This window comes from Lonchura striata, chromosome 3 (genome assembly GCF_046129695.1).
Source record: "Lonchura striata isolate bLonStr1 chromosome 3, bLonStr1.mat, whole genome shotgun sequence".
NCBI classification, from domain to species: Eukaryota; Metazoa; Chordata; class Aves; order Passeriformes; family Estrildidae; genus Lonchura; species Lonchura striata.
Window position 1 is genome coordinate 106,029,977 of NC_134605.1, and position 815,898 is coordinate 106,845,874.

The window sequence follows — 815,898 nt, forward strand, 5'->3', positions numbered from 1 at the left end:
TGAGGAAAACATTTTTTTTAGTAAGCACAGCTGCTATCAATTTGGGTAATGATAGTCCATCACTATTTTTTGTGTGTGCAAACAAAGGGAGCGAATGATCATGCAAAACAGTGAGTCTGTATAATTCCCATTCATAAACCATTTGCAGACTGCACAGGGTCAAGACAAAATTATTATTTCAGTTGCTGGCTTCAGCAGTGCAGACACAGAAATAGAATATTTTTCTCATCTTGGTAAATTTAATTTCTGTGAACTCTGAGCCCATGATATCGTATACAAATAATAAATAGACACCCCCAGAGTTCCTCTCACAGTAACAGCATATCCTGCCAGCGTAGCCATTTGCTCTGTATTTCCACTGCTCCACTTTTTGCATCACTCTGTTTCTGAGTTTCTTGGTTTGTCTGCTCAAGATCAATGACATTCCTGCACAATTGCTGTTAGTGGCTGCTCGCTAAAAATGTAGCTGGATAAGCTAATTTTCTTTCCTTCCTTTTTCATTATTCTGCAGTGAAGGTTTAAGTGTAAGATTCCTCATCTATCTCTGTACCTGTAGGTAGTAAATTATAAAGCTAATGGCAAGAAAATGTGAATATTTATGACACTTCCTCATTAGCACAAAACTTGGACTGGATTTCCCATGGCTCAATTGAATTACTTAAGCCTTATTTTAAAAGGCAATTGTTTATTTATGCAATTGCCTTGTGGAACTTCTGGCTAGTTGAAACTCTCATAGATTAAAATATTTGCAAGAAATGCTGTTTTCCTCCTCTTCCTTTTCACATGTAGAAAACCCGCAACAATTATGTTACCTGAGGATAAGGGCTTGCTCTCTTATGTTTCATTACAAGCAATTAATTTTTATCTGTATTTTAGATAAAATTTATCCAAGATTTGTATGAGAATAAATTTCCAATTTTCAACAGTTGTATTAACAGTTGTATTTGACCTTCCCTTTGACCACACCTTCCAAGAGGAGACTGTAGGTGGAGGAAAGTCTCTCCTCTTTCAAGCTCTAGGGTTTTAGAATTTAGTTCCAAAAAAATTATATAAAGCATGCAAAAAATTTAATAATATGACTGGAAAAGAAGAGAAATTCAACTCTAATCTACTATGTAACTCACACCTCTGTGGTCATTTTTCTAAACCAAAATGTTTCTTCCCAATTACTTTTTTCCTTAGAATGCTGCTTTCCACAGAAGTCATAAATGACTTATCTGGCAAACACCTATTTTTAACTATTTTAAGTGAGCTCGGTCTGTTTGTCAAACAGATCCAGAGAGAAATATCCAATGTATTTTCCCTACATGAGAAGAGTAGACTACAACATTTAAAATATTGCCACTTCTTCTAATAAAACATAACTCAGCCTACAACAAGTGTCTAGGGACATAAAAATACAGGAGTGGAAGAGATCTCTTAGGTTTTGAAGCATCTTCTTGTTCAGGTGACCATGTCATACAATCTCATTAAAAGTGTAATAAATTCCATTATGAAATTATTTTGCATTTTTCTTCTCATTGTTCCTATGGGAAGGCTACTTCATAACATCACATCTCTGGTGGTTAAAATCTATCTGTTAATATCCAGATTAAATTTATCTAGGCCCTATGAGAACTTACTTGACTTTTAAGCATCTTTGGGCTTCAGTTGAATTTTCTTTTAAGTGTAGCTATAACCTTTATTTTGATCAACTATAGAACTAAGTAAAATTCCAGATAGAGAGTCCTTATTATAATTTCTGATATCAATATACTTCTCTGAAATATTTTGAACTTATTTTTCTTATACATAGTATTGAATGTTATTCAATTCCATAGAAGAAATTTAATGTTTTAATGGATTTATCACACATTCATGGTCATTCAGTTATTCTATAATAATTTTCTGCTCTAAGGATCTTCCTTTCCTTTCCTTTCCTTTCCTTTCCTTTCCTTTCCTTTCCTTTCCTTTCCTTTCCTTTCCTTTCCTTTCCTTTCCTTTCCTTTCCTTTCCTTTCCTTTCCTTTCTTAGTTCTTGCTGATGGGCCTCTCATTTTCAAAAAAATAAAAAATTTTGATAGAATTTCCAGTAGACTTATAATTTTAATTTGCATTGCACATTTATCATCAAGTCAAATTGTCTCAAGATCAGACAGTTCTTTCTGAGAGATTTTTAACTTACTTAGTATAGCAACATCTCTCTTTGGTCATCAACCCATTTTTAACAATCTCTGCCTCTTCTCACAGTCAACAGTAGTTGAAATATTAAATAAAATTAATCTGAAAACCAGTCCCCAAGAAATGCCTACAGCAGTTAGTCTTGAGACCACTGTGTTCTTCAACACAACCTAATGCCATTTTATTTGAATGCCTCAGAAATTACTCTGATCTCTATTATTCAGTTTAACTAATAATTTTCAAGCAGTGCTTTTATAGAAAAAAATTTTAACTGCCTGCAGGTTCCTTCTGCTTCCTCCCTGGCTACAATGGCAACAGAGAGAGGCTACACAATTACCTACCGATAGACATCTAATTTCTGGATGGATGAAGTTAAGTGAGATGGAGATAATCCTATTATGTGAAATTCTTTTATCCTGTTCAGACAGAGCAGTCAGATTGTATCCTTGTTGTCTATAAAAGTATATGTTCTTCTTATCTATACAATAAGACCTGTTTAGGAAAGTGATTTTGACATAGAATGAGAAATAATAAACCTGCTTAATCATTACCATGGAAAATCCCAGTCATTGGTAACTCAGCAAAGGAAATATTCTTAATATTAGGATGGGTAACTGAAATGTAGAAAATTATAATGTGTTTTATGAAACATATTTTAAATGTACTCATATTTTTTCCATTATATCTATTAGAAAATTGTCTTTTGGAAAAATATTGGGAAATGCTTGCTTTTCCTGAAACCATTATCAAAATTATTATTTTATGTACAAATTTCATGTATTATTGTGAATTTCCTTTTATTGTTTGGGTAACAATCAGAATGGTTCACAAGTGTCAGACAAACTGGGATTTATATTTTAACTCAAACAATTAACATTTGATATTTTTATTCATTAAATCCATACCTTTACAAACATCTCTATTACTTAATGTGGAGAAAGGGGCCTCATACCTTTCAAAAGAGAGCCTAGAGGAAAATATGCAGTGCAGACACAAAAGAAACACTAGAAATTAGAAAATTAAAGACACTAAAATTACATCTGAGTAAAAATGTTTTACATATTATGGCCATTTAAAAGTTTTGACAATAAATTTACTGTGAGAACCAAGATGTGCATTGCCTATGCCACAAGGTGTATCCATATGCATGAACTTAGTCACTGTTAAAGGAAATTTTTTTTCACTCTGCTTAGCTCAAAAGTACAAAAAGCAGCAGGAAATATTTTTTCTTCAAGAGACATTGCATTGTATCTATACCAAGCACTTCATATCTAATGAACCCAGATATATTATCTAAGTCAAAACCACCAGCTGTGATCCCAGAGTTTAATTTTTTTCATGTATTCTTGTTTTTTGAAGGATTTTTTTAAATGTCTGCAAGAAATAATTGAATAGCAGGTGTTGAATATGATGCACACAAAATAAAATTAATCATGACCTGAAATTCTCTTTATTCAAATAAAGGAGAAACTTTGTTTTTTAAAAAATTGAGTTAAATTAATTTACACTGACCTTAAGATTTGCCCAGAAAAAGAGGTACATATCCAGGCAATAAGCTTTGATTATATAAGCATATTAATGTGGATTTTTAATTTGGGCATGTTCAAGTAAGCTGGGGAATTGTTGGCTACGCAAATGATGGACAGAGCACAAAAAAATGCCAGGTAGTAGGAGACTTTGCATGTGTAGATAAAGAGCAGCAGAACCTATGAAGTGAAAGAAATAAAGCCAGAGATGTAAGAAATCTGATTAATAAAGACCCCACAGCAAATTTACGTGTGTGTGACCCTTCACACTGCTCACCCACAGCTGCCTTGGCAATGCAGTCCAAGACATTCATCCTCACTCTTCATTTTACAACACCAATGTTCTTTATAAACAGTTAGATGTTTCTAGCAGTTTAGTATTTTGTTATCTAGGCTTCCAGTATACATATATGTACATTGACTAGGCTGTACCACTGAAGCTGATGCACACACCTGGATTTGAACAATTTTTATCCATTGTCTTTTGGTGTCATAGAGAAGTTCAGCTACAACTGAACTTCTTTTTACTGAAGATGGCCACAGCTTTTTTTTGTTGTTGTTGGGGCTTTTTTGGGGTTTTTGTTTGGTTTTTTTGTTTCTGTTAAACACCCTTTTATTCTTTTTTTTTTTTTTTTTTTGGTGGAAATCCCAGGCAGAGAGTCAAATTCAGTCCCTGTGACTATCCTGGACACAACAGCTGACTTCAGCACATCTCTTTCTCTGATATTTGCTCCTGTAGAGCTCCCACAAGAAATATCATCTACTTCAATAGCAGTGAGGTGTTACATTTCTGTGGCACTTTTTTAAACGAGTGTGGAAGATGTGTTTGTAGACCAGAGAGCAGAAAGCTTTCACCAGTTGAAGGCACAGCTAAATTCGTCATCACCATTTATCTGTCCTAAAGTATGAGATGTGAATCCTTTTGAAACACTGCACAACCAGTTAGTCTGTAATAAACACATTTTATTTATTGGGAAAGTCCAGGATTGTCACTTTCTTTTGAATTTTTAATGAGAACAAAACACAAAAGAAAATCAGCAACCTAGCCCAGACTCCCTGCTTAGGTGTTATGATATCAAGTTGTTGAAATTATGACCACATGGTTTGGAGCTGGGTATGTTGACTTTACCTAACACAGATTTTCATTCTCTTGGAACATCTGTATTAGAAGCTTTTATTGGTCATCACATGTTAATATATATATACAATCTCTAGGAGGTTTTAGGCTATTTTTGCAAGCCTATGGGTGTCTTTTAGAATGTCTTTTTAAAGGCCATCTAGTCATATTTATTATGACTATTAAATACAGGAAACAAAGACTCAGTTCTGCAGAGCCTGACATGTACTAGAACAAACAAAAGGAACAGAAAACAATAGAATCACTGATTACCTATTTAGCCTTGGGAAGGTCAGCAACATAAAAGCAAAACAACTTTCATTCCAGAAAATATTTCCAGCTTTATTGGTTTTGGATCATGTAGCTATAGGGTTTTTTGCTATTGATTTTTGTCTCAGTTTAGACTGTAGACTAGGAGTCAGATGGTTAACCTGCTAGGCAAAGCTATAACTGCACTATGCACAGTCCCATTCAGTATCTTTTCCTAGAGGTAAAGGTTATTGACTATAGATCTTGTTTTCTACTCTGCTGTTTTGTTAGGCTGCTGCTGACTACCACTGGTAGACTGTTGGCGATTTCTTGGTACAAGATCCAAATTTCAATTTCCTTTTTTTAGTTATTTCAGTATTTCTTCTTTCAACCTGGCTCTAATGCATACCCCAATGTGGTTCATATAGGTTTGCAGCACCTAGGGCAATACAGCTTTTCTTGCTGGCAGCTAGTAACAACTATGGACTCTCTGCCTCCCTTTCCTTCTGCATGTCATATTAGTATAATCTAGAGTAATTAACTCTAGATGGCATATGTTTCCAATGTTGTTTGGTTGGCACAGTGAAGGGACTTCCTGAAGAAAAGCGAATTTTTCCATAGTGTTTTCAAGTCTGCCTGTGTAAACTTTTAATTGCCTGGAACCTGTACATTGGAGCAAGACTCTGACCAACAGGCAAGCAGATCTCACACTGTTCGAACAGATGTAGATGAGCAGAGGCTGCCAAGTGAGTATATTTGCATGTATTGTGTTAACTGAAAGCATAATTTTCAGCAGAAATGGCTATTTACAGTTTAGATGGCTTTGGACTTAGAATTATTTTATTAAATTTTAGAAGATTTTTTGGAAAATACGAGCAAGAACTTCTATAAACTTTCACGTAGATGTCTTGGCATGGAACAGGGCATTATCATGGAAAAATTGCCTTGTCCCTTTTAAATGTGTCTTCCCTCTTTTCTCTCTTTTAATTCAGCATTTGAAACTAACCAAGCCAATCTTCTGCATTCCTGCGGAGCTTCATCTGACGAGGTCAGCAGTCTTGTTCTCTGCATTTTTTTTTTGCACAACAGGGGTATTCACAATACAGTGCAACACCCCCAGTAAGGGTGATACTACATGGATTCTTGAAAAGAAAAGCATGTGTGCCAATTTGGCTTGAATTCTTTGAACACGTTGATGGATTGTTAATGCATGGGAAAAGGATGGTCACAGAATCCGTCTGCATTTCACAACTCCTGGTTCCACATGACACTATAGAGTGATTTCTTTAGTAAGTCAGAGAGCACATTACAAAGGGTAAATGCACTGAATTGGATTAAAAGCTGCCTTGTAAAGAGGAAATCATTTGTTCTGGAAAAGAGTGGACAATTCAGGAGGACGAATGCAGTGACAGGGCTGCCGCAGCAAAGCTCTGTATTAACACTGATGATGCACATTAATAATAATACTTTGCACTTCTATACCATTTTGTTTTTTCAGAGTACTTTACAAACATCTAATTAATCATTATCTAATTAAGAATTACTTTGAAAGGGGCCGGGGGGCATGTATGACAATATTTAAAATATGCCTTTGTTTGATAATGGTACAAAATAGTAGGAGGGCAGCAGTCACAAAGGCACAGAGCATACACATTCAAAATGTTTTGGATAGATGAGGTTTATGGTCTAATAATTGGCTTATGCAGTTCAGCATAGAGAAGCATAAAGTAATGAGAAAAGGGAGGATCAAAACTATCCACAGAGACTATAGCCTGAAATGAAGCAAAATACAAACCAAGAATAGACTTGGACATGATAATGGATAATGCAGTAAATCCCTCTCTACAGTGTTTGGCAGAAGCAGAAAAGGCCTTGGGATTTACATTGTATATATAATCAGTGTATTTTTCTGTTAAATAGGTCAGTAATAAGACTACATTAGGAATATTGTGCATTTCTGGTCTCCTTAAGCCAAATTTCCTATTCATTTACCTGTCAACACAGCTCTTTTGAAGCCATCAGAATTATAGAGGCCATATTTTGGCCTGATATTGTTAGTGTTGATCTTGCTGCTAAAGAAATTCAGGCCAAATTGAGATGTCATTTAGTTATAGATCAAACCCATGTACAGAGAAACAGGTCAGCATCTGCAGAAGCTGATATGAGTGCCCCATTTATCTCCTAACCCAGTGAACTGGGATCCATTTTGAGGGACTAAAAGGGCTTCATCAGCTCACATCTCTGTATCAAGCAAATGCAGAATTTTCTTCCTTCTGTATGATTATGTTGAAGGGAAGGTGTTAGAAAGGGACATGATACATGATCATACGTGGAGTCAGCAGAGTATGCAGCCAAACATGACAGCTGATTCACAGTTACATAAATTGATATTCAAAGTCATTGCAAACCAAATGACACTCAAGTTTGGAAGATTAGATGGCTGTCTCCCTCACTTTCATCTTCCTACACCAATTCACTGAAATACCTCCAAATATTGCAGGAACATTTGGTATTTGGAAGAGACAGCATATCTAATGAGTATCAGCTGAATCAACTCTACTTATTATAGGAAGGACATTGCTGATAATGAAAACGCGCGGCAAAGGCCATGCAAAATGATTAAGGGTCTGAGTGCATAAGTTATGAAGGAAGATTGGCTTATAGCAGAGAAAAATAGCCCATCTTAGAGGTATATATGACTCCAAAGGGATCAGATAGACACCAGCAAACTGATTAGAATAGTAATTAATTTATTTATAATAGTAAAGTTTTTATTAAACATGTGAAAGGGAAATGGCTTTCACAAATGCAGGCAATACTTCTTTGCACAGGTATTGGTGCAAAAGAGACACTTAGAAAAAAACAGCAATTAAACCAAACACTCAAACATGGAAACACATAGAGAGAACAGCAATAAAGCCTAAGCATACTGAGAAGTCCCCAGTGAAATGAGTGTAGTGGCTTGGTTTAATGAAGAAAAAGGATCCAGTTTTTGAGAAAAAAATGTGTGGTGTGCAGTAGTTTTCCTCTTACATTCTCCAACAGTCTCACACTTATGTAGGTTAATTCCCACTTCTAGTCATGTATGCAATTAAAGAATTTATACCCTGGAGAAATAGTGGTGTCAGGTGGCTCTGCCCACAGCAGAAGCATTGTGTAGATATAATTGCAGCTACCAAGGGACACTCATATATCTCAAAGTCAGTTTTCCCTTAGCAGTTTACAATTACTCTTACCCTAGCTATTTGTACTTCTGCAGGGCATTGGCGGGAATGGAGTCTTAACTTATCAGGGCAATAAATGGCTCCAAGCACCCCAAGTCATATATAGAACCTTGAGAACAGACTGAAGAACTGCCAATCCTGCAGGTAGGGAATGGGAGAGATGACGGAAGTGTCCAAGTCCTCAAGATGAAGTGCTTCCAGAAAGTTTGAAATATGGCAAGAATTATTAAAGAAGGAAAAAAAAAATCTTGAAATTATTGTTTTCAGTCTTATGTGACACAAAATTCTCATGTAGAATTCTTAAAATAAGTCTAGTAATCAATTTAACTCTAAGAATGTGAACCTCCACTGAGAAGACAATGCAACCCAGCTTGTGGCCTGAGATAAAGACAGTTTGATAGGAAAAGCAAAAGCAGAAAGTAAAGCAAAACAGGGAATTATTTCACCAGTTCCCATGGCAGGTATTTAGCCATCCCCAGGAGAGCAGGGTATAAGAGTGACTTGGGAAGACAAAGGCCCCTTTGAATGTCCTTCTTCTTCCCCTCAGCTTTATCTGCTGGGCACGGCGCCACACGGCCTGGGACATCCCTTGGCTCAGCTGGGGCAGCTGAACTGGCTGTGCCCCTCACAGCTCCTTGTCCACCCCCAAACCACATCTTAACAGGGCAGCATTAGAAACAGAGAAAACCCTGATGCTGTGTAAGCACAATTAAGCAATAGCTACAAAATTGGTGCATTATTAACAGAGTTTTAGTCACAAATCCAAAACATAGCACCATAAAAGCTACTATGAAGAAAATTAATATCTCATTCAAAACCTGTTCATACCTTAACTTTCTGTGACCCACACTTCTCTTATCTCCTCTCCCTCATTTTCTTTACAAGGTTAGCCAGCATTTTTTACTCAAAATGAAAACATAAATAAATTTATTCCCTCAATGAAATTTCATTTAGAAAAATATACAAAATGGTAGAAAAAAAAATCTAATAACACAGTATTAATCTATTAATATATTTTAATTTGTATATTTAATCTTTAGGAGTATTTAAAACAAAAAAAATCTAAGAATCTGAATGTTAATATAGAGCTAAAACAATTTTCGCATAATTGCAACAAAGAAGAGAGAGACAGGAAAAAAGAAGTAATGAAAAGTCAGCAAGTTTGAATTCTTTACATTCTTCACATTCTTTCATAGCAAATGGGTAGATTAAAGGAAAATTTCATGCAAGCCTTTTAGAAAAAAAACCCTGCTAATGTCAAGTAAATGAATTTGGGGCTGTCAAAGAAAATTTGATAATGTGGTTTCTAGATGATTCATTTGTTAATGTGCAAAGTATGAATAGAGTCTCTAAACCATGTGTGTGTCCACAAATTTGACATGCACCTGGCATCAAAGGACATCCTGACAGAACAACTTAAAGTTCTCATCTCAAAGAATAAAATTAAATTTAATTTAAAAATACATAGCAATTACCACACTGAGAAATTCAGAGAGAGAGAGAGAAAATGCATTAACTTTTCCACCAGACAAGATCTTAGAAAAATATGACAACTCATACTGTCTGGAATGCAGGCAATGTCATTTATCAAATCCAGGTAAAATGATAGTGAAGGCAAGAATTCAGACTTGCATTTAACTTTGTGTTATTTTATTAGTCTTCATTCATTTTGCATTGTTATTGGACCATATCAAAAGCAAATTTAGCATTAAAATTGATTTTTGTCCAATACACAAAAAAAATAGGGGTTTGTACTGAACAATCCATGTGTGAAGTCTAATATTACAAAATATGAACTTCCAGAGAAGAACATTTTAATGCACTTAACTGTAAAAGTGTCTTTCCTGCTATAGGTAGACATATAGTGGCATAGGCATTATATACTGTGTTAAAATATTAAAATTAAGACCAACTTTATGTTGGAAAGGCAGAAGTCTAATATGTTTGTCTGCTTAGAATCATACAAACTTATAAAGTACTTTCACCTACCAAAAAACCCTTTCTTCCCCTGTCTTTTTTCTCTGTATTTTCAATAAAATAAGTCAACTTCCAGACAATAAACAGCTTAGTTAAAAACATATGTAGGCCATTAATCTTCAGATTCAGCTAAACCTCTGTAGGCTTTCTGAAATTTTTCAGGGGAATTTTTAAAACCTCATATTGATAAGACCTCAAATTCTATTCTGTTAATTTAAACAAGTCAGCAAAGAAAAGGCATAAATTGTTCAATCCTCCATATCCCATCCCATTCCTCCACTTAATGGGCCAGACAAAATCTGGGAAAGTGGGCACAGGTAGTGTCAGAAGAAAGCAATAGTGGTGTTTTAAATATTAGAAAAGGGAAATCACAATGGTGGCCCTCATAGCAAGAAAACAAGTAAAAAAGAAAACAATGGCCTTCCAGCAAGAGAGGCTGAGGCTAAGCCTGCAGATGAGGTAAAAACCTCCACCCTAAAACAAAGAAGAAAACAACCTAAGGTCCAGAGAGAAGGAAAAAGTCAGTCAGGGATGTTTGGGAGAGAGGTAATTGTGGTCTGATGGTTCCAGCTGACCTTGTGTCATCTCAACTCCAACACAGCTTTGCTGCATCTTTTCTGTGAGGAAAGAAGTGCATGCACAAAAACCAGAATTCATGTGGCCTAAACGCTACTTACTGGGGGATTGAGACTGGACAGCCAAACTACGACCTTGGTTATCAATTTTGAACAGTAAGGAAAAAAGAGGTGAGATGTTACGGTTTATGTCTATTAAGAGTGACATGGTTCAAATGTAAAGTAACAGGTTGCTCCTAGTTCATAAAAAAACAATTTTTGGACTCTGTCTTTTTATATACTAGTATGTGGTCTCTTTATTTGTCTTTCATCATTTTCTGTAAATCATTCTTCTTTTAAAGTCGAATGAAACACTGATATAGGAACCTAACCTTGTACTGAAGCCTTGCAGCCCAGAATCCAGTTCTAAAGAAACCTTGGATAAATGCATTTGGGTATGATATGTTCTAAGGGGATTTTAATTTGCTTTCATCATGTGATCCTTTTTCACTCTTCATGCATACCTTTCATTCCTACTAACTGCATGGGGGTAAAGAATGAGATACTGGCTTAAGGGAGGAAAACAAGTGTTTTCAGACAATATCTGAAATGAAAAGGAATCAAAATGAAAGACACAGAGTCTGTCATGGAGGCCAGGATCTTCAGAGAAGAACATTTTCACATTAGCAGTGGCCAAAATCTTCAAACAGACAAAAAAAATCTCCCCGTTATATTTTGGATTTTCTGTAATCAGCACTTATTTACATAATATTCATTGAAAGACATGATTAAGCTGAGATTAAGATGCTCTTTCAGAAATTTGACTCCTGTAACTGTTTTGCATGGTCGTGTTAGTGTCCCTCTGGCTTTCTGCTGAATCCAAACAACTTAGTTCCTTTGTTTATAAAATGTTACATGTGCCAAAAGATGCACTGTTTTGTTCTAATGCGACAAGTAGCAAATGACAGTGCTCTGGGGAATTCCAAAGAAAAGGAGAACAAGCTAGAAATGCTAATGTGCTTCTACATTGCCTTTCCAGATTAGAGGCTCTGACACAGATATTTTGACTGCTATTGCACTGTAGATAATTTTGATAGAATTATGCACTTAAAAAATAATTTGAGTTGGAGAGGATGTCTGTCTGATCCAACATCCAGTATAAAGCAGGGCGAAATTAAAATAGGTAGAAGAGGACTTCTACCAGCTGAGTATTGAACATCTCTGAGGGCAGAGATTTCACAGCATCTCTGGGTATCCTACTCCAATATTTGCCTGCACTTATGTGAATATTTTTCACCATAAATAAAATTTTGTGTGGTTGCATCTTCCATCCTGTGCTACTTGTCCTGTCCTGTTAGTGCACTCCCCTGAAAGAAGCCTGACTCCATCTTCTCTGCAGGTTGTGGAAGACAGCAATTAGATCCCCTTTAGATTTCTCTTCCCCAGGTTAAGCATGCCACTTTAATCAGCCTCAGTTCACCTGTCATAATCCACAGTTTCCTAACCATCCTAATCACCCTTCACTAAATACTTTCCCATTTGTCATTATCTTTTTGAGCAGGGCTCCAAAATTATCGTAATTTTCTCTCCATGTTTCATGTGACAAGGTGACAGAAATGTAAGAAATACCTTCCAGGTAATGGTGACTGTACTGAGTACCTTGACTTCTGCCTCAAGAATAGATGTATAGAAATGTAGAACTCTGGATTTTAAAAAAACCCTAAAGCTAGGATTGCATTCAAATATGTTCTTGTTATTGAGATGAGAGGAAGCAGCCCTCCAAAATCACAGTTTTAGCTACATGTATGGTGAAAAATTCTGTAATTTTTAAGCCAGGAAAGTAGAACAGCACTGTATTTTGTGTTTTAAAAGCTAAATTTAGTAAAGGAGTTGAATATTGCCTAAACTGGACTGTTTATATGTAAAGGAATTAAATATTGCCTAAACTGGGCCATTTATATATCTGACCATAGGTGGCATCAACAGAATGAAAGTTAAAACAATCCAGACGCAGAGAGATGCAGTTTTTAAGTTCAGCATGTGAGGTACAGAATTCCACTGCATTGTGAAATGACCTATAGATATCTCTTGTTTCTAACAGAGTCCTGCACACCAGGTTTGCTGTACTAAACAGAGAGACCTAAATGGGCTAAATAAAATGCCAAATGATGAAAGCAGTCTATCAAAAATCATCCTGCTGATAAACTTCCCAGAAGATGGAGTTTCTTTTTCATCTAAGTGTCAGTAATTTGTTCAGTAATTTCTCATTACAAAAGTGTGTGAGGTCAGTGCCCTACCATTCCTTAAGGGAAAATCCTGAAAAACACTTGGTTTCAATTTCTATCAATAACCTTATTCTGTGGACACTTAATTTTGGTTATTTTAACCCTAGTGATTACTTTGTAGCTTCCAACGACTGGCAGCTAAACACAATCCCAGTCTGAGACCACACATTTTTTCACCTCAGCAATGTATTCCTGTGGCTTGCTATGTGTGTGCATGTGTGGGCAGAGGGGAGGGCAGGCACTAAAAATTGGACAGTTTTAACACACCATTAGAGCATCCAAGCCTGAAGTCACAATGTTTAATGCTTGGAATAGGATGGTCAAGCAAAATACTATCACTTTTATCTGGAATCTGGGAATAAAGCCAACTCAGATAAAACAGGGGAAAAAAAACCAGCCCTGACTAATCTGACAGCTGTGGCAAAGCATATTGATAGCAAATGTTAAGCAGGCCAAAAATTCAAATACTGTGCTGCAAGTGGAGCACGTTTACCCTGTACGCTGATGGTGTATGCAGGCAGCTGGATGGAGGCAGTGTGTACATGGGTGGTAGAGACATTTCAGGGATCACACCTGCAATAACCTCATGTTCTCTGGAGTATGACTGCAAGTACATTACTTCAATCCCAGTTTTAATTTGCAGATTTTACTTTATATGGGCATTTGAAAGGAATTCCTAATCTCCTTAACATTGACAAAAAAGCCCAAAGAGCATTCCCGAGAACCTAGAGGGGGATGTTCCAGACTTCTCAATCAACTGTTCTCCTGCTACTCCTGTGCAAGACAGAACTGTGTGGTTCTGGCAGCTTTGCAGAAAAGGCACTGTACTGGAAGAAGTTCTCTGGCACAGAGATTCCTGTATTGAAACACTGAAACTACCTCAGAGCTGATGCAAAATAAACAAATAGTATTGCTGTATTATCTTGCAATATTATGAGACAGCAAAACTGCCAAAAAGGCAGTCAACACCAGCCCCAGTGGAAGACAAAGCTTTGTGACACTACGAGGCAGTAAAGAAAATCTTAGATGGGGATTTGGGAAGAGCCTGGGATTCAAATGCTCTGGTCACATGAATGAATAAATAAATGAATAAATTTTAAATAATAAATGAAATGGGTAATTCAGCTTCAGAGTTCAGCCTAGTGTTTTGATTAACACAGCATTCTGAGGGCTCATAATAAGAGAAACAGTCTTCATCAGGTTTAAACTGCACATTTGATTTTCTAAGGTTGAAATCCCAAAAGGAACTCAGGTAGGCTTTATATTGTTACTCTAGGGGAGGAACCTGATATGGGTGTCCTTGGTTAACCTGTAACCAATTTTAGATATACTTATATTTCACTGACTTAATACATCAGCAAATTCTTTGATTTTTAATCTTGTTTTATACAAAAAGTATGCCAAAACCAGAAGACTAAAAGAATGGAGTAAATCTGTGTTTGGAATTTTCCCCAGATTTCTTTTCCATTAAGGGTTTCATCATGTTATTTCTTTTTTAATTCTATTCCAGCAAGCATCTTCTTAAACCTTTTAACTTGGAGGTTCCTTTAATGCAGTAGGGGGGTTGTAGGTTTGAACATGCCTATTGCAAAGAAATCAATTAATCCAGTTTAGTCATCTGCCAAATTCAGATTAATTACCAGTTTGTTCTACTTTCTTGCATAGGAGCTGTCATGTCTCCCTGTAGGGAACTATGCCGCTTTTTCATACTTTTCATTGTCACATAGATTTCCTGCAACCGAGCCTTATTTCTTTTTCCTTGAGTTTGTATTTTGCATTGTTTTCCCCAACAGGATCCACAGCTGTGCCTCTGTTTGAATCTTCTTACGAAATTTCTTACCACATTTCTTTTTTTTTCTGTATTTCTGTGAAGCTTGTTCTGTATCCTCCATGACACTGGCAGTATCAGCTTTCCTGACAGTATCATCCTAAAACTCAAAGCTTTGGAGTATCTCAATACCTTCTACTTTCCAGTTGAATATATGATCCCATCTACATTTATCTCACTTAATGGGCCTTCTGCCAGTTTTAAGCTGATATGGCAATTTCCTAGGGAAAGCAGTTTAAATTAAGATTTTATAGCTGTGTACTTGCTGATCTTATTTATTTTGAAATACAACTTAAACCAGAAAAACCATGTTTGATTCTTCGTTGACACTACTGAATCTTCACTTGTTTTGGCTAGGAAAAGGAATAAAAAAAATGCATGGTGACATTTTAGGAAACTCTGCCTTGGCTAGCAGTGGGTTTGTTCTGGAGCTGTCTGGAACTGGCTCTGTTAAATATGGGGCAGCCCCTGGTCTCTTTTCACAGAGCCCAGCCTTCCCAAAGGAGAGAAATTCAATTCTTAGTGTCTGAATGCTAACAGAATATTCAAGGGAGCAGAGGGACAACAAAAGTAAGGCAGACACATCAAGATCTCACAAAGGAAGATTTTATTGTGGCTTTGCTGTACTTAAAGGGGGAGTATAAGGTAAATTAGATAAACTTTTTAGCAGGACCTGCTGTGATAGAAAAAGTGGTTTAAAACCAGCAGAGGGTAGATTTATATTAGATACAAGGAAGGAGTTTTTTACAATGAAGGTTGTAGAACTCTGGAACAGGTTGCCCAGAGAGATAGTGATGCTGGGCTGCAAGCCACGTCCTGCCCATCAGATCTATAAAATTTTAGAGGAGGTAGCATCACTTAACACTGTCATAGCCTTTTTGAGGTGCTTGCTGTTGGCAGATTCATCTTAATGCCTGAGGTTTTATCATCACTCAACAGTGTGAACAACTCATGGCTGCATTTGCACATCCTGATGAAGTCAAAGTTCATTCACTGAAAAGAGAACCCCTTCTGTGGGTATTCTGGACAGACCTCACTAGGCAAATAGAAGAAAACTGTTTTAAATTGCCATCTCTGGCTTTTACTTTAAATAATTGAAATTCACCTATTATATGTCCCATTTTGTTTTAGCCCTCAGGGGTAGTATCTCTTGACATACTCACGTTCTGAGCCTGACTTTTCTTATTTGTTAACTCCAATTAACCATACATGGAAATTTAATATAATTTGAGGATTTCTAGGGTGTCCTGAGTGGGCTATAGCTGCTAATCATGTTTCTGTAGGTCTTGGATATACATGATGCTCTGCAGATACCTCATTAAACCTAGGACTTTGCAAATGGCACTAGACACAAATATTTGGGAACCAACCTTTTTAGGACGGCTCTTTAAATGATGCAAGTTCACTGTTGAAAGTAGAAGAGAACATTGGAAACAAATTTCAGTGATGCAATAATACAGTAGTTCCCAAAACACATGGTATGTCTTGCTTTGTGTAACTGCATAATACTGTGTGGGTTTGAGTATTCACCTACGAGTTTAGCAGCTGGGCACAATTTGTGTGACCCAAGGCAGGGAGCTGCAGTGCAGAGGTTTGCATTGAACCACTGCAGCCTGCATTATCAAAGAAATGCATGCTATCCTAAGATATTTGTTTCAGACTTCCTAAATGTACAGTACATGGGGCTCGTGGTCCCTACCGAAATCAACTATTGCAGAGTCAACAATTGACTATAGAGAGAGTCTAGGGGGACAATTCCTTGTCCATGTGTAAATTTAGGGTGGTGAATGTCTTATCTCAAGTCTCTGGAAAATGTAAGCTCACCCTCTAAAGGATTTATGCAGATACAAAATCCTAAAGTTGATTTATTCTAAGAAAAGGGAACCATTGGGGACTATGGTTTGTTGTTCTTGTTTGCTCTGTAATATTCCAAAATGAGCAGCAAAATGAGAGAAGCAGAACTTGTCTAGCAGTACTTCATGATCTAATTGAAAGTGTTCAGGGAAGGAATATGATAAATATAGAGAAGCCAGCTATCAAGGTGAGCTCCCAAGATAAGACTGAAATACAGAAATCTGAGTCCTTGATAGTAAGCTCTGAAAGATGCCAAGCATACTTCCAACAGAAAGCACCAAGGGATAAGAAGTTACTCAAGATTTTATATTAAAGTTTCAAGAGGTGTCATTTCACTAGCACTGGAACATTTTTCATTGACAAGTTGGTGAGAAAAACACTGACTTATTTTTCTTCACTCTGCACTGCCTACAAACGTACTACACTGGGCTTTAGGAAAAATAAAGCTATATGCTTGGGAATTTTTCTCACTATTTTATTGAGACCTACATGGAAAAAAAAAAAGGCAAAAATCTACCAAAACCATTATATTAAAATACTTTCGAAAGTTTTAGCACGAGGCATTTGAATATTGTGACAACAATGGATATTTTCTGTATACATAAAATATTTTTCAAAAAATAAATCTGAATATTTTGTCTTCAGGCAGATTAGACTTTAAGTTCATTGAAAAACATAGACAAATGTCAGATCCAAGATTATTAGTTCTGAATGCAGAAAGCATTTCTTTCTGTGCCTATGAGGTACATTGTGGAGAACACAGTTTGATTTGATGAGGAAACTTGTCATTGCTCATTCAACCCTTAGGACAATTTTGGTTTCTTCACTGCAGTCACTGGCAATCTAAAGGTTTTATTAAATAATTTGTGGCTTATGGGTGTTTCATCAGACTTGATAAAAATAAACCTAATTCTTGCTCATTTTAGCCCTATTGTGTGTCTACATTTGGGTGCAATGTCTTATATCTGTCCCAGAATTTTCCACCAAGCAGTATGTAAGCCTGGGAAAACACCTGGAAATGGGGACTGCACTGTTTGCAACAATTTTATATTCAAGAACCTCACTCACCACACAAGTGGCATGTGCCAATGAATTTAATTCTCTGAATTGCTTAAGATAGAAATAACAGTGTTATACACTATGTGGACTGTAACTGGTTACCTAGCAGAAGGATTGCTGACTTAAAGTTTACAACCTGCTTTTTCTCACCATATAACTCATTTAATCCTAAACGTAGTTCAATTTTCTGATTCTAAACCCAACACAGAGAAATATATAAGAACAGATTTTACTGCAAGTATGCAAATGTTTCCACAGACTTCAAGTTAAGCATATATTTAAGTGGTCTGCTGTCTCAGAGCCTAAGTAAATCTTGATTCTTGATCTAAAATTTGCTTTTCATAAACATCTGTAAACTTCAATTCATACAATTGTTAAAGAACAAAAAGTTCAGCTACAAAAGTTGCCAACAAAAGGAAATCCAGCAATGTTTGAGATTCACCAATATGTTTGCCAGTCATTTTTTCAGTATTTGCCTATGTCTGTTCAAATGTCTGGGTTTTGACTTTTCATCTATTTCAGGAATATTTTAAGCAAGCTATGCAAAAATTTTCTTTGTGCTAGTTTGGCATATTGCAGGAAGGTTGAAGGTTCTTCTTTTACTTTCCTTTTTTCTAAAGCTTTCATGTAGACTGTAGAAAACTTAAATCACTTAAACTTCCTTCTAGGAGTCTCTGTTTTTCAAAGAGTTCATTCAGATATAGCTTATATTTCAGGTATGTTGTTAGCAAAGATGCTTTTATTCATATAAATGCCACTGCTTTAATAGACCTGGGAAATATCTAGCTGTTTATATTTCTTTTAACATCGATAGCTAAAGGCTTTCCATCCCAACACTACCTAATGAGCTGCTCTGTGTCTTACTTCTTACTGTGTCTTCACTGAAATACAAGCACCTTCAACATTAATTGGTGGAGAAATGTCATGTGTGTAGAAGCTTACATCACAATCACAAAGATTAATTTCTTATGTTTTTAAAATAGCTACTCATGCCTGACTTCAGATTAAATGCTAGCATTAAAGGATTTTAGCCTTCAAAGGCAGTATAATTTAATTTCAATATTCTACCAACACATAATGAAACTATTGTAAATACTCACCAGTGAATGGCCCATGTTTCCATTTCCAGGGTCATGTCTGAGGATAAAATGTCAATAAATGACCTCTTTCCTGAATGAAATGCAGAATTGAATGAAAGGCAGAAAACCAAATTAACAAATATGAAACATTTGTTAGAAAACATGAAAAATCTTCCCTTTGAAAATATACAAACTGGCATAAATGACATATCTAATTCTCTTCATGTTTGATTGGAGAACCAGTAAACAGAGAAGACCAGCACAAAGTTTTTCAAGTGTATTAATACATTAACCCCAGTACTGCCTATTCCTAACAATTAACCTGAGATAGGGTAATTTAAATTTGCTGCATTTTTCTCTTGATTTACATTGAAAGCTTTTACAATACAATACTGTTAATAGGGTTAATAAATATTAAGGATATCACAGGGAATGTCCTATACACAGAAACCCATAAGCCTTTAAAAATGTCTATCATATGAAAAGTGATCATTCTACTTCTGTTATTCAGAAAGGCCAAAAATGAGGGACTTATTTATTTTTCTTAAAACATACATTGATTTATATACCTCTGTCATGACTTTTCTCAGTGCTGTTTTCTGACTGATCTAGTTGATTTTTCACTAATATGACCAGGAGATTGCAGAACCCAAGATGAGGGAAATCATGATTTATACTATGCCCTGAAATTCTAGTCAGGACAGTTGTATATTCCAGTCCTCACCACAGCACAAGATGAGATATTTGGCTTTGGCTACCCCTCTTCCCAACAGGAGATCTCTCCACATCGTCTGCAGGAGTTTGCTATCACAGATTTCTCTTCCTGCTCTCCTTTCAGCACTTTCAGCCATTTGCTGCTCTTATGTCCCCCTCAGCTTCAGTGAACAGTGAGAGAACAAGGATGTAGGGAGAAAAACAGCTGCAGCATTCAGATACAGCTGCCCCACCCCTACATGGTGCTTGGCCAACCCACTCACCTCACCCCGGGTTTGTCCCAGAAATCCCTACAGCAACTCAGCTCCAGTGAACAGACAAAGTGCAAAAACACAAGCTGAGCAGGGAGAGGAGAAAAAAAAGATCTGGCTTTGAAACAGGAAGCGATGAAAATCATCAGGAGAGCACAAAGGGGGTTTTGTGATGGAAGGCTGATGAGTACGTGGGGAAAGCACATTAACTCTTGTTCCAGGACTGGACGGGAATAACAGAGCTACAGAAACAACAGCAGGTTTATTTGTTTGGGGAATTATTTTTAACTCATAATTACTTCAAATTATTCTATTTTTTCAATTGGATTTGAAATTTAATTTACATCTGTAATTCCTAAACAAACAGTCCTGAATATTGAATTCTTCATTTCTCTCCAGTGAAATAATTGCATCGTATTCAAATGTTATAATTTTACACAGTTCATCTCTTCACTAGGTCATTAATAACCAATATATCAAACTATGCAGAACATGGGTTTCTATATTCAAAGGTAGAGGTGAAGTTTAACTCTCATATGTTTTGCCCACCTAAAAGTGCAATATGGAGTCCAAACTAGTCACAGAGGCTCCCTTGAGAGAGTGGATCTCCATGAAGCACTTCCACAAGGTAAGTCATCTCATCTAGGATAAGATGATTTGCCCTTTGTTTTCTGTCACTTAAGCAGTTTGTGGAACCTAAGTGCCATTCACCTCTAATGTATTATGGCTACTTCATTTCCTTGAAAGCCTTCTTCAAGGGGTTTCATAAATGGCTTGTTGAAATTCCAAATTAGTTATAATAACTGCCTTCTTCTGCCTACAATTCCATTCAATTACTTGTCAGAGATGCATGATTTTCTTTTATGGCAGCCATATTTCTTTAGCTCTACCTTTTTACACCAATCAAGGGATTTTGTAAACAAAATAAATTTTCATTTATAATACAAATGTTCTTTCAATACTGGAGAAAAACTGAAATCTACAATTTCTAACACTTTTTAAAAAGCTGCTTATACTTTCTCCATCAAACTCCTCAGCTGGGGTTGATTAATTTAATGAGGGATTATGTCTATTTTGACAGCATTTTCTTTAAATTCCTTAAGCATGTCATCCACTCTTGATATCTTGTCACCATCCAGCACCTTTCCAGAACTTTAACCACTGCTACCACTTCCTTTTTTTGGCTCCAAAAGTTATTTTAGGAAACATATTTTTCCATCATGCTCAGTGAGAAAGACAGTCTGAAAGAAATGTAATTAATTCTTGACACCACTACCATCTCTAAGCACATTAATTTACAATAGTGGAGTGCAGGCTGAGGAGGAGGAAAGGACACAGGAATCCAGATCCATTCCTTTTGAGTATTTGAAGGTAACACAGGAACTTCAGTGCCAGCAGGTCAAGGGAAGTGATCCTGCCCCTCTACTCAGCCCTAGTGAGGACACATCTGTGGGAGAATAGATTGTGGGAGAATAGGAATGGGGCAGCAGCAGAGCCTCTTCCTAGTGGGGTGCAGCTGTGTAAGACAGGAATGCTGATGTGTATTGACCAATCACAAAAGAGTAGAAGGGCATGCAGGTGTTACGCATGCTTTGAAAATAGCATGGGAAAAAAAAAAAGGTATAAAAAGTTGTAATGAGGAATAATAGAGAAAAAAGGTATAAAAAGATGTAATGGGGAATAATAAAGGGCTGATGCTTGCCACCATCTTGGCATCAGCTGTGTGCTCACCATCACATCTGAAGTGCTGTGTCCTCTTCTGGGCTCCTCATTAGGAGGAGCAAGTCCAGCAAAAGGACACAAAGATGATTAAGGGACTAGAACATCTCCCTTACAAGGAAAGGTTGAGAGAGCTGGGCCTGCTCAGCCTCAGCAAGAGATAACTGAGAAGGGAACTCATCAATATACACAAGTATTTGAAGTGGGGGTGTCCAGAGAATGGAGGCAGGCTCTTCTCAGTCATGCCAATCATTAGGACACAGCAGTTCAAAAGTATAATAAATATTTTGTGGGTTTGTTGGGGCTTTTTCAGTTCAAAGTGCATGGAATGACATGCAGTCTCTGCAGCTCACCAGAACAGTGTTTGTGTGGGCTGTAATGCAGCACAGAAGTATTTGCATAGAATCATGGAGCCACAGAATTTTTTGTGTTGGAAGGAACCTTAAAGATTGTTTTATTCCAACCCCCTGCCATGGGCAGGGACACCTTCCACTAGACCAGGTCACTCAGACCCCCATCCAGCTGGCCTTGAACACTTCCAGGGATGGGCAACCACAACTTCTCTGGGCCTCACCCTGACAGCAAAGAATTTCTTCTAATATCTAATCTAAGTCCAAACTCTGTCAGTTTAAACCCATTCTCCCTTATCCTGCATGACATGCCTTTACCAAAAGTTCCTCTTTGACTTACTTGTAGGACCCCTTTCGGTACTGTTCTAATAATTAGCTTCTATTAGGTTTCCAATTTGGGTTGTTTCCACATGCAAGGGCTGTCGGGGCAAGGTTGAAAGGCTCTGTATGGTGCAGAGCTCCAAAAGTGGATGTTCAAAACATCACAATAGATTGTTTTTTATGAAGGGTCACAGTGTACCAGGATCTGGCAAAAAAGGGCAGACTAAGAGTACACTCAATATCCACTTTTTCTTTGGTTTTGGTTTTTTCTCGTACATGTTGAAGGGGAGTATGTTTTTTTTTTTTTTTCCTTCATGTCATTACCACATGAATTTAATTCAAGACTATTAAGAAGAATCTCTGATGTTGTCCTTTATTGTCATTTTCTCCACTCTATTCCCAATTCACATTTCTACTGTTCCTTTGTCAATCTCCATTGCATTTTTCTCTCTCATTTCACCAGTAGAACAATCTTGGATTACAAAAGGGGGAGGAGTTTTACTTCAAAATAGAAATTAACAGTTCAATGGAATGTCTCCAATTCAGGATTTATGAGTAACAAGACCATGTATTCATTTAGTGTTTTTATGGTTAAAAGTAAAATACTGAAAACTGATTTCCCTTATGTTTTTGTAACAAGTGCTCAATTAACCTCATTGATTTAGAGATAAATGTCCAAAAGAAACATCTCTCATTTTATTCAAGAGTTAAAATGTCAGTCTAAAATACAATCTCTCCACAGTCAGACTAAATTAAAAGATACTACCGCAATCCCAGGAATTTAAGTAGATTTGAACTGAAAAGAAAATACAGCATAAGTTAAGTTTCATAAGGCTTCATCAACTCTCAGGATTTTTTCCTTTCTCCTTCCTCTCCTTTTTTAATCCTTACAATAAAGGAGATCCTCTAACTATAGACAGAGATTTATCACAGATGACAAAACTCTGAAAGTTGATCATAATTTCTGACAATTCTCTTCCATTCCTTCCTCTTAGACCTAGCATAAAATTTCCAGACAAGTTTTGTAATGACCTAGCAGGTGCTGGTTGTGCATCTGCAGGTAGTGTCACAATTCAGACCCACCAAGTCCTGATAGCTTTCCACCAAGAGCTATGAGATTACTTGCTGTGATTTGCAGTGTGCCATTGCTGTATGTGTTTTTACAATGCTTCATAAATACACTGCTGCCTCAGCATCTGATAACTGAACCATTCCCCATGGGTGCATTATGGAAAATACTTCATGTTTAAATTATTGTGAAATATTGTCCCTTCTTATCGCTCAGATACATTATCCCCACAAATACTATAAATGCTGTAACAAAAGTTTTATCTGTTCTAATTAGCATGTATGGAGGAATGAAAACCTGCATAATTGCATTTTGTTCCTCCTGAGCATTTAATCACTATGTGTCCACTGGAAAGAAAAGAAGTCTTTTGCCTGGAAATTATCAGAATGGTGATCAATTAACATTTTTAAAGATTAAAAATAGGGGTGGGAAGAGTTGATTAGCTAAGGCAATGTTTAGTAGGATGCAGAACCCTTTATCCACAGTTTGTGGATTCAAACACAGTTTGTGGTTTCTGAAAGGTTTATCAGAACCACAGCTTTCAGGCCAAAAAATATACCTTTTGATTAAATATCCCGACTTACATAAAAATACCTATTTATCCCTTCATTATGAATACCTTTGTTTTGTATGTCTCAATTGTATGTCTCAAAAATGCACAAAAACATGCAAAGGATCATAGAACCCATCCATTACAAAAATTTATTTCAGTCAAGAACATCTACAACCTTTTAAATTTTTTCCTTTTTTTAAGAGCCATTGGACCATAATGTCAGGCATTCTCTTTACATTGCTGGGCTTGTGCTGTCCAGTCCAATTCATGAAGCAGGCTATCTGCTTTTTCACTTCATTTTTCTGTGTCTGGTCTATGTTGTCTTAGTTTTTCAACATTCTCCATTCTCTTAAAAACAGATACATGTCTGCTGCATGTGGTGCTCTTTCCAGTTCAAGTCTACTTACCCTCTCCCAGAAAATGTTTCACTATTTATGCTCAAAGGGTCAGTCGTACTACTCTTTTTACAACAGAACACTGGTCAGTCCTTGTGTTGAGTACTTTGCTTCCCTATTCTCTTTAGGATCACTTTTTGTCCTGACATGAGTTATTCATGGTCAATTTCCTAAGAACGGGGTCTAAGTTATCTAAAAGTCATCCAAGAACGTGACAGCTATGAAGTACAACTCATTTCCTGAGCTTCAATCCATGGGCAATTAAAATTACCAGAGATCTCCCTGACTAGCTAGGAAGGGCCTGGGTAGTGAACTTTTTTCACCCAACCATGATCAGAAATGCTTTTTTCATTGGAGACAAAAGTGGCACCCACCTGTCTCACAACTAATTTAGGTAAGTGATGTAAGAGTTGTCTTGAGTTTAGAAACAGATTCAAACATTCGTTTCTCCCATACAGCATTTTCACATCAATGTGCAATGATTTGCTTATTTTTAATACATCATTTTGCCTAAACAGCTGTTCTCCATACCATCATTTTGCATTTTATTATCCCCCACCTTAAATGCAAAATAAACATAGGACTTATAATAAATCATATTTCTACAGTATTGCTGATTGATATGATATAGCCCTGTATTTATCACTTGTGTTGCACATGCAAAGTTGCAGGGTCTAGAACTGGGACCCTTCTGTCCTGGATGCCTGACACATATTTAATAAGAAAATGTAATTTTCTGCCCCAGAGAGACTGCTTTCTAAACATAGAGTTGGATAGAATAGGTGGAAAAAAAAACAAAAGTACAAGACAAGGCAATAGTGAAACAATCATTTTTCATCTTGCAAAATTTGAACTGTTATACTACACAGCAATTTAAATCTGTTATTCCATGTACCAAAAGCAATATTTTTTCTAGTTTTGATAACTATCTCTTTTCCTGTTATATAAAATTTTTGTATCTATCGTATTTCATTGGATTTAATAATTTCTAAATCACTTTCACTGAAATATAAAAGGGCGTTGAGGTTCTTTGTTTAAATATGAAACACAGTAATAATCACTCTTTGGTGCTATTCTAATTAGCTAGATCTCCCCACGGAGGATACCAAATGCATACTAACTGAGCACAATTAGGAAGATATTAATAAATGCAACATCATGGTTCCTTGCAGAATTCAAAACCAGCACCAACATGTAACCAAGCAGTTTGCAAAGAGAATTACCACATTTCAGGAGCTAGAACTTAAAGCTGTCATTGGAATGATTTCAGGAGACAAAGGCTCATAATGCTTATCAGTCTGTATTCAAAGAGTTACATTTTCATCTGTTCTGTTGACGTTAGACTGCAGAGAAAAAGAAATTTATCAATATTTAAAAAAATAAAGGCAAAGCTGTTGAATGAGGAAATTTGTAAGTGCTGAGACAAATTCATAGCTAGCAAAACACAACAAAAATCCTCAAAATGCCTCAGAATTGCAATATCTTCTCTTGTCAATGTTTGTAATGTATCTGACACAGGGTATAAGATAAACTACTAAAAATCTGGAAAATAGAAAGAAAAACACATATCAGTTGATGGGAGAGTAGGCAGTATCATTTTTTTCACTTATTTTTTGCCAAGATCAGCTCTGCTGAAAACAAGCTGAAATGTTGAGGACAGCCCAAGGAGGAGGACAGCAGTGACATCCTGTACTGTGGAAACTTAATTGTCCCTTCTGCACCTGCTTTGAGACACTGTACACAGCTCAGCAAGAACCTCCTGAAACATTCCCTATCCTCTACAAACATTTAAGGATCCACCACACAGCCTACAGAACCCAGTAGAAATGGTCTTGCAGACTTCAATATTCCTTGGATCAGACCACAAGAAATAATACAATTAAACCTATTTTTTAAATTATGATCATTTAAACTATTCTATTTGTGTATTATTCTGAAGCAGACCTGTCCTATCAAAAAATGCCTTCTAAATTCAACATGAATCCCTTTTTAACTTGTCATATCCAAAGAACAAGGACAACAGTTCTGCTAGATTTCAAAATTAAGCCTTTGGGACCAAGCGTTGCTGTCTTTCTCCATGAGAAGTCCCCATGGCTTTCAGTCCATCAACATGTCCAATACCCAAGACAAGCAATTAAGAACGCGGAGCAGTTTAAAGCTAAGACACAAGTCATAAAACTGCAGTATACCTTTGAGAACCAGACAAAATATTTGCTATTGTAACTTTCCCATCTTGCCAAAATATTTGTTATCTCAGAGGCAGCACTTTTCAAATCCACACTCCATGGCATCCATAAGGTAGTCCCAATGGTGTCAAGCTGGCACCACAATAACAAGTACAGTAATACTCTGGGAATCCAGAATAGAACTATAAAAAACATGTAGCCCAGGAACACAACAAAACCAAGAAGAGTTCCAGGTGGTGCTAAGAAATATGTATTTATGTTAAAAGTTTGATCCCATTATCTTCCTTCAGGTTAAAAAAAAAACAAAACAAAACTCTGAGATCTTTCATGTAATACAAAACATTTCCTAATCACAGTGGTATTCTTAACTGTAGAAATAATTTAATCCTTATTTTTCATTATCGTCATATAAATAATAGAATTCTTGATTTAACAATTCTTTCTGACACTGAGCTGCCTACCAAAATAATTCCATTTTTTTTAGTCAGAGTGTTTATAGACATACAGACTTCTTACATTAAGATTTCTAGAACTAGAGATCATTTTAAATGAAATTGATAAAAGATAAAATTCCTACTAACCTAATAATGTGAGGACAACTCTGAACCATAGAGAGGGTATCTTAGGAGGAGGCAGGAGGTGATGCAGCCCTGATTTTGTGTGCAGCATTTCATCTGCGGTATCCAAAGCAATCACTGCTATTTTTTGTTTAAAAGCAGCAGTAAGACCCTGCTTTCAGAAAGGGCCCATGCAAATTTAAGGAAGTGACTTACTTGTTTATTTGCATCACTGGCTAAAGAGCAGTTTTCCCTGCAGGCTATAAACCCATGCATTTGTGTCCTGCCTAAAATCCCATCACTTTCAGATGGGATTTACAGATCAGCATGGATGAAGGTGTCCTTGACTGTCAGAGCAAGGTGGTCTTCCTCCTCTTGTGTCTCTGTAGGGAAGAAAAGAGATACATTCAGAAATTCAAGGTGCTATGGAAATTTCCAGAGGAAAAGGGTTGTGGAGTGGCCTCTGTTGTACATCCTCTCCTTCATTTTGTACCAGCACCGATCAATGGACTCATTGCCTGCTGTAATTCCCTGCAGTCATTACTTTACAGGTGAGTAATTTATGGCTTTGTAAAGGGCTCTGGGATGTTTGATTATGTCAAAGGTGTTATTGAAGTTCAGATTGTAGTTGTATCCTAAATAAGATGAGATTACCACAGGGAGTTATATCATTACTTTCACTAATTATTTACAACATGGTGCCAATCACACTGTAGGCACAGCTGCAGCAAAAGAAGAGATGGCTCTGTATAGGTGAGCAAAAGCCCTATTAGGTGATAAGCTATCCAAAGCAGTGCATGGCATTGACCTCCAGTGGCAGAGGAAATGATAGGCAGAACAAGGAAATCCAACATCAAAGACATTAACCTGAGCCTCAACAGGAAGGGTTAATTTTCAGTGTGCAAATTTCTCAGTCCTCATTTGACCCAAGCTCCCTGTCTCATGGGAATGTGGACTAAGGGATGGGACAGACTATTCCAGAGCCACAGGATCAAAGGGTGACTGGAGAATAGCTTAAAAATTGTTATGTAAATGTTTGCCTATGGGGACAAATATAACAATTGTGGAGGGAAGTCTCTTGTGTAAGAAGGGAGAAATTTCATGGCCTTCCAGATAACGTAGCAAGAAAAAAGAATGAGACATGATTATTCCCCACAGGACTCAAATTCTTATCCCTACAGAGTCTTCAGTCAGAGTAGGAAAGCTCATACCACACAGTAATAGTTTTCCAATGTGTCTGTAAGTGGGCTGGGTCCCAGGGGATTACAAGTGTGACAGCATCTTTCGATCCAGCCCCAATGACACAGACAGGGAAAAGCAGTAAAACTTTCTTTTTAGTGGCATATTGCAATGATGTAAGAACTCCTTTTTCCCTCAGAGGGCTCACATTAGCATTTTCTCTGTCCTGAGAGTAAATCATGCCATTTAGTCACAGTCTATAGCAGGACTCCAACATCCCCTTTCTGAGCTCTCACACCCTCACCTTCACCTTTCCTGCCTGATAAGAGCATCCCAAATTTGCTAAGTAAGCCACAAACTCCAGCTCACTCTTCTGTGGACCTTTCTGTCTTCTACTAGGTCTACACAATTCCACCTTTATGAAGCTTCTACTTCTCTATCCATGGGAGGGACAGATAAGAATTTAGATGGATATCAGCAATAGCACCATCACTGGGACAAATTCACACAGTGACTTCAGCATCACCACACCAACACTGTGGTGTTTAATAGTCAGGGGCACTGTGTTCCAAGACTCATCAGAGCTTAAGAGATATTTTAATCTTCCCTTCCATTATTTAGCAAATAATTATTTGATATTTGGTAGCTCATGATTCACAGAAAACAAATTCCTCCAGAGTCAGGGGAAAGGAATTCTATTATGTTTATTTTACATATTGCTTAGCATCTACTTTTGATTGTAAGAACATGATTTGAGGATTTACTCACTGGATTCAGAAGAATTACTGGTTTCAATGTTCTTACTGAAGAAAAGGAAAATCTTCCAGGCTACTAAAAATTAGAGGGTACTGTTGAATGCATAAGACAGGACTTCTGTGGCAAAATGTAACTATAGAGTGCATTGGAGAGTACATTAAAGTCACTGTGAAGAATCAGAAATGGTAAGAATTGGAGTGAAACACATTGGACTTCTGGAAATATTTTTCAGTGTTATATCTTACTTTCCTGCATAAGAGGGCAGGATACTTTTATTTCTATCCTACAATTAGGGAACTACGCTTGTGGAGGCAGTGGAGCTCCAGGTTGGAAAGTGAAATGCCTAGGCAGTGTCCTTGGATGGTCAAGAAAAGAATGAAAAAGCAAACCTGACATGTGATGGATGTGTTTTTAAGACACGCAACAGGTCAGCATCAATGAAATGAAGAGGCAGAGAAAAGCATCCTGTTATTTTTCCAGGAAAGACAACACATTGACCAGTTATGTTTGTTTTGGCAATCAGACCTGAGTACTGATTATTACCTGACTATTAAATATCAGCTTATTTGAGAGTGTCCATTGCTAGAAATTATAATTGGATGCACTAATAAACCAGAGAACTGACATACTTTCCAGAGTTTAGCCAAAGAAAAATCATATATAAAATAAGGCAAGTACAAAGAAAACAGAGTTTAAGGAGCCATCAGGACACAGAAAAATGCAACAGAGCATAAACACCTTTTCTAATGGAACAAATCCACAGCAGTCAGACAGATTCTGAACAATGCCTGGATCCACCTTCAAAAGAGTTCTATAGTAAGAGAAGTATCATAATATCATATAATATACTAAGCTGGAAGGGACCCATGAGGGTCATGAAAATCCAGCTCTTGGCCCTGCACAGGACAGGTCCCAGAATCACACCACATGCCTGAGAAGTAGTGTGAGGAAAACAACTTCAACAAATTAATGGACGTTATTCAAAATAAACAGTAATTTCAAAAATTGCACTTCATTATTAAACATTATTAAATCATGTGTCTGTTTTCTTCCAAGACCATTTGCCCCTAAATTGATCAAGGTTTTTGAGAATCAAGGATCTGAAAATGGTTATGCTTGAATGACTTCTACATTCAGGGATTCAAAAGTCATACCAGAGGCCTCGCGAAGTAGAACTGATAAAATATGTAGAAGAACAAAGTTTCCCAGAAGGGCTGGCTACAGAGATAGCAGGCAAGGAAAATCTTAGAATTGCACTGGGAGATAAACACAGCAGCCTGTTGAACTATCAGCACCCAAACTGTGTAACTGGTGTAGAGCTGGCAGGATCCAGGGTTTGCTGATCAAAAAGAAATCAAAATTGAACAACTTTAAAAAGAAACTCTTGTTAAAATGAACTTCTCCCATGGTCAAGACTATTCCTGCATCTACTGCCTGTTTGTTGGATTGAGCAGAAATAACAGCAAATTACCAGTATCTATGAGGGAATCAAATACCTAAGATTCATCACTTCCTTCATTAGTCAGGCATGGGCTGTGTCTACATAATGTTTTCCTGACAGAAGCCATCTCAGTGTACTCACCCCCTGAGGGCCAGCTCTGATTTGGGAGCCAGAAGTATTTACCTGCCAGTTGAGCCTGAGAGAATGAAACCTGCATCCCTGCAGGCCTTATCAGCTGGAGCACATGGCCTCTACCATGCCTGCAGCACTGCATCCAAGCACATGTGGAGACCATCCATGTCCTCCTGTAAAATTCTCACAGATGCATGCACTGAGACCTTTGTGCCACATGATAAGAAGCAGTAGGAACAGGCTGAAAAGATCTGTAGGTCTAGTGATACATCCCAGCATCATGGACAGCACAGACAGGTTGCATCTTCAAACATGGTAAAAACACTGACATATTCCAACCAGTGTCATAGAACTGCACTTATAAAGAATCAATGTTTCAGAGTCAAAAAACTGTTTCTATGCCGCTTTTGAAAGTCTCAGTAACAGCTAGGGAAAAGGTGGAGGTGGCTGTCATTCATTGTTATGATTCAGAGTCAGAGAACATTGAATGATTATGGATTAGCAGAGAAAAATTACGGATGGGCATGCATTTTCACTCAGCCTCCCTCAAATCCTCTCTTGAGGATGTAGAAAGAAAGCCTGATTTATGATGGGTGACCTTAACTTCAGGGATGTTTTCTGGACAACTGGTTCGGTTTGCTACTAAAAAGAAAAGTGGGATTTGTACACCATAACACAGGTATCTAAAACTCAGAAGCATTAAGCCTAAATAAGGTACCTCGGGGGAGAAATCAGCAGTTCCATTAAGCAATTCACCCCAACCTAAAAGAGATCTCTAAGATAAAACAATTAAATATCCCCCTAGTAGTTCTTATTTCTCTCAGTAAAAAATTTCAAAGTGGTTTGCTGAAATATAGAAGTTTAAACCTGATAAATCTAAAAGGAGAGAGGAACCTTATTCCTATTTCTTTAGGATGATTTCACAAGTTTCTTTCTTAAAGCAAGAAAGCCAGTGTTTTAAAATGAGATTTGAAATATCAATAAATTATATCTAAAATGGGTAAATAGGAAATAAATGAATGGTGAACAACTTAAAATATAGGTGACTTCTCAGAAAGTTAGTTGAATAACTTTAATGTTAGGCATAGCTAGGGCTCCAGAAAATGAGGATTAATGTTCACAGGTATTAGGAGGAAAGGTGATATTAGATCAGCTGTAAGTTGTGTTTCAGGAGATGCAGATGGAAGAATTCACAACAGCAATATAGGAAAGTGAAACATTTGTCATAAATACACCTTGATATCTAAAACAAAGAAGTGTTCTTTACCCTTTCTAACTCAACTTCATCTCTATCAAAATACTATCATAAGATAACATAAAATTTTAAAAATACATACACAAAATACAAACTATTTTAAGGGCTGAATAATACTTCTAGTTTCATTTTAAAGTTGAGATACTGAATTTTTTTAGAAAACAAAGTCATTCCAGTGTTTAATAAGGGGTAAAAGAAATAACCTAGGGGTCATTGAAAAATTTCTCTGATGTGCATGGAACAGTTAAATAAGGATTCTATCAACAAACAGAGGCCAAACATATAATTTCTGCCACTCAACATGATTTTGTAGAAAGTAAATCTTGTCAAACAAACACTGTTTTTTATATCAGGATTATAGGCCCTGTTGGTAAAGGTGAATGTGTTGGCACAGCATTCTTCATTTTTAAGGCATTTGATTTAGTGCCACAAAACACTTTGATTTTTTAAAAAAATCTTGAATTGTGCAGAATGAACAGGCTGTACACTAGATAAAATTAAAATATTTCACAGTGTTCAGAAAACGGCAATAAAGAAACCAGAGAGCACCAGTGCTTCTACAAGCTTCCCTCAAATAGCCATTGCTCCATTTATAGAGGCAGCAATGGGCTAGAAAGAGCATATGAACAAAACAGAGCAGGGTAGTAGGTAGCAAAGATGAGGTTCTGGTGCAGAACTACCTGAAATCTCTGCTAAAACAGTTAAATTTCAACAAAATTAATTTAAGGAACTCAAATGCAGACCAGGAATACAAATTATGGGTACAGAGAGATTCTCCTTTGGAAAGCAGTAGTTCAGGAATGGGCTTGTGAGTCATTGTGGATAATCATCTCAAAATAGGCTCTCAAAGTAATGCTTCAACAAAATAGTTAATATGATCCTTGGTTATATAAAATGTGATTGTCAAATAGAAGGAGGGAAGTGTTACTGCTGTTCTAAAACTTCCACTACGATATGACACCTAGGATTGCACTCAGATCTTCCAGAGTATTAAAAAAAAAAAAAAAAAAACACCACAAAGCAGAGACTGGAAAACAAATATAAAGATGTGAGGCTTAAAGAGTTCAACTTAATTTAACAGAGAAGGCTGAAAGCTGACTTGAGGTGTTTGTACAGATCCTCACACATGAAAACACCATCCAGAAGCATGGTTCTCAAACCTGCTGACAAAATCATAATTAGACATAATGACTGGAAGTTGGAGTTAGAAAATTTAACCTTGAAATAAGACACATCATAGAAAATTAAATAGGACACAACATAGAAAATGAAATTTTATGAGGTACCAGCTTACAGTTAGTCTGAGTTGTTAAAATGGATTTAAACAGCTTTCTGAAGTAAGTGGCATAATTCAGCTTTTCAGAGAAATTACATCTCCAGCATGAGGAAGGGTTTAGATTAGACAGTCATAGGCCACCCTCCTGGTCATGAAAACTGTCAAACCAAGAATACCATCTTCCCTACCCCAGTACCTATGTGCCATAGGATAACCAGGATTACCTATGTTACTCAGCATAATCACTATGTGGGCAGATATGCACATGGCCAATGACTGTGCTCAAATATCATCCCTCAGGGTTTCAGCCAACTGTCCACTAGAACCCAGGAACATTTATTTAAGTAACGCTACTCTGGCTAGATGTAATCTGTTTGCACTTGGTGGAAGGGGAAATTTGATTTTGTGTCTGTGTGTTTAACAGCAAAACCATTACCTTTCTTTGTATGGCTCGACAGACTACAAATCACCTATTTTCTTTACTCTTCTGCTTATCTGCTTATCTTCTAGGGCATTCAGCTCCTTCTGAAAGTCATAGTGCTTTTCAAACAGTAGGTAAACATCTATGCATTTAAGTTTATTTTTAACGGGTATAGCTACTCCAAGGCACCCTTCTCTCAATTGTGGCATAATCATCCATGTTTATTACACCAGAACAGTGAACACACAGGTGTTGTGCTGCAAAATTTATGGTTTAGTCCTTCCCCAAATAGAAATAAAAGTACAGTAAGTTTATTTTTCTGAAGTTCTGGAAATGAACGTTTACTGTAAGGTCTCAGAAGAGGGATTTTTATCTTTGTATCTGTCACCACCACAGAGGGCATCCAGGCTGAACTGGGCTCCAGCAGGCATCTTCACTGCCTGCAGTCTGTGCCTACACAGGTACCTGTGCAGAACATTGCTTTCCATGTGCTACCACAGGTGCTTTGTGCTTGGAATACCATTAACATTAGCAGAAAAGAGATGCCACCCATCATCTCTCAGTTGGCTCTGCAAGGCTAATAGGCAATCCAACTTCTTTTTAAACACTGTAGTAAGAAGATATGACTCTAAATACACACAGCAGGCAGAAACATTGGTAGGAAGGTGCCACTTTCAGCCATTCTTCAGTGAAACACCATCTGTTACAACATATGCAAGTGCAGTTACACATCCAGTTTCAGGAGGTGAGAAGGGTAATTTTCAGCCTGAGAAGGATGAGTTCTGTGTTCACCACGCCTCACTCATTAGCACCAGAGGCAATCTACTGGAAAAAGAAGAATCACCACCATTTTCTGTCTCCCCCTAATGGAAAAGAAGACTCAAATCTGTTGCTCTGTACAGGAATAATGGCGTGAGTGGTTTCTAGATGTAGATCAAAAAAGTTAATTTCAAAAGTCCCAAATAACTGGAAGAATTTGAGAATAGGAGAAATTCAAAATGAGACTAAAACCAGCAAAAACAAAATTAATATATAGAATTTATACATGAAAAATTAATGAGCCCAAGCTTCCAGTTTTTTTAATATGAATATTTTGACAGATACATTATTAACGCTAACCTTATTTTCCTAGCTGAAAAATTAACATAAATAGAAATACAAAACTCATGATGTGTCAAAAAAAAAAAAAAATCGAAGAGTTATGTCTTGGAGACCCTTTCTTTGTATGGAAACACTAGACTCTAATTTAATTTTAAAAGAAACTAAAAAAAAACTAGTTTTCTCAGCCTGACAAATCTCCTCCAAAATATTATTTCCTCACTGATTACAGAAGCAGACAATTGGTGCCCAAACAATCAAAGAAGGTTGTATTGTCAGCATGTTAATCATAGTGTTTCTTAGCAACCATATTTTATTTACAAGTAACAATACTTCTTCAGAAGCCTGTCACACTTAATGAGAAGTATTTGTGGGGGAAGGGCCAGAATATGAATGTGCAGCTCCCACCTCTGGTGATAAGCAGCTTGGGAGGAGGACAGAGCAGTGCTTTCCTAATAACCAGATACTGATGGTAGTAGACAGAAAAACCTCTGAGGAGGTGGAGCAAGAGTTTGCACAAAACAGGGACTTGCCCTGCTAGTTTTCTGTGCCCACTCTGGTTGGGCTTTTGACCCTGTGAGTCCATAGATTCCTCTTCCTTAGACTCCTCACTGTGAACTTCTTAAAAATGTACGAGATAGTCAAGGAATTTGGGGATCTGAACCTTCTCATTTCCTTGCCCTTGGAGCTCTCCAAGGACCAGGTTCTGCTCCCAGTTCTTTCCCAGCAGCAGACAGGGGAACAGCTCTATGTCCCCCATACTTTCACAACACAGTCAGCAGCAACAATCAGTGCTCACATCACCTGTAAAAGTCTAAAAGATAATGTCTGGAAAAGTCCATTTCACTCCAAATCAGTTTTCTTCTGCACTTGTAAAACAGTGCCTACTGGTCATCACCGTGTTGAATACCAACACTTCGGGATATTTTAGAGATAATTTTTAGATAGAAGATGCAATTGTCTGAAAAAGAGAGAGAAAAACAGAACATTTTGTTCTTTACTGGGAAGACATTTTGTAGCAAAATTGTACAAGGGACAGTAGAGGTACCCAAGGGCTCCTTTCAGTTTTCTTTTTCTCTGATCAGCCATAGTGATAAGAGGGACTGCATAGACCAGTAAAAGTCACCTCCGCTCATGTTGATCTATTACAATATCTTATCCCTATTCATGACCATCACAAGATGCTTCAGAGAAGGCTTTAGGAAAAAGATAAAAATAATCTGCTTCCATAAAGATATCAGCCTAATCCCTTGGAGTTAGAGTCAGCCTTAAATGTTTAGGCATTATCTTATGCTTTTCCTTCCAGAAATGTTGGTAGTAAGAGCTTGTATTCTAGATGTCCTTGTTATCTATCTCATAATCCAGGAGTTTTACCCTCAAATGCTGGGTTGCTTGCACATTCCCTTTTTTTACCCATTTTGAAATAATCACCTTTACATTTCAACAAATATCTTTATTCCTGAGATATGAGGAACAATAGGCAGGTAGAAGAATCACATCAAAGCATGTGCCAGTTACACATCTGTTGACTGTATGAGAACCTTTTGTTTGAAGAACTTATGTATGATATACACAGAAGGACAGCCTGGACATCACCATAGCAAGAAGTTTGTAGAAACAGTGGAACACTGGAGCCAAAGTAGAGTTCCAATAGGTCTTTTGTTCACAAAAACCTTTGCAGAATTTCAGAGACATAAAAAAGAAGTTTGGAAGAAAAGAGGCTATTTTTTTTAATTATTCTTGTCTGAACTTGCCTTTATTTTTTTTTTTTTTTCAGACATTCTGTCCTTTCATGAGAGAGCAACAGCTGGAACAGGAAAGACATTCCATGTAAAACATGAGGACTTGTAAAACTGTCTCTGACCCCTCAAGGTATAATACTTAAAACGGTTCTGAGAATTCACTCTTGCTTACCAACATTTGGAGCAATTACTATGAAAATACTTCAGAATTATGTCAGATGGTGTCTTCAATTACCCAGAGGACTGTGGCATCCACAGTGAAGGAAAAGGCAGACAGCAGCAGCAGATTTCTGAGGAAATAGTCATTTTTTTACCCACAGTCCCATCACAAAGCCTCTCATCTCTGCACTCATTCCCCAGCCAGTGCTGGGAACACTTTGTAGCTCCACATGGTGAAATAGACATTTATATTCACTGTACTCCACCATGCACTGGGGAAAAGAAATGCCAACTCATAACTGCAGATCCCACCCATAGCTAGGCAGCAGTCTCTGCAATCTGCTATGTGCAAAGAATTCAGCTGTATCTGGCCCTCATACACACCATTAAAGGGAAATAACAAGCCCATTTCACCCTCTCCATCAGAGACCTAAACAGAGACTAATTCAGAACAGAGTTTATTATCCAGCTGCCAAACACTCACCTTTGAAGGATCCTTGTAGCCACCAGTGCTCCTGCAGTAATTATTTCAGAGCAATAGCAACACCTTGCAGGGCTTAGTGTTTTCTCTTTCATAGTTTATCTGACTGTTAATGGTAGTAGTATGGTCAAATAACCAAATGAAAACAAGGAACCAACAACAAAAACAAACAAGCAAGCAAACAAACAAAAAACCCACTAACATTTCAAAGCACAGATAGTGAGTGATATTGCCAATGAAATTGAAAAAAACATATTGAACAAACCTGGCTGTGGAACATTTTAATAAAATTGAAAGCATCAGGAAGCTTTGAAGTCTTCCAAGCATACAGCAAAATCTGTTATTTACTACTGCAGCATCAAAAGAAAGATCCACCTATACACTGTACAGACATCAGGAAGAAAGGCTGTCATGGTCTTTGTTTGCAGTTTGCTTGTTTTTCTGAAAGTCTGTGCTAAAGAAAGAATCATGACTCTTTATGACATAGCACAGCCCTCATGTTTATTCCAGGTATTTTTGCTTTGAAGATCACTAGGGAATAGGAGTTCTTACATTGACTGCAGACATACAAGAGGTTAATATCTTCCTGTTTTTATGAAAAAAAGGAGGGGTAGCATAACCACAAATGACAAGAAGTCTAACAAATATTTTTCTGGCATTTCATTGTACATTGACTTTTCAAAATGTCAGCTCCGATTTGAACATAAGCAATGCTTAAATAAAAATAATTTATCCTTTTAAAGACCATTAAAGGTTTCTGCAGAAGAATCTAAACTGCAGAAATCTCAGGAGTTTGACGTTCACAGTAATTTCAGTAGAAGTCATAGCTGTTCAACCTCTGGGAGTCCAAACATTTGAATAGGTGTCTGAATAAACCGTTTACTTCCTTAACCATTGACCAAGAACAAATAGAATCTTAGAATTTCTTAGGTTAGAAGATCATCAAGTTCAACCATTAACCCAGCACTGACAAGCCCACCACTGAACCATGTCTGTAAGTGTCACATCAACGCATCCTTTAACACCTCCAACCCTTCCCTGGGCTGCCTGTTCCAGCTCTTGACAGCACTTTCAGTAAAGAAATGTTTCTTAATATCCAATCTAAACCTCCCTTGACACAACTAGAGGCTATTTCCTCTCATCCTATAGCTTGTTACCTGGGAAAAGAGACCAACACTGACCTGATTACAGCCTCCTTTCTCAGAGTTGTAGAGAGTGATAATGTCTCCCCCAGAACCTCCTTTTCTCCAGGCTAAACATCCCAAATTCCTCCAGCTGCTCTTCATGAGACTTGTGCTCTTGACCCTTCACCAGCTCTGCTGCCCTTCTCTGGACATGATCCAGCATCTCAGTGTCTTTACTGCAGAGAGGGGTCCAAAGCTGACTGCAGGATTTGAGCTACAACCTCACCGGTGCCCAGCACAGGGGGATGGTCACTGCTCTGGTCCCACTGACCACACTATTGCTGACACAACCGAGTGCATTGATCTTCTTGGCCACCTGGGCACCCTCTGGTCCATGTTCAGCTGCTGTCCCAGCACCCCAGGTTCTTTACCACTGGACAGATTTCCAACCACTCTGCCCCCAGCCTGTGGCACTGCAGGGCTTGTTGTGACCCAAGTGCAGGACCCAGCACTTAGCCTGTTTGAATCTCACACCATCAGCCTCCACCCATCAATCCAGCCTGTCCAGATCCCTCTGTTTAGCCTTCTGACCCTCCAGCAGCTCAAGACTCAAGATTGGTGCTTTTTATATATATGTTATACATATATTTATAATTACTGTTATCACTTAGAAATATTACTCATTACTATGATAGAGGAGCGACTGCAACAGTGCTCCTGCTCTCTGGAGCAGCCAGAGGACTGCAGGGAAGAGGGAATGGTGCAGAGAAGAAAAAAAGGAGACAATTTGCTGTTATAGGTTTTTTTCTCCTGTACCAGGTTTAGACAGACAACAAAATTGTACAAATATAGACTAGTTAGGAAGCACTCAAACTGATTATCTAGCTCATATTTCTTTCTATAACAAGGAACTACTTGGAACTACCTATCACATTCCCAAACTATCTTATCCCTGCTTGCTGAGCTTATTCTTTATTACCTCTAAGTGATGAGCATTGTGAAATGTTCTTAAGCAACCAAAATGTCTACCAATTCCTACTATGAGAAAAGGAATACCTTTACCACTCCTCAAATTCTAAGTAAAATTCTCTGTCTGCAGCTTGAGGTTTATTTCTTGCCTTACTCTTTGTATGGCCTTACTCTTACGGCCATTTTCTTTGCATCTTTTTTATGTATTCATACATTGATATAATGTCTCCTTTCTATCTTGTGTGTTCTAAGGATACCAAATATCCCATCCTTTGTAGGTTCCCAGGCTTTCCTCATTGTCTCCCTCGGTACTCCCTTCATCTGTTTCACTTCTAAGAAACCATTACAATGTTGTGAAGAAGGATTATGTTGCAAATTTATGGTGCTGTTTATAAATCCCAGTGTGATGTTTGACCTCCATACAGCAGTGTGGTGGGCTGACCCTGACTGGATGCCAGGAGCCCACCAAAGCCACTCTGTCATTGCCCTCCTCAGCTGGACAGGGGAGAGAAAATATAACAAAAGTCCCATAGGCTTAGATAAGGGCAGAGAGAAATCATTCATCAGTGATTGTCATGGGCAAAACAGGATCCCCCTTGAGGAAATCAGGTTAATTTATTACCAATCAAACCAGAATAGGGTAATGAGAAATAAAACTAAATTTTAAAACACATTCCCACCACCACTCCCTTTTCTCAGGCTCAGCTTCACTCCCCGCTCCTCTACATCTTCCTCCCAGTATCTCAGGGGGATGGGGAATGGGGGCTGTGGTCAGCTCATCACACGTTGTCTCTGCTGCTCCGTTCTCTTCTGGAGGAGGACTCCTCCTCTGGAGGAGGACCCCTGCTCCAGGGCAGGGTCACTCCCAAGGAAGTCAGTCCTCTATGAACTCCTGCAGCTGAGTCCTCCCCACTGCTGCAGTTCTGCACAAACTGCTCTGGCATGGCTCTCTCCACAGGCTGCAGCTCCCCCAGGAACAGGCTGCTCCAGTGTGGCTACCCCAGGGGATCACAAGTCCTGGCAGCAGGTCAGCTGCAGCATGAGCTCCTGTCTCCATGGCATGACAAATCCTGCCAGGAGCCTCTTCCAGCATGGGCTTCCCAGAGGGTCACAGCCACCTTTGGGCTGCAGGTGGGTCTCTGCTCCCCCCTCCATGGGCTGCAGGGGCACAGCTGCCCCATCCTGGGCTGCACCAGGAGCTGCAGGGTAACACCTGGAGCAGCCCTGCCTCTGCTTCACTGACCTGGGTGCCTGCAGAACTGCTGCTCTCACGTATTCTCAATCCTCTCTCCAGCTGTAGTTGCACAGGCCTTCTAAAATACATTATCCCAGAGGTGCTACCTTCTGACAGCTTCTCACAAAAATCACCCCATACCCCCCTGCTGTCAGCTACCCAAACTTTGCAGGGCACAGCATAATACTCTTAATCTACATTCATTTTGTGACCCACTGTAATGTCCAAATATTTCTTTGCAAGACTGTTACCTGTCTTATCTCTGTTTTTCTTACTGTATTTTCTCAGCAGTTTATCCCCACCTAAGTGCAGAACCATACATTTGTTTTAATTAAATGCTGTGTTGTTTTCAAAACTATTTATTTTAATTGTTGTGATAACTCTGAATTAATTCTTATCTTTCAATCTGCATGCTTCCTCTTTCAGATACATTTCATTTGCAGATTTAATAAGCATATTCTAGAGACCTGATATTGGATTATAATGGAAACATTGAACTTACTAAGCCTAGGCTAGAGCCTCAATTCATCATAGCAGTTTGACAGCGAAGAGCTGGCAGCTGCTCTGAATGCAGCATCCCCAGACACCTTTGTCCCCACTCTACAATAACCCCAACTTGCCTGTGTTATGTGAGGCCCTGAGCAAAGCCTAGCTATGCCATGTCTATACCCTTAAGGCATGTTACTTCACATAAAAAGGTTTTGGATTGATCTGATATGATTAAATCCTGACAAATGATTTAACACTCACTGCATACTGCCAACAAATTTACTACTTACTCATCTGGTGTTCTTTTAGGTGCCCTACAAAAGTACTGTTGGATTTCTTTATCTCACATGTTCCAACAAAAAGATCTGACCCATCATTCTATAACCTTCCCTTTTGACTTTTTTTAATTTGTCATATGTTTGCCCTTTTCCAGCCTTGCAAAACTTAATTCACCTCCACACATTCTCAAAATGTACTGAGAGACTGCTGAGATTGCTTCAGCTAGGGTTTTCACAAACCTGAACAGGATTTCATCAAGGCCAGAGAATCAGAAATTTCTAAGTGTACTCAAAGCAAGCCTTTCTTTCTTCTTCCTCTTTGTCATTGATGTTAATTGTGACAGCAGTTTGAACACCATTGCCTTCATAACATGCCGCACGAAGAGTCCTGACTCAGTCCTTTCAGCCCTCTCCTGGGAGAGGCAAGAGATGGCCAAACTAAGATGCCCACAAAACTCCTGAAGTCAGCACACAGGAAATCTGCCTCAGCTCTTTCAGTTTCCAAGGAAGCAAGATTGATCCAAACCAGACTCCAACAATAATCTTCATCTCACAGAAGATATTTCAAGACATAGGAATCATATTTTCCCTGCATTTTTGCTTCCACTCAGAACCATAGAATCACTGAACTGTTTAGGTTGGAAGGGATCATAAAGTTAATGCAGTTCCAGCTCCTCTGCCATGGGCAGGGACACCTTCCACCAGCTCAGATTTCTCAGAGGCCCATCCAAATTGGCCTTGAACACTTCCAGGGATGGGACATCCACCACAAAATGTGAAGTAACAAACAAACTTAGCTAACCTTTTAGCTCAGGTGGAAATATTAAGCAGTGTTGAAGGCTTGTAACTCAAACTTTTTTGATAGAAAGTTTGATCTGTTTCCATGCAACAATGTTTTTCAATTTTTGAAAATATCCAAACATTACATATAAAATGATCCATTTAAAGCTAAAATATATTTTAAAAAATCAAATGTCCCAGATGTTGGGACTATAAGCTTTAGGAAATTTCATGCAATTTTGGTTTGTGCATAAGGATGATTATTTTTTTGAATGTAACCATTTTTTTCAAATACCTCAGCCTTATTGATTGTGGAAGAGACAAACAATACCCCCAGACATCCTGCTAAATCTGATAGGATTTAACTATTTTGATCGAAATATTTTGTAACATATTATTGAAAGCACTGTGACAATATTCTGATCCCACCAACAGGGAAGAATTACATGTTCTTTGTATTCAAGTTTGAGAGATATACTCCATTGGCATATGGGGAAAATTCCCATTATCTTTAATAAAGGTAAAGCACAAATGTTTTAAAAGACAAGGCAACCTCATTTGTTGCAAAAAGGCACAGCAGCAGGTGAGAAGGCACAAAAGAGTTTTTTAGCTATATCCAGCTTCAAATTTTCATAAAGACAGCAAATGGAGTGAGTTTAAATCCCTTACATCACTATTTACTGAGACAAAGGACTCACTAACATCACTGTCAAGGCCAGTCTAAAGTAAAATTGAAATTCTATGACTATAAATGAAGTCCTGTGGAAAGCAGACAAATAAACTGTAGATTTTGTAAAGAATGGCCTGACACACATCGAGGGGGAAAAGTAGAACTATAACTGAACAAAGAAGTATAAGGGATTAATGTACAGGGATGCATCATTAAATAAATAATTATACTTTTTAAATCAATATTTTTAAAAATATTTTAAATATTTTTTATATTTTAAATCAAAGCATATTAATCGTAGAACTCCTGTTCCTTAAATTCAGAAAGCAATTAAAACACTTTATCATTTCATAACTTGTTGAGTTGCCTAGAGTATTTACAAAAAGCATTTGTTTCTAACTTTAAGTTCTATGGCTGGGCAGATGTTTTGCACAATTAAAGAAGGAGCTCAGAGATCCTACTATGGAAGCACAGAATCCACTCCTCCCAGTTTTACATCAGCAGCAAACTTCCTGTGTAGGGTCTCTACCCCTTCATCCAAGTCACTGAGGAATTAGTTAAACAATACAGGACATAGTACTGATCCTTGGGGGTTACCACCCCTTTGCTGGATTTTGTTAGTCGGCTTAGGTGTCCCAGTGTTCCCCACTTTAGGCTGTTTCTACCTTGCTTTCCTAGCTTTTCCCCATTTAATCCATTTGACACAATGGTTGCCTTACAGGAGGAAAGATAAAAATAACAGAAAAAAGAAGGGAAATTGAATGAACAGGTTCAAGCACCATCATATGATCCTCCAGACATGTCAGTGCTGTCCTTAATATGGCATTTTCCAACACATTATCCCCCTGACAATGCCTGGCCATCACCCAGGAGTTCTCCCAGCCCCGAAGATGGTCCCAAAAAGTAGTTTGAAAGTAGAAATACTGTTATATGGACTGGAAAGTAACATGAGTGTTTAGCTGGGTTTATCTAAGCAAAATAATCTGTTCCATGGCATCATGCACAGAGAATGGTCCCTAACCCAGAATCTAGTAAAGCCTTGTCCCTAATCAATTGCCATTCTGAGTCTCATGATGTCTAAACCACTTCTTTATCTGAGCCTTGAGCATTTGTTCAAATTTCTGTGAAGAAATGCTTAACACCACAAACACATACCTGCAGAAAATTCTGTAATTTCAGTGGCAGCGTAACAAAACCACAAGAAATGTACCATAAAACCCTATTGTGCTTTGCTTTATAGGAAACATGCAATTAATTTTTCTGGCAAAAAAAGGGGTGGGAGGAACTTGTCGAATTTGCTTTCTTGCTGTCTCCCATTCTTTTGGGTTCAATACAGTCAAGCAGGTTTTATAACAGGAAGAAATCTCTTCATCCCTTTCTGTTGTGCACATTCACGATGCAGAATGCTGGGGAGGTTTCTTTACACTCTACAACCAAAGCTACATGTAAAGGTCATTCCATGTATAATAATACATCAGGAAGACATCAGAGTGGCTGGCAAAAATTTAAAAATCACATATGCAGAAATCTTTCATGGAATATGCACAGGTATTCACTTTGGCAGTGGACACACTCTTTCATATATTGAATTTTCCTCATCTGATCCTCGTCCCTTCAGCAGAATCAGTAGCTCAGCAATGACATTTCTAGAGTTCCAAAGCAGGGTAAGTATCTATTCAATACCATCAAAGGAATTGATAAAGAGTAGGGAACTTCAGGACATTTTAAAATTGTTTTACTTGCTTTTTCCTTATCTGTTTTTTTTTTCCCTAATTAAGATTTTATTGAGTTTTTCATAATGGAAGACTATAACCAATCAGCAAAAGTATTATCATATGAATTTTAGCTTAGTAATTTACTGGGGCAAATTCATTTCTTTTACTAACAGGACAAGAAGCTGTAACTTCAGGTGCAGTCAATCACATCTTGGGAACATTAAGCAGAGGAAGCAAGAAATGAGAAGCACCAGCATAAATTAGATAAAAAACCTAAACAAAGACTGAAAAGAAGGCTAAATTCAGTTTACCAGCATAATCTGATGTGCTATGTTCGGGAAAATTTAAAACTTTAGAAGAATTCATGAGTCAGCCATTCAGGGAATCATACCAGAAAGCTAATGAGTTTATTCTCACATGAGACCCCATGAAAAAGAAATTGGTCTCTGAAAGCAATTCCAGAAAGCCAAACATACCTTAAAGCATTTCCAGCCAACCCATCAGCTCTTCCCAAGAGGAACTAGGAGTGGCTGTTCCAGGAGCAAAGGCTGATTGGCATGCTGGTCAAGTAGCTCACCCAGGGAGAGCACTCAGCGCTTTGCCATCGCAATATCTTCCCTCCAACACCCACAGAAAGCTCTGTGCAGGGTCCCACCCCAACCCTGCAAAGGCTGGACCAGCTCGGGCTGCTGCATTTCTGCACATTGAATGGTTTGACTCATTCAAAGGAATCTGTTCTGTCATTTCCAGCAGCTCTCACTGCCACTAAATTTTTGCATATACCAGGATAGGAAAGGAGAAGCCTTTCCCAGGCCCAGCACGAGGCCTGGGAAAGGAACTGGGAGATGCTGCTTGCTCTGTGTCCAGCTACACAAAATAGATCAGTCACCTCAGCCCAAGTGCCAGTGTCTCTGACTGGGAACTATCTGACCCAATGTCAGGCTTGTCTCATTCTTACCAAGCAATAGGATGCACTTCAGCACCCCATGCTAGATGTCTCCTTCAATATGAGGCAAATTGCACCTTTGAGAGTGCTTATTTCTTTCAATCAACAATAAAGAGATCTTAAGGGAAATAATTCAGATGTACCTTCCAATACCAAACACTTCAATAAAAGCATGCTGTATGTCCACAACACCAAAAAAAAGGCACTACAATTCCAGTTAGAGCAAGGTGGTCCTGACAAGGACCCACTCTTAATTTGTCTCACCTTTCTCAGAAAAGAGAGCTCTTTGAGGAAGTTTACAGAGGTTACCATCCAACATCAGGCCATGCTGACAGTTTTCTTATATAAAGATTTCAATTTACAATTTTTCACAAGAAATTTTTTAATATATACATGTGTGCATATATAAAAAATTAAATAGAATAAAAAATTAATAATGAAAAATAAATGAAGGTTTTCCTTCATCTAAAGTTTAGAAACCTGCATTTGGGGAATATTTATTATTTTCTGGAATACATAAGAATTTGTATTTGACTGAAGATGAACAATAACAGAGCAAAATCAAGGTTTTAATTAATCACTGAGTGCTTGTCATTTTGACAACTAAAGAATTGGGAAGCTGCAAATAACCAAAGTGAAACAACATCAATCATCTGGCTATAATAAATAATTTAATGTAAAAAATCACTGAATAACTACGAAGTCTAAGGAGGTAAAATAAAAAAGACAGAGAAGTAAAACAGGAGCATCAGAAAAACTATGTACAGCTGACCCTATTTATATTAAAATTAAACAATAGTCCCAGTCTCCATTACATCTTTTTCTATGCAGAATGAAATACCATACTCATTTACCTTGGAGATGAGCATCACAGCTTTTAGAAAGAAGAATAAAACAGATTTACAATTACATTAAGATATTATTTTATCATGTTTCTATCAAGTTAATTAGCCTCATCAGCAAATAGAGAAAAAGAAAAAACCAAATAATTTAGTTGCCATCATGCAGCATCACAGGCAGGTCCAGCACCCTGCTTAGTGCCCATCTCACAGAACCTGCAATCAACCAGAGCCAGCCACAGGGAGCACAGACAAAATTAAGAGTTAACAAGTGCCAAGCAATGAACACAGTGAGGAACAACTTTACATAACCAGCAGTGCCTCACACTAGATTGTTTTCTGAAAACTTCGCCTCAATCTTCAGCAGAGGCCAGAATGACAAAGAGACTATTAAAAATTAGCAGAATAAGGCACAGAGTAAAATGGAAAACAGCATTATGCCATTGTTGAAACCCACTATGTGGATAAGAAACCTTTCCATAAGCTATAATGGGGCAATGTTAAAGGGTAGTGCTGGAACAGCTGAGCCTCTGGTGTGACACAGTGGAGCAGTTTTGTGGTTTCACATTCTGTGAGATTTATTTGGAAAGAATGTGGGCCTAAAGCAAGAGTAAACTGCGCGTGTTTTATTTCATATCTAAGGGCTTATGGGACACGATTGTGTCAGGATAAAGGTAAAAAAGCCAGATAATGTTCTCTTTCCTTTTTAAAAAAAATATATTCCCTCCCCTCCCCCTGGACAGAACCTGCTCACACAATATTATTTCTTCTCTCCTTTGCTTAGGGATCAAATAGACTCAAATCTAACTACACATATAAAAAGTCACATCACTTTTCCAAAATGGCACAAGACAAAGCCACTACCAACAACACTGCAGCACTTCATCAAGACTCCAGCAAGGTAGTAGAGAGGCAGGACCAACTTTGATTGCATGGTTTTACAGAGTGCTAGGAAGATCCTGATACATTTTCCTCCAGGAGGAAATTTCACAGTAAAACTCTGAAATTATCCAAAATTATGGCATGCTGCAATCCTGCAGTCAGCCAGTGGCCGTCTCCACAAGAGCTCTTCTCTAGGAGTTCAAACACTCAGCCACCAGCAAGCTTTCAGCAGGCTGCAACATCTGCTGCTCTCAATTCCTGCTCCAAGTCTGCAGCTGAATTGGCAGCTGGTCTGGCTCGGCAGGTAGAAGGGAATGGTCATGAAGGAGGAGTCCTTCTACCCCAGCTGGTTCCTCAGGGGTGGTGTCAGCAGAGCTCTCCTACCTGCAGAGACCTTTCTGAAATTAGTATTATGCACCTTCTCTGTCTAATCCAGCCTATTCTTTTCATCTGTGATGTTTTTCTCCTTTGACCTATGGTCCCTTGTCATTTAAACACAGTATGGGATGCAACACACCTTCTGGCTTTTCTGGGGGTTAGTGGGTGACAGCCATGATGTGGTAAAGGGGGCTGCAGAGCCAGACTGGGAACAGAGCACATGCCCTGAACTGTGCTGAGGGGTGGCATGGACTGGGAGAGAGTGAGTGTGCCATGGATGCCAGCGCTGCAGCTGAGTAGCTCAGAGCGAGCTGTCACTCCTGGCAGACATCACAGGTAGGCACAATAAAACGCTGTGTTGAAAGATTTTCTTGGCTAACTGTTGTATTGTTTCAGCTAATTTCACCTCCTTAAATTGCAGGGTGCAGCACCCCTGCCTGCCCAGCCAGCAGCACTCAGGAATCCCTCCCTGCAGCTGAGCTTGCTGCACACATTCACTCGTTTGGCCGCCTGCTCGCACATCAAGCCCTGCAGTCCATTAATCATTTCAACCACTCTTCACTCTACAAAAATAACATAATAGACTCCTAAAAATGAGAGATGAAGAGGGCTAGCAGTACCATCCAATCCCTTCCCCTTCCCAGGAACTATTTCCCCAGTCTATTTTTCTTACCTATTTTCTGACGTCTCAAGTTTAGTCCAACAATTCTTCTGCCAGTCCTTCCACTTTGTTAATGACGGGATGATGGATAATAGATTTTGTTTCTGTAACCTCTTCACTTTCTTCAGGGGAACTTTTTGAAATAATCCCATCAGGATTTCTTTCAATCTTAAGTTCAAGGGTTGGCAGTGGGGAAGAGCTACTCATCTCATCCGTATTCTCATGCCACGTTAAACACAAAATGCTTCAGCAGTTTCGTTTCCCCACACAGCTTTCAGCTGCCCTCCGTGCTGCATGGAAAGAACTAAGCCCTCAGGGTAAGGAGTTATTTCTTTTCCTTACCGTGCTAACCCTAGGCTCTTCCAAAGCGTAGAGTCTGTTGTCACTGGAGCCCAAATAAGACAAATTATGTGTGGATAATTTTCTGATATACCCATCTATCTCCCCGAGTGTGGTGAGACCACCAAAGGAAAATAGCAGGTGATGGACCTGAAAGATACTGAAAGTTATGCCTCCTTTTTACATACATCCCTATGAAACAGATTATCTTGGAGGTTGGTAAGAAAAAAATACAACCCCAGTTCCCCACCTCTTTTTTTGTATTTGTTGCTTGGCTAATAGAATGATCAAAACAGTCACATGGCAGTGAGCACATTTGCATACAGAGAATATTGATAAAAGAGTATGGTTTTCCCTCCCTGCAGCATACAAAAATCAGCTGCTTAACAATCATTGCTATTCCAGGAAAAACCTAGGAGAAATACTTCTCTATACTAGTGCTAATAGTAAAGCAATATGCAATTTTTTTAGACTGGTGTTTTCAAATTAGTTTAATGGGTTTACGTATTTTATTCCTCTTGAGTCTCAGGAATAGCTGCATCTCACATGTAATAATTACCCCAAAGCAGCTATACATTTACTACTCCATGGCAAAGATAAATTCTTTGGCTTTGGCTTTCTCAAAGGATGACACAGAGCAGTTCCCAGCTCCTTCACCAGCTTCTCTCCACACCATCAGGCTGATATACTCTGTTTTTTACATTTTTTATATGAACAGGATAACAAAGATAAAGCTACTGAAGTAGAAAGCAGAGCCATGGCTGTTTGATCTTCAATACAAAGAAACATTATATACAAAAAATCTTGAGAAATAAGGCAATACTAAACATTTACCATGAATAACTGTACCACTCCATGTCCAAGGTTTTTCCTGCATATACAAGAGAAATTATATAAAGTTTTAGGAGCAGCTGTGGGCCTACCACTTCACAGCCTACCTGTAAAATAGTGTAGGACTTCTCATTCAAGATCAGTGACAGAACTTTATTACATAATCCTGGTTTCAGGTTCTTTCAGTTTGGTCCATCTGGAACTGAATGAGTCTACAAGAGGCCACTAAGATGCTCAACAGGGCTGTAGAACCTCTTCTGTGAGGAAATGCTGAGAGAGTTGGGTTGATCAGCCTGGAGCAGAGAAGGCTCCAAGAGACCTTATAACACCTTTTAGTGCCTAAAGAGGCTATAAGGGAGCAGGACAGGGATGTTTTGCAAGGGGCTTTAGTGAGGACAAGGCAGAAATGGCTTTAAACTGAATAAGGATAGGTTTAGATTGGATGTTAGGAAGAAATTCTTTATAGTGAGGGTGGTGAGACACTGGAACACATTGCCCAGAGAAGCTGTGTCTGCCCTATCCCTGGAAGTGTTCAAGGCCAGGTTGGATGGGGCTCTGAACTACCTGGTCTAGTGGAAGGTGTCCCTGCCCATGGCGGAGAGGTTGGAACTGGATGAACTTTAACTCAATCCATTCTGTGGAATCCAACTCAAACCATTCTATGAGTTCCCTTTGCCTCACCATTTACTCTACTTATAAGAAGTTTGAGTCCAACAAAAATGTTTGATTTTCATAATTCTTAATTTTACTTTATGTCAGGTGATCTGTGAAGTGATTTTTTTTTTAGAAAATGCATCTAATAAATGTTTGAATAAATTACATATTGTTTCATTGTAGCATTTAATTTTTAATTATACAATGTAGCTTTTATTACAATTTTTATAAAACTGCAGTGCTATAAATTATAAAAGTTAAAATTAGGTGTATGTCCTTAAAAACATCCTACAAAATATTTTTTCAGCAAAGGCTCTCAATATGTGATCAGCTGCTAGTCTAAGTGCATTTTAACATATAAAGACCCCTTCAAAACCCAGATAACAAAGGAAACTGCACTTCAGATAAACATCCACTCTCAGCTTTCCTGCCCAGCATAAATCATAATATCACAGAAATGTCTTTCACTGTAAATGTATAAAAAATAGACCACCACAAAAATGTAAGTAAGACAAAAGAGTCAAACTTGGATACCTTAAATTTAATATCAGCATCCACATTTAAGGAAATGGACCATAATATTCAGAGGTACTGAGTGCAACTCCAACTGCCGGCTGTCAACGGAGAGAGAGGCAAGGACAGGAATCAAAGGGGAGAAAGAAAAGACAGGTATATGAGTTTTCCAGAGAGAGGTTGGATTTATGAACACAGTTATTAGAGTATAGTAAATAAGACCCTACTGTGTGATTTTCTGTCTGTACAATCTAGTTGTCCTCTTAAAATGTGCTAAATATAGAGTAAATGTACCAGCAAAGAGAAAATGAATTGATAGGCAAATAAGCACAGCAGTAGCTTGCAAGCAATGTGAAAAATAAAACTCTTTAAGAGCTCTTCAAAACATATTGCTATTTTTTTTTGTCTCTCTGGGAACCACTTGCTCAGCTCACAAGGAATCAGAAGGGAAGAGATGCACAGGGGATTGTGCAATTTTTGTCAGCCCAGAATCAGCATGAGCATCTCCTGAACTGTCACCAAGCAGAGGTCTGACTTCAGCCCAGCCCCACATTGGCCTTCAGCCAGCTCCAGGCTGGATTTGCCGACTGCAGCCCCAGGCACGCAGATGACTTTGTACCACATCCCAGTGTGAGGTGACCTGCGTGCAAACAAGACAAACCAGCAGGAGAAGGGCTCCTGCAGCTCTGCAGGAGGGCTTGGCCAGCAGTGGCAAGGTGCTGACTTGACATACATTGAGTTATTTTTATTTATCTTACCACATTTACTGTGCTCACCTACCAAAGAGGATGCAGATTTTATCAGTCAAAGAGCCTTTCCTCTTGCCCTGCAGAAGGATGTGGCAACAAGAACATAAAGTACCCATGTTACCTTTTCCTTGTCAGCTCTTGTCAGTGCCTGGTGGGGAAAGGAGTTCAGGTGTCAAGTCACTCAGCCTCCCCAAAGTCTAGTAATCTTTGGGCTGAAGCAGCCCAAGGAAAAGAGAAAGAGTTACTCATGCTCAGATGCTGCTAGAAAGAAAACAATGCATTTATCCAAAATTTTTTTTAAATCCCAAACTAAAAATTTGTTCTCTCTCATCCACAAAAACCCACATTCTTTTCAAACTGTAGAGAGCATGTAATAGAAAATTTACATTAATATCTCAGTTCTTAACTGCCTCCAAATTTGGACTCAGCCTTTCCAGATCAAAGACACCTCCAAGTGTCAGAGATAGATATAATTGTCCACATTACTAGTACTGGTACTAGTATTAGCTGGTGCTAATGACCAAGAGACTAACATGAGCCTTACTGCAGGGAATATGTTTGCTAGGACAGTATAAAGTAAATTTAATTTCCACCATTTTAATTAAACAACCCTGAAGTTCTTCAGTCTTCAGAGCTATAAATCTGAAGCCAGATGAGTTCTTTTTCTGCTTTCATTAATAAAATGAAGATGCATTTCTTTTCTTATTCATGCAGTGATTCCTTGCCACCTGTATTAGCCATTAGTACAAATGACAATGGCAACATGTCACCACAATTTAGAAAGGTAGAGATCACAGTTATCCTGAGATGAAATTCACAGCTATGAAAGCCCTTCAGCCATCAATAACAAAAAAAGAAAACAGTGAGATTCTGTAATTATACTCAGAAAATGAAAGAGCAGCCCCTTTCACAAATCAATGCCACATAACCTGTCAAGAGTCGTTCGCATGTAATCCTATTCTTCCCAAGCCCACAGAGGTCCAAAGGAAATACATTGGTGCAGTCAGGGTCTCTTCTGCAGTACATTAACATTTATGATTCTCAAAGTGTACCTGTGAAAATAAATTCCATTACCATAAGGTAAACAAAATGTAATTGCACTGGCCAATTATAACATCATGCAACACCACATTTTATTTTAATCCTCATTAGAGATAGTTCCAAAAGACTCCTACTCACCTTTCATCCTCCAGCCCAGTCCCTATTATTGTTATTTATGAATAATACTGTAGTAGCAGAGACACAAGACAATATTCTGTTTCTGCTTTTCAATTATGAATATGTGTCACTTTTGCCAATAAGAAAGACATTTGTGTAACTAGCTCCTGGAACCAGGAATTGCTGCTCAGGCTTATAATGAACTTGGTGCTCTGAGGCACCAGAAGGAGAGCTGCAGTCCAGCAGCTCTTTGAAGCAACCCAGACATAGGCAGTATGTGCAGGTCACACAATACATGAGAAAGGTCAGTGAAAGTAGAACACCTTGTTCTCAGATTGATGGGCCTTCAAGGAGCTGTGGACAATGGCAAAGATCACTGTGCTGCCAGTAAACTGCACATGGAGATTCACCTTCAAACTAGAGGCATTTCTGCACCTTCTCCTTACTGATTTTTTTTCTCCTTGTACTTTCCTGGGTCCTTGGCCAGTGACAAACAAGACCAGCACTGCTATTTACAGTACACATAGGGAGAAGTCCCAGTGCCTGAAGCATTTCTGTAATAATGCAATCAAAGTTGAGGGTGGGAGGGTGTATGTGGGTGTGCCAAGTCAGCACTTGAAGAGCACACTGACAACTTCTACAGAGGGGAAACAGAGTGATACGGACTTCAGGACTTCAACACCAGGGTTCCCAAATTTCCACTTTCATAAAAGATTATGACACTATTGCCACTTACCTAAGTGTGCTGGTTCTGGTTGACATTGAGTTAAATTTCTTCACAGTAGCTGGCATGGGGCTGTGTTTTGGGTTTCTGCTGAACACGGGGTCATTAATACAGAGATGTTCTTTTCTCATTGCTGAGCAGGGAATACACAGAGCCAAGGCCATTTCTGCTATTTGTAATGCCATGCCATTGAGGAGACTGGATGAGACACAGCCAGGACATCAGTCCCCAGCTGGCCAAGGGGATATTCCATACCATGGTATCATGCTCAGCTTATAAAGCTAGGGGCAGAAGTAGGAATGGGAGGACACTTGTAGTGATGATATACTAGGGATGATCACTTGTAGTGATGATATAGTGATGATAATGGTGATGTCTTCCCACGTCACCATTACATGTAATGGGGCCCTGCTCTCCTGAGGATGGATGAACACCTGCTTAACTGTTTTGTTGTCGCTGTTGGACTTAATTCTGTGGGACAACACTTCAGCAAGTTGTTGCTTTTTATTTCTGGCTGTCCCCAGAGCCTTTCTTGTACAAGGCAGTCTACCTTTCCTTTCCTCTCTGACAATCTCTGGTGCTTGTTCCACAGCATCTGAATATCATCTGTATGCACTTAATGACCAGATGTTCTCTGCTGCACTTCTTCCCAAACTAGGCTAGAGAGTGCAAAAAAATAAAGGACTCAAACTAAATCATCCAGGGATTACACTAACAGAAAATGATGCTCTTGGTATGGAAACTATTAAAGAAAACTTGATTTTGTCTTTATATACTAGGGTTCATTAACTTTCTCTCTGGTAGGGCTAATGACCTGAACAGAAGCTGTGGTTCATTAGTGATCTTTCTGTCTCTGCCTGGCAGTTGAACAGAAAAAAGAAAGAGCTGGAAGGAGACATAGAGACTAAGTGAGCCAGAACAGCATCACGTGTTTTCAGGTCAGGAAGCAAATTATTTTTCTCTTCCTGTGCTTGTAATAGGAATGATTTGATACTAACAGATTAAAATATCCTTTATGCTAGAGTTGGTTTAGTCACCTAAAGAGGAGTTAATTTGCCCTCTCTTTAGCAATTTCTTTTTCTGGAGCTTCTGGGGTCTGTTTCCATCTCTGGAGCCTGTAGCACCTTAAGGTCTGTCCTGCCTTATGTGTGACAGCTGCAGGGGTCACTGGCAGCAGGGAGGAGGTGCAGGGAGGCTGTCGTGGTTTGACACGGAAAAAGGATTTTTCCAGAAGGAAGAGGTCAATTTGGATATTGACCAATTGAAGGTGGACACATCTCTGAGAACACAGAGGGGTTAAAAGCAGAATTCCCAGGGCAACTCGCTCTCTTTGGTTCCGCTCAGCGCAGTGCAGCCTCTCCCCTGCCCAGCCATGGCTGGGTGGGGAGGGGAAGGTCCATGGCCTGACTGAGGTGGGCCCAAGGGTGGAGGGACTGGAACCCCCTGCAGATGGAAGGGTGGAGAAATCTGGGATGTCTCTGTTCCCCCCCAGAGTCTCTCTCTCAAGAGAGAGAGAGAAAGAGACAGCAGCAGTTTTTATCAGCAGCTCACCACGGGGAAGGAGGAGTGGAGGGGCCGCAAGGTGCCCGGCTGCCTGTGGGAGCCGCCGGAGTCTGGGCATCGAGCCATCCTGGTAGTCTGGACTTTTCACCCTCCCTGAGAAATGAAAGCTTTGTAAAATTTTTTCCCCTCCTCGGTTTGAAAGAGAGGAAGAGGGACACTTTGGACCCTGGGATGTTAGAAGGAGAAATTCTAGATGGCGGGGGGGGGGGCGTTGGTGAAGGAGTGGCTTTTTGGCTGGACTTTCTCCTTGGTAGCCACAGATGGAATTAATCTTCTCCTCCAAGAGAGACTGTATTTTAGGAGGATGCCAGTGAGCCAAGAGACCTGCTTCAGCTGGGAAAAGACAGAAGTGGAGCAAACAGAGAAAAGTTAGGGGGTTTGTGGTGGTGCCCCCTGTCCTCAAAGAAGGAGAAGAGAAGATCTCTGTTCTTGGACCCTCAGCCCCAGGGGAAAATGGGAAAATAGGGAGGGACTGTGGTCCCAAAAAATGAAAAACTGAACTGTTGTTTTCTCCCCTCTTGGCAGGGCATTCTTGAAAGGGAAAATCCTAAAAGCAGTCTGTCCATCCATGCATTGGTGGTGAGAGCACTGTGCATGGAAAGGAGAAGGGTCACCATGGCAAATTTTTTCTCTGGGTGGTGCCATGTGTGACATGGAAACACAGGATGTGGAGCTGTGTTTCTTGGGGGGTCTGTGGCACAGGAGAGACTGTTCCCTCGATGGACTGAGTATCAATTGTTTGGAGGGTGGAAACCTGACTGGGGTCCAGATTGTGTCTCCCTGTGGTTTGTTGGAGTTGGGTGGTGGGAGGAGGAATGCTTTGCAAGGTTTTCATTTTGATCTTTGTGTGGTTTTTTTTTTCCCCTTCCTTTCTTTCTTTTATAGTAGTAGCTTAATAAAGTTGTTTTCTGTTATTAAGCTTGGGCCTGCTTTGCTCTGTTCTCGATTGCATTTCACAGCATTCAATTGAGAGATTGCATTTTCATGGGGGCACTGGCATTGTGCCAGTGTCAAACCATGACAGAGGTTTAGGAATACCCTGGCCTGATCTGCTCTGCTGTCATCCAGCTCCTGCAGGACATACCTTGGCACTTTGCATCAGTGCAGGATAAGGAAAGGGTGGGCAGTACTGCTGCCTGTGTATCCAGCTCAGGTATGGTGCTGATGCAAACCAAAGAAGCCATTAAATGTGTTTCTGTTTCCCTTTATGGAAAAATTTCCATTTCTTCTGTGCTGCTTGTGAAAAGCTCCTTTGTAGAGCTGTGATTGTCAAGGAAATCTGTTCCTCTTAAGCATGGTTTTCTTATAGTATGAGAAAAGGTCTTTAAATTCTATTGAATTGTTATTTCATTTGAAGGGGGGAGACAGGAGTAGGATGAAGAAAAGAAATACTGCACCCACATTGCAATGTTACATAACTTACAAAATAATATACTAAAATATTCAGCCACTCGTATTTTCAAGGCTGTTTATTTTTCCTAAACACATTGTTGTTATTTTTTAATGTCACAATACAATTGATTACCTCTCATCACCTCTCATGTTTGAATTCAACTTTCAGAGGAAAAGATGTGCAGTTTACTGTGACTTTAAAATGAGCATTATGAAATGTAGCATGTGAATTCTAGGCAGGTAACCAGTGAATTACCTGTCACTGAAGGTAATTTTCTCTCTCCCTACTTTTTTTTTATATAGTGCTACAATAAAATATAGATATTAAATGTTTTTAAGGGAATTGTAATCAAATGAAGAGAAGTAGTATGTGAAATAACTAATATTTGTAGATAGTTATTGAAACAGTAGATCAGCAAATGCAAACTGTGTGCTTTGATTTGGGTAGTTAATGTTTTCAGAAGGCTCGAGGTGAACAAAAGGATGAATATGGGGACAAAGAGCCAGTGACAGACAATTTTTACTTGAAAAGGAATCCTGAATCATACATAATGCTATCATATACCCACCAAAATTAGACATGGAAAAGACATGTCAGACAAAGCAGTCTGTTCCTTTTTTAGTGCAGGACTGTTCCCTGAGTGATATTGCTTTGTCCCATATAGTTTTAAGTATTGGAAGCAGTAGATCATCCCCATCAGAGACTGTGACACACTCTAATAGTGCTTACTATCGAATTTTCTGTGATGTTCATCCTAATTTTCCCTTTGTTTAATTTCTTGTTGTTGTTCCTACTTATATCTATATTCTCAACTCTTTATTTATTTTTTAATTTATTTTAACCCCACTCTGCCCATGCTCTTTCCCAAACATGCCTAGTAAAAACTTTGGCATAATTTGTCTTACAAGCCCTTTTGAGATTCAGAAGGCCTGTGGGATTGCTTACCAACGAAGCCTTGTGGTACCTAAGGATGAGGTGATTTCCTCCAGATATCTAGGTGAGCTAGGTCTTTGGCACCTATCTGCACCTGAGGGGGGATTAGCCTTTGAAGGATCAAGCTGAAGTCCTGAAGGATGAGTTATCCTTTAGAGCTAACCAAAAGGAGAAACTATCCCCTAAGAGATGCTTGAGTTTATCCAACTCATCTTGTCTCTGTTCACACCAAAGATCACAATGCTGTTATCTGCTGCCTATTATTTAGAGGCTATGCAGACCAGATGGAAAATAGAATTAACAATCCTGTCAAAAGTCCTTGAATTATTTGTTGGTTTCTATTTCTATCTAGAACATCAATCCCTGCTGGGGGCTGCTCCTTCTTTGGGTCACAGATTGCAGGAATGGCTCAAAAACCTGCAAAAACTGATGTTCAATGCCCTGGACTTTTAAAAGGCAATGTTAGTCTGGAGGCTGGACAAGGACCTTCCTGGAAACAAAGACATGAGACACTGACCTTTCTGTAAGTGTCTCATGGTGGTGGATCAGAAAGATGCAAGAAAATGTTTCCATGATAAACTTTTACAAGCAGTCTTTAGTACTGCAGTGTGCTTTAGGTTGGAAAGGATCACTATAAATCCCATGTTCTCACCTACATGCTCAAACCAGGGACAGCTTAGAGCACTTTCCTCAAGGCTCTGGTCTTCTCAGTTTTGACTGCCTGCAAAGATGAGGCTCTTGCAGCCTCTCTGGGGAACCAGTTACTGTGTTTGACCATCTCACAGTAAAAGAATTGATGTATAATCAGAATTTCCTTGCTGAAACTTATGTCTTTGCATATCTTTGTTGTTCGTGTTCTTCTGCTTATACAGGTTTCATAAAAATAAAGCCTTTTTATGACTTAAGGGGATTTTTAGGCTCACTACATTGTTTTGTTAGGAGAGCATTGTCTTAGTGTCATGGTTTAGTCCCAGCCAGCAAACAAATACCATGCAGTCACTCCCCCACCAGTGGGATCAGGGAGAGAATTGAAAGGGTAAAAGCTGGAAAAACTCATGGGTTGAGATAAAGACCCAACAAGAAAAGCAAAGGCTGTGCAAGCAAGCAATATAAAAAAAGGAATTTGTTCCCCACTTCCCATGGGCACCCACTGAGCCCCTGACATTCCCTGGGAACATCTCTTTCTCCTGCTGGTCTTCCCCCACTGGTAGGCAAACATTCAGACATAAACGACTTGTGCACCCTTATACTTTACCTGAGTGATTTGAAGACATCAGGGCACTTATCTCTCATAGTGGCCCATGGGGATTAGAAAGTGCTATTTCCATTCTGTGGCATTATTTATGATTTTCCAAGCAAACAGTGGTCAGGCAGGATGTATTTTCCCCTAGCTCTCCAGCATCCTAAAAGAACAATTATTGTTTTCTTCACAGCTCCATCAGGATCAATAGACAGTTCAGTAGCACAGTACAGAAGAACTTACCCACTCCTAGAAATGCTTTTCTTTTGAAAGAAATGTGCTTGAGAAGTTACACAAATAAAAGTTGTGATGATAAGGAAATGGAAGAGAAGAAAAAACACCTTTGAAGGTGCTATAAAAATATGTGTACATTAAATCAAAGCCTAGGAATGTGGGCCAACTGTACCAATGAACCCCTTTCAGTGAGCATTATGTGACAACTCTTGAACCCAGCAGTCCTTCTGGGATGCTGTCTAGACTCTTACCCATTTCATGATTATGAAACCTATGGCATTTTTTAAAATTTATTCATGGAGCATTTTGTATAATTCCATGCTACACTAAAACCAGATAGAGTGTATGAAGAAATGAGGTGCCATATAATGTAAAAATGTGGATGGACATTATCCAATGTATTTTACTTCCATTTAAATTTTCAGGTTCTTCTGTATTCTGTTTCCAGCAAACTCCTTCCTACAACACACTTTGGAGGTGAATAGAAGACAAAAGTAAAGGTTCTCATCTAAATGAAATGTTCTTAATTTCTTTAATAAATTCTGATTAGAAAGAAAATTATTCCACAACCACCCCCAGCTCCACAGTAATGTGTGTATTAAACACACTGTCCACAAATCCTAATTTCCTGTTACTGTGTTTCACATTAACTTCTACCAACACTGAACACTGGGGAGATTGCATCCAGTTTTGTGTCAAACATGGAACCAGATTCAGTGCTCCAGCCTGCATCTTTGTGCTGGAGAAATTGATGCAGCCTACCAAAGATAAATGCTGCATCCCTCCCCCAGTCTCTCCTCATTAGGGAGTAGCTTTAAATTATGGAAAAGGAATCAGTATGTTTCCTGAGTTGTCCTGGCCCTGAAATGCTGCTTATAGGCCAATGGGAATTGTGAAGAAGAAATCTGGTTTCCTTTTTCCTTCATTACCCGACCATTTGCTTCTTAGCTACTTTTAATAGTAATGAGCAGAAAGATCAGCAAAGACTTGGAAAAGCCTAGCTGGTGCTCTTTGCATGCACGCATCCTTCCACTAGCATTACTTGTCCATCAGTATTTCTCTAGAGTAGATAAGCATAGTATTTTTATCCAAAGGCAATTTACTGGCATAAAAAAAGTACAGCAGACAATGCATTCCTACTCTATTATGCATGAACACCCAGTATGTGCTCAACTTTCCTCTCGATCTTATTTATCACACTGTCATTAAACCTGTGTCGCTATTGCTGTTCTCTAATACACGTCACAAAAATGTGTTCTTATCAGGGCTCCTCTCTCATCTGCTGATCTAATAATACACTGCCTCAATTTTGGTGATTTTAGCACAAATAAACAAGCACAAAAGGGTTCAGGCACAATATTCTCAGCAAAGTGATGTTCATGTTTCAGCATAAACAAAAGCCTTCCTGTTATTTTCAAGTCAACTTAATGGTTCAGCACTGCTGACAGAATCATTCAATAATGCCCAATGAAGGGTGCCACAACCTAATTAAAACTTGTGGTTATGGAGGCTCAGTTGGCAAATATTTGTGTATATTTATGGAGTTTTAGCAAAAAACTTCATACTGGATTGTTTTGAGTCACAAAAAATGTTTGTGGCTATGTTTAGAGTAGCTCTCAGAGAGAAGTGTCCTCAGGCTCTGTCTGACCTGATACTCTGAAAGTGACAGGGAGTCTCCCAAGACACCAAAACTCCACTGACCTGGCAGTGAAATCAGCAGGTCAGTGCTGGTGGTTTTGGCTAAGGACAGCAAACAGAACCTGATAGAACCAAGAGGAACCACTCCTGATGTGCAGGCCAGATGGAAACCCTGTTTCAGAAGGAGAACAAGCTCAACTGCATTTCAGCCCATTTGGCCTCTGCACCTGAGAACTGTCCCAGGCATGTTTAATTTATCTGTATACATAGTGCTGAGTAGTGTCTGCTCCACTCTTGTCAGATAAGATGGTGTTTGTCAGCCTGGCCTGAATTTGCTTCAAAAACATTACTTAGTGTCAGGGCTGCACAACCACAAGAATTGTATCGGGCATCTGAAGACAAAAAGGACACGGGGCTGTGGAGATGTGTTTAAATGGGCTCACTACGCTCTTTTATCATTGTATGGTTTGTCAGTGCAGAAGAGGAAGCATGTGAAAAATCATTACAATGAGCAAGGAGGATGAATAAATTAATTAAATTATCATGAACAAGGCAGCTCATAATCCAATTGGAGAAGGTGATTATATATCATACTCTGCTAACTAGAAAACACAGGCAGGAAAAACCCACAGTGGAAACACAAACTCTTCTGATTAAAAAAAAATGTGGGCAGAAAAATGAATTCAGAACAGCATTTTTTTAGCAGAATTTTCCTCAACTAAGCTCTAATAGATCTAATCAGTGCAGCTGATGAGGACAGGCACTGTGTTGTTATTTTACAGGATGGTGAAGTCATTGTAAACAAGAGGAGTGATATTTTTCACCTTGTTAAGCCCCTTAACAAGCTACCTGATTATATACTGTACCTTTAGAAGGCAGAAGATAGGAACACAGTCTAGCAGGGGACAAAAATCCAGTGGAGGTTGTATTAAGTTTAATGATGTTTGCAGGTATGTGGTAAAAATGCCAACTCTGCTTTTCAAACGTGAACCCTGGTTATAGTAACAGAAGTGACACTATTAAACTTTTGAGGCACTACATGAATCATATCTCTAGAGCAATATATTATATCAGTAAAAATGGGAATTTCAATTCATAATGTGACTTTGCTATACCTATCAAACACCAGTTTGATTTCTGTTGGCCTTCATTTTTCCAAAAGTTACATTTAGTAGCATTTCAGTACTACTTGAAGAGTCCTGACTCTGTCATTGGCATAGATTATATTGGAATGTCATGATTACTGAAACTATTAATTCATATGACCACTAGTAATTCCACTAGTATTAATAACCATGAAAATCAGCATAAGTACCATCATAGTACCATCCAAATGCCAGTGGCAAGTGGCCACAGTCTGCTGTGCACTGTGTAATGGGTGAAAACCTATTGAGATAGTTAAGATACTTTATGTATATAAAATGTTAAGATAGTTTATATATATAAAATTACACATATATAGTAAGAAAGCATGTATATGTATGTGTATGTATATCTATATATGCACACAGATGTATCATTCAGCCCCTGCAATAGGGTCCAATTCCACTGAACAGCTGTATATTATCAGAATCCTGCAATCCGAGGTCTAGAGGAGCTCAGTCAGCCTATGCATTTCATACAGCCCTTGGTATTTTTGGAAAGAGATCTCTGCCTAATCTCCCTAGATGTGGCAGTAAGAGCAAAATATGCACATGAGGTGTTTTACATGAGAAAAGTGTCATTACAGAGAAGTAAAGTTTCTCAGTCCCATTCAGGCATCCTACTAAGTAAGAGCTTTTTAAAATTCCTGAATCAGGATAAAGTCCATATTTTCTATCAGAAGCCAGAGCCAAATTCCCAGGGAGATTGCAGCCAGGAGTTTCTGTTAGATTCAGCAGGAAGTGTGTTTGTTGGGTAAGGATTTGGCTTTATAAATTAAAGATACAATAATATTTAGCTGAAAATATTTCACAAATCTTGAAACATTTCCAACCATAAGCTCTCTAAAATCATGAGTCATGCAATGAAAGCTATAAGACTGGCTTTAAAATTAAGTTTTCTAGCTTTTGCAACTTAGTAAACATAGTTCTCTTTCCTCCCTTACCAGTTCCTTTACAAGGAGAAGCATTATAAATATACTGTATTTTAAAATTGCATCTGAATGTGTCATACAACCTTCTGGTTCCTCAGTCTATGAGAAAAAGAATTTTAGTAATCAGCAAAATCTCATTTTATTCCCAAAAAAAGCAGAGTCATCATGTTCTACTGCCTGTCAGGATTAGCCCTGCTCTGTGCTATGTCCCAGATTTTTCTCATGCATTTTTTGAGAGAGTATATTTCAAGTAGCACTCACTGCTTCAAAATTTAGTATTAGAATGAATCAGATAACCCCCAACTCATTATAATTATACCACTTTAACTTCTTTCTCAAATAATTATTTTGGCTACTTCAATACAAGTAATCAAGGGACATTCAGAATTTGAGTCCAAGTGTGGTTCTAAACCTCTCCTCCCGTGATACTTGACAGGTATCTCACACTTGGCCATGGTTTTACCCATGACAACTGAACACTCCCCACAGACAGCTCCTGGGGAATAGCACAGGCCAGGAATGATTCCTAACAGACAGATAGGGCATAGCCACCTTCTTTTCTGATGAGATTTTTCTCAGTATGGACATGAGCTGGACTAAGACAATAGGTCTGCAAGTCACAATTTCCATTGTGTTTTCTTTAGCACTGTCATTATGGTCATTGAGACAAATTATCCAGTGGAACAGTCTCATTCTAGGGGAAGAAGCACAGACACTGTAGGTATTGATATAACTATGCACCAGAATGCCAGAGAACTAAACAATACCTTTAAATATAAAAAAAAAAAAAAAGATTCTTTATTTTGATATCTTTACAGCAGTTAGCATAAAATTCATCTGTTTCCAATGTTTCAAACATTTCTGTGAATGAACTTCCATGAATATGGAAGTCATACTAGAGAGAAACTTTGCCTAAACACCTGCAATTTTCTGCTTCTTTACTCCTCAGTCCTTAAGTTGTCAAGAAAAAACTGGTTACCATGAGTCTGAAAACAGGAATCTATGATACTAAATCTTCCAGTAGTATGGAGAGTCCAACTTCTGGATAATATTCTCCTTTGCAGATAAGACATGCCTTCCTAAGGACCGTTGCTGGAATTTACAATCATTAGTTCTCATTCTAACAACTGTGGACACATGGAAAAGTTTATTTAATTTCATCTTTGCAGCTATCTTTTATATGTGGGAAGGCTGTTTTCAGATCATCTCTTTGGCCCCTATCAATCTTCTCAAGATAAGGCAAACCCATTTTTCCAAGCTTGCAGGCTTATTTTAAAATTTTCATTTCTTTCTTCTGGATATTCTTTAATAGATCCACATCTTGCCTGAAGAGTGGTGTCCTATCAGAAGCTTATCGGCCCGGAGGAGATGATTACAGCTTGGACACAATATTCCCATTTACAGTGCTCAAAGTAATAGTTGCTTTACTGCAGAAAGTTAAACTTTCCCCACTGAATTATTTTACATTATCATTTTATCAACAACAAATAAGTATATTTTTCTTGGCTATTTTCTTGGCTGGTTATTTTTTCCTGCCTGTGTGCTAACCTTTCTTATTTTGTCCCTGCTTACATTGCTTTTCCATCTGCTCTCAATAACTAAGTAGATTTTTCTTTTTTGTGGTGACTGCTAAATGTTCATGTTTTGAAAAATTTCATAGTTTTTCTAAGTCACTATCCCTACCCTCCAGTGATGCTGTGATGGGATAATTATTTCATTAAAGTATTTACAGATGATATTTTTTACACTTTCCAACAGACCATTCTGAACAGTCAGTTGAAGACTTCTCCCTCCTGCACTCCTGTGAATCAAGAATTTAATGTTTAATGCTTTTGGTCACTCAGGTTGCCTTTCACTCTCCTTTCCCCAAGGAGTTCTTTTTCATCAGTCATGTTCCAACTTACAAGAGTCTTCCTCCTTCTGCTTTCTTTGCTATTAATATAAACTGCTGTCACCAATAAATTAGAATAAACCTTTGTCTTTTTGCATTCCAATATTGACATGGGTTGTTTAAGTACCCCATCAATACTAATTACCGTACATAAGACAAGTCTATGAGCTACAAGATCAAGTCTCAGGTTTCATCCTTGCACACAGCTTCCTTCCAGAAGCATCAGAGCCCAACAGCAGCTGGATACTGCCAGTCATCCCAAAAGAGTCACTAAGTACTCTCCTCTTTGTTTTCTCTATGTAATGGTGAACTTCCAAGACTTTGAGGCATCAGACATTCTTCTCCATTTCTATGAAGCAGGTAAAAGCATAAGTGGGAGCAGAGTATGATGTGCTGACATCAGCTGGATTCTTTGGATTCTTACTGGAGTGTTTCAGGCTGAGGAGAGTACAAAGGAGTGGAAGGTGTAAAGGGAGAGAAACAAGTAATGGAAAAAGAAACAGAAAACCGAAAAGGAACAAAAGTAAAAAAAAAAAAAAGACAGTAAGTCCTTCCCTCCAGTTTCTGTTCTTTTTGGGTGGGTACACCACTGAAATCTCAGTCCCACCAAGCTTTCCTGAGACCAAACAGCTTTTACACTGTTTGTAGCAACTTTCTTCTAAGAGTCCTAGAAATAAGTAATTTCTCTCTTTTGTTCATTTTCCACATCCCTCATACAAATTAGGCTATGCATCTGTTAATATTTTTAAATGCTTTGGCATCCACAAACATCTGAGTCTGAATCCACTTTCACCAGCTTGCTGCAGTCTCAATAGTGTGACATATGGCTGGACAGGAGTCCTCAACAAAAAGAGGCTAAAACTAATATAAAAATAATTTTGTAGCAGAGAAATGCATTGTGTGTGGAATTGAAGAAACAAGCCAACAAGCAGGTCATACATACCAAATTATCTGCATGGCCTTATATAAATTTGCTCAAAATTACACCGACACATAGGAAATAATGTCTAAAAGGCCACTGTACATATTTCTGTGCAGAATTTTTACATGAGGCTGGTTGCTAACACGTGACTGCAAGTTGCTCCAATATGTATGTCAAGAATGAGAAGGATCATATGGTTTGTTGCTCATGTACTTAAAATGCAATTATTTTAATTAATTACAGTATTGTAATTTCTCCAGAGGTATATAAACAATGTGAAAGAAATAAGCAGAGGATACCTGTGCCAAATGGAAAACAAGGTAATACAGGAAAGATTAAAAATTCACAGAAGGGAAATTTAAGCACAGAAAAACAGAGTAGAAATAATAGAGTTGGCAATGAGAAAGGAGGGTAACAAAGGGGAAAAAAAAAGGTTTTGGTTAAAATAGTTGTGTCTTTCTAATGTCAGCATCTCACATCTGCTGGCATACAGTAATGAGAGCTGAGGCTACTGTAATGCTGACCCAGCCATAGGTAGATGACTTATAATGAAATTGTATCTGCATATAGAAAAGTGTCACAGCTACCAGCGAAATCTTCAAGGTAAGACAATTTAGAAACCTGAAGTTATTAACTGCAGAACAGACTGACAGGTAACAGAATATTTTAGACCACATCCATCCCACCACAAAAAAAAATTCTATAGTGTCCTGTTACTTTGAGGCTTGAGCTCTACTGTCCCAAAATAAGCTTTATGTAGGAGACAGATAACTCCCAGGTATCCATTTTTGCAAGTGATGAAAATCCACCATACTCCCAAGGGTGGTTTTCTTTCCCTACTACTTACTAGGTTCATTCTTAACCAAGTTGTAAATCTGGGTGGGTTTTTCTGAATATGACCACCAATAAGTTCTACAAACTGAAATATGACCACCAATAAGTTCTACAGACTGAAAGCATTCTTTCCACTTGTTGCTATTAGGAACACCAAAACATCTAGTGAACAGGTGTAGAGACAAGAATGTTTTATTTGAGATGTAACTGCTCCAGACAGAATGCAAGTGCCTTGTAGGGACTTCTGCAGTAAAATTTAATGCATTGAATGGGATTTGGGAAGCAGTCTGGACATATGAGCATGCATAAACTAAAATACTGGGGCAGGCTAAGTCAGCCTGATCACATCCAGTACCCACACCCACACATCCAGACCTCTTCTAAGCAGCTTGTTGCTCAAAATTATTGTTCCAGCTCTATAGAATAAATAAGTTACAGGTAGTTCATGATGTACATAAAATGTTTAACAATTTCTCCATTTTTTTAATTTTCAGGGAATCCTCATATCTGACAAATTAAACAGGAGCCAATATAGCCCAGCTGAGAATTCCAAGTATGTTCAAGTTTCATGATTATTTGTGAAAATTGGAAAAAGGCAGGCTCTAGATGAACAGTCATAAAGCATTCACTTTTTTAAAAAATAACACAGAATTATGACATGATGTGGCATCTCTAGAGTTTTAAATTCCAGACCTCTCATAGCAAAGAATTTTTCATTTGCTCTAGAGGAAAAATAGTCTTGAACTAAATCTATACTAGTAAATTGATCAGTGAGTGTCATGGAGCACTCCTGGAGTTTCTCAGACTGTTAAATTGTCAGAGCAGTTCCTGGGACGTTGTGGCTCCTGGACAACCAGCCAAGCTCTAACAAACTCTCAGATGCAAACTGGCTGCATGCTGAGATCAGGAATCATTTCCAACAGATAAGGTGGATATCACCACCCTGTTTTGGAGGCTAAGAGGATGTAATGACACAAACTCTACCAAAGCAAGACACCTGGCCATCCAGTGAGGGAACAGCCCCCCACACACCTACCTGCTGAACAAAAGTCACTTCAGTATATTTTCTTACTCTTGTAGCTGATAAAGCAGGAGGCAACTCAAAACCTGCCAGTGTACAGGACAGTGTTTGAAGCTTATTCTTTTTATACCCATGCTTAAAAAACCATGAGGCACCCAGCCAAAAGAGCAGGAAAATATTTGTCACCATAGCACAAAAATAGTGAATAAAAGCCAATGAAAAGTTGATGAGTTTGTCAATAGTCCATTACCTGAGAAATTTTTGTCTAACTGATTCAGCAAACATTTACCACAAGTTTCCTGTGCTTCTTGCTCCTCTAGTTTCAAGCTTCTTCCCTGTTTTATCTCCTTTCCTAACTTCAGAATAATTTTCTGCTTCTAGACTGTAGAATGCCTCTCATTCTGTTTTCTCAGCTCACTCCAATCCTCCTTCTAGAGGATGTAAGAAACAAAATGATAGCAGGGTATGGTGGGAGGCAGAGTAAGAGATGACAGAGGGTAAAGGGAAAACTTGTGTTTTAACAAGTCTTAGTTTTAAGGGGGTGCCTTAAAGTGAGCAGTGAAGGGATTTCTTAGGTGTGACCCTGTAGGTTGGGACAAGAAACAAGGATGGAATTGAAAGAATGGAAATAAAAATTTTAATGGGTAAATGTTAGACCCCTGGCAGAAGTTTTATATATTCAACCAGAAGGATTTATATGGAGCTTTTTAGGTTTTCTTGAGCTTCACCAACAAACTTTACAATTACCAGAGGCTACTTTCAAATTACTTGCTATGCAGTGATGTAGCATCTCTACACTTTTCTCTAACTGGAAATGAATACTGCAATGGAAATTACTGGTCTGAATGAAGTAATAACCATTGGTCTTTCTCCTACTCCCAGAGTTAGTACATCCTACTTGTAGTATCTGCAATGCCTTGAAACAGTCCAGTAAAATGAAAGTAACATGAGAAGGGGAAATAAATCTATACTACCTGCTGTGACTTACTGGAGTACTGGAGTGGAAAGAAAACCCTCTTCATCTGCTTTCCCCCTGAACCATGTGCATCTTCTCATTCATGTAACAGATGACTCTGAACTCTGCTTTCACCTCACCAGAAGCATAGGCTGCTTCAAGCAGCAGGAAAATGACTTCTGCAGCCCTTGCTAAGCATTGGCAGTTCCTTTGTCAAACACCACATGAAAAAAATGCTGCTACTGTAAAGGACATGCATTCAACAATTACCTTTAAAATATCAATTTCCCTCTCTTTCTTATTTGTTTTTTAATTCCAAAAATTGAAAATCACAGACACTTCAGGGAGTTCCTGGTTCAGTTTGCTGTTATGAGGCTTTTTCATATTGCAGGATGAAATGCAGAAATCTGAATACACAAATGGATAACTTTTCCCTCATTAGGAAACACCAAGCTCTGCCTACACTCAGAGATGCTTTCCTGCAGAATAGGGACACCCAGAAGATTGACATCCTTTGCTACATAAGTAACCAGTAATTGGCCAAAATTAAAGCAAAATATTCTGCAGAAACCCAGTATTTAAATATAGAAACAAAAGAAATATTCAATATGCAAATGGACTTTTGTGGAGGAGTATCAGCAAGTTTGTGAACCCTATTCAGAGTTCATTATTCAAGAAAAAAAGTTATTTCTAAAACTGGGTCTGTGAGCAATAGAATAAAGTTCAGGGATCATTTTTTTTTATTGAAACTACTTCATCTACAGAAATGAAAACTGTGATCTTGATGTAACTGGCCCCTGAATAAATTATAATCTGAGTAAAATTCTCAAGTATTCTTAAAAGATTTAGGTATCTTATTTTTTATTAACTCCCTGATTGCATATAAGTTCTTTTGAAATTTTAGCCAGGGTAATCAACAAATACCATTACTAAAACCAGTATCTGCCCAATTTTAGGACTACTGTGAAATAAGTGAAACTCATTAGGCAAATAGGGATTTTTCAACTGCTATGTAATCTACCCTCTGGCAACACATTCATTAAGAAAGTGGTAGGGGAGGACAGTGCGTTTAATGAGTAATAACTGACTATTCATTATTCTAAATACATAAAGTTTTATTTATACTTCAAGTTGCAAAAATAAGTAGCTACACTTTTTGGGATACTTCTTTTCTACCCATCCCTCCTGAGGTGTGCACAGTGTCTTCCAAACGACTGTTTCTAAACCATTTCAAGCAGTGTCATGTGGAGATACTCATGTGAACTGTGAAATAAAGAGCAGCAGTTTTGCTGTGCTAGTGCAGGGTTAATTAGTGCATGCAGAGCACTGTGATAATGCCATTAATGTCTTTGCTCAGCTTTGCTTTTGGAAGTAAGACATTCTATCCTCACTTGGGTTCTCAACATATCCTGCTGAAAGAAAGCAGTCAGATTGAGGTAGATAAACTAATGTGTTATACATAAGATGTATTATGTGCTGCTTTCATTATATTCAATTGCCATAGACAAAAGCTTCGATCCTACACTCAGTTTCACAAAGGTCTAAGGGAGAAAAGAAGAAAAAAAAGAAAAATCTGGAAAGCAAAATTATTGAAGCCAGTCATAAATTACTTTACTTAATTAATACAAAGTAGAGACTGCTGAAGGTAGACAGGTTACATTTTAAACTGTGTAAACAGATGGTTCAAAGAAGAAATTAATCAGATTATTTCTATGTCCACTAGAAACAGGACAAGAATTAATTGACTTGAATAGCAGCAAGATAGGTCATAAGATATTAGTAAGAACTCTCAAATTGAAATAATAGTTACACACTTTAACAGATTACAGAAGGTAGCTCTCAACTCACCATCACTGGAACAAAATAAATAAACATCCATCAGGGCTGATTAAAGAGCAGATGTCTTGGGACTGGGCTGGAATAGTCTAACAAGGCTATATACATGCTATTTGATATTGAACAGAATGCTTTTGAATAGGAGGAATGAAGTACTGATTTCCCTGAATCAACACAAAAATTGCTGGCTCCAAGTCCTGACCAGCTTAACACGAATAATTGCTTAAAGGTTCTGTGTAGTGGGTTCTTCTGTAGTTGTCACAGACAGCAAACTGCCATTGTGCCTTATTAATGAAGCTCCTTTTCTAGCACTTATATAAGGAATTTTTTTTCTGTGAAACAATTAGAAAACCTGAGTGAGTTTAGATAAGATGTTGGTAACACAGGTCTTGGATCCACCACTGAGGATTTGTGTTTGGCATTTGTAAAAGGGAAATAACTTGTTAGCAAGATAGGGAGGAGCTATTGTGAAATTAAGCAAACACCTGAGTTTTAACATTTCAACAAATGTGGGTTTTTTTCCTTTTTAATAAGCTAGCAGTAATTTTCCTCCACACCATAAGTACATTTATAAACCAATCAATCTCTGTCTTGCATATTGCAGAAATTCTGGAAGAACACACTTGCCAAAGGCTCCAAATATCATGTCTACATTTCTCTTGCTAAACTCATGCATGCATAAGAAGGCTTTTGATTTTGTGTAGAATGACAGATTAGTATACTCATGGCCCATTTATTTATCCATTTGGCCATGTTTTATAAACATCCATGTGAGATAATGCTGTGATTCAAAGATCTGATCCTCAGGAAAAGGAAGATCTAATATCTATAGACTCCACATCCTTGAGCACCAGAGGGATGAGGACTTAACATAGAAAATAAATTAATCAGAAGCAGTTTTAATTCCATCTAAACAGAAATAAAATATATACAAAGATTTTGTTTCTTTCTTTTAATTAGCAGATGCAGACTACAAGCAATCAATCAAATTACACCCTCAGAAAAAGTAATGCCAACTCCTATAAGTATTTGGTTAGTTTTAGATGACCACTAAACTGTTGAAAGTACTACTCACTAAGAATAGAGTAATTCCAAATAATCACTGAAGTAGTCAGCCTGCATTAATATAAATGTGCTATCAATGTATAAATGCTGTCTTATTTGAACAGCCAAAAGCATAAGCAAAACATGGTATGGTTTCCATTAAGTCCTAAACTTTATGTTAGCAAATCTGACTTGTCAGTACCTGAATCTGAATTCCAATATTAAATGATACACCAGCTTTAATTTCTATTTGTAAAGATTTTTCTAAGAAACAGCTGCTGAAACTATGAGGAAAGGCCATCTTAATGCCCATACACCAATCCCTGAGCTGAAATCAGTTCAGCCAGAACTGAATATTGGATCTTAACTTCAAATTTGGGCATAAGAACTGATAAGCTTACCTTTTGCTATTAATAATTCTCCTTCTGTGTTTCTCACTTTTTAATGTGTTCGCATTTACTCTCCTACTTGGACATAGCCTGTCTCACTTTCTTCTCCCTTTCTCTAATTTTCCCAATTTCCCTTTTGTCTGTTCTGTTTACATTCCCTATTTCTCCTTCATTGCCTTAGTCCTTCTCATTTCAAAAGTCAGTCCATTTAACACTTATACCATTATATAAACCAGACCACTAAGCAGGAGACCAGGCTAGAAATACAACATGGAAATCCCTGATAAGGCAGGCTAGAATGAATATTTGTATTACTTTTTTTATTATTATTATAATAAGAAAAATATCTTATTGTGTTGCTGAGTAAAATGGACAATATTTTGCTAAAATACTACACTGTTCACTAATCCGATGTGAAGGTCATATACACATCATCTATTAGCTTTTACTATTGCTTTCTGTAATAAATTGATAACTCAGCTTCTGAACCAACCTTTTATATATTTATTCTGTTTATATTGTTACTGAGGACATTTTTGAAAAAGTAAAAAATTTAAATAAAATAAAGGGAAAAGTGAAAGACAAGTTCATGCTGATGACAGTATTGTTTTCCTCTGTCTATTCAGTCTGATTTATTGCAAAGTATTTGCCATTGAAAATCCTATTGTTTTTTCAGGTATTGAAATTTGCTGTATCATTTTTCAGAGGTTTTAAAATTGCATTTGCAAATTAAAAAGGAGAGGCAATAACAATGAATTTCAGCTGTACCACTGTCAAAGAGCCACTGTATATTCCAGGACAGGAAGGAATAATAATACTCCTTTAATTTCGAAAGCTGTCTGAAATTAAATATATTAAAGACAAAATTTTACACTAGTTTTTTCATGCTGAAGTTCACTTCTTTCCTTTATAATATCACCTTTCTGGATATTTTTTACTATGAAAACAATTTCTGTGCAAGAAAAATATTGAGTTTAATAAATGGTTAAGGAGCCTGACAGAAAAATTACCTTTGGTGAAATTACACTTTATTCACTGTTGGTCCAATCCTGTTCAATGTTTGGTAATGAATGATGATCATCTCTTTTCAAAAAGCATACAGAGATTGCTTCCAAAGAATAAACATTTAGGTACAATACTCATTACCATGCTCTGAGAAATTACCTGCTGCTGTTGTAGTACAAAAAACATTTTTCAAAGTTTTAAGTTTGTCCTCTACTTCAATAATTATTTCAGTCTAAATGTTTCTTTTCAAGGCCTTGTTTTTACTTTTATATCTCAAAAGAGGTGCTGAAGAAACCAGGGCTTTGTGTGCTGAATTACTTTGTACCCACAAAATGTCTGAGAACACTGATATATGATGCTTAAGTAGTGTAATAAAAACATTTATTGAATATTCAACATGGCATTTGGGATGACAAAGCTTACAGAAAAACATATACAACAATCTCAAAACCATGAAACTATGCAATACTCATTTTCAAGGCTATTATAATTAAAGCAGTGAAAAAATAAAATAATGTGCAACCTGTGTTCAACAAAGATCCAGCTAGGTTAGGTCACCCCTGCTGTTTTGGCTAAGTCACCCAAACAAAGAAGAGACATTAGTTCTAATCCATTAAGAGTTCAGTAAAATACTGATGTCATATGTAAATGTGATAAATATAGTAAATAAAATGGCATATGAAGAAGCATTAATGATGGAGTCATTAATGTCTAGGAACTGAACTTTGATGATCCCTGTGGAGCCATTTCAACTCAGGATATTCTATGGTTAGGAAGATGGGAATTAGTACTCTAACTGTGAGGTGAGCAAAGAATTGGCTGCTAGAGAAGTATCTAGAGTATTAAAAGAAAAAAAATTAAAAGGAGGCGCAAAATGGTTGGCCTTGGATCAATTTTGTTGATTCTTTGTGTAAAAAAACATGGATTAAAAATAAAAATATACTTTAGATGAAAAGCTAAAAGGTACTGTCAATACTGGGGAGGATTAGGGTATTTCACAGAAAAAACTACATGGCCCTGAGGATGAGAATGAGCATAATTAAGTCAAATTAAATTTAAAATAAAAAGGGTAAGGTTATTGGGGACTATGCACAGGAATTTCTGCTATTCACTAGGAACTTGCCAGTTAGAAGTGACTGGGAAGAGAGACACGCAGGTGTACAAGCTGACCACAGGATGGCTATAACTCATTGTCATCCTACAATGCAGCAGTGAAGGTGTTTCCAGCATAGAAAAAGAATAAATTCTACTATACTAAGTCTTGATGAGACTTAATTTGTAATAGTGTGTACAATTCTGGTCATTTATTTTTGAGGAAGATATGAAATGGAATAGGCATAGAGAAGGATCACTCATTATCTATTGAGTGGCACCAGGAGCTAATCAGACAAGAGAAGAATTCACCTTGAAACACAAAGTGATGTGATGGGTTCCTATATGTAAACCAGTGCACAAATATGGGAGATAAAGGAGCTGTTTACACAGGGGGAGAGTGTTTTATACAGTAATAAATGGCCATAACCTGAATTGCTGTGCAGTAAGAGACAAAACAGAGGATATTCTGAAATCATCTTCTAGGTGAAGTGTCAGGGATAAAACATGGAGCTACTATTAATACACTATTTGAAACACTTATAAAAGTAAATATATGATACTGTGTCCATAATGTCAGGAGCTTGCATTTGAAGAATAATAAATAATTTCCAGTTCTGTATTTCCAGGATTCCAAGATTCAGTCCTTTCTAAGGATTTCAATACTCCCTATGAAGGCATGGGAGTATCAAAAATAAGGTGTCGTATATGACTTTTTTAACTAACAAATGTAAGAAGCAGAGAGAGATTCAGTATGGAAAGTGCAGCCCACTTTCTAGATAATATCTAAATTGTTCAAATTGTCTAAGCTGAACTGTCAGTAAGGATTGTGGTCTCTGAAATTTCATGGCAGTCTTCAAGAGGTTCCCTCCCCTGCAGGATCTTGAAGGATTATGGCAAGTACACTCATTCAGATGCACTGCAATACACTGAAGTCTTTTGGATTTCAGAAGTTTTTGAATCGGTCTGTAGATATATTTCTCTATAAATGTGTTTATTTAAAAATCAGAAAAATTAATTCAAAGTTTAAGTTCATAAAAGAGAGAGAGATCATAACAGTGTGTGCTGCCTTAATTGTATTTTAATTCAAGAGGCTTAAAACCAAGTATTCCAGCATGTCATTCATGGAGAAAATCTTATTCACAAGGCTGTTTTATTCATGATGGAGTCTTGAACATATTCAAATTCATCATAATTTTCTTAGTCTGAGGTTCTTCTTTTCATGGAATAAATTTGTAATTAACATTTCAGCAGAGGGGCACCTGTTGACACACTAGAAAAGTATTGCTGCTAAGAAGGATTTAGGAATAAATGAAGATATTTTTAAGCAGAAGTAGCTCTTTATTCCCTCCAAAACTCTATTCACTCTATCAGAAAGTTTCAGTGTATAAACACACTTAATCTCACAACATACAGACATGTGAACATATTAAAAAAAAAAAAAAAAAAAAAAGGAAAATAGACTTGTGGCTGTTAGAAGCACTTGTGAAGTAGCAAATGAAATAGGTAGAAAAAAAGTTTGGTAAATACAAGTAATCTCTAAAGATTGGAGCTGAAAGCATGGGCAGAGGAGATCAACTTGCTTTAGCACCTTACCTCCAGTAGCCTCCTTCAGTGCAAATTACTCCCTAATTTTATCATGCTAAAGTTCACTTGCTTTCCTTTATAATATCACCTATCTGGATATTTTCCACTAAGAAAAAAAATTCCACACAATAAAAATACTGAGTTTAAGAAATGGTTAGAGAGCCTGACAGAACATTTACCTTTGGTGAAAGATAATTTCACTTTTGGTGAAATTATACTTTATTCACTATTGGTCCAAACAAAACCAGCTAGCAGAATAACAGAATCATAGAATATCAGGTGGCAAGGGTGTCACAAGGCTCATCCAATCTGTTCTTTCATGACAGAAGCACAGTAAAAACTAGCTTCTTTTGTTTGAAAATTAGTTATTACATATTCATGTCATCTGAGTACATCCTTTTGATGGGAAATATGTTGGTTTCTCTCCTAGAGAAATTTTAGCCACAGATCATTCATAAATATTACAGTGCAAAACACTGTGTGGATACTAGCTTATCACTGTTGGAGGCTGAAAGATTATTATAATCTTCTACCAGACCATTGCCAGAAAGGTCAAGTAGTTAAACAGTTATCTCCCCTCACTGTTAGAAAAGGCTGGACCACAACAGATAGTACAAACTATCAAAGGGAGGTTTCTATGCAGTCTTCCTTGTAAAAATAAAGTGAGATTATAATGCTACATTGAAGACATTATAAATAAAACAATAGTGTCTCACTCAGCACCCCACTCTCAGCTCTCATATTCAAAATTCAGACACAACTTCTCTGAAAATGCTTTCAACACAGTTGTATGAACCATTGGGGAAAAAAGGAAAGTAATTATTAAAAACAATGCACCTCCCACTACAGACACAAAAAAACTCTAACAAACAAATAAAACATACCAAAAAAACCCAATGAAACAAAAAACCAAAACAAACTTAAAATGCTTGATTATAAATAGGAAAGAAAAGGAAGTTGAGCAAAAATTACATAGTTTCTGAAATAGGGATCCCTGCATAAGTGCCTGAAGTGCCTCTAAAATATATTCAGACCCTAATCAGAATTAAAACACTGCTCTCATATTATCTAGGCCCACTTAAACAGGGACCCACCTATAAAAACCTGCTATATTAATATACCTCTAAGTATAAAAGTAATGATTTGGCTAACTTAAGAAGGCAGAAGATAGAACACTAGGCTCTAGGATTGCCAGATTTATGACAGTGTTATTACTACTGCTGGCAGATCACTTTTCTTCTTAAACTGCAGCATGTACCAGGTGGAACTGAATCATTCCAACAGCAGACTTTGCCTGGGTGTTGCACAGGTATTAGCAAATGACAGTAATTTATCAGGGAGCATTCCAGGTCTCTGCTGAATCAGAGCCCTGTCTGTCATACTATGGGACCTCCATACCCGTGTTGCTCACCTGCTGAATTATAAGGTCAGATCCTGGTCGTTTGGGGTCTGCAAAGGAGTCATTGACATTCTTGTGTCTATCTTTAGCAACTAGGTCAAACTGAAACTGGGATAATTACATTATGAGGTACATCCTGTTGTTGCCTATTAGTAAAATTTTCTATGTTCATTAACAATCAGCCATTTTATGTTCAGTTCGTTTTAGTCTGTTTTTTCTCTCAGTTAAAATTAGGGCTTATCCTAACAAAAAGTATTAATTTATTCCCTAGGTAGGAAAAGACATAAATACATTTGTGTATAGTGTATTTTTAGCTGGATTTAACTGCTTACATTGTTCATTGCCATATTATTGCAATGCCTCACAACACTCAAGCTCTTGTATTCTGTTTTCACAACTATGCGTCTTCCTTCCTGCAATTCTGAAGGAAAAAAAATGCAAATACTAAAAAGAAAAAATGAAATTATCCAACAGTGGAAAATTCAGTGGTCTAACTCTCAATTCTGATCTGCTGTATGTGGTATATTCTCCATAAGAACATTTTGATGCATGATGAGATTATCTTGCACACATGTGATCCTATTAACAGCTGCAGTGATGCAAGACCAATGTGTTGCAATGACAGCTTTGCTTCTGTCTGAAATGTGGATTCAGGAGCACTTCTGAACACCTAAATCTGTGCATGTACCCTCACAGCATCTCTGCACAAAGCACAAGTCACAGATGGAAAGCCAGAGTGTATTCAGTGGATGTCAACATCCATGTGCTTTGGTTGGGTGTTAATTTGAATGATCAGTGAAAATCTGCTTTTCAATCCAGTCAGCCCATGAATTTGTCTGTTTCCCTAACAGCTATGCCTGGATTTCCCTTTATGTCTGAGAGGCACTGACATAATTTACGGCCGCAGTCTTGCACGTATCCTGTTAGACAGGTGGTACTAATTAAATATCGGCCATCACAGCTATCCATTTAGCAACAAATATAATTATGCTCTATCTGCTGGTGCATGAAAGCAGGAGTCTCTTGAAACTCAGTTGAGGCAGGCATATTTTAAAGGAAATTGCAAATAACTTATCAGAGGCTCTTCCTCATGAAAGCAGTCCTCAGTGAGATTCAAAAATTGAATAAATGAGATCTAGCTCATCAGGTGGGGTTTTGCAGGCTGTGATGTTGGTTCTTATAGTTCTAAAAAGGAAGTGATAAGCCTTCTGTATTGAATGTGAGTGCTCTACAGGCAGGAGGATAGACGACTGAAAAGAGAAATCCCCACAGTGAGGGATTTGTGAGATTTGGCAGGAAATCTGCATCACAATACTGTGCTATTTCCCACAGGGAAAGAGCCCAGAGAATTTCTCAAGAGGAAGGCACTATTCCACCATTGCTACTTTAAAAGTGACAGGCAGGAGACAAATCGGGGTATGGGCACAGACAGGTATCTTCTGTATTGTGTTTCTTGACACAGGAAAGTCTAAAATGTCTAAGACAACTATTTTCAGCCCTGTTGCACTTAAGGTTTATATGCAAAATACAACTGCAAGTTTGGAGTATCTTGGAAAAATCCATAGGGCAAACAGAAATCACTTATTTCCAGAGCTTTCTAGCAGCTTGCCAGACTTGCAAGCTTAGCAGAAGTCTGTAGAAGCAAAAAATAAAGCCATCACAAAAGACTGTATTTTGGGACTTACAAATGGAAGCTGAGATACTTTAACTATTCAATTAACTGGGGCTGTAGGATTTGCTTTGTGAGCATTTTATTTTTTACTCTGCTGCCCTTCTCTAACCTCTGAATAACTTTTTACTCTCCTCCTTTTTATCTGTTGCTACCTTAAAAGATGAAGCCGAAGACTGTGTGAGTTGCAGGACCACCTCTGTTGCCTCTGAAAGCCATTACGTGTGGTGAAAGCAATAGAAATTCAGAAATAAATTGCAAAGTTGGTTCAGAGTACAGTGAAGCATTTAGCTGCAACTCAGTTGGGTGTAAAAAAAAAGAAGTCACACTCCAAAAGAGACAGAGAGCTTTCTCTGCTTGAAATTATTGAATAATTTATTTGAAACACAAATCAAACTATTAGAAGGAAGGTGATGGTCTTCAGACAGAGGTCATGTAGAAAAGTACAGGGCCAATAACTGCCTTTTTTTTCTCTTTCATTAGCTATCAAAATACTTGGTTCTTTTAAAAGAGAAGCCAGCCACAATCAGTCATTTTTATATCCCTTCCATCGTAGATTATGTCTAATCAGTGTAACTGGATTTGAAAAACGTTATCACATAGAAGCTACAAGTCATGCAAAATATCTCTTAAATAATGAAGCCCAAATGAAGATGTATCACATAAGTCCATTGAAAACTCCATTTCCTTAGAATGCTTTGTGAAAGGCAAGTTTTATAGCACGCATTTGGCTTCACTACAGAAACAGCTGCCTGACAGTGCTCAGAGCTGTGCAGCCACTGTGCATCAGGCAACATACAGCTATAAAATAAATTATTAGCTCTCAAACACTCAGCCCGTATCATTTTTAAAGGTAAAGACCCATTAATCCCCCAAAACAGGAGCTAAACGTGTTGCACAGCAAAGCCTTCATGAAGAGAAACAGTTCTTCCCATCCTCTCAGGCTGTCTCTCCTCCTCCTCTCATGTTCATTTTATTCTTCTCTACACCTTAACCAATGGGTTTTTCTTCTCCAGCCTCAGCAACCGCTTCCAGTGGAACCAAACCCTCATTTATCTTTGATGTCTAAGTGCTTTCTTCATCATGATTTTTGATAGCACCCCAAAGAGCCAGAGATTGCAGAATTAGCACGCCAGATTCCTTAGTGGTAGTCATAGAGAGGTTTCAAATCCTTAATCCCTTGCTTGCCTGCGGTAAACCTTTGTAATTAGCATTGGGAAGGATCCTTATCAGTCAGCAATCTCATTTAGCTCTCATTCCCAACTTGCTCGGGTGTTTTACACCTTGTGGGAAACAATCGGTTGAAGTTGTTAAGCTTCTTTTATGCGAGGCTAATAAGCATTTGGATGTCCGTCGTTCTCTTTGAAAAATCTGCTGTGGATCAACATGATCCTGTTCTTGTGTAAAGCACCAAGGCCTCTCTGTCAGAGCAGGAATTAAACCTCTTGAACCGGTTTTTTTTTTTTTTCTTCTACAGAGGAGAGAGAAAATCCTGCACTTTCTTTTAGTTTCTGCTCGATTAAGAGTTTAGCTTTATCATTGGTTTCCAAAACAAAACAAAACAAAACAAAACAAAAAAAAAAAAAAAAAAAAAAAAAAGCCCAGAATTTTTGAAATAAAAATATGACAGTATGTAGGCATTACATATACTCAGAGATACATAAATTCTGCTTTACTCTCTACAGTCTGGCATTTGAGATTAACTCTTTGTAGTTAAACAAGCCAGACTTTCATGTAGTCAGAAATTTTCAAAGCATTAGAAAGGATTAATTAATGCAAATTTCTGATAAGGACATGCTAATAATTCTCAGAAAAGCACTTATTAGCTTCAGTAAACCAAAAATTTAAGTCATCCTTAAAATCTTGTAACAAGTCTGAAACATAGTAAACAATATCTGTATGTTAAATGAACAGTATCAAACAGTAAATCTTCTATCCGTGACTGACTTACATTTCCTTGTTATTGTGTATATTAAAATGAAAGCCTTCCAAACAACTCATACCTATACCTTAGCAGAAATATATACATATCCCCTTCTGATCCAGAGTTGGCAGAAAAATACACCATATGTCCCCTGTTCCCCTGAAAGTCTGAGGAGAATTGCAACATTCCTTAGATTTCCTACCCTAACTGCAAACAACCAATAAGGCACAGGTCTGTGGCTCACAGGAGATCACTCCTCAGCTTTCAACAAAACACTTCCAAGCACTGCCCCTCTTCACAGGCACATCTCAGCCTGTGTCATGGAGATATTCAGGTCCCAAAGGTGACTTTAACGTCTTAATTTGTGCATTGGTACCTGACTGATTCAGAGGACAGAGGATGACCAGGTGTGAATTGCCAGGGAGATGCCTCCCAATGAAACCTTGCCAATAAAAGCTGCTGAGAACGCATGACAGATGAAACGTTTTCTTTCTGGTGTTTCAGAACATTCCTAGATGAGTTGCTGCTTTTTGTAAAGGTGGCCATATATATATAGTATTATAGTATACATAGCATTCCTAATAATACCTGTCTTCTCTTCCTCTGCCTCTGTTCTGCTCTACCTAACCAGGATCCTTCAGTAGTTCCAGAAACCAATGTTTACCTGCTGAGAAGATTCTTTTCTAAAATTTCCTTTGTGGACACCTACAGAAAACAGTCACAAAGTTTTACAGCTGAAAATGATGCAACTCTCTTTGAAGAGATCTGCATTTTGTTTCATGTTGCTAGTTCTCAGAAAGCAATTTGATTTCCTTGCAGAAATAGCCGTTTTAAAGATTTCATGCTCTTTGATACTATTATGAACTTATTAATTAGTCTACTATTGAGTCAATTTTCAGCAGTTGTAAACTAGATCAAGACCTGTGGGATTAAACAACTAGATAAATATTGAGCCAGTGGGACAGGGGTTTAATGCCTGTATTTGGGCTTTTTTTTTCCAAAAGAAACCTTCTGAGACTTCAGTAGTCTTTTTGTGGGCTAAGGTGCTACTCAGTGAAAGCAAAATGATCAATACTGGATTACCATCAGCTAATACTTTATGAGACTGGAATTATTCATGTGTATTCTAAATATTTCTAAATTTGTACATAGGTAGCTGTTGCTGACATGCTTAGGAATTTCCAGAGTGGATCGAAGCCAAAGAGCCTCTAGGTCAATCTTTACTCTTCGTGAGAAGTAGCATGAGAAGTTCCAGAAATCTGCAAAATCCAGATGGGCAGGCCCAGAAGAAATCTCAAGAGACCATTTCATTCATTCAAACCTTTCTGTTCGGAAAATACAGGTGAAAGAATCTGTCTTTCACAAAGTAAATCTAATTTTCATTGCTGGCAGAGATAAATTTAAAAACATTAAATGTGAGATTTAATATTCCCTACAGATACTTGGGCACTTTTTTTACACCAATGTGTTCTGGACTCCTTGGTTCTCTAGCTTTGGCAAGAGTTTCCTTGAAGACCTTCTCTTTATACTTCCTAAAATATCAATTGAATGCTTCTACTGGCCTTCATTATAATAGACATAGCTGTGATAACTTTGTTCTTCGCCTGTTAAGCATGTTCATTAATCAACATTTCTTATTTAAAATAAGAAAATACTTTATCCTGAAACTTTTTGGTTATAGTCTCCTAGCAACAGAATTTCCTCTTAAGAAGCCACTTGTCTTTCAAAGGGTCTGTGCCTAGAACATATTTGACAGCACTTTTCAAAAAAAATTTAATCAACTGATTTCTTAATATGAGTTAAATTATTTTTTTTCTCAGAGATGGCAACAGTATCAAGTGCTACAATTTTAAGTCATCATTAAAAAGAGATCACAAAAGTAGATTCATTGTCCATAAAAATGGAAACTAATTACTATTAATGCTTATTATGAGTGTTGCTGTCACACACCAAGATATCAATAGGCAGTCCTGTAAAACCAGGAAAAGGATGTGCTCACTTCATGTAGATTTCAGATTTTCAGGATCTCTTTTAATTTTTCTGAAGCATAAGGACAAAGAAGACTTTGATTTCAATTAAGGAAATCTACTTGTTTACAAGGTCTCTGATCCTTACAAATAATTCTAGTGCATTTATTATGAAAAATCTAATTTACTGAACAGATACTCAAAACCATTTCAAGTACTCATGCTAAGTACAAATGCCAGACTTGAAAACCTGAGACTACACTGTTCTGCAGGCACAGCCTTACTGTTCTCCCCTCCAACTCATTTCCATTTATATTTTCTGGTTTTAATTGAATGTTTTGCAAAGTGACCATTTTCTATGATTCCCCATGATCAAGGTATAGACCCTACCATGGCAGGAAATCACTTCCAGTTCTGTCCTGGAAATCCCAAACTCTTACACAGGTATGTCAAGACAACAACCCTGAGAAAAGGAAATCAGCTTCAAAAGAGCAGGTTTAGAGGTGTTGTTTGAAGAGATCCAGACCTCTGCGAAGTTCAAAGATCAGAAAGGGGAAATCATGACATGGTTGTGACAGGTTGTGATTGTAGCTACCATGTAGTAAATGTCCTGTAGGAGGGAAGGGAGACCATAGAGTTATAGAATCATTAAGATTGGAAAAGACCTCCAGGACCATAGACCACAATACTAAAAAATAAACTAGATAATATTGACAAAATTATTATGACTAAATTCTGTCTGACCATAGTTTATATTTCTACAAAAACAAACTTGCAGAATTATCCAAATGGAGGGTTAGAGAAAATTGAGCAAATTTTCTATTTCTAGGATATATTGCTTTCTTTCCATAGGGGAAAACTAAAATAAGTTAGAAAAATGAGACCCTGCAATTGTTTATTTCTCACCACTGACTCTTCAGGGATCACTGGGAGAGTAGCTACCTGGATATATGTCTATATGTGAATTTCTAGACACATGGCATCTAAAACTGTGAGAGATTAATCCCACTTTCTATGTTTTATTTTGGTAAACAAGTTCAAAATTTAATCTCTTTACAGACCTTTCTCTTAAATTTTTAACACTTTTCTTCATGTACATGAAATTATATATAAGTACTTCAGATGCAAATCTTTCAATCATAAGATGGAAATGAGAGGACAACCAGGAATATCAAGTGTGGTATCTTGCTGTCCAAAGTAACAAAATGAGCAAGCTCTAGCTTGAAACTCATCAAAACTCTTAAGCCATGCTTCATATGGTAAAAAAAGTGTTCTCTGATTTCCAACCCAAAGTTATCCATGGCCCATTTACAAATAATTGACATTATGCCAACAGTTTACTTTTAAAAATTTGCTTCATTCTCATATCTAGAAAGTGTATCAGCTGATTTAATGACAAAATCCTCTTGGAACAGCTGAGACTTGGTGCCACCCTATCACCTTTCTCACTTTCCACACCTTTTGGTGCTGATGGCTGCCCAGAAGCTTTCTTCTTCTTTGAAAAGCTATCCATTTGTTATGAAATGCCTATCAGAAACCCTCTTATAGTGATAACAAGATTGAGTAGCAGCTAGACAGTATTTTATTTTTGTTATGGCTGCATACAAAAACACCTCTGTGAAAGGCTTGAGGGGTCTGTGCAATTTGTTAAGCTTAAAATAACATAATGATCACTATACAAGACCATTAAATATTCATATTCAGGAAAAACATTAACTGAGCCAGCAACATTAAATAACAATATGCAGGTGACAAATTACCAATCAATATATCAAAGCATTTTAAAAGCACTTTCACCACCTTCAGAAACATAGTCTTATTCAAAAAATACATTCAATAAATTACACTGCAAATTAATTCCCTTTTAGTAGGCTTTCAAGAGATTCTACACCATCAGAGAGTACACTAATTCATCTATATGACCTTACTACAATTATTTTTATTCACCCTCATTTTTAATATATTGCTATATTTTGTCTGACACAGGTTTAGTGGGTAATATTTTCACACCAGGGTTACATCTTCTGGAAGGTCTGCCCTGCTGGCAGAATCCTTCAAACCTATACATTACTACCTGAAATGGAAATTAGGAATGATTCCAAGAAAACCAGGGAAGTTGAAGTTAGTTGAAGACTTTTGTCATGTGATTCTGCTTGGGCAGAAGGATTCAGGGCTGGAGGAGAAGGAGGAAGAGCGAGGGTGCTTGTTTCTTTTCCTGATGTATGGTTAGAGGCAAGTTTTTAAGTCCAATAAATTTCTAGCCAGTTCCTTGTTTCCAGTCCTGACTTGGAGTTCCTGGTGTAGGTGACCACCTACATCAGCATGACATCCTGCTGATATTTGTCATAAAATTAAGTGCTATCTTGTAGAACTGGACCAGCAGTGCTGGCCAATACGGAATTTTTCATCATTCCTGCTGCCAGCTTTGCTGGATTCTTATTGCCCTGGAAAAAGAAAGAGACCAGATATGACATGCCTTTTGCCTCAAGACAGTATGAAGCATTTGGTGAAAAGACTGTGGGACATGATAAAAAAAGCAACATTGCTCTGTAATATATTCTTGGAGATGAGAGAAGTGAGTTCATTGTTCATATAAACTGCTAAACAAGAGTCAAAGAAACTGGATTTTACTCATTCTTTCTGAACTGAGCAATGAAGGAACAGCACTTGTGACATATCCTGCTCCCTATCTCACCTTTGCTCCCAGTCTGCCCCCTGCACAGACCCTTTAGTGAATTGCCACCATCATTCAGGTTTCTTACCCATCTCTTCAGTGATGCCGATTACAACCAATGACAGATTATTATCTGGACACTTGTGCCAGAAATCAGTCTTGGTTTACTGTCCCGTTGAGTGGTCACACAAAATTGAAGTATTTAATTGACATTTAAATTGTATTTCATATGGAATTTTACACTTCATCCAAGTTTCCCCACAAGGTTACTTCTAATAAGTAGGTAAAGATTCATTGCAACACAGATCCAAGATAACCACTCTAAAAGCCAAGTACCATGGAAAAAATATCAAAACCTCTCACATGTGTTCATTGATGGGAATATAGAAACATTTAATTGGGGAAAAAAATCTGCTTGTTTGATTTTACTGTTAGTATTTTTGGTTGCACAATTAAAGATTTTTCTTGCTTCAGCAGTTTTCCCTGCTGATTTGTGGGGGTTCACAGAGATTTTGCTGCCTCAGCAACACCTGGAACCAGAGGTAAAGCTGTTTTAAACTACTTGGCCTATAGAAAAACAATTTGAGCATTGAAGCTGAAATTGCACTAAATTTTCTCAGCTGTCTGTAACCACACAGATTGGCTGTATATGGACTACACTGTAGGCAGAGAAGAAGAAAAAAAACACAGAGAGTGCATTTTGATATGTTTTTGACTAAAGAGTGCACTTGGTTGATTTTTAAATGCTGTAACAGTCTATGCATTGTTAAATCTCACGATGAATATTCTTGGTTTTATTTTTCATTTCCCAGCTCTCACCATACTGATTAAGGCCAGTCTGATACCTTATATTCCCACTGATTAGTACCTCCTTTCATGATTACTCCCATTTAAATTACAAGGATGCTCAAGGACACTCATATTCTCCAGAATGAGTAAAGTAGCTCAGTTTGTCTCTGAGGCATTCAGAAGCAAAATGCAGATGTCCTCCTGTGCAGCAGAATGGGAACAACCCGTTCACATCAGTTCAAATAAGTGCGTCACTCTTGATCTGGTCTCTGTAAAAGGGAATCAGATCTGTCCTCCCTTGGGCACCCACATGAAATGTTTCATCACTTCTGAGCAATTGAAGGCTCAGCTCCTTGACTCAAGAGTGAGGATTCGAGAGTTTCTTCTAATCTATGAAACTATGGGCACATCCTCCTCATGGTGGTCATAGACCCCTACTTGCTCAGGACAGGAGGTTACAGGCCCTCTAACCCCAAGCCATAGTCTTCAAGATTTTCCTTAAATACAACAGGGTTTCACACCACTTATTTTATGTATGGATATTCCCTCTTGCCCCCAAAATAATCAACTGAAACTCAACATAAGAGCATATACTTTGGCTGCCTATGCAACAAACCCACTTGAAAGGAAGCAAATCCCTCTCCATTGAGGTCACTTAGATGCCTGAGACAGACGATATGTACTGCCAACAAAGATGGTACAAATGCCTACAAAATTTTTCCAAAACCTTGGGGTTTTTTCCATATCCTTTTGGGAAATGTGAGATGTTGGAAAAAGATTACAAGATCCACAGTGTGGGCTGTGCAATACAGAAAGACATAGACCCAAGGCTGTAGCCACTTATAGACAAATTTTCCCTGAAGTTATACATGGTACAAATAATTGCCTTATTATTTTCAGAATGAATTGTACAAATGGCCCTAAATAATGGTTTATGTGCTCAAAACTGATAAAGTTTCACCTCCTACAGTTACTACAGCTTTTCTTTGCCTGGACACATTTAGAAGTGTATATCATTACAACTTCACTCACCATATGCACAAAATACAAACTATTATTTTGCATTTAGTTATAAAAAAATCAATTTTATGAAGACAACCTATTTACCAATTTTTAATTTGCAATATAGTTTTGAAGACTAGGTTTTTTTTCTTATATGTTCACAATATCATGATTGGTCCTGGAAGTGCAGATTGGAATAGCCTATGTACCAATAAGAAACTGCCATTTGAAGATCTGGAAGTCATCCAAAGAAGTCACATGGAAATATGTTTAAAGACATCAAATAGTCATGGTTATTTCCAAAGAAGGTGATTCTTCTGAAATTAAAAAAAAAAAAAAGATAGTTGTATATAAATGGGATCAAATGAAGCCTCCACTAATGAATTCTAAGCAGACAAATTATATCAGGCCCAAGTAATTCCATGAACTTGAAATACCTAGAGGCTAGTTGAAAAAATAAAGAATAACAAATAGCTTTGGCCTCTTCTGTAGCTTTCTTTATTGTGTGGAAACACTCCTATGATAAACCTAAATCTATTTCTTGAATAGTGAAGATTAAAACTGACCTTCTTCTCACACCAATGTACTGTTTCTCTCTAACTTCCCTTCTAAGAAGAGGATTTCAGTAAATAATTCCACCACTAGAATACCTAATATTCATTTGCATGCATAGCCCAGGAAAGCAGAAGAATGCTATCAAGCCTCCTGCATACATTCTGAGCAGAGTAACATCTGGCTCAGAACAGCATGCACACTTTTTGCCCACAACATAGTTGTTTTACAAGATAGTAGCTCTCTATAAAAATGTATAATCTAAAAAATATACTCTACAATATCAATAAAAGATAGCTTTCTTTCCTGAACTATAAGGAACTCTGGTCCTTCAGTCTATATTGAGTATTTGAGACCTAATTGAGACTTTTAAGAACTGGCTTAATGTCCAAAAGATAGTCATACATACACTCTGGTATCTGGTGCAGCTCTTTAAATCATTAATAGGCCACATTTAATCTTCATAGGATATTAAATCAGGTCTAATAAAACAAAATCATCCAGACCTTTGAAATCCATCTTCCTCTGGTCTGCATTTACTAATAAGAAATATTGGTAGTTTCTTCAGGAGCTATAGGCAACCTTCAGATAGGTAGAGTTGGAGGGAGCAAATGCTGCTGCACTCTTCTTCTAGAGAAAGATAGGAGAACAAAATACCTTCATACCTTCTCCTGGAATGTTTTATTATTATTCCCTCTAATATTTCAAAGGTAGCTTCCTTCTTGCAATGCAGAATACCCATTTCTATTTTAAGGCTACATGAGCACCAGGTCTGATGTTTTTAAACAAGACCGAGCTACCCAAGCATGAAATAGCTGAAACAATTTTCTTAACAGCTGAAAAACACTTGGCTAACTCAAAAATAGCTGAACCAATTTTCCTCAAACTTTCCAGTGCAGTACACCTTTGGACTAACACTGTACCTGCTAAATTTCTCCCTTTCACATGCATCTTTCCTTTTAACCAGTGGCTAACAACATAAAACACAGATTAAAGATCCAATCTTGGACATACACAGGTTCATTATTAAAATCACTAGTAGAATATTGAGTCACTGTTGACAGGGTCAAACCCTAAGAATGTTTGTACCATTTCAACTTCATAAGGGTGCTGTATCAACACTGCAGCTCATAAATATGGAATAAGGTAGAGTCCACTATATTTTATAAGGCTGTAACTTTTCATGGTGTTCTCATATTACTCTCAATAACACTCTATGGCAATCGTAGTTGGCTGAATTTTCAGAGATTGCTTTCTAAATCTGCTCATGGCTGCTATTTCACATCAGCTGGGCATGTAAATTGGAAATGTTTTTATAGGAACAGATCATGTGACAAGCATGAATCAAAATGGGACACATTTTTTTAAGCAATCATGCTCTGAAATGAACAAAAATGCTCACAAGTCAAACAACAGCATTCACCTTTTTTTTAAATCTATGGAAAATGTTAATCCTGAGCCTGTCATATTTTATCCAATCAGTACAGGTATCATTCCCAATTCATGCTATTACCTGTGATAAGTGAACTATGTTCCCCTGTACATATTCCCCACTCTAAAAAACATAATAATCTACTCTGTGCAGATCTAATACTGCAAAACACAAGTAGACCCTTATCAACATCTCCTGGAGTTCAGCACCTATTAGACATTTATTAAAGTTAAGATATGTGGATTATTATATAATAATTTAATTTTAAAGTCATTGTTTTCTCTGTTCTCATCAGTTCTAAGAGCTTCACTCAACTTCTAAGAGCAACATAAGTCCATTTAATAATCAAGTCAGTAGAGCAAATCTGTTTTTCTCAATACAGAGAGATAGCACTGGAAATTTCTAACATGTGCAAATTAATGACAGTTTCCAGTATTGTTCTTTCTTTTGCTTGGCCAAGCACAATCCACTAAAGTGGATTACATCTTGTACAACAGATGTAGAATATACAATAAAGAGGTTCTTATCCACATATCTTAAGAAAACTCCCCATTACACTGACTTCACCACTGATTTTTTCTTCATAGTGCCCATTAGCTCACAATTTTTGTTTTAAGTTCAGAGAATCACAGGACAGTTTCAGTTGGAAGAGACTTTACAGATCTCCTGGTTCCACCCTCTGCCCTGGGATCTCTCCACATGCTCCCCAGGGTCATCCTTCATGGCAGTGGGGGATGACCATCTCACCACTGGCCCCACACACATCTTGCCAGCTGCTCTCACAAGAGCTGCCAGCTCCTGGGGGTTCTTGGAGGTTCACCGAGAGTTTCCAGAGCTCAGGAAACTCCCTGCATGCCAAATTCCCTCCCCCTGCTTCGGAACACTCCTGTGTGAGTACCTCAGCAGGGGACAGAAAATCCTCAGAGAAGTTACCCCTTGTGTCCCCACCCAACCAAACCCTTGACACTCAAACACAATACAGCATTTTAAGACAAGCCCCAATATATTCATCCCCTGATTCTTCCTGGGTCATGTCCACAGACTTCCAGTCTCTCCTGTAAGGTGCTCAGTTGATTCAACTCTTGCTTTGAACTGCAGTGTTAAACTGGATGAACTCTTGTCTAAAGTTTAATGGGCTCCCGTAGAGTCAAAGAATCACATTTCTGAGCTGCATTTCATCCTGTACATTTTTTCAGAACATGCAATAATATTAAAGTAATATTAACATGCACCTTAAGCCCTCCCTCTCTTTCCATGTTATGCAGATCTGCTCCCAAGCAGCGCTTCTTCTCAGTCAGAACACACTTGCCTTTGTGCAACTAATTTCTTCCTGTGTGCATCAGTCTGCATTTTTTCAACAAGATCCATTTTTCTCTGCTGTGTCCAGGTTTGGCAGGACGATTTTCATTTGCAAGCCTGTCCTGTAGCGCACCAAAAGTACAATCCCATCTGAAAAATTTAACAAAGATGCTTTCTACTTCACGACTTATTAATGCAAATAGAGTATTGGAGCCAAGACAGCCCTCTATCACAGCAAAAATAATTTGAACAATAAATCTAACTAATTCTTCTTGTGCCAGCTTAGCATTAGAAAGCTGCTTTCTTCAGGTAATAAGGGATAGAAGCCAAAATTAGAGTCATTTAGTCACACACAGGTGGGCTTCTCATCATACAAAGGCCCAATGGTTTAAAACCATCAAGAAGCAGCATAAGCTCATCACGTGGTAAGTTACTTTTTCCATTTTTCTAAGTACTCTGACAGCATAGAAACAAAACATGATAAAATATATCCCAAAGCAGATCTTGTATGATGGGGAGTCAGTCAGTGTTATATTCATTATTGGACTGAAATTACTTGAAACAGTATGTGCTTTTGAAGAGAGAAAAAGAATAGGAAAAGGAAATGAATGATTCAATATATTATCTCCTCAGGCTGTAATATACAAAGCTGGCAGCTTCAGCTTTACCAGCACTTTAATTTCAAGAGACAAAGGTCTCATTTCTATTATTATTCCACTCACTAGAATTTACATTTTAACCAAGAAAGATCCTCTGTGCCAACTCGTATCAGAAGTGACCAATTTATATCCATTTAAAAAAAAAAAAAAAGAGTGAGAAAAAAGTGCTAAGAATAATAGTTGAAATTCTGTCCCAGTTCAAGTCAATGGACTCCATAGTCTCAATTCCAGCAGAATGCACACAGAGGATTTTATATTCTGTGTTAAATAATTAAACCAAATAAATCTACTCTTCTGCTTTCTGCAGTTAATCTTCTAATGAATACACAAAGGTAGAGATACAGAAAAATATGTACATATGATGCTTATCTATTTACATGCAGTCTGTGATTATTTTAATAATTATACAGGCCTTAATAACTTTACATTTTTCCCCAAAAGATAAGTTCTTATTGGCTATCTCATATCAACGTCTTTTTCTCTAAATATATACAATTATTTCAATAGAACCTCTGGAGGCATAAGGCAAATTTAGTAGGACATTTAGCATTAGTAGCAATATCTGAGAGAATATTTGAGCTTCATCCCTCAGTTTCCCCTATAACTGAAATGTATAAAGTGACATTGCACACAAAATCTCTTCACAATATCGTGGTCTGTAAAATCTTTGTAGTTTTTCTGGCAGGAAGATATCACAGATTAATATTGAGCACTAAATTTAAGACATTTACTTGGTGTCCAAACCCAAAGTATTTCACTGCCCTTTGGAGCATAACACTGAATGTATGCCACAGAAAGCTTCCTACACCAGTGTTCTCTTTACATCACTCACATACTTTAAGTACTGTCACTGGTATGCATCTGCAATTCTCCATGTCCTCAGCAAAAGCCATCATCTGGATGAAGATTTGGCTTTCTAAATCCATAAATCTGCCTCTCATTCAGTTGCAGATGGGATGCAAGCAAAAGGCAAAATCCGGTATTTCAATTGTGGGATGAGAAAAACGTTCCCGAAGCTAGTAGAGGGCTTAAGTGAGTCTGCAAAGCAAGCATAAACTTTTAGGATAGTGCAAAGCTGTACAATGTTTAGGGGAGCTCAAAAAGGCAGAAATCTTTCCTGAACTGAGAAGAGAATAGATGAAACATTTCCTTCCCTACTCCTAACTAAGCATTAGTGCACTTGGTGCAGCCATATAGCCCTGATGACTCCCTTTGGCAGACCTAAAATGCAGGGAGTAAGGCTATTATTTTGGCAGGTGGAAAACCATGCAACCATATATCCTGTAGTGTGGAGAGGGTCCTGCCCAAAACCAGGATTTTGGGTGCATTTTCTGGCTTATACTAAAAGATGAAATTTAAGAAACTGATATTAAGTTGAAACCAGCATTGAAACTTCTTTATACATTGTGGTTTCTTGAACCCTAGTTCCAGGTCTAACTTCTCTGGATCATGCCAATCCAGCCCAATAATTTGGTCTCTTTGGAATTTTTTGTGATGTAATTAATCATTTGGTTCTATCTGTGGCTCAAATACAGCACAGAGTCAGCATGTTATAAACACCTGTGCTGCTAGTGCAGACATCTACTCATTTTCAATCTTGCAGGATCAGAGGAGGCTGGCCGAATCAACTTCAATAGAGGTATTGCATTAAAGAAATCGAATAGAACAAAAAACCCTCACTGTTCATCCAAACCAAAATATAATACATCATGTTTACATTTTATGCATTTGTGATAACTAGCCTGAATAATGGACAAGGAAAATGAGCTATGTGCAGTATATTTCTATTGAAGAAGTTTGCATTATTAATAACAAGGAGCCTATCAATACTCTGCATACAAATCTGTTTTGGTTCAGATTACCTTTTACCTTCTTGAGGAGACCTGGGTATTGCTTTAGGACATTTTCTCAGTAGCGCCACAGAAACTGTTAATTATTTCAATGCTCAAAATTACATTTTTAAACTTTATATATAAGTTACATGTTTTCAGATTTACACAGGCAAACTGACATCTGTAGAGGCTACTGATGTTATGTTTGGGGAGAGAGCTATCTTTTGTGTGTGTTTATATGATTGTTAGAACAATCCAGTATGAGATAAAAGCACAAAAATCATGATGACGACGATGATGATGACTACTATTGCCACTGTTGTTATAGACCAAGACTTTAATTAACTTCTGTGTGGGGCTAGGTAGAGCTCAATGTCTTTGAAAGATAAACACACTTTTATAACCGTCCAGATAAAAAAATTCAGGTTGCTACATCTGAAAGCAATGCTCCCAGTTATACACAGCTTATGACTTAGTTATGGCCTGAATTTTCAAGAGTCTAAAAAAGTCATGCTTCTTAATCCCATCACATTTTAATGGATTGGGCAGCCTATATCATTGTGTGCAGGCAAGGTAATACTATGAAGGTCAGAAAAGCAAGAAGTCTAGCTGCCTTCAATGTGATATAAATGTGCTATAACTAATAACTAGGTGAAAGGCACACAATCTGAAAAACTGCTTAGTTGCAAATATGACTAAGCAAGCTATTCAGCAAGGGATACTGGGATCTGACTTAGCCAGAGAAAATGTGTTTCACAGAGAAGAAAGCATTAGTTTAGAAACATAAAAATGCAAAATTCAAAGTTATGTGTCCTAGTGTATGGCCAGAACTAGAAAAGTCAATAATTATTCACTCTGAGCGACGAATGCTTTAGATTTTAAATGAAGTAATTAACTAATCAAAGAATCCAGAACAGCCCCATGATAAAAGGATAATAACCAAAGAATTACCATGTGGTCATTTACAGAAAACCAGTGGAAGCTCTAAGAACAGCAGCTTGCAGTCAACTGACTTGGCTTCCTGGACATCTGGACCTCACACAGGAAACATCTCACCTCTATTTCACAGACCTGTGCTCGCTGTCTCCAGCCTCAAGTGCAGTCTGATACTTCATTGTCCTAGGGTGACAATCTCAGTCTGCCTTTTGGGGTTCAGAAGGCAGCCTCATTCTGCTGACTGCCTGCTTAAGCACGTGCTTTGGGGAATGTGCATTCTACACTGATCCAAAGCTTTTGTGAGGACAGGGCACCTTGAGCCTGGTTGACGTGTTTCACAGGGAAACAAAGGAAAGATATGAGTTTAGGTTTAAGGTAAATATCTGTGGGTAGTAATAGAAATTGTCAGATATAAGAGACTGCAAGTGCTAAAACATGCATATAAATATAAATATAAAATATACAGTTACCTTATTAACAGTATGCTGTCTGCCAGTGATGGAGTATTTCACCTGAAATACAGAATCTCAGAGCCCTGCATTTACAGCAACTCTGACTCAGATTGTAAAAAATATTCTGTCTCTTCTTTTAATACACTAGTATAAGTGTCTTGATCTAGTGCAAAACAAATGAAGAATCAATGGCTTGTCTAGAGTGACTGCCCTCTTTGTTATTAAGGCTCCCTGGGTTTTCCACTCCTCCCCTTTATAACACATATTTCTGGCAAGAAATGCTTTTATTTTAACTCCAGCAAACCCATCTCAGCCCATGGTACCTAATACACGTTTTAAAAATCTTTTCTGTTTTTCTAATACCCCATATGGTATTCATCATAAAAGTAATGCGGGATGATGCAGGCAGGGTGGTGATCCTAAGAGCCTTTCTATGGGGGTTTGATTAAGATCAAAGCACTTTGGAGCACATTATCAGAAAGGCTGTAACCACAAAAATAAATTATTTTCCTGGGCAGACCTTAAAGAGCAAGCATCCTTCCTTCACCTTCTCCTAACCTTTATTCTCAGCTGAGTCCATCCAGTACTGCTAAGGATGAATTTTCTACAGTACTGTTGGCCCTGCATTACAAATGCTTCCTGTCACCAGTTTACCACCACCTTTCACCACTCCCTTTCCCCTTTCCCTACATATTTATTCCCCATCTTTCTCAAAAGAGAGGGAACTGAGAGAATGAACTAGAACATAAGTCAGCTGCTTCTTTCCTCTTTAGCTCTAGACAAAATGGGTAGGAAAAGCATGATGACAAGGAAAAGCAGTGCATTTTTCAGTGACTACTAATACCCTGCACCACTAAGACATCTTTGTTCTAATAATACCAAGAGCAATTGACCATGAAAATGCTATGCAAATCTTGTACTCAAGGAGAATTCATTGTTTTAGTGAGTAAGTTGTGCACGAAGAGACACAGATTCTGTGAAAGTTATATTAATGTGAGATATGAGTCCAAAGCAAAATAAGAATGCTTAGCGAGCTATGACTTTATTTTCATTGCTTTCCACAATCTAACTCTAGTAAATCTACAGCAGAAAAAAAGCTATTTCAAATTATTAAGTTTTTTAAAAAATTAATATAAGAACATTTGTATCTTTTTTTTTTTTTTGTCCCTTTGTATTTAACTGCCTGTACATATCTCACCAGATCTTCTTTTGTGAAACCCCCTGTATCTATTCTGATATATTTGACTTTGATTAGTCTAAAAGAGGAAACTATGCACTGGCAGGAAATCATGTATTTTGCAAATAAAACCCTACCAATATACATCTACAGAGTGCAGTGCAATTCAATTATAAAGAATTAGATATAAAGTGAAATAGTTATTAAATGGACTCAGCATGTTGTTAGGAAGTTTTTTATTAAAGATATATAGAAAAATTTAATTGATAGACACATTTTAAGCAGACTTGGTCGGGGAGGGGGATAGCTGCAAGGCTCGGGTGCCTCTGTAGGGTCACTGGGCCCTGGAAGAAGATTTGAACCCCAGAACTCATATGACTTTTGCAATAGAAAAATGTTTTCTAAACTTTCAGAAGGCCTTTGTTCTCAATATATACTGTTTGCTCACTCACAGCAAGTGTTATGGTCCTAGGGGGAGAAAAAAAGCAAGGGGCTCAGTGTGAGTCAGATATAATGTCAGGAACAAAGAGACCAATGTCTGCATCAGTCCAGTAACAAGATGAAAAGTCTGCTAGGATTAAACAGCAATCTGCAATCAAGAGCAAAAAAATCAAGAGGCAAAACAGGGGTATATACATTCAGTTTAAACAGCTGTTAACAGTTTTTATTTTCATATAATGTGGCTCCTTGTCAGGCTTCTGCAAACCCAGAGCTGATATTGCTTTTCAGGGCCGTAGCTGTCAAGGGAACTCTTACTGCCAACCTTCATGGTAGCCACAAAGCAGTCACAGATAAAAAGCTTTCTATGAGGATACCAGTTGAAGTAATCTACATTTCTTTGCTTTATTTTCTGTTGCCCATGCTGTATTTTCCTTGGAATGCCTGTCAGTGTGGTTTGAGAGGGAGTGCTCTCTCCAGCCAGGGAACAATACCTCTGAGGCACCCAGCCCTCACAATGCCCTCCAGAGTGGTCCCTCATTCAGCCAAGTTGTCACCCAGAAGCTTCTCTATCTAAAAAGCTGTGAATCACCCCTGCAGCACAAGCCAAATTTCTCCTTATTCATAGAGACACTCAGAATTTCCAACAGTCAAACAGAACAAAGATCTTCCACATTTGCACTTTGATAGCGCTTGACATTTGCAACACAATGGCACCACCCCGCAAAAGACCTGGTCCCTAGAGGATGCCTTTGTATTTATCTCTGTAGATATGCAACTAGCATATCTGCAATATTTCTAAAGTCTACACCCACAGATGTATATTGCTGCCTGACAAATTATAGGACGACTAGAAAACTGTGCAAGACTGAGGTTAAAAAATCTGCAGGAGGCCTATAAAAAGACACCAAGAGCAATCTGAGGAAGCCGAGGAAGTACAACTCCTGCCTCAGAAATTAGGTATTTCAGGGGTGGTAACACCTTCTCTCTCAAAAGATGGGGGAGAAGGAAAGAAAAAGGAAGGAAAACTGCTTTAACACCTGCATCTAGGCATACCATGACAGGGGACAATGGCAGGGTAAATAACACTTAAGAAGTCACCATGGCCATGGTTCCAGACAGAAAAAACACTACCTAATGCCTTTTTCCCACTGTGCCCAAATGACTGAACAGGGGGATCCCCACACGCATCCTCACAGGAATGTTTTAGCCAGGATGTATTTAACAGTCAAACCAGAACTGTATTTGTGTTCTCTATCAATTACTGCAGGAAACCTGACACACATCACTGTCTAAAGGGATATCTTTAATCTCAGCAGGTTCTGAGGGATTCCAGATGGTCCTAGGAAACAAGCAGGTACTCTCTGAAACTGTTTTCTTAACTGTGATTCACAAATAATGAGGTCTGGGTCCTCTTAGAGTAGCTGCCCTTCCTGTTCAGACTCTCTCTTGGTTATTGCTCTCCTCATGCAGCAAGTAGTCCCTGAAGTGCTCTTGCATGCAGCCCTAGATTTCAGGGCTTACCCATAACCTGGATAACCTGCCTCAATACTCAATATATTTTACTTGCAGGTGCTGTTACTAAATAGTTTTCATACACAGGAACAGAAAAGTATTGTGCCTAGTAGTTTGCATCTGTTTTAGGGGTTCAGTGTATGATAGGAAGTACTATATCAGTCCTTCTTATCCTTTGCAGTAGTCCTGGCAGGTAAAAATATCAAACTGTAATAACATTTACATCCCAGGAAAAACAGATTCTTAGAGGAAAGTGCCATATATGTGGGAGATATTATAAGGAGAATACAGGCTGGGGAAGAGATTTGCCTCTGGGATATGAGGAGTAGTGCAGTAAGTTGTGAGTTGACTGAAGGAGCAGGTGAACAGCCCAGCTTCACCTTTAATCTGAATTCAGGGGTCCCAAAAGTCTGTTCTCCTATCCTTGGGCAGAATTAGCAGCTGAAGCATGAACCTGCAAATGTAGGGAAAAGTGTGATGTTTTGCATTTATATATGATGTTTCATATTTACATATGATGTTTAGTATTTACATATGTTGTTTTGTATTTACAAATGTTGTTTCGTATTTACGTACAATGTTTTGTATTTACATATGATACTTCCTTACCAGCACAGGGCCAGGATATGACTAAGAAATTGCTGTGCATCCTTGGATAGTTTGTGAAAGGGGTTTTAACAAGAGATCTCTGAATCCCTCATTGTCCTGCAAAGAAATTGTGAAATGCAGAACAGGTAACTCTCAGCAGTGCTCTCCATACCAGTGTCAAACCAGACAAACAGGCAGGGTCAGATGACCTTGAGTCAGCTGGGGGCACATGTAGAATAAATGTAATTATTACAGCAGGACCACAGCATCCTGGCAACAGAGGATAATTAGTGCACAGCATCAACAACTTAATTCATTCCTAAAGGAGGAAGGAATCATTCCTCTTCTGATTATGGTAATTACCATCCTTCCTGAATGTTCTTGTACTGTTCTAGATACCTCATGTGGCAATAATACCAATTTACCAGCCAATATATTTACATATCATGCTACTACTAAAACTGACTTGTCATCAGCAAATTTTGACACCACCATGGCTTGTCAGCACATCGCTTGGGCTATGGCTTGATGAGAGCTTGGCACAATTTACTTCCAGAAGGCAGCATCTATATGGTGAGCTAAGCTGGGACACCAACAACACCAGAAGTACAACCATCTTGACACTGTATTACAAACAGTTCAGCATAGTTGTGCCTGGAACCATCCATCATCACCCTGAGATGAGACCCAGCACATGGTGGCATGTGGCAGGCAACCTTAAGGCAACAAAAAAGCGGGTGAGAATTTCCGTGCAGTGCTACACTGTGGTTCAGTGTCATGGACAGAACACAGAGGTTTATGGCAAGTTGACAAAGGAGCTTTAGCAGCAGGTTTACAGAGTTTGTGAGATGGGGTTGAAGACTGGATAAATCTAGTGCCCCTGCAAGAAATTATATGATCTGAAACCTGCAAGATGAGGGAAATCTTATGTGTTTAACAAAAGTGTTCTGGTAAACTTTACAAATTGGTGTGGGTATAAGCAAACGCTACTTTTTGTTTTTAAATAATATTGTTAGCTGTTTACAAAACCTATGTGTGTTTAGCAAGAAATTCTTTACTAATCTATCTGAAAGTACCTTAAAATATGTGCCCTATAGTCAGGTTTTGTATATAATAGACAGTGTTTATTCTTTGAAATATTTGTTAAAAAAACAAAAAATCTTGTTTGTACTTTGGAGCGGCCCTAAACTGAAAATGAAACACAGAACTGTCACAGCACCTTTCTGACAGCTTCTCTAATAGCATTATAATAGCATAAGAAATCCCAGCCAATTCCAGGCTAAAAAACTGTAGTGTGTGAGCTGTGGAGAGGGTTAACTAAAGGCTGATAGGAAGATGTGAGACAGGAGAAAAGAAAGAAACTCAAGGATTTGCCTGACATTCTGAGGCGCCTTCCTGCAACACAGCATTTGCAAGAGACCATTTGTCTGTGCCTGCAGGAGAAAAGTATTCCTTAAAATTCAGCATCTAGGGCTGTCAGCCTCACTTTTGATGCCTGTAGCTCAACAAGAGACACCCGCCAACCTCCCGGTTCCTGCAGATGGTACCTTCATACACTGTTTTATCTCTAAAGGTCTGCCACTCACAGAAGTTTAGTGACAAAGTCAAAATGCATTCAGCAAAGCAATCTTCTCCAAGTTTTCTCTTCTCCCTATCTTTCTTTCATTTCTTATTCCATAGAAATGCAGTTTCCATTGAATCATCGCTTGCACCAGCCTTGTCTTTGGGAACTAGACTTTGAAATACAACTACAAAATGACAAGTTATCCAAGAGTTCTTGCTATTCAGAGAAGATCCTTGGCAATTAGAACATTATTCAGGGTCCCATAATTGACTTGCAAGAAATGTTAATCTTTCCTACATTCCACCATGCCCAGGATCTTCAGAATATTTTACTATTAGGTAAGGATGACACATAGAATTCTACTTCATTTTTATTGTAACAGTCAATCTCAGGTCCAAATTCTTTGACTGTCTTTTACCTCTTACTATTAAGAGCAAACAAGTTTCCATAATCCCTTTATGCCTTCAAAAATGTATCACTTTCTTCAGGCCTAAGATTTTCTTTTAACAGGCTTAAAAAAAAAAAAACAAAGAAACCACACATACACAAACAAAAAAACCCTGCAAACACAAATGAACTACAAAAAAAGTCAAGAAATTAACTAGATATTGAGAAATTAGAAAGTAATCTGAAAAAGACTTGATGAGGTTCTCAAAATTTATAGAAACAGAAGAATAGTGATTTTTGCATTTTTGAAAATAACAAAAATCATAAATCATTTTCTTGTTACATAAAATGTCCTACTAACCCTGATGTTTGCTCTCTGTGTTTAGAACACAAAATAGGACACATAATATTCTGCAAACTAACTTCTTAGACTCTGTCCTGTGGCTTCCTCTTCATTTTACTGTGCACTTGACCTTATTTGTCTTAGCCATTATGCCAATAGCTTTTCCTAACATCCCCACATTCTTTTGCCCATTTCTGTCATCACTGTTGACACAATTTACATGTGACTCCCAATTTCTCCTTTCCGTCCTCCATTGTCAAGGGGAATGATGTCATAAGCTCGACAGCTGTCCCTTCCCATCTGGAATTCATAAATGGATAATATTTTATTTCCACAAAAATAGTTCAGTGCTGCCTGATTGCTTGGGTTTGTATGAAAGTCAGATGGTTTTGCCTCCACACACATTCCAGCGGCCTCTGATGATTTCCATAATGCCAGCCCCGTTAAATATTTGTCCTCAACCCTCACTGCAGCAAATGTACACTGCAGTGGCCTACCAGCTTCTTGGGGGTTTCTTACTAGGCTGGATGAAGTGCTAACAGCTTGGTTTTGTGGAGGGAAGAGTCTGAAATCTGAATTCTTTGTCTGCTTTTGTATTGAAATGGTGATGGTGGCCATGGGTTTGACTGTGTTTTTGCATTGTGCTTGAGTCTCAGACTTTTGGGAAGGGCACAGCTCTAAAGCAAGGCAGTGATTGCCCAGCCTGTGCCTGGAAAATACTGAGTCTAACTACCTTTTCTTTTTATCCTAAAGTATGCAAAAATCTATTTTTTATGCAGAATCACTTTTTGCTACATTTTATTGCAGTCAACCCTGGTTGAAGGGCAAGGGGGAATGGTATCAACAGTTTGGGAATATTTCAGATTTACAATCTCTCCCTACAATGATTTACATCACTTGCAATTCCTACAGCAGAGTAGAAAGCAGGCTAAAAATCTGTACATAAAAATGTAACATCTTTGAGACTACCAGTGATTCTGAAGACCACATGCAAGAACAAGAACAAAGTTGGCTTTTTTGACACCCTGATGCATTTTAGAGCTTTCTTTTACTGGTGGGAACATGCAGCTCTCAAAAGCACCATGGAAAAAATGGCATTGTTTGCTAACATGCCACAACCTCAGTAAACAGGGCAAAATCCAACAAGCCCTGAGACTGTATCAGACCACATCAGTCTCCTGAATGAATGGCAGCCCTTCCAAAACACAGACAAATCCAGGTGGTAGAGAAAGGTGAGAAAAATCTTATGCTGTCATTGGCTTTTGCTGCCACATAATTCAAAAACAAAGCTTCCACACAGAAAGTTGCAATGCACTGAAATAAAGCTCATAGTTTTCATAAATAAATAAATAAATAAATAAATAAATAAGAATTATGAGACAAGTGAAACCTGAAATAAGACCCCAGAGAAATACAGTGAATAGCACAAATATAATTTAAACAGATGAGGAATCACTTTCATTTTTAAAAGCTATGTTAAATCACAGCCTGAGTTATTATGTGAATTGGGTTGAAATGTACTCCATATTTTGGAAGGCTTTGAAAGAACTTAGACACAGTTCATAAGCTGCCTCACTTAGGTGTTAAAAATTGTTCTTCCACATCTGTGCTTCTCCCAAAGGAAACAGCAAAGTCAATGGTTTTCTTGTACTTCTTTTTCCCAAATGGTTGAAACAACAGAGCAGGATGTTAATGGATAAGCACTAACTCTTTTTTTATCTCCCTAAATGAGCAGCTAAATTTGGTATAAAATGACCTATCCCTTTTCTCTGTGTTTATAATGCTTGTTTATAAAATGATGCCAAATTTTCTGCCCTTGAGCAACACTATTCTCATGCAAGTAAGAAAAAACATCTTACACAGCAGCAGTGGAAGATTCCACAGAGGTCTCCACCAAAATGCTATAATATTGACATAAAGGAACAATTTACATGGATAGAGGCATAATATGTTCTCCAGACCAGCTGCAGTTACATTTTTGTTTTCTGTTATGAGGTCTTTCTGCCAATCATCAAGCTAATTTCAACATTTCTGAAAATATCAGATTGTAACAAGCTGAAGTTACTTCTGGCTTAACAGAATTAATAGCTGCAGCTGAGGCCATATCTAGATGAGGTTAATAGCTTCTGTACTCAAAAGTTTCACTGCCACTCTAGATAACCTGATTTAAAATAAAACTTTGCACCCAGTATTCCTTTGCACTCCAGGGGATATATGGCACGGATGTCCTGAATGATAGTTCTCACATCTTAATGCCCCCTTATGTTTTGTAGCCCAGATTCAAGCAAGGAGAGGATGGAAAAGGATTTCAAATTCCTGGAAAAGCTCACTTCTCTCACTGATGGGTCAAGAGGATTTTCACTCTGCCTCCATGGGGGAAATGAGAAAGAGAATTCTTCTCTCTTTCGAACTATTTAAAGAAAAATGGAAAATATTAATTTTGATTAGGATATTATACCATTTTAACATTTAAATTTATTTTATTATTTGCAATAACAGTAAGGCTTTTGACTATGTCTGTATATGTATGTCCATGTACACACAATCCATATACATAAAATGGACTTCAGCCAAACATATTTCAGGATATTGAGGAAATGTCACATTACTCCATAACATAAACAGACATGAATGTATGTAATAAAAGCTTGTATGTTCAAAAGGTACAAATTATTCTTCTACAATCACTCTCCCTTCAAACATCTGACCACTTAAACTTTTCAGTCTCTTCTTCAGAACACAGCCTGAAAGCAGCACAGGGACTCCCAAGCAGATGGTACAAGTATTCCAGAAGAGGATACTCTGCTTTTTTCAAAAAATTAATAACATGCTGAGCTTTATTTTATTATCACAAGAGAATTAAATATTTCCATTTCAAGCAGCTGCTTCACCTTCTCTTTTTGCAGTCCTTTCTCGGTGTTGGCATGAGCTACCCACCCAACCAGTTAAACACCAGATACAATACTTTATGCAAGTGCTAAGGCAACTAATTAAATGTGATGAAAGCAATCAGTTTGTAAGTGTGAGAATGTTCTTTTTTTTTCTCTTTTTTCCCTTTCTGAATATAGATATAAAGTTACCAACCCTTGGTGGTAGCAAACCACTCAAACATTACACTAATGTATAAATTAAACAAGCTGTGAGCTGTAGATTAAAAATTTCAAGTGTCAATTCCAAGCCAATACCACAGACCAGCCAATTTTCTATTTCTGGCATAAAAGCTTACTATTTCCTCTTAAACATTTATTACATGGTTTGAAATCAGTGCTATGTAGAGGTTAAACATTTTCACTTGAACGCAATGCCTTCAAGATCAAATTATGTTAATTTAACACAAAAAGTTAGCCATTGAAAAGGAGCAATATAACCTAATAATTTTTTAAGTTTAGGACTGGATTTTCAAACTATGTATTTGAAATGCATTATTAAGTGTGGAACTTTGTTCAGCATTTATGTAACTGTAAGGACTTTCTTAGGAGCCTCTATTGTTTCAATCAGGAAATATTGTATAATCTTTCTTTATGAATTTGAAAATACTTTCAACTTTTGCCAAAAAAAAGTATTCATTTTATCAGTAACTTGTCCAAATCACCATGGTTGGATATTTTTTGATTCAAAAGATAAAAGAATTATGATTACAGGTTTTTTTTCCAAAATTTTAGGTTTAAATAACAATGGAAAAACATTACGAGATTCAATTCACCATAGCTCTTGTATAAAACAGGCTACTCTTTCCATTTGTTTCATTCTCAGTTTCAAAAAAATCCATCATCAGAACAAAGAAAGTCCAAGCTGATTGCACTAATTGATTTCCTTGGAGCAAGTGATTGCATAGCACAGCGAGCTGCAAAGTAAAGAATCAAGAAAAAAAGAATACCAAAACCATGTGCCTTAGTTGCAAAAGCTGATTTGTGGAAGCAACTTTCCAAGTCTCTTGTTGCTCTGTAACATTCCAGGCGTATCAGGAAAATCCAGCAGCTGTGCTGCCTGATGATTTTTTGCTAGTTCAACACATCCTGATGTGTGCTTGTGACTGTGATGGAACATTGGAACGTCAGAAAAACATTGCTCCAGGAAATGTTGCTGAGTGAATACTGCAGTAAAAAAAAAAAAAAACAGCAGGGGGACAGATGGAATGAAAATCGTGAAAATGTTAAAAAGTGACAGCAGTTTAGCACATTCCTATAAAGGTCAGATCACCATGGGGCAGGTGCTAATTCTAATTCACGTGTGTGTTTGTTAGGTACACGTTTAGTCTGACCTTGCATCACGAGATGCAGTGAGAAAACTCAGACCATGGACTATTTAATAAATCTGCTGCAGTTTGGTAAAGACTTCCCATTGGATAGGTCTCATCCTTAATGTCCAAGCTCTTTTCCTTTAGGGAATTACAAAGAGCTTTCAAAATCACTTCTCTTTACTTAATCTAAGTGATTCTATGCTGTTGACTAAAGCTGTAAAATACAGTTTTGCAGTTACATAACACAATAAATGAACACTATAGTATGATTAGAGAAAGAAAATGCCCCTTTGCTGAAGGACTGTGCATTTTTAAGAGACTTGGGCTTTCCCAGTCTCTTAAAAAAATGAAGAATGGAAACAGGAACTGTTGCAGGACACTTCCAAGCTCACTCCAAAGAAGAGCTACAGCACTGCTTCTGGACTACCTAGACCTTTGGACACAATTATTTAAATCTTTTACCGTCAAAAGTATTCTGCAATTTTACAGTTTTGTTTTGGAAGAAAACAATTGCCCTCATGCCAATTAATTACATTTTTCATGAGGTGTCACTGGGAGCCTTCCACTGCCAGGTTAGAAAATCTAATGATGACAAGAACTTCTTTGGTCATCCAAGAAATGTCAAAGCCAGACAGGATGTATCTTAAGCACCAAAATACAATAATACACATTTGATTTAGCAAAATTTAGTACATGTACCTAATTCTTGCATGTGTCTTTTATTCTATATCAAATGTCTTTTAACACTCTAAGATCCAATATTTAAGGTTCAACCTATGTGTAAAGATTCCGTTAAAAATCTCTTGTGGCACTGGACAATAACTGAAATGGTCAGAACCATGTAATTTTCATTTAGTTGCCTGTAGATAAATTTCATATATATATATATGTGTGTGTGTATGCTAAAAAAAAGTAAAAGGTATTTTTTTTAATGAAACTTATCTTTTTGGACCCTCTTCAGTGCTCTGGACATGACTATTCCTACAAGTCAAAATTGCTTTTCCAGAGAAAATTCCTAGGATCTTTCTCATAATCCTAGATAAAGAGTAAATTAAAGGGCAGATAAGGACTTTTCCTATGTTGTATACAAACCCATCCCACCTAGATGCAGGCATACAGCAGAGTTGGGAAGGAGGGATACTTCCTGCTGTAGGCTTTCTTTATGGTCAGCATAAAGCAATTTCTCCAGAGAGCAAGTTCTCTTACCTAAGATCAGATTCATGCCTGAAGTGTCAGCTGCTCTTCCTTAGCAGTCAGGGAGATAAGACAGACATGTCTACAATATGCTTAAAATTAAGTGGGATAAATCTAGTGACTAAAATCACAGTGTCCAAAATAACAGAAAACAGATTTTTTAATAACGTTCTAGCTTTCTGACTGACAGAAATAAGCATCCAAAATTAACAGGTATGAGACCAAAATTGAAGCTTTTTTTTCACTGAGTAAATGTAAATTTGTAAAATTGATACAACTGAGTAATACAATTTCAGACACTTCTCCGAAGAGTATCTTCAAAGAAACCATTTTTTGTTTATTATTGGGGGGAATCAAAGATTTAAGTCCTGTTAAGAGTGATAGAATTTGCAGCCACATTCATATTAATTTAGTTTCATGTCTTTAAAAAGAAAGAGATCAAAACACTTGAAATCCTAGTAGCTTGTCAGAAAAATGTACCATTGGCTGGGTCACATCTCCTGCTATCATTAAGCAGAATGTCATAGGCAGAACACTTTGAAACAGTAATAAACCTTTCCTGCAAAGCCTAGAAAACTGAGAAGAGAAAAAAAAGATGTTTCAGGACAAATGAGAATTCAAGATTATAATGGGCCTAATTCTCTCACATATAATTTACCAAAATTCTCATCACAGCATTACTAATTCAAAGGCTTTGTAAATAACTTGACATCTGAAAAAGATGAACAACAAGAGGAAAATGGCCTTTTCACTTTAATGCTCAATGAAGTAATTACAGTTGAGAATAAGAAGATGAGTTCTCACTGGCAGATAAGGCAAATAATTACGGTGAGTAAGATAGGTTGAAAGAGGGTCACTGAAACAAAGGGCAGGAAATTGCAGAAACATACAAATTCAAATTTGAAGTTCAATGAGGAAGAAGATACAATGTATTCATTTGGAAAATTATTCCAGTAATGTTTTGAGTATGTGTAGTTAAAATATTTTCATTTAAAAAAAAAAAGAGTGATTTTAGCATATCTTCAATGAAATGGAACACCCAATACAAGAACCTGCTACACTATTGAGAGCACACTGTTGTTGGATTTTGACTCAGTAGAAATAAACAAGGTCTAGAGGTAACATCAATAAGAAGCTTTTCTAATAATTTTTCTCTTCCAGACTAGTTGTCTAGCAGAAATTGCAATGTGGAACAAAAATGGTATCATTAAAAACTTTACCTTTTTCAAAGATCAGGATAATGCAATAGCACTGCGGGGTTTTAAGACCTGGGAGCTCGTCCAAAATTCACTGAGTCAAAAGAAATGTCTTAATTTACAACATTTGGTATAATTCAGTCCCTGCCTGTTCTAATAGCAAGATTCTGAAGTACTTGGATTGCTTTCCTGCAGATCAGTAGATCTGATTAACCATTGTTCCCCACTAAATCTGAGCATTGATTAAATTTCTCCACTCCCAACATGAAGACATTGTGTAGAGTCTATGGTTCCACAGAAAACAAAGCCAAAGGGAACAATTAGGCCACCTAACCTGATTTCAGGTCTCTCTGAGAAATGTATATTTCATATCAATAGCCTACATATTTAATTGTAATGAATGTTTCTCAAAAATCTAAGAAATATGACAGCGTAGGGATCAAGGTGGACAAGGTCCCCATGAAAGAAGAAAACTAATCATGTGTCAACCAAAAGGATATATCTGCAGGTGAAGAAGAAAGTGAAAAGCAAAAAGGCCCTTTCAGAATAATTTAGAACGAATTTCCTTCTCAACTACACATCTCAAAACAAATATGACTCTGAGTGTGTGAGAAAATAAACCACTGAGACACCTGTGAGAATTCTCTGTACCAAATCAGCGACCTAACCAATACCCAGCTGCTGCTTATTTCTATTACTTCTGAGGGAAAAAAAAAAAAGACTAAAAACTTGGCAGCAGGGGAAAAATTCCTCCTTGACTCTTACAGATAATCACGTAAAGTCCAAAAGCCATTAGCTTTGATTGTAATCATTGGCTTAATACAATTCTGCACAGGCCTAGAATTGAAGCCTGATCAGGGAATGCAAATCCTTCTCCCAGCTGTCATTCACCCAGGCCAAAGAACTTCTTCAAACAGCCTGAGCAAAACATATTTTTCAGAATGCCAGTTAATTTTGCCATAGAAACACCTAAGGTTTCTTCCCTTCTACCAATTTATCAGACCTCTCACGTCACAGTCTAGATAATGAATTATGTTAAATAGCTCTCTAGGAAGAGGCTATATTCTGGGGCAGTTCCAATGAGAACAACTCCTCATATTTTCCTGAGAGCTACTGCATTGATAGATTTCAGTGAAACAGATTTTAACTGAGGTCCTTTTCACCCTTAGTACTACCTCATAATGTGAGCTTTTGAGTCAAAATGTCATGAGCTTTATTCAAGTGCCTTTGTTAAAAGATATTTCAGGTATGATTGAAGACAATTCAAAACATTAACAAGAGTACCTCTGTATCTTCCTGTAGAGTCACGTTGGCAGCCTTTTTGTATAAATGGCTGCAAGAGATGTTTATAAAGGGGATATCTCCAACATCCTATATTCCTCCAATATCCTACATAAAACAGTTAGGCTTTACTTTTAAAGCTGCCTACTTGGGCAAATAGTTCCCTGACCACCTGGGGTAATGAAGCCTGATGAGAAGCAAGCAGGGCTGCAAGAGAGCAAGGTGGTCAGGTGAGTACAGGAGTGGGACAAAAATTCAGCTTAACATCATGTAGCAGATAGCAAGAGTAAAACCTAGTTAGCAGAACTGTGAAGATAGAACTCGAACCAAATTTGCATTTTAGTAAGAATGGACAAATTTTAACCAAAGTTTTGTTTAGGCAGAAGTGAATGAAATAATATAATGAGCTGGACAACCTCCTGGTTGTCCAGAACAGAAGGGAATTTGAATAACTTTAGTGCATTCAAGAAAACAGCCAAACATTGCAGCAACCTGTTGATAGTCAAGAAGGGCAGCCATGTTCAGAATAAGCAGGTTATGAGCACTAACAACAGTGAAATAGCCATTTTCTGACAGCAAATTGGAAAACCTCAGTGGATATCAACGGAAAGATATTTTTCCACTGTCATAAAGAATATTGGAGGAGGACTTAGGAACCAGAGAGACTATGAGTGGCTCTGTGTCTCTGGGGTGGAGATTTGGACTATTATTGCAGCTCCAGGAGGAGACAGGGATCTGAAAAGACCATAAAGAACCTGCAATCCTGCTCCAGGATGTCGCACAGCAGAGCTGGAATCACTACATTAACCCCTCTGGCATTTCACCTGGACCATACCACTTCTTCTACATCACAGAGGAGTTGTTTAATTATTGAAATTGATTATCTCTATGATTAAAGTGGTTTTGTATCCAAATTTAACCACATAATGTCAGTTGAAGTGATGTAGTATGAACTCAGCTCTTATAAACATAGGAGAGCTCTCACAAAAAACAGATGTTAATAGGAAATCTCAGCGCTTGTTTTTTGCCATGTTTAGAGCATCCCTCTTTCTTACAGCAAAATTTGTTCCTTCCTACAATAAATGTCTAAAATAGATAACACAGATCACTATATACAGTGATTATTCACTTCCACTGCCTATGAAGTGAGCCTGGGATATTTAGTTGAAAGGGACATATCCACACTTTCAGCCATCCAAAGTTACATGAGATTACTCTCAGCCTTACTGTCGTTGAGATTTCTTTGCACACAGGTGTAGTTGAAATTGTCCAGTAAGCCCAATTTAATACCTGCACACATACACAGCATGAACGCATGGGCATTGATTTCTTAGGAAGCCAGGTTAAAAATAGGAGGCAATAAATCAGTGCTGAACTGTGTTCATTTCTTATCCTGTGTCCCATTATTTCTTTGTGGTCTCTGAGGCTGCTTGGGCTAGAAAGTCACAGAATTGAAACATTATCCTGGATATTGTTGAATGTTATATTATTTAAAGATAATTATGAAAATATTTGGAACCTACATCATTTGTTTTCGTATGAGGAATGCTTACATGATGACAGCTTAGGTTGAACAGACTATACTACATTGTACTTAATACAAACAAAATGTTTTGTTTGTATTTAATAACAAAATACAGCTATAATTCTGAATATATTTGAGTTCTTGTGAGTCTTCAAAGATACTTGCTCGTTCATAGATGCAATTCATACTTTCAGTCTCTTATTTGGGAAAAGTCTCAAAAAACATAATTGACACGATTTTAGTAATTAGTGGGAAGTAGGTGGAATTATACCTACTGCAAGGTTAGTCCATACTGCAAATATGCTAAAAAAATTTTAGTGTAAATGAGAATCTAATCTGAAGTGCTTATTTTTCTTTTTTTTTTTTTTTATGGAGTTCTTCAAGGACATTTTTTTTCTGGCATTTAAAACTCTTACTAATGTTAGATTTCCCAGAATAGTGAGCTTTATCTCTTCAGGAAGCTGAAAACCTATGACCTCTTCTTGAATAATTTCCCAGGTGGTAGGATTTAATTTTTAATTATTTCTAAGTTTATTCTGGCATTTTCATGTCACCTGCAACAAAGCATCTTTTACTTTCTCTCTTCTTTCTAGTTTGTCACCAGCCAATTTCATTACTAGGGTTAAAATCAGCAGTTGCCAGAGCTTTGCCTCACCCAACACAGACAAAGAAAAATGTCTGAATAGAAGTCTTCAGAGACAGGCACCTCCAGAAGGTGATTCATCTGCCCTATCTTAGATACCTCTCTTAGGGAAAGATGAATAGACTTTTGACTAGGATTCTGTCAGTGAGAAGTTTCATATAAATATCTTTCAGAAGTGTTTTTAACAGAATATTTTTTATCTAAGGAATATAAATTGCTTCTATTCCTCCCAGCTGATGTATCTGGCTGGCTATGAAAAGTGAGTTTGCTTATCTTACTCTAGCAACACCGTATTCAAAAGTTACTACCACCATTGGATCATATTCCTCATTAGCACTCCATGGGGAAAAAAAAAAAAAAAAGAATGAAAGAATAAACATCCTACCATCATTTTATGCTCTTTCCATGTCAACAATGAAGGAGTTTGAATGGATAATTATAGGAAATTACTACTGTGTGAAATATGTGTCTTAACTTTAGTCATCTTAAAAAAGGGATCTGCTCAAAACTATCTACCCAAGCTGTATGCTCACTGAAGGCTGACTCGAGGACCAGCTTTCCTGGCTTGAGGTACCTATTTTAATGAGCCATCTTATGCAGGGAGTGGCCTAGACTTACAATATTAAACTGGTTTCAAATAATTAAAGTTAATTCAAAGTAGTCCCCTGCAAAATTTACTACTCATTCTATGGATTTATTGAGATCCAAACAACTGTTACATCCTGAAAATATTAAAGTTATGGGAACACGAGAATAGAATCAGTGAAATGGATGTTGACATCTGGGGTACCTTGCTGAGGTTAACTACTGAGCCTCTGAATTAGGGAACAGGACTTGGCAGATTTGCTGCAAGCTTGGCAGGAGACTTGCCAGGTGTCTCTTCTCCAGCTCTCACATCCTCCTACTTGTTCCACTTTAGAGGCAAAATCCTTCTCTTAGAAACACACACACAAAAGATCTCCCTACCATTTCATGAACTTTTAACTCCAATGATTTATATTGACATATCTGGCTCCTAAAGAGCTGGCAATTGTTTAAAATGAGGAACAAAGTCTGTGTAATTGTAAGACTATCTACTGACCCCAGCAGTCAGAGCATTTATGAGAAAATAAACCACTGAGAGAGAGGAAGGAAAAAGGAGAAATTAAACAGTGGCCCCTGAGGTCAGGTCCAGGCTTTGTGTGGGCTTGCTGTGCTAATGGGCATGTTCAGCTGTGGGGACCAAGGGTAAGTGTTCTCATACTTCCACCACCCAGCACAGGCTCAGCAGATGTCTGTGCATCTCCCCAGAGAACTTGACCCAAAAAGGATAAGCAAGAACAAACAGCAGCTCTTAGCTAATTTTCACTGGGTGTAGCTCTGGGGGTCTCCCTGGGGGCATTGCTTCTGCTTTATGTTAAGGTCTGTATTCAGAACAAATACCCCCTTACAGGGGCAGCAGGTGCTTCTCATCCGGTGCAGGGAGCAGACCACAAAGGGACCACCTGGCCAGAGGCAGTGGCAGGGACTGGCAATGCACAAGGGCTTTTGCTCTTTCTTTTCCCTGCCTATAGTTAGGGTCCACAGTTTGCACTGGGACTAGTGCTGCCCAAGGGGCTCATCGTTTATGGTCAGGAGCAAAGCCTAGGAAAAGGGTGGGGAGTCTCTGTGATGGTTGAAAGCAGCAGGACTTTCAGCAGGAAAAGAGCTGTTTCCCAGCTTATTTGTTCACAGTGATAGAGAACACAGCTAACAGTTTACAGAAATTCCCAGAATGCAAACCCACTTTATCTCACAGAGCCTAAAGGGCCATTCCTCATAATAATGTGTCTCAGATTTCTTTCCATATTATCTCATGAGGATCTCCTGAAAATGTCTTAACACGGCATGAGAGAGTGTAACATATTATGGTGTGACACTTCTGAGTAAAGTGGAATATATAAAAATTATTTAAAATACCATCTCTGCTACCAGAAAGACCTTGAAGCATCAACCTTCATTCCTGATCTGTGCATAACTGCCAACCACAACTGAAATTTAATCAACTTCATAACTTCTTCAGTTTCCTTCCACAGAGACAACCCAAAGCATAAACATAAAGTACCTCCTCCTGCTTTCTCTCCTCGAGGGTATCTTTACATGTGAGCAGACATTACATGCTCAGCTCCATGAAAAGTACTAGAATTAGATTTCTACAATATTTTTTATGGCTGAATCTGCCTTTGCATTTTGAAAGGTCCTGTTCTTTTCTTTTTTCAGCAATAGAGGCTTTTTGTGTTGGCTGTGTTAATCTAATTTAATTCCCATCATAGTCACTGCTCCATAGTGACAATCGATGTCTAACTGAAGGCAATGATTTCTAATTCATTACATGTGTTCTTTTAACTTGTGTATATGTATTGCTAACTTTGCTTTTCAACTGTTTCTCAAGAGCAAAAATTAAATCATCAGTGCTAGATGCATAAAATGTTTTTATATGGTTCTACATTTCAGATTAATTTGCAAGTCAGAAGTTTCCAGTACATTGTGCTAAACAACACTATGTATTTATCTTGACAAATGATGCAGGAAAAACTAATAGCAATGATGCATATAGAAAGCTTTTCATCCAAAGATCCTGGGACACACAACAAGCTTTACATGCTGATTATAGTGTGGTATAATATATACTTGGTATTGTTCAAGCTTTTCATTGGCTTTAGAGGATATAAATGCAAATAGAAAGTTATGCACAGATAATATCAGGCACAGATATACAGCCAGGTCTGGGATAGGAATGCTAGGAAGAAAGGAATTCCTCCTCATCGACAAAGGGCATAAGGAATACTGCGCAGAGAACAGTGGGGCAGCAGCTATAATTACCTGCTGTAAACCACAAGTTGTTTGCTCACTTTCTTCACAGCGGCTTTCTGAGTAAGAACTAAATAAAACCAAAGCACATGGGAAGAAAAAAGTAGTTATATGTGATCTGGCTTTGGTTTTTTCTTTAGTTACTTTCAGGTGAGAGCAGAGTGAATTATAGCCTAAAAGCTGGGGTTCTTTTGGTGCCTCAGTTTACAGCTATTTTGGGGGCATATTTTAAGGGCTGAAGAGGCTTTTGTTTGTATTTCCTGTCTCACTGAAGTCTTCGTCTCCTATACTTAAATGGTTTTTAAGAAATTTAAGCTGAGACAAAGCTGGGAATATTTTATAAATATAAGTACCTAAGGTTCTTCCAGATCACCGTGAGCTGAAAAGTCCATATGGCTTTTTTCTGTGTGCTGACTCTGTAGGACTGAAAAGGTTTGTTGTACTTGATAATGTGCTTTTCCTCTTAACAGTTCTTGAACCCCTAGGAGTAATTCAACTAGGTCAAACATTTGCCCAGTATCCTGCTGTCAGATCCCTGTCTCCCTAAATAGGAGATGTTGGCAACAAGAGCTCACGAAAGAGATCCTGCAGGAAGACAGAGCTGTATTTGTAGTCAGCAAAAAGCAGCAGTCAGCACATCCAAAGCAGTTACCTTGCCTGGCATTTGCACCCTTGGGAAGCCGAGGTGTTAGACCCCAGAGAAGCTGGGTTGAGCCTGTCCAGTTTTTGGAAAGCATCTACAGATTTTAGCTGCTTCCTTCTCTTATTTCCTCTGCTGCATCCCATGGAACAGATTCTTTTTCTCCAGTGCTCAATATAACCAAATGTAATCAGCAGCTGGTTAAATTACATTATACAACTTTATTAAATGTAATATGCTGTATGTGTAGAACAAACTCACAATGGAATGGGTCACATCTGTGGGATATTTTCTCAAGTGCTGCAATTACGATGAGGATGGGTTTTGGTGAGGCAAAAGTGCCAGAAGACAGCAATGTTTGTGAATACCTGGTTTGTGAATATATGGCTTCCTGGAGGAAACCCTTGACCTTCGTCTTGACCTTCTAAAAATGGCATATGGATACAGTTACTCACCCTTTAGTGAACAGAATGACACTGGACATAAAAGCACAAAACCTATGATAAAAGGCCCAGCTTTGCATGTATAATTTATTCTATTTAACCTCAGCTATTTAACAGAAAGCTCTGAAAGTTTGGGGGGAGGTGTGTTAATCAACTGAGAGCACAAACTGCAGAAACAGATGGGGTAATAGAACCTAATTTTAAAAATTCTCATATGATTGGGATTTCACTTTATTTGAGGTTCTACAATGGTTTGTTTTTGGGAAAGGGGAGAAAACTAACAAAATGGAAGAAAATGGATTTGAATAACACCAAGATACTTTGTCTACTGTTACTTAGCTTTTTTATTTCTTTTCTCCCCCAGTATTTAATGAACTTTTAAATGAGGAATTATTGAACATTCACAGATAGAATCTTTAAAATAATCTGAAACTATTGTATCTATTGGAACAAGGTAATATTCACAAGGGGAACCAAACACCTTAAACAGGATGGTTGGTCAATGCCTGGATGGTGATGGAATTTTGCAAATCCTTGCATTGTCACCTTCAGCTCTTCAGGGTGAAAATCTCCAAACCTCTGTTCTGACACTTAATTCTTACACCCACTGAACCTGTGGTCTTACTAGATAAAAAGATCTCTTACCTGCCTATCTTTACTATACACAAGAGACCACCTGACCATTTCTGCATCCACTGAAGGAGTTTTCACTGGCTGTTTGAAATCTCTTATTCATGTCCAATTTGATCAATTCTGCACCAGGAATCACATCAAGAAGCTTCAGAAATTTTCAGATTCTCCACTTTCAGTGTTAATCAGCACATTTGAGCATAGAGATTGGTCCAAGCATAGTTGGAGCTGCAGGGAAAGACAGGCTGAAATTCCCACCTGGAGACTTCCTCTGCCAGCTAATCAGATGTTTTGTGGTGAACCAGCCTAAGGGTTAAGTTCAGCTTGTCTTAAGTCTCTTCACTGATTCAGATCAGTCTGTTATCTAATCTGTGCAGCTGGACTAGGAGTTCCTGGGACACCCAGGGAACTCAGGTCTAAAGTTCACTGGGTTTGCACAGCGACAGGCCTGAGCTGCACCATGGCTGCAGAATAAATTTGAGCTTCATATTTATAACAATTGCATAATTCTTTTAAAAACACAGGGGGAAAAAATTTGTCCTTTCCTCAAGGAGATATTCTATTTCAAAATACCAGGGCAAAGCATTTCCCTAGGTTTAATTTTCTCCATTCTTTTCAGCTAAAGGCTGAAAGGGAATTCTATCTGGTTAGATGATTTTTCAGGCTCTCAAAAATAACATTTTTTCAGCAGATTTACTACTCATTGAAAAAATCTAGTCTGGAATTACTTTGCTTTGTTTTACTATCCAAAACTGCTTGTGAAGTAGATCGTGTGCTGTGTTGGTTTTTTTCTCAAGTGTCACAAAGTGCTTTAAATAAAAGTATTCAGCTGCCATTCTCTATTTCAAGAATGTTTGATGTGGACCATTTTCCTAACCATATAATTTCACTGCACTTACCAAAGGAATATCTAAAGAATATAACCAAGCTTTCCTGTGTATTTATACTTAAGGATATTGATGATATTCTGCAATTGCTATTAGGATTCTGACTCCAGTTAAGCTCTGTACAAATACTACGTATATTTTTTGGCTTGAGTAACTGTATATTTTGTTTCTAGTTAGAGCACATTTTCACTTGACATATAATTTTTTTTCATCACTTCATTTGGTAATATTTTTCTTTTAATTTAAAGATTTTTCACTGCCCTAATTTTATCATTGTAATCTCAACATTTGTCCTGAAGCATTCAAATGAATGAAATGGTTCACTTCTCCTCAGCACTGTGGTCAGCATGTCTTCTGTGATGCAAAAGGTGGATGATCTGTGTCCATCCTGAGGTTTCAAGCAGGGGCTACATTTTACTGAAATTTCATTTGTTGTTCCTGCTGCAGACAGAGAATCTAGGAAAGCAGATGAGCTCTCTTATTGTCACATGCAAAATTGTTCAAAAGTTTTATACTGATGCACACCATGGAAATCAGGTTGGTCCACTGCCTGTCTTCTGTGTCTCTTGCACAGCAAAAGTCACAGCAAAAGCTTCCACAAGTCAGTTCTTGTCATTCCTTAACCTATTTTGGTTTTAAAAATGAAAAAAAAAAAAAAAAAAAAAAAAAAAAAAAAAAAACAAGCAAAAGAAATGAACAACAACAAAATAAACTGGGTTAACCATGACCTATTCCCATTACTTAAGCTAATATGACTTTGTGCAACTGAAATTGGTGAAGAAGCACTCACACAATCAGTTCTACTAGAAAATAAGGATAAGTCAGCACTCATGTACAGTAATCTCCTCACAAGCAGAGCTGGGCTGAAAAAAGTACATCTGTTCCCAGCCTGAGCTATGCTCTGCAGAGCCCCATCCACAAAATTAGCCATGCTCTGCTATACATTCCTATAGAAAAGTTTCAGCTTACTTTTGTATCATTATGAAACCAGTAATCGCCATGACTGTGAAAACATGAGAGTGAAATATGGGACATTGCAAAGATAAACACCTGAAATTACAGCTCTGAGGATATGGCTTTTCCCTTACTTTCCAAAAAATGTTAAGTCTGAAACCTAACTACCTCTATTTCAATGGGGGCATTGTTAGCTATTTTACTGCTGAACATTGTAACAAATCCATCTAACTTGTGTGCTAAAATTCCAGAGATGTTCAAAATCATCTGTGTCCTGAGATGGCTGTTAAGGGAAAACTATTAAGCTATGGGAGTCTGCATTATATCCTTGGCACAAAAAAAAAAAAAAAAAAAGGATATGGGCTGAGCACAAAATAAATAGAATTCTTCAAGAAAACAGATTATATTATAGACTTGTGCCTGCAAGTATTATTCTTCTTATGTAAGTTACCACAACTGGAACTTAAATTCAGTTCCTGTTAAATCAGCTCAGATTTTTTACCAGAATAACAAAACTCAGGTATCCTACCACAGTCTCTGGGTCTAGTTGGTCAAGGAGCATACAGCAAGATGATCCCACACCAGCACTGATAACAGCTACCACCCATACCTCAGTTTGTATCCCCAGGATTTGCACCGACATCTAAATTTGGGGAGAATGAATTCTGCTGTTTCAAAATCGATGCAATATGTTGGCACCAATAGCAAAAGAGCACACAGAAGCAGTCAGAAGTTGGACTAGGGACCATTACTTGTGCTACCACTCCATTGTGCAGCATTCAAAACTGTATAGAATAAAAAAGATTCAGAACTTTATATTTGCCAAGAGTAAATACATTATTTATTAGAAGAGTTCCTTAAAAGTGTGTTAACAATTACTTGCCTTCTGGACAGATGTTTTGGTGTGCTTCTAGAGAAAGAGAAAACAAGAAAGATATCTTTCTGCAAAAAAAATATAATCTGCTCTAATAGTGACAGCTTTTTCAATTAAAGCTGTTCATATTAGTAGAAGCTCATTTTACTTGTTCATTCAGCCTGCTGGCTGAATAAAAGTAACATCTACACCACTGTAGGAATGGTCTGAAAAATTCAAGTTCTAAATAGCAAGTGAATATATAGTGGAGTTATAATTGATAGGTTTCAGAGACCACATGGAACATATTTTGAAGAACCCATTAGGACAAGAAAATAGTTTAGGACCAGTAATATTTTCTCAAAAAACAACCCTTAAGTGTATACATACTGCCCTTGGAGGTTGTGGGACAAAACAACTTGATTTTAACTGTGAGAAAATGAGCAATCTAGTGAGTAAAATCTGAGTTGTCTTAGGTGTGTTAATAATGTTCTGAGTTACAACCTTGGAAATGAGAGACTGACTCCTCATGAATACACCATGAAGCTACCTAATAGCCATTATGTCTTTTCTCCTTCCTTCTCCAAATGATTGACCCATAATAGAGAGCTCATGGCTCATTCTGTTTATAGGAAATGATTTTCACATACAGCACAAGAAGATGTTCTCCCTAAATTGCAGAAACAGATGTAGGAACAAGCTGAACAGTTACAGATCCAGGTTAAACCCATATAAGTGACTACAAACTGATCACCAGCAGTTCATTTAATGCATTAGGAAAGCTATTTAGTTGGATTTATATGAATATAGGACTGTATGGGTTTTTCATATGAACCTTATATAATCTAGGCCATGTCTGAGGAACAGAGAGACATGGGCATATGGAAAGACATATGCAACAGAAAAAGTCATAAACTTAAAGAAAATATTTGACTTGCAAATGAGTCACTGTTACCTGATTTCTTCTTATGCTGGATTCCTGCTCATTAACAGAACTGTCTTTTTATTTCCAAGCATTTCCAAGAGCAGTTTTATTACAATCCACTTATGCATGTACCATTTCCCCCTATGCAAAAGTATTTACAAAAAATTAATCTATTAAAATACATCTTAATTTTATAAGGGAGAATCATCTATCAGTCACTGCTCTTCTTTGCTGCCTAGCATAAAACAATATTTTGGCAAACAGGATACAGTGGCTTACTTTTACTTCACTATATGCAGCTTTAAAGTGTTTGCTGTAATTTAGGTAATCATCCAACACAACCATACAGAAATCAGAGTATTTAGAAGTCTAAATAAATAACTTTCTTTAAACAAAAACTGAGAAAATTAATAGAATTTGCATTAAGGACAGAAGGTTTATATCATCATAGTAGCCACAGCATAAGAATAGTAATATGTTAGTTGATATTCTCTCTAAAATATTATTTCTGTGTTAGCCTTTCTTACAAAATTCTAGAGATTACATTTCTCATCCTTGGGCCAAAACAGGCAAGATTTGGTTGCGTGCAAAATAGGAGGGTTTTGTAAAAGGTGACAATCAATGTTCTCTGAAAAATATGATTCTTAAAAACACTGTATCTGCACACATACTCTGGAAAGAAAAATATCAAATCTGTCATAGCCTAATCATTGGGCTTTGAATCTGGTTAGCAAGATTAAAGTTTCTAGAAAGAATAAAAGAGCCTAATTAGCACAACCTGAAGGTGAGAGAAGCCAGAAATATTCCAGTCCAGTCCTCCTTTTTCCTCAGTAAAAGGGAATGTGCAGCCAGAAAACAAACTGTGTCTGTATAGTCTATGGTCACGTTTTATTTATTTTATTTATTTTATGTGGCACTTTTCACAGAATCGCAAAATCACGGAATACGCTGTTGGAGGGTATCCATAAGGATTATCCAGTCCAGCTTCTGGCCCTGCACAGGACACCCCAAGCACCCGTGTGCCTGAGAGCATTGTCCAAACACTGCTTCAATTCTGTCAGGTTTGGTGGTGTGACCACTGCCCTGGGGATCCTGTTCCAGTGCCCAGCCACTCTCTGGGTGAAGAACCCATAACCTTTTCCTAATATCAGCCAAAACTTCCCCTGACACAACTTCAGGCCATTGCCTCAAGTCCTGTCACTGTCACCACAGAGAAGAGAACCATGTCTGCCCCTCCTCTTCCCCCCACAAGGAAGCTGTAACTGCAGTGAGGTCTCTCCTCAGGCTCCTCCAGGCTGAACAGACTAAGTGACCTCAGCCACTCCTCATATGGCTTCTTCCTCAAGGACCTTTACCATCTGTATAGCCCTCCTCTGGATGCTCTCTTACAGCTTAATACCTTTCTTATCTTGTGGCACCAAAACTGCCCCCAGGACTCAAGTTCAGGCTGTCCCAGAGAAGAGCACAGCAGGACAATCCCTCCTTTGCCCAGCTGGTGATGCCCCCCAGGACAAGGATGGCCCTCCTGGCTGCCAGGACATTGCTGGCCCATGTTCAACTTGCAACAGCCAAGATTCCCAGGTCCCTTTCTGTGGCACCGCTTTCCAACATCTCATTCTCCAGTTTGTCTGTACATCCAGGGTTGCCCCATCACATCCCAGGTGGAGAATCCACCACTTCCCCTTGTTGAACTTCATATCATTGAATCATATTTTGTTGGTGAATCATATATTGTTGGTGATTGCCAACCCTCTAGTTTGTCAAGATCTCTATGCAGGCTTCTCTGCCCTCAAGGGAGTCAACAGCTCCTCCCAGTTTTGTATTGTCTGCAAACTTGCTGTGTCCCTTCCAGTCCTGCATCCAGGTCATTAATGAAGATGCTGCAGAGCACAGGGCCGAGGATGGAGCCCTGTGGAACCCCACTACTGACAGGTCTGATGTCACCCTTTATGCCCAGCCCATGAGCCAGCTCTCACTCATGGCATGATGTGTTTATCCAGCTGAAAGCTGCTCATTTGTCCAGAAGGATCCTGTGAGAGACATATAGAAAGTTTTACTGAAATCCAAACAGATTCCATCAACTGGATTCTCTTGATCAATCAGGCAAGTTACCTTGTCATAAAAGAAAATCAGGTTTGATAAGCACTCCTAATCAAGTTATGTAAAGACCTACTCTAAGGTCAGAGAAAGAGGGCTTTGAAAGGACCCTTACCATCAACTATTCCAGTGCCTTTCAACTTTTTAGCTCACATTTTATTTTGTGCCTCATTTCAAGTGTGTGACTTCTGGGACAGCGAGGTGCTTCATGCCTCATTTGCTGCAGTAATGCTTTCACCACAAAGGAACATATCTCTGGCTGAGAATTTTGTCTTATCCAACCCTGGTCCAAAGTCAGGATCTGCTATATCTAAATCATTCCAGACAGAGACTTGTTTTATCATTAGAGTGACATGCTTTTATCTAACGTCTTACCTCAATAACCCATGCTACATTTTAAGCTATTATTTCCTGTCATGTCTGTGGACACAGGGAACTGATTATTTCTTTCCTTTTGCTGGCAGTCCTAGAGAGCACTGTTACCACATCCTACTCAGTATTCTCATCTTTAGGCTAAGCAAAACAAATTCCTCCAATCTCACCTTAAAGGTCATGTTTTCTTCATCTGTGGATTACCAGCACTCGCTCTGCTGGACTCCCTCCAGTTGGCCCATCTGTTACTGTGCACTGCTGAAAACTGGGAACAGAACAAGGTCTTATGAATGCTGAGTAAAGCAGAAGGAGTAAAACTTAGAGCATGTCTGCCATATACTCTAGTATGTGGTTTACTTTTCACAGCGTGAGTTTCTTCACTCACATTGTTAGGGATTCAGTGGCGTCTGTTTAACTTTTGCTTTGCCAAGAGTGCTCTCTTTCTCATATGTATGCAATTAATTATTCCTCAGGATAGTGTTCTGTACATCTCCTGACTGAGAAGTTGTGTCCTATTTTTCCCTGAGACTTTTTCTTCAGCTTGTTAAGACACACATGAATCTTTTTGAATCTTGCTTTCAGTCTCTCAGATTTCTCCCCCTAAGAGCTTGCAATCCTCTTCCATGTTGGTAGAGTCTGCAGATATTACAGCTCTCCTCCCTCTTCCACATTGCAAGGTGATTAATGAAACTATTTCATACACTCCAAGACAGGAGAATCCCTGGAGCAAGCAGTCTTTCTTTCACTTTGAGAATGGGCCCTTAATCCCTTAATCTATTTTTTATCCCCTGTAGTTTTGCTCTCACTTTATGGCAGATTTATAAACCCCATTTGCTATGAAGAGTGTCCTGTTCGACAAGATCAATTTTCATTAGAGTCAAGTTACATAATTTCTCCTCTCCTGGTCACTGTTTTTTTCCTACTCATACATGCAACTCTTTTTTTTTTTTTTTTTTAATATAATTTGATCTTCTCAAATTCTTCTGACATGGTCCTTATCATACTGTTAGATTTCTAGCTCTATTAGTTTCACCAGTATCTTCCTGGTAATGGATGATCACCTGACTGGCCTATAATTTACCAATGACCAATCCTCCAATCACCGTCCTCAGAGGTCAGAGAACTACAGCTACTTTTAAGTCTTATGTGGGAGATTAAATCAAGAGCAACTGATCTAAATTGAACGGCCTCTAAACTGTCCTTCTCCATTTCCACAAGAGTTCTTCCCCTTAGCTATTGTTAATTTGTCAGCCATTTTCTCATGTCTAATCTTCTTGATGGAGACTGATGGAAAAACTGCCCAAAATCCTAAATCTTTATAGTAAAATCTGCTCTAATCTGTGCCTAGCCACTCGTAATCCCATGTTTATTGTGTTTCTCCCTTCTGAAGAAGATTCAGGCCTCAAGATGCCAAACTTCTAATGAGATTTCAATCTGTCTTCAGAAGGTACACACTGCTTGGATGTGGAGAAGTTACTTAGACAATTTTAAAGACACTACAGAAATACATACAATTGAAAGTCTGAACAAGAACTCTCAAACAACAAACTCTGAAATCAGGAAAAGGAAAAACTTTGTAATATACTTTAAGAGACACAACATTGAAGACAGCTGCCTTAAAGTGTAGCCTACACAATTGGCTGGGAATCACCAGTGCAGATAAATAATGTAGATTTATTACTTGGCTCATAATTCAAGCAGAATAAACTGAATTACGAAATTAATGTCTCAAAAGACTTTTCTGTACCACACTGTTGTAAATTCAGAGCATGTACCCCAAGGAATCAAGTGCATTTATGGTTGATAGAACATGGCTTACAGCTTTGAAGGTATGAGAAGGTGAATAAACTGGAAATGCAATTCTCTACTCTCTGAAAAAAAAAAAAAGCCATATCCAGAATAAACAGTCATAAATACAAGAAATTCATTTGTGCCCTGAGATAAAAGTACTAATCATGGTAATAGGAGCATTATAGAAGGTGCAAAGTAGAGGATGGCAGAAGATAAATTAATCAGTCTGTTATTGGCTTAAGAACCAAAGAGCTACTGCAACTTCTACAGATAAAGAATATGAAGCTGTTGGAAAAGCATCCTTTGAGGGCAGTTATCTGCAACTGAGATCCGAGAGCTGTGAAGAAAGGCATTTAAAATGAAAAATCACATTCCCATATCAAGTAAGTTTTCATTGTTTCTGGTTCCAAGTAAACACTATTGCCAAATGGCTTGAAGTATATGGAAAATATACAAATGCTTAATCAAGGCACCCTTACATTTACTTTCCACCAATACAACTTGATGTAACTTCCACAGGGACACAGCTCTGATGCATTGCAAATATATCGGTGATTGTAGTAACTTTCAAACACAGTTCAGAAGTGCCAAAGAGAGTGAGCTCTCCAAGAGAGAGCCTGGAGATGAAACTCCTGTTTTCAGTAGGAATTCAGGCAAACAGAAGATTTCATTTTATGAAAATGAAATAAAACTTTTTATGTAAAAGTTTTTTACATAAAAACTTCCACTCCAAAATTTCTAGCACGAAGCAGACGCCCTGAGGTCACTGGGGATTGTCTAAGAGCAATGATGACAACTCAGTAAGAGATTTTTCCCTTCTGGCTGCATTGGAGCCGCCCAGCTGCCTGCTCCTGAGGCTGATTCAGGCTCCTCATGCACAGCTGCGTGCCCACAGCCTGCCTGTGTGCACAAATCCTTTTGGGGAAAAAAATGACTGGCACACAGGGGAGTCCCACCAGTAGCATCTGCTCACAAATTTGGAAAGTTTGGATAGCTCAGATTTCAAACCATGAGACAAGTTGCTCTAAGGAGAAGGTAAACTGTGCTCACACAAAGTAATTCAAATATAAGAAAATGATATTTCCCTATGGGAATGTGTTCATAACAGCTACTGTAATTAAAATTCTTTAAAGCTGAGGTGACAACAACTGACCAAGCAAAGCAAGATGACATGCATCATAAGTACTGTTTTTAAGAAATCTCTCATCCCTGCCTTGATTAGATGTCACCAAACACTTCTGGCAGTAATTTTTCAACAGTACAGGAACACGATCAGTGGTTGCTCTCAGCCTACCAGAGAATGAATCTATTTCTAGAAAGGAAAAGAGAGGGGGAAAAAAAGAAAAACACTCAAAAAAACCCAAGACTCCCTGACTTCAAGGATATATGGGCTTCCATGGGAAGTTTGCTTGTGTGAATACATTAGAAGCATTGCATGCACCACAGAGCAATGCTGAACGGAAGGTGAGCAGGGACCTCATCCTCTCTCCAGAATAAGGAGCTTCCCCTGACTGCCAACAGCGTGATCAGGGGGAGGCCCTGCTTAAGGAGTGGAAAAGGCTCAACTGTGCTGCCACTAAGTGAGAAGCAGAAAGTGTTGCCAGAGTATGGCTCAGTTAACTGCAGTGGATGTGCTGCTGTTTGCTGTCCCCACTTGAACCAAGTGGGTATCTGCAAATCTCCATGCTTAAAGTCTCAAAGTGCTAAAGTTTTGAGTTCAGGTAACTCACTGACACGTGTGGGTTTGCTCCAGCTCTACAGCAGTCTGCTGAGGACAGTAACATTAAAAGCCATTTCTGTCTGTAGTCCCTTGCTACGGCACTTCAAGAAATTTTGATGAAAACCTGCCCCTAGGCAAAGACTACACAAGACCTGAAATACAGAGATAAAGCAAACACATCACAGGTTTGACAAATACATGAACTTTAGACAAAACATCCTGTTGGGGTGTAACACACATTATTGTGCACTGAGGAATAGAAGATCTGATTTTGGGGAGCCTTTTTTTGTTCATTTGTGGAGTAAAAAAATAAAAAATGCAAGGTCATAAAATATGTTTTAAAAATTTTAAAATATATTTCAAATATGAAATAAACTTTACGTAGGTGCTTTATTCATCTATTTGAAATAAATTCAAATGACCAAAGTTTGCTACTTTTTCAACTGAAACATCACTTTGAAATGGAAAACCATAAATTTTTTTCAGTATTTTAATTATTTTTACACTTTCAAAAGTTGCTTTAGTTTTTCAGCAGAGCTTAAATTTTCAAATATTTGTGTGTTCCAAGACTCATTTATCACAGAATGGCAGAACTCTGACAGGAGAAAAATGTCCGTTTGCATTAGTTTGCCTTATACATGCTGTTGGGGCACTAAAAGGCACTTTATGCAAGGAGGAGAATCTCATGCTCGTGGGTTTATAGCACAACTCAAGCAAAAAGCAGCTTGAATAAACAGCAGATGCTGACCTTTTCACTCAGTGAGAGGAGGATTCATCTCCATCTCAACTGGTCACTCTGGCTCCATTTAGAGCCAATGGAGACAAATGAGTAGTTTTAGGACAGAATTCACAAAATCTCTTTGAAACATCTAAATTAGGATGAGATAAAATGCATCTTAAACCAAGCTGCTATCTACCCCAACCATAAACAAATAGCTTCTTCACCATCCCTGACTACAAAGTGAGGGTAAGCTATAGGGTCAGATGCACATGTCTATATTTAGGTTGATGAATCCCACCCATCAAAGCCCAGTGAAATCATTGTGACTGTCTGCTGAGTTCACTGGGCATCAAAAGGGAATCAGTGCCCATAAAGGAAGCATTTAGCTGCATTTATTACTCCCAAATTGTAAATGCCTTTTTTGTTTTGTTTTTATACCAGGTCACTAAGTCTTGCATATCAGTAATTACATAGCATTACTTCTTAATGGAATTTGCATAGATGTAGTACTTAAACAGCCAGTTGTAAGAGGTCACACACCTTTTCAACCGAAAAATCAGATCTTTTTTCCCTTGTTGACTGCGAGGAGTCTACAGGCCTAATCCAGGACGCTGCCAACTCAGTGATAATGTCCCCTGTGGCTGCAAGCCAATGCTGCAGAAGACTTTAAAAGTGTGGGTGGAGATAAAAAAAAATCGCAAATGTTTTGCAAAGCATTCCAGAAACAAATTCACTACTAGCACTTAAATCTTTTGTTTTTCCCCAGAGCTCCAACAACCTTCCCACTCAGAAATAATTATTAGCTGGAAGCTCATTCTGGCTTTTACCATTCCAAATGAACCTGACAAGCAATTTCCAAAGGAATTTATGTGCTGATGTATTTCCCTAGGCCATGTTTTAAAAGTGAGATCCCCTTTACTGCCTTTTGAGAAAGTTTAAGCAACTTTACCAGTCCCCTTAGGCAGTATTGGTGGACACTTTGTGAACAGAACAGGAAGCAATGCCATCCTTTCTGCAGGAATGCTCATTACTTCGCCCCGGTCATTAGAGCAGTGAAAAAAAGGCATCTGTGAAAGTTATTTTAGATAATCATTGACTTACTTTAAGAGATGTTATTTAAAATAATATTGGCACAGTGACAGTAAGATGAATAATTATAAAATACATATAGAATGCAATTTATTGTGAACCACCCTATGCCACAAATTATACCTGTCCCTCCCTTTTTAGTTAATTTTACAAATACAACTTAGAAAGCCATGTGACATATGTGATTAGACCAAGTCAAAGTCAAATATCTAAAGCTACCTGTGATTTGAGCAGATAAGACGTAAGCCTATAGGCTCACATATGTTCACATGAAATCTTCATTAAATATTTTCAATTAATAAATTATTCTCAATTCAATTAATAAATACATTAATTTTCAATAAATAAAAAAAAATTATTTTGGCCTCTTCAAATGTATTAAAAGCCTAAACTTGTACATTGCTTCCTAAGAACAATTCAAGACTGTTAAACATGAATGGTGTTTGCACGTGATCCATGGGCACACCTGTACATGATAAAGAAGAGTTATTGCTTGTAATAAATGATTAGAGAAAATAATAATTACACTGAAAAATAACAGACTATTCCAATTATCATACCTAATCCTACTTTACCTTCATGCAAATGTGTGTATATGCAAAAAGACAGATATAGATACAAAATATATATTTCTCATATACCTGCAAAATACATTAGTTTCAGTTATCAAAAATATGCAGAAAGGTCAACTGATAAAGGGTCTTGAAGGGATCTGACCTAAGCCAAGAGACAGCAGCTGAGTTAGGATGGGAATTCAGATGTGGTAAGTGAATCCCTAACCTGGAACAGTATGGACAACAATATCTCTTTTTTGTTGAAAAGGCTGTGTGTTACTCCTATTGCTGGCTTAAAACTGTTCCTTCAGGGCATCTAATCAGGGCTGGCCATCCCCATGTCATTAAATTCTCTTAATTTCCAAAACATGACAGCAAAACCCATACCATGAGGAGAATGTTGTAAAAGCTTTGCCCATATAATTGTTAGCAAAAACAATAGTTGGTCAGGACAAAAGTGGTGGCCAGGGACCATTGAACAGCATGGGCAGCCTCAGCCATCCTGTTCTGCCATGCAGAAGTGTTACCTCCAGAAAAAAATTGCTGTTTGCTTTCATTTGATCTGCAGCAAATACTTTTGCTCTAGCTGCCTCCAGGAGGGTAAGTCCTTTCTCTCAATCAACAGAGGTTTTGCATTTGCTTTCCAAGGCACACTCTCCAGTGGTGTCCTACATATCAGGTTTACATAGAGATCGTGCTTCCATGCTGGGCTAGGCACCCTATGGAGACATCATTTGTTTCCCCAGGCAAGAAAGTATTACACATATAAACGAAGAGTGCCTTCAGTTGAAAAGACATTTCACACTTTCCCTCAGTGCATGAGTGGCACAACTAACAGAAACATAATTTAATAGGATTTTTTAATGAGTCCTATGATAGATGTTTTATAGCCAAAAAAGAACGTAAAAGCCCATTGTACTTTGTGAGAGTACAATGTGAGTTCCCAAATTAATTCATAGGTCTCCCTTGAAGAGCAATCCTTATTGCCCTCTATTAAATTGCATCTCTTTATTTTGAGAAAATGGATTTACTTATTCCTTTGCTAGAAACTTGAGAATGACATCACCAATCACTTTGTGTGACACCTATGTGTCAGCAACATTGGGTTATATAGTGACTGACAACTAGCTTCTACCTAGGAAGAGCTTAATAAAATTGACTTAACAGATATTTTTTATTATTCCCAAGAACAGTGTTGATAATGAGATTTTTTAGCTAACCACATTTCACTTGACAAATTATGAAGAGATCAATTTTTTTCCTATTAGCCTCACCCTCATCAATGGCTCAGCTGAGGTCAACTAGCCCTTCACTTGTAGTTAATGGTACACAGCCTTTGTCTACTGATTTTTCTCTATCAAAGACTAAAAGAAGAAAAATCAATGGCCATAATTTCAAATTCAAAGGAAAATACTTTAAATTAAAAACTCATTTCATTTAAAAGATACTGTAAATATATTTGGGAGAGAATGCATAAGTCTGATGACAACTACAAAGGCCATAATCTGAGTTGTGCTGAGCATTTGAAAAACCCACCATACAAGACCTTAGTTCTCTGAGAATATTATTGGTAATTTCAATTAGATCTAAATGTAATCTTTTGATTTTATCTGGAGATTAAATAACTCAGTAGTGGTTTGTACTGCTGCAATATCTAGGTAACATATTCCAAAACTTTAAATACTTTAAATTATGTTTATGTCATTGTCTTTTTCTGCTGCTATATGAGGTTCAGAGTGTGTGTTCCACCCACCTCCATTCCCCTACCTGACAGAAATTCACCATTTCCACAGTACAGACTGTGACTTTTAACAGAAATATATAGGTGGATGCTGAGTCGCACAGAATATCACACAGACAGTTTTTCTACCATACACATACATACCACCCATATAAGATGTCAGCATAGAAGTAAGGTATCAAAAAAACAATTTAATAAGTTTATAATAAGGACCACCTTATGTGGGAAGCTAATCAAAATTTTACACTGTTGTTTGGTTTCAAGTGGATTTAACTAACTCTCCAGGCAGAATTCTTCGCCATTAGCTGATTATAAACATCATAATTCAGGCCAGATTCATCCTTCCAAATTTCTGACTCTCAGATGAGGCATATCTCTCAGGATATCCCTCTTTGGTCCACAGAGCCTTAAAAGTGTAGCTTGAACCTCTGCTGGGTGGGGTCAGCCTGGTATCTTCCATTGGCCATAACCACAACCTAGGATAGTCCAGTAGAGTTTGTAAAGAGTCATCAAAGTCTGGATTGCAGGAATCTGGATCTCTGTATACTAGATGTCTGTGAAAGAAGCACAGATGCATCTTGCCCAATTTAACATTAGGTATCAGTGCTAACACAGCAGCATCACAGCCAACAGAGGAACATAAATGTTTCCACCAGGCAATTTTTACTGACCCAGGTGTATTCCCTGACTCCCTCTGTGGAGACACAGAGACACTAATACAAACAGCCTCCTGTTCATCCTTCACAGAATCATAGAATAATTAATACTGGAAAAGACCTTTAAAAGCAAGAAGTTCAATCATCATCCTCAAGTGCCATAGGCACAGCATTTTGAACACTTCCAGGTTTGGTGACTCCACACTTCTCTGAGCAGCCCATTCCTATGCTTTTCAACCCTTTCTGTGAAGAAATTTTCCCTAATATCCCGTCTAAACCTCCCCTGGCACAACTAGAGGCCATTTCCTCAGATGAAGGAACCAATACAGGATTTTAGATTTGTATTCCTGGAATTGCTGTGAGATTTGTAAATTCGCCTGAGCAACTTTGCAGATCTAGCCAAAGGGTATATTTTTTTAATGTCTGCATCAACTGAATTAAAAAAAAAAAAACAAAAACAAAAACAAAAAAAAAAACAACAACAACAAAGACTCAAGGGTTCTTTCTCTGGATTTTCACTCAACAATGTCCATTTAAGCTCACACACCCATCTGCAAGATTCTTTCAGCCTTCAAAAGATGCTGAAATTTTAAGTGATAATTTACACAAGAAAAAACTAGAAGAGATGCATGTAATAAGGACAATCCAGATATAAAAACCATAGCAAAAATTTTGGCAGTCAAATTAATAACTGGTAAAACTCTTCAGAAATGCCTAAAGATTTTTAGGACTGCAAGTTCTTTTCCACAGTTTGTCCTTTAATTTTTCTGCATGCATTATGACAAAAAAGAATATATTATATATAAGACTTAGCTAGTCACTTATCTAGCTACACTCCTCTGGACACAACGAACAGCAATATCTTTTTTATGAGTGTATATCAGCTAGATATTTGTTTGTATTAAATGGAATAGCTTTTAAATTTTTTTGGGGGAGAAGAGTGTTTTAGTCTGATGATAATCTTTTGTGTTAATTGTCTCTCCAAGATATTCAGTGCTCATCCTGAAAAAAAAAAAAAGACAAAGGTGTTCATCAGGCCAGCTACATCAACGGGCCTGGACTCCATTTTTATATCAGTCACAGGAAGGATTGTCCCTGCTCAAAATAATTTAAAGTCCAAAGTTCCCATCCAGAAATTTATTTAGATTTTCCTGCTTCTATTTAAATCAATACGAATTGCAAACTTACATGACCTTGTAGATCTGGTCTTAGATATTTACAGTATTGTATCAGGAGTCAGACACTAATGTAAAAATGCACAGAAATTATTAGTTCCTACCTAACTGATCTAACCAAAAAAATATTCATGAAGATAGGGTTTCCTCAGTTTCATCTTGCCTTGTAATACAAGATTAATTGCTTCTAGCCCAAATGTTGCCAACAACAATACCATAATTTTTTTATAAAAGGGTGGATGGATGCATAATAGATCTGTTCTTAATGGACTACAAGTACATTGAAGTACATTGAATACTCAGGGATTTGTCTAACCTCAGATGATCACTACATGAATAAAGTAAATTTTGTGGAGATAATTAATCTCCTTCAGGAAAAAGAAAGCTTGCACCTTTATTCATTATCTTACTGGAAAGAGCCAATGAAGCATGAATTGATTACCTGGAATACATTATCTTTCCTAGATGCTGCCAAATATGGTTCCTTCTTCAGTTAAGTAGAATCATGACTCCTCATGTTTGGACTAAAAAAACATTGAATTTGCATTTCAAATTCATGCAAAAATCAATACAACCAAGAGACTTACTAAATTTGGATCTCAAACTTATATAATCTGGCTGTAGTTTGAAATACAGGGATATCCAGAATTAGAACAAGACTAAGGCAAAAGAACTTCAGTCTGGAAAATAATTCTTGATAAATTAACTGAATTCTCTCTACATTCCAGGATCCATGAAAAAATATTTGAAGTAGAGTCCAAGAAGATATATGGATTTGGTCAAAATATTAATTTTCCTAACCTACATATTTAAAGTCAAACAAAGGTGTGGCCATGATCATATCTCTCCCTAGGCTATAATGGGTCAGTCTTACAGTGGAACACACCCAAGTTGTCAAGCCCTTTGTCTATGGGGATACTACCTCTTGGAAGAGTATTTTGAAAAAATTGTGGGCCAGATCCAAATCCCACAAATTTTTTGTTTGTTTCAATCATTTCAATTTCTATACTTTGACTCAAGAATAATCAGGGTAGCACATTCTGCTGAAACAGCTGCAGTGAGGAGGCACAGAGGCAGGTCTGACATAAATAAGTAAAAGCGAGGTACACGTTCGTGCTCCACAGAAACAGCAAGTTGCAAAAAGCATGTGGGCCCCAGTCGCTGTATGAGTGGAGGCAGAACTTATCACAAGATCCACAAAGAGTGGCAGCATTTTGTTGTTCTGAAGCCAAAGAAAACTCCTGTGAAGCACAGCACTGAAGACTGGGACAGATGGAGAGAAGAAAATGGAGTAACTGGAGGACTGAAACCCCTGATCCCCCTTCTTTCCTCAAAAAATCTGCATGTGTGTATTTTGTAGCCATACAGTAAAATAGTCATTTTTAAAAATGTCTAAAATATTCAGTCATTTCATTAAATGCCTGTTTCAATCCCAGATACAACTAAAATTTTCAATTACTACATAAAATTACCAAATATAATAGATGGACACTGTGGGACGTGCCAGAAGCTAGTTTGTATTGGATCATATGACAAGTGAAACAAGACTTCTATTATTTTTATTTTTAAAGCTATATACTCATATTGCTACATAGCAATATACATCAGAGAGCTAGCATTTATTTTCAAAACTGAGACTATTTCAGAAAGTGATTTCCTTCTGTCCATTTTTTAAAAAAATAAATGCTTTAAAAAAAAAAAAAAAAAACACGGTAAAACAGATTACAGGGGGAGGAGGTTTGTTGCAGGCATTCCACCTTCAGTGATACCCTGACAGTTTAACCCTTGCTAGTGCTGGGACTTGCAGCCCACACTTACCTGCTTAAGGAACCTTTCCTGTCAGCACATGGATGAGCAGCCCACAAGAGCAGCTTATGATGTGCTGGACTCCATCAATGAGAACCTGAATCAGGTGGGGACCCTGGTCCATCCCAGCTGCAAAACCTCTGAAGGGTGCTGCTATTATGGCAGAGTACTCACTGCCTGGCAAAATGGGGGAATATCTATTTGCAATAGGAGTGGAAGGAAAACAGGTGTGGACTCAGTGAAAGGTGCTGGAACAGCAATGCAAATTTGATGAGACTTCAGGCCTTATGATTCCTTTGTTATTATAATTTATTATTACTCGATTATGGACAAGAAATGGAGCTTCAGATGTGACCTGAGACCCTGCTGCATACCTGGGAAAGAGAGACTGAGTTGGCTTTAATCAGGTCACTTTCATCATCTCACAAATTCATAGAATCATAGAATCATTAAGTTTGGGAAAAATGTCTAAGGTCATCAAGTCCAACCATTAACCCAGCATTGCCAAGTCCACCACTAAACATGTCCCAAAGTGCCACACCTAAAGGTCCTTTAAATACTCACAGGGACAATGATCCCACCACTTCCCTGGGCAGATTGTTCCAGCACTTGACAAGTCTTTCAGTTAAGAACATTTCCTTAATATTCAATTTAACCTCCTCTGGTGCTATTTGAGCCCATTTCCTCTCATGCTGTCCCTTGTTCCCTGGGAAAAAGAGATTGATTGCACCTGGCTACAACCTCATTTCAGAGAGCTGTAGAGAGCAAGATCCCCCCTAATCCTGATTTCCTCCATGCTGAGCCCCCCCAGATCCCTCAGCTATTCCTAATCAGATTTGTGATACAGACCCTTCATCAGCTTCCCTGCCCTTCTCTCCAGTACCTCAGAGTTACTTGTCTTCCAGACTTTCCTAGAATTTTTGAATCCTAATATGTCCTGATCTGAAACTGAAAATGAACCCACTACTGCCTGAAGCACTCCTGGATATAAGCAGGATTTTGGTGCTTGTGTGGGAGTCAAATAGAAGAGACTTCCACCTGAAGAACAGTTTCTCCTTCACACTTCAGTGAACAAATTGAAAAAAAAATAGCCTATGAGGAATACAGATATTAAAAGGAGACAACCTACTTGGAGATATTTTCAGTGTAAAAAAGTTCCCAGAAGGAGAGTCAACAAAAGGGCACATTGTCCCATGGCTAGGGAATTTCCAGAGGACTGAAAAATGTATGACTGATCTTTTGCTCCATATCACTGCTGTTGTTTATTAATTCTCTGAATAGTAAGAAGTGGCTAGAGATGTTATTTCCCACATAACCAGAGTGTGAAAGCACATGGATAATGCCAGGATCCACCTTCTGTCAGTTTATGAAACCAAGTGAAACAGGATATGATCCAGAACACCTGTAATGCCAGTCAGTTGGCAAAAATGCCTGAAACCTTTAATTATTTCATGAAAGGACTGATTTCACAAGATGACAGTAATAAGCACAGACAACAGAGACATACATAGATTTTAAAATACTGCAATGAATACTTATGTGTACATATATATGCACACCAAACTAAACACACAGCAGCCAGTTGTTAAAGGAACTGGTTATTTCCAAGTTTCACCAGCTGTCTCCTGCCTCTGCAATGATGACTCAGTACAAACCAATGACCCTTGTGCTCCAGAGAACAGTTTATCTTTTTGAAGTTTGATTTGTCAGCAAGTATAATACTGCCTTAGCTTTTGCACTGTCCTCCAAAGTGCTCCTATAGGACTCCCCAACACCTGGAGAGCAATGAATCAAAATCATTCAAGTCCTCTTCCAGTCACTGCCATGGCTGCACATCACATAAAATTACTTTTTGGTTGTTGTTGTTGTCGTTCTTTAAAATGTCATTTTCTAGCATGGGAAAAGAAGTTTCTGATATTTTCAATCCATTTTCCCACTTCTTTCCTGAACTAACTTGGCAGTCACAGGTTTCTTATCTCATGCTTCACAAATTAAATACAATGAAAGAGCTTTTCATTTCAGGAGGGTGATATAATTGATGCTTTTATTTATTATTTTATTTTCACTTCAGTCACAACTTCTTACCTCTCATCTTGTTACATTTTAGGCTAAAAGAGATAATCTAAGATGATTTAGATTCTCCCAAGCCATAGCCTGTCAAGATTGCTGAATTATCAGTAACTAGTCAAGCAGCACAGTAGAAACAGACCACATATGCCAATTCCTCCCTTCTTGGTAACCATTTTCCAGTCACTAGAGGAAAGTGCACAGTCCAATCTCTCTTTTGCATGATCAAAGTTAGTTCAACTCTGTAGTTTAGCAGATGCCCTTGGGCACCAGGTGCTCCAATCAATTATATCAGAGAAACCAATAAGTTCTGCATCAATCTGGAGATTCCTTGCTCTCTAACTTGTTAAAAGAACACATTCCCTTTTCTTTTCTCCTATTTTAATGACATTTCAGACTGCCAACCTTCTTTTAAAATAGTCTCAAGGAAAATACAGTAATGAAACTGCTTTCTAAAAGATTGTTTAGAAATCTAACATCAATTATTGGCATCTGGAAACAAAATGTGGGATGAGAAAATATGTTGAAAATATCCAAATATAATGCACATTGACATCTGTGTATTCAAGCTATTCCAACTGGAGCTATTCTGACTTACACCAACAGGAAATCCTCCCCAGATTTGTCATGTCAACATAGATCAGAAGGGAGCACAACCTGTGCTGTCAGAACCACTTGGAAACACCCTAAAGACAATAACAACAAAATTAATGTCACATAGCTATGCAGAGAAGCCACAAATCCTTGATGAATTGCTGGGGTTTTGGTGGATTTTTTTATTTTATTTTATTCCTTTAGAGAAATGAAACAACCGTTGACAAATATTTTATTTTCATCTTTTTCACAATATAATTATGATTCACACTCACTTGGCCATTAACCTCAGAGTATTTATTAATAATCATGCCTCTAGGAATAAGTGATGTTTTATGTTTAACAAAGTGGACAGAAAGCCCAATCATTTGCATTCCATCCTCATTTCCACAAGACTTTCTTTGTGGACTTAGCAAGTGTCACATTTTCTATATTCCTCAGTTCTTCCACACGTGAAGTCAGGATAAGTCTTTCCCCACTCACCAGAAACTTGTGAAGATTAATTTATTACTAGTGAATTGTTTTAAGGTGATTAGCTGAAAAGGAATGTATATGTAAATTATTTCCAATCTTGTTTAGGCTACTGATGCTAAAAAAACAGAATGCAGCATAGACAGATGAATATAGATATTTTTCTGTGTATAGCATTACAAAATCTACAAAATCCAAATTCCAGCAGCTGCAAGCATTAACGGAAGTAATGACAAATGATCTGCATTTTCTTCATTAAGGTAAGGGTTGTATATTATAGTCTAATCAATAATAGAGTCATGCTACTAAAAATGAGATTGGTAATTATTTAGGGAAGCAAATAAATGGAGTCTTAGGGCTCTTTGCTACCACAATTTAACTTCCCTGTATTTTGGCTTTTAGCATATTTTAAGGAAAAAAAATTCTCCATTCAGACAGAATAAAATCTGCAGCCAACTATTTGAAAACTCCCCTTCCTCGAGGAGGATGGCAGCAGATTTGTACGCAGTGACAGCTTTAACAAATCACCCGATAATGGGGTGTGGAGTCTGCAAACATGTTGCTTTCTTCCTCAATGGATAGCTTTCCTAGTGCATTCAGGGATTATGCATCTACTTGTCGGCAAGAATAAGTTGCTGCTTTTCACTCCCTTCAGCTTTGCACAGGCAGCACAGTAAAAAGAATGGGAATGAATCTATTAGTACTTGTGCATCATAAATACATTTGTTTACAGAGTCCCTTGTGCTTTCAAGACAACAGAGTTGCATGATTAAATGCAAAATAACGCTGTGGAGGAAGAGAAGCCAGACCCGCAGCTGCCTTGAACTTTTCCTCCACTCCATGAAAACTACATAAAAAGATCCCAAGGCAGAATTCCCCACATGTATGCATAGGTCAGAGGAGAATTTTACAGTCAGTTTGCAGCCACTATTCACACAGGTATAGACGACTGCATAGCATTAAGGTTATGCTGAGCATATTGTGTTGCTATTATATAATGTGTCCACAAGAGCTGTTATTGCTTTTGATGATGCTCAAGAAACAAAGAAATCATCTTTGTCCTGAAAACTCAAACAGAATGCTTATGCTTAGCAGAAACAAGGGAAGCAAGATAAACTCAGAGCTCTGTGATATATCTAAAGAGTTTTTTTTCCTGGAACAGCTGCTTTTGAAGGATTTGTATTTCTTGAGCATCATGAGCACCTAAGAATGGTGTCACTGTGCATGTGAAAATAACAGCCCCACAGCACAGGATAGCAGGACATGCTTCACCCTCACAAATGAGCATTTCAGGCAATGCAGAGCTTGGTTGTCTAAGGGAGAGGGGCAGATGCTCACTGCTGACATTTGCTGTGTCCCACCATGGCAGTGAGTTAGTGCTGCTTTACCTGCTCTCATCAAACAGGCTGCCGTGTCATGAGAGATTTGAGGCTGGAAAAGTCTCCTGGAACCTGGAACCAAACACTATACGGCTCCTCAGATTGTAGATAGTTTTAAAACATTCCTTTGTGCCCTACATATAGAGTAACCTACAGAGAAAGGTATTGAAATAAAGGATCTAAATGGCAGAGGCCATTCATCCCAGAGGAGGGATTTCCCTTCCATTTAAGAGGCTGCTCTGCACTGTGATGTTAGAGGGAGATCTGGTTAGTAGCAGATCAGTGAAATTATGAGTCATATAGCTGTTTTCTCTTTCTACTCAGCCAGGCAGGATGGCACATCAGAGCCAGTTTCTCTCCTCATGTCTATGTATATATAAACCAGTATTTTCTTCAGTCCAAAAAGCAGAATTTAGTTCTGCTTTGTATTATCTCATATTTACAATTAAAATGTCAGCAACTCTTTGCATGGGATTTGCACCCAGTGTATAGTCACTGTGACCACAAAGGCACCCACATTCACTCCACCTCCAATGTCACTGAAAGCTCAAGAACTGTGTTTTTCATCCTGACTGTGGATGTCTTCCTCCATGAAAGCTGATGTTAAATATTCCCCAAGCTCCCTCTGATATGATCCTGGCTTTGAGAAATTGCCACAGGGCAATTCAGAGCAAATTCTGTAAGCAATTCAGTTGCCTAATCACAGGTGCCCCAGGGAGTCTGGGGGATTCTGGGAGTGTGACAGAAATGCCACAGGACCGAAGGCTTTTAGACCAAAAGACTTTTATGACCAACAGGACAGCTCAGTGGAGAAACAGCTGGAATACAGGTCAGAACTGTTTTCATGTAAAAACACACCTGAACACCATCTAGAGTGGTAAATCTTTGCACTGACTTCTTCACTGGATTAGGTGCCTATGGTTTTATTTGGAGTGGGAGGTAGTCTACTAAAAATATATTTAAGAACTTCTGGTTGTTTTCTAAAAGACAAGGGAATATTGCTGAAAAACACACTCACCAATCCTTTGCTGCACCATTAGATGTCCATACAGCTCCAAAAATTTTGGTCAGACTGAAACTTCTTACAAAGTAAGTAACTAAATAAAGTAATATTTTTATATGGTGAGAAAGCCCTGCATTTCCTTTCTGTGTTTTTATATAAAGTTAAAAATAAATAATAATTAATATTATCTCTACATTTATTGTTCCATCTTAATGTTGTCTTACTGTCTTACTTTAGGTTATCCAATATTATCTTGCTATAGATAAACATAAAGTAGTACAAAGTGCCCAGGTACAGAAGTTCTAGGCAGAGGCATTCATCACTATCATATATTTCAAAACAGATGGGCAGAAATTCACAAGTGTAACAGTTTAAAGAGAGTCTCTTGCTTATAATTTTCCCCTTCAGTCCCCTGACATTATGAAAGATCAAAACAAGGAGCTCTGAAGAATGCAAACCTTCAGAAAGCCACACCAAAGGAGAAGGTGAAATATGATGTGATTTGTCACTACAGCCACAAAGTCACAAAGTAGTAAGAGAGAACAAATCTGGGTGTTTAACAACATCAGATAAGTAGGAGAAGCAAGGAGGGGGGAAAGCACCTTTTAAATTACCCTTATCCAGATGTGATCAAATTTCTTTGGAAAACACAGAGCTGAATCTAGTTCAGTTAAGCACTGAAATTACAGTACATGGGGTTACTAAAGCTCCTTCGTTTTGAAGACTAGTAGAAATATTCACTGGAGCCCTGAAATCCTGCACTGATGAGAGGTTTATTAGCATATGGATGGATGCATGGATGAAAATCACATAAGTAAATTTGTACTTCTAGAAGAAGGAGGATTATTTAGCCTAATAAAAGAGAGACAGAGTTTAGGACTGGGCTCAGTGCCCTGATTTTAAGACAAATTGACCCAGACTTCCAGATTTTCCACTATGTCAAAGAAATGAAAAAGACTATGACCTTCTAAAAATAAATATGTTGCAGGTAATATATGGTATTGATGCTTTCTGTAGAAAATCTTCAGACAGTAGCACATCTCATGACTTAAGAAATTCAGTGGAACAATTATTTCTGCAATTACATAAGCCTGTGCTATTTTGACTTTAGCCTAGTTTCATTATATTTTAGGTTTTAACCCAAATCATAGGTTTTAATGACTTTAACAGATATCCTTCCAATTTAAACCAATGTCAGCAAGAGCTAAATCAGGTGCTTTGTGCTCAAATGATTAAAAACAGATTTCACAGACCCATTCAAGTTACCTTTACAGCTGAGAAGGAGTAAAGTCAACAGCTTGTGCCTAATAGCAATACAAGAAAATTAATTGGAAAGATACTCTTCACCCCATGTTGGATGACTGCTCACCAAAAAAGTTTGTCAGCTCCTTTCTTTGTAATGCCTCAGTCTCTACAAATGAGACAGTGAGACAAGCAGAGTTAGAGACAGAGTTTATCCTATCGTGAAGTCCAGCCACATGAAAGATATTGCCCATTAACTAAGATTAGACAAGTGATACACCTATGATATAGTTATGATAAAAGTCCACCAGCTGTACTTGCACCACAATTACTGGTTTCAAAGTCATCAGCTTGTAGGTAGAAAAATCACGTTGTTCAGTTAAGCAAGGAATGGATGTCTCTGACTTAGTGAGATGCTGCATTTGCTCATCCCTGCTCACACCCACTGCTGACCCATGAGCTTTGACATTTGCCCAAATGGAGTAGAGCAGCTCTGGTTTTGGGCCTACATGAAACACTCAGTTTTCTCTTTTATCTCAACACACTTTTCATGCCTGATTTTTTTTGCAAAGAGAGCAAAATAAAACAAAACACACATAAATATAAGACACAGTCCTACCTATGTCCTCATCTAACAGCACCATCTTTGTAAATTTGGCAGAATTTAGGTGCAAAATTGTTAGTTGGGATCTAATCCTGCTGTAATCCACAGCTGGTAAATGCGAGCAAATGTCCCATTTGTACCAAATACTGCCATTAATGATGCTGCCAGTGTCATTAGGCAGGAAAAGCTTACTTATGGGAAACATATATCAGGATCTATCTAAAATATCTGTCCCCTTTGAAAGGTAAATCAGCACAGAAATCTGCTGTAAAACTTGACACCACGTAAAGAAAAAAAAAAGTTTTCAAAGGCATCTTAATTTTTTCAATTCAGCTTTCTGCCATATCCAAACGGTGACATAACTGGAACAATTTAAATAGCAACTAAGCATTGCCATTCATGTCCCATCCCCCTCCCCTCCAAGACTTGTGATCCTGTCAGCTGAGAATGGACAGAGAAAGTGCTTCTGTTCCCCTTCAAAGCAAAAATAGAACTGCTTAAACCACCCTCCAGACATGTATGCAGTTTCCAAATGTTAACCCAGATCCACTTCCTGGCATTTGTTCCTAACATGTTTCCAACCCATGTGAGACAAGATTATTTTATCCAGCTTTTTTTAGCTCTGTTTCAGAGCAGCAACCACAGGTTTATTCCATGTGCACAGCATCTGACGTGGCACTGCCCCACACAGTGGTTCCTCTGCATTGTCATTATTACAATCCCCAAGTTTTCACCTTCCATAAAGACATAGTGCCACCAGAGACTTACACAGCCATCGTGCACTAAAAAACCCTCAGTGCTATAACATCAGTGGGCACCCACAGAAAAACTTTACTGCAGAAGCACTGTTTTAAGTAGCCTGATTTTTGCATACAGTTTGAGCATGATCTTAATATCATGAGGGGATGAGGATTTATGTCATAATGCCACACTGCAGTCAGTGTGGAGCACAACAGTACTTGAAAATGACTTGGCGTATTGTCTGTGGAGAGCTTGTGTTATCCAGCTATAGTAAACAAAGCTGAAAAGTAGAAGGAAACGGAATATTTAGCTTTGAAACTGTTTGGGTCTATGAAAGATTACTGTGTCCATGTTATTCAATTACAATGCAGTAGCATTGCAGGAATAAAACATTGCAATAAATTTGGAGAAAGACCTATAAAACTCCAAAGTTGGAACTGTCCTTAACCTAAGACAAATGAACTCAGATTCAACTCTCCATGTGACAATTCACAGATGAATGACAATGAGACATGATTTAATGTGATGGCACAAAACATTTCTCTGGGGCATCCCAGGCTGACCCAATGGTCTTCTGCCCAGGGAAACAGAAATTGGTTTTGATATTCAGAAGAGGGGGGAAGGATGTTGTTATTGCACCAGTAATGTCTCAATAACATGCTAGCCTTTCTGAAGTACTTCTCTGCACATATATTATGCTCTCCATAAGTTTCTGAAACACTTTTTGTGCTTTCATTGCACCAAAATTGCAATAAAGCATTTAGCATATTAGTTCTATTTTCAGTCCCCAGTTTCAAGTTTGCAGACGCTCTTCCTGGCACTTCAACCCTTTAGGACAGTCTAGGCCCATCTACTGTGATTATCTTGCTTTGTTGTTTGTACAAGAGACAGTGCACATTTGTACTAAAGACGTGTCTCAGCAGATTATATCCCTTCCAGAGCTGTAAGAACAACCTGTATCAGCCTTTAACTTGCTCAGTGCAATATCCAAAGGCAGACTCAGGAAAAAAACCCTTTCTATTTCTCAACTGCTTCTTCCCTGAGGCAAGCAGGAGTTAGCAATGCCCTTCAAAGTATAGAGGGTGCCAGGATGACACATTCAGTGCAGGAAAGAAGTCTGATTTAGGCTGTGTAATGGGTAACAGAGCCATATCTACTGAATGCACAAAGGAGCCAGTTCTAGTTCTTAGAGTACTAGTTAGGGACTTAAATGCTTTTGAATTGATTGTGCTTAAATCCTTGGTGTTCCATAAAATTGCTGTGGAAGCCTTGGTAGGTCTCTTAGGATAAGCTCCAGCCTAGATCAGACATCTACTCTAATGCAGCTCTTCAGAACATCAGCTGTTGGCAGCAGCAAAGGGGGTTGAAGTGGGAGTGTGACCCCAGCAGAGCAAATTTGAGTCAACCCAGGAACTAGAACAGGGCTCTTGTCACAGTTCAGCCCCAGCTGGTAACTCAGCCCCCACATCTGCTCACTCCTCAGCAGTGAGATGGGGAAAGAGCAGGAACGGTGAAAGTGAGAAAACTCACGGGTTGAGATCAAGACAGATTAATAGGCAAGCAAAAGCCACACACATAAACAAAGCAAGACAAGGAATTCATTCACCACTTCCCATGGACCTGCAGGTGTTCAGCCACCCTCAGGAGAGCAGGACCCCTTATGTATAACAGTGACTTGGCAAGACAAATGCCATCACTCTGAGCATCCCCCTCCCTTCTTCCCTTCAGCTTTATCTGCTGAGCATGCCACATGGTATGAGATAACCCTTGGGTCACTTGGGGCCAGCTGCCACAGCTGTGTCCCCTCCCAAATCCTTGTGCACCCCCAATCTCCTCACTGGTGGGATGAGGAGAAGAAAAGGCCTCAATGCTGCATAAGCACTGATCAGCAGTAATGAAAACATCCCTGTTTTCAGCAAAATTCCAAAACACAACTCCATACCAGCTACTGTGAAGAAAATTAGCTCTATCTCAGTCACAACCAGCACAGCTTTATGTTCAGGTCAAAATCCTTTTCACTGGAATTAGGTACTGAAAAATTGTCTTTTATGTCTCAGTCATTCACCACAGCCTCCCTGTTTACTAAATGTGCCCTGAATGAGTGGTATCAACATTTGTCTGTGCAAAACATGTGGTACATTTTTAAATACCAAACAAATGTTTAAACATCACCATTGTGTTGTAGATATATCAATACCAACAACCAAACACGATGCAACTAAGTGTACTAATCAGTGCTAGATGATTAATTCCCACATCATTTCCTTTCTTCCCTACTGTTCAGTTATTCCTCTGTTTTTCAGACCCAGACTCCTCCACTCAGGGGTGCTTCCATATGTGCAGGTGCCCACACACACAAGCACAAACACACAAGCAGGCACATCTAATTACTGCTAGGCACAATGGGATTCCAATTCTCACCAAGACCTTTGATTCACCCATAGTATAAATTATGAGAAAAAAAAATAATGGAAAATCCAAGGACAGGGAAAAAACACCAGGGGACAGTAGTTTTCCAGATGCTGAATGCCCAAAGCTCTAATCAGACCCCAGGGCACACAATGTCTGTCAAACTGCACTTCCTCTCACTTCAATTACAACAAGGCTACATGTGAAAAGTTGGATAAATATACAAAACCATTTCATCTTTCTGCAGCTCCATTGGCTGGCTCAGCCATACTTTGCTGAACACAGTAAATCCCACAAGCCACCATCCGCTAAGGAAAAATCCTGAAGTATTTCAAGGTGCAAAGAACCAAGTGACTCAAAGAAAAGCATATCTTTCAGTGGTTTCATCAGTCATATTTCCTCCCATTGCACCTTTTTTAATTCAGTGAAGGGTCCAGATTTCAAAGGAAGGGATTCTCATTATCTTATCCCAGCCAGAGAAAGAGAGGAACATAAAGCAAAAGTCAGCTGGAGAGATGCGTTCTCCTCATTATCCTCAACTGTCCTTTACTATTTTGCTTCTCACCCTCCCAGTCCTCTGCCAGCTGACACTCCTGTTTTGGCAGAAAAGTTGCCTGTGTAAGGATAAAGAATCGAAACCGAATCTCTCCCTAAATTTCCCTGTTATTATCTATTTGTAACAGGGACTACAAAAACATAAACCTGACAGCCACAAACTGTGTGGATAAGTGTTTCTCACCTCCTCCATGGCATCTTGAAATATGCTCCATGTGAATTGTAGGAGAAACAATAGCCAGTAAATCTTTGATAATTGTGGAATACTTCCATGCACTGTCTGAAATAGATATAAAGCCACAGTCTCTTCCATAAACACTAGCAAGAAAAGTATTTTATCTAATGCTAAGCAAAATTACCAGCAACAACCAGCAATAATATATATCTGCACCACCCTTTCATTCTCATAATGCTGAAAAATTTAATATACACACAAAAGAGACTTCTATGGTTTATTGTGTGCACATTTGAATTTGGCTTTCAATGGGAATTAAAATTTCTGAACTCAAATGTCAGAATCACCATTTAAATAGCTGAAAATATAATTTTCCATCCTTTCTATATAGTTAATGAGACAGGTGTCTTCAGTGTCACCTTCTCAGACAACTATGTCAAAATTATTTTTTAATTGATTTAAATATCAGAGTTCTAAACACAGCAAGTACTGAGTTCTTGAAAAAATTCATCCAAATCCTTTTTAAAAAGATTTCTTCATGAATCTAAACATAAATAGACCTCATTCTGGCAGCAAAACTTGATAGATGCTACAATGTAGGTGAAATTTTCCTTTCTGAGAGAAGGGCTACACTGATAACCAAATTTTTCAGATTCTCTGACTTCTGCTCTAAAAATGGAAGTGTTTTATGCTGTATCATTTCCAAGAAAAGTGAGCCAATTATATTTGACACATTCTGCTTTCCAGCTTGCTCTTCTTTTCTTGGAGATCCATGAAAAGGAGATGTGTGACACATAATGCTCTTCCCTGCTCACTGACTGCATTGTCTAATCGAACAGGTGATGCATGTTCTCAGGTGGTCAGATTGATTCCTCTGAACCACTGCAAAACAGCAACACCATAACTCCCCCTCAAAAAGAATGAATGACAAAGAAGTGACACAAATGGCACCTAAAAGTTATCTGCTCTCTCCAGTGCCATCTGATAATGAACATAGACACAATCAAAAAGGAAGAGAAGTCAGCTTGATAACCTGGTCTGGCACAAAGAAAGTCAAGCATAAACCAGTTTAATCGTGAATCGTGCACATGCACCTCATGACCTCATGCACCTCAAGGAATGGAAACCTTGGATGTAAATGTCAGCTCTGCAGACAACAGTGACAACACTCTAAGCTTCTCTTTTCCTCATGAAAGCATATTAAATACGTTAAGATATTTCCTCAACAAGCAACTCTTGCGTATTGGAGCTTCATATCACCACTACTTCAAAGCAGAGGGTTTTGAAGCATGTTCTTGGCTCTCACTAGGAGAAATCACTCATGTAACAAGGATGCAAGGTGCAGTTGCAGCAGGTGTCTACACTTCATCATATCTATTCAAATGAATTCAACACCCACTGAATTGCTTTGCATATTAAGTGAACAAGGTTGTCATTTTCATTTGCCTTTAGCTTTCCCCTGCAGATGATCTAGGACATTTTCTCTGTCTGCTTTTACTGGAGCACAATGTGGATTCAGGGGATTTGGTGCCTTCTCCTGACTCCAAGGATGAATAAAGGAGGCACTGCAATCTTTCTGCTTGAATAAGGTTAAACAATGTTTCTTCTCTGCCCCTCTCAGACAGTTACTTTTCTCTAAGCCCCTCCAAAGAACATGTCAGTAGTTAATGGAAACCAATCTTCAGCTTTTTGGGCTCGCCTCTCCTGTGTTACTTCCACAGTGGTCCACATCTCCTCCAAGGAGATGCAGCCAATACAGCTTGGTTAACCATACAACATGGGAGCACCAATTTCAGTGCTCCTGAAATTCAGAATACTTGTGTGAAGGCTTATATGAGTGAATGTACAGTGTCTAGTGGTTTCTCATACTTTCAGAGGCTGATTTTCAAAATTCTTTAGTGACTGTAGCTTTGGAACCATAGAATCATAGAATCAAAGAATGTTTGGGTTGGAAGTTAGGACCTGAAAGATCATCTAGTTCCAATCCCCCTGCCATGGGCAGGGACATCAGGGAATCTTTTGTTCCATTGAAGAAATACAAGGAAAAAGGAGATGAGTTTGTTGCTTGTCATTGCTTAACCTTGGTAGGCTCAGTATCCTCACAGTTGGAGAGGGGAAAGAACCAGCAGGGTAAAAGTGAGAAACCTCACAATTTGAGATAAAATCAATTTAATAAATAAAAACAAATTAACAAATAGAGAATAAAAGAAACAAAACCAAGTGATGTAAAAAACTCAGAAGTGCTTACCAACAGCCAACCAAGGCTCAGCCAGTCCCCAAAAAATGTCAGCCCCAACCAACCTTCAAGAACACACACCAACTACCTCACCACCTCCCCCTCCACCACAGTTTTATTGCTGACCACATAATTATATTGTCAGCAATGTCCCTTGGGTCAGTTAGGGTCAGCAGTACTGCCTGTGTCTCTTCCCAGCACCTTGTAAAAAAACACTTCCTCTTTGTCAATGCTGTCTTTATCACAAATTCAAAGCACAGCACCTTAAAAGCTTCAGTGAAGAACTTGAACTATAACCCAGGTAAAACAGTTCATTGCTGAATCAAATATCTTGCAGGGATCAGAGGCACTAGAACTTAAGCATAAAGGGAAAAACTAGGAGGGTAGATAGCTTAATTCTGTGAGGACAACAAATGGATTTTAAATCAAATTGACTCCTCTTTACATGAAAATGCTTCTTACATGCAATATTTTATCTGCAAATACTAGGAGATAAATGATCTTGAAATAGGTAATGGAATTAATCTGTTACCTAAAGATTTGGAGATCCTCTTCAGATTACTTATTTTGTTCTTCAATAGTCAAAAGAGAGGGACTGACAGTTCCAGAAGTCAGTTCATCTCACCCCTGTCAAAAGACTACTTGTTCTGCACTCTGAATATCCCTGCTTCTCCTTAGTGACTGCAAGAGTAAGCTAGAAAATCAACTTGGGCTTAATTCCTAGGCTTTAGACAGCTGAACATAAGTAACTGAAATGCTAACCACACCTTAGGAACACCATGGGAAAGAGTCATTAAAAATAGAGGTTTGGAATGGTCTGGAAGAGAAGCCTTCCCGTGATATTTATGTGGGAGTTGCATGGGGCACTGAATATGGCACTGAGACACTGTTGTCTCCACTGGGAAAACTGATTTCCAAATGGTGCAGACATGTCCCTCTGCCACTTTTCCAGGCAGCAGCATCCTTTTCCAGGATCAGTAGCCTATGCATTTCACATGAACACCGATGGGGGGAAAAAGTATTACTTGGAGGACAAAAAAAGTACCAACTTTTATTTGAAAGGAACTATTTTTAAGTGGAAGCAGGAGCCTATGGTTCCTGAATCCTAGAGACTCCCTCATGAATTTGGGAATATAAATGTCTTTGCCAAGTGTACAAATGACCTTTGGTTCTGCAAGAAAAAACCTGTGCATTTCACTTGAATATTTGTCTAGCCACCATACGTACACAACAGGAGGGATAACATGCACATAAAAGATATGTATCAGTATATACATATTGAACTGCTCCCTATATAATGTTATTACACTGCACTTTCAGCTTCTAAACTAACAGGACTTGACTTTCAGCTGAATGGAAAAACAGACCAAATGTCACTCGTTTTAGAAAGAAATAAGAAAAATGCACTTAATTCAAGGAAACTGTATTTGATTAATGTATTCTGAGAAGTTCATTGTTGATGTAGGTTAGGCAAGATGGTCTATAGATTCTAGAGGAAGAGATTTGAATACACTATTAAATACAAATCAGATAACTTAAAAAATCAATTTTCTTCAAGGGAAAAAATTCTCTCAAGCCAAAAAAGATTCAACTAATTATATCAAGAAAGTGCACGTAATGCACTGTATATGCACTGGTATAGATTTTTTTGTCTGTTCACAGAAACATGCCAATAGAAAACTATGGGAGATGAGCACAGCCCAACTCAAAAGGCAAATTTTACAGCCTTTTGTAGATATATGACTTTGACCTAAACTGGGGTTTGATCAATTTCCACATTGTCATCATTCTCCAAAGAAGATGAGAGTAGCTATAACTTATAAGCAAAACCCAAAGCAGAAAATGATTCCTTATCAGATGGAACAGGGACAGCTCAAAAGTGAAACCTGATCACAGAACAAGTCATTGCATGGATGCCTTAAGCCTTAATATTAGATATATTTATTTAAGATGTAGCACTCCATATTTTCTTAAAAGCAACAGCCCAAATTAAAGCACACTTTTTAGAGTTTCAGTTTTGCTGAATCCATTCCCTCCCTCCTTATGACATCATAAGGGACAAAAAGGATATTCACCCCAGAACAGTTTTCCAGCACAATCACAACAAAATCAAATTGAGAAAACATTAGTAATAACTGTATACTACTATCAAGATCTCATGGCCATTAATTATCAACACAAGCCTCATGAAGGAAGTCATCCTCACCTCCTTGTCATTAAAGATTCAATAAATTTGACACCTGAAGATGGCAATCTGAAAGGTGCAACAAAAGTCCTGAATTTCAGGACAGTGTCTGTAAACTGCAGATGGCTCTGCAGCCTACACTTTACTTCAGCCATAAACACCTTATTGCACTACTCTGGAGAACTCTTGTCTACTTGAAATGACAAGAAATACCTCAATACTACTCTTGTCTTTTGAAATTACAAGAAATATCTCAGTTTCACCAAAAATCAATTGATTTCAAACACCAAAAACGTTAAAGAATGAAAATTCAGTTCTGGGGCTGGAGCAAGGATGATATCCTGATCTCCTCTTTAACATCTACCCTGCAAAGTACAAATAAGAGCCTAGGATCTGTAATTTACTACAGACTGCAGACCTTAGAAGGCTAAGGGAAAGGAGGCCTTAAATTTCAGAAATAAAAATTTCATTTATTAAAAGGAAAAAAAAATGTGGGTTAAACCTCTTTAGTTCTCTCCCTAGTTAGTATAAAAGTTTTAATGAATGGTATCTACTATGTATTCTAGGGAGCAGACATATCGATCCACCAGAGACATCTTGCTATTGCTATATAATAATATTTTAAATCCTTTTATTTCCTTCTTAGGATTCAGCCCCACATATAAAAGAATATACCCTTAAGGACTGGACAACATCTGGTACATATATAGAGATCAATAACAAGGTGGATATAAAGAAAGAAATATCTGAAATCCCTTGACAAAGTAGCTGTTTCAATCCTTTAAGAAGGCTATTGAAAGTTGACCTTAAATGTGATTTTAGGAGCCAAAAATTTTTGTCAGCAATTTATTTTCTTTACAAAATAAAAAAAAATCTTCAAAAATAGAGCTGCCATGTGGATCCCCACAGCAGTAGAGCTATTTTCTTTCAAGATATGGTTGCTTCTTAACACTGTAATTAAGTTTGAATAATGCTGCCACAGTAAATCATGCACTTTACACAATTACTGTACAAAATGTAAAAGGGAAATAAAGTATGATGCAAACTTTGTTAAACTTAAAATAGACTTGACAATCACTTTACTTAATTAGATATATTTACCTCCTGAAAAGTTGCTGTACTAAAGGTGATGTTCACCTTTCCAAGGCAAATAATCGTCTCCCAGACCCAGAGGCATATATCCCACCCCTATTTATTATTATTATTACAGTAACACTTCTGTATGAATCATCACTAGCCCAGCAGCCAGGGGACATTTTTCTACTCCCAACTCTGTCAATGATCTGCTCTGTGTTCTTGGGCTGTTTGTGCCAGCTCAGTGCCTCTGTTTCAAGATCCATTGCTTGCAAGTCTTTTCAATTTGGAGGTTATTATAATACTGTGTACAGCATAATAGCTAATAATAATTACTGTAATATACATAATTGTATTATGTGCCATGTAGAGAATGGTAGTTATAGTAAGAAAACCTCAATACTTTGAGGAAATTAACATTTTGTGGTTATAAACTAACCTAGATTTACAATTCCCCAGGTTTCATGAGTTTCCTTTAATAATTTTAAATAGTATTTTCTTTTAAAGGACACGTAAGTGTTCTTTTTCTTTGTACATTCACAAGAGATTGGAATATGCACAGGGTTCAGACAATACTGTCCTTTTGTGCAACTTGGCAGAGCTCCGCTTATTTCCATGGGGTTGAGTCAATTTACATCAGATGAGAATCAAGCTTTTGTTTTCCTCTACCTTTTAGATACTGATTTATTTTAAGCACCCATAGTGATAAAACAGAAAGACACATCCACTGTGGTTTCATATCTGTGGAAATCATTATTCTTCAGGGAGAACTACAGAGAGCAAGTTCTGTTCTGGACTCCTACCAATACAGTAATGAAGAGTGAGGTGGTGGGTTTGAGCATGATGCTGTTGTCTATGCTTCACATAGCTAAAGAGTAATATGGGCAGCAACTCATGTATTTTCCTCCTCCCCCAAGCCCAATTCTACTGAAAGGGCACCAGATGTACAATTAAAACAACCTGAAAGCTCTCAAAGTAACAAAGCCTTGTCTTCAAACACATGTCTCCATCGAGATTGCAGGGTGGCCTAGGGTTAGTGATCCCACCTGCACCACCCAAGGAGTGTCCTGGATCAAGGAGAACCTTTAGTCTCTCATCAAACCTCCCTGGCTGCTTCAAGTGTCCTTAAAATGGCCAAGATCTGAGTTATTCTCAGTACTTTTAAAATCTGTTATGGACATCTTTAATATAGGTTGACTGTAGTCAGAACATAAAGAGCAGCCAAAAATGTATCAAAAATTGTGATATTATGTGACTTCCACATCAATTAAATCTCCCATGCTCCTAAGGTTAATTGCTCATAAGTTACTTTCAATTAAAGGGTCATCTGAAAAAATGGTGAAAACCCAATTTAATTCCACTTTTCCCCTTTTTTATCCATGTGTCACTGTGACAAATAACTCCCTCAGGCTACAGTATCTACGTCTTCCAAAAAGCACCATTTCATGATATTATTTATTATATAATAATCTAATTTAATAAACAATTCTATTTAATGTTAATTATTAATATTATGAACAATAAAACTAATAAAGCCTTATTCTTTAGGGAATCATGTCTTGTGCTTGTGCCTCCTGATGTGTAACAAATTGCATGTTCCAGCTAAGATCTTGGTTCTGTTTTGGAGCATAGAACGTAATCTTCCATGTGGCTTTTCCTGTGTCTGGACTGTAGCCACTCCAGAGCCTTTCCCTAATTCAGACTGCAAATGAGTCTTACCTGTTTTGAAATTCCCACCAGTCTGTAACCAGGTTCAACACTGGTCAGCATTTTCATGCAAACAATAGAAAAACAGGAAAAAGAATGACAAATAGATGACATATCATGGAAATTTAGGGATTTCTTTTCCCAGGCAAGGTCTTTCCTCTTTCTGGAATGTCAGCGAGAGAAGGAAAGGAACGATGAACCAGTTCAGTTCAGGTTAATACACAATTTTTCATACCAGAAGGTAAATCAATAAATGGTTGCCTAGATCAATTTTCTGTCATGTCTATGCAACATACTGAGGAAATGTAGCAAGGGAAGCACTTGAGGATGTGGCAGGTAGGAACAAAACTGGCATTTTGATTATTATATCTGGAGAGTTTTGAATTACTAGATTTGGGGGGAAGGATTTTTCTTTCCACAAGTGAGACTGAGCTGTGTATTCACCACACGTACACACCACTGCATTGGTTGTTTATGCTCTCTGATTAACTGTAAAAAATGTTATACCATTTAAGTGTGAAGGTCTCCACTAAAATTATAGAAATGTATTTATGGGAGACTCAATATGTACAGCAGTTGTTTATTAAGGTCATTGGTATAAAATATATGACTGAAGAAATCATTGTGTATCATTACAGTGCTGAACATACAATACACCAACAGGGCACCTTGACAGGTGCACGAGCCTTTCCTAGGGCTGGGGCTGGTGATCAGGCAGTGGATGTGCTGCAGCCTCCTGTGCTGTGCCTCCCCTGAGCAGAGGTTATTAGAGAGCATCCTGCCCATGCTGAAGTCACCAGGTGCCAGCCTGCAGTATTATGGGTAGAAGGTTTTGAGTGGTCAGTTTCTTAAACCTCCATTGTGCAAATCCAGCAGAGCAAAACAGATTTAACATCAGCTTATTGGCAAGCCCACTGATGTGGCCATATCCCAGGTGGAACTCACAGCACCTCTCGTATTAGCACAGGGGCAAAGCATCTGCTTGAGAGATGCCAGACCAGGGCTACTATCTGCTTCTGCTCCCCTTTTGCCCCTGTAGGAAGAGAGAAGAACTGGGAGCCTGAAAACATTTCTGTATCCCAGTGGGTTCTTTCTGGTTCATTCCACTATCTTTCCTTACTCACCAGTTATTTTGGTTAACAATTACATGTGCATTTTGATAATTATAGGTGTGAATTTAAAAATTCCTTTAATATTTTTTTTTTTTCTAAAGTAAGCTGGAAAGAAAAGGCAGATAGGTTTTATTTGTGTACTGTGTAAAGCTTCTTCTTTGGACTACTGTTAATTTCATATTATACAACCCTGCATTCTCAAATAAAAGCAGGTATTTCTAGGTTGCTTTTTTTTTTTTTTTCCCAGAGCTGAAAACCAGGAAGAGTTCAAATGACTGGTCTAGGCAAGCTGTTAAAAGTAAGAACTCCTAGAAAAAAATTCCTGCTTGCACTCTGATGCCATAATTTTGCAATCATCCTGTTTACAGCCTGGGACATTCAAGTGAAATTAGACCAGTGGGCCATGACCAAAGCTAAAAATAAAAATGCAAGAAAACTGTGTAAAACTACAGCTCTAATCCCTACAGAAAAAGGTAGGGCAATTTCAGAAGAATTTTAAGAACCCTTCTTTCCTTCTAACACAGCTTGAGACATAAGAAAAGTATTGCTTTTAAGAAATTGTCCCACTGGAACTCAGGCCTGATACAGGGGCAGAGCACAGCCTAACTTCCCTGGCCCGCCACCAAAGAGAGTGAGTTTATTACAGCAGGCAGAGGGAGAGAGGTCTGACAGACAGCTGGCCATCCAAGCACTCCATTATTAAAGACTCTCTTTGGCAGGATGCTTTGTTTGAAAGCTGTGTTTGTGAAAGCAGCCTCAACCACCAGCATCTGCATTAACTCTCACTTTTATTAAGTACTAACTGCTCCACAATGTCATTGACACAAAGCAAGCTTAGCCCTCTTCCTATTTGAAGGAGAAAGTAAAAAACAACTCCTGGGGTTATTTAATTTTTTCCAAACATATGTTGTGAAAGGCCTCACAGCAGTTCGAACAAACTCTCAGAGCTACAGCTAGAGTCATGCTGAGACCTTCTCTTCTGCAAAAAAAAAAGCTGAAGCCTTTTTGCTTTCATCAGGAGAAACAATGAGCATGAAGCAGGCTGAAATACAGGTAAACCTTTTCTTGTCTGGGCTGCCATGAAGGTAGAACCAAAGAAGACCTTAATGGTATAATAGGTGTATTTTCTTGCAGTAGTAAATACAGGCACAACACACATGTAGGAGGTTAATACAGTTTTATTACCAGAGCTCTGGCATCTACACCTCTCTCCAACAGCCAGTCCAATTTCCAGCTGTTCTGTGGCTGTCAAACTCATCATAGAATAACTGAATTATTTGTGTTGGAAAGGACCTTAAAGATCACCTCTTTCCTACCCCCTGCCATGAGCAAGGACATCTTCCACTAGACCATGTTATGCCAAGCCCCATCCAACATGTTCTTAAACACTTCCAGGAACAGGGCATACAAAACTTCTCTGGCCAATCTGTTCCAGCACATCACCATGCTCACAGTAAATAATTTGGTCCTAATATCCAATCTCTCTTTCAGTTTAAACCAGTTACCTGCTGTGAAGCACCATACACCAAGGCAAGGTATTTCTATTTTTATTCCAGTTTGTACAGAGTAGGGAGCTAGGTGGTAAGCCAGGTGGCTCCCTGACTATCAAAAGTTTACGCTATTTTTACATTTTAATAAAGGCATAATCATTAATTGGTTACAAATTACATAACTGTTCTATCAATTAGTACCCCAAACCCCTAATTGTTGGTTCTGTCTCTCGTTTCTCATGCTAATTACCCACAGGTACAGTTCTTCCCTCCACTTGAGTCGGGAGGCCATTCTGAGTAGGTGGTCAATGATGATGGTTGCAATCTCTCGCAGCCAGAATCACCTTTCCCTCAGTTATGGTTCAGTTCTGCTGCCTTCACTCTTGGTGGCTGTTGTCCAGACAGTCTATTTATCCTGGGATTGTCTTTTTATTCCTAACAACGACATTCACAATGCAATTCCTTAATGATAACTGCCCACCTATAGCTACTGATTAATACCTGAAAACAATTGCAAAATTTGATTTATATCTTAAGGGACTCGAGTCATTTTATAACACTACCTCTGAAGGTCCTTGTATATAGTCTCTGTCCATCTTTCTTATAGGCTTCCTTCAGGTACTGGAGAGCACCTATAAGGAAAAATCCTCTTCATGGAAGGAGGAATAATGAAAATAAGTCTAGATTCCTGCTACAGAACTTATACTTCCCTACAGACATACCCAAAGTTCTTGGCCATTCAACTTACATTATCTAGAGTTTCTGAGCAATGTTGTCAAAGCTGTAAATATTTGAGCCCCCCTAAGTAGATATTTTTTACCTTTCCCATGCTTAAAACTAAAAATTACTCAGATCTATATACAGACTTGTAAAGCCTCTGTATTACTCTTTCCCTAAAGGTATGGTTGGAACCACTGAAGTATTGCCCAGTACGCCAGTCCTCTGCCAAGGGTACATCTACTTTCCCTCACACACACATAAATACAGCACATACAGCATGTGCAGACAAAAATGTAAACTTGCTCTCACGTGAATGAGAATGCTCCTTATACCATCTATGATGAGGCCAAGCAAACATGGCCATTCAGTGAGAAGACCCCAGACCACTTAATGAGGAACTTCTCTGCATTGGCCTAGGACATGGATGAGCTGCAAGACAAGAATCACAGGAGTTGGGAAGTGATTGGAATGAATCATCACCTTATTCAGTAGGAAAATGTGGCCATCACAGCAAGTTCAGCATTCAGTCTCTTGGTGGACTACATTTATGCTGTCTATGCTTAACGAAGAGACAGTTTCTGTACTTAAATCCTAGGACCAGCAGGCTCTGCACAGTCTCAGGGCTGGGCACATTCATATCCTCCCTAAAACTTGGAAATTTCCCCTCAATTCTCTGACTCCCCTGGAGAGAAATCTCTGCAAATTTGACACACTCCAGACCACCTTCAGGATCTAATCCATCTTGTTTATCCTAGACACCTATCTTACAAACTGAACCACCCACCTATATTTCAGTTGACTGTAGATGACTCACTGGACAGCTAAACTCAGCTGAAATGAATTCCATCTGAAATGTTCTGCAGGATTAGACTCTATTTTACAATTACATGGTATTGTAGGAGTTTGAAGTGTTTTATCTAAATTAAAAAAAAAAAAAGAAAAAAGAAAAAAATCAAAGAAAAACTGTAAGAACTCATGCTTTTAAGCTTAAGTCCCTAAATACACCAAAGCTGTGAATTTTTTCAGTAATCCGTTTTCTGCAGAGGTAGGAACATGTTGACTTCCTCTATTAAGTATTATAATTGGTAAGAAAACGAAACAGAACAGAACAAAAGGTCTTTGGATGCCGTGTTAGCTATCACCTCCAAGAATAATTTTGATCTTGCAATTGTAATAGCCAATCTACAGCACAGAATTTATATAAGACATTTTTGCCTGATTTATGAGAGAAAAATATTGGCATTCACATAAACATCTATGTATGTGTCTTAAAAGTAATGTTCGTAATTTACATAAACTAAATAAGGTAAATTGGAAATTTCAGCTCTAAGGCAAAAAGTGTCTAAGAGGCAATTTCAGATTGATCTAAATGCCAGAAGGACTAACATCTACAAAAATATTGTCCCTTTCCTCAAAATGATAATACCTCAGACCTGAGCACACACATACACACACGCGCTGCACAGACTCCTGTACCTGTCACCTCCTCCTGTTCAAAACCAGAGAATTTTGTGCCAATGTACTAGTCCTTCTGCACTCCAAGCACCTTTTTTAGCCTAGTCAGTTTAAAAGCTGATCCACTGTATCTTTCTGCACCTCATTTTGATTTCAGTGCTGTAAATTGTCAGGTAGACCCGTAACAAAAGGTCACACTGTCGAGTGTTTGCTGTCTGCACCAAGCTGGACCTGAGCAGCTCCCAGCCATAGATCCCCTCTGGAAAGCTCTCAATTCTATTGCTGTAATGCAGCCTGATTCCCAGGTCTTCTTCCAAGATAATGCTCAGGTCAGTCACTCACCATTTTTTTCTGCCATGATGCTGCCAAATCTGGAGTATGCAAATCCCTATTTTTTTTTTTTTTCCAATGTGATAATCATTCTCTTTCGTTAGGCACCCTGCCTGTGCATCTGCAGCCAGATAAAAGGAAATCAAATTGGATCAAAAAGATGATTAAACCAAATGTCACTGTTTCACACCCACCTTGACATCTCTTCAAAGGGCCGTAAATTATCAAAGGACTCCACAGGGGAGAATGGAGTCTGGACAAATAAAGATTCACCATTCAAGTTTTTGAGGTGTTTTATCAAGTCCTGGCTTGGCAAAGGAAAATTAGAGAAATTCACTAAACACAAAAGTGTTTTGAGGGTTATTCATGGGGTGTTTTATGTTGCTTTAGTAGCTCATGGCCATTATTTTAAAAATTACATTAAAAGCAAGCAGAGAAAACAACAGAGTTTAGCCCTGAGGATTATTCCTGTTAAGTATGCAAATGAAATTCACATAGATCTCTAAAAAGATATTTATTGTGTTGAAAATAATAAGTAAAAGTTTCAAAATGGTTCTTCTTTCATATCCCTGTGCTTACAAAAGACCATTTACTGTAAAGGACAGTTAGTAAAGGTGTGTTTTATTTCAGACTATAAATAGCTGAACTTTGCTAGTTCTCTCAGAGGGACACCATGAGACAGTTGCTTAGATCACACACTCGATGTTAAGGAGCATAAAATCCCAAGCCCTCTAGATAAAAAAACTTTTTTTTTTTAAGGTATTGGATACTCAGGCTACATACAGACCATGTACTCCTCTTCTTCTTTCTAAATATAGTGTGCCTGATTGCACGTTCATCCAATAAGAATCATGAGTCAAATATATTTGAAATTGAAAATGAACAAATGTCACTGAAGCTTAAATTTTAAATACTCTCTCAAATTCCACCTATCAGAGCCACATCCTGAAGTGCTGCAGAGCAAGAAATATCTATTAAGACAGGAAGGGGGGAAAAAACCTTAAATCAGAAAAGATAAGAGGGGATTTCAAAAAATGGTTTCATTCTGCCACTTATTTCCCATGTGGTCTTGGTTTATTGCCTATATTTTTACCACAAATTTCCAATAAATAAACCAAAACATAATCCCATCTGGTTTCTGAGACATTTAGTGTTCATAAAATAGTAGCCCAATCAATCACTGATGTTACAGAAATACCAGACATTATTAAGAGCAGCATGAAAAATGAGCAGGAAACCAACTTTTCAAGAAGTTTGGGGTTTATTTTACCTTCTCTACTTGCTAAATTCCAATGTTATGTAAATAAACCATCCAGATGAGTTAATAAAAATACTACCCTCATCCTGGTTTCCATTTCCAATGCCAAGGACATTCTCATGCTCTGTAAGGGATGAGACAGGCTGGTGAGGAAGCAGCTCACTGTACCCCGAGGTCTGCTCGAAGGAGCAGATGCTGCCAGGTTGACACAGAAAAGAAGGGAGTAGAAAAGCACTGAAGGTCTTATGTTTAGGAAACAATGTCCCCTGACTAAACACTTCAAAGTAAATAAAGCAGCTGACTAAACATTTCAAAGGAAATAAACCACCTGTTTTTTGAAGATATGGGGGAAAAACACACACACATTTTCAAGATGAGAGGCAGAATTCTTATATGGAAAATGAGCAAAATTTCCTTAGAAGTCTGATGGCATTTCCCCCAAGTGGCAGGAAACAACCGGCTTGGGACAGCCAGCTGAGAGCCCCACCACAGCTGCTCAGAATGAAACTTCTCTAAGAGCTTGGCTAGGAGGACACAATTTTTTGAAAATTTAAATCGTACAGGAGCACAGGGGATAGAAAGCATTTGTAGAAACTCCAGTGTACATAATCGGTGGATGGATGTTTGCTGCTGGTACCAAGGACACACAGAGACAGGTGTGACCAGGTGGGACCTGCATGGCCCGTTGCCGTGCGAGGCTCCGGGCGGGAGCACGGCGGGAGGAGGGCAGGGGAGAGGCGGCCGCTTCTCCCCTTCGGCTCTGCGAGGCTCAGCTCCAGCGCGGGAACAGACGAAATGGTGACACGGGGCTCGGGTGTAAACACGTGTTTATTGTGGGAGCGTGCTCCCGAGACACCGGGACACCGACCGAGGGTCGGTTATACCCCGTGCCGGGGGCGGGGAACATGAGCCGCAGCCAATGCGGACAGGGGGCAGGGAAACCCCCCCAGAGACCCTGGGGAGGCAGGAGCAGTGATGGGAAAGGTGGGGAGGGAGGGGGGACAGGGACAGATAAGGGAACAAAGGATCGGGACAAGGGACCACAGGGGGAGGGGGAGTGATAAGGGAACGCAGGGTTGGGGGGAGGGGGAATGTGGGGGGAAGAAGAGAAAATTACAAATCCCGCAATTGTAAAGAACTGCATTGACTTGTTTGTTCATCAAAAGTGTAAAATCAGGGTAAAGGAAAAGGGTAGGGGTCGGGACATGGAATTTGCAGGCTTGGGCAAGGCTGGTAACTGCAAACAAAGATTGTGAAAGATCTTGCAGGACTTGCTGGAACTGATAACTGCAGCGGAAGGAGACCCATCACCCCCACTTGTGAAACCAAATGTTGTAAGCCTGGTACAATGCAGAGAAGATACGAAGAAAAAAAAAAAAAGCGCTGTTTGCTTGCTATTGCTTGCTGTAATTAATAAAATTATTAATTTATCTTAAAAGGCTGAATCAAATTATTCGCCTCAATTTATAACACAATGGTCAGTAGGTTTTGTCCTGGCAGAACAGAAATGGTGGGAACAGAGGTCTCAGCTAGTAAACAAAAAACAGAGTCATGGAACATTCTGAGTTGGAAGGGACCCACAGTGATCATTGAGTCCAACTCCTGGGCTCCTTGAGGGCAGCCTAAAAGTCAAACCATGTATCCAAAAGCCAAGAGGTGTTGTTCAAACACTTCCTGAATACTGAAAAATTTCTTCATGGAAAGGGTTGTCAGGCACTGGAACAGGCTGCCAATAGGAGTAGTGGATCACCATCCATGGAAGTGTTCAAAAATGTGTGGCTATAGCACTTGAGGACATGGTTTAGTGGAGAACCACCATTCAAGGTGGTTGACAGTTGGACTTTGTGATCTTTGAGATCTTTTCCAATTGTAACATTTCTGTGATTTTATGAATTATGAAAAAGAGATTATCAAGGTTTCACTTTGTAGTGTGCAGTGCAGACTCTGTAAGAAGGACACAAAAGTTGATGTTTCATAAGCCTACAGGAATGCAACCACACATCATGAATATGAATGTAACCAGAGGCCATGAACCGAGCCACAGGGCACTGAGAGCAAGGCTCAGTTGCTGAGACACCCAGAGCTGGATCAGGCACTTCAGGTTAATACTTTGACCTGTGGGAGACATGCCCCCTTCCAGACCATCAGCTGGAGATGAACTTTGATATCCTGGGCATCTCATATGGCACTAGGGTTTTCTATTTGAGTAATTTCTTCCTTGGGAACAAAACACCCATTGGCAGTGGGGGAGGAAAAAAAAACTATAATCACAGCTCTCTGAATAGCCACTCAAAGAGTGGAATTTAAGAAATCCTGAAGAGAAAAGACAGAAGTAATGTCAACTATTTTAGGAATGTTGATGACTCAGCCCAGTACTTGCAAAGCCACCTTAATTACCTGGAAATTTCTATCAGACTGCAAGTCTCCTAAATAAAAGGGGTTTAGAGACTTTTTTCAATATCCTTGCAGTAAGCCCAGACATAATAATAACCTGTTTGATCCAAAGTCAAATCTGAAATACACTCAAAATAGACACCTACCTATAATTTTACTTTTAAGTTTAAACCATCTTAATAACTATATTTTCTTTCCATAACACTTGAGTCTTAGTTGCAGACAAGAAAGTTGTACCAGATAATTTTAAAGAAGTGAGAAAGCAATCGTTCCTGTGTTAAAGAGGTTATAATCAGAATATAAAACAGGAGACAGCAGATGGGTGTTCTCTGATGGAAGGACACAGGGAAATGATAAGGCAGAAGTTGTTAATTATGAACGAAGATGGAGTTACTGAAAATAAAGTCAAACCTTCATCCTTTTTTTTTTGATGGCACCAGGGAAAACCCTTTTTTTAAAGAGCATTTTAAAGCAGGTGATGTGATAATTTAGGGTATGCTTTTGGTATGTTACCATGAATTGGAAAAAGCTTAAGTATACTTCAGAATTTACCATTTAGAGGATGAAGAATAATACAAAGGGTCAATACAAAATTATTTCAGAAATACCAGCATAGTAAGACTAAAGGTGGGATAAAGATGAAAATGAGAAACACAGGTAGCTAGTTTCTAGCAGCTTAGACAAAGGGGCTCCAGTGGAGAGACTTTAAAATACAGCACAACTTTTATATTTTAATTCAGAAGTGAACATGCAGCTTTTACAGTAAACAAAGTTAGGCCTCATATAGGATCACTTCTTACAACTTCATTTTTAACAATGAAATTAATATACATTTTAGACATGTAAAAAACTCTTTTATAATTAAGTTTAATACCACTGAAGTCAAGGGAATCATCTGTCAGCGTCAGTGCTTGGCACCAGTTGATGGTGGATGAGAACTGACTGTCACTGTCAGTTTAACATCCTCCTCTAAAACTTTCATACCTTCTCTCTGTGAGTTCTCATGGGCAGCTCCTTAAAACACTGACTCCTTTTCCTTCCACATAGCCAGCTGACTCCTTCCTGCCCCCGGCACGACTGCCTGACCCTTTTGTCCCTACAGCAAATACTAACCCTTGCTGTCCCTACAGCAAATACTAACCCTTGCTGTCCCTAGCACAACCACCTGACCCATGCTCCTCACAGCCCAGCCAATAGACTCCAAACCCTCCTCTTGACCAACTAACCCACTCTTTTATAGCACCCATCCTTACTGGACACAGCTGTGACCTATTAAAGGCAGGGCTGTTGCACTCTTTGGTAATTAGCACAGCTGCAACTCCTCAAGGGTGAGATTGCCTTCAGCATTATTTTCTTACAATCCATCCTCCCAAAATCGTCTTCATTCATTTCAGAACTAGGCTTATGCTTTATTAAAGAACACTTGCATTTCTTTTTATTCAATAAATTAGTCAGACTTTTATTGATTTAATTTTACAAATGATGATGAGCCAGGGAAACATTAAGAAGTTGTTTTTTTGCCCTTAAACTATAGGATCAAAACAGAATTTGGTGATTTTTTCCTGAAAGTGCTTTTTCCATTGAAATGTCAAATCATTTTGCAGTATTGAACTCTGGAGGTAAAACCTGTGGCACTTATTGAAGGTATTGCACATAGAATGTAACTCTTCTCCTTGGTCATCTTTGCTCCTTAAAACACTTGGGGAGCCAGAGGAAAAATACATCCCAAAAGTCATGCTATCCATTCTTGGAGTTCTTCCCAGAATAAAACTGTCAGAAGGATCTTGCTGTTTCTCAGTGCTTTTAAGCAGGTGTGGAGCTCAGTGCAGAGCACATCCAATAATGCAGAGCACATCCAATCCCACCGCAGCCTGAAAAGAGCTGCAAGGCTTGTGACACCTGCAAAAGTGCGAGTCTGCAGAAATGGAAAGCACCTGGCTTAGAAAGTTTTAAGCCCTGTTTTTCAGAAGATTGCAATAAACTTCCCTGACAAGCCAACAAAATTGAAATCCCAGGTACCTTCCAGAGGGGGTTCTTCTCCCAAAGAAACAACAGCACAAATGGTGGCCCTGAATGAATGTTTGCAGTAGAATTACACTTTTCTTACACTTACCACAATTATTTGAGGTATGTTAAAATAGCACTGAGAAGACAGACATAACTCCTCAGTGTACAAATGTTTAACAAAAAGAAATAACCTGATCTCAGCTTAAATATAGAAAATATCCAAAGAGTTAGCAAAGAGGGATGATGGGGATGGGAAACTGAAATAAAGAAAGGCTAATTCACTTGCCTGAGGTAACCAGGCTTAGAACTGAAATTTCCCGACTCTCACACCAATGTCTTAACCACAAAGTTAATGCTCTGCTGATCTCTATTTTATCCTTCACAACTTTTAAAAAATCCTATTCCTATCAGACTTCATTTTCTCACTGCTTTGACTGAGCACAAGGGTGAACCACTGCAAGGTAGGCAGGTAGATGAATTATATTTGAGTTAGACTACACTAGGAAAATATGTTTGTCCTTTAACAGTGAAAGATGCATTTTTCATTCAGGCAACTCAAAAACAAAGTCTTTTTCATTACATATTGAATGTAGCTAAAAGTGAACATATTTCCTTATAGACTTGTGCTCAGAGAAAGCAAAGGCTAAGTAATGTATCCAGCCAGTTTGTCCTATGCAGCTTGTTAGGAGTTTCCTCAATTTCTCATAATTTCTTCTCTCATAATTTCCTCAAAATTTCCTCAAAATTGACAGAGATATTTGTCCTCACTGAGAACTGTGGCCAGACTGGAAATGCAGTTATTTTAAAGACAAATTTATGCTGAGTTTTTGAAATGTAACAACACTAAAATATTATATATCTCTGAAATGCAAGGCTTTTCACTGCACATTATTAAAAGAAATTTTGTCATAGACTGACAAGCAAATGTTTTATTGAACCTGTTGGAATTCATTGTTAAATAACAATGTTCAACATTTATATCCTTAAATCTCTGCACCTACATAAACCACCAAATCTTGCAACACAAGTGGATCAATTTTTCTTTCATTACTAAATCTGCTTTACAACATGCAGGCACTGAGGCTCAATTTCCCACCTTCCATTTGCCAAAAAGTGCAGATTTATTGCATCACGCAAAATTAAAAATACATGGTTTTAACTTTAAACAGCCCTGACTTGCCAGGTATGTGCTCCTATGCATGTGTCATCCCCACTCTTCTCCTCTGGTCCACCTCACCAGTGACCAAGTCTGCAAAACACTCCGCTCTGGGACCAGTGGGGATATTTGCTGTAAAGACAGAAATTTTTGCTTTTCCTTGCATATCCAGCATCCACTACTTGGTAAATGTCAGATGGTTTTGCTGAGAACAGAATGTTATCACACCACATAAAATTTTGGGGAGTGTTTAGGGAGTGCATCATTTCTGTGAAGATGATGCAAGACATGAATTTTAAGAAATACATTCCCTAAGCCTAACAGAAAAAAAAAAAAAAAAAAAAAAAAAAAAAAAAAAGAAGGATTTCCAAGACCTGGTATATCATTAATTATAATTATCAGTTGCCACATCATTTCATTCAATTCTCCTTTTGATCATGCCAGGAACAGAAGGAACTGCATTCTGTCAAGGCCTTGCGTCAAAAGAATGGAGAAGATTATTTTGTATTCAAGCAGTTGACATTTCAGGGCACACAGACTGAACACTTAAAACCAAAAATTATGGTGCATCACATACCATTTATGCACTTATATTTTGGCCTGGGTTTTTTCCCAAAGCTAGCACACAACATACCATTTCCCTGAACAGCTCTGGTGGTCACAGTTCTAAACACTTTTCTGCCCACTATACTACTTTTTCTTTTTCTTTCTGTTTTTTTTTCCAGGTCCTTGGTGATAATATTTTCCAGGGTGGCTTTGTATCTTCCCTATTGTCCTTTCTGTGTTCCTCTTTGCCTCTTTACACAAACAAATCTGGGATTTTCCTAGAACCAGATGATTTTTTGTGGTTATCTGAAACCTCAGCCTGTTTCTTCCAAGGTGATTCCCATTTTGGCAGTGAGAAATCCATTCCAGGGATTTGCCAATACTTGGCAGCATTGACCTCACTGATTCTTCTGCTTTTCAGGAGCTATTCTTGCATCTCGTAAAGTCATCATGGGTTTCAGATGTCCCAGCTATTGCTCAAACATCACAATATATTTCAATTTAATACTTCAAGGAAGATGCCACTTGTCCACTTGGATTTGCTTTTGCAGTAAGTCCAGTGGGATCACTTTTGCTACACCTTGCAACTCAGCTGTGCATGGAAGACAGAGCCAGGATTTCTGTGACATTAAATAATTCATCAGATACCTGGCATGCTCAGCTACTGCTCCCTAAGAAGCTCAGGCTCTGTACAGCCTTCCTATTCTGGGAACAAGAGAACTTCCAGAGCCCAGAAATGGTATAGATGTGTCCTAACCAACATTAGGTCTGAAGGAAAGTTAGCCTTGAGGATCTGGAGCTTTTGGGATAACTAGTATGGATCGAGTTTGTTATTTATTCTCAGAAAGCAGAATATAAAGCTCTCAGCACATTTTGAAGGCAGGTTATACAAAAAAAGGAAGGTTCTTTTTTAGGCTGTCCCAGTGTCTCTCCTCACATCTCCCCTCAAATTTCCTTCTTGCTGCAAGATTGGTTGCTGCACACTCTTCCTTCTCTTATTTCCAGACAGGTTCCTTGGCTGCTCTCTAGCAGCAGTAGAGCTTCCACAGCTTACAGAGTGTGCTTGAGCAGGGGGCTGTTAGGAGCACTCTCTTAGAATCCTGACTTGCTCCAGTCTTCTCATTCTTCCTTGCTCTTTTCCAGAGTAGCAGCCATTTTAACCATAGCTTTAGCAGTGCCATACGTTTCACCAGACAGCTTAATATGCACTGTAAAACCTTCTCTCGATTTTGCCACATTTTGTAAACACCATAAAAATTCTCAATCACACAACAGTTCAGTTCTCTCCCAGACCTCCATACAGGCTTAGCTTTTCATGACCCACACAGGACACAGCATTAATGATGCACCCAGAAGCCTCATCAGCTGAATGATTTACCCAAAACAGAACCTTTTAACACTTACAGGGGACTTGGTGAGCAGAGCACTGTCAAACCCTGACCATTTAAAATAAATGGTTTCACTGTGCAGTGAAACCTCATTAGTGTCCCCCCACACCCAGGCTCTGAGCCACACTTTGCATTTTTTTACTTTGTTTTATTTTCTTCTCTTTTTTCTTTTTCCTATTATTTTTATTGAGGTCTTTCTAATTTCAGGTCTTTCTAGTTTCAAGCTATTCCAATCACTAACATAGTATCACCACTGCTGTTGTAATTGTTACTGACCTAGATCCTGCTCTACCTTGATACCCTGCACATCACAGACTTCAGAAAGTCAATGTCTGGCATAGTCACCCAAGAAGTCACAAAACATGTATCCATCAATATAAAAAAAAAAAAAAACAAAACTGGGAAGGTCCTAGATAATGATTTATCCCAAAAGCAGACAGGTTTCCAAAGCAGATAAGAGGACTTGCCTTGTCTCTCAAAGGAAGCCTAGGATGACTAGGTTGTACTTCACTGGCCAGTTTTTAGATACTTTAAAGTTAGATGAAATGAACTACAGACCTACTGCACAGGAGCCAAAATGACAGATTATGACACCATGGTGCTGGGCACAGTCCAAAATTATTTTGGCGAGCCTAGAAGAGTCATCATTTTATCCTCTGAACTTCAGATAATTGGTTTGCCTAAGGTTTTCACTGTGCAGGAAAGTAGCTTTGTTAGCATGCTTAAGTGAGAACAGTAAGGCAGGTTGGAAAATTGGGAAATTAATTAAGAGAGTGTCAGTGGGTAAAATACAATACGAAGCCAAATTTTAAGCAACTTCAAAAACTATGGGATACTTACTGTATGCTAGAGTCACTGCCCTTAAAAGTAGGTGCCTGTATTGCTCCATTGAGAATTGCTTTTTCCCATTGAAATGGTGCATAACAGTACAATCCCTCCTGCTGCTGTTCCTTCTTCAGGCTTTGCAACAGTGACTGATATCTCCTTCACTCAGTTTCCCCTCAAACAAAGTGAAATGTAAGTAGAAATATTAAGAACAGAAGAAAGTAGAAGGAGCAAGCAATGAGAGATGAAGTCAAGAGATAGAGGAGCTCTCTGAAAAGGCATCAAAATATCACTGATGAGCAAAGAGAGTAGTGATGCTAATTATGAAATAATCAGAAAGAAATAATTTTTTTTTGCTAGATATTTATTGTGGTAGTACATAATAGAGGGTCACAAAGCAACAGTAGGGTAAGGACTGCAAGATGTATTCCTCTACAAGGAAGCAAGAAGGAAAGATTACAAGGAGACCTATGTACTGTGTGGACAAGCAATAAGAAAGGCAGGACAGCTGACAAAGCCAAAGGCATGGCAGTAGAGAAACTGCAGCTGCAGAGAGAAGGAAGGAGAAAATATTACTACACCTTATTCCTTCCAGTCAAGTACATAACAAAACAAGTGCATGTGTTATACCAACTGCAAGGATGTAGCCTGCACAATGTCCACCAAAGCCATTATCTCCCATTCCTAGCTGGGAGCCCGGTCAAATTGTTAAGGTATTAGACTGGAACATAAGAAGACTCTCAGTTATTATCTTGCTTCAGGCCTCCTGGTAATCAGGGGAACATCCCCACCTGTAAAACAAGGATCAAAATACACCTTCTGTCTATTTAAGATGTCTTTTCTCCTTCATACAGCACCTCACATCATGGGACTGCCAGCTGAAAGAATGGCCCTCAGTAAAGTTCAAGTAATAATAATAATATGCCTTAGATGTAATTCTTTGAAGAAAAAAAGAGAGCTTAATTGTACCGAGATTTCAAAAACTATGTATGCACAAAGGGCTTTTAAAAATAATTGTGTTTATTTTTAATCTTATTTGCTGGCCTTATCTTTCAAGCAGTCAGAGATAGCACCAATATAATCTGGCAAAAGCAACAGTAATTTAATGGAAAGAGTAGATAAAATGTCCAGATGCATGTCCAGCATGTAAATCACAGGAATTGCCTTATTGTACTTGTCAGATTTAGTGAAGAAAGGTGCAAAATATCCCAATGAGAAAATTTTTAAGACTTGGATAGTTTTCCTGCATGGCTAAGAAAATGCTAGAACATAGGAGAAAAAGATTGATATTATTCCAAAGTAATATAGTGACAGGGAGACTTGGGCTCATAAACTCTCTGAACTAAGAATGACGTGAGCACCATAAACAAGTTTTTGTCCAGAGAGTGCTCACAAAGTTCGTAATACATATTCTAAATCAAGATGCACATAAAAATAGACAATTCCACTGGGAGAGACAGATCAAGAGGTGCCTGTGGAGCCACCATAAATACAGCTGCTATGGGAGAATCCAGAAACAAACCCCCACCAGGCACAGTTCAAGACCAAGCACATAAAATGAAAGACTTAGGGAAAGAATCCAAAAGCAAGAGCCAACATATGGGAGCCGATATTTATTTCTTGTTCTGCTATCTGACTTTGGACAAGTTATTTTGGACTTAGATCTGAAAAGTAATGACCAGTCTGTTCCCAAACTAACAAAGCTATTTGAAACATGCTTGCCAACACTGTTGTTTCTTGCAGGCATGGAGAAGGTGCTTCTCATCCCAGGGCAGAGCCTGCCAAAGTACGCTGTTATGAATGGAAAGGGTGGCATCTGTTCTCAAAGCTGTGTTTGCACTGGTTGTGAATCACACCATCACTATGGGAAGGCACCGGCTGATCACACTCAGATCTCATCTGCAGGAGCAGCACTGAAATCCTGGAAGGGGACCAGGCTTCTACAAAATCCCTCTGCCAGGCTTTACTTCTATCTCTGCACTCAGCTTGTGGATCTCGTATCCCAGCTCATGGACCCCACCTGCAACAAGGCTTGCAGGTACCCAGGCTGTGTGCAGACAGCTGGCTGGAGGATCATCACTACGTGTGATTCCTAAGTGTGCCTCTGTTCCCAAGGAATGTTGCAGGACCTCAGCGTCCCTCAGGATTCTTCCAGACTTTGACAGACCACATCCATCATAGCCCCCTCAAAGACGTTCTCCCTGTTCATCTCTCAAAGTCACAGAATCATAGATCCATAGTATCAAAGAATCATAGAACAGTCTGGGGGAAGACACCTTAAAGCTCATCTATTTCCAGCACCCCTGCCATGGGCAAGGATACCTTCCACTAGACCAGGTTGCTCAAAGCTCCATCCAACCTGGCCTTGAACATTTCCAGTGATGGGGCATCTTCAACTTCTCTGGGAAACCTGTGTGTCATCACTCTCACAGTAAAAAAATTCTTTCTAAACACCATCTAAACCTGCCCTCTTTCAATCTGAATCCATTCCCCTTGTCCTCTCATGCTCTTGCAAATAGTTTCTCTCCATTCTTCTTGTAGGCTCCCATCAAGTACTGAAATCCCATGAAGGAAACACATAACTTAGCATTCAAGCTCAGACTGAACATTTTCTGGACCAGATCCCTCCCCAACTCATATCAATTCTACTGCAGTATAAGGCTATTGATTTTAGAGGTGGTATTGCTGATTTACACAAGGTTGAATAAGAGGAGAGCACTGGTGACCCCTGTAAGATGGGGATAATAATCTTCAGCAACAACCCAAGGGAAATGTGAAAGTTAATTAATTAGTATTGTAAATCTCTGTGAGATCCTAGCAGTCTATAAATTAATTCAAATGGTACTAGAGAGAGAGCATAAAATTTTTCTTCTTTCAAAAGTTTAAAAACACAGACAAGGAGGAACAAAATGGAGAACAGATTCAAATATTCAAATTTTGAACAGTGTGTGCATTTCAAGCCCCATTCCAGTAAAAAGGTTTAAGACGCATATAAGACATAAACTGTTTTCAATCCTGAAAGATTCCCTGAAATTTTCTTTAAAAGAAAGTGCTGTCAATACAGCCCAAAGAAGTTCATAAAAGGGCCTGTTTTAAGTTTAGTCAATTAAAGATGCGAGCAAAAGAACTTTAGACATCATTGACCCAGATATTCTATGGCATTTATATTCATAAAAGAACAGAATACGGGCACCATGAATTGCAAGAAAAATTCCCAATACAGTTGGTTAACTCACCATTCTGCCATTCAGTAGCGCAGAAGTTGAAAAGGTGAGGGAGTCAAATGTAGAGGGCTATTCCCTGATCAAGGGAGGAAAGTGTGCTATTTAATAATAATGAGAATGGGAAGAAGATTTTTTTTTTAAAGCTGTTGGAGTGTCAGGATGATGCTTCAATAGAGCAATATTTCCCAAAGGCTGCATTCTTAAGGACAATCAAGTCCACTTCTCAGATCTCAGTAGGACAACACAGTTTATATGCACACCCAAATATTTAAATGGGTGCACACATGGCTTGCAGTGAATCATTTGGATTAGCTACTCCTTCTACAGATGTAAAGACTACAAGTGGAATAAGGCATTTTTTATGGTGCGCTACACACAAATAAATGGCACAAAGACTAAAAGCTTAGAATGTGCTTTTCCTAAGAGACTAAGAATGTGTTCATTTGTGCTCTGTAGTCTTAATCTCTCCACTGACCCTAAGAAAAGTACTGAGAGATTTGTTGAAAGACTTGAATAGCCATATTAGGTTCTTTCTTAAGAGATTATGTTTGCAAATACAGCTCAAAAAAAATACTAGAGGCCTAAAAAGGCTAATAAAATATGATCTACAGCATTCCTTAGGTAGTGATGGAGGGTTTTGTTTTGGTTTTGGTTGTTTTGCTTTTTTATTTTTTATTTCTTATCACCTGCTGTCCCCAGAGTCAACAAGAAGCCAGGCAACAGTTTTAAGTGCACCTGTATAATTCATAGCAATCATCACTGGGAAATCAGCAGAGTTTCTCTTCATTTAGATGACTTCATGGTTTCCATCTGGCTCAAGTAAATTTAAAGAAGCAAAAGAAAAGGTTCATCTATTAGCCACCATCACCGCCAGACCAGTAACTAAGTCAGAGGAGGCTGGTTGGAGCTCACCAATCCTATGTAGTCCCATAAAACAAATGTATTTTCTTAAAGATGGTAAGAAGAGACAGCTGTAGATCCAAATAAGAAAGCAGGACAAGCATTGCTAACTTAATATGCAGCATCATGTTGACAAGCCAACATTTTTGCTACTGGTTTTGAATGTTTTTCCCTCTGAAGAGTCCTGTAGCTGCCTTTACCCTGGCATTCCATTACTGCTCTGTGATTACAACTGCACATACAAGGGCACTTCTTCCACAATCATCTCTCTGTCCTGTAATCAATAGCTTCCTTCACAGGTGACCTGGTCACTGATCATGCTCCCTTATGTATATGCAAAACCTTTGTGGATGAATCTTTGCAATAATTACTGTGTTGTAAAGAACCATTTTTGCATAAATGGTAGTCAGGCAGTGTTAAAAAGCAACCTCAGCAGCAGCTGACATCATCAGCATTTTTCAGCTTTCACCTGTGCTCAGTGTGCTACACCAGGTATAACCCAGGAGAAAAACCATGCAAACCATGTGATAGCTGGAGATATCTTTGGAAAATGCTTTGAAACAAATAAGTCCAGAATATTTTTAGAACTAACAAAAAGTGCATTATTTATTAGCACTGATTCCCTCAGCCAGAGATTATACCTGGATCCTAACCCCCAATTCCCTATGATCTCTCTATTTATTCTTCCTTGAGAATGGAATGCATTTGCAAAGCAACATGAAGATTTTCTGATGTTGGTCTGTACAAGGACCAGGTTGGACTGTACAGTGTGAGTCAGGCAACCTTTCCCCTGCTCCCTACTTGGACATCTTTATGGTCTATTTAGACAGAAAAACATCTCAAGCACAGTGCCTAACAGGTCTGGAAACCAAAAACACGGTTGAATATAATGTACCTGTGGCAAATAGTTTATTCAGTTTCCAGGGGAGACTGATCTTCCCAATGACAGGCAAGGGAAACTGATGAAATAATATTAAAGTGGGATAACAAATACAAAAATATTTCAGACTTAGCTTAAAAGTAATATATTGCCCTAGGCTAAGACAGGTCCTTCTTATTTGTCATTACTCTGGGAGTAGAGGAAGCATATCTATACAGGATGTACAACGCTGCTCTGTCTCCTTACATGTGTTGACTTTAACCCTCAGAAATCTGTGAAGGTCCAGGTTCTGAAAATTTCTGTAGCTGCTCTTAGTGCCTCAGTTTCCTCATCTATTTTATGTTAGCACATTATTTTTTCTTATACAGTAATAGTGTCTAGAGAAATAGTGCTTAGAGGACAACCAGCTCAGCATTCCATGGTGCCTTGGTAAGGTATGGAAAATTACAGTCTCTGCACCAGACATATAACAATGTAATTGTTTATCTTCATTATAGACCTCTTATTGAGCCTAATGCTTCTCAAGTGCTTAGAAAGCCTGCAGTGAAAGGTGGGTTGTAAATGCAAGAAGTAGTACCACAGATAATAGATTACTGTGATTGAGGTAAAATCACAAACAAATATAAAGTGTGGTGCATTAAAAGTAAAGAAAAAGCCAAGGATTTAGTAATCAGCTATTATCAAACTAAAGAAAAATATCTCTCTCACCAAGGAGTCTGGCTACAAAGTGATGGGTGGACTTCAGTTCAAAAGTTCAATTATACAATTTCAGATTCAAAGGAAACTTCAACTCAGCTATTGCCTGGTGATACGATTACTGAAACCTTGAAGGAAGGAAATTGAGTTTGAGCTGAGTGTAGGAGCAGTAATTTACAGGTGGAGTAGTCAGAAAACATTAACCCTGTAAATGCCATTGGCAAAGCAGAATTGATTAATGCACCAGTGTCTTATTTACGAAGGGAGCGGTCACGTTCTAACTCATAACACAGAAAAAGGATATTCTCAACTTAAGGAGTTAATTCTGCCCAAAGCCTAAGGAAAAGTTCTCTATCTTGAATATCTGATAGAAGAATTACTGTCCTGATCTAGTCAGAAGTCCATCTAATCCTGGCTTCCCAATAGCAGTAAACAGCATCGCCAATTTTGGAAGAAGAAAAATAAATCTTTTAATAGTTTTGTTGTTATAACCTGCCCCAGTGAATCCCCTTATTATATAGGTCATAAATCAATTTATGCTCCAAGTTACCAAGTTGTTGGCATTGTCAAAATCTTTTTTTTTTTTTTCTATTGTGGTTGGGAGATAAAATTCAATTTTTGCTATGATACTCATGGGTAGTCATCCTGTCCACCTTGCTAACATCAATCCTTGACATTTAAGTGTCTGCCTTCATGTAAGCACATGATTAAAACTGATTTCATTTTACATTTGCATGGCAAATTTCCACCTGCAATGCTAAAAGTGTCTACATTGGCATTGATTTTACCCTCTATCCAAGGTAGAGCAGAGCAATGATTGCAATAATCTAGTTCAACATCCCACTTAAGAGACTGTATATCAGTTTAATTCACAAGTTCAGCACCTGATCCAATATCCTATACCTGAGCCAAGGGTTTGCTTCCATCCAGTCATGGACATAAAAACTTCTTATCCCCAACATTAAAAAGACAGTACGTTTAGATTGGACACAAGAAAGAAATCTTCTATGCTGAGGGTTGTGAGGCACTGGCACAAACTGCCCAGAGAAACTGAAAACTTTCCTGGAAGTGTTTAAAGCCAGGTTGGATGGGGCTGTGGGCAACTTGATCTAGTAGAATGTGTCCCCCATAGCAGGAGGGTTTAACTACATTTTTTCAAAAAAGTTGCTTCCAACTCAAAAAATTTTATTATTATATTTCTGAATATGATTTGCTATTCCATTCATTATGTGAAACTCTAGTGTACAGTATTTTATTCTTGAATGCTATAGCTGTCCAGCCAGAGTAGGGGAGGACAACTGGCAATGAGTCTAAATTTTCTTACTCAATTACAGTGTCCTGTGCAAGTGATGAAATTCTATGCTTAAATCCAACTTTGGAGTCTCTCCACAGTAGTTTGTAAAAAGGGCATTTCAGAATTGATTCTGAATCACAGAATGCCAGATTGAAAGGCACCTCAGCAAACATCTGATTCAATCTTCCTTGGGGTAATCATGGTCTAGACAAGATGGCCCAGCACCATATCCAACCAAATCTTGAAAGTGTCCAATGTTGGGATACAATCCTGATTTTGCTTTGCACATGATCTACAAGAGTCCCTTTGTCAGGAGAAGCAGCTGGAAAACAGCCAGGACATCCTATGGTCTCTCAGTGTGCCAGTAAGTGTCCTGGCTACATAACTGAATCACGCTGCTACTTACTGTGGTCAGGGAAGTCCAAAGAGACCTTGGAATGCCCAGCCCCTGGGCAGATATAAGCATCTTATGCCACTACAGGCATTTCAGGGGTCCACCTGCTGCTCCAGAAGGACACTGCTTCCCTGCGGATTGCAGCACGTCTGCCAGCCTGTGCAGGAGCTGCGGATGCTGTGAGACGTCTCAGAAAGCACCACATGCCAGGCCACCAGCTCTACAGGTCAGGATTCAAACACAATGTGTGAGCAAACTGCAAAGGGCAGCAGACCTGACCCACCACTGACCAAACGCGTGCTTTCTTCGGCATTGAGATTTAGCTCTCCCAAAATGAAGAGATAAGGCTCAGCAGATCCTGTGGGAATTAACTGTATGACCCTTTGAAGATGACAGCCTGGGGCAGTGACCACACCTTTGATGCCAGAGGAACTGCCAATGCAAATAAATCCTGAACTGTTGGCGAACATGGAACTCAAGGAGAAAAGCTCTTAATCTCACTAGACAGCTGGGATAAACATTTATAAAGGAAACATTTTCAAAAGGCTAGGCAGATTATAAAGGCACCAGGAGTCACTGAAATCTTGTTAAACATTGTTCACTGCATTACTCTAGATTTTAGTTCGAACTTACACTGTCAGATAAATTCCATTTATCTCCTGAATGCTTTTCTCACTGTGCTTGTTGCTAAGAATTCACACCTTCACTGAAGATTTACATTTTCTCCTTGATCAAGACAAAGATAATGTTCATCTTCAATCACTCTAAGGCACCTTTCTGGGGTTTTTTTTTCACTTTTCTGGGACAGTGTTTCTTTGTGTGACACTGAAACACAGGCTGTGGTGTTCTACCCTTACTGTAGGAGAGAAGGATGTTATTACAGGAAAAGGACTAAATGAGTCCCCAAAGAGAAAGACTCTCTCAAACACTTCCATAGACTTCCAGCCTGACCTTGGGAAAATTATATTATTCTCCTCATGGATCTATAAAATAAGGAAATAAATGCTTTTTCTTCCCCTTGTGCTGACCTTGCCTTTTCCTACACAAAAAAGACCAACCACAATGGGAACAAATTTTAGTCAAGGCTCCTAATCATTCTTTCAATACAGCTTATCATGAATTATCAACGTCATGGTAAATTTGGTGATTTAACCAATGCAATAGCTTTGCTATAATACAGAAGCATAAAGACCTAAATGATATATTTGGAAGAGCTGTAGAAGAATTCCCTTGAGCACTCCCACTCTTCCATTTGCTATCCTATCTCACTTGTCATTAATTACAAACTAATGAATGCCATTTTCTGTTCTGCATTGATACTTTACTTCTCCTCCTGTGGGGCCATCAACCAGCGCTGAAGGACGTGTGCAGACTGACAGCATTTATTGATGCCATCTCACAAAGCTCAGCTTTTCAGATAAAACAAGACTTTATTACAAAATAACCCCTCTTTCCAAAAACTAATTTCACTGATAATCCCTTCAGTTAGGTGCAGTCTGAACTAGGAATTAATTTTACCCGTACTCTTACTTATATGATGATAAGGCTGACCACATGCCCTGTGACATTTACCACAGCCTTCTGTACATTTTCCTGATGTGCTAATACCATCTTTTCATCCAAACTATCCTTAAGTAAGTCTAGTTTCCTGCATATTTTGCTTCCTTGGCAATACAGAGAAGATTATTTTGCTCCAAGTTCTCTGTTATAAATTTTGTTTGAGGCAATGGAGTGATTTATACCAATAAATCTTGACTGTTATCTCTTTGCATGTAATGACTGTCTACAATAATTACCTGTGATATTAAATCTATACTTTTAAATTTTTACACTAGTTGCTTGCATGGTTTTGTCTTGGGCTCACAAGCTCTTTAACTCATGGGCATAGTGAAGGCACTAACAGAAACCAGGAACCACTCCTTGAAAGCTGTTTGGATGGAATGATCTTATTTTGGGTGGTTACAAGTCTAATAGTGCAACCATGGTCTGTTCTCTTCTACTTGACTGCCAAGTCACAGAATAGTGCTGGGTGCATTTAGCAGCATACATAACCACCTGAAATCATGAAAGAAGAAACCGAGAGTGTGTCTGAAAAGTCAAAATTATCTAATTGCCTCTAAAAAGCAGTGTAGATAAGCTACAGACCTGCAGACTATATGCTCTGTTAGCTGATGATAGAGTAAAAATGATTTTATATCATCTGGGAGATGGATGGGGATATAAGCTATCTCAGGTGCAATCTAAAATAGACTTAGGACTGCCTGGACTATTCAGGGCTCCTTGTAAGGTGGTCAGAAGCCCCATACCTTCATGGACTCTGTCCCTGAGAGCCAACCTTGAGAGAGACAGAAGCATCAGCAACTCCCATTCCTACACCAGAATTCCTCATTGCCCACTTTCTGTAAAAGATGGCAAGTGGTTTCCGGGGCTCAGGCCACAGACTCTTCCCTAATGCCAAAATGGAGAAGGAAATTTTTATTAGAAAGCTTTTCTGTGGCTAAAAGAAAAGAAAAAAAAAAGCGAAACAAATAAGAAAAATATCACAGAACCAAAAAGTGATTGAAAACTCAATGTCATAACTTTCCTTCCCACCCATAGACATACTGAAGTTATTGTTAAAAGCATTAATTACTCATACAACTTCAAAATCTGTGTCAGAAATAAAATAAATATGGACAGTACAGCCTGACTGAATATTGGATGTGTTATTACAGTAATTAAGGTGAATAGTGATTACCTGTCTTGCTTGTTGATATTTTCTTGGGCAGATAACTATAGCTGCACTAAATGACATTCTAAACATATATTTGTAGCATCATTCACTGATACATTAACCTCTTTCAAATGGCAAGAAAAAGCCACACATATTAAGTTCTAATGTGCAATATTCAACTTGAGTTTCAAGGAGCAATGAAGGGAAATAAACTGTTTGCAAACTACAGAGTGAAATTCAGTCCAACCATGTTATGGCTTTATCATTCCACCGTGAGTGTAAGATCATTGTTTACCCAAATTCTGAACTATGGGTCTTCTTTGTAAAAATATAGCATATTGAGAAAAGTGAGTTAGATATAGACAGGCTCAGTAAGTATGGTTAGTGTCTGGCAGTGCAAAAGAACAGAGAAAATAAAATAAAATGACAGCAGCTTACCTTTCTCCCAGTAAAGAGGGTAACAGGAAAATTACTGGAATTGTACTTTATTTTCAAAACAGAGAATGCATGTTGCAAATAATTATTCCTAATTACTCTAGTCCAGCATATTTTGCCATATCCAAGATTCACTTCAGAAACTGGCAATATTTGGCATTTCACATGATTAGCCCCTGCTTCAGGGTATCAGCTTTACCTCCAGTCCCCTCTCCTCCTCCCAGATTACACTGTCCTCTCCCCTGCTCCTGCAGTACCTGTGTTGTCATCACCAACAGCAACCAAACCTCAGCTGCTCCTCCAAGTGACTTTGTCTCCCACTTCCCATCAAAAGACAGCACTGAACATACTGTAATTCTTTATGTGTCTACATAGACCTCCCATCTCAAATTCCTCAAGAGCACTGTTCCACATTCTTAGACATCCACTTAGTTCCATTAAAAAGGAGTCTGCACCCATTCTTGCAGGAAGAGATGGATTAGATTAGACTGAGTTTATGAACTGCTTTTTTATCCTTTGGGAAAAAAGACATTATAAAAAGGCAGGGTTTTGTATAACAATTAGAGTGATGAACCAAATTATCATTAAAATATATAAATTGCCAATGGACAACCAGAGTTTTTTCTATTAGTAAAATCCACATTTTTTCAAAAGTTAAAAGATCACATGGAAGTTGGTCTTGAGCCAGTTTTCAAATGTGCAGCATCAAATGTACAGAATTAATCTATGAACTCTAAAGATGACACTGCCTGGATACCACCAGCACAGCAAAACCACAAAGGACCAGCTGCCTTCTCAGCTGGGAGGAGCACTTAGGTGATATCAAACTTTTATGAGAATGGGAAGAGGGATCCCAGCACATGAAAGCTGAATAGCTGAGGAGCCAGATTAGAGTGCTGAGGAACATCACAGCTTATCCCATCAGGCTGAAACAGAGCACTATCTAACAAGAAGACTAAGCACAAAGAGAAAGGGTTTAAACCATTCAAGTTGAATAGCAGAAAACCCTGTTTATACCTCAAGTTTCTCTATGATCTTGAGAGGCCACAATATTTTGAACCTTTAGAAGAAAGAAAGAAAGAAAGACAGCAGCCTGTGTCATGATACAGAGAGCAGGAGTGAGGACATTGCACAGCACAGGGGAGGAGGGTGATAGCACATGACGTCAGTGGAACCATGAATGGTTAGATTCTTCACATGCAGAAGCAAGGGATAAAAGCACAGACCATATCCGGAACTTCTAAACAGATGTAAGATAAGGAAGAGTAGGAGGGCTGTGTTGTTCAGGCAGAGAGTGAAAATGAAACAAGATCTTGTATAAATAATTCCCTGGAGGGTCAAACTCATCATTAAAGGACTTTCTTGGAACTCAGTTTGTGCATGACTTTGGGCTCAGATCCACAGGACAACATGGGCACCTTATTTTCTTGACTTAAAGAGACAGCAATATCCTCAAAAAACCAGGCATAAATAACCTTTCTCAATGCCATTTCTCCATCTATAAATCAGGGATAGCAGCACTCTGCTGGGATTTTAAGAAGAGAGACTCATGAAGAGTTTGCTTACACCAAGAGCAATGAACATATGAGCAATGAAGGTAAGGTAAACAATCAGACACTAATAACTTGTGTCTTACTAGTTTGTAAATATTACAGACATTGAATCCCATTCATTCCTGGTACAATGTCATTAATGAGGTCACATTTTGCATTGTCTGTCTTTATCTTTCTAATGATCCCTATGGAAAATTGAGGCAGAGAAAATGAGAAGCTTCATTGTGCTTAATATCCAAAGTGACAAGCCTTTGTAAGTGGTGAAATGAGATTCTTCTACACAGGTATAGTGATGAGGCTTGAAAGAAGCCTGTTGCTGGATTAAACAGGGTAATTGCAGCACAATTAGGTACAAGCACTTAACTCCCTTCTTCCAAATTCTCAATTATAGTAATAAAAATGCTTTTGTTTTGTCTTTTGTGCTTCATGGCTTACAAATGCTCCTGTCTTCTGCAGCTGAAGAGAAAAAAAAAGGAGAGAGAGAGAGAAAGAAAGAGCTTTGACACATATCCAATGCAAGTGGTACAGTGTTCCTCATGATACATTACAGCAATGCTTAAACCCTGACAGCCCCAGTGTAACAGCACAGCTAAGTCTATCATGGTACTTTCCTGCCTTCTGAAAAGAGCTTTGGATAAAATGCAAAGTAACACTCTTAAAAAACCTTGCAGTGGTTTTCATAATTTTTTTTTTTACTTATCTGGTAAATCATCTTCACTTGCAGAGTTCATGGAAGGCGACTTAGATCACAAATTGAAAACAGGATCCTTGTCATTCAGTCACCCTTGCATTATTCCTAACAGCAGGCAAAGGAGTCCTGATTCCTCCAAACATATCCATTATTGGCAAATATTCTCTATGTCACGTCAGTGAAAAAAGATCTCCAAGATGAAGAAAGCTGATGTAGCTTCTTCATTACTTGCATTTCTTTCCTCACAGAATTTGAAGGACGGGTACATCACTTAACACTGTTTCCTGACTGGATGGCTTTAATTTTTTAAAAAATTTAATTAGGCCAACAATTCATGGTAAAGCAGATGTGCTTTACTGCCTCAGTCATGCCTGCCCCATGTTTCAAGCTTTACTAAGCCCACTGCTTTTAACCAGACCAACTCCACACGTATGGCCATTCACAGAGATATTTGTTCAGCTGTCAAAACCAAAACAGGTTCTCAGCCTTTCAAAAAAGTATTACCTCTTCTCAAGTGTTCTAGCAAAGGAAAACCTTTCCTATAAACATTTTGGGTGATGCTGTGGCCAAGAAGAGCAGATGCTCAGAATCAGAAAAAATATGCATTCATTTTGGGCTCTGACTACTGAAAATTCAGTTTGGAAGAGTATTGAAGCAGTGCAACCCCCTGCACGGGGAATAACACGCTCAGACTCCACGTCGCAGAAGGCTGAATAAATTGCTTTTATTAAGCTAAATTATATTGCATTAATACTATCAGGACCCTCACACATAAGATGGATGACGGGACAAGGAGTTCAGGGTAGCCCATGGCACCTGAGACAACACCAAACTCTCGCACTAGCTGAACAGGCACATATGGGCATCTAAGGCCATGTAAGAGAACCTGACTGAGTGGCACAAAAAGCACTCTCACAGCCTTCCCATAGAGATAAAATACTGCAGGTATTTCAGATGCCACTGGGTGACTGCACAGACAGCAATGTCATGCTTCCAGCTGACTCTGTAAGCTGCATTGATCCCATTATTACATCTCTTCTGAATATCAAGTCTGTATCTATAGGTAGCAAGTATCTATAGGTGGCCTAGTAGCTATAGAGATCTGCCTACAGATTGTGGCAAGCACATTTCTCTCTCTTTCAAGATTTTTCATAAAGGTGAACAGAGAGAAATGAAAGAGAAAACAATTTCTATTTCTGCTCCTTGTTTTTCTCATGTGGAATGTGTTTGGAGAATTGTTTACCTGGCGTGAGTTCTTGATTGGATCATGGTGGATTGTTTGGGCCTGATGACCAATCCGATCACCTGTGTCTGGACTCGAGAGAGAGGGTCATGAGTTGTGAGTGAGTTAGAGATATAGTTAGAACAAGTAGGTTTGTAGTTTTTAGTATCTTCCTTTATGTAGTATATTAATGTATTTTAGCATAATTATAATAAAGAAATCATTCAGCCTTCTGAATTGAGTCAGACACCATCATCTCTTCCCATCTTGTTTGCCTGCATTCACAACAACAGATGAATAATTTCAGATTCCTAATCTCCAAATCTTCATCTGCCCCAGCTGTTTAATGGTTTGTTGGGAAAGATTTGGGGAAAATGGTCTATAGAAACACTGGTTCCTGTTCACTGTCAAACAGAGAGAGACATAAGGTTTTTACTATTACTATTCTTGTGATCCTAGCTGTTGTGAAACAGAGCCATCTGCACTTACAAAAATAAAATCAAAACTAGACTATATATTTAATATTTTATATATGCGTGAATATATGTTTGTATAAAAAGTAGTGAATTATAAAAGAACAAAGAGAAGGAACTTATTGTATTGGGAGAAGGACTTAAAGGTCCCAGATATTTCCATGTGTCTGCTGCAACCAATTTCTTTGTAGATTTGTTCAGCCCTAGCAGGCTCAGAATTAGACATTGCTTTGTCTTTTCCAGATAGAATGTTATAGGTTAAAGATTTATATGAAAAAAAGACCTTTTAAGAGGTTATTGTCTTCTTCAGATAATGTTCTGGCTACATGAGAAAGAGACACTTCACAAGAAGAAGACATCTGGGACCCCAAGAGAATTTACGGATGAGGGAGAAAGGGTGAGAGGTATCAGATACCCCACCTGAATTCACTGCATGGAAATACCCCCTTATATCTGTGTGCTTCATCTGCAGTGATGAGGATAAAAGCTTCTCCTAGGCTTGAAAGGAAAAGAGACTTGAAGATTCTGAAGTGTTTCTGTACTTTGGTAAGTCAGGTTGCATGAGCCACAGACAGAAACTTTAACACACGTCTCATTAGAAACTGTTTGAAAACCACATACATCCTCTTTCTTTTTACAATGTCATGGTTCCAGGGCATTGCATTTGCAGGAAATTGGGAGCCAGTCAGTCTAGAAAAAAGATTTTCCTCTGGTATGACATCCCATCTCTCCTCTAAAAATCATCATTCCTTTTCACGCCTCTCTCCTTCCTTCATTCTTGTCATGAATCAGAAACAGATGTGCTCACTTTTCCTTAAAGGCAAGTAAATAACCATGGCATGTTGTGATCCTATTGCAAAATCTTTTCCTGCCCACTACCTTTTTCCCTTTAGAATTCCATTGTTACAATTTTTAGAAGATTTGGGAATCTTCTGTAAATTTTCTGGCCAGAGTATGCTACATAGACACTTGTTCTCCCAGACACATTATCAGTGCTCTGTATTAGATCATAAATATGTATTTACATGAGGCTGATGCGGATAACAGCTATGAACCTAATAGAAGATTTTGCATTCAACAAGAGAAAAGATTTTCCTTTTTCATCAGCCTGTAAGTCTTGCTTTCAAATTCATTTCTTTCCACTGGATACAATCTAATATGGTTTGAGAGTATCATAGCAATCTTGATGCAGCACCTGTTGAAAAATACACGGCCACCTCCTGGGGTGTGGATAAAACCTCAAAATGGAGAATAAATAACTTATTATAAAGAACTGGATTTCCAGTTGTTATTCAGGGTAATATAAAAGAACTCCTGCTTTATAATTTAGAAACTCCATCAGTTTCATATCCTTATAGTATTTTGAAGGCATACATCAGCTAGAAGGAAAGAATAACCATTTACTTTTCCATTAAGAAGGGTGGAAGAAGGGGAGTGATGGACTGCTTTCTAAATAAAGGTACTAGACACTGCTTAAAAACTGAAAATGAAAAACCTAATAAAAATAAATAAGAACCTCATGTATTTTATCTGTAAAAGAAATATGCTAAAGAAGGCCCCTTTCTTTAAACTTTTAAGGGGGAAAACCCCCTCAAACTAACCCCCCAAAAACCCAAAGAAAGATATACAAAGATATACTTTGACATTGGGTCAAAGAGTCAGAAGACATGATCATGACAACAGATCTGTACTTCTGGCCCCAAACCAGGTGGAGAATGAGTTCCTAGTGGGGGTTATAGGCTCCTGTTGCATGCAAGGTGGGACAGTGGCTGTATCAATCATCCATGGTGTCTCAGTGGCAAATCCATGGGCCAATGAGACACCTGACACTGAATTGAGTTTTTGGCCTCTTGGCCAGAACAAAATCAAATGCCATGGTATCACAGCAAGTGAAAACTAAAAAATGCAATATAGTGAACAATAGCACATAAAAAGATCAGAAGGGGATTCAAAGACAGTCAGAGTAGGCTGACATTTAGATGTTGTATTTCAGTTTCAAAAAAGATGGCTATTATGTGAAAGCTATGAAATGTGACATTTTTTACCAACTAGCACTAGGCTTCTTGATATATCTGTTACATACTTTCTCTGCATGTACCTATGCCTGTGTGTGAACACAAGAAAATGTAGGTTTTCATTACAGTTTTGCACTGCTTGAAGAAATCACAGTGCTGAAGGTCTAAAATTATCTCATATTCTTTCTTTTTAGATTGTTTTTTCTGTCCCAAGAATGGGATTGGATTTTCAAAGCTACCTGGAGAATATGGATGAATCTCAGTATTCACCCCATCAGCCATTATCTTGAAATACACAAACACAACAGGAGCTGTCTGAGGATGGCATATGCATAGGACAAAAAGAATTTGTATTAACGAGACCCAAACTCAGTCTACTGCCTACATCTGTACTTCTAAATTAAACAGTCCAGGGAGCCCACCTGGATGTCCTGTTAAATGGTTTGCACAGTACATGGCATGCTTTTTCCAAAAAAACTTGCAGACATAGTTTAGGACTTAGCATTGGTGATGACCCATTCCCAGTAGGCACATCAGATGCAGCTCCCTTGTGTGAAAGGACCAGCACTCTCAAGTGATATCCACGGCCAAATAAATGAAGCCACTCCATGAAGTCATCATGGCATGGCCACAGGCCCCTCTAATGCTTTTTGATACATCACACACTATGCTCCAGGCAAAAGAACCAGTAAAATGCAGTGAAAAACAGTGATTAATTATGTATACTTTCGGCATCAGTTGGGAGCACTGCAATTCAGAACTTTTTTCTTTGCATTTAAAAAAACCAAAAAATCAAACAATAAAAGAGTACTGGAAAAATAGTCTTGTGCCTGATCACAGATCTGGAACAGCAGTGGATACAGCCCTTACCTCTGCTGAGTCCTGCTCTGTGACCTAGGGACTAGGATTTATATTCCTGCATCTCAGGTTCATCAACAAAACTGCAATGACAAACTACCCTCAGTTCTCAGCTATTACACTCACTCATCAGGGCAGAGTGCGAACATCTCTTAATATCCTTTTGGACAGCATGAAGCTCAATGGGCTCTCGCTCTCAGTTTGGGCCTCTAGGCTTCTGGAATGCACCAAACAATAAAGTTGTATATTCTGAATAGCTTTAGTAAATAATCTATTAAAAAAAAAAGAGTTTTTGCAGAGCTCGCAGTATGCCTCATCACGGGATGTACTGCCAAAATTGTAACAATTAGCTGTCTATCTTAGGTACTTCTGTGGCTCCCAGAACCATAGTATATCAGTATATCACAAACTTTAATGGATTTTTCCTCGCCATCCAGCTGTGAGGCTGAGAAGGCAGTGCTAGCATCGCCCTTTTACAGCAGTCAGTGAGACCTGTGTCTGAGCAGGAGAGCCTGGCAGCTTGGGAAGAGCCCTGCATGGCCCATTGCTCCTTGCCCCCTGTACCCTCACTGTAAAGGAAATCCCAGCCTGCAGGATGGAAGGGGTTATGGCATATACTATCCAGATCTCAGATGTGGGGAGTGAGGGACCAGGATCACTGCAGAGCACATTTCTCCATCAGTCTGGAGCTAGTCAGAAAGCCCAGTAATTGGGAAAACTAAATGCCACTGATTTCAGAAAGGCTGATTTTATATACACCTACAAACCCAGGCTGAGGCACAGATCTGTGTTTTTAAATTACAGCTGGATCTGATCACAACGTGAGATAGCTTACCCACTGTAGCTGCAAATTGTGCCAGATTGAGTGCAATTGTCTGTGTGAGCTGTGGGATTGACAAAGCCCAAGGGGCTGACCAAGGCTACCCAGAGCATTACTGACAGGGAAAGCCATTTTTCCTCCAGAAACTCCAAGGCAGACCCTGCAACCTCTAAGCTGTTTTTTTCCTTCTAGACATAATTTCCCTCCTGGGTAGCAGAATTAAGGAATCAGAATTTTGTAAATATCCTTTTCCAATCTTGATGATAATTGACCAAAGAAGTTGTCTTGCAGCTTCTGGAAATAAAGTGGTTACCACGATTAAGTTTCATTTCAGGAATATGTTTTATTCAAGAGACTGTCAAACTGATTGTAAAACAATCTTGAGTACAAATTTTAGGAATAAGTACCTTGGAATTGCTGCCTTTCTTTCACAGAGACCAGGACCTGGAAGCAGAAAACTTTGGATCCTTAGTGGATCTGAACGAGAGAGGAGATGTGGTCACCAATTTCTTCCCACTAGACCTTGAAACCCTAGGCAAGGTCCCTGACCCATCACAAGAGATGGAGAAGGCCAGAAGGAGCTGAAGATTTCAAACCTGTTGTAGATTTAAATGAAACTGTGAAAGTAATCTGCATTTTCAAAGATATTTTTCCCAAAGAAAATATCTCTAAATTTTCTTTCTGGCAAAGAACTGGAGCTTTCCTGGTTCTTCTGTGACATATGTCAGCACTGTCATTATTTTGCTAAGCAGACACACTGGGCAAACAAGGCCGAGGTAGAAGCTGAGAAAACGGTTGGCTGAACAAAGCCATCCTTTCTTTTCCTGCTGTTAGGCAGCACTTAAAAGAAACTGAGGTGGAAGCTAGTTTTCTTTTCAGCATGAGGTTGGAGAACACACAGGATCTTTAAATGCAGTTCAGCACCTTAGCCAGTGAGCAAGAAGTAATTAAATTACATTTGTCCAGGCTGGTTGTTAAGTTGTCCTGTGTGGCTGAACAATGGGCTTTTCTGAGCTTGGAGAAAATACATACTTTTACAATTAGGTGAAGCAACTAGAAGACAAAGAGATATAAGGAAGGATGTTTTAAATGACAAGAGCTACAGAGACAGAAAATTCCATGTTTGTGTTGCTAAGACAGCATAAAAGGCCTTTAAGAAGGCTTTGAAGAAAGAAAGAGGACGGAAGGCAGAAAAAATTCAGAGGTATGCACATATAAAGGAGACCAAAATCATGTTACTATTTTTCTATTTTGTTTTCTCAAAAGTCTGTGATGGAGTTATGTAAATCTAAAACCAGTAGCTGCAATATCAATGAGAGTATGGAGAACCTACAAACAACTCCTACTGCATCTCCCTCTGCTGCAGGCATTCCCCAGCTTCAGCTTTTCAGGCTCCAGTATGTGCAGGGCTCAGTGTCATACTCTGGAAGGGCATTGCTTTGAGATGCAGTGATTTGAGATTTATATTCCTCATGAAGGAATGTGGTCTTTCAGGACACAGAGCTGCTGTTTTCTCTGGAAAACACTTGCACACACATACAGACACACTTCACTTTGAGTGATACTTTCAGCAAATTAAAAAAAAAAGAGTTATACCCATATTCCTAAAAACAGATGTATATTATCATTTCAGGCAGTGAGATATGAACACTTTTAAAATAAATTACTTGTTTGTAATGCCTGTCACCACTGTCTGTTACTTAAGATGTGCAAAACTTCTATTGCACTGACTTAAAAATTAACATTTCCTTTTACTTTGGGGCATGAAGATTCAGAATTTGCATTATTGAGAAACAATTTTCACAGTATGTTGGTCTGAAAACCTTATGTTGTTTTTTTGTGCTGCTACTAATTTTTCTTTATGTCTTTTTCACAATCCAGTTGCCTCTGGTTTATGACAGTGTGAGTGATCATTTGTGTGTTTGCATGTCTGTGCAAGTCAAGGCCTGTGTAAAAGGGAGCAATAATCCCCTGGCACACATATTCACATAGAAGGTTTTCTATTTTTATATAGTCTTTTGTCCCACTACTTCAAGTCTTTTCAAAATATGAACAATGGTTGCTTCAATACATTTAAGATGCAATATGACAAATAATTGTTTGTAATAGATGTTCTTTTACAAGACAATCCACTCATGGAAGAAAGGCTCTTCTCAGGCACGTGAGGGTGGCCTTTGGATTGAAAACAGCATAATTTCTGTCAAAAATGAAATCATCAGGGACAAAAAACAAAATTCCATGAAAGTGCACACAATACAGCAAATTTAAAACACAGCTGTACCTTCCTTCTAGTGGCTAGCTCAGCTGGAGAAAGCCATAATTATCTAGTTTAATGTGGCTATGGGACCACCACAGAGTTTAGGATTCCTGCAATTTTCCATTATCAGAAAATTGACAGAGTTAGAGATTATATTTTAAGTTGGACATGGATTTTGCACTCCTACAGATGTTAAGAAAAAGCCAAGAAGAATGTGGTATATTTCAATCCTTAAGCTTCTGATTTAATTCCAGTCTTCTTCTGTATCTTTTATTACTATTAATTTTAATTTAATTGGAAGGGCCTGGCCTTCTTTGCTCAAGGCACCACATACATTAATTAAAATAAAAAGAGAAAGATTAATAAGTAATTCAACAAAAATTCTTTTGATTAGACCAAATATCAGGGTCCAGTAGGTCATCTTAAAACATTTCTCAAAAATACCATTCACAGTAACTACAGCTTTTGCTCTTGGGCCTCTCCAGGACAAACACCAGTGCAGGAGGTCAAACAGATTAGAAAATCTGAGCTGAAGAGGAAATCAGAGCATTTCTGGCAAAAACAGCAAACGGGGTGCCCCATTCAGATGGAACTTCATTGCTAACCCCAGCTGCCTGGTTCAGGGAAGGTGAGGAGAAAACATTCTCCCAAGGAAGCAGTACTGTGCTGCTGGCACCAGTTTCCCAAATTCTCCTTGGCAGAGGGCAGAAGCCTGGCAGCCTGCAGGGCAGCAGTGCACCTGCTCCAGCTGTGCTGGCTCCTGAGTGGACTTGTGCATTTTGCACCAGCTCTTGTTCCCAGCTGCTCCCACAGGAGATGCCACAATCACTCTTCCGTAAGGCAGCTGATGCACTGGATGTGTCAGAGAAATGATCACACTCACCTCATCAGGAAAGGGTTTTGTTGTCTTGGGCTTTACTCGAGGCCTCAGTTGTATTTTAGGTGCATTTTGCTTTTTGGGAACCATTGTTGTAAACCCCTTTTTATACTGACTCTCTCTTTGTACTGATTGACTTCCTGGGCAAAGGAGGTTATAGTTCAAATCTTCCAAGGATTTTAGGAATAAAGTAGCTGAGCTGATAGCAAAATACACAACCACTCTTTCAAGACAGCTACTCTATTACACTTTTGTGGAATTGCCGACAATGCAGCTGTACTTTAGAAAAGGCTGAACATACACTGGTATACCTTGATAATTTTCTAAAATAGTCATTGCATATAGAATAACATGTTTCTTTATAAATCAAGAAAAAAAATCTAATTAGCACAATTTCTGCCAAGAGAAACTATGCCTCGCTACTCTATTAGTATTCTTTGTGTGTGTTGATAAATTAGCCAGTAAAGGAGAAAATATTCCTTTGATTACACAAGGTTTTTGACAGGGTTGCCAACAACATGGTACTCCTGAACTTAGAAAGTCATACAGAGGCAAAGTACTACTGTGAATTAAGAAACAGCAAAGAGAGAGAAGACAAAGTTAGAATTAATGGCCAAGTTAAAAATTTAAGAGCAGATACCTTTAGATTTTACGTTTGCACTGGCATTATTTAACATACCTGTTAGTACCTGGAACAGGAGATGAACCATGAAGTATCTCAATTTGCAAATGACAATGTATTATTTACATAACTGAGATCTGACTATCATTTTAGGGATTCTCAAAGAAATTTAACATATACAGGTTTTAGCTTAATGAACACCAAGAAGTTCAACACTAAAAAATGGAAAGTGATACGTATCAAAGTGATACGAAAGAACTTGAGTTATACAGCATATGCTGCTTCAAGCTATGGTAGGAAAGAGATCAGTTGCAATTGTGATCATATAACAAAGACTGCACTTGCAATTAAACAAGCAAATGCAATTTAATAGCAAGAAGATTCCTAATACCGGTATATGAAATAATGATGTGCCATTATAATCTTGTATCCAAACAGAACCTGTTATCTCAAAAAAGTTATTAAAAATTACATGTTCAGAGACAGGTTTAAAATCATTAAGAGCACAGAGGTCACTTACATAAAATCAGAATGAAAAGACTGGTATTGTTGACTCTGCAAATTAGAAAACCAAGAAAGCCTACACAAAAGCATATAAAATAATGAATTGCTCAAAAAGGCAGATTGCTAGCTCTGTTCTCCTTAGCCAAGGAGACATTCAATGAAAATGAAAGATAATCAATTCAAAGCTGATAGAAAGTAATAATTTTTCATCCAATACATGATAAGACTCTGCTACTCCCCACAGCAAAGCAGTCATGAGATCAATAGCCCAGTAAAACCAAAAGAGGAACCTGCTTTCTTACTGACAACAAAAATGTCCCTCCTTTCAAGAGCTTGGTAAAGCATGCTAGAGGGATTGAATATTCCAAGGTTTAAATCAAACTCTGGTGATTATGGACATCCTTGAATACCTCTCCTGCAGCATTCCTACATGGAGGAACACTGATTCAGCTGGCTTTGGCCATTTGTCAAAGATGGTCTGAATGGATCCCAAGTCTGATCTAATAGGGCAGCTCCATATATTCCCATCTTCCCAAAAATAGGATTAAAGGACATGCCTGCAGTAATCCTCTCAGTAGGATTCTAGACAATATGTGGTGTAGTTACTTGCCAAGGAGCAGTTTTGTATTTTTGGGTGCAGTTTCCATTATATGGCTCCTGAATAGTCCTTCCTGTGATGTTTCTGCCTTTACATGTCAGACTGCAGCACCTAGTGAAGGCACAAGCTTTTGTATTGTCAAATAGTTCATAGAATGAATTTTCTCTCTTCTTCTCATCATGATAGATAGCACAACTCTCCTTCCTCTCATTTACAAAGATTTTTCTCAAATGAACTATGAATAATTAAAATCTAACTCCATTTGTTCATTTTTTTCTTAATTGAAGAAATTAAAGATGTATGTAGTGTGACTTCAAGGACTGCATATGAAAAGATATACATTATTTTATTCAAGTATAGCACTTCAAATGGCACAGCACATATTTCTCTACTAATTCATGCCTCATTCAAGTTAAATATTTGCGCTATATGTGGCAAATTAAGCTAATAAAAGCAACTTTATTAGACACTGGTGTTTTTGTCACATCTGCAAACTCCAATTTTTCCACCCTTGTGCTCACTGAACACTAAAAATTTCTTTCCTACATTTTCTTCTCCTTTTTTAACCCCAACATTGAGTTATTACAATTATATTATTAATGAGACTGTCCATAGCCAAATAAATGAAATATAGATTCATTATGGACATAAGCCCTCTTGCTTCAGGGCACAAGCACACCACTGACTGTTTGGGGTTAAGCAGAAATCTCCCCAAAGGTCTGCTTGTTACAGTTATTCATTAGGAGATTAGCTGCATCCTCCCTAGACGTATCTCATTATGATGGCTTTTGGAGTGTGGATACTGGAACAGACTAATAATTTATCAGGTTCTGTGCTGCTGTTCCTCTGATCCTAACATGCCACTGTTAGAGAACTTATGGGAGATCATTACTGGAGGCAAAAGAATAAGCAAAACCTAATAGGAATTATTTTCCATATGGATCATTTGCTAATTAATTTCATCTATGGCTAATGAAAAGATGATAGACCAGTAGATCATTGGATCATTGTAAAAATTTGCTTGAAGCATATTCCTAAAGACTGTTATTTTTTATTACAAACAAGCAACTGTTATAATTTTGTATTTCATTTTATTCCAGTGATTGTCCTTCCTACCCCATTTTTAAGTCATCAGTATATTATAACTTCAGTTAATTACACAATATAAAACATAGAAGAATGAGAATTTAGTTGAATAATGCATTTCACAGTGACATGGTTTCAAAATCCCTCCTATCAGACTATTTGCTGCTCCTCCTTATCTCCTGAAACATACCACTACCACAATTCCCACCATTTCTTATAGCAAAATATCCTTCCTAATTTCCCAGAGCCACCTTCAGACCCTTTTTCTCAACTTTGCTTCCCTAATAGGCAGGTGAAAGTTGACTTGGGCTGTGATTAGTTCAGCACTTCTGTGCAGGGAATGTCCAATTGGCCATTGCTAGATCAAACAAATAAACAATGGGTCGAATGCTGCTTGACATGACTTCAGTTGGAGCAAAGTTATATAAACATCTACAAAGCTGTTGATTATCACAAAATTTGTAGGAATGTAGTATCTTTACTACTATAGTAACCTTTACTCCTCTGTCAAATAGAGCTGAAATTGGCCCCCAGGTTCAGAAGTTACAAGGAGGGAGCTGACAGACAGCATGATGGCATCAGTCTCATTTCCTTAGGAAATTTGGCTAAAAATACCAAACCTTAAAAGCAAGAAAATGAAGTGCAAAAGACATCATAAACTCTACAGTGCTCTCACAATAAACAAAAATATGTTATCCTTGCCAAGCACAGTGGAATGAGGTTTCACCATCTCATAACAGGCTGTGAAGTGCTGACTGATGGTCGAAATCAATGGTGCAATAAGAAAGTGACACATTGGAGAGTTAGCAACATAACTCTATTTATTGCCCTCAATTAGGTGTTGAAAGTTAACATCTTGTCTGTAGGACCTGGCATGGGTTGTTGCTGTGATCCAGTGGTTGGCACTACGAATAGGAAATGCGGGTCCAGAGCTCCTCTTTAAGTCTGGCCCTAAACACGTGAAGTCTTTGGTGATATTCACCTGTCATGAAGTCAGACACCTTGCTGGAGGTGCCCAAGCTGCAAGGCTAGTCATCCAAGCCTCTGACTATTGATGCTGGAGAAAGACTGGTTTTTCTGAAGAGCACCTCAAATCAGCTGCTGTGCAGATTCATCCTTTGACGGAAGTTTTAACTCTCTCCTGATCAGCAAAAGAGGCTTGTTATTAATCTCATTACTTAAGCTCCAAACATTGGTGTCTAAAGCTAGATAAAAACACCATCAACCTTTAAAATACTTTCCAAAAGACAGGGGTCTATTAACACTTTTAATTTTTCTTCTCTCTGATGGCACATAAAGCAAAACATCCTCATTTATTTCTTCTTTAATACCAGCATCACATATTCCTTTGCACCTTGAAGGAGGTCTATTAGTTGGCCACATTTTCCTTTGCTGTCTCTGTTAAAATGGAGATCAAGCAATGCTGATCTATGATTCATGAAAAGTGTGGTCTCAGACACATCACTCAGGCTCAGCCTGTATCTGTTGCAGTTTTGAGGAAACAACAAAATGTTGGGAACTAAAGTTGGGCCCAGGCCAACTAATTTCAACTAATTATTTCTAGATCATTCTGCACTGAAATGATTAGGATGTGAAGCTGTGAAGGCAGTGGTTTAAATAAAATATTTAAACCTAGAAGAATGTATCTTACCAGTCTAAAACAGCTGCAAGGCTCAGTGATCTAAACCCATTTTGAGTCTGAGCTAGCAGACTGGATCAGCTAAAGGGGCAAGAAGATTAATCTGTTGTGATTGGTCCTGTAGAGTGCTTATTGATATGAAGGGGGGTGTGATAGCTGGCCTCCTATGTTCCCTCAGCAAAGTCTAAATTCCAATACCAAATGGCTGCATACTTTCAAAGTTCTTTCATGCATACCCCAAAACCTTGGTCAACAAGTTATAGACTTTTAGGCAAGATATCTGACCAAGGGGGCTGCACCTAAGTGGTTAATTCTACTCACAAATTCACAAAGGACTAAACTGCAACTTCACCAGCAGCTCGGGGGAAGATCAGTGGCATAATTCACTGCCAAAGAAGGGAAAGGGAAATGGACTGTTTTTCAGAGGCCACAATCTTTTCCCCGTTTCCCTCCAGCACAACCGTCTCAGCTCCATTATTTTGAACAGCTTTTTTCCCCTCAGGCTCTTGCAATGCCCAAGCCTGCAGAACCATGACAATAATCCATCACCTCCCCATGTCTCTGGGGAAGTCATTCCTTCAATAAAGTTTCTCTCTGCAATGCACGGGTCACTCCACAACAGAAGATGGGAGGAATGCTGCACCTGTTGCATTAGATGCCATGAATGAGTGTGTTTAGGACAGTGGAAATAAAGATGAATTCCTCCTTTTTGCCTCCATGTTATTAAACAGTTTAGTTTAGGAACAAACCAGGCTGATAGCCTTCATTTAGGAAAATCTAGCATCATGCTTGTGCCTTTAGACCAGAATAATTCTAAGAAGCCATACATTCAGATATAATCAAAGCTTTCTAAAAGTCCAGCAGGTATCATCAGGATGTATGTAAATTTTGGAATTTCCACCTCCCATTAAAATACTTACTTGAAAATAAAAAAAAGTGAGATTTGCATTTATGGAAAGGTCCCTTTACATTGCAGAGTGGTATGAATAGGTATCAAAAATATTATGCTGCATATATATAGTTTTGCATGTGTGCAGAATATCTTGTGTGACAGGAAGCGCTTCAATATTTGCTCAGTATTTCATCTCCCAATATAATTTCAATATGTAAAACAAATGTTACTTATACAGCACAGCCTTGTAAGTCATACAGATGCAGTTTGTTCCACCAGGCAGTTTTTATTAGTCACAAATCCTAGCCAGCTTGTTTCTTTTTCTTGTATGTTGTAGTCCTCATAAGACAATTGAGTCTGGGGACTGGAAAACATCCTCATATGCAAATTTGCATATAAAGCATACCTTTTAATTTATTGTTTGGATATTAGGTGCCGTGACAAGATAAGTCATATGATGTGTAATTGGCCCAGTGAGGATTTGTTGGTGTATAATGTATACACTTCCATTAAAGTACAGGAAGAAAATTACTTTGTCAATCATTTCTAAGATAAAAAGGGCCTGAATAAAGCATTAATTCTTCTGCTGTCACTTCTGGCACTATAGTCCTTTCAATGCACAACTACGTTTCAAAAAATATTGCTACTGTAGTTTAATCTTAAATAATTCAGAAGTTTTCTTATTTCTGATTTGATGCGAAAGATGGTCAGATGTGTTCGCACAGGCATGCGCATGCACACACACAACAGGCACCCAAGATCACAGTTAATAATTTATAATTAAAAATCCAAATACAAAAAACAGATGGGAATGACACTGCTGTCCCCACTTTGTCAGAAGAGACATAAACCCCACCAAGAGGTAAAATTAACCCAAAGCAATACTGGCACTACTAGCACACATATGTTATCAATACGCAAAACCATTCTATATCTGCCTTGATGCCCTCCCACTTTGTTGGAAATAAGACCTATTCAATCATCACCAGAAATAAAAGTATTTCCTTTGCTTTGCTTTTACTCCAGTCTCATCCACAACAATGTTATCTTGCTCACAAACATCTAAGGGAAGTGAAGGAAAGGCAAGGTCCTTCCTCTTGAAGCTCAGACCTGCTGTCCAAACCCTTTTATTTCCACCTGTCACTGCAAGCAACAAGGTCTCTCTTCCTGCCTCCTTGCTTCATGTCCACTGTCAGCTTTTGTTGGTTTTTACACTGCTTCTGGGCACCACAGCAAATTTTGTCACAAACTATCCACAAAACAAACACATGCACCAAAGTGGGAAAGGTTCTGTTTTTGGGCATACATGGAATAAATTAACCTACAACTTAACTGGAATATCTGGATTTTTATAAAGGAAAAGGGAAAAAAAGTTGTCCTTAAGCAAAGCTGAAATCCATCTCTGGCTTCACAAACAAAATTTTATGTGGAAACACTTTGCAGTTAATAAAGTTTACAAAATACTGATTCACACCATGCAATCCATCCTAGGCCACCACTGCTTTAGAACACAAAGCTAGTTCTCCTTACACTAGACAAACACCTATTTAGACTGCTCAGAATTTTTGAAATATAACATCTCTCCTCAGGAGCATTTCAATAATATAATGAGCCAAAAGATTCCTAGAGTAGCACCTCTTTGGGTCAGTTCCCATCCATGTTATTTACATGTGCATGCATTGTTAGTCAATGTGCAGCCTGGGGAAAGGCTTTGCAGAAGATGCCAAGCCAGTTAGTAACCAAGTACCAACTCACTCCTTATTTATTGGCCACTCATTTTGTGGTCCATTCACTCAGTGCCTAAAGTAAGCCCTGCCAGGAGGTTGTGAGCCCATGCCAGCAATCCCAACAAAAAGCACGGAGCCCAGGGAGCTCCCTGGGCCCAGGTCTGCTCCAGGAGTAAAGAGCTGGTGGCCAACACACCCATCAGACTCCTCAGGGTGTCTCCTGAGGGCTGCAGCTCACAAAAGCTCAAGCATTTGCCTACCTCTGCTGTCCTAGAGCAACTCTGACTAAATGGCAGAGAGCAGAGAGTCAGAGCCCTCCCTGGCTTGGCAACGCCTCCCTGCAGCCTCCTTCACTCTCTCCTGCCACATCAACTCCCTTTTGCAGCCAAATATTCCTTTCCTGTGGGTTGTTCTTTTTGTAACTTCTGAAGCATTAGTGAACTCAAGTCTTTAAAAGAACTGTAAAACAGCACAGCCTCACGTTGCCTCCTGTACTCACTTCCAGCCTGGCAGAAACCTTGAGATCTGCTCTACAGAGCCTGCCAGCAGAGGCAATGGAGCAGCTGACAGTGGTCCCTGTTTTTCATCCTCTAGGTGCAGATGAAGGGCAATAAATGAGGTTTGTTTGTTTGTTTCCAATATGGTTTACAACTAAAGACAGGCGGAATGGGATGGTTCATTTCAAAGCAACACACCTTCCTCACCACCCCAAACCAGGGGACCTACACAAAAATACATCTTGCAAACAGTTCTTGATACAGGCTAGCACTGGACCTGAGCAGAATTTGGGAGTGTGATGATTTATGCCAGCCAAAACTGTACCAGGGCCTATGATAAAAAATATAACAAAATAAACTGCAGTACCCCATGTGCCCTGGCACTGACCTGCAGGCTGTCCTTGTACAAAGGGACTTGGAGCAACCTGGCCTAGTGGAAAGTGTCCTTGCCTGTGGTGGGGGGGGGGGGGGGGGGGGGGGGGGGGTTGGAATAAAATGTTTTTTAAGCTCCCTTCCATCCCAAACCATTCTGTAATTCTATGATTCCACAATTTTATGAAATACCTCCCCCAGTGCTCCTCTGCTGATTCCAGGTATTGTTCACATATCTTCCCTCCTTTTTTTTTTTTTTCTTTTTTTTTTTTCTTTTTTTTTTTTTTTCCAGGATTTTTCTACTTTTCTCCCCTTCCAAAGTACAGACCCACCTCTGGGCTCCCAATCCCAACCACTATGGCTATGTCTGTTCTCCTCCTCCCGCTGCTCTTCATGTCCCAGCTGCCCATGCTGCAGCAGATCCCAGCTTGCCCCACGTTTTCACCCAGGTTGTTCACTGGGATTGAAATCTTTAGGACCCAGAACAACTCACCAGTGACCAAAAAAAATAGCATAAAAAAAGCATAAAAATATTTTACACAAACTAACAGTTCGGCCAAATGGAGGTAGCTGTATGCAAGGACAGCACTTCCCTGACACACAGGCAATCTATCTGCCAGATTTCAAGTCCTTGCCTGAATTAACAGCTAAAAGCAGAATTGGCAAAAACTTGCTAATAAAACAACTGTAAGATTCTTGTTTTAATATTGGCAGAAAAACATGTTTTCCCTGACCCAGTTTTAAAAAGTGCTGATTCATTTTTCTAAAGCCTCCTAAAATACTCAGCTAAACACAGACACTTTTCATATTTTTGGAAAGTTTTAATCCAAGTTATTACAGTTTGGCAAACTTATAAAGCACTGAAAACAGAACTCAAAAATGATAAGGACTAAGAAACTTTAATCACAGACTTTGCAATGGTGGTTAATCCCCAGAGGGGGTTATTACACCAATAATAATTTTTAAAGATTATGGAATTATTTAATTTTTTATTTCTTTACTCTGAGAGATTTCTGGTCTAAACATTTTTTTATGTCTAATTATGATACAGAAATACAGCACTAGTAAAAGTTATAGCAGCACTCACTTATTTAGACTGCTAGATTTTGCTAAGTAAAAAAGCTTCTTGGTAGAGGGAACAGTAGCAGAGTAGCAGAGACCTTACTATTGTTCCTAAGCCTGGATTTTTTTCCAAAGGACAATGCAGTCACTAGTAGACTGGAAATAAATTCACATTTCTGCACTTGAATACATGATGTAATTATTTTTAAAGAAGAGAGGGAAAAAATTAGGAGAAAATATATGTACACTAATTTTATTGCATTTAAAGTGCCATAATGCTGTGAACATCATCTCTTAACTGGTGGAAAGATGGGCTTCTCCACACCATTACAAAAGAACACACATTTCAGACTAGAAAGCTGGGAGTGTGATAAATCTCCCTTCTGAGTACCAGTCATTTTTTATTGTACCAGGCAAATGCATTCTGGTTTTCAAACCTTCACATTAGAAACAAGAAATAGCTGGTTTGAACTTTGTTTAAAAGCTGGCCAAGGTTATATTTGCTTATGTAATCTTCATTAAATTCCAGATTCCATTCTCCTTTTTTTCATGCTATTTCCAAATACTAAATAAAAATATTAGTCCTCTCTTCTAGTTATAGCAAACAATTCTTGTCAGTTGTTCTCTATCAACAAAAAACCTCCACCCTTGAAACCTTAGCTGATAGCTCTTTATAAAAAGCAATAACACTACCAAAAAATCTCCAACAAAAAAGTCCCCAAAAACCCAAACTCCTGGCCTTTCCAAACAGGCCAATATATTTGTAACAACATCTTTACCGAGTTCATGTATCTTCTTTATTGCTCTTCATAAACAGGCTATTGGATCCTTCGGACTTCCAACGTGAAAAATGAAAGAATTTCCTCCCATTCTTGCCTCTCTTATCTCATAATTGTTTTGTTCAGAGCAGTAGGAGAGACCAATATAAATGTCTCTGCTATTTATTTGCCCTTTTCAAGCTCATTCATACTTTTCTTGAGGGCATTTTTTTCTCCTTTTCCTTTTGAATTTGTATGCGTTTACTGCTCTGTACACACAAGCGAGTGAAATTGTTTGAGACTTTATTCCAGATCCCTATGTAATGCTGATAACAGAGCAAAATATTTAACACTGAGATTTCACTGTGCTTTGTAATGGTGGTATGAGGTAAAAAAATTTAGGGATGTGTTCAGCCCCCAGGAATACTTGTACAACAGAACTTATGTTCCCAAACTTGTTAATCTTTTGAACATGCAACATCAGTCATCCATCCTTCCAGACATCCTGGGCTATGTTGTTAGAGCCCTTGTTCTGAGCTCATAAAGAAAAGGATGCAGGAGACAGCTGGATACCAACATCTGAAATGTCTGTCCTGCATGATAGGGTTCACAGCTTGTGCTTGCCTAGAGGTATGGCAAGTGCAATTGGAGAACACCAACAGCTGTCTTCAGGGAACACAGTGTTTTCTCATGATTTTAGGAATATAAATTAGGTGTGGGCCTTCAAAGAAATCCCAGGACAGGATACTGTTTGTATTGGGTTTCCATGACAAAGCTTTTGCTAGTGGGAGTTTAACAGGGGTTACTTATATGGGAAGCTGTGGAAGATTCCACCATGTCCAACCGAGCCAGGGCAGGTCAGATCCAGGATGGACCCACTGCTGGCCAAGGCTGAGCCCATCCAAGATGACAGAAGCACCTCTGGGATAACAGAATTAAGAAAGGGGACAAAAAACAACTGGTCAGTTAGAGCCAGAGATGGAGGTGAGAATGTGTGAGCAACAGCCCTGCAGACACCCACATTAGTGCAGAAGGAAGAGCAGGAGATGCTGCAGGTGCCAGAGCAGAGATTCCCCTGCAGTCCCTGGTGCCACCCATGGTGAGGCAGCTGTGCACTGCGGCCCATGGAGACCCACAGGGAGCACAGATCCACCTGCAGCCCCCAGGAAACCCCACAAAGGAGCAGAGGGATGCCCAGAGGAGGCTGTGACCCCATGGGAAGCCCATGCTGGAGCATGCTTCTGGCAGGACCTGTGACCCTGTGGGGGACAAATGCTGGAGCAGCCTATTCCTGAAGAATTGCACCCCATGGAGCAGCACATCAAGAACTGCAGCCTTTGGGAAGGACTTGAGGAGTTTGTAGAGGTTTTTTCCTGTGGGAGGGACCCCATACTGGAGCAGGGAAAGAGTGTGAGGAGTTCTCCCCCTGAGGAGAACAAGCCACAGAGATAATGTGTGATGGACTGACCACAGCCCCCATTCTCAGTCCCCTCGAGCTGCTGGAGGGAAGGAGGTGGAGAAAATTAGGAGTGAAGCCTCAAAAGAAGGGGAGGAGTGGGAAATTGCTTTAAGATTTGAGTTCATTTCTCATTTTTCTACTCTGGTTTGATTGGCAATAAATTAAAGCAATTTTCCCCAAGTCAAGTCAGTTTTGCCCACAACACTGCCTGCCCATAATTCACAAGACTTTTGTTATATTTTTCTCTGCCTTGCCCAGTTGAGGAGGGTACTGATGGAGTGATTTTGGTGGTCACCCAGTGTCCATCCAGGGCCAGCCCATCACACAGGTAAAGACCCATTTCCTGTGGCTGAGCCTTCTTGCCATATAACTCTGTTAACCAAAGTAGACACAATCTGCTCCTGCCTTGCTTCAGCTCCCTCCCTGTAGCTAAGGGAAATTATTATGGGTGCCTCTAGCAGGCAAAGGTTTAGAGAGGACCATGGGTCAGCTAAGCATATATATATGAATATATGCATAAGTAATTTGGAATTGAAATTCCCTACCTGACTCTAACATTCTCCCATAACCTTTTCCAAGCTAAAACCTAGCACAGCACAAAATCTCTGCCTATGTTTTCAGATGACAGCCTGTAAGGTGTAAGACTGGTATGGGAATAAAGGTGATATGCTATTAATTATACAACAGAACCTGCATTGAGAATCTAGACAAGGAAGTGTGGAAATGATCTCTTAAGCGAAATTGTCATTTGGTGATTTTTTTTCTATCCTCTTTCTTCATCTGTAGGTTCTTATACCACGCTCACATCTGTAGCATCTAGTGGAGCATTAAGCAATGTGACTAACATCTGTCAAACGTGTGGTGTCTGCCTGTGTGAATACTTACTTGGAGTGCTCCAGAGGCTTGGCAGCTGGTTGTCTTTTGTGATCTGGAAATCAAGCAAGGAGGACTTCTGCCAAATCAGAGATTTTTACACTCTTCTCTATACTAATTGCAGCAGACTTACGCTCTTAGTCTCTTACTGAGACAAAGATCAGCAAGTTAAGGGACTGAAAAACAGAAGTACCCAGAGGCACGCCTTGCCTGGGATACTTGGACAAGTTGTGTCTCCTGGGGACTGGTGTGGAATAGCACTCTATGGGGAAGTGAAACTGCTTTAACTAGCCACATTGTGAGGGTCCAGGGACATTTTATTCAGGAACAGGGGAAAATTGCCTGAAATCTTTCATTACAGAACTTGTCTAAAACTGACAATCCCGACACTTCACGATGTGGGTGACAGCTCACGTTCCCATGATCTTCAGTGATCATCAGGCTGCTGGGTAAGGCAGATCAATAACTGCTTTAATAAGACAGAATAAGAAGAGGAATACAGATAACAGATAAATCTTACATCCCTTTTGTCCCAGCACTCTGTGTTTGTGCAGCATCGCACACACCCTGGCTGGAATTTGTCAAGCCCACTGTGTGGAGTGGATCCCAACCAGGGAAATAAGTATCACCATTTTGGTCATTTCATCTAATATGTAATTTTCTTAATAGAAAATCATACTATTCAGAAAGAACTTTTGCATGACAGCTTCTCACTGTACTTTTCAATAAAGGCAAGGCTGAGCAAGCAGTGTAATTGCTACTACCAGAGAGAGCTGCCTTTGGCATCACTCACAGTGATCTGGCTGAGGTTGTACTGTGACCAGGAGGTTTGTGCAGCACTACACAGCCTGGAGGCCACTCTGGATGTGCAGCACAGGCAGCATGGCACAGGCTGCTCAGGCAATTGCTGTGTGACCAACAATCACAACATGCAACTGGTCTCCCAGTAAAGATCGATATATTCCATCCACCCCTTGATCCATATAGAGCCTTCCCATCCCGTATATAACTTACAGAATATATCAGTAACATATAGATTTCTTAGGTGCCAAATACAATGGCCAGTGGAGCAGACATGGCCTGTGCAGGATCACTAATTCCTGACATACCACACCTTCTGCACAACTCCCAGCACTGGCAGTAAGAGAGGTGGGTTTGGGAGGTTGTGGCAGGGCTCCCCATGGAGGCAGAACAGTTGGGTGGCTGGGTATGGCTGCTGCCCCAGGTTGTAGCACTACCTCTTCCGCATTGTTTCCTCTCTCCTGATCTCCATTCCAGACTCACAGTGAGTCACAGGACTGCTGCCATTGCCCTAGACATGCCTTTTACCATTGACAGCATCAAGATGCATAACACCATTTTAGTCAGTCATTTAATGGCCCTGCTCTCTGGTGAAAAGCAATCCACAGACTTTTTAGGGCAATATGACCTTGGTCAGCATTGCAGGAATGAGGATTTAGTCACCCCAGATCCCAGATTCAGAGCTACCTAAATCACTAATAATAGTGTTGAGAGAGAGAGGAATCTGTGTGGGATCACATCAGAGGTCTCCTGACAGGAGTGCTGTTTCCTGTCAGTGCCTGCTGTAACTGAGCCTTGCAGTAGGTCTCACACCATTTAAGCTCGTTACCCTGGGGCTCACAGCCTCCCTGAGACAAGAATATGTAGCTTGTGGCCAACAATGTCAAACATGACAGAGGGATCCAAGTATGAGAATGGATGTTTGCCTTTTGTGATGCCCAAGAAATCTATTTCAAAAACATTATATCAGATAAACTTGGTTCTGTTATTTATTAAACACTTAAAGAAAGAATAGTTACTCAAGTACACTTATACTATACAATACTGTAATAAAATACCTAATAAAAAATTAGCTCAATTAGCTGAAACATTATTCTTTATACCACTACCCTAAGACATATGTAAAATTTTATTATGTTTAATGGCTGTCTGGGCTCCTGCTGTAATGACTTCAAGCAGCTCACTGAGCTATGATGTTTTTGCCACATGAAGTTTAAATGGAGGGCAAGACATACAGAGGGAAATTTCAGAGAGAAATACGACAAGGTGCTGGGCTTGATGGAGGCAGGAAGGTCAGGAGAGAACAGGTAGATTTGTAAGTCATTGATGCAAAGCAGATAGTTGAAGCCATGTGAGGCAGTGAGCTCACTGAGAGAAGGGTTTTAAATGAGAAAATGAGCCAAGGACAGTATCAATAATCTGCAAGTAATTGCCTGGTTTTACACATCATGTCAGAGATACTGTGGGAGGTGCCTCCTGGGATTCACCTTAAATACTGTGGAGGAACTGTGCTTGGAAGGAGACAGAGGGTGTTTCTACAGAACTACTTTAGCTCCATTCAGGACTATTTGCTGGGAGTAAATCTGATAAGTAAAGAAGTAAACCTGTAGGCTCATATCATGGGTAGTCTCAGAGGAGGCAAACTGGACTCTTGGATGTTGGATTAAACCAAAGAATGTGCACCAGGTGCATTCCAGCTGCCAACAAGAGTTCATTTCCCTGGGTGAGAGTAGATCCAGTCCAAAGTAAATCCTCCAAACCAATTTTAGTGTGGATGACAGGCCCTGAGCACTGCTGCTGTCAGTGTTGCAGCCCACTCCTGCAGTGCCCCACCACTTGCTAATATAAACATAGCCACAGTGGCACTTTCTAACTTTGCTGAAGACTTCCTGGATGGACTCACATAAATCACTTCCCTTCTCACGGTTTGTATCCTTCATATACAAAATGCTCTTAGTACCACATCCTGTGCTCACTGGGATGTGGAAAGGGTAAAATTGTCAACATACATCAGGCACGCAGTCAGGATGGTGACAAACATCCCTCTATAAGGTAGGGAAAACACTCTGAAACAATATTTGACCAGCATTCAGTACATGAAATGGGGATCTCAGCCTGCACACTGAGGATAATGCTCATGGATGAGACTTCTCAATTTAGTGACTTGTGCACTTCTTTGCACACTCTGAAAAATGGATCCTGCTGGAAGAAAGCATGACATAATAAAAACAAGGAGCTGAAGGAACAGTGCTGCCAGCTCTAAATGGTGGGTAATTCACCTTGCTGTCTTCACATCCTTTTGAGATATCCTGGGATGTTCCTCTGCTATGAAGTTGCATAATGTTTTATCATTGTCTCTTTCAGGTGGTCACAAAACCCAACTCACTGAACAGCAGCAAAGGAAGTCTCTCCACATATTTATAAAAGGTCTCCCATCTAATCTCTTTGCTTAAAGTCTGGTCATCATTCATTGTGGTGTTCTTGAGGTTGATTCATTCCCGTATTGAACCCAGCTGTGTTCTGTTGCAGAATCCATTGAATTCAAATCAGAAACACTGGTCTGGTACCACAAAACCTTGAAAGATTTTGCTTGCTAAATAATTCTACACTCAGCAGAACTGCTACATTTATGTTCTGTAACAATAATCAGCGCAAAGGCTACTGATTTAAATGTAAATCACCCTTTTCACAAAAGGAGTGCTATTCCCTCTTACTTAAACAGTATTTCTTCCTCAAAAACAGCCAATTGTACAAACACTCCAGCAGGATCTGTTTCTCTTGCTGTCAATAACTTCATCACAGCTGCAAACATTCACAGATAGCAAACTTCTCAAGCCCTATATCAAGAGGCCATGTCCTACTACAGAGCTTTCTATTTAAATCACTGAAATTCCTGAATTAACTCAAAAAGGACTGTTAGATTTTTGGAGTATTTTCTTTGACACACTTTACCGGCTTCTCTGGGAAAACAGTGACAGTATCCAAAGGTTTTTCCAGCTATTGAATTTGTGTTTGTTTGCTTGTTTCTGCTATTTGCACACAAATATCTCTCCACTACACTTGAATGACTGAAAAGGGAAGATCCACACTCCTAACACCAGGCTGTAATAGCAAAGAACATTTTCTTGCTTTGCTGGCACATCACATTATAGAGGCTGCCCGTAATCTTAGGAGAACAGACAATGTAAAAAAACCTTCCTGCTTATATCAGACCTTGTTATTAAATTTATATCCATTTCTCATAATAACCTACATTTTCCTTTATCAGAACTCTGAAAAATAACTCGTGCAGGACTTGAGCATGGCATTTGATACAGTCATCAGAGGAATTCTGATGTCCTGTCTGAGGGACATGGCAGGGATTAGTGGGATTGCAAGTAGATGGCTTCAATCATTCCTCACAGACAATACTCAGTGAGTCATGAAGACTTTCTACTTCCAGAGCTATCACCCATGAAGTTCTGAAAGAGTCTACCTAATTCAGAGTTTAGAAGGCGACCCTTAGTGTGAAATAGCTTGGACTAAAGCACAGGTAACACACCACAGGCATCCAGCACAAGCTGGAATTGCCTCTACACCTCTGTGTCCAAGGTGGCACAGCTGGCTGAACTGAGGACAAAGGGAGCTGGGCTGCAGAGAGGAGCACCAGAGAATCACTGCAGCCACACCAACCAGGGACAGTCATCTTCTCCACTGCTTTGTTGCCCCAAAGGTCCTGGAACTTTCTTTAAAACCACGGCTTGGTATGGAAAATGGGGAGGATCAGTCTCCAGTTAGAACAAGAGGACCTCGAACAGCCTCTCTCTGCTCTCAACCCTACCTCGCCTTCTGGCACCTCTTTCCTGAGATACAGCTAAAGACATCAAAGCCAAGTGATCAGTCACCACTCCACTGACAATGGGCTTGGAATTCTTTCTCCAGCTCAAGGAAACACTCTGATCAGGTACCTTCTCCTCAGCACAAGGCTGGGAATATTTATGCAGAATGTTAATGTCTTCATTCATAGGGTTTGCAGATTATCCTCTGTTTCTTGTCTACAGAACTTCAAAAGCGTGATTAATTTTCAATAATGTAATTGAAACAAAGACTCAAATTCATCTTTAGCAGAGAGAAAAAAATTTCACTGCAGTGTGTGCAGGGAAAGGCAATTGGACTACCCATATTCTGTGAGAGTGATCCCTTGGCATCCAGTTGTCCAGTTTACTGACAAATTAAAACTGGAATGTCATTTCTTTTGTGAAGCAGCTCTAAGATGTTTTAAAATTACTTCTTCTTTGTCTAGACCTAATTATTCATCCTTCTCACCTTTTTACACAACTATTTCAGAAACTCTTACTAGGAATGTCATATATAATGTTATACCTACCAATACGAGAAAAAAAGATTTTATATTTTAGAATAACTTGCATCAGGGATAATACATTAAAGATTTTTAGAGGGTTCACATGGGTGTATTTTTCTTTGTTTTGTAGACCTGGTCTGCATAGTCTAGAGGCAAGGTTAGATACCAGAGACAAAAAGCACTTAGTACTTTCACATTACTTTAGTAAGATGCAATAAAATTATATTTTTAAAGTATTTCCAAGAAATAATATATTCAATCAGATCAGCCTTTAGAGTACTTTTTTGGCTGGAGCTCTCTGGTGGCACAGAAATTATTTTTACCAAAGATCTGCTTAGGAGAAAAAGGAAGAAAAGGCCTCCAGCATTCATCTTGGATTTGTGTGATACTTTTAACCCTTCTGCATGGCAGGGGGAGTTCACATACTTTCCAGTTTATCCCATATGCCTAAAATTTATACCCTGAGCTACTGGCTTGTATTCTGACTGTATTTTACCTTTTAGTGCTCAGCATAAGCAAGCCCTGGAGAATTGGGACACACCATATTCCTCATGTTTCATATCAATCCTGCCCAGCACCTCCAAGACAGGATCATGGTTTGTGGCCCTCTACCATAACTCTATCAAAACACAGATTGAAAGAAACTTACTTCTCTACACACCTTCCCATTCATATCTACAAAAACTTTCATTAATCTTCTGATTCTCAACTTTAAGATGAATCAGAGTATTTGAGACATCTGTTCTCCACTTTGCTTAAGGTTTTAAAGTGGAAATCTATCCTTTAATATCAGGATGTTGAGCCATTTGTCCAGATGGCAGAAAGTGATGACACTGTTGCTTCATGAGCATTTGCAAGCAGAGGGTCTGGCTTACTGGTCATAGAGATCCAGCAAGCCTAAAAGTCATTATCTTTACTACCCTAGTTAACACCTTGGTTAATTTAAAGATTTCAGACTAAAATAGCTCCCATGACTGTAATAAAACTGCAGTCCGTTGACTGTGAGTGTTTGTACAGCTTAAGTCAGAAAAAATATCTAATTTACAATGACATCTCCTTTGCCTTATGCACTGTCCAGTGAAGGAAGATGAATACCTCAAGCAAAACAGTTATCCTTAAATTGATCATTCTTCACAGGCAAGACCAGGTTCTTAGTACAGTCACACTAGGTGTGAACAGGTAGTCGAGGGTGGTCTCTGGGCTCTGAGTTTACAATCTAAGTAGACCAAGTGAGAAAACAAAATGTTGCCCTCCAGTGAGGGTAAACTGAGTCCAACATAAAGTGATTTACTGTGAAGAAGGATTCCTCACAGCCAGAAATTTAACTGAGATCTTTTAAGGTGAAGCTCAGCACCTTAATTACTGAATCATCTGTGTTTTATTCTCCTTAGAAGCAAAGGTTTTCCATAATACAAATTCTTCCTGCAGGTCTGAAAGGTTAAGCTATTTATGAAATGTGATTTCTTAAACCTGGCAAGATTTGTCCATGTAAATAAAATAAAATAACAGTAATAAAGCATAAGTAGTTTTTACATCTGCAAAGGAAAGCAGAAAATATTAGCTAATTCAACCTTACAAGACCCCTATGAGTTAAGTACAGGCTACACTTCTCAAATATGTGTTTTATCCCTCCCTTTCTCTCTCTCTAAACATGCAACCAAAATCATAAACAAGGTGAATAATCCTTCTGTGTGGTAACCATGGAAATCAGCTATATCAACTACTGTAAATGGCAATATATCCAGCAAGTCCACAAAAAGCAGACCTACTCCACCCTCACAGAAGATTTCCTACATGCAGACACCCAATGACCTAAAAACTACTTTAATATTTTTGCTGAACAACCTGTTGCAAAATTCAGAAACAGCCCTTTGTAAGCTTGTTTTAGAGGTCAGTAATTGATCATTTTAGTTAGACTGCTAAGGCAAATCCAATCCCAGTGCCTATCCATGCTTTAGACATTCTCTGGCCAGTGTAGTCCTGGCCTTTACTATGTCAGACCCTGCACCCTAAACAGGAGAGGCTGTTCCATGCCAACTCTTTCTATCCAGATGAAGTTAGCACCTGGACTGTTAATAGATAATACTCTAAATTAACGACACCAGAAGCACAATAATGTAAGGTTTCGTTTCACCAAAGTTTTACATTTCCCCAAACAATATTGCTTTCTTTATCATTTTAAGCAGACATGGCTTCACAAGAAGTCACTGGGCAGCACCTTTGGGATACAAACATGATTTTCAGCCTACTGCAGCTATACCACTGACAGATGCTCTACTTTTTTGATTACTTCAGCTGAAGAAATATGAAAGCCAATCCTTTTCTCTGAGTGCACTGATACAAAATTACAGGCACCTCTAATTCGTATAACCTCTACCCTTTTGTATGTCCTACCTCAAATGTTTTTTATTAACCTTGTTTTCTTTCAAAACTCAATTCCTGCAGGTGCTTTCTGGCCACATGATGACTAAGGCTGCTTAGTTTAATAACATCAGAAACTTTTTATGTCCTTTTTGTCCCATGAGGCTAAAATTCCTCTTACCTGGAGATGTAATTCTTCACATAGAATCATAGAACAGTTTGGGTTGTAAGGAATCTTAAAGATCATCTCATTCCAGCTCCCTGCCGTGGGTAGAGCAGGTTGCCAAAAGCCCCATCGAACCTGGACTTGAACACTTCCAGGCATGGGGCAACCACAGCTTCTGGCAATAATCTGTTCCAGTGCCTCACATCCTCACAGTAAAGAATTTCTTCCTAACATCAGATCTAAACCTACCCTCTGTCAGTTTAAGACATCGCTCCTGGTTCTACCACTCCATGCCCTTGTAAAAAGTCCCTCTGCAGATTTCTTGTCAGCTCCTTTTAGGTACTGGGAGGTTCTATAAAGTCTCCCAGAAGCCTGTCTTCTCCAGGCTGAGCAATCCCAACTTTCTCAGCCTTCCCTCATAGGGGAGGTTTTAGGTTCTCCAGCCTTCTCATTTTCATGGCTCCTCTGGATCCACTCCAACAAGCTGTCCTTTCTAGTGGTCACATCATAGTGACCACATCCTAGTGGTGAGCTAACCTGGGGGCTCCAGTAGGTTGAGAAGGGACTTGGGAAAGCTAAACAGAAATAATTTAAATCCGCACAAGAATTTATGACAGGCAGAAATGGTTCCGCTGCCATTTGACATGCCAAAATCCATCTTTTGGTCTCCAAAAGCTTGTATCAATAAATGCAGCATACCTGTCCAGTTCTGCAAACCCTCCTAGTATTTAGAAAAGCATTACAGCTGATCTCAGTGAGAGCTCAGTCTGAACCTGCACTGCGTACGTCTGTGCTCTCTTTCAAGCAACAATTTGCATAATGGTGTTCATTTCCAAAAAAAAAAAAAAAAAGCTTTACAGGTTTTATATCCACAAAGACATCTCTGGATGGAGAAGACAGAAAAACAGAAACCAGAGTGTTGGCCACCTGAAGAAAGAAAGGAAGATTTGGATAATACTGACATTTGGGACTGAAACTCTGGGTTTGTAGCACATCGGTAAAGACCTACAAAGCAACATTCATCAAGCTGTGTGCAACTCTGAACTTCCAGTTCCAATGAGCTGGGTGCCAGACTGGGACCATTCCACACAGAAGTGCCCAAACCTCAGTTCTCAGGTTTAATTCTGAAGATAAACACAGAATACCTTATTAACTGACCCACAAATCCTGGGAGATTCAAAGACTGAAATAAAGCTACTAAATATTTACCTGCAATTCTAACAGTTGTTTGCAAACGGATTCTTAAAACACTGTCCAGAATCTCCCTCATGCTCCCCCATCTCCCTAAACAAAGGGAAATTGGCATACTTCAATTCTGTTCTAGTCAAGGTAGTTTTGTAGTGCCCCTTGCTCACCAATAGCACTACCAGTGACAAGATAAATACTTCTCAGGTATCATTCATCTTCTCCTTCTTGTTATTAAGGTGAACGGTGTGTGCAGCATAACATTTTGTTTTAAAAGGACTTGGGATTTTCACAGGAGAAAGGAGAAGATTGATACAATTGTCCATTCTTATTTTGGAGAAGACTGGTGAAAGAAGCAGGCACCCAGGAAAATGGGAGGTGGCGAGGTTTGCAAAGTTCAGTCCCTGAACTCTTTATTTAGTATGGAAAAAACACACCATGAACCCATCAGCACCTGATGGACAGCAGGGCAGGGAGGAGGGAGGCTCGGGGTGTTACTGGAACGATTTGAGGGGTGGGTTCATATCCCTGAGGCTGAACCTGGCAAGGGACACACTGAGATCAGCACCTGTGGGTGATGGGCAGCGAGCAGCACGCAGTGGGCAGGCAGGGATGGACAGCAAGGATGGACAGCAGGGATGGACAGCAGGCAGGGACAGACAGCAGGGATGGACAGAAGGCAGGGACAGACAGCAGGGATGAACAGCAGGGATGGACAGAAGGCAGGGACAGACAGCAGGGATGGACAGCAGGCAGGGACAGCAGGCAGGGACAGACAGCAGGGACAGACAGCAGGGATGGACAGCAGGGATGAACAGCAGGGATGAACAGCAGGGATGGACAGAAGGCAGGGACAGACAGCAGGGATGGACAGCAGGGATGGACAGCAGGGATGGACAGCAAGGATGGACAGCAGGCTGGGATGGACAGAAGGCAGGGACAGACAGCAGGGATGGACAGCAGGGATGGACAGCAGGGATGGACAGAAGGCAGGGACAGACAGCAGGGATGGACAGCAGGGATGGACAGCAGGGATGGACAGCAAGGATGGACAGCAGGCTGGGATGGACAGCAGGCAGGGACGGACAGCAGGCTGGGATGGACAGCAAGGATGGACAGCAGGCAGGCAGGACAGACACAAGACAGCCAGCAATCAGGGATGGACAGCTGGCACAGATGGACAAAGGACAGGGACTGATTGTGGACAGTGGCAAAGCACTAGACAAGGATGGAGAGAGGGCCGGGATGGACAGCAGGTAGGGATGCTCAGATGGATGGACAGCAGACAGGGACAGACAGCTGAGAGGCAAGGAGGGATGGCAGGCAGGGATAGACAGTGGACAGGGATAGACAGAGGGCAGGCAGGGACAGACAGTGGACAGGGACAGATGGACAGAAGGCAGGGGTGGACAGTGGACAGGGACAGACAGCAGACAGGAACAGACAGCAGACAGGGACAGACAGTGGACAGGGACGGACAGACAGGGGACAGGGACAAACAGCAGACAGGGACAGACAGACAGAAGACAGGGACGGACAGCGGGCAGGGACAGACAGTGGACAGGGACAGACAGACAGCGGACAGGGACAGACAGCAGACAGGGACAGACAGCGGGCAGGGACAGACAGTGGACAAGGACAGAGACAGCAGAAGGGATGGATGGACAGCAGAAGGGATGCACAGTGGACAGGGACAGATGGAAAGCAGACAGGAACAGACAGACAGACAGCGGACAGGGACAGGCCAGGACAGGACAGAGAGACAGAGGACAGGGACAGACAGACAGCAGACAGGGACGGACAGCGGACAGGGACAGGGACAGATGGACAGTGGAAGGGACAGACAGCGGACAGGGACAGGGACAGGGACAGGGACAGGGACAGGGACAGGGACCGGGACCGGGACAGGGACAGGGCCAGGGACAGGGACAGACAGTTCAGACAGGGACAGGGACAGGGCCAGGGCCAGGGCCAGGGCCAGGGCCAGGGACAGGGACAGGGATGGGGACAGACGGATAGGGACAGGGACAGATGGACAGGGCCAGGGCCAAGGGCCAGGGCCAGGGAAAGGGATAGGGACAGACAGACAGACAGGGACAGGGACAGGGACAGGGACAGGGACAGGGACAGGGACAGGGAGCGGGACAGGGACAGGGACAGGGACAGGGACAGGGACAGGGACAGGGAGAGGGACAGGGACAGGGACAGGGACAGGGACAGGGACAGGGAAAGGGATAGGGACAGACAGACAGACAGGGACAGGGACAGGGACAGGGAGCGGGCTGGCGCAGCCCCGCCGCGGGCGGCAGCAGCAGCGCGGCGCGCGCCCTCTGGCGGCCGCAGCGCGCAGCAGGCCCGAGCCTGTCCGCCCGCCCCGGCCCCGCTCCCTTGCCGTGGTCAGAGCGCCAGCTTTTCACACGCTCGGAAATGGCGCCTAACTGTGAAAAACACGAGTCCTTTCATTTTCTTACCTCTGTAGGACTGTAAGATATATCGAAGACAAATTAAGGCAAAGAGTGCTCCTCTTGATCACTTAAGTTTTTTACTTTTGAATTTCAAGTCTGCGACTGAAATGGGCTTTATAAAAAGTGGATACTTATGACGTAATTTAAATGTCACTGAATGCAGCAGAGGTTAAGTGAGACCAGACACAGGCAGTGCTGAGTGTGGATTGAAATGAGAAAATGAAAAAAAAAAAAAAAAAAGGAAAAGGAAATAATAAACCCTGTATTTATCACAGGCAGCAGCATAAGAGAGATCTAAAGAGAAGAGTTTGGTTTGTCTGACAGTTTAATCTGAAATTAAAATATATTTAACTATTTATAAAAGGGACCTGACAGCACTTCTGCCTGTAAGAGGAGGTTTCATAAACCTGAAGATCATGTTTATGAAACAGAAAGTGAGGGCAAAATCTTTTCTAATCAGGAGCCCTGTTCCATAAAGTCTCGAATTTAAAGAGAGACAGTGCTATATTGCTATAAAACAAGAGGTATTTACAAGGTGAGAATGCTGACCACTCTGACCCTTTGCATTGCTACCTATAATTCAAATAAGAAATATTTTTAAATGCATCTTGAGGTCTGTCAAGTTTTTCTGAACATCAAGCCCTGTTTTGTGCTGCCCATTCAAAGACAGCAGCAGGTTGTGCAGAGATCCAGAAATAAAAAAAAAAAAAAAAAAAAAAACCACGACAAAAGCATAGTCCCTTCACTTTACTTAGATCCTGACTCTATATATGTATACAGAGATGAAAAATTGCATTTCAGAACTGTAAATATTAATGTGTGTGTGTCTCCCACAGCAAGTACATCTCAGAAGGAAAGTTCTTAAAAATTGAAAGACGCATTAAAACCCAAGCAGAACCATTTTGTATATGAATGGTTTTGTATATCCAGAATGTATAAGCATTCTGTTGCTTATACATAGTGAGGTTAAAAGTTAATGCACAACCAAGGGCCTTTCCTAATGGAAGCACAGCTCTCCTGATTGGAACTTCTTCATACAGAAATGCAGGATGTGTGTGGCAGAAATCCTGAATTCTCTTAAATTCAGTAATTTCCCTTTTCCGTACCTGCTTCATTCTCCCTTCTTTCAATGGAAGGCATCTGGTGTTAGACCACAATCACTGTCCCCCAAAGTAAAAAATGCACTATTGACATTTACAACTCTATATAAATATACCCCAATAAAGGCATTTGTGTGAAGTGTGGCAGGTAAATAAAGATAATGACATAATGGTGCATGCACTATTTAAAGCAAAAAGAGAGGAAAAAATACTGCATGCTGACCCTTGGTAAGATTAAACATCCTTCTCTTAAAGAAGGAAGTGAACCAGAACTGATTGGAGCTGCAGTCAGTGGAGTTTGGGAGAACTGCATGTCTGTGAGGAGGGTCATTCCAGTTCTTTTGGAAATCGATTACATTCCCCAGCTACCTACTGTTATATTGCATCAGGATATTATTGTACAGTCTTGCTACAGAGCCCTCCATTATAGAGCAGCTCTATTGGCATTTCAATGCTCAATGAAGGCTAGAATTGCCACAGAGGTTTCAATTAAAGAAAATTCAAAATGAAAATGGAAAAGGAAAAAAGAAGAAAAAAGGCTGGGTTGAAAGTTTCCAGCAAAGGTATTTATGGCTGTCTGTCACCTTCATTTTTTTCTTCCAGGCTCCTGAAGGGAAGTCTAAAGTATCCATTTAAACTGATGTGTTTTGAAGAATTTTTGGGAGGAACCCTAATGGCATCATTTCAGTGGTGTAGTAATAAATAAAAACATAGATATCTTTACCCATTTGGTATAAACTCAGCACTGCCCAAGTTAGATGGGGGTAAACTACATTTACCTGTATTCCCTCTTGCCTGCATCACTGCAGGATGCTACTAGGACATATCAAAAATAGTTATTCCATCCATAGCAGGCTGTAATCACTATTTTTACTAACTCCTAGTCTGGTTCAAACACCCCATGGTACCCACCACAACTACACAGGACTCCATATATCCTTTTCTAAACTGAACAGAACAGAAGAATGAGTGTTTACTGATTACATTATACACATCAACATACAAAACCCGGGCACTCCCTGGACTGGCAGAGAACACAACTGCTTGAAAAATATGGCTTAAGTTTGTTTCTACTACAGTTTGATATTTTTAATGTTTTATCTTTTGCATTTATGGTCTGAACAAATTGGGTTAATTGCTTTATTGGCTGTACCAGACCCTATATTTGAGTTCAAGATTAACATTGCAGCCAGTTTCCAAGGCGATGGCCATTTAATTATTGTTTATGTAGAAGTGATTAACTAAATGCCAAAAAAAAAAAAAAATCCTAGCTAAAACTTGAAAACAAGGAGGGTCTGTAAAAAGCTAAACAAAAACCTAAAGAATTCAGGTGAGCATGTGAGATCTTGTCTATAAGGGGCTTAATTCCCTTAAACACTTTGATGTCAAGAACACCTTGATTTTGCAAGGAATTTACAAATCTTTAATTGTACTTTCACCATTTGGTTACATTCTTTAAAACTTTCCACAAGACAGGTACAGAGTGAGAGGCTGTTGTGGAGGGCAGCAGCCATAGTGGAGATGGTTCTTGTCATGCAGAGGTCTCTCTTTAATCCTTATTTTTACATCTTGATTGCATTTCACAATACCAAGCAGGCACTCCAGGCAGTGTTTTCAGGGCAATTACTACAATTCTTGGGTGGTCACTCTGCATTAGATTTCACGCCTTATAAAACAACATGAGGTGTGCCATAATGACTCAGAAATATACAGCCTTTCATGTCCTATTGCTTAATTAAGGAGGGTGTTTTGCAGGACAGATATTATTGCTAGTCTGTGGTTTTTAATTTTACTACACAGTAAAAGCACCCTAATTCATACCAGGAATTGGCAAACCTGCAAATTAGCGCATTTTCTGAATTAGAAAATAAGTGAATAAAACTGCAGAAAGAAAATCTAAATGCGAACATGGCAATATTAAAGCAAATGTGCTCATTTATCCTGAGAAATATAGCTGAGCCTCATTCTGTTGATATTTAATAGCCTAACACCTCGGCTTTTAAAAAATATAATGAGTCTTCAGACCCCAGACCTACAATGAGCTCCCTGTGTGCGGACTCCTGCACAAACACGGATTTCAGCAAGGCCTCCCAGGAGAGCTGTCTGAGCATCACTTGTGGCCGTACCGAGAACAGGGTAACAAGAGACTGGAAGGACTTGTTGAGACAGCAGGGTTTTGTGGCAATTATCGTTCCTCTGAGGTGCTGAAATAAAAGCCAGTGATCTTCCAGTCACTTTTACATTAGCGTAAATACTGTAACTTTTAAAGCTATGCTTAAATTTTTGAGAGGCACCGATAAGCAGATAAGTCTCAAAATTTGACCCACTTGAATAAATATCTATAATCTGACAAACAGTATGCTGCAATTTCCCTCTCCCTTCTTTATAAACCCACTGGCTTTTTTTGCTGGCAATCTAAAATGACCACATGCACAGACTACACATGGATTAAGTGCACTCACCTCCACCTTGCTCACCTCCCTTTCTCCCTGTGCCAGAAGTTAGCAAAAATGTTGATCCCAACCTTTACCCCAAATTATTTTGACTCCAACAATTTTCCAGATGCAGGCAATGAAGGGTACAATTTCTAACAAATGCCAGTAATGTTAATGCTCTCAAGTTTCAAAGCCTGGTGTTTGAAGGCAGTGGGGCAGCACATAATGAGTACAGCTAAACCCAAACATTCTTTTTCAACCCACTGCTCCTTGCTGAAGGTCAGTTTGCTCTATCATTTTCCACTGGCCTTGTCTGGACAACTCTGCCTGCCTCATTCCTCATATAAATACACCCTAGACCACAGTACTTTTATGAGCTGGAGGAGATGAGCAACAACCACCTATTCAAGCTTTGGTCAAGTTGGCCAACAGGGATTATTGACCAAGTTGGCCAGATGAGGTTATCAGCCAAGTTGACTAAAACACCTTTCAACCAAGGCTCTGCACAGCTTTGTTGATTCATTCCAGCAGCATACTCTAAGAGCTCAGCCAGAATTGTAGCTTTCATCCTACCTTAGGAGAGTTTCAGCTCACCAAACAGCTCCCTGCACCTGGCTAGCAATCATTAACACTGAATTATAGTCCCTAGTCTGATGGAAGCACATTTAGTCAGCAGTGAGCTAATTGCCTATCTACTCAATAAGTTCATGGGGTCATCCCTACAGCTTCAGACAGAAATCCTAAATCATCCATAACTGACCTAGTTCATGGTTTGCTGCTTTTTTCCAGCAAATTATACTGGTATCACTCTAATCTGCACCGGCAACTTCTGGGCATGAAAGTGTTACCCCATGGAGAATAAGGGAATTTTTCACCTGTATGTGAGCCAGGTTTCATCCTAGGTTCCTGAAGAAGTGTGTGATGTCCCTTTTGAAAGTAAAGAAACACTGTACTACTGCCAGAGGAATTATTCAGGGCTCTCCAGTCTGAGACCTGACTATTTTGGGACCATGAGCCCCAAAATTACTGAATGCTTTTGAAAATTACTTTGGGTCTCTGACCCACAGCAGCCATTATCTTAACAGCCTGTCTACAGTACAGCATGAAGAAATATTTCCTCATTGACTTAAAATTTGTATGTAACCTACTTCAATGAAATGCACTTATTTTTCTCTTCCCCTTGGAAAATGAGTGGGGGTAAAAAATAAAATAGCTGCTCCAATTTTATTATGTTCTCTGTAGTCATAAATACCTGCATTCAGTCTCTCTTTTACATGCAAAGCAATACTGCAATCTCTCATGCCAGGTCCACTTCTGCTGTGGACCATTGTAGTCAGTGGTCAAAATTCATATGGATCTCATAGGGAATCAGAATAAAGTCTGCGTATAAGCTGTCCCTCTACATCTCACCATCTGCACCAAAGTAAATAAAAAGTGCCATATTAACATAGCTGGAAACAGAAGGAGAGAAGGATATACCAGCATTTGCTAAACATAAAGCAATAAACAGTTTTAAAAGGTGCTACAAATAATGGATGGCCTTAAAAAAAAAAGTTACAGCTGCACTATATGTGACTTTCCTAAACAGCTCCATGTTGAGACTCTTTTTTTAATGATTATTGCCTTTATTAATATATTGTTGCAAACAATATGCAACATTAACAATATAGACAGCACTATACAATAACTTAAAATATTGACAATTTTTCAGCCTTGCAAGGAGAAAGATTTCATTACAGCCCCAGCTCTGTCATGGGCTGTATGCCTGCTCAAATTTGCACAGTTTCATTTAACAGAGAACCACACAAGCCCTGGGATTTATCCCCAAAGATTTTGCTCAGGAGTGACAGGGTGAGAGTCTCATTCTGTAAAATACGATGATGTGGCACAGGCTTTAAATCAGTAAAGTATCCCTGTTTAGGAAAATACACCTAAGACAAGAAGCCGTAGGCATGTGCTTATGTGCTTCCACGAATCAGGCTGATTGCTGTATTTTTCCTGAGGCAGAGATAAGGTTTACAGACACAGGTCCCAAATTTGGGCCAACCTAAATATTATTTAAATGCATCTCTTTCTCTTTCCCCTCCCTCTTTTTGCTGAAAGAGCTGGGTTTGCCACACATCTTATTCCTATCTGCCTTTATTAAGCTTTTCATAAATGTGTAAGAAAAAAAAAATAATTCAGCATCCCAGACATCTTCTTGGGTTTAAGATCTTAACAAATGAGGACACAGCTGGGCTACTTGGTCTGTGGATTTGCTAGCTGCAGGATTAAATCCAGCTGAGCTGAAGTTTATAAACCAAGTTATTGACTTTAAAAATTCTCATACCGCTTATCAAAACACACCACATTGAAAGAACACCCTTCCCTGAATCAAATGTGGCAAAGCTTTCTCAATTATAGACAGCCTCTCCCTATACAGCCGGCCTTACCATAACCTCACTAGTCTCCTGCATCTATTTTATTTCAAGACTCACTCTCAACTTGCTGTAAAAAAATAGTCTTTTCTATCTCTCATCCTAAATAAGCAGGGTCTGGGCAGCAAAAGGTTGGTGGCATATAGCCCAGCACTGAAAGTAGAAACAAATCATGCCCCAGCAGGCATCATCCTCCCCTGGCAAAGCCCAGGCTGCCATTAGGTGCTACTCACCTGAAAGGATTTGTCTCTAGTCTGATGTTAGCACAGCACCTTTGTACATTGCTTTTCACTAAAGGTCTGATCCAGCTGCCATTAAAATCAATGAAAAGGCTCCCATTGACTTCAAAGGAGTTGAGATATACAGTATATTGCAGCAGATGAAAAATACCAAAGGAAAAGAAAACCTGTCTTTTAGTGTATCCTTTCGATTTTTATATAGTCTTCACCATAACAATGTTCTGAAGAAAGGGACTGGAAACTTTTCCATGTCTGTCAATGCTGAAAACCGGTGGGGGGTGGGGGCGGTGGGGGAAGAAAGTTTTGACAAAGGAAGATACTTCCCCATTCACTTCAAACTGCATTTTTTCTGTCAAAAATTGTTTTCAGTAGCAAACATGATAAAATTCTAAATTGCAAATAAAGCCAGGGAAGTATTTTAAAACAGAGCATCTTTGGAACCATACACTTACTCATCAGTCACCAGAATTTCTGTGACTTTGAAGGCTTAATAAAAAGAAAAAAGGTCGAATATTAGTGCTTTTATTGCTTGTGTCTATAGGGAGGATCCCAGTGCCTAACTCAGCCCAGAACTCTGTGACAGACATAAGATGGGATAACACATAAAGAGAGGAATTTATTTGAAAACAGAAAGCTGGGCCAGACATCCACCTATGAAGCTTTATATATGCATGTATTTAAAACACCTTTCAGCAGCTTTATATACCATTACAGTTATTGGATTTTTCATCTTTGACTTAGATACAAATTATTTAATTAGAAACTTCAATACCTGCATAACTATGAGACCCTTCCACTATTATTCTTTCAAAAAAAAAAAAAAAAAAAGATAAAAATATATATTTGCACCTAAGACGATTTCCCAGCAGTCAAAACTTCTATGGAAAGCAGTAGTACAACTGTGGTAGGCTAGATTATTCAGGGATTTGGATCAGGCCACACTTTGGTTCAGATCACATCTGGCTTTCCTTGAATGTAACGATCCAACATTTGGTTATTGTTTTGTGAATACGATTTACTACCAAACTATTCCCTCTGGATTCACTGGAATCTGACAGAAAACATCTTGAAAGCACACATATGTTCCTATTTTTTTAAAAAACACTAAATTAATTCTCTGGTTTTAAAATATTTTATAACTCAGTATGTCCAGCAGGTTTTTCTTTTTTCCCACCCCCAGCAGACTACTTTGAAGGAACGACAAGCTGCTGAAACTCTACGCAGGGCATTTGTCCATTATGGAAGGGAGATCACAAAAGCATTTCACATCCTGCTGTTCAGAGAAAGAACAAGGCTCTTTCTACCTCACATGGCAGGGTCGTGCACATGGTGGGTTCAAAGAAGAATGATGGAAAAATGCTCTGTATATCAGATACAATTATATGAGATTTATAATCGACTGCACAAATGCAACTTACCTAAGGGATTCCTGCTGACCCTCTCACTGAATGGCTTCACCTCAGGGATTCCCATCCACCAAAGGGGTCTGCAGGCAAACAGTCTTTCCTCTGGGGTTAACCCCTTGCACACCCCAGCAAACACAGCATCCTTCCAAGGTACCCCAACTGAGGTGCTGGGAATTTCTGTTAAAAATCTGACCTGCTGGAGTGTGGGATGCTGCTGGGGGGGCAACACATGCACTTGAGACACACATGAAGTTCCTCCCCTACAACCACTGTCCTCCCATCTCTGCTCAGATGACCACTTAGAGCTCAGGAACCTGATCTATGTCTACAGGATCCACTGTCTGTGCTCAAATCAATCTCACATTTCACAGCTGAGCGTGGGGCGCCCTGTCCTCCTCACATAGGCACCATTGGAACACACTGCACTGAAACACACTGGTTTGTCAAACATTTTTATTAGTGACTACCAAAATACTACTGGGAGCTGGCAGAAATCCCAAAGGTTTGGGTAAATGACTGAACAGCTCAAGGCCACAGCTAATGCAGTTCCCAGGACAGCAGCCCCCACAGCAGGCAGAAAGGGAATGGCTACGTTAAAGGTATGATGAGCCTGATTTGGAGTATTGATAAATAATTAATATCACAAGGATGAGATAGCACAGTATTTTTCACTGACCCTAATGTCAAAATGTTTCCTTTTCCCTTTGCTTCATGTTGGAGAAAGTATGGCATTAGTACCTTACTTTTACCAACACCAGTGTCCTGTGAAAAGCAGAAGCTGGAAGCAATTAATTTTGGAACTCCAGTCCTGGACAGGCTAACCCATGTACCTAACTCCACATGAGTAGCCAAAGACCAAGGGATTACTCTTGAAAGTCAAGTGACAAACGTGTGCTTCTCTGGTTGAGGGTTTCTGACATGAAGGAATCCCAGCTTCACAGGACAAAAGGATTAGGTTTTACCCCTAGTGCCTAACCAGATATTGCTCTTTAAAACAGTCATTGGTGCACAGGAATAGGAAATATAAATGTCAATTCTGAAAGAGACAAAGATTTTTTTCCTGTGTAGTAACAAATACCTTGAAATAGTCTATACTTATGAGTGAACAGAGGATTAGATTTAAATTCAAGATATTAATGTACATATCAAATCCTAAATTTCAAAAATTATTGGTCATTTATAGGCTGAATAACACCTGCACTCAAGTATCAAAATCATAAAGGTTAGAAAACTGTCTGGATCAGAATATAAACTAATCGGCATCTGGGATTAGGAAGAAATCTCCTCCAATTCATTGGTAAAGGCTTCCTCAAATATGGAACAAAGCCCATTATTGTTCAAGTGACATTTGCTATATATGCCATCAAAGAATATGGAGTCAATATGGATTTTATCTCTGTTAAGGTCTGCAGATTCAGCCTCAAATTGTGAGTTCACAATTCAATTGTGACTTGAGCGTTCCCATCTTAAAACAGTTTTTGAAAATGGTGGGGATTACTTGGAAATTGTGTGATGCCAAGGTGCCAGGGAAGAAGTCACAGAGGAGCAGAAGAGAAAGGAAATAAGATTTTGACATAGGACAAATATCAAAGTAGGTGATCTTTTTTCCTTCGCCAACTGTGCTAAAGTTGTCTTTTTAAACTAGAATCACTGTGTAACTCCAATCAAATCACATTCAAAGCAGTTATTCCAGTATGTCCCTAGCTGCATTTCCGCAGTAATTTAAGTACGTTATTCATCTGCTGAGTTTCTCAGAGAAAGGGAAATAAACGAAAGGTGTTTTTTTTCCCACAGCTAAAAGTACATTGAAGGTATGACCTGAAAGTAAGGATAAACCTTAAGATATTCCTCATTGTGTTTTTTTCCTGGAATAAATTTTTATAGCCTAATATTGGCGGAATAAAGCCTCAGTTTCTTATGCTTCAGAATCTCTAGAAAAGTCACAATTTGTGCTAGAGAGGAACTGCAAGAAAATGTCAGTGTCTCTGAAGGGGCCATCTCTGGCACTAAGAATTAATGAGAAGTCTTTAGAGGTAGTGATAGTCCTTTCGCAGAAGTACAAGTCCACTCCATGAATTAGTGTTTTTCTAGAGCTGCCAAGCTTCTCAGCTGGGAAAAACCCTCACTCCATGATATCTCTTGCTGAAATGACTGCACCCCATGCCCCTGCAGTGCAGATTTACTGCACCTCCAGACAGCCTGTACTATCCTTGAGGAATGCTGGTGGAAAGACTAGACAGTCATAAAATCACAGAATGGTTTGGGTTGAAAGGGATCTTAAAGGTCATCTAGGTCCAATCTCTTGTCATGGGAAAGGAGTACCTTCCACTAGACCAACTTGTTCCATCCAATCTGGTCTTGAACATTTCTAAGAATGGGGCATCCACAACTGGGTTGAAAAGTTACATTTTCCCCAGATGAGTCCAACTACCAAAAGCTTTTCTCGGGTTTAGGTTACCATCTAAAATCAGAAGTCTGTCTGTACCTGGCATGGCAGGGCCCAAGGCAAGATGCCTTGAGAGGAACATAAAACGGGGAGCTTATGCAGGAATAGCTCACTGGCACACCTTCCCTCACTCCAGCTAACTGCAGCAGCTGGATTTCTTCGGCCAGCAACAGTGTCTCTGTGTTCAGCATCTCTCCACCAATGTTTTGCCTTCGGGAATTCATCCCAGCCCTTTCTGAACCACACAAACTCCTGGCATTCAGCAGTGTCATGCGTGTCCTGCATCGAGAGGCTGCCCAGTACAAATCATGAACAGAGCTCCCTCGGGCTGTTTCGAAGCCGGCGCCTGTTCTTTGCCTCTGCTGGCCCCAAGTGCAGAGGTGATGCTGTCACCTGCCTAGAAATGCTGCCAATCATGATGCCTGCCAAACATGCTCCATTTTCAGGAATATGAGAGGTTATTGCTGTTATTTCTTAATGCTGAGTGAGGGTCTGCAAGCCTACAGCCCCAGGACTATGTGAAATAAAGGGTTCCCAGAAGTTGTTCCCTGGGCTCTGGCCAGCAAACACCTGCTCACACACAAAACTCTCCATTCAAGCCAAAGGGATGACACCTGTCAGCACAGTCATGCCTGCCATGATACCAGCCTGGCTTCCCAAGTGGAAGAAAACCTGCTTCAAGCTGTACCAAGTGCCTGATGTGCTCCATGCTAATATTTGATTCACACGTCATAAATCTGCATTGCTCATGTGTCTCTGGGATGACAGTAAAACAACCCCTCAAGGTGGAAACTACCACCAATTTCAGACACTGCCAATGAGTAGTAAGTGACTCTGTAGTTTGAATACTTTATGCATTACTGAATCAAAACTTAAAGGCAACTTTTAGAAGACACTAATATGACTTCTCTGGATACCTTCTAGATCTATTCTTTAAGCACTGAAATTTTTAGCTATAACATAAAATAGCTAAAATATTTTAGCTATTTTGTAAAATGCTAAGAGTTGTAAAATACTGAGATGTTGTAAAATATTGATGTTGTAAAATACTGAGAGTTCTGACCTGTGATTTCCAGTCACTATCGAGAGTTTTCTGCCTGGGCTTTACACATATATGCAATCATTGTCAGAAACTAAGGTGGGTGTTCACAAAAATCACTTAGATTACTTTTGAAAATCACTAAGATATTTCAGACAAAAGACAGATTCCTTGTGGAAAATAATCATACAATCATAAAATAGTTTGGGTTGGGAGGGACCTTAAAGATCAATTCATTCCAGCCCCCCTGTGCCATGGGCAAGGACACCCTGCACAAGACCAGGTTACTCAAATTCCCATCCTACCTGGCCTTGAACACTTCCAGGGATGGGAGACCCATAGTTTCTCTGGGCAACCTTTACCAGGTCCTCACCACCCTCACAGTAAAGAAGTTCTTTCTTTCTAATGCCTATTAAATGTGTTATTGTTGTCTGCTTCTTTTAATGGTCTATTATAAAAGTAAAAAGACAGATTTATATTAAACACTCACTCTGAAACTGTGAGACTAGTAACAAACCATCTTTTTGAGACAGAAGGAAACATCTCCAAAAATATCCAGATATATAATGAGATACAAAGAAAAATACTTTTCAGGAATATTACTGCCTCTTTTTTGAGGATTATGATGGCGAACACTCAGATAGGGTGAGTCTGTCCAGCCACAATACACAGAAAATTTAATCGAAAACACAATTGATACCACTATTTGTTGGCAGGATTCATGCTTAATTTATCTGTATGTGGTCCCCTGGAATATATCCCTTTCCCCAATATTCAAATACAAAGGGTTTCAAGATGCAGAAAATTTGCATCCAAGTAAACCAGGAAGGAGAGTCTTCCCCTCTTCTTCACTGAACAGGCTATGGGATTTATTGCATTCTATCGTGCCATTTCAAGATGGTTGTAAAAGTTTGTCCCTAGGCATAAAACCTGCTCACTTACTTTTTAGCAGTGCATCAGCTAATGAGCTCTTATTTGGCTTTCCAAATTAAATTATTCGTTACAGGTAGAAGGAATTTTGCAGTGGTGGGTTAAAAGTAAGAGAGTGAAAAAAGCACATTAAGCAACTTTTCTAGTCTGTTCTAATTCAAAGGTACTTTACTGTTCTAACACAGAAGTACTAAACTCACACATCAAGTAAAAGTTGCTGGCAAACTCTCAGGAAAGGTGCCCTTTTCCTTCACCGTCATTCAGCAGCACCGCTGCCGTTCTCCTCTGCCTCCAGTGGTTATGTCATCTCTGAGGTCAGTTTTCTGCTTCTTGAACATGACTTGGCTGTTTATGAAATGTGAAATCAGCATCAACAACCCATAGCAACTTCAAGAAAGAAGCCCTGGGCTAACAAATAATAAAAAACCCCCTTATTTTTGCCCACAATGAGAAAAATCTACAGAGCTGCTACCTAAGGGCTTTCATTGCCTTCGGCACAGAAGGAATCCACATTTAGAGAGTGCAGCCTAAACATTTTCACTCTCTGAGCTCATCATTTATTTCAGTGGCAGATGTCCCTATGTGAGACAACCTTGCCAGTCATCAATCCCTCTTTAGATTAAACATGAAAGGGGGTCTATCCTCCCATCAACACAGGGGAGATGTACTAATATGGCCCAAATTAATGTACTAATCATCCTTTGACAGAATAGAATTTAAAATATCCCAACTCTACCACTCCAAAATCACACAGCCTGAGTCTGATAGTTTGAAAATCAGCGTTGGTCATCAGGGATCTCAGATTTAATCTGAATTTTTTCAGGGTATTGGGCACAACCACAACACATGCTGGGGCAGAGGGGATGAGAAATGAAAGGGGCAAGTCAGGGGACCTTAGTGAAAATCCCAACACAAGGTAGTTCAGCCAAACCTCGGCTTCTCCCCAGCTATTTAGTTACAAAACAGAATTTTCGTCCAAGAGAGCACTCACAGAAAACACTATCTTTGCACATACTTGCTTGAATACACACTCACATGGGTTTTCATTCTCAGTGTTTACTGGGGCTCTGATTACATTCTCCAGACAATTTACTCATATAATGTGTTTTTTTTTCTCCCTCTGGCTACCGTGAAACAAAGCTTTAAAAGGGGTAGGCAGGAAAAAAAAATCCTTTTACTAATGTTTTTCTCTCCTAAATACTGAGGAATTCTACTTCCCTGGCACTGATCTCACTATTTACATGCATGTAGCTGTGTACATACCCCAGCTTACTAACCCATGCTCTGCACAAGGGATATAACTGAATAGGGTTATTCATAACCAAACCCTCATCCAGCTCAGTTGGTGCCAGGATTTTAGTCTATGCTCACGAGGCTGTGATTAGTCCTAGAGAACATTATGAAAATCAACCTGGCTAATTATTACTCCAAATAACTGAGACAGGAATGCAATGGAGTCTCAAGGAAATACTATAAGAGAAGCAAGATTTGAGTGTTTGCATTTGTTTGTTTGTAAATGTTCTCATTAGCTCATCTGTAAGATTTATGCTCCATGCAAGAATTACCAGGGGAAATTCTATAGACTGTTCAAAGAGAGAAGGCAGAAAGATGATCACATCACTCTTTTTGGATACAAAAGCCTCTGAATGCAAAAAATTTTGTGCAGAATGTTCATCACAACATTGTTAATCATATACTTATTGACTATACAAACCATTTATAGAAAGTTTCCCAGCATTTAAGAACAGAGCTGAGAGCTTGATTATCTATATATCTCCAAGCAAAATGTTTTTCCCTATTTTAAACCCCTAAATTAAAACACAGCAGTTTAGTCCTTGGGAGAGTACATTTATGTATGAAACAAACAAAAAAAAAAACAAACCAAAAAAACAAACCCAAAAAACCAAAAAAAAAAAAAACAAACCACCAAAAACCCTTCCAACAATCTCAAAACCTCTGCAAAAGCACAAATAGACAAAATGAGAAATATCTAGGTGATCCCAGTATGAAACAGTGTGCCTCATGCACTGGAGACACCATGTAACCTTCAGGACCTCTGCCAATCTGACATGAAGCAAAAGACCTAATCAGTTTAACTACTAAAATTAATTTTACCATAAATTTGAAAGGAAAATAAAGCACTGAGGCACCTATGATGAGAGGAGGATGTATCTGTACCAGTGCAGAACAATGGTAAAAAGCCATCCAAGGCATCTTTGATGCTCCAGATGAATGCATGAAAATGAAACAGTTCCCAAATAACCAAGATTGTATGTAGCCAGTTTCATCCAAGAGAAAAAAATAAATCCTTCCTGACAGCCTGCAAGACCTCACTAAAGCAAAAAAATGAGACAGTGATTATTTGCCAATAATTATTCTATTTTGAAATTGTAGGTGTTACGAGGATGGTGAGAGCAACCCTGGCAGTGCTGGTCCCCAGAGCCTCACAAGGGACAGAGGAATAGGAGGAATAACAGGTTCTCAGAGTGAGAGACAAGGAACTGCCACCAACATCCTGACAGGGCTCCCACTCACACATGCACAGAAAGATGTACAGATTTTTCCACAAGGCATATGAAAGGAAGTATTTAAAAATACTTATTTAACATGTTCCTAAACATCACTACCTGTGACAGCTTTTACAGGGCAAACAGTGTTATTATTTAGGGCTCTGCAGGCTAGGAAAACATTTCTTCTTTTAAGAGTGGATTTGTCTGACTTAAGTTGGCAAACACTGGGTCCTGTAATACCTTTGTCAAGTAGATAAAGCAGCTCCTCACTCTTGGGTATCTTTTCCATGGGTCAGTACCTACCTGCAGTGACCAAGTCACTTCTCAGCTTCTTCCCTGATGAGCTAAATAAGTTGAGCTGCTTATGCCTCGTGTTATCATGCTTCTTTTCTGAATCCTTTTTCATACCTTTCCTTTGAACTTCCCTTACTATTTCCACATTGCTTTTGAACTGCAAACACCAAAACTGGACACGGTTCCTAACAGTAGCCTTACCATGTTGTGCATGTGAGCAACATAAAATGCTCTTATCTGCTTGATATTACTCTTTTTTACATCTCAGGATTGCATTGACTATTTAGCAACAGAATTACAGTGACATTTCATTTTGAGGTGCTTATTCAAAAAGAATCCAAAATCTTTTTCAAAGTCCTTGTTTTCCAAAAAGAGCTCCTACCCTGCACAGCCTCGTCTTCATGCTTTATTACACTGCCTTGCACTAACCTAATGTTCAGAATTTTTTCATTTTATTTTGACCTCTTCATAAACTGAAACAGGGTAAGCTTAAATTAGATATTAGAAAGGTATTCTTTACTGTGAGGGCAGCACAGGCTGCCCAGAGAAGCTTTGGCTGTCCCATCTCTGGAACTATTTAAGGCCAGGGATGGGGCTTTGCACAGCCTGATCTAATGGAAGGTTCCCTGCCCATGGCAGGGGAACTGGAACTAGTTCATCTTTAAGGCCCCTTCCAATACAAACCATTTTATGATTCTATGATTGAGCAATTCAGGTCACTCAGCAATAATAATTTGCCCCTTTATTACTCATTCTTCCATTTGTTAACCATTAACCTGTGCTATGTGTAAACGCCATTCTGTAGAATTTCTTTGATAAGTGATAGAAGCACTTGGCCTTTGCTCAAAACTTGATTCCTAAAGGAATCCATTAAAAAGAGTTTTATATAATGTTCAGAATCTGTGAAAAGCATTAACCAAATAAAACCCAGAAGCATCATTGTCATTTTAAACTGACTTTTACAAGACATTAAGTATAAAGAAGGAAAATTTCTTTTTATAGTCAGAGCAATGATGCCACCCCCTTCCAGGGTGTTGTGGGGATGAACTCCCCTAATGCCTGTAAGGTACTGAAGGGACAATCTGTTTGCCTCAAACACCTACCTCATATGTAAACTTTGGGGTAAATTAGGCCTTCTAAAATAGGTTTTTATAGGTAGGTGAGACCTTTGAGTGCCTCCAGGCTCCAAGGTACGCTGGCATGCCTGGCTATACCTCAGCTGTATCCCCAGGAAAGCCCAACATATTCTCAACCTTTCCCTATCAAGTTTTCTACAGGTCTGAAGGGACCTTCTCTGGTCAGTCTGGATAGAAGGAAAACAAAGGCTGTGGAGAGTAGCACTGTCTCCATCTCACTGCAGAGCCTGGATATGACTCCCTATATTATTATCAGTGGCAACTAATGCAGGTGGCCACTAAGTCTTCTGAGAGGCTTCAGCAGCACCTACTTGTCTCATTTTCCTCTCTGTGAACCTGCTTCTGGTTCTTTCCACAGTCAAGTTTATGAGGTACTTAACATTTACAGTGAAAATTCAGTATTTAATTAAGCTGAATTACATCTCAGCATTTTGCTGAGATTGTTTGGGAGGCCATCTAAATATACAGAAATATTATGTGTATATGCCGAACCAAAATATTATAGCACATATTTTAGTCCCTCTGTTAAATGATAGAACAGCAACATTTCTTCTCTGTACCATTGCTTCATTCAGAGCTGAAATTAATTATTTACTATTAAATTTACAGAATCACAGAATATTCTGAGTTGGAATTGACAAGAATGGGGGGCATGATGTCTCTTCTAAAGGAAATGTGACTGAGTCATTTATTTTTTTTGTTCTCACTCTCTGTTCTAGTTATGCCACAGATGGTAGAAAAATAGAAGTCAAACCAATTTAATACAGACATTCAGTTCAAAATGGCATGTATTTTAGTTCTCCCTGTATAATTATGAGGAATAGGTGGAAACATATTGTTACTGCTTTAGACAAACAAATCAAACAACATAACTCCCTCTAAAATCACCTTGAAAGTCCAATTCCTCCCACATACTCCCTCATAAACCAGTGTAGTGGAGTTACTCTGATAAAACTCAAGCAGCTGATGCAATGACTTCAATAGCAATGAAAATGCCTTTCCATGTGACTGAGTGGGACTAGAGGTGACTGGAAATAAAGTTGTTTAACAGAACCTTCATAAACTTTCAAAAAGTCCAACAGAAACCTGACTTCTATGCTATCCCTAACCATTAGAGATTTTCAAATAATTCAAGACAGTGCTCTAGACTCTGCTAGTATAGTGAAATAGATCTTACTTTTATTACTGCCCATCAGAAATCACAATCACAACTCCAGCAGAACCCGCTTCTGTCTTCTGGGGGAAGTTTTAGCAAATGGTTCTGTCATAGCTAAGAGAAATCAACTCAATATACTGCTTGCTCTTAGAGGATCAGACTCTTCTCATTCCCTTGACAAGTCAGGGACAAGGACGTTTTGGCTCATACACCTAAAATCACACAAATCTTTATTTCACCAATTCCAAGCAAATGACTCCATAACCTCTGCCCACAGAGACGTGTGTGTGTATCTGCAAACAGTTTGTGGTCAGGTTAAAGAGCTAAATGCCTGAGGAAGTCAGGAATATGCAAAGTTGATGAGTTAGAATATAATCCCCTTGTGAAAAAAAATACAGGAATATGGGGATGATCACATATCTTCCTCATCTCTTGGTACAATAATTTCCCCCAGTAGGTTATCAACCAAACAGAGATGATCTGGCACTCCTCTTCTTGTCTGAAGGTTGATTATTTTCACAATAGTTGCCTGCCTTGATGACTACCCTGCAAATGACATGGAGGTGGGCATGGTTTGGGATGTGCGAAGGACAGAGTCCTTTTCTAAGCAGCTCCCGGTGACAGGACATTTTACCTGCCACCTCTGCCTTCCCACCCCTGAGAGCAGCTTTTGTTGCTCAGCTGAAGATAAAATATCTGCTTAGAGAAGGAGGTATTTCATTTAACATGGTGTGCCCATTGAAATCAACTCTGTTTTTCAATAGATTCCACAGGTTAGTAGTTTTAATCCATCTTAAATTCATATTTTGGCAATTAACTCAAACTGCACAGATAAAAATTACTTGAAATGCCGTCTCCTGCTTCCTTTGGGCATTATCTTTCTGTTAAATGCTAAGGATAATTGTAACAGATATATACAGATGAATGCTAAAGCAGAAGCAAACCATCTTTATACTTCAAATAAATAAAAACAGATTATTGAAAAAACACTAACATATCTTTAAAATCTCCACTGACTTTTTCAGAACCCCTAAACTCTGTGAATATACAAAATATCTACTACCATATTTTCTAGATATTTTACCAGATCTATTAACATTTTCAGACAGCAGAAAATTAATGCATTGACATTAGAATCTATGTTGTAAACCTGTAATTAAGGAGATCTTCATTAGCTGAAAGCAAAAGTGAAACCTTCCAGTTAAGGTCGGGGTAGCAGACTTCCTCTTTGGCTATGCTTAAAAAAATCTCAGGCAATACTTTTGGAGATGAAATTTCATTACCTTTGAAACAGCTTAACCTGCATTAAAAAAAATTAGTATCACTCTGAAGAATTATATTTTGAATCCCTTGAAGTAAATAATAATTTCACTCCCTTAAGCATATACAAACCTAGGAGATAAGTTTTACCACAAAGCAGGAAATATTTATAGGAACCTCTTTGCAAAATCCTAGTACTCAACTACTATGTTGGTCCCTGTGATGCATGCCCACAGCTAATCTAATGGCATTGCCATCAAATATTTTTCAGACTAAAATGAAATCTCCAATAAGATGAATAGACCTGTGTGTCTTCCAATATTTTATCAGAAGATGGACTTGATGCTCTGACAATTCAAGATGCCATTAGTTTTGATATGATCAGCAAAGACAGGGGAAGTTGTATTATTCTCATTCTAATACACGCCTTGTAGCATAATGATCTATTGCTAAAAGAGGAAATCTCTTCTTTCAGAGGAGCAAGCTTTACCAGCCACCAAAGACTTGCAGGCTATCAGCTGCCTAATCCAAAATTGGGATCCTTTCAAATAATCCTCAGTCTGTCAAGCACAACCCTTTAACAGATTCTATTAAAAAAAAACCCACAGCCCTATCCAAATAAACCCCTCACCCCAGAATATCCATGTTTCTGGAAATAGATATTTTGTTTCATTAGCGTTGGAAGGATCCTTGTTTTCAGCGTTTATTACGTGAACAAAGGCTTGCTTCCCTTAAAACTCGAACTACATAAGAGTAGGGACAGGATTTCCCAAATGCTGAGAAAGGATGGGAGTGGAAGTGGATCTTTTCCAGTGCCAGGATTAGGATGCCAAGCATGGGGAATTTCTCCAGATATTCATCTTAATTTTTAAAAAACTTGCAGACTGTTGCTTCACTTCATCAGCAGCAGGATGACCCCAAATAACTTTTCAGCCCCTTGACCTTTTCTACAAAACCTGCCAGCTTTCTTCTCAGAATTAGAGCAGAGAAAGAAAGGATAATAATAAAAAAATAATAAAATGAAGCAGTTTCTTCTTAAATTACTGAAGTTACTAAAAACTGGAGGAAGAAAATTAAAGTATAATGGTACGTTCAGTGTAATCAAATGCTTATTCTCCATGAATATGAAATTGTGATGCTAATTCTGAGTCAAACTTGTTTAGATTTAGAGCAAAGTCACCGAGGATCAAGAAATTCTCTGAAATTCATTGCATGTAACTGAATGCAGAATCTGACCCTGTGTCACCATTTGTAAATCAGGTATTTGCAAAATTTGATGGGAAAACTAAAGTCAAGATTTGAACTCTATCTTCCTGAAGTGAGAGTATGGAAGTACCTTCCTAAAAATGAAAAATGCAGAAAATGGTCAGTATAATAGACACATAGGACTTCATAGCTTAAAAGTGCTCTCCAAATATTAGCTAAATCCTTACTATAAACCTGTGAGGCAGATAAGATGGAAGCACTTATGCTAAAAATAAATAAAACCTAGAACTGTCTCATATAACTGTAAGATTTTATTAAAAATAAACAGGGCTGGTTGGTATCCTTAACCTCAAGGTCACAAAACAAACTACTAGGCACTGGAGGATAGCAGCAGAAGCCAGTGCTCCAAAATCACTGTGTCTAATTAAGGATTCCAAAGAATCTCTGCTTTATGCTCTCTCCTGTCTTGAAGCATTCGCTGCGAGAACATTCAAATGCCACCAGGAGACTGACATGCTACTTGTTAGGTCAACAGTCCCATTGAGACTTCTTCTCATCAGCTTCATCGGATTCTGAGCCAACCATATATGCTGGGCAAATAATGCTCCACTAGGGCAAATAACACTGGGCAGGGCTCTCCTGTTCGAAAGGGAGAAAACCGCGGGGGGAAAAAACAGTTTGGAAATCAGAAGAGTGTGTCGTGTGTGCACGTGCTAAATAATTCAGCTTTAAACTGTTCTGAACTTCTGACCCTCACACTCCGCTGTGATGTACAGGACTGGAGGTTTCAATGTTAGTCCACGGTATGTGAAAGACAAAAATGTATGAAGCCTGCCTGTTCCAGCGTGAGGCCATATTCAGCTAAAAGCATTCTAATATTAATGATGATGGCTGGGTTTAGAACTGTTTTAGTCCACTGCAATAATTTTCATTTGTTTACGAGGTTGGGAAGAGAGAAAACGAAATTGCTCTGTTAGTGCTGCACCCTGCTTCCTCCAGGCATCGGGCAGCATGTGTCCCTTTTCCAATAAAAACATAGATTTCCCTGTTTTTGTGGGTTGTGTGCTTTCCTCCCTTCCCTTTGCTGGCATTTGGCACAACTGCCTTTCTTCTAACACGTTAGAGCATAGATGCATTTTTTTTAACCAGCCAAGTAAGGAGAAAAGAATTTGATTAAGCTTATTTTTATGCTTACAGGAAATATAAAAGACAAAGTGTTCTATGTTTAAAACTACAGCATATGCAGCTTCTGTGCACATCAGAGAGATCCCTACAAAGCAGCACATGCAGATACAAGATTATACAGAAGAGAGACAGATGCAGGTTTCCGCGCGGAAAATCTCTTGTGACTCCAAACGCGATGGGTATAAAAATTAAAAAAAAAAAAAAAAAAAAAAAAAAAATAGCGTTGTTGGGCAAGAATGGTATCAACGTGCTCCAACACTCCTGTGAACTTGGAGAGGCCCGGGACCAGGACGCCGGGGAGCGGTGATTTCCTAAAGCGGGGCACTATTTCTTTCCAAGTACCGGCGGCTTTCCCGCGGGCAGCGGGAGCGCGGTGACCTTTGGATCGCGCTGTCCGCCCGCGCGGGCCGCGGCAGCGCTCGGGCCGCGGCCCGCCCGCACCTGCGCCCGGGCGGGGCAGCGCGGCGGGACGCGGCGGGGCGCGGCGGGGCGGCCCCGCGGGGTGGCGGCGCGGCCGGGGCTCGGCGTCCTCCCTCCCTCCCGCGGGGGCGGCGCGGCGGACGGGGCGGGCCGGGCCGGGCTCCGCCGCCTCCCGCCGCCGCGGTGATTGGCCCGGCCCGCCCCTCGCCCCGGCGCCCAGGCCACCTCCCTCCCTGGCTAAAGCGGGCAGTAGGTGAGGGGAAGGCGGCCAGACGGGAGCATGGTCGCGGCTCCGCAGCAGCCTCCGCCGCCGCGCCGCGCCTTCCTGCCCGGCCTCCAGCGCGGCTCCCGGCGCCCGCAGCCGCGCGGGGCTCTGCGTTAGCGGCGGAGGCTGCGATGCACGAGCCGCCGCTGCCGCCTCCCGCCGCCGCGCATCCTCCCGCCGCCTGAGGACGCGGCCGCCTGCGCCCCCGCGGAGGGAGGTAAGCGGCGCGGCGGTGCCCTGCGCCCGCCGAGCCCCCGCCGCCCGCCGCGCCGGGCATCGCGGGGCTGGGGCTGCCCTGCGCCTGCGCTCGCTGCCCGCATTAAAAACTTCCTGCGTGCCTCCCGCTGCCTGGGGGGTGCCGTGCGGGGGCCGGCGGGCGCTCGGAATGTTGCTGTGGTGGTTTGGGGTTTTTTCCGGGGTTTTTTCATTTTGGCGTGGGGGTCTCCGCCCCCGCCGCGCACCCACAACTTCAGGCGCTCGCTCGGGGAGCGGCGGTGGCCGCGCAATTCCGCCCCCCGCCCCGGTCCCGGGGGCGGCGGTGTCCCCGCAGACCCCCATCCCTGCGGGGGCGGCTGTCCCGGCGGATCCCCCATCCCATCCGCGGGCCCGCTCCGCGGCCGCCGCGGAAGTGCCTGGCACGGCTCGGCGCGCACCCCGCAGGCAGCCTGCTTCCCTCCCCGCCTGCTTCCCGAACGCCTCGGCCGGCCCCGTCCTCTCCCTCTCCCTGGCATGCATTCCCGTTCCTCTTTCTCCCTTTCTTGCTTCTCCACATCCTCACGCGTGATGCATACGAGGAACTTTTCAGCACAATATTGCTGAAATACATATATATATATATATTTGTGTATGTATAAAAATTAAAATATTTCGTACGATTCCCATGCCGATGACATGTCCTCGCCGGTGTGAGGTTTTTTTGGCTGCTGCTGTGCTTTTCCATTGATCCTTCCCTTTTTTTTTTTTTTTTCCTTTCTTTCTTTCTTTTTTTTTTTTTTTAACCCTGAGGGTTGTTTTCCTGTAACTTGTCTCCGGACCCGAATGCTGCCTGGTGCCGTTCAGAGCACAGAGGTGCATCCCTTGGGTGCCGGTTTTCCGAGGGTCTGGCTTAGGCTGGGAGGGAAAAGCTACTTTCTCTTTTGACATTGCGTGGACGTGGTGAGCTGTCCTTGTCGCCTGAGGATGCAGGTCTGTGATCCCTGGGATTTTGGGTTCAGGTCTCTGTGCCTCCCCGGAGGATGGAGGAAGGGACATCTGGAGATGGATGGTGGTCTTTATCGTACACTTCATAAACAGTGTGTGCTCATCCTCTCCAAGATTATTTTATTTTTCCTCCTCTGGTCTTATTTATTAAACTGAAAATATCCCTTGAACGCTGGAGACAGCTTTATCTCCCCACCACAACCAAAAATGATGGAGCCCTGGTCATGTAGTTGGCTGCTTATCTTTTGTTACTGTATATGAAAACTGCATAGAAAAAAAATACAGCATTCTGGTAACTAGATTAAGGGGGATTTAATCACTTTTCCATCAATGAAGGAAAAAGCCATGCATGTTTGCTGCAGGCTTATTACTTGTTTAAATGGAAGATTATACAGAGCATATTTCCGATAAATGAAGAAACTTTCTTTTTCCTGGTAGTCTTGAAAACAGCTGAGCAAGTGTGTGTGTATAGGCACTTGTGAGTCTCTTGCACCAATTTAAACACGTTTATCAGGTTCTTCTTTTGAGGTACTTTCACAAACCCAAACTACTGTAGCTTTAAGGTGACTGCAGATAACAGTTATTGTTTCTTACAATTAGAAATCTGCTAGAACTTTAAATCCTCCTTGAAAGATAGGATCTGTGAGAAAAGGAGCAGTGTTCCATAAGCTTTATTCTTTTTTTATTATTTTTGCCTCCAAACCAAAGCAACAGTGTGTCTATTATTGTTGTATTCTGTCTTAAACTACTAATAGCTTTATTTTTTTTCCCATGTGCAGAAAAATCAAGTACAGCAATATTTTACTCTGACATTTATCTGCATCAAACTTCAGTTATGCTTGGGAGGCTGTTTAATCTTCCCTGAGTAATGTTCAGGATTGTGGCTTTTTGTTTGTTTATTCTTATAACCTGTTCTTATTGTGCGTATTTCTAGAAGTTATCTTCAGTTTAGGATGAAATGTTGGAGCTATGCAAACAATTTAGTGACTGAACCAGAATGAGACTCAGTCTGCATATATAAACTGTGCTTTTCATTGCCTTGTTTTGCATAGCTGTTTTTTCCCCATAACATCCATGTTGATATTTCCTAATAATGCCTATGGTATTTTAATTGAAAATTAACATTTGGTGTTGAAATAACTAACTCTTTGAAAAAATGAGGGTATCACACTGATTTATTTAAAAGTGGAAAAACATCCTGTCATACCAAGTACTTGTCTTGCAAATAATGACCTGTAACACTTAATTTGGGTGAATTTCTCTTCATGTTCATTTTGCATTCAATGAAGGGTCTTAAATGAACTCTGAAATATAAACTGGGCTCTTGGTCTCAAACTGCCTGACTTTCCTGCATTTGTTGTCTCCAGTAGCTTATGAAATGCGTGCACAGTGTGTCAACCTTTCCCTTAACAACAAAACCTATGAGCAAACGTTCAGTGTGAATTATATTACGGAAATAAAATATTCTATAGTTGTCATGGTTACAAATAGAGGCAGGGTTACTGGTTTTCATCTGCATGCTGGGGAGGGGGGGGGGATCTAGTTTTGTCACTTTTTAATTACGTTTCTATTGAGTGATGGTCATACTTCAGATACCCAATATATTAAAGACATGGCACGGTGAATTAGATTTTGTCAAAGTCTTGCTGAAATGAAACAAAAAGTAGTGGTGTGCAGGAACAAACCCTTGTTCATTTGAGGTTTTTTGAAGCAGAAATCTTGAGGGAAGAAAGTAACCAGCTCTGTTTTTTCTTGGTTTCTAGATTAGCATGCTGCCGGCATTGCTGCTCTTCTTCAAACAATAATAAAAAGTATATAGTGTGTATGTTGACTAGAAATCTTCTCAATGAAAGGAGAGGAAGGCACGGATCTAGGAATTAGATGTGATTTTTGGGTTTACTGAGCGCTGTGTCTGGTGCTCTCACTTTTAGTGCCTGTTTGCGAGCGGAATTCATTATGCCCAGGTTTCTGTGATAGTCTCTCCAGCGATGCTGCTCTGCTCCCACGCGTCCTCCTCTGCCAGGTAGGGGATCTGTGGTGTCCCTGGCAGCTGCTGGGCTTTGGGCACCAGAATCGGGACCCTGACTGTTTGCAGCTGTTGGCGCTTATCCCATTGCTGTGTCTCTCCTTCTCCATGCTCATCTGCAATTCAGTCTTGTCCATGCCTCCTTGTTTTCCTGACCTTTTAATTTAGTTCCGATACCTGATGAACCCATCTTCTGAAGCAGAGAAAAAAAATAAATAAAAGACCAAAATAATTATTTTTTTCTTCCCTTCTTGTCTTTGTGTGCTGTGGTGGAAACTCACACATAGCATTAGGGTGAGAGAATACCCCATTATCTGTAAATGGAGAGCGAAATTCCAGGCTGTCCCACCTTGTTTAACCCTTGTAACTTGCGTCATACGCTTGTTGTGCAATTTATTTTTAATCTTAAGACTCATTTGGGGTTTTCTGTTGCACTGTGAAGTTTTGGTCTCTCTTTAATATTTTTGTTGAGGTTTTCTATCATTCCTTCTTTATGCTGAGCATGGTCTTACTTGAGTTCTTGTAATGACTTGTCCACTACGCTCCATCCCAGACAGCTGAGGGCCTGATCCCAAAGCTGTTCTCTTTGCAGAGCCTCAACTTTATAGTGCAGCACTGAAGTCTACATCATCTTCAGATCACTAATTCTTTGTGCTGCAGTCGAGACTTCTTAGCTAAAAATCTCAGTATGGGTTAGTGACTTACTTGGTCCTTCTGCTTTTCTGTTTTTCCTTCCAGATCTCTCATTTTGCAGTTTGCTGATTCAATAACCTTAAATACGACATTAAGTTCAATCATTAGGTTCTGTGATTTGTGTATCTAATCACTTCCTTAATGTACTCACCTCTCTGCAGAAGAATGACGGTGTGAAACCTATATCCTGAAGCCCATAAACATAGAAATTAGACAAGGTTGAATATACCTGCAGGTAACTGAATTACTGCATTGACCCTTCGTCGTATTTTTTAAATAATTCCTCTTGTTTTATATTGGCTTATTCAGTGTGGAGAATGATTTCAACATCCCTCTGTGCAGTTAACTCTTCCATAAAGTTACTTGGTAGGAAGGTGGAGCTCCTACGTTGGGGGCTTAAGATGCTCTTCCCAAGAAGTAAACTGCCAACAGCAAATCCGAGTGTGAGGCTGTATCAAACATGAACAGGTTTGACATGCTTCTGTCACTTCTGTGTTTCCTTTGTTACCAGAGGTACAAAGAACTCCTCCTCAGCTATAAAGACATTAAAAGGAAATAGTTTAGAAATCTCTTATGGGAACGCCTTTCTGTCAGGTTTTTGGACATCAGCAGTGGGTCCCAGCGTGTGAATATGCATCGTGTATCTGGTGTGGTGAAACCAGACCTGGTGCAAGCGGTGCCCAGAAGCCTTCAGGTGCTGTTGTTATGCAGCCAGTTACCTCTGTGCTGTCTTGACCATCTGATAAATGACAGTAACTGAATTCCTAGTCACACTCTTCCATAAATAATTTTATGCTGTGGATTAGAATATGTGGAACATGGGACCATTTTGTCTAATCTGTATGTACTTTCTTTTTTTTTTTTTTTTTTTTTTTTTCTTTTAATCTGTGATGCTTAGGTTCAGGTTTTCAGATCTTCACAACTTGGATTTTGGCCATAATTGGTATTAACATCAGGAAAACACAGGTTTTTTTGGTGGTCTTAAGTTTCAGGTAAAGTATACTGCTGGATTGCAATAATAATACTAATTCTGTGAAAATGTCTGCTGAAATATAGACAAAGACTTATTTTAAAATGAACTCAATGTTCCTTTTGTAGCGTTCTGTGATTTGTGTTTTTGTTTAATTCCCTGCCATCCATTACAATATGCCATGTGATGTGTGATGTTAAATGCTGGGTTTTCTGGTTTTGTTTGGTTTTTCTTGGGTCAATTTCCAGTTTTAGAGCTCTACATAAGTACAGGTAGTACACAGTTTGATTGGGAAGCAGATTATATCTCAAGGTGTGCAATGGAAATCCTTCAGTGCAGAAGTTTGCAAGAAAATCTGCCACTGATAAAATTCCTCTGCAACATTGCTGTTAACTAAAAGCTATTAAATAGGTTGTGGCAGGAGTGTTTCTTGGACTGTTAGTGTAGTTGAGAGATACTGTGAAGAATCCTTCAAGTTGATACAGAGGTATCTGAGGCAATAACCATGTTTGGTAGTAGGACTCAAATTCGGAAGATGCTAGTTTATTGAGCTGGACTCCGTTCATATGTCTCTTCATATTTTTGAATCCTGGAGATGCATTATCAATAATCTCCACTCCTGTTGTTTTTTTTTAAAGCCCCCCCAGACAAACCCAAAAACCTCCACCACAAAACCAAGATCTGCATGACAGTTTAAAATGTGATTTAAGGCCTTTAGCTTCAGACACTTCTTAAAGTCCATGCTGATGAGTAATTAATATTTAAATTGGATAATTCTGCTCTAAGATCTGTTTTGTCAGACCTTGTTGTCAGATTTTGTTTTTGGTCTGCAAAGGCAGTGTTGGTGGATTTGCAGACTGCAGCATGCTATAGCTGCTCAGAGAAAGGTTTATTTCCTCAATCTGAGGCTTAAATATGCTTTCTCCTTTAATTAGTGAGAGACAAATTTAAATGCAGTTAGTTTTTCCAGGCACAGGTAAACCCCAGATCAAAAGGAGAGGTGAAAGAGTTCAGGAAGTTCATTGCAATAGTCACACAACATGGAATAACTTTAAAGTGGATGCAGCTGTGTTTACCTGTGCTTTGGAATCTATACGTATTGCAAAGTTCAGTTGATTTGTAACTTGTTGAGCACCTGAATTCATTAAATGATTCCTAACATATTGTGTACTTCAGAAACTTCATTTTTCACTTTCTCTTGATTTTTTTATTGTCTCTTGCCTGCCAAGGGTGGAACAATGCCAAATTGGAACACTTCATATTACAAAATTTTGTTGGGTATATAAATGTCTGGAAAACACTTCTGAAACTATATGAAATGCTACAGAATTAAGCAGTATCTTTTTAAGCTTATTCATTAACTCTTCATAAAGTTTGGAAGAGCAGTAGCAGACAAGCTGCTTATTCTATAGTTTCTTATGTTCTAATACAAGCAGTAGAGCACAAAAATATACGTGTATGTGAAATGTATAAATTAATTCAGCTATATTGACCTGTACACAATGAAATGGCTTCTTGACAGTGCTTATATGCCTAAGTGCATCCTTAATATGGGATGGCTCAGTAGGGCTATATAGCATGGTGTTTGTGCTTGGATTATCATGGCCTAGAACACTGATGGCAGTGGAAGTTGGGTCTTCTGGTCAAGGCTTTTTTTCTTTTGCCCTCTTACTTTTTGTAGGAACTAGTTGGAGGTTATAAGGCTATCTGTGAAGACTCCATCAAGGAAAGAAGGAAAAGAAGGAACACTTTTCCTAGAATTTTACTGGTAGTCACTGGAGTAGGGAGAAATTTCTGGAAGGTTGGAGGAAGTGGCTGCTTGATTATGAGATACTGGTTATATTTTAAGGGTTTTATTTAAAACCTGGATCATATAAATATGTACTTCAAAGATGCATCTTGTTTCTTTCTCATCCTCTCTTCTCAGTTGGAAATAGGAGTAGATGCAACAAAGCTTAGCCAGATGTTCCTCATGACAGTGGACTGGCCTGCTTTCCCCTCCAGACAGTGAACCCACTCTCCCCAGTTGTGAAACAGCTCAATAGGTTACATCTGAAAAGGCTCTCTACTACCACAGACACTTTGCAATCCATCCTACTCAGAGTAGAGAAATACCAGATACTCTAAGGGTATTGTGTGATGAGAGGTTATGAAAAATGCTGTGCTTTCTTTCTGTAGAAGGGCACAAAAGTGTGTGACTAACACTCCCAGGTCATCTCTGACAGAGTTGCTAATAAAATGTAAGGCAAAATGTTAAATGTACTGCACTGCCCTCTTTATTATGCTATTTTTGGCTGATCATATGAGGAAAGTATGTATCATTTAAACAAAAGTCACTGCTCTGTCTTCCCTTCTTTCTCTCCCCCACACTGTTTCACATTTCTAAACGTTGAGCATACCAATCAATATTCCATTAAGAGGAGAATTAACTTGGGAGAAGCTTGCATGTATTTGCATGTAGTAGCGTATTTCTAGTTCTGTGGCTTTGTGTTGCCTTTCCCCAGTGTCATATTTTCTTTTTTATTTTAAGAACACTCCAAATATTTGTGCAATTACTTCTAGTAGTGAGGTTTGCCATGCCCCATCTTAATTTTGTCAATATGAATTGCTGGTAGAGCTGTCTGCAGTGCCCTGCTTGCAGGCAACATCAGTCAAATGTTTGTAGTTACCTTTTTGCTTCTGTTTTACAATAGCTGGGCATCAAGGTACTAGGCTTCAGATCAAATGTTGCCCCCGGTTACACATATGTAGTTAACAGAAATCAATGTTGCATAGGCGTAAATGAAAGTTGGGTTTGATCTTTGGTGAGTTAACTCTTATCTCTTCTACACTGATGCTAGTCTAGATTTTCTGCAGGCTGGATTGAATGCCCATTCTCAAATTCAGAATTCATGAGGCTTTGGCTGTCTGTGCCAACATTTTATTCCTTATGGTCTTTGCATGAGACTGAAAGTAAAAACCTCCCGCTTGCTTTCTGAGGTCTGAGCCTTAAGACTGCAAACAAATGTAATGAGATGTGATTAAAAGCTGCCTGTAGCACATAAGAGTGTGGGTTGTGGCTGCGTGGGACCTCCTGGGGAACCTCTCAGTTGATCTTGATGTGTGAATTGTCACAAGAGCTGCTGAACTGTGGACCAAATCCCGATCTAGTTAACACCTGTGGAGCTGACATATTCCAATATGTATCTGATGTTGCACCGTGCTTCTCTACCCTGAGGAACAAATCACTTGTGAAATTCAACTGTGAAGGTCTTGAGGTCGAAGGAAAAGTCTGCAAATCTCAGAAGATGACAGCAAATGCAAGAGAGGGGGAAGGAAATATTTGCTAGTTTCTGGTTTGTATGCTCCACCTGCTTCAGTACCTTTTCTTCTTTCCCCTCACTTCATTATTATATAAAATGGACCAAATTTCTGCTTGTCCCGGATCTGTGCAGTCAAATGAAGTTACATTTGGTACCCTGAAAACATTAGATAAGTGTTCTACCCATTCTTTAAGTTTATTGAGTCTTTAAAATAAAGCCTCCTTCCTAGTGTTTTTTCCTTTTTGGAAGAAAAGTATATAGTTTTATGATTAAACTTCCAGGCAGTTTGAGTTTTGCAACATCACAGCCTGTCTCTCTGGGCACTAAAAGGCAATGAGAAGTTGTGGCTGATATTTGAGTTACTTGGAGGAGGAAATAAAGGATTCTAGAAATGGTATAGGAATTAAGGAAATAATAAGGCTTGCCTAGAGTTCCTAAAATGTGAGATTGCCTTAAAAAATGGTACTTGGATACAGAACTGCAGCCAGAGATGAAGAGAATTACGATTGCCCTAATACTCTTTATTTTGGTTTATTTGTTTTTCCTCTGTCTCAGAGAGAAATTTTGAAAGCCCATTTGTGTGTGTATAGGGTATGTTCTTGCTAGAAAAGAAATTGAAGCAAGTTTTCCTTAAATTCACTGTTTCAATATCACACTTGAACAGTTCACAGCAGCATCCTTCAAGCCTTCTAAAAACTATTCTTAGACAAATATTGTTGTTGCAGCAGATAAGTTACTGAAGTATTGTATTTCAAGAATAATACAAGTAAAACAAACAAAAAAAAAAAACAACCTTTGTGCCATGCTGGCATCTTTACTCAAGGAACTGCATACAGCTGCAGTGCTCTGATGGCAGAGTTGAGGGAGCGTGGGCGGGAGATCAAGAATGACACCCAGTTGGGTCGGGTTGAGAGGCTTAAACACTGATTTTATGATGGAAGTGCAGGTGCAGCTTGAGCCCAGGCATCTCCTGCTGGAGGTGATGGTTAACCAGGGCATCATCAGGCATTCATCTGGGGAAGCCAGGAGGCTAGTTAGACTCCTGCTAGAAGTCCTTGTTAACCATTCCCTTCCCATTTTTAGGCTGCACTGTTTATCAGGCAGTTATTCAACTTTAGGAAAACATGAACAGGCTCGAGTTCCTCAAGATATTTACTAAAATGGCATCACACATTAATTATTTTAAGTCTTTTCCTGTCTAAATGTTACCTGTGAAATTAAAATCTATCAGTTCATGACTTTCAGTAGACCAGTCATCTCTTGGATTTGACTACAGCCACTTCAGGGTTGGCTTAAGTGGATAGTTTTACTCTAGAAACAAAGCATGAAACCCTTATTTTTATGTAGGAAAGATTGCAAAAAACTTAACAACAGTCAGAACTGTTCAGCCTTGGGCCATCTTGATTAGAAAACTGAAAGAATAAAAAACCTCAAGATTAACCACCAGGATAAGATCCAAGAACTGTCAGTGCTCATTTAACCTAGATAATATTACTTTTAAATTTAGGTAAAAAATTAGACCATTTAATCTTGGCTTGCTATATCTAATAAGTATGTTTCACTGTATCTGCAGCCAACATAATGTTCAGAGATGCTTACAAGAATGATTAGCAGACAGCTCTATATAGGAGAACACCAAGTGACAGCATTGCTCTGTGAAACCCATGGCCTCTGTCTTCAGGAAAAAAAATGGTAAATGTAACTGAATCTCTGTGAGGGTTGTTGGCCAAAAAGAATTTTACACAAAAAGTTTCTGATCTTTGCCAAGCCCAGAGCAGGTTCTAAGCATTGGCATCTGAGCTGTCTGCCACTAGAGAGGGAAGGAGCTCTATACAGAGCAGGGATGCAGGACTTGGATAAAGGCACATGTCAAATAAATCAGTGGGTTTTGATAGTTTTTTTGTTTTGCTTTCTAAGGGCAAAATGAGGTCATGAATGTTAAATCACAAAATTTCTTTATACCCCATAACAACTTTGTGAGCAAAGTTTTGTTGCACAGAAACATCCAGAAAAAGACAGAAATGCTTCACACTATGTATGATGGAAAGGTGCAAATATTTTTGCCATAGAGCAACAGTTAACTGCAAATTGTACTGTGGAAGCTGGAAACAAATACCTAACTATCCTGATGAACCAAGAAAGTGCCATGTTCTGTATGAAATGGAAGCACAAAGACCTTCCAGGGAATTCTGGAAAGCAGTGAAATTCTTCCATTTTCCTTCATGTGACCTCAGTGTTCCAGTCTGCCTTTTTATTTAGCTGCCACTCTGGAGCTTTGCTGTTGCACACACACACACACAAAAAATTCCTAGAAGTTATGTGGGGTCATCTTGAGTTCTGTGTGTAACTGCAGCTTTTTTTGGCTGCTTTAGGGTCAGGCTTGTGCAGCCCCATCTGCCTTGTAGCTCTCCTCTTTCAGTGTGGCTGGTTTGCCAAAGCAGTCTGCTATATATATATTTATATATATATTCTCAGAGTAGCTGTACATGCACTCTGCTCCCAAGTTACTGCATTATCTCTTCTGTCACTGCATCTTAAACCTTTAGCTCTCTTTTTTTAGCTTTATCTTGTGTCAGATTAATGAAAGCACCACCCACAATTATTAAGCATCTGAAGGATAAAACACATAGTGTTAACTTTAGTTTATATTTGAGGTTTTTTTTTTTTTTCAATATTTGATTTTTCTGTTGAGGCAATAAACTCTTCTGCAACAAGGGCTGTTATTTTTTTGCCTGTACAGTCAGAGCTGCCTCCCTAGTTGTGCCTGGTACTTTAACAGCACAAAAATGATTCATAAGCTCTGAAAATGCTGTTCTTTTCCACCCCTCCTTTCTCCACTTCAGTCGACAAAGATTCTGTTATGCTGAGGCAAAGCAGAACTTTTCTGTTTCTCTTAATTACTTATTTTATAAGATGAAAATATATCCTGGAGAGGTAAAATGAACGTTACAGAATGTACAGTGATTTCTAAAATTATTTTAATAGGGTTTAAAAAAATATTTGAGATTATTCTAATCTATGGATAGTGAGCAGTAAAACAGGCTTGTTAGTCAGGGGTGTATCTGTTTCTTCTGGAAGGCAAGTATGTGCTTTGTCTCACTCCATTAAAAATAGTAATCCTAGGAATATATTGAAGTCTCCAAACTATTTTGGAGGTGGTTGTTGATGTAGAGGTCCACAGTCACGCCCACCAGAGGGCATTTTATCACCAGTTTCTTGGGGAAAAAGTTTTTTTTCTTTAAGTCATGAATAAAATAGTAAATATTGGACGGGAAAGCAATGTATGAAACATTGTACAGATAGCTTTTTTGTTTATATATAAATACATATGCTTATTTCCTGGCTGTATTTATATGTAAATAAGTAATGATGTCGGCTTGAATGGTTGGGTTTCCCCTCTGCTTTCTAAATACTTTCTAATTTTACTTAGGGAAAATCTGGGGAGAAAGGAATTCCTTAAAGCTCTCCCACAGCTGGTGCAGCCATCGCTTACCAGGACACTGCCCTCCCTACCACACAGGTGCAGCAGATGCTCTGGATGATTGCAGTGTAGCCTTGCTCCCCCTCTCCAAGGCACTCGGAAGCAGAGGCTGCTGTTCAGGAGCCCCACTCATTTAGGAGGCTGGAATTTGTGAATATAGTTCATAGCGAAGCCCCTGGATCTAAAGGAAGCACTTGGCAGCTGGGGAAGTGTACATCTGCCAGATGGACCTGACATCTTGTGTTTGGCAGCAGTTAATGTTAAGGCATGATATGCAAAATACAAGGATGACAGCTAGGAAATGAATTTTTATTCTAAAACCTGTGCTTTGATTTTGGTTTTTGCTTTTTTACTCATCTATCTTCTATTATGAAATAAAGCTCTGCAGGAAGGGGAAAAAAATCTGCTCCTGAAAATACCTTTTCTGGCCAGTTTTCAGGCTGCTTCCTCGTGAAGCTGACATCTGTGCTGAAGGTTGGGCTGCCCTAGTTCAGATGTGTGACCTTCGTTGGCCTGATACAGAACATAAAATGTGATTAATTCCCTTCGATTCCCTATGGATAAATAGATTGTCTCCAGCAGAGCCCCCATGACTTGTTTGCAGCCTCAGCAGCGGCCTGGGGTCATCTGAGACCAAGCTGCAAAGCCAGGCAGGGCTCTGAACAGCTTGTGCTGGGACGTGTAGGCAGGGCAGTGGTAAAAGCCTTTCTCTTTGCAGGACATTCTCTGTGTCCATGTGGGATGTGCTCTGAATGATGCGATTGGAGATTTGGAGACTTTGTGGTCTTTGAGCATCTGGCTCTTATCCACAGAGGATAGTGATCTTCTTTGGGATGAAGGGAGGCCAAGATGCGAGGCAAGAGCATAGTTCTTTGGAGCATGGCCTCTGGGCAGGTGCCTGCAGTAGGGATGGGTGCACTGTCTGTTTCATGTGCTGCTGGTGGGGAGGCAGAAGGTGCTCTGGCATCCCCTTATCCCAAGGGTCTCATGGTGCTCTGGTCTGAACATTTTCTATGCAAAATAGGCTGAAGACCCTCCACAAATAGTGACTGGGGGTTGTGTGGAAACAATTGCTCAGATCTTAAAATGGTTGCAATGAAAAAGTGAGGTGAAGGATTAATCAAGGTTAGCTCTGCCTCATCAGCAGCAGGCAGTCTCCTACTAAACCACCTCAATGTTTTTTGGCCTCTTTTTTCAGATGATATATCCTTTAGCCAGGAAATATTTTTTTCCAGCAATGTTAGTGTCTGTGCAAATAAATGACCTATAAAAGAATTTTATTAATTCTCTTGTACTAAAACTTTGAATAACATTTTTAGTTCAATAAATTTGCTTTCTAGAACTGTCCAGATGATTTGATAAAGACCTATGTCTTTGCCAGCCTGTCATCACTGAATTTAGTAGCTTAATATCTCCAAGGGTTGTAAAAGATATCTTGTGGTTAAGAGTTGAGAGAGTTGTGGGGGTTTATTACTATTTGAGGGCTCGAGTGTAAATTAATTTAAAAGGATGTGATTTTGTATTTTGTTTCCTTGGGTTTTTGCCTGTGGTGATGAGCTGGACCATATAAAAATGTGAGGACCCAACTGTAAAGACTTAAGTGAGGGAGTGTTACTGTAGTGGGTGAGTTAGTCTGCTAAGAGCTTTGCTAGCATAAAAACCCCCAAACATGTTAGGGGAAAAAAAAAAAGTAGATGGCAGCACTAAGCTGTTCTGAAGGAGAGAGAATTTGAAGGTGGGAAAGATGAAAAAGCCTGTTAAATCTGCAATTATTGCAACAGTGCAGAGCTCCCGCAACATGACAGCAACTCATATTAGCAAAAGAACCTTGCAATCTGGTTTCCCTGCTGTTACACTGGAAGTAGATGCTACTTCTTCTTCTCATTTCATTAGTAAGGACCATGTGAGGTCTCAGTGTAACTCTGAGCTAAAACAAGCTGTTATCTAGATTTCCTACAGAGTGTCTTAAGGATTTGACCTGATGGCTGTTTGTATCTTGGTGCAATTGTATCAGAAACAATTCCTGTACTTCCAAAGTATGTTCAAAGACACATGTTACTTCAACATATTTTCACTGAGGCATGTAGGTCTGGGGCAGAGTTCTGAGTTATTTGTTCTGTTAGTAGGACCACATAGCCAATAGTGTTTTTTCACAGAATTAGCCAATACCAGACTGAAATATTATAAAGATGCTGATTATTCTGCATTTGAATTAGTATTTTAATGTGCCTCAGCAGAAGCCTTTCATATTAAAAAGAACTACTTGTCACCGTTTGCTTACTTTGCTGCTTTTCTCAGTCTGATGTCAAACACTGATTTAAGGCACCTTGGGAGGGGAGGGAGATGCTTGCCTTGGAGCCAGGTGACTGCTTTGCTTGAAATCTGTTTCTGAGCAGCAAAAGACTGTTTTTGCTTTGCATTTTGTGAACTCCAAAATAAAGCAAGCAAAAAACCAAGTTCACTGTTTTTGTACTTATGCTTTGAGGCAGCCTGTCCACAAATAAACTAAGGAGTTTGGCAGCATTGTGAGGGCAAGAAACTTGAATACTTTCAGGGCATTCAGCTCTGAACAGAATGGGAGAAAATCCATGTGTTTTTAATTACCATACTAGCTGTTTCCAGCCTTCTGTCTGACCAGCACTCTCTTTAGGGAGCAGGAGAGCCTGCTGGTGGTGCAGAAGGTGAGCTGCTTGGACTCTAGTCATGCTTTGTGCTGTGACAGCTTCCCTGGGGAAGCCTGTTTTAGTGCTCAGCCACCCTCTCAGTGAAGAACCTCTTTCTAGTGTCTCATCTGAACTTTTTTTGATCTTTTGCAAATGGAAGACTAGTTGTGTGGTTGGATATTTGGTGTAGCTAATGAGGAAAGCCCTCAAAATAGTGTAAGACCAAATAAATCAACAAAAAGCAAAAAATTAAAAAAAACCCCAAAAAACCCCAACAAAAAAACTGGACCCAAGAATTTTTTACATTGGTTGATTTGTAGCTTCTGCGCTGAAAGTAACTTTATATGGTGGTGATTGCATGTATTGTTTGTTATTATAAGTATTATAGGAATTTGGCAGGGTTTAAGACTGCTAAAATAAACTGTTATTTTAGGAAACAGCAAGTAAGTTCTGCTTCTGGAGAACTGGATATGCATTGAGGATATAATTTTAAATATTACAGTTTTTGTACCTTCTTGAGCAGCTAAGTTGGTTAATTGATATACGCTATGAATGAACTTGTTTATCACATTGAGCTTATTGGTCCAGTTGTGACCTCAGAAAGATGGGAAATATTATATAGTTTTTTGTCTGTATTTAAGCTTGTGATACTCCTGTAAAAAAAAAAAAAAATCCCAACATTTAACTTATTATTAAACATTCAGTGCTTATAAAGGGCTGAATATGTTGTGTCCAGATGAAGCTTAAAAACAGACTGACCATGGAGCTGCCAGACTTTAGGTCCATTTAATCAAATACCTACTTCCAGCAGTTCCCAAGGGGAACTTTATAAAAGGAGAAATGATATTTTGATTTGGGCTATAGTAATTATCTTTGTCTCACAATACCTTTCAGGGGTTATCCCAGAAGTGTAATACCTTGTACCAAGATTTGTTTTATCTTACACTCTTTATTCTGTTGATGTTCTTAATCTTATGTGTCTGCTTTGGGGCAATTCTTGCTTTTTTTGGCCTTGACAACTTCTGGCTTCAAGCTCTGCAGTCTGGTTAGACATTTTTGAGACTATCTTATTTTTATCTCTTCTGTAACTTGTAGCTTTTATTGAATTTCCCTTTGTTATGCAACCAAGAAGAGAAACTGAAGCTATGATTTCTTCCTGCTAGTCATGATTTTACATTTTTATTTCATCCCTGAATTCTGCTATTCAGTCTTCAGTCTGCCTTCAAATAAGCTTCTCCACATCCAAAATACTGTTGTTATGGTCTCTGAGCATTTTCTGAGTCTCCAGTATTTCCTGTGGATTTGGGTGCCTAGCAGAGAGTAAGGAAGCAATACTGTTGATTTCATAGTGGCGCTTCAAAACTGCATTATTCCTCAAGCTAACACGCTGAAGGTTTCTTGGTATTGTTTTCCCTGCCTCACTGAGCAGTTGTTGCAGGGTTTTCTGTGACCTCTCCAGAATGGTGCCCACAGGAATTTAGCTGAAGGACTGAAAGTCTGAATTGCTTTCCTTGAGATGAAAATACTTGATATACTTTGTTCATTTTAATACAGGTTATCATTGATGTTTTTAAGGTTAGGGGTTTCTCTTTCTCTAAGATCAGTGACTCTTCTGAATGGTTTTACAGATTTTGGGGAATCTGAATTGGATCTTATTCTATCTTTGGAACTAGGCTAACGTCAAGAAATTATCATTTTTCATGTCTATATCAAGGGTCCTGCAGTTCCACAGGTTTCCTTTCTTAACCAAGCTTTGCATCAGTAGGAGATGGTGATTTGCTGAAGTCTGGCTGTTCCAGGATTAGACACTAAGTTTTGTCTCTTTCTGGTTTTACTCTCAGGAGCAGACCATGGAGAGGAGGGGAAGGATGAGCAGGATGACTCAGTGTACAGCATGCCTCCTCTGTCTGACAAGCTGTGCAGTCCCTGGGGTTTCTGTCAGCTCGGGCCACAGCAGTGGTATCTTTAGTGCAGCCAGACTTGTGTTTGAGTCCTCCAGGTCTACACATCTGTGTGTGTGATGGATTCCCCCAGCTGAGCAATGCTCGTCTCTGCTTGTATGTCTCATCCCCATCCCACCTATTTTCCTGTGTTGCCTTTATAATGAGTCAAGTTGAATTTCTTTAAAAAAATTTGATTCCCACCTTCCCTCTCTGGCTTTGACTTCTGGCTGTCATTTCTCAGGTGTCTGAACAGTTGCCTCAAGGCCTCTGCTTCTCTGTTCATTTGTGCTGATTTAAGCTGAACATGGCTGATTTATGAAATATATCTTAAACAAAGTTGACTGAATAGCAAGGTTTTGTTTCTCTTTTTTTCTGGCTTTTTCCCCTCCCTTCATGGGAACTTAATTACCGAGGGCTAGAAATTATTTTAGTGGCTGGTATTTTTCTGGTTTTATTCAATTTTCATGAAAATTAGATCCAAATGTAAGTACTGTGCATTTCCTTCACGCTGCAAATTCTAAGAAAATATCACTTATAAACAGTGAAACAAACAAATAAAAATGTATCCATTGCTTGTTTGCTTTGAAGTAATACTTGTATATAATCAAATGACTCCAGGAGCTGGCAGGCAGCTTTAAGAACAACATCAAATGTGATTAAAGCAAATACTCAGTTGGCAACCATTGGACCTTTATCACAGTTACGGCTTCTCAGCATCAGACTTTCAGCACTTCTGAAACACTGTGAGAATGAATAAATAACCATCTTCAGAAAATCTGAGGTGATTGCATCTGTTTGGCCTTTGTCATGCCATTTCTGCTCTGTGACTTTCTGCATTTCTGCTCCATGACTTCCTGCATTTCTGCAGTGTCTCACGTCAGGCTTTGCAAAGCTCTAGGAGCTGGGAAGCTGAGATGCAGAGAAGAGAAGGGATTTGCCTGAGGCACTCAGATCAAATGTACTCCCAGTTCTGGTGGCAGGAATTGCGACTTGCACGTTCCTCTCTAGGCTCCAGTGATGTGTTGTCCTGGAGGGCAGCGCTGTTTGTTTGTGCCTGGGCAGCTGAAGGTGACCTGCCCTCTGGGGTGGGTTGGTGGCTCTTGGCTGCAGTGGGAAGGTGAAGTTTTGCCTGTGATTTGAGCAGGTTGTAGTGGTGATAATAAAACCCCATCTACCCCACTGCCAAAGACTTGGCTGGCCTTGTAAAGATGAAATTTACTTCTAGTGTGCCTTTTCATCCTAGTCATCATAGAATAAATATACAGACACAAGACAATGGTATTATATATTTTTTCTTAATTCTCCAAAAGCAGAATGGTTCTTCCCATTGTTGCTGCCACAACAATGCCTGTGACTTTCAGCACTTGAATTTTATCACTTTATTTTGTGGAATATTGGTTCTTTATTTCAGTACACTGGGCTGTGGAATGTGGTAGGCTCCTGTAGCAATGCCCTCAGTCTGCCCCAGTGTGCCTCTGTGATGGCTCACAGTCCAGAGACCTTGCCAGGGAGATACCGAACACAGTATGCAAAGAAGTAGCAAAAATCCTGTGGAATTGAGCCCTAGCAGGCAAAAAAAAATATTCCAAAGCTGTGACTGAGGGAAGTTTTTTTTGAGCTTGGCAAAGTAGGCTGCAATGAAGGTTGCCTTGGAATTGTCGTTGTGCTGAAAGGGAACTCATGGTCTTTGGCTTGGGTATTATAGGATGTTAGGATAGATTAGAGCCACAGGGTCCTAAAGGGTTTGGTTGTCTTAAATAATTTTGGATGGTTTGACTAGTTGAATTGAGGAAGATGCTCCAAACTGCTCAGTTCCTAAAATGAGTTGCCTCTTGCAAGGAGTCAGCAGTGTTCTGGTAACATGGAAGAGCGTGGGTGACTAATCTGCAGTACAGTGCAAAGTCCCACCTCTGGCACCGGTGCTGTACAGGAGCCTGTGCATTGGCACAGCAATGAATGGAGCTGATGGAACTGTGTGCAAGGCCATGGTCTGTCAGAAGCTGTCTTGATGAGTAGTCCTCATCCTATAGCTGCTGGATGGCTGTGGGGATTATTCTGAATTTCCCAGAGGTGGGGTTTTTGCTTGTAAAAAATGAGCCATGAGGTAGGAAAAGCCCTTTATACCATTCTGGGTGTCTGATGCCCAGACAGCAGCAGCAGCAGCTGTCAGGAATCTCTTTATCAGCAGCACAGAAAAGCTGGGGCTGTGGGGCAGCACTGAAATTCCAGCATGAGGGTATCCTTAGAGCACTGAGCTGGGGCTCACGGCAGCAGCAGGTAACAGTGCTGCAGAGACAAGGGCTGGGAGTGGAGTATCAAAGCAAATCGAGTGTTGGAAATCTGAAGCACTGTCCAGAAGGGAAACATCCACTAAAGGAAAGTCAGCTGTGCAGGAAGGAGATGATAGAGCTTTTCCTGTTTTGCACTTAAAGGAGAATTAAGAGGATAATCTGCTGTGACAGCTGCCAAGTACCTGCTGTGGTGCTGCCTTAGTGATGCCCCAGTCCTTGCCCAGCACCTGTGCCTGCCAGCTGCTGATAGAGGGATGCAGCCATGGATGGCCCAAGTGGAAACGCCACTCTTTTTGGAATAAGGAAGAACTTGGCTTGTGGAGAATAGAGAACAACTACAGAGAGCAAAATGCTTCCTTTCTGCCTGGGGTTAGTTAAACTTAAAAGATAGGTTGTAGTATTGCTTATGCAATCCTGAAAAGTTTCAGGAAAGGAAGAAGTAGCAATCAAAGTCATTGTTCATAACTAATCTTGCTGCTGAGACCTGTCAAGTCTTTGCGTTACTTGAATTATTTCCATATTCTAAAACCATCCGAGAAGGAAATTACTGTCCAGCTGTATTTTCATAAAGTTAACCCTGCTTCTGGCTTGAGAATATGTTGCCAATTATTAGTTACTTTCTTTAAATGCCTCATCTCTTAGTTCTTGACTTGATGAGGTTCTCCCCATCAGTCATGAAGATACTTATACAAGCGTTAGGAAAAGTCTTCAAGCTTTAAATGGTGGTTGTGGGAGAAAACATTGTAAAGTATTTCACCCTTTTGAAGGAACATGCTCTTTTTAAAAGTCTGGATGGGCCATGTTCTTTTAGTCAATGTAACCAAGCTAACGCTGCTGTGATCTGGCAGGACTTGCTCTGACCTGAGGATGGAGAGGTCATGGGGTCCCATTTCCCTCTTTGGTTCTTGGTGTTTGACTACCACTTAAGAACTACACTGAGAGGCTGTCATAGGGCAGCATTTCTTGAAGTTACCTGCTTCTTTCATCTGGCAGTGACACTTTACCTAACCAACAAGTCTGTGTGTGCCAAACTATATTCTTGCTTGGTAGCTCTAGAGTCCAGACCACAATCTTTTTGTAGAATAGAAGCCAAATCCTGGAGCTGGGCTAGTCACCTATAGTTAGCAGCTGCCTGGCTTATAATCTTGAAGTAGTGCACCCAACATCTAATGTTAATTATTTGTCTGTGCAAGCTTTCACCTATATCTTAATTAAGAGGCAAAGGTTTGTGCTTTCAACACAAGAAAGATCATGGTTTACACTGTCCTATAAAAGCTTGTGGTTATGGACTGAACTCCTTGCTTTTGATGTTAAAAAACCCCAAAAAACCAGCAAACTAAAATCAGTAGTTCAACACTCTTAAGCAGATATCCCTTAAAAACATGTTGGGCAGTCCAAAAAAGCCTCTTATGCACTTTTGAAAGAAAGTGCTGAATGTTTCCAGAAATGCTGTGTGTTACTGGCTTAGGGCACTTCTGGCAAGTTCAGTAGTTAAACAATATTCTAAGCAGGGCACAAGTTGGGGAGCTCCCACTGATGGAGAGCTTGCTTAAACTATTTTAAATCATAAACTGGTCAAATCTTTACTTAAGTCAGAGGGAAAATATTGAAATGTGTTCTTTTACAGAAAGAGATTTTTTTTTTTAGCCCAGATGGACATTTTTAGCCTGAAAAGAAAATCAGCAGCACAGGTAGATACCAAATCTGTTCTGCAAAGAGTTGTTAGTCCTACTGGAAAGATTGCTGAAATGAAAACAGAATCACAGAATCATGAGGCTGGAAAAGACTGTCAAGATCATCTAGTCCAGCTCATTCCCTGACACCTCAACTAAACCATGGCACCAAGTGCCACATTCAGTCGTTTTTCAAACACATCCAGGGATGGTGACTCCACCACCTCCCCGGGCAGACCATTCCACTACTTTATCACTTTTTCCTAAAACTTCTCCAGCACAGTGAAGTATCAGTAGTGCAGCCTTCCCCACAGTGGAAGTTCAGAAACACAAAATGTGGAGCATCAGTCAACCAGTTTTTCTTGAGGTCCTTTACTACTTCATTAGTCATGAGAGGGGGCAGCCAGTGTTTGCTGTATCAGTTTGTTTTGGGATGGTGTTTTTGTTGTTGTTATTTGTATTTGTTTTGTTGTTTTTTGGGGTTTTTTTAATAGTAGATCTGAGGAGAAGCATAACAGCAATGGGAGTTCAGCAAACTTCAGCAAAATAGACAGGCAAAGTAATCTGCTAGGAAGTATCATAATCAGAAGCAAACTACATTTGTCAAAATAAATGAATGAAACAGACTTTATGGTACATTAACTTGTTTGTTTACTTGCATGTAACCAAATTCTTTTGGATTAGCAATTGGTGTCCCACTCATTAATGAATGTTAATTAGGTTCTATTGTGATACTTACTGGCAAATTTGAGAATGGAGGAAGAAAAGGAAACAAGTTATTGAGACCAGGCCCAATAAAGTGCTAAGCACTCCTTGGTTTGATCTGAATTTAAAGGTATTACTTAAATTTTCCTTCAAAACGGGAGAACCAGCTACCTGCAGCCCACCAGGATGGCAGCAAACTTGTGTTGTCTGTCACAGCCCAGTTGCTCTGTGATTCGGGTTTGATTTTTTGGAAGATGTCAGAGGTGTTGCTGACCCTCCCGTGCTGCCAAGCCTGGGCCTTCACCTCTCCCTGTCGTGCTGCGGGGTGAGCAGTGCAGCTCAGCTGCTCTTGTGTTCCACCCTTTGGAGCTGCAGCTGCTTCTCCTATTATGCACAGCTTTTCCAGAAGGTACAAAGTGAAATTGGGGCGAGTCTTGCCAAATCCTTTGCTGACTCTGAGGCTGTGTGAAAACTGACTGTATAAGAAATTCTCGTGTTGCTGTTGGGAGAGGTAATGGCTGTGTCTCAAGGATTTCCATGCTACCGATGTGAGGAACGAGGCACTGGTTTGTGTCACAGTCACAAGCCAAGTCCCTGCAACAGAGTAGGCTTCTACATGTGTTTGAAGGTGGCAGAGGAGCTGTTTTGGCAAGAGCGTTAATTTGTGGAGAATGATTAGGTGGGATGGAGCTCTTCCCCCTCTGTATCAAGGAGGTTTCTCTCCCGATTGTTGAATTTTTTATGAGTAAAGTACAGGAAAGAAACTGCGTAATTCATTGAACTGTGTTTTAATCAGATGTTAGCACTTCACGGTTCCATATGTCTTACTAGGTATCTCAGCAATTTTTTTTGGGGAAGCAGTAAAACACGAAGCAAGCCACTCTAATCTCTTCTTGCTTCACCAAGCAGGACTCAAACGAGGAGATCAGTACAGTGATCCTGAGCCAAGAGCCTCGGAGCTTTTAGCAAAGACTGCGGTGGCAAAGACACTGATGAGGTGATGTAGCAGAAGTTTCTTAATGTTTTTAACATTCAGAATGTCAAGGGAGAAGCCATTTTTACTCATACATGAATGTTGTTTCTTTATCCTAAGTAGCAGGTAAAGAAGCTCGCTGCTTTCTTTGAAGCACTTATTGATCAGTGTCTCCTGCTTGGCATGTCTGTACCATCTGTGGCCAGGGATGTATTCCTTTATATTGTCCTGGTGAACTTGGCATAGTATTGGTGCTTTCTTGTATAACTCTTAATTAATCTCACCTGAAGTGTGCTTCTAATATTCTAAGTTTTGTCACCAAACTTTTACTTCTATTAGAAATATGATTGGCATATACATTTATTTATGCTTTTTGAAGACATTTCTCTATCTAGAGAAATATTATGGGCAAAACCAGGTTGAAGGACTTAGTCTCCAGTGCAGCATTCGCTGCATACTGCTGACAAGTTTGGAAGATTACAAATAGCTATCTTTGATGCTAAACTCCTTATTTTATTTTTTATTTTTATATTTTCAGGGTATTACAACTTCATTCTAAAATGCTGAAGTACTTCCAATGGCTTTAAAGAGGTACAAGTTAATTTCAGGACCTGTGGTAAAGCAGATTGATGAGTAACTTGGGGCAGTTAGAGCATGAAGAGCAATGGGATGTCATAAGCCTCTGGAAGAGTCATCTGTGTCTAACTGAACTCAGAATGATGTCATATCTCAAGCCGTTCTGTGATCACTGAAGTCTGCAGAGATAGATTTCTCCCCTTTGTTTTCATGGGGAATCATCTGGATCAACTCCAGGCTGCAACTTGCTTAGAATTTCTGGTCTTTGGCTGAGAATTTTTTTCAGGCATGTTGGAAACATGGTTCATTTAGCAAGGCTTATCAGCAAGGCCAAAAGCTGTGTTAAGCTTAATGTTTCTGCCTAAGAGAAGGTTTCTTGCATTATTTCCATATGAGTATTTTTATTTTGCTGTAATTGATGGCCAATACTTAACCCCAGAGCATCTTGGGTTACGCAGAGCTGAATGTTTGAATGCTGAGCTGTCAGGTGCATGGCCAATGGTTGAAATACAAAGATTCAAATTAGATACCTTCATACTGAATTCACTACAAGGAATCACAGAATTGTTTGGGCTGGAAAGGATCTTTAAACTCTAGCTCACCTTCCATGGTCAAAGATGTCTACAACTATGTCAGGTTGCTTGGAACCCCATGCAATCTGACCTTGAGTGTTTCCAAGGATGAGGCACCTACCACCTCATAGAGATGTGCCAGGGAAAGATGTGCCAGTGTTTCACCACCCTCATTGTAAAAAACTTCTTTTTATTGAATCTAAATCCACTCTTTTATTTAAAAATTATTGCTTCTTGTCCTATTGCAACAGTCCCCAATGAAAAGTTTGTACCCATCTTTCTTATAGACACTCTTCAAGTACTGAGTGGCCATAGTAAGTTCTGCCTGGGGCCTTCTCTTCTTCAGGTTGAGCAACCCAGCTCTGCTTTTCCTAACAGAAGAGGCGTTCCATCCCTCCGTTTATTTTTGTGGCCTCCTCTGGATCTGCTCTAGCAGGTCAGTCAATGTACTTTCTGTGCTGAGAGCCCCAGAGCTGGATGCAGCACTGCACATGTGGTCTCAAGAAGGTGCAATAGAGGGGCAGAATCACCTCCTTCTCAGTTCATAAGAATTCCTGTACTCATGTCCTTGAGATAAACTGTATGTAAGAACAGTTAAATTAGTTCTCTTGTTGTTCTGTGAAAACACTGAAAGTGCCTGTCTTGGTCCAGTCATAAGTAGAGAAGCAGAAGTGAGGCTCTCCTAGGATGTGCACTAGGGTAGCATCAGCCTTTTGGCACCACTTGGACTCAGCAGGGCTTTGATTTTTATACCTGTCATTAAAAACTTAAAACACTGAAGAAGGACATAATTGCAAGAATATTGTATTAGGATTATTCTAATACAAGCTATCGGAGTTGGGATTCTTAAAACCCATTCATTAGGGGCACATCAGTTTCTGTCTTGATCTAGCCTCTGGGATTTTTTTTTTAAGCTGACTTTATTCTGTGTAAATTAAAACCAAAACTGAGACCAAACTCATTCTGAGGAAATTACTAGACTCCATGGAATAGAGCATAGTGCTTCTGGTCTTCTAAAATCATGCTTTCAACTTCTGCTCCAGGAATATCAAGTTGAGATTTTTGCAGTCATTTAAATCTTGCTGAGTGCTTTGAGTTTATCAGCAGGAGTACATGATGTGTTCTTCCCTTCCTACCCTCTACCCCCTCCCACAACTTTTTATTTCTACATGATTGTCCCTATGGGATATAAAATAAACATGCTTGCTCCAGAAGGCTCTGTAATGCAAAGAAGAATAGAGATCTGCTCTTCCCATGGCGACAGAATGCCTAAATAAATAGTTGCCAGTATGAGCATAGAAGCTGGAGTAATGGTAGTTTAACCACTAGGAAATGTATTCAAAGAACTATTGGTAGTAGAAGAAAATAAGCTAAAAATAAGTATGCCCCTTCCTAATGTTGCATGGTGGGTAAAAGGGAAATATTTATCAATTTTCTATACCTCCCCTTCCTCCCCCCCTTCCTTTATTTGAAAATTCTCTTCAAAAGTGTAAGGGGATTGTCAGCAACTGGGTGTGTAACTGTAAGTATTTTTTTTCATCCAGTAAAACTACTTTTATAATTGGGAAATACTGAAAATAGCTGCTTTCCTGCAGGAGGATGGAAAGTGCTGCAAAACAAGGTCTTACTTGCAGAAAAATGTGTTCCTTTGTTTTAAAGACAGCAGTAAAAGGATTTGTTTTAGGTGTTAAATATGTCAGCATTGTAAAGAGCCAGCAACCCACTTTGTTTCTAAATGTTTAAATAATTGTCCCTATGCTATGCTGGGTTGAATTATGATTAATTATACAAGTCACAACTTGGTAAGAACCGGTTGGTTAATGAAATACTATATTCAAGGGTTTGTTTTTCTGCACTTTTTTTTTTTAATTTGTGAGGTTTTTTTATTAAAAAAAAAAGAAAAAAAGGCTGGCTAAGAGAGGCCAGCTGGCACTATTATAGAGTGATAGGGGAGAGCTGTGAGCATCGAGGAGGCACAGTGTAACGGAAGGCAGCCAAAAGGATTAAGGTATCTTAGAACTTCTTTGCCTCAGGCTTAGTCTGATGGCAGAGGGAACGTGTAATTCCTGCTTTATTTTATTTGTGGCACAAGTGAGGAAAAGGGTTGGAGTTCAGATGACACATTTTGAGGGATGGGGCCAGTGGAGCTGCTGCTGGGGCATCATGCAAGTGGCAGAGGGATAAAATGGGAAAGATGTTTTAGGTCACCTTTTTTCCTAAAGCTGCCTTCATGTGGGTCTGTTGGCATAAAAGAATAGTGACTGGGACTGTCCAAATGGCAGAGGTTTCAAGGGAGGATTGGGAGTAATAAAAGAGTGCTCTGCTTCAGTATTAATGCTAGGTTGGTAGAACTTGGCAAATATTATCAACTATTTTCATTGGACATTCAGGGACTACAGTAGTCTCCTCTATTAGACAAATGTCTCATTTAACCTGTAAGAGGATAGGCTGCCTTTTATTTCTGCTTTTTTTTTTTTTTTTAATAAGCAACAACAATATAGTAGTAGATATTGGTATCTTTGCAATTTGTTTCTGTGAAAATTCAGAGACTTTATTTTGCATTCTGGAGATAGCAACTTTGTGCGTGAGCATGTATTTGCTTATATATTCACTTACATATATTTATGGGTGTGCACATATATACATTGAAGGCACACAAAATTAGTAATAAATAAAAAAGGCCCAAATTCTAGTTGGAAATCTTAATATTTTTTTAAGAATCTAGGTGTGAAGTTGATAGTGTCACTTTAAAGCTTTCACTGGCAGTATCTCTTAAATACTTCCATATTCAGTTTTAAAACATAAGTACTTCTGCCTCTTATCTTCTGTGGCCACTGTTCTAGGAAAGAAAATCAACATTCTTTGTAGTTCTTTACTTTCAAGGTATTGAGCCCTTGTGCCCTAATCTCCCTCAGAAGGGATTGTAGGAAGTGAAGTGCTGACTTGCTGCCTGTATTTAAATCCTCTTTGAGAACTTTTAATCTTTTTTGTTTAATATTTTCAAGTCAGTTTGCAGCACAAGAGTGCTCACAACTGCAAGGAGACTTGCATTTTGGGAAGACAAGTACATCCTGTTCTGTGATTGAGATCTGGACTGTGGCATGATTAGCCAGCCCTTGGGGTAGACGTTGGCTGGCCCTTAGGAACAGCCCTTAAATACACACACATTCACCTTGTATAAAGCTGCTCATACTTCCGGAAATACCCAGTGGGTGTGCCAAAAGGCTTATTGCTGGCACTTTGGGTTTAATTTACATCATTGCCTTAGCTGGGCTGAAGTGGACTGGGCTTAAGGCCACCCCTACCCTTTGGATGTTATTTACAAAAGTAATTTGAGAAAACCTGAGAGCTGACAGAGATGGGCACATCTCAGAGTGGTGGCAGGTAAACACTTGCAGAAGGAATACCAACTCTTAGAAGTTTTAAGTTTGGAAATCCTTGGGTTTTGCCTTACCACAGTCAAGCTTTTTGGAACGAAATTTTTAATTCTCCCATGCCTCTGAGACATTCCTGACTCAGAGCCTTGAGTGTTTTATTTAATATACTTGTTTAACTTACAGGTCTGATAAAGGTTTTTGAGTTGTGGGTTAACTGTTTGTTTTTTTGATTTGTACTTGTTACAGGACAAAAGAATTTTTGTCCTTAGTATGTGTACTTTATAGCTTCCTAACACAATCTAAGCACTCTTTAGTGCAACTTGACTGGCCAAAAACATAACAAGCAGTAAATGCTTTTATTAATATTTTTTCCTCTTTATTAAATTGCCATAATTGATGCAAGATGAGCACCTTATGGAGAAGTAGAGGAAAATTGCAGCTGGCAAGGTTAAAGTCTAGTCTGAAGTGAGTGTTGATAAGACAGATGTGAAGAGGGAGGCCATGTTGTCACTGTGGCAGTGTTAAATCTGGCTCCCAAAACAATTGCATGTAAAGCTCCACCTATGTGGCTAATCATGTTTACATTGTTGAATGTTTCCATAGCACAGCAGTGCCTGCATGCTGCTTTAGATTAGATTAGCTGCACACTGTGTTGAATAGATAGCATTTTGACTAACTGTGTGTCAAATGATACAGCCACTCTGAAGTGACTGAAGCAGCATCTTCCCCCTGCCCTACCCAAACCTGCAGGTTTGTCTCCATGAGGCCATTTAAAATCATTAGCATCAACAGCTTAGTAGGGCTGACCAGAAGAGGGGATCTGGAAAGATTTTTTTTTGTCTGTTGGAGATTGAGACTGTTTTACTTGTAGGAGAATATTACTTTTGAAAAGCAGTGGTTCCCAAAATCCACTTTGTCCCTTACAAAGGGAGAGCATCACCATTTCTGCCGTGCAGCAGTTTTGTGATCAAGTCCTGGATGTACAATCCTGCATAGACTAATATCTGGAAGTAGGTTATTAAAGAAAAGAAATGCTTCTCTTGCCTAGATGCTTAGGTCCTAAGTAGAGGTGTGGGTTTTTTTTGTGGTTTTTTTTTTTTTTTTTTTTTGTTTGTTTGTTTGTTTTTTTAATCTGGGTAGCAAGGGAAGTGGTACCGTATGAACAAGGTGCCCTTTTGTTCATGCAGCAGTAGCACATGCTACATCCTGTAGGTACAACTCTCTCAGGTGGCTGACATGGGGATGTCACTGTGTGCACATCTGTCTTCACAACATCTTGGCAGTTTGTGGATGCCTGTTGTTGTATAGAGGCAAAAATAAATACACAGTGTGTATTCCTTGACAAGGTGAGTTTGTTTCCAAAGCAGGAGCCTCTCCATTTTGCTTATTTTTAGGGGGTAGGGGAAAACTGATTAAAATTAGTTTGAGGGAACAGAAACCTTCTAGACTGCTTTAAAGCTCTACTGACTGCTGCTTGGATGGACAACTGCCACTGGTTTTCTTCTTACTACATTCACAGTGTCATGACTCAGGCAAGCAGATACTCAATTATTAATGACTTATCTACGAAGAAAAATAATTAAAAACAAACCCAAAGCAATAGAGCACTTAATTAAGAGTTAGTGGTGGAGTTTCTGCTGTCTCTTAATGGAAAGCTTCCAAGAACAATTTACCTTCCAGAAAGAATACCTGCATCAGCCTGCTTCATTAAACATGCTTCCCACGTAAACCAGAAGTTGGATCTTACTTTTAGGCAGGCAAATAAACTTATTGATTAGGCACTAATTGGAGTTCTGCAGAGCGGAAGGGAGCCTGCATGTATTTCAGAGACTTCATGTAGAACCTTGCATTGGTGTTGCATTGTTGATTATCCCAAGAACAATTTACAGGAGGCCTAAGGAAACTTTGTCATAAAGATAAGTTTTAAGACATTTTACTCCTCTATCTTCTATGGCATCTCTTGGTATCTGGTTGGCTTAGAAATCCCTTGGGCATTTCAGCAATGTCATTGTTACTGTGTAGTACCATTTATTTTTTTCTTTGTTCATCCCTTTTCCATGTCTTAAAAAAAAAATCTGTAGCAAACTTCCCCCAAAATAGAAGGAAAATCTAAATGTCTGAAGTAGAATTAAGGTTTTCTGAAAATGCAAGTTAGCAATACCTACTCATAAGATGTAAATCCCTTGTGGAAGAGCTGTGTATGCAGCATGTGCAAATTAGTCTGTTTATTTCTCCAAGAGGATGCATCCAGGCTGGCTCCTGCCTTCTGCCCTGGAATTTTGTCCCCCAGCAGGATTTCCAAGCTATTGTTTGGAAAACACAAGCTTATTCATGCAGGTCTTAGTACTGTAAGACCTGTGTGAATAAAAAGCTATCTGGGTCTTAGGAATTCAGTGGTCACTGTTCCTGGAACAAAAAGGAATATAATTAAATAAAATCAACTCATTTTAGTGGAATCAAATTTCTGAAGGTGTTTACATTCTCACATTTCTGTCTTGTTTCTCTGTGTTGCTGTGTGCTAGCCCCTTTCACAGAGTCATAGAATGGTTTAGGTTGGATGAGACACTTCAAAATCAGACCTTCATCCAGCCTGGCCTTGTCTTTGGTGTCTTCCTCCCTACGTTATGTTTCTGTGATTTTTTTTCTCTCCATGCTTGTAGTATAAGGTCTTTATCTTTGAAGTCCTGTTCTGTTCCCCTTCCATCTGTGAATGTGTGTCAGTAATTCCTGAGGATGCACAAGCAGAAAGCATGCAAGTTTGTAAATGCAATTTGGTAGCTGGAAATAAAGAGCAAAATCAGCAGGATGTGACCAGCAATGGCTTTGCAAACCAAAGGGTGAGTGTTGTGTTAAATGGAGTCACAGTCCTTTCTCTATTATTTTTTGTTTTGAAATGCTGGCAGTTTCATTGCTGGAGGGTTTTAATTCCCCTTTAGTCCTCTGTATGCTGTGAGGGCTGACAGTAACTGGCTGGTGAGGTAAATTATCTCATGACATTACTGTCTGTGATGTTTTTGTTTTGCTTCCCCCTCCCCACCTCTGTGGGAGGAAGGCTTTAATTTAATTACTTGGTAAGAAGAGCTTGGTGAGTGGTCAGTCAAGATCTTGAGAGTTTTAACTTACAACTTGATAGTGTGACTTGGTAAAAACCTCATCCAGGCAGGCAGCTTTTTGCAATCACTGTGGTCATCTGCTTTAATTATGTTACTATGTTCCCTCTATAGAAGTAAATAGCCAAAAGTAAATAGTATAAGTAAGCTGGTAATGAATAGTAAGTCACTCAATTTCTGACTTTTCAGTTAAATTAGAGATAATAAATAGTTGAAACCTTGGTAGTTTTTGTTCTGAAACTTTTTCTGACTCAGCTGTGCTTTCTCAGAAAATCAGAAGAAAAATTCTTTAAGCTTCAAGTTTTCTGTCATTTGTCTTTGAGTTGTGTGGGTAACAGAGGCTCAGCAGTGGCAGGATGCCCTTTACATCAATGGGTAGAGAAAATGGCATTTATCAGACCTTAGTCTCCTGTTTTGCATCACTGATGGACCCAAATTCAGTGGCAGAGAGAAGAATTGGAAGAGTTAAGTGAGGTCCCTACCTGCAAGATGACTTTGGCAGCAGTGGTGTCATGACATGCATGTCCATGTTGCTCTTTGTGTTTATTTGGTAAAATTTTGCTTTGTCTGAAGGCTCAGCTTACCATGGTTTTTTGGCACATGGAGGCTCTTGGTTGGCACAGCGAGGCTTTTGGTTGGCACAGCCAACAAAGCAGTGCCTTCAGAGGGGCTTTGTCAGAGAATGCTTCCCCAAAGTGAAGATACCTAAATTTTTTTTTTTTGCTTTCCACTCTAGCTATTTCTGAAACTTAGGTATTGATCTTTCAAAAACCTGTACAGTCTGAGTTTTTGTAAACTACCTATGATGGGAAATCTGAACAGGGCTGCTCCTGCTGGCAGCTCATCCACTAAAATGGGGCCCTCCATTGAGAACAGCATGTTCTCCCTCTCAAGACAAATAAATACCTTTTGACAGGTAACTTGCTAACTATGTATTTGTTCATTGTGTTGCACATGATTCCTGACATGCCTAATTACCTTGAAATTATAGATAAAGGTCCCTTTATACTGATTTGACAAAAAATGTTTTTGTTGTAATTTTTATTTATAAGAATATGGCATTTTTTCAAAGATTCATTTTTTAAGTAAACCTGTTTATTCTCTAAGTGCAGCTGTAAAACTGCTTTGACAGAGAATTGTTGATTACCCTTAAAACTACAAGACAAATTTTGGTCCATTTAACAACTTTGTGTGCATGATAGAAAACAGTCCAGCCGAAAGCATGTGGTGTAGCTGCTCCTTTTCACATGCAGGATGTTGTCAGTGGGGGGTTGTTTGGGTTTTCTTTTTTTTTTTTTGGTCTCTGTGATTCTGTTGCTAAATGTTAGCGGGATCTTAAGGAAAATATCATCTGAATTTTTAACCTTGCTGAACAGCCAGCCTGCTCCTGATTAGTGCAGAATTTGATCACAAAGCATGATTGAGAGTAGCAGCTTGTCATTGTGTGTGATTAATGACAGCTCCACCTGCCATGGAGCTTCCTAAGTGGTAAAAGCAATCCAAACTGGAGTGTCCTCTTCACTCGGTGGCAATTTAGGTTGCAGATTTATTCTCTCATCTCTTCCCCCCTGGGCCCCCCCGAATAGCGTGAAGCTGAAAGAAATGATCAGAAATACCTGCAAAGATTCAGGATTACAAAAGGGAAGGCTGGCTGGTGAAGTGGGAAGTAGTGGCCCAGAAAGCAGGGCAGGTTTGTTGGTGCTTTTGGTTGAGGGTCACTGGAATGTATAAATTTGGGTGTGCTGTGCTGCTCCTGATGGAGGTACAGCTGGTGCAAAAGGCTGCACAGAGCTAGTTTGGGTGCACTCCCCTTGCCCAGGCAGGGGAACCACTGCTATCCAGCCTGCTCTGATTAGATTTTAGCCATTTTTCAGGTTAGTTCTTTACTAAGTGTCAGTAAGAATTCTTGTTACTTTCTTTTTGGAACATCTGCAACACAGCACCTCTCCCAGTTAAGCTCATGTTCAGCTTCTGCTGACCAAAACCTTCACAGCAGTAGGAGCAGGCCTGTATATTCCCTACTTGGCTTTTTGAGAGCTAATAAATTTGGTACTATACCTGAAGAAATGAAGGTACCTGAAGTATATTCCTCACTAGTGGATGATTTCTGCAGAAATGAAGTCTTGCAGATACACCTAGTCATCTTGACTGATCTCACTAATGTTATTATGGTCCAGAGTCTTTCATGTGCCCATGGTTTGCACCACAAGCACAGATTATAGAGACCTGCCTGGGGAAAGTGTGTATTTCTCTCTAATGGGAAAAGAAATTAAACTTCTACAAGAAACAAAGCTATCATTAGTGGTAAATAATGTGCTTCAAAATAATGTGCTTCAAAATTGTGTATCAGTGAGGGCCTGCCCCTTTGCTCTCCTGCCTCTGGTAAACACTCTACATAAATGATGCTTACAGTTTTGTAGCTGACAGATTAGAAATAAAAATACATTAAAAAAAAAAAGTTTTTCTGGCATTCTGCACCAGCTGCAGGTAGTTTGTCCTGGTAAAGCAGGTGGTGGTCACAGGGATGCACAGGACAGTGATAATGTCTCGTGGTAGGAAGCACAGACAGGCTGGTGGAGTCTGCCCTAACGCTGGAGGTCCAGAGCAGAATTTGAGAGGTGGCCTTGGATTGCGAGAATGACTCAAGCACATTCTAGCACTGATCACCTTTCTTAAAATAAAAGCTGTTTGCATTTGAGTCAGTGAGGGTGGGATTTGTCTCCCCTTACCTCAGACATCTAAGTTTAAGCTCCTTGCCCCAGGGTGCCTGCATGGACAAGAGAAAGAAATAGGTTGCCCTGACCATGTGTCTGTTGTGAAACTGTTGGTGCTGAGCTTAAGATGGGGTTAGTGTCTCTCTCTTGGCCAGTTTGTGCTGATGTAACTGTTCCCTATTGTTCACCCCATGAAATTCATCAGGCCAAGTGCAAGGTCCAGCACATGGGTCAGGGTCTTCACCAGTGTAAATGCAGACTGGGTGGTGCCACCTGGGGGTGTTGGTCAGTGAAAAACTGGACCTGACTCCACAGCTTGTGCTTGCAGCCCTGAAACCAAAAGCAGCAGGGTCAGCAGGTCCAGGGAAGGGATTTTGTCCCTTTGCTATCTCTGGAGCTCTGGGATCTTGGTACAAAACAGACACGGACCTCTTGGAGTAGCTCCAGAGGAGGGCCATGAAAATGGTCACAGAGCTGGAAGGGTTTTCTTTTTAGGGCAGGCTGAGACACTTGGGGTTGTTCCGAGGAGATATTATTGTGGTGTTTCAGTGTTTAAAGGATGTACAAGAAAGCTGGAGTGAGGCTTTTTACCAAGGTCTGTAGGGGCAGGACAAAGCGTAACAACTTCAAGCTGAAGGAGGGCAGATTTAGATTGCATGTAAGGGGAAAAAAAATATTCAGACAGGGAAAGAAAAGGTGGTTTAGAGAAAACCATTCTGGTGTCAGTCTGTGGTGGCACTGGATGTAGGGATGCTGGCTGCATTTGGTACAAATTCAACATGAAACTTTTTCTGGCTGCCTCTGTGGTGCCGCTTGCTGCCAGCGAGCCTTCTTGGTGTTCTGGGCAGGGTAAAAGCTTGACACTTCATTTTAAACAAAAATATCGGTTTCCAGAGCTTCTGTTTTGAATGCAATATGAGAGAGTATTTATATAAATACTCTGGCTCATGCCTCTGTCTGCAGTGTGAATTAACATCAGTGTTTTGTCTTCACAAAAATGTTAACCACACTATGTTGTTATGTGCCAGTATGACAACCTAATAGGATCACTGCTTCCAACTTTCCCCTCTCCTTATTGCAGGAAATGATATCAATTTAGCTAATTAGGAACCCAAATACAGCAACTTGCAAATATTTGTATTTTGGCAGGCTGGTGTCTCTGCAATATATGGGCCTGTCTCTCCCAGTCTTTTGGTATTAGAAGATAATACATTAGTTATTTTCATTTCCTATCCTTACCACAGAGTCTGAAGAGCTGCGTCTCTTTAAATGCAACACAGAACGTAATGTCTGGAGAAGTATTTGATCTGATTTGCCTTAAAATGTGTATTTGTGGGGAAGGAAATACTAGGAGATGTTCAGATGATAGGAACTTTTAGAGTGCTTTTATTTATAGGTTGTCATTGCTAAGTGTATGAGCACATCAGCTCATCCTTTGAGATGATAAGGAGGTATTTCTGTTACAAGTTGAATTTGAGGCCAGCAGGGAGATGGTGGCCTGGCCCAAAGTCCCAGAGACCCTGGTAAAAGAGGCAGTGAGAACCCAGTCCTGTGAGTTCCGTTTCCTCTCAAGCTGGTTGGAAACAGGATGTACAACATCTCTAATGTGTAGAGGAGCATGGCTTTGAGACACCGTGGGTGTCCTTTGGTCCTGACACAGTTCAGGTGATCCTGGATGTTGCCCAGGCCTGGCAGCAGTAAAGTCATCTTGCCTGTGACAGTCCCATGTGTAGCTTGCTGCACAATCAAGGGAATTAAACTCAGAAGACAGCAATTAAAGACTTACCTTATTCCCTGTAAGCTAAGAGGATACAGCTGGGAAGCTTTCTTGATAGCATGTGGTGACTTGCAATGACTTGATCAAGAATCTGTGTGATTGGAGATATTAAGTCATTTATATTGCAAAGCTAATAATATTTTTGTAAGTGTGAAACTGGAGGTAGTTGTAGGGTTTTATTTCTTCATGGGTATTTCAGTTTGAGCAGTTGTGCAAAACATATTTATTTGGTTGATACCAAAATATATTCATATTCTGTAATTTTGATCTATCTCTTTCCTGATACATAATTCAGTTACTGCCTTAAAGGCAGAAATAGCTTTAAGTGTGCTGTTGTTTACTTCCATCAAAGCAGGATTTTACCTGCTGACCTATGAAGGACTCTTGAAGTTAGCTTTGCTGTACATGAAATGCTATTCAGCTTTGATAAATCTAAGGGGAGTGAATATGTATGTTATAAAGTCCCAGTAATGTGCAGAAAATGTAGAATAAGTATATTTTACAGTTGCAAAATAAAAAAACAAAAGCCTTTGGTAAAATTGCTTAGTTGATAACTCAGAAAACAGAGGCATAAGTTGTTCAGAAATAAAACAAAACAAAAAACCAAAAAAAGTAGCTTCAGTTTTTAGAAAGTGGAAAATAGGTATTAACATAACTGCTATGAGGAAAGGGACTCTAAAAAGGTGAAGTCTTGCTCAGCAGGTCTTAGCAGACCTGCTAAATTCCTTGCCTGTATTTCAGAGTTGATTTTTCTTGCTTTCTTCTCCCCCTTCCTCCTGATGCATCCTTGCTTGGTTTCATAGTGCTAGCAGAATGCAGATCCAGAAGCAGGGATTGGAATTACCGATGGATTTGCCAAGCTGTGCCTCGTGGCTGCTGCATGAGCCCCGTGGGGACAGGGGCTGTGCAGGGGCTGTCCCCAGGCACGGGCTTGGCTGGTGGTCCCAGCGCCACTGGGAGTGATGGGCAACGAGAACAGAGTCCAGCATGACTCAGGAGTGTGCTGCAGGAATATTAAGAGAGCATCTTTTTCTTGTAAACTGAGACTTGAGATAGATGTCTGGAAGCACAGTCAGTCTGGAATATATCACATAGCCTCTTTTTTTACCTCCCCTTCTTGTCCATGTATACTCAAATGAAATATTGTCTTCAGTCCACTTGGAAGGGAGCTGGTTGCTTCGAGTATAAGAAAAAGAGCTGAAATAAGAAAAGACCTGAATAAGAAGAAAAGCTGAAACTCTAGTTTCTTATATGTGTAATGTTCCATTTTGTGAAAATTGCCTCCAACTGATAAGGCTGCAGAACAAGTTCTCTGTGAATTCAGGCCATTTTGTGCCTTAAAGGCTTCTCCCTCAAGAAGCAAAAAAAAAAAAAAAAAAAAAAAAAAAAAGAAATCCAACCATTGGAATTTTGAAAACCTACACATAGCAATTAAACACAGGCCCCTTCCTCCTTTAATTTTTTTCTGCCTATTCTAAACAAGCCCAAAGCACTTTGCAAGCTACAAATGGAGGTCATACAACAACCTAGTCCCTGTGGTCATTAGCCAGAAAACTGAAATACAGCTGTCTCTGGGGCAAAACCAAGTAGTTTTTAAGTAGGACACAACTTTAGGACAAGAAAAGAATGTCATCGAGCTGAGCTGAGATTCTGAAAGTAACTAAGAAGTTGAGCCCTTAGGTTGTAATTTTAAGGGTCTGCAGACAGCTGGCAGAGGGACCACAGCCTTAAATATGTATTTATTATTGCATTTACCTCTGTCTTCAATGCCCTTTCTTGTCCCATCTCCCCCTTGATACGTGAAGTTTAGTTTGTAGCATCCTATTTTAAAGTCATTACTTGGAAATTTTGTAGTTGTTCATTTAAAATGTCACAGGAAGGTTGAAGGACTTTCTCTTCAGCCAAAGCTGGAATAATAGGAAAAAAAAATAGGAAATTTTTTCTTAAGTTGGAATAATTTTAATGCTGTGGTAACTGGGGAAATAAAATAATCCTGCAGAACCTGCCAAAATGGAAGCATAAACAGAGGCTTTGAAAGCCCACATTTCAAATGGAAAAAAGAGCATGTTCTCAAGCTGTGATGGTTGATAGATGTTTGCAGTATTTTGACAAATGCCTAAACTGTATTAAAAAATAAAGGAAAACACTGGAGTTTTGTAATAACTAGTATTTTTTAAAGACACTTTTGCTAAATTCCATCATCTCAATTGTTTCATTAAATTACCAATATTCATTGTAGCAATTACAAGTGAGTTTATTTTTTAAATTTTAACCTATGACAATGGTATCCTACAGGTTGCAGAAGAGCACCCAAAGACAAGTGCGAACAGTGTTTTTGTGAACATGGGAATTTTAACAGTCTTCCTCTTCTGTTAAAGGGTTTTTAAAAACTATTGATGATTCCACTATCTGTGGGTTCATAATAATTTTCTGGAGTGTGAGAAATTGTCTCTTCATTTTATGTAGAGCATTATGGGAGGTGTGCTAAAGCTTATGAAGTCACTGCTGCCTCTGTCCAAAATTAGTGGTCAGGCAGGATTCCTCAGGACTTGCTCTGTCTAGGTGCCACCTGCTTGTATTTCTACCTTAGGCTGTGGTTTGGTAAGCAATCAGACCTTATTTTTGGGAGTTGGGGTGGAACATGGAGCAGGAGTAATGATATGAATGATACTGAATGATACTGAACTCTTCTTACAGAACTAAAGTAACATACACTGCTCTTCCTAGAGTTGTTTGATGTTATTTCAACACATGTTAGACCTAAGCATACTGCCTGTGGGAGGGAATAATGGTGTTAAATGGGAGTGAGTGCATGGTCTTCTTCCATAACCTACCTCCAGATGTGGCAGTGGTCATAAATCTCTGGATGTGGCTGGGTCTAATATTAAACGGGACTCTGCATTTTAATGGGATGAGCACAGAGTTGAGACATTAGCTCATGAGTCTTAATCCACCACTGCCTATGATAATTCATTAACTTTTCTGTCTGTCTGCCTTTGAAGCTGTGAAATGGGTAAATTTGTAATCCCTTCCAGAGGAAATTCTGGGAAGGGTTCCATGGCAGAGCAGCCCAGGGGAAACACTTGTTCCAAGGATGCTGCAGCAGGATCCTTGGAAGGACCAAGATCTACATGATTTTCACTGTCCCGTAGGAAAGTGGTTGTGGATAGAGAAATATACTGGGGTAAGGGGTAGGCTTTCCTAGCAGGGGCTAATGGGAACTTTTCTGGAAGCTGTGGATTGGGAAGAGAATGTTTCTCTGGAGCCCTTTCCTCTAGTCTTTCCACAGTGTCCTTTGCTGGCTCTTTTATTAACATGGGTTTTAGACCTTCCCTCATCCTCCCTGCTGTGTCAGTTTTTTGTCCCATTTTTTTTTTTTTTGCCTCAGAAACATCAAGGCAAAATTAAACAGGATTTGAAAAATGATGTCACTCACATAAAGCTTGTTGCCATTTTTTTTCCCTAAGGTCTGCCTCTTTTTCTGCACCTGCTACTATCTCTGCTGTTTTGATGGTCTAGTTGTGCATTGCAGATAAAGCTATGACAGTGGTTTGTCCCAAATGATTTTAACATGAAAATAGTTAGTAAGTGCAGCATGCTAACAAAAATCTAAATACCCCTAAAAGAACAAGAGGCAGTTCCTCTCACGTGATGTTTGCCATTTCTCAATTCAACCTCTCCTACTCCTCTGCAAGGTCACTGGGGAGGTCCTGCAAATCCTGTGTTTAATTTGATAATTTAACTTTGTCCAGATGCTTGTTTAGGTTTATTGTTGCTGTGGCTGTTGAGAGTGATCCTGCTGGGTCTGTGAACACCCCATCTGTCTGACATGAAGTCTGAGTGGAAACGTAGGTAGTAAATGTACAGTAAGCCTGGCAGTTTGCTGGGCATGTTTCTTTTCTCTAGGATTGGGTTTTATGCATAAGGATATTGCAGCAAAGTCACTGGAGTTCTTAAGGGCTACTGGTATTTGACTTAAGTGTTTTAGATGAGCATTGTTTTAAGAGTTGGTAACCTTTTACTGGTCTTTTTGATTCAAATAATGCTAATTTAATATATATTTCTATTGATACATGTGATGGGGGGAGAGCAGAAGCACAAGCTGAAATGAATGCATTGCACTGAAGAGAATCACGGGTTTCATTTGTTTAGAGGTTTTGACATAATTCTTTCAAAGGCAGACTCTTTGTAGTTTAATGTCTGGACTTTTCTTCCTTTTAAAATGTGAAAATTGTTCTTTCCTCCAGCTATTTTCAGTGAGCCAGTTCCTAGAATTTTATAGAGAAAGGATAATATTTAGGTCATAGGAAGAAGGCTGCTGGAAATTGCCTTCAAATGTACTGTAAATATCACAGCAACAGTTAGGAAAGAAGGAAAATTGTAGCTTCTCACAGTTTAAAAAATCAAGTAGCTCCGTTAAGCTATTAATTAAAACTGTATGAAATGCAGTGTAGTGTCACATTAGACTCTCTGAATGAGCCAATAAGATTTTCTATGAAAGAAGAGATGTAACCATCCAAGAAAAGTAAAAGTGGGAAGATTAAGGCTGGACTATTTTTTAATTTAAACAGAATAAACTATAAAGGAAAAATAATAGTTCTGGAAAGGAAAAATAATTGTCCACCAGCAAAGGGCCTGTAGCTTTTCAGTGGACAGTCAAATCTTTGGGATTGAAAAGCTGCAGATGCCATCCAGGCATACCCATATTACAATGCAGATAAATTTGCAAGGATAAATAAAATTTGAAGACTTGTGGATGTAAAAATGAATGTAATTTTTTTTCCTATAGCTGAAAAGAGGTTTTTTTAAGGTCTGGGAATGGCTTGACAAAAATTGTTAAAAATTAATAAGTTTGGGGTTTTTAAAATTGTTTATACCAAAGTTATGCAGTATCAAAAAATAATGTTAGAAACTGGCCTAGACACACTTCATCTGAGTACAGAAAGTCCCTCAGTGGCACCTGGTCAAATGAAGAAGTTAATCTCTCTGCTCTCACAGGCTATCAAACGTTTCACTTTGGCTCCTGGGTAAGTGCTCGTTAGTGACTGGGAGCTGCTGGTATTGGTTTTCAAGGGCCTGGGGAGACATTCTCTGGGGTTTTATGGCTCTGTCAGCTCAGGGAGTGCTCAGTCAGGCCAGAAGAGGCACTGGCATGGCTGCGTTTCCTCATCGTCCCCAAACAAGGGGTTGCTTGAGCTCCTGAAGGCCTCTGAAGCTGCTGGTGTGGAGGTGGCCAGGCAGAATGCTGCAGCCTTGGAGCTGGCTGTGCAGAGAATGCAGTGCAGCTGTTCTGGAAGGATGGGCACACGAGAGGTTTTCCTTGAGTTCTGCCTCAGCCCAGCCCTAGGCGTGCTCCTGAGGAAAAGCAGACAGGCGGGAGGAATTTGGCCACCAGCCCAGCTTTCAGGCCTCTCATACAGAGAGGGAAGATGTCTTCTGTGTCCCGCAGCTGGACACTGTGGTTTGTCTCTGGCAAACAGACGCAAGCAAGGGCAGAGTGCTTGGGAAGTTGCTGTTTGAAGAAATGTAATGTGTAATGTGAGAGGTGGGAAGCAGAGAGGTTTTCCTCACCTTTGTTTTCATATAATCACCATTTCACATTGGTGTCATTAAGAGGGGTTGTTGAGAGTACCAAGTCTGCACTCTCACTGTTTTTTTCCTTTGGAGGGGCAGAAGGAAAATGTTTGGTACCCTATGGCTTGTTTTCATCTTGCCTGACTTGAGGCATGAGTGGTTCAGCATAGAGCTGCCTCAGGAGCACTGGGTGAATGGAGTAGTATAGCAGGCTTGAAGTTCTTTGAAAAGCAATCAAATTTGCTATCACTTGCTATTTAAATGAGTGCAGGTGGTATGTTGATGGGTTGATTTTAGCCTGAAATGCTATTGTGTAGAGGAAGATGCAGAGAGCTGTGGTTTATGTGGTGGGTTTTTTTTTGGTACCTTCTAGGAGTGCTCTAAAGTAAAAGTTTATGACACTGAAAAAATGGTTGAAGCATACCCTCAGTAAAGCAGATGCATTAGGAACTCTAAAGCAAAATCCTCCTTTCTTCCAAATAATCAAACTGGGGGAAAAAGTCAAAAAAACCCAAGATTGTCTGAAAATTAAGCTCTTCTATCATGAAGTACCCAGTTGCAGCTTACCTTTCTCTTGCCACACTCCAGACAGTGATGGGACTCTAAATGGCTCTGTCTTAAATGTATGCAAACCAGATTGTACAAAGCAATGATTTAAAACAACAACTGTCTTTCATCTTTGGTGAAGACAACAAATATTATAAAATCTAAATTGTGTGGAAAAAGTAGTTTATCTTTGAATCCTGACAGCATTCAACAGCTGAAATATATAAATGCACTCAATTCTAGCTTTGGAACCTAGATTTAATGAGATGCTCAGAGGAAAATCTTTGGAAGGGCTTATATAAATTGTAGAAATGGGCCACTATGTTGTCACAGATAACTACTTTTTTTCAGCTTTTGATCCATTTTTATAAGCAATCATTTTATCAGACAACACTTGGGTCTGTGCTCTACCTGTCCTTTTTTGAAAATAATTTTCAACAGTAACAAATAATCACAGGCTGGAAATGGAGTCCTGTCACTGATGCCACCAAATAACAATCGACGAATATGGAGTGGAGCGTGAGCTGCTGGGCTCTGCAGTGGTGCAGGATGCACCTGCCTGCAGCTCAGCCCCAGTCTTCCAGTTTATTATCTTTGGTGCAGGAAGAATGGAAGGGGGGAAAGAGAAAGGGTGTGGGTTAAAGGAGAAAAGAAAGTATTTTTCTGTTGGTTTCTTATCCTAAAAAAAAAAAGCGTACGCTATATCTGAGAGGTTGCAGAGCTCCCACTTCCTTACAACTGACTTTCTTCTGATGCAACAGATTTCACTGAGCAATCTGCCATTCTCATTTACTACTTGGTATAGCTTAGTGATGAGAGATGATACTGGCCTCATTGTCTTCCATTTAGTTAGGAAACAGCCCAGGATGTTTTTCAAAAGAAAGATATTCCTATATTAACATGAAAATAAAATGTTTTGACAAAGATACCCTGATAGGAATGGAGACCTGTGGAAACACTGAGGGTTGCATCAATCTTAGGAGAAAGTTATTAAATTTTATCTGGTATCTGCTCACTAATTATAAACTGAAATTCCTGGAAGCAAAGGAATGCCCTTTTTATTTTCCCTGTTGTTGACAGCTAAAATAACTTACGCTAAAATAGATGTGTTCTTAGTTTCTTTGTGTGAACGTGAGCTGTAGATACAGGAGTCTACTGCTTTTTTTTCAAAGAGCCACTGTTTGGTGTATATCAGAAAAGCCGTTAGGGACCACAGTCAGCACTGAGTCCAGCTGTCCGTTCCATCTCAAGTTCCTGAAGGCCATCCTTCCCCAAATGGGCAAATTAAAATCAAGGAAAGGGAACCAGAGAAATGTCACATACCTGAAGCTCGGCTCCCCTGCACATATTTCTGATGTGAATCTATTTATTGCCTTACATTCTGGGTTATCTAATCTGCTTCTTTCTTATGCCACCAAGGCCAGCAGTCTTTGGTGTGATCTGTTCTCAATTTGCCAAATAACAATCACTTTTCAGGTACAACAGAATTTTTACCAGCCATTCTTGCATTTTTCCACAGTGGTTTAGCCACCCATTTCGATATTGGCAGATGTTGTGGCCTTATCAATATGACAAATTTTAAATACTTTCATCTTTTCCTGGGAAATACCAATTTTAGTGGCTCTTGTTTATTCATTGACTCCACTTATTTTAATAGTTGATCCTTTCCAGGGCATTTGTTTTGAAGTTATTCAAATGTCCAGCTGTAGTTTCAGATTTTCCTTTCATTGCCAAGCAGTAAGCTGGAAATAACTTTTAAAGTCATCACCCTTACCCCTCCTCCAGTGATCAGATCATGCCAGCATGTGTCCTGTCTTTGCTGCAAGGGTTTGTTTCCTCATGATGATGAACTGTGCATTTATATTCTTCTCCCTTCTTTCAAAATGTTTGACTTGAGACTGGTCATTGCATTTTGCAGCTAATTAATGTTAAAAAATAATCAAAATTCTAATGCAAAATTAAATTCAGTTAGTATTTACTGCTGGATGGGTTACCCTTCCCTGCATACTTCAGTCTTTACTTCTGCACTGGCTGAGTTATTACTCAGAGAAGATATGCTTATGAGTAAATTGCATTCTTCTAATTAGAATCACAGATTAGTTTGGGTTTGAAGGGTCCTTTAAAGATCATCTAGTCCAACCCTTCTGCCTTGATCACCTCCCAGTATCCCAGATTGCTCAGAGCCCCATCCATCCTGGCCTTGAATACTTCCAGGGATGGGGCAGCCACAGCTTTGCAGGGCAACCTGTGCCAGGGCCTTGCTCAAGGTGTTATTGAGGTGCAGTAGTGGGTAGTTTTTCATACATTTTGGAGTGAGGTCTGAGTTAATAGTGCCTTTGTGGTGTAAGAAGGGTGTGTTGGGGCTGGTTGGATGTTGGGATTTGGCACTAGTAACTGTTTTAACACCATTTGTTTGACTTTAGTTTAACCATACAGAATAAATGCCGACTGTGATGTTCTACTTTTGTTCTATGGTACATCATGGGGGATTATTCTGCCTCTGTGGTGGCAGAAGAGAGAGAGTGTTTTCCATTTGATATGCACTTGTTAGATTTTGAGCTGGAAGACTGTAGTTTAGCTATGGGTTTCTGCTTCCTTTCTCAGTGGTTGAGATGATGCTGAAGGAAATTTGTTTACTGATGGAAGGAGTCTAATGTTTCTTTAAGTCATCTTTGGTTGATATTTTGAGTATAATTTAATTTTAATTTTAATTTTTATGTTGTGTGCTTTTCCAGATCTGGAAGTATTTGGGGATTTTTTTTTTTTTAATCAGTCATCTCTTTATCCCAGAGTTTCAACATTTTCTCCAGTTGGTTTCCACTGGCAGCTTTCCCTTAAGCTGCTGTTATTGTATCTTTCATGCCATTGTCTGTGTTGTGAAATGTTAAGCTGCTTAGCCACGACTGTTTAATTTCTCTGTTAAAGCTGATGTTTTTGAATAGACTTGGCTTGCTTAGCCCCTCTCTAAAGCTGGTGGACATCCTTCCTTTACTCTTCTGGTGCAGGCTTTCACTTTCTAGGTGACAGCAGATTTCTGGGTCAGGCCCCTGAATTTAGAAGGTATTTTCTTTTAGCTCCTTTCAGAAACTACCAGTTTAGTGTAGTTAACTACATAAATCTTATTTTCAGGCTCTTTTTTTTTTTTTCTTTTCAATTTATTCCTCATGTGAGCTGCTGATTTTTCTGAACCTGTGCATGAGAATTTGAATGTGTTGTATCTTCTTTCCTACAGAGATATCTCTTGCCTCTGATTTCTGTGTTTCCAAAATTCATTTCCATTGTGGGAAGTGATTGGTATACAGCCTAAAACATGTCAATTCTGAAGTGTGTTGGATATGCATCATGCAGTCCATAAAATCTTTTATTGATATTGATCTGAAATTGCTGCTGTAATCGTATTTAGTCCTCCAACGTGGATTCCTCTCAGTACTTTTTATTTTGCCTTTTCAAAGTTTGGGTTTTGTTCTTGCTTTGCATGAAAAGTAATCAGATCAGATGTCAGCTGCACTACACACTTTAATATCCTGGATAAGTTGAGCTACGTTTTCATTCCAGTAGACAGGTTTTTAATCTGATCTATGGGTAGATATCTTACTAGAGGAATGAATATTCCACCAGCAAGAAACCCCAGAGTGTTTCTGTCAGTCTTTTGCCATCATGACTTTTTAAAATTATTTTTATTTATTTATTTACTTATTTATTTCCAAGTATGCTTGTAAATTTCATGCTGGCTGTTGTCAGGGCTCTTCAGTGTAAGCAGGTGTCATGGCTGAGGACCCCGCCACAGTTTGCAGTATGATTCAGCAGCACAGTCATTTTTCAGTGTGCAGAATCCTGTAATTGTTGTTTTCCTGTGAAAATATGTGAAAAGCAGAAGTTGGCTGTTAATTGGCTCCCAGTCCACCAGCAGCATTTCAGCATTAGAAATCCTAGTTAAATGTTCTTTCTGCAGGGAGGGAGAACCATTTTCCCATCTTGTTTCATCATGTCTATAATGAATTCTTATATTTAGCTATATCTTTTAACCTACTCAATATCAACATAAGCAAGCTGTGGATTTTGAGAACACCCTCCTCTGTTTTTTGTTACTTGTATAGCTTTTGACCTTGCTGATTTCTAGTATCCCAGAGAACTATAATTGTAGCTAGTAGAGAACCACTCATTTTGGAAATTGCTGTTGCATTTGGAATATGTTGCTGCCACTCCTCTGTGCCTTCCCCAGCTGTGTGGTGCTGTGCTGCAAGTCAAGGGGAGATGGGAGCGCTCCAGCATCCAGTGTTGTCAGCCAGCCTTGCCTGAGAAAGGGATTTGACTAACCCAGGCAAGGAGAGGCTTGCAAAGTGCAGTAGAGATGAAAACATTACTTGACAGGTTACTATTACGAATGGTAGAGCACAGTAGCTGTCTTCAGCTGTTTGTGAATGTCCACAGGCACAACTGGCTTGTCAGAGCCTCCTTATCCAGATAATTTCTCTAAAGGCTCAATCCTTGAGATACTCCTGTAGCATGGTTTGTTGTAGAGCCAGCCTTGTTTGGCTTAGTGAGTTAACCTGCCCTACTCGGGTACCTCTGTTGTCTTGTCAGGTCAGCTCATTCCTGAGGATGATTGGAAGTTGGTGGGTCTGAAACACAGAAAATGACTTGCTTTTTTGTGTGATCTTTGCTCTTCTTGACCTGCCTGGCTTGGCTTAGCCTGTACTGGAGAAAGTTGCAGCTCTTGGTGTAGCTTGTGAGGTTCCCATGATGTTCTGTGGTCTATTCTGCCATGTCCAAGTGTAGGTTCTCAGGAAGATACCACTGGCCCAGGTGATGTTAAATTCTAAATTATATCTTTCTCTACTTAAGAGATGGATGCTTTCCCATTCCTGGTTGTGCGCAGTCCTTTTATACAAAAAGTAGACACTTTTGAGAGTGGCCATGATTGCATAATTTTTATATTTGTATTAGTATTATTATTATTATTATTATTTTTAGATCCAGTTTTGTGTGTGTGGCAGGAAAATACCCGTTCATATTGCAGTTGTGAAGTTTGTCTATTAAGGAAGTAAAAAATTATATGTGACTTGCTGTCATGTAGTATAGGATGTGATCTTCAGTCCAGTACCACATGTAGGTTTCTTGGCTGTCATTCTAAATCTGTAAACACATATACAGCTATATATTTGTCATATATTTAAAAAATAGGGAGTGTCTCCTGAATGTAGCACAATTATTATTTTAATGTCTTTTTCATTTACGTGACAGGGAATTGCAGTGGAAAAAATGTGCAGGCATGCATCTGCAGTTTTCCTTGGATGTTGGACAGTGTTACAGATTAGTGATAACACATGTAATCACAGGTTGAGATTCTGCTGCAGAGGATAATCTCTTGTTGTTTATGTTGAGTGCTTTTTCTTTCCTTAGCCTGGTTTTTCATGAGTCCTTTTCTGGGGGAGATGAAGCCTAGTTTTCCTTTTATGAAATCCCAGTTGGTGATTGCTATAAGCAACATGCTAACACATTTTCACTAGCTTGCACCTGGCTTAAAAAAAAAACAAAACCAAAAAAAAACCCACAAAAAACAGCATGTGCTTGCTGCTTTGTTTCTTGAGTTATGAGGTTCAGTTTGAAGAGCTGATTCCTGCTCTGTGCTGAAGTACTCAGTATTTTGCTTCTGAAAGAAGCTGAAACATTGTGATTGTTGGTTACCAAATTAAGTAATCTGGAGAAACTTAAAATGCAGGTATCTTCTGTCTTTTAAGAGTAATGGTGGACAGTTGTCACAAATGGAAGGCAGAAGATGAGGTGCCACTGTGGGTGTGAGGATTTTTGGTAAGAGATAAAGCTTGCTGGCTGGAGGATCCTTGTAGCTGTGAGCAATTAATTGATTGGAGGTTGTGTTATTATATCAACTTTGAATATCCATGAAGCAGTTATTGAGGTCCTTCATAGCAGCTCTTCTACTGACAAAAAGGAACTGATAAAGCTGAATCAAACACTCCTTAAAATCAGTGAGAAGGATGTTTTATGTTTCGGAAATTTGGATTTGATCCTCTGATGCTAGAAACAATGAAGTGATTTAACACCTTGGTCTGTGTTCTGCTTGTTCCTCACCACCCACCCCACTGCTCAGTTTGGGTTATTAATTTTACTAATAGAAAATATATTGACTTTATATAGGATTCTTGGTATTATCTCTATGAGCTTCTAAGATGCCAGCCAGGCAAAATTTGGGGACACTAATATTACAAATAGATGTGGAGAGGGGAAAACACATTGAATGGCTTTTTAGCACATGACCCCTGAAATTTGAACATGTCATCTGGTGAAAACATAAATCTCCAGAGTTTACATATCTGAGTCTGTGCTTAGTCTTTTGATTGACAGTAAGTAGCATTTCCATGTTCCAGCATTGAGTAAACATGTTTTTAGGAAGCAGAGTATATCTGTTCTGGCTGAGGAATATACAAGAGTTGAACCATGTCAGTTGTTCAGGTTAAGTTCTTCTTAACCATCTCTTGGGGAAAAAAAACAAACCACAACAATGTAATAAAACAGATGGAGAGCGCTGTTTCTTCATATCTTTCTGTGACAGGCAACATTATTCTAACAGAATTACCTATATTAAATTATGGATGAACAATATTGCAAAACTAACACAAACTTCTGTATTTTCCAGCCATTTTCCCCATGTTTGTCCCAAATGGCAGTCATCTACAGATATTCGTGTCATTTCATTGTGGTAAAGCAAAACTATACTCCCATGCAGCAAAGTTCCTGATCAAGGGATTCCAGTGAAATGAGTGGGAGCAAGTCACTCTAGATCCATTCTCTGCAGCCATCAGGCAAATATTGCAAGAAACTTCCTGGAACTTGCTGAACTTCCCAGGGGAAATTTAAAAAAAAAAAAAAAAAAAAAAGGCAGCTTTTCTTAGTGAATTAAGTTGCATATATTTTATGTGAAGGTTAGCTGGGAATTCCATCTCGGCACAGGAGACTGTCACCCTAGCTGTTGGGGAGATGCTGTGTGTTCTCCCTTGGGGCAACCAGAGCCTTTGCCCAGCAGTTTGGAGATACCAAGGAAGAAAACAAGATTTGTGCTAACAAGTTCCCAAGGGGGCTTTTGCTCAGCCCTCTTGCATTGTTGTAAACCAACCTTCTGGGTGAGAAGCAGCTCGGCCAGAGGAGAAAGCAATGGGGTCCTTGCAGAAGAGCTCTTAAAACACAGATATGCCCTTATGTAATTAACTCCCTTCCCTGCCTGGTATTTCTTGCAAGAAGTGGAAATGTTTCACAGGAAATATAGCAGCTATCACAACAAATGTGAGGTTTGAGGGGGTTGGTTCCTCACCCAGCACTGGCCTCATTAAACTGGAGCACAAGTTTTATGAGGAGAACTGGGGGTATGTAGCCTGGAGAAGAGAAGGCTCAGGGAGGATCTTACTGTTCTCTACAAGACCCTGAAAGGAGGCTGGAGCCAGGTGGGGGTTTGTCTTCTCCTGGTTAACAAGTAGTAGGACAAAAGGAAATGGCCTCAAACTATGCCAGGGGGATATTTAGATTGATTACTAGGAAAAATTTCTTCACTGAAAGGGTGGGCAGGCATTAGAAAAGGCTGCGCAGGGAAGTGGTGGAAGCACCATCTCTTGAAGCATTAAAAAAAAAAAAAGTGTAGATGTGCTTAGGTTTAGTGGTGGACCTTGCAGTGCTGGGTTAATGATTGGACTCCACAATCTTAGAGGTCTTTTCCAGCCTTAATGATTGTGAGTTGCAGTTAAAGCAGCATGGGCTGAAGCCCTCACTTGTGACTTAGGTCATCCAGATGTTTGCTGTTACAGTCCTCTTTAGGCTCTATTCCTGAGATTGCTTTAAATGCTGTAATTTTATTTTTGTTTGATTCTGTATGGCTGTATCCATATTACTAAATTAAACAGGGCCAAGGCACAGGCTCAAATGTACTTGTGCATTTGGGTGATGTCCACGTGCTCTTGGGCCAGGTTTTGGATGAGGGCTTTCCCTAAATTGTGCCCAGGTGTGGCCACATCTGTGGAAACAGGCTGGACAGAAATGCATCCTGGAGGGGAGTTTGGGCAACTGGAGTGGCAGCTACAGTGTACCAGAGAATGGGCACTGACCTGCTAAATGCATCTTACTGGTGTGATATTTAAGTCAAAAGCCTTTTTGATGTTCTGTTTAGTGTTTGTTTTAGTGTTTGTTTTGTTTTGGGTGGGTTGGTTTTTTTTTTGTTTGTTTGGTTTTTTTTTTTGTTTGTTTGTTTGTTTTTTTTTTTGATGCCTGGAGCTCACAAGTGTATGGTGTGCGTACAGGTGTGTGACATGAGATAGCACAGCTTTTTCTGTCCCGTGTGGTAGAGCTGTGGTGGGGAGCAGGTTTGCTTTCCTCCCTGCTGGGAGAAGTGGGAAGAGTTCTACATGCACACTCACATCCCACACCATGCTTTGATAGCCTGGTGGTTGTAGCTGGCTCCTGGGGCTGATTTCGGGTGGGATTTCAGGTCTTAGGCAGTGGGGAGGTTTGAAGCACAGATGTCTGTGTTTAAGACAAGTGCTTTAGCCACTGAGGCATTGGAGGGAAAGGGAACAACACTTTATAACTGCTTAAGGGGAAAAGACAAAAAAACTCCACTTTTTATTGCTCTTGGCAGAGGGGAAGGGAGATGAAACAGAGCAAATTCCAGCAGGAAGATCACTCCCGGGAAATAGAAGTGAGGGTTTTACCTACCTGCAGAGGGCCAGATTTCATTATTTATTCCTCTCTGTAGTATTTCCTGGGCTCATGCTAGTCTCCTGGCCACCCAGTATCCCATGTTGTGCAAGCCCTGCCCTGGTGTGCCTCACATGGTGTCTGGCAGGGAGTGGAGCACAAGGCAAGCTCCTCACTGCTTCTCACTTTTTGCAAACACTGAATCATCTTTCGTGATCTAATCTGTTTTAAGAGCTAGGAGTATTAAGTTTCATTCTCATACTGTTTTAAAGGTGGTGTAAACTACACATCAATGTGTTGGTTTTTTTTAAACATACTTTTTTTCATGTTTATGTTAATTCCTCAATGTTCTTGAATTGCAGTACTCTGAGCTGATTCTCTTACTTGGTCAAATCCCATTCTGGTGCTTTGGAGATGCTTTAATAAATACTGGTGGGTTTTCACCCCCTTTTTCTGGTATGGTGTTAATTTCTGACAGAGTTCCATGACTACAGCGTTAAGTTAATGAAATTAACTTTTCTTGATCCAAGAGATTAAATGTGGCTGTAAATTTTTAAGCAGAACCAGTTGCTGCAATTCTCCATCAAAGAAAATCTTGTGGACTTGAACGAGTACGACTTACAGAGAGTGTTCTCCTGGGGAAGCTGATTAGTTAATACTTGAGTAATATATTTTTCTTTCTTCTCCCCCTGCATCTCCAGACCTGAAACAACAGAAACGATTCCTAGATCAAAAGACCGCTTGAGTCCCTTTTATCGGACAAATATCATAAATGGTAGGCTCTTAACTTTTCACTTGAGTAACGGCTCAGGCTTTCACGATTCCTTTAATAAATTTAAAGTAGGTCATAATACCCACCACTGCATCCTTAAACTGGTATAAATCTTGGTTTTCAGAGTTTTAATTACAGTGGCTGCTCCCATTAGGTGGTCTTGTTTCATGGCAGGATGCTAGACAGCTCTCTTGCTCTAAGTCATTTATGTGGACTGCGGGTATGTCTGTCAAACCATAATGAGCAATGAAAGAATGAAGAATGTTAATTTAACCGATGCTGCTTTTGCTGTTAACGTAAGTACCACCAGCTGCACCTCGTAAACATTTGCTGTTTGCTTGCTGGCGCTTTGCTGTTTAGCGAGGCCCTGTGTGATTGATAGAGGCAGAATCAGACTGATGGCTGGCGTGCCGCAACTTTTCTGAAGCGCGGCTTCTCTGAATGCCTTTTTGTTGCAAGAGACAGCTCCTAAATTTTAATTGCTTTTCAAGCTACCGAGTGCTGCTCGTGTCAAATGCGGATAATTGTTTTATGACATAGAGGTGCTATAAATTAAGGAGAGGTCAGCGTAGATAATGTGTGCATTACCTGCTGGAGGAGTGATGGCTGGGTGGAAGTGACATGTAGGAGATGCTTACTTCGGTGTGTGGGGGTTCTCGGTGCTCACACACAGCTTCTTAAACAATGGGCCTTAATAGGAAAAGACTGGTTGCAACAATAGCAGTGCTTGAAATCACTTTATAATTAGAGAAATTACTTAAAAATGCAGAACTCCACAAATGGCTTTTTTTCCCAGACCATTAAGCGTTCAGGTGAACATTCAGAATAAAACTGCAGACCTCCATTCACCTGTCAGTTGTGGTTTGCATTCAGCAAAAGCATATTTTGTTCCTCTCTGGTGGGTCATTAAGAGGGTGATGGACCCCAGGAATTTGACACAGGCCACGTGCTCCAGTGCAGCTCACCCAGAATCATCTTGCCTTCCTGCTCTTGCTTCACTGATTAAGGTGCTCCTGGCATGAAGCTGCTTCTTATTGACATCCTGTCCAGCTTTTTCTTCTTTGCCTTGATAGTTTCTTGAAGTGTTTTTGATCTCTAGCATAGTTCCTTTCTCTCTCTGTCCTGATATACTCAGTTACTTTAGAGATTATTTACTGCACCTCTGTTTTTTATGCCAAATATATGTCAGGGTGAAATGCTCTAAATCAAAATGACTGCAGTCTTCAGGATTTAAATTATTTAGGGTTAAAACAAGGAAATACTCACAGAAGTGATTGATTGCTTTTTGTTCTGTGTTGCATATAGCTTATTTTCATAATATACTCCAGTTAGTAATAATTGAAATGTTATGAATTGCAATGAAATATCTTAAATTTATACCACTCATTGCTAATTGTAATAATATGCTTTTATCTCTGCACACTATTAGGTTTTAAAACTTTATATTCTCAAAGTAACAAATAATGTAGCTTAATTAATTTTTTAACAGAGTAATCCATGGCAAACTTTTTTCTTTTGTACAGCTACAATCAGTGAAACTCTGTTTTAAGTAGAGATGGGAGAGATGTAGAACTGGTGGTTATTACTCACAGGATCGGATGGTTGTGGCACCAGACCACAGGTCAGGGTCTTATCCCTGCTTCTGGAATACTCCAGTGGAATGAGAACTGTAGTCACCATGGATAGAAACTTGTGAAACTTGCCAAACTTGTGTGTTGGATACCAGTGTCCTCCTTGGGCCAGAACCTACCCCATAATGTATGTGTTCCTAGGCTTTAGAGTTTGTTTTCAGAGAATTATGTTTATGTAAACTTCCGGTGTCTGTGCACTGAGATGCTGTAGTGAGATTTTTAAAAAATACTTTCATGTATTTCTAGGGACCTGAGCTGATTATTATAGAGATTCATGCCTGTAAGGCTTTGATATTAGACTATATTATCTTTCCCACTTGGTTCCCTTTTTTCAGCCTGTGACTGAGAAATTAACTTTTCTTGGTCTTATGTTCAGTGAATTGGTCCCAGTAAAGAAAATACTTTCTGGGTAACAACTGGCTGTGTTGAAACAAACAAAATAAAAACGTACTTCTGGATGGCTGAGGCTGAAAAAAGCAGATTTCCTGAGAAGGATTACCAAAGAGAAAGACAAATGTATTAGCAGTTATGAAAGTAACTTATTGTACTTTTTAATATACAAACATGCTTGAGTTGACTTTAGATGTATAATTCCAAGTTGTTATCTTTTTGCTCATAATCTGAAGAGAATTCAGTGATATAGAATGACAGAATGGTTTGGGTTGATAGGGATTTTAAAGATCATCTAACACATCCAATAAAATTTTCTTTAAACCCTAATCTGTTTAAGCCCTTATATTAAACCAGAGTTTTAATACTTTGTTTTTTAAATTGAATCTGAAATTATTACATTTTAATCTCATGTAATTGAGAAATATTTGTTTTAATACAACTTAGTATGAATTTCATTATGCTTTCTTAAGAGAAAAAAAAGATTATTTCACTGTCTTGTAACAGTATATCTGTTTAGTGGACTGTTTAATTTAGAGCCACTAAAAATAAAAGTATTTTTTGCGTAACTCAAAGGATTCTTTTAATGGCCCTGACAAAAAAAAAAAAAAACCCATTAAAATTACATATTGGCTCCAAAGCAGGATGTTTTCATTTACTGTACAATTTTTCTTTTGGTTACTTTTTTCCCCCCCACTCTTGACTATGTTGTGAGCAAATGGAAGAAAAGACCATGTGGGTGTATTCAGGTCCTGTTTCCACTGTTCCAGTGTGTAACTTCAGCAGGAGACCTGTCCTCCCCCTCAGTGTGGATTTCTCACCCTCTTTCCATTGGCCAGCGCAGGCTTTGAGTGGATCGAGGAAGCAAATCCCAATTCCTCAGTCCGCGTTGGCTCCCAGCAGCTTTTCCGGTGCTGCTTTTAGCAGCAGCCCTGAAAGCAATGGAAGACTTGAGCTGTGGTAGGAGGTGACAGAGGTTATTGTTGGCTCTTGCCACAGAACTGATTAGAATTTTACACCTAAACACAGTCTATGGAAATGAAGAAGGGTGCGAGCTATGGGTGTCCTTAGTCCTTACCACCAAGTATTTCTTTCATCTGGTTTCAGAGAGGTTGATGCTGCACTGGGGACTAAAGTTGTCTGTAATCTACTACATTGCTAATCCCCATGTAGACACACAAATATGTACATAAATATTTTTTTTTTTTTTTTTTGCATGAAGGAAAACCTTGGGTCAGTAAGTCTACCTGGGTTGTATTCACCTTGGTTTTGTAGGCTGGAGATGAGAAAATGGACAAGGAGATACACACTCGAGCCTTCCAGCTTTCTGTTAACCTATGGGGAGTCTGAATAAAGAGCATTGTGTCTATCCACATGGAGGCCACAAAGGTGGGATGAAACTCACTGCTTCAGTATTTCTTTAATGAGTTAGTAGCAAGATTTCTTCACTCTGGCACTGGTTTAAGTTTTGCTTAAAACAAAATACACTAGATTTCTAGATTAGATTTCTACTAACAAAATCTAAAAAGATCTATAGTGTGAAGAACAAGAGTGCTTCAGTGGATGAAATATTCCATGTTTAAAATTGAATAGGTGGAGAAAATTAAATTCTTCTGGAAAAAAAAAAAACCACCAATGACTTCTGATCTTCCATTAGAAATAGCTGAAGTCAAGTCTGGTTGCATTAATCAATAAACAAGTAACACTTTTGTTTTTCAACAACTTCACTTGCTTCCTGCTAATTTTCATCAAGATTCCAGATAATATACTACTAACAATTATTTTCTCACCTAGTTTGCTCAGTACTGACAGATAATAGATGATCCTATTACAAATAGATTTGACACTGCATCCATGAAAATGTGAAAATTGGAGTCTCTCGTCATTATTTAAAATGTGTGCTCACTCACTCAAATGAGGTATAAGAGTCTACTTTGGAGATAAAGTAGTCCAGATTGCTGGAAAGGCTGCTCCAGTGTCACCCAGGTTAATGTAGATGTATTATGTATTTATATAGCCTATAGGAGGATAACTGTTTAGCAAGTGATTTGAACTGAATCAGGACTCTCATTAATAACCCACGGCCATGCTGTTCTCTTGGTAAGAACATACCCTTGCAATCACAAAGATTAATTCTGGGGCTGTCTACTGCAGTTTAGGAGAATGTGTCCAAAGAAATGGGTGAATCATACAGAGATGTGTATAAACTGTTATAGATTAAGATCCTGTGCTGTCCTTGATATTTTGATTAAAATGACCATTTTTTTAGTCACACTTCTAGAATTTGGAACAGCAGTGTTTTTCTCTGAAGGTGGTGGGTGCTTGCTCACACCGCATCTTAGTTGAGGGCCTGGTGTCAAACTGTAACTTCTGTGCTTGAGATATCAGAGATAAATTGACTTCTTTCCATTAGGTTTGAGGTCTTGCCCATGTTTTCATAAAAATTGCAGTAATGTTCAGAAGTTACCAACTGATGGATCGATACACAAAGTGGGATTTGATGTGGAAGAGGGAAGAAAGAATTGGTTAAAAGTGAGAGAAGAAGCATTTTCTCTTACACTGGTAACTGGATTTCCCTGTTTGATGGGTCATGAGATACCAGCATATTTGAAATTCTTTGGAGAAGAGACAACATCCATGGACTGTTAGGAAATTCATTATTTTGCACATCTCTGAATCCTAGTTACTGCAGAAGCCCTACAGCTCAGCAAAACAATTTTGATAGACTTCCTTCTCAACTGTGTGTACCTCTAGCACGGTGTTTGTGGAAGTGGTCTTGGACCAGAGAATTGTCTGGACAAGTCACGTGAAGGCTGGGAGCGTTTTGAGAGTCTCTGAATTATGCGTGTGACAAATGTGGACTGTAAGAGAGGAAGAACACTGAGTGAGGAGCATTTGGATGAAAGTAACAGATGAGATGGAGAGCTTGCACCTGAAAAGTACATCACCAGAGAACTGGAGTTGGGGAGAGAAGGCCTTTTTACTAATCCTGACATTGCTGTTAGGCCATGAGTTAAAAAATGAGGATGTAAACAACAGCATCCCTGCTGCTGGAGCCATGATCATTGTACATTCTCTCTGTCATCAGCATATTCTTTATGTCAATAAATGGGAGTGTGGTCGTCTTACTCAAAGCCTTTGATGACAGGCTGCAGGACGCTGCCTGAGGCTATAAGACAAATAACAGTGGTCTTCTCCATGGGTGCTATCTGACTTGTAAAAATGAGCACCTTCCTGCCTGTGCCAGTGCTGGCTTGTTAGACAAAGGCAAGCTCTCTGCTGTCTTTGCAGCTGCTGAACTTGCACATGTTTTAGTCAGAGCTGTAGACAGGAGCATCAAGGGAACCACTACATCGCCATACAGATACGGCGAAGCATGAGGAAGATGGCAGTAATTTAATGATGGAAAATTACTTATTGTAATGCCTCAATTCAAAGTAGTTGTGTGGAGACTGTCACCCAGGCTTATTGAGGAAGCTTGCTAGTTGGGAGGTGCTGGAGGTAGCTGTGATGTGTCACCCACCTACTGTGCAACTGAAAATATGTGATGGCCAGGATAATATAAATCCTCTGGGAAAATTATTTTTCTCCACTTATCTTGTATGTAGGCATCTGGATGACTGCAAGCAGTGCTGATTCTCCTTAGGGAAGGTTAGTGCTCAGGCTACCTGCTGCTGAAAGTTTCTTGGCACCATATGTAGAAAAACTAAACCCTATGTTTTTATATAACCTAATTCTTAAATTAAATCTAGCAGCTCAATTTTAACAGCATGATCTCCTCACACAATTGAATGAATTCTGTGATGGTCATACGTGCTAAATTCAACAATTTGCATCTGGAGAACAAATTCTCACTGTGAAGGAATTACTTCCTTTTCCAATTATTCTTATGGAATCCAAAGTTTGATTGACTGTAACCTGCGCACCTCCCACACTTCCTCTTCTGTCTTTGCTTGTTTTCTTTTCTCTAAAAGGGATCTTTTGTAACTGATCTGCTTGTTCTGCTGTTTCTTTGGGAATGACAAATTAAGCCACAGGTCTTTTTATAGTGTTGCCATTGGGAGGTGGAGAGAGAGGATTTAGGGCTCCATTACTCTGGTGTGCTGCTGGCAGTCAGCTTTGGAAGTTTGGTTCATTCCTTTGGCAGAGTGGCTAAGACCTGTGCCTCAATGGTGTGAGGGTTTGACTCTTGTCATTTTAATAGTGAATTAGGATGTAATAAATGGGATAGCTTGTAAAGGCTTAGATAAGAGAATTATAATTAATGCCAGTCAACATGAGCTTCTGGAAAACAGATCCTGTCAAGCTAAGCTGGCACCTATTAAGTGTTTTTAATGTGATTGCAGATTTGGTATGTATGGCTTCTGCAAGGTGAAGCCATAATGGTGAAACGTGACTTGGTGAAACTATTTTGACTAAGAAACAAGAACACTATGGAAGTATAGATATAGTTTGATTTTGCAGGTATGAGGGATGGGAACTGAAATTGCCCAACTTCACTTTTCAGTTCTGCACCCTCTCCTAAGCCAGTTGTCCTGGACTTCTTCTGAAGTCACTGGAGAGGAGAGAGAGCCATTGCTCCACCCCGAGCTGACAGTAGGAGAACATGAGCTTGTAGAATAAAGCTTTTGTTGCCTGTGTCACCAATGTCTGTGTAGGTCCATAGGAGAACTTTAGAGAGGCTGTGCTAAATCTGAGTCTGCCCATACTGCAGACATTCCCAGAATGTTGTGTTCAGGTTTGTCTGCACCTCTAGGAGACAGATTAGATGTAAAGTAGTAGAGTGATGATGGTGGCTAAGGGTGGAAAAACACCTTACAGCTGCTGGGATTTCATGCAGACATTAATTACCCCAATCCAAGAGAAAGAAAGAATTTATTAGCTTTTCTATTTCAAAAATAGAAAAATTAAAAATAAATAATAAAGAAAAAAATCCAAATAGGTTTTGACAGCCAGAATAATTAATCACTAAAATCTTTTGCCAGCACCAGAAGGCATCACTAGAACTTTGGTAACTATGACAGTTTGGGGTTTTTTTCTTCCTGAAAAAAGCAACAAATTAAGTCATGTGACTTATAATGCGCAAGAGAATCAGACTGAGGTCAAAAAAGGACTACTATGATTATGCAGTCTGTTAAGAGTATGTTGGTCCCTGTGAAGAGGATATGGTTTTCCCTGCTCTGGTCAGGTTCTCAGAGCCTTATTTGCATAGGGATGCTGCATTCTCCTGGCATATGGCAGTGTTAGTTCACATCATAAGAGAAATGGTTGCTTTTGCCCTTTTGAGCACAGGCTGTTGTTTCCAAGCTATGATACTGTGCTCTCCCTTTCCTTTTTGTAGCATCAGACCCAACAGAATGAGCTGTCATCATCTCTCATGTCTCTGGTACATCATGAACCAAGTGCAGTTCCTGCTTGGTTTCTTGGCATTGTGCAAGGCTTCAGATAAGGCAAGGAGGGACACAAAGATTCTGAAGAGCCAAGTACTTACTTTGCCACCATCCTGACTTTTTTTGCAGCAGCCTGATCCTATCCTGCTGCTCTCCAGCTGCCTACTAGCATTTCTCCCACACTACAAAAGGCAGGATCTGGCTGCTCTTACGTCACCTGCAGTTGGTTATGTTACCTGACTCCCCAGCCGTCTCTGAGAGTCTTACTAGAAGAGTAGGGCTTTGTACTAAAAAAAATATCAGGAAATAGCAAACCAACAAGTTTTGTTCTGCTTCTGTTGACTTTTGACAAATATCTGGAAAAGACATTGAACTGCAGAAAGTCAGTTCATGGTGTCAAAGAAGTTGAGGTCTTCTCAGTCTCAAATGTTTCAGTGCTTTTAATGTAAGTCTCTCCAGCTGCTTCAGTGAAGCATTGACATTGAGAAAATATGTTAGTCAAGCTGTCCTAAAACTTTCAGTCTTTTCATCTCAGTGCCTTGAAACTATTTCAGAAGAAGGTATCTTTGCTGGTCTTCACTTCAACAAAGAAATAAAAGATACTTCAACAAATGTACTTCTTTGCCTGCTACCTTTAAACTAAAAGTTTAGAGGGTTTTAAACTAAAATTGCCAGCGGAAGGGAATTTCAATCCATCCCATCCCTATGAGTTTGATGGCATTCTCAGCAGGAGATTCCCAGAGCCTGGAGAGGGAATTGCAGATCTGCAGGAGAGTACCTGAATCCAAGCCAGCTTCCTCAGGGGCCCAACTTAATGCCAGTGTGCAGATGTGGGGAATAAACAAGAGGAGTTGGAGACGTGCATGCCTGCAGGGCTGTGGTCTTACTGGCCTTGTGGAGACATGCTGGGATGGTTCCTGTGACTGGAATGTTGGAATAGAAGGATGTAGGTTCTTCACAAAGTGCAGGAGGTGGAAACAAGGAAGAAGTGTTAGTGGCCAGCTGGAGTGCATGGAGTTCTTCCTGGGGATTGAGGAGAAGCTGACTGAGAGCATATAGACAGGATTAAAGGGAGGGCAGGGACAGGTGACTTTTCTGCATTGGCCTTCACTGACAGGTATTCCAACCCCACTGCCTGAGTTGCAGAAGGCAAAGGCAGTGATTGGGAAAATTATGAACCTGCTGTAGGAGATTATGAGTTTGAGAACAGCAAAGGAAGCTGCAGAGGCACAAGTCCATGGGACCTGATGAAATGTGTCTGTGGGTTTTTAGGGAACTGGTGGATGACATCACTAAACCACTATCCATCATGTTTGATAAGTTGTGTCAGTATCATGAAGTTCCCACTGACTTGGAAAGGGGAAACATGCCTCCCATTGAAAAAGGAGGACATGGGGAACTATAAACCAGTCAGTCTTATCTCAGTGCCTGGCAAGGTCATGGAGCAGATTCTCCTGGAAACTATGCTAAGGCACATGGAAAATCACAAGATGACTGGTGACAGCCAGCTTGACTTCACTGAGGGCAAGTCATGCCTGACAAATCTGGTGACCTTCTACAGTGGGGTTAAGAGTGTTGGTGAATAAGGGAAGCACAACTGATGTAATCTACCTGGACTTGTGCAAAGCATTTGATGCTGTTCCATGTGAAATTTTTGCCTCTAAACTGTGGAGATGTGAATTTGATGGCTGGACCGCTTGATGGATAAAAAATTGGCTGGTTGGTTGCACTTAGAGTTGGGATCAATGCATCAATGTCCAAATGGAAAACAGTGATGAGCTGCATTCCTCAGGAGTCAGTTTTGGGACTGGTGCTGTTTGACATCTTTGTTGGCAATGTGGACAGTGGGACTGAGGCACCCTCAGCAGGTTTGCAGGTGGCACTGAGCTGTGTGGTGCAGGTGACACGCTGGAGGGAAGGGATGCCATCCTGAGGGGCCTGGACAGGCTTGAGAGGTGGGACTGTGGGAACCTCATGAAGTTCAACAAGGCCAAGCACAAGATTGTGCGCCTGGATCAGAGTGATCCCAAGCACAAAAAGAATCTGGGCAGTGAATGGATTGAGAGCAGTCCTGAGGAGAAGGAGTTGGAAGTGCTTGTGGATGAGAAGCTGGAGAGGACCCTACAATGTGCACTTGCACTTGCAAAGTCACCAGGGATCTTCTTAGGGCCATGAAGATGATCAGAGGGCTGGAGCACCTCTCCTATGAAGAAAGACTTGAGAGAATTGGGGTTGTTTAGCCTGGAGAAAAAAAAGTTCCAGGGAGACCTTGTAGGCCCCTTTTAGGTACTGGAAGGCAGCAGTAAGAAAGCTGGAGAGAGACTTCCTACAAGAACAAGGGGGAATGACTTTAAACTGCAAGAGCAGATTTGGATTAAGTGTTAGAGAGAAATTTTTTTACTTTGAGGGTGGTGAGACACTGGCACATGTTGCCCAGAGAAGCTGTGTCTGCCCCATCCCTGGGAGTGTTCAAGGCCAGGTTTGATGGTGCTCTGAGCAATCTGGGCTAGTGGAACGTGTCCCTGCCCATGGCAGGGGCTGTGGCAAGATGATTTTTAAGATTCCTTCTGCCCAAAAAATTCTGTGATTCTGTGACCTTCATCCAATCTCCAGCAAATCCAGTGGACTTCAGTGAATTGTGAAGTTGACTCTAAGGCAATCTACTTTTTCACTAGATTGTATGTATTTGTCTTTCAAGAACCCTCAATATTAGAGTTAAGAATTTTTAACTGAACACTTATGATCCATTTGAGCTCCATAATTTTTGAATAAACATGGGAATATTTTTGCATGGGAATATTTTACATAGCTTTTTTTGAAGCCCAGACATATCAGCAGCTTTTTTTTGAGCTTTTAGTGGGAATAAAAAAGTAAATAAACTGAGAATGAGTTAGAAGTTTTTACTTGCATCCTAAGAGTGATCTCATTTTGAGTCTTAACTACAGCATGCCACAGAACTTTGTCATGTGGATAAAGCAATTCTATGTTTAACATGGTTTGGGGGAGGAATAGTGAATTACATGCTCTAAGGATGGCCTCCTAAAGTGTTTGTCTGCATTTCTTTCTGGAACTTCATTCAGTTGGCTTGGTGTTTATGCTTTAACTTCATTTGCAGCATCAACTGAAGGCCATTTAAAAAAAAAAGATGGGACTTGACAGACTATTAGTGCTGGCTAGCTGATCTCCTAGGGCTGCAAACTCATTACTAACCTGTAATCTGTACATCTTTTAGTGTTTTGAAAGCATTTTTAAAATGAAAAGGCATGTGTAAATTATCTTGGCAAACTTTGTCATAATTGCTCATTGCATTTGAGTTTGCAAAAATAGCTTTGTTTATGATGTGGTATTTTTAATGGCATATTTCAGTGTTTCCATTTAAACTTCGAAGTGACATCTTTGTTTTTCCCCTTTAAAGAGGAGCATAATCCAGATGTCTGTCAAAAGAGTTGTTGATGTAGCATTTTATGAGTAATCCTTATGTTTGAGGTTTTATTTTGTCAGAACTGTTTGCCAAGCTCTTATGAAGCTCCCCATGAATATTATTGATGTATACTTCCTTTTAAAGAAGTGATTATCCAGGCAGGAATACAAACTCAACAGCCAGTTCTAAATCACAAATGTTTTCTCAAAAGTTATGTGATGTCACAGGAGGAGTTAATTTGTTGATGTTATGGAACAGGGGGAATACTGAGTAAATATTACTCCCCCCTTCCCTTTCCACTTATTAACCCTTTGAAACACAGGCCAGCATTTGAGTTTGGGGACTTCAGCTGTTGCACAGAGTGACCTCAGGGGTTGCTGTGTGTCTAAATCTTTGATGAAGAGATGTTCATAGTTCCCAGCCTGTTTTCAGAGAGATCAGTGGGATTGTGAGAAACTCAGTAAAACATACCAAGTAGCTTTAGGTGTCTAGCAATTATCATTTCAAACCGAGGGGTGATGGTACAGTGATGCTCTCATTTGTTGCTGCTAAAAAGTTTTCTATAAATATTTGAACATTATGCATGTGCAGACATCCTTCTCTAGTCATTTTTTCTCAGGTAGTTCCTTAGTTTAGGTGGCTGTGGCTTACATTTTTTGGACCTTAGTGAGGACTGGCAGCATTGCCAGGCTTTTCCCAAGCATTTCAGAATCCTTATGGCTTGCAAATGCCCTGAGATCTACAGACCTCACAGCATTTTAGCTTGCAAATTAGTAGTTGGCTGGTTGTCAGTTGGGGAAAAGAGAGAGCTGTAAATTCTGTAATAAATAATAAATTAGGGTAAACATAACAATATTATTCTGCAGACATCATGGTGCAGAGGAGTCACTCCTTTCCATAAAGTCATGTGGGACTGTGAAAAGGGATGCATCCTTCATTTCCAGCCCTGTGTTTTATTTTTTCTATCCCAGCCTGCAACTCTTGGCTGCAGCTCTGCTGAACTTCTGAGCCTGTGTAGCTTCTTGTGGGATCTGTAATTACTCTCTTCTCAGACCACTTGCTTGGTTTCTGGCAACAGCAGGACAACAGGTTACTCTAGGCATTATAAAGCTTTTCATGGTAATCATGCTAAAGATAACAGATAAAATAGCAGCACACAGCTGTCCCCAGCCTGGCAGCACTCACACCTTTGGGTGTGTTGGTCTGTTCTTCCCTCCCGTGTCCACACAACTTCCCAGCTGTGCTCAGCTGTTTGCAGTGACTGGTTTGATTGGGCAGATACACTGCCTGTAGCACCCTTCTGCTGCCACTTAGCCTGCCTTGCAAGTGCTCATACTTCATGCCGGAGTTGGTTTTTTCCTCCCTCCCTCTGACTTGCTTTCCTTTGCCTTGTTTATTTGCAGATAGGGTGTTCTGTGTCTGGTATTTCATTCCTGCACTTCAGCCCCTGCCCCAGGCTGTGGTACCTGACTTAGGAGAGGTTGTTTTCAGGGCAGAGCATCTTGTAAAGAGAATTTTAAAAGCACTTAGTGTTTCAGAGTTGATTTATAGCTTGTCTGCACAGGCAGGCTTTCATAGAATATTTTTGTATTAAACTTTTTCCGGGTAATTAACCTACGATAACTATGTCCACATCCTTGGCTTCATCCTTCTTGTCCAAATAGTTTTTTCAACCACAGGTGAGATGTGGGAAGGCACTGCATGGAGCATTGCATCCTCACTGAGGTCCATGTTTTGCAGCTCTGTGTTAAGTGATCTCTTATTCAGGGAAAGTGATCTCTTATTCAGGGAGGCTCTGGAACAAGGAGTCCCTCCCTGTACTGAGTTGCCAAATGTCACTGCCTGCTCCTTGCCTTTCTTCAGATCTGCTGTATGGCTTTTGGATACTTTGTCTCTGACAGAGAAGCTCTGAAATAGTGCATTGCTGCATAAGAAAATTGTGGTTTTGGCTTGACATTGTATGAAATCACTGTCTCTTCCTCTCTTGCCTTTTGGAAGCTTCTTTTCTAATTTACTAAAAGCTGAGCTTTCTGCTTGTTGCTTGTGCTGTTACCATATCTCATTGTTTGCTGGTGCAGCTGAACTCTTCTTTGGGCAACCCAGAAGAGTAGAGGGGAGTCCAACTGATAAAGCTCCTCTCTAAAAGACGCAGACCTGCTTCTCACTCACCAGGTCTTTCATGCCAAAGGCACTTCTGATTATTCCATTCCTTCATGGAGATACTTGTGTAGATGAGAGGTGAGCTGACACCAACTTTTCATGCTTGCAGCCTGCAGCTGATTTAACCTGAAGAAAGAGCTCTCTCCTTCAGGAAGGAGGAGATGCAGTATCTAAAGTACATACCTTTAGATCCAGTTGCTTCAAGTCACTTAATTTAGAAGCATGGGCACAGGACAGAATCCTTAACCTGTGTATTTTGCAGTAGTTAGACTCCCAAAGGAGAGATAAGGCTGCCTGTAAGGCATCTTCAGCTACATGAGAATACAGGGAATGCAGGTTTTACCTCTGTGCAGGGTGGTACACTACGATGAGAGACAACCTGGGTTTGCTGTTGAAGCTCCTTGCTGTGTTTCTGCCTTTTCCAGTTTCAATATTTTATTTTAGTGCTTCAGAACTGCCTGGCAGGTGTTGCTCCCCCACAACTGCAGTAAAGTTTTGGTAAGCTTAACATCCTTTCCTGTAAGCAGACAAGATTTTCTATAGCAGGGGAAAGAAAACTCACCCAAATGCTAGTAAATCATGTAAGTTGCAGTATGTTAAAGACCATTAAGTCTGTCTTTGTATTTCCCCAAGTGGTTTTTTACACTTCTCTGGAACTGTGTATCCAAGAGTAAGCAAACAGATTTTGAACTTTGGCCCATCTTTGTGTACCATTTTCATGGTGACAAGTAATTGCTTTTCTTTTTCCTTCATTTCCTTCTGATTCTTCTTTCTTCAGATGTCCCGTATCCAGCTGTGAGTTCTGTTTTGCCTTTCTATACCACACTACTGTCTAGAGCCTGCCATGTACTTTGTAAATATTCTTCATGTCTTTCATTATTGAGGTGAGAGAGAAAAAGATTTCCTTTATGTAAAACTATCATTGGCTACTCAGGCTTCTTTCCTATCTGAAACCCATTTTATTTTTATTGGTCTCAATTGTTTTTTTCCTATTCTGTGAAGTTCTGGAACAAGAGTCCTGAGATGGCTTTGAGAAGTGAAGATTCCCTAAGGAGATCTTTCAGAGTAGCTCTGGCCTGGTGTTGCCCTTGGAGATGATGGGGTAACTATGATATGATGAGTCACTATGCAAAACAGAAATTGCTCCCTTGAGTAATTTCCTCTTTTTTCTTTCCATAAACTGCCTCATGAAAACACTAAGTTTTCTTCAGCAAACTAAAAGCAAAACAAAGAAAATACTCCCTTTTTTGTTTCAACATTTTTAGGCAGTCCATGGTATATTCCTTAGTTATCTTGTGAAAGTCAGAAATACTCAAATTAAAAAGTCACAACAACATATACAAGAAGTGTAAATAAGTAGACCAGCTATTAGAAAAGTCTCAGCTCTAAAATGAGTCTAGACCTGTGAAGAAGAAAGGCTTAGGAAGAGCATGGAGCCCTGTTTGATGGACTGAACTATAATGATGAGGGATAATGTGGGCATGATGTTCACATTTCCACACTTTCCCCAGCCTTTCATGTGCTTCCTCTTCCATCATCTTATGTTTTCAATAAATTAATCTGCAGCTGGATAGTGGTTAGACAGAAGAGAGTTTTTTCTGCTTGGAGCTATATGACCTTTGAAGTTCCTTCCAACTCAAAGATGGCCTTGAACACCTTCAGGGTTGTAGATGGTCTTGGCTCTGATATTCTCTCATAGTGGGGTGGATCTTCATTTCCCACGTCCCTGCCTGCAGCTCAGGCAGTGTGGGTGGAGCACCTGTGACTCAGACTGAGGCAAGAAAGTCATTGAGTATCTTAACGTCCTCCATATCCCAAGTAACTAGGTTTCCCATTTCCTTCTGGAGGGCCAGCATTTTCACAAGTCTTCCCTGTAGGCACAAAAGCACCTATAGAAGCATTTGGTTTTGCCCTTGATATCTTTGGCCAGATTTAGTTCTATCAGCACTTCAGCTTTCTTAACCTGATTTGGGATGTCATTCATCTGGCTCTAATCTCATGCTTTTAAGCTTTTTTTTTAGTAGTTTGATCTTTTTTACCTCGTTTCTCCGGCTGATAGTGCGTTGTGCCTTTCAGCCAGCTCTCATCACAGATCATTCATTGCATCATGAGCCATTTCGTCAGCTAGTCAAGCCAAAGTTGCTGTATGCTTCATTTGCAGAAATGTAGTAGGAATTTAGCAGTTTTATTAAACTCTTAATGGAGCTCATTGCCTGACTAATCCACAGAGTGACCTTGGATAAGTCATTCAGTTTTTCTGTGTGCTCATACCCTTACCATCCTCACCTTCACCACACCTCTTTGGGCTGTAAATATTCAGCACTGCATCAGTTTCAGGTTTTCACAAGGGAAATTACTTGGTCAGGCTATTTAAACATAGCAAAAGTCATACATATATTCTGAAATAATATCCTAGCAGGGAAGGGAGATAGCTTCCAAGGGGATGTTTTGTGTGCTAAACTTTCCATAGCTAGCAGGTTGGATTAGTGGAGTGTTACTCTACCACTTCAAAATTATTATTAATAATACACAAAAGTAAAGTTTATATAAAATGAGAAAATACTTAAGCTGAGGCAATGGGACAGAAGCCCCAATTGCATTGCAGAGGGAAGTGCACTGTAAACTTCAGATTCAGATTTTATCAATTCAGTTACATGTATGCAGCAATCTTGGCTTTGTAAGAATCTTCTTGGTAGAAACTGAAACTCTAGGGCTAAAAACGTGAAATCAATAGGCACAGTTATATCCACTTCAAAAAAATTTGTATTGATTTGCAGATAACGACAGCAGTTCATTCTTGCAGGATTACATGCCACTTCCTGTCATAAAGATTACTTCAATATGTATTGCATCTGAAATGGAGACTGTAGGGATAAAACTGCTTTGCTTTAATGAATAGACGTTTTACTCTGTGCATTAAAATGAGATATATTCCTTTAAATTTATCTCCAGGGATTATTTTGATTTCATGGGCAAACTCTGTGTTACCAAAGACTCTAGAACACTATTAAACTTTTAAATAGTGTTGGATTGCCTTGTTTTTGCAAGTGCTTGAACTCATCTTCTCTTTGATAGCAACTAATTAAGCAAAATATTGTGCTCTTTCTGGTCTCCTCCACATCCTTGATTAGAGGGTTAACACCATGTTACCTTGGGTATTAGATGTTTTTTGCTAAACCCTGAGTGCCTACCAGCATCTAACTCTGTGCTTTGTAACAAATGTCTGTCGCCTTCTGGGGTTTAAGTTCTCTATTCTGATCATGGTGGTCTCCCATTGAGCAGCCTTTTTCTTCTTTTTTTCTTTTTTTTTTTTTTTTTTTTTTAATTCCGGTTCTGTGATTTATTTGAAGCCTATTCTCATTACACATAGGTGATTTTGTCTTTGTGTGTTAAAGTAACTCTTTTCAACTCTTTCTAGGTAATCTGGCTTCCCAGAAATCTTCTGCTAAATGCAAGGGTTTGCTGTCCTGTTTACTGACTGTTAGACCTGAGGCTGATTTTGATACAGATTGTGGATATCGTAGGGTAAGTGTGTAGATATCTCTTTTTTTTTTGTGTGTTTTTTCTTTCATGGTGTCTTCCTGGCTTACACAAACACAATTTGGGCATTGCTTTCTCTTTTAGTGGCTGCAGCAAGTCCCAATTGCAGCATGTGCAGCTGAGCATCTGTGTTATAATAGAAAGATATTGTAATATGGTAAATGCTAATGCTGTAAGCCTGATCAGGACTATTTTAATTTGGTGGTGTAGCTCCAAGAGGGAGCAATGTTTTTTGTTTTATATAGGCCTAGACTCATGGGGCCATATTTTATAAAACTGTAAAAAGCTGTAAGAAGCTTATTTGGGCATAGTGAACTTTGAGATTTACGCTGATAAAAGTGCATGTATTTTTATATTACAAATGAATATTTGTATATTACAAATGAATCTTCATAATTTTATATTACAAATGAATCTTCATAATTTTATATTACAAATGAATATTTTTATATTACAAATGAATCTTCATAATGTACATGGTTAAAATATCTCTGAAGTTTACAAGATTGAGTTCAAATATTTGGAAAAGGGAGATAGAAGGTTAGTTGGTTTCTTGGGGGCATGGAAAGGGAAAAGAAATAACTGATTCCTTCTCTTATCCAATCTACTATGCACATTACAGTAGAAACTTAAATACTTCATTGTTGAATGACTCTTGTGGAATTTTTCACCCCTCCTGCCTATGGGAGGAAAGTTCAACTTTGTGAACAGACATTTGACTTTTCATTCTTTTTTTTTTGCTTCTTCCTCAGTCTTGATCCTGCCTGCTGTTTTTCTTGCTTATTCCCTTTTCTAGCTTCTTTTTGCACTTCTCTGTTTTTTTCATTATGGAGCTAATTCTTTGCCTTATGCTGTTTCTTGTCCTCCTGTCTTCCTTTGACCAGCTTTCTGGCTTCTTCCATCCAGATATCTAATTTTTTGGGATAACTCAGGCTGGATAACACTTGTGCAGTTGTCTAGTCCAGCCTCCTGCCCACAGCAACATCACTTTTAAAGCAGGTTGCTGGGGACCATATATGGTTTGGTTTTGAATATCTCCAAGGATGCAAACTCCAAAATTTTGTAGACCCCTGTTACCATGTGTCGCCACCTCATGAAGGATATTTTCTTCATTTATAACCTTAATTTTCGTTATTGCAGCTTCTTTGTTCTTGTCACATCACTGGCCTTTCAACAATAGGCTAAATCTGTTCCCTCTGTATCCCTTCCCTTCCCTTTGGGAAATTATCCCTTCCCTTTGGGGAACTGGAAAACACAGTGAGATCTGGGGGAGACCTCTTTTCTAGACACCACTGTCCTCCACTTGCCTTTCTCCAGTATGTCAAAGCCTTCTTATTCTGGAGGGCTCATAAATCCTGCAGGAAAGGGGAGAATTGCTTCCCTGGGCCTGCTGGCTGTGCTCTCACCAGCACAGCTCAGAATGGACACACTTGTGTTTGTTTCAATGGCATGTTGCAGGCTCAGATTATACCTGCTGTGTGTCAAGACCACTAAGTCCCATATTATTTTTCATATTTTCAGTTTGTTTAATCTTTCTCATATGCTGTCATACATTTCTTACTTCCAGCATTTGCTCTTTCTTCGCAGGATTCCTTATTGAACATCTCAGTATCCCCAGTGCACCTTCATCACAATGTTTCTGGCAACCTCTTCCCATAAATGTGCATGAGCTACACTTTGGAAATAGTGAAACACTCTTGGAAATAAGTTTATTTCCATGAGCAGCTAGCTTAAAGCTTTCCATGTAGCTTTGATAATTTAAAATTATTTTTCAATTCCTGTCATTGGTATATTCACAATAGATCAGGAAATTGTGTGTATGCTTGGGTGTGTGCAAATGTGCATGAGAGAGTGTATTTAATCCTTTTTTCTGTACTGCCAGTACACAGCCATAAATAGTGTATATAATAATATGTATATGAAACTTGCTGGAAATCAAGTTTGAGTTATGAACAAGACTTACTTTATGTTTGTCCCTGCATGTGTGTAAGTGATGCTACAAATTGCAGATGCCAACAACTGTAATTGTAGTGGTGGTTAAATCAAATGTTCTACTCTTTTTCTTTTATTTTTTGTTGGCCCTCATGATGAGTAATACATCTGCTTTTCCTGTATTTTAATAGACCATGTATTGGGAAGTATTCCAGAGAAGGGACACTCAGAAATACAGTGTCAGCTTTAGCTTGACATGATGATCAGATGATTCTTGGGGAAAGGAGATGTAGTCCTGTGGTCCTGGAAGCTTTGCTGCCTGATTCCTTAGGGGAAGGACCAAGAGGACATCAGTAGTCCTGTGCTGAGTTCTTCGTTACTAGTTTGGCCAGGGTGGCTGGAGCTCCTGTACAAATCTCTCTATTTATATCTGCCAAGGATAACAAAATAATGCACTGGAGTGCAAGTGGAGCAAAGAGGGTTAAACAAAGTCAGAGGAAAAAACAATTGAGCAGGAAATAAGAGAAGTGGAAAGAAAGGAAAATGTACAGAAGGGAGGATAAAGACTTGCAAGAAAGTGTGCTGGTTTTAATTCAGAAAAGTGTTGTCCAACTCATGAATAAGTAGTTACACTAGTGCAGCTCATATGGTGATGAGTGACAGTTTAATTCACTTTCTGTGGTGGAGAATGTCTAGTAAATCTGGCTTGTGATAAGTTGCCACATTGCCTAGTCACATCAGTATGAAATGTCTGGGATAATCTTAGGCTGAATATCCAGTTACTGCAAAGTGATTCTGTTGGGCTGTGTGATGCCCATGAGCATTTCTGCCACAGTGGTCTGGTTATATATGTAACAAAAGAATTAAAAAACTAGTAATTTTGAAATGAGAAGCCAGGTGTGTCCAGCTTCTCTTGGAGGCTTCTGTTATATGAGAGAAATAGTTTGAAAAAGCTCTGATTTTCAGGATGGGCTCCCACTGTCTCCTTCTGGTAGTGAGCTGCACGTAGGAGTTGCACACTTGTCTGTCTCACCCATTTTTGGATATTCCTAGTTCAGCTGTTCCCCTTAAAAAGCCTTCTAACTCAATTTCTCTGAAGGATATAAATAGTATTTCTGCATGTTGACTGTAGCCCTGTATATCCTGATAGTCACGTGTGGTTGCAGTTTTTGTATTCCAGCTGAAGAAGTACTTAACCCCAGTGTTTTCTGGTTCAAACTGAATTAATTTTCACCATATGCAGCACCTCTTACAATAGTGCGAGTGGTAGGGAGGAATTTGAAATTATGTTGAGAGCTGTTTTGGTGAAGTTATTTTAATAACTGTGGGTCTCCCTGCACAGCAGACTGATTGATTTTTGGAGTATTTCTTAGGAGAAGAGGTCAGAAAGGTGTGTAAACTCAAATGACCACATGTGTTTAGGAACTTGAGCACAGTGATTGTGTTTTGCTTTTCATTTTTCACAGTTTCCAAGTGGGTGAAAGCAAAGATTTGGATTTGTTCCATTTTATCCATTTCAGAAGAAGGAGCAAGCCAAATAAAGTAAAAAAAAGTTAGTCACAGAAATCCAAGGTCATATTTTGTGGGTGAATTTGTGATAAGCTTTGGGATGCAGCAGAGAAACCCAATAGCAACTTCGCTTGTCTTTGGGATGGTATTCAAAGAGCAATTCACTTTGTAGGGATTGTCTTGTCCAAGCTCCTGCTCAAATCAGGCAAACTGCAGAGGCAGGGCAGGTTGTTCAGGGCTGTGTCCATGTCCAAGAAAGTCCTTTAATACCCCTGAGGATGAGAGCTGTGCAGCCTCCCCACAAAGCCATTCTGCTGCTTAAGCACCTGCTCTGAATTCTTCTTTATCCCTTACTAGATTTTCCCTTGATGCAGCTTGCACCTGTTGCCTCTCTTACTGCACACCCCAGGAAGATTCTGGCTTACCACATGCTCCACACCTTTAACCATGACAAACTGGAGATGTATGGTTATAAAAAGCTCAAATCAGTGCTTCCCAAGCACTTGTGAATCAGGCAGTATTTTGTGAGTTTGCATCCATTTAACAGCATCTGTATTGGGGTTTGGGTTTTTTTTTTGTGTTTTGGTTGGTTTTTAAAATTTTGTCAGAGGTTTTTTTTTTGTTTGTTGGTGGGGGAGGTTGCTTTATGGTTTTTTTTTGTTGTTGTTGTTTGTTTGCTTGTTTTTGGGTGCTTTGTTTTTTTTTTAAAGAGGACTCTTGATTTTATTGTGCTGTTATGTCAGGGAGCAAGGATGGAGTGAGGCACAGACAACACTCAGTCTTCACATCTCTGTAGATGCCAAAACAAAAATACCTGTGTTTGTTTCTGCCTATAGATAGTACATGTCAAGTAGACATGGATTTAGTCACAAAGCTTGGAGTTGGATATGCTTCCCATTCCTGTCTCTTCTACACCCGTCTTAGTAATACCTGCCTCAACTACATGCCTTTAAAATAGAGATTATGCACTCTAATTCACAGGAATGCTACAAGTTCTACAGTAACCTAAATGCTTTTAGTTGCTTAGGTGAAAACTGCTATAAAAAGGTGAAAATATGTATTTTTGTGGTATAAACTGTATGTTTGTACTTGCACAGATTTATGTTAACTGTATACTTTTTGTAGGCTGCTTTTAAACCTAAGAAGTGTTATTCTATAATGCATTGTGTTACTGTACAAATTGGATGCTTTTATCCAAATTACGTGTTGGAAATCAAAGGTGACATACACAGGGGTTGTTAGGATAGCCTTTTTTTCACACAGAAGATTTGGAAGGAGAAAGAAACCTTAGAAACTTGATTCTTTTAAAAAGTAAGTTCTTTTACAAAAGCAGTTAAGTATTCTTTCTGTCAGCTTTAATAATAATGAGCTTTTTGGTGCTGGGATGAGCAATAATTGCAAATGGCAAAAAGTCATCAGAATGTTGTTGCTCTGATTGCAGATTTTATTAATCGTAAAAGAAATGATTCACCTAGAAAGGCTCTTTTATAAATACTCATTTATATGAAGATTTTCTGCTTAATTTATTTTGTTTTTTAAAAAAAATTTAAAAACCCTCAAAACCCCACAACCAGGAACCTGCATAAACATAGTCCTGTCCTTCAAAACACTGATTATTTTGTCCTTCCCATCTAGTTTGCTTAAAATGTCATCTGTGCTCCTTCTTATCAGTGGCACCAATCTTAATTTTGCCTCCTCTTACTCAGAAATGTATGTGAAGCTTCTTGGAATTATTTTGTAGTTGAGTACTGTGCATCTTCCCTGCGTGAATTTCCTCCACATTTAAAAAGGATGTTTATCTTTTATGAATGACTTCTTGGGTAGATGAGTTGTTTGGCCCTTTACATGTTTCTGATCTCATGATGTGTTGGGATTTGCAGATGTAAATTAAATTTTCATCTGTTTTCTCCCACTCCTTTTATGTTGTTTTCAACATGAGTCTTGAGTTAATAAAAATGGAGCACATCCTTCACCGTAAGAATACAATTAATCAGTGAGGCTGTCCTGTGAGCTTAAAACAGGGTACATGCTAAAATATCTCTTTAATTGGGGTTTTCGATGGTAAACTTTTTGGGGTAATGGTGCATCCTTTTCATGTGCCTGCTAGAGAATTCCTACAGAGAGCATTGCTACGGCATGAATATTCAACAGCTGTCTGCCCCTGGTTCCTTTTGCTGAAATATTAATAGAGCAGTGATTCTTCACCTAATCGTGCCAAGATCAGGTGCCTGTAACTAATCCTACTGACAATATCCCAGTATCCTGCACACACCCCAGCCTTCTTGTGGGACCACACCTTTCTGGACCACACTGAACACCAGCTGCTCTCAGCAAATCCACAACTGCAATTGCTAAAATCATGATGGGCTCTGCTCCTGGCTGTGTGCCACCAGGTCACCCTTTCAGCCTGTGGAAGGACAATAACTCCAAGGGGGCAATAAAGCTGCAACTCATCATAGCAAAAAAGAGTTCAGATGTACAGATGGAGAAGCACTTGACTATAATGCCCATTGTGACGAAGCTGTCTTTGAACATTGCTGTACTGAGATCCTTCACCTGGCATTGTGCTCACTTAGGTCTTTTCAGGACTGGGTTGCAGGAGAGTTTGTGGCAAATCCTCTAAGGAAGTGCAGATTTCCTGTGCTCTGCCATGTTTCGGGCTGTAACTCAAAAACAGAATTTCACAGGATTGATGTGGCAGACTTCTCAGTGTATTTTCTAAACTAATATTTAAAGTATGCCCCACTAATTCTGGTCTTAGAGTTGGCTGTTGAAAGTCTAATGTATTTTAACACAAAATTATGCAGGCTGAAGTGAAGTTGGGTATGGTAGTGGAGCAGATTCTTCTGTTTCATGTGTATTTGAAAGCTGAGAAAGCTTCTGCTGAAGTCAGACAACACTGGCTTGTCAAATTGCTCACGAACGAAAAGATTGCTCTTGGATGGAATTAATTTGCAGTATCTCATTTACTATCTTAGTTTTGTCATGAATTTCCCCTACTCGGTAGCCTGAAATGCCAAATGAAAAAGTGTTTCAGTGGGAGATAATATAATATATTAAGAAAATGTTATTGATCACAGTATGCTTTTACTGGAAGATGACTTTTTCTGACCGGAACACAAGGGACTTTGCCTTGTTATAGTAGGAAAATGTATTGTAATATGCAAACAGGATTATTGTTAAGGTCACAGCAACTTTGTTTTTACATTCCATTTTTTCTGGAAGCAAGCTTCTCCACTGCTAATGCTGTCAGCTGGGCTAGAGTGAGAACTATATCAGTTTTGGACTTCCAAGCAAGAGATTGCAGCAAGTGTTCTTAGTTTTTGGAGTAGGGAATAAATACTGTTTTCCACATCACCAAAGGTCAGGACTGTATTTCGATAGGGATCACTGTAAGCATTTCATTATGATGATGGACAGCTTTGTGGTGGTTCTTTGTCATAAGCAATTAATGTACTTTTCCTCATCACACATGTGTTTTACATGTACCTTACAGACAGAAAATGTTGCACATTTGGGTTTAGAGTGGCTTCCACACACAAGGACTGTGAGACAATTTTTCTATGTAATGTGGGAAGATTAGCCAGGTGGAAGAGTCCATGTCACAGACAGCTTATGTGGGTCTGTGGACATAATTGCTCTGCAAAGAATGAAAGCATAAAGTTGTGATGAGATGCTCAGTACAGGCAGCTTCAGAACAAGGACACTTCTAAACATGTTTGATTTTAAAGAGGGCTTCCATTGCATAAGCAATAACTCAGAGCCATTAAAATCTTGCTTGCAGTGAGGTTGCTTTCTGCTGAAGGGCTCAAAATTTCCCCTCAAGGGTAAGCATGTCATTAAGATGATAATTCTTAAAGTTATTTTCAGCTATTTTTTAAGGAAACTCATCCAAAGAACATTCTGCAAAACTTTGCTCTTCACCAAATCTTATCTCTGTGTGATATAAGTTATAGTAGTAGCCATGTTAATGTAGACTGGAAACAGAAACTCTCTTGGAATAAATTAGGGAGAGTTGCACTGCAAATCCAAGAATATTGTCTTTTCTGTGTTAGTTTTCCTTTTGCCCTGTTCCACTTGCAACATATCCCTCCAGTGGTTTTCTCAGTTTTTGTTGCAATAAATCTCCACTTCAGTGAATTTGAAGATACAAAGCTGTCTGCAGAAATTAATCTCTGGTATAGTAGTGGGTTACTAACCTGCTCAAGGTTTCTACATGGCAAAATGATTTCTTCACTTTAAGAAACCATTTCCTGCACAGGCAAAGCACTGTTACTAAAATGGTTGTTATATTCTGAAATTTAACTGTATTTTCTTTGCAGGTTTTTCTAATTCAGTTTGTACAATGAGAAGTTGTTGTAAAGCAGGGGAACAGATATTAGTTGTGTGCAAGACCTGTTTCCCTGCTTCCCTTTTGCAGACTCCTCTTCTGACATGTGCAGGAGAGAGACCACTTGTGTTATTAAAGCAAGCAGAATGGAACAGTTTAGATTTTGGCTTTTAAAAGGGTAAAAAAACAACCACAAAACGTAGATTTTTCTTCTTGCCCTTTTTAGCTGCAGGAGTTTGCTATGGTTTATTTAGCTCTAGAAACATGACATGCAAGTATAGTAAAGGTTAATTGTTGGACTTCCCGCAAGAATTAATCCATTGTTTGTACTTAGGATGTTAAAAAAATGTGCAAAATACTTTTTACTTTCCTTCATGGCTTAAAGAGAAGCAGAGTTATGACCATCACTTCATTTCCCAGTCTCTGTGGGACCTTGGTTTAAGGCATCTTGGCTCCCAGGATCAGCTCAGTTTGTGTGGATGTCTGCCCTGTGGGACTCGTGCTCCTAAAGATGCTTTATGTTGCCACGTGCTTTCTTGCTACTTGGTAGGAAAACGATGCTCAGCCTTTGTAATTCTCTTCGTCTTCCCAAGATGTGCCAGAGCTCACCCCACTCACAAAGCCTGTCTTGTGCAAACACGAGTCTCCAAAATGCAGTGGCAGTTCAGGACGGCTGGGAATGTGTCCCTGTCAGCTGTGTTCAGTAAGGATAGGTAGAGTTTCAACACGTGTTGTTTAAAAACAACTCTATCAACACAGCTGTTCAGCATTTCCTTGCAGCCTTTTGTGACTAGCTCTCCAGAATGCTGTTCAAAATACCACTAGAATCAGCTACATCTGGCCAACCCCTTGGATGAACTCAGGTATTAGTTTGATGTGCCTGAAAAGATGAATTATTTACACATAAATCCATTTAGTTTTCATGTTCCCTATCTTCATGAACTGAAAGATGAATGGAGGAAGAGAGGAAAAAGAGAAACCCCATGGGAGAACAGTTTGTACTGTTGAAATAATAGTTAAGTTGTTTTTTTTTGTTTTTTTAATGGTTCTTGGTGGGCCCTGTAAACCCAGGGAGAGTATCATTCACTTTTCTGCATCTTGTGCTGAGTGGGAGAATTCAGTAGTAAGCACAAAAAACAACAGTCTATAAAATCCCTTTGTATGTTTGTAGAAAAGCTTGATATAATGACATGAAAAGTATCTCTTAATCTATGCATCTAATTGTAATGCAGTAAAGAACAGCTTATCTACTTACAAGTATGTGAGCAAAAACATTTACGTTGAGCATTTATGGGGACACAAAGAGGTGGCTCTTGAGGAGCAGAGAAGGCTTTCTAATTTGTTTTTCCAGTTTACAGGAGTTTTGTTTTTTTTAAAAAGTCTTTTGCACAGAAGAGATAAATTGAAAGATGCCGATAAATTGGAAGAGGTGGTGGGGTTGCTGTGGGAAGATCATGGCCAGATTTGAATCTTCCCTTGCACAATCATAAACCTGCTCCTGAGCTGCTTCATGTCCCCGTGAGACATGGCTCTGTACAGCCTGACTTTGAATAATAGAGCTGCCATTAGAGCCCAACATAAAAAAGATGATTGGCTGTGTGCTTGATTTACAGGAAGGCAGAAGTGGTGAAGCATACGGTACACCAGGGGATATTTATGCTGCTAATGCTTAAAACACAGCCCAGTGCTTTGCACGCTGTAGATGCTTTGAAATGGCAAAAACAAAGGTGCGAATGGCAGTAAATCCAGTTATTCTGATAGTTGAATGGCCCCAGATCAAGATCAGGCTGTGCAGTCTCTTCAACATGCAGAGCAAGTCTGTTAAAGCCCCTGTTTAGTTACTGCCTGTTACAGGATTATCGGCTTTGAATCAAAGAAAATAATTTCAAATATGTTAGGATTTAGGGTATATTGTTTCATCTTCATCAGTTTCTAATGCAAGAATTATTTTTTCCAATTTATGTGCAAATAGGCTTTCAAAATCTGTTGCTGTGAACTGAGATTTTGTCAGATTTTTTTCCTTCATCAAATTACTCCTGTTCTGCTAATAACTGTCAAATTGCACCTCAACTCAGCATTTTCTTGATTTATCTTCCCTGCAGTAGCTAACAGTAGCTCTCTGAGGTGTATCACTTGGCTGCTGTGCAAACAGGCTGCTCTTAAGGTACTGAGCTGTGCATTTAAATTTTTTGAAATGTTACAGCAATTATATTTTATTCTTAGAAGAAGAATTCACTGTTGACTCAAACTGGATAAATTTTTCAAAATGTGGAGGGTTTTTTCTCAGATGTTCATAAGCTGAGCGGACATTTGGCATTCATCATTCTGCAATGTCTAAAACAAAATACTAACTCTATGTTTTTAGTCTGTTTTTTCCTAAAGAAAATATTAGTCAGATCTTTCTGCTAAATAATACATTCTGGTCTATTTGCACAAATACATCCCTTTCCATGCTTCTCCAGGAAAACACTTTATGGGGAGGGGGGGTCCTGGAGAAGCTGGTTTGGGGTTAGTTAATAACTGCCTTAATGTAAAGATGTTAGAGTTACTTCTGGCTGCTTCCTTTCTAAAGGTGTTTCTAATTAAAGAGCATTTGCTGAGCTTGGATTAATTTTATGTGATACAGAAAATTCACCTGTATTCCCTGAAATACCATTTCTAAACAATTTTCTGCATTTAAAGCAATTTATTTCTCTCAACCCTCTTATTTGGGGAAAACAGCTAGAAGAAAAAAAATACCTAGTTGTCTACTAAGCCTCTTCATGCAAAGTGCATATTAGCCCTTCTCCACTCATAAAAGCACTCACAATTTTATAGAAGTTGCTTGATACTAAGAAAATGTAGATGCACACCTGTGTGCTGTGTGGACTTGAACCAACAAGATCGATATATCCAAATTACAGCTGCTTTGTCTAGTATGAATGAGATGCTACTTCCATTTTCGGGTAAAAGAAATCAACAACTATTAATTTGGCAGAATTATTTATTTCTTACTGATGATATTTTCAGTGTATCTAATCAGAGCACTCATGAATAGAAATGAAACAATTTAAATAGAGCCAGTGTACATTGTATGATCTTGTTTTCTCAAACTGTTCCATAATGCAGTGAATAAATTTATCTGTTCTACTGAAAAGACTTCTGCAGAAATCATGCACATTGCTTTCACCTCTATTATTTAATACAACTGTTTTATAACTCTTGGAAGATGGTTATTTCTGCTGCTGCTACAGGCATCTGGAAAAAATGTTCATTTTGGGGCAAGAGAAGGGAAAAGCAGACTTAGAGAGTCTGAAAATCCAGGAACACCAGGAACACTTAACTGAAAGGTGTGTAGAAAATGATAAAGTGATCTTACTTCATATTGTCCCCCAACCCTTGTAATAGCAAGGTCTAGATTTACAGAGGGTAAAGTAATGACTGAATAGAGGCTGGTCTGAATCAGTATCTGAGCCCCTTGGAGGCACAGGGAGAAATGCATCTGTACAGAGGCAATGCTTACAGAATGTCCTGGTAGAACTTGAATTTTACTCTGAATCATTGGATAAATGTGGGCCACTGTGAGAGAGAGACAAATTTTAGGTGGCCTCACCGCTAACAGCTTTTGCCTGTCCATCAGGCCTGTTGGGATCCTGGTGGGCTTTGCAGAAGGTTGTGTTCTCCTCGAGGTGTTGTCCTCTGAGTGTGCAGTTTGGGGTGGTGGTGGCCAAGGGTGCCAGCAGTGAACTTTGCACTTGATGCTGGAGGAGACCACTCTGTCATAAGGGATCTGATCAAAATTCTGTAGAATGCACTGTTTAAAATGTCTTTTTAGTAAAACTTTTCATCCAAAATTCAAATTTGTTTATTAAAAGTTAGTGCTTACTTAGAGATCTTTGCAGTCTAATTTTTTTCTCTTTCCTGCTTTTTTTATTTTATTTATTTTTTTTATTTTTCCTCCTGGAGAATTCTCTTTTGCATATAAATTATTTTATATGGGGAGCTTTGCTTATCCTTAGTAGCTAAGAATATAAACTGATCTTGGAGGTGAATCTACACAGACTGGAAGCAAACTCGGAGACCCACGTTATCTTATCCTTCCTACTGAAAGGATGCAGATACAAAATGCCATCATAATTTCTGTTACAATGCCATTGAAAATTGCAACTCTACTATCCAGGCATGGTTTTGGTAAGCAAAATCTCCTAACTCAAACAGGTTTTAGATTGCTGTAGTTCATTCATAGATACCAGAATAGAAATACTTGCTTCTCCTCCCTAAAGCTACCCTAGGATTATTCAGTATAAGCCATGGCATACATTTCACTTTTCCACAATTAATTCTCTTAATGCTTTGGAAAGGGTTGTGGGCAATACAGGTGGAACTGGCTGCTGTTTGTGATCTATCCTTTACTTTTCTTCTCCCTGTTTTTTTTTTTTTCACTTGAGGAATTTTAATCCCAAAATGAATTCCAGCACTTAGATGCTTTTAAAACCTTACTGGCAACCATCACCTCTTAATCTTTTTACATTTCTTGTGATTAGCAGTGCTTTCTAATCCTAACACCAGACCCAACAGCAACTGCTAACTGCACTACTTGTTTTACAGCTAAATCTAATCCTTCTAGCAGTCTGAGGCCAACATTATATTTATCACTCTGAAATTACTAACTACAAGATGTTGTGGCAGTTCTTCAGATGTTTTTTGGGATTTTTTGTGTGGTGGTTGTTTTTTTTTTTTTTTCTTCTTTTTACTTTATCATTCCTTATCATGAATTGATAAATATAGCAATTAGTATATTTCCAGAAAAAGATGAAAATAGGTGCTTCCCCCCCTTCCTTCAGGCTTATTGTTCTTTTCTTTCTCTCCTGGTCCTGGAGAAGCAATTTGCTTTCTATCTGAGTTTATGATTAGTAGTGAGATGTGTAGGTGTAATGTGTTTTAGTGGCTTTTTTCCCCCCTCTTCCTTTCCCTCCCCCCCACACCTATTAATATATCTGTTAGTAAGCTAATGCTGTTAGGCTATGCAGACTGCTCAGTGTGCAAGGAGAGCTAAGACAGCCATCAAATCCTCACTCTGCCCTGAAACATCTCTCCCTGTGCCAAAGGCTCTGTGTGCGTTTGTCCATGAGGCAGCAACAGATTTTATATCCAGTGACTTCTCAAAGGAAGGGTAAGGAAATCGCTGTTGTAGATTTACTGGTCTGAGGTTTTTTTACCTTTTTCCCACCTGGAAAGTTGTGTGGGTGTTTACAGTCTCTACAGGAACTGTTCTGAATTTACATTTGGAAAGTAGGAAGGGAATATCATAAAACTGAAAACTTCTCGTTGTTGCTGCTTGGATTTTTTTCTTTTTCCCATGGGAGTGGCCAGGGAGGTTTATCCAGGAGCACACAACCCCCAGATGACCCTAGTTACTTAAATCCTGGAATTATTTTCAAGGTGAGTGAAAAGAATGGCAAACAAAGGCTGCAGAATAAAAAATAGCATTTTTCCATAATCACAGTAGGTAATGGCTAATGGCATCTTCTGCTGCTGCTAGGGTCTTCCATGGTCTGTTTTTCTTAGGTGTGATTTTCTTTCTCCAACCAAAGGAAATTTGAGCATTATTTATTGTCAGCACTGAGAAAGCATTTTGGATTTTAAAGCAAGGTAGGAAAGTTTTTTATATATTTGTAGATATAAACATGTCCATTTGTGTTTATGTATTTAAAGAACAGTGGTCCTTGCTCTGTGAAGATCTGTCTGCTGGTCCTGGTGTCTGCAAGCTTGTCTGTATTCTCTGTCAATGGACTAATAAATGATGGTACTTCTCTCTGTGTTCTTTGCCTTGTTCATATACTCTTACCATGTTAGCTCTGCAAAAAGTGCTACTTTTGTTTTTAAAACAGGAACAGAATTGCAAAGCAATATGTAGTTCAAAACAATAAAAAATGTAACTGTGTTGTTGCCCTTTTCACCTTATTAAATGTATAGTTACTTAAATCACTTTATCTCTAGAGGGATTGTCTGGCTGCTGCAAGAGGACACAGGGCTTTCATCTCTGCTCAGACAGAGCTGCTCCACATCTCTGGGGGGGAGAGCAAGTCCATGCCTGCTCATCTGGGATGTCTTCTTTTTCTATTGAACAGCCAGGAAATTTCAGGGAGCTGTATCTTCCCCATGTACTTGCGTGCCCACCCAGCTGCTCTCCCTGCTCTGGCTGTTTCCTGAAGAGAGGTTCTGGCTGCCCCCTCCTGGAAGTGTTCAAGGGCAGGTTGGATGGGTTCCTAAACAAAACTGGTCTAGTGGAAGGTGTCCCCCATGGGAGAGGGGCTGGAACTAGGTGATCCTTTAAGGTCCCTTCCAACCCAAGCCATTCTTTGGTGCTATTTCTGGTTTCCTAAGGTTGTTTTGGGGTTCTTCATGGTTCTTCTAACAGTTCCCTCTCCACTTTCCCTGTTTTTCTTTTTCCCCACATTCTAGAGTTCAGTCAAGGTCCCTGTTGAGTTTGTACAAGCTTGTAAAATATTTTAGCTGTGATTAATTTAGTCTTGACTTTCCAAAGGGATAAGTGCTTGTAATATATGATGAAATCAGGCTCCCGCCCTTTTTAATTATTTCTCTGCTTCACACCTTTGAGTTCCTTCACCCAGATAACTTTCAAAATTTTGTGAGGTGAGACAAAAATATATAAACATATAAAGTGCACAAATCAAAATTAGGCTTTTTAGTCAAATACCCTGGCAGGGGAGAAGATGGGATGCTGGCTGGGTTTTCCCTGGCAGCCTGGCAGGAGCCACTGATCCCTGCTGTTCTTGTGAGCTGCAGATACTCATGGCTGTGGAAGGAGGTGATGAAGTGAGACCCCATCTGGGAGTTGGCAATATTCGTACTGTGTCTTAAGTTACAAGTGCAAGTGCAGGGCTCTTGGTGCAGAAAGGAGAGGTTGAGGGGGTAGCCCCGAATTTTAGGGTCCTTATGCCTTGAATGCCATCTTCAGTGAGAAGGTGGCTTAAGGAGGATCTAGAGTGTATTTAGGAAAGTGTAGTGACTAAAAATTGGGGTGAACAATACGAGAGACACATGGGTTAAATAAACAATATGGGAAAAAATAAGTTGGTACTGTACATAAAACATAAAGAAGTCAGGGGTGATGTTTGCAGACTTTTGCAGACTTGCTGTAGTGTTGCTGATGGCCAGAGAGACTCTTGCTCTTGTGTGCTGCTGTTGTTCTACTCTGTTTACTTCCTTTTATAATTTCCCAAAGACAGACATTTCCTGAGCCCTGCCTGCATAACTCTTCATTCTCCAGTCAGTCCTCCTGTCTCCTGCACAACATTATACCTACTTACAAAAATCACTCTAGTTAAAAAGGCAAGCATATTAATCTGACAATTTTCTATTTTAGCAAAGGCAGAATATCTGTTCAAGTCTTCTGACTGAAAGCCATGCCGAGCTGATTTATGTAAGAAGTTGGATCTTCCACCATCTCTTTTTTTAATTCAGCTTTGAGCTCCAACTACAGAACACATGTGGTGGGAAGCAGACAATCCCATTACCCTGCTCCTCTTTCTCTATATCTGCTGAAAACCTTTTTTTTCCGGTAGATATTGTAAAAATTAAATATTCCAGTTGCTGGAAAGGAAGGAGCACTGTGCAGGTTGATACTGAGGGATCTGCAGTCTGTTAGGTGTGAGATTGCTTCCTCCTTGCACTGGTTACGATCTTGGTCTTGCTGCTTGCACATTTTGGGTTTATATACATAAGACAGATGCTTTTATGTTTCCATGGTAAGTTTCAAAGGAGCAGAATTGATCAAGGCTGCTATCATAAATAGTAAATGTTCAGTCCCATAAAAATTGCTAGTATAAGTAAATAGTGTTCCAGAAAGTGACAGTCCTAATGCCTTATGTTGAATTTCATTAATTCTTTTACCTCTTTAATTTCTTCAGTAGCTTTTGAGGCATGGAAACTGATAACCTTCAGGCTACTCTGTACCTTAGAAACCTCTCTACCTTAGAATAGCATAAGCAGTGACCAATGAAGCTGAAAGGGAAGAAGATAGTGATTAAAAACATAATACAAATGTGTGGAAAATGAGAGCAATCTTGAGCTCAGGAGACACTGCGATTCAAGAATAAGAAATTTTAACACTCACAGGGCCCTGAGTTCCAGCAGGGCAGTAATAATGATAGGCATAGCAGTACTTACTTGAAAAATCTATTTTCTTACCAATCCCTCTCAGTGATGCCAGCTCAGGTGTTGGGCTGGAAGACAGGGGTGGCTCTGGCTGTCAGCACTGAGGGTGGAAGGGTGAATTGATATGCAAAGCATGTTTTTAACTTCTTGAAACCCAGGGACACGCTGTACCTGACCACAGCCTATTTCAGGGTCTGTCAGCTTTGAAGAGTCAGCGAGCTGGTGGTGTCTCTTTCTGAACATACCCATGAAAATAATTGTGAATTATTAATTTTAATTACTGCTGGCTGAGGGCAGATCCTTGGCTGTGTGGATGGGTTTTATCACTCTCTGTCAAAGAATTGTCTGAGCTAGAGAAGTCTCAAACTTGTTACTATTTGAGAGCTGTGTTAGGGAAAAGGTGTATCTGCAGGAGTTTCTCTTTCCATCCCTCACAGTCTCTTGGTGGTGTAGCAGCTTCAGCAGCTGCCCATGGTGTGTGAGTGCAGAAAGCACTTGAAACTGGGAGTGGGAAATGGCTGGAAGAGAAGATGACTGATGGCTGCTCCTGTTGGCTTATGGTCTCTCTTCCACATGTTGTGTTCCTGTAACCTGAGGAAAGCAGACAGGATGACTACACCAACCTGAAAGGACTGGACTGTATTTCTGTTACAGCTTTCAAGCACATTCCTTCTATCTCATCATGCGGTGTGTTTTAGGCTCTGTCAGTGGTTGGAGTAGCTCTCCTCCAAAACAATCATGTTGGAGTTGCTCAATGTACCTCCTGTAAAGCCTAATCTTGGGGCAGTGGTCTGTTTTCTCTGTTTCAGAGATGTACCTGAGGCAGAGTGATCAGCTGCTGCTTTACTCAAATCTCTGGCTTTCTCATCGTTTGTGTGGTATCCCAAAGGCTGTTGGAGAAGAATAGGTTTGAACCTCTTCTCAGTGTAGCAGCTAGTTTCCTCTGAGGCATTAAACCAGTGTCTTCATTCTGGTTTACAAAGGTTTTTTATAAGGTTGGGGCATGCATTTAGACACCCAAGAACCAAGAGGAGGTCTATCAGGTAAGCTGCTGCCTAAACTCTGAAATCTACAGCTGAAATCGTGTGCTCAGCTTCATTCCCAGTTCCCCACTAGCTTGCTTTTTGGCATTTGATCTTTTTTCCTTCTGTTTTTGCTTTTCTACTAAAAAATATACATCTGCTGGGCAGAGGCTGAATTTGTTTGTTTAATCCTTTTCTTTTTATATCCTTGTACAACATTAACAGGAAAAAATTTTGATTGGGAGTGTGTAGATGAGAATTGAAATTGCATGCAAAAATATCTTCCAGCATCCCTAATTTAGAAATGTCTGCTCATGGAAATAGTTATTCTCAGCCAGTGAAATTCAGTTTGGTGCTACTAGACTTTGAACTATGAGAATGTGCAAATCAGCAGCAATGATTTATGTCCCTACAGAGTTTTAAGAAATATTCCTAATCCTAGAATGGTTTTTGGAAAGGTTTCCATAGAAGGCTTGCTACTTCTGATTTGAGTGGAGCTCTGTAGACAGCTGAACTTCGAGCTCTTTATATATTCCTTAAATTTTTTTTTTTTCTTAAAACTTTATCATTTTATTATATTTAAATATTTATGTAGACCATATTAGCTTGGTACGACCTTGCTCTCCTAGGTGGAGGCGAGCACTACATTTCCCTGGGAAATTGCATGATGGTGTTAGAGTGGAGTCCAAACCACCTGAACCTCCTACCAGGGTTTGTACCATAAATAATGCCACCTTCGGTGCCTGGCGTGGAGGATGTGTGTGACTAAGCTGTCATTGCAGCATACTGTGATGGTAGATTTTCCTGCTTAAACTAACCATGTTCATGTTCACAGCACCTAATGGAGTGCCAAAAATTAGCAGACTGGGCAACAGCTGGGTCTTATTCCAGCATGTGGGGGTGGTTGGAATTAAAGGTTAGCAAGGTGGGCTTGTTTTATCCTCTTCCTTTAGTTCTGTTTTCTGTTCAGAGCTAAGATACAGTGATCGTGGCAGTCTGCCATTGTATTGTCTGTGCAGTTTCCTTTTGCCAGGATAATCATCATCTGGACCCTCTTTTAATTAAATTAGCTCAAACAATGAACCATATGAAAACTGTGCTGGGACTTCAGTGCAACTGCTGCATTCTTCTGGGGAGACTCGCACAGCATTGTTTGGTTTGGAGACTGATGAGGGATCTTGGCTGGGCTTGCATAGGTGGGGAGGCATTTCTTCATACTTGAATTTTCTTGGGCTGAAGTCTTCAAATTGGCAATTTTGAACAGGAGTAGGCTTTTTAATAGGCAACCTCTGCTTTTACTGTTTCTCAGAGGAAAGAGATCTTGTAAAAAACTGCTTCCATTTGAAGATTTTTCCTGTATTTCTAGTTGTTAAATGAATAAATGAAGAAATGAAGTTGGTTGTTTCTGCCATAATTTCTCAGATCATAATAGGTCAGTGGGAAATCTGCTGTCAATTACTGACTTCTTCTTGTTAATCTCTAATTTTTCTTAGCTCGTGTATATTTGTATTGGTTTTTTTTTGTAGATTGTATACTCTTTTTTTCCTTTTCCCTCCACTACTAACTTCTAACCTCACACTTCTTATGGAACCCTGTACTATTTACTGGATTTTTGTCCTTCCCTTGTTTTTCCTTTCTGTACAGTGAAAACAGATATCAAAATACATGCTTATAGAATATACAATGACATAGGGAACAAATGGAAGAAGGGGAAAAAAATCATGTATACTGTCTTTAAAGAGTGCAATTCCTTTTTGCCTTTCATTAGGCATTCCTGATGTAACACAACTTGTTGAATGACCTGTAATTATGCAAACCTCTTTATTTTTTCTAGTTTTCTGTATGGACTAAGAATTAAGTAAATGGTCTTTTCCATCCTAACATACATGGAAAAGGGGTATTGTGATCTTGTACAGTTGTACAAGGTGAGTGTTTGTTCTTGCACAGCCTAAGAAGCATTCAAGGTGTCAGAACCCCTTCCAAATAATCAAGAAATTTTCAGACAAAATTTCCCAGTTACCTGCCTGCCTGTTTGTCAGGAAATGATGGAAGAAGATACGGAAGGATCTTTTTTTTAAAGTGCATTATGCTGCAGCCCCAGCTGCTGGTTTGTTTCTGTCTGTGTACATTTTGATGTGTAAAAAACATGGAGGCAATGTGATTTATCCTCACTGAAGGATTTTGCAAAAGGGTGGATTCCATTTTCTCTATAGCTCTGTTTTGATAATGTCAGTTACACTTCAGCATGATATCAAAAAACAGCAATATAATTTCAGCACAGAAAACAGAAGTCAGAGGATGACTCTTAATCATACTTACACATCCAAAGCAAGGATAGAAGTATTGTAAAGAAAGTACAGTGGTTTCCATCCAAAAATACTAGTGTATGTACCTCCCAGGAGACAGCTTGTTCTCTGTCATCATGACAGTGTCCCTTGATGCTACATGATGGCCTCCAGGAGGTCATTCACTGAAAGGAGAATGTACAAGGGAGCAAGGGGAATGCCTTAGCTGCAAACGGCACAACTTTATTTAATGCCACGTGCATGGAGTACCAGGGACATGCACTGGAGATGGTGTTGCTTGGATATGGAGAGGACAGCTTGAGTCTGAAACCTTTGGGAGTGGTGGTCAGGACTTTTTGAGGCTGCAGTGCCATTGCTTTCCCCCAGGCTGTGGGCTGTGTGTCACTCCCCCAGCAGGTGCCCAGTGCTGAGTGTCAGGGAGGGCAGTGCCACCGTGCCCACTTGAGTCGGCTGGTCCATCCCCCCAGACCTGCCAGTCACCTCCTGCACTTCCTGAGCTGTCTCCAAAGTGGCACAGGGATTAACAAATAGCCATGTGTGCCTTGCAGGAAACCCTGAGTAACCCTTAGGGGATGATTATTATTTGCTCTTTTTTTTCTTGAGGGCTGTTTTGATTAAGTGCCCTGCCCTGCCACACAGGGCAGCTACGTCATTGCTTTTGTTTGCTGAAAAATGGCTGAGGATTTGTGTCTTTGTGAGCATTCATCAGTGTCTCCTGCTGCTTTCTGAAGTGACAGCACTAAGTGTGGTGAGAAACTAGGGAAAAAATGAAACAACACCCTAAAAATCACAGAAGAAATAAAGAATCCATATTTCACTTTTAATAAGTCTCATGATTTTTTTTAACAGGCTGAATTGTGATTTTTTTTGTTGGCTTTTGCTACTTTGAGCTACTCATTGCTTTCCTCTTACTGAAGGATTTTGCAAACTGCAGTGTTTATGTTAATACACTAGTTTCATATTAATATGAAAATTATGCAGCTTTTGTACAGTCCTCTTCCATCTCTTTCTTCTGCTGTTTTCTTCTAATTAATGTGCAACAGAGTCCAGCTACATCAGGTAATTTGCCATTTGTCAGATCAGGTGAAGGTAGTTTGGTGCAAAAGGCACTTTAATGACATCTGGGTGAGCTTCTTTGCTAATTGGGTTTCAACATATGCATTATTGCCCACTTTAACTCAGCAGAATCATTTAAATCTGATTTCTTCACTGTTATTTTACACTTACAATTTGTGACATTCAACCTTTATTTTCCAATGAATAAATGTTATTTAATTATCAGAGATTGACAGAACCACTGAGGTTGGCAGGCCCCTCATATCCAGTCCAACCTGAGGCTGCCCTCAGTGTCTGCATGGCTTGATGCTTTGTTCATGGAGTGGCTGAGAGAATCCAGAATTTGGTGATCTTACTGGGAGAGTACTATTTAAGGTTAAAAAATCAACATGCCCTGGTTATTTGAAATGCTTCATTTCTGGTTTACACATATATCCTCCTGCATCCTTCATGGAAATGGATATGTGCTCCCCTGACCTAGGACACCATTTAGTTACTGTTCTTAATGCCTATAACTGTAGAATATCTTGATTTTCATACAATTGTGTATTTTCTTTCTCATCTCAGATTCCCTTTTTTACCCAGAAGAGAATTTTCTACCTATGAGCCCTGCTGCTGCAGCAAGTTGGAAAACAGGATGCTAAAGGCATTTTGTTGGTACTTACTGAGTATGTTGATGTGGCAGTCACAGAGGGAATTTTAGTGTCATAGCTTGGTATCTTCAAATGCAACAAACCAGCTTGTTCAGAGGCTTGTTATACTCTACCTACAGTCAGATGGGGTTCATAATAAGCTAGTGTGCCCTGCTGCTGCTTCAGCTGATTTATGGTGCTTGTATTTACCTTGCAACCCTATACCCATGTCATAAAAGTGCTGAGGTTGGGAAAGACCTCTGAGATCACCGAGTCCAACCATTAATCCAGCACAGCCATGTTCATCACTGACCTGTGTCCCTACATGTCACATCTAGATGTTTATTGAATGCTTCCAGGGATTGTGATTCTATCACATCCCTGGACAGCCTGTTCCAATGCTTGACCACCCTTTCAGTGAAGAGTTTTCTCTTAATCTCCATTCTAAACCTCTCCTAGTGCAGCTTGAGACCTCTTGTCCTATCACTGGTCCTTTAGTCTTGCATGACATCTTTGGAGGTGGGTTGTTTTATTTATTCCTTTTCCTAGGAAAAAAAAAAACTTATTTCTTAATGTTTTGCACTTCAAAAACCCTTATTTCTGTGAATGTATTTTTTGGTCAGAAAGGATTAATCACTGACCTGGTTCCCTTGGGGTCACAGTTTTCTGGCATAGATTTCATCACCTCCCTGCTGCAAGGGTCCTTGTGAAGAATCTTTGAGGAGAGCACTGTCCTGTGTTTTAATTTATCTGACCTACGTCAAAAGCAGTTACGCCTGTGGGGCACTCTGGGGAATGCATAACCCCCTTTTTGAATCAACCACAGTAATGCAATATTGTCATACAAAGGAAATTAGAAAAATGGATAATCAGGCTGGAATTATTCAGGAATTTAACTCCAGGGGGATCCTGACTTGCACAGGTGGTACTTGGTTTCCTCTTCCAGTGCAAGACCATACTTCTAGCAGCCCAATAGCCCTGTGCCTGGGGAATGGTTTCTGCGTGTCTTCTTAAGGGGGCTGCACTGCAAAATGCCATGAGAACCAGCTTTTGTCACTGATAAGCAGTTAATGTTTCTTATAAATTGCAGAATGGGCAGGATTTGGCACCTTCACAGAGCGTGGCAGCACTGGAGCAAGCTGGGCTGCCTTGATGTGATGGGATACACTCCTGACATGCCAGCCTGTGAGGGCTCAGAGCCCTTGTTCTAATTAACGCTGCTGCTGAACACAAATGCACAGAACCACTTCTTTTTGTCTTCTGCAAAAATCCAAGCTCCTGTGCTCGGAATTGTTTTGACAGTTGGCTTTCCATTAAGCAGTGGGGAGAAGAGCGAAGAGCCCCTGTCTAGACCTACTTGCAGAACTATTATGGAGAGAAGAATAATCTTACAGGAGAAGTTCCTATTTCCAGGACCTATTTGTACATTCTGACTCCTCTCTGTATAATAGGATTACACATTTCTTATCACAACCACAAACTGGATGTGAGCCAGCCATAAACTGTGCACAGTGTAACAATATGATTGCAGGCAATCTTTTTTTTTCCCTTCTCTCCTTTTTCTCTCTATTTCTTCTTATTCTGGGTTAACAGGGGAAAAAAATCATATTAGTGTAGGATGAATCATAAAGCATCACTTAAAACATTCCTATAGCCCAATATATAGAAGCAAACCCACTTGACCAGTGGAAACTAATTACATACACGAAGTATGCCTTAGGAGGAAAAGATATTGATGTTTGAAGTGTTTCCTGAATGCATACATTTGAATCTGGGGAGAGAATTAAGATTCTGATGCTTTGAGGGGATCTTCATCTATTCATATGATAAACGTGGGAGTGTCACTTGAAGCTGAATGACTGTGGACTGACATTCATTGCATTGCATTGCTGTTTTCCTTAGCATGTGGGTTTGATTTACATAGTACTGTGGCAGTATTCTGTCTGCTCTGAAGTGTACCAGCTTCTAATATAGTGAACAGATAAAGTTTGTTTGGCCTGAGGTGTCTTAAATCTAAATAAATCCTAAAAGGGGAAATCTGAGCATGTGGTGATTACCATTAAATAGGATTTTAAAAAAAATGGTAGAGGGAAGAAGCCCACCCTCTTAAAAAAATCATAATATACATAATTAGAAGTGGAAGTCTTTTATGGTTCCTACTGTTAAATGTTGCTGTAGCCATCTGCAGGGAAATGTGCATTCCTGGAGTCTGGCCAGGCTTCAGCATTGTTCTGTGAGGAGAAGACGACCCAGATTGCCCTTCCCCATGTCTGTACCAAGCACATTCGCTGTAGCTATTTTGGGATTTTTAAACCTTGGTCTGGGAAAGTAGGATGAGTCCTGGCAGTCATTTCAAAGGTAGAGCCTCTGTTGAAGCTGGGCTGAACTATGAACAAGTGTTAAATGGTATTTGGGATCTGCTCTGCATCTCAAGGCTGCAAAATAGAAATGTTTGTCACTTGCTAACCTCAATTTCTGAAATATGTTCTTGCAGGAGATGAGAGTGTCATTGTTCTCTTGCTGTTTGGACTAGCTTGCAAATTTGGGCAGAAGAAGAATAGCTTTTAAATAGTTTTGTACCTTAGTCCTAGTTTTGGAAGGACAAGGCTTTGAAGATACTTGCTGGGTTATGTCAGCTCTGAGGTCTTTTGTTTGTCCTGGATCCCTCTTTTAATGCATCTTTTCCTCCCTGAAGCAAATGTGAACTTAAGGAAGGAGTGTGTGGGAGTGAGGATTCGGTACTGGCAGGGATGCTGACCCGAAGGCAGATGTGGATGGGGGGAACTGTAGGGCTTTCTCTCCCTTTACCCATACGAATTAGGGTGAAATGGTTTGTGCTAGATATTTGTATTTGGTATCTTACTTAAAAAAGCCTGCTTACAGAGTTGTTAGGAAAAGAGCATTTTTCACTGAATTTTGCTGGCCATTTGCAGGAGGCTCAAAAACTTCTAATCTGGGTAGAAATGTCTTGCTAAGTATACAATGAAAAAAGCTTAAATGTTGAAGTTGGGTGGGAGAAACTCAAGTCAAAGCTGTGGTCACTAAAGGCACCCAGTGCTTCTCAAGCAAGCATAGGTGGCTTCTTGGCTGGGGCAGCTGCTGCTGTGTTCTTGGCCCACAGATTTTATTAACTCAGTTACAGAAAAAAATTGTCAAATGAAACTGTATTAGTCATGATTCTGAGGAAGGGTTTTGTGAAGGGTGGGGTAAAAGGCTAACACAACATGAACCAGTTCTCTCTGGGTGGGGCTTTTCAGATTTCCAAGTCCCCTTCTTCCACCCTGAACCTTAACTGTGTTATGTCTTTTTGAGCTGTCTGCAGTAATTCTGGAAGTTGTTGAGGTTCTAGTAGCACATACATAAGGCTTCTCTAAATGTTAATATGCAGGGCTCCAATTATATGTGCTGTTGGATTCTGCACACTGATTATTTCAATAATTGATTTGAAATGTATAGATGTGAGGTGGATCAATACATTTTGTCTATAAGTTGTATGTAAAGTTATCTGCATTTATTTCAGTATTCAAGCATTGTTTATTAATTTATTTTAAAAGCATGGGAAATAACAGTTTTGGAAAAAAAAACCCCAACAAAAACCACCACAACCAAAAGACAGTTAGCATGAAGCTTTATTGGGAATTTTTAATGTACAAGTTAGGAAATTAAAGGTTCCTGCAATAAATGCGAGTCTCCTGTTACAGGTATACTGCAACATAAATTCTCCAGCCTCTACAAAAACACTAATTGCTGAATATGTACAAGATGGTTGATGTAGAGTGGTTAAGAGAATTACAGCCTTGTTTTTCCTAACTACTTCATTAAAATTCTTTACCTTAATGTTCTGTTAGTCTTCCATTTTCATGTTAATCTACTTTAGAAAAATAAACAAAGTATAAACCATAAATATCTTGCAACTCAAAGAACTTGGAGGGAGAGAGAGATTGCAGTAATTTTTTGTGGCTTCATCACTGATGAATACTTGACCACTGATATTGGTGCTGACATCCCTTGTCTTCATGGGAGTTGTCAATGGACCTATTGGATCTGCCTTCCCTGAGGCTGAGAAAATGGGATAGAAAGCAGTTTTTCATTTCGAGAGTGTGTAAATCATTTTGGGTCCCACGTGGGACACTTTTGGGGCTGCTGGGAATGGGGAGATGAGTAGGAGAACACATCTGTGGGGTGCAAGGTGGAACCATTGCATCTCTGAAGGGGTGGGATCCATGTAGGGGATTACTCTGTCCCAGCCAGCCTTTGAGGCTCTTTTTAGGTCTGTGTCCTCTTTGCAGCTATGTCCCTGTCTTGCTGACTGATCCCTGCTGGGATCACTGTTGTGGTAGTGCACTCACACAATCATGCTGTGTAGCATTTTCGTGGTGCAGTATTCACTCAGAACAGGACATGCAGACTTCTGGGGGCTCTTTCCCAGCTTCACACTTCAATCACACTTCTCCGTGATTTACAGGAAGTTTGATCCATCTTTGCTGGGCCCCTGTCAGCAGTTAACATTTACTTCAGGACATTGTACAATTTTCCACTTGCATAAGAAACTGGCACACAGAACTGATAAAGAGTCACTTCTGCATGTGGGTCATCCTTTGTGTGGCATCAGGCTGTATGTGGTGCTGGCAGAGCTGAGAGCCAAGAACAAAGTTCCAGAAGCAGCCTCTACAAACTAGTTAGAGGCCCCTGGGAGAAGGAAAACTGATTTTGTAAAATAAATTTCTGTCATATTTCATATGCAATGCACTACTAGTCCCTTTTTGAATTCTCTTGTGACTAAACACTTCTATCATGTCCTTACCACCTGCTGCAAATCCAACAAGAAAACAAAAATAACCAAATCTTAAGTTGTAGCAGCTGAACCCATTTCAAATAGATCGTAAAAGCTATTGTTTACGATAAGTGTTATCTGATTGCTAGCAGAACCTGTGTTTATTGCTTTTTCCGTTGTACAGAGAGATTTGTAAGTAGACAGAAGTCTATAATTATACTTAGTAGGACTGGAGTGCATATAAAGCATAAAATGAAATTGCTTGGTTTTAATCTGAAGTAGCATCACATAAAATTTTCCCCTTTTTTACATATCTTGGAACAAATATTTTGCTTTGAATAACATTGGAGGACATTTAGGGACTATCAGGAATATACTCTGTGCAGGCTGTTTCCGTGTACTTAATGTTTCAAAATGTTTTCACTGAAAGTCAAACACTGGGTGCTTATTGTGCTGGTGGTCATGAAGAAAAGCTATAAAGTGCAGTCTGACAAGTGTCATTGACTATCCAGAGTGAATCTTTCATTTCAGAACAGTAATTGGATCTTTTTCCCTCTCTGATTAAAAAAAACAACAATCAACAAGCCAAGTGCAAGTGGATCGGACAGTTCATTTTTTTTCCATGTTCTAACAGTCCACTTTAGAGCTCATTCTTTTTTTTTTTTATTATTTCTTTATTTCCCACATGAGGAATGAAGAACAGAAAAGCGTAAATTATGTATAAAATCCCAAGTTGCAGCTGTAAAGTCTCAGCTCAGATATATTCAGCTGTATGTTTTTGGGTGTGCTTGCTTGACTTCGTATTTTTATTATTTATTTACAGTTTATAATATATTATCTTTTTGTGGTGATTGAAAAATGCGAATATAATATTTTAATACTTTGATTTTCTCCAGTAGTGTCACACTTCATGCTAACAAAGCAGTCAACAACCCAATCTTCCTGGCAGTCACAACAGCCAGGAACAGAGAAGTGTGATCCACCATGACCAGGGTTTAATTTGATATTAGATGAGCCTTACTGCTGCCCTGTTCTCATTTTTGTTCTGGTGGTGCTGGCCAAGGTTGGTGGCTGTGACATTTCTTCCAGCTGCCTCAGTCATAAAGTCATGGAATAGTTTGGATTGAAAGTAGCCTTAAAGATCCTCTAGTTCCAGCCCCTGAGCCATGCCAGGGACATGTTCCACTGGAAGTCATCCATGTTCATCTAGACACAATTAAGTAAATCCTTAAGAATTTGAGATGTTGACTCAGTGAGAGCTGCCCACTGTTGTCCAGGAGAGATGGTTTTAGTTAGGGGTAAAACCTGCATGTTACAATCCCTGCGAGATGAGGAACGAGGGGGGTTGATCCCCTCAACCAAAAGAAGGGGTTGATCTGTGATTTTGTCTGTTAAGGCTTTATCTGTACTGGGAAGGTCAGGACACAGGCATTTGGACTAGGTAGGAACTAACCTTGGTGGTGGTGAGTGCTGGACAGCCACAAGAGCAGCACATTTACCTTCTGCAAAAGCAGGGGAGGGAAGCAAAGGACTATTTTGGGAACACACTGAAAGCACTTCTCTGCTTTTAAATCAAAAGCAATGAAGGGTAGGCACTGTGAAAGAAAATTTTGCACTTCAGAATTTCATGATCCAAATTCCTTTGAACTCAGAATGCTTCATATATTACAAGTCTGGACCATTGTGATAACTTGTCTTAAAATGAGAAGACTAAATTAGTCTTAAGTCTGGAACTTAATCTAAATGTTCACTGTCTTACAGAATGTGCCTGTAGGAGCATACTTGGCACAATCTGAATGTCAGATCTTTGAAATCCATTCTTCTAGTATTTGCCCCTCAGACTCGCACATGCCTGGTAATAACACAAATTATATTGAATCATGTGATCATGATGCTGGGTCAAGAAAAATGTACCAGTGTATCCAAGAGCAAGAGGAGCAGTTTGGCTTGGACTCCCACCAAGCTTGACTAGCCTACTTACATATTTTGAAATTGCAGCTAAAGCTAATGGTCTAGGTTGGAGGCATGGAACAATGATATTATCTGCTCAGCTGGGTGAAATTCATTTCACAGATGCTCGTGCATGTACTGGTGCCATAAAAATGAAATGGTACTTGGTTGAGAGGATTTTAAAAATGTCAGACTCTTCAGGTCATGACAGGTATTGCCAAGTAAAGCAAGATCACATGAGTCCTGTACAAGGACAGGCAGCAGCTGTCTTACACATGCAGTCCAGAGATGCCTGCAGATGTACACTCTCTGTCCCTTCTTCCATGCTACTAGCCACTAAATTTATCCCAACAATTTGGAAGAACATAATGACTTAAACCCAAAGTACACTATTGCCCTGTGCAAAGAGGAGGAGCCCTCATGGGCATGCCAGGTCTTGAGGCTCCTGGAACAGTTGGGAGATCCCATGGTAGACCTTGAGCTGGACCTGCTGTACACTGTTACTTGTCTTCTAGAGAACTGAAGAGTAAGGTGCTGCATCAGCTCTTCTTCTTTATTTTCAGTATTAAGGACAGGTTTTTATTTTCACCTTTCAATTTAAATTAGAATTCTTGCATGATTTCATTCTTCTTTCTGCTTTGAAAGGCTAGAAAGGTAATTTTAAAATGTCTCTGTTGTATTGGCCAAAAAAATCTCTTTCACTGTTTGTTTCCTTATGCTCTGTGTTCCTACCTCTGATCTGTGTACCAGACCTGCCAGGGTGAAATTCAGATGTGGTTTAGAGTGTCTCACCTGGTGGCATGGTCATCTCTGACAGCTTTCGTTGTCAGCCGGTAGCAGTAGTTTCACATGATGAAGACAGGGAATAAATGTCTGAAAAGCAAATACAGTTGTAAAGCCCAGTGACAGAGACATTAATTTCCTCTCTCTGAAAATGCACGATCATTCCCATTTCAAAGATAAGAGAATGCATCCACAGAAAACGAATCTATCTCCACTGTGTTTCTGTTGGGAGCATTCCTTGGAAACACTGGACATTTGTGGTATATTTTGGAAACCAGAAGACTTTTTATGGAAATTGTTGTCAGTAACTCTAGGAAGCTTTTCTGTGTTGCACAGTTTGCTCAGACTGGGTGATGCCTCTCTACTGAGACTGCTGTCAAACCAGTGGGTGACATGAAGGCAGCACTTGGGAGCTGGTCAGCAGTCACTGGAGGCCACTAGTTTAATATCTAGAGAACAGTAAAATTGTAGGCTCCTTAGATGGGCTGTTTGACTAAACCTTAAATAGGACTGTTCTTTCAAAGTATTTCTGTTACATCTATATCCTACAGCCACAACTGTCTTGAGGACAACAAAAAGAAAGGTTCACCAAGTATGTGCTATATATGTAAAAGATATGTTTATTATTAAAAAAAAAAAAAATCCATTATCCTTTTACTGCTGGGACAGCGAAAGTTTAGAAAAGATGAACATGTAGAAGTTGCTGATGAATTGGGGCAACTGGTTTACTTGCCATGCCCAGGCTCTCCTAGCCCAACATATCAGAGAGATTTAGGCTTCTTGCCTTGAGTATATGGCTGCCTTCTGCTGGTTGCTAGAAAACCATAGCATAAAATATAGCATTAAATCCATTTCGCCCAACATGTCAAAGCTTCAGGCATTCACATCCACCTACTCAAACCTTATTTTTTGGACCTTTCCCAAAGGCAAGCTCTCTGCTCCTCTGACCAAAAATCCAAACTGGCATGTGATGTTCTTTTTTCCTATTGTTACAAAACCAGTGCCAGCAGCTGAGGTACAGAAGCTGACAGATGCTGTGGTGGGTAAGAGCAGTCAGTTCACTGGTAGAGATGCTCAGAAATGAAACTCAGATGCAGCTGTGGAGTTCGGGAGTTCACAAAACTTCAGTTAAGTGGCTCCTCTCTGGGTTGTAATAGTATTGCAGCTGTAGGCTTGAGAGGCTCCCTCCTTATTCTTTGGGGCACTAAAAAACTAACAGGTGAAGGAAAACTCGTGGAAAATGTTGGATGACTTAGTTCCTATGCTGATATACCGGTACACGTGGAGAGAAGCTCTGCATGTGGCAGAGCTCCCCAGGGTTCAGGCAAGGCACAGGCCCCCCGAGCCCCAGCAGCACTCCTGGCTACACCCTGCACCACGCTCCCGGGACACTCCAGCAGCCCTTTGGATATTTTTCATGATCTGCAGCAGTGTTTTCCCTCGGCCCATATGTTTTCCCTTTTGTATAGGACTCTGCTTCCTTGCCTGAGGAACTGTTGCAGACATCTATTTCCCTCATCCTTTCTGAGCCTTTTCTAAGCTTCCTTCCCTTTGCAAGTCTTTGATATATTCCCTTCCCTTCCTGATCTGAAGACTGGTAAGCACAGCAGGTGAGGAGTGTTAGTGCTGCATCTGCTGCTAATTGGGCTCACAGGCTCATTCAGAGAGCGCTGGCAAGTGATGTGCCGAGTTAATCAGGAGCTGGGTTTGTAGGAGAATGTTCATATTATGTAGGGTAAGTAGAGATTTGCATGTCAGCTTTTAAAATGGGAGCTTACCAAAATGAGCCTGGCTGCTGCTTTCTGTTGTTGGTATCCCCATGGCCTGCATTTGCCTGGGGTGTCTCAGCACCTTGACTCTATTTATCCCCTCTAACAGCCTGGGAATGTGAAGGGTGCTGCCATCCCCAGCTAGGTGATGCCTGGGAATCCAGGGCTTAGGGAGAAGGTTAAACAGTGCATTGCATCCAGTGCTGGTGCTGGTTTCAGCAAATTCCTGGCTGTTTCTTCCTCCAGACAGCAGGAGGTGAAGTGTTGACATATCTTTCCTTCTGCTGCCCTTGCTAGGAGAGCAGCCATCCCTGCCAAGAGGACCAGAGAAGCAGCTGGAGAGAGGGAGCCACATTTATCACAAACACCAGTGGCTGATGCTGTCCAAGCGCATCTGGCATTGCTGAGGAGGTTCCTTCACCAGTCTTGGCCAGCACCTTGTCTTTGCAGCCCTCCTCCTGCTTATTCCAGCCCTTGTGCCATCATGGATGGGCTTCCCCAGCTTCACCTCGTCTGCTGCTGTAGCTTATTGATTGTGGATCCTTTAATCAGACCAATGCAGAATTACCCTCCTGCCTGTAAAAGACAGCCAAAACTTTCTTTTAACATCATCCTGTTCAGTAATTTGGTTTACAGGATAGTGCCTGTGGGCTCTTGGGGCAGCACAAGCGTGGAGGCTGCGAATGGAATGACAGGCGGGGGCAGGCAAGAACTTCTTAGGCTGACTTTGCCTTTGAAGCCAAGGTATCCGCTAACTACAGCTTCAGTGTTTTTGCCTAAGGTCATGCAAGAACGCTTGGCAGAGCAAAGAACTGAAGTGGGTCTCCCCAGATCTAGGTTACCACTCTAACCCCAGGAATGTTTTTCTTTCAGCCCTTGAAAATGGTCTAAACCTCCCATGAGGTGTTTCGTGAGAGCTTTTTAGGCAAAGATTTTGCTCTAAAAAAGCAAGACTGTTTTGCTTTGAAAGGGGAAATTCTTGTTCCTGTTTCCTTTTTGATGTAGTCCTTCTGTTCTTGGCTTGGTAACTTATGATACCACTCCCCATGCATTGGGCAAAAGCTGTTTTCCCTGTATTCAGAGAGCCAGGAGGAGCAGCTGCTATCCTGCCTCTAATCTCTAGTTCTTTCTTCCCCCACTCCTGTGCCATGCCAATGGAAGCTGGGACCAAGGAGCCATGTGCAGAACACAGATCCAGAAGTGAATCTGTGTCATCCCCGAGGCCAAGAAACGGTTCCCTGGTGTTTGTTCACGAAGGATCCAAAGTCTGTGCAGTGTGCCCAGGAAGGACAGGGCTGTGGAGCACGCCCAGCTCTTTGTCAGAGCCACCTGCGGCAGGGGAGGTGGAAGCTCTCACCACCTGGTGACTTCCCTGTGACACAGTGTGCGAAATGAGACTTTAGTGCTTTCCACCTGCTGCCACAGGATGCCATATTGGAGCTGTGGGTACAACAACATCTTCTGGCTTGCCTGCACGCTGTAGAAAAACTGTATGAGCAATTGATTTCACTTCCTTACAGGCAGCTTCCTTCAGTCAGGTACTCCGACCTCCCCTTCTTCCAGAGGGCCATCGTCCATTTGGGTCCTCGGTGCTTAACTGCACTGATTTTATGTGTTTGGAAAAAAATTAAACATGCTCCTTTTCCTTTATGTCCTTTTCTGATGATGATATCTCATTCTTTTAAAAAATTGAGTAATTGCTTCAGCACTATCCACAGCTCAGTTGTGCAGGTGCCTGACTAAATTATCCCATGCATGTATCTAGTGTTCACTCCGGCAGTCTTCTGTAATTGACAATTAATTTGTGAATCTTTTTCCACGCTGTTCTTTCACCTTGAGTGCTGGGCATACTGGATCTCTGCCACCTCATATTTCTTGGATAAAGTCACTGTGGCTTTTTGTCTTACGATGTCTGACTCTGAGCCAGTGCAACTTGTTGAAAAAAAAAAAAAACCTGCAAAATATAGTGTGCATTGGAGGATGCATTTAAAAAGGTGAAGTAGTTGCTGGAGAACAGTCTCTAAAACAAAGAGAAAGTTAAAAATCTAGATGTGTCCAGAGAAATTTCAAGGGAAGATATTTACCAAGTAACACAATAAGGCAATGTGTTTGTCACTATTGCATTTTTCATTCTTTTGTTGTGTGAAGAGGGGATGATATAAATCATCTTTTAGGATGTCTTATGTCCATCCCATTCAGTTGTATAAATTTCACAGTGTGGTGCTTTGATTTCTAACCTTTAAAAGTTATGAGCTATGACAGAAAAAATTATAAACTCACATTTGTTTTGTGTGCTTGTGTGAGGAAATTCTGTCCCAGTCCAAGCACCATGAAGCCTACAGTGCCTTAAACTGATTTATGAAGCCTTTTCCTTGATTTGCTTGCAGCTAGTATGTGTAAAGCCAAATTCAGTTACCACACCTGCAGTAAATCAGCAATATATATGTTTTCTAACTTGGGAAAAAATCCATTAGTGGTTGAATTAAATCTTTAAAGGTCTCTTATTTCCTGAGTGTTAGGCTACTATAACTTTTATGTGTGATTTTAACACATTCTGAAATGTTAGGCAAACTACAAAGAGCCAGTGAGTATGTAGGTTGTTAATATATTTTAAGAATGGTTTGCTTCTAATAAAAAGGGTTCTGTCATGTAAATGTTGGTGTATCAGCTCTAATGAGGGCCTTACAAAGAAATCAGAAGTTGGTGATTTGGTAGGTTTTATCTTTTTCTTCACCTAAGAGACCATCTCTGCCTGCATTTAGTTTTTATTAGGGACAAGCTAAAAGCCTTATAGAATGACCAAAGAAATGACAGAGCATTTACTAATAAACTTCCCCTTTTTCCATATTCTGCACATCCTTCTTCCCTCCGCAGTCACTGGGAGCTGAACAGGGAGCAGAAGTGACCTGCAGCCTCCTCTGTGTTCCTGGTGGCAGGGGCTGAGGATGCCCCTGTGCCCAGCCGTGCCTGAGCTGAATTCCCAAGGCCTGAGCGTGTCCTGCCCCAGCAGGAGGAGCCCCGGGGTGCAGGGGGGCAGATCAGGCCAGGCACGCGCTGCCCATCGGATCTGCCGCCTGAGCTGCTGCCTGGGCACTTCCATCACATCCAAACGAGCCAGAGCTTCAACTGTTCAAGCACAGCAAGGCTTGGATTACTAACCCATGTAATTCTGCTGCCATGCTGGTGGCCATATGGATGCTGCTTGCATGGACTGCTGGGCAGTGGCAAAATTGGAGGCCTGTCCTACAGTTTGCTCTTCTTTCTCCTCCTGTAATTCCCTCTCTCCTTTCTTCCCAATCTCTTTCCTTCCCTTTGCACCTCCCAGAGTATATTTCAGCCAACACAGCTGAGCAGGTACAGAGAAGTAAACAAGTTGCATCACTAACTAAATTGCTTTCTCTCTTCTTTCCTTCTCAAAAGCACAGAAGGGAATAGAAAAGGAAGATTAGTTGTGTTGGAGTTCCATCCTGGAGCTGTTCCTGTGCCATGGATTGCTCAGAGCTGAGCATGTATGCTTTGTCTGGGATAAATAACACTGAAACTCTGTCTCAATTTTCTCTGCAGTTTCTCCCTCTTGCATTCATTTTAAAATTTCATTCCTCACTCTCATTATTGCCAGGCCTGCTGTTGCGTGCCCAGGGGAGCCAGGTAAAACATTTTTATTTACTTTTGGTTTGGTTTGGTTCTACTTTTAGCTTCCTCTCTCCAATTTTTTGTGGGTTTTTTGTTTTCCAGTGACTTTGGGAGGAATGGGGGCAGCAAGGAAGGAGTGACATTTATACCATGTGTGAGACGCTTTCAGATGCAAATCCATCTCCGGCAGCGTTAGACTGCTGGCTAATTCTTTCCCTATAAAGTCATCCCAGTCTGGGCTTACTGTCTCCACCACTGGTTGTAGTCTTGATCTCAAAAACATTTACATGGAAGGAAGAGCACCAGCAGCTGAAGAAATTTGGGAATTCTGGATTGGATTGCTTTGATTATTATTGGATAATGGATTAATTGGCAGTTTAGGGGTACCAGTCAAGTACCCTATTTTCCAGTCTGAAAGCCTCAGGAGCAACAGTGGTTTAAAGACTACACCCTTTTTCTCTGTATTTATCTTCCCTGCAGCCTTTTCAAGCTGCCTGTTCAGTGGTGCTGATGCTGTAGTTTGAGACATGCCGTGAAACGGATTGTCAACTGGTCTGGGCTAAAAATAATCCTTCAGCATCAGGAAGAGGGGAGGGTGCTGGGGTTTTTCTCCTACTTCCATCAGTTCACCACTTGGCAGGATGACCCACAGGTAGTTGCTGCAGCTCAAACCAAGGGATGACAGTGGTATGCAAGGATAGGAACAAGACAGTAGAGAGCTGGGGAGAGGTAGGAACTCCATAAAATAGCTTTCCTCTAGGAATTTTGACTTCCCACTTGGCAGCTGTTTTTTGATGCACCTTGCTGTAGAAGTTTTCAGATGTTCTCACCATGCCTCTCCATGACAATTCCTGCACTTGCAGCAGCTGCTCTTTTGGTATCTCAGTGCTCTTGTTCTGTAGCTGATAGGTTATTTCAAATCCACCTTCAGCAGCAGTTGCTCTGAGTGCTGGGGGAGAGGCACGCATCCCATTTGGCTACTGTTGATCTGAGAACAGTAACCTTTGCAGAAGGCCAGAGCAATAATGTTTTAAACCACAGACACTAAATCTTCAAGAGCATATCTGTCAGACCACTCTGATATAGAAGGTAATATCCTTCTACAGGATTACAAAAGGGACATCAGCTGATACAGAATTTACACAACAACTTCCAGATCAGTGACTAAAACAGCTTCTGGGGTGAGGATGGTGAGCATTTTCTTACATGTGTAACAGATAAGTGAGGATGAAGAGGGGTTTGCAGAAGAGGCTCAGAGATGCTCTCTGCCTGTTTGTAGTGGAGGAACCATGGAGAAGCCCATGTGGGTTAGCAGACCACTAGACTGTCTAAACACTCTTAAGGGACAAAGTTCAATCAGCTTTTATTCCAAAGAGCATTATCAGTGTGTTGCACTAATCCCATGTAATGGTACTCCAGCCTGACATAGGTACTGTGAAGTAGATTTTGGTGGCCTGGATTGGCCATGCTGATTTAGCAAAGACATTTAGATGCTGTCAAAGTTGATAGCATGAAAGACTTTCTTAAATTACTCTGCTCTTCTGATTGATGGAAATGAGGCTTTACCCCAAGTGGGTTTCAGTAGTTAACATGCCATGAACTCTGTGATACTAAAATTATTGTCCAGTTATTTTTGATTCTCCTGACTATTTTAGTGTTTGGTTATAGAATTTATTACATTGAGGTGTTGTTTTTTTCCCTTAGCTGTGGCCATTGTGCCTTGAAGTTGGAAGTGTTCTGCTTGGTCAGTCAAATATTTGTGTCCCTGTGTGCACTGTGCCAGACTGGGTCTGGGTGACAGAATAGCCTGCACTCTGATAGTACCTGGGTCAGATTTCAGCTCTTCCAGTTTCTGCAGTATCATTTTGTTTTTAATTTTAAAGCACATGTTAGAGGCAGGAGGGAGTAATCTTAAAATATTCACAGATACTCACATGCACAGACGGGTTGTAGCAGAGATTTCCTAATCTTTCCATTTTCAAGGAAAGAGATAGGAAAAAACCCTTCAGGTCATTCAAGGCTTTGCTCAGAAAACAGTGGATTTATTGAGGCTGGAGACATCCCGCTGTTAGGGCTGCTGGGAAAGAGAGGGCCCAAGGTTCCTATTCATGCACAATAGTCCTATTTCCCCCTGTTTCTTTCTTTTATTTTCCCTATGCCTTTATATTGCATTACCATGCTTTTGCCCCCCTCCCCTCCCCTCCCAGCCGAGCGTGCCTCTCCATCACTGCACATTGTGGTGCTTTTCCCCTGCTGTGTCACTCTCTTGTGTGCAATGGCAGCAGCAAAGTAAAACTGACTGAAATGCTGATCTCTGAAGCCCTGGCACACAGTGCTTTAGAGATTAGGATTTTAGTGCATTATACTCAGCTGCTAGCAGAGCAGAGCGCTGTGACAGGGAAACACAACGCCTGAGCCAGGGGATCTGGCTTGGAGCTGAAGACCTGGTCCCTCCAGGCAAAGCTCTTCACACATCTCCTCCTGCAAAACATCTTGGTGAGCGTATGCATGGATGGGCTTGAGTTTATGCAGAAGATGAAGAGGGATATCCAAAGGCAAGTTGAGAGCTTTTTCATCTAAATCATATCTATTATTAAGAAATTAAAAAAAAATCTTAATAGTGAAACAGGAAAACTTTTATGAAAAGATTTTTCTCATTGTTCTATCTACATCCTCATTCTTTTTTTCCTTTGCTGGATTTAGCTTTTTTATTTTCCTAGAAGCTAAGGAAGACCGATATTTTTCCTTTTCTTCCCCACAGACTTGCAAGCTCATATGCTCCAGTAGCAATTTGCTTTAGATCCAGATCCCCAAGGTTCTTGGACGATACGGGCATTTGGGGCAATGCAGTGTTGTCAGAGGACTAATAGCAGGCTTGCTGCTTGTCCAGCTTCCAAGGAGCCTGGCTGGATTTTGCTGGGCACTTGCCAATTGCCCCTGGAGCTGGTTGGTCTGGGAGTACCCACGGCCAGTCCTGAAAGGTGGACCATGGGATTTTTTTACACTTTGAAGAAGGCCTTTCTAATTACTGCCCTCAGCTAGTGCCTGCTCCTCATTGCTTTTGAAAGAATCATTATTTAATGACATAAAGTCATTTTGAAAACTTGGCAACCTCTAATACCTTTATCAAATATCAGATAATCACCCTTTTTTCGGTGTATAGTTTTTCCATTGGCTTAAGGCCACTTAGTTATATAAATATTAACACTTGCTGCTGCTAGGTTTAAATCCTATTTAAAAGTTCATCTATTCTGTATTCAGAAAGGGAAGAAATTATATCAGGTACTAGAAGAAATTCTCTCTTCTGGAACAGTGAAATGTTTCTCCAGCATAAGCTGAGGTTTGTGCTGCCTGCAGATGCTGGTAGCATCTGTCTCCCTGCTCTTGCTCTGTTCAGCAGCTCCTACTGCTGCTTGCTTCAGTATCCCATTTCTCCTTTCCTCAGCACCATGCTTGGTTCCTCTTCCTTCTTACTTTCTTTATCCATTGGCACCACTTTCCCTCGTGGCTTCTGCTGATTTTTGTATGCCATTTCTTTCATGTTTTTTTTTCAGTTTCATGCTTTGACCTTGACCTGACCTTCAAACTGTAATGAATTTTTTCTTCTTTGAAAGTGATATCTTCTTGTACTTTGGTGCTTTAGCACACTTTCTTTTCTGATCTCCTCTGATCCATGATGTAGGTTTCCTTCCTGCATATTCTGTGACATTAACCATACAGGGCTCTTTTTCTCCTTTTTTGCTTATTATAACTTTCCTTCACAGCCATTCTTAAGTGGGATTTTCCTGGTTTTCCTCCTCTACTACCCTGTTGCTGTGAAGCCACGAGGCACAAACTGCAGGTCCCTCACTGATTTCCTGCTTTTCATGTTCTTAATAGCCACTTTTAGCAACAATTGTACTTTCTCATCATATGCAGCTCCACACTTTCAGTCATTTCCAGTAACTTTTCTCATATTCTTGGTCTGACAGATTCATAGGATATTCCACCCAGCTGTAGTTCATGTTTTGCTCTCTACCACATTTTCCTGACTTTGGTTTTTATCTTTTCTTTCTGTTTTCCTGATTTTGCTACCTTCTACTTACTCTCCTCTTACAACCTGTCTTTTTTTTGTGTGTGTTTTCCATATAAAAGCAGAGTCTGGTAGCTTTGAAGCATCCCACAAGTGGCCATTTGTATTTCTGTTGTCTCTTTTTCCTTGTAAACATGAGAAGTCAGCACTCACCCTGCTGGGGTTAGGCACAGTGGGAAATAAAAAATGAGAGTCCTTGAGCTGGAGTCCTTAGTGTGATTTGAAGCACACACCTGGCTCCTGTGCAGACAGACTAGGAGCTGCATATGCATGAGCCATCCCATATCCCATTGCCGTGGCTACAGACATCCCCACTCTAATCATTTGGAAACTGAGCCCATGAGCCCACACACGAGCTGTGCTGGCTGCTTGTGATCTGCTCTTGGTCCCCTCTAGTCACCCTGGATTCTGGCTCTGAAGTGCCTCTGCTGTTTATCTTCTCTCTTTGAGAAGATGCTGAAAAAGCAGCTCTGGAAAGGGAAGCGAGACAAGGGAGAGGAAAATATCAGAGCCAGGAAAGTGGCAGAAAGGTCAACAAAAGTAGGGATGAATTACAGCCTTTCAGCTTAGCCAGGAACAGCACAAGACTGTGATAGGTGTTTCTCTAGCAGGGGAACACAGGTCAGGGAGTTTCCAGCTACATACTATACCTTCTAAATAAATAAACCAATCAATAAGTAATGTACATGTGGCAGAATTTTGAATAATATAGAAAATGGCTGAATATTTTCCAAGTGGAAGTGTTGTTGCTCAAGTTACAGAACATTGCTTTTCACCAGAAGCTGTGGATCCTAGGCAAACAGTTCCACTGTCAGGGTTGGTCTCACTGACAGTCCCCAGTCTGCTGCTGAGAGACACGTGACTTAAATAGACAGTGAGCTGTCCTGGGCACTATTTTGTTGGATTTAGTAGCATTTCCTAGCTCTTGCATACAGTGCCTGTCATGGAAGTGGCTTGACGCTGTATTCACCATCCCTCGTGTGCCATGTTTTCCTGCAAAAAGAGGGAGGACCCCAGTGATGGGTGTCCACTGGGGACCCACGGTGACACCAGCTATTTTCCCATCTTCCAGAGGCAGCTGTAGCTCATGGGTGCAACCAATGATGTGTATGAAAAGCATGAAAGTGGGGATTTGCATTGGAATTTTGCTTCTTTGAGTAAAAGATAGGAAAAGTCTTGCAATTGAGACCTTTTTGCATTTGATTAACCTTCATCGGAGATTGTGTTGTTCATATTTGCATTGCCTGTCTGACCCATGAGGCTGTGTCATATCCAGGGCAGTACCATTCCTATGAGGAAAGTGTTCATGGACAGGCTGGATGGAGCTTTGAGCATCCTGATCTGGTGGAAAGTGTGCAGCAAATCTGGGTCTTCAGCAGGTGTGTTTGATGAAAAAATGGTACTGTGTTCTTAAAAATATGTCTGTACATTTTCTATGAGTAGTCTAATGCTGTGCATTTAGAATTTCTGTGTGGCCAGTGCTGGTCACTGACCCAGGGCTTCTTTTTAAACAGGGAAAAGGGAGAAAGAAAGGATTGAGAATCCTATTCATTTCTTTAATTTATGCTTTCAAAAAGTAGCTGCTGAAATATTTGGGCCAGGTAATGATTTCTCAGCACTGGCTGTGTTTCAGTATTCATGCCTGGCTACCCAAAAGTGTTTTTTTTCCTTGGTCTCTCAATTTAAGTGATGTCTGGGGAAGTCACTGCTATGGGTGTGGTGCAGAGCTGGTGCTTGGTCTGTGGTGATTGCAGCAAACCAAGGAGCTGGTGTGCTCTCTGACTTCGGGCCAGCTCAGGAGCAGCTCAGAAATGCCAGACACAGCGTGTTCCAGTGGCCTGAAATCCTGGGAGCCGGGATAATCTGCAGCGAGACGCTGCTGCTCCCTGTGCCCCCAGGTCCTGCTGCCTGCCCTGCGCTGGGGACAGTGGCTGCATGGCTGCAGCACAGCTGTGCAGCCATGAAGCTCCCTGCTGCTTGCCTGTGCCCAGAGCCTGCTGTCACAGGGCTTCTGCTGCACAGGGATGGGGGGAAAGCCCAGCGTTTGCTTGGTGCAAGCCAGATCAGTTTCTGTCCTTGTCAAAGCGTTCCCACTGTCACTGCACCTTGTGGTGCAAGGCAGGATTGCTGTGCTGCAGCCACAGGGAGCCCAGCAGAGCTGCTGTTTCTCCCTACCTGCACTCACTGCCAGATTTACACAAGAGACAAGTTAAAAGGCATGGCCTGAACTGTGCAGAGCTGACAGGTGTAGCCCCTACCCTGCCCCAGCTGTGTAAAGCCAGTATATCTGTGCCCACTTGCTGGGCAAAGCAGTGTCAGGTTTGTGGGCAGGCAAACCTTGCTTTCCTGTCTCTAGGTATTAGCTCTGAGAAGAGCAGGATAAAAACAAGGGAAAAAAAAGCCACATTCCAATGGTGACTTTCATGAGAGGATGATGCCAGACTCTTCCAGAAGCTGGTGTGTATAGAAGTAAGATAGGGCATCGTTGCTCCCCTCCCTGGTGGGCAGAGAGGTCAGAGCTGCTGTGCCACTTCCTTGCCAGGTTCTCCTGGTGCCAGGCTTTCTGTCTTTGCTCTGCCTTCTGCCAAACCACACATGGTTAACCCCAGCTGGCAGCAAGTGAGATGGGATGGGCTGGGCATGAGATGGTTTATTCTGAGTGTCCCAGGAAGCCTTTTCAGTGCTCTGTAAGACTTCACTGCTAAAAACCCCAAACCTCACCTTTACTTTCATACTGCTTATTCACATACACTGAAACACCTTTTTCTTTCATTTGCTCAGCTTCTTCCACATAGATGGTGTCCTGCCATGAAGTGCTGCTTCCAGAGCAAAATCTTATGTGCTGGACAGGCAAGATCCATAATCTTGCCTGAGTTTCTGAATTTCGCTGAGTTGAGGAAGGATCTGAATGGTGGTCAGACCCACTCCAGTGTCTGCTTCTCATGGATGTAGTGATACACCCACACAAGGGAGCCTTGCTTTTTAATAGCCAATTCAGGCTCTGTAAATAGCTACTTTTATTTACTTTTAGTTTTACTTGTGTCATACACACAGACATACATATTAAAAAACCCCAGCTCTACCAAGAAAATTACACTGGAGTGGGGCTCTTCAGTGGTTATTTTTCTCTTGCAACTCAAAACAAGTGCTTTAAGCTTCTGGTAATTTTTAGAAACCTCCAGAGCATCATCATCCTATATTTGCAGAGTAAGGCATCCTGTATTTGTTAAACCACCATCTTCACGTGCTTTAGCTATGATGGCTGTGATGGCAGCCACCACTTGCACTGCTTACTCACATATTGGTGCTTCAGATGTGCAGGGTTTTTATTCACTGTTGAGAGGCTGAGTGCTTCCAGAAGGGACTAGCACTCTGGCTGGGGCCTTACTGCAAGTGGCTGTAGTGGATAATGAGCACAAACCTATTAAATAGTGAAACATGAGATTCCCTATCAGATAACGTGGTGCTGCTAATTTGGGTGTGAGAGAGACAGAGAGGTCATGAGGACATACCAGTGAGTAAGCAGGGAGGGAACAGTCAGCAACACTGGGGGTTTAAGTCTTATACAAAAAAAATACAGGCAGAAATACATATATTTTTGTGATTGCTTAAAAAAAACCAAAAACCCAAAACAAAACCCAAAAAAACAAAGCAGCTGCAAAGCAGAAAACTCCACCAGAAAAGGTTTAAATATAGAGAGAGTTAAATCCAGGTGGTGTAGATGGACTCAGATATGGTCATAATGGCATTTTCCTTTTTTAATTCCTGAGAGTTGTTCTTTGTAAAGTTTTTTTTCGTATTTCTGTGTAGACGCTATATTACATTGGCATTGATTCACTGAATTTATTCATCAGCAATAAAAATGAATGAAATTCTAGATGTCCAGTTTCAACCACCTGCTGTTGTTTACTAGTGAGACTACCAGTGACCCTTGCCATCTATAAATACTTAACTGTGAATTAAAAGCAGGGGACTATCCAGTAGTTTTTCTCTTCCTCATCTTTCCCAGATACTATCTTGCTTTGCTTCCCCCCACCATTGTTATTTTCAGTCTCATCTCTACCACTTCAAGAAAAGCCAAACATTAAAAGCAAGATTTAATTTTTAGTGAACAGTAGACTTGGTCATTTGTTAAAAGGCTCATCAAGTTGTTTAACTGCATGAAGATTTTTCTCTGGTCTGTATGGTGCTGACTTTTGGTAATGGCATTTTAAAGTGAAAACTCAGATATAAAATATCTGAACATTATTTTTGGCTCTCCTGAGGTTGTAATTCTTATTAAGGAGAAAGTTGTTTGCATTCATTGATTAGTTACAATTGTAACTTCCAAATAGCTTTAGGCAATCTTACATCAGGACTGCAGTTTCTAATCTCCTTTTTCAACATGTTTTTCATTTTCCTACTTTTGCAAGTTTGAAATGGACCAACAGGTTTTTTATTTTGTTTATCACAAGACATTTAAAAACCCACTATTTTTGCTGAAGCCTAGATGAGCCTTACAAGCCACTAGGAAAGATTTTGCTCCTCTGTAGTCTCACCAAGTAAAATTCACCTGCTTCATCTGTGTCATGAGCATATTAGTCAACAAGACTGTAACTTGCCCTTTGAGAAAAGCTTGGACAACATTGCCATCCTCACATCAGAGTTTCTCAAGGCCTTATTAGCTGTTGTTGGAGATTTTGGGCTGGGTGGATGTTCAGCTTTCCCACCTGCTGTGAGGGTATGCTGAGCTCACAGCTCGGTGCTCTTGCTGAGAATATGGAGGCCATAAATTTGACATTGATGCTGCAGAGCAGGGCAATACCCCTTAGCTGGCTGTGCTGGTTTGGGCTGGGAGAGAGTTAATATTCTTCAGAATAGCTGGTATGGGGCTGTGTTATATTTGTGCTGAAAACAGTGCTGATAACACAGGGATGTTTTCATTTTTGCTGGGCAGGGCTTCCACAGAGTCAGAGCCATTTCTGTGCCTCACCCCACCAGCAAGGAGACTGGGGGTGGACAAGGAGCTGGGATGGGACACAGCTGGGACAGCTGACCCCAGGGATATCCCAGACCATGTAGTGTCATGCTCAGCAGATAAAGCTGAGGGGAAGAAGAGGGAAGAGGGGATATTCTGAGTGATGGCATCTGTCTTGCCAAGTCACTGCTACATGTGAAGGGGCGCTGCTCTCCTGGGGATGGCTGAACACCTGCCTGCCCGTGGGAAGGGGTGAATTAATTCCTTGTTTTGCTTTGCTTGTGTGCATGGGTTTTGCTTTCCCTGTTACACTGTCTTTATCTCAACCCCTGAGTTTTCTCACTTTTACTTTTCTGACCTCTCCCTCACCCCACCGGGGGCAGTGGCTGTGTGGGGCTGAGTTGCCTGCTGGGGTTACCCAGGCTGCTGCCCTCACACCTCTAGAAGTCAGTGTTGATACTGCTGGCAGCACCAGGCTAACTCAAATCTCTGATAAAAGGACAATTTAGTGCCATTCATAAAAAACCCCAAAGAGCCAGATGGAGGTCGTTGCTCTCTGTGGGTCTGTGATGGGATGTGAAAGGAGATCTCACACCTCTCACAGAGCACCAGACAGCCTCTGTCAATCTCTGCCAGTAAAGCTGTTCTGGTTTCCATAGGGTGTTTCTGCATTTATAGAGTTAGAGCGAATGAAGGACTTCTCAGCCTCAGGATTAGAGCCACTGGTGTTGCTGCTGGCTGTCCCTCGACCTTTACACAGAGCAGAGATGCTTCCAAGGCAGAAATCTGGGAAGGACCCACCCAAGAAAGGGGGGAGTTTTGCAGGAGCGTCTCCATTTTTACTAAAACTGAGCCAAACCAAACAAACATCTTCTTACTCAAAAAAAGCGCATTCTTTTGCTGCATACTTTATGTTTTATTTTGGTTAACCACCACTTTTGTGTCTAAACCCTCTTATTCATACAGTCCCAACTGCTACACTATATGAGGTTAATAAACACCTAAGGAGAGGCAAAATTTGTACTGGATCAAAATGACAGGCAGCAGAACACTGGGAATATGTAAACCAAAGAAGCCATTGGGTTTGGGGTTCAGCTGATTTTGATCATAGGCAATGGGGATTTTTCTTCAGCAAAGTGCACGTCTTGTTTTCTGGTCAACTGTTGTTATAGTCTTTTCTTCAGATCTTCCTACAGGGGTATTTTTCAGCTACAGCTTTTCTCTTTCACTGATGAAAGCATCTTTTGTTATCTAGAAATAGTAATTTTTATGACAGGGTAGCTGAAGTCATTTGAGGACTTAGCCTTGCAGTCTGCTCTCATTGAGCAACCACACAACTTGATGAAATAGTCGAATTGGAAGATGCAATTTCTAACTTTCCTCATTAATTTCCTACATTAAAAAGTTAAAAAAAACCCCAACAAAACAAAACAAAAAAATAACTTCTTCGAAACTTCTCCTGATGAGAAATTCTCCCAAATTCTGCCACTTGTCTCCTGAGTAAAATGAGAAGCATTCTGTTTCCCTGATGATCTTTGTGGTGTCGCCAACAAGGACAAAAAGATGATGTTGTTCAGAAGATTTTGTAGAGAAGCCTATTACTGTTTGCTAGTGTTTTAAACCAGGGAAATTAATTCTAAGCTGTTTTGCCTAAATGGCTGAGTTTTTTCATTTTACCTGCAATTTTAAAAAATCAACTTTTATTGAAGGGAAAAAAGATAATTATATAGTAAAATTGTTGCTATTCTCTTTTTTTTAAAGACAAAGAAACATCCGTCAGAACAGATGTGAATATGCAGACCTGTAGTAGTTTAAAATAATTGCTGTACCCATATAAGCCAGTATTTTTTTCCCCCTGTAATTTCAGTGTAGTTTTTCTTGTGCATTTCCAGGTTGGCCGTGCTTTTTCATTAGCTCTTTCATGGGCTAGTCTGTGTATTCTGAGCTCGATTAATCCTTTTTTTTTTTTTGGAAGTGGTGTGCTTTTATTCCCCATGTTGTTATCGCAGCAGGAGGAAGGGGAAATGTGTGATGATGGAAGAGTTCTAACATTTATGTATGCCACACATGAAGTTAGGGATCCCATGAGAATTGTTTGTGTTCTTGTATATGTGTGGATGAACAGCTGTGGAGTGACAGCTTAACAACTTCCTTCTGACATTATAAAGGGGCCTTAATGGTACTATTTATTTTTTTTAAAGTTGGCTTTCTTTTGTGTTAACACTTCTAGTTCCATGCTGATTTCAAACTGTGTTCACTCTATAATCAATTAAAAAGTTACATTGTTTTAGAGTCAATTAGACCTCAAATTTGGAATTAATGTCAGAGTAGTAAGCCTTGAATGTTTGGGTAATGAGGGTCTGAATCTGGGTTTTTTCCCTGTTATTTCCTGTACTAACTGGCTCAGATAAGACATGATCTTTTTCCTTCCCCTTCTAATTTCCCTCCCCATGGCCTGAGAAACATTCTGCAGGTAGTCAAATTGTCAGTTATACCTCAACAACCTGAAGATGCAGAGGTGAATATGTCTCACTGCTTTGTGTCTCAGATTAGACACAATTTTAAGAAAGCAGAGAGATGTTGGAAATTCTCTGTGAAGTTTTCAGGCTGTAAGGCTTCGGAATGCCAGGCTTGGAAGGGCTCTCAGCTCCTATATCCAGTCACTGCTGGTGGATCTCCATCCTGGAATAAATCATTGAAATTTCAGCTTACACCCTGGCATGTTTTATGTCTTTATCTCAGCTATTTTTGCACCTTTTGAATGTTATCAGTGCCAAATGTGTATAAATGTATCCTGAATTAAGTTCAAACTGGAAATGGGAAATCAGATTTGAAAGCAGCATTTTACTAAGTTTCTACATTAACTTCCCAATAGGAATAATAAAGACTAAAAGGAAAAAACAACCCCAAAACCCCAATAACAACAAAATGCCTCTCAATCTATTTTTGAGGGCTTGATCCAAATCCCAAAGCACAAACCTAATCAACATCCTAATGATTAGAAAGTCTAATGTACTTTCCTGGTAATCTCTGCCTCAAACCCTTAATTTCTGTCTGAGCTGTAGCAGATCTTTTAGGACATTAACTTGTCTGGTTTACAAATTCTGAGTGATTAAAAGTCCACACCATCCTTATGGTTTTTTTCCCAGTGATTAATTACTGCATGAAACCAACTGGTATTTAATATGTATTAACTATTTCTGTCTTGCCTTTAATTTTGGTTTTGTCTTCCCACTGAATCTTCCGATGGATTAAAGACCTGTGTTTAGAGTTGTTGATCAGCAGCCTTGTTAACCTCCTTCTTGATAACATCGTGTTTCTTGAGCCTGTTCTTTATAAGCCAAGTTTTCTGTACATTTTCAGATCTTATTTAGTGAATACTTTTTGATTTAATTTCTCTGTTTTATAGTAGAGACAGCAGTACTGGCTTTACTTATTCATTATATTTTTCCTATATACTGAAGGATTTATTCAACTGCATAACTACGACATTGCATAGAAATCTAATGCTCAGTTGGTAATTTATGATAACCCCTTCTTAGCAATGGAGTATTGATTTCCCCAGCCTCTTCTAAAGGAAGAAGGGGTGGCTTGAATATTAGAATTCTCCTACCATGATAGCTCTGTTTAATATTGATTATCATAACCATATAAACTCTTGAGATCTAGTTGATAGAAAGTTGCTAGAAACTTTGAAAAACATATAATAGCTTCCAAGTAAATAGTAGAATACCCAGAACTGATACTTCTGACATCAGGCAGTTCAGCTCCTGCGTGCAAGAAATATGTGTTTATGCTAAAAATCCTGCCATAATTTTCTGCTTGGGGAATTGAGACTTGTTAAAAAAGTTTAATATGCAAAGCTGAAAATCTACATTTTAAAGTCCTTTTTATGCAAAGACACAAAAAAATTAGCAATTTTTAATAAGCAGATGTATAACTTAAAGAAAAATATGCACCAGCAGTATGACTTGTATAGGTGGCATTCATTTGGCTGAGAAGCTTGGCATGACAGACACTGAGCTGCCAGTGTTCCCTGTGGGACTGGGCAGGGTGGGCCAGTTCACCCTGTCAACCTTTAGTTGAACCTCTGTGAGGAGTGCAGGTGGGCAGAAGGTTATCATCAGAAGACAAATTTGGCCAGGACAGCTGGGGTGAGTGCTCCTGCTCCCGGGATAATTGCCATCAGCCTCACCATGGGGTTCACAATCTCTGCTCGACAGCTCATCTGAAGAAGAGTTGCAAAACCTCATCCAGCAGCAAGCACTCAACAGAAGCCACCTGAGATAAATAACCTGACTTTAACACATTTATTTTAACATTTTAACTTTTAGCATTTATTTTTCTGTAGCAAATGCTTTACTGTCTCCTGTGCTATAAAAGGATTTTCTGATATTCATTATGAAAGTTGTATGTGGTGTGCTTTAACTCAGTCTAATTTGAAAAGTGGAATACATGGAAACAGGCAGCCTGAGAAGAGCTCCTGAGCTTCCAAGTCCTGGCTAAGAGAAAGATCCATGTCATGAACTTACTGTGCTCCCTTTTGAAATCTTCAGTTTCAAACTGCTTTTGGAAGCTGTTCTCCTCTTCCCTGTCTTGTGGCTAGAAGTTTTCTGGTTTCTAACCTCAATCTGTTTAGAGGAGGTTTATAACATGATCTCTCAATGTTACTTTTTTAGTGTCTTTCTGGAGAGTACAGTCAGGGCCCTCAATTCTAGATTATTGTCATTATTTTTCATACTGGTTTATGTCTGAGAGTCCTTACCAGATTTATGCCAGCAATGAATGTTTAAAATAGAGTCTGGAACACCCAGTGCTCCATTTGTAAGGAAAAAATTGAGTTTTTGTTGGAGTAGAAGCTACTGCAATTACCAGTAACAGCTTTGCTATCCTAGCCTGCTTTCTCTGGCTCCTCTTGTCTCTGAAGACCAGCAGCACTCAAAAGCCATGTATAATTCTGCTTTTTAAGTCTACATGTTTCCTTGCTGAAGTTTTGAGTTTTGAGATGTGACTTTGTGACTCCAATGATAGCATTTCCCACTGAGGCTTATTGTGATCTTTACCCAAACATCTTATTCAAAAAATACCCCAGTTTTCTATTACAAGGAATTTTTGCTGGTCTGCAAGTGAAAGGAGCTTTAGCCAATCTCGTCTTGCTACTTTGCAGACCTATTATATATAATAATATGTATTCATTTGACCCTGCAACTCCATTAAAAAACCTCATTTTAATCCTGAAAATAGGTGCATCAGAATATCAAGAATACAGAATCAATAGTCATCTTTTCTGTACTTAACATACATCGTTAAAGGTTCAGTTCAGTTATGAAATTTCATGTTTCACTTCACCCCCCTGGAATTTTGAGTTTGTTTTCTGCAGAAGTTTAGTATGCAGTGGCAAAAGGAGGTTATTTAAGAATACTCCTGGTTTCAGCTGATTTCCTTAGCAAATAATTTTGTGTGCTTCACTTTGCTCTAGTAATTTCCATAGCGTCTCAGATAAAATGCTAAAAAGGATCACATAAGCTTTACCCCTCCCTGTAACATTTAGCCTGTCTCTTTCATTATAACAAAATATTGCATTTTACATGCCAAGTTTTAAAACCTTCCTTCTAAAAATGGTAACTGTATTTAATAACTAATTACTCTAATGATCCTACAGAAGTGCTCGAGACCTGTTTTAGTAGTGGTGTCAATTACAACCATCTGCACGATGAATAAAGGAACCGTGGCCCAGCTGTAGAGTTGAAACATGTTGGCATTTTCCTACGGGCAGCCATATGGTACTTAACGAAAGCGAATTGTTCACACTGCAAACAGCTCTGCTCCTGATGAATGATAACGTTTTGTTCTGGAAAATGGTTCCACAAACACCGGGAGTATTTTTAAATGCTGGAAGTGTGTCTGTAAGTGACAGGCTATAAATGGGAAGGTCTTTGGAAGGAGGAGAGAGGGTTGAGAAAGGAATTGTTTTGATTGCCTAGGGGTGTTCTAGCACAGCCTTCCTGTCTCTAATAGCAGTATCTTTTTTGTGCATACATAGCCCTGAATCTGTAAATTTTATTTATTTTGGTAAGGAAGCAGATAATTAGAAATGTAACTCTCATTTGCCATCAGCATGCCCAAGCTTGAAGCTGGTGTGAGCTTTAAAATAGCGAAGCTGAAGCTGTGAAGAATTAATAACTCTTTGCCTCACATATGTGCAGACATTTTCTTACTCTCGGAAGAGGAGGCTCAGAGTTGTCACCGCAGTAAGTATGTGAGCACACAAGTTGGAAACAGGTCTTGGCTTCTCAGCACTTGGTGTTAATCAGGGAAGAAAGGGCAGATAACAAATCAGCTGTAGAGAAGATCTTCCACTGCTTTTTGTTAGGATCAGAAGTAGTGTTTTTTTCCCCCTCACACATGACTGTCAGAGAATGGCTCAATGAACTCATTGTGAGACTGATGGCTCTTTAACCCCCAAATCATTAACCCCAGATCTGAGCTGAATCAACAATAGGTTGCTGCCATTTTATGGTTGATAGGTAACATTTGTGTAATGTGTTTGGTGTCAGTTCAGTATCTGTCTTCCAGACCTAACAGCTGCTAATGACCAGGATTGATCATTTTATTAATCTCGGAAATTGATTTTTTCCATGTGGCTTACCGCTTCTGTACATGATATGTAATCAGGAATCTTGTATCATCTGAATTCCTGTTTGATTAATAAATGCCTAATCTGGGGATTTTTGTTTTCTCCTCTGTGATGTAGCTGTAGGTGGAGGTTGATGATGGTTTCTGAGGTTTCACGCCCAGATCTCACCGAGGTGGTACAGTACTTCTCAAAGTGAGGTACCCTCTGCATTTTGCAGAGATGACTGATCTTAAGTGCCAGCACTCTGTGTGTTTGCAGGCATCAAGGCTGCTTAAAACCTCTTGATAAGTCTTGCAGCAGTTTTGCAGGAACAGCACAGTAAAAAGTCTCACAAAGGAGTACCAACCAGGTTCTCAATACATGTGCCCAGAGCTATTTGCAAATGCACAGCAGCATGGGGGGTACAGCTCTGAAGCCCTGTGTTTTTGGTCTCGGAGCATCTGTCACTTGAGCTCAAAGCAAATCTTTCTTAGCTCTCCCTAGCATAGGGTGGATCACACTGCTGAGAAACCCTGGGTAATGAAACCATCACCTGCTAAAGCCTCCTAACACCAAGTATAGGAATGAACACAAGGCCAGGAAATTGCTCCAGAATCAGCTCAAGATATTTTTTTTTCTTGCAGCTGTCTTGTAAGACTGTGTTTTTATCTGACCCTTCTTCACAAGCCATGGCTTTATGCTATAGGTTTATCTGCAAGCAGGCAAGGCACTCAGACATGGTGGGGTGCCACCCTGACACCCATGAAACACATGGGGCTGTGATCTAAAAGGCATTAAGGCTCCAATTGCAGCACATTGTGCCTCATATCCTTCTGCTGTTTGATCTGTTACAGCAGCACTGCCTAATGCAATAAATCTTCCTCACTTTTAATTAATACTTGTTCATCTGTACTGCAATAATTTCAAGTAATATTTACATTAAAAAGAAAGCACAGGGTGGAGTAGGGAAAAATATCTCCAGGCAGGAGAAAGTAAAAAAAAGCCTCTTCATCCAACTGAGAAGTAAATATTATAATTTGAGAGCAATACATTGAGTGTGTGTTTTACAGAGGAAGGCATAGCCCTTCCGTAAGAAGCCAGCATCATGAATCAAACTCAGATGTCTCAAAGCTCTGCAGTGTTATTTAACATGTAATTCTGCATTGCATTTCCTCAAGGGCAGGTTCAGAGGTTCCTGCAGCTCATGTGTTGCAGTTTGCAACCTAACCCTAACCCTGTCCACCTTCCTCTTCTGCCCTCTCTCCCCTCCTTTGCAACCTCTCATTTTTTACATACTCCATCACAGAGATTCATTTGACTTAGAATGCAGGAAAAAAAAAAATAAATGTGGACCTGCAGTCTCTAAATGTGGAGATGTGTACAAACTTGAAGGCAAGGTCATGAATCTTATAACTAATACTTACCCAGCATGTAGCTCTCTAATCGTGTTACAGGTTTCCAGAATGTTTGGTCGTGAAGGGAGTAAGTGAAAAAGTCACAAGGCACAGATACTGGCAGTGTGGGCTGCAGGCCTGCTGGTAGCCCATGGTGCTTGCTCAAAAGGCAATCTGCGGAAAGCTGATTAAAGGGAAGTATAGTGGTGATAACCGTGTTCAGGCAGAATGTGTTGGAGGACCCAGCTCAGGATGCCTAAACTGAGCCTCAATATTTTGTGTATTTGTTGTGGTTGTTCACTCTTCCAGATTCCTGTGATTTTGTTCTAAAAATGCATTGGTGAAAGCTGGGAATTTTGGTTGGTAGCCATGTGGTCATGGAATGGAACTTGAAAATGTCACCCTGTAAATAGTATAAGCATAAGAGCATTTGAAATAAATAAATCAGTAGTTTCTGAATCAGAATACTTGTGTCCCAATTCAGTTGGCCCAACATAGGCATCCAGTGCCTTTTAAGATGCCTCAGGGTCTCCTGTGGTGCCTCCAGCTTGCCATGCCATATGGGTATGGGTTTCCTGTAAGTCTGCTGTCATATTTGCCTTGCTGGCTCTGTGAAGATGTTTCATATGCCCTGGAGGGTAACTAATGGTGCTAAGTGTTTGTGTTTAGGCAATGGAATCAGCCTTTCCTGTTGGAGAGCTGTGCAGCCGATCTGAGCTGTTCTTACATTCTCAACATAAAGGAAATCTTTGAATTGCAGGTCCAGATTACTGGCAAATTTGGGAACTTCCATTTGAAGCTAGAAGAGGTCTCTTACTATGAGGAGAGACAAATGCTGGAACAGGTTACCCAGAGTGAATCTTGAGTCTCTGTCCTTGGAGATGGTCAGAGCCTGACTGGACATGGCCCTTGGCACCTGCTGTACATGACCTGGCTCTGTGTGGCACAGGAGGGCTGAACTATCTCAGAGGTGCCTCCCAGCCTCTGCAGTTCTGTGTTGTATGTGACTCTTAAGTCTTAGTCAAATAAAGGATTTGGAATTTAACAGGTACTGCCATGTGTCAAAGGTCGTTCCAGTGATGTGGTGGCATTTCAAGCTTTTCTCTGTCCAGACTGACAGAGTTCAGTTCCTGCAAAAGATGCTGTGATCTTTGGTATAATTCTCCCACAGCATCTGCTGAATGCATCAGGAATTGCAGTGATCCACCTCTTTTTCACAAATAGCTTTAAGCTGTGGATGGAGAAACCTCACCTTTCTCACTCCATAGCAATGCCTTTGTGGTAATCCAGCAGAGCCTTCCTTTAGCAGGGGAGGCAGACAAATAGATGTCTGTGCTGCAGTATTGAAAAGCCATGTTCAGTATTTTGGCCAGCAAGTTGGGTTTTAATCACTGAAAGTCCCTCTTCCCACTCACCATTTAAAAACAAATTTTTTAGCAAAATGGAAAAATTGAACAAATGGAAGATATTTTGTGTGGACTTAGCAGTTTTTCCACATACTAAGGAAATGCCTTCTCTGATCAAGCGAGAGCTCTTCTCCAGTTTCCTTTAGGAAAATATTTACAATTGTTGTTTCAGTTTGGAAACCTCTTCTATATTATAGCACTTCAGCTACATTAAATATTTAAAAAAATAATGACTGTAGAGCTGTGCCATTGGATGTAAGACAGAAACTGAAACCACTTATGAATAGAATTGGAGCAGAGCAGTGTACTTTCCAAGCAGAGTGAAATTCAGAAATGAAACATCTAATCAGTACTTACCCTAGAATCATACTTACTTTTAATGTGTGTACACACCCCAGAGTATTTTAAAGATAAGAACTCAATATTATATTTATTTAGTAAATCTGAGTTTGTTTTGAATGCCACAGTGTAGTACTGAGACAGACAAGCTTCCATTCACTCCTTAATTTCTGCTCCACTTTTTTTTTTTTTTTTTTCATTTTTGGCTTTATTTTGAAGACAGGAACAGTCTACAGTCTGCTTAGATGAGTGGCGTGCAACACTTAGGTACTGGGGAGCTGCTGTGGTCCCCAAGCTCTCCAGCTCCTCGTTTTCATTTCTTTGGCAGGAGATCCCAGCACAGTCTGGAAGCTTCATAGATGACTCTCACAACAGACAAACAGTGACTCCTGGGGTAGGATAAGACATGTGTCCAGTGGTCACATCTTCTGAGCGTGGCACCAAGTATTTTGAGAAGAGGGAGAGGTTTTGGGTTGTTTGGCACGAGCTGCTCTGTGCAGATGAGTGGCATTGCAGCGCTGTGCTGCGGCGGGCAGGGCTGACCCGGCTGACCAAAGGTGGGAGTCAGCTCGCCAGGGGCACGGAGGGGATAACACCCCAAAGGCCGTGCAGGGCCGAGAGCCACGCGCTGATACAGCGGGGAGTGGGGAGGGCAAGCAGCCTGGGGAGATAATCCCCGTGGCAGCCAGAGATCGCCAGGCTGCTGCCTTGCAGCCCTTGACCTTGATGGGGCTTGAGATTTCCAGTGAGGCAGCCCCAGTGACACAGATGGAGCTGGGGGAAGGAGACTTTGGGGGATGTTGTGCCTTTCGTAAATGAGCCAAGCCCGCATGCGCTTTCATCCCAGGGAGCATAAAAAAACTATTTAAAAATTGATGTGCATACATTAGACTTGTTCCCCAGCCTTTCTCCCCTACCTTGGGTTTCACAAGTACTAACTGAGAAATCAGTATAGGATTACATTGAAGAGAAGGAGCTAAAAACCACTTCAGCAGATCAGAAATAATGGTATCACTTTCTCAGCATTCGGACAAAATACACCTAATTGTCACAGCGTAACGGTAGCACGAGCCTCATTTTTAATGCACTTGAGGATAGAACCTTGAGATACACTGGCATGATACAGAGAGAATAGACTTGTTAAAGCCAAAACTGCATCCAGGTTTCACAAACAAAATCTGACCCTATTCTTCCACAACACAGCTTTTTTTTTAAAAGTCACACAGCTTTTACTAGGGAAAAAAAAAAAGTAGTTTAAACACTCCCAAAAATCACTAGAATTTGTCTTCAGATTTCGAAGAAAATTAAACAGATTGAGTTTTGTAGTCCAGTTGTCTGGTACAACCTGCAAGGAGGATAAAGTGGGAGATTCATTGAACTTTACGTCTTGGTTTGCTTTATTGTTTAGCTTTCAGTCTCTTACAAATGTCAACCAGAGTGGCCATCCAAACCTCTGGGTGCCATGATGTATGTTGTAATATATTGGAATGTTTCAGATACAGAGTAGAATGCTTATGAAAATGTATGTAAGAAAAGTTTGAGGGATGGTTTAGTTTTCATTTAAAGCAGATAATTTTTAGTGTCCCTCCATGGCAGAAGCAGATAGCTAACCCGTACTAGAAATTCTAAATGGATGCCTGTTGTAAATGCAAATTACTTCAAGGAAAGAGCTTTTTAAAAGGTAAATTTTTCATTTTTAATTGGTTATAAAACTAAAAGCTGATATGCAAGTATTGTTGCCGAAGTAATTAAACTGGACTTCAAAAAAAAATAGTTTAATTATAGTTGTTTCTGCAAGTTTCTGTATGGATGACCCTAATTTCAGAATAAATATAGCCTGTATTGAGATAGAAAAATCCACTTTCCAAACAAAAAAATAATGGCAAATTTGGTTTTGGAATCTGGATGTCCGCATACATTTGTATGGTAGTAATATGTGTGGAAGGTAGTTTATTTTCAAATATTTTTTAAAATACTGGTTCTAATGTATTAACTGAAAAACCCATTTCAGGCATTTGCAGTTTTACTCTCTTAGGTAAAATGTTAGGAGCACAGAGAAAAACTCTTGAACCTCCTTGTCATTTTTTTTTCTCAGGTTGTCACAAGTGAAAAGGGAAAAGCAAAGGTTAGACTTTATTAAAAATTAAAAAAAAAAAGAAGAAACAAAAAAGGCTTGAATGCATTGCATATCTTGCTTTGATGAAGTCCTAGACTTTCCTGGTAAAATTAAAGTAGATGTTATAAAATGCCTGGTAACTGTGCACTTCCCTGGTCTCTGTGTTTTCCAGATCCCACAGGCACTTTCCTCACAGCCTCTGCTTTTGGAAGGTTTCTTTCTGCCTTTTGGTGATAATATCAAGGAGAACTTCATAACATCTGAACACAGTTGTTTTGATTTTTAATTTTTTTCCTCCCTGAGGCTCTTGAGCAGCCTTTGCTTACCACAAATCTCCTGAAATCTCTGAAAATGAAGTTTTGTACTTCTGTATCCTAGTTTCTGGCTGTGTTTGCCCATAGCCATCCCAACATGCCTGTGACAAAGTGGTCAGGGAACTCAAGTTAAAACTCGGGTTTAAAATACATCATTTGCTTTAGCTGCCTTTGCTTCGGGTTAGGTGGTTTTGTTTGGTTTTTATTTTCTTAAAATGATCTTTAAAAGCCCATTAGCTGGACTGACAGTTGTGGAGAACAGAGGTGGGAAGGAAGGACGGTTTCTCTCCAGCTCCTCCTGGGCCAAGCTGCTAGGAAAGTATTCAACAAATGTTTTGGAAAGTTCCCTCTTTTGGCACTTCATAATCTCCGAATGAAACTGTAATTCTCCTGCACAGCAGGAGTTAAAGCAATTAACTCTTTGTGTCTCTTAAATCTCCCTTGGATTGTGAGATATTTAACATATAAGTACTGACCACGTCAGATGGCAGATATGATGGTGTGAAAGTAAAAATAATTCCTCAGACATTGACGTGACACACAGTGTGATGTCCCGAAAATACAGAGAACAACCAAATTATTTGTGTCAAAGGGAAGTTTCTATTTAAGCTGCAGGGAGCTTCCAGTGCCACCCTTGCTGCTGCCAGGATGTAGAGGGAGAAATGGTTGTAGTTAAGGTTGGTCCTTAATGCTTGTCTCCTCCCAACCATTCACTAACTCGACCTCCAGTCATGGGTGGACAACAAGAAGTATTAACCCTACAGTATGGAGAAAGAAGCTCAGAAAGAACTGAAGTTCCTGGCTTTCATTGTGTCTTTCTAATTGTTGTTGTCCAGCTGAAGGAGTCAAAAGAGATTTCTACAGCAGTCCAGGGTCACTGAAGCCCTTGTTGGAATAACAAGGAGGGCTGCAAGTTTTAAATATCTCTTCAAGCCTTGCCCAGCAAAGCATCTCCTGCCTTCAGTCTTTCTGTTGGAGAAAAAAAAAAAAGAATCCACATATATTTATAAATCTTTCAGTGGTATTTTAACACTTTTATTCTCAGTGCTTTTAGTATATGCTGCTTAAAATGGGCCTGTGTGCAGCTGCATTATCCGCTGCCTGAATGACAAATGGTTTATCAAGCCCTGACAGAGCACCCGCTTCATGCTGAACGGAGCAAGGCAGCGGCAAGGACTCTGGCTTCAGAGAGATTAACTTCCAGATAGGAAAATAATAATAAACAACAGCCCATAAGCAAAGGACTAGAAAAGAGGAATCGAGACCATAAAGCAGAATCACAATGATCCGAACGGACAAAGGAAAGCGGATTTGTATATCTGAGCTTGAAATATGATAAATGAGTGGCAGATTAACGTTGCTAGGCTCCATGATCGCAGCGAGATCTGAGAGGGGAAACGTGGGAAGGGCGCTGCAGGAGAGCAGCAAATCTGACAGCAGCCAGCGAGCAGGGAAAGAGGGGAGACTTGGGTGGGGTGAAGAGTGCAGGTCCCCGAAAGTGAGACCGGGGAGCTGCACCCTCATGGAGGGTTTTGCAGGAGAAGGTGGCATGGTCTGAGCTCTGAGGTCCCTGGCATGTATGTCAGGGGCTTCAAGGCTGGAAGAAAGGTGGTGAGAACATCCAGTTTAATAATTTTAGCACTGTAAAATTAATTATTTTGGCTCCTGAACTATGAACACCTCCAGGATTTTAAAAAGGGGCCTTTAAAGGATATCTCAGAGTTCATACTTTCACACTCAAGATATTTGCATTCACATTTCTATTCATATGTCTTGATGCAATTTTTCTCCCTCATGGTGGAAATCTCTTTTGAATGATCTAAGTCTTGTGACATAAGATCGTGTTTGACCTGGACATCTGGGTTACCTTGGGCAGTTACATAAGTGATTGAATGATACTGCTCACCTGATTACTCTGAAGAATGGCTCCCAGACTGCTCCCTTGTTTTTACAGTCCTTTATTGGTTGATAGGGGACTTGTAGTTTGGGTGTAGCAGGCACTGAGCATCGGTGATAATTCCCAAAGTTATACATGGCAAAGTTATGAGTGCAATCACTACCCTGTGCTCCTCTTTGGGATACTGAGTATCTCGTGCTATGGCATGGGAGAAAGTCAGCTCACAGAGAGCCAGTGAAATGATGAAAGTTGTGATAGAAGTGTCACATATCAACCTTCATAAATCACTCTATTACATGTTATTATGACCTAACAAATCACCCTGTTACAGCAAAGATTTTGATATTAGTCCATTGTGCCAATGCATAAATCAGAAATAGTTAATGGAAGCACAGCTGGTAGCATCTGAGAGATGAAGAAACAGCATGGCCCAGTGGCTGGACTTGAATCTCAAACTTGTGGCACTCTGTTCATGATCTATTGTGGGGACTTGAGTAGGTCACTCACTCCCTGCCTCAGTTTCTTCATCTTGCAGAGATCATAATCTACCCTGCTTATATGAAATATTCCATGCTCTAGAACTTAAAACTTTGCATCCTTACTATATCTGGGAGAAGAATGGAATTGCTAGTGGAGTAATTGTATTTATTTTCAAAGAATTTGATAAAGAACTACAATTCAGATACTTTGAAGTGAACGTGCCCTGGTTTTTGCATGTCTACTATGAGATGGCATCACTCTTGGAGAAATGTTTGGGTAATAAAATACTATGAAATGACACTATTGCCAAATGAGATTGTGATGAATAGAGCCTTGTAGTATTAAATCTATGGGTACTTTACGTTGTTATGACAATAATAGTTTGCACTGTTGTAATAAGTTGTACTTCTTCTTCTTTTAAAAAATAAATTTAGTTAGACCTTGATGCATCTTGGAAAACATACCCTCCACTGAAATCAGATATACATCTCTTGGAATAAAATTGCTTTAAACATATATAAATGTACATTGTATGGCATATCATAGGCAGCTGTGAAATAAATGATGTTTATCAGTGTGCCTTATGTAAAAAGACTGCAAATACATGTCCCTTTTTGCAGTTCAGGTTTGACACAGTCATTGCTGTAAGTCTTTTCCTTTTAATAAACAAGATTACATTGCAGCTGATACTTAAAACTCTTTTATTAGAAAAACCCAGGTACAAAACCCCGCAGCGAGGGGCTGGGGGGTTATACAGAGTGTTCTAGAGACTTTATTCTCCTTTCCCTAATTACAGATAAGGAGTGCCATGCTTACAGCTCAGCTTCACAGGTCCTTGAAGGATTTTATGATTCTGCAGTTGCCAGTGCAGTTTCTTGAAAATCTTTCATTTTCATAACGGGAGCTGGGATGAGACTCTATTCCTAAACCGGCAGGATAAAAGTACTTTGACTTAATAGGTGCCATCCATGTTAAAAGGATGATTTTGAAGATTATTGGCTGGCATGACTAAGATTTATGATGCAATCTGCTTTTTTCTCTTCCTAAGTACAGATAAGGGGGGTTATTATTGTTAGTAGAAATACCTATTAAAATAAACCCCATGAAGCATTTTCAAGGATTTGATAAAAATGAATGTAAAGTTGAAGCTCCCAGCTTATCTCTAACTCAAGTGATTTTCATGGGGTTATAACTCTTCTGGCATGGGATGAAGGAGCAGGAGTGTGATTTTTATCCTCACTCTACAATAGAAGGGAAAACCAGATTTTTTTATTCCTTTCATTAGCACATTACTGCTCATTACTGCTCAGGTTTACTTCTGCAAGAGAGAGTTAACAGAGATTGCAGGTAGGTGGGAGCGAGTTGGGAATTTGCATGAATGGCTCGTTTTCAGGCTGCAGTCAGCAGTGTCTAAATGTCAGGTTCTACAAGTAGTTTTAAGGAGAATCTTTCCTGCCAAAGTCGTGCTTAGAAGAGCTGGAGAAGCTATGGGTGGGAGACGCTTTAAAACGCTCCCCACATGATGCTTTTTGCTGTCAAACATCTGGGTTTCAGGCTTCCAGTCCTGCCTGCTGAGTCACCTCATCTCTCTCCTACTTGTTGCTATCCTCTTACATCTAAACGCTGCCAGGGCTTGATCTGCCGGTCCTGAGGAATTGTCAGCAGCATCAGCTGGGGATTTTGGCCACACGATGTGTTTTTATGTGTCTATTTTTCCCAGGGAAGATGAGTGGGAATTATACTAAATTTGCACAAGAACAATAAGACCTGCTATTGATTCTTTCCTTGATTTCCCAGCTTTTATATTTTTTTCATGCTTCTTATTCTAGGTTTCAAAGGCAAGTAAGCCACTTTTCATTCTTTTGCACTTGTTTTTGGGGAGTGTGCATTTTGCTTTTGCTGGATTACTCACTCACTCAGCCTTGTATTCTGAAGTGATCTTCTATACAGCATCTAGTGAAACCAAATTATTACTTTGATTTAACTAAAAGCTAAAATTTTTCGGTTTCCTTTTTTTGATTAAAGAAAAAAGTATCAGTGTGAGTGACACAGAAAACATTCAGTAAATACCGTTGCTGAACATTAAAGGAATAATATATCATTTGTAATTTTAGGATTTTTTTTTCTTCAAATAATACCTAATTTTATTTTTTAAATTATACCTTTTGAATTTATGGGCCTTTCTGAGGATTTGGGGAATATTTGTAAAGTGCTGAGGGTTTTTTAAAAATATAGATATCATTTGTGCTATCCAGATTTTAAATGCTGTTGATTTAGACAGCTAATTAAATTAGTTTTCTAGCTTCCCTTCTGTGCTGAGTAAGATATATTTGCAGGTTGTACAGCTGAGCGTGATCTTCTGTCCCCAAAAATGCTGGGGGATGCTGCATCTGCAAAAATATTATTTTGGCTTTTGGCTTCTTTTAGCCTGAAAACTTAACCTGGAGTCTGGTGACATTGGTTTGACCAATATTGTTTCTGCTTGGCAATGCATTTTTTCTTTTTCAAGGGATTTTGTTTCTGTTTCTTGGTGTTCTGTATTCTGCTGGTCAGGATTTGCAAAAGCAAAGGAGTTGTGTCCCCAAGGAACAAAAGATTTTGCGTTGGTGGAAGAGCATGGGCATCATTCCTCAGCATTCAGATGTTGACTGAGAAAGGAGAGATTGTTACTAAAATCGAGTTGAGTTTTCCATCAGTCCCATTACAGAGTGTGCTGGGCCCTCTACAAGCAGGTTCTCCAGTGCAGGGATTCCTGTCTTGGCAGAGCTCTGGGATTTTCTTAAAGCATCAAGACCTGGCTCTGTCTGCTTTCTCAAAAGCCTTTTTGTGTCTTAGCCAGGTGGTGAGATGTTTTGGATTAAACTTCCAGCTGTTGGGTTGAAAGTTTCAGTGCCAGGTATGATCCAGCGATTTCTTGGAAGCTGGTGCAGTTTCCTCTCAGTATTTTGGGCAGCGAGGTGTACGTGGTGATGCTCAAACAGGTCACTTCAAGCAGCCCAGTGCCAAAACTTTCATTCTCATTTCCTTCATATTTATTAAAAATGACTCGAAGGAAGTTCAGAACTTTTGTATCTGAGATGTGCTACATCTAATATGGTTGTCAGACAACTAAGAAAAAAAGTCACTGGCTAATGAGTCTTAATTGTAACAAAACATCAAATCATTGTCACTTCTGCTGCAGTAAATGGCATTCATTAAATTAATCCACTCCATTACAGAAGTATTTTGCAGAGAATACCATGACCCAACTGCTTCTGTAACAGTAATAAGCTGAACATATCACTGTGGCACTATTAGGTATATTAGAAAGCAGTTTGAAGCATGGCTGCATGACCTGGAGCAACATCAGCAGGTCTCAGGTAGCATGTTTGAAAAAATAAGCTGCCTTAATTAGAGACAGGACCAAAGCAGAGCCTAGATGTGAACATTCCTGTAGATTAGCACAGCAGGAGATCAAAAGCTGGATCAAGAACCTCTTTGGCTCCATTTGTAGAGCAGCACAAGCCAAAAGAAAACTTAGACCTTGAACTGGAAACAAGTAATTTAGAAATCTGAATATTATTTCTTTTTCTTCACTCTTATGATCCTCTTATAACTTCAGAGCTAAACCCATCGTGCTGTCTCTCCCCTTTTCACCCAGTATCAGAAAACAGAGAACTGCATCGTTCCCCAACACCGCTTTTATAACTCTGCCATCAAAAGTTTCTGGCAGGAGTTGCTTTGACTTTTAGCTGCATTCGATTTCATACCATATGTGTACATGCACCCAAGGATGATATAGTGCCTTTGTTGCTGGGGAATGGCCTGCTTTATTAAACATCCCCCTTGCCAAGGGGGAAAATGAACAGCCCCAGTAAACACAGATGCAGGGAGGGAGGAGCAGTCCGAGCCGTGTGGCAGCGCATTGTACCTGAGGAAAAGCGTCAGCCCTAATTGGCGCTGAGCGCAGCCCACCTACTTAGCGAGAGAGGCTGCCAAGAGCAAATTGCCCCGGTGCTCTGTGCACCGTGCTGCCTTCCCATTGAATTCACTCAAATGGAAGGCTTTTGCCTTCATTTTCAAAACTCTCCATGTGTTGGCAAAACGCTGTCTTGGGGAGAGGCTCTCAGTCTAGAATAAAAACCTCCTGAGGATGCGTTTCCTACTTTGCCTCCTCCAAGGGTGGTGCCACTCCAATTCTTCTCGAAATTTGAAGATGACTGCAGGGGAGGAAGGGGGGTGTATTTGTTTTGGGAAGAGGGGATTTATTTATTTTTTTTTCTGGGAAAACACATTTTGGCCCAGGAAGAATGAGCAAAATGACAATCTGTCTTGGAGCTCTTAAGCTACTAAGCACAGCATTCAGTGCTTATATGTTGTCACATTGCCAGCAGCGGGTATGCAGAGGCAGTGCAGAAGAGAATAAATTAATGTATGCCATCCTTAAAACTATTCTGTTGAGAGCCAGTGCTTTGTTTTTACTTACAAAATCATAATCTCCTGTTTTGGCCCTTCTTTTGCACCCAAGCACTGAGATATGGCAGGGATGCTCCTGGAACAAACTGCACTGTGGGATTAACTCCATGAATTCCATCACAAATAGAAATGGTTGGTCGATTGGCAGGTTTTCCTGCTGGTTGCTTACATTTTCCCTTCTAAGCTAATAAAATTAATTGTCCAAAACTAAAGTCCCCTGTGAGGGGTTAGCTGTAGACAGCTGAATTGGAACAGAATGTGGTTGCTGATTCTCTTGAAGGTTTCTGCTCAGAACCTTATTTAGGAGGGAACTTCTTTTGCCCCTGGTTTTTGGATGAAACTATGCTTAGAAACTTAATAAATTATAAGCTTGTCACTTCCATTTCATCACTGCTACATTCCCACCTGCTTCTTCACCTCAGTTTCCTCCTCTCTACATCTGAGAATAGGATATGAGTCCTTTGTTTCTTTTTAATGGTGTGAGCTTGCCAAATTCTTAGTACATCGGGTCATTCTTGCTCACCTAATGATTTCACTTAGGGATTTTAAGTTGGATAAAACCAGGTCAAAAAGGTATGAGTACACAAGTACAGAAAGTTTTGCAAACCACCTATTTGAGTCAGTCTTGTTTGAGGACTGGGGAAGGTCTTGGAGGAATTCTTCCTTGGACGTGAAGCAAAGAGAGAAAGGATGGGGTAGAAGGGAAGGTGGTGAGTAGAAATGGGAGATGTGGTGAAGGTAAAGGGGCAAAATTGATTGAAAGATTAATTATAATTAACACTGAGAGTGTTAACTGGGAGAAAACAGGGAAAGGCATCAGGGGGCTGCAAAGTCCTGGCTTTAAGCTGCATCTGAAGGTGGGCTGTTGTTGCCCCTTCCATATCCTCCTCTGATCTAACTTGGGATCTCCTTCACTGAGCTTTCCTCAAGCCTTTCCCGTCATTCTGGGGACCCAGTGCTGCCAGGGTAGAGAGACCTGAGCTACCCCCAAGTCATGGCATTGGAGGGGTGAAGGGATGGGCATGGTACCTTTGTAGGCCCAGCAAGTATGATAGTAAAGTTTTCTTGGCTGCTTCAGAAAGACAGTGGTTCAAGATTAAAAAAAGGCAGTAACAGAAAACTGTGTTTTGTATATTCCTGAAGAAGACTTTAATCCAGTGGTATGTGGTATTTCCCTAGTTGTGACAACTGCATAGTTGTTTTTCTCATTAGAAAAACACAAAACCACAGTGAGTTCATTACTAAGGTTTGGCTTTCCCTCCATAAGGAATTTAATCTTGGCCATTTTGTTAAGTGTATTAAAATACACAGGAAAATTGTTGTTTCTTTTTTCTTCCATGTGTGCCTTACTGCCACAATATGACTTTATGCAGACTTTACTGTAACCTGTATTTTAGTTGGTCAATGTAATTTATAACCGAAAAGCTACATATTATAATGCCAGAGCTTTCTTAATATGCATGTGTTGCCTCCACTCTGCTCTTTCATGGCAGTGCTACAAAATATTTTACCAGAATAAATGTAAATCCTATAATCTTCAAAATTAAATGGGGAGGGGAAAAAAAACCACACCAGCCTCCATTGGAGCAGGAAGGCAGAAGCCTGTACCTCATGCAGTAACTGAGCATGGGGTTGCCTGAGGAAGGTAATAGCAGGCTTGCTGAATTGCAGAAACACCAGTGCCCTCTCTCATGAGCTTTGGCTGAGATATGGGTGTTGGCTAAGCCTGCCCAAAAGCTCTGTCAGAACAGTGGTGGGGACATGGTGTTCATTTGCCAGGCCCCTGGTTGTTTTTCTCATGTCTCTCCAGCGAACTCCAGTGCTCTGTTGAGCTGAACCTGGAGTGACTTAGGACATCTGAAAGAGCATAGGATTATGCCCACTCCTTGGGTCTAAAGCTGGAGTTAAAAACCAGCTGCACCACCTGAAAGAGAGCTTTAGCCCCAGTGCTGAGCATAGCCATGCCAGACTCATCAGCATCCAGTTTCTGGCATGAAAACTCTGAGCCCAGCAGCTTTCTGTAGTGCCTTGTGCTTCAGTTATATAGGGAGCCAAAGCTGGAAACCAGATCCCTCAGCAGGATGAGTCACAATGTATTACCTCCCCTTGGTGCTCAACTCACAGCATCCCTGTGTTTTGGAGGGGCTTGTGACATGACACCAGAGGATTTGGGCAGTGGTAACTCATTTGGGAATTTCCAGAAATCCTGCAGTGATAAATGGCCAAATGATGTTCCCTTTGGTTTATACAACAGCAGGACATTGGGCACCTAAATAGCTTTATTAGCAATAATGTGGCTTCCTGCAGAACCTGAGGTACATAAGCCTAGACGGGTTTTGCACATGTTTAAATTGGGTGTAATGTCTGACCTCTGCTTTCCCTACCTAAGGGCATTTTCTAGCTTTGGTCCATATTATTTCCATCCTCAGCTCACCAGCTGAAGAGGAGGGATAATAACATTCTTGACCTCAGAATATTTTGTCATGATTAAACAGGTATCAAGGGTGTGTGGATCTGGTGGCACCAGAGCAGTGTAAGCAGAGACAGAACTCCACTGGCACAGAGGAGGCAATTGTGCAGTATGCAGTTTTATTTTTTGTTTATGTTTGACTCCTACCATTACCATGTTTCTCTAAAATTCTGAGTGTGTTTTGTATACTGTTGATCTTGCACATGTGCCTGCATTTTGCAAGAGAATTAAGCAGATCCAGTGTAATGCCAGGAGCCCGTCCCCCATGTGAGTGGTACTGCAGACTCCTGTGCTGTTTCCTACGTGTGTTAGCAAGGGATGCTCTGGCACTCACTGGCACAGTATCTGAAGCTGGATTTGGCTTTCCATTCAGCCAACAGATGATATTTCCAAAAAAGAAACTTCTACAAAATGGGGAGTCTCTGGGAGATAATTACGTGGTTGTATAAATAATGAGTGAGATATTATCTGCTAGCTCTATAGTCACATCCATGGAGAGAAGAGATGAGCTTTCTTCGAGGGCAGTAGAGTTCTCTCAGCTCAATTAAATGGACGTATAGTACCAGCCTGACACTGAACATTTGTTCCCATAGGAGCCTGTTAAAGGGAAATACAGTTAGTGTTGCATACAGCCTGTGTTTAGACCTCCTGCTTAGATTATGAAAAATGTTAAAGCTAAAAAAATCCCCCTCATTATTTGAGTACCAAAAGCTGCCTGGCTCCTGCATGCTCCCTGCAGCAGGGCACACCTTTCGCACTGCCCGATTAGCTCCGTGTTATCTAGCTGCAAATGCCTGGCTTCACTATTCCTGTACTTTATTTTAAAAGCCTTTTGCTGTATGCAATTGAATGTGCTGTAATCTTCTTATCAAATACCGAAGCTCTTTAGTGATGCCATTTTGAAATGTACTTCGGTTTTTAAATTGCAAATTCTTCTCTGGCTGGAAGATCTCTGTTCTTGGTCTAGGCAGTGGTTGAGAATATATTTCTCTGTCTGTGTGTGTGTGTGTGCATTTGGCTGTATATAAATGCCTGAAACATGCTGGCCCCTTTCCTGATAATGTCCAGTTGTGGGTTTCCCACTAAAACACTGGAAAGGGAAGACATGGGTTACAAAGCTGGTAGCTGCCCTCCTGGGTAATTCGGGGACGCTCTTCCTGTGATTTTTTTCTTGTCATTGTTGTATTTAGAACCTCCAAAGAGCTAAATTCTCTCTAAACAAGAGCAAGGAACAAGAGCAAGGATTTTCATTATTATTTATATAATTTTAAGTGAAAGAACAAGGCTGGTCTAGTTTTGGGTATGGAACTGAAAATCTGAGCTCATATATTCTGGTCTCACACCTGTCAGTAACTTGTGATGTGACTTGAAACAAAATCACTTAACCTGTGAGCCTTTTTCCTTACCTGTAAAATGGGGTTGAGAGTAAGAGGGATGCTATAAGTATTAAATATTTAATGTTTGTAAAGTGCTTTGAAGACAAAGAGTGCCACATAAATGCTTATCATTGTCTTCAAATCCAATGAACTGGGTAACCTTGTGTGGGAAAAATTTGCTAGAAACTGTAACTTTACAAATGAAGACCAAAGCAGGAGAAGAAAGGACATCTTGCAAAATTGAGTATTAAGAATTTTTTACGAAGTGCACTGAAGAGTCTGTCTCTAAAGAATTAGCAGAGGCAGTCTTTAGGAACATTGAAAATACTTTCAGAACATCATAGGATTCAGTAAACCAAATTGGACTTTCCTGCTAATAAAGAAAAGAAAGGAAAGTTCTAAACAAATGGCTCTGTTTAGCCTGGCCACAGTAATCAAGCATGTAAGGGGCCATTATGTGAATGCTGGGAAATAAGACATCTAGTTATAGACAGGCATTATTTCAAAGTGTATGTCTAATCCATCCTCAGTGGATGTAATTACTTACCTAGAAGATCAAGGAAATGTATGGATATGTACTTTATTCAGGAAAGCAATTGGTAGAGCACTCCATCTGTGAAGATCATTCCAGGCAGCTCGTTCACTTACGTCAGCTTAGAAATTGTTTACAAGTGGATAGGCAAAAAGATAATAATAGAATTCATGGGGAAAAAAGTGAAAGAAACTCGGAATGCACATGTCTTCAAAGCATGAAATTAAGCAAAACCCAGCCTTTGAAATTATGTAGAAGGTCTTCCCCATTATGTCTTTCATAAATACACAAATATATTGCAGATACAGAAATACTTAGTCCTTTCTGTCCCTCCTCTCTACCCCGACAGAGGACAAATGTGTGAGCTGCCTTGGGAGATTCTGGGAAAAAACTTAAACATTGGCAGGGCTGCATTTCCTCCACATAAACCTGTTCCTGGATGAATCCTTCTCCACAGGCTGCAGCTCTTGCCTGAATTCTGCTTCAGAATGGGTTCCTGTGCATGAGGAGAGGTCTTCCATGGGCTGCAGTGTGGATATCTGGGGGAAAAAAATCAGTGCTGGGAATGAACTTCTTGCAAGGGTGTAGTAATAGGACAAGGAGTAATGACTTCACAATAAAAGAGGTTTATATTGGATATTAGGAAAATATTCTTTACTGTGAAGGTGGAGAGACACTGGCACAGTTTGCCCAGAGAAACTGTGGATGCTCCATCCCTGCAAGTGTTCAAGGCCAGGCTGGATGGGGATTGGAGCAACCTGGTCTAGTGGAAGGTGTCCCTGCCCATTGCAGGAGGTGTTGGAAATAGAGGATCTTTGAGGTGACTTCCAACCTGAACCATTCTATGGTGATTCTGTGGTCAGCTTCCATCCTGGTCTTCTCCATAGACAGCAGGGTCACCCCTGCACCAGCACTGGGAGCACTTTCTCCCCCTCCTCCCTCTTTGGTCTTGATATCAGTAGGGCTGTTTCTTACACTTTTTTTCCTTATTCCTCATTGCCTGTGCAGTGTTCTTGCTCTTTGGAATGTTTCACAGAGGCCCCACCAGTTTGGCTGCCAGCCTCTGTGGTTCCCTGGAGTGGGGACAGGGAACTGGCTGTGGGCAGCACAGGGCCACTCCCTTTGGCACCATCCCTGCAGCCTCCCCAGGTCAGAGAAACTGCTAGGAAGAAAGGTGTTGAGAGGTACATGCGGTCAGTGATCAAAAATTATACATTTTTTGAGGGGGAACTGTTGTGGTGCTCACGGGCAAGTATTATAACTTAGGCATGTGTTACAATTTTATGTACAACACTCCTGGTCCCTGTTTGTGCCCGGCAGGCAGGCAGGCTGCTGGATGAGCCGAGAGAGCTGCGCTGCTCAGAGTCAGAGCAGAGCAATTGTAACAGCCTCCTGTGCTTTTTGGCCTAAAAATCTATAAATTCATAAGACTTACAAGAGTGCTGTGGTGACTCATCCATGCAGCAATCAAGGTGTCACAGCAAATCAAAAGTTTCCATCTCTTCTTTGAGACGGGGATTCGGAGAAAATGCTGACGGTAATTAAAAGAATTGCTCATCCCTGGCTGTGAAACTGCGGTGTGCCTCATCAGATATGCGTCTTATCTCCAAACTATTTATGGCTCTATCTTGGGGAGTACGTGCCAGCACCCAGAGCTGTGGAGCAGGACGTGGCTTCCCAAAACGGGGTGTGCTGCTGGCACCTCATGCCGCATGGGGCTGGACTTGACATTTGATGTTTTTCCCTGGTTTTCAGAGGTCTGACTTTGTTCTCTCAACTGCCATAATCTGTTCAGATTATTTACTTGGAGTGCAGTACCTGTGCCTGATCTTCCCATGCCTGCTTCTGTTGATGCCTAAGAATTGCTTACTTGATGGTAATTCTCAGTCTCAGCCTTTGACCACTGTTTGTGCCTTCACAGAGAGCTTGAATTTTAAGCCAGACTGATTAGTTAAGCTGCAACAGCATAATTGGATGGATGCTTCTTGTAAAAGCTTGTAAGGTTCTGCCTGTGAGGAATAAGTGCTCATAGTGGTGTCTCTGCAGTTTTTTCATTTATGTCTCCTTGTTACATTCTAGATCTCTGAAAACAAATTCCGTAGTAAGTTTTGTAGCAGTAGTAAAATAATTTGCTTCAATGGCTCACTATTAGATGTCACAATATACTTTTGGTTATCCTTCCTATGTGTATGGGGAAATGGCAGTGTGACGAAACATAATCAATTAGGAAAAATGATCTATTATTTCCCTTCTCTTTTCATCTATTCCAAAAACCTGATGGGCTGCAAGGCAGTGTGTCTCTAAGCAGTGCATATAATGTATGCAGTTACTGCATGCTCAGCAGCCAAATGCAAACATTGCAGAGTAGAAACACAAGGTTTATCTAAAAATAAACAAAAAGGAAACAGAAATCTGTACTTCAGATACTACACACAAGCTGTTCAAACAGTAAGATCTTAATAGTAGATTTAAAAGTGTCAACAGCAATAGCCTTGTGTTTTTGCATGGTTAAAACTTGTCAGCAAATGCAGTCTTTTGAGTGATAATAGCACTAAAAGGCTTACAACAGACAGTCCTTGGTGTACTGCAAAACAAAAAAACCTCACAGAACAACAAGTATCTGTTGACCTGGGGTCAGCATGGGAATCACAGGTCACTCATGTAGGCTGAGAAGCTTCTTGAGGAAGGAGCAAAATCCATGAAATCATCGCATTGCTTAACCATGCGAGTGGAAGGTCAGAAGGGAACAGACCTCTTCAGATTACATTTAGTAACTATGAAGATTTTGGTTCTAGTAGCCTCTTTGCATTGCATAGCATTTTCCCCCTCTACTCCCTGTGCCTCCTCAGAAAAATTTCATCTGATCCAATCCGAAGGTAATCACGTACTCATCAGCAATTTTTCAGCAGACCAGACAAAATTATTCCAAAAGTAAAAAAAAAAAAATATTTTTTTCTATGTATGTTTATGGACAGATGAGCCAGGCCAGGTCCATTCAGGAAGATGCAAGGATGGGATGGTAGCAAATAAATATGCACTGCTTCAAATATTAAACTGTCCCCTGATGTGCTACTGTAAATTGAAGTGAGTACTGTTGCTGTTAAGGTTGGCTTTACACATATTTTTTGCTGGTGTTGACATCTACTGGATAAATTTGCTACTGACAGGAGGAATATGCTCTGTTTCAGCGAACAGGAGAGTGCTGTCCCCTCCTCTCAGGAAGCTTGCATTGCACAGCTCTGTCTTGAACAGTCATACATCCTCACCACTGCCTTTTTTGTTGTTTTGTTTTTGTTGTCTTCTGTTCCCAAAATTGTCCTGTGAGCAAAAATTCAATTTAAAGATAGTAAATGGCAAACACATTTGGGCAACAGACTGATGAAACAGCTGCTGTCTTTCTCCTATAGACCTGTATTTTTCTGTTTTGCCCAAGGCAGTAAAGGGAAATCAGTTTATTAGTTTCACGTTGGTCACTGGTGAATATCATCCTCCCTCACAAAAATAACACTTTAATTCTGCTTGATTTGAAATAATTGACCGATCAGGAGTGAGGAATGTGAAGGGAGCTACCAAGACAGAATTACACCGTTGGGCTGGAAGATCAATTGTTGGGGAGGAGAGCTGAGACACTGCAGCCTTATATTACACCTGCCTGTTTATTACACTTGGCCTGAGGGGAAGGCAATGCACCATTCTGATCTGTTGCCTCGGAGAAGTTCGGATGTAAAATGAATGCAAAATCAGGGAACAGCAAGTTGGGTTTTTATGTTAATACATTTTATATTGATATTGAGGACATTTCAGTAAACTGAGCTTCTAGTTTATAGAACAGCATATGTGTTTTTCCTTTTCTCTATGCCAATATACTTTCCTAAATGTGGTTTAATTTTTTTTTTTTTTTTTTTAGTGTCTCAATAATACTTGTAGTGATTGACTGGTAGCAGTAGCACAAATACTTAGTAAAATTAGTCCCACTGGAAGATTACTCAGATGCTAGAGCTCTTCTTACTTCTCCTTCCTCCGCTCTTTCTGCCTGTTTTAACGATTTCATTTTAAGAAAAACGACCTGAGGCACAGCAGAGACAGGAAAAAATAAAAGTCACAAGAAAAAACAATAGACAGACTTACGTTTGGCAAATCCTGGAACAGAAGCAAGTCCAGATGTTTGCTATACAGACATTTGGCATGTATATAACAGCCTCGCTACAAGACTGCATATAGAGTTTTTGACAGCTTTGGTGGAATGAAAATGAATTATTACATTCAGAATAAAATGCAAAACATTTTGGCCAGTGCTTGCAAGTCTAGTAGGTTTCAACTTATATTTTTAACTACATTCTTGCTATTCTTAAATACATATTTAAGTAGGTGCTTGGCAAAAATGATTTGATTTCTCTGTAGTATTGAAAGGTTCTACATCACCTGACATATCTTGAGAGGGATATGGTGAGAGGTTCATGATCTGTTTATTATTTGATCCTGTTACTTCTAAAGCAGCTAATTAAAAGCTGCAGACCTCTGGCTTGGAAAAGGTGGGCTGCTGATTTCCTGCATTCAGCAAACAGCCTTCATCCAACAGCTGAAAAGATAAAACATGAGTCACTTGGGCCAAATTTAAATGAGATGCAAGAAAGGGTGGTGGAAGAAATGGTAACAGGAATAGCTTCTAAGAGGCAGAGGAGCAAGCAGAGAGGCAGTTAACTTTAATACTGGCAGTGGTATTAATTCATTAGCATGGTGGCACTGTCCCTCTGGTTCTTGACGCATCACCTTTCAAAACAAAACATAAATAGCAAGTGGATGTAAGTGATACTTACTCTATTGAACCAGCTGAAAATAAAGTCAATCCATTTTATGAAACATGGTTAGGCCATGAGAGGTGATGAGCTGTGACTGCAGATGGGCAGATAACATGGGCTCTGGCCAACTCCAGTGACATGCACTGAGAAGGGAATGTTTTAATCTGAAAGCCCCAGGTGTCTGCCCAGTATTTCCAGCCAGATTAAGGGGTCTCAGGTACTGATGGACTGGTACCAATGGTGCCATGAAACAAAAAGTGCCATGAAGCAAAAAAAATGAAGCACAGAAATATGCAGAGAAACTCCTCCAGACTCTCTGGGATCTCTATAACAGCAAGAATGCAGGTGTCTCCTTAAGTGAAGAGCAAGCTTGTGAGGCTTTGTGAATGGAGGCTAGTGGCAGTCACACATTTAGGGCACCAGAAACTGGAAAAACTGTAGTTATTCCCCATGGGTCAGAGATGTTGTGTATTCTCTGGAAATTCACTTACTGGAGGATTGGGATAGCTGCACCTTCATCCTTCAGTGCCACAAATCATGCTAAAGCTTTGAAGGTCTTTGGATGCCTGTTGCTATGGACTATGCTAGTCTCATGTTCAGTAAATTTAAAAGGCATGTAGATGTGGCACTTAGGTTTAGGGGTGGACTTGGCACTGTTTAATGGTTGGACTTGGTGATCTTGAAGGTCTTTTGCAACCTGAATTACTCTGATTCTATGATTTAATGTTTCTTTTTTTTTTTCCCTGAGGCGATTTTCATGGAATAAGCTCTTTTTATATACCAGATGGTTAGAGTCGGTTTTGTGCTGTAAGTGTACATGTGCTCTTGATTTGGGGGAGTGATACATGTCTCCTTTTAACAAAATGTGTGTCAGAAAATTCTGTGTGGTCAGAGGACATCAGTTCTGGAAGAAAAAATTTATTACTTCACCTGGTGCTGGCTGAAGCTTTTTAAATGTGAACAGTGATGGGGTGAGATGACTCAAAAATATCCTCTAAGAGGGAAATTTGAAGTATGTTTTTTTTATTACAGCACTTTGCAGCACTGCAAGTGATCCGGAGATCTTATGCTGTAAAATATGCTGCATTTAACCCTTACCTTGGCAGAGAGCTTTCTCCTGTAATAGTTTTGACTGATCGATCAGTCTTCCTTTAGGGTCTGGAAAACTGAGAACAGCAGTAAATAAAAGGAAATGTCTTCTGCCTTGTCCAAAATGTAATTTGAAGACCTAGTCCCCTTCTCCCCCCACCACGCCTCACCCACCTAAGAAACCATCCCCAAAAGAGCCAAAATCCTGCTAATTAAATTTTGTGAGATTTATTTCGTGACATTTGGCAACACTGACAGTAGCTTATTCTACATTTCGGCTTTATTGACTATGAAGTCTTAGGCAAGATTAGGTATGTCAGGTCCTGGCAGCCACTCCACACATTTTGAGAAGATGGCCCATTTCCCCAGAAGAAATCCAGTCGTGTCCCTGTCTCCCCTCCCCACCTGTCCCCGGCAGGCACCCCTGGACCCTGGCCACCAGTTGTCTTCCTGCCAGCCCCTGTGCCAAGGTGTTGGCCACCAGCTCTGCCGTGCAAGTCTTCCTGCACAAACCCTGCACAAGCTGCCCTTTAACACGGCAGCTCTTGGCATTTGGTTTCCTTTTGTTTGCTTTTCGTGCTAATGAGATAATTTAATTAGGGAAGACAATGTTTCGGGCAGTGTTTTGCAAGCAGGAGTGTTACAGAGGGACATCGTTTTTCTCTCTCTCCATTTTTAACAAGGCTGGGTCCTAGACACTGCCAGCTACCCTGGACCCTGCAGAGATATCTGAGGAAGGTATTTTGCTTTTGTGTAAAGTTCTGGTGGATTTTCATTTACAAAACTGCTGTATGAAATTCCAGTCTTGTTGCTGTAGAAGGTCCTTGGAAAGAGCAAGAATCTGCAGCTGGTGGCATCTAGAATTGATTTTGGGGGCTGGAGGGTGGTGAGGGTTGAATTTCTGCTGAGTTGTGGGTGTGGTTTGCAACAGAGCCATGGGGGAGAAACATATCAACTGTGAGATCTTTCCAACAGAAGCTTGAAGAGAAATAGATTTAGTAGTTTTCTCCTGGAGTTAGGAATTTTATTCCAATACATATCCCAAACCAGTATATTTTGACATATTTTCTATCAATTTATGGTGATAAGTATTTCTGAGGATGCGGATGGAGGCCTTTTAGAACAGTCCAATAAACTTTTATGATCTGGAGCATCTGCAGAAGGAGACTCCTTCTGCAGGAGTCTAAACTTCATTAGTTTGTGTGTATCGAGGTTTGGCAAGCAACAGGATTCAAGATGGGACTTGTCTTCACCTGCTTTTCCAGCAGTGTGAGCATTGGGACAGCCCCGAATCCTCATGAACTTTTCTCACCCTGCCAGTGCTCATGATCCATGAATTGAAGGATGTGTTACCCACTCTGCTCAGATTGTAAAAAAATTAGTATCTGAAAAGCAAATTACCATAGATAGGAAATGATCGCAGTGAAGAAAAATTTCCTAGAAGCTTAGTAATAAACCATACACTTTGAGATTTAGAGATTTTTCAGTAACCCCTCATTTAGGAAGGTTATATTCTGTCAACTGTGAAGGAAAGAAACTCCAAGGTATGGTTTCACTCACATCGTGAGTGGGATTTCCTTTTTTATTTGGATAGTCTAATTTATCTTTTTACTTACCTAGGGAGAAAATTTCTATATGCATCTGAAGTAGTCAGAAATAAAAAGTGCACAATGTTTTCTACAATATTTTGAGATAGCAAAGCAAAAATCTAATTTTTGCTTCTTGCACAGTGAGCTTTCTGCTGAGAAGATGCCATTGTGTTCATGCTCAGGTTTTTTTTAATATGTCCCAAAGCATCACCTCCTCCAGCATATATTTGGAAAATGAAATCCTATATAATCTCTTTAATCTACTGCTCCTTTATCACTTACAGAGTTAGGATTTGGTTTTTTTTTCTTTTTCTTTTTTTTTTCTTTTTCCTTTCTCTTTAAGATCTGATTGTAGCAAAGCAGCTGAAGTCTCTCTGCCTTGTCTTGGATTTTACAAGAGCTTTACAACTGTTTACAAGACTAAATCAGGGGTTTACAAAAGTAGACCTTGCTTGATAATAAAGTTGTTTCCTTGCCTCTCAAATATTTCTGGATCTTATCTTTCTACACAGCTGCTTGTAGTTCAGCTTTACAGAATCTCTTGATTGCATTCTTTCTGCTCTTGTCTCACAGAGTTCTTTCACTGAAGTCACCCAAAGAGAAAAAAAAAGCAGCTAAGTAAAAATTGTGAAAGTGGATTAGTCAGATAGGTGTAGACTTGTAACAATGATTCTATATGTGTCTAAGAAAGTCTTTGTAGGTTATAAAAAATGTTGAGCTCAAATGAAACATTTTGCTTGGCACGTTGCTGAAGAGTTACTCCTGAAGCTGCCAGGACTGCTAGTACCTTGTTTTATTTTGACTTTCTTGAAAATGTGTACATATGTGACCTGACAATTGAGTTATATCCAGAATTTATTGTTATACTGATATATTTCAATGTCATTTTGGTGCCATGTGCATAAATTCTGTCTTCAGACCTGTGCCTGGGGAGAGGTTGTTGTGTCGGTAGGCTCTGATAAAACTGCATGTTGTAACATTTCCCCTGCAGCATATATGTGAAATCATTCAAGCTTAGGTACTTAGACATCTTCCTTTTTATCAGTTACAGTTCTTCATGCTGGATCTGATCCCAGCAAATCTCTCTCCCTCTTCTTTTTCGTTAGGTGTTTTTTTTTTGGTTTTTTTTTCTTCCTGGTGTGTGTGTGGATCTCATAAAATACTTAGGCATTACATGCACTTAACTGCTTTTAAAGCTCTCTGATGGGCTATTTTACCTGTACTTCCATTTATCCTGTCTGAAAACATGTAAGATTATTTAGCTGCGTATTTTAAAGCTTCAGGTTCTTTCTTTCTCCTTTTCTGCCATTTCCCTAATGAGCATGTATCTACTTCCGTCACTGTCTCCCAACGTCTCTCGCCTATCATGTTTCTGTAATGTTATTATTTAAAAGGTAAATTTAGAAACAAATGCTTACCCAGGAAAAATTTAAATTAAAAGCTTGACCTTTATTTTTGAAGTCACTTAATGAAGTTGACTAATAGTCTAAGAAATCTGATTCTCCAGCTTCAGACTGGCTGAAAGCCTGTTTTTTTTCCTTATATTTATATCTGTGGGGACAGGCACTTTAAGGAGACCTTGACTAGATAAGCGTGGAAAGCAGGGAAAAAGCTGCTCCAAGGCTCGAGCCCGGACTGTCATTTAGAGGAACATGAATAGGAAGCATTTTTTCTGCAGAATAGTGAGTGTTTTGGGCTTGGGGGAAGAAGGGCTGTGTTTAAATGTATCGAGCATAAAATGAAATGTTAACCACTTGAGTTTAATAAATCTGTAGCAATGATCTGTTTGAACCTGGTAAGAGCCCTGAGGACAACACGCTGCTATCTCACAAGCTGCTGGCCTTTTCCTTTCCTCTGTGTGTGTGTGTGTGTGTGTGTGTGTGTGTGTGTGTGTGTGTGTGTGTGTGTGTAAGATGGGGGAACAAGTAGCAAACGAGCTTGCATAAGAGATGTGGTGAAAAATGAGTACCAGGAGGAAGGTGGTATGTGCTATTAAGGTTGGAGGATTTCCAAGTGGCCAAAGTGTTTGGGGTAAATTTGGAGGCTGGATGTTGTCCTCTGTGTAAGTACCCTACATTTGAGTCCTGAAGATACTCACATTTCACCGAAAAACTTTCTCAGATATTATTGGTGAGCAAGCTATTAGTATGAGATATGTCTAAAATTCCTGGTTGTAGAAAAAGTCATGTTTTCTAGCAGGGATTTACTTTGCCTTGAGAGGGATAGATTCTTATGTTCTCTCTCACCTGCATTGCATGTTTTGGCCTTGTTGCATTTCTGAGAAGGTGTTTGGTATTATTCCATCAGTCTATTACCCTCTCCTAGTCTACCCTCCCAAACCCATCTTTCTCTGAAAGTAAATGATGGGGGAAGGGGTCAGGTGCATCTATAATCCTCATCCTGGCTCCTGCATAACCTGTCTGAAACAAAGTGGGCTGTATTCTGTCATTCTTTTTGCAGCACATGCAAAGTGATGCAGTCTTAGGGACTTCTTACCTTGACATATTATTGAATCTCATTTTATATTTGTCACAGAATTTGTATTTACCTCTGGCTGCTTGATCTCTCTTATTGAGCCCTTTCCACAACCCTCCCTTAATACCAATTTGATCTCCTTTTTTTGCTTTGAGTTTATAAGTTCATCCAGTAACTGCTATGGGCTTCTCCCTCTTTTTTTTCTCTCTCTTTAGCAGGGTGAGGGATTTTTTCTCCTCTAAGAGAGTTTTTGTTCCTTTTGGCTGCAAAATAAAATCCTTTGATTCTATGTGACAAACAGGGACACGTTTCCTTTCTAGTAGAGATTAAAGACACCTGGCTACTCCAGTGATTAGATCTTGAGTAGAAGGTGAGGGAAGTGTCTCACTGACTTCACCACCTTCTCCAGACAGTGTCAGCTGAATTGGTTGTACAGAGGGATTTTCAGCAGTAACAGGGTACAATATTCCTCCTCATGGACTACGAATCTGAGATGCACAAATCATAAGTTCTTTCTCTTGCTGGCGTGTCTCCATCATGGATTTATGGCTCTGATGCATGGTAGACATATCTGAGATAGCCCAAAGCTTTTCTGCCCTAGTATTGGCTCCTACATGTGACAGTGTGGAGTGTCATGCTAGCTGAAAAATCAACCCCACAGCTGTGGTTGACAGATCTGTAATTAGCTGGCATGGGTCTAAAAATCAAGGTAAAAATCTTCTTTCTCTTCCCCAGTGCTGCTTAGAGGGATCTAAAACTAGGTAAGAGAAAATATCTGCACATGAATGTTGAGGAAAACTTACCTTAAAAAGGTAATGAATTAATTGCAGCTACTGATGTTGATATTTCTATGTATTAGGCATTGTTATTTCTCCTCTCTCTCTCTGCAACAAAAAGGGTTTTTTTTGTTCTCTTTTGTTTTGTCTATTTCTAGAGGAAAAAAAAAAATCTCAAAGAACATGTTTAGAAAATTGTAGCTTAAAATCAGATATTGTGGAACTGGTAGTGATAGGGTTAGGGTTGTGGCTGGACTTGATGATCTTGGAGATTTTTCTCAACCTTTAGGCTTCTGTGATCTCTGACTGCAGTGACTGCTGCCCTCCCTGCTGTTTGAGTGAGATTTCCACTGGCCTCTATCTCTGCTGTTTCTCAAGATGGTTTATGCTGCCCTGTGTCTAGTTCTGTGCAGAGGAATGTGATGATTACACTTGACTCGGGACACACTGCTGGAGAAGATAGAGTACAGAATAAGTTTAAAGCATTATTATTTTGATTGTGATCCTCAACATCAATAGTCTAGACAAAGCATAAACTCTGGATCCAAAAATACACTTAAAAATTAGCTGGTCTGTTCACAACCCATTTCTTACCTCATCCAGCAGCTATTTATGAAAACATTTTCTATTCTTTCTAATTTTAAATAGCGAGCACTAGCAGTTGAATACTCATTTATTAGATTGTTATCCCCTCCGGTTTTTTTGCACATCTCGTTGCTGTCAAGTAACTTTGTACCCAGCCAAAACTGACATGTTGAAACAAGTAGCGTATATTTAATGCAATGTACTGGGGAGGAAAAAAAAAAAAAAGAAAAAAAAAAGGAAAAAAAAGGAAACAAAACAAAACAAAAAAGACCGATTGTCATTGGAAGTTTGAAATACAGTAGCTGGACTGAGAAGTGAATGTGCTCATGAAGAGGGTGTTGGGTTTTAAGTAAACTTCTTAATGCGTGGCTTAGTCACAGGCTTTTTTCCTGCTTGTTATTGTCATACTTGCCTGCCAGTCTCATCTGATAGAAGGATTGCTGGGGGCAGGGTGCCTGGCATCGTGTGGCAAAAACTGCTTGCTGTTGACTTGTGTGCATGTGTGCCGCTGCTCTCCGCTGAAATAAATGTCAGAAGTGCTCAGGAGTGTGGGTGGGTGGGGAGATGTGATTTGGCTCTCCCTGGTTGCCTTGTCAAGGAGTGCACTAATACAGCTAATGGAGTTCCTCGGGCTCCGGAGGAGAAGGGCATTCAGTTGACAGCCACCATCCAAACAGTCACAAAAGATAGCTTCATACTGCAGTGGAAGCTGTTTGGATTAAAAATAAACTTTTTCAAAGGCAAGGAATAATAAAGGGTATTTTGAAATTGCAGCTTGAAGTTTGTAGTCTCCTTTTTTGCCTGACTTAGCAAAATGGCTGCAGAACAAATGAAAGCGAGGTTATACCTGTGGAATTTCTAACCTTTAAAGATACTTGTTTTGGTACTGAATTTATTCTGAGATAGTTTTCACTAGAGAAAAAGCTTGCTTTCTTAACCTCTACTAAAAGAAAAGGTTCTGTTTTCACTACAGCAGCTTTCACAGCACTGGTGTCTCTGGGTTTTTCTGTGGTCATTGTACAGCTGAGCTCACATGGTCCTCTGGAAAATACAGAAAGTATCAGATGGCCACAAAAATGAAAGACAGAGGAATCTAAGCACATGCTAGAACCATCAGCCCTCAAATCAAGTCAAACATTGCATCACATTCTACTAGAAAAAAAAAGTTGGGTTAAGAAGAATGTTAATTTTGTGGTCAATACCAACAACACTATGTTGTGGTCCCCAGTGTAGGCTTTTGCTGGAGGTGCTCATTCCTGGAGAGGGAAAATGTAACCATCAAAAATGCAGCTTACTGGGAGATTTGATTTGGCAAAAACCAAATTGTTGAATATAATGATTTTAGGAGGGAATTCGGCAGGGTTTTGTAATATACAAATATATTATTTAATTTTTAGCTGAGGAAGACATTCTTTGTCTCAGCTAGTAGCCCTCTAGTGAACCAGGTGAACCTTTCATCATTTAGACATAGTGATTAGTTTTGTTTGCCTTTTTAATTTCTACCAGGTGAATAACTAACATTGTTGATAGGCACAGAGTTTTATAACACTTCTAAATTTTTTATCTCTATTAAGAAGTTTCTTATCTTCAAGTTTCCGAGTGACTTTAATTCTGGCTCCCTCCACAATCCTTATAAACAGATACTCATACCATCCAATTTTGTATCTAAGAATTTGTGAAACAACATTCCTTCCTCTGACCTGATGTCATTATTACAAAGAACTTAGCAGATTGTATGATGCAAATAAAATAAATCAGGTGCTGCAGTGACCCACATACTCATTATTTATTTATGGAAATAAACACATTTAGAATTTATTCATATTGTTTCTTCTATTGCAAATGCTGTAAACTTTCACTTACTCAGAACTCTGCTGGGAAAATAGCATTATTGCCATCATTCTGCACATAAGGAGACCTTGCCAGGAAGACTTCAGTAACTGCTCTAGGCTATGTAACATATAATTATCAGAACTAAGATTAGATGCTGGGAGTCTTGACTCAGAGCCTTGTGTTAAGACATCCCTCACCTGTCAGATACAATCTGTAGATAACTGAGACTGAGGGGTGATAAGGACAGGGTGATCACAGAACAACTTGGTCATAGATCACCTATGTGCATTAAGTGTTTTAAGTCTAGCCAGAAGCACAGGAGGAGACAGAACATGTTCACCTGCCCTATAGAGCATCCTCACTGTGGGGAGGTGTCACAGAGTAAAATATTGTTGTAAGAGCTTCCAGTGAGGAGGTCTAGCAAAAAGGGGAATGTGTGAAGCAGTATTTGGCTTTGAAAACAGAGAAATAATGGGTAGATTTAGCAGGTAGGTTTTTTTTTCTCTTTGATCTTTAGCAGCAATATTTGGTCATGTGTCAGGTACAGGAAAGAGGCTACAGAAAAGATCTGAAGGCTACTGAGAAAACGGAAAGATGGAGCTGTTGGGAATGTTTTCCTGTTGTCAGAACATTGAATTACGACTTTCTCCTGACTTGGCTTTTCACAATTTGTGTGCTTTTGCTCGTTATTTTGATGAAGAGTTTGGGCAGATGGTGTTTCTTCAGGTCTGTGGGACTGGGCTCTGCACTGTGTCCTTGTACTTGTCTAAACTGTCTCATTTGTGTTCTAGATTAATATTCACTATGACTGCTCTTCCTCTTGATGTTCAGCTGGGAAAAGAGGAGAAACAGTGTTCTGCTAAGGCTGGGGTGGCAGTCCGTGTGCTGGGCCCCCATCCCTAAATCCCTAACTCTGCGTCGTTGTTCTTCCAGGCGGGCTCCCGCGTTCCCCCTGAGCCGCCGCTGCCCTCCGCCGCCATGTCACGGCACCACAGCCGCTTCGAAAGAGATTACCGGGCGGGCTGGGAGCGCCGGGACTGGAGCTCCAACGGGAACCATGTGGGCAGCACCAGCTGCAGCAGCGCCGCCAGCACCACCAGCAGCTCCCGGCCCGGGCTGCTGCCCCTGCCCATCGTCCCCTCGCGCCTCCCCGCCCCGGCCACCGCCGCCTGCACCACCGGCAGCAGCGAGGTCATCACCAGCCTGGTGGCCAACTCCTCCCCAGCTTCCAGCACCAAAGTAAGAATTCAGATTTTCTTTTCCTTTTTATTATTTTTTTTTAATTTAATTTTTATTTTTTTTAACGTGGTTGATATGTTGAAAGGGTGTTAGAGATGGAGCGTCCTCTGTCCCTTTGCATTCATGGCATAGCCAAGAGTAGGAAAATGAATTTATATGGGCAGTCTGTGTATTTTTAATTTTTTCCTGTGTTGGGCATATGCAACACAGAAAAGAATTAAAGGTCTTTCTTGCTCCAAGATTGCGTGTCTCCATGCTTCTGAGAGGCCTAGGCAGAGCAAATGTTTCCCTCCTTTCACCACTGCCTACCTTTGGGCTTTCTGTCGCTTTCCCTGGAACTTACTGCTCCCATTTTTCTTTTGGGAGTGCTCTTTTTGTCTGTTGACCAAGGCAGAGCTGTGGTTGACAGCAACTGGATGTGGTTCTCATCTAGAGGCAGTGGAAAGTGACTAAAGGTCATAATTTTGGCTGAATGGTGTTTTTCTTTCTCTTTAGTTGATAGTTTCCTGTAAGGTTCTCAAAGCCTCATTCTTAGTGCACGTTGGAGTGAAACTGTGGAACTCCTACAACCAGCTTCACTCATTTGTGCAGAAATGCACACTAAAGAGTGAGGCAATATTAAGGACCAAAGAATAGAAGTCACTAGTAAACTATTGGGCTTTTTTGTTCCAGTATATTATTGGAGGGAAGAGGGTGAGTTTTCCTTTAAAAAAATAGGTCTTGTAGAACAGCAAGGAACATTTGACATTCTTGGAGAAAGTTGGGGTTTCTTTTTGCATACAGATTCAGGTAGAACAGCTGGGAACAGAACAACCTGGCAAATGGTAAAGGTGACCACAGCGCTGGCAAAGTGAGACAGAAGCACTGCTGGGTTTCTTTTTATGATATTTAACATTTTCTTTCAAGTTGGTTTCATTTTAATAACTGAAAGTGCCAAATGCAACAGATGTAGACAGAGGGAAAGGAGACAATGAAGTTATTTTATTTAAAGTAGGCCAAGAGCAAGCTGAAATTTTGCTACAGTACCATTATTATATTGATTTTTTTCACACTGTAGAAAAACAAGGTCAATGCTACAGAAGGAAACATTAGCCTAAAGTGTGGTTGTAAAAATTTGCCATGGCATCTTAAAATTATTATCATTTGGAAGAAGCTACTCAGATTCTGATCAAAACATTTTTAGTGTCCTCCAGATGCTATCCAGTGATAGATGCATTTCAATCATGCTTTGTCTGGAGATGATTGAAGCAATTTTGGAGCCAAAGCAGTGGTTTCATTTATCATGACCTTTGTTCCTGGGTCTGCTTAGAGTCCAACAATTGTCTGGAGCTGATCAGCCCTTTTCCCAGATGTTCAAAACCATTTTGAAGCTTATCAGTGCTAGTAAACCATGTGTTTATTGGGGAAGAGGAGGCAGGAACAGCAAGTTAAGTGCCTTTTGATCATATGCTAGATGTGAACTGTCTTCTAAATTACCTTATTAGACAATTTTCTGATGACTTTCATTAGTATGAATGTTTTGGCATGAATAGATCAAAAGCAATAAATAGACAAGAATGGAGGTAACAGGAGACACTTTTTATTCTGAGAACTGTTAATCTGCTGTGTAATCTCCCATAAAATAAGTGTGTAAAAATGCATAGAGTTTTTGCCCCAGCTTCTTCTGCTGTGAATCAACTAAGCAGCTCTAACTAAAAATTCAAACTTGCATATATTAAAGAGGAAAAAACTGTGAAGAGGTGATAGAGGTAGGTAGGTAGGGTAAACAGAGATGTGAGTGTATGGTGCTTAGCAAGCTTCTAACTAATAATGTGAAATGGTGTCATAAAAAACATCAGGTGCTCATACACACTCCTGTTTACCTTGCCTGTCTCTCTCTCTCTCTCTCTCTCCCCCTCACACACAGCAGACTTACACTTGTGGTCAGCAGTGTAACCAGCCAAGGCTTTTCCCTGGTAGAATCTAGCTAATGGCTAGGCATAAAAAAATTCATCCATATATTGAAGAGATCACAAGTTTTAGAAAAACAATGTGGTTACTCACTTTATTTTAAAAATAAAAACATAAAAATATAATACTTTAATATTTTAAAAACAAACCAAGCATGTGCTAAGTTGCCTTGAGATCACGGCTGCCTACCTTTTACAGCCATTTGTGTCAGCATGTTTAAGGGGATACCATGTGGGGGATAGGTAACATCTAACAGCTGGATTTGTTAGTTCTGTTTTGGGAGTGAGATATTTGATTGCTGAGCTGCCCTTCCGTAGGCTGAACCTCCCCCAGCATTATGGCAGGTCATTAAACTCAGTGCCAGGTGTGTGCCCCACACAAGAGATGAGGCGTCAGGAAGCAAGAAGATTGAGAACCTGGCTCTCCTTGTCTTAGTGTCCAAGGAGATAAGTACATCCACCAGTGCTGCCCCAGGCTGAGGTCAGAAGGGACTCTTTCTCCCATCCAGTCAGCATAACTTCCAGAGCTGGTTTGGTGATCTCAAACTACAGAGAGCTACCGTCTGTAGCCCTTCAGACTGGGTTCCTTCTTGTTCGTCATCCTCCCAGTTAAAAGTTTGCTTCATTTTTTTTGTAAATCATCTAGTCTGTTCTCAGTCCTTTGGTCCTTGGTTCCTCTCATTTCCTGCTATTGACCAGTTTTGGTAGCCTCCAAATAACCCTGCATCTTTTGCATCCCCGTCCCATCTTTATTTCCTTTGAAAATATGGGTGCTAAAACTTAGATACCCAAACCATATGCATGCTTTCAGCAGCAGACTCACCATTCCCTTGCATGGGGATAAGACTGCTCCCTCCCTCTGTTTCCATGTCTGTATAGCTAATAATTGCTGCAGACTTTTTTGCCAAAGTGCTAAATCAGTAGTTATTAAAAATGCATATATACTTGCCATCGTCCTCAGTTATGAATTACCAAACAGCCATAGTTTTGTCAAAGAATGAAGTGAAGTCTGTTTGACAAGATCTGTCTTCTGAGTACCTGTATTGTCTGATATTGGTCATACTCCCATCCTTCAGCTCAAGGTTAACTAAATCCTAAAGTGACAAATTCAAAATGGGGGAAAAACTTCTTTTCTGTCTGACATGTAACTGGACTGTATAACTTGCAGCATGATGGAATTGTTCAGGGAATTTATAGATAAATAGTTTTAAGGACCACTAGTCTACCTAATCTGGCTGAACCATGGTCTTTAAAATTATGTAAATGTATGTAAGATTAAAGACTTTGCCAGACTTACATGATATGAATAGAAAAAGCATTGGAAAGGAGAGAAAAAAATGCAACTATGCTTGGGGGAAGACTAGCTGAGAGGGGGTTGGGTTTAGTCTATGTTTTCATGCTTCTGGAAGAGCTTTTACTATCTGTAGAGGACTTTGGAAGATTTTTATTACTAATTATTAATGTGTAGGAGAACTTCAGAACTAATTATGTTTTGCAGACCTTTGAAATTTATTCTCAAAACATACCTGTAACCTTCTTGCCACAGATGCATTGGTACAAATCACACTTAGTGGATCTGCCACCTTTAAGTGGTTATGGATGTTTGGTCTGAGTTATTTAAACAGAAAAGCATGAGCGTTTTTGCTGAACAAAATGAAGCTTTGCACTGCTGTAACCCGTTTCATTGGAGGCTGCCAGAAAATACCATAAAAACTTTAAAACTTCAACAACCTGTAAGAAATAGTTTGATGCTGCACACCCAGTATATTTACAGGGAAAGTGAGGCACTCAGAGGTAGTGATTTTTGGGTTTTCTGCTCATTCAGTGCCACTGTGAGCAAAGTTTCAACTCTTTTATTAAATTTGTTTTTTCTACCCTGATTCTCTACCCAAAGGGCTGGGCTACAGACTGGCACCCAAAGGCTGCACAGTTCAGAGGGATGAGTCCTCTGCTGGAGATATTTCCTCAACCCCTCTACTAGCAGTCCATAGGAAAGTGGAAATCTTGGCAATAATCTCTGTGTTTGGATCAATGTGTCAGACATGTGTATGATGATTGAGTTCAGGGCAGGTTCTGTGCATGGTGAGGTTTTGGTTTTCTTTTCTGTAGTGAGGTTATTTATTGGTAAAAGGAAGTTATCCAAGAAATCCTTATAAGACTACAGCGCTGCTTAAGATACTGGCAACAAAACAGAAATTCATTTAAGGATGCTGCACACCATTCCAGCTATGTTTTCTGTTCATCTCCACAGCACCTTCATTCTTTGTTGCTTTTCCGAATTACTTTGCAAGTTACTTGTACAATTTTCTCCATCAAAGCTCCTGTATCACAGCTTCAATTTAGAAGTGTTGTCATGGGCTGTAATTTGAAATTTTATTACCAAGAGATTTTTTGGTTATAGAACATTTACTTTTATCATCTCTATATTATTTTTAAATGCCTGAAAAGATTGATACATCAACAGAATCTGTGCACCACCAGGTGAGATCTAATTTTTTTTCCAACCTTAATTTTAAAAACCTTTTGCTTGGAACATAAATGGATTCTTCAGCCCCCCAACACTTAATGATTTGTTATTCTCAAGGTTAAACCTATGACAAATTTTACAAAAACACCAGTCTTCAGTTTTGATAAAATTTTCTCTAGTTGAGCTCAGGGATAGCTGTGCAGTTTTAAGTCTTTAAATAGTGTAACTGAGGCGTGATTGTGGCCTCCTGTTCTCACAGTACTCCTTTAGCATTTAAGACTTGTGTGTTTTTGCTACCAGAGTATATCCCACTGTGGTTAGCCACAGGTTATGGTGTGGGAGGAAGACAGTGATGATCAAACATTTGTTAACCTCTCTGGAAAGTCAGGCAAGGATAGCAGACGAAGAAGTAGCCACTGCTGACTTTGTACATCACTGCAATTAAATAGCATTAAAAAACAAGTGGGAAGGGAAGAAAATTCTTATGTTAGAGAAAAAAAACAAGTCAGTGTGGCTGAGGAATGCACCATAAGAAGGAATAAAAGGAAACAGCACAGAAGTAAAATGTTATTCTTACGTCCTTCATGGGCCAAAAAAATGTAACTCCCAGAACAGCAGCCTGTCAGATGCTGATGATTTGCAGTAGGTTGCAGGATTTGTGTTGTCTGTTCTCTTTCTCTCGCTTAGGAGGTGGTGATTTGTGAAGTTGGTGTACGGCTTCCACAAATATTTAAAATATTGATTAAGCAGAGGAAGAATAAACATGAATTGTTTTTCAAGTTACGCCTTATGTTGTACATGACTAATTACATACAACAATTTGCTCTGCTACGGTAACTGAAATTTATGTACTCTTTTTATTATAAAACATAAGATGCTTGCATAAAGAGAGAGATTATAAATATTGGAATACAACAGTTGCTAGAAAACAGTCAAAATATGCGATGATGAAATAGATGGGGTATGCTCTTCCAGCTTCTCAGTGAAAGCTGTTCTTCTACTCCCCTAGGGTTTGTAACTGAGAGCTGGCATATTTTTGTCACCATTTCAGATAGCAGCCTGGTGATTTTTTTCAGTGAGGACTTTACATAGTAGTCCAGCCCAAGTGCAGTCCAGTGGCAAAAGCTGTGTTAAAGATCCTCAGATTCTTTTGGAAAATTACTGTGATGGTACACAAGGCTTCAGTTGCTGGATGTCAAATTGTAACAGTGAGTTTTTTATTTCCAGAAACACATTTTTACCTCTGGATACATTTTTAAAATAGAGTCATGTCTAGTTTCATTGGTAAATGAGATGCAAGTCTGTTCCCACCTAAGCAGAGCCTTCTGATGCACATGAAGTTCTGATTATGGCAGACTATGACACGAATGCTTAGGAAATCAGAGCAATACAGAGTACATAACATTGATGGTTTGTAACAGAACAAAAGGACAGGTTTTCCCTGGCACCCAAATCACATTCTCCTGGTTCTTTAGGCTTGAAAATTCACTAAGCTTTGTAAAATTTACATTTTGGGCTGACACACAATTTAACTGGATTGCAGCTGCCAGGCTGAGGCTTTTGTGAGTATGCAAGCAAGGAGAGACAGAGTGAATTATGTTGACCATGACGTGCCATCACACCAGCCCAGCTAGGGTGAAACCAGCAGCGTGCACAGACAAAACCCAAAACATTATAGAATCATATTTGTATCCTCAAATCAGAGAGTTACTTTCAAGAGCTGCATTTGAAGAATTAACAGCTTGAACAAGGAATGAAAGGAGGAGACAGATTTGGTCATTGACTCTTATGACACATTTTCCTTTACTCTAAATACAAATTAACAAAAAATGTCTGTGAATTGAACTGAACAACAACTTCTGCTGAAGAAATTGCATCCTGCTACTACAAAGATCTGTAACTCCTGGGGTATATTCATACCACTAGGGCAAAAGAGAGCAAAGGGAAATTGGTGATGGGTTCCAGAACTGATGTGATGAAGGTACTGAAGCAGAGGAACAGATTCTTTCCTTTGGAGGAAGTGGAGATGTCTTAGGTGTTTTCCAGTCTCCTCTCTAAAAGGTTATTGCTAATGATCTGTGGCCCTAGGGCTTAGACTGTGCTGATGATCTGCCACTTCCTCCTACCATCTAATCTCAACATTTTTTCTCAGATGCATCTGTACATTTTTAATAGTGTAGAAATTGGAACATACAAAATGTGGGTTTAATTTGTCAACTTTTGTAGATACTTTATTGGACCAAAATAGGTTAGAAAACCCTGGCATGCTCATTAATCTGTAAAGTCATAAAAAGCTGCTTGGATTTTTTTACTTGCAGTGTGTTAATCATCTGTTGAAAGAGCTAAGAGGTCTGGCCAGTTTCTAGGCCCAGTTCCATTTGAAGATGAAAGGCAGCATTTTTGAAGCACTAATTGACACCGCCAAATACTTACAAGGTCATAAACATGACAGCTTTGGATAAAGAAAAAGGAGTATTTCTGGGCTTTGGCACTTTAAAGAAAAAGTCTTGACTTCCAAAAGGAATAAATATCCGTCTTAAAACCTAAATAAAATTTGTGTTGGCCAGGATTGAAGTCCTTGATTCTTTGAAACTATTTAGAGTTATTTTTATTTTCTTATTTCTTTCTCAGCATTACATCATTTTCACATCTATTAGTTGCAGATTATCCATTGAAAATAAAGCAAAATATATACTTCTGTCATTCAGGAGTCATGGGTGTTTCATTATAAAATTTGTCCCAGCCTCCTGTCAAGATAAAAAGGCCTGGGAGCTGCCTTGCCTGTGATTTGATGTGGGTTACTAGAGGGTTTATTTCCAAGGAGCAGCACTTCTAAAGGATGGCAGGTTCTTTGAGTCATAGGTGCATATAATCCTGAGGTTGGTTGCTGTAATTTAGGAACGTAATGCTATTGTCAGCATCAAACACAGCCACAGAAAGAATTTTACAGGGAATCACTTGGTGGTTTCCTATTATTTTGCTGTCAGTGCTTAATAGGTAGGGCCTGGAAATTATTTTCAAGAAAGCTGATACTTTCTCAGCAAGATAATTTCTGATTTTGGCATTGCATGAAGAGGGTAATGTCAGAGAAATCATTGATGGAAGGGATGGCTTGATTGAGTCTGATGTAAACAGTTTTAGAGGGCTGCTCTACTGTTTGGGTGCAATGTCTGCATACCATAATTTTTATTATAACAGGAAAACAATGGTAATTTTTAAAAAACAGTTTTTAAGACATAGCAGAAGGAAAATGCATTATATGTATGACAGATGTAATATTTTCTTGAAGACATTGGTTTCCTCAGCTTGCAAAACAAATGAACCAAATGAATAAAAAGAAAGGAAGGAAGGAAGGAAGGAAGGAAGGAAGGAAGGAAGGAAGGAAGGAAGGAAGGAAGGAAGGAAGGAAGGAAGGAAGGAAGGAAGGAAGGAAGGAAGGAAGGAAGGAAGGAAGGAAGAAATAGAAGGGAGAAAAGCTTCACTTCTCCCTATGACTTCCATGGGCCTTGAGTTCCTCCTTGATACAGCACTTGTCTGTGATGCTGACAGACACAAAAATAAATTTGTCCCTGGGAGTGATAAACAGGACATTAAACTCTGCAGTCTGGCTCTTTGAACTGGGAATGCTGCACCTTCAAACACTGGACACAGGCTGAAGTGCTCCGGGCATACCGGGAAGCTCTGATCAGCCAGGGCTGACACTCCAGACTGACGTTAAAGCATCACCACTGCCCTGTCTACAATCCTGAAAATCCTCTTGAAAAAATGCCCAGACCTTGAAGAGGAGCATGAGGATCTTGTGACTCCGTGCAGGAGGTGAGGGCTGGGCTGCTGCGAGGGTGGCAGCACCAGGAGTCCTGTTACAGCAGCGGGGCTCCCTCCGTCCCCACCGTGCCACAAGGTGCGGGCATGGAAATACACGGACTCACTTCCTTGGGAAGGGAGGTTCCTTGTCAATGCCTGTGAGAGCACTGTAAGGGAAAGAATTCCTCACACTTTTTCCTTACTCTGGTTTCACTCTGTAGAAGCAGCTCTGATGAAGATTTATAGTCTCACATTTATTTTAAAAGAAGTGTGTGTAAAAGGATAACCACGTTATTTTATTGGGGTTTCTCTTGGAATTTGAGGCATTACTGAATGTTCAAGTGATGATTAGCTGCTGTAACACTCTGTTCTTGGATGAAGTGGGCACTTTTCAGGAAACAAAATGCACGTTTGCTTTGGTTTGGAGGAGCCAACTATTTCAAATTCTCCCAAAGGTTGGTCTGCCTCTGCCGGTTTTGGTTGTTCTCTGTCAAGTTGAGAATATACGTGGTTCTCAACACAAGTTGAGACATATGTAGTTGTTACCTACTAACTAATTTAGTATAACCAAACTGGTTCACTTTGGAAAACAAAACTTGTAGAAGTTCTGCAGAGAAATACATGCTGTCTGTGAACTGGTGTTTGTGTGTAAAACAATATGCACCCACTGTATAAATAATGAATAATAACTAGTAATAAATTCTTCATATCATAGCATTATTTTTTACTGTTTCTGATCCCAGGTCTTTTATGGTAATCCTGAAACAAAGCACTGGGATGTATGTGAATAATATTTACTACTACTAGTTGTTGCACAAACATGCCCAGAAGAAGCAGCTTTCTTGGCTGTGTCATTTGAACGTTTAAGATTATATACTGCTTATATTGTAATAATATATATATAATTAAAGTTATCCTTTAATTCCAAAGGGTTATACAATACCCATGCTTTCAAAACCACTGAAGTAATTCAGCAAGTGAAACAAAACAATCATTGAGGTTGGAAGGGGCCTCTGCAGATGTTCTGCTCTTGCCCCCTTGCTTAAGCAGGTTCACCTTGACCCAGCTGCCCAGGACTGTGTTCAGAGGACCTTGAACATGTCCAAGGAAGGAGACTCCAGTCCTCTGTGGGCCACTTGTGCTGGTGCTCTGTCATCCTCTCATTAAAACAGTGCTTCTTTCTGTTTATAAAATCACAGGGTTATTTAGGTTGGGAAGGACCTTTAAGATCATTGAATCTAACCATTAGCCCAGCATTAAGCCATGTTCCCAAGTTCCACATGTACACATCTTTAATACCTTTGAGGGTGATGACTCAACCACTTCCCTGGACAGCCTGTTCTCCATGCTTAATAAATCTTTGCAGTGAAAAAATGTTTATCATTATCCAGTCTAAAACTCCTCTGGTGCAACTTTCCTCTTGTCCTATTGCTTGTTGTGTGGGAGAGGAGACTGATCCCTACCTTGCTACCAACTACAAGCTCCTCCTGTTTGTTGCACATTAGTGTAAGTGTAGGGTCCAAAACTGAGGAAAGTCCCAAGACAGCTGCAGAATCTCCATAGGAAACGCTACAAACTCAGCTGCACATGACCAGGAGTACTCTGACCTAACATGAAAATGTGCATTGTTTTGAGCAGGAGACAGCCAATGATCTGCAGAGGTCCCTTCCAACCAAAAGCATTCTATAATATCCTGACAAAATCCTAGAATTGAATAAATTCTTTAGTATATTTCCCAAGGCAGAGGATTTGATGGTTTGCTTTAAAACAATACCCAGAATCCTCATCAGCCAATAAATACCAGAACTTTGGATTTATTTTAGGTCTTCTGAGCCTAACTCCTATCTTGGCATAGTCATCACAGTTTTGCTTTTGAACAGCTTGTTTCCTTTAGAATTTTTGTTTCATGCTGGGATAGAGTAAAACTGAATAATTTATCTTCCTTTTCCTCAAAAGCTGAGCAATAGTTATACCCCACATGGATTTGAGACATTATTATCTTTCTAAGCTTCCATTAATTATCTTTATCATCCCTGCTTTTAAAGGTCTAGCGTTTATCTTTGCAAGGTTCTTCAAGCTGGATTATAGAGGAAAATTTGAGTGTATTAATTCCATTCTTGCTTATGAAGTTTTAAACTCCATTTCATAAATATTTTTTCTACTCCTCACAATAATCGTACTGACAGTTTTCCTGTGACCAAAGTGTCTGATGTGTAGAATTGGTGACCTTTAGGGTCATCCTACATGTGAATAATTGTCTCAGATGCATTGCTTTAAGACACAGATGTGTACAGGTTTGTAAGATATGGATTGCACATGCATTGTTTGCAACCTTCAAAGCTGCCATTCACTTTGTTTTCTCAGCCTGTTTAGAAATATTGTACTGCTGTACAATAATGTTTAGCTCAGGAGCACTGCAGGATAATGATCTTTTAAATTGTCTTGCATGTAATCTCAGCTATGATTTGTACATCTGTTACAAATTTTACAATAAATCTACCTTCATAGAACCATAGGATGTTTGTGGTGGGAAGGGACCTTTACTTCCAACACCCTGCCTTGGGCAGGGATACCTCCCAGTAGAAGAGGTTGCTCTGAGCTCCATCCAACCTGATCTTGAACATTTCCAGGGATGGGGCAGCCACAACTTTCCTGGGGAACCTGATCCAGTGCCTTACTTGCAGTAAAGAATCTCTTCCTAATCTAAACCTACTCTCTTTACATTTGAAGCCATTCCCCCTTGTCCTGTCACTCCATGCTCTTGTAAAACAGTCTCCCTCCATCTTTCTTGTCAGCTCTCTTCAGGTACCAGAAGGCTGCACTTAAGTAACACCAAAGCCTTTTCTTCCCCAGGCTGAACAGTCCCAATTCTCTTAGTGCTCATTTCCATTTTTGTGCTAGGCAGATAATTCCCAAGTTTGCCTGTAAGTTGCCAGTGGTTGTTTTGCAAAGGGACAAGGCAGTCCAGGTCTGCTGTCAGTGCTCTTTAGAGACTGAGGGGTGCTCTTGGATGCAGTGCACCAAGTGGGGTGACAGAGGACCCTTCTAAAACAACCAGAAGTCAAAGACTAGAGTAAGACACCTCTAAATTCACCCAAACAGACCACTTTACTTTGTGTTCCACTTCAGTTCCCTGTGGAGTATGTTATTCCTCAGGTTGTGATAGGTGGTTGCCCTGTAGAATAGTGCAGTGGAGTCTTCTCAGGAGTGGAATTTCTGGTAAGTAAGTAAGAAAAAGGAAAGAAAAAGAAAAAGAAAGGAAAAAGAGAGAGAAGAGAAGAGAAGAGAAGAGAAGAGAAGAGAAGAGAAGAGAAGAGAAGAGAAGAGAAGAGAAGAGAAGAGAAGAGAAGAGAAGAGAAGAGAAGAGAAGAGAAGAGAGAGAAGAGAAGAGAAGAGAAGAGAAGAGAAGAGAAGAGAAGAGAAGAGAAGAGAAGAGAAGAGAAGAGAAGAGAAGAAGGAAGGCTGGCTCACACTGAGGATAACCAGATGAAAAATAAAAGAAAAAAGAAAGGAAAGAAGGAAGGAAGGCTGGCTCACACTGAGGATAACCAGATACTGGCACAGATGCACAGAGATGTTGCTGCATACTCTGGAGCTGCCCAAAATTCAAGTGATCAAAGCCCCATGCAATCCAGTGTTGTCTTTGCCTGCTCTGAGGAGGAATTGTACATGGTCACTTTCCAGAGCCCCTTCCCACGAAATCAGGCTGGTTATTTTTTGATGGTAAAAGCCCCCAAAAAGCTGTGGAAAAGAGCCTTGAAGAAAACTCAGTCTAGACACTCCTGAAAGGTTTCCTTCAGAGAACAGAGATGTGGCACCTGCCACACAAAGGAAGTTATGGAAGTCACCTTGACCTTGACTATAAGTCTGCAAAGGCAGTCTTGCTCGCCTCACCTTCTGAGCTGTTGGTAAGGGAGCGAATTTGCTCTGCAGCAAAGACCTTTTGTATCATTCTTTTGGTATGGATCAAAGAAAATGGTTCAAAACCAGAGAGAAATAAGGCAGTCGCAGCAGTTGTTGAACAGTGTGCTTTTTGCATCCAACTCTTTGAACCAGGACACAAAGCAAAGCTTGGGCAATGCTGCAAAGTTTGTGGAACAATTAATTTAATTAATTTATTTTTTCACCTTTCTACTTCAGTCTCAACATCTTTCTCCTCCTGTCCCATTTTCCATCAGACACTTGATTTAAACTCTTCCGACGCTTCCCACAGCATTCCTGACTGTACTGGAAGCACCATCACTTGTTGGCCACTGCCCCTGAATCATGGTAAGAAATGAAATACCCTGGGCACTTAGCACAACTATTTTGACCTTCTGTTCTTTTGGCAAATGGAACACCTCAGTGGAAATAAGGCTGTCTGGAAAACAAAGGAAAAAAAAAAAAAAAACACAAAAGTAAAACAAAACCTAAAGAACAAGGAAGGGAATCATGACAATGCTTCAAGATTTAAATTTGGTTGGCTACTCTTTTTTTGTCTGTGTTCCAGCCAGCTCTGCTCACAGTACAACTGTGTTTGGCGAGGTCTCCCTGAGCAGATCAAGCAGTGCCAGGGCACAAGCCCAAGAGCTGGAACTTGACCATCTATACCATTAAATTGTTAGCACAGGCTCTGCCTTGCACTCAGCCTGGACCAGCTAGGGCTGTCATAAACAATTCCCAGGCATAGCCTAGGGATTAGCAAGAGCCAGCAGCCATTCCCAATTGGCAGTTTGGATATAGCCACCTTGTTTTGGAGGGTAAAAGTGTATAATCCTGTGAACGTGGCCAGGCCATATAATTTGGCCTTAGAGCCGTATAACAAGTCCTGGCTCTGTTTTGTTTTCTAGTTATTGGGACGAGCTTGTGTTTGAGGCAAATGTAATTGGTTTTACTTGACTCCACAATTTCATACTTGACCAAGCTGTATCTGAACAATAAGGAGCCCAAGCACATCTCCACTTTGTCTCTGCTTTAGGCCAGTGTACCTGTGGTCTGGTCTGACCCTATTGAAAATTGTCACAGCAACTTGAATAGTTTGTGAACTCACTTTTCAATTAAAAATAGAAATAGTCTAAGGGAGTCTAGAAATGTATCTTGTACAGAGTTGTGTCAGCTGATTTTCGGAAATCTTTGTCAAGATTTTGCACATGGGCCACCAGTTTCTGGCAAATTGAGTTTCTATATCAAAATGAATATGTTCTGTAGATGTTCCTTGTGCCAGGAAATGATTTTTGTATTTTCAGTTGTATCTGGAAGTAAGAGATTGTGTTAGCTATTGGATAGATGTTAATGTGCACCTGGTATGAAAGATCATGACAGCCATTAAGTGTTGAAGCAGAAACACCTCTCACTACCTGCAAAGTTGGTTTTTTTTGTTTAGTAGCCTGTCTCCTTTCTTCTTTTATCACCACAGTAGTGAATAGAAAATAATACTGTTTTTACTAATAAAAGCCCAGTAAACCTATGCTAGCTGCCAGAACTGGGGAAATTCCAGAAGTGTGGTTATATTCTTTTGTTCTGCCCTTTTTTCATCCTCATGCTTCCATTTCCAGCTGCCTGAGATGCAGTTATGTATGCATCTAAATATTTTTCAAGATGAATTATGAATGCCTTTTATTAATGGAAGTTGCCTCATTCCATGAGCACAGAGCTCCAGACCACTTTCCTGGCACATCTTACTAGCGCTGCAGCAAGAGAGACCTGAGGTTTTGGTTCAGCTTCAGCATTTTAGTCATCGTATGAACCAAAATTAGTGCTCCCACATGTGGCTCTTTCAGACCACACACACTTTCTAGCACAGCCACAACGTGGGCAAACAAAATTAGAGCAGCTCTGTTAGTAAGTATGTCTTTATGTGGGGTGGATTTGGCCTTGATTTTGTACCAGTGCTGACAAATTTGGAGACTTCTCAGTGCCAGATATTTTATCTGAAGCATTTCTCACAGGAAACGTCTACTGGTCCATTTATGATGGCATCTGGATAGAAATCCATGACCATATGTTATATTTGAGATAGTTCCCCTCAGAAGAGGATACAGAAACAAAGCTTGGAGCAACTCACCTTTGGTGTTAGATTTTGAAGACCACTGGGGGACTCACTTTTTTAATCCAATCAACAATAAAATCTGCGGAATCTATCATACCTTTGTAGAAGAACAGTTCATGAGTCTATTTGATGAAGAGCTTAGGGGTTAATAGTGGGGTGTTTTGCCAGTCAGGTTCGGTCAAATGTAACAATATTAGTCTGGGGTACATGTTCAGAACTGTTGGAAATGAGCTTCTTTTTCTCAGCTCTTTTCCCTTTGTGTTTCTGCTTCATTGTGTTCAGTGCCCTGGCTGTTTGCTTTTCCTTTGGAGGTGAGTGTTCCTGGACAAAATGAAAGTACTGAGATGCACAATGTGCAAATGTGCATTCCACTGCTGAAATCTTTTTACAGGAGCTGCACTGCTTGGAGAGAGAAAAAAAGAAGAAATGCAGTTGCAAGAAGCGAATCTAAATAAGCTCCCACTCCGCTGTTTTCAATTTACTGGAGGAAATATCTTTCTTCATATCATTTGACTTTTTGATTGTTAGATCAAATTGAGCCGGGTGGAATGAGCCTCAGTGATCAGAACACACGACCTGAAAACCTCTGTTTGGCTGCTCTCTGGTCTTTGTGCAATTGGTTTGCTTGAATTTGCTGTAATAACCTTTCAAGAGTCGTGTACGCATTTTTCACTGAGGACCCTGCTGTGCATTGTGATTATGTTATCTGTTGCCTCCCTGAATGTTTAACATGTTTAAAGTGTTGTGTTGTGGGGCTTGGTTTAGGGGGAAGTTTTTCTTTTTGCCTAGGTCCATCCTGTGTTCTCTGTTCCCTCCAACATTTTACTTGCAAAATACAAGGTTATGTTGCTTGTTGTGTATTACTGTCTGTCAATCCTGATTTTCTTCCCTCCCTCCCTTATCCTTTTTAAAGTATCTGCTTAGTAAAGGATAAAGCAAGCTCTGAATAGCTCTGATAATTGGGCAGTCTGAATTTGGGCATGGATGTTGGATGGAGAGTCATAGGATGGAGGCTGGGTGTGTTGGAAGGCCATGTACTCTGTTTCTGGGTGGGAGAGAGTGGAAATGCCCTTTCTGTGAGTGCCTCTCATCAGCAAGCCAAGGGGAGAGCTTTGAACGGGAATGGGATTGTGTGGCCTTGTCCCCCCTCTCTCAGGGAAAGCAGCAGATGGTCGCGGTGAACGTAGTGAACTGCAAACGGGTGAAATAATGAGCTGAAGTGATAGCTTAATGGAATTATTAATGGGATTTGTGTTCAAATAGTGAATGAGGACTGATTTTTATTAGCATAGGTTTTACACATGTAAACTTATGCAAAAGATTACACCCCACTCATTTCCCCTTCTTCGGTGGAGTGTTTATAGAGTACGCTGTGTGCTTCAAACTTCTTTAAATATTGCCCTTTCTCTCACTTATCTACCAGTGCTTCTCAGTGTGTAACTCTTCATCTGAATCTGTATAATAAACCCAGAGATTTTACTGAATAATGAGGAAACCTTGGAATGAAAGCAGAACTAGTAGGTGTTCAGTGGGAGTTTGTTGTTTGCTTGTTCATTCTCACCAGAATAAAAGAGAGGAATATGACGGAAGCTGGAAATGCTAAAGTGCAGCTCTGCACAAAATGTGAGGCCTCTGCTAGGAGGGGCTGTACTACCTACGAGGTGGTAGTGAAGATGTCATAATTATGAGCTGGCATTTAAAGAAATGTCAGAAGCATTCAAGCAACCACCTATTCAGCTTCCACCCATGTATCTTTTTGTGTCCCCAGTCCTGCCATCTGTTTTCCCAAGGACTCTGGTTTTGATTACCTTTTTGTTTGTTTTTCTGATAAATGCTGTGTTTATCCTCTATGCTTGGCATGTGCTTCCAGAGATTGTTTGCAAGCCCCTCGCCCTCTTTGTGCAAGGATTTCTCCCAAAGAACTATTTACCACCATGATGCTGGCAAAGACTAATCCTCTGATTATGGCTGGATTGTGAGTATTTCTGAATGCATCTGTATTTAGGAGCAGACTTTGCCAAATACTTGTTTGGGAGTGTGTGTGCAGAAACACATACGGTAGTACTCAACATTGTTACATGTCATCTACTTGTTTGCTTCTTGTGTTATTTTCGTCACATGTCATTTTTGGATGTCAGCTCTGCAGGGCAGGGACTAGACTATTCCTGGCATCTGGGAAGTTCTTTGTTTCATTTAATAGATTTTTATTCCTACATGTCTTTTGAAAATCAAAGAAAAATACATTTCTGCCCTGGTACCACAAGGTCTGTGCGAAGTTCATTTGTGACCACTAAAAAAAAAGGGTTTTTCAAAAGAAGCTGCCATATTTCAGTGGTATTGTGATAATGTTTATGCTGTTAATGCTAAATCAGTTCAGAAAAGGGGAGAACAGTCGTGGTAGGTGAGACTGTGCATTCATACAGCTCAATACTCTGCCTCCAGTAGGATTGATATTGCAGGTACACTGGATGCATCCTTCCCCAGAATGTACTGCCCACAGCTGCGCCGTGGGGATTTCATTTACCACATGTATCTTTCTCTTTCTGCCACATTATAAAACATGAAGCATTGGCTTGCCTGCAAACAGGCAAGTAGCCCTGTTGAATTCAGGATGGCTGTTCTCATCCCTACTGTTTATGGGTTTAGTTATTTAGATGGATTGCTGTTTCTTAAGGAGAGATATCCTCGGCGTGTGGCTGCTGTGAGCAAAATAAAAAGATCTGAAGTGTGCTTGAATCTGTCTGATCCTTAAAATCTGCTTCCAAAAGGGAAAAGGAGCTCCTCAGGATGGAGGGCACAGGGACAGGACTTGGTTGTGTCTGTCCATCTTGTATTCTCTGGGCCAAATTACCAAGTAATTTCCTGGGCAGAGGAGGGAGAGCCTGCCAAGTGAGCCTTGACTTGCTGCTTGGGAACCATAGCTGGACACTTCCCTAAATGCTGGTATTTTAGCAGCCAAGCTGTGTCAGGGAGGAGGAGGTTGGATATTAGGAAAACTTTCTTCACCCAGAGGGTGGCTGGGTACTGGAGCAGCTTCCCCGGGCAGTGGTCACAGCACCAGCCTGACAGAGCTCAGGAAGTGTTTGGACAAAGCTCTCAACACATGGTGAGGTTCTTGGGGTGTCCTGTGCAGAGCCAGGAGTTGGACTCAATCATCCTTATGGGTCCTTTCCAACTCCAGGTATTCTATGATTCTGTGACCACAAATGTACATGTAAATTATGTCTGATGATTCTGTGGAGTCAAATGGATGCAAGATTGAGGTCAGATACATAGTGATGCAGGAAGACTGATCTCTGATGGCTGTGATATCTATTTCTGAAAAAAAAAGCTGACTGTGGGATTTTTTTTATTGTAGATTCACGTTAGGCCTGGGATAGAAAATATTAGGTAAAATATATTGTACTCATAATTCATATTAATGGAAATTCAATAATGGCAACCTGTCACTCAAAAAGATTAGAAATGAGTCCAAGTGTTGTGCTATAAAAACATTAAAAAAGCATTATGAATTACAATCTATTGCACCATGTTTTGCTCGTTATAAATAATGAAGGGGAAAACTAGTCCTTAGAAGTTTTTGGATTGTCCATTTTGAGAGAAGCCAGCAATTACTTTGAAGAGCTGACTGTGCACCATTGATCTGACTTATGGATTTCATAAGTGCAGTGGTCTGCTAATTTAATAAACGTGCTCAATCTGTTTTTAAACAGAATACAGAACTTTGAAAAATGATTTCCTTTCAAACTAAAATTAACTCTTATGGGTTTTAAATATTAGACTGTGATATTTGCTTCCAGATTTTCATTAAAATACCTTCTGGTTTCACATTTTTCCTGGGATGGGCTCAGTGCTTGCGGCTCATGTTTTATTATATTAAATACTCATATTTCACTTATGCTAATTTGGCATCGAGTTATGAATTGGAGTTCTTAGGCAAACCTTTATTTGGTTCTACATTGTCAGTAAAGCTTGCAGCTGCTTAAAAAGTTTGCCACTGCCAAAAGCTTGGATAAATATGTGTTCAGAAAACTAGAACTTGCTGTGTATTGGACAGAATATTGATAGACTGTATGTGATATCTCATCTAAGTAGTTTGTATGTAAAGCTGCAAGTTTTTGGGAAAAAATTTGCAGTGTTTTCAATAAATTTGCAGCAAACTGAGTAAAGGGAGATTTCCTTGTCAATTTAATGAGTACTCTCAAGCATGAGCTGTGATTATTTTTGTCTCTAGTCTATTTTAGCTGTTGTAACCATAGTAAGTCATAAATCAGTTCAAGTTGCTCTTGCAGTCTGGTTTCTTTTGTGAATCTACAGCCTACCTGTTGGATTTTTAGGTGTAAAAAGGTCAAACAGTGTGATGGCACTGTACATTAGCTGAGTTTCAGGATTTGGTGATGGAATATCCATTAATATCTAGGAGATCTTGTCATCTGAATTCTTCCTCCCTCCGTCTGGATACTCACCTACTGTGTTGGAGCGCAGAGTGTAACTGGGGACCAAAGTCTTCCTTGTTAAACAGATTCTGAACTTTATAATGTCTAGATCCATCCTTCCTTTCTTTCTCCAGTCTATGCAAAATGTATGGTATACTGAATTAGCATTGACAGGGTAACTGAAGGAGCTTTGGTCATGTGCCAGGTTTAATTCATTTGTTATCAAGACCAAGAAATGAATGTGACAGTGACAGCAATAATTATCTTTTTCTGTAAAGAAGTGCAATACAAGCTTATGCATTTTGTTTAAAGGGGGGTTAAGGAAGAGTAAGACAATTATACCTATCATACACTTGTGACCTGTATTTTTATCAATCTTGACAAGCTTAGAAAGTCTGATAGTACATCCTGGGCAAGGAACACCTAAATCCAAATAAAATAACTTTCAACTGGTACCGTATTTGTACTGCACACTGATAAATTGCTTTTTCAGAAATGAGCTCTGTTGAATTTTTTAATAAAGTTAATGGGCTAGGACAGACAGTAGTGGGTTGCTGTCTGCTTAGTGTATTCTGGATACAAAATGAAATTCCCTCAGTCTTATTTAATATTACAGATTTGGGGTTTCAGAGGGAGAAAATGAAAATCAATGACATTTGCAACACAACGCAATATTGAAGCAGCAGGATTCAGGGAAAGTAGCTAGTGACTGTCCTTGAGGACTCCTACTAATTATATTTTTTTAGTTTCCACCTCCTGCAGATACAGGACTAATATTATTTTCTTTTCTTTATTCTGGCTCTGTTGGATTGCTTGAGCAGCTCTTATGAGCTATTTGAATAGGGACACCTTTGAAATTCATGCATTTCCAGAGATCCATTTCTTGCTGATATTCAGATCATTCCAGGGTGTTCCCATTATGGAAGGTCTTTTGAAGAGCCTGAAAGGTGAGTTGGCACAAGCACGATCATTTTGAAAAATTGACTTGAAGAAGGAAACTTCTATTTGACATAGGGCAGGGCCATGGTCACATCATTCTGGATGCTGATCTCTCTACATTTGGGTACGGTATAGACTTCACAGCCTTGCTTTGGAAAAGGCTTGTCTAAAACTAAATGGAGATGCTTTTAAGAGAAGTGTCTGTGAACGTACAAGTTTGCAGCAAGTACATTTGTCTTCAAATGGGGAAATATAATGATGTCAGGTCAGCAGCAGAGCAGCAGTGCTCTGTGCCGGGCTCCGCTGCCCAAGTTGAGCTTGTCAGTCCTTGGGAAGTTGAGAAGTCAACTGAGAAGTTGACAGTGTCATCAAGACCAAGTCCTGAAGGCCTGGCCAAGAGGCTGTGTCTGTCAGCTGAAAGACTGAGCTCGTGGGCTGTCTCGTGGTAGGAAGGAACAGACTTGGCAGTGTTTCCCTGGAAAAAGCGACGTTCCCGTGGACAGCAATCTCTCTGCTGCTCATCGGGCTGTTCAGCACGTCTGCGTCCTCTCTCCTGATCCTGACAAAATGTCCCTTCTCTCTGCTGAGTTCTCTCCTGACTCAGCAAGTCTTTCAGCTGTATTTGCGCTCTTCCTAATGAAAAAAAAAAAAAAAGAAAATAGAAAAAGCTGTTTCTTCCTAATGAAATTTCTTGTATGAGATCAGAAAATCTCAAATTGTTTCATTGATCTTTTTTGTTTTGTTTTATTACTTAAGCACTAAAAATGAAATAGATAAGACATAAATGAACTGGTTCATCTGTTGTTCTTCCCTGCTCTTGGAAGGCTTTATTTTTGTGCCTACTATACAGATTTGTCATATGTTATGCAATTTTTTTTGCTTCTCATCTATTTCCATGCCTTTCCATTTATTTCTCCATCCATTTCCATTTATTTTTACCTCCAACAGTGTGGGGTACCTGAAAACTCTCTGTTGCATTCCTGGGAACAGATGAGGCATAAGGAGAAGTTTAGGGAAACACAGAGCCTGATCCTGTTTCATGTGACAGCTTCTGTTGAACCCTTGAAGCTTTGATTCACCTCATATATCTTTATCCATCCAAATGTCAGGCATCTGTTTACAGTTGGCCTGTAGCCCCTCTTTTTGTTCAGCAGCAGGGACTAGCACTCTCCAAAAGATGATTTTTCTCTTTGGTATCCTTTTCTGTTCCCACTGGATACAGAGGGACCCTGTAGATCACTTTCGGAAATCTGATATTGAAATGAAACCCATCTTCACATTCTTTATCATTTTATCCATCTGTGGCAGCAAAAGCTATATAAGTACTTAAAGATCTAAATTGAATGCACGTTCTGTAAATGGTTATTGATATTTTAAGTATTAATCAGTATTATTATTATCCACCTGCTGAGGGAAACAGAAAATCACATCTTGCCTATACTGAATCATTTGACTGCCAAAACCTTTGCCAAGTGTTTCACTCCATATATTTATTTCCCCTGTTTGTTATGCTTTTCCTTTTGCTGTTCTTCATTAATGCAAATTTTTTCTCATTTGCGATGCTAGTAGGAAGCGCTTGGCCCATTACACATGGCTTGATCATAAACAAGGTATTTGCTCTTTCTTATGAAAAGAAAAGTGTCAGGAAATTTCATTCTGGGTTGTTGGTGACATTATCACATTGGAGTTTGTTGTTAGAAAACTATTTTCTCTGCAGACACAGCACTCAACCTCAAGATTTTGAGGTAAAACCACACAAATGAAGCAGTTCACCATTTCTGATCAAATTGCTCATTTCCAGTTTTGTGGAAAGACTATAAAGGAATATATTAAAGGAATAGATGCCATGGGGAGCTAGAAAATGAATAAAAATGAACAATGGTGTTTTGCAGCTATTGAGGAGATGGGACACTGATTTCAAACTGAGAAGAGAAAGAATAAGTCAGACCATTGGCTTGGCTTTGAAGCATTGAGGAGGGAAGTCAACTGCAACAATCACAGCTTCTACTTCTTTCCAGTGTGTGTTATCTGACAGCCCACCATGCTGAATAATGCAGGAGGTGCAGTTTGTTTTAAATGTCTAACCTCCATCGCTATAATGGCAGGTAAACATTTTCCATCTCTGTTGCCTGGTATGAAGGATTGTGACTGCTGCAGTCGTGGAGTGATGAGGGAGCCAGTGGAACATCTGAGGGGTTTGTGTTTACCTCTGAATACGTTCTTCACAGAGGTCTCAGTCTTGGGCAAATCATCCATGATGTGTGGAAACCTATTACCTCCTGATTTTACAAAAATTTAGTTGTGGACAGCTGTGAAGCTGGACTTCAGTGTTTTGTTTTGGTGTCCATAAGAGAGGGGAATGCAGCCATATCAAGGCTTGTGAGGAAATACACATTAAAGGTGACGAGGGACTCCAGGGCTTCATCCGTATTTGTACCCTGAACAGTCAGACAGGACATGGGTCCAAATGTTTTCAAGTTTTTGAACAGTGCAAAGTCAAATTGTGCTAAGCAGCGTGAAGGTAAATTGGTTTAAACTCTACCAAATGTTATCAATTGATAATATATCACCATTGCTAGAAAAAAATTACAGCTCACTGAAGGGAACTGGGAAAATAAAGGGATATAATCTGGAATACCACATGGTCCAGGAAAACACAAAATAAGACAGCAAGAAACCAAGACACTGTGATGTCGTTGGGATGGTTCTGTTTGCAAGAACATGGTTCTAGGCTTTGGAGGCTTTGGGAAGAGTTTCTAAACTCTGGGAGGCAAAGTGGCACCATTTTTAAACAGAACTGTCTCAGCTATCTGCCTGTTTGCCATGTATTCCCTTGGAGCAAGGATTGCAGGGTGAGGATTTGTAAGTCCAGCTTGGTTGCCCATGCTGGGGTTTAGTTGTTGAGTAGAAACCCATCTTTCTGTGTAGAGCAGGTCTTGCTCAGTTGCTGCAGTTGAAGCTTGGGTGCACCTTCTGTTTGCTAACCCATGAGATGGACTTTGGGGACAGCAGTGCCTAGGATCTCATGGGCTCAAACCACCAGGACTTTGTTCTTAAAGCCCTCAGGAAAGGGCAGCAGAACTTCCAAGATAATCACCTCCAAATTAGCTGTCAGTGTAATAGTATAATTAACGAGAGCCAGCAAAGATGTTTGTTGTATAAAAGGAGAAATATCAAGTAAAAGTTCTTTGATTAAAGTCTGTTCTTTAGAATAGTAAGGCTGATGTTTAAATACTCTGCCCAATTCTGGCATTCACAACTGAAGAAGATGGAAAAATACTAAAGCAGTTCTTAAGGAAGGCCATAAAAACTATCCAGGCCTGGAGAATAAGCCATAAAATGTGTTTCAGTCTATTCAGTTTCTTAAGAGAGGTTGGAAGATGATTATTTAGGAGCTGACAAATGGAAAAATAGCTGAAGTGGAGACCATGTAAACCTCGCAAACAATATTGACTCTAAGGAGCACTGAGGTAATATTGGGAAATCAAGTAGTCCCAAATGATCCTTTGAGTTCTTCCAGCCTTAGGTCGTCAATCTAGAAGAACTAGAACACTTGATAAAAACTGCACTTTTAAATGACTGAAGGACCAGTCTTTCACCTAGATAATGTGGTGTCATCTGATGTGCTCTTGAAAGGTTTTCATTTAAGTAGGTCTTCACTTGGAAGATTTACTTTGCAGTAGTAATAAATATTTGGCTGATTCATTTGGAATACAGTCAATTGCAGAAATGAGGGGGAAGCAAGATATATATATGGGTTTTCTTTCCTCTTTTTTACTTTTTTTTTTTTTTTTTTTTTTTTTTTTTTTTTTTTTTTTTTTTTGCCATGAGAACTCTTGATTTTAAACCTCCTGCTGTTCCTGCTGGAGATTTCAGTGCATGCATTAGTGCTATGTTCTTGTAATGCTAGATTATTGGATGATGTGACCTCACAGAATCACAGAATATTCTGAATTGGAAGGAAACCACAAGCATCATTCTTAAGTGAATGGCCCATACAGGCATCAGTGCTGTGACCTTGGGGTTGTTAGCACTGTGTTCTGACCAAATGAGCCAATGTCAGTGGGTGAAGGTCTTTGCAGGGAAAATGGCTGAAAATTAAACTCCTATAGCTGCAGCGCTGTTTGGGATCTAAAATTATGCTTAGAGAAAAATGTGTTAATCTTACTGCTGTGTTAATCCTACTTAGCACTTTACCACAATTTTTTTTTTACCAGGTCTACTGTGAATGTCAAAGTCCTCAGTTGCTAGATGTCCACATTTGATTTCTTCCATTTGTTCCACCATTTTTATTTATATAACACTATTTTCTTCCCAGTTTTTTTTCCCCCTCAGTTCTTAAATATTTATTTTAATTGTAGCACTCATTTTATCTGTCAGTAAAGTAACTAAGACTACAGTCAGCAAACTGTTAAAGATAATACACAATTACTCAGACTGCTCTGAGTGTTTGAGGACCACTCCAGAAAGGGGCACCAGGGAGACCATTCCTTGTGTCTGACAACTTGTTAACCCACATAGGTCTTTCTGTAAGACCTCAATACAAAAGGAGAGGATGTGAAAACACACTGTGTGACACATGCTGAGCACTGTAATATCATTGGTGGTGGCAGTGAAGGCATTTGCTGAGCTGATGGTGAGTAGGACGTAGGGTCCATACCAAGGTACTGTACTTCGGGGCTAAAATGCTTCATTCAGCTTTTGGATTTTGCCTTGTTATTACTCTGTATTTGGCATTTCTCAGATTCAAACTTCTGATAGCCTTCTAGGTAGGTGTATTGTGACAGCACTAAAAATATGGACTTTAGAGTCGTGACAAATCTCATCTAGTCTCATAACAGTGAAATGTTTACATAGTTATAAAACACTCAAGCATCTGCCCTGTTGAGGTACATCTTGCTTATCTATTTTATAACATTTTTCATCCTGTTAGCATTTGTGATTTCTAGTGTTGCCAGCTCCAGATGTTCCAGTGTTGTGACAAAATCCTCAAAGTCTTAAGATTTTTACAACATAATAAATTTTGAGTTGCTTTTGTTTCCCGTATGGCTTCTGAGACTTTGGAATATGGTCAGGTTGCATTTCAGGTTATTCCTTGTAACAATCAAAGTTGGAAAATGTTTGTCTTTTTTTGAATGAAAACAGAGGTGGCCTTTGGGAATGATTTGCAGCCATGCCACTTCTGCTCAGCCATAAAAGAAGGTGCTCCCAAGGGAATGGGGCGAGGGAAGTAAAGTTCAAATTACAAAATCCAAAGTTTTAACCCTAAATCTTCCTGCTGCCTAACCCAAGGGATAATTGCAAATTCTGCAGATGTCTTACTTTTTCAAATTTGGAATACTCCTGACATCTTCAGCTAGAAATCTGTACATGCAAGACCTGTCCCTACCTTAGAGTTAAACTTGTCTGGGATGTGGAAGCCAAGTGGTCCTTTACCAAAATCAGCAAAGTGGCATTTCTCAGAGTATGCCTTTCAAAAAAATAAAGGGATTTAAGGAAATCTGAATAAGGAAATGCTGACTTCAGGTCAGCAGCAGCTGTCGATTTTTTTTTGTAAATAGAATAGCTCCAAGAGATTTTAAAACTGTCAAAAATGGTGGGGAAGGAAGATTTTGGATAGAGATTCCAAGTGGCAGGTTCATCATCTCTGCTCTGTGGTCAGGTGTGTGCTCTCTGGAGAAGCTTTTTCCTGGCAGTGGATGCTCTACTCATTTGTAAGAGGGAAAGGAAAAAGCCAAGGCCTGAAGAAGAATGAAGGGACATGTCCTGCATTTGACAAAAGGAAGGCAAGTCCAACTACAAGCAAAACAAAACAAAACCAACCAAAAAACCAACCAAGCAACAACAAAAACAACAGCAAATTATCTTTTATTAAAACAAAAAAAGGAAAAAGGTAGTCTGCCAAAACACACACTCTGGGAGTAAGGGTTCAGTCCTGCAGGGTAATTTTGGGGTTCAGATCCTATGGATATTAAAATAAAGGTAAAAATATTGAATTGTTCCTCAGTTAGTCAAACTGATATGGCACATAACTTTGTAATATAACATTAAGAAAGAATTTTAATTTAATTATACATTTAATTTTAGGGGGTTATATTGATTTTTTTATAGATACGGTTTTGACTTTGCAAATAATGGAATAACACTTTCGGTGTTTCAAGAATATCCTTGTGATGTTTTCACTCTCAAGTCAGTGAGAGTCAGTCTCAGTTATTAAAAGACAGACTGAAGCTTGCAAATCCAGGATGCACGTGTCCTTTGGAGGTGAAAAATCCAATTACAGCAGCATGCGTCGGGGAACCTGCAAGCCTGGGAGGTGGGTTTATCTCGATCTGAATAACGAGTTTTTGTAAGAGAGCTGGCATCACAAGCTGCTGGGCCCTGGAGAGAAGCATTTCCCTGTAGATACCAGCCAGGCTGCTCTTGTTAGAGGCAGAGTTCTCAGTGCACCAGTCAAGCCCCAGATTGTTACAAGTACTGAAGCAGTACGAAAAAAAAAATACTTTAATTTTATAAAATAACCACAGTATCAGACCACTAGCTTATGAAATAGAAGACCTACTTCAGTTGCCTCCTCAGTTTGAGGAGATTCAGACTTACACTTCTAATTCTCCAGGGCTGTTTTATAACACAGCAATGTTTCTGAACAACATTCAGTATTCCTAGAGCAAGGATACAAACCTGGGCCTCTGAGCTTCCATCCCACAGTGGGGCTTCAGAGCCACACAGCCCTAAATGAAGTGCAGGAGGATTTGAGACTCACTGCTTCCCCCAGCTTTCCTGCTGGGCTGCAGATACTTAATGAGGTTCTTGCCTTTTGGGAGTTTTCAAGTCAATTTGCTGGGTTTTGTGAGAATTTCACATATATACATATAAATATACATACACATGGTACATTAAGTCCAAATGCCTGACATGGAGTTCTGGGCTCTTCTTGGATCAGAAAAACATGGATAAGGCAAACATAGTTCAAAAATCCTGTGTCCTTCCATATAAGATGAAGCCACAGAAATAATCTCCAATTCCCATTCCTTCACATCTTCAGTAGTGAAATTCTAAAGCTCTGGTTTCAGAGCATTTCTGGTTAAAATCTGCAGCATTATCAATAGTGCCTAAAAGGGATTGGAAACAAGCATCAGAATATTTGTAGGGTGGTCTGTGGTTCCCAGTTCAACCCTACTGACTGATGCAGGACATGATACTGGGAAGAGGAGCATGAGCCACTGGGAACTGGATGCAGGAGGGGAGAGTGGATAAGGATTAATGGTGCTACTGTGAAGGTAAAGGTTAAAAATACTTTTGTTTCTAAATCTCTGTTGCTTGAGATGAAGAGCTGTGAGCTTGACTTTTTGCCCCATTTTTTTGCAGTTTCTATTCAGATCTTTCTTGGATTTATTTAGAGGGATTTTTAAGAATTTTTTAAATTGGATGTTAAGAAGATCTGTTTCTTGGTCCATATTTCTGCCATAAGAACTAAGTCTTTGAATCTTACTAAAAATTCTACAATGTGGTGTTTTGAAAGTTACCTTGCAAGTTAAGCTGAATTATTTAGCCCTCTATCCTGCTTATGTCACCACTTCCACAATGTGAACAGATTAATCAGTGTCAGTTTTTTACTTTTTGATTGTAGGAAAATACCTGAGCTGTAATTTCTCATTCACTTACTGTCTGTGTTTTATAGATCAGTGTAAAAGTGAAGTCCTGAAGGTTGGGTTTTTTACTGTCTTTGCAATTCTTAGTAATTCCATCTCTATCAATGGAAGCAATTAGCAGAGGAATCTTGTCTAGTGGAAAGTGTCCCTGTCCATGGCAGGGGGATTGAATCTATCATTATCTTTAAAGTCTCTTCCAACTAAAACTATTCTATGATGGCAGGGGTCCAGACTTTAGTATCTAACCTTCAGAGCCTTCCATCAAAATAGAACACTTAAGTGAAAATATTAAGCAGTTTGTACATAATCCTGGTGACATTGGTAAATCCAGTGATTTCTCATACAGAAAAGACAAGGGACTAGCAAGAGGTGGACAGAGCAGTAAAGACAGTAAATTGGCATCTTGCTGCACTGTTTTTACAGCAGCCAGTCCCAGTTTTTCCTGAGCAGCAGGACTGGCATGGTATTTAGAAGGTGAGACTGAAGAGCTGGTAATGCAGTTGTGTTAATAAATGGCAATGTGCCTGGACAGGTCAGAAAGGTCAATGCAACACAAGTTGGGCAAGTGTGAGCAGAGGAATAACCCCATGAATCACCAGAAGGATGCAGTGTACAGCTGTGATGACTCTCCAGCCTGTAAATGTAGCTGATCTCAGTTGTGGGCTGTATCATCATGTACGTCTGAGGGTTAGTGTAGCATGTATACAACAGATAATCTGTTGAGGTTTTCACCAGAAATAAACTTTACTTTTGCCTCAGAAGAAAGGATGAAACTCAGTTTCCTTAAAAACAAGTTTCTACAGATATTAGAGATGCAGCAGGCAAACCCACCAGGTCTTCAGCTTCACAGGGGTATAGATCTCCTGTAGGACCTCTGCTGTGTCATCCAGACTGCTGCAGATGTGCGAGTTACCTCAGGCACTTAAATCAGCATTAAACACTAAAGTATAGGCAGCTGAGCCTCCACCACTGGTAATTTATTTGGTACTAAATTGTGAAGGCTTTTGCAAAGGCAGCAGAAATGCAGGCAGTCAGCAGGTTGTGGGGATGAGTGAGCCACACGGCACTGAGGCACCCGCATGTCCCCTCCACCAGCCATGGGCCAGCGCTGTCCTTCTTGGAGGGACAACAGAGATTCCCCCCAGTGAGTGCTGGGATTTTGAGGACGGGCATAAAAATTGGGAAGGGGGCTACTTCAGCCAAGCCAAGAGGAAAGCTGCTAATAGTGAGCTTTAGTGTGATGTGAAGGAAGCCCTATTACTCATGACTCCATAATTGGGTGGGTTATTGCTGAAGAACCCATATTAGGAGACAATCCTACACTATCAGTGGGAACTGGGTAAGAGCATTCTAGCTGGAATAAGCAAAGAAGAAATTACATAGTGGATTTCATGAAAAATTAAAGTTTTGGGTTGCTGTACATTTTAGCAGTCTCAAATAAATGTAAACCTGTGTGTATTTTCTGGCATGTTTTACTTTGCTCTTTGTAAGTCTTCAGCCAGATGTAGTTCCTTACGTACATTTTTAAATTTAATTTTTATTGTACTGGTGAGACAAATATTTAAAGAAAAGAAGTAGGGGGTTGGGAGAGGACCAAAAGTTAATGTTATAGCTTTTTAATTAGAAGTCTTTTAAATTACAGCAATTTTATACTCTAGTAAGTTTTCAGGGCCATTTAGATTCTAAAATACCTGCCAACTGGGAAACCAGCAGTTCAGTTGTTTTATTTTTCCTCCATTACATCTGCAGCAGAATGTGACTTTTATAGACATTTGCTTTTCCCCCAATGTTTCCTGCTGATGCGTTTCTTTGTGCCACTGCAGTCTTCAAAACGCTGATACCATCTCACTGCTGTGTGTTCAGCACCTCTAATAGTCTTTGTTGGGTTTTAGGTAGGGAATTGATTATTCTTCTGGGTTTAAGGTGATCCATGTCTGCAGGTCTGTAAGTACTAAGAGGAGGAGACATCCATTAAATATTCCCACACACCCTTCTCCATTCACTCTTCTCCCTGAGCCCTGTGCTTGCAGATGGAGGGTTTCTTCCCTCCTTGCTTTGTTTGCTGGCTCCTGGAAGAGTCATATGGAAGTGGTGACATTGCCATCAGTACAGCCCAGTGGTGTGCTAAATGAGAGGCAAGTCATGTTAATAGTCCTGCACAACCCTACGTCTCATGAATATTTTAGTTTACTGGCAGAGCTCCTGTTGTGCTGCATAGTCCATGCTGTGTGGAGCTGCAGTGGTCTGGAATATAATTGGTGAACAGGGAATAAAAGAGTGTTTCACATTTGGAAATTTTCAGTGATTCTTAGAGATAAGCTTGGTAAATTAACATAATGTTGACAGGAAAACCATGGGGAATTGATTTCTATCAGGTCAGATTCATAGGGCATCAAGTGGGGTTTGATATGAGAATAGGTCAACTCTACACTGACCTATCAAATACACATCTAAAATAAACCAAATAGTTGGAAATACTAAAAATCAGACCCAGTTATTATCTCACCCTGTGTTTTAATGAAGAAAAAAATGTTCAAAAGCAAACAGGCAAAAAGCACTGTCAGCAATTTGCTATGGGAGTTTTCTCTTTTTTTAGCTTATCAAGAGTTTGTTTTCCTGAGGGTTCAAGGGTGTTTAGTTCTATTCCTTAATCTTCAGAAAGTGTAGATGAGGCAACGAGAAGTAATAATCAGAGCAGAGAACCCTGATCTAAGTAGATCAGACGCTCCAGAGAGCCTCCTGTTGTGTTCAGCAAATGCCTGCAGAATCTGTCAGTGCTGGTTTGTATTAAACTGCTGCCTGACGGGGCTGGGATGGGACGTCAGGGAAGGTTACAGGACGCTCGATGATAAGTGTGAGGCCACCTGTTGTATCTGGACAAGACAAGATCTGACGTGAAAGATAGCTGGAGGTGTTCCTGTTGTTTCCCTGTATTACACTCTCTCTCTCTCTTTTTTTTTTTTTTTTTTTTTTTTTTTAATGCAGTTATGTTCTTACAGAGAAGTACCTGCATTCTGGTTTTGTCTTAGTTTGTCTTTCCCAAGTGGTTTGCTTGCTCATGTGCATGTGTGTGTGTGTATGTGTCAGAGGAATCTCTACAGTCTTCACTTATTTATAGCTTTCAGATTAATGTTGTTGCTTTTGATTATCCATAAAGAGCTTTATCAAACTGTTTTCAGCTAGGTAAAACTGGAGGGGGAAAAAACCTGTATTTAATTATTGATATGGCCAGTCTGGTTCATGGTAGATGTTGTCCGTGTGTCTTCTAGTACACAGACAAAAGCTTGCTTGAACACTTTTTTCTCAGTTTCTGGGCTGCTTTCTCAAATGACATATGTTTTGCAAGTTTCTTACTTCAGGGTTAAGTATATGAATTTTGGCTGATGGCTGACTGCAGGGATAGACTATATTAAGAGGATTGAAAATGCCCCCATTCGTAAAATAGTGACCCTTGAGGAAGGCCCAGCTGCCTCAAATGCCATCAGCAGGCTTGGAGCTGGTCACCAGCATTTGGGTGAAGGTGGTGGGCTCAGGGCAGAGCCTTCTCCCAGGAACACAGTCAGTGTTCTCCCTTTCGTTTGCCTGATTTTCTTTGCTTTGAAGCTTTTCTGCATAGTGACACTGGAATAAAAAAAAAAAAACCCACACTCCAAAAAACAAAAGGTTATGCTGTGTATTTCCCTCGGACTCCTAACCCAGAGGTAAGGGTCTCTCCTGGCTGACTGATGTCCCTTCAGCTAGGGTAGAATTTTAAAGGGTCTGTGTGGCTCAGATACATTTCCAGCTGACAGCTCTGTTGCACAGGGTTGTTTTAAATGCGAGTTAACTGTCAACACTGAAGCACACGGCATGAGGAGAAAACTAAAGTAAGTAAACTGGAAGTTTGGCTGCGGAGCACTTCTGAGGCTTCGCCTGGGGCGCGCCGCAGCCGGGGCCAGCCAGCCAAAGCCGGGTGATGCTGCCGTCCGTGCCGAGGAGGAGCTGCAGCAGGCACTGCCTTCCTCCCGTGTGTTTTTCTGCTGGGGCGTTTGGCTCACATGGCCTGAAATGAATGAAAAAATTTGGCAACCTGATTGGCAGGTCAGCCTTGAGAGGCAGCCAAGATGTGTAGTGGTTATCAGCAGATCCTGGGCATGGCGTCACCTGTGCCACACAATAAACACAGATGTGGCAAAGACAAATAGCGGGCGGGGAGCAGGATTTGAGTGGGAAGCAAAAGCGGCTTTTGCATAGATGCGTGACTGGAAAATGTAGTAAACCAAGCAAATTGCTTACCAGAAGCTTAAATAGGATTCCTCTGGTATCCAGCAGGATTCAGAATGAGTGAGTGATTTGTAAACCAGCACATCCACAAAGAGAAATAGCCTTGCTGAATCTAGCCAGCCAGTGCCTTAGCAGTGTAGTGAAATCACTTCAATAAATAACTTATTTTTTTAAATAATACTTTAATGCTTCAGATTGTTAGCAGCATATTTGTGTATCCTTGAACTTCTCAAGTGTGTTTTAAAGCAAAATACTTAAACAGCATTTTCTGTGTTTGTAAAATCCTGACTTGAAAGTGATGCTGCACCTTGTGCAGGTCTTGATGAATCACCGATGCCCAAGGCTGCACAGAGGATTCAGGTCAGGCTTTGTTTTAGGTGATTCATCAGTAGGTTCTGGGGAAATAAACTGGAACACTGGTCAGGTCAGGCATAAGAGCCTTCTGTTCATCTTTTAATCCTGGAAAATAAAATAGATTTCCAACAAATAAAAAAAAAAAAAAAAAAAAAAGAAAAAAAGAAACAGCAGAAAAGTATTGCATAAAAGCAGTAGAGGGGAGATTACTCTGAATTCAGCAGAGGAGAGCAGTTATCACTTGAGGATAAGCAGTGGGTAAAGGCAGGCTTAGTTTTGAACCTTTTTAGAGCAATGAACAGAAGAGTTACTTGGCCAAGATCAAAGGTCTGTTCTTAACTATAGCTTGTTAATTGTTGCACTGGATATTGCTGTTTAGGTACCAATTTGGTGACTATTAAGAATTTTTCCAAAGATGATGGAAGTGTTCCCAACAAGCTTTGCCGTACCAGTTCCACTCAGTATTGATGTATTCATGCCTTCAGAAATCTCCATGGCCAGGACAGTCAGGTCTTGCACCCCATGACTGAAGGACCTTGGGCTTCTGCAGCTGGAGTGGGAAGTCAGAAGGTGCCACGAGCAGGCAGCGAGGTTTCCTCTCTGTGTGTGGGTCTGGCTGAGCTGTGGCTGGTGCCAGGGTCCTTGAGCTGAGTTGTAGGAAGCATCCTGGCTTATTGCTGTGTGCTGTGCTCTGCAACAGCACAGGACACAGAGTCCACTTCTGTCTGGGACAGCAGATCCCTCCCTCCCTTCTCCATCAGCCTGATGTGTAAGGGCCAGGCTGCAGCCAGAACCAAGTTAGCAGATTTAGAGGCACTATAACCACAGTGGAACCACGTCTTCAGTTTGATACAGCAGATCATTTGACATGAAATACCAGGGAGGCAGTTGTTAGCACCAGCCCTGACTGAAGTCTGGGAATGAGTCAGCTCTTGGGAATTTATTCATATCTAGTCATAGCTGTTGGAGAGAAGATGCATTTTTCTGCCTGCCTTATTTGTTATAAACAATGCACATGTTATCCTTGTGAAACAAAAGTAATATGTCTGCCAGACAAAGTGTTGAGAGACTGAACCTCAACAAATGCAGATAAATTCAGAAATTAAGTCTCAATTTTCAACAGTGAGGAAAATTGACCAAGAGGTCAACATATAAAGAGATTTTTTTGCACTGAATCTCCATCACTGTTGATTTTTATATGAAGATTAGATGCTTCTTTACAAGATACACTATAGATCAAACAACAATCAATTCAGGGAAGTTCTGTGGCTTTTATTATGCAAGAGGTCATGTTGGGTAATTTCAAAAGGTCCCTTCTGGCCTTCTCGATGAAAAAAAATACCATTAAAAAAATCACAGTTTGTATAAAATACAATTCTCCTCTTGCCTGATGCTAAATGAATTGCAAAAGCATGTTTGAAGGAATCTAGCAGATTGTTAAAAACACTTTTAAGAAACTGCAGCTGTGCTGGAGACTGAGACACACTCTAAGGTTAATCAAATAAAATTTGTTTCTGGTAGGCTAAATATGTATTCATAACCCATGTGGTTACAATTTATCTCACTGTTGATGTCTTTGAGGACATAGTTTTAAAATAGAGATCCAAAGTCCTATGTCACATAGTTCACCTGTGAATTGCTCTTTTATCTCCTGTATAGGTGACACTGCAGTGTTGGGGAGCATGTGCTCTGCAGTGCTGTGGGGTTTCTTTGTTTACTTTGTTTGGTTTACCTTGGTGTCATCTCTGTTGGTGATGACAAGGTCAAAGAAATTTAGCCTCCACCAGGAGCTTGCTGTGGGGTGAATTGGGATGCTCTTTACTGCCCTGGAGAGGGGCAGGAGTCCCTTTTGCATCTGCCTGGCTGTTGCCTTCACCTGATGAGATGAACAGTTGACTGCCATCCTCATTCAACAACTTGGCTCAGTCTTTCAAGTTTGCAGGGACAGAGCTCTGGAGCAGCTCAGACAGAGGCCAAGACCTTGTATTAAAAGTCCAGTTTGCTGGGAAGGAGAAACTGGAGCCACAGAGAGGATGTGTTGGACCATCCCTGTGATGCTTGGTTGGTGTTGCTGGTGGTGTGCACAGCAACCTGAGCTGCAGCCACGACTGCAGTGCAGTGTCCCCAGGGCTCTGAACCGACTGCTCTCCAGCAGAGAGCATTTTCTGGTGCTGCCTGGTCACTCAAAGTGTGCAGTGACTGGCCTGGTCCTTGCTGCCCTATGCCCTGAAGGTGAGTGGAGGATGGAGAGCAGGAGAATTCCCTGTGGTTTTACTGTCACTCTACCCTGGAAAGCTGTGGCACCTCCAGGAAGGTACTGCAGGATATGTGGTGCAGCCCTAGCATCTCTTAATTATTGTTTTTAGTATCCATAGTCACCTAAAAGGTTAGGCAATGCAACATTATTTTTGTTTTATTATTTGTTTTCACTTTAGTCCTTTTGTTCTTCTGTTCCCTTAAACACATATTTTTTAGAGACATTCTGTGGATGGTGAAGAAGACATTGCAGAAACCCCACCTCAGATCTGAGAGAAATGTGGGTTAAGGCTCATGTAAAACACCATAGTAACCTGGATAGGTAATATTAAGGACTTTTATCACCAGCTAAGTAAAGACACTGTGATAATTTCTCTCATGCATGAGTACAGATTAATGGTACCTCTTCTCTTGATTTGCAGGACTTAGTGCTCTAGAACAGCCAAGCTGAGTTTCATCCTCGCATATACTTCAGAAAAGTCTAAAATTAATTACATTTATTAATGCCGTTCAAGGTTCATCACACAGTAGGTATGGGATAGGATGGAGCCCATGCAGCTCTTATGTTTGTATCACATGAAGCAAGTCACAGCACCTCTGTGCATCTCCTTTTGTGCCATCCTCTCCCCATCTCTTCTTTTTCCTGTAATTTTCTTGAGCTAGAGACTCCCTCCTGAGGCAGGTGCTGTTTCTTATGTATTCCTAGTGTGTCTAGCCCCAGCTGGGATTGTAAGATGCTGCTGTAATACAAACAAACAAATAATAATAACTAGAGATAAGAAGAAAAAGTATCCAGCTTGAAATATGGATCCCAAGGTGCTTGACAGAGAGAAAACTAAACAATTCTTACACAGAGGTCATTGAAGGAAAATAAGTAAGCGTGCTCAGCTGCTAGATTTACAGGCTCCCAAGAAAGCTGCAATTAATAAAATACATTAATTGAGAAGTGTGAAGAATGTCTTAAAGCTTAATGCATGGAAAATATGTCTGTATACCCAGAAAATAAACATCACATTGTGAAAAGGCAAAGTTTATATTGCATAGCATAACCAAGCTTAGAATGACTCCTGTAACTAAGTAAAATTTATGTTGCACTGACATGAGGCACAGAACACTTTACCAGTATGTAATACATTAGTCCTGATGCAGTACTTCAGTGTTTCTAATGGAGTCACAAGCTTAAGACATTTTAAGGATGGCTGCTTGTGATTTTGTTTTTACCAATGCAGCTAAAAAGCCTTTAAGTAGCTGTGGTAGATCTTGAAGCTGTAACTGTTCTTTCCACATGGACATTTCACTTTTTCAGAAGCCCCTCATAACTGTGGAGGGTTTGTTAGCTTTTTTTTTTTTTTGTTGTTGTTCATCAAACGTTTCTTGTTGCAGTTGAGCAAGAACAAGTTCCCTACATTTCCTGTGGAAAGAGGGGGTTGGTACAACCTAACCTCTGCATTTTCCTTTCAGTCAGGCACAGTTTCTTTACTTTGTAACCACTGAAAAAGACATGTTTATGCAGATCACAGTTCTGTTTATTATTAGGTTGCTTGATCCCTATATATTCCTTATATGTTTTCTAGTGTCTTCAAGTGGTTCAGGATTGGGACTTAAGACTTTTTTAATTAAGTAGATTTATTATATCTTTCATTTATTTCCTCAGCTACATGAATTAAGCTTCTTGGAGTGATTTTCATAGATTCTGTTCTTTAATCCTGAAAGCAGCTTTGTTCTCTCTTGTACCTTAACATCAGTTAAAGCATTTTTAGGAGGGGAAAGAGAAAGGTTTCAGACTGAAAACAAGGCTAGGATTTGGCAGATCCAGGAGAGGACGATGATTGATCAGAAGGTCTTGTCTTTATAGTGTGGAGTTTTATGATACAACTTCTTCCATTAGAAGAGATAGAACCTGCTAGGTCATAGAGATAAGGTGTCCATCAGTGTTACTGTGAATTCACTTCATTAGGGTTCATATCTTACCTTCTTCTGTCCCAAAATTAGAAATTTTGAAAATGGGTGATTCCAGCTGATTTGAGAGCAGGACTATAAGCCTTAACTCTGGATTTCTTCTTGCATATTAACTGCAGTCCATAATATCATTCTGAGTATGCTTTTTTGTGATGGAGTGCTTTTTTTGGCTTTTATTTTGCATCTGACATTGGTGCCCCAGCCCTCTGCCTTCCGGTTGCTCTGCTGTTTGACTCTTCCTAACACTGCCATGGTGTTTGCAAGAGTGAATTCTGCTATTACTCCAGGGTGCTTTCAAAGTCCTTCTTATGGTCAAGTTCAATTCCATTTATTTTTGACGTGTGTTTCCTACTTCAGAGACTGCAGTGCATTGCTTTATATTTCTGTCAAACTTTGTTTCATAAAAACTTTATTATTCTTCTTCATTGTCCCTCTTTCTGCTGCCAAGCACTGAAGTCCTTATTTTTTTACTTTTGTTTTTATAGACATGACATTGATCACAACCTAGGGGTAGAGGGTTGGGATGAACATCTGCACCCCATGGTTATCATGGCAGTAAATAATTGCTTCAAGTCTATTTTTTATGCTTTTCTCTGTGATTCATATCATACTATGGTGTGAATTTCACAGAATGCTTCTAGAGACTTGGGTTCATCCCATTTAATTAGACACTTAAACAAGGTGCCAAAGTTAGGATGATCCCCATATAATCAGAGGAGCGTGCCCAGCAAAGATCTGCCCCATCTCATCACTGACCAGAGAGGGAACTTTGGGAACAGCATGCCTGGGACACTTCTTTCACGTGCTAGGGAATGAAATCCAAGTCAAAGTTTCCCACTTTCAAATACTGGAGTTGATGAAATTGCTGCATTTCTTGATAATTTATTTACCCATGTGCTTGCTACTGTTTTACATCTGTGTCCCTCAGCTGAACATCACATAAATTCTGTTACAGACTTCATTGAATTAATCAAATGTGCCCTCAAGAATGATGGACACTGTGTTGTTTGAGAGTTTGTCCTTGATGGAAGGAGGAGTGGAAGCAGTGACATTGTCATGCTACCAGGGACCATGGCAGATGATGAGCAGAGGGAGAGATGGGGAAGTCAGCAGGAGAAAAAGAAGGCAGATTTCTGGGAGTTATTTTGCAAGGGAAAAACTAAAGAGATGGAATATTATTCCATATACCATCTTTCTACTGAGTGTTCTGATTCAGAAGTAGAAGTTAAGAGTGCCAGAGTGAGATATGATTATAGTTCTGAAAAAGGAGGAAGGACTGTCACTGAATGCTCACATAGGCAGTGACACTTGGGTACAGTCATCCAGACTGAGAAAATAAGAGTTCTTTTCCTCAAACCAGCTCTGTAACCTTGAAAAATTTGCCTGACTTCTGGCATTGACACCTCCTCCTGGGAGTTGTCCATCTCACCCATTTAGGACATAAGGTCACTGGATTTGGGTGGCCTCCTGCAGTGCTGTGCCACTGCCCAGCACGGCTGGGATCACATTTGGACCCCAAGCCATACTGAAAGCAGTAATACTTTAATGCACTGCCAGCCTAGGCAGGAGGAAATTGGGAAGTGCTGTGTGAAAACTTGGAGAGAAATAACTGCTTTTCTCCCAGAAAACCACCTGGGAGATGTGTTTTGTTTTGCTTTGATAGCTTCTGACACTGTGTCTTATATTGCGACTTGTCAAATTATGTCAAAATTGTGATATGGTGCTGTGTTACAAACCATATTTATTGCTAATTTCACACTAAAATGTTATTCCATATCACTTTGTAATCTGGAGCCATATTTACTGATTTTTGTATTCCATCTGGAACTTATCAGCCTTTCCATGATGTCTGCCAGTAGCCCAAAAATTCCTTCCTTGATCTTCTCTAATACCAAGGGATAACTTCCATCTGGTCCAAGAGATTTGTTGCTTTTAAATTCCTCTAGATTATTTTCTTTCTGTGTCACTGGTGTTGAAATCAGCTCAGATTGTGTATGTGACATGGGCATTTTTCCTCTTTTTTTGAAAGGCATTTAGAATATACTAATTTAATTTTAGCTTTCTCGATATCCTGCAGTTTTCTTCAATTTTCTCTCCCATTCCCTCCCATGATTCCAGTTCTTCCCATGATTGAAATACTTTTGTAATTCTCCATTAGGAATTAGTAAAACAGCAAAAGCAAGAAATTAATGTCCCTAGCCCATGGGGCTTTTCACAAAGTTAGATGAAATTAAAGCAAAATAATGAGTAGAGACACAACTCAGTTTTTTGCATTCTTTGATTTTCCTTTCGTAATTTATGTAGTAAATAATTTCTTCTTTCTTTTTTTTCATTCCTTTTCTTTTTTTGAGGTATGTGACTTGTTATCGTTTGAGTGAAATTACATACCAAATGGATTTTCATGTTGCTTTGCTGCTTAGGGTCATGACACGTATTTATTATTTTTGAAACACAAGTAGTTTTAATTATTTTGCTGCTACTCATGTAATTCTGGATAGCTGCTAGCAGCTGAACTTGTACATTTTTGTTCGTGTTATTAATAAAATATTGTTTTTAAATTTGTGAAGGTTTACTGCTGCTCATCCATATCAATTAAAACAATCATTTAAAGCTTTGGTCATACTCCAAAAGAGTCCATTTCACATTTATTCCAGGTCATATGCTTGTTCTCTACTTTAACCACCCACTTCTATCAGATCAAAGCTACCCTTGCAGGTGTGTCAGGAGATTGGCTTACAAAAACATTTCCATATCCTGAATATTAATAATCTTGATAGCCTCCACTTTTCTTTTCATTCATCTTGCCAGCTGCATCCCTTAACATCCCTTAACATAAACATTGCTGCCTATTGATTTAATATTCAGTCCTTCCATGTCTCTACAGCCCAAGAAGACAGCACAGGGCCCTGTATCAGTAAAAATATGCATTTTAGCAGGACATATCAACTCCACTGCTTGCACCAAGGGGTGGCCCTTACAGCTGCCTTGCATCTTGAATCAGTGGAATCTATCACTCTGAAAATCTGGGGTGCTCAAGGGAGGGAGTTACTTACTCCTTGTCATGAGTGAGCATGGAAGAACCAATGTCTAAACTGAATTTTCTCCGGGAAACTGTGTTTTCACTGTGGATCTGAGGGTCCAGTTAATGTCCCCTCTGCAAGGAAGATGGAGCTTCTCTGCTCCTGAGCTCTCCATGACTGAGCACCTGAAAACACTGCTCTGTTCATTTGTGGTCCAGAGGTAGGAGATGTGGTTGACTAAATGTTAATAATTATCCCTACTGGTTATAATTAAACCATGTAATTCATACTATTTATCACTCACATTTCTGTTTTTCCTTCTGATGACTCACTGGCTGAAGCATAGCAGATTCATCACAGGTTGAAGCATAGCTTTTTATTATTAAAAAAGCAAGGAAAAGGATTTTCAACTGGAAGATCAGAAGTTTGTTGCATTGCCATTTCTTCATTGGAGACACTTCACATCTCTTTATTAAAAAATTCTCTAGTAGAGATTATACCTTAAGCAGAGTCCAAATTAACTTTTATTAGATCGAAGTATCTTATTTCTAAAATCAGCAGTTAATGCCACCTCAGAATAACTCACAGTTATTAATTTAGTTAAGAATGACAATGGAATTTCACTTTGTTTTTTCCTTTGGGTCAATATTTTCTTAATCAACTTTAGTTTAACTGAGATTAAATTTCATTGCAGAACTTCTCTTTTTTAATCAGTTTATAAACATGTAGAGGTAAGCTAACTTACAGAGACTGAAGGAACTTTTTCAAGGGAAGCACCAAAAGGAGCCTTTGAGATAGTCAATGTGCTAATACTAATAATCTTATTTTTCAATAGGTCCTGCTCTTCCTCTCTCTTGAGAAGTAATAGTCTGTGCAACCTGGGATTTGACAGAGAATAACAGAAGCTGCTACTCTGTTAAAATTGCAAAGATATTTCAGTATGCCATTATAAAAACAGTGAAAAAGAAATTAAAAGTAGATGGTTTATTGGAGCTTACAAAGCTGTTGAAAATGGGGGGCGGGGGGGAAAGAGAAAGCAAAGAAAACCCAAACTAAGCAGAAGTACTTTGGTAAGTGCCTTCTCACCAGTGATGCTGAAGTCTATGAGTTCCTAAGGAGGTGCAGAAGTGCTGGACTTGCTGATTCCTGGTAGCACCACTGGGTCTTCTGAGAGTCTCTTGCTGCAGAAGATTTGCTTGGAAGGAGCCCAGCAAGAGAAGCTTTGATGAGGCAGCTGCTGTTCCCTGCCCCAGTTCAGAGTCACTTGTCAAGGTGTTGCTTGAATTCAGACCTAGCCCTGCCCTTCCTCTCCCTCAGGTTTGCTTCACACACAAGCTTCTTCCACTCCTGGATATGGTTTGGAGGGTGTCTCATCAGCAGGGTTGGGATTGCTTTTGTTCTTTCAGTGGAAAACTTTCCACCTTTTTATAATCCAGCCATTTTCAGAGTTATCCATGTGGTTCTGTCTCAATCAAACCCCACTCCTGTTCCCAAGAGTTAAGCGTGTATCTCTGAAAGTAAGATGTCTAAGTTTTCCTAATTTCAACTCAACTATTTACTCAGTATTTTAATTATCCTTTTTCCTTATGGCTCGGTGCAGTCTTAGTTCCTTGTCTTCTTAGTCCCTTGTCTCAGTTTCCCAGTTAACACAATATTTTATGCTCAGATGCCTCATATTAAAAATTGTTTATGGCATCAAATAAAAACATGCATAAAACATCTTAGCATTTGTGTAAATGTAATCAAGCAGTTGTAATATGGAAAGTCTGTATCGAAATGAAAGTGTTTGCAAATATGCATCTGAGGAAGAACTTGCATAATCCTTAGCACCGCAAACACTGGTGGCTGATGCCCCCTAAGAAGTACAGTTTTACACCTATTAATGTTTTCTAATTGTTGTAGAAACACAAAGTGCTTATATATGGATATTTTAGGGGAGGTTTGGTCATTATTTCTTGGGCTTTTTTTCTTGTTGGTTTTTTTTTGAGGTTTAAATTAGAGGCTTCATTTTCCTTGCTGAAAGAAAAGACATTTTATAATTCTAATGGTATATCTGGTTCATCACCTCCTTCTCAATAATTCAGTGTTAACAGGATCCTAAAGTTCTTTCTCATCACCAGGTACTTTCCAAAGGTACACCCACCTTAAAAACATTCTTATGATAATCTCCACAAAACCACTATGTTGTACAGGAGGGCTGTGTGCTTCTTTTCTGGTAAGATGCCCTTGTTGATTTATTTGCTTATTGTCAACATGGTTTCTGGATTCTGCTGCAGAGTGTGATTTGTAATTAAGGATGCCTTGTATGAAGTAATCTAGAGAAAGCACCACGGTAACCAAGAGACAAACACTTATTTTAAGGCCAGGTGTGAAAAAATACATACTACAAACTGTTCATTCCAAAATTGCATTTGGGATCCTCTGCAATCTCATGTTATAGTAAGAAACCTGGCATTAAGGCTAAGGAGAACCTGTGGTCTTTGGCAATTGTGTTCTGTCTTAGGCTGGTGGAAAAGGTTAAAACTCACTTAAAAGTTTTATGTGACTCCACAAACCCAATCTGGTTGACCCCAGTACTGCATGAGGAGGTGCTAACACAATGCTAATTCCCAAGAAAATAAGAATAATTCAAAATAGCTGTATTTAAAAATACATTTGCTTGCACATTTCCATCAGTTGTAGGATGGAGAAGTCTGATATAAGTTCACCCCAGATGTTTTCCTTTTTCTGTGAATATTTATGGTTTTGCTTGCAGAAGGAGCAGCACTTAAACAAACACCTTTCTGTCGTTACACCCTCTAACGTGTTTTGCTTTGGAAAAATGCAGTGTACACATAAATGTTTGAAAAAAAATGCCCCTCAAGCTTTAGGTTTCTGCCAGACTCCCACTGATAAGCATGGCTCTGCTGGAATTTTCCTGTCCTTTTTGCAAAAGCACTTGCATAGGTAAGATAGCATCTGGTGAACCTCTGGGAAGGGTATATGCTTATTTGTATAATGCAAAGCAAACAAGGAGATGGAGAAGATATCCTGTGTTTGCAGGAGCAGCATTGGGCAGAGGGTGTTTACTGCAAATGCACAGAGAACTTTTGCCTTGCATATTTATTTAGCAATAATACACCTTCACTTCAGCACTACCCAAAAAGTTAAAGGTCATCATGTATGGATTCAGTGCTGTGGAGTGAGGTTTGAATACACATTTGTAGTCTTCATCCACCTGGGAGTCTTCTCAGAACCTCCAGGCATCTGGGTGGGCAGAGTTAAAAGCTGGAGGCAGCTCTGAAGGATATTTACTTTTATTTCATCAGTAAGGCTGGATTTGCTAGCAGAGCTGGGAGGTGATACCCCCTTAGAAATACACATCAGGTCATTTGTATCCTGCCTGCAGTGCAAGTTACATTTCTGCTTGCATTTTCTAGTGTAAACAAACATAGCAACAAATATAATCACAAGAAATCCAAGAGCAAAGGGGAAAACGTAGCAAACCAAATAAACTCCCCAAACCAGCCCCCACACGTGGAGTAAATTAAGATGTACCAGTGCACACTCATCTTTTACTTGATCTGTGCCACCTGCCTGTAGCAAATATGAGCCACTGCTGAATGCTCTGCTGGGAGCTGTGCAGAGAGTTGTAGTGTGTAAGACTGGTGAACTCTTGGGATGGTTTAGGGTGGGTTGAAGACTCTGTAAGGGTTTGTATATACATGGTTGTTCTCATGCAGTTTGTTCAGGCTAAGACAGAGCCAGGCCCTTACCTGCAAAAGTGCAATCCCAACCCAGCTGGACTCAGTGACTTGGTAGAAGTCAGAATTTTGTCCCATGTGTTTGGGTAAGCACAGAGAGACTCCTGAAAGTCTGAGTTGCTGTGGCAGAGTAGGAAGAATGACTCTGTACCTTGACTACACCTGTTCATAGCCTTAATAGAGGTGCATTTATGGAAAGGTTGTATGATCTTTAGAAGGGTTCCTGAAGAATGTTTTCATAGTAGAAACACTATAATGCACTGTAGTGAATGAAAACTGAGATTATGCTGGGCAAAACTCTGTAATTCAACAAATCACGTAATTCTGTGAATGGGAACGTTTTCCTTCCAACTTCAGGGTGCAAAGAATTCTTTTACATGAATTCTGTAAGCTTCAGAATTCAACAATGGCACAAATGTTCTTTTTTATACCATCAGATTTGGATGATTCCCTTTTCAGGCAATGCAAAAAGTGAGTTGGCTGCTATTGTCTGCTTCACCTGTCTTACTTTCTTTCTTTATTGTTATTGTTCTTACCCAGAATATCCTACTGCTTGATCAGTGTCCTCATACATGGTTTGTTTTATTATACCTACTTAGAATACTTAAAATAGCTCAGTGGCACTTGAAGAATAAATCTGGAGTTAATTTGATTACAGTGGTTATAAGATGTAGCAATTAAGTATAATAATTTTTAAATAGTATGATTTTATAAACATTGAATGAACATAATGTAAACTGCAGATAACTCCTGCAAATTTATAGTAAACAACTTCATTGTTTATTTTGACAAACCTTCTGGAAGCTTGAAATATTAATTTACATTTTTATAGAAGTTGTTCATGCCAGTAAGAACAGAGAGCACTGTATGTATTTTAAAGAGTGCACATTTAGGACAAGAGGTTAAATGTCTTAATGAAATTTTTTTAAGAAACTACTTTAGGTTTCTTAAGCAGGGTATAAAATTTGTTTTGGTATGGCCCCTATCTTCTTAGTTTGGAATTTCTTCAGTCTTTGTTGTCCAGTAAAGGAATGAAAAATTGTTCAACACAAACATAACAGCCATTTCAGTGAGAGCCATGCAGAATTAAATGTGTTCTGCAAAGTGTCTTTGCTATCCTTTTTGAAATTCAGTAGTGAGATCTGGGCCCTGAGTAGATGGAAAAAGTCATCAGAACAATGTGAGGCTGGGAGGACTTGAGCAAAATGAGAAAGCAGCTCCTGAATCAGGGAAGGCACATATTAATTATTTGGCTTATTTGCTTTGTTCACTTTGGCCTTATTTTTGTAAGCCATCATTCTCCAAAGGGAAAGACAATAGTCCATTCCCTTCAGGTGACAAGAAAATCCTTTGTTACTGCAGTAATTCTTCACAGTTTTTGAAGCCATGGGCACAAGTATAAATAAAAAATGAAGAGCCCTCTAAGAGCTTGCATATATAAAGACTGCAGGTAAGCAAACCTTTTTAAATAAAGGTTTTTTTTAAATAATGAGGCAATAGCAGAGCTTCCTAATTCAGTGATTCACTGACTTTCTGTTGAAGCTGGTTCAGCTCTCTTGGGAATTTAAAGCCACTTTTTAACCTGCCTCACTTCTAAAGACAAACAAGTTAGCTTAAGTTTCAATTGTACACATGTGGCTCAAGCTCCTTTTGCTTCTCCAGAGGGGCACACTAAGAGAAAACAATGATATGTTACTGCTGCTTGGTTGTTACTTGTTGTTTTACAGTAACTCAATTTCTTGTGGTCATCTGTGTATAACCTTAGTCCAGTGTAGAAGAATTTATTGTAAATAAAAAAAAAAATCCATTAAATTCTCATTTTAGTTCAGCCTCTGTACATCTGTTATGGTGCTGTTTTGCTTGTATTGTGTGTCAGTCCTAAGGTCTTAGCCTTTCAACTTTATGTTTTTGTCTGTGCTGTCAGTTGGGTAAAAAACAGGGGATTGACATGGAAGAATTAAAGTGGAATGAGAATATTGGTTGATAGTGTAGCTCAAGGATAACACTAATTGTTTTACAAGTAAAAAGAAAAAAAACCTTATTACTGGAAGTTGAGTGCCATAAAGTCTACATTACATAGAATTTAAGATTTGATAACCAAAATCTTGATGCATTATTAAAACAAAATTATAAGAGCTTCCATGTGTCAGATAAGTATGTTTTGTTTCATGTTGCAGACTCCTTGATGTCTTCTCAGCTTATCCCATGTCCCATCCCTGCTCATCCCGAGGCAGGGAGGTAAACAGATGCCCCTCTGCATGATGGGCAATAGTAGAAGTCTTCTAGCAAAAGACTATTTTTGCTTCTGACTTCTGTCTAATTTTTTTTTCTAACTTTAAAGTGATAGTTGTAGGAAACAAGAAAAATGTACTGACTAACTATATCAAGTGAAGTAAAAGTAATACATGTTCCTTATCACCTTTACATCAGAGGGCTTTCAAAGCAGCATCTCTGTATTTGAGTTGCTTTATTTTCCCCTCAAATCCACAGTGGCTTTGTCCTCTTGGTGCCTCGGCTGCAAACACAGTCTGTTAAGGCATAAGCCAAAAGGCATCTTGGGGTTCTGTTTGCTTTCTATCATATACAACAAGCCTAAATTTGGACTTGGGTAGATCACCTTCACAGTATAAATGAAAAATCAGATTTTTTCCTCTTTTATTTTCTCTGGTTTTATTGCAATGGGTCATTGAAAGAAAGCCTGGAGGGACATTCTGGAATGCATTTTTCTTCCTCCTGTCTTATTTTGTACATTTGAACTACTTCAGCAATTTCTCTCCTTTTGCTGGACAACTCCTCAGAGAAATTAAAGAATTATTTATTTATGATTATTAGTTTCCTTTCAGCATTTTAAAAAATGTCTTCAATGTTTGAATCACGCCAGCAGGCATCACAAGCAAAATCTGCAGCAAAAAAAAAAAACAATATAGCAAAAATAATGACAAATTCTAGCCAAAGAGGAGAAGAGAGGAGAGCTGTTCAGCAACAATAATGAACCAAGTTTCTCCATGCTTCAGATGCCTCTAGAAACCACCTGGCAAATTGATGGGGTTTGGGATAGGCCCTGAAGATGGAAAGGTCTGATCTGTTTCCTTTGTGGCTGGGAAGGAGAGTGGTTAGCTCCTAAGCCTACATGAAAGGCATTTATTTTTATAAACTCTCATTAGCTATTAAAAATTATCTTAATCATTAATGTTTATCAGACACTGTCCTCTGAAAATGTTGGGTATGCTTCCATTTCAGGCAAGTTTCTGCTAGGCAGCTTTTCCTCTCAGAACCAGTTGGAGAAATAATTGTTCCATTCTTCAAGATCATTCATTCTGGACTCTTTGAGTGTTTACAGGAAAATAGGAGCTCCCCCTGCTCTGCCTTCCTGCAGCAGTCATCAGTGGAGGCACATCACGAGGAACCATCTCTGAGCTGTGTGGAACACAAAGCTGGCTGTTGCCAGCCTCCTGAATTCACTTCTCTTGTCTCCTGGTTCAATCTCACAGCATTTTCCCTTGCATGTGGAAGAAGTGGGGTTATGCCTCATTATGAGAGAGTTTCAAGCAAAGGGTTTTGCCTTCTGGGCTCTTCTACAGTCAGTACCTCTTGATCTCTTTGGTTGGTGGCAGTGGCCTAATCACAATGGGAATAGAAGTATAAGCTCAGGGCATCAAAAGACTGGGGATACTGGTGAAGACAAAAGAGTTTCACTGGAGCCTACCCCACAGTCTTAGCCAAAAGACAAGATTAGATTCGGGTTGTTGGGGCAGAGGCTGAACTGCACCTTCCTAGAGACCTTGGTCTCACCAGAAGTCAAAGATGTTAATAAACCCCCAGAGGACACTGAATTTCTTCACCCTTCAGCAGACACTGAGGAGAGGCTGCAAGGGATAAAAAAAAAAAAAATCTGATTGTCATTTCCATCGAACATCCATAACTACAAGAAACCACTGTTACTTTAAATCATCTCCTTTGTTCCACCAGTTGTTTCTCCTCCCAAGATCCAGTTGTCCCTGTAAGGAGTGCAGCTCTGTTTGGCAGTTGTAGAAGACACATAGAGGGTGTCAAAGACAGATACACATTTCCTAAGGGACCTTCTGTTCCTGTCTGAACTGTCGGATGAGCAGGATTCTCTTGTGGTAGCAGAAGAAGGTCCCACTACAGCTCCTGGCCTTCAAGGTTCACCTCAGAGATCCTCATTGTTTCTGATCTTTTCATTATTAAAGCAAAAGAAAATAATTTTTCAAATCTTTATATTTTATTTCCTTTGAATATCCCCTTCAGACATTGCAGGATAATCTTACCTTTTTGTAGATAAGGCTGTTCCACTGAGAAGGCTGTGGGTGGTGGCTTCCCTGTGCTCCTTTAAGGTCTTGATCTTGTTTTTTTGAAGTTAAATTGCCAGAAAGGACCTTTCCTAGAGAGCACATGCTGGGTTTTTTTGCCTTATACGTCCAAAGAGGCCTACATGTTCTTTTGAAACCTGTGGGTTTTGTGGTCACAGAACATGAGTTACTCTAATTAAAAGAAGATTTTTGTAATGTCTTTCTATTTTAAACTATGCAAAAGATCTGTGGTGAGATGAGCTGGCTGGAAAAAAGCTAAATATGCTTATTTTGCCAGCCTGCAGTCATATTACATACAAGCCAGGCTTCCTCTGGCATTTAAGAGTATTAAACCATCTAAAGTGAGTTGCTCCCATGGTCATGGACCTCCATTTATTTACATGGAAACTGGTCTAAATTGTTCTGAAAGACAGGATTTCCGCCCCCTCCCCCCATAAGATGACCTGGAAAGGATCTTTACTCCTTGAATCTAAACCCTTGGCATTGCATGGAGTCATGTTACTGGAAGCACTGTGACAGGAGTTTCAGTCTCCATCACTGTCTAAGGAAGCCTTTTCAGAACTCCACTTTTCTGTTGGTGTGTTCAATGACATGTCATGACCTTTCCCTATAAAGAAAAACCTCATTTTTTGTTTACACACACACCCCCTCCCCCCCCCACCATTAGCAGGGAGCAATTATACAACATCACGCTGTTATCTCTCTCCTGTCAGCTTCCTTGCCATGTGCTCCCTGCAAGATCCAACTTCCATGGTGACAGGTTGGACCATGAACTTATTTCCAATGGAAAACAGTTTGCAGCTTTTAGAACGAGGTTATACCAGCTAAAAAAACACTGCTATTTAGACCTGGTGAGCTCACCAGGAGGATATTAAATAGATTATCTAATCTGTTTGTTTCTCTTCTTCCTGTTGACATCCTGTCAGTTTTGTTGTTAGTCAGAGTTATGAAAAATGGACCTGAAAGGAGTCCACAGCATGTGAACTACAGCATGTTAAGAAGGTAAGAAAATTGCTCAGGGTGTTCTGCATAGAGATTTCTCTGGATGAGCACAGAAGGAAAAAAATACACTTGTACCACTTTGAACGTGTTCTCTTTTAGATTACTACACAGCCAAAAGGTAAAGTGTAACACCTTTAGAACTGTAACTGAGGGCAGCACTGTCCCAAAAACAGAAACAAGGAGAAGCACTTTTGAGATAATTTTGATATTTTTCTCTTCCCTATTCATAATCCTTTTAGTGCAGCAACCAAGCAGACTCATGGCATGTCTGCTGCCAAGATCCAGAATACAGCCAGGAGAGCTTGCCCAGTGGGGGAAGTATTGTGAGGTCAAGGTGGGTGTGTGTGGACACTCCTGGTACCTCCATGGGCACAATTACAGTCCCACTTGTTTATTCTGTAGCTCAGTCAGTCTTTGAAATGACCAGTGTAGGTCCAGCATTCAAAGTGGATCTAAAATCACAGCAATTTAACCCAAGCCAGCACAAGGTGAAAGGCCTTTGAACACATAACCAATACCATGGCAAGCAGGAGAAGCTGATATCCCTGATCTATAGATTTAAGGAATTTCTGTTTCCATTTCTGATAAAATGAGTCTGCACAGTTTTAGTGTAACCTATTGAACAGGATTTGAGCGACTGGGTTTTTGCTTGTTTTTTATGGACTGTTCCAAGGCTGGTCAAGAGAATTTGAACATCCTGTTCTTCCCTTTGAGATAAAGAGGCACAAGGCCATCCTGCTGCTGTTGGCTGGTGTAGGATTTCATGTACTGCTGCCTTGATCCTGAGCTCGTAGGGTAGTAGGTGCTACCAGAAGAAGTGCAGTACGTGGGGAGGGTGTCTGTGTCTGTATCCAGACTGATACTCTTAGGAACATACGACCTGACAGCGATTGCTTTGGTTCCATCTGCTTCTGTTCTCCACCCAAACATGCATACTTCTACCAAAGAAATAAAACCTCAAATTACTTGTGTGGTCTGCAGCTGAGCTACCAACAGAACATACATATATATATTGCACGAGCCAAGCCCTACTGTTCCCAGGCAGCTCAGCTTCTTGTCGTCATTTCAATTACAGAGTTTTGTTTTAGTGCAAGATGAGTAAGAATCGTGAGTTTTGGCCCGAGACTGCTTCAGCAGTTATGTGTCATGCTTAATTTTACTGCACAGCAGTTTGCCAGATATACCATATTGGAGACGTGTTGATCTTTGTAGTTTCCAAAACTGACACTTCCTTTTCCAGTCCTGCCTGTTAAACTATTTTAGTTGGACAACACTGAGCTTTTGAAAAAGGCTGATGCTGCACCCCATTTTGATATTGTATTTTAATTCAAGAGTTTATTCAAGACTCACATGCCAGTTCAGGTTGTGATTTTTATTTTATTAGTAAACAGAGTGATATTGGGATGAAGCCACATTACAAACACAGATACATCCTTGGCTGATCCAGTGATGGAGAGGCATGCCAAAACCTGTTTTGCTACCCATCAGCTCTTGTTTATGTGTTGTTTCTAATTTTTATGTGAACATTCTGGCTTTCTCTTTGCTACAGGAGGATTAATCCTGGTCATATCAGTACAGTTTATGCCAGTACAAGCCTCTAGTATAGGCAGTGCCATGGTCTATTTTAAAGCCGTTATGAAAGGTCAGAAAAATTGGTGTGAAGGACTTTATTACAAAGTTTTAGGATTAGGGCCATGACCTAGCTGCTGGAATTTCAGTCAGTAGTCTTTCCCAAGTTGCCCAGAACTGTAGGATGTTTTGAATCCCTTGCATGCTGAATTATTAATCTCCTCTTAGGTCCCAGGTGGGTCTGGCAGCATGTGATGACAGGAGGAAAACAGGTCTTTCTATAAGCTGTAGCTTGAGATACATGAAGCAGCTGCTGTTGGTCTTTGGCCTTGTTACCTCTGTGTATTGTTCTGTGTATCTGCCCTCTGGAATATTACATAACTGTGGAACCATGGAATGGTTTGGGTTGGAAGGGTCATTAAGGGATCACACAGTTCCAACTCCCCAACAGCTTCCACTGGACTAGGTTGCTCCAAGCCCCATCCAGCCTGGCCTTGAACACTTCAGGGATGAGGCAGCCACAGCCTAGAGTTGTCTATTACATAGGACTTACTGTAACCCCTCATTTGTCTGGATGTATCTTCACCAGTCATCTTAAAAATGTGCTAAAGAACAAACATACAGAGACAGCTCTTCAAGAAATCAACATGAGGAATTTTCATGCTTATGTGATTTTTTTCTTGTAAAATGAAACAAGAATAGTCTAACTGAATTTTCTTCTCATTAAGAAAAATTCCATTTTTACAGAAATTCTCTCTTTCTGACATAGATGTTTGCATTTATTTTTGATTGTTTCATTTGGGACTGGGTGAAATCAGTAATTGCCATTGGTTTGTGCATCCACTGGGATGGAAGCTCTGTCTGCTTCTGTGTAGATCCTGTTGAAATCCAAAACTGCATTTATTTTCAGTGTGAACACAGCCAGAGAGAGAAGTTAATCCCAGCATCTTGAATGCAGCATTACCTAAAGGCTGATGATATAGAAATAATTGAAAGTAAGTACAGCAAAGTTGTGGAGATAAATTTTGACATAAAAATGTAGGTTGGTTCATAAAAAGTTGCAGTGACAATAGGTTATAGTGACAGCTTTTCAACAACTGTATAAGCCTCCAGATGGAAGGGAATTTGGCTTAATGAATTATAGGCAGTCTGTGTAACACAAGCTCCTTTTATAGGAGCAGCTCAGAATAAAGAATAAACTTATTCATACTGGCATGTGTTAAATAACATCATTGTTAAAAACATGGGGTTGAAAAGAGACTGAGAAATTAAGAAATTAAAAAAAAAAACTGTTAATATCTCAACCTTTGAGCTCCTGAGTAGGGCATTGACTGCTTTGTTTCAGAATGATCTGATAATGAAAATTGTCCCTGGCGAAGTGTGGAAGCTCACAGCCTTCTGGTGATGAGGTGACCCTGCTGCAGAACCTCCACCTTTGTGCACTTGCTCTGGGTCTGGAGTAGCCTGAGCTGGTTGAGGTTGTTACTTACACCTGGGGACATATAGTCAGAGCTCCCGAGAGCACTTAATTCCCAACCTGTGGCATGGACAGGCCACATGACCTTGCCAAATTACTTAATATCTGCTTTCCCATCCAGAAAATTATGATGATACTTACCTGCCCCCAGGAGAAGCATTTGGGCTTCATTAAGGATTAGGATATGCTATTAGTTTAGTTAGTTGTGTTGAAATGTGCTCAGTAAGCAAAAGCTATTGTTAAATAATGAATGAGGAGAAATGCTGTCAAAGTAATCCAAAGGACTGAGCCAGTCTGAGAGCAGTATCCGAATAAAATCACATGTGCCATGATGTCAGAGCAGGGGAGTGCGACTGAAAACTAAGAATAAGCAGCAGATGTCAGTGACTCATTAAAATAACAAACTTGTATTTCTAATTTTGTCAGCGTACCGTGGCACTTTCGATAGGATGGATTAACCGCTGATGAGCTTGTAGGATTTTTGACACACGTGGCAGTGAGTTAAGGACATGGCTGTAGCCTTCTGCCTGCCTTGCTGCATCTGTCTGTGGCTGGCTTCAAATACACAGACTGAAGATTTAGAAATGCAGGAAATTTCTGTGACGCTACTAATCATGGATGTATAAAATTGCCAAGTTCTCTGGGTAGAGAGTGCTTTATTTTGGTACCAAGTATTTTTCTAGCAGGTCTGTGACTTTAGAAATTTTCAGGAGGCCTGATTTACATCTTCCAGCTCCAGCCAGCAGCCATGTCATGGATGGATGCTTTTACTGTGGAAGTGGAACTAATACAAAGTATGAGGTATTTTCTTACAGCAATAATTGTAAGGATGCGTAATTATTTATCCCATTCCCTGTTTCCTGAGTGTAGATATCTTAATTGTACTGGCAAAGCAGATGTGTATGTTTTGTCAGCGCAACTGTGTTTTTGATAGTCTCTCTCCTCAAACTCTGCGAGGACTCATTTTTCTCAGCATATTTTATACTTAGGAGCACCTGAATCGTTACCCATGCACCTCATGAAGCTTTTTTCTAACTCATTTTCCTAATTAGCAGCCCATCCCCGCCTTGTGTGGATAATAAGGCTTTCATCTGTGGATAATAACTTTCATCCTTGCACAGGTGAAAGGATGCTCTCCACAGCAGCCATTTTTTTTCCCCCTTTGCATCTCTAAAATGGCCTAATGTTATTTTGGGAATGGGATTTTATACCAACCCTGAGCTCTGCCAAGGCATGCTGGAGGTCCTGCCAAAGCCCATTGTGGAGCTGCTGGAAGAGAGGGTCTGGGAGAAGAAGGAGCTGAGTGGCTCCGTTGGCCTTCGCCTGGCCCCGGGCACTGCGGATCTCCCAGAACACAGCAGAGCCTTGTCCAGCCCCGAATGACAAGCAGTTCTATATTAAGGGAAACATGAAAACACAGCTTATTAGAAGCCACAGGGTTGATTGAAAGCGTAATAAATGGCAGCCTACCAACAAAGATTGTTGCTCTGGGTAGATAATCTGATTAGTAAATATTTATTTCATTACAAAGTCCCTTTTATGGTTTGAGCCGTGTGCAGTCAACAATTCCAAGTGACCTCTTCAGCATTTTAAATGGGATCTGGAGGTTCTGCCATTTGAACCAGGGATACCATAAACAAATAAAAGACTTTCAGTGCTATTGGAGGTAGTGGTATGAAATGCTATAGTATTTATTTAGAGAATAAGTGGCATCTGCTGTTTGGTTAGGCAGTTTGTTTATTTTGAACTAACTTGTTTAATCTTAAACTTTGAGAAGATACAGAAATACTGCACTCATCTGGGGACAACTGAAAATTGTTAACTCCTCAATTACTGCTGTGTGGACTTTCATTTCACTGGTGCTGCTTCCTGACAAATCTCATCACCTAATTGCCCGCAAATTGTTTGTACCTTGGTTTTTCAAGCACTGTAGCAAATGCTTTCTGCCCAGACATGCCTGGTAATCAGTTATCAGGAAGAAACAGAAAATATACAAATTTTAATCAGCTTTGCTGGTGCATTATATGTACCAAAGCAAAGCAAACAAATCTGAACATCGTAATAGTAGCATTATACACCTATATTGCTCGTCATCCTCAGAACTCTTCAATATAATGTTCAAAGTCTGCAGATATAATAAAAGCATTTTTACTTTGTCCAGCGTATCAGACAAAGGAATGCAGATTGAGGAGAATGCAGTACTTTCTCCCACTGGAGGTTGCGGTTTTAGCTTTAAATTCAGAAAATGCTTAAGAGAACCTTATGAAATGTAATAAAGTTCTCTTTCCCTGAGCTCACACTCTCAATCTGAAATTGTATTGAGGGAATTTGGGTTTCAATAGTGTCCTTACGGAGCAGCTATGCTTATTACTTAGATATTAGAGATGCCCTGTTGATGTACAAGCGTTTGAATTCCAAAGGGAAATAAAGTCTGTATTTTCAGCTTATTATTGTACAATATTGTAGGCACTCTGCAGTAAGCGTCTGAAAAAAACTTCTTTTTCCCTTCTAACTTTGACCACCTAACGTGCTGTCTTGGCTTTCTACCTCTACTGCAAAAGAAAACATCAGCTTAAATTTCCAATTCCCTAGTAAGAGGTTATGTACCTTATAACACTATTACAGCTAATGTAGTTTATGTACTTAATTCTTTGTGCTAACAGTTGTGGCCACAGTCTGAGGTTGTCATGACACCTAGGTGCTCAAGGAAAGGAGTAAAATTACCCAAGAGCAGGCTAAGAAGCAGGTAGCATGTCGTCTTCTCCTTTGTCTATTCCAGCACTGGCTTTTAACATCTTGCTGAGTTTGCCCTGTAAATACAGGGGCATGCCAGTGAGCACAGCTGTGGGATGGCTCACTCAAAGAACCAAAAGCAAAACCACGCAGCAGGCACATGGAGGAAGTTGTGGATCACTCATCCCTGGAAGTTTTCAAGGCCAGGTTGGATGGGGCTTGGAGCAACTTGGTCTAGTGTGAGGCATCCCTGCCTACAGGAGGGGATTTGGAATGAGGTGATTTTTAAGGTGCCTTCCAAGCCTTATGATGATTTCTGTGTACTCAGAAGGAGCTTCTGTGGGTAAAAATGCCTTTTCACATCCCTCACCATCTCTTTTTACCTTGCATATGCTCCTGCAGCATGTGGGAATACCTTGCTTATAGCCTGGCCTGTGAATGCTTTTCCAAATCATCCTTTTTCCCACCCATGCAGTAGAAACGGAAAACTGAAAACTCTCAGCTTTCTCTGCTCTCAGCATGAATCAGAGCATGGAGGGGATGCTCCAGGCAGGCAGCAGCTCCAAGTTAACTGTCAGGTCAACAGGGAAGGCCAGGAGCTGGTCAGTGAGCTCCCAGTGCAGCTGGGGTGATGTGCCCGCCTTTTGTAATGGACAGGGTTATTTATAAATGATACACAGAGGGATTTTGAGGACTGCAAAGGCAGTGCCAGGACAGCGTCAAAAATACTTGAAGGTTTTAGTTCAGCCAAGATCGCTGGCCATGTTTTCCACAGCCCAAAATAAGCAACAAAATGAGAGGGAATGAAAGGCTTCTACTCGGTCTCCGAAGAACTTTCTCCACTTCCAGTTGTACAGCCATTAAAAGAGGGAGAAGCAGTGCTGTGCAGATATCAGGAGAGCTCTTCTTCTCTGTTTTATTTATTTCTTACCCCAGCAAGTACAGAAATCTTGCTGCTTCAATAAAAACTAAGGACAGGATTTGCCGAGCTGAAAAGAGGAAGTTTGGTATTGACTTCAATCAGGATGGCTGGAACTGAGCACCCACATGACTTTTAGTTCATGATTCCTATGGGCAGCTTCAGCACTTTTGTACATAACTGTTCTGCTTTGCATTTCATTATGTTTATTGAAGCTGTATTCTAACTCTAGGTTTGGGGGGGCTTAGCCCCTGAGGTTTATTTAGGAATGGAGGAGAAAAGTCACTCTTGTGCTGTGATGCCTTTTAGGTCTTCCTGATGTAGCAAGATAGAAGACATGTAATAATTTATTGCCACGTTAAATATTGATTTATTATTTTTCATGGCACATTTATTCAAAGCTTCATGCTGTCAGGTTTGCACCATCACCCTGTCTGTGTGCACATGTCCACACATAAATACTCATTGATACCGGGTGTCCTGTCGATTCCCTGACGTGACACAGAAGTGGATTTGAAAGTGTATATTGGCATTGAAGAATTGCCTGTATAAATCCAAGATTTTTCTCCCAAAGAAAGGAAGAGCCCAGCCAAATAAACAAAAAGTCCTTCTGAGGTGTGCAGTCTTTGCTGCTGAAATATTGAAAGGGATTTTTTAACCTAAACAACAGTTTTTTTGCAAAGCCTGTAGTACACAACTCACTGAGCTGGTTTGATGGCTGGAGGTGTGTGTTTTTATGTGTTTCCACCCTTAGTTTCGTGGATTGCTTATGAATAGAATGGAGGCAGCTCTTCAGGTTGAGACTCTATACCCATGGCTGCAACCTTCAGAGCCCTGGAGATGATGAGGCCAGCTGGGAGAGCCCAAGCACACCTGTCAGGCAGAGCAGATTGAGACAACTCAATAGTATCACCTATTCCACTAAAACCTGATGAGCCAGTCGTGCTGCATTTCTCCAGCAAAATGCATATGTATGATTTATGCCTAAATAAATACACTGCACAAATTGAATGGGAGCTAAAATGTCCAGTTCCAAGGGAGCCCATTGTGGAGAGAAAAATTTCCCATTCTCTTTTCCTGTGCTTTAGTTTTCATTTTTATGGGATTGAAGAAGTCAGGTTGTTGATAGTGCATCCTGTGAATTGTGGGTCCTCTGCAGGTGGTGGTAGATGGCAGGGGGCTGTCCCCACTTCCCCACACATCCCAGCTAGGTCTGCAAGTTACTTTTCAGTGGGTTGACAAAGAGTTTGCTAGAAATAATTGTTCCAATAGCTTTTTTCAGAGCAAAGTAGGTGGTCTGACTTGGGCACCAAGGAGTTGATAAGCAATTTCTAGTAGTTGGCAGTTCATCACACCACTGGCCTCTTCATCCTTAAGCATCAGCCTGACTTCACATAGCATTTCCTTCCACTGCAAGTTTTGGCAGCTCCAAAATGGAAAGGGCTTCCTTCCATAAACAAACAGATCCTTGCATGGATCAGGACTCAGGTCTCAATCTCCCTGTAACATTGCCATATGATGCCTTTGCTCTCACCTTCCTCAGCTGGAATTTGAAAAAGCCAAACTCAGACTCAAGAGAGAGGCTGTTGCCCTGCAGTTTTTAATCCCTACCTGATCAAATTGTTTCATGACTGGCCATATCCACTGTGGGCCAAGGGTTGATGGAGGGCTCACAAGTTGTCCTCCACATGTGCCTTTTCTAAATATAAAGATGTTGATGAAATCCTGGTCTCCAGAGGGTTTCTAAACTGGACAGAGTCTCCTATTCCTGTGTGGTACCCTGTCCATAGCACTCACAGCTTCACAAACAGGAAAGCCTTCCAGCCCATCTCCATGAAGGTGTTGGGGTGGTGTCACCCATGGCTCATGGGTGACATCAGACCTGAATTGAACTCCATGGTCAGTGTTGGCCACCACTTCAGTCATGTCACACTGACTTGTCCAATGTCTCTTTCAATTATGCCCTCTGTTCATATGTCCTTTAAGTAATTTATTTCCTAACTTCCCTCTGTTAACAATTTCATGTTAATATTTTTCATTTTTCTCCAAATGTCTGCTACCTGCCCATTTTGTGTCCTGTTTACTGTTGAAACTCCTTTGCATTAAGTATTCAGTAAGAAATGCCTTGCTCTATGAAATGCCTTCTGCCTGCAAACACCCCGTTTCCCTTAAGACTTCAGCAATGATCTCTGAAAATATCCGCACCACTTCACAGAGAGCTTGTCTCTGGTGTATTCAGATGTCAAACTGTTTGTGTCTCGGCTTGGAGCAGACACTGTCTCATTTGTTTGCAAAGCCCTACTGTGCACATGGGACACTTCTCAATAAATAATAGCACCGGATTTGTCTGCTACATCCTATAGTAAAATTTCAAAATAACCCCAAACTTTTCACAGTTGAGGACTGTCTCTCTTTGCTTTCTTCCCTGCATTTTAAATTATATTTTTGCTGTGCTTCCATTAAGCTTTTGTAATTGCATTCTTCACTGTGTGAGAGCTCACAAAATCAGGCTAAAAATCAACTGCAGATTCCCTGTGAAGAATCTTCCTGGAAAGGCTGGGATTTCTTCTGATGAAGAGGACACCATGGTCCCTAATACCACTTACTTTTTCTAAGCCTGGGGACTGGGTGAGATGAAGGGTGGTGAAGTGAGGAGCAGAAAGAAAGCTGATGCATTCCTGTGAGCTGAACCCACCATGGATGTGGGGGATCTTACACCATCCCCACAAGGAAGGAAAGGACTTGTTCCAGAGCTGGGACAAGCAGGGCTAAACTGAGTAAGCTCCATGTGGCATCCCAGCCTTCTTGCCATGCTCACTTCTGACATGCCCAAACCCTGGCAGTAGCAGGGCACTGAGCAGTGAGATGGGACTTTGGTCACGGTGCTGTTTGCTTCCTCCTCCCCTCCCACCTGGATCCCTGCTTGTTTCTTTTCCACTGGCTGAGTTGCATGAAGCATTCTGCGTTTTTTTGCCCGTTGGGAGTAAAATAAGGCAAAATGGGATACTTTAGGTAGCTGTTGCAATTAAGTGAGTGCTATTGGGGAAATCATCCAGGCAGTACCAGAAGAGCGTGAGCTGCAGTGGAACCAGACAGCCCTGCTCTGTCCATCAGTCTGCTGCTTTTGATACAACAATGTTGGCATTTTCAGGGCAGGTGTGTGTGGAAGCAAACAGAGCTCTGAGAGGGCTTGAAAGAAGGGATGTTGTAAATTTACAGTAGAAACACTGTGCTACTAGAGGTGCCCACAGGCCTATTTCCCCATCCTGCTCTTCTGCCTGTTGTCCCTGCTGTTCTTGCGCAAGCAGGATATTTAAATACATGAAAAATTGCTGTCTCCAGGGGACATTGCCTACTTAAAACAACAACTAATCTGTGAGGTGACCAACCAACACCACCACCTGAGAGTTTTGGGTTTGTTTGTGCTCATGAGTGTGTCTGCACAGCACAGCTGCTTCTCTGCTCAAGAGCCACTAGAGTATTGTAATATTGAGGAATCCTGCTCTTGCCCAGAAGCTGATTGAAAAACAAACCCTTACTGTCCTGACCTGCAATTTATACAGTGAATGGCTTTAAAATTAAGTCTTGGCAAATAATTGATCCATCTGGTAAACTGCCAAATTGAAAAATATCATCACCAACACCAGTTAAATGCTCCTAGATGACTAAACAGCACTGGATCTATTTCTTCTGATCAGCACAAGAACTGCAATATGGAGAGGAAAAAGAAAGTACAAGGAGAATGAGGTTTTACTGTCAAACAAAGGAGTCCAATGCACTCAAGAAAAGGCTTAGTCCTTTGTAGAAAAGTGAGGTAGAGAAAGGCAGACTTCACAGAGGGGGAGAAGTGCATGGCTGCCCTTTCCCCTGGTAACTCAGCAGTTCAGTTCTGCACCTAGAGTGGCACTGGCCAGGGTTGCCATCCCTTTTCCGCCTGGTAGAGCCTGGATACATTCCCCTGTGAGCAGCCAGCCTTGTGCACCCACTCTGCACCTCCTCCTGCCCCTGCCACTGGCCTGGGCACTCAGACAGCAAGGGGAACATCCCCACCATGACATTGCTCACACCTTCATATTCTCTCTCCTGATGAATAATTTCCATCCAACAGACTCCACAAAGTGAATTGCAGCCACTTGGGAGGTTGGATTTCTTCCTGGAAAGTGGAGGTCTTGATTTGCATCTGCCTCAGAGCTGGGCTACAGCAAGGCTCCCATTGTTTCCCACCTCTCAAGAGGACTATGTTGAAGTTGTTTTCCTTTAATCTCTCCTATTTCACATTGGCTCTGCTGTGCACCAAACACATAAAACATGCTGTACATATATGTGGTATCATACAGCAGTAAGTGGAAATTAATACAAGTCTGCTCTTGTAGCAGATGTTCTTGCAACTCCCCAGAACAGAGCAGTTGGGCATTAAGGAAGAAAGAAAATTAAAATAGGCAGGAATAGCCTACCTGGCCTGATGTTATACTGAATTTTTGGAGAGGAAAGCAGCAAGAAGCTGGGAAGCATGGTCAGGGATGGGGCTCTGCCATCAGACTCCTTTGACCTCAATCAGAATAAACTGGGAGGTCCCAAAGGATGGGTGACTGAGAGCCTTGGCAGTATGTGACATGAGAGAAGGCCAGCAAAGTATCTTGGGAATATATTGTAGTTGGCACTTCAATAATCTTGAAGCCCTGCTTTGGCAGACTCATAGATTTTTTTTCAGAATCAGATGGACATTAGAAAAATATACTTTCCGGATTAGATTTTAATTTAGGGACCGATCAACTGTGCCATTGTCCTTTCTCTTAAAGAAAGATCACCTCCATGTCCTTAGGCTGTAGAATACATGTCTCTCCCAGATATTCAAGTCTCTGAGGCACAGTTTAATTTGTAATGTTGTAAATACCTTCAAGTTTGCCAGTTCTTGTGATTTGATTGCAAGTTTTGCAGTACTGTGTGATTTGGAAAGGGGAAAACCTCAGCTGTGAAGCTGTGAGGAGACATGGTTGGTTGGTGGCTTTTTTTCCCCCCGAGCTGGGTAATACCAAAGATCTGTTAGAAGTGTCCTGAATATGAGGGCTTTTTTTCTGAAATAAGTAGGAAAGGCAGCTGCATGTGCAAAGAAATACATTTCCATGCCTCAGGTTTGGTACCAGGGAGCCTGGTGGACCCATCACATCTGGCTGTGTCACAAGGTCTGAAGCCAAGCCCCCCACTGTGGGGACTGTGCTGTTCTTTCATGTTTAAGGATAGGTGCCCAATTGATTGTATAGATTAATCCAAACTGGGGCTTTTTGTGTTCTTGCTGCATTTAACCATTGCCATCTGTCTTCCTCATACAAACTTGCATTTCAGCTCAGTATCTTGATGAGAGCAGGTTAGCCACATTTTCTGTTAGCTGGGCAGGTAGGAAGTAGGGTATTTCCTTTTTTTTCCCAGGAACTGTAACAAGAGTCATCTGCTGCTTTGCATAAAGGTTCCTGTGCTCAGATGTTTGATTTATCGTGGTCTAAGCATTAATAATTTCCTTTTCTCTCATTTAGCATCTCTGGCAAAGTTAGACCTCTTCATGCAGATACAGATTGTTCTAATAATAAAAATAGCAGTAAAAATAAGTCTTGGTGCCTATGCTTGTTCTTCAACAGCTTTTTCTATCTGGAGAAGTATCTTTCACATGCATCAGGGAAGTCCTAAGCACAGATTTAGGCTGAATAGAGATTGGAGTGAGTCCAAGGGAGGTCACAAACATGGTCCAAGGGCTGGAGCACCTCTGCTGTGGAGACAGGCTGAGAGAGCTAGGCTTGTTCAGCCTAGAGAGGAAAAGCTCATGGGAACCGTAGAGCATCTTCCAGTACCTGAAGATACCTAAGGGAAAGCTGGAGAGGGACTTTTTACAAGGATGTAGTGATAGGACAAGGGGGAATGGCCTTCAGCTAAATGAGTGTAGGTTTAGATTGGATATTGGAAAGAAATTCTTCACTGTGAGGGTGATTAGACACCTGAACAGGTTTCCTAGAGAAGCTGTGGATGCCCCAACCCTGGAAGTGTCCAAGGCCAGATTGGATGTGGCTTTGAGCACCTTGGGATAGTGGAACGTGTCCTTGCTCATGGCAGAGAGATTTGGAACGAGATGATCTTGAAGGTCTCTTCCTTCTGTGGTTCACTTGAGACTGCCCTTTATATTTGACCTTGAGCTTTTAATAGAAGTATGTCAGTTTTCCTTTTCACTTAGTCATTAACCTTTAGCAAGAAAAAAAGATAAAGGGAGATTAGAAATCCAAATAGGTGATCTCTGCTGTTCTTTTTTAGACAAGTCTGTGGTATCCTCCGCAGGAGATACAGTGAGCAAGCAAAGTATCATTTCCTCTGTGCTTGCTCTCCTTGCTCTCTTTTCTCCCTTCCTAAAATGAGATTAAAAAATAAACTCATCAATACTCTTCCTTTGCTGCCTGCATATAGTGTTTATAAATTTCACTCTTTACATGTATTTCTTTCTTCACAGCCCCTCAACTGCTATTTGGTCATTTATACAGGAAGCCTGTCACCATTGTGGCAGAGCCATCATCCTACAAAGCCATTTTAAAATAGTCTTTCTATGAGCAGAACAAGAGAGGTTTATGCAGATGACTTCTCCTTTATCTCAGATTTTATGTGTAGATCGTGGTGGGCATTTTATTTGTGTTTCTACAAAATCAAATAATTTCCCAGCTGTACAACTCTATTAGGCATGTAAAAAAAATAGGAAGGTTTATTTTCGGCAGGTTTAGTGTGTGTTTAGGCTCACACCCTTGAAATACTATAAATATTCGCAAGCATTTTTCAAATAACATCAGATCTAATGGATGATATTTAAAGTTACTAAACGTTAGATGTGTTATTACACTGATCTTCTGAAAAATACGTTTTTCTTCTCTTGTAATTAATCTCATTAAAAAGTCTTTAGCTGGCATGGAGAAATAATGGATCTTTAATGTTTTGTTTGATATTGAAAGCAAGTTTAATAGTGGGACATTAAAAAGTAGTTTTAATGTGCCACTCAGCATGCATGGTGATCACTTGCAATCGATGATGCCTAATCTAAAGGTAATGGAAATTCCATCTTGGGCCAAAAAGGTGCAGGAGAAATGTGCTGAAGGAGGATGGGATGGCTAACTTGGCACCTGGGGACCAACATCTTACTGCTCTGAATAGAACAGGCCCAGTGAGAAGCAGCTCATCTTGCATGTCAATAGCTGGTAGTTCAAGAAGTCACATATCCCAGGCTACCAGTGTGTGGTCCTATTTTATTAAATATATACACATGTATTCCCAACTTTTCTTTTTTATGGCAGTTCTCATAAAATGCTAAAAATCCATCATCTGAGCTATTCCTGTTTCAACAGCAGACCTCAAAGTTTATCTGCAAGTCAAATGAGACTGGCCACTAAATGTCTCTGAAATATCTTGTAATCACTGGAAACGGTTCAGCTGGACCTTATTCGGGCAGACAAATCTTACTCTTCTGTGGATCTTGTTCAAAGAGTTTCCCTATCTATTTTGGGAATGGGAACCACCTATGATCAGAGACCTACAGGACCCTTTTGGAAGAAGACTGTGAGTCAGCCAGCTCCCTAAGGATTTGGTGTTGGCAACTTAAAGATTTTCAGGTTAAAAAAAAAAAAAAAAAAAGAGAGAGTGAAGCAAATAACATTGTTTAGTAAGAAACCTTTCACTGAGAGTAACTTAAAGATACTTAATTGGGGTTTATTGATAAAGTAAAAGACCAACTAATTCTGCTTGCATTTAGCAGGGTGTAGGGCACTCTCTGAGAGGTGAGAAGGAAAGGGTGAAGGTGGAATGTTGGGATTTGGATAAGGTCTGTGATATGGTCACATGTAACATCTTCTCAGGTAAACCAAGGAAGAGTGGCTGAGCTGAGAGGGCAGCCCAAGACCACCTCAAGACATGGCCTGGCCCATGGCAAGGCTGTCCCCTGTTTGTCTCAGGGGCATTGACGTGTGGATGATCACCTCATGGAGAGGAGAGGAAAGCTTGGAGAATACAGAGGTGACTCTGTTGATTGGTTTATCAGTGCGGGGCAATTCTGTACATAGATGTGAAGGTAGGAGGGAAAAAAACACCATCAAAATGCACAAACGTAAAAGGGGAATTTGCTGGCTGGGAAGCTATACCTGAAATAGGAGGTGTAAGTCAGCTGGTAGGAAAGTCTTGTGACAAATACAGCTAAGCACTGAATTTGGCTCCTTGGCAAGGTTTTGAATTGTCTTCTTATGAGACATTTAAAAACTTGTGGTGATAGGACATTGGCAAACAGCTTTCAAATGTAGGAAGGCAGGTTTAGATTAGATGAAGGAAGAAACACTTAAAGGGTGAGGGAATGGCACAGGCTTCCCAGGGAGGTTGTGGATGCTTAAGGCTAGGATGGATGAGGCTTTGAGCAACCTGGTCTAATGGAAGGTGTCCCTGCCCACAGCAGATGATCTGTAGGGTTCCTTCTCACCCAAACCATTGTGTGATTCAATGACAATGAGATGTGTACACTAGAGTCAGGCTCTGTGTGTGGGTACCACCTTTGAGGTGTCTGATTGGGCTCCTTCCTGCTTTCTACTTGTTCCATTTCAAATAACATCCGGGCTCATATCAATATCAATCTGTAATGGGAGAGCATTGGCATTGCACAAGCTCAGCCCTGCACCTCCATTCCTGCTGAATTCATCTTCATTGTAACCTATTTCTTGACTAATACTGTCTGGATACAAAATAAATAAATATACCTGACAATAATGATGGAATTTTTGTGCTTGCAGGATTGCTTTGGCAACATCTGTTTTTTCTAACATTTAAATAGAAAAAGCATTACAAGCTTTCATTTGCAGTTTAGGTAGCTGGGAGTTAGGTGGAAGAGCCTTTGTTTCATCTCTGCTCATTGCTAAAAAAACATGGAGAAATTGGTGAGAAAATAACCTGCTTAATATTAAGAAATGGAACTGAAAGTGCAAATTTTCTTGGCTGTGTTATAAGCTGTGTTTGGCGAGTCATACAACTCTTCACTTTACTTAGCTTCTCTGAGGCTCAGTCTGATCTCTCTTGGGAGATTTTGGAGTAATGAAGAGAGACAGAACCATGTAAGTGCTAAATATTGCTACTCTCATTTATTCTGTGCACAGTTTTTTATTTAAGTGCTACATTTTTGTATCTTCCTTAAGAGGATTACAAGGGCATTTTCTTTCCCCTTTCCCTATAGTTCACAGAAGTTCGTATAACTAGTTTATTGGTACAAACTGAAACCTCACAGATTTCCCATTGTTTCTAAGTAAATTGCTACATTACATCATCACCATGTTTGTGAAGAATATACATGTGTAGAAACTGCAGGTAAAATGTGTGGAGCCAGGCAGATACCCTGGTCTTGGTGCTGATACTGAATACTGTGGGCTAAGAAATATTAAGTCACTGCGACAGTGCTGAACACAAAGGGATAACTTCCTCTTTCTTGTGGCACAAAATCAATGTATAGCGTCAAGACTGTATATTGACAGCTTGATTATAAAGGACACTGAATATACTTGACCCTGGAATAGCACCAGAATGGAACAGAACAAGACATTTATACAGCACCAACAAGGGTAGCATGCATTAAATCCTGCTTGCTATTCTCTGTTACATGAGATATTTTTAAATCTTGTTACCATTACTCTTTCTTTTTCAGATCTTTTTGCATTCCGTTTGATTTTCTTTGGCACTTTGGCACTCATGCTTCCTCCACATGTGTAGCTGGCAGTTCAGCTCTGTGACAAAGCTTTGTCACGACACACCACTCCTTGCTCTCCTGACCGATCTTGCTTAGTTCGTGGGGGGAAGGCACAAGCCTGTCATTGAGACTGGGTGAGACCCCAATGTTACATGAGTTTTGTCCTTTTGATTTCTTGTAGCAGGAGTGAGGTTGATGCCATGGGGGAGTTGGCAGTGCCCAGACTCAGACTGGGGTTGGTGGGAGCCACAGCAGCAGAGCCGGGTCTCCATCACCCTGCTGAGCAGTAATTTGTCCTTCTGAGCATGACAGCAAAGGAGCAATCCCCATGGCATGTCTCTCTGCCTTCCTACGTATGTTTTCCATCCTGTTTCAGGTGTTATGTCCTCTCTTAACACCAACTGTGAGTTAACTGGGCAAGAGTGCTGGTTATCCTACCCACTTCCAGCTGGAGTATAAGACAGGGGACTAAAATGAAAGACCGTAGTAAACATTATGATTCATTTCATCCAAAAAGGACAAAATGCTAAAAATGGTAGCAAGAACAATCTCTGCCTTCTCTATTTTAACTTGTGGATAGCTGCAGTTCCTGAAAGCATATTAGGCAGTTGCAAATGAGGGAGAAATTAGTCTGCAGTGTAATTGCTAAAAATGTATTTGTCACCACAAAATTTGTGAGACGTTCCAGTTTTCACAGGAGAGTGTAACCTCCTGCTTGTGAATCACTTTTGTGGCTTGGCTTCCTACCTCATTACTGCCTGACCCTGAGCATTGCAAAACTTGATCTCTCTTTTGCCACAGAATAAACCACAGTGACATGATCTGCCACCTCTCCCTGACGCGTTCTGCTTCCAGTTACTGTTTCCTCTGTCATTTCATTGCTGGCATAGTTCTCATAATACTGTTATCTCTGTTTCATTGTTGTTGCCCTTATTTTCCTTTGGCAGTGAGCACAAATTTCAAAGAAATGAAAGCTATCTCAGCTGTTTCCTCAAGCAGAGCAGTCTCACCAGCCTGGCTATCTGATACACCCATCCCAAATGGGATTTTGTTCACCCTTCTCTGCACATCTCTTTTTTCTTACCATCTTCATTTCAGGAATGACTAACTGATGGGAGAATCTCCCAAAGCCAAGGAAACATGAGCAGTTATATAATAATTTTTTTTCCCTTTTAATTTTTTTTATTTTTTTCTAATTTTGAAGGGCTAACATTTAGAGCCACATCATTCATGTTTCTACAGTCAGTAAGCAAAGGTCAGTGTGTGCTGTAAACAGAGCTGTGATTGTGGTACAAGTCAGGACGCCATCCAAGCTTTAATCACAGCAGCTTGTAACAAAAACAGGGGAGATGCAGCAGGATAAATGTCATCTGTGGCTCACCATGTGGCTGAGGATCCAGCATCACACTGATACCCAAGGAGCTGGAGTAACATTGGTTCAAATACTGCTGGAAGTGCTGCTGCAGTTGTAATTGCTAGCCACTTATTGCCCAAATATCTTCTTTGGGTTTTTTACCCCCTCTTTGCAACAGATCAGGAAGGAATAGAGCTGTTTTAACTGAAGTGGGTGCTCATCATTCCCCTCCCAGTCTCAAGCTTTCAGGCAGGCACACATTTAGCAGAGAGGAGATCTCAGTGACTGTTTCTAGCAAATTTAAGCAGGATATTAGATTGCTATTTTACATTCTTGCAGAGCTGCTAAAGCACAGTGTGGATAAAGTTGAGTGCACATCCTTCAGGAGAGGAAACATTATCCCCTTTTTTTTTTTTATTTAGAGAATATTGGTGTATACAGATGAGCTTGGCTCTGGCAAGTCACTTAAGGAGGAAAAAACCTTCAAATCATTGGAATCCACTTACCATGTCATTCTCCCTCTCAAGAGTAACTTTCAGTCTTAAGATCTTAGTAGGAAGCAGCTATATAAATAAGGGAACTAAAACCTGTTGTGTTTATGTGTATGTTGTGTAGTATCCATCACGAAATGCAGCTGTCTCAGAGGGAATTTGCAGTGCTTAAGAGGTGCACCACATCACAAACCAGATGACAGCACGCAGGGAAGATAACCTTATGCAATTAGAACTACAATTTGCTACAGAGAATAAATCTGGCAAACTCATCCCTGTCAAGTTGTTTATCTGTTTAGCTCGGTTGCATTAACAAAGAGAAGCCCAAAGCACTGTCTCCTTTTGTGCTGGGGGTTTCAGCACACTGAGCTAGAAGATAGTCCCTAAAATGGGTATCTTAGGATGTTATGATACAAGATAAGAGGTGGACGAGCAAACAGATGGAGGGAGCACAACTGAGACCTTTACATTTAACATAATAAGCCATGGTGACACCATCTGCCTAACTCTTCTGGAGTGTTTTGTAGTTGAATTCTCACGTAAAACACCCCAATTTTTGGGAAGATTGCCATAAAACCTTTACTGACTGCAGGGAATCAGGATTTTCACTTAAATCATATTTCTGGAATACTGTTACAAAATTGCACTTTTGAATATTTTATCCATGGCTTTGGACTAGAAATAATCCATCAAATTGTGATGGGATGCATGCTGTTATTAGAGCTGATTTTCCTGCTCTTGTTTGTTGTTGTAATTTGTGGAGAAAGGCCATAAGTTAAATCTCTAATTCACAAGTTTTAATGTAAATCATATCCCATTACAGTACATCATAGTGATATAATACAATATGTTAGTTTGCCCTAAGTGGATGTATTTGTCTCTATTTTCTGGCTCAGATAATAGTTACCATCTGGGTGTGTGTTAATTTTTTGTTGTTGTTTCTTTTAATCATTTGTGTCGCTGCTTGTTCTAAAGCCGAAAATGACTAAAATTTGAAGCTGATTTAGGAAATTGCCTGGAGAATATCAAAAGGAACATCAGACACTTTAAATGCTTCACATTTTTAACCTATTACCAAGAACATTTCAATAGCCTTGAGGCAAGTTCCTCCCTTCGTTCTCTGGTATCTCTCTTTGGATATCTTATAAAATCAGCAGCACTGGGGCTGAGCATGAAGGAGAAGGGCAGAATCCCAAACTTCAAACCCTTTCTTTTATGTGGACTTAACAAATATGAGATAGTGTTGAGAAGGGCTTTGGTGTCCCCCACCCCCATGTGCAGAATGCAGAGTGATATGTCCAGCCTGACTCCAAATCCAAGTGTTCCTATTTCTGGCTGCTGTCAGCATTTGTGCTGCAGTCAGTTTTGTTTTAGGAGTCTATGCATATAGCTGTAACATTCATTATCTGTATATTTTTATATGCATGTATTTTGTACATCCTTCAGGCTGTTTGATTCAATCTCTTGCAAATCTCTATGCCAAGCCAGTAACGACGCATCATATGAAGGAATGTAGATGCCTAATTTGCACCTAAATTTTATGTTCTGGTGAAGATGTCCCTGTAAAGTAAGTGCATAAATTCCTTATAAAGCCACTGGGGAGAAACAGTTGCTTTGAAGACTCCCAAAGAGCAGTCTTTTCTACCTGACTTTGACACTTAAGTTGCTCTCAGTAGTGCTGTGATCTTTTTCCTTCTGATGAAATCTCAGGGATTTGAGGCATGATTTTTTTTTTCTTGTTCTGCTCTGGTGCAAGGTGGCTGTGGTGGTCAAAGAGCACAAAGAACACACTGAATTAAATTTGGTCTCTGCTGGGGAACAAAGTGTGTATATTCAGTTTTCTGTTTTGTGGCACCTGTTAAAATATTTTACATGTCTATTTGGAGAACATTAATGTGGGCTCCAAACTTGCACACATTTAGGTAAGGAGTAGATGCTTCACAGCATTACATCTCCCCTCTGACTGGTTCCTCATGCATTGTCAGGCGTGTGGTTGTAACAATTTTTGTTTCAAATCCTGTAACTTCTAAAACGTGAGCAAATACAACCCTCTTTATTCTGGTGCACCACTGTCCTCAGTGCCAGAGAAGCTGTGAATGCCCCATCCCTGAGAGCATTTGAGATCAGGTTGGATGTAACTTTGAGCAACCTGCTCTAGTGGAAAGTATCCCTGCCCATGGCAGGGGGAGTTCAGATATAGCTTTCTAGACTGCCTTTGAGCCCTTTACCTAATTTAATTTTTCTCACTACACACAGAGAAAGGGAGAATTTATCCCAACAGCTTTCCCAGACAAAATAAAAAGTGTAAATCATATTTTCTAATTATTTCTATTCAGACATGGAAATCCAAATCACACAGTCCCTAATGATGTTACACACAATGAAAGGAAGGGCCTTTACCCAAATACTTGACTTCATTGTGTCATGATTAGAGGCAACAAATAAATGAGAGAAAACAAGGGTTTGGTTAAATGGAAAAGTCATGGCTATTTTCTCTCTTCAAACTGTTTTGATATGATAAACTGTGAAAAAAAGAAATTACACAGGAGAAAACACTTGAAATGACTACTGGTATTGTCAAACAGTACCATTTGCTTGAATACCTAATGTTCAGACATCAGTATTCGTCAGAAGCAGTCTTGAGATCAAATCCTCTGAGACTGACTTGAGTTTGAGAAGCATCTTCCTTTGCTATAGAATTTTGTTATTTACAATGTGACACTGATAAAGGTTTTTGGATATAAGATTTATATGGACCAGATATACAGCCACATGATAGATATATACATGTCATCCCCAATATATATCGGCATCCAAATCGGACAAAAGGAAAAAAAATTGAAAATTAAATTGCTTGACGCCTATCCCAAATTAAATTCTTTTGTTTGTTGTACATGCTAGAGTTAAGCATGACTTTGCCCATGCTTTATGCTCTGTCATCTCCTTTGTATTTGACTGTATAAAATATATCAGATGGAGTGGTGCAGTTTATTCAGAAGTTCAAAGGTGGGGCACAGAAGCTTCGTGTATCTGCATAACAAAGCTTCTGTTAAGTGGAACCAGCCATACTGCAACAGAAAAAGTGGCCAAGGGCCTTAAAGGAAATTAAAATGAGCCATAACAATTGGAATTCACACAAGAGCGTAAAGGATCTTCCAAAGATAAATAATACATGCATTAAAAAGTGTTGAACAGGAATTAATGTGACAATGGAGATTATCTCTCAAAAGCAAAAAAAAAAAAAAAAAAAGAACGTTGGGTGAAACACAAAGCTCTGTGACACCATGCCTAGGAAGGCTTCATGGGAAAGGCACATCTCCAGCCTGGACCTTCTGCCTGCACAATCTCACAGGACACCTGTGAGACCTGTCCCTGGAATGGACTGGTACATGCTGAACTGGCTTAGGTTTGATTGCAAGAGAAAGAGATGTTCTGGTGCAGCTGTGAGTTTGTGGTTTGGATTATTCAATTGGGGGAGTTTGTTTGGTTGGTTGGTTTGGGTTTTTTGTTTTTTGGGTTTTTTTTTTTAATGCACAAGGCACATAAAACTAAAGAGAATCAGCAGAATAGCCCAATCCCTCTGAATATTGGCAGTGAGGTCATAGGCATGATGTCCCTGTTCACTCCATAGGTAAATATCCATGGTCTGTAATGGAACAAAAGCCATAAGGATCTGTTGTAACTTAGAAACACATTATCAGTGTTCTAGACTGTTGCAATAATAATTTCATTATGTGAGTATGTGCTGGTATTCCCATAAAAGACTTTGCACTGCAATAAAGAATGCAAGAAAAGCCATCTCTGACTGATCAAAGTCACAACCAATACGCAGAGCTCTGGTCTGCTTCTGAAACCACCCTCCACCACCCCCACCTGGAAGATTATCCAAATGATGTTGGAAAAACTCTGACTCGTAAAATCCTTGAGGGCTTGTCTCAAGATCATCTGAAGTCAAAGGGCTTGTTTATATTGACTTGATGAATTTTGGATCAGATGCCTTGGCTCCTCACACGTGTGACATCCAGCTCCTTAATTGTGTGCACATAAAAGGCCAGAACATAAAAGCAGTCGAGTTTCTGTGCCTGTGATTGTCCTCAGTGATGCTTGGTACTCTTTTTCCAGAAGAGCTTCTGCTACCTTCTCACTCCAGGCTGTTTTGATGACTTAACAAGGAAAGCTCCTGCCATCAAACAAAGCTCATCCAAATACACATTTTCCTTTGATGCATCCCAGGTCTCGAACTGAATTTCTTCAAAAGCAATAAACAGAAAAAAAGAGAAAACAATTATCATCTTTGTGTGTAGACATCTGAGCTTCTAAAACAAAGCTTGCTTTCATGTCTTCCCAGTGTTCAAGGCTAGAAGTAGGCTTTTGACCTGATTCTCCAGGGAAACTCCTTTAGAAAATATCTTACTCTTTGATTTCTTGTCAGGGTTTTATTTCATGCCATTCTTCCTAGACTAATATTATAAAAAGGACAATTTCAAGAAATAGCCTTGAAGCTGTAGAGAGGATGATAATAGTTCCAGAAATAAAGAAGTTGCACATCAGTTGGAGAGCACAGAATTAGCTGAAAAAATCAGCATCAGCAGACATTCTGGTTGTGTGTTGTGAAGACAGTTTCTTCACACCAGTGGATATGATACACCTTTTATTCACATTACTTGTTAGAGTGGCTGTCAAATTTATCCCCACCAAGGACAGCAGGAGCCTACATGTTCAGGGATGAGAGTAAACACTTTACAACAATCATTTTCTCACATTGTCATATTATTTTATTTTACTCCTGGAAATTCATTTTTCATCCAGTGGATTCTCTGGTTGCAAGATGCAGTGGAAATATTTAATGACTGAAAATATTTCATCCTGCTTACTGTATTTTATTTTTGAACTTCCTTGAGAAGTGGCTCAATTTTGAAGAATGATGAACACATTGAAAACCCAGTCTGCATGAGTTTTACACAATTTTTCTCATCTTCTCTTTAATACTGCCTATCTTCTACTTGGACACAAGTATTTGTAGATGGCTGACATGGAACTCAGAGCCATAGGACCTGGTTGTGCTTCTCAAACCACTTCAGTTCTTCAGTCGTGCATGACAGGACTGAATCTTTTAGGCAGGATCTTTGCATGTTATTTAGGTGATGACACTGATACACAAGGAAATATTTGAACAATGCTACTTCACAATAAGACAGTAAAAACAAATAACCAAACTTCTGTTTTACGTAAATGTTTAAATTGCTAAAAACTATTTGGGGGTCAAAGGAAAGGGTACTATTTCCACATCAGAAGTTAATCCTTCAGTATTCCTTTGCTTTAAGACTGCTCTCCAGACTTTTTACTCCTCACACCTGTCACTTTTCACTATATTTTATTAGCCCAAAGCCAAACTTATCCACCATTTTTTCCAATAAAAAGCATTTGGAGATGATCTCTTTACGTGCCAGGCAATGGTGTTTGCTAATAGTTTGTTGTTTTTCTTATATCATTGACTGTCTCTGTGCCTGTGACACATTTTATTTCTCATAACCAATTCAGCCAAAGTATAAGAGATTTAGTTCCTCCATGTATTTGTAGAGTTTGGGGCCACAGATGATGCCTGTGATTACCTTCTGAAAGGCAATAGAGTTAGATCCAGTGATCCTGGAACAGATCCTGCACTTAATGATGGACAAAGAACCTGGCCTGAAAATGTCCTTCATTCTTAGTCTCATTCATGATGGACAAGCCTCTTTGTTCCTTGACAAAATGTTCCAGTGGTTAACTAATTGCAAAACCTTCATCTTATTTCCTCTCTGAATGTACCATTCTACAGCTCCCAAAAACTGGATCCCTTCAGCCTTTGTCCCCTGTGTTAAAGAATTAAAAGGCTTTTCCCATTGTAAGGTAGCACTATGCTTTGATAAAGTCTCTTCTTACCATTTTTAGTGTTGGAAGACATGACAGAGAAGATATTTCAGAGTCAGAAACCAAATAATGTAGCCTTTGAGGAAGCCATGAGCTGAATTACATGTAATTGTTTATGCAATGCAATTTCAGGGACATGACAGTCCTTTTAGTGTCATACTGTAAAGATTTTTACTATACCCTGGAGGAAAACCTGACAGAAGTAAGCAAACAAAGCTATTAATCACAAATCTATGTTTTTTTTTTTCTTTCTTCATATAAAAAAGGTGTCAAAAAAAACCACCAAACAATAAAACTTATCATTTGTTCCGTTATTCCCCCAGAAAGATGCAAACTGCATCACCCACGCAAATCATACCTAGGTTTATTGTGGAGGAAAGTGGTATTAAATCCTAAAATGGAGCACAGATAATTATCATAGATAATCCAGCTAGTTCTAATGACAAGTCTATTTAAAAAGGTCTTTTTTCTGACCTAGCAAAACTGAACATGTTTGTGAGAAACAGGAAGCTTTGTAATGAGAGGAAGGCTTTAATTCTGTGACTTGATGAAGCAACTCTGAAAGTTTTCACTAAAAACCTCAATATCATTTAACCTCCAGTTTGTTTAAGTAATTACTTGAGATAGAAAGTTTAATGAAAATTTATCGTCTTAAATTCAAGTTAGATCCCACATAGACTGTCTTACCCTTGTTGGCTCACATTGTATGGCTGTTTGGGGCTAATGCAAGAAGCCTTTAAAAAACCTCAAGTTACAACAATATTTTAATGCTCAACTAAAACCAGTATCAATTACAGGTTAAACTCTACAATTGCTGTAAGTTCTTCAGGTCTAAGTCTAGGTGGCAGCTTGTTTTCAAAAATGCAGTTGGGTACTTTGGGGGCTGTTTGGGATTCTCCTTTTGTGTCTTCTATCTTAAGTGTATGATCAGTGGTGAGTTTCTCTGCTTCAGTGATGTATTTGAACTGGGCAGTAGTTCCCATTCCTAATTCACCAGGTTTTGTAATGCCTTTGAAATTTTGTTTTGAAAAACTATATCCTTTGCAATATCACTGCAGTCCCATAAATTCTTAAGCTTGACGTTCTTAAGAGTGCTTGAAAGTTCCCTCACTTGCATTAAAAAATATAGATTGTGTATATCAAAGTCTCCTGGCTTTTATAGATAAAGTACTTTGAAACTTTATATTATTAGCATGGCACACTTGCTTGAAGTACTAAAATAGTCTCTTCAAGTGTAGCTTCTATTAAATCCTTCTGTAGGATTCGTGTAACTTAAAATTTTAATTAACATGTTTCATAGCCCTGCCAAATATTTAACTCCTCAGTTATATACTCAAGAAATCCCATAGTTATTAAACAAACAAAATATTGATTACTTGTAGCAGAATCTTCCTCCTGTCATAAAAGCAGGTACCTGTCATCATCCAGTTCAAAATAGCACCAAGGTTAAGCCACATGCAAAGTTTAAAGCTGGATAAATTCTTTTCTGTTGCAGAATTTTTTTTTTACAAAGTTGAGAGACAGAAAAAAGTTTTAAGAGTCTGAACACAGATAAACAAGGAGGTTGTCACCTCTAAAAGAGGTAATGAATTGACAGTAATCAAAAAAACTTAATTTGAAGTTTCTCAAATGTAGCATAATTTGACATCCTCTTAATTCTTGTTAAGTTTGCCAAAGACACCAGTGTGTCATTTATATCAACATTTATAGTAAGACATTTCTTCAGAGGAAAAACTCTGGTTTACAATGACATTGTTGTGCAGGAATTAGGTGGGATATTTTTATGGATGAGCTTCTGGGTTGAAATAACTGAGGTTGCTGCATTCTCAGTGTACTCAATTAAAGAGTTAATTTCTTGGCATCTTCTAGGATAATCATATTTCGGAGGGGAGAGACAAAATTGTCTTCAGTAGAGTCACAGAATAACTCTGATTATAGACATCCCAAAGGAAAGATTTTTACTTGTCTGGCTTGGGAGAGTTTTAGCACCTTATTAAATTTAAGTTTACAGTTTCAAGTCTCACAGTGGGTATTTTATATGTGACAAGAAAATTTTTACTATGTTTAGAGTACTTAGGAGTTTCAGGGGATGTCTGTGTCAAAATACAGACTAGTAACCAAGTTTCCTGAACTTTTACTGTCCTTTCTTTCCTTTTACTGCTTACTCCCATTTCACTTTATTCACTGGAGATTCTAATTCTTCTCAAATTGCTGTATTGGAATCTAATTCCCTCATATTGCTGTGCTTTGAGAGATTTTACATTGATGAACAAAATTAGTCTTTTTAGCAAGTAATTACTTAAATTACCTTAATTATATAATAATGTAAGGTCAGCAACAAAATTATATATACTTTAGCTGAATTGTTATAATGCTGATGACATTAAGTGTGAAGCACTGACTTCCATCCTGTCTCTCCCAAAGCCAAGGTTTTGTACAATCCCACTGCAGTTTATTCAGCATAATTTAGTTGGAGGTGTTTATCATAGTGGAGATAGCCAAAAAGGTATTTGAGATAATTAGTTAAGTGATTTTATAATTGCTGAAGCATCTGTTGGAATTAATTCTGGCAGTGTAGCCATTCTATTGAAATAAAAATATTCTCATAACGCTTTTTGCAAAATAGCTCCCTCGGAGTCATTGAAATGGCTGTGGGGAAGCATTTGGGGCATTGAATTAGTCTTTGGGTGCACAGTGCATAAACTGCCTGCCCTTCTGTCTTTCCAGCTTAGGAAGACATAGCCAGGCTCAGTGCAGGAAGTCTTTAGCTGCTCATATTAAAACTCTTTCAGCTTCTTCAGCACTGGGGTTCTGCTGCAGAGTCTGAACAGTCCTTGTGTTCATGGGGTGTTCCCTTTGTGCCTTCCCCAACCTCAAATATGCCAACACCTCAGTCCTTTCACTTCTTAGAACTCTAATGAGAATTCACAGATCTGTTTGCTTCAGGGTTATGTTTTTTGTCACTTCAGACAGCTGTAAGCCTACACATCCTTTTTCAGAATCCATAAATGAAGATGAACTTCTACAAACACAGACATTATTTAGACCATTTTTAGAATTTAACAGCAGCTAACATTTTGAGAGCTTATATTTTGGAGAATGACAGTGATGCTGCAATTGAGTATCTGTGGTAGGAAAAAAAAAGTCTCATGACAAAAACTGTAGGTAGAGACTAAAGCTTGGAAATGTATTTCTTCAGTGAGAGTGGGTGGCATGTTTGCCATTAAGCAGTGTCAGTGAACAGACACAACCTGGGTCCACAGCACCCAGGAATGCTCAGCTGTCTCGGTGGTTCTTGGTGCAGTTTTGCCTTGACCCAATTGAAAATGTGATTCATGCACAAAAAAAAAGCAAGAGATGGTGAGTGGGAAGAAAGTACTCAAGCAGTGTCCAAGCAATAGCATTACATCTAATGTTCTGAAATTTTTAGAATATATTGGCAAGATGAGCAGTCAATGGACACTGATATTAAAGACAGGGAAGGAGAAAAGAGCTCAACAGATGTATATCAAGGTAAGAAGAGCATCTAGAGAGGTGTAAGTGGTGATGGAGAGGAGGATGGGATGGCAGTGTATAGTCTGTATTTGGAGTCATTAAGATTAAAAGCATTTATGTAGTTCAGTAGGTGCAGAGCTGGTGTTAGCTTCCACTTTTAAAACAGACAAGTTTAGTAAGGACTGGTTACTTCAAAGGTGGCTTAAAGATATTTATGAACTTGTCAGGTATCTGAAGTTTTCTCACCTCCATGAGAAAACAAGAGAATTTTTAGCTCCAGGTCATTTTCTGGAAGAGTGGAGAGATGGCAGGGCAACTGGTTGGTTGTCAGCAGGGACCAAGACCTGCTATAAGGCAGCTTACTGTTTTAAATGGGATGAAAAGTATTTGATGGAAGAGGTGTGAAAGGCATTCAAAGAAACATCCCAGGGTATTTCTGCTGAAGTGCTGGATATTTTCTCTTTGTATCACAATCATCACTGCTGAGCAAGACACCCATGTTCCTCCATAGCTTTCTCTAGAGGGGGGTAACAAAAAAAGTTAACAGAAAAAGACATTGGAGATAAGAACTTTTCTTTCCTCTTTTAAAAAATGTTAAGATTTTTTTTTTTTCCCAGTGATATGTGTGGCTGATCTTATTTCAAAGTCACTTTGAAATTTTGGAGAAAAGGAGGCTCAGGGGAACCATACCTACAGCTCCCTAAAAGGAGGTCGTAGCCAGGTGTGTGTCAGTCTCTTCTTCCCAGTAAGAAGTGACAGGATGAGAGGAAATGGCCTCAGGTTGCACCAGAGAAGGTTAAGATCGGGTATTAGGAAAAAATTTCTTCACTTAAAGCATGGTTGGAGATTGGAGTAGGCTGCCCACGGATGGTGAAATCACCATCCCCGGGAATGTTCAAAAAGTGCTTGGATGTGGCACTTGGGGATGTGGTTTAATGGTACACACAGCTGGGTTAACTGCTGGACTCCATCTTGCAGGCCTTTTCCAACCTTAATGATTGTATGATTCTAGGGGGATGTATGATGGATGATGGATGAAAATTTCATTGCAAATGAAAAGAATTTCTAAGTAAAAAAAAAAAAAAAACAAACTGAAAGAAATGTTGAATTGTATTGCAACCAACAGTTTGTTTCCTTACCATTTTTATTGGTATTATTTTTATAGTAGAGAAACTTTTTTTGTGGCAAATCTTGTTGCTTATGACATAACTAAAGCCATTTAAGAAGTTTGTTCTTCTGTGACTGAACTTTCATCTGTCAGAATCTGTGTCAAAACACAAGCATTGACATCTGGAATGCTGAAGCTTATGAAAAAATCTTACCATTTAGCTGGAGGCATAGCATTCAGTTAAACTTGTTGAATCAAAGTTTGCAGGAGGAAATCAGCATCACCTCCCTGCCTGTAACAAGTCATTTGTTGGTGTTCAATTTAAAAAAAAAAAAAAAAAAAAAGACAAGTAATAAAATATTAGGTACAGTTAAGACTTTGCAGCCAGTGACTATTATTTGTGTTTCTAAATCCTTTTGTTTCCAGAGAAAAGTTTGGCAGTTGGAAAAAGCAATACAGACAAAACTCTTGTGTAAAATAGTAAAATACTGAGAAATTGGTCAGGAATTAATGCTTAGGTAGTTACAAGTTTGAAAGTGATGAAGAAGAAATATCTGCTGTAGAAAAGCGTGGCTTATTAAGGTACATTTGCATGCATAAGTACAGAAGTGTGTGCAGAAGCACAGTGGCAAACAGCATTGGAAACCAAAAGGTGTTTACTCTTGAGTAGGGGAGTCTTCAGTTAGACTGTGGAGCATCCAAAACTCATGAAAGATTAGATAAGGTCACCTAAACTCATCCCTGGCATTCACAGACATAAATTACCCTGTTTTAAAGAGCCTGTTATGCATTTTTTTTTCCTGTTTTGATTTCCTTCATCCTTCCTGGCCCTGCTTTCCCCAAGAGTCCCACAGGGGTTGCACCTTTGCAGTGCCAAAGAAAGAGCACAGTAGGGATAAAAAACATAAGGGATGTTTATGCCTTAGTGCCCACATTTCCCACGGCATGTGACCAAGTGATACAGGGCTTTCACCAAATTACCTCATACTCAAGTGATTTGCTGAAAGATTGTGTCCCATAGTGCTTATTTCTGTTCAGCAGGCAGCAGGTAAAAAATGCCTTTCCTTAGATATAAAAACCAGTAGTTTTGTCTCTGTAGATGGTGGTGTGTTCTTAGAAATCAGGGAGCTCATCAAGCCCAGACTAATCTCAGATTTTGCCCAGGAAACTCTCACACAAGAACCAAGAAAGGTCTGCTCTCTGATCTCCCTGGCTCCATTCCTAATGCCAGAGTTTGGAGAATTAAGCTAATATCCATGGTAGAAGAACACTAGACCAGACAAGGAGAGGGCAGTGACAGTCACTGTGACCTAAGCAAGGCTTTTGACAGGTCTCCCATAGTACCCTTATATGCAAATTGAGGCTGTTCTTTCTAGATTTTGGGTAGATGTATTGTAAGGTGGGTGAAAAATTAACTGGAGTACAAGTCTTGCATGGTTGTGATCAGGGTGTGAAGTTGGTGACTAGCTCCTGGGTGTTCTCAGGGGTCTGGCAGACACAGACTCTTCTCAGAGTAGCACAGCAGGAGGAGAGGAGGCAACAGCCAAAAGCTGCAGCAAGGGAAATTTCAATCAGTTGCTTAAAACAAAATTAGGTGGTCTAATACTGAAACAGGATGGCTGAGGAAGGTGTAGCATCTCCATCCTTGGAGATATTCCAGGCTCCACTGGGCAAAGCTCTGAGCAACTTGATCTGTATTTGAAGTTGGCCCTGCTTTGAGCAGGAGGTTGGACCAAACAGCCTTAAAGTGACCCTTCCATCTTAAGCTGTGCTATGATTTTATAAACCACAGGACAAAAATTATATTTAAGAACACTTTCAGTAGCCTGGCTCCTCATTTCCATGTAGAACGTTTAACACTGACTTTGGAGCAGAGCAGGATCTATTTTAAAGTCTCTTCTGCTCTTTTGTGTCCAGGGCCACAGTGCCTTCTTGCAGTAAATTGTGCTGCTCTAATGGACTTCTCAGCAGGGCAGGGAGTGGGTGTTGAACCAAGGACACATGGAGCAGCATTCCAGGGTAGCTTATTAAGTATCCTGTCCATAATGCAACCTGAGTGCTTAGAGCCTTCTACTTACAAATGAGGTCTGAGATCTTTGGTTGCCCTTTATCTCTACTGTGCACTGAATTTGGCCCATAACAAGGTAGTCTGAGCGTGATGATACTGAGCCAGTTGGAGAGCAGGAGGAGGTGCTGATGGGTGAGGTATTTTCCTGCTGTTCTTCGATATAAAAAGTTAACATTTAATTGTTGCAATTGCTTTTACTGCAGGCTCTGATGTTGGACAATTACCTTATCAATTTCTAACCTCGTACCTGAACCCTGAGGGTCAGATCTATACTTGGTAAAGCAGCTGCTTTCACTACTAGGGATTGGTTTCTACTAGGGATTGGTTTGACTTGAGCTACGCTCTGCTGTTGTCTAGTAGCAAAGTTTGGAGTTTGAAATTACTCTGCAGTGCAACTGCTGCACAGAGGATTACAGTGTTTAAGTATTTCAGTGTATCCTGCTTTGCTGAAGGCCACATCTCACCTGGCCAAACAATAGTTTAATGGCAAAGCCAGTTTTAAATGTTCTATATTAAAGGTGCCTGAATTCACCCTGGCCAGTTTCTGTTCTTTTTGAAGCTGTGACCTTTTATTTACTCCAGAAGCCAACTGGAGAGGGGAAGGATCATAGAATCATAGAATGGGTTGGGGTGGAAGGGACCTTAAAGTACATCTAGTTCCAAGCCCTCTGCTGTGGGCAGCGACACCTTCTACTGGATCAGGTTGCTCAAAGCCCCATCAAACCTGGCCTTGAACATTTCCAGGGATGGAGCAGCCACAGCTTCTCTGGTCAGCCTGCTCCAATGTCTCACCATCTCACAGGGAAGAATTTCTTCCTAAAATCTAATATAAATCTCTCTGCTTTTAGTTTAAAGCCATTCCCCCAATCCTACCACTATCTGCCTGTGTAAAGATGTGACAAAGATTTTAAGGGACTTTCAGAGAGCCCCTGTGGACAGAAATTGAACAGTATTTTCATAATTATTCCACGGACTAGTCTGCATGACGTCAATGTGATTCATGCAAGGTCATTACAGTATATCTTAGTATCTGAGTAGGAAGTGGGAACAAGATTCTAGGGGAAGAAAAAACCTGTTGTATGTCTGATATTGGTATAAAGTACAAACAAAATCATAAATAAATGGTTACGTTCTGTCTTGAGAAGTTTGGATGAAATAAGGTGGAAGGCACCTTTAGAAAGCCCCATATTTTCAAAGGCCATTGACATATTGTTTGATAGAGATGGTCTGTGAGGGTACAATTTGATGATAACCAGCACAGCAGTAAAAGTGTGTAATAAATAATAAACAAAATATAGGATGCTTGGTATAATTGAAACAGCTAAAAATTTATGACCTAAACTTTTGTTAGTGCCTCTGCCTCTTCTAAGGGGAACAGCAAGGATTGCCACCTATTTCTAAATGCAGATATTTTGCAGAGTGATTTCTTTTTGCCTGCTCCCCCCCAGCTCTTCTCATTGCATCTCTCATTCCCCTTGAATGACTATATTGCATTTTGTACAATAAATGACATTTGAGTGTGTATTGGAAATGACCAGGATTGGTATTAGAAATTAAATAAAATATTACCTTTTTTTTCCTTTTAGTAAATTGCTCCAATGGTAGCAAATTAACAGTAAATTGATAGAGAAAGGTAAGCGCAGATCCTTTAAATCATAGTGAAGTTTTTGGCATTCAAGCTAGAAGTGTCTCAATTTAACACATCATTGGTTTGTATTATTAGAAATTTCATTGGTTTGTGGAGCGTATGATGGTTATGCTCTAAAATTGAAAGTACATAGACTCAGGACTTCCACAGTAGGCTGAGCTCTCACGCAGTTACTGATCAGTGTGCAGCAACTGCCATGGCTTGTTAATAAGCACAGGCAAGCCACCATTAAAACCCTACTTGCCACTGTATAGAAAGATTTTTAACAGTACTTATTTTCTTGTTTATAGTTCCATATCAATCATGAAATGGGAACTGAGAGACCAGTAAATGTCATTTGCCACTTTTCGAGTGGCGTGAATTTATCATCTTCATTGCATTTCATCACATTCATCTGTTTCCTTCCAAACGGGAGTAGGGGATTAGAGTGGAAATGTGTCTTGAATCATTAAAAGAAACTCTACTTAAAATAGTAGGGTAAATTAAGCTAGCAAACTTGTTTCAATTAATAGTTAGTCAGAGTGATCTCAACTCTTCTTGTACTGTTTTGAGCCTTGTTCCCTGAAAATTATCCTAGAACCCCCTTGTACTAGGAGAGATACTTGGTTAAATAGTAAAATATTTTTAGATGCTTGCTAAACTTTAAAAGGGTCTTTATTTGCCAATTTTTATGGCTGCCGTCTCCATGGTGTATTTGGTGGGCACTTAACAAGGGTTTATTATGCCTATAAAGTCCTAGCATGATATATATTCCTTGTCATGTGCAGGCTATGTAAAATGTGCCTTCTGTCACGATCACGAGGCTGGTTTTATTCAGATGGTGGTTTTCCCATCTGCGGGGAATGAGAATTACTCCACTTTTGTGTGCTGCTAGGAGGTAATTACTTGGGACTTAAGATACAGTGTTTGCCTTTTCCCAAGATCTGGTGGACTCGTCTGTTGTCAGCCTTTTGCTCTTAAGGTCTGATGTTCTTCCTTGTTCCTTGCTGAACAGAAATTGCTAAAATGCTTGTGTTGATGTAGCTGAAGAAGCTGATGTGTCTGAAGCACAGGTGGTTTCACTGGCTTGTCCCAGTGGTGCCCCCTTGGCAGGGCAAAGCAGCATGGGCTCTGCTGGGGACATGTCAGATGACACAGCAGCTTGGGTAGGTGATGCTTGCAGTGCTCTGCGGTCCTGCGGCACGACGGGACATGACGGGACATAGGCATGGCATGTCACCAGGCTGGGTAAGGACACTGTTGGGCCTTTATCGCGTAATTGGAGACCTTAGTCGTGGGATGGAAGAGTGTTTGAAAAACACCTGTGAAACCAAGTAGCAAAGGGGATGCTAGATTACTTCTTTCTCATATCTGAAAGCTCCCAAGAAGAGCACAGCGGGAGCATTTAGCAAGCTGGACCTGCTCTGCAGGTAGCAAATTAAATAATCTCATTTAATCTATTCCATGTGCTAAAATACCTCTGCGGGTGAGGATGGTCAAATCCAGCCCCAGTATAGGCAGGCAATTCATTAAGAGGTACAAATCCTACCACAGTCATGCAGATATATTTGGTCAAGGACACTCTGATTCAGGACATGGCTCCTTCAGCACAAAGAATATCTGCACCATCTACACTCTCACTGAGACATTGCTCTGCAAAGCCCTTTTTTTAATGGACCCAAAACTGGGATCTGAATGAGTTGTACTTGAAAGCAATTGTCTCTCTCATTTTAATTAATCAGTACTGGTTGAATACTACTGGTTGAATAATGTATTTAATGAATAATGCTGTTGTCCATCAAATAAATTATTCAATTAATCTTTCTTTTTTGCATTAGCTAAACACTTTTATAGAAGTTTGAAAATATCCATTGAATAATATATTAGAATGATGCATTGCTTTTCAAATATATGATACAACAAATAGTTTTATCTAGTATTCAGCCAAGTTTTCCCTTAATTAAAATTTGTATGTATATAACAAATGTGCCTGAAGAATCACAAAGACTTAAGGTAATGGCAGACATGAGGTGGAGAGAAGAGTTGCTGTTATTTTGAATTTTGGGTGCTTTATGTGTTTTAGCTGCTGTGGTATTGTGTTCTAAGAGTATGTCAGGGATGGCAAGAGTTCTGAAGAATCTCTTTTTTTGTTGTTGGTGGTGGAGTTTTGGGTTGTTTTTTTTTTGTTTATTTGTTTTGTTGGGGGTTTTTTGTTTGTTTTTTAATATAGATTTACTTTTAGTCTGAACTCCAAATAAATGATACACGTTTTACCAGTGAAGTGCAGCCACCCTTGCAAGAGAAGTGGTTGGCAGTCAGTTCATTGTACAAGGGTGGAGAATGAAGAAATAGAAATGAGGAAAAGAGCCAGTTCCACCACTAGTAGATTCACATGGCAGATTCTGACATGCAGAGAGCTCTCATTGCTCTCAAACAGCTCAAGGAGCCCATCTCGGAAGGGCTGACTACTCCTATGAGGATCTGTAACTGTGGATGCTTGGGGATCCAGCCTTCACAAGTAATATTTACACCAGCAGTGTGCACAGGCACGTCAGATGCCTGGACAATAACAAAAAGATTTGGTCAAAGCTCTAATGAGTCGGGTAATGTCTGACCACTGCTTCCTTCAGACTTCAACACCAAATTTTGTGGGTATGTACAGATACTGGGGCTGGGATGCAGAAGGGAATGTCCCCAAACCCCCTGTCCAGCATGCATCCCTGCCTCATTTTTGCTGACATTCCAGTACCCCCACGTTCCATTTTTGGAGGTGACAAGCTCTCCTAGTCTGGCGTTCAAGGGCCTTCAGGTGCCTCTGGATTTTCAAGCTTCAGGTTTGGCCACCCTAACTCCACCTCTCCAGGCTTGGGCAGAAATCAAGAGCCCTCTGCCTCGGCAGTCACAGAAACCCCTGCAGTGCCTCCCTGTGTTACTGAAGATGCCTGACTACCCCAGAAGTGTGGCCCTGGGAGGTATGGCCAGCTCTGGTGGTCAGCCTGGATGGCCCCACACTGAGGTGCTCTGGGAGATGAGTGTCCTGTCCCTGAGGAGGGGCTCAGGCAGTGGGAGGCTTTAGCTGTGGAACAGTGGAGCTGTGGTGCACAGGGTGGCCCATTGGGCCATACTAAAATTCACTTAAATAAAGAATGGAAAGCCAGTCCTGTTTTGATTTGGAAGAGGAAGGAACTCCTTTACCCTTGCATTTACATTTTTCTTTAACTTCCAGTTAATAAAATGAAAGAATAATTTAGAGGTTCAGAGGATCTCCATGAAGTATGAAATAACCCAGCCACTGCTGCATTTGGGGATCTTGGAGACAGTCAAGGAACTACAATTGAGATAATTAAGGTCATCTGTTTTTGTCTCAGCAAAATCCAGTGGGTTTTGATGTTTAGCAATTTGGTAAAGAATGCTTTTTAAAGGGGAAAAAAAGTAATTTATTCAGGAATTTAAGTCCTGGGCTTTATCGCTAACCCTTGGGAGTGGTTTATAACAGCTCACCATCTCTCTAGTTTTGAGTGTCTCTCAGAATGATGTAGGCTCTTGATCTAGCCAACTTGCCTGTATCTTTATATTAAAGTTGCGCTTCTTATGATTGTGGATTTAATTTAATGCAAACGGAATTGTGTCTAGGTGACATGATCAGACTGTGTTATGCAAACTCTTACATTATGACATTCCTCTCACACTAACTAAAAGCTTTGTTGCAACATATTAATATAGAAAGGGTTATTTGTTTTGCTGGTAATAAAGGCTGTATATTTGCTGTTTAGAAGTAGTAATAAGGTTGACTTTTACACAACCTTGGGGAGAAAGTTGCGTTATATATTTATTTTTGAAGAGTTAAAAATTAAAAATGCATCTTGTGTATGTTCAGCTGAGACGAGAGCGAAGGAGAGTACATACAAATTCCATCAAATACAATTAGCATAATCAGAGGTTGGATAAGAGCCACAAATGATTGCACAAGGGGAAAAGAAGTAGTTCCTGGGATCTTGGTACATTGCCTGAAGCTGAAAGGGACACAAAGCAGTAGGAACTATTTTTACCCAAGGGCAATTCTCGCTGATGCTGCCCTTGCAAGCAGCTCTTATTTTATTATTTTTATAGATTCTTTTTCTGCCTTACATTTGTATACTGAATTATCCATGAGGATAAATGTCAGAGTGGATTAAGATTAAATTAGGAACTAGATACTTCAAAACAAAAAATATCCCTCCTTCCTATGTACTCCCTTTAGTTTAGTCTAGGGTTTTTTGCAGGGGGATGAAGTTAGCTTTTTTTCTCTGTAGATGCACTAGGCTGCAGCTACACAGACTGTATTTTCCTTTGAATCTTTTTACATTCAGTTTTTTCTGTACAGATAATTTAACTTCCAATATCCCATCTTCTTTGGTTTAGGTCATCATTCTCCTCATAGAGTTCCTGAATTTCTTTCTTCTGCTTGTAATATAGCTGGGTGATGTTCTTTGTCATTTTTTTTCCCTTTTTCCTTCTGGTTCTGCTGCAGTGCACACAGGGGCACAGTCAGAGAGTTTACAATGGCTCCTACCATCCGGAGAGTGATGAGTAATTTAGACCACTTGTTATCCAGGGCTGCCAGACTCAGCTTCTAACAGAGCCGACAGAGAAAAGTAGGCATGACACCAAAATTAGGTACCTGTATTACACTGTTTAGCTGCTGCCCCTAGATCTTACCAAGTTAGTTATAATAACCCTATTGATGTTAGTGGATGAAAGCTCAGCCTTAAAAAAATCCCCCCATGTTGTACACTGAGGTTTTGCCTATCTGCAAGACAGTCTTTTCTCTGCCTGCATCTTTCTTTCCCAAACCCGTGGTTTTTTTCTGTCACTTTGTGTTTAATCTCTTGTTTTCTCATCATGCTCACCTCCTTTCCACTCCCTCTGACACATGCAAATGTTCCAGAATAGATTCATGCACTCATACTTTATTAGTCTTTCTCAGATGCATACTTTTCTGGTTTTTATTTTTTGCTGGGCTTGTTTTGTTTGGCAGTCTTTTTACATTTTAATGCAAAATATGCTTAAGGGTGTCTGTTTAAAACTGCAGTTGTTTAAACACTCCAAATGGTCCCTTTGAGAAGACAGATGAGTTCAGGGAATTCAAAGATGACTGATGATGACTTGTATGTAGCACACTTTCCTTTGTCCACAAAACCATATTTACTGCATTGATCTGACCAGTTTCTGGCTTAGAGCAGTTTCCAACAGTTGCTTAGTCTTTAAAATATTTTTAAAAACATTAAAGCCCAATGCTGTCTCTCACACTGTGTATTCAGAGATCTTCCCCAGGAAAAGTTCCAATGTGAAAGAGTTGGTCAGTTGAGCACTACCAAGATGTTTTTGAGAAGCAAGATTGGAAGCACATACAGCTGGAAATAGAGCTTTCTTCCCATTGGGGAAATGCCTGTTTTCTGAATATAGGAAAGATTTGGGGAGGTTTTTAGATACACCATTTTTTCCCCTCTGGTATTCTTCCAGTTCAGATAATGCTAATGTCCCTGGGTTTGCAGCTCAAGGTAAGATGCTGTGCTGTGTGTGTGGCAGCTTTTCCAGACATGGAAATGTCACAAGTTTAAAACCTCCCATTTTACGCACTATACAGCTGCAAACAAGGAATTTTGTTCCACTGAGAAAGGCAGGTTTTTAGTTTGCCGGTGGAGTTAGCTCTCCTGGCTAGTTCCGAAAGGGCTTGAACTCCCTCAAGCTCGGTATTGAAAAGCTTTAGACAATCACATTTTATAGCAATTTTACTTTTATTTGTGAAATAGGAAAAAAAAAAACAAAAACAAATTAGAGACCTACCTAGTTCAACCTTTGGTAAATAATTTGAATGTACAAATTTACTCATGAAAGAAAAGGAAATTAAAATCTCTCTAGATTACTAGTTTCAGAGGCAAATAAGTAATTTTTAAATAACAGCAACAAGAGTATCTTACACTTTTCACCTCTTTAAGAATCACAAAGCTTTTTAGGCAGCAACTGCTGTATAAAATGTGAACAGGGAAAGCTGTTTCCACGTGTCCAGCTTGGTGCTGAATGTGGCCATGATGCAGTGAAACAGCATGGGACTGGATGAGAGGGCTCCTGCATCTCCTCAGATCAAGAGGGGAATATTAGGCAGGCAGAAATGTAATTACTGGAGTTGAAACTGGGCCAAGACAATGGGACTGACAACACATTCCTGGGAAATGTGCTCTTTGATCGTAAATATCTGTGAACCAAGCTTGCCAACAATATTGATTTTGGCAATGGATTATCACTGACAGCCAGGGTCTGCTGCTCTCCTGCTTAAAGCAGTGCCCTAATAGGTTTTTTGGACAAACAGCCAGGGCATATGGAGGGAACGACTCCCAGGATACATTCACCCCATCACAGGTTCCCTGAGTGTGTTGGGTTGGCCCCTGGAAAAGTCTTGTACGGGTGTTTGGTGCCAGGACAGCAAGTCCTACACGTTTGGGAAGTGCTGGCCCCGCACAGAGCAGGTACAGGTGCACTGTGGAATGTCCAACCCGCTGGAATCAGCAGCTCTGTGCAGGTGCCCATCCTTTTGCTGAGGCTGAGCTGGCTCTGCTCCCTTTCCATCATGAACTTTGACCAGAATGAAACGTGAGCAAAGCCTGACCTGCATGGCAGCTTTTTTCCTTCAGACTCTGCATTTGGGAGGCAATTGCTGGCTTTACCAATTGTAAGACCCAGGTTTCAACAGCCAATACATTAGGTAGTGATACTTAAAAGCTGCTGGTACTTTTGTTCTTAAATGAAATTGAATATAGCTATGAGGAGGTAGTTGTAAAATAATGAGATAAAACTTGAGAAAGTTTTATGATGATGTTTGTCTTTGTGTGTGAAATGCATAGAGATTGTGTCCTGATCTTCAACTGATAATTACAAGTCCCAGTGTAATACAAATAATAACCAGATATTTAGGATAGATTAGAATATACTTTTAGATCCATTAGCATTTCGGTTAAATCTGACAAATGATTTAGAAAATCTATATGAATTCAAAGAGCCTGCTTATCATATTTTGTGACAGCTGGGTGAATACTTGACATCTTTGTGCTCTTAAAAGAACATATGCAAAGACTCAAATTAATTTGTAGGGTTGAAGGAATTTATTTGCCTAATTTTGAGCCCACTAGCACATGATGGATTTGAAAGTTCAGTTCTAACAGGAGTATAATTGGGTTCTCATTTCACTTAGAAGAGAGCATGATAGAAAGGGTGAAGAGAGAGACAGAGACATGAGGAAAATAAAGTAAGAAAATGAAACTGAGAATACTCTTGAAAAAAATTGCGATGAGAATGAAAAAAGAATGTAGCAATGCACAGCATGAGAAAAAGCCCGTACATACAAATAAGTTACTCTTTAAGGGGACAGAAGAGACAAGATAATACATTCTTAATCATACTGCCAAATGTCTTTTGGCTGAGAAGAGCTGATGCTTTAAAATTTACTCACTGTCATAGCTGAAAACAAAGACAAAATATTAAGTCCCTTAAGTTGTGGGAAGGGAGAGATGGATGTTTCTCTAAATACTTTCTCGAGTTCAGTAAGTAAAGCAGCTCATCAAATGTTCCATCTTGCAAGGAGAGTCCTTCAGCATGAATGCCTGGTGCAAACAGTGAGCTGCAAGGAAAGGACACATGGCCATGGCCATACAAACCAGATCCCATGGGTGAATATCTGCCTTGCTGACCAGCAGTTGTAGTCCCACGTCTCCTGTGGTTTCATTTGGGATAAAAACCATCTCACCCTCAGGGTCAGCTACTAAAACACTCAGCTTGGTCTGTTCCCTGCGTGCAAGGAAAGTCCTGGGGCCATCACAAGTGCCAGAGTCCTGTCAGGTGAGCGGATGGGCATGATGCCTGCTGGAAGATACCAACAGAACTTACTTAGAGATGGAAGTGGCACTTTACCAAGTGATAATGAAGGAGTCTTCCTGTATCGTTCCTAAATACTTTCATAAGAGATAAATATTTGGATTTGTTGATTTGGATCTGACCTGCTTACACATGCTTTGCCCTTTATTTTTGTTCAGACTACAGCAGCTCCTTTTCTTACCATTTTTGGAAGACGGGTGAATCTTCTGCTTTGGCCCCTAATGTGCACAATGGGATCAGTGGTAGTGTAGGTATTTTCTGTCTCTGTGCTGCTGAGGACTGCTGCCACGTGAGAAGCACATCCAGTCCAGTGTCCTTCCTCATCCTGTGCATGTGGGGCCAGGATTCACAAGCAGCACAGCGTGCCAGCATTCTAAAGTAGCTTTATTAACAGTCCTTAGGGAATACCTCTCTACATCCCTTATTTATCTATTAAGTGAATCTCTTAGCAGAAAAAGAGGGCAGGAATTGAGTCTGGTTTCAGTCTAACTCAGCATTTATATTTTCTGAATTACTTCCAAATGAGCTGGCTCCTAATGTCCCCAGCCTTTCTTTTGCCTCGCATCGGACACAAAGTCCCTTTGCAGCTGGGCACAGACTGGTCCAGTTGAACCAGTGTGAGCCCAAGGCATTTGAAGGTAAATCTCTGTTCAGTGCTGTAGGACCTTGTCAGCTGCTTGAGGTTTAGCTTACTACACAGCAAATAGACATATTTCTCCTGTGATACTTGTATTTACTTTCATTTTAAGGTAGGAACTACATTTTTTAGCTGTGTCACTGGCAACTTTCATTAACGCTCCTTGTTGAACAGTAGCTTTTTCATCTTTGTGCTTTACTAACGTTGTAGAATTAAATGGGGTTTTCTGTCTTTTTGATTGTATCCTGATATTCCTTCATGTTTTGATCTCTGTGTAGTGCATATAGACTGGAAATTCCTTGAGTTACAGACTCCTAGGAAAGGAGGGTGTATGGGAGTGTATTTTTTCTTTAGAGGGTGCCTACTGTGGCAGAGCCCCACATACTGAGGTACTGTGAAATAATAGTAATAGAATTATTATTATTATTATTATTATTATTATTATTATTATTATTACTACTACTATTATATTTCTTCTCCATTACCTTTGTAATACGTAGAAAACTCAATTTTGTTTAAAGTGTATTGAGAACTCTAGGAAGAGAGGGAAATGGCAACCTAAAGACATAGCAAATGGCCCGAAGTACTAATACATTTCTGACTTTATGCAGCAACTTTTCCTTAATCTGATCACTGGTTAATTTAATCCTGTTTCCTTTGATTGGATCCCTTGGAACCAAATAATTTGTATTGTGTTTTAGTCTGGTATTTCTGATCATTGTCTTTGTTAATTTGATCAGGATTGATTGAAGCAGTCATTGAAAGTAAATAATATAATTAATCAAATGCAGCATTAGAAAAGCAGGCCCTCAGTGAGTCTTAGCTTTTACCTCTTGTTTTTCTTCCCCAGTATATGAAGCTTGGATTACTTTTAGAAAAAGAAGATGAACCTTCTTATAGCATCCACAGCTCAGTAATAGAAAGAGATACAGATGCATCTATGTACATATGCTTATTTAGTTGTGAATAGAATAGAATAGAATAGAATAGAATAGAATAGAATAGAATAGAAGAGTCGTTTAGTGGGAAGGGACCTACAGTTATCATTCAGTCCAACTTCATATCTCCTCTCAAAGCATCTAAATGTCACAAATTCTGTGACCCTTTCTGAGACAGACACATTTTGTAGATCTTGCTTAATGGCTCAACTTCCTTGCTAACTCAGTGATTTTAAGAAACTCAACATGTGATCTATGTTTGAATTTGAATCATCACTAAACATAAAAAACAAGATATGCCTTTATGTGCTTTATTCTAATAACATCTGGATAATCTGCTACAGTCAGTGTTATTGTGTGAAGCTAACAGTCACTCCAAAAACTGTGGTATGGGTGGAAGGGAGATTTTGGATTCTCAACAAAGATAATTTCCACCTGTTGTGTGAAAGCATGCCTGTTGGGTTTTTTTTTCAGAGTAGGTGTGTGGTCCCATTTTGCTTCTTCTCTCACTCTGATCAATAGCTGTGACCAAAGTTGGTCATTTTGATCTGCACTGTTAGATATTTATAGATTTGTGTTCTAAATGAAGCTTTATTGCAACAAACCAAGGCTCAGTTTGTATTTTGGAGGCAATGGTTGTACAAGAACAGCTAGAACTCCCCTTGCTCTTCTGAAAACCACAGCAAGTTCAGCAGGGGACATGCCTGCTCTTAGGGTGTATTACCTGCAAGGAACCCAGGCTGGCCTCCCTGGCAGTCCATCCAGGGGAATACAAGGGCACTGTTTACCCTGCACCCATCCTAGCAGGAATAGCAGCTTCTGATGGACCATGACCTGCAACAGTGGAGGAGGAGAATTAGGAAGATCAGATAACAACTTGCTATTGTAGGTGAGGGATCCCTACCAAAGGTCATTTAATTTTAGCTTGTCCTTCCCTTCATGGCTTACAGAACTAACCTGTGTTATTTAGTGCTCACAATAACCCTTCTCTCTCTCTCCCCATCACCTTGACATTTCTTGAGTGGGAGATTATTTTTAGAGGTGACTTACTTTGTGTTAACTTCCTGGGAGCAGAGTGTGAGGTTTTATGCTTTTTGTAACATGGATTTTCTTTTAAGGATACATAACAGGGGATTTTCAAAACCAGAAAATAATTTGGCCACACTCGCATCCTTGCTGGATTTCCTCTTCTTAATCAGTCCAGTGGCTCAAACTGGATGCCTAGAAGAATTTAGTCTTAAAAAAATAAAAAGTAAAGGAATGTAAATCAATGAAGGAAGTGTAAGTAGAGCTTAATCTTGATGGTATCCATTTATCCTTGGATGACAAAGGAGTGTTTAGCATCACAAGTTGTTAAAGGATCATCTGATTCACACCCAAAATGAGAATGAGGTGTCTGGAAAAAATGTGCGGCTATGTAGCACAATTCTGACAAGTGTACCAGTAACACTAGACCAAGCTATACCATTATCAGTTTTGCTTTAAATCATGTGGCTGTGGACAGCAAAGTATGTCTAATAGCCATTTGGTAGATTTATATCTTGCAATGCAATGTGTTTGCCATAAATCTTTTAGAAGGATGGTGATTGAGGCACCTGAGGCAGTCATGCTAGTCCACGAATCTGTTCTGCTGAAAGAAAACAGGAGAACTGGGCAGCTTCCTATTGGTGGCATGGAGATACAGAAACAGAACAGCAGGAATGCTTTGATGTAAAACCTACAGAGCAGAAGAATTGGAGAGAACAGTGACTATGTTTCCAGTAAAACCATATATTAGCAGTCTCTTGTAAATCAAATTAAACTACTGTCTCACTGCTTGATCCTGCACTGAAGTTCTTCTGTTATTAAAGCTCTGAACCTGAATGGAAGCAGGGTTGTATCTTGAGATCCCATTCCCAAAAAGCATCTGCCAGTCACGTCTGGTCAAAACAGCTTGGGGAATGTTTACCTTCTTTTAGGAACCAATGGGATATTGATGGGTTTGAGCTGGTTTTGCACAAACTTGTTTGAATCTTAAAGGGCATTTTTATCTGTCTGCACAGAGGAAAAGGTTTTTATAGCAGAGGAAAAAAGGTTTTAATAAGAGTCATTGAGTTCCGTGATTTTGGGTTAAAAGGGAATGCAGTATGTTATTGTAGTATTTTTCACTGTGAAATACATTTGTGTTTCTTCTACAAAATCAAAAACTTTAACAAGACCACAGCAATTACAGGAATACCCAGATTTTAGATTTTATCTTGGATGTATAAAAAGGGATGGATTATTAAAGTATATAGTGTCTGAGAGAAATAGCACTCTAATGCTGTTTTTCACATCTTAATTTTAGTGACTGCATAACCTACCTTCATAAGATGCTCTTAATTGAATATTTCAATAGCATTTGAATAAAGTCTAATATATCTGGGATTCCTCTTCCACTTCTTAAAATATGATGTGAAATTTATTAGTCTTAATGTACATATCCCAGAGCTAATTGTTTTATCTTGTAGATCAGTTTCTCATCTTTTTTATGGCTTTTACTTTCAGATATAAAAAATTAAAGAAATTCTTGATTGAAAAGTTGTTTTTGTTCTGCAGTAGCAAAAGGGGGAGGGGTCAGCTTTGTAAGTGCAAAAGGATTTTTAGGGTTTTTTTAGTTATTTGCAAATGCTGAATTAAAGGACACCAGAGTTTAAATTATACATTAAATTAGCATGTGACTGATAAGTTAAATTTTTTTAATTGCTGTGATCCAAATTCAGCCACAATTTAATAGCTTAATTGGCGTTGATGAACTTAAGGCAGTGATAAACCCCACCCTATAGGCTTATTTTTCTTTTTGCTGTGAAAGGTAAGCATGCTGCTTTTACAGTACTGTCTGTCCTTTTGTTTGAGAGTTGACTGAGTATACTTTGATCCTTTTTTTAGAAAAAGAATTCTCTGTTCTCCCTTAAAGAAAGCTTCCTGAGACCCGGATCAGATTATGGAAACTAAAGTGAGCACACAAAAGTGCTTGTTAGAAAGTGAAATATATGTGCAAACTAAATGTGCCCTTGATGATAGCCTTATTGATCAAGCCAAGTTAATAAATCACTAATATCACGCAGCACTGTTCAACACTCACAGGCTTATATTGGTTTTCTTTTTTTTTTTCCCTTTCTTTTTATGTGCCTGCTGTGTAGGCAGAGAACATGCACTTTCCTGCCACGGACTGTGTACTACAATTGAAATACTGAGTTCAGAGGGCTTGAATGTAAAATGTCGGCATCCAATACAAGAAAAAGGAACTTTTATAGCAGTAACTTACTGCTGGGATTGGAGCATTTTACTTCTTAAGTATTCCTCTCTTTCTTTCTAATGCTTCAGGCCCTCATCCAGAATGAAATTTGGGGTCCTGTTTGGATAATTAAAAGAATTCCATGGGAAATTTGGCATGAAAATGTCATATGGAGTGACTTCTGAACCTAGCAATGTCCAGCATTTGCATTCAAGATAAATGTTTAGTTTTCAAGAAGTCTGCCTTTAGGTTGTTCTTCAGCAGCTTTGCCAGTACATAAGGGCAACATCCTTCGTGTACCCTTGGGATTCTGGTCTGACAAGCACTTACTCCATTATTGCCCATATTTCCTTAAGCCCTCTGACAAAAAGCACTTATGATGAACTGGATTTATCTGCCCGTGCCATGGGATGCCTGCAGGATCTCTGAGAGCCCTCTCGGGTTGCGCAGTGCATGTTCTCTGTAGCTGCCGTGTTGTTCCCGATGCCGCGCGTTTTCTCCTCCGTCGTGAGATGATTTTGCATTCGTAGCTTTGCTCTGATTTGGGGTTGATCTGCATGCAGACCGTGTTAGCAGAGGAGGTTCTGCTCAGGCTAAAGTGGGGCTTCTGTGCTCGAACCCAGTGTCGTGCGCTGATGTCCCTGGTGTCCTGGAGCAGCAAGTGTCGCAGCCGGGACCTTGGTTCGATACCTCAGCTCCGTTCCCTGATGTTCTCGCTGAGAAATGAAGGCAGCTGGGTGAGTACCTGAGCCTCTGCTGGTGCAATTTGCCAAGACAGAATACAAAGTAGCATTTATGAAGCTCTTGTCATTTCATGGTCCTGCATTCATTCCTAGCTAATGACCAGAGCACTGGTGTGAGAGCGGTGGTTGTACTGGGCAGTTAGCCACCAGAAAGAAATAGACGCCACCTGTGATCAATTCACAACCCTTTTCTATCCCATCTTTCTCTGTTATTTTCCATAATCTCATTCCTTCTCTTTCCTTCACAAACCTGCAGGTAATGTGGATGGTGAGCCTTAGAAAAGATTGATGAGACAGAAGCAGTTAACCCTTTCCCAGTATGGACTTACCTTCCATTGCATTGTCAAAACTAGGGAGTTTAGGCTTTCTTATTTATCAGCATAGCCAAGGCTCAGTCTAGGAAAGTTGGGGTTGATTTGGTGGTGAGAAGAAGCTGGACATGCTCATACATGTGCCTTCTTATCAGCTCACAAACTGAGTGGTGAGAAGCTGTTCTCTGCATGGAGCCAGGATCGGGACTGGATAAAAGTACTGATGCTATGCTGGTCTGGAACTCCTGTGAATATGTGGAATGTACCTGACTCAAGGGGGAAGCAGCAATATGTTTTGTTAGTTCAGTAAGTTCAGTGGAATTTAACAAAGCTTAACAGTGGTTTACAAAGGTTAAGTAAGTTTGATGGTGAGGTTCACCTTATTAATTAATGTATGGAAGAAGGGCACAAATGCAAACTGAGTTAGAATCAAGTTACAATGTTTTACAAGAGACTGGAGATGCAAAACGGTAAGGAAGACTCTCCTGATGAGTCATGAGGTACAGTGGTGGAATTTAGATGCAGCTAGGTCCAGTCTGAGTCTCAAAGGTCTATATCTAATGAAAGAAATACAGAGAGTGATGAAGAGCCTTCTCTTGAGTCACAAAGTTCAGAGTGGACCCGCTTGCATTCTGAACTCATTATGGAGCCTTGGTGCAGTTAGGTCCAATCAAGGTTTCAGACTTGGACAAGGGATTATATCTAATGAAATTATCTATAATAAGTTGGTAATAATTAATATTGAGTAGCTACATGAATTAGTAATGTTTCATTAGTATTAATTTAGGTTCCTGATAGATCTGCCATTGGTTAAAGGTCTTGCTGTCTCAAGGAAGGATCACTGCCTTGTAACTAGGCTCCCTGGCCAGAAGAGCTCAAGAAGGTTCATTTAGGCTGCCATATTTCTGGCATAAAGTGGTTGGGTTATAGTCCAATTGCATGTGATGGAAAAAATATGCATGACTCTCCTTGTACCCACAAATTTCTTTGCTCCTTCATTAATGAGTCTTGGAAAAGCCACCAGCTATTCATGTGTTAATCATATGATCAGTGTTGCAAGCTCATATGCATTGATGCTCACTGTGTCACTGTTTCCTTCATGGTTTTTCAGAGAACAAGTTGAAACTAGAGAAATTCTTGGCCTGGACACGGATCAGACCTTTACTTCCTTTGCAGTCTCTACCAAACTACCACAGTTTGGTTAAGAGGTGGCGTGCATCTGTCGCAGGGACGTGGGCCTGCTGCACTCATGGGTTTTTCCAAGCCTGTGTCATTAACCTGGAGGTGGGGTGTGTTTTTAAATCCTCTGCAAACCAAGGACTTTACCCCACTGCTGAGCCATGTATCTCTGAAGGCTGTGACATGGTGCTCTGGAGCTCGCCCTGACTGGTGGCCCCTCACTGAATGCTGTTTAAGGAATTTAAGTATTGAATTATTCTGTCTGCTCAAGAGGGAACTTATACTTCTGTTGTCTTTTATGCAGGGTAGTAACATTTTTCCCATGAGTTAACTGTATTACTCTCTTTCTTGCGGCTCCCACATTAGTTTTGGGAAGAGAAAAACAATGCTGTGTCATCACAGAATTGCCTGGTGATGGGAACTGTAAGGTAGATGAGTTCTTCTCTCCACCCATGAGCAAGTCCTTGAATGAGGTTTTACTGCAGGACTGTTCTTTCTGTTCCTCTTACACGCTGGCTTGTCAATATCTCTTAGGTTTTTAATATGTTACAGTACATCCGTCTCTTAAAACAACAGTTTAATTTCTGTAGCCCAGCAACACAGCCAGTGCTAGGGAGATATTGCTGTCAGCACTGCATCTTTAAAAGCTCTGCTTCCATCCTTAAGAGCTTCTTTGGCCATGGACTAAACTCAGAAATATACTTGGGTCCTGTCCAGCGCCGTGTAGGAATTTGCTCCATATGAAGATTTATCCTGTATGGTTCAGACTTTACATACATACCTACAAATAATACCTGTTTCATGCAATATTTAACAGTGTGAACTACAAATTAGGCCATAAACTCTTTGGTGCAGAGACCACTAAACTTTTTAGAGCATCGGACAAATTCAGACTTCAAACCCAACCAGGGCCACCAGTTCCAGTTAGAGGCACAGAGAGCAGCTTTAAAAGGAATTCCCTCATTAAACTGAAGTTTCTTTTACCCATGACAGGCCACAAAACCTGAGTCTGTGGGAGGGAATGTTTGCCTCTGTGCATGCATGCATCTTAGCCTTTTTATTTTCAATGGGAAGAGAAATAGACTGGGTTGCATATTGGATACATTATCTTGGTATTAAGCTGCCATTCCCAATCTCTTTTGGAAAATTGGAACAGAGATTTGCTACTTCTCATCCATCACTTTAAATGAAGGCCTTATTAAAACAATTTTGATTGCTGGGATTCACAAATAGTATCCCTCTTTCTAGATTAGTTCTTTTTTGTTCATGAAACTGTTAGAATAGGTCTTAACACTCTGAGCCATAGCAGGATGTATATCAGTGGTTCCACAAGCTCTGGGGAATTTGCTCAAATATGTTTATAAGACCCTTCCAGGATGTAGTTGGCAGTGTTGAGCCTGGGGAAGATTGTACTGGAATTTTTGTTGTTGGATTTTTGTGTTTGCTTTGTTGGTTTTTTTAAATCCACTAACATACTCTTTGATGCTGTTAGTAGTACAGTAGTTTTTATGTTTCCATTGATGTAAAAAATGTTTACTAAAAGTTTAGATCTTATTTCATTACAGATTTGTAAAGGTTAGGACTTAAACTCAGACTTAGTTCTAGCTATGTCTTCTCGATGCCTGAGAGTAGCCACATACAGCCATGATGCTGTATAGAACAAATACTAATTCCTAATCTTTAGCACCAGCTGATAGCTGTGAACCCATGAACTTTCTTGTGGATATTCTGAAAAGCCCCATGAAGCTGAAGGTTTTAATGTTTTAATATAATAAGGTTCAGTGGACCAGCTGTACAACAATTACTGTTGCCTATGGGCCATGGTTTATGACTGCTTGAGCTGCAAAAAATTGACAGTCTGGCAACTTGTCTGTGTTAGTCTCATGTAATTCCAGAATTGTTCTGTCTTGCTCTCTTCTGCCTGTACATCTGTATTGCAGTTAATTTCCTTAAAACTGGGAGACTGCTCCCTTCTGGAGTTCAAAGTGGCAGGTGGTGAAATGCAGACTTCAGCTGAACATTTTTATTGGTTCTTAATGGCAGCTTCAAACTAAAAAGGGAAAAAATCCTGAGATTTTATTTTGGGATACTCTATCCATGACAAAGAACACAAATTGAATATTTTACAGGTGCTAGAAAGATGCTGATGATTCCTTGAGTAGTCTTTGTAGTCTGCCAGGAATTTCAGGCAATTAACTAGCCAGTGCTGCTGTTGACTAGCCAGGCTTTAACAGACCTTTTAGAAACCTTTTGGTCTTTTCATGTAAATAGACTTTTGGCAGGGATGTATACCCAGTAGATTTTGTAATGCATTTCCTTTTTTCATGTGTTCCATGTTTAATTCAAACAAGCATCTGACATGAAAGCTAAAGATAAAAGTGTAACATAGTACAATTAGTTTCTGTGAAGTCTGTGGATCACTAATGGAACACAGCTCTTCCCCCTGCACAACTAGCATAATACAGGCCATTTCTTGGTCATTTGTGTTGTACATTAAAAGCATCAAATAGAGCGCTGTCGTGGGCCTGAGCGAATGGACAGAAAGTTCCTTTGTTTGATAATGCTGGAAATAATTTCACTTTCCAGAGACGAAAATGGGTAATTGCTGCAATCAGATCAGAGACACGTAACACTTGTAATGTAACCCTTCATGTATTAAGAAAAATAAAGCAGAAATTAGATCAGAGACCAGAAGTATGTATACATTTTAAAAGGAAGTTCAGTGAGCTGTTACTCTCTTTCCATCACCATTACTGTCTGTGTTTCATGGATGTGTGTTGTGATTTCATACCAACTGATCTCTGGCACTTTCTGATCAAACAAACACAAGTTCAAGAGTACAGTTTGAAAGCAACCCACTGGACTTGTGTGTTTAAATCCACTGAGCCTCTAAGAAGCAGGGTTTGTGAGCATATTTAATGAAATAAAATTGGGCATTTAGTGAAAGAGAAGGAGAAGCATTCATTGATAGAAAACCTCATAACCTCCTTCCTCCTTTTTAATGCTCTAAGTATGGAATTTAGATCTAGATTTGGCCGCAGACTCTACCACTTTCATATGTGTCTGATATGGTGCTCTAGGGTTTTTGGAAAACAAGTTTCAAAATAAGCAACTGGATTTTTGTAGGATTTAGCAGAGCTGTACTTCCTTCTTTACCCATTCTGGACAAAACATACAGGTTCTTTAAAGTTGTAGCATGTGTGTTATTCTGCATTATTTAAGATAGAGGAATGTATTTTTTTCTTATTTTAGGTCAATGCTGTTTTAAAGCAGCCTGGGAATGTAACAAAATTAAACAAGTTGCTGCCTGTCTTGACAATGGCTCACAGTAATGATTAGTGTATATTTCAAACCCACTGGTAAGACCCAGTTCATACAACAAAGAAATGCAACACAAGATGCCATATGTGGAACACACAGGGCGTGATTTGAGTCATGAATCCTCCTTTTGGTTCCTAAAAATGCCCATTTCTCTACATTGCATTTACATTTTTTAAAGCTTTGCTTTAGGATAAATATCAGTATTTCTGGGGGAAGTATTTTAGCTGATATATAGGCAGAGAATGGTGGTGGTCTTTTATTTATTTATTTATTTATTTATTTATTTGCCTACTGCAGAGTGCTTTGGCTGTTGTTAAACAGTTTAGCTAGACTCAAAGAAATACTGCTAACATGAACTGGTAAACCACCAGCAGTGTTATATCCTCTTGTTTCAAAGACCTTGTACAATGTAAAAGCTAAACGTACTCAGATTAATCATTTTCTCAGGACAATTTATAAATATAAAGCATTTCAAAACCGAGACTTATTTCTTCCCGTCCTGCCCTTTCTTCACCATGAATAGACCAGAGTTCTTAAAGCTCTTGACTGTCTGCATGTCCTCTCTTTGTGTCTTTTCTGACTCATTTTTATTTCAATTGCAAAAGTTACATAGGCAGTCAAAATGGTGGGGACAGAGGTAAATGTGACTCTAAAACCAGAATGTCATTGTCCTTGGTGCAAATAAAATAGAAAAAAAATTCCAGAGAAATTACATTAAAAAGCCAAAAAAAACACAACCCCTATAACTATGGAAAAGAATAAATTGATGAGTTTTGAAAAAAACGATCATAGGAAAAAACATATTAAGAATCACATTTCCCTGTGAACCTCTGCATTTAACAAAGCATAGCATTTCTAGTGAGGGAAATATATCCATTGTGGCTTCTGGGAACAAAGAGAGCAGCACAGCAAAACCTGTGTCCTGTATGAAGGTCTGCACGCACAACTCCTGACTCCAGGAGCCCACCGAGAATAAAGCTCAGGTAGAAAAGGGAGTGGGCAGGAGAGATCAGGGATTCTTGGATGAAGGGGGGAGCACTGGGGCAGGGCAGGTGCTAGTGGGAGTGCTGGTGGGGAAGAAGAGCAGGCAGGAGGAAGCAGGTGCCTCTGGTGGATTTGAAGACCAGAGGAATGACTGATTGGCTTAGGGAAGGTGTGCATGAATTTGCAGAGGGCATAAATGGTTTTGCTAATGATTTCCTTTCATGGGCTGATTGAGGTACTGGTGATGGGTGAACAGGCTGCCGGTGTTGACAGAGATTTCATTGGTACAGTGACCTCAGGGCATTTATGGAGCTGCTGTACCCCCATCTCTGAGCTAAATTACTTCCCAGATGTGAGGCAAACAAGCAATCACTCAGACGGGTCTCCTGTTCTTTATGGCTCCACTCTTCAGTACTCATTCAGCAATAGGCAGCTGGTTCAGTTTGCTTGGTTTAGAGGTTCTGACACCAGTAAAAAAAAAAAAAAAAAAAAAAAAAAAAAAACAAAAAAAAAAACCAAAAAACTTTTAATCTTCCAGTAATGAAATACACAGCAGACTTAAATAAATGAGACCTGTTGGAGCACCCTTGTTTTCTACAAGCCTTTTCTCAGCAAAGGCGTGATTGTTTGGGAAGGTCCCCTAAAATTGCAGCAGGGGTCTGGTGTAGCATTTAAATCCATGTGATAGTTTCTCATCAAGAGATCTCTTTCAGGTCTTGTCTGCTTTGATGATTATTCAGCCCAAATCCTTTCCCTACTTTACAGTTTTTTTAACCTCTCTGAAGACCTGCCAACAGACCCACTTTAGCAGCCACTGATGTTATGCTTTTTTTTATTGGCATTCAATTTCAAGGGTTGACAGACAGTAAATACCAAGACTTCTCTTTACTGTTCTACAGTAATTTGTCCTACAGTTGTAAATAAGTCTCTCTTGTTCTGCCTCCTGCTAAACAAATCTCACTATTTTTGGAAGAAATTGAGCAAACACAAGATTGTTCCATTTTATGTAGCTGCCACTGAGTAGATATTACCATATCTGGGTTGTTTGTTGGGTTTTTTTTCATTTCTATGGCAAATGAAGTGACTTATTTCTGAAAATACTAGTTTGTTGTGGATTTTTACAGTAGATCTATTAAATTCCCAGAAGCTTTTTTTTTCAAATATTGTATTTCCATAGAGACATCTCATGCAAGCCAGGAGGACAATCACAGAATCACAGCATTGTTAGGGTTGGAAGGGACCTCTGGAGATCTTGTAGTCCTAACCCCAAATGAATGATATTTAAAGGTCTTAGGATATCGTCTTGGACTGTAACAAACAAGGAACCATAATTAATCCCAATAACCAAAACATTTTTATTCTGTATTTTTCTTTCTCTCTGGTAGACACCTTGCATTTCCAAGACAGAAAATCAGCCTCAAGGACTTGCAACAAGCGTCAGGTGGGGACAGACACCCATCAATCAGTCCACGCCCTGGGACACTGATGAGCCTCCATCTAAACAGATGAGGGAGAATGAAAACCCAGGTATGTCTCTAATCTTATTTGTAATTCTACCGGGGAAAATCGTTCAAAGCAAATTCAATGCACTATCTCCATTTACCTCTGTAAATTAGACTTCATTGTGAGCCTTTTCTTTATTCTTTAGCAGGGGTTTTCCCTCATTGTAAAGACCCCTCAAGTTTCTTCTATGCTGGGTCTGATACAAATGTATTAAGATGCTGCAAGTTCATTAGAGCAGGGTTTTTTTCATCCTTCTCTGCCTTCACTGGAGGGGAAGGCACTCTGTAATACTTTAAGACTTCTTTTATGTCCAGAACTACCTGAAATGATTTCCAGCTTCCAGACACATATCATACATTGTGCTACTATGCCAGACGCCTAATTACAATGTCTTTGTAGTGGCTGGAGCACCATTATTATACACACAGAGTGTTTGTCAGGGAGCCGTGAAAGCGCAGCGGGGAAAGAGGTTAATTTTCTTGGAAGCGTGTGCTTAAGCTGCATAAAGTGCAAAATACATAAAACCGCAAACATGCCGCATGTCACCTGACGAGTATTTTAACAATTGTGCTCACATCGCTGCAGCAATTTTATGCACTTACTTCTTGGGAACGGCTCCAGATCCCAAACCGCATTGGTATTGTGCAGCAGGGCGCGTCGGTGCCGGCCAGGGATGTGGAGGGGAAGGATGGGGATGTTGCTGTCTGCTCTCCCCCATGCCGAGCCCACCACCATTGCCGGCCTTCCTTCTTGCCGCAGGTGCAGCACCCTGGGTCACCACGGTGGCAGCGGGCAGCCAGCCCGCCCTCATCACGCACTCCTACGGGATGACACAGCCGCCCACCTTCAGCCCAGCCGCCAGCGTCCAGGCCCCTGTCATCGGCGTCACGCCATCCCTGCCGCCACACGTCACCCCACAGCTCCCACTGATGCCGGGCCACTACCAGCTCCAGCCGCAGCCCTCCCAGCCCCTCAGCAACATGGTGGTCAACCTCCAGAGCCAGCCCTTGTACACCAACAGCCAGCCCCTCAGCATGTCCTCCATGAGCGGCGTGGGCCCAGTGGCCCACCCGGGCCCCGGGGCGGTGGGCAATGGCCACCTGGCCTGCCCCATGCTGCCGCCGCCGCCGCCGGCCCTGCCCTCGGCCGCCCTGCCCAGCGGCGCGCCCGCCACCAACGGGCAGGCGGCCGCCCCGCTGCCCCCCAGCGCGGCCGCGGCGGGCGGCCCGGACAACACCAACGGGGTGCAGATGCTGCGGACGATCGGCGTGGGGAAGTACGAGTTCACGGACCCCTGGCACCCCAAAGGTAAGGCGGGCCCGCTCGGGCCCCTCGGGCGCGCGGCGGGGCGGGCGGCGGCCGACCCTCGGCATCCCTGCCACTCTCCCTGGGCCCGCCAGCTTCGGCGGCTGCCTACGCACTTTTCTAAAACGCAGAGCTTTTGTGAGGTACTGACGACAAAAAGCAGCGTGGTAACAGGAGGTACGACAGGCTGTGGGCGAAAAGTAGTGAAAAGCAGCTTTCAGGCCCATCAGATAAGCTGGTGTTCCCAAGGGTAAAGCAGCCATCGTCCCATGCCTCTCCCTGTGAAATACACCCCACGTTTCCATCTGACCACTGTTCTCCTGGCTGCAGTTGTGCATCTGCCACAACAATGACCTTCTTCAGCCCTGGTCTTCTCCCCGCTCTAGTAGGAACTCAGGCCAAGCACAAGTCAAAGCTGACTGCAGCTGAACAGCCCAACATGTTTAGCGTTAAGGGGAAAACTCTTCATTACCAGCTTCACTGGGCTCCAATGCTGCAAAACACATGACTGAATAGTCATGAGCGTTCTGAGAGGCTGACCTTTTCTGAGTACTCTGTAAATGAGCCCCTCTACCAGGTCACAGTGGAGTGCTATTTCCGAGTGTCTTACTCCAGACACTTCAAAACTACCAATGCTCTGTGTTCCAAGTTTCTAATTGCATTTGCAGAGTTTTCCCTTCCCTTACAAATCACGACTGGGCCACATGTACAGGTAAAGCAAAATGGAGCTTACAAAAATATTAATGCAGACCTATCAGCAAAATCAATTAAATTGATTTTGTAAAAAAACAGCACCTTCATTAAGTCTGTGATATTTTATGTATGCATTTTTATTCAGACACAATCCATGTGTAAATTATTTATTTGCCACAAGCTATTAAGTTCTGTTGTGTAGCTCTGAATTAAAGACAAGGAATCTCTATTAAAAATGATTAGTCCAATAACTCTCACTGCTCTTTACATAAATTGTTCTTTGGTATGTGTAAACCCTTACCAAAGTTCCCTTGAAAAGGAGCTCAGACACAATCTCAGCAGTACTTTTGTAAAACTGGATATTCAGATTGCTTTTAAGTTTCCAACTCCAAACCCCAAATATGATGAGGGCTCTTGCTGGATGATAAGCTTCTGAATTTTTCTTTGAGTTCTCTCTACATGTGCTTTAAATGTCACTGGCTCAGTTAAGTAGCCAAAAATTAACCAACAATTACAAGAGTATTGTTAATTCTTTCCCTTTAAAAAAGAAAAAAAAAGCCCAAAGTCCACAAAAGCAATTTGTCAGGTCACGTTTATAAGTTACAAACCATTGATTTTGTAGAAGGAGAAAGGGGACAGATTTATACTCTATCCTGCTAGACTGAGTTCTGCTGGATGTCTCTCTCCTCCATAGGAGCTATTTGTCTTCTAAGAGACATCATCTCCACTTCCCATAGTCACCTATCCCAATTTTCTGCACTGGGTACTCAGATGCATGATCAAATTAACGCAATTTAAAGGATTACTTGGTGTCACTGGGGACATGTGCAAATATACAATACAAGAGAAAACACATAAGCTTAAACCACTTTCACGGCAGTAATTTGATCACATATCTGAGCCCTAGTGACACTAACCTAGTGAGACAAATGAGCATGTCAGTGACTGCACACTTGAGGTTAGGAATAGTCTTAAATGCCTCGCATACTTAGGGCCAGCAGCATGAGCATAAGTTATTTACTCTTCCTCCATCAATTAACCTTCAGCAGATCTCTGGCTAGCAGATGAAGTAAACTTCAAATCAAAGCCTAAGTAAAAAGATCGTAAAATATTTAATCAGTATTTAATATTTGATTTACTAATTCTTAGTCAGACTTCTTGCTTAACCTGCTGTAAACCCCAGTCTAGCCTAATAGTCCGAGCACCCCAGGGACCAGTCATCCTAGGAGATGTTCATTAAGGTGCAGAGCAGAGTTCCTCAGTGGAGGATGCCAGGCATGCCAGACCTAGATCTGGTCCTGTATTTGGAAATTCCTGTACCTAGGAGAAGGATCATAAGGAGAATATTGAAATGAGCAGTATTTCTAATCCGTGGCAATTGCTGATGCATTAGCTGATACATTAGTACTGTACCTCACAAACTGCAGGCTAGACAACTGTTTTTCCAGGGATTAGGGAGCTTCTCTGTGACTACCAGCTATTGAGTTATTCCCATAGTGGTTAAAAGCAAACAAACAGAACAGAATGAAGCATGCCTATACAAATGTCTCATAAGCAGGACCTATTTTATAGAGACAAAGTAATCCCTTCCTCTGTTTCCAACCTATAAAGCCCTTATGTCTAAAACTGTAATTCTTTATGACACACCTGAAGTCAGAGAAGAGATATATGTTGGATTTGCTTGTTTTGAATGAGAGGGAAATAATCAGGAAAGAGGAGACAACTGGGTGCTGAACCAGACCTTAAACTCTCACTAGAATAAGATTCTTAATATAAACTCTGTGAGTTTCAGTGTGGCTTGATTATCCAATTATTTTATGTTTTAGTTTCTGCCCTCAGGGATTTCAGTCTCAAAAGCCTGACTGATTTCACAGTCTTACATGGTAGATACCTTTCTCTCCAATAATGAATGGAAACTAGGAGACAGTATTAAGCTGTTCAAATATACAAGTTCAAACTAGTACCCTACAAGTTTCATTTAAATATTCTCTCTCTTTCTTGGGGAACCTTGGCCAGTATTATAATAAGGGCCACTGCTAATGGCCTTGAGATCTATCTCATTATCCTGTGGAGCTCTGAATTATTATTTCACTTGACAATCCAGTCTTGTCCAGGTTTGAATAATTGCCCAACTATACCTTAAGTGAAAGAGCAGTTCTTGCTGGTTAATATGATAGGGTTTCTTATATTTTTAGATTTTCTTAGGGACCCAATTTAATACATCATGTTTTATTTCCCATAATTAACTTTCCTTTGGCTGTGTACATGTATGTACATACATGTATGTATGTACATTTTATACTAGGTTCATGCAGAACTAAGTTTCTTCTTCAGCTGTTTCTAAATACATGTAAACAAATAAGTTGCCAAAAGTTAAAGGCACTGCAAGTGTGCCCTATTATTTGCAATAGGTCAAGAGATCTCACATGACTGAAAGAGTTATTTCCATGGCTTTGCAAAAGATGCATTTTAATAACAACCATTATATAAAACACATAAGTCATTCTCCAGTGTTACAGCTAATTTTTACCTAGTTCCATTTGTAAGAAAAATTGTTTATGGACTAGAGAATCTTCTTGGTCAGAATGGGTTATGTTCTGTAAACAGAAGTTAACTACATTATCTTAGTACTTAGTGAATTTGTAAACTTGTTACATTACAAGAGACAGAAATGAAGTTTCAAAGGAATTACTGCTTTTAGCAATGTATGAAGAACTGTAGAGCCTTGTGAAATGCATGGGGTCTTTTACCATACACAATGAACAGGAGTTTTGGGAGGTGTCTGCTTAGACCTGTAGTTTCCCTTTGGATAGGATTAATGCCAAATACTCCTAGCTGACTTCAAAAGCCATGACACCTTAACACAAACATGTAACCAAATATTTTAGGACAGAACCTAGCCCTTGTTTTCCATCCATGTCCTAAATCTTGTTCTGCCAGAGCAATTAATAAAGCAGAATATTCAGAAACATAAAGATGTTAATTGTAAATGTATTCAGTGAAAATGCACTGAAGCCAAATTTTTACATGGCTTCTTCAGAAAATACAGAGTTGCAAAGAATATTCAAACTGATTTTCAGGATCTTCAGGCTACATGATGTGTCCAGAACAAATTGTCACTTGTACAAAATGCCTGCAGGGAAGACAGAAAATCATCCCTTAAATTTCTGACACAAGGTACCAGTGTCCTGTGCTATGGCACAGTGGCAGAGACCAATGTATCTGTGCCTGCCAATCCAGCTGAGCAAAACAGAGAGGAATTAATCAGTCTGATGAAGGACTGGAAGAAATTTGTTTCCTTGCAGAAACTGAGTAACTGAAATGTAGTCCTTGTCTGTCTCCTGATGCAGTATGCTTCCTGATATTCAATATTTGTAAATCCAAAACTGAGCCCTTGGTGGATACCTATGACATCATGTAGAACATAAATATTCCAGCTTGGACTCTGAGACCTATTACACATTTGGAAATAACACTCCCTTCATAAATTTGATAAACTTTGAATCATAATTTCTAACGCAAAAAAATGTGGAAAATACAATACTTTATTGCAGTACTTACTCCTACAGTGTAAAATTAACCATGGACATCATGGGGTTTAATTTGTGGATGTTAATGGAAAATACTGATGTTCGTTTCCATAGTATTTGTGTTCTATAACTCTTCGGTTTGCAGTCCTTAACTAGTGGGAAAAGAAAGCAGATGCTAATTAGTGTTCAGAGTGTAATGACTGTAGAAACATAACAATATCAGAAATAAAATCTAAATGTTAATCCTTGTAACACTAATTTCTTAACACTTCATTTTCAAGCATCAGCAAATAGCATGAACTAAACAATAACAAAACTACAAAGGAATACTGTTGCATCATCACTTATTGATTGCACCTTTCACACTTGACTTTATTGCATTGGAATTCTCATTAGGCCTCAGACAATATTTGCTTTCCTTAATCATGAATAGTAACAAGGCAGAGTACAACATTTTGTCAATAACTATCAACTTTTTCTTCAGAAAAGGTTGAATTTTCAAAGGGATTTCAGCTTGACCTGCATTTCTGTGAATGCACCTAGTTCCAGACATGAATGCTGGGGGGTGGAGAGTGCTTAAATTCTTCATGTAACCTACCATTTGTTATACTAGTAACATTAGTTAAAGGATATTGTGTGATGAAGACACTAGAAAGCTTCTTTTCCATTCTCTGCCTTGCACCAGAATACATGGCCTGTGTAACATTAGGAAAACCTCCCTTTTGTCTAAAAAGGTAGAGAGATAAATAGATCATTAAAATTATAGATGTAAAATTATATGTAAAATTGTATGGTGTGTCTGTGTGCATGTATATACATATATATGGATATGTATGCACATAGTTGTAGGGAAGGAAATCCACGGTAGAAATAACTTCATTCTCTCCAATTGCTTGTAGCAGGGTTAGGTTAGCATGGAAGTGTTAGCCTTGTGCATACCTCTTACTGGGTTTTCCTTAGAACAGTGGTGATTTCCTGGGATGACCTCAATGGTACCAAGGCACAGATGAGTAGTGGTCATTTATAAGCTCAACTTGGTAATGAAGCATAAGAGTTCACAGAATCACAGAATGGTTGAGGTTGGAAGGGACTTCTGGAAGTTGTTTGGTCCAGCCCCCTTGCCAGGCACAGCCATTTAGAGCTGTTTGCCCAGGAACATGTCCAGATGACTTCTGAATATCTGCAAGGATGAAGAATGCACAAAGCCTCTGAACAAGTGTCAATGACCCCCACTCAAGAAACATGTTTCCTCATGTTCAGTAGGAGCTTTCTGTGTTTCAGTTTGTGCCCAGTGCCTCTGGTTCTGACAAGTGAGGATCATGAAAGAAGCCTGGCTCCAGCCTTTTTGCACCCTCCCTTCAGGTGCAATTTATATACATTTATGTAATTTCAATTTATATACATTGATGAGATCCTGTTGAGCCTCCTTCTCTTTTCCAGACTGAACAGCCCCAGCTTTCTCAACCTCTACTCCTAGGAGAGGTTCTCCAGTCCTTTTACCATCTTCATGCTCCTTTGCTGGACTCTCCAAGTATGTCTCTCTTGTATTGAGGAGCCCAGAACTGGACATGCCACCTCACCAGTGCTGAGTAGAGGAGCAGGGCCACCTCCTATGATCTCATAGCAATATTTGGCCTATACAGCCAGCCCAGAATATCACTGGCCTTCTTAGCTGCAAGACCACACTGCTGGTTCATGTTTTAGCTTGCTCATGCACAGTAATAAACTTAAAGCAAGCAGGTCCTCTAAAATCAAATTTTTATCAATATTAGTTACCATCTTCTTTGATTAAAATAATCCTAACAGGAATGAGAAGTTGATGAGAGTATCTAAGTCATCACTTGAGTGGAAATGAAATACATTGCCACTTTCTGTGGTCCAAGCAGGGTATTTTTCATAATTCCTGTCCTTTTAATGTCAGTGTCGGTCAGGTCATGACAGATAGAGATTTACTGCACTGAAGAGTCAAAGAGGACTTGTAATTGTCCTAGAACATTGCCATGCCAAACATACAGCATAAAAGAGGTGATTGAATTATCTTTTTATTGACATCTCTCAGTATATCAGTGACTTGAGATGTCACATTTCAACTGGAGGAGGATCTTCTCAGCACCACCAATATTTTATGTGGGTTATCATAAAAAAAAATTGGGGTGTTGATGAAGTGAGTCAAAACTCCCTGAACCTGCTTTTAAAAGTCATCTGGTCCCTGCTGCTATTTTTTGTACATCTGTTTTTTTAAATAAATGTCAGATTTGCAACTGTAGTTTATCTGTTGAAAATACAGAGCTGAAAAACTTTAATTTTACTGTTGCATGATATTATGTCATCATTTACAGACTCACCTAGTTAATTAGACAGTAATACATTTGAAGTTGTCTTGATTTCCTTCCCACTCTGTAGTCTCAAGTTTGCTTAGAATGTGGTTTCGTACCAAATATAGTTTTGTCCATGACAGTGGCCATCAAATGCATTCAACATAAGTCTGAGAGGCGGCAGAGTTCTGTTGAATTACTATTTTCTCTCCCGTCCACACAACACTATATTCACAAGGTGCAAAATTTCTCAGGGGCTGGATGATAACCAAAATCGAGGATCTCTTTTGGCACAGAATACGTAAGTGGCAACTTTTTATAAATACAGACCAAATTTTCAAACAGGCTGCCTATCCATCCATTTATCCATCCATCCATGTATCCATCCATGTATCTATCCTTTCAAATACTGTTCCAGCAATCCCTTGCAGTTAGCTGGAACTGCATTTGGTTGCAGTTATTAATTGTCAAAAATACTTGCAGAGTTTCCATTCTCCTTTCAGAACTCATGTTTAATATCTGGTTTCTCTGACCTTGTCTTCCCTTGGTCATCTGTCTTGTTCAACTCTTGGCACATATTTAGGTGCAACCTTGTCTGCATCCATCCCTTTGGGTACAATGAGAAACATACCAGTTCCCATTCATTCCGTCCTCCTATGCCTGGAGCCACTTTGAAGCTACCTTTCCTGAGAATTCAGTTTGCTCCACAAGTTTGGCTTTTCCCAAAATTCCCCACTAAAATTTCTTCTTCTTCACAGCAGCATAATTCCACTTCTTTTGATATCATTACTTAAAACAGTCAGGTTATAGCTGCTGCAGTGTCAGCAGAGAATGGGGACTTCACACTCAGTCCTAACTCAAAAAACTAGGTCCATCCAGCGCCAGACTGTGCATTTATGTATATACATAATATACATAAATGTTCCCAAAATGGGATATTCTGTGACCTCTGGAGATCTCCAGAGAAACAGATTTATTAAATTGCAGATGAGTTTTAGTTTCCTTACAAGAAAGTAAAAATGCTGTTTTTTGGTTTTTTTTTTCAAATCAGCAGTCCTCAATGGAGAAGTGTCTAAATTCTGAATGAAAAAGAATAATTTCTGTCTGATGCATTTAGAATAAGAATTATTCTGTCCCATGTTAAATTTAAAAAATCTGAACAGATCTGTGAAACTGAAACATTTCCAAATAGTGACTTTTCTTACCCTACTGTGCCTTGAGATTGGTAATGATAAGCTCCACTGTCCCACAGCGAGGCGGGCTTTGAGTCATGGTCAATAATAACAACAGTAATAATAATAATAATAATATGGGATTAACTAACACCTCAAATCTTCTGAAAAATACCATTATGGATGAAATCATCACAAGGAAGACGGTAGATAAGCTTGCAGAAATGATTACTCATAGACAAAACTTCCACCATCTAGATGCGCAAATACAAGTGGCCTGAAGTTTTGTCCTATTAAATTCAGAAAATTACAGCATTAAGTGTTTTATTTATTTACCCTGGAAAAATCTCTGGACTGCAAAAAAAAATCAGGAAGTTCAAAAGAAATACTTGACCAAGACTGTTTAAGTCAGAAGCATTTGCCTAGAGAAGGTGCCAAGATGCTTAGTCAAGTTCGCACCATATGACTGTGTAATACTTAAAACAGAATGGATGGTTTGCCTTAAGACCTTGTACATTATATTTTACACAGTTTTGCTCATTAGCATTACTCAAAATAAATAAAAAGAATGTAGGATTAAAGAGAATATTATGGTTTTTATTCATGAATCCTCTGATGTTTCAGAGAGAGACAAAATGTGTTTTGCTCATCAGTCTGCACATGGAAGTATTTGGGTGAGGATGAGGAAGATGGTGCAAAAAAAGGACAAATTAAGCTAAAATAAAATAAGTCTTAAGAGCAAATTTGACATCTTGTCCAAGGATCAGCTGTTCAAGGACAGTCAAATCTGCTCACAAGCAGAAATTCAGTACATTTCAAGAAGAGACTATCTGTGAAAAGCCCACAGCAATTAGAATTTCTTCCTTGAGAAACTAAATTAGTTCGACAGCCCTTTGCTGGAAATGGCCTCGTGCTTTTGGATAAGCCATCATTACTTTACTCTTATATTTTTTTTTTTTCTTTCTCTCAAAACTTCCATATTGGTAAACCTTGTGCAGTGCATCTCAGTGTTACCAGTGAGGGCTGCCTTAATCCACTCACTTCTGGGGAGATAAAGTGATACTGAGAACACCTCTTGGGTTTAAGGGTAAACTCAATCAAGAATTTTACTAAAGCCAGGAAATTATTTTATCATGTATTTTTGTCCAAATCTGTGGATGTTGAGGTGGTAGATTCAGTATTTCAGTAAGTTTTGGTATTTCCTGAGACTGAAGTCTTCTTTTTGTTTTAGAGAAAGTAGAGAAGGGCTGTTTATGTACTGAAGATCCATACAACTGCCTAGAAATAATGTGTTAACATATTTAAAAGACAAATTCTTAATATCAAAATACGTTTTAATGAGAGACGGCACCTATTTAAAAAATATGAAGTCCTTTTACACATATTGAGTTGGCAACATTGTCTCATTTCTACCCATTGAAGTGCACTGAGAATTTTGGGGTTTTAATATAATTCCTCACTGGGTTAGGAGGTAGCCAGCCCTGAAGTGGAGTGGGACCACCTAGGTACCCCCAAAAAAGGGGTACCCATATTTCCTCCAAGTGAAATAAGATAGGTGATTTAAATAATATAATTTATAATTACCCAGACTGGATCTAGCTTATAATTACATAGTATGGACCTATGCAAAGACCCTGAAATTAATATTTCATGTTTGGAGGGAAGAAAGTGTTTGGCTAGGTTAGTAGGTGTCTGTCAGCCATGAACTGAGGACCAGGAGAGTTCAAGGAACCTTGCTTGAATCTTGGAATTTATGTCCCTAAAACAGATGAAGAGACATTTACTTAAAATCTTAAATGGAAAACAGAATATGTAAAAAAAGACACTCTAATAAGGAAAAGACAATGATAGCATCTTGGATTGTTATTACGTGGTTAGTAAATGAGAAAGATAAATCATCTGTATTCGAAACTGAAGTCTCGGTTATAAGAGCCCAAACCAGCAATCAGGTCTGTAAAGTAAGACTCCTTCCCATACTTAAATTTAGAAAGTAAGAATGTCACTCAGTCATTAAAGCACAGGCAGCTAGGGCCATGTAGATCCTGGATGTGTTACTATGTGTTATGTGGTTGCTGAGTACTGGGAGAACAGAGCTCTCCCACAGGTTCTGGCTATTTGGAGGGGACTTGGCTATCCCAGAACATGTCAGAGGGCACCAGGGCCCAGTGTGGTAACCACTGCACTGGGCTCCCCTGGTTGCCCAGCTGAATCACTCTTGGTTCTTTACTGCACTAACTAGGTTTCCATAGATGTGATGTAGGAACTTACGTACTTTAACAACTTGAACTCATCAAATCCATTTTAAATTTCATGGATAGTCAAGAGTCTCAGCAGATGGACAGCTCAGCATGAACATAGCTCCTCTGTCAGAAGAGCTGGCAATATAACAAAGTACAATCTTTAAATTATTTTACTGTCATTGTATTAAGAGAGCATTTTGATAATGTTGGTTCAAATCACCTAAAATTAATACAGTATTTGCCTATTGGGTGGAGTAAACAAACACATTAAGCCCCTTTTTGTGATCAAGATGGCTTTCCTCTTCTGCCTGTGGAGAGCTACTTCTGGATGTGATACATCCAGTCATTCACCAAGTATCATTTCATTAGCACCACTAAAGCCAATTTGGACATATATTGTCAACAGTTTTGATTCAGGATTTGTTGAACTTCTACTTACACTCTTATCTCACACAATTTCCAGTGCTGTCTTATACTGTTTAAAACACTAAGGCCTGCTAAGAGGGTTAATGCTGAGAGAGAGGCTTATAACCTCATTGAGGAGCCATCATTGCAGTAGTGCGGTGTCCCGCAGGGGGCTTAAGCTTTTCATTCAGCAGTGACTCAGAAAAGGACAAGAGCCGCGTTCGCGGTTTCCACCAGAGCTCGGCCTTTTCTCAAAGGCTTCCTCACTAATTCCCAGCTCATCACGATCCTCATCAGCCTGTGTAATGTGCTCATCACACGCTCATTTCCAGCTTTTGATTCGGCCTGGCTGTCTGCTGGGGAAGGTTTCCTCTGGTAGAAGTCTCCAAGTGCATGAACAAGTGAGCTCTAAGTGTTACTAATAAAAAATCCTTTAATCCACTTTAACAATGATAAATTGGGCCTGAGAACTCCTCTGACTTTACAGATACATTCAGTTCAGAATTTCACTTAAGTCAGGAAATCATTTTATGGGCAAGAGAAAAGTTCTAAACACCCTGATGTGGACGATGGGAATGAAAGGCCAAGTGCATAATTGCTCTTACTGTATCTGAAGCACCTACTGATGACTGAAGCTTCCACTGACATGGCTGGTTCATATAAAATTCACTAGTCTTTGCCATTATTTTTATTCTTAATTCACTGTGGCATTTCCCTTTTTATTTTCCCTACATTGTAGCTGGTACATGATGAAAGAAAATAACTGATCTGGGCCACAGAAGTTCAGATTGAGGAAAGATCTGTCTAAAATGTACTTCTCTGGACTGAGATGGATTTGCTACATTGTCTTGGTACTAAGTACCAGGTACCAGTAAGTACCTGACACTTAAAGTCTGTATTCTTATCCACCTGCTACCCTATGTTTGTTTCTACATTAAAGAACACAAATCAAAAATAGTCTCTTTATTCTTCTTCCTTCCCAGAAGTGTGGGAGTTTGCACTAAGGACTCATCCACAATGGTTTGTGCCTCTTGTAATCCCTACATACCTCTGTTTCAGAAGAGGCACTTGAACATTTCCCAAACACAGCTCACTGCAGAGTTACACCGGGTTGGAAGTAGAGTCCAGGCAGCAGGAGTGCTCTTGGAGGGATGTTCACCCTACCTGGACTTACTGTGGGTTCCTTGCTGGGACACCTCAGGTGCCTCCTCCATCCATCGTCTTACATGACCTGATGAGGTTTTAGGAGGCAACTCACATCCCAGTACCTGATTTCTGAGCATTCGTCCATTATCTGGCAGCAAATGTAGGCTCATTGTTTCATGTCTGATTTTGAAAATCTGGCCCCAGCAGCAGGTTTCTGTGCATCACTGTACTAACATCTGGCTTTTACTGGCTTGGCAGACTGTCTGTATCATTAAGCAGAACGAAACTATTCACTGATATGGACGGAGATGATCCTGCATCAGTTTCCAAAATTATGGTAGGGCTATTGGCAAATTAAATAGTTGAAGAAATTCTCCATCTCTCTTTCTTTTCATGATGTATCAGGGGACTAAAATTGAGGGGAAAGCAGAAAACAAACTAATGTGAGTGTAATTCCCAAATTTCAATCTTTTGTATATTATGGGTCATTACCCGTTAATTTGCTAAATGACAGTTTCCTGTGAAAGAAAAGTTTTGTTTAGTTGTATAATGATGACAGATGATGTAATTAGTATCATCCTTGCACTGAGAATGATAAAAGCATTTCTTTTGTGTGTCACTGCTTTTAGACAGTATAATATCAAAAATGATAACAGTGTGAAAATTGGACCAGCCGCCTTCGTATTGTGCACGTAGAATACCTCAGTAATATGATACAAGTAATGACAGGTACTTTGCCATGTATTCATTTTCTGCACTCTCTAGCCTTTATATCTCAGCAAAATTAAAGCACAGCACTAAGCAGACCAGACGTGCCTAAATGCAGACCCATCTGATGAGCCTGTAAACGGCCAGCATCCCTTTACTATTGCTAGTTATGATAATTAAGCAATTGCAAACAGGTTTTGAGGGAGAACATTGAATCATTTTTCAGTTAAAGAAGTTGGGGGCTATTTTAATTTCAGGCCACATTTGTTGCTTGAATTAGTTTTAATTATATTCTGTATAAGAACTTGCCCCATATCCTGGTCTTGATAGTGGTAGATATTCTCATTTAAATATAAATAAATGCCAAACTTATTTAACATGGAAAAGTGACTGCTGTGACTGTGTAGTAACAATTTTCTCTTTGTTGCCATGGTTTGGATTTTTATATAAGCTTTGCAAATATAATAAACCTAATGGAGCTCTTCATCCAAGGAAATGGGTATATTCAAGAAAATAAATTACATTTTGCAAGCTAATGAGCTCTACTAATTGTGTTTATCCTTGTGAATTAATACAATTTAAGCAAATCTATCCCCCAAAATCAAGCATTTGATTGCATTTTAGCTGCATGGAAATCAGAACATCCGGATCAAATCTGAGTTTACTGGATATCCAAGGGGTAGGGAGGAAGGTTAATCTTCATTGACTTGTGCAGCTGGCGCTAGATGCCAGTAAAGTAGGAAAAGTTAGATTTTGAAAGTTCTGACTTTCGTTTACTTTTTTTTATCCAACTACTTCCCACACAAGCAGAATTCCCAACAAAGACTTGTGTGTATTAAATCCCATGTAATACAGCAGCAGGCGTGTACAAGCTATGGTAATTAGCCCACATGCCCACAGGACAGGATAAGGGAAGGCAACAAAAGGGAATAACAGTTGTACTTTCTAAAAGACAGCTTGTCTTCATCCAGTTCCCTCTCTCCCTCCCTTTTCTCACACTTCCCTTTGGCAATGCTGGATTTCTTTTTTTTTTTATTTCTCTTCCTATAAACAGGTTTTTATTTCAGAGAGGCATTTTGGGAGATGCAGGACAGATTAGAAAACTCTCAGTATATTCTGGCAGAGTTTAGGTTATTCTCCCAGTTGGCTTCTTGGAAGGATGTCAGAGAGTAGAGCAAATGGTCAGTTTGAACTCTTGAAACTCTACAAATAGCCCCAAAAACTCTCAAGCAAACTGCATTGGTCAGCAGGAACAGGCAGGCAGGTGCTGGCCAGAAGGTTTGTGCTTGAGGAGGGTGACAGCAGCTGTCAGCAATGGTCCTTATGGAGGCGGTTTAGCTCGCCACGTGTTGGGTTGCTGCCATTTTTAACACCGTGAGTGAATGCATGCCTGAGATGAAGTCTGAGCCTGGCTCACTGTACTTCCTTAGTCCAGACTGCTTTTTTATCCTGCCAGATCATTTTCAGCACTGATGCAGGAGTCCCAGCAGTTAACAACCATCACAGATTCCTCAGATAGAGCTGGTGTGAGATCAGAGCTCTCCTGTTTCTCAGCAGCAGGCCCCTCTTCACTTAAAACCGGGATTGGGAAGCAAAGCCAGCCTTCCTTTCTCAGCTTGTGAAAAAATAGCATCTTAAATATGGATAGCAGACACAAAACAAGCTCAGAAGTGAAACTGTTAGTTTGTTTATTGCAGCTTAGGTCAGAGCCAGGCTGATCTTTCCTTGACTGCACTAAAAAAAAGATACTTCTTCCCTCTCTGGTATTCAAGTACTGAGAAGGGCTGTTAGGACCCATCTTCTAGAAGTTTTAGATTAATTGCATTTGTTTAGTGAGAAGAGCACAGCTCCTCAGCACTGATGCAATTGTGCTGTTACAAATGTACTTAGAGTGATTTCTTGTCTATGAGTGACAAGTTTCACTCATAAGAGTGAAGCACCAATATGTTTGTTGATATAAAACAGTGATTTTAGAAAGTTTGATAGTAAACACAGCAGTGGTTAAACAAAATCTGGTGACAAGATACACTTGGTTATTTACTGTAGGGAGGACAGGGTCAGACAAAATTATTAGGGAGACCATGTCCTTCAGTCATGAGAATCAGAAAGGACCCTCCACTTGCATTCTAAACTCCTTTTTAGAGAGGAGTTTAGGTGCTACTGGATCTAGACTTAGTCCCAACAGTTTGTCTTAAAGAATTATCTGTGTGCACCCGATCCTTTGTATCATGTAGCTAAGATTTCGAAGTTTAGCATGCTATTAATCACTTACCAAGAACCTCTTGTGGCAAGAAATCTTTCAGTTTTGAGGAGTAACCTTGAGAGGTGTCCCTACCCAAGGGGAGCTCTTGGTGTGCAGCCTGCTGCCAAGCAGGGGAGCTCAGCAGGCCCTGGGCTTTCCACTATTTATGGAGCGTGGTAATTGACTCATAGTGATATTTGCATACCAACCACACATGTTAACTTCGCCTAAATTTTCCTTGAGTCAGACCTTGTTCAACACTGTAGTTGGGTGGGTGAACTGCTTAGATTGGCCCTTGGCTGTTGTGTTGTTATCTGTGTCCACTTTGAGCTGGATACAGCAACCATGACCAGACATTAATGATGACCCCACTGGTGGTTTTTACTTGGAGAGAATTACAGGAAATAAAGGTCAGGCTAGGAGAAGAGGGAAGCACACTGCCATAGGAATAAAGAAGAATAATTCAGAATGATAGTAGGACTACACTGGAATAATATCTTCAGGGTAAAAAAAAAAAAATCTAATAAATATTTGTTTAAGTCTTGATGCATAGAGCTGTTCTGGATTCCATAGATGCTAAGCTCCTCAAGGAGGCCTTGACATAGGCCATAGTAACTTCAGGGATGCATGCAGATAGATACATAACTATAGGGTCCCAAAGTACACATTAATGAAACCATTATCTTGTCAATGATTCAGAGTGCAGAGCTATCTTTAGCAGAAGTTACTATTACTTTTCATAAGAGAACATGGAATTTAGTGACATTTTTATTATTTGACATCACATCACCATTGAAAAGTAAAGAAGAAGCCAGAAGAAAGATAAAGTACAAAAAGCTTTACATGAAAAATATTGTTCACCTCTGATGGAAACTACAGGCAGCTAAGAGAAAAGAATCTGGAGCTTTTTCAGTTCCTGGCATTGAAAGATTTTTATAGGAGCAGTTTAAAAGTTATCTGCTGCAGCAAAACTGCATCTCAGAAATGAGTATGGCTATGATGACATGATAGCTTTGGGCCGCTGACTTACTGCCAGACCCCTGCGTATCAGCGAGAGTTAAAATCAAAGTGAAACCTCTGTTTTGAACTTCCTTTTCCTGCAGCATTTGAGCAGATCTTCAGCGTTTCATGTCTCGCCACGTGGGGTTGTAAAGGTCACTTCTCGAGCCCCATTGACCCCATGCAGATTTATTGTGGAATTGTTTCAGTGAAAACAGAGCTTTGAAGCATCATGCCGGTTGCCTGGTGACTCCCACAAAGTGCTGACCACCCCAAGTCTGAGGGAAGAGATATCTGCACAGAGCCGAGCTTTATTATGGGTTATAAAGCTGGGAGAGGTTTGAATGATAGAAGGAGTTCTGGCAGGCTGCTAGCTCTCACCATCTGGGAAAATGGGAATGTTTATTAATAAGAACCTTTGACATGAAATGCATGATATGTGCCCTCTGTGCTAGGCCCATGATTAATAATATTAATTATGGGGAGTTCATTATAGTCTCATGGGGATGTGATATGTAATTCAGCCAGCATTTCACTGTAAATTTGCATTAATGTCCACTTTAAGTACAGTAGCTATCTATAGCAATGCAGAAGGAGCTGCAGTCAATATGTACAATAACATAACCTCCTTATTAAATGATGGTAGACTTCTACTTCAAAGAATTATAGAATTATTAACATTTCTCCTACATTAAATCATTGCTGTGTTTGGCAGTGAAATATCTGTTGCAACCTACCTCCTAGTGCTATTAAAACTTTCCTTGGTGGTGGTAGAAGAGTCCAGCTACTTTCTGCATTGAAAAAGGAACCAGATAATTTTGAAATCCCTTTGGAAGTAGTCTTGATTGCAGTTTCATTAGCAATTAAAAGAGCATGTAGCCTAATGGTTTTTCTACCCCGGTCCAGAGAAATTATGCACAGTGGGCAGCTCTTCAGTTGGTGTAAGCCATCAGTGATGTAATGAAAGCAATGGACCTTCACTGATTTGTGCTGAGAATCTTGCCTTCTCCAAATTGTTCAAACATATGCCTTCCTATGGCTATGCTTTATTGTTAACTTGCTTTATAATGAAAAAATAGTTCATCTTACTTGGAATTCCTTTTCCCTAATTTGCCTTCCAGGAATCCTTGGTGAAACTGCCACTATCTTGCCTCAGTTTCTTCTGAGCCACATGTGCTCATTCACTTACCTTTATATAAATGACCCTTATATACAAACACGGGTTCTTTCTGTCTTTAGGTAGCATCTCAGAAGCCAGCAGGCACTAAAGCCACTCCTTCCTGTAGTGGATCCTGGGAATGGCTGGGAGGACCATAGCTGTAGTGGCCCCAAGTATGTATGCTTTTAAGCAGGTGGGGAAGCAGCTGGTGGAACTGTGGGATGCATCATGCAGATGCCAGAAATAGGCTGAAGGACAGAGTCTTCATTAAAAGACTGTATATATGTTAAAATATATGAGTATATAAATATGGATCCAGTCAAACCAGGAAGAATAGGAGAGAGGGGTACAAACCCAGGTATTGTTTTATTTTGGAGGAAGCTGCAAAGCTGATGAATTATTATTTATTTGTTTGGATGGCAGTGGGTTGTTTCCTGGGTCCCCACCAGGTAATAACTAGCATTAGCTCCATGATTCCAGAAGACTGATCAATCACTTTATTACACTATACTTATTAAGAAACTCATCACCCTGGCAGTCAGTCTGATATAGTTTGACCTAATTGGTCCTTGAAATCCAAACACCATCATCGTTGACCAATTAACAAATCACCCTTTGGTAAACAAATCTCCATAACACATTGCACATTTTCACAACAACAGGTGCAGCAAATGAAGATAATAATTGTTTATCATTCTTTTCTCTGATCTTCTCATAGCCTTACCCAGGACAATGCCTGGGACAATTGTGCCTGTTGCTTTCTGTGGAGAAAGCTGCTGCCACAGTGGGTTTTAGAAATGCAAGGCTAGAAGGGACCTCCTGGGCTTTTGTGTCCCATCTTCTGCAGTAATGGGTGAAACATTGCACCTTGTGTGAAACATCTCTTAGGACAGTCCGAGGATCGCTTGCCTTACATACCAGGAGCCACAGTATTCTTCCTCTCTGAAATCTGCCACCTGTAGTGAAAGTTGGAAATGCACAGCTGTACTGTGCCAGAGGAAGACGGGGTGAAAACTCCAGATCATCACCAGCATCTTAGATCCTTGTGAGTTTTCTGTTTGGGAACTTGTTCAGTTTTGTTGAATTGCCCACCCAAACCAGAGAGTTGTAAATCAAAGTGGTTCTGCAAGTGCCTGTCCTAGAGAACTGGGTAGCAGCCCACAGCCATTTGGCACTGAATGATGCAAGTCCAGATCCAGCACCTGTTGGACACTAAACACTTTTCTTAGAATCCATGCAGCTGACCAGCTCCTGGGGAAAAGGCAGCAGCTGCTGGGCAGAAGTGGTTAAATATAGGAAACTAAGAATGCCACACCCAACTGGAAAAGAAAAGAGGGAGACAGGAATCTAGCAGCTCTGAAAATTCTTATTGGTGAGGAGGGCCCTGCAGTGATCAGGAATTTAAGGCATTTACACTCTCTATTTTCTGTCTTATCTGTGACTGCACCTACACTCACACACTCTACATCAGTCTCAGATAATGCCCAACATAGTTTAGTGCTGACTGTATTAATGAGTGTCATTTCTGAAATGTTTTGGAGGAGCATGTGAAAGCCCTGTCTCTCGCTGCGAGTCACATAGAGTTGCTGAGATATGTTGTCCTTAATTTGACTTGATTCTTTGTAGCACTTTTAATAGCAAAAATGCTGTGAAAAGCTTAAATATGAAGCTATACAGATTTAGCACAGATGGAGTTTGAAAAGGACATTCAACCTTCTCTAATCTTCAACTGAGATCAGCAAGTAAAGCATAAGGAAGGACAACCTGAAAGATAATATTTTTCATTGTGATAATCTGGAGTACTTTAATTTCACTGAGGCATTTACATGGCCCCTTATTGAAAAGTCTGAGTGCTCCTTTTGCTTTAGCTGAAGGACTGTAAAAAAGAAGCAGAAAAGCAAACCTCTTTTCTTAGCCAACCTTCAAGGTGGTGCCAGATATCCTCGCAGAGAAAGACAACAGTGTGAAGTCGAGGAGGCTTAGCTGCAGATTGGAAGATTATCCCTGTTCTTTGGATGAACAAAGCAAAAGAAGGTAAGAAGAAAAGGGAGAAACACTCCTGTTTTGCTTTATTCACTTGCTGCACATGTATGCAAGAGAGAGGCTCAGTCCACACAGGTATCCAAAGCTCCTGGCCCTGGTGTCCCTCTCCATTCCAGGACATCTGGCCAGCACACACTCCTCTCCTCCCACCCCTTCTCCTTCACACTGGGCTACAGCAGCTCAAGCTGGCTGAGCCTGTCGTGGTGATGATATCATGCAGCTAAATTAATTCCAAAGCTGGTCATGCTTGGAATTAGTTAGACAGGAGACAAAAAAGGAAACTGAGAAAGAGGGGAAAATGGACTAGGTGTGAAACACCATGCAAAGGAGAGGGAGTAGTGGATGTGATCCTAAAGGTGCCTTAGGGTTCGGTTTAACACAGAGGGTCTGAGGTGACGAGTTCAACAAGCCTGCATGGATCCCTTATCCCCATAGAGGGTTTCACTAAGTGCCTCTTGGCCATTCAGCCCTCCAGAGTTCAAAATAAGTGTTCCTTTCCATTTCAAGGGAAGTACTTAGATGGACACAAAGATTTCTCATCTTAATATAATCCATGTTATATACAGCCATCTCACTTTACCTGATTCCCTGATTTGACCTTGCTGTGGAGCATAACCCAGGCCTAGGAATGAGTGGTGCTGAGCAAGCATGTTCACCATTCACAACCTCAGCATCTGCTACAAGTTTGGGCCAATAAATCACAAATGTTGTGAGGAATGGGCCACCTCCTGCTGCATGTCCAGACAGCAGTTCCCACAGTGGGGATCTGATCCTTGACTGAACCTCAAGGCACTGCCATATGCAAATAGTAGTAATCTCTGGTTTGTTGTTCCTCCAAAGGCGGATGCACCTGCATGTGTCTGTCTGCTTGGAAGCTTAAATAAACACAGTTGAGGTTTGTTTGCTTTTGCAAGCTTGATTCATTAGCTAGATTTTCAGAATGTGTAAAATACTTCCTCAGAATGGCTTTTTGCTATCTTTGTCCTAAATTTACTTTAGAGAAGACTTTTTATAAATACACAGTTTTTAGTCTTCTGATACCTTGGATGCTGGCTGCAAAATGGTGAAAGAGTCAGCTTGTAACTCTGTTATTTGAGGGTCTTTTTCATTGTTTCCAGCATAACAATCTCAGAGACCCTGTGAACAATGGAAAAAAGAGTTATATTAAAATTTTACAGCACATGATGTAACTCTTGGGGATGGTCCTGTGCAAAACAGGGAGTTGGACTCGATGATCTTTTTGGGTCCCTTCCAGCGCAGCATATTCTGTGATTCTGTGAATTTTATATGTTGAGGCAGGTATAAGGAAAGGAAGAAGAACTTCGATAAACCATGGTATTTTAGGAGCTTTTGTATAAAGCCACTCAGACAAACTTCTATATAATAATCCCTAGCAGGGACACCAGAATTGCAGCCTCTACCTACTTTTGCATCTTTCCTACAAGTTACCTTGTTTATTTTGTACAGCTGCTCTTTTATACTGTTGCATTATTTTTTGCTTACATACAAATAATTTACAGATAGCATTTATTACACAAAAAGAAAAAGTAAAAGGTGGCTGCAACAAGCAGTCTGTGAATTATGAGTGCCCCTCTGGTCCTGAAGCCAAAAATAGTGCTTTTCACTGAAGTTGGTGGACTATATCCTTCCTAAATTGCTGTACCTGATCAAAAGCATTTGCAGAGCCAGGACCCACACTGTTACACAAGACTTCAACTACTTCAAATACATCAGGGAAAATTATGATTTGGTCCTTGAATCGGTTTCTAAATGCTGGTCCTAGCTTTTCCTGATACACTGTTAGCTCCTGAGTGGCTCAATGACTGGTCTCCATCTATCATCAGTGGATGAAAGCGTTGCTGCAGGACTGGCCATCTTCTCTGTTGATTGGACCGAAAATTTTAGCACCTGGGATAGAGGTGTGTCATTTGGGATGCTGAGCTTAAATCCTGGTACTTCTTGCAGACTGCCTTACAGGTCTCAGTTTCCTCACCTTATCCACAGTTAAGGGGAAGAGGTGTTTTATGGTTATTTTAGATTTCAAGTTCTTCTTTCGAAATGCAAGACTTGGGCTTCTGTATTTCTATTAGAAGTTATTTGAACAGTTCAGAGGTCCCTTCAAACCTAAATTATTCTGCAGTTCTATGAGTCTAGATTTTTGAAGAGTTCCTTAAAAATAAAATTAGCTGGGGAAAAGCATAACTTTCAACTAGTTACAGAGCTAGTTTAAATCTCTTCTTTGAAAGTTTCCCTTATAGCTGCTCTCTGAATTGTGCAGTTTGCCCTCCAGGACCTATTTGCTCTCTCTTGGCAAATCAGGTTCTTAGAGATGAAAAAAATTTTGGGGGCGGGGGAAGAGCCTGCTGCCCAGAATCTAGTAGACACCCAGAATCTAATAGACACTGCTTTCCTGTGTGAAAGCCCATTAGACTTCCTATATGTTCTGTAGGGAACTAATTTGATGCTGAAATCAGTACTACCTGAATCTTTTGGGTTAATTAAGCCCCTCAGACCACACCTAAACCAATAAATTAAGGATGTATGGGATGGGTCCCTGGTACAGACATCCAGATGGCACTTAACAGGTTTCATCCTCTTCTTAAAATCATGCACTCATCAAGAGAGGGTGCCTAAGTGTAAGTGGTCTCTTGGGAATGATCCCTGTCCTGTTAGGAGAGTGCTATTTGGCACAGACCAAAACCACAGTGAGTGGCAGAGACAACTGAGTTCTAGTGCAGAAGAGTGTACTCTGGCAAAGGTGAAATTACTAATTCAGATGTATCTTCAGGGAACCCAAGCTTACAAACACCTATTCATGAGTTCTGAGTAATGGCACAATCTTCCCTCTTCTCTGTGAATGCTTTTGCAGGTTGTTTCCTCTGTTTGTGTTTTTCTCATTTTTCTCCCATATTCACTCTTAAAATGGTTTGGTTTTTGTTCTGTTGCAAATTCTAGCCCTTTATTTCATAAGGTCTCTATGATTCTTTCCATCAAATCTTCCTAATTCATTAGGCTAGGAGTGACAGCATGCTGTTCCTTCAGCCCACATACGGACAGCGTCAGATGGACAACATCCTCTGTAGTACCATCTGCTAGTAGAGAAGCTGAACCTTTATCTTCCAATCCTGGCTCTTTGCCCAAATTAAATAATCAAGTGTAGACTGACCACCATGGTTTCTATGAATCAACCACTAGAGGGAGGCAGGAGAGACTTAGCTTATTTTATTTATACAGATTTTGTACTGTACAAATTTTTATATACTTTAACAGCCAGTTTTTGTAGTCCTTTTCCATAAAATAAAGCCAGTTTTATACAACCCTCACTTGTTACATCCTTACTGGGGCATTGGTTATGGGCTGTTCATCACAGATGCTGTCTCATGGCTTTGTTTTTATAGGGCATATAATAAACTGTCACTGTGGTTACAAAATATATTGCATCTGAGAGTGGTATGAAATAGTGGATTTTGGGGTTCGTTTCAGCCAGAATTCTCCAACCATTCCTCCTCCATAGCTTTAAGCACAGCAGAAACAGGCAGTCAAACATTGCAATGGCACGTTATTTCATATAAGGGGTTTTTTTTTCCCCTGCTTTTGAAACTAAAAAAACCACTGCCAGCAGTGGGAATTGATCAAACTGTAACATTTGTGTGCAACACCCTAATGGATGCTATAACGCCGTTAGCCTGGCTTACAACATGGCAGCTAGACAGGCATATTAGCTGCATCCTTTTACATGCAGACCTCGCTGTTAAATAGTGTTTTGCTAATCTTGCCTTAGGGGAAATTGGATTTCAGCCCCTCTCCCAACCTCAAACCCCACTGTAAGATTCAAAATTGGTTTTTAGAAGTCTCTTTTTCTCTAAGGCACTTTAATTGGCATAAGGTAGTTGCTCCTATAGAGAGGCTATCGATTAGCATTTTTATTTTGCTATACGTTAAAGTACACCACTTTCAAAAGCATTTCCTGAGCTACCAAGGCAATAAACCTCGCAATAAAAGGCCAGAATGAGGACTGACTTGGCTCACTTACTCCTGCTGGTCTCTTTGGGTTTTTGGGGTTTTTTTGTGTTGTTGTTTTTAAAACTGACAAATGGCTGAAGCTGTGTTTCATCAGCCTTCTCACCATTCCTTGAGTGAAACCCAAGCTGGACATCGAAGTTGGTATCAAGTGCACAGCCAGATTTGCCTCTGAGGTTGAGGGACCCGGAGTTCCAGGTAGCTTTGTCTGGTGCAGCATGTTCTTCAGAGCCTACCCCAGGGAAAAAAACATGCACAGGCTGTTCTTAGTCCTCCCCTCCTTCCCCAACTCTGTAATTGCTGACAATACTGTAGCACCAACCCTGAGGATGTGGGACAGTCATTAGAGAAATTAGATTGAGAGGATTTACCCCAAGAAAATATGCACGTGTCTTAACATCTCATTTGATTTTTTAAGAATATTTTATTAGACATCTTAGAAAGTCCTTAATGAATTATTATATCTTGGAAAAGATGTTAAAATGCCTCTTTTAGTCCACATACCTGTTTTCAGCATGAGTACACTGGTGACCACTCTCAGGTTTTGTTCCTTTGGGCTTCTTTTATTCACAGAAATTAAATAAGTTAGGGTTTTAAATGTAAAAGTCCCTCAAGTTAAGTCTGTCTCACATCTGTGTCAAACTCAGTTTTCTCTTAGTTAATGGGTTACTGACAGCCTGAAGTCAGGAAGTTATATGCATTCTAGCTTCAGAGCATGTCTGAATGCCTCGTTTTTTCAATTTATCTTTTGTCTCCTACTGCCTGTCATATGCTAAAAGCAAAAATAACACTTGGCCTCTTTCTCTTTGCCATCACCAGTGAAAATACAATTTACATAGTAGATGGCAACACTATGGGTTTGGAAATTTGTTTATTCAATAAAGCAAATACTCCAGTTGCCAGAGCTTTGTCGCAGTAGAGTACATGAGTACTCAAGAGCAAAAAATGTTGAGTGAAAAGAATTTGGTGGTCCCCAGTCCAATCTCGTTACATTACTTATCATCAAAATCCAGGTCTTGGAGGCAAAATAATTTTGACCTAAGACAAAGCATTTGTGTATTTACTCAGTGATTGCTTTTATAGAAGTCATTGTGGGGGTACATTGCCTTGCCTGGATCTTGTGTTTAATGGTACTTTGCATCCATCTATGCCACTGAGACAGATTTAATTTTAGAGTGTTTCAGAAGCGCCTTTTCACCAATCAGACATTAGCTGTACAAAATCACCATGAACTACTTTGCTTTCTCAGCATGGCTCAGCTTTATCCTCAGTCAATAGACATCTTATCAATCCTTGTTCAAAGACATTCTCTTGCTTCCCCTGGGCTAGTGCTAGTGATAGATAAAAAGTCTGCAAGCTTGGGTTGTGATTTGTTAGTCCCAAGTTATTTGAGGCAAATGGATAATAAACAAATTTTTAAAGTCCACCCAGTTCATTAAAACTTGAAGCAGTCATTTGAAAGTGTGGTGGGGTTTCTGAGGGCTCTCAGCTTCACAGCATGGCCCGTGATGATGCATGTGCAAACCAAAATGTAATATAAAGTATACTTCTTTCATCTTCACAAAGAGGTTTTATCATACAGCCTTAAAGACCTTTAGATCTTTCTACATCTGAAAGGAAGAGCCAACATATCTTGGAATTTCTCAGTATAGATTCAGAGCCCTTTTAGTGACTATTCCTTTGAATCTCTGGGTTAACTCTCATTTTTGTTTTCTATTAAAGTTTCTTCTTTTATTACCTTTGTACTTACAAAGGTCATTAGAGGATTATCCCTAAACTTCAGAATGTGAGCAATTTCTGACAGCTCCTGCTATTTCCCTTCCTATGGTTAACTTGACTTTTCACTTGAACCAAAAAAATAATTCTTATCATTGCTTTATCTTGATTCTAAAAATTTCCCTGAAGAACATCTTCAGTTTTCTTTAGTGTCAGTGTGACAGTCTTCCACCTCACATCAGAAAAATTAAAGGTTTAATAAGAACAATTTTTCCTTGTTAAAATTAAGAACATTCTATGTCTGTGACTTAAGATTATGGTTTTAGAAGTAAATCCATTGGTACTTCTATAGCAATTAGCTGTTAGAAAAATCACTCAGTTTTTCGCAGATTGGTCTATGGGTACATGGGAAAAACATAAAGCTTCTTTTTTAATGAAGATAAATATAAAATGGTCTGCAATTAAAATATACTCCGTGAAAAACTAATTGTAACCTGTTTGTGTGCCCAGATAGCTTTCTCTCCCTATTCACTAAGCTTTCAAGACAGCCATTAGTCTAAAATAAACAGCTATTTCCAACTGGGAAAATTACAAAGAACTTCAGAAAAGGCTGGGCCATCTGAGGATGTTCCAGTATGAGAAGGAAAACGTGAAAGCATTTAAAAAGCAAAGAGCTTTTCTCTTGAGGGCCAACATGCAAAGGACTGGAGAGAAATGAACAAGTATCCGTGCCAGTATGAGCATTTACTGTCAGAATGCAGTGACGGGAAAAGTGCAGGTAAATGTGGAATGTGGTACATCTGCCATCTGGTTTAGCCCATCCCCTTCCTGGAAATCCAAGTATATTGTCATGGAGAGATGTTTTTGCTGCTGCTGTTGATTTAGTTGCCATTACTTAGCATAAAAAGCTCTACAGGCAGATCTGTCTGATGTTACCATCTCTGAATGCCTGGTGTAGGGCCTGGGATAATAACTATTCCCCCAACCTGACAAGCATTCCTGAAGCAGCAGAGGGATGCTAGAATATTTCCTGACTTAATTTGAAGAGTTTTGACTGTGGATTCCTCATCGTCATCCTCCCTGTCCTTCTCCACCTCTTCCTCCTCCTCCTCCTCCTCCTCCTCCTCCTTCTTCCCTACCATTATTTTTACTTTGTTAGAGCCCATCAGGCCACCAGCTACAAACAGATTTGGATGACTCTCAGATTACAGTTTCCATGTCCTTGTTCATCAAAGGCTGCAATAAAAGTCTCCAGAAATAGACTAATGGGGGCAGAATTCTGGAAGGCCCCAGTCTGTCGGGATACCAGAGGCTCAGTAATGCCAGTGGGATATAAGCAGATCACAAAGAAGTGCTAGGAATTCAGCATATAGCACTGGAAATTCAGCTGAGTGAATAAATATACTGTCTTTCTGCCAATTCTTTTTGGGTTATTGAAACTAAGAGAGCATTTTACTGGAAAACTTACGTTATAAGGCATAGAGCTATTATAGCCCTACCTAATTGTGCAGGTACAATTGCAAAAGGTGTAGAGAAAGACTACAGACACAAAGATTTTATTTTTGTTTAGCTGAAGGAAGCAAGACATATACAGCTATAAGTCTCAGAAGCAGATGTGCACAAAAATGTATACACGATTTATAGGAATTATATATGTAAACTTGATAATAATGCATGTCACAGAAGACTAAAGACCTAAGGGGTAGTTTGCATATGCAAAATTACTTACTGATTCTTTAGAACCACTTTTCACACTATGATGTGACCAGATTAACTGCCACCCCTATGGAATTGGTATCGTTAGAGGTGACTGTAGGGTTTTATTGTTCTGTGATTCTGTGATTCTCTCATCTCTTTAAACAAGCATTCTATTTCATCAACTTATGTGTAACTTGTGTTACACATAAAAAGTTAAATGAGAGCAAAAATAGCTAAATTGAAACAGTGCTCTGATCTGTCTGCTGTGGCATCGTGTCTTGTACAGTAGTTAGACCTGATTTTTAGAAAAAAAAAAAAAAGAAAATCTGCAGGAGACTTGTAAGACCTTTACTAGGCTTATATAGCTTATTCCTTTCATTTGAGATCTCTTTCTATTAATATTTCATAATTTCAGAGTAGAAATAAATCCTTATGGCAGAAGGATGAGAATAGAAGGGTTTTCTCTTTGTTTACTTTTTATGCAAGGTAGCTGGAAAAGTAAGTAAGGTTTCTCTGGGAGTAGCAAGGATTTGACTGATTTTTTAATAAAGGTTTTCTATGTTATTGTCATTTCATCATGTTCATTTTCATCCAAAATCAGTTCATTTTGTATTGACAACTGAAAGAGATTTCTAAGACTTCTGTAAGGTCTGAAACTTGCACCATCAGTGGGTCTCACTATCGTTCCACTGTTTTTAATTTGATCAGCCCATATAAGCCATAGTTTGCAAAGAGTTCCTGTCCTCAGAGACTAATTTTTCTCCCAATATTATTAAATACCTGATGAATAGAGAAGAGGGTTCTGTACTGCTTCATATGTTCCACTGAGGAAATACAGAAGATCTCAGGAGCATTAGGAAACCCTCACTTTTATCAGAGACTCCTTAAAAACTGGAAACTGCAACCACAAGACTCTGTCCCTAGAAAGCCATCCTTGCATGCTCCCAGATCGACATGTTTTTCTTGCTGAATGTCTAGTGGTCAAATATTGCTCCCCATTTCATTGCACTGATACACTGAGTGAAGCATTTGGCTTGTTGACTAATAAGCATAAAATACAATTAATTGCAAGAGTTCTTACTTAAGGAAGAGCAGTGCAGCTTCTTAAAGTTAAGTATCTGCAGAGGAAATATTTACCATTGTATGGGCCATCATATTTTTAGTTGGCACACAGCTGGAGAGGGCTGACACTGTGCATGGCCCCAGCACTTCTGCTGGTTGGAGCATGTCCCTTCCCACTCAGTCCCCACTCCTTAGACAGGGAGGCTGGGGCCCAAAGTTGTGGTGGCTTGCTACGAGCAGATCTGTCACCCAGCTTTGAATCACAGCGCTTGGTCTCAGCAATCTGCTTCTCTTTTCGGAAATGAGAGTAGCACATGCTTACACACACTCATTTAGATCACAGTCCCTAATGCTGATTTACCAACAGGGTTTCAACTTCTCCTCACCTTATTCCCACACATGCTCCATTTTTTCCTCCAGTTAGGACACAGTAAGTACCATCACAGTCCTGCATCAGCCCCTAATAGCTCTGCAGACATTCAGCTTGGCACCTGGGAGTTCTGCAGGGAATGTATGTTTGTGGAGGATTAGGGACTTGAAGAAGGTGGTACTTCGTGATTTTACTGACCAAATGATTCAAGCTGCCTTTGCAAACTACCCATCAGGTTCTTGCTAAATTTTTCTGGAGGGTGCAGTAGTTTGAGTAATCCTGAATGTGGAAAGAGTGCTCATTATTCTGTCTCTGAAAATGCTTTCTCCTAGGTTTGATACCACAGTTTCTGCTGTTCTGTGATGTTAGTGTATTCTCTTGTTACCATGTGCTTATATTCTTATTCTAAAATGACAATAAATAAAATATCTTCAGTGTAGAGAATGAGGACAAGTCAGACAAGCCTGCCTGCTAAATTACTTCCCATTCCTGTGGTGGTTTCTCTGTGATTGGATTAAAAGAGGTTGTCAGTGTATGCTCATCCTGTCCCCTGGCTAGGTATAAATAAAGGCTTGGCAGGTTCTAGTACAGCATCTTGTTTAACCTCTACAAATACCAATATTTACTCATAAATTTAAAACAATGCATTCAGCCTTTTCTTACTGGAGGGCAGCAGGAGTAAAAAGTGGCCAGTCATGTCCATGGCATGTCAGCTCTCCCCATGGGCTTTCCCTTTCATTATGTCTTGCTGTCTCCTTTTGTTTAACATAAGAACTGAATTATGAACTGCTCAGGAATTCCAGACCCATTACCACAGTCTGCTTTGCAGAGAGCTCTTTTTAAGGCATTCAGTGATTGCTTTCTCTTACATCCCAGAGTGGAGCTAGACATGAAACATGTGCCATTCTGTATTTTCCAGCAGTTGGTTATTGTAATAGCCACACTCACAAATCTGTAGAGTTGTGTCCATGCTTTCATTATGCAAACTCTTTCTTTCCTCTGGTTCCTCTAACTTTTGCTCTTACCAAGAGTGCAGTGGATTTAATCATGTGTGTGGGTAAAACAGCATAGAAGAAAAAAACTTAGAAATTCTGCATATTTAAAAAAAATTGTTTATTAAATTCAAAATAATTATATTGCACTACATTTCCATTGCATTTTCACATTTTAAAAAGGGATAGCAGTTGTTTCAAAGGCATGCCAAATAGGGATCAAAATCCTTGCAAAGGTGTATGAATGGAGTTCTTTTCTATAAAGTGAGTTTTTACATAAAGAGAAAGAAATGTTTACCTCTGAAATGGGCTGTATCAGGCAGCCTAGAAAAAAAAAATACACTACTTGAGAGAGCCACTGAGCATGCAGCAGCAAAAAAAAAGAGATTATAGTACTTCTGCATGGTCTAGATATTGAAGCAGACCCTTCTGCCCATTCCTTTGTTCCCTGAATCCCTATAGAGTATTCCTTTGTTCCCTGAATTCCTGTAGAGCCTTGCCTTCTCTTTTCACTGTCACACTTCTACAATCCCTTTGAGCTGCTGTGGCTTCCTCCCAGCCTCAGTGTGTCTCATTGCTGCCCTCCAGCCCTGGCACAGCAACTCTCTCTGCTTGTGTTCATTTTCTTTTACCCTGACCATTCTGCGTCCCCCTGTCCGCAGAGAGGCTTAGGCATTCGCACACCACTGCACAGGGGTCAGGGTCTGGGCTGCAGTTAGCAGTTCTGAGCTGGGCTTTAAGGACAGAGATCACAGGGGGCAGCTGGCTCAGCAGGGTGTCACACCTAGGACAGGTAATAGGAAAGAACAAAATAATTGGTACATCTAAAATCTCACCTCTTTTGAAGACCTGGATTCCTTTTGGAAACTTGGATTCACACCCTCAAGCTCCATGTTTGGACCTTTAATTCATGAATGACCAAGTAGAGGGGAGGTGGCAAGGAAGAACAATCTATTGGGTAGACACTGCCTGAAATATAGAAAACCCAGACACAGTCCCCTCCCCTGTGCTAGAGACTCATGTCTCCCATCTCTCAGGGGTGGAGCCAGCTTAGTCTCAGTGGGGACACTGTGGATGTTGGATTGTTGCATGTGGCAGTCACAGAACTAGAAGATCAAGTAGGAAAATCCATTGTGGCCCACTAAACCATCTGTGAGGATGGGAGAGAGCCCTCTTTGGGGCTGTTGGACTTGGTTTGTAGAAAACAGATGTTACAAGGAAGCTGCACCCTTAGGACCTCCCTTGTGGCAGAAGCAAACAGGAAAGCTGCACAGCTGACAGCAGAGAAGAGCACAGGCCTGAGTTTAAGTGTAGATCACAAGGAGTGTCCTGGAGCAGTGGGACAAGAAGGCAGGAAACAGGGAATGTGGGATAGTGTACAGTTATGGGGAAGGAGCAAGCCCTTCAGCCAGGGGTCCTTCCCACTGGCCATTCTGGAACCATGCTTAAGGGTAGATCTGGGCATCCTCATCCTGCTGGTTCCCATTAATGGTTGTGACTGTGGTGCCATTTCCCTTTCTTACCCTCACTAACGCTCCGACCCCTCGGGGTATGCCATGCTCTGTGCTCAGTGCTGGATGTGTGCCCAGTTAAGTCCTCCTGTCATAAATCAGGCTGGCAGGATGGTCTGTGAGGAGTCTGGGTATAACTCTCTTGCTCTTTTATCTGAACTTCTTGGTGAAGTTCTCAATATCTGTGCAAGAAAGATTTGATGGAAAGGCTAAGGCTGTCATTCCTTGAAGATGAAACAGGCTCCTAGGTGACTGTCTGAGATTCTGTCAAACTGACAATTTTAAGGCTGCCAAGATTTACTTTCATTATCTGTATTGTATAATTAATGTAACATGAGATACGTGTATACATTTAATAGTGTTAGGGTGTCTGGGGTCTTGTATAAGTTAATAGATAACCCAAGGTAGTAAATAAAACAAACATGTGGAACCCCATAAAGAGAACTGCTACTCATACTCATAAAGAGAACTGCTAAGCAGCAAAAAGACTGCAGCACAAGGGCTGCAGCTTTCAGCAAGTGCAGTTGGAAGAATCAGATTTTGTGAATTTCCTGAAAAATGTTTGGTTGTAGGAGGGAGTTAAAGCATTCATAGAGATCTCTGATACCCTACATGATTTGTGGTCTACAGGTCTAAAGGAGACCCTTCTTTTATGTGTGGGCATCACAGCTGAAATTAGGGGAAGCACCTCTGGTGAAGATTTCAGAGGCAGAAAACTGGCACACTGGAGGTTGCCTCAAGCGTTGCCTTCTGGAACATATTGGTTGGAAATGAGATCAAAATGTCACATCTCTGTGTGATGGGGTTGTACTTGGGCTGCTTTCAGGTCCTGCCTCCTAATACAGGTCTGGTACAAAGCTTGTTGAACAACTGCAGGCAATCTGAGAACAGCTATAAATTAACTTGGGGAATACAGCCTGATCTGCATATTTTCTGCTAAAGACTTTTTGTAGTTTAAACTTATTAAGGTTTAAAATCTGTTAATATGTCATACGCAAGTGATAGAAATAAATAAGTGAATTCACAATATTGTTGCCTTTATTTCACAGAGGTCAATCTTCCCTGGCTGCTCCTAAGTTCTGTTTCTAAATCAAATGCATGAAACAGCTGTCCAGCTTTCCTACAGGAAAAAAACATTCACTTCAGATTTTCCTGTTGCTACTCAAGAAACTGTCCTGTTCATACTGGCAAAGCAAAGGCAAAGAAAGTTTTACAGGTGCTGCTAGACCCCTGTGAAAGCCTGTGTATTATCTCACATTTAGACTGAATTAGGGGAGAATCAAATTGAATTGTCAGTGTTGTAAAAGGCTGGTTTTAGGAAGCTGTACAAAATAAAGATTCAGAAAGGATGGCTACTTCACAGCCTTGAGCAAAGGTCCTTCAGATAGACCTTCTAGCCTAAAGAAAATAGATTCAGCTCCAGTGCCTCTAAACAAATCAACAACAACAACAAAAAAAAAAAAGATGAAACAAGCAAAACTATATTTAAAACCAAGGGAAGAGATTTACATAGGAGATGGGGTGTGGAAGGAGAACACAAGGCTGCAAAAGATCTTTGTTAAGAGGAGAAAAAATTAGATAGATCCTCTGAAAAGTGCAGTGAGTCACCACAGGTCATGTTTTATGGGGATTTTATTGCATGCTTCATGTGTACCTCGTAGAATAAAACCATATGCATCTGATTAGATTACTTAGTACTGGGAATGTAAGGTAAGAGAATAAATTGAATGCAATTATTTTTAAAGGAAATTATATTCCTGCTGCTTTCTGTCTGTCTGCTGTCTTCTATCTTTTTCTCTTTTATTGTCTCTTTTATCTTGGTTCTAAGATGGCTCTCAGACCGTATCTACCTTGCAATCCCCTACTTTGTATGAAGGCAATTCACAGCTCAGTGCACTGCCCGTCTCCTCTGATTGTTTACAACTGGTTTATTAACCAGGCTTTGTCTTGGACTATCTGTGCTTCATCAGGAGGGAGAGGGAGAACACAGTTGTTCATTTTGCATTAAGCATGTGTGCTGATGTGGAAACATCCACCCGTACCCCTCAGTGGAGATATCTGTGTTAAAATGAAACCAACTTTTATAGGAAAAAAATTAATTTATTGCCAATGCAAGGTTATTACTTGGACCATATAACCCTGTGTAAGTATATGATATTGCCTCCACCTAAGAGTCCTGTACTCCTGATTAAAAATTGCCAGAGGGGAGTATATGCCTTGCAACTACTTATCTGCCCCGTTTTCAATTTCACCTGCTACAATATTCCATTTGAACTCTTTCTTAAAATTTTCCAGCTGAAGTGAAATATTTGACTTTCTCATTTGGCTTCAATTTGGGGTGAGAGGGCAGGGGCTTGAGAATTTTTTTCCTTTTCCCAGCTGCCTTCCTGTTCCCTCCCCTAGAAATATGTTGCCACGAGTGCCTTTGGCAAAATAGTGATTAGCTATAATGAAGATCTGTCTGAGAGAGATTACAGCCTTTATGAGGTGGCATTTTTCAATGTGACTGTGCCTGCACCTTCCAGGCAGTTTGCTTTCTCTGGACACAATTATATTTATTTTGTTCTATAGTTTTAAGTACCTAGGCCAGGTTGATTTATGCATATTATTTAAGTAGACATAACATATAATATATTGAATCTCATGTTCTACCATGATATACTGTCATCCTTGCCATCTACAGTAATGCATCCTCATGTAACTATCCACCTGATCCCCAGATTCCCAAGAAGACATTGCAGCAAGATTGAAAAACTGTTGAGAGGTATATCTAGTCTAATGATTTTTGCATCTCCCCTGGCTGCAGACATTTTTCCTGGGGTAAAGATTCATCACACATCGTTGCAGGCAGTCTACAGGGTGGATGTTAATATTTGAGGTATTTTATCAGGGCTGTTTTTTCCATCAGTGTAGATCTAGACAAGAGCATTAAGGGAGTTTGTGGCAGTTAGTCCGATCCACCAAATGTGAACTCTGCATGGGTCCTTTGGCGCTGTTGACTATGTCTCCTCTGTTGAGAGCCTATCTTGAGATACCTACACCAAGTTGGATGGGTCACAGTCTGTATGTCCTACTCAAATCTTGGCCTTTACCTCTACGGATGTCTTACCATCAGTTGTTGCTGTGAGCAACATCATCATCTCACCTGCCCTTTCCAGGTATCACGTTCAAGATGTGTGCCTTCTTCTTTGCAGTCTGGTTGAATCACAATCTTGCTGCTTTTTCTGCCCTTCCATGATACAGGCTTTCCAGGTCATTCTCACAGCCTGAGCTCTTCTCCTGTCTCTCTTCATCTCATAACTCAGCCACCAAAGTTTCATGTTCTTTGACTTGGAAATTGCCAGCTTTGTTCCTTCTAGAGCTTTCACAAAGCTAACTGGAAATACTGTGGACTTGTCATCAGGTTGCCCAACTTGATGAATCTTTTATTGTCCTCACTTTATTCTGCTCTATCAAATATGTCACCTGCATTCACAATAAAGATCCTCTGTCTTTCCTGTCTATCAATTTTTGGTCAATGAAGAAGCTACTTTGCTCACACATATGTGAAATACCAATCTCTTTTGCTTGCAATCCAGCACTGTTCCCATGCTGCTTCTTGCACCAGGAAACTAAACACCCCTAAGAGTACCACATAGTTGTCTTGCCAGTTCATCTGGAAAACTCTTTTCCTTCATGTTTAGCAGAGGATCACAGGCAACTCTAGGTTTGTACTTAGACACAAGTTGCATTCCCATAGGAATGCATCCCCATTCCCATGTCTAACGCACATATCCTTTGGGCTGCCTGTTTCCTTGGAGAAGTCCCATCTTAGGCATTTTTCCCCTCGAGCCAGTCAGCCTTTCAGCCACACAGGGGTCCTTATCTATGCGTCAGTTTTAACTGAAGCTCTGTAGGACTCCATTACAAGGTTGGTGTTCATGTTTCCCGTTGCTTGAACAAACTTTATTCTGACTTGCATTGCCCTTCTCAATGCTCACCCATTCATTTTCTAAAGCAGTATTTCCCTCTACCACACACTCACACCCACACACACTGCAAAAAATAAGGAGAAATAATTTATTTTTCTTCTAAAACATGGCAACATGCAGGATTGACCACTTCTTCACCTCTTGAGAGTATCACTTTGTTAACATCATTTTCAATAGAAGTCTTTATCTGTGCTTTTACAGGTCTAGCCTTTTGAACCCTCAGCAGTACGTTCGTGGACTTTATGGTTTTAACCAGGTCCATTATTATCTAAATACTTGGGGAAGCAGGCAGGGGAGGGAAGAGAGAATGACAAGTGACTTCTTAAAGTGCTGTTCTCGGTAGCTTTTTACAATATACATTAGGAACAGCGGGGAGAAGAGCTTTCATGATAGATCTGAGGCTGTTTAAAAAAGAAGCTATAGTGCATAGTCTCAAAAAAAAAGGAGGGGTTGGTTCATATCTGTCACCATTGGGCTCAGCATTTCATGTTTGCATAGGGTGATCCTGTTGTGCACAGTCTAGACAGATCGGTGTCAGGTTTGCCCCTGCTGCTTTACAGTCATGCTGGCTATAGTTTGCTCATGAACAAAATCTCTTTAGGTGTTTTGGGACACACAAGGCTTAAGATCTTTAAATGCTGCTTTCCAGAGTGTGTGTTCCTATTAATGGGCCCATAAAGATCTCCTTATTTATTATTGTTTAATTATATGCAACCTGTTGCTCCAAAATAGCTGCACATAATTGCTATTTATTTCTGGGCTGGCTTCTCTGAACATGTATTTAAAACATACATTTTGGGTTTAGTGAATCCTGTGTTACTGATTGTTCAAAGTGACTTTATTTTCTGTTGTCTTCTCTCTAAATGTTCTTTTGATATTTAGAGTGTTAGTGATGATATTATTATATTGCTGTTAGCTATTGAATGAATGATTGCTGTTGTATTCTGAATGTGCTGATGCTGAAAATCTGTGATATAAATAAACTTCCTCTGGTAACATCATTATAATAGCACAAGCAGCAGAAATTTATGGAAAGAACAGATTAAATGCTTAGACTTAAATTCTTCAGTGTGCAACTCCGCTTAAACTGCTGTGTCTGAATTTTGGGTTGCTGAATCAGGTGGAAAAAATCAAACTGACACATCGCTTGTCTGTGCATTTTTACTATGATATATTATGTTACTAAAAGAAAAAGCTCAAAATCTACCATTGATAATCCTGGCTAAAACTTGGAACATAAATTATTAAGATCTGTAGTTTCTTTTCAAAGTGGCCTGGGACTTAATGCATATATCACAGCAGAGAAATGTAACATCAATATGTACTTACGCATTATGAGACATTTTTATGTATGTAATAAAGCATTCACTATGTAACTGTTTATCTAAGCGACTGATAGGAAGGTTGAGAAATTCACACAGTCAATCGTATTTATTTAGCTAATTAACAGCTAATAACATTAATCATAAAATACATGAATATTTAAAAAGTAATTTATTATTGAGTATGAAAACTATTTTCAAACTTGCTTTCCAAACTATATTTTGTTTATTTATATGGATAAAATCTCCCAAGATACCCAGTCTCAGTATTTCACGTACTCATCCTAAATTGAAAATGCAGTACTACACCAAGAATTTACCAGAGATCCACACACCTCCACTAACCATCTCCAATTACACTGTGTAATCACTCCTAGGCTAGGGAAATGAGACTCCCAGAGTCAGGGTGCTTATCTCTGGATTGCTACAGTCACCTACACCTTGTGTGGAGCCTCAGGATTTCCGAGAAATAGGTTGAAAAGTAATATTATAATTATGCAGTAAGATTAGTGCACTGGTCCCCAACCTTTGCTGCCCCTTGGCAGCAATACTGAGCAAGTAATGTTGTACGGTGGGATCATAATTTCTCCCTGTCAGACTTAAGTGTTAACTCCTTGATTCCCTGTGGCTCAGAGCAATGCTGTCCATTAACAACCTATGGGGAATTAATGAAAAAGCTGAAGACATCACCTGCATCTGTGTTTCTAATTCAGTAGGTTTGTTCTCTTCTTTTCAATAACTTTTTTATTACAAGTTTAATAGTGCCCAGTGAGACTCACTAATAAATGAATGAGTGTTCATTTCCTGCACAGGTTTTGTCAAATTTGCCCTATTATCTATCTCCCAAGTCCAGACTAAGAGTAATAGAGTGACAAGTCTCACAGAAAATTGAGGAGAGGAAGATATGTCTCTCTGGGGGAAGAACAGGAAGACGTGCATAAAGGCAAAATTAAAGTATAAAACTGAGAAACAAAATAAAGCAGCATTTTACCTATATTTTTCAAATGTTTATTTGTAACCACATTTAAATTAATTGAAGTAAATGACTGAATTCGGAGGGTACGTCAAGATGAAATTATAACCAGGCACAGAAAGCATTACAGCAGCACATTAGCAGTGCTGTGGGGATGGCTGTGTAGGAGGCATTTTCATACGAAATCTGTTTTTTTTCTTAAGTTATTTATAATTGTTTCAGGAAAAAACTACCTCCCTTCAGGGCTTTGGCCTGTAGAGTGGGTACTTGTTTGCTTTTTCAAATGTGATGCATTTTCAAATGTGCCATGTTTCCTATGGCCATTTTAGAGTTATTGTACTGTGGTACAACAGGTTTATACCAGCTGAATTTTTTTCCAAATTTTTTTTGTCTGGTTTGAGGTTCATTTTCAATGAGCTGAGCATTAGTTTATTGCAGAAAGGAACGCTTTCAGTCAGTAATTGAACTCCAAACTGACTTGGACTTTAATCCTGCAATGATTTATGCAGATATTTAATGTGTCCATAGAGCAGCCAGTGAGCATGGAGTCGGTGCTTTTATGGGGCTGCTTTCCTTTGGAAATGGGAGATCTGCTGATGACAATAACTTAAAACGCTCACTTAAAGTCGGCTGCAAAGCACACAATTAAACACATTCGAGTCTCATCATCCTGGGAGACTGTTTCCAAATATTCTGAAATTACCTGGGTTTAATTCTCATATAAATGCTGTTAAAGATGAAAAAATTCAGTGTAAAAATAATGGAACTATATTATCTGTGTGCACATGTACAATTCAGTATTGGATCACTTCACTCAAATTCTGAACATAAGTTACATTTCTCTTTTACGCATAAAAAAGGAAACTGCAGTTCAGCCATATTATGATCAAAGTTTATATTAATATATTGCAATTTGTGTGCTCAAAATTGTCATTTTAGCTTGCAAGTATTTTCACATTTGGCTAATGTATAAAATCATGTAGATAAGGCCTATAAAATTATACATTGTTGCAGTCCAATTGGATTATAGGAATTATAATTTTCTTTTAAATGTGTATGTGCTTTTTTAAACTTATCCAGTTACTAGTTTAATAGAGAATAACATCCTTTTCTGTGTTCTTGTGTGGGGGACTGAGAAGAGGAAAGGGAAACGTTTTCATCCATCCTATAGAATACTGTAAAGAAATTATATAGAATAAATTTAAATTATATTAAAAGGTTATAATTTTCTGTGAAGTCATATGAAACTCAGCACAAAGTGCTGATGACTTATTTTCATGTAAATTCTTCATCTTGATGTAATTCACATGGCATCAGCACTGATAAGTAATCAGACCTTTCTGATAAAAGCTAAAGCACAGAAGAGTAAATGAATGCCATACATTTAACTCCTGACTGTAAAGCCATAGTCTAACCTTGATTTCAACTGTAAAATCCATAAAATGTACAAGAAACGTGCAAACCAGGGTTACTGCAGTAAAGGTGAGACTGGCAGGAGCTGACGGTGCTGCAGCACACAGGATTGCTGCTGTGGGCACGACCCACTGTAGCCACCCCAGACTGACTTTAAGCCTGCTTAGCTCCTGCCTGGCATGCTGACCTCAGCCGTGGGGCAGAGGCGTGTTTGATACACGATTAAAGTGATGCATGCTAGTAGGCTTATGGACACCCTGCTCACCCAAAGCTGAGGATTCTTTGTTCAGATCCCAAATGAATTTTGTTTGTGTGTGTATCAGTGTTCTCTGCTGGCCAGGGACAAAGACATATTAATACTTATTCAGTCTTTTGTAATATCCTTCGCAATCTTCAAATTAAGGTTCCGTGTAAGTATATTGTAGTGTTGTCGGTTGTTCGTGTTATTAATCCTGAAATAATAAAATGTGTATTAGATAGAATCAGGGCAGCTCAACAGTATATTGCAGGCTATAAGCTTTCATTAACAGCTACAAGAAATTTTTTGTTAACTCAATGTGTGTAGAGACGGGGAGGGAGAGAGCTGGAGGGAATGTGATTTGGGTTTGATAAAGAGAGGATAAAACAGGAGTAGGATTTGGATTCTGGACAGCTCTGGCTGCTCTTCAGCTTTTTCCATCAGTTGTCTTCTGGCAATACATTGTGCTGCTTGCTCAAACATAATAATGGTCCTTTATAATGGTCTTTAAAACATGTGTTTTTTGGGCCAGGTAGGTTAATGTGCAAGAGGTTTTTTTGCTCTTTTTTTTTTCTTTTTATTGCTTTCAGCAAATAGGTGAATGCAGAGTGCTACAGAATGCAGCAGCTTTGGGGATTTTTTTCCACTATGATTAAAGAATAGTTCATCTATAACCAGGGGAGATCTCAGGCACTAGGAGATTGCAGTGGCCAAAAGGGGTATTTAATCATCTGGCTAAGATCAGATCTGGAAAGAAAGGCCATCGTTACGGCTGCAATCTGACTGCTGAGGAGAAGCGGCCAGAAGTGGACTGCCCGCTCCTACTTCCATCCATCTGCTCTCTCCTTTCTCCATTTTTCTAAATATTTCTTTTATGCCACTTTAATTATGATCAGCAGAGGTACTTGATAGAAGCTCTTTGTTCTGACAGGTAGGGTGGGTTCTGCAGTTTCAGGGAATGGTGGAGGAGCACTACAGAAACAAGAGCAAGATACTAACACACACTTGGAAGGGCAGGCATGTGTTTATTTCCCAAATGCCTTTGGCTGGAGTGGCAGGTGAAAGCCCATTTCACGTGTTGATATGCAGTGCCTGGTCGTGTTCCTCAAAGGCATCTGATGTTGCTGAAGCATCATGACAACTTGGCTGTCTTTGGGATCAGAAGGTTCAGCATCTCTTGGGCCTCCTGCATCTGCTGGTTCATTTGACAAGAGAAGCAGTGGTTCATCATAATGTCTTTCACTTCCCAAGTTAAACAGAAGAGTATATTAATTGTAGTTATGTGTTGTCATCTGTACGCTTGGGAAACAATTAGGGAAAACCTTCCTAATTTTCAGTGCAAGCTGCGCCTCGGGTGTTCAGTAATAAACCAGCAAACTGTGACTTTGGTGCTTGGACGTATTGGAGCCTTGCATGACTTCTGAGCTAATAATAAAGCGATTCTTTTTCTCCTTCTTTAAGTCTGATCTTAACACTGTATTTGCACAATTTTCTGAATTTCGGGTGTCTGAAGTTTCCCCAAAGTAGCATTGTTATGTGGCTTAATAGAGGCTTTTGTGTGGGATTATATACATTTGAGAAAGGGAATCAGCAGATTCTTTTAAATGAATAGTGCTGCATTTCTTTAGCAATATTTCTCCTTTATCTATGTTTCATTTTTTCTCACCAGATATACAAAGAGAAATTGAGTAAAAAAACAGTTGTGGCTATTGCTAGACAAGGAAACAGCCAGCATATTTTCAGGGAGGGGAGGTGGAAGCTCTGTATCTTGTGCTTTGGTTCGGCCCAAAGGAGGCTGCAGGGCTTGTGCCAGCCCCCGGTGCAGTGCAGAGCAGCACATGAGTGCCCTGCAGTGTGCAGTTGAGTTGAGCTCTGCCAGTTTAAGCAATCAATCAAACCAGTCTGCCTTCCTCATCACTTAATGCAATGAATAAGATCCATAATGTACCATGAAATGAGAAGCTTTTCTGTGGAGTTTTAAAAACAGAAATGTGACTGCTTAGATACACATTGTACAATTGCCTTCAGTCCCAAATCATATGCTATCAACTTCAATTAGTTTGAAAACTATTATAAGATTTGACTTTTGCATCTGGGCAGGTCTGAAATTGGTGTGTTGGTCATAGGTAAATACAATCTGACCATGGAAGAAACAGTAGGAGACTACACTAACATTGCAGCTAATGACAGCTCCAAAGCTGCAAGGCCTGGTTTACCAGCATTCCTGTAAATCAACTTCTCTATCAGATTTTGGGCATTGGAAATTCTGCGATCACACCGCTGTGGTTAAAATTCCCATTGAAAATGGCAATTGCATGTTGTAGGATGTCTCAGATGCCCCATCCATGGTGCTGATGTTGCTTTAGTGCTAATGGCAGTATAACTTTGTCAGTATTAACAGATGCAGTGGCTTATCTAAGCCTATCATTATAGCCATATGCTCACTGGGAGACTGCAATATCCTATTTCACAGAAAGTTAAAGAATTATTGACAGTTTAAGTGACAGCATGGTATATAGGGAGATGCCATAGTGAAAAAGTTGTGTGATGGCTTAGATTTTTTTTTCTATAGAGTTTAAATTGTCAACACTCCTTGTAATAATAAAACTCTTTGCATGGAGAGGACTATAATTTAATTTACTACTGTGACTATTGATTCCTGGATAGTACATTCTTTATCCTGTAGATGACCTAGATCCTTGTTTCCCTAAGGGATTTGAATAATAACAGCAGCAAAATGGTCTGGATTACATAAGAGACTTGATGGAGATTAGTTACTTTCTCTGCTGACATTTTAATTTTATTCATTTAATTTCTTCCTCATATTCTGTGTCTTGCTTTGTAAGCTGGAAGCCATTGTAAGTGAATTGGTGTTGATGAGCACTGAGTGTTTTAAACATTTTTCCCAATCATATTAAAACTTACATTCAAAGTAAACCAGAAAAGGCCATGTTCATTTTGAGACATTATTTCATTCCTCATAAATTGAAATCATCCTCATAGAGATGATTTACTCCAAGTCTCTTATTGGGAGGATGATTGCCATGTGATCCTGACAGAATTCCCTCACATCAGTCATGGTGGTGAAGGGTTGCATCTTCTTTAGAAACTGTGGGAAGTATTCCCACAACACAGAGAAAACTTATGGAATTCCCCCTGGAATTCACAAAATCCCCTATTTCCAACTTCTGTCACTACAAGAAAAGATAAGAGTTGCAAAAGTTATACAAGATTCTTTCAAAAAATAGGGAAAGGCAGGAAACAAGGTTAGGAGGGAGAGAAGAGGGGTGTGGGAAGGGTCTATCAGTTGTTTTCTGAATCCCCAGTTGAGGGTACAAACGGATTAAATATTCATGTTTTTGAAGACTATAGACATAGGGGCCAGTTTTCAGTCAGGGTATTGGGAGCCTAAGAGAATTACCAGGTCTCTCAAAATTACCCATCTACCCATGGGAACATGGCAGAATTCTGTGTGGAAGACCCAGAACAGAGCACGACAAAGTAGCACAGTTTCAGCATAAAACAGGGGTTACTTCAGCAGGTTTTTTAGCAGCACTTGCTTTGCCCAGTTATTTTGAGCCACTCTAAGGCGATTAGAGCGGCTCGTTACTGACACTGAGGAGCTGAGAAGGCGAGTTGTGTTCCCTTTTGAGAAAACTGTCACTATCTCTGCATGAGCTCAGATGGAATTGAATAAAAGTCTGTTTTGTGCTTGGAGTAGTGAGTGAGCCCTCCTTTTGCTTTCAGTGGCTGGGGGTTAATACAGTCAGCTGGGGGATCTAAAATCCTGCAGCCGCCTGCTCTGTGAGCTCTACTACAACAGGAGTATGTACATTAAAGACTATTTTCCCTGTCCACTAAACATTTCAGTGCTTCCCACCAAAGAAGCCTTTACCTAATTTAGTGACTGTTTTCTCCCTGAAACACTTTCCAGTCAAGGACCTGATTAAGTAATACTTTAGGCTTACAATATCTTTTCACAAGCATTGTTAGAAAGAAGTAGGAAAATGTAATTGCCTGGATGGGATTTGTGATGTGCACATTTATTAGCATAGATTATTTCATATCTAAAATGTATTCATAACATTGCTTTTATATAAAAATAGAATTCTAAAAATGTTTTTAAGCCCCTTAAAGTTATGTTTTAGTTTTATCTAAGATGAGACAAAAAAATCTGACAGTACAGCTGTGTATCTGTTATGGACATAGAGGGAGAAAATTACTCTCTGTGGGAAGTGATAAACCCTCTAAACCCATCTCTGGCACCACAACTGAAATATGAGAAAGAGGTTCTTGAAATAATTTGAAGATATTTTTGTTGAAAATCAAATTTTCAAGTTTTAATAACAGACATTTAGGTCAGAAGGTTACGTGATTTGTGTACAACACACAAACTTGGTTTGTGTACCAAGAAAACCAGGATACTTAGCCACAGTTTCAGTTTCCAAGTAGATAATTACCACAAGTATGCTTAGGAATAGTATAGCCACTTAGGAAATGGTAAAATGAAATCTGAAAAGAAATTCAGGATGGAACAGCCTGGTTCTTAGTCATAACCTCAGCCATTTGAAACAGACGCATATTTTATGTCATTCAACACAGTCACTGCTGTTCCTTATATATCTCCCACACTTCGTGTTGCACAGTATGTTCCTACTTCACAATCTTCAGGCACAGAGAGAAAAAAGCTAATAGTTTCTGGATAGGTATAGTTTCTTAATTAAGCATTGCATTTTAAATCATCAAATATATTTAAATTTAGTCCTAGAAATACTCAATGTTATTATTAAGACTCAAAATCTAGGTCAGCCTTTCAGAAGATTCCGAGATGAGGGCATGTCAGCATGGGCAAAAGCATTAGCCATTCAAGCAGCATGTGAATATGCAGGGCTTCATATGAATTTTTATTACATTAAAGAAAAGGGTTAAGGAAAAAGCCAGAAGGGTTTGGTGGAGAAAAAAAAAAAAATCTGCATTTGTAAGTAACAAGATTTTGTAATTTAGCCCATGTGTTAATGGCAAAGTAAGCCCTTAAAAGTATTCTTTTCTACAATACTTCATTTATGGCTACTGGTTAATAAGGCTACTCTGATTTCAATAGCTGCCTTAATTTAAAATGCTACCTTGATTTTCACAGGAATGGCTCTTATTCCATGAATAAATTATTACTTTGTCACTGTTTTTGTCAGCACTATTAACTAAGGAATATATTCTGGCTGGTCATTTTAAGTGTCTTTCTTATCAGTATTATGCCTGGCATTCATTATCCTCTTATCTCTCCTCCATTTCTCTCAGTAGAGAGGTAATGGATTGATTACTTTCACTGCTATATTGGTCAGGATGTACAACAAATTCTCTTCAGCTCTACAGCTCATTCATCATGGATATCCTTTAATCCCCCATCCTTGAGTTTAAACATTTCATTCTCTTCATATATATGGGATATTATTAGCAAAGACTAGAATCCAAGCAGTGCATCTTTTATAACTCCTTTACTGTAAAACATAGTTACTGAAAATGTCTGTGTGGGGGTCTGTCTCTGTTATACTGCTCAGGGGGTGTTTCAGTGCCACAGAACCACTAATTCAACAGCATTTACATTTTCTGAAATACTGAATTCTATGTTGCAACTGGAGAATTACTGAAAAGAAAGACCACAAAAAGGGTTCTTTGTGGTGTGGTGCTCCCCAGTGTGCTGCATATTCCTATGGTTAGTAAGAGAATCTGTGGTAAATGGGTGCATATTTTTAATTTTTAAATGGTATTCAAAAATAAAGACCATTTTCTTGTAAAAATTATGTGCTATACATTGTACATTCATACTATATGGAAAACTCTGTTAGAGCAGCTGAGTGGGCATCACAGGGTTTTCTCACTGTACCAAGTGAAGAACTGAGAGCAGCAGTACTTTCACTGGATTTTCTTTGAAACTTGTTCTTCCTATTTAAATTGTCATTGTTGAAGAGTTCAGAAGGCATCAACTTTTGCTTGGAAGGACCAAGACAGTAGAAGAATGATAGGACAAACTGAAACTGGAAGTATACATACAGACTCTTCTAGAAATAGGAAAAGAAGTTGTTCCTTCCTGAGGGATATGAAGGACACACAAAGTCTCTGTAACTGCAAGGGAGGTTCCCAGAATGTAGTCATGTGTGAGAGGTATCTCTGTATCACTGATGCTCATCCTCTGGGACATACATTTGCTTTTCCTGTCACTGGCACTGTTCCTGATACTGATGCTTATCAGTTTGGTCTGCACCCAGGCACTGACATGAGGTTATATCAGCACCTTCAGTGCAGGAAGGGCTTAAGCTGCACTTTTTGAAGGCATTGACTCCATCCTGGGAACAGACTAATCTTCATTCCAGAACACATAGAGGCAAGAAATACTCTAAATCTTCCCAAAGGGTATTAGTCAAATATGCGGAAAGGCACCAGTCACTACAAATTGTCTAACTGTGAGAAGCAAACCCCAAAATCACCAATAGTCCTGGGAGTCAGCCTCTGATACTGTCAAGCCCCCTGAGTCTCTTGCAGATGAAGGCTTCTTGCAGTACAGTGAGATTCACAAGTAGCCTCTTCATTGCTCTTCCCTCATATCCAACCTCATCAATCAATATTAAAATCTTCTCAGATGGGTGAAGACTAATAGAAAGCAGGGGAGGAATTAAAAAATTGATAGCCACATGGTGACCTGGAAGAGCGGTAAGTCCCTTCAAAGAGGGTGGTCGTATTCATGTATTTGTTTTTAAATAGAAGAGACATGATATCAATAAATTAAAAACAAGAGTCATCTGAAATGCAGACAATATTCAAGTTACAACAGCCATGATGCCTCTGGATGAGGAAGAAGAAGGGAGGAAGGAGATCTAGGCTATGATTCTAAGGACCTGTATTTGAGCATGTATCTTACAATGCTGTAACAGACTGCAGAGAGCAGACCAAGCACAACTGATCCAACATTCAAAGATGTAAAGAGATGGAATTTTTTCTTTTTTATTTAAAGCATAAATAGTAAATCACTGAAGCACTTCCAGTAGTGTGTCTGCCCAAAATAAACTTTAGAACCACTGCATATTTTCCCTCGAGAAAAGGGAAAGAATACTTGCTCCTGATGGCAACACACTTCCTAACATGACGTTTTGCAAAAAAAATATATCATTTCACAATACTTTAGACCTATCCTACCTCCTCAATTAAAATAAAAAAAAAACATCCTTATCATTTATATCTATATTCAATCTCTGGGGAGACAGTCCAGAAGGAAGATTGTATTGCTTCAGCTGGGTACTGAAATCTCTGTAAGCAGCCCCTTACCTCTTTGACATCTCCTCTTAGATGTCTTGTCAGAGTCTCTGCCTCTGACATCTCTTTTCGATGTCTTTTGTAGTTGCTTTAAATGGAACATGGCCAAAAATTAAGTTCTCATCCTTCCCCATGTCCCTTTTATTGTTATCAACATTGCTATTATCATCTCCATCTCTCAGCAGTCGGCATGTTCATAGTTACACTTCTAAATGTTTTACTTGCCAGAATTTGTCTGGTCGGATCAACAAGGTTTTTGTCACTGCTCTAGAAGTAATTAGGAAGGACAGATTTCACAGCAAGAGAGAGGCACACAAGCAAATCTAGACCTGCGTTAGGATCCGTGAAGGTTACTGCTTAAAGGGATAAGATTTTTAGTAGGGCAGTGGAGCCCAACAGAGGGGAAAAAAATTCTCTCTGTGCTGTTTTAATTTGTACTGAAACTATTAATAGCCCAGGCTTTTCTCATTTCCTGTATTTTTCACAGTGTGTTGTCCCTTTCTGCTTCTGCTCTCACCAGATTGAAAGAAAGAGTTATTTGTTGTCTTTAGAAATGTCATTTGTCCTGTATCACAGTATTTGATTTCCTGGCACCTTTTGCTCAGCTCCATGGTTCACAGTGGGAATAATGTTGTGTGTCAGTGACCCCATCATATTATAGTACAACACTGAAATTCTTTCAGGTATGCAGGAGAGGGAGAACTGCTAAGAGTTCGGTGTTTCACTCTCCCACAAAGAACACTCTCTATTTCAGCCCATCATTTATTTAACATTTGACAGCCTCCAAAAGGAAGGGAGGCTTATCTGTGCACTTAAATGGATCCTGGAAGGGTGAAATTCAGCCTATATTACCATCAGACAATCTGCATAATCACCTAATTTGACTAATTTCTGCTAGTATTTAATAATTTCAAAAACAATCTTTGCAGAAGTCCTGCTTTTTCAGCATGTCCTGTCTTTGGATGCAGGCTCCAGTACCCAGCCAGAAATGTATCATTTATTGTTTAGAGAATATTTCACCCTGACTTTGCTCCTCTGACCCTGGGACAGGGCCCCACCATTTTGTTTTGATTAGGGCAGGGTCTTGGGACTGAGAGCAGAAGGGTTGGTATCAGGGATCTGCAGCCTCAAAAGCAAAATTCCCAGTGAGTTTTTGCGTGCTCCATTCTCGGGTAGTGCTGATGCACACACTTTCTGTGTTGCACTAGAACTTGTGTCCACCTGAGTCCTCAGGCAACTTGACTCTTCTCCTTGGCAATGACATTTCTGCTTGTCCTGGCTGAACTCAGGTATCCTGTTTCTTTTATCTATACCAAGATCACTTGAAGCTCAGCTGCCATTCTCTATTCCATATCTGGAGGGCCCCCACCAGTGGGATATTTCTAGCTGACTAATGCAAAATAAGGTTCTTAGCTGTTTTTCAAGAGTCAGGAGCTTCTAAAGTACCATCTCTTCTTAACTGCTACCTTTTCCATGGATTACCTCTGTGACTTTAATTATTGCATCAAAAACATATTCAAATAAGTGTGTCAAGTTTGTCATCAGGACTGCATAGTGCTGTGCTTAATATACGAAGATCATTATTGAGAGACTAAATATTTTTCTTCCATATAGCTCCTGTGCACTGATTTGAGAATTTTAATAACTTGACATATTTCTGCTTTTGAGTTCTTGTGAGTTATATGAGATTAAATACTAAAATAAAATATGAATATAGAGTATTTTCAGATGTTTAGTAGCTGAAGAAACAGTAGCCCAATTTCATTGAAGATACACAATCTTCAAGAAAGTAGCTTAAAATATGAAATATTTCTTTACTGACATTTATATTAAAATATGGTACTTAATTTCTGTTTGTTTCAATTTCAATTCGAAATGCTAATTCAAATAAATTTGAGCTGAGAAAACAGTTTTGAAAACTAGCACTTAAAAAGAGATCCGGAACCATCACTGAATAGAATATGGGGAAATTAATGCCATCCTTCTTAAAGCAGGTCGAAAATGAAAGCCTGAATGAGTATTAACACTATTCTTTAAAAACATGCAATACAATATTCATTAAGTTTTGATCAAATGTTTTACAAATGGAGGATGATTCAGATCTTTTTATAAACTGATTTTATTGTAGGAGCATTTTACTATTAGATGATTTGTCTTGCTAGGAAAATATTCTCCTCTTATTACATTCAGATTAGACTGAGACATAGCTGAGGAGATTTTGAGATTTTGGTTTTTGGTTTCCCAGAGCTATCCAGGATATCTCTCCTTCTGGTTTCACAGGAACAAATGCTGTATTGAGTCTTGCCATGGGAAGTTTGAGAAGGCTATTATCAAACTCCGAAAAAAAAGAAAGATCCTGAACTTCTTCTTTATAATAACTTTCTAATACAGTATCAGAAAGATGCAAAAGATCTGCCTGGAGACTGACATTCAGCTATTGTGCTCTTTTAAATTAAATGACAGCTCATAGAAGCATTCCAGGGCTAGGTGTAGAATCCTGTTATTTAAACATTGTCAAAGCTTGGGTTTAATTAACTCTAATTCAGTGTAGTTTCCCCATCCTTGCATACTCTTTCTGTCTTTCTTTCAGTCCCTCTCTGTCTTTTCTTTCTGCTGGCCTTGAAAGGCTTCGGGCACCTGTCAGAGTTACAGTGGGATTTCAAATGCCTTCATGCCGGTTGCTGGGTGGAAGGGAAAATTACATCCTGGCATAGCAGCAGTGAAGCATTTCATTGTCAGCTGGGAGATTCGGGTTGCAGAGTAAAGCTGGAGTGCTAAGTCCCGGACTGGCTGGAGCTCTTAGTGTTCCAAATGAAGTATGGTGGTTTCTGAGGCAAACAGACACCTTGCTTTTCTGATCAAAAACGTGTAGGATGCATTTGGACATTCAGAGCCAGAGAGAACAGGTCATTTGTCAACTTGGCCATCAAATGAGGGGGCAGAAGTTGCCCTGTGCTTGTCCTAGAAATCACAAAATCATAGAATGGGTTGGGTAGTAAGGGATGTTAAAAATTGTCTCCTTCTAACCCCCTGCCATTGGCAGGGAACCTTCCACTAGACCAGGTTGCTCAAAGCCCCATCCAACCTGGCCTTTAACACTTCCAGGAATGGGTATCAACAACCTCCCTGGACAACTTGTTCCAGTAAATAATTTTACCAATCTCACCAACCTTCACAGTAAATAATTAGTTCCTAATATCCAATCTAAATCTACCTTCTTTCATCTTAAAGTAATTCTACTTGTCCTAAATGTCTCAGGAAAGGCTGTGGTGCCAGCAGTCTGCAGCTCCGGGATAGCAGCACACTGAGGATCACAGCCCAGCTGGGACAGGGATGAGTAGCAGCTCCTAAGAAAATCAGCCAGTAGCATGTGTCAGAGGATGGGAAAGCCATCAAGGAGTGGGGTGGCACAAACATATAAGGAGATCAAAGTCTTAAGTTGCCTTTCCTTTGGTGCTCATTCAGATTACTATTGCTTGGCAGAAGTAGCTCAGATTAAACATTCAGACAACCATTCCTGAACACTTTCAAAGAAATAAATATCTTTATATCCATGCCTAGCTCTCACCTCTCCTTGAAATGCTACTGCAGTTCCTCAGTCTCTATGGATATATGAATTACTAGTCTATTTCTCCAGTGTGATCTTGGATGAGAAATGTTCCTAGGCCCTGAATGGTAATTTTGTAATTAAAGTTACAGTAGAATAGACTAGGAACCAAAGAGTACCCATTAAGGTTTGTTTTTATGTAATCACCATTCAAAAGCAGTCATCCAGCCTTCGGGTGATAACAGTTTTCCACCTCAGTTATGCCCTCAGTTCAACAATTTGGTTGTCAAAAATAAACCCTAAACTTCTTCCTCAGTCTGTTTGAATGCCATTTCCCTCTTTGCATTCAGTTCAAATTTTTTTTCCTTCAGAGCTTTCAGAGCATTTATGGCTTCAGAAGCCTCTTCAGTTTCTCACGATGATTTCTCAAATAGTGAAAAATCACTTGCTGATTTTCCCCAGACCAGGAGACCTATTTTTATCCTGATCAGCTCCCAGCTTGTGCATGGTGACTTTCATGCCAGTATCTCCTGTCCCAGGTGCTCCCTGGCACTGGGAGCAATGGGGGCAGCCCTCAGCAATCTCTGCCTTTCAGTAGATGAGCATCAACCCAGCTGGATCAAAGGGATTTAAAAATGTGGACAGGTAATCAAAGCTCATCAGCTCTCGTTCCTTTGTACTTAGCGGGGATAGATGGACAATCCTGAGGGAAACCCAGATGTGCTGAAACAGATGTCCAAGGAAGCGAGAAGACTCCCCCATTGGAGCAGGCTGTTTCTGTCTGCAGAAGGAGCCTAGAGACCAAAATTAAGGCCAAATGCCTTTTACACATCTAAATGTAGATTTGATAAATTTCAGCCCAAAATATGTACCCTCTGTAAAAATATGCAAGTGTGTTTATCATAATTTAATTTTAATAAGCAGTATTTTGAGGAGTGCTCTCCTGTCCTCTACCTGAGGGACTGGTGAGGAACGCAAGCACATCCTCAGCTGTCTGCTGCAATGCGAACAGAGGTGGACTGAAACAACTGTCAAAGCTGACACATCAAAGATCTTTCTAGCTTTTCACAGCCTTGAGAAAAGACAACCTACTCAGACGTTTTCCTTATTTTTTTCTAGATTTTCCAATAATAGCCCCCTTCTCATTTAAAAAAAATAATGATAATGCCATTATCTTTTCATCACTCAAGGACCACTGTGATTTTTCTTATTAAAAACATTGGTCCACATGGGATACCGTTAATACTGTAAAATAAGACAGAGTTGACACTACATATTGGCAGTGCATGTATAGAGTATATGTGGAATTATAAACTTGAAAATGGGTGTACAAAATTCGCATGAAATTGATAAAAGGGAAAAAGGTGTTTACTTTCCAGTCTATTTGATATGAATAGGCATGTACAGAGCACTGTTCTCCTCTGCTGGCTTTTAAGGCACAAAAAGCAATTTGAGATGTAGTCTTGCTTTAATGTCATTTTGATTCCTCCCACAGTAACATTAGTGCCTTCCGTGTGTGTGTGTGTACACATATACATCATGTTTCTATAAAAGAAACTTAGTTCAGTTCTGGTTAAAAATGTTTCGTTGCATTTCTACAATTCATGCAAACCCTAGTAATTTTTTACAGTTCCATGAAAAAAATGCATTTCAGGTTTATTGGTGAAGTTTCCACCCAACCCATCATGGCCAATGCATAGGGCCATGTGTGGTGCTTGGCTTTAGTTGCCAGGGGGGTGACTTGGTGCAATTGAGTTCAAGGAGATTGAAGATAATGGGTACTGTGCTGTACTATGCCATGAGGCCTTTGTTGTTACAGGTCCTAGTGCAGGCTAGTTACCCCTGTGACCTGTTGGGAATGCTGGAAGTCATTCCCAGAGGGAGGAGCTGTAAGGTCAGGCACAGCCCCACCAAACCAGCCTGAGTTTGGCCCTGAGCTAGTGATGCCCACACATCACTGCTCTGTGTCGGGCTGTGGTTCTGTCATGCCCTGGCTTCTTTGGAAACCCAGTGTTGGTGCCCTACACTCCCCTCCAAGGTCTGGAAGTATCCCATGAGGTGATACAGGCGTGAGCTCTGGGCTGAGTACCTCGAGCATCTCATCATCTGGAGTACAAACCACTTCCATCTCAGAGGAGGTGAGGGGACAGTTTGTTTTGTGAACTCAGTGCTTTGATTAATCTATTCAAATATTAACATGCTTGGTGAGGTAGAACAAAATATCCTCTGGATTTATAAATATTCATATACTAACATCTGCCACATCTGCATAGTTATAGCTCTGTTTCATGGGAGGAAAAGCATCTCTTTGAGGAAGGTCCAAAGTAGCAGAGGGTTTCTCTCGTCATACCTGTCACTTAGCAAGTTCTGTAACTTTTAAAGATCTCTTACAGTTGCATTATTTTAGAGCTAGCCTAGTCCACAAGGATTTAACTCCAGAATCACTGCTGTTAATGTTCATTTTTACTATGTGTATGTGACATAGTAGATGTTTTTTACAACATAAAACAGCCTCTTTGATCATTTGCAGTCTGATTCCTGCCACTGGCATAGTCCTGAAACAGCTATGCTTTGTGCAGTTAATAGAGTCAGATTTTCCTTACAGTGTTGACCTCTACCTTTGGTGCTTAAAAACATGCTTTCCATTTTCTTTGGCTTGGCACAAGCCTTCAAAACTCCATGTCCTTTCTTTTTCTTTTTCTTTTTTTTTTTTTTTTTCCTTGCTTTGCAGTTTTACTTTACTTATGGTTATTTTGCTCCAAGATGTCTTTTCACTAGGTTTACTCCTAGGTTTATTCATCTGAATTTTTCCTCTAAGTCTACTTGGCCTTCTTCTTCCAAGGGAAAAAAAAAAGAAAATAACCCAAAAATATAATCAGTAGATTATATTTTTTTTGTTTGTCAGTAGATTCCAAACAAATCTATAGCAGCTGACTTGCTAGTTATTTTTAAAAAATTACTTTTTCAAAAGTTCATCATACTAGAAATCTTTGTTACTTCATAATTTTTAGGCTTGGGAAAGGCATTGTTTCAGTGCACCACCAAATAAGTGGGTGCACAGCAACCATATTGTCTTCTTGCTTTTAAAAAGAACTTGAAAGATTGTTCCTCAAGTAGATTCAAATTGAGTCCTTTATTGAATATCTTTTTTTCTTTCCAGAAGATCTATTCAGTACTGTACAGTTGTTTTTAAGGAGTTATATTAATTTTTCTCATTTATACAATGAATACTAAGGAGCACAAAATAATGGTTTGGGCTGTTTCTTGGGTCCATCAACTACAGAGGAAGAAAAACATAAGAATAACTATAGTTTGCACTTCCAAACTTCCAGAGTTCTGAACTTTGTCTTCTTTTACTTGAACCAGTATTAAAGATTGATGTGAAAATAATGTAAAATTTGTGTGATTAAGACAGGAATTGTATAGTCCCCCACAAAGGGGGACCTGGGTCTTGATTTTATGTGAAGTTGACATTGCAGACTGCTGTTCCCTGGAGAACAAGCAGAGATTTGAAGCTCTGATGAATGGTTGTTTTACAGAGTAGGTTCTTGCCTTCCTGCTCTATCTTTTTAACCTTTGACATTACTTTGGTTAGTCAAAAGCAGTTTGATCCTATTATTTCAAGAGAAATCGTTATTTGTCTCCATGACAAATTACAGATAGGTTAAATTTTCAAGAGCTGTTAAGTCCCAGGCTCAGAAGTTATTTAGGCTTTTGAAAAATTTAATCTACATTTTCTGTGGTTTTATTGGTTTTTTTCATTTCTCAGAGTTCTTGCAGGTAAGGACCCCAGAGCTGCTGCTTCACCTTCAGTTTTATTTTACATTTACAGCATTATGAATCTTTAAAAATAAGTTGCAGCCTACCCAAATTACTCTTCAGTTGAGCAATTTGGTGTCCTTAGGAATGCACTGAATTATCTTAATCACATTCTCAATGATATATTACTACCTTTAAAAATTATTGCTAGGAGAAAATCACAAGTGTATAAGAAGGATCTGAAGAATAAAAGTGTAACAGTTCAAGCAAAAAAGGAACTAAACAAAAGCCAAGACAGAAGTCAGGTTGACTAGAAAATTCACATTAAAAATCGGGGAATCAAGAAACAGTATTTCTTTGGTGGCATTGCAAGTGTGTGTTTCTATAACTGTAATTATTATACAGTACAGCCATGGGGACCAAAATCTGCTCTCGGTTGAAGGGGTGTCTTGGTTTAGAACTGGGAAATACTCAGTGTCACTTAAAAAGGCTTTGTGTCACTTTAACTCCATGAGACACTGCACAGCTATGCAGCTGAAGCAAGCTCTGATTATGGCAAAGTAGGTACTGCTTGATGGAATATTGACAGTGTCTTCAGTGAAATAAATTATCCTTGAAACTATTTTTTCCTGTAAAATGCCATTTTAATCAGTTTTTCCCAAACCACACTAATTAGAAAAGTCATTTAACCATCATTAACAAGGTACATATTTCCAGAATTTGTTATGAGAAATGATGTTGTTTCAAAATGTATTTTATATTTGTTATCCAGTTTAATGAAATTTAAATAGCAAGTTGATATGATAGTTCATTAAGATGTAAAATGGTCAAATACACTATTTTCATTTTAGAATGTCATGCTTTTAATTATGTTGTTGCTGTTTAGTACTATAAAAACGTCCTATTTTCTAGGTCAATGTTTCATATTTGTGTTATGATTAAAATAGTTTGACATTTTGAATAAAAATATACTAATTCATTGTATTAATTAAAAATAATTACCTAGGAGAACCATTTCCGAATAACCTAAAGACGTCAGCGCTGTGAGACTTGACAGTTGCACCATATTGTCACTATTAATGACATTTTTTACAGCAAAATAAAAATGTACATACAAAGGGAAAAAAATAATAAATTAAGAACTATTTTTCATTTTTAAAACTGTCCATGAAATCTTTAGTCCACTGAAAGGGTCACAAGTACTTGGAAAGACAAAACCAGCTTTTGAAATATTGACATTTCATGTGAAACATAAAGGGCAGCTTTTGCACAGGTAGATGTTTGTTCTTCTTCAATACATGCTGGCCTTCTGCTGTCGGAGCAGGGAGGGCAAATACATGAGAGGTGGAATCACAAAGCCTTGAAGTCTAGCAGTAGATTTTTAATGAGGTTGTTCCCAGGGTTGTTAATTCGTACACATAAACTGCTATTGCCACATACTTAAGTAGAAGTACCACTATTTTTATTATATGTGTGTGTGTGCATGTGTGTATGTGTAAATGTATGGATTGGAGACATGAGAAGAAATGAATGAATCTGTAATTACCTCCCCTGAAACTGGTTCAGACACAGCACTGATTAGAGACACCAGGTTCTGCTGGGTCATAGGGCAACATACCATTGAAGACTAAGTAAATGTCCACTAACTGTTCTGTTCCCTAGGAATGCAAAATAAAAATTCAAAAGGCCACAGACAATAAATGGTTGTTACTTCATTTCCAATCCTGTATGTTGCTTTTTGGAGCTTTCATCCCTGAGTTTAAGGCTGCCCTTTGTGAGGACTCAGAGGAAACCCTCCTCTAACTTGGTTGTAAGCCCTGGTTTTGTGTGTCACAGATCAGTGAAGTAGCCTATGGATAAACATCTATAAATTCCCATCAAAAATCTTCTATCTAAATTAAATCCTACTATTTTCTGTTTGCCTAAACTGTTACATGTCCCCTCTCCAGAACCCTCATGGTTTCAACAATAGTTTTCAAAGATACCTCCCAGCCCTCCACATTTCTTACATTTCACTATCTTTAATGCCCACATTCAAAAGTGGGAACAGTAAATGCTTTCCTGTGTATGTGGCTTTTCAGATCAGTGCAAGGGGCTTTACGGACCCCTGTAAACCTGCAAACTACTGTTGGGCAGCTCTTGTTCTAGCTATTTCGGTCATTAGCGAGAAAAGCTGCAAGTACCTTAAATTAAAATGGATCTTTGATTTCTCACTAGGACATCCAGAGAAGAAATTCACTTCAATTCTTTTGTGAAACTTTATAACTTTGTCTTCCCAGTGCGGGCTGGAGCCCTGGTGAGGCTGTCATTTGAACTGGAGCTGTGTTGCAGCCCCTTTTGTTCTCTGCTCGCCTCAGATGCCGGCTCGCTGCCTGCTGGCGCGCCGGAGCGCGCGGGATGACTTGTGGTGACAGCTGTAAAGTTGCGGATGGGAGCAGAGAGAGGAAAAAAGCCCTTGTTCAGTTAGGAGGGGCTTTATATCTCTCTGTTGCCATAACTACACAGAAGGAGAAAAACATGCTTCTTTCATGCTTGTCTAGATTCAAAATTGCCTGTTGTCATCCTTTCATGGGTTCAGCACCTTTGCGGGTTGGTTTGAGTAGCATTTTCGGATTATGAAATGATTGTGAAATTTGTATATTGCCTTCGCAGTTGAAATTTTGACTTAATCACCATGTTTTCTGAGGTGTTCCTTTGTTTTCATTTGTTTCTGAAATGTTTTAGCCAAGTCTTATCAACCATCTTCATTATGTGAAAGCCATTCAGCTCTCAAAATAGTCTTTATAAGCTTGCTTAATTCTTAGCGAGCCCATAAATTTTAATACTCATTAAATAAATCTGTGTCCTTTAATCTCAACCAACTTCTTAAAAGTGTTTCTTTTTTTTTTTTTTTTTAATTCTGAGTTTGGTAAGGCAGCTACTTAAGCACATCCTGATAACTTAATTCTCTATGAATAGAAACAATATTTGCAGTTAAATGGTTTCTTACATTATCAGCTAGTTGTGGCTCATATTCTTTTGCCATACTGTACAAACTCCCCACTCAGGCAACATGGATACTAGGAAGTGACTTTGCTGTAGGATTTATACAAAAATACTTAATAATAACAGAAATACCTTCCAAGAAGTTTGCTTAAAAATAAAGGCTTAAAAATCATGGTTTTACCCTATTACAGGAAAACACTAGTTAGGCAGAAGTGAGAAAGACATTTTACAAAATGTTTTATAAACAACTACAATGCTGTTAGACTTTGAAAACTTTACAGTGCTTTAAAATGTAGGCAAAAAAACAATTATAAAGTTTTTCACATCTTCAGGATAGATAGAATGTAGAGATTTGACATTATTTTAAGTAGGATGATGTTTAGATGAAATCTTGACACAAATTATGGCTTTTTTAACATAAAATACCATGTTCTTAAAGCTCAAGGGGGCCCAAAAACTAGTTTATTTATCATTTTTTCCAAACCTGTAGTGATTTATGATTCTTAGGTAAGTTAACAGCCCTGTATTTAACTACTACAAAACTTCTGTAGATAAGAAGAGTCATGATTGCAGCCCACCACACCTGTTGAAGCTACACAGCAGGGAACCAGTTGCTGAAGTGGAGTTGTTGGATTGCAGAATACTCAGAGAGGGCCTAGATTTGACAGAGAGCATTTTCTCTTTTTTTTTTTTTTTTTTTTTTTATTTTTTAAAATATTATTTTGTAATATTTGATTACACTTATCTGTTCTGATACTGTAGTGAATCACTAAGACTTACTGTGGGTACACACCAAAAAAAACAGTTCTCTGTGATATGAGGTGTCCACTGGACCAAGAAATACTGTCACATGCATTTAACCCAGTGCATAACACATGCCTGGTAGTAAACCATCCACAGAGTATATAGGCCTAAATACTGAGATTTAATACTTTGTTATTTATAGATGATGTATAATATCTTCTGAAAGGGTGAAATTTCAGTGCTCAATATTTGAATGCTTTTATTTGCCTTCATTAGGCATCCTGTACAGCAGTACGTGAATGTTAGAAAATATGTGCATTACCACTGTCTAGTAAAAATGTATTTCAAAGACTTATGTTGATTACACTTACGTACATTTTATGAAGAGCCTAAGCCCTGCCCCTGTTGCAGCTGGTCAGCCCTGCTTTGTTTAAATGGGCAGCGGAGCAGTCCCATCCTTGCTAATTGATATATGCTAAGTGCTAAGTGCTTTGAAGTCTTTGATTGTCAGGTGTTATACCTTAGAGTTGTGGTATTTTGGAGGTTGAGATTTTTTGCTCTAATAGATGCAATTTGCTCTGGATACATCACTGATTTGTTTTGATTTGTTTTCAGAAGCCTGTCCTTTTTTTTATTTTTTCTTTTCCTTTTTTTTTTTTCCTTTTGGATCACACATGTTTTATTTGCTGGCTGGTGGCGCAGATGTGCCTGTGGCTGCTGTTAACACACAACTGGCACCAGAAGTGGTCAGTGCTTCACTGGTGCTGCCGTGTCAGGAGCCTGTTGGTGGTTGGTGATCACACCATCAGTTTCACTGACAGGTGCTGCATGTTCAAAGCCTTCAAAACTGGGAAACATTTAGCTAATGCCTTGCACTACATAAAGAGATCAAAAAGTTCCAAAAGCTATCCCTTAGTCTTCTGCTGCAAGCAATTAGGATAATACTGAATCTATCCCAGACCACACAGTATTTTAGCTTTCCCTTAAGTGTGGATTGATATTCAGGTCTGCCTGCTGATAAATAAAACAATCAGAACTAAATTTTCCTTTGAATCTGGTCTATTCTGCATTTCCAGTGCTCACAGATTTTTTTTTTTTTTTTCTCCTTTGCTCTCTGCCTGTCTTTCTCATTTTGTCTCCAGAGAAAATTATTGTCTGCCTGGAAATCAAGTTACAGTGCTAACTGACATAGTGGCATGTTATATGTGGAGAGGGGACCGGACTGGCAGTTTGCTAGAATCTCCTGGGCTTTCTTTGTCTTGGCTAATATAGAACAGGCTGCAGCCAACTTTGTATTTATTCAGGGGTGAATCCTGAAAAAAAACCAGCAGATCCTGATAGAGGAAGCTACATCTTTATCTCAACATTTCAGTGGATATTTTTATGCTTGGTCCTTTGGTCTTGCTGCCTTTCCTTACATGGATCACAGTGTGTGTTAGAAAATGAGAGAGATCAAATTGTCTCTGTATTCTTTTCTCATTCTTTGCATCCATACATGTAATATAAATGCAGTTCATTTTCAAACCCGGTCACATATGCTCACTGTGCATTTGTAACCTTGTTTGATTATAAATTAGCAGGCATAGATACCATAGAAGACTTCACCTAATAAATCAAAGCAGCCAAGGCATTCTAGCCCCTAGACTCCTTTTTTATTATTTTAATTCGTAACTGTGGTACCAAAATCTCTCCAAAGTTGCATCTAAAGCTTTTTTTTTTTCCCTAGAGATTAAGGGTGTAGTTCATCTCTGAATATAATCAGAAAGTATGTTGAAATAGTTCTATGGCCTAATATAGGGAAATATCAATTCTGTAATATGTGAAGACAGCCTTGTGGTACCTCCTAATGTCAGTTCCAGTGATGATAATAGCCTGAAAATTAATTTCAAAACATGATAGGGTGTTTTCCCTGTTTAGCGTATTAAGAAATGTTCCATTTACACATAGGGTTGCAGTTGTCTTCCTCAAGTGAATAATCACCACAGCCAAATTTGTTGACCCTTTCCCATCATAAGGTGAGAAGAATTTGCCTATGTGAACAACAAAAGTTATTTAGCACAACAGGGCATCTCATTGCCAACAGTCCTTTGAGTAGAATTATCATATACAGGCACATACATGTTGTTCAGCAGTATTTAAAAATATTTTCCAACTCTCCAGCATCTGTTACTGTTTTCTTTAGCAGCACAGGTGTCTGACAGTGTCAACACAACGAAGATCTAGACAGGTTGGTCTGCACTACAAAGTCCTACTGCCATGGCTGTACCAGCTTGGAGCATGACAACTTCACACCTTGCATTTCACATTGCTGTGCTGACAAAACCCAGCAGAAGATGACTCTCATTGCCTTTGTTCAGGGCTGGTGTAGCTGTGCCAGCAGTGATAGCTCTCCATCAGCATATGCTCCATCTTCACCAGGGTGTGTAGCTGGGTAGCACAGGCTCATCAAGGCACGGCCTTGCCACACTCATGTTCAGTATTGAGCTTTTCTCAGTTCATTTTGTCTGGCTTAAGGGCTTAGGAAAGCAAAATGTGCAGGAGATAGCCAGAACCAGTTGAGCATTTTCACGTGCCTTGGGTGCTGGATGGATTGTGTCCTGTGGAAACTCCATAATGAATAGAGACTATGAGAGGAGGACTGGGCACACCAGTATCATGCAGACAGTATTTTACACCTCCATCCCAAGCCTTCAGCAGCCTTGGCTCTGTGCAGTACAGTACAGAGTGAAAGTGCTTCACTGTTTGTCTGCCTCCCCCATCTCTCTGGTAAAGGATCCTTGCACAGGCAGTCCCAGCTTTCTTAAACCCCCTTCTCCCTCTGCTCTTGGAAAAGAAGTTCAACTGAAATTGAGATCCAATAAGAAAAAAAAAAAAAAGGTGGAAATATTCATCTGCAACAGATTAGTTCTCACTTTCTGCAAAAAAAAAAAAAAAGAAATTACTGTCTGGTCCCAACTAATTATTTAATCTCCCTCAGTAATCCCTGGGGAAAGACAGTGCATGCTACCTGTCCAAGCACACAGAACTGGTTGGGTTGTGCCTGAGACAGGCTCTGCCTCTATTTAACTGCAGAGACAGTCCAGGTAACTGCATCTATGGTCACCAGGGTCCAGGAAGGGAACTGAATACCACAGGGGTTCTTCCCCAGAGGGTGGATGGGCACTGAAACAGTCTTCCCAGGGCATCAGTCACAGCATCAAGCCTGACAGAGATCAAGAAATGTTCAGAGAATGCTTTCAGGCACATGGTGTGATTCTTGGGGCTGTCTTGTGCAGGGCAGGAGTTAAACTCAATGGTCTTTGTGGGTCCCTTCCAACTCAGGCTATTCTATGACCTGAAACATCTTCATCTGATAGTGATTCTCACCGGGCTTCACCCATTTCCCTTTCACTTTTCCTTTCAGGCCAAAAGAGATTAAAGGACCTATTTTTTACCCTCAGTCCCAAGTAAAAAACTGTTCTCTAGATGTGTGTGCTTATCTTCACATCACAAGGAATATTATATAGTTGATTTTTCTATTTGTCAACTGGGAAATAACTAACCCCCATCCTGAACATCATGGGAGACCTTAAGGGATGGATGATGTTCATCCTGGTCTGCCAGGTCAAGGTGTGTGGAAGAGTGGCAAGCAGCATCAGCCACAGCAGTGCCAAGAGTGTCTGCTTAACTTCATCAGCTTGGCCTAATGAGGCAGCTGGGCATGGAGCTGTTACCTCTCTGCAGCTGCTTCAAGCCATGTATCAATAGCACAAGGGTATATTCAGCAGGTTATTGGGGTACTCTGCAGGCTTTGGGGTTCTCTGTGGCTCTGTGGATGTTGTGGTGAGGAGAAGGACTTGTCAAAGTGACAAAAAATCCTGAGTTCTTATGTGGCTCACGTGGGAAGGGTTCACCATAGTGAATTCCTCTCACTCACAGATCCTGTTTGACTTTTAGATCTTTTGCTTCCCAATTTAGTTTCTTGTATCTACCCCTGCTCTACCACTATAAAAATAAACAAGTGTGGGCAGTGCTGGCGCTTAATGGTTAAAATTTTTGTTTTGCATAACTAGAGCATAACCTTGGGAATTAATCTCTATACTTATTAAGGGAAGAAGGTAATTGGATTTTCCTCCTCGTAACTTTTCTTGGCTTTCCCACTTTTTCTGTCCCAGTCATGAAAGTAGGAGGCTGTGTGAGCAAGCACTGGTCTCTTACATGTTCCTCATTGGAATAATTAGTGATGTTCCATCAATTACCCTTTGCATTTTTATAGACAGTTAGTTTTCCCAAGTAAATTGTTTTAAAAGCTGTTTGTAAAAATGATTCTTCCATATTTTATGGCTCATTATATTTTAGTTCTCGCTGCCCTCTTTTAAAGCTTTATCTACTAGAATTTAAGTAAAGAGTACTTTATTAAAAATGGAAAGAAACCTGAGAGCTTCCATTGTGCCATGGGAATGTGCATTAGAGAGGGTCTTTAAGTATCCAGTCTTCACTGTGCTTAAAATACAGAATAAATAAACTTTGGGAATAAGTTCCTTGTTCATTTTTTATTTCTGATTATAAGTAATTTTATAAAAAAATACTCACTATATAATTTCTTTTCCCTTTACTTGATCTACACTATTACACAGTTGTGCTTGGTCCTGTATTTGATCCAAAGCTTGTGGGCTCTGTAGTTTAATTTGTAATTTGTCCATTAATTAAGAGGGAGAAAATGTGGTGTGATGGCTGAAGCTGGGGACCAAGAATTGAAGCTTCTGAGTTCTTCCTGGCTCTGTTTCTGACCTGAAGAAAGTCACTTACAGCTTCTGACCTATAATATCTCTGGGACTCTCAATATAATTATATTAAATGCCCCCAAGCAATGATAATGGCAAGACAGAAAATGCTCCACAGAGATGTTCAGTTGCAGGTTTCAGGTCAAGTCCCCTTTAGGTTCAGCCACTATGTAGCTCATGTAATTTTGGGGTGTCCCTTGGGCAGTTCTTTATGAAGGAAGTATTCGACCAGTCTTCCACTGAGAATGATTTAGCATCACCAGTGAAGAAGGGGACAGAAAGGACTGGCTTGGTTTCAAAATCTCATTCCAATGTGTGTGTGTGTGCACCTGTGTCAGGAAGGGAAAATCCCTTGCAGTAGGGTAGAGAGTGGCTGTGATTCCCTGAGGAGAAGAAACATCCTGCTCATCCTGCTGAAACTCTGCACCTTAACTGTCCTTGCGCTTCATTTTTACCTGGATCTCTTAATAAAACAAATTGTCAAATGAGGAAAAAAAAAACCAAACCAAGAAAATAAAGTCCATTAGAACAAAGAAATGAGAGGAATAAATAATTGAGTACGAAATTCCCAGTACATCCCTTTTTGAAGGTTTCAGGAAATTCCATTTGTTTGAGGAAATGCTGAAAATTAGGAGGAGCCCAGAAGAGGGCCTAGCAGGAGACAGCTGAGGTTATTTTTCACTGCCAGGACTGCACTGTGTTGTCTCTTCTTTTACAACTCATCGGCAGGCATTATTACCTGGTGAAAAAATTTGTTTTGCAACTCATCCTGAGTCCTCATAAATCATTAATGCCTGGCTAAGCACAGTGTGAGCATTACAAATTCTCTGAGAATGAGGGCCCATTCTGATATAACCTTGTGTCCAATACTAATGCCTGCTAGTTATTTAGTAATACAAAGGAGCCTGAGCGAGGAAGATCGATGAATCAATGCGGTCTCCTGACTTCCTTCTGCTCCCCACCTGCCTCTCCTCTTTCTAGTTCAGATACTGAGCTGCAAAAATTCAGGACACTTCATAGTTCTCTCTGTGGGCAGCACTATAACAATTTAGGGGAACAAGGAGGGAATCACAGCCTGCAAATGTCTGTAGGAAAAAGAGGAGCTTTTGTTTCTGATTAGAACTTGTTCTGATTTCTGGGTTTTTGTGAGCCAAATTGCATCATTGCTCCAGACCTGTTTTCTAGTTTGCATCCCTTAATGAATGCATGCAGCATAAAGCACATTCAAGTGTGTAAAGAGCATAGATAGAAGCTGTGCCCAGGAGTGAGTGTAATTAAAGGGTGCTCAGCAAGTCCAAATAATGAGCCCATTACCTGTGGGAGCTGCTTGGGGAATTAGATGCTCAAACCAGCTCTCACAATACTGGAGGCAGTACAGAGAACACAGCATCAATAGGTACCGTGGCTGAGCTTTGTGTCTTGTTTTTTAGTAATCTTGGCCACAGTCAGGAGTTCAAGGATGGTCTGTACTGATCTGCTTACCCTGAGTTCACTTCCTAAAACCCCAGCCCATTCAAGAGTAAATTTTCCTCTCCTCTCCTCTCCTCTCCTCTCCTCTCCTCTCCTCTCCTCTCCTCTCCTCTCCTCTCCTCTCCTCTCCTCTCCTCTCCTCTCCTCTCCTCTCCTCTCCTCTCCTCTCCTCTCCTCTCCTCTCCTCTCCTCTCCTCTCCTCTCCTCTCCTCTCCTCTCCTCTCCTCTCCTCTCCTCTCCTCTCCTCTCCTCTCCTCTCCTCTCCTCTCCTCTCCTCTCCTCTCCTCTCCTCTCCCACAGGATCCATCTGTGCAGTTGCTATTCATACAGCTGTGCCCTTTGAACACTCTAATAACTGATCATGAGCTTTAAAAGAGGGAGATGGAATGAGGTGATTGACCCTTTGTGTAAGTGTAATCTTAGACTTGTATGACTTAGTCATGGATAGAGCCCTTGTCCTGAAAGGGCTCTGCAAGGAAGGTTCTAAAGTCACAGATACAAGAGAAATGGAACTTGAACAGAAACTTAGGAAAAGTGCAAATGGGGGTCAAGGACAGTGGTTGGATAAATTTGAAAAGGGGAGAGAGTATCAGAAAGTTTAGAGGGAAAAGTAACAGTCTTTAAGACATGAAATGATAGAAAATTGATGTGAGGAAAATGTCATTGCTGTAAATGAAAGTGGGAAAATGGACCACGACAGAGAATGGGGTGAAAAATTGTTACTATGTGAAAAGGGACAGAAAAATGCTTCCTCTAAAAATATATGCAACCGATAAAGCATCTGGTGCTGTTACTGTGAAACCAGAGACTTCAGTCACTTTGGCCCTCAATTAAGTATAACACCCCTTGTGCCCAACCATGCTTGATCTTTAGCTGAGGCCCGGAGTGTTCCTTGTGCAGTGAGACTTGAGGCATCTCACCTCCACCAAAAGCCTGAGACTCCCCTGCACCAGAGTGAGCATTCAGATCCCATTTTAGGTTTTGCTCAAAATGTATCATTGTGCTGCACCTTAGCCAAATTTGTTAAAAATAGTCCCTGCTACAGCACCCCCAGGACAAAGTGGTTTATTTTCCCCTATTATAGATCTGACAAAAGCCTGCTGTTATTTCTGTGCCCTCTCTAATGATCTGCTTGCTCTCTGGAGAGCACTGACCCATTTCAGCATAGAATAATTAGCCTTTCAGACACTACTGTGTTTCCATTAAATAGACATAAATGTGCAAGGTGACATTTATTTACTTAGGCCTTAAAAATATGCACCACAGATGTTGGGGCTTGGGAGAACTTCAATTTCTTTTCATTAAACAGTTGTATATTTGCATGCTTTTGTGTTGTTAAAAAACTAGTGCTTGGCTGAAATTATTCCTGTTCAGTTTCCTTGTGGAAGGAGGAGAGCACAGGGATTATTTGGGTCTGGGTTTTACCATGAGACCCTTTGGCAATGCTTTGGCAGCTCTTGCTCAAGCCTGTCAGTAGCTTTGAGCACAGTTAGAGTTAGACACCCTTGAGGTCCCTTTACTTCATGTAAGGACTCCATGTAAGGAACTGTTGTTGATTTACAGATCTGTCTGAAGAGGAATGTGTTCAGGGTGTTACACTGAGGAAATGAGAACCTTGACCTATTGCAAACATAAAATAAACCCAAAGTCCTTTAGTATTTAAAATCAGCTCTTCTGTCATCTTGATCACTGGCTTCTGAACCACCAGGCTATTGCCCAGGTGAAAAGTATATTATTCATCTTGATAGCCACTTTAGTCTGCAAAGTTGCAGGGAAGTCTTAGCCTTAAAAGTCCAGGCAGCATATAAAACATGTAGGTTGCCTAGTAGTTCACATCCCCTCATGGAGACATGGCATGCTATCTTTTTGTTCCATTAGTACCAATAGGCTCTATAAAAGGAGACATCACGCAAGGTAGGTGCTTTATTGCAGGATGGAAACACTTTCATAGGTTATTTTAATCATTATGATTCTTTCATGATGTGTGAAAGTTGATTGTTGCTGTAAATGAAGCCATTGAAGGCTAAAAAATAAAAATGCTGTGATGGTAAAAATCCTTGGAGTGCAAAAAATAGGAATTGCTATAAAAGGCAGTAATTTATTCTCTGCATGAGATTTTTTTTATCATAAGGATGCTTTAAAGCTAATTCTTAACATATACAATTGTAGTCTATATAGGTGAGGTATATTGCAAGGTGCATTGATAATTTAGCTAATTTTTACGCACTGTAATTTATATATTATTTAGAAGTGCTATTTTTTATGTCAACTGGGAGGCTTAACACATTTTTGCTATGTTAAGGATAAGTTATTTTTGCAGGTCTTGTGGTTTTATTATTTTGACCCATATCCAGTTCATATTGCATCATAATACCATTTTTACTAATATTATTCTAGTATATTCAAAACTTATTTCCATTTGGATAGAAATTCATTAGCTCTTGATTTTGATTATAACAAATTATTTTGACTTTTCTGTGGTAATGCATTCTCTGTGTTTCTGATTTGCTAATGCTGAAGTTTTATTTTCATTTTTAACCCTTCCAAATTTAGGAATTGTTTTTGCCTTTTTTTTTTTTTTTTTCTGTGTATATATATTTCCGTTGTTTAGACCTACTGGTTCCTGCTTTTTTCTTTTTCTTTTTTTTAATATGTTATGTTCGTAACTTCTGACTGTCTGTGTTGAGCCAATCTTACCAACAAAAATATCAATTGTTTCCTGTTTCTCTACTTCTTTACAAAAAAAATGAAAAGTAAAAAGTAAAAATAAAAAACTCTTAATGGGAACCCTGGCACTGTCTGTCTTCTCTGTTCTGCAGAAATGTTGAAGGAGTTGAACCAGCAACGCAGAGCGAAAGAGTTTACAGACCTGAAAATTATTGTTGAAGGCAAAGAGTTTGAAGTCCACCAAAATGTTCTAGCTTCCTGCAGCTTGTATTTCAAGGACCTGATTAAAAGGTTTGCCTTCCTTCCAGCTGTGATCTGCTCTGTTCTTTTGTAGGGCGCATTTGTGTCGCTTTTTTTTCCTCCCCTCTCTTGCAGGTTTATGAAGATTGAATCTCCTGTCACAGAGCCAGTAGCCATTCTTTCCACCTCCTCTGAATGTATTTCCAAACTGAGGCTCAGATCCATTTGTTACACATCTGACTCGTACAGTGTAATTATTTCTGATGAGTAGAGGCTGGTTTTGGCCGAAGAAAGTGTTCCACCACTGAGAGATCTAAGATTTAAACTCCACTGCTAATGGTGATTCAGCCCACAACTAAAAACTGCTGCTGTCAATGTTTGCAAGGGACTCTGTCACACACAACAAAAGTCTGTGCTTCAGGCTGCAGAAAGCCATCAGCATTCAGGTGAACGGTGCTGAGACATCGTGCAAATAAAGCATTTGGAGTACTGTAATCCCTTTACCCTGAAATCTTTGTTACATGTTTTTGTGTGGCTTTTATGGGCAAAGGGATTGATATTTTTATTATTTGGGGACTTTTAAAAGAAGAAAAGACAACTGATTAATTTCTCTATAAAAAAATTAGAAATAAGATGATTTTCTGGTCAAAATGTAGCTCGGTCTGCATGTTGGACTAACAATAGCTTTTTCATACAAACACTTCAGCTTAGGGTAGGTACAGTATGTACATTTTCTAAATATCATGTCTCCACCTTCGCATTTTCCCCCCTCTGTTTCTAGCTGATTGATTCTAAACAGTGCATGATAATCTTTTTTTTCCATTACATTGATTTTTCAATTTGTATGCTTCATATACTTGCATAGGAATAAATTGGTACTCTTGTATTATTAGTAAGTTAGAGTAGCAAGTAGGGAGAAAAAAAAGCATGAGGATAACTTTCATTTTTCTCTCAATCATCAGCAAATTAATGCAGCTGCTGATTTTGCCTTGCAGTATTTTCCTGAGCAGACTGAGCCTGGACTGTGCTAAAAAATGGGATTAAAGAACATTTTGCTTGCTTCAAATCCTGTATTTAAATTTTGCCAACTAACACAATAGTGACTGTATTTTATTCCAGGATGGCATATTGGCTGGTATCTCCTTTCAGTGTATTGTGTCCTTTTGCACAAAGCTGGTTCTATAATTATGGATATATATTACATTTCTATGAAATAACTGTACTGACTGCCTTATCAATTATTCATAAAAAATATGTTGGCCTAGGAAGCATGTCTTTTCCCCTCTGTAAATCTAATGATTGCTAGCAGTAGCTATGCCAGATCTCTCCTGTCCTTTCTCTTCTGTCTGCTCATTATTATTTAATCGTTAAGGCTACAGTATATGCTTTTCAGGCTGATAAAGAGTAAAGTCTACAGGAAAAGAAAAATTACAGAATCAACTTACAGAAACAAAATCACTGACTGTCCAAAGACTGTCATTTGCATTTTGTGGTGAAGACATCTGCTTGTGTGCAGAAGTCATCAGGCAGCATCTATTTCTAGAAGCATACTGACAAATCTTGCTGCTTAATTATTTAGTTATTAAATGGAGGTATATGTTAGATTGAGCACTGGTCTGTTATGGACTTAGTTAAAACAATATAAAAAATTAAAATCCTAGATTTTGTGAAAGCAAAAGCCTAGTTTTCAGCATGTATTGTCTTTCAGCTGCCCACATAAGGCTTGCATGCAATACAAGAAAAAAATAGTGGAAGGTTTAGCCTGTTTGCTAAACCCACCACTTTTTGCCTTCTTTCACATCATCAGCAGCAATATATACTCCAGAGGTCAATTTGTGTCCACCATTAGGTCTCTCCATCCCAGTTGCTTTCCATATATAACCTCAGTTGCACACATGTAACGTTGATGGAGGCTAATGGAGTTGCACAGGTGTATCCAAGGCAAAAATGCCTTTATTACTGATGATGATGCTTGAATAAAAAAAAATTCAGCTTGATGTCAAGTTGAGTTTGCAAAACTGTCAGGTGAGAAAAATAAATATTCACCGGTAAATTGAGCAAATGTGTCTTTGGGAGACAATAAACTCAGGGCCATGGGGTGGAATTTCTAAAGACTTGCTTTTTGTAGGATATCTGCAGTGTAAAGCTTTGTCCTTTCTGAAACCCATGGAAGTCAAGGGCTCAAATTACAAGAGGCACTCAATTTTTTGCGGGATCACGCCCTTAATAATACACAATCATTATAGTTCATAGAGTTAGAATGTTTACAGATACAATACATCTAGAATCCTCTGTGATATTTGTTAGCAGCTCCTTTGAGACAGCATTTAAAGCTTTATGTGATTTATATTGCACTCTTTGTGTTATTATAGAAATCAAAGCAAGAAATGGCAGTTTTTCTTAAAGAATAAAAGAGATCTCTTTATATCAAATAAAATAGAAAGGCCATTTCAATCAGTGCAAGCCAGGGTTAAACCCTAGTGTCATTCCAACCACAGGCACCGATGTGTCACCAGAAACATCAATGAGAATATGATCTATTCATGAAGCTACTATGTACATCTATAGAAACATGCAGAAATAGACTCTTTCAGAGTATTTACTTCAGCTTATTATTTGCCACAGGCTGGTTATTATTAACCTCATATTCTGCCATTGATTCCACTGCGTGTTCAAGTTGGTATCTGATGGTAGAATAGCAAGTAGTCTCTCAAAAGAATAAAAGAGAAATGTTCAAAATCAAATAAGAGCAATTATTTCCTTCTCAAAATAAAACCAAAATACAGATAAAAAACATAATAGAACTAGAGTTATTGCTCATCTTGAGGAAGGCTATTTGATGAGAATTAGTCATAGTAGGGAAGAAAATATGTTGTTTTTATTGCACTGATATAAAGATGATAACCAGGTTTGATTGTCCAAAACAATTCTAAAGTTATTTACAAAACAAATATGGTAATGAGAGTGCATTTTGAAACCCCTTTAGTTTCTCAGAAAATGGCTGATCCTGTGCTGAGTATTCTGCTCCTCATCCAAAAAATTCTCCATTCCATGTGATTTATCTTTCAAATGTCTTCTGAATATTTATCTTTTGAACTTGATTTAGTCCAGTCCTGAGCCTGAGCTCAGCACCATACCAGGCACATGTTTTGGAAACAGGTCATCCCTGTCAGAAGCTGCACAGCACTCAAGCCTGAGCCAGGACTTGGTGTTCATCTCCCTCCCAGTATCAATTGATCATGGAAAACAATCTCAGCCCTTTTTAGTGCAGAATCATCTGCAAAGGATCCTGTGTATTAGGAACTGCAGGTGTGAAATATTCCTGAACCTGTTCTGCATCACTGTGCCCACAAAGGGAGAAAGGTGAGATTCAGGGGAAGGGTGAGGATCCATACAGGGCTGCTGCAGTATAGGGCTTCAGGAGAACATGGATGGTAAACAGCAGCTGGATTGGGCAACTGTCACCTAAAGGCTATCTTACATATTTTGAGTGCACTGCCAACCACATTGACTCCAGCCTGTTTGACTTTGCTACTCATGGAATCAGCCATCTCAGGGGCTTAATTTATGATACAGACAATGAAGAGAAGAACCTTGAAGGCTTCCTGAAGGATCTTTTTCTCCTAATTTTGGTTCCTGTGTGCAGGCAGGGCCACTGGACCAATAAGAGGTGCTTATGTCTCATGTTAGCTAACCAGCATTTAGGTCCAAAGCTGGCATCTAAGGGGGGTTGAGTCTAATCTTGACTGTTACTGCAGTCTGCAGAGAGGGACACAAAGCTGTCCAAGAGCCAAGTCCTCTCCCTACAAAACAGGTGTCTAAGAGATGAGGTGAAGGAGGAGGCCATTCCCCTTTCCTGTAAAAGAGAGGGTGATTTGCATAGACAGTGAACTTATGATGGGTGTACCATTGCTTCCCTCAGGGGTCTAGCCTAAGTTGGCTGTCTGGACTTCTGTGCAGCTAGGAGGAAAGATGGGAATGTCTGTAGGACGATACATCCTGTCTCGTGATAAATAGCACTATTTGCCTTCTGGAAGTGCTTATTTTTCATGACCCAGAGAGAAAGACCAGTCCCCCAGCCTGAATCATAGTTGACTAAAAGGACATGAATGATTTCTTATGGAAACTAGTGGTTTTCTTAATGGCAGAAATTTATGCTTATATTTGTACACAGAAAAAAAAAAAAAAAGAGAGACAGATCCAGATCCATCAAAAAACGAATCTCCAAAAATGTGCTCTTGCAGAGCAAACATTTTCTTATTTAAAACATTCTTGGTTTGGGGGAGGAAAGAAATGAGCTCTCTTTTTGTATTGCCCTAGAAGAAATGGTGGAAGGTGGGTGTAGGGGTGTGTAGCGGGAGGAAGGAACGAATGGAAAATCCCATCAAGAGCCATCTTTTTTATTTCCAGCTGTATTTGGGATAGACAAATGCAGTTGCTGAATAAATGGAATTTCTGATATTTCCGTAAGAAAAAAATGCTTCACCGGAACATTTTAATTTGCTGCTTTCGTCTTCTTAACCCAGAGTACTGGAATCTCTACCAAATATGACATTATTAAAAGGAAGCACTTGACATAAAATTCTGTTCTTGGCCAAAATACTTGCTTTTATAAGCAAGCTCTTACAAGTAAATTTCTCTCTGATAGTTGCTAAAGATGCACAGATCTTGTCCTACAAGCTTTATCTTTTCAAGATTAGATTTTAATGATGCATTCTAATCTTTAAATCATCTTGGGTGTCTGATTCCACTGGCACAGAGTGATAAGTCTTAGGTACAAAGAGATTATGTCACAAGAAGCAGTATTTTGGATGCATAGTAATCTGGCCCAGCTATGTTCATCCTTCTTTTCCTACAAAGCAGACCCAGGAACTTCATGGCCAAATTGCTTTTCCACAACATCTTGCCTTTTTCTCAAGTCTTCAGATTTTTTATTTTTTTTTTCCTAATGTACTCTCTGAGGGCCTGAAGGCAGGGCAGGAGAAGTAAAGCATTTAGGGTGAGAAGACCAAATTCTTCTTGCTTTACACCTACACAGAAGAGGAAGATGTCATTCTGCATTTTACACCATTGTGTGGAAAGGGAGCATTTGGATGCACAACAGAGAGACCTGCCACTATCCATCTGAAACAGCCTGACAAAACTGCAAAAGTGTTTAGGTGTCTGGAAAACAGACTGTCTGGTTTGTGCTTACATTCTAAAAAGCCCAAAATGAGAAAGAGCAGGATGAAAGAAAAATCTACTCTTAGTGACCCCTTCATGTTTTCCTGCTTATTAAGAGTCTTGCTTTTAACTCTGTGAGAGGAGCAAGTGGCATTTCCACATCTGCCTACTTCAGCTCCATTGTAGAACAGAATGAATGTGGAAACAAACTATAGCATGTAGTTGAAAACAGAGAAATAGAGAGTTAAAGATAACATGTTTGTTTCTGATGCCAGGAGAGGTATACTGTGCCTAGAGAAGGAGCACCAGAGGTTTCTGTTAAACCATTTAAACCATGAGACTAGGAGGTCGCATGGGAGTGTAAAATATCCTCCACCCTTTGCTGTGAAGGGACAGGTGTAAATTGTGCTGTGGACAAGGTTTTTCCCTTAAATGAGGCAGTGATAATTGTTGTGTGTTGGGCACAAGATCTTGGCATGGGACACAGCCCCCTGCTCATGGTGGCCTATTTCTGTGAGCATTGCACTCGCTCTGCCTGCCCAGGCAGCCGCCTGCCCGCCCCTCAGAGCTCCCTGCTGGGCTTCAAATTTCTCAGCTGCCAGACCTTGGAAAATGTGTTTTCATCAGGCAGAAATGTATGGTCTTCTACATAAATGAATGGCACTTTACAAATATTCAGTTGTGTTCTGTGCTGCCACAAAACCCATCACAGGTGTCGCAGGCTGGCTGTTTCCAGCCCCACACTCATGTCTGTGGATTAGGAAGGTGAATGACTCGGACTGGATGCTGCTCTGCAAGGAGGGGCAGAGCAATGTGCCCTACTCTGAAGAGAATCCCTGACAAGGAGGACAGAAGGGCTCCTTTTCAAGCCTTGAGATGCAGCACAGAAATTAATCTTCTGCCTGTAAAATTCTGCCCTGTAATGACAGCTGTTCTCGGAGGCACTGAACAGATCCCTGAACCTCTCACTCCTCTCCCTCATTGATAGCATCTCTGTTTACTGTAGCTGGGACTTCTTGCTCCCATAATTTCTAGACTCAACAACAAATTCTGCAAGCCTGACCCAAGGAATGACAGACTAATCACTTCTCTTGCTGCAGCTCTACCCATCCACGAGCCACCCAGCTGTCATGCAACATCTCTCAAAATGCCGGTGCCAGTGACCTACCTGTATTTACTTACATCTCACAGCCCTGCCCAGGCTTAACTCTTGTTAAAATTCAGAGGTGAAAGGTAACAGTTATCTAAAGAGGCGCAGTTCAAGATAAATGAATCAAAGACAACAGAAAAAAAAAATCTTCCATGGCATAGAAACAGGAGCCATATTCTTGAAAACTGACATTTTTGGGGCAATTCCAAAAGCCAGTCTTGCTGTAAAATGAGGGTAATCAAATCTCCAACTCCAACTCCAACTTGTTTGTAGGTAGCTCCAGGGATCAATAGTTCGCTCCCTTCATTTATATCATCAAGGATTAGCCACTGCTGGATTGGGATAATGATTTTGAATTAATATGACCAGGTTATGATCATATCTGATTGTGGTGCCCTCTTTTTGCTTGTACAGTGCTGAGCTTCAGTGTCTGAAATACTTCGGCAGGGTGGATGGGCAGGGGCTGATGGGATGAGAAGTGCCCTTTCCTGTCTATACTGTGGCCATAGGTGAGGTGCTTCATGCCTTTCATTGATGTCTCTGGATGTATAAATACTTTTGAAAAGCACTAGCAACACCCTGTAGCTGAAGGAGAAAGAACCTGTGCCTGACAGAATTAATTCTAATTATTGTAATGCTGATTTGGATCCTTGGGCACTGCCATAATTATACTAGTAGTAATAAATAATAATGGTGGTTATCATTATTTTATTATTGTTTTCCCTCTAGACATTGCAATGATGAGAAAGAGTCTTGGATAGACTACCTAGATAATTACTTGTATAAATTTCACCACATTCCTAAGAAATAGATTTATTAGCTGCATGCCAGCTCTGTGCTAAGCTGGTTTTTGATGGTGTAATAAATACCATTAAAAGAAATCAGATAGGAGTTGGGTACAGGTTTGAGCTTTAAGTTTGATGAGAATAAATTTTTTATTCTGTCAACTTACTTTTAATCTTCCTTCTTACATATCCCCTAGAACCTGCTTGCATCTTTTATTTACCTTTAACAAATAGTAGCTCTCACCCAGGTTGTTTTGCCACTGAATTAGGCTGCCAGAGATACTTGCAAACAAGGTAGATCCCACACTATTAATAAGTTGTCCCAGTTATTTTGCTTTTCCACTAGTACCTTGTGAGATGCAGTCTCTACTCAGACCCTAGGAAGAGTCTAGGTCATTAAGCACTTCCAAGGGTACTTGCTATTCACTTCTTCATTCACTTGCCAGTCATTTAAGCCAGCATCTTCAAACTCGTCATCTTCTTTCTTAAATCTCAGCAGGGAGCCAGATTTATGCCTCTGACTGTGATCTCCAACACCATCACCGTAGCATTACAGGCTGCTGCTGATCCTGCCTTTAGAAATGGTCCTGGCCAAGCATTTAGATTGTGTTCCATCAATGAAAGGCATTAAGGGTATATAGGAAACGTGGCTCTTTTGTTTGCTGTATTTTATTCTGGCCATGTTGTCTGTGAACAAAAGCGTTTGCTCTTAATGCCGTTGCTCGTCTTGGTTTGCAACGATCATTTCTGTGATGGTGAATTAGCAGGAGATGCTGGTGCGTGCCCAAGCTCACAGCCATTAATTTTCCTGATTTTCTTCTGATAGAGCAGGTGCAAACTGGCAGCATTTGACCCTAATAAGTTACACTAGTCTTGCCAGATTTTATTTGCCTGGAACAAGTAACATTATTTGTATCAACATCCTGATAAAAAGTAAGCAAATGGATTTGTTGGGCAGGTAAATTTTCCTGACGAATTTGCAAGCCTGTGTTTAAACAACGTAATTTATTTAATCTTGTGATTTTACTAGTTCTTTATTGTAATCATACAATAGAACCATTACAGTACATGTTTTCTTCTCTCATGAGACAGATGGATAGTGACTGAGGCTCAAAGATAATGTTTATCTACAAGATAGAAAAACGAAGGCAAAGAGATTTGCAAGTTAATACATTTTGAGCTGATAAAACAATTCCAAAAGAGAAGCAATGCTGGGGTGTAATTTTTTCTTAAAATCCTGTTTAATAAAACATTCAATGACTTATGACATACGTATTGCAATGATGTTGCTCTATAAATGTCCCTTCCTGCCATCATTTACATGATTGATTACTGTGCAGCTGCATAAACTTGTATAACTCGGTAAATAACCTATTACCTCAGTATGCACATGTTTTTTGGTGCATGTTGTGGAAATATATGTTGTATGCTTGGGCATCTATGCTTTTATATCTCACAAACCCATAATTACAATAAATCAAGATATTCAGTACAAAATACAACTTTCCACATAGAGTGCTGAGTCTGATTTGTACATAGCTGAAGGTTGGCTATAATTTAACAAAGTTTCTTTTCTGCTTCTCCCAAGATATGTAGACATATTGGTTTTGAACCATTAATCACTCTGAAGACAATAAAAAAAATCAAATAGTGGACAGCTAAAATGCAGCATCATTGCACTCTCATCTTTGCCTGAAGTTTCAGTGTTTAAGGATTAAAGTAAAAAGTTAAAGTTCCACAATAAACAAGATATTCAGTCTAAATTGTGTCAACTTGAGCAGCAGTTTCTAATGAGCACACAGCTAACAGACTCTTAAGCCTCATGAGAAACTGTCTACCCCAGTCTGGAGTTCTTTTTTTGGTAATCAAAATAATTTGACAGAGATAAAAAGAAGTAGCTTTTCTTTGGTTAAGTGCTTCATCTTACATGAAAATCTTGGTTTTCCTGTTTTCTGGAGTCCTAAATACTGTCCAGGGAACAAAGCAATTTAATTTTTTTTTTTTTTATTATTGCCCTGTCTATCTTGGTAGAAAATATGTAGCTCTCTTATAATGGGAACACAGTTACTTTAGAATAAGCATTTATATTCCGAATAATGAAAACAAGCCAGCAAGATCAGCATGTTGAGCTGATAGGGCAAATACTGGGAAGGCATTGGGGTGGAGAGGCCAAAAGGCAGCTGGGTGATGAGACAGGCCATTGCTTTGGTCCGTGCAGGGAGGGACCAGCCCCAAAATACAGGCTTCAGTTTCCTCAGTCCAGGATGGAGCTGGAGCTCCTCTCTGCTGCCAGCAATTCTGCAGCGTCCTGTCAGCTCAAACACTTGCTTTTAGTGGACAAGACTCAGATCCCTGAGTTGTATGAGACCCTGAGCCATAGATAGTCAAAGACAATTTTTTTTTCCTTACACTGCCAGAACAAGTGTGTTTTCTATTTCTTAAAGATAGATTCTGAGTGAAATATGAACAAAATTGAGGTTATATTATAGACCTAGCTCTTTCCTGCTGTCTCCTGCTGGGAGAAGCAGGTAGTAGTGGTGGGCTCACAGGTGGACCTTGGCAAAAGGAAAAAGTCCCACTTGTCCAGGGAAAGATCACAAATAACAGTTCTAAGTGTGTCTTTATTTTAAATGTTAATAATTTATTTCAGTGCCCTTTTGAAGCACAAAGCTTCAATACACGTCATACCTCTGAGTCTACGGCATGGTGAGTCATATGGCATGGAATGTAAATAGGTGTCACAAACTCTGTCAGTCCTCCTGTTCTCAACCAGGCAGTCTGGGTGGAAGCTGAACCAACTGTTCCTAGGCAATAATGTACATTTACATAAAATGTTTCACATTTTTCATGTTTATTCTGTGCAGATGGCTCCATTTTGAACATCCAGAATTTGTTTTGACTTTGTGACTGTAGCTTGTAAACAGAGCGTTGGCTGGCATCTGCACTGGGTATAGGTAGCTTTTCGTATTTGATCTAAAATTGAGTGAAGCTGTAGCCAAACCATTAGTCAGTCAAAATAATGTTGCAAGCCAGTTAAAGGCAGCATATCCAAACCATGAGGGAAGACTGAATGAGAGATGGTAGCGCTGTCCATAAATTGACAAATTGATGCGCTCGCGGTGTTTCACTTACACAGCTACTTTATCCAGACTCTAAATGTGGCTTTGCAAATCAAGGCATCTCACTATTAAATGTTTTGAACAGAATCACACAGACGTTCTGTTATGGGAACGTGTTGATACAAATAATGCAGGAAAAATGCAGAGATACACATCTATTTATAACTCAAGATGCAGAAAAATTCAGTTGCATCACTATTAAACATGAAAGCACTATGGCTGATTCTTGTATGTGTGTATTACATGTTTGGAAATTAGTTTCAAGGACAAACAAATAGCAAAAAATGTAGATTTCTCTAATTTTTATTTTGTCAGTTCCACTACTAGATCTTGCAGGTGAAGTATTAGGGTTATTTTTCTTGCTATCAGGTATTTAAACATTTTTGCTCTTTCCTATATTTTAGTTAACAGAAAGGGACACTGATTCTGATTCATTATTTGAGAGTGTAATCGAGCCATCTTTTGCTTTAAAGGGCTCCCTGTGCCTTTGTCTTTTCTGGTTGAAACAATTTAGTTAAAGGATAAGCAGCCAAACTATGTTCAAAGGCATTCGCTTGATTTTGTTGGATTTAATTATTCCAGACAATCAGAATATTTTTCAGTAACTCCCCCCTTACCCATTCAGAGGATATCTGTGCTTCCTGCTTATCTGCAGGTTCAGTTCTGCTTGCACATTGCTCAGGTCTATCACCTTGCTGGAGAAATACATGATTTGTAAATCTGAAAGAATTCCCCAACAGCTACCATAAAATTAAGCTGTTAAAGAGCTCTTGGAGCTTGTTTAAATGTAGACCTAAACAAATCTCTTTGCTGTTTAGCTCAAGATAAATCTTTTTAAAAGTCCTGTTCTAAATCACTTCCCAATTTTAATGAGTTTATATATCAGCCTTTGCCAGATTTTTACTGTAGCTTTTCTCTAAGATTATAGCCATGATAAAGTAAGGACTAAAATTGTTTATTATATATTATTCTTCAGAAGCAAAACTTTTTCCCCCAGAGGCTGTTGGGAGAGCTATTGATTTTCTGCCACAATGTGAAATGTGTGACCTTTATAATATGAGCAATGATTACAAGGCCAATAAAATGACATCATTCTGTTTAAACTTTAGAGTTCGCCAGGCAAATAGCAGAATGTGCCACATTTAATGATGTCCATGGACGATAAGGGTGTGTTGACTGGCTTCAAGTGAGACTGAAACATGAAGGAGGCAGGCTCTCAATCCCCAAAACACCTCATGTCTGTGTCAGGAGTTGGGGATCAGAAGTGTATGCACCGGGTAGAACTCTTGACTTTCCCTAGCCCTTAAGGCAGGAAGTCAGGGCTTTTCTGGTAAGAGGCTTCTCTAAATGTTTGCATTTACTAATGTCACCAACAAAACTCCTCCTGTTGTGACACAGGATGAGCTATTTGGGGAACAGCTCTATATATTGCTACAGATTTTCCCAGATCCACTGCATTTGCAGTTACAGGACTAAATTCTATTCTTGTAATATGGCTTTAGCCACTTTGTTGCAGTTCCTGTAGAGGAGCCAAGAGAAGACTCTCTCCCAAAAAGATAAATTCTAACTGCACAGGGCATATGATAGTCTAAGATTAGTGAAAACAATGAACACAGAAACCTTTATTCAGACTTTGAAGGGAATGTTACAACCTGATTCACTGAAATAATTTCATAAAGAAGTCTATGGAATTTCCCTTTTCAGCGACATCAGTTTGTTCCCTGACATTATGTTCTTCTTATCCTTCAGACACTTAATGTTTGATCCATTAGGACCTGCTTCAGCCAATTCCCTGTGCATTCTTCATCCTCTACCAAGCCAGACCCCTGGCATGGAAGCTGGGGTAGCTCTGATTTCCCTGTGCAGGCTGAATCCAGCCTCTACTTGGTATTTGATCCAGTCAAACATGGAGCCAAACAGCTCGCTGCTTAGAAAGCACAAGGAAAACAGCACAACACATTTAAGGCATTGCAGAGGCAGGAATAGGGATAATTTTCTTTCCCATTTCTGGTTCATTGTGTAATATCAATAATCTCTGTAGCTTTGTATTATACTTGCCGTAAGTGGCTCTAGTGATTGATTAAACACCTTAGCTTTTCTTTGGCATTTAATCAATTGCAGCAGCAGTTTATTGCTCGGTGTATTACAAAGTAAAAGAGATTATTACTTAATTATTGTGAAAAATAGCAGCTTGCAGTTGTTGCTAGCATGGGTATGTGTCTGCACTGACATTGGTGTCACATCATCCTTTCATTTGTGCTCCTGGTCTCCGCACTGGGTGCGACTGTGCGATTCCCAGTGGATCACGCATGGTCCTTCCCACAGCTGTTGCCAGCACAGTGCAAGTAGTGGCATTAAATAAATAATTGCTTGTGGTAGTCCTACACTGCAGAGCCTGACTCTTGCTTGCTGGGTACCTTCAAACCTCCATGAAATTTTAGGTGGTGTGTTTATTAACCAGCCCACGTGAAAACGAGCTCACTGTCAGGTAGAAACCACTTCGGGGAGCAGTTCAGCAAGAATTACATCGGTACCAAGAGGTATTTGACAGCCCAGAGTGCAGCACCAGATGTATGTGAACTGGAGATAAATCAGATATGGGGCATATCATTGGGGTGTGAGTGTGAGAAAGGAAAAAACCCAAAATTTTGTGACATTCTTTTGAGGATCTAGGAAATGGCAACTCTTCTGTTTGCCACCAGTGGATTTCTGCATCAGATGCAGAATTGAATGCATATGCAAGAGTTCAGAAAGAATACTGTGGTGTGGCAAAGCGCAAGGATTTAGACCTTATAGACCTCTGTCCTTGTAGGGTTACAACAGGTGTCATAATCAGTATGTTCTTAGCATCTACTTGTAGAATACGGTTTAACCCATCTGTGTTGCCACTAAAAGGGACAGTTGATCATTTAGAATTTTAAAAATGGGGTTTCATTCCTTGGTTTACTCCTGATTCTCTGTGATCATAGGCAAGTAATCTTGTCTCCTTGTGCTTCAGTTTCCTCCTGTGAAGGGGAGTAACCATTGTTCACTACTTTAGAGAAGTCTAAGAAATTAGAGACTGCTATCTGCTCCTCCATTGAAAATGAAACCACTTTGAAGTTTTGATCCATCAGAGATTCATATGAACTAAAGCTGTGCCCTTGACTTGTCCAGAGCTGGTCAATGAAGGACCAGTGACAAAGCATCCACTGCAAATTTTAAGTATTTCCCGAAATGAATTTAGGTGTTGTTGGGACGGGTGGTTGGGGTGTCATGCGGGAAAAAAACTGAACCTCGTGTGTTGTTTATTTTTACTCTGTGATGGTAGTAGAGGTCTGACCATCACATTTCTAGGCAGCTGTGTGAACCCAAGAGGTTGGTAGTGCTCGTGGTAGTCTTTGCTCATGCTTCAAGCTGGCGTTGCCTGTGAGCAGTGGTGCTGTGGCCAGTCCATATCTGTCGCGCTGCATCGTGTGCCGGTTTTGTGTCACTTGTGTGATGGCTTTTGCAATACTCGAGCAGAACTGGAGCAAGCAGACGTTGACTGTCCAGTGACAATCAAAAAGCTCATGTTTCTTTGAGAAGGTGCTGGATGGTCCTAACTATTAAAAGAGTTTATTTTCTTACTCCAACAGATTTCCCCTCCCCTCCTTGATGTTACCAAATTTATCATCACTTTTGTCTTTCAGGTGTTACCTGTCTTTAGTGTTGCAGACACATCAGCCATGCATTAAGAACTGGGCCCTTACCTTATAATTCAGTATGACTTTCTTTTTGTCCAATAATTTCACAAGCACTAATGCACACTTCAAATGCAGGAGATACTTTGATCCCCAAATTGTTCAGCACTTCATGCAGGAAAAACCATAGGCCACAGTCATGAAACTCCTAGAGGATGGCTGCTGGCTTCCTGTGGCAGAGCTGGTTGTTGTTTTCCCCCCACTCCCTTCTTTGCTCTAACCATTTTGTCTGTCTAGCTTGTCTTGTATTCAGTTTTCAAAGCAATTGCCATGAAGGGCTTCCTTTTTTTAGTGCCTAAAAGGGAACAATAGATTTTTTAGAATAAGTATATATTGTATTTTATATGGCCATCTGTGTACCATAGATATCATATTGATCATATCTGTAATTTAATATAACATTCAGAGAAGTTCAAGCTAAATAGATATCAGTAATTGTTATTACTATTTTTCATGAAAAGGTCTTTAAATGTATGCTTAAGTGCACATGACATCTAAAATTATCCTAGTGCTGGATTCTTGAAAAAGTAGATGACCTTTTCTGTTGAAATTGGAGAGTCATTTTTCCTTAACAGTTATATTATGCACAGAAGATGAGATGTTAACCAAGGTGTTAAAATGTATTGTTTCCCTTTGAAAGCTAATCCTGTTCCTCATTTTCATTAATGTTGAATCATTCATTTTCCTTTTTCTTTTTTTTTTTCCTTTCCTTTCCTTTTCTTTTGCAACTGTTTTTGCATGAAAATGCAAAGTAGCAATAAAGATTTTTGTAAGACTTGCTTTAAGACTCTTCTCTTTCAGATCCAGTTAAAGTTTTTAAGTTCAGTTATTTTAAAATTCATATTCTTCAGTTCCGTAAACAAAAGTAATGGAGAAATATAATGAGGTGCAAAGTGATTTTCTAGCCCTCACTAATCAATAAATGCCAATAAAATGGGGATGGTGTAATGTCCATAATTTAATTGTCTGCTGTTACCAGGTCACCACGAGACAGCAGCAGAAGTGGGGAGAAGCTGGAACTGGCCATGTCCAACCTCACTGCGGATGTCCTGGAATTACTCCTGGAGTTTGTTTATACAGGTTCTTTGATCATAGATTCAGCCAATGCAAAAACACTACTGGAAGCTGCCAGCAAGTTCCAGTTTCATACTTTCTGTAAAGTCTGCGTTTCATTTCTAGGTAAGAATCATTGCATCTAGTGAGGTTTTAAAATGTTATGTTAAGGTTTATAAACCTGTCTTTGAACAACTCTTGAAAGATAATGAAGAAACCCAAGATGAAATAGAGTAAAATAAAGTGAAGCAACATTGATTTGGTTTGTGATTTGAATTTCCAATGTTGACATGATGGCCAATTGAAAATGGTCTAGAGAAGTGTAGCTTGTTGCTTAAGTAGCAACAGCTTTCACAACTTGTATAACCTATTTTGTTGAATCTTGTTCCACTCTTGGAATCTTGATGACATTTTGTTTCCCAGAGGATGATCTCTGCATAGATACCAGGCTGTAACACACAGGTTACTTACAACTGTGACAGCATATTTTGGGTTCTACACCAGGTCAGCTTGGTCAAACACCAAAAGAGTTTGGAGGTGGGCTCCAATGAAGTAAGAAATGCAAATCTGCCAAAAAATTAAGGACTCCATTGCAATAGCTGCAATTTTCTTTGCATTTCTGAGAAAGTCCTTCTTTACATGTGCAGTGTTCCAGATTGAATGTTTCTGGGGTTTGCTGCTACATACAGAGCTATGGCCTAATGTCATCAAGGTGGGTAGAAGGAAAGGTTGCTGTGCCCACCCCTGGTAACTGGTGTGCCCTGTGTGCACAGGGAGCATTTGTCTCAGTGAGGGTCTGCAGAGCAACATCTTTGCCAGTGCCTCAGTCCATCTTCTCATGGCCATGAGAAATCCATTCTTGCCAGAAGCACCATGTCATCCTGCTCCTTTCACTTTCCCTCTGCTTTCCAGCAGAAGGTATTTCAAAACAGTCCCAAGATTTCCAGCTCAGCTAAGCTTTACTGGGCAGAACAGGAGCCAGACAGACCTGGCATGGCAGAAGATGAGCCACAGCTGGAGCTCAACTGAAACATGGTAGTTTAAATTCCTGCTGGTACCACAAGCCACTCCTTCACTGTCATAGCTGTAATAAGACAATAATAATTTAAAAACTAACATAAATGTATTAATACCAAAAAATTGATGTTATATAATGTACTTCCCAGGTATAAGTAACAGATAACCTTTTTTGACATCTGATTTCTGCTTGGGCTTCCTTAACTTCCATCTTGGTGTGAGAGGCATCATTCTCTCTGAAGCCCAAATAAATTGTAGGTTTTCCCTGGGAAGTTCTCATTTGAAATTGACATCTACTATTGCAGAATGTGAAAGATGAGACTTCGGAAAATGTTACTCTCAAAAAACAAGAACAACAAAAAACCCTCAAACAAGTCCAGTTTACTGCTGTGTTAATTTTCACTGCTAAGCCAGCCTGCTGGCAAGATGAGTGGTGTGACTAGGCTGGTACAATGCAGGCATCAGTAAGGAATCTCTGGCTTTTTTTTTTTTTTATGCCAGAGATTCTTTTTTATGTGCCCCTTATTTCAATGTCTGTTCTCAAATGGAGGGGGTACTGGTGATGTGAAATTTATGATTTCAAATCTCACCATGGACTGTCCAGTTTGAATGAGGCTCTGGCTCTGGCATTGCTTGCTCCCAGCTTCCCTTTACCAGATTTTTACAATGATTAGATCTTACAGTCTTTCCAGAAATACAGGATGTGTTTAAGCTGTGAAATCACTGAAGATTCAGCAAAAAAACTAAAATACATTTATTTCACTGAATCACTGTGAGAGTTCTCTTCTCTGATAGTTAATATTTTAATTCAGTGAACCGTTATGGTGTGAAATAGTAGAGTTGGTTATAAGTTCAATGATATATGGAGAGTCACTGGAACTTTGTATTCTCATTTGGAGAATTCACAGAGTGTAATTGCTTATTTTTATTTATAGCTGTGACTTGATTGCGCTACAGAGACAGCAGAGCATTTGCCATCTGAAAAGTTTAGGGAAAAGCATTTTGTCTTCTCTGTGGCTGTGTTTTTATTTTTCACCTCAGCCACCTCTGTGCTGTACAAAGCAAAAATATGGTAAAACTCAGGGGTTTTTTTTATTGCAGGGTTTCTGGAGGGTTGACCAGTGTAAAAAGTGAATTTTTCCCATCAGTCCATGTCTAAATAGGGAGAGAAGGGAAATTCAAAGTAGTACAAGTCCCAAATTACTAAGTCTGTTCAGCACAGCACAGCACAATCTTAAAGGGAATTCGGGTCATCTTTTTACAGCCATGAAGATCCAGAAGGATCCCAGTGTGGTGATGTCCAAGCATCTTTTGTGTCTCTATCCTGGGCCCCTCAGCAGCCTTGGGCAGAGGCACCCCAAATTTTCTTGCACTTTTTGGTGAAAAGATGTGGCAAAATATGTCAGGGAAGTAGTTTCATTTCAGTGGGAGATTTCTTAACCAGCTTCCCTTGGATAATTTGTCTAGACCATGAGAAATGAGAACAGTTTTGTGCTGACTGATGCGGCGGTGGTGACAGGTTCATGCAGGCACCATGTGATAACTGGGCAAATGTTTGCAATCTGGTCAGGATGTTGTAGGTATTTCCTCCATTCTGAGCTTGTACTTCAGCCTGCTGCTGATAAAGTACAAGCATTCATCCTTAAGCCTAAAGAAGCTGGTGGAACCTCGTAGTTACATGGACCAAATTAGGAAAGATCAGGAGCTCTGAATTTTCGTATTCTCCTGAGCAAAGAGCACAAAATCAATGTTTGGAAAGAGTATTAGAGGAAGCAATGAGAAAAACTGAACGATGGATCAGTGAAGAGACCTGCATTCCTCAGGCACCTGAAGAAAGAAGAGGCCTTTATGGTCCTTATGAATTCAAGAGAAAGTATTACGGGCAATTTTTTTTATTCATCCAAGTTGGAGAATTTTGATCCAGCCAGAGAACTGCACTGCCTAGCCCTGGAGAAACCCTAATATATGCACTTCATATAAACTATGTATCAACTTCAACTATATCTGGAGGTAGGAGGAAGGAAGATGACTCTCACAGGGAAGAGAAATCTTTTGGACAATTCATTAGACAGTGAATGCATCCGATAGTCTTCCACCTATCCTCCATCTTCACATGCTTTTTGACACTAGTAGGAATACCTGAGAAGTTTCCCATCAGAATGTACACAGAGTATCACAAGGATGTCCCCATTTTGTGCTGTTTTTAGTGATATCCAAATCATCATCTAGAACACACAAATGCTTAATGCACACAAGAGGGGGTTTACAACCACCACTGAGCTTCAATTGTACTGTTACCATAATCTCAATGAGTAATCCTTTCTGCAAACTGTTTATCTGTGGTGTTATCTCAAGTCTCCCTGCTCCCAGAAGTGCAGTTGGAGCAGTCTGCCAGGCTGATTGTCTCCTGATGATGCTGCACGGGATCCTGCTCCAAAGCCACATCTAACACAGTGGAGAATACCAGCTGCTGATCTGCATTATTGTGACACACTTAGCAACAAATATGCTATCCAGCACGGTCTCAAATCAGAGAGAACCTACTAGATTTCATCTGATATCCCAAAAGTCCACTCATGAGTCTGTTATAAACTATCCCTGAGCATTGGGAATAGCTTAGCAGTCAGCATTTGTGTTCTGAACAGAGACAAGGTGAAGCTTCAAAAAAAATGTGTTGTTACAAGCCGAGTGTCACGGTGGCAAAACAACAATTACTGTAAACATGCCAGTGTCCAAAGGAACACAGCTCAGGAGCAGACAGAGCAGAACTGGTCCTCAGCTGTCTTTGTCATGCCAGCATTGACAAGTACCCCTGGATTGCAGTCATTTGGGATGAGTTGTAATTATTTAGCAGAAGTCTATTAAGTAGTCATGCAGGCTCCCTTTATAGCCAGTGAAGAGTAATATTGGTAAGGCAGGTTCTGCTCACTCTGGAGTTGTCATCCAAAATATTATCAGATTAATCCAGAATATTACCAGATTGCTACTTAGAATTGCTTGTTTATGGGTGTGCAGGGATATTAATGTGAATGCAGAGTTGCACCACAGACAGCTGAAGTTGAGAGACAGTGAGTCTTGCTGCCAAATTTTGAGTCAGAGCTGAAAAATGGGGGGATGAGGTGGTGTCTTTATATCTCTATAGGATAGAGATTTTCCATATTGCCTACAGCTCTTGTCCCAAGGTCAGTCTTCCTCACCAGCAGTGAGGAAACCTCTAGTTTACGTGCCAGTCCTCATCTTAAAGAGATGTTGTTGTGCCCAGATTGCTGTGGCCCCCATCACACAGAAGTGAAGTGCAGAGAAGTGTGTCACCAGCCCCCTGCACATCCCCTAATCCCACATCTCCCTGGGATCCCTCTCCACAGGGCCTCACAATAGCTCCTGAACCAGACAGGGACATCATTGGAATCTGCCACCAAGGGGCTTCTCAGGGAAGAGGAGGGAATAAAGCTCCAAGGGCCAAGATGGACCTGCTTGGACCAGTGTACCAGGCTGCATCAGTCACCCAGTGTTATTAGAGCTAGAGAAGCTAGAGATCAGAAGAAATCAGTTGTGAGCAGTGGTTTTTCTGCTGCACACCACAGGTTCAGCTGGAAATGGTGTGGGGATCACTCCTGATACAGGCAAAACCAGTCCTCTGAAGAGAGAGACTCTTGAAAGTCTTCACCATCATTCGCTGCTTAATGAGTCAAAATTGATTATTCCCTTCATTATTAACTCTGTGAGGATAAGGTGAAACAGTGGCAGATTGGCCTTTGACTTGAGAGTTTGCCAAGAAATTATAAGAGTTTTGGGCTCTGTTAGATGATTACTTTACCCCAAGCCGTATGTATACCATGAAACTCTGCCAGCAGACAGAAGAAAGGAATCTGGAAGATGTTTTTAGTTTTTTGGGGTTTTTTGTGCTTTGGATTTTGTTTTTCCTTTCCTTTCCTTTCCTTTCCTTTCCTTTCCTTTCCTTTCCTTTCCTTTCCTTTCCTTTCCTTTCCTTTCCTTTCCTTTCCTTTCCTTTCCTTTCCTTTCCTTTCCTTTCCTTTCCTTTCCTTTCCTTTCCTTTCCTTTCCTTTCCTTTCCTTTCCTTTCCTTTCCTTTCCTTTCCTTTCCTTTCCTTTCCTTTCCTTTCCTTTCCTTTCCTTTCCTTTCCTTCCCTTCCCTTCCCTTCCCTTCCCTTCCCTTCCCTTCCCTTCCCTTCCCTTCCCTTCCCTTCCCTTCCCTTCCCTTCCCTTCCCTTCCCTTCCCTTCCCTTCCCTTCCCTTCCCTTCCCTTCCCTTCCCTTCCCTTCCCTTTTTTTTTTCCTTTCCTCTTTTCCTTTTTCCTTTCCTTCCCTTCCCCTGCCCCTCCCCTTTCCACTTCCCTCCCCCCCTCCCCTTTTTTTTTTTTTTCCAAGAACAAAAATTGGTAGCTTTGGGCTTCACAGATAGTTTACAACCCATCTCCGGGCAGTCTTTAAGTGACAGAATCTACTGACAGCAAACAGTGCCACTGCTGCAGTCAGCTTGAGGAAATGGGCTCCTTGGAGTCAGTACAATCAACTGATGCAAAATAAGATAACCTAGTTTTTAGACTAACGCATCTGTAAAAGAAAATAAAAAGAGTTGGGAGGAGAAGAAAGCAAAACAAACCCACAAAACTCCTAATCTCATGTCAGGTTAAAAAAAAATTGGAAAAAATGGTTCATAATCCCATTTTATTGAAAACCACATATAGATAGCGTGCAGGTTTTCAATCTGATGAAGGCAGAGGCTGAGTGCAGGGAAGAATCCCTGAGCATTTCCAGCAGAAGCAATCTGATGAGAGTTTTGTTTGAAGGGATATGGGGTTCTTGCTCATTCCTGTCCAGGGCTCTGTCATAGTGCACTAGGATGTGACACTGCCAAATGTGACAGACTTCTCTGACAGCACAGGAGCCTGCCACTGGTACCGATGCCATTGTGATCTGTTGCAGTTCTCACTCTTATTACTTTTTTCTTTTTCAGTTCTGTATCTTAATATATTCTTCTTATTAGTAGTGGCTTGGTTAACAAAAGCTGCAAAGAATCTGAGAGTTCCTCTTATAAATGTCTAAAATTGGTGGGTTTTTCTTCAAAATAGCTGGAAAGGGAAAAAAGTACAGTCAAATGTATGGTGTGGCACACTTCTAACACAAAGCTACACACTGTGCTGCTGCTTCTGTTTGCTGGGAAGGAGATAATGCTGTCTCCTCTGTGCATGATTTTCTTTGAAACCCACTACACAACGTTTAACAGAAGGCGTTAGTATAATCTGTGTTTTGCATAAGGGATGTCATCACATTCAGCAGCAACAAAGTTCCTTTGAAAAAAAAAAAAAAAGAGGGGGGGATTTTTTTTGTTTTGTTTTTGAAGTAGCTTAGTAGCTGAACAGGGCAAAAATTATCATAAAGTGACTGCAGCATTCTCAGAAATGTCCTTAGTGCTGTTTGCATTTATTCTTAAGTGTCTGCACTGGCGTTTACATCTTTGCTGTTCCTTAAAGCAACATTGTAGGCGGTAGGAACAGCAGCAGTCTCTTGGCTGGGTTCCCATCCCTTGGGAAGCCCCAGATAGTTATGTCAGTAGGTTTCCCCAGTGCTTTGTGGAGGCTTACACAAAAAGCAAACTCAGAAAGTACATTTCTCTCCCCATCTCCAACTCAATTTTTGTGCCCCAGTTCCAAATTAACCCAGGGTGCTTCTTCTAGTTAACTCCCTGCAATTAATTAGGGTTGGAGGTTTGTCCATGACACTTATTTTTCTCATGATCTTGGAACAAATCTTAATCTTGCTTTTAATAATTCTCAATTGCCTTTTTTGTTTGTTTTTTGCCCTTTTTAGAAAAACAGTTGACTGCTAGCAACTGCTTAGGAATATTAGCCATGGCTGAAGCCATGCAGTGCACTGAACTATACAACATGGCCAAAGCTTATGCCCTGCAAATTTTCCCAGAGGTGGCAAACCAAGAAGAGATCCTTAATATCTCCAAAGACGACTTCATTTCCTACATGTCCAATGACAGCCTAAACACCAAAGCAGAGGAGCTGGTGTATGAAACAGTGATAAAGTGGATTAAGAAGGACGCCGCCATCAGAGCTCAGGTAAAAATAATCTCAGCAGCCTCACTCTGTTCTGTCCCCATTAATGTCTCTTTTAGAATAGAAACCATCTTCATGCAATTTTAACCATACAGGTGTCTAGGAGATGGGGTGGGCAATTCAGATAAAAAAAGAAAAGACAAAGGGAATGCAGGCTATGCACAAAATGTATGTAATTTCAAAATCTGATCCCTACATCCAATCATTTAGAATGAAAATCTCATTTGTGACATGCATGGTACAAAGTTGTTGACTATAGGCTCAGTCAGAGATAAATTGAGAAGAATTACAGTTTTGTGAGATGCTGCTTTAAAGGGATGCATTTTAGTAACAGCAGGAAATAAAAAATCTGTCAGAAAATCTGTATTTCTTTTGATGCCACATACTGAATGAGTATAACTCCAGTTCATAAAAAAAAGATTTTGTATCTTTATTGGTTGCTTAGATAATCCCTTGGGTTTTATGTATTTATTAGAGTTAGCCTTTCCTCAACCATATGAATTATGCAGTCTGCTTTTGTCTAAAGAAACTGAGTCTCCAACTTTCCTGGCACTATCTTGAGATAATACTAGAAACAGTGACTGGAGGCTGGGGATTTTCCTTGGGACCAGAAGTCAACCCTGGTGATATCTAAAAACCTGCTACTTGCCTTGAGTCAACTCTGTGGTCTGAACCCCAGACCTCTCAATTTGGAGGCCAGTTCTCTGCACAGACCCCATAAGGGGAAGATTGTTTTCCCCTTCTTTAGAGGCCAGAGTTGTTTCTGCTGACCCCCAGTCACAGTTCTGGCTGTCTTTAGGTGGACAGTTGCTTATGGACACCACTGTATCTCAGGGAGGCACTTGGCCATGTTGCTGATGCCATCCTACATCATGACAATCTGTACCTTCTTAACTGAAATGTGAATTCAAGCACCTAAACATGCAGTTGGATGTTAAATGTGCCATTGGATGTGATCCAGAGCAGCTGCACATCCACATCTCACCTCTAAAGTGGGAGAAATAGTAATTCCTGCTCTCCCCAGGCTGCTGGATAAGGGCATTAAGGACAGTGGGGTACTGCATGCCAGGCCAAGCATTGCTGCCTGTGCTGCTTCCCCAGCTGAGCTCCTGGTCCTGCCAGAGCCTGCAGCCCCAGGTCTCACTGTTCCCTGAGTGCCCAGGAGCTGTGGCTCAGCAGGACAGTCCTGTGCCAGGGCCCTGCCCCACGCTCTGAGCACCCCCTCCATGGCCAGCAGTGCCATTTAGCATTGCCCAACGTTATTATGCCTAAAACATTCACACAGTACCATGGACTCACTGAAATGCACGCTGGCCTTGATAAACATGCTGGTTTACAGCGTGTTTCCCTGAGTGCTTGAAGTTTGATGGCTCTGTGCCAATCCAAACTTAACATGACCTCAGGGACTGTTCCCAGGGGCTGGAGTTTAGGAACCCTGCAGCAAGAGCCTGTTTGCCTGGTGCCAGCAGAAGGTGTCACTCACCAGACAGTCTGGGTTATGTTCTCAAGATTGTGGTTTTAAATATTTCCTTCTGCATCCTGCTGAGGCAGTGTTGGGAGTTTGTTTTTTTAAGTGGTGTTTTCTTCTTGCTGCCACCACCACCATCCCCCTCTCTCTTCCTTTCGTGTTGCACTTGAGTTGCTTTTCTGGGTTTTTTTTATTCCCAAGTTTCCTTGCCCTCTGTCCTGGTTCTGCAGTGCTTTTTGTAGTTTATGATGGCAGTTCTATTTGCTTCTCCAAATTTCTCTGTGGTGCTTTAGTTTCATGCATTACTTTACAGGAACTTTTAATTTTTAATTTGTATTTATCCAGAGATAAGGGTTTTGAATAAATTACTATGAAAGATACCAAGAAGAAACTATTTTGCTGCCTAGTCCTACCACTAAGCTAGTTTATTTAAATAGTAGCTCCCACTTTTCTTAGTACTCTGTGTGCTGCTTGATCTATTATAAAGCTCTTAGTTTAGTTAGGTACTTATTTTTTAAAAGTAGGAGTTCACACTTACCATGAAAAGTACCATCTTTACAGTAATGACTTCTGCATTTTCAGAGCCTGGGAACAAATAGCTTCCATGGTGGATAGGAGGGAAGATAGACCTAAATAATCTTACTTCTAATGAAGATGATGATGAATAAAAATTTGTGCATGGTGTGCAGCATGGCCCACCATGCCAAGAACTGCCCAAGCTCCTGTGAGATGCACAGGCTGCTCAGAGCTTTGGAGAACTGGGCAGCCATGGCAATACTGAACACAGGATGAACCTTCCTGCAGGAGCTGTGCATGGATATTTTTATTTTATTCACAGTTTGGAGATAGATTCTATGAGCTGCCTTTAGACTCTTTGGGGTGGAGGACACCAGGACTGCTGGGGTGTCTTGGGAGGGTTGATGGTTGCCATGAATTGCAGCAGTCCCAAGACATCACTCCAGCTCTACTGCACTCCTCAGGTGACCCAGTCTGGTTTTATTTCTCACTCCCAGGAGTCATGCTGGCAGTTAAATCCTTCCAGGTATGGATTTCCAGAGCCCCTTTCTCCATAGTCTCCCCATCTCCCTTTACCTTGACAGTTCAGGCTCTATTGTCACATTTTTATTCTCAATAGCTTCAATGGCAGGTAACTAAAATGCCTCTTTGTCAGCTTCTTCCAAGTCCTGCATTGGTGATTCTCCCAAAGGTGGAGGTCTGGCACAAACAGGGAAAGGACTGTGCTCTTCATCTCACCTGCATGTCCATCTTTCCTGGCAAGCCTGGCAGGGGCTCTCTCAGCAGAGACATCCCTGCAGAGGAGCTTCTCTCTGAATCGCCACCCTCTGCCCCCAGGGCAGCTGCAGCCCTCCAGAACTGCTTGTGCTGTAATGGCTTTGTGTCACTCTGCAGTGCCTGGGGACAGTAAATCTCACCACTTGTGCTCCCCCACCTCAGCCTCATTCTGTGCTCTTTCAACAACTTATCCATCACTGCCTCCCCTCCTGCCCGATGCCCTGCTGAAAGCCTCTGGGAAGGGGATTTTCAACATAGCCTCCTGTTCTCCTGGAAAGGCGTTGTTTGCTGTCTACCTGCTCTTCTCTGCCATTCTAAAAGCTTTTCTTCAGATGTCTGGCTGTTTCTGCTTTTGTTAATTCTTTCCCACTAGGCTGCAGGGCAGTGACAGGGAAGAAAACAGGATTTTCTTGGAAGGCAAGTTGAAAAGCTGTGCTCTGGCTGATGTTTAATTGTGCACATTGTGCTCATATGAACAGTGCTCATAAAAGTGCTCTGTGGCATTACAAAAGACAGCACCTGAGCCTTGTTACAAAGAGAGAACAGCAGTGCTTTAAGGGTTGCTGATCATCTGCGTAAGACAAAGAAGCAGTTCAGAGAGTCACATGTTATACCAGGATTTGGTAAATAATTGCATCCCCCTGGCGTGTTGGAGCAGTGCCCCAGCTCATATGGTAACATTTATAAAGCTGGCTTAGTGCTGCTGGTAGTGCATTTTAAAACTGGTCTGCCCAGAAAAAGCAGTCTGAGAGGTAAGGTCAGGTCTAGTAGGTAATTTCCAATGGACACAGAGCACTGGTTGCAGGAGTCCTTCTGATTGCTGTCACTGAGTGCAGAGCCTGCATCTGACTGACACATCTGGGCAAGCTGAATCTACTCTTTTTTCCTATTTATTTCTCTTCCTGACTGATGGATGAGATTGCAGGGTTTATCCTAACAGTTATCCCCTTGATAAGCTTATTACAACTCCAGCGAACTCATGCAAAAAATATATTGCATAATGGAGGCTTTGCTGTCTGAAAACAGCACGGTCTGAGCTGCCCAAACAAGGAAGGAGTTCTGCCAGGTCCCACAGGGTCTTCACCTGAGCACACCCCCCAGCTCTCTGCATGGCCTTGGGCAGGTTGTTTCACCTCTCTGCTCCCATTTCTTGCCCTGTAAGCTGGAGGGAAGTGCTGCCTCCCATGAGGGCTGTTGGGAGGACTCAGTGGATAATGAGCCACACTGTCCACAGGTACTGACGACTGCCGAAGCTTCTCTGAGTCATGCCCCGCATCCACATGGGATGGGAAGGATGGGAAGTTGCTGGATGCATGGCATTTGGCTTCCTGTCCAAACCATAGACATACCAAAGCTCACTGGAAACAGTCCCACTTTCTCTTCCAAGTCCAAAGTCATATGTTTTCTCTGAGATAAAAAAACATGTTACCATGTTTACTAATAACAAAAAACCTGGCAAAGCAAGAATCCCCATTGCATGAAGTTTCCCTCTCACCTTGAGGAGGGACAAGACATGAGGAGAGGGCAAACATTTCAACAAGTTGCCCAGAGAAGTGGTAGAAGAAAGGCAGACACTGCAGTGATTAATAAAGGACAAGAGGCTCAGCTGAATGACAGGCACTTTTTGTTGCACTCTGCACGGATACCATCATGTGCCCTTTTTCCAAACCTTTAAAATCATGGTGACCAGCAGCAATACAAAAGGTCTCCACCATAAAGGCATTAACAAGCTTTTTATGAACTTGAGTCCTCAGAGGCACATTTATCTAAACAGCATCTTCATGGTGTCTGAGAACCAGAGATGCGTAGACAAATTTGAGGTAATTTACAGAAGAGCAACACAAATGATTAAAAGACTGAAGGAAGTGATGTGAGAAAAAAAAGATTAAAAGATGTGAATATGCATGACTTGGCCTAATGACAGCTAAAGAGGGATAAATGTCTACAAGTGTTTGAAGCCCTAAGGAGGGGGGTTGCCTGGAAGGATGCATGGGAATTACAACAGTAAGGACCACTGGGTTGAATTTGAGACTTGGTAAATTACTCTAACACTAAGCAAACACAAAGCCCACCTGTAAGCTATCTGTCAGTGTGGGTAAGGAAAAGTGATGGAGAGAAGTGGAAGAGGATTTATGTCAAAAAAGCTACAAATGCCCATAAGCTATATTTTGGCAGTGACAGAGAGTGGCAGTTTGAAGGCAAGATGCTACAGAGGAGAAAGAGTTGGTGACTGTGAGAGAGCACATGGAAGATCCCTTATTTCTCAGTCACATTTTAAAGAGCCTCCATGCAGAAGAGCAGTTTGCTTCAGTAAAATGGAGAATCTGACAGGTAACGATGACAATTCCAACTCTGCTCTGTGATGACAAGGAGGTAATGATAGAAGCTGATAGCCAATACCAGCATGTACAAATTACTGAGTAGATCATAATAAGAAATTAATTGATCAATCAATGTACTCAAGGGCATGAAGTTTCAGGAAAGAGTGTTGGAATAAATGTGAAAAAGGATGCTTCCAAGGGAGCCTAAGTGAATTAGGCACTAACACTGTAACACTTCAATTAGGCTCCTTTGAAAAGCCTACACTATCCTGGTGCTTTGAAATCCATTTGTGGGAAGAGCAGACAAATACAGAAAGATGCCATAATGAAAGTACAAGAAGCTTCAATTTCTCTGAAAGTGAAAAATGCAAGGGATGAGCAGTAACCCCTGTGATTTCCTGGGGATGGGCTGCTCAAAGAGCTCCAATTTGAATGAAGCTTTTGCAGACACTCAGCTCCCATACGAGCTTACAGAGGGAGAAGAAAAGGCAGCAGCACAAATGGAATCAGTTCAGGAACATGCCCTTAGCTATATATCGGAGGAAGGAACTGCATTAAATAAAAAAGAGGATGCAGGTGACATTAGCAATTCCTGAAATTCCCTCTCTGCTAAACTTTTAAGTTTTATTAAAGAAATACACTTGACAGAAAATCTACAGAATTATTTCTCTGAAGTTTTAATTGGTTTGAGGAGCTCCCTTGTCTCTCGGTCTGATCAGTCTGTTCATTTGTGGCTTTTCCAATACATTTTCCTGTTTTTTACAAATCTTTCTTCACTGTTGCTGAAGCAACGGCCTTACAAAGACCCATATCTAGAAGCACTCCCTTGCCTTGTGCTGCATGTGGCCCCAGCATTCAGGAGCAAAATCATTTTATATTCTAGTCAAGAAGCATTTTAGAGAGTTGTGGCACATGGATTCACACGCCCAGTGTGTTGTAGGGATGGAGAAGTTTACTTGGTTCTGTGAAGTACGTGGGAAGCTGCAGCTGGTTTGTTGTTGGCAGAGTGCTTTTGAGGGCCATTCTTTGCTGTGTTTGAATAAGTGACTGCCCATGAGCAAAAGAAACACCCCTTACCCATGGTATCATCTGCAGGAACTTCAAGGGGTCACTTCATAGCGTTTAGTCGGCAAGCTAGAGAGTGCATGGTAAGAGCGAGGCTTTTTTTAATCCTTACCAGGCAGATTCCAAGTATGATGGATCAATGATTTATCTTCCTGTGCATTTAAAAGCCTCTCATCATATTACTGCTGGAAATACCAACCTGAGAGCTGCTTTGCAAACAGGAGAACAGGACAGTCACTCACTGGTGACATTACAGTGTTTAGTCAGCTGTGCTGCCATAAAGATGTCACGTTGAAACCTGATTGCAGGAAGACAGAGGGGCTGCTCTTTCCTTCTTGCTGGGCATGAGATTTATGCACATGGCATTCTGCCACCAAGCCACCAGCTGAACCCAGTGCCTGCAAACCAGATTTTCTGCCACGTGTTTATCTCATGATATTAGGAGGCTGTTGGCTGACATGCTACCAAGCCTTTGGGTTTAATCTGAAGGCAGCACTGCAATTCCAAGAAGTCAATGTGGGTGATTAGTAAGTACTCCAAGCGCAGCAGAAAGCTTAGTTGGGCTTTGATATGACCTTGGGTGTAGGCATGTGCAGGAGTTTACTGGAAACACAGCGTGTCTTTGTAATATCCAGGGGTTAGATATATCAAAGCAAGTCCCCTTATTGCCAAGTAGTAGGGCAGCACTAGGAAAATCTAGCCAAAAAATATTTAATACTTAATTGAGAATGGCAAAGCAGTGTACCAACAGCTTTTGCTCTCCCCAGCCAGCCAGCTCCCTGTTGGGCTTGCATTTGGAAACTCAGAGATGGCAATATTTTGAATATCAGGATGGGTAATCTGTGGGGTAAGCCTGGTTTGGGCTGGAGATTGTGATAGGAAGGGACCACTCATGTCACCTTTCCAGCATGCTAGCTTGAAAGGTCACTGTGCCACATCCCCAGCTGTCACCATTGGCATGGGCCACTGGGCAGTTTGTTACCTGGCCACAGCCAAGTGCTTTTAATTACCATGCCCAGCCCTCATTTGAAGGAGTCTAATACAGTGGGGACTTGGTCCTGCTTCAGATCTGCCTCCAATGGCTTCCTCCATCTTGCTCTCACACTGGGACAGTGCACAACATGAGGCAAGTCTGAACCGAGGGTTGCTATGAGACAACATAAATCTCCTTCAATGTGAATCATATATATTCCTATTTCATAATGTTTTGAAAACTATTGCAATTATGCATAAAGGGCTGAAACATCAGTTTATTGGAGCAAAACCCTGTCGTAATGTGAGTAATTTACTTCTGTATTTGTGTTTCTAGCTGAAGCCTGTTTCTCTAGGCAGAAGGTACAAAGGGGCCTTTGTAGGGAGAATAGTTAACTAGAGCAACAGATGAATTATAAGGCATAAGGGAAACATTATTTTGACCTCTTTAGGCATTATTTCAAAAATGTTAAAAATCTTGAGAGCTTCCCATTGGAGCATTTAAGGAGCAGGAAGTATGACTCTGTAGCAGTAGACATACTTCCTTTAAAATCTAACTGTATACTGTTGTGACCCAAGTCTGTGTAGTACAGTGAGAGTCCCTTTGGAAAATACTTGTGAGGATTTCACTGGATTAGAGATTTGAGAATAAAAAGATTATTTTTAATATGATAGTGAAGTGGGTTTTGTTACTGAGACTGTGAAGATGCCAGAACAAAGCCCACTTGCAAGCAAGCATCCATAATACTGATGTAATCAGTAGAGAAGAAATGTCATGAAAAGTTTAGCAAAGTAAATGTTCTCACTCAAACTACCAGCCAGAAATAAAAAAAAAAAGCATTAGAGGCTTTTGTAGTCTCATTTGCTCAAGTACTGGCCTGCCTAATGAGATGGGAACAACTTGTGTGTGAACAGATTATTAGGGAAAGGCTGGAACAAGTCAGCCTTAAGGTATTGTTGATCATGTTGATCACATATTCCTCAGAGTCAACACTGACCCAGTGGTAACGCTTAAGCTTCCTCATAGCATGATCACAACCTTCTGAGCTCACCCAGGACAAGTGGACACAAAAATTCCCACCACAGGGCAGAATTAATTGCCCTCCAATGTGGATTGACACGTCGTTGTAGACATCTTAGTGTGCCATGATGTGGGACATGGTCTGAGGAACACGATCCCTTTCCCAGGATCTGGTGGCTCACAGTTCTGACCCAGAATGGGACATTGATAATCTCTGCTTCCCCTGGTGCTCAGTGCATCCTCTCAGCTTACATTACTCTGGGGACTGTTAAGTGTGTTGACTAAATCTCTCTTAATTATAACATGTCTGGCTGACAAGTAAATACTTGGCTTGTATTAACCCATTTAGGTTTCTGAATCTAGAGCTGAATCCCTCTCTGGAAATGTTTAATTAGGGAAAGATAAGATCTCTTAAGATTTTTCTCTCCCTGTTTCATATGAAATACAGTTGTGATTACAGACCGGTGGAAGATCCTGCTTTCTGTTCAGCAACTGAAATCAGTGAAAAATCACTAAAATTTGTGCCTTGAAGCAGGACAGATAGCATCTCTTAGAAGCCTCTGCTCTGCTGTGTCCCAGTGACTGTCCACAAAGAATTTACTCATGTGGCAGCAGTGCTCTGGCTCCTGCAGAATCACCCTGGCCATGCATAGGGTATCTGGCAGCATCACTCAGCAAGGACTTTATGGATGAGATCTTCTGCTGGTGCAAAACCTGAGCAGCTCCCTTCACCCAAGAGGAGCTACAATGAGGTTCACATCACCTGAAAAAAATATAGCCCTGATGGCTAGCATTTTAAACAATAAATATTTAGATTTTTGCATAATGGTGTCCATTCTCAAGGAGTCTAAGGTGTGGTCCTACATGTTTATGAATTGATAACTCCTAATATTAGGCCCAGAAGAGAGATTAATAATCTCTTCTTCACCCTGGCATGTAATGCAGGCTGTAGAGTGATTCCCAACAAAGACCTGAGAAATATTTCTACTTGTCCAGCCAGCACCTGCAGTCAAGCAAGGAGAAGAAAACATTCCCAGGGTTACAGGCACAAACCATGACTCCAGGGACCCGAGGTGGATGAATTTGGCAATGTGCCCTGTGCATGTATTCTGCTGCTTTAGTGATAACTGGTAACATCAGTAGGTGCAGTAGATGTTTCATAGCTGTATAAGGCACAGTGGAAAGACAAGAGAGAATGGAGAGCAAATAACAGATGGTAAGGAGGTTGAAATGCTTTATGGTGCTTATTCCAGTCTTAAATGAAAAGGATAATAGTAACAGGGTATTTAGTACAATCATAGCTAACAGTGCTGGGAAGTCTTCATAAGGGAGAATCCAAAAGAAAAAGGCTGCTGATTGCCTAAATCACTTGAATATTCTTAAATCAGTGAGGCTAAATGAAATTCACCCTTGACTATAGTGCTTAAAAGAACTGGTGCGAAAAGAGGTTGCTTTATAAAAGCTTCTCCTGTCTTGTGAAGATGCATCCATGGTTCATACTCCTTAAATCCCTTGGTGAAAAACACTGCAATTCTATGTACCCTTAATGCTCTCAGCACCAAGCCCGAGTCGTGGCTGTGTGTGGTCGTGCACACACAGACACACACACAGAGCCAGCTTTCTGTAGCTGTGTGAGCAAAGGGAAGAATAAGAGTGAAAAGTGACATCGGTTTTGATATGTGACATCAGCTTTCTAGCTGATGAAAGGGAGCAGCATGTTCTAATTATTATTCCCCTTCAAAATAAGCCACGAGCTCAGACAAAAGAGGAGAGAAAGGAGGGGGGAATTCAGGAGAGAAACAGAATCACATTTTCTCACTTATCTAATTAAAGCGAGGTGGGTGAGCGAGAGGGAGAGCTCACTGTGCTCAGGGAGCAATGCTGCCCCATTTATTCAAGCAAAGGTGGGAAATGGAAGCAGGAACTCCACTGGGCCCATGGGAATTGTCCCATCCCTGACAGAAAGGAGCTGTTCTCCCAGTGCTAATTGGCAGTCAGCTTTTGGACATGGTGGTAAGTGGAACACCATGTCCCCGTGTAGTGGCAGAGCTGTCTGTGCTGGTGCTTGGCACTGCTTTGTGTTGTGTGTCCAGTGCAGAGCAGCCTTGGGAGTGTCAGGGTTGGCTCTGGGATGTCCCACCACACCACAGCAAGGTGCTGGCTCCTGTCTTCACTCCATACATTTTACAACTTTATTTAAACTGCCCTTTAGCAACTTGTACTGCTTCCTGAGCAGCCTGTAGTGGGAATTAGCCTCCCCCGTGGGATTGCCTCACTCACCGGCAGTGTTCCTTCTTTCCGCATTATTCCCCTGTCCCGATGCCACGTTTCATTTTGGCTCCCATGTAAGGTTAAACGCCTCCAACCTTCTTAAAAAAAGACTTCCTGAAGTCAGAGATTTGCCACCCACTGCCATATGTCCACTGCTTCCTGTCTTACGAGGTAATGACATTAAGATATATGCAGCCAAGTGCCTGACATTTGTGGCTCCAGGGAAGGAGCAGCCCTTGTACCTCCTAGAAAGCACCTCAGAAATGGATTTCAGCAAGGGAGGAGTGTCTTCCTTTATGTTTTGAGGTTGATGAAGTGATCTCAAGCCCTACTTGGCTCTATGCCACACTAGAGGTAGTAGCAAGGAGTCAGGAACAAACTGTTCACAGGGGGTTTTTTTCCCCAGCACAAAAGCACTGTCGCTTTTCCATCCCTTTTGCATCATCAAACAATTTCTTTATCCCCAAACAGTTGCAGAGTGGCCAGGCTTCAAGTCTTTAAGCTGTACCTAAAATTGTCAGCTCTAGTGTGTAAGAGAGCTAATAAGCTGGGGACTGGGAGTCAGCTTGAGACCCTTCATCTCCCTGGGGCCACAGATCTGCAGGCACATGTGGGGCTCGGCTGTTACAACCCCACAGGTTGTTGCCTTTTTGCTTTGACAGAACTCGCACCATGGTGATGTGGCTCTCCAGTAGGGGATCAGTGTGAATTTGGAGGAGACATCCTTTGTTTTCCTTCCAAATTTAAGCTTGCTTCTTCAGTTTGGGTGGGGAAAGGGGAAGCCCTAGAAGTGCTTACACGTGTCACTGCATCCTCCACCTGCTTGGCCAGCCCATTACCCAGTTCTGGCCATATCTCTGCTCTCCCTTCTTACTGTGCCCCTGCTCCTGCTCCTGTCCTGCTGTGACTTGGCTCTCACACACTGCAGGGACAGGCGTGCTGCTGAAAAAGAAAGTAAGAGCCAAGTGGCTTCTGGAAGACCAGAGGCATCTGCAGGCCAGCAGATGCTGCTGGCGGCCAGAGTTTCTTGGGACCAGCACGGACCTCAGGAATATTTATTTGCATCCTGGCCTCAGTCCCAGTTGGGATCTTTGGATGCTGCAGCTTTATGAATATTTATTGTAACAGATGATTATCTTTTCTTGCTGCTCACCCTTAGTTTGCATCCTGTTTGTCTGCCTTGCTTCTGGAGTTCCATGTTTTCCCATTGCTCTGCTTTTCACTGTATTCTCATACAGTGTTGTGATATAACCAACTATATATAAAAATAATTATCTGGGGATGGACTCTGCTTTTCCAATTGCAGTTTTCTCTCTTGGGGTTTTGTTCTCCTTTAAGCTTTGTTTGGTGACAGACAGCTTCATTTGCTCAGATGTCCTTTACCCTATGAGGTTTAATGTATTTGTTTAGAAGATGAAACTTACTGTCAGTATTTCTATAGCACCCTCTGGAGTCAGACTTCCCTAAAAGCTAGAGCTACATAATTTGTTTCACCAACAAATAAACTCTACTAATTGAAAGATTATTAGCAATTGGTTGACATCATTCAGGCTCTACCAGAGTTGTTGAAATCTGCCCTATTAACTGACTTCTGTTTCACATTTATAGTGTCAGAAAATACTTGTTGGGGTTTTTATTACAGTGCAACAACCATACTCGCATTTCAAGGTTAATTCAGATAACTCAAATGCTCACTACATGTCTCCACTGGACAAGGTGTTCCATTCAGCTTCAGTTCAAAATGAGCTTTTATTTCCAAAAAATTCTTCCATACAGTTCTGTATAACAGGAGTTGCCACCTTTTGAAGATTATTTGTGGTGTCTGGGACTAAACCCATCCTGAGCCAGGGAGCTGTGAGAGCTGAATTGTCTCCATCCCACTCATTCACTAGGCAGGGCTTGTATGCAGCATCCATGACAAGTGTCTTTCCAGGCTGGGTGACAGGGGATGGTTTACAGGCAAGGAAGTGGAGATGCCAAGTGGCTGAACTCTGACACGAAGGCTGCATGTGTTATTATTTCCCACCCCTCACAGTATGCTGCGGAGCTGCTGGCAGTGGTGCGGCTCCCCTTCATCCATCCCAGCTATCTGCTGAATGTTGTTGACAATGAGGAGTTGATAAAGTCTTCAGAGGCTTGCCGGGATCTGGTGAACGAAGCCAAACGTTATCACATGCTGCCACACGCCCGCCAGGAGATGCAGACACCAAGGACCCGGCCCAGGCTCTCTGCAGGTAAAGCAAAACATCCTTCAACACACCAACCCCCTGGTTCCACATTTCCTGGACATGCCCTGGGACAGGGCACAGACCCTGGCTCCTTCCCAGAACTCATTGATATTTAATTCTCAACTTTCCACTGTTACTTTCCTTCAGAATTTGGGAGCATCTCCCAGTGGGTGGACATGGATGTTCAGATATATGCTCCTGAACTGGGGTTTAAAAACAGCCTAAATTTGAAGAAGTATTATCTTTGACAGAGACTGTAACACTCCTCTGTTGTCCTGAAAATAAGCCCATTGCCCTCTTTGCCTCAGTTTCTCTAGTTGCAGAAATAGGTGAATAATTTGATTTTTTTTGCCATGGAGCCTCTTGTGGGGAGCATCTGTCTAATATTCATCAAACACCTTCACTTTCACAGCCCTTTGTAAGTGTAATATTTTCATATGGTAAGGTTGGTGTAAATATGGTATCTTTATACTGATGAGTACTAGATCAGACTGTTTAATGCCTCCAGAACAAATTGATCACGCATAACATATTCCCTTTTAAAAACACATCAGCTTTGAAGAACTGAGTCTTAAAAAGTTTCACACCTATTTTTTCTTTCTGGAAAAATGCACGGAAAAACCATAAGTGCCCACCTTGCCAGCTGAGCCCACATCAAGGTGATGTGAGAAATATCCTAAATATTCACTGAACAGAGAGTGCAGATACCACATAGGAAAACAGCATTCAAGAAGGGGTCTCATGAAGCAGGTGAATGGTTTTAACATGCTGCCTGTACTTGTGCCTCCCATAAGTACAACAGAAAGCCAGACAAAACTTTCTGTCACTGCCACTGATGCTAATGTGGCACGGAGATGGCATATCAAACCACGGCATTTGCAGCTTCGGGAGACTGCCTCATCAAGGCACCTTTCAGAAGGACGAAGTGTAGAGGACTTTCAATAGCAATCTACCCTAAAAAGTCTTTCATTGAAGACAACTAATGGTGTGATGTTTGAAGGGATTTTTGAAAAGTGCTTATTTTATGTATATAAAATTGTAGGTGTAATGTGATCCATTTCCAGAAGCTTGTTGATGAGGGAAAAGTGATTCTCTCAGGGTAAAGGAGGGTGATTATAGTTTTTTAGGTCAGAGTCTAATTATATAGAATCATGTTATTTTGCATATCAACAGCATTCATGGAGGCACAAAGGATCTCTAAACACCCTTTGTGGGGACTCGCTGCTGCATGTCACATACCCTCTCGAGGTCATTGATTATAATCAAGTTATGCCTTGCACAGGTGATTAGATTTCCTGGTACGGCGCAAAAATAATGATCCCTTGTTACTGAGAAATTTTTATTTTAAACCGTAGAGCACTTTATCTTAATAACTTTTAAGAGAGTAACCTTGCTTGAATGACACAAATATATTTTTTGAAAATGCTAATGAAGAATGACGATAATCCATTACTCTGCAGACGCATTTCTCTCTGCTGCTGTTCCTAATCCCTCTTGCTGGCAGTCTCGCTCCTGCCCCACACATGTGCACACTTATGTGTGGGCTGGGAACTGTAACACGTCTCAGCAATGGCTCCAGTCAGGAGACAGCTCCTGAAACGGTGATGCCTTCCAGCTTGTGGCTTCCTGGTCCTTCTTCTGAGCCTACCTCTCCTGGCAGCACATTGCACAGGAGCTTCCAATTACTGCAAAAGGATTTTTAATACTTCAGCTAAATGCCAAGTCGAAACAATCCCCAGCACCTGACTCTTGGATGGAGTCAGGAAACATCCCAGGGTTATACTGTGACCCGTCTCTGAGTCTGGAGAGGAGTTTGGAGTAACACAAGAGGTCAGATATGGCTCAGCTCTGGCTGTGAAGTGGGAATAAAACCTCAGAGATGTGGACTTAAAAGTTTTGCATGAACAGACAGTTTGCTTGCTGGACACCTTGCATGTGACAGGCTTGGGGGAGCTTTTCAAGCACAGATAAAGCTCAGTAAATAACTATATTAATTCAGGGGCCATCTTTGTCATGTTTCTAGCACCTGGTAGACCAAGACCATGATCCAGGACTTGAGCACATGTTATCTAGGTCTGGAAAATATGCTTTCCCTGGGAAAATAAAAATAAATTTAAAAAAAAAAAAAAAGCCCGAAAAAGAGCCCCAAACAAACAAACAAAAAATAACCCATCAGAAAATTATATATTAATAGAGTGCATGCAGAAAGAATATCAGGATGAAGGTCCATAACCATAGCTTCACTTTCTCCAGACAGACATTACATTAGCTTTTAATGTGAGAAGATTTCATTTAGATTTAAGTCCAAACATGCTTTTTCTGGATAATGACCAAACTCCAAAGCTATCACAATCCTTGACAAAACGCCCATTTTCTTCAATGGAAGAAAAATTTGCTACCTGCAAGTCTCACTCATCTCACTCAAAGACTGTTGAAATGAATGGACATCTTTACATGGAACTGCCTTTTTATTTCTTTCCCCCCAAGTTTTGCCCAGATGGCATTCTCCCTCCCTAGTTCTCCCAAGAGTGTTCATACTGTCATTCCTCACCCACTGCTCCCCCTACACACACATTCCATTTTTTTCTCACCCTTCGTGTTTGATTGCAGACTTTAAACCAGATTTATATGCGATACATTAAAATTTCCCTGACTGATGGGTGTTTTTGGATGGGTTCCTGCCTGATTGAGAGATGCCACTTTTATAATACTATTTTTCTGACTTGAATCCTAGGAGTAGCTGAGGTAATAGTCTTAGTTGGGGGTCGCCAGATGATTGGCATGAACCAGCGTGCTTTAACAGCAGTCACTTGCTTAAATCCTCAAAACAACAAGTGGTACCCATTGGCCAGTCTGCCTTTCTATGACCGAGAGTTTTTCAGCGTGGTCAGCGCTGGAGACAACATCTATCTCTCAGGTAAGCACCAGATTCCATAGAAACAGAACCACAGAAGGGTTTGGATTCAAAAGGACCTTTAAAGGTCACCTAATCCAACCCCCCCCTGCCATGGGCAGGGGCACCTGCCACTATCCCAGGTTGCTCCAAGCCCCATGCAACCTGGCCTTGAACACTTCCAGGGATGGGGCAGCCACAACTTCTCTGTGCCATGGCCTCACCACCCTCAATGTAAGAACTTCCTTCCTTGTGTCCAATCTAAATCTCCCTTTTTTTGGTTTAAAAGTCTTACATCTGATTCTGTTGCTACAGGCCATAATAAAAAGCCTCTTTCCATCTTATAAGCCCCCTTTAAGTATTGGAAGGTTACCCCAGACCTTTTCTCCAGGATGAAAAACCCCAGCCTGCCTAGGAGAGATGCTCCAGACCTCTGACTATTTTCACAGCCTGACCTTGGACTCAATTTAACAGGTCCACGACTTTCTTGTGCTGGGGACCCCAGAGCTGAACACTGTACTCAAGGTGGAGTCTCACAAGGGCAGGGTAGATGGGGAGAATCACCTCCTCAGCCAGCTGGTCATGCCGCTTTCGACACAGCCCAGGACATAGCTGACTCTCTGGGCTGTAAGTGGGCACTGCTGCATCATTTCCTATTTTTTGTCCCTCAGTTTTCCCCAGTCCTCCTCTCGAGGACTGTTCTCAATCCATTCACCCCTCAGATTTACTGGGCTGGGAGAAAAGTTACAATACAGACAGCCCAGACAAAGCAGGACCTGCTAGAGTTTTACCAAGCTGCTCCAGGGGAGAAAAAGAAACAATTTTAAAAGGTAGGAAGAATGTTGGGAAAGAGGGATTTCCCTGCTTTTATCACTCTCCATGTCTCTGCAGTGTTAACATACTCTCAGAGCAGTCACCAACAATATTTTGCCGTTGCAACGTGAAGAAAATAGGTCTGACAACCATCAAGCATGCAAAGAGATTTCACTGCCATAGAAACACAATTTAAAATACTCTCTGTAGTTGAATCTAAATGGTAGGTTATGGAATTTGAGACAGACAGACTGAACTGCTGAATATGTGACCTACACTTAAAGTATTTGCTTACAGGAGCATTCATTTCTTGTACTTGTTGAAACCTCTCTTCTGACAGTAGTTACTAGCCCTATAATCTTCTTAGCTTTGGTGAAACTGAGACCACGCTCCTTAAAAGGCTTTAACTTCCAAAGTATCTGACAACACCATGCCCTGAGCATCACAGTATCTGGATTTTTGCAGTCTGTTGGTACCTCTGCTTGGCTAGAGGAGGAAAAGCAATTCCCACCAGACAATGCAAGAATGCTCTGATGGCAGCTGAGTGGGGGCTGGATGATTAAAAGAGGAGGCTGGGCAGGGAGGTGCGGATGTGTGTGATCCAAGGATGTTGTTGGGAGCACAGATGCACCTGGCATCTGTACCAGTAAGGGGTTACAGCTGTTGCCTTTCCCTTGCCGAGCTCTCTCAGTGCATTTTCTGCAGTAAATTGCTGCCTGTGGTGTTAAATTCCATTAATACTGCATAGAGACCCTAAGAATTGATTGGAAATTATTTCTTGATGTTTTTTTTTTTTTCCCATGCTTGTTTGCCCATGCTTGAGAGCAGCTGGAGCAAAAGTCTATTGGGGAGGCTTTTGTCAGATGTTGGCTTTTAGTTATTCTTAGCTGAGGTACTTTCCAATATGTACAGCCATTTTAGGCTGTGCCATACCTAGTAACAAAAGCTTAAAATCCTAATTTCAAAGCTCATTTCAGCTCTTTCCCTTGAATCTGGATGAGTGACCGGATGGTATTTGGTGGTTGCAATAAGGAGAGCTGGAAATGCAGCTAAGAGTCAGTTGATACTTTGATTTGCTCAAACATAGAAGACACAGGAAAAAGGGAAGGGGAACCAACAGAAATGAGAATGGCCTGCTGCAAGCTCCAAGTACTGGACCTTGCACTGCATAGGATAGGTTTGGAGAGCAAAATACCAAGGAGAAAGTCTGGTTTTCTCATTAAACTATGGAACTGTGCCTAGTTCATTTTCCTGGCTTGACCACTAACTCCTAGTGTGGTCCCAAATAAATAATTTCATCTTTTTATGCTTCAAAACAGGATAGTAAGACACCCACTAAGTGGCTACCTTGGAAGCTTCAAGCAGAAGTTAAAAAATGACTACTATAATATTTCACAAGATCATCTTGAACTGTTTTACAGGAGTGGTACAGCTGGTTCTGTCTTTTGTCTGCAAATGAAAATAAATAAGAAGTTTGCCCCTGAAAATTAGAAATTAAGCCTTCAGTCCAAGCACTGACTTTATTGTGCCCATATATGTGATGCTTCAATCCATCACTGTATTAAGCATTTTAGGTTTCAGGCTGCCCTGTGTCTCACAAGCCAAGATACACTCAGCCTCCTGACACTTTCTTGCAAGTGTTGCAGTAATTTAATAGACTGGAAGTTATTTATGAACACTGAGAAGGGTCTATCCCCTTATGTATGTGTCCCTCGTAGTCTGACATCTTGATTTCTTTATGTCATCTTATTAAAAAAACCCCAGCCTTTGGGGCACATGAATAAATGACACAGATATGCATCATCGGAACAGATGCTCGGTATTGAGGGTGATTTATTTTAATTAGTCAAATGTCATTTGAAGAGTTTTTACTTTGTGGCTGCTTTGATTGCTGTGTGTGGAGCTGCTGCCGTGGCAGGATCTCACGTAGCTCTCCCCTTCTCTGTCCCCGGCCGCGGGTGCCAGGCGGAATGGAGTCGGGTGTCACGCTGGCCGATGTCTGGTGTTACATGTCCTTGCTGGATAACTGGAACCTCGTGTCCCGCATGACAGTCCCAAGGTGTCGACACAACAGCCTGGTGTACGACGGGAAGATTTATACCATTGGAGGGGTCGGTGTGGCAGGCAACGTTGACCATGTGGAAAGGTAAAACAAAACAACAAAAACAAAACCCACAACTGAAAAAAAGAACCAAAAATAAATAATGTCTTGTTTGCTGGAGCTTTTCCTTCATGCTATGCTGAAGGACACACGTTTGCCTTTTAAAGGACACATCAAATGGACTGTATGTGTTAAAATAAGCTTTTATAACAGCTAAGAAAGTAGGAAAGTGGGCAGGATTAGATTTCATTTAAAAGCTTCAGTGGAAAGCATTGTTTCAAAACCAAAGAGGAAAGTTGCCAGCTTCTCGCTTTGCTCAGGGGAGGGAAGAGAGGAATTAAGCTTCTTTGGACATTTTTCCAGGTTATACAATGAAGCAATAAACTCCCTTTGAATTTAGTATTGATGAAAGTCTTTACAGACCACAATAGTACTTTGTAACATTTTTTAATCCAAAAAAGTAACAGCAAAGTAAGTTTCTTGAATGTGTTTTCCTAGTGTAGCACCTCAACTTTGACCTGGCTGGAAGATCCTCCCTTTGGTGGTCTTGGCCTGGGGCTGGGACCTGCCAAGTTCAGAGTAAAACAACCAATAATAAATGGAAACAGTTTTGAATTCCTGGCTGAACAAAGATGGGAGAGAATGGAAATTTCTCTTTTCAAGTAGACTCCAGATGTGATTCTTTTCACATGGAACTTAAAATAACAGGAAGGAACAAAAGTGCAACAAAAATATTTCACTAAGTAAAATTCCAAAACCAACTGATTTCTTGTCACCCATGGCATTCAATATAGCTATACATTTTATATCTATACCAATTTTTCATTAAAAAAAATAGAATTAACTTTGAAATTCAGTTTATGAGAATATTCTATTCCAAAAATATCAATACAGTCTTAGCCTTCCCCAAACACTTAATTGGGAAACATACTTGGGAAATGTTTTTCCTAACTGAATGTGGCAACCAAAAATATTTTTGTCAGTTTAAATGCTGAATTTGAATACTTCTTCAGTAACATTTTGAAGCAGGCATTTTCCAGTAAAAATTGCCTTAACAGGCAAGACAAATAGGGATAGGTCATTAGGAAGAATTTCAGAGGAAGAAAAAAACAACACATTTTTGAAAAGGTTGGGAACTGGTGTTGGTGATGGTGCTATCAGCCATCAGGGAAATGTAGACAGCAAAGAATGAATGATAAGTCATAGCAGTGAACACAACATGTGAAGAGGGGACTCCTTCACCCAGAACTTAAGGTGGGCACTGCCCATGGGACTTGCTTTGAAGCAAATCTCATCCTTTTCAGCAGATTTCTCTGAAGGTATTCATCCCATAATTTAAGTCAGTAAATTTTTCACTAGCAGAACTGTTTTTGTGAACACAGGAAGAAGAGAGCCCAGGAAAGAGATGCTGTTTCATTCCATCTCGCGATAAAGATGAACAGCAAAAGAATGCTATTGAGGAATCTTGATAGTTGTCATTGATTAAATTATCTCTTTTCAGTTTTCCTTGGGCCTGATTTCTGTCTCTGCTCTGATTATCATGACCTATTAAAGCATCCAAAATGCTGGTCAGCTGAATGAACCCTAAATCAAGCAGAGTCCCTCCTGCTCCCTCCCTCTCATGTCAGTCACCCCAGCCCTCACCACAGATGACATTGCAGCCTGCAAAGTCACACTCAAGCCCTTGGTGGCCCCTGCTTGGCTCAGTGGGAGCAGCAGTGCTGGTTTTCCATTGTACCAAGCCCACCAGGAGACCTGGATGTGGGAAAGGAGCAGATTTCCTCCCTATCATTTCAGTGCACACTGTCTCAGCCACAATAAGGATGTCTTGTCATGGGGATTTGCTAAACCCGTGGTTATAATTAATCTGCTGTTGTCTATAGAGTGGCTTGTGAGACAGAGCCATGGAAAAAATGCAGCATGGCCTCCTTTGGGCTGTGCCAGGAAATGAGAGAAGTTGGGGGATGTTTCCTTTCTTATTCTTCATATTAAAATGACAGTAGGGGGTGACAGAAGTGAAGCATAGCATGGCTGAAGCTGTATTTTAGGAAGGATGTTTCAGGGACTGCTGTCAGAAGTACAGGTGAGGGAAGGCTGACTCTCCCAGCACTGCTGAACAAAGTCAGGCCTTTTCACACAAAAGCACTTCCCATTTGGACAAGACAGGATTCAGGAATTTAAATTGCTGCACCTATTTTTGCAAGCAGTGAGGATTTCTGAATTTGGATTGCAGCTTTGGAAACAAACACACTAAAATACAAACTAAAATTACTTTAATTGCTGAGTTGGCTGCTGTTACAAGCCATGAATGCCCACTTTTTGCCTCTGCTTTTCTTCTCTCCCCTCCTCTAGAACTACAAGAAACCAACTTTCTCCCACCATATTTCCGTGTGGATTGCACATTCCTCTTTCAAATACTGTGTTGGTTTGGATGGGACAGTGTGATGCAATCACTCAGTAAGGGGTAAACCTCTCTGTCATTTCAGCAGGTCATATAAAAGCACTAAACTAAAATAATGTGGCATGGTCATATGCTCCGTGTCAAGTGATGCCAAAAATTACATTTACCTCTAAAGTTATCACTCCTCCCCTCAGTGTGGAATTGCAAACACACATTCCTGGTTTTGGGGTAGTTTTTCACCTCCTAGAAGGCCTCTGAGATTATAACCCTGTTATCCCCCCAGATGGAGGTGCAGGGGCTTATCCAGGCCTGACACACAATGCAGTCCTGGGCTGTGCCACCAGTGTGAAGGGCAAGGCACTAAACATCCTCCCTCGCTGGACCACCTACCACCTCCCCTGGTGCACATGCAGCTTATCTTTCCCAACCACATTTTGCTTTCTGCTTGCTCAGTCAGCCCAAGCGTGACCATGCCCAGCTTTGGCCAGCTTCTGACGTGTGTCTGCTGGCATGGTGAAGAGCATGTCTCCACTCCAGAGTGACTTATCCTGACCTCACCAGTGAGCAGACCCAGAGGATGATGCCTACAGGGTGTCTCACCGCAGTGGGTACTCAAAGACAGAGAACATAGCATTTTTTCCCAGTTTCTTTCTTGTTCTTCACCTGTTTTTCATGGAATTCTTTTAATACTTGATCCTAAATGGTTAAAATCTTACAAATAGGTTTCTCACAGCATCTTGCTTTTTAAAAGCAAATGTCAGACCACCTTAGCTATATGTGATGCCACCTGCCTACACTTAATACATGTGCTGCAGCATTACAAAGCATTAAAGCAAGTAGCCAACACTGGACTCATAATGATTTATGGCATCAGCTCCTGTGTCCCTCTCTCCATGCTTTTGGTTGTGTCATTGGTGCTGAAGGGTGCAGCTTCACCCAGAAATTCTGGTGCCACTTAAAACAGCAGGTGTTTTCCCTTCAAATTCAACAGGGCTGAGATTCTTTACCCGTTACATGCCATTTGTCTGTAAGGAGGCAGCAAAAATTCCATCTCAATGGATAATATGGGACTATCAATCACAAACAGATGAATAGGAGTCATTTGTTACTCATCTTAAAATAATATGCATGTGCCAGAGGGGCTGAGTTATAAGTCCATTTTTGTGGCTGTGCATGGGTATATGTTCAGGGAAAGTTATGTTTTTGCAATGAGTGTTTAGGGAAATAACAGTGTGGCTGCAGTTCTCCATCAAGCCCCTCTGGCAAGGTTCTGTGTGACAGGAAGCAAGTCATTAGGTGTTAGGCGAGAAGTATTACACTTTCTGTCTTCTTCTGAGATATGAGTTGAGTTGGGAGCTGGTGAAATGAAGTGGATCCAGGAACTAAGTCTTTAGATAATGGATGGGCCCTGTAATATATGCAATTTGAGAGCCGAGAAGGCTGCATATGCTGACAAGACAATGTATGTGACTGGAAGTGTGGAAATGTGGGTGCTTTGTGGTTATTATATGTTTGAAGGACAGAAAAAGATGAATCCGCTTGACCTGACAGCACTTTTACAATAAGGTTGTCTAAAATTGGGAGATAACTTTTGTTGGCAGTGCATACACTGAAGACAGTCTAAAAAAATCAGTGTAAAGAATAAGCTTTATACATTTTAGAAACTTGTTCAGAACCTATCATTTTACTGAGATATGATCATGTAGGAATTAGGGCTTCTCCCCCAAGGAAGGTAGACATTTCTTCACCAGGATTGCCATGCACTGAAACAGGCTGTGCAGGGGAGCATTGGAGTCACCATCCCTGGAGGTATTTAGAAGTCATGTAGATGTGGCACTGACAGACATGATTTAGTGGTGGGCTTGGCAGTGCTTTGTTAATGGTTGGACTCAATGATTTTAAAAAATCTTATCTAGATGAAAGAAAATTAAATATATTGCCTTGTTTTAGGATAGTTTCTTAAGCCTGTCAGAAGAAAAAAGGCAAAAAATAGTAATTCATTGTTGTGATGTTAAATATGTGAATCATTTGAAGAGCAGTTCAATATGATACTGTACTGCTTTAGATTAAATAGAAGCTTTCCTGCAAATAGAATTAAATAATTATAACTGAAGGATTTCTTGCAGACTGATAGAAATGGTTAGTGTGTAAGCAGCTGACCATAATGTAAGGATCTTATAATGTGAATAAATGAAGATACACATACGACTGTTTAACCTAGAAGGAGAGAAATTAAGAGACTGAGGAGGAAAAAAAATACTATTTTCAGGTACTGAAGAGATCAAAAGTCAAGAAGGCAGTGAAGCGAGTGGCACAGCTTGAAATGAAGGGTTTTCTGCTGTTAATACTGAGGTGGTAGAGAAAGAGCAAGGAAGGAGGAGTTGAATGAAATGAATGAATGACAGGGAAGATCAGTCCCACAGATTAAATCCTAAGAGTGAAGAGTAGTGGAAACCAGCAAGGTTTTATTTCTGCATGTGCTGTCTTCAAGCATGAGCTGTGTCTTCTGCTGGGTTCAGATCACTCATATCATGGATATATAAATTATACATATGCATATATTACACATATACATACCTTATGTATACAGATAATATACATATACACATATGTAAGAGATCTAAAAACATATAAGGTATGTGTGAATAATACATAAATCAGCAGGTAGTGAGTGCACAAGGGTCAGATGAGATCCCTGTGCTCAGAGCAAGTGACACGTGAATGACAGGTGGGGACACGTGTCCTGCAGGGCTGGGGACCGTCAGGTTGCTGGGGCAGAGGAAGGAGCATGATGGCAAGTGAGTAAAACCACACAGGAGTCCATAGGACTGCAGACCAGGAGTCAGTCGTGTGAAAGGAGATGCCCTTGAAGATTCAGATTCAGCAAACTGGATGGGCTGAGTCGGCCCACAGCCAAGGACAAGCATGGACACACCAGGAGGGACCGGTGGAGGAGAGGGAAGAAAAACCTTTGCTTGGCTTGAAGCCAGCTCACATTATGTCTCCATCTATGGCTCCGAACAGGGGATTCTAATGCAAAGCTTGACTAATGGAAAGAGATCAAAGTGATTATTCTTTGAATCAGTTTCCTCCCTGCTGGCCCTTGAGCAGGGCTGGTGTGACAGGCAGCCAGGAGCCCCATGAGCACCAGTGGCCGTGGTGTGATGGCAGTGCCAGAGATGACACAACAGATGGAAAAGCCCTAGGGCAGGGAGGTAAAGCAGGTGTCAGTATTTTCTGTCCTAGGAGGTTATAAAGGTTAACCTTCATTCATTTTTAAACCAATTTTGTTAATCTGGTGCAAATCCTTGTGTGAACACATTAAGAGCTGATTTGAGATAGACCAAAATAATGGAAACCTGCCTTGCAGAGATTTAAAGAGCTTAGACTATTTAGTTTATCCCACAGAAGGTAAAGAGTTGACTTTTATTATTTTCTGCACGTCCATATGTGAAAGAGAAAGATTTGATAAGCAGACAGCTTTATAATCCAACAGGGAAAAAGAAACAAACTTTCTGGTGGGTGGAAACTAAAGCAAAACAGTCTAGAAATCAAGTTACCCATTTTGCAAGGAGGGAGTGAACTGGAGGAATAAATTCCATGGGGATGGATGGACTTGGTGGACAGCTGTCAGGAAGCCTTGAAGGCATCAATTTCTCCTCTTCAGCCTCAGGACTAAGGCAGATACTCACTTAAGAGAGCTGCTTCACTGAGCAGCCCATGTAAGACTCACATTAGATGCCCATGTTAGGTAGACAAGAACTTGCTTCCACCTACTTTATGGTTCACAGATTTTTTAAACCAAATTATCTTCAAGAAAATAGTGGGGGTTTAAGCTTCACCACATGCACCTGTATCCCATAGATTTTCAGCCTTTGGATTTCATCAGATGAAAGTGGTACTCGTCATTTTTGGTTTCTCAGTGGCAAATGAAGGACAATAGGAGAAAGAATGATCAGCTCTGTCATTGCAGAGCATAAGCAGAGAGCAGAGGAAGTGGGTTAAAAATGGAATCTGAGGGACCTGAGGCCTCAGTAGAGAAATTAATCCAGAAAAAGGATGATTGTTTTTGCAATTTGAACCTTTCCCCAGTATTCCTATTGATGCAGGCCTCAGCCACACCCAGCCCCCAGCATACGTGAAGGATATAATCCCTTCTTCCCAAAAACATACTGGGACAACCAGAAAGTCATTGCCAAGACTGTCCTTGTCTTGGGAGCTGAAGTGTGCCAGGTACTTCTGCCAGCAGCAGGGAAGGGACTTGGCTGCTCACTACCCCCATCTCAGACCACTTTGACTTCTCACAAATGTTCCTGGTGCTAAATCAGAGTAGATGGTGTGAGACAAAAATATATCAGTTGACAGGTGGAATGGTCCTAAAGGAGGAACAAGAGAAAGAACACTAGGTCAGTTCTCAGCTCAGTTGTTCTTTCCATTCTATACCCAATTATAACCAATTTTTTTAACAAGACATCAAGAATAAAATTACCAATTACTTCAGTAGCTAAGTTAGCAAAGTGTGTCCCAAAAGCAATGTGTGAAACTTTATATTATGTGAGATTTTTTGCCTATCTGCTCGGGTGGATGTGAGTGCTGCTCCCGCTGAGTGCTGTGGGTGAATTCAGGAGATGCAGCATGCAGTGACTTACGTGGAGGAGCTGCTTGTGCAGTCAAAATGCATCTGCAGGCTCAGGTTTGGTACAAGAATCAGCCCAGTAAAGGTGTGTCACTGTGAATGCTCCCAGCACCATGTTGTTTAATCTTGTTATATTTCTTCCCTTTGATCTCTTGTTGTAGATGAATTTAATTTCTCTGTAACTAATTTAGAGCATCATACAAGGTAGCTCTCTATGCTCATTATAAGGGACCTTCCTAATTTTTTTTAGTCAAAGTTTGCCTCCCTCTTGCTTGTGCTTCAGTTTTATGAGTGTGTTAATTACTTCCAGTTATATTACTAGGAAACTCATTAGTGCATTTTATTAAGCACATTATTTTCTGCTGTTTATGCCATTTTTATCATTCCTCCCTTCTATTTTCCCCAAGTTTGAGCAGTGAAAATTTGAAGGACATGTTACAGAGGGAGAATTCCCTTGTTGCCAAATAATATTTTGCAGACTGGTTCATGTTCATCAATTCATTTCATGTTTGCATATTGCATATCACTGCCTTTAAGAGCAAAAGCCCTGAAAGGGTGGTGAGGGCTTCTGTTCTGGCAGTCAAAAGCTCTGAAAAATCACTATGCAGAAACTCCTCTTTGACTGCATCTGTCATTACATGGAAATACAGAAACCTAAAAATCACATTATTCTCCACTGTCTCAAAGACTCATTTTAGCACAGCTATTTGGATCCCTGCCACATTATCTTTAAAAAAGGGGGATGCCTGTACTTGTGATGTTGTCTAAAATGAATCTTCATCCATGGATTGTTAACTGTACATCCCTTATGGTCAATGACTTAATTAAATCAGATACTGATGACCTTAAAACCAATTTAGCACTTTCATGCATACTCTTTTCCGTTTGATTCATGTCAAATACAAATGCAATGGTGAAATCTTACTGCAGCATTAACAGCTGCAGCATCCTGAAATGAAGCACAGGAGCTTGGTTTGCACAATTAAAATTAAATGCACAATGAAAATTAAATGGAAGCAACTTATTCTGGCACAAAATGAGAGTTGCTGGTCAGTTAACTAGAGTAAAAGCAGCCATCATGTTGCATTATGTTGCAGGTGAGATGTGTTTCACAAGCTGAACAACTGAAGTATATTAACAGTTGCCTGCCTACAGTCACTATTGGGTATATCTGCACTGATTAGCAAGAATAATCTCATTGTATACTCATTAAAAGAAATTAATCAGTGGAAGACATCTCAACAAAGATGTCCTGAATTTCTGCACCTTGGACTCTAATGAGATTTGAGAGGCATATACAGAAAACAGAACCAGCGTTCTCTGGGCTTCTATCCATGTTTTAAAACCTTAGAGAAAAGCATTCATTACACCATTTACCAAGCAACTGAATTTGCAAGAAGTTAAAAAAACCACATTTCCACCTCTGCTTTTCTTCTGCTTGCCAAGCTGCCTTTCTGAGCCTGTCTGTGCTGCCCAGTGCTGCTCAGCTCGGCTCACTGCGCCTGCTGTCGTCCCCAGGTACGACACCATCACCAACCAGTGGGAGACCATCGCCCCCCTGCCCAAGGCCGTGCACTCGGCCGCGGCCACCGTGTGCGGGGGCAAGATCTACGTCTTCGGAGGGGTGAACGAGGCCGGCCGAGCCGCGGGCGTCTTGCAGTCCTACATCCCCCAGACCAACTCCTGGAGTTTCATAGAGTCCCCGATGATTGGTAAGCTGTGTGTGCTGTCAGAGCAAACCTCTGTGCTACGGGTATCTGAATGCCTTTTTCAGAAAGCAAAGGAGTTGTGGGGTAGGAGGGGATATCCCTATAACGTATTGGCAGGAATGCATAGATATTATACCAGAGAAGTAATTATCTGGATTTCAGCTGAAGGCAATTGTCACTCATTAATACAGACAGATTCTAGTTATTAGCTAGAATTTATGAGTTCAAAGCAGAGGAGAAAATAAATCAGTTCCTAGGTATGAACAATTAGCCATTTTAGATTTAAAAAATCTCCAAGTGCAGCGAAATTTCATGCTGGCATCATGTGTTGTCCCATGTGAGCTCAAGTAGTGGATTATCAATCATGGATTTGTTAAAATGCTGCCTGTCCTGTGAGAAGTGACAGGCATTCTGAACTGGGATTTATCAGTGATGTCCACAGGCATATGTGCTTCAGAGGCTGACAGCTTCAAGATGTAGTTTATTAAAACTGTGTTTATTAGTTTATGAAGCCCTTGAGCTCACCAAACATAAAGAGCAAGACGAGAATTCAGGTTTTCCAATGTACCAGCCAATGTCAGAGGTGGTGGCTTCCTTCCAAAATTAGAACAGCGCTCCAAAGTTTGCAGGTTACTTGCTTTCTGTGGCAGTTTGCACCCTGAATGTTTAGGTTGCTTTTGGCAATGAGGTTTAGCGCTCAGCCAGGCGAGGATGCTCCTGCAGGCAACAGCTGACCTGGGTCATCTTCTCTGCAGTGGGCTCTGCCAGCCTTCAGTCTGGCTGCACCCAAGTGACCAAAGAAACAACTCCCACAAAGAAGCTGCTTTGAGTGGTTGGTTTCACCTCTGAGTTCAGAGAATCATACAGTGGTTTGGGACTTTTAAAGGTCATGTAACCCAAGCAATAAACAAGGACATCTTTCACTAATTCAGTTTGCTCAGAGACCTGTCCAACTGGACCTTGAAGTTTCCAGGGATGGGCTATCTACTGCCTGTCTGGGAAACCTGTTCCAGTGTTTCACCATTTGTGTTGAAACTGTGACTTCATTTTAAAAAAAATCTTCTTCTCATTACTGAGCCTTAGAGCAATAGGAATAGCAAATAAGTAATCTCAGAAGGTCAGCTGTGAGGTATGCAGGTAAGGCCTAAGCATAATCAGAAACTTAGAATGAGCTGGTTTTTCCTTTGCACCTCGTTACAATGATTCCCCCCTTTTGCTGGGGGTCCTAGTAGGTGAGGACACGAGGAGCTGGCGCTCCGTGGGCACAGCCTGCCCCGCCCAGGGCGCGCGGCCGCTGCAGGTGCCGCGTGCGGGCTGCCGCGACCGGAGCGGGACGCGCGTGGAGCGAGGCGGCAGCCGCACAGCCAGCCCCACCGCCCGGCTTTTTCCATCCCGTGGCTACAGCTATTGCTGCTCCTTCCAGCCACTCACTGACACTCTGAGGTTTTCCTGGACTTGCAATACTGCAAAAAGGAGTGCATTATGCAAAGTCTACTCCTCTTCCTTACCATGATAGTTCAAGTGCCACAGGAGCTAAGGAATCATCCCCTGGGCTCGTTAGGGTCTGGCAATTGTCAACACCATGTGTGCTTAAAAAAAATCATCTTAACCATCCAGAGTTGGGTTCATCACCCATAGTTTTAATAGAGTTGTACTATTATTTCTTTATAGTACAAAAGTACATTAAAGATTCTCGTGAAGTTAAAAGATAGTATTTATGTTTTCTTGATGTAAGCAAAGTTCATTTGTTAAGCTGAAGGCATAAAATATATGATAAAACAAGGAGTTCTTTATTAAGTAATGTATTATGTCGATTTACTTGCAAATAACTTAAAATAACACAAAGTCTGAAAAATGGCACCACCATGGAGAATGTCTGGGAATGTGAACTGGTGTAATGCCTGATCTTCACTACAAGGCAGTGGTAATTTTGAAAATATATTTTAATTTATCCAGCTCTACATAAACCATAGTGTCACCAGTATTTTTAAAGTATCCCCCCAAGAACTACATGCAGTGCCAGGTACAATACAGACTAAAGGAAAGAGGAAGTAGAAGGAGCCTTTTGGAAAATGGAGCTGGGATCAATCCTGATACGATCACTGCCAGGATGCCTCTAACAGTCTCAGAGCCTTTTTGTGTTGATTTGTGAATTCCTAAAGTGTACCTCTGAGCTAAGGCCACTGAGATGTCTGATGTGAGTTCTTACAAAGTCACTCCAGAGATCAGTGAATCCTGTTTGACCTCAAATAAGACAACAGTTTATTTAAAAATGTCTCAGGGATGCTCAGATATGCAACAGTAGCTGCAGGTGTTGAAAACAGCCAAGCTGTATGGAGATTTTTAGACCAGTAGCACCCATCTCAGTTCACTGTGGTATTTTATGATAGTGAGTTGAATGCAGCATGGCACATGTTTGAACCCAAAAGGTCCATCTCTTTCAAAGCATCACATGCCAGCCTAACCCAAGGCAGCACTGGTATCAATCATGGCTCATGTTTAGTCCAATCTGACTGGAGGTGAAGCAGGCTGGACACTGACATCCTGCCTGTGCAAAGGAAATACATACTGGAGACTGATAGCATGTCCACACAGCTCAGCCCTTGCTCTTCTGCCTGGAATTCTAGAAATATGCAGTGAATTCTAGGAATATGCAGTGAGTTCTCATTTATTCTATATGCTTCAGCTGTCAGGAGGTGTTGGGACATGGGTGCCTGTGAGCAGTAGGTACAACACCAGGCTCACTGACACATTGCATGCGGATGCTGTGGAAGCCTTTGGGCAAGTTTGGTCACATTTGGGGGGGAGAAGGCCTTCCTAAATACCCCAACCTCTGCCCCATGTCAGTCCTTCCCACCTGGGAGTGGGCAGATGTTCCTGCAGCAGTGCAGCCCACAGCTGGATGTTGCTGGGAGGCTCACAGGGCTTTCACACTGCCTATTTATAGTAAACCACGTTGCACATCCCCTTCTCATGTTTTTAGATGTAAAAACAAAAGTCCTACTTGAGTAAATGAACGGGGGCTATGTGCTTGCAGCATCTGCCTTTCCATTTCTGGACAAGATGTCCTGTGTGGCTGTGCTAAAAATGTATGCCATGCCCAGCTTCCTGAGCTTTGTCTTATTTAACAAGATGGCCAAAGACATGCTGAAGTCAGGGATTCTAAGTAAGCCTAATTACTTGGTCACTGCCTTTTAGTTCACATTGTGCTTTCATGACAGGGCACTAAATTATACCTTTTTTTTTTGATACTCTGAACAGTATCAAAACAGTCAGTGTGGAATTAAAAGTTTTTATTAATTTTTTTTGATTGGAAGAAAACCAGTATTTAATTACCATTACTATTAAATTTTTAAATCTGGTGAGACGCAGAGAACAGAGATCTCAGATCTGTGAGTATTTCTGGTTTCTAATACAAGTATCTAGTTCCTCCCTATACCACTTACTCCTGCAGTGATATGTCAAACCAAAGTGGGACAATCATAGACCTAAGAATGCAGAACCTATCTGGAAAACAGCACTAGAAGCATCTGTGCATTTTTACTATACTGTCCCATGGCTTATTTTGGCTAAAATTAATAATAATATTTTTTTTTTTTTACTTTAGAAGAAAAATAAGATATATGTCTTGGCACTCTCCCAAGGCCAATAGTTTGATATTTGTAGGGGAATATAGCTGGCTTTCACCTGAAAGTCCCACAGCAGTGAGTGTTTCATCTCATTCTTCAGTGTATTTTTCTTCCCATGGCCACTTCTTAGTGTTTCTCAACCTACCAAGCTTGAATTTTTACCTTACCCATTTCTCCTCTGTACATGCCTTGTGTTCCCTTCAGAATGACTTTTTCCACTCCTCAGTATTTCCCTACCTATTCTCTGCCCTACAAAATCAGTTTTTTTGTGTTGATGTTTATTCAATGTCCTCTTCACTCCTACCTCTTCTTCATCTCCATGGCTCTTCTTTTCCCAAGACTCAGAAACTGAAGTTCACCAACATGGTGCCCATAAATTCGATGCTAAAGCTGCCCTGCAGTGGAAGGTGGAGCCTCCTGCTTTGCCATGGGCCATGTCCACCACACATCCACAAAATGTGGTGTTTGCAATTGAGGACACTCAACTTTGGGTTCTCCAAGGAGGGTTTGCCCAAGGGTCAGTGGGGAAGCCATGGGGCTGGCAGCCAGTTGTGTATCTGGAAGAGATCAGCTCCCAGGAGAGCTCTGACCCTGCAGGGTGACATCCAAGCCCTCACTGATCATGCAGCAGCTTCACCTGGGCCTCACAAACTGTGCTCAGGAGCAGATCACAGTCTCCTGGTTATCCTACAGCCGTGCCAGTCTTGAGTTTGTCTGCAGAGTGTTCAAGGAGGGGAAGAGGCACTTACTATTAAAAGCAGGCTTAGTTTGTATGAACCAGACTCCTTTCTCTAATCTGCTCCATCAAGTGCATCAACCTCCCTGCTAGGCACCCACACCTGCCAGGAGACAATTTGTGGGAGTTCTGCCTAGACTGATGGCCCTCCTGCATTTCCTCCTAACAATAAAAATGTTTAACTATCTTGGTTATAATAACCTTTTTCTGTCTGGAGTGCTGCTGCCATTCATTCTGACCGAGTGCATTACTGGAAGGCAGCGTAAGACCTTTGAGCAATCACAGAAGGCAAAACAGGACTCTGCTACTTGGCCATGTAATGTAGGGAGAGATGTGAGAGCCACAGGCACATCCCAAGAGCAGCCTGTCCTCCCTAAGAGAAGAGCACAGCAGCAGGTTAAATCATCAACCCCACGTGAAGGACACCTCTGGCTCAAGGATAGTCATGGAGTGTACACTCCTTCCTCCAGTGGCCTGTCACAGAATAGAACTACTGGCTTATCCTCCTGTAGTAACAGAAAAGGAGAAGGATGTTACCATGTTATCCACTTGGAGAGAAGATTACCTTTTACCTATTCTTTCATTTACATTTTTTCTGCCTTCTAATCTCAAGTGTGTTTGCTGACCTGGACAAATCCCATTTAAGATTTTCCAGCCTGAAATGGATTACTATATCCAACAGCCTCAACAATCAGACTTGCAGAGGAAAGGAGGCTGCTTCTCTGTTTCCATGCTTCCTCTCCCCTCTCTTCCTTTTCTCCAGCAGCCTTTTGAAATACCCAGTGGGCCCACTGTATCCCATGGAAGCCTCTGACACATAGAAGCTCATGTTCACACCCAGTAGCTTTGTCTACCTCCTCTCCAGCTTGCTTTGCATTGGCCAAAAAGCCCAACCAGAACACATTTTTGCAAAACTAGGCTCCCCACCAGCTACCTTGCACTGGGACCATGTTAAGGAATTAAAACAGTGACAGAAATTGGAGTCTCCTGAGAGTTTGCATGAGCATACCAAACCCTGAAAAAGACACCACCACAGGAACAGTGTGGGTTGCACCCAGGATGAAGTAAGGTTAAAAATTGAAGGAGGTCATCCACACCAGAAATGATGACTTGAGGTTTCCAAAATCCCAGTATCCATGAAAATTTCTGTCCCCATGGTAACAAAACAAAAAACAACAAAACAAAATAAAAACACAACAAACAAACACCCACTGCTTCCTCTCTGCCTGTTTCTGAAGGGGTATCCCTCATGTCTTTTTGCCGTATCTTCATCAGGAACAAGAGATTTTTCTGTGAACAACTTCCTTCCTGAAAGAAACAGCAAAGATTTTTGTGTTTCTGTATCTCAGACTTGATAACCAATCTATGAAATTATAGAGCAAGATAAAAGCAGTAAAAAGACAACAGATAGGAGATGTATTGAAAAATTGATGAGAATCAAACATGATTGCCTCTTAAAAAAGGAAGAAAAAGAATATCAGACTGTCTGCCTATTCAAAAAGGAAAAAAAAAGTCACTATAAAAATACCCAAGGGTTTTCCCTCTCGTTCTTTAACAAAAAGAAATGTGAAGTCAGTGATTCAATCCCCTGAGAAGTCACTGTTTCTGCCATGAGGGAGCCCCAGATAATTTCCCTGTGAGATTTGGGAGGTGAGGGGACTTTTTTAATGCAAGAGTTTCATTCTCCTTCAAAGCAGTGCTAGTCAGAGAGAAAAAAAAAAAAAAAAAAAAAAAAAAAACACCACCCAGGAAGATGTGATAATTAAATATGGAAAATTTCTGGTGAGTGTCTTAAGTGGAAAAAATGTCACATATGCAAGTCTGATTTGGAAAGGGATGCGAGCCGGGTTGTTAGGATAGATAAGCCTTTCTGATGAATTACAGTGGCTTAGTGGCACCGCAAAGAAACTGAATACTCCTTGTTCTATTTTCTGGATGAATTAGTTTCTTGCCATCTGTTCCCAAGGATCAGTGACATTTTCCTAATACAGCCATGGTTTTTTGACATATGCCTGTAGATAGTCGGTGTAGTAGGAGCTCAACTTTAACCCATCACACGGGTTCTGTCTGTTTCCCTGCTGGGTGCCTCACCCCTGTAGGTCCCCCTGGGCACGTGCCAGTGTGGGGTGGGATGAACTGAGCCAGACCACTCCATGGCCATGCTGGGACCGAAGCAGACAACACAAAACCATTATTTTCATTCTAGTTTTACCAGCTGAAACTGCAATTAAGGAGATACCTCTTCTGGAGATGCTCATCAGCTTTTGCTTAACTCCTGTCAAATTAAATCTCTTTTAAATATTTAATGGAATAAGGTAGTTTTACAAGAACCTCAGGGTTACAACACACCATGCAAGAGGTAAGCAAATCCCAAAATAAAGCTGCCAGATCTGGTTTAAGCCCATCCTTTTCTGTGTTCCTAGAAGGACAAAGTCATAATGCTGTAGATTTGGGAGGAACATACAAACCCCTTTGGTGTTATGTAGAGGCTGATATCAGAGATGTAAGAGCACAGTAAAGCTGGTATCTCACCTCCTCTCCAGCTTCTGCCTGCAGGTCCCCTTGGGAGGAGATTGCAGGGGCTGAGACCAGCAAGACTCTGTCCAGTCTGATTCCTTGTTGGACATGCTGGGGGATCAACCTTCCCTAAGCACACGAAAATGCAGATTTTGTGAGGGCTTTAACTTACATATAACTACAAATGGAGAATTTTTATGTGTCTCCTGACCCCAGGATGGCCTCCTAGGAAGCATGCCCTTCACACCCCAAAGAACTAAGTCACCTGCCTCTTCTTAGAGAACTGGTTGTAAGGCTTATTTTAACTCAAAGAATGTATTTTTCCATCTTTTGTTCCCAGGCACTACTGACTGGTTCCACAGAAATGTTGATTAAAAATCTGTATCCCATCAAGACAGACATCATCATGAGAAATTTCAGCCCAACTGGCTCATATTTAATAATGTGCATATGGCATGCTAGTAGCATAAGGGACAAGCCAACTAATTAGATTAGAATTATTTTATTCAATAATTTATGATTAGTTTTACTAATACTTCTAATAATGCCACAGATAACAAGAATTTTAAAGTGTCCTCAGAAAATCTGATTGAACTTGACTCAAGATGAGAGATTTGCTTAATTTCAAACTCCCAACCTCACACAGTTTGTTTTTAAATTACAGGACTGCTTGGAGATACACACACATCTGAAAATAAAAATGCAGGCGAATTTATGAGACAGATAAAGGCGAAAAAGAAATCAGGTCTCAGAAAATCTTCTGGAAATGCATGGGTGACATTCCCACAAGCAAAAGCACAATATAAAAGAGTATCAACTATTGGATATTATTAAGGGGTTCTCTGTGCTGTGGTTTCTGCTGCACTTAGCAGCTGCACAGGCATGGGGAGCACCTGAGCTAAAATTTGCAGCAATTCAAAATTCTGAAACAATCCAACATCTTAATTTCATATGTAACTGTGGAACTTTCTTGGTGACTCCATTAGGCTTCAGAAGAAGATAATTGTTCTTTACCAGTTTACAGGGAGGCACATACTGGGGGATGAAGAACTGATGAACTTTAAAAGTGCCTTTGAGAACTTGGAGAGAGGAGAACAAAACCAGGAAAGGTTTCCTCATTTTTCTTTCCCTAGCCTTGGAGGTTTAGAGAAACGTGACTTATCTATAAATAAGGGGAATGTATAAATAAAAAAACAGTTTCCAAACCTGAGCCTAAAACTGATCTCAGTGTTGCTTTCCATTGACAGATAACAAATATGCTCCTGCAGTCACTCTCAATGGGTTCATCTTTATTCTTGGAGGAGCTTATGCACGAGCAACCACCATCTATGACCCAGAGAAAGGCAATATTAAAGCAGGTCCCAACATGAACCACTCCAGGCAGTTCTGCAGGTGAGAAAAAACATTAAAATGGAATTACCGGTGCCTTAAAATTTTCTGTTGATAAATAAGCTACTACAAGTGAAGGGGAGAGGGGAAGGGAGGTGTGAACCATCTGGGGCTTTTCCTCATCTCTTTTCTGTACGTGCTCAGGCACACAGCATTTCCCAAAGTGTACATTCAGCAGTCTGCTATGGCTCACGTGCCTCCTCACATTCAGGCACGATGGATCATGGGGTGGGATGTGAGTTGGGCTCCTCCAGTGATTACAGGAATGCTGTTCTCAGTTTGCCATGTGCAACTAGAGGATGATAAATACCTTCTGTAGGAGAGACCACCATAATGTGGAATGTTTTTGCTAACCAGCTAAAAGGTCCTTGAAAGAAAAAAGAACACTGAGTAAGCACCACACACCAATATTAATTACTATTATTTATTAGGTGCTTGTGATTGCTTTTCGAGCTCCCTTCCCTGATCGTGGTCACAAGTTGAACCAATTTCACCAATTGTCTGACAAAAATAGAACTTGGCAGCCATTGCAGTACTGGCAGCACTTAAAGGCCTTTTAAATAGTTTTACATGGCTGCTACTGAAAGACAGGCTTGTTTTGCACTGTGCACAGCCAGCCCTTCACAGAGCAGATCCCCAGGCTGGGGAAGGGCTGAGCTGCTGCTTTCCTGGAAAAGCCACAGCTGCTCTCTAGACACTGCACAGGCACCAGGTGAGGGTTTGTTATCCATGTCTGACGCAGCAGCACCCTGAGGCACTGGGCCAAGCAGGGTGGAGGGGATGTGCCAGGCACTGTCCTGACAAAACACTGCCTGGGGTGCCAGGCAGAGCAGCAATGGGCAGCAGCAATGGGCAGCAGCAGGGCCACATCTTCAAATACTCAGCCAACTGCACCTTGCTCCAGGGGTGTCCCTGGCCCCCATCCTACTGTTGGAAAACACCTCCATATTTTAACTTGGATTTAGCCTTTCACTTCAGTGCACATAAGAAAATGCCTTTTAAGAAATCATGCTCAGTTTTTCTCTTTTTGCTGTTTTTTTTTTCTCATTTTCACCTTTTTCCCCTTCCTTTTATTAATTTAAGAGGCACCCTCTCTTGGCTGCTGGAGCAGATACTGCTGTAAGGAGAGGGGTCAGAGCACCAGCTGTGTCCCCAGCCAGCTCCATCCCCGTGGCTGCTGTCCTGTTCCCCTGCTAAGGACACATCCTCCCAGGCCCTGCACTCCAGCAGGAGGCAAAGCAGTATGAGGAGTGCAGTGCTCAGGCAGCATATAATGATATTTTTCTCCTGAAAACCAGAAATAACAGGCACAATACCACTCAGTACTAGAGCTCTAAGCTGTAAAATGAAACATGAGGGATTTGGACATTTGATATGTTCCTCCGTCTTCCCATCCATCGTAGAGAGGGATGAGCTGCTCTTTGAACATCTTGGGTTTGTAAAAAGTAACAAGAATCTGCTAAATATACAAGAGAAATCGTATGGCTGATTTCAACTGTTGGCTTAGCACCTCACCTGAACTTGCCAGGGTTTCTAACATGAAGGGATGCTTTGCTCTGTACCCTGCAGAACAGAATGACCAAGGAAAGTGAACCAGTGACCTAACTATTCCTTAGTGCTTAGGCACCATAATAATGGTCTTTGTTTAAGTAGAATTTGCCACCCGTCCATAAAAAGTAACTTCAAACTTTTAAATTACATTTCTTTCTAATGCCTAAAGCCATGGTGGTCAGGAAATTTATATTTATAGTGTAATGGTCACCAAAAAAAAATACATATAATTGGAAGCAAAAAAGGCACCATTTCAAAGATTGTTGAATGCACTGGGAAACAGTCAAGGAAAAATATTTCAGCCTAAAGACATGTAAAGCCTATGACAAAACCTATATAAATCAGTGTGTGTGGAAATCAGCAATAACAAATAGGTTAAAAGCCTGTGCTGCTACAGGAGGCTGAGGGAACCAGTGCTGAGGGCTAATGGGAGTAAAAACAAAGGCACTTAAAAACTTTGGGGATGAAATTTGTAGTTTGAATCAGCTATAAAGCCACTGCTGATGAGACTGATGAGGTAGCAAAGTAAAATTGGGTAGGTGTTTCTCATCTGTATCTGAAGGGAACAGGGAGGTTTGGTTCCGTGTTCTGCTGTGAGGAACCAAAACCAGTTACTGTTGGCAGCAAGGAAAGATGGGAACGCTGAAATTATACTCTCAGATCCAGCAACCCAGTTATCTTAGACACAGGTGTCTTTAGAGACTTCATTGAGAAGCTGATTGAACCACTAATGTTGATTTTTAATAACTTTTCAAGTTGAGGATGGATCAGGGCACTGCCAGAGTGTTTCTGTACTTTGAAAAGGTGAAAAGGAGAATTTCAGTGCAGCAATTAATTTTGCAAAGTGCCAGCATCAAGGTAAGTGGTTTCACTTAGCCTCATGTTGGTCCTCTGCGAAATACCAGAGTAGTTAATTTGGGATTTCATCAACAAATTACTAGATGCTAATAAAATAATGAAGATCAATCAATGCACTTTTCTGGAAAATGAAGCTTGTTAAACCACCCTGTTGTCATAGACTCATTCAGGTTTGAAAAGACCTCTAAGGTCCTCGAATCCAGGCATAAACCTGACACTGCCAAGTCCACCAAAGGTGTTGAGAAGCCTGGTTCTTTGTTTTGGTTTGTAATGCAACACGCCTGACTGCTAAAGACAACTGTGATGTTGTAATATACTGCAATTTCTCCAAGGTATTTGGCTGGCATTATATGGAATTAACAAGGCACATGGTAGAGAGATTAAATCTGCTTCACTGACAGATCTCAAAATGTAGTTGTTAATGAGAAGGTATCATTCAGCAAGGCCACTGGCAGCAAGCATTTCTTCTTCTCCAATGCTATTTAATACATCTACCAACAATCCAGGTAATAGAAAATCTCTCCTGATAAGGCTGCAGGGGGCTTAACACTGGGTACAAAATATTACAGAATGAGCTATTTTATCAGTTCCCTGAATATCTCAGTTGAACTGTCTCAAGCCAGCAGTGGTATTTTAAATACAAAGACATGGAGCAAGCACACTTATAGCAGCCCTGCTCCCTTAGAAAGTCAGGCTCTCAAAGGAGGACATAAACAAGATCACTCAGAGCAACACAACATGAGCTCACATCACAATAGTCTGGATGGAAGGTCAGTGCAATACTGGGGATATAAAACATGCCCCAATACCAAAATGAAAACGAGCTGAAGCTGGGTAGAGCAAGTGCTGCCACATACAGCACTGGGAGACGAGTGAGGATCCTGGGTCCTGCATCAACATGTGAAAATATCAGCAGAAGGTCAAAGGGAAGCTGCCAAAAAGACCCCAGATTGCAAATCAAACCTTTGACATGAAACTAAAGGAGTTTATCAAAGAAAGGCTGAGAGGTGACTTGATCACTGGGAGCAAATGTTGAAGCTTTCAGTCTCACAGACAAAGGTGTAGCAGGTTACAAGGGCTGGAAAGTCAAGTTACAGGACTCGTAAGTGAAGCACTTTTCCAACAGCAAGGATAATTAAACAGAGAAGTAGCAAGGGAGGGGGTGAACTCACCAGCACTCGCTGTTTTTAAGAGGAGATTAGATACGTTTCCAGGAGAGATGCTGCCTGGGGAAATGTCCATGGCCTGCGTATACACAAGCTCAGATTAACTAAGCACAGAGGTCCCTTCTGACCTTAGCCTGTGAATCTATAAATTCCTCATTCCACTCATTAGCATGGATCACAAAAAGCATGGTTTAAAAGCAGCAACATAAACAACTTAAAAATTAACTGCATGCTATTGATCTCCTCTCACCAGGAATCACTCAATACTGAATTTGCTGGGAAAAATCTTGACCGCATCACTTTCATTTTTATCTGCTTTGTTTCTACATGTTAGTGATGAGGGAGCATGATAGCTTTGAGCAGAGGGAAAAGAAATGTGTGTGACATTCCCTGCCTGTGAAAAATTAAAGGTCCATTCAAATGGTTTTAATATCAAGTTAAATTACTTTTAATGAAAAATGAAAAATAAATGGTTCGGGTCTCCAGCTCACAATCAACAGAAGAGCAAATTGAGGATCATTTTCAGATTAAGCCCAGCCTGATGGAAGTCAATAAGAAATTCATGCTGATGTAGAATTAACCCTTTGAATGATGGTGCCAAATGGGAAAAGAGCTGTGATAGGCCTGAAGCATTTTAAAATTCACTGAAAGGTTGACCACCTTCCACACAACAGGTGAGGGAAATATTTGGTATTTCCCAAACATCAGGCAAGTGTGAGCTTTTTGCCACGCACCCTTTCTCAGTTTGGCAGCCCCTGTTTATTTGCAGGGTCTTGAGATGGTGGATAGCAGCCAGCAGGAAGGAAAAGCCAGAATGAGATGGTGACACCTCACTCTGCCAGACACCTCCCTCCAAAAAGACTTGCAGATATCCCTCCCCTTCAGCATGGCAAGGCCTCCCTTTGCAGGTGGGAGTTCTCCCTCCCTTCAGTGCCCTTCAAGGGCTTATTTTTCCACAAGTGAAAAGAATACCAAATGCATTCCTGTGCATGATTAAAAATTCCATATTCTGCTTGCTTAGAATGCAGGCAGCGTGCAAACAGGCTTGTGCTACAGAGAGCCTCCACGGGGCAACAGCAGCAGCATGGTGGTGCCAGCAATAATTCCAGAGAAGCTAATTTAGTACCAACAATTCCCAACAGACACCAGAAAAGCATTTTCTTCCTCCTCCTCTGACTGCTAACCAGTAAGATTTATTAGATGGTTCTGCTGAATGGAAATCCTTAATAAAACTTTGACTCGGGCTGAACAGCAGAAAACCAGGGTCAGTGTGGGGATTATTTTACACATACACACACACACCCCACCCCCCCTCTTCTTTTCAAGTAAGGCCTTGTTTTTGAACAGCAAAGCACGATGCCTCCTGTACTGACCTGCCAGGCATTGCTGACCTACAGCACCAGCTACAGACTCCCCAGGCTGGCTCTTTTCTGCCTTGCAAAGCTCATGGTAACTCCAGGAGCACTGGAAGGGATTGAAGTACAGCTTGTCTGGATGGATGTTCCCAGGTGCAGCTATTATGGAACAGGTTTCCTCAATGGCCATGTGCTTCCCAAACCTACAGGCAGGAAGGTTGGTGTGTTCAGCCAGCAGCTTTTGCAGCTAGAGGTGTTTGTAGTCCAGAAGGGAAAATCAAAACTTTCCAGTCTGTCTGGAAGGAGACATGGTGTGGGGCTCTGCTCCACAGACAGCAGTGAGAACTGCTGCACCAGACTAACCTACCAGGCAGTAATTTCTGTAGGAGTTGATGACATGAAGGACTGTTGTGGGCATTAAAGCATAACTGATATAGACAGAGCACTCAGGCCATTACTGATGTGCTGTGGACTGTGGAGTAAAACACTGCTGGTTTTCAGCAACAAGTAACGATGCCACGTGATGGTTTTGGATCATTAGCGAGGGAAAGTGCTCGTGGAGTAGGGGAGAATATAACTGGAGCTTGGCCAGAACACCCACACTAATAATCCCATTCCAGGAAGGGGCATGATATCCTCCTAATTGGCCATGACTAATCTGGACCCTCATATATCCATCTCATTGTAAAGATGACACTTCTGGCAGCGTGACACGGCCACCCGAGCTCGAGCCTTGTGCGGCACAACAACCTTGGCTGCCAGCGCGGCCGCTCAGCGCCGGGGGCTGTCGGCACGGCCACCAAACCGGGACAGCGCTTTGTCCCTGGCTGCCACCACCCACGGACACAGGGCCAGCAATGCCTCCTGCTCCAGCACCACAAACCACCCTGCAGGTGTCTCAGAAAGTCCCAGGTTTAACAGAAAGCCTGAGAGGCACCTGCAGCTCTGCCTGGCACTGCCCAGAGCCACACCCTGCAGGGGCTGGGACCCTGGAGGCTTCCCTGGCCTTGACACCAGCTCCATCCAGTTGATGAGCATCCTGGAATTACAGAATATCCTGAGTTGGAAAGGTTACACAAGGATCATCCTACACAGGGCAACACCAAAAATCCCATCAGCATCATTAAATTCTACCTCCAGTAAAGCCCTCCTAAATCTTAGGAAATTTGTCCACTAATAAATGCAGGGATCTTTTTTTTTTCCTTTTAAGCAGATCCTTCATCAACCTAACTGATACTCAGTAATGTTCATGGAACTGCTCCCAATAAATGTGTGCTTCTGCATGCATAGCCAGAAATGAGGAGGGAGAAGAACATTGTTTGAGGCTCAGAAGGTACTAAGCTTCAGGCAGTCAAAACAGTACACTAATTCAGCCATTTCAAATCTTTTGCAACCCTGAGAGTTAAAAGACAGAATTTTTAACAATTATGTGTTAACATTTCCTGATGGGGCTGATGTGATATTCAGGACTGAGCAGGAAATTTTAAAGCAGTAATAAAATTAACATTTCTTGTAGTCCCACTGCTTGATGATATGTCCAGCATGTCATTGGGAGAGATAAGTGCTAGAGCAAGAGCACCCCACGTTCACCTCTCAAACATACAGAAAAAAAGACAGTGACATCCTCTGCTTCCAAATCTTTTTTGCCCATCAGGAGACTTCCATCTTCTCACTCTACTCAGCTCTTGTCAGGCAGCACTTCTGGTTCCCACAGTTCAAAAAAGGCACAGATATACTGCAGAGGGTCCAGAGGAGGGTTGGGAAGATGTTCAAAGGGCTAGAGAGCCTGCCTGATGAGGGAAGACTGAAAGTCTTTTCTCCCTGGAAAGAGATGGCTCAGGGAACCCTCGCCGAGTATTCTAGCACTAAAAGAGCAGCCACAGGAAGGATGGAAGCTCTCTCTTGACAAGGAGAGCTTGGGGAGAAGACAATGGGACAAGAGGTAAAAGCTGTACAAAGAGAGGCTTCATCGTGATGCAAGAATTTCTTATAGTCAGATCAGTGTTTCGCTGGAACAACCTCCCCAGGGATGTGGTGGAGTCCCCATCACCAAATGTTTTCAGGATGTGATTGGACAGGATGCAAAATGACATCTGCTGTCCCTTTCCCACAAAGGTTGGACCAGATGATCTTTCAAGGTCCTTTCCTGCCTGGGCTGTTCTTGGATATTTTGGTTCAGTGATTCAGTTTGTCCTTCAACAGGCAGCTGTCAGAGAGGGGCCTTCTCTGCCATTTGATCAGCCTGGGAAAGGACTGAAAGGTGGATAGGCAGGGAAGAGATTTAAAGGGTGTTTAGATTACACAAGCACACAGGTCATGGACAGTCAGGTCCCCACTAGCCCTTGGCACACCTCAGCCTCATTGGGATTTTCCCAGGAGTGTGATCCAGAGCTTCATGGAGGTCAGCAGATGGATCAGACGACCCATGGTAGTGTCAGGGGACAGTTGCAGCATGATCCTCTGACACTGAGCATTGCTTGGGAAATGAAAGATGCCAAGGCACTTCAGGAGAATCTGTCATAGAGCAGGAGAAGCCTCTCTAGTGAACAGCAGTAATTACCTGCAGAGTAGAAAGCTGGGTCATTCATTAGCCTGCACGGTAATAATTTGCTGAATCTCATTTTTCTTTGAAGGAGTGGCTAAAGGGATCTGGATTTGGATGCCCAGTACCTTCTCCCCAGGCATTCTACTGGAGAGGTGGAGGTCTGGCTGCTCCACAGCCAGGGAAGTCTCTGCCCCAAAGCCATCAGGGTTTGTGTCCCTGCAGCAAGGCTCTGGCACAGAACTTCCTTCCTTCCTTCTCAGGCTCTGACAGCCTGTAATCATTTTATCTCTCTGGATTAATGGCACCAAGCAATAAACTTGCATCCTAATTATTGTAATTATTTCTTTCTTTGTATGTCAGCCTTAGTAACGATGTTTTTACAGCTGATAGGATGGAAGGGAGGGGAGAAACGAAATATTGTCACAGTAAAGAAGAAAGAGCAATGAGCATACTCCTTTCTACTCACTTTTCTTAAGGTTTTAGAACCCACTTGAGTTTTCTGTTCTCTCAGGTCCTAGAAATTAGCAGTGATTATCCTAATACTACAAAGTAGCAGCAATTTAGGATTAAATTCCTAATTATCTTAAGCACCTACCTGCCACTTTAGCCCCAGAGATGGCTGAATGTCTCCAGAGTTCTCTGTTCATATGAGGACCCACTGTGTGCTCAGAACTGCCTATTTCTTCATGGCAGGAGCAGCTCACTGCTTTGCTTAACCACAGGCACGGCTCACAAGTGTTATGCCAAGTCTCATCTATGGGAATTGCATATGGAGGGAGCAGAAGTTGCTCTAATCACCATTTAAAATTCATACTGTCTTGCAGAGGGTGGAATTCAGCATCCATTTCTTCCCCACTGTATTTAGCACCATGATGGGAAGGTACAGCACTGAGCTGCTTGTCCCAGGTGCTGGGCAGGGATTCTTTCCAGGGCTGCAGCCCAGGTTCCAGAGAACAAAGGCAATACTTGCCCACTTGCTGTAACCCCAAATCCAGAGCATGGGCTGGGGAGGAGCCCAGAACAGATCATTTTGAGAAGGTTTCCTTGGCTGCTCAGCTGCTCTGCGGTGGCAGCAGCTCTGGCTCAGAGTAGTTCCTACTAAACATGCCACAGAGAAGATTTCACTAGAAGGAATGTGGGTGGCTAAGATGCGACACAAGAATTTGTAAAGCACCCATGTCCCTGTTTAGAGACCTAACCTGAGATGCCAGATTTCAGCTGTGCAGCACAGAGCAAGGAAGGGCTGGTGGCTGCTTGGCTCCTGTTCCTATGGTCACCTGTAGAGACTTCCCTCTGGCTATTCCATTCTTCCCATCCAGATCAAAAGCTCCATGCAGAGGAATTTCATCAGTTAACGAGCAGTGAGTGGTAGACCAGCCCTGTACATCAGTGGTGACTGAGGACTGAGGTCCTCTGTACTGGTCTGAGGTGCTGCCATCTACGCCAGCATGTCCACACCAGTAAATTAAAGCTAAGGCCAGCAGACCTTGACCATCAGCACTGATGGAACCAGCCCCAGTCTCCATGCTCCACACTAATACTTGTTTCAATTGCCCATTATTGATAGTTCTAGGGGATCTTCTGGAGTTCATTTCCTTTTTCCCACTTAACCAAACATAACTGATAACCCATTTAATTTTTATTTCCTTTTTTGCACCAAGCATTGTGTAGGAGTACTGCTTTATTTAGTAATCAGGATTTCATTAGAGAACCAAGGCAGCAGAACTGCTTTGTACCACAGTCCATCTCTGGCATTAGGCCTTCTTCCACATCCCAAACCATATCCCAAACAAATAAGCTTCCATCTTCTTCAACTTCACAAGCCAGGAAAGGAAAAAAAAAATAAAAAGGGGGGGGGGGGGGAGTGAAACAAAACCAGCAACCACTACCCAAGAGCCTCATTTCTCAACTCTCATTCTGCTCATTTCAATGGCCCTTCCACCACATCAGGAGCCTGGGATGGGGCAATCCTTCCTTCTCCTCAGGCCAGATTTTGCAAGCTGAAATTCCCAGCCTGCCTAAAGAGTAACTTGTTCCTGTCCAGAGATGGGCTTTCCACCGCTCAGCAAATATCCTAAGTCCAAAACTGTTGTTTAATTAGCACATTTCTCTGATTTACTGGGTCAGCTGGTCCTGCCACCTCTGCCTCCTCCTGGGTGTAGGGACTGAGCCTTGGCAGGAGTTCCTGCTGGGCAGTGCCTCTCTGCCACCAGCTCTGGCTCCTTTGGAGGTGAGCTCCTTCTCTTTCAAAGACATCTTTCAGGATGTCACTTGCTTTACTCAAGTCCCTGTTTCTCCCTGACGTTTGAAAAATAATTACCCGTGGTTCAGTAAGTTCATTAGCAAACTCCCTCAGGAGCCTGGGCTATGCATCATCCAACCCTGCTGATTTGTGGATAGGCTCTAATCAAATGTTTCAAGTCTCCCTCTCCTTCCTCCTCCTTTCAGATTAACAGTTATTTTGACAAGATTCTCATTATTTCCTATTTCCTGGCGGTACCCAGGGACTAGGCTTATTTGAGTCCTCACTGTTGTCATTGTGAGTTTATTTTTAACCTCAGGCTCTGCTTCTCCACAAGGACATCAGAGTCTTGTGTTCTTCAGAAGCACGTGGCATTGTCGGTGCCATTTTAGTCTCAGCTCATCCTATGTCTTCCAGCACTCTCTGGCTTTTGCCTTTATCACTTTTTATCTTTCCTCTTCCCAGTACTTCAAAATTAGCCAGACAAAATTACTTTGTTTTTACCAAGCCTAAAAGATCACTAAACTTTTCCACCTTGTTAGATATAGGCCATCTTCTTGGTTGCCATTAGTTTCTCATCTTCCCCTCTTGTTCTCCCTGCTCTCCTTTCCAGGTACAAACTCTCCAAGTCTCCCTTTTCCTTCCCAAAGCAATCATTCATCAGTTGCTCTCCAAATGGACCCAGCTGCCAGAAAAGCCACTGCCAATCCCATCCCATCCAGATTAACATCTTTAACTTAGAAGGCAAATTTGGGCTTCCTGTCAGATGAAAACCAGACAGCCCCAATTTTGGGTTCCCCCCACGCAGTGTGAAGGCAGCACAGATCACACGGCAGGCCCTGCACTGGCTTTTCCCACCCAGCTGCCTCTGCCATGCTCTGTCATTTCCAAATGCACACATGGGAGCCCAGCCCCATCTTCATCATGTCCTGCCATGTGCACCACTGCTCAAGAGGCCAAGACATGAAGTGAAAGGAAGGGGAAGAGATGAGACCAAGGGGCAATTCTTTCTTTCAAATATCTTCTATACCTGGGCACCTTCCCTCTTACCAGGAGCCTATGGACCATGGGATTATCCCAGCTGCAGTATTCTTGATTTACACAAGGTACCTGAAGTCAAACACTTTCACTTTAGCAAAGCAGTAGGGTCTTTTGTGTTTAGATGCCAACAAAAGAGCTGCCCTGTCATTCTCTTAGCTGCACAGCCACAACCATCAGGTCTGTGTGCCCCAGATCTGCTTTCCCATGCACAACTCTGGGGTGCACAAGGACAAAGTCAGTGGGATCTCCAGGACCCCATGCCAGGACACAGCCATAGAAGAGGCTGAAGCAACAGAATATTCTTGAAGATTTTTACCCCTCATTTTGTAGCATTCATTAACAATTAAAGAAGTGACTTGAAGCAAGAGCTTTTTCCAGCTGAGGTGATGGGAACCGCAATTGCTTGAATTGGTTTTGCATGTGCAAAGTATTACAGGGACATACCACCCTGCTGCTTTTGCTGCAGATCCCATGTGTGGGCTGGAGAAGGATCTTCCTTGGACTTTCATCTGTTGTTAACATTAGAGACAACAGTTACCTACCTGGCAGGAACACAAAAAGGATTAATTTTGGGGAGAGAGAAAGGGAGAGAGAAGAGAAGAGAAAGGCCCACACAGCTTTATACCGATAAGAACAAAAGGTGTATTCATTGTTTGCCCATTGTTATAAAAGACTGGGTTTGTTTTAAGCCTAAGAAAAAAACTGCTCAGTAAGACAACTAACTCTAAATTTTCTTTTTTTGAAAAACACAGTGCTGTGGTTCTGGATGGAAAAATCTATGCTACTGGTGGGATCGTCAGCAGCGAAGGACCTGCCCTGGGAAACATGGAAGCCTATGACCCTAAAACAAACACGTGGACACTTCTACCAAATATGCCCTGCCCCGTTTTCCGACACGGCTGCGTAGCAATCAAAAAGTACATTCAGAGCGGCTGATGTTCCCCAGGAGTTGGATGGAGAACTGTTTGTACCTGCTGAAAGCAGGCAGGAAGAATACTATTACTTACAGGAACAAAAGCAGCAAAGCCAGCCAGTGAACATATTGCTCTAAAGTCTTGAATAGTGTCTACATTGAATGTAGAAAAATCATCCTCACCTTTTGGTGAACAAGGAGCAGAGAGCTCCGTGCTATGTAAGATATTGTAACTTAATAATGCAAGGGTGTCACTAGATGTTATAGTGGCACTTGTTCTGGACATCGGCTTTTGGTCAACCCAGGTGCAATAGAATTTCTCATATTTTTTAAGCTGGGGAAGAGAGGAAGAAATAATCTGCATTTTACTTTAGAGCTCAAGCTTGATTCTTGAAATAACCATGCAGATTAGTTTTACTATTACACTTTAGGCATCAATCGATTTGAAAGGTCAAAGTGTCCTTACCACTTTGATTCCTACATTTCTTTCTAATACATGCTTTTCAATACCAATGACTGAGAAAAATTTTATGTGACAGATGGCTTATGTTGATGTCAGTCTTCCATCAGATCAAACAAATACTTCAGTTCTCTAGAGAAGAGCCCAAAAGCAGGTGGGGTGAGGTGGGGACTAGGGAGAAGAACAGCCATTGGTAATAAATTCCATGTAAAATGATAAACAAAAGGTCTGTTGGGCTGGATGAGTTTGTGCTCCTGGTGATTCTCCTGTGGGCACATGTGGCTGTGCCCACGGTGGGGGGTGGGGGTCTCTGAACCTTTTCTGCTGATGCACTTGGCAGTGCTCGATTCCTGCAGTGCAAAATGGAAATGGTTTGGATGCCAGAGGCCTTCTCCTGATAAACCCACTCTTCATTCTGGCAGGAATCACAGTAAAATGCACAGCGTAGTGTGGGTTTGCCACGTGTCCATCAAACACAGAAGATGCCTCCTGTGGCTACGCGCTCAGTTTTGGCTCTCAACCAAAATTCCTTACGTCGGGATATACGCCACTATCTTTTGTGTAAAGGCTGAGAAGTTTTTTTATTTTACTTTATTTTTCAAGTTCCTTCTCTAGGTGTGGAAGCCTTATACTTCTTATTTACAGATTTTAAACACATGAGTTTGAAGCCCATAGTAGAAAAATGCATAGACTTAAGCCCAGTGTAAGAGACTTCAAATTATTATTATGTAGAGTTGTAAGTATATGCACAGCACAGGGGTTATATTTTTATATATATTAAAATATTGTCTATCCAGAGAGCATTGTGACGTGGAAATTCTTTATAAATTTATACATAAAAGGAACAAATGGGAGATGGACTGGGTAACATAGAGGGGGCAGGGGAAAGAATCTTAAAATTCAGCAGTAGAAAGTAACCCCAAGCTAAGGATTGTCTGGTTTCCTTCCAAGTAGAGGGAAAAAAAGTTGCCATACTTGCCTTTGCAGACTCAAATCCCAAATGCCATACCAGTAATTCAAGAAGGAGTGTCCTGTACAGGGTGTGGGTGAGATCTTGCATTCAATATCTAGTTGAATTTCATACCAAATACAGTAGCCTTTTTATATGGAGGGAGGTCTGCCTACAGCTTTGGGGAAATCAATGCAGATGTTTAGCTAATCATCTTATTTTATTAATAACCATTTATAAAATAAAGAAAAAAAACAAAGACATTTGTATCTTGCAGTATTTAAAGAAAATGTGCTCAAATCAGCTGAGTCAAGCTATAGGGTGACTCAAGCCTCTCATTTTGACAGTGAGGTTCCAGCCTTTGTTATGCAGTTGTTTTATTTATTCTTTAAAGAAAAATAATAAGCACAACAAAATTATATACTAGTATGTCATTTAAAGTATTTATGTCAAACAGGGTGCAAGTGTGAACCTAAAGATTGGAGCACAAGTTTCTAACTGCCTGGGGCAGGACTAATTTTAGTGTTGGTGTGTGTCTACCTCCAAAGGAGGTGCTACCTGTCAACAAGACTGAAACACATTTGACATTTTCAATTTAGCTTATTTCTTCATTTCTCACACTGGAACAAAACTGGCTATTATTTCTGTGAATAATATTAAAAACAGGGTTATCTGTAATGGTATTGTATATAGTTTATGTTTACTGTTAAGTTCTTGTTATATTATAATAAATATATTTATAGATCTAGATTCAGCATCCAGATTGGATTAATTTTGTCATGATTGATCAAGGAAAAACACCGCACAAATGGGGACTTCATGTTTCATCCAAGCCAGGGATGAAAATGTATTCATTCCATCTAGTTTCTGTTGCAAATCCAAAAATTTATTGCTAAGACTTAAACACTCGAACTTGCAAAGTGCTTTAATTCTCATTTCAGAAAAAATCTCTTAGAAGTAATTTTCAATTTTACTCAGAAGAACTTTCTTGCTCATCTATTTTCCCAAATGTACTATTAAGTAAAGAACAGAAGGGCTCAAGATAGTTTAGGAAATGATCTTGAAAAAAAAAACAAACCCTGATAAACAGCTTTTTTACTTTATATTTTAAAATTAAAGCAAAAATTTGTGCTGCACTGCTGCTGCGATGTCTAAAAGATGAAAGCTGCATTTGCCCCATGGTCAAAATTCCTTATCCAGTGTGGGAGCTCGGTACCTCACTGGATACGTCGTTCTGAGAGCAATTCCATGCAACCGTTCATGGCCTCTTTGATGTTGCATTAGGGTGTCATCTGCTAGTTGTAAAACTGGATCTGGAACAAAGATGAGCCAAATGTAACTAGTCTCAAATACCACCACAGTGGAACATTTCAGCCGGATCTGAGGAGGTAATTTCTGTTCTGCACATTAACAGAAAGAGCCTAACATTTATTGAAATTGTCTCCAGTTCTTACAGAGTATTTAAGAGCGTGAACTGCAGTTTTTAAACGTTTTAGTTTAGGCTTAGTGGCTGAGGTTGAACAGCCTGTGAAAATTACTAAAAGCCTTGCAATTCAGTATTATAAAACCATGCTGCAATAATCCAGACCAAGTGGGGTGAGTTGCCAACCTTTCATCAAGGCTCTGCACGGATCTCTTACTCAGCACTAGTCAATAATACTTGGTAGGATGAACAAGACACAGACTATTTACTTTACTTGTATGTAGAAGTCATTTTACTTCCCTTCTGGGAAGTTGGCTGAGTGCTTTTGCCAAATGAATCATATGCACATATCTGCTCAGAGATTTTTCTTCTTAAAATCTTTAAGAAATTCAGGGGGGATAGACTGGCTCAGCAACCTGATAAAAACTCTTTTGCTCACTGGTGTGACTCTCCCCTGGCCCATCTGGGAAGGAGAGTGATCTCCAAACGGGGCTGTTCACTGCATTCAGGTAATCCCCCACCCTTGACAATTTACACAAGTCATCCCCCTTTCTCCCGTTGTTTCATCTAGCAGCAAACACACTGTACTAATAAAACCTCAGCAAGCCCATCTTTTAATTAACTGCAGGTAGGTGTTAAGGCTGAGCTTAGCACAGAGTAACTGCAGCAGCTAATTAAGAGCGCTGGGTACACTCCAGCTTGCCCTTGGAGGGGTCCAGGCAAACGGAGCCGCCGCGTTCTGCAGCTGCAGGGATTAGCCAGGAGAGCAGCTGCTCCTGCCCGGCTCCAGCAGCACAAATCTGTTTAATCAGCAGAGATGGAACAGGTACAAGTGGCTTCAGGTACTCGACCACCCTCCCAGCTTCTCGTGAAGAATTTGTCTGGAAAAAAGCAAACAGATCCCAAAGCTTTTCTCTGCTGTTTCCAATGCAAGGGCATGGTCTCAGAACCACACTGCTGCTCTGTCCCCACTGAAAAAAGGTGATGTGGTGTAATGTAATATTAAATAAAACTACACACAGCCAGGACTTGGCAGGCTGCAACCTGTGCCAGGTCTGTAAGAAGACACCGACTCTGTATCTACTTGGACATTTTTAACTTGTCATACTAATACAAGCCTTTTAAATTGGATGAGACCCTTAAGCTCACCCCTTAATGCCTTCTTTCCCATTTTAAGTCAGCTCAAAAACAGGAGCTGAAGGGTGCTTTCAGCTGAGGTAGAGATGCCTGCAGGTACATGAAGGCAGCACCAAGTTCCCATCATCAGCGAGTGTTCTGGGTTGATAACTTTAGACTGCAGAAAAGGCCAGAAAGAAAACGGTCTGGAGGGAAGCAGATGGATGCATCCCAGGCACGGTGTTCCCATCACTCGTTACATTGAACTGGACAGCAATACCAGAACAGAAACACCGTTTTTCCTCCAAAAAGCCAAGCTGTTTGAGGCATGATTAAACACTTGCTGAGGTTAGAATTCATGAGAGCAGAAGCTGACATTGTGGGCTCCTCAGCCGAGCTCTGGAAGCCTGAAAACAAAAACCAAAGTGGCAGACTACCGTGAAAAACAATTCTCCCTTTGCTGGTCACCAGTGTTTTTTCTTTTGATAACACACATTACTTTCAGGAAGTCCTGTTTAGCTAGCAGATTTCTTACAGAGTAATAAATTCCAATTTTCTTTATCTAAACAAATTCTGCTTCAGTTGGCAGCAGCTTTACACACAGAATTAAGTGTTTTGGCTCCGTTACTACCTGGGAGAAGAAAGCTCCAGTGGTGCCATCAAGTCATATCTGTCTCTACATTTTTCATTAGTGGTGGGCTGTACAGTAAAGGTTTAATTTGAAAGGCGTCCTGCTTTTAATTTCATAATCTGTTGGTTTTGAGCAGTGTTCTTTCTTCCTCTGGAGTTCATACATGCCCCAGATCTTACACAGCAAGATTCATACTGGCAAAATACAATATCAAACCTTGGCTGTTGTCCAGCATCACTGACTTTTTCCTATGTTTTTGTGGCTAAAGAGCAGACAGCTACCTCAAGTCACCTGTGACATTCCTACAGAAGGATCAGCTTCCCACTTCATTAAAATACAATACAATGTTAATAAAAAATAGGTCTTACAGGTAGAAATGAGCCAATCCCTCTCCACATCTTGGGAACTTAAGCAGACTAATTTCTGATGCAATGTCCCTGTGCTGGTGGACAGCATCCAAATAAGCATCAGGCTGTTGAAGAGGGGACACACCAAATGCTCTAAGAGTATCCTGAGCCTGTTGCTCCACCAGAATCACTGTCCTTCTACCACAAAAACAATAATCAGCTCTCAAAAAGCAAACCTGAACTGCCAAACCCACTGGAATTTTGGTGCTGTTTCCATTAAAAGAGATAATCTTTTAATAAGTTATATATTTTTGTGTCCAGTGAAAGCAGTGCTCCATTACTTGTTACATCAATTTCAATTTCACCTGTTCCAATTTAGGCCCAGCTTTTCTGCAAATTCCCTCTTTATGTACTTGAACATTTCAGGCTGAGAAAGCTGAGGCTGTTGAGCCTAGAGAAGACTACACTGGCACCTCACAGCAACATTCCAGTAACTGAAGAGGGCCTAGAGGGAATCCAGAGAGGCACTGTTTGACAGGAACTGTTGAAAGGAAGGAGATTTAGGTTAGATTTTGGGAAGAAATTCTTTCCTGTGAGGGTGGTGAGACACTGGCACAGGATGCCCAGGGATGTTGTGGCTACCCCAACACTGGCATCGTTCAAAGGCAGGTTTGATAAGGCCTTGAGCAACCTGGTCTAGCTGCAGGTGTCCCTGCCCATGGCAGGGGATTTGGACTAGATGATCTTTAAGGTCCCTTTAATCCCGAATATTCTCCGATTCTATCATAAAAATGCCACACATAGCCTTTCTGGGGAAAATTAAAGTGGAAATGTGGCAGCTTAGGAATGGCTCATATTTCTGTTTACTGCTTGGCAAGAGGTAGCCCCTATGGAGATCAATACATCCAGACCACTTACTACCTGGAGAGAATATGAGACTTTCCCAACTGGATAAGGGGCTTTTAATTCCAGAGGTAACCTAACACTCAACTATCTCCAGAAAGCCCAGAAGTCTCTGCCCTGCTGACATTCATTTTTAATAACATGTGGGTATTTCAGAGAGTGCCGATAATGTGACAATTACCAAAGGATGAGTGAAATGACTGGGTAATTATAGGGCATTCACCTGACATCAAGCCCAAGTAAAAATGGAAAGATGATATCTAACTAAAGTGATCATGAATCAAAGGGATAAGAAGAAATACCATGATTTTCTAGAAAATTGGCTGTATCACACAAAGCTGATCTCATTCTCTGACAGGATTACACATTTGATTGATAAGGTAATAGATTTTCAACAGCATGTGACAAAACACTTCAGCTTCCTCATGGTACTGTACTCAGACAGCAATTATTAAATGGGCTAAGAAAAGGCAGATTAATTGAGGAATATCTAATCTGCTCAATTTGGTACTATCAGAGTGTTTCTAATGGGGGAATCCTCTTCTCCCAAAGTTCTTGAAGGAAAATGTTGACATAAATCACTAGTCACAGACCTGTGGAAAAGGAGATTAGCTGGGGGAAAGATAATGAGGCCTGAACAAGTCATACATATGGTGCTGGCTCTTCTGGCTGGCTGGGACCCATAAAACTTCTTTTCATAAAGTTAAGCAGGACCTCAGAGAGGTGGGAATGGGGAACGTTGACATTCAGGATGGAGAACTGCATCATGAAAAGCTTCAAGTCTGAGAAGAGACAAACAACAAGAGTTCCTAGCCCAATTCCATGGTATAAAATGCCTAAATTGATCTTTAGATGTGCAAAAAGGGGGACAGGGAATAGGAATCAGTGATTTTTGCCTCTGTAAATGGCACTGGTGGGATCTATGCTGGAATACCACATCAATTTCCTCTGTGAACAAATGTTTTAGAAGATGTTGAAAAATTGACCTACTGCAGAATAAAGCCACAAAATGGACTTAAAGGCTGGAGAAAATGCAGTGAGAGCCATAAAAAGCTTGTTCTTCAGCAAAAAGAAGATGGAGAGGCTACTTGATCACAGTGCATTAGTGTCTTCATGGGGGGGAAAAACAGGTATGAATAGTCTAAAACACCAAGAGACAAAAAGAGCCTGGAAGTGAAGCTGGGCCAGAACAAATGAGGAATGAGGCACGTGTTTCTACCCACGAGTTTTAACTACTCCATGAAAAGTTCAGAGAGCAGGGCAGATGTACTCTGCAGACTAAATGCCTTCCCCAAAAACAGCTAAACCATTCAGATATCAGCAGGCCCTGGGCATGCAGGAGATTAAATCATACGTGCCACAGCATCCAATTCAACAAACCAGTGTTTTCTGCTGGCATTATTCCCTGTGAATAAACCCAAATTTTTGTTAACAAATTGCTGAACATTTAAATCATCATTAGATGTCAGCTAATTTCCATTTCCACAATTTATTCTCATGCATTGACAAGATTAACAGTGTAAAATTTATGCTCAGCTTGTGCTTTCGTGGCTGTCCTCTGAATCTTGTGAAAAGGAACCTTTTTAAAAAAAGCTTTTTTCCTGCTGGACAAGCTTTAGATTTTACAGCAAGGCTCTGAAGCAGCCTAGCCCCAGTATAAAGGTGAGACATTAATTTTATACCAGTTAAATCTCCAATGCTTCATGAAAATGTAGTCTTACATGCTTTTATTTATGATACTTCAAATATCTAGAGAAAACTAATTTATTACAAACCTGATGCTAGCCACACACAACATGTGACTATCCATGTTACATTTCCTTTATCACACTAAACTTTTTGTAATGTCACAGAGAATACAGTGGGCAGCACTTCAAAACTTATGTCAGAATTATGTTCATTAGAAACCTAAAATGTATTAGCAATTTGTCCTTTCCTATCACCAAAATCAGGTATCGCTGTTCTTCCAGGCAGTCTCCACACAGAAGGGATTCTACAAGGTGTAGCAAACTCAGCAGAATACCAGATCTTTACAACAAAACTGTAGCTGGGGCTTTCACAAACTGGTTCTTAGCTAAAACATAATTTTCTTTTCCTTCTACAGCAGAAAGGTTCCTTCTTAGAAAACCAATTGAGTCCAAATTTAATGTATTTTCTAAGATGCATAAATCCTCTATATTATGCTTCACTCCCTTTGATGAATAAATATTTCAAAGGGAGTCCTTTTGAAACTTGACTTTAAGTCTTTCCTTCCTCCCAGTGCAGAGTCCCAAAGTGAACAGGTCATCTTCCACAAACCCCTACTTTCACATAGACACAGTTGAGCATTTCTGGGTTATGGCACAAATCAGATTGTACACCAGTGCAAAATGGTTTTTCACATGTCCACAACAAAACCAGGATGACAAAATGGTGTGAGCACTCCCAGAGCCACCAAGGGACAGACCTGTACATTTCTCACACCTACTCTGACAAAATCCAGATTGCTGGAGGACAGAAGCAAACCCAGCAAACCAGAGGAGTCCAGCACAACAGAACCAGCCCCACTTCATCTGTTGGCCAACACGTCCTGAGGGCTGCATCACCAACACCCAAAACATGGAGCTTGAACAACCTCAGCCCCAGCCTGCTCCACCCCTGGATGTTGAGGAGCCTCTGACCACCACTTCGTTTGCACCTCAGTCTTGAAGTGGCACTACTGCACACCAGCATTCCAGACCAACCACAATGCAAATGGCCACGCTAACATCCCACTAAAAGTGATTAATCCATTTCAAATCTTAGCTGCTTATCATACTTTAAAAGGGAAAGGATTTTTCCTGATATAAAGGTATAGTGTAACTCAAATGCAATTCTAAAATAAATGGAATTTCACAGTAGTCACAACCATCTACTGGCAGTGGGTTCAACCAAAATATACTTCCTATGCAAATGATCACACTGGAAAAAATTACTCACCTAGAAATGGAATGAGGCTGAATTAATTAGTGTTAAAGTTTATAATCCCTCATTTTTACATAATAGTTACATGACCACAAGTGAAGCATAAAAGGAGGAGGGAAAAAAAATGAAGTGTTTGGCTTCATTAATCAGTTCGTAAGTTTACTGATTTAGCTTGCAGAATTTATTCACATGCAGTCCTGGCTTAAAACCCCATCTATTACAAGTCCAAATCCTACCCAAGATATAGAAGAAAAGGATCTCATTTTTAATTTATTCAAATAAATTACCTGAAGAACTTAAGGAGAATGTGCAGCACTGCAAATTTAAGGAAATATGGCAAATTGGATTTCAAAACTACATTCAAGGCAGAAACCAACAGCAGAAGGAAACAGCATTAAGCAGTGAACAGTTGACAAATGTGAGTGTTGCACAAGCATCTACTAAGCCTTTAGGAACACCCACCCTAACTATTCCTTACTAAATCATGCTTATGAAGCACCACTCCAAATTCACTAAGTATCTTTACAAGAATCCTTCTGTGAGTTCCCAAATATTTTGTCTCTTTAGACTGGTTATTTTTACAGCCACGGTCAGAAATCAGACCGGAACCTATTCTCTGTTAACATGGCCCTTCCCACCCCTGAAAGACAAAGAGAGACACATGACCTCACACTCCACTTCCTTTATTCACACTGCAAACCCAAGCTGGTGCTGGTACCTGCAAGGGCATTCAGGTCACACCAGTCCATGCTGAGCCCAGGCTCTCACCAATCAACTTCATTATTATACAACAAGTATTAAATTTCATATCTAATTGTGCTTTCAAAGCTGCATATAAAAGTGGAATTGGAGTCAGACATGAAGTTACTACTACTCACTTCCTCAACTACTCTTTTGCCCAGGAGCCCTACAACTCAAGGTACACAGAAAGGAAAAGAGGGAAATGTCCAGGGGTGTTTCCATGTCCTACACCTCAAGAGTTCATCTAAAAAAAAAACAAAACAAAAAACAAACATGTCAAATTTGTAAGAACAACTTTGCTAAATATAATCAACAGAAAGGAAAGAGTCTTTCCTAATGGACAAACACTGAAAGCAGAAGTTGGACCAAACTGCTCAAAGTAACTAAACAGCAAGATCCCCAAGTGCCACATCTAAACTGCAAAATCAAGGAGGTCTAGTAAGGAAAAGACTGTTTTCAGCCAGGAGGCAGCATTTCTTTTAAATACATTTTTGAAGGAGCTAAAGCTGTGTTTTCTTGTCATCTTTATTCAAGTATTTCACAGCAGTTATATTACAAATTACAGTAAAATGTTCAAAATTTCCAGAAGTTCAAAAAAATTAAATAACTTACTTCAAACTAAAGTAAAATGAAGTCAAAATGCAAAACATCAATTTAAACACAATTCTGAATAAAACTATAGAATCCAAAATATACCATAGCTGATGAAGGAAGTCTACTTAATCCACAAAGTAGACACACGTTAATGAAACCAAACAGGACGTCCCAATGTCTAAATAACCCAATGTACAAGACACAAAAGATGCAAGTACAAGCCCAAATTCAAGCTTATGGTGTAATTACAAAATAAAACAAAAACAAAAGACTATCAGCTGCAGGACCTGCCATTCACGAGACTGAAGGTAAAACCAGCGCTGACTCACCAACTTAATTAAAAAAAAAAAAAAAAAAGGAAGACAAGATATTACAAAACCCAGTAATCCTATAAATACATTGGCATATGAGGAAATCAAGTAACAATACAGAGGACACAAAGCAAAACAAAACAGAATAATCACAGGTGAGATTCAAGCTTGCAAATACAATTAACTCCAGAGCCATCACCCAAGAGCAACTCTATCACTCCAAAGCAGCCCCCCCAGCCCCCAGAGAAACCTCCTCCTCCTGGCTGGCCACATTCCATAGAGTCCAGGACAAAGACTCACACAGGAGTTTATTTGCAATTTTCACAACAAGAAACAAGGAAGAGAGGTCAATTTGTACAAACTCTTGCCAGTGCTATGTGGCAAAAAAATTAAAAACATACAAAGAGTAAACAAGTTTAGACCACATGGATAGATTAACAGCTGTTTTAACTCTATAACCACCAGACATCTGTAAAGGAAAACAAAAACTGAAGTGTGGTTATTTGGGCTAAGAAGGCGAGTATATCATTTTAGGTAAGCTGTCCACTAGAACATCTGGTATTAGCTACGTTTCTCTAAAACAACATGGCAGCTCCTCAGTTAGTAAAGTTGCCTCTTAATAATTTTTCCCAATCAACAACTGACAGTAAAAATTTTCCTTTAGAAACCTGACCTTTAGAACCTTTTTTAATGTTAGGCATTAGCTTAAACTTGCTTTTTACACTCACTGGTGACTAAAATTCTCAACTGTTTTAGTTTAGTTAATATATAAATTTATTATCTTCTTAAAAATGAACGCAGTTTTATCTTCCACAAGTGCTGCTGTTACTTGAACAAAAACTTCTTTGAGTAAGTGAAACTGGAATAAATATTTTTAAAAAATTCTGCAGCAAGAACCTGAGACTTGCAAAAAACCCTTTTATCAGAAACTTGCTACAAAAAATCTGCTACATTTCATTTAATCAAATCTTAAAATTTGTAACAATTTCCATCAAAATACAAAATGCTGTTAATGTACCAGACACATAAATATCTCAAACAGGTATGATGCTAATAAATACTAAATGAAACATGGAAAAAAATCCCATAATCAAATCTGAGATCAAAGAATCTCATTTAAAATGTGTTTTCTGCTTGTTTTTGTTGTTTTTAATCGCACTTTCCCACCTAAAAAATACAGTGTTTCTGCATGGGCTGCATTTCGGTGTAACTAGATGTACATGAATGCTTAAAACTTTTTTCTGCTATTACCTATGAAGAAAAACGGTGGCATTTGGGGGTGAAAATCTAAAACAGGCTGATGTTTAACCATAATGGACAAAGCACTTTGGATGACTGCAGTAGCCCAAGGCCCGTGTTTTCTCTCTCTGCAGCACTGCCTGGGATGAGCCGTAGAGGTGGAGACAAGTCCCTAAGCCTGGGTTTGCACAGGGGAGCAGCGTGACTACAGTCCTCCATAAACACTGTTGGTAACTAAAATACAAAAAGCTGAGGTAGCTCAGGATCTCTGCAGTAGTCTGTTTTCTCTAGTTAAAAACTAATCACACTGCATTGCATATTTCTGGACAGACACTTCTGCAGCTATGTAGGGACAGTCACAATGAATTATTCACGATGGGAACACCAGCCAACTGCTCTAGAACACTTTCCACATGGGTGTGAAATAAACCAGCCCTGGTAATGTTCTAATACCGAGCTTGTGACAAAACATAAAAACTGCCTAGACTGTTCTCTCCAGCTGCCAGAAAGGAAAGGTGTTGAACCACACAATTCAGACCCAGAGAACTCTTAGAAAAGATGGATTCAAAAGGCTCTCTTCCAATCCTCCCCACAGTAACAATGCTTTGCACAGAACGACTTGTGAAACCTAAGAGAAGTTTTATATTCAGCTGAGGTTGGGCTCCAGGACTTTGACCAACTACAGTGTCTTCTTGCCTGCACTGCACAGTCCAAGCTATATTACAAACACAGACCTTCCCAACAAAACCTGCCAGCATTAACCTTGCTTTCCTCAGAGAACTCACACTGGAAAACAAGGACATGGTGGGAAAATGCTTCATTTTTAGATACACAGAAGAGTTTCACTGTGTAACTTGTTTCTAAAATAAAATATATACCAATGAAAAAGGAATTTCACCATTTTGGTAAAGTATGTGGCTTTTTCAGTGTGTCTTAGTTTAGTTCTGTAGAGTAAGACAGGCATTATAGAACCATAACACTGGCTGCCATCCAATGAAGATAATACAATTCATCCTTTTGGAGATCTTCATTCTGCAGACAGCTTTCTAACATTGCCATTTACTATAATCCAAACAAATTGCTTAGCCTTATCTTTCTCAATTGACTAAAAGGCACATTAAAGGCAGTTCTAGAGAGCCTCATCTTCAAATTACTGTACATCCAGTTACTCAAGATTCCTACCACAATGCATCACTGCCTTCTTTAGGACAGATTTTTTTTGTCCATAACCCCAGAGAAGAGAAAAATTGGAAAAAAAAAATAAAAAAAGGTTGCCTGTTTAAAAATATTCAACTTATATCTGCTCCTTCCAGTCCTCTTGTATGTGTTGGTCTTCACTTTGCCTGAAGTTTCCCCAAAGATAATGCATGTAGAGTGAACAAGAGCAGGAATGAGAACAGTTTCTGTAGCACCAAAAATCTCCAAGCTGTGGCATTGTATTCTTTATTTGTATCAGAGACAACTATATGAAGTTCCGTTTGGTTCTTGTAGGCTGGTTGGTTTCAGGTACCTGAGACAATAGCACCAAATTCAACAGAAACAAAAAGAGAGAGCACTTAAGACCAAGGCTCTGCACATACTTGGTGCAAATGGAAACTGAATGGCTCAGAGGACTGCTCTCCCATGAGCAGTTTGAGAGGATAAACCCACCCATCTTGACGAGTTCACAGGAATGTTTCAAACACATGAACTGTTCTTTCCATCTCCTGCAAGAGACACAGACCATTAACCATTCATAAATATATACAGAGGGAAACAGTTACTTTATGTGGTAGTACTTACTGTGATACTTTTTTTAATCTGAACAAATAAATATATGAAAACAGACGTTTCTGTCTATTAGCTGCTATCTGCTAGCAAAATACAGTAAAAGAGGGAACTCATTAAAAAAGCAGTAATACAGAAAAGCACTCTAGTATGACAGTCCATGAGAAAATCAAGGCTTATTAGGGTCACTTATATAATTAATGTGCTCAATATATATTAGGAAAGCATTGCAGTGGCACACTGCATGAGTCCAAGTCTTACTGCATACTTCTGCTGTTGGTGACCCAGCTGTAATCACAAGTCTGCACAGTTTGGATAATCAAAGTAAAGATTGGTCTCTACACACTCCTACTGGACAGATGCCTTATTAATCTACATAACATCTTGCTCAGACTTTCAACACATTTTTAGGTGAAGATGGCAGGGAATAGCATGAAAACAGTTTAAAAAGTATTCTGTAGAAACTCTACAAAACCCCCCACTATGGCTTTTCAGGTTTTGTTGTAAATTATTCATGGAGAAAAATATTTAGTGCTCAGTGATCCAACTGGGAAGTAGCAATTCTTGTCCTTTTCTCAGCAGGGCTGGTTATCAGATGAATCAGCAAGCTGATCCAAACCCTTCTGCAGTTAGAACAGTGGTGATGGAGGGAAGACAGACCCAGAGCTGACATCAGCCTGTGCCAATGGTGAAATGACCAATTTGCTGTTGATGTACAGAAGGCCTTGGAGGGCAAACACTTCAGTGACAAAGGATGATGGCAAGGCAGACACCCGGCTTCCACCATGCTCCACTGACCTTCCCAAGGCTGCACTTACTGACCAAGAGAGTGTTCGCACTTCTAAGGTCTTGTAAGAAAGTCAGAATCTACAAACTGCGTGGACCAGAGGGGGGTAATTGGTTTTGGCCTAGTTACACCAACACAATTAAAGGCAACTGCAGCAATGCTGGGTCAGGGTGCCTATGAAATCACTACTTTGCACCATTGTTAGTCATGCCACAAACATGGAAACTGCTTTAACTCCAATTTACACTGCCAGCATGTGCTTTTCATGCTGCTGTAGTCTCTCCTCTTTTTCCTCCCTTCTTCTACATTCAATTCTTAATCCTCTTCTGCAGAAAGCATTCTTAGAAACAACTGCCTGTTTCTAAGTTACCACACTAAGCTTTTTTCTTTCTATAGATACCTTCTTCAAAGTCTATTACAGGCTTTTGCCTGCTAGTAGAACAATAAATTGACAGATTAACAGTTTCTGAAAAGCCTATCTCACAATATTCAGATAAAGAATAAAAGAAGCTGTACAACATCACCTCTATAAGTTGTGATTTGTCATAGTCTCTACGATGTCTGTAGATGCACTGACTGAGGAGTGAATACAATCTCTCAAGTTGGTCAACAGTCAGGTTGTCACTTTTCTTAACCACCAAATCAAGCAGTTTCTGTTGGAACAACAAAAGGTGAAGAGGGTTTCTAGAATAATTTTTGCATTTTTTTAAGGACAAATCAGAAATGCAATGTCTTTTTGAAGCCCTCCTTCAAAGGGATACATACAAATGAAATGAACCACACCTGGGTATCAGCAAGGCCACTGCTTCAATGTTTGTACAAAAAGAACTTGATGTCGCCTTTCACTTCTCTGCTTATACCCACACTTTTCTTCTTGTCTAAGATTATTTTACTCAGTACAGCTGGGGCAATGTTTGGTCTTTTGGAATGCTATTGCATCCTATTTCATCTTGGTTGGTCGTTGTAACAAAGCAAACCCAAAAAATTGCTTTGACAGCCAAAGTAGACATTTTTAAGCATTAACACTGAAAGGGAAAAAAAGTACCACCACAGGAAAACATTTGATCTTCCACAAATGTTGTTAAATGCAACAAAAAAAGAGAAGGGGGTAGAAGGAGGACACAACATATGCAAAATTTCTCATAACAAGGGTGAAAGTATTTTACATAGTAGCAAAGAGTGACATTTAAGATTTTTTTTCTCGTGTCACAACAATTCTATGGTTTCTGAAGATATCATCATCTGTACGCCACAGAAAATGTGATCTAAATTTCATAGGTCGCAGTAGGTCAACCTACTTTTTACAACAGAAGATAGCAAATTTTGTTGTAACTTTAACTGAAAAAAAACTGAACCTAAAAAAAACTGGAAGAAAATTAATTAGCAGTTTATAATGCCAAAACATCAACACAAAATCCCATTTGCTTTCCAATCCACTAAGTTTTCTCCACCAAGTATACCCACACAGGAAAAGATGATGTTAACTCCCAATTACCAGGCACCCAGCAGTTTCTTGGTACCTGGCACAGCAAATTAACACAAGTGAGTACCTACAAAAATGGCAATTAGAAGAGTGGACTGCTAGGAATTCAGTGTCCTTACTGGATTATAAGGGTAGTAATGATGGGACATTAAGGATTCAGTAATTTCATTAACCTTTCATCTAAAAAACACTGATTGACAAATCATTTCCAGAAGTCACTGCAATTGTAATACTTGTCTATAGTCAAAACTAAAGGGAATGTTGCTTCAGACCACAGAAAGGAAGCTTTTTCAATGGAGTCTGTTAATAGTTCAAATTTTCAGTTCTGTTACCTTTAGTCTGTCATGGTCAACAATGACAGAGGGTAAGGGATCTAAAGGTTCCTCTGGAACCTGCTCCAAACTTGTGGGCTTTGACTGATCCACAGCGACTTTTCGCGTTTTCTTGCTTTTAAGCAAACCTGTAATTTGAAAAACAATTATCAGCGCTGTCAGTCCCACAAAATGCAGCTTCTTATTTCTTCACTTCAGTTTGATTTTGCTTGTTGGGTTGTTTCAATTCAAGCAAACTGTAGCACTGCACATTATTCATCAGCTTTGCTGACTTCTAACGCTTAGAAATACACTAACCCACAGTTCAGAAGACACACACAAAACTGGCTATCCTTAAAACCCAACTCCAAAGCGCCAGCTTTGAATGAAAACTGAATTCCATGAAGACTTTTCTCATCCTATCTTTCTATTCAACAACAAATTAAACAGCTGCAAAGACAAGTTCACACACTAAGCAAATGCTGGAATTCTTTCTGCTCAAGTGAAACAAATCATCATTTTTCTCTCTAAAGCATCCCAAGTCTTCATCACCACAGTATTCCAGTGTCTGCTCTACTCCAAATCTCATGTGTTTGTTACACATTTCTGTTTTCTTCCATCTTTGTATTCAACCTATTGACCAAAATCTTATCTCCTTATACTCTCCCTACATTCATTCACTATTTTTCTCCTCAACTATTTAAAATGCCTTTTCTTCTGAGGACCCCTGTTATTATAACCATCCTAAAGCATACAAAATGCACCTACCAAATTCAGAAATGTAAAGGCTCTAACGCATCATGCTCTTCTTGTGATATTTCTAGGCCCTTTCTTGTATTATTCTCCTTACCCTTAGAGAAAATATGTATGTACAAACACAGCCAACATGTACACAGTAATCTTCTCGTAATTCAGATCTCTCATTAAAGCTCATTTCCTTTGTAAAGCTCAGCACTAACTTTTGAAGTAAAGATTCCATTCTTTTAGATAATTCTGAAAGCTCATTAAAAAGGCAATCATGCATAAGGCTTCTACTTCTGTTCCCTGAGGAAACTCTCTCTCATGTCTTCAAAGGACACGGCCCCTTCTTTTATACACCACCAGGATTTTCCACCTCCCTATCTTCTTCCTGCACTGTTATTGTGTTCACTGTGACTCCAAAGCCAGAGACCTTCTCCACAGATAAACAAGCTTGCTTTTGCGATGCATTAAACTGCTTCAACTTTTGCTACGTATAATTTTTTAAAGGAATGCATTCTTTATTTCTATGCTTTTTTTATCCCAAGTCAATGATGCTATTATCATATTCTCTAACAAAACAAGTCAATATCTATCATGCAGAACAAAATATAAATCAGACAGAATATACAGACCAAAAGAGGTATTATATTTATTTCTATTTATAATATTTTAAAATATTTAATTATTGTTTGAATGTTATCTCAGTATTTCCCACAAAGCTGACAAATATGAACACAGTAGTGTTAAGTGTGGAGATACACCTTCTTACCTAGGATAAAAATACAGCAAGTCAAATTGTACTTCTGTGGAATCCTCAGGCTCTTTCTCCCTCATGGAATTTCCCAGAGCCTTCCCTAGGACAGACTTACCATAAAGTTTCCCAACCGGGGCAGACAGAAAGAACTTCCCCAAGGACTCCTGCTGGACACTGATCCATCCCAGTTCCTGTCCCTGTATGTCCCAACTTCCCTTGGTTTCTCCTTTCCCTGTTTCCTCATTGGTTGTGGTACCGCTGGTGGCCAGCCCCTTCTTCCCTTGGTATCATCCCCATAGTCCCCCAATAAAAGCCTTGTGCAGAGCACAAAGTTCTTTTATCTCTGGTTCCCTTTTGGCATGCAGAAATAAACCTTGCTGGAACTGACCACACAGAAGGCCCTTTTGCCTCTCTTTGCTGAGCTTGCCGTGGTGAGTGAGGTGTGTGTGGACTTGAGTGCCTTGCCTGAATGCTTACCCAAACAGCTTTTCCACAGGAGATGCTTACTGGGAAATAAGATACAGGTAGCAGCAACCACTATCTAAACCCCACACTGCTACATACTTCTAATTTTTCTATGTGAAATTAAATGCTGTAAGCATACTAAGAGTTTCAAATAAATAGTCAGCAATTTATAAAACATTACTATATAATAATTTCAACACAGGATATTACAGTGAAAAATACAGACATTAACTTTGGCACTGAGATAATGACAGAAACATGGAAAACAAGCTATACCTTCTTTATCTGCTTCAGCATCTTTAGTTTCAATGTCTGTGCTCTGTAGTGTTCTCTCATTATTGCTGCAATGTGGTAACTCAGCTTTCACCAGATCAGTTCCTTGATTTTCACTGGAAGCTTCCATTTTCTCCTTTGGCTGATCTTCAGATAAAGATTTTTGCTTGTTACTAGACCAATCACTGTTGCCACAGGGTGAAACAGCATCAAGTGATTCTACTTTACCATTATGACAGGCTGTAGCAGGTACACCTTGGGAGCTGTGTACAGACGTCTCTCCATTCACACAGTCCCTTTTCAATGTAGAGTCCTTCTTTAATTCCTTCTCAGCACCAAGGGTACTACTGTCAGTAATTAACAGGGATTCATTTGAGCTCTCCTCTTCTGTGGATGCAAAATTGTTTTCCTTTCCTGATGTCCCATTGTTAAGCCTCTGCTCTGCATCTATATCCATAATATCACAAGAGGATTCATCATTTGTCATAGAGAGGTCTCCTGTTTCCTCTCCGTTCTCCTCAATGCAGTCAGTGCTGATCTCTAGCTCTCCATTTTCTAGCAATTTATTGTCCTCACCATGATTTTCATCATCAGCAAACTTTGCATCATCTTCATCTTTCTTTAAATTATTGACTTTCCTCTTCTTAATAATGCCTTTGCCCCACTGGGAGCGCCGTCTCGATTTTCTCCTGATTCGAACTGAAAACAAACACACAAACAAATGCTTTTAGATGCACAGGTACCCCTCAGTAAAGAGACCAGGATATAAGAATATGGTGCTGTGTGAGGCAACCAAGTATCTTCACTCTTCAAGGAAAAATAAGGTGTCTGTTGATTTCAATGTCAGCAAATTAGAGGTAACAAGGAATTTTAGAAGTATAAGGAGTGGCCACTCAGTCATCCACTCAATTCCTAAATGATGGAAACAAGACATTCCTACTTAAAACAGCTAAGCAATGGTGTAGAAATTTGGGTAGCTCTTTTGGGTAATGAGGATTCAAAGACAGTTATTCTCATTTTCCCTTTTTAGCTCCTCAGCGATTTGAAATGATTACATAATAAAACAAATGAAAGTGCAATCCATGGATTCACTTTTAGAACAATTCACATTGGAAGGGACATGAGGAAGCCTCTAATCCAACCTATTACTCCAACCAGAGTCATCTGTGAAGGCCATATTGTGCTACTCAACTTGAAGCAATATAGGCATGCAATTCCTTTTTTTCACTATTTCTCCAAGAAATTTTCCTTTTTCTTATTTCCTAGTTTTATTTTCTGTGCCTTTGAAAAGTAACAAAATAAACTATTTCTCAGAAAGGCCACTTTATTTTATTAACCAATCTGCAGTGAGATACAACTAAGGTACTGATCTACAGGTTTTGGGGCACATTTGATGAGCATATGCAGAAGGAAGACCACTCCAACCTAATGGTATTGTCAATATCCTTTTCAAAAGCACTAACTAGACACAACTCAGAAGATCAGGAAGACACTGTGAAAAAGTGAAGCTTCTACATTCAAATCCAAGCAATGATAAAGACCGTTCAATTATTGCAAAATTGCTTAAGTTGTGGCCAGCTATTATAAATGAAAATCACGGCCAATAGTAACTAGAGACTGACAAATTTCCTTCCCTTTCAAAGTGAACTCTTATGCTGAGCACCTCCATAATGTTCTCTACATTTGTAAGTTGCTTTGATTTATGGGGTATTAAGTTCTACACTGGTGTCTGCCAACCACACACTGAGTTACAAAGACCTTGCTTTGAAGATACAAGCACAGTGCAGGTACAAGTGTTGACAATTAATTCACAGACACTCAGAAGCACAGTTGTACTTCAGAACGTCTCCCCATGAGTGCTGTATGTGAGCAGGTAGTTTAACAACTACATTAGGAGTAAATCCTAACCTTTTAGCTTTAAAGCCATCTAAAGTTACAATCACACTGCAATAAGAACAGTTTCACTTAGAATGTGTATTTACTGTTACAATGGAGAACTGCAAGATTTGAAGGGGGGAAAAATCCCCTTTCTCCAGCCATATTCAGGATCTGATAGTGACTTCTACAGTCAGTGTCACTCTTTTACTGATGAGCTACAACCTACTCACATAACTTTTCAAGAGTTCATGTATTTTTTCCCTAGATTATGCAATAAAATTTTCATTAATCACTGAACCAGCAAATCTGAAACTAAACAGGGAAATGTAAACTTACAGACAAAAATAGAAATAATACTCTGTTAGGCAACAAACTGAACCTCAGAGCAACTCCAAAGATAGGTAAATAAAACACAGAAGGAGAATACAAGTCTTTTAAAGGAAATCTGGTACATCCTAAGCAAATAAATAAATAAGTTAAATTTTTAAAAGATACACTGATTTTTGGCTATTTAGGCAGACTTTGCTGTAATTCAGATAGAATTCAGAGTATGTACCAGATATATTGTGAAGTATATTTGTATCAGTGAATTGTACTTTAAATATTTACTGGTACATCCCTTCTGTCCACATTGTGAGTTTCACCTGGGATGAGAATCCATGATTTCCCCAAACACACAAGTACATTCCTAAAATTCTTAAGTGTGCGAGAAATCACCTTAAAGCAAAATGGAATTAATCCTTGTATTACCGTCTCATTAAATTTCAAGTCTTTCCCACCTGAGAGTCAGCAAGTCCAGCTCGCTCAGTGTCTCATGCAGTATTTTTGAACAAACATTATGTGTGGTTTTTTTTTTACCGCAGTTTTTAATTAGGACAAAGCAACAACAAAAAGTGAGGCAGCAATGTCTTTTGGGATGAGAGAGGAAATTCTGGTTCCAGATCCTTAGCAACCATTGTTACACAGATTTTTCTTTTACATAGAGTTGAGCCTCTAAATTAGTGAAAAGTTGAGCAAGGGATACAGCATTTAAAAACAAACCCCACCACCAGTCTTTCTGTCCTGATTAATTCCCCCAGTTAAGGGAGTGGTACAAGGAGGAGAAGTGTTTAATGGACCACAGAACCATGTGACAAATTGTAGACACTGACACCAGATTTCATCACCTGTATTGGTCCCCTTTACAGTAACTGGAAATAAAAAGGCACTACTACAAGAGTATCATGGATCTGAGAAGCTGTCGTAAGAGGCAGGAAACTGTCCTACAGGACAGTTGATTATGACTTTAAAAGGATGAAGGAGCTACCACAGGGCAAAACTGATGCAAAGGGCTGCTGGGGAGGAACTAATGGGTTAACAGATTGCTGCTAAAAAATAAACTTAATCTGGAATCCCATCTTCACTACCTTGATGTTTGTATTTTAGAAGATTGTAAACTATCAAGAGCAGAATGACAAACTTTTTATCTTCTAGTCAGTATATACTGATTCATGACTATCAGCTTCCTGCAGGTAACAGAATGGGACAGCTATTAACAGGAGAAAAGCTTTGAGTGAACTTTGTTTAAAAAATGAACATAGCACATACAATTGCAACTTAATGCCTTAACACCTTTTCAATTACTCCTTTTAAAACTACTCATCAGAAATCTCCGCATTGATACCGAGTCTTTTGGCATTATTTGTGCCAGAGGCAGTGGAAATACTATTGTCAAAAGAATCCTGCTTTATAGAACTGAGTTTCTCTAACTCAAGCTATTATAATAGCAATTATTCACACATGAATACATTCACTTGACTTCTAATTTGGACAACTATTCACTCTATAATCTTCACATAACCTCTACAGATTTGCCAAAGGGATCTTAATTTCAGTTCTAGCTTCTGTACGGTTTGCTTTTTTGTAAATCACTACTAAGAATTTTTAATAACAATAAGTATCTGTCTGACCACAAATCACACCTAACATTTCACTCAGGTTCACAATAAGTTAGTATCAAAACTAAATTTCACCTGCTCTTTTTTTCCTAAAATGCACAATCTATGCAGAGAGCATTTTTAAAGTGCTATGTAATACAATGCAATTAATCACTGAATAGAAATTTACTCTACATTTTGTTAAGCAATAAGTGAAGTTTCTCAATTCTTCCATTCCTATGTTAAGACAATTTCAGAGTCATCTGAAAGATATATGAACAAGGCGGACAGCATTTCTCCTAGGTATGATTAAAAATAAATTCTGTGCTGTCCTTACTTCAGAAGGACTAGACCTCTAGATGAAGTTAAGTAAAATGAAACTTGCAGCAGACTCAGAAATTCTGAATTCTTGCCCACTGACAGGTGCTGCTTGGAGATTCTCCAGTCAGATACACTAAGTAATAACAACATCATCTGGTAATGTAAGTACCAACCCTGTCCAGAGCAGAGCACTGTTCTTGGCTATTAAAGAACAGTCATAGTAGGGAAAAAACCCCAAAACTAAAAGCATCCTAAAAATTATGAACCAAAAAATCTCACTTTCCCAAATAACTCCTCCAAGACCTAGAGGCAACCGTGACCTTTCTGTTTACTATGGTCTCAGGAAAAGAGATTTCAAAAAAATGGGTGAATGGGACAGAAGCTTTGGAGCTGAAGTGTGCACAGTTGCTGTTCCCCAAATCCAGCAGTACAGTGACAGAACTGTAGACTACAGAGAAATAAAATTAACAGTGGAAAAGAAAGAAGACATAATTAGATTATTTGAAGACTGTCAATTATTTACAAGCAAGTCTGCTTCCCTTAATGTGGAAGAACTCTAATAAGATGCAGCAGAGATCTTTCTCTTGAAATTTCTGTAGTTTGACTACTACAGTACCTTGAGTGCAGCACAGTATTGAAGGCTAACAAGTTCACTTTATGCTGCAGAGAAGACTCTTCCATGCTTCTACACTGCTTAAAACCCATCAAAGAATGTGAATCATCTGTCAGTAAATGATAAAACTGACATCCATCAAACAGTAAATTCTCAGTTGCTACTGTATTTCATGAAGAATTCCTGGGGATTAAAACCCAAAGAAGATTCTCATGGCAAGCAAGATCACCATGGATCTAGATTTTTAGTCTGCAGTATCAAGAACCACTTAAAGCAATTCACATGTTTTAAGTTTTTCTTCCATGATCAAAACTCTCAACACCTTTCTGATGTCTTGTGTGTAAAGTAACTCAAAGCCTTGAGAAATCACTTATAACCAGCAACTTACACTCCCTTATACAACATCCAGGATATCTATGTACCTGCCACAGTAATTGAGCTGCTTCCAGTAGCTCCACATTCCTTACCAAGAGGCACTAAATAGTCCACTTGAAAGTCTCTGGAGTTTCTACTCACTAAGTCCCAAACTGCAGTCAGAGATAAGCAGCAAGAAAGAACAGATCACAATTCCACAATGGCTTAAAAAGCAAAGTGAGGTGCCAGCTTCCACTAACAAAGCCATTTCTTCCTCCAAAGCCAGCTATAGCATTTCCACTGCCTCATTTGTGCTGGCATTACTGTTTCTGCAGTAAAACAGATAAGGGAACTAAATCCATCTGAAACATTATGTTGTTGGGGTTTTTTCTGGGTTAGTTTTTAACATCTTTGGTTGAGCTTTCCAACTCATGAATGACAGTGCTGGCACAGGGAACACAGTGGGAATATGCCAGCAGCAACAAGGCAAGACAGCCTCTTTAGCAGTGCCCTGCAGTTTGACCAGCCTAAGTGACTGTGGAACCAACCCCTAAAAGATATAATTTTCTTCACCTAGACAGAAGGACTCAAGGCACAGAACTGACAAACACATGAAAAGAACTACATACAACAACTTCACATATTTATGATTTTTATCACCTTACATAACAGCTTATGTTTTGTAAGCCAATACTTGAAGAACCTGGGCATATCTACCCAACACAGAGTAGTCAAGTTTCATTAAGAGGAACTGAAATAGGTACAAAGCAAACCTGATTGCAGCATTCCCAGTATTTTCTTCCCCAGTCAATTGCTTTCCCCTACCATCCCCAATAATGCTCTCCACTCAAGCTCTTCCCAATATTTCTCATGGAACTATCCCAGTGTTTCCTGTTCCTCCCCACCCCAGATGAACTGGACACAGGACACAGTCCATGGTCTGAGGTGTGCATGCCATGCCTGGTCAATACCATGTTTTACCTGCTCACCTACCATTTTCAATCTATCTCCTTTTCCTGCAGTAGACATGTGCATTTGTCCAGCTACCAATTTTCACTAAACCTGCAGGAATCTAATCTTTCAGGTCTCAGTTCCCATCAAATCTGTCTGAACTCCACTAAATGATTTAGAAGTTATTAGGGGAGCAGAGATGGACAGAGAGCACAGGTAAGATTTTCTTGGGAAACCAAGATAAAAATATAATTTACATGAAACCAGACTAATTACATGAGTGAAATACAAGGCAAGACCATCACGCTGGAAAATTCCTTTAATGAAGTCAAATGAAGTCAAAAGAGAAAAGACAATCAGATTAATGTCATCTGTGTAGATAATTTTTAGACTTTTCACCTGTGTAGATCTGCTTATTTCCCCTCTGTACAACAGCAACTACTGCAGCTATACACATCCTTGGTACCTTCAGCTGGCTCTTAAGGACTACTGAATGACACCTTCCTGCTACAAGAGAGCCATGAACAAACACAAGAAAAAATCATGGCTACTGGGTGGTTTCTCTGTCAAGGAGGCAAAATCTGAAGTTAATAAAGGTAATAATCTCACTACTTCTGCAGACAGAAACACTACGTCTTAATTTAAAGCAAACATTGTCACAATTTTCAGAAGGGAGGAAGGAAAGGATCTATCTGGTCTGAAAACTGTTTTTATTACATCACTTGTGCATATCACTTGGAGGGAAAAAAAAGCCCCAAACTACTTCAAAAGATATTTTTACCTTGTTTACAAGAAAGATGATGAAAATGCTTTCAAAGAAACCTTAAAAAGAGGCTGAGCCATCTTGCATTACTGAGTTATAAAGAAGAGAACAAAAGAATATAGAAAAGTCACTGATCAGGTAAATTGTAGAACCCACTTAGCCCTCTGTCAGAGAAAAAGACACTTGATTAATTCAATAGGCAGGTATTTAATAGTGATGAAAGAAAATTTCTTTGTCACTAGATATTACTGAGTTCAAAAGTTTGATGGGATCCCAAAAAAGAACAGGCAGTCAAGATTTATTAGAACTCCCACAAATTCACTAAATTGTATTTTAAATTAGAAGAATTTAAAAGCCTATGGGGTTTAAAAGAACTGTTAACTAACCTGGAATCATCAGCTACATTGGTATTTCCTTCAAAATCAGGCAAAAAAAAATTATTTCTCAAATGTTTGCAACTTTCTTTTAAAGCATCTGGTTGAAGGCAGCACAAGAGATCAAAACCACTCCTAACCAGAATGCCAACTCCTACACTACCCAGAACAAAATGATAGTTAGACAATAAGAGACAGTTGCACCAGCTCTGAGTAAATATATCCTCACATTCCAGAAAATCTTTTTAATGGTGCTTTCAAGTAACAGTACTTGCCTCTGTCTCAAGTGAGAATTAATCCAAGTCAAATCTCAAAAGCAGAAGAAAACTAAACAGTAGCAAATACAGGATAAGTGACAAAACAGCAGCTACAAGGATTTTCATGTTAGCATCTGAAGGACTGTTATTTTGCCAATATCCAATTCTCGAATCCAAACTCAGAACCACACCAAAACGAAAAAAAATAGTTCAAATGATCAAAACCATATGGAATCTGGTCTGCCATGCCCTTTGATAAGGCATTGCTGCAGTCCCAGAAGCCTGAAGTACAGCAATCACTGACACCACTGTCACAGAAAGGTCAAAGAAGAGACACTAAACAGATGAAAATCGGACAAAGACTGAGAATAAAACAGTTTCTGAGAAAGACTGTAAATGAAAGACCTTTTCTTTCTAAAAATCTTTTTTAAAAAGTCCTCCAGACAAAACAAAAGCCTTTCCATTATAAATCAGAAACAAAGTGTTCCATAGGACAGCAAAGATCACCCATTTGGGGGTGAAAAAGAGAAAACCAAAAACCAATCAAGCAAAAACATCCAACACAAAAAGGCAAAGAAAATATTACTTACTTAGAAACATTTTCTGCCATAGTTTCTTAGATTCTTGCTTAGTATCCCTACAGTCCTTTATAGAAAGCACACTAATCACTTAAATTACTGGGAAAACTTAGCAGTGTGTTTACTTCATATTTCATAAAATGACTTTCATATAAAACTTGTATTTTTAATAGTTTGCATAAGACAAAGGACTTAAATTTTCTTTATTTGCTCCAAATGCCATTTTCACAGCTATGCTATTTATCATATGGCATAAAAAACATCTTCTCTATGAAGAAAACATAAAATCTGCAGTCTATCACTACAATATATTATCATTAAATGCTGCAAAAAAAGATAAGAATGCAAAGCCAAATCTTCCCCACAGAGTTTATTCATATGTAACACTAAAGGAAGCAAGTTCAAGACAGTAAATTGGTATGTACCATGCCCCATCTACTGGCAAGATGGAGCAGTTGGATACAGTTTTATTATACAGGGTCCCAAATATTAAAGAGATGCTAATGCTTTCTGAGCTAATGTCTATCTAAACCACTTAATTTAGCAAACACACCAAACTGCACACTGCAGGTAGTTCCCTTTTCTACACAGCTCCATGCAAAAGGCAAAGTAAAACTCTTCTCAGTAGTGCCCAGTGACAAGAGGCAATGGGCACAGACTGAAATACAAGGCACTCAAAATTAAGAAAAAGAATTTATTGTTTGCATCCAAGCACTAAAAGAGGTCCCCAGGCATCACACACAGCCCCCATTCTTGGAGATGTTCAAAACACAATTGGACAAAGCCTTGAGCAACCAGTTCTGAAGGGAGCTAGACTAGAACATCTCCAGTGGTTCCCTCTAACCACTGTCATTTTGTGATTCTATAATCATAAAACTATTTATATCAGACTTCTGACATTCCAAGTTCCCACCAGAATACTTGCACTTTTATCAAAATACACAGTTGAAAATTGAAATATTTTAAATTGTGGCAGAACGTCCCCAAATAGATTCTCAGCAAATTCTAGTAATTCAGTACTTTTAAAACTCATCTATATAGTGAGACACAATCCACACAGCTCTACCTTCAACAAGGGAAAGGGGAGTTGCAGATGAAATGTAACTCAAAATTGTGTATCACCATGCCTTGAAACAGAAAATTTCTTATTCACATTTCCAGCAGCCCATCTGGTCCAGTCAAATTAACAAAATATCTAAAATACATCAGAAAAATGAAATGAATCACAAAATAACAGTTAAGTAAAAAACTAATTCAAGTTTTATACAAAATATAAAACCTCAGAAAACAAACCAACAAATAATAATCCAACTCTCACTCGCTACTGTACTAGCCCTGGGCAGGACCCTAAATTTGACAAGGCTGCTGCACTGTCTGCAGTCCTCTCTGTTTTTAGAGAAGATACTTGACAATTATTTCTTTTAGAGTTCTAAGGCTTGTCATCTGAATTAACCTTATTGCAGCTCTTTTCTAAAACACCGTTATAAAGCCCCTAAAAACAGTAATAACTGATCAGGAAAATAATGTTATGAATGGTGATTCTTTCCTTAGATTCCTCTAAGGGAAAACATCAAGTTCACACAGCAGAAAACATGCAATTATTTTCAGAATTATTGAAAAGTATGGTTTTATCCTGTTTAAATAAAATACTTTAATATTTTTCTTGTTACTCTGATTGTGCAATACATTATAGACTTTAAAAAAATAGTATTTCATGACCATAAAAAAATTCCACTCTCCCTCTAAAATAATCCCTCTTCAGAAATCCCTTCTCCAAACTTATTTCTTCCATTTAAACAATCGCAATCCACAGTTTCATTTTCTGCTATTTGAGCTCCCCACAATCTGCTCAGTTCTGCTCTCACTCTTCTCTAGCCTATCCTCCAAGTACCCTTTTAAGACCATTTCTCTTCTTCATTTCTAGTCTCTGCTGAACTGACCACATCAATCTTCAAGGGTGCCCATGTACTACTTGAATCCTTTCTGCAGGTTTCTGATTGCTCATCAATTCCTGGTTCTCTCTCTTGATTACTAGATGCATCACATCCCTCCTGGACTAGTTACCTTTCCCAGACTCAGCCTTAAAAGGCAGATTTTCATTTGATCGTAGATCCAAACACCACTAAGCCTCAATTTTTCTTGCCTTCCAAGCTAGATCACAAAAATACCAACAGGCTCAGTGCCTTAACAGTAACTTTGTTGTTTGCACAGAGACACTGGAAATTTCCTGCAGCTGATGGCTCGAGTTTTCAAACAACTGCTGCTGCCTCCACAACAGAGGGGAAGCGAGAGAGGCACTGGAACTGCTCTGGATGCGAGTCACCAGCGAGGGCTGCTCTGCCCCTTCCCAGGGGATGTCCAGCTTGGAGGTCTATAAACCCACCTTCTGCTGCTCAGCATGCACAGCCAGCAAAGTGCTCTGCAGGGCAGCCAGAGGGAAAATCTCCATCCTAGACTTCACAGGAAATTTAAAAAAATTAATTGGGAATCCCTTCCCTACACACTCTGTTTTGCACGAGCTGCCAAATGAATAAAGAACAGCTTGGATCCACATCATCAATTTATTATATAACAATTTATTCTAACCATAATTCTGTACAATTGACTTTAATTCCTTTAACGGAAGAAATTACAGCTTCGGGAAATAAAATCATACACCTCTAATTAATTAAACCATTTGACATCAACACTATCATTCATATATAAACAATGTTCATCTCTGGGCAGTTACCACCATGCCTAGAAAATGATTTTTCATCAAGGAAAAGCACCATGAAGGAGAGCACAAATGCCAAAATGAAAATTTGTCCACTTCAATCAGTGTGCCATCAATCAGCAATAATCAATAATGCTACTAATAATATATTAATAATGGACTCCACATCTTCAGCAGGAAAGCGAAGTGCAACTATCAGTATATACCCCATACTCACTGTCTCTCATAATCTTTATTTTCTTTATAATGAAAGTATCTGCTATGTATTCACCTGTTCCAATAAACTTAGCTCTTGAAAACAATTAGCTCCTGATTACCCACACACACCTCACAATTCTAGAGATTTCAATCACTTAACTGGATTAATGCAGTAGGCTCCAGGACGTGTATCTTAACATCCTCTAGTAATGGTTACAGATTGTTGAAAACCATTGCCATAAAGGAAAATACAGTCAAATTTGCAACCTCTTCTCCAGCTTTCAGCATGACGCCGAATGTATTGAAGGCAGGAATTCAATGTAGTGTAAGTGAGAGACTATTAAGCAGTTAATACACAGAGTAAACAAACCTGAAAACTCATCAAACCACTGAAAAGTGTTCTTGGATCTGAGTTGTCTTATACTGAAAACAGTCTTTTACAACAAAAAATGCAAAATACTCATACTGCATTAGAAAAATAATTATTCTTCATCACAAAAACAGAAAACCTACTTCTTTACAACGTCTTGGGCAGAGATTTTATGTACTCCTAGAAGGAGTATTTCTTAGTTCCAAGTGTTTCATGCCTAAAATTACTTCTGGAAACGATCAGTAAGCAGCAGTAGAGACACATTTCAAATGTCTGCCATTGAAAGGACCTCTAATTTTGCACAATTATCACCCAAGGTACTTACATGCGCATTTATTTGCAGAGTTGGGCCACACGGCCATGGTGGGCTTTTGCTTGCTCCGAAATGCCTCTTCAACTCTGGCTTCAGTTTTCCGTACAGTGGAACCGTGAGGATTTACCTGTTCTGCTGGCACTGAGAAGCCTGCATGCAAAAGACAACCATACCTATTTAAATAAACCAGGCTGCAGGAATCTACTGAATCAAAGCAGAAACTTGGAACACCATACTGCAATAGGAATAGATCCATTAATATTTAGCTGGACATTCAAAATAAAGATTTGCAGTAAGAATAGTTTGTTTCTGCTGACAGAACAACTTACTGGCTGCATGGTGTTAAACTGTCAGCTCTGATGGATTAGAAAAATGTGACTGCCTCTCACACTCTTTGGGTCCCCAAAGATTGACCCTTCTATTCATATTTCCTCTACAAGAAAATTCTTACTGACCATTTCAATCTCTTCCTTATTTTAAACAGTTTTAAAATAAGTGGCAATTCATAACGGCATTGTATGCCACATCAAAAAGAGTATCTGAATAAGAACCTTCTTGTATTGTCACTGTGATCTATGTTATGTAAAATGGATCCATTTCAGAGTCAATATGAGCTCTTAAATTAAGAAAATGCAGTTCTGCTTTTAACAAAAAGTGTGGTTTGCTTCCTGTAATATTTAATCTCATAGCTTCTACTGCTTTGTAGGTTTTTAAATTAAATTCTAAAAAAGCAAACTTTCATATTGGTTAAGTACATTTTAAAGACATAAATTACTATCTGAAGTTCTATATTTGTGAACTATTTCCTACCCATCCACTAAAATGGTCTTCAAAATGTTATACCATATCTCCAATAGAAACCAGAACCAAGTGATCAAGAGCTGAAAAGAAGGTCCAAAACTGATGGATGCAGAAATTAAAAGATTCACACATAATCTCTCATCTCACAATTAATAATTACAGCATAGGTTTCTAAATAATATTATAAAAGTTTTAAACTGCGTATCAAACATATTTTATTACTCAAACTATCACTTCTACCTTTTTATTAGCTGGTCTTCACAAGTAGCTGCAAATTCAGTAGTCTAGGATATAGATAGTTGGTTCTTATTTACCAGCTTAAAACTTGCTATCCTTAGGCTTAACATCTTTCAACAATAGTACCTAATTTCATTTCACTAACAGAGGAACAAGAAATTCTAGTTTGACTTCTACATACTGATTTTATTGTACAGTATATGTGCAGTACTTTTGAGACTGGTCACCAGTCAGAGTACTAAGTAAAAATGTCAGATGTGTGGAAAAAAAAATGAAACAAATAAACAAAAAACCAAATTAAAAAAATCCTCAAAACAAAAGCAAATACCACCACAACCACTGCCCTGCTCCCCCCCCCCCAAAAAAAAAAAAACAAAAACCATGTACAAAATACTTTCCATTTTAGAATTACAAAAGATTGCCAAGTAACTTGCTGACAAAATTGTGAAGAAAATGGATATGGAGCTTTTTTGATTTTTTCATCCCTTGCTCAAACTGCTCTGAAACAGGATACATTTCAAAGTCTAGACAAGCAGATGCACTGTGATTGTCCTGATCTGCTGCCTTGCTGAGGCTGTTCTTTAGAGTAAAATGAGAATAATGGCAGAACTGATCAGCATCCACATCCTTTCCATCCACTACAATGACCAGTGCCAAGACTATACTCCTGAAGTGTCACCATCCAGGTGCTCTGCACCATCATAATCTTAGACACAACTCCTGATCCCTTGCGATCGCCTTCCAGTGTGAGGCTTCCTCAGACCTCAGGAGTTTGATATATTTTCCTCTGTTCATAAACAGTTAAATTAACACAGCTTCTTCCATGAATTCCAAGTCTTTTGGACTTGCTTTAGTTAGCATTCCTGCTAAGCCAGTCAGTGAGCTTGGCCTTGCACATTCTACAGCTGGACCAACTGCAGAGCTCAGTTGTCATTGAAACCACCAAGTGTGGTCCAGAAGCACAAGCATCTTCAAGTGTCACCTGCAGTACCTGTGACACTGCAACAGTTTCCATGCCAATGTACTGAATTCACTTTGAATCCTGCTCACTCCTGCCTGTGAGTTGTTCTGTCCCACAAACTGGTGCTGCTCATCACGTACCTGTACCTGAAGGCCCTCTCACACCAATGGTACCTGCTTTTTCTGATTTAACAAGTTCACTGCATGATACCATCAGCCTTAATTATGACTTAAGACACTGCCCTTCTTTCAACAGTCTGCAGGCTTTATCTCCAGAAATATCTATTACTGGGCCACTGCCACAAAAAGGAGGGCAGCATTCCAGTTCTTGCAAACTTGCAAGAAAGGACTACAAGCCATGGAGTCATTCTTTGCCACAAAGAGCTCTTACAAACATTTACTTTAACCTCGGAAGCAATAACCTTTAACAGTCATGGGGACTTGGATAATTAACTGAGCACAGCTCACAGCACGACACTGCAGCCAGAATTGTGAATATTCTTGTGGTTCTAATAGAAAAGTACAGAGGAGAAATGAAGGCATTATATTAGCTCTGTTTTACAGCCACAACGAATTACAATTGGTTCATTTATCCACAATTCAAGACACACATTGGAAGCTTGAACAAAATTAGACAAAAACAGGCATGACTGAATAGGAAAATACAAAGAATTCTGTCTGTTTTAATCTGAACAAGAGAAAGCCTATAGATACTTGCATAGTTCAAAGAAGTTTATTAATAAAGAGTCTTCAATCTACCAACAGAAGTATTTCAAGAATCAGCAGCTAAAAGGTGAGACCAGCCAATTCAACCTGGAAGTCAAATAATGGAGCTTTATACCAAAGCAGGAAACAACTTGACAAGGTAAAGCTGGAATTATTGAAATCAACGATCCCTAAATCAGCATGAAATTTTGTTCTAATGTTATAGTTCGGTGATTTTCAAACTTTTTCAACTTTCAAAACTTTAAAACTTTTCCATGGAGGTACACTCTTTTTATGTAAACAGAGCACTGCTGCCACACTGGGAATATGTTTGGATTTTTGATAACTTTCCCTGGTCACTTTAGAAGCTGTACGAGACTTGCAAGAGTTGTTTCTTAACCAAAAAAATCAAAATGTTACCTCCAAAACTACACTTGTACACATACCAGGGTGAACTAAAAATCCAGTGGTTTAAAGGCTATTTTCCCTTATCATAATTCTTATTATACTGTACTACAGGCACTTTCAGACCACAGCTCTGGTTCCACCACATCCACATCAGAAGTTAGTACAGCAACCCTAACATTACTTGTTCAGCAGGTTCTGTAGTATCGTCTGTAACAGTAGGCAATGCACCCTTCTTCTTGAAAGGATAATGGTGCCCTATCAGTTCAGCTCACAAAATAGGAAGAAAGTAGAGAGGTTTCAAGCTCAGTCACTCTTTAACCTGCACTGTCTGAATCCAACATGCATTCTTTATTTCATATTAAATTTACATTTTTGTATCTGTAAGAGATCCGTAATTTCTATCCCATATATGTACAGCTTTTCTTGCTGCCCATGTCCCTGGCCAGACTGAATTCTCTCAGAGCTTTAGCCTTCCTAATTTGATCCCTGGCTGCTCAGTTCCTCTGTAGTTTTCCCATGCTACCTTTCTCTGTTCTTACTCTCTGCAGGCCTCACTTTTGTGTTTAAATTAATCCACAATCAACTTGTTCATCCACACAGGCCTCCTGATGTGTTTACCTAACCTCTGTTGTTGGGAAACATCACTCCTGAGTTTATTAACCAGCTGTTCTGGGCCCCTCTTCCCTCCAGGGCTTTATCCCACGGGACTCTACCAAGTAGATCCCTGAACAGACTGAAGCCTGCTCTCCTCAAGTTCAAGGTACTGAACTTTGCTGTGCACCCCTCTTGCTGCCCTTAGGATCTCAACTCCCTCCACTGCGAGGTCAGTGCAGCCCAGCTGCTCTTGAGGTTCACATTCCTCACCAGCCTCTCCTTGTTGGTGCAAACAAAGTTCAGCACAGCACCTCTTCTTGGTGGCTCCTCTGTGACTTGGAGAAGGAAGTTGCCCTCTACTCATTCCAGAAACCTCCTGAATCGCTTCTGCCCTCTGTGTTGTCCCTTCAGTACATACTGGGGTGGTTGAAGCCCCCCTACAAGGTCCAGCGCTGGTGAACATGAGCCCATTCCTACCTGTCTGTAGAGGGCCTCTGAGTGTGTTGTGTTATGATAACTGAAGTTAAACATACCTCTTTTTCGTCTTGCTTCCTTGATTTCTTCACACATCTTATTAAATTCTGGATCCAGTTCAGCAGCGATGATAGCATGAGCAGTGTCCTTCAAAGTACATGCTCTATGTCTAATTATTTTATCTAGAAAACAGGACAGTACACTTTTTTACCACAATTACAAAAATCCCTTAGCATTTCTGTGTTGCTTTGTATTGCATATTACAACAAACAGAAGTAACTGGGAAAAATTACAGATGTCTGAAAATGCAGAGTAATCAATACCACAGCACACTCAAAAATCACAACCCAGCTATTAAAGAGATATAAGTGTTTTCAGAAGTTTAATCTGTTACTTTAATCCACAGTGGTATCTATAAGTAAATGCAAACAGTGAATGATGAACACACCTAAAACAACTTGCCATAAGGTGTAGCCAGGTTCCACAGGCAGATCTACACAGTATAATGGAGTGGAGTGCAAAGAGTCCCAAAGTAACAAGAGACTTGTCCAGGAATTAATTTAACCACTAGGGTCTAGGAATATTCACAGTTACATTGCCTGCAAAATCACACTGGACATCACCTGCATCTGTAAGGTACACCTGGCTCACTTATGTTCCTTCCCTGTTGCTTTTTTCTTTAACCTTAAATTATTTCTTAATTATTATTTAACGACTGATCAAAATTGTGCTAAAACACATGATTTTATTCCTTATATTGAATAGCTGTTTCTCATTTTAATTCATGTTAAAAAAATGGAAATAAACAAGCCTTGAATGTGCTACATTTTCAGGCCTATTTGGGGAACAGAACAAATTGCCCATGCTGGAAGCCTAAATGCAATTCAGGAAAAAACAGACCAGCTCCCCTACCTTTGAAACACACAAAACAAATTATTCCACCACTGAAATTTGAAAAGTAATCATAGCTTAATAACTAAGCCCATATATGGAGAAATTTAACATCTAGAATGTAGCTTTTCAATGAAATTTCCAACTCATTGACTTCAGTACTAACATATTTAATTTGTCAATCCATCCATACTGAATTATTTTTTTCCAGCTGTTGCAGGTACTTCACCAGTAACCATCATCATTACTGTCTAGAACATATTCTACAGCCAGCAGATTTAATGTTTTAATAATATTTTAAAATAACAATTAAGAATAACACTAAATACTCATTTCACAATATTTGTAATTCTAGAAACAGCAGCTTTTACAGCTGGAAAAACTGCTGAGTGAAAGAGACTATCCAGTGTCTAGCTCAAGAGTCCAGCATTTTCTGGGGAAAACTACTGTCCATTAAATCTATTGAAAGTTGGAAGGTTTTGCCCACATATTTGTGAAGCATTATGTTTTATGATCACAAAAACCCCCAGAGTGCATTCATTCCAGATGTAATTTTGAGATATTAAATGTCAAAGTTTTAGTCAGATAATAAAGTTTAAGAAGTCCTTGCAAAGGAGGAAGGGAGATAAAAAGGAATCAAACTGGGGTGTTGGACTGAACACGACCTTCCTCTAATCCTGTGCTGGGCAAGACTTTGCCCCAGACAGTGCTTCAATGAGGCACTCATGTCCAACATACAATGGTTATGTTCCCATGCCTTCAAGAACATTTCCCAGTCAAACAGTGGAGCAAGAAAACCCCAATCTGTCTTACTACAGAACTTGTCTGAAATTTTATAGTAAAGTACCAGGAAAAAAAAATCACCAAGCAATCAGTTTTTAATATCCAGACTGCAGATAAAATCAGCCAGTCTGGTTGTTCCTTTGCTTTCCCAACTTAAAAACATGACAAAAGCAGGTACAGTATGACCCTTCTACAAGCAGAAACAAGCTTGTATGTCCACCTTTAAAGAATGTCAACATTTATAAATTAATATTCATTTAATGAATACATCTGAATGCATGGAATGCTTCCTCTGAATAGTCATAATGTGCTGGTTCAGGTGTGTTCACACAACAGCCCAAGAAATTCTGAATGCCAGAAGAGCAATACATGCTCAAAACTGAGCCCAGAAAGAGCTAGATCAATTTCTCCCAGTTCAGTTCTGACAGCAAGGAAAATCAAAATATCCCTCAACAGGTGTTCTTCAGATACACTCTGAATGCAAGTGCCCATCAAGGGTTTTAATTAGTTCATATCAACTGCACATTAGAAGTCCTCAAAAGTGTTATCAAGAACACAAAATAAATGGACTTTTCTAGTTGAAAGAAAAGAGTGCATCATACACTGAAGAAATAAAATTAATCTTCTACAAGTATGAACTGGATTAAAAAGGCAATGTGAAACTACAGCAGACTATACAGTATAGCAGACTATACTGTATCTAATCCACACAAAAGACTTGTTAAATGCCTCAGAAAACCAAAAATTTGAGAAAAAAAACACAGAAAACTCATGCTTTAATCTGCTAAAGCAATTTCACAAGATGTCATGAAAAACTTTCTAACACATTGGACCACATTTGTAGATGACCTGGATCTCCAAGTACCACATATATTAAACAGAACTCTGCATTAAAAGGGTGCTTTGTGTTGATGCTTTGTTGATGATTCTTGAAGCTGCCAGCTGCAAGGCTTTCTTTTGGCAATGTGCACTGTAAGACAGCCCTAGCAAAGAGTACACAAGATCTTCTATCCTTAGTTTGGAGTGTGAACAGCTTTTATATTCATTTCAGTCTACAAATTCCTTTTTAATTGAAAGCATCCCATCACACTTTGTCAAGACAATACTATCTAATCTCTCCTAATCAGCTGCAACTGACTTCCTTGCCTGGTGATTTATCCTGTTTTATTTCTATCCCCAAATACTCAGATTTTGATTTCTGTGTATGAATTTCGTGTTCCAAGCTAACATGGAAATACAGCAGACCACTGCCAGATTGTGTGCAGATTCTCTACAGAGCTCTCCAAATTACAGTGGGGTTTCGATGCCTGTACAAGTCTAGATACCCAAAAGGACCTATCAAATTTGAAAGGAAACTACAAAACGTAATTTATTAGAAAACAGCTCTGAATGCTGCAGTTTTCCTGCTCTTCTAAATGTCCCCAGTGCACTCCATGACTTAGAATACTAAAAGCACAGACCCTTAGGACTTGCTTATCCTAATTATCACAAAGCATGCAGCTCATTGAAATGCCTGAATAGCAACAGAATACAGAATTAAGTACCAGGCTTTCAGGTCTAGCTAGGCCAAAAAGAAGTATGTTCTTACCTCCAGGATCTTTGTCTGGATTGTACTCCAATGCATTGCTGCAGATCAAGTCAATGTCTGTTAGAAAATCCTTGGCTGTTAAGTAATTGTGTTTATCAATTTTGGTTATTACTGTTGACAGGTCCATTGGCTCTTTGATAACCTCAAGGTAATCTGAAACCTACAAACAAACAGCACACAGAAATGACACAGGACCTACTGAATACTGACAATCATATCTTTATACTTGGATAAATTCCACATGCTTAGCTCTAAGACATTAACTATCCATTTTGATTTCTAAGCAAATTTAAGCTAAAAATTGAAGTTTTATCAGGCTAAAAACATAGGACTGCCAAATCTGCTTTACCTTCAGGAGCTCACCAATTTATCTTTCAAAATTAATTAAACAGTATTTATGAAGTAGTACAACTTAATGTAAATGTGTTTTTCATTTTAGACTAATTTTGTTATAGATTTTTATGGTGCTATAACACTGTCATGGAACTAAAAAGGCAAAACCCATCAGTCTACCTTGAAGCCCTAGGAAAAATTAGGGAAGTTCTATTTTGTTCATTCTGTAGGTAAAGTTCTCATTAAATTTAACAGCCAAATTATCAGCTTTTAAATACCTACTATTAAATAGTTTCTTTAATCACTTGTTAAACAAAGAAAAGTCAGGTTTTATTGATTGCTGATATTAGATTGGCTGCACAGAAGGATAATCTAAAGAAAAAGCTTTGTGTCACAGTTCACTATGAATTAGATCATAACTGGAGATTCAGCAACCAGTGGAGCACACTAAAAACTGTTTAACATAATTCATGATACCATAAGGGTCTCAGCCTTAATAGCCATATGAATCAGCACAGCTGCTGTAATGAAGTTCACCCAAAAAAATCAATGAATTTGTTATTAACTTCACAGAAAAAAAAAAAAACAAACAAACTGTATCAATGTTTCAGTGTGATTCAGATTACACTTAATTAAAAACACTGGCAGCCTCTAAAACAGTCCTGCATTTTTTTCTTTTGAAATTCACATATGCAGGTCCCTGTCAAAGCACTCAGGAGTTAAATACATATTCAGGTCAAGTCATAATGGCTCTATAAGAATTTTTATATATATATATGTAATATATAGTGCCTGCAGAGATATATCACATCATAAACTAACATAAATACATTATTTCAGTGAATAGCAAACAAAACTAATTCCTTAAATACAGACATTGAAATTCATATAGACAAATTAAAATGGCAAAAAATTTCTTTTTGTCTCCCTTTATGGAAACATAATAGTATCTGGTTCAGCAATTGGAAAGCTAAGCCATAGGCTTCCTTTTCTTGTTAGCACACCATCAGAAAATCTTCACTGGAAGCTGTAAATATTGCTGCTGATTTAGTCTGGAAAATTCTTGACTTATCACACAGCAGCATTCTCTGCAATGCAAGCAAGAGTGAAATAAGCCTAACACATTTTTTAAGGAAGTCAAGCAGACAAGCTGTTGTAGAAAAAGAAATGCGAGTCCTGTGCTTAAATGCAGCAGGTGGGACAAAAAGGATTACATTTGATTTTTGGTGCTGTGATATATTACCAGGGTTCTGGCAAGCCTTCAAATAACAAATACACATTTTTATTCTCTTCATCTACAAAACATGGACAGTTGTTCTTTCTCTACATGACCTTAATCATATAAGTTTAGACGACAAATTCTTGACAGAAAGGAAGCACCTTCACTGTAAGTATGAAGAGTTTCTACAATAATGGACCTCCCAGTTTCACAAGAAAAATTAAACCAAATTACTGCCGAGACCACGCTCATACTGTAGGCTGCCATATTAAACAGCTCACCAGGCTTTCAAAACCAGTCAGCTATGGAGCACTATGGAAAACTCAAAATAAGAGAGGACTGCATCAAGCCCATAAAAGATCTGTGTTCCATCCTGCAAGGAATTTACACACCAGATCTGCTTTTTACAATGCTGGTCTTCCGATGTCCCATTATTCCCTAAAGAGATGCTTCTCTCTTCAGAAGCAATCAGGGATCTTTTTTTCAGTTAGTAAGCCTGCAAAGCTTGCAGGTGGCCAGTGTCTGATCTCAAAGTCAGACCAAACACAATCCTATTCATCCAGCAGCCCCTGAAAACAGATTTGCAGATCGAACTGTCTCATCAGTTAGGTGTGTACAGTCCATAATCAACCAGTTAATGCCTTATAATGCGCTACCATGTGTGATTAATGGCATCCACAAGCATTACTGCTTAAATTACACAAGACTATTAATGCTGAATGCATTACAGAACACAGATCACTTTCCCAATACTATCATGTCTCTGATTACAGGGCCGTAAAAGCTTTTATTAAAGAATTATATTTACGGTTTCAAGTATTCAGAATACTGGCAAGGATAGGAGTGTTGGCATTTTAAAATGCTCATTTCACTTATAAAATGGACAAGAATGCACAAGGTTTTTCCAAAGCCATTGGCAATAGAACACGTTCCAAATTCTTGCCTTATGGACAATGAGGTTGTACTAGCAGCTAAAAATCAGTATCTTAGATTGGACAGACCATGGATCAAACATCTATTTTTCTAATTAATTTAACCATTTCCTTTTTTAAAATTTGCATTCTTTTTCTAATATTTTCAACTTCATTGTTTGCACATTACTGAAACAAGACCTCTTCAATATCCACCGGTTTGCTGAAGATGTTAAAGCGTTTGTCTGTGGCCAGCCTCTTGGTGACATCTCTGAGGAACAAGCGCAGCTCCCGCAGGGTGTTCTCCTCCTGATCCTCCATCCTCTGCTTCTCCGCCTCCGACAGCTCCCGGGCAGGACACGGCAGCGCCAGAGGAAGAACCTCCAGGGCACGAAGAGCTAGGGAAAAGAACAGGCAATCAGACAATGGAAACATTAACAGTACAGTGGCTCCCTGCATTATGCCACTCAAAATTCATTGTATGTATTCAGTATGCAACATGGATCTAACTATCACTGCATCCTTGACCCCATAGATCTCCATCTTCAACAACTGTTAACTGTAACTATGAAATTTATTCTGGGCACTGATTAATGCTGTCACATGGTAACTAAACTATCTGTTAATTACCCACGCCTCTTTAAAAACGAAAGTAACACAAAATAAAACATTAGGATCACATTATTATTGGATTTACTGTAACTTAGTTTACCAGCCTGTTTCCTTCTTGGTGGGGGCATTGCTGCCTCATCAAGAATTAAGCCTTTGAAAAAGCGCAATCTGTCTTCTTCACTTGGTCTTTGAATATAAAAAACCTCTTCATACTGGATTCTGAAAATACATTTCAGCTGGGAAAAAAAAAAAAAAAAACGCCATAAGAAAAATGAGCCCCCACTGAAAAAGACATGAACAATGACCATATTGTAATACTAGTCACAAACTTTTCAAAACCAGCCACAGGACAGGAGATGGTAAACTCTACCTAAAGCTGTGCTCACAGAAAACGAACACTTGTAATTCTCACTGAATTCTCTATAGTAACAAAACTTGCAGTATCCCATGATCCTAACAATAGCCAACTGTGCAGTAACAGGAGAGTAAAGGGGCAGGAGAAAAAAAAATCACAGAAAATGTTAAGGAAAAAAAAAACAGGAATCCTCCCCTAACCAGAGCCTCAGAAAATGTAAAGCTCAAGGTCAAGCCTTTAGACTAAATCTGCATTTAATTATAATGGAGTCATTTGTCAAAAAGAACAATTGGTATAATGAACAATTTTGTCTTCTCAGCAGAGTTGTATGGAGCTTATGAAAATCAGTAATACGGACATACATCCATCATTAAGGAAAATTACTACCATTCAATAATTATTACATTTTCTGTCTGACATATTTTAAATTAAGTTAGAAAGCCACTACAAAACAAATTATTTTACATTACTAAAACATTCAAAAGAGCACAGAACCCCCTAACAATGCCTCCTTCCATGATAAACTTACCTCTTCAGGCAAGTCACTAAACATGGACTCAGAGGTAGACAGTAGAAATATAGGTGAGAAAGATGGTATATCTTGCAGCAAAGTTAGGAAAGTAGCTCTCACAGTTTCACTGACAGCTTCCCACCAATCACCAATATGAGGCATGTAAACTATACTTGGTACTGTTCTTCGAGCTTCACGAAAGATCTAGTTAAAAGAAACAGTTGTATTTCAACTAAGGAACAAATGGTTACCATCAGTGGTGAGTAACAAAGTTCTTGCACATTAGAGAATCATTCATGTTTGTGGCACTTTATAGACAAATGTTCCAGCACAATAGAATTACCTAAAGACTTTCTAAACAAGTGTTTGTGACTCTTAGCTACAGCATTCAATTATTTTATGTCAATGTGCCAGGGAGACTACAAAGCAACTGCTTTATTTTAAAAATATGTATCTTTTAAAGACTTGCTATGACTGAACAATCAAGATGAATATTAAACTGTTTTGCAATTCATGCAATACTCACCAAAAGTTATTTGGAAATGCAAAACACTTAAAACTGAGCAAATGAACCTAGAACAACAGCACACCAATCCATACACAAGTGAATAAAATGAGTATCAGGCACTGAATACCCAGATTAAACTTACTTAGTACTAGGTATGTGATGAGGGGGCAGGTTAAAAATGTAATTACATTCACTAGTCACTAGAGAGATTTCCATCACCCTCTAGAGACCTCTTTACTTTAAACAGGAAAATAGAAGGAGCCTGTGAAAACCTGGACTTGAAGTTACATTCCAGCTGGCTGCCTCTATATTGATACAAGCAGAATTAAATCACTGACTCATTACAAGGGAATCTGAAGTATCACCTGTGCACATGACTCTTCAGGCGTTTTGGCACTGACTGAATAAAGAGCTGGCAGGTCCAGCCTGTGTACGGAGAATTTTTCCAGGGTGTGCAATAGTGCTGGAGCAAGGTGCGAAGTCTGACCTGAACCTCTTTCCCCGGAGAGCAGTAATCTCGGTCTGTAAGAGGTTGGCTGGTGATAAGCTGACCTGCAACAGAACATAACAAAGCAGCCAATTAACATACCAGTGTTATCAATAGATGGATATATAGGAGATATTTTGGAATCTGTAAGACTTTCAGTAATGGGTAACAGCTTCCTACAACAGCCTAAAAAGATCAACTCGCCTACCCCTGAATACTGGTTCAGGTGCCAATAACTCAGGATTTCTCTAATCTTGGGTTTCACAACCGTTTAACTCAAACTCATCTGTGTGAAGCTATGCATATATTAAATTCATTGCAATTTTCATTATAACCAGTTTATTTAAAACTAATTCCTTGATCATACAAAAAGACTTACTGAACATCCAACAAAGACAGCAATTTAATCATTCTAGTTCAGTCCTAACTACTAACATATCTCTTCAGTAGCCTCAGGAATCCCAGGCCAATCCTTTCATCCCTAAGTGCTCCCCAAGATTTTCAAGAACTAATGAACATTTCAATAGTTTACTTATTTAAGGAAAAAGACCTGAAGTAGGGTTGAATGACATCACTATGCATCATGTATTTTAGCCTATCTGTACACTTCTAATCAGTAGACTTCTGGACAGAAGGAAGACTTCAAAGAAAAACTGAAAAGGTAAACTTATTTTTTTGTTGTTTTTTTTGTTTTGTTTTGTTTTGGGTTTTTTTGGGGTTTTTTTTTTTTGTTGTTGTTGTTTGGTTGGTTTTTTTTTTTGTTTTTTTTGGTTGTTGTTGAGAAGAAACTCTAAGCAGTCCATAGAAGGGGTTTTGGGATTTTATGTTTGTTTCTTTCTCTTGGGTGTTTTAACCTACTTTTATGGCCAAAAGATACATTCAGTTTTCCCATTAAAAGTATTTTCCATTATAAAACAAGAAACTTTTTAATTCATTTGCATTTTCTCTCATTAAAGCATTCCTATCTGCCCATCAATGAACTCAGGCAGTGGAACAAGACTTGCTGGTATTACTTCATGTTAAACATTTTGGGACTGCTGAACACTGCTGACCTTTGGTTTTCAGTTCTGGTGGTGGTGGTTACACACACAGGTAACAATCAGAAATGCTCACAAAACAAGACAGGCTTACATACTTTGCAAAAATAAACAGTCTTGAAATTCTTTTATTTAAAGACACACATCCATACAAATATATACTGTTGTTTTGGGTTTGGCTTCCCCCTTCCCAACCTCACAACAAAAGCTTAAATTTGGCATTAGAATACTTAACTATGTCACTCCAACTCTTTCAACTTTAATCCTTATTTTTAAGCTTAGATATCCACAAATTTTGTTCTGATTATTATTTAGCATAAAAATTTTAACATTTTTCCACAAGATGGCTCTACTAAACAGTGCCACTAATGAACAGTTTTTCTAACTTCATTTTCTTTATTCAGCAAACTCCTTGCAGAAACATAAAGTAGTCTAAAACTATTCTTAACACAAAACAAATAAATGTTAATTATTGTTAATTACTCTAGCCAGTTCAATTTATACAGAAAACAGTCATCCAAATTTCATGTGTATTTTCTAAATTCCTGTTTTCCTGAAACTTTTCATGAAAAACAATTAAAAAAGGACATTAGAAATGCCGAATACCATCATTATACATGATGCTTCCAAACAGCTGCATACACAGAAGCTCAAATGTACTTTGGACCAAGAAAAAGCACACAAGCCCTTCAAAATATTCCTACACACATCTCTTCTCAGCTCTTAATCCTTCCAACCAAAGTTGTTAAAATTGAAAATTGCTGTTAGCATCTTTACTCCTAATCTACATTTTGAAAAACATTTCTGATTCCAGTATGTAGGATGTGGCCTTTCCCAAGAACACCCCCCCCCCCCCCCCCCCCCATCTAAACCTCCTGTCTGTGCACTTACATGTTTCCATTGCAGAACACCACTGCCATCCCAAAGCAAAAGAACAACTTTTTCAGCTCTCCTTATGTAAGAATCTCCTGGCTTTATCTATCTAATTATATGCATTTAAAGAAACACTCACATTGTAAAATGAAGGTAGGGTTTATGTATAGCAGCTGATGACTGTTTCTTTGGTGATCCTGAGTGACAGCTCGTCTCAAAAATTGATGAAGCGTTCTCATCTTCACTATCATCTAATATTAGACTCGGTACATCTGTTCCAAGAGATGTATTAATTAGAACTTTATCACTTCTAAGTACAAGTACAACAAACAAGACAAGATATTACAATTTTCTTTGTGTCAATTATAATAAATCCTCAAATGTAGAAGAAATTAGCTAAAACTGTCTAAGTATCCGCCTTCATAATAATAAGTACTTATTACTTCAAAAACCAAAACAAATTAAATACTGTAGAAGTCTAATCATAATTACAATTTTTTTAAAACAATCAAGCTGAACAACTTCTCAAATAGAAAAAAGTTTAACTTGCTATGTAATGCTTCCTTCGGGTTTATTTCACAGCTAGAGGTTTTTTCAAGGATAAAGCTATAAAACTTGTAATTCCTCAGACTACACAGAATTTTGTAATTATTTACTTGTTCCAAGTGTCCAAATTCTCAAAGGTACAGTTCTTCTAAAATTATTCTCAGCATGACTACATAGACAATGTATGTTTATGAAGAATTGCCTTCCACCCTCTGATAATCTGCTGAAGAGTATCAAATTACTTTTTATCAAAATCAGTTCAATGCATTCTATGTTCATATACTATACCTTTACCTATTTTAATTCCTTTGCTAATATATTAGCACAATGAACTGAAGTACTTCTTATACACACCTTGAAAAACAAAAAGCTCAAAGACTCGTTATACTCACAAGATACACTGCAGAGACAAAAAACTGCAAAAATACTAATATGGCACTAAAACAGAACAATCAGGTAACAGCTGAAAATCAGGTATATTAGCTCCCAGAGCTGCAAGAGGACTAAAAGATCCATCTTTCCTAGGAAAGGAGCTGAGTTGCTTTTGCCCTATGCCATGCCACTCATTCTCATTTCCACAAAGAAGGAAGTCTTCAGTGATGGGATGAAAGTGGCCACAGCCACTCAGCTGTACAGCAGGAGCACTGCACAGCAAGGAAGTGCTCTGCAATGGATGGGCAGCATTCCTGTGTAGCACATTGCTGCCCAGGACAACCACAAGACATCCCAAAAGCAGCTCAAATTGGCCACTTAAGAAAAGGGATTGCTGCAAAATGAAAGTGTGAAACACAGAGAGATCCAAGTATTATTCTCAAATACTCAATCCACTGCATGATTTGCTGGATTTACATGAGGCAATGGCACAGGTCCTGCCACACTGATCAGACAACCACCGTAGGACAAAGGAATTGCCTTCAAGGCAGTGTTAAGTGTCAGATGGAGGTGCCATCTAAGCCACAGGAAGAACTGTCCCAGGGTTCCAGGAAAAATTGTTAAGAGACAACAAAGATTCCCTTAGCTACCTGTGTGATGTAAGAAACCAGATTCAGAGTAAGATGGGCAAGAATGATATTCTGCTGCCATGGGATTAGGATGTGCCACATCTCCTGTCAAGTTATGATGCAGTCATACACCTGATGATCATTCCTCGGGAGCAAAGATGAAAAAGGCTTGCAAACCCCAAGCAGTAGCAAAAGCTAATCTAGAACAAGAAAACATGGCACAGAAGCTGCAGGATACTTAGCTAAAGCTAAGGATTGAGACCTACAAATCAACTGGACATAGGCCTTCTATCTCTGGGCTCAATAAAACAGACAGTCTTTAAAACTGAGAGAATTTCCAGGATACCGAATGCAGGCATAGGTAAGTCCTATGCTCATGCACTGGATGCATCTTTCTCTCCCTAAAATACACAAATATTTTAAAAGGCAGCCCATCTTTTAACCCCAAGGATCAAGTTTCTGTGACATTCTCTGCATGAGCATCTGACTCACTGAATTACAAGAAAGAAGAATTTTTAGAGAAATGCAGAAAAACTGATGTGCAGATTGTAAGCATACCTGTAAGCATGTATACTTGATTTTGAATTCAAGAAAATATGAAGCCTTATTGTATAATCTACATTTATGCATAATCATTGTATCTGAAAGTGGATTTTTCTGGTTTTAACAAATATTAAACCTTGTTATTAAATAATTTCTTGGATTTAAGGGGGTAAGAAAAAACTAAAGGAAATGTTAAAAAAAATCTGCTCATGCATGTTCAAAATCAATTATCTACAAACATTTAAAAGTACCCATAGCAACAAACTATCTAGTAAAACTATTTAAATCAACTTAAGCTTCCAAACTCAATTTGTTAGCAGTAATGAGCAACAGTAAATAGGAATGTATAACCAAAGAAAATATTCTGAACTTAAACCAATTCTTCAACAAGAATGACAATCTCTAAATTGGGTGCTACTAACAGGTTAGCAGTATACAGAGACTTAAGCATCATAAATAACTTTCAGCTGAGGAAGCCCAATAGGATCTAACTGCAGCTGCAAGCCAGCTCATTTCCCTCTACCCACCACGTGCTCCCAGAGCCCATCTCTGGCCAACTCCAACCAGATTGTTAAAACCTCCAGATACCCCACAGTCAGCAGAAAACACATAAATACATCATTTTTGGATGAGTTTTCTGGCTAAAATGGTTTAACAAAGGACCTGAGGTACTCAAGCAAGCAGAAAGATGGAGCAAAAATGCACAGCTGGCCTGGAGAACTGCAGCAGCCAGCACAAGGATCAGCTTAAGCTGCCTGGCCTGCAGGCTGAAAGCGTGCCCTGGAACAGGAACGAGAGGAAAGTCATGGCTGTCACAGATTTGCTTTATGACTGGGCTGTTTCAAGTTAATCACACCAAGTACTGTTTACAGAGCTGGGGGGTGAGAATGATCCCAGGTTAGAACAGTAGACTACATAAGAATAAAAGATCTCAAACCCAAGGTATCTTGTTCAACATTTAACTTCCAAGAAAGCATCATGGTAACTATTAAAGTATGTCTCAGAGAAGAGCTGGGTAAAAAAACCCCACAACCTATTGACTCATTGCCAAATAGTCAGTCAAAGTCCTTCTTACTCCCTGCTTCCTTGGTGCACCCACACTGCTCCCACTGCAGCAGGTTTTTGGCATTCACTGACCCCTTAATGAGTTGATTTTACTCACTAATTTGGCAAAAAAAGCAAACTTGACAAAACAGCAAATAGTTCTCCACTTGCAAAGCTAACAGAATCAGCTTGGAGGATCAGGAGCAGACCAGGCCAATTCAAGAACATGGAAGCCTTAGGGCTTTCTAATAGAATCAACACATGACCATCACATAGGCTCAGGTACCTCAGCTAAACACCTGCTGAGCTGTGAGCCCCCCGAAGCTTCTGCAGCACCAGCAAGCAAAGGACTTGGGATAGCTAACCATTGTTGAGGACAGGAGCACCAATTTCAGGTCCCATTACACTCAGCAACATCATCTAACTTTTTCTCTTTTTTTTTTGTTCTGGCCTTTAATTATGCCTATCATTTCTTGTATTTAAATTGCAAATTACTTGTGAGTTTTTTTTTATGGATGGCCCTCACACCTATGGGACCTTGCTCTATGTAGGTCAGGTCATTAGATTCTACAACAACTTGGAATCAGCAAAAATAATTATGCAACATCCAAGCAAATAGTTGTTACGTCCTAACAACACTGAAGGAAACACACACCAGACTTAAGGCTAAGTGGAGAAGCTGAAATACTTGCAAACTGAAACAGCACTTGCAAAAAAACCCAACCCACATACCTTCACTTTTGTCACCCTGGCTGAACTCGGCGTGAGGGAACACTTTGTGTAAGACCTCGAGGAGCTTGGTGAAGGTGCGCTCCAGGAGCGGGCGGATGACGGGGGACAGCGCATGGCCCGAGGAGGTCACGGCGCGCTGGGAGGCAGGCACGATGTTCTGCATGGCGTGGTAGAAATCCTGCGCGCTCAGAACAACTGAGGAAACGTCCAGCTGGAGCTTCTGACTGCTCATGTAGATCTGGGGGTAGCGGCGTCTCAGGGCAATCAAGGCAGCCTCAGTGCAAAGTGCTTTTATGTCAGCTCCACAGTACCCTAAGTGCACACAGAAACACAGACACCTGCCATGAAACAGCACTGCTGCACCACACCTGGCTCAAACATGCATCCAGCTAAAAAACAAATCAGAAATTATTTGTTGACTTTGATTGTCAAGGTCCACAAAGCATCTGCCAAAAGGTATCAGGTCATAATCTGATGACAGTGTTCTATATCAAGAAATTAGACATGTTTATAAGATATATTAAGAAATTAATTCCACATGGAAGTTAAAATTACCCCCATTTTCACTATATCATTTGATATATAATGTATTTCCAGTCCTGGGTTATAGGTCTGTTATTGCTCTTTCTTTTCCCTTAATACTGTCTAACATATGTGTGCAATTTTTACAGGCTAGCTCTTCTCCTTTTTTTAATACCTCCACATGAATATAACTTTTAGTAGCAAAGTAATTTTGTTACATTGAACATCATGAACTTTAAACTTTTACAGTCTGAGAAAATGAGCAATATAAAGAAAAATGTTTCATGAGTAGAATAGGAAAGAGATAAAATGCTTATTAAAAAAAGCATTACGTGGAATTCTTGGAAAAATGTTAACTTCTACTATGGAAAAAAAATGTTTCAGACTTTTAAGATTTTCATAACTTTACTAATATAACCAAAGGTAGAAATTAAAATGCATTAAAATTTTAATTTAGTCTATCTTCGTAAGTATCTACAGGTGGCTACCTATAATTGCTTAATCATAATTAGTGAAAAACATAGATCTGATAATTATGAAATACAGAGAGACTTAATACCTCTGAGTCTTTTGCAGTACTAATGGTTTGGGGGTTTTCCCCAGAGCTAAAAATTAGATTTCAAGTTTTCCCGTATCTCTCAGCAAGACATATTAATATGCCTCTGTATTTTGAGGCATCATAGCTCCATCTTTCAAAAACTGTAGAACAGTATTCCAGTGAGAAAAGTAATTTAGAGAATAAGAGTCACTATAGGAAAATGTGTTGCACTGAGGTACTGCCATATAAAAGTTCATGGGTTTGTAATGAAGTGTTTATAGAAGGTAATTAATCAATTCTTTAGTTAAAACTATTCTCATTCAACTGTTGTTTTACCAGACTTCCTCCTCCTCACAAAGTCTTACATTACTTACATTTCTTTTACTCTATTTTTTGTATTAAAACCAAGGAGGGCAGGTTTAGATTGGGTATTAGAAGAAATCCTTTACTATAAGGCACTTGAACTGGCTGTCCAAAGAGGCTGTGGATGCCCCATCCTTGAAGTGTCCAAGGCCAGGCTGGATGCAGCTCTGAGTAACCTGGGATAGTGGAAGGTGTCCCTGCCCATGGCAGGGGGCTGGAATGAGATGAGCTTTAAGGTCCTGTCCAATCAAAAACACTCTCTAATTCTATGATTGGTCTTTCAGCAGCACAAAGTCACAAAATTGAGGTCTGCCTTGCTTCTCTCTCTTTAGCCTCTGATGTTTTTTCAGTGCTCCTGGCACATATAATTTTACAAGATCCATACAGCAATAAGAAACAAAGCTGATTCCATACACAGTGTTTAAAAATAAAAAAGGAAGCAATTAGTATGGAAGACTGTAGATACTTTTCCATCCCCAACTTTCAAATATATTAATTTGAGTAAAAGATACCCACTTTTCAGCTATAAAGGTGACTTAAATTGGATAAGACTTAGAACTGAAGCTTTCTTACATATACTTGATTGAACATAATTTTTAAAAAGAAAAACAAAAATAAACCCAGATGGACAACCACCATAAATATTGGATAAGTCCTGCAATTTTTAATCCAAGCTTTTTTGTTTTATAAAAACATCCATAGCTACAATTGTGTAAATTTGATGAGTCCACACCATGACTCCTACCTAAAACGTATATAGCAATTCACATTCCCAAGTTACCTTGAAATAAATACACATTACATTTGAAATATGTTCAGATATATCCACCATATTAATCAATAGACAACTAATTGTTTTCAGCACTGAAGTTATGTTATTTAGGGTTTCTTTAACTTTCATTTAACATGAAATCAAAACTATGCAAACATACTCCAACCACGTGAAACTATTAGACAGTAGCTACTGGTGCACCAGAGAAATCAAACCAGGGTGCTAAATTTTGCATTGTTCTTTAGGTATCAGGTATCATGTTGCCATTTAAATTGGTCCACTTCTCATCCAAAACCTACACTAGATTAAACAAAAAATGAGTGAGGGGAGCACTAAACCAAAGCTAAAATCAAAGATGTGCTGGAGATATGCAGCACCCTGAATGTCTGTCACCTTAGAAGCTAGTTTAGTATCTTTGTGAAAAGATTCAGCACCTCAGGAGCCAGATCCTTCCCAACTTTTCTATTAACAAATCCTGTAACATCGCTTTCTAACAGTCATTTTAATCACCGTTTGTACATCTCCGAAGAATTGCAAAATTAGGAAATAATAGCCTGTAGCCTATTTTTAAATTAAATTCTCAGGTGATCAGATACACAATTAGTATCCATTTCTACCTCTCATTTCTCAGGAGCAATTACATTTGAAGACTAATAATTGGTGTCTCTTTTTGAGGGACTCTCTTGTGCATACTGTACATCCATTTCAGTGACAAGAAAACTGCAAAAATCCTGTACCTTGAGAAGCATTAAAGAGATTTTTATTGCTAAGAAGCAAACATACACTGATTAGGCAGAAGAAAAACATAAGTGAGTATTGTCAAAACAAAATAAAATGTATCATGCCAACAGTAAACAACCTGATGCAGATTTCACCCAAACTGACTCTGTAAAATAAACTCAGGGTTCAGTGCATTTGCTTCCATTTTTGAAGCATCTCAGGAAAGATGTTCAATTTGTCAGGCAAAAGGTACTGGCACAGCTTGACCTAAAACAAAACAAGGATTCCTGTAAAGTACCGCATTTTCTTCTACCCAGCACCATCAAACTCTGCTGAACATTTCTGAAGTACATCTTTCAGAGAGCAAGACCACAAACAAGTGGAACTCCTACGTAGGTTTCCAAAGAATGCACTTTGATCACCAAAATTTTCCAGCCACCTCTACTGTGCAGAAATTGTGTACTTTTAAAAATTTCTCCTGCCTAAAACCCACCTTAAACCCCACAACAAAGTGCTACTGAATGGGGTAAAGAATTTAGGTGAACAATTTTGACCACTTCTTCCACTTTATGTTGTGCAACTCCCTACAAACCTCTCAAAATGACTGCAGGGAAAGAGAGTTAGCAAACAACTCAGTATGATGACAGAGATGAAAATTACTACTAGGTTTATTTTAAAGAATTGTGAAAAACAGGAATGCTAATGCCAAAATCTCCCCCACCATCATTACATGAGGATGGGAAAGAAAAACCTAAATGGTATAATTTTACCATAAAACACTTCTGCAATAACAAGCACAGAATATTTTTAACAAGTATCTTCAGCACAATAGTTTGTTTCTTTATAATTCTATTTAATAACATTATTTAAATAACCCTTACTACATTGTAAAAAGATTCATCTGCAAAATGCCAGATGGAGGAATTCACACTTTTTCAGTTGCTAGTTGCTAGTATGTTTTGTTTCCTGCAAGGCTGAGTTCGTAGGTAAGTCTCTCTAGCTACAGAAAGTAACCATTCCAAACAAGGGAATAAGCACAAGAGATAAGAAAGGATTTCTAAAGTTAAGAGTATCTGGGACCCATCTCCAGTAAAGAGAAAAAATATAGTAATTATGTGTGTTTACTGAAAATACTAACAAGACATAAGTGTGTGGTCTTCTGAGCAATGCTGTACTCTCCCCAAGTTGCTTCCGTTTATCTCACACACATTGCAGTCATGAGGCCATTCAGGGAAGTAGTCTTTAATTCTCACATACACAGAAATCCACTAAAAGGTTGTAATCCATAACCTGGGACAAAAATCAACCCTCAGGAAATAACCTATTTTTTGCAAGTTCTGGGGCTTTTCCCTTCCAATTTCCTTCTAATTACACCCCTGGATCATAAGAAGTTCTGAGTCGCACATACACCTGCTTTCCCAAAGGCATTTGCTTTGGGAGTATTTCAGCAGTTTTCTTCATTAGGATCCAAAAGCTTGGAGTTAAATGTTGCCAAGTCTGCTGAACTGGAGAGAGGTATCAACCATGCTGTGCCAAAAGCCTGCCAAGTCTAGGCAGCTTTTACTTAGGGAAGAAGGGGTGTTATTTTTCTGGAGGGGAAGGTTGGTTGTTTGTTTCTAACCAAAACATGTGCACAAGAGGAGTAGCAGACTGATAGAAACTATTATCACAGACATACATGTGTGCCAATGAGTCTCACTGGCAATGGCCACAAAGAATCTGAAAAAGACTGTTTAAATCTTTGTTGCAGATTTCACTTACAGAAATGATGAGGCACTCTCAAGGTGAAGAAGTTACACCAGTCTTACTTCAGCTGTTTTGAAAAGACTTTGTGTAATACCTCAAAGATTTTAATCTTGGATATATGGAAACACTTAAATTCCAAGATACAGAATGAAGACAGTCAAGTGTACAGTAGCTGGAGAGCAGGAAAGCCAAGGAAAACAGAAAAGGGTGTTTCTTTTTGTTAGCTGACTTCCACAGAACTGACAGGCTTTATGGAGCACAAAGAATGTCTTCCAGTCAAATGTACAAATGGCCTTCCCTATTGTCTGAAACTTAAAATACTGTGCTCTCAATGAAAAAATATGGTGAATTTTTAAAGAAACATCTGTGGTTTTTTCCCACCTATTCCCCTCTCTCCCACTATGCAGCACCACTAGTTTGCATAATTCAAGCAGAATTTACATGAAACGGGTTTGTTGTGTGCTGTGTTATACCCGGCAAAGCTTAAACTGGAGTTTGCTGGATAGTTATGTTTTCTCCTCACCAGAAGACGTTGAGGTCTTTGTGCATCAAAAGCGGAGGGATGCTGCTTCGATGAGAGATGTCCCTGCGGATGAAGAGGATAATTCGGATGTACTGTAGCTGACTGAATGGACTGATGTTCAATTTAAAGTTCTTACATTCCCTGATGATGGATTCCGAAGCACAGGTATTTGAGACTGTTCTTTTTCTGAGAACTTCAGTGCTCGTCCAAGCAGATGTCTGACAGAGGATGTATCTTTGCATGACAAGTTGTTGAGAAGATTTTGTGGTGTGTGCTTTAGGGTCATTTCCTCTGTTAAATTCACTATTCTAATATTTGGGATTATTTCTGTTTAGATTTAAACAGCAGGCTTATCTTGAACAACCAACCTCCATTCAGTACAGCAGGTCTTTGTGAGCTCCCAAAGTGTATTTAATGTATTTATGTTGCAGTGCATTTTTTCCTCCCCTACCTATGTCTACACTTTGAGGTTGTTCTGTGCTAGCAATCTGGAAAAAAAATTCATCTTTAGACAGGCTGGTTAGTTTGTTGGATTTATGTCAGAGGAGAACATGCCAGTCAGTAAGAAACAAACAAAACACAAGAACCCCACACACAAGTAGTGCTTTCTTTTCGCAGAAAGTCGATAGAAAAAAACCCAAATCTGCCTATCTCTTTTGTAATATACTACTTTAATGGGAAGTCTACCTAAAGACTCCAATTCCAACTTTACTTTGCTTCTCTTTAAGGGTATGCATCTTACCTAAGGACAGTGACATCACAGAAAGGAAACATGGTTGAATTTTCAAATGACTACTAGCTACTCATTTTGTGTTTTAGTAAGACAGAAACACGTTTGTTACTACAAAAATAGTGTTGTTCAAAGTACAGAAGTTTAGAAAGGCAGAAATAAGAAAAACTTGATAGATATAGCATACCTCTGAACTTTTACACAGAAGAAAAAGCTTCTACAGGAAAAGTACTAATAACATAACACTCACCAACACATTTTTCAGCCAGTTCTCCTAAGAAAGGATCTGACAATTTGGGGTTCCAATCCCTGGTGTGAATTTGCAAAATGTGCTTTCGTGCCTGATTTTAAAATGAAGAAAGGAAAATGAGATTAAAAAACTAGCAAATCAAATCTATATAATATAAAAAAAATATTCTTTATTCATGTGAATCTATAGTTACTTTACCTGCTTTTGGCATGTAACTGAGACACATAAAATAGAACTTAGCACTCCAGAGTCTCTCAAGAACAAAGCTTTTCTCTTCTTTTTAATTTCATATATAAGCAATACTTTTTTTGCCAGTTACACATTTTAATTTCTGTTTGATCAACATTATTATACATGAACTGATTAAAACTCATGTTCTATTAGGAATTATCATAGTTTTATAATTCCGTTTTTAATTACTGCACCTATGAGTTACAGGTTCTACTGTCAAAGGCCTCACCATTTAACAGGTTGAGTTGAGTAGCATAGCACATACACATGAATCCCAAAACAATTCCAGCTAAAACTTCTACAGAACCTAAATAAATCTATCCATATAAAAAGCACGTTTAATTTTAAGTATAAATTCATGAAGTATTATGGCTGAGTTTATGTAAGTTTAGAAAAAGGAACTGAAATGTTCCTGTAATGCCTGGCTGTGCATCTACATTTTTTACATGCTTAGAAGTCTACCAGATTTAAAGTTATTTTATCTTACCATAAGTCTCAAGCCCCCACATAGTTAGGGTTCATTACACAAATCCATAGTTTTGAGATAAGTAATTCAGTTTATGGTGAATAATTTACTTCTGTTTAGTTTTAGCTATATCCTGAAGATCTGAAGCTCAATACAGCTTTATGTATACAATCTCTTTGTTCTAAAAATGTCCTCCTAAATGAAACATTCTTACAAGCAAGAATGAATATTTTTATTTCATAAGCTTGGTTGTCAGGCATTCAAATGTTTAGTATACTAAAGATATTTATTAATAATTCTCCTTTCCAGGTTTTACCTTCTTGTCAGGCAAGTTGAAAAGAAATTCCCTGTCAAAGCGACCAGGTCTCCTGAGTGCAGGATCTATAGAATCCAGTCTGTTTGTAGCACCAATTACAACTATTTCCCCTCTGTTATCCAGTCCATCCATGAGGGCAAGAAGAGTAGACACTATAGAGCTACAAGAGAGTTTTCAGAATAAGGAAACATAAGGAACACTGCAAGAACTTTTCAATTTACAAATGTAACATTAATATATTCAAAAGAAAAAAACTAAGCTACAAACAGGTGCATAACAGTTTCAAGTCTTGTAAGTTCCACTGGCCACCTGGTCTGCTGGCCCCAAATTTCTCTCAGCAGAGTGGAGAGAGATGGACACATAAATACCACCACTTATAGAATGACAGGCACAAGTGTGTTGCCATAGAGAGCACAGCAAAACTGAGATACAAGCAGCCACAAAACATTTCAGCCAACAGAAAATTTTTGTAAGAAATGTTCTAAAAAATGACACAACAGCAACACAAGATATGTTTGTATATAATCAAAGGTGAGTTCAGTTCATTGATAGAATATTACAATTCATAATGTTAGAATAACATTTTTTCACCTGGTTATTCTATTGGGCTGGTAACAGACAATCTGTTTACAGCACAAAGCAAGAAATCAAGGAATGGCTGTTGAAATCTTGTAGTTAATAATGTGGCTGAAGGGTAATTGTCACTGCAATTCAATTCTCAGCAAATTACAGTTTGCCTGAAGGAATGAAAAGACTACTTTCCACACCAAAAAAACAGTCTGTCCTTTCTAGTTTAAGTGGGCTTCAGAAAAAATAAAAATCTTTCCTATGGAATGAGAAAAAATTACATTTAATGTAATGTACCCTATACCAAGATAATGGCAGCATAGAAGAAATATTACCTGTGAATCTGATCTTGTCTGCTAGAACGAACTGGAGCCAAACCATCTATTTCATCAAAAAAGATTATAGAGGGTCTCATCAAGTATGCCTGGTATGCAATAAACAAAAAAAAAAATTGAATTCACTGTTAATTCCTAATTTATCCATCAACATTGAAAACTGCTTTCACTAGAAAGCATTACATGCTAAACTAACACATATATTGAGACATCTTTGTTAGAAAGTGTAAAGTTTGAAATGAAAACCAAATTTCCAACTCCAGCAGTGTTTCAAAGCAAAGCAGAGTGCAGTCTACTTCGAGTAAGCAAGATGGCACCAGTGTACCAGTTTTACTGTGTGCTGGACAGGTTAAAGACAAACACACACCTTACACTCTGTTACAGAAAACATTATCTTATCTGCTCATAATCTGTTTGTTTAGACATCTCTATCTGACAACTACTTTTCTTTGAGCTACTGCATTTTTCTGCTTTGTGTGACTCTCTATTCTGTCCAGTCTCGTCTAAGCCAAAAAAGAACAATAGGATAGATACACAACCAAGGCATTTTGCACTCCCCTCTGCAGCACCTATCTTGAACATGCCAGTCAAACACAAACTCAGTGACTGATTTTTTTTCCCCCAACTTTTCCCCAAACTACTTTGCTGCATGAATGTACAAATCAAAAGACTTCTTTGTCTGTGTTTCCAGAGCAAGAAAAACTACTGTCAGTATTCCCCTATTCTTTTCATCTAAGTATGCTATTTGGTAAAATCCTTCTTAATTTAAGAAAATGTACTGTTATTTAGTTTCAATTTCAAGTATCTTTGGCTACCTAAACCACAAAACACAACATACAGAGAAATTATATTAAAAAACTGTATTTTCTTCTAACCTGATCAAAAAGGAGTCGAAGCTGACGTTCAGATTCACCAACCCACTTACTGAGACAGTCTGCTCCTTTCCTCATAAAGAAAGCCACCTTTTTGTCTCCTTGACTGCATTCATTAGCTAGAGCTCTAGCTACCAAGGTTTTACCTGTTCCAGGAGGACCATAGAATAAACAGCCCCTGAAGATAAATGGATCAACACAGTCACAAACTTATTTTACGTCTCCTGAAAAACTCCAAGTCAAATTTTATAATGAAGACAGGGAGCCTGGAGAAGAATGACTTAAGATCTCCTATTTTGTAGTAGTATTGTATTACTGTATTATTAACATGTTGCAGTATTAACATGACTTCATAAAATCTAAGATTGTTTTAAGCTTTCAAATCAGTAGAACTTTCATTTTTAAAGAATATTAATCAAAAGCATATTAAGTTTCCAAAGGATTCTTTTACAATAGTTAAATACCACCTCTTCAAGTATTAGATTTTAAGTAACACCTTAATCAATGTTTGCAATTTGGAATGAAGTAATTAAGTGACAAAAATACCCCCAATTTTTCGATTGACTTAGACACCATGCACCCATTTAAATCACATACCAAGATGCCTCATTATTAAATATTATAATCCCAGTATAATAATATTGAGAGAACATCAGCATTTTGCTTCATCTAGTAAAATATTTAATAACATAATGGGAAAAAAGGCGAGGTACTACTAAATAAAAGACATGAGAATTCTTTCTTTAACCAAATCACAAAGTTTACCTTCCTCCCACACGAAAAATATACTAGGTTTTTTTAATTCTTCATCCTGCTTATTACATATTCTCATAGACAAGCAAAAACATAAATCTATTTGAACTGTAAAACACTTCAGGGAAAGAATCAACTTCCTATGTATTTTCAATTCCTCAGACCTTAATAAAAAAAAGGCAACAGTGAGAGAAATACTCCTACCTTGGTGGCTGAATTTTGAATTTTTCAAATATTTCTGGATAGAGAAGAGGAAACACTACCATTTCCTTAAGTGCAAGGATATGATGGCTCAATCCCCCTATACTATCAAAACACACCTTAGGAAAAAAGAAACCATATTAAGTTTATATTGTAACAGCTTTCCACAAAAGCACCTTATAAAACATTTGAAAACAAATTAGAAAAAACATTGCACTGATCAACAGGATTTCCCTGAATTTTAAAAGCGTGAAAAAACCAGTTGAGAAAGTCAACTCTTGGCTGTCCACCTGAGGTTTATGTGGTTTACAAGAAAACTGTGCAAGGGCTGCCTGGACATCTACAGAGGTCCAGCCTAAGCCCCCAAGCAAATGCTTTGTAGTACAAAGGAATAAGGAAACAAAAGCTTTGGTAATAATAAAATTAAATTTTAAAAAAGAATCAGTGAGCTTTTTTATGAATTTACTTCAACATCAATACAAAGCTGTGGAGAATTCTGCTTATGTATAATTCAGGGAACTAAGATAAAAAGCTCTAAGAAAACCTACCGATTTATCAACAATCATTGGGTCAACATCAGCCAAACTCGCCCCAACTTTCACACGTTCTCGAAGGATTCCACTAGCTAAATCTTCCGCTCTGAAGTTTAAAGGCAGGCACCTGCTCAACAATGAACAAACACCCAATAAATACTGTTCTGCTTTTATTGCTTGGCGGTGAAGAACAAGAGGTTAAATGCCTTTTACTACATAAACAGATAACCTTCCCAAACTGGTAAACAAAACTAATCTTTTTTGTGGTAGCTACAGTTATATATCTGTAAGTTCCTTAGCATAAAAAGTTAGCTTTATGCATCCATACACATATTTCAATCTGAAGAACTAGGCTGGATAGATTATTTTGAATGAACACAGAAGAAACAATATTTCCTTCCTTTAAACCCCTACACAGATACTACAGCAGGCTAACTACATAGTTAAAGGGAGGAAGAAAGGTACTAGTAAGACAGGTTACGCTCAGAACTACACTTAGGGTTATTGTACATTGCTTGAATTACTTGCAATAGAAAGGGAACGATGTGGCAGACAAGAAGAGTTGGAAAAAAGATGAGGAAACGTTTTGCCTGTAGAAATCTTCCTACCTAGTACCACTGAATAATCTTCCACTTTTAGATTACTGCTCAATACATGTAAGGTCAAAAAAATGTGCACTGTGTGTGTAGAATGTATGAACTCTTACACAAGAGGAAGAGGGAAGAGCTGAGAGTACAAATGAATTAATTAGGACTAAGTTACACTAATGGTATTTTAACCAAGAGGAGTTCGTTTTTTATAACCCAAGTGACTCAAACAGCTACTCTTGTATTTCCATCTTTTTATCACTATTTATAATTATCTACTCATAAAACTCCAAAACCTGTATTAATATAAAGCCAACATTACCCCTAAACCGCATCTGCAGGTAATTACAGGCAGAATCAAAAGTCTGCAGGAACTCATAAAACATTATAGACTAGTTCTCCTTGTTTTCTGATATATAATAAAATCAACCACTCCAAGGGTGTTTTGATACCTATTTCTTGCTCTGGCTATGCTTTTAGATTTTCTTCTTTCAAAACGTTCTTCATCTGAAGAGGTTGTATCGCTGCTGTGAATGGCATGCTTCTTTCTCCTATTGAAGTGGCAAAACAAACAGGAAACTCAGTCTTTTTTGAGGTAGAATGGCATGTTTGGTTCTTCTATAAAAATGAAACTGAAATTCCAAGTACAGTATTGTTCAGGTTTGAGATGCATGCAAAATCTAGCTGATCAAGTATCAAAATAATGTGAGAGGGGAACAACAGCTCTTACTGCCACAGTGATTATCTGAATGCAAATGAACATTACTAGAACAGCAGAGCCCTGTAACATGTGTGGTCCAGTCCAAGCTACCTCAGCAATGCGATTTGAATATTCAATCAATAAGCTGCAATTGTACTTGGAAAGTTTCCAACCACTTTAGCCACCTCTAACATAACAGATATACCAAATTCTCCTTACTCAGTTTGATGCTTTCCTTTACATATTCTTTGAAAAAATTCCATACTTCACAAAGTATATAACCTCTTTTTACGAAGTTATTAATTCTGAATAGCAGAACAGGCTTTCAAAATACCTGTACTTCTCATCTGAATCCAAGTAAAATTACTATCCAAAGTCTGAATGAACCCTTTCTTATTTTAGTATCACAGTATTTCACAAAAAGGAGTATTTCAGAAATATTAAAGAGCGTACATTGAATCTTCTGTACAAAAAGGTGTTGAGCTGGATATCGGTTGAAATAGTCAGCACTTTTTGCATTAAGAAGTTGGTTACTAGTAAAAAGTCTTGGATTTTAAGTGAATATAGTAAGCTGCATTATTTGTATGAACATGATCATGTGCTTAATTAACTGGTTTTTGCCAATGGATAACATGGTCTATCAGTTTTACTGTTCAATGACCAAAAATTAGATACATTTCAAAATCTATCAAAGAGAATATCAAGCAATTTAGAATCCTAAGATTCAGCTATTACTTTATTTACTTTATATATTTTCATTATGCCATTAAACTGAGCAAATAGATAAGCGTTTCAGCTATGACTAGTATCATTTACTTGGATTCTGTTCATGGACAGATTTGTCTTTTTGAAGCTTCAAGTAAGTTTATTTTTTAAAAAATGTTTTAAGCTGTAATCTCATCTGTTTTGTTACATAAAGCCTACAGACAGTTTCCAAGACAACTTGATACATTCCAGACTTATTTGACACAAAACATAAGAGTCAAAAATTATGCTTGCTAAATATTTTATTAAATGGTTGATAATTCTTGAATAAAATTTGACGTGAAAGGAAATAAAAAATATTAACCTGTTTTGCTCGGTTTTGTAGAAGAGTAAGGGGATATTTTTTAAAAATGATGCATTCAAATTAAATATTACATATATGGCCTTATAGAGAAAGCTACAGTGTGCCATGCATGATTCTTTCCAGTACTTGTAGCACACCTGTTTCCGTTCTGTGTAGCACAAAGCTTCTAGTAGGTTTAGAAAGTGCCATGATACTCCTGTCTGGATGCTGATCAGGGTCTGAATCTAGGATACAATTCAAGACCCGCTCACATGTGTGAATGAACTGCAACTCACTGAATGAGTTTGAAATGGTTTGAAAATCAAAAGCTACCAAAATGTACTAAAGGAAAACAAACAATTACACACCAAAAGAGTGACATTTACCTGATATGGCTTCTTCTTGCAGGAGATCTGTGAATATCAAACAGTGTATTTTCTCTCTTTTTTTGATGAGCTGGCACTGTAACATCAATTTAAAAAGAATAACCAACTAATCTTAATGCAGCACAGAAGTGCTGGATTACCAATTTTCATCAATACAGTTATCACTGGTTTCTCTAAAAGCTTAAAGAAAGAATTGGGCAGGGGGCCTTTGTCACTGTCACTGTACGTGGCTTGATGCAGGCATGGGAATTCCATCCTCACCCTCCTCAAATTACAGAGCTGTGTCTGTCATGGCACAGAATGTAACTCAACCAGGGCTCTAGTATTTTGAGTTTATTTGCAGGACATTAAACTCCATACAGAAACCTCTTCATAGCTGATAATATGGGATGTCTTGAAATCTTTCTGAACAAATAAACCATAGCAGTTCTTTATCAAAGAAATCATATCCCATGATCCTTCGACTTGCGGAAATAGTTCAAAGCTGCATCAGGGAAAACTCAAACTTGACAGGAACAAGCATTTCTTTACAGAGAGGGTGGTCCAACATTGCAAAAGGCTTCCTTAAAGAAGTGGTTGATGCCCCGAATCTGTCATAAGAGGCATTTGGACAATGACCTGAATAACATGCTTTTTGTCAGCCCTGAAACAGTCAGGCAGCTGCACTACAGATTCCTTCCAACTGAAATACCTGAGATTTCTCATTTGTGATAATGGCTCCTATGCCATTTATGCACAGTTATGAATTAGCCTTACCACTCAAGAAGAGAAGCAGGCATAACAGTAACTATTTTTTCTATGTAATCACCTAATTTAGTAGATTGCTTTCTGCCAAGTATTTCTTGACCTAAACCCTTCACCCCCAACCCTGGGCCCAGCATAGGGTGGTATTTGCAGAGATCAATGAAGCAGCAATGCCACCACCACTGACAAACTGACAGACTGTGTCTCAGCAGTCCCATCCACATGGTGAACCACAGCAGGTCAGGGTGAAAACCACAAAATCCCTGTTACTCTGTCAGGGGTGAGAAAGAGCCATCCAACTATTCCCTCCCCACATCCATGGTACTGCTGCAGGTCAAGCACTGTCTGTTCCTCACCTATTGGAGGGGCCTGGTATCTCTCAACAGTTTTTCTCTGTCTGAGATTATATGGCCGATCATTTTCTTCCCCCTCAGCTTCTTCTACTTCTATATCTCCATCTTCTTCCTGAGACTCTGTTGGTGGGTAAAAATATTTTCAGAAGACTTCCACTTCATGTCAGAGCTACTTTCATCCTAAAAAATTAACTTTTTAATAGTCATTGAGAATTACTACCCATTTATTAACTAACAAATTTATTAATTGTCAAATCTGTGGAAATTTGAAGGCTGTGATAAATCTACAGCACATTTTCAAATTTCCTTCTAGTTTTTTACACAAAATTCTGGAAAGGAAAAGAAAAATAAATTAATTCAAAACAGCTTTAGTTGTAAAATACTTCAAACATCACTTCTATCCACTGTATTTTTTCTTCAGTAAACATCCTTCAAATTAAGGACAATTCCTTTCTTCTCTTTTCCCATAGAAGACTCAACAAATCAAATCTTTGACACAGCATGAAAATAAGTACAACTTTATGATTCACAGTATCACTTTTAAACAAAGCAAAGTAAGACAGAAATACACTTTATAAACTTTGTGTATAAAGGCACAACATAGGCCCATCTGTTAACAGGATCGGAATTTTCATCCATGGATCTCAGAACTAGTACTGCATCCTTATTAACTGGGACAAACCATAACTTCCACAGCAGTTTAAATTAAAAATTGAGATGCATTATGCTGAAACCTGTATGGATACCCAAAGCTTAAGTCTGATTTTTTAAGGAGGCTAAGCATGATGTTGATCAGGCCATCAAAGTTAGGCACAATGTCTTCTTTCCTAGTAATTTTGGAACCCTGGACCAGTTTCATTCAAATTTTTAAAGGAAAGCAGAATTTCAAATACAACTACAAGCCTTCTAAAATGTCAGTGGACAGAAAGGAGACTGTAATTAATACCTGACCCCAAAGGAAGGATGCAGGCCTAACTATTACAAATTCTTTCTGATAATTGCCACTCAGCACATGAGAAACATCAAGTCAGTTAGAACACACATAGTTGTAGACTACATTCATCACATCCTGATTTCCACCAAAGAATTGTTACAAGGAATGGAAGGGAAGCTCCAATTACTTAGTATTAAGAAAAACAGAAGGAAGGAAATTTACTTTACAAATATTTAGAAATCAGGCTTTGTTCTGCTTTCTGAAGTGCAATATATTGCTCTCTTATGGGAAGAAAAACTTCATTTTGTAAGCATTTCAGACAAGCCCCCACTATTTTTTACAACCCATACCTTCTTCTTCCCCTTCTGTAGACACTTCATGGTGGTTCTGAATCCCATAGCTATTTCTCCTCAGCGACTTCCTCCTTCTTTTCACTCGAGAATACATATCCATATTTTCCTGGAACAAAATTCACATGCACTTCCATCAGTACTGTCCCATTTCACTCAGTATTAGTCCCAGTGCAGTAAATAATGCTCCACACAATCTCTAGTCCTTAAGTGTTTTTCCAGCAGAGATCTCCATAGGTAGATTACAAAAGCAGTCTTATTTAATAGATGCTAAAATGAATCTCTCAGACAGTACCTAGTCCACTTAATACAGAGTGACATCAGTTTTCAAGAAAAAAGCAGATGACAGCCCCTGGTCCTGCTGCTTCTAGGCTACCAGAGTATGCTTCAAACCAAAGAACCACCATAGCACATCAGGAGACATGACAGTGAATTTATCAATAAAGGAGACAATGTAGAGCATGTCCACTAATTTAGCTGTGAATTTTAGTTTATCATGCATTTTAATGTTATCCACTGAAGAAAATCATAAACATTTAAACAGAGACACAGAAAAATGTATCCTGTTTGCAAAAACATTCTCTGCCTTGATATGACTTTTACCGAAGATCTCAGAAACTGCACTTACGAATTCTGTATCTGTCCACATCCGCAGCCGTTCTACTTCACCAGATCGCCTGTTCCTCCTGATGTTAATATTATCCATTTCCTGCAGGACAGCCTCAGCAGTACTGAAATATATGCAACAGTTAACTTACACAAAAAATCAGTCTTAGAATACATGCAGAACTTTGGACATAGCATTCAACATCTTGAGTTGTCTATCAATTAACTACAAACTTAACTATAATAAAATTGAAAGAATATAAACTAACTATGCAAAAGAAGAAATGCTGATGGTATTTAAGTTTGGGGTTGAAAGTAGACAGTACTATTTTAACAAACTTTTTAAAAGAATTTGGCTCAGTATAAATTGCAGTATATAAATTTGCAACTGCTGAGACATAGATTAGGTGTCAGTTAAGATTAAATTTGCAAAATAATAAAGTAAAGCTTTTCACCTATATAATTATAATGATGGGAGTGCAATTAATGCCTCCACCCCATAAGCTTTACAGTTTCTTACCCTGGCCTCAAAAAGATACTAGAATATACAGGATTTTCTTTTAGTTAAATCAGTAACATCTAGAATCTCATCGTCCAGTATTTAACCTCATGATCATTTCTCATCTACTACTTAGTCAGCATTTTCATTATCTGGAGAATTTGTAAACAGCTGTCAAAACAGTGGTGGTATGTAAGTGATAACCCTGGCCAAGATGCCTCACTGCTAAAGAAGAGAACAACACAGTATTAACCAGGCAAAGTCAATTATTTGGCCACTTGTCCTGAAGACCATGTTATTGCTCTCCATGGTGATTAGAGTAGCTTTCAACTGGAATTCTACTATATTTGTTTCATATTTATAAGACAGAAACTGTAACTTCCTTTTTTTCAAGCTGTTTAAAAGTAAATCTAAAGGGTGAAAGACTGCCTTTATAAAGAAGACAGAGGATGTTCTGGTGACATAAGTCAGTAAGGCCACACTTTCATTATGAGACCTCCTCTCCATTTTAAACAATGATTCCAAAATATCTGTGATGAGTGACAGAACAGTATCAAGCCAAATCATGCTGCAGTTTGCTACCAAAGAAAATAGGGTTGGAAGGGACCTGGAAAAGTCAATGTGCTCTGCCATGCAGAGCCTAAATCATTCCTGACAGACTTTTGTCAAACCTGTTCTTAAAAACCTCCAATGATTATGGGACACACTGTTATCAGTGTAAGCTCATATACAGACTTCAATTCCGTGATCTTAATCAAATTACAACCTTCATGGTAGACTTTTCCCTACTGTTGATGAGGAGAGGGAGATTCAATTGTAGCTAGAAATATAAATGTAACTCAACATAAGTTTGCACACTGATACCAAGTAGTTACTGAGTACATCAAAAAAGAAAATTAAATTAATAAAAGATTCAAGGGAATACATTTAAAAATAAAGATCATTCTTGACAATTAAATGTTTGTGTTTAAATCATTTTCCAGCTCTGGAAAAAGCAGTTACTCAGAGATATGACTGCTAAAACCTGTTTTACAGGTGGGAAGATCAGGACATATTAAGTGACCTGCCCAGGGATACAGAGAAATAGTATTTCAAAAAAAGCATTTCTGGCTCCCATTCCTATGCTCAGACCAGACCGTACCTCCCTGACCTACTTTGTCTGCACAGTAAATGTCAAAAAGTGACACCCACCCTATGTGAATTATTAACAAATGGTAAAAAACAAAAACAAAAAAGAAAGCTACAAACTTTTGATATTTTATGATCAAAATCATACAAGGAAAATCTAGAATGTTTCCAAGCACTGCTGCTAATCACCAATTTACATAACATTTAAGGTATCACTACATAAACAGGTTACCAAGAAACAAACTAGGCTGTGGATTTACAGCACATCAGGCACTCTGCAGTAATTGCCAACATACAGCTTTATCCAGGTGTAAGGACAGAGTAACTTACTCCTCAGTGAAAGCCTGGGAAGCTGCTCTGCATTTAGAGCATGGACACCATGGCAGTCACAGCACAGACCCAGCTGTAACTCAAACCACAGCCTAGCTTGTCTCAATGCATCCCCACAGTAAAACACAGACATGGCACTGGAACACAGGTGTTTCTAATTTTAAAAAATCATTAAGATGCTTTGTGAATACAACTGTAGTATCCCCACATACCTGTTTACTAGCTGATCAAACAATAAACTCTGATTCAAAGTTTCAAATCTGTTTTTCCTGGACCGACAACTTTTTCTGACTTCTATATCTCCGTTTATGCAAGCATGGTCCCCATCTCCCTTTTTTTCCCCTCGAAGGGGGTGGCTTTTGAGAGCTAAGAGAAATTTGTATTACTACTTCAAAATGCAGGAAACAACATTTTCACAAACAAGAATTAATAAGAGCATACTTATCAAGGACAATAACCCAAAAGTTATTAAGCACAGTATGAACTAAAGAATTGTATTTAATTCCTATCAAAGTTATTTTAGAAGTTATTTCTACATATTCAAGCTTGTTTCCTTAGATGATAATCTTATTCTATGATGAAAATTTGGCATTCAATTAAGCATTTAATATTTTTAAGTTAGCATCAATATTAAAATGCACATTTGGCCCACAGTTTCAATTCTTAGTCTTTCAAATATAATATAAAAAGACCAGATACAACACACTGACTTCACAAGCAAATCTGTAACAGCTACTCTGTACAGTGCCAAAAAAAAGAGATCCCACTGCTAATTGTTCCTTAGGCATCACAATAAATAATAAAATACCAAATATGACTAATGAAATTACACTTACATAGAGTCAACACAAAATTAAACAAGACAGAACTGATGAAAAAGGAACACAAAAGACAAAGTGGTTTTAGCTGAGATAAGCAATGAAATGGCAAGTTTGTAACATATAAGCTTTTAGGAAGACTGTTCAAGGTAGCAGGAGCTGCAGACAAGGCAGGTCTCTCTAAAGCAATAGAGTTAGTAATGTTAAGAACCACAAAAGGCCGAATTTCAGATGAGCAAAGAGACTAAGTAAATTAAAGAGACCAACTGAGAGAGGAAGGCCAAAATTAGCTCATAACAGTAATTTGGGAATTAAGGAAAACATTGAGTTCATAGCCAAGAGGTCTGAATTGAGAAAAGAAATGGATTTTAATCTAAAAATGTTCCCCATATCCACAGAGAGTATCCGAGATGGCAACAGAAGAAAATTGAGCAGCAACTTTTCTGGTCAAAACTTGCAAAGGAATCAGTAAAGTTCTCAAAAACATATGCCACTGAAAATCATTGACATAAAACTGCTTAATGCAAAAGCTGATACAAAAAGTTTTGCTATTATTCACTTACATAAGCTACGTCCATTTGGTAGTGTAGCACCAGGCTGAGAAGTTAACCTATGAGAAAATTAGACATACAAATAACATTAACATTCCTTAGCCAAGCAAAAGGTACACAGTGAAAACAGAACTTGGACTGCAAAATGCTCCATGATACTCTCCTTTCCAAGAAATAGTCTTGGAAGAGTCTGCTTCACGCTCAACACCTTAGTAAAGACAAAACTGCTCAATACCAATTATATGAAACCCCTCCCTGTCCCCAACTGTCAAAGCACCTCTCTGATTAATCTCCCTAATCTTTCTTCATGCCCTTGTCCTGTTAACACTCTCCTTAAATTTCAGAACAGAACCTTAGTATAGCTCTCCAAAGGTAATCATCATTCTAACACCTTGGATAAACCAGTAGAAGTAACAGAACTTTTGGAAAGTCTTAGTGACTCAACATCACTGTTAAGCACAGTGCCTTGGATTTTGGCAGAACCAACATAAAACTTCAGATGCAAAGACAAGTTGCAGTGGGTTCTAAAGGAGCAACAATATGATTTTCAGTACCCTGGCCAAATTTCATTTGACACAATGATCTAAATTCTCCCAGCTGCATTAAATATTTCTTTTTGTACATTGACATTTCTAGACGCTCCAGTACAAGTCTACTCTTACAAACAAAAGAAACAGAAGGGGCACAAGTTTCAATACATTCCCAATGGCCATGGTTAGATTTATTTTGTTTTAAAAGAGAAAAATAAACACAAGAAACTTAAGATATCTATTTTGAGATTTACAAAGCTTTTAAGCAAACTTCATCCTTGCAGTCAACAGTCCAATAGTGACTTACAGTCACTCTTACATACAAATCATTTCAAGAATGATTTTGACATGTAAATAAATATGAAATACATATCTACAAAATAATTAGTATTAACTGAAAGTTCATGGATCAGGAACATACTGTGTACACTGTCTCTCAGCCCCTTGTAGCCATGTGAGGAACCTGACGGATACAAGGATTCTTTGTAAAGTACTATGAAATCAGAGTTATAAAATAAAATTAATTACTTCTGCTTTGAATCCTAAAAATGTGGCAAGACTGAGGCTATATTCAGTAAAATTTACTTACCAGGCTGAACAACAATAGAAATAAACTTGACCGTTACCCATTCCCTAAAGATGGTAACGCTGATTCCCTAATTAAAATATCATGTCTTCTTATAGCATGACTACATAAAAATACCAATTACCTTACTAAATTTGGATGCATCAAGAATCTAAAATTCAGACTACATCTCAAATAAAATTACTTTATATTTTTTGCACAAATATGCATAGAAAGGAAACAGATGAGACGATTGATGCAATCACATTCCTGAAGTCTTAAAATGAGGAAAATCATGGGAAAATAACATGCTTCAAAAGTACACTCCTGAGCTGCAGCTGACTCCAGAAATAGCCTAAGTGGGATAACAACACAGAAAAAATTTGGTATGAGTTCCTTCTTCTCTTGGCACCAATTACCTGGACTGTCCAGTTGAGATGCTCCATTCCTCTCGCTGCCCAGTACTGCGCGATTTAGATTTTTCTTTGCCCACAGGATCAGCATGTTTTGAGGTACGTTTGGCAGGAGGAGATATGTGGCTATCACTCAAACTAGCATCACTACCTTCATCTTTCTGAAAAGAAAAAAAGCATCAGATGATACTTACTTGGTTCATTTGCAGATATCCTTACAGAAAAAGGGTAAATTTCAGCTCAGTAAGAGGAAAGTCTATGTCAAACTCTTACTGACCAGTCTGTGTGAAATATTAGAAGTGTTTATTCTGAAAACATTACCAGAAGCTATGAAAATATTTCATTTCAAATATTAAACTTCTATAATAGTTTTCCTGTATTTCTGAACAAGTATTGTTTGAATAAGCCGTTGTATTTTTTATGTATCATTCACAACACTGCTATTCTCACCTTACTTGCAAAAGAGCTAGTAATGCCATAAAGAGAGAAAAGTACTGTGGAAAATTAAGATTATTAAAAACAGAGCAATTATTTATTCCACTGATGTTGGTTTTGTCTCTAAAATGCTTAAACAAACATTCTTCCTTCCTGTAAGAGTTTTCCAGTACCTTGTTCTACCCATCAAACTGTCCAGCACACAGTCAGGAAATGTCCAACATGTTCATTAACAGTAATATGCACTAGCCACATTACACTTAGCATGTTTAAAGAAGCACCTAAAGAGTACCAAAAGGGGCCCTTTTTCCTTTGCACTTATCAAGGCTAACAGGGACAGAAACTCAAAGATAGTAGCAAGGGATTACTTCAAAGTTGTACACAAGAAATGGACAGACAGCAAACTTCAGAAGATCTGTTTTTATTTAGGTGAACTACCACAACAAAACAAAGCCAGGATTCTATTAATTAATTATTAATTAATTAAAAATTTTAGCTCATTAAAACAGTCTGGATGCCATTCAGTGTGACCTTGGGCAAATCTCGTGAAGTTCAACAAGTCCAAGTGCAAGGTCCTGCACCTAGGTCTGAGAAATCCCAGGAACAAATACAGGCTGAAAAATGGATAGAGAGCAGCCCAGGGAAGAAAGACTTGGGGGTGTTGCTTGACAAGAAGGTCCCCACATTGTGCTCCTGCAGCCCAGAAAGCCAAAAGTGCCCTGGGCTGCATCTGCAGCAAAATGGACAGCAGATCAAGGGCGGGGATTCTCCCTGCCTATGCCCCCCCTGCCGAGATCCCACCTGGAGTCTTGTGTCCAGCCCTGGGGCCACAATATATGAAGGTCATGGGCCCACTGAAGTGAGTCCAGAGAAAGTCACAAAGATAATCCAAGGACTAGAGCAGCTCTGCTGCAGAGACAGGCTGAGACAACTGGGGTTGTTCACCTTGGAGAAGGCTCCAGGGAGATCCTATAGAACCTGCCAATAACTAAAGGGGCTCTAAGAGAATTGGAAAGAGACTTTTTAACAAGGGCGTGTATTGACAGGGGAATGGTTTTAAACTGACAAATGGCAAGTTTAGGTTAGATATTAGGAAGAAATTCTTCCCTGTGAGGGTGGTCAGGCCATGGCACAGTCCAAAGAAGCTGTGGCTGCCCCATCCCCAGAAGTGTTCAAGGCCAGGCTGGATGGTGTTTTGAACAACCTGGGACAGTGGAAGGTGTCCCTGCCCATGGCAAGGGTTTTTGAACGAGATATTTTTAAGGTTCCTTCCAACCCAAACCATTCCATGATTTAAAAAATAAATATCCTTTATTGCAACAATAGAGAACTAATTTTCAAATATTAAGGTCCAGGAATTGTCAGTAAGAACTTGAACTATGACAAAGAGTTAAATTTACTTAAATACAAGGAGATGACCACAGAAGTCCCATTTGTTCATCAGGCTTATGAACAACAACAATCTGAAGTGTACTCCAGATATTTCAACATCATATGTCACATATTCAAGAATATTAAAAAAAAAATAAAAGACTTATCTCTTAAGAGAGACACAGAATATCACAGCACAGTATTTAGAAAGTGAAATCCAAATGTATGGGTGCAGTTTAACAAGACAGCTCAGCATCACTGTGATACAAGTAGAGCCCATGCACTCCCTTGCCTAACTATGCAGCACCACTCCAACCTCCTCAAATCTTCTCATGTTTATCTGATCCATCCATAAACCAGACCAGCTCACTAAAGCTTCAAAAGCTGACTTTCCCTTTGTTAGATGAACTTCCTACCTTGTCAGCGATTGTAGAGTTGTGTTTACACTGTATATCCCCTCATAATGGTTTTTCCCTCCATATCCCCTCTTTGTACCTGTCTGGCTCATCCCAGCTTTCCCATCAGTACGTGTATGTCCATCAAACTCCAACCCATCCCCCTGTCTCCTCCCAGGTGACGTGTCCCATTACCTGATGACCCTCTCCCTTTGTCCAGATCCTTCTCCCAGGGTCACCAGGTAGCTGGACCCTGGCTGGGACTCCTCCCCCAGCCCCTCCTCAGTGTCACTCTGAGGCCTTGCCCGCCGAGAGCCGCTCCCATGTCCTTCCCCGGTTGGCTGTTTGGGTCTCCCCGCCCCCCCATATCTGGCTGCTCTGGGCAGGGACACTCTCTTGCTCTGGATGTCCTTCGAGGTCAGATGTGGCCTTGGATCTCCCCAGGCCCTCATTAAACTTTGAAACTAATCCTGAGGGAGAGCACCTCTTTCCTTTGCTTGTGGGACCAGCTCGTCTTTGGACTCACGAGGGAGCTTCTCCAAGCCCCCGGGATCCAAGGAGAAGTTCCTTCCCTCTGCCCGCCTCGCCCCACTGCCCAGCTGGCCGGGCTCCACAGGGGCTTTATCACCGTGGATTCGAGGGAGAGATGCAGCAAGTGATCTTAATCATTTCACTGAGGGATCAGAGAAGTACAAAAGATAATAACTACCACCATTCCTAAATACAAATCCTCCATAGGTGCAGCACCTATACACCCAAAATACATGGGCAGCACCTGGCTGGTTTCCATAACACTCTGAAACTACAAAATATCAACTTTTTACAAAATTTTAGTAGCGTTTATATTCACTTCTGAACACTGTAAGTATTTGTGCACATATGTTCTGCTTTATTATCAGTTTACCTGTGGACTTAGAGAAATACAACCCTGCTTAGATCAATTTTAGTAACTATTTTCCAAAACTATACAAGCTCCCCTGTGAAGGATAGAAGCAGAGTTTCAAGGTAAGCCACAGAACCAGTTTAAAACCGGCTAAGCAAGACAGAGAAAATGAAACCAGGAAAGATGAAGCAGCATATAACAAAGCTTTACAAGGGGTAACATTAAAGCTATTTGCCAGCAGTGAAATTAGGTGTGCACAGGAGTGCACAGGTTCCTGTATTCCATCTCCACCCCTTTCCATGCAAAAAGCCAAACTCCTCCAAGTCCCCTATCATCACCTTTCTCTGCATTTCCTCCAGTGCCTTGCCTCTGGTCCCAAGTCTCAAGTTCAGCTAGGATCTTGTCCTGTTGGCTGGCAGTTAAAACAAAATACTGGCAATGGAGCCAAATTCTGCTACCTTAGGTCTCCCTCTGCTACAAATATTCACAAAATTCATAAAAGTTGAGGATCTTTGAGATCTCTAATGCTGTCAAATGAACATATACTGGCAAATAGCTTCAGAAACTGGAATAGCAGGCTGTCAGTGTGATCACATGAGCAATCAGTTCCTTGCAGCTGCCTAAGGAACCAGACTAGCAATTAAGGGGTTTATTTAATTAGGTTATTCTTTGTTTAGGCTATTATTTTCAGCTGAGCCTCACTTGTCTGCATATTAACTCTATGCACAAATTCAGCAAATACAAACCAAGTTAAATTTTAAGATACTCAAGTCCAAATACTAACCTACATTAGAGTACCTGCTATATAAGATACACTAACACAGAAAATGTTCTACCATGAAGTAGTGACAAAGCTACTACAAAGTTGAGATCACTGAAATTTTAAATACATTACCAAGAATCCAAGCTCCATTTTCCAGTTAACAGACAATTTTAAAAATTCACGCTCTAGGGAATTAAAGCAGACTACTATCCAGAACCTTCACTACCCACAGTAAAATACAGATATAGTTTTCATAATACTCAAGAGATGATCCAAACTGGGATATGCTAGAACAAGAAAAAAAATTAATTTCAATTTTGGAAGTCTTTACCGAGAGCAGTCTATCCACTGCTTCCTCCCATTTATAACAAAACAGGTCTAATATTCCACAGCACTCAACTTGCTCCCTCAAGGAACTGGGTCTCAAACCATTTATACCTTTAATGATTAAAAATAGCACTTCCGTTTCAACCCAGAAACTTATTACTTCAGAGCAGATATCATGAAAATGTTCTGGGACTACAAATATATGATACAAGCATTAAACTTAAAAATTAAGTAATTAATAATGCAATCGCAGAAGTAGGAACCAATGCACTGCACTCAAACCTCCTAATGAAACACTGGCACTGAAGCAAATGCACTCACATGCTGAGAGAATGCAGAGAATATGAATTAATAAAATCTTAATCATGTCAGAAATTGCCTTCAAGCATACCAAAGGAACAAAGAAAAAGCAAGCACAGAAGAATCAAAAAATTACTTTACATAGTGTCAGAAGATACAAAGAGAGAAACAAAATTTAATGCAATAGCATTGATTCAACAGAAAAGAGAGACCCAGCAAACTCCAGAACAACCAGAACCACCTCTTATGGAAAACACTCTTGCTACAAATGAGTAAGGAAATAACTGGCATTAACATGATACCATCCATGGTCTAGACTGGCAAAACATAGTCTTCATTATCTTTGGATTCAAAAGTAAAATGGAATGTGACAGCTGAATGAATACCACAAACCAGCTGTTGAGCTATGAGGCAGTGGGGGGCAAACTGGTAACACACCTTCATTGAAGGCACTTGAACAATGATACTGATATATCTAGAAACAAAAGCTAAAACGAATAATAAAGCAAGAAAACATATATAGCTGCATATTATCTCTATGCTTTCGCTGCTTCATATGAAAAGGAGAAAGACAGAAATACTGTTTAATACCCATCTGTGAGCAAGCTATAAATACACTGGTATACATTATTACCTGTAGTTTCTTCTCTATCATCCCTAAATTTCAAAGCACTAATTTGATACTAACAGAGCTTTATTTAAAACATGTAGTGTCCTTAAGTTTTGGAAAACACAAACTAGAAACCAATTAATAAAACTGACCTTTTCCTCCTCAATTTATCCTCTTAGAACAGTGACCACACCAGTACAGTCTTTCAACAAGACCAAAGAGCACACATAGCAGGGGAGTACTCACTGACAGTGCCTTCAGGTGTATCACAGGAACCAGTTCACTAAAGCATGACATTTGATTAATTCCCAAATTAAAATACAAAGATTACTTGTAGCATCTTTGAAGGAGAAAGGGTAGGGGGGTTTTGCTTTTTCTGTTTTTTAAGTTGAATCTCCTGGCCAACAGAATAACCAAAGAACTCTTCTTAAACTGCTGGTCTGAACACCCCAAAATAATCCTAATCCAGCAGACAGAGAGAATGAGTACAAACCATCTCTACCACTGGCATCTCCAAGCATGTGAACACAAGTTCACCAAGTTCTCAAGTAAGAGATGACATAACATTCAAACCACAACCACACCTTGAAATTTCTGAAAAAGACTGTCTGGTTTGCCACAGGTTCGTCTGTACTCAGACAGAGGCATGCAAACATGAATATCTGAGTTATCCACCATGGTCAAACTCACTGTCCTCACTGTACAGTTTGTGGGGCACACCCTGCTGAGTGTGTGCCACGCCCCGAACACTCACACCACTGCTCACACAGCTCCTCTCTCAGGCAACTTTTCAACCCACTCTCTTAAATGCTGCAGCAACCGTTTTACACTGCCACTTCCCATGTCTCAGACACAAAATTAACACGCTGACAATCAATCTTCAACTGACCAATCCTATTTCTCTGCATTTTGTTAAATGCGCAAATAGCTTTTCTTTTTAAACCACCAAACAAGCACGAAAGACCACGAAAGTTACTTTCTCTTAATAATATTGAAATAAACATTTTCAAAAAATCTGTTTCAGCCACAGGTTTTCAAAAACCTCTGCTTCTAACTTCAGTTAAACCCTAGTTTCTGATATTGAAATGTAACTTCTTCCTCTTCATTTAACTCTCTGAAAAAACAAAAATTTCAGACATTTCTCAATCTCATTTTTACTGGTGCTGGAGAAACTAAATTCAGGTCCCCTTTTTATTTCTAACTTTCTATTTTCTAACTTAAAATACATATTTTGATTAACAACACATCTTCTTGCATGTCCCAGATTATTAAACTGGATTCTTATTTTAAAAATACATGTGAGCTGGTGTGCCTTTTCTCCTAGCAGTTCATGCGATGTTCTTGAAATGGGCTGTCCATTAAAACATCTGAAATACTCACTGCTCTTTAGTGCATTTAATAAACATTTATATCCTACAGTATAAAAAGATTAAATTGTCTTTCCAAACTGCAACTGTTATTCATGGAAAGAAAAAGGACTGTGTCCCCAGTACCCCAATTAGTTAAACTCATGTCTCATCCTTGCCTTCATATAACTATTCAGTTAACAACTTGCTTTCACTGAAACTATAATGCATTTCAAACACTAGTAAAATACACCAAAAACACGGTCTAGCTGCCTGTCCAGTGATTCTGGAAAAGCCACTTGTTCCTTTGTGTATCAGTTTCTGCAAAGGTAAAAAATATGGATTAAAATACTAACTCCTAAAAAATTTAATTGCATTAAAGATCTGCATTAAAATATATTGATGAGAGAGAGGTAAGAGCTAGGTTTTGCTAGCATTAAGCTAATGCATTTTTAGGCTAAGCATACTGAACAGTTTCAAAAAATCAGAGGGCTTCACAATCTCTTTGAGATATTTTAAGTTTTATTGGGTTCCAAATTCTACTTACTTGATCAACAATCTTTCTTATTATGTGATCATGTAATCTGACCAGAACCTAATAAATCCTTACAAATCCTATTTCCTTTTTCTTCTTAAATTCACCACTTTGCTTTATATTTTCCCTGCTACAAAAAGGTGGGGGAAGTAGAAGTAAAACTCTCCTCATGCTTGGTACAAACATTCCAAGTAGCTGAAACTCTCTCATGATCATGCTCAAACCAGGTACCACACCTTGGCTTACACATCCACAATATGCCCTAATTTCAGGATGACACACCACACTACCCACTCTCTCCAGCCCCAACACATCCTCACAAGCTCTTCTCTTCCCCACCCCAATGCACATTTTCCTGGCAAATGCCTTCAGCCCCTCATGTAAGGTAGAACTGGCTAACTGCTTAGTGGGAAGAGGTAAGACCTGATACACTTGTCTGGGGAAAGAAGGTAACATGACTGAACTTGAGGTCGAGCATAATACAGCACCCTGTATTTGTGATGGCATACAACATACTGCTGCAGGCTGAATATCTACCTTTGTGTCCTAAAAATCCAGTGTAAAAGCACTTTTACTTCAAGGCTACATTGGATGGGGCTCTGAGCGACCTTGTGTAGTAGAAGGTGTCCCTACACATGGCAGGGGGTTGGGAAGAGATGATCTTGAACATCCCTTACAAACAATCCATTCTGCCTCAGCCTTCAAATGACAAGAAACTGAGAAATAAATGTATTGGGATTAGAGCACATTAACTACCTTAGTGGGAACTCCAAGTTTCATGAAGGCCCTGATGCGTTAACCTTGCTGACAGCTTGAATAAAAAACATCATCAGCTTAAAAGAACGCATCTCCTGGTTGCAGTTCTCTAATTTCCACTTGTTTGCACACAGTCATTTATCAGACATTGGCTCTCCACAGGTGTTAAGGAAAAATAACGTTCATGCTTAAGTGCTTGATGATCTTGGAATAAACAACTATTAACGATGTATTTCATTAGTGGTAATGATAGTAAAGAATGCCTCAACTGCAAGATGATCTGAATTCTTTTAACATTCAGCTTCTGTTATTTTTTTTAGTGAGCAATGTTCACATCAATAACAGCCACTAAGAAAACAAAGAAGACCATCATCTGGACTTTTTCAGAAGAATAAATTCTTCACCATTTGGTCAGATTAAAAACAAAAAAAAAGCATATCTCTTGCACTGGAAGATCTGCTTTATTATTTCAACAGATTTCCATTTTATTTCCTGAAACTCTTCAACCCTAGAATTCAGGTTATTTAATAAATGTGAAAGCTTTTTAAGATAAGCTAAAAGTTTGCAAGTTAAAAATATAAGTGCTGTTAATTGAGGATTTTCACACCTGCAACCATTCCTACTGTCTGTTATAGAAAAAAGACACCTGTTTATATCCACACCAAGTGAGCACCTGTCAACAGCTTCAGTGTGACACACAAAAAACTCTTGCAATCTACAGGTTACTTGGTTAATGAACGAAAGGGAGAGTGACCTACAGAGCAGCCTCTGCCAAACTGTGACAGAGGCCATAAATAGTGAGCTGAGATTTATCCTCCCATCATCAGCAGCCTGCTCCACCATGAGCGCCCCTCTTTTCCCTGTGCCTTCACCAAAATTAGGATGATACTGTGAAATTTCAGCTAATAATCACATCAGAAGGATGGAGGGGAGGCAAGGGGAAGCCAGGAGATGTGGAGAAGAGGATTAGTTTCAGCTGGACCAGTAAAATGATCCTGATCCCGCTGATCAAATGGCCTGGCAAGCATTAATACTGGCGAGTCTGTTGTTTTCACAACTGCAGAGTTCACAGCTCGCAGCACATGTGAAATCACACACCTGCAGAAGAGCAAGTCCACTGAGAAGAGTTCTCTACTTGCTGTATGGGGCCCACACCTCACTTTGAAGTACTTCTAGTCAATCCACTTAAAGGAAGTTTTTAAAACCACTGATCCTCCTTATTAAACACTGAAGGAATACTAAAAGTAACACATTTTTAGTGAGAACTACATTAACTATGAGTTTCTAGACTCTGTTAATAAAAACTTTTAAAGCAGAAATTATATTTATGTAATGAATCAATAATCAATAATTATTACAATTTCTGATGTGGAAAAAATGAAATCATTCAAATGTTTTTCCTACCCTCAGTCCTCAAAAATCCATCTTATTTCTGTGTAACAGGCATATCCTAAACAAAGCTTATAGGACATGGCCTCCTTCAATACTACTATAAATCTAAATAAAGACACAGAATTATCTAAATGAGGATAGCAAAGAGGAGAACAGAGTGAGAAGACCTGAACCAAACTGCTCCCCAAGGTTTGGACATGACCAGGAAATAGACTCAGTAAACTAAGCAAAGAAATGTCTGTAGCAAGGGAAACTAGGAAGGTGGCCTTCTGTGTTGAAAAAAAATAAGATCAAAAAACACTTCTGCACCCCTAGCTACAATGCACTTGAAGACAGCATTTTCAAAAGAGAAAAAAGAAATTAAAATGGCATACAATTGTGATAGAAATCTTAAGATTAATGTACTGAAATTTAAATCATAATTAAAACAAAATTCTAAGCCTGAAGGATAAATCAGAGAAATAATAGAGGATAGTTATTAAGTATTTGAAATGAGGGACTGCTGAAGCACAGCAACAAATTTCACTGCAAGTAATCTCTTCCACATGTAGAAAATGAACAGATTCTTCATTTCAGGTTATTTAAATAGCTTGACTCAACTATTTATCCATTTAAAATGAAAGAACTGACTGGAGAAAAGCAAAATGCCCCCTTCCCACACTATGAAAACAACCAAACCAAAGCATCTGCTCCAAGTGGAACTGGACACAAACTTTCTATCAAAGCTTTACATCAGTTACGCCATCAACAGACACTACTAGAAGCATACAGGCAAAACCATGAAGTTCAGTACAGGCTACAAGAACTGTGGAACTTGGAGACACTTCTAAGTTCTGTATTTCTAATAGGAGAACTAAAGCTGCCTCCTTCGTAACTAGTTCAGTTGGAGCTGAAGCTAATACAGCATACACATACTCAGTGCAAAATTGAAAGGCTTACAGAAGATTACAACTGGTCTTACAACTGGCTGAAAATTCGCCTGTTTTAGTAACTACCAAGCAAAAAGAAACTAAATTTATTCAGAAAAAAAATCCAAGTACATATAAATTCAAACCAACACTTGAGGAATTTAAATCAGAATTAATGGTTAAAATAAACCATGAAAATCCCATCAAAGGTAATGAAGACAATATTTCAAGAGTGAAGTCAGACTGAAAAATTGTTTTGAAAAACCAGCAAAGCATGAAGTGTACACAAAAAAAGGATAAAAACATACTGTCAGCTCCCTTTGCAGTAAATGGGTTCATAAGTGGTATTACCCACAGAAAAAGTAATCTATTAGATCTAAAACATCTAATAAACAATCAGCAATCTTTCAAAGGGTCACAGCTACAAAACAGCAGACAAAATTCACATCAATGAAAGCTTCAGTTCACTGATGCCTACTTGCAGCATGCTTTGTTTCGAGATGGGTTTTATAAAGTTTTACAGAGAAATCATTCAAATCATCATTAGACTGGAATTAAAATTTTTCCACAGCATATAAAACATTAAACAATTTAGGGCAGGGTGTGCAAAACCGTACCACATGCATCTGAAACTGCAGGGGGATAGAGGTGATCAGAATATAATTACCTGAGCTAATTATCTTGCATAACCCCAAGCTGTATGCAACTCTTGCAAAATTGTCATGGGCTGCCTCATAGCCATGGGTCAAACCTTCTGTTTGAAATTCAGACAGAGACAGCAGTTGGAGAAGCAGCTTTTATTAATATTACTTTGGGACAAGCCCAATGTTCAGAGGAAGCAATGCAGCACATGAAACATCAACACCATTTCCTGAGTACTCTTTGGAGGTCTTATCCATTCACTGGATTAGCCCTTGGATTGCTTCCTTTGAAGGCCCTGGAACAGTGTGACAGCAAGGATAGCCAGCTTCGAACAGGATGCACCACGGCCTCCCAAAACAAACCATGGACACTTCACATGTCCTGACTTCAGAAAGCAGCCCAGACTGATCTGGCAAGATACATAAGAAGAATTCAAACTCGGGACAGCCTTTCAGAACCACAAAAGGATCACAAATGCCAACTGTATGGTATTTTGACAGAATCCTGAACAAAGACTCCTTCCAACAATTGCTCCATTTCCCTCTGCTCACAGCTGTATTAACACCACACAGCCAAGGAATGGCCTACATGACTCATTTTAGAACACTGATTTTTCCCTGCTAAATCCCAAAAGAACAGCAGACCACTAAACCAGAAAGAACCCGAGATTTTATTACACACCGAAAAGATGAGCTTCCCTGGGAGTCTTCCTTTAAATTAAATTGTTTGGAATAACTTCACAAGGCTTTATATTTCAGGATGTATTTCAAAGAACTGTAAAAGCATTAGCCTCTGCACCTTTACTGATGCCACTGCAAACTCAAACACAAAGGCAATGCAGTTCTTTAAAACAGTGATATTGGACCAGAGCTTTTTTCTTGAAGAAAAAGAAACAGGTGGCCAGCAAGTGTCATTTATCCAGCATAAGGAGGAAAATCTTTTTCTACAGCTTTATTCTAAACACCAGAGCATCCAGAACACTGTGAAAAATTACGTAGAGAGGGTCTTTCATAAACAAAAACTTGATTTTTAGAAAGCTCTATTGTTTATGTTAAAACTTGTAATTTAAGAGAAATCATAGTAAGTTTTACATTTTCTATGTTTTCACTGACCATTAAAGGCTTTTCGAAGAGTAAAATGTAGCAACAAGTTTACACTACAAAAGCTGAAATTATCACCCAGAAATCAGAAAAAACACTTCTATGCCTACAGACTGAGAAACCACAGTGAGAGACGCTGAAACACACTGGCAACACAGGGCACAGAAATGCTGCTTAGCTCTCCACCTTTCCACACTCCAGCACCCGATGTCACTCCTGCAGCCCCTGATTGCTCCCATTAGCGGTTAAGTACAATGGAGAGCTCTAGGTTGCACCGTGCAAGTTGAACAATGTTGGCAGCACTACTTTTAGGGAGGATCATGCTTTACAATTATCACCATGCCCTCAAGTAGCTCTTAAGGCACTGCTAATGCTTTCTTGGCTAATTAAATTAAGCTAACCTTGTATACATTTCTAAAATGTCTAACTTGTACACTGACATGATTTAAGAGTGTCTATTACACAATAAATTCTCGATCAACGCTTTTGATTTGTGCTTTGAGATGACTAAGAAAAATAATTTCAATTGCCAAAGAAGTGTTACAGCAATCACAACTCAGTGTCTGAAAACATTAGACATCAGTAATCAGACATCAGTAGATACAAAGTGCAAATTTAACCACTTATAGTCACAGGATCCTTGATGTTTTCGTAGTGTGAATGAAGTCCACTGAACCTATAAGCCTTCTGTTAAAATTCTGTGTCTCTGTAAAAGATTTTGATGAGCTTTTCTTGTCAGAATGCTTTAATATAAAGCTAGAACACTTCCCAAATTTTAATGCTCAGAAGATAAAAAATCTGTATTTTTATACACATATGTATAATTTGTATAACAACAGAATATATATTTATGTAAACATTGCTTGAGAATCTACTAAGTAGTGTGTAAATCAGTCCTGGAAACAGGAAGAAAACAAAGCCCAGTTTTTCCCCTCTGTATCCTCTCTATGCACTCTGCTATGACATTATCTCAGACAGTAAACTTCTTGGCTCCTTGATCCATTTAGTGAGGGATTTTGTTCATTTTAATCTGGCTTCTGGTAAGCAGACAGACACACATGTATTCATCTCCATCACTGACTGCATGGTCGCCAATCAATAATTCAAACCAGTTTACTTTTCAAAGCCTGACGTCATTGCTTTCTCCAAGCTGAGCGAGTACTACTGAGGGAATACACTGAACCAATAAAGGCATTTAGACTATTACAGTCCATTTCCACAAAACGTGTGTTGCCTCCAGATTCAGATCAAACAAAAAAGGACACTATTCACATATAACTCAGCAAAATATTGAAGCAGAAGACTAGAAACTTAAGTTCTTGGAAAAGGAGAGAGTCAAACCTATCCTTATAAGTGTATGCAAAAAACCCAAACAAATGGGGGAAAAAAAGCCACAAAAACAGTGTATCAGAAAAAGCCAAGTGGAAAAAATAAGAAGAAAATAGGAAATAGATACAGAAGAATTAGACAGCAAGTCCTATCCCCTCATTTAGTCTACTCAGCATCTTACAGGATGCCATTATGTCATTAACTCAGTTTTTGTTGCTAATAAGGAACAGACAGATGATCTTTTAAAATACATTCTGAAAGGTGGCTGCAAATATTCCCACAGAAGAGCAACTCTCAGGGAGTCCCAGTCAAAAGCTCGATGCAAGAAAGTTAAGTCATACATACTGCAAAGAAGAAGCGTCCCATCTCTGCCAGAGATCCAAACTCTAGCTGCCCATTAACCCGATTAACTGCTGGTAGCAAGGCTGGTTTCCTGATGTGACACCCAAAAGATCTAGAAAGGACAGACTGTTCCAGTCTACTAAAAAAAAAAAAAAACAAAAAAAAAAAAAAAACAAAAAAAAAACCCCACCAAGGGAAAAACAAAAAAAAAACAAAAAAAAAAAAAAAAAACCCCAAAAAACATACAACTGCATGAAGACGATCCCAGCACGCTCTTTCTGAACACAGCCTCACTATCAGTCTCCCGACAGTCACTTGCAAAAGCAAAGGCTTTGTCTCCCTACTGCTATACTTATTCATGTCCTAATCACTGAGATCCTTCTCTGGCACTACTTCAAGAAGATTCAGAAGCTCAGAAAGACACTGTATTGCTGACAGTACTTACATCTGAAGAATAAAAGGAGTTGTTCAAAACCAACTTTAAAATACAGTGAGATGTACATATTTTATAAAACACACTGGATGGGGGAAATAAGGAAAAAAACCTTCTTGGATAACTTCTGCTCATATATGGCAATTACATCTTAAAAGGAAAGAAAAAATCCACCTCAAACACATGAGCTGCCTTGTGGAGCAAAACAAGTTCATTCCCATGCACCAAAATTTACATTTAACTTTAGAAGAAATGCTCTTTTAGGTGTATGGGCAATATATTGAGAAGTATTTACAATATTTTACACTATTTCGCACAATCTCCTTTTCTCACACCATGACAATAACATAATTTGAACATTTTAATGATTTGTAGTAAAAGAACACTGTTCATGAATTAAAAATACTTGGAAAGAAGCCCAAGCTAGTTTTCATAGCAGCAGTAAACTCCCTGAGAAGTAAGCCAGTAAGGGTTACTTCAAACTTTGCTTCACAAACCACAAGACCCACGATCTGAATAAACAGAAACTGCACACTAGAACAAGCAGAACAGCTTTTTACAGCTATGGTACTGCATCCCCAGGAGTCCACTGAAATTAAACAAGGAAGAAATAGGGAACAAGTAAAAGTACGATGGGGGAAGGGAAGAACTGGGAAATATGAAAGAACTGAAAGAGAAGCACAGAAGGTATAGGATATTTCATCAGTGATTTGTATTTGGTTTAGTATTTTAGACCAAATGGATGGGGTAAAAGGTTTTGTGAGAATTCCAGGTGACATCCTTCTCACATGCCTCTGGCTGCTGCTGCTGTTTTTCTACTTGGTTGATTAACTTCCTCCTTTGCATGGCAGGGACAGTTGATGCACCACTGTCAAACGCTCAGACCCTCAAATTTCACTTCCAAATGTGCATTGTTTTTATTGATTTTTATTGCTTTTATTGAAAGACCTTTAAAGCAATACGTGAAGTTTCATCAACCAAAGAAAAAGTCCTGCCTACAATTCCTCCTGTGGGAGGAATTTCTTCACAGACAGGATCATTAAACATTGGGAACGGACTGCCCAGGGAGGCAGTGGAGGCACCAGCCCTGGACCTGTTTAAGGAAAGACTGGATGTGGCACTCGGTGCCATGGTCCGGTTGACAAGGTGGTGATTGGTCATAGGTTGGACTCAATGATCTGAGGTCTTTTGCAACCTCACCGATTCTGTGTTTCTTCGATAATTAAAAACAAAAATTGCAGGTTTTGTCAACAGAGCTGTTACGAGACAAGGAAGAAAGGGGACTCCCGAATTCTTTCTTCCAGTTCCAATTTACCAAATGCTAATTCTTCAAATCGGGCTGTAGAATTTCACTTGCAGTTAGCGTGTCTAACCCAAGCAACCACAAGAAGTTTGGCTGGGAAAGCGTTCAACTTAAACTTGACGGCAAAAATCACAGCCTCCGAGCCACAAAAACGGGGCGGGGGGCTTTCCCGAACACCAGCTTCCTCCAGTCGCAGCCGCCAGCCGAATCGAGGTCATTTAGGGAAAAGGGAAAAAAAAAAAAAAAAAAAAAAAAAAAGCAGGGGAAAAAAAAAAAAAGCACACACGCGCACACACACACACACACAAACACACATATATACACACACGAACCAAACCCGGGCCGAGGTTTATTGCGAAGTTGCTGCGGGCGCAGCTCCCAACTTTTGTCTGGCGGTGGCAGCGCCGGGCGCGGCCGCAGGGGGAGCCCCGCGCCGCCGGACCCCGCCGGACCCCCGCCCGCCGCCGGGCACCGGCACCGCGGCCGCTGCGCCCCCGCCCTGGCAGCGGCCCCGCCGCCCTGCCGCTGGCCCCAGAGGGACCGCGGCTCTCCGCAGCTGCCCCCCGCGTCCCTGCCGGCCCCGCCGTGCCTCCTCGGCTCGGGCTGCCCGCCGGCCCCAGGGTCCCTCCGACAGCCGCCAGCCGTCTCGGCAGCCGCCCCCCGCCGGCTCCCGTGCCCGCAGCCCCCCCCGCGCCGCGGCACCAGCGGCGCTGTCCCCAGCGATTCCCCGGCCTCGCCGCCTCCCTCCCTCCGGTCCCCTGTGGAGTCCCCGGTCCTCACCCGCGCTGCCGCCGCCTCCTCCAGCCCGGCCGCATCTGCCTTGGTGCCCCTCTTAGAAGAGCGGGTGCGGGACGAGATGAAATGGCTGCCGGCCCCGGCCGCCGCGGCCGCCGCTTTGCCCAGGGGGCGCAGAGAGCTCTTCCTGGTGTTCACCATGGCCCCGGCGAGGGGGGACACGGGGGGCGCCGCCGCCGCCGGCGCGGAGGGAGGAGGGAGGGAGGGCGGACAGGCGGGGGCTCGGGCAGGGAGGGGAAGGGGAGGGAGAGGGGGAAAGGGGGGAGGAGGGAGGAAGGAAGAAAAGCCCTCCGGGGAGGCCGCTCCGCCGGGCAGAGACGCAACCGGAGCCGCGCCGGCTCCTCCCGCCGCTGTCGCCGCCGCCTCTCGGGCTCAGCCCGGCTCTAACTGGCCGCCATTACTGTCCCTGCTCCCTTTCTCTGCTCGCTCTGCGCCGCCCCCGCCAGTCGCCGCCGGGGGGCGCTGCGGCCCCGGCGCGGCCGTTCTATCCCGGCGCCGCGCGCTCTATGGGCCCGGCCCGGCCCGGCCCGGCCCGGGGGAGGCGGCGGCGGCCGCGGGTCCCCGGGGAGCTGACCCGGGCCCGGCTTCGCTGCGGGCACCGAGCGCCGCGCAGCCTCACGGCCCTGCCGCGGCCTGGAGAGCGCCGGCTGGGCCTGGCCTGGCGTGACCCCGTGGGGCGGGGGAGCCGCCGCCGCCGCCGCCGCCCACTGAGGGCTGAGCCGAGGGCCGGGGAGGTCAAGGGCAGGGGGAGCGGCTGACGGGAGAAGGGCAGCCCCGGCAGCCGGCGCGGGGCTCCGCCGCCCGGCCTGGGGGGCTGGAGCCGCCTGCTCTGCTCGCCCCGGGAGGCTCTTGACAGGAGGTGACCGACAGCTTGGGCGAACAGATCTGCCGAGGACGAGATCTCCATAATTCCCTGTGGAAAAGTCTTTTCACACTCTGGTGAGCCTCATTTTTAAGAAATCACCTTGATACCAGGCTGTCGGGAGTGCGCCCTTCTCCCATCGCGCCCGTCACCGGCAGCGTCCCCCGTGTTTTGCCTCAACCTGCGTTTCATGTTCCCTGCTCGGTCCTTGGAAAGCTCACTGCTCCCCACCTCCCTCCTTATCGCAGATGCCTCAGAGGGGCGAAGAATACAACGCATTACTCTACACCGGCTGCCTAAATGCTTTTCAAATTACTCACAAACTATAACCCTGTTCATGAACCCAGTCCCTTCTTGTCGATGTAAGAATCATTCTCTCACCACTTGTTGCCCTGTACAGAACTTACGACAGTACGTGCACATAAGCCTGGAAACCAAAAGCTTTGTGAAGGAAATACAGCTGAGGAACACAAGCATACAGCTGTAGGTGACAAAGTCTCAACCTTTTAATTTTCACACTGACTGGTTTGGCACTGCTGGGCAAGTCATTTCAGTGCTTCTTACTTCTTTAACCAAAAAAAATAGTATCATGAAATTACTGAGCACGTGCTTCTGACTGTTAAGTTCAAGCAAGCTTTATCAAAGTATTTTTACTGTTTAAAGATGGAAAGTGCGATAATAATCTAGTAAAGAACAATAAATTTTAAAAACTATTATTCTGTTTTACCTGCATACTCCCACATCTTCCTCTGCAAGATTACAGTCTGTAAAAGTATGGTAGAATGTGTACTTAGAAAACATGCAACAATGACATCAGGCTATATAATAAGAAAAACAGCTTTTTAAATATCCAAGCAAAAACAAAAAATACTGTGACTAGCAGCAATTGTTTAGTTTTATGAGATACTCCAAAATACAGTGCATTTCAGAGTGGGAACTGTAATGTCTCATCTGACATTCTCTATTTAGAGCTTGTAATCTACGTTAGCAACAGTGCTTCATCTCCTGCCCCAGAATCACCAGTGTCTTTCAAAAGTAGAGTAGTTCTGCTCCATGAGATTGGTTTTGATAGGTTTGATATCCTTTGTTTCTAAATTTATTTGTTTAAAGGTTATGAAAGGACGTAGTAATTTCATACACTTGTAGATGAAAGGAGTATTTTAATTAAAAATCTACAAGGGGTTTTATGAATGGTATTTGGAAATCACATCTTTTTAGCCTTCAAAAGTAGGAATAGAAGGAAACTACAAGAGACTGCCCCTTACCAAATACCAAGACATATGTTAAGTAACAGTATCACATCATATATATAATGACAAATAATGTACTTTAAAATTTCTGTGCTGTAGTACTGATAGGCCATGAAACTCAGATATGGTTTTCAAATTCTACTGGTCTGGAAACAAATGTTGATCTTCAAGTTTTTGTACTCATCACAAAAAATATCCCCATTTTAGGAAAACCAACAGATGAGTGGCTCAAAAAAGGGCCCAGGCTGCAACAGTTACAGTGAATGTCATAACTCAGGATTGCAGTCATTGGCAGGGCTGTCTGGGGAAGCTTGCATAACATCTGCTTGCAACATGCCTGATTCAAACCAGCACTCTTCCTCTCATGAACACTGATGACTTATAAAAAGTAAAATAAACTCAGTCAATATGCAAGCAAAATTATTTTCCTGGGTGCCTCTCCAGATCTGCTTGAAATAACAGAAATTCTCCAACTCAAAAGCTATTTATTCTATATTTGCTAGGTATTTATACCACAGTTGTGTCCTTTTTTTAAATTTTTTTTTTTATGTGTTCTGATCTCGTTCCTGTGAGCCATACCCAGAGAGCACTCTTTATGATGCCGGAGGGACTACTGTGGAGAGATTGATGTAGTTAAAAATCCCTGATCTCTGCTTTGAACATCTGTAGTGCTTCATTCTCATTGTGTTAGCATGATAGGAAACATGGAAAGACATGCTTCATTTTGGATGTTAACTCCCTGTGTTGTTTTTCGCAGATGGTTTTGTTTACAGGTTTCTTAGTTGTCTTGTTCCTCTTAGAAGGTGTGGCTGGTTATTTTGACTCAAATAGCTTATGGCATTATAGCTTCCATGTCAGCCTCATCACCATTTTTAGTACTGACAATATAAATAAATCAGTCATAAGTTACAAGGTTTGCTTGGTAGCTTTGATTGGATTTTTTTTAAATGCAGAGAACATGTTAACATAGGATTAATATTTTATATCACACATACTTAGAGACTTAAATGTGGTTTTACAATGAAAGATGAATTACTGTAGAAAGGGATTTAGAATAATTTCACTAATCCAATAATTTACTTGTTCCCATTTTCTCTATCTGTTGTTGGTTCATATGGTGTCATATGAAGACAGAACAGCATTAGAAACCTATTTAGATTCCCTGCAGCACTTTACATGCAGGAGATGACTGGGGGGGAAAAAAAGTAAGAACTCTTGGTGGTGAAAGACAATGAAAAAAATAGGGGGAGAAGGACTGAAGCCACATTCCACTATGTATTACTTTAAAAAAAAATTGTAGAGCTCATCCAGTTTCAAGATGTCTAAATGCTTCTACAAATAAATGCCATTGGGAAGGACCATATTTCAAATAAAACCAGTTTATAATGAATGCTGAAGCTTACAGCAGTGTTCAATGTCCTTTTAACTCCAGTTGTTCAGAAAAAAGATTAAGGTATCTGAAAAATGTATTAAGAAGAAACCACACCATCTGCCAAGACAGGTACACTACTGGGAAATTGGTAAAATATGAAAAATGACTTGAGCAAAAGAGATGGGGAATGAAGCCATATCGGGACATCATGATGTAAAAAGACGTTAAAAAATTACCCAGGATGGAAAACCTTGTTGCTACATGAATGATACTTAATGACACAAGAAATATTTGGAGATGGATGATTTTGTTATCACATGTCCCTATTTTACCAGGAAATCAAGAATTAGAACAAAAGAAAAAGTCCTTCATCCCTTATTCAGAACTTTTGCAGAGAGTTTCTTTCTTGTAAGGACCAGAGGGCTCTATTCAGTGAATTACCATTTGCTTCAATCATAGGCAATTTACCAGAGATTACTTTGCAATATCTCTGAATAGCAGTAACATTCCAAAGAATGGAAATCAAATCATCTTTTCAGGCCTCTATTTATAAGCTCATATGTGTGCCTCTCAATCATGCTGTCAACTCCTCCTGGTTTCAGTTGAATCTTGAAATAAAAAAAGATTCACAAGAGATCTTGCTTTTGTACACGCATCCTAAGCTTTTTCCTGAGGGGCATGTTAGGAAATTAAGATTGTGTGGTTACTCCTTTGAGAACTGTCCATTATGAAGATAGGCCCATGGGATACCAGTTTGGAAACTTCAAATAAGCAGTGTCCAGGAATCAGGATTGGTACTACCTTGAACTGGAACAGAGAACATGGTGCAATCACTCCACATTGCAGGCAGTTTGCTATGTTATTATAGAAGGCTCATTATTTGAAGACTACCATTGTCATTTAAGAGTGGGTAATAGTTATGATTTCAAATTAAACACTCAATGTCCAGTGCCATTATCAGTGCACCTATCTGAAGACTGTTTTCCACACTAGATAATATCAGTGCAACTTGAAGAGGAATCAGAGAGTAGGTTTCTCAGATAACATTAAAAAGGAGTGGTAAAACTTCCCTCGTAATATTTCAAAATCATCTTGCCATCACATCTGGCCACTAGCTTCCATAATGTTTTTCCTGTTGAGCTAAGGTCACAGCAGATAGTTTTTCTAATAATAATAATTGTGTGAAACTCATAGGCTGATGGTATTGTAGCCAGGCATCTGCAGGGTCTGTTTTTCACTATCATTCAGGCTGTAAATTACTTCCATCTTGGACAAAAGTGGCAAATCATCTCACTTTGATGCTTATGATCATTAATCATATGAAAGTAGCACCACCAGCCTGTTACTATGCTGGGTGATGTATAGCTTTGTAGTAAAAACCAGACTCTGTCCTAAAACGCTCACAATAAAAATAAGCATTTATGAACACGTGTGTAGATAAGCTTCAGCACCAGACAAAAGTATAATGGCTTGATTAGGATCACATGGCAAGTCCATCAAAAACATTATTGGTTCATAAATCTCTCTAGTGCTCACACGCAATCTTAGGTTTCGAAGTGTGGGGTTTTTTTGTTACAGGTCCAAGAACAAGCTCATAAAATACACTACCATGTCATCATTGTAGTTTCACTTAAAAGTGTCTTTGAGAATTCACAATACATTATTTCCAAATGTGTGTTATCTGGTACAAACAGTTGCTCAGTCTGCCTTGAATTTTTCATGGGCTTATGCATTTCACACTTATTTTAAAATTGAAGGTATATTCAATTTTCTTGTGTACTTACAGTCCAAGAGTCCAGCAATGTGTGGATACTTCTTTCAATGCACGATTGTCATTAATGCTGATTCACCCACAAAACAATGACTTGCTTTTCCAGTGCATAGCTGACTTCCTAGAAACATTGGTTCCTTAAGCTACTCCCCTCTGTGTGGCAGCCTAGAAGGTTTAACATTCCTTCAAGGACCATTCATCCTATGCAGAGGAATGTGCTGTCTTTTAGTCAGTGGAATTGCCATTTGCAGGATAACCAGACCCTGTTCTCCTATTTATTTTGCAGTCCCAGTTCCTCACAGTGTGTTCCTACTCTGTGTGCACACACTTCGAAAAGGCTTCAGGCAACAGCTCGTCTCTCAAGTTAAGGTCAATCAATACGGCTGATGTTTAATTATAGGTAGCTGACAGTATCCTCTGGCATAGGCTAACCTTGTTAAATATAAGGTTTAAAAATATCCCTTCAAAATTAATTTTCTGTTTGTTTTTAGATGCCCTGTGTGTGCTGGTTCTTCTGTGACCTTGACAGGTCTGTCGGTGACAGCTGAAACCCTGCTTTACTTTTTCAACACTGAGATTCACTCCTACATTATAAAACAAGTCTGGGGGTTGTCACTATCTTCCACGCCACTGCATCTGATCTCTCCTGACAAAGGGGCAGAAGATGGTTGTATTCATCTCATGAATACCCTGCTAGAGGTTTTTCAGCAGACACAGTCTGGGCTGTTTGCTTCTATTCACCACACGGTAAGAAAAGGACCATTTGCTTCTGTTCATCTAGTGTACTGCCAGAGAATCAGCTGTATTAAATGCACAGAGTATAAAAGGATTTTAGTGATGTCTTGATTGTAACAACATTCTAACTTGAAAATTTCCAGCTTTAAAGAAAATATTTTTTACATTATATAAGAATTGCAGTTCTTTCTTAAGATTTTTGTTACTCCTGTGCTTTGTCAACAGTTTGACTCCTAAGGGAGGACAGCACTACTTAGAAGAGCTTTTAAGAAACCAAATTCACTAGGACATTGAGTCTTACTGTAGTAGGTCAGCATGTCTCCAGCTGTACTCTGATTTCCAGTAATAGACCTAATCTAAATCAATGACACCTCACCTCCTTCTATGCTTACCTTTGGGTCTGTCAAATTGTTGCTGAAATGGCCCCCAGGAAAGGGTTAAGCATATTAATGAACTTGTGTGTTTAATGAAATGGAGATAGTGCACTTCAAATAGTGAGAGAAAATTTAAAACAGTCCAGCACTGCAAAACAACTTTCTGATGTTTTAGCTTAGGGTTTTGTAAATTCCTTGACTTTTCTACAGTCATGGTATCTGTGGTTTAAGTTCTAAATTTCTAAAACCAGTTTAATGGAATCAGTAACCCTTGTAACAAAGAAGTATCTTCTAAAATGTCAAACTATTTTAAACATTAAACAAAACCAGGGAGAATAGAATCTCTGCAGTCCGTGTTTTGAAATATAAGACTCCATGTATTTTAACGGAAACAAAAGACAAATTTCTACCTTCCCTGAAGATTCATAAGCAGGAGCTCTAATTAGATCTCATGCAGTTAAAATGTAACAATCCAAACTGCCTTCAAAAGGATCAGTGCATTGTGACGTGCATTATAAAGAGAAATAAATTATAGCTGTCAAGTGTCAGATTTTACTTCTGTTACTCACCCATCACTGAACTTTGAGACTAAGCATCTTATTTTAATATTTCCGAACAATGTGATTTTAATTGTTGTGATTAAGGGATTGCAGAAACGTGTCCCACGTGAAGACGACACTCAATGAAGTTTTACCTCTGCTTTTAGAATTACATTTGATCGCACTTGTAAATTCACAGTGGATTTCCCATTAATTAGTGTGAATTAGATAGTTGTGGCTGTTCACTTTAGGTTAATTCTTAATGTTTTACAGTGCATCGCTAATTATTGATGGGTGGGGGGGGGAGACCCAACCCTTGTTAAACAGCCCGCAGGTGCAAGGGGTGCGTTCACTGTGCTCGGTGGGTGTTTCTAGGGGCTGGCAGCTTCCCCGCGGTATTGGCCTTGGATGCTTGCATAGCTCCTGGCACCACCACGGGACCTCCTCGTCCCGCAGAGAGCGGCTTCTCCAAGGCTCAACAGAGCGCAGAGAACTCGGCTCAGTCCTTCCCTCCCCGAGGATCCCATCCCATTTTCCCGTTTGCTTCCCAGACAGCGCGCCGCTCTTTTGTCCTCGGTGCGAGGCCGCGGCTGAGCTCCTTGTGACGGTGTCAGCGCTGGCCCGTAACTGGCGCCCGCCGCACCATGAGCCGCTCCCGCTCGCCAAAGGGCTCAGCGTGCGCTGCTCCACCGGGGCCAAACACGGGCACCATTCCCTGCTGTTGTAGGTGCCGCGGCTTGACAGACGGACGCTCAGACCGCGGCCTTTGTTCCGCAGCCGGGACTAAGTTCCTGAGACTTCGCAGTCTCAGGCCGGACAGGGATGTTTATCTCTGCTGCGTTGCGCCAGCTCCTGCCCAGACACCGCCGCAGCGACGCGGGGGTTCCGGCTCGTAAAGGCGGGTCGCGGCGAGCCGCAAACACCCCAGCCCTCGCCTCTTCCCGGAGGAGAGGACAGGGCAATCCCCGGGGAAGCCGCACTTCCCCCGGCACAGCGGCAGGGATCCTTACGGAGACCCCCCGGCTCCCCCGCAGCGCCGGGGCGGAGCTCTGCCCGCCCCGCCCGGCGCCGCCGCGCCTGCGCCGCTCAAGGCGGGACACCGAGGAGTTCCGCGGCGGGCGGTCCCGGGCTGGGCGCTGCGGGACGGGCGGTGAGTTCGCTGCGGGCACAGGCTGGGCAGGCGGCGCGTTTCGCGGAGCCGGTGCTCCCTCGGCTCCTGCGGGCGGGCGGGCTGAGCCTCCCCGCTGCCTCCGCCCTGCTCCGAATCGGCCGCGTTCTTCAGCAGGAGCGACCCTCGGGGGGCCCGGCCTGGCCCTTCCCGGGGCTCCCTGGCGATCTGCCTCCGCGTCGGTACCGGGGTATTGCCTCATCGTCTAAAAATACCTCCTGGCGGGCGGGCTGGGCAGCGGCGGGAGGCGCGGAGCGTGTGCCCGGCCTGGCTCTCGGGGTGCGGGTGAGCTCAGGTGTCGCAGCCGCGGGGTTGTCCCGAAATAGGTTCTTTGACTTGCTGTGCATGAGGCTTATCCACACACAGAGCCAAGGTACTTGATTCATTTGCGGTTCTGAGCCGAAAGAAGGGCTGCGTGGTAAATCCACAAAGCCAGCACGGCTGTCAAAACTTCTCACTCTTTATACATGTTAGCAAACATAGACTTTAATGCTCACTGGCTACAAGTTTGCATAGCTCTCTTATTAGTGAGTATTCTGACTTTATTGGTTAAATTGTTTCCTTCTCATGTTAAGTAGTCTGCGTGCTTGGTCTTCTTTTAGGTAGATGGTTTTCTTGAGTTGGTGATCTAAAAGTTGCTTGTCATGATTTGCCCTCCCGAAATTACCATTTACTTACTTAGAAGTGATTTCAGCACAGTTGCTGAGCTGGCTTTATTAGTTTTGTCCTTATCGTTCTGGAAGTTCTGCCCAATGTCCTTGTGGCCTGTAAATTGTGCGTTCTTTGTGTCCACCATCAGTGGTATATCCATCTTCCCGAGCTTTGTTTAGCCTCCTTCCCTTTAGGTCTGTGATCATTGAAGCACGTCAAATCCTAAACCTTAATAAGACAATTCTACAGCCAAGTAATTTATCTTTCTAACACCTGGACATCAAGGTTGTGGACAGGTTTCTTTCTGAGTGCACAGCTCCTTTAGCCAGCTGGAGAGGAAGCATGAATGCTGTGGTTTGTACCTGAGCACATCAGTCACGTTCAGGCCATTAGGTTTGATGCTCATCTTGCTATTAATTTGTACTTGCCATTTCTCTGTAGCCTCCCATCTCTCTGTGGCACAGTACAGTGCAATTTTCAGCTGTAATTTCTGTGCTGTGCTGTGAGCAGCTCTCAACTGGAGAGTTTGTTCTGCCAAAGTTAGTAAAGGGTTAGCAGGCTTTAAGGGAGGGGGCTGCATGTCTGCCTTTCACAGCAAGGAAAACCTCACAGTTTCTGTTTTGCTTCTCTTGTGTTAAAATAACTGGAAGTGTGAGCTCAAAAGTATTGACCATAAAATTATTTGCTAGAAAAAAATATGCCTATTGAGGGCTGCCTGTTTGGAACCCCTGGCTGTGAAAGGCCATGCTGGGTCAGTGGCCCATCTTGATGAGGCTGGAAACCCCTGGGGCTGTGTGGTAATGGCCACGAGTATCCTAACCCAAATTAATAGATGTAGCTGTGGTGGGCTGCTGGCATTTGCAGCTTCTTCCCATGTTTTAAATTTAGGTTCTGGAGGTGGTAGTTCAGTTCTGAGGTGCTTTTTGCCACTGACGCAAAAATTACGTACCAAAATTCTTAACATTTTAAACAGCAGCTAGGGATGTCTGTCAGAAGTTGGTGGGAGGAGGTGGTTTGTGCTGGCTGGGTTGACATGCTGAGCTAAAGTGCTTGCAGTGCGTTCTGATGGCTATGTTCTAACAGCTTTTGGCCGTAATAAACATCAATATGCTGTACAGGATGATTCTTCACATAGAGAGAGATTAACACAAACATTTCTTCTAAGTCTAATTGCTGTTGTACTTTAGAAGGAACAGCAGCTTTCACAGCTGACCAGTTTTGAATACTATTCATACACATTTGAGGCCAGCCTAATGTAGCCAAAGAGCTAATTTGAAGAGCTGCTTCATTGTGTCTGTTTCTTTTTAACAGCTCTGATGACAAGTCACAGAGGATCAACAAAAGCAGATGGCAGGAGGTGGCTCTTGTTGCTTTGGGGAGTAGCATACTGGAGTGAAAGATTAGAAGATAAGCACATTAACAGAAACCACAAAGAATTACTTTGGGCTAAACACAAAAAAAACCCCTACATGTCAGAGTGTTAAAACTGAATTTGAGAGAATTTTGAAAAAAATTACACTTTTTAAGCATTCCAGTTTCACTCTGCTCACTTGATACTGAGAGTTCTTTTTTTCCCATATGCAATACAGAGTTTAAGAGCAACAAACAGATATGCATATAACATCATCATGTACCAGCACAGGCTTGCCTGATAGATGTGGGGCTCTGGCAGAACATTTGTGGGGAAAAAAGACTATACCTCATCTTGTGTGACATGTCAGAGGTGTGCAAAATATGTTTTGACTTAATGCGTAACAGCACCAGTTAAATGTAAGGTTGACTGTTGTAGGGGTTTTTTGGAGACTTGTTTTTCTACAGCATGTATCCCACATGGATTTTAACTTTCAAGTTGAAAGAATACCAGTGTTCAAGTACCAAGAAGCATGAATTAGTACTGCATGTGGTGGGTTTGTTTTTGGTTTTTTGAGGTTTTTTTTTTTTTTTTTTGTATTTGTGCTGCAGTGGATGTTGTTTTCCCCTAAACTCCACATCTTGATAAATTAGATCTAAAAATCATGTAAAATTCATATTAGTGGTGTTGTGCATACTGCTTTGTTCAGGAGTGTGATGGCTGTCACTGCTTAGTTTGATGCCACTACACAATGTCATAACTTAGTCCTGAACCTGCAAGGAGCAGACCATCATCTGTGTAACCATTGGTTGTCAGGGATAACTCTCTGAGTACAGTTGCAACCAAAAATTTCTGGTTTCCTGTGGGTTTTTCCAATTTTAGAGTGATTTTATTTTTTAAGGGTGTTTTTGAGAGTTTCTGGCTTTTTTGCGACTTTCTGTGACTTTCTTCAGAGCATTCAAAAGTGACTGTAATGAGATCAGTGTGGGATTCTTCATTTCTTTTGACTCAGTAGACTAATCCTGTATCATATTTAGTACTTACAAATCCAGGATTTTCATGCCAGCTGACAGTAGGCCAGAAATGATAATTCAGAGTTTCTGAGTTCCACTGCAACAATGTCTTGAGGTAAGGTAGGAAGGCTAGCCTGACAAATCTTGCCCCTTTTAAGTAATGTACAGTTAAGGTGGAGGTCACTCAAATGCCTGCAGTGGCAGTGCAGTTTTTCTGCAACCATCTCATAATACTGTAAAATCAGGGAAGTTTAAGCCATGCTACTCAGGAATGTGATTTTTCTTCCTCCCTTCACAGAGGTATGGGCATGTATTTTCACATCACACTGTTTTATTATTGTGAAATTTATTTTGTACATTTATGAAAAAGTAACCTTGTTCCTGAATGTCTGGAACAGATGTGTGGTTCATGTGTCATTAAATTAGAAACTGCAGGAAAACAAAGAACCATCTGGAGACTTGGTGGGGTGCAAGTTTGAGGTTTCTGGTTAAATGTATTATCAACACAGGAAAAAATATAAAGAGTGCTTCAGCTACAAAAAGAGGCAAAGTGTGATAAGCATTTTGTTTGTTTTGGTTTTAAACCATTTTCTTTTTGTAATTAGGGGAAGCACCAGAATGAAAGACATGGACAATATCAAAACTGTAAAGAAAGAATGGTAGGTGCTAGTTCTCCCCATTTTTGTCTTCCTTTCCCACTGCTGTTTGTGTGTCCTATCATTACTTTTCAACTTCATGTTAAATTCTAAAATACAGTACTTTTACTGTATTCATCTGTTCTACATATAATGAAAGTTAAAAAAAAATCCTGTTGTTTTGCTGAAAGATTTTTAATATACTTGAAGTGTTTCCTAGATGCAAGAAGCTGTGTAAATATTTTAATTTAAAATAACAAGGCAGCCTTTCAAATTGCTAACTCACTGTGCAGCTCTGCATCTGATGTGGAGGTGTTTGCTTTCCAGTTCTGTTTCTGAGGTAAAGCATAATGAATACCTACATTAATGCTTCAAGTTTCTTTTGTTCTATTAGAAAACTAAAATGCAGACAGAATACTTTTGAAATTTGTTCTTTAAAGTTATTGAGGTTTTCTTTTGTTTAAGATGTTAATCTCCAGGGATTCTTAGTGTTGCACAGGTGCACTGCAAACAATTCAATTTTATGCAAATATATCTAATTAGCATTCCAGTAGGTATTGCTGCTCTTGAATTCAACACAGGGTTTTAGGTAAAATTGGGTAACTTTTGAAGAACTGGGATTTTTATTTTCTGAATTGCTTAAAATAGACTTTTCTGAATCTCCCGTAGGAATAACTCCTGCAATGTTTACAAAAAGCTGCATAATCTTCTTCCTATGCAAAGAACCTATACTGAGATAATCATTCAGGTTGCATATTTCTGCATTTTGATTGGTGAAAATCTAACAAACAGCTGTCACATATACAGTGTTCTATAAAAAGATGTGGTTGATGCATCTTTTTTAATACCCTGGTAGTCTCCACAGTGTTGAAGGCTTCCATTGTATTTCTTCAGTGTGCTCCAGTGGTGTTGAGTTACTTGAGTTTCCCTAATGCACTTTTCAAAATGATAATGGTGGTTCTGGGATGGTGCTAGGAATGGAGAGATTCAAGTTGGGGTTGATGAGTAAATCTTAGGGCAATTTTCTTGTATTTTTTAAAACTTACAGCAAAGGAACCCAAGCTTGTATCACAGAACTGCTTTAAGGAAAGCCTTTCATTGATGTGCAGCTAGGTGTATGATGGCTAGAAGTATGAATAATTTAACTTGCATTCCTGGCTCTGATACCAAGTTTAGAAGCTTTGCATAGATTAGTTCATCTTTTCTCATGATGGTTCTTTAGCTTGTGCTTTTGAAGTGCAAACTGTAGCAGTTAGAGACTGGTAAGAAGTTTATAGAAAAGGCACAATGTCAAGTTGACCTGATGCTTTGTACTCAGTAAACTGAGTAAGCTGGGTGCAGGGGAGTGTGCCTTCTATACTTATTGGTACTGAGATTTTGAGGTATCTACTTGTCGTCTAATATGTCCTCTGAGGAGTCATTTTTGCTTCTATCTTTTTTTTGCAGGGTGTGTAAATCAGGAACTGATGATCAGATTTTGAATGGTACAGAACAAAACTGTGACTACTTTGTAGATAACCTTTTTGAAGAAGCTCAGAAGGTTGCTGCTATGTGTGTGCCCCCAACTACAGTCAAGAACCAGGTAGGCAGTGAAGAAAAAAATAGTCATGTTTGTTGTAACAGCACTCCAGGACTATTCTGGAAAACAGATACCAGAAGTCCAGCAGTCTTTTCCAGTGCATCAGTAAAAAAATGCACACAGAATTCAGAAAGGTATAGGAACAGCCTCCCATCTCCCAGTCAGCCAGGCCTTTACTGCTGGACTTTTGGCTCTCACTGCTCTATGGTCGGTTTAGAGTCATTCTAGAACTGATGCTGGCATTGGCTAATGTGCTTCTGCTTTATTAGGAAGGAGAGTGAGGTGAGCAGGAGTTCAAGGAATGACAAGTACTGTTACATAAGAAGTTATTTAAGGAGCTGCAGCCTTTTTATGCAGAGGCATAGCCCAAATATTTTTCATTTGGTCTTATTCATATAATTATGGTTGTAGTGGGATGTTCAGTGTGGGTTTGTATCTCAGTGATTTTGTCCTTTTCGTGTTTTTCTGTTACTCATCAATGACTGGTAAGGGGAGGGAGAAAAGGCCATGTAGAACAAAGATGACAAGAAGAAATTTGGAGTGGGCATTGCTAGAAATTATGTTCATAGATCCTTAATTGACCCTGGAAGAAATGAAATGTCAAGAGCAATATCTTAAATTGCAGTCCTGAAATAGTGTTCCATGGCATTAGTTATGTCAATGCTTAAATGCGAAGTTGGTGTGGAATAATTAGTCCATATTAAATTTGCATTCTGGCTCACTGTAGGGGAGCCTTCCCAAAATTAGAACTCTTTCCATATGCATTGGTGTCATGAGGCACAAGAGTTTTTGATGGAATCTAATCTTGCTCAGTGCTGTTTACTTCTTTTGACAGATCACCCAATGGAGAGACAAGGAATTCTATTCAGCAGTTTGCACTTGCTGTTTATTTATGTAGCAATCACTTAACAAGTAAAACTGAAAAAAAACCAAGCCCAAACTTGTCAGGTACTATCAAGCCTCATTCAAACTAATTTTCAGCTGAGGTGAATTCTGCATTTGTGGCCTCATCTGTGGCCAAGTATCTGTCAAGACGGTGTTATTGCAGGGATCAGACCTTGATAACCAAATGCTTTCTTGAATGGCATGGTGCATTAATATGAAAATGCAATCTCAAATATCCATCTTACAGTTGGAGAGATTTCAGTAAATATTGCAATGGCTATAAGTTGGAGTAGTAGATGATTTTTGGCAACGTTAAGGAATTACTGAGAATTTGTTTTTGCATTCCCCTAACCACCAAGGTTTTGAATACGTCCAGGAGTTCCAGGGTAACATAAGTGTATGACTGTCTGAAAGTAAATTTTCTGATACTTGCTTAATTTCCTGAGTGAAAGGCTTCTGCATGCATCATCTAAATGCCTTTACTTTGAGAAAATCCTCCTGAATGATTGGAACAAGGCTTTACCCTAATAAATCCCCAGCTGGACTATTCTGGCACTTGGTGTTCCAACACCAGGCATGTATGCTCTCAAATTAGCTCTTGAAGAGTTGCAGCTGGCTGGGATAGTCCAGCTCTTTTTTTTTTTTTTCCCTCTGCTGAATTGAAGGAGTGTTCTTGATTTAGGAAGCCTAAATGATTGGGGGAAGGTTTGTTTATAACCCTGATTGACACAAGATACTTAGAAATGTCACTTACCTCTTGCAGTTGCTGTGCCTGTTGGCATGGGGCCAAGGCAGATTACAGTGAGCCTGCTCTCAGTATTTTTAGCCTATGAAGTGGATGATTTATAATCACAGGGTATGTGGGTATACCAAGCTTCTTTTTCATCAGTGTTATAATGAGAACTGTTTTTACTCTGTAGGTTGATGTAATCATTAAACTTTGGAAAAATGGGTTTACGGTAAATGACGGTGAACTTCGGGGCTATGCTGATGTTGCAAACCAGCAGTTCTTGGAGTCCATTAAAAAGGGGTAAGCGAGTTCTTAACCAGCCTGAGTTAATGTGCTTTGGGTAGCACTTAGCTTATGCTCTAAATTTTTTACGTGGCTTTGCTGCACTGCAGTGTCCCTGTAGGAGCACAGGCCCTGCCAGTCTCGTTCCTGCAGTGCTAATGGCTGTTGGAACATCAACAGGTTTAACACAGCTCTCAGTGGCAGTAGTTGTACAGTTCCTGATGAATAGATAAAAGCCAGCGTTGGCAGGGGGCACAGCAGGTGCACAGTGAAATAAAGAATAAATCAGTGCCCAATAAGAGCTACAGATCAAATGGTATTTTGACTAATGAACTCGGTGCACAAGAGGTTGACCATTTCTGGTTTTATGGTCTTTGTTTCCTTTTGGTGATGAAAAGCCTTAAATGGGCACAGATGTTCTATGTAGCATCAAGCAACTCTGATCAGTCTTAAATTTCTGACATTTTTCCAAGTGCAAACTTGCTGTTGTGTATATGTAACAATCTTACATAAATTCCTGTGTTAATAGCCATCTTTCATGTTTCCCTGTGTTAAAAGTTTACATGCTGTCCTGATTTCTTCTACTGTTTGCAGTTGTTGCTTTAAAAAGGAGTTTGACCATACTAACCAGTGTTATTTTGAGCCTTTAATTTGTAGTCTGTTTCTTCACCCCATACAAATCGAGAGGAGAATATAATTTTATGGATAATGTAATTTAATACCTCCTTATCAAGCATGTGAAATTACTATGTCATTATGTTCTTCTTTTCCATATTTTGCTAGGCCACCAAAAATACTAACTTTACACTATTTCTCTTGTATGTCTGTCACCTGTGTTAGTTGTAAGAGCAATTAACTGCACTGTTTAAAGCTCTGTGTGCATTCATCAAAAGTTTGCCACTTTTATTCCACTGTTTGCCTGTGAAGATGCTAATTATGAGATGGTTTCTGCATAATCATTGATGGTGGAGAAGCATTTAGTACAGCCCCTGTGCCAGCTGAGCCCCACCACCCAAAATTGTACTGTCTGCCTCAGAGCTCAGAGACAAAGACATTGTTGTATTTTGCTTCATGCAATTAAAGCATTACCAGGGTGATGTTACTGCACTAAAGAGTGGAGCTGTTAGTGATTATATAATTTTTAGAAGCTGAGATCTGTGTTTGTCATTAAATACATTGTGTCTAAACTCAGTTCTTCCTCTTTAAAAGCCTTTTTTTTTTTTCCCCATGGAGATAAAATAATTAAACCTTTTGCAGCAGTGTATGGCAACACTGAACTTCCTACACATTATGTGTTTAGAGTGGTAACTGCTGAGTAAATTTGAACATCATTCAACAACTTGCATCATAGGGTTTTTTTTAATTATATATTTTCTAGTTAATTTGCTGTTCAGGAACTTGTTATTTGTTATTCAGGAAGTTATTTGTATGCTATGCACTTAACCTAACTCTCAGTAAATACTTGTGAAATTATTTTTTAAAAGCAGCATCCTTGAAATGCCAAATCATTGGTCTATTTTGTATACTGAAAACAGGATAGTATTTTTTTTTTGACCTTTTGTTTTTTTTTTTTTTTTTCTTAAGGGAATTGCCTTTTGAGCTGCAAAAGGTTTTTGATAAGGAGGAGGTAGAAGTGAAAGTGGAAGATAAAAAGGATAAGGTGTATCTGTCATCGAAAAAGCCAATGTTTCATCCCTTTTCTGGACATGGTTACAGATTAGGAAGGTGAGTAGGCTGATGTGATCTATTAGTAGCTGAAGGGAACTATACCTATGGTGAAGGACCAAAATTCAGGTGGCAAGTGGTCTCTCGAGTTTTCTAATCTAAGCTCCTGCTCAAAGTGGGGTCATCTATGGGAACAGATGAGGTTACTCAGGGTTTTATCCAATTTGGTCATGAAATCCCATAAGAGCAGTGGCTGTGCAGCCTTCTTGAGTGCTGGACTGTTCTTATGGGAAGGATTTTTTTCTGTATATCCAATCTGAATGCCTCTCATTGGAATTTCCACCATAATGAGCATCACCCCCTCCTGCAGATCCTGGAAGGCTGCTTTTAGATGCCCCACAACCACCACCATCTCTGCCACAGGCTGAACAAGCTGCTCTCCTCTAGCATCTGCTGACAGTATGAGTGCTCCATCCTGCAGGCATCTTGGTGTCTCTCCATGAAACCTGCGGGATAATTGGCTCCCACAATCCACTGGATGTGTTGCTGTGTTGATACAGGCAGGAAGCTTTTGGCTTTCTTTGTTCAAGGTCTCAATATTAGCAGAATTGTTTCCAGCTGGAATGCTGTCACTCTTCCATTCTGTGATTTTAGAGAAAAGAAGCTCTTTTTAAGCTATATTAATAATAGTTTGAGAAGGGTTGGCGGGGGGAGTATGACAATCCCATAAAGAGAACTAAAGAGGTAAGAGATTATTCTGCATTCTCTTAAAATTGTTCAGTAATTATGTATTGCAGTAAGGCATTTTAGCATTCTGCAGTGATCCATGTCTTTTTTGTAGTTGGAGCGTGTCAGCCACTCATGCCAATGCTAAAACTGAACTTGATTTACAACCAAACAACTATTGTATTTTGGAAGGCTGTTTTAGGGCGACACGCCATGAGTTCATTTATTTGATCCCTGTGACTTTTGCTTACTCCAGCCACATTATCTGTTTGACATATCCCTGTCATGCAAGACTTGTGTACCTATAAATGCAGGCTTCAGCCTAGAGACCAGGACATGTTCAGTGACCGGGTGGCACTGCTGAGTGACCTGCAGCCTGGGGTTTCTAAGCTGAGGTGCAGCCTTAGATGAACAGCTTGTTTCAATTAAGTAGGAAGGGTTTGGCTGCAAAGGCCCAGAGCTTGTGCTGAGGGAAAGCCTGACCTGGGCAGGAGCAGCTGAGGCAGGGGAATAAGATAATGTGCAGAGCAAAAGATTGATAAAGATAAAGGGTGAGTGGTTCCAGGCTGACTCAGAGAAACAATTATCTGTTTTATGAGTTTCATCTGTTTCTGTAGTACAGTCCATTCAGTTGCTCCATGCTTGAGTAGGTGCAATGGGGAAAACCTTCCCTTGAGAGATAGGTGAGTTGCTGCAAGACTTGCTTTTGATGGCATGGAAATCCTGAGCAAGTGGGGGTCAAGAACTTAACCTTATTTTATCTACAAGTAGAGCTGTTTATAACAAAACAAAAAGATCTTCAGTGTGCTGACTTTCTGCTGCTAACCAGTGCTAATTGCTAGGTTTTTCAGTCACTTGTGCTCTGCCATGCCTACAGCAAGTAATGATCTTGCTTCCCAGTAGGCAAGTTAGGTTTCAGAAACATGCTAATCTGTGAATTTCAGTTGACTGGTCTTGTACACTGAGACATTCTACAACTTGCTCAGCATTTTTTATTTCTTTCCTACTCTTGCTTGTCTATTCTGTGCTGTGTTGTCAAAGCCTTTTCCTTAAAAACAAGTAAATATTAGTGCTGATGTTGGAAACATGAGCCATACGTGTTCCTACTCCATCAAGTAGTGATCACTTTCTGCATTATAAATGTCCATTGCATGAATACACCACACTTGCAGCAGAAAAGCTTTGTGGGGCAGCAACAGAGCTGGCTGAGACCTGGAACAAGTTTTAAGCTATGGAACTCCTTTTCTACAGTTGCATTTGTATGATTAGTCAGAAATGTGAGAGACAAATGACTGAAGAGTTTACTTTAGCTTATAGCCTAGCTAAGCATCTGCTTAACAAATAAACTTATAAAATTAATGCTGTATATTTTGTCAGTGTTCCCAGGTGAAGGGATTTTGTAATGGATGAACCATTAAGAATTGGTCTATTGACTAGTTCTCAAAACTTTTGTTGGAGGCTCTAGAAATAACATACACGTTGATACAGCTCAGATAAACTTGATCCTCTGCCTTTTTGTTCTATAGGAGAAATAAGATGTATCAAAATTTTCCAATGTAGCTTATGAACCTGTGTAACTAATAAGTATACTTTATCTATCACTGTCCAGCTGACTTTCATAGTTTGAAATTGATTAGATTTGCATCCCCACTTTTCTATTGAGCTAATCTATGCATCTTTGAGACAGCCTCAGAAACATGTTAATTAAACTATTGACTTGTAGCAAAGCGAGCTTGCTCTGTAACCTCATTAGGCTAAAGCATTGTGTGTCAAGCTGCCTAACTATCAGGGTAAGGCATGATACCTGACTGCTGGGCCTTTTCTTGCCAGAAAACTGGCAGGGTGCTCTTACATCTGTTCGATCTCTAGTTTACATCTTCTGTTGATAATTTTATAAAAGGAATAAGGCTTAAAAGGAGTAACAATGCTTCAATCTCAGGCTAATAAGACTTAGACTCTTGGGTTTTGGCTTTAGTCAAAGCTCCCACCACTAGATGGCTTTATCTGTCAGTTCTGCAAGAGAAAAGTTTTTTACATATAGAAGGGCTTTAAATCTTGGTGATATGGATGTTCTGACTTTCTCTTAGAGCTTCACTTAATGTGCTGGCTTCAGTCTCACACACACTTGCTATCGAAAGAATCACCTCCAGTGCCTGCTACATATGGAGATGTGACTATGAGAGAAGCTGATTTGGGAATGACACCAAAATCTGTGTTCATGCAAGGCAGTTGTCTGAGCTACAGCTGTGACTGATGTAGCCCAGCCTGAGCCAGACACTACGGTTGAGCACTTCTGCAGCCTCTGCTGTCCTGGAGGTAGCCCGAGTGAGTTCTGAATCAGCAGTATCTGAACCAGCAACTAAACAGGGAGACAGTAAGAGCTGGGCATTGCTGGACTGAAGTATGACTTGAAATTTAATTTTTTTTTCTCTGCTTGCAAAACTATTTAACATTATCCTCCTGGTACTCAAGCTTTTATTCCTGACCTGGAGCGCAATTAAGTTTTATTTTGTATTGAGGTCAAGTATGAACAGAAGTTGTTTGTGCTAGTGAGGCAGGTGGGTGCTAGTACACCACTTGTACTAGTAATACCAGAATATTTTACAGATGTGACTCTTGTAATTTGTTGGTGCCAAGTCCTTGTGCCCCAGCTGATTTCTGTGCAATGCAAAACAGTTCTGTACCTCTTATCTGTCTCCAGTCACAGGGTACATCTCTTAATGCTGAGTTTCTGTGGAAGATACAAAAAAGTGCCTCTGCTGGCTGATACCCTAGAAGTTAGGGCAGCACTTAAATGGGCAGTAAAAGTTTCTGAAATACCTCTGACTAAACTTGCGAATGTGACTCCAGCATTATTAGCCTGAACATATTAAGTCATTAGCTAATAATAAATTAGCTGTGACTTTTTTGCCTTATGAATAAACTAATACAGGTACAAGAACATAAAAATGAGTTTTGACTGCAGAGCAGGTGTGCAGTATAGTTAAGACTGTTACTCTGTGGCTATCAGTTACCCACTTCTCTCTCAAGAAACTGTAACTCGCCAATTTTCTGTGCAAAGAGCTTTTCTGCAAACTGCCATGTAGTGTTCATGTAGTCTGTGACCACAGCTGAGCTCAGAAGAGAAATGGTAACTCCTTAAATCACTCCTATTGTTCTACAAGCAAACATCTGGTTATACTCACAGGAGCTGAGAATGTGCCCATTGGATCAGGCCCAGTGAGGACTTACTTAAACTGTGCATGCTGAACAAGCTTAGTCATGAAAGAAGCACTAAGCTCTAGGCATTTCTTCAGCATAAAAAAATTTGCCAGCAGTTTTTTTTATTGTTTGTATTTTAAGACCATTCACTTGGACTGAGGTCCATGTATTCTGTCAAGTCATTTTATGAATCTTTGCCCCTATGGTTCTGTCAACTGCTGAAAATGCCTTAGGAAAACAAAACCCAACTGCTGTGTACATCAGTCTGGATTTTTCACATTAAGTCAAGTTTTTCTGATAGATGAGTAATTCTTCTAAGCTGAGATGGATGATGCTAAAGTCTAAATCAAGGCTAACAATATTCAGTTAAATTGAATTACTGTAATCACATTACGCTGAAAATTAATTTTGAGTACGCAAATTCAATACTCAACCACCTTAAAAGTCTCACCTGTGTGATTAGAGTACAAAAATGCATGAAGAAGCATCAGACAGTTTTTTATCTTGTATATTCATATTTAATCCTCTGGCATTTAAAGTTCCTTTCCATTTTATAAAAATGTTAAACACAAGCAAACTGAAATTCTTTAGCATGTTTTAGTCTTTAAGGAAAAATAATGGCATATGTGTAGGAAAAAAAAATAAGGAAGAAAGAAAAAAGCTGATATTTTTGTTAGTGTTTCTGTATTTGTTAAAATAAAAAGTCATCAGTGCACTTCTGCTATGGGGCAGAAGTCTTCAGAAGCAGAGGTCTGGGGGAAGTTTGAGTTTTCATGTGAACACAGAAGTCATAACCTCATGTGGCTTTTCTTTCAAGTGCTACTCCAAAGATAATCTCTAAAGTGAGGGATGATCATCCAGGACCTGATGACAAAAGACACCTGCCTTTAGTACCCTTGAATGATTTGGAGCCTATCACCAATGTCCAGATCTGGTTAGCTGATGGGGAAAGGATAATTCAGAAATTCAATGTTTCTCACAGGTAAGATTTATTTAACCATTGTCATATATATTTGCATCTGAGCTATTAGTCTTAATGCTTATATATTTAAGTCTTTAACTTTTATGCCTAATCTATCTCCTCAGTTCACTTAGCATTGGGCTGCTCTTCAGTTGTATTTGGAAAACCTCTGAAATCTTGAGAAATCTTTTAGCTGATAAGAGAGCATAAGAGAAATATGAACTGTTAGAAGTGAGTTCATAACTGAGTGTAAAGGAAAATCTGAGGAAATTGTAGGAGGTTGGTGCAGATTAGTGAAAGTTAAGGTGTACATATTGCTTGTTACTAGAAGAAATAGCTTTTAACATGATGGATCTCTCATGAAACAACTACATCAGGAGCAAATGGCTTAGTAAAAAGCCTGCTGGTCATTGGGCATAGGCAGCACCACATGTGAGAGCTGGGAAAAGAGTTAAGCCAGAGAAACCTCTTGGGAGGGCTGGAGTTGGTGCACTGGGCAGGGAGGTTCATCCCCTGCTTGTCAACATGGACAGAATAGAATACACGCAGTGTGTTTAATTCTTAATTAATAAAATTTATGGTTCCCAAAGAGGCTTAAAAATGAGGATAATGTCAGAAGGTGTCAGCACAGTGCATGTATGCAGGAGTTTTGAGAAAGTGAGATTAACACCTTACCATTAAATTGTAGAGCTGCTGTCTTTAGAGACCTTTCTCAGATCCAAATTTGAGAAATTACTGCAGTACTGTACGGTCATGTCATGTGGAAAGGATATGTTGCCTGTGCTTCTCTGTGAAACAATTTAAAGGTATCACGGGTTTAATACAACCCAGGCTGCTGTCAAGATAAACTGTGCATGTCTGTGCCTGGTCAGAAGGAAAGCTGAGCTGTTGAAGGTTAATGACTGTAGTGTTTTCTTTGACTTGTACTAATTTATTACTGTTAGTAGCCTGAGATACATACTGAAACACTGTTGTGATGTACTGCTGAAGGGTAAATGGCTATTTTAATTATAAATACTTAATTGAAGGGCTTAATATTTCAGTGATTCAAGATCCTACACATTTAAGTATATTTAGAAGCTTTTTGTCTTCATACTAAATAGCCATTTGAACAGCTGCTGAGTGCTTTTGAGAGGAAAAAAACATCCTAGATAAGCAGAAAAACAGCTTTACTGTTGTAATACTTTTTGAAGTACTGTGCAATAAATATTCTATCATAACATAGCCTCTCACCACAAGACCAGCACGTTTGTGCTGTGTACACAGTACTTGCGTATAACCTCATAAGAACCAGAGGGAAATCCTTTTAGAGCACATATCCTTAGGAGTGATGATTGCATACACAGCACTCCTTTCAGTGCACAAGACAGTCAGTTATTTGTTAACTAAGGTATAGATTATTAGCTTTAGCACATATGTAGCATATTACCCAGTGTCTGGGTAAATTGATGACTTTTAGCTTTTTGCAGTTAGATTGTGTAGGTGCCACAGTAACTGCTGGCTTAGATATGCGTCGATTACTGGTGAAAGATGGGAGCAGAAGCACAGGAAGCATTGTAGTGTTGCACTGTGGGGAATTGAGACATGAGAGTGCAGCAACTAGGAGAGCAGAGCTGTAGGAATAGCACACAGAGCTGTGTCCTGGATTGAGTTGTGTCCCCTCTTCAGCACTTACTATGTTTGTGTGACCCTGGAGCATAAATTATGGAACCTGGAAAGGAACTTGTTCACCCTGAAACAGAGAGCTTGTGGCTAATTTCTTGAGTTGCTCTTGGAACCCAATGAAATTTGATACAATGCATGTAGACACCTGTAAATGTCCAATCAAAAATTTAGTCCTGCTTGAGGTTTTTCAGGCTCATGACTTATAAGACCAAGCAGTGTCTTTATATTGAGATCTGCATGCACAGGAATTAGTTTTTATTTTGCTGGCTGTGTCTGTCCTGGTGAATGTGGCTAAGGCATGGAAACTATTGGGCATCTGTGCTGCTAAACTGTTAGGATGGCATTGCCCCAAGCCAGCCAGCACTCCTCAGTCAATACCTAGCCATCCATGGTTCAGCTGTTAGCTCAGGTCCTGGACCATTCCCAGGAGACAGTCAATCTCATGGAAGACCCTGTGCGTGGCGGGGAGGAAGGATGAATTTAGGAATTTGCCAGCAGCCGGTCTGCCAGTTGGCCTCAGGACCAGAGAATGGACATTGACACTATGTTAATTTTATTCATACAGATGTATCTTCTCATCTTCCTTTTAATTAAAATGATCGACAATTAAATTAGTCGATCCTGATTCTTCCACAGCAAAACTTCTGTCTTGCTCAGTTGTTGCAAGGCTCTTCACAAGCGGATTGAATCTGTAGTGAATTCACCATGCCCCTGCTTTGGGAGGATGGGACTGTACTTAGTCCATGTATCGGATGTCCAAATAGTTTTTGCAACCCCTTTTTCTTTATTTTTATTGTGGTTCCGCTACACGAACCACACACTGGAGGCATTTATTCTAGCTTTTGGCTACAGAACCCTCAGGTAAGAGCTCCACCAGCTGGTTAGGAAATGGTAGGTTTGTCTAACTACATCGGAGCCACAGTGGTGCATTTGAGTGCTCAGAATAAGATACTCATGCGTGTCCCCTTGGGACTACTCAGAGCATGCAGACCTTGGTCCTTGCCTCCCAAGTGGATCGGGCATTTCAGGACTCCACCTCATCTGTATTGCTCCAGTTCTGTGCTATCATGCACTCCATGCAGTGGTATTTCATTCCTGTCCCATGGTGGCTGTGTTATGCACGTGTGTGGGGATTGCAGTGCCAAAACTCTAATGCGGAGTTTTTCTTACTCTCTTCTCAGAATCAGCCACGTCAGAGACTTCATAACAAAGTATCAAGGATCTGAGGGAAGTGTTCCCTTCACACTGACGACCTCCCTGCCTTTTCGAGAGCTGCAGGACGAGACACTCACACTTGAGGAAGCAAAGTTGGAAAATGCCGTTGTTGTTCAGAGACTTCGGAAAACAACTGAACCTTTCAGACTCTTAGTGATAAAAGCACCTGATAATGACTACAAAAGTGCTGCTACACCTAATGGACAACTCAAGAATGAGCAAAAAAATGCTATCAATAGTACAAGATCAAATTAGCTTTTAACTGACCAAAAATTATCTGCAGGGTGAACTAGGCAAAACCAAAAATGTAACCAGCAATATGTGGATGCCCTCACATCCTCATGCACTGTGCTCTTAGAGAGCAGAATGGGTGCTGTGCTGTCATCTGCTATAACAGAGGTATTTTCAGCTAAATTGAGTGTTCAAAGCCTGGCTGTATAATGTAGCAGAGGTAACTGTACAGCATATTATCCTTAGAATTTCCTTAGGTAAAAAGCTTCTTAGTATTTAATAAGTGGGTCTAGGTGGAACAGTTCTCTGAGACTTAACTACTGATAGCACCTTTTAAGGAAAAATAGTATTTATTTTTGCACTTTGGACTAAAGTGAAGCATTTCACTTACATTCTCGTGTAAACTGCTGCAGTTTGCATTCTTCTCACAGTAACTCTTTGACAACCAATACTGCAGGCAAGCTCACATTTGAACTCTGCCTTGAAAATCTTCAGGATGTAACTTTTATCACAACATCTACAGTGTAATAATGTTCTGTCAAGTCTTCACATGGTGGTGGGTGCATGTGTGAGAAGATACAAATGAGATAGTTTGGTGCATACTGCATATGAAGTGCCTCAAAGTAAGCTCTGAAGGAATTGTTCTGATCAATGGTTGAAGTGGTTTCTGTTTCTTTTGGGCTGCTACGGGTGTCTTGCAGATCAGGTGACATTAAACTACCTAGCTCAATAGCATAGGGACCCACTTGTAGCTTTGTCACACAGAAACTTCAGCTTTTTTGGCTATTACCAAGCAGGAGGGACACAGTTGTTTTTGTACTGTTTATCTGCCTCTGTCCTGAACTGCCCAGCTGATGGAGACAGTAATTGCATGTGGTCAAGTTTCAAAGATGTTGAAAATCCTTACTTGAAAATTGACATTTTTCTCTCCACTTTGCCCCATTTCCATCCAAATCTTTTATTTTGCTGTTCACTTGAGGCATAACATTTGTAGCCAATTATTCCATGTTTTGCTAAAAGAGAAAACAACAGAAAGACTTAATATTTTGTACTGTGTTTACTAAACATGTGGGTTTGTGAATGGAACTAAAATCTCCAGGTAATACATATCCCAGGATCTTCAACGAGTCCTGACTCCTCTGTGCTACCTCTGCCAAAGGATGGGTGTTGGGGTGGTACTTCTTTTGTATGGTTAAGTAAAAGTTGGGTTTGGGTTTTCCTGGTTTTGTTTTAAATAGAAAATTACTTCATTTGAGCAACTTGTATTCTAAAAAGTAGTGAGACTTCAGTCTAGGGATGTACTCTCCTTCATTCCCAGGGTTATAAAACTGGTTTGCTTCAGCATCTCTCATGGTGTGTTTGAAATGAAAGTCAACTGGGCAAATATCTATTGTGTCCTCGGAAAGCAAATCTCTGGAAACTATGCCTTTAAATGCTTTCCAGTGCTATAAACTTCCTGTACTACTGTGCCATTCAGGTTTATGTAGCAAGTAGTACAATTAAATTTTATTTGCTCTTGCACTGATTCCTATATGAAAAAACAAAAATATATGTGCAGACAAATATATTAGTAAAATTGAAAAGACAGACCACCTACAGACACAGCTCTAACCTTCAATACGCAGAGCTTCCTGAAAAGGGAATTTAATTAATCAGTGCTTCCAAATTTGTCTTAATATAAAACCTAGTATTAGAAAAGCACATGTGGTTGATTGTGAGCTCAGTTGTTATATCTAAAAGGTGCATGAAATGTTAAAATTAACAGTGTACTACTATTCATGCATTTGCAGCACAAAAATTTGAAGAAATAAATAGTGCAAGATTGAAATTGAGGGGGGGAGTGTAAAATTCTGAAGTGGGTAAATTTTGCTTGCTATCCATTGGAAGGAATAAGAAGTATTTTGTATTTGAACATTGATTCATATCTGCTACCAGCATTTTAAGAGATTGGACAGTTAGCTGCTTTACTAAAACCAACTGTCTGACTGCAGCTTTGGTGTACTTAAGTGTGCATTTGCAGTTTGAAAGTGTCATGATCTCAATTACAAAATGAGAGAAAATCTTTGAAAAGTCTGAAGTGATGCTGTCTGCGTTAATCCCATGCTAGATTAGAAAGTGCCTTTAAATAAAGGCAATAAATTATGATTGAATAATTTATTTCCTAATTTGGAGAAAATCTTTGGAAGAATAGAAGACTTTCCTAAATCTAATTGGTTTTGGACAAGTTTTTAAAGACTGATTAGCTACCTGTAGTGTCTGTAGACAGCAATTGTGCATTGGTCACACAACAACATAACTGGCTTGATCAGTGCTAGAATTCATGAAACACACAAATTGTTTCTTAACAAGACTTTGCTTTTTTGAGTGCTTGAAGATACAAAGCCGAGAGAAGAACAATGAAAGGAAACGTATGTGCAAATGCAGGGAAAAGTGTTTAATGTGTTATGAAGATGGTGTGTAAACACAAAACAACCTAAATGTTGAATTTGAATGTTAGATGCATACCTTGTATTTACCTTGGTACTGGCCAATCTGTTTCTGTTTTTAAGTTCCTCTGGCATCAGCCTCTAGAGACCTCCTTCAGAGAGTTTTCAATAAGGCTTGTTAGGGCCACAATCTCAGTTTTCTGTTAAAGGTCTGGTTTTTAGAAAATTCTTTAATGCCTTGTTCTTTCAGAATTTTGCAAATTTGCTGTAATTTGCAAACAAGGCTGTATATGATTTAAATGTTAGTCCTTATCCTGGCATGATTTGCAGTGCCTGCCCAGTACCCTCCAGGTGACCCTGTCAGGAGCAGAGCCCTTCAAATCAGTCACACCAAAAAGCCCTGGGTGTAGAGATTGATTACTCATCATCTCAAGCAGGTCACAAGTCCTGTTGGCTTCGTTAACCCCTCTTCTCTTAGGCTACCTCACTGTTGAAAGGGTTCATACTTCAAAATGCAATTTGTATTTCTTCTGATGCAGAGCATGCGTGCGAGAGCACTTTCCCAGGGGCAGGGTGGTGGTGAACTCGTGTATCCTAGATAAGAGTGTTGGCTCGGGGGCAGCAGAATCACAGAATCAGTGAGGTTGGAAAAGACCTCTGAGATCATCGCGTCCGACCTAGGACCGATCACCACCTTGTCAACCGGAGCATGGCACCGAGTGCCACATCCAGTCTTTCCTTAAACAGCTCCAGGACCGGTGCCTCCCTGGGCAGCCCCTGGCAGTCTCTAACCACCCCAAGGGCAGAATTAGCAGCCGCCGTCCCCCAGCGCGTCTCGGCACAGGGGCGGCTGCTGTGTGATCTCCGTCCAGCCGACAGCGTTGCTGTCCGGCGCGGTTCTACATCCCTGCACATCGGGAAACCGCGCATCTCTTCAGGGGGCAGAGGAGGCGTTTTGGGGCTGGATGAGAGCAGCTCCGGCCCCGTCCTTGAGCCCCGCACCCTTTGGAGCTGTGACCGCCAGGAGCTGCCCCGCTCCTCTCCCCGCGGCGGTGCCGGGGCGGGACGGAGGGCGCGGGGGATCCGTGTCCCGGGCAGCACCGGCGCCTTCGCCCCTGCAGGGCGCTGGGAGAGGGCGGCGAGGACGCCGTCCGCCGGCTCGCTCCGCCGCCCCGCCCCGGGCGCAGGTGTCGCACGGGTGGGATGTCCGCGGAGCCATGGCGGGGGCTGCGAGGGACACCCCGGCGGGCGAGCAGGAGGTAGGGGGCTGCGAGGGGCCGGGCGGGGCCTGGGGAGCCCCTCGGACACAGCCAGGCGAGAGCGGGGTCCCGCCACGCTCCCGTCGCGGGCGGGTCGCGGGCGCTCGGCGGGGCCGGGGCAGCCCGGGCGCCCCGAGGCCGCCCAGGTTTGTTGGGGTTCTGCGCGGCCCCCCGAGCGCCTGGAATAGCTCCGGAGCCCTTCCCGCAGCCCCGGCGCTTTCCCTGGGATGAGCTGCCCGGGGTTTGCTCGCTGGCCGCTGCGGTGCCAAGGCAAAGCGCCTTCACTTCCCACCTCCCGTCCCTCCAGGGCTGCTCCCGGACCGAGGCAGGTGGGATGCGCAGGCAGGAGGGGTTCGCTCCCCCGGAGCCTCAGAAACTCCCAGTTTTCAGGGGCGTGCTGTGGTGTGAGCGAAGCTATCTCACACTGCCTCCTCAGACTCGGTGGTCGCCGCAGTAGGAGAGGGAGGCAGGTGAGGGTGAGCGAGGATTCCCCAACTCCATGGCTCTTGAGGGAACACCAGGTGAAACTGGCACGGGGCAGCTTCCAAACATAGTGCATGAGGAAGCCTTTCACAGCATGTTGGGGGGCATTCAGCTCATGGAGCTCTTCAGACACCTGGCACGTCCTGTTCAGGCTGAATGTTTGTGTTTGGAAAGCATCTGGGTGAATTCATGGCATAAATCTGCAGATGTTGCACAGATGCACCATCTTTGTCTCACAGAGTTCTTGAGAGCTGCATTGCCAGCAGCTGGAAGAATATCCTGAGAAAGCACCAGTGTTTGCCACCTTATTCATACACCCTTTCCTACGTGTCTGCACGCAAGCCCTGCTCCTGTTTTCTTCCACTCAAGGGTGGGCTGATGTCACTGACAAACCTGAAACCAGCCCTCAAGATGCTCAGTGTGAGGGACCTGGGATACCACCCGTGACTGCCACACTCATGCTTTCAAGAGGCAGTTGTTTGGTCACTCGCAGGACAGAAATATTACCAGTGTTAATTCCACATTGAGAGAAAAGCTGACTCAAAAGCTGCTCCTCGCTAGCTACATTTCATTGTTTCTCAGATAAACCTAGACTAACATTTATCTTTGAGTCACAGGTTTCGCTCTCTGTTCTTCTGCTTTTAAATTACTTGTTGGTTCAGTTCTGGACTCCGCTGATAACGAATAGCTTAGGACAAAACGCGTCTGCTCCTTATGCCTGTAACACAGTTGCTAAGCTGTTTTCAATGAGCTGAAACACTTTCTGTAGAAATAAGATGTTCTGCTATAAATATTGTATTCAATTTCTGTTCTGTTGGGGAAGGGAAAATTTACAAGTATGGTTTTAACTTACAAGAGAATTAAAAATAAAGGAACTACAGTGTAGGAGAAGCATTAATTTTCCATAACAACGTTTAAGCTTTCTATTTAAGGAGCAAAATCAAATCTTGAAGCTATTATGCTTTCTTGGTTCACCTTGAAACACAATCAAATTTGATACAATGGGAGCGTGTATAAGTGAGGAATTGTAAAATTAATCTGAGAACAAAAAAAAATTTAGCCTTCTTTGACCTTCTGTCCTCTTACCTCTCATGCCATCATCTCACATTTCTCCTAAAGCTTGTAGAAAAAATTTGATGTTGAGGTTCAATTACACCACAGGGATATCAAAACAAATTTTTGATAGTACTTTTATGTTTCATTCCTTATTTGACCACTGCCTATCCATTTCTGTCTCTAATGAGTTGAGTACTTTCAGCTTCCTGATTAACCTGCACAGGTGAAGACGCTTTTAACTGGATTTTGCAGGAATCAAGCATTTTGTGTTTTTTGAGGAAGCAATGCAGCAGGGACACCCAGCCCTTGGAGGAAAGCCCTGTGAGCTGCTGATAGCCAGTGCTCTGCCCTTGGCCACACAGCCCTGCTCAGTGTTATCCTTCCCAAGACAGCTTCTGTCAGCATTTGTGAGCAGTATCATGCGAACCCAGCCAAGGCTAGGGGACCTGCTGCTGAGATCCTGTAACAGACAGCTGCCATGTGCATCTTCTGTGCTCTTTATTGTAGGAGGTTAGAGAGAAGGAAATGCTTCAGCTTTACTGGTGCAGAGTCCTACCTTCCTTTTACTTCACTTTCCATTGCATACTGAGGCAGGAAAAGTGGGGTCGTTACCATATGAATTCAACAGGGAGAGGCAAAAATCTACTGCGGGCTGCTTCTTTTTGAAAGACACACCAGAATGTAGAGTCTGAGGGATTGCTTCTCACCAGCTAGAAGCTCAGGGACACTCAATGAAATGATCAGGCAGCAGATCTGTGGTGACAGTGGCATTTCCCTCCACAGTACATGTCATTGCCATGCATAACTGCTGTGGTGTTTATGGCTTAATGTACAATCAAATTCAATTCAAAACAAAAGCAATTAGGCAAAATAAAGGGAGATAAAGGGAATAAAGGGAAATCAGGGATGGAGCAGTGATCAGGATGTAACCTACCTTCCAGGGAGCTCATGAACTGCAGATTCCCTGTCTTTCTGTGGGTGACCAGAGTGGACACCTCTGTATGCCATTTCTATCTGACAGCTTGTTTTATTCTGAAAATAACATTCATAACCAAAATTTAATTAAAACTTAACTACTGCTGTGACCAAAGTATTAACTTTGCTTCAAGGGGATCTGGGAGCATGGTTCAGAGAGTAGTTGAGCAGCATTCTGGGTGTGTGTGGAATTGCAGTGAGACTTAATAAAAAATGAACTAAGATTGTCAATTTTCTAACCATGAAACAGCTGAAAAGACAGGAGTACCACCTGCAGCTTGTAAGTGTAGATCTTGGTTGACCATTTCATGTACCACAGCTTTAGTTAGATTATTTCTTAAAAACTTGATATTCTTTGTCTTCTAAAAACATTTTGGAATCATGTATATTATATAGAAGCATTTACTTTTTCTGTTTTACCATTGCCTTAGCTATCGAAAGGACAAGGGGCAATGGTTTCAAAGTAAAAGAAGCATGTAAGAATGAAATTCTTTTTTGTGAAGGTGTTGTGAAGGTGAAATTCTTTACTGTGATGGTGACCTGGCAGCTTGACCAGAGAAGTTGTGGTTGCCCCATCCCTAAAACTGTTAAAAGCCAGGTTGGATGGGGCCCAGAGCAAGAAAGGTGTCCCTGCCTATAGCAGAGGGGTTGGATTGGATTCTTCAGAAGTCCTCTCCAATCCAAACCATTCTGTGAGTCTATGAAAATTACTAGTGAAAGTAAATGTGAAAGCAGCATTACAGATCTAAAAGGTTTTTTCCATTTTTGAGGTTGCAATAGGATAGAGGATTTGCACAGCAGTGTTTTATATCTCTTGATTTCAGCTGAAAGTCATCTTGCCAATGCTTGGAGATCAGGAGGGAAAGTATCAAGGGAAAGCAAACTTTTAAAGTAATATAATGACTAAAAAAATAAAAGTTATAAAAGGGAATGACTGAAAAACAAAAAAGTGAGACAAAGTTTTAAAGTACACAGCCCCTGGAGCAAAGCTTAAGGGGATGGCGATGAGTCAAGCAAGTTCTGTGGGTCCACAAGTCTAGTAAAGCTCATATTTATTCGTACTTATGTATGGAAAATGAAGAGTTACTTTGGACAGCAAATGTGTGTATAGTCAGTTTGTTTTGTTTGCAATCTCTTATCAAATTAAATAGTATAATTGTTACTATGAAGTTGGTCTTGTGATTGTTTATCACTCTTTTTTTTTTCCCCCTGCAAATAAGAAAATTGCCAATGCAGTGCAAAATGAAGCCTGCTGTGGTGATAGCATTTTGCATTTCATGCCCTGACACTGTCCACTTTCCTTGGGTGTAGTAATGGGATCCCCACCCTGTCTTTTTCTGGGAAAACACAAAAAGGAAGGAGTCCTGATACTTGTGCTTGTTTGTTCACACCCACTCTGATAAAACAGTTCAAAGGGAAATGTTTAGATGATGAAAGGCATTGCCTAGAAGTCTAAAACTTCTCAAAACTGTTACGGAGTAAAGATGATGTGTTAGTAAATTTTTAAATGTTCAGAAATTAAGTAATGTGTCAGAATATCATTGTTGCGGATTTTATCTCCCTATTTATATTTTTATCTTGATCTAACATAAGAATTAAGGGCTTGTGTAGTCAGTTCAGAGAGAAGACAGACCCAGGATTAATATTGCTGCTCCTCTTCATGTTTCCTGGCTTCTGTTGACAGCAAATTTTAAAGAAGGACTGAAAACCTGAAAGTTAAAAGTTTGATTTGATGTGTTGTCCCTCTGAAAGGAATACAGATTAATAGAGAGTACTTTTCTTTCTTAATTTTGAATTTTATGGCATAAAATTAAATCTTACATATTTTTAAAGGCTTTCCAGTATCCTGGAACTTCTACTGTTGGGAAAAAACCCCTATGTTTTTCATTACAATCTCTATTAGAAACGTTGCAGTTTTTGTATGTTAATTATTGGCATGTACCTTTATTTTTAACTTTTTTTTTATTCTTATTTGCCTATTATATTTGAGAGTACTCTTGCATGCTTATGGTACTTTTCAAACATCAGATGACAAATGAGAGAGCACAGTTTTGCAAAGTGTTTTAAATACACTTGGAGTAATTTTCTAAAAAAATCTTGGGCCCAAAATTACTTACAATATGATGCCAATTTTCACAAAGATATAGAGAAGTCAAGTCAAAAGGAAGATATGCAAAGTCAAGTGACTTTGCTACTGTCACACCATCACTTTGTGACAAAGGAAGAAACAAAGCACAAATGTTTGGGATCTGCTTGATCTGTGGAACTTTCTGTGAATATTGTTTAATTACTGTGGTATGAGTGTATGTATCAATTATTATTATCTGAAAGATTAATAAAATAAACATATTTTTTAAAGTAAAAGTTTTCAACCTTTAAAAATATGAATTAAGCATTCAAAGACAAAACTAAGCTCAAATAATAGTGTAGCACTTCTCTGCTGCTTCTTGCTTGTTTGGAGACTTGTTTCCTTTTAATGGCTTGTGAGAGGATGGTAGGTAAGCCTGAGGGTCATCCCAGCTCACTTTTAGGAGCACTGTAATCTTTTTTCAGGGGCTGAATTAGAGAACAAACACATTAAAAATCAAAGTAACGAGCACCCAAATGCCTGTTGATGATAGGGATTGAGGGCATATGGATTTATTAGTGGAGTAGCTGTGAAGCAAATACATTAAACTGGTGTTAACTATAGACTTTAACCTTATCACTTGTGTAGCTTTTAACTTGTGCACCTTAGTTTACTCATGGTTTTTTCTGTTCCTCTCACACAGGGGTACAGGCTCTCGATGTGCAGCAAACTCTGCTATGCCATAGGAGGTGCCCCAAACCAAGTGGCAGGGAGTGCTGCTTCTTTCTTCCTGCAGATCTACCTGCTAGACATAGCCCATGTAAGTAGCACAAGAAACATTTGCAGACTACAGACTTAACTCTGATATTGTCAGTCAAGTCCCTAGAATGATAAAAGGGGAATTATTCAATAAATATTTTAAATTGTCTTGTCATTGCCTCTAGCTGTTCAGCATCCTGGAAACTGCATGAACTTGTCCAGAATTAATTTTTTCCCCCTAGTTTTCTTCCTGTCTTGAGATGGGTGTTGTTTACTTTTAGTTTGGGATCATTATTAGAACTTTGGGTGCCGTAGAGCTCACACACAAGGAAAATCAGTTCTCAAAATTCAGTGTCAGGAGTTAAAGAGTATAAGATAGGAGACATCTGAAAACATTAACAGCACCATGCTGAGGTTGTGAAGTTATGTTCATTTGGTTTTGGTTAAAAATCACTCCAGTTGCAGCCAGTAGCCACCAGAGTCTTAAGCTGTGCCAAGGGAAATACAGGTTTGATATTAGGAAAAAGATTTTTACAGTAAGAGTGATAAAGTTCTGGAATGGTCCGGCTGGGGAGGTGGTGGAGTCCCTATCCCTGGATGTGTTTAAAAGACAGACTGGATGTGCCACTCAGGGCCATGGTTTTTTTGAGGTGTTAGGGCATGGGTTGGACTTGATGATCTTAAAGGTCTCTTCCAACTGTGTGATTCTGTGATAATTTCACACAAATTTTATTTGGTTTGTCTAAGGTAATTTCGTGCCAAATAAAGCTGAGTAATCCTTCCTGAAGGTTCTTTGCTTCCAGTCTGTGGCTCTCTGGTGCAGAAGCAGACCTGGTGAAACAAAGCACTAGGAGTCATCCCATTCATCTGACTTTCAGCTGCTCTAGCTAGATTTCAGAACAGCAGAGACACAAAGAAAATCATTCCATAAGCAATTTTTACTGTTTTGGATTTTCTTGTATGCATGCATGGTAACTATGACAAGGTACTAGGATAGAAAAAAGTATTTTAGGGAGCTGAGGACAAATTGCAAGGATTGTGTGAACAGCTCTGAAACTACAGGTGAGACTACAGCACTGATGACTGTTCCTATTTGCTGGGAAAAACAGGAGGTTCTGGGTCAGATATTATTACCCATTTGCTGTCTAAAAATGAGATATTATGACTGGAGGTGTCCAGAAGTTTGGGGTTATGTTTTTCCTATAAAAGTATGGTATTAAAAGCTGACTTGTGACTTAATAAAATTTTTGATGCAGTAAGGTGTGCATGTACAGCTGAGATCATCTTGAGTGTCTTGTTGAGATCAAGGTCACAAGAAGTAGAAAAGGAGCCAGTTTTGGACAGCAGTGTCCAAGATGTCGAGTGGATGGTGTGGAATCAGAGGAGTTGGAGGTGGAAAAAGGAGCTTGGGGGTACAGCAGAGAGGTGCAGCAGCTCTGACTAAAGCTGTTGCCCACTGACATCAAGGACAGCAGTACAAACCATTGGAAATGGTGAAGCAGGAACTAAATGAGAAAGACTCTAGCACCATTTCCTCAGGGTGCTTAGAAGCATGGCAATTTCCCCATTCTTTGCTTGTCACAGAGACTGAAAATTCTCAAAGCAAGGGACTGTTCCTTCATGTGTTTGTGTACAGTGTCCAGAAAGCTGGGGTCCCATCTGTGCATATTTGGGCACTACCTAAATGCATGACATCAAAATAATTATTTTATTAACAAGCTTCTACTGAAACAAGCAAATAATTTTGCTTAATGTTGGTAGTGATATACTTACACTTTCATTAAGGGGCTTAATTATTTGTTCCCTGATGGTTTAATTTGTTTTCTGAAATAGTCCTGCAAGGACAGGATTTATTTCAAGGTCTGATAAATAGCTCTGAAATCCTGTGTTCTTTCCCACACATTTTCAGGGGAGAGAATGTAATTATATAATCACTACCTGGATTTATTTCTTGCCCACTTAGAGAGCAGAACCGTTTTAGCTTCTTGAGAGAATATGAAAGTCACAAAGTGTAATCTTTCATAGATAATCTGGATATTTTCTAAAAAAATTATATTTTCTATTAATTTTCTGTAACTTACAGTTTTTCTGTTTGAATTCCTTGTTCCACCTAAGTTACCTGTATAGACTACAGACTTAAGTGGAACTCCAAAGCGCATGGGATCCTTGAGAGAAATTGCTAGGGGACACTAAAATTCTCTGATAAAAGGATCCTGGTCTTTATTCCTTTCAAAATTGGCAAATTTAGCATATTTTATCTTGTACTTTATTAACATTGAGAAGTTTCTGGCATTGGTGCTGTCACACACTGTCTAGATTTAGGAGATAAGAAAATGCAGACAGGGGATGTATAAGTCCATACCAATGATGAAGACAGGGTGACCATACAGAATCCACTTCTAACATGAAAGAGATTTTGGTTTTCCTCAAAGCTTTCTTCCACAAAATATCAGAACAAAACACGAATCTGGAACTCACGTAATTTGTAGGTTTTTGTTTTTGTCCCCCTCATAACTGCAGTATTTCAACACCTCTATCTTTCTGACTGCTATTTTGTGCTTATTTTGGCTGTCCTGTCTCTTGAGGAGCAATTGTGACCTGTGGGCAGTCCTGGTGCAGTCCCTACAGTGAGGCTGCCTCAGGGCTGGTGGGCTACTTGCCACCCTTTGCTGGCTGTGGGAGGGCACGAGCCAGCTAAGGTGGATCAGCAAGAAGGTGGGACACAGTCTAGTGCTCATCCCAGCTTCATCCCACCCAATGGAGAGCCACTGTTGTTATCTGCTGGACACTGCCATACCCAATCCTTCCCTGTTCACAAACTTCCTGGGGTGGAGTGTTTGTCTTGGAGCTGGTGGTGACAGCAACATTGGCTGCCACTGCAATTTCACCTAATTTGGGTTAAAGTGTTATGGGTGTGATGTCAGAAGTTCATAGCACACACCTTTTGTGCTGGTCATCCAGGACATTTAAAGATCACTGCTTCCTTCTTTCACCTCTGAGAGAACACCTACAGCGAATTCTGCAGGCAGGGTGCCTGCACCAGCTGCATTCCTGGTGCTGCTGCCTGGGAGACAACATCCTTGGCAGGAAAGCAGGGGATACCTGCTCAAGCTTGGTGTTGTATCAGCTGAGTTTTCCAGGCTTTGGAGCACTGCTGTGTTGAAGGTGACAGGATCTTGTCTGCTCTCTCTGTTTGAGCCACAGAGGCTCTTTCTGCCGCCTCTCTCAATAACTGTGGTGAGGAACATTCACATTTATATAGGTTTCAATGACTTTTTTTTAGGACTGTAGTTGCAGAGACATGAACTGAGCACTTGGAAGAGAACCCACCTTTTTTAACAACTATGTGGTGGGAATTCCTAAGCTCTGTACAGATACATGTGAAAAAAACCCAGCCTTGCCTGGGATAAACTTTATTTCTATATAGGCACTAAAGTATGGTCCACCTGAGTTAATTTCAGAGTTTTTTCTACTTGGCCATGTTATTCTTATGTAATCCATGAACATTTTTCAAGTGAGATGTGATGGACACGTGCTGGCAACTTTGATTTGAACAGATGTGCCTTACGCAATTCACTTGTCACTGCTCAGTCCCAGGTGGATAAAGTCTGTTGTGCAACAACCTCTTCCTCAGCCACATGCCACCAGTTGGCAGCCTTGTTGTTGATCTCAGGAGAGGGAAAAACATTGCTGCATGTAAACAGCCCCCTCGACAATTTTCTAGATCAGGTCAAGATAAAGATATGGGGAGATGGAGATGCATGGGGGTAAGAAGGTAATTACAGAGGGACTCTGTCAGATTTTATGATTAAAACAAAGACTTTGCTATTTGACTGTTTGATTCATTTTCCTCATCCCAAACATATTCTGGATGTGTCCTTCCTTGCATTTTCCCCTTCTGATCCCTTAATTCACAGCACCAATATCAATGTCTCATTTGTTTGGTATGGGTAACCAATAGAAATTTCTATGACAGCAGCAGATGTGTTTTGTAAATGAACTATCATTATTCTTTAAAAGAATAAAACTGAGGGTTTTTTTCTGGAAAGTTGCTTTATGCTGTTTCATTGTATTGTGAAACAATGGCTCTTGTTTACTGTATTCTGTCTACTTTCAGATTACTCCATTTCATGCCTCTTTGGTGCTGTTCATTGGCAAAGCCTCAGGTGCATTTACTGATCCTATTGCTGGCTTTTTTATTAGCAAAAGTAGATGGACAAAAATTGGCCGGCTCATGCCTTGGTAAGTATAAATATGTACATATATTTACATAGATATGTGAATATTGAGTCTTGTGATCATATAGCCACCTCACTGAATCAGTCTCAGGGATTGTATTCATTCACATATATAAAATAAAAACTAAAAACTGCCATGTCATCTTTAACTTGTTCACACATGAAAACAAAAATAAATTTTTTATCACTGGAGATGAAAGCATATAAAGTCAAGAGACTGTATTTTTAGCAAAACTGAAAGCTGAGATCTAAAACTTTCTTAAATCTGTGGTTGAATTTTCAACTTTGTCTAGATTTTTTTAGTTTGACTTCACTCTTCCACAAAGTTGGAACTTATTTCTACTTATATCCTAGAGTGCCTTCATATCTCACAATCAGCATTTCAGGAGCTCCTTTAACTGCCCAGGCCTTTCAGTTCAGGGAAGGATGCATGCACAGCTGTAGAACAGATGTGTGCATGGGCGTGGAATAGATGTGACACCATGGCACCAAAGTGCTCAGCAGCCAGCACTGCCATGGCACTGTGTGAGGCTCTTCTGACAGCACTCAGCAGGCTCCTGCTTCTCTTACATCCCATAGTCAGAACAATTCATTAAAAAGTCACCATGACTCTTACAATGAGTGAGATGTTGTAAAGTTTTGATTTTTTTGTGAAGGAAGTGTGTGATGTTTCACTGTGACACCTTACCTGCATGCATGTGCTGTCCATATGCTCTAAGGAGGGGGTAGAACAATGGATGTTGCCCATATAGGAACGAGATTGACAGCTGTGAAGCAAGAAAAATTGAAAAATATTGGACCCTGTTAGAGGAACTCATCTATGCCACAGGGCATATTGTTGTTTTTAGTATTTTGGAAGCCAAGAAGATATTTTTGACTTTGTGAAATAGGGAGTCTTTCATCATGTTATCTCATACATTATATGGATGTATTGTATGATATTTTAAATTAATTGCAAATTTTTAATTGATATAACCCACAAACTTGATTTACAACAAAAATCTAAGAGTAAATGTGCCATGAGCAAGGAAGGTGAAATTTCAGGGAAAATGATCACAGATTTTTAGCTGGTTCTCTTGCTGTTGTGCAGTTTTACGGCTACAGAAACTTGTCCATGGGCAGCTTATACTGACAAAATGGAGAAGGCAAGTACACATTGGAAAAAGGCCATGATCATCTGCTCTTGGCCCAGTAAACAGGGCCTTCAGGTTGAAGTTAACTTTTTTGTCAAGTCTCATGGGAAAAGAGTAGCTTACTGCTGTTTCTCTTTTCAGGATTTGGTTGGAAGCCAGGTAAATGGTGTGGTTTTTAATGAGCACTGAATTTACCAAGTAAGAAAGCTATCCAAAAGGAAAACAATGAAATTTTTATACAAATGCCATTAGAAGTATTCTGATGCTTTATTTCTTTTCTTTTTTGTTTAAGTTCTCTGAAAATACAGCAAGTCCATGTGTTTATTGTTAGTGTTACATTGATGTTAGAATGATTCCTGTCATAGCACAAGCATGAACTTATCAGCCCTTTTCACTGCAAACCAGCTCCAGCACATCTTGCACTTCTTACAGGAAAAGTGCTTATCTAACACCACCTTTCATCAAACAGCTGCTTTCTTTACTGGAGAATTTTGTCTGGGCTTTTTTGGTAACACTAATATTTTTGTGTAAATTCTGTTCCTAGACTTTGAAAGTCAGGCCATATTTTTTTTACAAAGCAAAGAAAGAGTCTTCCCTTAGCTTAAAAATACTTGAGTATTTTGATTTTTTTTTTTTCTGACTTCTTAACAATGTAGAATGAAGCAATGGATTTTTTTCAGTCAGAAAAGCTTGCCTGCAAAGCAAGAACTTTAGTAAGGGAGGTGAATGTTTAACTATCACTTAATACTGTCTTCAGTATAGCACAAAGTCATCCATCACTTATTTTATGGCTTTAAAGGGCAGAAGCAGCCATTGACTTGAAATACTGGTCGAACATTTTGTCACAAGAGATAATAGCTGACAAAAAATTCAGCAACTCCAGCGAGGCTTTGAAAACTCCCTGGCATTAGAGAGGGAAGGAAAATGTGGGAAAGGGAGAACAATACCAAGAGGGTTTTTGCTAAAAAGTTGCATGAAAAAGTGGCTGTAAAGATATTTAGTGTGGTGACTCTGCCTGGACACCATCTGGAAGAGCTCATGCTTTTGGAGAGGAAGGTAGATTCCCTGAGATGTGTTAGGATTTTACCCTTGTTTATGTTTTCCATTGCTGTGGGTGAACTTTGGGCTGGGGACTGGAGGGACAGAGAATATCAGAACCTGGCACTTTCCTGGTAAATGTTCAGCTCCCAGTGATGCTGTCCATCCCAAAGAGCAGTGTGGGAAAGCCATTGTTTTACTAAACTATTTACCCACATTACTCTTTTGTATTCCAGGTTTTCAGTTCACGATTGCAAAATAATCAGCTGACCCCCAATGTCAGTAGTGCTGTTGTGAAGGGATTAATCTGTTTTCTCTTTTATGTGTTTGGAAATTTTTTGTTAGGATCTTGGTCATCTAAATACATTGTTCAGTGCCTGATTTACAAGAATACAGGACAGGCCCGATGCTGCAGCTCAGACTTTCAGGAAATAATAGCATCTGACCAATTCTGTATCATGGAGTTTAACAAATGCTGTTTGCCTGAAATAGGTTTCAGACTAATGTCGTTAATTGCTGGTTAATGGCAATATCTGGAATATAAGTTTCTGTGGTTCTTATTTTTAAGCCACCTTCCTCTCTGAAGATGATCCTTTTGTGTTTGAAGCAATTAGGAGTTGAATGGAGGAAATGATCATATACCAAACCAAACACAGAGTGTAGGAGCTTTCACAACGGGCTGTCCATTGTCTCTTTTGCTTTTTTGAGTGTTTTTAGGTCTATCAACATACTTGCACTTGCTTGAAATAGCAGTGAAGACAGTAAGTTCAGGGGAAAACCAAAGACACTAAAATTAGAAGGAGGAATCTCAATAATAAGTAAACTCATACAAAAATTTCTGGAGTATGCAAAGACATGATGACAGATCTTAGTTTTTAGTGATTCTTTCTAATAAATGTGTAATCTGAGACATGTGCCAAGGAATGGCAATATAGGTGTGCTGTTACAGTGCATATGAAAGGAAATTATATCTCTTCTGAGTGGGATATTAATTTAAGTTAGCTCTTTTCTTTCTGATTTTCTGGGGGCTTCTCTGCTTTATGAAAGTATTAACATGTGTATTTATATATTTAATATTAATATTAATCTATTTTATATTAATCTGTGTATTTAATGCACACTAACTTTTGATATATAAAAGCATACATTACTGCACTTAGAAAAACTGCACATAAAATAAATTGTGTTATATTGATTCTTAGCAGGAAAATTTAATGCATTTTGCTATCATTATTTTAAGATTGTTGATGTGTTGATTTTAAGATTGTTAATTTTCTTCTCAGGGTGCTTGCATGTACGCCCTTCACCATGGTCTCCTATTTTTTAATGTGGTACCTGCCTCCATTTGTCTCAGGAAGAGTTGCTTGGTATCTGACTTTCCACTGCCTTTTCCAAGCACTGACCACAGTAAGTAGATTACAGGTCATGATGTTCTCAGCAGGAACTTGCTTGTTGTCTGTCTATATTAGAGCATTCATATTTAGTAAACTTGTTTTCACATCTTACTTCAACTTTTAGTGAGTTTAAGGGACAGGCAGATGCCCTTTTATCAAACTCTGCTGGTTGATGGTTTCTGCCAATGTTTTTTCTGGTAAATGAACTGCTAATTCATCCAGGTTACCTCCAGTGTCCTCAACTCATTCTTGTATAGATGTTCAGATGCCTAATTCCAGTTAGACATCCAACTTCTCATAACTTTTCTTCTCAGGAGCAGATGAGGAATTCTGTATTCCTAGATTAAGTTTGAATATTTCCCCTAAGTCCTGTGTTTCCCCAGTAGAAAGATGGTTCAGAAGACATCCATTATGGTTTAAAATAATTTCTTTCCTCTTTCTTTTGAAAGAGAAACACAGGGTTTCCATAGAAGAGTTTTGAAAATGTGTACCTGTGCCATTTTTGATGGAGGTGAATAGAAATGCATTTTGTACAAACTTCATGGGATGCTGAGTGTAAGACTTAATTTGGCTACAGATCTCTGGGGTGGTGGGAACACCACAGAGAACTTGGTTATTCAAGCAGGTTCATGTCCCAGTTTCACTTTGCAATGGTTTTAATTTGTGCTTAACTCAAGGAGTGTGTAGCACAGTGGTGCTTAAAGACAGAGTAGTTTTCACTATTATCTCCTGGATTTACATGATTAGACAGATATTTGAAATATTTCAGGTATTTGTGTAGTCTTCTGGCTTGAATAAAGTGGAAAAGTGTATTTCTTTTTTATTTTTGCCTTCTGTTAGTTAGCTCAAGCTAGGAATATGATAGTGTCCTAGAGCAAAGAAATGCAAATTCTTTCAGTCTCTCTGTGAAGGATGTTTTCCTGAGGAAACTAAAGAAGCACAACATCAAGGTAAACACTCTGGGTATTTTATTCTTTGTTATTTGTATTCTGAAAGATATTGTTTTCCTTTTATATGCTTTACAAACCAGAAAGAAAAGGCAGGTCTTTTTGCTAAAAAATTGGGGTTCTCAGTGTTCTGAATGAATGTTCTAATTAATTCCAAGGTCCCATTAAACTATTTTCCTGGATAGCAAAGGAATACAGCAGTTTTACCCTGACATTTCCTATGGTCTTTCTTTCCATAGTTATTCCAAGTACCATACTCTGCCCTCACCATGTTTCTCAGCACAGACCAGAAGGACAGAGATTCTGCAACAGCATATAGTGAGTGTGATCTGGGCTCTCTCTTGGGGATTGGGGCTGAGCTTTATTGAAAATCCTTTTTAATCTATAGGCAGTTCCTAGTGATTTGTGTCCCTAAACTGGACTTTTATAATAATGTTTTAATATGTGATGAAAAGTAATTTGTCTTCAAAGGAATTGCATTTTTCTAGTTAAATAAGAGACGTTAATATTTAATTGTCTCAAATTGTCTGATTAGCTATAAACTCTTTTTGGTTTATTGCTAGCCAGAGGAAACAATAAAAAAATCACTCCTAACCAAGTCAGGGTAAGGAATAATGATTTAGTTTCAAGGTGATTTGTAGGGGAAAAAACAAGAAACATTCAATTAAAGAAAGAATGAAAGTAATTTTGTTTTGGTTTGTTGTTTTGGTTTTATTTGGAGTTTGTTGTTTTGTTTTATTGCCTTATTTTTTTAGTTCATATTTCCTTAGATTTATGTGTTTCATGTTATTCAGCATGAAATTCAAATCCCAAACCAGTTTTCTCAGAAGAAAATTTGAGAACTCATAGAGCCATGACATTTAACCTCACCAAAAAGGAAAGTAATTTTGTGTGCCTGTTCACACCAACTGAAATATCTTTTTTCATTTCATCTGTGTTTTTTAATTAATTCTGACATACACCATGTAGTTTAAAGGCAGATCTTGTTGTAATATAGCTAGCACTCTGAGTGTATTAGTTAAAAGAATGAGGCTTTCCAAACCATATCTCTGGCTCTTCAACAACCAAAACCAAATAAACTTTTAGCTTTGAAGCAAATTAATCAGACCAAAAAAAGCACAGTGAAAATATTTTCAGGATTTCCTGTATAGATGATAAATTGAATGCAAGAACAGTAGATCTCTCCTACTCTCTTCAGTTCTGTTCTCATGCCTTCTTTACTGTGTAACTGCATTAAGCAAGGTAAAGAAAAAAAGTCAAATCTTACATGAAAGACTTCTCTTTGTCTTAACTTGTCCTTAAAGTGTTGCTTTGGAATAACTTGTAGGTTTTTTTGTTGCATCTGTTTTCTCTTCCTGGCAAGATCCCTTTTCTCTTCCATTAGTCCTTCTAGCCCTCAATATACTTGATTATGTTGAAACCCACAGAGGCACGGTGAAATAGAAAGAAGTAATAAAAATATAATGTCAAAAATTCTAGATATGACATCCCCTGAGCAAGCCAATCCCTCTGCAGAGACTTGGAACTGTTGTAATTTGCTTTACCATCAACTATCTTTAAGAAAAAGTCTGGACTGGCAGTCAAAGGACAGGACTAAAGAGCAGGAGATTCCAGTTGTGTTATATTCTTTAGCACTGGCTGTATTCTGAGTTGTCTGGCCTAAATTCTAACTAAATCCATATACCTAGTGTTTTCTATTGTCTGGTTTTATGTCTTCAGAGGCTGTGATCCAAATACATGTACTTTCTGATCTGCTAGTCCCATGCAGGCCTTCACAGGCATGTGAAATTTGTACTCATAAAAGCTGTTGAACTCTCAGCTGTGGCTGAGAAGTGTCACACATTTATGGTGTCAATTTATTGTTCAGAAAGGGTTTAGCTTTTGAGTGTACAGCTGTTCTCCTAAGCCAAATTAAGGTGGTGGAATGAACCATAGTTTTGACTTTTCAAATGTTGGTATTTTTGTGCACGTTGGTATAATATTTGTTTGGAGCAAAGTTTTCTTGTAATGGTTATGCTTATGTGAGGACCTTTTTCTTTACATTTTCCTTTCTTGGTAAGTGTTTTACTTAGACACTTCTGCCTCTCTTTGGACTTCATAGAGAATTATTCCTGTTGATAGACTGTCTTGGATGCAATCAGTTGTTCAGGCATTTCTTCAACTGTAAAAGAAAAACAGCTGTGTAATGTGAAGTGTGCTCTTAAAAGTAAGGTTGGGACCAGAGGATCCATTACCCTCTGCTGGAGACAAGCAGAACTGCTTATTATGAATTTTATTCTACTGCTGTTATTAATGCAAGGTAGAAATACTGGATTCCAAAGTTGCTTTAACTTAACTCCTACTTATATTCTGGCCAAAATATAACCTACTTCAAGGTACAGTCTGCTGACAGATCAGCTTTCTTGGCTGATGTGGAAAGTAATACATCATAAATTCTGAGCACACAAGAACTTTGGAAGATACCTGTTCCTCAGCTCTCACTACTACTTAGAAAATAAAGTTTCACAGTGGTTGTATTTCTGGTGCCTCTAATGATGCTTCTGGGTTTTATTTTGTACAAGTTCTTGATAAAATGCAGATGTAGAGCCCTAGACAAGGGTTATGAATGTGTAGGTGGTGTTTTGAATGAAAGGTGTGATTTGAGAGCATCGCTTTGCACTGAATTTGGAAGCTCTGCAATGCCCAACTGAGACCAGTTTGTGTCCAAACACTTCAGACCATATTGGGGTTACATTTTCACCATCTAGCAGGATTTTTGTGTGCATGGACTGAATTGCAGCATTCTTGGTAAGATTGGATGTGAAGGTTGGGGAAGGGGCTTTTTTTACTTCCCATTGGTTTAAATTAATGTTACATGGCTCCTCAACTTTTCCACTCAAAATCATTCTCAGTTTGGAAAGAAAGCAGCAATGTTTTAAATGGTCCAGGTCTCATAGGGAGCCTCTCTTCCCTTTTCCTTTCTGGATCTCACATGGCTATACACAGCCTGCATTTCTGCACTGACTGAACCCCTCTCAATCTGTGTGCATTGCCCTCCCTTTAGATGGTGAAGTAGTTTTATTCCTTTACAGGGACGCACAAAAAGTCAAGTGTCTGAGGTCACCTAGGAAGGCTGTTATAGGTCAGGGACTTGCATAAACATGAATCTAGGAACTTTTGAAACAGGTGTCACTTCCCAGAGGGAGTATGAGAACCACCAGCTCACAACCTGCTGTGGAAGCATCCCTTCAGAATCCTCCATGGTGCTTCTCAGAAAGGAACATACGCCCTGGGAGCCACTGAAAGAGAAAAAATAGAATAAAAAAGCCTGGAAGTCCATTCCCTCACAAATCAGAAGACTTTGTCCCCATCCTTAATATGTTCATGCATTCAGGCCTAATGTATCTTTATGCAAAATGTGTAAAAAGTCTCTGGAGCTAGGACAGGAATTCAGTTTATCTCCTGGCCATGGGGAAGCTGGATATGGCCGTATTGCAGGGAAACAGGCACAGTAAGCTTGAAATCCCTCAGGGTAAGGAGGGTCTAGAACCCAGATTTCTCACCATTTGCTTTAACAGAGCTGCAACACCTGGTTGGGTTGTTGATCGATTTCATGAGATGATACCCGTGGTTAGATTTTTGTTTTCCTAAGTGGAGGCTTTAGTTGGCTTTTTTTTTCAGATGATCCCCTTTTTTTGGTGAGAATTAGTGATCTGAATTGTCCTCTGAGGCTGAGGTAGATAGTTCTGCCTGACTCTGGCCTTAGGCAATTAAGAAAAACACCCGCTGTTTCAAAGAGCTTTGTGGCTGTACTATTTCCATAAACCAGAGGCAAGTATCACTTTATTTTACAGTTGGAGGACTCATAAGTCTGATTAGACAAGTGTTTCACAAGTTGCTGTTGAGTTTGAGATGAACAGTCTGTCGTCATGACTCCAAGTCCTACTTTGGAAAAAATGGCATTTAAAAAGTAGTTCTACTCTGGTCCTCAAGATGAAAGGTCTACACATTATCCCTTGTGGCTTCTAATCTCAGCATTCATATCTCTTATGCAGCTTGTATAGAAAAGGCTCTTTCATGGATGCTTCTTCTCAAAGCTGATGAGAAAATAAGTGACAAAACTCTCTTTCCTTGAAACTGTTCTATTACTGACCTTTCAGTTCTTCTGTTCTTGCTCATTCCTGTAAGAGGAAATGGTTTGATAACATTTCTCTTCAGTGAGACAGATGAGCACTATTCTAATCCTCAATGTACATTTGTGCTTCCATTCATTAGGAATGACCATGGAAATGCTTGGGACCTTGATTGGAGCTGCACTTCAGGGGCAGATTGTGGCCAGTGCCCACGTCTCTCCCCACTGCACTGTGAATCCCTCAGTAAACACCACTGACTCCTGGCATGACACTCCCAGCATTCCAGACCCCTCAGACCCCCTGTCTCATCAAGTAAGTGTCTGTGGGAACACACTAAAATATCCTATGGAGAAAGGTGAGGAAGTTTCTCTAATACCAGATCATATCCAGCTGGATGAGCGTGAACACGACTTCCTTGGAATCAGTGATGCTGGAGCTGAGGCAATGACCTTTCACAGACAATACTTTCCATCTTTGTTGTCCTTGCAACCCCTCCTCAGTGTGATGCCAGAATTTCTTTGAGGAGCTTTGCAGAAGGTGCCAAACCCATAAAGCAGCTGGGAGGGACATGGCTGCCCTTCCTTTTCTCAAGGGGCTGATTTACAGTTTATAGAAGTGTAGTAAGAAAAGCACATTTTAGCCCTACAGAAATACTCCATCCAGTTCTGGGGTCCCCAGCACAAGAAAGACATGGACCTATTAGAGCAGAGGCAGAGGAAGGTCATAAAAATGGTCAGGAGGTTGGAGGACTTCTCTTGTGAATACAGGCTGAGAGAGTTGGATTTGTTCAGCCTGGAGGAGAGAAAATTCCAGGGAGAACTTATTACAGCCTTTCAGTACAAAAAAGGGGGTTTTTGAGAAAGATGGAAGAAACTTTTAACCAGGGTTTTTGACAGGACTAGAAAGAATGGTTTTAAACTGATAGAAGGTACATTTAGATTAGCTATTAGGAAGAGTTGGTTTTGTTTTATTTTTTTTTACAATGGGGCTCAGAGCAGCCTGGTCCAGTGGAAGATGTCCTTGCCCATGGTAGAGAGTTAAAATGAGATGATCTTTGAATGTCCCACACAACCCAAAGCATTCTGTGCTTCCATGAAAAAAGGGTGGCTACAGCAGGATCTTTCAGTTCAGCACCACTGATTTCCAAAGGAGTTACCACTGGAGATCTCCTCTACACATAATAGCAATTTTGTGAACCAAATTCTAAGTCCTATTTGGAATCTGTATTTTTGTGAAGGCACAAAGCACTGCTGAAAGTAAATGGTTGGTAACACCCCATTAGTGGAGGCAGATCTCAGTGGTTAACATGTGGAATGAACCTAGGGATCCATGCTTGTTTATTTAATTTTCCATGACAGTCTTTTCCTGTAATTTTGCACAAATAATTTAATCTCCTCGTACTTGAGTTTTATATTTTTTGAGAAACAAAGAAGGTTTTGTATCTGGGAGGAAAACCTAAAACCTGATCCAAACCTCAGTTAACACAATTTGATAGTCTTCCATTGTTTCAGTGGTCTTGAAACAGGCCTTGAATTAAACAATTACATTGTGTAGTGGCTTTTTCCCTATGTCACTTGTGAAATCAGCAGATTGTTGGTTCCAATTTACCAACTGCTGGATTAATCCTTTCTTTTTATACTTTCATCTGCTGCTCTGTCAGTGCAAGTCCCAACCAGTATATAAAATATCCTATGAAGAAGATTCCTTGACCTGAATCTAATCTCAAATGCTTGATGCAAATGAGGAAGTACATATTTGTGCTTTTCCACTACTCTGCAGTGGAGTAGCTCCTATTATTATGCTTCAGCAGCAGTAAAACCACAAGCTAAGGTATGTTTTTATCTATCTTTTGGATTTGCATACTCAGGCATCAGCACTGGTGGTCCAGGAAGGGGTAAAAGCCTTGTCTCCCCCCATTCTCAGACACTATTCTTTGCCTCTGTGCCACCTGATCCTTGTTTTTTTTTGGCACAAGCTTCTCATAAAGCTGATCTGGGCAACAGTCTGAGGACAGCTGGGCTGCTTCTCTAAGTGGCCATGCCATTTTGTGGCTGAATAGTGTGCTTTTGAAGATGTTTGTTTGGTAACATGTAGTGTGTGATTTAATGAGACACAGAACATCATCCTGCCTTCATTTTTAGCTCCTGGGACAATGGTTTGGTGTAGAACACTTCTGTGTTTATTACACCTCTGTGAATTGTCAAGATGAGTACCTTGAAAAGTCATGGAGCAAGCTGAATTTCATTGCACAGCTGTTTCCCTGTCTGAACCTGCTTCAGACTAAAACCCGCAATTTCTATTTTGAAACCTCGGAAATGGCTTTCAAGGGGAAAAAAATACACAATCTTGATTTATTTCCTTTCTGCTTAACCATATGTGCTTTCCTGTCCTCTTTGAGGTAGGAGAGAGATGGAGAAAGAAACTCACAATGGGTTGAATGTCAAGGAGTTTTTTGTTTTGAAAAACTAGCAAAAATCCATAGTCTAAAGTAGCCAGACTTTGTAGGTAAAGGCATCATCTTTAATTAAACTAGATACTAAGACTGGGAAATGATGGGAAAGCTGTTAGACACAAACATTTTTCAGATCTGAAGAAGTTACAGTGTGACTGGAAACCTGCCCTTTCTTCGCTCCACACACAGCAGAATATGCACCTAATTAATTGCACAATAAAGAGGAGATCTTGAATTGGATCATGATGGATCTTGAATTTTGGTTGTATGGCTGATGGACATTAAGTTACAAGTTGAGGCAAGACTAGATTAATTGAACGTGAAGTACTTTCATCAGGAAATATTTAGAAGAGGGCAAATCTTGACTTTCTTTTAGTGCCATTCAGGAGTATGAGTCTGACTCTTTTTGTCACAAGGACTAATTCTTAGCTGCTCAAGAGCACAGGTTTTCAAAAGCACTTAGTGAACAACTGGTATTATTTTGCTCCTTATTGAAAAAAAAGAAGTGGAAGAAATGGCAATTTTGAAGCTCTCCTGAAGTTGTTACTATAAGCTTATGAATGGATCTTTATTACTGGAAATCAAACATGGCTCTTGATAGAGTTGTAGATGGGCTACTGAGTTTTGCTCAGGGTTAGAGAATCTTATTTGACCTACCATGAGTATCCTTGATGGTTTAAGCTCAAATTACATTTAATGATGGCCTATGAAACACAACATTTAATTCAAATACTTCAAGCAAATTAACAAATACATTAAAAAAATATAAAATTCATAAAGAAGTAATGTTGCTATCCTTTTTTTTTTCATCACTTTCTCTCCTGGCTCAGCTACATTTCAGGCTGAAATGCCTTGTTTAAGTGAATTCAGATATCTCTACTACAGCACTCCAAGTTCAGTGCAAGCCATAACCAACAGTGTGAAAGTACTCTGTGACTTAATTTGTATCTCTGATATTAAAAAATCCTAAACATTTATCTGACATAAAGAATAGTCCAGCATTCCTTTATCTCACCATATTATTTTCGGAAATGTAAACATCTTAACAAAAGCTATCTCTTGAAAATTTTCTATTCTTACATGGTTCATCTGAATGCATTTGCACCTATATTAATTGTCTTTATATTTTGAAGTACATTATTGTAATTTAATTTTTTTACCAACACTTCTTAGACTTATAATAGTTTCATCTACAATATATAACCAATTAATTTGGAATTCAGTTTTCCTATCAAGTAATCATTGTTTCATAAAGCTCTATAAGCTATCTTTGATAACACAGTATAAGGTAAATTATTATATCATACTAAATAAAAATATTTTTTAAAGCTTTAATCCAAAGCCAGTGTAATCAGAGTCAGAAACAGTAAATGTGATCTGGTGGTGTGGGAGGTGTCCTTGGAGGGTTTGCTCCCCTGGCTAAAAGAAAGCAAAGGCTTCTGAATTTACTTGGATATTTCACTAAATTTCTGGGAAAACCAGCATGCAAGGTACTATATTCTCAAAACATTAGCATGAAAGTATGATTTCTAAAATTCATTATTATCATAATGTGCCATTTTTATAATTATATATAAATGCAGAAACTGTAGTAACTATGTTTACATTAGTACTGAGAACTCTCCCATACACCATGAAATTCCAGATTGCAGTCTGTGTAGCCAGATCAACTGGATTTACTGAAAATTAGAATGTCTCTGTGGATGATGCATGGTTTTGATTAGGTGACTGTGTATGTCTGTAGTTAGTCTCAACATAAGCAAATTTTTAAAACATTCAGGTTGCCAACACAGTAACCCTTTTGTTCACTGCTTCTTTTTTTTTTTTTTTCTTCAAGAAGTATATACTTATATGACCTGAATTTATCCTAAGGCAGGTGTGGTTTATAAATGAATTGCAAAAGGGAATATTTTTCAGAGAGGTAGCAGATGCATTTGGCTGTATGCAGATGGGCATTTCTTCATTTGCAGGTGGCTTACCAAAAAGGGACTGAAATTTTCATAATGACTTGCCGTTCTGTCAAAATTTCAAATGTCTTCTTTTCCTTTTGAAAGGCAAAAGTTTACATGATTGCAGCAGGGGTCATAGCAGGTGTGTATCTTCTTGGAATCATCGTTCTTTTTCTTGGAGTAAAGGAAAGGGATGGTAAGTTGTATTTAAATATGCCTCAATTTAATAGTTATTTCACATTCCTTTATTCAAAATATTTTTATTTTATATATTCTGCTTCTTTTAGATCCTTATGCCTTAAATTCAGACAGAACAATTCCTTTTTGTAAAGGGCTTGCACTCACCATGAAGCATGGTCCATATGTGAAGCTTACAGCTTCATTTCTTCTCATCTCGACAGCAGTTCAGGTAACTTCAGACCCTCTCAGTCTGTGTGTTGGCCTCATTCCACTCCCAGCATGGGAGAGTCTGAAATGCAAATAACCTTTGGCTGGTGACTGGAGGGGTGATCTAGGGGGTGTTGCCTTCCCCTGTAAATCAGTAGGGAACCAGAGTCCTCTTTTGGTGCCTGGAGTCCTGTGTGGCTGGAGATGGTTCTTACAAAGGAGAAGCATAGACAAAGTCCTGACCATTTAAAGACCTTTTTCTTTTCTGTTATTTTTTTTTTCCCCATAAAAGGTGAATAACTAGTCCTAGTGACCCAACTGGGTCATTCTGTGTTATCCATCCACAGTCTCCTGTGGTTTCAGTTGCTTAGAGAATGCTTTTTCTCTTCTGTCTGTTCCTCTCTCTGTGTGCCCTGTTTAAACTGTTGCCCTTCTCCTTTGCGTAGGCGACTGCTCTCAGATAGTGGCTGAACTGGGTCTTGTGGAGTTTTTTGTGATGGAAGGCATTAGGTCAGAGTAAGAAGACATTCAGAGGCAGGAGGCCTCACCTGTGTCAGAGTTAGGTAGAGCTCATTTTGAAATGAGGACCTGCAATTGGATGTGGCTCTCATGAAAAGATGTGGTGCATCCTCCCATAGAGAGGAGCTGTAGAAAAGCCACTCAGTAAGAAACTCTCACTCCCTGTAAGTACAGCAGGCTTTTAAGCCTGACTTTTAGGACATGTTCAATTCAGTAAATGTATTATTTTACTCTGAACTTGTACATATCAGTTGAAGTTTGCTTTATTTTGAAAAGCAAATAATTATCACATTTTTGCCAAGAGACTCTTAATCACATGAACCGTTGATCAAGGGAGTATCAGGACAGAAGGCAAGAATATGACATGTAAGAGAGCAGTTCTGTGCTCACCAGGAGTCTTGGTGAATTATTAAGTTCCTTGGAAGGACTGCTTAAAAGTTTGTTTGCCAAAGAAGCACTGATTTTTTTTGTTGGCCTGAATTTGGGCACAGCATCTGCTAGTCCTTACTGGAATACCCAAGGGTGAGATACAATAACAGAAGTTATTTCTGCTCATGTCTGAGATCTACAAGTACTGTGGGCAACTGCAGAGACAGGGAGAAGATGAAAGGTCTCTTATTGTCCACATCCTTCCAGCATCATTCAGTCAGCAGGGATACAGAGCACATCTGGTTGCTGGCAGCCAGCTACTTGCTGACAGCACCCAGAGAGGAAAAGATCAGCTCAGTCCATATCTCTCTGTTCTGCTGTTTGTGCAGACTGAAGGGAAGGTGTGAGGGGAGGCAGAAGCTGGAAGCTCTGTTACTGCAGTTGAGCCAGTGTGAGCAACCCTTGCTGCTGTTATTCGAGGGAGGGACACTGATTTTGTGGAATTTAGAGAGTGGATCACTGCTCAGCAAAAGGAATGGGCAGGTAAAGATGCATCGGCTGTAATTCCAGAGTGTGATATCCTGTGTCTAAAATTAGGGCAGCATAAACAGGGACACAACCAGGGAAGGGTTTTGTAACAATAGAGACAGGATACAACTTTTTGGATATCCTAACTTGTATACAGGTTATTGGCCACCTATAATATACAAGCACACAAAGGAACACGAATTGATCCATGCTGCTGTGGCATGAGTATTAAATCCTCCTCTGTCATGTCACTCTACTTCTGCAGAATTGCTGGAGCTGCACCTCCATCATATTCTGGTGTTCAGAATCCCCCTGAGTTCTGCAGAAGCATGATGGTGGCAGTGGCCTCACCTGTCATATAACACAGTGCAGTTAGATCCTCCTATCTGATGAGGATTCAGATATAAGGAAATATCTGACCCAAAGCTACACTCTATAGCTGAGGGTGCATACAAAACCAGCTGCTTTACTACAGGAAGTTGGCAGGAGTGTTATTACAGCTGAAACATTACTTGTTTTGGAGTCAGAGCTTCTGGAGAAAGATTTATAGCCTTGCTAGGGAAGAGAAAGGGCAGTTTCTTGCAGTAGACTGCAGCTGAGACAACACAAGGCAATTGAGACATAGGGAATAAAGCCTCGAGACAGAATCCTTTCATAGGGCCATTTCTGTTTTGGTCAATTTTATGCTTTGTTAGGTGTGGCTTACCTCTTGCTTGTCCCAGTATTACTGGCATGTTATTCCAGTGATAATGGAACAGTTATTGCTTCTTTTTGTTGCAAACAAGGGAAGAATGAGTCTCCCAAACCCTACATTTAACAAATCAGTCACCGACTATATTTAACTAATATGGAGTATAATGCAATTTTTGTCTTTTTAAAATTTTCCATTGTCGTTTGGTGATCACCAAATGTCTTAAATTCCACAGCTGGAGCAGGGAAATTTTGTCCTGTTCTGCACTCATGCTGCCGGCCTCCGCAATCACTTCCAGTATTTGGTGGTGACTATCTTGGTGAGTTGCACTTCTCTCCCAAATATTACCTGGTTCTTGCTGGGCTTTGGCACAAAATTACAGAATACAGGAAGAGTTTTGTGTCTCAGCAAAGCTGTTAGGAAGCTACACTATCTTTTGCATTGTCTGTTTGAAATAAGGCTGGTGTTCCCTACTGCAGTTCTAAAAAATAGTGGTTTGGAGGTTTTAATTAATTCCTTGTTGTTTTTACCTGTAAACCACAGCTTCTATAAAAGGCAGAAGCTGCTTCTAGAAAGGAGGTCTGGAATTTTACCTCCTTTGTCCCTTTCCCCAGTCTTATGTGCTGAAAATTAAACAACTTCAATTTGCATATTCATACACACAACTCCTCTGGGCTAGGCAGCTTGCTAGGATAAATATTTTAAATACCCAGAAATATGAAGATTCCTCTCTAGAGCAATTGGCAATGTGATAAAAAGATCATTTTAGATAATTTTTTTGTTAACATGAGGAGGTAGAAGTCTGCTTGCTTAGGTAATATTTACCCTTTTCCACATTATAAGACATATCTTTTCCAAAACCATTAAAACCAAGATGTTGGAGAGCAAAAGAGGAGTGCTGGGTATCTTAAGGCTCTGCAAGTGATGGTCACCAAGAAGAGAGACAAGAAACAGTAGAGGTAAAGTGAGTAAAGACCAAAATATAACTAACAATTAGATGACATTTAAATAAAGGTCAAGTGTGAGGCTGCCATTAGTAGCAATTCTTCATTGCATAGGTAGTACATTGCTTGTGGTTGTTGCTGCCATGGATGAGTAGTTCAGTATCTGAAATAGTAATGTCGACTGCAAGCAACTAGTTCTCTTACAGATTGCTCCTAAGAAGGGACACACAGAATGGAATGTACTCCTAAGTATATCTTAGGATAGGTTTATCTTGCACTTCAGCTTTCTTCCTGTATCATGGGGTAGAGCTAAATTCACTCATCATTTGTCAGGTTCAGGCAGTGTGGCAAAAGGAATTAGCACAAAGTGTGGCTGTTTCCAGTATGTTTGAACTTTAATGACTGAGCACAGCTTTGACTGCTGTGGCTAGCATTAGAAAAGGAAATTTTAAGACACCATCTTCTAAGATTTGACTGTGGAAAATCCTCTATGGATAACTTAACAGTGAATTTTAGAAAGTCACTCAAAAGATGAGAAGAAACAAGAATCTGCATGTTCACCTTCCTTTCAGGCTTTTATGTACTAGATGAAAAGATGTCTGTGAGCTCTACAGCTGAAGAAGACAGTGGAAGTAAGCACAGTACAGATACAGGTTTTTTGTCCCTTGTAGGTGTCAGCAGCCGTGAGTGTTCCCTTCTGGCAGAAGTTTCTGCAGAGATTTGGCAAGAAGTGTGCAGCATGTGGGATTTCGGTAAGCAAATCCTCTGAGAAAAAAATATTCTTGTGCTCATTTCGTTTGACAATGAGCCACTTCAGGAGCTCTTTCAAGTGCTTATAACATCAATCTATGTGAAATTTGCTCTGTTCCAGAGTTTGTTTTAAATCATTATACCAAATTTCAGACAGATTCCAAGTTTCCAAGGGAAAATTTTGAGAAATGGATTGATGCCGGAGGGAGGTCCCAGTTTATTTAAGAATCTGCACAAGCTCTCCTCATTTGAAGCTCTCAGAACTGAACTTCAATGAGGTTTTATAAATTCAGATCTAAGTTGCCTGATGTTGACAAGTTACATGTTGTGCAAGGCTTGTTTTGTCTTTGTTATATGGTGCTGAGGTGTCTGTAATTCAGTCTCACAGAAGGAAACAAAAGTCTATTAGACACCCCCTGTAGGAGCATCCACATCCCTCTGAATAGGGAGGGACAGTTATTAGTGAAGTAAAGAAAAAGGTGACCTACCTGAGAAAAGAAGCCTAGTTCAACTCTGACACAGCTCTGCAAAGCCAGCTCAGTGAGCCTGCCCTTGTCACTGGTGGATTATTTTAAGTCCCTTACTTAGTGCAGACAGCAGCAATTTTCTGTCATCATCCTTGGTGAGTTATTGTATAGGCCTGTTCCTCCATTTCCCCCCTGTTTACGTTCAATTACTTATGAAAGAGGAAAGAGAAACTGCCTTGTGCACAAAAAAGCAGGACGACTTGAAAAATCCAGCCCAAAGCTATATGTCAAAATTTGAACAAAGCTGAAAAATTTATGTCTGGTGACAAAGTTGAAGAGTTATAATTTTTGGAATTAAAAGCTGTGTTGCAATGACTTCCAGAGAATGAGAAGTAATTTTAAAACCCAAGTTCCAAATTTGCTGAATTGTTACGTGTTTTGAAGTATCTGGAATTCGAGCCCCATCCTTATTTCTTTTTACCACTTGAGCAAAGATAATTGCCAAAAGCAGTGTTGGCCCATTGACTAGACCTGGGAATGCAGATTTCCTCCTTAGGAAATCTCCTCCTCTGTCTACTTGGCCACAAAAAATGCTTTCTTCAACCAGCTTGGCTCTATAAATTTAGTTTTGCATGACTGGAAAACCTGTCAGTACCTCTGTAAACATGGTTTAACTTGATTTTACAGTTGAGTTGCTTGACTGTTATGGTCTAAGTAGGGGATGGATTGAAAAAAAGCCACCTCTCTGCTTCATCTTGTAGACATTTCTCAGGGGACTCAATGTGTGCTCAGTGACAGATTTTGTGTCTGACAATGCTTCACAAGAGCTTTCTACCCTACCACCTTGTGTGATCTGTACAGCTAATCTGTACTCTCCCACAACGAAATAAAAGCACATCATTTTAAGACTCCTAAATTTGTCACTGGGGAATGTTCTACTGAAAGGGAAGGAGACAGGGAAGAACACAAGTTTTTTTTTTTTTCCTCTAAATCCACACTCAGCTTTCAGGGTGAATGTGTGATTGGAAATTCAGTTTCCTGAAAAAAAAGTCGCAGTGCTCCTGACTAATTTTTCCTGTTAAGGTGAGACTGTTGAAGAGAGCCCTCAAAGAGTTTAGAATCTGGTAGATAAGCAACAAGGATCTTGAGTTACTTCCATTGATATTTCTCCCTTTTTACCCATTCCCCCAAACGAGATGACCAACAAGTCTAACTACTGATTAAGTATCTCAAGTTCCTAGAAGTTTAAAGCCTAGAATTTTGGTAATTATCAGGAATTATCCTGCTCTCAAAAGGATCCTTGATAGCATTCTTCCTGCAACCAGGTTGGTGCACAAGCTAGAAATTTTTCTCTTCTGTTTATTTCCTTCAGCTTCCACGTGCTCTGTTCACTAGGTGTCTACTCTGCCCTCACGGGGCAAACACTGAACTTACACTCAGTAAGTCTCAGCTGGTGACTGGAATTGAAGTTGTCACGAGAAGTTTAAAGAAGTGTGGCGTCTTCTTGATTTATAGTTTTGGCGAGGTGTCTAAAAACAAAGACAGCTCTCTCCCACAGTTCTAGCTTTCATCCTAGCCAGTAATATCTTTCGGCTGTGGGTTTTGCAGGATTTAGTAAAAATAAGAGTACCTCCTCACAGATATACAATGGTTTATTTGGTGTCTATGAGCACTGTGTGGCATGGAGAGATGCCTTTGGATGAGTCCTGGCTCTGCAGCCCCATTTCCACTCTCCCATCCTGTTTCCACTCACATCCTCCCTGCACCTTTTCCTGATTTGCCCTTCATAGCGTGCTGCAGCAGAGACCAGTACCACGTTCAGCATCCCAGCAGGGTCACCTTGCACAGCACTGTCAGGGCACGGATGGAAGGCACGGGATAACTGCAGGATGTTGTTTATAACTCAGAGGGCAGCAGCCCTGTGACAAGGGAGCAGATGCCAATAACAGAGTATTTGCTGTACAATTAAGAAAGAAGGAGCTGCATTAGCTGTTTATTGCAGTGGGAGCACTGCCCCCATGACTGCGCTGCCACTGCACGAGCGAGACTTTAGGGAATTGTAACCTCAGTCCAGCTGGCCCTGCTTCTCTTTCTCTAGGAAATTACAGTTACAATGATTATTATTATCGATCTAGAATTTTGTTTAAGTGCTTTGGTTTCTGAGTGGGTGCCCCATGTGGAGCATAAGGCAGTCACAAAATTGCTTATAGACAACATAAAATCTGATATTGCTGGAGTGCTCTCTTGTGGTGAAATAACGATTTTGACACAACACTGGGCTAATGCAAGGATTATCTGCCTGTGCTGGTAACTTGCAGTCAGGAAAGGTTGTTTTCTGCCTCCTTAGCTTGGGAGCAAATGCTTTAGATGGGAAATGCATTTAAAACATAAACATAATGCATTAGACTCCAGGACTCCCAGAATCACTTATCATACAGAACTGTAAATAGCAGTGCTTAGGGGAATCACTCTCTGTGAAAGCTCTTCTCATGCCCTCAGCTCCCAAGCTGCACGTATAGAGGATTGAAACACTTAATGTTAAACTAATCCCCATCATTAAAAAGCCCTGTGGATAAGCCCCTGGTTCTGGATTCTACATGTGCTGTTGTGCCTGTGGTTTGCAGGCACGGGAGATGGAGCATGTGATGGGTATAGGACAGCTGGGCAGTAAGCATTCAATCAGCATTTTAAAAAGTGGATTTTCAGTCCCGTAAGCCCATTGCTTCAAGCTGAAGTTGAAAAGATCTAGTGACTATAACTACTGCCAGAAAACAAATCCCAAGCATCCCAAATTAATTTGGTTTTGAGGGTAACCTCTGTGGCTTGTCATGCAATCTCATGAGAGCATCTGGGTGTGGGGAGTGGAGCAAACCACTCTGACTTCTGGGTTTAGTTATTGCTGAGTATGTATATGGCTTTGAAGTGGTGATTGGAAATGAAATCAAATTCTTCCTCATCAAGAGTGAAGATGATCTGTGAAATTGTATATTTACAGTTTAAAATGACCATTGAAGCCCTGCCACTCCCCTTGAAATGCAGTGTAAGGATGTTTTAAGGCATTGTCTCTAATAGTAAATTAAGTAGTTCCACTGGCCTAGAATAGAAATGGACATTTGGTCATCTCTGTTATTTAACTGGCAGAAAAATCTTCACCCAAGCTGATTAGCAATCTCCTGGGAATTACCAGTGTTCATGGATAAGGGAAGGGCAACTGACAGTGTCTAGCTGGACTTGTGCAAAGATTTTACACTGTCCTACATGTCATCTCTGTCTGTAAGCTAGAGGAGCATGGAGTCAGTGGATGGACCACTCATGGATAAGGAATTGGTTGGATGGTGGCACCCAAAGAGTTGTGGTCAATGGCTCAATGTTCAAGTGGGGGCCAGTGAGGAGTGTCATCCCCAGGGGTCTGTCCTGGGACCGGTGCTGTTCAACGTCCTTGTCAGGGACATGGAGAGAGGGACTGAGGCACCCTCAGCAGGTTTGCAGGTGGCACTGAGCTGTGTGGTGCAGGTGACGTGCTGGAGGGAAGGGATGCCATCCTGAGGGGCCTGGACAGGCTTGGGTGGGGGGAATTTGGGACCTCCTGAAGTTCAGCAAGGCCAAGCAAAAATCCTTCACCTGGGTCAGGGCAATCCTAAGCACAGAAACAGTCTGAGTAGTGAATGGATTGAAAGCAGCCCTGAGGGGAAAGAAATGGGAAGAGCTTAGAGCCCCTTCCTGTGCCTAAAGCAGCTTGAAGAGAGTTGGAGAGGGGCTTCCTACAGGAGCATGGAGTGATAGGACAAAGGGGAATGGCTTTAAGCTGACAGATAGGTAGATTTAGATTGGATACTAGGAAGAAATTCTTTACTCTGAGGGTGAGAGGCCCTGGCACAGGTTGCCCAGAGAAGATGTGGGTGCACAATCCCTCGAAGTGTTCAAGGCCAGGGTTTGAACATTTGGATGGAGCTTGGAGCAGCCTAGTCTAGTGGATTGTGTCCCTACTCATGGCAGGGGGACTGGAATGAGATAATCTTTAAAGGTTCCATCCAAACCAAACCGTTCTATTATTCTGTCTAGCATAGTTTGGGAATCAACCACTTTAGGGCTCTTCACAAATACTATTTATATGGTCATAGGTTTTTTGGAGACCATGAATGTTGAGGACTATGAATGTGGCCACAGTCTGTGAGTTGGCTTCAAGACTGGAAAATAGGCTCTTGGATCTGTTTAATTTACAAGTTCAATTGTAGCCCTAATACTACTAACAGAGACAACACTACTATCACTTGTCCTACTTTTCTCCAATTATTCTGGGTAGTTAAGTACAGATTGGCTCTGGGCTTTTTGGAAATGGAATTTGACCAAAATACTATAGTGTGAGACATTGCTGTGTATGAACTGTTCTGTACATAGTTTTGTATTTTGAAGAGAACAATCTGTATAGCATTGAGCAGCGCATGCGGTAACTTAGATATAATGCTTTTCTTCTTCAGTGGATGATTCCTTTTGCAGTCATGCTAGTGACCATTCCAAACCTGATCCTGGCTTACTTCGTGGCCTTCGTCTCTGGTCTGAGCATTGCAGCATCTCTTCTGTTGCCATGGTAGGAGAATTTTACATTTGAGGTGGGGAATGGATGTATTTTTGCATTACATGTATGTACTACTGCATGGAATTTGCCTCTGAAAAAGGCAGAATATGGCAAGAGTCACTTCTTCTAAGAATCTTTTTGTTTTTGTTTTATAGTGGATGCTATATGCAGTCATATGAGCTTGGTTTCTCTGTTGTTAAAAGACTACATCTACCATAACTGCAGCTGCTTTTTGTACACAAGAGTATATAAATTAATCAATAATCTAAGTAGCTATACAATGTATGATAACGTTGTTTCAGGAATTATGAAGTTAAGCAAATCAATTAATGCTGAGCAATTAAGAATGCAGCAGAGGACACATAAAGCAAACTATGTCTAGACTTACTTTTTATATGGGCATGTAGTTATAGAACAAGGGATAATGGCTTTAAACTGAAAGATGATAGATTTAGATTAGGTTTTAGAGAGAATTTCTTTACTGTGAGGGTGGTGAGGCCCTGGCACAGGTTGCTCAGAGAAGCTTTAGATGCCCCATCCCTGGAAGTGTTCAAGGCCAGGCTGGATGAGGCTTGGAGCAACCTGGGATAGTGGAAGGTTTCCCTGCCCATGCAGGGGGCTAGAATGAGATGCTCTTTAAAGTCCCTTCCAACCCAAGCCATTCCATGATTCTGTGTGTCCCTGCTTGAGCAGTCCTCTGTTATAGATCAAATACACAAGGTTATGATTATAAGAAGCCAAGAATTCAAGGTCTTTTGCACTTGAGGACTGAAAATAAGTGGGGAAAAACAACTTATGGATGAGCATAGCAGGATATTTCCTCTTCAGATTAAATAATTGTTATTGAGATCACATTAACCAGAAAGCAAGACCATTGCTGAGAGCACTGTTTTTCATAACTTGCTTGTACAATGCCCTGAAAAACTCTAGGAGATCATGGAATACATAGTTTGAAATAAGTTGTCAGACTATGTAAGCTTTTCTGCACAGAGGGTGAGAAGACCTTTCTTTTTCCAACAGTAAATTATTACATATATTGGAAATAAAATGTCAATTCACAATTAACATTCAGGCAGCTTCCATTCTAATTCCCCATTTCCTGATTCTGTCTCTTTGAAATAGAGAGAGAATAGATTTCATGGTTTCTGAAAATATTGTTACCTTGTCAGAATAGTTATTTCATAATGCAACTGTTCAGACATTCAGAGTCCCTTGAAATCTTAAGAAATGTTGGGGGGTGGGGGGGGAATGTTTATTGTTCTTTTTTAATATCACAACTTCTGATTGGAATGACAGGCAGACTAGGAATTCTGTCACCTCTCAAGTGTTTGATGGCTTTTCAGTAATTTTCCACATTGTAATATATGGCCATGCTTTTCTTACATTTTTTGCCCTCCTTTCCAGGAGTAGAACATTTTGAACTGGATTCTTTCATGTGCATGGCTACATCAATAAACTTAAAAATGGAGGAGGGCTGTGCTGTATTTCATTAAGTCTGGACACTGAAAAGAAATTTTGGCTTGAGTTTTTCTTTTATCTTGCTCACTTCTAGGTCAATGCTGCCTGATGTTGTTGATAACTTTCGCCTGCAGAATCCCCATGGGAAAGGACATGAAACCATTTTCTATTCTTCTTATGTTTTTTTTACCAAGATGTCAGCAGGAATTGGCTTAGGAATTTCTGCAGCAGGACTGGAGTAAGTAACGCTGTGTTTCCACTTAGTGGATCTACTCTGAAAGCATTCTGAGGTTACAACACTTTTACCCTGTGGAGTTAATTGCATTCATGCCCTGAGCCTGAAAGTGCCAGCAGCTCCAGATGGCTGACCACTAAAGACAGGATTGGTGCCATCTAGGCCAGACAACTGAGCATTAAGTTACTTGCCCTGACATGGTTCTGTTCAGAAAAACCTGACTTCCTTTCAGATTTTCCTCTTTTCAACTACTCATGTAAATTTTGGTGGTTTGTATGAATCAAGAATTAAACATGAAAGTGCAGGAGATTAAGGTCCCCCACAGATGATACAGGTGCTTTGTACATTCCCTGGTGCACCTGAACTGGGCTATCTCTAGGAGCTTGTAAGACTACATGGACTGGAGTGCTTCCAGCGGTGCCAGAGGCCTGTTCAGCACAAAAGGATCACCAATTCCTGCATGATTTTAGGGAACTGGACACTGATCAGAGTCAGGAACAGCCTTTCTCACAGCACTGCCTGTCACGTAGACCATGCCACTTTAGGAGAGGGTTTATGTTGAGTAAGTGGCCAGGCATCTCCTGCCCTGCCTTTGTGCAAGACCTGGCAGAAAGGGCCTGTGCCTGTCCCTGCTACAGCACACAATAAATACTTAGAAGGGAAATCCAGCCCTCGACTCCAGATTAGGTTTTGATAACCAGAATGTTTTGCTTTGGGGCCTTGAGCTGAAATTGCTAAGAACAGGCAATGCTTGGCTGAATATTTTGGACTTAGGAATTTTAACTGCTTATTGCTAAAACCCTCAAACAATTTGCTGTTCCCCAATTAGCCCCTTTTCAATTGCATTCCAGTTGGGTCCCAGCAATTTGCCAAGGCAGATGTTTGTGGGAGAACACAGAAGACAGAGTGATGCCAAATGAGCTTTCATTAGGTGGATGTTCAGAAAAAAAACTCATTCCACAAATTGGGAGTAGGAATTTGAATATATCAGCAGTTATGGGACTGCATGGAAGTCCTGAATCAATGAAGTGTACCTAACTCTTAGCACTTGAGTAAATTTGCCTATCTTGAGATAAGTGTTTAAGTGTATGTTTAAATTAAAGTTAATTATTGCTGTTGAAATTGGTGAAATTACTTCCATGCTTTTAAAGCAGAGCTTGAATACTTTGCTGAATATTAATAGGAAACACATAACAACCACAAAATCGCAGAATTGGTAGGACTGGAAGTGGTTCATCTGCTTCCAACTTTCCTTGCTCAGGCAGGGTCATCCCAGAGCACAGGGCACAGGATTGCGTCCAGACAATTCTGGAATATCTCCAGTGAGGGAGACTCCACAGCCTCTCTGGACAATCCATTCAGGGCTCAGTCACTGCACCTCTGCCTCATGTTCAGGTGGACATCAGTTTATTTCCTTACATGGGATTCCACAATAATTTCTTTAAAAGTATGCAAGAAATTTGATCAGTTTCAACAATAATAATTAACTTAAATGTTATATATAATAACAACAAAATACAGAGATAATGCAATTATCTGAAGTTGAGCACAAAAATGAGGTTTGAAAAACACAATTTGAAATGCATTGGTGAAAAGGAAAAAAGAGAGATGTAGGGAAAATGGGAGAAAAGTCTTGAAGAGTGGGAGGGGTGGGGAGAAGGAACCTTCAGGTGAACAACAGCCTTTTAGCTCTGGACATACACACACCACTTGTTTCAATTTGTTTAGGTTTACTGGGTACAAGCCAGGGATATGCAGACAGTCAGATGATGTGATCCTCACACTGAAACTCCTCATTGGAGCAGTCCCTGCCATCCTCATCCTTTTGGGTTTGTTTATACTCCTTTTCTACCCCATCACTGAAGAAAGTCGGAAAGAAACAAAGCTTGCCCTTGAAGAGTTAAGGTAAGATTGGACTGGCAGTAAAACATCAGCAATCCCCCACAGCAGCTCTTAATCACACTGGGAAAATTATTATTGTAAGGAATCCCTATATTCCTTACAACAAAATAAAACAAAGTCAAATTATTAACAGAATGGTACCATGACGTGTTCCAGTATCACTTTGTTGTGCTGTGCAACCTGCTTAGAGGACCATTTATCAGAAATTTCAGCTGCTCTATTTACATTTTCTCTAGAGTGGCTCACAAAGCACTATTGTGGTACACTTTTTCAGGCCAGAAATGAGGAATATTCTACATAGATTAAATTTGTGGGGAATCATGTGAATAGCTACAATTTACTTTTGTATAGAAGAAAATGGTATGTTGTTGGCTGCATTCTTGGTGTTTATGGGATACAAGAAACATCCAAACCATTTAGAAGGGTAGGAAGAAAAGATTGTGGGAGAAAAAAAGAGGTCAGCTTTGAGCTATTATTTCCCTTTTTACTCTGTCACTCTCCCTTCCTCCCTTTTTCTCCTTCTCCAAGGAAAATCTTGTCTAGCTCAAATTTCTCCAACTCTGTCAACTCTTGAGGACACACATAAGGACAGTCCCAGTAGATTGATGGATAAAATTTTTTAAAAATTAGATTATTTCTTTGTCTTGATTTTATTATCCCAGTTTACTGGACTTGGAAACTGATTTCCATGCTAAGAGGTCAATTCCAGGACCTAAGCAAGGGTGCCTGGGACCAATTCGTGCCCTAAAATATCCAAGATATGTGCATGGGGTTGACAGATATGACAAAAGTCTCTGTGCAGACTGGAGGGGACAGGGTAAACAATCTAAAGTGGGACTGGTCCCTCTGTTCAGAAGCTTCAGTCATTGTCCTGAACAACCATGCCTTGCTGGGGGTTCTCAGCTATTCGAGATTGCCAAACTCAGCTTGAGGAGTCAGCACTGAAAGCCAGAAGTGTGTTCATGTATCTTTTGTTCTGCTTTTCCCAGGAGGAGCCATCAAAGCACAGAGAACTTGGACAGCCACAAAAAGGACACCTCTGTCTGAAAGCTCTGAACGCAGTGGCTTTCAAAGTACAGACTCACATCCCACCAACAAACTCTGGGAGAGTTTTCTAGGCCATTTCTCTGCTCATGTTTTATCACAAAGGACAAAGGATGATTCTGACATAGCCTGTAATGAAATCAAGAGAGGACACCATTGTGCAAATACACACCTAACTCCATGCACTGTGCTAGGGAAGACATTATGCATGTTCAGAAATGCAAGCTCTTGAAGGCTTGGGTTGTTTTTGTTTGTTTTTTTTCAATGGTTAATGGGAAGCTGTGATCTTGTTCATGGGAGATTTTATGCATTTGTAACTTAAGGGGAAAAAAAAGTATAAATGTGACCAGAGAATTTTTAGGGTTCTGAATTGGAAAATACTCACAAGGGTCATTGAGTCCAATTCATAATGCACCTTCCAAATATTAACTCACAATATACTTCACCCTTGAGGGCTGGGGTGGATTTTGAGCACAATCTCTACCTATAATTTGCACACTATTGTGTTTGGAAAGCACTTGGGAGCCTGAAGTATACTATATAAAGTTAGGATTTCTTTTCTTTTGAAATTAAGCAAATCACTCATTCAGACATATTTTGAGGATTTTTGTTTTAATTTTTTTTGAGAGATTTTGAGGTAATCTAAGTTTATGGATTCTATAAGAAATAGAACCCTGCATTTTCCATTACTGATGTTTCTTCCTTCTGAAACCTGTAAGCTGATCTCCGTCAGAGAATGAGAACTTCACATTTGCAAAATCAACATTTCCCCTGAGGATACAAAAAATCAGTACTCCCTTCCAAAAGGGAAAGAAATTCAAATTTCAATTTGAAAAAATTCAAATTTCTTTAAATTTTGGCCTTTAAGTAACCACCATACCCGTTTCTCACATGGTGTAGGCTCTCTGCCTCACAAAACACCATGGCATGGGTATTAATCTAAGATTGCACCTATTTTGTAATAATGAGGCCTCACCAGTCTTTTAAATGGTGATATTTTTTTTTCTGTCAGGGATTTTATCATGCTTTAAATACATCAATTCATTTCTACTATAGATTTATACTGTTGAGCACACTTTTTAAATGAAAGACACACCTAATCTCAGGCACCTTCTGGAGCACTGAAGTTCAGACTTGTTTATTCTTGGCTTCTGTGGTCAGTGCAGGTTCCAGAGGCTGGCTCCAAGCCTAAGCTAAAATGGTGTGACTGTGAAGATATATCTAAATCTGGAAGGGAAAGTGAGCAATTCAAGAGGTGTGTTCACCTTGAAGAAATTAGCACAATGCAAGACAAGACATGAATTCCATCCCACTGCCTTCACTGTGTGACTGAGTGCCTTTTTGCTGTACCAGAAGTGCCTTTGGAGGACAGGCTTGCTGCTGTTTGGGAGCACCTGGAAGAAGTGGCCATCTGTAATTTGCTCAGGGCCATCTGGGAAGTGCCTCACAGTGCTGGGCTGGAAAATTGAGAAAGATTTTGCTGAAGGACACTGGGATGTAAAATCAGTGCAACAACAGAGTGTCTCATTAAGTTTGATACTGAAACCTTGTCAGGCAAGTTTGAAGAGAAAAGCCTTATTAACTGTCCTCAAAATGCTTAATTAAGAGGGAGCTTCTAAGGGTATATTTTGAGTATGTGTGGATAAAAGTTAACTTCATTTAAGATTTCTATTGACTTGCCATCTAAGGCTGGGGTTTTTTGTTTTCTTCCTTGTTTCAGTTTTTGGACAAACCAAGATATGTATGCCTGGGGCATATGTGTTTACAACAATAAAAAACATAAGCTTGTTTACAATTTTGAGTCTGATGAAATTTGAAATAGCAGATTTACTGCACTTTGAAGTAGGTAGATTATGTAGCAATATCACATATCTCCAAAACATCACAGAGAACAGTTTGGGACATTCGATTTATTCTGTAATATTTGTGTATTTCTGAATTGTCATGTTTAAAAATAACCAGAAGGCCCAGTAAAGGCTGTTAATGTTTTTTAATGTGTTATATTTTCAGCTGTTATAAATCTGTAGCTACAAGGCAGTGGGTCTGTGTCAGTTTATATTAACTGAACGCTCAGCCCAGTGATAAAAGGGCTGTAGAAAGTGCTGGCTTGGGTTGAATGGAACCATTTGAATGTGGCTTACAATACTATTTCTAGACCAGTTGTGCAGTTGCCTCTAAAACTGCATGACACCCAATCTGAATGCAGGTTCTTGGAAGGTAAACTTGGTTGATTGTAAACTGTTTTCTTCTTCTCCAGAGAGACAGTAAGATCTTTATCTCACTGAAATATACTCAGTCCTCACTTTGCATATCGTACCAACGGGAACTGCCAAAAGAAAAGATAAAGTTTCTGTAGATTAAGTGAAGCAGACTATTTTTATTTTATTTCATTATCAGGAATATAATGTTGATGTAATTTTGTTGAGAAAATGGGTGTATTTTTGCAAGTCAGAAGAATGGAGGATTAAGTGCATTTGTAACTTTTTTTTCTTAGACTCAGTGTTGGTGCAGTAAAATGAAAAATATTTATATGTTTCTTGTCAGTTTTAAATGATGTGTATGCCTTATGCATGTTCAGAACATGTGACTGAAAGAAGCAAATTTTTATGTTGACAAGCATTCAGATTAAATGCTAATCTAATGTAAACCTCTTGCCTTCCTGCTGACAGGGGCCAGGTTTAATTCCCAGTGGTTCTCCTTCAGGTAATATCCAAATATATTAATAAGAATATGGGAGATTGGATTAAACCAGCTGGGTGCATAACGGACAGCACTTCCCCACCTGCACACAGGCAATTCCAACAAATACGGGAAGAAAAGGAAAGGATAACAGAGTTGTGTGTCACTGGGTATTGCTCTGTAAGCCAAACCATGTCCAATTCCTTGTCCTTGCTGAAGTGCAGTGAGGGAAGCCCAAATCTTCTGTACTGGGCTGGTCACTGGCAGTCAGTAGTAGTAGAGATGGTCACCAGTCACAGAATCATGGAATCACTACAGTTCAAAAAGACCTTGAAGATCATCAAGTCTAACCATCAATCCAATCTTCTCATCCCGTTTCATTGCTTTTCCTGCCTAGCAACAATGCTGACACCTTCAAGGCTACCCCGCCTCCCTGAGAGTTCCTGCTGGTGATCAGGTAACGCCATGCCCGAGCTGCTGTTCCCACCAGGCACTGATGGAGGGGGTTGCTGTTGGCCACCAGCTTTGCCTCTGTGTTCCCCTCCTGCCTCGCTGTCCCCTGCCTCCCCCTGAGCTCTCTGGCTTAGCTGGATTAGATCTCTTCTGCTGAGGCCCCCACTTTAACAGGTGGACACCACCTCAGACATCTGTCCCTGGGGAGTCCCTGAAGGCTGGGACCTTCTGTGTCAGGTCACTGGCTTTTCAGGAAGGGCTCTGAAGATTTGAGTACTAATTCCTTAAGTCACTCCTGCACCTTATAAGAATTGCTGTTTGATTCAATCCGTGCTGCATCCTCTCATCTTTATTCACCTTCAGCATTCCAAACAAAGTAGTTGAAGAAGAAAATGTTTTAAAGCAAACTGCTTTTGAGTTCAGAGTTTGTTTCCAAATATAACTTGTTCATTTACTTCTCTGCTTCCCTTTCTGGGCTGTAGACAGAAAACACAGACTTAAATCAATCTTCTTGAGAGGAGGAGTTTCCACCAGGGAAACTCAGATCCTTTCAGACCTGATATCTGTTGTCCAGCTGTAAGATGAAGAAGAGAGGGCAAGTTAGCTCAAAGTCCTATCCAATAGATTACAGCAGTTTAGTGGTCAATCATATACATCATATGAATTTCATATCATAGTTATGTAAAAAAAGTCTCAAAGTGTTACAATAGCCTTTTCCTTAAGAAATCTTCTGGACTGACAGTAAGCTCAGTTGGACTCATACAACGGGTGGGTGCAGGAGGGAATTTTGTTTTCATGCAATTTCACTTAATGTTTTCTTTTTTTTAACTTTCTGCAATTCCACCAGATACTCAGCAAGAGTGCTGAGTGTTATGGTTACAAGAATGTGTACATACTGTAGGCTAAAAAGTATGAAATTAGATGGCTTTCACTTCACAAACAACAAACCTGCTGCACAAACCAGATGCTAACTCACTGAGAAGCTTCATTCAGAAGATGAAGCAGCAGCATCTGTCTGTTCCCAAGGCAGAGGAGGAAACTTTTAGCTATGTAGCACCTGAGAATTTACAGTCTCTGAAGACAATCTGGCATGCTAGAGCTGAACAAAGAGAGGACACCTTTAAGCTGTGGCACTTTTCAGAGGGGTTGGGTCCTCAGTACCACTTTTAGAGGCATTACAGAGAGGCAGCCTCCAAGCCCAGCTGGAGAGCAGCAGAACTGCTAGATGGTAGGGAAACGTGTGTTTGTTCTGGAAGTGTGGAAGAAAAAATAAACCTTTCTTCCTGATCTATTTCTTACACCAAATGATCTTAGATGAGACTATGAATTTCAGCTATGCCATTCAGATATCTGTCCTCACTTTTGCTGTGCTCTGCTGTAGATGGTGAGAAGGAGTTGCTCAGGTCTCATGGAACTAATCATGGTCATTTGCTCAGCTTCACTGATAAAGCTCCACTTTGGAGGCCCAGCACCCATCCCCTGCCAGCCAGTTTTTGTATGGCATCATCTACATTTAGCAAAGGATCGAAAGAATTTCCTTTTTACCTTAGTATTCTCCATGATGGAATTTCATCTGTTTTACCTAGAGGATGTTTTTGTTGGCCTTGTCACTGTGATGATGTAAGAGGTTTACATTGCCTGAGAAGTTTCTGTTCAAAGTGACTGCAGCCCATGGGGACTTAACTTCCCTTGTGTTTCCAAAATAAACTTGCTCTTTGGTCACCTTCAAAGGCATGGAACAGAATCTGCACATTTCCACATCCAGCAGGTTCAACAATTCCCACAATTGCTGGACATGTTGCAATATGAGTCTTGGTGCACAGAAGTACCTGCTGACATTAGTGTGGGATGAACCAAAACTGCAGTCACCCCAGACTCCTGGCAAAGTCTCAGCTGTGCTGAGCTGGACAAGCAGAGAGAATGGGCAACTCCAGAATCCCCAGAGGGACTTGCAGGCATGAAAGAAAATCTGTAAGAGAAGAAAGTTCCTTAAAACCCTGCAGTCTTCTCTTAAGGATTCTTGGATTAGGCTTGGTACTTTTTCAACTATTTGGGCCTTCTTTTAATATTCAGCTTTGGTGCAGATCATCTCATTAGTTTAGAAATGATGTTTTGATTTGAAATCAAGCAGCCCTGAACAGAAAACTTTGGTGTGTTGGCTGACAAAAAGTTCAACATAAGTTGGCAATGTGTGCTCAGAGCCCAGAAAGCCAAATGTGCTTTTGTTGTGCATCAGTGTGCCAAATATATCCTGGGCTGCATCAAAAGCAGCCTGGACAGAAGGTGATGGAGGAGTTCTGTGAGATCCCACCTGAAGTCCTGTGTCCAGCTCGGGGGCCCCCAGTATAAGAAGGACATAGACCTGTTGGAGTGAATCCAGAGGAGGCCATGAAGATGCTCTGAGGGATGGAGCAGCTCTGCTGTGGAAACAGACTGAGAGAGCTGGGGTTTTTCAGTCTGAAGAAGAATCAATCAGGGGAGGCCTTAGAGCTCCTTCCAGTGCCTAAAAGAGCACTGGAGAAGGACTTTTTACAAGAGCCTCTGGTAATAGACAAGGGGGAAATGGTTTTGAAGTGAAAGAGGGCAGATTTAGCTTACACATTGGGAAGGAATTATTTTCTGTGAGGGTGGTGAGGCACTGGCACAAATTGCTCATAGAAACTGTGAATGCTTTGTCCCTGGAAGTGTTCAAGGCCAGGCTGGATAGGCTTGGAGAAACCTGGTCTAGTAAAAGGTGTCCTTGCCCACAGCAGGGGTTGGAACCAGATGATCTTCCAGATCCCTTCCAACCCACATGATTCTGTGATTCCATGAAATAAGTCTCTTAACATAAGAATTTATTCTTCCAAGATTCCTAGGATTCTATTTTAAATGCAGTATTTGTCCACATGCATGGAGCACACCATGAAGAACCAGTGTAATCTGTTGACCAAACTACTAACAGCTTCTAGCAGGTGTCTTGCACTTGCTGTGTCTGGTCCAGTTACCCCACACAGCACTGCCCTGTGCACAGGTAAGTCCTTGGTGCTCACCTGAGGAAGAACTCCACAGGTCTGTATGGTGCAACCTGTGTGTGAGCACACTTCTGGTGGGAGACACTTTCTCTTGTCCATCTAACACAAATAGGAACAATGCAAAAATAAGCAATTAATTTTTATACACTTTTAAAATTATTATTAAATTATTATTAAAATTATTTATACACTTTTTAAAATTACAGAAACAGTGTTTGAGGCATGAGAAATTCAAGGCAAGGTGTTCTACAGAGCCAAGAGTGTTCAGCTCTGACCCTCTCCTCCCATGGATTAGTGGGATGTTGGAACCAGGAACAGGCATGAAAAATGACTGTCAGGCAGCTGTGAGGAAACATGGACCACCCCCAGCATCCAGCCTGCTTTGAACCCACCTCAGCCCAGTGCTGAGCTGTCAGTGACTTTCTGGTAAGGACAGATGTAATCATGGTCCACCTTCTGATGAAAGTGACCATTCCTGAGAAGAGATGATTGCTACATAAAGGATCAAACCCACAACTGCCAAATTATTTCACCTGTTTTCCTTCTTCCCCATTCATCAAAAGCTGTAACCTATAGTTTCACCACCCAATGCTGAGTGCTAGCTGCAGCTTTTGATGGTGTTTTAATACTGTGTTTTTATGGACAGATTTCTTTTAACAGTGGCTAAATTTCCAAATAGGCCATACAAAAAAAAAAATGAAGAGATTATCTTAGCCCCGAGAAAGCAGCTCCAATTCTATAATCTAGTTGCTTGATGCCTTCTCACACAGTAAGTGCCACTGTGAAAGCCTGATAAACTGCTTAAAGTTATCATGCTGTTATTTTATGAGGAGCAATCTTGGATTAGTCTTTTCTTCAGTGATGCAATCATGTTACATAAACTTGTGCTTACATAAACTTCTTCTACATTTCCCCTTTGCATTTTTTCTCTCTCACTACAAAACCCCATAGACTATTTTCTTCTGTCAGACTTTAGCTGGATGAGACATGTGGCAACCACTTCCCCAACTCCACAGAGATGGAAGCAGAGATGTTATAGGAGGTACCCAAGGGGAAAAGGATCTTGCTTCCACACCATATGGATATTTCATGTGATCCTACTTTGTCCCAAACTCCATGACCTTACACTGGTGCTTACACCACTGCAAACCCAGGTGCACTTCTGCAGGCACTACTCCTAAACAACACCAGCATAATATTTGAGGCTTTGGCAGAAGAGAGGGAATGAGGGACAATGCAGCATTTTCAGATTTCTTTATTATCCAAGTTTACTATTATCTAAAAACACCCATGTATTAAAGATCAAGATGGAAACTTGAGCTCAGAAACTTGTAAGAATGCACATTTTCAACCTTATCTGTACTGCAAGAGGCATAGTTTAAAAACACTGCTCAGTATAAAAAAAAGTTAATATTTCTAAGGATCAAATAAATAATTTACAATGCAACAAAAAATTACAGAAATCCTACAGAGATTTGAGACTGCTGTTGATAATTTGCAGTCCCATACAGTAAACATAAAAGCTTCCCATCATCAGAGAGGCATTGCAAAACCACTGTCAAAAACTACATTTTATTACTGGGCTGTTCTGAAGGGCTGATGCTGTCCAAGGTCTTGGAGGAGCAGTCCCTCAGGACTTCCAGAGAACTGGTGATATCCAGGCTTTCAGAAGAAGCGGATCTACACCCCTGTGTGGAACTGATGATATCCAGAGTTTTGGAGGAGCGGGCACTGTAGCCTTTTGCAGTGGCATCTCTGATGAGGATCTCCTGTGCAGGTGTAAACATTAACGGGACGAAGCCCTCACTGTCCGCTGTGAGAACAATCCAAGAGGAACCTGTGAAGACAAGAACATGGCTGTTGATAAATTTTTGTGTAATCAGGGTATATTTAACGTAAAAACCAAATTTCTTCTAGAATTAAATGCTTCTGTATGTTTACAGCTTTCTAGAAAAGATACAGGTTGTACAATCTCAAAATTAAAGGACACTTGGCAACTATGATGAAGTTTGCCACAAGGAGATGAGACAATAATAAATGCATGCTTCAAATAAGCAGGAGGAATGAAGTTCTGAACAGAATTCAAAAGCATCCACACTTGGTTTTAATTAGGTATTGATAAGCTAGTTCACAGTGCTAAAGCTGTGCAGATATTATAAAAACCAGAATTTTAGTAAATTAAATGACAAATTAATGTAATAAAGGCAATTTAGAAACTGCTCTTCTTATGTAATTTCACTATACTTAATTCCAAGAAACACAAGGAAGGAATATTTTACAATGCTGTACAAACCCAAAATCTCTGTATCACTACCTTTTTTCTTTACAATTTGAATCTGAAACCCAGACTTCTACCAATATATATAAACCAGAAATTTTTTATCATTTTATCCATTAAGCTGATGCAGAAAGAAAATAGAGCTCATGAGGGTTAAGGGAATTCAGAGAAGCATTTCCAGCTGTTTCTAAATTTATATTATGTAACTTTATGTCACAAGTAAGGTCACAAGAAGCTTGTAGCTTGAAAGCACACAACTCTCTAATCTTTTGGCTTAATTTGGACCAAACTTGAAAATCAATACAACTCAGAATTTCAAAATACCATTCCTACTTTGTATCTGTGTATTTCAAAAAAACATATTCCATCAACAATTCCTTAGAAGAAATAAAACTTGGACAATGGCAAGCCTTAGGCTTTGGGATGGTTGCCCAGTGATCTGCAAGCAGGCAGAGAGCAGATACATGGGGCAAGCAGATGGATTATATAGCACAGGGAGCACAGGAGAGCCTGTGAGAAATCACACCCCAAAGTGTGTTTTCTACCTCTTCCAGAGTGAGACACTCAGAGACATGTACACAGACATGGGATGGGCACAGCATGAACTGATAACAGCAGAGGAGAACACAGCAGGAAGAGAGGCAGTTTTCCTCACAGCAAAACCTGATGTGAAATGCACTGCTGAAGCATACAGAGCTGCTTCTGTGCTACAGGATTTCCTACAGCAAGTCTTGATCTGGAGCTACAGACTCAAATATAGAACACTGTACTCCCAAAACCATCTGTCAACCCTATGCTCCTTATTACTCAGACTTCTCTCCATAGAGCAGCTGAAAACAAGTAAAACACTGGCTGAAAGCAATTTTCCTGTATAACTATTTACTTGACAAGACCATCAATTCAGAGAAGCATTTTTACATTATTAAAAAAATATATTCATCTTTCATTATTTATCCCTTGGGTTTTATCCTGGATAGAATATGCATTTTGCTATTGCTCACTAAGAATGACACACAGAATCACAGAATGGTTTGGGAAGGAAGGGAGGGACCTTAAAGCTCATCCAGTTCCACTCCTCTGCCATGGGCAGAGACACCTTCCACTAGACCAGGCTGCTCCAAGCTTCATCCAACCTGGCCGTGGGACACTTCCAGGGATGGGGCAGCCACAGCTTCTCTGGGAACACGTTTGAAGTGTTTGTACTCTTGGGTAATCTCAACATACCATGCTGCATTTCTACAAGGGAGAGGTTGAATATCTGCTGGACGATGTTTAAGCGGAGTTTACCACCACAGAGAAGAACAGCCCGACTTTCATCTGCATCACTTTTGGAAAGCTGCTTCTGAAAATGCAAGAAACAGTCATTAGCTACTGTGATGTATAGTTAAAATGGCATTAATCACAACAGGATCACAGAAGTGTCTTTGGTGGCATTATTGACAGAAAGTCAAATGCTACACACATTCAGGCCTGTTTGCAAGATGTATCCTTTGAGGTCTCAGCTGTCAAAGTGCTGATGAGTGAGTGACAGCAGCAAGGAACAGTGCTATCCAGCACATGTCACAACAGAGGAGAAAATAATGCATTGCTGCTGAAGAAACCATGAGCCACAATCCTCATCCCCATCCTTCCATCTGTGAGGAGCATTTCCCCAGGGAGCTTGTAAAGCTTCAGGTTTTCTATCCCCACCTTTCCCTGATCCAAAATTACAGAAGTGAGAACTCCTGGTCATAAATGCTGGTGTGAGGAACAGACTCACAAGTCAGAAGGGCCATCACTGCCCCAGGCCTTAAATCCAAAAAGCATATTCAAAGAATAGTTGGGCACAGCAAGGCATTTTTAAAATTTGTTATTACAGTTATTAAATGTTTACAATGGGAAACACTGAAGAGAGTGAGGGAATATGATCTAGAACTTGATTTCAATGCTACAAAAGTTGGGAATTTTTTGCAATTAATAAAGCTTAAAAGTAAGAGCTAATTGAAAGGAAAATGGCAGCTTAAATTACTTTGAATATTGACTAAGGTTAATTAATCTGAATTCTAGAAATGATGTAGTAGATCTCTGCCAGGTTTTGACAATCAGGTAATTTACCCTTTTTAGCATGAGATTTGCAAGGGCAAATCTTTCAGCCAAACAATGTGTTTTGCATGTGAAATTTCACTTTAAATCCATTTTTAAGCCATGTTAATGGAATTATCTATTGTGTCTCTAAAGGCTTCTTTCCTCCTTGGATGGTGCTCCCAATGCTAATTAGCAAATTCTGTTTCAAAGCCAAAGCAATCTGCTTTTGTTTCAGTCTCCATTATTTTAGTTTTCCTCACAGGAGAGCAGACATTGATATGAATTCCCACACATGGAAATCTTCATTTGTCTAAATTTCTATACAGAAAGCTTTAGATGCTGCCTAGAAAAAGCATTCCCTTCCTAGATCTCTGTAAAGGGCTTTAATTCTGCAGCTGAGCTGCAATTTGTGGGTCCTGCTGGAGTCCCAGCAGCCTCACTGCAGACCTGAGGGGTTTAGTCCAGTGTGAGGCACATTCCTGGCTATGCCATTGCTTTAAAAACAGTGGAAACCTGCAGAGTAAAGGGATTTATAACCATATATAACTACCCACAGGAACAGGATGGAAATCTAATCCTACTGTTACCCGTGCATAACAAAAAACATACAGCCATAAACAGGTTTCACTATTAAGGCTTCCAATATCCAAATTACCTGGCAGGTGATGTTAATAAATGAGGGTTCCTGAGAAGATGGGTACACTGGAATATTTCTCTTCCCAGATTTTAGCAGTTCAGTTAATTCAGAAATATGGTGCTGCAATTCTGTGAAGTTACCAGACAATTTTTCCACATTTTTCAAAAAATAACTTGCCTCCTTCTCACTGAACAGGTTATTCTTGTAAGAATTGGGTATTTTGGAAGCTGCCTCATGCTGCCTTTTTGGGGATGTTGGCTTGTTTGAAGCGTTAGACAGTGCCACGCTCCGATTAACTGGCTCAGCATCCAGAGTCTCGACAGGTGGAGGAAAATTCATGGAAATCTTTTTATCTTTGAAGTCGCTGATGTTCAACACCAAATTTTGTTCATAAGCAGGACTCTTGATTTCTTCAATGAGTTTCCTTCGGCTTGTAGGGGACTGAAGGGCAGAGCGATCTGGTATCAGGAGCCCACGGCTGAGAGGGTGAACATCTCTAGAGGGATCATGAGTAATGTTGGAAACATTCAAACTGGAGCTCCCATCAGCTGACACAGGTTTTGAAGGACCCATTTCAAGTATCAGTTCTTTAATCATCAATCGGATCATGTATTTGTCTGATCTTGAAGAAGGAAGAAAAGCAGGGTCAGTGAATTTTTGTCTTCCAACCAGTATCAGTAACAATTTATTGGTCAAGAAGCACAAACCCTTTGGCTTCTCACTTTTCTCTAGCTGAATTTGTTGAATATTGGGTAAATTGGATGAAGTCAGTGAATAGACTAAAATAACATTACAAGTATTGGAGGCAACAGATACAGTTTGAGTTTTGGAGTCAAAAGCCATTATATCAGGAACAAGAATGCCTGGGATGCTCACTTTTTTAGTAGAGGTAACCTTTCTTTCAAAAGTCACCAAGATGAGGTGTGAGGAATCTTGGCCACTTCCCGTCAGGTAGTCCTTGGGCCTCAGGTGAAGGAGAGGGCTGCAATCAGCACTCTGCTTGCTAGAAAGTATGTGAGTTAGATCCACAGGAGATGTAACTACAGACAAGGGCTTCTCAGAGTCCAGTGACTTCTTCCCTCCATCCAAGGAATACTCTTCCTCCCCACACAAGCTGGACTGCGAGGGGAAGGACTCAGTTTCAACACTCGATGGAACTTCGAAGGCAACACCAGCATTTAAGCCACAGATCTTGTCCAGAGGGAGCTCGGTGGCCACAGCGACTTGTAAATTCTGCGTCGCTTCCACAGCACAGATGTAGCCTCCCACATCAAAGATCGGGCAAAAGGAGCAAGCGCTGAGTGTTTTCTGAGCATCATCCCAAATGTAAGAATGGAGGGCACTGCCCACCCCCACAACCAAGCGGCTGCCTTCCTTGGTCCAGCAGGCACAGTGGATGAGCCCACTGCCCTTGATGTCCGCGTTAATTCTGGAGTTGTTGAGATGCACAGAGGGTAGGACGGAGGCGTCCCGGGTGGTCAGCACGGCCAAGACCTCCTTGCTGGGATGCCAGACGCAGCCCTGGGGGAGCACGGGGTACGGCTCGCTGATGTCGCAGATCTGCGAAACCAGGAGCTTGTTCCTGTCGGCGCCGTTGAAGCAGAGCTGCCAGATGGTGATGTGCTTTTTGTGCTGCACCGCCAGCAGGGCCGGCGCCTCGGCGGGACACGGGCCCCAGTACAGCCCGTGCACGTGTTCAAACTGACCGACCACGCTGGAGTCCCCGAACTGGGGCTCTCCGCTCTGCAGGAGCAGCGCGGTCAGGATCACCTGCTTGCCGTCCGTCCAGGCCAGCCCGTGCACCGGGTGAATGGCCTGGTGCAAGGCGTTGAGGCCGGTTCGCAGCAGCTTCGCCTTTCCCAGCTCCATGACTTTTAAAGTGGAACATCTACACAGAACAGAATGAGAAGGAAAAATAAATTATTGTAGAGGATAGAGGACAGTACCTGGATGATTATTCACCTTATGACCCTGCCAGTGCTGGACTATTCCTTCCAGTGAAGTCAATATAAACAACGCTTAATTCCCAGCCCAGTAATTGTTTTGTTTGTGATGTTTCCACCATGAAATACAGTTTTAAGATAAAGAATCTTTGCTGTTCCTATAGGCTTACCATCAGATTTTTGCTGCATTTTCATCACAAGACCAGTCCTTTCATTCTAATCAGTAACTTGTTCTCAGAATATTTTCTATTTACTTCAATATCAACAATTCTCAAAATATTGCTGCTCACTCTCAACTTCCTGGAGCATTTGTGGTCAGATGAAGTGATCCCTTACAAGTATAACCAGGCATTAATGTATTATCTACAAATCTGATCCTGTATTAAGCATGTGAGAATGAGGCATGTGGATGGTTATCCCAGAAAGCTGTCTAAGAAAGCAAATGCAGTTTTGAAGAGAGTTAGGTTGAAAGCAGATTTTTCTGAGGAAATGAAAGAGAAAAGAATTTAAAAGAAGGCATACACAAGGCACCAACACTTTGGAAAACTTCAGGATTTTACACTAATTTCTAGTTTTTGAGCGGTGAGCAATCCCTACTCTGTGCACAAAAGCCAGTTCTGAGGAATCAATGGTTTCCTAATTTCAGATCTCCAAACAATCTGGCTCAGATGTAAAGCCATGGCACAGAATGAATTGCAGTTTTAGTAGGGAATATGAACAACAAGAAGAAAGTTTCTTGACAGTAAAAGCTGTAAAGCTACAAGAGTTTATCGCAATGTGCAGAGCCTGGCACCACTCAGTATTTTAATTATTTGTGGATGACCCTAAAATTGCAGAAAGAGGATTGCAAGAATGGATTTCAAATATAAAAACTGTATAGAAAGCTATGTTACTATGACCAAACTAACTTCTTCTCAGCCTAATAACAAGTGCAAAATAATATACCTAGTAAAAAGAAAACCACCAACTTGGGTACCTCTCTAGGAATAATTCCCTAGGTAGAGGTATAGCAAAAAGGATGTGGCTTACAATGAATGACAAACTGAATATTTCAGTAATGTGAGATATGCAGCCAAGTAAGAATATTTCATTCTGGAATGGTTTAAGACGGATGGAGATACACAAGAAAGATACTTGCCCCTACTTCCTCATTGCTAACTGCACCTCCACTGAACCTACTTCAGAGTTCAACATGGTGGAAATGCTCAACAAAGCCAAAGGATCAGAGAAACACATGAAGTGGGTTCTCTGCCTGGAGAAGACTGTGAGTGGGAACTAGAGAACACTCCCCAGCCCAGTGACACAACATCCATCCCCTGGTCTCCAGGTATACTCTGGACAGTGCATGATAATAATCAGCTTAGTTTCAACAAAGATTTAGGTCAGCTATTAAGGAAAAATTCTGACTATATGTGATAGCTAAGCATTGAAGCAGGTTACCTTGAAGAGGAGGGGAAGGCATTCCATGAATTTCATAATCAGTAAGAGCCAGTTAAGGAAATGTCTGTCAGGGATAAGTTTAAGTACACTGAATACTGCCTCACAGGAGACCACTCAAACTACTTCGAATACAACTTCTCCACCATCTACCTGGCCTCTCCTCTATAACCAACCTCAGCCCTGCTAAGTAGCCACCAGTTCCTGGAAAATTCACATTGAATGTTCGCTGTGCTCAGAACCCAGAGTGCTGGGAAATACTTACTGATGGCAGGGAGATGCGAGATAATGTGCCTCGCAAGACACTGAAAGATGCTAAAGCCTCCTGGGCCGTCTGGAGAGGTTCCTGTGTCACAACGGGCGTTTTCACTACCTCAGCTGCCCTGGAAAAGCAGAAAGAGCAGGAGACCCACTGGCCAGCGCATCCCTGTACCCAAACCCACACCGCCTCCTGCAGCGCCCGGCCCAGCCGCGGCTCCCCGGGCAGGTGCCGCAGCACAGGCCGGGTGCTCGCCGAACGGCGGTGCCGGTCCCAGCCCCAGGGTCAGGGGAGCCGCTGCCAGGACCCCCCTGCACCGAGCGGCAGCGAGGGGCCGGGCAGCCCGCACAGAGCGGCAGCGAGGGGCCGGGCAGCCCGCACAGAGCGCCCGCCCGCCCGCGCCGCCGCTCCCGCCTCCCGCCGCAGCCGCTCCCGCCGCAGCGCGGCCCCGCTCACCCGCCCTGCCGGCGGCCCGGCCCGGCTGCGCCGAGGCGGTCCCGGGCCCTGCGGCCCCGGCGGCGTTTCGCTGTGGCGGGCACCGCCTTCCCGCAGGGCCTGGCCCGCCTCCCCTGCCCAGCACGGCGCAGCTCCGCCCGGCCGCGGGGGGCGCCGGCGCCGCTCCGCCCGCCCGGCCGCTCGGCAGCTCTGTGCTCCCGCAGGCGGGGCCGGCCGGGGCGGGCGCCTCGCGCCGCCGCCGCCGTTCCCCGCAGCGCGCTGAGGGGCCGCGGCGCCGTGGGGCGGCGGGACCTAATGGGGGTCACAAGTCAGAGGGTGTCAAGCTGGGAGGCACCCACGAGAGCCATGGAGCCCAGCTCTTGTCCGCAGCACACCCCAAGAATCACACCGTGTGCCTGAGAACGCTTCCTCAGCTCAGCCCTGGTGCTGGGACCGCTGCGCTGCCGCTGCAGCCACCCTCTGGGTGAAGAGCCCTTTCCTGATACCAGCGGAAACCTCCCCTGACACAACTCCATGCCATTCCCCCGGCTCCTGTCACTGGATGCCAGAGGGATCGGTGTCTGCCCCTCTGCTGCCCCTCAGGATGTTGAAGACTGCGATGAGATGTCCCCTCAGTCTCCTCCAGGTTGGACAAAGCAAGTGACCTCAGCTGCTCCTCATAAGGCTTCCCTTCTATACCCTTGCCACCCTTGTGCCCCTCCTTGGAATGCCCTTTTTATATTGTGGCACTCAAAACTGCACATGGGACTTACGGTGCAGTCACACCAGTGCAGAACAGAGAGGGACAATCCCCTCCCTTGCCCAGCGGTCATGGCTGTGCTGAGGCACCCCAGGGCATGGTTGGCATCAAGCAAAGCATCACCAGCCAGGCTAAGGAGGTGATTATCCTGCTCTTGTCACTTTCATCGCCCCCAGGGGTCATCCACCTTGTGACACTTCTACACAGGACCTGCTCATACCCATGTGGCTCTTGGAGAGGCCTGAGGAAGTGGCACAGAAGAGCAGAGATGCTTCCAGCACGAGGTCATCAGGTCCCTGGTGTGGTGTATCCCATCCCATGAAGTGGTCACATTGAAGTGAGGAAAACATCTCAATTAAATGCAGAAGTACTCCAATACAGCCTGCCGGTCCTGATTTATTGTATTGAGCATAGCTTATTATAAGTCTCTGAGACCTTTTAAAAATTAATTACATTGCATGGCTGTGCCACTTTGCCACTCCTCAGTACTGCAGAGCAGTGTACCAGATCACTGTACCATTTTTGAAATCCACACTCTTGATATGATGCTGAAACACTGGAAAAACTGCCATAAAAAGAGCTGCCAAAGGTGTGTGAAAAAAAGTACTTAAAATAGTTGCAAGGTCAAATATGTAAGTAGCTGCATCTTAGCAAAAGAAGAACACTAGGTGGTGACTTGGCCATATTGCATGAGTGCCTGTACAAGGGAAACAAAAGCACAAAAAAGCTCTGGCATTAGTGAAGGAAGGTTTAACAAGAGCCATGGACACTTTAAAATGTGTAAGACACATTTGTGAGTCTGACTGAGCATTGGAACATACTGCCATCAGAGCATTGTCACATTAAAACTTGGTGATTTTCAGGGACATACCATTTTAAATAGTAAGTCATAGAATTGTTTGGGTTGGAAGGGACCTTAAAGATCATCTCGTTCCAACCCCCTGCAGTAGGCAGGGAAACCTTCCACTAGACCAGGTTTCTCAGAGCCCCATACAGCCGGGCCTTAAAACCCTTTGGCAAAAGACATTCCCACTTCCCTCCTCCCCACCACTGGTTTACCTGAACAGCTCACTCAAGCCAATTTCCCAAGAAGTTCTGTTAGACAAATATTTAATCTGTTCTTACCTTCATAATATCCATTTTCCTCAGTGGTGAGTCTGGCCAAGGAGGATTGCCACTCGGTGTCTGGGACCCTGAGCCACCAGCTGACTTTATTAGACAAAAAACAGTTTTCTGACTATAATTTTAGTCTCACAAAGAATTCTGTTGAACAGCAATGATTTCACTATTTTTTAAATATAAAACTTAAATTGACCATCCATATTAATAGAGAGAAATAAACATTTAAACCACAGAGACCACAGTTTAAGAATGCCTCAAAGACATTTCCATGGTAAATGTCTATTTTTGTTTCCTATGCATATAATTATACAATTTGTAACTTGTGTTATATGTAAACACAACAGCTAATAGAGTTCAGCACATGAACTGAAAATATCACAAAATCTCAGAGTTAGTTGAAAATCTGTAAATTAATATTTTCATTTAAATGGAATTGACTCAACCTACCAGAGTGCCAGAACAGTGTGCAGGTAGTTATTATTATACCAGTTGTTTATTTCCATGCCCAGCAGTCTGTGTATTATTTGTGTAACAACAGCCTGGTTATTTGGACATGTAGAACAGCATGAAAAAGGCTGGAGGCTGCTTGGCCAGCAGCCATGAGCCATGGCTGGTCTCGCAGCCACGATGTGCATAGGTGCACTGGTTATTCCTCAGCAGCTGTACTGCAAATAAACATCTCTTGCTTTCTTTCTTTCTTTTCCAGACTTTCCAAGCTGTTCACTGCTGATACACACTATGTGTCTGTGACTTTGGGAGTTTTAATGACTCAGAATCCCTCAGGAGACATCTGTAAGGTAGAAAGTGGGTCAATGAAATTATGCAAGGAAAAGTATTTAAAAGGCTGAAATTAGAGAAATTGTTTCCTGTGGTCATGTTCATTTAAAGCACACGTCTTGGCTTTTAAAAACATGTGATTGCATTGAGTCAGGCTTATCCTTAAACACTGAGCAGACTCACAAATCTGTTCTCAGGCCCTGCATGGAGAGCAGATTTGCCTTCCCATAACTTAATTTGTTGTATCATTTGGGTGTCTGCTTTTCGAATTAGTTGAAATACAACGTTAATAAGAATATAAGAGCGTCTCAGACAGAAGAGTTATGAATATCTTCTAGACGGAGGGAATGGCAGGGAAGGAAGGTGAAATGGTTGTCATGAGATATGTAGAGTTCCTGGTTTTGCACTCTAGATTTTTTTCTTTGTACTTACTGAATTTGAACACCTTTAAAGAACATGATGTTGTTACAAGAGAAAAGAATAATTTAAAGGCACTTTCCCTTAGCTTCATAAGCATAATTTTAAAACATACATATATTTAATCCAGTCTATGGACACTACTGAGTGAGCAAATTGATCTCATAATTGTATTTCTTAATGGGAAAACTTAATGAGGCACTACCATGTAATTTAGACCTCTAAAATATGGTATGTTAAAGCCTAGGATCGGTACCTAAAAGATACAGATGTTTTATGTGTTTTTTATTATCAGATTAAAAATATTTCTTCTTCATTCTGAGAGCTGATTAGTAATGAAAATAATATAAGATGAGCAACTTTGCAGAAAATTGCCTCGTCCTGAGTCAGTATCATGTTGTCAGAAGAAGCCAGACACTGCTGGGGGGTGTGTGAACGAGATTCTTGTATTGTGTCTGCTTGGCTTGGCTGAGTACAGCCAGATGGGGTCACAGTATTTCCACAGCACAGGCAAAAATTAATTTGGTGCCCTGTAGCACGAAGTCTTGCAGGGGATTCCTTATGGCCCCAGGCTTTGAGGAATTGAGAGGATCAGTGCAAATTTTGGAGATTAGAACAGTGACAGAGTGGGAATTGCTGCTTTCTCTGCAGCTGTAGCTACCACACGTCTCCTAAAGCAGCTGCCACTGCAGGTCTCCTGAAGGCTGCCCTAGCAGGTTGTACTGCACAGGTACAACACTTTGGTTGTTGTAGAGACAAAGGAGACTCAGAATGTTGTGTATATTAGTTTTCAAACAGTTGGTTGTTTTCTACACCGGGAAGAAGGCATGGGAAATGTACAAAACTCACACAGGAAGGTTTATCACTCCTGCAGTGGTTCACACTGTGACAGCCTATGTTTTCTGTGTGTAAAAACCTGCACCAGTGCTTTGCAGTGTCTGAAACAGGCCTTCAGCTGAGTTCTGCCCACTCTGTTGCAGTTCAGGAAAGACACTGCACGCTGGCGTAGGGCAGAGAAATGAGATCCAGGGTGGATATTTGTGAGAGAAACTGAAGAGTGGTGTTGCATAGACAAAAGGAAACTCAATGGACAGAAAAGATTTCAAGTATTTAACAGACAGCTGCCACAAACAAGGATCTAAACTGTGAATAGTCAAATCAGACCTTCCAGTCCTGGCATAAAGACACTGGAATAAAGCTCTATGCCAAGCTAATATTCTTGTGCTGCTGTGGAAGTGCTACAAAGTAAAAATCAGTCTCATGACTTCTCAGTTTGTTGTATACCATAAATAACACACAAACCAGAATAGCATAATGTAAATTGAAAATAAGATAGCCTCTTAAGAGTCTTTCCATTTTAAAATTGAGTTATGTAAATCAGCCATGTTGTAAACAAGGATTTTTGATATGACAGTGTTCCTTTGGAATAATCTTTGCAAAGTCATTTCCAGACATACATCTTCAGAGCAAACACATCCTTGTAAACGTATTACTCCAGAACCAAGCTGATACACAAATCACATAATTACAGATATTTAACAATATCTTGTGAAAGAGATTGTTCAAATCTTAATCTTTCTGGTAGGCATCTGGATTCCCTTTTCCTTGTGCCACCATATATACACATCTTTTCTCCTCTCTCTGTAAATGTTGCTGTGAGAACCCTTCCTTGTGCCTGTAAACAATTCAGTCCTAGAGACTTCTGTCTCCTACAGATAAATTTTCTACTTTCCTTTTATGTAACTAATCTGCAAAAGTACTTCTTTGATCTTGCTGCTGCTTAGGCTAATCCTGTATTTCTGGCACAGTGTTGTCATGCACAGTTTTCTTTTATGCTATTAAGAGATTCAAGTGTTCTGTGATAAGAGAGTATCAATGAAGATCAGTGTCACTACATTTTGTGCTGATAACAATATCATTGATATCTAAATAAAATGTTAATGAGGAAAGGTAGACATGGAAATGGAGATGACAGCTATGTGCAAGTTACATGAGCATAAGAATATTTACAAACTGAATGAAATCGTGACTTGTTTGAAGTCCAAGGGAAACTCTGACAGTAATTTGCAGTGAAGCCAGTATTCTGACTTTTCTTCATTTGACTTAGGTGAATTAAGTTTCTGAGGGAAAGATAGCAAGGGAAGCAATTAGCATTACACAAATTAGATGGTGTTATGCTGTCTAAGGTAGGAAATATGTAATAAATGCAATGAGCCAGATCGAAAATGCTCCGAAGTGTTACACTTAAAAAGAAATTTATTGATATTTAGAGAGATACAGAATTCACTGACAGATAAAAGGAATGAGCTATGTTAGCAATAGGCATGTTAGTATTTGTTAGAGTGCCTTCTATACTGGCACAACTGTGCAGCTGAGCTGTGGGTTGGATTAAGAAATGGATCCACTTTAAAAGTGTTTTGGTTGGTATTTTTAACCCCGTAAATGTTTGGGTCTGTGTATTTCTATCCAGTGACTGCAGGAGGAATGAAAAGGGTCCAATGGAGAATGAGAAGTCCTATCAGCAGTATTGCTTTGGTAAACTTCACCTCCAGCTAAATTTCTATAAGAACATCAGAGCTTTTCTTACACAGAAAAAGTTTATTTTTTGATGGCTGAAATTAGTAAATCATTGTGAATTTTGTAGTATTTTTTATCAAATAATGTTTGAGAACAGTGTCTTTCTATACTGCCTTTTACGTTTTTAAAATTTATTAAGTGTGTTTGATTGGAAGGAATCTACTGTTGCCTCTGAAGTGACCTAAAGGTTTGCATTTGCCCAGAGTTTCAGTTTGATTTTGTCTGTACTGTCATCCTGGCTGGTAAGATGCCATGGTACCTGCACAAAAGGGGTGGATCTTTCCCACTTTGAAGACTCTCTCTCCTTATCCATTAGATAATAACACTGTCAGGAACTACTGAACTCAGCAAAATGAGTTTGCATTTAACATCAAGATTGTGAAATTGCCTCAGTCTGTTGAAAAAAATGAAACCATAACATTGACTAATTAACATATATAAAAATACATTAAATTACTATTAACATTAAACCACTAATACATAAGTTAATTTCAGTTGTCTGTGACAATGGAAAATAAAGTAATACTTGCATGTGTGAAATTTCATAACTCCTGGGATTTACCTTGCCTAACTTCATATGCTTAAAAGTCAGGTCAGATGAGTTCAGCTCTAAAGGATGGGTTAGTGCTACCAGGTGCTGTATGTTGGGTTTTTAAACAACAGGTTAAATAAACATCTGACAGCAGTTACTTCAGAATAATTGGCACTGTTTTGGGTTAGAGAGATGGACTTTTCAGCAACATTTTGGGTGGGAAAATGGTCCAGGGCTTGTGGTTTTCTGTTAAGGCAGGAAAACCTGAAAGTAAAAATAGCTAAAAATATGTTCATTATCCAAGCTTGGCAATACAGAGGAAAATGAGAATCAGGGGAAAGGAAGTTAGGCTTGATGATACTGTTGATACTATTTCAGTGATTGAAAATATATTAAAGAAATTCACATGAGTATAGAAAATACTATTCTAGAATAATAGAGGGAAAAATGGAAAAACTAGTTGAGGGTAATGCAGGGCCTCCTTTATATACTTCCTGCTGTGATATCTCACTTTTTTAGCTATTATAAAGAATAACAAAATAATATTTAATTGTGCAAAGTCAGCATCATAAATTGGCCAGCAGAATTTCAGATTGCTTTGATTTTGCTGGATTTCATTTGTATATTGTTTTATTGTTGTTCTCATGAAACCATTTTCAAAATCAAAAAAGAAAAAGCCTATGTGGAATACAGAACTTCTGTAGTTAGCATTTTCTCAAGAAGTGGGCCAATACAAAAACAAAAAGCCATGAAAAGAAAGCAGACTGTTGTATGCTTAGCAGGCAACTTACAGAAAGTGTAAGGTGGGTTTTAACTTTACTTTGAAGTAGATTATACTTTTAAGTAAAGCTGTAGCAGCTCCTAAAAATACACTGCATATAAATGTGGTGGCTAAAGATGGAGAGTAATTAAAATGGAAGTTTAGACTTTGTGGTATGTTGTTTATTCCCCACAGGGGAAATGTTTTGGAGGAGCTGGTATCCCATTTAGACTTCTGAGTGCCACTGGTTTGGCATACTGAATGTCGTCATTCTGCTTCCACTTCTATATTAAGATCCTAGTCTTCCTAGTTTTCCTCTGGTTTAATTACAGAATAAGACTGCCCTGCTGGGTGGCTCTGGACATGAGCTTAACACCAGTAGTCCCCTTATTCTTCCAGAGGGCACTGTGCTTTCTGGTGGCTGTCTAGTCTGGTGACTGTCCTTTCTGCTGCTGAAAGGAGCTAAAAAAGGGGGTTGGCGCTTCATGACATTTGGGAGAGCTGAACAGCTCCCCTTCTCTACACTGATTGATTTTGGCCCTGTAAAATAGCATTTGGGGAGGATGGTGACTGCTTCTCATTCTATGCTTTTCTCCTTTTCACAATCTCCTCTCTGCTCAACTTGTTTAGTACAAACTCTCTGTCTCTCTCCACATGCCTTTATCACTGTTTTTGCAAATATCTTCTGTACAGCTTGTGCTTAATAGAACAGTCATCTTTTATCTCTCTACTTCACTGATTCTCCATCTGTTCTCCATCCAAACCAAAGCTGAAAATTTATCTTCTGGTTTGCATAAATCTCTTCAGCACTTCTTCCAGTGCTTTTATTGCTTTCAATTTTGGCATTACAGCCCTGTGATAGCCACTAGATATGATAGTTCTGCACTGTGTTGTTCCCCTTAATCATTACCTGAAAACTAGTATTTCTTTGTTTAATTGTTGTCCATTTTTGGGTGTATCTATATAATTTAAACCCTTATTTTCAAGCATATTTACGTAACAACATATTAATAAATGTGGGAGCAGTTCTATTCTTTAGCATTATACAATTTGATCTATAGTAAAATTTTATATGTCCAACAGGATAAACTGGAATCTTTGTTTGTTACCAGACTATTTGTGCTGGGTGATAATGGCACTTTCAGGTAGATTGGCTTCTACTTAATCTTTGAATCATACAGCAGGGAAAACAATGTCACCAATATATAACAAATCCAGAAATTCAGTAAGCATTACAGAACTAAAGTTTTTAATTTTACAGCTAGTTACTCCCTGAAACTAACTGTTTTGTTATCTGAAAATTTGTCCTTTTTTAGCTCTACAAAACAGAACCAAACCAAACTCTGATAGCTGTTCAAAAAATCTCTTTTAAGTTCTGATCTCAACACTCAGATTGTTTTATAGAAGAGTAATGCATGGGAAACTAAAATGGTAATATGACAGAATGACAAAGAAATGTCTGATTTTAAGTTCTGAGTGATCTTAAATGCCTGGATACTTGCTGATCTCTGCTAGTTCCGTTTTTCACTTTTCCAGAGTTCCCCTGTAACATTTTCTGTGTTGCATTAGCTTCAATTTGAGTGGACTAAACTATGATATTATCACCCATAGAAGATAATATTTGTGAAAAAAATTAATTGTCATTTTTTTCCTTTATTTGAGCCTAAGTAGTCCTCTAAAATAGATCCTTCCATCACTGTAGTTAGTTATAATTAAGTTTTATTTTGATTGGTCATAACATAAGCATTGTAAATACCCAGGACTTATGAGACACAATGATGTTATTCAAGGGTATTTGCAGGATTAGAAACATCTGCTGCCTTGAAATGTGCTATGTCCTTTAGAAATCTGATCATGTCTTCCCTCACCATGCTATGTCTGTGAACCTTTGTGTTACGTATTTCATTTCAGTGATTTGTGCTGATTTCAGTGAAGGAAAGCATGACTTACATCAAATTCTTAAAGCAGTAGCAATACAAATATCCATTTGAACACAATTCTAATGCAAAGAAGCAGGAAATCCAATTAACTCAATAACTATAAAATAACTGATGTGTTTAATACTTAAAAAGTCATATTTATTTGTTTGTTTTTTTTTTTTTTTTTACAATCAGGAATGTTTCTTGAGCCTGCTTAAAGATATCTTTACAAACAAGGTAGTACAAATGTACTTTGTTGTATTGCATGCCTGTGGTTATAGGTGATTTAGAATGATGATTCCTTTGTCCATGGGAGGATACTTGCATGAAGAAGACATTGAATTCAATGAAATGAAACTGTTTACTTATTTCAAGAATTGAAATACTTCCTTATGAGATTCCTGTCTGCATCACCTCAATGGTACTAATGCCAAACCTCCAAACAGTTTAACGTCCTTCAGAACGTAGATCTACTGTCTTGATCCAGCTTTTGTATGGGGTGAAGGATTGTAACTGGATTTTAGTTTCTGTGCCCTATGAATAGGCTTGCCATAGTTCTCAGGGAGGGAAAAAAGACTCCTCAGGAGTATTAACAAGACCCAAAATGCACAGTATGAAAAATAACCCCTAATAGTAAATTAAGTGTCCTTCCTTGTCTGTTTCCCTGGCTGTACAGGGTGAAGCAGGCACGCCTTTGCATGATTCCAGCAGTACAAAATGCCCTTGCACACATGGCTGCTCACTCTATCCTTCTCTTTGCATTTCAATGAGAAAAGTTAGGGAGTTCATTAAGTTCTTCCCTTCTGCCTATTTCTATCACCATAATCACAATAGTTTGGTTTCCATGGATCTGCCTGCCTGACTCTCACCTGTATTTGTATTGTCTCTTGTCTCTGAGGAGGGTGAGGTTCACCTGACTAAAAGCAAATGTTTGTGTTCAGACCAGTCCCCCTGCTTGCGTTTGCAGTCAGTGGAAAGGAACAGGCACTTATTTACTTATTTAACAGGGACAGTTCACCACAATCAGTTTTAGAAATCTCTGTTTAGGGCATGAATAATCTGGTATTAGAAGTGCTTTTCTTTTTTTGACTGATCGTGCAGGAGCGTAGAGGAAAGGCTCAGTATATATACCTGTATTTAGGCAACTGAAATTTACATTCAACATGTTTGAGCCTCAGTTTATCTTGCAAGATTTTTTCTTTCTCTTCTGTGTGCATGTATAAATCTACATGCTGTGTAAGACACTGACAGGAGACAGTGATGCAGCCTTTTCAGTATTAGAACATTTTCATATAAAAATTAGGCATTTCTGAAAATGTTGCAGGTTTCCATGGGATCCAGCTAGAATAGAAAAGAGGCTGAAACAATTTTCTTTTTTTTTTTTTCTTTTTTTCCTTATTCTGGTTTTCCTTAATGAATATAAAAGCTCTTTAGTTGTATTTTCTTCAGGTTTTATGTAGACTGTACACCTGCATCAGCTAGATTTGTTATTACTGCATGGTTTTTAACATAATACTGTTCCTCCAAGAACATCCTGACCTCAGTCAAAGTAGACAATAGTTTCTTGTCTCCGGCCATTAATAACAGCAGCTGTGGTGAACTTCACTGTAGGTCCAGTCCTTCCATAGGGAATAGTGAGGGTCCAGCCAACCCGAGGATGTGGCCATAGTGTAACCATGCCACAGATTTTACAGTTACAATACACAGAAAGTAGTGAAGACAGCTTTCTAGTCTCTCAGTGTCTGTGACCACAGAATGTCTCTGTATTGTAGGAGAAAAGAAGGTCATTGGGGTGCTTTGTTCAGAAATTATGTCACTCTGCTTGGTGGTCGCATTGGGATGGTTTTTTTGTGGGAGTGACCTCCACAGACTTCTGAACTGTCAGTTCCATCCCTTATGATTATCTCTTGTGTGGCTTTGAATATTAATGGCACAAAGCCGTCCTTGTCTGCGGTGAGCACAATCCAAGAGGAGCCTACAAAAATTAAGCAAGAAGAAGAAAATGAGTGCACTGCTGTGGTTACATAAATGTAAAAGCACGTTTTTAAAAGTCAGTGAGCATGCAGGCAGAGCAGGGTTTCTTTTTGTGCGCTAAAGCCTTATTAGGCTAATGACATTAAGGTCTGACAATCCATGGTCAGCACACCTTTGTGCAAATGCAGTGAGGGGCTAAATGAAAGCTCTTGCAAGGTTTGAGGCATTTTGTATCTTATTTAAATTAAGTTCAAACACAAGGTGCATCTTTGCTAGTTCTAATAAACTAAAGATATCTTCATCTTCTGAAAACTCAGCCAGTCATTCAGCAGCTTTTGTTCTAATGACATCTACTTCTGTTTAGCCTTTTCACTCATCTGCTCTACCCAAATGATGAAGAGATTATAAAAATTGGAAAAATTGCCAACAAAAATGATTGTGCTGTACTTGGTCTAGAAAGGAGTAGGGGTATCTATCTTGTTACCGTCAAACCAAGATTGTTCCATATGTTTTCAAATTCACATAGCAAATAGAAGAAAGTTACACCTTGAAGATTATTTACAAAAGCCGCTACAGTAAAATTTTTTGTCTTTTAATTATAATAGAGTCTTCTTCTAAAGAGAATGAACAAAATGTGAATTACATTTTTAATCCTTTTTTTTCTGAAAAAAGGGGACAAGATTTAAAAACCAAAATACTTCAAAACCTTTTAGGTTCTCTTTCTGTATTGCCTAGAAGAAAATAAGCCTCCCTCGACGTTTTTTCCACTTTTTTTTTTTATTTTATTTTTCTTAGCAAATTGGCTTAAAAAGGAAGCTATATATATTTTCTTTAGTGATTCATCTGGCTTTCTTTCTTGCTGGATATTGTAGTTCTCATAGAAAAAAGTGAATTCTCTAATTTTTTTTTTCCAGTATGACACTGTACCGAAAAAAAATCTGTGGCAAGTTAAAACCATTGGGGGAGCCCTTATATGACACACTTTTCTTAGAACATGTGATTCTGTCATTACTGAGCAGGGGCATTAGCTGGGACATGAGGGAAAGAAAGCCCTGTTAGGTTCTGTGTTGGGATTTTTGATTTTGGGATATAAAACTGTTTTGAAATGGAATGTGAAAAAAGGAACTGTAGAAAATCCAAATGAACCATTTTTATTTTTTGTCAGCCATAACAAAGCATGCTCTTGTAGAAGGTAAATCTCCCCTTCTTTAACTACAAACAAAGCACTTTTCCAGGCTGGTTGTATGTTGTCATGTTACCTGTTACATCATAAGAAGATTGTCTTTCCAAACCATGGATCTTTAATCTTCTGCTCCTAATACTTTCTTTCTAAATCTGAACAGACTTCAGATTCTGTGAGCAGCGGCCCTGAAAGTGGAAGTTCTATGGTCTAAATGAATATTCCGTTGTTCTTCAAATTGATGAAGCATACTTTTGTGTCAGACTCTTGGAATTATTTTCATCCATTGAAATGCTGGAAATTCTCAGTGTCATTTGTAACACTTGCTTGAAAGCATATCCTACAGAATATTTCAGTGGAAAAGATGTGTGCAGTGTGTAGTACCCTTTTACTGCGAACAATTATTATGATGATATGCCAAAAAAAGAGACTCTTGTGTGCTGCTACCAGGGCACTACACGACAGTCTGAATTTAGCACAGGTAATGGTATTACAGTCCTGGGCTTAAAGTGCAAACAATGAGGCCGAGCTCATTGCTCTTTTAACTCGGATGATCTTAACAGCATTGCTCTGGACATGAATTTGACTTATAGTTGTGAAGCTTTTCCCTCCAATCTATTAATGCTTAAGTGTTTACTCATAGTAAAAATGCCAGGCTGTCATTATAAGACAAGCATGCTCTTCATTACATACCCTTTAATTATATAGTATTAAAGGATGGGAGTGATATTTTTAAACTTCACATTTAATTTTTATGTCTTGTGTCAAAATAAACTTTAGGAATATAAGCAAGTACCATCTAGAACTGAATAAAGAGCTACAAAACTGCTTTTCCTCCAAAACTTACAATTTTGCAGGATTTTGGTGTGGTTTAGAAAGATTTTTGTTTCAGTTTTTGTTTTTGCTGAAAGCATACATATTATTCTGCTAATAGGTAGTTTTGCAGTTACTTAGCATTTAAATGATTTCAAGATACTCTGCTCTATTTCAGACAAGGGAAAACACACACATGCCAAAAGAAGTTAGTTAGCTCCGTTTACTAAAGTCTGGGGTAATTATTCTATCACAAATGCCTCTTTTATATGCTAAAAATCTCAGGTGAAACCAGATAGCAGAAATAAAAAAAAGAACGTACCGTGTTTCATTTCAATAACAGGCAGATCAAACAGCTGCTGGACTAAACTCAAATGAATCTTGCCATCACAGAGGAGAACGTCTTTTGTTTCTTCAGTAATTGATCCATTTGAAAAGCTTTTCTTCATATCCATATATGTAAAAAAAAAGATCTTGTTAGCTTTTCTTCATATCCATATATGTAAAAAAAAATCTTATTAATGGCTTAAACTTCAAGCCCAAGTACTTATAGCCATTCCTCTGCTCTTACTCCTTTCAGTTCTTTAGTAATTTTGCCTTTCCTTTGTCTGTCTTTCCTACAGTTTATAGATGACATCATCATGCAGAACCCATTCTAAGCACAATCTCATCGTCCCACATGAAGAGGATAAAAATGCCTCTTTGGTTTTCATTTGGTGAGCTTTTGCAGCTCAAAGCTGCCTCAGCCCTGAACATGTATTGTCCTGGGCTGGGCATCCATGTGTCTGTTGGGCCTCCCTGTCTGAAGCCAGTTAGGTGGAAGGGAATGTCGCATACCTAGAATAATGTTGATCCAGATGCTGCCAGAATAAGTGAGTACTCTGCTCAGTTTCAGCTATATGTGTGGGTGGGTTTGAGAGCCATTGGGCAGCTATTCCACCCTAGCAAAATAACCTCAGGGTTATTTTGGCACACGGAGTATTGCAAAGAGACTGGACCTAGCAACAATCTCTCTGAAAAACTGTCACATCAAGGTAGCTTGGGAATCCTGTAACTTGCTTTGAGAGAGGGACTGCATGGATTTACAGCCTTGGAATTTGCTCTGATATTCACTGAAAGAACACATTTGAATATAAAGGTGGCTTGTTTGTGCTTCATGAAATTTAGGTGGCCCTGAGAATCAACATCTTTGTGTTTCATCTTTCTAGTTACTGCAAGGTGCAAGGACAAAAAATTGTTGACCTACTATGGTCATGGAGTGGATATATATTTGAATTTACATTTTCCTATCTGCTATCATTTAAAAGTCCTTTTAACATTGAAAAATTTCAAATGACTCAATGTCATTATGAAATAGATGTGAATGGGACATTTTCTTCTAAATAATATTGCTAAATAATATTACTATACTTTGTCCTGTGAACTTCATTTTGTTTTTTCCATGCTTTCTCCCTGTGTAGTTCCATGTGTTATGTTTTGCTTTGTTTCTTTTTCTTTGGCATCCTTATGTGTGCAATACCCCTGGATTTTACATATTTGTTATGAATGGACAGTCTATTTACCCAATTTTATAGACCCCTCAGTTTCATACATTCAAAAGGGATCCAAGGTAATATTTCAGAATGAGTTGACAGGATCTCATCTATCCTAACTCCTGTACTAGTCCTACTCTGTCTGTGTCTACTTCACACCCTTGAATTTTTCTTGCTAATGTGAAATTTATGGTTGAATGAATTCACAACTGCATCTTCATTTGTGTGCACAGTAATCTAACCTCTGACAAACTAAATGTCTCTTGTAATGCTCGTCTTCATTTCTAATTGTGCTATCTTTTGACAGTTGCTCTCTGTGAATGTGTGCTATTTTGCTGTGTTACAACCTTTTTAAATCCCTTCCATTTTTCTATACACAGTACCTGTGCTGTCATGCAAACACATTGAATTCTGTAAATCACAATGTCTGCTGACTGTTGCAAATGTCATTTCCCCCACTCTGCTACAAACTGCTCATGCAGACAGTCTAAGGCTGATTGTTATTTATTTATTTATGATTGATTTTATACATAAGAACAATAAAAATACATTTCCATTAAAAACATGAACTTTCCGACTTTCAAAGTTCTTCTCATCTTTTTTCCACATTCAAAACAACTAGAAATTTTTTGGTGCATAATTAAGGACATACCTAAGGAATACGTCAAGAAGTATAATTTTCTTAGTCATAAACCTATAGCAACTTTTTGTTACAGTTGTAACAATATAAATAACAAAGTTCTTTGTAATTTTTAGGTATTTAGATATTTCCAAGTTAGTACTACAGTACTATACTCTATTGAACCTAAACATACGTGAAACTCAATGGGCTGAATGTTCAGCAGTGAGTGTGTGCTTTGCATAGGCATTGCAAAGGTGCTCTTTGCCTGTGCAGGTATTTGTGCAAAACTTTATCATTGCTGCAGATTGTGGACTAGCACATCTAACAACTACTTCGTTTTCCTGAGTTCAGGTTGGAATAGCAGAATTTATTCAGATTGGAACTTCAGCTCATGAATTATAGTAAAAGATGGACAATACATGAGACAAGCTCATTGCCTTGACCCAAGTGGTCCATTTTTCACATAGATATGCTTCAACACAAAAATTATCAGAAAATAATCTAGTTTACTTGAAATCAGTTCTGTGGAAATGTATACTCAAGATGACTTTGTTCTAATTTGTTTCCTACATAGCATTGCACGTTATTATTGAAACAGCCATTGGAAGTGGAAGATATTTTTGTATACACAAAACTGCACAACACCTATTTTTTTATCCTAAACAGTTTTTCAAGTACAGACCTGAAAAACCAAGTCTTGGTTGTCTGTCTTTTCATCACTTGTCAGTGTTAATATGAGCTATTTTCTCTCTCATATGTTTCTGTTTATAATGATAAACATAATCATATTTTACATTTATTTTTTACTTTTTTACAAATTCTGTCAGGTCAAGAATTTTTCTCTGTTATAATCTAATTATTTAGCCTTTTTGTTTAATGCTTAGTTTAAGTGATGATAATGTGCCTTCTCTTGGAGGAATGTGTTCACACATGTCGTATCACAGATTAACTGATTTAAACCTGTACCTTGTTGTGAGGCAGGTAACTCTTAGTATCCCCTTTTTATAGATGATCATACCATTACACAGGGAGCTTAAGAGATTTAGTCAAGGTCATGGAAGTAATTTGTGACAGAGTTAGAGGTACAACTAAAGCTTGCCTTGGCATTTCCCACTTTCCTGCCGTAACGCAAAGACAATCTTCTAGACAAATCTAGATTTAATCTACCTCTTCTCAAAATCCATGTCTGCTTTAGCTATGCTGTTGTTTATCTCCAGTAAGAATCAGAGGACTTGAAATTTCAAGATTAAAATCCCTTGTGTTAGTCTCTTTATCCTAGAACAAAGTTTATTGGTAGACAAAGAACATGTTAATCACAGAAGAAGCAAATATACATTCATTACACATACATTAGTGTATATTTTCAGGTTGTTTCTTTAGCCAACTTCCTGTAGTAGGAGTCAAGGAGTCAAGTCCAACTCTCCTTCAACAAAAACCCAGCAAACAGAAATGGTTAATTCAATAATTGTTTTCCCTCACCCATGTCAGCCTGCCTAGATCAGATTTTATAGCCTATAAAGGGTGTCCTGGGCAGCAGCCAGCCCATCACAGAAATGCCAAACTGTCTTTCAAACTCACATTTTGGATTTCAAATATGTAAGACAAAAACATGATTGCTAAGGCAAAAGGATTCCTGCATGAGAAGTTATATATCTCACGTATGTGCAGTTCTCATACTGTACAGTAAGTGAACGTGCCTTCTCTCCCTTTTTTGAAGCCCACTGAGAGTCAGCTGGAGCTGGTTCTGCCTCTTGACCTTTTCTTCATTTGTCTTGTATTTCCTAACGCATTGCCTACACTCCCCTGCATGCTGAGATCATCTTAATGAACTGAAATTTAACAACTGGTGAAACAGTGAGGTAAATGAGAGTGTGCTACCAGTCTGAATTGTTTTTATTGACACTGGGTTAGTGATCAGTTAAAGTCTCAATGTGTTCTTCTTGCCCATGGATGTTTAGGAATGTAAAATGTTTTTCAGATGAGACCTGCCAGCTGTGTGCCCAGTGCTCATTACCCGCTGAAGGATATGCCTCACTGATGTACCCACACACTGCCTTCGTTCTTTCCATAATACTATTGTATTTTAAATTCACAGTCATCTTGTAGTCACATAACAGGTACAAAAGCAGAAATTTCATCTCTTAATCCTGGAATATATTACTGTGCACTTTATATTAGTTAATTATTTCATTAATTTCAATCTTTTTTAAAAAATTTATTTTAGATGTTAAATAATAGTCATCAATTTACAAGTGTGAAATCCTGATCCTTTACTAAAAATATTACTGACTTTATGTCATATGCAGATTTTATGAGCATAACTCAGCAGATCATTAATGAAAGTTTTAGATGACACTGAAAATCCATAATGAGAAAATCCACTAGTAATTTTTTCCATTTTCTTCTTTATTGCTATAACTATTACTATCTCCATTGCAGCTAATTCCTTAACCGTCTTATTTTTCTTCAATTAATCCCTTTTCTCTGCTATTGAACAAATAATTTCCCTTGTGGCATGATTTCAAATACTGTACTGAATTACAGATATTTTAAATATTCTTCATCTTCTTTGTGTTAATAATCTGTTCTTTTATAAGGGAAAGGTATCAGATTAGTTCATGCATTGTACAGTGAATAGTGCTGTAGTTGTCTAGGATTCTGTTTTATTTCTTTTACACACTTAATTTCAACTGTGTTATAATACACTGGTGATTTCGGGTTTGATACCTTAGTAGCCATTAGTCAGCTTGCTTCTACCTTGCCCCCATATTCATTGTGCAGGATGAGAAAAAACTAGTAGATTAGCTAGATGTGGGAGTTCTGTCCCAGAAGACAATGAAAAGACACTTAAACAGCTAAGGAAGAGAGCAGTGAAGAGGAAGGAGAATTATGATTTACATTCTCATTGTGCCTTGTGCAGCATTGCCACAGGTAGTGTTCATTAGGTCTGAGAGCTTGCACTGCTGCCCTGCCCTGTCATTATTTCTACTGTTGCTGTGATTGCTGCCTGCTTTTTGGTAAATTCTGTTTTTATTGTGGTGGAGATATTGATATCTTTCCTTCCCTTACCCTGATGTGGGACGTTCCAATTGCAACCTTAATTAACCTGGCAGAGAAGCATAAGCCTGTAAAATGTTTATGCTGGAAGAGATCTGAGGTGCTCAGAGGTGCTTAAATCCCAGAGCACTTTGCATTTACAGGGCACTTCAGCATTCCTGGTGACATGATGCTGGGATTTCTCTCCTCTTGGCTCTCTGTTAATAGTTCTGCAACTACTGTTTCAGGTGCATTGTCATCTAAGATGCAGCTTTTGTGCTTGTGCTTCCATGATCTTTATGTATGATCTCTACTTTCTTTGTGCAGTATGATAACTTGGCTTCATTGTTGACATTGCATGTTCCTTTCCTTTTGCACCTGTGTATCCAACAAACAAATCATCTGCTCTAACAAAAGTAATTGCGTCTCCTCTACAGCCCCTGCTTGTCTGCTATTGATCAGTTTAGGAACACTGTTGACAGAATTTGTTATTAACAAAATCCTCAACCTTTGCTCAAAATGTTATCCATGCATTAATCACACTTTCTCTTGACTACTGCAGGTCTTTCTTTTACAGTCATCCTAAATCTCTTGTTTCTAAATTTCAGGATAGCTGACTAGTTTCTTACTCCAGGGAGAAGTCATATCAGCTTCCTCTTCCATCATTTTCATGACTTACTTCCTATTGCTCAACCCAAGTCAAGATTGCCCTTTGGATTTCAGAAGGTTTCGTGGTCTTATTACAGCTCGTAATTTTAGCCTGGTCTTCACTGATTTTACAGTGCCCACCTTATGTTCCCCTTCTTTACATCATGTATTTCTATCAGAGCTTTACTGCCATATGTTTGGATCCTTTCTGTTCATGTCCTAGATATGTGTAAAAAGAAAAAATACCACATTTATTTTGTAGCTGACCTTTGCAGCTGGCAATAAAATTTCCCATAATAAATTGTATGAAGATACCATAAAAGTACAAATTTACTTATGTATAATTATTGGTCAGTGCTAAGAAAAGAAGGTCATTGTGACTAATTGCTGAAAAGTTATTATATCCTGTTTAATTATGCAATATATACTATGAGTGATATAAACTTTTGACATCATACTGCTTGTGAACAAAATGTAGGAGTTTAAAGATATTCTTCAGATTAAGATGAATGTTATTCCTCCTGGAGAGATTTGCCTAAATGCCTTTAATTTGAGATCCAGATTGGCTTTATTTCCACTGTAATTAGCTTTTGAATGAGACTAGTTTAAATATTCTGCAGCTGTTTCTTTTCTGGAGGAAAGGGATGATAAAAGTATCTTTTTGCAAAATGAAACAGAAAAAAATCGGTGACAGATCCTCCTTTTTTTTTTTCTTTTTAAATAATGTCTTTTTATTGCATTTGTCTGTCTGCCCTCCCACATTCTTCTGAATCACAAACCTGTATGTGATGAAAGAGCAATAATATTTGCTTTTCAGGGTTGAATGATCAAGTTACCTCTGGTGGCTGAATGCTATTACAAAAGTGATAGTGCAGTGACATTTCCAAAGTGTGAATGATCGTGGTTTTTTTCTATGGCTATGGGCTACAAAGAATACAAATTCTGGTAGCACTGCATAGATGTGACTTCAGAGGACTTACAGGCAGACTTGCACTAACAGGGTAAACAAAGGTTTTGAAGACTGTTAAATGAGCAAACATTATGAATTATTAAGTAATTAATGTTTCTGGTTTTTTAGTTTTGTAAGCAGAACAGGAAGTACACATAAATATGTCAGTAACGCTTCTGCACAACACTGTTCATAATTACTCATTAATTATTGCTACATTTTTAACCATTGTATTTTAAACTTTCATTTTATTTTTTAAATGTATAAATATGGTTATGCAGTTCTGATCATTATATTCTTTAGTACAATAGATTTCTCAATCAAGACTGAGCCTGTACTGTACTGGGGGTTATAGAGACACTTAAGAAGACATGCACTTGGCACAAAGAGCTGGAAGATAATGACCATATTATTGACTGGACTGCAGTGTTCCTAAAGCTTAGAAAGTTTTCCACTGGCTGATATTTATATCATAAGGCCATAAAGCTATTTCCTGACTTTTTGCTCTGTGAACACAGTGTCTGGCTGGAACCCACAGCCCAGCTGGTCTCTGAGCTCACAGTGCACTAAACAACTCCTGGAGGAGGAACAGGGTTCATATGTCTGAATATAAAGTAATCAAAACAACCATTTCTCTGAAAATTATTAGCTGCCTATGAAGCAAATATTTCCCTGTCTGTAGACCTTTCTGCCAAGTCTATTTTTCATTATTTTTTGGCATCATGCTGTGATCTAGTTAGATTTCAGAAGAGGGGCTGAACTATACAAGGCATTAGTCGAGAGTTCCCCAGGAAAGCTGCGTATGGGAAGTCATTAGTGGCACTTTTTCCGAGTCATTGTAATGCAGTGCTAGCAGTGCTTGCTGCTGGCTTAATGTGAAACTAACCCATTCAGGTAAATAAGTATTCCTTTCGAAACATAATTTTTATAGCAGTATTTTAGAAATACCTAATTTTTTTTGTTGTTCTTTCCAAAGGAAAATAACAGGTTACCTAATTCTTACTTCTTGTGCAAGCACATGCACAGAGACTTCAGATCTTAGATTAATGTTAAGTGTCACAAATAAAACTTCTCTTGGGAAAGGTTAATCCAATTGACTCCTAGAAACAGGGCTGCTTGCTAAATAAATAAGTTGATTTATGTTAAGAAATCAAAATTAATTTGAACATACTGGAGAACAGAAGGGCTTGCTTCTTGGCCAATAAAATCCTAAATTATTTAAAATAGACATTCTACTTTTCCACCAGAATTTGTATAATGTGTTCAAGTTAAATTATTGACTAGTTCAGATCGAAAGTTTTGCTTTTATCCAGACAACCCAACACACCAGAATCTGTTTAAATGCCAAGTAAATGCTTGCTAGAAAGTAATGACCATGATTGAATTGAGTCACCATTCCTTTAATGACTGTTTAAGAAGGGGTTCTTAGATGTCTATATGGATTCCTTAAAAGTTAAAATTTTCTTCAGCACCATCACAATGCAGTGTATTATTTTGACATAATGCTGCTTATGTTGCAGTAAATAAGAATGCATTTATAATTGACATCCATATCCTGAGAGGGATACCAGTTTTATCACTATCATTAGCATGTTCAAAAATCTGATCAGTATAATGTTGGTATGCCTGTGAATAATATTAAAAACAGTAGATAGAAATAATTATCTAACCTACATTCCTTAGTTGAAATACTTATTGAAGCCAGGAGGAAATTTGCCAAAACAAGGGTAGATAGGAACATGATAGTTTGAAATTCTTATATTTATTTAATGAAATCATAATTACATATTGATGGATTGGAAGGTTTTTGTTTGTTTGAGGCTTTTTGAGGCTTTTTTTTTCACGAAAATTTTAAGTGGTTATGTGTTTTACAAATTGAGTACATCTTATTTTGCAAAGAATAGTGTTGAGAAATCAAAGCAGAAATAAGCCAAATTCATGTGATGTCCATTTAAATTTTCCATGAATTGAGATTCAATACTTTGTTTTAGTCTTCCTGTGAGTCTGGCTATCTTCAGACCCTGGATTTGAGCTCAGGTTTGAACTTATTACATTTCTGGTAAACTACTGTAGCCCCCCATTCATCAGCTTATCTCTGCACAAAACTACAATATAAGCCTTTTGTAGATTAACAACTCTGGCTCTGTTCTCTCTGATAGATGCACACAAAATCAGCCAGTGTCTAGCACAAGAAAATTGTGCATGATCAAAGAATAAACAGACAAATCTCCCATGTTAAGTATCCTTTAAACTATCCACATCATCCTGAGCTGTCATTCCAATGACAAATAATAATTCCATTTTAAATTAAGCTGGATGCCAAACGTAGGTTATATTTCTTATGGGTTGATAAGAATAAACTGTATCCTCCTGGTTTAAAGATAAATAAATGCAAGATTGTTTAAAATTCTGGTTCCTATCACAGTATTTCTAAGCTGACAAAATGTTACCTGGTAGGTGACGTGCACGACAGGCGGTTCCTGGGAGCACGGGTAGGCTAAAGATATCCTCCTCCCGTTCCTAGCGAGGTCCGATATTTCGGAAAGACTCAGCTGTAACTCATTGAAACTGCCACAAAGTCTCTCTAAATTTCTAGATATGTGGCTAATTCCCCTTTCACTAGGCAAATTGTTGTTTTTAGGAGAATTTGATGCTTCTTGGATCACACTGAACTGCACTTTAGGGGATGTTGGTCTGCTGGAAATCCTGCTAGGTGATCCAAAACCACGAAGAGACACTGAGCGATTCATAGGTTCAGCATCCAATGTTTCCAAAGCCACCAAGGAGTCACCTGGGAGCCTTTTTTCATCCAGGTCACTCACACTTGATGAAGAGCTCTGCTCATAACTAGGGCTCTTTACTTCTTCAATGAGTCTTCTCCTGCCACTTGGGGACTGAATAACTGTGCTTCTTGGTATTAACAATTCCCTGCTTTGAGGTTGGTCTTCTGTGGCAAGGTTCTCAAAGAATTTTCTTTTCCCAGGTATATTAACAGAGGATTCAAAGTTATAAAACATTTTATGTTTAGTCTCAGGCAATGCTGAAGAATTTTCTTCCAGCATCAATTCTTTGACCATAAGACGTATTACATACCTATCTGAACTTGAAGATGGAATGAGATTAGGATCAGGGAACCTCTGCTTGCCAATCAGAATCAGTAAGAGTTTATCTGTTAAAAAGCATAGGCCCTTTGGTCTTTCATTTTTTTCCAGCTGGATTTGTTGAATGTGAGGCATGGAGGAAGAGGTTACTGAATACACCAGAACAATATTAGAAGTATTAGAGGCTACTGCCACAATCTGAGCTCTAAGGTCAAAAGCCATTATATCAGGAACCAGAATACCTGGGATAGTGACTTTTCTGGTGGTCGTTACCTTCCTCTCAAAAGTCACCAAGATCAAGTGAGAAGAATCTTGACCATTTGTTGCTGCAGAATCTTTGCGTTTCAGAGTAATGAGAGGACTGGGATCAGAGCGACGGTGGTTTGCAAGGATATGAGTCAAATCCACAGGACCTGATGAAGAAGAAGCAACTGAATCAACACCTGATCTATCTGAATCTATGGACTTTCTTCGTGTGTCCATGGAGTATTCCTCGTCACCAAGCACCAAAGCAGACTGTGAGATTAAAGAAACACCTTCTGTACCAGAGGGCACATCAAATGCAATGCCTGCATTGAAACCACAGATGTTATCTAAAGGAAGCTCAGTAGCTACAGCAATTTGGAAATCCAAAGTGGCTTCTATAGCACAGATATAACCTCCCACATCAAAAACTGGGCAAAAGGAGCAGATATTTAGAGTTTTCTGAGCATTATCCCATATGTAGGAGTGCAGAGTAGTGCCTATAGCAACGACTAAACGATTACCATCCTTAGTCCAGCAAGCACAGTGGATGAGTCCGCTGCTTTTGATCTCTGCCTTAACCCGCGTATTGTCAGTACGAACGGCATGCAAGACTGAAGCATCTCGTTTTGTAAGCACAGCCAGGACCTCCTTCTTTGGATGCCAGACACAGCCCTGAGAAAGCAGTGGAAATGGCTCGCCAACTTCACAAGTCTGAGAAATCAAGGGCTTTTTCTTCTCTGCACTGCTGTAGACCAGCTGCCAAATGCTTACGTGCTTTTTGTGCTGAACAGCGAGCAGAGCTGGGGCGTCTGTAGAGCAATATGGGCCCCAGGAAAGGCCATGTACATGTTCAAATTGACCAAGAATGCTTGAGTCTCCAAACTTCAGTTCTCCATTTTGATAGTATAAAGTAGTCAGTATCACTTGCTTCCCATCTGTCCAGGCAATTCCATGCACGGGGTGGATAGCTTGATATAAAGCATTGAGGCCAGTTCTCAGCAGCTTTGCCTTTCCCAGATCCATCTTTTAGGCTTTCTTTCTAATGGTGATTGTTCCAAAATAGAGAATTCGTGGAATTCACTTGCAGATCACCATGAGCAAGTTTTTTTTTTCATGTTTTCTTCCCTTCCTTTCCATCATCAAGCTGCTAATTTTCTTCTAATAATCCAAGAGTCTATATTGTGAACTCCTCAGCAGGCCTGCAGCTGCTCTTCTAAGTATAAATCCATGTCAAAGCTGCTTTGGCTATGTCTTTTCCTGGGAGGAGTTATCATCTTCATGTGATTGCTAACAAGGTTTAACCAATTACTGTGCGTTTTCGTAGAAGGCTATTTTTAACTCTTCAGTGCTGGGAATATATTTAAAAATAACACTAATACCTTGACCTTCAGTGAATGAAGGTCTTTACCAAAGAGAGAGATCATACACTGGTAAGCCGAAGTGTTAATCTACAGCCTGAAATAATGACCTGACACTTCTTTCAGCCAGCCTTTGAAGGATGAAATAAGATTTAAACATAACTGAGAACTGTACAAGGCAGATTGCAATCTGTGATGGGCAGCATCTTTCAAAGAGACAAGATCTGAAATGTCTATGAAAGGAAAGTAGAAAAAGGAAATCATGCTCTGTTCTGTTAGTAGTTACAAAAGAATGGAGGAAGGTGAGATTTAAAAAAAAGAAAACAAACATCCAAACTAAAAAAACCCAAGTACATAGTCTGGAAGCAAAGAGAGCTGATAAGTAAGTGGTAGTGTTCATTTTACTGAGACATACTTCCTAGCCACAAATATATATTGAGTTGTTTCTTTCCCAGTCACCTGTATCTGAAGGCTATTCCCTCATTATACAGACTGAATGCAGAGAGGAATCCAAAAATTTCACGTTTCTCCTAACCCTGAATTTTCCACAATATGTAACATAACATTATGCAAGATCCTTGAGTTGTCAAAGACCGAAAGACCCAACCAATAAATTGCTGTAGCACAGTGGGGCCGTGGGAGGATACAGCAGTTTGGGTGGGCTGTGTTGTTTCAGGCCCAGAGCTGGGCCAGATGGACTGCCTTGTGTGAATCCATCGTTCCCTCCTCAGCACAGCCCTCTCTGGGGCTAGCTTGGACAGAGTGTGTGTATGGCTGAGTATAAATAGTCAGGGTGGGATTAATTAACTTAAATATAAGCAACCATTAGTATTTTCAGTGCCCCAGCATATCTCAGACAGCCACACTGAGCTGGCAGGTACAACATAGGACTTAGAGAACAGTAGTGCCATTCTGGGGTGGCAGCTGGCAACAAAGAGATGATCCCCAGATAGTCCCTGGGCTGCCTAAGATGGCATTAGAAGCTTATAAGCAGGTAACTGAATCCCATCCTCAGCATCTTTCTGTAATTCTTGTTTTGCCAGTACATTTCCTTTCAACTTCCATGTAACTTGTGTCTCTTGCTTTGTAAATTAACAAAAAGTGAATAAATTGAGCCTGGGCAAAGGTTTACAAGCTATCGATGTAATCACTGTGGTTAAAGATGTAAGAATTAACAATACACATTCTGCATCTTTAGCTCATTTATATATCATATATTTGTATATTACCACCTGAGGAAAAACAGATGTCTTGTTGAAGGCAGTTGGACCTCTTGTAAGAATTTTTTAATACCCTTTTTCCAGGTTTATTTACTGAGGATGGTTATTACCAGTAAAGAAGTCCCAAATTGGTGTAATTATATCACATGCTCATTCACAGCCACCTTTTTTTTTTTCTTTTGCGAATTATTTAATGCAGATTACATTCAAAATAAGAACTTTTTTATATTCTTCAAGAACAAGCCAGCAAGGATGACTGGAATAGGTAAAAATTAAAGAGCTAAATATGCAGGCTAGAAGATCTTTTTTTATGCAAGACTCATAAATTCTTTGGTCTCTCTGTGCTTTTGGTGAAACCATGTTTTTTAATGATTTTACTGTACTATTTGTGGCACAGGTGCCACTCTGCCATACCTGTTTCACTAGGAGCTCTGACAACTTCCTCCAAGTTATAGCAGGATTATTGGTTTTTTTTTTTTATATTAGTGAAAATTTCTTACTCATAGCAGTTATAATGAATATATTGCATTAAAATACAATCCCAGCAGCTCCATAAATTGTCAGAGTCTGTATAATATATATTTGTTTTACTTTAAAATATTGGTGTTTCACTGCTTTGTTGTCTTCTGGGTGTATTTTGCTGAAACTGATAAAGCTATTCTTTGGCACAGTATCTCATCTATATTCTGCACCACTGTGCTTTAAATATCCTAACGAAACTGTCACAGCTGGATTCTAGCAACCTAAAATGAGGTTTGGATGCAGAAACTTCTGCCTCAGTGTGACTGAAATACTCAGATATTTTGCTAGGGATAATGTGTATTCTGCCAGCTATGCTGACATCTTGAGAGCATGAACTGACTACTCGTGTGGAAGACTGGACTTATTTGCTGTTGTTTTTTTAAAAAAATTTCATCATCTCGTAAAGCATTTGCTCTTCAGCAGTATCTATGACATTATCAGAGGGTAAAACAAAGCTGAATATGTGAGGTTAGCCAGTAAGTTTGCCAGAATCAGATTCAATTTTGGAATTCCAGTCATCTCACAGACACTGAAGTCTTGAAAAATATTTGCGGCAGAGCTACAGTGAGATTTCTTTCTATCTCTGAAGGCTTTAGGAAATTGGACTTCATGTGAAGTCATACTTATACATATGAAGAATACTTCATCTGAAACATACTTATTTCTAATTAATTATCTGAGATAAACAGATACAAAGACAGCAACATCCACAAAGTTCCACTGGCATGGTAGTGAGCTGGGGAGTCAAGTATGAATTTGCTGTGGCCCTTTCAAAGCTCTCTAAGGCTCAGTGCTCCTTGAAATCTGCAGGGTTTAGCCACACTGCGAGCTCTATTCTGTAGCAATTGAGTTGGAACCTCAGACTCCATTTGGGATAACATTTGAGAATCTCAAGGAGAATTTCCTCTCATGCTTCTGGTGAGAGGCAATAATGTAGGCGAGGAATTTCTGTGAGAACAGAATCCTCTGGTACCCACATAAACACAATGTATGAGAAAATTCATTTGAGATAAGGTTATCTTTCAGCTTATATCTTTAAAAAAACTGTAAATAATGGAAGATTTATGTATATTTGTATATTTAATATACACATATACATATAAATCTAAATATAAATATATAATGTATATTTGTAAAGTATACAGTGGGGAACAAAACCTAAGTTATGCCAGGGTTATGAATTTGAACAAGTTGTACTGGGGATCAAAGAAGTCACAAAGTGAATAAAAGAGACATTAAACTTTTGTTTGTCACAACCTTATTTAAAAAAAAACCCACAGGATAAAAATGAGTGGAAAAAACAAGTTCCCTCATTCAGTTAAGCGTATTTTTCTGAAAAAAAAATATTTTTCCATCACCTTGGTATGCACAGATCTCTATAGCACACACTCAGAATAAAGACTGTTAATTGAAAACAGTCCTGGAAATACCACAGTTAGAAATCTGAGACACTTCATTGACCAACCACAGCTTTACACCTACAAAAAGCTAGATTCTTATCTATTAGCATCTCTGTGCCTCTGATTAGCTCTGGTGTGACTGAGATCAGAATGTCACCTTTGGCTTAAACAAGGTGCTTCAGCTGGTGGCACTTTGGCTGCTCTCTCCAGCAAAGTAATTCCAGCCAGTCAGTCCTTGGTGCTTTGGAGGGGATGGTTTTTAGAAGTCATACATAAAGTCCAGAATTGAACACTGAGTTGTACATAGCTGCCAGTTGCTAGACATGGGTTCCCATGGTTCATAATGAGTGTTGGAAAATTAATCCAGCCTTCATCATTGCAGAGGGTGAACTGCTTTTTCTTATAATACTGATTTATTTTGATGTCTTTCCACATTGCTCTATTTGCTATTCAGGAAAGAGCGAATACTTCTTGTGTCCAAATGGATCACAGCTAATGAATTCAAGGTTATTAAATATATTTACTTGTCTATTTCTTGTCCAGTGGGAGATTGGTGTCTAAATATCTCTGTGGATCTGAGTTCAGTGCCTTGCTACAAAGGCTGAATTTCAGACTTCTCCTTTAGTCATGGTAAAATAACTCTTCCAGGCTACGTCTTGCTTCAAGTTAATTAAATAGATGTTAATATTCCTGGTGACTTCAGAGGAAGAGAGATCCAGCTCAATATGTAATAAAAATGTAAGAGCAATATTAATTTAACTCAGTTTCATGAAATGTCTAATACTTGGTGGTATTTTTACTTCAAAAGTATGTCTGTTTAAAGCTGCTCACCATGAATTCACCAATTTAAGCAGGTGTGTCATTGACTTCAACACTTTTGAGAAGCTTGAGTATTTATTTATGTAATAAATGAATACTAAATCTCTTTATTCTTTCATACTGACATTTCTTTGCCTTGAGATCTGATTTTAAAAAGTACTTATCTGTCATAAGCTAACTTGAATAGAATGTAGAAATTATGCACAGTTAATAAAGAAACAAAATATGAAATCTGTCAGAGCAGATCCACTGATCCACACCTTGTAAATCAGTGCTCTTCTGACAGGGATATGTCTGTGTGCTCTTCCTGCTCTCAGAATAGCATTTTACTCACCAACTACATGTTTTTGTATATATGTCATGTAAAGTGGGAAATACCTAAAGAAAAACTGTAATTTTTACATAAATACATTTAAGAAATTGCTAATAAGTTTGGTTTATTTTTAAAAAAACCACAAATGCAAATTACTGTGTAAAGGCAAGCTCCTCATATTTTCTATGTGGGCTACATTCAAACTAGGGAGACTTCAGGCAGGAAAGTCACCACTTCTAAGATTATTTTTTTCATATGTGCAGGCCCTTGGTGTTACCTTTCTGGAGCAACTGCCTGGGCCAAGGGTACCAGGCTGGCTTGATCTGTCATCTGTAAATAGAAGCACCTAGCATGGGGACACATATGATGGACAAGACACTGCTACAGCAAGATAAAACTTTTGCCTCTTCTTGTAGAAGTTTAAAAATTCTGTGAGCTCATTTCTACCCTCAGGGATATGCTGCTAGAAGGCAACTCTCCAAATGTCATATGTGTATAACTGACTGTGGTGACCTCTCTGACACTGGACCTTGGGTTCTCTGAAATCCCTCTGGGTCTCAGGGAAGGCACCAGAGATGTTTCATCACATCATTCTAACTGGCACTGTCTGTCATTCTTGCAGGTGTGTTGTCAACAGCTTTCTTGGTGTTTGTGGCTCTTGGAATTCCCTTTCCTCTGTAACAGCAAGGCAAATATGCAATTCTTACATAGAAATCCAGTGCATCTGGGTGAGTAGAGTTGGCAAAGTAGTTGTTAGTCACCCAAGCCTTCCCTTTTGTGGTTTAGAGTGAGACTCTTGTAGTTCACTGGAATGGAGAGAAGAGAACCAAGTCTTTTCAGAAGGCCATTTAATTCTCACTTTCATCAAGGGCTTAATGTTTTTTGGGCCTTCACAATGCTAAAGCAAAACTGGTGAGCAATTAGGAAGAAAAGCAGGATGATTATGGTCGCAGAGAATGAGACTCATGCTTCAATTAATTGTAGGTGTGGGATTCATCCCACAAATTAGTATTTTTGCATTAAAGTAAATTGGTATAACCACCTACATGAAGGTAGTACCCAAGCTCCCGTTAGGACAACAGCATGGAGCTCAGCTCTCTAACATATCTCTGCACATACACACTACAGTTCTCTAAGTCAGACCCTGCTTCCTGATTCACTTAAAAGTCAGTGGTGAAAAATAGATACTTTTAGGGCATGATTCATTCCATCCTGAAGTACCTAAAATAGATGAATAACTCTTGCTTTATGAGTCTAGCTGGAGTACTCGGATAGGAAATGGGTATGGACATATGAATGCCAAGGAATGGTTGTGTAGTCATTATGTGCATATCTGTTCTAACTAGAACATTTACCAGTGATCAGCCCACCAATAGCTCTTTCTAGAGCTACATGATTCCTACCCACATCTTTCCCACTGCTGGTGCCCTCCCTGTCTCAAACCACTGGTTTTTGACTTAATGCTCCCATATGTACATGCCAGTCTCTTGTGCATGCTTTATAAAGTAATCAGGTTTTCAACAGAAACTCCAGCACTTATGTTACAAAAATTATACTGGGCAGAAGAGCATGAAATGTTCTTTAGGATATATTTCTGTCTTGGCAAAAAGAGGGAATGAGTGATCTAATGGGTCTTTCCATCTGTAAGTCAACATTCAGCTTCCAAATTATGACAGTCATTTTCTTCATAGGCATTAAATGTATTTGTTTTTGTAGAGGTCTCTTATTACTACCTTATTTTTTACATGATGATGTAAATTTATACTCTTGAAGTGATATTTTTATAATTCCCACCAGACACATCAGATAATTTAGGAACCTCTTGCATGGCTAAATGCTCTTTGCCACAGTGTGCATACTCAATTAGATCACTCTCAATTGAAAACCCATTGAGACTTGAAGAAGAACAAAGGATAGCAATATTTTAAGCAGATTCATATTTGTCCCAGCTTGGTAAGTTGAAAAGGTCACTAAATTCTGTCAGCTCTGGGAAAGTAATTTATTACTGTAAAGGAACTCAGAACAGCATGAGCTAGACATAATCCTGTATCCAAACTGGCTGGTCAACAATGACAGAGTCAAACTCTTAGCAACACCTGTTTTGGAAATGCAATAGAAATAAAATTTTATAAATTATATCAAAATTGGTTACTTCTGAATCACATGGGTTCTAGCATCTGTTCAGGCAGTTAAACTGAGAATATTGATTGAGAAAGATTGTGAGGTCGCTCTTATTTTGCTTGATGTACAGGATGTGTTTGGTGATATCACTTCTGATGTCCAAGATAGTTGAATAGTTGGCTGTTGCTGGTTCTACCTGGGACAATTTCAGAAGTGTCTGAAAAAAGATGATTCCCAGCTGTATTTGTATATCCTTGTAATAAAACACCTTTCACTCAGTCTCCCATAGAAATGTTCTTGCTAGTTAGACCTAATAGTATCTCCCTACTTCTCTGATATAGACAAAAATATTGATGAATGTGTTCTAACACAAACCTGCTAATTGAAATGAAACTGTGGTAACATTGTGCTGCTATCCACCTGCTTGTTTAAGTAGTTCACCTGTAACTGTCTGTGTAGGCTGAAACTGAGCTATAGTGGATGATGTTTTTAATCCACAGCCCTTAAGATAGCTGAAGCATAAGCTAAAATTGTATTGAAGGTCCTGTGGGTCTACATTTTTACTGAAATGCTGTGATGGCTCTGTTTTGGCCCTCTTTTTTATCTTAGATAGGCCTTCAAATGTAATGGAAAATAAAACTAAAAATACTTTTCCCTGCTTCCCTAGTAGGAAGGATTAGAAATATTTCCACTTGGTTAGTTTAAGCCTAAATACCTGTCCAGGATTCAGCCACCACAGGTACACAGCCTGAAATGCCTGATTCAGCCTCATCTTTCTCTAAGACAGCTAAAGGTCAAATGCTGGGTCAACCCTAATGAGGAACTGAATACCAGATGTTTGTGTTTCTCCTAGAGATGAATGTAAAAAGTCTGAGATTTTTAGTGACTGCCGCTGATCTGTTGACACTTATCTGGAATTAAAGCTGTTTCTGGATTATCATGCAGAAAAAAACCCCAACTTTTTACAATCTTTCTGTGCTCTCCTACTTGTAACTACCCTGATATGTTACAATCTGCCTCTTTGGCTGCTGAACTTTTAGTTATAACTTCAGATCATTTTGGTCAAGAGGTTCTAGAAACTCATTAGATAGTGTTGTAATTGCACATGCAGAATGAAGGAAAACAAATGCAGTCTTAATTTTCTGAGTCCATTAGCCAGTTCCCTTGATTCATTTATCTGGAGGACTGAGAATGCCAGTTAATTTTATTTCCACAGTTACATTTTCCAAAATCATTGAAAGACTAATCAAAAGCTTGTAGATAATATTTGTGGCTTGTTTGGTTTTCTCCTGTTGTTTGAACTGCTTCCAATATGTCTTGCCAGTGACATTTCTCCACCAAGTAGAATAAATACCAAAACTATAGAGAAATAATTTTACTGAAGAAAGCAGAAAATGTGTTGCCCTGTAAATACAAATTTTCTCAAGGCCACTGACATTCTTCTGTAACTTCCATGGCAAATAAATGACAGAGCCAGAATAATTAGTTTACAGAATAAATGCAATATATGTAATTCCAGTACTATTCCACAGTTTGAAAGATAGATTTACTTACTTTTAAAATCAATTTTTTGCTATGAAATACTGTGTGGAAGAGAAAATTAAGTCCTCTTGGACTGTCTACTTAAGATATTGTTATTATTGGAAATTTTATTTGTGAGACTGCACTTCATGACCCTGAGTTTAGTTTCTGGGTCCTAAGGTGTGATTTGCCCTCTTTTATTTATAATAAAAGAGGATCTCTTCCCCTGAAGTATTTGGAATATTATATTATCATTATATTATAATGAGATATAATATAAATATCTCTTATAAATAAATGAGGTAGAATGATCATTCTTCCTATATAAATTAAATATTGAGACAGAGCAATTCAGAGCATAATTTCAATTCAGCAAGCTGCCTTCAAAGGAGTAGGCAGTGAAGCGATATCACTGCAGCAATCTGCATGTGTGCTAATTAGTCTGGATGGATGTTGCAATTTCATATTTATATTGCATCTGAGGTGCTAGCTAGTGTATTAACCACTTTGAAGCATTATGCATTGCAAGTTGATTTAAGATCCTGCAGTCAATGTTGGAATTGTGGTTAACCTCACTACCATTTTTTCATTTCCTTCTCCATGTTGCATGAAAAATATTACAGACTCATACATCAGTTTAGGGGAAGGGATCTTTGAAGGCCATATGGTTCAATTTCTTGCTTGGAACACAGCTGACATCAGTTTGTTCTGGTTCCTTTAGGCCTTGTTTGATAACTCATCTTCTGAAGATTTTTTTATCCATATATACTCAGAATTGCCCTTGCTATGACTTGTGTCCATTGCTTCTTGTCCTTTTGTTGGGCATCTCTGAGCAGAGTGTGATACCATCCTCTCCACCACCTGTTCGACAGTTGTAGACAGTAACTGAGATCCTTCTTCTCTCTGTCTTCTGCAGGCTGAAGAAGACAGAGCTTCCCAAAACCAGCTCCCTCCTTCTCTCCATGTTCTCCAACCACTAAAAACATTGGAATGGCTGGGCTTGCTGCAGTATGTCCTTGTACTGGGGAGACAAGTATGTGAGACTATGAGTCTGTCTAAATTCATGTGGTTTTGGAAGTGATTGCATTAATCTCTTCTGGAAGCAAGCTTCATTATTAAGATGTTGGTCTAGTGGAATTTTTACTTCCATTCCAGAACTTAACTAGCAATTTCTTGACTCTAGTAGCTGCTGGCATATATCCTGATGAGCTGGAGTCTTCCCTGTGCATACCTGAGGTTACCTCACCTGGTCCTGTAAAAGGCTTTGAAGATCAGGTCTGAGACCTTAATAATGACTCACATATAAGTGTTGTGAGAGAATATGTGAACATCTGAGTTGAGAAGAGCTTGGTGAGAGAGGTGGTGGCTTTCAAGGCAGTTTTAGTGCTACTGAAAAAATCCAGCTGCAGTTTGCACTCAGAGCTACACCTGCAAGATGAAACTATAGATACAGATGTGGATAAGTAGTTCAAAGAGGAAGATGAGGATTCAGAATAATCACTTCAGGAGGAAATGTTATTCCATTTTGGGGCATTTGGAACAAGTATCAGTTGGGAGGAGGTGACTGTGCTGCAGACCTGTGGTAACCAGCAGTGGTGAGAAGTGAGACAGGCACAATGAGATTTTTGGGTTTCATCTGTTAATCACATGGCTGTCACTGTGGGTGTGCTGTCAGACTTACCCTAAGCATGTGCTTTGAGAGGAATCATGGATTCTGGCTGACTCTCTTTTGTCAATGCTCATGATGCACAGGAACATTCGCAGTGACATGACCTGCTGAGCTCTGCAGGCTGCTATTTTTTTGGTCAGGATTTTTTCCAGTGAGGTGCTGTTTTTGCATGACCTGTACACTTTGGGATTAAAATTACTTGGTTGCACATGTTGGTTCACTGAATGGAAAGGTCAGTATTGGTAACACATTTTTAGTTTGTTTTCACTATTCATATCACACTGGTTGGATTTCAAAGCAATGCTGGCTTTTTATCCATGGATGCTGGTGAGGGAAATGTGCATTCTTGGGGGTGTTTTGTGGCCTCTGTGAATTTTTACATTTGCAGAATTTGTGCTTTCCATTTATGGAAAATTTAGTGCTTTGCCTTCCAGGGGTGTTCTTTGTGTGCATATGGAATCTATTACACATGATTTGTAGATGCTTTGTAGATTTTAAAAACAATGAAGAATGGGATTTCACAATATAGGAGCTATGAACAACGTTAAAACACCCTAAAAAATTTGAAAACTGTTTGTCTTCCTAAAAGTGGAAATGCATAAATATTTTGTAAACAGTGCTGGCTGTAGGGGTTTTAACTACAAAAAAAAAAAAACAAAAAAACAAAAAAAACAGGGATGGATATTCATCTGCTAAACTTTGAGGTTTTGGGTTTTTCTCATAATGACTGTGGCAAATTGTCCTCTTTGTGACCACTGAGTAATCTTAGATGTTGAAGTCATGTGGTTCTATCAAAATATTTGGGAATAAGTGTTGAGAGAGCCCTCCACTTTTCCAGCCTGGTCTTTCTGGTGCCAGGATAGAAAAACATGCTGTGGGAAGGTCTTGTGGTAAACAACTTGGAACGTGAGCTCTACAGAGCTTTGGAGAGAGAGACTACTGGACTTAGCCCTTGAAACAGATACACTGGATCCCAAAGGTGGTGCAGGTGAATGACATGCAATGACTTTCAAAGAGCATTCTTAATACACTAATCTGGTCTGCTTTGATAATCTGATTTTATCAATTTTCTTGGTCATGAACTTTCCCTCTTAGTCCCTTTGTCCTTTCTGTTTCCCCTCCAATTCCCTGCCAGTTTTAAACCACATTTTCTTGTATTTCAGAGCCTTTCCTGAAGATGTGGGCATTCCTCATTTTAGTCTACTCTTCCTAGATCTTCATGTGCTATAGACTTGTTATAGCATGTATTTAAGGATCTCGATGCCTCCAGTGAATACTGTGAGGGGAAAAATAACTTTATTTTTGGTTCAATATCTGTGGTGTCAAAGATTTTTTAACATATTCATCCAACAACTTTGATATGCTTTCTACAGATCCTTATTTTCTGTCTTGGAAATTGGCCTTACCTTTCTTTCCATAGTCTTGGGAAAATGAGTGTGGGGGATCTAATTAACTCATGCCCTAAAGAAGCATTTACAGTCTCACCATGGGGCAAGAGGCTATCGGATAGGAAGATTGTAGATACAACATTTTCCACAGCTTGGTCCCTCCTAATCCCATTTTGTGGCTTCTGAATTTTGCTGTTGGTGGCCTTTGCTTTTTTATTATGATTGTCAGTCTGCCTGAGTATTCTGTGATCTGCCTTTAAGGCCTGGTACTTATGATGAAACTTGAAGGAGATATTCTGTGATCCCATCTGAACTATGTCTATTATGTGATTAGGTCCAATCTCCTGTCACAAGACACAACTTGAGAAACCTATTCTCCCATTGTGGAGAGATGTGTAGCCTGATCAAAGGAAACATGCAATTATAAAAGCTAAAGTGAACACAGCAAAGAATCATTTTCTTTTGTTCATTGCATTTATGCCTTCTGATGCTCTGATCATCTGAGAGGACACAGACATCTACCTGGAGCCTGGATGAAAGCAGTTCTTTCTTGTAAAGTCAAGAGGGGGTGTAAGACACCATGTACCTAGAATTTCCCTTTATAACTCCCCTTATGTGCTCAGCTTTTCTTGTGCTGTCCTTGTTGCTTTGTAATGACTCAGAGGCACCTCTGGAATTAGCAATGTTCATGTGTTAAGACACATGTTTCTGTGCCACTTACCTCCTACCTGGCATTTTCCTATTTCTCAAATGCATTTTTAGTATCTTTCTACTGATCAGAAGTCAAATGACA

General features: G+C 39.9%; 6 protein-coding genes across 14 annotated transcripts; 3 read left to right on the forward strand and 3 right to left on the reverse strand.

Annotated features, from left to right (window-relative positions):
• The first annotated feature begins 230,477 nt into the window (after nucleotides 1-230,477).
• Nucleotides 230,478-616,811, forward strand: KLHL29 (kelch like family member 29). Of its 2 annotated transcripts, XM_077782446.1 has the most exons (15): nucleotides 230,478-230,605; nucleotides 296,440-296,546; nucleotides 376,921-377,226; nucleotides 471,282-471,395; nucleotides 478,582-478,723; nucleotides 479,459-480,007; nucleotides 545,335-545,473; nucleotides 560,341-560,540; nucleotides 567,262-567,521; nucleotides 579,965-580,163; nucleotides 582,892-583,074; nucleotides 585,829-586,009; nucleotides 594,520-594,713; nucleotides 602,840-602,984; nucleotides 614,492-616,811. In XM_077782446.1, the coding sequence occupies exons 3-15, from the start codon at nucleotides 376,966-376,968 to the stop codon at nucleotides 614,673-614,675; spliced, it is 2,751 nt and encodes a 916-aa protein (XP_077638572.1). In that variant the 5' UTR covers nucleotides 230,478-230,605; nucleotides 296,440-296,546; nucleotides 376,921-376,965; the 3' UTR covers nucleotides 614,676-616,811. The 2 variants fall into 2 exon arrangements, with proteins under 2 accessions (XP_077638572.1, XP_077638573.1); XM_077782447.1 differs by lacking the exon at nucleotides 471,282-471,395.
• A 7,861-nt stretch (nucleotides 616,812-624,672) lies between these two features.
• ATAD2B (ATPase family AAA domain containing 2B) lies at nucleotides 624,673-699,778 on the reverse strand. Of its 3 annotated transcripts, none has more exons than XM_021529790.2 (28): nucleotides 699,576-699,778; nucleotides 683,632-683,786; nucleotides 682,130-682,176; nucleotides 680,961-681,114; nucleotides 678,814-678,916; nucleotides 678,186-678,294; nucleotides 676,905-677,021; nucleotides 675,805-675,880; nucleotides 674,123-674,221; nucleotides 673,099-673,210; nucleotides 672,554-672,669; nucleotides 671,600-671,774; nucleotides 670,725-670,813; nucleotides 669,823-669,982; nucleotides 668,810-668,900; nucleotides 662,646-662,957; nucleotides 658,919-659,051; nucleotides 656,748-656,934; nucleotides 655,893-656,078; nucleotides 655,109-655,244; nucleotides 654,613-654,794; nucleotides 651,934-652,093; nucleotides 648,731-648,853; nucleotides 644,505-644,642; nucleotides 632,894-633,589; nucleotides 630,679-630,806; nucleotides 629,388-629,516; nucleotides 624,673-628,015 (listed from the first exon to the last, which is right to left on the reverse strand). In XM_021529790.2, exons 1-28 carry the CDS (start codon nucleotides 699,729-699,731, stop codon nucleotides 627,974-627,976), a joined length of 4,311 nt encoding a protein of 1,436 aa, XP_021385465.1. In that variant the 5' UTR covers nucleotides 699,732-699,778; the 3' UTR covers nucleotides 624,673-627,973. The 3 variants fall into 3 exon arrangements, with proteins under 3 accessions (XP_021385465.1, XP_021385464.1, XP_021385467.1); XM_021529789.2 differs by having other exon boundaries at nucleotides 654,598-654,794; XM_021529792.2 differs by lacking the exon at nucleotides 674,123-674,221 and having other exon boundaries at nucleotides 654,598-654,794.
• A 564-nt stretch (nucleotides 699,779-700,342) lies between these two features.
• Nucleotides 700,343-725,578, forward strand: UBXN2A (UBX domain protein 2A). Of its 4 annotated transcripts, XM_021529788.3 has the most exons (8): nucleotides 700,343-700,529; nucleotides 705,337-705,592; nucleotides 711,282-711,335; nucleotides 712,758-712,893; nucleotides 714,696-714,805; nucleotides 716,372-716,512; nucleotides 721,197-721,361; nucleotides 724,187-725,578. In XM_021529788.3, exons 3-8 carry the CDS (start codon nucleotides 711,295-711,297, stop codon nucleotides 724,473-724,475), a joined length of 882 nt encoding a protein of 293 aa, XP_021385463.2. In that variant the 5' UTR covers nucleotides 700,343-700,529; nucleotides 705,337-705,592; nucleotides 711,282-711,294; the 3' UTR covers nucleotides 724,476-725,578. The 4 variants fall into 4 exon arrangements, with proteins under 4 accessions (XP_021385463.2, XP_021385461.2, XP_021385462.2 ...); XM_021529786.3 differs by lacking the exons at nucleotides 700,343-700,529; nucleotides 705,337-705,592 and adding an exon at nucleotides 707,566-707,643; XM_021529787.3 differs by lacking the exons at nucleotides 700,343-700,529; nucleotides 705,337-705,592 and adding an exon at nucleotides 707,671-707,851.
• A 2,471-nt stretch (nucleotides 725,579-728,049) lies between these two features.
• Nucleotides 728,050-764,929, forward strand: MFSD2B (MFSD2 lysolipid transporter B, sphingolipid). Its single transcript, XM_021529801.2, has 14 exons — nucleotides 728,050-728,136; nucleotides 733,422-733,538; nucleotides 737,595-737,719; nucleotides 741,170-741,293; nucleotides 742,467-742,545; nucleotides 746,482-746,651; nucleotides 750,846-750,936; nucleotides 751,028-751,149; nucleotides 753,470-753,553; nucleotides 754,850-754,930; nucleotides 759,874-759,983; nucleotides 761,524-761,667; nucleotides 763,393-763,569; nucleotides 764,556-764,929. Exons 1-14 carry the CDS (start codon nucleotides 728,095-728,097, stop codon nucleotides 764,611-764,613), a joined length of 1,524 nt encoding a protein of 507 aa, XP_021385476.2. The 5' UTR covers nucleotides 728,050-728,094; the 3' UTR covers nucleotides 764,614-764,929.
• A 7,066-nt stretch (nucleotides 764,930-771,995) lies between these two features.
• On the reverse strand, nucleotides 771,996-779,908 carry LOC110470279 (WD repeat and coiled-coil-containing protein). Of its 3 annotated transcripts, XM_077782449.1 has the most exons (6): nucleotides 779,831-779,908; nucleotides 779,381-779,498; nucleotides 777,506-777,623; nucleotides 775,754-777,256; nucleotides 774,259-774,376; nucleotides 771,996-772,593 (listed from the first exon to the last, which is right to left on the reverse strand). In XM_077782449.1, exons 3-6 carry the CDS (start codon nucleotides 777,602-777,604, stop codon nucleotides 772,322-772,324), a joined length of 1,992 nt encoding a protein of 663 aa, XP_077638575.1. In that variant the 5' UTR covers nucleotides 777,605-777,623; nucleotides 779,381-779,498; nucleotides 779,831-779,908; the 3' UTR covers nucleotides 771,996-772,321. The 3 variants fall into 3 exon arrangements, with proteins under 3 accessions (XP_077638575.1, XP_021385474.2, XP_021385473.2); XM_021529799.3 differs by having other exon boundaries at nucleotides 775,754-777,623; XM_021529798.3 differs by lacking the exon at nucleotides 779,831-779,908 and having other exon boundaries at nucleotides 775,754-777,623; nucleotides 779,381-779,756.
• Nucleotides 779,909-790,481: 10,573 nt separating this feature from the next.
• Nucleotides 790,482-803,797, reverse strand: LOC110470287 (WD repeat and coiled-coil-containing protein). Its single transcript, XM_021529808.1, has 3 exons — nucleotides 801,878-803,797; nucleotides 792,963-793,083; nucleotides 790,482-790,648 (listed from the first exon to the last, which is right to left on the reverse strand). Exons 1-3 carry the CDS (start codon nucleotides 803,795-803,797, stop codon nucleotides 790,482-790,484), a joined length of 2,208 nt encoding a protein of 735 aa, XP_021385483.1.
• Between the last annotated feature and the right edge of the window lie 12,101 nt (nucleotides 803,798-815,898).

What these genes read in the sequence shown, in the direction of transcription:
- KLHL29 (XM_077782446.1), top strand. Translation starts at nt 376,966, where the DNA reads ATGTCACGGCACCACAGCCGCTTCGAAAGAGATTACCGGGCGGGCTGG. An exon ending in GAGGGAGAATGAAAACCCAG is followed by an intron (nt 478,724 to 479,458) that starts GTATGTCTCTAA and finishes TTCTTGCCGCAG; the next exon opens with GTGCAGCACCCTGGGTCACC. An exon ending in CACTCCAGGCAGTTCTGCAG is followed by an intron (nt 602,985 to 614,491) that starts GTGAGAAAAAAC and finishes TGAAAAACACAG; the next exon opens with TGCTGTGGTTCTGGATGGAA.
- ATAD2B (XM_021529789.2), bottom strand. Translation starts at nt 699,731, where the DNA reads ATGGTGAACACCAGGAAGAGCTCTCTGCGCCCCCTGGGCAAAGCGGCG. An exon ending in TTCAAAATTCAGCCACCAAG is followed by an intron (nt 671,775 to 672,553) that starts GTAGGAGTATTT and finishes ATTTATCTTCAG; the next exon opens with GGGCTGTTTATTCTATGGTC. An exon ending in GGAAGCAAGACGAAAAAGAG is followed by an intron (nt 644,643 to 648,730) that starts GTATGTTTAACT and finishes TTTTGCATGCAG; the next exon opens with GCTTCTCAGTGCCAGCAGAA.
- UBXN2A (XM_021529788.3), top strand. Translation starts at nt 711,295, where the DNA reads ATGAAAGACATGGACAATATCAAAACTGTAAAGAAAGAATG. An exon ending in AAAACTGTAAAGAAAGAATG is followed by an intron (nt 711,336 to 712,757) that starts GTAGGTGCTAGT and finishes TTTTTTTTGCAG; the next exon opens with GGTGTGTAAATCAGGAACTG. An exon ending in CAACTACAGTCAAGAACCAG is followed by an intron (nt 712,894 to 714,695) that starts GTAGGCAGTGAA and finishes TTTACTCTGTAG; the next exon opens with GTTGATGTAATCATTAAACT.
- MFSD2B (XM_021529801.2), top strand. Translation starts at nt 728,095, where the DNA reads ATGGCGGGGGCTGCGAGGGACACCCCGGCGGGCGAGCAGGAG. An exon ending in CCCCGGCGGGCGAGCAGGAG is followed by an intron (nt 728,137 to 733,421) that starts GTAGGGGGCTGC and finishes CCTCTCACACAG; the next exon opens with GGGTACAGGCTCTCGATGTG. An exon ending in TCATCTCGACAGCAGTTCAG is followed by an intron (nt 751,150 to 753,469) that starts GTAACTTCAGAC and finishes TAAATTCCACAG; the next exon opens with CTGGAGCAGGGAAATTTTGT.
- LOC110470279 (XM_021529799.3), bottom strand. Translation starts at nt 777,604, where the DNA reads ATGGAGCTGGGAAAGGCGAAGCTGCTGCGAACCGGCCTCAACGCCTTG. An exon ending in TTATTAACATCACCTGCCAG is followed by an intron (nt 774,377 to 775,753) that starts GTAATTTGGATA and finishes TTGCATTTTCAG; the next exon opens with AAGCAGCTTTCCAAAAGTGA. An exon ending in CCTTGTAGAAATGCAGCATG is followed by an intron (nt 772,594 to 774,258) that starts GTATGTTGAGAT and finishes TTGTCTTCACAG; the next exon opens with GTTCCTCTTGGATTGTTCTC.
- LOC110470287 (XM_021529808.1), bottom strand. Translation starts at nt 803,797, where the DNA reads ATGGATCTGGGAAAGGCAAAGCTGCTGAGAACTGGCCTCAATGCTTTA. An exon ending in TCGTGCACGTCACCTACCAG is followed by an intron (nt 793,084 to 801,877) that starts GTAACATTTTGT and finishes ATGGATATGAAG; the next exon opens with AAAAGCTTTTCAAATGGATC. An exon ending in TGTTATTGAAATGAAACACG is followed by an intron (nt 790,649 to 792,962) that starts GTACGTTCTTTT and finishes TAATTTTTGTAG; the next exon opens with GCTCCTCTTGGATTGTGCTC.